At 39.1% G+C, this 1,153,433-nt stretch overlaps 3 protein-coding genes, 1 long non-coding RNA gene and 2 pseudogenes across 22 annotated transcripts; 3 read left to right on the forward strand and 3 right to left on the reverse strand.

Annotated features, from left to right (window-relative positions):
- Positions 1 to 90,898: 90,898 nt before the first annotated feature.
- CDK13 (cyclin dependent kinase 13) lies at positions 90,899 to 215,381 on the forward strand. 4 transcript variants are annotated; one of them, XM_035253218.3, is made up of 15 exons: positions 90,899 to 92,525; positions 117,780 to 118,439; positions 126,334 to 126,504; positions 128,165 to 128,304; positions 130,771 to 130,941; positions 167,483 to 167,672; positions 169,458 to 169,514; positions 185,041 to 185,142; positions 185,238 to 185,315; positions 198,806 to 198,922; positions 199,522 to 199,653; positions 204,812 to 204,859; positions 207,223 to 207,428; positions 211,090 to 211,542; positions 212,377 to 215,381. In XM_035253218.3, exons 1-15 carry the CDS (start codon positions 91,315 to 91,317, stop codon positions 213,225 to 213,227), a joined length of 4,587 nt encoding a protein of 1,528 aa, XP_035109109.3. In that variant the 5' UTR covers positions 90,899 to 91,314; the 3' UTR covers positions 213,228 to 215,381. The 4 variants fall into 4 exon arrangements, with proteins under 4 accessions (XP_035109109.3, XP_035109111.3, XP_035109110.3 ...); XM_035253220.3 differs by having other exon boundaries at positions 211,270 to 211,542; XM_035253219.3 differs by lacking the exon at positions 204,812 to 204,859.
- Positions 215,382 to 240,779: 25,398 nt separating this feature from the next.
- On the reverse strand, positions 240,780 to 242,660 carry MPLKIP (M-phase specific PLK1 interacting protein). The gene is made up of 2 exons (XM_002751351.7): positions 242,267 to 242,660; positions 240,780 to 241,295 (listed from the first exon to the last, which is right to left on the reverse strand). Exons 1-2 carry the CDS (start codon positions 242,603 to 242,605, stop codon positions 241,095 to 241,097), a joined length of 540 nt encoding a protein of 179 aa, XP_002751397.1. The 5' UTR covers positions 242,606 to 242,660; the 3' UTR covers positions 240,780 to 241,094.
- Positions 242,661 to 243,044: 384 nt separating this feature from the next.
- On the forward strand, positions 243,045 to 966,349 carry SUGCT (succinyl-CoA:glutarate-CoA transferase). Of its 15 annotated transcripts, none has more exons than XM_054237016.2 (16): positions 243,045 to 243,160; positions 269,833 to 269,884; positions 271,354 to 271,427; positions 275,348 to 275,433; positions 276,387 to 276,437; positions 284,829 to 284,949; positions 334,828 to 334,919; positions 373,154 to 373,297; positions 411,697 to 411,792; positions 533,463 to 533,534; positions 545,391 to 545,488; positions 578,254 to 578,328; positions 590,328 to 590,430; positions 833,901 to 833,964; positions 866,899 to 866,957; positions 943,805 to 943,872. In XM_054237016.2, the coding sequence occupies exons 1-15, from the start codon at positions 243,061 to 243,063 to the stop codon at positions 866,910 to 866,912; spliced, it is 1,242 nt and encodes a 413-aa protein (XP_054092991.2). In that variant the 5' UTR covers positions 243,045 to 243,060; the 3' UTR covers positions 866,913 to 866,957; positions 943,805 to 943,872. The 15 variants fall into 15 exon arrangements, with proteins under 15 accessions (XP_054092991.2, XP_054092987.2, XP_054092989.2 ...); XM_054237012.2 differs by lacking the exons at positions 866,899 to 866,957; positions 943,805 to 943,872 and adding exons at positions 266,934 to 267,045; positions 842,554 to 849,901; XM_054237014.2 differs by lacking the exons at positions 866,899 to 866,957; positions 943,805 to 943,872 and adding an exon at positions 965,187 to 966,349.
- On the forward strand, positions 247,890 to 255,839 carry LOC103794687 (tRNA (guanine(6)-N(2))-methyltransferase THUMP3 pseudogene; annotated as a pseudogene). Its single transcript, XR_013523792.1, has 3 exons — positions 247,890 to 252,900; positions 253,595 to 254,013; positions 254,579 to 255,839. The product of XR_013523792.1 is annotated as a tRNA (guanine(6)-N(2))-methyltransferase THUMP3 pseudogene (transcript).
- LOC108592955 (keratin, type I cytoskeletal 19 pseudogene) lies at positions 367,315 to 369,885 on the reverse strand (annotated as a pseudogene).
- On the reverse strand, positions 595,311 to 604,701 carry LOC118143607 (uncharacterized). Its single transcript, XR_004727807.3, has 3 exons — positions 604,634 to 604,701; positions 601,599 to 601,704; positions 595,311 to 595,397 (listed from the first exon to the last, which is right to left on the reverse strand). It is a non-coding gene; the product is annotated as an uncharacterized LOC118143607 (long non-coding RNA).
- Positions 966,350 to 1,153,433: the final 187,084 nt, after the last annotated feature.

The raw sequence follows: 1,153,433 nt of genomic DNA on the forward strand, positions 1-1,153,433 counted from the left end.
AGTTTGAATTGTGACCCTCAAAAAGATGTGTTGAAGTGCCAGCCCCTGGTACCTGTGAATGTCACCTTAGGATCATTGCCAATGTATTAAAATGAGGTCACTGCTAGGTGCAGTGGCATGCAGTGGTAATCCCAGCTCTTCAGGAGGCTGAGGTAAAAGGATTGCCTGAGGCCAGGAGTTTGAGACCTGTTCAGGCAACATAGTGAGACTCCCATCTCAAACAAACAAACAAAAACGATGAGGTCAGCCAGGCGCGGTGGCTCAGGTCTGTAATCCCAGCACTTTGGGAGGTTGACATGGGTGGATCACCAAGTTAAGAGTTCAAGACCATCCCAGCCAACGTGGTGAAACCCTGGCTCTTCTAAAAGAACAAAAATTAGCTGGGCGTGATGGCACACACCTGTAGTCTCAGATACTCAGAAGGCTGAGGCAGGAGAATAACTTGAACCCAAAGATGGAGGTTGCAGTGAGTCGAGATAATGACACTGCACTCCAGCCTGGCGACAGAGTGAGACTCCATCTCAAAAAAAAAGAAAGGCAGGGGAAAAAGATGAGGTCATTAAGGTGGGCCCTAATTCAACACGACAGATGTCCTTGTAGGATGAGGAAAAGCGGCGCTTAAGGAAAAGACGCCATGAGACACTGGAGGCAGGGGTTGGAGCGATGAGTCTATAAGGCAAGGAATGCAAGGGCTGCTAGCAAACTCCAGAAGGGGCAATGAAGGACTCAGCCCTCAGGTTTCAGACAGAGCACGGCCCTGCTTTTGGATTTTAGCCTCCATAGCTGCAAGACAATCAATTTCTGTTGTTTTCAGTTACTTGATTTGTGGCACTTGGGTAGAGAAGCCCTGGGAGGCTAACACACCTGGCCACACCTGGCAATAAGAGAGGCCAGGAAATATAGTTATTCTTCTGGGTAACTGTGTGAGATTCTGTTATTATGGAAGAAGAGAAGAACAGAACGTGGGGAATAAGTGGAGTGTCTGCCACAGGCGTTGAGCCCAGCAGGCTTGAGAACATCTCACCAAGTCCCCAAGAACTCAACAACATACTCACCTAGAGAGCAGAAGAATAACCTCTGCACGTGGCCAAGCGCAGTGCTGACATGGCACTAAGAATCTAGCGGTGGTGGCGTGGGCATGGTTTATCGTAATCTCTCGTCCCCATGTACTCCTTCCTGGGGACGAGAGATCAGGATAAACCATGTCCACCCCAGCCGCGTTCTTTCTAGAGGAGTCTTTGAAGCAGAAACTGAAGGTGAAGAGAACATACAGAGAGAAGGGAACAGGATGGACACCAAGCTGGGGCCTCAGGAGGCAACACCAGGACCTCAGCCCTGAGCACTGCAAAGGAGCAGGTTTCTGGATTCGGTCAGGACGCCATCCAGAAAAGATACCCTTTCTAGGGTCATGTCTGGTTGTAATCTATTCACTTTGTTCAGTACCAGTGATCACTTTCAGAGCAGAGGCTGGGATGCAGAGTTTGGAATTTAAGTTCTAATGCATCGTAGAGCCAATCTCCTGGAGGGCAAGAACCTTACTCTCTTATTCATTACTGCATCCCCAGGCCTTGGAAAAGGACCTGGCTCATAGTTGGTTCTTATTTATTCTGAGAAGGAAAGGGGGAATGACTTCCTTCCAGGGACCCTCCGCAAGCTGGACTGAGCCAGGTTCTATGGCCACCTGAGGAAGCACACCGCAGGGTTTCGGGCACAAAGAATCCTTGGCAAAGTCCTCCCTCCCTCCCTCCCTCCTTCCAAATACCAGTGAGTAGATGCCCACCTGTAGGAACGTCCGGGCTGTGGCTCCAGACCCATGTTTTTCACTGTCTGCTTGCCACCTCCAGCAAGACAAGGTGGCATTCAGGCTCCCTGCCGCTAAGCTCCAGCCAATTCTTCTCCTTCCCGCCAGGCACACTGCAACTAGTGGAGTCATTTTCCAGGGTGGGATTTTCCTCTCCCACCCGCCCCCATTAGGAAAAGTCCTTCCTCTCCTGGGCTCCCATCGCTGCCTGGACCCCACTCAGCCTGCCCCGGCAGAAGCGAAAGCCGGGGACGGGATTCCCCCTGGAAGTCTTCTCTGCCAACGCCAGTTCCTCTTCCACTCTCCCCCACCCAAGGGCCGCTCCTCCTACAGTAGACGGTGATGCCAGCATGGAAAAGGAATTCAGGAGGAGGAGCAGGTGAGGGGAAGAGAGAGGTGTATTTTGGAGGAACTTGTTAGGAGGTGCCTTGGGACACCTTGGAGGCGTAGAAGCTGCGTCTCTCGGTCTGTAACTCTTACTCCTCACCCTGCACAAGAATCCCAACCCCCGGCCAGAGAGACTCCGGGGATCGGCCAAGCTGGCAGCCAACTCTGTAAAGCCTGCCCGGCTACCGTGACGTCACGAGATCCCAGCTATCTCATTGGTGGCTATTTTCTATCGCGCTGTGGTCCCTGGAGACGCTGGAGGAGGTTTCCGTGACAACTGCAAGTTGGCTCCAACTAAGCCGCCCACGTGGGCCTCCCCGGCTGCTAAAGAAGAAGGGATCCCCCAGGGCAGAGGCGGCTACACCCGGAGAGCCGGGAAACCGGAAGCGCGGATCCCGCCTGCTTTGGACTCGCTGCTCAGCACCAGCGCGGAAGGAAGGCCCGGCGAGGCGAGCGCCCAGCCTCCATCCGGACGTCAGAGCCGCTGGCTAGTTTTGTCATCACCGCCTTGGACTAGTCTCCTTCTCGCTCGGACATCACTTTTTTATGTATAGACCAAGGAGCCGCTCGTGATGTTCCGCAAGCAGGTTCCGCTACAGAATCAGAGGTGCTTAAGCAGGAACCTGTATGCTAGATCTGCCCTTGCTCTTGGCCTCAGTTTCTTTACCTGTAAAATTGGGATATTGGAACTGTGAAATTAAATCACTCAAACTTAAAAGAATTCCAGCTTAAAACTGCTGGAACTTTACATGATTCTGAGCCTTGAGAGGAATGTGGTATGCAGCCTGAGTCATGTGGCATGCAGCTGCAACCTCTGCCTTTTTTCCACTGTAAATAATGAAGAAGACCAGCACCCAAGATAAGAACCCCTTAGATCATTGCCCCTCGTCGCAGTCATAATCTTCCTTGGAATGTAGCAATCTGAAAGCAACCAAATGTCTGTGGGTATGCACCTTGCATGCACACTTGTAATCCTGCTGGAACACCCGCGTCTCTGCCTATGTAATTGAAACCTTAACTTCACTTTGGAAACGCTGACGTCGTTTGCTTGGAGTCAGCCCTTTCCTGAGTGGCCAACTCCAATCTTTGTGCTCAAATAAACTCTAGGCTTATTTACATTTTCTGAACTTCATTGTTTAAAGTTGACAGAATTCAGGTAGTGTGGGGAGAGTGCAGTGGAGGGACATTAGAACCCCTAGAGTCCTGTGATTCCCAGTCAGAGGGGTCTCTCAGCTGCCAGGTCTCTTTCAAGGGTTCAAGATGAGGTGACGTGCCCCAGGTCCCACAGTGAGGAAGTGGCTGAGTGGGAACACAGGTAATTTCCAGAGTTTCTAATTAGCAATTCACACGGAGATGTTTCAGAGCCTCTGCTTCCCCATTTGTAGAATGAGGATTGTAAACCCTTCTTCAGTGGGATGCCTATAGAATTATGTGAAACCGCTACGAAAAGTGCCAAGCACATGGCTCTTAATAAATGGACATTATAATGTCATTAATTTTTAATAAAGAAAATGAATTCTTATTAAATTTGTATTCTGTGTTGGGTCCTCATGCTTATTCTTCTGTTAACTCATTCCTCTTTAAGCTAGTCTGGCTTCCTGGTCTTCCTTTCTCCACCTCACTTCCCACTTCTGTAATTCCTAGGGGCTCAGCTTGCTTCTCTGTCACCCTGGTCACTTCACTGTCCCCTCCAGTAGATCTTGGGAGGTTTGTACCCAAATCCGCTAGTCTCCTTCCGGTTCCAGGAATCAGTTTTTAAAATATATATAGGTTTACCCTAAGCCGGGCGCAGGGACTCATGACTCTAATCCCAGCACTTTGAAAGGCCGAGGTGGGTGGATCCTGAGATCAGGAGTTCTAGATGAGCCTGGCCAACATAGTGAAACCCCATCTCTACTAAAAATAAAAAATTAGGCATAGTGGTGCATGCCTGTAGTCCCAGCTACTTGGGAGGCTGAGATGGGTGAACTGTTTGAACCTGGGAGGTGGAGGTTGCAATGAGCAGAGATCACGTCACTGCACTCCAGCCTGGGCAACAGTATAGGACGCCGTCTAATAAATAAATAAATAGGAAAAAAATTTGACTTACCCTAATCTGTTGTAAAATGTTACCCTATCTCCTCTGTCCTCACTATTCCCAAAGACAAGGTTATAGAACTTTGCCATAATTAAGGGTTTTGCAGTTTTTATTATGGAAACACAATTGGATGCAAGGAGAATAACAAACTAGAAGTAATTATGGAGCTTAAGGAAATAACATCAAGTCCTCTGCCACATGCTTAGATGTTGCCATCCCTCTGGGTACTTGCCTAAGCTGGCTTCTCACCTCAAGCACCCTCTCTGCAGCTAGCTCCCACCTCTCTGTTGGCAGCTCAGATCTCTCCTGATCTATGGACTCATGTATTGTGCACCTCCTTCTTCCATTCAAGGGTACTGATCTCTTCACTTCTTTGAGTAACTCTAGAGAGGAACAAACCAGTGAGAGACAAGCCCCCACTTCTGATCTAACAACCCAGAGGTGGGTGGACCGGGCGGGAGTCAGCCAGATTGCCCGGATGCCAGCAGTCTCAGGGATGGCAGCCCCAGATAGGTACAGATAACCCGGCATCACCGATCTTAGCTGGTGGGAAGAAGCTGACTCTTGAGTGCATGAAGGTCCAGCAGTTCTTATCTCATCTCCAATAAGCCTAGACTAGGAAGACTGGCCTTTAGCCAGGCCTCAAAAGCCACTGAAGGTGCTGGGTGATGGCAAAGTGCTACCAGGGCTGACGGGTTAACAACCTCAGTTTACTCATCTGTAAACTGGTGAGAAAAATACTACCTGCCTCATAGGTAGTTATAGGGAATAAACGAGTGAATGCACATGAACGCCTACTACGTGGTATGTAAATCTTAGCTATTATTATCGTTTGGAGAGGTGAGAAAACGGGGTAGCTTTTTGGTGGGTAAAATAGAAAGATTGTCCACACACCTCTCTTCTTTTGCCAATGTGGCCTCGTCATATGAACATATTCATAAGTTAATCTTTGTTTTTAGTTTGTATCTTACTGAAAGAACTGCAATATTTACACACTTCACAGTATAATGAACTTCTGTTTCATAAATTATGTAGTTTTCTTTTTCTTTTCTTTCCTTTTTTTTTTTTTTGAGATAGGGTCTTGCTCTGCCGCCCAGGCTGGAGTGCAGTGGCCATCACAACTCACTGCAGCTTCACCCTCCTGGGCTCAAGCAGTCCTCTTGCCTCAGCTTCTGGAGTAGCTAGGACAAGTGTGCCCCATTCCAGGCTAATATTTTTATTTTTATTTTTTATAGAGACAGGGTCTTACTATGTTGCTGAGGCTGATCTTGATCTCCGGGGCTCAAGCGACCCTCCTGCCTCAGCCTCCGAAAGTGCCAGGGTTACAGACGTGTGCCACCGTGCCCAGCCAGTTGTGTAGTTCTCATGTGCTTCCATGCTTCACAGTCCATCAGGCTTCTGACAAGTGCACTTTCCTCCTTTGGAACATCAGCAAGATGTTGGATTTATACTAGGACTTGTCATGTTGGGAGAAGTGCCTCTCAACATGTTGAGGACATGGAGTTTTGTTTGAAAGGGACCTCGGCTTCCTCTCTACCCACCAAATGCTATGCTTATACCTGTGGCTTGCCCTTCTGGTTTGGCTTATTGAAAGAAAAATATAAGACACTTAAGAGGCAGAAAATTTGAGGCCAGGGAAAGTTGAGTGTGATGAAATATCACAAAAACATACCTGTATGAATATGATTCACTCTAGTCCTCCAATGTAAGTAAGGAAAAAAAATACATATATATGACCCAGATTAAGATATAGAGAAACACCAATACTCTTAACCTCTCTTGTGCTTCCTCCTTATTTTTTTTTTCTTTTTTCTTTTGAAACAGAATCTCACTCTGTTGCCGAGGCTGGAGTGCAGTGGTGTCATCTCAGCTGGGACTACAGGCATGCACCACCATGCCTGGTGTATTTTTGTATTTTTAGTAGAGACAGGGTTTTGCCATCTTGGCCAGGCTGGTCTTGAACTCCTGATGTCAGGTGATCTGCTTACCTTGGCCTCTCAAAGTGCTGGGATTGCAGGCGTGAGCCACCACATCCAGCCCCCTCCCTATCTTCACTGCACCTCCTTTCCAGATGTAAGCACTCTTCCAACATTTGATATACCAGATTAATTCTGACTTCTTTTAGGCTTATATAAATGTAATCATTCAGTGTATACTCATTTGTGTCTGGTTTCTTTTACTCAATATTATTTTTATGAACTTATTCATGTTGTCGAGTAGAGTGGTAGCCCATTCATTTTAATTGCTGTGGTTTTGGAGGGTAAACTCTAATATTTAATTGAATTGAATTGAATTTTTTTTAGAGGCAGGGTCTCACTCTGTCGCCCAGGCTGGAATACAGTGGCATGAACATGGCTCACTGCAGCCTCCACCTCCCAGGCTTAGGTGATCTTCCCACTTAGCCTCTCAAGTAGCTGGAACTACAGGCATGTGCCACCATGACCGGATCATTTTTGTATTTTTTATAAAGATGGGGTTTCACCATGTTGCCCAGACTGGTCTCGAACTCCTGGATTCAAGTGATCCACCCACCTTAGTCTCCCAAAGTGCTGGCATTATAGATGTGAGCCACCACACCCGGCTAATATTTAATTTTTAAAAAGTGAATACTCACGTGTAACCATCACTCCTTAGGCCTGTCTTGTGCCCTCTACCGGTCATTACTTCCTCCAGAGGTAACCAGTCTTCCAGTTTCTATCGCCCTTGATTTGCTTTGTCTACTTTCGAACTTCAGATAAATGGATCGTGTACATTATTTGATGACCGGCGTATTCCATTCATCACCATGTCTGATTCGTGCATGTTGTTGGGTGTAGCAGGAGTTCATTCCTTATTGCTGTGTGAACATATAAGAATTGATTCATCTATTCTACTGTGGATGGATATTTGGATCCTCTATAATTTTAGGTTATTATGGATAATGCTACTATGAACACCCTTGTGAATGTTTAGTGGGGAGGAGTCTCCTCTTCATGATTTTTCTCTTTCAGAATTTTGGGGCTATCTTTGCATGTTATTCTTCCATATAGATGTATTTTGATATTATTTGGTAGAAATCTCAGAAAAGTAATGTCAGCATTTTGATTTGGATAGTGAAAAAAAAACAGATTAATTTAGTATCTTGATTTTGAGAACTGTCAGTGTTATCGAAATTTTTGTGTCTCTTGGAAAGTCCTATCGTTTTTTCATATCATTTCTATGCATTTATATATTTCTACTCGTGCATGTGTGTGTGTATTATTTTTGAGAAAGAGTCTCACTCTGGTGCCCAGGCTGGAGTGCTGCGGCATGATCTGGGCTCACTACAACCTCCACCTCCTGAGTTAAAGCAGTTCTCCTGCCTCAGCCTCCCAAGTAGCTAGGATTACAGGCGCATACCACCATGCCTGGCTAATTTTTGTATTTTTAGTAGAGATGGGGCTTCACTATGTTGGCCAGGCTAATCTCAAACTCCTGACCTCAAGTGATCCACCCTCCTCGGCCTCCCAAAGTGCTGGGATTACAGGCGTGAGCCACTGTGCCCAGCTCTACTATTACGTTTTTAAAGATGAGGGCTTGGTCTGTTGCCCAGGCTGGAGTGTAGCAATATAATCATAGCTCACTGAAGCCTCAAACTCTGAGGCTCAAGCGATCCTCCCCACTTATCCTCCCAAGAAACTGGGACCACAAAGTTGAACCACCACACCAGGCTATTATTCTTTTTCTAATTTTTTATAAAGAGGGAGTTCGCGACATGTTGCCCACCCTAGTCTTGAATTCCTAGCTTCAGCTGAATTCAACTGAAGGCCTCAGCCTCCCAAAGCACTGGGATTACAAGCGTTGAGCCACGCACCCAGCTATTTGTAACTTTGTTCCTAAGTGGTTTATGTCTTTCTTTTTTTGGTTGTTTATGTTGTTTACGTTAGTTGTTTGATAGTTTGTGTTTTTTGGTTGCTTTTGTGAATAGGATCTTCTAGGTAGATCTTTACATGACACATTGTGAAAGAAACTGAGGATTGTTTAAAAATTCAGTGTCTTAAGGAAATTTTATTTACCTTTTTTATTTGTAAATAATTATCGAAAGGTCTGGCATGGTGGTTCACAACTGTAATCCCAGCATTTTAGGAGGCTGAAGTGAGAGGACTGCTTGAGCTCACAAGTTAGAGACCAGCCTGGTCAACATGGTGAAACCCTACCTTTATTAAAACTACAAAAAATTAGCCAGGTATTGTGGTGCATGCCTGTAGTCCTAGCTACTCATGAGGCTGAGGCAGGAGAATCGCAGGAACCCAGGAAGCAGAGGTTGCAGTGAGCTGAGATCGCGCCACTGCACTCCATATGTATGAATCACATTCATACAGGCGGCCCTGGTTGAAAGTCAGGGTAGGACTGAAGGCCTCAGACTGGACTTTGTGGCTGGGAGCAAAACATGAACTCAAAATAATAATCGTCATAATAATAGTCAAAAATGATCATAGTTGCTTAGTAATGTGTCCCGTGGCTTTTCATCTCATGGTGGTACAAAGGTAACAGAATTTTAGAGAAATTCGAAATTGCATGGTGGTGTTGGAAGCTTTCCCACTTCAGGAGCTGCTGCAGGAAGTCTCTATTGGCCTGCGGGAAAAGAACACCTAAAAGCTGAGCCACTCAACAGGTGACTGTATTACAGGTACTAAATCTTCAGCAGGTATGTGCTAAAGAGAGGGCAGTAAACCCAACAGATGAGCACAAAAAGCATGCATAGAGCTTTGAGTCTTGCCTACAGAGAGGGAATCGCAGGTAACCCAGCAAGCGCAAAAGCTTTCCAGGTCCGGGAACCTCATGAGGAAGGTCCTGAAGTGGGAAAAAGATTCATTCTTCGGAGAAGGAGGAGCGCCCTCTGCCGGTGCGATGCGGTGCTGCAGCGAGGGCTGAGTGTACTTAGATGTCCGGAGTCCCACGCGGGAGTAGCACACACGAGGGTAGCACACGCGGGCCTTGGAGGACGCCGAGACCGCGATCTTCCCACTCTGGCTTAGACCAACTGGTAGACCATTCCGACTCCGGTGGTCAAAGCCCTGGAGATTCATGATCAGGTGGTCTAATACCAGCCACTATGAACAGCACTGCTCAGACCTGGAAGAGACCCTGGAAGGGGTCGGTGGGCACGAAGGGGCTGGAGGCTGCACGCTGGGGGCTCAGGCGGCCCTGGTTGAAAGGCAGGGTGGGACTGAAGGTTTCAGACTGGACTTTGTGGCTGGGAACTGAGTTCGAGCCCCAGCTCTGCCTCTAACAGTGTGCGTTAGGGCCGGTCACCTAACTAGTGCTCTCTGGGTCCAGTATTGAGTTGGACACCTGGCACTTTAGCTTCCTACCCAGTAAAGTAAGAAACATTACTGATGAAATGACCATTTAAAGCTAAACATAAGAAAATACATTTTAGCATCATAATTACAGATTCACTTCATTTTTATTTATTTTTTTTTTTAGGCAGAGTCTTGCTCTGTCACCCAAGAGTGCAGTGGCACAATCTCAGCTCACTGCAACCTCTGCCTCTGAGGTTCAAGCGATTCTCCTGACTCAGCCTCCTGAGTAGCTGGGATTACAGATGCACACCACCACGCCCAGCTGATTTTTATATTTGGAATATCAGCAAGACATTGGATTTCTCCATATTGGCCAGGCTGGTCTCAAACTCCAGACCTCAGGTGATCTTCCCGCCTCGGCCTCCCAAAGTGCTTGGATTACAGGCATGAGCCACCACGCCTGGCCAAGAATCGCTTTATCTTAATTTTTACAATATTTAATAAGCAGTGACTTGGAAACATTCAGCTTTTACTTTCTCCCTCTGCTAAGCATTTAAAGATCTATAAATATACCCAGGAGAAGCTGCTTCTTAAAGGGACCCTTTTGTAATCTGTGGAATCCTTTTGTTATGAGGATAATTTCACCTCTAATTTGGTGCAGTAAATAAACGGTAAGCATGATTACATTTAATCATGTAAATACTGCCCATTGTCGCGGAGGGGATGCTTACTCACACAGAAGTCCTTTTATTCACACTCTGCTGTGTCGTGTGTTTCTGTGACTGGTGTCCCGGTGTCCCGTTATTCCAAGCACTCTCCTCCAGGAAAGCCACTGTGTGGCCCAAAAGAGATAGAGCATCTGAAAATGATTTTTAGACAAAGGCTGGACAGGCTGAGGATTGTAAGTAGGTCGGTGACTTCCTGGGGTCCCCGAACATCTGGACAAGCTGGAGATAGGGGCTCTAATTATGGGACCCATTGAGAAAGTAGAGGATGTGTCCAAAATGAGGACATTTCTGAGGCAGCTGGAGGTCAAATGACCTTTGAGATTTCATTATTTTCTAAGCTGGCCCACCCATAGTTCAAAATTTGGCACTAGTTTTCATGGAAAAATGCTGTCTGCCTCAGCCATGAGACCTCTTTCACTGTCTGCAGCTTCGCTTCCCAGCTGAGCCAAAGCCAGCTCCTGAACTCAGGTGGGCCAAGCCACCCCGTGGTTCACAGCTAGGGTGCCCATGTCTCCCAGTTTGCCTGTGACACTCCTAATTACACCAGTTGTCATAATTAAGACTGCCCATTCGGCCGGGCGCAGTGGCTCACGCCTGTAATCCCAGCACTTTGGGAGGCCGAGGCGGGTGGATCACGAGGTCAAGAGATCCAGATCATCCTGGTCAACATGGTGAAACCCCGTCTCTACTAAAAATACAAAAATTAGCTGGGCATGGTGGTGTGTGCCTGTAATCCCAGCTACTCAGGAGGCTGAGGCAGGAGAATTGCCTGAACCCAGGAGGCGGAGATTGCGGTGAGCCAAGATCGCGCCATTGCACTCCAGCCTGGGTAACAAGAGCGAAACTCCATCTCAAAAAAAAAAAAGACTGCCCATTCACTCTCCAGAGTGCCCAGTTTGAGTGATAACTTATTTGATCATATCCTTTCTGCTACTCTCTCAACAGTTTGCAAGATCTGACAGCCGAGGTTTGGAGAGCAAGGTTCCAGGGACATGGCAGTGGTTCCTAAAAAGGTACAAGGAAGGGAGAGTGTGGGAAGGGTCTAAAGCATTCAACCCAGTGTGGGAAAGACCCAGGAGGCAATGATGCATGCTCCGGTTCTCTTCCATGATCTTGTTCACCCTCGTTTGTTGAGCTCCTGCATTGCCTCTCCAGGTAGCAGGAATCCAGATACATAAAAGGCAGCGCACTGATCTCAGCCTCTGATTAGGAGGAAATCGAACATTCACCCCACCTAAGGAACATTTACTGATGCTCTGCCTTGGGCCAGGAATCCAATAAGGACTTCAAAGAGTAAATAAAAAATTATGATAGAGTAAGGTGAATGCTGTGGAGTAAGTTGAAGGTGTCACCGGAGCCCAAAGGAAGAACCTACTCACTTTTCCTGTAAAGGGGGTGGGATGGGTAATGGGAAAGATGTCACCAAGGAGATGTGTGAGTCTGGCTCTGCAGACAAGACAAGGTATCAGATATCTCCAAGTGGAGGCAGGGAATTCTCAGCTTTCAAGAGCCAAACAGCCATGATTAGAAGCATTTGTTAGCCAGCAGCAGAGGCCCAGGCAGGCAGATGAGGAAGATGAATTAGGTACCCAAGAGTGGGGCTGGTGCTCCTTTAAGCCCTCCCTCTTAGGGCCAGCTCGTGCCAAGACCTGAGGCGGGTGGGTTGGGGCTGAAGGTCAGCAGCAGCCATATGGCCTGCAGAAGAGAAGAGGTGGGGCTGAGTCAGATACACATTTATCTGATATCAGATCAATTTCTGGGGGGGCGTGGGGGGGCGGGGCAAGGTGTATATATGGGCACAATGTGTTGAGTCAGAGAAGCAGAAAACATGGGCAGGCCCCCAAGGCACTGGTTTATGCCTGGTCACGGGGAAAGGCTTAGAAACAGGCCCTCCCTAGTCTACTCCTCCACCCTCCTCCACCCACCATGATTTCTGCAATGGCTGGCTCCACTCGGCAGTGTGCCCAGAGGATCCGGATGACTTAGGTTCCAGGGTCTGGCCAAGGTAACCCAGTACTTCAGCCTACATCCTCAGCATTACTGAGCAGGCTTATTAAACACAAGATGTTGGCCCTACCCCTGAGTCTCTTATTCAGCAGGTCTGGAAGGGGGTCCTCCAAATTATGCTTTAACAAGTTCAAGGTGATTCTAGTTCAGGACCATGTTTGAGAACCACCAAGTTAACCCAGGCCAGGTATCCTCGCTGACCAGGGGCCGTGGAGACCCCGCCTGGAGCTAAGGGCTTTAGTTGTGGGCTGGCTCTGGCTACTGGGTTGCTGCATGTGTGAAAGGGTAATTCTGCGTCTCAAACAGGACCTTAGATGTGAAAGCCCTTTGTCAACTGAGAGGTGAGATTTGATGTCAGTTTTTTTACATCAAACCTAGGGCTGTAAAGTTTGCTCATTTCTCTTAAAATAATTACAGCTGAGGTCTGAGGATCCCCCACACCTACATGAGGATCCCCTGGGAAGCTTCCTAGAATGCAGACTTTGCAGCTCTAAATCTTGGTGTGGGCCTCACATTTACATTTTCAACACATCTTTAGTGATTCTTGTGCACCCCAAGAAATTTGAAAACCACTTGCTTACGTTGGGGCAGTAGTGAGGGACAGAAAAAAGTTGTTCTTCCGTTTCCTGGTTTGCTCTTGGGCCACAAAGATCCCCCACCCTCTCCTTGAAGTCTCCTTGCTGCCAGCATCCTTGGGGAACCTCTCTGCTCAGGAAGACTGTCTCTGCGCCCTCATTTTCCTCCTGGCTCCCAGCTGCATGCAGGCGCCACCTCCTGGCAACCTGGTTTTTTCACTTTTTTTTCTCCCGTTGTGTTAATCAGATCCACCCAAATTAAGCCTTGAGAGGAGCCTTTCTAATGTCAGAATGAAATGTGACTCTGTCATATTTGAGGGGTTTCGATGCCTCCTTAAATGTCTTCACTACTTGTGATTTTACTGTTCCAGTCTCAAAAAAGCAACTACAACAGTTAATAAATATATATACTTTTAATTCTTAGTTTTAAGTTTTTCTTTTTTTGAGACAGACTCTTCCTCTGTTGCCCAGGCTAGAGCGCAATGGTGCTATCTTGGCTCACTGCAACCTCTGGCTCCCAGGTTCAAGCAATTCTCCTGCCTCAGCCTCCCGAGTATTGGGATTACAGGTATGCGGCACCACGCCCAGCTAGGTTTTTTTATTTTTATTTTTAGTAGAGGGTTTTACCATGTTGGCCAGGCTAATCTCGAACTCTTGGCCTCAGGTGATCCACCTGCCTCGGCCTCCCAAAGTGATGGGTTTACAGGCATGAGCCACTGCACCTGGCCTTAGTTTTAATTTTTAATACAATAAATATCAATAGATATATCCCACACAAACAAAAACATTTTGGGACCGTGTGTGTGTGTGTGTGTGTGTGTGTGTGTGTGTGTGTTTTAACTCTAGGTGCTAACCTTAAATAATTGTCCTCTGGGCCAGATGTGGTGGCTTGCACCTGTAATTCCAACACTTTGGGAGGCTGAGGCAAGAGGATCTTTAGCGGCCATGAGTTTGAGACCAGCCTGGGTAAGAACTAGTTTCCACACACTCACAAAAAAGAGAAAACTAGTCAGGCATGGTGGCAAGCACCCGTGGTCCCAGCTATCTGAGAGGCTGAAGTGGGAGCATCACTTGAGCACAGGTTGTGGAGGCTGCAGTGAGCTACGATCACACTGCTGTACTCTAGCCTGGGTGACAGAGTGAGACCCTGTCTCTAAAAACAACAATAATAACAATAGCATATTTTAAGAGAACAAAGATTCTAAGACCAAAGAGTTTGCGAGTCACCGACTTATATATTTATAAAATGGAAACAAAACCCTCACACTACAATAGTCATCCTTATATCATGTAATGCACCCTGAGGCTTTTTTTTTATTCCATCCTTTTAAAAGTACTGGTCATGGCCACGGATAGTTCATTTGTGACAGCTTAAAAAGCAACCAACCAAAGTATGCAAATATATGTAATTTTCTGGGGTCCACTTTTTATTTAAGTTAAACCTGTTATTTAAATTTAAAAAGTGTCTAAGGATCATCTTCTTTCTTCTAAACAGAGCTGAATATGCCACACAGTTAGTGAAGCTCAGGTTCAAGGCTCCTGACTTTCACAGGCCCCTTCTGGGACGCCCTACCTATTTTCTAACCTGTAATTTGGCATTCTTTCTAAAAGATAGCCACCCAATCTGTATAAGCTTCAGGCCCCACAAAAACCAGATCTGCACTTGCTACTAAACCATATTTTCTTCTGTATATGAGCTGGAATGTATTAAAATAACATCATTTCTGCTTGTTTTTCTAATTAGAAACAATGGTAATTAATAGTCAATTTTTCTAATTGAAAAAGAGCTGCTGTTTGCATTAGGTGCTCTAAGACGTTTCTCCTGATCCTCCCGTCTCTCTGGAACATGGTATATCTCTCCTTCAAAGGGAGCTCAATATAGAACAAATTGTTAGCTAAACTGTTAGACGCTGGGGATTTAGGTAAAAATCATTTGGAATGAATGGAGTGGGTGTCTTCCATGATGACTACGAGTTGATGCTTAGGGCTGGTTTCTATTATCAAGTCATGCTCGTTGCTGATTCAGGCTGGAAATGCTGCCTCTCCTGGAATGTGTTTACTTTAGACCAAGACTCAGCAAACTATGGTCCATGGGTCAAATGCAACCCACAGGCTGTTTTGTACAGCTTGTGAGCTAACAATATTTTTTACAATTCTTAATGATAGGGGAAAAAAGAAAAATAATATTTTGTGACACGTGAAAATTACATGGAATTCAAATTCTACCATTCATAAATAAGAGATCATTGGAACACAGCCACACTTATTTATGTTTTCTATGGCTAGTTTCCTGCTACAAGGATGGAGCTGAGTACCTGCAACAGAGACTGTATGGCCCACAAAGCCAAAAATGTTTGTTGTCTGGCTCCGTACAGAAAAAGTTTGCCAACCCCTACTCTAGATGACCTCACGTTTCACTCCCGCACTTCATTCAGGTCTCCGATCAAGTGTCACCCTGGTAGGGAGAGGTCTTCCCTGATCTTCCTATCTAAAAAAGAACATGTTCCCCCAACCTGCTCTCTGCACTGATATGTTGCATTATTTTTCTCTGTGGCACTTACCCTCAGCTGACATCACAGTGGTATTTGTTTATTATGGGTCTCTCCTGGTAAGATCCAACTTCATGAGATCAAGGCCTTTGTTTTGGCTCATCTCTTTTTTTTCCCCTCATTTTTCATTTTAATGAGAACCTAGAGATAATAATGCTTTTTAAAAAATATATTTTTTATTTATTTATTTTTTGAGACAGGGTCTCACTCTGTCATCCAGGCTGGAATACAGTGGTGTGATCACAGCTCACTGCAGCCTTGACCTACCGGGCTCAGGTGATCCTCTGACCTCAGCCTCCTGAGTAGCTGGGACTATAGGTGTGAACCACCATGCCCAGCTAATTTTGTATTTTTGGTAGAGATAGGTTTTTGCTATGTTGCCCAGGCTGATTTCAAACTCCTGAGCTCAAGGGATCCATCGCCCTCCTCAGCCTCCCAAAGTGCTGGGATTATAGGCGTGAGCAACTGCACCCAGCCAATATTTTGGCTCATCTCCACATGCTCAGAGGCTCTCAATAAACATTCAAATGAATGAATGAATATTCTCTAGAGTATCTCTAAGAACTTCCCTGGTGATTAAACTATTTTACTTTGATTTTGGGAGGGACAAGGGGTTGACCGAGTGTACACTCTAAACTAGGTTACATTAACAGAGATAATTAAAGTTGTTGTTTGCATTTTATAAATGATGAATATACATTGTGAAATATTTCTTAAAAGACCTGGAGGCGAAGCCTTCAGACTTGGAGGCCATAAATCAAAAATCATTCTTCTGCTGGGCAAGGTGACTCACACCTGTCATCCTAGAACTTTGGGAGGCTGAGGTGGGCTGATCACTTGAGGTCAGGAGTTCAAGACCAGCCTGGCCAACATGGTAAAACCCTGTCTCTGCTAAAAATACAAAAAGGAGCTGAATGTGGTGGTGGGTGCCTGTAATCTCAGCTACTCTGGAGGCTGAGGCAGGAGAATTCTTGAACCTGGGAGGTGGAGGTTGCAGTAAACCAAGATTGCGCCATTGTATTCCAATGGAATACAGAAAATTGATTTTGACTGTTTTTTAAGAGAGCTTAGGGACTATTTTGTCCCATTCTCTTTCTGTTTTATTTCAAAATTCTTCTACATTTTAATCCAATTTCATATATATATATTTCAAGTGTCTATCTTAGTACAGACTTTTCAGAAGTGAGATAAATATACACTTTCCTGCTACCTAGAGCTGCTATGAGAATTAACTAAATTAAAAAAAACCAGAGACAGTAGACTGAAATCTTTCTCTTAAGAGTCGTGCCATGGCTGGGTGTAGTGACTCATGATTGTAATTTTAGCAGTCATGAAATTGGGAGGTTGAGGCGGGAGGATCACTTGAGCCCAGCAGTTCAAGACCAGCCAGGGAAACATGGCAAAACTCCAACTCTACCAAAACACAAAAAAATTAGCTGGACATGCTGACACATGCTTGTAGTGCCAGCTACTGGGGAGACTGCGGTGGGAGGATCTCCTCACTGTACTCCAGCCTGCTGGGCAGCAGAGTGAAACCCTGCCTCAAAAGAAAACAAAAAGTTGTGCTATGAATTAAATGAAAAGAAACTCAAATATTTACTGCTTGAAAATGAAAGAATTAGGTTAGTGCCTACCTATTCTCTAGTTCGAATTTCACTGTCTCTCTTTAGCCAAGCACCGGAGGCCTTCGTTGTTTTGTTGTATGGGTACGTGCTGGGCCTTCATAAACCAGCTGGTTGGATATTGGTGGTGGTTGTTTTTACTCAGCTCTATTCTGTAGAAACAGTACCCCAATTTTCCTTTGGGAAATTAGCCCTGCCCGCTGGCTGAACCCACTTGCTCCGGGTGAACCTGAATCCATCCATGGACTCCTAGGGAGTAGAAAGTGAGTGAGGCGAAGCTCCTGCCACCATCTCTTTCCCCTGATGACAGTCATTGGCTCAGGGAAAAACACAGTCAGAGCATTAAAAACTTAATTGTCGGTGGAAATGCCAAATGTTATAACCTTATGGAGGGGAATCCAGCAATCTCTAAAGATAAATAATAATAGAGTACAACTAATTATCTGTTGTTTTCTTTCCTATAAAAGATATTACTGGGGCAGGGTGCAGTGGCTCACGCCCATAATCCAGCACTTTGGGAGGCCAAGGTGGGCAGATCATGAGGTCAAGAGATCAAGACCATCCTGGCCAACATGGCGAAACCCTGTCTCTGCTAAAAATACAAAAATTAGCTGGACATGGTAGCGCATGCCTGTAGTCCCAGCTACTCAGAGGCTGAGGCAGGAGAGTCACTTGAACCCAAGAGGCAGAGGTTGCAGTGAGCCGAGATCGCGCCATTGCATTCCAGCCTGGCAACAGAGCAAGACTCCATCTCAGAAAAAAAAAAAAAAAAAAAGATGTATCAGGAAAATGGGTGAAATTTAAGATCTGTAGATTAGTTGATAGTATTGTATCAGTGTTACTATCTTGAGTTTGATAATTGTATTGTGGTTAATGTTCTGATTTTTAGGTGACACTGAAGTAGACAGGTAGGGTCATCACATCTGTACACACACACACACACACACAACAGATAATATATAGAAAGTAGGAGGACAAGAGAAAGAACAACAAAGCAAATGGTTTAAAAACTTAATAATTGGGAACTTGAGTAAAGGGTATATAGCAATTCTTCATACTGTTCCCAAAACTCTTCCATAAATCTTCATCATGTTGTAAAAGTTTATTTTGCCAAGGTTGCGGACACACCTATGACACAGCCTCAGGAAGTCCTGATGACATGAGCCCAAGGTGGTCGGAGCACAGCTTGGTTTTATACATTTTAGGGAAACAGGAAACATCAATCGATATATGTAACAAGTACATTGGTTCAGTCAGGAAAGGCGAGACAACTCAAAGCAAAGGCGGGAACACTCGAAGCAGGACATACCTTCCAGGATACAGATAGGTGAGAGACAAAGGTTGCATTATTTTGAGTTTCTGATTAGCCTTTTCAAAGAAGGCAATCGGATATGCATTTATCTCAGTGAACAGAAGGATAACTTTGAATAGAATGGGAAGCAGGTTTGCCTTAAGCTGCTTTTTCCCTTTAGCTTAGTGATTTTGGGGCCCAAGATATTTTTCTTTCACATTCCCCCATTTTGTTTTTTGAAATTTTTGGAGAAGGCATTTTAGAAGAAAACGAGTCTCTGGTCCTAGGATTCGTCTGATCTCTCATTGCTAGGATGATTTATTCCTATACAAATAGAATGGAGTTCTTAGGAAAGCTCATTTTTAGAAGGTTGTGAAGTCTCATTTCCTATGCAGAGAAAATAGGGGGAGGAAGGGAGAAAAACAACAACAAACAAAAGAGCAATCCTGAAAATCTATATAGGCCACATTACTCTGAAGTCTATACATCAGTGGGCAGGTATGAAAGTGGCTTATTTATGTAAATAGGTTGCTATTATTTTCTTCTGAAGTTTAAGCTGTCTACTTTCAGTTCACAGGCCTTTACGAAAGCCCAGCTTAGTTTTCAGTGAATTCAAATGAAGAAACATGGGGGACAAAAAAAAAAAATGAAAAAAATTGAAAGCATCATGTTGAGACTTGTAGCCAAGAAAAAAAATTAGAATTCTCTCCAAACTGTAGAAAATAAAAAAAATGTAAAAACATTGGACAAGACTAGAATCTCACAACAGGTGTACTATTGTTTTTGAAACATAGTTTTTCTCTCTCCAGTTTTCCATTTTTGCTGAAGACAAATCATGGTAGGACTGGCTTGCTTTATTTTACTTGGCATAATTATTTGTATACAGTGCACCAATAATGATTATTTTTTACATAGGCTTTTAAATTGACATTGATGGAACTTTGTTCCATTGAAGGAATCTCAGATAAGACATTTTAAAGCTGAGCCCAGCCATGAAGTTATACCATCAAATACCTATGAGTTGGGTTAATTTCCTCTCCTCTTGAGGTTCCAAGATAAAGCTGGGACTTCTGGGCCTGTCAGAAAGTGACATTCTTTACTTACCACAAGTCAGAAACCCTGTACAGGGACTATGGACACAAAATATGAGACCAGTTTTTCCAAGGGTGTTTTTGGCTCCATAAGTCAAGTTTGATTCCTTAAAGGAAAGCACATCATTCCAGTCAAACCCTTGGTAAATTAACTAGTTTCTCCAATTGTGTCCTGTTACAAATGAAAATAGATTCTTATTGCATTTATGCAAATAACTGTATTGCTAATAAGTTAAGAATACTCAAAAATGGTTTCAAATCAGGTAGAGAGAAACAAATATGCTCCAAATTTTGTTCATAGGAGTATACTAAATAGTTAAAGGCTGTCAGTAGTTCAAAAGAAAATTTTCAAGAGTCTGAAAAACAAAACAAAGGATCAGCAACATTTTAAGCAAAAAGTCAAAAAGTTTAGTTCAGTCCATGCAGCTCCTTCCTGTTCTGCTTGATACTTATGAACATTTTAGCTCTCCATGAGTCCTGAACATTTTTCCTCTATTCTGATGTCATAATCTCCAAAGTTATCAGAAACCTGAATTCAGGAGTATCTGTTAGAGTTTTATAGCTAATTATAAAACCATCTCCTAGGCCGGGCACAGTGGCTCATGTCTATAATCCCATCACTTTGGGAGGCCAAGGCAGGAGGACCATTTGAGGTAGGGAGTTTGAGACCAGTCTGACCAACATGGAGAAATCCCATCTCTACTAAAAATACAAAAAATTTGCTGAATGTGGTGGTGCATGCTTATAATCCCAGCTACTTGGGAGGCTGAGGAAGAGAATCACTTGAACTTGGGAGATGGAGGTTGCAGTGAGCCAAGGTCATGCCATTGCACTCCAGCCTGGACAACAAGAGCAAAATTCCACCTAAAAAAAAAAAAATGGGAAAAGTTGTTGGTGTGCATGTACTCCAGAACTTTAAAATAGAATCAAATTAATTTTTTTAATGGGCAAAGAACTTAAATAGACATTTCTCTAAAGAGAACATACAATAAGTACATGAAAGGTGCTCAGTATCACTAATCATTAGGGAAATGCAAACCAAAATCACAGTGAGATACCACCTCACACACATTAGAATGGCCACTGTCAAAAAAACAGACAAGTATTGGCAAGATGTGGAGAAATTGGGACCCGTAATGTTTTCCATAGTGCCTGTATCATTTTTCATTCCCACCTATCGTGCCCTATAAGTGGGAATGAAAAATGATACAGGCACTATGGAAAACATTACGATTATTCCTAAAAAAAAATTAAAGACAGAATTACCATGTGATTCAGCAATTCCATTTCTGGATGTTTATGCAAAAGAACCGAAAGCAGCATAGCAAAAAGATATGTGTAATTCCTTTTGCAGCCAAAAGGTGGAAGCAATCCAAGTGTCCATCAATGGATAAATGGATAAAGAAAACGCAGGATATTCATACAACAGAATATTCTTCAGCCTTAAAAAGGAAGGAGGCCAAGTATGGTGGCTCATCCCTGTAATCCCAGCACTTTGGGCGGCCAACACAGTGGTCACCTGAGGTTAGGAGTTCAAGAACAGCCTGGCCAACATCATGAAGCCCCGCCTCTACTAAAAATACAAAAATTACGCTGGTGTGGTGGTATGCACCTGTAATCTCAGCTACTTGGGAGGCTGAGGCAGAAAAATTGCTTGAACCCGGGAGGCAGAGGTTGCAGTGAGACGAGATCGCACTGGTGCACTCTGGCCTGGGTAACAAAGCGAGACTCCATCTCAAAATAAATAAAGAAAGAAAGGAAGGAAGGAAGGAAATTCTAACACATGCTGCAAGGATGGACTTCAAGGATATGATGGAAAGTGAAATAAATCAATCACAAAAGGACAGACATGGTATGATTCCACTTATATGAGGTAACTACAGCAGTCAAATTCCCAGAGATGAAAAATAGAACCATGGTTGCCAGGGAGTTAGAGGGAGGGAAGAATGGGAAATCAGTGTTTAATAGGTACAGAGTTTCCATTTTTCAAGAAAAAAAGAATTCTGAGGGTGGATGGTGGTGATGGTAATGTTAACGAATGTAATACCATTGAATTGTAAATTTAAAAATGGTTAAGATGGTAGGTTTTGTGTAATGTGTATTTTACGGTAATTGTAGAAAAAAGAGTTACATGGACAAAAATACTTGTGATAGGGCAGACTGAACAACTTACATAGCTTGGCCAGAGAACAGCTGGAGTAAACAAATACATCACCTAAAGGAAATGAAAAATTTATAAATCCTGAGGGGGAAAAATTTTTGTTTCAACTCTAAGACCTATGCAAATTTCTGCAAATAAATAAATAAAACTCTAAGACATAGAAACCTTAGGAGAAAATCAGGCTGGGCACAGTGGCTCATTTTTGTAATTCCAGCACTTTGGGAGGACGAGATGGGCAGATCACTTGAGCTCAGGAGCTCAAGACCAGCTTGGGCAACATAGTGAGACCCTGTCTCAAGAAATTAAAAAAAAGAAAGAAAGAAATCCTTCAAAGTCTCCAATAGAAAGCCAGCTTTGGGATCTACTACCCTGTGTTGGTGCTTCTTAAACTGGAGAACGCATGGTTTCCCCAAAATATATCCAGAGATTCCATCCCACTCCTTGTGTCCCAGAATCTGCTGACCTCATTTTAAGGAACGTCAAAATAATGCACTTAATGTCAAAATAATGCCATCACCCTGCATTTGTGATTTTTACTTTGGTTGAATTATTTTAGGCTATAAAGGTATGTTGTATTTAGTAATAATACACAGCCAAAAGCTTTATAGATTATCTTTAATTTCTTGAGTTAGTGTTTTCCCAAACTGAATGCTCTATTTTTTTTTTTTTAGAGAGAAAAAGAAGGGGAAAAAAAGAAAAAGAGGGAAAAAGGAATATTACTTCATTCCTAAAATGGGTTTCAATAATGGCCGATCAATATTTTGAGTGTTTAAAGTGGTTAATGCATATTTTATGTGTTTAAAATGGAGACCTCTATTGTGTTTATTTGTTCTGGCTCTGAGTTCAAGTCCTGGATATCGTTATCAATTTGTTGTCTCGTTGAATCTAAATCTCATTATGTGTCTTATGTATCTGGGTGTTAAGATCTCTTATTATTACATTAATCCTTTTACCCTTGCATCCTTATAGCTTTGAAATCTATTTTATTAAGTGTGAGAATTGCAACTCCTGCTTTTTATTTATTTATTTTTGCTCTCCATTTGGTTGGTGAGTTTTTTTCCATCCCCTTGTTTTGAGTCTTTGTATATCTTCAGATATATCGTTAGATTTTGTGGATAATGTATATTTTGTGTGTTTAAAATGGAGAGCTCTATTGAGTTTATTTGTTCTGGATCTTAGTTCCAGTCCCGGGTATCGTTATCAATTTGTTGTCTCGTTGAATCTAAATCTCATTATGGGTCTTATGTATCTGGGTGTTAAGATCTTTTATTATTACATTATTCCTTTTACCCTTGTATCCTCGTAGCTTTGAAATCTATTTTGTCAAATGTGAAAATTGCAACTCCTGCTTCTTATTTATTTATTTTTGCTCTCCATTTGGTTGGTACGTTTTTGTTTTTGTTTTTTTTCCAACCCTTTATTTTCAGTCTATGTATATCTTTGGATATACCGTTAGATTTTGTCTGTATCTTTTGATTGGGAGATTTGGTCGATTTAAATTTAGGGTTGCTGCCATTTGTTATTAACTGGCTATTTTGTCCTTTCGTTGATAAAAATTCTTCTTTATGTTAATGCTCTTTACTTTTTGGTGTATTTTTAGAAAGGGTCATACTGGTTGTTCCTTTCTGTGTATAATGCTTCTTTTAGAAGTTCTTGTAAAGCAGGCCTGGTGGTAACAAAATCTCTGAGTACTTGCTTGTTCCTAAAAGATTTTATTTTTCCTTCAAATGTAAAGCTTAAATTGGCAGGATATGAAATTCTGGGCTGAAAGTTCTGTTGATTAAGTATATTGAATATTGGCCCCCACTCTCTTCTAGCTTGTAGGGTTTCCGTTGAGAGATCTGCTGTAAGCCTAATAGGCTTACCTTTATGGGTGACTTGATCTTTCTCTCTGGCTGCCCTTAATATTTTCTCCTTCGTTTCGATCTTGGTGAATCTAATGATTATGTGCCTTGGGGTTGGTCTTCTTGAGGAATATCTTTGTGGTGTTCTCTGTATTGCCTGGGGTTGAATAGTGTCCTGCTTTGCTAAATTAGGAAAATTTTCCTGGATAATGTCCTGGAGAGTACTTTCCAGCTTGACTTCATTCTCTCCGTCACATTCAGGTACACCAATCAAGCGTATATTAGGTCTTTTCACATAGTCCCATATTGCTTGGAGACTTTGCTCATTCCTTTTTATCCTTTTTTCTCTATTCTTGTCTTGTCGTTTTGTTTCATTATGTTGGTCTTCGACCTCTGATACCCTTTCTTCTGCTTGATCCATTCGGCTGTTTAAGCTTGTACATATTTCACTAAGTTCTCGTGTTGTATTTTTCAACTCCATAAGTTCATTTGTATTCCTCTCTATATTGTCTATTCTTTTCAACATTTCATCTAACCTTTTTTCCAAGTTCTTAGTTTCTTTACATTGGGTTAGAACAAGTTCCTCTAACTCCCAGAAGTTTCTTATCATCCACCTTTTAAAGCCTACTTCAGATAATGGAACACAGTCCTTTTCCATCAGGGCTTGTTCCGTTACTGATGAGTCCTCTTCCATCAGGGCTTGTTCGGTTGCTGATGAGTCCTTTTCCATCAGGGCTTGTTCCGTTGCTGATGGGTTCTGATTCTGAGTATACTCGGCCTTCTTAGGCTGTTTTTTTCCCTTCATTGTAGATGAACCGCCTTTCTAATTAGTTTTCTGAGTCGACGTCCGACTTATTGATTCCCAGTGTTGGGATCCAAGCAACCCACTGTGGCGGCCTAAATAGCAGCGGTAAGACTGATGGTGCTCTTCTGCCCGGGAATCTCTGGTCTGGCTTCCCTCTTGAGTCCGCAACAAGCGGCTCTGACTTCCTGGAGCTCCAAACTCCGGTCAGTAGGGGAAGCAGTCCCGTTGGCTCTGCATGAAGAGCTGCTGCGCCGAGACGCCGGCAAAACCGCTGCGGCGGCCACAAGAGTCGCGCTGGCGACCCGTGGGGCTCCTCCACTGGGAATCGGCTGATCGGTGAGTGATGAAAATTCGTTTAATGATGTGGCGTTGTCTCGTTCTCTGAGCTTTCACTGGGAGCTACAATCCTGAGCTGTTAGTGGTCGGCCATCTTGGATCGATCGCTCAAAACTGAACGCTCTAAGCTGCCCAAGAATATCATTAGAGAAACCAGTTTGAGAAGCACTGTACTACATCGAAGTTGTCTAAAGACCCTGAGATGCAATAATCTGGCAGCAGAAGTTTCTGGTTTGAGCTCAATTGACTTCTAAACAAAGTTGAGGGCCAGGCATGGTGGCTCATGCCTGTAATCCCAGCACTTTGGGAGGCTGAGGCAGGCGGATCACTTGAGGTCAGGAGTTTAAGACCAGCCTGGACAACATGGTGAAATCCCATCTCTACAAAAAAATCCCATCTCTACAAACATTAGACAGGTGTGGTAGCACACACCCATGATCCCAACTACTCAGGAGGCTGAGGTGGGAGGATTGCTTGAGCCCAGGAGGTGGAGGCTGCAGTGTGCTGAGATTGAGCCACTGCACTCCAGCTTAGGAGGTCACCATATTGATGCTGAACTTAGTGTGGACACCTGATTGGCATCATGCACTACAGTCCAGGACTCCTGGGCTCAAGTGATCCTCCCACACCTCAGGAGTAGCTGGGACTACAGGTGTGCATTGATGTGCCCGGCAGGAGTAAAAAGTTTAAGTGCTGCAACTTCTAGTAGGGAAGCTGTTTAACCGGAGAGACCAGATCCCAGAATTTTTTTTTTAACCTTTCGTTTCTCTTAGGTAGCTGGATCAGATAATCTCTGTATTCTTTTCCAGGTCTATTTTTCTGTGATTCTCTTATTACCTGTTTCAGAGTACCCCAATTTGGTGAGAAGAAACTCCGAATTTTGAAATATTAGAGGATTTTGCAAATGGAAAGTTGAATTGGGAGGACAATCAAGATATCTCTGTAGATTTTTACTAAATTAAGAAGCAAGTAAGCAATAAATTCTAAAAAAAAAAAAACCTTTTTCATTCTAAAATGCATTTCTGAGTCAAAGCTGTAGAACAGTATGGGGGAAATGTAGAAGTCTCCTCCTATCATCTAATAATCGTTGACTCACATTGGCTTTCCAACAGCAAATCTATAGCTATAGCCCCAATTATAATTTGTGACAGAACTTCTTGCATATGTATTAGATTGGTGCTAAAGTAATTGCGCTTTTTGCCATTAAAATGACAAACCCACAGTTACTTTTGGACCAAGCTAATAGAGTTGAAGAACAAATCCAGGTCAAAACAAGGCATGAGGGGCTGGGTGCGGTGGCTCACGCCTGTAATCCCAGCACTTTGGGAGGCCGAGGTGAGTGGATCACAAGGTCAAGAGATCGAAACCATCCTGGCCAACATGGTGAACAAACCTGTCTCTACTAAAAATGCAACAATTAGCTGTGTGTGGTGACATGCGCTTGTTGTCCCAGCTACTTGGGAGGCTGAGGCAGGAGAATTGCTTGAACCCGGGAGGTGGAGGTTGCAGTGAGCCAAGATCACACCACTGCACTCCAGCCTGGGACAAAGTGAGGCTCCATCTCAAAAAACAAAAACAGGGCACGAGGGATGATGAAGGGATGGAAGTTAACCAGCTGGGGCGTTCTCCTGGACACTTCTCATGCTCCTCTGCTTCTCTTTAGCTCCTAGAGAACTAAGCCTCACCTAGCCCCCAACCCTGCTCCCCGTCCCTAAAGCAGCGCACATCCTTTTCAAGACTCTCTGACAAAGACTAGGAAACCCAAGGGCTGGCTTTGTAGTGGAAAGTGCTGGCAAGGGTTGTGCAGCCCGTAGGGACCTGGTTTCCTAATCTGACCCCACGGCTCTATGGCTGTGTGGTCTGCGGCAACTACCTAACCTCTCTCAGCTTCAGCTGCCTCTCCTGTGAAACAAAGCTGGTACTGCCCAACAGATTGTGGGAAAGTCTGAAGTATTATTGTATGTCATGTGCCCAGTGAACTGCATGGTATACAGCAGATGTTCAATAAGTAAGAGACATGGCCGGGTGTGGGCTCACGCCTATCATCCCAGCACTTTGAGAGGCCGAGGTGGGTGGATTGCCTAAGGTCAGGAGTTTGAGACCCAGCCTGGCCAACGTGGTGAAACTCCATCTCTACTAACAATACAAAAATTACCTAGGCGTGGGAGGCATGCCTGTAATACCAGCTAATGGAAGGCTGAGGCAGGAGAATCACTTGAACCCAGGAGGCGAAGGCTGCAGTGAGCCGAGATTGCATCACTGCACTCCAGCCTTGGCTGGAGCGAGACTCTGACCCTCCCCTAAAAAAAATGGCTGTAGTCACTCTGTTGTGCTAGCAAATACTAAGTCACCTTCATTTTTTGGGCCGAGATTGCGCCACTGCACTCCAGCCTGGGTGACAGAGCAAGACTCTGTCAAAAAAAAAAAAATTTTTTTTTAAGTGAGAAATAAGGGCAAGAAAAAGCTCCAATCACTGCCTCAGCCACATCCACTGCCATGGCCACGGAAACCTCATAGGATAATTTGCACCTTGGATTTCAGATGCTGGTAACTGCTTTCTGTAAGGTGAGGTCAGGGCAGAGAAGATCCAGGAAAGCGCTGGCATGCTGCTTAAAAGACTCCTTCCATAAGGGCTGACGGCAGGGCTGAAACTGTCTTTGCAAAAATTATAATGGAGAAAAATATGTCCGTGAAAGAGATCAGACCTAACCAACTCCATCTTGCTTCTAACTTTTAAGCTGTCTTTGTTCATTCCCGGGCATAAGCTGAATTAACCTTGGGAAGGAATTTAGTTTATAGTTTGACTCTGAAACAAAATTGATAGTAGCCCTTTTCCCAAAAAGACCCACTTCTTGCCTGGGGACCAGTCTATCTTTGTAGGACTAACAAATTAGCTACAAGATTGGAAATCTGGTTTAGGGATCACTCAGACTCTGGCTGCAAGTGTCTGAACCTCCCCAGATTGCCTCTGGGGATAACATCACTATTGTACAACCTAAGATCAGTGCTTGAGAAATTTTGCAGACCTTGCACTGGATGGATCGGCGGACACTACCTAGAAGGGTAATCTGGCTCAACCAGCTCTGTGATCCCACCCAGAAACAGAAGACTGCAAGAAAACCTCAGTTCAGCCCCCTAAGATTCCATCTACATACTGGCCAATCAGCACTCCCCACTTCCTGAGCCCTCCCCCAACCAAATTATCTTTTAAAATTCTCCAAATGCTCAGGGAGACTGATTTGAGTGATAATAAAACTCTGGTCTGCCACATAGCCAGCTCTGTGTGAAGTACTCTTTCTCCATTGCAATTCTCCTGTCTTGATAAATTGGCTCTGTCTAGGCAGCGGGCAGGGTGAACCTGCTGGGTGGTTACAGAGCTTTGGGTAGGTGAGAAAGAGATGAGAAGAAGAGTGCTTGCAGGGGAGGCAAAAGGGGAATTCCTGAGGCAGATCCTGAGGGGAAGCAAGGGAGAGGTACTCTTCAAGGGCCATAGGTGAAACCTGAGTCATCTGTGAATGTGAATACCTCCAAATAAATAGAAGAAATGTGAACAGTACTTGCTCTGTGCCAAGGCTTATTCTGGATGCTTTACAAATATTAACTCAGGTAAACTTGTCAACAACTTGTGAGGTATGTGCTCTTATTATCTCCATTTTGCATGTGAATGGACTGAGGCAAAGAGAGGTTGAGCAACTGGCCCAAGGTTGCCCAGCTGGTAAAGGTTGGAGCTGGGACTCAGATCAGACAGGCCTGTTCCAGCATCTCTCCACCAAATCTGGAAATCTGTGACTGAGTGTTGAGAATGGTACAAAGAGTTAGGGTTACCGCATTTTGGTGGATCTTTCTTCTGAAAACTGGGTCACCCTAACAATCCCCCAGGTTTACCTGGCCAGGATACACCTTCAGTCTCCAACATTTTTTTTCCTCCCTCAGGTCTGGTTCCTGGATCCCTCTTTGCTTGTGCCTTGTCTGCTCCAGATGGAGTGTCCTCTCTGTGCCAGCGTATCAGCCAGGGGTCCATCCAGAAGAGCCCCTGTATATATCAGAGTGACGTATACTAGGGAGGTATGAGAGGACCTGAACAATTTTGGAAGCTGGCTAATGTAAACCAAAAATAACATTCTGGGCTGGGCGCAGTGGGTCACACCTGCTCATCTCAGCACTTTCGGTGTTGTTATTGTTGTTGTTTTGAGACAGAGCCTCACTCTATCACCTAGGCTGGAGTGCAGTGGCACAATCTCGGCTCACTGCAACTTCTACCTCCCGAGTTCAAGCAATTCTCCTGACTCAGCCACCCAAGTGGCTGGAATTACAGACGTGCACCACCACATCTAGCTAAGTTTTGTATTTTTAGTAGAGACAGCATTTCACCTTCTTGGCCAGACTGGTCTGAAACTCCTGACCTCAAGTGATCCACCTGCCTCAGCCTTCATCCCAGTCCTTTGGAAAGCTGAGGCGGGTGGATTGCTTGAGCCCAGGACTTCAAGACCAGCTTGAGCAACATGGCAAAACCCCATCTCAACAAAAAAAATTTATGAAATTAAAAATAATAAAATTCTAAGGTCCACCAACCATCTGAATGGACCCCTCCTCTCAGCCAGGGCATTCCAAAGTTAACCTGAGAAACTGGTTCAGGTCATGATGGGAAGGGAGGGTTGGACATGCCTCATTATATCCTGCTCCCTTTTGGATTTCAGCAAAAGCTGACAAGCATTAACATCAACACAGATCTTAAGTCTGACAAGAAACACTTATGGGCCAGGTACGGTGGCTCATGCCTGTAATCTCAACACTTTGGGAGGCTGAGGCAGGTGGATCACTTGAGGTCAGGAGTTCAATACCAGCCTGGCTAACATGGTGAAACCCCGTCTCTATTAAAAATACAAAAAATTAGCTGGCATGGTGGTGCATGCCTGTAATCCCAGCTACTCAGAAGGCTGAGGCAGGAGGATCACTTGAACCCAGGAGGCAGAGGTTGCGGTGAGCCGAGATCGCACCACTGCACTCCAGCCTAGGTGATAGAGCAAGACTCTGTCTCTTTTTTTCTTTTCTTTTTTTTTTTTTGAGACGGAGTTTCGCTCTTGTTACCCAGGCTGGAGTGCAACGGCGCGATCTCGGCTCACGGCAACCTCCACCTCCTGGGTTCAGGCAATTCTCCTGCCTCAGCCTCCTGAGTAGCTGGGATTACAGGCAGATGCCACCATGCCCAGCTAATTTTTTTGTGTTTTTAGTAGAGACGGGGTTTCACAATGTTGACCAGGATGGTCTCAATCTCTTGACCTCGTGATCCACCCTGCCTTGGCCTCCCAAAGTGCTGGGATTACAGGCGTGAGCCACCGCGCTCGGCGAAGACTCTGTCTCAAAAAGGAAAAAAAAGAAACACTTTCAGTCTATTATCTCTGAAGCTGCTACCTGGAGGTTTCATGTGCATCATAAAACTCTGGTCTCTGCAAACCTTTATCATTGCAACCCAGACATTCATTTCTCTTTATTCCTGGTCTTTATATAATAACTTAATAACTTAACTCTTTCAACCAATTGCCAATCAGAAAATGTTTAAATCTACCTATAACCTGGACCCCCACCAACTCTGCTCCTTTCAGTTGTCCCACCTTTCCAGATGGAGCCAATGTGCATTTTACATGTATTTGATGTCTTGTCTCCCTAAAATGTATAAAGCTAGGCTGTGCCCCAGCCCCTTTGGGCACATGTTCTCAGGGTCTCCTGAGGGCTGTGTCATGGGCCATGGTCACTCTCATTTGGCTCAGAATTAATCTCTTCAAATATTTTATGGAATTTGACTCTGTTTGTCAACATTGAACAGTCTGCAGATGGCTGGTTCTGGGGTCTGAAGTCTGCAGGGCGGGTCCTCTGGGGTGAGGATGAGGATGGATATGAAGTAGACGAAAGCAAGTAGAAACTGGGATCCATGAGCCAAAAGCTGAAGCCAGAGGACAGATTGGAACCCGCACAGGTCTTTCAGAAAGCTTCCGGTTTCAAGGATGTAGATGTCCTATTGGAAAAGCTAGAGCCCTCCACTATAGAACTAAACACACATCTGGCCCAAGTGTCAGAGAAGCTGAAAGAGGCTCCTGTGGAGTATGGAGGAGCTGTGAGCCAGGGGCTGCCACTAACAAAGTGAGCCAACAGAAAAGCAGCAACCTGAGCACGCACTGGGTTGGTAGCTGGAGCGCGCACCAGTCGACTGAGCACAGAAGGGATACAGCTGCTGTTTCACCTCTGTCTTCCAAATTCCACCCAAGACGGCCCTTGCAGGATAAGCCAGCCTGGAACTATGCAGGGAAGGGGATGCTGGGAGACATTGTTCCATCTTAGCTCTACTGCTACAAGCCCAAGCCACCTGGGATGGGATGCCCTGCTCTTGCGGGGAAGCCCCTCCATTCTTTTTCTAGAAATCAAATTGCTGAAGAAACAAGCCTCCTGCCCAGGGAATTTCTTTGCTTGAATATTTGCTTTGTACTTTGTTTTAGAGCCACGGTGGATTTATTCCCTGCTGCCAACTTCTAGTATGGACACCCAGGTGGGTGCCTTTGCTTCTCTTTGGAACCACCCACACCTTTCTATCCTTGGGCTCTCCTCCCCAGAGGGGGGTCATTATCCCAATCAAACACAGTGATGATGAACAGAGAATCCCTGACAGTCACCAGGGATGTCACGTAAATGACAGTGTAGTTATGTCTACTACAGTGTTTATTCTTGATCTCTAGGATAAGCCTGGAACCAGTTACTTTTACTTAGGCGGTGGCATAATCTAAGTCAGCGGTTGTCAAACTTTTGCCTATGGCAACATCACCCAGAATCCTCTGATTCCCATTTTGATGTTCTTTTTTGTTTTTTTTTTAATTGAGACAAAGTCTGGCCATGTTGCCCAGGTTAGAGTACAGTGGCTCTTCACAGGTACGGCCATAGTGTGCTGTGGCCTCAAACTTCTGGCCTCAAGCTATCCTCCCACCTCAGCCTTTCAGGTAGCGGGGACTGCACTGTGCACACTGCAGCATGCAGCTCCTTCCCAAGTTTCTGATTCAGATCTCGAAAGGGGCCTGAGAACTTACAGTTCTTTCAAGTCTCCAGGGGATGATGATGACGTTGGTCTAGGGGCCACACTTTGAGAAACACTAGCCTAGAGGTTAAGAGCACAGACTTCTGGATCAGACTCCATGGGGCGAAGTCCCAATTCACCACTCGTTTGCTTCATGACCGTGGGCAAGTTACTCAATATCCTCATGCCTCAGTTTCTTTAGGACAAAAACGGCACCTACTTTTGGGGGTTGTAGTGACACTTAAATAAATTAATCCACATAAAGTGTGTATCCATAAAGCACTATATTCATGTTTTATCCATAAAATACTTTATCCACATTAAGTATGGATACAGCATACAGTAAACACTCAACAAATGCTTGCTATGCTTTTAATTCAACATGTTTTGTGAGTGACTATGTAGCAAATGCATGTTGAGTTCTAGATTTACAGTCTTTCACACTCATAAAGGCTGAGTCTAGAATACACTGGTCTCTGATTTAATTTCTCAGTAACTGTGACATCTTCTTGTTTCTTCATACCTGTCCCTTCATATTTCTCCAATAATGATCACTGAGCCAGGAAGTACAAGCAAATGCATTAGGAAAAAACATTGTGATAGAAATACAGCGTCGGTTCTTTTACAAAATATTATTCTAATGGAAAAACTAGCTTTAAGGCAAAGTTTGAGTTTAATTTCCTAATAGTCCAGTGGGTGGCAGCACCACACGGGAATTTTGTAGAAGAGTATTTAATATTCCCAGCCCCAATCTTCGAAAGCAAGCTGGGTCTTTTGCACTTTAAACTCCATTTCCTGGGTCTCAGATGCTTTTTTGTCTTTGTTTAGACTTTTAAAAAAGTTAATTAATTAATTAATTAATTAATTTTTTTTTGAGACAGAGTCTAGCTTCGTCACCCATGCTGGAGTGCAGTGGTGCTACCTCGACTTACTGCAACCTCCACCTCCTGGGTTCAAACTATTCTCCTGCCTCGGCCTCTCTAGTAGCTGAATTACGGGCACCCTCCACCGTGCCTGGTTGATTTCTGTATTTTTAGTAGTGACAGGGCTTCACCACGTTGGCCAGTTTGGTTTGGAACTCCTGAGCTCAGGTGATCCGCCTGCCTCGGTCTCCTAAAGTGATGGGATCACAGGTGAGAGCCACCGTGCCAGGCCCAGAGTTAAATCTTTATACACATGTTAAATGTTTTCCTTTGGGTAAGTTCTTATTACTATAATTGCTGAGTTAAAAGGTATACTGGGCAGTGTGCAGTGGCCCATAGCCTGTAACCAGGAGATGGAGGTTGCAGTGAGCCAAGATTGTGCCACTGCACTCCAGCCTGGGCAACAGAGCAAGACTTCGTCTCAAAAAAAAAAAAAAAAAAAAAAGGACAACACTGGATATTATAATTGTAAAACTCTTTGTAGTTTTTATAAAATAATCATTTTGTTTAAAATGGTAATTTATTGTTTTCGTTTGCTTTTATGGTATATTTAACTTTCTTAGTTTATAACTTGATTTTGTTTCAAGCTCCCTTTCTCTTGATTAAATGGAAAAAATAAAATGAGTTAAATGGAATTAAGCTAAATAGAATTCAATTGCCAGTTTCCTGTGTACATATATCCTTCTAGAGGTGCCCATGCATTTTCCACACAGTACACTGTTTTCTACACCTTGCATTTTCAGATTTGTTCTTTTTTTTAGAGAAAATCCTAGATTGACGTTTTTTTTTTTTAACTCTCCTCAACAAATGTCAACTGTCACTTTAGCCTCATAATGATCGCAATAGTCCCATTTCTTTTTTCTTTTTGAGATAGAGTCTCGCATCGTCGCCTAGGCTGGAGTGCAGTGGTGTGATCTTGGCTTACTGCAACCTCTGCCTCCCGGGTTCATGCACTTCTTCTACCTCAACCTCCCGAGTAGCTAAGATTACAGGCACACACCACCACAACCAGCTAACTTTTTGTATTTTTAGTAGAGACGAGGTTTTACTATGTTGGCCAGACTGGTCTTGAACTCCTGACCTCATGATCCACCTGCCTCGGCCTCTCAAAATGCTGGGATTACTGGTGAACCCCTGCACCTGGCCAATAATCCAACTTCTTAAGCAGTAATTTATTTTCATTGCCTTCTTTTCCTTTTTTGTCATTTGTCTTTTTCTCCAGATGGAATAGTAGGCAGTCAGAGGGACCCTGGGGAACCAGCTTGCTCCCATCTTTGTCTTGTAAACGGAAAAGACTGAACACAGCCCTGGGTCGAGCTGCAGAAGTCTCTTCTCTAAGATTTGTTGGCAGAGGCAACAGGTAAGAAATGACAGATTTCTCCTTCTTGTAAGGAAGTCCCAGTCTCTCCTCAACATCAACGTTCATTTTTCTCATTCATCTCTCCATTTCCGTTCAGTAATGCATTGCATGCAATTGACACTGTGCAAATGCTTGTTGAATGAACAAATTAATACATGAAAATATCTGTGAATAAATACTAACCACAGAAATATCTGGTTATGCTTGTTTGAAGAATCCTCAAGACTTTCGCCCATGTGACTGGCTAACTACGAACAATCAATGTTAGTGTAGCACAAATGCTAGCAGGATATCCAGGAGTCATATCCTGTTAGAGCTGGAAGAGGCCCTAGAGCTTATCATATCCCAAAGTCTCAAACCATTGAACACTAGCAGAGTATACTTTATTTACCCTGCATAATCTTGTTGCTGGTGATGTTGGTTTTCACATTTGAATTAGTTGCCAACGTAGAAAAATTAGGAGACCTCACAAAACATGATTCAGGGGCTGTTTGAGGAGCAAAACTGGAAAATAGCTACAGAAAATAGCCTGGGCTGACTAGTTGCTGCCCCTCTTGCATTCTATTTTATTTATGTATGTATTTATTTATTCTTCTGGATCTTCTTTCAAGAACTGCTCCCATTTTAGGCGAGTGTGTTCCACTTATTTAACGCGCCTCCCAACCACCCCGGTGTACCTGATGCATAGACAGGACTTGTCAGCTCTGGTAGCAGTTGCATTTGTGATGCCGAATCCAATCTTATGCCACTCCACTACCCCATTTTTTCAATAAGAAAACTGAGGCCCACTCGATTTGCCACCCTAAAAATTTGCCTGATTTGGGTCTCATTCCTGCATTGTCTTCCATCCACTGCCATAGTAAACACTGAAAGATACAAACTTAACAAGGTCGCTCTTCTGCTTAAAATCCTTCAGTGCTCCTTACTAGTTTTGAAGCTCCCAATCTTCTTGTCATGGCCTATGAGAACTTTCAATGCAAAGCCTACTTTATGAGCCTTAACTCTGACAACGCTAAGGAGCCAGCCACACCAAGCGTCTTCAAGTTCTCTTACTCTGCCGTGTCCTTTTATGTCTCGCTGTCTCTGTCTGTGCGGATCTCTTTGCTTGGATTGCCCGTGCCTATCATTTGTCTGACAAACTCATGCAACATTCAGCACTTAGCTCAGGCACCTGCGATTCTGCCCTGCCAATGTCTCCACCCTCCTCCTACTTCTCCTCCTCCTCCATCATCTCTGAGCCACAGGGCTCAGCTCACACTCCCATTTACAGCTCTTATAACAGTCAATTGTAACTTCCCCACTAGAAGATGTGCTCCTTGAGGGAAGAGACCACAGCTCATTCATTTTTATTTTCAGTATTTTTCCCCAGTACTCAATAAATGTTGAATCAATGCATGCTAGCCTTGCTCCAGGTGACTGCATTAGTGACCTATGTGTGAGAAAATAAAGGAATCCCTTAAAACTTGAGAGAGTGCAGGGACAAGCTACTTCCTTTCCACAATACCAGGCTGTCTCAAGAAACTCTGACTTGTTGATTCTCTTCCTCCTTTTTCTCCTTCTAACATATTATGCACCTCATTTTGGCCACAGCTTCCCAGTTACAAAGGTTACCCCCCAAATGTTCATTTGACTCCAGATGATTAGTAGAAGCCAATCCTGGAAATTCTATACTTCTTGCTAGTGTTTGGTTCGTGAATGAGACTGTAATGAAAACCTGGTTAATGAAACAGGAGGGAATCCCGGTCTCAGGAAGATAGTCCTGAGAAGTTTTCCTCTATACTGAAGAAAAGCCACAGAGCAGCTGCTTCCTCCCTTTATCCTTTGGACATTATCATTACAAAATGTTATGTATGGAAGTGCTAACGGCATCTTGCCATCGATCTGAAAATGAAGCTGATACCAATGGTAGAAGAGAGATGGAAAAAAGCTTGGAATAAAAGCATCGCCAAGCAGCTGAGCGACCAACCCTGATTCTTATTCCATTGCTACATCCAGTAACACATTTCCTTCTTGTTAAGCCACTTTAAATCCTGGCTGTATATTTTCATTTGGAACTAAGCCATGCTGATACAGTTCTTCAATTCCTATTATCATTCCTAAAATGACTACATATAATCCTCAACTTTCTAATCCCTTTGTTAGTCTATGAATAGCCTAATTAATCAGGTAAGCCTTGGATCATCTAAAATTAGGCACCACGAAGAGGGGCATGACCAGGAATTCCTTAAATATCTGTTTTCTCCTTGTCAGTCCTGTACATGGCTCTTAATAAATGAAGTCCATTTTAGAGTCGGCCATGAGTGAGTCTCTTTCCATCATTCCCTACCACGAGCCATACTATCAGCTTCTCTCCAGCTTTCAGCCACATTTCTCCTTCCTAACAGCACCCGGATTTTGTTTACAAGAATGCTTTTCCTCCCTGCAGCCATAAAACCTGCCCCCCCCCCCCCCCCCCCCCCCGGCTAAAGAGGCCGGATTCTTCCACAGACAATCCCATTGACCCTTGTTAATGATCAGTTATGCATGGTCCGGTAACTCAGTTCTGGCCAATGAGAAAGGAGGAGAATTTATTAGGAAGCTTCTGGGAAAATCTTCCCCAATCCTTAAAGAGAGCTATAGGAGAAACTCTCCTTATTCCTCCTGACATTGCCCTGCTGAACGTAAATACTCCAATTACTGCTGCCATCTTGTTATGAGCTTGAGGATAAAGCTAACAACAAAAATAAAATCAGAAAATAAATATCAGAAGAATGATGGAGGAATCTAGGTCCTTTTCTTGAGACAGAGTCTCACTTTGCCACTCAGGCTGAAGTGCAGTGGCACAGTCTCAGCTCATTGCACCTCCATCTCCCAGGTTTAGGCAATTCTCGTACCTCAGCCTCCCGAGTAGCTGGAATTACAGGCATGCACTACCATGCCTGGCTAATTTTTTTATTTTTTGACACAGACAGGGTTTAATCATCTTGGCCAGGCTGGTCTCAAACTTCACCTGCTTCGGCCTCCCAAAGTATTGGAATTACAGGCGTGAGCCACTATGACCAGCCTGGAATCCAGGTTCCTGATAGCACACTGAGTTGCTGAATTGACCAATCCTGAAGCACTCCCTACCCTAGTTGGGGATTTTCATAATGTATGACAATGTGTATTCTTATTTTTTTTTAATTATACTTAAGTTCTGGGGCACATGTGCAGATCTTGCAGGATTGTTACATAGGTATATGCCATGGTGGTTTGCTGCCTTCATCCCCCCATCACCTAAATTAGGTATTTCTCCTAATGCTATTCCTCCTCAATCTCCCCACCCCCCGCTATCCCTCCCCTAGCCCCCCACCTCCCAACAGTGTGTGATGTTCCCCTCCCTGTGTTCATGTCCTCTCATCGTTCAATACCCACTTATGAATGAGAACATTCATGTTTCGCTTTCTGTTCTTGTGTCAGTTTGCTGAGAATGACGGTTTCCAGATTCATCCATGTCCCTGAAAAGGACATGAACTCATCCTTTTTACAGCTGCATAGTATTCCATGGTGTATATGTGCCACACTTTCTTTATCCAGTCTATCATTGATGGGCATTTGGGTTGGTTCCAAGTCTTTGCTCTTGTAAACAATGCTGCAATGAACATTCCCGTGCATGTGTCTTTACAATAGAATGATTTATAGTCCTTTGGGTATATATCCAGTAATGGAATTACTGGGTCAAACGATATTTCCATTTCTAGATCCTTGAGGAATCGCCACACTGTCTTCCACAATGGTTGAACTAATTTACACTCCCACCAACAGTGTAAAAGTGTTCCTATTTTTCCACATCCTCTCCAGCATCTGTTGTCTCCAGATTTTTTAATGATCGCCAATCTAACTGGCGTGAGATGGTATCTCAATGTGGTTTTGATTTGCATTTCTCTAATGGCCAATGATGATGAGCACTTTTTCATGTTTGTTGGCTGCATGCCTTCTTTTGAAATGTGTCTGTTCATATCCTTCACCCACTTTTTGATGGGATTTTTTTTGTTTTTTTTGTAAATCTGTTTTAGTTCTTTGTAGAGGCTGGATATTAGCCCTTTGTCAGATGGGTAGCTTGCAAAAATTTTTCCCGTTCTGTTGGTCGCCAGTTCATTCTAATGATTGTTTCTTTTGCTTTGCAGAAGCTCTTAAGTTTAATTAGGTCCTATTTGTCTATTTTGGCTTTTGTTGCCATTGCTTTTGGTGTTTTAATCATGAAGTCCTTGCCTATGCCTATGTCATGAATGGTATTGCCTAGGTTTTCTTCTAAGGTTTTGTGGTGTTAGGTCTTATGTTTAAATCTTTAATCTGCCTTTCTGCCCATGGACACTGCTGAAGAAGCATCATTAGAGTCTCTCCTCTCCCTGCGATCATGTGTAAGTCAGAGTCTCCTAAAGAGCCCGAACAGCTGAGGAAGTTCTTCATTGGAGGGTTGAGCTTTGAAACAACTGATGAGAGCCCGAGGAGCCATTCTGAGCAATGGGGAACGCTCACAGACCGTGAGGTAATGAGAGGTCCAAATACCAAGTGCTCCAGGGGCTTTGGGTTCATCACGTATGCCACTGTGGAGGAGGTGGATGCAGCCATGAATGCAAGGCCACACAAAGTGAAGGGAAGAGTTGTGGAACCAAAGAGAGCTGTCTCAAGAGAAGATTCTCAAAGACCAGGTGCCCACTTACCTGTAAAAACAGTATCTGTTGGTGGCGTTAAAGAAGACACTGAAGAACGTCACCTAAGAGATTATTTTGAGCAGTATGGAAAAATTGAAGTGATTGAAATCATGACGGACCAAAGCAGTGGCAAGAAAAGGGGCTTTGCTTTTGTGACCTTTGATGACCATGACTCCGTGGATAAGACTGTCATTCAGAAATACCAGACTGCGAATGGCCTCAACCGTGAGGTTAGGAGAGCCCTGTCAAAGTAGGAGATGGCCAGTGCTTCAACCAGCCAAAGAGGTCCAAGTGGTTCTGGAAACTTTGGTGCTGGTCATGAAGGTGGTTTCGGTGGGAATGACAACTTTGGATGTGGAGGAAACTTCAGTGCTCATGGTGGCTTTGGTGGTAGCCATGGTGGTGGATATGGTGGCAGTGGGATGGCTGTAATGGATTTGGTAGTGATGGAAGCAATTGTGGAGGTGATGAAAGCTATAATGATTTTGGCAATTATAACAATCAGTCTTCAAATTTTGGACCCATACAGGGAGGAAAATTTGGAGGCAGAAGCTCTGACCCCTGTGGTGGTGGCGGCCAATACTTTGCCAAGCCACAAAACCAAGGTGGCTATGGCGGTTCCAGTAGCAGCAGTAGCTATGGCAGGGGAAGATTTAATTAGGAAACAAGGCTTAGCAGGAGAGGAGAGCCTGAGAAGTGACAGGGAAGCTACAGGTTACAACAGATTTGTGAACTCAGCCAAGCACAGTGGTGGCACGGCCTAGCTGCTACAAAGAAGACATGATTTAGACAAATACTCATGTGTATGGGCAAAAACTCAAGGACTGTATTTGTGACTAATTGTATAACAGGTTATTTCAGTTTCTGTTCTGTGGAAAGTGTAAAACATTCCAACAAAGGGTTCTAATGTAGATTTTTTTTTTTTTGCACCCATGCTGTTGATTGCTAAATGTAATAGTCTGATCATGATGCTGAATAAATGTCTTTTTTTTTTAAAAAAATCTTTAATCCATCTGAAGTTATGCATATAGTGTAAGGAAGGGGTCCAGTTTCTGCTTTCTGCACATGGCTAGCCAGTTTTCCCGACACCTTTTATTAAACAGGGAATCCTTTCCCCATTGCTTATTTTGTCAGGTTTGTCAGAGATCAGATGGTTGTAGATGTGTGGCATTATTTCTGAGGGCTCTGTTCTGTTCCATTGGTCTACATCTCTGTTTTGGTACCAGTACCATGCTGTTTTGATTACTGTAGCCTTGTAGTATAGAGCATTTTCTTATTTTTAAGCCAATTCAATTTAGACTTTCTGATATCTGTAACTTAAAACATCCAAATGATACATCCACAGAAAAGGAAAAAAAGTGCCCTGCACGTAACCATTTGTTACTTTCCTTCTAGCTCTAAGATATTTTTGTATATTTTGTTTGATGAATGAAGATCAACTTTTCATTGAGGATCTGCCGTAGGAATGACGGGACCTTAAGAGGATATTTTGGAATCAGCTACTCTTCAGTTCTCTTTTCCAAGAGAAATCAAATGGCACATAAATGTTTTAGTCAGGATGGCATAGGATGATACACTATCAGATTCCTAGTACCAAATTTTGATGTCTGACTCACCAACATTGAATTTTAATGTCGGTAAGCCAGAGTTCTCCTCCGTCTGGTGACTCAGGAATCCAGGCTTCTTCTATCTAGAAATGTTACCCTTTCAGTAGAGGGCTTCCAGGGTCACCATGGTGGGGAACAAAGCACATGGAGATAACATACCAGTTCTTAAATATGTCCATCCAGAAAGGACACTCATCACTTACATTCACATTTCACTGGCAAGAAGCAGACGCATATCTTGCCTAAGGACTAGCAAGCTGGGAACTGTAGTCTCCCCTTGTATCTTCAAAGGAGAGGTGAGCCACATATGGATAAGCTCTGTCATTTTTTTTAACTTTATTATTAGATTTTTTTGAGACAGGATCTCACTCTGTCACCCAGGCTGAAGTGCAGTGGCACAATCACTGCTTGCTGCAACCTCAACCTCCTGGGCTCAAGTGATCCTCCCATCTCAGCCTCCTGAATAGCTGGGACTGTAAGAGTGTGCCCCACGTCTGACTAATTTTATTGTTAATTTTTGGAGAGACAGAGTCTCACTAAGTTGCCTATGCAGGTCTTGAATTGCTGGCCTCAAGTGATCTTCCCACCTCTGCCTCCCAAAGTGCTGAGATTATAGGTATGAGCAACTGTGCCCAATGACAGAAAAGCCCTTTTAGTCTCTACCACAGTGTCAAAATTTTTTTTTTTTTAGTTTTATTTTTTAAGTGACTATTTCAGCTGGGCATGGTAGCTCATGTCTGTTATCCCAGCACTTTGGGAGGCAAAGGCAAGTGGATCACCTGAGGCCAGGAGTGCGAGACCAGCCTGGACAACATGGTAAAACCCCCATCTCTGCTAAAAATACAAAAATTAGCTGAGGGTAGTGGCGGGTGCCTGTAATCCCAGCTACTCAGGAGGCTGAGGAAGGAGAATTGCTTGAACCCAGGAGGCGGAGGTTGTAGTAAACCAAGATCGTGCCATTGCACTTCAGCCTGGGCAACAAAAGCAAAACTCTGTCTAAAAAAAAAAGAAGACTATTTCATGAAGAGGGACCGAGGAAGTACTTGTTATAAAAATTATTATATAAAATTATTTGAAATTAGATCGGGAAAGCCTTGCTATTTTTTCCACATGTAAGTCAAAGAATAACAGTTATACTGAAGCTTCTTAGTAATCTATTTGTTAAGTGACTTCTCTGTTCTGAGCAGTAAACATCATTATTATTATTATTTTGAGACAGAGTCTCACTCTGTTGCCCAGGCTGGAGGGCAGTTGTGCAATCTTGACTCACTTCAACTTCCGCATCCCAGATTCAAGCAATTCTCTCACCTCAGGCTCCTTTTTCCCACCTAAGCCTCCTGAGTAGCTGGGACTATAGGCATGCACCACCATGCCTGGCTAATTTTTGACTTTTAGTAGAGACAGGGTTTCACCATGTTGTCCAGGCTGGTCTCGAGCTCCTGATCTCAAATGATCCACCCACCTCAGCCTCCCAAAGTGCTGGGATTATAGGCGTCAGCCACAGTACTCAGCCTAGTTTTAAAACTTCCTTTAATTACCATGTTGATTCAAACTAAAATAGCAAGCTTTTTTTTTTTTTTTTTTAAAAAAGGACTAAAAAAAAAAAAAAGAAAAAAAGGCATTGTATTCTTCAAAAACGTAATGTCATAGAAGATGAAGAAAGGCTGATGATGACCTGTTCCCAATTAAACACACATGACAACCAAATACACATGTGATCCTAGTTTGGAAACTGTACTGGAGGAAAAGAATGCTATAAGGAGCATTACTGGATCAACTGACAAAGCTGGAACACAGACAATGGACAAAATAAAAATATCATATCTATGTTAAATTTACTGAGACTCATAACTGTATTATGGAAATACAAGATAATATTCTCTTTTTTTCCTCAAATGCCTTTTAACAAGAATATTCTTATCATTAGGAAATACATAATTTAAAATTTAGGGATAAAGGGTCATAAAGTACACAACTTACTAAAAAGAGTTATCAGAAGTCTCTATACAAAGAGGCCAGGAAGAAAAAAATTAAAAAAATTTTTTAACTTATCAGAAGACTCAATATTGTTAAATGTCAATTTCTGCCAAATTGATCTAGAGACTCGATGCAATCACAATAAAAATTCCAGCAGGTTGTTTTGTAGAAACCGCCAAGATAATTCTAAAACGCATATAGAAATGCATAGGATATAGAATAGTCAAAACAACTTTGAAAAATAACAGAGCTGGAGAACTTATGCTACCTGATCTCAATACTTAGTGCAACTAACAGAAATGAACAATAACTCTGATGCACTTGTTAGGAGATTCAACAGGTTCATGGAAAGAATTTCTGAGTTTGAGAATTTCTCAAAGAAATTGCCAAAACTGGGCCAGATGCAATGACTCACACCTGTAATCTCAACACTTTGGGAGGCAAAGGCGTGTGGATCACTTGAAGTTCAAAACCAGCCATGGGTGACATAGGGAGAACCCATCTCTACAAAAAAAGAAAAAATTGCCTGGTCATGGTGGCATGCACCTGTAGCCCCAGCTACTCAGGAGGCTGAATGGGGAGGACCCCTTGAGTCTGGGAGGTTGAGGTGGCCGTAAGCCAAGATCGTACCACTGCACTACAGTGTAGGGTCAGAGTGAGACCCTGTCTTAAAGAAAAGAAAAAAGTGGCCCGGCGTGGTGGTTCACATCTGTAATCCCAGTATTTTGGGAGGCTGAAGCAGGTGAATCACTTGAGGTCAGGAGTTCCAGACCAGCTTGGCCAATATAGTGAAACCCTGTCTCTATTAAAAATACAAAAATTAGCTGGATGTGGTGGTACGTGCCTGTAGTCCTAACTACTTGAGGCTGAGGGAGAAGAATTGCTTGAACCCAGGAAGTCAAGATTGTAGTGAGCTGAGATCATGCCACTGCATTCCAGCCTGGATGACAAAGTGAGACTCCGTATCAAAAAAAAAAAAGAAAAGAAATTGTCAAAACTGAAAAGCAAAGATAAAAAAGACTAAAGAAAAACCAGTGCAGATCATCGAAGAACAGCATGATGACTAAAAAAGGAATAACAACATGTAATGGGAAATCCAGAAGAAGAAAAAGAGAAAAGAAAAGAAGCAATTTTATGACATAATAATGACTGAGAATTTCATCATATTAATTTTGTTGTTGTTGTTGAGACGGAGTTTCGCTCCTGTCACCCAGGCGGGAATGCAATGGTGTGATCTCCGCTCACTGCAACCTCGGCCTCTGGTTCAAGCGATTCTCCTGCCTCAGCCTCCCAAGTAGCTCGGATTACAGGAACCCATCACCACTCACTGCTAATTTTTGTATTTTTAGTAGAGATGGGGTTTCACCTTGTTGGCCAATTGGTCTCAAACTCCTGACCTCAGATGATCCTTCTGCCCTGGCCTACCAAAGTCCTGGGATTACAGGCATAAGCTACTGTGCCCGACCCTAGAATTTCATCAAATTAATGTCATATACCAAACCACAGATTCAGAAAGCTCAGAGAACACTATGCAGGATAAATGCCAGAAGATACTATAGCTGGCATAACATATTTAAATTGAAGAAAATTAAAGAGAAAGAAAAAATCCTGAGAAAGAAGTTGGGAGGGGAAGAAAACCTTAGATACAGAGTAGCAAAGATAAAAATTACATCCAATTTATCTCAGAAACCGTATAATCAAGAAGAGAATGGAATGAAATATTTAAGTTTTGAGAGAAAAAAACCCATAACTAGAATTCTGTACCCTGCAAAATGATTCTTTAAAAGTGAGGAAGAAACAGACTTTTCCAGACAAATGAAAACTAAGAGAACCTGTTGCCAGTAGACTTACCTTTCAAGAAATGTTTTAAAAATTTCTTTAGAGAGAAGGAAAACAGTATAAATAAAAAACTCAGATCTACATAAAGGAAGAACATTAAGGAATAAGCGAAGGTAAAATAAAACTTCAAATTTGTATTTCTAATTGATCTAACAGATACACACACATATAAACATTTACACTTATGTAACATATATAAGCAAATATAAGCACGTGAATATCCTTATGTGTAAGCGAAATGAATGAAAGCTATTATACAAAGGATAGGAGGCAGGAATCAGAATAATTTGTCATTATATGATACTTGTACTACCTGTGAACCACTATAGTGTCATTTGAAAGTAGACCTGGATTAGTTATAAATGTATATTGCAATTTTTTTTTTTTACTTTTTCACTGCTTGTTTCAAGGAAGGTATATTGCAAACTCTAAAACAACCAGTAAAAAGAAGTTAAAAAAGGGAGTATAACTGATAAGCTAAGAAAAAAAATGAATTCTATAAAATGCTACCGCTCCTGCCATGAAATTCAGGACGAGCATGGAAGACAAAAAAGAAAGAACAAGGACAACGAATAGAAAACAGTAACTAATACGGCATATATTAACCCAATATCAATAATGACTTAAACATCAATTGTCTAAGCACATCAATTAAAAGACAGAGATTGTCAGAGTGGATCAAAACACAAGGCAAAGGCCGGGCACAGTGGCTCACATCTGTAATCCCAGCACTTTGAGCTTAGGTGGCCAGATCACCTGAGACTAACCTGGCCAACATGGCAAAACCTTGTCTCTAATAAAAATACAAAAATTAGCTGGGTGTGGTGTTGCACACATGTAATCCCAGCTACTCATAAGGCTGAGGCAGGAGAATCGGTTGAACCTGGGAGGCAGAGGTTGCAGTGAGCTGAGATCATGCCACTGCACTGTAGCTTGGGTGACAGAACAAGACTCTGTCTCATAAAAAAAGCAAAAACAACAACAACAAACCCCAAAAATTAGTCGGGCATGTGGCACATGCTTATAATCCCAGCTACTCAGGAGGCTGAGGCACTAGAATCACTTGAACCCGGGAGGCAGAGGTTGCAATGGGCCAAGATTGTGCCTCTGTGCTTTATCCTGGGCAACAGAGACAGACTCTGTTTCAAAAATTAAAAAAAAATTTAAAAAGCAAGATCAAACTATTTATTGTCTACAAAAATCTACTTTAGATATAAAGTATATTTTACATATAGTTTAAAAGTAAATGAATGGAAATGATAAACAAAATTGACAAGCTAACTAAGAAAAAAAGTGATAAGACCCAAATAAATAAAATCAGAAACAACAACAAAAAAGACATCACTATCAATGCCACAGAAATACAAAGGATCACTGCAGACTATTATGAACAACTATACACCAATACATCTGAAAACTTAGAGGAAGTGGATAAATTCCTGGACACACAACCAGCCAAAATTGAACCAAGGAAAAGTAGAAAGCCTGAACAGATCAATAGCAAGTAACGAGATCGAAGCAGTAATAAAATGTCTCTACTAAAAGTACAAAAAATTAGCCAGGTGTGGTGGTGCATACCTGTAATCCCAGCTACTCAGGAGGTTGAGGCAGGAAAACAGTTGAACTTGGGAGGCAGAGGTTGCAGTGAGCCGAGATCACGCCGCCATACTCCAGCCTGGGCAATGGAGCAGGACTCTGTCTCAAAAAAAGAATAGTGCATACGGATTTACACTGTGAGCTTTTTTCCAAGAAGCAACACAGAAACTTAACAAGGAAAACTGAAAGAAACCAATTACCCTGTGAAGGAAGCAGTGAGCAGCAGCCTTACATCATTAGGCAGGCAGAAAACTGTGAGTCTCTAAGAGTGTGAGAGGAAAGACTACCTCTGTGATATTCACTCCCACTGGGGAACCTGGCAATCCAGGCCCTGGGCAAAGCCTTAACCCTACCCAGTGCTGGAGCTGATTTAGTGAGCTGTGGGGAGTATGTGAGAAAGAGGCATTAGGATGTGCTTTGTGTGCAATACCAGACTCCAGTGGAGATGATGGGAAGCCATTCCTGATCCTAGCTCACAGGGGACCTCATAGAAGTCGGCCAGCTGTCTCAGGCAGCAGTCACAGGTTGAAAGAAGCTCCCAACTGAGATTTGCAATACAATCTTCTTTTTTTTTTTTTTTTTTTTTTTTTTTTAAGATGAAGTCTCACTCTGTCACCTAGGCTGGAGTGCAGTGGCACAATCTTTGCTCACTGCAACCTCTGCCTCCTGGGTTCAAGCGATTCTCCTGCCTCAGCCTCCCTAGTAGCTGGTATTACAGGTGCCTGCCACCATGCCCAGATAATTTTTGTATTTTTAGTAGAGACGGGGTTTCACCATGATGGCCAGGCTGGTCTGCAACTCCTGACCTCAGGTGATCCACCCGCCTCAGCTTTCCAAAGTGCTGGTATTACAGGCATGAGCCACTGCACCTGGCTGTGATATAATCTTGAGCAGGGATGAAACCCCTTGGCCAGAACTGAGGGACAAGCGGGAAGTGTTCTATAGCCATAGGTATAGGAGCTGGGTGCCCCTGCTTCATTCACCAGGGCAGACTGGGAGAGGCATGACCTGAAAGACAAGGTTTCTGTTCCAATGAGGAAGGCTTATGGCCTGGGGAAGTTTGAGTTCTGAGCACAGGATGTCCTGAACCCAGCTAGCTGCTGCTACTGGAACTCCCTCAGTGTGAGACTTGCCTTGCTAAGTGCATGAGAGCTGGGCAGGGCTTATTGCTGCCTGCAACCTGTCAATCCCCATGTGGATTCTTCTGTGCAGCACAGGCAGCTGTGCTACTCCCTGGAACATTAACCCAGTGGCCCCAGAACTGTACTCCGATTTCCATTGAGGCTACCACTTGCACCGACACAGGGAGAACCAGAGCACAGACTTGTCTGACCCAACCTCTATCTGGCTTTTCCCCTCCACCTGCCCTGGTAACTTAACACAAAGGACAGGGACTTTTGGGATCTCCACGGTCTCATACATTGCATAAGACACCAGAGTACCTCCCCTGGGTAACATAAGGCAAGCACAGATCCCACTACGACTACTGCAGTTGGTACTCTTTTGCAACTGCCACCTCCAGGCTGGAGGCCAACCAACACAGTCCATTATAGCATCTACAGACACAATAAGACAACAGCCAGGAAGGAGAAAACTTTTGTGAAGCCTTGGCTATCACCACTGTCTGCATCATTCTTACTAACCAGGTTTTAGTCTCCTTAAACAGAAAAACTGCCAGCCAAGAATGATATATCCAGCAAAATGAAGTTTCATACATAAAGGAGAAATAAAATCTTTCTCAGACAAGCAAATGCTGAGTGAATCTTTTACTACAAGAAGTGGTTAAAAGAATTCTAAATTTTGAAATAAAAGGTCAATATTTCCCAGAATAGAAACTTTTGGGCTGGGTATGGTGGCTTACACCTGTAATCCCAGCACTTTGGGAGGCTGAAACAATCACGTCATCTGAGGCCAGGAGTTCAAGACTGCCTGGCCAACACACCACTGTCAGCACTAGACAGATCATTGAGGAAGAAAGTCAACAGAGAGACACTGAACTTAAACTTCCTGCTAGAAAAAATAGACCTAACAGACATTTACAGAACATTCTAGCCAAGAACTGCAGAGCATACTTTCTTCTTATTACCACATGAAACATTCTCAAAGACAGACCATATGGCCAAAAAACAAGTCTCAATAGATTATTAAAAATCAAAATCATATCAAGTATCTTCTCAGACCATAGCAGAATACAATTAGAAATCAATTCCAAAAGGAACACTCAAAACTATACAAATACATGGAAATTAAACTATCTGCTCCTGAATAATTTTTAGGTTAACAATAAAATCAAGATGAAATGTTTTTTGTTTGTTTGTTGGTTGGTTTGTGACAGGGCCTCACTCTGTCACTCAGACTGGTGTGCAGTGGCACAATCTTGGCTAACTTCAGCCCCAAACTCCTGGGCACAAGTAATCCTCCCACCTCAGCCTGCTGAGTAGCCAGGACTATAAGCACACACCACCATGCTTGGCTAAGTTTTTAATTTTTTATAGAAACAAGGTCTCGCTATATGCCCAGGCTAGTCTCAAACTCCTGGGTTGAAGCGATCCTCCCACCTTTAAGAGAGAAGATTTACATAAGCTCAATTAGAAGTGAAATTCAAGACATTTAACTGACACCACAGAAATAACAAAAGATCATTCAATACTATTACCAAAGTGCTGAGTTTATACGTGTGAGCCACTATGCCCAGCCTCAAGATGAAAATTAGAAAATTTTTTAAAATTAATGATAAAAGCTGGGCATGGTGGCTCATGCCTGTAATCTCAGCACTTTGGGAGGCCAAGGTGGGCAGATCACTTGAGCCCAGGAGTTTGAGATCAGTCTGGCCAACATGATGAAACCCCATCTCTCCTAAAAATACAGAAAAGTAATGACATGGTGTTGCATGCCTGTGGTCCCAGCTACTTGAGAGGCTGAGGCATAAAAATTACTTGAATCCAGGAAGTGGAGGTTGCAGTGAGCCAAGATAGTGCCACTGTACTCCAGCCTGAGTGACGAAGTGAGATTTTGTCCAAAAAAAAAAAAAGATAACAGTGACACAAGTGATCAAAATCTCTAGGATACAGTAAAGCCAGTGCTAAAAGCAAAGTTTATAGTACAAAATGCTTACATAAAAAATGTAGGCCAAGCGCAGTGGCTCACACCTGTAATCTCAGCACGTTGGGAGGCCAAGGCAGGAGGATCACCTGAGGTCAGGAGTTTGAGACCTGACTGACCAAAATGGTAAAACCTCATCTCTACTAAAAACACAAAATTTGCCAGGCATGATGGTGCATGCCTGTAATCCCACCTACTCAGAAGGCTGAGGCAAAAGAATCACTTGAACCTGGGAGGCGGGGGTTGCAGTGAGCCGAGATCACACCTTGCACTCCAGCCCAGAGAACAAGAGTGAAACTCCATCTCAAAAATAAATAAATAAATAATGTAAAAGATGGGCCAGGTATGGTGGCTCATGGTTGTGATCCCAGCACTTTGGGAGGCCAAGGCAGGTAGATCGCTTGAGGCCAGGAGTTCAAAACCAGCCTGGCCAACATGGCCAAACCCCATCTCTACAAAAAATACAAAAATTAGCTGAGTATGGTGGTGCATGCCTGTAGTCCCATCTCCTCGGGAGGTTGAGGCAAGACTACTGCTTGAACCTGGGAGGCAGAAGCTACAATGAGCCAGGGTTATGCCACTGCACTGCAGCCTGGGTGACAGAGCAAGACTCTGTCTCAAACACAAAAACAAAAACAAAACAAAGTAAAAGACCTAACATGGTTTAAGTTCAGTGTCTCTGTTAACTTTCTTCCTCAGTGATCTGTCCAGTGCTTCTGACATAGGTTTTGAAACTTAAAACCTAAAGTGACACCTCAAGGAAATAGAGAAACAATATAAATTGATTCCGAAACAAACCACCCCAAAGTTAGCAGAAGGAAAAGAATAACAAAGATCAGAGAACTAAATGAAATCGAAGCAAAAAAACACAAAACATCAATGAAATGAAAAGTTGGTTCTTTGAAAGACAAGCAAAATTGATAGTCCATTAGCTAGATTAACCAAGAAGAGAGAAGACTTAAATAAGCTCAATTCGAAATGAAAATGGAGACATTGCAACTGATGCCACAGAAATACAAAAGATCATTCGAGACTACTATGAACACCTCTAGGAAACCTAGAGGAAATGAATACATTTCTGGAAACATACAACCCTCCGAGCTTGAACCAGGAATAAATAGAAATCCTGAACAGATCAACAACAAGTGATGAGATTGAATCAGTAATAAAAGAATTGTCAATAACAAAAAAAGCCAAGGGTCAGATAGATTCACAGCCATATTCTATCAGATGTTCGAGGAATAATTGGTCCCAATACTACTGAATCTTTTCCAAAAAAATCAAGAAAGAGAGAATCCTCCCTAACCCGTCCCATGAAGCCAGTATCACCCAGACACCAAAGCCAGAAAACAATTTAACAAAAGAATCAAACTATATACCAATATTCCTGATGAACATAGATGCAAAAATCTTCAACAAAATTCTAGCAAGCCAAATTTAACAGCATACCAAAAAGATAATTTACCATAATCAAGTGGATTTCATTGCAGGAATACAGGGATGGTTTAACATATACAAGTCCATAAATGTGATTCATCACATAAACAGAATTAAAAACAAAAACCATACGGTCATTTCAGTAGATGCAGTAAAAGTGTTCCATAAAATCCAGTGTCCCTTTTTGATAAAATCCCTCAACAAACTAAGCATAGAAAGAGTATATCTCAAAATAATAAAAGCCAGATGTGACAAACCACAACCAACATCATATTGAATGGGGAAAAGTTAAAAGCATTAGCCCTGGCCGTGGCGGGTGGATCATGAGGTCAAGAGATCGAGACCATCCTGGTCAACATGGTGAAACCCCGTCTCTGCTAAAAATACAAAAATTAGCTGGGCATGGTGGTGCGTGCCTGTAATCCCAGCTACTCAGGAGGCTGAAGTGGGAGAATTGCTTGAACCCAGGAGGCGGAGGTTGCAGTGAGCCGAGATTGCACCATTGCACTCCAGCCTGGGTAACAAGAGCAAAACTCCATCTCAAAAAAAAAAAAAAAAGTATTAGCGCTAAGAACTGGATTAAGACAAGGATGCCCACTTTCACCAATTCTATTCAACATAGAACTGGAAGTCCTAGCTAGAGCAATCAGGCAAGAGAAAAAATAAAGGCAATCCAAATTGGAAAAGCGAAAGTCAAAATATCTCTGCTTGCCACTGGTATGATTATATACCTAGGAAACCCGAAAGACTTCACCAAAAGACTCCTGGATTTGATAAATGAGTTCAGTGACTCTCAGGTTACAAAATCAATGTACCCAAATCAATAGCAGTGCTATACACCAACAATTATTACATTGAGAATCAAATCAAGAACTCAATCCCTTTTACAATAGGTGCAAAAAATAATAGTAAAATACCTAGGAATTCACTTAACTAAGAAGGTGAAAGAACTCTGTAAGGAAAACTACAATACAGTGCTGAAAGAAATCATAGATGATGCAGACAAATGGAAATACGAGTCACCAAAAACCACTTGTACCCTGAAAGCTGTTGAAATAAAAAAGAAAAAAGAAAACGAAACCAAACAAAATAAACGAAAGGAAACAGGCAAAATTCTTCAGGACATTGGTCTGGAAAAAGATTTTATGAATAACACCTCAAAATCACAGGTAACTAAAGTAAAAGTAGACAAATAGCATTATATCAAACTAAAATGTTTCTGCATAGCAAAGAAAACAATCACAGCAAAGAAAAACAAACAAGGGAGTGAACAGACAACCTCAAATGAGAGCATTGCTTGCAAACTACTCATTCATTAGGGAATTAATATCCAAAAATACAAGGAACTCAAACATGTCAAAAGAAAAAGAAAAAAACAACAATCTGATTTTAAAATGGACATATGATCTCAACAGATGTTTCTTAAAAGAACACGTACAGGTGGCCAACAAATATATGAAAAAATGTTGCACATAACTAATCATCAGAGAAATGCAAATTAAAAACCACAACATGATCTCACTCCAGTTAGGGTGGCTATCATCAGAAAGTCAAAAAATAATAAATGCAAGGCTCTGAAGGAAAGCGAACTTATGCGCTGTTGATGGGAGTGTAAACTAGTACAGCCACTACTGAAAATAGTGTGGAGCTTCCTCAAAAAACTACAAATAGAACTACTGTGGGATTCAGCAATCCCACTACTGGGCATTGTCCAAAGGAAATGGAATCAACATATCAAAGAGATATCTGCACCCTCATGTTTACTGTAGCACTATTTACAGTAGCCAAGATAAAGCAACTGACCCAAGTGTCCAACAACAGATGAATGCATAGAGAAAATGTGGCTAAAAAACCACAATGAGATACTATTCATTGATTGAGCTCAGGAGTTGGAGACCAGCCTGGGCAACATGACAAAACCCTGTCTCTACTAAAAATACAAAAATTAGCTGGGTGGGTGGTGTGTGCCTGTAATCCCAGTTACTAGGGTGGCTGAGGAAGGGGAATCACTTGAACCTAGGAGGCAGAGGTTGCAGTGAGCCGAGATCATGCCACTGCATTCCAGCCTGGGCTACAGAGTGAGAACTTGTCTCAAAAACAAATATCTAAAAGCAAAATAAAAATTAAAAAAAGAGGCCGGGCCGGGCGCAGTGGCTCAAGCCTGTAATCCCAGCACTGTGGGAGGCCGAGGCGGGTGGATCACGAGGTCAAGAGATCGAGACCATCCCGGTCAACATGGTGAAACCCCGTCTCCACTAAAAACACAAAAAATCAGCTGGGCATGGTGGCGCGTGCCTGTAATCCCAGCTACTCGGGAGGCTGAGGCAGGAGAATTGCCTGAACCCAGGAGGCGGAGGTTGCGGTGAGCCGAGATCGCGCCATTGCACTCCAGCCTGGGTAACAAGAGCGAAACTCCGTCTCAAAAAAAAAAAAAAAAAAAAAAAAAGAGGCCGGGCGCAGTGGCTCACACCTGTAATCCAAGCACTTTGGAGGCCAAGGCCGGTAGATCACCTGAGGTCGGGAATTCAAGACCAGCCTGACCAACATGGTGAAACCCTGTCTATAAAAAAAAGTAAAAACTAAATAAAATAATAAATAAATAAAATTAAGAAAAGAAATCTTGTCATTTGAGGCAACATGGATGGAACTGGAAGACATTATGTTAAATGGAATAAACCAGGAATAGACAGTTAAACACTCATGTTCCTGATCATCTGTGGAAGCTAAAAAAAAAAAAAGTTGATCTCATAGAAAGAAAAAGCAGAACAGAGGTTACTAAAGGCTGGAAAAGATGGGAGAAAGAGAGAGATTTGGTTTTTGTTTTGTTTTGTTTTTTGGCTTTTTGTTTGTTTTTGTTTTGTTGTGTTGTGTTTTAAGACGGAGTCACGCTCTGTCGCCTAGGCTAAAGTGCAGTGGTGCCATCTTGGCTCACTGCAACCTCTGCCTCCCGGGTTCAAGTGATTCTCCTGCCTCAGCCTCCCATAGCAGGAACTACAGGCACGTGCCACCACGTCCCAACTAACTGTTCTATTTCTAGTAGAGATGGGGTTTCACCATGTTGGCCAGGCTGGTCTCGAGTTCCTGACCTCCAGTAATCCACCCCTGAACCTGGGAGGTGGAGGTTGCAGTGAACTGAGATTGCTCCACTGCAATCCAGCCTGATTAACAGAGTAATACCCTGTCTGAAAAAAATAAAAATAAGAAAATAAAAAAGAAAAACCATCTAATGTCTACTCTCAGACTACAAAGAAATTAAACTAGAAACTAGAAACCAATAACAGAAAGAAAGCAAAAAAATCTCAAAACACTTGAATAGAAAACAACACATTTCTAAATAGCACCTGGGTCAAAGAAGAAATCTTAAGAAAAAATTTAAAATATTTCTAACTAAATGAAAATAAATAAAAACACAAATTTCAGAATTAGAAAGATGCAGCAAAAGATGTGCTTAGAGAGAAATTCATACCACTGGATGCTTCTAATAGAAAAGATCTAAAATCAGTAATCTGCCAGGCACGGGGGCTCACACCTGTAATCCCAACACTTTGGGAGGCTGAGGCAGGAGGATCATGAGGTCAGGAGTTCGAGACCAGCCTGCCTAATATGATGAAACCCTTTCTCTACTGAAAATACAAAAATTAGCTGGGTGTGGTGGTGTGTACCTGTAGTTCCAGCTACTTGGGAAGCTGAGGTAGAAGAATCACTTGAACCCAGGAGGCAGAGGCTGCAGTGAGCCAAGATTGCGCCATTGCACTCCAGCCTGGGTGGCAGAGTGAGATTCCATCTCAAAAGAAGAGAAAAAAAAAGAAGTAAAATCAGTAATCTAAGTTTCCAATTTAAGAAATTAGAAAATAAATAGATAACTAAACACAAAGTAAGCAGAGAAAAGAAATACTAAAAATTAGATCAGAAATCAATGAAATTTGAAAAATGAAATCAATCAACAGAAAATCAATGAAACCTAAAACTGGTTCTTTGAAAAGATCGGTAAAATCAGTAAGCCTCTAACTAGGCTAGGAATAGAGAAAACACAAATTACTAATATCAGAAACAAAAGGGCTGGGCGAGGTGGCTCATGCCTGTAATCTCAGCACTTTTGGAGGCTGAGGTAGGCAGATCGCTTGAGGTCAGGAGTTTGAGACCAGTCTGGCCAACATGGTGAAACACTGTCTCTGCTAAAAATAGAACAATTAGCCAGGCATGGTGGCATACGCCTGTAGTTCCAGCTACTTGGAGGCCAAGGCATTAGAATCCCTTGAACCTGGGACATGGAGGTTGCAGTGAGCTGAGATGGTGCCACTGCACTCCAGCCTAGGCAACAGAGCAAGACTCTGTTTCAAAAAAAAAAAAAGAAGGGACATTACAGTTTCCAAGGACATTAGAAGAATAAAAAAAAATACTATGAACAAATCTATGTCCACAAATTTGATAATCTGAATGAGATAGAACAATTCTTTGAAAGACACAATCTCCCAAAATTCACATGAGAACAAACAGACAATCTGAATAGGTCTATATTTATGCCTTTTTTTTATTTTAAGATGTAGTCGTGCTCTGTTGCCCAGTCTGGAGTGCAGTGGTGCAATCTCTGCTCACTGCAACCTCTGCCTCCCAGGCTTAAGCAATTCTCCTGCCTCAGCCTCCCAAGTAGCTGGGATTACAGGCACATGCCACCATGCCTGGCTGATTTTTGTATTTTTAGTAGAAAGGGGGTTTCACCATGTTGTCCAGGCTGGTCTCAAACTCCTGACCTGATATGATCTGCCCACCTTGGCCTCCCAAGGTGCTGGGATTACAAGCGTGAGCCACCATGTCCAGCCTGAATAGCTGAATAGATTTATGTTTATTAAAGATATCAAATCAGTAATTAATAACATTTCAAAACAGAAAGCAACAGACCCAGATTAGTACACTGGTGAATTCTACCAAACATTTAAGGAAGAAATTAGATCAATTCTCTACAATCTCTTTCAGCAAATATAAGTAGAAGGAATACTTTCTTTTTCTTCTTTTAATTTTTTTTTTTTGAGAGAGGGCTTTGCTGTGTCACCCAGGTTGGAGTGCAGTGGTGCAATCACAGCTCAGTGCAGCCTGGAAGACCTGGGCTCAATCTATACGCCCATCTCAGCCTCCTAAATGGTAGGGACTACAGGTGCACGCCATCACGCCTGTTTAGAAGGAATACTTTCTAACTCATTCTGTGAGGTTAGCAATTCCCTAATATGAAAACCAAACAAAGGTACTCCAAGAAAACTATAGACCAATAACTCTTGTGAACATCATGTAGAAATCCTCAAAAAATATTAGCAAATAGAATCCAACAATGTATAAAATGAATTGGAGGCTGGGTGTAGTGGCTAACACCTGTGATCCCACATTTTGGGAGGCTGAGGCAGGAGGATCATGAGGTCAGGAGTTTGAGACCATCCAGGCCAACATGGTGACACCCCATCTCTAAAAAAAAAAGAAAGAAAGAAGGAAAGAAAGAAAGAAAAAAAGAAAGAGAGAGAGAGAAAGATAGAAAGAAAGAAAGAAAGAAAGAAAGAAAGAAAGAAGGAAAGAAGGAAAGAAAGAAATGGATACCACTAGGATACCACTACCAAGTGGAATTTATACCCAGACATGCAAGGCTGGTTCAACATTTGAAAAATTAATGAATGCAATCGGTCTCATGAACAGGCCAAAGAAAATATATCAATAAATCACACAATCTTATCAATAAATGCAGAGAAAACATCTGACAAAATTTAACACCAATTCATGACTTAAAAAAAAATTCTCAGTGGCCAGACGTAGTGGCTCATGGTGTTAATTCCAGCACTTTGGGAGGCTGAGGTGGGCAGATCACTTGAGGTCAGGAGTTTGAGACCAGCCTGGCCAACAGGATGAAACCCTGTCTCTACTAAAAATACAAAAATTAGCCAGGAATGGTGGCAGGTGCCTATAATCCCCGCTACTTGGGAGGCTGACGTGAGAGAATCGCTTGAACTCGGGAGATGGAGGTTGCAGTGAGCTGAGGTTGCACCACTGCACTCAAGCCTGGGTGACAGAGTGAGACTCCATCTCAAAAACAAAAAAAAAACAAAAAAGAAAATCCAAAAAAATTAACAACAAAAAGTCCAGGAGCTAATATTAAATTATAGCAAGACAGCAGGATGCAAGGTTATTATACAAAAGTCAATTGTAGCCTGGCACAGTGCCACATGCCTGTAGTCCCATCTGCTCTGGAGACTGAGGTGGGAGGATCCCTTGACTCCAGGAGTTGAAAGCCATAGTGAGCTATGCACTCCAGCCTGGGCTCTAGGTGACAAAGTGAAACCCTATCTATCTCTAAAAAAAAGAAAAAGTCAATTGCTTTCCTATATGCCAGCAAAGAACAGTGGAATTTGATATTAAAAACACAGTATTAGCAGCCTCCATGATGAAATACTTTAGTATAAATCTAACAAAATTATATAAGATCTATATAAGGAGAACTACAAAACTGTAATGAAAGAATTCAATAAGTAAATACATGGAGAGAGAGTTTATGTTCATGTGTAGTAAGACTCAGTATTGTCGAGATGTCAGCTCTTCCCAACTTGGTCTACAGATTCAATGTAATCCCAATCAAAATCTTAGCATGTTATTTTGTGGATATTGACAAACAGATTCTAAAGTTATATGGAAAGGTGAAATTCCCAGAATAGCCAACATAATATTGATGGAGAAGGAGGTAGTTGGTGGAGCACACTACCTGACTTCAAGACTTACTCTAAAGCTACAGCAATCCGGCCGGGCGTGGTGGCTCACGCCTGTAATCCCAGCACTTTGGGAGGCCAAGGTGGGTGGATCACCCGAGGTCAGGAGTTTGAGACCAGCCTGATCACCATGGAGAAATCCCATCTCTACTAAAAATACAAAATTAGCCAGGCATGGTGGCCCATGCCTATAATCCCAGCTACTCAGCAGGTTGAGGCAGGAGAATTGTTTGAACCCAGGAGGCAGAGGTTGCGGTAAGCCAAGATTGCATCATTGCACTTCCGCCTGGGCAAAAAGAGCAAGACTCTGTCTCAAAACAAAAAAAAGCTACAGTAATCAAGAAGTGTGGTATAGACAAAAGAAGAGACAAATGTGTCAGTAACACAGAACAAAGCCCAGAATAGATCCAACGTAAATACAGTCAACTGATCTTTGACAAAGAAGCAAAAGCTATACAACTGAAAAAAAGATAATCTTTTCAAAAAAATGTATTGGAGGCTGGGTGCGATCACTTATGAATATAATCCCAGCACTCTGGGAAGCCAAGGTGGGAGGATTGCTTGAGGCCAGGAGTTCAAGATCAGCCTACGTAACATAGTGAGCCCTTGTCTCTAGGAAAAATTAAAAAATTAAGACAGAGCATGCTCTCTGTGGAGATGTCTCTTACAAGTCTTGGGTTCCCAAAGAGGAATTTTAGAGATGTTTTAACAACCAAATCAGATGAAATAAATTATAAATTAACATGTTTAAATTATTATCATTTGTTTCTTGGGATGCCTTGGCCCACACGGAATTGCAGTGTGGACTCCTGGCATGAAGAGTCCAGCTTTGTCCCCAAGGTCACAGTGCCTCTGGCATTTCTGCTGCTTACTATAAAACCCCTGTGGACCAAAACTCTTAGGAAAGGTTTGAAGACTGCAAGATTTCACCCTCTCCATCACCAAGCCAAGGAAATCTGACCAAAAGGGTGAGATTTTCTCTTCCTCCTAAAAAGAAAAACACAGCAATGATTCTGTTGAGGAATTCTGGCCTTCTGTTCAGAGGCCTGTGTTCCATTTCCGGTTTGTTTTTCTTCCTTCCCTATTTATTAGAATTTGTAATTCTCATTTAAATGTCTAGCTAACCCTCACATCATCTAAACCCAGTAACTCACTAGTGTGTTAAAGTTTACTTTTCTATTCCTAGTTTTCTTTTCTCTTTGATGCTGGTAGCAGCTTTTTTCTGAAGAAAACTGGCAACATGTGGTAGTCATGGTATTGAAACAAATAGACAATTTCACGCAGGTTTTTGAAATAGAAGGTAGCTTTTGGCCAAACATGGTGGCTCACACCTGTAATCCCAACACTTTGGGAGGCTGAGGAGAGTGGATGGCTTGAACTCAGGAGTTTCAGACCAGCCTGGGCAATATGGTGAAACCCCATCTTTACCAAAAATACAAAGGAATTAGCCAGGCATGATGGCATGCACCTGTAATCGCAGCTACTTGGGAGCCAGAGGTGGGAGGAGTGCTTAAGCCTAGAAGGTGGAGGTTGCAGTGAGCAGAGATCGCACCACTGCACTCCAGACTGGGTGTTGGTATGAGACCCTGTTTCAAAAAATTAATGTATTGGAAAGATTAGATGTGCAAAAAAAAAAAAAAAAGAATCTAGACACAGACTTTACACGCTACACAAAAATTAGGACCATTGACTCAAATGTAAAATGTGAAACTATAAGAATCCTAGAAGATGGGAGAGAAAAATCTAGGTAACCTTGGGTTTGGCCATGACTTTTTAGATACAACACCCAAGGCATGATCCACAAAAGAAAGAATTAAGAAGCTACACTTCTTTAAAATTTCAATTTTGTGCTCTGCGAAAAACACTATCAAGAGACTGAAAAGATACGCCACTAATTGGCTGAAAATATTTGCAAAAAACAAATCTGATAAAGGACCATTATCCAAAACGTCCCAAGAATTACTTTTCCTTTTTTCATTGAGACAGGGTCTTGCTCTGGTGCCCAGGCTAGAGTGAAGTGTTCTGTAATGCCAGGATTTTGGGAGACTGAAATGATAGGACTCCTTGAGCCTGGGAGTTTGAGACCAGCCTGGGCAATATAATGAGACCTTGTCTCTACTTTTAAAAAAAGTTTTTAAAAAGTAGTCCAAAGACCTTAACAGATACCTTATCTAAGAAGATATACACATGACAAATAAGCATATAAGAAGATGCTCCACATCCTACGTCAATAGGGAAACGCAAATTAAAGTTCCAATGAGACACCACTGCACACCTAATTGAATGGCCAAAATTCAGAATATTGACAACACCATAGTCTAGCAAGGATGTGGAGGAACAGGAACTCTCATTCACTGCAGGCAAAAACACAAAAATGACACAGCCACATTGGAAGGCAGTTTCACAGGTTTTTTTTGTTTGTTTGGTTGGTTGGTTTCTCTTGAGACAGAGTTTCGCTCTTATTGCCCAGGCTGGATTGCAATGTTGCAGTCTCAGCTCACTGCAACCTTCGCCTCCTGGGTTCAAGCGATTCTCCTGCCTCAGTCTCCCTAGTAGCTGGGACTACAGGCGCCTGCCACCATGCCCGACTAAGTTTTGCATTTTTAGTAGAGACGGGGTTTTGCGATGTTGGCCAGGCTGGTCTGGAACTCCTGACCTCAGGTGGTCCACCCACCTCGGCCTCCCAAAGTGCTGGGATTACAGGCGTGAGACACTGTGTCTGGCCAGTTTCACAGTTTCTTATGAAATGAAAGCATGTAACACATAACTGTTACCATCGCTGCTTCTGAGACAGGCCATGAAGTCTAAGCAGGCTGTAATCATAACTGCTGTCTTCTGCAACTCATTTCATGTTCTCTTACCCTTTGACAGCACCTCAGCTAAATGGTGTTCTTTACCTGACAGGTGACTCAGACCTTTATTCCTACAGGATTTGAGTCCTTAGTGACCCTGTTCTTGTTGTGCTACTACAGTTTTTCATTGACTAAGACAATTGGCCAAATGAGTACTAAGAGGCACTCCAATGAATCCCCTGGGTTTCAGACATAGCTCTCTGTCTTCTCTGGGTCGCGGCAAACCAGTTTTTCCCTGGTAATCAGGATTGATTACTCCAGTCAACACAGTAACCCCGTTTACTGCATTCCTCCCTTGGTCACTAGGATCTGTAAATACCCAAAAATAAGTAACAAAATGAAAAAACAAAAAATAAATAAAAGAAAAAGAAAAAAAATACCCAGAAGCCAAGGTCACAGGGATAGAAAGCGACAATTCTTTAAGGTGATGGTGGCATAGCCAGAGCGATCACTGCCATCTCCAACCTTGGATCCTAGGCTCATGCTTTCTGGCTAAGAAAAAGAAGACATCATGTGCTGGTCACTGGGTTTTAAGCATGACTCAATCTGTAGGTCAGAAGCCTACCCTTACAGGGGGTTGTCTCCCAGCTGACATTAGGATTTCAGCAGAGCATTCTGCTGTTCTATCAAATGAACTACTTTTGTGTGGTAATGTCTGTGGTAAGACAGGTGAAGTTCACAGATGTTGGGTTCATTGTTCCACTTCTTAGGCAATGTTGCATGGGATATGAGAGTGGTGGATAAAGTATTCTGAGAGTCCAAAAACTGGTGGAGCTGGCAGAAGCACGGAGGATAGGGAAGATACATCTACAGCCAGTTTATGTGTCTATCCTAAACCTACCACTAGTTCTGTCCCTCAGGCTATCTCTTCTTCCACATGTAATAGGCAACCAGATGCAACACCCAACACTCTGCCCATAGAGATTTTCCTTCACTGCTGTCTCTCTGGGCCACCCTTCATTGAAGAGATGGTGTAGCAGCCACATCCCCACTTCCAGCTGGGGATGGCCAAAGGCAGATCCATCAACAAAACTGGCCTATGTGTTTCTTCTTCCTCTATTAACTGGCTATATGAAACTCCTCAAAAGGGACTGGTGTGACTTGAGAAAGAGCCAACAAAGTAGTAGGAGCAGGAGCATGGGAGCCTGTGCTGCCTGCTCATACAGGGTGCTGTGTCTTCCAGACCTGCTTACCAAGCAGGTCATATAATTTCCATTTTATAAGAAACCTGCTGTTGGCCAGGCACAGTGAACCACCTGCCTCAGGTGAGCACCTGATCACAGTGATCCACCTGCCCTGCTGTTGGCCAGGCAAGTGATCCACCTGCCTCAGCCTCTCAAAGTGCTGTAATCCCAGCACTTTGAGAGGCTGAGGCAGGTGGATCACTTGAGGTCGGGAGTTTGAGACCAGCCTGGCCAACAGGATGGAACCCTATCTCTACTAAAAATGCAAAAATTAGCCAGACGTGGTGGTACACACCTGCAATCCCAGCTACTTAGAAGGCTGAGGCATGAGAAGTGCTTGAACCCCGGAGGTGGAGTTTGCAGTGAGCCAAGATTGCACCTCTGCACTACAGCCTGGGCAACAGAGCGAGTGAGACTCTGTCTCAAAAAAGAAAAGAAAAGAAGGAAAAAAAAAAAAACCTGCTGTGTGCAATTTTTAGGTTTTAGTGGAGCACATAATACCCAGTTCAGGATGGCTAGTTTGGGTTACAGGTGTTTGTCAGAGCCTAGTAGTAACCTAGGAGGGTATTTTTTGGTTTTGGTTTTCAAATAGAGAATAAAGTTCTTTCAGGAGCTGAGTCCCTTCAGTGAGGGACTCACTAGCCCATGGTGACTTCTTAGAGAGGAGATTGGAGGAATAAATATCTCAATCTCAGTTTCCTCCCTCTTTCTGGTCTCCTTCTGGGTTTGCCGTGGACTGAACTCAGAATCCAGAGAAAAAAAGATTCGCCAATGATTGCAGACCATCTGTCACCCTCCAAGGGCATACAGTAGAGTGGAGAGTGGATCTGGAGGGGCAAACAGATGATTTCCTGCACAGCAGGTGAATATAATCAAGGAAGAACAGAAATAAGAAAAAATGGAAAGATCATGAAAGTTAAGCTGGATAAAGGGGGTGGTGAGGACATGGCAAGAGAGTGATGAGAAAGACACAGGCTCCTTCAACTGTAGGTCCAAAGGGAGGTATCTAAGTGTGAATACTAGAGTAAATGGAAAAGACAGAAGGTGCCCATCAAGAATGGAATTGGTGAAAATAGAAGTTATTGGTTACGGTAAGGTTTTGAGCAACCCTGGCCAATACAACTTTCTGTGATGATGCAAATGTTCTTTATCTGTGCTATCAAATACAATAGTTACCAGCTACATGGAGCTACTGAGCACTTGAAATATGGCTAGTGTGGATGAGAAATGAAATTTTTAATAATACATAATCTTAGTTAATTTAAATTTAAAGACTAGGAGTGGTGGCTCACACCTATAATCACTGGAATTTTGGGAGATCAGGACAGGCAGATCTCTTGAGGCCAGGAGTTTAAGATCAGCCTGGGCCACATGGGGAAACCCCGTCTCTACCAAAAAATATAACAATTAGCCAGGTGTGGTGGCACACACCTGTAGTCCCAGCTACTCAGGAGGCTGAGGTGGGAGGATTGCTTGAACCCAGGAGGTGGAGGCTGCAGTGCACCAAGACCGTGCTACTGCACTCCAGCCTGGGTGACACAGCAAGACTGTCTCAAAACAAAGAAACACTAAATAAATACATTTAAATAGCCACACATGGCTAGTGGCTACTGAATTGGAGAATACAGGACTAGCGTACGAGCATGTCAGCAGCTTTATCGGGATGCGTAATTTCAGGGAAGCAAAGAGTAATAGAAAAAAGGAAGAAAGAGAAACAAACACAATGCCTCCATGGGCATCAGGGAAGTCAGGCCAAAGCCAGGCACTCGCCCCAGGGGAGTGTGAGTCAGCTGTGGTGTTAGGAGACCAGACAAGCTCCATTGAGCAAGAGACCAAGGTCCAAGGGTAGGGCTGAGTGGAGCCAGGTGAGTCTGGATGGGGCACAAACCCAGTCAGGTACAGGTGAGTGACATTGGGCAAGTCACTTAAGCACTTCAACTTTTAGTTCCCTCTTCTGTGACATGGGTAATGTTAGTACCTACCTCACATGCTGGCTCAGATCATTTATTTATGTTATCCCGTATTATTACACGGATTTTGTAAAAATAAGTGAGGCAGCTATCACTCTTTGCCATTTCACAGCTATGGAAACTGAAGCAGAGAGATGAAACATATATGACTTATAAAGGGCAGAGCCAGACTTTCTTCTGACTCTTAGCCTCTTATGCCTTCCACCGTACCACACTTCCCCTGGAGCTTTCACCAGTAGACTGAATTCCAAATCTTAAGAGAAACGTAGCGAGGCATAAAAGTGAATTAAAAATGATACTTGGGGCTGGATGCAGTGGCTCATGCCTGCAATCCCAGAACTCTGGGAGGCCGAGGTGGGTGGATCACCTGAGGTTGGGAGTTCAAGACCAGCCGGACCAACATGGAGAAACCCCATCTCTACTAAAAATACAAAATTAGTTGGGTATGGTGGCACATGCCTGAAATCCCAGCTACTCGGGAGGCTGAGGCAGGAGAGTCACTTGAACCCAGGAGGCAGAGGTTATGGTGAGCCAAGATCGTGCCTTGCACTCCAGCCTGGGCAACATGAGCGAAACTCTCTCTCAAAAAAGCAACAAAACAACAACAACAACAACAACAAAAATTAGCTGGGCATGGTAGCATGTGCCTGCAGCCCCAGCTACATGGGAGGCTGAAGTGGGAAAATGGCTTGAGCCTCGGGGGTGGAGGTTGCAGTGAGCTGAGACTGCGCCACTGCTCTGACAGAGTAAAATCTTGTCTCAAAAAAAAAAAAAAATTATACTTGGCTGCAGATGTTATAAAGGATAAAACGCGTGTCCGGCAACATGCAATTGTACCATTTCTTAATTTACTGTCTAAAGTAAGAGGTACTTTCATGATGGCCTGTACCTCTCATCTCAGCCTCTTGGAAGGTTGAAGCAGGATGATCACTTGAGCTCAAGAGTTCAAGGTTATGATGCAGCAGGATAGCTCCAGCCTCGGCGACAGAACAAGACTCCGTTTCTAAAAATAAAAATAAAAGATTAGAGATAAAGCCTCACTCTGTTGCCCAGGCTGGGGTGCGGTGACGCGATCATACTTCACCACAGCCTCAAATTCCTGGGCTCAAGTGATCCTCCCACCTCAGCCTTCTGAGTAGCTAGGAAAATAGGCATGTGACACCACACCTGGATACTTTTTAAAAATTTTCTGTAGAGACAAGGTCTCCTTATGTTGTCCAGGCTGGTCTCAAACTCTTGGGCTCAAGCAATCCTCTCACCTCAGCCTCCCAAAGTTCTGGGATTATAAAAAATAAAGTGACCAGCTTGTGTTTCTAAATTCAAAAAAATAAAAAAGATACTTTGAAAGCAGTTTACAAGTATATTTTTTGAAGTACCCCAAAACATCTTTGATTTGAATTCATGTATTTCTGTTGAATTTCAGTGTCCTGTTAAAACAGAAAACAGGTTTATTCTTCTAAAACATTTTAGGGGCCCCAATCTCATTTGCTAGGAGAGCGCAATAGGAGAGCTGCTATCGTTGAGATCACACTTGCTCTGACTTGTCAAGAGTTCCTTCTTGTGTCTTCGTCCCGCCAAGTAGCAGGCTCAGCTCTAATCCCTTGGATCCAGCTGCCCCACAGACTGTCAGAGCCTAAGCCACGTACCTCCCAAGCACAGCAAGCCTCTTTCAGATCTGAGTGTTCCAAGGAAATGAAAATGAAATGGAGGGATTAAAAGCAAAGAACCCTCCACACTAACGCAGTAACTACAATGAGCTGTGAATTGTTAAATGCTTGCACTTTATGCAAATACAGAGAGAAATCAAAAGTCTTTTAAAAATAGGGTTATTACTTGCCAGCCTTCAACTCTGAGTAAGACGATATGGGAGTGACGTGAATGAGCTAGAGGTAGGCAGGGCTCTTGAAGCAGCCTCAGTTCCCCAAAGCACAGAGTCGAGGTGAGCCAGCTCATGACTGAAGACTTTCCTTGAGAACTTTATGGGCTTCATCAGGCTGCGAAAAGAAACTTGCACCTGATAATGGAGTTGCTACCCTGAGAAAGCAATGCCGGAAGGGATGAAAAGGTCACCCAAATGTTAGATTGAGTCAGGAGTCCTGGACGTCCGGAGCCTCTTCATGCAAGAAGACAAATGGGAGTGCTGTCTTTTTTTTTTTTTTTTTTAATTGGACCCACTGAATAGGAGGGAGTGCAGTCTTTACAGTATGACTTCTCTCCCCCTAACTCAGACAGTGGGGCAGAGCCAAAAGGTATGGTGATATAAGTATTGTTTTCTTTCACTGGGGGCTAAATGGTTGGCTACTTCTGATGTAAACACTTACCTGAATTGTCTCTAATGACATTTTTCTTTAATTGTTTCTTTGTCAGGCAAGGACATGTTTTTGTTTTAGGGAAGAAGAATCCAAAATATAATATACCCTGGGGTGATGGTATGCTATAGAAACTCATTTTAAATAAACGTATGCTGGACATAAGGGCTCATGCCTGTAATCCCAGCACTTCGGGAGGCTGAGGCAGGAGGACCACTTGAGCCCTGGAGGTCAAGACCAACCTGGGAAACATAGGAAGAAGCAGTCTCTACAAAAAAAACAAAAACAAAAAATTAGTCAGGTGTGGTGGTATACCCTTGCTATCCCGGGTACTGGGGCGGGTGAGGTGGAAAGATTGTTTGAGATTTAGAGGTCAAGACTGCTGTGAGCTGTGATTGCACCACTGCACTCCAGCCTGGGCAACAGAGCGAGACCCTGTCTCTAAATACATAAACCTTCCCCACAAAGAGATAGAAACTGTGCTGTCAGAAAGGAAACAAGTCTGCTTTCTGTTTTTATGTTCTTGTGCCCAGAGTAGTCCCCTCCACACACACAGTAGGACTCAACGAATCTTTGTCATCAGTGCTGTTAATTAAAAGTTTTGATTTGGCCCAGTGCAGTGGTTCACACCTGTAATCCCAGCACTTTGGGAGGCCAAGGTGGGAGGATTGCTTAAGGCCAGGAGTTTGAGACCAGCTTGGGCAACAGAACAAGATTCTGGACAACATAGTGAGACCTCTCTGTCTCTACCCAAAAAAAGGTGGGGTGGGGGACTTGGTTAAAAAAAGAAAAAGTGTCCTGGGCTTTCTGAAGTAGTGGCCAGGGAATGAAAACATATATGCTTTGACTTGACGTTATCTCATGAAGCATTAACCGGCTGTCCTTTCCCAAACAGCTGTGAAAAAAACGTCTCAAAACCATTGTGTGTTCTTTAGACTATTACTCCAATTTCATGCCATCTCCTTTCCGGAGCATTAAGAAATAGCGCTTAAGTTTCTATTCTTTGCTAGTTGTATGATGTTAAGGAAAGTAAATAATTTCTTTAAATTGTATTTCCACATCTGTGAAATAGGAATGATAATAATGATACCTACCTCACAAGGGTGTTTTGAAAGGAAATGAGTTATTGTCTGTGAATGTTTTCAGCAGAATTCTTAGTATACTGTAGCTAGTCATAGGATTATTGGATTTTTAAAACATACAAAAATGGCAGTTAAGCTTTACTGATGATATTTTTTTAAAGAAAAAGGGAAACGAGCAGGATATAGTCCATATTTTGAAAAATATTTTAAAAGAAGATAAATGACTTGTGTTCCAAAGCATTTTTTTCAGTTAAGTCAGTTCTCCCTTTTCTAATCAGTTTGAATTTTCTTTCATTTGTGAAGGATTTCATTTAAATCAATGACCTTTATAAATCTAGACTTTTTTTCAGAGAAATACCAAAACTTATCAGGAAAAGACTTCACAGCATTTCTGGTTTTATCTGGATCTCAATGGATAGATTCTTATCATCTCTTTCATAATTTTGTTGTAAAAATTGAGCATACTGTTAAACTTTCATGAATCTTCTCATTCTCAATTAAAATTTTTGGCAAAATAAAAGCTCTTGCAATAATTTTTTGCTCTTGTAATAATTTTATTTTTAGCAAAATAAAAGCTCTTGCAATTTCTGCTGATTTGTACAGAGATGAACTTGGAAATCAAGTCTTTTTAAAAATCATCAGCATCAATAAATAGTCTGTGAATGCCTACAACTTTATACAACATGCTGAGCAATGGGAATATAATTCAAGTTGTTCAAAAGAAAAGTTAGGAGAGTTGATTGTGAGTTCTGTGTTCTATGAGAAAACAATCCTCTTTCCTTGGTAGAACTTTCTTCTTTTCTGTTTTTTGTGTAATTCTGGTTTTAAGGTCTAGGACACCCCCTGTGGGAAGTGGGGAAGAGGGCAATTGAATTGTAAAGGGATCTAAGAGTGGGATTAGGAAGAATTTGATTATTCATCAGGTTTCGGATTTGCCTATTTTATAAATGAACTGAGAATAAAAGTCATTAGTTAGAAACAAAAGAAGGTGCAGTGGCTCACACCTGTAATCCCAGCACTTTAGGAGGCCAAGGTAAGAGGATAGCTTGAGACCAGGAGTTTGAGATCAGCCTGGCCAACATGGCAAAACCTCATCTTTACAAAAAATAACAAAACTAGACAGGCATGGTGGTGGCATGCTTGTAGTCCCAGCTACTCAGGAAGCTGAGGTGGGAGGATCCCTTGAGCACAGGAGGTGGACATTACAGTAAGCTGTGATCACACCACTGTACTCCAGCCTGGGTGACAGTTGTTTAAGGAAGAATAATCTAAAACATAATATACCTTGGGTGACAGTGAGACCCTGTCTCAAAAAAAAAAAAAAAAAAGAAAGAAAGAAAGAAAAAGAAAAGAAGTCCAGGCGTGGTGGCTTATGCCAGTAATTCCAGCACTTTGGGAGGCTGAGGAGGTTGGATCACCTGAGGTCAGGAGTTCAAGACTAGCCTGGCCAACATTTCATACCCCATCTCTACTAAAAATACAAAAATTAGCTGGGCATGGTTGCAGGCGCCTGTAATCCCACCTAGTAAGGAGACTGAAGCAGGAGAATTGCTTGAACCTGGGAGGTGGAGGTTGCAGTGAGCCCAGATCATGTCATTGCCCTGCAGGCTGGGCGACAGAGTGAGACTCCATCTCAAACAAACAAAAGAAACAAAGAAGGAACTTTCTCAGTAAGGTGACCAATTTTTATGGTCATAAAGTTATAAATACACTAGTGAGATTACCCTCAGATGATAATAGGTGAAGAAGCCAAATTATGATGAGTTATTCAAGAAGATGCTGTGGAAATACTTAAGATGCTATATAATTCAGCCTTGAAAGAGTTAACAGCATCCCTCCCCGGATGAAGCAGACCTAAGCTGAGCTTTCATGGATAAGTAGCAGTTAGCCATGGGAAAGAGGACTGGAAAAGGAAGGAATAACACATCCAGGAGCTCAGGTTCAAGAACAAGCAATCATCACATTTGGGTTGATCAGAGAGTTGAGAGAAGAGGCCAGAAAGTGACCTGAGATCAGATCCAGAAAGACTTCATACATCTGGGCATGAGATTCCATGCCTGAAGCCTCAGCTGAGCACTCTGGGAGGCCAAGGCAGGAGGACAACTTGAGTCTAGAAGTTCAAGACCAAGGCCAGGTGTGGTGGCTCACACCTGTAATCCCAGCACTTTGGGAGGCTGAGGCAAGTGTATCATCTGAGGTCAGGAGTTTGAGGCAAGCCTGGTTAACATGGTGAATCCCCGTCTCTACAAAAAATAACAAAAAAACTTAGCTGGGCATGGTGGTAGTGCCTGTCACAGCGACTTGGGAGGCTGAGGCAGGAGAATCACCTGAACCCAGGAGGCAGAGGTTGCAGTAAGCTGAGATCGCAACACTACTCCAGCCTGGGCAACAAGGGCGAAAACTCCATCAAAACAAAACAAAACAAAAAAAAAAAACAAAAAACACCAAGAGTTCCAAATCAGCCCGAGCAACATAGTGAGATCACATCTCTAGGAAAACAGCAACATCAACAAAAATGCTATATTAAAGACAGTGGGGATCCATAAAGGATTGGCTTTAGGGGAAGGCCTTAAGCAGATTTGCCTTGGAGCAAGATCTCTTAGGACTAATGTGGAGAACAGATTGAGGAATGTAATCAGCCTATTGGTCTCGTTTTCATAGTGTCATAGAGGGAAGAAAGGGACATATAATAAACCTATTTCTACGGTTTTAATTCTAATTTCTTAATATTGCTCTCAGAAACATCTTTAGTAGCGCTCTTTAGTAATAACACTACTTAACTATATCAATTCAACTTGTAAACTTCATGTAAATATATACTACTAATGTGGTGGTAGGTTTTTATAAAAACAAGAATGTCCAGATAATCTGGGTGTGGTTCTAGAGATGATTTTCCTCTCGTGCAATCTCTATGGACAGATTTTTTTTGGGATTTATCATTTGAAATCATTAGTCATGCCATATGTCATGAACAGTTGTATAATTAAAGAATCTGTATTTCCAGCCGGGTGTGGTGGCTCATGCCTGTAATCCCAGCACTTTGGGAGGTCGAGGTGGGCGAATCACCTGAGGGTCAGGAATTTGAGACCAGCCTGACCAACATGGAGAAACCCCATCCGTCTCTACTAAAAATACAGAAAAATTAGCCAGACATGATGGCACGTGCCTGTAATCCCAGCTACTCCGGAGACTGAGACAGGAGAATCACTTGAACCTGGGAGGCCAAGGTTGTGGTGAGCTGAGATCTCACCATTGCACTCCAGCCTAGGCAACAAGAGCAAAACTCTGTCTTTAAAAAAAAAAAAAAAAGATAGTCATGGAAGAATGAGGACCAAGAAAAAAGAATTTATGCTTCCTTTATGAAAGGCACAAACAGCTCCATGAAATATGGGTGGCACTTTCAAGTTTTCTCATAGACGATTTCAAAATGAAATGACTAGAATGGATTCTTAATTTTTTAGTTCCTCCATATTGTAAAACTTAACAGATTACCTTACTCAGTTGTTTCATTTCCACAGATTAAAGCATACTTAAGATTAAAGACTCTCATGACCTCCATAAAGATGAATTCTGAGGGACATAAAAGTGTGGAAACATGAATTTTTGTCTGTTCTTTCAAATCTGCCGAAACCTATTTTCCTTCAGCGAGAGATAATGTCTTTAGCACTCTTCCAAACTTTTTCCAGCTATTGGCCTCCTCTATTATTGCTGGCAAAAAATATAGTTACACTTACTTGCTTTCAGGGTAAGTTCCTGGCATGCCTAATAATACCTACCTGCCTTTCAAAATCAAGGAATAGAAAAGAAATTATAACGGAAAGCAACAGTCACCTGCCCCACTCCTTGTACCATTTTCTAGAGGCAACTACTTTGAATCATTTTATTGCTATTTCTTAATTAATCAAGTTTGGACATTTTCTCTTTACTTCCTGCTGTAACAGTTGAAAATTTAGCACACTTATGCCCCATCTCAGCTCTCTTACCTCCCTTCCCAATTCTGTCAGTCATAGCCTATTCGGTATTTATTAGTAGTTTCTCTACTTCAGAGGTTGCAAACAGATGGCCTACAGGCTACACCTGACAGAAATATATCTGACAATAAGTATATTTTGTTTGGATAGTTTTTTTAAAGCCAACATTGAAAACTTATTAGATATATTATTATTATTTTTAATTCAAATGTTGGCCAGGCACGGTGGCTCACACCTATAATCCCAGCACTTTGGGAGGCTGAGGCAGGAGGATCACTTGAGCCCAAGAATTCAAGACCAGCCTAGGCAACAAAGTGGGAACCCATCTCTACAAAAAAAAAAAAAAAAAAATAGGCAAAATTAGTTGGAGGTGGTAGTGTGTGCCTGTGGTCCCAGCTACTCGGGAGGCTGAGGTGGGGCATTACTTGAGCCCAGGAGGTCCAGGCTGCAGTGAGCTGTGATTGCGCCACTGCACTCTCACCTGGGCGATAGAGCAAGATCTTTTCTCAAAAAAGAAAAGAAAAGAAAACGTTTAACTTCTCATAAAAAGTCAGTTGTAGCACACCTGACTTTCCTAGCATTGCTATAAAAAAGTACCACAAGCTGGATAACTTAAAATAGCAGAAATATATTCTCTCAGAGTTTTGGAAGATAAAAGTCCAGAATCCAAATGTCAGCAGAGCTAGGCTCGCTTTGAAAGCCCTAGGGAAGAATGTTTCCTTGCTGCTTCTTAGCTTTTGCAAGCAATCTGTGGCACTGGCTAGCCTGTAGTTGTTATTACTCAAATTTCTGTCTCTGTCTTCATGTGGCTTTCCCGTGTGTGTGCACGTGTGTGTGTGTGTGTGTCCGAATCTCCCCTTCTTGTCAGAACACTAGCCATTGAAGTTAGGGTACACCCTAGTCCAGTATGACTTCATTTTAACTAATTACATGTGCAAAGACCTTATTTCCAAATGAGATAACCTTATGAGGTCCCAGATGCACATGAAATTTCGGGGGGATAACCAGTACATGAAAAATACAGCCCCTATCCCAAAAATTTATCTCATTAAATTAATGATCAAGTGACTGTACTTTCCAGATGTGGCAGGTACCAGCTTGTATGCAAAAGTTTCACTCTTGTTGCCCAGGCTGGAGTGCAATGGTGCGATCTTGGCTCACTGCAACCTCCGCTGCCTCAGTTCAAGCGATTCTCCTGCCTCAGCCTCCCAAATAGCTTGGATTACGAGCGTGCAACTGCTTATTTTTGTATTTTTATTAGAGACAGGGTTTCACCACATTGCCCAGACTGGTCTCAAACCCCTGACCTCAGGTGATCTGTCCACCTTGGCCTCCTGAAGTGTTGTGATAACAGGCGTGAGTCACCACACCTGACCTCTTGTTTCCTGTTGAATTGTGTCCCTCAGAATTTATATGTTGATGTTCTAACTGCGTGTATCTCAAAATGTGGCCTTATTTGGAAATAAGGTCCCTGTAGGGGTAGTTAAGATGAAGTGAGCCTCTAATCAAATATAAATGATGTTCTTAAAAAGGGGGAGATTCAGAGACAGTCATACATAAAGAGACAAAGACATGTAAAGATGAAGGCAGGCCGGGTGCGGTGGCTCACGCCTATAATCCCAGCACTTTGGGAGGCTGAGGTGGGTGGATCACAAGGTCAAGAGATCGAGACCATCCTGGTCAACAAGGTGAAACCCCATCTCTACTAAAAATATAAAAATTAGCTGGGCATGGTGGTGCGCGCCTGTAGTCCCAGCTACTCAGGAGGCTGAGGCAGGAGAATTGCTTGAACCCAGAAGGCCGAGGTTGCGGTGAACTGAGATCGTGCCATTGCACTCCAGTCTGGGCAACAACAGCAAAACTCTGTCTCAAAAAAAAAAAAAGATGAAGGCAAAGACTGAGGCAACAGGAGCCAAGGAATGTTGAAGATTACATTGAACTTGGAGAGAGGCATGAGCAGATTCTCCCTCACAGTCTTCAGAAGGAACTAACCCCAATGACACCTTTAGCACAGTCTTCTAGCTTCCAGAACTGTGAGACAAAAAACTTCTGTTAAGATCCTTTCATGGCACTTTATTTAAGCAACCCCAGCAAACGGATACATCTGCATCTGTTAAATGTTGTAAAACCTATATTGTATTGTAACATTTTGTTTTGAGTTGGTGTCTAGCTTTGTCACCCAGGCTCGCTGCAACCTCCACCTCCCAGGTTCAAGAGATTCTCCTGCCTCAGCCTCCCGAGTAGCTGGAAGTACACGTGTGTGCCACCATGCCCAGCTAATTTTTGTATTTTTAGTAGAGATGAGGTTTCGCAATGTTGGCCAGGCTGGTCTCGAACTCCTGACATCAGGCGATCCACCAACCTCAGCCTCCCAAAGTTCTGGGATCACAGGTGTGAGCCACCGCACAGCCTATGTTGTGAAAATTTAAGTAACTCTTGTGTTCTATCATCATCAAATATCTGCTGATCTTAGGTTATCCATTCATATTAAAGAATGAGTCCATGGAATTCTGTGCTTCCACTTACGGAGTAGTGTCAATATGGGCTTTACTATACTGCCATAAAAAAACCAGAAAACAAAATGTGTGAAATCAATGTTTTAAGCCCTTTTTTTCTTCCTTTCTTTTTTTGAGACGGAGTCTTGCTCTGTCACCCAGACTGGAGAGCAGTGGTGCAATCTCAATTCACTGCAACCTCCACCCCCAGGTTTAAGCAATTCTCGTGCCTCAGCCTCCTAAGCAGCTGAGATTACAGGCGTGCACCATCATGCCTGGGTAATTTTTTTTTTTTTTTCGTAGTTTTAGTAGAGACTGAGTTTCACCATGTTGGTCAGGCTGATCTTGAACTCCTGGCCTCAAGTGATCCACCTGTCTCCACCTCCCAAAGTGCTAGGATTACAGGTGTGAACCACCATGCCTGGCTTGCTTTCCTTTTTTAGACAGGGTCTCACTCTGTTACCCAGGCTGGAGTGCAGTAGGGTGATCATAGCTCACTGCAACCTTGGACTCAGGCTCAAGGGATCCTCCTGCCTCAGCTTTCTGAGTAGTTGGGACTACAGGTACAGACCAGTACACCCAACTAATTTTTTTATTTTTACTTTTTTTTTTTTGAGACAGAGTTTTGCTCTTGTTACCCCAGCTGGAGTGCAATGGCGTGATCTCGGCTCACCGCAACCTCCGCCTCCTGGGTTCAGGCAATTCTCCCGCCTCATCCTCCTGAGTAGCTGGGATTACAGGCGCACGCCACCATGCCCAGCTAATTTTTTGTATTTTTAGTAGAGACGGGGTTTTACCATGTTGACCAGGATGGTCTCGATCTCTTGACCTCGTGATCCACCCGCCTCGGCCTCCCAAAGTATTTTTACTTTTATTTATTTATTTTGGCAGAGACAAGATCTCACTTTGTTGCCCAGGTTGGTGTCGAATTCCTGAACTTAAGCGATCCTCCTGCCTCAGCCTCCCAAAGTGCTGGGATTACAGGTGTGAGCCACCCCCCCAGCCCTAAACCATTTATTTTTAGCTATTGAAAGAAAGGAAATCAGTAAGGCGTGTCTTTTGATTGCTGCAGCTTCCTTCCTAAAGGCAATTCCTGGCTATGGCACAGAGAGGGGAAGCACAAACATCACTGCGAGATTTCACTGAGTTAATGAAGTACAGATAAATACTTGGTGTATTTTACCTGCTCTGGATATTTAAACAACAACAACAACCTGGGGAAGCTGAGGTGGCTGGAATTTGTGGGGCAGAGTTCCAGAGAGGGAGGTACGCAGAGAAAGAGATCCAAAAGTTTGCATCACCTTGATTATTTGGCAGAATGTAATGTGTCCTATGTGAGTGAAGAACAAAGTCTGGGAGCGCTAAGCTAAACGAGTCCTAGAGCTCACACAGGGCTAAAAGACATTTGCTCTTCTCCTTACCAGAGTGAAGAGAACTCCAGAAAAACCTGGGCATTTAGGCCGGGCACAGTGGCTCACGCCTGTAATCCTAACACTTTGGGAGGCTGAGGGGGGCAGATCACCCGAGGTCAGGAGTTAGAAGGCCAGCCTGGCCAACATAGCGAAACCCTATCTCGACTAAAAATACAAAAAATTAGCTGGATGTGGTGGCGCTTGGCTGTAATCCCAGCTACACGGGAGGCTGAGACAAGAGAATCATTTGAACCCAGGAGGCAGAGGTCGTAGAGAGCTGAGATCATGCCACTGCACTTCAGCATGGGCAGGAGCGTGAGACTCTGTCTCATAAAAAACAACAAAACAAAACAAAACAAAAAACCTGGGTATTCAGCACAGAACCAAGAAATGTTATGTCTTAGTAGTAGAGCTAAATACCTTAGAATAGAAAGTACTTTAGATCTTCCTTAACGAAGTGCAAACGTGTGTCTTTAAATGATCAAGTTGACATCCAAGTAACTTAATTCCTGCCAAATAAATTCAACATTCATTAAAAGAAACTAAAATCCAAATATTCAACAATATAATGTTCGCAGTGTTCAACATCTAGTGAAAAATTGCTAAGAAAATGAAAATATGATCTTCCCACTGCACTCTAGCCTGGGTGCCAGAGTAAGGCTCTATCTCTAAAAATAATAGTAATGAAATGAAATATATTTTTTAAAGAATCAGATGGAACTTCTAGAGGTAAATAAAACAATATGTCAAATGAAAAATGCACTGATCTTCTTTCATGGGGACACAAATTAATTTTTTTTAAAAAAGAAAGAAAATTTTACTGGATGAGCTTAATAACAGTTTAGATACTGCAAATGAAGAGATCAGTGAACTTAAAGGCACAGTAACAGAAATTGCCCGCATGAAAAAGAATAGGCTAGGCGTGGTGGCTCACGCCTGCAATCTCAGCACTTTGGGAGGCTGAGGCAGGTGGATCACCTGAGGTCAGGAGCTCAAGACCAGCCTGAGCACCATGCTGAAACCCTGTCCCTACCAAAAATACAAAAACCCTGTCCCTACCAAAAACAAAAACAAAAAAATTGTGGTGGAGTGCCTGTGATCCTAGCTACTCAGGAAGCTGAGGTGGGAGAATCGCTTGAACTCAGGAGGTGGAGGTTACAGTGAGCCGAGATCACCTCACTGCACTTCAGCCTGTACTAAAAGCACTAAAATTAGCTGGGCATGGTGGTGATGTCTGTAGTCCCAGCTATTTGGGAGGCTGGGGCAGGAGAATAACATGAACCCAGAAAGCAGAGGTTGCAGCGAGCCCAGGTTGCACCACTGCACTCCAGCCTGGGCGACAGAGTGAGACTCACTTAAAAAAAATAAAATAAAATAAAGCCTATTACCTGTATATTTATCAGTTTTGAAGTTTGTTATTCCTTTGTATAAATTTAAGGTTTTCTGCTATCATTTCCTTCACACTGAAAAATGGTCTTTATACTTCTTGTCTGAAGACGAATTTGCTCAGCTTTTGTTTGTTTGAAAAAGTTTTAATTTTTTCTTTATTTGGAAAGTTTTTTTTTTTTTTTTTTTTTGAGATGGAGTTTCGCTCTTGTTACCCAGGCTGGAGTGCAATGGTGCGATCTCGGCTCACCGCAGTCTCTACCTCCTGGGTTCAGGCAATTCTCCTGCCTCAGCCTCCTGAGTAGCTGGGATTACAGGCATGTGCCACCGTGCCCAGCTAATTTTTTTTTTTTTGTATTTTTAGTAGAGACGGGGTTTCACCATGCTGACCAGGATGGTCTCGATCTGTTGACCTCATGATCCACCCGCCTCGGCCTCCCAAAGTGCTGGGATTACAGGCTTGAGCCACCGCGCCTGGCCTGGAAAGTATTTTTACCAGATGTAATAAAAATGAAGGCTGGGCACAGTGGGTCTCACCTGTAATCCCAGCACTTTGGGAGGCTGAAGAGGGCAGATCACGAGGTCAAAAGATCAAGACCATTCTGGCCAACATGGTGAAACCCCGTCTCTACCAAAAATACAAAAATTAGCTGGGCCATGGTGGTGTGCACATGTAATCCCAGCTACTCCAGAGGCTGAGGCAGGACAATCACTTGGATGGTGGAAGTTGCAGTGAGCTGAGATCACACAACTGCACTCCAGCCTGGCAACAGAGCAAGACTCCACCTCAAAAAAAAAAAAAAAAAAAAAAAAAAAAAGGGTTAAGTATGAGAAATGGGATTTTTTTAGGGCACTGAAATTATTCTGTTTGATGCTATAATGGTGATACATGAATGTTTATGGCTGACATGAATGGACAGCCCCAACCTAGAAAAAACTCAAATGTCCAATCACAGGTGAAGAGATAGGCAAAATGTGGTACTGTATGTCTGCTGTATACTGTGAGGTGCTACTCAGAAATAAAAAGTAATAAACTGATATGAGCTATGACATGAGGAATCTGAAAAATGTTATACTGGGCAAAAGAAACCAGAACCACATACTCTGTGATTCAATGTATAAGAAACTCTAGGATATAAAAACAAATCCACAGTTAGTTGCCTGTGCAGGGTGGTGACTGTGGGCATTGATGGCAGAGAGGCTAGAGCCAACTTTTTACTTTTGTAATGAAATATTCTTTGCTTTGTGTGGTAATTATATGCTATATACATTTGCCAATGTGTTATATTATGCATAAGCTATGCATCTATAAATTTGACTTTTTTAAAAAAGAAGACAACATAAAGACTGACGGATTTGTGCACAAAAGATGAGATTCTCAATGACAAGTATCACTTGAGAATGCAGGTCAAAGACTGGCTTTTATGCTAGAAGCTTCCCATAGGTCAGAATGGAGAGCTTTCCTCTGTTATTCCAACTCTTCCCTGGTATTCCTAGTTCTCTCTAGGCAGTTCTTTTGAGAGTAATTCTCCTGCTGGTATATACTAAGTATTTGCGTCCTTCCGAAATTATATGTTGAAACCTAATCTCCAGTGTGGTCATACCTGGGTTTGGGAGGTGATTAGGTCATGAGTGTTGACCCCTCATGAATGGGGGATTAGACTTCTTATAAAAAGACCCCAGAGACCTCCTTTTCCCCCTTTGCCATGTAAAGACATAATGAAAAGACTATGTCTTTGAATAAATGCAGGCTCTCACCAGACACTGCATCTGCTGGTGCCTTGATCTTGGATGTCCCAGGCTCCAGAACTGTAAGAAATACATTTCTGTGGTTTATAAGCCACCCACTGTATGACATTTTGTCATAGCAGCCTGAATGACTAAGACACCTGCCATTTTCAACCTTCACCACCATCCACCTTGGCTACACACTATTCAGTGCTTCAGGGCATGGGTCAGAGTCAGCCTGTTGCTTGTACACCTTTAAACTATTCTGTTTTGGCCTCACGTCTCCCTCTTTCTTTCTATAGTACTTTCAATATCCAAGTCCAGAACCTCTCTAACTCCCTGCAAATTCAAAGTGGTTAATTTGTTCTCAGGGTCTTTATTTACTGATGTGCATTCATTGACTTAATCCTAACTAAAAAGCAGTATATTGGTTATCAGTTACCTATTGCAGTGTAACAAATGCTTCACACCCTAGGGGCTTAAAAAAACAATAAACAAGGGATAAGGACCATTGGAGGCCATCTGAAAGGCTGCCTAATACAGTCAGTAAAGGTTTACTCGTGTGCCTATATTCATCTACTTCATTTTTATTCCACAGCAAGTCTTTCATCTGCTGCTTGTGAAGAAAATACCAATCACAGATACCATATATGATAAGCATAACCAAGAAGTTTCTAGGTTTTTAAAATTACAGTTGTAGGCTAGGTGCAGTGGCTCATACCTGTAATTTGGGAGGCCAAGGTGGGTGGATCACCTGAGGTCAGGAGTTTGAGATCAGACTGGCCAACATGGCAAAACCCTATCTCTACTCGAAAATACAAAAATTAGCTGGGTGTGGTGGCATATGCCTGTAATCCCAGCTACTCAGGAGGCTGAGGCAGGAGAATCGCTTGAACCCAGGAGGTGGAGGTTGCAGTGAGCCGAGATCTTGCCGTTGCATTGAGCCGAGATCTTTCCATTGCACTCCAGCCTGGGCAACAGAGTGAGACTGTCTCAAAAAATAAAATAATTACATCTGTAGATACTCTTTTTATTTTAAATTAACATACTTTTAAAAGCAGTTTTAGTTTTAAAGAAAAAGAAGTGCAAAGTGTTGCATTCCTATGCACCCTCCCCACCCACTCCCAGTTTCTCCTATAGCTATCTTGCATGAGTGTGCTACATTTGGTACAATTGATTGATGAGCCGATATTGATGCACAGTAACTAAAGTCCATAGTTTACATTAGGGTTCATTCTTTGTGTTTTACATTCTATGGGTGTTGACAGTGGGTATGGTAGCATGTGTCTACCTTCATAGTGTCATATGAAAGAGTTTTGCTTCCTTAAACGTATCTCTTTCTCTGCCCATCCATCCATCCTCCCTTTCTTCCTTCCTCCCTGAATCTCTGCAATCTCTGATCTTTTTACTGCCTCCATGGTTTTGTCTTTTCCAGAATGTTGTATCATTGTAATCACCCAATATGTACACTTTTCAAATTGGCTTCTTTCACTTAGCAATATGCACATGAGTTTCCTTCATCTTTTTTTGTTTCCTGTATTTTTAGTAGAGATGGTGTTTCACCATGTTGGCCAGTGTGATCTTGAACTCCCTACCTCAAGTGATCCGCCTGCCTCAGCCTCCCAGAGTGCTGATATTACAGGCATGAGCCACTGTGCTTGGCCCTCTATATCTTTTTGTGGCTTGATAACTCAGTTCTTTTTATCACTGAATAATACTTCATTCCATGGATGTGCTACAGGTTATCACTTTTTTGAAGGACGTCTTTGTGGCTTCCAAATGTCGGCACTTATGAATAAAGCTGTGATAAACATTTATGTGCAGGTTTTTATGTGAATGAATACTTCTTTTTCATTCCTGGTTCTTCAGGTTTACACTGGGTATTTTTTTTCTTATATGGTTCATTTCTTCCATACTTGAGAAAAACCCTTAATTTTGTTTTTACAAGCCTGAATTCTGATTATATTTTCATTAAATATTAATTGTAAGAAAGTTTCCTCAAAGTGAATATAAACATTTAAAACTTTGTTGAGTGATTCTCAAAGTCCCTTGGGTTTCTAGGCTCTTGGCCATTTCCACAGAAAGATGAAATGGTGTGCTCTAACTGAGGCTGGAGCACTAAATAACTTTTCCTTCACGTAACCGAAAGTGTTTTAACTTCTTTTCAGTTGATACTTTAAAGTCCATTTTATAATTTATCTTTAACGGAACATTTCATTAAGTTAACCGTAGATATTTATCACTGTATGTGAATTACTGAATATTCCTTTTGATGACAGAATGAAAATTACAGTTCTTTAAGAGCATCTCCAAAAACATTGCAGTGTGTTTTTTTATTACTTCTTTGAGCCATTCTAGAAGCCCTCAATATGCACATGGCACCAAAACAAACTGCTTCTGTGTGGGGACACATACTTTGCTTTAGTTCTAGACAGCTGTAACAAACAGCTGTACTTTCTTAGGTGCACTATGTCCAACCCTTTTCCTTCTTCTGTGAGGGAATTCCGCACTGTCTTGGTAATGCTCTTCTTCCTACCCTGGAGGCATTAGAGAACCTATCCCCAGGCACGCCCCCCCGCCCCCCACCTCCAGCAGACTATGCAGGGGCATAGGCTTAGCCAATGATCTGTTTCCCAGAGCACTGATTCTTGGCCAAATGACAGAAAAACAAAGGGGAGATGATATTTAATTCACAGCAGTAGGGAGATTATCTCCAAGAGCACTGAGAATGAATCCTAAAAGTGCCCTATAACAAAGGTGGCTGTGTCCTTCCCAAGCTATTGCTAAAATCTTGTAGCTTCTTGGCTGTCTGGAACCACCTGGGTCTCTATCCATTTTTCAAGCCTAGTATTATAGATTCCTGTGAGTTTGTTAGCCCTTGATAATGCCCTTCTAATAAATTCATTTTTCCCTTAAGATTGTTAGAGTAGCCATTTACTATCCATAAAAGTATTTCATGGAAGTATTTGGATAATTAAAATCAATCAATTCATTCATAAATTCTCCTAATATTCATTAAACACCTGCTGTATATTGTGGCAGAGCTTAAGAATATGATGGTAATTAGATAGAATATAATGGTGACAAAGAGTATGATGGTGAGTAATAGACACTGTTTCTACTGTCTTGGAACCCGCAGTCTGCTGGAAGATACAAACAAGGAAAGAGATCATTGAAACACAGGCATGATGGAGAAGGACGCCATTCACCAGAAACACAAAGGAGGAGCATTTACTCCAACCTTAATGATACTAGTGATGGGGGATGTCAGATAAAGCTTTAAGTGGTATCTAAATTAAGATTTGAAAACATATAAAAAACGACACCTAATTGTTAGGTAGGAGGTGAAAATGAGAATTCTAAATAGAGGAAAAATGCCATGTGATGCCCCAGAGTTGAGAAGTGCAATACCTTTAAAAAATGAGAAAAAAGTTCTATATTTCTGAAGTGCAGAGTAAATTTAAGCAGGTAGAGAGGAACAATAAGTGGGACTCAGATTATGCCAAGTATTGTGAGTCACATAAGGGTGTTAACACTTTTCCCTATAAGCAGTTAGACGCAACTGAAGGGTTTCAAGCAGAAGCATCAGTAGGCAGCTATCTGGTACCTGGGGCCTAGGGAAATTGTGTAAGAAAAGATTGTGAAATTCAGGAGTGGGAGCAAAAATCTCTGACATGTCATGACTTCAAAGTCATAGATTTTTATTTTTTTTTCAAGACGGAGTCTTGTTGTCACCCAGGCTGGAGTGCAGTGGCGCAATCTTGGCTCACTGTGACCTCCACCTCCTGGGTTCAAGTGATTCTCCTGCCTCAGCCTCCGGAGTAGTTAAAATTGCAGGTGCATGCCACCACATCTGGCTGTGTGTGTGTGTTTAGTAGAGACAGGGTTTCACCATGTTGGCCCGGCTGGTCTCAAACTCCTGACCTTAAGTAATGCACCTGCCTTGGCCTCCCAAACTGCTGGGATTACAGGCATGAGCCACCATGCTTGTCCTGTTGATTATTCTAAAAATTTTATCTTATTTTTTACAGAGAAGGTATCTCTCTATGTTGCCCAGGTTGTTCTCAAACTCCTGGGCTCAATCAATCCTCTTGTCGCAGCCTCCCAAAGTGCTGGGATTACAGGTGTGAGCCACCATGCCTAGCCAAAATCATTTATTTATCTTTGAAACAGAGTCTCGCCTTGTCTCCCAAGCTAGAGTGCAATGGCATGATCTTGGCTCATTGCAACCTCTGCCTCCTAGGTTCAAGCATTTCTCCTGCCTCAGCCTCTTAAGTAGCTGGGGTTACAGGCACATGCCACCACTCCTGGCTAATTTTGTACTTTTAGTAGAGACGGGGTTTCAACATGTTGGTGAGGCTGTTCTCGAACTCCTGACCTTGTGATCTGCCTGCCTCGGCTTCCCAAAGTGCTGGGATTACAGGTGTGCCCACAGCGCCTGGCCGTGGATTTTTTTTTTTTTTTTTTTAAGAACAAAGCTAATGTGTTTTCCTTTATGTGTGGAAATGATAATACTGGGTTAAAAATTAGTGGACAGGCTGGGCACGGTGGCTCATGCCTGTAATCCCAGGACTTTGGGAAGCCAAGGCAGGCGGATCACCTGAGGTTAGGAGTTGGAGACCAGACTTGCCAACATAGGGAAAATTCATCTCTACTAAAAATACAAAAATTAGCCAGGCATGGTGGTACACTCCTGTAATCCTAGCTACTCAGGAGGCTGAGGCAAGAGAACTGCTTGAACCCAGGAGGTGGAGGTTCCAGTGAGCCAAGATCATGCCACTGCACTCCAGCCTGTGCAACAGAGAGATAGTCTGTCTTAAAAAAAAAAAAAAGAGCAGACAGGTTTGTTGAGAATGTTTTCTATAACGGTAATGGATTTACTATGATTTACCAGTGTTTCAGAGAGGACTACCTATGAGAGTGGCCTTCAGATTTTTTGCTTGTATTTTTAAAAATTATCTTGGAAGCCTATATGTTTGTACATTTTTAAGTTCACATTTAAAATTTTTTATTCTAAATTAAGCCTTAATTTTAATTATCACTAATATTAAAACAGCAAATATATTTTACACTTTGATAAATAATTAATGTGCCACCCACCATTAGTTCATATGTCCATAGAAGATTGTGCTTACTGCTACAATGAGGCAGTGTTTTTAACTGCGGCTTGTATTTGTTCTTACACTGTAGGCAATGCACCGTTACGATTAGAAAATGAATGAAAGTGGCATCAGCCGCAGGTGGCTGTAATCCCAGCACTTTGGGATGCTGAGGTGGGTGGATTCTTGAGCCCAGGGGTTCGAGTCCAGGAGGAGTTTGAAATCAGCCTGGGCAACATGGTGAAACCCCCATCTCTACTAAAAATGCAAAAATTAGCTGGGTAGCACGGCACACACTCATAGTTTCAGCTTCTTGGGGGCTGAGGCAAGAGATCACCTGAGCCTTGGGAGATTGAATCTATAGTGAGCCATGATCATGCCACTACACTGCAGGCTGGGTGACAGAGCAAGACCCCTGTCTCAAAAAAAAAAAAAAAAAAAGAAAGTTGTGTCTTCTTTTGGTAAAACGAGAGAAAGAGACCCAGCAAGACACCTTGAGGCTGGGCACAGTGGCTCACACCTGTAATCCTAGTACTTTGGGAGGCGGACGAGGGTGGATCAACAGAGGTCAGGAGTTCGAGACCAGCCTGACCTGTCTCTACCAAAAATAAAAAATTAGCCAGGTGTGGTGGTGGGCACCTGTAATCCCAGCTACTCAGAAGGCTGAGGCACGAGAATCGCTTGAACCTGGTAGGTGAAGGTTGCAGTGAGCCAAGATTGTGCCATTGCATTCTAGCCTGGGAGACAGAGTAAGACTCCATGTCAAAAATTGAAAAAGACACCTTGACCACAGGCAGGTCAATTTTATTTTATGTATTCATTTAAATGTTAAAATTTTATTTTAGATATGTGGTCTTTCTCTGTGACCCTATTAAAGAGCAGTGGCGCGATCATGGCTCACTGCAGCCTTGAACTGCTCAAGTAATCCTCCCACCTCAGCCTCCTGAGTAGCTGGGACTACAGGCAAGTGCCACCACGCCATGTCACTTGTTCTATTTTTTGTAGAGATAGGGTCTTGCTAGTCTCAAGCTCTTGGCCTCAAGCAATTCTCTCACCTCCACCTCTCAAAGTGCTGGGATTATAGGTGTGAGCCACTGTGACTGGCCTAGATCAATTTTAGAAGTATTCAAGTTGAGGATCTAAAAACTCACTTCCTTAAAAGTTTCCCAACCTATTTATTCCTTAGAACATCTTTGAGTACCACTAGTGAATTTCAAAATCATGGATCTGGATGGAGGGCAAAATAAACCAGGCTTCTTCTACAAGGATCTTGGACAAGAAATTTGATTTGTGTAAATCTCAGTTTATGTCATAAAAAGTGAGTGTGGGGGGCTTGAGTTAAGTTTTAAGATTTAAATTTTTTTTTTTTTTTTTGAGACAGGGTCTCACTCACCCTGTTACCCAGGCCGGTGTGCAGTGGCACAATCTCAGTCCACTGCAACCCCTGCCTCCTGGACCTCAGGTGATCCTCCCACTTCAGCCTCCTGAGTAGCTGAGGATACAGGTGTAAGCCAACATGCCCAGATAATTTTTATATTTTTTTGTACAGATGGGGGTTTTGCCATGCTGCCCAGGTGGGCAGCCCACCTTGGCCTCCCAAAGTTCTGGGAATCATGGCGGGAGGTAAAAGGCACTTCTTACATGGTGGCAGCAAGAGAAAATGAGGAAGAGCAAAAGCAGAAACCCCTGATAAGCCCATTAGATCCTGCAAAACTTATTACTATCAAGATCTTGTGAAACTTATTCACTATCAAACTTACTATCAATAGCACAGGAATGACTGGCCCCCATGGTTCAAATATCTCCCCCTGGGCCCCTCCCACAACATGCAGGAATTCTGGGAGATACAATTCAAGTTGAGATTTAAATGGGGAGACGCAAAACCAGACACTTTTAAAAAAACAGTTTTATTTGTGTTTAGAATATGTTTTGAGGTTAAATTTTTTTCACATTGTTTATGTGGCTATAGGCAACTCAATCTCTTTGATCTTTACTTTTCTCATCTGTTAAACGATAATAATGTCACCTATTTTGTACTTCAGGTGATGATTACAAGAGAGAAACTAAGGCTTCTCTCACTTAGCATAATGTCTTCAAGGTTCATTTCATTCATGTTATAGCATGTATTAGATATTCATTCCTTTTTATCGCTGAATAATATTCCATTGTATGGATATGCCACATTTTGCATATCTGTTAATTATTTGATGAACATTTGGGTTGTTTCCATGTTTTGCCTATCATGACATATTGTGCAAACATATGTTTTCATTTATTTTGGGTAATATACCTAGGAGTAAGATTGCTGGGTCATATGGTAATTCTATGTTTAGCATTTAGAGGAACCACCAAATTGTTGTCCAAAGGGGCTACACCCAGCCTGGTGCGGTAACTCATGCCTGTAACCCCAGCACTTTGGGAGGCTGAGGTGACAGATCACTCGAGGTTAAAGGTTTGAAAGGAGCCTGGTCAACATGCTGAAACTCCATCTCTACCAAAAATACAAAAATTAGCTGGGTGTGGTGGAGTGCATATGACCCTACCTACTCAGGATGCTGAGGTGGGAGAACTGCTCGAACCTGGAAGGCGGAGGTTACAGTGAGCCCAGATTACCCTCTGCACTCCAGCCTGGGAAATAGAGCGAGATTCCTTCTCAAAATAAATAAAACAAAAAGCACAAAAGACATTTTGATAGAAGATCTTCTCATAATGTTTAACAAAATTTGAGTATCAAGCAATGATAAACATTTACTTTTTTTAAAAAGTGGCTACCCATTTTTACATTCTACCAGCAAAGTATGAAAGTTCCAATTTCTCCACATCCTCGACAAAACTTGTCTATTGATTATAGTCATCTGGTGTTTTTTATTTTGTTTTGTTTACTTATCTATATTTGAGACAGGGTCTCGCTCTGTCCCCCAGGCTGGAGTAGATTGGCACGATCTAAGCTCACTACAACCTCCACCTCCCAGGTTCAAGTGATTCTTATGCCTCAGCCTCTCAAGTAGCTGGGACTACAGATGTGTGCCACCAAACTCAGATAATTTTTGTATTTTCCTAAAGCCCAAGTATAATCATGTTGCCCAGGTTGGTTCTGGTGTTTGAAATGGTATCTCCTGTGGTTTTTATTTGAATTTCTCTAGTGGATAATGACATTGAGCATCTTTTCATGTGCTTTTTGGTCACTTCGCTCTCTTCCAGGTTTGGGACCCTCTTGCTGGATGAGATTCCCGGGCTCGCGTTCAGTTCACAACAGTCACTTGTATATCTTCTTTGGAAATATGTCTGTTTAGGTCCTTTAAACTTTTTTTTTTTTTTTTTGAGACGGAGTTTCATTCTGTCACCAGGCTGGGGTGCAGTGGTATGATCTCCGCTCACTGCAATCTCCACTGCCTGAATTCCTGTGATTCTTGTGCCTCAGCCTCCTGAATAGCTGGGATTACAGGTGTGCACCACCACACCTGGCTGATTTTTGTATTTGTAGTAGAGATGGGGTTTCACCAGGCTGGACTTGAATTCCTGACCTCAGGTGATAGTCTGCCTCTGTCTCCCAAAGTGCTTGGATTACAGGCATGAGCCACTGCACCCAGCCGAACTTTTTTTTTCCTGATAACACTTAAGATCTACCCTCTTAGCAAATGTGAAATATAGGATCAGTTTTTTTTTGTTGTTGTTTTTTAAATAGTGTTTCACTCTGTCGCCCAGGCTGGAGTGCAGTGAAGGGATCTCGGCTCACTGCAACCTCCACCTCCTGGATTCAAGTGATTCTCCTGCCTCAGTTTCCTGAGTAGCTGGGATTACAGGTACATGCCACCACACCTGGCTAAATTTTGTATTTTTAGTAGAGACAGGGTTTGACCATGTTATTGAGTTTGGTCTTCAACTCCTGGGTTCAAGCAATCTGCCTGCCTTGAATTTTAATTTAGATGAAATCCAGTTTATCTATTTTTCCTCTTGTCACATGTGCTTTTGGCTTATTTTGAAATTTTTTTTTTAAAATATGGTATGAGGTTGGTGTCTAGATTCTTTCTTTTGCATGTGGATATCCAGTTGTCTTGGTATTATTTGTTGAAAAGTCTATTCTTCCCCATTGTATAGTCTTGGCACCTTGCTGAAAAATCAACAGACCATAAATGTAAGGGTGAATCAATTCTTAAATGCTGATTTTTATACTTTTAAAAAATGTTCTGTAAACAAAATAAGATTCACATTGCCAGTTAAAAAGTTCTGGTAGAAATGATTTCCTGTGACTTATATCATCATCAGCATCATATTTTAAGATGTTAATGACTCCAATTATGAGAAATTTTAACAAAACACAGATGAATTGTTCATATTCATTTCTTTCTCTCAAATTTGTTGATATAATTAGTAAATTGAAATATTCTTGTTCTCTAGTTGAACTTCCAAATATTCCTGAATATTTATCTCCTAAGAGTACCTAAACATTCTTGTAAAATTAAAGAATAAAAAGTATTTGGCTGGGTACGGTGGCTCACACCTGTAATCCCAGCACTTTGGAAGGCTGAGGCAGGTGGATCACTTGAGGTCAGGAATTTAAGACCAGCCTGGCCAACAGGGTGAAACCCTGTCTCTACTGAAAATACTAAAATTAGCTGGGCATGATGGTGGATGTCTGTAATCCCAGCTACTTCGGAGGCTAAGGCAGGAGAACTGCTTGAACCTAGGAGGTGGAGGTTACAGTGAGCCAAGATCATGTAATAGCACTGCAGCCTAGGCAACAGAGCAAGACTCCATCTCAAAAAAAAAAAAAAAAGATAAATAAAAATATTTATTCCAGGCCAGGTATGGTGGCTCATGCTTATAATCCCAGCACTTTGGGAGGCCAAGGAGGGCAGATCACTTGAGGCCAGGAGTTTGAGAGCAGCCTGGCCAATATGGTGAAACCCCATCTCTACTGAAAAATCCAAAATTAGCCAGGCATGGTGGCATGCATCTTTAATCCCAGCTACTTAGGAGGTCCCTTCACTCAAGCCTGGGTGATAGCGCCAGATGTTTGTTGTATCAAAAAAGAGAAAAAAAAAGTTTAATAGCTTTGACTGTGCATGTCCATTGAAAAGGTCTTAGGACCAGATCACTTTTTTTTGAGACAGTGTCTCACTCTGTCACCCAGTCTGGAGGGCATTGGTGCCATCTCAGCTCACTGCAGCCTCAACTGCTGCTCACTGCTAGCTTCAAGACACCCTCCCACCTCAGCCCCCCAAGTAGTTGGAACTACATGTGTGTACCACCGCCCATGTTTTGTTATGTTTTATATATTTATATATTTAGAGATGGGGTTTCTCCATGTTGCCCAGGCTGGTCTTGAACTCCTGGGCTCAAAGGATTTGCCCACCTCGGCCTCCAGTTTCCTGCATGAGCCACTGTGCCTAGCCAAGATCACACTTTAAGAGTGGTGTAATATGACCTGTCAAACAAAGAAAGCAAAAACATAACCACCTTTTCTTTAAAAAACAAAACAAAACAGGAAGCAACAAAAAATAGCACACAAAACACACAAGCATGTAATCCTAGCACTTTGGGAGGCCAAGGCCAGCTGATCACCTGAGGTCAGGAGTTGGAGAGCGGCCTGCCCAACATGGTGAAACCTGGTCTCTACTGAAGATTAAAAAAAAAAAAAAAAAAAAAAAAAGAGCCGGGAGTGGTGCCAGGTGCCTGTAATCCCAGCTACTCGGGAGGCTGAGGCAGGAGAATCACTCGAACCTGGGATGCAGAAGTTACAGTGAGCTGAGATGCTGCCACTGCACTCCAGCCTGGGTGACAAGAGTGAAACTCCATCTAAACAAACAAACAAAAAAACAAAACATACACACACACACAAGTAATAATAGAAAAAAATATAAAATCTCAGTGGCAATTTCAATTCAAATCTCTTTACTATTCAGGCAAGTAGGCTTATAGACACAGCTTCTAATTCAAAGGTCGTTGCCATTTTTTTGAGTTTGAATCCTATTAATTATTAGTGTTTCCATCCACATGGGCAGATATCTTTGGAGAGTTCAAAAGGCTTCATTCACCCTCCCCCACCAACGATAGACTCTTTGGAAACATGTGGGTGGTAGAACCACAGTAAAAATATTTTAGTACATGTTTTTTGTTTGCAGCTCGGATTGGGAACTATCCATTGACTGCCCGCCCCCTTTTTTTTAACTCCCTTAATACACTCACCCATGGGAATTACCCATTTATTACAGATCAAATTTTCTTTGAAAGTATATGATAGAAGATAACATTCTCCAGTGGAACTGGTAGTAGATGTGGGGAGCTGCAAGCTAAACCTCTTATTTGCTCTCTTTGTTCTGTTATTCCAGGCTATTTAACGTAGGATGACAGAATAGGTTGAACCCACGTTTCTGAAAAAGCCACTTGCTACACAGTCTGTTAGGAGGCTGGCTACAGGACCTTCACTCAATAATGCTGCTAATGAGAAATCTGTTTTGGGCATCCTGCCCCTAAAACTGAAAAGTATTCTATTCAGCTTCCCAATGCCTGTCCCATGGTGTGACCCAACCAGGCCTGCCCTCCTGGGAAATGCCCTGACTTTAAGATATTACCTATTCCTTTGCCGTCTCGTTTATCCTTCAGCAAACAAACATCCTTTGTATGCTGTCAGTGAAATCTGATCTTAGATCAGTCCAGTTTGTGATACTGTGAAATCAAGCCGACTAAAATAATTTACACTACGGCATTAATGATGGATAAATACCAAGTGTTTAAGAACTAAACCAACTGATGATCTGAGCAAATATATTTTCAAAGGGGTGACTACATGTAGTCATTGAGGAGACGGCTTAGCTTTTTCTTTAATTAGAGGCAGGGCCCTGCCCAGGCTGGGCTGCTGTGGCACGGTTATAGCTGACTGCAGCCTCGAACTCTTGAGCTCCAGCGATCCTCCTCCTGCCTCAGCCTCAGGAGAGGCTGTGAATACAACAAGCTTGTGCCACTGCGCCGGGTTGGCTTGCCTTTTCAACCATTGTACAAGCCAATAAGCCATTTAGATTTTAATCTAATGATGCTGAGAGCTCAGTCTGTAACTGAAGGGCAATTCTAAGGCAAGAAATGAGACATGAGGTCACATATAGCTGTTTGGCAACCTCAGAGATTTGAATATTAAGGTGACAGTGGGTGAAGTACTAAGAGGGCAGTCTCATCATTCGAACAAGATGTTTTGATTTCAAGGCCCCTGATAAATTATGGAATTTTCAGTAGTTCTTTCTAACATTCCACTTATTCCCTCTATTGATTTAAGGCCTAAACATTTTTATTTTAAAGTAAACAGTGTTACCAAAGCTTGAGCTATGATTCCCAAGTGTTTTTTTAGGATGAGATGGGGCTTCGCAGAGGTTGCGGTGAGCCGGGATTGCACTCCAGCCCGGGTAACAAGAGCGAAACTCCGTCTCAAAAAAAAAAAAAAAAAAAAAGATGGGGCCTCGAACTTTGGTGTACGTGAGACAAGTTAAATCAACGCCATCTCCGCCCTGTTTTCAGCGGGGTGTGTTCTCTCCTTTCGCAGCCGTTCCACTCCCCGGGCTTGACGGAAGGTAGACGACGGGGTGACTGCCCAGCCCAGAAGGCCACCAACAGCATTATTTCCCTCACAGTCTCCAGATATACTTGTTCTCACTGTGACCTTTCGCTCAACAGGCAGGCAGTGCGGCGTCTGCAGAGAGCCGGAACGGCGTTGCGCGCTGGACGCAAGCAACAGGCACGACCCGCGCGCCACCACGGGGAGAGTCTCAACCAACAGCAGTGGGCGGCGCACGCAGCCTCTCCTTTCTTTAACCCTTCATACAGAGTCCCACCCTCGCCGGAAGTTTCATGCCACTTCCGGCGAGGCCAGCCGGTCCCGGGCGGGAGCGAGCACGCCACTGCGCGGCAACTTTGTTCCCGCCTCTCTTGCCTCGCCACCACTCATCTTGGGCTTTCGCGGAGCGTGACGTGAGCGCGCGCGCTCCCGGTCGTGCGTCGGGGCTGAAGGGAAAAGCCGAACGAGCGAGGCGAGAAGGAGGGGTTGTGGAGGTTAGGGCCCAACCAGCTAGTCCCGTTGCTCTCCCTCCTACTGACGAGGAGCGAAGAGGGAAGGGGAGGAGCGAGCAGGGGCCGGCCGCGCACGCCAGGAGCCTCCTCGTGGAGGGGGGGGAGCAGAGGAAAGGGGTAGCTCCGCCACCTCTGCTCGCGACGGCGGGGGCGAAGGAAGAAGAAAGTCAGGGCCCGTGCCCACCGCCAGACTCAGAAACGTCCCCGCCCCTATCTCCCCGGAAATAGCCCCCCGCCCAGCCCCGCACACTCGCTACCCCAACCGTGAGCCGCAGCCCGGTCGCCCCCGCCTCGCCCCGCCCCGCCGCCCAGCCCCGCAGGCCGCAGAGTGCGCGAGGTCCTAGGCCGGGAGTTGTTGTCAGGCCCAGGCCGCTTCCGAGGCGTCTGCGGTGTGTCGCCGCCACCACAGGACGACGACGTCGACGCCGAGGAGGAGGCGGTGGAGGCGTGTTGTTGTCTCGCCCACTCCCCTCCCTTGAACTCGCACCCGACGTCAGGGCGCGATGGAGTGAAGCGGCGACGAAGGTGGTACTTCCGCGTTGCGCTGCCGGAGCCCAGAGCGCGGCGGAGGCCGCTCCCCCACCCCTGGGGGCACTTGGAGGACTCGGGACTGCCCCGCGGGTCAGCGCCCGGCGCATCTGGTGTTTTCGTTGCCGCGAATAGGACGACGAGCGCGATCGGGAGCTCCGCCGCCCGGATTCCTGCTTCCCTGAGGCCCGGAGGCCGCTGCGTACCCCACTGTGACCTGGAATCCAGGGACTCGAGTCCCGACCCGGATTATCGTGGCGCGTCTCCCGGCCGGCCCTGGTGCTCGGTGTCCCTCCGCCGCCGCTCCCGTTTCCGGCGGGGGAGATGGCCAGGGTCTGACCCGGGAGGAGGCCGCACCCGCGCCGCGCTCTGCGGCGGGCTCTAGGCGATGCCGAGCAGCTCGGACACGGCGCTGGGGGGAGGCGGGGGTCTGAGCTGGGCGGAGAAGAAGTTGGAGGAACGCCGCAAGCGGAGGCGATTCCTGTCCCCTCAGCAGCCGCCACTGCTGTTGCCGCTCCTGCAGCCGCAGCTCCTGCAACCGCCGCCGCCCCCGCCGCCTCTGCTCTTCCTGGCTGCTCCCGGCACGGCCGCCGCCGCAGCCGCCGCCGCCGCGGCCTCCTCCTCTTGTTTCAGCCCGGGCCCCCCTCTGGAGGTCAAGCGGCTGGCGAGAGGCAAGAGGCGCGCAGGAGGGCGGCAGAAGCGGCGCCGCGGGCCCCGCGCCGGGCAGGAGGCGGAGAAGCGTCGGGTCTTCTCGCTGCCCCAGCCGCAGCAGGACGGCGGTGGCGGTGCTAGTAGCGGCGGGGGTGTGACCCCGCTGGTGGAATACGAGGATGTGAGCTCCCAGTCCGAGCAGGGGCTGCTGCTGGGGGGGGCCAGCGCGGCAACGGCGGCGACGGCTGCCGGGGGAACGGGGGGCAGCGGCGGGAGTCCGGCCTCCTCCTCTGGCACCCAGAGGCGCGGGGAGGGGTCAGAGCGCAGGCCCCGCCGGGACCGCCGCAGCAGCAGCGGTCGAAGCAAGGAGCGCCACCGCGAGCACCGGCGGCGGGATGGGCAGCGCGGCGGCAGCGAGGCCTCCAAGTCCCGCAGCCGCCACAGCCACAGCGGCGAGGAACGGGCCGAGGCCGCCAAGAGCGGCAGCAGCAGCAGCAGCGGTGGCCGCCGGAAAAGCGCCTCGGCCACGTCCAGCAGCAGTAGCAGCCGCAAGGACCGGGACTCGAAGGCCCACCGCAGCCGGACTAAGTCGTCCAAGGAGCCGCCTTCGGCCTACAAGGAGCCGCCCAAGGCCTACCGGGAGGACAAGACCGAGCCCAAGGCCTACAGGCGGCGGCGGTCTCTGAGCCCGCTGGGAGGCCGGGACGACAGCCCGGTGTCCCACAGGGCCTCCCAGAGCCTGAGGAGCCGCAAGTCCCCCAGCCCGGCAGGAGGTGGCAGCAGCCCCTATTCCCGGCGGCTGCCGCGCTCCCCGAGCCCCTACAGCCGCCGCCGCTCCCCCAGCTACAGCCGCCACAGCTCCTATGAGCGGGGCGGCGACGTGTCCCCCAGTCCCTACAGCAGCAGCAGCTGGCGCCGCTCTCGCAGCCCCTACAGCCCTGTGCTCAGGTGAGTCCCGCGGTTCTGCCCGTGTGTACTTTGGCTGCACCGATCCCCAGCAGTAGGGAAAGTGGTGCCTGGGTCCTCAAAACCACGCAGGTCCGTTCCCGAAACAAGGCAACACCGGCCGAGCCTCCCAGGAAGGAGAGGCGTTTTCGCGCGCCTGTGACACTTTTGGGGGTCGAAGGGACAAAGCAACTGGGCGAGTGGAACTTTTCTCCTCGCTGTGGCCGGGTAGATTTCTGAGGAAAAACGTAAAGTTTCAGACGTGTTGCATTAATTTGTTAACGGGTTTCTCCCAATGGCTCTTTGTTTCTGGCACAATTAGTTTGCGTAAACTTAGAAGTGGTTTAAGTCGTCTCGATTTTGGAAGTTCTGTGATGAAGAGGTTTCCCTGTTGAGAATTTAGGAATGGACTGCAGCTTAGGGTCTAATACTGTACAGGGAGTAAGAATCAGGTGCTGATGTCAGAATTACATGTAGATTGCAGATGTTTCTTAGGGTTATTACAGTGATGAGAGAAGCAGTCTTTCTGTGAAGTTTATTCTTTTAGCATGTGAAAAAAGCTTGTGTGGAAGTTGATAGTTCTGAATACTGAAGATAAGGAAGCTCTCTGTTTAGTGATACTGTTGTGGGGGATTATTTTACCTGATCTTCCAAAGTCATAATTACAGAAAGTAGAAAAAAATGACAAGATTGTGGTTTCTTGGGTTGTGATGACACCCAGTTGCTAATAACATTATAAATTTGGGTGGTGTAACCTAGTGTAACCAAGGGAATGGCTTAGTACATTCTTATACTATTATAAGTCTGTAACTGCTTAATTTAAAGTTAAGTGGACTTTTTTTTGTTTAGATATGCCCGGAGGATAAAAACACAAGATAACTAAACTTTTAAATATCAGAATATTTGTCCAGAAATCTTCAAAAGGTTTAATTTAATTTAGTGAAATCAGAGTGAAAGTTTTATATAGCTTTCTTGCCTCTTTTGTTATATAATATTCTTTTTTTGAAATGTGCCTTAAAATATACTTATCAACCAAGCAGAGTTCACTAAAAACAACTTTCGTGTATTTTACGGGTTCTTATATTCCTTGAGATGTTTACACATTCCAAGCCTTATGATTTCTATTGCAAAATGACGTTTGGATCGGTTTTTCGTATTGGCTTTCAGTAATGGCAAGTGGATGCACAGTACCTCTAAGTATGGGTTGTGTGGAATCTTAACACAATACGAATATGCATCTGCAAAATTAGCAGACCTTTTTGAAATATCAGCCTAGTAAATGTAAAGCTGTGATGTTTGCAGAGATCTGAGCGTGTTTGTCTTTAAGCCAAAAGAGTTGTATAAATTGCTTCACTCTTAGGAGGGTTGAAGCACATTAGTAGTTGATGCATTAGTGAAGAATTGAAAAACTCATTCATTAAAATTAGCCATTATATCTTGTAAGACATTGTATTTTACTTTTAACTAAAACACTTGGTTTGCCAAAAGGTTTGCGATTTTTGCAGTTGAACTTGTTTTGCAAACTGGTTGGTTTAAGTTTCAGGACTTTGGTAGTTTACATTGTTTGATGCAGTTTTAAGAACGGACTTCTTATTTATCAGGCTTTTTAGTTGCTGGATACTTTAGCTAGGTTCTTTATTGTATAATAGTAGTATGTATTTTATATAGTTTTGATATTTATGATTAGAACTATTCACATTTAGTATTCACATTTTATATAATTTTGATATTCACATTTAGTATTTTTGTCTTGTATGCCATATACCGTTTTAGGTATTGAGATGTAGCAGGGAAGAATTAGTTACTGCCCTCATGGAGCTTGCTTTCTGGAGGACCATTCAATACAGAATCTTTTCATAGTGTTTATATTGACCACCAGTATTTCTAAAGGATTGAATTTGGAAGGAACTTTAGGGTATCGTGGCTAGCATTCCTGACAGATGGCCGTTTGGTATGTGCCTGAAATACATCTGGAGGTGGGAAGCATATTACTTTGAGCACTGTCCACTAGATTTGGGACTTTAGCAAGATCCTTGGAGACTCAGTTTCCTAAACTGTAACAGGGAAACACTTGTTTTTTGGGATTATTTCAAGGATTAAGTGAAAATTTATCTTTTTAAAGCTTGCAACCTTACAGAAATATTTAATATAAGGTGGTTGAATTATTCATTATCTCAAATTGTTAGAATTCTTCATATTGTAACCAAAATACACCTTCATGACACTTTTACCCATTGCTCCAAGTTTAACCCTTTGGAATGGTACAGAGCACACGTGTATGCTTAACCTTAAAATGTAAAGACAATTGTCGTGTCTTCTGAGTCTTCTAGGCTAAAAAACTCATGGTTTTCAGATTTTTTACATTATATCTAGTTTGTCAAATGTCCAGCTTAAAACGTGGGTTCCAGAATTAATAGCAAAATAGTTGATTGAAAAATCTTAAGATTTAAAAATATAGTAAATGTATTATTACTTTTTAGGAACAGTTGATGGAACTCACTTGTACAGATGAGTGCAAAAAGTGTTATTTATTTTCAGAATTTATTACTTGTGGCAAGTGGCCCATGTTCTTTAATGAATAGACCGGCTGTGAGTTCCATGAAGGCACTGGCCTTCTTGTCCACCATTGTATTTCTAGTGCTCAGCATTGTATCCGGCACAAGTACACTCTTAATAAATGTTGAATAGGTATATGAAGGGATGATGGAGTTTACTGAACGTGCAACACATTAATGTGGGACTGTATTACAAACTTTGTTTAAATATTTAATATAGACCATGTGTAATGCTGTAAGAGTGTAATTTTTTCCCAGCCTACTCAGAACTTACATATTAATGAATTGTCAATGTAGATATTTTTAAGGAAATACATACACATTCAAAATAGTATGGGAAATTATGGTATGAAGATTAAAAACTATTTTTTTAAAAAAATAAATAAGCTTAAAATAGAGATAGGGTTTCATCATGTTACCCAGGCTGGTCTCGAACTCCTGGGCTCAAGTGATCCACCTACCTCGGCCTCCCAGAGTCCTGGGATTAGAGGTATGAGCCACTGCACCCAGCCTGAAGGTTTTTTGATGTCAGATCCTAGAGTAAATCCTTTCCATTTTAGTGATTTCTACCTCACAACTTATTCTTTGTCTTGATTTGAATCTTCAGTCCTCAGCTCATGCATTTCTTTTCATCAGTTCGTTCTTAACTTTACCTGGCCTTCCCACCTCCCGTATATAATCTGTTTGCCATACTTTCTTTGCTAGTTGACTGTTGGGGTGTGGAAGTCACATAATCTTGCTGACTGGCCCTATCTATAATAAATGTGAGGGTGTATTGAAAAGAGGGGACGGTACTGTTTGTAGTGTTTTGCTGTATGCCAGGCAATGATAAATACTTACCATACATTGACCACCGAAATCCACATGATAGTTGGAAACATTCTCATTGTCGGATTGGGAAATGGGAGCTCTCAAAAGTTAAGTGATTTGCTCCGTGGTCAGCTTGGATTCAAACCCTAGGCTGATTTGAAAGTACAAGCTCTTAATATTAAAGAGCATGGGTTTTGGTTACAGTATGAAGGTAGATTTTGGTTACAATATGAAGAATTCTAATAGCAGTCTATTCATTAAAGAACATGGGCCACTTACCACTTAAAGCATATGCTATATTGAACTTAGGTTTGCATTAAGGGGAGCTGGCAACCTCACACAATGACCTCTTTTGGTGAAAATCAGCTGCTGTTTGGATATTTATGTGTTCATTTCTGTTTCTTGGTCATTTATTCAGCATTTTGAAGATTTTAAAAGACTAATCTAAAGATTCTTTCAGCTTATTTGTGCTTATTAATTCGTAGTTTTTATGAACAATTAGGTTTACATCTTGTGGATGTATTTTCTACTTTGTCTTTACAAAGATTGTCTAAAAACATTTCTTGAAGGTATTAATTACTCTTAGTTATTGATGGTGGTTTTCCAGAGTTATTTTGATCTGAAGTTACTGATGTCAGATTAGTTAAGATCAGTGCAAGAAGTTATTACGTGTGTTTTGTTCTTTCTATAAACCTATGGAAGTTCCATTCCACCAAGAAACACAGAAGCCTTCATTAGGGAATAATAACAAGAACTTAAGAATCTGAAAAAGATGGGTGAACTCTAGATATAAATTAGTAAAATTACTGGTATTCAGTATTACTGTTTTGGATTACTTAGTGTTTTTTCCTGATAACTATTGTTCTAAAGTATATGAAATGGAGATATTCCAGAATGAAAAAAAAACGGCTACTCATAAAATATGCCACTGATTTAATATTTGCTTAATAGAAATCAGTCATGAATATCCCTAGGTGAAAGGAATTCTTAAAATGCTTTAAACAGTTTCAAAAATTAGGATACTACAACAAATGTAGAAACTCTCAGAAGGGAATGGAAGTATAGATTGACTGTCTTAAATCTCCAAAGCTGCAATCATTGTTTTCATTCTCAGAGTGAGGGCTTTGTGTTTTCCTCCTTCTCTGACCAAACTTTACCTGACACTTACATCTTCTCAGTCCTTGTCACATTTCTTTTCTGCTAACACTAATATTTATTTCCCCTTTTCCATTTCTATCACCCTTTAAGGTTAATCAGTTAGACTTCCTGTTACTGTTACCATTCTTCTCATTTCATCCATTCTTTTCTTCCCAGATCATTCTTTATCAAGAGAGTTTTCTTAAAATCTTTGTTTAGCTCATGTTACTCCCATTATATTAGAATTATTATTGTTATTAGCATAAATCTAAACTTTATCTTTTAAAGGGATAGTGTCTAGCTCAGTTGCCCAGCCTGGAGTGCAGTGATGTGATCATGGCTCACAGCACCCTCGAACTCCTGGGCCCAGAGGATCCTCCTGCTTCAGCCTCCCTAAATAGCTGGGATCGCAGGTGCACACCACCATGCCTGGTGAATTTTTGTATTTTTTGTAGAGGTGGGTTTCACCATGTTGCTCTGATTTGTGTTGAACTCTTGGCCTCAGACAATCTTCCTACCCAGGCCTCCCAAAGTGTTGGGATTACAGGCATGAGCAACTGTGCATGGCCAAGTCTAAACTTCCTAATGCATTGTCAGTTAATGCCTTTTATGATCTGGCTCTATTCTATCAGAATTCTGTTTTCAGAGACATTTTTATTTCTATTTTTATAATTGCTATTCTCTTAGCTTAAATGATAAGAGACTCCAAACTCTTCTTTGCTCTTCATCTCCAGCTTTGCATTTAAAACTCAGCTGAAAAATTTCACTATCTTTTGTGGGTTGTTTATTTGTTTGTTTGTGTTTTGGTAAAGATGGTGTCTTACTGTGTTTCTCAGACTTTAGGCTGGTCTTGACCTTCTGGGCTTAAACAGTCCTCCTGCCCATACCTCCCAAAGTGATGGGATTACAGGTGTGAGCCACTGTGTCCAGCCTTAAATCCCACTATGTTGAATTCATCTAGATAAAAGTTAATTTTGTTTCCTGTATTCCCACAGCACTTTATCTTTGCTATAGAGCTTTTAAAAATTCTATTTAATATCAGCTTAGTTGGCTGGTACTTTTGTTTTCCCTACTAAATTGTAAGCTCCTAGAGGACAAATTGCAGAGCCTATTTATTGGTGGTTTAATTTAAATACATTTTTATCTACAGATTAGTGCATAGAAGTCTCCACAGATGCCAATTACATATCTAAACTTGCTTGCTATTTTGGTTCATACATACTCTCATGCTCTAGGATGGGGCAAGAAATTGTTTTGAATTATAAGGAGGGAATTTAAGAACCTCCTTCTAGCTTTTACTTTATTAGATTGAATAGAGGATGTTGGGAGTCACTTTAGTGTGAATGGAATTAATTCAGACCTAGTGTTTATATTTTCCCTCTTGTATGCTGATCAAGATAAATTCTTGGTAAGTTTGAATTAATCTTTAAAGCAAAAATTTTCTGAGCAGACATTGTGTCATATTTTTATTTCCCCCAAAATTTTAATTTTTCCTCTATTTTGCACTTTTTTTGTGAATATCATTTTGTTGTTGTTATTTCGGTTTTGGTTGGCTTTGTTTTATATAAATTCATAAGCTTTGAAGTGGGTGTTGGAAGCAAAAGTACCAAGCTAGAATCAGAAGCATTACTTGTTTGCAGTGATTTTGTTCCTTGAATTTCTGCACATTTAAATTATGGAAGAACCTAGTGTTCTTTATGTATTTGGAAAATAAAATTGATGTACATTAGAGGATAAATGTAGGTAAAACTGGAATGTAAATAAAATGAAATGAGAAGGGTAGTGAGAGGAACTGAAAGTGGTAAATGATCTACATGCCTCCCCACTTTTCTGTTTGCATTTTCAGTTGCATAGAGGCACTTTCACTGGTATATTTTATTGGCATTCCAAATTCAATTTATCTAATATTAAATTATTTCATCTTTCTTAGAGTCATTTTTTTACTGATACTGCTCTCTATTATTTTTCACCTGTTTGCAAACATAATAGAAGCTCATGGTAGAAATTTTTAGTTAGTACAGAAAAGTGTAAGAGATTAAAAGGCCTCATAGGTCCAGCTACCTGATGAGATGATCACTCATGACATTTTGATAAACATTCTTCTAGACTTAATTTATGTATATATGCACAGGGATGTATGATTTTTACGTAACTGGGAACATGTAACAATGCTGTCTTGTACCCTGTACTCTATAGTAGAGTATATCATTTTTATTAGTAGCTCCTAGTATTCTCTTGTATGGATATAGCATAAATTGTTCGGCCAAATCCACTTTGATAAATTCTTAGTTTTTTTTTGTTTTTAAATTTTTGCTATGTGCGTGTATCTAAAGCAAATATATTTTTTGTATATTTGTTCCATTATTTTCTTTAGATTAAATTTCTCGGTAAAATTGTTGAGGCAAAGGTGGTATATACATTTGTAACATTGATATATAGTCAAAATGTCTTTCAGAAGGGTTTTACAAATTTACATTTCCCAACAGTGTGGGAGTACCCATTTTTCAGTCTCACCAACACTTGGAGTTGTCACATATTCCATTATTGGTTTTTTTGTTTTGTTTTTGAGATGGAGTCTTGCTCTGTTGCCAGGTTGGAGTGCAGTGGCGCTATCTTGGCTCACTGCAGCCTTCACCTCCTGAGTTCAAGTGGTTCTCCTGCCTCAGCCTCCTGAGTAGCTGGGACTACAGGGGCCCACCACCACGCCCAGCTAATTTTTTGTATTTTCAGTAGGGACAGGGTTCCACCATGTTGACAAGGATGGTCTCGATTTCTTGACCTCATAATCCACCTGCCTCGGCCTCCCAAAGTGCTGGGATTACAGGCGTGAGCTGCTGCGCCTGGCCAATTTATTTTTTATTGACAAATAGTTGTTTATGTGTGTGATGTTTTGGTGTTTACAGTGTGGAGGGCTTCAGTCAAGATAATTAAGAAATCCATCACATCACGTATTTATTTTGGTGGTGAAAACATTTTTAAAATAATTTTTTTTAAACACAGCTCCAAACAGCCATTGAAGAAAACATTTTAAATCTACTCTTTGGCCAGGTGCAGTGGCTCATGCCTGTAATCCCAGCACTTGGGGAGGCCAAGGTGGGTGGGTTATTTGAGGTCAGGAGTTCAAGACCAGCCTGGCCAACACGGTGAAATCCTGTCTCTACTAAAAATACAAAACATAGCTGGGCATGGTGGTGTGCATCTGTAGTTCCCCGCTACTCAGGAGGCTGAGGCAGCAGAATAGCTTGAACCCAGTGGGTAGAGGTTGTAGTGAGCCAAGATCACTCTGCTGCACTCCAGCCTGGGCACAAAGCAAGACTCTTGTCTCAAAACAATCAAATAAAAAAACTAGTCTTTTGTCAGTATCAGAATTATTGTATCAGTGCATTATTGTAGTCACCTTTCTGTGCAGTAGATCACTAAAATTTATTCCTTCTATCTGAAACTTTGTGTCTTTTGATCAACATCTTCCCTTTCCCCATACACTCCTCTCCCTTAGACCTTGGTAACCACCATTCTACTCTCTGCTTCTATGAGTTTGACTTTTGTGGATTCCACATGTATGTGAGATCATGCAGTATTTATCTTCCTGTCACAAATGACATAATTTATTATTTTTTTTAAAGCCGAGCTAAGTGTGATGGTACATATCTGTAATCCCAGTACTTTGGGAGGCAGAGGCATGCAGATCGCTTGGCTCAGGAGTTTGAGACTAGTCTGGGCAACATGGTGAAACATCTCTACAAATACAGAAAAATTAGCCCAACATGGTGGCACGTGCCTGTAGTCCCAGCTACTTGTGAGACAGAGCTGGGAGAATCATGTGAGCTTTGGAGGTTGAGGCTACAGTGAAGTGAGATTGTGCCACTGCCCTCCAGCCTGGGCAACAGAGTGAGACCCTGTCTCAAAAACAAAACAAAACAAAAAACAATCTTGAACCAACCACATGAAAAAAAATTCATTCATCTAATGATGGACATCTAGGTTGTTTCCATATCTGAGCTATTTGTGAATAATGTTGCAGTGAACATGGGAGTGCAGACATCTCCTAAGCATACTGATTTCAATTCCTTGGGATATATACCCAGAAGTGGGATCATGTGGTGATCGTGTTTTAGTGTTTTGAGGAACCTCCATATTATTTTCCATGATGTCTTTAGTAATTAACATTCATACCAACAGTGCACACGGGTCCCTTTTTCTCTGTACCCTTTCCAATACTTGTGATCTTTCGTTTTTCTGATGCTAGCCATTCTGGCAGGTGGGAGGTGATATCTCATAGTGGTTTCAGCTTGCATTTCCTTGGTGATTTTTTTTTTTTTTTTTTTTTTGAGGCAGAGTCTTACTCTGTCACCCAGGCTGAAGTGCAGTGGCGCCGTCTTGGCTCACTGCAATCTCTGTCTCCCAGGTTCAAGCGATTCTTCTGCCTCAGCCTCCTAGTAGCTGGGATTACAGGTGCGAACCACCACATCTGGCTAATTTTTGTGTTTTTAGTAGCGACAGGTTTCACCATGTTGGTCAGGCTGGTCTTGAGTTCCTGATCTCAGGTGATACACCCGCCTCAGCCTCCCAAAGTGTTGGGATTACAGGCTTGAGCCACCATGCCCAGCCTCCTTGGTGATTGTTGATGGTGATGGGCGTTTTTTCATATATTTGTTGGCCGTTTGTGTGTCCTTTTTTTAAAACAAAAAACATTGAGATGGGATCTTGCTATGTTGCCCAGGCTGGTCTCAAATACCTTGGCTCAAACAGTCCTCCCACCTCACCTACTTCAGCCTCCCAGGTAGCTGCGATTCAAGCACTAATCACCAAACCCAACTATATGCCCTCTTTGGAGGAATGTCTGTTTAGGTCCTTTGCCCATCTTTGAAATTGGGTCATTTGTTTTCTTTCTATTGAGTTGAGTTCCTATATTTGGCTGTTAAGAACAAAGCTACTGAACAGTTGAGTACCGGTCTTTTGTTTTTGTTTCTCTTGAGTAAGTTAGGAGAGGGTTTGTCCAGTTGTTGTATGGTAAGCAAATGCTTGACTTCCTACAATCCCATGGTTGTTTTCAAAATGTGTTTGCTGTTTGCATTCCAGTCAGTAGAGTATAGGCATTCCAGATGCCTTGCCTCCTCAATAAGACTTCATTTTTTTTTTTTTTGTCAGTCTTTGATTTTAGCCATTCTGGTGGATGTGTATTGGTATCTCATTGTGGTTTTATTTGCAACTCCCTAATGATGAATGATGTTGAATATACTTCCACATGTTTATTTTTCCTACGTATCTTTTGCTAAGTGTCTCAAAATGTTTTGTTTATTCTTCATGAATTGGATTGTTTGTCTTACTGAGTTGTAAGAATTCTGTATATATGCTGTCTGCATATTTTGCAAATGTTTTTCCTCAGTCTGTGGCTCACTTCCTTAACAGTAATTTCCAAGAACTTTTCTTCCAAGAGCAAAAGTTTTAAATTTGGATAAAAACCAGTTTAGCATTTTTCTTTTATGATTTATGCTTTCATTTTTTTTTTTTTTTGAGATAGTGTGTCTTGCTCTGTCACCCAGGCATGTTCTCAGATCACTGCCACCTTCATTTCCCAGGTTTAAGTGATTCTTGTGCCTCATCCTCCTGAGTAGCTGGGATTATAGGTGTGTGTCACCATGGCAGGCTAAATTTTGTATTTTTAGTAGAGATGGGGTTTCACCATGTTGGCCAGGCTGGTCTCGAACTCCTGACCTCAAGTGATCTGCCTGCTTCTGTCTCCCACAGTGCTGGGATTACAGGTGCCAGCCACTCACTGCGTCCAGCCAGATTTACGCCTTTTATGTCCAAAAAAATTTTTGCCTGGCTGGGTGCGTTGGCTCATGCTAGCACTTTGGGAGGCCGAGGCGGGCGGATCACCTGAGGTTGGGAGTTCGAGACCACCCTGACGAACATGGTTGAAACCCCATTTCTACTAAAGATACAAAATTAGCTGAGTGTGGCGGCACATGCCTGTAATCCCATCTACTTTGGAGGCTGAGGCAAGAGAATCACTTGAAACTGTTGAAACTGGGAGGCGAAGGTTGTGGTAAGCCGAGATGGTGCCATTGTACTCCAGCCTGGGCAACAAGAGTGAAATTCCGTCTCAAAAAAAAATTTTTTTTTGTGTGCCTAAGCCACTGTAACAGAGATTTTTCTCCTTAGGTTTATAATGTCCATGTTTATCAGTCTACTTTTATGTATAATGTTAACATTATGATAGCATACTTCCTTTATTTTATTTTATTTTTTTTGAGAGAGAGTCTTGCTTCTTCACCCAGGCTAAAGTGCAATGGCACGATCTTGGCTTAGTGCAACCTCTCCTTCCTGGGTTCAAGCTATTCTTCTGCCTCAGCCTCCCCAGTAGCTGGGATTACAGGCATGTGTCACCATACCTGGCTAATTTTTATATTTTTAGTAGAGACAGGGATTTCATCCTGTTGTCCAGGCTGGTCTCCAACTCCTGACTTCAAGTGATTCACCCACCTTGGCCTCCCAAAGTGCTGGGATTACAGGTATGAGCAAGCGTGCCCAGCCTGTTGTCATTGTTTTATGTCTGTGTTTGCATGGTATATATGTGTTAAATATAGACATAAAATTTAAAATGGGAAGAGTCACTTATATTTACTCAAATATTTACTTTTTCAAATGCTTTTTCTTTTTACAGATCTAACTTTTTGTATAGTATCATTTTCCTCTGACTGGAGGAATAGCTTTGAGCTTTTTTTATAACGTAGGTCTGTTTTTTGTGTGTGTGCCTGATAAAGTTTCCATTTTGAAAGATAATTTTACTGGATATGGAATCCTAAATTGAAATTTTTTTTCTTAATATTTTGACTTGTTGCATTTCTGGATTATAAATTTGCATAATATTTTGGTTTTGCTTTAGCCATTGGATTTCAAGTCCTGTGACTTTTTAAAATATTTGTGGTTCTTAAGCATATGATAGTAGATACCTAGCAAGTGAGATTTAATTGCTTTTTTTGTTTTGTTTTAAAATTTTATTTTCTAGGGCTGATTGTGATGGCTCATGCCCATTATTCTAGCAGTTTGGGAGGCCAAGGCAGGCGGATCACCTGAGGCCAGGAGTTTGAGACCAGCCTGGCCAACATGGCAAAACCCATCTCTGCTGAAAATACAAAAATTAGCTGGGTGTGGTGGTGCATGCCTGTAATCCTGTAATCCCAGCTACTCGGGAGGCAGAAGCAGTAGAATCACTTGAACCCAGGAGTCGGAGATTGTAGTGAGCCAAGAATCTTGCCACTGCACTCCAGCATGGGCAACAGAGTGAGACTCTGTCTCCAAAAACAAACAAACAAATAAAAAACCCCCTGGTATTTTCTAGCAAACTATTCTTTCAGTGTAAATTGCTTTGGATTAAAAAAAGAGGTCCCGGCTGGGTGTGGTGGCTCATGCTTAGCACTTTGGGAGGCCGAGGCCAGCTGATCACAAGGTCAGGAGTTCAAGATCAGCCTGGCCAATGTGGTGAAAAACCCCATTTCTACTAAAAATACAAAAATTAGCCGGTGGTACACGCCTGTAGTCACAGCTACTAGAGAGGCTGAGTCAGAAGAATCGCTTGAATCCTGGAGGTGGAGGTTGCAGTGAGCTGAGATCACACCACCTCACTCCAGCCTGGGTGACACAGTGAGACTTTGACACACACACACACACACACACACACACACACACACACGAGGTCCAGATCCACTAAGTTAAAAAAAAAATCTGTTGATATTAACAAGGTCTATACACTGAACAAATTCTTAATGGCTAGAGACTGATCAGTATGTGCCTTTGTGCAAATCAAGTACTGAGCTCCCTTCTTTTCTCACCTTCTTTGCTTTTTCTGTCTTCACAAACACATCTCAGGGTGTGGTTCAGTGAAACATGGAGACAAACAGAATTTATGCTCAGTGGACTAGAACGTGTTTGCTTGAGCAAATCTGCAAAAAGTTGGCCATGTGTCTTTTTGTTGTTGTAGTCATTACTTTTAATATGGCATAAGGGCCATAAAGGAAGTATACTTTTAGAATAAACAAAACATTTCAGTGTTATGTTATCTGTGCATTGAGATGTTTCACATACTGTACTGTTTTAAACTACAATTTATTAATCTTTAGACTCTTCATAGCATTGTGTAACTGTCATCACTAATTTGAGAATATTTCAGTCACTCCAGAGAGAAACTCCATGGCTATTAGTAGTCACTCCCCATTCCCACATCTCCCAGTCTTGGCAACCAGTGGTTGGTGATTTCTTTCTGTCTTTATGGATTTACCTATTCTGGACATTTTATTTCAGTGGAATCATACACTGTATGGTCTTTTGTGGCTGGATTCTTTCACTAAGGTATAACATTTTCAAGGTTTCTGTGTTGTAGTAGGGATCAGTATTCCTTTTTCTGGCCAAATAATACTCATTGTATAATTATGCCATAGTTTGTTATTAGTAATGAACATTTGGGTTAACTTTTTTGTTATTTTTATTTATGCTGCTGTGAACATTAGTTTACAAGCTTTTGCACGAGCATTTGTTTTTATTTCTCTTGAGTGTATACCTAGGAGTAGAATTGCTGGGTCATATGATAATTCTGTGTTTAAGATTTTAAAGAGCTCTTTAGGAAAGAACGTAGAATTATCAAACTCTTTTTTTAAAGTAGCTGCCTCATTTTTTCATTCATATCGGCAATATATGAGGGTTCCAGTTTCTCCACATCCTCAACAAAAGTTGTCTTTTTCGTTGTAGCCACCTTGATATTTGCAGTATGATCACGTTTTGGTTTGGATTTGTGTTTCTTTAATGATGAATAAAGTTGAGCATTTTTTCATATTTTTGAGTGTTTGAGAAATGGCCAAAATCTATTTTTGAGAAATGTCTATGTGAATCCTTTGCCTGCCTGTCTCCCCTCCACACTTTTCTTTTTTGAGACAGGCTTTCACTCTGTTGCCCAGGCTGAAGTGCAGTGGCCCAATCTCGACTCACTGCAGCTTTGACCTCTGGGGCTCAAACGATCCTTCTACCTTGGCCTCCTGAGCGGTTAGGACCACAGTTGCATGCCACCACACCCAGCTAATTTTTTTTGTATTTTTTTAGAGATGAGATTTCGCCATGCTTCCCAGGATGGTCTCAAACTCAAACTCAAGCGATCCTCCCACCTTGGCTTCCCAAAGTGCTGGAATTACAGGCATGAGACGTTATGCCTGGCTTTCTTTGCCCATTTTTCAATTGGGCTGTCTTCTTATTGGATCTTAAGAGTTTTTTATACTGTCTATTCTGGACGTAAGTCCTTTATCAGATACATGATTTACAAATAATTTCTTATTCTGTCACTTTGTTGATTGTGTCTTTTAATAGACAAAAGTCTTTTATTTTGATGAAGTCCAGTTTATTATTTATTGCTTGAGTTTTTTGGTATCAAATCTAAGAAGGTTTTGTCTAATCTTTGTTCACAAATATTTTGTTCCTGTATTTTCCACTAAAAAATTTATAGTTTTAGCCCCTACTTTGATCCATTTTCAGTTAGTTTTTTGTATGGTGAAAGGAAGAGGTCTAACTTCATTCTTTTGTATGTGGATATACTGTTGTCCCAGCACCATTGGTTGAAAAGAGTATTCCTTTTTCATTGAATTGTCGTGGCACAATTGTTGAAAATCAACTTATCACAAATGTTAGGATTTATTTATATATTATGAATTCTATTCCATTGATTTATATATCTATCCTTATGTCAGTACCACACAGTCTTGCTTTCTCTTGATTTTGCAGTAATTTTTGAAATCAGGAAGTATGAATCTTCCAACTTAGGTCTTTTTTAAGATTGTTTTGACTGTTTGGGTCCTTTGCATTTTCACATGAATTTTAGAATCAGCTTGCCAATTAGCTAAAAAAATCAGCTAGGATTTTGACAGGGAGTACATTGATTTAAAAAAATCTCTTTTCATCACTACAAAACTGCGATACATTGACCTTTTAGATTAATTTGGGGAGTATTACCTTTTATTGTTAATTTTTAAATTTCTTTTTGAGATAGGGTTTCCCTCTGTTGCCCAGGCTGGTCTTGAACTCCTGGACTCAAGCAGTCCTCCTGCCTTGGCCTTCCAAGGTGTTGGGATTACAGGCATGAGCCTCCACAGCTGGCCAGGGAGTATTGCCTTTTAACAAATTTATGTCATCTAATACTTGAATGTGGGATGTCTTTCCCTTTATTTGGATTTTCCTTACTATTTTTTAGTGTTTTTTTGTAGTTTTCAGGGTATAAGCTTTGTACTTTTTTTATTACATTTTTAGATACTTTATCCTTTTAAAGGTTATTGCAATGGAATTGTCCTTTTCTTTCTTTTCTTTTTTTTTTTTTTGAGATCAAGTCTCACTCTGTTGCTCAGGCTAGAGTGCAGTGGCATGATCTTGGGTCACTGCAACCTCTGCCTCTGGGTTCAAGCGATTCTCCTACCTCAGCCTCCCATGTAGCTGGGATTACAAGTGTGCACCACCACACCGAGCAAATTTTTGTATTTTTAGTAGAGAGGGGGTTTCACCACGTTGGCCAGTCTGGTCTCGAACTCCTGACCTCTCGGGTGAGATCCACCACCTTGGCCTCTCAGAGAACTGGGATTATAGGCGTGAGCCAGTGCCCGGCCTGGATTCCTTTTATTTCTTATTCTTGACTAATTGCAATGGCTAGAACCTAAAATACAATGTTGAATGGAAGGGACAGGAAGGGACTTTTCTTGTCTTGTTCCTCATCCCAGAGGGAAAGCATTTAGTCTTTTGTCACAAAGTAGTTAGCTGCAGATTTGTCATAAATGCCTAGTTTTATATTTTAATAAAATATAATGACTTTGATTCCAAGTCATTGCAGAAGTCAGGGAAAAAAAAGACTTTGATTCCTTCATAGACTGAGTTTTGGTGTCAGAAAAATTCTGGGTTGGGCATGGTGGCTCATACCTGTTATCCCAGCACTTTGGGAGACTGAGGTGGGAGGGAGGATCATTTGAACCCAGGAATTTGAGACTAGCCTGGGCAACACGGCAAAAATGTGTCTCTACAAAAAATAAAAAATTAGCTGGGCCTGGTGGTATGCACCTATAGTCCCAGCTACTTGGGGGCTGAGGCAGGAGAATCGCATGAGCCTGGCAGGTTGAGGCTGCAGTAAGTCAAGATTGCACCGCTGCACTTTAGCCTGAGCAACAGAGTGAGACCCTGTCTCAAAGAAAAAAAAATACCTTGTTTGACCCCTATACTTGAGCATATATTAATATAAGTTTTCATTACTATTCTAGGGCGCATGAACAAAGGCAATCTCCTGTTTTGTAGTATGTGTGTAATGATTTGCCACATTGATTTCTCATATACCATACCTACAGAAATATTTGAACAGTGTTTTATAATGAATAATGTATGCATTAATGTTGAAATTATGAGGAAGAGCCAACCCCGTGTTGATATAAACATCCCAGGAAAAGAAAATGATGTATGCTCAGGCACCAAGTCAGGAAGAAGCTTGACCTTCTGCAGAATCAGAAAGGAGAACAGTGTGGCTGGAGTCTAGTAAATAAAGAAGGGTGTAATAAAGATGGAGGGTGATTTAGGCCTTATGTGTCACAACACAGAGTTTTATTTTTATTTTAAATGTAGTTAGAAACCATTGGCGAGTTTTAGTTAAGGACATGGCGTAATCCAGTTTATGTTTTTAAAAGACAAAGACATAAAATAAAAGGCAGTATGGCAGTACGTAACAAGTACTGTGTGATTTCAGCAAATGGGGAAATGATACAGATGAGACTTTAGGTTGACTTGTGAAAGATAAGAATTAAACAGGTCGGGCATAGTGGCTCTCGCCTGTAATCCAAGCAGTTTGGGAGGTCGAGGCAGATGGATCACCTGAAGTCAGGAGTTGGAGACTAGACTGGCTAACGTGCTGAAACCCCATCTCTACTAAAAATACAAAAATTAGCCGGATGTAATGGTGGGCGCCTGTAGTCCCAGCTACTTGGGAGGCTGAGGCAGGAGAGCCGCTTGAACTCAGAGTCGGAGTTGGAGTGAGCCAAGATCATGCCATTGCACTCCAGCCTGGGCACAGAACGAGACTCCATCTCAAAAAAAAAGAAAAAAGAAAGTTAAATAGAGAAGAAAGATGTAGTGTAGTAGCAATAAATAGTGCCTGGCTTTGAAGTGGAAGACTTGGGTTTGAGTATTGATTCTGCCTCTTCTTAGATCCCCCATCTGCTTTCTCTATACCTTGTTGCACGTGAGGAGCAAATCAAATAAAAAATGCTTATAATTGTGACCCTGTGAGGGTCAGGGTGATATATAGTCATGTCCCTGGTTTTTATATATGTATCCATGCCACTTCCTGAGAATAGAGTATATTTAATGAGAAGAAGGGTGGATTTGAAGAGGAAGCTTAATAGTTTTGCTATATGGTATTGAAGATACATGTCAGAGAGTTGGGAAGTAGAGAGAATGATTGTGGGGGAGCAATGGCGGTGGAGGGGGATGAAGACAACATTTAGGTAGTCATGTAAGTCATACATAGTGTAAATTAAACTTGTGGGAGAATGAGTATAGGAAGGAATAAAAACCTCAAGGTGTAGAAATAGCCAGGGAAGTAAGAACATCATAAAACAAAAGTTAGTAGAGATAGCTAGGACATGTTTTTGAGGGTATAGCCAACATTATCATCACGGAGAGTGATTTTTCTTTCTCTTGTTCTGAAAGGTAGGTCGCCTCAGAGGTGACCAGTTGCAGAGAGGATGTTTGTGTAAGTCAGATTGTAGTGATTTGAGGATTAAAAGGACAAATGAGAGTTTGGCCATAACTGGAAGGAGATATAAAGATAATACTAATATGCCATCATTTTCTCTTTTTTTGTTTTAATTTTCTTGTCAGTTTTTAAAGATTTTAGAGACTTGAGTAATTTATTCCTTCAGAGCAATTAACAAATGAGCAGCAAAGGTTAACGTCACAATTAATAGAATAAGCCAGCAGTAGTCATAGAGTGCATCTCAAACTTTAATGGGTGTCTTGTAGCAGTCTGGTTCAGTAGGTTTGGGTTGGAGTCTGAGACACAGCATTTCTGACACGCTCGAAGTTGGTGCTAATGCTGCGTGTCTATGGACTACACTCTAAGAGGTAAGGCTCAGGAGAGTATGAGATTGATGCATTATAGGGGAATTAGCCTTAGATAGAACGAGGATCACCTCCTCTCTCTCTTTTTGTTTTTTGAGACGGAGTTTCACTCTTGTTACCCAGGCTCAAGTGCAATGGCGCGATCTCGGCTCACCGCAACTTCCGCCTCCTGGGTTCAGGCAATTCTCCTGCCTCAGCCTCCTGAGTAGCTGGGATTACAGGCACACGACACCATGCCCAGCTAGTTTTTTGTATTTTTAATAAAGACAGGGTTTCACCATGTTGACCAGGATGGTCTCGATCTCTTGACCTCGCGATTCACCCGCCTTGGCCTCCCAAAATGCTGGGATTATAGGCATGAGCCACCACGCCCAGCCCCACCTCCTCTCTTAATTGAGGTGGGATGTACGGTAGAAGGTAGGAGGAAATACAGATTAGATTTGCAGGCAAGAGATATGCCTGATAGTCTTTGTTCTTTCTGTGAAGCCATAAGTAAAGTTATGTTGTGAGAAGACTGGGAATGGGGTTATGAGCTTGATGAAAGTTGTGAAGGTTTGGATTAGCTTCTAAGAGGAGGAAAGTGAGTGAATTGGGGGCATGTAATAATTGCTGAACATTGAGGATTAGTTTGGTTATGGTGTTGTAGAAATAATTGGAACAGAGAGAGAATAGTAATAAGGAAATTGCTTATTTTTTCATTTCAGTGAGATGGAGTTTAGCTCTTGTTGTTAAGGCTGGAGTGTAATGGCACAATCTCGGCTTGCCACCACCTCCACCACCTGGATTCAAAGGATTCTCCTGCCTCAGCTTCCCGAGTAGCTGGATGCATGTGCTGGCACACTTGGCTAGTTTTGTATTTTTAGTTGGTTTCTCCATGTTGGTCAGTCTTCTCTCAAAGTCCTGACCTCAGGTGATCTGCCCGTCTTGGCCTCCCAAAGCGCTAAGATTACAGGTGTGAGCCACTGTGCCCAGCCACGAGATTGCTTATTTTTTAAGATGATATGGTAGCCTAGTGAAGAGGTAATGAGGTCTAAAGTAGAACAGTGGCTTCGAGAATGGAAGAGGAGGATGTGGTTGGCCAAATAATACTTACCCAACACCCCCTCCAGGTGCCATGCCCTAATCTTTGCAATTTCTGTTATACCTTACATTTTAAGAAGAACTTTGTAGGTATGATTAAATTAGGTATCTTGATACAGAGGGGTTATTCTGGGTTATCTGGATGGGTCCTGTGTAATCACAAGGATTTTAATAAAAGAGGAGCTGTAGGGTCTAGTAAGAGAACTCATGTGATGACAGGAACAGTAGAGAGGAAGTGTCATGATGAAAGTAGAGGCCTAAGTGATGTGGGGTTTTGAGCCACGGAATCTAGGTAGCCTGTGGAGCCTGGAAAAGGAAAGGGAGCATTTCCCAAGAGACTCCAGAAGGAACAAAGTTCTGGCGATACGTTGGTTTTAGCTCACTGATACTGATTTTGGACTTCTGACTTGCAGAACTGCAAGATATTAAGTTCGTGTTGTTCTAAACTGCTAACTTTGTGGGGCTGTTACAACAACAATCAGAAACATTCAGAGGGTGTGGATATAAGGAAACTAGATTTCTAGACTGGGTAAATGAGTGGAAAGTAGTGAGATTTAAAATAGAGGGGTAGATGTTAGAGGAAGGTATATTCACTTCGCATGTCATTTCAGGAACTGGTGAGAATGGTATTTTGAGTCTAGTAATATAGACTAGATAGAGTGGAAGTAAATCAGAAACAAGGAGATGAATTTAAGAGGCTACCACAGTGGTGTTACATATAGTTAATAGGACTGTTATAATAATGTTACATGACAAAATACATAGGAACATAACAAATTTTGACTGAGAAGGTGGTGAAAGGGATGATTGAGAGAGACAGATTTTTGAAAAAGTATTACCACTGTATATTTATATAGTGCTTTTCAGTTTGGGAGTCATATTCATACCTTTTTGGGGGGTTAATAAGTTTTTGAAATGAACACATCTGCTATTAGTAGCTCTATCCAAGGAACACTAAATAGACTAACAACAGGCACTAAACAGTTGGGTTTCAGGATATTGGGTTTTTATTTTGGTACTACTTTGTGTTGTGTGTATTTGGGAAAACCAGTTAGAAACATACGAAGTTCTTTTCTTAAAGAGGTCCTGTAGCCTCTTAAAAACATCAAAAACAAGAACAGGTAATATGTATTCATTGATTTCTACAACAATATTGGGAAAACGTTTATAGAAAGAAAAATCTTGGTTGGGTGTGATGTCTCATGCTTGTAACCCTAGCACTTTGGTAGGCCAAGGTGGGCAGATCACTTGAGTCCAGGAGTTCAAGATCAGCCTAGGCAACATGGTGAAACCCTCATCCTTACAAAACATACAAAAATTAGCCGGGCATGATGGTACGCGCCTGTAGTCTTAGCTACTTTGGGGGCAGAGGTGGGAGGATCATTTGAGCCTGAGATAGCAAGGCTGCAGTAAGCCTTATTTGCACCACTGCACTGTAGTCTTCAAGATAAAGTGAGAGACCCTGTCTCAGGAAAAAAAAAAAGATTATCCATTAAACAAGGAAGTTGGGCCAGGTGCGGTGGCTCAAGCCTGTAATCCCAGCATTTTGGGAGGCCGAGGTGGGTGGATCACGAGGTCAAGAGATCGAGACCATCCTGGTCAACGTGGTGAAACCCCGTCTCTACTAAAAATACAAAAAAATTAGCTGGGCATGGTGGCACGTGCCTGTAATCGCAGCTACTCAGGAGGCTGAGGCAGGAGAATTGCCTGAACCCAGGAGGCAGAGGTTGCGGTGAGCCCAGATCGCGCCATTGCACACTTGAGCCTGGGTAACAAGAGCAAAACTCCATCTCAGAAAAAAACAAGGAAGTTGGACCTGCTACCTACCTCCATTTCTGTTATTTTAGTAAAACATTATCATGCCAGTTCATTATACAGTTTTAAAGATGCACATCTCTCTTATTCTCTTAACCATAAGGCTAAAGTATTAAATCAGTAGTAAAAATGACCTAAACTTAAATTTGTTTAGTTTTAAGGTCCCAAACCATGTTTGTTGTAAACAGTAAATATATTACTGGAATTTATTAGCAGATCACAATATCTGAGAGAATGGAAATTTACTAAGACATGGAATAAATAGTTTACGGAAGGAACTTTTGTGGAAAAATAGAGGAGTTGGAGAGGAATGGAAGTTGTATCTAGAAGAATTCAATTGATATAGTGATCAAATACTATAAAAAGTCACTTTCAAAATATGTTTTTATAGAACAAAAGTTTTCTGAATCTTTATTGATACTTCAGTTATTCAGATTCTATCTAAAAGAGAATAATAGGCAAGAAGAATTACTTGTGTTTGGATTTTACCTATTATCTTTGTATCTCTTTTTTTAGATAAGATTTACTGATTGTAAATCCCAGTTAAATATAGTTTTTGTGTCTGTGTGAAAGTGATGACCAGAATCTTGCCAGTGTAGGAAAGTTGATTTAAGAAAAGGTTTGCTTTCTAAGCCTTCTGTGCTGTTAACTTTGATGAGATGATAATCTCTTTGCTTTCTTCTGCTGCTTGCCTTTCTGCTACTCATCAATATCTGATCAGGGAATAGAAACATTATGTGTATCAGACTTGTTTGGAGCTCCAACAAAATCTGAAGGGAGAGGAAATTAAAAATGTGGCTGAGTATTTCATTTATGACACTTTTGGTTCCTATCTTATTTTACAACCATCTTAAAGTGAGTTCACATTTAGCCAAACATTTCCCTTCATTTCTATGTGTAATTATAAGCTTATTGATTTTTAGCAATTGGTATATATGAATATTTAATAATAAGCAAGTATTGGATTAGGATGTTTTCTAAAACAGTGTTCCCATTAATCTAAATCTTGATAAAAAGTATGGATTTTTATGAAATGCTTCCTCAGTACTGAACCCTAGTTGACCTTCATACTTGTTTTTTAAAGAATGAGGTAGAAAATGAACTTGTGTCTGAGTCTCTCCTAAACCTAATCATCATTTGTTTTTTATCCTAGAGTTATAGAATATTTCTTAACACTTCCCTCCATCCTCTATTTAATGTCAACTATGAACAGAAACTTTCAGTGGCCAGGCACGGTGGCGCACGCCTGTAATCCCCACACTTTGGGATGCCAAGGCAGGAGGACCCTTGAGCCCAGGAGTTCAAGACCAGCTTGGGGAGCAAAATGAGACCCCTGTCTCTACAAAGTTAGCTGGACATGGAGGCACATACCTGTGGTCCCAGCTACTCAGGAAGCTGAGGTGGTGGATTTCTTGAGTCCAAGAAGTAGAGGCTGCAGTGAGCTGTTGGTAGTACCACTGCATTCCAGCCTGGGTGACAGAGTGAGACCATGTTTCTAAAAAAGAAATTATTTTTCTCTCTGCTTACTTATTTGAATTTTAAAAATTTGGTGAAATAAAAATAAAAAATGTGGGTACATAGTAGATGTATATATTTATGGGTTACATAAGATTTTGATACAGGTATGCATGCATATTAGTCACATCAGGGTAAAGGTATCCTTTTATCCTTTGTGTTACAAACATTTATCTTTTGTGTTACAGACAGTCTAGTTATCCTCTTCTAGTTATTTGTAAATGTGCACTTAAATTATTTTTTACTGTTGGCCAGGTGTGGTGGCTCACACTTGTAATACCAGCACTTTGGGAGGCTGGGGTGGATTACTTGAGGTCAGGAGTTTGAGACTAGCCTGGCCAACATGGTAAAATCCTGTCTCTACTAAAAATACAAAAATTAGCCAGGCATGGTGAGGCATGCCTGTAATACCAGCTCTCAGGAGGCTAAGGCAGGAGAATTGCTTGCATCCGGGAGGTGAAGGCTGCAGTGAGCTGAGATTGTATCACTGCACTCCAGCTTGGGCTGGAGAGACTCTGACCTTAAAAAAAAAAAAAAAAAAAAAAAAAAATTATTTATTTAGTTATTTTTACTGTAGTCACCCTCTTGTGCTAGCAAACACTAGACCACCTTCATTCTTTGTATTTTTTGTGTCCATTAACCCTCCCTGCACCATCCACTCTGTCACTACCCTTCCAGCCTCTGATAACTGTCTTTCTACTCTCTATCTCCATGAGTTGAATTGTTTTAATTTTTAGCTCCCACAAATAAGTGAGAACATGCAAAGTTTGTTTTTCTGTGCCTGACTTATTTCATGTAACATGATGATGTCCAGTTCCATCCATATTGTTGGGAGTGATGGGATCTCATTCTTTTATGGCTGAATAGTACTTCATTGTGTATATGTACCACATTTTCTTTATCCATTCATCTGTTGATGGACACTTAGGTTACTTCCAAATCTTGGCTATTGTGAATAGTGCTGCAGTAAACATGGGAGTGCAGATACCTCTTCAGTAGTATTGACTTCCTTTCTTTGGGGTATGTACCTAGGAGTGGGATTGCTGAATTGTAAGGTAGCTCTATTTTTAGCTTTTTGAGGAACTTCCATACTGTTCTCCATGGTGGTTATACTAATTTACATTCCCATCAACAGTGTACCCTTTTTTCCACATCCTTGCCAACCAGCTCCTTGGCAGAGGAGGTTAATGTGTTAAGCTGCCTACTTCAGAGTTAAACACCAACAACCAAAAATGTTGAATTTAAGACCTGGGTTCTAGAAAAAAACAGAATCTAACTCAGATGGTATAAAAGACTTAATGCAGAGACTGTGGAGATGCAGTGGATTAAGGGAACCTGCAAGGCATGTTTTTTCTAGCAACATGTTTTTTCTAGCTTCTAAGGAAGCCCAAAGGGGCAGGAAAAATAACAGTGCTGTTGGAGCCTTGTGAGAGCTCTGAAGCGGGTGCCTCACAGCAATCATGGTGGTAGAAGGACGCAGCTTCTGCCAGAAAGTGTGGCCATGAGGAGGGAGGGAGCTAGGAAGAAATAATCCAGCGTTTCTCTGCCTTCTTATCTTCTGTCAATGGCAGGACAGCATTGGAACCCAGAAGGCATATCTGTTGAGGTCTGCATCATTGGGCTCAGAGTAGGGCAGAAAGATTTTGGGTGATAAGGTAGTTGCAGTAAGATAATAAGCAACAAAACTACTAGTGATTTTAGGTGTTGACTTCAGGTAATATAATATTTTACTCAATTTCTTATTTGTTAACTATGCCTACCTTACTGAGTTGATGTGGGCATTGAATGAGACAACATGTGAAAGTACTATCATAGTGTCTTTGTCTCGTGAGTGTATTAAAAGTTGTGGCAAGGTGTGGATTTGAAAAGCTCAGCTTCCTTTTACTCTTGGTACTGTGTCGAGTTTATTTTGTAGGAACTTCAGTTGCCACCATACTTTTAAATATATGTTTTCCAATAATTTTTGAGAAGCGAATGGCACCATTATTATTAAATAGTTCCTAAGATTAGTTTCTCGTTTTTTATAGAGCCAGGAGCCTGAAAACCTAAGTCCTAGTTCAGACTATACCACTATTTGTGGCATAGTTCTTTGTGGGAATTATTTTTACTTTGCCTCTCTGTGCTTTTCCCTTCTGATAAATTGGAGTAATATTTAATTAGTAAATGTTTGATTCTATTATGGTAAAATAATAGTTGTCAAGCATTTAGAAGACTTAAATGATATGTATATTAACTTTTTTATTATTGTTCATTTTGAAGAGTATCAGAGCCTCAGATTAAGAGTGATTGGATGGTTTTTACTTTGTTGCATTTTCTGTGTGGAATTATGTAGCTCATAAGATACTATTTTGTATATGTGTGTTATGTGAGTAAAGTGATTATGCTCATGTCTATTTTAGTTAATATGTGTGTGAATGTAAATTTTCTTTTCTTTTCTTTTTTTGAGATAGTCTCGCTCTGTTGCCCATGCTGGAGTGCACTGGTGTGATCTTAGCTTACCACAACCTCTGTCTCCCAGGTTCAAGCGATTCTCCTGCCTCAGCCTCCTGAGTAGCTGGGACTACAGGCATGCACCACTGTGCCTGGCTAATTTTTGTGTTTTTTGTTAGAGATGTGGTTTCACTATATTGGCCAGGCTGGTCTCGAACTTCGGGCCTCGTGATCTTCCTGCCTCAGCCTCCCAAAGTAGTGGGATTACAGGCATGAGCCACCGCGCCTGGCTGTAAATTTTCTTAAAACTATCTGTCTGAAACAAACCCTAAGAGACCTATTTATTGCCCAGTAGTAGGTCTTTCTTTTTCACTCTTGCCATGGACAGAGCACTGCTTACATCTGAACTTAAGGATGAGGAAGGTAGTTTTGAGGTGTGGCAACTGTCTCCTGGTAAAAGATATGTCAGACTTTACCCTACTGCTGTTATCATTGATGTATCCTTATTGCCTACTTCTTTTTTCTGAGACAGCAGTGATGCCTTGTTACATTTTACCTCCTAATTTTTACATTTGTAGACCACAGCAAGATCAGGGCAATCCACTTTGAAGAAAACTGCGACCACTTTAAAGAACTTTTTATTTTTCAAAACTCCTTCAAAAATGTAACTTTGGAATTAAGTAAATTCCTATTTTATTTCATAAACTCAAGTTAGCACTGTCTTTGTAAATTCCAAACTGAACCTTTTTCCATTACTGACTAAATCTTAATTATTTCTCACCAGACGGTCTGGCAAATCCCGAAGCAGAAGCCCATATTCATCTAGGCATTCAAGATCTCGTAGCAGGCACAGGTTGTCTAGATCCAGAAGTCGTCATTCTAGTATTTCTCCTAGCACACTAACTCTGAAGAGTAGCCTGGCAGCTGAATTGAACAAGAATAAAAAAGCACGAGCGGCAGAGGCAGCAAGAGCCGCAGAAGCAGCGAAAGCTGCAGAAGCAACTAAGGCTGCTGAGGCCGCTGCCAAAGCTGCAAAAGCTTCAAACACTTCTACACCTACCAAGGGGAACACAGAAACTAGTGCCAGTGCATCGCAAACAAACCATGTGAAGGATGTGAAGAAAATGAAAATTGAGCATGCACCTTCTCCCTCAAGTGGTGGAACTTTAAAAAATGACAAAGCAAAAACAAAGCCACCTCTTCAGGTAACAAAGGTGGAAAATAATTTGATTGTAGATAAAGCCACCAAGAAAGCAGTCATAGTTGGAAAGGAGAGTAAATCTGCTGCTACAAAGGAGGAACCAGTATCTCTTAAAGAGAAAACCAAACCACTTACACCAAGCATAGGAGCCAAGGAGAAGGAGCAACATGTAGCGTTAGTGACCTCTACATTACCACCATTACCTTTGCCTCCCATGCTGCCTGAAGATAAAGAAGCTGATAGGTAAGTGCAAAAATATTTGTCAATAACTGTTTAAAGAAAAAATGTAAATCTGAAGTGAGAAATGATTTGGCCTCCCCAGCCCCTTCAAAACAACCTTAGTAAAAAAGACCACAAGTAACTGAATGAATTCTGTTTATTATATGCATCTTAAAATGAAGTACATTTGCATACAAGTTGGCAAAATTAAAGTTTATGCTAAGAAATTCAGGGAAATATTGCCATTGCCTTGGGATCCAGTGACTATTTCAATATGAGTTTGGGTATGAGAAATGCCAGTATTCTCTTTGGTTTCGTTTTCCTTGATGATGCAGTCAGAGACAGGACATTTGATGAGTGAGTTGGCCCTGGATAAGTCTCATAAGCATTTGTCTCATTTATTTCTGAGTTTCTTCAGTGGCCTTGTAAATTTATCACTGTCAGTGGCTTTATTGTCACTTTTTAGTGTAGTATCTTCGTAACTCTTGTTTTTTTTTTTTTTTTAATTCTTCACGGGCCAATGTATTTCTTAATCTTAACTCTTTTACTTAAAAAAAATTTTTTTTAGCCTGTCTTGCAGTTAGGGATTAATCACATTATATTATAGAAAACTCATAATGTGGCTGGGCATGGTGGCTCAAGCCTGTAATCCCAGCACTTTGGGAGGCCGAGGTGGGTAGATCACTTGAGGTCAGGAGTTGAAGACCAGCCTGGCCAACATGGTAAAACCCCGTCTCTACTAAAAATACGTAAAACCTACCTGGGCGAGTGCCTGTAATCCCAGCTACTAGGGAGGCTGAGGCAGGAGGATCACTTGAACCTGTGAGGCGGAGGTTGCAGTGAGCTGAGATTGAGCCATTGCACTCCATCCTGGGCGACAGAGTAAGAACTTGTCTAAAACAAAAGAAAGCAAAACAAAAAAAACCCCAAAGAAACCCTCAAAACTCATAATGTGATTATGCTTTCCTTTAACATGTTTAAACATTTCTATTATGAACATTGGGGGTATGGCTTTTTTTTTATTGAGAATCATTATATTCTTAAGAGGATGAAGGTAAGAGGGACTGTAAATACAGCTAAGAATGTTTCTTTTATGTATCCTAGGGTAGAAGAATTAGACTATTGTGTGTTTTATCTGCCTATTACACCACTTAGCTGTTTTTATTTTTATGAAGAAGTTAGAGCTGCCACTCCTTCCCACTCCCCATTAAAAAGCAACTATATGAGTAGTTTTTCTAGCTGCTTGAAAAAATACATATATTTTGAAAACAGATGGATAAAAATGCCATGTGCACAAGTACTTACTTTGTCATTATGAAAATTATAGAATTTAACACAAACAAAAGTAAAATCGTAATTCTTGAATTTCATGTCTATTGAGGTACCTTTTTAAAAATAATCAAAATGTTGGGAGACCCCATCCAATTTAATCAGGTTTTATTTAATTATACTGCTATAATTGTATTTGCAGGTTTGACTGTTTCCAAGGAACACTTAAGGTTCATAACAGTAGTGATTTGTAATTGTGATGAGCTTAGAATGGGCTCTCCAGCATAGAGGGGCTTGAGTGTGGAATTGATCACTTCATTAGTGACAGAGTAACCAGTTACTGAGAATACATGCTTGATTGAGACTGGTGGTTCTCTACTTTATTCTTCATATATGCTTTAGGAGTAAATTTTTACTAGGGTATTTTCAGGAGCTCTGTACGTACACATGAGTACTTAATGAGGATATTCTTTATGCATCTGTCTTTAATTAGTTGGTGGCACATTTAATTCTTGGTCATTACATTTTTTTTTTATCCATCTTTTCTGTCTTCTGCTTTTTCCTCTTTTTGTTTTCTCTTCTTTCTTTTGAATGTGTTTGTATGTTTAATGGATACAGAAGTTTTTCTTGAGATTCATGAGCACTACTACTACGTGTGTACAGCCAAAGATTAATTCATCACCAATGGAACTTTCCTTATTTTGATGTCTGTAATTTAACTATCAAAATGTAAACATGTGAGGAAGAGACTTTATATTCTATTTTACTTTTTATAAAAGTTTTTAGGTGATTAAATAAAAATGTATTTTAAAAAGAAATGGTTAGAAGTGATTGCTTTTAGAAATAAATGGGTGTTGAAGGGAATGGATAGCTCAGGAGACTTATTTATATTTAATATTTATAATACTGTTAGAAGTACAATACAGTTTGTTAGTGGGCTATCGTAGAAAGCTTAGTTTTTAGTGCTAGTTGTACCTCTAACTACTCTCATGACTTAATCTTTCTGTGCCTCAGTCCATTTGGTTCTATTCATGGGTGAAAATATTTACCGTTTAACCTCACAGATTACTTATAAAGATTAAATGAGTTGATGGACTGAATTTTGCAAGCTGTAAAGTGTTACTCATCTTAGTTATTATAATTAGTCATCGTATAAATCAGCACTGCAGGAAATATTAAAAATATTTAAAACTGCTTTAGATTACTGAAAAAAGTAAAAATTATGAAATATGGTTTACATTGTGTAATATATAACCATTATATGTAACATGTAGATCTGTTGCTTAAGGAATAGACCTAGTGCTTTGTTTGAAAAGGATTAGTTTTTGTAAAAGAGGAACTATTGGTTGGTTTTCCACCCCCAGGCCATTTTTTTCTCCATGTATCTGAAAGTAATAGCCATAGTAATTTTACATTTACAAGTTTCTTTTTAGTAACCATTATATACTTTTTATTTTGTGCTGAACAGCTATTAGTTGAAAGTGGTTTATAAACTATTTCTGTTGAGGTAAAGAAACAATCTTTTCTGTTAAAACTTGGTTTAGGAAACCTGAATATGGGAGGTATCTTTATTTACTTGTTATTTACTGTAAATTTAAAGATAATTTTAAAGAAGAGTGAGTAATGGTCTGCATAATCTCATTGCATATCTTAAGGACAGCTTTTGATCTTTGCTTTCTTTGAACATGCCTGTGTCTATATTCCTGGTTAACTGTCACTGTTGTATTCACACGTTCATTAGCAAAAGGGTGTGTGTGTGTTTTGGGTTGCCTCTTGATTTTGCAAATCTATACTCATCTTGTTTTTGCTGTTTTATTATTTGTCCAAGTAAATTCTCCCCTTCCCTCATACATTTTTTTTTTGTTTTGAAAGTATTCAAGCCCTTAGAAAAATTGAAAAATAATAAAATTAGCATCTGTATAACTACTGGATGTAAGTTACCCATCTAGATTCAGCAAATGTTAACATTTTGTTTTATATACTCCGTCTCAACGGGTGTGATGGCTCACAGTTATAATCCCAAAGTGTAATCAGCACTTCGGGAGGCCAAGGTGGGCAGATGGCTTGAGCTCAGGAGTTGGAGACAAGCCTCAGCGCGTAGCAATACCCCATGTCTTAAAAAAATACACAAATTAGCTGGCTGTGGTAGTGCACACCTATAGTCCCAGCTACTTGGGGAGGCTAAGATGGGAGCATCACCTGAGCCCGAGAGGACAAGGCTGCAGTGAGCTGTGACTGCACCACTGCACTCCAGCCTGGGTGACAGAGCGAGACCCTGTCTGAAAAAAAAAAAAGAAAAAATGACACACACGTACTCACACACATTCCATTTCTAGTGAAGAGAACTAATGAGGGTGTATGTGTATGTATACACTTTCTTTCCCCCTTAAGATGAAGTCTTGCTCTGTTGCCCAGGCTGGAGTGCAGTCACAGGATCTCACTCAGCTCACTGCTGCCTCCGCCTCCCCAGTTCAAGCAGTTCTCCTGCTGCAGCCTCCTCCTCCCCAGTTGAAGCAGTTCTCCTGCCTCTGCCTCCCAGATAGCTGGGATTACAGGTGTGCACCACCATGTCCGGCTGATTTTTGTATTTTTAGTAGAGACAGGGTTTCACCATGTTGACCAGGCTGTTTTGAACTCCTGACCTTGTGATCTGCCTGCCTTGGCCTCCCAGGCAGTGAGATTACAGGTGTGCTGGGATTATGGGTGTGAGCCACCACGCCTGGCTGGGTATACATTTCTTTTTGCTATACCTTAAATACTTCAGTCATCTCCCAGGAATAAGATCAGTCTCCCGCTTGATCACAGTATCATTGTGATAACAAGGAAATTAACAGTAGTTAATAATCTAATGAAAATGAACAGTAATATCAGTGACTGTATGTAATCAATAATCAGTACTCCCCACCCCAGCCCCATGACTTATTGAAGAGTCTGGGCCAGTAATCTTACAGAATGTCCCACCTTTGGATTTATCTGATTATTTCTTTTTGGTATCATTTAACTTCTCCAACCCCTTTATTTCCCATAGTCTGGAAATTACTTGTGCTTTGTTTAGATCAAGAATAAACAGATTTTTAGCCAGAGTAATTAAGATAATTTTATGTAGTTTATGCTGTTGTTACAGGGGAACCAAAATATCAGACTGTCTTACTCTACTAGTAGTGATTTTTTTCATTTGGTGAAGGTGATGACCAACCTTAAGGTCTCTCCATGTATGAGGGTACATACCTGGAGATTGCTTTGCAGTTAGAAGTGAGCTGTAGGTTAATACTTCTGACAATGATTGAATATCCCTTTTCCCAACAACCTATCACCTAATGGTTTAGCAGCCATTAATGATATTTGTCTAATTCAGTTACTATAGTAGGGGCTGCAAATGGTGACTTTTTTTTCCCCTGTTGCTGCTGCCCAAATTAAAAACGATGATTTTCTAATCCTGCCATTCATTTTAACGTTAGCTGGCCTTCTTTTGTAAATACATGTTACTCACATCCCATTTAATCATTCTACTCTCATGGATTTTTATTCTCTGTGTTACATAGTAATAGCCACTATTCTTTTTGACCCTCATGTTGTCTGAAATTTGGCCAGTGCAAGCTCCTGTAAGCCGACTCCTTTATTATTTTGATATGACCTCATTTGTTTTTTAGTGTTTCCTTGCTTTCTAGTCAAAGGTATATCTTAGGCTCACTTTGAATTTTACTTCATTCCCAAAATTGGAGACTAGTTTCCTGCAAAATCATAAGATAGATGGTAATCTATGTGTTTTCACAGAATGTAATTGTTTTCTTACTTTTTAAAAAAAATTAAGATCATACCATGGATAACGTTTCTTGACTTGCTTTTTCATTTAATGTGTTGGAGATCTTTCCATGTTGGTATAGATGGCCCCAGTATTATTACAGGAATGGATATATCATGTTCTTCTACTGTTGATTAATGGATACTTAGGTATATAATTATTTGCTATTAAACTCTCCTTATATATTAATATTTTATGTATATTTATAGGATAGTTACATGTTAAAGTATGCACATTAAAAATATGATAGAAACTGCCAAATTAATGTATTAATAAGGCTATGTACTAATTTATGCACCCAGATATATGAAATTGCTTTAACGGTTTTGGATAGTGTCAATTTTGACAGTCTTTAAAATATGTAATTATTTTATTTTGCATTTTTTTGATAACGAGGTATGGTATTTTCTTGAATGTTTATTGGTTAATTATTATTTTTCTGGTGAATTGCTTGCTCGCATTTTGTGCTGGCTTTTCCTTAAAGTTGTTTTCCTTTTTCTAAGTGATTTTTAATTGTTATTTTAGGGTTGTTGACCTTTGCCTCTCAGAGTTTATTGCTTATCCTTGTCATTTGTTTTGCTTTTGGTCATAAGAATGTTTTCCGTTTTTATCTAGTCAAGTCTGTTCTCTTTCCTTTAAGATATCTAGGTTTATAAAATTTAAAAAGGTTAAGTCAGATCTCAGAGAAATTCGGTTTTGGTTATTGTGTAAATAAGCGTTCTGATTCTTTATTCCCCCCAACCCAGTGTTGTTACTAGTATAGTTTATTGAATAATTCATTTCGCTAATTTGAAATGACATATATAAAAATTCTTACAGATACGTGTTTCTCTACTTTCTTTTCTTTGACATGTTTTATTTCTTTGTCAGTATCTTACTGTTGTAATGTCTTTAGATACATGGTGTATTGGCTCACAAACTCAAATTTCTATTTTGGGGCAGACAGTAATATAAAAGAGAAGGGGATGGTGTAAATTAGTGACGAGTAAACCACTCTGCTGTTGAACCTCAATACCATGTTGCTGTATAAGAATCGAAGCCCAGTGTATTAGAGCTTTTACTTCTTTTTTTTTAAAGGAAGCCTAGAACCTGAATATTATGTAAATCTTTGGATTTAAAATTACTCACAATTCATAGTTCTTTATAAAACATTGAATAGAGTGAGTCATATATATCCTTTGACTTCAGTTAGACTTTGGCTTCTAGTTCTAGATCTCTGTATAGGTTGATAGGGCAAGTCCCACTTAATTTCACTTTTTCACAAGTTTCTTGGTAGTTCCTTTGCCTTTATTCTTAGACAAATTTTATATCAGCTTGTCAAGTTGTATTTAAAAAAAACTTGGATTTTTTTTTTTTGGAACTCTTAAATGTAATAGAGTCATAATTTGGTGACAGCTTTGTAGTATTAGAGTTTCCCCTATTAAAACATGGTTTCTTTTCATTCATTCAGATCTAATTTTATGTTCTTTAGTCAGATATTTTATTTTTTTTCTATTGCTCATGTATATTTCTTTTTAAGGCATTTTATGGTTTTTGTTGCTGTGGTGTACAGAAATGTTTTTAAAGATAACATGTTTTCTATTTGATTTTTGCAAATATTCAATAAAAATGTAAAGTTTTAAATTATGTAACATTCTTGGAAAGTAATATTTGATAGTTAATATACTCACATTTTATATAGGTAGCCTTTTACATTTTAAATTGTAAGTGAAATTAAGACTTCAGTTTTTTTGCTCACAAAAATCTTGATTTGAATCTTCATATAGGAAATTTTGACTAAAGTCTAATTACAAGTTAGAGACTATAGTTTTCTAAGTAAGTTATTCTGAATAGGCCTATTTTCAGATGGTGTTCAGGTGATACCTTTTCTTTTTTCTTTTTTTTTTGAAACGGAGTTTCGCTCTTGTTACCGAGGCTGGAGTGCAATGGCGCGATCTCGGCTCACGGCAACCTCCGCCTCCGGGGTTCAGGCAATTCTCCCGCCTCAGCCTCCTGAGTAGCTGGGATTACAGGCACGTGCCACCATGCCCAGCTAATTTTTTGTATTTTTAGTAGAGACGGGGTTTCACAATGGTGACCAGGATGGTTTTATCTCTTGACCTCGTGATCCACCCACCTCGGCCTCCCAAAGTGCTGGGATTACAGGTGTGAGCCACCGCGCCCGGCCGTGATACCTTTTCTAAAAAGAAGCCTTTACTGTATTTCAGACCTGATTTAGCTACCCATTAGCTACTACAATACTCTAGGAATCTCTTTGTATAATGCTTTATCCTATTGCCTACCTGTCTTCCAGACTGTAAGCTCTTTTTTGAAAGAAACTGTAGCTTAAAAAACAAAACCCCCCCAAAAAAATGCTTTGCAAAACTGAGTTTTAATGCAAAGCATGTTTAGTTGATTTTTAATTTTAATGTACGGTTTTATAGTTAATCCTATATCATTTTAAAAAATAAACTTTATTTTTATAACAATCTTACCTTTGTAGAAAAATTATGAAGATACCACAGAGACCCTGAATACCCTGTACCTGGTTTTCTTACCATTAACGTCTTAGATCAGTATGGTACACTGGGTAATAGTGAATCAATATGGATACAAAGTTATCATTACAGTGCCTACTTTAGACAGATTTCCTTAGTTTTTACCTAATTGTGTATCATTTGTACCCCAAATTTTGCATTTTACAGTTCAATATATTATTTTAGCTGGAAAGAAACTCGGACAATAGTCTTATAATGTGAAATATTGTTGAATTATTCTTAATTGTTGCTACCTAAATGTAAGACATGGGCACATTTTTATTACTCAACAAAATTTTTGTTTTATTTGTCTGACTTCTTTCATTCTTAGCTTACGAGGAAATATTTCAGTAAAAGCAGTTAAAAAAGAAGTAGAAAAGAAACTCCGATGTCTACTTGCTGATTTACCGCTGCCCCCTGAGCTACCTGGAGGAGATGATCTCTCAAGGAGTCCAGAGGAAAAGAAAACAGCAACACAGTTACATAGTAAAAGGAGGCCTAAGTATGTGCTTGCTTTCTACCTGCTCTTAAATTGACCAGCAGTGATTTTTGGGTCATCAGAAATTCATAAAACACTTAATTAAGGTTTAAAATTAAAAATGTACTTATTCTTTCAACTTAAATATATGAATTCTATTAGAGTTTTGAAAAAAATCATAATTGCTTTCATTCTTATTCACAATGACTAATAAAACCAAATTTAATTTTCTCATGATTTGTAATGTATTAATTTCCTTGGGTTTGTATATGTTAAAGATACTTTATTAAAGAGATTGAAATAACACAGAAACACTGAAATTGGGCAGAGTAGAAGTCAGCATTTAGTGAGCCCAAATAAAATTAGTAATGGACAAGCTGCTATTTCCTTTGTTTTTACCTCTGTTTTTTTCCCATAAACAAATATATTCTTCATTTTGCAAGAGACGGAGTAGAAGAAGGTTTGAAATCTGTATCCTAAATTAGCTTCAAGTAAGTGCCTAGAGAGAACTGTTTTCTTTAAAACCTGTTAATCAGTTAAAGGCAGGGAGCATTGGTGCTTTTTTTTTTTTTTTAAACTTAACCAAGGGACAGAGAAGACTTTAAGTTAGATATGATTTTAGAATTGCAGTTCAGGTAGTGCCTAGCGTATGAGTTTGAGATCATTTTCTAAATGGAATAGAAAGCTAGAAAACTGGCTTGGCACAGTGCCTCATGCCTGTAATCCCAACACTTTGGGAGGCTGCGGCAGAAGGATCACTTGAGTCCAGGAGTTTGATACCAGCCTAAGCAACATAGGGAGACCCCCATCTCTACAAATAATTTTTTAAAAATTGGCTGGGTGTGGTGGTGCATGCCTGTGGTCCCAGCTACTTAGGAGGCTAAGGCAGGAGGATCATTTGAGCTGAGGAGGCTGTAGCAAGCTGTGATTGTGTGCCACTATATTTTAGCCTGGGCAACAAAGCAAGATCCTGTTTCCAAAGAAAATTTAAAAGCTAGAAAATAGTCTGTTCTTGAACACTGCAGTTTATTCTTTTACTTGAATTTCTGTGATTTATTAGAATATTAAAATACTACAAAATTATGTATCTTTTTGAAGACTGAGATTTTTGGATTTTTGTCCTACCTATCTGTCTATACCTGCTTAAATGTGGATTCCTGAGAGTTGGTTATATTAATACCTTTTGTACTCTCTTGGACTGAAAAATCTGTTTTTGATATTCTTCAGATGATTTTATCCAGCCATAAGTCTAAATTTGTCAATAAGTTTTATAGTTAGATTTTTGTTAACATTCATTATCAAACGCCTATTTTTTAAAAGTACATGTTGTTAATGGATGAAGAATAAAACTTTCTGGAGATTGGTTAGAGAATTTTGACTCTACTAGTGTTGGTTTCATCTACTCATTGAGAAATTACATTTTATTTCTGAAAGCCCTTCATACAAGCTCTACTACTTTTTTTCTGAGTTTAAATACTTATCTACAGAGGAAGAGTCAGTATGTAGAAATGATACCTCACAATACCAAATCGTTGCTACTTGTTTTGGATAAATGATCATAAATACTGCAATGGTAGCGAAAAATAAAGAGTATACAATTGGGTGGTGGGTAGATACTGAGTTATTGAACAGTTGATTCAATTTGCTTGATTGTATATAAAAACTTTAGAACTATATTTGATAGAATATGTGGGCCTCGCTATGGTGAAATCAAAGAAAAAGATATTGACTGGGGAAAACGCTGCGTGGATAAATTTGATATCATCGGAATTATTGGAGAAGGTACTTACGGACAAGTTTACAAAGCCAGGGATAAAGACACTGGTAAGAATGTCAAGTTGTGGGGATCTTTGGGCCTATGGAATGTGCTTAGTTTCTGTTTCTCTTCTAACGTTTAGCTTTGGAAATTTTCCAAAAAGTTTAGTTCAAATTTATTGTGTGTTTGTTTCATCTTGTTTTTAATTTTATTCTGTATATGCACTTACATAAGATATGAGTACATGTAAGTGGGTCTGTATATGTTCATATTTTAAAAAGTGTACCTTTCGTATTTGTGACATACTGTATGGTAGGATTTAGTTTTTCTTTCTTTTATGATGAATAATTCTTATACTGTTATTAATCAGAGGGAAAGGTATCTTGACCTGAATTAATCTTAGTAGTAAATATTTTTGTCATAAGCCCAACACTTTCATTTTAGCTTTCAGTTTTTTTTCATGCAGAAACTATCCTTGGAGGCCAGTTTTAGCAACTTAATCTTTCAGAACGTAATCAGGAACTCAGAAAGTTTTAAAAGGCCTCACAGAAGAGCAAAAAGTAGCTGTTTCAGAAGCTGTGTATTTTACTTAATAATGCATAGAGCTCATAATTTATCTTTCTTTACTCATAATTCCTTATTGAAATAAACTAATAGGCTGGGTATGGTTGCTCACGCCTGTAATCCCAGCACTTTGGGAGGCTGAGGCAGGCAGATCACCTGAGACCAGGAGTTCGAGACTGGCTCGGTCAACTTGACAACACCCCATCTATCCCAAAAACACAAAAATTAGGTGGGCGTAGTGGCATACACCTGTAAACCCAGCTACTCAGGAGGTTGAGATAGGAGAATTGCTTGAAACCAGGGTCTGGAGGTTGCAGTGACCTGAGGTAGCACCGCTGCACTCTAGCCTGAGTGACAGATTGAGAAGGAGTCTCAATCAATCAATCAATCAATAAAAAACAAAAAACACAAAACTTAGCTGGGCATGGTGGTGGCACCGGTAATCCACTACTTGGGAGGCTGAGGCAGGAGAATTGCTTGAACCCTGAAGGCAGAGGTTCCAGTGTGCTGAGATTGCGCCACTGCACTCCAGCCTGGGCAACAGAATGAGACTCCTCTCAAAAAAAGAAATAAGCCAATAGATTAAAATAGCACAGCTATGTGAGGCCATATAGTATATGGGAGATGCCCTTATGGTTAGAAACTGCTGAGGACAATTACTGCATAGAGTAGTAATTGGTATTTATAATGATGTGTTATTAAAAAGATTAAATTACAACTTTAAAAACTGTTTAGTAAAACAAGGACTCATAATACAACATAGGAGGAATTTTATAAAAAATGCATAAGTTGGAGTGATTAAAAGAAAAAACTTTGTTCTTTTAGAAAATTTGTGAGAACATGTTGTTTCTCCAAAGAAGTGGAATGAACAAAACTTTATTATAGTGAACTTTTTATTATTCACTATAATAAAGCTTGTGTATGTGTGTATATTTACTTTTTGGATCATTTCTGACACAAAGCTGACTCATACCTAAATTATGTAGCAATTTAGTGTAGTGGTGAAGAACACATATTTTTGAGACAAGTAACTGGAGTTTGAATTCGTTTTACTACTGGGTAACTGGCCAGGTTTGAGCAAGTAGTATGTCTGAGCATAATTTTTAACAATAGAGTGTTTCCTCCTCTGTTCAGAGAAATTTTATGCATACATAGCATATTGGCTATTTACTGTTTGCCTCATTCGCTTAAAAAGAATAAAAATGACAGTGTGATTTACCCACTCTTCAGCATTTTTTTTTTTTTTTTTGAGATGGTGTCTCGCACTGTCGTCAGGGCTGGAGTGCAGTGGTGCGATCTTGGCTCACTGCAACCTCCACCTCCCCGGTTCAAGCAAGTCTCCTGCCTCAGCCTCCCAAGTAGCTGGGACTGCAGGCGCCCCCCCACAATGCCCAGCTGATTTTTTGTATTTTTTGTAGAGACAGGGTTTCACTATGTTGACAAGGCTGGTCTTGAACTCCTGACCTTGTGATCCCCCCACCTTGGCCTCTATCTGTCTATCTTTATCTATCTATCTATCTATCTATCTATCTATCTATCTATCTATCTATCTTTTCCTTTCCTTTCCTTCCTTTTCCTTTTCCTTTTTCCTTTCCTTCCCTTCCCCTTTCCCTTCCCCTTCCCTTTCCCTTTCCTTTCCTTTGTTTTCCGAGTGAATGTAAAAGCATCTTACTTTTTTCACTAAATATATAAATGGGGAGCATAATGTAAATGTATTTGACCTACCTCATTCTTTCTAGCAGTTGTATAGTATTCCCTGGTTTATATAAATATTCCATGATATATTTAATGACAGACTTAATTTTTTGAACTATAAATATTATGATTTGCTATATCGGAAACAAACATTTTTTGTGTTGTATTTTTGAGAATTAGGAACAGAATTGGATTAAAATACATTTAAAGTTCAGAAAAATGTCATCTGCTTGCATGTCAGCTGGTAACCTGATTTTATTTAATTTCCTTAATAGGAGAAATGGTAGCCTTAAAAAAAGTTCGTCTGGATAATGAAAAGGAAGGCTTTCCAATTACAGCAATTCGAGAAATTAAAATTCTTCGGCAGCTTACCCATCAGAGTATTATCAATATGAAGGAAATAGTGACTGATAAAGAAGATGCTTTGGATTTTAAGAAGGACAAAGGTGTGTGTGCATATTTCCTATTTTGTATTCATGATTGATGTTGCTAACTTGCAAAGTTTTTTTATAGATGTGACTACTTGAGTAAATAGATGCTGTTGCTCTCATGTGAAACTCTGTATTCTTAAGTTTGGTAGGTTGGAGAAGTTACTTCAGTGGTTTTTGAGTAAGCTTCGTAAAGCGTATTTGCCAATATTACACATAAAGTATTCACTAGTAGTATGTGTCTTTTTGGGCATCAGTGTATAGTTTTTAGTATTTATTTCTTAGTAGTTGAAAAACTAGTTCGTAGAATTTTATTTTTACCCTACATTTTTATGTTACAAATGCCTTAACATACAAGGAAATGTCATGGTAGCCATATATATTATTTCCGAAAGTGTGGAGGCAAAAATCCGTACTTGAAATTTCCTTTAATATCTATGGTGGGGTATGTATATCTGTATAATTACTTAGCAGAGAAGCTGACAAAAAATTAGTCTGCTTATAGTTATTACATAGTTATTATAGGGGACATGATAGGTGAAAGAAATGCTCTACTGCTGATACGTTTTACATCTTTATAGTAAGATTTTAGAACCAAAGTTTATGACTTTATATTCTGAGGTTTGCAAACAGCAAAAATTTTTTTTTCAAATTAAATCTAAACTAAAATAGACACAGTGTCTCACATCAATAAGCCAAACACTTGGGAGTCCAGGGTGTGAGGATCACTTGAACCCAGGAGTTCAAGACCAGCCTGGGAAACATAATGAGAACCCATCTCTACAAAAAAATTAGCCCTGCATGGTGATACATGCCTGTTGTTCCATTTACTCAGGAGGCTGAGGCAGGAGGATCACTTGAGTACAGGAGATGGAGACTTCAGTGAGTCATGATTACGCCACTGCACTCCAACCTGAGTGACAGAGCAAGACTGTATCTCTAAAAATGAAAAGAAAAAGATACAAATAGATATGTTCTGATTGAACATGGTACTTAGCCTCCTGTCCTCTTCCCCAGCTTCTCTCTCTCTCTCTCTCTCTGTCTCTGTTTCTCTCTCTCTCTCTCCCCCGCTCTCTGTCTCTCTCACTCTCTGTCACTCTCACTCTTCCGGGGACACAATTCAAAATGATTGATATGCTACATCATAGTTATTTTGCATAAAGGAACTATTTGAAAATATGGAGTTAAGAATCATCTTTTTAATTGATGTCACTTCTGTTACTTTTTGTTCCTAGTAAATCTTGGATTTCTCAGCTTGACTTTTAACCTGATTTGTCTTTTTAACTTTAGTTTTCATTACTATTTATTGTGTAGTAGAAGGGGTAATGGTGTAACGAGTTAGAATGTCTGGATCTTGAGCCTTAGTGTATTAGTGAGTGTGGCCTTATTAGCAAGTCTTTTAGCCCTTTTGAGTCTGTTATCCCTTCATCCTTAAAAGAGAAACATTATCTCTCTTAGTAAGAATTAAATTAAGACTTTTAAACATGAATGTGTTGTGCAAATGCTGTTTGTTTAGCATTAACCTCATGCTCTAGCCAAATTAGTACATTTGCTTTTCCTCCAACATCCTGGGGATGTCCTGCTTTTTTTTTTATCTGTGAGATCACCTGCCTGCCTACTTCTCCAGTCCCTTCTATGCCATTTTGATTGCCCACCAAGCTTCACAGACACACACACACACACACACACACACACACACTCTCTCTCTCTCTCTCTCTCTCTCTCATTCTCATTCACACATGCATGCACGCACAATTTGAAAGGTTAAATTCTCATGCCTAAGATCTTAGCCTGAATGTTGCTGTTTTCATTAGTGAGACTTTACCTGATCAGCCTTCCCACTTTCCACTATATATAGACACAGACAATTTAATGTTTCCTAATAAGTAGGAATAATTATAATGGTTTATTACTTGTTTCTATACAGATAAATGGGAACCATACCTGTTGTATTCACTGTTGTGCCTCTTACCTAACTCAGCAGCTGGACTGTAGAATGTGCTGAATGACTAATTCCTGAATGAATATATGAGCTCTATTTTTTTAATAATCCTATTTATACTTTACTACTTAAAAAAATAGTACCTGTGAATATATTAATAGTTATTAATAGTCTAATTATGGTCATAATTTATTTTATCAGGTTAAAATTCCCTGAGCCTTTGTATTTTGCTTTGTTTTTAGTTTTATTTCTCGTCATTGCCTAGCACTGCATTTCAGAAGTTATAGATTTTCATGTTATTTGCACCTTTCATCATCTTTCTTCCTACCATAATCCTGTTTGTAATTCTATGAGTCATGAAAAATAAGAACATGTTTTACTATGTGAGAAGTTACATGTAGGTATTTGGAGTTAGTTAAATGCATTAGAGATGTGAGAGGTTATACAATTTAAAACAATTCTTTCTTAAATGAATCTAATCATTTTGATGGGAACTATGATGAGGCAACATGATTTTCTGAAAAGGGAACTAGATTTGGAGTTTAATCCTGACCATGCTAGCTATATGACATAACACTAATTGTGATTGCTGTGCTGTGTGGTATTGAACTAATTTTGATTGTCATACTAGAGCATAAAGACAGTTCACGAACACTGGTTAAATATTATGGGCTACTCTAAAATGAGTGTTCAGCCTTGCAAGTAGCCAGGATTACAGATGTGGGTCACCACACCCAGCTAATTTTTATGTTTTTAGTAGAGACAGGGTTTCACTATGTTGGCCAGGCTGGTCTTGTACTCCTGACCTCAAGAGATCTGCCCACCTTGGCCTGCCAAAGTGCTTGGATTACAGGCATGAGCCATGTGCTCTGCAAAAAGTGAAATATTATTTCATCTTAAAGAAGGAATTAGTCTTAAGAAATAGAGGGTTAAGTGATATCACCAAGTCATGAGTATTATTTTTGTACAGAAACTTACAGATGCTGAAGAAGCTTTTTCTTGTTTTTTTGTTTGTCTGGTATGTTTTTTCTTTGAGATGGGGTCTTATTCTGTCACACATGCTAGAGTGCGGTGGCATGCAATTAGGGCCCACTGCACCCTTGACCTCAGGCGATCCTCCTGCCTCAGCCTCCCAAGTAGCTGGGATTACAGACATAAGCCACCCTGCCTGGCTAGTTTTTTTTCTATTTTTAGTAGAGATGGGGTTTCACTATGTTGGCCAGGCTGGTTTTGAACTCATTATTTCAAGTGATCTAACTGCCTCAGCCTCCAAAAGTGCTAGGATTACAGGCCTGAGCCACTTCGCCCGGCCATAACTTGTATTTTCATATAACTTCTCATGTTTTCATATGTTATTCTTACTGTATTTCTGAGGGCAGGGACTGAATTTTATTCTTTGTGTTAATTGTGTGCATCACACAGTTGATTATTATTAAATTTCGAGTAAGTGAATGAAAGGAAAAGGTAGGAAGGTTCTGTGGAACAGGTGGAATGTTAAAGGTGTGTACAGTTTGGATAGGTATAGTGGAAGGCATTCTAATTATTAGTTGTCATGACTTGTTTTTACAAGGCAGCAAAAGATTGTCATGTCCCCTAAAGAATACCTAGTTTCCAAATTATTTACCTTGTGTTTTTTTAGGTATGAATTTATATTCCCACGGTTTAGAACTGCTAATATCTCTTAAGGTTTGAGAAGATAGCAACATTGATTTGTTCATTCTTTCCACAAATGTTTATTGTGCTAGGTTCTAGCTAGATTTGGGCTGGGCAGTGCAGTAGCCACTAGCCATATGTAGCTATTTAAGTTAATTGATATTAAATAAAATCAAAAGTTTAGTTCCTTAACTGCCTTAGTTGCATTCCAAGTGCTTTATAGCTACATGTGGTTACTGGCTACATTTTGGATAGTGAAGTTATAGAAGATTTCCGTCATCTTAGCATTGAATAATGCCCATCTAAATACTGGGGATATTAAACAAACAAACATCTGGTCCCTGACTCAACCTAGTTTCTGAAACCAGAAGAATCGACAAACACTGCTGGAATCGAATCAGACTAATATATGAATGACAAACCTGATTTGCATAGAGGTTTTTCTTTATTGTTAACTTAGTTAATCTATAATTGTTGGAATTTCAGTTGAAGGTATTGAGTCTCAAAAGAAGTGAAAAAACTTAAACGATAACAGTCCCTGGAACCTACCCAGTAGGTCAGGGAGCTTTACTAAGGAGTCTGTTCTTAGCAACTATAAACTATATCTCTTTTTTTCCTCCTAAAGAAAGAAATGAACTTGCAGGGTTTTGTTGTTGTTGTTGTTAAAAATAAAATGATCCTGTAACAGTGGGGCTCCTAGCAGCATGTTAAGGCATGGTTGAAAGTCATGTTACTTAAGTTACTTCTTTTTTTTATAGTGGGAGCTGCCTTTATTGTGTTATTCATTATGTTATGTAAAAGATAAAACTTACAAAATATTCTCAGTTCTAATTTTATTTGTATCTGGAATTTTATGTGGAGAAATTTACAATTAAGGTATAAGGTCAGGGATTCATAGTTTTAGAATTCTACCCCTCTGTTGGTGTCGTACTGTTACTATGTAGAGTTAGTACCTTTTTGGGGTGGGACAGAAAAGGAGAGAGAAGAATGTTAACATATTGGTTTCCTTTACTTGATTATAAAAGAAATACTTGTCAGATATTTGAAAAACAAAGTATAAAGGAGAAAATAAGATGGCCCAGATACTGTCACTATCATCATTTGTCTCCATGTTTCTCTAGTGTCTCTTTTCTCACATCTATATGATTAGTACAAAATGAAGGTTCTGCTTCTTTTGTCTTATTTAATAAAATGCTTTTGTAATGGCATAATGTCACTTGAGTGAAATGTAGCCTGAATTGTATTTCATTCCTCTATTTTGCATATTTAAGTTCCTTTGGGCATTTCACTATAGTTCCTTATATTGAAGTTTTATGTTTGGCTATTCTAGCAGGCTATTGTAGCCTGCCACCATTCATATATCTTCAGCTAAAGAAGAGGCTTCATCTGCTAGGAAAAGTCCTAATCAGTTCTGAATTACTGGTTTGGTTAGGAATGAAGTATTGAAGATAAAAGTCTTACATAATGAGCAGCTGTTGCATCAATCCTAGGAGTCAGTGGGTCATAGATACTAGAAACAGATTTCCTTCCATTCTGAATGTCCTTGGGGTAAAACATTTTTTAAACATCTGATTATTTCCTTAAATAGATCAATAGGAATTGAATTGATAGGCTAGAGTTTTTAAATTTTGAAACTTCTTGACATATATCACCAAATTATTTTCCAGAATAAAAGGTGCCAGTTTATACTCCCAAATCCAGGGTACACTCAACAACCTAGAAATAGAAGGGAACTGCCTCAACCTGATAAAGGACATCTTAATGAAAAACAGGGATATCTGCTTCTACCACTTCTATTCAGCATTGTACTGGAGGTTCTTGTCAGGGCAATTAGGCAAGAAATTGAAATAAAAGGTGTCCAAATGGGAAAGAAAGAAAGTAAAACTATCTTTGGTTTGTGTGTGTTTATATGTGTGTGTGCATGAAAATATAGAAAATCCTATGGAATCCACCAAAACAGTGGACCCCAACCTTTTTGACACCAGGGACCAGCTTAGTGGAAGGTCATTTTTCCTTCCACAGGAAAAATGGAAGGAAAAAAATGGACTCTAGGGGAGGTGGGGTTGGTTTTGGGATGATTCAAGCACATTACATTTATTGTGTAGTTTATTTTTATTAGTATTGTAATATGCGATAAAATAACTCACCATAATATTGAATTACTGGGAGCCCTCAGCTTGTTTTTCTGCAACTAGATGGTCCCATCTTGGGGTGATGGGAGACAGTGACAGATCATCAGGCATTAGATTCTTGTAAGTAGTGTGTAATGTAGATTCCTCACATGCACAGTTCACACTAGGGTTTGTGCTCCCATGAGAATCTAATGCTACTGCTGCTCTGATAGGAGACGGAGCTCAGGCAGTCATGTGTACATTGGGGAGTGACTGTAAAATACAGATGGAGGGCCAGGCCTGGTGGCTCACGCCTGTAATCTCAGCACGTTGGGAGGCTGAGGCGGGCAGATCACTTGAAGTCAGGAGTTTGAGACCAGCCTGAACAACATGGGGAAACCCTGGCTCTACTAAAAATAGAAAAATTAGTTGGGCATGGTGGCATACACTTGTAATCCTAGCTACTCAGGATGCTGAGGCAGGAGAATCACTTGAACCCTGGAGGCAGAGGTCATAGTGAGCTGAGATCATGCCACTGCATTCCAGCCTGGGTGACAGAGTGAGACTCCATCTCAAAACTAAATAAAATCAGTTGGAGCTTCACTCATCTGCTGCTCATCTGCTGTATGGCCTGATTCCTAACAGGCCACAGACCAGTAGTAAGATTGGGGATCCCTGCACTAAAAACCTGTTAGAACTAAGAAGTTCAGCCAAGTGGCAGCATATAAGATCAATATACAGAAATCAGCTGTTCTGTATGTGAGTAATGAACAAAGTAGAATTAAGAAAACAATTTAACTTAAAAAGGCCTTAAAGATAATGAAATACCTCAAAATAAATTGACGAAAGAAGTGTAAAGCATGTATCTTGAATAATAGAACATATGATTGAAAGAAATTAAAGAAGATTGAATGGAAAGGCATTCCATGTTCATTGATTAGAAAATTTAGTATTCAGATGGCAATACTTCTCAAAGTGATTTAACACAATTCCTGTCAAATCTCAGCTGACTTCTTTTCAGAATCTGACAAGCTGATTCTAAAATTCATATGCAAATTCAAGAGAGCTAGAATAGCCAGAAGAATCTTAAAACAGAAGAACAAAGTTGGAACCCTCACACTTCTCAATTTTAAATCTTCCTGCAGGCTGGGCACTGTTGCTCATTCCTGGGATCCCAACCCTTTGGAGGCCAAGGCAGGAGGATCACTTGAGTCTGGGAGCTTGAGACCATCCTGGGCAACATAGTGAGACCCCATCTCTATTTTGATAAGTTTCTATAAATTTTAAAAAATTCCTATAAAGCTAGAGTGCTCAGGATTTTGTGTACTGGCATTATGATAAACGTATAAATCAATATATAAATGAGAGTCTAGAAATTAAGTCCACACATTTTATAAGCTCAGTTGATTTTCGACAAGGTGGCAGGACAATTCAGAGGGAAAGAATAGCTTTTCAACATCTGGTGCTGGGATAACTGATTATTCACACACAAAAGAATGAAGTTGGACCCCTTCATACCTCATACAATAATTAACTTAAAATGGATCAGTGATTTAAATGCAAGAGCTAAAGCCATAAAGCTGTTAGAATGAAATATAAGAATAAGTCTTTATGATCTTGGATTGGGCAGATACTTATAAGATATGACACCAAAAGCAGGACCAACAAAAAAAATAGATACTATTGAACTTCATCAAAATTAACTTTTGTCCTTTAGTGGACATTATCATGAATGTGAGAAGACAACACTTAGAATGGGAGAAAATATTTGTAAATTGTATATTTTATAAGGGACTCATATCTTAAATGTATAAAGAACTCTTAGAACTAAATAATGAAAAAAGACAAACTGATTAAAAAGTGGGCAAAGGATCTAAATAGATATTTCTCCAAAGAAGATATGCAAATGGCCAATAAGCACATGAAAAGATGTTCAAGAACTTAGCTATAAGGGATGTGCAAATCAAAACCACAGTGAGATACCTCTTTATACCCATTAAGATGGCTATTCTAAAAAACAAAACCCTAGGAAATAGGGAGGATGTGGAGAAATTGGAATCTTTACTCACTGCTAGTGAGAGTGTACAATAGTGCAGCTGCTGTGGAAAACAGTATGGCCTTTCCCCCAAAAAAATCAGAGATAGAAGTCTAGAAATTCTGCTACTGGATCTTCAAAAGAATTGTCACTAGGTGTGGTGGCTCATAGGTATAGTCCCAGCACTTTGGGAGGAGGCCAAGGTGGGAGGATAACTAGAGTCCAGGAGTTCAAGGCCAGGCTGGGTAACATAGCAAGACCCCGTCTCTTCAGAAAATTAAAAAATTAACGAGGTGAGGTGGCACGTTCCTGTAGTCTCAGCTACTCAGGAGGCGGGAGGGTCACTTGAGCCCAGGAGTTTGAGGCTGCAGTGAGCTATAATCATTCCGTTGCACTCCAGCCTGGGTGACAGAGTGAGACCTTGTTAAATAAAACCTTAAAAAAAAGTAATAAAAAATTGAAGACTGGGCATGGTGGCTCACAACTGTAATCCCAGCACTTTAGGAGACTGAGGTGGGTGGATCACCTGAGGTCAGGAGTTCCAGACCAGCCTGGCCAACATGGTGAAACCTCGTCTCTACTAAAAATACAAAAATTAGCTGGGTGTGGTGGTGGGCGCCTGTAATTCCAGCTACTCAGGAGACTGAGGCAGGAGAATTGCTTGAACCCTGGAGATGGAGGTTGCAGTGATCCGAGATTGCACCACTGCACCCTAGGCTGGGTGACAGAGTGAGACTCTGTCTCAGAAAAAAACAAAATAAAATAAAAAATTGAAAACAGCATCTCAAAGAGATTTGTAAGCTCATGTTCCTAGCAGCATTGTTCACAGCAACCACAAGGTGGAAGCAATCCATGTATCTTTGGATGGAAGAACTGATAAGCAAAATCTTGTCTGTACATGCAATTAAGTACTGTTAAGCCTTGAAAACAAAGGAAATTTTTATACATGCTACAACACGGATGTATCTTGAGGACATGCCAAGTGAAATAAGCCAGTCACAAAGATAATATATATATGTTCTACTTACTTGAGGTACCTGCAGTACTCACATTCATAGAGACAGAAAGTAGAATGATGGTTACTAGGGGTTTAAGGGAGAGGGGAATGGGGAGTTACTATTTAATGAGTAGAGTTTCAGTTTTACAAGATGAAAAGAGTTCTGGAGAGGGGTTGTAATGATGGTTGCACAACAATGCAAATATGCTAATGACACTGAACTGTACACTTTAAAATGGTTAAGATTACGTTATGTGTATTTCACCACAATTTAAAAAATTAAATGAGATGAAGTGATGCATGCTACAATTTGGATAAACCAAGAAAACATGCTCAGTAAAAGAAGCCAGTCACAACAGACTATTATGTGATTCCATTTATATGAAATGTCTAGAATAGGTGCCAAATAGCACCAGAGTATAGATGGGTGGTTGCCAGAGACATGGGGAGGGGATTGGAAATGGAGAATGACTGCTAATGCATATGCGGTTTCTTTTTAGGGTCATGAAAAAGTTCTAAAATTCATTGTGGTGTAGCAGAATACCAAGTACACTCAAACCAATTGGATATTTAAAGTGGTTGAATGTATGATATGTGAATTATGTCTGAATAAAGCTGTTATTTAAGGAAAAAACCATAACTAGCTCCTATGAGTTCTGTGTTTAATGAAAATACAGTGCAAATTGAGAGGGATAAATATTGTGGTGGAAGGGGTGTCTCTTATAAAAGATGAGACTGTAAAGGTAGGCTAGTACCCAGTTTGGTGCTAGACCTTGATTACTATACCAAGGAACCAAAATATCAAAACACTTACTGTTTTCAAAAAATAATACACTGCTTATCGTACCTTTTCATCAGCATTTGTAGTGATTTTATTTCATCTTTGGGCATTTGATAGGCAAAAAATGCTTTTTTTTTATACATGTTTTTTAATTTCTCTGGTGCTTGAATAGTTTCTTACACTTCTAGGCCATTTATATTTCTCTCTTTTTTTTTGAGGCAGTACTTCACCCTGTCACCCAGACTACAGTGCAGTGGCGCAGTGGTCTTGGCTTACTGCAGTCTTGACCTCCTGTTTTCAAGTGATCCACCCATCCCAGCCTCCCGAGGAGCTGGGATGACAGGCACATACCAGCACACCTGGCTCATTTTTGTAATTTTTTGTAGAGATGTGGTTTCACCATGTTGCCCAGGCTGATCTCAAACTCCTGGGCTCAAGTGATCTGCCCACCTTGGCCTCCCAAAATGCTGGGATTACGGGCGTGCGCCATTGTGTCCAGCCCTTTTGTATTTCTTTAAACATATATTTCATGGTTAGGTCCTTTGCTCTTTTTTTTTTTTTTTTTTTTTGAGGCAGAGTTTTGCTTTTATCGCCCAGTTGCAATGTCGCGATCATGGTTTACCACAACCGCCGCTCTTGGGTTCAAGCAGTTCTGCTGCCTCAGCTTCCCAAGTAGCTGGGATTACAGGCATGCGCCACCACACCCTGCTAAATTAGTATTTTTAGTAGAGACAGGGTTTCTCTATGTTGGCCAGGCTGGTCTCAAACTCTTCTGACTTCAGGTGATCCACCTACTTTGGCCTCCCAAAGTGCTGGGATTACAGGTGTGAGCCACCGCACCTGGCCCTTTCTTTGCTCTTTTTAAATGAGGGTATTAGTGTTTTTCTGAATTGATTTCGAGTATATATTTTACATAGTAAAAATGTTCCATCTTTTGACTGAATAACATTAAAAGCTATTCAGGCATCTGGTTTTCTTGTTCTCCATGTGTTGCTTATGTTGATCAATTTTTTTTTTGGGGGGTGAGTTGAGAAGAAAATATTTATAAAATAGATTATAGTCTGTTCCAGAATAATAATCAGTAGAAGATAAAGGAATGTGTTTTAGTTAAGATATTCCAAATAATGTTTCAAGGGAAAAAAGCTCAATTCTTAGTTTAGAATGACTTTCTTCTGGGTTTCAAGGAAATGTAGAGTTAGTACCATGTGTTGAAATTTAAAGAACATAAAGAGATCAGAATGTGTTAGATGTCCGTCAGGAGATGATCCATAGGAAAGGGACTGTTAGGAGTTCAATGGAAAAGGAAACTGGGCAAGTAGGAAAGGGAGTTGGTTAGGAATGGAAAGTAGAGTGGGGAGTGCATGTTCCCATGTTTCCTTAACAGTGCACTAGAGCACTAGAAATACTTGCTCTTGGAACAGGTGGTATAAGGTAATACTGATGGTATAATGGGTTAAGAACATGAATTAGAATTCTATACTGTTTTCCTCATCTGTAAAATGTGGTAGTAGTGCCTATCTCATAGGTTTGTTGTGATTATTTAGTAATATAGGACGTGAAATATTTCACATAGAACATGGCACATAGTAAGCACACAGCAGTAAAGTTTAGCTTGGTAGCAGATTGATTTTGAAGGCAGAAGTAGATCATTAATATAATATTTATTAGGCAAGTAGGATGGAATTTTGGAAGAAATAAAAATTTTAGTTTTAGTCCTCTAGTGAAATTTTATTATGTGGCGATCAGACATCGGTAATGGAGTTGATCCAGAAGTTAAAAAAAAAAGGACACCTTTTCTGAAAGCTTAGAAGCAGTCTCTAATTATTAATAGTAAAAGTTGTCAAGAAAAGTGAAGAGTTTCAGTCAAATCTGACTAGCTGTGAGTGATTGGTTAACTCACCAGAAAGACAAAAATGAGTCATTGGTTGTGATCAAACCTACACTGGCAGTGAAAAGACAGAATTGAAACCCAGGAGCAGATAATAAGGGAAATGCAAGGAGCAGATGCCTTGGTATGGGTTAGAAATGGAGAGTAGAAGAGGAAGTTAAGGAGCATATCCTCTGATGTTGAGATTACTTTAGCCAACAAGAACAGATAGAATTATGCAGTTAAATTCTGCACTGGGAGAAATGCCAGCAGTGAGAGGGGTGGAAGTGGCAGAGTGTTATTTAGAAGATATTAAGCTAAAAGTTACCTGTTACATTGCTGTGCAGTTTTGGAGCCCCCTTGGAGGAAACTAATGATTAACTGCTGTTCTTCATTGTGAAAAGTAGAGGACAGTGAGAATGGGGGGGGGGGTTGTTTAACTTCTGCCACCTAGTGTGAACGTGGGCAAATTAGTGTCTCTGAGCTTGAGTGTTACATGAAGATCGTTATACATTTTTGGTTATTATGAGGCATAAATGCAGCAATATGTGATGTGTTTTCACCATTCTTTCTTTATGATTGCCATTAGAGTCAACCTATATGTACTAGGATGTCACTCTTACTATGCCATGTGATAGGAGAGACTTTGTATAGTGGTTAATGCATCATGCAATTACCATATAAAACTTTCAGGTTTCTTACTTGTTTTAGTTTGTGTCAGAATTTTGTTGAAAGTCAAACGTTAAAGTTTGGGAGTATTGTACCACGTGTTATATATTTTTAGAAATACATCCCCTGATGTTGAAGAGAAATATGAACTGTGGCATAACTTTTAAACAAGAAGGTGCAGTTCTCCTTTATATATGATTAAAGATTTACTATAAAAGGACATAAGACAGGGCAATAAGAAAAAAGTAATTTCTGGTAAATGTAAGAAAAAACATCCAGCCTTACCATAATAAAATAAATATAATTTAAGTGATACAGACTTTTTACCTGTCAAAAATTGGTAGTGTTTTTAAAATTTTTTCTCTCTTGATTTTTTTAGAATTATAAAATTATCATATTTGGTTCAGTTAAAACATTGGACATGTAGAAATAAAAAGCGTAAATGAATAGAAGGGGAATATGCATATGTAGCAGATAAGAATACCATGGCCAGTGGTGAAGAGACGCTAGAGTTGTACTTTTTGTTTCTTTACACACAAGTTTTTTGTGCAAAACAAACATATGCATTATTCTATTCATGAATTTTTTCAAAATTGAGGCATTAATATGCAATATTCTGTAAAACAGATATCTTTATGTGCCATGATATAGCCACTTAAAAAACAGAGATAGTATTCTGTAATTTGGATATATTTTATATTTTATTGGACTTACCCATATAGATGGATATTTTGGTTATTGATTTCTAGCTTCTACTAAGAGTGCTTTACCAAACATCATTAAGTGTAAATCTGTATGTATGTTGTTTGAGACTTTCGTAGGATACATTTCTAAAAGTGGAATTGCTAGTTAAATGATAGCGTTATTTTGTATGTTAATAGTTATAGCCAAATTAACATAAGAAGCTTATTCAATTTTTTACATTCTAATCAAAATTTTATGGGAATACCTAGTTTAGTGAAACACAGTATATTATTGATTTTCTGGTTTTGCCCATCTGCTAAGAGAAAGTAACACCTTTTTCACTGTTGTTTGTGGAATCAAGCCTTTTTATCCATAATTTTTGCCATTTCTTTTGTGAATTTGCCTGTTCTTTTGACAGTTTCTTATTGATTAGAGAGAGATTAAAATACAGCTGTTAATGTTTTATGTGTCAGATAATTTTCCCATTTCTATTGCTTTCCCTTAACTCTGTTTTTCTGTGTTCTTTGTTCTTTAAATCTTTCTGTGGTCATGTCTGTCTGTTTGGGTTTTTTTTTTTTTTTTTTTTGGTTTTGGAAAGGTGGTTTCTCTCATGCTTAGGAAGGCTGAATCCTTGGCAGGTATTTAAAAAAAAATTCTGTTTTACTTTGGAAAAATATTTAGATGTCTTAATCTTCTTTTTTTTTTTTAAAATCTTATACTGTTCTGCCAGCTTTAGCCCACATGAGATTCCCACGTTCTTCTTCTTCTTTTTTTTTTTTTGTGAGACAGAGTTTTGCTCTTGTTGTCCAGGCTAGAGTACAGTGGGGTGATCTCAGCTCATCCCAACCTCCACCTCCCTGGTTCAAGAGATTCTCCTGTCTCAGCCTCCCAAGTAGCTGGGATTACAGGCATGCACCACCACACCCAGTTAATTTTGTATTTTTACTAGAGACAGAGTTTTTCCATGTTGGTCAGGCTGGTCTAGAACTCCTGACCTCAGGTGATCTGCCCGCCTCCCAAAGTGCTGGGATTATAGGCATGAGCCACCACTCCTAGCCCGCCCCCCTTTTTAAATTCCCACATGTTCTGAGCATTCCTGTGTCACTGATGTGTCTTTGTATCCTGCTACCATATCATATTGTTTTAATTATCACCACCCTATAGTATATTTTAATTTCTGGTGGATAAAAGTCTCCTGGTCTTTCCCCCTTAAAAAAAAGATTTTATTTTTATGCATGTTAGATGGATAGGAGGTCTGAAAACATACTGATGGAAATTTGGCTATAATTACATCGATGTTAGTGTGGCGAGGAAGAAGGCTTTTAAAAATTGATCAGGGTATGGGATCATTGGCAAGCATATTAATATAATGCTGCTGAAGAGTAAAAATTGTTGGAGAGTTATTAAGGACATAGTATAGAAACTGGCATGTGCTAATGACTACATAAAGTTTTATGTTAGTATTATAATAATTATTTCTTAAAATAGAATGTGTTCTTTAACTCTGCAATTGTATTTTTGGAAACATAAGGAAGTAATCATACCCAAGAGAAAAGTCATTATATCAAAAAGATACCTGCATGCATATGTTTATTGCGGCACACTTCACAGTTGCAAAGGTATGGAAGCAACCTAAGTGCCCATCAGCCAATGAGTGGATAAAGAAAATGTGGTTTGTATACACCGTGTAATACTGTTCAGCCATAAAAAGGAACAAGAGTGTCTTTTGCTGCAACTTGCATGGAACTGGAGGCCATTCTTCTAAGTGAAGTAACAAAGGAATGGAAAATCAAATACTGTTAGGTTCTCACTTATAAGTGGTAGCTAAGCCATGGGTATGCAAATGCATACAAAGTGGTATAATGGATGTAGACTCGGAAAGTGGGAGAGTGGGAGGCAGGGTACAGTGAATACTACTCGGGTGACAGGTGCACTAAATTTCAGACGTTACCGCTATTTAATTCATCCATATAACCAAAAACCACTTGTACTCCTAAAGCTATTAAAATTGAAAAAAAAAATTTAAAAAGTAAAGGGCTAGATATGGCTACAAGACTGTTCTTCATTGTATTGTTTATAATAAGAAAACTTTAGCAGCAACATAATTAACAATAGAGAATTATTGAACAGAACTATGGTATATTATTACTATAGAATGCTATACATTATATAAAAGTTAAATTATAAGGAAGGTTATTCACACATTTGCAAAGGACTAAGTAAAGCTTAATAAAAATTATTGTTAAAATTTATTTTAGGAACACAAAGCTTTTGAGGGTGATAGATATATTTACTAAATTGTAGTCACAGTCTCATGGGGACATAACCCGTGTGAAAGCTGTTTAAGTAATTTCCTCTAAACACATGCAGCTTATTATTGACATGTAACACATTGAAGCTGTAAAAGAAAACTTTCTGTTAAAATGTAATAAACTTAAGCTAAATTATCCAGTTTATTACTTTAAGAAAGAACCAGTAGGATGTATATTTATATATGTAGAGAGAGATTTATTTTAAGGAATTGAGTCACGCAGTTGTGGAGACTGGCAAGTCTGACATTTGTAGGGCTGGCCAGCAGTCTTGAGCTGAAGGTAATCTGGAATCAGAATTTCTTCCTTTTTGCTGGACCTCATCCTTTTCTTTCAAGGCCTCAACTGCTTGGATGAAGCCCACTCACATTGTGAGGGTTCATCTTCTCTCCCCAAAGTCTTCTGATTTAAACATTAATCCTATGTAATAAATACCTTCATGGCAACATGTAGACTGGTTTTGACCAAGCATCTGGGCACTATAGCCTAGCCAAGTTGGCACATAAAATTAACCTTCATACTGTAACAGGATGATTTTGGCAGAATAACAAAATACCCAGCTGAGAGAGTTTTAAATCATACGAGAATCTGTTAGCTTACATGAGAAGAGACCCAGAGTTAAGGGCAGGGTTTAGGGTTGACTGAGTTAGTGTCATAAAGATGTTATTAGAAACCCAGTGTATACCATAATGTATGCTCCATTCTCACTGCTCAAGAATTTGGGTAACAGAAACTGAATGATTTTTGCACTTTGGTGAAGTTTTTTTGTTCTTTGTCTCTGGCTTTAAACGTGTTTTCGGAAAGTGAACTGCAATTTTACAGTATGGTCTAGATTTAATATGTGATAAACTTTCAACTTTTTTTTTTTTTTTTTTTGAGACTGGGTCTTGCTCTGTCACCTAGGCTGGGGTGCATTGTTGCAGTCTCTGTTCACTATAACCTTCACCACCTGGGCTCAAGGGATTCTCCTGCCTCAGCCTCCTGACTAGCTGGGACTGCAGGTGCATGCCACCATGCCCAGCTACTTTTTGTATTTTCGGTAGAGATGGGGTTTCTTTGTTTTGCCCAAACTGATCTCTTAACTCCTAGGCTCAAGTAATCTGCCCGTCTTAGCCCCCCAAAGTGCTGGGATTGCAGGTGGGAGCCACTGTACCTGGCCCAGATTGTTTTATTGCCTCCTGTTATTTCTGCAGCAGCCACTTTACCAACCAGGATTCCTTTACTGTTACTTTAATACTCCTTTACTCCTTATTTTTGAAGCTCTCCTTTTTCCTTCTGCTTTTCCCCCAGTGTGTTTTGTTGTATAAGAAAGGCTGAACTGGCATGCTACTCTTAAAATTTTAACAGTGATTGCATTTGTCTCAGAATGTTATTGAGGTTACACATACATCTTGCTACACTTCTAACTCTTTTAGCAGACACTTTATTAAATAATGGCAGTTCAATGGAATATTCATAATTAAACTAAATAAAAGTTGCTTAAATATAACATATACTTTTAAGGTGGTAACAGTATAGCTATCGGTACAATACTTTGTAGGTAAACTTTTGAAAAAGCAAGGTAGCTTTGAAGGATAAGATTATTTTAAGGCCGGGCGCGGTGGCTCAAGCCTGTAATCCCAGCACTTTGGGAGGCCGAGGTGGGTGGATCACGAGAGATCAAGACCATCCTGGTCAACATGGTGAAACCCCGTCTCTACTAAAAATACAAAAAAATTAGCTGGGCACGGTGGTGCGTGCCTGTAATCCCAGCTACTCAGGAGGCTGAGGCAGGAGAATTGCCTGAACCCAGGAGGCGGAGGTTGCAGTGAGCCGAGATCGCGCCATTGCACTCCAGCCTGGGTAACAAGAGCAAAACTCTGTCTCAAAAAAAAAAAAAAAAGATTGTTATAAATAGATTAAAAAGTTTAAAATCTGAAATTCCCAAAGATCTGTTTATATGCTTTCTTAGATATCATAATTTTGGCTAGGCACAGTGGCTCATGCCTGTAATCCCAGCACTTTTGGAGGCTTAGGTGGGTTGATCACTTGAGGTCAGGAGTTTGAGACCAGCCTGGTGAACATGGTGAAACCCTGTCTCTACTAAAAATATAAAAATTAGCCGTTGTCATGGCACTTGCCTGTAGTCCCAGCTACTCGGGAGGCTGAGTCAGGAGAATCGCTTGAACCCAAGAGGTGGAGGTTGCAGTGAGCTGAGATTGTGCCACTGCATGCCAGCCTGAGCAACAGAACGACTCTTGTCTCAAAGAAAAAGAAAAGAAATAATGATTTTTATCTGTTTTAACTCAATAATTCTCTTATACATAGACCTCCAAAAAGTTTTTGAAAATATCACTACAAAAGGAGACTAACATACTTTTTTTGGAAAACTAATTAGAAACTTAACAAATCTTTAAAGTAGTGCTTTAATTAAAATATATAATGCTTACTGTGGGCCAGACACTGCTTTAAGCTATTTACAAATATTCATTTAATCATCATAATAAATCTAAGGATAGAGAAGGAAATGAGATACAGAGGTATAGGAAAAGTTAGAATTATCTGATCATACAGTAAATATCTTTGTGAAAAATAGCGGCTAAAAATATTCTTTTCAAGCAGATAGTCATTTCTGTTTGTTTGATTTTAACAGTGTAGAGAATCTCATTATTTATCAAGGTATATTTATGGGAAAATGTGTTTAGAACTCAGATTGTGAGGCCAGATGCACACCATACCTATTCCCACTCCTAGTTGTGGTGTCCTTAAATGGATTTCTATTCTTTATACTCCTGCCACCTTTCATGTTGCGGGAGCATATTTATTTAGGCAATTCACTATCACTAGAGTCCTTAAGGCCTGAAATTAGGAATGGAAAACGCTGAGGTAAAGAGCCAGGAGGTCTTAAGTTTTTTAGTTTGAAGGTTGGAGGACCAGAGTTTTCTTTGGGCCTCTTTTTGGTGTAAACACTTCTGGGTTTGAGATAGATACTTGGTTTCATGTCGGCACAGTAACCAGACCTTTCTTTTTTGCCATTTCAGGAATTGATCTAGTTTTTTTTTTTCATTGCTACTGCCCCTGTCAGCCACAAAATTCTTGTAATGTGCATGTATCAATTTTTACGTTTCCTACCACTCACTGATACTAATGAGAAATGGAGGACTATAGGTCTCTTCTCTGCCAATACCTATACTTCTACCTTCAGGCATATTTTTTTCCTATTCTTGTCCACAGGTCATGACTTTTTGGGGTAAATAGAAATGTTGTAATAAGATACGTGAATACTTTGAAAAGAAATATTGTAACAAATATTCGTTAAGCACCTGTTATATACCAAACATTGTTGTAAGTGCTTGGGTTAGATAAAGTCTCTAATAATGGCTGAGGATTGGGGCTTGGGTGGGGTTAGGGGAATAGAGGAAATATCTTTTTTTGTCTCTCTCTCTGTCCCAACTTGAACCAGGGTCAAAGGAGAGTAGAGTAATGTCCTGATCCACCCCCATTGATACTGTATGACTTGAGACTCTAATGTTAGGTTAATTTGCTTCCTCCTGCTAAAATTAGAATTGTTTTCTAGCAATTACAGATTAAAAGTAGAGAGATTCATAGGAAGAATGTTTTTTTCTTTTTCTTTCTTTCTTTTGTTTTTTTTTTTGCAGCATTTAGGTATAGTGGTTTTGAATTTCATACAAATGTCCTGAAAACTTTGCAAATTCTGATTCTTTTGTCTTCTCAAGTAAAGATCAGTGCAGTTTTTTGCAGCCCTTAGTTTTACAGTTAGAACTGTTAAATCTTGTTTCTGAAATTCTCTTCCTTAGTTATTTCTGTTGAATTTGAGAAAGCAGAGTTCTAGTCCAACTTAACTTTTTTTTTTTTTTTTTTGAGACAGAGTCTCACTCTGGAATGCAGTGATGCTATCTCAGCTCACTGCAACCTCTGCCTCTCAGGTTCAAGTGATGCTCATGCCTCAGCCTCTTGAGTAACTGGAACTACAGGTGTGCACCACCATGCCCGGCATGTTTTTGGTAGAGAGGAGGTTTCTCCATGTTGGCCAAGATGGTCCTTAACTCCTGGCCTCAGGTGATCTGCTCACCTCAGCCTCCAAAAATGTTGGGATTATAGGCGTGGGCTACTGTGCCTGGTCAACTTTTGATTATGCATTTATGCATTTTCATAAGGTATTTGTGGTTGAAATGGATCTGAGACTTTGATCAGGAAGTTTATACTCTGATATTTTGTCTTTTGGTGTCACACCAGCCCTAGCCTTCAAGCTTGGATTGATCTCTTAATACTAAAACTGTTGGAGAAAAATCATTACAGCCATCTGGCTTATTTTCTTCTCAGATTTATGGTCAACAAAGCTAGAACTTAGGGGCTTCTAAACTGTCCTTTTATTTGTCTTTAATCAGCTCTGTCTTCCATTCTGCAAAGCAAAGTTTCTTGTTCAGCTTCTGTTTCTTTTCTCTTAAGTAGAAGACATTGCTTCATTTTCTGCAGGGTAAGTCAGATCAGCCAAGAACTCTCAACTTTTAACTTTTCATGCATTTACCTCACTCTGTACTCGTTTTACTCATTTGTCTCAGAGGAAGTAATATTTCTCTTTCCTCCTTGAAGCTGATACCCTCAAGTTCTTAGGTACTTTGGTGTGTGTTATCTCTTCTGTATTTTCAACTCTTTTATCTCCAACTTCTTACCTTCAGCACCAGCCCTATCCACATCTTTCCTGTATTAAAACAAAAAAAACTTTTCTCTAATTTGAGTCTGCTTGATGAATCATTACTCAGTCTTACTACTCTTTGTTGCCAGAATTTGTGAAAGAGTAAGCAGTACTTATTTTGTACTGCCTCACTTTCTCATTCACCCATTGGGCTGCAATTTTCTCACTACTTTATAAAGATAAGTAATTTCTTGCTGAAAGTAATAGCAGTTTCTCAAGTTTTCCTTAGGTGACTTGGCCAGAATTTTTATGTTGACTTGATCTTAAAACTTCTGCCTTTTCTGAAAGAGTTCTTTCAGGTTTGCTTTATCCCTCTCTGGCTGTTGCACTGTCTTTCTCCGTGGCTCTTCTCAGCGGTGTCTACTTGGTGGTGGTCTTCTTCCACATTAAGAGTAATAGGCACTTGTTAAGACTAAAGCCTTCTGAATGGGCAACTTAGTTCTAAACAGCTTGGTATTTGCCGTACTTTGGGAAAGATGGCATTTGACATGTTTTGGGGCCACCCACCACTGATTTACCTCACTTTCTATAACAGCCTTGGGCTTTTTTTTTTTTTTTTTTTTTTAGGATTCACCTTTTGTCTGTTCTCAGTCCCCATAGTTGTGAAGCCTACTCTGTTTCTAGGGGTACATGACTCAGCTTGGGCAGTTGGAGCATTACAGTTCTGCTACAAGGTTGAGACTTATGCTGAGATTTCATATACAGAGTGAGGTCCTCTTACCTGTGCAGTGTGAGTGTGATGGTAATCACTTGAGACAGGATAGGTTCTGAGAATAGAGCAAGCACTGAGAAATGTAGAGAAGGAACCTAAGCCCTCGCCATAGAATTTTGATACTTCTAATTTTTTCCATGATTATAATAGATGTTCAGAAGATGGAGAAATTATCTTTTTTTTTTTTTAATTAGTGTACATTGGCTTTTCTGTCACTTGCAAGTGTGACATTCCAAGTAAATAAGAAATATGGATTGGAAGGTTCAGTTTGAAATAGCGTTATGTCTTAAAATGCCCCAGCAGCAGAGGGTTGTTCTCTGGTTGATCAGGTTTTCACCAGGGAGAAATCATATCCTTTGTGATTCCCAGTACCTCAGATGCTTGAGTTGACCTTTTACCTGGGTTTTTACAGACTTGGTGGTGGGACAGATACTTAAGGATCTACTCAGTGAAAAGGATCAGAAGTGCAAACAACACTTATTTATTTTCCAGGTGGTGATCTCACTGAGTCTTATTTGCTTTGCTTGTGAGTTTTTAGCTAATTGTGACCAACTTTTATTGACTTTTAAATCTGTTGCATTTTAGGGACTTTTAACTGTAAATTCTTTAATAATTCTCTTATTAAAATAAAGTTCTTCTGTAAGAAGTGTGAGTTTATTATGACCATGGTAATGCAAATATATATAAATAATATATATAATGATACAAATACACATGAAGAAAAAATTAATTTCCCATTTTCTCTTGCTGCCTGTTGCCCAATCCAGTGTTAACAGCTTACTATATATTATTGGTGCTTAAAAAAAAAAAAGGAAAATAAAAATGGAAAAGTATGTTAGATATACAGTTGAACCTTGAACAATGTGAGTTTGAGCTGCATGGGTTCACATGCCTAGCCTAGAAATTTTAAAAATTAAGAAAAAAATTACAGTGGCTCACACCTGTAATCCCAGTACTTTGGGAGGCCAAGGCAGGTGGATCACTTGAGGTCAGGAGTTCAAGACCAGCCTGGCCAACGTGGCAAAACATTGTCTCTACCAAAAATTACAGGAATCAGCCGGCATGGTGTTACATGTCTGTAGTCCCAGCTACTAGGGAGGCTGAGGCAGGAGAATTACTTGAACCCGGGAGGTGGAGGTTGCAGTGAAGTGAGATCGCACCATGCACTCCAACCTGGGTGACAGAGCAAGACTCAGTTTTTTTTTTTTTTGAGACAGTTTTGTTTTTTTGAGACAAAGAAAAAGGTATGTAATGAATACATAGATTTACATAAAATACATGTAGATGCTAATCTATGTCTTAACTGTCATTGGGAAGGCTTCTTGTCAATAGTAGGCTATAAGTAATTAAGTTTTGGGGGAGTGCAAAGGTAAACATGGGGTTTCAACAGTGTGTGGGGGACTAGTGACTAACCTCCACTTTGATCGAGTCTGTCTCTCTCTGTATATATATGTACACACACACACACACACACACACACACACACACACACTCTATTCTTACTGTCTGAAGTAGTAGATAAGGACAATACTCCTTCAAACCCTTGGTTAGCAGTCTCAAAAGCACTTGTAGGATCTGTTTTAAGTGCTAACCATGTGGGGAGTATTTCAGTAGAAGTAGTTATAGCCACTGTATCTTTTCTAGAGAACAAAAGTACCTCACCACTGAAATTAAAAGAGAAATAGACACACACACACACACACACACACACACACGCACACACAGCTAGAGAGAGAAACATTCATGCAGTCTGGCATGCAAAGACACAAGAGAGTCTGAGAGTGAGACAAAAAATAGTTTTTCTGCCTTAAAAATCCTGTGTTCATTCTTGCCACCCCTGCAACTCTGGCAACCACTGATTTTTTTTTTTTTTTGAGACAGAGTCTTGCTCTGACACCCAGGCTGGAGTGCAGTGGCGTGATCCCACTCAGCTCACTGCAGCCTCAGCATCCTGAGCGGCTGGGATTACAGGTGCACACCACCACACCCAGCTAATTTGTGTTTTTAATACAGATGGGGTTTTGCTGTGTTGCCCAGCCTGATATGGAACTCCTGACCCCAAGTGATCTACCCGCCTTGGCCTTCCAAATTGCTGGGATTGCAGGTGTGAGCTACTGTGACCTGCCATTGAGTTTTTTAAAAACTTTATTCATAGTTTTGCCTTTTCCAGAATGTCATCTAGTTGGAATCCTACAATATGTAGACTATTCAGATTGGCTTCTTTACTTAGCAGTATGCACTTAAGGTTCCTCTGTGTCTCTTTGTGGCTTGATAACTCAGTTCTTTTTATCACTCAATAGTATTCTATTGCATGGGTGTGCCACAGTTTGTTGAACCATTCACCCACTGAAGGATATTTTGGGTACTTCCAAGTCTTGACAGTAAATATTTGTATGCATGTTTTTGTGTGGAGATGTTTCAGCTTCTTTGGGTAAATATCAGGGATTGATTGATTATATGTAGTAAGAAAATGTTTAGCTTTGTAAGAAACTACCAAACTGTCTTCCATAGTGTCTGCATAAGCAATAAATGAAAGTTGTTTCACATTTTTTACCAGCATTTGGCCTTGTCAGTTTGGATTTTTGCAATTCTAATAGATATGTAATGGTATCTCATTGTTGTTTTAATTTGCTATTCTCTGATGAAATATGATGTTAAGGCCAGGTGTGGTGGCTCACACTTGTAATCCCAGCATCTTGGGAGGTTGAGGTGGGTAGATCACTTGAGGTCAAAGAGTTCAAGACCAGCCAGGCCAGCATGGTGAAACCCTGTCTCTGCTAAAAATACAAAAATTTAACTGGATGTGGTGGTGTGCCTGTAGGCCCAGCTACTTGGAAGGCTTGAGGAAGGAGAATTGCTTGAACCCAGGAGGCAGACGTTTCAGTGAGCTGAGGTCATGCCACTGGACTCCATCCTTGGCAACAGAGTGAGACTCTGTCTCAAAAAAATAAGAAAAAAAGAAAAGAAAAGAAATATGATATTAAGCATTGTTTCACTTGCTTATTTGACATTGGTGTATCTTCTTTTGTGAGATGTGTGTTTAAATGTTTTGCCTTCTTTTTAATTGGGCTGTTTATTTTCTTTTTCCATCTTTTATTTTGGAGACAGGATCTTGCTCTATTGCCCAGGCTGGAGTGTGGTGGCACAATCATGGCTTATTGCAGCCTCAAACACCCAGTCTCAAACAGCCCTCCCACCTCAGCCTCCTGAGCAGCCAGGACTATGGGCATGCACCACCATGTCTGGCTAATTTATTATTATTATTATTTGTAGAAATAGGGTCTTGTTATGTTGCTCAGACTAGTCTCCAATTGCTGCCTTCAAACTATCCTTCTGCCTCAGCCTCCCAAAGTGCTAGGATTATAGATGTGAGCCACCATGCCCAATGGATACCAATCTCCCATTCTCTGACTTGTATTTTCATTTTCTTAGCAGTGTCTTTTGAAGAGCAGAAGTTGTTGGATTGTTTTGTTTTGTTTTGAGATAGGGTCTTGCTCTGTCACCCAGGCCTAGAGTGTAGTTGTATGACTTTGGCCCACTGCAACCTCTGCTTTTCAGGCTCAAGCGATCTTCCTACCTCAGCCTACCGAGTAGCTGGGACTAAAGGCGCATGCCACTGCGCCTGGCTAATTTTTGTATGGTTTTCAAAATTTTTTTTGGAGAGATGGGGTTTTGCCATGTTGCCCAGGCTGGTCTGGAGGTCCTGGGCTCAAGTGATCTGTCCACCTCGTTCTCCCAAAGTGCTGGGATTACAGGCATGAGCCATTGCACCCTGCCAAAGAGCAGAAGTTTTAAATTTTAACACTATTCAACTTACTAGTTTTTTCTTTCACATATTGTGATTTTGGTGTCTTATATAAAAAGTCATTGCCAAAGCCAAGATCACCTAGATTTTCTTCTATGTTATCTTCTGGAAATTTAGTTTTGCAATTTACTCTTAAGTCTATGATCCATTTTGAGTTAATTTTTGCGAAACGTGTAAGGTTTGTATCTAACTTCATTTTGTCCTCTTGTTTGAGCAGCATTTGCTAAAAAGACTTTCCTTTCTCCCTTGAAGTGCTTTGACTCCTTTGTCAAAGATCAGTTGACGGTTTTTTTAATGGATGTGATTCTGAGGTTTTGTATTCTGTTCCATTAGTCTAGTTGTCTTTTTTTCACTAATACCATATTGTATTAATATAGCTTTATGGTCAGTCTTAAAGTTGGGTAGTGTCAGCCCTCTAACTGTTCTCTTTCAATGTTTTGTTGCTACTCTGAGTCTTTTACTATTCATATAAATGTTAGAATCAATTTGTTGATAATCAACAAAACAACTTGCTGGGATTTTGATTGGGATTGCTTTAAATCCATACATCAAGTTGGGGAAAAAACTGACATCTTGACATTGTGGAGTCTATCTGTATGCATAGAATTTCTCTTCATTCCTTTGAATTTGTTAAGTAGAATTTTGTTATTTTCCTTATATAGATAAACATTTTTAAAATTAAAAATTGTTCATTGTTGCTATAAAAGAAAGCATCTGTGATTTCGTGTCTATCATTAATTTGGAGTCAGTTTCAGTTGTTGTTGCTTAAATGTTTTTTCTGTTTTTCTCCTCTCCCTGTTCCATGTATGTTAAACTTTCTGCAGCTGTCTCATGGTTTTTAGATACTCTGTTGTGTCTTTTTCATTCTTTTTTTTTTGGCATTTCAGTTTTGGAAATTCCTACTGATGTATCTTCAGGCTCACTGATTTTTTTCCCCTTAGCCATGTCTAGTATATTGATGTGCTCATCAAATATATTTTTTAAGATGGGGTCTCACTCTGTCACCCAGGCTGGACTGTCGTGATATGATCATAGCTCACTAACTTTGAACTCGTGAGCTCAAACGATCCTTCCACCTCATCCTCCTGAGTAGCTGGGACTATAGGTGTGAGTTTCTACTACGCCCAACTGGAGACATTCTTTTTTTCTGTTACAGTGTTTTTGATTTTGAGCATTGTATCTTTTCTTTTTTTTTTTTTTTTTTTTGAGACAGAGCCACTGACTCTGTTACCCAGGCTTGAGTGCAGTGGTACGATCTTGGCTCACTGCAACCTCCACCTTCTGGGTTCAAGTGATTCTCCTGCCTGAGCCACCCAAGTAGTTAGGATTACAGGCGTGAGCCATGATGTCTGGGTAATATTTTGTATTGTTAGTAGAGATAGGGTTTCACCATGTTGGCCAGGCTGGTCTCGAAATCCTGACCTCATGTGATCTGTCTGCTTCAGCTTCCCAGCTTGCTGGAATTACAGGCATGAGCCACTGTGCCTGGCCTGAACATTGTCTTTTGATTTTTTTCTTAGAGTTTCCATTTCTCTGCTTTTGTATTTTGTCCACTTTTTTTTCATTAGATCTCTAGGAATATTAATTAGAGCTTTAAAAAAATTCGTAGTCTGGCTGGGTGCTGTGGCTCACACCTGTAATACCAGCTCTTAGGGAGGCAGAGGTGGGAGGGTAGCTTGAGCCCAGGAGATCGAGACCTGCCTGGGTAATATAGTGAGACCCCGTTCTCCACAAAAAGAAAAAAAAAAAATACAGCGTAACTTCCCTCAAAAAAAATTTGTAGTCTGGTAATGCTAATATTTCTGCTGTATCTGAGTGTGACTCTGATGCTTGCTTTGTTTCTTCAAACTGTGTTTTAGCATGCTTTTAAATTTTTCATTGAAAGTCAGACATAGTACATGGGATATAAGGAACTGAGGTAAATAGGCTTTTAGTGTAAGGTTTTGTGTTTATCTGTCTAGGAGTTAGACTCTGTTTACCGTTTGCTGTACCTGTATGTGTCAGAGGCTAAAATTTCCTCTAGTGTTCTTATTTTTGTCTCCACTGTTGTCTTTTGGTTTCTCTGGAATTTCTTTTAAATAAGGTCTGAGATGTGCAGTTTGTTTAGTTGTATTCTCCACTTAGTATACAGGAGCTGTATTTGTATAGTGGTAAGGTATAGAGGGAAGGGAATTTTTCTGTAGTCTAAAGATTTGTCCTCAGTCTTTTAGTGAACCTGTGCCTGTAGACTGTAGTTACCACAAGTACTTCGAATGTTTTGGTTTTTCCCTGCAGTGAGACAGGAATGCTAGAGGATGCTGGTGGTGGGTATTTCATTCCCCTAAGGATAGAATGCTTTGGAGTTGAATATTTCCCTTCTTCCAGGTTGGTAAGGCTCTGGTAGAACCCTGGTGGGTTAGGCTCTGATAAATAGTTTCTCTTGAAGTCAGGCCTTGTTAAGGACAGAATGTTCTGGGCATATTTCATCATAACTGCGTATTTTTCTCTGATCTTCACTATGATAATCTGGTAGGGCTTCTGGTTGTTAAAAACTGACAAAATGGGCTAGGCATGGTGGCTTATACCCGTCAACCCAGCACTTTGGAGGCCGAGGCAACTGCATCACAAAGTAAGGGTGTCTGAGGCCAGCCTGCCCAATATGGTGAAGCCCTGTCTCTACTAAAAATAAAGCAATGAGCTGGGCGTGGTGGCAGGCACTATAGTCCCAGATACTTGGGAGGCTGAGGCAGGAGAATCGCTTGAACCCGGGAGGCGGAGGGTGCAGTGAGCTAAGATGGTGTCACTGCACCCCAGCCTAGGTGACAGAGCAAAACTCTGTCTCAAAAATGTAAAAAAAAAAAAACTGACAAAATGTGGCAGCCTCTCAGACAGGGTCCTGCCTGGAGTTTTTATAATTTGAAACTTGTTCACACTTGAGCCTCCAGCTCAGTTTAGGCTTTCCTACCCTGCTAATAGTTCCCAAGGATGTTTCTGCTGTGGTAAGTTGTGGTTGTCTGTGTCTGCCTGCCTGGCTCGCTCTCTCTGATTTTGGAGGCAGTGGTTTGCCCTGTGACTCCAATTTCTGTCATGGATCTAAGAAGAGTTGTTGCTTTTCACCTTTGCTTTTATTTTATTGTGAGTATGAAATGGAAGTTTTTAACACCTTAAATTCCAGAGTAGAAACCAGTGGTCCCCAGGGCTAATTTTTTTTTTCTATAGTTTACTTTTCATATCAAAGAATATAACATATCTCTAGCTGCTTAATATACCTCAATATGGATATACTGCATTTATTCAACCTTTTGTTTATTGATGGTTATTCAAGTTTTCTCAGCTTTTTTCCATTATAAAAAGTACTGTTAAAAATATTCTTATATATGGCCGGGCATGGTGGCTCATGCCTGTGATCCCAGCACTTTGGGAGGCCAAGATGGGCGGATCACAAGGTCAGAAATTCGAGACTAGTCTGACCAACATAGTGAAACCCCGTTTCTACTAAAAATACAAAAATTAGCTGGGCAATTAGCTGGGCGTGGTGGCACATGCCTGTAGTCCCAGCTACTCGGGAGGCTGAGGCAGGAGAATCACTTGAACCAGGAGGCAGAAGTTGGAGTAAGCTGAGACTGCACCATTGTGCTCCAGCCTGGTTGACAGATGGAGACACCATCTCAAATGTAACAATATTTTTGGACATGTATATTTGCATACTGGTGCTGTTATTTCTTTAGATTTACCCTTTTTTTTTTTTTTGAGACAGAGTTTCGCTCTTATTACCCAGGCTGGAGTGCAATGGCACAATCTCGGCTCACCGCAACCTCTGCCTCCTGGGTTCAGGCAATGCTCCTGCCTCAGCCTCCCGAGTAGCTGGGACTACAGGCTGTGCCACCATGCCCAGCTAATTTTTTGCATTTTTAGTATAGATGGGGTTTCACCATGTTGACCAGGATGGTCTTGATCTCTTGATCTAGTGATCCACCCGCCTTGGCCTCCCAAAGTGCTGGGATTACAGGAGTGAGCCACCGCGCCTGGCCCTAGATTTACTCTTAAAAATGGGATAGCTAAGTCAAAGGATATTTATATTTTTAATAATACATATTGTTTAATTATTTGCTCAAACATAGCAGTGTATGAGTTTTCTCTCTTTGGCCATTACTGGATATTGTCAATCTGATAGATGAGAATAGTACCTCATCATTGCTTTGATGAGTATAATTTCTTGAAAACTGGTAAGGTATGGAGTATCTTATATTTATTTACCATATAATTTCCATTGTGGAGTCTTTATTTGTGGACATTGACATTTTTTTTTCAGTTGGGTTATTTGCTGTTCCCCTTATTAATCTGAATGTTAGGCACAATTGACAATATGTTTTAAAATTGTATTTCTTTCAAAAAAATTAGAAAATAGCAGCATGAAAGAAAGTAAAAATCACTTATTTGTTCACATAGAGATAAACTCCTCTTAGAACCTTGATACTCAACATTTTTCAAAGGATATGTATGTGTATCAAATTTCCTATAATAATGAAATTTATGTGGCATGCTGTGTTTCTAAAACTAAATACAATATAGGGAAAATATGGAGCAATATAAAAATGTTTTTAACAATGCAGGTCATGACCTATTTAGTTGATTGCATGACCCACAGATTGAAAAATGTTGCCTTAAACCAGGGTTTCCCAGCCCCCGGGCCATGGACAGGTACTGGTCCGTGGCCTCTTAGGAACTGGGCCACGTAGCAGGAGGTGAGTGGCAGATGAGTGAGCAAAGCTTCATCTGTATTTACAGTAGCTCCCCATAGTTCCCATAACTGCCTGAGTTCTGCCTGCTATCAGATCAGTGACAGCATTAGATTCTCATGGGAGCACAAACCTTATCGTGAACTGCACATGCAAGAGATCCAGGTTGTGCACTCCCTATGAGAACCCATTGCCTGATGATCTGTCACTGTCTCCCATCACCCCTCAGACCATCTATTTGCAGGGAAACCAGCTCAGGGCTCCCACTGATTCTGCATTATGGTGAGTTGGAGTTGTATAATTATTTTATTATGTGTTACAATATATAGAAATAAAGTGTACAAGAAATTTAATGCACTTGAATCATCCTGAAACCATCCCCCCACCCCTATTCTCCTACCCCCAGTACATGGAAAAATTGTCTGCCATGAAACTGGTCCCTGGTACCAAAAAGTTTGGGAATCACTGTCTTAAACCATATAAATAGATAACCTTGGCTTATACCTGTAATCCCAGCACTTTGGAAGGCTAAGGCAATAGGATGGCTTCAGCCCAGGAGTTTGAGACCAGCCTGGGTGGTATAGTGAGGCCTCGTTTCTATAAAAATAATAAAAATCAGCCAACCCTGGTGGCACACACCTGTAGTCTCATCTGCTGGGGAGGCTGAGGCAGGAGAAGGATCACTTGAGCCTAGGAAGTGGTGGCAAGATTGTACCACTGCACTCCAGCCTGGACAACAGAGTGAGACCCTGTCTCTAAATAAATTAATATATACATATACATATACATATACGTATACGTATACATATACAAAACCTTGATAAAAAGATAATCAATTTTAAAATATAGGAACATAAAATTTATCTCTGAATTCAATATTATTTCAAAGCCTTCTAAAATTTTATTTACATTTTAAAAAATCTCATTACTAAAATATTCAAACATCTCAAAGTAGATGAGGTCAGGAGTTTGAGACCAGTCTGGCCAACATGGTGAAACCCCATCCCTACCAAAAGTACAAAAATTAGCCAGGGTGGTGGCAAGGCACCTATAATCCCAGCTACACTGGAGGCTGAGGCAGGAGAATTGCCTGAACCTGGGAGATGGAGATTGCAGGGAGTTGAGATTGCTTACTGCACTCCAGCCTGGGTGACAGAGCAAGACGCCGTCTCAAAAAATAATCAAGTTAAAATAAAATAAAATACAAAGAAAGTAGAGGAAATAGTATAATGAACTCCAGTGTTCCCATGCTTCAATTTTATAGTTAACACATTTTGCTAAATTTATTTATCCCTACTTAAAAAAAAAAACCTCCTAGATTATTTTTAAGTGAATCTAAGTCTCATTGTATTATAAAAGTTAGTCTTTGTTATCCAGAGATAACAGACAATGAAACTGTAGTTATATTTCAAAGGAAAAGAGACCTTATGTTTAACAAAATCGGCAATAATTTTATTTCATCTAATGGTCTACATTCACATTTACCCAGTTGTCTCAGAAATGTTTTTTTATAGCTGCTTTGTTTGAACCTGGATGCAAAAAAGATGTGCATGTTCTTCATGATAAATTAGTGTTTTAAGTCTCATAATTATAGTAGCTCTTCTTGCCTTTTAAGCATTTCTTCCATTTATTTATTGGAGAGTAGACTGCATTTTCAGTTTGGCCAAATGCTTCCTTTGGGTGTTAGCTTCTTGTTCTGTCCCTCATATTTCCTCTAAATACTAATTAAATCCAGAAGTTTATTTAGATACAAATTCAATTCTTTGGCAGTTGTACTTAAAGGTTTATGGTGGGAGCTACTATGCAGTTTCTGTGGGCAGGAATTTGGGAGCATCTTGGCTTGGCAGGTTTGGTTTGAGGTCTCTCATAAGATTGCAATGAGATGTTAGCTAGGGTTGTAGTCATTAGAAGGCTTGACTGGGATTGCAGAATCCACTTCTAAGGTGGCTCCCTCACATGGCTTGCAAGTTGTTGTCCTGGTGGAAGATCTCACTTATTTTTTACATGGACCTTCCACAAAGTTGTGTAAATATCCTGACAGCCTTGGTGGCTGGCTTCTCCCAGGATGAATGATCTAAGAAAAGTAAGGTAGACACTGCATGTCTTTGCAATCTAGTCTTGGAAGTCACATTATTCGCTCCAGTATTTTTTTGGTCACACCGACTGTCCTTGGATCATTATGGCATGGTATGGATGCCAGATAATCAGGATCAATGAGGACCATTTTGGAGGACCATGATTTCAGTTTCAAAGTACAGGATTTGTACATCTTTGACCTAATATTTCTTGTAAACTAAAAGCCTTAGTTCCTAAAATATTAACATCGCTTGTTTTGTCCTATAATATATGTGTAATAATTTCAAAGTACCTGTAATCTCTGCTGCTTGGGAGGTTGAGGCACAAGAATTGCTTGAACCCAAGAGGCGGAGGTTGTAGTGAGCCAGGGTTGTGCCACTGCACTCCAGTCTGGGCAACAGAGTGATACTCTGTCTTAAAAAAAACGAACCAAACAAATAATACATTTAACCCAGTATATCTAATAGATTATTTCAGCATGTAATCAAGACCACAAATTATGAGATATTTTATATTCTTTTATTTTGTACTGTCTTCAAAATCTACTGTGTTTTGCATAGCATTTTCATTTTTATTTTTTTCTGTACACTTTTAATAATTCTCAATCAAAGTCATATCAGAACTCATAGCATTTTTTAACTAGCCATGTTGCAAGAGCTCAGTAGCCACATGTGGCTAGTGGTTGGTAGCTACTGTATTGGACCATGCAACTTTAAATGCTTTCTTTTATCTTACTGTGTTATGTAATGCCACCAATATCATATTAAATAACAGCAGAGATAGTGATATATATATATATTTGATAATTGACTTATTTTACTCAGCATACTCAGTGCATTTCCACATCAATAATTATACCTCTACTACATTTTTCAAAGTTGCATGGAATGACATAAGATAGTTATACCTCTAGATGAGGTTTCCTGCCTTAAAAAAAAAAAGAGAGAGAAAGATAAGAACTTTTTTGGTGTAATGTTTTAAGTGTTTTATTATTACGTTGCATTAGTGATCATGCTTATAGCTAAATCTTTGCATTCTTGCAACGTAAAAGAGTATGCTATTTTTAAAGCTTTGAAGTATTGCCAAATTCTATTTTCTTTATCATACCAGTTTATTTCTGGCAGTATATAACAGTATTTGCTTATCTCACACCTTTATTGAAACTGTGTACTGTCTTTCTTTTGAAATCTTTTCTCTTAGTTAAAAGTGGTGTACAGTTGCTTTGATTTGTATATTTTGTTTAGTAATGAGATTATTTTTCCTGTGTTTTTTGGACATAGCCATTGTTTTGCATATTGACAGTTCCTTTGATTTCTTATTTTCCGTTGTGGGATTGGTCTTTTTTTTTTTCCCCTCAGACATAGCCTTCCTCTGTCTCCCAGGCTGGAGTGCAGTGGCGCGATCTTGGTTCACTACAGCCTCCACCTCCAGGGTTCAAGTGACTCTCCTGCCTCAGCCTTCCAAGTAGCTAAGATTACAGGCATGTACCACCACACCCAGCTGTTTTTTTGTATTTTAGCAGAGACAGAGTTTCACCATGCTGGCCAGGCTGGTCTCGAACTCCTGACCTCAAGTGATCCCCCCTCCTCGGCCTCCCAAAGTGCTGGGATTACAGGCCTGAGCCACCACACTCAGCCATTTTTGTACTGATTTGTAAGATCTCATTTTATATTAAGGGTATTAACATAGTATGTGTTATATACTTCTCCAGTTTGTCATTTTCTTTCTTCCTCCCCCCCCCCCCCCCCCCCGGGGCGGGTTACTCTATCACTCAGGCTGGAGTGCAGTGGCACAATCCCAGCTAACTGCAACCTTGATCTCCCAGGCTTAGGTGATCCTCCCACCTCAGTCTCCCAAGTAGCTGGGATTACAGGCATGTGCCATCACACCCGGCTATTTTTTGTGTTTTAGCAGAGTTGAGGTTTCACCATGTTGTCCAGGCTAGTCTCAAAACTTCTGGCTTTATGCGATTCACCCACCTTTACCTCCCAAAGTGCTAGGATTACAGGCATGAGCCACTGGGCCTGGCTCTCATGTTTTTTTTTTTGTTTGTTTTTTTGTTGTTGTTGTTTTGAGACAGGGTCTGTCCCGCTCTGTTGCCCAAGCTGGAATGCAATGGTGCCACCATGGCTCACTGCAGCCAGACTCAACTCTGGCTCAAGTAGTCCTCCTGTCTCAGCCCTCACAAGTAGCTAGAATTATAGGTGTGCACTACCACACCTAGCTAATTTAAAATTTTGTAGAGACAGGATCTCTGTATGTTGCCCCAGGCTAATCTCAAACCCCTGACCTCAAGTAGTCCTCTCACCTTGGCCTCCCAAAGTGCTGGGATTGCTGGCGTGATACCCAGCCTTCATTTGCCTTTTACCTCTCTTCTATATTGTTTTCTTAGGCAGTACGTCTACATTTTTGTTTAGTGAATTGTGACTTGTTGGCTTTTTATTGCATTTTTCTTTGATATAACTGCCCACCTCCCTATGGGATTATAAGTTTGTCACAACACTTTTATCTATTCTTTCTTCACTGACTTAAATTGGCTACTTTTATAATTATTAGATATATAACTGGGATTTGTTTTCTGGTGTGTATTATTTCCACTCTTCTGTCAGTCCCTATAGTATGACAGGTCATATTAATTTCTAATAGGGCAAGTGTTTCTTTTCAGAAATGTTTCTGCTAGTACTCTGGTTTGTTTTCTTCAAGGATAATTTTAGAAGTATTTTGTCAAGTTAAGTTTCCTTCTTTGTCCTAGTGATAAAGGGGAAAAACAAACCATTGGGCCTTTTATTGAAATTGCTTTAAAATACAGAGTTTTATTTGGGCGTGGTGTCTCGAGCCTGTAATCTAGCACTTTCGGAGCCAAGATAGGAGGATCTCTTGAGCGAGGGAATTCAAGACCAGCTTGGGTTATGTAGAGAGACCTCATCTCTACCAGAAATAAAACAAAGAAAAAAATTAGCCAGATGTAGTGATGCGGGCCCGTGACCTGATCTATACTTGGAAAGCTGAAGTGGGAAGATCACTTGAACCTAGGAAGTCAGGGTTACAGTGAGTTGTGATGGTGCCACTTCACTCCAGCCTGGGTGACAGAGTGAGTGAGACCCTGTCAAAAAAAAAAAAGAGAAACAGGAAGATACAGAGTTTTACAATGTGGTGTTTCTTAATGAATTTTGTGTAATTTTTTTTTTTTTGAGATGGAGTCTTGCTCTGTTGCCCAGGCTGTAGTGCAGTGATATCTGCCTCACTGGTTCAAGCGATTCTCCCGCACCAGCCTCTGGAGCAGCTGGGATTACAGGTGCATGCCACCATGCCTGACTAATTTTTGTATTTTTAGTAGAGACAGGGTTTCACTGTGTTGGCCAGGCTGGTCAACTCCTGACCTTTAGTGATCTGCACATCTTGGCCTCCCAAAGTGCTGGGATTATAGGCTTTGAGCCACCATGCTTGGCCCAGTTTTGTATAATTTTGTTAAAGTTTAGTCCTAGTCATTTATAGTTACATTTTTCTTTTGTGAAATTATTTAAATTTTATTTTCTAATGAATTGTTGCTTCATATATTAAGTCTTTTACTTTTTTTTTTTTTGAGACAAGGTGTGGCTCTGTTGCCCAGAATGGAGTACAGTGGTTTGATCTCAGCTCACTGCAACCTCTGCCTCTTGGCCTCAAGCCATCCTCGTTCCTCAGGCTCTCAAGTAGCTGGGACTACAGATGCACACTATCACACCAGGCTAATTTTTGTAGATTTTATAGAGACAGCGTTTCGACATATTGCCCAGGCTGGTCACATGTTTCTGACTACAGATTATCCTTCTGCCTCAGCCTCCCTAAGTGCTGGGATTATAGGCATGAGCCACAGAGCTTGGCTGTCTTTTGCTTTTTGAATATTGATTTTTCTTTAACCCAGCTAATCTTTATTCTTTTGGATTGTCCAGGAAAATAGCCATCTTATCTGCCAATCATTGTATTTTTGTCTCTTTCAATATTTATACTTGGTTAAATTTTACTAATTTTCACAACAGAGTTAGTAAAAATGAATTATTTATTATTCTTATTATTTTTGAGACAAAGTTGCGCTCTGTCCCCCAGGCTGGAGTGCAGTGGCACAATCGTGGCTCACTGAAACCTTTGCCTCCTGGGTTTAAGCAGTTCTCCTGCCTCAGCCTCCTGAGTAGCTGGGATTATAGGGATGTGCCACCACACTCGGCTAGTTTTAGTAGAGATGTGGTTTCACCATGTTGGCCAGGCTGATTTCAAACTCCTGACCTCATGATCTACTTGCCTTGGCCTTCCGAAGTGCTGGGATTACAGGCATGAGCCACCACAGATATTTTTTTTTGTCTCATACTTAATACTTGGCCTTTCCTATTAAATGTGACATTGGTTGTTGGTTTCGGAGAGGTACCATAATAAACTTTTAAACAAGAATCCTTCTGTTGCAAGTCTACCAAGAGTTCTCTGCTCAGTTTTTTGTTGTTGTTGAGACGGAGTTAACTCTTGTTGCCCATGCTGAAGTGCAGTGGTGTGATCTCGGCTCACCACAACCTCTGCCTCCTTGGTTCACGCGATTCTTCTGTCTCAGCCTCCTGAGTAGTTGGGATTACAGACATGTACCACCATGCCTGCCTAATTTGGTGTTTTTAGTAGAGACGGGGTTTCTCTGTGTTGGTCAGGCTGGTCTCAAATTTCTGATCTCAGGTGATCCACCCACCTTGGCTTCCCAAAGTGCTGGGATTACAGGCGTGAGCCACTTCGGCCTTTTGCTCTGTTTTTAAAATTAGGATGTCTTTTAAAAGTTCAGATGCCTTTTTTGTTTTGGTGTTTTTGTCTTTTTCACAGATGTAATGCATTCTAGTTCTCATTCACTTTGTGTATAAGTTTCATTTAGGATTTCTAAATCTCTCATAAGTATGTTTGTATAGTTTGTGTGTGTGTGCTATGTGCTATTTTAGGTTTTTGCAGCAGGACTAAGCTGGTTTTTATTAAAAAGTTGTAATTTCAAATTATATTGTTTTTCTTCTCAAATTCTCTGCTCTTAATTACTCTGGAGCTACATAGACAGAATTAAATTGTATGTTTATTGAAGGATTTAGACGTCATCTTACGTCTTTCTGTGCCCAGACTCTTTTTTTAAATTAAAAGCAGTTCTTTTAACAACTTCTAATTCTTTGATAAACTATATTGATTTTATTCAGCTTCTAAGAGACAATTTGATGTCTTAAACATTAATCATACCTATAAACTATACAATATGGAAAACAGCAGGGTGATTTTTATTAAAAATTGTAACAGTTTTTTTTGGGAAAAATATTGGTTAGATGTTTTCATTGGGATTTATTTATTGATATTATGTCCAGAGAGAAAGCTGAATGTTATTAAAGTAACAAAGTGACACTTCTTTTCAAGGATTAATTTTTCCCCCACCGGCATTTAATTGTTAAAAATTGTGAATTTATAGAAAAGTTGTAGGAATAAGTTTTTAATGTATTAATTATTCTCATTCTTAGGTGCATTTTATCTGGTGTTTGAATATATGGACCATGATCTGATGGGACTACTGGAATCAGGCTTGGTTCATTTTAATGAAAATCACATAAAGTCATTTATGAGACAGCTCATGGAGGGTCTGGATTATTGTCATAAGAAGAACTTTTTGCATAGAGATATTAAATGTTCCAATATCCTTCTAAATAATAGGTATGGGCTTGAACTTTATAAATGTCTAAAATAAGTGTTAGCGTGGATATATACAGGGAGAAAATAGACTGGAAACCGTAAAGACGGGGAATGTGGGGGGTGGTGAGGGTTGAAAATTACCTGTTAGGTACAATGTGTAACATTTGGGTGATGGATACCCTAGAAGCCTAACCCCTACTACTACACTTGTAATACCCATGTTACAAACAGGCATATGTACCCCCGAATCTAAAATTTGTTAATTAAATAAAAGGTAAAATGAGTGTTACATGATATATACCTTGATTATGTTAAAAAGATTTAAAATTAGGTTATACAAACTATTTAAAAATAATCAGACCAGCCACAGTGGCTCACACCTGTAATCCCAGAACCTTGAAAAGTTGAGACTGGCAGATCACTTGACTCCAGGAGTTCAAGACCAGCCCGGCCAACGTTGGCAAAACCCCATCTCTACCAACAAAATACAAAACTTAGCCAGGCGTGGTGGTGCATGCCTGTGATCTCTGCTACTCGGGAGGCTGAGGCATGAGAATTGCTTGAACCTGGGAGGTGGAGGTTGCAGTCAGCTGAGATCATGCTACTGTACTTCAGCCTGGGTGACACAGCAAGACTCTGTCTCAAAAATAAAAATAAAAATAATCAACAATATTATAGCTTGGGATACTCAAAAGTTGTGTTAAATCCGTGTTAGTGGCCGGGTGGGGCGGCTCACGCCTGTAATCCCAGCACTTTGGGAGGATGAGGCAGGCGGATCACTTGAAGCCAGGAGTTTGAGACCAGCCTGGCCAACATGGTGAGACCCTGTCTCTACTAAGAATACAAAAATAAACCCGGTGTGTTGCTGCATGCCTGTAATCCCAGCTGCTAGGAAGGCTGAGGCATGAGGATCGCTTAAATCCAGGAAGCGGAGTTACAGTTACCCAAGATCATGCCACTGCACTCCAGCCTGGGTGATAAAGCAAGACGAGGTATCAAAAAAAAAGTCTAATAATAGTCTGTAATGCATAAAAAATAATGCTTAGTTGACTTTTCTGCTTGCTGTTATTCCAAATAATGTGAATGGATCGTCTAATAAGTAATATAATTTCAGCTTTAGGCTGAGAATAGATTTTAGAAAATTAAAAAAAAAAGTCACAATTATAAACAACTTTTTTGGAAGTGTATACACACACATATTTAAAATTTATGTAAATAAGTTAATATTTGTAACAGCTTATGTTATATTTGAACCCTGGTGATTCTCTTATAATTGGTAATTTGTTAACTAAAATAAGGCATGCCTGGTTCTCTTATAATTGGTAATTTGTTAATTAAAATAAGGCATAGAATAGAGAGTGTTCTATGTATCTAGACCCTCTAAGACCTGGAAAATTAAACAAATTAAAAGTGATGTCACTTCGTTTTTTGAGCAGTGTTAACTTGAAAAAGGAATTTGTCTTATTGCTAAGTAATAAAAATGATCGCATTTTATTTTCATCGAAGTATGCTTTTCTAAATAGCTGAATAGTAATAAAATACTACTCTACTAATATTATAATACAATAATTATAATATACTACTATAATTTTAACTGAAACTATCCAAAGTATTATTTACTTTCTCGTTTTGTGCATGTATCCACTTCTTGCCTTTCCCTGTATTACCTTGATGATACTGCAGTGTGAGCAGAGTTAAAGTTTACGTAGGTGTATGTTTTGTCAGTTGTAGGCATAGAATATATATGTGTATTGCCAATTTAGAGTAAATTAATACCTTTTGTTCATTTTGTCTTATTTTCACCAGAGGGCAGATAAAACTTGCAGATTTTGGACTTGCTCGATTGTATAGCTCAGAAGAAAGGTAAGAATACCTTCAAATGAATGTTGTAGACATTAGAGCTTAGTATTAGGGGCTATACTAAGTTATTAATAGTTTTATTATTTAAAAGAGAAACTAACTTTTCTTGGTTAATACATAAAACATTGAAATTTTATACCATATTGGGTTGACTATTGTAATTAAAAATTTTATACAGTATTTCAATTTAAAAATTGATCTTTAACACTTACAGGTAAAAATGATTTTTAAAAAATGTACATCTTTAAGTGTGACTGCAATGAACTTATGCTAACATTTCTAATGCATATCTAGGTATTAAATATCCTTAATGAAAACCTTTTAAATTGTATTTTAAAATTTATAAACTTTGTTTTCATTATTATTTTAGACTTCAGGTTTGTTATATCTACAGTTCTTTGTTTTTTTAACTCCCTAGAACCCTTTATTTAAACCAACCGTTGTGAGGATGTTAAGTGTATAAGACACAGAAAAGTAGAACTTTACTGGCCAAAGTTGGAGTATATACCCAACTTGACTTTCTTTGTGCCTAGTGGTAGTGAAATATGACTTACCTTAGTGGAACTAATATGGGATTTCAAAATGAGATATTTTTGTGGGTTTTATGTTATGTAAATAAACTATGAAATTAATTGGGTTTAATAAATCTTTAGTCCATTTACCCCATTCCTTTTCTGTCTTTATTTTCAGATACATATGTATATATCTCTGTAATAATATATTTAAAGAATTTAAAAATTACATATAATTTTACATATAATTACATATAATTTTAAAATTATGACAAGTCTGTCTTTTTAGTATAATTTAATATAATGAAACATCAGTTGATTGGAGTCTTAGATGTATACTTTCACTTAATCTGCTTATTTCGATAAAGGAATAAACAAAAATTCTTGTTTGAATTTTTCAGAGTAAAAAGTCTATTTTTTTCAAACTTGCAGTGTCTGTGACATAATTCTGGAAAATATTTTCATTATATAGTGTTCTAGAGGTTTATAAGTGTATGGTTTGGATCCATTCGAGTTTCATGAAACCCCTCAGAAAGTGCGCTGCAGGCCAGGCACAGTAGCTCATGCCTGTAATGTCAGCACTTTGGGAGGCAGAAGCGGGCAGATCACCTGAGGTCAGGAGTTGGAGACCAGCCTGGCCAACATGGTGAAACCCCATTTTACTAAAAATATCTGAGTATGGTGGTGTATACCTGTAATCCCAGCTACTGGGGAGGCTGAGACACGAGAATCTCTTGAACCTGGGAGGCAGAGGTTGCCGTGAGCTGAGATCACAGCATTGTATTTTGGCCTGGATGATAGAGCAAGACTGCCTCCAAAAAACAAAAGAAAGTGTTCTGTGGATGGGGTTTTGTGATTGGACCTCCAGTCCTCTGTATCTTTATTTTAATTACTACACTTAAAGTTAACATTGTATGCCAGGCGCAGTGGCTCACACCTGAAATCCCAGCACTTTGGGAGGCTGAGGCAGGTGGATTACCTGAGGTCAGGAGTTCGAGACCAGCCTGACCAACATGGAGAAACCCCGTCTCTACTAAAAGTACAAAATTAGGCCAGGGATGGTGGCGCATGGCTCTAATCTACTTGGGTATCTGAGGCAGGAGAATCGCTTGAACCCAGGCGGCGGAGGTTTTGGTGAGCCGAGATCATGTCATTGCACTCTATCCTGGGCAACAAGATTGAAACTCCATCTCAAAAAAAAAAAAAAGAAAAATTAACATTTTAGAAAAGCGTTGTATGGGTTTTTTTTTTTTTTAAGTTTAAAACTGTTTTAAAACTCAAAAGCTATATCCCTCCTTTTGCATTTGAGAGAATTGAGACCCAGAAAGGGTTGAGTTACTTTATTTTTTTAATTTTGAAATATGTATACATTGTGAAATGACTACATTGAGCTAATTAATATGCATTATCCCACATTTTTTTGTGTGTGTGTGCTAACACTTAAAAATCTACTCTTAACAATTTTCAAGAATACATTGTTACTAACTGTAGTTACCAAGTTATACAATAAATCTCTTGAATTTACTTTTGTCTAACTGAATTTATATATCCTTAGGCCAACATCTCCCCATACTCCCTACACCCAGTTTCTGGTAACCACCAGCTCTACTCTCTACTTCTCTGTGTTCAGGTTTTTTAGGTTTCACATACAAGTGAAATAATGAGTTGTTTTGTCTTTATGTGCCTACCTTATTCCACTTAACACAGTGCACTTCACTTTCATCCAGGTTGACATAAATGACAGGATTTTCTTATTTTTTTTTTTAAGACTTGAATAATATTTCATTTTGCATATATACCACATTTTCTTTTCTTGTTTTTTTTTTTTTTTTTTTTTTTCCGAAACAGAGTCTCACTCTGTTGCCCAGGCTGGAGTGCAGTGGTACAATTTCAGCTCACTGCAACCTCCACCTCCCAGCTTCAAGTGATTGTCTTGCCTAAGCCTCCCGATAACTGGGATTATAGGCCACATTTTCTTTATTCATTCATGTCTTAGTGGACACATAATGTTGATTCCCTATCTTGGCTATTGTGAAGAGTTGAGTGACTTTAAAGATCAGAAAATGTTGGCAGAGCCAAGGGTATATAGTTTTCAATTCCTAATTCTTTATTCTTTCCATCATATATAATAGTGCCTCTTGGTAGAAATTGAAAGGAAAAATTGATCTGATTGTGTACTTAATCCAAAACTTCACTTGAAATACGTTTTTTTCCTTCTGCAGTTTAAGAAGCATTTATATTTTATTTTATTTTATTTGAGATAGAGTCTTGCTCCGTTGCCCAGGCTGGAGTGTAGTGGCTCCATCTCAGCTTACTTCAACCTCTGCCTCTGGGGTTCAAGTGATTCTCCAGCTTCAGCCTTCTGAGTAGCTGGGACTACAGGCATACACCACCAAACCCAGCTAATTTTTGTATTTTTTTTTTTCAGTAGAGACAGGATTTCGCCGTGTTGGCCAGGCTGGTCTGGACTTATGACCACAAGTGATCTGCCTGCCTTGGCCTCCCAAAGTGCTGGGATTACAGGCATGAGCCAGTGTGCCCAGCTGAGAAGCATATGTGACTAAATTAATGTGGCTATTATTTTGGGCAAGTTCTGGTTAATTGAGAATTCTGTCTACTAAGCTGGTTAATCGAGATTTCATTATAATTAGATTTTGCTTAATAGAAGTTTTTGTCTATCATTAATTATGTAAATCCTTTTCCATGGAATGGAAAACAGCTAATTATAATTTCATCTAATAGATTTTTGTTATGCAGATATTTGTGCACATTTGGAACAGATATGGTCCAGAAAAGCTGATTATAAAGCCAGATTTTATATATCAGGCTCAATTTTCACGTTGATTTTTATTTTAAAATATAATTTGGGTTCCAGTGAAGTGCTAGGGGTATGCCGTGTTCACTATCATTATGGAGTTTATGTACTCCTTTAAAACTTTTCTTTTTTTAAGATCAGAATAATTCTGATTTCTTTAGGATCTACTGGAGAAGTAGGGTTAATATAATGGAATACCTTTAAAATACATATATTGTTCTAGTGAACCTTAATAACATACTGATTTTAAAATAAATTTACCTTTAGCGGATTTATTGTATTGTCTCAAATTTTCCAGATTTTTTTTTGAGATAAATATATAACAAATGATTTTTTATTCATATTTCTACATTGTTATAAACAAAAAGCCAGATAGGGCTTCATTATAATGCTCATGCAAATATAAAGTCACTTAGAAGTATTTTTATTTTCTAAGTAGTTACTATAGATCGAATAACTGAAGTGTTCAAGAATTCCGTGTAAGGTTTTTTGTTTGTTAATAGAGTATATTTTATCCTACCACTGTAATAGGATCAACCACAACTCTCATTAGATTTTGGATATGCACTTACTGAATTTGAGGAAAGCTGGGTGGAGTTATAGCTAGTACTTGGGGGCCTGTGACCAGTATGGAGATCTGGTCTGTCATGTACCTATTATTGAAGAAAGAGAACCACTGGATTAAAATTAGAGGGGAAAGTTATTTATTTAGGTTTGTGTCATTTTCTCATTTTGAACATTGGTATTTATACTTTGTCTGTTCTGCATTGGGGAGTTTAAAACTTGAAAATACCTGTTCATCTTTCAGTATCTTTTTGTTGTTTTTTTTTTTTTTTTTTTGAGGTGGGGTCTTGCTCTGTCACCCAGGCTGGAGTGCAGTTGTGCCATCTTGGCTCACTGCAGCCTCCGCCTCCCGGGTTCAAGTGATTTTCCTGCCTCAGCCTTCTGAGTAGCTACTACAGGTGCCCAACACCACACCTGGCTATTTCTTGTACTTTTAGTAGAGATGGTGGTTTCACCATATTGGCCAGGCTGGTCTGGAACTCCTGACCTTGTGATTCGCCTGCTTCAGCCTTTCAAAGTGCTGAGATTACAGGCATGAGCCACTGTGCTGGGCCTGGTATCTATTTTAAGTGTAGTTTTTCTTACAGCTACAATGTTCCCTTCATTTTTATTTTACCAAGTCCTTGTTCCAATGGTTTCAAAAGAATGGAGTATCTTTCTCTATGTGACTGTCCTGTGGGAAAAAATGTTTTCCATATTAATTGAAATTAGCTTCATTTTCTAGAGAAGAAACTATAATGTAACACTTTCTCGTTTATATATATATATATTTTTTTTTTGAGATGGAGTTTCACTCTGTCACTCAGGCTGCAGTGCAACGGCATGATCTCAGCTCACTGCAACCTCTGCCTCCCTGTTTAAGCGATTCTCCTTCCTCAGCCTCCTGAATAGCTGGGATTACAGGCACCTGCCTCCTCCCCCAGCTAATTTTTGTATTTTTAGTAGAGATGGGGTTTCACCCTGTTGGCCAGGTTGGTCGCAAACTCCTGACCTCAAATGATCTGCCCACCTCTGCCTTCCAAAGTGCTGGGATTAGAGGTGTGAGCCACTGTGCTCGGCCTTGTAAAATGTATCTTGAATGGTTCTAAATATTACTATGATCCAAATAAAAGTTTTTAAAACAATAACCAGAATGCCTACTATATTTCTATATGATGATCCAATAAGGAGAGAGAAGGGAAAAATGTAAAGGGTCTTAGAGTGTTAGCTCACTAATACCACCCTCCCAAAACACACATACCTTTTTGAAGGCAGTATCGCCATCTATTGGCTTTTCAGAATATTGCTATTGAAAGCAAAAAGCAAAAATTTTTCCAAAGTTAAAGAGAGGAAGATAGTATTACCATATTTTATTCTTTTGTGCTTTATGTGCCCTAAAACATTGAATGAATTAATGGTAAATGGTTGATTTTGATCTGGTAGAAGGTGGTCCTTATCTGGAGTATCCTCCTGATGTAGATGAGTGCAGGGAGCTTTGGGGATTCCAGGTGATAAAGAGGATCTTCTGAGAATCACTAGACAAGATTGGAACCATGGCAATTAAAAAAAATACCAATAACAGATGAAATACAATAAATAATACGATTAAACAAGCTTTAGGAAAGGAAAGCTCATTTAGATCACTGACTTTTAACTGTAAGATCGAGATTAAATTGTTCTCCCTTCAGCTTTCATGGAGTAGTCTGCAGTTTTGAGCATATAAAGTAGAAAGAATTTCCCCCTCCTCCTGTTGGAGGAATCTCACCCAAAACCATACTGCTGAATACTTATAAATCTGAATTCCAAGCCTTGATCTTTCTTCTGATCTCTAAACCTTTTTGTTTATTGGAAATCTCTAACCAGGTGATTTGGGTACCCTAAATTAAACCAAATTAAACCTTGTTACAACACCTATCTGTTACATTCCCCAGAAAAATGTCTACTCCTTTTCCTTTATTTCCTGTTTCAGTTAAAGGTACCGAATCACCTGAGGCTTTCCTGCCCTCTGTTTTTTCTCACTTATGTTCCTCTCTCCTGCCATTGCAGCCCCCCAGAGAAAAGCAATGTTGAACTATTTGTAGTTCCTTAAACTTGCTGTGCTCTTGAATGCTTTTGTGAATCTAAGCAAGCTGTTCCTTTTGTATGTAATTATACCTTCCACCTGAGTTTGACAAATTTGTTTTTTTTTTTTCTTTCAGTGTGCAATTCAGGCCTTACCTCCTTTGAAATCTGTCCTGAATCCCACAGGCATCATTGGGCACATCTTCTTTTATGTGTTCAGAGTATATTATTCATTCTATATACTATTTATAGTACATGATTATAATTTATATTACCACCTTTTTTTTTTTTTTTAAAGACAGAGTCTTGCTCTGTCTGTCACCTAGGCTGGAGTGCAGTGGTGAGATCTTGGCTCACTGCAACTTCCACCTCCCAGGTCAAGCAATCCTCTCACCTGAGCCTCCTGAAAGGACTACACGTGTGTGCCACCATGCCTGGCTAATCTTTGTATTTTTATTAGAGATGGGGTTTCACCATGTCGGCTGGGCTCCTCTCAAACTCCTGACCTCAAGTGATCCACCCACCTCAGCCTCTCAGAGTGCTGGGATTGCAGATGTAAGCCACTGCACCCAGCCTACCAGCATACTTTAATGCTCTAAACAACTATAAGTGTGGATTTTTGTTTCTTTAACCATCTGGTAGTGCTTAGTTAGCACAGGGCCTAGCTCAGAGTTTCAATAAATAGTTGTTTATAAAGAAAGGAAAAGGAGGGAACAAATTTAACTAACGTTTGTATACATCACTTTATTATACATAGTTTCCTTTCATAAGAATTATTTTAAAAGAAAGCTTTTTGAAATGGATAATGTCGGTATCATTATTTTTATGTACATTTTCAAGATAAAGAAATAGAAGTTTGGAAGACTTAAGTGCATTTGCAAGATCACACAACCAGTAAGTAGTGGAGCTCAGGATCTTTTGACAGAAAGATTATTTTTATGATATGGGAGTGCTTCTCTGGTAAGACTCTGAATGCAGCCTTGATTACCTAGAAGTATCTTCCAGTGAATAACTCTAGGGGCCTCTAAAGTCTGATTTAGAGGTGCCATTAGGCTGGTGACAATTTTTAGATTTTTTTTGTAGTCAAGGGTCTGTCGAATTTTGCTTTTTGCCTTTTCATCCTCCAAATACAATATTTTATTTTTGACAAATGAGGTATGAAATGGTTTTAAATTTTAAGCAGCTTGAAAGCTCTTGAAATATCTAATGAGAAATCTATAAACAAAAATATATTGATGCAACAAATATTTTCAAATTATCTGTAATTTTTCACATGAGAGTTTTTTTTTTTTTTTTTTTTTGGTGGGCGGGGGGGTGGTGGTGAGATGCAGTCTTGCTTGTCGCCCAGGCTGGAGTGCAGTGGCATGATCTCAGCTCACTGCAACCTCTGCCTCCCAGGTTCAAGCAATTCTCCTATCTCAGCTTTCTGAGTAGCTGGGACTACAGGCACCCACCACCATGCCCGGCTAATATTTGTATTTTCAGTAGAGACGAGGTTTCACCATATTGGTCACGCTGGTCTCAAACTCCTGACCTCAGGTGATGTGCCCACCTCAGTGTCCCAAAGAGCTGGAATTATAGGTGTGAGCCACTGCACCCAGCCTGACTTTAAATTTTAGTACTTTATTAGTCATATAAGGTTTAAGGAAGGACAAAAAGTGTTTGATTTTGTTTTCTAAGGTGTTACTACTTTCCTGGCAGACAAAGAAATAGTGTCTGCCTTCTTTTCAAAAATATTAATGAGATTTACAAATGAAAGTATTTAGCAGAGGGCCTGGCCTTGGTGGCTCATGCCTGTAATCCTATCCTAGCACTTTGGGATGCCAAGGTTTGAGGATTCCTTGAGCCCAGGAGTTCGAGTCCAGCCTGGGTCAGCATAGTGAGACCAGAGACCACTATTTTTTTTTTTTTTTTTTTTTTAAGTAGAAATTTAAATGCAAAATATTTAACGTTGAGACTATTATTTTTGGTTTAGTTTTTTGCCATCTAATGACAGCTTATTGAAGTTAATAATTTTGTTTTTCTAATTTAATGGCAGAAGAACTGTGTATGTGTGTCTTCCTGGATTATTGAGTTTATTGCTTGGAATTGGTCTTTATGGAAATAAAACTGCACTTTGGGAGTCAGAGGCGGGCAAATCACCTGAGGTCAGGAGTTCGAAACCAGCCTGACCAACACAGAGAAACCCTGTCTCTACTAAAAATATAAAATTGGCTGGGTGTGGTGGCACATGCCTGTAATCCCAGTTACTTGGGAGGCTGAGGCAGGAGAATCTTTTGAAACTGGGAGGCAGAGGTGACGGTTAGGTGAAATTGTGCCCTGGTACTCCAGCCTGGACAACAAGAGTGAAACTACGTCTCAAAAATTGTTTCATTTTTAGATTTTTCTTTTTTGTGTGTATACATTTATTTGATAACACCTAAGAACTTGGCTATATGTTTTTCAGTCCTGTTTCTTTTTCAGTGAGAGTTAATTTGCTTTTTGTACAAATATGGGTATAGACACATCACAAGAATGTAATTTGTTTTTTAATCCATAAAAGAAATAGCATCGTGTATGTAGTGTCACATCAGTTTGCTGCTGCTTTGTGTGACCTAAACAAGATCATTTCTATCATGTTGGCAATGGGTACCAAATCTTATAGAGCAAGTTTGAAATACTGATTTTTGAGGATTCTGGTGTTTTTTTTTTTTTTTGAGAGACTGTCTTGCTCTGTTGCCCAGACTGCAGTGCAGTGGCGCAATCTAGGTTCCCTGCAACTTCTGCCACCTGTGTTCAAGCAATTCTTGTGCCTCAGTCTCCTAAATAGCTAGGATTACAGGCGCATGCCACCATGCCTGGCTAATTTTGTCTTTTTAGTAGAGATGGGGTTTCACCATGTTAGCCACAATGGTCTCGATCTCTGGAATTGAGCTTTATGGAAAAAAACTGCACTTCCAACTCGATCTCAGAGTTTCACCATGTTAGCCAGGTGATCCACCCGCCTTAGCCTCCCAAAGTCCTGGCATTACAGGCATGAGCCACCACACCTGGCTGGATTTTCTTTTATTTGTCTATCTTTAGATAATGTATTTTCATATTACAACGTGCTTTAATTTTCCTAGGATTTAAATTTCCTGGAGCCAAAACATAGTTTCAGTCTTTGTTACTTTTGTCTTTACATTTGTAAATGGTTAATGAGATTTAATATTAGCATCCTAATCATAACACGGATTTTTTTGATGGTATCCTATATTATTGAATTGAATGAGAGTAAATCATTATACATTTTTTCTTGTCCTTAGTAATGGTCATTTTCATTTTCTTTTGTCAGTGTTACCTTTTAAGAGCTCTAAAAAATGCTTTATTAAAAATGTTTAAAATACAATTAAAGCACCACTAATTTCTTCACTGTTTTCTTGCCAGCTCTATTCTCTCCCTGGGTTTATCCCCTTTCTCTGGAAAATGAACACTTGCTCTCCTCCCTTAGGAAACTGAAGGTTGAGTGTGGTTGGAACAAAAACCAAATGATACTGGGTTTTATAAGCCTTGTGTAGATATTCTGTAGATGGAAGCAGTGTGTACTACAGGCATAACATATTCATGTTGTATTTCATACTATCACTTTGACTGCGTTTTGGAAAGTGGCTTGGCCTTGTAAGTCTGAAAGCAAGGGCAATCACTTAAGAAAGCTGTTACAGTAAATCCAAATAGGATGATTATAGCTAGAACCAAGGAACAGGCACAGGTATTGGAAAGACAGATTAATTATATCATAAGGATGTAGAATTGTAAGAACTTGATGGTTGAATGTGTTGTGAGATACATCCCTGCCTATACCCACTACTGTAGGCTTTCTGCTTAAGCAGCTGGATGAGTGATTTGTTGGTTAGGATAGTCTAAACTTTTGTAACAGAACCACAAAACTTAATGGCTTAAAGAATGAGAAGTTTCTATCTGTATTTCTCACTTAATAATCTTGACTGGTGGCTGGGCATGGTGGCTCACACCTGTAATCCCAGCACTTTGGGAGGCCAAGGCGGGGACAGGTCACCTGAGGTCAGAAGTTCAAGACCAGCCTGGCCAACATGGTGAAACCTCATCTTTACTAAAAATACAAAAATTAGCTGGGTGTGGTGGCATGCACCTGTGATCCCAGCTACTTGGGAGGCTGAGGCAGGAGAATTGCTTGAACCCAGGAGCTACAGATTGCAGTGAGCTGAGATTGCACCAGTGCATTCCAGCCTAGATGACAAGAGCAAAGCTCTGTCTCAAAAATAAATAAATAAAAAATTCTGAGTGGTTGCTGCTTACCTCAGTGCACAATTAAGAATATTTAACCATATCACCAGGTCAGATGGTGACTGCTTCATACAGTTATTCAGAGAAGCAAATTGGAAGATCTGCCAGCTTCTATACATACCTTCTAAGGCTGATGCCAGAGTTGAGAAAAGAGGAGGGAGGAGTGTGATGAGCCAGGCCTAGAAATGGCACTTATCACACGTGCTCATGTTACATTGGAGAGCACTTGGTCATGTGACCACACCTAACTGCAATGAGGATGGGAAATGTAGAGGAGCTGGACAGCTGCCATAGAAGGGAGGAAGAACAGATTTTTAGAGGACAGCTGTGAATCTCTGCCACAAATAGTGAGGCTGTTTGCTGAGACAGTAAAGAAGAACAGAGATGCAGTTTGTAGCAAAAGGTAATAATGTAGGTACTTATGGGACTTCTAAATTTGCTTGTGTAATAAGTATGGGCAAGTAAGACAGTTGATCTTTGTAAGATGACAGCATCAGTTGGGAAAAAAATTGGATTTGTTTCTCTATAGCACTGTGATGATAGAGGAATTTTAAAATTATTTTTCTTGGAAGATACCTAAAGGAGGAAAACAGTTCAAATAGAAAGGCAGGGGAAAGAGCATGAGAGAAAAGATTGTGTTTATTGTTATGTAGTTATGGTATATGAAAGTATTAATAAGTTAGACAGTGCACATGTAGGGTAAGGAATTTAAAATGAGTGCTTACAAAGCAGATAAAGACTGTAGTGCCAAAGTAGTGGTGGTAGTGGCCAATTGGGTAATTTCACTGGAGTAGTTAGGATAGACATCTTTTAGGAAGTAAATTGGAGCTAAGACCTGAGTGATGAAAAAGGGAGAACTTCATGAAGACCTGGGCCAAGAACATTCCAAGTACAAAGGAGAAGTAACTCAGTACAGCCTGGAAACAGACTTGGGAGGTTTAAGGTTAAAAAGCTGCCCAGTGTTATTACACTGAGGTAAGATCCTCAGTATACATAACAGCCTATCAACTGAAGTAAAATCTAAATTTTATTTGATTATATTGGGAAATCACTGGGCAGTTTTAAGCAAGTAGGTGATACCTACTTTTTGCTTAATAAAAAAACTGAAAAGAAGTTAAGGGTAGCCAGGCATGGTGGCACGTGCATGTAATCCAAGCTACTCGGGAGGCTGAGGCAGGAGAATCGCTTGAATCCAGGAGGCAGAGGTTGCAGTGAGCCAAGATCATACCACTGCATTCCATTCGGGGTGACAGAACAAGACTCTACCTCAAAGAAAAAAAAGGTAGGGTGGATTAGAGATGGAGGCAGGGAAACCAGTTAAGATATTGTTGTGGTCATACCAGTGAACAGAATAATGACTTGGATTAGGTATTTGTATTGGGGATCTATTTTGGATGTGGAATTGACAGAAGTTGTTTGGAAATTTGAGGGAATGATGAATCAAGAATGACACCTGGATTTTTGACATCAAAAGCTGGGTAGGTATTAAAAAATAGATCCCACATTTCTTGTAGGTTTGGTAGATTTTTCTGCACTGGATTGTGACTGTCATAGAGATGACATGGCATTTTGCGTATATGATGAATTTAGTTAACTGAAGGCTCTCTTTGTCTTAAAACACTATAAATTATAGTATAAAAGAAGTGCATGGGAGGCTTGCCTTCAAGCAAGAAGTAGTACAGACTTTATCATATGATGTTGGAAAAATGGAGCATTTTAGAGCAAGTTTAGATATTTCATTTTATATGATTTTTTTTTTCCCACTTAGAATGGTCTTTAACAAAGGCACCAACTCTGCTTTATATATTTTAACTGGGATTATCCAGATCCCCGAAATACTTCAGGGATCTAGGATTTTGTTCTCTTTTTCTTACATATCTAGATCAATAGGAGGTTGACACATGTGCCAGAAAAGTTGCATACTCCTTATCGCAGTGCTTGGTTTGTTATGGATAGATTGCAGCTTATTAGGCCTTAAGGTAGGGAAGGCCATAACCATGTCTCATATTCCCTGCCCTCCATCTCTGGAATTCCTGGGATTGTTTTTTGTTTGTTTGTTTTGAGAGACAGTCTGGGCTCACTGTAACATCTGCCTCCAGGGTTTAAGCAGTTCTCTGCCTCAGCCTCCTGATTAGCTGGGATTATAGGTGCCTGTCACCACGCTGGGCTAATTTTTGTATTTTTAGTAGAGGTGGGGTTTCACTGTCTTGGCCGGGCTGGTCTTGAACTCCTGACCTTGTGATCCACCTACTTGGGCCTCCCAAAGTGCTGGGATTACAGGCATGAGCCACCACACTGGCCTTCCTGGGATTGTTTAGAGGCAAAGTATTAGAATCTATCAGTGAACAGATACTCTTTGATCTCTACTCTGTTGATACTTCCTTGAATGAAAAATAAATTTTAGAGTGTGGTACTAAAAGTATGCATCAGTTTGAATATTTGTTCACTTCATAAGTGAAAGAATTTCCATAATTTTGAAATTACATTAGTGTTTTAAAATCCAACTTCCTGGGTTAAGTTTTACAGTTGAATGTTTTCTTTCAGTCTTTGCCTAGTTCTTATTTCTTGTCTAAAACAGAAACTAAGCATTTGGAAAGGCCATTAATTAGTATACATTAAATATTTTTCTGTACAGTTAGAAATATCTTTCATGTGGTTGTGTTTAATCATTTTTGAAAATTTACTATTTTCACTTCTACATTAATTAAAAATTCTAGCAGTTAATAAAAATGATAGTATTTTTTTTTTAAGATTTTCTTTCTTTTTTTTTTTTTTTGGAGCTTTAAATTGTCTGTTTACTATATATTATAGTTTTAACTCCTAAAATGACTGTTAAATATTGCCTAGAATTTGATATACATTAGGTAAAATTATCTTTTATTTAGATACTCCTTTTTAGTCACCTGAATTTGTGTAGTTTCTCTTCAATTCAACATACTTTTAATTTTTAAGATGTTTTAAAAATTACAAGACATGGGGAGGGATAACATGGGGAGAAATGCCAGATATAGGTGACAGGGGGATGGAGGCAGCAAACCACATTGCCATGTATGTACCTATGCAACAATCCTGCATGATCTGCACATGTACCCCAGTACCTAAAGTGCAATAAAATAATATATATTTTTAAAAAAATTACAAGACACTAAAAATATTTTTAAATAAAATAAAAATTAACTATTTGCAGATAGATTTATATAAATTTAAACATTTCCTTGAACCTAGTTATCCAGTTGTGCTCATAGACCCTTGATGTGTTTGAGAAACCAGTTATAATTTTTACAGATTGCATTCTCCCACTTAGTTAAATCATGTGCCATCTAAAGTTGGAGGCCATATACATTAAGGTGCCTGACCTATACCCACCATTGTTCTGGGCTTTGTTTGTGGGCTTCATAATAAAAAATGTCATAAGGTCCTTTTACTTTCTGGGAAAATACAAAATAGGGAGTTCAAGACAGTGATAAATACAATGTAAATGAAGAATGTGAAGATAAATACATTATTAATCGAGATTAGACTTTATGAATATGCATTTTTCACTATGTTGTAAAGGAAGTATAGCACCTGAATGTGAAAAACAGGGAAAGCATTTCATTAAAAGGAGGTAAAGGAGCCAGATGCGGTGGTTCATGCCTGTAATCCCAGCACTTTAGGAGGCCGAGGTGGGCAGATCACAAGGTCAGGAGTTTGAGACCAGTCTGGTCAACATGGCGAGACCCCGTCTCTACTAAAATTACTAAAATTAGCTGGGCATGGTGGCGTGTGCCTGTAATCCCAGCTTCTCAAGAGGCTGAGGCAGGAGAATCACTTGAAAACCCAGGAGGCAGAGGTTGCAGTGAGCCGAGATCATAACACTGCACTCCAGCTTGGGTGACTCGAGTGAGACTCTGTCTCAAAAAGGGGGGGAAAAAAGGAGGTAAAGCGTAAAGAGGTGAGCATGGTTTTTAGAATACTTCAGTTTAGCTAGAGTAGCTAAAATTTAAAAGATTTGCTCATTATGTGAAGATAAGTGATTCCAATAAACAAACAAAAATCACCGAGAAAAAAGTACATTAACAGTGTTAGAAAAACCTAATCTTAATTTATGATGAAAAATATTTCTCTTAGACTATCTTCTTGTTGCAATTTTTACCAAAGTAAAACATTTTTTCTAGCTGTGGTATACTCTTAACTACAGTCCTGTCTGTGGTAATGCTATAATGTCTGGATTGATAGTTTTGTAATACTAGTGCTTAAATTATTAGGAGAAATTTGGCTGGATGGGACTAGAGAAGGCCAGATCTTATGCTGCCTGGAACTGCAGATCTATAGGTGGCAAGAGGGAATTGCTTTCTAAATTGTATGCTCCTTTTCCTTAACAAGACTGGTTCAGGACCAAGCCAAACTTAGGAAAATGGGCTAGGAATACAGCCTTTCTGGGAAATTTGCTATGGCTTTTAAGTCCTTGTGATTTGGAAAACATCTGGATATAAAGAGATGTTTACGGTTGATCTGAATACATGTGTGGTCTCCCTGAAGTAAGTAACTACAGAGCAGCCAAAGAACCTCCTCTGACTATTTCGGATTCTCTTCATGCATGTCAATCAGATAGAACGTGACCATTCTCTGAGGCTGAACACTTTGCCAGAGAATTTGTGCTGTGATAGTCAAACCTGACCCTAATGACTAAATAAATAATCTCTTCTGTGGCAAATAAAGAGGTAGCAGTATGTATATGTCCTCTTTTCAGAATATGATAAAGGGATTATCTGATCAAGTATCATACTTTGCAGAGTAGACCTCAAGTACTATACAGTCTGCATTTCTATGCTTTTTTCTATTCACATACCACAATAGATATGTGACTCAGTAAAAAATGGCCAAAAATATGATCAATTGAAAACTTTTGTTAGGTGGTCCCCATTTGAATGGTATCTTGTCATCTGTTAGTAATTTACAAGATTTGGTCAGATCCAGTCAACTCTCTTTAAATCAGTTAATCCCATTAAAGGTTTTTATGGAAAGGAAAACAGTATTCAACAGTTGAGTTGATACTAAAGCTTTGCTTTGACCAAATTACGGTTAATACCAGCCAACTACTTTTTATTTTTATCTTCATATATTAAGGGAATTATTCAGTTAAACAGGTTGCCTTCACACACATTTTATGATCATATAATAGATGCCTTTAGATGTCTGTATTTTTTAGTAGGCAGATGAAAGTGTTTTTAGTTACAATTATAAGGATAACTTTAATAAACAAAATAATATTTCCTAAGAGAATCTCTTATTCCAACAAATACTAACTCTAAAGACTGCTTTCTGTGTTTTTTAGTCGGCCATATACTAACAAGGTAATTACTTTATGGTACCGACCACCTGAACTGCTACTGGGAGAAGAACGATACACACCAGCTATTGATGTATGGAGCTGTGGGTAAGATAGCCTTATTGACTGGTTTATTTTACTTGAAACTTTTGGTAGTGAATTAAAATAGATCATTTGGTAATGATGGATATTTTTTTCATTAGCTGTATCCTTGGTGAACTCTTCACTAAAAAACCTATATTTCAAGCAAATCAGGAACTTGCACAACTAGAATTAATAAGGTAAGCTGCTGATTATAATATTGGTGGGAGTTGGGAGAGTGTCATAATCCATAGGAAACTTAAACTCTCTCAAGCTTGTCTTTTCAGGAAGAGAATAACATGGTTCTCTGGAGGGCTAATGATTGCTAAATGGAGGACAAACTGAAAATCTAGGCACTTTGATACTTGTTCCAGTGAAATTAAGGATCTTAAAGCCCCTGGGTGTGTGTGTGTGTGTGCGTGTGTGTGTGTGTGTGTGTATATGTGTACGTGCATGCGTGCATATATGCGTTTTTTTAAATAAAAGGACTTGAAGCCCAAAAGATAAGACTGGCAAGGTAGAGTAAATATAAGGTAGGAGAGAATGAATGATATTAACTATGACAGAAGGAAAAATTAATGTTTTAGGGCATTGTTTAAAAAATACTGTTAACACACTTATATTCTTATGTGTATTTATGTGTCTATATATGTGTGTATATACACTAAAATACATGCATATATCCCCTAGCATATGTCTTCATTATTTGGAGCCTATCATAGGACCTAATTCATAAGCAATTATTCATATGTTTTAGTCACTTTTCTCTTTATATTTTATTTTTTTGAGACAGAGTCTCACTCTGTCGCCCAGGCTGGAGTGCAGTGTCATGATCTTCACTCACTGCAACCTCTGCTTCCCAGGTTCAAGCAATTCTCTTGCCTCAGCCTCACCAGTAGCTGGGATTACAGGCACCCACCACCATGCCCAGCTAATTTTTGTATTTCTAGTAGAGAGGGGTTTTTACCATGTTGACCAGGCTGGTCTCAAACTTCTGACCTCAGGTAATCTGCCCACCTCGTCCTCCCAAAGTGCTGGGATTACAGGTGTTAGCCACCACACCCAACCCATCTTATATTAAAATAATTTTAATTTTAAAAATGGGCTTCAGTTTCATATGTAATAATGTCAGTGTGCAACATAAAATTTCCATGAAAGTATCAAAATATAGATGAAGTTTTTCAGGAAAGATGTTGGTAGGAGGCACAGATTTACAGAATTTTACTTTCCCACTTGAACAAAATGAACATAAAGCAAGAAATAGTAACCAGAGAAGGACCTCAACATCATCTCATAAACAGACAAATTTAATCAAACTAAAAATCTTCCTATTGCCCTTTTTGGTGGTTAGGCAAGGTTTTTACTACAGGGTACAGCAGAGAACGATGAGTGCTCCAGTTAGAGCCTACTTCTTCTCTGGGGATAACTTGTCTATAATCAGAAGTACCCAAGCCAGAAATTAGCACTGCTTCTACTCCAAAGCAGCTTGTTGCCTCATCTTAAAATGGAAGCATAGAACTAATTATGTCCAGACTTCACTGAGGATATCCAATAACAGAACTTTTAATAAAATTACAGAAAGGATAAGGGGAGGGAGGGAGTTCACCTGAAACATAGAAAACTTTTATTGTACCTTTGTTTTTAGTTTTTTTTCCTTCCCGCCTCCCCGCCCCGAGACAGGATCTCACTTTCTTGCCCAGGCTGGAATGCAGTGGGGCAGTAGTCATGGCTCACTGCAGCCTCGACCTCCTGGAGCTAAACGATCCTCCTGCCTCAGCCTTCCAAGTACATGGGGCCACAGACATGTACCACCACGCCGGGCGACTTTTGTTCTTTTTTTTTGTAGAGATGAGATCTCCCTGTGTTGCCTAGGCTAGTCTCCAACTCTTGGGCTCAAGCGATCATCTTGTCTCAGCCTCCCAAAATGTGTCTTACCTTTTTAACTGTGTGACAGACAAGTAAAAAGGGTTAGGAAGAACTAATACTCTTGGAAAAAAGAAATATGCCTTTCAGTGCTAATTGGGCATTTATAAAAGTTAGTTATATAATTATTAGAAAAAGAAACTCCAAAACATTGAAATAATATAGGCTAGGTTCTCTAAAATAGAATAAAACTAGAAACTAATATAAAAATGGAAACAACACAGTCACTCAGCTATCTAAAAAATTTACATATGCTAAAAAATCTTGAATTAAAGAGAAATCAAACTTTGAAAGACAAAGATGTTCAATCTTTTGGGTTCCCTGGACCATATAGGAAGACGAATAGTTTGTCTTGGGCCACACATAAAATACAATAACACTAATGATAGCTGATGGGCTTAAAAAAAAAAAACAACTCATAATATTTTAAGAAAGTGTGAATTTGTGTTGGGCTGCATTCAAAGCCACCCTGGGCTGCATGTTGGACAAGCTTGTTTTAGAACGTCTAGGTTTAAAAAGAGTGATAAGTATAAAAATCCATAGACGAACCCTGTACTTAGGAGAAAATCACAACCTTAATAAGAAAAGGAAAGGAAATGAGTTAAGCATTCTACAAACTAGACAAAAGCAGCAAAATAAATCCAAGGAATAAAAGTGACTTATAATAAGTAAAATGTAGAAATTGTGAAGAAATCTGTGATCTGGTCTTGGGTTTATTCACACACGTATGCAATACAAATTAATCCACTAGTTTAACTTCATATGAAAAGAGAGTATAAAGAAACTAAATGACTGAGTGCGGTGGCTCATGCCTGTAATCCCAGCATTTCGAGAGGCCGAGGGAAGATCAGTTGAGCCCAGGAGTTTGAGACCAACCTGAGCAGAAGTGAGACCCTGTCTCTACAAATTAAAACAAACAAAAACAACAAATCATCTAGTCATGGGAGCATGAGTCTGGTCCATGCTACTCAGGAAGCTGAGGTGAAAGGATTGCTTGAGCCCAGAATGTCAAGACTGCATTGAGCTCATGGCACCACTGTGTTCCAGCCTGGGTGACAGAGTGAGACCCTATCTCCAAAACTAAACAAAAACCAGCCCAAATATTTTCTTTGACAAATTATTACACATCTTTTAGAAACCAATGATTGTAATGTTCTTTAAACTATTCCATAACATAAGAATAATGCAGTAGAAGCTTTCTTCCTCAGTCTTCTCTTGAACAATCTTATTAGATTAATTGATGCTCTTCATTCCCTTTGTAAAGAAAAACTGGCTTGATAACATGGCAAGCTGAACTAGTAAGATTGTGTATTTATCCCACCAGTTGAAGAGTGTGCTGAGGTTGTTAGTTTTCAATTTTTGTGTTAACTTTTTATTATTATAATTACATAGTTTAATTAAGCATAGATACAGTGCTTTATAAAAACTTTAAGACATTGCTCTCTAGGAGTGGACAAGTAATTGTGTAACTTAAAAAGTCATAAAAATCTAAGATGTGGCATTAGATTGCTTTGAAAGTATGTTTAATTTCTAGATTTATTTAAAGAAATCAAAACTAAAAATACCTGATGATGTATTATGGCTGTGGTTTGTACAAGATTGCTAATACAGAATTCCATTCGGTGAATCCTGTGTTCAAAGAGAAAGCCTTGGCCTTTGTCAGAAGATTGGGAAACAAATGTAAAATTTGTTAAAATAAAATGTTTAAATTATGTATCTGTGTATCTTTTTTTTTTTTTTTAACGATTCCTTCTAACCCATTTTAAAAAATAATTTAACAAGCCAACTCTTGGTTCTGATTGTATTGGATACTAGGGCTTCTATTAATGATAGTTAACATGTATTTAGTTTATGTACAATATGAGCAGTATTCTTAGAGTTTCACTTGAATTGTCTCAGTTAAGCTTCATAACAACCCTGTGTTTTCTCTTTGTAGTTAGGGAAACTAAACCTTAAAGAGATGAATAATTTGTCCAGGGTCATTTAACTAGGAAGTATCAAAACTGAGATTTAAACACTGCTAGGTGATACCTTAGAATCTAAACTTGTAACCATTACTCCAAACTACAGGCCAGGCGTGGTGGCTCAAACCTGTAATCCCAGCACTTTGGGAGGCTGAGACGGGTGGATCACTTGAGCCCAGGAGTTCAAGACCAGACTGGGCAACGTGACAAAACCCCACGTCTACTGAAAACACAAAAATTAGACAGGCATGGTGGCACACACCTGTAATCCCAGCTACTTGGGAGGCTGAGGCATGAGAATCGCTTGAATCTGGGAGGCAGAAGTTGCAGTGAGCTAACATCGCACCACTGTACTCCAGCCTGGTGACAGCAAGACTTGGTCTCAAAAAAAAAAAAAATTTAATAATAAATAAATTTCATAGGAAGGAAACTATCTGGAATCTTTTCTTATACAAAGTCAGTATGACACAAATATCAGTACGTGACAAAAAAGCATGAAAAATTTTATAAGCTATTAAGCTGGGTGTGGTGGCTTATGCTTGTAATCCCAGCACTTTGGGAGGCCAAGGTGGGAGGATAACTTGAGGGTAGGCATTCGAGAACAAGCTGGACCAACATGGTGATACCCCCGTCTCTACTAAAAATACAAAAATTAGGCTGGTCATGGTGGCTCACTCCTGTAATCTCAACACTTTGGGAGGCCAAGAGGGGTGGATCACTTGAGGCAGGGAGTTCAAGACCAGTCTGGCCAACATGGTGAAACCCTGTCTCTACTAAAAATACAAAAACTAGCCAGGTGTGATGGTATGTGCCTGTAGTCCCAGCTCCTCAGGAGGCTGAGGCATGAGAATTCCTTGAACCCAGGAGGCAGAGGTTACAGTGAGCTGAGATTACTCTGCTGCACTCCAGCCTGGGTGAAAGAGTGAGATTCCATTTCAAAAAAAAAGAGAAAAATTTTATAAGATATTAATCCAAGAATTCTAAGAGAGGTGTTAGCATATATCCAGTTTTTTATCAAAAAGGTAATTTGCAGAAAATGATGGGAGATAAGATGATATCGAGGGTCAAGGAAGGTATCTCCCATAAAGTGGCATTTGAGCAGAGATCTGAATGATGTGAAGAAATGGCAAAGTAATAAAGACTCTTAGTGAATTTGCTTTATTTTAGGAATATGTTCTCAGTACCATATGGGGGGAAAGCTTGGTTTATCCATTTTATAGCATACTGTACAGTTGATAACAAGGTAATAGTTGGTCAGGCTCAGTGGCTCATGCCACTGAGGAAAAAGTAAATGCTTGATTTGTAGATAAAGAAATGGAAAAGCAATACGAAAACAGTTATAGAAGGCTATATTGAGATCGATCCCATTTAGGTAAAACAAAAGACTCAAATTGTTCATCTGAATATGGACTTTCCCGAGAAGACTAGGGAGGAGAAATTTTTATTTTCTGGTTTATTTCAGCATTTTTGTTGTTGTTAAGATATTTATAATTTTATAAAGAGATTCACCGGGCACAGTGGCTTACACCTGTAATGTCAGCACTTTGGGAGGCCAAGGCTGTGGATCACTAGAGCCCAGGAGTTCAAGATCAGCCTGGGCAACGTGGTCAAATGCTGTCTCTACAAAAACTACAAACGTCAGCTGGGTGTGGTAGCACACAACTATAGTCCAAGCTACTTGGGAGGCAGCAGTATGAGAATCTTCTGAACCCAGAGAGGTCGAGGTTTCAGTGAGCTATGATCGCACCACTGCGCTTTAGTCTGGGCAACTGAGCAAGACCTTGTCTCAAAAAAAAAAACAAAACAGAAAACAAGAAAAAATAAGATACTTCAATTTTGATTTCATAGCATTAATTCCTTTTTAAACAGGAAGAGAATGAAAGGACGTTTCTGATAAACAAGTCTGAGTATAATGAGGCAACAGAGTACACTGAAAGGTGTGTGGGCTTTAGAATCTTAGAGCATTGGGTTCTAATGCCAGCTCAGCTACTCTGCTCTTATAATTTAGGGTAAATCCCATGTGCTCCAAGTTTATTTCTTCAAAAGTAAAAGAGTACTAATAACATGCTTAAGGGTTGTAAAAATTAAATGTAAATACGTTTTCAGTACATATTTCTTCCCACACCTTACTTGCAGTAATGCTAGGTTGTTTCTCTAATCTATAGGCTCAGGAACGATGCGATCTACTGTCAGTACTGTACAAATACATGTAAAACTGGTCAAGAGTGGTAACACTAATCGGAATTCGCTTTAAATGGCTTTACACCATAGTGATTGAGTTACTTTGTTTATAATTTGCTTTGTTCCAGAAAGTATTTTAGGCAGATGACAAACATTTCATAATAGAAGTGGCATAGGTTAAAAAGTGATGGAGGAGCTGGGCCTGGTGGCTCATGCCTGTAATCCCAGCAGTTTGGGAGGCTGAAGCAGCCAGATTACTTGAAGTTAGGAGTTCAAGACCAGCCTGGCCAACATGGTGAACCCCCACCATCTCTACAGAAATACAAAATTAGTCTGGCATGGTAGCTGGCACCTATAATCCCAGTTGCTTGGGAGGCTGAGGCAGGAGAATCTAGGTTGCAGTGAGCCAAGATTGCATCACTGCACTCGAGCCTGGGTGACAGCGTGAGACTCTGTCTCAAACAAACAAAACAAAAGGTGATGGAGGAAGACAATGGAAAACACAGATGGGGACAAAAAGGGATGAATGAAGGCAGGAATCTCTGTGGCCATATATACATATATGTACACGTGTGTGTGTATATATATATATATTTTAAACATGAGGGTTACGTTTTTAACTCTGCTTTCTAAGTCAGCTAAGGAGCCTTTATATCACAGTGTACCTTGCTTATGAGATAAGGATTATAATCAGTGAAGAAAGTAGATTAGAATTAAATGAATCCTCCTTTTCTCTGACCCTCTGCCACCCCATCCAGTACACACAAAACCTCAGGCCTAGGTGGTTTACACAGCTGAAGTTTATAAAACTTGAATAGATTTTGGTTGTTCCAGAAGACAGGAAAAGAAGGAAACTTCCTTTTGAAAAAAAACAAAGCATGTATACCTTCGTAAACCAATAGCAGAAAATTCTGTAGAGTTGTGCTTCTCAAACTTTCTGGTATCAGAACTTCTTTATACTAAATTATTGAAGATTCCAGGAGTTTTTGTTTATTTTGATTATATCTATTGAGATTTACCACATTGGAAATTAAAGATATTTATGAATTCATTTTAATATGTTAACATGTTTTAAAGTCTATTAAGTATAGTTTCTAAAATAAAAGTTGTTGGAATGAGTGGCATTGTTGTGCATTTTTACAGATCTTTTAATGACTGGTTTAGTAGACATGACACTTGTATCCTCATTATCTGTGAAGTGCTGCTTTCAGTAGCCTTTTTTGGGCAATGGTGCATATTATTCTTAGAAACCACAAAAATTAGATGCTTGGGAGTTTCTAACAGGTTAGTTGTAATGTGTAATCTGAAACCACATGAAGGAATATTTTATACTGTACTGTGTTGAAATCCATTGTTCTGTCTTGCACTTTGAATGGATCTTTTATCTGTGATAATTTTGTGACATGCATTAGTCGTTTGAAAAATGCTGGTACCCTGAATTGAACAGATCTTCTAAATGTAACCTTTTATTATATAATTTGTACTGCCACTGATCTCATCAGAAAAGCTTTTCAGTATTGTGAAGCTGTTAAGCGCACGGTGGAGGATATAAGTTTTCCAATATTCTAATTTCTCTAGAAAGTTTGAATTTTGTAACTGATAATAAATACTGTTGTTTTCCTTCAAATGACAAGCTGACTTTGTTCCTATTTGAGAAAATGTCTGGAAAATACCCATGTTTGATTGACTATAGTTTGTTACTTGTCTTTCCTGGTAAAAATATTGGTCCATTAAAAAAGCAGCTGCGTCAGCTTGCAAGTCGAATCATTGCACAGGCACATCTCCTCAAGATAACTACCATTTTTTGTTGTACAGTAGAAGTGCTGATGAGTATTTCCCATTTCATCACAGAGAATATTACAGAGATGCATACTCAAATGTCAGAATTAAATGCCATTAATAATTTGTAGTGCTTCAACAAGTACATTCTTTTTTTGAGACAGAGTCTTGCTCTGTCACCCAGGCTGGAGTGCGGTAGTATGATCTCAGCTCACTGCAGCCTCCACCTCCGGTGTTCAAGCAATTGTCTTGCCTTAGTCTCCTAAGTAGCTGGGACTACAGGTGCACGCCACCACACCTGGCTAATTTTTGTAGTTTTAGTAGAAACGGGGTTTTGCCATGTTGGTCAGGTTGGTCTGGAACTCCTGACCTCAGGTGATCCACCCACCTTGGCCTCCCAAGTGCTGGAATTACAGGCGTGTCATGCCTAATGAGTGCATTCTTAAGTGAAACTAGCTTTTCCTCCAAGCCTGAAATTTGCATGATAATGCAGAGTACCTCCTGCTAATATAGTTTGTTGCCACTAAGTTGAATCATTTTAAGGTGCTGGTAGTTTGGTTTTGTACCATTAGTGCAAATCAACACATTGAAAAAGGCAAATAATGGCTTAGTAATAACTTTGACTCGCCAGACCTTGAGGTGTCTAGGGGACACTCAGTGGTCTTTGGACCCCATTTGTGAAAACTTGCTGTATATCAGTCTCACATATGAATACTGATGTACAACATGTAACTTAACAAGTAGAAAATACAGCATTATATTGAAATAATAGTACTTTTATTGGGCTTAGCTGATATTCTTCCTTTGAATACAATGATGAATATGTATTAGGAAATCTGTTAATCTAATTTACGTGAGTAGACCCGGGAGAAAATGCAGATGATGATTATCATAGAAGTTCTAAAAAATAAAACTGATAAACTAAAGCACTCTTAGAATGTAAAAGCCACAGAAATTAAAACCCATCGTAGAGATAAATAAATGAACGCTTCCTTAACAGGAAGTATATGTGAATTTGTAGGTATGTGAATATATTTCTCTTAGATGTTTCTCAGACCAGAAGGCATCGTTCTCCCCAGAACTAAATAATGAATGTGCTCCCATTAAAATCAGAAAATAAAGTTACCCAATGTTGTGTACTGTCATTATCATTTTAACATTGTTTAGGAATTGCCAGATAATATACCATAAAGATACATTTGAAAAAATACAGATGAATTCTAACATGGGTTTTCTGATTTATATACCTGAAATGCCTCAAAGAAACAACTACTAAAACTGGTAGGAACCCTATAATCTTAGATGGCTACCTATTACTGAAGTTTTGTATGTGCCCAGGAATGATGACTCACACCTGTAATCCTAGCACTTGGGGAGGCTAAGACAGGAGGATCGCTGGAGCCCAGGAGGTTAAGGTTGCAGTGAGCCTTGTTTGCACCCCTGCATTCCAGCCTGGGCAACAGAGTGAGATCTTACCCAAAAAAAAAAAAAAAGTATGTAAAATTTCAAACCTTTCCTGTAATAAAGCTTTCTTTTCTTTTTCTTTCCTTTTTCTTTTGTTTTTTGGTTTTTTCTTGACCAAGTCTTCCTCTCTGTCACCCAGGCTGGAGTGTAGTGGTGCGCTGTTGGCTAGCTGCAACCTCTGCCTCCCAGGTTCAAGCTATTCTCTGGCCTCAGCCTCCCAAGTAGCTGACATTACAGGTGTTCGCCACCATGCCCGACTTCCTCATCTTGCTGAGGCTAGTCTCGAACTCCTGGGCTCAAGCGATTCACCCACCTCAGCCTTCCAAAGTGCTGGGATTTGAGGCTCACTGTGCCCGGCCAAGTGTTTCTAATTAATTGCTTAGAAAATATAATGGGCTAAAAACATGTTTAACATTGGGCTTAGTGGCTTACATCTGTAGTCCCAATACATTGATAGACTGAATCAGGAGGATCACTTGAGGCTAGGAGTTTTAGACCAGCCTGGGTCTCAAATTGGATGGATGTAGTGACATATGCCTGTAGTCTCAGCTGTTTGGTAAGCTGAGGCAGGAAGATTATTCGAGGCCAGGAGGTTGAGGCTACAGGAAGCTATGATCACACCACTGAACTCCAGCCTAGGCAACAGCGGGCCCCTGTGTCTATTTAAAAAAAAAAAAAAAATCCGGGCACGGTGGCTTCAAGCCTGTAATCCCAGCACTTTGGGTGGCCGAGGCAGGTGGATCATGAGGTCAAGAGATCAAGACCATCCTGGTCAACATGGTGAAGCCCCGTCTCTACTAAAAATACAAAAAGTTAGCTGGGCATGGTGGCGCGTGCCTGTAATCCCAGCTACTCAGGAGGCTGAGGTGGGAGAATTGCCTGAATGAACCCAGGAGGTGGAGGTTGCGGTGAGCTGAGATTGCACCATTGCACTCCAGCCTGGGTAACGAGCGAAACTCCGTCTCAAAAAAAAAAATTTAAAAAGCAAAAAATAAAACCCCTAAAGGAAATACACAAGATCTCACTGAAAAAAATTATATAACATGGAAAGAAATAGAAGAATTGACTATTTCTAAGAAATATTAAGCATTGTAAAGGCAGCAGTCAGTTCGAAGTTAATCTATAAATTCAAAGTGGCGGTTGAATCCTAGCAGGATTCTCTTTTGGATTGTTAAAATATTGATTATAATTCTTGTACAATAAAATTTTGAGGAGAGTAAGTGAAGCGAAGAGGTGGATAGAAGGAGATTTGTGCTATCATGCTTTCAAAAAATAGCAATAGCTCAATATGGTATTGACACCAGAGTAGAGTGACCAGATCACAGTAGATTACCAAAGTAGACCTTAGATAATTGGGGAGTTAGCATATACCTTAGCATATGATGCATCTCAGTAATAAATGGTATTGGAGTAGCTGACTGGCCACCAGGCATAGATTTTGATAAATACCTTTATCAGCTGTTATGTCTACCTCTCTAGTTTCTAGGAACTTTCCCTGCCTCGGTGTGTCTTTTCCATCTTGTATGCTGCTTTCAGTTAGGTAACTTCCGTACTCAGTTATCTTTCAACATCACATGTAATACTTGAAATTCTTTAGCTAAGTGTAATGAAACTGATACTTATTAAAAGACTATTAATGGGCTAGAGGCTTGTTCATTTAATTTCATATCTTCAAAATAAAATCTTAAATTTCCAAAAGAGGAGCAAATTCCTAAGCAAGGTAATTTGACCAATGTTAGATAGGATTCAAATCTAAAGCTTGCTTCTAAAGTCTGTCTTCATTATAATTAGGCAAAGTACCTTCTTAGAACTGTATTGTGGATTAGGTGCAATGATCCATGCCTGTAATCCCAACACTTTAGGAGCATGAGGTGGGAGGATTACCTGAAGCCAGGAGTTCAAGACCAGCCTGGGCAATATAGCAAAACCCTATCTACAGACAGACAAACTCACCCGGTGTTATGTAGACCCCAGTCATGCTTCCAGCTAAGCCCCCCAAGCCCCGTATTCTACCTACACTGGTTTACAGTGTTCCTCCCAAATGTCTATATTTTGCTACTTCTGTGCCTTTGCCTGTGTTCTCTCTTCTGTAACATATTTATCTTATTCCTTTCCCACCTGTCTATGGTTTATTTATCCTTGGAATTATAACCAAAATTCTTCACCTGTTCCCTAAGTTGAGTAAGTTTTCTTGCATTTCTGCAAATTGCAAGTGTCTCTGACTTATTCCAATATGCTTTATACTTCCGCTGTAATGCCCATCAGTCTGCCTGGGGTTGATTGATTGTGTTTACGTGGTTACTGGGAAAAGTATACAAAAACAAGAAATAGTTTCTGAACCTACAATGTAGGAAAAGAGATGTAAACAAACAAAATCGAAAGCAGGATGAAAAAAATGTCAAACCAGTAGCATGCAAAGAGTAATTCTGAGTAGTAGTGGGGAATGCAGACGACTTGTTAATTAGATTACTTTTGATCTGAATCTTGAGAAGCAAAAAGAGCTATATAGATTTTAGAGAGAAGGATCAGGAGCATAGATGTGAAGGAGTGGCCTGTGGGGAGAAATGCAATGGAAATCAGACTAGGAAAGCAGATTGGGACCAGATCTAAAGAGCAACAGGAGTTGGGCCTTCTGTCCAACGGAGTACGGTTGAGGAGGTTGTAAAAATTGGACTTTAAGGCAAAAGAGAGTAAAACTGTACAAAGAATAAGATCTTAGTATCTTTAAAGCTTTGATTTATAAAAATGTTAAGTATATTGAGACAAAAAAGTGTATTTCAGTGATAGATGGCTTTAGAAACATGAAAGGTCTCATAAATATGTGTTTCTGAGGTATCATTCTAGAGCTCAGCTAAAAGAATGTCTGGCAACTTTAGCCATTACTTACATACATTTATACATGTATTTATATTTATGTATGTATGGAGTATTTTTACTTTGAATCAGCGATACATCAACATTTTCTTTTTACATATGCAGACCAGCTGACAATTTTATATATAATATGCAGCTATCCTGAAATTTGGCATACTAAACATAAGTAGGTTTGTTTTTTGTTTTTTGAGACATAGTTTTGCTCTTTGTTGCCCAGGCTGGAGTGCAGTGGGCGTGATCTCAGCTCACTGCAACCTCCGCCTCCTGGGTTCAAGCAATTTTTCTGTCTCAGCCTTCAGTAGCTGGGATTACCACCATGCCTGGCTAATTTGTTTATTTTTAGTAGAGACAGGATTTCACTATGTTGGCCAGGCTGGTCTCAAACTCCTGATCTCAGGTGATCCATCTGCCTCGGCCTCCTAAAGTGCTGGGATTACACGTATGAGCCACTGCACCCAGCCAATAAGTAGATTTAATCAAATTTTCATCTACATATTACTAAGTCAGTTTTAAAATGTTTATTAGCTGGAGTTGCCTGTTTGTTTATTGCATTTCTTCTACAAATTACCATAACCAGATTTACTAGTTAATACCAAAATAATTAGGGTTTTTCAAGTACAGATAAGCCAGAGTAAAGCAGTTAGAATTTCTTTGTAATTTAGGATCAGCAGCAGTACCTAAATTGAAGAACGTTACTGTTTCAAGAGTGTTGTGTTTAGGGTGCTTCCATTGATGACATTAGCAGTAGTCTTTACAGTTACCTTCCTGAGGTCATATGGGAATCTGTTTTGCTGCTATTGTAGACTGCCTTATATTCATGGGAAGGAGGAGTGACAGGCACCAAAAAACCAGAGAGGGACATATAGTAAACTCTATTTCTTTAATTTATTTGCATAAATTTTTTATATTGGTTTTAAAGTATAGGTCACACATTTTGAGTGTCATGTTTTAAGATTTTATTTTGCAAATATGAAAGTCCTCTCTAAGAATTGGAATGCTTGGATTGTTAGAAGTACTCACTGAAAATACATTAATTTCTCAATTAATTAAATTGGCATGACTAAAATATTTAATGGGAGCCAGGGTGGCTCATTGCCTGTAATCCCAGCACTTTGGGAGGCCTAGGTAGGTAGATCACTTGAGGCCAGGAGTTCAAGACAAGCTTGGCCTATATGGGGAAATCCTGTCTCTAGTAAAAATACAAAAACTAGCTGGGCTGTGGTGGCACATGCCTGTAATCCCAGCTACTCAGGAGGCTGAGGCAGGAGAATCACTTGAACCAAGGAGGCAGAGGTTGCAGTGAGCTGAGATTGCACTGTTACACTCCAGCCTCGTTGACAGAGTGAGACTGTCTCAAAAAAACAAATATAAAATAACAAAACTTTTTCTAGATGAAGGCTTCAATTTTTGTGTATTTGAAAAATGAGCTGATACTCTGTGTATAATAGTTATATGTATTCTTTAGGTAGTTTATGGTGATGTACTTCTTTTTATGTGTTGCTTAGCCGAATATGTGGGAGTCCATGTCCTGCAGTGTGGCCTGACGTAATCAAGCTACCATATTTCAACACCATGAAACCAAAGAAGCAATATCGTCGAAAGTTAAGAGAAGAATTTGTTTTGTAAGAAGGGGCTGTGTAAACATCCATATTGCATGAATGTTTTACTTATAATTCTAGTGAATTATAAATGTTAGTCAATTCTCTAGTGTCCTGAGGTAAACCTGTAATTCTTCTAGGGCACTTAATTTTGAGTTCTGTTTGCTACATGCAGATTACCATTTTACCATTATAACGGAATCAGTGATTTCAGGTTGTGTGTTTGATTTTGGTGCTTACATGAAAGAACTTTAATAAGACCATTTAAATATTACTGGAACAGTGTCAAGTTACTTGAGCTCAAGTTTTCATTTTGCTTTGGAAAAAACCATACTGTTCAGTTCTTAATTTGTGTAATAACAGCAAATTGCCCATGTAGTAATAATATATACTATTGCTTGCTGAATGGTTACAAAAATTATTTATAAATAATGAAATATTTATTCAAAAGAAAAATTGAGATTTATTGGTATTATGCACATATTATAAAATGTTACCTAAAATTATTTTTAAATTTCCTTAGTTTTAGTTTTAAAATTTAATTAAAAATAATTTAAACTCCTAAAGAAACATAAACTTGTGTCTAAAGAACGTACCTGACTTTTATAATCCTCTCATGCTAGTATTCCTGCAGCTGCATTAGACTTATTCGATTACATGCTCGCCTTGGATCCTAGTAAGCGCTGCACTGCTGAACAGGCTCTTCAGTGCGAGTTCCTCCGAGATGTGGAACCCTCAAAAATGCCTCCGCCAGAGTAAGTGACTTTTTACTATATTAGCTTCCACATACACAGACAGTTTTAATAACATGTATAATGGTATTTCATGCCCGGTTACGAGAAAAGAAATATAATCAAAAGAAAGATAAAACAGCAGTAATACACTTAATTTGCACATCTGGGTTACAGGTGCTTGCTTAATGTTTACCCATAGGACTAGCAAAAACAGCTGGCTTCTAGCTAATTTTAGGCTTGATTGACCTCAAGATTTAATAATATATTTCAACTCTAATAAAATATTACTGCTGTTGCTATTCTAATACTGCTAAATACACTACTAGTAATACTGCGATAGCTATAATTTTGCGTGCTATGCTAAGATTTTTTCATGTATTACATTAATCTTTATAATCTTGTAAGGTAGGTATAGTATTATTATCATCACCATTTTGCAGAGGAGGAAGCAGGCTCAGAGAGGTTAAGAAACTTGCCCAGGAATACAAATCTAGTAAAGGGTACAGCCAGCTCTCAAATTCACATTAGTCCAATAAGAAAGAGAGGTTCTGAAAATACTTTATTTATCGCATACTATACAATATATATTTCTTATCATTGAATGAAAGACTGTTCGTACCAGTAGCCTGTATGAAAGGAAATATTGTCTGATGGGGGAAATAGACAGAGTTTGGGAGTCAAAATAGCTGGCTTCTCTTGAACCTTTACCTTCACATGGCTCCTGTTACTGCTCTAGGATTGACTTGAAGAAGGGGTAAAGGAAAAACAGTCCATTTGCATCTCCTTGGATCTAGAAAACTTGTAGGTATTTTCTTAGTAATTTTTTTTTTGAGACAAAGTCTTGCTCTGCCAGCCAAACTGGAGTGCAGTGGCAATATCTTGGCTCACTGCAACCTCTGCCTGTCTGTTTCAAGTGATTCTCCTGTCTCAGCTTCCTGAGTAGCTGGATTACTGGCATGCACCACCACAAATGGCATATTTTTGTATTTTTAGTAGAGATGGGGTTTCATCATGTTGGTCAGGCTGGTCTTTAACTCCTGACCTCAGGTGATCCATCTGCCTTGGCCTCCCATGGCCTCCCAAAGTGCTGGGATTACAGGTGTGTGTCACCACACTTGGCCTTTTCTTAGTAATGTTTAAAATGATAAGGAGCATCGTTAAAAGCAAGCATATTATCTATAATAATAAAATATTTTCATGTAATAAAATTAGCATATTTTAAATGAACAGACCTGGGCTCTGGAGTTCAAATCCTGGTTCTTCTACTAAGTTAGACAGTGCTTATCATATTTCTATGAGGCTGTCATATTCAGCTTCATTAAGCTTTTATTGAGCTGTACATAGTTGTCCTTTATGGAATGATTTGAAAGCCAAAATCGATCTATTATCTGACATCATGAGGGACCTGAATGTTTCACTGTTCAATTAATTGTTTGATTTTGCTTTTTTCTTAGTGTGTATGAGTAATTTTAAAACTTGGGCTCAGTACCCCTTCAAATAACATTTTTTTAAACTTCTGACTTGGAAAAATTTCATTTCTACAGAAAAATAGAATAGTACAGTGAGTATTCACATATATCCTTTACCTAGATTAAACAATTATTAATAGTTGGACACATTTGCTTTATCACTCTATACTTTTTTCCTCAGCTAGTTGGATATCATGTTGTGGAGGTGACACAAATATCTACTCCTATCTGTAAGAACTAGGACTCTATTCTACATGCATACCATACCATTATAAAGCATATGAAATTTAACATAAGAATATTTAATGGTCATTCTATATTCAGATTTCCCCAGTTGACCCAATAAATTCCTTTATAGGCTTTTAAAAAATATATATATATAAAGACTTTTTCAGAGTTCAACAATCTATTTATTTGTTATGTCTTTTTTCATCTTTAATTACTCTCTGGGGAAGAGATCTTATGGCATTTAACATTTTTGAAGATTCCAAGCTAGCTGTTTGGTAAAATATTTCACAATTGGGATTTGATTGTGTTTTTAAAATCAGAATTAGATGAACAGTTTGGGGCAAGAATATAATCTAGATGGTGATCCTGCTCTATGATCACCATTATGTTCAAGAGAACATAGTGTTATTTTGTACCATTATTCTTGGTAATGGTAACTTTGATCAAGAGATGTAACCACTCTGCTTTAAAATGCCAACATAGTGTTTTTAAGTAGAACAGTTACATCACTCTTGTAAATGTCTCAGGTGGAAGGCAACTATCATAGCATTTTGATATCCACCAATAGTTACTTAGAAAATGTTGAGCAGTGTACATTGTCCTATTTTCATCTTGAATTTAGATTACTCCTATAGGCTGTTATTCTAATGTAACATGTATTTATGCTTGAAAGTATTTTATTAATTACTATATTTTATATTTTAAAAAACCAGTACATGTATATAAATGGAAGTTAAATTCCATAACATTTCCTGTGATTATAAAGCTCTCCTTGATTGAATTGTCATTGCAAATACCAGTAGTGAATATTTCCATTTAAAATAAAGGAAACATTAGTAATTTTGTTAAAAGTACAACCTAATGAAAAAGATAGGGCCGAGATTTTTTTCCCAAGTAGTTTGCATATCTGTTGATTAATACTGCTTATTCTAGAATGAGACATATTTCCACATTAATTGCAATTTTGCTTTTTATTTTTATAAGTATGCTTGTAAATAAGTATTTGAGAATGTAAGGAGTTTTGTCATAGTTACCATCACTGAGTTATTGGAACTCCTTCAACATGTGTGAAAAGTCTTTCATCAAAAATGATTTTAGGCTGGGCGCAGTGGCTCATGCCTGTAATCCCAGCACTTTGAGAGGCCAAGGCAGGTGAATCCCTTAAGCACACAAGTTCAAGACCACCCTGGACAACATAGTGAAACCCCGTCTCTACTAAAAATACAAAGAAAAAAAAAAAATAGCCAGGCATGGTGGCACACGCCTGTAATCCCAGCGACTGAGACATGAGAATTGCTTGAGCCTGGGAAGCAGAGGCTGCAGGGAGCTGAAATCATACCACTGCACTCCAGCCTGGATTACAGAGTGAGACTCTGTCTCAAAAAAACCACCAAGATTCTAATGACATCTTCCAGGTGTCAAGTTAAGATTCTTTCTCTTTCAGTTTTGTTGATAGTAAAGAATTGGAGGCCAGGCATGGTGACTTGCGCCTAAGTAATTTCAGCACTTCGGGAGGCTAAGGCAGGAGGATTGCTTGAGGCCAGGAGTTTGAAACCAACCTGGGTAACATATGAGACTGTGTTTCCAAAAAAAAAAAGAAAAATTACAGATCACATGATCCACAGAATGATTTTTTTATCTAGTAATTACTTGCTTTTTTAGTTCTCTTACCAATACTTATGACATTTTCTAGTACTTTTTACCTTTTCTTTTCATAGCACTCGTTTAATCCAGTATACTTAAAGAAGATTAGGAAATCAGCATGTAGTGTCACTGTTACTTTGCCAATCCATTTTTAAAATTGTTTCTTAATGTTGTTTTTTTAAGTATTTTGCCAAAACCTTGGAACTATATAGGTTTATTTCACTCAATATATGGGAAATGCCTGCCTTATAATCTAATTATAAACTGTGTTCTTATTGTAAAACAAATCACCTAAATCAGATTTAATTTGATCAGAACACACCTGACTGCATTTTTTTTAATTAAAAACAAACATGTTAACACACCTTTGAGGACAATTCTGTAAGCTATCTATAACAAATTCTGAACGAATCTTGTTACATACGTTACTAAAGCATCCAAATAAAGATGATCAGATTGATCCAATATTTAAATAAAAACATTTTATAAACAAAATATATCTGTATTTTGTAATATGATATAATGAGTAGTTAAAATTATAAATTACTTAGGAGGTAAGGACTATGAAGAAAGGCATTTGTGTTCCTTTAGAAAGTTGGAAGATGTATCAAGCTCTTTTGATCAATTTTTTAGGAATAATCAAATGAGAGAGCAGGGTATTTAAAAATCAGATATAGGCTGGGCGCAGTGGTGGTGGCTCATGCCTGTAATTCCGGCATTTTGGGATGCCGAGGCAGACGGATCACTTGAGGCCAGGAGTTTGAGACCCACCTGGCCAACACTGTGAAACGCTTTCTCTACTAAACATAGAAAAATCAGGCTGAGCTCAGCAATTTGGGAGGCTGAGGTGGGCAGATCAGAAGGTCAAAAGATGAAGACCATCTTGGCCAACATGGTGAAACCCCATCTCTACTAAAAGTACAAAAAAAATTAGCTGGGCCTGGTGGTGCTCGCCTGTAGCCCCAGCTACTCGGGAGTCTGAGGCAGGAGAATCACTTGAACCCAGGAGGCAGAGGTTGCAGTAAACTGAGATGGCACCGCTCCACTCCAGCCTGGCAACAGAATGAGACTCCATCTCAAAAGAAAAAAAAAAAGCCGGGCGTGGTGGTACACGGCTATGTTCGCAGCTACCAAGGTTGAGAAACGAGAATTTTGGGCTCAGGCGGAGGTTGCGATGAGCCGAGATAGTGTCACTGCACTCCAGCCTGGGCAACAGATGAGACCCTGTCTCAGAAAAAAGTCTGGGTGCAGTGGCTCATGCCTGTAATCCCAGCACTTTGGGATGCCGAGGTGGGCAGATCACCTGAGGTCAGGAGTTCGAGACCAGCCTGGCCAACATGAGGAAACCCTGTCTCTACTAAAAATACAAAAAATAGCCAGGTATGGTGGTGTGCACCTGTAATCCAAGCTACTGGGGAGGCTGAGGCAGGGGAGAATTGCTTGAACCTGGGAGGCAGAAGTTGCAGTGAGCCAAGGTTGTGCCATTGCACTCCAGCCTGGGCAACAGAGCAAGACTCTATCTCAAAAAAAAAAGGAACGGAAAGAAAAGAATCTCTTACTTATAAACTGTGGGAGGGAAAAAAAGGTCTTTTTAATGGATTGCTTTGCTTTGATGGGGCTCTCCTTCAAGAGCAAGCTTCAGGATGGAAAGGTGGAATCACTTCAGTTACCGTACTCTGCAGTACTACAGTATATCTGAATTTAAGGTATCCCAACAGAGGCTAAGGCCCATATCTCCTCATACACACACTTAGAAAGGAAAGTCTTTGGCGGGTTTATGATGCCTGAAAGCTTCCCAATATCGCTATTTCAAATTGTCCCTTTGTTTGTTGCTCCAGGAGGTTTTTACACGCTGAGGCAATGCATCATAGTAAGATGGCTGAGAGGTATGCCTTTGTTTTGTTTTTGGACCTCAGGTGCATAGACTTGGTTTAATCATAATCTTTGTGTCACTCATCATTGGTCCATGCATGGCTCTCTTTTATTTATTTTAGTTACTTTAGTTTTTTAAAATAAAGTTAATAAGCAGCCATGAACCTACCAGACAAAAGCTAGAACATTGAAAATAACATACTTTAATCATATTACCCCTATCCCCTCCAACATACCCCTTGCCTTCTTTCACCTGAGGTAACCATCATCCCTGTTTTCTTTTCTATATACTTTTTGTTGCCATCTATATGTACTCATAAAAGGTTATATTTTAAAATTTTAGTTAATTTTATAAAAGTGTCATGCTGTTTGTAATATTTTGGGAATGACTTTTTAAACGAATACTGCTAAGATTCAACCATATTGTTGCATCTGCCTTTATTTTATAACATGAGTACTTGTGAAAGAGGAGATATGATAGAAGACCTTGCTTGAACAGGCAGGCCATCCTCAAAGCTCAATCATAGGAAAGTGGACATATGGATATGGAAATTCCTTTAAAAAAATTCCAGCTGTATCCCCCTTCAAGAGTCTTCGTGTACCTCCTAGAGGTTAAACAGATCTGGGTTGAGGACTGTAGGTATATATCACCAGGTGGGGTTGCCTAAGGGAATTTGTAGATATTCTGGGCAAGTTTATTCACCTTTCTAAGCCTCAAGTTTCTCATCTTTAAAATAGATACAACAGTAACGTTCCATTAAACACTTAATTAGGGTAAGAAGAAAGTATTTATAAGTCAAATATTTCTATCTTTAAGCAAAAGTTATTCTCTAGTGTTACCAGTTGTATGAAGTTACTTTAAGATAGAATTGAGGAAGAATTGTGGGCAATTTTGGTAGTTGTTATTCACAACTCTCTAGCCACTCTATCCTTGGATTACCCATTTTGAAAACTCATCTATAGCATCAGTTTAATTCTAGAGCATTTGGATAGATAAGCAAATAAGTTAGTAAAAAGTAAAAAGTTTTTACTGTAAAGTTCTTCACAAATATTATGTTCTAGCCTTTCCTGAGACAGGATCTGGCTTTGTCACCCACACCAGAGTACAGTGGCATGATCTTGGCTCTCTGCAGCCTCTGCCTCCTGGACTCAAGCCATCCTCCCACCTCAGCCTCCTGAGTAGCTGGGACTACAGACATGTGTCAGCACGCGTGGCTAATTTTTTTTGTAGAGACAGGGTTTCACCATGTTGTCCAGCCTGGTGACTCCTGAGCCTAAGTGATCAGCCCACCTCAGTCTCCCAAAGTGCTGGGATTACAGGCATGAGCAACTGCACTTGGCCCTTTACTACTTTTTTTTTTTTTTAATCCCATATCTAGTTTCTACAAGTGGCATATTTTTCTTTTTTGTGTGACAGAGTCTGGCTCTGTCATCTAGGCTGGAGTGTAGTTGCATGATCTCAGCTCACTGCAGTTTCCACCACCCAGGCTCAAGCTGTCCTCTCACCTCAGCCTCCCAAGTAGTTGGGACTGCAGGTGCACACCATGCATAATTTTTGTGTTTTTTGCAAAAACAGGGTTTCGCCATGTTACTCAGGCTGGTCTTGAACTCCTGGGCTCAAACAGTCCTCCCACGTTGGCCTCCCTACGTGCTGACATTACAGGCGTAAGCCACTGTGCCTGGCTGAAAATGGGCATATTTTTCTGTCTTTTTCATTTTTTTTTCAAGATATAATACACTATCATAAGAATTGACTTTGAAAGGTTGCACCAATAGTAATAGTAGCCTTTTTTTTTTTTTTTTTTTTTTTTGAGACAGAGTTGTTGCCCAGGCTTGAGTGCAGTGGCACAATCTCTGCTCACTGCAACCTCCGCCTCCTGGGTTCAAGCAGTTCTCCTTCCTCAGACTCCTGAGTAGCTGGGATTACAGGTGCCTGCCAACACAGCCGGCTAATTTTTGTATTTTTAGTAGAGATGGGTTTTTGCCACGTTGGCCAGGCTGGTCTTGAACTCCTGACTTCAGGTGATCCACCTGCCTTGGCCTCTCAAAGTGCTGGGATTACAGATGTGCGCCACCATACCCAGCCATAGTAACGTATTTTCATGAATATATATTTTTCATTCATAATTTTGATAAATGATTTTTCATTGATTATTCCAGAAGCCAAAGAAAAATGGTTTTATCTGTAAAGACACAGCAAGCCCTGAAAGAAGTGGGGCAGTAAGGATGATTTTTATTGGAGGAGTTTTACAGAGCCATTCTATGAAGTCTTCAACAACTATTTGGGGTGGGAGCATGGCTTGGTGCTACATAGTAATGAGCATTTTTTGTTAAGAAATGCCATTTACAATATAGTTCCTTTTTTTTTTTTTTCCAGCCTTCCTTTATGGCAAGATTGTCATGAGTTATGGAGTAAAAAGCGAAGAAGACAGAAACAGATGGGCATGACTGATGATGTTTCCACAATTAAAGCCCCCAGAAAGGACTTATCTCTGGGCTTGGATGACAGCAGAACCAACACACCCCAGGGTGTGCTGCCATCTTCACAACTGAAATCTCAGGGCAACTCAAATGTAGCACCTGGTCAGTAATGCTTCCATGGGTTGGTTTCTTTCACATTGTTTTGTGGTTAATGCTGATCATATAGCTCTAGTGTTGCAGCATCTTGTGGCTAATGATAATAATTAACGTTTATTTACGGAACTAGACATTTCTTTGTACCAGTACAGAAGTTTCATTGCTGTTGACACCACAATTTTAAGTAATCTTAAGGTAACTTATAAAGAAGCATCAAATTACCTGATTGGCAAGTCCTCAGATTTCTGTATTTACTTTTTGCTCTTAATGCAGAAGTCCGTAGGTCTTTTACAAACACTACTCTCATCGAGGCTCAGCATTCAATGTCTACAGATGCTTAAGGAGTAGGAAGAAAGATGTAAGAAGACGGCCAAGAGCTCTTTCATACCGTTGATAATGTCCTGATGTCACTCTTAATGTTTTAATTTCTCTGATTATAGTAAAGAATCTAAAAGATTGGAATCCGATATTTGCTCCCAAAATAACTTACAATATGAGAAGGGAAGGTCAGGCACGGTGGCTCACGCCTGTAATCCCAGCTGTTTGGGAGGACAAGATGGGCAGACCACTTGTGCCCATGAGTTTAAGACCAGCCCGGACAACATCCTGAAACTCTGTCTCTACTAAAAATATGGAAAAATGTAGCTGGGTGTGGTGGCACACGCCTGTAATCCGAGCTACTCGGGAAGTTCAAGCCCAAGAATTGCTTGAACCCAGGAGGCAGAGGTTGCAGTGAGCCAAGATTATGACACTGCACTCCGGCCTGGGTGACAGGGTGAGACTGTCTCAAAACAAACCAACAAAGGACGGTATCTTCTATTTAGTTATTTTAGGAAAACTTAAATTTCTTCCTCTGACTCAATCTGTCGTAGAGTAAGCTTTTTGATACACCTTTTTTAAAAGGACATCCACTTCCTCATTTTGCCTAAAGCATCCAGAAACATTCATCTTTAAGTTTTAACAGAGAGTGATATAAAATAATGAGAGAGAGAGAGAGAGAGAGAGAGAGAGAGAGAGAGAGAATGTGAGGTGGTGGCTTATTAAACTTGAAAAAATAGACTAGCAGTTCTTAAGAGATGAATAAATGTTGATCGATCAGTTAGTTGATTAAAACAGATATGTGGATCAGACTGACCTTTTGGTGGTTACAGATAAACATAGGTTAACTGAGAAAGCTTTAAAGATGGCCATTAATGCTGGCCCATGCAGTCCACAAGCTACTACTTGACTTTGGTTTGACTGCATATTTAAAGTACTCCTTCTGTAAATGCCAAAAGCGATTATTTGTTGTCCAAAAGTATTTTCTTGAAATAGTGAGTTCCCCTACATGAAAATTTTTGTCCTGCTAACAAAAGGATGTGAGATGACAAGAACAGAAATTTTGGATGGTGGTCCATTTTCCCAGGACTCTCAGGTCTTTATTTCTTGTTCACTTCATGGAACTGATGTCTTAAACTGCTAAACCTGGTACAACAAAAGGGTTGTTAGTTTACTCATTTTAGCTGGTGAAAATGAATTGCCCTTTCTGGGCTCATTTTGTTGTTAATTTGCTCTAACTTACTTTACAACCCTATTTTAATGGTGGAGAGCTTTCTTTTTTTTTAAAATTTTTTTTTTTTAAGATATCGAGTCTCTGTTGCCCAGGCTGGGGTGCAGTGGCACAATCGGGGCTCACTGCAACCTCCACCTCCCAGGTGGTGATTCTCCTTCCTCAGCCTCCCAAGTAGCTGGGATTACAGGCATATGCCACCACACTCAGCTAATTTTTGTATTTTTAGTAGAGATGGGGTTTTGCCATGTTGGTCAGGCTGGTCTCGAACTCCTGACCTCAGGTGATCTTATGTTCAGGATTTCAATACCAGCCCAGGTAACACAGCAAAACCCCATTGCTATAAAAAATACAAAAATTAGCCAGCCCTATATTCCCAGCTACTTGGGGGACTGAAGCGGGAGGACTGCTTGAGCCTAGGAGGTCAAGGCTGCAGTGAGCTGAGATTGCACCACTGCACTCTGGCCTGGATGATAAAATGAGACCCTATGTTAAAAAAAAAAAAGAAAGGGAGAGAGAAAAGACAAAAATCAGTATTATCATGAGTGAGAAGTGAGAATTGCGGTCTGGGCATGGTGGCTCATGCCTGTAATCCCAGCACTGTGGGAGGCTGAGGTGGGTGGATCACTTGAGGTCACGAGTTTTAGACCAGCCTGGCAAACATGGCGAAACCAGTCTCTACTAAAAATACAACAATTAGATATGGTGGTTCGAGCCTGTAATCCCAGCTACTAGCAGGGGCTGAGGCAGGAGAATTCCTTAAACCTCAGAGGTGAAGGTTACGGTGAGCTGATAGTGTACTACTGCATTCCAGCCTGGGCAACAGAGCAAGAGTTTGTCTTAAAAAAAAAAAGTGAGAATTCTGTTTTGTTTTTTTTTTTTTGAAAAAAGGATGAATCCTTCTCCATCATCAGTTAAGTATGCTGAAATAAGAAAACGCCGCTTTAGAAAAAGAGGCACCTCAATTAAAGAACACATCCCTGAATTCACATGGATAGACTACCTGTGCTAACAGGGAAATGAAAATAAGGAAAAATGACTTTTGATGTGTAGCAAACAAGCATAGTTTCTTATTAATGTTCACAGGTCATCAGAAGAACTTACAGAAGTATCTCAAAATATATAAAGAGAATATAAAAGCATTAAACATCAGTTTTTCGTTGTTCAGAGTTCCTCTTCTATCAGCCTGTCATCTGTGATTATGGGAATTGCTCATCACTTCAGTCTTATAGTTATCATATGTGGTATTATATGCATTTGAGCCTTGTTATTATATGTGATTCAGATGAGCTTGCCTGAGGACCTGTGTAAATCATCCCAAGTCTACACTGAAAATTGGCAGACAACTGAATCCATGTTACTGGTGACGAGTTAATACTATCATATGCATGTATTAATAATAAGCATGTTTCTGTAGGCAGTCCTAACTTACCCAGAGTTACTTAAAAGGTAATTTGAATAAAAACACAGGCATTTTATCAGAATCTGCAAAATGTCATAATTTCAATATAGTGCAAAGATAACCTTAGATTTTACATAATAAACTTTATTTTAGAGAAAGTACGGTATAGTTAAGAGCTCAGATTCTGGAATCAGAATATCTGGATTCCGATCTCATCTCTGCCATTTACAAAATATTGAACCTTGGGCAAGTTGCTTGGTCTCTTTGGGTGTCAGTTTCTTCTTCTCAGTAAAAGGAAGCTAATAATAGAGCCTGCCTTATAAGGTTGTTGTAAGGAATAATGGATATTAAATGCTTAGAAAGTATTTGGCACTCTTAGCTGTTATCATTATCATTATTCATTTCCCATTTACAGTGTGCTGTTTCTTGGTAAAATCCGTAACGTGAGTTTCTAGTAATGATCTTGATTTTCCTTTTGAAGTATTTACCCCCAAAGATAAGTTACTCAAAATTGACCGCAGTTATTTTTATGTACATCTTACTTGTACATGATATTTAACTAGACTTGAGGTTCTTTTTTTTTTTTTTTACAGTATTTTTTTAAACACTCTTCTCCCAAATGTACATTTTCATATGGTAATACAGAGCCATTTTGGTGTGGGGGTGGGAGGATATGTGAATTATGGTAGTTCTAATTAATACAATTTTGTCTTTAGTAAAAACAGGCCCTGGACAGCACTTAAACCACAGTGAATTGGCAATTCTACTAAACCTACTACAGTCTAAAACAAGTGTTAATATGGCTGATTTTGTCCAAGTGTTGAACGTTAAGGTAAACTCTGAGACTCAACAGCAGCTAAATAAAATAAACCTTCCTGCTGGAATTTTGGCAACAGGTGAAAAACAGACAGATCCATCAACACCACAACAGGAGTCTTCGAAACCGTTGGGAGGAATTCAGCCTTCTTCTCAGACCATCCAGCCTAAAGTGGAGACTGATGCTGCCCAGGCGGCTGTGCAGAGTGCATTTGCAGTTCTGTTGACTCAGTTAATAAAGGCTCAGCAGTCAAAGCAGAAAGAGGTGCTGCTAGAAGAGAGGGAAAGTGGGTCGGGGCATGAAGCGTCATTACAACTCAGGCCGCCTCCAGAACCCAGCACTCCGGTGTCGGGTAAGTGTGTAGGTACCAGACCACTAACACGGCTGCATTTCCACTGTCAGCTCAGTGTTGGTGACTATAATGTGTACAATTCAGTGACATTGCTAAAAGATGTCCTGAAAAATCTCAGGTTACTGGCAATAGGTTGGTTTTTCAGTCTGTTTACTTCCAGGAATGGATTCTTTAACAAAGTATCCATGTGAGTTAGAACTCATTATGAATGGTAAAGATATTTCTAAGGTAAGCCTATGGTTAAGGAATAATGTTTAACTCCAGATACAAAAGGATGCTTGACCAAGGCATAATTTATATATACAGTAGCTTTTGTTCCTCAGGCAATACAGTATACGTGAAGTACCTTCGAAAAGCAAATTACGGCTGAGTGCGGTAGCTCACACCTATAATCCCAGCACTTTGAGAAGCTGAATTGGGAAGACTGCCTGAACCCAGGAATTCAGTAGCTATCTGGACACATAGTGGGACCGCATCTCTAAAAAACTTTTTTTCATTTTTAAACGGGCATGGCACATGCCTGTGGTTCCAGCTACTTGGAAGGCTGAGGTGGGTGAATCATTTGTGCCCAGGGAGGTCAAGGCTGTAGTGAGTTGTGATTACTCCACTGCACTCCAGTCTGGGTGACATAGTGAGACTGTTTTAAAGAGAAGCCAAATACAGTAAAATTTTCCAGTTACCATAGTATTTGTAAACTTTGTTTTTTTCATTTAACATTTTGCTAGAGATGGAACTTCTAATCATCCTTAGGACTACCTACAGGAAACACTGAATATTTTGAATATCAGTTTTCCATGGTAACTTTTGACCTTGTTTTTGCTCTGTTTCACTTAGGACAAGATGACCTCATTCAGCATCAAGATATGAGGATGTTGGAGCTAACACCAGAACCAGACCGGCCTCGAATTCTGCCTCCTGACCAGCGACCTCCTGAGCCTCCTGAACCACCACCAGTCACTGAGGAAGATCTGGATTATCGGACAGAAAACCAGCATGTACCCACCACTAGTTCTTCATTAACTGACCCTCATGCCGGAGTGAAGGCCGCCCTGTTACAGCTGCTTGCTCAGCATCAGCCCCAGGACGATCCCAAAAGAGAAGGTGGGATTGATTATCAAGCAGGAGACACTTACGTGTCCACTTCAGACTACAAGGACAACTTTGGATCCTCTTCTTTCTCTTCTGCTCCTTATGTTAGCAATGATGGTCTAGGAAGCAGTTCTGCTCCATCGTTAGAACGACGTAGTTTCATTGGAAACTCAGATATTCAGTCTTTGGATAACTACAGTACTGCTTCATCTCATTCTGGTGGTCCACCTCAGCCTTCTGCCTTTTCTGAGTCATTTCCCAGTTCAGTAGCTGGATATGGAGACATTTACCTCAATGCTGGTCCCATGTTGTTTAGTGGAGACAAGGACCATAGATTTGAATATAGCCATGGTCCTATTGCAGTCCTGGCAAACAGCAGTGACCCTTCCACGGGGCCAGAGAGTACTCACCCTTTGCCAGCAAAGATGCATAACTATAACTATGGTGGTAACTTACAGGAAAACCCAAGTGGTCCCAGCCTCATGCATGGACAGACCTGGACTTCTCCTGCCCAAGGACCTGGATATTCACAAGGATACAGGGGACATATTAGCACATCAACTGGCAGAGGTAGAGGCAGAGGGTTACCATACTGAGTATCTGTTTTTCCTCAGGCACATCATTTTTATCTGGAAAGACTTTTCTAGCTGCAATTTAAGGCAGCAATCCAAGAGACTTGAATAATATTAATTCAACAACAGCTTTATTTTTATGTGGAGAAGGGTCTTGCATACAATAGTTTAAAAAAGACAGAAAAAAAAAACCTTTGCTTAAATTCATGCTGTTCTGAAAACTAGATCTATCAATTGTACATCTTCACAAATTCTAGTTAACAGTTTTATTTTGTATTCTTGCAGTTTTAAGTGGATGCTAATTTTAGGGACATAGCCTTTTATGGCCCTCTTGCAGATCTTCTGATCTATGCACATTTGTGCTTTTTTTGTAAGTTTGGACCAACTTTTATGTAACAAACAGCCCCTCCCCACCTCCAGTTTTACAACAATCAGAAAGGGCACTGATTTATTTGGTATTTTTCTTTTTACAAAGCTACCTTTAGTCAAAGGTCACTGTCAGTCTTTGCACCTGCTTTCAGTGTTATTGTGAAAGGTGTACTTTGTGCTCATTTCAGAAAATAAAACACAACCTTTCTCTTGATGCAACAGTTTTATAAAAAAAATGGTAAATGTTATTTTTGTTTTGTTTTGCAGATTATCATAGCCTAGCAAAGTGCATTCAAATGAAATAGTGAGTTTTATATGAAAACTATGGGTGGGGTGGGGAGGGAAAGTAAGTGCCTTAACAGGTAAGGTCTGAAAAAAAGAGTTAACTTTTTATCCCCATTTGTCTTTTCAAAGGAATCAATGCATTGAAAAGGCAGGAAGCTCTCAAGTTTTCAGGGGCTGCCTGTTCAGTTCCTGTTAGGTCCATTCCCTCTGCCTGTCACACTCTCCTTTTCTGCCTGTCTTTGGGCTGTGTTCCCTTTCACTACCACCTTCTCTTGATAGGGGAGTGAGAGCAAAGAAAGGGAGAAGAACTGCAATCAGTACTTTTTGTTACTTCTGAGAAGTTCTAAAAAGTTTTGTCATTTAAATGGTTGAAAGTAATAGCTGAACGAGAATTTTAGAGTGCCATTTTCTTTCAGGCTGGCATATAGTCCCTGTTTCCATTTGCCATGGATAATTGGAGGCCATAGTATAGAAGCAAGAGTTCATAACAGAACTTACATAAATGTGTTAAAGTTCATGGGGGAGGGGTGGCAAATACCATATTTTAAGTTACGTAATTGCCATTTTAAGAAAGTCAGTTCTATTCACTTGTTAACTAGAAACGTTGCCTACATGGAATTTATTGAAGCAAAAAGAAAAGGCAATGAAAACTTTGATATTCCTTCCTGTCACCTTCCATAAAGTTGATCATGACTTCTGCCACTCAGAGCAACAACTTTAGTTCATTTTAACTTTTTCTTTTTTTATAAAGAGCATCAAAGAATGGAGTAAACTTATTTAAACTAATGGTGTGAAGTCTCACTGCGTGCACACTCATTCTCACACATACACACACAATTATAATAATTCTAGAAAGGAACCAAAGGTAAATAACCAGTGTTTCCATTATTACTAAATGGAAAAATTGACTGGAAGTTAGAGTTGTGCCAATTAATCATTTTGTTCATTAACTGTTCTGGCAACTTATTTTTTTTATTGGAATCTTAAATTGGGACAACTGTTACAGAATATGTATTGCTCCAGTTCTAAAGCCAGTTAACCCTGTGCCCTCTAACTTATGAACCTTCATTTCAAAACAATGTGGGAAGCATTGTAGTTTGATGACAGTAAGACTATTTTAAAGAGATAATTTACCATTTTACTACTATAAAATAAGTTGCTATCAGTTGACCATTTTATTTTTTGATGGACTCTTTTTTGTCACTGGGGAGAAAGAAATGAATGGAAGAAAAAAATATTTTGCTTTTATTTGAATATTGATTACTAACAACTTATAAACTACATTGCAGGAAGTGAAGAAATATTTTGAAATTAGCAAAATAGCAACAGTATTCAAGTATCTGAAATTTTAATATGGTGAGTCTTAGAGCTTTAGGCTTTCCTATAAGTGACAGTATCTAAGTTATTCTTAATAGTCACACTTGATAATTCTGCTTACCATAAGCAGCTAACCTACAATTGAAGATATTTATGTGACATGAATAGCCTGTGTTTCAAAAATTAAATATTTTATATAAAATTGAACTGTGTTTGGATAGTTTTTCTAATCAAACATTTCAGTGACATGTTGGGAGAGCGGCTGGGAGGACAGGGAAATTGTTGCTTTGAAATTGAAAATTTGAACTAGAACTTCTAATATTATCCTAAGACATCATTGCATGTGAGACATACCAGTCTTTTATGTATCCCTTAGAAGAAAAAATGTTGCCAATTAAGCCACAATACAGTACTAAGATGTCATCAGTTGTAAGCTACATCCCAGATTCAGACATGTTATATGAAAATATTTGTCTTATAACTGATGAAATATGATAGTCAAAACTCTTAATGCTTCCTTCCATAGTATTTAATACTTTAATTCAGTGAATTTGGATTGATAGGACAAGGTTGGGAAATCACTAGTACTATAGGTTGTAATAACAGCAGCCATTACTGAAAATTTGACTGAAATCTAAGGAACACATAATATTGTTTAAGTTTTTTTGAAAAAAGCAGGTAAGTCAGATTGCAAGTTAAGAAGATAAAAATAGAAAAGATTTGACCTGCTAAAAGAAGAAATTATCTTCTCCCACGTGAAATTATCTTTTTTACTTACTTACACAGCAGGTTTTTCTGCATGCAACTCAGTATGTCCCATGTCTTCATTATTTGTTGGAGAGTTGCAGGTCACTTGCGAAACCTTAAAATACTGATTTTTAAGGAGTTTATTGATTAAAATCATTTGTGGAATGTGAATTAAGGTAATAATTCTAGCTGTGATTCACAGCTTTATTCTGTCAGCAAATAGTGCCTACAACATGCCAAGTACTAGTCTAGTCCTTGGGGTACATCAATAATCATCAACAGTGTTAAGTCATACTTCTAGTGTGCTGACATGAGCAAGATTTTTTAAATGTCTAGAGAAGCTAGTGGTATTTGCTTCCCTCAGCTGTATCTAAACTGAACTTAAGTGAATGTAAGCCATGAAAATTTGAGGTCTTTTTGAAATTTTAAATTGAAATTTGGTAGAGATGGTTCTAGAGAGAAATCAAACAACTAGAAATTCAGTGATAAAATTTTAAGTGAATCTGGCCAGTTTGCAATGGCTAATTGAGGAAAATGAAAAGTGACTAGGTAAATGTTTACAGTCGAATCGGACTGGTACTTCTGAGTTAAGCTTTTGCTGTTTGCTTTAAGCTTAATCCAATTTGGGATGATTTTTCACCCTAGGGCTTTCTATTTTATTTTTGGGGGATGAGGAGGCTCATTTTATTTTCCAAAAAGTAGAATCCTTTCTGTAGGAGATAGCAAAACAAAAAAAAGTTGAAATATGTATTTTGAATATAGATCAACTAATTCCCTGGGATATAATATCCTTTCAATTTTTTTTTTTTTTTTTTTTTGGCCCAGTCTGCCAGTACCTTTTGATTTTTTTTTTTTTTTTTAAATTTTTGTGAGACAGTCTTGCTCTGTCTCCCAGGCTGGAGTTGCAGTGGTGCCGTCTCGGCTCACTACAGCCTCTGCCTCCCAGGTTCAAACGATTCTCCTGCCTCAGCCTCCTGAGTAGCTGGGATTAAAGGCATGCATCAGCACACCTGGCTAATTTTTGTATTTTTGGTAGAGATGGGTTTTCAGCCATATTGGTCAGGCTGGTCTCTAACTCCGGACATCGGACATCGTGATCCGCCTGCCTCTGCCTCCCAAAGTACTGGGATTACAGGTGTGAGCCACCACACCCAGCCTCCTTTTGATATTTTAAAAGCCTTGAACAAGAAGTCCCAATAACCTAAAATGATCTGGTCAGCCTTCTTACTTTACAACTAAGAAAAATAAAGCTTAAAGAGAGGGACTGCCAGAAATTTTGGTGACTGGATTGCCTGTGCTTGTTCTGCTAAGCCATACTTAAATTCTGTAGTACATACTTAACTTTTTAATAGGGAAATTGCCTCAAAATAACTTGACTAGTGGTACAGTAAAATAATTAAATTTAGACTATGGGACGAATGGTTTTACACAACTGGCTTTAAAAAGTCTGCTTAAAAAACAATATTTAGAAAAAAACTTTTTGAACTCTAGGAGCCTGGAAGGGCTGTTTGTTTCATATATGGAGAATCTTTGAAAAGGAGAGTCCTGTGTATGTTTTCATTTGTTGGAAGAAGATTGGTTATCAGTAGGCTTGCAAACATAATTTGCTTTTAAGTTCTTTCAAGGTTTTATGCAATAAGTGACCTATTGATTTGGAATTTTTTTCTTACAAAAATTAAAAAAAAATACTTCTAGGGTTTCATAATTTCAGGTGGATTTTTAAGAGGAGCGATAGTTCGCCATTTACCAAAGGTTTCTCCAGATAATTTCTTAAATATTTCTACTTAAAAGCTATTAATAATAAGCTGTCATGGGATCCAGTTGAAGGTAGGGAAAATAGAAAACTTTTATCAGAATGGGAAGAACTTATCCTTTGAATTTTATAAACTAACAGACTCTGGGTCTTAACTCATTTCAGCCTATCAAATGTCCTATTAAAAATGAATTCTCTAATTGTATTCAAATGAGGCTCTATGGTGAATACAGAATCACTCTTTTAAGTTTTCTCCCCAGTTAATTTGTTGTAAAACTGTTATACCCTATTGCAAGAACGTTAAGTCTTGTAACTGTTAAAATCTAATGTATTAAATACAAACCATTTGTTTTTTAGCTTTTTTTTTTTAAGGCTGTATTCAATAGTCTAAATAAATTGCCGTAACACTCCCAGGCCATTTTTCAGCCTTGTTTGCTTTTTGCTTCTATCCAGAAAAGGCTTTTTGAAGTAATCTTATCTGATAAGGATAACTACTTGTAATCCAATATGCTATATATATATATATATATTTTTTTTTTTTGACAAAGGTTAGGATGTGGAATCCTTTTATAATCTTTTTATAATTAGTACATATTCTGATAGGAACACAGAGAAGAACACCCCCAGATAACCACTTAATATTTTACCTTCAATGGATGTCTTTGAATGCGTATCAGTTTTTTTCTAAAACAATGGGATCATACTGCCCATAGCTTTGTAATTTGAATTTTTTCTTTTCCTTTTTTTTTTCTGAGATGGAGTTTTGCTCTTGTTACCCAGGCTGGAGTGCAATGGCGTGATCTCGGCTCACCGCAACCTCCGCCTCCTGGGTTCAGGCAACTCTCCTGCCTCAGCCTCCTGAGTAGCTGGGATTACAGGCACGCGCCACCGTGCCCAGCTAATTTTTTGTATTTTTAGTAGAGACAGGGTTTCACCAAGTTAACCAGGATGGTCTCGATCTCTTGACCTTGTGATCCACCCGCCTCAGCCTCCCAAAGCGCTGGGATTACAGGCATGAGCCACCGCACCAGGCCCTGAATTTTTTCATTTAATATGTTGTGAACATCTCTTGGTAACAAGCAATTAAATCCTACCCTCTTATTTAAAAAAAATTTTTTTTAGAGACAAGGTCTCATTCTGTCCCTGAGTCTGGAGTGCAGGGTTGAGATCATGGCTCACTGCAGCCTCAAACTCCTAGGCTCAAATGATCCTCCTGCCTCAGCCTTCCAGCTAGCTGGGACTACAGGTGTGCACCACCATGCCCAGCTGATTTTTTTATTTTTTGTAGAGATGGAGTCTCCCTGTGTTGCCCAGGCTGGTCTCAAACTCCTGACCTCAAGCAATCCTCCTACCTTGGCTTCCCAAAATGCTGGGATTACAGACATGATGAGCCACTGTGCCCAGCCCTCTCCTCTTTTTAATGGCTATAAATTATTGCTTTATAGAGGAACCATAATTTCACAGTTTCTCATTGCTGGACACATTTTGAACTTTTCTGTTACAAATAATGTGATGAAAAATTCATAAAATACATACATACACACAAGCATAAATTAATTTCCTTGGAGTTGCTGGTATAAAGAATGCAGTTTAAAAATGTTTGTGAGATCCAAATTGCTTTAAGGAAAAGTTTACCAGTTTCACATTCCTCTTAACCTTTTCATTTAGCTATGTTGGGTACTTAAGTTTGAGATCTCTGTTAGTTAGACAGATGATAAATCATCTTGCTCTAATTCATATTGGATTACTAGTGAAGTTCAGCACTTCATATGTTAGCCAGGTCTTTCATTAACTATTCAGATGTTTAATTATTAGGTTCTACATCTATTGCTTTGAAGAACTTGTTTCTTTAGGAAGGTAGCCCTTTGTTAAATATATATATATATATATATATATAATATTGTCTATGTTTTGTTATAGGAAAATTTTAAAATTTTATGTAAAGTCTGTTAATCTTTTTCTCGTTTCTCTTTAGAAAAGCTGTCCTACTCCAAGGTTATTTAAATATTTACACAGATTTGAGTGTTCATTTAATTCTAAACCATTCTATAATTTATAGATGTTTGCTGTGAGATATGGATCTAACTTTACACTTTTTCTTTTTTTGATCTCTCTTGTTTACAAGTCCTACACTTGTATCATTATAAACTAGACATCTGACATTTGTGTGTGTTTTAAAAATCACTTTATTTTCAGTTCTTAGAACAATGTACAGCACATACAGTTTGTCAGGCAGAACTTCAAATTAATTTAATTGTCCCCTTTTCAGAGTTTTCTATTCCTGCCTGTTTATTTTTCCATGTGACTTTCAGAATCATTTACATTACTTTCTCAAGTATTCTGTTAGGATTTTAACTGGAAACATATTAAATGTTTTTTACTTAGGGGATCTATCTTTCCACTGAGAGCATAGTAGAATTGTTTCTTTACATGCTCCCCATTAAGAGATTAAGAGTTCCTGGTTTTTTTTTTTTTTTTGAGACAGTCTCGCTCTGTCACCCAGGCTGGAATGCAGTAGCGTAATCTCGGCTCACTGCAGCCTCTGCCTCCCAGGTTCAAGTGATTCTCCTGCCTCGGCCTCCCAAGTAGCTGGGACTACAGGAGCCTGCCACCACCCCCTGCCAATTTTTGTATTTCTAGTAGAAACCATACCCCGCTAATTTTTGTGTTTCTAGTAGAAACAAGGCTGGGTGCGGTGGCTCATGCCTGTAATCCCAGCACTTTGGGAGGGTAAGGCAGGCGGATCACTTCAGGTCAGGAGTTCAAGACCAGTCTGGCCAACATGGTGAAACACTGTCTGTACTAAAAATACAAAAAAATTAGCCAGGCGTGGTGGCAGGCACCTGTAATCACAGCTACTCAGCAGGCTGAGGCAGAAGAATCACTTGAACCCAGGAGGTGGAGGTTGCAGTGAGCCAAGATTGTGCCATTGCACTCCAGTCTGGGAGACAGAGTGAGACTCTGTCTCAAAAAATTAAATAAATAAAGAGTAGTGAAAATGGGCTTTTACCATCTTGGCCAGGCTAGTAAGAGTTCCAAAATTTTCTTGTTCTTTGTTTCCAAAAATATTTTTGTTGCTTTTAGGTATGGATTTCTCATAAGTATTGTAATATTTCTAACTAGCCACCGCTTATATTGGAAAGCTGATTCTTTATTATTGTTGTTAAAACTGGTTACATAGCTTTTATTATCATTTTTAGTAGTTTTCAATTAATATAATAATGGGCATTCTTGTTTGATTTTACTGATGTCTGATTTTTAGTGTTTCACTTGTGTAATTTATAGGTTAGAAATTGAATATGTTTAAGAAAAATTTTTTCACGAAGCCTGTTTATTAGGATCAGCTGTTAAAGTTTTTTTTCAAATGACATTATATGCATTTGCTCTTTTGACCTTTTGATGACAGACACCAATTTTATTAATAGAATGTAATAAGAAACCATTAATTTAAAAGGCTGTTATATTCAAATTCCTAACCATGTATTTAGGATTTTGTATTTATGTTAATTTTGATTAACAGGTTATGGCCAGTTCACAGAATAAGCTGGAAAACTAATGTTTTATTTAGAATATAGATCTTTTGGGGTGCAGTGGCTCAGGCCTGTAATCCCAACACTTGGGAGGCTGAGGCAGGTGGATTGCTTGAGCTCAGGATTTCGAGACCAGCCTGGGCAACATGACAAAACACTGTTTCCATCAAAAATACAAAAAAATTAGCCGGGCATGGTGGTACACACCTGTAATCCCACCTGTTTGGGAGGCTCAGGCAGGAGAATTACTTTAACTCTGGAGGCAGAGGTTGCAGTGAGCCAAGATCAAGCCAGTGTCCAGCCTGGGTGACAAAGTGAGATCCTGTCTCAAAAAAAAAAAAAAGACTTATAGATTCTGAGAATAACCTGTTTTTAGAAGTTGGAGCTATTTATAATCAGATATACTTGGCTATTGAAAGTAATTCTTTCACAATGTTTCTATTTCCTTATGTTTGGTCTGTTGAGACCAACAAGGAAATCTTGGTAATTTCCCTTTTTCTGGAAATTCATCATTCTACCTTTTATTTAAAATGTTTTAAGCATATAATTGGACATAATAATCTAAATATTTTAAATAGCCATTTATAATTACATACACTTTTTGTGTCTTTTCTCTCTTTCTTGATTAAACTAGCTAAGGTTTGCCCAGGCTACCTCCATTCTCTCTCTCACCACCCGGGAATGAGAAACTATCATTTATTTTCTAATTTATTTCAGTATTTTGGCTTTGATTCCTTCCTTCTACTCCTTATTTATTCCTATTTCTTGAGTTAAATAATTGGTCCATTTATTTTTCTTTGAATTCTCAAAGGAACCATTTTAATGTTATGAATCTCCTTTGGTCATTTATTTGGTTCCATCCTATAGGTTAAAAATGTTTTCATCCAGGTACGGTGGTTCACGCCTGTAATTCCAGCCCTTTGGGAGGCCAAAACATGAGGATCGCTTGAGCCCAGGAGTTTGAGACCAGTCTGGCCAACATGGGGAAACATCATCTCTACTAAAAATAAAATTAGCAAGGTGCGGTGGTGTGAGCATATAATCCCAGCTACTTGAACCTGGGAGGTGGAGGTTGCAGTGAGCTGAAATCACCACGCCACTGCATTCCAGCCTAGGTGACAGAGCAAGGCTCGGTTTTCAAAATAAAAGGGTGTTTTCAAAATATTTAGTGGCTAAAAGTTGACTGCTTGATCTGAGTTGCTGAGGATAGTATGTTTCTATTTCTATGTGGTTGGATATATTTTATTTTTCAGTTTTTGTTAGCAGTTTGTAGTTCTAATATTTCTATGTGGTTGGATATATTTTATTTTTCAGTTTTTGTTAGCAGTTTGTAGTTCTAATACATAGTATATATAGTCTGCTTCTGGGAAGTTTTTGAGGATTTCTTTTTAGCTTGTTAAGCAGACATTTTGTAAATATTTCCTGGGTTCTAGGAGGGTTTGTTCTTAAGGCACTTCGTTATCTATCCATTTAATCAATATTAATAATTAAACACTGGTGGATTCTCTGTGCTTACTTATCTCTCAAGTAGTGAGAAATGTAAAATAAAGTCTATACTGCTGTACACAATAAAAAGGGAAAACTTTTTATTCAGTGCTTTGTATATTCGAATCGCTTTTGCTTTTTATATTCAGTGATATAATCATCACATCAAGGCTCACAACTACTTAATTTTTGTCCCATTTGTTTACATTTTTTAATGTTATGAATTCTATTACATTCAGTTTTAGCATTACCACAATTACATGGTCTTCTTTTAATTTTATGCTCTCTGCTTTTTTTTCTTCTTAGTGCTAATTGTTTGGTTTTAAATTTTTTTTGTTTTTGTTTTTGCTTTGAGCAAAATGGTTTTTAATCTTTTCTGAAAAGAATTTGTTTGTTTGAGACAAGGTCTGTCTCATCACCTGGGCTGGAGTGCAGTGGTGTGATCTTGGCTCCCTGAAGCCTTGACTTCCTGGGCTCAGGTGATCCTCCCACCTCAGCCTCCCAAGTAGCTGGGACTACAGGTAGATGCCACCGTGCCCAGCTAATTTTTTTTTCATATTTTTAGTTGAGATGAAGTTTTACCATGTTTCCTAGGCTGGTCTCAAGCAATTCACCCACCTCAGCGTCCAAAAAATGTTAGGATTACAGGTGTTTCCCAACGCACTCAGCCAAGAATTTTGAGTAACTTCAGGAATAGAAGAGTGGCCACAGACTGCCTCCTAAATGAAATGAAATTTGCACATTTTCACTTTAATCTGCTATTTCCTCCCCTTTTATTTTAAGGGTCATGATTTTATTTTATTGTAAGAGTCTAATTTTAGACTCATTTTAAAAGTGATGTTTTAGGCAGGACATGGTGGCTCACCCTGTAATCCTAGCACCTTGGGAGGCCGAGGCTGGGAGATCAGTTGAGGTCAGGAATTTGAGACCAGCCTGGCCAACAGGTTGAAACCCCATCTCTACAAAAAATTAGCTGGGCATGGTGGTAGTGCCTGTAGTCACAGGTACTATGGAGACTGAGGCAGAAGAATAGTTTGAACCTGGGAGGCGGAGGTTGCAGTGAGCTGAGATCATGCCACTGCACTCCAGCCTGGGTGACAGAGCAAGACTCCATCTCAAAAAAAGGCAATATTTTAGTTCTCTTCTTTAACTGTTATAATTATTTCAAAAACATAATCCAGCAAACATACTTGGGGTAGAATGTTAGATGCATTCATTTTAAGATGAGGAGTAGACAAGGATGTTCAATCCATTGTTAGTTACTGTTCAGTTAGCATTTTTGAGGAATGGAGGAAGGTAGAGAAGGGTTTGAAAAGGAATAGTTATTAATCTATTTATTTATTTGAGACAGGGTCTTGCTCTGTCACCCAGGCTAGAGTGTAGTGGTACAATCATAGCCCACTGCAGCCTTGAAATCCTGGGCTCATGTCATCCTATGGCCTCAGCCTCCCAAACAGCTGAGACTTACGACTTACAGGCACATGCCACTATGCTCGGTTATTTATTTATTTGTATTTTTAGTAGAGACAGGGTTTCACTGTGTTGGCCAGGCTGGTCTCAAACTCCTGACCTCGTGATCCACCTGCCTTGGCCTTCCAAAATGCTGGGATCACAAGCGTTAGCCACCGTGCCTGGCCAATTTTTTATTTTTAGAGACAGACTCTTGCAGTATTGTCCAGGCTGGTCCCAAACTTTGGGCTTCAAGTGATTCTCCTGCTCTGGCCTCCCAAAGTGTGAGGATTACAGATATGAGCAACTGTACCTGGCTAGAAAAAATTATTAATGGCAGACTTATATGACTGTCTATGTAAAGCATACAAGATAAACTATTAGCATTGACAGATTTGTGTGAACTGCTAGAAACGTTTACAGTAGTCTCACCTTAACTGTGGGTATTATGATCCAAGACTCACCACTCAGTGCCTGCAATTGCAGATAGCACCGAACCCTGTATAATACTATGTTTTTTAAATCTGATAACAGAGACAGCCACAAGGGAGTAATGGGCAAGTAGCCTCTACAGCAGGTAGAGCCAGGATGGTGTGAGATTTCATTATGCTACTCAGAACTGCTCACAAATTAAAACTCACAAATTGTTTCTGGAATTTTCCATTTAATGTTTTCAGACTTGCAGTAGATCTCTGATAACTGGGGTAAGCAAAACTATGGATAAAGGGAACTACTGTGTGAAGAGGCCATGAATAACTAAGGTAATTTCAAACAATCAGATTTTGAATTTGTTCTACCAGATACAAAGATTCCTGGGGCAAATTATTATCTACAAGAAGAAATAGGAAGAGGCAAATTTTGAAAAAAAAAATACACATTTTCATAGATTGAATGGCAAAACTTTAAAATACTGAGGAAAAACAAATACACTTTCACCTAGCAACTCCACTTCTGGACATGGATATGTGTAGCTTATTTCTGTCTGTATATTATATATAAACTTGTTTGAACTGTGCCCCACTAGTGATTCTTTAACAAACTGCTTCAAATTTTTTTTTTTGAGATGGAGTCACCCACCTCAGCCTCCCAAAGTGCTGAGATTACAGTTGTACGCCAATACGCCTGGGTTTTTTTTTTTTGTATGTTTACTAGAGATGGGGTTTCACCATGTTGGCTAGGCTGGTCTCAAACTGCTGACCTCGTGATCCACCAACCTTGGCCTCCCAAAGTGCTGGGATTATAGGTGTGAGCCACCGTGCCTTGTCTAATTTACATCCTTCTTGCATGCTGATGTAAGTAACCAGATCTCACGAGAACTCCCTACCATGAGGACATACCAAAGGGAATGATGCTAAAGCATTAATGAGAAATCCTCCACCATGAAACCTCAAAGTTTCAACTTGGATTGCAGGCTACAGCTAGAAAGAACTGCTTTCAGACAGACCGTCTTCAGCTAGATGCATCTGTTTCTTGCAGTTTACAAGAAATAGCCAATACATTCCAACATCTGAATTTTCCCTACCATTTTCCTTAATACTACATTCTGTAGGTAAATGGTTAGTATCCCAATGTATAAAGCAACGATTTAACCAAATACAAGGGTCGTCTGAGCCTGGAATAGTGGGAATCATGTTGCCCAATTCTCTACCTTGCCATTTCCACATTTTTTAATTTGTTTCTTGAACACTCCACTTCCTTTAACCCATTTCTGTATCAGGCTAGCATGTTTTGGCTGCAAATAACAGAAAACCCAGCTCAAAGTTGCATGAGCAAGAGGGGAATGTGTTTTCTCATTTAAATTCAGAGGAGGTTTGCTTATACCCATTACTGGAGATAGTAAAGCAAATAAATAAATAAATAAATTCAGAGGAGGTTAGGCTTTCAGACATGGTACATCAGGACTCCAGGACTACTTCTTAATAGTTCTCTTGGTCCTATTTTCCTCTAGGTGTTGGCTTCATCTTCAGCATAGCAGCAAGATTGCTGTGGCAGTTCTACATATCACAGTCAAACAAAACTCTCTAGAGCAAAAAGAATAGTCTCTACAACAGATGCTGGAGAGGATGTGGAGAAATAGGAACACTTTTACACTGTTGGTGAAAGTGTAAATTAGTTCAACTATTTGGAAGACAGTGTGGTGATTCCTCAAGGACCTAGAAATAGAAATTCCATTTGACCCACCAATCCCATTACTGGCTATATTCAGAGGATTATAAATTGTTCTATTATAAAGACACATGCACACGTATGTTCATTGTGGCACTGTTTACAATAGCAAAGACCTGGAATCAACCCAAATGCCCATTGATGATAGACTGGACAAGGAAAATGTGGCATATATACACCATGGAATATTATGCAGCCATAAAAAATAATGAGTTCGTGTTCTTTGTAGGGACATGGATGAATCTGGAAACCATTGTTCTCAGCAAACTGACACAAAAACAGAAAATTAAACACCACATGTTCTAACTCATAGGTGGGTGCTGAACAATGAGAACACATGGACACAGGGAGGGGAGCATTACACACTGGGGTCTGTTGGGGGACTAGGGGAGGGACAGTGGGGGATAGGGAGTTGGGGAGGGATAACATGGGGAGAAATGGCAGATACAGGTGGCAGGGATGGAGGCAGCAAACCACATTGCCATGTATGTTCCTATGCACATGTATTCAAAACCTAAAGTGTAATAAAATATATTAAAAAAAAGAGAAGCATATCTCAATAGCCAGAGTTGAGCTACATACATATTGCCAAACCAATCACTGAAAAGAGAAATGGAATTACCATAACTGACTTAGATCAGGGTTAAAGGAATTTTGGAAAGTCACCTATAATTACTACTACAGCATTCCTTTTTTAAAAAAAATGGCCAGGTACAGGTGGCTCAGGCCGATAATTCCAGCACTTTGAGAGGCCGAGGTGGGTGGATCACTTGAGGTCAGGAGTTTGAGACCAGCCTGACCAACATGGAGAAACCCCATCTCTAGTAAAAATACAAAATTAGCTGGGTGTGGTGGCACATGCCTGTAATCCCAGCTACCCAGGAGGTTAAGGCTGGCTTGAACCTGGGAGGTAGAGGTTGTGGTGGGCCAAGATTGTGCCACTGCACTCCAGTCTAGGCAATAGAGCAAGACTCCATCTCAAAAAAAAAAAAAAAAAAAAAAGGCTGATAAAAGTAAGAAAATTCTTGGATGCTAAAATATGACTACAAAAAAATGATAGGCTGAAAAACAGAATATCCATAAGTAAAGAGCAAATTAGTGGCTGGGTGTGGTGGTTCATGCCTGTAATCCAGCACTTTAGGAGGCCAAGGTAGGCAGATCAGCTGAGGTCAGGAGTTCAAGACCAGACTGGCCAAGAGGATAAAACCCCGTCTCTACTAAAAATACAAAAAATTAGCCAGGCATGGTGGTATGTGCCTGTAGTCCCAACCACTCAGGAGGCTGAAGCAGGAGAATCACTTGATCCTGGGAGGCAGAGATTGCAGTGAGCCAAGATCATGCCACTGCACTCCAGCCTGGGCAACAGAGTGAGACTCTGTCTCAAAAAAGAGCAAATTAGTGAACCAAACTATCAAGTTGAGAGATGCTAGGGATGATCCTCCCTAAAATTAACCACTAAAAATTTTTAAAAAGTATGAAGGCAAATTGAGAAATATAGACTAGGTCCAGATATCCCATTATCCATCCTCTAGGGGTTCCAAAAGGAGAAACCACAGAGAATGTGGAGGAAGAAACAAAGAAAGAAATAAGAGAAGAAAAATTCCCAGAGTTAAAGGAGACATGAGTATTCTAACTGAAGAGGCCCATGGAATACCAGGCAAGATACATGACTAAGGATTCAAACTTGGAATACATCAAAGCAAAATTACAGAATTTTAGATTTTATTGCAACTTTAGATTTATTTATATTGAGAAAATAATAAAACCAGATTGTCTACAAAAGAAAGGATCAGCCTAGCATCCAACTCCTCACCAATTAACATTAGATGCAAAAAAGATTCTTCAATGTCTAAGAGAAAATAATTTTGGCTGGGCACAGTGGCTCACATCTATCATCCCAGCACTTTGGGAGGCCGAAGTGGGTGGATCACTTGAGGTCAGGTCTCTACTAAAAATACAAAAATTAGCCGGGCATGGTGCAGGCGACTGTAATCCCAGCCACTCAGGAGGCTGAGGCAGGAGAACTGCTTGAACCCAAGAAGTGGAGGTTGAACCCAAGTGCAGTGAGCTGAAATGGCGCCACTGCACTCCAGCCTGAGCCATAGAGTGAGACTCTGTCTCTAACAATAATTTTGACCTTAGCTTATCATACTAAGTGTGTTAAAGTATGGTTTTGTTTGGAGAAATATAGACACCTTTTCTCTAAGTGTTCCCTTGGCCTTCTTGGACTGAAACCTGCCTCTTCCCTGAGGACACTGATTGCCTTGTAGCCTTCTCCAGTGATGGCTGTTTTCTCTCCCTTGTACCACTGGGTTTAGAATCTAGCTGAAGGTTATTTCATAGATATATAAATAAATAGGAGAGAGACGCTAGTTGGCATCTGAGAGGTTTTCTCGCTCTAGGGAGATTCTTTAAGCAATCACTAGGTTGATAAGACACAGATGTTTCATTTTCTTTGTATGATGAAGATCAGGGATCTAAATTTAATAGAAAAGCTAAGGAGGCACCATTCACCCCCAACTGGAATGGCAGGTTTTGTAGCAATTGTTGCATATGGATTATACAAACTGAAGAGCAGGGTAAATATTAAAATGTCTCATTATCTGATCCACATGCTTACTGCAGCCCAAGGCTTTGTGGTAGGGGCAATGGCTTGTTGGTATGGGCTATTTCATGTATCAGGAATTCTGGGCAAAACCTAAGCCTTAGCAGAAGATATATTGTCTTGGTCTTGCTGGAGGAGCTTGCTTTAGTTAGACAGCTCATATATTAATGTTGAAAATAAACTATTTGAGTAGGTTCAGATAGTAACACGGAACTTTGAATACTGGCTTCCTTTCCTGCAGGCTTCATTTGCCTGGTAACTGAATTACTAGTGACTAGTTTACTAACTAGGTCATTAAGGAAGTAAAATTAACATAAAAGATACATGTCACCTAAATACACTTGATAGTGTTGAAATGTCTACCTTCTTAAACTGTTAAGATGAAATTAGTTCTAAAGAAGATAGTATTCCAACCCTAAAGTACTCCCAGTTTGCTGCAGAATCACATTTTGGATGTTACATCAGAGTCCTATTTGCCCAGTTAATTTAACTTTTTTTCTGCCTGTCTTGTGGACTGGCTGGCTCTTTTAGAACTCTGTCCAAAAAGTGCATGGAATGTAACTTGTAAAGCCTCCCACAACTGACATTATCTATGTGTGTGTGTGTTTAAACCCAATCTCAGAAGTTTATAATAGAGCCGCACAGTAGTAGCATCTATTAAAGAATCACAACTGTAAACAGAATAACTGATGGATTCTAGTTTAGTTCTTTCGTAATTGCAGAATTGTATTTTTGCTGTTTAAATGTCATCTTGAAATAGAAATATGTATTTTAGTTGGGCACAGTTGCTAAAATCTGAAATCCTAGCACTTTAGGAGGCCGAGGCAGGTGGATTGCCTGAGCTCAGGAGTTCGAGACCACCCTGGGCAACACGGTGAAACCCTGTCTCTACTAAAATACAAGTATTAGGCATAGTGGCAGGCACCTGTACTTAGGAGGCTGAGGCATGAGAATCGCTTGATCCTGAAAACTGGAGGTTGCAGTGAGCTGAGACCATGCAACTGCACTCCAGCCCGAGTGAGACTGTCTCCAAAAATAAATAAACAATATGTATTTTAAGCACTCATGCAAAAATAAATGAACACTTTAAAAATGTGTATGTTGCTTACTTTCTCCATAAAAGCTGTAAACATTAAATAAATCACCTATAATGGAATTGACTAATGACTTACGAGCAAACTGGTTTAGCCAGAAAATATACACAAACTTTTTTTTTTTTTTCAGTTTCACTCTGTCTCCCAGGCTGGAGTGCAGTGGTGTAATCGTGGCTCACTGCAACCTCCGCCTCCCGGGTTCAAGTGATTCTCCTGCCTCAGCCTCCCCATTAGCTGGGATCAGAAGTGGCAGGCACCATGCCCGGCTAATTTTCCTATTTTTAGTGGAGACGGGGTTTCGCCATGTTGGCCAGGCTGGTCTCAAACTTCTGACCTCAGGTGATCCACCTGCCTCAGCCTCCCAAAGGGCTGGGATTACAGGCGTGAGGCACCATGCCCAGCACACAAATTTTTACATACTACAGAATGGTATTATACTTGTGAAATTCTCCTGTCTAGCCTGAATTTACATTCCATGGTGATAAAATGGTATATGCATTTTTATGAAAGTGACCACGTCTATGAGTAGAAAGGAGAAATCCCGTAACTCTTACGACATCACTTCTACCTCTTGCAACCATTTCCATTTCACTAACTTCTGTCCTGCTGCTATGGAGAAATTATCTGGACTCCTAGAAAATCTCTGCTTGCCAAACAAAGAACATACCAGCTCACCACTGTCTTCTGCATCATCATTTTTTCCCTCATATAATAAGCTCCATGAGGGCCATAGTTTTTTTGATTTTTTTCTACTCCTAGCATCAAGTAGTGTGCCTGGGACACAAGCTTAGTCTTTAATGAACAAACACTAATTAAATCTACATATGGGCTGAGTATGGTGACTCATGCCTGTAACTACAGTGCTTTGGGAAGCCAAGGTGGGCAGATCACTTGAGGCCAGGAGTTCAAGACCAGCCCGGCCAACGTGGTGAAACCCCATCTCAAAAAAAAGGCCAGGTGTGGTGGCTCATGCCTGTAATCCCAACACATTGGGAGGCTGAGGCGAGTGGATCACCTGGGGTCAGGAGTTCGAGACCAGCCTGACCAACATGGTGAAACTCAGTCTCTACTAAGAATACAAAAAAAATTAGCTGGCATGGCAGTTGGTGCCTGTAATCCCAGCTACTCAGGTGGCTCAGCCACCATGTTTTCTGTCTATGATCGCATCCTGACTAAGCTGGAGTCAGTTAAGTATGATTTAGCAATCATTTGCCATGAGAAGTTGTATTATATGTAAACCTGAAAAGAAATACAAATCATACATGTGTTTTTGACCCTCAACAGGAATGAATAATGAGACTTTCAGCCCTGAGGTGGTGTTTTGTTATATAAGTTAGACAGTTTCATTAGCTTGGGTGGGACTTTTTTTTTTCTTTTTCCAGTCATTTTAGAGCATTTATTTTATTTTTTTTGGGTGTGACTATTTTTAAGAAAGTATTATGGATGCTATATGCAGTGTGGAATCCTGGATTGGATCTTGGAATAGAAAAAGATTGGAAAAACTGATGAAAGCCACATGAAGTCTGTAGTTTGTTTAGTCTTCTTAGTTTTAACACATGTTCTATGGTTATGTAAGACGTTAGCAACAGGGTCTTTAACTTCCGGGCACAAGTGATCTGCCCACCTTGGCCTCTCAAGGTGCTGGGATTACAAATGTGCACCACTGGGCCACTGCATCCAGCTTTTTTTTTTTTTTTTTTGAGACAGGGTCTTACTCTGTTACCCAGGCTGGAGTGTAGTGGTATGATTGTGGCCCACTCAAAAAGCTCCAACCTCCTGGGCTCAAATAATCCTCCTGCCTCAGCCTCCCAAGTAGCTGGGACCAAAGCATACACCACCATACCTGGCTAATTTTTGTATTTTTGTAGAGATGAGGTCTCACTTTGTTGCCCGGGTTGGTCTTGAAGTCCTGGGCTCAAGCAATCTGCCTGTCAACCTCCGAAAGTGCTGGAATTACAGGTGTGAGCCACTGTGCCTGATCTACAAGCTCTCACTTTAAGTGGAAGCTAAATAATGGGTACATGTCGACATAGAGTGTGGAATAATAGACCCTGGAGTTGGAAGGGTGAGAGGGTGCTGAGGAATAAGAAATTACTTAGTGGATATGATATACATTATTCAAGTGATGCTTATACTAAAAGCCTAGACTTCACCACTATGTAATATATCCATGTAATGAAATTGCTCTTGTGGCCCTTAAATTTAATACAAAAAATTTTTTTAAGAAGTCATAGCCAGCCAGGCACGGTGGCTCAAGCCTGTAATCCCAGCACTTTGGGAGGCCGAGGCGGGTGGATCACGAGGTCAAGATATCGAGACCATTCTGGTCAACATGGGGAAACCCCGTCTCTCCTAAAAATACAAAAAATTAGCTGGGCAAGGTGGCGCGTGCCTGTAATCCCAGGTACTCAGGAGGCTGAGGCAGGAGAATTGCCTGAACCCAGGAGGCGGAGGTTGTGGTGAGCCGAGATCGTGCCATTGCACTCCAGCCTGGGTAACAAGAGCGAAACTCCGTCTCAAAGAAAAAAAAAAGAAGTCATAGCCAAACCCAAGTTCACACAGATTTTTTTCTGTTTTCTTCTTTTATAGCTTTGCGTTTTACATTTAGGTCTGTGATTCATTTGATGGTTTCTGTAAAAGGTGTACTATCTGTCTCCATTCACTTTTTGCATGTAGCTGGTCAGTAGTTCCAGTACTATTTGTTGAAAAGACTATCCGTTCTCCATTGAATTGCCTTTGCTCCTTGATCAAACATCAACTGATCTTTGATTAAGATCAATTTGTATTTGTGTGGGTCACACAACTGTATTTGTGAGTCTATTTCTGGTCTCTTTATTCTGTTCTACTGATCTAGTTGTCTACTCTTTTGCCAATACCACATTGTCTAGGTTACCGTAGATTTATAAATACCAAAGTCTGGTACTGTTGGTCCTCCAACACTGTACTCAATCAATACTGTATTGCCTATTCTGAGTCCTTTACCTTTACTATTAAACTTCAGAATCAATTTGACTATAGCCACAAAGTAACTTGCTGGGATTCTGACTGGGACTGAGTTGAATCTACAAATCCAGTTTTGAAGAACTGACATTTTGACAATATTGAATCTTCCTACCCATGTGCATGGAATACATTTTCTTTTGCCAGTTCTGCAGTTCTTCTTACATTAAGTCTTGTATGTATTTTCTTAGATTTATACTTAAGCATTTATTTTTTGGCGCTAAGGTACTAGGTTAATTTTAAATTCCAATTGTTTATTACCGATATGTAGGAAAGCATTTTACTTTTGTGTAATTAGTCTTGTATCCTGCAACTGCTGTAATCGCTCATTAGTTCCAGAAGTTTTTTCTGTTTTCAATTTTCTGCAATCATGTCATTTTTGAGGAAGTTTTATTTCTTCCTTCCCAAATTCTACACTCTTTTATTTCCTTGTCTTATTGCATTAGTGAGCATCTCAGTACCATATGGATACGAGTGGTGAGAGGACATCCTGACCTTTTCCCTCATCTTAGTGGGAAGAATCTAATTTCTTACCATTAAGTATGATGTCAGTTGTAGAATTTTGTAAAGTAAAAAAAAATCCAGTTGAGAAAGTTCCCTCCTGTTCCTAGCTTGCTGAGAATTTTTGTCATGAATGGCTGTTTAATTTTGTCAAGTGCTTTTTTTGTGGTTGGGCACCGTGGCTCACAACTCTAATGCCGGGAAGTTGAGATGGGTGGATCACTTGAGTCCAAGAGTTCAAGATAAGCCTGGGCAACATGGCCAAACTCCATCTCTACAAGGAATATTAAAATTATCTAGGCATGGTGATGTGCAACTGCAGTCTCAGCTACTCCAGGGGCTGCGATGGGAGGAGTGCTTTGGGTCCTGGAGATGGGGATTGTAGTGAGCCAAAATCATGTCACTGCCCTCCAGCCTTGGCCACAGAGTGAGACTCTGTCTCAAATTAAAAAAAAAAAAAAAAAAAAGCTTTTACTTATCTATGGATTTGAATAAGCCTTACATATCTAGAATAAATACCACTTGGTTATAGTATATAATTTTATCTGATTTTGAGTCAGCGTCTTGCTGTGTCCCCAGAGTGGAGCGTGGTGGCATGAACACTGCTCACTGCAGCTCTGATCTCCTGGGCTCAAGCTACCCTTCTGCCTCAGCCTCCCATGTGTTCCTATGCAGCTGGGACCCTAGGCATGGACCACCATTTGTACAGATAAGGTCTTACTTGGTTGCCCAGGCTGGTCTCCAACTCCTGGGCTCAAGTGATTCTCCCACCTTGGCTTCCCAAAGGGCTGGGATTATAGGTGTAAGCCACCATACCTGGCCAATGTAGTTCTTTTTATTTATTGTTGGATTCTATTAGGTAATATTTTATTGAGAACTTCTCCATCTATGGTCATGAGATATTTGTATGCATTTTCCTTTCTTGTAATGTTTTGTCTGCCTTTGGTATTAAGGTGATGCTGGCATCACAGTATGAGTTAGGAGGTCAGAGTAAATTTTTTATCATAAAGTATTTCAAAGAACAGAAAATAAGTAAATGTGTATTCCAATGGCCAGGTTTAATAAATTTTAATTTTCCAAATTTGGTTGACTTGAAACACATACCCACTCACGCATTCAAGTTCATTTGAAGCTTGTATCTCCCCAAACCCACCCCAAAATAATTACTTTATCTAAAGTAGTTGTTACTTTTATTTGTATTTATACTATCACCTTACATTTACCACCTATAGAGAGTACAGCATATTGTTTTGCAGACTTTTAAATTTTATGTAAAGAATATCACATAACTTTTGCTTTTGTTTGTACATGATTTTAGGTTTATTCATGTTGTATCAAGTGGCTCTAATTCAATCAACTGCTATCTTATTACATTGCGCAAATACACAATTTATCATTTCTCCTACTGATGGTCATTTAGATTGTTGCCAATCTTTTAATTGTAAAACTTTTTTTTTGATACAGGATCTCACTCTGTGGCCCAGGCTGGAGTGCAATGGCATGATCTCAGCTCACTGCAACCTCCACTTCCTGGGTTAAGTGATTCTCCTGTCTTAGCCTCCTCTGTAGCTGGGATTACAGGCGCATACCACCATGGCTGCCTAATTTTTGTATTTTTAGTAGAGACAGGGTTTAACCATGTTGGCCAGGCTGGTCTCAAACTCCTGACCTCGTGATCTGCCTGCCTCGGCCTCCCAAAGTGCTGGGATCACAGAGTGAGCCATCACGCCTGGCTACAACTATGCTTTTTAGTAAATTTGAACAAACATAAATATCTGAGAAGAGTTAACTTTAATTAAATAAAGTCAATTTTCTAGTCAAATGTACTGTCCCACACTACTTTTTCAGGACGTCTACTCCTATACGTATATAGGAGTAGAGATAAACTATAGGTATATATATATATGTTCTGCTTTTAAATTGTAGGCCGGGCCTGGTGGCTCATGTCTGTAATCTCAGAAGTTTGAGAGGCCAAGGCGGGCAGATCAGGAGGTCAGGAGTTCGAGACTAACGTGGCCAACATGGTGAAACCCCGTTTCTACTAAAAATATAAAAAATTAGCCAGGCATGGTGGTGCGTACCTGTTGTTCCAGTTACTCGGGAAGCTGAGGCAGGAGAATTGCTTGAACCCAGGAGGTGAAGGTTGCAGTGAGCTGAGATCGTGCTACTGCACTCCAGCCTGGGTAACAGAGTGAGATTCTGTCTGGAAAAAAAAAGAGTATTGTATAAGAGCTGGGTATAGTGCCACACACCTGTAATCCCAGCTACCCACGAGGCTGAAGCAAGAGTTGGAGACCAGCCTAGGCAACACAGCAGGACCAGTCTCAAAAAAAAAAAAAAAAAAAAAAAAAAGTATTGTATGGTATCTTATTAAACTAAGACATATATTTAACATCTCTGAAATTAAGATATACCTTATAATCAATGACATATCATAGCCTAACTGGCAGTATTTTTGCTGAGTGGCATATAAAATAATAGTGAATATTAAAACAACTTAAATTAGATGATAAATTATGGAAATTATGAGCAAAATAAAAGAGATAATTGAGGCTGGGCATGATGGCTCTCTCCTGTAATCCCAGCACTTTGGGAGTCCAAGGCTGGCAGATCACCTGAGGTCAGGAGTTCAAAACCAACCTGGCAAAACCCCATTTCTACTAAAAATGTAAAAATTAGCCAGGTGATGTGGTGTGCATCTGTAGTCCCATCTACTCAGGAGGCTGAGTCAGAACTGCTTGAACCCAGGTGGAGGCTGCAGTGAGCTGATATTGCACTACTGCACTAGCCTGGGCAATACAGCAAGATTCCATCTCAAAAAAAAAAAGAGATAATTGAGTCATTAGGAAGTTCAGCTTATAAAAGATGTCCCAACGGCTACTATTTTTTTTTCCAGACTAAAGTGCAGCAGTGAGAAGGGGTGGGGAAGACTAGAACAAGGAGTTTGATCTGTAACTGACTGTGAACAATCAATTGATAAAACTCACTAAATTCAGACCAGCCTCACAAAGTGCTGGGATTACAGGCATGAGCCACTGGGCCTGGCCTACAACACTTTTTAATTCTTTATCATTACTAAGAATATTAGAAATACAGAGCTTGCTTCACAAGAGATTTACCAAAACTAATCATGCTTTTACACTAATCTTGAATATTTTAATTCTTAGATGATGCAAAGAGCATTACCATTTGCTTTCTGCCTAAAAACAAGGTATCTTTTCCTTCATTTTAATTAGTGCGCTGCCACGCCCAGCTAATTTTTGTATTTTTAGTAGAGATGGGGTTTTACTGTATTGACCAGGCTGGTCTTGTGTCTTATTTACAGTAAAAACTACAACATATTTCTGTTAACTGAAACCTAAGTATATGGTAGGAATGAATGAAACAGAGAAATCGTTGAGTGACAAGAGCCGTAGATTTTGGCCTAGGTAAAACAATTAATATGGAATAGAACCTAACAGTAAATGTATGGGCAAGGGTTAATGAAAATGTTCCTCTTAAGAATCTGAAAATGTTTCAGAAAATATAAACTTACTTCTAAAATATGTTTTTGACTTGAAGATATAATGTTAGTATGTCAGAAGTAAACTTGAAACTTTTAACTTCTTCCTCCTTGAAATCATGCAAATTATGCTACTGAAACAGGAATTGAGAAATCTTCATCAGGCTCTTTATCATTATCAAGAATAGTGGAAATACAGTGCTTGCTTCACAGGAGATTCACCAAAACTAACCATGCTTTTACACTAATCTTGAATATTTTAATTCTTAGATAAGGCAAAGAGCATTATCATTTGCTTTTTGCCTAAAAGTAAGGTATCTTTTCCTTCATGTTAAATTCATGCTTTTTGCTCTCCTTTCACACCATACACCCACAGAAGAAACGGTTTTTTTAATAGTCCAGAAACAAAAAGCCAAGGTCATTGAACACTGTCATCATTTCCCAACTTGATAATACATCTGAATTCTGAACATCTCCATATGGCCCAATATGTTTTGTTATTTTTGACATGGGAGTCTCACCGTCACCCAAGCTGGAGTGCAGTGGTGCTATCTTGGCTCACTGCAACCTTTGCCTCCCAGTTTCAAGTGATTCTCCTGCGTCGGCCTCCCCAGTAGCTTGAATTACAGGTACACACCACCATGCCCAGCTCATTTTTGTATTTTTAGTAGAGATGGGGTTTTACCATATTGGCCAGGCTGGTAACTCCTGACCTCAAGTGATCTGCCTGCTTGGGTTCCCAACGTTCTGGGATTGTAGGTGTGAGCCATGGTGCCTGGCCCAAAACTCATTTTTAATACCACACTTTACTCACAATGCATAATTATGGAGGTCAGAAGTCGGCTAAGAGGCTGAAGGTGGTGGCTCACACCTGTAATTCCAGCACTCTGGGGGGCTGAGGATGGAGGATCCCTAAAGCCTAAGAGTTAAGACCAGCCTGGGTAATATAGGGAGACCCCTATAGGGAGATCCCCTATCTCTTAAAAAAAGAAGTCTGTTAACATTCAAAGGGAAGGAACATTAACTCCACATCTTGATGGGGTAGTGGCAAGGTTCTAGAGGGTATGAGACTTTAAATATTCTTGGGGTCATTTTTGGAAAACACAATTTGCCATAGGTTTCTTTTGTGAAATGGGAGAACAGTGATTACCAAAAGTAGAAGGGAAAAAGAACTGGCATGATCCCCTGATCACAGACATGTTTTTAAGTAGGTCAATTTTAATAAAGAGTTTATATGGGCATTGGGATTTGAATTTGCATTCCCTTAAAGCTATTTATTCTTGCATACCCCTTAGAAGGTTTAATATTCCCAGGAGTATACATACCCTTGTTTGAAGATTCTACTATAGACTACACTCCTATCCTTCAATCAGCTGAATTTTTTATGACATATACTTACTTGTAAGTTTTTCTAAAAAGTTATTTGGCATTTCTATGAAGGTAAAATGTGTATTCTAGAACACTAAAATCCAATTCCTTTCATTTTAAAGAAAGATCAAATCCTTTACTCAGCTAAATAAGAGAGTAACAGTAGCAAATCAAATGACCAATGCCGTTAAGAATTTTGATGACTGAATACACTACTAATAGTGTATGTACTTTTCCTGAGGAATAAAGTTTTCTCTTAAAACACTCAGAAAGGCCAGATCTCTAGAAGCAGATGGTGGTAAGCTTTAGCAAGAAATTATACCTTTATGTTACACTTATAGTGAAATAAAATGTACGTAGATCATTAGAAGAGCTACAGTTTGAATGTCCTCCAAATACTATATACACTGGCATAAAATCCTTCCCAATTTCTATTTTCATCTTTGCCAATAACCCAGTGATCTCTAAGAGATGCTTCAGTAAATTATTTTCAAGTGTAATTTCCTAAAGACAGTATTTCTTACCTATAAAATTCAATGACGTATTTACAAAAGTATTCTCTTTGCTTTAATTTCCATTACACATCATGACCTCAACACATCTGGAAAGACATGAATTTAGGGAATAAAGACCTCTTCTTTATAATACTGGGGAAAATTTACTAAGTTATCCCTTTTATATACAGGGTATAGGTAGAACAATATAGTAGTTATAATAAGAATTTCTAAATCCATTTGTCAACTTATTAAGTACCTACTATTTTGCAGACACTATTCTAAAAACTGAGGAAACAGAGGTAAAGAGAAAGTAACAGCTATCATTTATTGAGTGCTTACTATGTGCCAGGCCCATATATAAATCCATTTAATCCTCCAACACACCTCTATGACACAGGCACTATTAATTTCCTTATCTTACATATGAGAAAATTGAGGCATAGAGAAGTGAACTCATCTAGCTAGTAACTTGCAGAAACAGAATTTCCAAAATCTTGGCTTTCATGGAAATCTGATTAATCTAAAAGCCTTACATTCTTATATTCTAGTCTCAATAGAGAAAAATAGAACTGCACAAATAGAACTGGATATGGTTTAAATAAGAGGTGCTGACCATTTTGTTTTTACATGTTTCTTTCTGGGAATATTGAAACAAAAGTTTTACTAGCTCTATCTTCATATTTTGTGATTTTAAAACATCTAGAGTCTATGTTACATGTTGAAGCACTTGATTTCAGGCCAAGTGTGGTGGCTCACACCTGTAATCCCAGCACTTTGGGAGGCTGAGACAGATCACCTGAGGTTGGGAGTTTGAGACCAGCCTGGCCAACATGGTGAAACCCCGTCTAAAATACAAAAATACAAAAATGAGCCGGGTGTTTGCCTGTACACCCAGCTACTCTGGAGGTTGAGGTGAGAGAATCACTTGAACCCAGGAGGCGGAGGTTGCAGTGAGCCAATATCGTGCCACTATACTCCAGCCTGGGTGACAGAGTGAGACCCTGTCTCAAAAACAAAAAAACAAAAAACCCCACATGGTCTCTACCAAAAATACAAAAATTAGCCAGGTATGGTGGTGTACGCCTATAGTCCCAGCTACTCTGGAGGTTGAGGTGGGAGAATCACTTGAACACAGGAGGCAGAGGCTGCAGTGAGCCAAGCTCGCACCACTGCACTCTAGCCTGGGCAACAGAGACGCCATCTCAAAAAAAAAATTTGAGTTTTAAAAAATAGTTGGGGTAATAATTCTTCCCTATTTTTCTCTCGAGTACTATAGGTATATATACATAGCATTTCTTACTTTGGAAAACCACTTCTCTACTTCAGGTAGGCCTAGTGGTGCTCAAGGCCACAAAATCTTTTCTCATTACAGTGATGTGTCCATGATTCAAGCTAATTAGTCTCAAATGGTTCAATAATACAGAAAAATGATCTAAGCATGGCCAATTTGTCTTCTCTTGGATTGATGGAGATGAGAGATGTTCTTTTTGCAATGGAAGTGATTTGAGACTTCTGGTAGCTATCTTCTTTGGCCTCAAGAGAAAATTACTCCTTAATGCTAAAAGGTAAAAAGTAGAAAAATTCAGATAGAACACTTTGATTTAGCTATATGTGGTCTGTCTTTGCTTTTTCCAGTTCAATGAGTATAAAGTTATGCTTAAGTGAGATTCTGGGGCTTGGAGTTTTAATGCATTTTAACAGTAGCATTAGATAAAATGAGTATGACTAGAACTGTTATTCTTATCCTCACTATTTATGAACAAATACAGAGCTGACTACAGCTCAAAGGATGATTTATCTATTTCATTTTCAAAAATAATTTGTACTTTACCTATGAACTTTAAGTGATTACAAACCATTACTGTAATAAGTCTACATCTTTATCATACCACAAAACCACAATATAGCTAGAAGACAAAATGTTTTATTTTAAAACATTGAAAAAAACATTAAAAGACAAATGTCCATTAATATAACCAGGAATGTTAAATATATGAAAACTGTAAATCTCTAAAATGTGGTCGGCACTTCCAGAGCTAAATGTTGAAAATTATCCTGCTTTTTTCTCTAATATCAACAGTACCCGATATTATGAAAAATAACAAAAAGACCTTACTAATTATCCAATCAAAGTCATCTTTGGGTAAATTTATATCAACACAAGTTAAAGTTTTGTCCAAGATGTTCCTGACACATGAAGGTTCCAGTTGAATTTCAGAAATGTTAACAAAAGTATCTTCCTTTTTTGCCTGTGAATGTTTGAGTATTGCTGTATTGTTGGCTTATATCCACTACAGATACTGGTTCTAGGCCAGCCCAAGGATCTTCAAGCATTGAAGGCTTGAAATAATTTTCCAACTCATTAGACATTCTTTTTTCTCTAACACGCCCTGATCCAAATGGTGTAGATGTCCTTGGAGAACCCTTTAGAAAAAAAATCAGTTAAAAAAAAACACTTAGTAGAGATTATTAGTACTTCTTCCTTTAGCTAAAGGTTAGAGGGAATCACATTGCTGCTTAAAGGTTGTGACTTGAACCTAAATACGTTCAATTACAAAGTCCATGCTTCCTTCAGTCTTATTTTTTCCTTAAAAAAGTACTTAAAGCAATTTGGTATTCTCATTTATTAATAATTCCATGCCCACTGTCATCTCAAATACTTTTGTGTCTAATGTAGTGACTTCGCAGTAATTAAATACAAGTAGTGATGAAATCAAGTTATTCAATTTTCCCTCAAAATGTTCATTTTTTTCAGGAGAAAACAAGACTACAGTTTTAAAGTTTCTAGAACCTTTCTAGCTCAGGAATATTTTCTTTACTCCTTAGCTCCCGGCTCGAAAGAGGTAGGGCTGGTGTAGAATGCACCAAGCTGGAAAAGCAGGTAGTTGCAAGTTGTAAACCACAGAAATCCTAGACAGGCTACAAACACTCCGTCTTTTGAATTTACTTTCACTAAAGGAATGGAAAACTTTCGCTACCACCGATTTTCTCTCCAGGGAAGTTGGAACAGAAGCCAGTGTAGCTCGAAAGACAGATTTTAAAAACAAAAAACAAAAAACAAAAAAACAGTAAAAAGGAAAAGAACGACTTCCTGAAACAAATAGGCAAGGCCCCTGGCAAAGAGGAGGAAAAGGAGAATTAGGAAAATCTGTGTATGGGTGGCAGTGTACTGGCTAAAAGCACAAGGGCTCTAAATCAGATCGTACGACTCTGCCACTCTTTAGGGAATCTTCCGAAAGTTATTCAGCTTCTCTAAGCCTCGGTTCGCTCATCTGCAAAACAGGGCTAACAACAGTACCTCAGAGAGGATGAAACAAAATAATCCACGTCAAGGGAAAATTAGTACCGTGCCTGCCATCAGTGAGAGCTCGGCAAACGCTGGCTATTATTATTACCTGGGGGTGGGTCTGCTGTTGCCCTGGGGAGTAGCCGAATTGCTGCTGGGACCCCGCGGGGGACCTGGAGTAGGAGCCAGGGTAGCCGCCAGGGGACGGAGACCCGAACCGGCCCCCCGGGAAGCTGCCGCCGTGTCGCGGAGAGTGGCTGCTCCCGTAGGGCCTAGACCGGGGCCCGTACGGCGGCGTGTGGTGAGGACTCCCGTACCCGTCTCGAGGGGAGGGCAGCCGTGGTCCGCCCCCGCCCGGGGTACCCCGGAAGCTGCTTCCGCTACCCCAACCTCCTCCACCCGGACCAGGGTAAGGAGGAGTCGGGGGCCGAAAATTCTGTCGCTGCATATCAGGAGCCGAAGACGAAGATCTCGCTGCAGCGTTCTCCCACCGGAACTGTATCGACCGGCCCTCCACCGAGAACTGCTAGTCCTTTACCAAAACAGTCCTCCGACCGCAGCGATCCTACCGCACATCGGTTCCGGCGTCACAAAGGTTCCGCCAGGGACGGCGGTGTTACAAAAGTTACTAACTTGGCGAGACACTTCGTGGATTAAGTGCAAAGAGGAAGGAAAGGGCACAGGAAAGGACGGAGACCCGACCCCAGCAACCTTTCTAGGCTGAGTGCCCTCGGTCTGACTGACACAAGAAACTGGCCCAGCGGGAGGCTGGGACTGAGGTACTCCGTCCCGCCCGGCGGGGGCGGGGTCTGCTGCGTCCGTGGGCGCCCCCCAGTGGCGCAGGATGGCCCCTCACGGAGTTTGCCGCTCGCACCGTGACTGATGCTGTGTGAGACGCGCACTATGCTGGCGACGCTGACGAGGGTGGCAGCTCTGCGCAGAACCGGCCTCTTCTCCGGCTGGGGCGGCAGGAGGGGGCTGTGGACTGGCCGCCCGCAGTCAGGTACCCTCCTAGATGCGGTCTGGGCGGCTAAAGGGACCCCCGTCCCCGCTTGCCCCCCGGGGCCCTCTGAGGAGAGGAGTCGCGGTCTGCTGAAGTCTCTGCTGACCCCGCAGCCCATCCGGTGGCTTTGCTCGCCTCCCTGCGTCCCCGTTCCGTGGGCCTCTGGCCGGCCTGCCCCGCTCTGGCCGCCTCGGGGTCGCCCCTGCCCCACGCGTTGCTGGGACCCAGGACTCGGGGCGCGGTGGGGTCCGGCCATGCGCGTCCCGCGACTCGCGCTTGGCGTCTCTTTACTCCTATCCTCTCATCTGCCAAGTTTAAGTAACTTCGAAAATGCACACCCAGCAGCATTTCGGAAAGACTTGAGCCTCCTGCTTTGAATAACTTGCGGGGGCAAAGGCTGTGCTGACAAATGCTGGACTCTCTCCCCTGAGCAGCGCTTGTCAAATGGAAGCGAGTTAGGGAGGAGATTAGGAGGCAGAGATACTGATTTACAAAAAAAAAAAAAAAAGAAAATGTGGCCAAAACTCTTAAAATGTGGATTACTCCACGAACTTCTAGTTATAAAGAAGTGTGATAGTTCAAGAATGACACTTACTGTACAATAAAAGACGCCTTTGTACAGTTACCTGTCGCAGAATTTTATTTAGAGGTTGAAATTTAACTTTACTACAGTGTTATAAAACTTTTTCTTACTCCCTCTGAATTTGAGAATGGTAATCCACTATGAATCCTAGAAGCATTAGTTTTTTTTTTATTGCCTTTTAGGTTTTGGGGTACATGTGAAGAACATGCAAGATAGTTGCATAGGTACACATGTGGCAGTGTGATTTGCTGCCTTCCTCCCCTTCACCTATATCTGCCATTTCTCCCCATGCTATCTCTCCCCAACTCCCCACCCCCCACTGTCGCTCCCCTATTCCCCCCAAAAGACCCCAGTGTGTAGAGCTCCCCTCCCTGTGTCCATGTGTTCTCATTGTTCAACACCCACCTATGAGTGAGAACATGTGGTATTTCATTTTCTGTTCTTGTGTCACTTTGCTGAGAATGATGGTCTCCATATTCATCCATGTCCCTACAAAGGACATGAACTCATTGTTTTTGATGGCTGCATAGTATTCCATGGTGTATATGTGCCACATTTTTCCTGTCCAGTCTATCATTGATGGGCATTTGGGTTGGTTCCAGGTCTTTGCTATTGTAAACAGTGCTGCAATGAACATTTGTGTGCATATGTCCTTATAATAGAACAATTTATAATCCTTTGGATATATACCCAGTAATGGGATTGCTGGGTCAAATGGAATTTCTATTTCTAGGTCCTTGAGGAATCACCACAGTGTCTTCCACAATGGTTGAACTAATTTACACTCCCACCAACAGTGTAAGAGTGTTCCTATTTCTCCACATCCTCTCCAGCATCTGTTGTCTCCAGATTTTTTAATGATCGCCATTCTAACTGGCGTGAGATAGTATCTCAGTGTAGTTTTGATTTGCATTTCTCTAATGACTAGTGATGATGAGCATTTTTTCATATGTTTGTTGGCCTCATGTATGTCTTCTTTTGTAAAGCGTCTGTTCATATCCTTTGCCCACTTTTGAATGGGCTTGTTTGTTTTGTTCTTGAAAATCTGTTCTAGTTCTTTGTAAATTCTGGATATCAGCCCTTTGTCAGATGGGTAAGCTGCAAAAGTTTTCCCATTCTGTTGGTTGCCGCTTCACTCTAATGACTGTTTCTTTTGCCGTGCAGACGCTGTGGAGTTTGATTAGGTCCCATTTGTCTATTTTGGCTTTTGTTGCCAATGCTTTTGGTGTTTTGGTCAGGAAGTCCTTGCCTACTCCTATGTCCTGAATGGTTTTGCCTAGATTTTCTTCTAGGGTTTTTATGGTGTTAGGTCTTATGTTTAAGTCTTTAATTTATCTGTAGTTAATTTTAGTGTAAGGTGTCAGGAAGGGGTCCAGTTTCTGCTTTCTGCACATGCTATCCAGTTTTCCCAACACTTTCCCCATTGCTTGTTTTTGTCAGGTTTGTCACAGATCGGATGGTTGTAGATATGTTGTGTTGCCTCTGAGGCCTCTGTTCTGTTCCATTGGTCTCTGTCTTGGTTCCTGTACCATGCTGTTTTGATTACTGTAGCCTTGTAGTATAGTTTGAAGTCTGGTAGTGTGATGTCTTCTGCTGTGTTCTTTTTGCTTAGAATTGATTTGGCTATGCGGGCTCTCTTTTTTGGTTCCATATGAAGTTTAAGGTGGTTTTTTCCAGTTCTGTGGAAAAGGTCATTGGTAGCTTGATGGGGATGGCATTGAATCTATAAATTATTTTGGGCAGGATGGCCATTTTCACGATATTGATTCTTCCTAACCATGAACATGGAATGTTTCTCTATTTGTTTGTGTCTTCTCTTATTTCATTGAGCAGTGGTTTGTAGTTCTCCTTGAAGAGGTCCTTTACATTCCCTGTTAGTTGTTTTCCTAGGTATTTTATTCTCTTTGTAGCAATTGCGAATGGCAGTTCATTCTTGATTTGGCTCTAAGTCTGTTATTGGTGTATAGGAATGCTTGTGATTTTTGCACATTGATTTTGTATCCTGAGACTTTGCTGAAGTTGCTTATCTGTTTCAGGAGATTTTGGGCTGATACGATGGGGTCTTCTAGGTATACAATCATGTCATCTGCAAATAGAGACAATTTGGCTTCCACCTTTCCTATTTGAATACCCTTTATTTCTTTTTCTTGCCTGATTGCTCTGGCTAGAACTTCCAGTACTATATTGAATAAGAGTGGTGAGAGAGGGCATCCTTGTCTAGTGCCAGATTTCAAAGGGAATGCTTCCAGTTTTTGCCCATTCAGTGTGATATTGGCTGTTGGTTTGTCATAAATAGCTTTTATTATTTTGAGATACGTTCCATCAATACCAAGTTTATTGAGGGCTTTTAGCATAAAGGGCTGTTGAATTTTGTCAAAGGCCTTCTCTGCATCAATTGAGATAATAATGTGGTTTTTGTCTTTTGATCTGTTTATGTGGTGAATTAATGTTTATAGACTTGTGTATGTTGAACCAGCCTTGCATCCCCGGGATGAATCCTACTTGATCATGGTGGGTAAGGTTTTTGATGTGCTGTTGCAATCAGCTTGCCAGTATTTTATTGAAAATTTTTGTGTCTATGTTCATCATGGATATTGGCCTGAAGTTTTCTTTTTTTTGAGATGGAGTTTCACTCTTGTTACCCAGGCTGGAGTGCAATGGCGCAATCTGGGCTCACTGCAACCTCTGCCTCCTGGGTTCAGGCAATTCTCCTGCCTCAGCCTCCTGAGTAGCTGGGATTACAGGCACGCACCACCATGCCCAGCTAATTTTTTGTATTTTTAGTAGAGATGGGGTTTCATCATATTGACCAGGATGGTCTCGATCTCTTGACCTCGTGATCCACCCACCTCGGCCTCCCAAAGTGCTGGGATTACAGGCTTGAGCCACCGCCCCCAGCCTGAAGTTTTCTTTTCTTGTCGAGTCTCTTCTGGATTTTGGTATCAGGATGATGTTGGTCTCATAAAATGATTTGGGAAGGATTCCCTCTTTTTGGATTATTCGGAATAGTTTCAGAAGGAATGGTACCAGCTCCTCTTTGTGTGTCTGGTAGAATTCGGCTGTGAACCCATCTGGACCGGGACTTTTTTTGTGTGGTAGGCTCTTAATTGCTGCCTCAACTTCAGATCTTGTTATTGGTCTATTCAGGTTTTCGACTTCTTCCGGGTTTAGGCTTGGGAGGAGGCAAGTGTCCAGGAATTTATCCATTTCTTCCAGGTTTACTAGTTTATGTGCATAGAGTTGTTTGTAATAATCTCTGATGATGGTTTGAATTTCTGTGGAATCTGTGGTGATATCCCCTTTATCGTTTTTTATTGCATCTATTTGGTTATTCTCTCTTTTCTTTTTTATTAATCTGGCTAGTGGTCTGTCTATTTTGTTGATCTTTTCAAAAAACCAGCTCCTGGATTTATTGATTTTTTGAAGGGTTTTTTGTGTCCCTATCTCCTTGAATTCTGCTCTGAGCTTAGTTATTTCTTGTCTTCTGCTAGGTTTTGAGTGTTTTTGATCTCGCTCCTCTAGCTCTTTCAATTTGGATGATAGGGTGTCAATTTTGGATCTTTCCTTGCTTTGTCATGTGGGCACTTAATTGCTATATATTTTCCTCTAGAGACTGCTTTAAATGTGTCCCAGAGATTTTGGTATGTTGTGTCTTCATTCTCATTGGTTTTGAAGAACATCTTTATTTCTGCCTTCATTTCATTGTTTATCCAGTCAACATTCAAGAACCAGTTGTTTAGTTTCCATGAAGCTGTGCGGTTCTGAGTTAGTTTCTGAATTCTGAGTTCTAACTTGATTGCACTGTGGTCTGAGAGACTGTTTGTTATGATTTCTGTTCTTTTGCATTTGCTGAGGAGCGATTTACTTCCAATTATGTGGTCAATTTTAGAGTAGGTGTGATGTGGTGCTGAGAAGAATGTATATTCTGTGGATTTGGGATGGAGAGTTCTGTAAATGTCTATTAGGTTTGCTTGTTCCAGGTCTGAGTTCAAGTCCTGGATATTCTTGTTAATTTTCTGTCTGGTTGATCTGTCTAATATTGACAATGGGGTATTACAGTTTCCCATTATTATTGTGTGGAAGTCTAGGTCTCTTTGTAAGTCATTAAGAACTTGCCTTATGTATCTGGGTGCTCCTGTATTGGGTGCATATATATTTAGGATCATTAGCTCTTCTTGTTGCATCAATCCTTTTACTGTTATGTAATGTCCTTCTTTGTCTCTTTAGATCTTTATTGTTTTAAATTATATTTTATCAGAGATGAGAATTGCAACTCCTGCTTTTTATTGCTCTCCATTTGCTTGGTAAATCTTCCTCTGTCCCTTTATTTTGAGCCTTTGTGTATCCTTGCATGAGAGATGGGTTTTGGCTTTTCATCCAATTTGCCAGTCTGTGTCTTTTGATTGGGGCATTTAGTCCATTTACATTTAGGGTTAATATTGTTGTGTGTGAATTTGATACTGCCATTTTGATGCTAGCTGGCTGTTTTGCCCGTTAGTTGATGCAGATTCTTCATTTTGTTTATGCTCTTTACCATTTGGTATGTTTTTGGAGTGGCTGGTACTGGTTGTTCCTTTCTATGTGTAGTGCCTCTTTCAGGAGCTCTTGTAAAGCAGGCCTGGTGGTGACAAAAATCTCTGTGTACTTGCTTGTTCACAAAGAATTTTATTTTTCCTTCACTTATGAAGCTTAGTTTGGCTGGATATGAAATTCTGGGTTGAAAGTTCTTTTCTTTAAGAATGTTGAATATTGGCCCCCACTCTCTTCTGGCTTGTAGGGTTTCTACTGAGAGATCTGCTGTGAGTCTGATGGGCTTCCCTTTGTGGGTAACCTGACCTTTCTCTCTGGCTGCCCTTAGCATTGTCTCCTTCATTTCAACACTGGTGAATCTGACAATTATGTGCCTTGGGGTTACTTTTCTTGAGGAATATCTTTGTGGGGTTCTTTGTATTTTCTGGACTTGAATATTGGCCTGCCTTGCTAGGTTGGGGAAGTTTTCCTGGATAATATCCTGAAGAGTATTTTCCAGCTTGGATTCATTCTCTTCGTCACCTTCAGGTACACCTATCAAATGTAGATTAGGTCTTTTCACATAGTCCCATATGTCTTGGAGACTTTGTTCATTCCTTTTTATACTTTTTTTCTCTAATTTTGCCTTCTCATTTTATTTCATTGGGTTGATTCTCGACCTCTGATATCCTTTCTTCTGCTTGGTCAATTCGGCTGCTGAAACTTGTGCATGCTTCACAAAGTTCTCGTATTGTGTTTTTCAGCTCCATCAATTCACTTATATTTCTCTCTAAGTTGTCCATTCTCGTTAGCATTTCATCAAATCTTATTTCAAGGTTCTTAGATTCTTTGCATTGGGTTAGAACATGATCTTTTAGCTCACAGAAGTTTCTCATTACCCACCTTCCAAAGTCTGATTCTGTCATTTCATCACACTCCTTCTCCATCCAGCCTTGTTCCCTTGCTGATGAGGAGTTGTGAACCCTTGTAAGAGGAGAGGTGTTCTGGTTTCGGGTGTTTTCCTCCTTTTTGTGCTGGTTTCTTCCCATCTTTGTGGATTTATCCACCTGTCATCTTTGTAGTTGCTGATTTTCAGATTGGGTCTCTGAGTCGACCTCCAGTTGATGATGAAGTTATTTCTGTTTCTTATTTTTCTTTCTAACAGTCTGGCCCCTCTGCTGTAGGACTGCTGAGGTCCACTCCAGGCTCTGCTTGCCTGGGGATCACCTGAAGCAGTTGCAGAACAGTAAGGGTTGCTACCAGTTTCTTCTTCTGCTATCTTTGTCTCAGAATGATGCCTGCCAAATGTCAGTCTGATCAGTCCTTTGTGAGGTGACTCTTTGGATATATGGAGGTCAGGGAGCTGCTTGAGGAGACAGTCTGTGCTTTATAGGAGCTCAGGTGCTGAGCTGCGAGCTCTGTTTTTCAGAGCTGCTGGGCAGGTACGTTTAAGTCTGCTGTAGCAGAACTCATAAACTCCTTCTTTTCCCCAGGTGCTCTGTCCCAGGGTGTTAGGGCTTTATTTATGAGTTTCCATTTTGCTGCTGCCTTTTTTTTTCAGGGCTGCCCTGCCCAGCAAGGAGGCAGCCTAGTCACTGTCTGCCTGCAGAGGCTTTGCTGAGCTGCTGTGGGCTCCGCCCTTTGCCATGTGAACTTCCCTGCAGTCCTGTTTATATGGGTGTGGTTAGAACTGCCTTGGCAATGGTGGCCCACCTTGGTAATGGTGGACTCTCTCTGTAGTGGTGGGTTGCCTTGGCAATGACGGGCTGCCTCAGCAATGGCAGACTACCTCCGTAGGGGTGGAGTGCCTAGGTAATGGTGGACGCCCCTCCCCCACAGAGCAGGACCGTCCCAGGTTCAGCTGTGCTTCCTGTGAAACTCTCTATCCAGAGTGTTTCCAATTGCTGTTTTTTTTGGCAGTGGGGGAGGTGGGATCCGTTGAGCCTGATCACCTGGCTCCCTGCCTCAGGGCCCTTTTTTTTGAGATGGAGTTTCGCTCTTGTTACCCAGGCTGGAGTGCAATGGCGCGATCTCGGCTCACTGCAACCTCCGCCTCCTGGGTTCAGGCAATTCTCCTGCCTCAGCCTCCTGAGTAGCTTGGATCACAGGCACGTGCCACCATGCCCAGCTAATTTTTTTGTATTTTTAGTAAAGATGGGGTTTCACCATGTTGACCAGGATGGTCTCGATCTCTTGACCTCGTGATCCACCCGCCTCGAACTTCCAAAGTCCTGGGATTACAGGCTTGAGCCACCGTGCCTGGCCAAGCCCTTTTTTTTTAAAGTTGAACGGTTGACTCTCTCTCAGGTGTTCCCGTCGCCTGCTGAAAAGGCGCTGGGATCTGTGTGATTTCCCATGCGGTGATCCCCTGCGCTGGCTGAAACAACAGTGCTGCTTGGGAATCTCCTGGCCTGGCCCCCTGTTTCCGTCCCCTGTTTAATCAGATGAATGGGAGACTCTGCCTTCCCAGAGCTCCAATCGGCATCTTAAAAGGGCAACCAGACCAGTGTATTTTGTATGGAGAACCGCCACGCTGGCCAAAATAGCTGTGCTGGTGACCCGTGGGGCTCCTCCACCTGGGAATCTCCTGGTCTGTGGGCAATAAAGATCCATCTGGAAATGCAGCGTCCACTCATCCTCTGCGCTTTCACTGGTAGCTGCTCCTAACCTGCCATCCTCCTCCTTCTTTTTTTATTTTTTGATGCCGAGTCTCACTCTTTCACACAGGCTGGAATGCAATGACATCATCTTGGCTCACTGCAACCTCTGCCTCCTAGGTTCAAGTGATTTTCCTGCCTCAGCCTCCTGAGTACCTGGGATTACAGGCATGTGCCACCATGCCCAGCTAATTGGCTAATTTTTGTATTTTTAGTAGAGATGGGTTTCGCCATGTTGGCTGGCCTGGTCTCGAATTCCTGAACTCAGGTGATCCACCCATCTCGGCTTCCCAAAGTGTTAGGATTTCAGGTGTAAGCCACTGCGCCCGGCTGACTATGAATCTTGAAATCCGTTGTAGGAAACGGGATTTTTTTTGTTTTTCTTCTCTGGAGATGGAGTCTTGCTTTGTTGCCCAGGCTGGAGTGCAGTGGCACGATCTTGGCTCACTACAACCTCAGCCTCCCGGATTCAAGCAATTCTCCTACCTCAGCTTCTCAAGTAGCTAAGATTATAGGCAAGCACCACATGTCTGGCTAATTTTTTTGTATTTTTAGTATAGATGGGGTTTCACCATGTTGGCAAAGGCGGTCTGGAATTCCTGTGCTCAAGTGATTTGCCCTCCTCAGCCTCCCACAGTGGTGGGATTTCAGGCGTGAGCCACCATACCTGGTCTAGGATGCAGAATCTTAAAGAGCTTTAAGACTCATTAAATTATAGCCGAATGGGTAGCCTGGACCTGTGATTTCCATTCACTCTCTTGTAGTTCCTACTCCTTACTGTCTCTTTGACATGTTCTGTGACATCTCAAGCTGATGAGTTTGCTGTCTTCTGAGCTTCTATCCTCCTTGATGAATGGAGACACACACACAGTGTTTTTGTTTATTGTGTGGGAATTCAATTCATTACATTTTGTCTCTCCTGTAGATAAAAGTTGTAGAGTTAATCAAGGTAGAATACAGCCACTAAGGCTTAGTGATACAATTAAGGCCTGAAGACTCCAGCCTATCCACTTTCTTATATACAGTAGTCGGCTGGGCGCAGTGACTCACTCCTGTAATCCCAGTGTTTTGGGAGGCTGAGACAGGTGGATCACCTGAGGTCAGGAGTTTGCGACAGCCTGGCCAACATGGTGAAATCCCATATCTACTAAAAATACAAAAAAATTAGCCGGGCATAGTTGCGAGTACCTGTAATCTATATCAGCTGTTTGGGAGACTGAGGCAGGAGAATCAGTTAAACCCCGGAGGTGAAGGTTGCAGTGAGCTGAGATCATGCCATTGCACTCCAGGCTGGGCAACAAGAGGGAAGCTCCCTCTCAAAAAAAATGAAAAAAACAAAACAAAAGAAAAACCTCTAGTCTTCTGTTAAGCCAGCTCTATGAGAATTGCTCATTCTGGATTGCAATTCCCCTATCTTGATGAATCGGCTGTGTGTAAGCATTGGGCAAGGTGAACCCCTTGGGCGGTTATGTTCCTAGGCTTTAGCCTGGGAATTACCATGTATATGATGGTGAGTTCAGGGGAAAAGAGATGAAGAGAAAGGGAGAAAGTTTTATTTTGATTTTCTTGGAGGTAGAAAAGTGAAGACCTGGTGGTGGCTTCCAGTAGTGTGACCTGAGCACAGGAGGCCAGTGGAGTGCTGGAGCTGAAAGCCTCTGTGTGGCTGCCTGACATGTCCTTTTCACTGGCTTCAGCTGCCTTTTTTAGAAGATGAAAATTGTATTCACAGTAACTATGAGCTCCTTAGGTGCAGAAACTGAATTAGTGTTAAACACTGTTATGTATGCCTGACATGGCACAAGGGCAGTATAGATATTTCCAAGATCTCTCCTCATGGTCATCCTTGGATTCCAGAGCCTGGGACAGTGTTAGGGATCTTGGAAGCACTGCCAACATGTCTGACATTCAAGAAGCCACTAACAGCTCCTAGTTGTAAACCTGCATGAGAACCAGATGTCTGTACAAGTGACAGAAAGTGACCTCAGAAGTGAGTCTCAGCTTCCTTGAGTCACTGTGTAACTTCCCAAGGTGTTCATTTTGCCCAGTGGCCCAGATACAGTTTAATTCATGCATAGCCAGCTGTACAAGAGACCCAAGGTTTACTACTCCAGTCAGTCTCCCTGATAATTTGGAGATGGGTTTTTTAAGGATAACTTGGCAGGTTGGGGGCCAGGATGTGGAGAATGCTGATTGAATGGGTCAGAGGTGAGGTCATAGGGGGTCAAAGTGGGTTTTTCTAGCTGTCTTTTGTTTCTGTGTGGGATCACAGAACAGGTTGAGCCAGATTATTGGTCTGGGTGGCAGCAGTTGGTGCATCACAATGCAGGGTCTAGGAAATACCTTCAGCACCAATCTTAGGTTTTATAACAGTGATGTTATTCCTAGGAGCAATTGGGAAGGTTCAGAATCTTACAGCCTCTGAGTGCATGACTCCTAAACCATAATTTCTAATCTTGTGGCTAATTTGTTAGTTTTACAAAGGTAGTCTGGTCCCTGGGAAAGTAAGGGATTTGTTTTGGGAAAGGACTTTTATTGGCTTTGTTTCAAAGTTCAACTTTAAACTAAGTTCCACCGAAAGTGAATTCAGCCTACGCCCAGGAATAAACAAGTGCAGCCTGGTTAGAATCAAGATGGAGTTCGTTAGGTCAGATCCCTTTCACTGTTGTAACTTTCTCACTGTTTTAGATTTTGCAAGGGTGATTGCAACGATTGGAGCCAGCTTGAGCAAACAGCTGTGGATGAAGTGAGAGACAAATTGGGGTCACCATGTAATCAGCAGAGGCCATGGCAAGATACATTTTGTCATTTCAGTGAAAATTTGGCTCAAGGTTATTGTCCAAGATCAGTTGATAACTTATTTGTGGTTGTTCAGGAGTTTCAAGATTACTAGTTTAGAAAAACAAAGAAATTCTGAAGAATTTTGAAGACTTGGCTGGAAAACTCCCATTGTCAAACACTTTACTTATAAGGGAAATTAATGTTGATTTTAAGGGGGAAAAAACCCAAAGCTCAAAAAGATAATTGAGAATTCAGGTAAAGGGAAGGTTGATGATGGACAAGAAATCAAAATAGATGAGAGAGATGTTAAGAGTTCATTCACTACAATGGTTTTGTTGTTGTTGTTTTATTTTGTTTTTTGAGATGGAGCACTGTTACCCAGGCTGGAGTGCAATGGCGTGATCTTGGCTCACTGCAACCGCCACCTCCCAGGTTCAAGTGATTCTTCTGCCTCACCCTCCCAAAGAGCTGGAATTACAGGTGCCCACAACCTGGCCAATTTTTTGTAGAGATGGGGTTTCACCATGTTGACCAGGCTGGTCTTGAACTCCTGATCTCAGGTGATCTGCCTGCCTTGGCCTCCCAAAGTGCTGGGATTACAGGCATGAGCCACTTCACTCTTGTCTCTCAGACTGTAGTGCAGTGGTGGGATCTTGGCTCACTGCAACTTCCGCCTCCTGCGTTCAATCAATTCTCCTGCATCGGTCTCCTGAGTAGCTGGGATTACAGGCACCCACCATCATGCCCAGCTAACTTTTGTATTTTTTGTACAGACAGGGTTTCACAATGTTGGCCAGGCTGGTTTCCAATTCCTGACCTCAGGTCATTCGCCTGCCTCGGCCTCCCAAAGTGCTGGGATTACAGGCATGAGCCACTGTGCCTGGCCACTACAATGTTTTAGATTCACATATCTTAGGTTATTGTGAAAATTCAGCCATCAAAGGAGACAGCAACATTAGTAGGTGATGATTTGGCATCTTGCAAAGATGAGACGGATGAAAGCAAAAAAGAAGAAACTAAGCTTCAAGTGTAAAGTTTAGTCATGTGCAACAGAGTAAGAGAGAAACACTGCTTTACCTCAAATGAAGCTGATAGAGATTCTGCGGGAGACGTTCAAGACTATTTTAATTGGAAGGCCAACACCAACAACTTTGATGTTGCAATTCCTTTGAATGTCCATGATGAAATCATTGTGGGCATTGCATTGACTAAAGTGAGTCTCCACTGAAGACGTACCACACTTTTTAGACCTATGACTCTTTCGTACCTATCAACATTTTGGACCTATCAGCTCTTGCCCCTGGGATACCTAGCTTCTGTGGTCCTCTACCTTAGTTACAATAGTTGATCCGATGTGTGGAACAGGGGCAATACTAATAGAGGGGGCTACTGAATGTGTTCATGTTATCATACTGCTGGTGATCATAAACCCTTGGTTGTGAGTAGAGCAGCAAACAAAATCGCAACTTTATTGACCAAGAGTCAAATATAAAAAGGCTAACCATATGGAAGCTTGCCCATAGATGCTGTTCAATGGGATATCTGCAATCTGCCATTGAGAACTGGCTCTGTGGATATTATTGTAGCAGATAAGCCATTTGTAAAAAGGATGGGATCCAAGAAGAGAAACTGGAACCTTCATCCAGCTTGCCTACGGGAGATGAGATGTGTCTGTGTACACCTACAACAGGCCATGCTGTACAATGTACTCAGGATGTGAAATGCTTTACCAAAGCATTATCTGGCATGTGCTGTGTTTGGTGAAAAGTGGATACAGTTCGGGTGAACACTGGGGGCCTTTGTGCTGCAGTTTGTATTTTGAAATGTATATCTCAAGCTTTTGTTCATCCTTTAGAACAAGATGGAGAAAGAGGAACTCTGGTAATGCAAAGATTGAAGATGACTAATATAGTACTTGTACTTCTCAACACTGGAAATATCAGCATGGAGAACTTGCTTTGAGGGCAAAAATATTAACAAAAGTGCAGTCTGAACTCTCTAAACCCGTTCAAAGCTCTTCACCCTAGTTGGCAAAAGATGTGAATGGAATGGAATGGAATTGAAAAAGTGTTATGAGTTTTCCTTGACACTGTTTTGCATTCTGGGCAATTAGTATTTACTTAAAATGCTTTTAAAGATGCCTAGTGAAAAACCTAGTAAAATGCTTTGAGAGTTGGGTGTAGAACATTTTGTTTTCAGGCTTAAAATTTAAAAAAAAAATTATAGTTTAAAAATATTATAGTTTTAAAAATATTACAGTTTTTAAATATTATGGTTTTTTTGGGGGGGATTATAGGTAGGAGCCATGGCACCTGACCTGTTTTCAGGCTTTTTAGCCTGTTTTCCAATGTGCCAAGTGCAAAGATACTCTGGCCTAAAGGAAAGGCAAATAGCATAATTACATCTTAGGCCACTTTCATTGCCTACGAATCTTTGCTATTCAGTTGTTTAAATTCTTTAACTCTACCTCAAGAGGTGAAGTATAACATTTTGTGAACAACGTTTGCCCCATAAGATGAAATCTCACAAGTCCCATAGGAAAGTTTACCATCTGCCTTAAAAATTAAAATGCACATCTATTATTCAGAACTAAAATAGAGGACTAGGATTTATCAAAGGGATTGCAAAAATACTGTTAGTAATAGCATAGAACATTACTATTTGTAGATAGCAGAGGCTGGCGCAAAAAATTGGGATTACAGACATGAGCCACTGTGCCTGAACTAGGATACCTAAGATTTTAGTGCCTTGTCTTGAAAAAAACTACACTTGGAAGCCCAATATACAAGGGCAAATGGGCTGCATTCAAAGGAGGAATTGGAGTTCCAGAACCCTGCTCAGTGTACTCCTATTTTAACTACCCCTCTACCCACTTACCACCACTAAAGAGGCTTCTGAGGGCACCACTGAGGAATTCCCGAGGCTCTGCAGAAAGGATTTGAAAGCCACTATTTTAGGTAGGTGTCAGGGATTAACAAGTGCTGCAAATAGAAATCTATGGTTAGTTTTACTATATATTATTAAGAAGCAGATACTGTCTGGGCATGTGGCTCATGCCTCTATTCCCAGCACTTTGGGAGGCCAAGGCAGGCAGATCACTTGAGGTCAGGAGTTCGAGACCAGCTTGGCCAACATGGTGAAACCCCTGTCTCTACTAAAAATACAAAAATTAGCCAGGCATGTTGGTGCACACCTATAATCCCAGCTACTCAGGAGGCTGAGGCAGGAGAATCGCTTGAACTCAGGAGGCAGAGGTTGCAATGAGCCAGGATGGCACCACTGCACTTCAGCCTGGGCGACAGAGCAAATCTGTCTGAAAAAAAAGAAAGAAAAAAAGAAAAGGGTAAACATTTTCATGTTTCTGCATGGTTAGGGCTTTCTGAGTGTAGAAAAGTAGAACCTGGGTTAAAGAACAAGCCTTGGAAGTTAAAAGTTGACTTAAGGGGTATAAAACCTAGAGCGTTGGAAACATTCCAAGATTATAAACCCAGTAATGCTTATCTTACCTTCTCCTGGAGACATTTATTTATGTTCCAAAGGGTAGGAACTCAGCTATCTTCCCCTTTTCTTCCCAAGGAGAATTTGCTTACCAAAGGTAGATTAGCTTTCTTTTTCTTAGGCGAAGGTGACAGCTGGGCAGTTATCCTGTACAAATTTATGGATTCAGAATTTTGGGATTCTTCTGTGGTTCAAACCTTACCAATCAATGGGTTTTTATTGCATTGTTTATAGGGTATTAGGTATGGGGAAATGATGTTATTTCTTGATTTAAGTAATTATAACTCTGATCTCTGCTCCAGAAACTTTGTGTTTACTTTCATGTTACAAGAATGAATAAATATAGAGATTAAAAACTTAAATATTTTTAATGTAATAATGTGAAACACTTCTTAGGAGATATACTTAATAATTTCTCTGCACAGAAATGATTGTATGTATACTTCACGTTTCAGCTTTACCTTAGTAGTCCTAAAACTTTTCAGATTATCTCAGTTTTCCTTATAGAGGTGCTTATTGTTAGCTGTTTCATGTTAAAGACTACTAATAGTGGAAAAGTAAATGTTTCTCTAGGATGTGATTAGCTCACTCATTGATAGGGTTAGACCTGCACTGAACACAGTAGATTGCTTAATTCTCACTTAAATAATGACCTCACTGAAAAAGTGAAAATTAGAAGTGGCTTGTTTTCAAGGGTTTCTGGGAGCCAAATTCTACTGCTTCATTAAATTGTGATATTTTCCAGGCTGGGTGCAGTGGCTCACACCTGTAATCCCAGCACTTTGGGAGGCCAAGGCAGGCATATTACGAGGTCAAGAGTGTGAGACCAGCCTGGACAACATGGTGAAACCCTGTCTCTACTAAAAATACAAAAATTAGCCAGGGGTGGTAGTGCGTACCCATAATCCCAGCTACTCGGGAAGCTGAGGCAGGAGAACAGCTTGAACCCAGGAGGCGGAGCCGAAAGTATGCCACTGCACTCCACCCTGGGTGATAGAGCAAGACTCCATCTCAAAAAAAAAAAAAAAAAAAAAAAAGCGGTATTTTCATTTCCAATTATGCATGGTAGTCAAGCACAGGAGAACTGTTTTATACATATTTACTTCTTTGTAGACTAGTATTCCTCACCCAAGTGTAACACAGGTATTAATGCATTAACTTATGCTTATAAAAGTTTTTAATGAAAATAAAATTGCTGACAGATTATTTCTATATGAAGAAAAATAGAGTATGAATATTATTTTTCAGATACAAAGACTAAAAGTTTATTTAAAAATGAGTAAATATAGCTGGGCGTGGTGGTTCATGCCTCTAATCCCAGCACTTTGGAAGGCCGAGACAGGTGGATCACCTGAGGTCAGGAGTTTAAGACCAGCCTGGCCAACATGGTGAAACCCATCTCTACTAAAAATATAAAAATTAGCTGAGCATGGGGGTGTTTGCCTGTAGGCTCAACTACTTGGGAGACTGAGAGAGGAAAATTGCTTGAACCCGGTTTGGGGGCGGAGGTTGCAGTGAGCCGAGATCATGCCACTGTACTCCAGCCTGAGTGACAGAGTGAGATTCTGTCTCATTAAATAAATAAATAAATAAAAGAGTAGGCCAGGTGCGGTGGCTCACGTCTATAATCCCAGCACTTTGGGAGGCCAAGGCGGGTGGATCACCTGAGGTCGGGAGTTCCAGACCAGCCTGACCAACATAGGGAAACCCCATCTCTATTAAAAATTCAAAATTAGTCAAATGTGGTGGCACATACCTGTAATCCCAGCTACTCGGGAGGCTGAGGCAGGAGAATCGCTTCAACCTGGGAGGTGGAGGTTGTGGTGAGTCGTGATTATGCCATTGTACTCCAGCCTGGGCAATGAGAGCAAAACTCTGTCTTATATAAACAAATAAAATGAGTAAATAAAATTTTTAGTTTCTAGCATTTACATATTTTGATTTTTCCAATTGTTCAAATGATGCATATGTTTTGCAGAAAATGTGAAATATTTAGGAAAACAGAAAGCAAGGAAAAATACAGATCTTTTTTTTTAAAATTTTATTTCTTAAGACAGTGTCTGGCTCTGTCTCCTAGGATGCAATGCAGTGGCATGATCACAGCTCACTGCAGCCTTGACCTCAGTGGCCCATGTGATCCTCCTACCTCAGCCTGCTGAATAGCTGGGACTAGAGGCAAGTGCCACCACACTTGGCTAATTGTTTTTTGTATTTTTTATAGAGACGGGGTTTCCTCATATTGCTCAGGCTGGTCTCCAATTTCTGGGCTCAAGTGATCTGGCTGCCTTGGCCTCCCAAAGTGCTGGGATTATAGGTGTGAGCAACCATGCCCAGCCAGATACTTTCTTTATGGCTGGTTTTTACACAGATATGGCAGAGAGACAATTGGTATAATAATTTTAGGTTTTGTGGCTGGCCTTGGGGAAAAGAGGTCTGGTTTCTGTGACTCTTCTTGGGAAAGAGGGATTCTAGTTTTTATAGCTAGCCTCAGAGGAGCATGGTACTGAGTGACAGGAGGGCAGGAGGTCGGAGAAACACTTTGGCTTCTGAGGCTGCTGTGACGCCTTCATTTTGGGGTATGGTTTCTGTGTCTAAATGAAGGTAAACACCTATCTTTCCTGTGGGAGAGAGTCTGCAATTTTGGTACATAGTATGCAGAGAGTGCCTATGTGAATAGTCTTCAGTGAAAACCTGGACTTTGAGTCTCTAATAGACTTCCCTGGACAGAAACATTGTCTTTATATCTATTTTTTTGTTGTTGCTGGAGAAAGAAGCATGCTTGATGTGGCCTTCCACCAGAGCAAAAGAATGTAAGAAGCCTCTGCATGGCATGAATATTTTCCATCTCTACCTGTGTCTTTTTCTCTTGTTGGTCCTGTCATATGTCATTTTGCTGTAGTAAACCTTAACTCTGAATACAACCAGATGTTAAGTCCTGTGGATCTTCCTAGCAAATCACCGAAAATATGGGTGGTCTTGGGAAACCCTAAAACAATACCGAAGGCAGAAACCATAAAATAAATGATCTTGTTTTCTTTCCTTTCCTTCCTTCCTTTCTCTCTCTCTCTCTTTCTCTCTTTCTTTCTTCTTTCCTTTTGAGATAGAGTCCCACTCTGTTGCCCAGGCTAGAGTGCAGTGGTACAATCTTGGTTCACTGCAACCTTCACCTCTCGGGTTCAAGCAATTCTTTTGCCTCAGCCTCCTGAGTAGCAGGAATTATAGGCATGAGGCACCATGCCTGGCTAATTTTTGTATTTTTAGTAGAGACTGGGTTTCACCATGTTGGCCAGACTGGTCTCGAACTCCTGACCTCAGGTGATCTGCCTCCCTCAGCTTTCTAAAGTGCTGCGGCCAAAATGTTTTTTTTATAACATGAAATTTTAAAACCCCTTTGAAAAATGAAGAACAGATAGGGAAAAATTGCTTTTACTATATATGACTGATAAGAGGTTAATATTCTTAGTGTATGTATAATTCATATAAACCTATAAGACAACAATAAATATGCATATAGAAATATGGATTAACATCAAGAATAATTTGTAAGAGAAGATATGAAAAGAGCAGAGTTAAAAGATGTTTAATTTCAGAAGTCATTAAGTAAGTACACATTAAAATGATAGTAACATGCAAATTTTTAACTGTCAAGTTTGTAGCAAACAGTCAAAAACCCCATAAAGCCAAGAGATTATGTTTAGGGTTATGGAGGATGATGGGGAACATGATTTTTACAGTTATATATATATACACACACATATATGTAATATTATATATACCGTTTTTGGTGGACAATTTAATAATGTATTAAGAGTTTTAAGGAATTCATAATGTGCACATGGCTAGGTCACTTTAAAGCCTGCCTCTGTCATTGGAAGCAAGTTCTTTGCTTCCCCTTGTCCATCTCCAAAAACTCTGAAAGCATTAAAGACTAATTTGCACCGTTACTACTTGAAGAGAAGTCTCTGGGAAGATTCTGTAGTCTGGGCCACAGAAACTTCTAAACTTCTCTCCAGACATTTCTTTTGCTTTTCAGAGTTGCTTACTGGAAACTGTTAAAAACAGAATCAAATCACAAAACAAGTTATCTCTCACATACGTATCTGCCCCCACATTTCTTCCAAGCTGCCTCTTCCTTTCCCTTCTACTCCTCCCAGTTAAATATCTAAAATATTCTGTGGAAGAAGGCTTAATATATTTTTGTGTCAAGAGGCTCTTGGCATTCACAGTCAAACACCGCAACACCCCACTGTCTTCACCCACCCCCTGCATATTTTCTTTGCTGTGGCAATTATAATTCTCCTTAAGTACCTGTGAAGGTATTTGATCAGCCAACCTAGATGGGCACTACTTTGCCAGTTTTCCCCAGGAAGGGGTGCATTTTTATTTATTTATTTATTTTTAAAAATTTTATTAGTTATACTTTAAGTTCTGGGGTACTTGTGCAGAACATGCAGGTTTGTTACATAGGCATACACAGGCCATGGTGGTTTGCTGCATCCATTAACCCATCATCTACATTAGGTATTTATCTTAATGCGAAGGGACACGTTTTTCTTATTTGCACTAAGGTCTTCCTTTTGGTCAGTCTTCTCTCTGGGAGAATCACATCACCAACATTGAGAAATTCCGGGAGTCTTTTGGGTTTGTGAGCATTCGTATATTAAATAGCAATTTGCAGTGATCATTTCCCCTCAAGTCTCTGGTTTAATCCCTTCTATCCTCTGGATGGTTAACTTCAGGATGGCCAGTTGAAGAAGCCTGAACATCTAACAAATTTTTTCCTTTGGCTTGTTTACTTTGGTTGTGAATTCTGTAACTGTAGACTGATTTATAAAATCTATAAATTGGTATCATTATGCATCCACATACCAATTCCTAGTGATTTTCAAATCCTAAAAATTGAAAAGCAATTCTTTGCATATTTTAAGTTGATATTTTAAAGTTATCATCGCTTATGTAAATTTTATACTGTAAACTAAGGTGAGAGTAAAATTTGGGATATGTTAGGAATTTGCTTTCCTTTGTGTAGTAGAAGGCTTATCATGAAGAAAGGCTTATTTATAGTTTGATCAATTATAGGAAAGAATACCTATGGAAGCTGAAAATCTGGAAATTGATTTATTGAAACAATTCATGTATCTCTTAGGCAAGTATTTTTTCCCTTTTTATTAGACAGGGTCTTACTCTGTTGCCCAGGTTGGAGTCCAAGGGTGCAATCATAGCTCATTGCAGCCTTGACTTGCTGGGCTCAAGAGATCCTCCTGCCTCAGCCTCCTGAGTAGCTGGGACCACAGGCATGCATCGTCATTCCCAGATAACTTTTTTATATTTTGTTTTTATTTTGGTAGAGATGGCATCTTGCCATGTTGCCCAGATTGGTCTCAAACTCCAGGGCCCAAGCGATACTCCCACCTTGGACTTCCAAAGTGTTGGGGTTACAGGCGTGAGTCACCTTACAAAGCCTAAGGGAAGTCTTTCCATATTCCAATTTTGAAGATTGCCACTAAAAGGATAGTGAAAACAGTCTACCCTGAAATAGACTTCCTAGTTGTTGATAGCATGAACTCATTCAAAACTCACGCTGCCTCTGATGCCTGGTATCTTTATTGGCAGGACTGGTTGGGTTGTGCTGCAGTACAAGTTAGCCCAATCTCGGCAGCTCATTACAATATAAACATCTTTCTTACCTAGGTAGCTACACTATTTAAAATTTGTGGGCTCTAAGGGGAGCAGAGGCCTGGAGGATTACATGGGTGTTTTTAAAGGTTAGAGTCGGAACTGGCTTTTATTATTTTTGCCTGTGTTTCATTGGCAATATCCCAGTCATTTGACTCCAACATAATTGCAAGAGAAGCTGGAAAACATAGAAAGAACAGTGAGATTTGGGATTGGCACTGACTTGTACTTTGGTTGTGACATGCTTTAACCATGATTCCAAACCCTTTCTTCTGGCCTTTTGTACCATATTTTCTGTAAATTTCTCAAGTTTTAATTAAAATAGTAGTGTTAGTTGGGGGTGGTTGCTCACGCCTGTAATCCCAGCACTTTGAGAGGCTAAGGCGGGCAGATCATGTGGTCAGGAGATAGAGACCATCCTGGCTAACATGGTGAAACCCCATCTCTACTAAAAATACAAAAAATTAGCCAGGTATGGTGGCACGTGCCTGTAGTGCTGGCTACTCAGGATGCTGAGGCGGAGGCGGGAGAATTGCTCCAATCTGGGAGGCGGAGGTTGCAGTGAGCTGAGATTGCGCCACTGCACTCCAGCCTGGGTGACAGAGCAAGATGCCATCTCAAAAAAAAAAAAAAAAAGCAGCCTATTATATAATATCTAGCACATTAGAACAAAATAGTGCATCTATCTACCTACCTATGTATGTATGCACCTACTCACTTGTCTATCTCTGAGAGGATTTATACCCAAAACACTACCAATTATTACCTTTAAATGATTACAAAATAAGTGATTTTAATTTTGTCAGTTTTCTTTAGCTCAATTTTCTTAATTTTTTTTTTTTTTTTTTTTTTGAGACAGAATCTATCTCTGTCACCCAGGCTGGAGGGCAGTGGCACGATCCCGTCTTACTGCAACCTCCACCTCCTGGGTTTGAGCAATTCTGCTTCAGCCTCCCAATAGCTGGGACTACAGGCATGTGCCATCACACCTGGCTAATTTTTGTGTTTTCAGTAGGGGCTGGGTTTTACCATGTTGGCCAGGATGGTCTCGAACTCCTAGGCTCAGGTGATTCTCCCACCTCGCAGCCCTAAAGTGCTGGGATTATGGGCGTGAGCCACCACACCTGGCCCTTGAATTGTTTATGTAAAGAGAAAACATGTAAATTAATTGCAAAAGTTGAGGATTTTTTTTTCTGTTTTTACTGTGTCTTGTTTATTTACTTTCTTAATGTAACAGAGGCTTCAGGAAATTAATATTAATTAGTTGAATTGGAAGGTGAGTTCTTGTTTTATTTTGCATAAACATTTGATGCTGAAAATTCATGTCCTCTTTGCCTCTAGAGATTTCAGAGAAAGAAAACTAATTAAAAATTATCATCTTGATGTGATTCTTTTGTGAGTAGCAGTGTTAAAGAGGAATAAAGTGGATGATGATGAGAGAGTAATTAATCTGTAATTATTTCAATACATACTCATGAATTTCCGTGATGAATAGAATTGAAGCCTCCTTGAGTCTGTGAAGATCTTTTACTCCCCTTTTCCACAAACCTCATTTATTTCCCATGGACTTGGAAATTGAAAACAATCATTGTTTAAACAATCATTGTTTAAATTGACTCCCAAATTATAACTTCCCTGGAATGTCTTCTAGTGAATACTAATTTTCCAGGTGCCTTCCTCTCTTAAAATTTCCTGTCAACTGGATTGTTAGGAACAGTTTCTTCTATGACTTCTGACACATGCTGGAAAGAAAACGTCATGCCAACTATTACAGATAAAGCTTCAGCAGATTAAGAGATAATGCTTTGAAGAGAGGCCCATTTTCTGCCTTTTCACACATAAGTTCTGGTGGTTAAGTGCTCTGTAAATCATCAAATTTAAAAAATTATTTTGGTCTATATCACAGGTTTCTGTTTCATATTGCTATTTGAGCAGTTTGTTTTGTGACTTGGCCTTTAAAAAAATTTTTAAATCTCAGTAGTTGGCTAGTACGGGTGGGAAGAGATGCCATAATTCCTGTCACAGATGAGCCACTTGTATGGGCATCTGTCAATTATCCCGGCTCTGGTGTTGCTCAAGTTTATTTGTGTCATGGAAACCCTAGAGCCAAGTACCAGGGGAGTCCTACCAAGCAGCTTTGGCAAGCATAGAATTGATGGCAGCTTCGTTATAATTATACTTCTTCGCATGGGTGACCAGCTGTATCATCATAATAGCTTTCCATACTAGAGGCCAAAAAGACAGAGAGATATACAAGCTGCTCAATATATTTCAACAAATTTTATTACAATTTATGCCTTTTCCAACTGTGTTATGCCTTGTAATCATTCCCTACTCCCACCCAGCCCATTATTTCTTTCACAAATAGGCAAAATATGGCTCTAGATATCCTTTTTAAGTGTAGTGCATTAAGAAATGATTTTTTCCTGTTCCTTAGAATAATCATATGTTTATCTTTTCTTGTTTTCAAACAAGAAGTTATTTGCTTTAATAGATCGTGTGACTGTGTAATACATATATGATAATGATGATAATAATAACAATTGCAGGCCAGGTGCGGTGGTTCATACCTATAATCCCAGCACTTTGGGAGGCTGAGGCTGACAGATCACCTAAGATCAGGAGTTCAAGACCGGCCTGGCCAACATGGTGAAACCCCATCTCTACAAAAACATTAAAAAATTAGCTGGGTGTGGTGGCACATGCCTGTAATCCCAGCTACTCGGGATGCTGAGGGAGGAGAATCACCTGAACTTGGGAGGTGGAGGTTGCAGTGAGCCGAGACTGTGCCTCTGCACTTCAGCCTGGGCGACAGAGCTGGACTCTGTCTCAAAAAAAAAAATTATATATATAGATATATATATATGTGTGTGTGTGTGTGTGTATAAAATAAAAATAAAAATAATTGCAAACATTTAGTGAGCATTTAGTTTATGCCAGGGAGTGTACTAAACACTTTATATAAATTTCATTTAAAACTTGCAAACTCTATGAGACAGGTGCCTCACATGAGGAAAGGGAAGCTTTGAGAAGTGGAGTTACCTCACGCAATGTCACTCAGGTTGTACATGGTAGAGCAGGGAGTTGAATCCAGGCAGTCTGACTCTTAACGATTTAAAACTCACTCATTGATTTTGACTTAAACATGTTCTAGAAGTCCTTTCTGAGTTTCTTGTCAAATAATAAAAGTAAAATTCCATTACCTGATATTAAATGAATTCAGTTTAAAAGTTTTTGCTTCATTAAATGGCCAACTATTACATGAAATGATATTCAACACCATTAGTCATCAGTGAAATGCAAATTAAAACCACAAGAAACCATTATACACCCATTCAAACAGCTAACATTAAAAATGAACAATTCCTGTGTTTCAAGGATGTGGAACATATGGAACTCTTATACAATGTGGTGGAAGCATTTTAGAAATCTGTTTTGGCAGTTTCTTAAAAAGCTATACATACACTTACCATATAACTCAGCCATTCCACTAAGTATTTACACAAGAGAAATGAAGACATGTTCTCACAAAGATTTATACACAAATGTTCATAGCATCTTGATTCACTGTAGCCTAAAAACCAACTCAATGTCCGTCAACAGCTGAATGTGTATAAACAAATGTGGTATATTCATACAGTAGCGTATACTCATAAAAATGCAACAACATGGATGAATCTAAGAATCATTATGCTTAAGCAGGAGAGAAGCCAGACACAAAAGTACATACTGTTTTTTATTTATATAAAATTCTAGATAATGAAAATTAAATTATAGTGACAGAAAGCAGAGCAGTGGATATCTGAAGCTGAAAATTGAGGGTGAGGTAGTTTGCAAAGGGCAGGGGAAAGTTCTAGGTGATGGAAAGTTCTCTTTCTTGATTGTGTAGGTGATTTCACAGGTGTATACATCTGTCAAAATTTACTTAATTGTGTAATTCATTGTATTTATAGAAATAATATATAGTCTATCATATAAACTATACATAATGTATTATATATTTTTATTTATGTAACATAATTTATTTATATAATGTATATACTCTGTGCATGTGTGTGTATGTTTTTCTTAGAAACAGGATATTGCTCTGTCACTCAGGCTGGAATGCAGTGGTGTGACCATGGCTTACTGTAACCTTGAACTCCTGGGCTCAAGTGATCCCCCCATCTCAGCTTCTCAAGTAGGTAGGGCCACAGGCATGCCACCATGCCTGGATAAGAATATTATAATTTATTATATATTATTATTATATGTAAGTCATTCTTCAATAAAGTTAATTAGGTGCTGGACTCAGTGGCTCATGCCTGTAGCCTCAGCTACTCAGGAGGCTCGGGTGAGAGGATTGCTTCAGTCTAGAAGGTCAACGTTACAGTGAACTAACTATGTTCCTGCCACTGCACTCCAGCCTGGGCAACAAAGCCCAGACCTTTTCTCTAAATAAAAAAATGAAGTTGATTATAAGACATCTAAAGTACAGCAGAAACATGAACACTTTTATATCTGTGTCTTAGCATACTTGTAGAATGTTTCTGTGAATTAAATTCTGCCAACAGGAAAACTTAATTAAAGGTTATTTTCCTGGCAAATAAACTCCCATTTCTATCCAAAAGGCCAATAAAAAGTTTTCAGTGAAATGTAAAAAAAAAAAAAAAGATTTAAAATATTACAGAAAGTATCAATTGCTCTCCTAAAAGATTGTTATTGATTGACATTCCACAATATATGAAAGTGTCCATTTCACCCCACTTTTGCCAGTATTGAATAGTCAGTTATCTTTTAAATGTTTGCCAGTCTGGTGAGACGTTTTTTTTTTTTTTTTAATGCGACAGAGTCTTGCTCTGTCGCCCAGGCTGGAGTGCAGTGGCTTGATCTTGGCTCACTGCAACCTCTGCCTCCGGGGTTCAAGTGATTCTCCTGCCTCAGCCTCCCGAGTAGCTGGGATTACAGTCACACGCCAGCGCGCCCGGCTAATTTTTTGTGTTTTTAGTAGAGCACTCCAGCCTGGGCGATAGAGCTGCCATTAGTGAGTAGTCAAATTCCTACATACAGAATCTGAGGATCAACTGTAATTCCTCTGTGATGCTGCTGTCATGTGTACAATGAGTCAGTAAAAGCTTCAGAGTGGAACTATTTATCAAAGCATTGCAGGGGGCTATATAGCAGGAGAGACACAGAATGATACTTCACCCTGTTCATGAATGTAATGTAATTTATTAATTTTTAAAACGAAAGTTTTAGATATACTTAGTTTTAAAAGTTCAGAAGTTCTACAATGTTAATTATGAAAAAGAATAACCCCTTGGCCCCCTTTCCTGCCCCTATGAAAAAGAATAACCCCTTTTCTGCCCCTTTCCTTTGCCCAGAAACAACAAATTTCAATTCTTTTGTTTTTTACTGCCAAATTGCTAAATAACCTAATTATGTTATTGATTCTTTTGTTTCGTTTTTAGGCACTATAAAGACAAGCTTCCAGGCTGGGCTCAGTGACTCATGCCTGTAATCCCAGCATTTTGGGAGGCCTAGGCGGGTGGATTACCTGAGGTCAGGAGTTCGAGACCAGCCTGGCCAACATGGTGAAGCCCTGTCTCTACTAAAAATACAAAAATTAGCAGGGCATCATGTTGGGCACCTGTAATCTCAGCTACTTGGGAGGCTGAGGCAGGAGAATCACTTGAACTGGGAGGTGAAGGTTGCAGTAAGCAGAGATCGTACCACTGCACCCCATCCTGGGCTACAGAGTGAGACTCTGTCTCCCTAAAGAATAAAAAACAAAAAACTAGCTCTCTTTCACTATCATTTGAAGAAATATTCATGTACTTTACATCCTTCCACATCTTAATTTTTAAAAAATTTTCCACCCAACTCATGCAGACAAATCATAAATTTTGTTACATCACTATTTAGTATTGACATTATTATTCTCTTTCACCAAACTAAAATCTGGACTAAGAAAGCCTCCATACTCACATACTTGAGTTTTTACCTGAAACCCACAACCTAATTTAGTAGGTAAGCAAACTGAAAACCTAATTTAGGAATATACTTCAATAACAAAGTTGCTAACTCTCAGGCGGGTGTGCTGCCTGTAGTCCCAGCGCTTTGGGAGGCTGAGGCAGGCAGATTACCTGAGGTCAGAAATTCAAGACCAGCCTGGCCAACATGGAGAAACCTTCTCTCCACAAAAATACAGTCAGGCATGATGGCGGGTGCCTGTAATCCCAGCTACTCAGAAGGCTGAGGTAGGAGAATCGTTTGAACCCGGGACGTGGAGGTTGTAGTGAGCTGAAATCGTGCCACTGCACTCCAGCCTGGCCAACAGAGCAAGACTGCATCTCAAAAATAATAATAAACAATTGCTGACTCAGCCAGTCCCAGCAGCCGGACCTCAAAGGCTTACAGGCCACCAGCTGTTCAGACCTTGTTCTGATAAGGCAAACGCTGAGCTGTAACTCACTCAACTGGCTGTTTCTGTACCTTGCTTCTGCTCCCTCAACATCCCTTTCCTTTTTTTTTTTCTTTTTTTTTTTTTTGAGATGGAGTCTTGCTTTGTCACCCAGGCTGGAGTGCAGTGGTGCAATCTTGGCTCACGGCAACCTCCACCTCCTGGGTTTATGAAATTCTCCTGCCTCAGCTTCCTGAGTAACTGGGATTACAGGCATGTGCCACCATGCCTAGCTAATTTTTGTATTTTTGGTAGAGATGAGGTTTCACCATGTTGGCCAGACTGGTCTCGAACTCCTGACCTCAGGTGATCTGCCTACCTTGGCCTCCCAAAGTGCTGGTATTACAGGCGTGAGCCACTGCATCTGGCTGAGCTTCCAGTATGCTTTACTATAGCTGTGTGGTCTGTGGACTCCCATGCTAAGAATCACTGTAGTCCTTGTGATCTGTTTCAAGCTTATAATGGTGTATGTGAAAATTTATAAAAATCAGTAATTAATTATCTTGAAATATTTTCTGTGTCTTGCCAGATATGGAGAATATAAAGCCATTGGAAGGTGTAAAAATTCTGGATTTAACAAGGTTTGTATTGGTTTATCTACATTTTAGTGATTGGATTTTTCCCTTTCCTCAAAAACATTTAATTTTTTCACTTATAAGAGGAACTGATATGCTTATGTTGAAATTTTAGAGAAGAAAATAAGAAAAGAAAAATTCCTGGCTAGGTGCAGTGGCTCATGCCTGTAATCCCAGCACTTTGGGAGGCTAAGGTGGGCAGATCACTTGAGGTTAGGAGTTCAAGACCAGCCTGGCCAACATGGTGAAACTCTGTCTCTACTAAAAATACAAAAATTAGCCAGCCATAGTGGTGGGCGCCTGGAGTCCCAGCTGCTTGGGAGGCTGAGGCGGGAGAATCACTTGAACCCCAGAGGCGGAGGTTGCAGTGAGTTGAGATCTTACTCTTGCACTCCAGGCTGGGTGAAACAGCAAGACTGTCTCAAAAAAAAAAAGCTTTTTCACATGTTCACAAGATGGCGCTGAAAGTAAAGAAGGAAGCTTTCTGCCTCTCCTACAGCCGAAGCCAAAGTGAAGGCTTTAAAGGCCAAGAAGGCAGTGTTGAAAGGTGTCCACAGCCACAACAAAAAGAAGATCCACATGTCACCCACCTTCAGGGGGCCCAAGACACTGCAACTCCAGAGGCAGCCCAAATATCCTTGGGAGAGTGCTCCCAGGAGAAACAAGCTGGACCACTCTGCTATCAAGTTTCCGCTGACCACTGAGTCTGCAATGAAGAAGAGAGAAGACAACAACACACTTGTGTTCATTGTGGATGTTAAAGCCAACAAGACCAGATCAAACAGACTGTGAAGAAGCTCTATGACATTGATGTGGCCAAGGTCAACACCCTGATTTGGCCTGATGGAGAGAAGAAGGCACATGTTCGACTGGATTCTGATTATGATTCTTTGGATGTTGCCAACAAAATTGAGATCATCTAAACTGAGTCCAGCTGGCTAATTCTAAATATATGTGTATCTTTTCACCATGGAAATAAGAAAAATTCCTGTAATATCATTCTAAGAGATAATTAGTGTAGTATTTGTCTTTTCCCAATTTATATTTGTGTGTAATCTTAAACAAAAATTGGAACCATATTGAAACTACAGTTTTAAACACAATGTTATATTTAAAATATTTTCCTATGTTATTCACAATTCAACAAAAACATAAGATAGTATTTTATTATATCAATGTCACATAAATTACATAATCATCCTCTAGTCTTTCACTATTATAAACTTGGCTTCTTTGTACACAAATGTTTCGCTCAGTTTTGATTTCTTCCTCAGGATAAAATTCTAGAAAAAGAATTCTAGGATCAAAGGGGGTATTTTTAAAGCTCCTATTACATATGTCCAAATTGCAGTTTTAACTGTTATGATTCTTACTAGCATTACATGAGCTTGTCTGTTGATGGGTTGTTAAGAAAATAATTAATATAAAAATTTTCACAACGCTAATTAATTTATTTATCATTGTTAACACTGTAGAGTCCTGGCAGGACCTTTTGCTACTATGAATTTAGGAGATCTTGGAGCAGAAGTTATAAAAGTGGAGAGACCAGGTAAAGCTATTTCTCTCTTTAAAAATTAGAAACAAGCTAATAAATATTTTAAAATAATTCTCTAAGTACCCAGGTTTAGTGTACCTGTAGGTGGGATAAGGAGAGAATCAAGATGAAAGGATTATCTTTTTCTTCTCCCTTTTTTGTTTTCCTGTGAACTAACACTAATGATCTCTTTTTTTTTTGAGACGGAGTTTCGCTCTTGTGACCCAGGCTGGAGTGCAATGGCGCGATCTCGGCTCACCGCAACCTCCATCTCCTGGGTTCAGGCAATTCTCCTGCCTCAGCCTCCCGAGTAGCTGGGATTACAGGCATGCGCCACCATGCCCATTTAATTTTTTTTTTTGTATTTTGAGTAGAGACGGGGTTTCACCATGTTGACCAGGATGGTCTCGATCTCTTGACCTCGTGATCCACCCGCCTCGGCCTCCCAAAGTGCTGGGATTACAGGCTTCAGCCACTGCGCCCAGCCAATGATCTCTTTTTACTCTTTATGTGTGCTAAGTGCTAAGGGTCAAACCATTTTCTTCTTCATACCTCAGGGCTTTTGTTAGAAGCTGAGGCCAGGTGCAGTGGTTCACACCTGTAATCCCACCACTTTGGGAGGCCAAGGAGTGATGATTATTTGAGGTCAGGAGTTCAAGACCAGCCTGGCCAATATGGTGAAACCTCGTCTCTACTAAAAATGCAAAAAAAAATTAGGCAGGCATGTTTGGTGGACACCTGTAATCCCAGCTACTTAGGAGGCTGAGGCAGGAGAATCACTTGAACCCGGGAGGTAAGGTTGCAGTGAGCTGAGATTGCGCCAGTGTACTCTAATCTGGGCAACGGAGCAAGACTCTGTTTCAAAAAAAAAAAAAAAAGAAGTGGAGATACAGCATATAATGATGATAACAACACCTACAGTGCCAGGCATAGTTCTCAATGCTTTGCTTGTGCTTATTTCATCTTTGCAACAACCCTATGGGCTGACGGTATTATTCATAATTTATAAAGCAGAAAATGGAGGCACAGAGATGTAAAGCAACTTATTTAGAGGCACACAACCAATAAGGAATATTCAGACCCTTAGCCCTGATCCTGGCCTTCCTTAGCCCCCGCCTCGCTTTACCATTGAGGCTGATATTAACCTGGGCCTGACCACCCTCCCTCACTGTGGGATAAAGAGAAGGCCAGGAGAAAGGAGGATAAAAGTGAAGAAATAGGGTACAGAAGCAGGAGAGAAGGAAAAAAATCAAATTCCTGCAAAAAAGAACCCAAGGCCAGGTGTGGCAGCTCATGCCTGTAATCCTAGCACTTTAGGAGGCCAAGGCAGGCAGATAATTTAAGATCAGGAGTTTGAGACCAGCCTGGCCAACATGGCGAAACCCCATCTTTACTAAAAATACAAAAATGAGGCAGGTGTGGTGGCAGACACCTGTAGTCCCAGCTACTTGGGAAACTGAGGCAGGAGAATTGCTTGAACTTGGGAGGTGGAGGTTTCAGTGAGCTGAGATCGTGCCACTGCACTCAAGCCTGCGTGACAGAGTGAGACCATGTCCAAAAGCAAACAAACAGAAAAAAATCCCAAATACTCCAACCTAAGTTATTCTTTTCTATTTTTGTTGTTTGTTTTTATTTTTTCACTCTGTCACCCAGGCTGGAGTGCAGTGGTGTGATCATAGCTCACCGTAGCCGCCAACCACTGGGCTTGAGCAATTCTCCCACCTCAGCTTCCCGAATAGCTGGGACTTCAGGCATGTCATGCCCAGCTATAATAATAAAACTTTTTTTTTTTTTTTTTTGTAGAGACAGGGTCTTGCTATGTTATTTGGGTTAGTCTTGAACTCCTGTCTCACCCTTTCAGAATGCTGGCATTACAGGTGTGACCTACTACTCCTGGCCATAAAAGAAACATTTCCCCATTTTATAATTTTAAAGATTTTGCAGGGAGAAACACCTAAGCTTAGATCAATTTTTTGCTTATATGTTTTTCCTGTGACATCTTTCCTATTCTTTCTTCCTTCTTTGTTCACCAAATAAATATATTCTGTGTACAAAATTCCCACTTTTATTTGGTATCATCTTAGCATTTTGGTATTTAGTTCAAGCTGTTACTGAAAAAGTTGCTTAGAAAAGCATTGTTGGTCAGGTGTGGTGACTTATGCCTGTAGTCCCAACATTTTGGGAGGCCAAGGTGGGCAGATCACCTGAGGTCAGAAGTTCAAGACCAACCTGGCCAACACAGTGAAACCCCATCTCTACTGAAAGTACAAAAATTAGTGGGGCGTGGTGGTGGACACCTATAATCCTAACTACTTGAGAGGCTGAGGCAGGAGAATTGCTTGAACCTGGGAGGCAGAGGTTGCAGTGAGCTGAGACCACATCATTATACCCCAGCCTGGGCAACAAGAGCCAAACTCCATCTCAGAAAGGAAAGTGTCATTGTTATGTGCCCTTTCTCTCTAATAAGCACTTAAAGGGCACAGTCCATGTTTTTAAATGTCGGCTACATCATCCTATAAACAGCTTGCTTTATTTTATTTTATTTTTCTGAGACAGAGCTCCTGTTATCCAGGCTGGATGCCATCGTGTAATCATGACTTATTGTAGCCATGACCTCCCAGGCTCAAGCAATCTTCCTGCCTTAGCTGGGACCATAGTTGTGTGCAACTTGTGTCTGGCTAATTTTTTTTTTTTCTTTTTGAGACAGAGTCTCACGTCTGTCTGTGAGCCACTGCGCCTGGCCTTATTAATTTTTTTTTTGGTAAAAATGGAGTCTTCCTATGTTGCCCAGGCTGGTCTTGAACTCCTGGGCTCAAATGATCCTTCAACCTCAGCCTCCCAAAGTGCTGATATTACAGATGTGGGTGAGCCACCACACCTGGCCTATGGAGCTTCTTTTATCTTCTATCCTGTGAATTATGTCTGCCTTGTGTGTGTGTGTGTGTTTTATTTTATTTTATTTTTCTTGAGAGGGAACACTCTTGTTACCCAGGCTAGAGTGTAATGGCATGATCTCAGCTCACCGCAGCCTCCTTCTCCTGGGTTCAACAATTCTCCTGCTTCAGCCTCCCGAGTAGCTGGGACTACAGGCACGCACCACCATGCCCAGCTAATTTTTTTTTGTATTTTTAGTAGAGACAGGGTTTTACTGTTTTGACCAGGATGGTCTCTATCTCTTGACCTCATGATCCACCCGACTCGGCCTCCCAAAGTGCTGGGATTATAGGCGTGAGCCACTGCACCCAGCCTGTGTGTGCGTTTTAAGTAAATGAGTTGCTTTTGCTTTTTTTCTTTCAAAAGAAAAAGAAGTCTGTTTTTCTTGTTCAATTTTAATGGGTAAAGTCTAATGGCTAATAAATTGGTTATGTCATTTAAATGATTTGGATTTAAAACTTTATCCCACATTCACAAATTCTCTCTTTTTGGAGGTCTAGTGATAAATAATTACCTATGTAATAATTAGTTTTATCTGTACTTTCTATAGTTGCTTTTTGTGTAAAGAGAACATTTTTTCTGTAATTCTGTAGTGTTGTCTTTGAATCAGACATGAATGCAGTTCAGAATTATTTGAAGTAGATATCCATCATAAAATACCCCATCTTTTATGGTGTTAGATTTGTAATCCCACACCTGTAATTTCAGCATTTTGGGAATCTGAAGTGGGTGGATTGCTTGAGGCCAGAAGTTCGAGACCAGCTGGCCAACGTGGTGAAACTCTGTCTCTACTAAAAATACACAAATTAGCCAGGCGTAGTGGTGCACCCCTGTAATCCCTGCTACTGGGGTGGCTGGAGGCAGGAGAATTACCTGGACCTAGGAGGTGGAGTTTGCAGTGAGCAGAGATCGCACCTTTGCACTCCAGCCTAGGCAACAGAGCGAGAGTCTATCTAAAAACCTACCCCCCACAGATTAATAGCTCATATTATTATTTTCAGGAGCTGGTGATGATACACGAACTTGGGGGCCACCTTTCGTGGGAACAGAAAGTACATATTATCTCAGTGTTAACCGAAATAAAAAAGTAAGACTATCATTCCCTTTTTTGCTTTTTTTATGTAATTCTCTTGTAACAGCAAAACTGATGATATCATTGTGGCTTGTTTTTTCTTCCTTTTATTTTATTTTTTTAAAGCTGTAACTAACATTTCAAATAAATTAAACTTCCCTTCATTTACCATTCACCGAATAGAAACAATGAGCTTTTTACTACTCTTTCTTATCTACCAAGTAACATGGAACATTTCATAAGAATTTATAATGGAAATAATTTTATGAAAGAGAAAAATCATTTGATGGCTTACATTTGTTATTCTTTTGGGGAATAATTGTCTAACACTCGGTATTATAATTAAAAACTTCTCCTATAATCCTTGTTAGCATATATCCTCATGATAAATAGAATCAGTAAGATGATTTAAATATTTCCTCATGCATAAACTAAATTTAAGAAGATCTACGATATGAATGGCTTTCTTGTCAGCAATAAGAACTTTTACGACCAGGCTCAGGGGCTCATACCTGTAATCCTACCAGTTTTGGAGGCTGAGGCAGGTGGATTGCCTGAGGTCAGGAGTTTGAGACCAGCTTGGCCAATATGGTGAAACTCCAAAACCCCATCTCTACTAAAAATACAAAAATTAGCCGGGCGTGGTGGTGGGTGCCTGTAATTCCAGCTACCGGGGAGGCTGAGGAAGGAGAATCGCTTGAACCCTGAAGGCAGAGGTTGTAGTTAGCCAAGATTGTGCCACTGCATTCCAGCCTGGGTGACAGAGCAAGACTCTGTCTGAAAAAAAAAAAAAAAAAAAGAGAAAAACTTTTATAATAGCATTTTAATATACTTATTATTATTATTATTTTTTACTTTTTATTTTAGATTCAGGAGTTACATGTGCATGTTTGCCACTGCATAATGGTGGGGCTTGGGCTTCTTATGTACCGGTCACCAAAATAATAGATATATATTTTAATTTTTAGAGCATTGCTGTTAATATCAAGGATCCGAAAGGGGCGAAAATCATCAAAGAGGTATAGTATGCTATATAGAAGCCATCCCACCACCTAGGTTATAATTAGGGATTGGAACATCAGAGCAAAAGTATTTTAAAACTTAATTTTATGGATGAGCTGTACATTTGCAATAAATACCTTTTAAGTATTTATCTTGATTTGTATACTTCTTTATAAGTGTAGTGTGCTTTAAATTTCTTGTATATTTTGTGTGATTATGGTGCTGGCTCCTATTGACTGAGTGCCTACTCTACATCAAATCCTGGGCTTGGACCCTTTGCTTACATTGTCTCCTCTAATCCTCAGAATTTACCTTGTAAATGAAGAATTGAAATCTCATTTATATAAAAGGGAATTGAGTTTCCTGGGGCCTAAGTGATGCTCCAAGATTACCCAGCTAATATGGGGAAAAGCTGACATTCGGATGTGGGTCACATCACTGGAGAGTCCAATCTTTCTATAGCCCTTACTCCGACAGCCAATATATCCAAACCTATCTCAGCATCTTTCTTTGAGTAGCTGGAAGGCACAGTGGTTGAATTAAGGTTGGATACCTTTACATGTGATTTGAATCCTGCCTTCGGTACTTACTGTACTACTATATGACCCTAGACAAGTTATATAATTTATTTGTGCTTCAGTTTCTTCATTAGTAAACTGGAGGCAGTAATAATAACCACTTTCTTTCTTTCTTTCTTTTTTTTGAGACAGAGTCTCACTCTGTTGCCCAGGCTGGAGTGCAGTGGCACAATCTCAGCTCACTGTAACCTCTGTCTCCCAGGTTCAAGTGATTTTCCTGCTTCAGCCTCCCAAGTAGCTGGGATTAGAGGTGTGTGCTATCATGCCCAGCTAAGTTGTGTATTTTTAGTAGAGATAGGGTTTCACCATGTTGGCCAGGCTGGTCTTGAACTTCCAACCTCAGGTGATCCACCTGCCTCAGCCTCCCAAAGTGCTGGGATTACAGGCGTGAGCCACTGTGCCCAGCCATTTTTTTTTTGATACAGAGTCTCTCTCTGTTGCCCAGGCTGTAGGGCAATGGCATGATTTGGCTCAGTGCAACCTTCCTCTCCTGGGTTCAACCAATTATCTTGCCTCAGCCTCCAGAGTAGCTAGGATTACAGGCATGCACCACCATGCCTGGCTAATTTTTGTATTTTTAGTAGAGATGGGGTTTCATCATGTTGGCCAGGCTGGTCTCGAACTCCTGACCTCAAGTGATCTGCCTACCTTAGCTTCCCAAAGTGCTAGGATTTACAGGTGTGAGCCACTGCACCCAGCCTAATAGTTCCTACTAAGATTGTTGTTAGAATTGAGTTAGTCTGTATAAAATGTGTAGATGAGTGCTTGCCACAGTCAGCACTCATTATGTTTTAGCTGTTGTTATTTTCTGTGCTCCTGATGTTGGATTCATCATGTGGGATAAAACTTGTTTGCCATACTAGTTAAGGTTTACAGTTGAATCTAATATCTGTACAGTATTTTTCTGTATTTGGGGGATTGGTTCTACTAGAATCACCACATATACCAAAATCTGTGAATATTCAAGTCCCACAGTCGGCCCTATGGAACCTACTTATACAAAAAATTGGCTCTCAGTGTACATGGGTTTTGCATCCAGTGAATACTGTATTTTCCATCCATGTTTGGTTCCTCCTGGGGTGGACTTGCACAGTTCAAACCCCTGTTGTTCAAGGGCCAATTATGAACAATTTATGACTATTTGGTTAGAGAACCAAGTCTCAAACTTTATTTTGTATTTACTTACGTATGTATGTATGTATTTTGAGACAGAGTCTTGCTCTATTACCCAGGCTGGAGTGCAGTGACAAGATCTCAGCTCACTGCAACCTCTGCCTCCTGGGTTCAAGAGATTCTCCTGTCTCAGCCTCCCAAGTAGCTAGGACTACAGGCACATGCCACCACACCTGGCTGATTTTTGTATGTTTAGTAGAGATGGGGTTTCACCATATTGGTCAGGCTGGTCTTGAACTCCTAACGTCAGTTGATCACCTGCCTTAGCCTCCCAAAGTGCTGGGATTACAGGTGTGAGCCACTGTGCCCGGCCTCAAACTTTACATTTTACCAAAGCATCAACTTAGCTTTCAATTGCTCTGCTGCTGCTTTCAGTTCTCTATCTTGGTCAATGAAAGATAATCTTCAATTATTAAGAACAGAATCAGGGACCATCCTTTTTTTGGTTCTGCTGGATCAATGCAGCCAATTTAGAATTTTCATTTACTACATATATTTTGAACCCAAAGCTTGAAAATCATCCTGATTTTACCACCTTGGTTTTCCATATCTTTCCTGTAGCATAATTTAGGTTTGTTCATTTTTGTTTTTCTTTTGAAACTCGGTTTGATTTTTCTAAATTGTTCTCTACTCTTGTTGACCTCCTCTGTTTTCCTACAGTGACTACCCTCACCTTGGAGCCAACTCTCATTGTCTTTATTTTCAGGCCCCCTTTAAAAAAATCTTCTCCTCATTAGTTATTGTTACTATTATTTTTTAATCTGGGAGCTTGTTCTACCTTTAATACTTCTCTTTGTGTCTTGTGTTTCTTGGTTCCATCTTCAGTGTTCATAGTCTTGGTTCTTTACTTCACATTTCTTTCTTTCTTTTTTTTTGAGATGGAGTCTCACTCTGTTGCCCAGGCTGGAGTGCAGTGGTGCGATCTTGGCTCACTGCAACCTCCACCTTGCAGGTTTAAACAATTCTCTGCCTCAGCCTCCCTAGTAGCCGGGATTACAGGCTCATGACACCACGCTCGGCTGATTTTTTTGTATTTTTAGTAGAGACAGGTTTCACCATCTTGGCCAGGCTGGTCTTGAATTCCTGACCTTGTGATCTACCCGTCTCGGCCTCCCAAAGTGCTGGGATCACAGGTGTGAGTCACCATTGCCTGGCCCACTACATTTCTATCAGGGCTTCTCAATAGGGCAGTGTTAGTGAGATTCGTAATTCTTGCTACTAAGGCATTGGTATACCTATGGATAATTTAGGGCTAGATTTATAATTCTGAGCAAAATAAATGAATTGCTGTTACTTCCTTCCTACTCTGTCCTTTATCAGTTTGTAACAATTTGAAATTATGTTTCATTCTAGGCTTGACTTCTCTTCAAGTCTGATTTGTAAATATTTTTAAAAATTTTAAGTACATTTAAACTTATTAAATATAAATAGGTTGTTTGGGGACATTATTTATGTCTATTGCTTTTATTTTTTGTTCATTTTGTTTTATTTTATTTTTTGGATACAGTTTCACTCTGCCACCCAGGCTGGAGTGCAGTGGCACAATCTCAGCTCACTGCAGTCTCTACCTCCTGAGTTCAAGTGATTGTCCTGCCTCAGCCTCCTGAGTAGCTGGGATTGGGTGTGCACTACCACACCTGGCTAACTTTTGTATTTTTAGTAGGCAAGGAGTTTCACCATATTGGCGAGGCTGGTGTCAACCTCCTGGCCTTAATCGATCTGCCCGCCTTGGCCACCCAAAATGCTGGGATTACAGGTGTGAACCACCATGGCTATCCAATTGCTTTTAGGTAGTTACACAATTCATAAGTTATGTATCTTACTATCTAAAGGAAAATTATTTTTTCCCTAGTCTTTTGTGTTTCTCGTGTAGATTTCTCTTCTGACTTTAAGAGTAGCAAAAAAACCCCTCTCTATTTAGGCCTTGGTGGCCATGATTGCTAATATAATGAGTCTAGTTTATAGAAACATTTCCAAAGTATTATACAAGGCAATCAGCTGGATATGTGAGAGCTTCAAAAAGTATGACTCCTTTGTCAACTAGGCTAAACAAAAACAGGTTGTGTGAAAACCAAAACTCTGCTTAGAAAATCTAAATGGAAGTTAGTATTATTGTGGCAATATGATTCGATAACTCTTCATCATGTGTTATCCAATATTTTAGACAATTTTCTATGTTAATTAGTTGACAGTCACAATATTATTATTATGGGCATGTGTTATCGTCAGCAGAGCAATGCACAAGTTTCATTTTCCTGTAACATTTTGTTATAAAAAATTAAAACATTCAGAAAAGTTGAAAGGATAATGAACTCTCATTTATCCTATGCTTGGATGAAACAATATTAGCATTTCGCTATCTGGCATGCAGTTTCTTTTCCTTAGAGATTGTAGGAGTGTTTTTGTTTTTCTGAGACACTGTCACTCTGTTGCCCAGGCTGGAGTGCAGTAGCATGAAGTTGGCTCACTGCAGCCTCCACCTTCTGGGCTCAAGCAATCCTCTTGCTTCAGCCTCTTGTGTAGCTGGAACTATAGGCATGTGCCACCATGCTTGGCTAACTTTTAAATTTTTTGTATGTTGTCCCTTGCTATGTTGTCCAGGCTTGTCTCAAACTCCAGACCTCAAGTTATCTGCCCTCCTCACCCTCCCAAAGTGTTGGGATTACAGGCATGAGCCACTGTGCCCAGCCAATTATTGTGATTTTTTTTTGAGGTGGAGTCTTGCTTCGTTGCGCAAGCTGGAGTGCAGTGCAATCTTGGCTCACTGCAACGTCCACCTCCCAGGTTCAAGCAATTCTGCCTCAGCCTTCTGAGTAGCTGGGATTGCAGGCATATGCCACAATGCCTGGCTAATTTTTTTTTGTATTTTAGTAGAGACATGGTTTCACCATGTTGGACAGGCTGGTCTGGAACTCCTGACCTCAAGTGATTCACCTACCTCAGCTTCCCAAAGTGCTGGGATTACAGGTATGAGCCACCGCCCTGACTTACTTTCCTGAGAAAGGAAACCAGAATAACTCAAAAAAACCCGAAGCCAGCAAGAGGTTCCTTACAGCAATAAGAAAACACAGAAACTGCAAAACCTTTTAACTGACAAGGGTATGGGGTTGAATTGCCTGTGTTGGAACAATAGATGATGTGAGGAGCAATCTTGTCTATATCTTCACATCCCAGGCCCATTGCAGACAGTTTGCCAGGGAGATAGTTTTCCACAAACACATCACAAACAGCTGCAAGCTGAAGGAAGAGATGAACATGAGCCAGACTTCCACTAAACAAATCCCCACATAATGGAATTTTAACTTCTGCACAATTGATTCTCCCTTTGTAATAGCCCAGAAAAATTGAAGGACAGATGAAGTAAATTTTTTTTTTAAAATTTTTTATTGGATTTTAGGTTTTGGGGTACATGAGCAGAGCATGCAAGACAGTTGCGTAGGTACACACATGACAGTGTGCTTTGCTTTTCTTCTCCCCTTCACCCACATTTGGCATTTCTCCCCAGGCTATCCCTCCCCACCTCCCCCTCCCACTGGCCCTCCCCATTTCCCCCCAATAGACCCCAGTGTTTAGTACTCCCCTTTCTGTGTCCATGTGTTCTCATTTTTCATCACACGCCTATGAGTGAGAATATGCGGTGTTTCATTTTCTGTTCTTGTGTCAGTTTGCTGAGGATGATGTTCTCCAGATTCATCCATGTCCCTACAAACGACACAAACTCATCATTTCTGATTGCTGCATAATATTCCATGGTGTATATGTGCCACATTTTTCCAATCCAGTCTATTATCAATGGGCATTTGGGTTGATTCCAGGTCTTTGCTATGAAGTAAATTAGATAAACCTAGAAGCTCTGGTCAACTACTTAAAGTATACTGTCAGCAAAATAATGGTTATTAAAGTTTTTTTAAGTACATGGTATTCAATGGATTCTGCATCCTTTAAATGTAATAATTATCTAGACTAGACTACATGGTCTGTCCAAATAGAGTCTCAAAACATTAGGTAGAAAAATTAGAATGTAAGTACATTAAATATATAAAAAACATTTTTAAAAATCTTTACAGGGTTTCTTTTTGCTACTCTTAAGGCCAGAAGAGAAATCTGTACCAGAAGTCCTAATGACTAGGGAATAAATAGTTTTCCTTTAGATAGTAAGATACATAACTTATGAATTATATAACTACCTAAAAGCAATTGGATGGCCATGATGGTTCACGCCTGTAATCCCAGCATTTTGGGTGGCTGAGGCGGGCAGATCGATTAAGGCCAGGAGGTTTAGACCAGCCTGGCCAATATGGTGAAACCCCTTGCCTACTAAAAACACAAAAGTGGCTGGGCGCGGTGGCTCAAGCCTGTAATCCGAGCACTTTGGGAGGCCAAATGTACTTAAAATTTTTAAAAATATTTACAAATCAGACTTGAAGAGAAGTCAAGCCTAGAATCGAACATAATTTCAAATTGTTACAAATTGATAAAGGACAGAGTAGGAAGGAAGTAACAGCAATTCATTTATTTTGCTCAGAATTATAAATCTAGCCCTAAATTATCCATAGGTATACCAATGCCTTAGTAGCAAGAGTTATGAATCCCACTAACACTGCCCTATTGAGTAGCCCTGATAGAAATGTAGTGGGCCGGGCATGGTGGCTCACACCTGTGATCCCAGCACTTTGGGAGGCCGAGGCGGGTGGATCACAAGGTCAGGAATTCAAAACCAGCCCGGCCAAGATGGTGAAACCCGTCTCTACTAAAAATACAAAAAATCAGCCGGGTGTGGTGTCATGAGCCTGTAATTTCAGCTACTAGGGAGGCTGAGGCCCAGAGTTGTTTAAATCTGCGAGGCAGAGGTTGCATTGAGCCAAACCCTGACTAATTTTTTTTGTAGTTTTAGTAGAGATGGGGTTTCACCATATTGGCCAGCCTGTCTTTGAACTCCTGACCTCAAGTGATTCGCCCGCCTTGGCCTCCTAAAGTGCTGGGATTACAGGCATAAGCCACTGTGCCCCGTTCTTTTAAAAAGATTTTTTTTTCTTCTTTGAGATAGGGTCTCACTCTGTCACCCAGGCTGGAGTGCAGTGGTGCCATCATGCCACCACTGCCTCCTGGGTTCAAGTGATTTTTGTGCCTCAGCCTCCCGAGTAGCTGGGATTACAGGTGTGTGCCATCACACCTGGCTTATTTTCTTTTTCTTTTTAGTAAAGACAGGGTTTCACCATGTTAGCCAGGCTTGTCTTCAACTCCTGACCTCAAATAATCTGCCTGCCTCGGCCTCCCAGTGTGCTGGGACTACAGGTATGAGCTACTGTGTCTGGTCCTTTAAAAGCTTGTCTTTTTTTAGATGGAGTTTTGCTCTTGTTGCCTAGGCTGGAGTGCAATGGCACGATCTCGGCTCATGCAACCTCTGCCTTCCAGGTTCAAGTGATTCTCCTGCCTCAGTCTCCCAAGTAGCTGGGATTACAGGTGCCCGTCACCACAAGAGGCTAATTTTTGTATTTGTACTAGAAACAGGGTTTCACCATGTTGACCAGGGTGGTCTCGATCTCCTGACCTCAGGTGATCCACCTGCCTCGGCCTCCCAAAGTGCTGGGATTCAAGCATGAACCACCATGCCTGGCCTTAAAAACATTTTTAAGTGTGTAGTTACAATTGAAATTTTGGGAAAAAAATTAAAATTAAGGTTTACAATGCTACATTGTCCTCTAATTCCTATAGCAATGCTCTGGGCATCACAATGTGGATTTTGTTTTTGACAGCTCCTGGCTTCCTGGGCTATAGTTTAGTAGCCTGAAGTAAAACAAACAAATAAACACATAACAACAACAACAAACTCCAGTGGTTCATTAATACATTTAAAACGCTTTGGGAAGAATGCATCTGAAAGGGGTGAAAATCAGAATCCTGCCTGCACGTGTTAAGTGCATGTTATAATGAGGAATATTACACAGTAATAGGGATGCAGAGTAGTGAAGACATTGTATTTAGATCTTTTTTAAGACAAGATCTAACAATCTCCCAGCCTGGAGTGTATTGGTGCCATCACGGCTCATCGCAGCCTCAACTTACCAGCTCAAGTGATCTTTCCACCTGAGCCTCCCAAGTAGCTGGGGCCATAGGTGTGCACCACCATGTCTGGTTAATTTTTGTAGAGATGGGATTTTGCCATGTTGCCCAGGCTGGTCTTCAACTCCTGATCTTGTACTCCTGGGCTCAAGCAATTCACCTGCCTTGGCCTCCAAAAGTGCTGAGATTAGAGGAGTGAGCAACTATACCTGGCCTATTTAGTGTTTTTGTAAAGATTTTAAAAGATGTTTTTTATATATTTTAATGTACTTACATTCTAATTTTTCTACCTAATGTTTTGAGACTCTATTTGGACAGACCATGTAGTCTAGTCTAGATAATTATTACATTTAAAGGATGCAGAATCCATTGAATACCATGTACTTACAAAAACTTTAATAACTATTATTTTGCTGACAGTAATACTTTATTTAAGTAGTTGACCAGAGCTTCTGTGTTTATCTAATTTACTTCATCTGTCCTTCAATTTTTCTGGGCTATTACAAAGGGAGAATCAATTGTGTAGAAGTTAAAATTCCATTATGTGGGGATTTGTTCAGTGGAAGTCTGGCTCATGTTCATCTCTTCCTTCAGCTTGCAGCTGTTTGTGACGTGTTTGTGGAAAACTATCTCCCTGGCAAACTGTCTGCAATGGGCCTGGGATATCAAGATATAGACAAGATTGCTCCTCACATCATCTATTGTTCCATCACAGGTAATTCAACCCCACAACCTTGTCAGTTAAAAGGTTTGGCAGTTTCTGTGTTTTCTTATTGCTGTAAGGAACCTCTTGCTGGCTTCGTTTTTTTGGAAGTTATTCTTGTTTCCTTTCTCGCAGGCTGTTTATGGTGCTTAACATTATTAAGGAACATTAACCTAAATGAACATTTTCATAAATTTATTGGCTATTTACATTTCTTCTTTGAATTGTCTGCCTACAGTTTTGCTAATTTTTATGTTGATGTTTTAGAAATGTTTACAAAGTGCTGTTATTAACTTTTGCAAAGGTGAATTTACAGTTCAAAAAACTTTTTTTTTTTTTTTTGAGACCGAGTCTTACTCCTTTGCCCAGGCTGGAGTGCAGTAGCGCGATCTTGGCTCACTGTAACCTCTGCCTCCTAAGTTCAAAGAATTCTTCTGCCTTAGCCTCCTGAGTAGCTGGGATTACAGGTGCCCACCACCACGCCTGGCTAATTTTTATATTTTTAGTGGAGACAGGGTTTCACCATGTTGACCAGTCTGGTCTCTAAATCCTGACCTCAGGTGATCCACCCACCTTGGCCTCCCAAACTGCTGGGATTACAGGCGTGAGCCATTGCTCCCGGCTTGCAGTTGAAATGTTAATTGGCTTTCACTGCTCAACGAAATAAGAGAGGACACAAAGAGATGGAGAAACATTCCATGCTCATGGTTAGGAAGGATCAATATTGTGAAAATGGCCATACTGCCAAAGTAATTTACAGATTCAATGCTATCTCTATCAAGCTACCAATGACCTGTTTCACAGAACTGGAAAAAATACCTTAAATTTCATATTGAAGCAAAAGAGAGCCCGCATAGCCAAGTCAATTATAAGCAAAAAGAACAAAGCTGGAAGCATCACACTACCTGACTTCGAACTATACTACAAGTCTACAGTAATCAAAACAGCATGGTACTGGTACCAAAACAGAGATATAGACCAATGGAACACAACAGTGGCCTTGGAGGCAACGCCAAACATCTACAACCATCTGATCTTTGACAAACTGGACAAAAACAAGCAATGGGGAAAGGATTCCCTGTTTGATAAATGGTGTTGGGAAAACTGGGTATCCATGTGCAGAAAGCAGAAACTGGTAGCCTTCCTGACACCTTACACTAAAATTAACTCCAGATGGATTAAAGACTTAAACATAAGACCTAACACCATAAAAACCCTAGAAGAAAACCTAGGCAAAACCATTCAGGACATAGGCATAGGCAAGGACTTCATGACTAAAACACCAAAAGCATTGGCAACAAAAGCCAAAATGGACAAATGGGATCTAATTAAACTCCAGAGCTTCTGCACAGCAAAAGAAACAGTCATTAGAGTGAATGAGAAACCAACGGAATGAGAAAAAATTTTTGTAATTTGCCCATCTGACAAAGGACTTATATCCAGAATCCACAAAAACTAAAACAGATTTACAAGAAAAAAACAAACCCATTCAAAAGTGGGCAAAGGATATGAACAGACACTTTTCAAAAGAAGACATATACGAAGCCAACAAACATGAAAAAATGCTCATCATCACTGGTCATTAGAGAAATGCAAATCAAAACTACATTGAAATACCATCTCACGCCAGTTAGAATGGCGATCATTAAAAAATCTGGAGACAACAGATGTTGGAGAGGACGTGGAGAAATAGGAACACTTTTACACTGTCTTTGGGAAAGTAAATTAGTTCAACCATTGCGGAAGACAGTGTGGAGATTCCTCAAGGACCTAGAAATAGAAATTCCAATTGACCCAGCAACCCCATTACTGGGTATATATCCAAAGGACTATAAACGTTCTATTATAAGGACACATGGACACGAATGTTTAGTGCAGCACTGTTTACAATAGCAAAGACTTGGAACCAACCCAAATGCCCATCAATGATAGATTGGACAGGGAAAATGTGGCACATATACACCATGGAATACTGTGCAGCCATAAAAAAACGATGAGTTCGTGTCCTTTGTAGGGACATGGATGAACCTGGAGACCATCATTTTCAGCAAACTGACACAAGAACAGAAAATCAAACACCGCATGTTCTCACTCATAGGCGGGTGTTGAACAATGAGAACACATGGACACAGAGAGGGGAGCATCACACATTGGGGTCTGTTGGGGGGTAACTAGGGGAGGGAAAGTGGGGGGTGGGGAGTTGGGGAGGGATAACATGGGGAGAAATGTCAGATATAGGTGATGGGGAGGAAGGCAGCAAACCACACTGCCATGTATGTACCTATGCAACAATCTTGCATCTTTTTCACATGTACCCCAAAATCTAAAATGCAATAAAATATATATTTAAGAAAAAGATAATAACACAGGAGCTCAAGGTATGTCTTCCATATATTCAGAGGCACTAAACCAAGGGATGGAAAAGAGTGGCATAAAGTCTTTGATTACCAGTGAACCATTTGCATGTATGTGTATGTTTAGGCTATAGGGAAAAAGTCATTGTATTAGTTTTATATATAAATACTTAACTCTTAATTAGGGATGCAATATAGAAAAGGGGCCCATAAAATGTTACGTTAATAGTTTACATCAGAAAAATTCATAATATTTTAAGTTTTTACTCATTTAACTACCAAATATTTACTGCAAACCCATGATCTTTCAGACAGTAGTCTCATAGTCTGGAATACAGGGGTGACAAAAACCCATCTGTGTTCTCTAGAACACTTATGCTCTAGGTTAGAGTGATAGCTAGTAAACAAATAAGCACTTTTGTTTTGTTTTGATAATGGAGTCTGATAGTCGGCAAGGGAAGATAAGCTATTTTATACTGGTAGGTGAAGGAATGCTCTACCCGTATGGTGACATTTGAGTAGAGACCTGCATGAGGTAAGGGAGTGAACCACATAGCTACTGGCAAAGAGGGTTTTAGGCAAGACAACACCAAGTGCACTAACCACCCACACCTGGCTAATTCTTTTGTGTTTCTCGTAGAGATGGGGGTTTGCCATGTTGGCTAGGCTGGTCTCAAACTCCTGGCCTCATGTGATTGGCCTGCCTTGGCTTCTAAAAGTGTTGGGATTACAGGCATGAGCCACCATGCCTGGCCAGAAGTGTTTATTTTCATAGGCAATTTAAACTTAAAAACATAGATAGTTTAAGCAGAAAGGCATACAGCATATGTAGGTTGGAATTACTTTTGTCTTTTTTTTTTTTTTGAGACAGAGTTTCACTCTTGTTACCCAGGCTGGAGTGCAATGGCGCGATCTCGGCTCACTGCAACCTCCGCCTCCTGGGTTCAGGCAATTCTCCTGCCTCAGCTTCCCGAATAGCTGAGATTACAGGCACACGCCACCAAGGCCAGCTAATTTTTTGTATTTCTAGCAGAGACGGGGTTTCACCATGTTGACCAGGATGGTCTCGATCTCTTGACCTTGTGATCCACCCACCTCGGCCTCCCAAAGTGCTGGGATTACAGGCTTGAGCCACCGCGCCCGGCCTATTCCCAGTTCTACCTGTAATGCAGAGCACATGATAGGGGCTCAACTGCAGGTTTTGTTTTTTTTGAGACGGAGTGTCATTCTGTCGCCAGGCTTGAGTGCAGTGGTGCAATCTCAGCTCACTGCAACCTCCCTGCCCCGGGTTCAAGTGATTCTCCTGCCTTAGTCTCCCGAGTAGCTAGGATTGTAGGTGCCTGCCAATATTCCCAGCTAATTTTTGTATTTTTAGTAGAGATGGGGTTTCTCCATGTTGGCCAGACTTGTCAACAGCAATTTTTGAATCAATGAATGAGTAATCAGAACTTGACTAAAGGGTTTAATAGTTGCAATTTTTTTCTGCATTCTTTTTTTCAGAGATAGGGATAAGCAGTAAATAGTATGCTTACATTTCCAAAAAAACTTTCAGAGGATAGTCGCAGGTTAGTATATAGATCGCCTTATCTGTGATTTTTTCTACAGCTTATCCGTGGTGCTATATAAGATCATTGCTTTAAGATACCAAAAGGACCTGTACCATGAAGCAAATATTCAATTATTGTCATAGGTCACTGGGCCTTAAGTCTTTTCCTAAGCTAGGAAAAGGAACTAATGCATTTAAAGAGATTTTAAAAAGGAACTAAGCAAAAGTTTTACTCGTATTGTTTGGTAAGTTTATCTTAAAATAGATATCTGACAATTTTTTTTTTTTTACCATAAAAAGCTTCAAAATATATGTTTTTTCCTTTGAGACAAAGTCTCATTTTGTCACCCAGGCTGGAGTACAGTGGCATGATCATAGCTCACTGCAGCTTCTAACTTGTGGACTCAAGCAGTCATCTTGCCTCTGCCTTCCGAGTAGCTAGGACTAGAGGTGTGCACCCCCACCCCCATGTCTGGCTAATTTTTTAATCAAAAACTTTTTTTTTTTTTGTAGCAATGGGATCTTGCCGCATTGCTCAGTCTGGTCTAGAACTCCTGGGTCCAAGTTATCCTCCCGTCTCAGCCTCTCAAAGTTCTGGCATTACAGTTGTGAGCCACCATGCCCGACCTATATATGTTGTTTTAAAAAATATTCATAAAAAATAACTAAAATACTATTGCCATCTTTGTTTTAAACTGTAAACCATAAACTAAATTCCTCTCAAAGTTAGTTCAGCCTATGCCCAGGAATGAACAACGACAGCCTGGAGGTTAGAAGAAAGATTCAAGGTAGAGTTGGGTGGATCAGATCTCTTTTACCATCTCAGTTACAGTTTTACAATGGCAGGTTTAGTGTCTTCATATAAAGTAAGCTGCAGGCTGGGCACGGTGGCTCACACCTACAATCCCAACACTTTGGGAGACCGAGGCAGGTGGATTACCTGAGGTCAGGAGTTTGAGACCAGCCTTACCAGTATGATGAAACTCCATCTCTGTTAAAAATACAAAAATTAGCCTGATGTGTTGGCATGCGCCTAGTAGTCCCAGATACTTAGGAGGTTGAGACAGGAGAATTGCTTCAGCCTGGGAGGTGGAGGTTATAGTGGGCTGAGATCGCGTCACTGCCCTCTAGTACTCTGTCTTGAAAAAAAAATTAAAGATATAAAGTAAGCTGCAATGTGAGGGTGGTTGTCATTTTAGATGGGAAGAAGGGCCATAGTGATTTTTTTTTTTTGAGGCAGGGTCTCACTCTGTTCCTCAGGTTGCAGTGCAGTGGTGTAATCTCTGCTCACTGCAACCCTCACCTCTTGGGTTCAGGTGATTCTCTTGCCTCAGCTACCCTAGTAGCTGGGATTAGAAGCATGCACCACCATGGCCAGGTAATTTTTGTGCTGTTAGTTGAGACAGGGTTTCACCATGTTGGCCAGGCTGGTCTTGAACTCCTGACCTCAAGTGATCCACCCACCTCGGCCTCCCAAAGTGTTGGGATTACAGGTGTGAGCCACTGTGCCTGGCCCTGATGACTAACTTTTGTACTGAATGTTAGGTTCTGTACATGGTAGATGATTCTTGGCCACTAGATCTTTCTTTTTAAAATGTGCCATTTTATAGATCCATAATCATATTTTCAATTTTCTTTCTAAACAACAATATTTATATGTGTGACTGAGAGAGGGAGAGATTTTTTTTCCATTAGACTCTTCTAATCTAATGGAAATATTGAGGTTTAAAATGTTAATATAGGTAAATTATCTTCTTAATTATATTACCATAAAAATGCTGCATAACCAAAAAATGCACAATGTTATATGACATAAGCATTTATTTCTGTTTCCCACGTCTGTGTTTGGCTGGGATTCAGTTGACAGACTGGTTAGGTTTGGCTCCAAGTTGTGGGTTGGGGGCCTGGTATGCTCTGCATGTCTGTTATCCTCCTTGGACCAGTGGCCACTAAATGCATTTCCCCTCATAGGGAAAGGTGGAGTGCAAGAGAACAAGCCCATTCCCACCAGTGTGTTTAAAACTTCTGCTCCCAATTAGCATATCCATCTGATTAAACGGGACTTGGACAGTGAGCCAGACCAGGAGATTCCTGGGAAGTGGCGTTTGAGCCAGTGCAGTGGCTCGCTGCATGGGAAATCACACAGATCCCGGTGCCCTACCATGGGCAACTGAAACACCTGGGAGAGAGCCATCCATTCAACTTAAAAACAAAAAAAAAAAAAAAAAAGAAAGGCACTCTGAGGCAGGGAGCCAGATGAGCAGGTTCGGTGGGTTTCACCCCCAAAGGGACAAACAAAACGGCAATTCAAAACACTCCGGGTGGAGAGTTTCACTGCGGGCACAGCTGAACCCAGGACGGTGCAGCTCGGTGGGGGAGAGGCGTCTGCCATTACCGAGGCAATCTGCCCCTACTGAGCTACACTCCCATTGCTGATGCAGCCTGCCATTGCCAAGGCAGCCCGCCATAACAGACAGACTCTGCCGCAGGGTGGAGCCCACGGCAGAGCCCGCAGCAACAGGGCGGACCCCACATCAGCAGGGCAGAGCCTCGGCAGGCAAATAGTGACTAGACTGCCTCCTAGCTGGGCAGGATAGTGCAATGGACACTCATAAAGAAAGCCCCAACTCCCCGAGACAAAGCATCTGAGGAAAAAAAGGGGTTTTAAGAGTTCTGCTGCAGCAGACATAAACGTAGCAGCCTAACAGCCCTGAATGAACAACAGAGCTCACAGCTCAGCGCTTGAGCTCCTATAAAGTACAGACTGTCTCCTCAAGCAGCTCCCTGACACCTGTAATCCAGAGTCACCTCAAAAAAGACTGATCAGACTGACATTAGGCGGGCATCATTCTGGGACAAAGATAGCAGAAGAAGAAACTAGTAGCATCCCTCACTGTTCTGCAGCTGCTACAGGTGTACCCCAGACAAGCAGGACCTGGAGTGGACCTCAGCAGTCATACAGTGGAGGGGCTAGACTGGTAGAAGGAAAACCAAGTAACAGAAATACCTCATCATCAACAATCTGGGCGTCCACTCAGAGACCCAATCGAAAAGTCAGCAACTACTCAGACGACAGGTGGATAAATCCACAAAGATGGGAAGAAACCAGCGCAAAAAGGAGGAAAACACCCGAAACCAGAACACTTTGCCTCCTACAAAGGACCAAAACTCCTCAGCAGCAAGGGACCAAAGCTGGGTGGAGAATGACTATGATGAAATGATGGAATCAGACTTCAGAAGGTGGGTAATGAGAAACTTCTGTGAGCTAAAAGAACATGTTCTAAATCAATGCAAAGAAACTAAGAACCTTCAAAAAAGATTTGAAAAAATATTCGAGGAAATGATAACAAGAATGGATAACTTAGAGAGGAATATGAATGAATTGAAGGAGCAGAAAAACACAACACAAGAACTTCGTGAAGCATGCACAAGTTTTAACAGCCAAATTGACCAAGCAGAAGAAAGAATATCAGAAGTCGAAGATCAACTCAATGAAATAAAATGAGAAACCAAGATTAGAGCAAAAAACGCAAAAAGGAATGAACAAAGTCTCCAAGAAATGTGGGACTATGTGAAGAGACCTAACCTGCGTTTCATAGGTGTACCAGAAGGGGACAAAGAGAACGAATTCAAGCTGGAAAATACTCTTCAGGATATTATCCAGGAAAATTTCCCCAACCTAGCAAGGCAGGCCAACACTCAAATTCAGGAAATACAGAGAACACCACAAAGATACTCTGCAAATAGAGCAACTCCAAGGAACATAATCATCAGATTCACCAGGGTTGAAATGAAGGAGAAAATACTAAGGGCAGCCAGAGAGAAAGGTCGGGTCACCCACAAAGGGAAGCCCATCAGACTCACAGCAGATCTCTCGGCAGAAACTCTACAAGCAAGAAGAGAGTGGGGGCCAATATTCAACATCCTTAAAGAAAAGAACTTTCAACCCAGAATTACATATCCAGCCAAACTAAGCTTCATAAGTGAAGGAAAAATAAAATCCTTTGCGAACAAGCAAGTACTCAGAGATTTTGTCACCACCAGGCCTGCTTTACAAGAGCTCCTGAAAGAGGCACTACACATAGAAACGAACAACCAGTACCAGCCATTCCAAAAACACACTAAATGCTAAAGAGCATCAACTAAATGAAGAATATTCATCAACTAACGGGCAAAACAGCCAGCTAGCATCAAAATGGCAGGATCAAATTCACACATAACAATATTAACCCTAAATGTAAATGGGCTAAATGCACCAATCAAAAGACAGCCTGGCAAATTGGATAAAAAACCAAAACCCATCAGTGTGCTGTATCCAGGAAACCCATCTCACATGCAAGGATACACAAAGGCTCAAAATAAAGGGATGGAGGAAGATTTACCAAGCAAATGGAGAGCAAAAAAAAAGCAGGAGTTGCAATTCTCATCTCTGATAAAATAGACTTTAAAGCAACAAAGATCAAAAGAGACAAAGAAGGCCATTACATAATGGTAAAAGGATCGATACAACAAGAAGAGTTAACGATCCTAAATATATATAGACCCAATCAGGAGCACCCAGATACATAAGACAAGTTCTTAATGACTTACAAAGAGACTTAGACTCCCACACAATAATAGTGGCAGACTTTAACACTCCACTGTCAATATTAGACAGATCAACCAGACAGAAAACTAGCAAGGATATCCAGGGCTTGAACTCAGACCTGGAACAAGCAAACCTGATAGACATTTACAGAACTCTCCACCCCAATCCATAGAATATACATTCTTCTCAGCACCACATCACACCTACTTTAAAATTGACCACATAATTGGAAGTAAAGCACTCCTCAGCAAATGCAAAACAACTGAAATCATAACAAACAGTCTCTCAGACCATAGTGCAATCAAGTTAGAACTCAGAATTCAGAAACTAACCCAGAACCGCACAGCTTCATGGAAACTGAACAACTGGCTCTTGAATGTTGACTGGATAAACAATGAAATGAAGGCAGAAATAAAGAAGTTCTTTGAAACCAACGAGAACGAAGACACAACATACCAGAATCTCTGGGACACATTTAAAGCAGTCTCTAGAGGAAAATATATAGCAATAAGTGCCCATATGAGAAGAGTGGGGAGATCCAAAATTGACACCCTATCATCAAAATTGAAAGAGCTAGAGGAGCAAGATCAAAAAAACTCAAAACCTAGCAGAAGACAAGAAATAACTAAGATCAGAGCAGAACTGAAGGAGATAAAGACAGGAAAAACCCTTCAAAAAATCAATAAATCCAAGAGCTGGTTTTTCGAAAAGATCAACAAAATAGACAGACCACTAGCCAGACTGATAAAAAAGAAAAGAGAGAACAACCAAATAGATGCAATAAAAAACAATAAAGGGGAAATCACCACAGATTCCACAGAAATTCAAACCATCATCAGAGAATATTACAAACAACTCTATGCACATAAACTAGAAAACCTGGAAGAAATGGATAAATTCCTGGACACCTGTGTCCTCCCAAGCCTAAACCAGGAGGAAGCCGAAACTATGAATAGACCAATAACAAGATCTGAAGACGAGACAGCAATTAAGAGCCTACCACACAAAAAAAGTTCCGGTCCAGATGGGTTCACAGCCGAATTCTACCAGACACACAGGAGCTGGTACCATTCCTTCTGAAACTATTCCAAATAATCCAGAAAGAGGGAATCCTTCCCAAATCATTTTATGAGAGCAACATCATCCTGTTACCAAAACCCGGCAGAGACCCAGCAAGAAAAGAAAACTTCAGGCCAATATCCATGATGAACATAGATGCAAAAATCTTCAATAAAATACTGGCAAGCTGATTGCAACAGCACATCAAAAAACTTGTCCATCATGGTCAAGTAGGATTCATCCTGGGGATGCAAGGCTGGTTCAACATATGTAAGTCTATAAATGTAATTCACCACATAAACAGAACCAAAAACAAAAACCACATGATTATCTCAATTGATGCAGAGAAGGCCTTTGACAAAATTCAACAGCCCTTTATGCTAAAAACCCTCAATAAACTCAGTATCGGTGGAACGTATCTCAAAGTAATAAAAGCTATTTACTACAAACCAATAGCCAATATCATACTGAATGGGCAAAAACTGGAAGCATTTCCTTTGAAATCCGGCACTAGACAAGGATGCCCTCTTTCACCACTCCTATTCAATATAGTACTGGAAGTTCTAGCCAGAGCAATCAGGCAAGAAAAAGAAATAAAGGGTATTCAAATAGGAAAGGTGGAAGCCAAATTGTCACTATTTGCAGACGACATGATAGTATACCTAGAAGACCCCATCGCCTCAGCCCAAAAACTCCTGAAACTGATAAGCAACTTCAGCAAAGTCTCAGGATATAAAATCAATGTGCAAAAATCACAAGCATTCCTATACACCAATAACAGACTTAAAGAGAGCCAAATTAAGAATGAACTGCCATTCACAATTGCTACAAAAAGAATAAAATACCTGGGAATACAACTCACAAAGAATGTAAGGGACCTCTTCAAGGAAAACTACAAACCACTGCTCAACGAAATAAGAGAGGACACAAACAGATGGAGAAACATTCCATGTTCATGGTTAGGAAGAATTAATATCATGAAAATGGCTATACTGCCCAAAGTAATTTACAGAATCATCGCTATCCCCATCAAGCTACCATTGACTTTCTTCACAGAACTGGAGAAAACCACCATGAACTTCATATGGAACCAAAAGAGAGCCCGCATAGCCAAGTCAGTTCTAAGCAAAAAGAGCACAGCGGGGGGGCGGGGGGGGCATCCCACTACTGGATTTCAAACTATACTACAAGGCTACAGTAATCAAAACAGCATGGTACTGGTACCAAAACAGAGATATAGACCAATGGAACAAAACAGAGGCATCGGAGGCAACACAACATATTTACAACCATACAATCTTTGATAAACCTGACAAAAACAAGCAATGGGGAAAGGATTCCCTGTTTAATAAAAGGTGTTGAGAAAACTGGATAGCCATGTGCAGAAAGCAGAGACTGGACCCCTTCCTGACACCTTACACTAAAATTAACTCCAGATGGATTAAAGACTTAAACATAAGACCTGGCACCATAAAAACCCTAGAAGGAAATCTAGGCAAAACCATTCAGGACATAGGTGTAGGCAAGGACTTCATGACCTAAACACCAAAAGCATTGGCAACAAAAGCCAAAATAGACAAATGGGACCTAATCAAACTCCACAGCTTCTGCATGGCAAAAGAAACAGTCACTAGAGTGAATTGGCAACCAACAGAATGGGAAAAATTTTTTGCAGTCTACCCATCTGACAAAGGGCTGATATCCAGAATTTACAAAGAACTCAAACAGATTTACAGGAAAAAAACAAACAAGGCCATTCAAAAATGGGTAAAGGATATGAACAGACACTTTACAAGAGAAGACATACAAGAGGCCAACAAACATATGAAAAGATGCTCATCATCACTGGTCATTAGAGAAATGCAAATCAAAACCACATGGAGATACCATCTCACGCCAGTTAGAATGACGATCATTAAAAAATCTGGAGACAACAGATGTTGGAGAGGATGTGGAGAAATAGGAACACTTTTACACTGTTGGTGGGAGTGTAAACTAGTTTAACCATTGTGGAAGACAGTGTGTCAATTCCTCAAGGCCTTAGAAATAGAAATTCCAATTGACCCAGCAACCCCATTACTGGGTATATATCCAAAGGACTATAAATCGTTCTACTATAAGGACACATGCACACGAATGTTCATTGTAGCACTGTTTACAATAGCAAAGACCTGGAACCAACCCAAATGCCCATCGATGATAGACTGGACAGGAAAAATGTGGCACATATACACCATGGAATATTATGCAGCAATCAAAAATGATGAGTTTGTGTCGTTTGTAGGGACATGGATGAATATAGAGAACATCATTCTCAGCAAACTGACACAAGAACAGAAAATGAAATACTGCATATTCTCACCCATAGGCGTGTGATGAAAAATGAGAACACATGGACACAGGGAAGGGAGTACTACACACTGGGGTCTATTGGGGGGAAGAGGGGAGGGACAGCGAGGTGGGGAGCTAGGGAGGGATAGCCTGGGGAGAAATGCCAAATGTGGGTGAAGGGGAGGAAGGCAACAACACACTGCCATGTGTGTACCTATGCAAATGTCTTGCATGTTCTGCACATGTACCCCAAGACCTAAAATGCAATAAAAAAAATTTGAACCTAAAAAAAAAACTTCTGCTCCCATTGCATCTGCTAACAAATCGAATATTGTCAAAGCAAGTCACACGGCCAAGTCCAATATCAATGGGTGTTAAAATATATTTTATTTTAGAGGGAGGACCTACAAAGTCTCATGGCACAGGGCACTGGTTTCGAGCAGGATGAAAATTGAGAATAATAATACAATTTGTCTAGGTGCAGTGGCTCAGGCCTGTAATCCCAGCACTTTGGGAGGCCGAAATGGGTGAATCACCGGAGGTTGGGAGTTGGAGACCAGCCTGACCCACATGGAGAAATGCCATCTCTACTTAAAATAAAAAATTAGCTAGGTGTGGTGGCACATGCCTATAATCCCAGCTACTCGGGAGGCTGAGGCAGGAGAATTGCTTCAACCCAGGAGGCGGAGGTTGTGGTGAGCTGAGATCTCGCCACTGTATTCCATCCTGGGCAATGAGCAAAATTCCATCTCAAATAAAGAAAAAATGCATTTTATCACATCATCAAATCAAATAAAATGCTAGTCCACTTGGGAAGCCCCACACTTCCCAATGATTCACGTTTAAAATTAACTGGTTAGGGTCAGAAGCTCTTTTGGACCTTGACTTAATGATTGGAGAGTCTCTAAGTTTTCTTACAGTTCTGCAATTCTATATTGACATTTTAGTGTGGCAAATGGCATTGGAGATAGATTATATAATTCAGTAGTTCTCAGATAAGGAAGAATGGGTCTCTTATGTGCTTTTCAGTGGTAGAATGGAAGAATGAGAGGGTGTCAGAGGCATGTATAGTCTGAAAACATAGCTCTCATTATTCTAAAATCTCCTCATTCTCACCTCCTGACAGTTATTAGAATAACATCTGTATACTCTGTTCTCCTTTATTTCCTGATAATGAAACAGATCCAGACCTAAGGTCACACAGCTATTTGATAGCAGATGGGTTTAAAACTCAGGCTTCTTGACTCAGTAGTAAGTGCCTATATGCTTTCCATACTTAGACATATCAAGAAGTAATGACATAGATTTTGTAACTAGGAGACAGTGATCAGTGTTATATTTATGCCATTTTCTTTCACTTATTGTTAATCTTATTTGCAATGGTGGATTTCATGAACAAATTTATTAGTCTGGGAGTCTAGATTTCAACAGATTCCTCTGGAAGCCGAAGTCATTCATGAGTCGTGAGTTTGTGTGCATACAAAGCAAGGTTCATCTCTTCTTTTAGCAGTTTGATTTTCTTGGCCAGGCGCAGTGGCTCACACCTGTAATCCCAACACTTTGGGAGGCTGAACATCTGAGGTCAGGAATTCGAGACCAGCCTGGCCAACATGATAAAACCCCATCTCTACTATAAATACAAAAATTACCTGGGTGTGGTGGTAGGTGCCTATAATCTCAGTTACTTGGGAGGCTAAGGCAGGAGAATCGCATGAATCTGGGAGGCTGAGGTTGCAGTGAGCCGAAATCATGCTATTGCATTCCAGCCTGGGTGACAGAGCGAGACTCCATTAAAAAAAAGAAAAGGTACCTTTTTAAAGATTAATAAAGGCCCTTACAGTTTTTCAGAGTCAATAGCAGAGAATGGTGAGCCCAAATGGCTGAGGCAAATTATTTAGCTGACAGCCTAGGTCAGAGATATTCTGTAAACAAGTTAAAATGTGCAGTAAATATGACATGTATTAGCAAACTGTACTATTATGAAAGAATGAAACAGTACTGTGGTGGAGATTTTCTTGGTAATCATTTTTTTAAAAAAAACTTTTTAATAAGACTGATTACATCAGTCTAAAGTTGCACATGTTATGATTGGGGTCCTAGACTTTCCTGATGTTTCCCAGTGGTATTGCTGTCTTGTCAGTGCTGTCCAAGCCCAGACAGTTTGTTCTCACTCACATGTGGGCCTTATTGCTGATGAGGGTAATCTTAGAATGGCTGGGAGATTACTTTAATGCATTCTGACAGTTGTGTGGTTGAAATTGCCTCAGTCTATGAAATTTGGTCTGCAGGACAAAAATGCTAGTGGTCACAAGGGAGGAAGGACCTGATTATTTTTATTAGCACGGTCCTCTTATCATTTCAGAGGGAGCTGAGTATGCACATTAGGGGGCAGTGTTTAAACAGCTATTATTCACTAGGAATTATTTTTGTGAAAAATGCAATGTTTCCTGTGTACTCCTGAGTAGGGAGATTCTCTGAAGGACGTATTTATATTTGTAAAGTGACCACTCTATATTTCTCCTTACTTTTAGAAGTACAATGGTATTTCCCCTAACAATTTAATTTTAAGTTGTACCTTTTTTTCCCTTATATCTTCTGAGCATGTTATTAATTATAACAATTTAGCAGCAGGAATCCTCTCTACTACATTTAAAATGTTACTTTCTCTTCTTGTTAACTTCATTACTTTTTTTTCATGGAAGGATAAACATTTCATTATACTGTTGACTAGATGAAGTTTGTAGTGGGAACACGGTGTATATCATTTAATTATGTTTCCCCCTTTTTTTTTTTTTGAAAGAGGGTTTGAAAAGTGCCTTTTTGATTTTTTGTGAATTCCTCAGGGGCATTTCCTTATCTCCATTTATATAGCATTATATAGAGTTAAAATCATACAAAATATATATGGTAAAAATATGAAGACATACAAGGTAATGAATAGTACAATATCCAAGAGAATTATTAACCCTGGGGAGGGGAACGGAGGATATGGGACAGGGAAGAGAGATACACAGAATTTCAATTATACTCGCAAAATAAGCTGACTGGCTGGTACATGAATATTTGTCATTCTGTATTTTATGATTTAAGTAAGAATAAAATATTCAGAAATATCCAAATAGCTCCTCTACTTATTTCCTTCCTTTCTTCCCTTCCCTACCCCCAAACAACTATTTATTGAGCTTCTGCGTATTCCTGGCTATGTTGAGTGTTCGGGGCAAACAATGTAGACATTGTCTCTGCAATTTAAGGATTTGATAGCCTAGGTCAGAGACATTCTATAAACAAGTTAAAACATATAATAAATATGACATGTATTAGCAAACTGACTGTTATGAAGGAGTGAAACAGTACTGTGGTGGACATTAATAGAGGAGAGTTGCATGCTGTAAATGGGCTGGTCAGGGAAGGATTTTTTGGGGAGGTAACTTTTAAAAGACCTAAAGGATGAGAAGGAACAAGCCATGTAATTAGCAAGAGGAGAAATGATTCAGGCAGAGAGAATATCATGTGCAAAATCCCCGTGGTAGGAAAGATCTAGACACCTTTAAGGACCTAAGAGAAAGCCAAAGTGTTTTGAACACTAAAAACTGAGAGCAGTATTCTTGAGAAGATATTACAGAGGTGTGCAGGGGCCATGGCATGCTAGAAGGGGTTTGAGCACTGGAGGGGTAGGGTCATAATCTTTAAAAGAGGTAGGATTTTTTAATAGAATGCAGATTAAAAAAAGGTAGAATTCAATTCCTGTTGGCTGACTTTATTATAGGCATTGGAGATTGAAGTGGAGTTCATATTTCACAGAGTAGGTATAAAGATAATTTTTTAAAGATTTTTTTTTTGAGATGGAGTTTCACTCTTGTTGCCCAGGCTGGAGTGCAATGGTGCGATCTTGGGTCACTGCAACCTCCACCTCTCGGCTTCAAGCTGTTTTCCTGTCTCAGCCTCCTGTGTAGCTGGCATGCGCCACTACACCCAGCTAATTTTGTATGTTTTAGTAGAGATGGAGTTTCTCCATTTTGCTCAGGCTGCTTTCGAAATCCCAACCTCAGTGATCCTGATCAGGTGATCAAGTGATCCCACCTCAGCCTCCCAAAGTTTAAAGATTATTAAAGGCCCTCCTAGTGTTTCAGAGTCAATAGCAGATAATGGTGAGCCCAAATAGATGAGGCAAATTATTTAGCAACTGCATTCTACATTTATATCACGGCAACGGGAATACAAAACAAAACACTGCTGCAGTTGGATTCTTATGGCATGAGTTAGTCTGTGTGTGTGTGTGTGTTCTTATTTTTGGCATATTCACCCCATAACCATAGCTTTTAAAAAAGATAGAATAATTAGAATAGGATCTGCAAATCCATAGATGTTTTGAAAGTAAGAAAAGACATGAAGACTAGAGAGAGGGAAAAGAAGGAAGGAAGGAAGAGGGAATGATGGAAAAAGGAAGGAGGTAATGAAGAAAGGAAGACAAGAAGGAAGAATAAAATGAGAGGCAGAGTTGAGTAAAATGGGATAACAGTGACATTTAAAAATAATTTCTAAAGTGGTAGTCTAGATTAGTTCATCTGGCAACATTCACATGGCATTAAGCATCATTTTTAGACTGAGTAAATAGTCAATATGGATATGATAGTTCTTGACATTAAAAGGAACCCTCATAGTCAAAACAATTGAAAACTATTGGTCTAAATTATGAGTGTCTCTGTTGTACCCTCTTTTATCAGGAAATATTTTTTCACCAGAATTTCAGGATATTGTGGCCATCTGTCCAACTTTATAGCCAGTAATCTTTAATGAAAGTGTGGTTTGACATATTTACCATTTCATATTAAGCTCATTATTTAAAGAAATAATGACACCATCTCTTCACGGGAAGAGAAACTTAGCATATAATTGTAGGATTTCAAAACACAGCCCTTGGAACTAAGGACTGAGATTATATTTTGTCTGTAGACATGGACTGATTCCAGAAAATGACTATGCCTTCATTTTATTCCCCAATGGCGTAACCTTTTATCTTCAAATATTTCTTTTTACCCATACACATATAACAGATGTTATATGCGTTGGAATTATTGGAGTACAGGCAGACACTTTCTTCTCCCCCAGCCCACCTCTGCGACTGCACTGTCCGCTTAGTCTCCTTCCTTATAGATGAAATCCCAAGCAAGTCCTATAGATTTTTTTCTACCCAGTTATTTCCTTTCCTTTCCTTTCCTCTCCTCTCCTCTTCTCTCTCCTCTCCTCTCCTCCTCTCTCCTCTCCTCTCCTCTTCTATCCCCTCCCCTCCCCTCTTCTCCCCTTCCCTCTCCTCTTCTCTCCTCTTCTATCCCCTCCCCTCCCCTCTTCTCCCCTTCCCTCTCCTCTTCTCTCCTCTCTTCCTTCTCCTCTCCTCCCCTCCCCTCTCCTCTCTTCTCCCCTCCCCTCCCCTTCCCTCCCCTCCCTTTCCTCTCCTCCCCTCTCCTGCCCTCCCCTCTCCTTTCCTTTTTTGAGGCAGGGTTCGCTCTGTTGCCCTGTCTGGAGTACAATGGTACAATCTCGGCTCACTGCAACCTCTGCCTCCCAGGCTCAAATCATCCTCCCCCTCAGCCTCCCGAGAAGCTGGGAGTACAGGCGCTTGCAAACACACCCAAATAGTTTTTGTATTTTTGGTAGAGATGGGGTTTTGCCATGTTGCCCAGGCTGGTTTTGAACTCCTAGGCTCAAGTGATCTTCCCTCCTTGGCTCCCAAACAGTTGGGATTATAGACATGAGCCACTATGCCTGGCAGTTATTTCATTTAAAGTATTAAAATGTTCAGTTAAAGCTAATTAATATCAAAACCTCAGACTCCTGTCCAGTTTATGATGTCTCCTTTTCCCCAACTTCAGGCTACTTTCTTGGGAATGTGAAGAGTATGTGTGTGTGTTTGTATTATAGGTGCACATATGTTTCATGTGTGTGTGTTAGTATTATGTATGCACATGCATGCATGTGTGTGCATGTCTATGTGTTTTGAAAGAGCCTAGTCAGTTTCATTATCCGTCTTTTCCTCTTGCTAGTTCCTAGTTGTGGTTTCTTTCAGAATCAGGCCCTTCCAGGGAAGGGAAACCAGTTAAAGGGTGCAAAAAGGCTATTAGTTGACCTGTGTAGTTGCAACCTGCAGTGGAGTCTTCTGTGTGCCTGAAGCTCTGCAGGTGGCTCTTGTTTTATGGGGAGGTTTACAGTCTCTTCAGAGACCTCAGACTGTAGTTCTCCACCTTCAGAGACTGTTTTTTTTGTGGCTGTCTATACATAGAGTTTATCTGTTATGATGAACTTGCCCTACAGGCAGACCTCATGAGCAGAATTCCTTTTCAGACAAACTTCTTCTGCTTTCCTCATGGTGCACTTGACCCATGGGGTAAAATCCTCCTTCCTCTTTGTCACCATTGGCAGGTGTACCGTTTATTCCCAACTCTTAGCTCTGTTGCCTTTAGCTGATGTAGCCATAACCCCTTGCCTTTGGTATTCTTTTAGGCACATGTCACAGGTACTTAGGTAATTCCAAATTCCCAGAATTCCCAAATTCCCTCGGTGTGTACCAAGGTCTCTGATGCTTTTTTGGAAGTCTTTCTCATGTGGCTTAAATTAAGGGGAAAACAGCTTGCTCCTCTCTTACTACAGTGTGAGATGCCTAGCACAATGACAACTCTTTTCAAGGAAATTTGGCTGAAGGTTTTATTTTAGCTTTCCACCTTTTTTCATATATCCTCGAATGATAAGCTAATGGCAGTGAAATTGGTTTCATAATCTTTTAGTGTTATCTGTGCTGGTGCTCTGGCACTTAGGACATTTTTTGGGGATTTGAAGCCTCAGATAAAACTGAGAGAAGGAGTCTCTTTGGAACATTTTTGAAAGCAAATTTTGCTGAAGAAATATGTTTTCAGGTAGTAAGGAATAACATTAAGTCGAGTGAACATGAGATAGCTGTCTTCAAAGTTTTTAAGTATGGAAATAGACTATTTATTTAAGCCAGGCCTGGTGGCTCACACCTGTAATCCCAGCACTTTGGGAGGCCAAAGCAGACAGATTACTTGAGGTCAGGAGTTCAAGACCTGCCTGGCCAACAGGGTGAAACCCCATCTCTACTAAAAATACAAAAATTAGCTGGGTGTGGTGGTGTATGCCTGTAATTCCAGCTACTCAGGGGGCTGAGGTATGAGAATCGCTTGAACCTGGGAGGCAGAGGTTGCAGTGAACTTACATGGTATCATTACACTCCAGCCTGGGCATCAGAGTGAGACTCTGTCTCAGAAAAAAAAAAAGACTATTCTATAAGGTAAAAATATTTTGGGTAATGTTGTAGATATTTTCAACTATTTAAGCCCAATTGAAAAGGCTAACTTTTTCTGTATATATAATTTTAAAATATATTTTCCCACTATCAAAAATCAATTTAAAGATAATAATGAATTATTACTGGGTATAAGAAACATTATGGCAGTTTTCCTTGGGGATTTTTTCCTTTTTGAGACAGAGTCTCACTTTGTCATCCAAGCTGGAGTGCAGTGGCGTGATCATAGCTCACTACAGCTTTGACTTTCCAGGCCTGCATGATCCTCCCACTTCAGCCTCCTGAGTAGTTGGGACCTCAGGCATGCACCACCACACCTGGCTAATTTTTCGATTTTTTTTTTTTTTTTTGTAGAGATGTGGTCTCACTATGTTGCCCAAGCTAGTCTCAAACTCCTGGCCTCAAGTGATCCTCCCGCTGTGGCCCCCCGAAGTACTGAGATTACAAGTATGAGCTAGTCACTGTGCCCAGGCTACTTGGGAACTCCTTGTGAAACTGGGATTAACAAAAACTCTTGGAGTGGGACACATTAACTCATGCCTGTAATCTCAGCACTTTGGGAGGTCAAGACGGGAGGATCACTTGAGAATCAGGAATTTGAGACCACCTGGGGCAACAGAGTGAGACTTCGTCTCTACAAAAAATAATAAAAAATAAATTAGCCAGGCATGATGACACAAGCCTATAGTTTCAGCTACTTGGGAGGTGGAGGTAGGAGGATCACTTGAGGCCAGGGGTTGGAGGCTGCAGTGAGCTTTGATTGCTGCAGTGAGCTCTGATTGCACCACTGCACTCCAACCTGGGTGGCAGAGTGAGAACTTGTCTCTTAAAAAGAGAAGGGCCGAGTGTGGTGGGTCACTTTTGTAATCCCACCACTGTGGGGGGCTGAGGCGGGTGGATCATCTGGGGTCAGGAGTTCGAGACCAGCCCAGTCAACATGGTGAAACCCCAACTCTACTAAAAATACAAAAATTAGCCCAGCATGGTGGCACGTGCCTGTACTCCCTGCTGCTTGGGGAGGATGAGGCAGGAGAATTGCTTGAACCTGGGAGGCGGAGGTTACATTGAGCTGAGATCATGCCATTGCACTCCAGCCTGGGCAACAGAGCAAGACTCCATCTCAAAAAACAAAACAAAACAAAAATAAAAAAAGAAAAGAAAAAAGGAAAATATATTGGATTGAAACATGGATAAACTGATTTCCCGTCCTGTTAAAAGTGACAAAATTATTCATCTTAGAAGAACTCTGCTGGGTGTATTTATGGATATGCAAGTACCCTCTCATGACACAACTTTGTACATAAATGTATGTGGTCTACTTCAATTCCCAGATCATTACCCACCAGAATCAGTTGGTTTCACCTTTGGTCTCTAACTTCTGATATGTGGTTAGAATAGTTTCCAATTTATAGACTCTCTTGGAGACTAGGGACCTTAGAGGGAAAAAGATGACAATACTAGTTAGTGTCACAGCAGTAGTTATTTTAAAACTTTCACAGATAGAATGTTTTATAGATCGTGCCAGATAAACATGCCAGGACTTAGCCACCATCCAAAAACCCTGTCATCAGAACTGAAATTGTTTCCCCTTATGGTAATAGGCCTGGGAAATAAATCCATAAATTTGAATAAGCAATGTTAGATAAGAAAAATTTTATACTTAAAAGGATAAAAACATACATGTCAGATAGTGTTTAGATAGCATTCATCTTGCTAATTATTTTTTCATTCTTTGGATGTTTCTCCAAGCCAGGATTAGTGCAATACTACAACTTTCAGCCTTTCATTTGAACCTTATCACAAATGTTAAAAGTATGTGCAGTAGGTAATAGTCATGAACCTGGAAAGATCAGGGATTTTGATGGAATACTAGACTGTGGAATCAGTGAAATTTGACTTGTAAAGAATATATTATGCACAAAGGATTTTCAATTGAAAAATAGCAAAGTTTAAGAAATTTGGGAAACACAGTTATTTATTTGGCAAACATACAATTAAGTTTATGTGAAGGATTGGTTCCAGGACCTTCTATGGATGTTTGAGTCTCTGATATGATTGGCATAGTGTTTGTATATAACTTAATGCACATCCTCTTGTATTCTTTAGATCGTCTCTAGATTACTTGTAATACCTAATATTAAGTAAATGCTATGTACATAGTTGTTATACTTACTGTTTAGGGAATAATGACAAGAAAATAAAATGTACATCTTTAGCACAGATACAAGTTTTTTCCTAATATTTTCCATTTGTGATTGGTCAAATCTATGGATGTGAAACCCAGAGATACAGAGGGCAGATTGTATTTGATTATAAGAATGATTAGTCTGGTCAGGCATGGTGGCTCATGGCTATAATCTGAGCACTTTTGGAGGCTGAGGCAGGAGGATTGCTTGAGGCCAGGGGATAGAGACCAGCCTGGAAAACATAGTGAGATCCTGTGTCTACAAAAAATTAAAAAATTAGCCAAGTGTGGTGGTACACATGTGTGGTCTTATCTACTCGGGAGGGTGATATGGGAGGATTGCTCGAGCCTGAGAGGTTGAGACTACAATGAGCTATGTTGTGCCACTGTACTCCAACTTGAGTGACAGAGCGAAGACCTGTCTCAAAAAATAAAAAAGACTAGTCTAACAAGCCATCAATTAGGAAATGGGCAAAGACTTGAATAGACTCTGCTTCAAAGAAGACATACAAATGGCCAACAAGGACATTAAAAATGCTCAACATCATTAGCTGTTAGGGAGATGCACACCAAAACCACAATGAGATACAACCTCACTCCCATTAAGATGGATACTATCAAAAAAACAGGAAATAACAAATGTTGATGAGGATGTGAAGAAATTGGCACCCTTGTACACTGTTGGTGGGAATGTAAAATGGTTCAGCCACTATGGAAAATGGTATGGACATTCCTCAAAAAAATTAAACACAAGCTGGGCGTAGTGGCTCATGCCTGTAATCCCAGCACTCTGAGGGTGAGGCAGGTGGACCACAAGGTCAGGAGTTCAAGAGCAGCCTGGCCAAGGTAGTGAAACCCCTCCTCTACTAAAAATACATTAGCTTGGCATGGTGGTAGGCTCCTGTAATCCCAGCAACTCGAGAGTCTGAGGCAAGAGAATGGCTTGACCCAGGAGGCAGAGGTAGCAGTGAGCCAAGATCACACCATTGCAGCCTGGGAGACAGAGCAAGACTCCATTTCAAAAAAAAAAAAATTTTGATTCTTATATGTATAAGTTAAAAACCCTTTCTTTTAAGGATTTTGTTTTTTTTTTTCCATCTGCTTAGTACCATATAGGGCACATACTTGTCATTTGCCTAATGATAAATTTTGACCAATATTACATGATTTTGCTCTTAAAATTCTATTTTATACACATTTTTAGATTACTGCTATTCACTGTATTTTGTCATACCATTGTAAATTGTCATTCCTAAAATTGTCTAGGAAATGCTCAAAGGATTGAGTGGTGGGAGTTTAAGTCAGTGCTTTCTGGAGAGAATAGAGTTCTAGGAGAGTTGCTGATATTACTTCAAAATAAGGATAAAGGGCCGGGTGCAGTGGCTTACACCTGTAATCCCAGCACTTTGGGAGGCTGAGGTGGGTGGATCACCTGAGGTTAGGAATTGGAGACCAGCTTGGCCAAACCCTGTCTCTACTAAAATACAAAAATTAGCCACGCATGGTGGCGCTCTCATGTAGTCCCAGCTACTTGTGAGGCTGAGGCAGGAGAACCACTTAAACCAGGATGTGGAGTTTGCAGTGAGCCCAGATCACGCTATTGCACTCCAGCCTGAGTGGCAGAGTGAGACTACTTCCAAAACAAAACAAAACAAAACAAATAATAAAGATTTTATAATTATTTTTAAAATTTTAATCCAATAAATGAAGTATTTTGGCCCAAGTTTTTCTAAGAAGGTAAATTTCTCCTACATAGTCCATCTAGAAAGTTCCATCATGTTTCTTACAGCTCTCCGAGGAAAGCCAAATGGTAGTGCAGGACAAGTCTTCACCTCAGTTAGATGCATCCAGAATCTGACATATTCTCTTATCATCCTCATACCTTGAATTTTCAATATTTCTTTCTTTATTATACCTCGGTTTTTGCCTCCTATACACCCTCAGTAGTGTTTCAAACCTAGCATATTGATACAATGGTTCTACTAAGCTGTAGGTACATATACATAGATATAAATATATATATATTTTTGAGACAGAGTCTCTGTCACCGACGCTGGAGGGCAGTGGCATAATCTTGGCTCACTGCAACCTCCACCTCCTGGATTCAAGCAGTTCTTGTACCTGTCTCCCAAGTAGCTGGGATTATAGGCACCCACCACCAGCCCGGCTAATTTTTGTATTTTTGCCATGTCACCCAGGCTGATCTCAAACTCTTTATTGATTGATTGATTGACTGATTGATTGAGTCTTGCTCTGTTGCCAAAGCTGGAGTACAATGACATGACCTTGGCTCACTGCAACCTCCACCTCCTGGGTTCAGATGATTCTCCTGCCACAGTCTCCAGAATAGCTGGGATTACAGGTGCCTACCATCCTGCCTGGCTAATTTTTGTCTTTTTAGTAGAGACAGGGTTTCTCAGTGTTGTCCAGGCTGGTCTTGAACTCTTGGCCTCAAGTGATCTCCTGCCTCGGCCTCCAAAGTACTGAAATTACAGGCACGAGCCACCTCACTGGCCTTGGACTTGAATTATTTATTCCATACATGAGGCATGGGGATTATTGGTTATAAACTTTTTGGTCCATCATTATTACCACCTTGAAATCTGCAGTATCTAAGACAACCAAAGCTAATGTGGAAGGCACAGAACACTGGATATGCGGCCCAGACACTTCTCAGGTAAAGATGGTGGAGAAAAAGAGGGACAAGGCCCAGTGGAATCTGAGACTGTGAGTGACATGAGTGGAGCTTATGTTTTCTTTGCATGCCCCTACCTCTCACACCACCACATTCCCAGCATTTCTTTGAATTCTTTGCAGTTCCCAAATTTGCTTATCTCGAGCAGGGGCCTGGAAGAATTATTTCCATTCTTGGGAATGTGGGCACAAGACTCACATTCTTGACTTTTACATCATAGTGCATTTTCTATCCTAAGTATCCTCAGGGTCTAGATTTTTGAAGCTCAAAAGGGAACAAATAATGTACCTTTTTTTCTCTGTAGCCCATGGTGTCATCCCTGCCTTTAGGCCATGAATACCAAGTACTCTAGATCTGGGGGTTGCAGACTTTTCCTGTAAAGTGCCAGAGAGTAATTTTTCTTCTTTTGCAGACAGGGTCTCACTCTGTTGCCTAGGCTGGAGTGCAGTGGCATGATGACGGCTCACTGCAGCCTCATCCTTCTGGGCTCAAGTGATCCTTCCACCTCAGTCTCCTGAGTTTGTTGATTCTAAAAAGCCTGGGTAGCATAGTGAGACTCCATCTTTTAAAAAAAATAGCTGGGAATGGTGGCATGTACCTTAGTCTTAGTTATTTGGCAAGAGGATTGCTTGAGCCCAGGAGTTTGAGGCTGCAGTGAGCTATGATCAAGCTACTGCACTCCAGCCTGGGTGACAGAGCAAGACCCTGTCTCAAAAACCAAAAAAATGTTATATGCCCCACATAATATGTCCACATTATACATAAAACAAAACATGATAAAACCATAACTAGGAACATGTAAATTGATGATTATAGTTCAATATATATATATATTTAAATGGAATCTCACTCTGTTGCCAAGCTCAAGTGCAGTGGCATGATCTTGGCTCACTGCAATCTTTGCTTTCTGGATTCAGGTGATTCTTCTGCCTCAGCGTCCTGAATAGCTGAAACTACAGGCGTGTGCCACCATGCCTAGCTAATTTTTGTATTTTTAGTAGAGATGGGGTTTCACCATGTTAGCCACGATGATCTTGATCTCTTGACCTTGTGATTCACCTGTTTCGGCCTCCCAAAGTGCTGGGATTACAGGTGTGAACCACTGCACCTGGCCTATAGTTCGAGATTTTAATGCATCTTTCTCAGTGATTGATAAGAGAACAAAAATAGTAACTGTGAGGTGATGGCACATTAATTAACTTGATGATGATAATTCTTTCACAATGTATATGAGAACATCACATCATATATCTTAAATGTATACAATTTTTGTCAGTTATACTTCAACAAAGCCAGAAAAAAATTTAAAACGAAATAAAAATTTTGAAGGTTTTTTCCTTTTTGAAGGTCAAGATTGTTAATTATGTAAGTATTTCATATTTAAAATTTTTTATAGTCTTATCAATTATCAGTTACTGAGAAAGATGCATTAAAATCTGTATTATTCAGATTTGACCAACTTTTTCACTTAATGTCCTTTTCTGTCCCAGGATCCAATGTAGGATGTGGTACCGCATTTAATGCTTATATCTCCTTCGATTTTTCCAACATGCAACAGTTTCTCAGTCTTTCCTTGTTTTTTTGACCTTGACAGTTTTCAGAGACTTGTCAGATATTTTGTAGATATCCTTCAAATTGGGTTTGTCTGATGTTTTCTTAGGAACTGAGGTGATGGCTTTTGGGAAGAATATTACAGAGGTGAAGTACCCTTCTTTTTGCATCATGGCAGGGACTATCTGATGTCATCATGACATCACTGATGATGTGATCTCTTCATTAGGATGGTATCTGCCAGGTTTCTCCATTGTGAATTGACTACCCTTCCTTTTCCATATGATACTCTTGGGACTCAAATTCAGCTTCCTCTCTGGTGAAGGTAAATGAAGCATCACCTCCTAAGAAGGGGGAGTATCTCTATTATTTATAACTATTCTGAAAGCAACATTTGTTCTTTTTTTTTCCCCAGTTGTTTATTCAGTGATTAGTTTATGTCAGTATCTACTTATGTATATTTGTTTTATTCTTCAAGTTGTAGTCCAATGCTATTGTTTTTTGTTTTGTTGCTAAAATGTTTCCAGCTTTGGCCAATGGTTACTCGTTCAGGTTGGCTTTTGTGTCTTTCTGACATGCCTCTATCCTTTCAATGTCCTTTTCTGACCCAGGAAAGAAAACTATAAGGAGGAACATGTAAATTGATGATTATAAATCAAGATTTTCTTTTCCTTCTCTCTCCTCTTTCTCTCCTTCCTCCTCCTTTCGTCAGCCCTGTAACTCAGTGCTTGTTTTGATAAACTCATTGAATCCTCAAGTAGCCTTGCGAGGTAGATAGATATTATTATCTCCATTTTTAGATTTTGAAACTAAGTCACATAGTACTTGCCATAGTCAGACCATGAACTCAGCAGTTTGAACCACACTATCGACTGCTAAGCTATGTACTCTCTCCTTTTTCTGACAAGTTCACATTCAAAGGGAGAGGATAGTTGAGGAGGCTCTTACTGATAGAGTTTAAAATTTTCTTATAACTATTGCCCTGCCTTCCAGACTCTTCTGTCACTGCGAATTCAGTAATGAGCAAAACAAAAATTCCTGTCCTTAGAGAGTCCATATTGTAGTTGGGTAATGATAGCAATTACTGAATACTTATTAAATGTTAGTCACTGTAAATCACTTTAATGTATGACTTCATGTAATATTTACAACAGCCCCATGGGGTAGCTTCAATTATTATTTTAAAGTGAGATAACTGAGGCACAAGTGACATAACTTGTCCAGGATTACTCTGCTACTAAGATACGGTTGTGATTCATCCCTAGTGTGTCTGAACTAGGGATTGGGAGCAGAGAGTTGTGGTTGTGGTGATGTTCTTTATGAGAGGTATTGTGGATCTAACCTGAGATTCAGTGAAAGTAGAAAGTATGGGCTGGGCGTGGTGTCTCATGCCTGTAATCCCAGCACTTTGGGAGGCTGAGGTGGACAGATCACGAGGTCAGGCATTTGAGATGAGCCTGGCCATTGTGGTGAAACTCCTTCTTTACAAAAATACAAAAATTAGCTGGGCATGATGGCAGGTGCTTGTAATCCCAGCTACTCAGGAGGCTGAGGCGGAAGAATCCCTTGAACCCGGGAGGCGAAGGTTGTAGTGAGCTGAGATTGCACCACTGCACTCCAGCCTGGGTGACAGAGCAAGACTTAAAAAAAGAAAGAAAGAAAGGAAGGAAGAAAGCAAGCAGGCATGATAGAACATGGCTGGCTAAGCTTGCTTAAAAAGAATGTTGTCCAGATGTGGTAGCTCACACATGTAATCCCAGCACTTTGGGAGGCCAAGGCAGAAGGATTGCCTGAGGTCAGGAGTTCCAGACCAGCCTGGCCAACATTGGGAAACCCCATCTCTACTAAAAATACAAAATTAGCTAGTATGGTGGCACATGCCTGTAATCCCAACTACTCACTTGTGGGGCTGAAGCAGGAGAATCGGTTGAACTCGGGAGGGGGTGGTTACAGTGAGTCGAGATTGCACCATTGCACTCCAACCTGGGTGACAGAGCAAAATTTCATCTAAAAAAAAAAAAGAATGTTGTAATTTATCATTTATTAGTACGTATTTCATATCAGAATAAAAATTGGAGGGGTGCAGTTGTTCACATCTGTAATCCCAGTACTTTGGGAGGCTGAGGTGGATGGATCATGAGGTCAGGAGTTCAAGACCATCCTGGCCAAAATGGTGAAACCCCGTCTCTACCAAAAATACAAAAAGCAGCAGGGCATGGTGGTAGGTGCCTGTAATCCCAGCTACTCAGGAGGCTGAGGCAGCAAATCGCTTGAACCCAGAAGGCAGAGGTTGCAGTGAGCCGAGATCATGCCACTGCACTCCAGCCTGGGTGACAGAGCAAGACTCCATTTCAAACAAACAAATGAACAAAAAACAATAAAAATCATTACAGGCAGTTGGGACATTCAGGGCACATATAAGGATTTTCCTTTTGGTGTTCTTTTTACTCTATTCATTTGTATGCTGGCATGTCCCTCCTTTCAGTCTTAGATTGAATGGCAAATAGTTTTTGGAGTCTGTATGAATTTAGCAAAAGTTTGCTGCACTGAGGTTTATAGTCTCTTATCTTAACTGCCAGATACTGTGATTCAGCTAGGGCCACAGATACCAATTGATGTTTACCCCTCTCCCTTGCCCACCAACCTGTCTTGAATTGATTCCAGAATTATTATTATTATTCTATTTAAGGCAGGGTCTCACTCTGTCACCCAGGCTGGAGTGTCAATGGCACCATCTCACCTCGCTGCAACTTCCGCCTCTGGGACTCAAGTGATCCTCCCACCTCAGCTTCCCAAGTGGTTGGGACTTCAGGCTCGTGCCACTACACCAGGCTAATTTTTGTATTTTTTTTTTTTTATAGAGAAGGGGTTTTCCCATGTTGCCCAGGCTGTTCTTGATCTCCTGAGCTCAAGCAATCTGCTGATCTTGGTCTCCCAAAGTGCTGGGATTATAGGCGTGAGCCACCGTGCCTGGCCAACTTCCAGAATTATTGTTGTCTCCATACCTGCTTACAGTGCTTTTCCAAAGCATCCCAGCTTGTTGTGCCCTTCTAGCCACCCTCTGTTTTCTCCTCTGTTGTGTACTGGTAACTTGGAATCTCTGATTGGCTGTAGAAACAGAAAAGTGGATGGGACTGATGGAAGACTCAAATTTGAGTTTCAGGAAGCTATCTGCTGTTTGACATGCAGTCTAGAATTAAAGACCATACCAAGATACCCTTGGAACATCTTGCATTTGTGGGCAGAAACATTTGGCTACTTGCCACAGGATTATCCTGGAAAAAGATGGGCTTGAAAAACTGTCATTAGTATCACTTGAATTGGTCATCCATGGTTGGTGAGTTCCATTCCAAGAGGATAATTTATACAATTTAAAATAAAGGAGGCTGGGTATGGTGGCTTATATACACCTGTAATCCCAGCACTTTGGGAGGCTGAGGTGGGCAGATCACCTGAGGTCAGGAGTTCGAGATCAGTCTGGCCAACATGGTGAAACTCTGTCTCTACTAAAAATACAAAAATTAGCTGGCCATGTTGGGCACACCTGTAATCCCAGTTTTCAGGAGGTTGAGACAAGAGAATTGTTTGAACCCAGAAGGCAGAGGTTGCAGTGAGCCGAGATTGTGCCACTGTGCTCTAGCCTGGGTGACAGAGCAAGACTGTCTCAAAAAATAAAATAAAATAAAATAAATAAACAAAATAAAATAAAGAGAATGAAAGCAAGAGGTGATTTTCAAAATTATTATTTTCTTATTTGACAAATGTACACATACACTACTTTGTAGTAGTAACATTTTTATTAAACAACAGAAGCCTGGCTCCTAGTTCTCCAAATGAAGGGTGGAAAAAGGGTTGTAACTGGATGTCATGATCGGTTATCTCAGTTATTAAAGTTAGGTGATGTTGTCTCTTTGGGAGATGGTGACCAGGCCATGTGAATGCAGATTGTCAAAGGATAGGCCTCTTTCCAGCAGGTATGCCAATGGCAGTGGTAGGGGTGGTGACTTTTTTGTTTGGATATTAAAATGTGCATTAAACAGACACAATTAAAAAAAAGAAAGAAAAAGAAAAAAGTAAAAAAAAAACAGACACAATAAAATACAAATTAAAAAAAAACTAACAAACTTCTTAGCAAAGGGCAGCAAAAACCTGTGCGGATAATGCCTTAAGTTAAAATTAAGAAATTAAAAGGGAACTTGTTAGTAAAAAATCTTTTCAATCCAACTTTTTTCCTTAGAATTCTAAATCTTTTGTTCACTTCCTTATAACAAATGTCAATTAATTAATTAGAACCTGGTTGAAAAAGAGTAAATTTAACCTAATTGCTGGCTAGTTTTCCTTAGTATTGGAGCATGTGAGGAAATAAAGCTTTTTCCCCAATTCATTTGAAGGCAGTTTGTACTGTTTTGATTCAGAATAGGAGACACATGATTTATCATTTAAGAATGTGCTTCTTAATCCTTTGCACCAATGATGCTTTTGTGGAAATTCTTTACTAAACATGGTATGTGATGTTATCTTCCCGTTAAAGTGTTTTTTCTCCACTTTGGCCAGTTTTGATCTTGATTATATCTCTCTGTAAGTATTTTGATAAGATGTTGAGAGGTGTACTAGCATGGCTGTCTGCTGCCATGCTAACCCAGAAATAGGAAATACTTTTGATGCATTCCCTGATATTCCATCTGGCTATAATGATATTCCCAAAGTGTTCCAGATATTTACATGCATCTGATGCAAAGTTATTATTAATTAAAAGCATAAACCTGGCTTTGCAACTTGACTATATCAGGAGGAAAGTTTTATTGGTTCATGACTTTTTGTTAAGTCTGTTACCAAGTATTTTTAAGCCATTAGGCCATCGAGCCAAGTGATAGTCCCTGAGTGACAATGGAGGAAGCACCACTTAATCTAAGTTGCATGTGGAGATGACAAACTCTGAAAGCCTTTAATGATTTCATCCACCCCATTTAACTTAGGGCTACAAGGGAAAGTACTCTTTATGCAATAGTTTCTCATATAATGTGGGAAATTTTCTCTTCTTGGCACAATTCCACAAATACGTAGACATATCCATTTTCAAAAAAATAATGCCAGCCTCACCTTAGCTTCCTATTTTAGCATTGTAAATTCTAAATTATTTATTTTTGGAGTAGCCACAGAAAAATTTTGAGCCTGAGCTGACTCACCCAACACAAAATATTTTGACATCATGTTCCTTTACTGTTGTTTGGGTTGTTAAAAGAGAATATACATTTATCTTATTATTAGCTTAGCTCAAACAATGAGGAAGGTAACTTAATTGATATAAAGCCACATTTTCTGTATTGAAGATGCATTAACAAGACAATTTTTGTTTAACTTTTTGGAGTCAGTGTCTTTATCATCAGCGGAGATACGAAATATATGAATATGGTTAGATCCCCTCTTGATATTTGTCATGCACTTAGCAAAAACGACCCAAAAAACAGAAGACAGTTTTCATTTATATTCATACTGAAAACATACTTTTAAATTATTATTATCAGAAATCTAATTATTCAAATGCAGTGGCTTAAGCCTGTAATTAAGTTCAAATGCAGTGGCTTAAGCCTGTAATCCCAGCACTTTGGGAGGCCAAGGCGAGCAGATCACCTGAGGTTAGGAGTTCAAGACCAGCCTGTCCAACATAGTGAAACACTGTCTCTATTAAAAATGCAAAAATTACACCTGTAATCCCAGATACTCAGGAGGCTGAGGCACAAGAAATGCTTGAACCCAGGAGTAGGAGGTTGCAGTGAGCCAAGGTTGTGCCGCTACACTCCAGCCTGGGTGACAGAGTAAGACTCCATTTCAAAAAAGAAAAAAATGAAATCTAATTATAGAATAACTCATATGTTTATATTATCTATTTTTTAATTTAGAAAGCTGTTACTGCCTTTTTTTTTTTGAGGCAGAGTCTTGCTCTGTTACCCAGACTGGAATGCAGTGGCATGACCTCGGCTTAAACTGCAACCTCTACCTCCCAGGTTCAATTGATTTTTGTGCCTCGACCTCCTGAGTAGCTGGGATTACAGCCATGCTCCACCACATCTGGGTAATTTTTGTATTTTTAGTAGTGATGGGGTTTCTGTATGTTGGCCAGGCTGGTCTCAAACTCCTGACCTCGGGTAATTTGCCTGCCTCGGCTTCCCAAAGTGCTGGGATTACAGACTTAAGCCACTGCATTTGACCTCATAATCATTTTTTGTTTTCCTTGAGATGGAATCTTGCTCTATTACCCAGGCTGGAGTCGGTGGTGTGATGTTGGCTCACTGCAACCTCTGCCCCCTGGGTTCAAGGAGTTCTCCTGCCTCAGCCTCCCAAGTAGCTGGGTCTACAGGCATGTGCCACCATATTCTTAGTAGTGACGTGGTTTCACCGTGTTGGCTAGGTCTTGAACTCCTGACCTCATGATTCACCCACTTTGGCCTTCCAAAGTGCTGGGATTACAGGCATGAGCCACTGAGCCCAACCTCTCGCATAATCATTTTTAATTAATAAATTTTAATTGAATGTTCATAGTTTCACAAGAAACAGTTCTACAGAATCTATAAAGGCAAAAGAAAGGGTCTGCACTGGGACCTCTGGAAGATTTTTGTTTCCTGGTCTTGGTGGATGAGTGGATTAATATATGATTCACGCCTGAGGTATTTAGAGACTTAGAGGATGTCTGGAGGGCTGTGGTTTGGGATGCCACTGCAGTTCTTCAAATATTTCCTGTGGATTGGGGTAAGAGAGAGAAGAACGTTGTGTGTTGGTTTTAGACCCTGCACAAGAGGGCAGAAGGAAGCTGGTGGTGTGCTGATGGTGCCTGCGGCTAAGGTGATCAGGTGGAAAACTGATAGATTAATCAATGTAAAAAAATTGTGGTGGTGAGAGATCCCCACTGATGGAGTGGAAGAGATCTTGGAAGCATCTGTTACAATGCTGTGTTACAATAAGTAGGCTTTAAATCCCTGTGAATCCCAGAGAGCAACAATGCTGGGTCACCGCAGTAGTACAATTAAGACCTTCACTACTGCTCATATCTCTTCTCTGTGTTCTCCAATCCCTCCACCTCATGTCCAACCATGGAGTCATTGGAAGCTAGACTTTGCACAATGGGGTGCTACATGAATTCACTTTTGTCACTATTGAACACTGACACTTTTTCTTAAGTGCTTCTGATATTTTTGGGAGTAATGTTTGCACATGGTAGATATTCAGATATTTGTCAAATCAAAATTAGTAGAATAGACTGGGCATGGTGGCTCATGCTTGTAATCCCAGCACTTTGGGAGGCCTAGATGGGCAGATAACCTGAGGTCAGGAGTTCGAGACCAGCTTGGCCAACATGGTGAAACTTCATCTCTACTAAAAATACAAAAATTAGCCATGCATGGTGTGCGCACCTGTAGTCCCAGCTACTCAGGAGGCTGAGGCAGAATTGCTTGAACCCAGGAGGTGGAGGCTTCAGTAATCCAAAATTTGTACCACTGCACTCTAGCCTGGGCAGCAGAGCCAGACTCCATCTCAAAAAAAACAAAAAACAAAAACAAAAAACAAACCACGAAAAAACAAAATTGGTGGAATAAAATGTTGTGACTAATTTTCTAGAAATGAGATGACTTTGTCCAGTGATGGGTGTTCTTTTCCTTCCTGAGGTGTTGCTTTAAGAGACTGGCTTTGGTGAGCAGCTTCAATTGCTTTGCCGTGACTTCATCATAGCCTTAGTCTTGTGTCTAAGTGGTACTCTCATTGCAGCTTAGGGGAAAGCCCAGAAACTTTGTGACGTAGAATAATGTTACATAGTGCTTTAAGGTTTGGGGCTGTTTCTTCAAATATCTTACACAGAAGCTGAACACAGATGAAGGTGGAACTGCTCAGGTTAAAGCAGGGCTAGCAGAGGAGGGTCATTGTGTCCTGTAGACTGGTTAACGTACTGGCTCTACCACTTCTTTAGTATTTATTTATTTACTTATTTGAGACTCTCGCTCTGTCACCCAGGCTGGAGTGCAGTGGTGCGATTTAAGCTCACCACAACCTCCGCCTCCAGGGTTCAAACGATTCTTGTGCCTCAGCCTCTGGAGTAGTTGGGACTATTGGTGCACACCACCATGCCTGGGTAATTTTTAATATTTTTAGTGGAGATGGGGTTTTGCCATGTTGGCAAGGCTGGTCTTGAAAGACCAGGTGATCTGCCTGCCTCTGCCTCCCAAAGTGCTGGGATTACAGGCATAAGCCACCATGCCCCGCTGGCTCTGTCACTTCTTATGTAACTTTGAGCAAGTTGTTTAACCTTTCTAAGTGAAATTTTCTCATTTGCAAATTGTGGGGTTATTGTAAGTATTAAATGAGATAATATATGTGAAGTGCCTGGCATGTAGAAAGTGTTGAGATGTTAGTTCTTCTCGATGTTTCTTTATGAATAAATTAAGTACTTTTGGCAGTCACACCCCAGAGAGTGATGCCAGTGTTCTCAGCGCACATGTTGGAAGCACATGTTGCTGATTAGTTCCATTACTAGCAATGCAACTTGGATCATTGGGTTAAGGTGGTGTCTGCCAGGTTTCTCCATTGGAAAGTTACCGTTTTACTCTTTGTAACAAAAGAATGTCTTCTGGGGAGAATATACTTTGAGACTATGTAAGTATTCTGGGACTTTTCAAACTTTCATCCACTTGTTATCGTACGTTATTGATTCTTGCATGTTTATTATTGTTACGACATAGGTAAATAGTGGTTTTCTAGTTCCACCTTTCCTTCTACATTTGTTAGTTTGCTTTCTACTAAAAGGAAGAGCGTTTCCTTCTCCCTTTATTATTTCCATCCATGTGGACTCTTGTATCGGTATTCTATTCAATCAGTTGTAATGCCTAACTGTCACTATTTCTTTTGATGCTCAAATTATTTCAGGTTTGGCCAGTGGGAACATCTTCAAGATGGCTCCTGTATGTTTTTACTCTGTCCCCATCTTCTTTGGGCACTTTCTTAATTTTTGGCACAAGAACATCTTATTTTATTTTTTATTCCTTTTCTTTTCTTTTTTTGAGACAGAGTCTCGCTCTGTCACCCAGGCTGGAGTGGTGCTATCTTGGATCACTGCAACCTCTGCTTCCTGGGTTCCAGTTATTCTCCTGCCTCAGCCTTCTGAGTAGCTGGGATCATAGGTGTGTGTCACCATGCCCGGCTACCTTTTTTTTTTTTTTTTTTTGTATTTTTAGTAGAGATGGGGTTTCACCATGTTGGCCAAGCTGGTCTTGATTTCCTTGAAATCAACCATTTCTCCAAGAAGCCTTCATTCCATTGAGTGACAAAGGATATTTAAAAACCAAGATCTGCTGGGCACCGTGGCTCAAGCCTGTAATCCCAGCACTTTGGGGGGCTGAGGCGGGTGGATTAGAAGGTCAAGAGATTGAGACCATCCTGGCCAACATGATGAAGCCTCATCTCTACTAAAAATGCAAAAATTAGCTGGGCATAGTGGCACGTGCCTTAGTCCCAGGTACTTGGGAGGCTGAGGCAGGAGAATCGCTTGAACCTGGGAGGTAGAGGTTGCAGTGAACCGAGATTGTACCACTGCATTCCAGCCTGGGTGACACAGTGAAACTCTGTCTCAAAAAAAAAAAAAAAAAAAGAAACAAAGATCTGAGCATTACATGTGCTTGTAACCGCAAACTTTTAAAGCCACTCATTAGATAGTTATCTATAAGTGATCATTTTCACCAGGGCCATCACATGTTATACATGCCATTACATGCTCTTGCTCCTGTTTTCACATTCTTTTCAGCTCTGGGATTTGGGGCCACTGTGTATCTTTGCCTATTTAGGAAGCATTGCTTGCCCTGAAGTCTGTACTTTTGAAAAGACTTTAATTGCTCTTTCTTTGGGCAGTTCAAAGGTTACTGGATTTTATTTACTATCTTACTTACTTTAGATACTTTTATTCTGTTCTTTCATTTATATCTATTAAATAAAGATGTAGACTGTACTTAATTGTCTTTTTCCTCTTGGCAGTGGAGCAAGGCTAAAGGTGATTTTTGTTAATTTGTTACTCATTTGGGTTATCCATTTATCTGGATTTGATTTGAGGTGATGTTTAGTCTTGGTTTGTAAAGAGATCTGTACTGAACATTTCTGTGTTCTTTGCCTAAAATGTCTTTTCACAGGCTGACGTAGTGCTGCTATTTGGAGTGTGGGAATCCAGCTATAGGGAATTGGTTTTATGTGAGAGTCTGGCTAAGTTTTTATTTTCTTTTCTACTCAAAGAATATGTTTCATATTCCTGTCATTTGAAATTTGATTTTGCTCCTGACAATGAAAAATATTTAACAATTGTAATTCTCTTCATTCTTTAATGATTCTTTGATCCATCTGCCAGAATGTGAGCTGCATTCATTTTGTAGAAATTGTTTGACCTTTGGGACATAGATCTAATTCCTGATGTAGGTTCTTTAGAATATATTCCATGAAAATATATTTAAATTCTTAATTTGAAGACAAATTTTGTGATTTAGTCTGTGTGGTTTATAATAGTATTTTTTTCCTCCTTATTTGAATAAGTCTTCTAGTATCTAGGATAATCTGTGTGTGTGTGTGTGTGTGTGTGTGTGCTTGTGTATAAGTGTGTGTATGTGATTGTTGAGTTTAGGTAAGGTCACTTTTAGCAAGATGCATTGACATGGTCATCAGAGCCTTTGAAATTGTAGGCTGCATTTGAATAATAGTTTTGAAGACTTTTTTTTTCTTTAAAAAACATAGTGTATGTTGTAGGCAAGATAGTATTTTAATACCTAGCTCCTGTCAATCTTCTGAAAAATACTCATTTTGACGGTTTATGTGAAGAGCATCACAGGCATACATGGAATAGTGTAAAAGGCAAAAATATGCACCATCAGGTGAAAAGTGCTTATTAAATTCCTGCTATACTACTGTTTCCTGTGTCCCGGTGTTCCAGCTATTCAGATCAGACAGGACCTCTTTTCATCTGTATAGATGTTGATGTTCCAAGTAGGGAGAAATTGTGACTCCGCCTTTTGTATAGGCCTGAATTTGGGGAGTGCTTCTCCTGTGGGGCTGCGATCATTCTGAATTGTTCCATGACGGCTGTCTATAGGTGCATCCATGCTACATTCCCGTGGGAGAAGCCCCAGCTGTGTTTGCAGTGGGGTGCCCGGTGGGGAACAAGACCCTTCACTATCACAGAGGCTACCTGCCTGTGGGGGTAGAAGGTGCTATCTAGTTGAGGAAAATGAAACAGATGCGTATGAAACAATTGCCAGACAAAACATACCTTTATATATTAGTATTCCCAAGTTGGATATAGTAAAACAAAGTGGGAATTCTGTGCTAAAGACGTACATCAGTGTAAACGTTTTTCCTTCTTCGTTCAGTATGCTTTTGCTGCATCACAGGATACTGCTTATCAATTTACTTACCTTTGGCGACTAGTGACGTATGCTTGTTAGTATTACGTTTCAGAAGTTTTAGGTGCTGTGTAATTAGCCAGTTTTCCTGCCTCTCTGTGGTAGAGATTGAGGGGTTCATTTTCAAAGGGGTTATTGAGGTAGCAAACCATATTAATCATATTTTTAGTCTGAGAATAATACATGATTTTTTTTGAAATTGGGAGTCTCACTCTGTTGCCCAGGCTGGAGTGCAGTGGCCTGATCTCAGCTCACTGCAACCTCTGCCTCCCAGGTTCAAGTGATTCTCCTGCCTCACCTTTTGAGCAGCTAGGATTACAGGTATGTGCCCAGCTAATTTTTTGTATTTTCAGTAGACACAGGGGTTTCACCATGTTGGCCAGGTTGGTCTCAAACTCCTGACCTCAAGTAATCGCCTGCCTCAGCCTCCCAAAGTGCTGGGATTACAGATATGAGCCACTGCACCTGGCTAAGATCAAATTGCTGATACTCATAGAAATACTTTGTAAAATATCGCTCATAGTAATGAGTGTTTACAGTTCAATAATTATAGAATTACAGAAAGTAGCTGTGTATCTTTGGGTAAGGCACTTAGTCTTTCAGAACCCCAATTTTCTCAGTAGGAATTAAACTAGGACAATAAAATTTACTTCGTATATTTCTTGTGAGACTTGAATGAGATGACACATATGAAGCTCCACACAGTTCCTAGAATACAGAAGTGCTCTGTACATGTTAGCTATTATTATTACAACCTTAAATTATGGCTCTTTGTTGACCTTATGGAGTCTTTGGGTTATATATTAATTTAGATTGGCTAGCAGGTATACTGGGAGGTCTCTTGCTGTATTGAAATGTACATAAATCTTATTGGAATCCTGCTGAGGTTGGTTTTGGAATCTTGCATGTAGAAAAGTGACTATCTTGTAGGTTGGAAATGCTATATCAGTACCCTGAGGGAAAAAGGATAAAGGAAATAAAGCAAAATGAGGTGCAACTGTGTGAATCTACATTATTATACATATGACAGAAGGACAAACTACTAAATTGACAGTATGGTTATGTCAAAACTTCTTTCAAACTAATGGGAAGGTCTTTTACTATGTCAATAGAAAAAATTAAGTGAAATGCTGTAGACTAAAACTTTGGATCATTTGCTGACCACATCTCATTTAGTTCTCACAAAGGAACTGTGTGCAAAACAAAACAAAACAAAAACACAAAGACTAAAAACACTGGAGAAACTGGCTCTTGGTTTTGTTTCTGAATTAACTCTATAAAGTAGAAAGTGGCTAAGAAGAATCTTCGGAATAGAATACTAACTCTTCCTTTTCAGGTGAAGGGTATCCAGTGTGGGAAACTGAAATGAGCATTAGTTCTAGTTTTGTCATTGCTTGGCTTCGTGACTTTGGCCAAGTGTCTTAACCTGTCTGATCTTCAATTTTTTTCATCTGTTAGGGAAGAATTTTTGCCCCAGACCAATTTAGCTCTAAAATTCCTTGGTGTACTTTTAGACATACAAAATGAAGTTTAAATATCATTAAAAAATTTATTGGCTGGGTGCAGTGGTTCATACTTATAATCCCAGCACTTTGGGAGGCCTGGGGTGGGGGGTAGGAAACCTGAGGTCAGGAGTTTGAGACCAGCCTGACCAACATGGTAAAACTCTGTCTCTACTAAAAATACAAAAATTAGCCAGGCATGGTGGTGGCAGGCGCCTATAACCCCAGCTACTTGGGAGGCTGAGGCAGGAGAATCACTTGAATCTGATAGCTGGAGGTTGTAGTGAGCTGACGTTGTGTCATTGCATTCCAGTCTGGGTGACAAAAGCAAAACTCTGTCTCAAAACAAACAATTTATTTATTCATTTTTAAAACATTTTATTGTGGAAAAATTTAAAGTTACCTAAAAGTAGAGAGAATAGTATATCTTTTTTTTTTTTTTTTTTTTTTTTGAGACAGAGTCTTACTGGATTGCCCAGGCTGGAGTGCAATGGCGAGATCTCCGCCTCTGCCTCTCAGGTTCAAGTGATTCTTCTGCCTCAGCCTCCTGAGTAGTTGGGACTACAGGTACCTGCCACCACACCTGACTAATTTTTTTTGTATTTTTATTAGAGATGGGGTTTCACCATGTTGGCCAGGCTGGTCTGGAACTCCTGACCTCAAGTGATCCACCCCTCGGCCTACCGGAGTGCTTGGATACAGGTGTGAGCCACAGGGCCTGGCCTGTATAATAGATCTTAAGGTACACATTGCCCAGCCCAATAATGATAATTCATGGCCAATCTTACTTTGTCTAGAATTCTACCTCTTCTCCCCTTGGTTTAAAAAAAGTTTTAACTAATACTTTATTTTTATTCCGCCCCCTCTGCCACTGCTTTTTTTTCTTTTGAGACAGGGTCTCCGTTGGTTGCATAGGCTGGAGTGCAGTGGTGATGGTGTCACTACTCAGTGCAGCCTCCTTGACCTCTTGGGTTCAAGGGATCCCCTCACCTCAGCCTCCCCAGTGGCTAGGACTACATGTATATGCCACCACCTCTGGCTCATTAAAAAAATTTTTTTTGTAAAGATGGGGTCCTGGGCTCAAGAGATCCTCTTGCCTTGGCTTCCCAATGTCAACTTCATTTTATCAAAACGTTTTTAATTGATATATAATAGTTGTACAGTCCTCAAATATTTTTATTTATTTATTTTTGAGATGGAGTTTTGCACTGTTGCCCAGGCTGGAGTGCAGTGGTATAATCCCGGCTCACTGCAACCTCTGCCTCCGAGGTTCAAGCGATTCTCCAGCCTCAGCCTCCTGAGTAGTTGGGATTACAGGTGTGCACCACCATGCCCAGTTAATTTGTGTATTTTTAGTAGAGACGGGGTTTCACCATATTGGTCAGACTGATCTTGAACTCATAACCTTGTGCTCCCCCCCGCCTTCGCCTCCCAAAGTGCTGGGATTATAGGCGTGAGCCACTGTGCCTGACGTCCTCCATTATTTTAAAGCAAATCTCAGTCTTCATAATTTCATTTTTAAATATTTCAGGATATATCCAGGAGGAAAAGACTCTTTTTTAACACATAAACATCCAGGCCAGGTGCTGTGGCTCACATCTGTAATCCCAGCACTTTTGGAGGCCAATGCCATTATCACACATAAGTTGAAAAACATTCATAATTCCTTTGTTTATTTACAGATGGAGTTTCATTTTTGTTGCCCAGGCTGAAGTGCAGTGGTGTGATTTCTGCCCACTGCAATCCCTGCCTCCTGGTTTCAAGCGATTCTCTTGCCTCAGCATCCCAAATTGCTGAGATTACAGGTGTGCGCCCCCACACCAGGCTAATTTTGTATTTTTAGTAGAGATGGGGTTTCACCATGTTGGTCAGGCTGTTTTTGAAGTCCTGACCTCAAGTGATCCACCGGCCTCCACCTCCCAAAGTGCTGGGATTACAGGAGTGAGCCACCAGGCCAGCCTTTCTTTCTTCTTTTTTTTGATCATAATTCCTTAATATCATTAAATATACAGTTGTTTTTCAGATTTTTCCCAGTTCTCTTTTTTTTTTTTCAGTTTGTAATTTGAATTGGGATCCAAATAAAGTAATCATAGCAACTGAGTTATGTATTTCTTAAGACTTTAAATTTATAGTTCCTTCTCAGTCTTTTTTCTTGCAATTTGTTGTCTAAAAACCAGTTAATTTGTCCTGTTGTATTTTTTGATTTTGATAAATTTCCATGATGTTAATTTTTTTGTTCTTTATAAAGTGATCTATAACTTGCTCAGATTTTTTTTTTTGATCAAGAATACATCATAGAAGGTGTTGTATTCTACTAAGAGGCATATGATGGCTGGACACTACTTTATCTGTGATATTGACAGGCATTGATGATGATTTCCTAGACCTGTGAATTTATTAGGAATTATGAAATAGTGCTATTCTAGTTCTATCATTCCTTCTTCATATGTTAGTTGGGAAACTTTTAAGGAGACTTTTTCTCTCATTGGCTGTTTGATTGCTCTGAGGTACAGGTAGGAGAGATGCACATACCTTTTATTTACCAATCATCATAATACTTCCCCTAGGCTCTACCAGGGGTGGCTATTTTTTTTTGGTAAATATCATTATGAACCCATGGTATTGAGTATGTTTGATGTGCTTCAATTTATTGCAATTATTATCCTTCTTGATGCTCACATTCTCAGGCCAGCAAAGTCCTTTTCTGGTTGGCTGCGGCATCTTTTTGACATGACCAATAATCTTTGATAGCTTCCTTGATTTCTGGTATAACAAGGTATTCCAGCATCATTTTGTACATTTCCTGCCCCATTCTGGAATCAGCCATTTCTTCAAGGACTCTTAGTTCCTTTTAGTGGGAAGTCGTATTTACTTACCACTGTCTGATAGTAGTCATCTCAGTGGTACTGGGTCAGTCTTTGCTTCTAGGCCTTTTAATGGATTCATAAGAAAGTAAATATTAAAAAAATAATATACACTGGGCTCAGTGGCTCACACCTGTAATCCCAGCACTTTGGGAGGCCAAGGTGGGTGGATCATCTGAGGTAAGGAATTCATGACCAGCCTGGACAACATGGTGAAACCCTGTCTCTACTAAAAATACAAAAATTAGCCAGGCATGGTGTCATGTGCCTGTAGTCCCAGATACTTGAGAGGCTGAGGCAGGAGGATCACTTGAATCCGGGAGATAGAGGTTGCAGTGAGCCTGGATCACCCCACTGCACTCCAGCCTGGGTGACAGAGCGAGACTCCATCTCAAAAAAAAAAATACATCATGAGTTTATACTTCATCATTTTAATTCAGAAACATCCTACACTAGAAAATGAGTAGAGAAATAAACAGAATCCAGGTATGCATTTTGAAGAATTACATTATTACTATGAAACATTTTATTGCATTTTGTTCTCCTTTCAGGTAAACAGTCTATTGTTGGAGTTTCTTTACTTTCTAGAATATAAATATTAACCTTCTAGCTAATAACAATGGTATTACTTAAATATACACCTGTTTTTGAACTCACAGGATACATTTCAGTCCTCTTTGAAAACAGCTTCTTTCTTGTCCCTAACAACCCATCATTGACCAGGTCTATATCTTAAAGTGCTACGTTTGAGGCCGGGCATGGTGATTCATGGGAGGCTGAGGTGGGCGGATCACGAGGTTAGGAATTCAAGGCCAGCCTGGTGAACATGGTGAAAGCCTGTCTCTACTAAAAATACAAAAATTAGCTGGGCGTGGTGGCGGGCACCTGTAATCCTAGCTACTCAGGAAGCTGAGGCAGGAGAATCATTTGAACCCAGGAGGTGGAGGTTGCAGTGAGCTGAGATAGCACCATTGCACTCCAGCCTGGGCAATAGGGTGAGACTCATCTCAAAAACAAAACAAAACAAAACAAAACAAAACAAAACAAAACAAAACAGTGCTAGGTTTGAGCTGTCCTGCTGTCCTTGAACTGACAAACAATGGCAATGGGGATCACAAGTGAAATGGTTTGTATAGAAGCCCAGAGGAATGAAGGAGTTTGCATATCTGAAGAACAGCTATTCTAAGTATGAGTTATTTTGAAGGGGTGGCCAGAGATAAGATATAGGGAGTGGGTTGGGGCTAGGTCACAAACAATTCAGTATGTCTTGCTGAGGAACTGTTATTTTTATCCTACAGGAAATTTCCTAAGAATTTTAATATGGAAATATCTTGATTAGAATTGCAAATTCAAAAGGCTTTTGTAGCCACATGAGGAATAAACTGAGACGGGGAAGCAGTAAGCAGGCTATTGCAGGACATGAGAAGCTGGATGAATTTGGAGTTATTTGGCAGTTCAAATAATTAGGAATTAGTGATTAATTGGATATAGGCAGGAAGTAAAAGAATAGAGTCCGGGATGGCCCTTAGGTTTCCTTCAGTTTGAATTAGTAAATGTAGAATGTAGAAGGAGCAGTCTGGGTTGGTGGCATGTGAGTGTGGCTTAAGTGGGATAAGTTCTGCTTAGGGGTTGTCAGCTTGCATTACCTTGGACTTTCTGGTAGAGACGTCTGTACATGTACAAATATATATAAACATAAGGACTCAGACTTGGGTTCAAATCCCAGCTCTGTTACTTCCTATCTGTGTGACCTTGGGTAGGTTAGTTAACCTTTCCATGTCTCGTTATAGTTGTAGAAAGGGGATAATGGCACATAATTCATAAGGTTGTTGTGTGAATTAAACAATCTGACAGAAGTCTAACAAGGTGTCTAATACACAATAACTTGATAAATGTTGTCATTGCTATTCTAGATATGGGGATTGCCAGTATCTTGTTTAGAGCCATGGAAGGGATGAGATTCATTAGAGAGATGAGAATGAGAAGAGAGGGGACCAAATATGGACTGTTGGGGTATGTCAACAGTTGAGCCTCAGAAACTCAGTTGCCTCTACCCTCAGTAGGTTGTTTCAGATATCACTGGAGGAAGCAGAGGTTTATTTCTGTCTTATAGCCACTTGTAACAAGTGTTGTTTTTACTCCCAGGCTTATATATTCACATTCATTCATTTATTAAACATGCTTTTGCTAAGTTATAGGTAGACATTATTCTAGGTGCTAAAGCTTTGCAGAGAACAGTCACCTTGGTCACAGGCTTCAGAATACCAACATTCTAGAGGAGAGAGAGGTAGCCATCAAAAAGATAAAAGTATTTGCTAGTGATAAGTACTTTAGAGAGAATGAAAATATGAAATGCTAGAGAATTCCTAGTTGTCTATATTAGATTGGGTGTTAGAGAAAGCTTCTCTGAGAAGGATATAGGACATGAAAGGCTGGATGGATTTGGGAGTTATTTGGCAGGTCAAATAATTAGGAAGATTGGAGGGAAGTACAAAGGTAGTGCAAGGGCCCTTTGTTAGTGCAAAGGCCCCACCATGGGAATAAGCTGTGGAGAACACTAAAAAGACCAGTGGGACCCAAGAGAGGGCACTGGGAAAACAGACAAGCTGAGGCCAAAGAGCAGGTGGTAACCAAGCCACATAGGGCCCTCTAAGCCAGGATAAAGAGTAGAGGTTTGTTGCAAGTGATTTGGAAAATCTCCAGAGACCTTTAGGCAGGGAAGTAGTACACTGATTTACCTTTTCTATCTTTCTTTCTTTTTTGTTTTTGAGACAGAGTCTCACTCTGTCATCCAGGCTGGAGTGCAGTGGCATGATCTTGGCTCACTGCAACCTCCCCTTCCCAGGTTCAAGTGATTCTCCTGCCTCAGCCTCCTGAATAGCTGGGATTACAGGCATGCGCCACCATGCCCAGCTAATTTTTGTATTTTTAGTAGAGACAGGCTTTCACCATGTTAGTCAGACTGGTCTTGAACTCCTGACCTCATGATCCTCCCGCCTTGGCCTCCCAAAGTGCTGGGATTACAGGCATGAACCATCATGCCCGGCCTTTTGATTTACCTTATCAAAAGGTCACTGTATGGTTGAGCATGATGGCTTATGCTTGTAATCCCAGTACTTTGGGAAGCTGAGGTGGGAGGATTGCTTGAGCCCAGGAGTTCAAGACTAGCCTGGGCAACAAAGCAACACCCTATCTCTACAAACAATTTAAAATTAGCTGGATGTGGTGGTGCACTCCTGTGGTCACAGTTACTTGGGAGGCTGAGGCAGGAGGATTGCTTCCACCCAGGAATTTGAGGCTTCAGTGAGCCAAGATCACACCACTGCACTCCAGACTGGGTAACAGAACAAGACCCTGTCTCAGTCAATCAGTCAATCAGTCAGTCAGTCAATCAGTCAATCACAGTAATCACAAGAGTCAAGAATGAGGTAGGGACATTGATCACAATCAGTCAGTCACAGTGATCACAAGAGTCAAGAATGAGGTAGGGTATTCATTTGCATACCTCAGGGCAGAAATAGGTGGCTAATGAAATAATCTAGATGAAAGATACTTTATTTTGTTGTCTCTTTTTTTTTATTACCAAGTAAAGGCCTCATCCTGAGTCTCTTCCTTGCTTGGAAGCCTCACAGCTGTCCTTGAACAGATCCCTGTCGGGAGAATTGTTTGGATAATTGAGGTGCTCCAGGCCTGGAGCAGTGATGACCTAGTGAAGGTACTTAACCTGATTCATAACACAGGGCAGCAGGGGTTAATGAATGGGGTTCTAAGATATGAGCATGTGTTGAATTACTTTCTTCTGAGGAGAGTTCATAGCTTCTTACCAGTTTGTCAAAGGGACCTGTGACCTCCAAAAGGGTAACCATTAACAGACAGTGCATTGAGCACTGATGGGAGGTGTCATAGGAATTACAGAAAACAAGAGCACCAGTGGTAGCTCCGGCTTTCTAAGGTAGAGGTTAGGGAGAGAGGGAAAACACAAAGTTAGACATGATTATGAAGAAAAATGGGGTAGGCAGGCCAGATCATATGGCAGTCAGGGAAAATATTAAGAGATAATAAATCTTTTCCCCTTAGCTTCCTCCCTGTACATTTTTACTTGGGTCTAGAAATTCACATGTTGCATTCAGTGTCCATAAATACCACAAGATGGCGAGGTTGCTCCTTAAAATGAATGTGACTTACTAAGTGGTAAAGATGAGGGAGAAAGAGAAAGAAAATGTGTGTTAGGTGCTCCTCTCTGATTTTCCATAACTTCTCTGATTTTTCTTAGCTCTACTTATATATAAAATAGAACTGACATGCATAATCCCATTTTGATGTCCATTCTCTGCTTTATTCTGTTTATTTATTCTCATAAATATTTGTTGATAGTACAGGTAGTCAGTATTTAAATAGTTATGGTAAGTATAAGGTGAAAAGGTGGAATACATTTTCACTCATTATAGAATATATAGGTTTATTATTATTGTCAGCTTCTTCGCTATTATGAATAAGTGCAAGGTTTCAACTACAAAATGTTTCAATTTTCATGGCTTATTAAACAACAGAATTTCAATACTTAGATGTCTGTTGTCATCATTTGACATACCTCAGGGCAGTTTTCTTTTTGTTATTCTCAAGATTTTGCATAAAAGTTAAGCTAATATAGTATTAATATATTGATTAATTCATCTTTAGTAACTGTATATTTCACTCTCAATGTAAAATTCATTTTGCTTGTGTTATCTAATCAAATTAAATCCTCATAAGAAATCTACGTGATAAATCTGAATATTGCCATTTTACAGATGAAGACATTGAGTCTTGGGGAGATTGAATAAATGTCAAAGATTTAATAGTTGTCAGAGCTATAATTTGAATTTAGATTTTTTTTAATCCCCAAACTCCTCTTTTTCACTATACTTTACTGCTTCCAACAAGAGCAACTATTCCTTTTCTCTTTAATAGTAATACTAGAAGTTGTAATTTACAGTAATTAGGATATTTGTGTTTCTCCCTTTTTCTAAGCTGAACAGAAAGAGAAGTTTTCCTGTAGGCCTTTATCTAGAAGAGTCCATTTAGAGTTGCACTGATGGTGAGGGATCTGGGTTTGTCCCATTTGAGGGATTTAGGCTTCTCGCCAGAAGCACCTGATTTTCCAAACCTAGAGTGAACTGAAACTTAATTCCTTTTTGTGACTTCCTGCTGAGATAACAGGTGGTTCACGGTGCACAGGCCTTCCTGCTATTGGCAGCTTCTCTCTGTTCCTGGATAATTGTTTTATGCTGGGGACTGCCTGTGGTTTGAAAACCATTGCTTTGAAGACTGGAATCCCGGGCCAGGGTGCCCTTAACAGCAGTATGCTGCCTGCCCTGGAACTCATTCTCTAAAGCTTGCTGTTAATTTGTTTCTGTACAGAGAATGTTGACTTATAGTTTATTTCTCTTTATTTACTTCATGTTCCATTTTTGCTTTTCTAAAGACTGAGAGAGTAATCATTAAGAATTTATAAGTTTTGTTGTTGATATTGGGAGACAAAACTGGAATTTACCTGAATCAAGACATTTGAGTTTTTTCAATATGGTTTTATGTGGCTGGGCGCAGTTGCTCATGCCTGTAATCTCAGCACTTTGGGAGGCCAAGGCAGGTGGTTCCCTTGAGCTCAAAAGTTCAGCACCAGCCTGGGCAACATAGTGACATCCCATCCCTACCTAAAATGCAAAAATTAGCCAGGCGTAGTGGTGCATGCCTGTAGTCCCAGCTACTCGGGAAGCTGAGGTGGGAGAATTGCTAGAACACAGTCAGTGAGGTTGCAGTGAGCCCTGACAGTGCCACTGTACTCCAGTCTGGGTGACAGAGTGAGACTCAGTCTCAAAAATAAATAAAAAAAAATAATATGAATTGAAAAAAATGATTTTGTTTTTTCTTCATGTAATAGTTCTAATTGAAAAATAGGCATGGTGGAAATAAGATTGACCACGAATAATTATTGAAGTTGACTGATGGGTTTATTTTATATATATGTGTGTGTATGTGTGTGTGTGTGTGTGTGTGTGTGTGTGTGTGTGTGTATTTTTTGAGATGGAGTCTTGCTCTGTGACCAAGTTAGAGTGCAGTGGTGCGATCTCAGCTCAATGCAACCTTCGTCCCCTGGGTTGAAGCAATTCCTGTGCCTCAGCCTCTCAAGTAGCTAGGACTACAGGCGCGCGCCACCATGCCCAGCTAATATTTTGTATTTTTATTAGAGATGGGGTTTCACCATGTTGGTCAGGATGGTCTTGATCTCCTGACCTCGTGATCCGCCCACCTCGGCCTCCCAAAGTGCTGGGATTGCATGCTTGCACCACTGCGCCCAACTGTGGGTTTATTATATATTCGATCTATTTTTATTTGACATTTTCTAAGTTAAAACATAAGCAGAGACATGTTTTAATACCTTTTTTATCATCAGTAATTATAAATATAATATTGAACTATTTTAGTTATTTTTTTATTTTAGCAATTAATTCAAGAAAGATCTTTTAATTCTTTAATATTGAGTGATAATTTCATCTGTGGAGTTTGTTTTACATACTCTTATTTGTAACAAAGATCAGTTCTGGTGGTGAATGCATCTGGGTACATTAATCGGTGATTATCATTCACTTCTATAGTTTCCTTTATTTACTTTTTATAGATTATTTGTTTTTTTTAATTTTTATTGTTATTATTATTATTTTCTGAGACAGGTCTCACTCTGTTGCCCAGGCTGGAGTGCAGTGGCACCATCTTGACTCACTGTAACCTCTACCTCCCAAGCTCAAGTGATTCTCAGTCTTAGCCTCCCGAGTAGCTGGGACTTCAGGTGCATGCCACCACACCGGCTAATTTTTGTAATTTTAGTAGAGACAGGGTTTTATCATGTTGGCCAGGCTGGTCTTAGATTCCTGACCTCAAGTGATCTGGCCTCCTTGGCCTCCTAAAATTCTGGGATTATAGGCATGAGCCACCATATCCAGCCAAAACATTATTTTTATATAAAATATTTTTGTATTCATTCCTTCCTTCAATAAAGGTTATTCAACACTGTTCTAGAGGCTGAGGATACAGCAGTGAACCAAACAGAAAAACATTCTAGAGTGTACACTTCAGTAGGGAGGAGACAAAATAAGTCTAACAAATAACTGTTTTACATTTCTGTTATGATAAGCACTGTGGCAACATATATAATGAGGGTGCTCTTTTATAAAAGGTTGAGGGAGAGTCTTCCAGGTGGCCGGAGAAACAAGGCTAGCAGGCAACTCTTTCATGGCCTTCCTAAACCAGCACATGCAGCGAATATCATCAGGTAGCTCATGCGTATGGAAAGCTCTTCATTGCGCTACTCTGCTTGTTGGAGACAGATTCATGTAGCTTCTGATACAGCCTTTATTTATTTTTATTTTTATTTTTTTTGAGATGGAGTCTTGCTCTATTGCCTAGGCTAAAGTAGTGACACAATCTTGGCTCACTGCAACCTCTGCCTCTGGGATTCAAGTGATTCTTCTTCCTCAGCCTCCCCAGTTGCTGGGATTACAGGCACCCACCACCACGGCCAGCTAATTTTTGTGTTTTTAGTAGAGATAGGGTTTCACTATGTTGGCCAGGCTGGTCTCAAACTCCTGACCTCAGGTGATCCTCCCATCTTGGCCTCCCAAAGTCCTGGGATAGGCGTGAGTCACTGTGCCTGACCTGATACAGTCTTTATAATGTAGCAATAAGCACCAGGACTGAGGGAAGCAGTAAGAAAATCTTTCTTGTGTTCTGTTGATTCTTGCTGATTGCAAAAAAAAAAAAAAAAAAGAAAAAGAAAAGAAAAAAAAATGTGATACCTTCTCTTTGTAATCTTAAAAATCATTTAGTTGATGTAATTGTTTTATTTAGTCCAAATTTTAAATTGCACCCAGCCTCTGATTTTCTTTAAGAATAGCCAGGGTAGGCCACTCATGCCTGTAATCTCAGCACTTTGGGAGGCTGAGGTGGGCAGATCACAAGGTCAGGGGTTTGAGACCAGCCTGGCCAACATGGTGAAACCCTGTCTTTACTAATAATACAAAAATTAGCCAGGTGTGGTGGCATGTGCCTGTAGTCCCAGCTATTTGGAAGGCTGAAGCAGAACAATCGCTTGAAACTGAGAGGCAGAGGTTGCAGGGAGCCAAGATCTTGCCATTGCACTCCAGCCTGGGCAACAGAGTGAGACTCCATCTCAAACAAACAAACAAACAAACAAACAAACAAACAAACAAACAAACAAAGAAACAAGCAAACAAAGAAACAAAGAAACAAGCAAACAGAATAGCCAGGATAGAGCACTGTAATGAGTTCTCACTGCCTTCTTCAAGGAATAGTATATATCTAATAGTCTTAAAATGCTGCAGGATTTCTGGATAGAAATGGTTTTAACACACTATATTTATTGTACAATGATTTTAGCACACCCTGTGTAGTGCTGAATATGTTTATTCTTGTTGTTTTAGGGTATGGTCAAACAGGTCCAATTTCTCAGCGAGCTGGTTATGATGCTGTTGCCTCTGCTGTTTCTGGTCTGATGCACATCACGGGGCCTGAGGTAGGTATCCTTCTTTAGAATATTCATAATTTCTTCCCTTACGTATTCCAAAGGGATTTTACTTTGCACTATCCCATAGGATTAAACGAGTTATTGGGTTGGGGCAAAAGTAGTTGCTGTTTTTGCCATTGAAAGTAATAATTTTAGAAAGAAACAAGGGAAAGAATGACTTATGAAAGTAAAATGGGAAGCATTCATTACAAATGTATTAGAGGCTAAACATCAATTTGGCCACATGGAAAAGAGCAGTGTTTTTAGCAAGAAGCCATAGATTAGTTAGTGAACACATTTTCCATATTTATTATGTTATTCAAGCTTAATATAGGCAACTTTATGTGATTTAGGAATATTCCTTCTTTGAAATAAAAGTTAACTAGACTAGACCACAGATGTCCATTCTACTAGAGTGCCTTCATTTGGCATGTATACATAGCAGAGGGTTTCTTAAATGTGTTGCTTAAAGCCTCAGGTTTAAATGTGTCTGATTTGTCAATGTGCATTAGATTCTGACAGTGAAGTAATTAATTTGATTTTATAATAATTCCTCTCCACTGATAGTGGGTTGGGAAGTTTCTAACAAGTGTTTAGATGGCCAAAATGTAGGTGTGAAAGTCTAATAAGTAAGAATGCGTAAAGACATCTATTTCAAAACAAGCAGGATTCATGACCTTACAAAACTTGTTTTAGTAGGTATTCATTCCCTAAATCACTTCCTCTAGTTAATTCTTCAGGAAATATTGCTTGCTGTAGTGTTGAAATAGACTGAGGCAGAGTGACCTGAAGTCTTTTGCAGTCTTCCTTTTATTTATTTAATTTTACTAATCAATGAATTATTTCCCTTTGTCTCTAATTTCTGATTATGAGATTTACTGTTTATTAATTTCAAAGAGCTATTGAGGTTTTCATTTCTTGAAATATAAAGTTATTGCACTTTCATCTTCATTTCATTTTCACACATTTAGGAAAAACGTGATTGGCCCTTGCTTTGTTTTGTTTATTTTATTATTATTATTTTTTTGATACAGAGTCTTCCTCTTATTGCCCAGACTGGAGTGCAGTGGCATCATCTTGGCTCATTGCAACCTCCATCTTCTGGGTTCAAGTGCTTCTTTTGCCTCAACCTCCCAAGTAGCTGGGATTATAGGCATGTACAGCCACTCTTGGCTAATTTTGTATATTTAGTAGAGATGGAGTTTTACCATGTTGCCCAGGCTGGTCTTGAACTCGTGACCTCAGGTGATCTACCCACCTCATCCTTCTAAAGTGCTGGGATCACAGGCATGAGCCACGGCACTTGGCCTTGTTTTGTTTTTTTGAGACAGGGTCTCAGTCAAAGCTGGAGTGCAGCCTCAATGGCACACTGCAGCCTCCTGGGCTCAATAGATTCTCCAACCTCAAACTCCCACATAGCTTGGACTACAGGTACGTGGCACCACACCTGACTAATTTTTAAATTTTTTGCAGAGATGCTGTCCTATTATGTTGCCCAATCTGGTCTTGAACTCCTGGGCCCAAGCCATCTTGGCCTCCCAAAGTGCTGGGATTACAGGCGTGAGCCACTGTGCCCTGCTGGCCTTTCCTTAAAATATTTAAGAGCACCAGTTTTCTTTCCATCCATGGAGAGAATAGAGCATGAACATTTCTCTCATTGCTCAATTCCATAGAGTCTCATAAGGCCAAGACATTCTCTACTGTGAATGCTTTTATTTAAGGGTGTTGAACTCAATTAGGAATATGTGAAAAGATATGGGATTTAAATATTTGTATATTCAAATGATAAAATGAATTAAATGAAAAACTGCTGAGATGGGTGATCACTATAGTTCCTTTAGTACATTGTACTGTGGTCTAACAGGGATAACTACACAGTATAGCTCAACCTTATGATTTTCCAGTCAATGACAGCTTTTATCTCTTGTATTACCCTACTTGGGTGATTTTTGTTCTAGGTGAGCAAATAACATTTATTGAGTGCTTGGTATGTGCCAAACATTGCTTTATATACTTTCCAGGTATTACATTAAGTAAACTTAACTCTCATACTGTATTTATTTCACATGGACACATCTTTCACTCCTTAATTCAGTTACTCATCCACCTAGTAAGTAGTTACTGCATCTGTTTCCTACCGTATGATGGGAATGGTGGTAGGTGCTGGAGATTAAGCAGGCAACAGGACAGGCACAAGCCCTTACCTTCCTGTAACTATTAAGTGGGGAAAACAAATATTAACAGAAAATATTTATTACATGTAAATAAAAAGAACTCTGAAGAAGTGTACAGGGTGCTATGAACATATATAGCAGTGTGCCTCAGGCCATTATTATGCTTCTAAAGATCTCCACAAAGTGTGGTTTGGCAGCCAAGGATAAAGCAGATTGAAAAGAATCAGTCCATGCTGGGAGTCCCGCTTAAGAAAGTTGTTTTCCCTTATCTCATCAGGAATATATTAATAATTTCCTAAGCCTCTCAGTGGAGATTGTATAGGAAAGATCACTTCTGAAAGCCTTGGCTAATACTTTCAACCAGCCAATGCACACGCACAATTGCCAATTATATACATTGTGTACGAACATTTCTCTAACTGCACAGCCGTGTATCTGTGCTGTAGCATAACTCCATGTTGTCAGATGACTGATTGGAACCCAGGCTTCTCTGACATCAGGAGGCTTCTCCATATCACCCTACACAGTGGAGCCCAACTTTATCAGGGCCGTTGGTCAGGGAAGGCATCTCTATAGTCAGAGTGGGATCCTGTTAACCATTAGCTAATTAGCATTAGAGAGTAATGCACGGTATTTCATGTCATCTAGATGCTGGAGAGTCTGGTAGTTTTGAAGAGCCCAAAGAAGGGCAGTGTCACTAAATTATTGTGAATTAATAAAGAAGTGGGGCCAAATGTGGTTGGGAAGGTAAGGAACAGTGGCCAAACTTATTGCTTGTGGATTTAATATGTTATTTAATACATTGTTATATACAAATTTATTAAATACATTATTTAATACATTATTATATATAAATATATTTTTAGTGATAATCTTATATATTTCTGCCTGTAAATCAAGTGATATTCCAAAGATATAGACAAGTATTACAATGAAAAAACTCAAAATGCATGTTTTTTTCCCTATAATGTAATAATAATGTAATTTTTATACGAAAGGGGGCATATCTAAATGTATAGTATAGGGGCTGGGCACCATGGCACTTGCCTGTTATCCCAGCAGTTTGGGAGGCTGAGGCAGGCAGATCACTTGAGGTCAGGAGTTCAGGATCAGCTTGGCCAACATGGTGAAATCCCATCTCGACTAAAAATACAAAAATTAGCCAGGCATTGTGGCCCATGCTTATAATCCCAGCTACTTGGGAGGCTGAGGCAAAAGAATTGCTTGAATCTGGGAGGCAGAGGTTTCAGTGACCCAAGATAGTGCCACTGCACTCCAGCCTGGGTGTCTAAGAGAGACTCAGTTTCAAAAAAAAAAAAAAAATAGGGAAAATATTATGAAAGCAGTCTTTATCATGTGATTTAAGGTAAACTAGTTACTGTTAACTTTTACTAAATCTAAAATCCAGCCTTTTAAGCATGCTATGGTGTTGTCAGATTAGATTATATTTGATTATGGACAAAAAGAGAATATGTTTTGAATATCTACACTATGCCAGATAGATGATAGACATTTTACATATATTATTAGTTCTTTTGATCTTCACATTGATACTTCCAGGTGAGTATTGATGAAGTCCTTTTTTTTTTCTTTCTTTTTTTTGAGACAGAGTCTAACTCTTTTTGTCTAGGCTGGAGTGCAGTGGTACAATCTCAGCTCACTGCAACCTCCACCTCCTGGGTTCAAGTGGTTCTCCTGCCTTAGCTTCCCCAGTAGCTGGGATTATAGGCATATGCCACCATGCCTTGCTAATTTTTTTTTTTTGGTATTTTCAGTAGAGATCGGGTTTCACCATGTTGGGTGGTCTCGAATTCCTGACCTCAAGCAATCCACTCACCTTGGCCTCCCAAAGTGCTGGGATTACAGGCATGAGCCAGCAAGACTGGCCTTTTATTGATAAATTCTATAACTGAAGCTTAGAGGCTTACATAACTTGATATGTGAAGTGGCAAAGCCAAACTTTGAACCCAGATTTGCTTGACTTCTGTAGCTTGTACTCTTTTCACTCTCCATGATACTTGCAGAGTGATCCTGATGTCTGTTTTATTTGCATCTTGCTTCTGCATGATGCTTGGTATGTGTTACAGTGTGCAAATAGACCATTTGGAAGAGTGGGAGAGCACTCAGATAAAGAATTTGGGGTTCTGGCTCTAATTTACTGCTATCTGTTCACTGACTGCCTAAAATGGGCCTTGGTAAGATATAAGCCTCATGGGAAAGACCATGGTTTTTTATTTGGTCACTACTTTATGCATAGAACAGAGTCTGACTAAATAATAAATATATATTGAATAAATGAATGTCTGATACCATATTATGTGATTTTTTTTGAGGTAAGGTCTCACTCTGTTGCTCAGGTGGTGTAATTATGGCTCACTGCAGCCTCAACCTCCCTACTCAGCCTCCTGAGTAGCTGGGACCAAAGGCACATGCCACCATGTCTGGATCTATCTATCTCTTTATCTCTCCATATCTATCTATCTATCTATCTATCTATCTATCTATCTATCTATCTATCTATCATCTCTCTGTCATCTGTTTATCATCATTTTTAAAATGCATATAGAATATGAAGAGATTGGGAATGAAATCAATTAGTATGAAAGATTCTGAAAAGTAAATGACCCAGACATATGAGATATGTGTTCTGAGTAACAATTCAACCATAAATCTAGGCACACTTGAATATCAAGAATAATTATACTGAGCAATCAATGAACAAAGATGTATTGACCATATGTGTAGTGTTGTATTAGGTTCCATAATAAGTTACTCTGTAAGGAATGATTTCCTTCCTAGATTAGATGTGTATGCATGGAAAAATTAGAAACTAAAAAGAACAGAAAAGTGAATGAAATTAAGTGATATGTTATGTTGCAGATAATACATCAAATTGGAAAATAAAGCATCTTTAATTTTTTCTTGAGGATTAATAACATTGGAAAATTCTTGAGTAGTATGACCCTAGAGGCTTGGGCATGGAAGTGTGTGTTTGTGTGTGTATATGTCTATATACGTCATGTTGACAATGAAGGCAGTTCTTTGCAAGTAGCTGAGAGTGGCAGATGTATGAGGGCAAGTTAATATGATGGCAGTTGTTAGATGTTTCTATGAGAACTTCCATGATAGGGATAGCCTCTTATTCAACTCTGTGTCCTAGTTGCCAGTATAACAAATGGTTTTCACAATTTTTTTTGAGACAAAGTCTTGCTCTGTTGCCAGATTCAAGCGATTCTCCTGCTTCAGCCTCCCGAGTATAGGCATGTGCCACCACGCCTGGTTAATTTTTGTATTTTTAGTAGAGATGGGGTTTCACCATGTTGGCAAGGCTGGTCTCGATCTCTTAACCTCGTGATCCTCCCCCCTTGGCCTCCCGAAGTGCTGGGATTACAGGCATGAGCCACCATGCCCAGCCTGCTCTTCATACTTTAAAAAAACTTAATTAATAACACCTTTGGAATCTCTTTATGGCTTACACTGAATCTTTTGGAGAGAAATAATTTTTATTACAATTTGACAATGTAAAGTATAGGGTGAGTGCAGTGACTCATGCCTGTTATCCTAGCACTTTGGGCGGCTGAGGTGAATGGAGTTTGAGACATGGTTAATTTTCGAAACCACGTCTTGACTAAAAATACAAAAATTAGCCGGGTTTGGTGGCAGGTGCCTGTAATCCCAGTTACTCTGGAGGTTGAGGCAAGAGAATCACTTGAACGAGGGAGGTGGAGGTTGCTGTGAGCCCAGATTGTGCCACTGCACTGCAGCCTGTGAGAATGAGACTATGTCTCAAAAAACCAAAATCAAACCAAACAAAACAAAAAAAGCAAGCAAGCAAACAAACAAAACAAAATTAAAAAAAATATGCAAAGTATAAATGTGGTTCAGGGTGGGACTTTAAGGAAGTGGTGGAACTTGAGTTGCATGGTGCCTGGAAAGATAGATAGAATGTGGATGGGTTGAGACATTTCCAGTGGAGATTACAGGGTGGAAAACAAATACAGAGAAGCAGGAAGGATTCAGGCAGATTTAGGGAAAATAATAGGCTAGTTACAGAGGTACCGAGAGTTAAGTTTTCAGAACATCAGGGGAAGGTTGCTTTAGGCCATACTTTGGCACGTCTTCAAGGTCAAGTAAAGAAGTTGGGAGGTTGTTTGCTCAAAGTGAAGTTCAGAAGATGTTTCAGAAGGGGAGTGATATGATGAAAGCTGTGCTTCATAAGATTAGTTTGGCCCAAGTGTGCAGGATGGATTAAATCAAGTTTATAAGCATTGCTTCTTAGATATTTATCTCCTCCTTTAATAACTAAGAAAACACAAAATTACACAAAGAGCAATTGCTCTTACCTTGCTGTCACAAGGCACTGTATTATGCTTAGTTTATATTTTATTTATTTTTTGAAGAGGCAGTACATTTACATAATACTAAATCCACAAGATACATAAGTAGGCAGACGGTATAATTGATCATACAAACCAGGACACTTTTGAGACAGAGAGCAGGAAGGTCCTTTATATGATAACATTGGGACATAAACTAGGTCTTTTTCCTTGATTGTCTAGCAGTCTACAATATAATTCTCCTTTCCTCTGTGCTCATCCCACCTTCTTCTCTTCCTCAGATGAAATCCATGTTACCAGTTCTTTTTTGTACCTTTTCAGAGATATTCTATTCAAAACCAAACAAAACAGTCTTCCTTTTTAAACATTTTTTTCTTTTCTTGAGACAGAATCTCACTTTGTCACCCAGGCTGGAGTGCACTGGTATGATCTCAGCTTACTGCAATCTCTACCTCCAGGGTTCAGGCAATTCTCCTGCTTCAGCCTCCCAAGTAGCTGGGATTACAGGTGCCCACCACCACGTCCAGCTATTTTTTTTTTTTTTTTTGTATTTTTAGTAGAGATGGGGTTTCTCCATGTTGGTCAGGCTGGTCTCAAACTCCTGACCTCAAGTGATCCGCCCACCTCAGCCTCCCAAAGTGCTGTGATTACAGGTGTGAGCCACTGCACCTGGCCATAAACTTTTTTTTTTTTTTTTTTTTCCCGCGCTCAGCCAAAATACACAGATCTTAAGTCTACAGTTTTGTTTTGTTTTGTTTTGTTTTGTTTTTTTTTTTTGAGGGAAAAAGAGAAGAAGGGGAAAAAAAGAAAAAGAGGGAAAAAGGAATATTACTTCATTCCTAAAATGGGTTTCAATAATGGCCGATCAATATTTTGAGTGTTTAAAGTGGTTAATGCATATTTTATGTGTTTAAAATGGAGACCTCTATTGTGTTTATTTGTTCTGGCTCTGAGTTCAAGTCCTGGATATCATTATCAATTTGTTGTCTCGTTGAATCTAAATCTCATTATGTGTCTTATGTATCTGGGTGTTAAGATCTCTTATTGTTGCATTAATCCTTTTACCCTTGCATCCTTGTAGCTTTGAAATCTATTTTATTAAGTGTGAGAATTGCAACTCCTGCTTTTTATTTATTTATTTTTGCTCTCCATTTGGTTGGTGAGTTTTTTTCCATCCCCTTGTTTTGAGTCTTTGTATATCTTTAGATATATCGTTAGATTTTGTGGATAATGTATATTTTGTGTGTTTAAAATGGAGAGCTCTATTGAGTTTATTTGTTCTGGATCTTAGTTCCAGTCCTGGATATCGTTATCAATTTTCTGTCTCGTTGAATCTAAATCTCATTATGGGTCTTATGTATCTGGGTGTTAAGATCTCTTATTATTACATTAATCCTTTTATCCTTGTATCCTTGTAGCTTTGAAATCTATTTTGTCAAATGTGAAAATTGCAACTCCTGCTTTTTATTTATTTATTTTTGCTCTCCATTTGGTTGGTACGTTTTTTTTTTCCAACCCTTTATTTTGAGTCTACGTATATCTTTGGATATACCGTTAGATTTTGTCTGTATCTTTTGATTGGGGGATTTGGTCGATTTAAATTTAGGGTTGCTGCCATTTGATATTAACTGGCTATTTTGTCCTTTTGTTGATAAAAATTCTTCCTTATGTTAATGCTCTTTACTTTTTGGTGTATTTTTAGAAAGGGTCATACTGGTTGTTCCTTTCTGTGTATAGTGCTTCTTTTAGAAGTTCTTGTAAAGCAGGCCTGGTGGTAATAAAATCTCTGAGTACTTGCTTGTTCCTAAAAAATTTTATTTTTCCTTCAAATGTAAAGCTTAAATTGGCAGGATAGGAAATTCTGGGCTGAAAGTTCTGTTGATTAAGTATATTGAATATTGGCCCCCACTCTCTTCTAGCTTGTAGGGTTTCCGTTGAGAGATCTGCTGTAAGCCTAATAGGCTTACCTTTATGGGTAACTTGATCTTTCTCTCTGGCTGCCCTTAATATTTTCTCCTTCGTTTCGATCTTGGTGAATCTAATGATTATGTGCCTTGGGGTTGGTCTTCTTGAGGAATATCTTTGTGATGTTCTCTGTATTGCCTGGGGTTGAATAGTGTCCTGCTTTGCTAAATTAGGAAAATTTTCCTGGATAATGTCCTGGAGAGTATTTTCCAGCTTGAATTCATTCTCTCCGTCACATTCAGGTACACCAATCAAGCGTATATTAGGTCTTTTCACATAGTCCCATATTGCTTGGAGACTTTGCTCATTCCTTTTTATCCTTTTTTCTCTATTCTTGTCTTGTTGTTTTGTTTCATTAAGTTGATCTTCGACCTCTGATACCCTTTCTTCTGCTTGATCCATTCGGCTGTTTAAGCTTGTACATATTTCACTAAGTTCTCGTGTTGTATTTTTCAACTCCGTAAGTTCATTTGTATTCCTCTCTATATTGTCTATTCTTTTCAACATTTCATCGAACCTTTTTTCCAAGTTCTTAGTTTCTTTACATTGGGTTAGAACAAGTTCCTTTAACTCCCAGAAGTTTCCTATCATCCACCTTTTAAAGCCTACTTCAGATAATGGAACACAGTCCTTTTCCATCAGGGCTTGTTCCGTTACTGATGAGTCCTTTTCCATCAGGGCTTGTTCGGTTGCTGATGAGTCCTTTTCCATCAGGGCTTGTTCCGTTGCTGATGGGTTCTGATTTTGAGTATACTCGGCCTTCTTAGGCTGGTTTTTTTCCCTTCATTGTAGATGAACCGCCTTTCTAATTAGTTTTCTGAGTCGACGTCCGACTTATTGATTCCCAGTGTTGGGATCCGAGCAACCCACTGTGGCAGCCTAAATAGCAGCGGTAAGACTGATGGTGCTCTTCTGCCCGGGAATCTCTGGTTTGGCTTCCCTCTTGAGTCCGCAACAAGCGGCTCTGACTTCCCGGAGCTCCAAACTCCGGTCAGTAGGGGAAGCAGTCCCGTTGGCTCTGCATGAAGAGCTGCTGCGCCGAGACCCCGGCAAAACCGCTGCGGCGGCCACAAGAGTCGTGCTGGCGACCCGTGGGGCTCCTCCACTGGGAATCGGCTGATCAGTGAGTGACGAAAATTCGTCCAAAAGTGTGGCGTCGTCTCGTTCTCTGGGCTTTCACTGGGAGCTACAATCCTGAGCTGTTAGTGGTCGGCCATCTTGGATCCGGGCCTCCATAAACTTTTTTTAAAAAAATTTTTTTATAGGTACATTGTAGATACATATTTATTGGGTACATAAGATTTTTTGATAGAGGCATACAGTATAAAATAATCATATCAGGGCTGGGCACGGTGGCTCACACCTGTAATCACAGCACTTTGGGAGGCTGAGGTGGGCAGATGCCCTGAGGTCAGGAGTTTGAGACCAGCCTGACCAACATGGAGAAACCCCATCTCTACTAAAAATACAAAATTTGCTGGGTGTGGTGGCACATGCCAGTAATCCCAGCTACTTGGGAGGCTGAGGCAGGAGAATTGTTTGAACCTAGGAGGCAGAGGTTGGGGGGAGCCGACATCATGCCATTGCACTCCAGGCTGGTCAACGAGAGCGAAACTCCGTCTCAGAAACAAACAAAAAAGCCAAAAAAACCCAAAAAACGACAACAACAACAACAACGAAAACCCAATAATCATATCAGGATAAATGGGGCATCAATGGTGCGATCACAGCTCCCTGCAGTCTGGGCTCAATTGATCCTCTCATATCAGCCTCCTGAATAGCTGGAACTACAAGCACATGCCACCACGCTCAGCTAATTTTTGTAGTTTTTGTAGAGATGGGGTCTCTCCATGATGCCCAGGCTTGGTTCAATTTTTTTTTTTTTTTACAAATATATACACCTGAAAAGATATTACACTGTTCAAGCTACAGCGTATTTCTATCACTCCGGGAAGTTTCTTTTTCTATTCCCAAATACTACTTCCTCCAGAGGTAACCACTGTTTTGACTTCTAGTACTATATGCTTTCTTAACTTCTTCTATAAGTAGTACCATATAGTATGTTCTTTTTTTTTTTTTTTGAGACGGAGTCTTGCTCTGTCATCCAGGCTGCAGTGCAGTGGCACAATCTCAGCTCACTGTAGTCTCCCAGGTTCAAATGATTTTCCTGCTTCAGCCTTCTGAGAAGCTGGATGACACGTGCTTGCCATGACAGCTGGCTAGTTTTTGTATTTTTGGTAGAGACCGGGTTACACCATGTTGACTAGGGGTGATCTTGAACTCCTGGGCTCAAGTGATCTGCCTGCCTCAGCCTCCCAAAGTTCTGGCATTATAGGTGTGAGCCACCTTGCCTGGCCTAGTATATTCTGATTTATGCCTGACTTCTTTTGCTTAATTGAAGGTTTTTTTTTTTTTTTTTTTCGGAGACGCCTCCCGGGTTCAAGCAATTCTCCTGCCTCAGCCTCCTCAGTAGCAGAGATCACAGGCACCCACCGCCATGCCCGGCTAATTTTTTTGTATTTTTAGTAGAGATGGGGTTTCACCATGTTGGCCAGGCTGGTCTTGAACTCCTAACCTCAAGTGATCCACATGCCTTGACCTCCCAAAGTTTGGGATTACAGGTGTGAGCCACTGTTCCTAGCCAGTCTTTTAAATTTTAGCCATTTGGTGGGTATGTAGTAGCATCTCATTGTGACTTGAATTTGCATTTCCCTGATGAGTTAAGATGTGTTTTTTTTAATGCTTAGTAGTTATTTAGGTGTCTATGTGAACTATATGTTCCAGTCTTTTCCATTGTTTTTATTGGAGTGTTAGTCTTTCCTCAATCATTTAACAGATTTCTTTGTGTATTCTAGATACAAGCATTTGTGAGATGTATACATTGCTGATATTTTCTGAGTCCGTGGCTTGCCATTATACTATCAAAATGTTATCTTTTGACAAGCAGTTTTAAGTTTTATTTAAGTCAAATTAGTTAATTTATCTTATGGTTAGTGTCTTTTATGTCTGCTTTAAGGCATCTTTGCTTACCCTTAATTTTGAAGATTTTCTTTCAGAAGATTTATAGTTTTGATTCTTTTTTTTTTTTTTGAGAGATGGAGTTTTGCTGTTATTGACCAGGCTGGCGTGCAATGGTGCGATCTCGGCTCACTGTAACCTCTGCCGCTGGGGTTTAAGCTATTTTCCTGCCTCAGACTCCCAAGTAGCTGGAATTACAGGCATGCGCCACCACACCCAGATAATTTTGTATTTTTAGTAGAGATGGGGTTTCTTCATGTTGGTCAGGCTGATCTCGAACTCCTGACCTCAGGTGATCCACCCACCTCAGCCTCCCAAAGTGCTGTGATTACAGGCATGAGCCACCACACCTGGCCCCACATGTAAAATTATATCTGTAGGAAAAATCCCTAGAAGGAGGCTGTGGTGTCAATGAATTAGTTCATTGGTATTTTTGATAGGTATTGATATATTATTAGATTGAACCAATTTCTATTCTTATCAGCAAAGTCTGAGAATAAAACCCCTTGTAAAATTAGAAATATTTATGCAAATAAACAAGTAGAGATGTGGTCCTTTCCAACTCTCTCTATCTCTCTCTCTCTCTCTCTCTCAAAAATTCACCTGTATTTGCTATGGGTTAAAATATATGTTCCCTGGGCTGGACATGGTGGCTTGTGCCTATAATCCTAGTACTTTGGGTGGTCAAGGCAGGAGGATTGCTTGAGCCCAGGAGTTTGAGACCAGTCCTGCCAGTGTAGGGAGACCCTGTCTCTAGTAAAAATTTAAAAAGTTAGCCAGGTGTTATGGCATGAACCTGGCAGTCCTGGCTACTCAGGAAGCTGAGATGGGAGGATTACCTGAGCCCAGGAGACTGAGGCTGCAGTGGGCCCTGATCTTGCCACTGCACTCCAGCCTGGACAATTGAGTGAGACCTTGTCTCAAAAAAACTACCAAAAAACTATATGTATATAAAATGGTGTATTATGTAACATAATCTATAGAATATATTATATATAAATATTACATATAGTGGAAAATACATATATAGTTTATATTATATAATTATATATTATATAATTTATAAATATATAATTATAAACTATATTATAATGATAATAAATATATAATTATAAATTATATATAAATATATAATTTATAATATAATATAAACTATATAATATAAAACTATATAATATATTCCACAAGAAATGTCATGTCTACATCTCTAGTGCCTAGGAAAGAACTTCACACTCAATAAATATTGTAGGAATTACAGGTTATTAGGCATATAAAATAGATTTCTCATTTTATGACTTAGAATCATATAGTTCATTGATTTTAATCTTAACCATTATAAATATTAGTTCACTAATGAAAGAAGTTAAATAGTCTAGGTTAACTAATAAAGTTTTCCTTAATTTGTGCATCTTTCTACAATGACACTGCTTAAACATATCTGACCCCTGATTACAGTCAGAGTCAGTCAGAGTTAATGGTGGAATAACCTAACTGCTCATTTATACCTTATTTTAATTGACTTTTTTTTTTTTGAAATGGAGTCTCACTCTCTCGCCCAGGCTGGAGTGCAGTGACTCGATCTTGGCTCACTGCAACCTCTGCCTCCCGGGTTAATGAGATTTTCCTGCCACAACCTCCCAAGTAGCTGGGACTACAGGTGTGCACCACCATGCCGGGATAATGTTTGTCTTTTTAGTAGAGACGGGATTTCACTGTGTTGGCCAGGCTGGTCTTGAACTCCTGACCTCAGGTGATCAGCCTGCATCCCAAAATGCTGAGATTATAGGTGTGAGCCACCGAACCTGGCTTAATTGACTTTTAAAAGTAATTATTCTTGGGTCAGGCACAGTGGCTCATGCCTGTAATCCTGGCGCTTTGGAAGGGTGAGGCAGGAGGATCGCTTGAGCTCAGGAGTTTGAGACCAGCCTGGGCAATGTGGCGAAACCCCATGACTACAAAAAATACAAAAAAATAATTAGTAGGGCATGGAAGTACCTGCCTGTAGTCCCAGCTACTCTGGAGGCTAAGGTGGGAGATTGCTTGATTGAGCCTAGGAAACAGAGGTTGCAGTGGCCTGAGCTAGTGCTACTGTCCTCTGGCCTGGGCAACAGAGCAAGATCTTGTTTTTTTTTTGGTTAAGTAATTATTCTTATATATAATACATATTTATTATAAAGCTGAAACATTGTCAAAAATAATGGAGAAGAAAATCATAAGTTATCCTAATCTCATCAGTCAGAAGTTCCTAGTGTTAATAGTTGGTAAGCATCAATCTATATGTCTATATATGCTTATACATTGGCATATTCATAGCATATGATGAACAGAAATTATTTTATAATGAGATCATAATATTCTTGCTAATTTAAAGTAAGTAAGTATACAATTTAATTGAATTTAACTGAGGAATAATTAATTGAAGTGAAATAGAGAGTATTGCTCCAATTTGGCTAAATGTTTCTTCTTTGCAAAAGTAGTCATTACTGAAAGATCGTATGGAGGTTGAGAGGAGATTATGAAAACCCTTAAGATGCTGGAGTCATTTCATGCTTTTAACTACTACCTACATGTTCCATTCTTGTGTTGATTTTGTGCTCTGAGAAATGATTAGCATTTAGACATTTGTTCTTCCATCTTCCCTCTCTTCACTTTCCAATTGCTGCTGATTAAGTACTTGTACTTAGTCAAAGTTAACTTCCCCTTTATGCTTAGATACTTTTATTTAGTAAGTGCTGTCAAGTACTTTTACTCACTTAGCATAACCCAACTCTAGTCAAGTTCCTTAACATTTAAATTCTATACTGCAACAGTGTTTCCTTAGCAGTTGCCTGAGGTAATGCATAGAAGTGGGATGATGTTGAAGAGAAGGCACAATAGCCAGGCCAAGCCTTGCCAGGCTGAGTGCTGTCTTTACAGGGCTTGGGGGTCAGCACTCTTCCCAAGACCCAAGTCGATTCCTTGTGTTAGGCATCCTCCATCCAGGTAAGGGTGCATCCCACTCGCAATTGAAGGGACGTGGAAAATCCTGGCAGCACCTTTCGTCTTGGTTCTGGGCCTGAGATTTTCTCCTTTAAGGGTATTTTGTTGACACTTCCCAGTGTTAACTTATTATTTCACTGTTTTTTCCCCTTTAGAGATTTTTGGTGGGATAATTCGGATTCAGTCAACTGACATTTTTTCCCCCTCAATATTGTCTTGGTAAGCAAGGAGCAGTGAGGCGCTCTCCTTACACAGGTAGCACTTCCGTCTTCAGTTTCTTTGCTTGGCTTTATCCTTTCAAGTCCATAACATAAGTTTGTTATGGAAACCATCATTCTCAGCAAACTGACACAGGAACAGACAATCAAACACCGCATGTTCTCACTTATAGGCGGGTGTTGAACGATGAGAACACATGGACACAGGGAGGGGAGCATCACACATGGGGTCTGTTGGGGGGAGATAGGGGAGGGACAGCAGGGGGGTGGGGAGTTGGGGAGAGATAGCATGGGGAGAAATGCCAGGTATGGGTGAAGGGGAGGAAGGCAGCAAATCACCCTACCATGTGTGTACCTATGCAACAATCTTGCATGTTCTTCACATGTACCCCCAAACCTAAAATGCAATAAAAAAAATTTTAACCAGCTGAAATAAACCACACAAAAAAAGAATTACTTAGTCGGGATATTATCATATTTACTTTGTATTTGATTTAAACTTAAACCTAACCATTTTGAAAAGCTTTGTGCTGACTCAATTATTGTCTGCTACATGGTAGATACTCTTTCTTATTTGTCCACCATGATCTGCTTTTATTTGGAATATTATGGTGTTTAATAACACGTCTAGCCATAACCACAGAGCTTGTTACAGCTTTTAATATCAGCAGCATAACTCTTCTGCTCTCTTGACTTAGCATTTCAAAAGTGAGGTTCATAAAAATCCTATTTGTAGAGCAAACATCTAATTCTAATTTCATGTACCAAATTTGGTAGTCATGGCTTTATCTTCAGTGCATTTGCATAAAAACAAAACAACAAAACATAAGTTTGTTCTCCTTTCTTTGGTTGTTAATAGGACCAATTTGTATGGCCTAGGAAAAATAAAAAAACAAAAAAGAGCTAAGTAGAGATGTTTTTGAGAAAAAATGTGTTGGTGGAATTCTGCCTTAATGTGTTTGTTCACTACCAGAAAACTGAAGAGATTTTCAATATTATTTTTATCTTTATGAATGAAATGGTGTACTTAACATTTGTTTTGTTTGTTAAAATTATAGTACTATAGATCATATAAAGATTTCAAGGTAAAAAAATCTTAAGATAAATTATAAGTTGATAAGCTATAGTTTTTTTGTTTTTTTCTTTTGAGACAGGGTCTCAATTCTGTTGCCCAGGTTGGAGTGCAGTGGCACAATCACTGCAGTGTTGACCCCCTGGGCTTAAGCGATCCTCCCGCCTCAGCCTCCCAGGTAGCTGGGGTACAGGCATGCACCATCACACCTGGCTAATTTTTTTGTTAGCTAGGAGTTTCATCATGTTGCCTAGGCTGATCTTAAACTCCTGGGCTCAAGTGATCTGCCTACCTCGGCCTTTCAGAGTGCTGGGATTACAGGCATGAGCCACTGTGCCTGGTCCAAAAAACTCTGGGTTTTATTGTGATAAATGTTTTGGGGTACCTTCAAACAACGAAACCTAGTTTGTGAAACAGAACAAATTTTACTAGGAATTTCCACATACAACTATTTCAGAAATGATAGTCACCCTCAAAGTACTACATTTTTAGAATTCATATTAATAAACTTACCATTCTTTTTATTTTCTGACCACTCTAGGAATATGGTATATAGTAAGGATTTGGTTTCTTAAAACTTATTTTATTTTTTGAGACAAGGTCTTGCTGTATCACCCAGGTTAGAGTGCAGTGGTGCAGTCATGGCTCAGTGTAGCCTTGAACCCCTGGGCTCAAGGGATCCTCCCACCTCAGCCTCCTAAGTAGCTGGGACAATTCACACATGCCACCAGGCCTACCTAATTTTTTTTCAGTTTTCATAGAGACGGGGACCTACTATATTGCCCAGGGTGGTCTAGAACCCCTGGGCTCAAGTGATCACCTCAGCTTCCCAAAGTGCTGGGATTACAGGTGCAAGCTGCCATGCAAGGGTAAAATTTATTGAAGCTAGTGAATAATATAACTGTGGAAATATAACTTTGAAAATAGCCCATTTTGATTTTTATCAGCAGTTGTGTGATATAGTGCAAAGAACACGGGATTTGGAGTTACATAGCATTCAAATGTAGGCTCCGCCATTTATTATCTATGCAAATTTAGAAAAGGTACTGTGAGCCTCCCTTTTTTCATTTGTGAAATGGAGATAACACAGCTATTTCTCATGGTTGCTGTGAAGATGATACCTATTAACATGCCTAAATAAGAGTATGTGGTCAATAAAGGGAATACTTGATTGAGTGTACTACTAATTGGAGGTTCAGTCCTGAAAGACTGACATCCCTTGTAAGTTGTCCACTCACCCTCACAATGTTTCCAGTTACTCTCCAGTTCCTTATCCTCCTTTAGTTTTCTTCATAGCACTCATCTTCATGTGTGAAATTATATTTAATTCTTATCAGTTACTTTCTTTATCTACCTTTAAGATGTAAGCTTTATTAAGGCAGACTGGCTGTACTGTACCCTCAAATCTAGAACAATGCCTGGAATATAATCGGCACTCACATATTGGTTGATTAAATGTGTAAATATATTTACTTTTTTATTTTTATTTTTTTGAGGCGGAGTCTTGCTCTGTTTTCCAGGCTGGAGTGCAGTTATTCGATCTCAGCTCACTGCAACCTCCACCTCCATGGCTGAACAGAGCCACCACGTCCAGCTAATTTTTCTTGTCTTAGTAGAGAGGGAGTTTTGCCATGTTGGCCAGGCTGGTCTTGAACTCCTGACCTCAGGTGATCCACCTCGGCCTCCAAAAGTGCTGGGTTACAGGCATGAGTCACTGCACCTGACCTACATGTTTTAAAATAACTAGATTCTTAGTTCAGGGAAACTGCAAATAAATATAGAGAAAATAAACAAGCATGTTTTTCTACATTTACACAACTCATCTGTTGGTTGACTGACTTGACTGCTCAGTTTAGTTTAGTTAGTTTAACTAGAGTTGGATTTATGGACTCAATCCCAGTGACTGAGATTAACACTACAGATATTTATTATTGAAGCTCATATGATATTTCAGTTGTTATTTCATAGAAATTATATCACTAGGTAGTTCTACTTTGGTTTATCTTATATTTGATCCCTAAATGGAAGGAAAGCTATAACAAGAGTATCTGTGAAATTTATGTAGGAAAGCAAAATCTTCAAATTCCTTTAAAACCTCTTTTCTAAAACAGAGTGCTTGTGAAAGATTTCACATACACATATACACATACACACCCAGTGAATCCTGGTTTTTCAAGAAATAATTCTTCTATCTTTTGGGGGAAAGGGTCTTCCCTATTTGAGATAAGTTTTTTTTTTTTTTTTTACATAGAAAGTATTTCATTTTATAAGGATTATGTCTCATTCTGAAAGATCTAATACTTGTTAAAAATTTATTTACTTATTTATTTTTGACAGTCTCGTTCTGTTGCCCAGGCTGGAGTGCAGTGGCATGATCTTGGCTCACCACAACCTCTACTTCCTGAATTCAAGAGATTCTCATGCCTCAGCCTCCTGAGTAGCTGGGATTATAGGTTGTGCACCACCACGCCCAGCTAATTTTTGTATTTTTTTTGAGACAGAGTCTTGCTCTGTTGCCAGGCTGGAGTGCAGTGGTGCGATTTTGGCTCACTGCAACCTCTACCTCTGGGTTCAAGTAACTCTCCTGCCTCAGCCTCCCAAGTAGCTGGACCTGCAGGCACCTGCCAGGCTAATTTTTTGTATTTTTAGTAGAGACAGGATTTCACCATGTTGACCAGGCTGGTCTCGATCTCTTGACCTTGTGATCCACCCGCCTTGACCTCCCAAAGTGCTGGGATTATAGGTGTGAGCCACTGCGCCTGGCCTGATTTTCGTATTTTTTAGTAGAGACAGGACTTTGGCATGTTAGCCAGGTTGGTCTCAAACTCCTGACTTCAAGTGATCCACCTGGCTTGGCCTCCCAAAGTGCTGGGATTACAGGTGTGAGTCACCGTGACTGGCCAAAAATTTATTTATTTTGTAAAAGGTCATGCAGTCTTCTATAGTTTATAATGTCAGGTTTTATCTCTGTTATATTTATATTTCTCTTTCTATAATTCAAATGCCTTTTAAAGAAAAGGTACCTGTCCTTTTTTATAGAAAAAAATTTCTTTTTTAATAATTTGGCACATTCATGGTAATGATCCTTTAGTGTTTATGTGACCCAAATAAAATATTTTCTTTAAACTTTGGAAAAGAATAGTAATTAAAGGATATGTCTTCAGTTTGTACTTGTCTATAAATTGCAAGAGGAAAGAACACTGGTAGAAAGATTAGGTAAGAGATGGTTTATTTTTGCCTCGCTCAGTGAAAGCATTGAAAATAAAAGGTTGCATTGTTTATATTGGTAGCTTTGCATGTTTTCCTTTCTTTGTAATCTCATTGCTCCTTGATACTTTATTTTCATCATTACAGTCTAACAAGGAGATATTGGATGTTGGACTTAATTTACTGCCACCTAGTACATAGATCTTTGAAATTCTCTATTCGTTTGGTAATTATAATGGACAGAGTTCATACCAAGTACTATGAGTGCTCACCTGATTTTTGATTCTTATGGTGTAGATGCTAACTCCTTGTGTGTGTGTGTTGGGGATCATCGGTGGAGCTTTCTATTCCACCATCTTGCTCCACCACTCTCCTGTACAGAGTTAATCAGGGTTAAATTTATTGTCGTCTCATGAAATCTAAATTTCTTTAAATTTTTGATCCCATTGGAATTTCCTGTTTAAGAAAAGTATAATTGCATAGTTGTTTCTGAGAGAAAAATGGAGAGGAGGAGGTGATTTGCACGTCTCAAGAGTCAATGAGATTTATATTTAGAATTTCCTTTCCTCTGACATTTTTGGGTTGTGGTTTAAAGTCCTTTCCCAGATACAGATGAAATTCCAGCCTATTCCTTGTTTTCAATTCCTTATGGCTAAGAGGATTGGTTTTGGCTCTTAGTAGTTTTTTGCCTTCTCTGTACAGTGAAGATTCCATAGTAAGAGCCATAGCAATGGAGCCCACCCAGGTCAGCTATAGTTCATTTATAGGTGCTGTTACTGGTCAAAGCAGAGTAAATAAATGAGATCAGGGACATTATTTGAGGAAAATGCTTAAAACTTTCTCATCTAAATACTTTTACATTGGAGTTACGTAGGCTGAGGCATGAGGATGCTGATGTATTTCCTTTTTTGAGGAGAGAAAGGTTCAGCCCCTATGTTTGGACTGGGAATGAGGATTCTCAATGGTCAATATTCCTTGTTATGGAAGCAGTTATTTGTTGGCATCTTTCTAAACAGTATTGCAAATGTTATCACATTTAGAATACATTATTTATTTATTTATTTGAGATGGAGTCTCACCCTGTCGCCCAGGCTGGAGTGCTGGGATTACAGGCACTAGCCACCACACTTGGCTAATTTTTGTATTTTTAGTAGCGATGGGGTTTCACCATGTTGGCCAGTCTTGTATGGAACTCCTGACTTCAGGTGATCTGCTTGCCTGAGCCGCCCAAAGTGCGGGGATTACAGGTGTGAGCCACTGCACCTGGCCTTTTATTTATTTATTTATTTTAAGATGAAGTCTCTGGTGTCCAGGCTGGAGTGCAGTGATGGGATCTCGGTTCACTGCAACCTTCACCTCCTGGGTTTAAGTGATTCTCCTCCCTCAGCCTTTCGAGTAGCTGGATTACAAGCATGTGCCACCACATCTGACTAATATTTATATTTTATTGTTATTTTATTTTTTAATTTTTAAAGATAGAATACGTTATTTTTATTGAACATTCTATGTAGCAATTATTTCTTGATGTTGATTCACTTGATATTGTCAATGTTTTGAGCTGTGTTCATTTTTGTTTCACATTATAGAGGAATAAGATCATCATAGTTTATGTATATATATATATGGCACTGGTACGCTGGAATCTGTAATCCTGAGTTGGTCTATAAGCATAAAAAATGCCAGAGAAACATCAACAGACTGAAATCATTTCAAAGAAATGTTTAAAAAAAAAGAGAAAGGTTCTTTTAGAAAGGTAAACCAGGAGGAAAGACTAAAGTAAATATAAACGGTTTGTTTCAATGTTATAACTTATAAAGGAAATTTAAGCATACATAAACAATATAGAAAGAGTATAGATTGGGATAATGATTTTAAGTTACTCTCAACTGGAGGATGCCGGTTCCTTGCTACTCCACTTTTTGTAAACACTAAACCAGGGATGGTGTCCCAGGCTTCTTGCTGTCTACCTCCACATCTAGTCATGGTTCTACAACCTATGCCAACATCTATTCCACTTCTAAAGTCTATGCACGTAATCTGTTTCCCACGGTCCTAGATAACAATCATCCTGGCCTTTTTCTTCTCTGCCATGTTATCTGAGAACCTTGACTCTTACAGTTTTCTCCTTAAGTTCACGTCCTGTCCTTTGAGCAGTTTTAGCATCTTCATTGAAGATTTAATACCTTTACTGAACAGTCTTAGGAATTAGAAAACCTGGGTTTGAGTTATCATTCTGTCATTTTGTGTAACAGACAGATTTTCTAACTTCAGTTTTTCCATCCGTAAAATAGGGAAAATATGTTGTTGTTGTTGTTTTCTTTGAGATGGGGAGTCTCACTCTGTCACCCAGGCTGGAGTGCAGTGGTGTGATCTCGGCTCACTGCAGCCTCTGTCTCCCGAATTCAAGCAGTCCTCTGCCTCAGCCTCCCAAGTAGCTGGGATTACAGGCACCTGCCAACATGTCCAGCTAATTTTTATATTTTTAGTAGAGACAGTTTCACCATCTTGGCCAGGCTGGTCTTGAACTCCTGACCTCATGCTCCACCCACTTCAGCCTCCCAAAGTGCTGGGATTACAGGTGTGAGCTGCCTTGCTTGGCCTGAATATGTTTTTTAAATGATAATTGTAAAGTTGTAAAGTGATGACTGTTAGTGAGTATGTAAATTAATGTGGCCATATGGAAAGCAGTATGGAGGTTCTTCAAAAAATTAAAAGAACAACTGTATGATCCAGCAACCCCACCATTGGGCATATACCCAAGTGAAGTGAGATCAGTAATCTGGAAGAGATATGTGCACTCCTCTGTTCATTGCAGCATCAACCTAACTGTCCGTGAATGAATGAATAACTGTTTAAAGAAACATGGTACATATATGCAATGGAATACTATTCAGCCTTGAAAATAACAAGGAACTCCTGTCACACGCTACAACATAAGTAAACCTGGAGGCCATTATTTCAAGTGAAGTAAGCTAGACGCAGAAGATGAACACCACATGAACTCACTTTTATATGGAATCTGAAAATGTTTAACTCATAGATGTAGAGAGTAGAATGGTGGTTACAAGAGGCCTGGGGTGGAGGGTAGGTTAGGGAGATGCTAGTCAAAGGATATAAAAATTTATCTAGGAGGAGTGAGTGCAAGAGATCTATTGTACAACATAGTTACTATACTTAATATACAGTTGACCCTTGAATAACATGAATTGAACTGTGTGGGCCCACTTATATGTGGAGGTTTCTCAACCAAATGCAGATTGAGGGATACATATTCACTGAGGATCAATTTTGCATATATTTGTGTTCTTCAGGGTCAACTGTGGATATGCAGATTTCTGTATTTACCAAGGGATGACTGTATTGTATTCCTGAAAAATCTTTAAGAGAGTAGATTTGTAAATGTTATCATAATAAAATATAAGTATATGAGGTAATGCATTTGTTAATTAGCTTGATGGAGCTGTCCTACAATGTGCATGTATTTCAAAATATGTTGTACCCAATACATGTATACAATAAAAGAACAAGTACATGGCTGTAAAGGGATGGTGCAGCATGAGGTATAAGTGTGAAACCATGCTGTAACTTGTAGTCTTATTTAGATGCCAGTTGTGTGTTGTCTTTACTTACTGACATTCATTTGATATAACTACATTTTGTATTTTGTGATATTTGTGAAGATTATATTTTTGATTTTATTCTTTGATTGCATCTTTTGTATCACAAATTGATTGACTTTATTAGCTCTTTTAATATTTTAAATGAACACTTTCACTCATTTATTTAGTCATTGAACTCCTAGTTTCACTTTCCCTGCTACTGTTCATATAAGAAGCAATAGGATAGTGGGTCCCTTCACTTTATCAGTTCTGAGCTTGAAGTATCCTAGGCTCTAGCATTGTTTTTCATCTGGAGAGAGAGTAAAACTCTAGGGAAATTATAAAATGATATGTGGGATAATTCATTTAATGCTTGGAGTATGGATTAAACATTCTTTTTTTTTTTTTTTTTTTTTTTGAGACGGAGTTTCGCTCTTGTTACCCAGGCTGGAGTGCAATGGCGCAATCTCGGCTCACCGCAACCTCCGCCCCCTGGGTTCAGGCAATTCTCCTGCCTCAGCCTCCTGAGTAGCTGGGATTACAGGCACGCACCACCGTGCCCAGCTAATTTTTTGTAATTTTTAGTAGAGACGGGGTTTCACCATGTTGACCAGGATGGTCTCGATCTGTTGACCTCGTGATCCACCCGCCTCGGCCTCCCAAAGTGCTGGGATTACAGGCTTGAGCCACCGCGCCCGGCCCCGGATTAAACATTCTTAATGTATAGGACAGGCCAATGGATCTAAATTTTTCTTACAGAATGCCAGTAGTACTCCTATTGAAAGTGCTACTAGGCATGTGCGACGTCTATCCATCCTTAATGACTTGTTTCTTTTCCTAACTCTTAGATTTGCTTTGCCATCTTTTTCCTCTGCGCTTCTATGTTTTTACTTATGCTGCTAATATATATGTTTGTCTTCCTCTTTAGAATATTAGTGGCTTAATTGAGAGAGAGTCTTTGGGACACTTTTTTTTTTTGTTTATCTAGAATACAACAGACCCATCATAGAGTGCTTGTTGGTTATTTGCTGTATATAAATTTGTAATCTTAAATTGTTTCAGGAAGGATTCAGCTTCAGTTAGATAAGAAGCTGCTACATGGTCACCATAGCTATGGCACTTGATTCCAAGAGTTCTTGTAGCTTAAATAACTTAAAATGAGAACTTAAAGAACACTTAAAATGAGAGTCTTTCTTAATAGGTAAAACCATGTATTCTGTTAATGTGAATAGAGAATTTCTGGGTTCTGAATATTTGGAAAAAATATGGTACAAATGTTTGGAAAAAATGTTCAGCTCTGAGGTAAGGATTAAAAAGCTTCCTTCCCCAGGCCTCCCACCCCGGTGTCTTCCTCTGTTGCCCAGGCTGGAGTGCAGTGGAGCGATCTCAGCTTACTGCAACCTCTGCCTCCTGGCAAGGTATTCTCATGCCTCAGCCTCCCAGGTAGCTGGGACTACAGGTGCGTGCCATGTTGCCCAGCTAATTTTTGTATTTTTAGTGGCCAGGATGGTCTTAAATTCCTGATCTCAGGTGATCCAGCCTCCCATAGTGCTGGGATTAATTACAGGCGTGAGCCACCATGCCTGGACTGTTTTTACCTTCTGAATTTTATTAAAGAAAGGAACCCCACCCCCACTTTTTTTCCTATCTCTATGACTTTTGAGAATGTTGTGTTCATTTGGGTCATAATGCTTTGAAAAAGTTGTTACAATTGGAGAAGAAAAATGGCCAAAATGATTTCAGGGATATAAAGTAGACTTCCTTTGGTGAAAGTCTATAGGGACTGTAGTTGTTTGCCTTGGATAACAGAAATAAATAATTTGATTTCTGTTTCAGTCTATTTTTATGGGAAAGATGTGGAGCAGTTATTGTTATGTAGATAGGGCGATGAATAAGAGAATATTAGCTCATATCAGAGAAGAGTTTTTAGTTACCTTATGAAGAGCTCTTTGACAGCCACAGCAGTGAAACGTGGAACAGATAAAGAAGTAGGTCCAGGTCATGCAGTTTTTATTAGCATGATGGAGTAGAAAGATCTTGGGCTTTTAGATGGTCCTGGCTTGGAATCTTAGTCCCAGTTAACATCTCTCAGCCTCATTATTTTTTCATTTGTAAAACTGAGAATACTAACATATATCCTGAAACATGTACTAAGATTCAATGAGATAATGTGCAGACAAACACAGGGGAAACAATGCTAGCTCTTTACTCCATTGCAGTGCTAGCCTGGCATGTAATAGAAACTCAATAACTGTTCTTGGTCCTCTGGAGATATTTAAAGAGAGAGGGATGAGCATCTCTCATAGATGACTTAGAAATTTACCTGCCTAAAGGCAGGGAGTTAGGCCAAATTGTCTCTTTAAAAGTTTTTTACAGACTGAGTTCAGAGGATGCCTATTAAATATAGGATTGTTTATACACAGATCATAGTGGATATAACTGTCATTTTGTTTCAGAAGTTGGAGCCATTAACTTTTTTTTTTTTTTTTTGAGACAGAGTTTTGCTCTTGTTGCCCAGGCTGGAGTGCAATGGCAGGATCTTGGCTTACTGCAAACTCCGCCTCCTGGGTTCAAGCGATTCTTCTGCTTCAGCCTCCTGAGTAGCTGGGATCATAGGCATGTGCCACCACTCTTGGCTAATTTTGTATTTTTAGTAGTGATGGGGTTTCTCCATGTTGGTCAGGTTGGTCTCAAACTCCCAACCTCCGGTGATCTGCCCTCCTCGTCCTCCCAGAGTTCTGGGATTACGGGTGTGAGCCACTGCACCCAGCTGGAGCCATTGACTTTTACATTTGTTCTTTCTATCCTCTGATCCATCAGTGGAGAAAGCTGTAGCACAGAAACTATAACTAAGAAACTTTTTCTGGAAGAGCAGCATGGAAAGATGTAAAATAATTTTTGAAATTATTTCTTAGTCTATTCCTTAAAATATCACAATTCCCCAACCTTCCATTTCGTTTTCTCCCAGTCTTACTCTATTTAAACTCATGAGGACAGCCAGGCTAGATGATATTTTGGGCATCTCACTGTGGGAGCTCAGTAAAAATGATTGAGATGGTTTTCAGTCACCAGACAAGAAAATAGTATGGTTGGAGTATTAAGGGATTTTCAAAAAATTTTTTTGTGATTATTTTTACTTTTATTTGTTTTTTTAAAATTTATTTTGTGGTTTTGTGTATTTTTCAATGTAAGCTGCCAATGAATTGATTCTTTCTATTATTTTCTGAGAAAAGTTTTGGTTTACATTGTTCAGATGGTAAAAGCATCTATGGGCATACCTTGCTGAATGTACCCTTCCTGCCTGATCTCTGAGTGGCAAAAGCATGTTTCTCTGTCGGTGCATTAGATTGTTTGCAGTTTACTTGAATTGCATAGAACAAGGCATACCACATTAGGGCCAATCATTATTGACTGCAGTTGTAGAAATAACAAATTAATGTACATAGTTAACATTTTTGCTCTTTAGTGATTGTCTGAAAAGGAAAGATGAGGAATATTGAGGTTTAATAAAACAATATATTGAGAAAAAATGATAGCAAAAAGAGCAGAAGCTTTTGGATCAGAATTCCCGAGTTTGAGTTGTACCATTTACTCTCTGTGACTTTGACAAGTTATTTTCTAAATATTTATTTGTTTTGAGACAATCTTGCTCTGTCATCTAGGCTGAAGTGCAGTGGTGCTATCTCAGCTCACTGCAAACTCTGCCTCCTGGTTTCAGGCAATTCTGCTGCCTCAGCCTCCCTAGTAGCAGGGATAACAGAAGCGTGCCACCATATCTGGCTAAGTTTTGTGTTTTTAGTAGAGATGGGGTTTCACCCTGTTGGCCAGGCTGATCTTGAACTCCTGACTTCAAGTCATCTGCCCACCTTGGCATCCCAAAATGTTGGGATTACAGGTGTGAGCCACCATGTCCAGCCTAAATATTTATTTCATGAATTGTAAAATTGTGATAATATTGGTACTTATTGAGTATTAAATGCAACATCATGTGTTAAACCACTTTGAAAAACATGAGGCTGGAAGCATACATGTTACAGATGTGAAAGAGATCTGAATATAGCTTCTTACTAGTTTACTAAATACAAAATATTTAATCCAAATCTGATCATCAGGAAGGCATTTGAATTCAGCAGTGTGGTATAGGCAGCAGTTTTTGGATTAACTGATTTGGGGGTCTCATCTTGACTTTGCTACTTAACATCTTGCAGTATTTACTTAAATTGACTCTTCCTTGGCTCCTCATCTGTAACAAGGATTGATGGCTTTTAAGCCTTGTGTAGAGTAAGTTAGATGCTACTTTTAAAATTTGACTATATAATGTTATGATCTATAAGCTCAGCCTCTACGTTATACTTTTCATGTTTGGAAGGGCAGAAAGTTTTAGTATAGTATTACAAAGACATTAATAATATTAGGTAATCAGACATTTACAAAGGATCCAGAGAATGACACAAATCACTCTGTTACATGTTCCCTTGAGTTGCCTGTCTAATGTGGTGAGTCCACCCGCGATGATCAGAGAGAGTTTTTGCTTTCTTCTTTCCCCTTTCCTGTCATTCTTTCTTTTTTTCCCTTTCTTCTGGGGTCTCAATTTGTCATTTTATTTTTCTTTCTGGCTTGTGCTTTGTTGAGGTTTAGCTGGAGGTCTATGAATGAGGAATGGGTTGGGAGCTTCAAGTCTTTTAGGATGTAATGAAGAAAAATGATCTTCCTGTTCCAGTCTGCAATGTAAAGACCTTTCTCTTGTTGGTATTGTTCACCACCTGTAGCCTAAACTTAGTGCCTTGTAGTGTTAAGACTCTTTTCTCTGTCTTATTAGGGCTCTGTTTGTCAGTAACTAATAGATGCTGATCTCTAAACAACTTGTGTACTTTCCTGCTTGTTTACTTTACTCATAAGAGGATTGAACTACAGGAGCCTTTCAGGTTCTAAAATGATGTGATTTAGACTGGAGGACTCCATAGTGTTACTGAGGTACATAAGTAATAGATTTTGTAATACCTATTTACAGATAAGGCAGTGGAAGGAGTGGAGTTCAGTGTTTTGAGTTAGTAAATGGAATTTCCTTCAAGTAGGGGAATGTTAGTTTGTAGAAATTTGTATGTGAACGTCTGTAAGCATATTTTTAGTATCAATTAGTGGTTCAAGTAGAGTGTGTGTTTGGAACAGAAGGTTCAGATGCTGTGTAGTTGGAGAGTCTGTGCCCATGAAGTGTGAATGCAGTGACTGTGAGGACTTGTGTTCTGTGTGCACGGAAACCCTCATTTGATCTGAATATTCCCTTCTTTGTTCTCTATGCTTGCACTTCCACTGAAGACAGTTTTCCTACCAGTTAGGGCTACAAGTTGTGCCAATAGTGGTTTTAACAATGAAAATATTACTTTCATATTAAGAAACTTAATTTCCTGTTGATTGTTTCCCCAAATTTATTTTTCTTTTTACTCTCCCTAACTGATCAATAATCAAAGTCTCTGAATTCAAGTTTCTAATTATCTCTTGAATCCATGTCCTCCACTTGTCCTTGATCGAGATTCTCATCTCACGTCTCTGCCCTGCATGATTGCAAAGTCATTCTGATGGGTCTCCCAGCATCACACCAAGTATCGTATAAAAAGTCTCATTGTGCAGCCTTTTACATTCATAAAGTGCTTTTATACACCTTTTCTTACTTAATTCTCATACCAAATGATGAAGTAGATTTTATCATTACCTGTGTTTGACAATTGAGAAAAAAATGAAGAAAGGCCAAGAACTTTCCCAAGGGTTATGGGGTTAGTAAATGCTGGAAAAATTCATATTTTGGAAATTAGTTCATTAAAAAATTTGTGTGACCCAGGATGCAAAAAAAAATTACTGTGATGAATACTCACTATGAAATAAAGATATGACATAGGGACACAGATACATTTAAGAATGATTTTTTCTTTTAGAAATGAAGCCAACTACTTAAAAAAAGTTTTAACACTTTTGTTGTTTTATGAAGTAATTAGGTTGAGTAATGTAACAAGAGAAAAATGCTTGGCGACTTTTCAAATTCATGCTTCTTTATTGAACATATGCCCAAATTGACTTACAGCTTCGATGTACTTTTTAACAAAACAAGATTTTAGAAACTTAGAAAAACACATGATTTTTTTTTCACTCTATCCCTTCGTCCCCCCTCCTTCTGTTCTTCCTTCTCATTTCTTCCTTTATTTCATTTGACAAACTCTGGATGTAGTGAGAACATAGAGAAATGAATAAAAATGTTAAAAAATCTTAAGTTGTGTATGAAAGTAATCTTTTAAAATACTTAATTTTGTAATTTAAGAGATCAGGATGTAAAGGAAACTAATGCCAGCACTTTGGGAGTTTGAGACAGGCAGATCACTTGAAGCCATGAGTTCGAGACCAGGCCAACATGGTGAAACCCCATCTCTACTAAAAATACAAAAATCAGCAGGCCGTGATAGCACTTGCCTGTAACCCAGATACTTGGGAGCCTGAGGCAGGAGAATCACTTGAACCTAGGAGGAGGAGAAGGCTACAGTGAGCTGAGATCATGCCACTACACTGCAGCCTGGGCGACAGAGCAAGACTGTCTCATAAAACCCCCAAAACCAAAAACCTTCACAGGTAGTGGTGTGGTTTTCCCCCTTCATCTCTAGATTACGTAATCAAAATAATAATAATAAAAACCACTAAACCATTTCTGTCATTTCAAAATCATTTTTTTAAAGAAGGAATTCAGATTTTACTTTTTGACTTTTTAATTTTGAAGTTTTATACCTATCAAAAAAGTGGCACAAATAATAGAGTGCCTATCCCCTTCACCCAATTTCTCTGTAGAACTATGATCAAAACTGAGAAATTATCACTGGTACAATTCTTTTATCTAAACTGCATCTGATTCAGATTTGACTAGTTTTTCCACTAATGGTCAGCTTTTACTTTTAGTGAGTTTTTGAATTCATGAATGAATGGGGAATGAGAGAGTATAAGAAAATAACATTGGGGACCAGGCATGGTGGCTCATGCCTGTAATCCCAGCACTTTGGGAGGCCAAGGTGGGCAGATCACAAGGTCAGGAGTTTGGGACTTGCCTGGCCAACATGGTGAAACCCCACCCCGTCTCTACTAAAAATATAAAAATTAGCTGGGTGTGGTGGTGTGCGCCTATCATCCCAGCTACTCGGGAGGCTGAGGCAGAAGAATCACTTGAACCTGGGAGGCGGAGTTTGCAGTGAGCCGAGATTGCTCCACTGAACTCCAGCCTGGGCGACAGAGTTAGACTCCATCTCAAAAAAATAAAATTAAAAAATTTAAAAAAAAAGAAAATAACATTGGGAACAGTGAGAATAGAGAAAGACATGAATACTTACAGAAAGTGAATAATCGAAAGACTTTTAATATTTTTATTTAATACTTTGTTCTCCCACTATAACTATATGTCTTAAGTATTAACTAGAGACTCTTCTCTTTCTTGTCTTTATCCATGATAGGCATATCTGTTACTTTTACAGCAAGATTATCATAAATGTCTCTGACAAAGGGTTACATTATTTCATTAAAATACCTAAATAAATTTAAAGCAATTTCTAAGTGAACATGAAAAAAATAAAAATTGTACTATCAGTTTCTAGAACTATAATTTAATAGAATAAAATTACTTGATGTTTTGAAGTCTATATATGAGTTTAGGTCCACTTCTAATAAATTATGATGAGATTCTCAGCATGTTGCTTAACAAGGTTTCTTAATTACCCATTTTTTTCAATGTATTTTTACTAAAGATTTTGAGTAATGAATGCCTTTACCCATGATAAAGAGACAATACCACCCCATTCATCCCAGAGTTAAGAAAGGGGACATCGTTTTGTACTGTCCTTGCAGCAGGGCTCTCTGGAGTTTCAGATGCGGAAGGGAGTTGTACCTGGTAAATACACAGCCCCTTCTCTGATTTTGTCTTATTGTAACTGGGAATACTGAGTCACTTTACAGCCACAGTGTGGTTCTCTGTGGGGATTCTTACTAACTAAATGATAATCTATTTTCACTTTCTTATTCCTCTGGCATTCTGACAACTTTTCAATGGCAGGAATGAATTTATAAGAGATTTTCACAGTATAAACATAGTCACCTCTGAATTGTACTAGGGAATGAAAGGTGCACCTTCTTTAGTTATTATTACCCAATAAGCTTGAATGAAATAAAACTTCTAGAATTTCTACTAAATACATGATTTTAATCAGGCCTTTAAAGAGTTTTTTTTTTTTTTAAAAAAACTTTATTTTTTCTGCTTCATTTAATCATCAGGATTATGAAGTTTAAAAATATAACAGTTTTATGGAGATATAGTTCATATACTATACAACTCACCCATTTAAAGTGTACAATTCAATGGTTTTTAGTATATTTAGTATACTTCACAGGGTTTGTAACCTTACCATGGTCAATTTTAGAACATTTTCCTCACCCCATAAAGAAACCTCTTACCTATTTGTGGTCACTCCCTATTCCTGTCTCCTCCCAGCATCTGGCTAATCTACTTTCTGTCTCTATGGATTTGCCTGTTCTGGACAGTTCACATAAATGGAATTATATAATATGCAGCCTTTTGTGACTGCAATCTCTCAATTAGCATAATATTTGTTAAAGTGCTTCTGTGTATTTCATTTCTTTTCTGTTGCCTAAAATATCCCACACTTTATTTACCTGTTATCATTTGATGGACATTTGGGTTACTTCTGTTCTTTAGGCTATTATGAATAATGCTACTATAAAAATGTGTGTCTAAGCTTTTTGTGAGGACACATGCTTTCATTTTCTTTTAATTTTTTTTTTTTTTTCCTGAGCTAGAGTCTTGCTCTGTCCCCCAAGCTGGAGTGCAGTGGCGCAATCTTGGGCCATTGCAACCTCTACCTTCCGGGTTCAAGCCTCAGCCTCCTGAGTAGTTGGGATTACAGGCGTGCACCACCATGCCTGGCTAATTTTTGTGCTTTTAGTGGAGATGGGTTTCACCATGTTAGCCAGACTGGTCTTGAATTCCTGACCTCATGATCCGCCTGCCTCAGCCTCCCAAAGCGCTGGGATTACAGGGATGAGCCATTGTTTCTGGCCTATTTCATTTTCTTGGATATATACCTAGTAGTGAAATTTCTGGGTCATATGGGAACTATATTTCTGAACTTTTTGAGGAACTGCCAAACTCTTTATCACAATGGCTACCTCATTTTACAGCCCACTAACATGCATGGTGGCTCCAGTTCTTCACATCCTTGCTAAAACTTGTTATTACCTCTTTTTTATGATAGTCATCCTTGTGAGTGTGAAGTGGTATTTCATTGTGGTTTTAATTGACATTTCTCTGACAGCTAATGATGATGAGTATCTTTTCATGTGCCCGTTGGCCATTTGTATCTATGTTCTTTGGAGAAATGTGTATTTAAAACCTCTGCCCATTTAACTTTATTTTTTAATTTTTTATTTTATTATTATTTTTTGAGGCAGAGTCTCACTCTGTTACCCAGGCTGGAGGGCTGGAATCTTACTTAGCTCACTGCAACATTCACCTACTGGGTTCAAGCAATCCTCCTACCTCAGCATCCCTAGTAGCTGGGACCACAGGCGAGCACCACCATGTCTGGCTAATTTTTGTATTTATCATAGAGATAGGGACTAAGCCCAGGTTGGTCTCAAGAAATCCTCTGGCTTTGGCCTACAGAAGTGCTGGTATTACAGATGTGAGCCACTGCGCCTGACCTGCCCGTTTAAAAAATTGGATTAGTTGTTTTTTTATTGTTGAGTTGTTAACTCATTGTGGTTTTCATTTGCGTTTCTCTGATGGCTAATGATGTTAAGCATCTTTACATGTGTTTAGTGACCATTTGTATATTTTCTTTGGAGAAATGTTTATTGAGATCTTTTGCCCATATTTATCGCCCAGCTGGGTTTCAGTACCGCTTGCTGATCAGTGCCTGAATATGTGCCAATTGGGCTCCAAAGCACCCCTCCATTTCTGCCAGTGTGACTTCCAAGGTGGCTTTCATGCTCTCCTGTGACTGCAGCTCAATCTCAAGACCCTGGAGGGTGCACCGCAGGTCGGTGACCTTGGTCCTGCTCATCTGGAGATGCTCTGTGTGGCCAGCAACCTCCCAGTTCAATTCTTCGCTCCAGCTGGTGAACCAGGCTTCAGCATCCTTCTGGTTCTGCTCTGCCATGACCTTGTATTAGCTTGCATGTCACTCAGGATCTTGGCAAGGTGCTTGGAGCCGAATCCACCTCCACACTGACCTGGCCTCCCACTTGGCCCCTCAGTGCGCTGATTTCCTCCTCATGGCTGTTCTTCAGGTAGGCCAGCTCTTCCTTCAGTCCTTCTATCTGCATCTCGAGATCGGTCCTGGCCAGGGTCAGCTCATCCAGCACCCTGCGCTGGCCATTGATGTCGACCTCCACGTTCATGTGCAAAGCCTGCTCTGTCTCAAACTTGGTTCGGAAGTCATCTGCAGCCAGATGGGTGTTGTCGATCTGCAGGACAGTCCTGGAGTTCTCAATGGTGGCACCAAGAATCTTGTCCCTCAGATCCTGGATGGTCTTGTAGTAATGGCTATAGTAGCGGGAGGGCCCGGGGCCCCTGCTTCTGGTACCAGTCGCGGATCTTCACTTCCAGCTTGCCATTGGCTTCCTCCAGGGCGCGCACCTTTTCCAGGTAGGAGGCCAAGGTGGTTGTTGAGGTTCTGCATGGTGAGCTTCTCCTTGCCGGCCAGCAGCTCATTGGATGCTGCTAGGACGCCGCCATAGCCGCCGCTGTAGCCCCCTAAGAAAGACAAAGACACGAAGCCGGCGGAGGACATGGACATGCCCCGCGGCCTCTGAAGCTCCCGTGCATACTGGGAGCGCGAAAGGCGATCTCCAGCCAAAAATGCACGGAGCCGCCGCCCAGAAGCCCCGAAGGAGGACGTGGCAGACGACTGGCGATAGCTGTAAGAAGTCCTGGCGAGGTGGAGTACGGACAGAGTGACCCTGGTCCCAGAGGCTGCGATTTGCGGGAGGAGCCTTTTTCCACGCCGTCGCCCAGTTGTAGATGTTCTCTAAAAATTCTGGGCCGGGTGCGATCGCTCACGCCTTTAATCCCAGCACTTTGGGAGGCCCAGGCCAGAAGATCATTTGAGCTCAGGAGTTCAAGACCAGCCTGGGCAACATGGTGAGACGCTGTCTCTGCAAAAATTAGCTGGGTGTGGTGGTGTGTGCCTGTGGTCCCAGCTACACCGGAGGCGGAGGTGGCAGGATTGCATGAGCCCAGGAGATGGAGGTTGCAGTGAACCCAGATTACACCATTGCATTTCAGCTTGGGTGATAGAGCAAGACCCTTTCTCTAAAAAAAGAAAATTCTGTACAAATTTCTTATCAAATACGTGATTTTCAAAACTTTCTCTTATTTTTTGGATTGTCCTCTCACTTTCTTGGTGGTGTCCTTTGAAACACACGTTTTTAATTTCAATTTTGTCTAATTTATCTATTTTTTCTTTTGTTGCTAGTGCATGTGGTGTCATATCAAAGAAATCATCGCCAAATCCAAGATTGTAAAGATTTACTCCTATATTTTCTTCTGTTCTATAGTTGTAGCTCTTATGCTTAGATTTTTGGTCCGTTTAGAGTCAATTTTTGTATGTACTACAAGGAGGGGATCCAATTTCATTATTTTAACCATTTTTTTGTAAAGATTCTTCCAATTGAATCATGTTGGCGTACTTGTCAAAAAGTAATTGTTTTAATTTACGTGATAATTTTTATTGTTTATATGTCTGCCTTACACTAGTACCAAGCTGCCTTTATTACAATAGATTGGTAGTAAGTTTTGAAATCAGAAGTTATGAGTCTTCTAACTTTGTCTTTTGGCTATTCTTTGTCTATGGTATTTCCACATGAATTTTTAGGATCAGATTTTATTTCTGCAAAAAAGGCATCTAGGATTTTAGTAGGTAGAATTGCCTTGAACATGCAGAGGAGTTTGGGAAGCATTGCCATATTATCAATATTAAGTCTTATGCTTCATGACTGTGAGATGTCTTTTGGTTTATTTTTGTCTTAATTTCTTTCAACAATATTTTATTTTAAGAGTATAAGTTTGTACTTCTTTTGTTAAATTTAGTTCTAAGTATTTTATTCTTTTTGATTCTATTACAAATTGAATTTTTTAATTTCATTTTTTGTTTGTTTATTGCTACTGTGTAGAATACAGCTGATGTTTGTATATTGGCTTTTATCTTGCAATCTTGCTTAACTCGATTACTAGTTCTACAAGTTTTTTTAGTGGATTCCTTAGTACTTTTGATATATAAGTCTGGGTCATCTGCAAATTGAGATAGTTTTACTTCTTTCTTTGCAATCAACATTCATTTTATTTCTTTTTGTACCTTAACTGCATGGCTAAAACCTCCCCGGTAATGTTGAATTGAAGTGGTGAGAGTGGATGTCCTTATCTTATTCTTTTAAAAAATATTAGTTTAATTTTTTTTCTTTTTTAAAATAAATAGTTGAGGGTCTCACTATGTTGTGCAGTCTGGGCTCCAACTCTCGGGCTTAAGTGATCCTCCCCTCAGTCTCCCAAAGTGTGGGATTACAAGAATGAACCATTGGGACTGGCCTCTTATCTTGTTCTTGATTTTAGTGGAAGACATTCAGTCCTTCACCTTTAAGTATGATCTGGGTTGTGATTTTAAATAGATGCCCTTTATTAGGTTGAGAAAGTTGTTTTTTTTTTTTAGCTTTTAAAAAATTGATACATAATAGATGTACATGTTTTCAGGGTTCATGTGATAATTCCAAACATTAATATAATCAGATCAAGGCTGTTGATATACCCATCACCTTAAATATTTACCATTTCTTTATTCTAAGAACATTCAAATTATTCCCTGCTAACTATTTGAAATGTATAGCCTTTTGATGTTAGCTGTAGTCACCCTACTGATCTATTGAACAACAATTCTTACTTCTTCCATCTAAGTGTATATTTGTACCCACTAATCCACCTGTCTTCATTTCTCCTCCCTTTACTCTTCCCAGCCTCTGGTAACCATGAGTCTGCTCTCTATCTTCATGAGATCTGCTTTGTTAGCTCCCACGTATGAGTCAGAATATGTGATATTTGTGTGTCTGTGCTTGGCTTCTTTCACTTAACATAAATGTCCTCTGGTTACATTCATGTTGTTACAAATGACAGGAATTTATTTATTGTCCAGATAATTTTTTATGGCTGAATAATATTATGTTATATTATATAAAACAAAATATAATATATGTCACATTGCAGTTGGTTTTGAAACAGGGTCTCAGTGTTTTGCCCAGACTGGAGTGCAGTGGCATGATCATAGCTCACTACAGAGCCTAGAACTCCTGCACTCAAGCGGTCTTTCCACCTCAGACTCCCAAGTGGCTTGGTACTATAGGTGTGCATCACCATGCCCAGCTAAATTTTATATTTTTTTGTAGAGACAGGGTCTTACTATGTCACCCAGGGTGGTCTTGAACTCGCAGCCTCAAGTGATCCTCCTGCTTGGCCTCCAAAGTGTTTGGATTTATAGGCATGAGCTGCTGTGCCTGGACACATTTCTTAATCCATTCAACCAGTGATGGACACTTAAGTTGACTCCATATTTCCGCTGTTGTCAATAGTGCTGCAATAAAAATGAGAGTGCATATATCTCTTCATTATTGATTTTCTTCTTTCTTGGATATTTACCCAGTTGTGGAATTGCTGGGTCATAAGGTAGCTTTTTTTTTTTTTTTTTTTTTTTGAGATGGAATCTGGCTCAGTTATCCATGCTGGAGGGCAGTGGTGCTTTCTCAGCTCACTGGAGCCTCTGCCCCCTGGTTCAAGCAATTCTCCTGTCTTAGCCTTGTGAGTAGCTGGGAATATAGGTACATGTATATGCCACACCTGGCTAATTTTTGTATTTTTAGTAAAGTAGCTGGGAATACAGGTTTGAATACACCACACCTGGCTAATTTTTGTATTATTAGTGGAGACGAGGTTTCACCATGTTGGCCAGGCTGATCTCAAATTCCTGACCTCAGGTGATCCACCTGCCTTGGCCTTCCAAAGTGCTGAGATTATAGGCGTGAGGCACTGTGGCAGGCCTTTAGTCTAACTTTTATTGAAAAAAAAATTATGTATAAGTGGATCCATGCAGTTCAGAACATTGTTGTTCAAAGGTGAATATAACTTTGAACTTATCTCTCACTTTTACTTTAATCTTAAATTCTAATGACAAATTTAATTTTAAATGTATTGATTTAAGGCATTAACATTACAACTTTTGACAATAACAATAGAAGGCTGCCAGACATTCCCAAGTTTCATGGCAATATCGTCCTTGAAATTGTATTGAAAAGCAGGGAAAAATAAGTTTAGCCACTACATAGTGTCAGTTACTTGCTTTAATCATTATTTAGTACTTTTGGAAAACAATTAACATGGTTTATGATGCGCTACAAAAAAAGGACAAATTAACTTTTGAAAATGATTCAACAGAAGCTGGAATTAATTAATAAGGAGGTGACCGAATGAATGTGTCAACCAGATGAAATGTGAAATGTGAGTTTTTTAGGTATTCTGTGCAATTCAAGGCTTAGCAGAATGAAAGGTAGTGACAAGTAAAAACTATCTGATATATCAATGACTAATAATAATGTTGATGATAATTTTGATATGTGATTTTTATTTTGTGTCAAGTACTGTCCTAATGTCTTTACACATGGGCCAAGGATTGGATTGTCAAATCAGACTGACATGAAGTGGAGACGTTAATCAATATTAAGCTTTCCTTATAATTTCAAGAATATAAGCAATCAAAAGACTCAGGAAAAGCAGAGACAGGTCCGGGACATTGAGACAGGCCCCTGGATCCTTTCTTACTGCAATAGATAAAACTCTGCAGTGCAAAGCAGTAGATGAGGTCCTTAATGAAATATATGAATTACTAGCGGGGAGTGTTACAGGCTGTGAAACATCTCCATTTTATACCCAGAGAGTTGCAAAGCTCATGCCCTGTGCCCTATGTTCCACGTCCCATAAAGCTGTAGATTCACAGTTTGTTTATCATAGTAATCCTAATTCAGGTGCAGTCTGCAAAAAGCTTTTTATGGGTAAGCAGTCTTTTTAAAATTATTAAGCAAATACCATTAGTATTTTTTGCCAACTATTGTCATGCTTATAAGGAGGTTAGACCAGATTTTATAACCTTTTTTTTTTTTTTAATGGCGAGAGAGTCTCTCACCCAATAGGAGAAAAACACTGCTTTAACTCTTTCTCCCCAGCAAATTAACTCATTTAAATTCAACTAATTATTTTTTTTAGTATAAACAAGATAAAATATATCAAGAAGGAGTTTAAAACATTTGAAACATCAGATCGATTTCTAAAAAATCTTTGATTTTAACTTTGGTTTAGTTTGATTAGTCGGGGTTGGGGAGAGAAATACACTGAGAAGTATATAATAAATATAAATATTTTCCTATTATGAACAGATATTCTCAATGGCAATTTATTTTATTAGCTTGTTTTTGTGTGTATGTGTCTGCACAGTTCATAGACAATTCTTTTTTCTATTTCACATTAGAAGAGTTGAGAAATCATATGATTCTTTTAATTTTTAATTATTTCTTCTTTCTCAACCCAACCTTCAAATCAGGATGGAGAGCCAGTTCGCCCAGGAGTAGCCATGACTGATCTTGCCACAGGCTTGTATGCATACGGAGCTATTATGGCTGGATTGATACAAAAATACAGAACTGGGAAAGGACTGTTCATTGATTGTAACCTACTGTCGTCCCAGGTAACAATCTAGATAACATTTCAGATAACGTTATAAAAACTGTCTGGGTTATACCTTTTCAGATCAAATTCTCTGGTTACATGTATAAAAGCAATACAAAACCAACACGACAACAAGAAAAGCTGCTTTGCTTTGATGTACTTGTTTTCATATTAAAATTTGCAGACCGTGAAGATTTTATTATAATGTAGACATCGTTGTTGAACTCAAATTTTCCCGGCTGTTTTTATGAGATGTGTCTGTTGCTTCTCGTGAGACTAGAGATACAGTTGCTTCACTTGTGTGCTGTAACTTCTTTTGGCCTGTTTCTTCACCTTTTTTGTGTATGCATCCCTTTAGTAGTCTGCTGAAGTTTGCACCTTTCCCTGCAACTGTGTTTTTGAACACATAAAATGAGGTACTTAGGATTACATGGAAACAATTTATATTGAAATATATTCAATGGAAAAATCAACTTTGCATCATAAAAATGCATATAATTGTTACTAACACGTTAAACCACAATATCTAATAGTGGGTATTACACTATTACAATTTTGAAGTTGTGTTGAGCACAAATGGTATTTCACAATATCTGTAGTAATTGTAATATGATACAAAGGTGTGTATCATATTTATTTGTGATCAAGTCACAGGAACTGCTATGGTTTGTCACCTACATTTATAATAGAAGAAAGTGCTAAAGTTTAGTTAGAGCTTGATGAAAATAAAGATATAATTTTTTTTTACTTAAGTTGATTAACTCCCAGAAATCTGTTCATAGACCCCAAATTAAGAATTCCTGGTTTCCATAGTTATTAGTTATGTTGTGCTAAATACTAAACTGGGGGAATAAAAGGGTTAACTCACTGTCAAAATGACATTTTGCCTTCTTTTCACTGGATCAGACCCAGACGCTGTACCATATGTGGAAGTTGATTCTGAATAGATAATTTTTCCGTGATAGAAAAAGAAAATATCTGATTTGTGTAAGGAGACATTTTACTGTGGGAAAAACTACTTTCTAGACATAGAGACCCCAGTTGGGAATTTCAGATTTAAAAGGCATACATGGGAAAATAGTAAACTTGGAACACAGCTTTGGACATTTTTTTCCTCTTAGGCAAAATTAAGGAGGTGTAGAAATAAAAAACATCAATATGGTTGAAAATGAAATATTACGTATGGGTTTTTATATAATAGTAGCTTTGAGTAGCAGTCAGAATTTTAATGTTTCTATAAAGAGGTAAAAGAGCTCTTTTCAAATGAATGGTCTCACTCCTTAGTAGAGAACTATAGGTATTAGTTACAGGAAGGTGCAGAAAGTTTTTTCTTCCCTAAATTTTAAGCTGTAAGGAACCTGAAGTAGGGTAAGCAACTGAATAAAGGTTGCACACCCAATAGGTACGAAAGCCATGAAGGTTTCATGGGTGCGTGACCTGTGCAGTCACAGGTGGCCCTGGGCTTAGTTAAATGTTCTGTTGTCACCATGTTGAATTCATTAATAACTTCAACAGGAGGCCCTACGGTTTTTTATTTACACCAGGACTTACAGATTATGTAGCAGGTCCTGGAGCTGGGACTCTACTTAGATCTCCTGATTTTTACCTATACTGCTTTACTATAACTTATGAAGAGTATTGTGTTGTTTAAATGAGTATTGTAGAGTTTAATTTAGTTCTAGCATCTAATTAGTGGTTCACCATGTGAAGGCATGTATTTCCCTGGGAGTAAGGGTGGGGAAGGTGGAATCACCTGCAGAGTTGCTTCAAAGTGAAGGCACAGTGAGTGCAAACTCATGCATATACACACAGCTATATAGTCAATCCTTTTTGGTGTGTGTGCGTGCATGTGTGCGTCTATTTTTATTGTCCATGTTTCTCCCTGAGACTGTAAGTTCTGTGACTGCTGGGACAATGTTTTTGCTTACCATGATATCCTTAATGCCCCCAGCCCAGCCTTTGTTAAAGATTGGCTTTTCCAATCTTTTGAGATCAATGTGAGAAATACTATTATTAACGGGAATGTCTTGTAACCTTTAGGTTTGCCAGGGAAGATGAGACAAGGTAGTAAACCATTAGAATTAGGATAAGTACTCGATAAACAGCTAATGATGAGATGACTTGCTTTTGGCAAACACAATAGCAGCAATTTGGCCTGTTGTACTACAGCTAACTCAGATTGCCAAAATATTAGTATATTTAAGTCTCATTAACTATCTATCCATCTTTTTTTTTTAGATAGGGTCTCACTCTGTTGCCCAGGCTGGAGTGCAGTGGCATGATCTCAGTTCACTGCAACCTCCACCTCCCAGGTTCAAGTGATTCTTCTGCCTCAGCCTCCCAAGTAGCTGGGACTACAGGCATGTGCCAAAACACCGGCTAATTTTTTTTTGTATTCTTTGGTAGAGACAGGATTTCACCAATTGGACTAGGCTGGTCTCGAACTCCTGACCTCGAGTGATCCACCTGCTTTGGCCTCCCAAAGTGCTGGGATTACAGGCATGAGCCACTGGCGCCCGGCCAGAGCCACTGTGCCCAGTAAGAGTTCTTTCTCGTTGTCCATAAATTCTATTAGGTGTTAGTCTTTTAAGGCAAAGAATATGTCTCTTTATATACTCGCTACAGCTGTCCTGCTCAGAATAGTTTCTGGGCTGTGAGTAGTGGTTAGAGAACTTCAAAAGGCAGTTGTGAAAGATCATTTATTCTACAGCTTACCTGACATGCAAGGCAATGCATGGTAAGAACTTTTTCACTCTCTGGATCCACTGCATCCTTAGCTCTGTTTTACTCTTTTTGCCTCTGCCTTATTCCTTGTCTCTGGCCTCTGTTTCTTCTCATGTGCCCTTGTCTAGCCTGTGCATGTCTTTTCTCCTCTTTTCTCTCTCATCTTTCTTGTTTTCATTTTCCGTCTATGCTGTCGGCCGTCTTCCTTCTCCCTCCCCTTTGCTATCCTTCCACATGTGGAACTAAGGTTGTAGCAGGTTTGGTTTCAGATCTTACATTTTGTTCCTCATACTGTTGTCCAGGTTGGAATTCAGTGGTGTGATGATAGCTCACTGCAACTGCAAACTCCTGGGCTCAAACAATCCTCCTTCCTCAGCCTCCCTGGTAGCTGGGACTACAAGCAGATAGCATTATGCTTGGCTAATTTTTGTATTTTCTTTTTGGAGATGGGGGAGGTCTGACTATTATCGCCCAGGCTAGTCTTGAACTCTTGGCCTTAAGGGATCTTCCTGCCTCGGTCTCCCAACATGCTGGTATTACAGATGTGAGCCACTGCATCCAGCCAGATCTTAGATTCTTATACCATCTTATTCCGGAAAGTTTCAGAATCTTACAGTAGTTCCCATGAGAGAAAAAGGAAGTTCCCTTTCCTAGAAGTCCCAGAAAACAAGACCATTATTTCACTGTTTAAATGACCATTCCTAAAGTGATAAATGGGGCCTGAAAGATAGAATACACTGAGTGGCTTAAGCAATCCCTGGTACTAGAGATTGGGTAAGCTCTACCCAGACTGTATGGCTGAAACTGGGGGACAGGTGATTCCTCCAAAGAATGGCATGGTTATTTTTTGGCTAGAAGAGAGGAAAATGGATGTTGGGGAAGCATCCACAAGTATTTACTATCTTAATATATAGGGTTGTTTTTAGGATGTAATGCATTAAAGGATGTGAAAAATACTTTGTAAATTAGAAAGTATTTTGCTGATGACAAGCCTTAATTTTACTAGGTTATTGAAAAAAATACTTCAGTGTTAGTAATGTGTTGAGATTACAAAGTTGGCTAATAACATAATTTTATCAGAATTATTATAACTTTTCCTAATAGATAAACCTTGACTGACTTCAATTTGTCTTTCAATTTAAGATAATGCTTATAGAGTCTAGATCCAAAAACCAACCACAACAGAAAGTGATTACAATCTGCTTTATGTAAATAAGGAGTGCTATTTCTAGGTACTTTTCAAAAAAGCATAACAGGAAACTTCACCTTTTTTTAAATTAAAAAATATTATTTTTTAAAATATAAATGTTCACCTGCCTTAAGCAGGTAACATTTGAACTTAATTCCAGCTTCCTGGAAAATGAATACAATTTTATGCAGTAGTAAAAAACACCCTTTTCTATTCATTTTGGTTATATTACATAGAATGACAAATGAATAATTATAACATTCAATGTTTGTGGCTAAAAATGAAATTGTTATACTCTTCTTAAAAGTGATCTAGTGTAAGAAAGTCAAATTACACTCGATTTGAATAGTAGCTAATTATTAACTCAGAAATGATTGCCTTAGCCACAACAAAATCATTTCAAGTAGTTCATTGTAGAGACATAACAATTGCCAGGATGTGGTTTGTTGTGGGCACCAAAATTTTTTTATAGTTTTAGGGCTATAAACTTTTAACCCTTGTCAAAAATTCTTTTGATTTTTTTTTAAGTCTGAATATGATTTAGATTTGTCCAGTGAAGACAAGTACCATCAGCATTTAAACTGTGTTCTTTAGATGATATTGGTAAATAACAAGGAAGTGGGTTTGGATGTGGTTCTACTTATTCTGTTGCTCTGTTCTTCTGTTGTGGCTTATAGAAATATCTTTTGGAAGTTTTAATATCCTTCCTGTACATAATTGCAACCAGGCTCCCTTAATTACTACTACAATGAGTTAGTTTTTTAGCACTATAATTATTTTCACATATAGAATATTTTGTCACTTTTGATGTCACCATCCTTTACTCACATATGTACATTGTTCATATTATAATATATGAACATATTCAAGAAGATACAGTTTTAATTCTTATCATTTTGATTGATAAACATTTGACTCTCAAACAAGTATAGTTATCTAAAATTCATTGTTTTGTGTCCTTAGATATACCAGTGTTTCTGCTTTCTGTTTTAAAAAAAAACTACATATTTTTAAAATCAATTTTATTGAGGTGTATTTTACATATAAAAATTACAACTTAGAGATTTTAGTAAGTTTAGTGAGTTATGTAACCATCACTATTAATCAGGTTTTGATGAGTACCCATATTGTAACTTCTGGTGTGGGTCTTGCTTGTGAGGCTAGAATGGACCAGTTTTGAGTCGGGAGTGATCTGAGACTGAGCTGACTTAAAAGAAGGAGCCCATTGTGACTTCTGCAGGCCCTGGCAACTTTGGCCTTTGTGGATCCTTTCCTTCATACAAATATTAAAAATTATATTTTATAACTGCATTGGTATAAAGATGAATATAAGTCATTATTCTGCATTTATTGTTATACTTTCCCCCTTAATTTTAAAAAATGTAAATGGAAACATTTTTGTGTACCCCTGAAGTATTGTGGGCCTTAAGCATTGTGCCTACTGTGCCTAATTGATAGGTCAGCTCTAGAAGAATTACCTTGAGAAAAGCCCATGAATGTACAAATCTGTGAGGAAAGACAGTTGTATATCCAGGAAGAAAGTAGAGCTGAAAGCTGAGATTGAGTTGAAGCATGAGTATAGGATGGAAAAGTAGAGAGGCAGCACAGTCTATGACCAAGGAAATTGGGAGAACTCCTCAAAGGGAGTTTTGTTTTTTTCTTCCTTTGAGGGAGAAGGAAAAATAGAAGATTATAGCAGAAAGTTGGGTATGATACAGCTGTGGGCTTGTGATATATAGCTTTTATTGTGTTGAGGTACATTCGTCTACACCTAATTTATTGAAAGGTTTTATCCTGAGAAGATGTTTAATATTGCTAAATGCTTTTTCTGTATTCACTGAGACGATTGTATAATTTTCATCCATCATTCTGTTAATGAATCCAAAGTGGTCTCGGGTATAAAACACAAAACTGGAGGAATCATACTTCTTGATTTCAAAATACACTACAAAGCTATTGTCATCAAAACAGCATGGTATTGGATTAAAGACAGACATGTAGACCAAAGGAACAGCATAGAAAGCCCAGAAATAAATACACACAGTTACAGTCAATTGATTTTTTGTTTGTTCATTTTTGTTTTTGTTTTTTGGAGATAGAGTCTCATTCTGTCACCCAGGCTGTCCAGTTTAGTGGCACAATCTTACTCACTACAACCTCTGCCTCCTGGGTTTAAACAATTATCCTGCCTCAGCCTTCCAAGTAGCTGGGACTATAGGCATGAACCACCAAACCCAGCTCTTTTTTGTATTTTTAGTAGAGATGGGGTTTCATCATGCTGGCCAGGCTGTTCTTGAACTCCTGACCTCAAGAATGCTGGGATTATAGGTGTGAGCCACTGAACCTGGCCTGAATATTCAGTTTTGCCAATACCATTTATTGGAGAGACTGTCCTTTTCCTATTGTGTGTGGTGGCATCTTTGTCAAAGATCAATTGACTGACCAGGCACAGTGACTCATGCATGTAATCCCAGCACTTTGGGAGGCTAAGGTGGGTGAATCACTTGAGGTCAGAACTTTGAGACTACCAGCCTGGCCAATGTAGTGAAACTCCATCTCTACTAAAAATAAAAAAAATTAGCTGGTATGGTGGCATGTGCCTGTAGTCCCGGCTACTCAGGAGGCTGAGGCACGAGAATCGTTTGAACCAGGGAGGTGGAGGTTGCAGTGAGTCAAGATTGCACCACTGCATTCCAGCCTGGGTTACAGAGCGAGACTCTGTCTCAAAAACAAACAAACAAACAAACAAACAAATAAACAAACTGAATATTTAGGTGCAGAAGAATGAGATTGGACCCTTATATTACACTATATACAAAAATCAATTTAAAATGGATTCAAAGGGCCAGTGTAGTGGCCTGTAATCCCAGCATGCAGGAGTATCACTTGAGGTCAGGAGTTTCAGATCAGCCTGGCCAATATAGTGAGACCCTGTCTGTACCAAAAAAATACAAAAATTATCTGGCCATGGTGGTGAGCACCTGCAATCCCAGCTACTTGGGAGGCTGAGGTAGGAGAATTGCTTGAGCCCAGGAATTAGAGGTTACAATGAATTATGAGCATGCCACCGAACTCCAGCCTGGGCAACAGAGCGAGACCCTAAATGTAGGGTCTCTAAATGTAAATAAATAAATAATATGGTTTAGAGACTGAAACATAAGATCTAAACTGTTAGACTATGAGAATAAAACAGGAAAAAACTTCTGGACTTTTTTTGGTGAAGATATTTGGATATGAGTGAAAAAAGCACAGGCAGTACAAGCAAAACTAGACAAACGAGACAACAAAGTGAAGAAACAACTTACAGAATGGGAGAAAATTTTTGCAAAGCATACATCTGATAAGGGATTTTTATCCAAAATTAGTAAGGGACTTATTCAATAGCAAGGAAAACAACCCCGTTAAAAATTGGGCAAATGACCAGAATAGACTTTTCTTTTTCTTTTCTTCTCTTCTCTCTCTCTCTCTCTCTCTCTCTTTCTTCTTTCTGGAGCCTTGCTCTGTCACCCAGGCTGGACTGCAGTCTTGAGGTCAGAACTTCTTGAGGTCAGCCAAGTAAGTCTTGGCTTACTTCAACCTCTGCTTCCCAATTCAAGCGATTGTCCTGCCTCAGCCTCCCAAGTAGCTGGGATTACAGGGGTGGGCCACAATGCCCAGCTAATTTTTGTATTTTTAGTAGAGATGGGGTTCCACCATGTTGACCAGGCTAGTCTTGAACTCCTGACCTCAGGTGATGCACTTGCCTCAGTTTCCCAACATGCTAGGATTACAGGCATGAGCCATAGCACCCGGCCAGACATTTCTTAAAACAAGACATACAAGTGGCCAGCAAATATCTGAAAAAATGTTCCATATTATTGGTCATTAGGGAAATGCAAATTAAAACCACAATGAGATATAACTGCAAACTTGTTAGAATTGCTATTATCAGCTATATAGGTGATAACAAATGTTGGTGAGGATGTAGAACCCCAATATTGTGTAAGGGAATCCTTATATGAAGTTGGTGGGAGTGTAAATTAGTATAGCCATTATGGAAAGCAGTATGGGGATTCCTCAAAAGAATTAAAAGTAGAACTACCATATAATCTAACAATCCCACTTCTGGGAATATATCAAAGGGGAGGAAATCAGTATGTTGAAAAAAGTATGCACATTCCTATGTTTGCTGTGGCATTGGAATCAATCTAAATGTAAATCATCAGATCAAAAGATAAAGAAATGTGTTATATATACTCAATGTAATATAGTTTAGCCTTAAAAATGAAGAAAATTCTGTCATCTGCAACAAGACAGATGAACCTGCAGGACTGAAGTCAGGAACAGAAAGAAAAATATCACATTGTTTCGCATATATGTGGAATCTGAAAAAGTTGAACTCAGAAACAGAGACTAGAATGGTGTGATTGCCAGGGATTGGGGATTGGAGGTGAAGGTAGCAAGAGATGATGGTCAAAGAGTGCAAAGTTTCAGTTAGATGGGATGAATGAGTTCTGGAGATCTATCGTACAGGAAGGCGACTGTAGCTAATAATAATGTATACTTTATATTTCCTAAGAGACTAGATCTTAAATGTTCTTATCATTAAAACACAAACATGAGGCGAGGAAGGACAGGTGTGGTGGCTCTTGCCTGTAATCCCAGTACTTTTGGAGGTCGAGGCAGATGGATCACTTGAGGTCAGGAGTTCGAGACCAGCCTGGCCAACCTGGTGAAACCCTGTCTCTACTAAAAATACAAAAATTAGCCAGGCATGGTCACGGGCACCTGTAATCCCAGCTACCTGGGAGGCTGAGGCAGGAGAATTGCTAGAACCCGGGACACAGTGATTACAGTGAGCTGAGATTGCACCACTGGACTCCAGCCTGGATGACAGAGCAAGACTCCATCTCAAAAAAAAAAAAAAAAAAAAATGAGGTGCTGTGTATGTTAACTAGCTTGATTCACTTATTTCACAGTGTATACAAAGATAAAAATATTATGTGTACTCTCAATATTTATATTTTATTTTTCAGTTAAATAAAAAATCATCAACTTAAAAAATTGAAAATAAAAGATCTGTTATTAAGATGAGTAATTAGGAAGTTAAAGACAAACCAAAAAAGGAAAAATCAGATTACTTCCAAAGAAAACCAAAGAATTTTTAATACTCTTATCATTTTATGTTACTGTTATGCTATTGGTTAGGTTAAATGCAAATTGACTTCAATACAAAATATGGTTTGTTGTCTTTTTGAGGAAAATTGAGTGAAATGTAAGTGAATTGGGAACATGCTCTGGTTTTGTATAACTGAAGTCATTAGTTATATTTTTATATCATATGAACTACATATGAGGAAAGCCAGGTCTTTCAACTTGTAATAACTGGTAATTTCCTAAAGGAAAAAAGAATAAAATGGGAGACATATTTATGGTGATGTAATTTTATTTTTTTATTAGATACTTCAAAACACTTTGGAGTTTTCCAATGTTCTAAAGCAATCAAAAAATAATTAAGATCAAGACATGAAAGAAATAGAAATTGAAAGGACTATTGATGTTAACATGTTATTTCCTGAATTTAGATTTTTGTCTTTGTAGAACCTAGTAGAATCAGGAATTTGATGGACTTTAATGATATTGGAATCACCTATATTGTCTACTTTCAGAGTTAGAACAATTTGTAATTTGTTTTTGTTACTAAGTTAATTAATTTCACCTTTATCTTTGTATTTTCTCAGCTCAGGGAATTATTTATTTATTTATTCTTTTTTTGGGGGGTGCGGGAATTTTGTTTAGAATAAAATGTTCCAATCATGTCCTTGTGTATTGGCTAACCAATGGTGACTACCCATCATAATTTATGGACTATGTGTGTTGACTGGATCATGTCTCTTTGGTTCCAGCTGTTAGGCCATCATTCTAGCTAAATGATAAGTAAGCCACTTGGATCAAGCATTGTGGCTGAGGTTTCATTCTAGGAAAATTAGTTTTCCAAAGAATGGGTATGAGGTACAATGGTGGTAACTTTTTAATGTTTATAATTGGTTTGTAGCCTACAGTCATTATATACCAGCAATGATAATCAGACGTTAATTAACTGGAGTGCTGAGCATTCTAATATTATGGTTGATTTCAGTTTCTAGGTGAATAATAGTTAAAAGGTAACTAGTTTATACCCTTGTCACAGAAATTCCTCTAAAATGCTTTAATTTACTATTTCCTATTGTAATAAATCCCATATCCTAAATATATTTTCACCTCCAAGGGTATTATTCTGATCTAATTCTTTTTACATATTGATATTCACTTAGGAATTAAGAGATTAAGTTGCATTTGTACAAATAGAATCCATCCATTCATCCCTGCTCCTCATCTATTCCATGCCAGAGTATAAAACGAATGACAGATAAACCAGCAAGTTTCTTGCCCCGTGGAACTTTTATTGTGGTTGGGGATATAGACAACAAACAAGCAGTTAGTAATAAATGCACATTAGGAAACACAGTTTGCTAAAGACAACAGGAGCACTTGTGTTAGGCTGGGTAGGAAAGCCTACTTTAAGGAGTTAAAATCCAGGGGGTGAGAAGGAGCCTGCCACAGGACTAGCCAAGTCAAGGTAGTCCCAGATAGACCAAATAATAAATGCAAAGGCCTGAAGCGGGAAAAAGCTTGACATGTTCTACAAATTGATAAAAGATTGGTGTGACTGACTGAAAGTCTTCCCCTAGAAGTTGTGATTGGTACTAAATCTTGCCATTTCTTAATATTCATGTGAAGAATAAACTCTGGGTGTGGCATTTGAAATAAGAACCCTATGTTCTATAGTTAGTAGGTCCATTTGAAGTAAGGAATCAGTAACAGGCTGGTTTTTGTTTGTTTGTCTGGGAAAGAGGGAATTACTTGGCAGGCCAGTTGGCCAAGCCGGTAGAGCAGGAGTTGACTACTGGTGCTGTTTTAGTGGAATGGTAGTGAAGCAACACAAGACTGCAGACAGCTTTAATTTTTCTGTCACTTGGACCCTGACTGGAGGATGGTATTGAGAAGATTGACATGGCTTCTGGAGAAAGAGTGCTGTGCTTATGATCCTTGTCTGCCAAGGTGCAACACTGGGAGGGTGCAATAAGTTTGCTGATCTTGGCCTAGGTGATGCATTACGTAGGCTATTTATATTCTCTAAAGTTGAATTATTGTGATCAGCATTGAGCAATATAACATAATGTGATGATCATATATTAATCTTTTTTTAATCTTACAACCTTGCTGGCTCATTATTTAGTTCTAAAAGTATTTTAGTGGATTCTGTAGGATTTTTCATATGTGAAATTACATAATCTGCAAAATAAGATAGTTTTACTCTTTTCCTTTCTAATCTGAATGCATTGTATTTCTTTTTCTTGCTTAATTGCCCTGGACAGAACTCCAGTAAAATGTTGAATGGAAATGTCAAGAGCAGGGATCCTTTTCTTGTTCCTGATCTCAGGGCAAAACATTTCAGTCATCTTTCACCATTATGTATGATGTTAACTGTGTGTTTTTTTTTCCCTTGATATTCTTTTTTTTTTTTTTTTTTTTAAGTCAAGGTCTCTCTCTGTCACCCAGACTGGAGTGCAGTGGCATGATCATGGCTCACTGCAGCCTTGAACTCCCAGGCTCAAGCAATCCCCCACATCAGCCCCCTGAGTAGCTGGGACTACAGGCATATGCCATCATACTAAACTAAATTTTTTTTGGAATTCACTATGTTGCCCATGCTGCTTTCAAACTCCTGAGCTTAGGTGATCCTCCTGTTTTTGATCCTCCTGTCTTTGATCATCCTACTGGGATTACAGGCATGAGCCATGGTGCCTGGCCTTCCTTGATACTCTTTAGCAGGTTGGGGAGGTACCCTCTGTTCCTAGTTTGCTGACTTTTTTTTTCTTATAATGAAAGAGTGTTGAATTTTGGCAAATGCTTTTCTGTGATTATTGACATGGTGATTTGGTTTGTGTCAGTTATCCTATTTATATGCTATTTGGTTATAGATTGATTAACAACTGACATTGATTTTTGTATATTGAACGAATTTTTCAATGCTTGGAAAAAATCTCAGTTGGTCAAGTTGTATGATCCTTTGTATATATTGGTGTACTCAGTTTGCTAGTATGTTGCTGAGGATTCTTGGGCTTATATTCATAAGGAATATTGGTCTGTATGGTCTTTAGTTTCCTTATGATGTTTTTGTTAGGTGTCTGAGTAACATTTGTCTCATAGAAAGAGTTGAAAAGTATTCCTTCCTCTCCTGTCCTGGCTTTTGGAAGAGTTTGTGAAGAATTAGTACTAATGTTTCTTATATTGTTTGGTAGAATTCATCAGTGAAGCTATTAAAAAAAAGGAAGAAGAAGAAAAAGAAGAAAGCCTGGGCTTTTCCCCACTAAACTTTAAACTCATTCTATTGAATTTTGTGGTTGCCAGGCTGCTGATATTTAGTTACTGATGAGACTGTTGGTTCTCAAGCCTCGTAGAAGTAGATGGTAATATGGCAAGTTAAGATGTCACAAAGCTTGCTGGTCTTATTAAAATTCAGCTGATTTTTCTTGGATAAAAACTCATCAGTTATTACAAGTCTTTAGTTAATTTCCAGAGTTTTCAAAAATTTGATTTTGAGAATTTTTGCCAGTGTTCTTGTTGCTTTTATGGCAGAAGGTTTTATTTCATCTTTTTTGAGTTTACTTATTCCCCACATCTGTAATTTAAAATTCTCTATTAGCCCTGTTAAAAAAATAAAGAGGAACAGATGAGATTAATTTCGATTATATATTTTATTTAACCAAATATGCCCCCAAAATTTTTATTTTAAAATGTAATATTTGTATAAAATTAATAATTAGATATTTTACTTTTTTATATGATGTCTTTCAAGCTTTATATGTAGTTGTACATTTACAGCACATCTCAATTTGGAATAGTGCCATCAAAGTCTCAATAGCCACATGTGGGCAGTGGCTATTGTAATGGCCTGAATAGTCTTAGAACACAGAAGAATGGGCTGATGCTTTGAAATTCCAGTCTTTTCTTTCTTCTTTCCCCACTCATGTTGAAAGTGAAAAATAAAGTTTAACCACTACTATGTCTACTCTTTCCTCCTTCCGTCTTACCACCTGTGGTAGGCTGAAAATAGTCTCCAAAGATGTCAACGTCCTTATCCCCAGATCCTATGTATATGCCACTTTACATGGTAAAGGGAACATCATAGATGTGACTAAATTAAAGATCTTGAGATGGGAGATGATCTAGGATTATCCATGTGGACCTAAGGAAACTAAAAGGGTTGCTGTGAAAGAGAGGGGAGAGTATCAGAGTCTTTGCAGTCGTCTCTTCTTAGCTGTGGGGTATACATTCCAAGATCCCCAGTGGATGCTTGAAACCATGGTTAGTACCAAACCCTGTAATACTGTGTTTTTTTCCTATACATTCATACATATATATAAATTAAGCACAATAAGAGATTAACAATATGGTAAAATAGAGCAATTGTAACAATGTACTATAATAAAAGTTATGCGAATGTGGTCTGCCTCAATATATCATTACAATATGTACTATACTCATCTATTTCTAGATTGCAGTTGAAAGTGGAAAGTGAGGCTGGGCGCAGTGGCTCATGCCTGTAATCCCAGCACTTTGGGAGGCCGAGGCGGGTGGATCACGAGGTCAAGAGATCGAGACCTTCCTGGTCAACTTGGTGAAACCCCGTCTCTACTAAAAATACAAAAAATTAGCTGGGCATGGTGGCGCATGCCTGTAATCCCAGCTACTCAGGAGGCTGAGGCAGGAGAATTGCCTGAACCCAGGAGGCGGAGGTTGCGGTGAGCTGAGATCACGCCATTGCACTCCAGCCTGGGTAACAAGAGCGAAACTCCGTCTCAAAAAAAAAAAAAAAAATTGGGAAGTGAAACCACAGATTAGAGGGGATTACTATAGTTTAGATGTAATAACGGTAGCAAGAAGTTGAAGCGATTTGAGGAATGGGGCCACACATCTAACGAATGCATTCAGCCTCTAGAAGCTTAAAGAGGCAAGAAACAGGTTCTCACTTGAGAGCCTCCAGAAGGAACCAGCTTTGTCAACACCTTGACATTAGCCCATGTGGAGTGATTTTGGACTTCTGACCTCCAGGATTAAAAAATAATAAATTTGTCTTGTTAGATGCCACTAAGTTTAGGGGCAATTTGTTATAGCAGCAACGGGAAACCAATTCACCACCTTAGCAGGTGGAGATGGCTACAGACAGTTTTGGTTTTGTATAGCAATTTTTGTTAATATTAAAGAACATACATTCTGTAGAAATGAAGGTCTATATCAGCTCTGATTCAGGCTTTACATTGCTGATGGAGTTGTACTCATTTTTAATTTCAGCAATTTTATATTTTAGGCGTATTTTCATAGGGGCAGGGGATTAACACATTGTTGAGAGACAATTGTAAAAAATTTCAGCATAGCTCTAGAGTCTGTATTTTTTAAAGTTCCAGGAACTTCTTGGTGGGGTAGTTTATTTTCAGTTCAATCAGTTCTTCCTGATGAGAATTCAGATATATTTTGAGGTTTTCTTTAAAGGAAGCTGGAGACATTTAAAGCATGATTTGAAATCATGTAAGTCATTGAGTCCTTTATGAAATGATGGCTTCCTTTCTACCAGACAGCTCTGTAATTCTTTTATATGTTTGATTCTGTTGAACTCACGCCAGGTCACAATAGTGAAATGAGTACGTTCTCCTTTTGCCTTTTGTGAAGTCTATAAGCCCAGTTTGAGTTTGAAATTTGTACTTCATTAAGTAAAGATGTACTTTTAAAATTCTGTGACTGTAGTTTCTGTTGCAGTATATTCAGATATGGTTCATCAGGTTTAATAATCCACTATCTTGTCTTGTAAGCTCCTGAGGTGCATCCATCTTTCAGTCTTTTAACTACAGAAGCTCTTGATTTGAGTTATCAGCTCAATGAATCTGAAATTTAGTTTGTTCTGATACACATTCTATTTCTGTATTTTTGAACTATCCCCAAGCTGTTAAAAAACTGATTTGTAACTGCATGGAAAAAAAACCCATTTTGGTCACTTCATCATGTTGTTTAATGAAGCTGATTTAGAAGATAGATTTAGAGCTGTATTTAGAGATTAAGTTTTCTGTCAATGGAGTCTGGAATTAATGAATTGCATTTTTTTTTGTTTAAAAGCATTCAAAACTTTTTTTTAATTGTATGGGGTCATATTTGGTAATAAGAATTTTTCTGTGTTTAAGCCACACTTAACACTTTTTTATGGAAGCTTGTTAGGTCTTATTGTTGTCACTATGAAAAAGTGAGTATTAACCATTTTGTCATTGTTACTGTTAAAAGTCTCAAGTTGAGTGTGATTTGACACTCAGGACTCGAATTGGTCTCTAAGCTGTACCTTGGTCCTTTACAACACCAGTGCTCAAAGTTGGCTGCCCAGTGGAATCACCTGTGGAGTTTTCAGAACTTCTGCTCCCTCTTTCCCATCCCCAGAGAGTCCAATTTAATTGGTATAGGGCGTGGTCTATGTACTGAGGTTTAAAAAATCTTTCCAAATGATTCTGATGTGCCACAGAGTTTGAAAACTGCTGTCCCACAGAATAATTCATGAACTTATAATGTATAAAAGTACCAGAGAGCTTTTTGAAAAAATGATTCCTGGGCTTCACACGTAAGCATAGAGATCCAGTCTGGGGCAGGATTCAGGAATCTGTCTCTTGGAGCAGCAGCCCAGATAACTCTGATGCAGTAGACCTGGGGGTCACAATTTTTTAAAAAACTGTGTTTTAGGGTAAGCTTGCAAGGTGTGTCTCATATATAGGGGATTCTTGGATGGTTCCACTAATATTATTATTTGATACTCCTAAAATTAAATGGTATTGAAGTTCCCCCAAATAATTTTTAATCAAAACTGAAGTTGTAGTAACTTTCTTGGCTGCTCTGTGGGATAGTGTTTGTACTTCGTGTCTTTGCTCTACAGGCTACCTCAGGACAGGGGACTAAAAGAACATAGAGCGATTTAGAAAGAACTTTTTTTCCTTGAGATGGAGTCTTGCTCTGTCTTCCAGGCTGGAGTGCAATGGCGTGATCTCAGTTCACTGCAACCTCTGCCTCTTGGGTTCAAGTGATTCTCCTGCCTCAGCCTCCCTAGTAGCTGAGATTACAGGCATGTGCTATGGCGCCTGAATATTTTGTACTTTTAGTAGAAACGGGATTTCACCATCTTGGTCAGGCTAGCCTCCCGAAGTGCTGGGATTTTGTATTTTTAGTAGAGATGGGGTTTCACCATGTTGGTCAGGCTGGTCTCGGACCCCTTGAGTGCTGTTCACCACCACAGGGTCAGCCACCCGCCTTGGCCTCCCAAAGTGCTGGGATTACAGGCACTTAAACAATGAAATTTTAAAAGCTAGCTTAGCTGTCAGTGGGAAAATGTGCTGTGCAAAATGATTAGATTCTGAAGTAGTTCTGTGGTAAAGGGTATTTGTTAGTTTAACCAGAAGCTGTGTTTTATTAGTGTGTGTGCAAATCATTTACACAAATGATTGAAATGTATAAGAGACATATAGTCATAGACATTGAAATGTATGAGACAAAGTTTTATCTTTCAGTGTTTCTTCATTATGACTGTGAAAGTGTGGAGCATAGTACTTTTTCACATCTTTAGCAAAAGAAATTCATATTAGAAAAAAATGCCAAAATGATACAAACATGTAATTTAATAAGTAAATTTTTTTTTTCTTTTTTGCAATTCCACTCAGTGATAACTACTACTAAAAGTTTGGTGAGTGTTTTAGAAAAAAAAAAAAAAAAAAACATATTAAAAGAATTCATGGGCTGGGTATGGTGGCTGACACCTGTAATCCCAGCAATTTGGGAGGTCAAGGCGGGCAGACCATTTGAGGTCAGGAGTTCGAGACCAGACTGGCTAGTGTAGTGACCCCATCTGTACTAAAAAATAGAAAATGTAGCTGGGCATGGTGGGACATGCCTGTAATCCTGGCTACTGGGGAGGTTGAGGCAGGTGAATCGCTTGAACCTGGGAGATGGAAGTTGCAGTGAACCAAGATCGTGCCACTGCCCTCCAGCTTGGGTGATTGAGATTCTGTCTCCAAAAATAAACAAACAAACAAATAAATAAAAGAAATGTAACTCACTAATGAATGTTTCCTGAATTTTTTTCAGGGACATAATTAACTGTTTTTTTAGTGGTATAATCAGCCATAATGTTGTGGCTTTGGATGAAAACTAAACTTTAGAATTTATTTAAGTCATAATATAAACATTGTATGAGAATTTAAAAAAAATAATTGCCTATTTAGGTGCACAGATAAATTTTGCATTGTTTGATGCTTGCCCAGCTCCTCTTCCTACATCCCCTTGTCTCTCCTCCATCATATGCTTAATTGCTGCATCTGTTTCTTTTTGGAGGTTCTGTAGTGCAGGTGCTGCTAATGGCGGAACTAGCCATGATTTACTTTGCCGTGTGTAGGGCAGGTGCTTTCAGCCCTAATCACTGACTGCCTCTGAACTCTGCAAAATACACTAACTGAAAAGTCATGTTAGGCAGCACAAAAGTACTGTAGATGATGACAATATAGCTTCGTTGGATGGCTGAGATGCTGTTAACGAATAGTTTGAATGATTTCTTGAGGAAAATGAAGTATTAGATTAAATTATCTGATTAATTCTCTTTACCCTCAAGTTAATAGTTTAAGTTGGTCTTGTCTGAATTTATATACTTAATTAAGAAATGGTGGAGAATTTAAATGTAAGGTAATTTGGCAAAGGTTCTAGGAAAATAAAAGATAGGTTATTACTCATGCTAGTTTCCTTTTTTTATGTGAAAGTTCTGAATTGCTTATTGAGAAGACTAAGGTTAAATTCGATTCCCTTGCAGAAGAGGATGCGCGCGTGCTTCACCTACTTTATTGCTGGATGGCACCGTGTGCTCTTGGGCTGCCCTACAAATGGGATCTCTTTGGTGGTTAAAATATTTTGTGGCCATGTTTCTGGAGAAGGCTTTTTGTGTTCTTTTCTAATGTTTGTAATAGCACATGTTACTTGTTGCCACGTACATATTACATTTTATATTGTACTTATCAGTAGGAGAATGTTTTAATTTCAATGCAATGCAAATTTTTTTTCCCCTATAAGGCAAAATCTCAGAGAGAAGGTGGTGGGGGGAGAGACAATGAGTGATGTGTGTGTGTGTGTGTGTGTGTGTGTGTGTGTAATTAATTTTAAGCTTATTGTTGAATTAACTTCTCTTTATTTGGTAACCTTTCTGTATAGGCCCCTAGGGTAGTGGTTACGAAAACCTCAGTCTCTCTCATGTGTGTGATTGTGTGTGTATAATTGATTTCAAGCTTATTGTTGAACTCACTTCTTTCCATTTGGTAACCATCATATATAGGCCTCTAGAGTAGTGGTTAGGAGCATGGACTCTGGAGCGAAACTACATTGATTTAAATCCTAAATATACTACTAAGTATCTGTGACCCTCAGATAGGTCATGAAATGATCTATGTTTTAGTTTCCTCATTCACTAAATGGGAATAATAATAGTGTTTGCCTCCAAGGATTGCTGAGGATTAAAATGAATTAATTTTTGTTAAGTGCTTATGGCAGTGCCCACTATATAGTAAGCACTAAAAACGTGTTAGCTTTATTACTACATTATTTCATTACCTTAGTTTCTCCTTTTTATTCTCTTTCCTTCAATCCCTCCCTGCCCATTTTCAGCTATTACTGCATTACTTAGCCATGCATGTCCTGCCCTAGGAGCCCATTGGTTGTAGCAAAAACTGATTTTTACCAAAAGCCTTTACTTTTGGATAGTCTTGCAATTATGAAGTCTTCCTGAGTCTTACTTTGCTACTGCTTAAAAAAATAAATTAGGGTAATGTGCATGCTAAAATACTTCAACCAAAATTAAATGAAACTTGCTGATGACCTATTTCTTATTGTAAACATCCATGTGAAGCTTATGGATTCTGGCTGCTTCTTAGACTAGGCAGATAACTGAGATAACTTGAAGGTTTAGGAATGACCTCTTTGATAGTCAGCTGTGATGCAAATCTGAGCATTTCAAGGAAAAGTACTCCAGTGCACATTGACCTCTTTCACTAAAAGACATCTTGACATAACTGAGGTTCAGACCTTTAGCATTAAATTGGTGAAAATCAGTCCACTGAAACAAAGGTCAGTAAGAATTAGTACAGCTGGCATATATTACTCACTACGGGTAAAACTGTTATTCCCTTTTTTGGGGTCTTGTTTTGTTTTTGGTTTTATCAATAAACTCCTCTTGACTCTAAACTACATCATTTTTCAGGAAATGATTTCTGATTTCCTGATTGCTTAGGAAATGATGCAGTTTCCCACATACTCTCAAGCATGTCCTATATACATGAAGGATGTGAAAACTCAAGAGATGAAAATTTTTTCAAGGTGATTCATAACAATGGTATTTGGATTTTGTCTCTGCCCAAAATTTATATTAAGAACAGTCTAAGAAGACATATGACATTGTTTTCCTCCTTCTGTTTTTTAAACATAGACCGTCTTTTTTTCCTCATGTAACCTCAGAACATGTTCACGTCCTTCCTTTTCTTTCCCTTTCTTTCCTTATCGTCCTCCCTTTCGTCTTTCCCCCTTTGTGATTCTTTAACCTCCTTGTTTTCTTGCTGTAAAGTTGACCTTATAATTTGGGGACTAGGATAGAATTCCAAATACTTGTTATTTTTGAGTATCTTGATTAACAACAACAAAAAAAAGTCGATCACCATTCTAAAGTAGGCCTGAGATGAAAGCAAGGTTAGTGAGGGGAAGAGGAAGGAAGACAGATTTTTTAAAGTGGTGCATTGGGGTAGAGACTTCTCGTAGGTGCTCATGTTGCACCATTTTAAAGGTGGAAGTGATTACTCTTAGGACAGTGTCAAGAAATACAAAACCTTTAGATGGGAATTGTTTTAGGAACTTCCATTGGTCTTTGTTCTTTCTCAGTTTTGTCCTCTGTATTTGTTCTTAGGAGGTGGTTTTTGAACAGTGATTTTTCTTTAAGTGGGTAGGACTATGAAGTTCATGCCCCAGGGGAAGAGACTGATAACATGAAATCATTATTGTGGGAAACACAGACCTATGTATTAGAACAGGATACACTACAGTCATCTGTGTATGAATCCACTTAATGTGACATGAAAGGGAATTTTCCTGACCACTATCATGTCTGGCTTCATGTTCAGACATTCTTACTGAAAGATTCACTTAATCAGAAGTTTCTCTTGTGAAGGAATGTTTTTTTTTTTTGTTCACGTTTTCAGGATTCCGTCAAATATCCATGTAAGGTTTTTAGATAAACAAAAAAACCCTTCATAGTTTTGAGAAGCAGTGATGATTTTTTTCACTAGAAATAAAAATTTCAGGTTTTATAGTTTGTTTCTTAAAAGTATATAATTAAATAATGATCTCTTTTTAAAATATTTATTTTTTGCTGACTCCTTACTTTGTGACTTTAAACGTATGTTACAGTCTTCTTTTGTGCACGAATAACAATGGTTTGAAAAGGAACAAAAAGGAATCTAAAGATGATATTCCAATTTGTCCAACAGTGTTCAATTGAAGCCATTTTAAAAAAAATTTTCAAACAGGCACAGTGACTTGATTTCTCCCCCCTATGTTATCATCTAAGAGTGTGTTTTGAATACAGTTTGACCATAAACCAGGAATTTCAAAGTCAAATGCTTAACTATGCCAGATGGGTAATTAAAATAAGTGAACTGAGTCAGATGAAAAATAATAGGAAATGGTGATGGATGTGAACTAAAAAGCCCACATCCTGTCTGAGGAGAGTCACTAGCCTCTCCAGCCATGTGCTACCATGTGACATTATGATTCCATTGTAGCGGTGTGCTGGTAAATGTTTAATAACTGGTTGATTAAAACAAGAACAAGAACAACAACAAACTGTAACATGTAGTATTTGCCAATTCTCATGGTGTAAACACTCCCACATAGCTAATTTCAAGCCTCCACTATAATTGTCACAGAATATGTTTAGAAAGGATACGAATACTTGGCTCACTGAGCAAGTACACACTACCTCCAGTACACCACTAGCTCCAGTGTAGCAAGGTTTGCAATTTTTGAAGAAAACTTTTTTTTTTAATATAAAGATCTCTTGGGTTTTAAAATACTATGTAGTCCAACCCCCCCCCCAAAAAAACACATTAATGAACTAAATCATGCTTATCAATTGCCAATTTATAATCTCTGAGAGTAAACTGATAATACTTCTTGGAAATCTTATTAGAAATCAATTTTGCTATTTTATATTCAAACTGCAGATGTCTAATCCATGGTTCCACTGGCATATTTTGGAATCAACATTATTTTTATTATTTTACCCACAAAATACACTGCTATCAACAGTGTTTTAATGTATGTTTAGTATTTATATAAGGTAAAAATTAGCAGTTCAGAAATTATTCTTTGATTAATTAAAATAGCCAGTATACTTGGAATTTCTAAAGCTGACTAAACTTGGCTTGCCATCTGTGGGAGTTGTTTTTCCTAGATGCATTCTTTGTATTAGTGATAGATGGAAAACATCAGTCTGATTTATTGAAATTATGACACTATTGTATAGCAAAATCCTAAGTAAGCTCTTTTGTCTGTATTTTCTTGGATGATATTTAAAAAAATTATATTTTACAATTATTTTTATTTTTGAGTATTTTCAAAGCATTTTTGATAATGTTACTCTGAAGTCATACAGACAAGGGTGTGAGGAGGTTAGTGATTCAGAAACTCTGCCCCCTTCGGAACTGTCTAGCCCTCCAATTGTGGTTAAAGGGTAAATGGAGAATATGGCTAAGATAACGATAATTGCTGGATGAATATGAGAATTGACACAACAAAGCAGAGTGGCTCCTTAAGAGTTTTATCATATTACAGTCTTCTCACATATAAAACATAGTTGTGGGTATGTTAGAATGCAGACCATATGCAAATGTGCTGAATTAGGGACATATGAGTATATGGATATATGATATAGTATGTCATCAAAGGCTGATTGTGTTAGTCTACCTTTGAGGTCTCTTAGGGTTGACGTTGAAAAGCCCAAACATGTCTACAGTTTGCTGCTTAGATCTTAAAAGCCATCCAGTTACTGCCATGTGGTCTGTTGTCGATGAGTTATGACCATGATGTAAGTTAGAGAATTTCTGAAATCACTTTCCTTGATTTTATTCTCTGGTGAGATGCATTAGTAAGAACAGAGAAAGAATGATCCAGGTGGTAGTGTGTGTAGTGGGATATTCTCATTGTTTCTGTTCCTGTGAAGTGATGGTCATAAAATGACAGTTATATTTAACAAAAGAATCTTGTATGAGTTTGGCGAGGGGGCAAGAAGGTGTGAAAATAGCGTAATTGTCATGCAAGCTCATGTTTGAAGTAAGTCTTCTAGGCCTGTTTTCAATCAGATTGTGGCCCTCAACTCCTCATGTCACTGGCTGTTATTATTATTATAATCTCAGCATATCATCTCTCTAAGTTACTGGGTTTTATAGTGTTTAGTGTGTGTCTTTTATACCAGAGTCTATGTTCCATGAGGACACAGAATCATCTCCTTTCACCACTCTATCTCAGCACCTAGCACAGTGCTTGAATGAAGGAATAAGTATTTGCTGAATGAAAAAAATGAAATATACATAAAAGGTTTTTAAAACTTTCAAATAAAACAGCATTAATATATGAGAATAGAAAATGTGTTTTCTCTCATTTGCTATTCTTCAGGTTGGTTTTTAAATCATTGAGTTTGTTTAATTAATTAGTACAGCAATCCTTGGCATTGTATACCTGTATTCTTTGCATGAATTTTTGCTTGAAGTGTAAACAATAACACATATTTTACCTGCTGGATCATTTGGTCACTGAAATAATGCATTTTCTGTCCTATTCCACACTTGGCTTTGCACCCTTCCCTGGAACTCTTGTGAGATAGATCACTTTAAGAAGAGTCATCACTAAAGAACTTCATCATGTACTGTGTAGTCTAGTGAGTCTCCCCTGTTGTTTTGGGAACCATTCCACAGATGCTCAAGAGAGCAGTGTAGTGCGACATGGCCAGAGAAGGACTGTGCCAGCTGTGTGATGGATCATAAAAATAATCATCAGATTCACCATTCTTGGATTTTGGTTAATCAGAATGATCAGATGTAGGCAGAGTGTCTAAGTTAATTTATTTTGTTTTCATGCTGGGGCTTGGCTCATGAGCTGTTGTGATATGTGGGGTAGCTCTGTTACTTAATAGTTCTAAGAATGCCTGAAATTCCACTAAGAGAGCTTCATTCCTTTAGCTATAGAGAAAGCTTTTGAATCTTTATTAATTTTTTATTAAAGAATGTGTAGCCCTGGAAAGGGTAACATCATGAATAACCTTTATTTGATTCCATTTTTGGTGATGTGGTTGTGCATTCCCACTGTTGTTCTATTTCTTTCCTCTTTCAGTGCCAAACTTAATATGTTATTTATATTTGAGGTTTCTACTTCCTACCTACTAATTATTTTCTTGATGCTTTGCATTAGATTGTACACTCCCATCCTGCCACTGATGATGCCTTTGATATACATTCACCACTCTACCTTCTAACACTCTCCTCCTTTGGCCTTTAGACACCACACCACCTGTTATTTTTCCCACCTGTTTTTTTTTTTCTGGTCCCCTCCTTGGTTGACTCCAGTGGTCCTACCCTTGTCCTCTACTTTCCCTCCAATTTCCCAGTCTTGTGATCCACTCAGTGGCTTTATCCTGTGTTAGTTTTCTATAGCTGCATAGCAAATTATCAGAAATGCAACATGCAAGGTGCCTTCCAACAACATGAATTACTTTTTTATAGTTTCTGTGTATCTGTTGTCTGGTAATGGCTTAGATGGAGTTTCTGCTCAGGTCTTAAAAGGCTGCCATCCAGGTATCTGCCGGACTGCAGTTCTCACCAGAACCTCAGATGTCTCTTCCAAACTCATCAGATTGTTGGCAGAATACAGTTCCTGTGGCTCTAGAGCTCATGGAAGTTGTATTTTCAAGGCCAGCAGGAGCATGACTCTCTGAGCTTCACCTTCTTTTAAAGGTTCCTCTGGTTAGACCACGCCTACTCAAGATGATCTCTTATTTGATGAATTTATCATTAATTGATTACGGACCTAGTCATGGGAATGACATCCCATTGTACAGGATGTATATATCAGAAGATGGGATTCTTAGTGGCCACCTTAGAATCCTGCCTACCACAAGCCTTGGTGTAGATGGCCACTAAATATTCATTACTGTTTCCCTCATCATTATTCAGGGTTCCAGAGGCTGGATGGATGGCAGCCACTCATGGACATCTCCACCTGGACATCCCATCGACGTCAACACCTTTAAGTAAATATCCATTCCCCAAACAAACAACCCCACTCTAACCTAGCATATTTCTTCACCAAGAAAGCCATTTCTATAAAGCAAATTCACATTTCTTGTAAGTTCCAGTGTAAAAAAATTGGAACTCTCTTTGTAACTTCTTGTTTGTTCCCTACAGTCTGTTTCCAGATCTTGTGATTCCATCCTTCAAATGTCTCTCAGATTTGCCATTTCTTCTCTTTCACACTATCCATACCTCACAATGGCTCATTGTGAGGAAGAGGAACAGTTTAAGGAATGTCTACATGCACTGTATTCCGTACTTTCATAGTTATGTGCCCCTCTCCCCTTGTATTGAAGGGTATAATACATTATTGAATGGTGTTGGCAGGCTCAGTGGCTCATTCCTGTGATCCTAGCACTTTGGGAGGCTGAGGTGGGTGGATGACTTGAGGTCAGGAGTTTGAGACTAGCCTGACCAACATGGTGAAACCCTGTCTGTATTAAAAATCCAAAAATTATCTGGAAATTGGCTAATTGAACCTGGGAGGCAGAAATTGCAGTGAGCTGAGATCGTGGCACTGCACTCCAATCTGGGCAACAGAGTGAGATTTCATTAAAAAAAAAAGAAAAAAAAAAAAAAGAATGACGTTGAAGAAACAGTAACAAAACAGCACCAGGACATAAAGGCAATGGTAATTAGAACTAGAGGAAAATGTGACAAGTAGAGAACTGGAGAAGGTAGTAGGATAACTAAACAAAGGATGTGAAGCTCTTCCCAGAACGAATCACTCCTGTGGAAAAAACAGCCTCCTGGGCTCCCCGAAACAATGAAAGAAATCTACAGAGGTTAGAGGGAAGTAGCCTTTATTCAACTTGTTTGCTTTTGACATGCCTAGTGCTACCTCATGGAACCTATTGGTCACCCCAGTTACAGACTCATCCCATGCCCTATTCCTAGGCCAATTCTTTTTTTTAATTTAAATTTTAATTTTTTTCATATTTAATTAAAAATTTTTTTTATTTCAGTAGGTTTTGGCAGAACAGGTATGTCTGGTTACATGAATAAGTTCTTTAGTAGTGATTTCTGAGATTTTCGTGCATCCATCACCTGAACAGTGTACACTGTACCAACATGTAATCTTTTATCCCTTGCCACCCCCACCCTTTCCCATAAATCCCCAAAGTTCAATGTATCATTCTTATGTCTTTGCATCCTCATAGCTTAACTCCCACATATGAGTGAGAACATAGGATATTTGGTTTTTCATTCCTGAGTTACTTCACTTAGAATAATGGTCTCCAGGCCAGGTATGGTGGTTCACGCCTGTAATCCCAGCACTTTAGGAGGCTGAGGCGGGTGGATCATGAGATCAGGAGTTTAAGACCATCCTTGCCAACATAGCGAAACACTGTCTCTACTAAAAAAAATACAAAAAAATTAGCTGGTCATGGTGGTTGTGGGCTCCTGTAATCCCAGCTACTTGGGAGACTGAGGTAGGAGAATCACTTGAACCCTGGAGGCGGAGTTTGCAGTGAGCCCAGACTGCACCATTGCACTGCAGCCTGGGTGACACAGCAAGACTCCGTCTAAAAAGAAAAAAAAAAAAAAAAGAAGGTCTGGGGCTCCATCCAGGTTGCTGTGAATGCCATTATGTCATTCTTTTTATGGCTGAGCAGGACACCACATAAACAGAATTAAAAACAAAATTCACATGATTGTCTCAATAGACGCAGAAAAAGCATTCGACAAAATCCTGCATCCCTTTATAATTATGATTAAAACCCCAGGTCAATTCTGACTTCAGGGAAGATTTGCTATTTCTTTTCTTAACCCATCCATGGGTCTTTAGCATCATTATGCACTCAGTTTTAGCCCCACAGGGTCTTGCTCCCTGAAGATTCCCTCATCGCTCCCTAAGCCACCTTTCCTTTTTTCCTCACCCTGAATATGGGTCCTCAGTGCCTGACTTTGTTTCCTAACTCAGCCTCTATATTTATCTTTCTGACACGTGGGGAAGGAAGAAGTGGAGTTGGTCTTTGTCACTCCAGTGGGCAGAGCCACTGAACAAGACAAATTTCAGCCTGACCTTCTGTGGAGGTGCTTTTCTACTATTGTACCTTTCTGTGGGAATTGTACCTAACTTTCTTCCTTTTCTCTTGAAGCATTTCTTCTTTAAATTCTTCAAATTAAAGGAAAGCAGTGTTATTCATTCATTTATTTTTGAGTTTAATAGTTACTGATTGCCTACAGTGTGTCTCCAGAGTGTTTTTGTTGTGGAGAGGGAGCAGGAAATAAATTAGACAAATCCTTTGCTTCCTGAAGCTTGCATTCTAGCATTTTGTCTTCATCCAGAAGACAAAATGATCCATCTGAGTGACTGAGGGAAGACATGACTGAGAGATGACACTTTAAACCATAATCCCTCCTCTTCTATGTTTTTTTCTCATTGTTTCCATCTTGCTTAGAACTCTGCATCTTCAATTATTCTTTTCTCTTGTGTATATAGATAAACTCCAGTTATTTTTTTTTATTTTTATTTTTTTTTGAGACAGGGTCTTGTTCTGTGTCCTAGGCTGGAGTGATCATGGTTCTCTGAAGCCTCAATATTCTGGGCGGAAGCAATCCTCCCTTCTCAACCTCCTAAGTAGCTGGTACTGCGGGCGCACACCACCACTTGAACTCCTGAGCTCAAGCAGTCCTCCTGCCTTGGCCTCCCAAAATGATGGGATTATAGGCATGAGCCACTGTGCCTGCACAGTTATTTTATTTTATTTTATTCTTTTACATCCTCAAAAATAAAACCTTTATTATTTCTGCTCACCAACTTAGGCTACTGCCTATTCTCTCTCCTCCCCTTTTTACACGAGCCTCTGAGATGTTGCTGTGGCTCTCACATTCTTTTCATTCATTCCTTTGCCCCGTTAATCTGGATTTTGTCCTTGCTGCCTTATTGACACTGCATTTTAAGAATTATTTATGATCTCCTGGTCATTAAATTTAATGGCTTGTCTCAGTTTTTATTCTCAATGCTTTTCCAAACATGTGACTGTGACCACAATATTTTCCTACCGGGAAGGCCCTTTCCCTTGTTTTTGCGTGACTAAATTCTCTTTATCAAAAAGTGTTAGCACAAATGCCAGTTTTTAATCCCTTCTTGGTATTTAAAAAAGTCTCTGTGGCACTCATCATTTCTATTCTGAATTATAAATGATAAATTAACCTTTTTGAGAGATGAAACTTTTTTATTGATTTTGGTATTTCCCACTACACTTAACAGATTGCCTTGCATATAATAATTACTTATGAAATATCGTTAAATGCATGAAGAAAGTAATAAGCACAAGTTAGTTTCTTTTTTAGAACTTTTCAAAACTAGAGTTATAGAATAATGTAATATTTTATTCTACAAACAAACATTTTGAATATCTGTTATCTAAAATGTAAAAAAATTTTGAAGAAGACACTTGAAACTGGACTTGCTATCGCAGGAATAGATAAGCATGCCCTGTCATTGAATGTTGTTCTACATTTCCACTTACTCATCACATTTTTTTCTAGTTGCTCATAACCACTCTTTGAATCATGTGATTGACTGGGTCAGTGGTTCATGGTAAGAAATATGTTTGATGTATTATTCTCAATATGCTTTTGAAATTCTGTCTCTCTTTGCTGTCTGGTCTTATCTTCTGGCATTTGATATCCAGTTTCCTCCTATGTCTGAGTTTGATTGATGTGGATTGGGAAAATTATTCTTAGTATAATGTGGATCTGTTTTTCTTTTGAGTTTATAAAAAAATAAACATCAGTATGATTTGACTGTCGTTAGTGATAATTTAGAGGAATGGGTAATATGTATGTTCCTTTCATTAAGTTAAAAAATGACCGTAAGAGGAGAATTCTATTATATGTTTTTTCTTTGGTAAGTAAATAAAAGTAGAGATTTTAAAATTATGTAACAACTCTACCGGCTTTCAATGTTTACAGGGAAAATATTTATCAGTTGAAGTTTATTTCTAATTACATTGAGGTAGAAATCAAACCATATTTTCAGCAAAGTGGAAAACTTTGAATAAGTACTGCATTTTGTGTAATATCATAATTAAGGTCAAATTATTCTGTAGAGGTTCACTTAATTGGAAAGAATGCTCAATCACTGTTTTTTCTTTACCAAGTAATAAGCTCCAACTAAACTTTTCCAGGATCAGAGCCATTCAGAAAATTTGAGAAGTCTGATTCTGTATCTAATTTAGTATAGAATGTCAGAAACCAGGCTCGTCCACTTACTAGGCATGTAACCTTGGGCAGATTATCAGACCACTCAGTTTTCTCATCTCTAAAATGGGGTCATTGTAAGTACTTCTCCCATAAAGGTGTGATTAGGATTAATGAGATAATTCACATAAAATGCTTAGAGCAGTGTGCAGTAAGTGTTAGCTTTGATCAGTTGTAAATATCAGAAACAATGATAAATGTGGCACAGATGGGTAGAATACTGATTCTCTTTTTAACAGAGGGCATGGCCAATATACCTTGTGTACACCAGAGTCTTTTTTTCCCCTCCACCCTAGTTATTGTGAAAGAATGTGTTCACCTTAAGGTGTGAAGGACAAAGTGAAGCAAGTTAAATTTCAAAGGGAGTTTGACATGTAAAGTAACAGTATTAGGTTAGAAAGTGAGAGAGATGCCAGGAACTTAAAATCTCTTCCTCAGGCGAGGCCATATTTTTCTTCTTGAAAGATATGTTCTCTATGAATGCTGGCCCCTTCATTTCTCTTTTAGTGTTTTTACTCCATAAGATATTTTATAGTTAGTAAATGAGTGAGGTTGAGCAGAAGGATGTGAGAATATATTGATTTGTTAATAGCGTGTTTTCTAAGTAAGTACAGGGGACAGTAGAAGACTTCCAGTCCATTCCATTGATGCAGAGGGGCTTGCCTGGAGTATAAAATGTGAAGCCAAGGATACAACCAAAGATACAAGTGTGAAGCTACTCACTACCAGGGTGAAAGGGGCGAGGAGCAGAATGGCTGACAGAGAGGAGGTAGTGGCATAGGGATGGCTTAGAGGGTATAGTGACTTGGGTTTGGGTCAGGATTTTTCCATTTGCCAACTGTGAAAGCTAGACAACATATTTAATCTCCTTGGTCTTTAGTTTTTTCTTATAAAATGGAAGTTGTCGCCGAGCATGGTGGCTTATGCCTGTAATCCCAACACTTTGGGAGGCCGAGGTGGGCGGATCTCCTGAGGTCAGGAGTTTGAGATCAGGCTGGCCAACATGGAGAAACCCGGTCTCAACTAAAACTACAAAAAAACTAGCCAGGCGTGTGGCAATTGCCTGTAATCTCAGCTACTTGGGAGGCTGAGGCAAGAGAATTGCTTAAGCCCAGGGTTGGAGGTTGCAGTGAGCCAAGATTGCACCATTGCACTCCCGCCTGGACAACAGAGCAGGACTCTGTCTCAAAAAAAAAAAAAAAAAAAAAAGGAAGTTGTAATGTGACTTAATTTGCTTTCATTCATAGCCTGTTCTTATGCCATAATGACCCGGTGATTTAATTATAGAAATCAATGCCTTCCCATGACACTGAGAATAACATTCAGATCCTTACCTAGGCTTGGAAGGACCCATGATATGGTCTTGTGTACTTTCCTGACTTCATCTTGTACTACTGTCTCTTTTACTTACTAGGTTCCAACTACAATGGGTTCTCTTTCTGTTCTTCACAGTATGTACTCTATTTAGCATATTAAAGTCTTCTAACTGCTTGATCTCACTGCCTAGAAAGATTTCTTCTAGGCTGGGCACAGTGGCTCACACCTGTAATCCCAGCATTTGGGAGGCCCAGGTGGGCAGATCACTTGACGTCAGGAGTTCGAGGCCAGCCTGGCCAACCCAGTGAAATCTTGTCTCTACTAAAAATACATAAATTAGCTGGGCATGGTGGCGTGCACCTGTAATCCCAGCTACTTGGGAGGGTGAGGCAAAAGAATTGCAATAGGCTGAGACTGCACTACTGCACACCAGCCTGGACAACAGAGTGAGACTCTGTCTCAAAAAAAAAAAATAAATAAAAATAAATAAATAAATGAAAGATTTCTTGTAGATTTTCACATGCCTTATCCAGTTCTTAAAGAAAGTATCTTCAAAGAGGCCACTACTAAACCTGTTAGTTTAAAAGAGCACCCTTTGTGATTCTGTTGCATTTTCTTTATAGCACAAATAATTTCTTAATATTTTCCTGTTTGTTTATGTCTGAATGTAGCTTAGCCTAGAATGTAAACTTTATGAGAATAGGACCATGTCTTTCTCCTTCACTGCTGTATCCCCAGTACCTAGAGCAATTCCTGGCACAGAGTAGATGTGATATCAGTGTTCTTTTTGTTTTGTTTTTTTGAGACAGAGTCTTGCTCTGTTGTCCAGGCTGGAATGCAATGGCTTGATCCTGGCTCACTGAAATGTCTGCCTCCTGGGTTCAAGCAATTTGCCTGTACAGCTTCCCATGTAGCTGGGATTACAGGGGGTGCCACCACCCCCAGCTTATTTTTGTATTTTTAGTAGAGATGGGGTTTTATCTTGTTGGCCAGGCTGGTCTTGAACTCCTGATCTCCAGCAATCCACCTGCCTTGGCCTCCCAAAGTGCTGGGATTACAGGCACGAGCTATTGCACACGGATATATAATATAGCCATGTTTTAAAATGAAGTATGGAATGAATAAGGTGCTGATTGCAGTGAAATAAATATTTGCTCTTTAAAACTCCTCTTCTCTTTATGCTTTCCTATAAGACTAGGAAAGGTAATAGGAAGATGAGCCCAGAGCATCTTCTATTGTCACAAAGTACGGAAGTGCTAAAATCAAAGCCCAACAATGACAGGTGGTGTGTGAAGGGACACAGGTACCAATGGAGAGAGGCCCCAGTGGCCAAAACTGGAATAATTTAATCAACACAAAAAAAGTGGTATTGAATTATAACCGAAAAAATATTTTTTAAAAAACACATAACCATGCTGATATAAATAAATGATTGAATAAATAAATAATTAAATAAGGGAGATACTCCACCCTCCAGAAGCAGGACCACAACTTTTTTTTTTTTTTCTGAGACACGAGTCTCACTCTGTCATGCAGGCTGGAGTGCAGTGGTGTAATCTCAGCTCACTGCAACCTCCACCTCCCAGGTTCAAGCAATTCTCCTGCCTCAACCTCCTGAGTAGCTGGGATTACGGTGCCTGCCACCATGCCCGGCTAAATTTTGTCTTTTTAGTAGAGATGGGGTTTCACCAGTTGGTCTGGCTGGGCTTGAACTCCTGACCTCGTGATCCGCCCGCCTCAGCCTTCCATAACTTTCTACCCCTTAAATATATGTTGCATGTAGTGCCGTTCTTCCAAAGAGTCCAGTATGGAAAGGGGTAGGAAAGAAGAGTAATCTCGCAGCAGAGAAAACTGATAGACGCTACCTCAGCTGGGCGATCAAGACTGACACTGGGTCCCTTTGATACGATGTGTTGAAAATGGTGCTTTTTCTTTTAAAATGTCATAACTCCAGTCTAATTATGGGTAAAACATCACAAAAATCCCAGTTGAGGAAAATTCTACAAAATACCTGATCAGTTTCCTCAAAACTTTCAGTGCATAAAAAGCAAGGAATGTTTGAGGAACTGTCTGTCACAGTGAAGAGGAGCCTACAGAGACAGGATGACTAAATATAATGTGGTATCCTGGGTGGGATCTTGGAATAGAAAAAGGATATGAAGTGAAAAGTCAGGAAATCTGAGTATGTGGGTTTTCATTAATGATAAGTCTCAATATTGGCTCTTTAATTGTTAAGAAGGTACTTTACTAATGTAGGATGTTAATAACAGGAATACTGGCTATGGAGTAGTTAGGAATTCTCTGTACTATCTTCGTTAGTTTTTCCAAAAATTGAGCACTGTTCTGAAATAAAAAGTTTATTTCAGATAAAACTTAAATAAAAAGTTATGACTGTTTTTTCCACGATTCTGTATTGTTTTGTTGTGTCACTTAAGTGCCGATTCATCTTCTATTGTTATATACAGATGCCATAGCTTGACTTACACCCATTCTTGCACGTTTAAATTGGTTCTAGTAGTTTGTACCTACATCTTTGATCATCCCTATGGTGATAAAGGAAGGGCTATTTTTGACATGGAAACTTTATCTTCTCTTGTTTGATATGATTTCTGATTTCTTCTCTTATTTTATCTTGGTTTTCCCTTAGGTTAGGACTTTAAATACTTTCTATATGCTGATGAGTCCAGCCTACTTGATTATATCACAGACATCTCAAATTCAACATATTGAGGGGTGGGCTCCTATTTTCTTTCCCCTTCAATTACTCCTCTCTCTGATTTCCTTTCTTCTGTTAATGCTGTCATAGTTTACCCATATATTCAGCAGGACTATGGGAGTTAAGTTTGGTTTCTCCTCTCTGTCACCATTCTATCTGCATCCTCTGCTCATACAATCTTTCACATTCACTGTTCTTAAAATATATCTTAAATCCATGATTTTTCCATGTCCACTGCTACCAACCTTGTCTGAGCTATCTATCATCAAATTATGCCGGACCTTTACAATATCCCTAAAGTCCCCTATCTCTTGCCTCTTTTTAGTGCATTCTTTGAATATAATTACAAATGTATGGGAATCCCTGTGGATTTTAAATAGAAGAATGATGATACAATTTGTGACTGTTCTGAAATGATCATTCTGCAAGATGTGCAAAGAATGGCTCCTTACCATAACCTACAATGACTGGCATGATCTGGCCTGTGTCTACCTTTCTGTTTCATTCCATGTCAGTCTCTTTCTCACCATGGTTTAGTTATATTGGTCTTCTTTCAGTTTCAGTCTTTCTCTAAGCCAACCCCCTTCTGCCTTTGAGCTTTCACACATGTTACTCTTTGTTTTCCAATTTTATCTTCCATCTTCTTTCCCCATGGCAGGTCCTATAATTCTTTGTTTGGTTATTTTCTCCACTATTCCAAAGAAGGCAAGACTGTATCTTTTTCATTTTCCTATGTATACCTAGTACCTAAGCTTTACACATAGCAACACTCAGTAGTTGCTGAATAATTAAACAAGTAGTTACCATTTTCATTTTCATTCATTTGTTAAACAGCAGTGTTCAGGATCTGTGTTAAGTGCTATAGAAACATACAAAGGGTTAAAAATACGTAAGTTTTACCTTGAAATAGCTCCTAATTTAAAAGAAGGGATAGGAGAAAATATAAATAATATTGGAGGAAGGCACAGTTGTTGTAATAGTTTAAAGTTCTGTTACTGTGTGTCCTCATATAAGTTATTTTTATTTTCTCTTTCTTTCTTTTCTTCCCTTCTTTCTCTTCCTTTCTTCCTTCCTCCCTCACTTCCTTCCTTTCTCCCTCCCCTCCCCTCCCCTCCCCCCCTTTCTTTCTTTCTTCTTCTTTTTTTTTTGAGACAGGGTCTCACTCTGTTGCCCAGGCTGGAGTGCAGTGGCACAATCTTGGATCGCTGTAACCTCCACCTCCCGGGTTCAAGCAATTCTCCTGCTTCAGCCTCCTGAGTAACTGGGATTATAGGCACTTACCAGCATACCCGGCTAATTTTTGTATTTTTAGTAGAAACGGGGTTTCACCATGTTGGTCAGGCTGGTCTCAAACTCCTAACCTTGTGATCTGCCTGCCTCAGCCTTCCAAAGTGCTGGGATTACAGGCATGAGCCACTGTGCCCAGACAAGTTATTTTTATTCTATATTTCTTTATTTATCCATTTGTATATTAAGGAGTTTGACTAGACTCTCATAAGGCTTTGGTTCTCAACTCTGATGTGCTACAAAGAGCACATCATTGCTCTCTGTACTTTAATACTACATTGGTTAAATTATTCTTTTCCAAGTTTCCATCTCTGAAGAACTTGATTCATTTGGTATGCGATGGGTTCTAGGAATTTCACAGGTGATTGGGATAGTGACCTAGCTCCTTCTAGCTTTGACATCTTACATTTCTAATTGTAGTACAAGGATGACTGTCAATGTGCAGCAGAAGTCAGATAAATTAAATGTTTTATTCATTCAGGGCAGGGAATATAACCTCTTGCTTGCTGGCTGAAGTTGGCACTTACTGGAAATGATGATGTTGACATAGACTTTGAGGAATAGGTGGAAATGTGGGCAGATGGATGATTGCATTGTTGGTGTTCAGTTCAACTTAGTTGAAGGCCAGAAGATATACAAGGGAATGGGGGGAAAATGACCTGTTTTGGTGCCGTGGACCATGGTTCTAGTCCCGTTTTTCTCATTTTACCTGTCACACTTGGTTGTCCTTTTGGAGATGAAAGATTGTACTATTGCAACTGGATCCTTATTCGGTGGAAGTGGAACATATGGTGACAGATACCATGGGACTGCTTTGGGAAATAATTGGGCATATTCTTCCTCAAGCCTTTGGAGGCTGTACTTTTTGAGATCCATTTTGACCACCCCATTGGTTTTCTGGTTAGAAACAAAGAATATCAGGACCCACTCTGTTATCTAAAATAGTAGTTTTGCTGTCAGAATGATTATTATTAAACCAAAGTTGGCTTTTTTGTTTAGATGAAACCATAAAAAAGCAATATTCTGAGTAAATTATATAGCGTCCATTTGATGAAATAATAAGCCTAACTTCAGGGAATGAAAGTAATGATCTAATGCAGTATTTAGAATGGGTATACAGTATGTAGTTATTAACCAAAAAGTCACATCCTGCATTCTTTTAATTGGTGCAAAATTTGTCATTAATTGCCCAGGAAACCTCTGATTTTTTTCATAATCACATCATAGCTATTGACTTTATTTCCCTTCTCCTGCCTTAAAATACATCCCTATAAATAGTAGATTACATTCAGATTTGTAATACTCCCTTTAAACATGATTTGCTAAGTTTAGCCATGTTGCTCTCTTTTTTAAAAAATAGATTTTTTGCCCCATCTTTGCCTTTGAGTTGTTACTGACAAATCATACTTTGTTGTTTTTTGTTTTTATTTTTTTTGAGACTCCGTTGGTGAGGCTAGAGTGCAGTGATCTCAGTTCACTGCAGCCTTGACCTTCCCAGGCTCAGGTGATCCTCCCACCTGTTTTGTTTGTTTGTTTGTTTCATATTCTTAGTAGAGATGGGGTTTTGTTGTGTTGCCCAGGTGGGTCTTGAACTCCTGGGCTCAAGTGAGCTACCTGCCTCAGTCTCCCAAAGTGCTAGGATTACAGACATGAGCTGCCATGCCTGGCCCACACTTTGTTTTTTCATGTCAGTTGGCTTAAAATTTTGTTTAATCCTTCTGCCCAGTATGAGCTTGCTAATTCTGAAATTCTTTTTGATTTCATTAACTACCACTGTATGAAGGAAATGTATACAGTATTTTACTTGCAAACAGATTGAGAGATGTGTTCTGACTCTTCATTCAAACACATTATAAATGGGGCAGGGTCAGAAACACAGAAGTCAAAAATTAAAAAGAAAGAATAAGATAATGTGTAGGGAATGAGGCAGCCAAGCTGATATCCAGCCAAGAATCCAGTCCTTCCCTATTCCTACCAACTCTCTTAGATCAATTTAGGATTTATAAGTTGGCCTGTGATAATCTCATGCAGCCCTTGATGATGTTGATTTGTTGACTTTGAAATTAGAGAAGAAGAAATAACAAGCCTTTTGTGATTGACTACTGCACAGAATAACCTTTACTAATTTGCTTGTTGGCCTTCAGTAGCCGCAGAGCCCATTAGAGAGTGACATTCATCATGATTTATTTGAATGAAAAAATACATAAAAAGAACAACAACATAGCTAGATCTGAGAAGAGGTCTCAGAATTCAGAAAGTGTCTCCAATTTCAGGAAGGAGTGTCTTGAGAAAATTACTGCTATTGCATCCCTTGTATCTTTTCTTTTTCCTTTGGAGATGAAGTTTCGCTCTTGTTGCCCAGGCTGGAATGCAATGGTGCAATCTCGGCTCACCGCAACCTCTGCCTCCTGGGTTCAAGTGATTCTCCTGCTTCAACCTCCAGAGTAGCTGAGATTACAGGCATGTGCCACCATGACCAGCTAATTTTGTATTTTTAGTAGAGACAGGGTTTCCTCATGTTGGTCAGGCTGGTCTTGAACTCCTGACCTCAGGTAATCCATTTGCCTGGGTCTCCCAAAGTGCTGGGATTACAGGCATGAGTCACCATACCCAGTACCTTGTGTCTTTTTATCTGCCAGATTGTTAAGAGGAATAATAGAGTCTGAAGTGTATACCAAATTTGCCTTGTTAGCATGTTGAAGATTACTTACTATTTTGCAGATTGTGTTCCGTGTTCATGCTCCCGGGGGCGGTGTTGCAGGACTGCTTCTGCTTCATCCAGAGCACTTGAGCTGTTCTCTGCTTACATATTTATATATTAGGATTTCATGTATTATTGGTTGGATACAGTTTTGTTTTTTTAAAAAAATTTGAAAACCTTTGGTTTAGCTCAAATGCCAAGACTTTATAGAGAATGTATCAGAAGATCAAAGAAGGTAATTTATATACCCACAGTCATGGAACTATTTAGAGGTTGACAGAGATTAGAAACCATCCAGGTTTCAACCGGCCATGTCTGAACTTCCTATCCAGGGCATTTTTGCTACAAAATGTTGATTTGATTTTCCATTTTGAAAGACACAGAAGTGATCTGTGAAATGGTGATTAGCACTAGGTGGCCCCAGGCAGCCTTGGAATGCTCCATGGTTCAAATGCCCAAGACCAGATGGAAGTCCAGAAGTGGATGACTCAAAGTTTATTAGTTTTGCCACCTGGGCTGTACAGCCAAACCAGCTGCCACAAGGCAGTTCCAATTTTGACAGAGTAGTAAATGAACGTAAAAGTGAGTTTTAAGTCCCAAAAATAAAGTAAAAGAGAATGGCTGTGGCAGCAAGGAGATGCATCCAGGCTGAATCCAATTGATATTTCCTGTAGGAAGCACAGCTGCTGTGCGAGGTAGGGGGCAAGAAGAGGCCTGAGTTGTTCCAGGGGCCGATCTCAATTTGGGCTATGTTTTAATGACCGGCTTGGTGGATTTTCCAATCACATCTGATGATCTAGAAAGGGAAAAGAAAGCTGATGCTATGTCATGATTATGTAATGTGGCCAGAACCACTTTTTATTCTTTTGTGGAATTCACGGAAAATCATTTGATTACTTCCTTTCCATAGTTCTGCAGTGGTGGAATCATAAGTATTCATTGGAACGTAAGATATTTGTGGCAGATTGCCAGTAAGCAATTCATTATCCTCATATTATTGTCATATTGAGTTGAGCTATTGTAGATTTGTCGAGATCTGTCCATGAAATACTGCAATAGTCAGAAACTTACTCTAAGGTTTTAGATGACCCCTTTAACAGATATGCAGTTCTCAAAAACAGAATTGAGTATGACAATGAGAGTATGGGGCTAGGAGCAAATTGGGAGAGGTATGGTAATGTTTCTTTAAATGAGGATGATCTGCTAATTAATTTAAAAAAGTCAAATAATCTTGATCTTTTGTGTCAGAATACTTTGGGCCACAAGTAACACAAGACCTGGCTAAATTGACTTAAATAAATGGAGGGTTATTATTATTACTTTTTTATGCCATCAGAAATTTAGAGAAATGTGGCTCCTGGCTTTGGTTCATCTATCTACTCAGTGATAACACAGGCTCTTTTGGTGTTATCTTGGTGCAAAATAAAAGGAGATACATGTAGCGGGGAAAAATGTATGAGTCGCTGATGTGTATTGCTGTGGGTTTGATGATAAAGGCTGGACCATGGTTCCATCTGCTTGGTTAACCTCTGCTTTCAGATAATCTTTTTAAGGGTTGAATGTTTATGTGTTTATATTTCTCAATTGACTATTACTTAGTCTCATGCAGTAATGTAACACCATTCTTCATTTGTGTGATAAAAGTACAAGTGCCTGAATGTTTTCTAACTTGATGGACAGTTTTTTTTCTTCTACAATGACATGAAGTGAAATCACTTTCATAACATAACATTCTGTTTATGAGTATAGATAAACCAGCTGTTCTACTTTATTTATTTACTTTTTTTCCTGGTAGGTGGCGTGTTTGTCCCACATAGCTGCAAATTATCTTATTGGTCAAAAGGAAGCAAAACGTTGGGGTACAGCTCATGGAAGTATTGTTCCTTACCAGGTAAGGCTACGGCAGTCTAAGGTTGGGCTGTTGTAATTTGTAGTTGTATATGACGTGCTTTTAGAAAATGATTCCTTTATATGCAAAAATCCTTTAGCTTTTTTTGTAACATATCTGTGTCTGCCTATAACAAGGTTTTGTTGTTCCCTTTAAGTTCTGTCAGTAACAGGACCCTTAAATGGATCAAAGGAACTCGCTGAAAGTGAGTGACTTTTGGGCTCATATGATAGTTTTCTTTTTTTTTTTCCACCCAAAAGAGGCACTGACTATAGCCATTTTATAAAGCATGATTTGTTAACCATGTCAGTTATAAAACAAATGTTACCTACCCCATCTGACAATAATATTCTCACAGGATTGAAGTAAAATGAAAATTTGCGTGTGATGGTTCTTCATTTTTGGAACAAAGCAGATGGCTCAGGAGCTGCTGTTCTTTATTAAGTGTCTAAACTTGTCCTTAGAAATTCTTGACTTTGGCTAGTGTAAATGGATATGTGAAGTAACTGTGATCTTTCAAAAATAAAATTTGAAACAAAACCTAGCTCTTCTTCTAATCCCTAACCTTTGCTTGGTCTAGTTACACTGTGTGTTGTTGTATTAATGTCTCTGCCATATCTTCTGTACTCTACTGCAAGTGCTTAAGCGTAGAGGCCACTTTCTAATCATTATGTGTCTTCTCACAATCAGTGGAAGCACATGTTATGTACTGTAGATATATCTGTGGAATGAGTGAGTGAATTTTGCTGGAGTCATTTCAATGCTAGTGCTCTTGGGAGAAAACAAAACAGTCAGCATTTTTCATTTACCAGGAAATTCATCAACCCTGGTAAGCATTCTTTTAGCTTTAAGACGTTATTTCCTTAAGCAAAACTAGTTTCTTTTCCATTTTTTAAAATCAGATTTTGAGGAAAGCACTGACCTAATATGAACCTAGGATTCTTCCCTCTCTGTTTATATTCATGGGCCCTTTCCTGAGGCATTCCCATGATTTCACTGTAGAACTGCTTTTCAACACACTGAGTTAATCTTTAGATGTAATTACAGTTGTGGAGCTATTTCTCCAGTTCTTCTCCTTTGCCTCTACCACTGGTTTTATGACCATCATTAATGACATTTTGCTTCCCCACTTCCTAGCTCTTTGTGACTGACTCTATGCTTTGAACCTAACCTGCTTCATTTCACTGAAGTCATTACATTTTTAAATTGGCTAGAGATCATCAGATTTCATCGTCTTGTTTTTCAGATAAGAAATCTCATACCTAGATTGGGCAGATAGATTCCAACTATGGTCCCCTGCCTCCTCGTTGAATATTCTTTCAGATCCTGCTACCTTTGACAAGAAAATGTGATTTCAATTCCCTTCATCAACTCTACTCCAAGGGTCTCCATCAAACTTGCTCCTAGGTCAGGGGTCTGAGCAACTACATTTGTACTTGTCAGTGATAATAGAGGTCTTTCTCAAGGGTATTTTAACAGATGTTGGAATCTATGTGAAATTATCTCAAATAATGGAAGTCTGGCCTTCAGTCTTTTATTTATTTATTTATTTATTTATTTTGAGACGGAGTCTTGCTCTGTCTCTTAGGTGGGAGTGCAGTGGCACAATCTCAGCTCACTGCAACCTCTGCCTCACAGGTTCAAGCGATTCTTCTGCTTCAGCCTCCTGAGTAGCTGGGACTACAGGCATGTGCCAACGTGCCTGGCGACTTTTTGTATTTTTAGTAGATATGGGGTTATACCATGTTGGCCAGGCTGGCCTCCAACTCCTGATCTCAAGTGATCCACCCACCTCAGCATCCCAAAGTGCTGGAGAGTGCCACCATGCCTGACCTAGCCTTCAGCTTTTGATGTACATGGGGAAAGCATTTCTTAGTTGAAATTTTCTCTAGTGTAATTCCAAATCCCATCACTAGGTAGGTCTTCACTACATTCAAACATTAAGTTTATAGTTTATTTTTTAATCATTTTGAAAATGGAATGTCATTTTAAAAAGCTTTATATAGACCTCAGCTATCCCTTCTGGGCATGTGCACCTAGACTAGAGTTCTGGCATCTTGGGTATGCCCTCAATTATTTCACCATGTGGTAAAAAAAAAAAAAAAAAAATTCAGAACCTTGGCTTTTATCTTGGAAAATAAAAGACACAGGACTCTCTTTCTCTCTCTCCTTAGCTCCCTGTGTGTGTGTGTGTGTCTGTGTGTGTGTGGTGTGTGTATGTATCTGTGTCTGTGTCTGTTTTTCAATGATAGAATTGTGCTTTTACTGGTTGAATTGTACCATTCACATAAAATGGATACTATGCTTATTTGATTTTAGTTGACTACAGCTTTGTTATCTGTAAGAAATAAGAAATCTACCAGGGTATTTCCTCAAGAGCTCAGAATTAATTTGTTTCCTCTTCTAAAGAACTAGTTCGGCACTGTGATTAAGGAATAAATGCAAATTTAGCTGAAATGAAACTAGCATACCAAGATGGGCCCTAGATATGCTTAGAGACCCCGGCCTGTTTTCAATTTTAAGAATGGATTGGAGGAATGTTTTTGTGGGTGAATGCCAGGATAATTATAATTCAGTTTTCTGTAATAATTACAGCTTTGCGTCTAAGTTAAGTTGTCTGAGTTTTGGGCTGACTGTCCATATTGGAAGACTCTGATGGTCACAGGAGTTACTTAAGATGCCCAGCTCACTCTCCTCAATTCTTGTTGAACCCTATCTGAAAGCTTATATACCTCAAATGCATGGAATGTAAATTTCAGAAAAGTAGTGATCCTTGTTTTGTGTGTTATTTTATAAGCATGCAGTTCTTAAGTTCTCAGATGGACTATCCACTCATGCCCTTTTCTTCCCTATTCTTTGGCTGCCAGCTTTTTAAGATTAAGTAAGTTATATAAAGGTAGACAAAACTGAGATAATCATTTTGCTATTTGTTGAATGTATTGGTGGATATTTTTCTGAGAATTCAGATTTATATTTATTTATTTATGTATTTAGGAGACTGGTTCTCACTTACTTTGTGGTCCAGGCTGAAGTGCAGTGGTGTGATCATAGTTTATTGCAACCTCGACCTGCTGGGCTCAAGTGTTCCCGGTAGTTGGGTTCCCGAGTAGCTGAGACTACAGACGTGAGCCACAGGGTCTGGCAGATTTCAGATTTTTATGAAAAGTTAGATTTCACAGCTTCTTTTGTTTGCATTTCTAGTGGACCCTGCCATAGAGAAGCATTTAGCCCAAGGGATTAATAGTACATAATATTTCTGTTACACATACACACACACACATATTATTATTATTTTTTGAGATAGAATCTCACTCTGTCGCCTATGCTGGTGTGCAGTGGTGTGATCTTGGCTCATTTTAACCTCTGCCTCCCAAGTTCAAGCGATTCTCCTGCCTCAGCCTCCTGGGTAGCTGGGATTAGAGGCATCAGCCCCCATGCCTGGCTAATTTTTGTTTTTTAGTAGAGATGGGATTTCACCATGTTGGTCAGGCCTGTCTCAAACACCTGACCTCAAGTGATCCACCCGCCTCGGCCTCTCAAAGTGCTGGGATTACAGGTGTGAGCCACTGCATTCAGCCCCTGTTAATATTTTTAATGCATAGGTATGTTTCCCAGTCCTTTAAACAATTATACTTAAAGACAGAAAGCTTTTAGAGATGGGAGAGGAGGGTGCAGAGAAAGCAGATAGCTGGATTTCAAAAATAATATATGTAGCATAGTTGTCTGTGGGGCCACTGCCCTTTAGATACATGCCTAACAAGATAATTCTCTTAATTTCCTAGCCTGCATATGTCTAAAACCTCGTCCACATGTCTTAATCTTCTAGGAACCTTCATTTGCATGTCCTCCTTTGCTTGTGACCTACACTGACCTCTCCCTGTCTCCAATATCATAGAAGATCCATTCACAAATACACTCATGAGGACAGGAGACAATACTGAATATAGTGGAAAAAATGGAGTTTATATTTACTTATTTTTAAATTAGATTTTAGAGCATACAAGCGCAGGTTTGTTACATGGAAATGTTAGGAAGTGGTGAAGCCTGAGCTTTTAGTGCAGTCATCACCCAAATAGTGTACGTCACACCCAATAGATACTTTCTCATCCCTCACTCCCCTCCCACCTCCCACATTTTTGAGTCTCCAGTGTCAGTTATTCCAGTCTCTATGTCCATGTGTACATGTTATTTAGCTCCCAATTGTAAGGGAGAACATGCAGTATTTGACTTTCTTTCTTTCTTTCTTTCTTTCTTTCTTTCTTTCTTTCTTTCTTTCTTTCTTTCTTTCTTTCTTTCTTTCTCTCTCTTTCTCTCTCTTTCTTTCTTTCTTTCTTTCTTTCTTTCTTTCTTTCTTCTTCTTTCTTTCCTTTCTTTCTTCCTTCTTTCTTTTTCTTTTCCTCTCTTTCCTTTCTTTCCTTCTCTTTTTTGAGGTGGAGTCTTGCTCTGTTGCCCAGGTTGGAGTGCAGTGGTGAGATATCGGCTCACAGCAACCTTTACCTTCCTGGTTCAAGTGATTCTCCCACCTTGGCCTGCTGTGTAGCTGGGATTACAGGCGAACACCATCGTGCACAGCTAATTTTTTGTACTTTTAGTAGAGATGGAGTTTCAGGGTTTCACCATGTTGGCCAGGCTGGTCTTGGACTCCTGACCTGAAGTGATCTGCCCACCTTGGCCTCCCAAAGTGCTGGGATTATGGGCCTGAGCCACTGTACCTGGCCATTTTTTGTTTTTTGTTTTTTTGTTTTTTTTTTTTCTTTACAGAATCTTGCTCTGTTGCCCAGGCTGGAGTGCGGTGGTGCTATCTCAGTTCACTGCAACCTTTGCATCCTGAGTTCAAGTGATTTGCCCTGCCTCAGCCTCTCCAGTAGCTGGGATTACAGGCCTGCACCACAACGCTTGGATAATTTTTGCATTTTTAGTAGAGACGGGGTTTTAACATGTTGGCCAGGCTGGTCTCAAATACCTGACCTCAGGTGATTCACCCATCTTGGCCTCCCAAAGTGCTGGGATTCTAGGCAAGAGCCACTCCACCCAGTCTGACTTGTGTTTCTGAGTTATTTCACATAAGATCATGGCCTCCAGTTCCATCCATATTGCTGTTAATGACATGATTTTACTCTTTTTTAATGTCTGCGTAGTAGTCCATGATATAGATATACCACTTTTTCTTTATCCAGTCCACTGATGACAGGCACTTGGGTTTATTCCAAGATTTTGTTATTGTGGATAGTGCTGCAATAAACATGTGAGTGCAAGTATCTTTTTAATATTATGATTTCTTTTCCCTTGGGCAGGTATCCAGTCGTGGGATTGCTGGATTGAATGGTAGTTCTATTTTTTAGTTCTTTGAGAAATCTCTATACTGTTTTCCATAGAAGTTGTACTAATTTACATTCACACCAACAGGGTATAAGCATTCTCTTTTCTCCATGTCCTCACCATCTGTTCTTACATTTTAAGAGCAGTGTTTTTTTTTTTTTTTTTTTTTTTTTTTTTTTTAATAGATGAAATGTATCCAGTCTTACAATAGGAGGCCTCACTTTTCTAACCATACCCTTTGATTGTTACCAGGGCGTTTCACTGTCCTGAATAGCACAAGACTCTCCTCATCTTCTGTCTCTCTCTCTCTCTTTCTCCCTTCTCCTTTCTGGCTTCAGAGGTCCCTTGTCTCTTTTCTCCTATTTAAGAGCAATGAATTCCTCTAGACTTCTATGAGTTTTTATGATCTCTAGTTCAGGTACAGTCTTTATGCCCACAGATCTTTGGGTAGCTACCACTACCCTAAATGTTTAACCATTGAGTTTTGAAAAGCAGTGAACCCCTTCCCAAGGGGCAAGCTGATGTGAGGATCTGATAGAAGCCCACTAGACTATGTTTCCAGTAAGATCATCGGTCTCCCAGCCCATTCCTTCTGCAGCAGGAATTGAGGAAGCTCACAGTTTATTGTGCTTCTGGTAAAACCACAACTCCTTCAGCTATAGTGTTGTACTCATGACAGGGTAAATTGCCCAACAGGGCAGTCTTGAAAATTAGAATATAACCTTTCTTTAAAAAGACTGCTAGAGCCAGTTGTGGTGGCTCATGCCTGTAATCCTAGCACTTTGGGGGACTGATGTGGGAGGACTGTTTGAGCTTAGAAGTTTGAGACCAGCCCGGGCAATATAGTGAGACCCTGTCTCTCCAAAAGAAAAAAAAAAAGAAGAAGCAGCCAGGTGTGGTGACACAAGCCTGTGGTCCCAGCTACTCTGGAGGCTGAGGTGGGAGAATTGCTTGAGACTACCACCTGACCTGGGAGGTTGAGGCTACAGGGACTCTGATTGCACCACTGTACTCTAGTCTGAGTGACAGAGCAAGACTCTGTCTCAAATAAAATAAATAAAATACCACCAGAATGAGTCACATCACTACTTATACCTATTTGCCTCAATTACAACCAGGACTCCAAGCCTTTTGGCCATCTATTATCACTTGGACAGTTTTCCCGTATGAGTCTGTTAACCTGTCTTCTCTTGACCCAGTAATTTCTCCAGTCATCAGTCTTCAGGCTGTAAAATCCACGTAGAAGACCCTCGAAACAGTCCAGCCTCTCCTTTCTTTAACCTCTCCTGTCTTGTAATGATCCTTTCCTGTTCTCACTGGCTCCCACTCCCATTCATTTGGCATTTCTCAAAGTTTAAAGTCCACATGAGTCATTTGGATATCTTGTTAAGATGCAGATTCTGTTTCAAGGTGACATTGATGCTATCTGTAGGGCACTAAGTTTCCAGATGTAGACTGTATTATCACTATTTTTATAGAGACAGAGTCTCTCTCTCTTGTCCAGGCTGGAGTAGTGGTGTGATCATAGTGCACTGTAGCCTCAAACTGAAGTGATCCTCCCACTTCAGTCTCCAGAGTACTAGCTGGGACCACAGGCACACACCACCACGCCCAGGTATTTAAAAAATTTTTTTTAAAAGACAGGCTCTCATCATCTTGCCCAGGCTGGTCTTGAACTCCAGGACTCAAGTAATCCTCCCACCTTGACCTCCCAAAGTGCTGAGATTACAGCTGTGAGCCATTGCTCATGGCCTTAGACAATTATTATCAATGACTACACCTTTGTCTTCATACTCAGCTGGCAAAATCCCAGTGTGGATAGACTCAATAGTCCATCTATTCTATAAGGCCAGAAGAAAATATGCTACTATGCTAATGATATCCCTCCCAATCCATGGCCATCTCTCTCAAGTGGCCCCTTAGGCTTACCCAGGAATCCTACCACATTCACCAAGGTAATTTATTTTCTCCCTCTCTGAGCTGACTACCTCACGTCTTCTCTTCTCTCGGATCTTGTCCATCTCTCTTCATCCTTAGATAAAGACTTTGTCTCTTATTTCACCTAAAATTAATGCAGTCAGAAGAGAGCTACCTTATCTTTTCTCTATTGTACCTCCCAAACTTTTGCATGTATACCTATAAATAGGTCACTGCATTCCTTCCTGTCACAAGAGAGAAAGTGTCCCTTTCCGTATTTTGCCTAACGGCATTGCATCTGCATTTTATGTTCTCTATCACTTTATGTTACTTTATTGGATAAGCAGATGATCACATTTATATGTATATATTTTGAGACAGAGTCTCACTCTATTGTCCACGATGGAGTGTAGTGACACAATCTCAGCTCACTGCAACCTCCACCTCCCAGGTTCAAACGATTCTTGTGCTTCAGCCTCCCAAGTGGCTGGGATTACACACGTGTGCTACCATGCCTGGCTAATTTTTGTATTTTTAATAAAGATGGAGTTTCACCATGTTGGTCAGGCTGGTCTTGAACTCCGACCTCAGGTGACCCACTTTCCTTGGCCTCCCAGAGTGTTGGAATTACAGATGTGAGCTACCATGCCTGGCCAGATCATATTTTTTTTTTACCTAAAAAAGCCACCAACCTTTCTTTGATTCCCAAGCAATGTCTTTTCCAAATACTATCCTATTTCTGTATGTGCTACTATACAGGACTCTTCCAAAAAATTTTGGGTGATGTTTGCTGGATGGAAGCCCTCTATCATGTATTCTATGATGCTGTCTCTGCTTTTCAGGCCAAGAATTTTCATAGTACTGGGAGACCCCAGGAGTTCAGGTGGTGTGTAATAGCTAGGGGTAGTTGACTGTCTGAGTAGTTCATTAATGAGAATTCTTCTTTTATGCTCTTTCATGAGCCTTTCGAAGGGAATTTTCCTTTAAATGGCCTGATAATTCACATGGTAATTTCTTCTAAACTTTTCTTCTGAAATAGCTTCTAACTCAAGAGGTTGGAGAAAACAATTATTTATATGATTAAACAAAATAACTTTCTTGTTCCAGTTTGGGATTATTCAACCAAGGAGTGGAGCAGGAAGCTGTGCTATGTTATTTCTGGTAGGGACATTATACTGTATATTTAATTTGGCAGAAGCAGAGACTCAGACAGGCAGTAAATTCCAAGTTGGAAGATATGCAGTACTTTGCTATCATTCCTTAGAAAAATGTCAAAGTGCTGTTAAATCACGGCAGATTAGGTAATATTGGGAATCTTTTTCTTTTTTTTTTTTCTTAAACCCATGTTAAGGATTTTTAACAAACGTCAAAATGTAAATGATACACATCTGTCTCTTTTTATGTGACTTTTTGTTTATTTTACCATAGTCACACTAGGTCACCAAAGTGTGAAGGTATAAATAGGCATATAATCGTATCACATGTTTAGAACAACTGTACTAGTAAAAACAGTGATAATTATGCTGGTTACCACTGGACATGTACTGTGTAGCTGGGAGATATATGTATACATACACGGATATATGTATTTATAAAATTTTTGCTGCTGCTTCTAGTTTGATGAAAGGGAAGCTTAGAGACATTAAGCAATTTTGTTCTAGAATAGATAGAAACCATGGTTTTAAGTTTTTAAAACTTGTTTCCTTTCTGACTGTATGCAAACTAATAGTCCTTTTAGTGCTGGATACATGGTGGATGGGTGTCTGTTTTTTGGGCAGATTCTAGAATCCTTCCAATTTGTTTCCACCATCTCTTTAACAAATGTCAAGTTTATTATGATTCTAGTGGGTACCAAACCTAATAGCTGGCCTTGATGCAGAATAATATTTGAATTCTGAGCTGTAGGGAAAGTGTAGCTTCTCCCTACCATGGTTTCAGTTCATTGCTTTCAAATGACTCTTGACAAATCAATCAATTAAAAAATAATTTCTTGAGCCCCCAGTGGAGTAGGCAGTGTTTTAGTCCTGAAAGCATCCAAATGAGAAAGAACTGGGCCCTTGATTTCAAGGGACTAAGAGGCAATATAGTAGGCAAAGTTGGGAGAACTCGAGGTTTGGGGTCAGACAGACATGGAGAATTAAAAAGATAATTGTACTAAGTGTTTTGTGCAGTATCTGACTAAGCCCTCAGTAAAAGGTGGCTCCTGTTATTATTGGTGTGTTGAACTAATAATTAAAGCTGTTGTGAATAGTAGTTTCTATGAAAATATGAAATAGTCTCTATGAAAACTATCCATGCAAGCTTAGGGGCAGAGTAAATAAAGATATAGAGCTGAATTTCTTTCTTAACTTTATGGGATTTTTAGCTTAATTTCTATTCATTTTTTTTAAAGAGGAAAAGAGGGCAACATGCTGTGATATTTTTTGTTTTACAAAACTGTTCTGAGAACTTTTTCGCAAATCGTAGCCTTCAGCTCATTGTCCAAATATAGCGTTATTAAAATTAATAGAGTTGAGGAGAATAATATATGGCAACATCACGCAGTTGTTAAAAGGAGTAAAGTTCTAGTTTATTGAATGGTTTAATTAATTGAAATTGAGTATAGATTCATACTTAACAAAAGGAACCATGACAAAAGTGATTTTCAGGAGTAATCTCTGAGAAGCCCACAAGATGGGAACCTACCTTTATAACAGATATATACTCACCTTTGTAAGAGCAAAAAATTGTGGAGATTTCTCTTTTGGTTTTAAAAAGTGAAGAAAATAGAATATTTTAAACACTTGGTTTCATAACCTTAAAATTGCAAAGGATGTCAATAATGCTTACCCATTAAAAAGTACTTGGAGATTTATTGGGAACAAAAGAGTAGGTGATAGCAAATACATTAGATCACATTTCAGATGCTTCTACACATTTTTGATTGGTTAGCACTGAGAAGTTAGAATATTCAGAAGTTGGTTTTCTGGTAAATTAAGGCATGGATTTTATGAAACCCCAACCCCTTTAGTTCTAAAGTTTTTGGCCAAGTAGCTTTTGAATATTTGCCTTTAAGCTTGTGTATGCCTTGATCCTTACACATTTGAGATTCTCGTCAAAGCAAAACAGAATCTTTTGTTTGAAGATCCTGGTTACTTTGGAACCAGTTGGCCAGGAGGTTGCCACAGTCTGAAGAATATAGGTCACTGGGCAGTCCAAAAGCAGATAAAATTAAGGCAGATGTGCCAGCTACTGGCATAATAGCTGCCACCCTCTGGGCTACTTCTTAGAAAACATTTGACTGTCTTTGATTTAAAACAGAATTTCTAAACATAACATAAATAAGGTGACATGGTGTCCAAGGGTAACGATTGCACAAGGAAGAAATGCGCCTATAACTGTTCAAAGGTCATTATGATTTTTTAAATTCACAATTCCCTCTAGTTGACATGTAGTGTTTTAAATGTGTTTCGCTAAAAGGTAAAATACAAGGTGGTGCAGGGAAAGTAAAAGTAATAAGTCTCTAATTCCTTTAGGATCTTTTCAGCTTTTCTTGCATTCTTAATATGTATGCAGAACTAATGTGCTTTTATATTTTCTATGCCTGTCATATTTGGCTACAATTATCTAAAAGAATTAAAGGCCATTTTGAATATTCAGTCATTAGTCCTAGTAATATTATCTTAATCATTATAATAATTGTCAGATGTAACACTTATGAATGATTACTCTGTGTTATTAAATGCCTTACATATATTAAATCAATATTTACAACAGCCCTTAAAATAGTTATTGGTATTATCTCCACTTTCAGGTATGGAAACTGAGGCATAGAGTTCAGATAACTTGTGCAAAGTCACAAGTTTGTGGTATAATTGGGATTCTAACTGAGGTGGAGGGACTGGAGCCCATTGTACTGTGTAGATGGATGATACAATGATGCATGTTTAGTTTCATTTTCCATCTTCATCCTACTTTTGAGAAATAATTATCTGACATTTGCTCCACAGAACTTCCCCTTTAGGACTGCCAAGAGCAATTGAAGAGGTATAAACAATTCTGTTGTTCACTCGTTACAGGGGTCCTTAATTATGACTTAAAAGCAAATTTCCTTCAGGAAATCAGGTTGTACATCCTTTGAATAAAACCTTTGATTGCATATGCTAAAATTGTAGTAGGATCATGAGTAAGTGATAGTATAGTGGAGCAACTCTACCTATTAATAGTTCTATCTACTTAATGAGAACAGTACTGTCCTTGAGCAATACAGGAGTTGGGGATGGTTTTAGCTGTTGTGAGACTCATCATTTCTGGTTTTCAAACCGTATTTCTGTGAGGTTGGTAGGGTGGGGACAGAGCTGGGATGGGAAGGAATATTTGGAACATGAGGAGAGGAGTATTCCAGGGCTTAGGGTGGGGGATATTCTGGGTAGAAACCAAGTAGACAGAATTCCAAGTATTCCCACCCCATTTCAACCAGAACAATTCCACGTTCTGGTAGTTTTTTTTGAAACAGGGGTTATGCTGCTTAAAATTCATTACTTGTCCTAGATTGATCATCTTACACTGAAGGAATTTACTGAACTAGAAAGTGGATTTTGTACATGTGTGTGTGTGTTGGAGAAAAGAGACTGATTTCCTTCAGTGTTGGAAATTGTTGTTGGTCCTAGAACTGTGGACCTAGAACCAAAGAATGGGTTCAAATCTACCCAAGATGGAGGCCTTGGTGAGAGGAGTTTTATGAGGCCTGGCATAGCTCCACTTTGAAGGGGCACACATTACCTCACAGCTAAGAGTCTAGCCTTGTGGCTCTGTGTGGAGGTCAAGGCTCTTTAGCTCAAATAAATCACACAGGACTAAATTCTAGAAACAGCTAGATTTGGACGTAGTTACACATCCCGTTTTTCTCCTAGAGGTGTCCAGTGCAAATCTGGTTGAAATTCTGAGTAGGTGTGCTTAGCACTAATACAGTTCCCTGATGGGTCTCTGTTTAGGTGCAGACTACCTGGAGGGAAAATAACTGGTTTCTGATATGGTACCAATTACTATTTAATATAATTCAATACTAGGCAAATAATGTAACAATGGGAGAAAGGCTGTGAGGTGGTAAGTACTGAAGTGAATCTGTACTGGAGACTTGAACAAATCATGTTCATGTATAAGTATGGCTGTGAAGTATGCTGTTTGCTTCTTAAGTTTGCTTCTGGTATTTAGGAAAAGGAGTACTGCTTCAGGGACCCTGCCCAGACAGGAGATGGTATGTGTGCATGCTGAGTGGGGCTGGTGAAATAGGAACATTATGAAGAATCATATTAATAATTCATTTGGCCTATTTTATAAACTGGAAATTATTTGCCAAGTGCCCCTTCCCCCTTATCTCCTGAGGGTTAAAGCAGGTGCAAAGTGCTCTAGGTCCTGGTGACTCTTAGTGGTCCGTGGAGGGGCATCATGGGCATCACCTGGAAGTTAGAAGTAACAGATTTATTCTACTGAACCAGAGTCTACATTTTAAGAAGATGCATGCTCAGGTGATTTGTTTTCCTTAGACCTTTGTTGTCATTCTAACATGAGTCCACTAGATGTCACTCTTGTAACCTGGTAATGAGACAGGATTTTTCAATGGGGATTTGCAAGAATCCCTGAACATGATCATATTATTAGATGATTTCCTCCCCATCCTTAGAGCTACTGATATACACATTGATTATTTAAGGCAAAACGATCTTTCTCTATGGTTCAAAGTCCTGGAGAGGGACTCATAGGAATGGTTTCCATTTTGGTGGATTGGCACTACTGCCTACTCTCTTCCCTGTTGCATGGGTTAGTCTGTCATTATATAACCTCAGCAGAGAATACTCTGCAGATGCTGTGATGGGCTCACTGAGAAAACAGCATCTTGGCTGCTGAGCACGGCAACACAGAATAAACATATAGATTTGATCTCCGTAGAAATTATTGAGAACATAAAGGAAGCAAGGCTATATCCTGAAATTAGCATCAGCCTCTAAGATGTGATTGTTGGAGGAAGTGCTGAGATTTCTGATTTTTTGAGGTGTCTCAAGGGTAGTTTTATAAAGAAAATTGAGTCAGCTTAGAAAACAGTGTTCCAAGTGTAATTTGGTAGGGAGTTAGTTTCAGCCATGAAGATGAATACAGGGACATTTACAGGTAACGTAGTATCCTGAGGGATAAGATATACATTTAGAGATGTATGAGGTTCCTAGGAAGCGTCCTGTTAACAACTGGTTAGGTCTGCTTATTGGGAAAGAAGGGTGAAAAGGGTAAGGACTATGCTTTAGAAGATTCGATTTTTTTTTTTTTTTTTTTGCTGGATCGGATACCTAGCTTGAGAAAAGTTAGTTCTTGAAATAAATTACCTACTTGCAAAATACTCCTCACCCTGAATCTGATGTGGTTTTTCCTCTGTTTCAGTTAACAAGGGTAGAAAACAAGTCATAAAGTAGCAGGTGTGTGTGTATGTGCTTGAGTGTGTTTTGTGAGTGTGTGTATTTCCTCTTCTGAATGGGGGCGCATTTAATTTATGTCACTAAATGTATGGCAAATGGTTTGAGTGATTGTAGCCAAGAAAATGGTTTTATTGATGTAAAAACAATACAGTTTTATTTTACATATCATTTTCTTTTGTTCAAATAATAAGGCCACCATAGTAATTACTTCTAAGATTTAGGATCCTTTTTTTAAAAATCATTTATTCTGATATGATTCCTTATGACTGGAACAGAATTAACTTTGAAACATTTTAGTGAAAATGAGTTTTATTTTTCTAAAACATTATCTAAAATTTAGATAAGTTTTTGGCTTCCCTGCATCACATTGGAAGAATAATTATCTTGGGCCGCATATAAAATATACTAACACCAATGATAGCTGATGAGCTAAACAAACAAATCACAAAAACAATGAGTTCGTGTCCTTTGAAGGAACATGGATGTACCTGGAGACCATCCTTCTTAGCAAACTGACACAAGAACAGAAAATCAAGCACCACATGTTCTCACTCATAGGCGTGTATTGAACAGTGAGAACACATGGACACAAGGAGGAGAGCATCTCTCACTGATGTCTGTGGAGGGGATTAGGGGAGGGAAAGCGGGGGGTGGGGAGTTGGGGAGGGATAACATAGGGAGAAATTCCAGATATAGGTGATGGGGAGGAAGGCAGCAAACCACATTGCCGTATATGTACCTATGCAACAATCCTCCATGTTCTTCACATGTCCCCCCAAACCTAAAATGCAGTAAAAGAAAATCTCATAATATTTTAAGAAAATTTATGAATTTATGTTGGACAGTGAAAGCTGTCCTGGGCTGCTTGAGGCTTGGGGGCTGCAGATTGGACAGACTTGATCTAAATCATGGAAAACAAGCCTAAAATGCCCTTTCTTAACCTCAGGCACAGTCTAAACATCTACTTCTTCAGCGATAGTATTTTACACTCCCATCTCCTTTACCGCTGAATTTTTTTCTCCCTTTTTTTTTTACTTGCTGTGGAGACTCAAGAAATTGCTAGAGATAGCAGCACATTTAGATGATGTAGTGTTTGAAAGCATGAGCTTTGGAGTCAGACAGACCTTGGCACATTGCTTCATTTCACTGATCCTTAATTTCTTCAAGTATAAAATAGGGATAATGTTACCTGCCTCATGGGTTTTGGTGACAAGTCACAGGACAGTGCATTTAAAATATATGGCATAGAGTCTGGCACATAGCGTACGTTCAGTAGCCAGTAGCTGTGACTGCTAGTACTACATGAGCTCAGAGACCCCAGACCTGCTGCTCTTATCCTCATCTCTCAGCTAATAATCCAGTTCCTCAACTGCCAGGAGATCCTGTTCCTTTAAGGTTTTGTCCACCAGAGGAGAACTCCAGGCCATGAAGAATCTTTTCCTCTGCCTGGCCAATGTGTTCATGACAAAGGTGTGGGTCAGTGGGGAGCAGATCGGTAGGCTTGTAGAGGGGCAGGGAAACATGTGGATCGTAGAAGAGGAACTGGGAGCGAAGTTCCATGCTGAGATTCTCAATGAAAATTTTCCTCAGTATTATAAATGGTGATCAAGCTCTACAGAATTGTTAGCACCATTAGTATTGTTAGTATTGCCATCTTACAGGCTGGGCCATGTAAACTTTAAATGGCATAGTACTGATTTAAGCTTTATTTCTAAAGAGAAACAAACTCTGAAAATCAAACTGCCAAATTTTAGTTGAACGTTTGCCACATAAATTCCAGATTTTCTGTTTTTTATTATCTTTATTGCTTTGGAATGACTGTTTTTGGTTCAGAGAGGACCTCTAGGTTTTAATAGCTATGACTCACACCTTGGGGTCACTGGAACATTACTTGGTTAGCAGCAGCCTTGGAAAACTACTTCAAGGAAGTCTGGAGAGATATCTTATCCTGAAAACATCCTAGTAAGAGTGTTTGTACTTTCATTGTAAACAGCCCCATGGTTTCATTTGATAATATCCCATCGATGAAGAATGATGGAGATTCTGATTTAACATCACCTGTATTAGTGTGCTGTCTCAAATAGAAGAATACAACATTAAAGAATTAAGAGCATTGCGTGTCTTAAAGATAAGTTCATCTTTCTTGTTAGACTTTTGGAATCTGCCTTGGATTTTTTTTTACATAGTTAAATTTGAGATATATTTTTGATCATTGTTTAAAATGCATCTCAAAAAACTTTAGAACGGGTGTGCATTGTTCTTTTTTCCCTACCGTGTCATTTCTGTTTCCATTGTAGGAATCAAATCAGTAAGTTCAGTCCTAGTTCAAAGAAGCTGGGGGGCAGGGAACGAAACTTATAATGGTGTTACTGTGTAGATTGCAAAAGAATCTGAGGTTTGTTCAGCAAACATAATGGTGCATTGAGGTGTTGCATTAATGTGGGGGGCCAGAAAATGAACCCTGTGTGTAGTGAATCTGTAAAGTGGCAGTTTAGAGTTTAACCTAAAAACTGGCAGAAAGTTGATAAGTGCAGAGGAAGCATGAGACCCAATTTGACACAGACCTTGCTAGGGTTCTGGTGGCAGGCAGTGGAGGGAGTAGTGACAGCAGAAGAGGATTTAGTGGTGTATTGGATGAAGATGATGTGTTGGGCATGGCAAAATAATCCATCCATGTAGACAGCAAATTAACAGTTTTGTAAGGTGTAGTCCCCAAGTATTTATATGCATATTAGATATATAAATGCTGAAAGCATAAAAAAGAATGGATAGAATGATTGATGGTAAGTAAGTATCTTGATTCTATTTTTCTTTTATAGTCTTAGTAGGAGTAAATTATTAGAAACTAATGGAAACTATTACTGCTGGATTAAGAAATCTTTCAGAGCATCAGGGATGAATGAAATTGTGGGATTGTAACATTTTCTATACAGAAATGATGAAAACAGATTAAGTATAATAAAAACAGTAAAAAAATATATAAAATAATGTTGGACAAATATATTCTCTGTGGATGAGAAAACACATGGTTAGTACATAATAATATATTTGTGGCCAGGTGTGGTGGCTGATGCCTGTTATTCTAGCACTTTGGGAGACCAAGGCCGGTGGATCATTTGAGGTCAAGAGTTCGAGACTAACCTGGCCAATATGGCAAAACCCCATCTCTACTAAAAATACAGAAATTAGTCAGATGTGGTGGCACACACCCGTAACCCCAGCTACTTGGAAGGCTGAGGCAGGAGAATCACTTGATCCTAGGAGGTGGAGAGTGCAGTGAGCCAAGATCATACCACTGCACTCCAGCCTGGGTGGCAGGGTGAGACTCTCTCTCCAAAATAAATAAATAAAAAAAATATATACATAGGTGTGTGTGTGTGTGTGTGCGTGTGTGTGTGTGTGTGTATACTATGCATTGATATGTCTATATTTACAATTATATCTCTATAAAATATATATAAAAATATATATATCATATATATATGATATCAGGAGCTTCTCAGACTTCATAGAAGTCATCCCTGGACCCTAGGTTAAGATTTATCTGCCAGAGACCAAATGAATAGGGTAAGAGTAGTGAGATTTCATTGAGAACACTGGAAAATTAGTCCAAATAGTGGTAGTATGAGAGAAATCACACCATGCGACTGAAAGAAGATTGCACACAAGTGCAATCCATAATATCTTGCCACATAGGGCAAGAAGTGTTAGAATTACATAAGGAATGGACTTATACTAGACTAGGACTGTACAGGGATTGGTACAGGAAATTATTTGTGACTATTGTAATAATGCTCACCACTCAATTACATTTAACCTTCTAAAGGGAAATGAAGGCCAAAAACAAAAACAAAAACAAACTCCATCACATTATTACTCAATTTTAGAGAATGGAACTATGATCAAATCAATGTGTGCATTAAGTTAAAAAATGAAAGTAATATTTTTAAAAGTCTGTAACTTGTAAGAAATCTGGAAATGCTTTAAACACATTAATAGAAGGGCAGGGAAATATGTCATATCAAAGATTAGGAGCTCATATAAAGACTTTTACATCCATTTCATAAAGTAAAAGAAGCAAAAGTAGTGGGGAAAAGTAGGCAAAAGATTGTTCGAGTGAGAACGGGGAAGACCTCAAAGTGTGACAGGTCAGGTGTAAATAAGGAGCCAGTCAGGCTATAAAGGAATTCAAGAAACAGCACAAAAAGGACTACAATTCAGAAATAAAAGCGTTTTTATACATGAAAGGCAAAAGGTCGACCGGAGAATCAGTGAGACTGCTTGATGATCAGGGTGCTCACGGGGAAGAAAGGAGATCTGGAGACTCAATGAATTCTTTGCTTTGGTCTTTGTTGAAATGTAGAACTTTCCACTGTCATCATGTCTTTTGAAGCAAAGAGGTGAGATATGTCATATTAGATCAAATAGTGATAAGGGAACAGGATGTTCTGCCTGACTGGCCTGATGGAGATAAGTAAATTGCTGAAACTTTATGGCATCCATTCTGAGGGTCTGAAGCAACTCAAGGGAATAAATGGATCTAAATGTGAAGTAAGTTACTGCACTCACTTTTCAATATTAGTGAATTCTTGTTTACATTCTAATGAAACCTACTCAGGAGACCCTACAGTCTATGGACGGTTGAATCTCATTCATATTAGTAAACTCCAGAAATTGTAGGATCATTGACCACTTTGTATAATGAATGGAGAAAAGCACCCTGTTTTCCATAATATGCTTGAGCTGTTTGAAAGGGTAAACAAGCACCAGGGAAAAAGGAGGGAACAATTTGTTTAGACTTTCAGGGAGTCAAGAAGTTTCACAATGCTATTCTAAATTGTGTTACCACGTTATTAGGAGGAAAATTTCATCACAGGTAGATATTAATAGAGATAAAAAATGTAGCATGTATGAGCCTGCTGTTGAAGAAGACGTAAACAGTGAGGTCCCTCTTGGGATTTTGCTGGGTCTCTTTATTAAACATGTTTATAGATAATCTGAAAGGGCAGGTACACAATGAAATTTCTAAGGGTACAGGACTTAAGCTCTTTTGGCTAGTGAAATTATAAATCAACATGAATAAGCTTTTGAAAGATGGCATAGTGAACAAGAAAGTGGCAGGGAGGATCCAGTACTGTGAGAAGTGCTACCTGTTGTAGGGAAAAAGAAACCAGACTAAACCTGTAAAATTGTGGGCTGTGAATTAGTTAGAAACCTGGATTCATTTAGGAACCAGGAAAGGAGTTCAGAGGTGTTGGAGATGCATCCTTCTGAGTAGGACAGCAGAATGTTGGAAGGTTCTGAAAACAAAGTACACTTGAAACAAAACCATTGTGCCTGTGCATTCTTTTGGTTTTGATGGACAAATATTAAAAAAACAAAAGGGGTATGAGAAGGACCTGGTTTCAGATCCTGACTCAGTCCTCAAAGGGATGTTCTGAGGACCAACTTAAATGCATGTGAATGTGCCTGCACATGTGGTACAGTCTTAAATGCAGCATCTCAGAATGGCCATGATGAAGTCATCCTTCTAGTTGGAGGAAATTAATCAATCTCTCACCTGGTACGGGAAGCCCCTGAGAAAGTCTATGCCAGATGCTGATCCATCTTCTCTCCAACCCAGCTGCAAGTTCACCTCTAACAAAGGGAGATAACTTGATTTTTGAACCTCTCTAATTGTCGTTAGTGACTTAGTAGAAAGCTAACTTTCTGTAATTCATAGAACAACAGAATACAGGGACAAAAGGGGACTTGAGAGATTACTCAAAAACCTTTCTTATGGATGAGTATGAGCGATATGTAGGCAAAATCAAAGCTCAGAAAAGACAAATTACCAATTTGTGAACTCTGATCTTTCAACAGAGTAATCAACCATAATGTTTCATCCACACAAACCCACACACCTCTGTTTAGTTCATATTATTAAATGTTGATTAATTCAGAGTAGTAGGCTCTCTGGAAAGTGCATAGAATACTTGGTATTTCATTTTTGAGTCTTTAAGGAAATGTCTGTTATCAATATTGACATTTTCCATTTCCAGCATATTAAAAGTTAATTGAAGGTTCCAGTATCCTAAAATTACTGTCAAATTTCTAAACATGTACTTTTTTTTTCTTTTAAAGACAGAGTCTCTGTTGCCTAGGCTGGAGTGCAGTGGCATGATCTTGGCTCACTGCAACCTCTGCCTCCCAAGTTCAGGTGATTCTCCTGCCTCAACCTCCGAAGTAGCTGGGGATTTCAGGTGTCTGCCACCACGCCTAGCTAATTTTTGTATTTTTAGTAGGGATGGGGTGTCACCATCTTTGCCAGGCAAGTCTTGAACTCCTGACCTCAAGTGATCCATCTGCCTCAGCCTCCCAAAGTCCTGGGATTATAGGGTTGAGCCACTATGTCTGGCTTGGCTCCAGTAGATTAAAAGTTGGTCTTCCTCAGTTTGAAATAAATCTGATCAGGAATATTTTTCTGTTTTTAAACACATGGCGTATAAGAAGTTTTCTACGTGAAGTAATGACTGTTGACAAACTTTGCATGACCTAAAAAAATTAATCTGGAGGCTATTCTATGGAGGAAGTTCCATAGTCATACTCTAATACACACGTCTCTATGAGCCTTCCATGCTCAGCTTTATCTTACGATGTCATCCTAATTCATCTGTTTATTCCTGAGATTATTGTTATAGTTATTAGAAATTACCATTAGCTCATTAACTCAAAATTATTACTTACATAATACAAATCAAATGCCATGCTAGTAATTTCTGATATTTATTTATAAATTATTACCAGCCTATTACCTCATAGCATGTGTTAGCCAAGTTTATAGAGCAAATTAATCAGGCTTGGAACTTGAACCCTGGTCTTTTTAAGGCTGAGGAATCAGAAATACCTTTGAAACTAGATCTGGTGTTTTGGTTATGGACTGTTTTAGGAAAAAATAAGAAAAAGGAACCCTAGATATCTGTATAGATGACATTTCCTCAAAACTCCACCAAGAATAGAATCCCTTGGGCTGATCTCCAAACTTGAAAATAATTATTTTTTCATTCTCAGCCCTGTACCCCTTCTTTTCCTCTGAGCATTTTTACTAGTTGAAACTTTTATCTCCTTTTCTTCACTGTCTTCCATGAAAACCTTAGGCCTGTTCCCAAGAGGTTGTATATTAGATATTCAATGTAGTTTAGGTAATTGTGTTGGTTCTAGATGGTAAGGAACATTCTGGATTCCATGGTACCATTTAATTCTATTTCTTCCTCGCTCAAGCTTGTGAAATTATAGATTTAAATTGCCAGCTCAGGATATGTTTTGAACCACATGATTTCATAGAATGTTGCCTCATTAATATTTTATTTGCATTATTTATTAATATGTTTATTTTATCTTCATATTTATAAGTCTCTTAACATTCAGACCCATCTTGTCCTTGCATTGTGTAGCATTCATTATCAGCTTTTAGTACTGATCCTATCCTTAGGCTTATTTATTTCCTTTTCAATATTGCAGGGGTTGGCAAACTGATTTTACATGACCCATGAGCTAAGAATATTTTTCCCGCTTTTAAATGGCTGAAAAAATGAAGAATAAAAGTTTTTCCCATGTGAAATTCAAATTTAGATGTTCATAAAGTTATATTTAACCACAGCCTTACTCATTTGATTATATGTTGTCTAGCTGCTTTTGTGCTAACGTTACGGAGTTGAGTAGTTGCAACAGAGACTATGACCTGCAAAGCTGAACATACTTACCATGAACCGTTTACAGAAAAAGTTTGCTGACCCATGCTTTAGAGTGTCTTCAAAGGCCCAAATAACATCACTCTATATCTCTTCTTGGGCTTTTTTCTCCTCAGAGGTTTAGCTTGAATTCTACTTCTTCTATCATTTTCAAAAAATTCTCTTTCTTCTTTATCTAACCCATAGTAGCATTTGATTGATTGTATAGTTCTCCAATAGTTCTATGTATATTAAATTTTGTGATTTTTTTTGGAAATGGAATATTTTTGAAAGCAGGAACCATATAAAGTGTTTAGCAATCCAGCACTCAGCCAAGGATTAGGCACATAGTATTTGATTCTTACAAGATACTTGCTGAGGTTAATGGAATTCTTTATGTGGGCTCCCCCAGAGTTCATATAAGGAGCCACAATCAAGAAAAGAAGATTATGATATACAAATAATTAACTGCTTTAACTGAGGTTTGTACAGAGAACTCTGGGAACCCAGATGAGCACAGGAAATCAAATTTGATCTAAATCTTGAAGGGAGAGTAGCAGTTTGATAGGAAAAAGGAGAGAAGGCGAAGAGGATTTGAACATTCCAGTCCTGGGTGTTTACACGGTATGGAGGGAAAAATGTATCCCAGTGATCTCTCAGCTCCTTTCCTCCCCTCCAGAGGTATAAACACTGTCCTAAATCTGATGTTGTCAATATCACAGATGCTTTTATTCTTGTATTACATGTGTGTATATCTTTAAACAATACATGGTATCATTTTATATGTTTGTAAACTTGACATATATAGTACCATACTGAAACATCACTCTGAAAAATGCCTTTCTTCCAATCTCATTTTTATGAGTTTCATGTGTGTTTATATATATAGTTCTAATACATTCTTTGTTATGCCTTACATTATTCCATTCATTCACTATGGCACCGTTTCTTTGCCATTCACTGTTGAACGATTTTTTAGGTTGTTTCCCAGTTTTTAGTTTTATAAGGTTGCTATGCACATTCTTGTAAGTGTTTTTAAAATTCATTTGTCTTAAATGATCTGAAATCTATGTCTAAGAGAATTGCTGCATCATAGGTATGTATATATTCAATTTTGCCTGATATTGCTATAAATTAAATTATATCACTAGATTTTCTAATATTGCATTGTCCTTCCATTTCAAAGATAAACTATTATTTATAATGTATCATTTTTCTTGGTTAGGGATTCATTTTTTTCTTATTGTTTTATATAGGAATTTTACATCTATTTTCAAAGAGAAACTGGCTCAGATCTTTTTTCCTATATTGTTCTTGTTTTTTAAAAAATTAATTAGTTAATTTTTTAACTAATTAGTTTAAAAATTAATTCTAATTAATTTAAATTAAATTAAATTAAAAATTAATTTTTAAACTAATTAGTTAGTTCTTTAGTCGTGATTTCTGAGAGTTTGGTGCACCCAAAGACTTAAACTATGGTTTTTGTGTTAGTTTAGTTTTATAAAATGAGATAGAGAATAATGATCCCTTTTCTATTCTCTAGAAATTGAAATTATCTGTATATTAAAAGCTTGTTAGAGATAATTTGTTAAACCATATAGGCCTAGTGATTGTTGAATGGATAGATTTTAAATTATAGATATATTTATTTTCAAACTTAAAAATTTATACAGGCTTTCCATTTCTAAGTCAATTTTACTGACTGTGTTTTTCCAGAAATTTGTCCACTTAATCTATGTGTTTAAATTTATCCTAAAGTAGTTTTTCTTTTTCATAAAGTTGAGTGTTCTTCCATGATTAAAAAAATAGATTATATTCATTTTTGTTTTCTTTTCACCCCTAACAGAGAGAAAATTACAACAGGATAGATAGGGTTAGTGCAGACTCTGTAGCCAGATTATCTGGGTTTGAATCTAAGATTCACAGTTTTCTGGTTATGTGCTCTTAAGAAAGTTGTGTAACTTTTCTGTGCCTTAGGTGCTCCAATTGTTAATAATAAAATAACACCTACTTTATAGGCTGAACTTAGAATTTTATAGACATAAATATACGTATACACAGACACACACACATTACAGACTATATGTGTCCCCCAAAATTCACGTACTGTAGCCCGAATTTGGAGATGGGTTTCTAAGGAAGTAATTAAGTTTAAATGACATCATAAGGGTGGAGCCCTAATCTGACAGGATTAGTGTTCTTCCAAGCAGAGACACCCGAGAGTTCTCTCTTTCTCCTTGTACATTTGCTAAGAAAAGGCTATGTGGGGACAGTGAGATGGCAGCCATCTGCAAGCCTGGAAAAGTGCCCTCACCATTTGCCAATCAGCTGGAACCTGATTCTTGGACTTCTAACCTCCAGAACTATGAAAAATAAATTTCTTTTTTCAAAAGCATCCAGTCTGTGGTATTTTGTTATAGTAGCCCAAGTGCACTAATACAGATGATGGTACTGAGAAGCAGAACATCTGGAAGTGGCTCTGGAGATGGGTGATGGGTAGAGGCTGGAAGAGTTTGAGGTGCATGACAGAAAGAGCCAAGATTGGCATGAAGCAATTGTTGGAAGAAGTACAGACATTAAAGACACTTCTGCTGAAGGCTCAGAAAGAATGAGGAGAGCTGGAGAGAATGCCTTCATGTTTTTAGAGAATAGATACATAATCCTGAACAGAATGTTGGCGGAATGTAAGATCCATCGTGGTGAGGCCTTACGAAGAAATGAGGAACAGGTTATTGGCAAATGGAGAAAAGGCAACCCTTGTTATAAAATGGCAGAGAACTTGGCTGAATTGTCTTCGTGTGTCTGTGTGTGTGTGTTTTTAAGACAGAACTTGCAAGTCATGAAATTGGTTATTTAGCAGGAAAGATAGGAGTTCAAAGTGTGGCCTGTGTCCTCCTGACTGCTTATCATAAAATGTGAGACAAGAGAGATGAATTGAAGAAAAATTGCTAAGCGCAAAGATACTAGAGTTAGAAATTTGAAAAATTCTCAGTCTGTATTCCAAAAAATGAGGAAGCATGTTCAGAAGAGGCCAATGTTATTGTGACTTATTTCCAACCTCTAGTTTGCCTGCCATCTTTCCATTAATCAACAAAGTTTAGTTATAGCTGTTGATCCCACTGTGAATCCATTTGCTAGCTTTATTAATCAACTCACCCTATATATTACACTGCAGGATATTGTGATAGACATGTACAGATACCTCTTGAAAATCTGTTCATATAATTTATGATATTTCCTTGTTCTAGTTACTCATGCTGTTACTTGCATTCCATAAATTAGTATGTAATTTACTAGAGTGAATGTAAAAAAATTATGTCTGCCTAGCATCCTTTTCTTTGGAGGTACTTTTTCCTCTTCCATTTTAAAAGCATACCACTTGGTGCATGTATTTTAAGGGGTGGGAATGACCTTATCCCTTGTAAGGTTTTGAAGAGAAGGCAAGGGTGAAAGAAAAAGAGATTTGGTGGCTCAACAGCAACACAGGTTTATTGAACAAGACCTGCAGGGGTGGGGGTGGGAGTAGATACCAGCTGGGGCCCGGGCCTACCCCCACTTACAGACTGGGGTAATTATAGGATCAAGTGGGAGAGGTCTGGGCTTGTTTCGAACTGGGGTGGGTGGTGTGGTTAGCTGCTGATAAGGGAGGAATTTCCTGCAGTCAGGTGGTTAGGCCTGGCACTTGTCCGGCAGGATATTTCTCACGGCTGGAGCCCTAGTGGAATTTTCCACACTGACCAGGGTCTGCAAAATGGTAAGGATTTACAAAATGGTGCAGCTTGAGCTAACACCTCTGATCTTCTATGCCAAGCAGGTCTTGTGAATGAGTCTGATTAGAATCCAGTCCTGGGGTCAGATGATTGGTGTGGGCATAGGCATATGCTCTCAGCTGATTATCTGGCTCCATCCATGACAGGAGCTGGAATACCTTTGAACTCATTAAGTCTGCGAACCAATACACTTGGCTCACAAGTGTATTGTAAACCTCTCCATTTTAGAGGTTGTCTGTCCTTCATATTTATTATGCTTCATCAATTTTATTTTGGCTCCTTTTCTTCTTCATTCTGGAAGAAGTTTTCAGATTTGTCATCCATGTAACTTACTCCACTTTCTGTAATGCTGAATTTTGTGCTTTTACCATTGAAATCTATAGTATTCTTATGTGTCTCTATTGTAATTTCTTTTGACTTCTCAGTTAGTGCTGTTGTTTCATAATCTTATGTTTGATCTCATATTTAAGGAAGACCATAGTTCCCTGAGTTGTTTTGAGTGGATAAGCAGATACTTTTTATAATTTGCTTCTTTCCCTACATAGATGATTTTGAAATTCTTGGTTTTTGCTGCACCTGGAGGACTCTGTTATCTTTCTTTTATATTGTGGGATATTTCTATAGGTCTTTTCCATCCCCCTTCTGTATATCCTCCCTGAATGAGTTCTCACCTATACTGCCTGGTATTTGCTGGCAAACAATGTAAAGTTAGAAGAGCTTTGCTTCTCTTTAATACTCATCACTATTTGCTTGCTGTTCAACATGCTTCTCTTAAATCTTAATATGAAATCCTTATTATTACAAAGTTAGATTCAGAAAGCTTTATAGGAGTGTGCAGGCTCCTCAGGGTAACTATGTCTCTTCATCTATCCTTCCCTTTGGATACATTTGATTTAGCCATTGCTTCAGTGACTAACTTTCTTTTTCTTTTCCTTTCTTTCTTTCTTTCTTTCTTTCTTTCTTTCTTTCTTTCTTTCTTTCTTTCTTTCTCCTTCCTTCCTTCCTTTCTCTTTCTTTCTTTCTTTCTTTCTTTTTTCCTTTCCTTTCCGTTCCTTTTTCCTTTCCCTTCCTTCCTTCCTTCCTTCCTTCCTTCCTTCCTTCCTTCCTTCCTTCCTTCCTTCCTTCCTTCCTTCCTTCCTTCCTTCCTTCTTTTCTTTCTTTTCTTTCTTTCATTTTTGAGACAGAGTCTTGCTCTGTTGCCCAGAGCAAGATTGGCTGGAGCGCAGTGGTGCAATCTCAGCTCAGCTTCAGTGACTAATTTCTATACTTGACACTATAATAGTCCTTCTTTCCTAGTACAAACTGGTCTTTTGTCTGAAATAGTTGAGTATAGTTCCTGTCATTCTGTTTCCTACTTGGGGCTGTCTGTGCACAAATTCTCGGACTCTGTTTAAGAGCCCTTCATTCAGCTACTCATTCTCAGTTACCAAATGGAGGCTTTGCTGCTTGCTCCCCTCTTTGTGTACCATCACCTCCTCTAAGAAGGTCTTATACGGTTTTTTTTTGGAGGCAGGGTCTCACTCTGTTGCCCAGACTGTAGTACAGTGGCACAATCATGGCTCACAGCAGCCTCTCTCTCTCAGGCTCAAGTGATCCTTTCACTTCAGCCTCCCTAGTAGCCAGGACAAAAGGCATGTCACCACATCCAGGTGACTTGTTTTTATTAAGATTTTTAGTAGAGATGACGATGTTCTACTAATCCTATGTTGCCCAGCCTGGTCTTGAATTTCTAAGCTCAAACAATCCTCCTGCCTCGGCCTCCCAAAGTGCTGGGAATACAGGCATGAGCCACTGTGCCTGGCCTTTCCTATGTTTTTGTCAACATAGGTTTTTTACTTGTGTGAGTTATCAGTGGATCTCTGGTGATTTTATTTATGTTGGTTCTTTTAGAATATACCTAGCAGAAAATCTTTAGCATTTGAGTATCCTTTATTCTAGTATTGTTCACTTCTTTTTCTTTTTATTTATTTTTTATTTTATTTATTTTTTAATTGCATTTTAGGTTTTGGGGTACATGTGAAGAACATTCAAGATAGTTGCATAGGTACACACGTGGCAGTGTGATTTGCTGCCTTCCTCCCCATCACCTATATCTGGCATTTCTCCCCATGCTATCTCTCCCCAACTCCCCTCCCCCTATTCCCCCCAACAGACCCCAGTTTGTAGTGCTCCCCTCCCTGTGTCCATGTGTCCACAAATATGTCTTCTTTTGAAAAGTGTCTGTGTCCTTTGCCAACTTTTTAATGGGGTTGTTTTCAGATGTCTACTATCACTAAAGTCAAGATATAGGATACAATGAAAATCTGGGTTTTACCAAGTTTTCAGGTGACTGGTACAGCTAAGGTTTGAGAACCATGGAAAAAATAAGACTAGAAGAGCAGCGACAGACTTTTTTTTCCCGTAAAAGGATTATTCTAAAACTCAGTGGGTACTCATAGACCAGCAGCATAGATCTCACCCAGCAGCTTGATATTACTCTAGAATCTTAGGTCCCATCTTGGAACTAATGAATCAAGAGTTCACATTTTAACAGGATCCTCAGATAATGTGTGTGCATATTGAAGTTGAACGGTACCTGACTAGTGGGTAAAAAAAAGCAAAACAAAAATGCAAGCAAACAAAAACAACTAAATCAGTTTTCCCGAAATTGGGTTCAAATATTTATTCTCACAGTAAATACCTTTCACAGTGAAGATAATTTGTCTTTTAATAAAGATAATCTTAGTGATTAAGCAAAACTAATATCATTTTCTGTGCTTTACATCCCATTTTAGGGTCACTATGCTGTTATTTTTTTGCTGATAGAGTTGGATTCTTAAAAAAATACAGATATGTAAGTTGAGATTTTCTATCAATTAGTCTTAATATTATACCATGTTAAGTACAGAAAATATGACAAGCTTCATCTGTTTCATCAACATCAGACTTCAATGTGTCTGAATTTTTTCCTCATCTTCTTTTTCCACTTGTCACTTACTTCTGATAAAATTGGATATACTGGGTTTGTTTCAGGCTCCTGTTGCAGTTCATTTGGTAACTATCATTATTTTCTGCTTTCATTTTTATGGCATTTGGTTTGAGACTCTAAGAAGAATTTTAAAGAAAAAGTGCAACATTGAGAAAAACAGACAAGAGACCAGGAAGTAGCCTTTTTAATAGATAGATGTATTATTTTAGGGTATTTTTCAATTCTGTTTTGCTTCCACCCCCAACAAGTAATACATAAACACATTTATAATTCTTCTCCTTCCATCCCTTCTTTTCACACTGTTTAAGGAAGAAGGGAGTTTCTGGCTTGACGATGGGAAGAGTATTGTTAAATAAGCCTTCAAAGAGATGCAGAAGGCTGAATAAGAATTTGTGAAGTGGATTTATTGATTGCAGAGCAGTAGAATACAGAATTCAGTGCTGATAGTTCAAATTGAGGTACTATATACAACAGTGTGGGCAGAGGGCAAAGAAGGATGGACAGAGAGGTAGGAAAAGCAGGGATCTATCACCTCACTGTAGAGCAAAAGGGGCAAGAAGAAAATATATTTCCTGGAGCCCAGTAAGGGAACTGTGGAGGAGAGGCCACCTGGTTAAAGCTGTGGTCATGGAGGGACCTGGCTGCTTTTAGAGATATAGTGCCTAAATGAGAGGGAGCCATAAAGAAATTCTTCTATCTCTTTTTCTTCCCAGAGGTGAAATCTAATGAAAAGTTGGCTGGGTATTGCAGTTTGTGGAGTCACTGTCAAGAGCACTGAACAGAGTAGAGAAGCCTGAGGATGGATGAAGTTTGGGGATATAAAATAAAATAACCGGGAAATCAGAGTGGAGTGCAATTCCAGAGAGAATGAATGTTATGTGCTAATGCACAGAAATGCCAAAGATTGGCAACTGTGGGAATAATGAGGAGTATAGGAAGCAGGAAATGTGAAAGCAAAGAAGTAGCAGGAGATGAGGCTGGATAAATAATAATAATAGTTAATACTTTTGGTGCCAGGCATTTGGCTAAATAGTTTATATAATTTCAGTCTGCACATTATTATGAGATTGGCCCTATCATGTAGCAATTATGACCCTTTTTCACAAATGCATATGCAAATTTTTTCTTACATTGACTCAGATTTCATTCTGAGCCTTTACTTCATATTGGGAAATTGTACCTCAGTCATTAGTTTGGCTCTTGCCTTCTCCATAGAGTTTCATAAAACTCCAGGAGATTTGCGTGGTGACCAGATAAATAGGGAAGGACTCTAATCTCTAGGCCACCAGGTTCTGCCTACTTCCTCTTTGTTACTGATAGTGGTTACTTGAAATTCCTGGATTCTAGAGCTGTGGGAAGGATACTGAAGTCTTTTTGGAGGCTGTAAGCCCCAGTGGGTTAGGTGTCTGCTCCCTTTGTAGGTTTTGGCTTATCATTCCTAATGTCATAAACTATGTCAGAATCTTTTCATAATTGACTTAGGAGGTTCATCATACCTCATTCATCTTTCAGGCATTTATGTCAATCGAAATCTGGGACAATTTCTTACTATTATATTTTGTAACCTATTCTATTTTTGGGCAATATTAACCATGTATGCTCCTTAGAGACTGTGAGACGTTCCCTTTTACCATCAACCCTTTTGAGCAGGAGTTGGCAAACATTTTTGGTAAGCAGCCATATAGTCATAAATTTAGGCTTTGTAGGCCAAGAGGAAAAACTGAGGATATTATGCAAATATTTACGCAGTAAGAGAGGAAAACATCTCACAAAATTTTAAGTGATTAAATTAAAAAATATAAAAATAATTTAGTATTATTTATCAGACAGATTTACTAAAGAGAAGAATGGAATCCTTTTTTGGGAGGATTATAATTCACTTCATTCTGTTGTAAAATTAATGTTCCCTATCATTAGAATTGATTTCAAATGTTTATCTCTTAATGCTGATCTGTAATAAGAATTTACATATTTCATCTTTGAAAATGTCTTTTCACGCAGAAAGGTTCTGCCAAGTAGTGATATCAATCCACAGCATATGATTTAAATTGAGCATATTCATTGCCTGGAAGGCATTTGTAGAATTTATTAGATTTTCTCTTGATATTTTCCTTTTACATGTCATTACCTTGCAGATTAATCACTTCCAATTGAAAGTTAGGTGGAAATTCCTCAATTGCTTCATGAAATGGATTTTGAAATATGGAAATTTTCTTTGCACTTGCATCAAGGTCTGAAGAATACTGCTGTAGCTTGAGTTCAGAAAATATGTCTGCTCCAGATTCATGTGGGAATGGAAATCTCACTTTTTGTTTTATCTTCCGACAGTACAGGAAGTATATAAAACAGCTTGGCATAACTTGTGATTCAAACAACATTAGTTGTCATTGAAATGACTTTACCGTCATAAAAGTTTTTCCTGTAAATGCTGTTTTGCCTTGAAATTTTAGATGTATTCATTAAACATTTTGTCAAATCCACAGGAAAATCTAATTTCCAAAGCTATTTAGTGCTCAATGATAGTGGTTGAGGATGGATTTTCTTATTCAGAAAAATTTCATTCTTGATCCTGAGCTCAAACACCAAACCTAAGTTTATCCCTATTATAGGCGTGGAAGTGCTGTGCGGTGGGGTGAGTCAGAATATTAAACTTCTATTTCTGAGAAAACTTCTTGGACTAACTTGTTAAGCCTATCAGAGCAAAAAACATTTTCTGAACAGTACCTGCTGATGAGTAATACGATGAATAACCATAGGCTTTGAACACCTTCCTCTGTAAATTTGTCCAAGACACTTTCTGCTCCACATATAATTTTTGCCACTCCAAGTTGTAACACATTTGAGCAGATTCCACTTGTTTTGAATAAGCGTTTTCTTAGTTTTTTAAAAAACACTTGCTTGTAGTTGTTCTGTGCAGTCTCTCCATAGAAGTTAATTCTTTAGCTTCTTCAAAATCGGCACTGACTCCTTGAAAGAACAACTGAACAGTATCCATCACATCTGTTAGCTTATTAAAAGCCGAGGAAAACCACTCAAAATGATTTGCCTTATGTTCAAATTGACTATTGATATTGCTCCCAGTGTCTTCAATTCTTTGAACAACTGTTTTTATCGAAAGATTAATACTTCTAATTTATTTTCTCTGGACAAATATCTTTAGCTGCTGTATTCAGACACAATTTAAAATAACTCATCACTGGTCAATGGTTTTCTTTGCTTGCCTCGAAAAGGAGCCACTCAGAAACTCACTTTGGTTGTAGTCCCATTTTTATTTATTAATTTTTGTAATGAAATTCTGCTGTTTCAGTATATTCTGTTTTAAATTTTATAGTTTTTCTGACTATGGCTTTCCTATGAGTTGGGAATATTTAGATCAGTATACAGCTTGGCAGTTATTGTCTCCCTTTAGCACAGCTATAATGTCATTACATAATAACAAAAGTGCTTTGTTATCTAATTTAATAAAAAATTTGTCTTCCAATGTATGCTAAAAACTGGCATGTTGAAGTCCATTTGTATTCTCTTCTTTTGACGTGATTGGTGTACATTGGGAAGATTAAAAAAACAGAAAGACAACACAGGTAACACTGTCAATTTTGTTGAGTTATGACTGTGTTGCTGTGATTTGTGGTGCACTAAAAAGGCATGGAAAGCAATGAGCATGAGAATGGGAAATGTGGTCTCTGTCACAACTACTCACTTCTGCTGGTGTAGGGCAAAAGTAGCCATAGATGTAAACAAATGAGTGTGGCTGTGTTTCAATATAACTTTATTTATGGACACTGACATTTCGATTGAATGTAATTTTCATGTATTATGAGATTTTTTCTTTTGATTTTTAATTTTTTTCTTTTTTTCCCTTTTCTTCTTTTAGTCTTTTAAAAATCTTTTTATCTTTTTAATTTTTTTTAACCATTTAAACATGTAAAGAACATTCTTAGCTTGTGAGATGTCCAAAAAATGGGCAGGAGGCTGCATTTGGCCAGTAGGGCATTGTTTGCTGACCCCTACTATTGAGAATCATTGATCTATGATGAATAGAATGTCAAGGACACTGAAAAATAGGTCCTGCTTTAAGACTTGGCACATAAGAATAGGAGACTTGGCTCTCTTGTTTCCCATTAAATCCTTAGCACATAGATGCCCAATAAGTAGTTTTGAATAAGGCAATTATAGAAAACTTCTGGCACATAATAAGCCTAAAAAATCTGTTCCATGAATGAAATGAATGAATGATTTGCTGTCTTTCTTACACAATATATGGGAGCTTAAAGATGATGTATTAAAAATAAGTTGTTTAGTCTGAGAGAGTTCAAAAACAGGGAGAGGTTATCCCTGAAAAGCAAGAAGTATTTAGTAGCTGGGAATCATTATGGCCAGGCTCTTAAGTAATAATATCTGGAGAGCATATTATTTTGGGTAATTAAGATGTGAGAGGAGGATAGTACACAAACACAACCCTCAGTATGCTATTTCTGAGGCTCTTTGTAACTAAATTGCTTTAAAAAGTTACTCAGAGGGCTGGGCACTGTGGCTCATGCCTGTAATCCCAGCACTTTTGGAGGCCAAGGTGGGTGGATCGTCTGAAGTTAGGAGTTTGAGACCAGCCTGGCCAGCATGGTGAAACCCTGTCTCTACTGAAAATACAAAAATTAGCCGGGTGTGGTGGCGGATGCCTGTAAGCCCAGCAACTCGGGAGGCTGAGGCAGGAGAGTCGCTTGAACCCATGAGGCGGAGGTCACAGTGAGCCAAGATCGCGCCACTGTACTCCAGCCTCGGCAACAAGAGCGAAACTCCATCTCAAAAAAAAAGTTATTCAGAGAAAATGATGGATTTTTCAACCAAGAAAAAACTTGAAACCAAAGAAGCTAATAGCCAATTGCATTTTCCAGGAGGGTAAACTCCGTGTTAGTGTATTTTAACTATTTAAATAGGCTAGACCATTTATACAACATCCCCCAATTATGTGTACTTCCAGGCATGTGCTATATCTCTTGGGTAGGCCAACTGTGGGAAATATGACTGTTAGCGAAAGATATGTTTTACACTATGTGCAAACTCATTTAGATTGCATGCAAATAAAGAATTTGGCAAACTTTTAAGCATCACCTTTGGCATGGGGATGTTCCCTGGATATGCAGGTATTTTCTGAACTCAGAGGCATTGCTTATTCCAGCAGCCTTAACTTTATGTTCTGTTCTGTTATTTAGTTATTTATTTATGTTTTTGAGACAATTTCACTCTTGTTGCCTAGGCTGAAGTGCAGTGGTGCAATCTCAGCTCACTACACCCTTTGCCTTCTGGGTTCAAGCAGTTCTCTTGCCTAAGCCTCCCAAGTAGCTGAGATTACAGACACTCACCACCACACCTGGCATATTTTATATTTTTAGTATAGACAGGGTTTCATCATGTTGGTTTGGCTGGTCTCTAACTTCTGACCTCAGGTGATCTGCCCACCTCGGCCTCCCAAAGTGCTGGGATTAGAGGTGTGAACCACCATGCCCTGTTCTGTCATTTAGGAGAGTAAGATTGGACCTGACATGGAAATATCAATACAAGTGTCATGTTAACTGTTTTTTTCTCCATGATACAAGAGTAGAGGTACTCCCACCCAAAGAAAGGGTATAAAGAGAATGATTGTCAAATTGCCTTTCTCACATCCTGTGTTTTTGTAGGCAAGGTATTTACCCTTCTGAATGTTCATTTCTTCTTCTGAGAAGTTATAATATTATCTACTTTAGAGCTAGATTGTGGACATCAAATGAAACAAGATGTGTCAACTGCTTAGCACAGTGCTTGGAGAATGGAAATGGTAGCTATTTACATTAACATGGCAGATTTTATACTTTAATATTTTAAAATTTAAGATGACTAGATGACTGTTGTCTCTGCATAATACAAGCTCATTATGGACAGTTTTATTGGTAAGTACTTACAAATGTTAGAGAAATGAACTGCAGCCTTTTCTTATCCACTGCATAGCCCATGGGTCTGCTGTGCATGTGTGTGCAAGATTTCTTTCTTTTTTTTGAGACAGAGTCTTACTCTGTCGCCCAGGCTGGAGTGCTATGGTTATGATCTTGGCTCACTGCAACCCCTGCTTCCCGGGTTCAAGTGATTCTTCTGCCTCAGCCTCCCAAATAGCTGGGATTATAGGCACCTATCACCACAGCTGGCTAATTTTTGTATTTTTAGAGGAGACAGCGTTTTACCCAGGCTGGTCTAGAACTCCTGACCTCAAGTGAGCTGCCTGCCTTGGCCTCCTATAGTGCTGGGATTACAGGTGTGAGCCACTGCACCCAGTCTAAGATTTTTTTTTTAAGTACCATTTTTCTTGTATTCTACCTTTGTTTGAAGAGGGTTAATGCAAATTTCATTGAGATTTGCGAGAAGGAATGCAATTCATTCACTGATTTATCGATTCACGACTTCAACAAATGCTGCGCACCAACCATGTGCGAAGCGCTGGATCCACAGTGAACAAGACGTTGTCTCTGTTCCTAAGCAGCTCACTTACACCTAGGGAGAAAGTGAAGAAGGTGATGGATGCAGTAACGGAGTAAGTGCACTGTGATATGGCCATGCATGCAAGGCAAGACTTGAGATTTCTTAGAAGTAGTAAAATCTCCATTGAAGGCAGGTGAGGCACGGATGAAAGGATTGGATTAGCATGAGAGGGAGCAGTGAACGTAACTTAAGAGGTTTCCAAGGACTTTGTACACCATGTTATGAAATGCAAACACTATCCTAAGGGCAGGAGAGTGCCTCTGAAATGTTTTAGGTACTTAAAGACATTTGTGCTTAGAAAGGTTAATAAAATTTTGACTATAGTGTGGAACAAGCAAAAGTGGTGGGTTGGGAGACCAGTTAAGGGGCTGTTACAGTATTCCAGGTGCGAGGAAATGGTGGCTATGAGGATGAAGAGACAGCAAACAGGTTCAAGGTATATTAAGGAGTTAGAATTGATATTGCTTGGTTAATAATTGTTAATGTGAATGTTGAAGGAGTAGACAATGATTCTCAGGTGTTTGACCTCAGCTTCTGGGAGGATGTTATTAGAAAAGACGAGAGGAGGAGCAGGTTGTGTCTGGAGAGATGAGGGAATAATGACTTTGCTTGTAGATGTTGATTTTTTCTAGTGCTACGGTCACTTTAACTGGAGCTCCTCTTAAATGTCTGCAGTTTAGGAAAGGCATTCTTGCATGAGTTCAGTTTCCTAGTCAGGAGTCTAATGTGCACTTTAGGATATCAACAGAGCACAGGCAGCTCAGCCCTCAAAAAGAGAAAATTAAAACACTGTAGGAAGAAGTGATTTGAATTTCAACAAAATTTTCAGTTTTGTTTGAATTTAAAAAGTAACATTTTATCTTGTGGTTTACTGTATTGTTTTGGTATTTTATTTTTGAATGATAAAGGCAGTGGTAACTGGAGATACAGAGTTGGGAGTCACTGGCATAAGGATAACAATTGAAGTGATTGAGTTCTCAGGGAGGGATCAAAGAGCAGTCATGTTTCTTTCCTAATGGCATATTGGAATCATATGGGGATCTTAAGAAATACCAGGTGCATGAGATCCAACCCCAGAGATTCTGATTTAATTGCTTTAGGGTGACCTGGGCCAAAGTTTGAGAAGCACTGAGTGAGAAGAAATTACAGGAAAGAATGTGGGGGGATCATAACATTTAAATGTCAATCCCAAGAGGAACATAATACAGTAGGCCGCCAAGGAATTCAAGGAAAGAAAACTCTTTAGAACATCAGGTGTAGCTGCATCACATGTTTTTGATTCAGATAATTATGAAGTTCAACCATGCCCGGTGCAGGGGCTATCACCTGTAATCCCAGCACTTTGGGAGGCCGAGGCAGGCGAATGGCCTGAGGTCAGGAGTTTCAGACCAGCCTAATCAACATGGCAAAACCCTGTCTCTACTAAAAATACAAAAATTAGTTAGGTGTGGTGGTGCATGCCTGTAGTCGTAGCTACTTGGGAGGCTGAGGAAGGAGAATCACTTAAACCCAGGAGGTGGAAGTTGCAGTGAGCCGAGATGGTGCCACTGCACTCCAGCCTGGGTGACAGAGCGAGACTCTGTCTCAAAAAAAAGATATAAGCAGTTCAGCCAACCACTCAATATCTCAGCACCATCAACCACATCAATCCTCCAAAGATGTATGAAGAAAAAGTTACTTCTGTGATTAAAACTTCTGCTGTAAGTCTGCATTCTAGAGAAGGAAGCTTGGGTGAGTAAATAGGTATACATAGTTATCGTTCTCTTTTACAATACTATTTAGCTGTAAGTATTAATAATAATTATACTGAACATAGAAGGAATGTTGAAAGTGGAAATGTAAGTTTGGAAACAAAAATATAATTTAAAAAATTGAGATATAATGATATGATTCATATATTATAAAATTAGTTCTTTGAAATGTACAACTCAGTGGTTTTTTGTATATTCACAAGTTTGTACAGCTATTGCTACTATCTAATTCTGGAAAAAAATGTAGTCTTGATCTATATGGTATGATTAGAATGTGGCTTTTAGCCATTATATTTGTAAAGTGCAATTTTGTCTCTTAGTATACGAAATAGATCTAATTTTAAAAATCACAAGGGAAAATGCAAACAAAAAAAATCCCTCAATACCAAAACCCCAAGTGATGACAACCCATTTTTAAAATGGCTGGCACTGAGATAGTCACCAAATGTATGCGAATTTACTGAACAACACCCTGTCCTTGTCAAAAAACACTTCATCTTTCTTTGGTAGAAAAAGAAATGTTATTTTACCTCTGTAAAAGGAAAACCAGCACCACTTGCCATAAATAGTAGGGAAGAACAAAAAGAAATATAATAGAAATTAATGCAATATTTAACTAAGGCAAACACAATTGTCTTCACTTCTCAAATCTCTCCTCTTATTTCCTCTTCTTTCCATCTCTGCTGCCCCACTGTGGTCTGTTATCTCTCTTTTAGAATAGACTCTCAATCTCTCTCTGCTTCCACTCTTGCCTCCCAAGCGTCATGTCACCCAACTGATTCAAGGATAAAGACCCAGTTCCTAACATGGCTTTCCTGGCCCTTGCCATCTGTCCTCACATTCTCTCCATCCCTGCTTCCCACCATTCTCCTCCTCCTTCATGGCACTCTAGGCAGACCACCTGCTTTCATTTCCTAGATGAGTCACTTCCCATCTACTCTCTAAGCCTTTGCTCCTGCCACTTTTCCATCTCCCTAGAGCATTTCCAGCACCCCTTCACCTAGGAAACACCTACTTATCCTCCAGATTTTATCTCTATTGTCGTCTTCCTTGACCTTATGCTTCCTGCTTTTCCCTCCTAAGTCAGATCTCACATTATAACATTTTAATCTACACTTATGGGTTTTTTTTTGTGATTGTTTATTGTTCACTATTAACATCTGAAGTTCTTCTCTTACATGGAGGCTGATATGATCACTGCATAGATTTAGAATCTTTTATCTGCAGTTGCCTCAAGCTCAGATTTCAAGTACAGAGTATCTTCACTGAACGTATACCTAGATCTGAAACTAGTTTTGAGTCTAAGTTACCACTACTCTGAACTAGGCATGAAACCTCATGAAATGAAAGGAAGTCCATTTTCCTATAATGTACTGATTTTCAAATTTGGCTGATTTTCAGAATCATCTGGAGGCCTTTCAACATGCAAATTCCTGGGCTTTAGGCTTATTCAATTATAACTTTTGGCCGGGCATGGTGGTTCATGCCTGTAATTCCAGCACTTTGGGAGGCCGAGGTGGGTGGATCACCTGAGGTCAGGAGTTTGAGACCAGCCTGGCCAACATGGCAAAACCCTGTCTCTACTAAAAATACAAAAATTAGCCAGGCTAATTTTTTATGATGGTGGGTGCCTGTTACCCCAGCTGCTCAGGAGGCTGAGGCAGAAGAATTGCTTGAATCTGGGAAGTGGAGGTTGCAGTGAGCTAAGATCATGCCACTGCACTTCAGCCTGGGTGACAGAGTGAGACTCTGTCTTAAAAAAAAAAAAGAAAAATTATAACTTTTGAGTGGGGATTGAGTGTATTCTTAGTTAGTTTCCCAGATGGTTCACATGTAGTGAGATTAGTACTGGATGGCAGAGAGGCATTTGGGAACTAATACTTCAACAAATTTGGCAAAATGCTTGTTGTGACTGTCTTTCCTCTGCTTTGGAGGTGGAGTGGAAGATGGCAATGAACTAGACTATTATTATAGATTTCTCTGGCTTTTGTGGGAAGAAGAGGGCTTCTAAATTGAGTTTTTCTTAAAGAAACTGACTTCTAGTTATGTCCACCATTTTTTCTATCATTGTTTCCTTTCCACACATCAAATATCCTATTCTGCTTCTGACTGCCCACACCCATGATTCTAGGAGCTTGATGTATGTGCTTAAAACATAAACATTTGTGTCTGGCTCCTTATGGAAGATTATAATCGGCTGTTGCAAGAAGGAAGGAAGTTGAGTAAAACAATGATTCTCCCCTAGCTCTGGTCCCTAAGAAGGAGGATGCAGGCATAAATCCTCATTACATCATTTAAGAGGCACATAAAGGTTGAATCCAATCTGGGTTAGGATAAATATCAGAGATTCCAGTTGACATGGGCAGGAAATGGCAGCAGAATTATTGGATGGAAGCCACAGGGAATGAAGTAGGCCTGTGGATTAGGAGCCCAAGGGAAGTTAATTCAGTTGCAATAGATCCAAGGCTTCTACTGATTGTATGAGTATTTATGTTGGGAGTGGTGATAGGTCATGGAAAGGAGAAAAGAAACTGGTGACATCTAGCAGCATTTCAAGGCTCTGGCAGGATTAGTGAGGTATATGACCAGGCTGTAGTGCTGGTGGGAAATGGGAGTATGATACTGGATAGGAGACTTCTAGTTTGAAGGCTCATGGTTCATGCAATCCATGGTATTAAAGCTACTTTGTATTAGAGAAAAACGAGACACTCTGGATACATTGGATCCTTGGTTTAGGGCAGTATGTAAATATCCAAGTCTACCCACTAGCGGGAATGTGCATTTCGATCTACTGCCAGGGTCAGTTCTCACTGGCAATCCATAGCTGAAGCATAACTTTCTACTAAACTTGTCTCATTACATCTGCATCCCCTTTCCTTTCTGCTTAATTAGTAAAGAATGCTGAGAAAAGGTAGGCAAAAAAGAAGGAAGAGAACAAAAATAGGTTTTGCAAAAGCCAGGGAGGGATCCATTTTGAGGGAGAATGAGTCTTCAGGGGACATCTGTGGGGTCCTGCTGTCTAGCTGCTCCTCTTAACTCATGTATTGTCTTAACTCTGCTGAACTTGGAAGATCAGGAATGATTTTCCCCAAAGGGCATAATTGCTGATCCCCCCCATATGAAGTTGGTTGCTTTGTATGTAACTGAGGCATGAAGTTACATTTGTATGTAACTTTGTATGTAACTGAGGTGATAGCAGGAAAAAAACATAACTAGAGATCTTTACTTGCAGAGGTTATTTTCACAATGCTTAGGATGGGTGTGGAGGGCAAAGGAGAGAGAGAGAGAAGAGAGAGATGGAGACAGAGACATTAAATGTTAAATGTGGTATCTCTTGGTTTTAAGATTTGGGAGGATTTCCTTTTTTTTCAGGATTTTCTGAATATTTCTATAATTGTTGTATATTACTTCTTAGGAAAAAGTATTTTTATAAAGCACTTTAACTGCTATTTGCATTTGTGGGAAAGTATGAGTGCTATGTGGTTTAAACTAATAACAGCTGGCTTAGTGTTCATTTATTGAGCACCTATGGTGTCTTAAGCTCTTCATCCTTGTTAACTCTCAGTACTGTTGTGCAGGATATATAGTTGGAGGAACTAATGCTTAGAGTTATTACATGACCTGGCCAGACTCAGGTAACAAATGGCCCAGAGCTAGAGAGTCCCAATTCCAAAGACCATGAGTGTTTCTTTCATGCTAAATGCTTTTACTCATTTGAACATTCAGGAAAAAATGCCAGAAAGATTCCATTTTGACCAATTCTCATCTGTTTCTTACCCAATTTTCTCTCACTTTCTCACATTTTCTTAGTTACCTTAAAAGAGTTTTTGCCATATAAATGTTCAGATTGGTTGCTTTCAATGACTACAAATGTTAAATAGAGCACAGGATGAGCCAAGAACGATAACTAAAAAAAAGCAAAAAGCTTTGCATTTGTGTTTTGTTTGTTTGTTTGATTTGTTATTTTTATTTTTCCTATAGCTGGTTAACACATGGTAACTAGTGGTATCAGATGAGGGAGGAGTTGAAAAGATTGACTATGCAATAGAAAATTAGTTACTAACCATCAGGAATGCAGCTGTGGAGTCCAATTAAGGCAAGACACACTTTTTTTGTGCACTTCAAGTTTCTAAAAGTATTTTTAAATAACAGAGAAAACAAATTCATTACATTGTGGTTTTTCTACTGCTGCTAACTGAGCAGATTTGGGGCTGGTAAAAATATTATACCTTGTTTAAAAACATTACAAAGTAAATTTAGCATTTTTAGAAGGTATTTTCTCTCATTAAAGACTTTTGTTGTTGTTTCCTTTTTGTCTTAATTGCCACTGTTCAATCAGAATTAACATCTGTATTGTTCTGATCTTTGAAAAGATTACAGAGAAACTTTCACTTCATTTCCTGACTTATAGGAAGAAGAGAATCTTCTGATTTTCTCCTAATTTAAAAATCATGTTCATAGGAAATTTTCCTAATCCTTTTAAGTAAACAAAAAGTATAATTATTGCTTTAGATGTATGTATACACATCTCGAACACACATAATCACACGTATGTTTGTATAAAAATAGTCTAGGTTGAGGAGGACAGTGTGTTTTTTTTTAAAAAAAATCAGGATTATGAAACACATACTCCAAATGAGAGCCAGGTTGTCTGTGTGTTTTTGACATGGTTTTACTAGTTTGAGTTTTTTTTTTTAAGGTTTGTTTTTGGATTATATTTTTTTGACGCTCTTCCTGTTTTTTTCCAAGTCCAGTAATGGAATAAGAGTTGAAGAGCTGAAAGATTCACATGGAGATGAACTTTGTGACATCATCTGTCAGGTGTCTGTGTCTTTATTAGTCATCTGGAACTCTGAAGTATGATTGAGGCCATTACAAAATGTACTGCAGATCTTAGACCCTACATCTTTAATTAATTAATGTTAGCAAAGCACTTTGCAGTTGACGAATGAAGCTAGCTGTAAAATTGTACTGAATGGTTTGCTCTCTTTTATTTTTCTGTTTTATTAATCTGATTTTTAAAGATTGTGCTGTGGATACTCCTAAGCACATTTTTCTTTTGAGCTGTTTATGTTATTTACATAAAGTTTGCAGAGAAATATCTTCTGTAGTTTTTGCTTCTGATTTCACTGGGAAATATATATGGATTTATTTCTCAACTGAAAAACACCATCCCAATGTTGTGTTAATTATTAATAGGATTAATCTTTTATGTCAGTGGAAAAATGTCTAAAATTATGCAGGCAAATAAATCACACATTTACAGAAACGTTGAAAAGAGAAACTTAAAGATCACAGAGAATGTTCTCTAAGAGAATGGAATATTCCAGGATAATGCTTTCTAACAAGCAAAGGTAATTTTTATCTAAAACAAATATAACTGAGGAGCAGGTCATATTTGAACTGAAAAGATTCAATGCAAGTAACCACACATTTTGTGCTCTAATAATTTATAATTCAAATCCATATTGATTTGTCATAAAAATAAATTATAAGATAAATACATACAGACAGAGGATTATTAGGTTGCAAGAGCCAACTCCAAGAATCAAGATTTGTGCTATATGTAAAAATCATATGGCTTAATTGTGTATCATAGTAGTAATTATTACTAAACAATTTTGGGGAATTCATAGGTGAAAATTGCTGCTAGTGAAGTCAGAAGAAGTAACACTATCTAGTACAAATTCCTAGAATATGTGATTTAAAGTTCAAGTTAGAAAGTTAAATTTTTCTTCTCCTTTTACTTTGAAAAGTTAAGTGATACTAGAAATAATGCCTATTTAATTATCTGGGTTTTCCACTTAGCTATAAGAATTAATATACAGAATTTAAAATCTATAGATTCTAGAATATATAGAATCTATAATTAATATATAGGCTTTAGATCAGTGAAAAGCATCCTAAAACTTTATAAGTTTTATTTTGAACAGCATTATAAGATGTAGAAAAGTGAATTCCAAATTAATAGTGCCCTCATAATTTGAGGATGCTCATTTTGACATGTGAGTATTTTCAGTATGAGAGTATATACTCCTGAAGAAGGAATATAGTTCACAGAAGTCCCCAAATTCAAATGAGGGCAATGCTAAGTATCTGGGGACTTCATTCTGTTCCCAAATGCAGATTTCTGATTGTCATTGATATTACTGAAAGTCACATGCAAGTTTATTTTGGTAAGAAACAACAAGATAAACAGGTGACTTATGTGTGTGATTGACTCATTATGTTTGTGCCAAATTTATTTTGGACTGTGTTTTTAGGAAATTTGACAAGATCACTGTTTTAATAAAAATGAGTCAATAACAGGAGTGATAGAAATCTGTAAGAATGTTTCAAATGTTTTATAGTAGAAAAATGCAAGTTGAATTCATCATCACAAAGAGGTACATAATGCCTATATTAGTTTTCTTTGTCACTAATTTACTTTGGCATCAATTACTAGAACTCCTATCATATCTGGTTAAGTAGAAGAATATTCTGCTTAATTTTTGTTGTTGTTGTTGTTTTGTTTGGCTGTGAAGCAAGACTTGAAGTTCTCAGTGAATCTACTGAGGTAACATGGCACCTTCCTTACAGATGCACAATACTAACTATATGAATCCATGAGGCAAAATATTAACAACATGTTTCAGGAACTTTTCTGGGCACAGGCATATATATATAGGGTTGAAGAAGGAGGAATATTAATGTAGCCTTGAGCAAGTGCTATTTCTGGGATGGAGATTTTAAAAATCCACAATTACAGTTTGAGTTAATATTTGTATGTTGCTTTTTACACATGCTTTCTGTTTTGATCTTCAAAATGATCCTGTGAGGTAGGTGGTGTCATCTTTTTATAGATGAGGAAGCTGAGGTTCAGAGGTTCAGAAATATTAATTCCCTTCAGTCATAAGTAAATCAGTGGATTTAACCCGAGCCTTCAAGCTCCACTTTCCATGTTTCCCCTTTCCATCAAGTAGAGGCACAGGCAAGATATTAATCCAAATTAAGAGTATCAACACAAATTCTCTGGGAGGAATGGTTCTTGCAAGACAGAGGAAAGGTAAAATCTAGACATATGGAACTAGGGATGTCTCAAATCGAAAGGTTCATGGACTAAATTCATCCTGCCTGTGAGTTAGGTATAACCAGCTCTGTATTTTTCAAAGGGTGTAAATTTGAGTGTCTTAGGTATAAGACACTTTTTCTTGTTTTCTCAATTTCTAATGGTCTTCATGGTTTCTTATAGGAAATCCATAGTCATTTGAGCTGTAGTTCCCATATAGGTGAGTATTCTTTGGTATTCACTCACATTTTTAATCTTCTGTTCCACCACTCTTCTGTTCTCAGCTGACTCACTTATGTCATCTTGTATTCTGATGTTGCATGAACATGTAATCCTGGGCTGACTGAATCACACAAACAAGAACATGGTTAGACACATGTGGGTGTAAGAGCAGAGAGCAATTTTGTCTGGCCTGAGCCTAGGTTTTCATGAAGGGAACTCTGATAGAAGGTTGTTAGGGGTCAGATTATGGATGCTATATGGCCTTCTTTGTCCCCCAACTCCACTACCTCTTCCAAGAACTCTGTGTTAGTTGGGTGGGCCAAAATAAAAGTGAGTAGGAATGAAGATTGTCATGTGTGGGCTCAGTCTTCAGAAGGACATCCTGAAACTTTGAACATAAGTGATATAAGTCCAATTCTGTGGGAAACCATTAGTACAGACAGCGTCACAAAGCTATGTGTTCTGAGCTGGGAGAAGGAATCATGGTGCAGTGGCAGATAAGTAAGGAAATGTCCTGAATATTGCTGTGAACACTGGCTGACATTAGTAGTACACTTCTGAGGGTCAATGGGAGAATGGTGTTTTACCAATAACAAAATTTTAAGGGCTAGGCAAGCTTAGAAAGGTACAATTAAGTTTCTTTGTGTATGTAGAAGATTATTTTGTGAGACATCTAATTAAGGCATGTCCCTTTGGAAACTTGTCTGAGTGGGAGGACTTGTCTGGGTCCAGTGGACCTTTGAGTCTTTGGAGGATTTGGAGGAGAAATAAGGCTATAAAAATGATCATATCAAGATTTGGAAATTGTGGGTTTCTGTCCTACTCCCCATCTCATGGTCTTGGCACTTGCTTTATTTCCTTCATGGAATGTTCTTCCCCAACTGTCAGTGGAGCTGATTCTTATCCTTTAGACTCTTTACCTATTAGCACAACTATCCCTCCTTTGAGAGGTTGTCTCAGACAACCCTATCTAAAAGGAAGTTCCTTCTACCTTTGCTCTGTTCTTTAGCTCTGTATTAATTTACACCACAGCATTTCTCAATTTATAATTGTTTTGTCTTAAATAGACAAATTATAGACATATAAATAGACATATAAATTCTGTTTACAGTAACATACCCTCATAATATTATGCCTCATAGTACCCTCAGAGAATGTACATTCCATAGGGCAGGGAGTTTGAATTCAGAGTCTAGTTCCATGCCAGAATGGATGCTCTATGTTTGTGAATGAATGGATGAATGGTTAGAATATAGCTGGGAAGAAAAATACCATGGGTATTCATGATGAGAAAGTGTACCACAGATTCTCATGTCAGATAGAGGATGTAGCATATGCTTTTCTAATGTGTGTTATAACAGAAATTCAATATGTAATAGCAATGGGGGACCTTATATGTATAGATACCTCATGAAAATTTCATAATGCTAAATTAGAACATTGATTAATTCTTTTAAAAAGTTATAGGATTATTATGTTCTGGATGTAAAAGTTTAAATGACAGAAAAAGCTACAAAGGAAACTTAAAATATGTCCTTTTTTTTCAATTCCTTTCACTAATCACTATTAATACATTCTTCCATGTCTTTTTGCAGATTTTATGTATATATATATATATATATATATACAATTAATATATTTATCTTTCTGTAGCTAGTTACCTACTTATTATATAAACCATTATGATCACAACATTAATATAGTTTTGCTATTCGCAATTTTCACTAATATATCTTTTTTTAAAACTTTTTGAGACGGAATCTTGCTTAGGCTGGAGTGCAGTGGCACGTGATCTCTGCTCACTGCAACCTCTGCCTCCCAGGTTCAAGTGATTTTCCTGCCTCAGCCTCTTGGGTAGCTGAGACTGGAGGTGCATGCCACTATGACTGGCTATTTTTTGTATTTTTAGTAGAGATGGGGTTTCACCATGTTGGCCAGACTGATCTCTAACTCCTGACCTCAGGTGATCTATCCTCCTGGGCCTCCAAAAGTGCTGGGATTACAGGTGTGAGCCACTGCACCTGGCCTATCTAATATATCTTGAATGTCTTCTTGTGTCAACACATAAAGATATAATCACTCTTTTTTTTTAACAGTTGCATACTCTATTGGAGTTTCCTTCTGTTATCATTTTCATTCTGTATGAAAAGTTCCATTCTTTTAGAACAAGTCTGCTGCTACAAATTCCTTAGTTTTCATTCATCTGAAAATGTCATTATTATATTTGTATTTATGAAAAGTATTTTCACTGGATATAGAACTCTGGTTTATAGTGTTTTTTTTCTCCCCAGCATGTTAAAAATGTTGTGTCAATTTCTAATGGTCTTCATGGTTTTTTATAGGAAACTCATAGTCATTTGAGCTATAGTTTCCTTTATAGGTGATTATTCTTTGGTATTCACTCACATTTTTTAATCTGTGTTTATGTCTTTTATCAAATTTTGGAAGAAATTTTCAGCCATTCTTCTTTTTTTTTTTGAGACTGAGTCTCAGTCTGTTGCTCAGGCTGGAGTGCAATGGCACAATCTTGGCTCACTGCAACCTCTGCCTCCTGGGTTCAAGTGATTCTTGCACCTCAGCCTCCTAGTAGCTGGGATTACAGGCCTCCATACCCAGCTAATTTTTGTATTTTTAGTAGAGATGGGGTTTCACCATGCTGGCCAGGCTGGTCTTGAACTCCTGACTTCAGGTGATTCATCTGCCTCAGCCTCCCAAAGTAGTGGAATTGCAGGCATGAGCTACCACGCCCAGTCTTCAGCCATTATTTCTTACAACATTTTTTCATTAGTGATCCTTTTCCTTTTCATTCTGAAACTCTTGACAATACAAATGTTAGACCTTTTGTTACTGTCCAACATGTTCCTGTTAATTTTTTCCTCAGTTTTTTCCCTCTTTTGTTCAGGTGGATAATTTCTATTGATCTATATTCAAATTCACTGATGCCTCTGTCATCTCTATTCTGCATCTCTATTGAGTCCATCAGTGAATTATTTTGGTTATTACATTTTTCATCCCTAAAATTTCTATTTTATTCTTTTCTATACATTTAAAATATGTTTTTCTACCTTCTATTTCAATATTGTTTCAGGAGTGTTTATTATTATTTAAGTATTTTTATAATAGCTGCTTTTTAGACTGTCAGATAATTTCTGACTTGTTTTATTTCATACTTGGTGTATGTTGACCATCTTCCTATATGAGCTGATGTTTTCATAGCTCTTCAGGTACTGAGTAATCTGGATTATATCCTTGATATCTTGAATATAACGTTATGAGACTTTTATCTTATTTATATCTAATGGAGAAATGTTGATATTTAGGGTCAGCCTTTAAGTTCACACTGCCTTCTGTTGGCTTTGGTTCTAATGTCAATTCAATTTCAGAGTCTCGGCCATGCTACTCAAATATGTCCTGCATGTGTATCATTCAGGGTTCAAACTGGGACCTGGGGTGAGGTCCCTGTTAGCTCAGTTTTCAAAATCTTTGATATACTAATGAATGTCAGATCCACACAGTTGTAGATAGAGGGTGAGGCCAAGAATTCATAAGCAATTTTATGGAGGCACTCTGCAGACTTCTTTCCTCTCACTTACCTTCCCAGTTCTTTCTGGTTCCTGGGCTCTCTTTATGATCTTCAGGCCAGAAACTTCTCACTTCTCCAGTTATACTGTCTCTGGGGTCAAGTGTGGGAAGACCCAAGAAATAGACAGGGTCCCCTTCTGTATTGTTTTGGCTTCTACTTTCATGCTGCCGTTTGCTTTCACTCCCACCCTCTTCTCTGTGCTTTGGAAGATTGTCTCGTGACTAGGGTATGAACCGCTCCACCCACCCAAATACCCCCAAAAAAGAAGAGAAAGGAAACCTATGGGATTTTTTCTTACTCTCTGAGCTTTTAGGATTTCTCTTTTCTGTGCCCTGAGTCTGAAGTAGAGGTTAATTCCTGGATCTCTCTCTGTCTGCACCACAGCACTTTTAGGTTTTAGGCTGTATTGAGTTCAGGCCAGATGGTATTAAAGGAAAACACAATTGCAGACTCATAGCCAGTTTTGTGATATCTTACACTCTAGTGTTCTTTGCAGATCCACCTCCTTCTATTTACTTTTCAGAGTCAAATAGCTGTACCATGCATAGCATTCACAGGGAGAGAACATTGGCTTGTGTTTATTTCATCTGAACTGGAGCTGCAACTCCATCCTGTTCTTCACTGATAATATCTATTAACTATATACTTTTTACTCTCAATTTATTTCTTAATCCTTCTTTACTCCCTTATAATTTTGTTTAGCTTTCTTATCATTCTATCTCTGATCTTGTTGTAAAGGTTTTGCATTCTCTTTACTTTGTTAAAGAGAGTACAGGAAAATTTCTTATGATACGTCTTCTCCCATAATGGATTCTTTATCTTTCTTTACCCACCATGTTCTTTTCTAGCTTGCTTTTTTTAAGCAGTATTTTCATATCAGTGCCGTATAATTTAAAAAATGTTACATAACTTTAACATGAGATATTAGATATCAGCTGTCTATTTTCTCAAATATCGTGTGAATTAATTCCCATCAATCTCTTTTTTTTTCACTTTACATGGGCCCTGATAGTCTTCTGTTTCCTGTTGGCTGAGTAGAGATGGGAGAAAATGACAGGATAGAAAGGGTAATAACTTTGGAGATGTGAATTGGCACAGTTGGTGAATTTAGTCTCTGCTATTGTATTTTTTCCTTTTTGCTAAAATCCCTGGATATCTATGGAACCTACGATTCCTATCTATGGAATTCCTGAGGTATTTAATAGGATAATTTCTTGAGGGGACCTTCACGATTTTTTATTCCCCTGCCCCTTTATTTTGTATAGAGAAAATCAGCTCTACGTTTTTGTTTCCTAACATCCCCTACTTTCTCCAACAGCTGTTTCTAGACCTTTTCATCTCAGGGGAGAATAGATATTTCCTAAACATAGAACTTTTGTTAAGTAGATATTTTCTTGTGTATCAGTTTAATTCCTTGTTTGTTTCATAGTGGTTGCTCTTGGGATTATACTTAATATTTTAACTTACAACAATCTAATTCAAGTTAATATCAACTTTCTCTTAATAGTATACAAAAACTTTGTTTCTCCAACTTGATTTTCACTCCCTTTGTGCTGTGGTTATCATAAAAATTATATCTGTATAAGTGAGCGTCCATTCATGCAGTCTTATGATCATTGCTTTATGCAGTTATTTTTAAAATCAGATTGGAGAATAAAAGACTTACAAACAGAAATATATTTCAATTGTCTCTTATATTTACCTGTGTATTTATCTTACAAGTGTTCTTTATTTCCTTATGTGGATTTGAGTTACTATATAGTGTCCTTTCATTTCAGTCTTAGCGATTCTGTTTAGTGTTTCTTGTAGGGCAGGTTTGCTTGCAGTTAATTATTTTATAATTTTAATTTGTCCTTTATTTATGAAGAACAGTTTGTTAATGTAGAATTCTTGGTAAATGTTTTAGTTTGTGTTTTCCATTTCAGCACTTCAGATATAAGATATTTGTTATATATTCCACTGTCTTCTGGATTCCATGGTTTCTAATCAGAAAGCATGGTTAGTCTTACTGGTGGTCTGTTATATATAATGAATGGCTTCTCTCCTGCTGCTTTCAGGATTCTCTCTTTGTCTTTTGGTTGTTTGGTTTAAATGTTTGTGTAGGTTTTGATTATTTGTCTAAGTGTGGATCCACCTTGGAGTTAATTGAGCTTCTTTGATGTGTAGGATTTTTGTTTTTTGCAACAAAGATGAGACATTTGACTGTTTCCTTAAATATTCTTTCTGCCCCCACTTCTCACCCCCGTCTTCCTCTTTTCCTCCTTCTCTCTTCTCCTCTTTTTTTGGGACTCCTGTTGTGTACATGTTGGTACTCATAATTATGTTCCACAGTTCTCTGAGGATCTGTCAGTTTTTCTTCATTCTTTTTTCTTTCTACTATTCAGACTCGATAATTCCAGTTGACTTACCTTAAAAGTTACTGATTCTTCTGGCACTGCAAATCTGCTATTGAGTCTCTCTGGTGATTTTAATATTTCTGTTATTGTACTTTTCAACTACAGATATTCTGTTTGGTGAGACATCTTTCTCATACTTTTTTTTTTTTTTTTTTTTTGAGATGGAGTCTTGCTCTGCCACCTAAGCTGGAGTGCAGTGGCACTGTCTCAGCCCACTGCACCCCCTGCCTTCCAGGTTCTTCAAGCAAACCTCCCACCTTAGCCTCCCAGGTAGCTGAGACTACAGGCATGTACCACCATGCCCAGCTAATTTTTGTATTTTTAGTAGAGATGGGGTTTTGCCACATTTGCTAGGCTGTTCTGGAACTCCTGATCTCAGGTGATCTGCCTGTCTTGGCCTCCCAAAGTGCTGGGATTACACGCATGAACCACCACACCTGGCCTTTCTCATACTTTTCTTTAGTTCTTTATACATGCTTTCCTTTAATTTTCTGAACATATTTTACATGGCTGTTTGAAACTCTGTGTATTGGGCTGAAAGGTGGCCCCTAAGATTTGTCTATGTCCTTATCATTGGAGTCTGGCTTATATAAAAAAGGTGTGACTATTATCAGATATGGTAAAGATGTGATTGAGTTAAGGATTTTGAGAGGTGGAGGTTGTCCTGGGTTATCTGGGTGGGCCCTGAATGTAATTACCTACATCCTTATCAGAGAGAAGTAGAGGAGGTCTTGAGACACACAGAAAAGGAGAAGGCATTGTGCAGAAAGATTAGAGTGATGAAACCGCAAAGCAAGGAATGCTGGCAGCTACCAGAAGGTAGAATGAGCAAGGACTGAACCTGTCCTATAGCTTTTAGAGGGATTACAGGCATGAACCACCACGCCTGGCCTTTCTCACACTTTTCTTTAGTTCTTTAGACATGCTTTTCTTTAATTCTCCGTGCTGCCCACACCTTGAGTTTAAACTTCTGCTTCCAAAACTAAGAGAGAATAAATTCCTATTGTTTTAAGCCACCTCCTTAGTTGGTGATAATTTGTTATGGCAACCTTAGGAAACTAATGCAGTCTAGTCTAGTCTTTGTCTAGTAAGTCCAACATCTGGCCTTCCTCAGGGACAATTTCTATTGACTGCTTACTTACTTTTTCGAGGCTCATAAGTTTTTAATATTCTTGCATATTCTATATTTTCGTTGTTGCTGAATAGTGAATACTTAAAATAAAATTAATGACAACTCTGGAAACCATCTGCTGGCTCTTCTCCAGGATTTGTTGTTGTTGTTTTCCTAGTCAGTTTTCTGAACTAAATCTGTAAAGTTTATATTCTTTGTTGTGTGTGACCACTGAATGTCTGCTCAGTTAGTGTAGTAGTCAGCTAATGTGTTGACAGAGATTTCCTGTCTCCACATATTTGCTGAAGGGCTTGGTCTTTGCTGAGGCTTGCCTTCTGCGTTCAGCCAGACCATTGACAATTCTGCCTTAGTCTTTACCTCTTTATTGTACAGAGTCTCAAGGTTAGTAAGACATTAAAATGTAGAGCCTTCTCAGGTTATTTCTGGGCTGTGCACAGTCCTGGGCATTCAAACGTTTCATGTGTTTATAGGTCTCATAGGTTACCAGAAATATGATGGGAGATTCTCAAAGCTCCTTATGGATGTTTGTTCCCCAGATCTCCCTTGATACGTTTTTTTGCTTAGTTTATTGTTTACCTCAGCTATTATCCACTGGCTCAGACAGCTGAGGTATTAGACAATTGGCAAATGCCCACAAGGAGATGGTTGTTAATGGTGGGTGAGCCCTGAGTCAGGTCTAATAAAGGAAAGCTTTGAAAATGAGGTCTTTTCCATAGGCCACATAATGATAATTCTGTGCTGATGGTGATTTGAAGGAGTTCCAACCAGTTCAGCGTCTTCTAGCAGCTGCTATGATTGCAGCTTAGCTAGTGGGAGATGGGAATAGGACAAGTTAAAATGCCATAAACTCAACTGTTTTTTCCATGATTTAGCTGTTTTTTTTTTCAAACACATGCTCCCTAGATTGCTGCAAGCCATTACTCAATTTCCATAGTTCCGAAAAAGTTGTTATTGACTATTTTTGCCAACCTCTTCAAATGTTTTTGTGGAGGAGAGGATTTTAGGAGGTCTTTACTCTGCCATTCGTGCTGACGTCACTCAGGCATATGGCTTTTGAACTCTGTGCAGCCTGCCTCCTCTGAGTTGCTGTTTACCGTATTTACGGCTTATTCTGCTTTGAAGCAGCATTCTTTGCCTTTTCTTTTGGGTTTCATCTCATCCCCTAGATTCTCCTTCCATCCGAATTGGGTGATTTCACTAAGAATTATCAGAATTTTCTGGATTCGGTTTCTTCCATCTCTATAATGCTTATTGATGGTCATGAGAGGAACTGAAAGCTGATGTCAGAAATTTTTACTCTCTTGACTCTGGTTGGCATTTGTCAAAATTTGTGATATACTTTGCTATCTTTCTTAATTTGATTGCTGCCTGTATAGTTTCCTTTCTGTATTTATTTTGTTAGGTTTTGGGAGTCACAGCTTGCATAATTATGTATTTTCTGTTTACTGTATTTTTTTGAAATCATACAGGATTATTGACTGTGAAATCAAATGAAAACTTTGTTTTAAAAAATGAAATGTGTAGCTTTTTCTTTCCGGCTGTAATTAGTAAGGCTAGTTTCTGTCTGTGACCATACCTAGTTTGTAATACTAGAATAATACCATCTTTTGTCAGATTATGAATATATATTCTCAATAGGTGGAGGGCAGTAGAATGTGTTGAGAAGAATGAAAGAATCTATTTTGTTTCATCTCTTTAGATTCCTGAGGAGTGATTTGATTCTTTAAGACTCAATTTGATTCTCAGAGTAGTATTATGGTAAAGATAAGTATTACCCTGAACATATCTGGCTATATAATATATAAGTAATAGCAAAATTATTATTAGTAGTAACAGCAGTAGTGATGGTAGTAGGAATAATAAATTTTTAATAATAAGAGAATTATATTTTAGCTCACTTTCACAGGAATATTATAAAACACTGGTATTATTTAGATTTTCTTTGCTCACATCTCACAGTACTTTGTTCTTTTGTTCACATGGGTAAAGTGTTATCAAAATTTTTATAATTTTATGTTCTTTAAAACTCCAATCTTAAAACTGTCTTCAGAGCATTACTGTTTTTGTTTGTTTGTTTGTTTTTTTAATAACAAAAAAAGTTCCCATCTGTTGACTCATGGCCCCAAAAAAAAACTATAAAATTCAGGAACTTCCAAATTATAGTGAAAAGATTTTTTCCTTATGTCAGGAGACAACCTAGATTCAATCACGTTGTGGTAGTGTGGACGTAATGAAACTTACTACATTACTAAGGAATATGTTGGCAGTTCATATCGTACAATTCCTAACTCCTTCTTATCTCTCCCATTGTACCAGAATCCTGGGCATCGAAAAAATTACAAACACGCACACATACAAACCCCATGAAACCGAATAACTATATGCCATTTGGAAAAATGTTAGTTTGGGATACATGAGAAAATGATTAGTATTTTTTATGTTAATCATTTTATGTTTATATTTATTTCATATATGTTTTTTCTGCTGAACAATTATTTCAGATGGAATTGATAAATTTCTCTTCATCTAGTATACCATGTCAGTGCTGATGACACAAATATGGAGTAAATGTAATTCCTACCATCAAGGGATGTGTGTGTGTGTGTGTGTGTGTGTGTGTGTGTGTGTAAAACTCTAGGAATTTCTTGAGTGTCATGTATGGATTTTACTAAACAGAGCTATTTTCATTTTTCAAAAATCACCTATAATATTTAAAAATATAGTCATTGCTCTTTAGTACATTTATTTTCATATGTCCCTGTGTAGCTTCTTTTAAGAGTTTTATGGGCATGTGGCTTTTCTGATAGTCTGAATAAGTTTTTCAACATCTTGCATAATCTAGTGACTGTCACAATTATGTTGTCAGGAATAGAATTTTATTGCTTGTAGGTTTACTTTTCACAAATTTATACATGTGACTAAAAAAGGGAAAAGCTTTTTTAAATTGGAAGTGAGCTTAGCTCATCTTATGTAGTCCCTTGAGAGCACATGAGTCTCAGGATTTGGCACTTCCACTTCACTTTATTGGATAGGAAGAGGTCATGGGTCACTAGTCTCAGTCAATATCTCCTTTTTATGAAAGGAAATACTCCCCAAGTTCACAGAAAGGAGGATGTGAGAGAAGATTGAAGTCTTTGGCTTTGTGGTCTAAGCTCTTACCTTTAACTCATAATTATAGTGCTAACTATAATGTCTTATGTTTAGGAAGGAGTTGGAGGTGAATAAAATGGAACAGCTTATTAAAGCAAATGTATTTGTGTTAAATAGCAAGGAACTGACCTACAACAAAAGAGAAAACTTAATTTGTATTGCATACTTATAAATAAGACTATTTGAGATAATACTTGTTGAATATATACATTTCAATGAAATGACAATTTAGATGCTTTGAAAACTTTGTTAGCTTTTTGAAGTTTTGAGATGATGTACTCATGTTCATTATCTTTGGAAAGTATTTAGTGCTAAAACATGATAGTATTACTTGGAGAACTAATAAATATGTGTCTGCTTTGTAAGATTTCCTATTTTAAGACAGATTACGTTCATTCATTTTATTGAATGTACAAGGAGAAACTTAGATAGACATTAATTAAATTGTCAGAAATAAATAGAAATTGTAAGTATGACACACCCTGCAAAGTGGAGATTTTTGGTGCTATAAGAGCATTACATAGAGGGATTTGATGTAGTCATGGCCCTCTGGGAAAGTTCTCTATGGAGGTGATGAAGAGTTGAGCTCTGAAGAAAGACTAAGAGTTACTGAGCAAGGGATATGGGGACTTGTGTTTCCTCTGTTTGAAATTATACACATATTTTATGCTGTACACTACATCTATGTATTAGTAATGGCCTGAGAGCTTTGCTCTAATTCATGTTTCTTTTCAGATGAAGAAACTAGAATCCATGGATTTTAAGTAACTTGCCGAGGTTTCATAGCTAGCCTGTGATAAAAATGGAAGTAGGACTATGTTTTATGATTCATGCCATTTCTATTAGGATGGGTTCAAGATATAAGAACATCAGTTACAAAAATGCACTTAACTCTTTATTCAGTCATTTATTTATTCATCTTAAATTACAAAATACCTAGTATATAGAAAGGATTGTGCTACTTGGCATGAGAGATGAGGTGGTAAATGATGTGTGGCATTTGCTTCCAGGGAACTTCTCATCTACTGGAAAATATAAAGCATAATCAGAATTTAGACAGTAAAATGATAGATGTCAACAGAAATATATAGATAAAATGTCGGAATTCTGATGAGGAAGAGATTATGTCCACTGGATCTAGGTTTGGGGTGGGTTCCTGGAGGATATGACAACTGAGCTGGGCTTAAGCATGAAAATGAGAGGCATTTGGTACAGAGTGGACTGCATAATCAAAGCAAGGAGTCTATCAGGGCATCAGCAGGTAGTTCTCTTAGATGGCACTAAAATGTGTGAAGGGAGAGATAGTGGGAAATAGATTTGAAATATATATTGAGGCCTGATTGTGGATAAATACTATAGATAAGGGGTAGCCCTTAATTTTCTGATAAAAAGGAGAACAGACTAATGGCAGTTCTTGTTCAATGGTGAGTGCATTGGGTAGAAGATAAAGAAAGTTTGAATGTGTAGCTGCTCTGTGGGGTGCTGGGGATACAAAGATGAATATGTGTAATTTAGGGAGTGAGTATGATGCTCAAAACATGACAAGAGCCAGGTGTGAGAATCATGCCAGTGTGTCATAAAGTGAAGCTATTTGTTCTCCTGTGAAGAGTTTTGAAAGGCTTCATAGATATGTGGGCTTTTAGTTGCTGTTAATCTCTATATGTTTTGTCTCTTAGATCACAGTTGCCCTCTATGGTTTGTTATCATCCAGTAGTTGACAAGGAGGTCTTACTGCTAGGTGCCAACATATGCCCTGGCTCCCTTAGTCAATAATTTTTTTTAAGACAGAGTCTTGCTCTGTTGCCTAGGCTAGAGTACAGTGGCACAATCTTGGCTCACTGCAATGTCCATTTCCCGTTGGATTCTCCTGCCTTAGCCTTCCAAGAAGCTGGGATTATGGGTACCTGCTACCACGCCTGGCTAATTTTTAAATATTTTTAGTACAGATGGGGTTTCAGTATGTTGGCCAGGCTGGTTTTGAACTCCTGACCTCAAGTGATCCACCTGCCTTGGCCTCCCAAAGTGCTAAGATTACAGGCATAAGCCACTGTGCCCAGCCCCCTCAGTCATTCATTCAACAAAGGTGTATTGAGAGCCTACTATATGTCAGGCACTGTGCTAGGTTCTAAGTCTTGTGGTAAACAAAAATATGCTCTCTTCTTGTCCTCAAGGGCTTTGTAGTCTAGGGGGCAAGACACACTGAACAAGTAATTAAAATAAAAATGTGATTAGTATTAAAGATAGAATAGTATGGAAGATAAAAGGCAGGGCAGTTGTAAATGATCACAACATTCTAGGAAATTAAAAATAGTCTTCTTAGTTCATATTTTAATTTTGCACTGTCAGAATCCATAATGGCCACTAGGAAAGATCCTTATTCTAAAATTAATGGAATCATACCATGTGAGGGGCGAAGAGAAAAGGAGGCTTCATGGGTTAGGATCATGGGGTTTTGAGTTCATGGTTGAAGTCAGGGACAGCTCTGGCTGAAATTCGGTCAGTACGTATTGGCTAGGTGATCTTGCCAACTGAATGTCACTACCCTAGGCTTCTTCGACTGTAAAATGGGGAAAATTGTATTTACCTATCAGGGTTGTATTGGAGTAAGATTTAAGTGAGACAAGTACTTTAAGTATAGTGCCTGGTATATAGCAAGTGTCCAATGTGTGCTATCTTCTAAAAAAGATATAATTGCTCGAAAGAGAATGGCATTTAGTGTCCTAATCTTTATGTAGGATTTTGATTCAATCTTCACTGATACCTGTACTCAGGCAAGAAATCTGAATTCCTTGTGCTGCTTCCCTCATATGCAAAGGGCCTATGTTTCTCCTTTTTTCTTTTTAGCAAAGAAATATAAAGATTACTTACATCATACAATGGTCTTTTTATTTTTAGGGGAAAGGTGATACATAGATGTGTTTTGTTCCTTTCCTCAAATCTATTTTTATACTATAGTTGAAAATGCTTCCAGTCTCTTTCTATTTTTTAAATACATGTTACTGTTTAGTTAGCTTTTAAGGTGACGTGTGGACATATCTCATAAAACCAATAATTTGTGTCACTTTATATAGCATTGCAAAAGTCCCTTCTTGCCAATTTTGTTTTGACATGTAACAATTGTTAGGGAGGATGGATGCATATCCAGATGCTTAAGCAGATTTTATTGATTATAAATAAAATAGCTTAAAAATAAAACTTTAAAAATGTAATTACTGCTGCCGTTTTTACACAGAAAGAAGTAAGAGTAAAGAAATACGTGCTGTTCTCTTGGGGACAGAAGGATGGCCTTGTTTCATCTTTGTTGTACTAGGACTCAGATGCAATCTAGAAAGCCATCTCAGAACTGTTACTGTAGAAAAGGCTGTTGCATCCCCAGAAGTGCACAGAAGATAGCACAAGAGCTTTGTATGTTTTCAGAGAGCCCCTGACACTAAGCTGTTAATCTGAAATATCTATAAAGCACATATTCTCAATAAACCTTGTTTTGCAAGAAATGTTTCTTTACACATTTCTTTTGAATCAACTAAATTTGATGCTGAGCCCTCATCCCACCATCTTGATGGGACCCTCAGTTATAATGGGGCTCCCTCACTCACAAAGCTATGGGGCTGAGGTTCTGTGATGGGACATAGAATAAGGTATTCGGATGAGACTCTTGGGCTTTTAGTTCAGATTAGTTTGCTAATTTGCTAATTGGTTGGCTAAATAGTTTCTCTCAACAGAGGTGTGCTGGAGTTTTGGTGGGACAGTTCTTGTGGTGTAGGAATGCTCTATACATTGCAGGATGCTTTTAGCATCCATGACTGATTCATTGTGACAACTGAGAAAAAGCCTTTTCCACCTTTCCAAACCTCCTTAGTTGAGTGCAATAATATACCTACTTTAATTCCCCCAGCTGATCCCTTGGACTGTGATGCGGTTGGGACAGTTGTTTCTCACCCAGGGCTGAGAAAGTAGTGGACCCAGGTGCTCTGAAGGGAGCCTCATGTGGCCACTTTGCTTCCCATGGGGATCTAACCTTTTTCCTGGAACTCTTCAAGAGGAACCTTTGGGATACATTTACTTGTAGATGTCTCAGACCAGTCCTTCCTCATGCTTGGGACAATCTCTTTCTCTTGCTGCTTGTGCCAGACCTGTCCCCACCTTCATCCCTTGGCTTCTTTTTGTCTCTGTAGTACTGAGATTTTGGAAAACAATAGTAAAGGAAATTCTCTTAGGCCACTTCAGTGTTAGCTGGGCTACCCTGTGGTGAGGAAGCGTCCAAGACCTGGCTGTCTTCTCAGAAGGTAAGCTGAGGTATCCAAAGGCAAAATAGGGAACTCCAGTTACTAACTGTGATTTCAATCTTTTGGGTTATTTGAGGGCAACAAAACTACAAAGCTCATTAATATCTTAGTAACTTACCTTGCACCCAAACATAGATATTATTCATATTTCCTTCAAAAGTGAGTGATCTTGCCCTATCTCTGTGGTCTGATTTCTTTACCTTGGGGAACCAGAGCTCTGTAACTTAGGCAGATCAGATACATGGCCCTCATGTAAGGCTGACACAAAGGCAGGGAATCTGTGGACAGGGTTCAGGGCTATACTTACTTTCTATTTGGATTTTTGAACTGAACAACAGAACACAGGAAACTATTTGAGTCACTATTTTTCTCATTTCCCTTGCGATGCTACTTTCTAGTTTAATAGGAAAGAAGTTAGATTGCTACATGCAATGGTTATCTCACGGCATTAGGGTTTATTTTTCTTGCTGAACCCTTTGGAGTCGTTAGTGCTAATTTTTGTTTTTCTGGTCCTCTTGTCCTTTGAAATAATCATAATTGTGGTATACAAAAGGTTTCTCCCCTATTAAAGGAGGATGGTAATAGTACCTACCATGTAGGTACTATCAAAGGGATTAGTCATGTCTGTAAAGTGCTTAGTACGCTGCCTGGCCCTCAGTGAGTGCTATGTGAGGGAATAATGTTAATGAGTCCAGCCACTATGCTAAGTATTTTAAATCTTGGTGCTTTCTCATTTCATGGTCCTCTAAATGTTCCTGAGATAGATACTATTATTCCCATTTCACAGATGAGGATTAGGAGGTTTAGAGAGTTTGTTACTTGCCTAAGGAAACACTACCTCTAAGCTGATGAGCTGGAATCGGATGCAAGTTAGGAAGGGGAAGTATCCTCTCCCCAAATGGGCAGAGAGGGGCCTGGGCTCACCTAATTTTTAAAGCTTCAGTTGGTGTTATGCTGAATTTGTCCCTTACATGTCTGCACACTACTTTTAATTGAAAGTAGAAAAATGAAATAGAGATCTAATAAAAATTATCACAGTGTTAAGACTGAAAAAATGAATCTTTGTCTAAATCTGTTGAGTACAGAGCCTACTACACCTGGAACATATTTCTTTGATCCTCTTCATAAACTGCTAAAAAAATATGCTGTAATTACAGGCATTTAATGAATCAAGCTCCTGGGCACTTTTGTAATAGGTTGCATTTTATTTTTCTTAGGATAATGACCAGGCTTATAATAAGAAAATTTTGCTTCCTCATCTTAACTTAATTTTAATACAAGTCATTGAAAGCAACACAGTTCAGAGCATTCTCTCTGTCTCTTTTCTTTTCTTTCTTGAGACAGGGTCTCACTCTGTCGCCCAGGCTGGAGTGCAGTGGCACAATCTCGGCTCACTGTAATGTCCAACACCTAGGTTCAAGCAATCTGGCTTGCTGCGACCTCCACCATCCAGGTTCAAGCGATTCTACTGCCTCAGCCTCCCAAGTAGCTGGGATTACATGTGCGTGTCAACATGCCAGGCTCAGTTTTGCATTTTTAGTAGAGACGGGGTTTCACCATGTTGGCCAGGCTGGTCTTGAACTCCTGACTTAAAGTAATCCATTCACCTTGGCCTCCCAAAGTGCCTGGATGACAGGCATAAGCCACTGTACCTGGGCAGAACATTTTAACATTTAAAATATTAGCAGATGCTCTTGTGAACTTAATGTTTTGTATTTTTTTTTTTCTTTCTTTTTTTTTTTAAATTGAGATAGATTCTTGCTCTATCACCAGGCTGGAGTTCAGTGGAGTGATCTTGGCTCACTTCAACCTCTGCCTCCTGGGTTCAAGAGATTCTCCTGCCTCAGGCTCCTGAGTATCTGGAACTCCAGGCACCCACACCAAGCCTGGTTAATTTTTTTTTGTATTTTTAGTAGAGACAGGGTTTCACCATTTTGGCCAGGATGGTCTCGATCTCATGACCTTGTGAGCTGCCTGCTTCAGCCTCCCAAAGTGCTGGGATTACAGACATGAGCCACCATGTTTGGCCATGTTTTATTTCATATCATCATGCTCTGAAGTAAAATAAAAGCACAATCTCCTGTTATTTTGGATTTGGATAATTCTTAATAATTTAGATATTAGGGATCTTGTTTTTTTTTTTTTTTTTTTTCTTTTCAGAAAGTCATCCATGGTTCATAGTATTCCTGTTTTACCATTTAGGAATTAAAAAAATATGTTTGAGATTTCATTTATTGTGAGAAAACCTGCTGCTCTTCTATCTTTTCATTGGCAAGTCATTGTCAAAATTTGCTTGTTATTGTTTTAATAAGTATCAAAATTACTCCTCTTCGTAAGAAAGAGGTATTTATTTGTAAGCATTAAAATGACTAACTTATATAAAATATAAGACTGTGTTACAAAGATTTCTTTGCCAAAGTAAGGCATTTAAAGAAAAGTTACAGAGGCCGGAAGGGGTGGCTCATGCCTATAATCCTAGCATTTTGGGAGGCTGAGGCTGGTGGATCACTTGAGCTCAGGAGTTTGAGACCAGCCTGGGCAATCTGGAAAAATCCTGTCTCTACAAGAATACAAAAATGAGCTGGGCATGGTGGCGCACACCTGTAGTCCCAGCTACTCAGGAAGCTGAGGTGGGAAAATCAATTGAACCCAGGAGGCAGAGGTTGCAGTGAGTCATGATCGCACCACTGTACTCCAGCCTGGGTGACCCTGTTGCAACAACAACAAAAAAGAAGAGTTACCGAACATAGACATTACTGTTTTGTATTCTAACTTCCAAGTCAGCAACGAACATTAATAACAGCTACAATTCTGATTTATTGGGTTCTTAACCTGTGTTAGTTTATATCCTAAGCACTTTATCTCTGTCAATGACAAAGCAATAAAGTGAATATTACTTCTGTTTCACATATGAGGGAACTGAGGAACTAGAGAGGTTATATGATTTTTTCCAGTTAAGAGAGTAGATAAATAGTGGCAAAGTAATTTCAATCAATTTTTCTGTGATTATGTACTACTCCTACCTGCTGCACTCTGATATGAATAATGTGCTCTGATATAGAAATGCGCAGGCTATTATGGACATAGAGAGGTGGACATGTAACCAAGCCTGGGAGTCATGAGTCTTAAAGTATATGGATTAGCTAAAGCTATAGAGGCGGGCAGAGGAAATGGATGGGAGAAGAAATGAATTCCAGGTAGAGGGTTCAGAAAGTACACATCTTATTTTTGTTACTTGTTACTATGAGTATCAAGTGAGATTTGCATGATGCCATAAAGGTGAGATCCAAATTTTTGAGAATCTGTGTTAAGAAGCTTGGGCATTATCTTGTATGATAGAGAGATACTGATAGATTTCATGCATACCAATGACATTGTAATATTTGTGTTTTAGGTAAATTATTCTTGAATGGGTTAGGAGATGGTTTTAGGAGAGACGAAACTGGAGGCAGGGAAGCTAGTTTTAATCTTCCATGTGAAACATGATTAAGACTTTGGATTAGGACAGTGGTAGTAAGGAATCTATTTGAGATGTAAGTTTGAAAAAGAAATTTTCAGGACCTAATGATGCATAGCTTTCAGTGATGAAGCAGAGAGGGGTAAACAAAAAGTGCCAGGCTTAAGCCTGTATAACTGGGTGGATCATAGAGTCACCAATTAAGACAGTGAAATATAGGAAGAGGGTGAGGCAGAAGATACAGTGAGTTTGCTTTGGGGCTCACTGTGTTTGGTGGAGTAAATGGTGATAGTCATCAGAAACTGACTATATGAGTTTGACCTTGTGGGCAGAGATTTGTGGTGGGAACACTTGAGAAATTATGGTGCTACTGTTATAGGGACTGAGTCATGGTGTATGTGGGAATAGTAGATGGATTACTGGGGTACCTAGGTTCATTGAAGAATGGAGAACCTGCAGAAGACACAACAGGAATAATCAGATGTATGATGACAGCCATGTAGTATCAGAGAAACAGACAATTTCTGAAAAATGTTCAACAGTGTGGAGTGCTGTGTAGAGGTCTTACGAGATAAGGGTTGAAGAATGTCCGTTAATGGAATCCCTTTTTACATATTTTGGATGATAAAGGGAGACAGTTAGGAGGTAGCTGGAGGTGGAGTTTTTTTGGGGGGTTGAGGTGGTAGAATTTAGCAGGTTTCTACGTTGTGGGAAAGGAGGCTATTGAGAGGAAGGTGCTGAAGATAGAAGAGTGAGTATGACCAACACATAGTTCCAAGTCTGGAACAAAGAGATAGGCAGAGGGTGGACCTTGCATGGGTCTACAGACCCATTTCTTTCCTGAAGGAAAGGAATGAAGATGGTTGTACTTTTAGATCACTGTGTGCGTCATATGTGTTACAAGTACGGTGATTACACAGCTGATTTCAGCCATCTGGAGGAAGAAGGAAGCAGTGACAACTTTTGAAAATGAATGCAGTGAGACACAAAGAGAGTAGTGGAAGATTATACTGGTTTTTGAATTGCTAGAATTAAAAACAACAACAAAAAAGCAACCAAAGAATTGTTGTAGGGATTGTGTCTTAGTCTGTAGTGACAAAACATTAGAGGTTGTGCAGAAATAATCTATGAATAGTTGGAGACCTGAACTTTATTCTTTGACTTTGGTGACTTTGTCTATAGTTGCTAAGACGTGGGTAGGATGAGAATATTTCCTTTAGACCAGTGGTTTTCAAACTTACTGTCACAGGTGTTATTTGTCAAACTTTAAAAAAATAATGATGCCAAGGTCACTCTCGGAAATTCTACATCATCAATAATTTTAAAATCTCCCCAGGTGATTTGACTATGTAGACCTGACTAAGAACCACTGCTGCAGACCAGTGGTTAGCAATTTTTTAATCTTTTTTTTGTAGAAGACCAGATATTAAATATTTTAGGCTTCGTGGTCTATACAGTCCCTGTTGCAACTACTTAGTGCAAAAGGAGCACAGATAATAGGTAAATCAATACGCCCGTCTTCCAATAAAACTTTTCTTTGAAATTTTATTATTACTTATTTCATTGACAAATATAAATTATATAAATTTATGCTCTGCAACATGATATTATGAAATATGTATACATTGTAGAATGGCCAAGTCAATTAACCTATGCGTTACTTCACATGCAATATTAACTGTAGTCACCATGTTGTACAATAGATATCTTAGTCTTATTCCTTCTAACTAAAATTTTGTATTTTTTGACCAACATCTCCCCAGTGCCTCCTCTGCTTCCTCCACCAGCCCCTGATAACCACTATTCTATCCTCTGCTTTCTATGAGTTCAACATTTTCACATTTATATGTGAGGTGATGCAATTATTTCTATTTTATTTTTTATGCCTGGCTTATTTTACTTAACACACTGTCCTCCAGATTCATCCCTGCTATTGCACATAACAGGATTTTCTTTCTTTCTTTATTTTTTTTGAGACAGAGTCTTGCTCTTATTGCCCAGGCTGGAGTGCAACGGTATGATCTCAGCTCACTGCAACCTCAGCATCCTGGGTTCACATGATTCTCCTGCCTCAGCCTCCTGAGTAGCTGGGATTACAGGCACCTGCCACCATGCCTGGCTAATTTTTGTATTGGGATTTTCTTCTTTTTAAGGCTGAATAATATTCCATTGTTTATGCATACACTGCATTTTTTTTTTACGGACACTTACGATGACTTCATTTCTTGGCTATTTTGAATAATGCAAGGAAGATTTTTTTACGGACACAAATTTGAATTCTTTATAATTTTTAAATGTTGTGAAATATTATTATTCTTTTAATTTTACTCTCAACAATTAGAAAATGCAAAAACCATTTTTATCTAGTAGGCCAAGTAGGCATGGGGTGCAGTTTGCTCTGGATCCTTGCTGCTACTTCGAGTGGTCCTGAACTTGCAGGATAGGCATGACCTGGGAGCTAATTAGAAATTCAATTTTGAAGCTGGGTACGGTGGCTCACACCTGTAATCCCAGATCTTTGGGAGGCTGAGGTGGGTGGATGCTTGAGGTCAGGAGTTTGAGACTAACCTGACCAACATGGTGAAACACTGTCTCTACTAAAAATACAAATATTAACCAGGTATGGTGGCTGGTGCCTGTAATCAGCTACTTGGGAGGCTGAGGCATGAGAATCACTTGAACCCAGGAGGCGGAGGTTGCAGTGAGCCGAGATTGTGTCATTGCACTCCAGCCTGGGCAACAAGAGCAAAACTCTGTCTCAAAAAAAAAAAAAAAAAAAAAAAAAAAAGAAATTCAATTTTGAACCTCACCTCTGCTGTACTGAGTCAGAAGCTATATTTTAATCTATGCAGATTCAAGTTTGAGAATTACTTATCTGCATTCCCACTCAGCTCAGAAAATGTGGGAGCCTCATCATTTTTTCTGTTGTCTCAGAGACCTTTTAATGGAAGCATGAAAGCATTGAAGGGAAACTGTGGCAACGGGTTTTCATCTAGGTGTTCTGAGTTGCTTAACAATTTAGATAGTTTTGCTTTTGGTCCTAGAAATCCAAGTGGAAAGTTATTATTCTCCTAAAAAAAATCAAGAATTTAATTTACATTCTAGCAACTGTAGACTGTTCTTTTTACAGAACGGACTTACTAAGGTTCTTCCAGAGAGAACCAAACTTTCCTTTAAGAGACACCTTGAATTTATTCAACAGTCTCTCTACAGACTTTTTTGAGACTCCTGAGAACTAAAGCCAAGAGAATGTAAGAGATAATTTTAGCTTTGCTCTCTGAGAGGATACCATAGAAGAATATTGAACATATAACAACTAGCTTGGACACTCACAGTGAGAATATTAGTAAAAGAAGTGCCCCTGTTTTTTGCATTTTTGAAGTTCGAAAAATGAATTATTTAGCAAATAAGATGATTTATTTTAGATAAATTGAAAGAAAGTGGAATTTGAAATGCCATAATACAACTCTGACACAGGGAAGTTTTTTTGAACCTTTGTTTTATCATCTATAAAGTGCAGATAGTGTTTTTGGACCAATTTTTTCCAGAAATATTGTGATAAATGTATGATAATTTGCCCTGAAAAGTACTCATGGATGTTCTGAAGTAGAATAAGCCATGCTTCTGTGTGTTTATAAGAGCTAGAGTAAGACTGTGCATTTGTGGGCTGACAAAACAACCTTTAGGACCGTCTAAAACAGTCTTCAGGTTGAACTCAAGTACTCATCGTGTAAGAAAGAAACAATTTCGTTGTAGCTTCAGTTATTACATTTTTTGCCGATTTACTTCCCATTTGACTCTGGTAAGAGTAAGATTAATAATGGGACTGCAGCAAGAGTAAAATGTTAATCCCCCTGGATGTGGATAAAAACCACATGCATACAAATGTGTTTAACATTGATTTCCCATGTTATTTATTTTGGCTAATTTCCTTTAAATTCACATATATGTGTGGATTCAGGCACCTGTTGAAGAGAGTATTAAGCATTGACTTATTTTGTTTATTCATCTTTTTTTATTACCTCATTCTCCCTCTTTTGTAAAACACAAACCATCATTTTTTTTTTTTAAGCGGTAACTGGACAAAGAAAGACAAAAAAGATCATGGGTTCTTAAACTTTTATGCTATCTTTATATGACCACGAGGGAATGAACCCCTTCTGAATTCCTACATTCCATTTCAACAAGTTTAATCTTGTAGACAATTTAAAACGTGAATACTATAGTGGTCTTTAAAAATAATATATATTGGATAGACCTTACCACCAGAGGCATTAATGTCATGCCACTTTTAAGAGTTGAAAACTCTGATGATAGATTATTGAAATGGTTAAAAATGCATGCAGAGTGGTCCTTTCCAGCGATATCTCCCAGGACACTTCTGTGATGTGTACATTATGCTCCAGCCAAAGCAGACTGTATCTCAAAGGAGCGTGCATTTTTCTGTGGTTGGACCTTTGCTTGTGATATTCTCTATATTCAGAAAGCCCTCTAGCCACCTTTTACTGACAAAATCCCATCCATCCTTCGAAGCTCAGATCTCAAGCCTCCTCATTCACATATCCTTCCTGATCCTGCCAACTGGATGTGATATTTATCTCCTTTGAGCTCTCAGAGCACTTTGTGTTTACCTCTCTTACGGCACTTAGCTTATTTTGCCTTATGTTTTAGTTATTTGTGACCCCGTCTTCTGGAGAGCAGGGACTTTATTCTTGAAATTATTGAAAGTTAATGCTCCTATTTCCTCATGAAGATCATTGTCGAGGAGAGTAAAGACAGACTGGTTAGAAAAGGGACATTATATCCAGTCTAAGTTGCTTTTGTATTTTGGATAGTATTCATCAAAGTGGAATCTATTATGTTTAATAAGGGGATCGTACCTATGTTCAAATATGTAATACAATATATTAAGTAGGTGAATGAAAATGTATATAGAGACTGCAGAGAAATCCATAAGGTAATGAGGAGGAGAAAGAGCTTGCTGGTATTCTTGTGATCATAAAGTTGAGGTGACTTGCAAGCTGTTTTGGGCAGTGTAAAGAATGCCGTTGATCGTCCATTCCATGTCCCTTCCATCCACTCCAAGTTTTCCTTCAGATGTGGTAGATAGCCCTGTACTCACTGACAGCTTCCCACCTCAAATATCTGTCTCAATCTCTGATTGAGATCTTGCTTTCATATCACAGGTTCTTGCTTACCTCACATAGGGAAGTTCAAAAATGCCAGGGATTTTATGTCTCATGGGCAACCCTCAATAAGTGAGGTATGGGGGTCGGTGGTTGAATATTCCACCTTCTCTGTTTCTTCTTTTTTTTTTTTGAGACAGGGTCTGGCTCTGTCTTCCAAGCTGGAGTGCAGTGGTATGATCTTGGCTCACTGCAACCTCCGCCTCTGGGGTTCAAGCAGTTCTCTTGCCTCAGCCTCCCGAGTAGCTGGGATTACAGGTGCACACAACCATGACTAGCTAAGTTTTGTATTTTTAGTAGAAACAGGGTTTCGCCATGTTAGCCAGGCTGGTCTTGAACTCCTGACCTCAAGTGATCTGCCTGCCTGGGCCTCCGAAAGTTCTGGGATTATAGGTGTTAGCCACTGGGGCCAGCCCCACATTCTCTATTTCTTGATAAGACAATTCTGAGATATATCATGTCATTCATCAGAAAGCCCCAGTGGGATTGAGTCTCATTTGGCCAGAGGAGCAACCTGATCAGAAACACTTTATTGGCTTCTCTTTTTTTCTGATTTTCTTGTTATATTTCCCTAAATCATGCTTCCTGGGATCATGTATCAAATAGGATCTTGTTTTGGATCACCTCATCCTAGTAAATTCTAATCAAGTGTAGCTGAAGTCTTGGCAAAGAATAAATTAATCCTGATATAAGGCCCGATCTTTTTATTAGTGATCTCATAATCACAACAGCTATAGGTTAAAGAACCACAGAGTAATAAGAGTGAGAAAAATATAATTTATTTAGCATAATTTTGGAGAATAGTTTTTGGAGGGATCTGTGCAGTGAACAAAGGATGGAATTATAAGGACGATGACCTTGGGGAGTAGATAAAAGTGATTGCATTGAGCCTTCATGCTTGAAAATCTAATGTCTACTACATACTTCTCATATCTCCTGTTGACTTAGTCCATAATCATTATAAATAAAATAAATATGTAACTCCACTGCACATATCTGACATGTCTAATTGCTATTCCACTGCCATTGCAATGTGGAAAGTGAATCTGGAAGGAGTATAATAGATGAATATACATTATCACCCTCCTGCATTGGTGAAGAGGTTTACAAAGGACTGCTTTTGATTCATCAGTCAGGGAATAAAAAAAAAATAAATAACATGTGACGGGAAGGTATTTATACTAATTTTTTATTAGAAAATAATTATTTTACCAATTGAAGGTAGATTTTGATTAACCCTAAGGGAAGAAAATCGAAGAAAAAAAAGTCAGAAGGAAAGAAATTAAAAAGTCTAACCCCTGAGAGGATTTAAGGTATTAAAAATATATATATGAGGAAGAAATTAAGACTCTTAGTTGGCAAGTGACAAAGAACCTAACCCAAATTGTCTTCAGCCAAAAAAGATAATTTATTATTTTATATATCTAGAAGGTCCAGGCATAGAACTACTCTCAAACCAGCTTGATTCTTGGTTCAGTGTCGCTGGGATCATTTTTAGACCCAGCTTCTAATAGGGGAGGGTGGTCACCAGGAGACTGAGAGTTTCCTCACAACAGGAAAGAGAGTTCATACCAAAATTTAGAAATTGTTTCTCCTTGGATCTCATTAGCCTGATTTGGTTCATGTGTCCATCTCTCAAAAAAGGACTGGATAATGATATGATCATATTAGCTTATTTTACTTTTTGCTTTCCAATCTGTGTATCATTAATTTCTTTTTCTGGCTTTATTGCATTGACTAATACCCCTAGCACAATGCTGAACAGAAAGGGTAAGAGCACATCACTACTTTACTCCTGATATTAGAGAAAAATGGTTTAGTGTTTCACCATGATAATGTTAGTTGTAGGGTGTTCTATTTTTAAAAATAGATTTTATTTATTAGACTGGAAAAAGTCTTCTATTTCCAGTTTGCTAAGTTTACTTTAAAAAAATCATAAATTGGGTTGAATTTTGTATAGATTTTCTTCTTTATTCCTGTTAGTACGGTGAGTTTATTAGTCTATTTTGCATTGCTATAAAGGAATAAGTGACGTTAGATATTTTATAAAGAAAAGAGGTTTATTTGGATTTTGGCTCTCCAAGCTGTACAAGAAGCATGGCAACAGCATCTGCTTCTGGCTGAAGGCAAAGGAGGAGCAGGCGGGTCACATGGCGAGAATAAACAAGTACATGTATCTTTTTAGTATAATGATTTATTTTCCTTTTCTTTTAATGGCTTTGCTGGATTGAATGATGGTTCTATTTTCAGCTAAGAGGTGATATACTCTTCGTGAAGAGTCACTAACAGGACCAGAGTTAAAATCAAGAGGTTTATCAGTGCCCACTTTCATGGGAAAGTCTTGGGAGCCAACTTCTGTCCCCATCTCAGCATCATTTATTAATGTGTTTTCTGTGACGTAGACTCCTGTGACAAGAGTAGTGCATAAACTGCTCTTCTAACTGGCATTTGGTGAGGATCTAACCACCTACCAGAATATTTCTATTGACTTTTTGTTGATGTGTTGGATTTCTATGCTTATGCATTTTGCTTACTTTTTATTTTACTTAACTAATGAGAACCCACCTTTCAGGGTCCTTGGATAGTCATATCTCACCTTAGGCCAATCCCCAGAGATAAAGAATATGACCTGTACCCTGAAGGAGTGATGGAGGTATAGGTGGGGAAAAGCTTTTTGTACCTTTACTTGAATGGTTTTGAACAGAACCAGATGGAACTTTCCAATACATGTAATCATCAAGAAGAGATCCCAATTCAGCCACTGGAAATTGCTAAAATGCTTTTGTTTTATATCCTTCTTTGGTTTTCATGTTACTCTTTAGCTGTAATTTATTCCTTTTTTTTGTCAATCATGAATTATTCTTAACTTCTGAGATTAAGGAGGGATAACTGCTTTCTTTTTTTCTTGCAGAATAGCCTGTATCTCATAAAGCCTTAGATATATTTATAAAAATTACAATGTCTGGTCTTAAGGAGGAAAATTTTCTGTCATTACAAGCTGACTAAAAATTTCCCCCTGAGAAATAATTGTATGACAATATAAGTTACAGTAGTACCTTGTACAATTAACTTAGACTTTAAGAGGTCTGCTATGCACTAGGCCCAATAGAGCTAGACCTTGAAATGATTTAGAGACGGGCTCTGCCCTCTGTGTGCTCTACAACTCTGTTAAGTAGAAGTGTCAGACTCTGTGGACTGGACAAGGAAACATGGAAGTGGAATAGCATGTTAAGAGGCTACTAATTTATTTACTTAGCCAAGACACTGTTAGGGCCCAAACAGAGAACACTCTATTAAACTGTGAGCATTCAGGAAAGGTAGGTTAAGGACTCTTTATTCTCTGGGGTTTGCACTTCCAATTTTGCAGTCTGGGAACTGACCATTCATTTAATCTGAAGAGTGATTAAGCCCTAGGGAAAATACACTCACAATGACCAAATTCTGGTTTTAGCTAGAAACTAGTTTAATAATCTAAAATAGGAAATACCTCTTCCTAGAAAGGAAGTTTACATAAGACCAGAAATAACAAGAGGTATAAATCAAGACAAAAGCAACTTGGTGAATATTTAGTATTTGAACAAAGAAGGATCCCCAAGGAAAAGCCTTTTCCGATTATTTGGGTAGTCTCGTTTAGACAGGCGCCCTCTCCTCTTAACTGTGATTCTGCTTCTTTCTCTCTGATAGCCTTTCACAATGCTGGAAAATTTTCCCTTAATATTTTGGGTTTCAACAACTCTTTTTTTGCACCAGACATGCCAGATTGTTTCATTAAAACACATTTATTAAACACTCATAACAATAACGGCTAATATTTATTGAGCGTTTATGTGCCAGGTACTATTCTAAATGCCTTTTCCCCTCATATGCACTCTGTAAAATAAGTATTTTTATCCCTCTCACTTGTTTTTTTCAAATGAATGAGATACATGGAGACTAGATATCTTACCAAAGGTTACACAATTAGAAAAGGTGGTTCTAGACTGTGTGCTATTAAGCATTCTGTATTTCTGTCCCCTTCTTTCTTTTGAGTTGCTGGAGACATCAAAGATGATTTGATATAATCTATTTTCATTGTAAAGATGAGTGAACAGGGAAAGTTATCCAAACTCAGTTTACGGCTGACATAAAAATCAAGCTGTCTTCTCTTACTGTGCTATATGACATCCTATGGCCCGGAAAGCAACTGCCTCAATTAGGAAAGTCAGCTTACATTATAAGAAGAAAGGATTTTCTTTTTCTTTTCATAAATTTCTATGAGGAAAAACTTATGATGAGTTAGAAAAATAAATCCCCTTAACAGTATGTAATACAAAATCAGTGAAACTTCCAGATATTGTTTATTTGTACCTGTTTTTTCTTAAAAACCCACTTTTAAAAATACATCTAAGTTTTCTCTTTTTGGCTTAAATGCGTTGGAATGGAAATCCGTATAATGCATTTTAATAAGAGCTATATTAAGTGGTTCTGGAAATATAATCTCTTTCTTTCTTCTCTCTCAGCTTTTAGAAATTCCCCTCTCATTCCTTCATCCTGATCGGATAGGATTCATCCTCTTTAGGGTGAGAGGAAGTTCAGTCTCCAAAAAGCTTAAGTTTTTGGACTCTCCAGAGCAAGCACTGCCAACTTTCTGATATATGTGTGGTTTTAGTGATGAGGACTACTGTCTTCCATGGATTTAGGTGAGAACACAGGAGACTTTTTACTGGAAACCTCATGTTGCACTTCACTTAATTTCCAGTAGGTTAGAGGCAGCCCATGGCATGATTACATGCATGGAGGCATTGTCTGGTCTCAATATCTGTGTTACTTATTACATTTCAAACTGTACCCTTATTCCTCATGTCCTTTGTTTATTCTTACATTGATTTTTCCGTTTTCCTTTGGGAGTAGATGACTGTGAACTATAAGTTAAACACTACTTTTCTTTTTTTTAAATTTTTTATTGGATTTTAGGTTTTGGGGTACATGAGCAGAGCATGCAAGACATTTGCGCAGGTACACACATGGCAGTGCGCTTTGCTTTTCTTCTCCCCTTCACCCACATCTGGCATTTCTCCCCAGGCTATCCCTCCCCACCGCCCCCTCCCACTGGCCCTCCCCTTTTCCCCCCAATAGACCCCAGTGTTTAGTACTCCCCTTTCTGTGTCCATGTGTTCTCATTTTTCATCACCCACCTATGAGTGAGAATATGTGGTGTTTCATTTTCTGTTCTTGTGTCAGTTTGCTGAGGATGATGTTCTCCAGATTCATCCATGTCCCTACAAATGACACAAACTCATCATTTCTGATTGCTGCATAATATTCCATGGTGTATATGTGCCACATTTTTCCAATCCAGTCTATTATCAATGGGCATTTGGGTTGATTCCAGGTCTTTGCTATTGTAAACAGTGCTGCAATGAACATTCGTGTACATGTGTCCTTATAGTAGAATGATTTATAGTCTTTTGGATATATACCCAGTAATGGGATTGCTGGGTCAAATGGAATTTCTATTTCTAAGGCCTTGAGGAATCGCCACACTGTCTTCCACAATGGTTGAACTAATTTACACTCCCACCAACAGTGTAGAAGTGTTCCTTTTTCTCCACATCCTCTCCAGCATCTGTTGTCTCCAGATTTTTTAATGATCGCCATTCTAACTGGCGTGAGATGGTATCTCAATGTGGTTTTGATTTGCATCTCTCTGATGACCAGTGACGATGAGCATTTTTTCATATGATTGTTGGCCTCATATATGTCTTCTTTCGTAAAGTATCTGTTCATATCCTTTGCTCACTTTTGAATGGGCTTGTTTGTTTTTTTCCTGTAAAAAAATTTTTGCAGTCTACCCATCTGACAAAGGGCTGATATCCAGAATTTACAAAGAACTCAAACACTACTTTTCTTTTTGCCATCATTTTCCATGATTTTATTAGGTTTTGTACAAAAATGTAAGTGCCTTTGTTGCTTACCTGGCACAAAAATAAGGAAGTAGGTAAGCTTAGCAACATTAAAATCTGTCAATAGAGAGTTCCATGCAATCTTTATTCACAGATACATAACATAAGACTTGTTATGCAGAATGAAAGCTGAGTAATATTTTATCCAAAACACACTTGACTAGGGTACAAATTTCTTTATCTCACTTTATTAAAAATAGTGATAACACCTGCAGGGACACTGAATTTGTTAGGGGGACTGTAAGCCTAAAGGGGCAGGAGAGGAGCATTTGCAAAACGAGAATAAAAACTATTTTTTTAACTGTCAGTATGTTGGGCAAAAAGAGTTACAACAGACATAAAATAGGAGGGGCCATTTGAGAATTGAGGAGAATGTTCACATAACCCAAACCTGTCAGTGTGGCTTGAACACAGGACAGAGTAATTAAAACCTTGACTTTCTGAGGCAGCCGTAGCTCTGCTTTTCATATGATTAGATGATTCACAACTTCCCTCTACTCAATTTCTTCATAGTAGAATGGAACTAATTTGGTGCAGTTTGATAGCAAGCATGTTTTCATGTTTTCTTTGTCTATATGGCAAACAGGTTGAGTTTACAGTGCAAACATGCCCTTTTAATCTCTTTAAGGATTAGTTTTGGAAGCAGCATCTGCTCCTGAGATTCTTTTTGACTGGCTTGCTGGCTGATGCAATGTAATCCATCTAGATGAAATTGTGCATTACATTCTTGGGTATGTTCTTTGGTGGATTTCTTTTTCCACATTGTAGCCACATAGGAAAAGGAGATAAGGAAGGGATCAGGAAAAGGAAAACACTGGCTACACTTAGGCACTGAATGCTAAGATGACTGGCACAGGTCACTTGGGAATGGAAGGAAATGGATGAGCACTGCCCTGTGCAGGAAAAGGGCCTCTGCCAGGTTCTCAGGAAACTCCACTGCTGGGTGGCCTTGAGCAAGTTGCCCAGTTTTGCTGGGTTTGAGTTTCCTCACCAGAGAGAGAAAAAATTAGAGCCAATCACGTTTCTTACAGTTACAATTGCACAATTCTAAGCAAAAGTTGGAAGGTGATATTGGTCTTACTTCTTAGGCAAGGCTCCTGACATCTTGTAGTGTTGGTACTGAGACAATGACCTCTGTAGTCATTCTTTATCTGTCATCCTTGGTCTGAGGAAGACATACTTTCAGAGAAGGCTCCACCTGAATTTTTTTTTTTTGAGATGGAGTCTCTGTTGCCCAGGCTGGAGTGCAGTGGTGCCATCTCAGCTCACTGCAACTCCACCTTCCTGGTTCAAGCCATTCTCCTGCCTCAGCCTCCTGAGTACCATGCCTGGCTGATTTTTGCATTTTTAGTAGAGACAGTGTTTCACCATGTTGCAGGCTGGTCTTGAACTTCTGACCTCAAGTGATCTGCCCACCTTGGCCTCCCGAAGTGCTGGGATTGCAGGTGTGAGCCACTGTGCCCAGCTTCCACTTGAATTTGTTGCTATCTCTTTGCCCCCAGAGGAAATTTTGATCCATGTTTTAATAGCATTGCTTTTGGTAGAGAAAAATGCTTCTCAGGTTAACAGAGGCTGTTCAGTATGATTCCATTCTCTGACAGGTTCTTAATGTTCACGGAGAGAGATGTCCTAGTAGTTCTGGGAATAGTGTTTTCTATTCCTAATTCTGGTATCTTTATGGAATTAGCTGGGCTTTAGGTTAAAACACAATACTAACGCTCCCTTGTATACTGAGCCAGGGAATGTTTTTCAATTTCTAGGCCTTTTTATTACCTGAAACCCAAACCTAAATCTTATCACTAATCTGTAAACTGCATGGCAAATCGAAGAGATTAGAGCCCCACCTGGAAGACCCCTTTAACAGTAGAAGTGTTTAGATAGCCAAGCCTTCTCCTGAGCTGTTTTGGCAAGGCTAAGGTGTCAGTTTACTAATGGCTGAAGAAGTAAGAGACCCAATCACATATATACTGTGACCTTAGCCCTAGGAAATTCAGTGTTTTTTGCCTTTTAAAGTGACATAAGATATGTATTATAGGATATGTTATATAAATATCAACCAGTTTCTCCATTTGTATAATGGGGATATAATGTCTTTTCTTTTCCTTTACCATTAAGACAATATATTTCCTGCTTTAAAATTAGCATTTGAACATATGGTTTAATTATCACAAAGCACTTTTACTTTGCTGCTTATAATATCAGTTACTTAGTATAGAAAATATTTTAAAAATTAATGTTTTTAATGATGAGGAGCTAGATGGGGTGGCTCATGGCTATAATCTCAGCACTTTGCGAGGCTGAGGTGGGTGGATTGCATGAGGCCAGGAGTTTGAGATCAGCCTGGCCAACATGGCAAAACTCTGTCTCTAATAAAAATACAAAAAGTAGCCAGGCATGGCGGCAGGCACCTGTAGTCCCAGCTACTTGGGAGGCTGAGGCAGGAGAATTGCTTGAACCTGGGAGGTGGAGATTGCAGTGAGCTGAGACCGTGACACTGCACTCCAGGCTGGGTGACAGAGCAAGATTCCATCTCAAAGAAACAAAAACAAAAACAAAGGCAAAAAAAACCAATAAGAAAACATTATTTTCAATTTATGAAATCCTATAATGAATATTTTCATGGTGATGCCATTGGTGTAACCACACAGCACATTCTTCTCACCTGCTGCCCAGATAAAGCCAATTTATCACATGGGAATTACAATGGAGTTTAATACTCATAGAGTTGGCTAAATGGGAGACAGGGGTTTTATCATTCTTTAAATCACCTTCCCTGAAAATTTGGAGTGTAGGATTTTTTAAAGGTAGTTTGGTAACAGGAGGCTAGGGAATGGGGGATGCTGATTGGTTGGGTGGGGGATGAAATCATAGGGAGCTGAAGCTGACTACTAGCAGAGTCAGTTCTTGGCGGGGGACCACAGACCAGTTGATCCAATGTACTGGTCTTGATGGTGCCAGCTGGTCCATCAGAATGCAGGGTCTGAGAAATGCCTTCAATATCAATCTTAGGTTTGACAATGATAATATTATATATGGGAGCAACTGGGAGGTTAGACATCTTGTGGCCTTTGTCTGTGTGACTTGTGAGTGATAATTTCTAATGTTGTAGCTGATTGTTAGTTTTACAAAGGCAGCCTTGTCCCCAGGCAAGGAGGGAGTTCATTTTGGGAGGGACCGTTGTCATCTTTGTTTCAAAGTTAAATTATAAAGTAAATTCTCAACTTTGGCCTATGTGGAGGAATGAACAAGGACAACTTGGAGGTTAGAAGCAAGATGGAGACAATTAGGTCAGATTTATTTCACTTTCAGAGTTTTCTCACTGTTGTAATTTTTTCAAAGGTGTTTTCATTAGGCAAGGAAAATGTTGCATTTAGGTTAAGTAGAGAGCTAACCTGATTAGGATTTGTTCAATTGTGAGTCAATTGTTTCTTTATTCAAAAAGTTGTAATTTAATCATAAGAATGTATCTCAGGGATACATTCCAAAAATCTGTCCTAGACTTTTGATAAGTTTTTAAAAGAGAAAATAATATTGCAAAGTATACTGGTTTTTTAGGTGCTCATTCATATTCAATGACAGCTGAGAGAATTCTGAATTTTTACAATGATCATTTGGCATGGGACTAGAAACAAAGGATCCCTCAGCTATTTTTGCTGAGCTTTAAATTATACATATGGACAGAAAACTGGGAAATATGATGATAGTCTAGGTTCTTGGTTTAAAACAAGTTTCGTAAAAAAGTCTACCTACAAAAATAAAAACGTAAATACTTTTTTTGTTGAAAAAGATAAAAAAAAAGAACAAAGAGCTTGAAGCCCTTCTTTGAAGACTACAACAAAGAAAACAAAATATGAATGAATATAAGACTTCAAATGCAAAGACTTATACAGAAATGCTTGCAATTTACGTTATTGTCATCAGATATATTTTGTCATTGACATCTCTTTGTTTATTCAAGACAAATTTTATCCTGATTTACTTGGCTCTATTAATAGAAATATAATAAATGTAGCCATGTAATATTTCAAAAGCTGGATGATATGGCTTTTAATGTTTAAGCATAATTTCAGATATTTTGTTTTAATAAAACATTGAACGTTAGCATTTATCAGGATATTATCTGAAATTAATGTAGACATTCAATTATTTATGTATCTTTAAAGTTGATGAAAATATAAAATATTATGTATATTAAAATGGTGGCAAAAATAAAAAAAAGCAAGTATGTCATTATTTATGGTCTTCTTTAAGTCTTAAGATGATGGAAATAGTAACCTTCAGTATATAAGATCATGCCAAAAAAGAAAAAGAGTATTGTTCTGCTCAGTGTGTAAGTATTGAAGAAAGAACAACATTGACAGTAACTTTGTTTTTGATCTTCTCTCATTCTATTTTGGCAATTCTCTGCAAAAAGATTTGGCAGATCTGAGCTTTTAGAAAGCTTTTCTTAGGAATGAATTAAGAGTACCCCCGTCCCCCAATTTACGAATTGGCAACATAGACTAGAAGAACATTTTCATTTATATTTCCTCTAAAAGAGACTATCTTAGCTTAAAACAGGACATCTCTGAAATAAGAGCCATCCAATTCATTCCCTAGTGATGCTGAAATAGTTTCTGATTACCATAAACTCACAATCTTACCCCTGAGTTCAGATGTTCTCTTTAGTTCTGTTTTACCTATTTTCCTTGAAAGGGTATTAATGGTTTATTGATTTCGATGCCACCAAGCTTCTCTGATGCCACCAAGCTTCTCCAAGTCATTCAGATTAAATGTACTTTTCTGTAGTCTTTTGGTACTCATTATTTAAAAAAAATTTAGAAGGCAAATTGAAGGTGATACCTTTCTTATTTAAAATACGGTATTCCTAGAGCATTTCTTAAACTTCAAAGCAACGTTAATTACAGTTACCTCCTTTTGCTTAAATGACAGATGCTCTTGGTTAATGTATAATGCATATACTTGGATATTCTATTTATCATATATATTAGAGCTACTATTGAGAAAATATTCTTTAGTTACTTTTCTAGAAATACTCATCTATATTACTAGTAATGTAAGAAATCTAGTCATCATCATTTGAACACTTTTGTTCCCTAAACCATGTTAAAACTGGCTTCTGCAAATTGTGAAGGATTCACTTGATTACTTTTATCCCACCCCTAGTATGCCTCCCGCTTCCTACTTACCTGGACGCTTATCCCATGGAACGCCTCAGGAAGTCCTACTTTTCCAAATCAATACCCAACTGTCTAAAAATATTTTTCAGCCATTTTCTTTTTCAAAGTTTACCTGGGTTATAGTTTATTACCAAAGCAATTTTTTCCCCACAGTTTCATCATTGTGGAAGGAATCTCAAATTTATAGAATTTTTGAAAACTTTTTTTGTTTCTAATTACAACTTGAATTGAACCCTTGATATTAAAATAACATTTATGAGCTTTTCCTAATTACAAAATGGAAACATTCTCATTGTTGGAGATTTGGAGAGCTCAGGAAAAGACCAAAATGACAGGGAAACTCAAAATAAAACAGAAGCAAAATGAAGTCATTTGCCCAAAGATAAGAAGTTTATATTTTGTGTAGGCCCTTCAAATAGTTATTCCATTAACTTATAACCATTTGTATAAATGAAACCCTTCATTTTCAATATTTTTTGCTTATTGTTTTCTGTGTATTATTTTGGAGTAATTCTTTTTTGAGACAGACTTTTGCTCTTGTTGCCCAGGCTGGAGTGCAGTGGTGTGGTCTCAGCTCACTGCAACCTTTGGAGAAAATTTTGAGGGAAAATGTCAAGTTAACATCGGTTTGTCAGATTTTGATTGGCATTGATTTAAATATAAAAATTAAATTGATTAGAGTTAATCTATTCATCATAGTTGAGTCTTCTCTTCCAGGAGGATAGCACTAGTCAATGTTCATAATAGCAAGTTCGTAGATGTCTTTGTATACATTGTATACCCTGTCTTGGTGTCTGTTTCTAGATATTTTACATCTTTTGGGTGCTGTAGCAGGTAAAATCTTTTCCCCTTGTGTAGTCCAAGCATATATAGTAATTGTTCATATTATATATGTCTCATAACTGGCCACATCACCAAAATTGTTTATTGCTTCTGGCTAGTTTGAATTCACCTGTCTTGAGCTGCTGTATTATATAACCTTCTTTAATTTTGTTTAGTTTTTTCAATTATTATTTTAAATCCAGTTAATACTTTTTGTCTGGAATCCTACAATATTTATTTGTTCATTGGATATTACTTCAGTCCTTTGTACAACTTTGACCATAAATGAAGGCAATAGGGAGACACTATTTGCACCCTTCTACTTTTTTCTTCTTTCAGCTCCCAGATTTGTTTGTATATTTAGTTATTTTTTAATCTCAGTTACTACTTCAGCTGTTATTTTTAACTCATATATCTTTTCTTTCAATAATTAGTATACCCTTTTATTTCATTTATTTTAGCAGCGTTTTGGACATAATTCTGAGACTGAGTTGTGGCAGTATTTGTTCCCATTTCTTTCATAGCATAACTTGCATATTCGTAAGTTTTTTGTCTTACCTAACTTCTTTGTGGTAGGAATATGCCTCCAACCTTTCATTATTTCTCTAGGAGAAATAATATTTCTTTTATTATTTCTCTCATAGATGACATATTTTGTTAGTCCTTACATATCTGAAGATATCATTCTGTTGTGTTTACAAGTGTATGACAATTTGTCTGGATATAGAATTTTGATAAGCATCCTTCCACATTGAAAAGTTATAATTTGATTCCACATACAATATTGTGATGTGATGTAGGCCAGTCTGACTTTTAAGTCTTTTTTAAGGACTATGTCTTTATCTTCAAAGAATATTCCTCAGGATCGTCTAGGTTTACTGAACTGCGCTTTATGTAAGGTGAATCTTTTTGATCAGCACAAAAAAGGTTCGATTTGGTTAGATATTTATTCAGTTCAGTAATTTTATTTGTTATAGAAAAAGTCTGATTAAGCTGAAAAAATATAAACTGGGAAAAATGGCTCTTCTCACTTTTCCGTAACACACTGTCATAAGCCAATGAATTGGCTGGGCGCGGTGGCTCATGCCTGTAAATCCCAGCATTTTAGGAAGCTGAAGTGGGCAGATAACTTCAGGTCAGGAGTTTGAGACCAACCTGGCCAACATGGTGAAACCCCATCTCTACTAAGAATTCAAAAATTGGCTGGGCATGGTGGCACTCACATGTAATTCCAGCTACTTGTGAGGCTGAGGCAAGAGAATCACTTGAGCCCATGGGGCTGAGGTTGCAGTGAGCTGAGATTGTGCCACTGCACTCCAGCCTGAGCGATAGAGTGAGATTCTGTCTCAAAACAAAACAAAACAAAATGCCAATGAATTATGCATTTGAGGAAAGAACAAATTAAAAACTCCTGTCATTTGCTGCAGGAGGTCATTATGTTAAATGAAATAAGCCAAATAGACAAAGATAAGTAGTGGATGTCCTCACTGACATGTGGAAGTTAAAAAAATGTATCTCGGCCGGGTGCGGTGGCTCAAGCCTGTAATCCCAGCACTTTAGGAGGCCAAGGCGGGTGGATCACGAGGTCAAGAGATCAAGACCATCCTGGTCAACATGGTGAACCCCCATCTCTACTAAAAATACAAAAAATTAGCTGGGCATGGTGGCGCGTGCCTGTAATCCCAGCTACTCAGGAGGCTGAGGCGGGAGAATTGCCTGAACCCAGGAGGCAGAGGTTGCGGTGAGCCGAGATCGCTCCATTGCACTCCAGCCTGGGTAACAAAAGCGAAACTGTGTCTCAAAAAAAAAAAAAAAATGTAACTCAAGAAGATAGAAGTAGATCAGTGGTTGGGAGAGACCAGGAAGGATAGAGGGGAGAGAGCAATAAACAAAGATTTATTAATGGGTACAAATATACATTTAGGTAGAAGAAGTTAAGACCTCATGTCCAACAGATCATTTCGGTGACTATAGTTAACAATAATCTATTGTACATTTCAAAATAGCTTGACAGGATGAATTTGAATGATTCTACCATATAATAGATACTTATTTAAGGTGATAGATATCCCAATTACCTTGATTTGACCTTTATACATTATATGAATGTATTGAATTTACACATGCAGCCCCCAAATACGTACATCTATTATGACTCATTTAAAAGGGTAAATTTTTCAAAAAAGGAAAAGAACATGATTTTTTGACAGTGGTGCACGAAAACAAGGCGGGGCATTTTTTCTTGCCCCTTTTAGGCCGACCCCATCCATTTTTCCCACCCATGTTCAAGTGCTCAAATATTCTTTCTCTGGCTGTGCATTCTTGATGGCAATATGATATAAATGACTTCTTATTCAAAAGCGGAAGTCAGAGGCTCCCGGATGGTTTTCTATTCAATCTTGCCTTGTGTACTGTTCTCAGTCCACAAAATCTTGTCCATTAGACCAGAGACTGCGCTGCTTGTCCAAGTCCTCATAGTGGTCACTTCAGAAGCCACTCACTGTTGATGCACTTCTTTTCTCATAATTCTCACTCACAAATTGACTGCTTGTTTCTTATTGGTGCATCTACTTATTAAGAAGACAAACTTTAGGAACTAACATTTCTTGGTGGCCAAAATGTACTGTCCAATACAAGTTCCTGTTATTGCTTGGAGGAATTAAGGTTTATAAAATTAGCTGATGCTTTTCCTCCTTTCTTTTCAAGATAAGATAAATAACAACTACAACAACCTATAGCTTTAAGGAAAGTTTCTTATGCAACATTTTATGTTTTGTCTAATTTGTTTGGATTTCTTCTTTATTAAAATACATTATTTATATATTGGATCTCCATTTTATGTCTCCCATAATTCTTATCATTTTGGAGTCCATTTTAATGTGTTCATCCTGTTTTTCATCAATCTTGCCTGGATTGATTTTCTGCAATGTTGGTTCTGACCTTTACAAGTTTTATTGCAACTTTAGGCTGTGTTAAGGCGTTCTTCTCTCCTTACTTTGTTTTAATGAATCTGCTAATTTTCTTTTTGTTTAAGTGTTTTTTTCTTAGCTCATCTTTACTTTCTTTGTTTGGATGGTCCAGAGAGTTTTCTTTAATATCATGAGAGCATAAATAAATGTTTTCTAAAATTTACCTGTTTTCTGCCATTTTTATGTTGAAAGTATGCTCTTCACCTCTTACATTTTATGTTTATTTCCCTTTGTAGGGTATAATATCTTCATAGATATTATTTTATCTTCTTATCCTTTTCATTCTTAAATGAAAATCTTATATTTACCCCAAAATAGCATGAATGTGTTGTTTCTGTATCTCCTCAATAGTCTCTTGTACAGTAGTATTCTTCCTTCACATTGAATATTGAATGGCTGATTAGTGTACATTTACATTAGTGACCAAGCAATTTGGGGAAGTTGGAGACATGGGACATCTAAATCTAAGCAGGGAGATTTCTTCTTTGGTTGGTATACTCTCTGTACATGGGAAAGCTGCTGTTCCATGGGCCAGCTTTCCACAGCTAGTTTCTTTTCCTCCTGGCATCCCCTCAAGAATACTGGTTGGCTGTCTGGCCTCCTTCCTGGAGCTCCTCCTGCCTGCTGTTTCAGGCAAGAACCCTACTTCAATGGGGAAAGTCAGATTTCTAAGTCACTTCATCCACCAAAATAAACTCCAGATGGATTAAAGATTTAAATGTTCCAAAAAAAAAAAAATAAAACTTTGCAAGTACTTGAAGAAAATAAGGGAAAACATTTATATACTCTTTAGACTGGAATGTACATTTTAAATCCGATAGAAGGGAAAATTAAAATTACTGATAGATTTAAATATTTATTTCTCACAACATCTGTGTGTCAGAAAGCTCACTCCACATACGGTATTATACAGTAAATAAAAATATAATATAATTTGATAGCCAAAGATTGAGCCTTCATGTATAATGAATTTTTACAAATTAGGAAGGGAAACATGAAAATTTTAATTGTAAAACAAGCAACATTGAGATGATCCATAAAAAGAATGCACAAGTGGCTAATAACAACATAAAAAAACTTTCAGTCTTATTAGTAATCAAATAAATGTAAATAAAAGCAATGAAGTATAGTTTTCTTTATTACATTGAAAATGGGAAGAAAAGATAATAATACTAATTCAATACTTGGGAAATTGTCTTTCTAAGACTGTATTTTTTTATAGCTGCATACTATTTCATGGGCTGGATATAACTTGATTAATTCCCCTATTGATGGACAATATATTGTTTCTCTGTTGTTTGCTATCATTATAAATACTGCACTAAACATTCTTTTATATATAAATAACATATGGCTTTTAAATCTGCAAAATAGATGATCAGGTATGAGATTGCTGTCACTAAGGAAGGAAGGGACTACAGTAGTCCCCACTTACCTGCAGTTTTGTTTGATGGTCATCAGCTGTGGTCTGAATATACTAAATGGAAAATTCATTAGATTTAAATTGCACATTTTTGTGAGTAGCAAATCTTGTGCTATTCTCCTTCATCCCACCCAGGATGTGAATTATTCCTTTGTACAACATATCCACGCTGTATATGCTACCCAATTGCAATCACCATCTAGGTTTTCAGGCCAAACAAACATAGTATATATAGGGCTCAGTGTTGTTGGTGGTTTCAGGCATTCACTGAGGGCCTTGGAACATGTCCTAAGTAGGGCATTTGTCTTCTTAATAAGTAGATGCACCATTAAGAAACAAGCAGTCAATTTGTGAGTGAGAATTATGAGAAAAGAAGTGCATCAACAGTGAGTGGCTGCTGAAGTGAGGTTGCAATGAGCCACAGTGGTGCCGCTGTACTCCAGCCTGGGTGACAGAGTGAGACTCCATCTCAAAAAAAAAAAAATATATATATATATATGTGTGTGTGTGTGTGTGTGTGTGTGTGTGTGTGTATATACACACACACACATATATATTTATGTGACCAAATATAAATATACTAAAATGGTACTAATTTCGTATATATATATATATATATATATATATATATATATAGTCAAATAATGGGTAAAAAAAAAGAATAGCAATGCAATTTTAATATTGGCTCCTCTGACTCAGATTGAGTTTGATTCTCTTTATGTTTATTGGACATTTGCAGTTCCTAATCTTTTTTGGTTGCTTATACTTTTTTTTTTACTAATATATAGAAACTCTTTTTATGTTAATATTTTTCGCAATCCATTATTTATCTTTGACATTGTTTTTGTTTTTTATCTAATCAAGTATTTTTGAATTTTCTTTTCGAGGCTTTGGGTCTTCTACCTTTGGTTATAACAACCTTATTTAAAAAGTCTCCCTCAAAATTTATTCTCCTAAATTTTATTCTCCTTTTACTTATTTTCACATTTGTGTCTTTACTCCACTCATATGAAATATGTTTGTTTATATGATGTGAAATAAAGACTTAATTTACTTATAGATGGATAGCTAGTTTTGACAGTGTTTTGAATAAAATACTTATTTTCTTACTAAAATAGAATTCCACATGGAATATATTAATTACTTGTATATATTGGGATCTACTACTGGACACTATCCCAAGCACTGAATTGCTTATTTGTTATTTGTTTAGGATGTTGTTATAGTAAGTCATTTTTATAGACAGGAGTCTTCAACTTACTATTGTTTTTATAGTTTTTACTTTTCTTAGCTATTTATATTTCCATATGAACATTAACATCATTTTAACTGATTTCGAAATTGTGATTCTAACTGGATTGCTTAAAAGTATACTTTAAAGCATCTACTTTTAGGAGGATTTATAATATTTTGGCATCAAGTCTTCTTTCCCAAGGACATTGATTGCCTATCTGCTTGTTCAAATCTTATTTTGTATTTAACCGTAAAATTTTAAAACAACATAGAGGGTTTTTGTTTAGCTATTGGGAATAGCAATTTTTTTCTGTTTTAATTTCTTGTTTTTGTTAGATATAAAATACTGGTCTTGCATATAGTGTATGTAGTCATCTTATACAATTCCCTTTTGATTTTAGTAGCTTTATTACTATTATTATTAAGCCAATTCTGTTTTTTTTTTTTTTTTTTTTGAGACGGAGTTTCGCTCTCCTTACCCAGGCTGGAGTGCAATGGCGCAATCTCGGCTCACCGCTACCTCCACCTCCTGGGTTCGGGCAATTCTCCTGCCTTAGCCTCCCGAGTAGCTGGGATTACAGGCGCACGCCACCACGCCCAGCTAATTTTTTTTGTAGTTTTAGTAGAGATGGGGTTTCACCATGTTGACCAGGATGGTCTCAATCTGTTCACCTCGTGATCCACCCGCCTCGGCCTCCCAAAGTGCTGGGATTACAGGCTTGATATTATTAAGCCAATTCTTTTCTTTTCTTTTCTTTTCTTTATTTACTAGACCCTCAGAGCCTAATTTTGAATGACAGTGGTAATAAGGGGTCATTCTGATTTTAGTGTTTTTCTTTATATATAAATGCTATATTTATTTCCTTCCAATCTGACTTGGAATTCTTTTTAGAAAATATGACTACATTTTATCAAATTATTTTTAGTACCATTTATGATATCATAGATATATAGAGCTGTTTCTTTAAGGGTTCAATGTAATGAATTTGTCGTTATGTTTATTGGTCACCTTTGGCTTTCTGAAGTAAACCCTACCTGATGACAATGCATTGCTCTGTAGAAATCTCGCAAATGTTGATTTAATTTGATGGTATTTTATTGACATCATCTGCACATATATTTACCAGTGAAATTGGTTGGACTGTGATTTTCTGTTTTTGAACTTTATTACATTTGGCTAGTTTAAAATTTAAAAAACAAATTAGGAGGCTTTCTATTTTTAACTATAATCTGAAATAATTTAAGTATCATTGAAATTTTATATCTTTCAAAAGTTGGATAATTCAGGTGTAAGCCTATCTGGAACTAGTGCCTTCAAAAAAACAAGGCTTTAATTGCCTTGATAATCTATATCATTAGTGGTTTGTATATTCATGTTGTCTATTTTTATCATTTTTGGTAATTTGTATTTTCTAGAGAATTATCTACTAATGCTAGGCTTTCGGATATGTCATCATAGACTTGCATATAATATTTTCATAAAATTTTCTAACTATCTGGTATATCTGTTTTATCTTCTGCTTGCCTTTTGTATTCTTTCTCTTTTCTTCTTACAGACTTGTGAGAATTTTTGCATTTTATTCACCCTGGCAGAATACATTTTGGAATTCTTAGATCATACATTTCATCTTTTTTCTTTGTTAATATCTACATTCTGTTTTCTTCTGCTTTATTTTGTATCTTTCCTTTTAAATTTTTTAAAGGTGTGTTGGTTCCATTCAGTTTTTCTTTTTTAATAATGATTTTTCAGGGCATAATTCTTCTATAACTAAGTCTTCATCTGTATCCTAAAGGTTGGGTATGAAGTAGTCTCTTTTTAATTGTCTCGTAGACCCTTAGTAATAGCAGTTTTATTTTCTGACCTAAGGATTATTTAGGAAAATATTTAGTAATTTCCAAATAGTTAGCTTTATTTTTGTGAACATTTTTATTTATTGTGCTCTTTAAATTTATTGCTTTATCAGAAGATGTGATCCATGTGATATACCATGTGTTGAATTTAAGCATATTTTTTGTTCAAATGCATGATTTAATTAAAAATATTCTATGGACCTGAATAAAATTCTTATTCTCCTTTCATAATATGTATAATTATATTTATGTATTCATATAAAATCTTGTTTTGGTTGTATTTTTCATGTTTTCTTTTTCATTTCTGTTTTTTTTTTTTTTTTTTTTGAGATGGAGCCTCGCTCTGTCACCCAGACTGGAGTGCAGTGGCGTGATCTCTGTTCACTGCAACCTTTGCCTCCTGAGTTCAGGCAAGTCTCCTGCCTCAGCCTCCTGAGTAGCTGGAATTACAGACATGCGCCACCACATCCAGCTAATTTTTATAGTTTTTTAGTAGAGACAAGGTTTCACCATGTTGATCAGAATGGTCTCAAACTCCTGACCTTGTGATCCACCCACCTTGGCCTCTCAAAGTGCTGAGATTACAGGCATGAGGCACAATGCCCGGCCATTATTCATATTTTCTGTTAATTATAATATTAATTTTTTTCATGTCCTTACATGTGTATGTGTGTGCATATATATATGTATATATACATGTGTATATGCATATATACACACATACATCATATATACATATACACACATATGTATACATACGTATACACACACACACACACACACACACACACACATATATATATATGATTTTTTTTTTGAAATGGAGTCTTGCTCTGTTGCCCCAGCTGGAGTGCAGTGGTATGATCTTGGCTCACTGCAGCCTCCACTTCCTGGGTTCAAGTGATTCTCCTGTTTCACCCTCCCAAGTAGCCGGGACTACAGGTGTGTGCCACCACACTTGGTTAATTTTTTGTATTTTTAGTAGAGTTGAGGTTTCACCGTGTTTGCCAGATGGTCTCGATTTCCTGATCTCCTGATATGCCTGCCTCAGCCTCTCAAAGTTCTGGGATTATAGGCATGAGCCACTGTTCCCAGTCACATATTTTTAATATAGTAACTGTATGGTATTTTGAAACATGGGCATGAATCTCTTTGTCAATGATTGTTATATTTATAATTTCTCATTATATTTTTTGCTTTATTTATTATACCCATATTTAATTTCTGTTATTTTGCTTTATTTAACATTATTTAACTTTTATATTATATGTTATGCAGCATAGAAAAACAAGACATGTGATAAATATTATGTTTTTCACATGAGCTGGAACCTTCATGTGATATTAGCTGCCTTCAGACCGATGCATATGGTTTTTAAAATATAGCCCTAACTTTTTACACATCTTTTGATATTTAAACAGGATAAATTCTTGTTTTGTTAGGTTTTTGAATTTTACATCTCTGTGAAATAGTTTTTTTTAGCTTTAAAAGAGCTGCACTAATTGTTCAATAGATATTATGTCAGCAGTCATTGTGCTTCTGATTGATTGCAAGGAGCAAGAGTCCCTCAGTGAAAGGAGGTTTACTGTGAGGATTCAGATGGGAATCTCAGGAACAGTGTCTTCTCTAGGAATGGGTTTTCCAGCCCTCTCTGCTTCTCCTTGGTTGGGTGATGTAATCTGCCCTTAACAGCTACTCAGTGGAGTTTTTGCCCTTCATTATTTTGGGTTGATGGATTGTTGCCTTGCCATGTTCCTGACTCAACCTCATTGCACCTTTTTATTACCAACTTTACATTTAAATGGCTGAGTCTTTCCTTTTCCCAATAAGTGTTTGGGAGAACAGTGAGTTTGTACCAGTTCAGTTTTTAATCAGGCACAGGCTAGCTGGGTGGTCTGCAGATGAGCAGCCATTGATCAGGTCCCTCTGTCTAACTCCTACCAAGTGGGACAAGAGGGAGTCGCATGATAGAGGAGTAGGCCACTTGGGCTGCAGGGGTTCTGGACAGGCCCATTACAAGTGGGGTGGCCTGGACAGGCAGTGACAGCTTCTCCCCTGTAATCCACTGGTTACCAAGAAAGTCTCTAAAAATGAAGAGAATCACCTTTTCAGGTTTTCTCATTTGTAAAACAGAGGAAATGACATTTTCTTTCCCCCTGTCAGTGTTGGGCAGCTTAATTCTAGGATAGTGAAAATAAGTAAAAATGTTATATTAAGCACGATAATTCATAAACTGCAATGTTTGTAACCAGAATTGCAGTATTCATCAAGGTCTTGAAATGATGTGTTCTTCTTTTCTTCACTCTCTGCCTACAGTAGAGTGCTGTACATGTATTTGGAAATGGTGATGGCATTAAATGTAACTTTAAAGAAGAAATTCACTATAAAGTATGTTAAATTAGTTTTTTGTTGTAATGAGATGGAGCAGAATCATAAAAAAATGTGCTTATTTATGGGGCGGCGAATTCTTGTTGCATGGAACAAAAGGCGAAGTTCATGTTTACGTATTGTAAATGGATCCTGTAAATGGATAGTTCTTCATGGGTTTCATTGAATTTCTTCAGCTGATGACAGAGGTACCAAAAACTAGTGCAAAGAGAGATCTGATACCAGTAATTCAATTTTTTTCTTGTTCTTAATTAACCACATCCACTTCTATATATTACTGGCCAACTCTAAGCCTAGACAAAATCCCCAATATAGTCATGAATCACTTGATTCATTACTGAAAAGGGAAAAAATAATTTTGGCTTGAATTAGAAGGAAATGAAGGAGAGTTCTAATTATTTCTTAGTAAAAGGCTACTTTCCTCATTTATTTGTCTATTTTTTTCTGGCTATAAAGCTATACAAAGTTTAGTTTGCAGTTTGGGTATTTCCCTCTCCACATTTTCTTCTTCTTTGATATCTGTGGGAGGAAATGACGAATTTGTTCAAGACCATGCTCATCTCTTTGTGAAGTTGTAGCTCAAGTCCACTGTTGAGGTCCAATGCTAAGAGGCAGTTTGGAGGGAAGAGGGGATGAGATCCCAGGGATGGTGGGGGAAAGACTGGTTCTATTCATTGACTTGGAGGATATCTCTGGTAGGTAGCCTAATCTGCTCATTGTTTTGTCTGCAACATCACAAGAGTGGTTAATAATAATAATTTTAAAAACCTTTATTATTCAGTGTTTCTGTCATGTGAATCACTGTTCTAAACAGCTTGCATGTATTGTTTCCTATACATTTTGCGGTAGTCCTGTGAGGTACCACGGATGATATATAGCTGGCAAATTACAGAAACAGGAACCTGGTCTCCTAACCATGTGCTTTTTCTCCCTGTGACTGGATATAGTTTCAGGAGGGAGAACAGAAAATCTGAATCCGCACTTACTGTGTGGTAAGTGTTGCAGCTGAGATACTGCAGGCTGCTGTGTGAGTACATGGGTGGGAGAGAAGAGGAGAACCTCAGGAATATCAGCAGCTGGGTGATTTTTGAAGTGTGAGAATGAGTTGATAAAGGAAGAAAGTGTTAAAGGCACGTTGGGGTGTGTTGCTGTTACTAGCTACAGCGAAAGTGTCTTGAGAGTGGCAATGGGAGAGGAAAGTATGCGAAATAGTCAGATCATATTATGTAAGTTGCTTTTAAGGAAGAGTAATTATTTATTTGTTTGAGACAGAATCTTAGTGTGTTTCCCAGGCTAGAGTGCACTGGTGCGATCTCGGTTCACTGCAACCTCTGCCTCCTGGGTTGAAGCAATCCTCCTGCTTCAGCCTCCCGAATAGCTAGAATTACAGGCATCTGCCACCAGGCCCAGCTTATTATTGTATTTTTAGTAGAGACAGGGTTTCACCATGTTGACTAGGCTGGTCTTGAACTCCTGACCTCAGGTGATCCACCTGCCTCTGCCTCCCAAAGTGCTAGAATTACAGGCGTGAGCCTGGCCAGGAAGAGTATGTGTTTTAAGGAAGACTAAGTGCTGTGGAGAGATTGTCTTGCTGGCTCTTTGTGCTGTTGTGGTTTCTAGCTCCATTTCCATGGACATGTGATCCTATCTCATTTGCACTTGTCTGGACTATTGTACAAGCTGCACTCCAGGATACGTATATGTATATATACTCTTTTTTTTTTTTTTTGAGACAGTCTCACAATGTCTCCTCGGTTGGCATGCATTGGCGCAATCTCAGCTCACTGCAACCTCAGCCTCCCAGGTCCAAGCAATTCTCTTGCCTCAGCCTCCTGAGTAGCTGGGATTACAAGAGCCCACCACCATGCTCAGCTAAATTTTTTTGTATTTTTGGTAGAGACGGGGTTTCACTATGTTGGCCAGGATGGATTTGAATGCTGGGATTATAGGCATGAGCCACGGTGCCCGGCCTATACTTTCTTGAACCTGGAAGCAAAGCATTGATAAGATCTCTTCTCTGCTCACCCAGTTTGTAGAGCCTTTCTGTGGTTTATTGATTAAAGTCCACCTTCTTTATCATGGAAGCTATTAAGGTTTCACTCCACTTTTTCAACTGTTTCCAATATTTCTCTGCCCTGCCCTGCATTTTTATCCAATCCACTTGTCTCTGTTCTCACCCTGTGTCCTTTATATAGTTCTGTCATGGAATTTCTGGGGTTCTTTACCATGCCACATATATGGATCTGCAATGTCTACCTTTTCAGGCCTGGTGAGAACTGTGACAGTAGCTTCTTAACCCACTACTGAGACCATTGTCACCCTTCAGAGGTCTTCAGCTGCTGCTTTTTCAGCTCTGAGGACTTCCTAGCCACTACCTTCTACTTTCCACTTTTACTCATCTAGTTTTCCAAGTCTCCATGTTGTTGTCAAGTTCCTAGAGATTTGTTGCTGGGGTATAAGTTGTTTTCTCCCCAGTACCCCACCTCTTGTCTCATTAGCATTTGCACTGAGAGGCCTCAGGGCCAGTGGCTCCTGACTCCTGTGTTCTGGACAGGCTCCTGGATATTTTACCATAATCCCAGCTCAGCATCCCTTTTGCAAGGATGATTGGTTTGAATTCCATGAGCTTCTTGATTTATTTTACCATTTGCCCCTTTAACAAATGTTTATTAATTACTTACTTTGTGTCAGACTCTGGAGGCATAGTGATGAGTCATACAGTAGGCATGGCCTTTGCTTTTTGTTAAACATGCTATCTATGGAAAGAGACCAATTACAACCATACATAAATATAAGACTGGTAGAGAATGTATGATGCCATGGCTGCTTGCCAGTGGGAGATGTAAGGAGAAAGAAATTGGGGGTAAAAAAAATGCTTCCTCGGGAAGTCCCCATCACTGATACTTGTAATTACTCTTAGGACTGTGCACTCGCTGATACTTGTCACCTGGTAAGACTGCACTAACTCTGAGCTGTAGTTCATCTATAGCAGGTCCTTCTGAACCGTTCTCAGAGATCTCCGACCTTCCAGCTTTGGGCCATTTACCTTGCCCCAACTCTTTCCCTTAGGTGTTAAAACATTAGTGATGTTTGGTGATCTGGTGTCTAATATTTGCCCTTTAATATCTACCACTTAGGTCATTTGTCCCTAGATCCAGTCCAGGCCTGTGTGGCTCTCAAATTCCTGACCTCAGGTATTCTGCCCACCTTGGCCTCCCAAAGCACTGGGATTCCAGGCCTCAACCACCATGCCCCACTGGGCCTACATGTCTCAGGGGACTGTTGTACCTTTTTTTTTTTTTAATTTCCAAAATCTTGTAGAACACAATTAAGATGGATTTAAAGGCTTCTAAATCAATCTTAAATTTTACTAAGTGCAACATGGTGGGAGTAGGGTGAGATTCTGTTGTGTGGTCCTGTGTTTACATGTTGGCAGTATTTTGTCAGTATTGAGAATAGGGTGTAATTAAATTTTTAATAAAGCAATTATTTATTGACTATCATTTTTGAGTGGTTGGTATTGAGGCAATCACTGTGCTAAAGGTTACCATACATACTATTTCATTTAATCCTATGGAAAATCTCAACATGTCTTCCATGGAATCTTGTATAAAAATATTCTTGGTCTTTTCACAAGTTGGCTAATGCCTTCGCATCCAGCCTCATTTCCCACTATCTTTCAATCCTTTTTTCTGGCATTGTATATGCCACATTTGCAAATTTTTTTTCCTTCACTTAGAATGCATTCTTTTCTCTTCACATCAGAATGCTAAACTTGTAGTTTTTACCCCTTCCAGGACATTTCAGTCAGTCTGTATACAATGTAATCTTTGGCATTGTCCTTAATAAAGAAGGTGCTCAATGAATATTTCTTGAATTAAATGTCAGGTGTATTGGGTAGATTTGTTAACTTATCACATTTAAACTAAGCAGATGTTTTGTCATAGCCATGTAATTACCATGATTTGAGATTATTTGCTACTCTTTATCTTTGCCATTTTAGAGAATTAACCAGTTGTTTAAAAAAACTCCCTAAAACATATATTCACTAAGAGTCTCTCCTACTTCATTTTGAGAAATGTTTCATGATTCAATAATACTTACATTGTCTTTAAATAAAGCAAGTTTCAGAAAAACTAATTTAGGGAACTCTACTCATAGATGCTGAATGTTATGAATGAATAGATCCTGTGAGATATGTTCTATATAATTTTATTATCAGTTTCAAAATGAGATGCCTGGAGCATAGAGAGGTTAAGTAGCTTGCCTGGGTGACAGAAACTATCAACTGGCAGAATCGACACCTTAACCTATGTGGCTTCAACTTCTGGCCTATATTCCCATCTCTGCTAACAGTTATAAGAGGTATGATTTTAAATGGAGTCTCATTTCATATTTAATTTCATTATTACTTTTAGCACCCCACCCTTTTAGGAATACTTGGACTCCCAAATACTGTGAGTAGTGTCTGTGGAAAGATATTAATGTTACTGCTGATGCATGTCATATTCACTAAGAAAGTACATGTCAAACTGTCTGAACTCTTAGACTATTTTATAGAAAAAGATGTGACTAAATTTATTTGGCAACAAATTTCCAAAATCTGTTTATCAGTATAAGTAGCCAAAAGCTATTATATAACTGCTTTACATTACCTGTTTCTCAAAATAATTTTAAAAAATCTTCCTCCAAATGGTCAGCCATTACTTTCCATTTCTTCTCACTTAAAAAAAAAATGTTGCTAAGAACACACTTGCCAGATTTTCACTTAATTGCATTTTTATGGTCCAGTCATTAACCTACTGAAAAAAAGCAGCTTAAATGGAAACATTGACATAAACCTCATTACACTGGCTCCAATGTGTTGCTATCATAAACTATCCATCTTCTATATGTGTATGTTTTCATAGGATACTATTGAAAAGGTAATGGAAAATTAATGTTGCAATGGAGAATTTGATTCTGTGTATAAATTTTTTAAACACACCAACACAGTATATGTTTACAAAATCAAGGGGTTTATTTGGAATTAAGGTTTATCATAAACTTTATGATATTTAAAACACATTACAACTGGCCATATATTATTTCTCGTCCCGGTTTTCAAGTTTTTCTTATTTTTTTGACAAAATATTATGTGTCTCTCTTTGGACTGGTAACAGACAACTGCTAATCATTTTCAATAAGGAAAAAAAGTTTTAGGGTTTCAGAGTGGTCAATGTTGCATACTTTCTCCTGTAAATTATTTTTTGACATTTACATTTTATGTAGCATGCTCTGCCATAGTTGGATAGTTCCGCAAAGGTTAGAAACAGTTGAGTCCAAGGTAATTATTTAAAAGGTACTATTATTATTATCAGCCTCACTGTTTTCAGCACAGAGACTTGCTTATGTAGTTTTCATAAAGAAAGGAAGGTAGGTATAGGGAACTGAAGAATTGAGATGGTGACAGAAGTACTGGAATATGTCAGCACCTGGGAGGTCATTTCTTTTTGTACATATTTGATATGTTTGTAGGTGTGTGGAAAGCAGTAGAAGTAGAAGAATTTCGTGATTTATTTGAAATTCTATCAGCGCAGCCTGAATAATCTAATAATCCTTGGTGTCTATTTGTGACACATGAGAACAAATGAGTATTTTTCTTTTGGATTTTTTGAGCTTCTACCAGATTTTAGGTGGTTTGGAGGTAGGGGTTTGTGAGCATTGATCTTTTAAGCTGTGTAACTCTGGACAAGCCACTTCACTTCTGTGTGTTTCAGTTTCCACATGTGCAAAATAATGCCTAACTGATGAAGTTGCATGTGGCTCAAATGTGCCATCAGGTAATAATGATTTAGTAAATTTCACTACTATTATTATTTCAATAGTGGGTAGATTTATTCTAAGTTGTTTTGGAGGCAAAATGGCAGAGCAGAGTTTACAGACTTAGGTTCTCATCCTGGTTTCTTATTTAACAGTTGTTCATCTAAGCTACCATTCTCTCTTATGATTGATTTTTTTATGTGGAAAGTGTGATAATTATACATATTTTGAAGACTTGTTGAAGAATAAGATTATGTATGTAAATTGCCAAGCATAGAGTTGGGACGAATGGTAGGTGCTCAATGAATAGGAGTTATTGTAATTATTTACGAAAAACACAGTAATAGAGTGGGTTCCTAAAGACCTCATGTCTTTATAAAATGGCATTACTTTACTCAACAACATAAATAAAAAAGTCAGTGTTCTCAGAAACTCATGTAGTTGAACATTTCTCTCAGCCAAAAGAAATATATTACCGTGTAAGTGGTTGTAAATGCTATGTTCTATTTATACATGATGAAGGTGCTGTGAACTGTGGAGCCACATTTTAAATATCATGTGTGTGTGAGGGCCTTCTTGTTTCTTACCTTATAAAATGTCCTCATTTTAAATGTCTCTAAGTGCATGTAAACATGGCCCCAAACACTCATAATAAAATAAGCAAGATCTTCTATTCCAGACCGTTTTCTTTGTTTTTTTTACTGCTTTATTAAAATCCTCCAATCAGGATCTCATGTTTGATCTTGAAATCACAGAATTTTATAGCTGGAAGGGACTTCTTTAACACCCTAAATTTATAGATAAAGAAACTGCCACCTGATCTATTTAAGTGATTTGCTCAAGGCCATATAGTAAGTTAGTGTTGGAATCCTGATCTCTTGTTTCCATGTCCAGAACATTTTGGGAAGAGAAATGAAAACTTGTTTCAGACACAATTAAGCTTTTTTATTTTTATTTTTTAAATTTATGAGAGGTGGTGTTGGGGTCTTACAAAGTGACACTCAGTATTATGCTGAAAGGAAAGATTGGTGGGGGGGCCTTAGTTGTGGGGACTTTGACCTTGTAACAGAGACTGCCTTTGTGGAATTACCTAGATGGAGCATATACCATTTATAATGGATATTGTGATATCAGGTATATTCAGATAACAGTTATGCAAGGATATCAGGTTAAACTGAAAAGACAGCATCTGGTGGGGTTCCAAGTAGTGGGATAGCAGATTCAAAGTCAGACAAGCAATAGCACCTTAGTTCCAGGGAAGCCTTGCTAATGAATGCTTGGGGAAGTTGCTTATCTTTCCTAACAGTGAATTTATAATGATACATATATCTTATGGTTGTGCTGATGATCATGCAAAGTAATTCATAAAATGAATTTATTATAGTGTCTGGCGTATCTTAATCACTTAATAATTTAAAGCTACCACTATAATTCCAGATGATCAGTCTCTTCACAGTAAGAGACTTGTTATAGGGGGATAAGCCCTATTCCTTCAGAAAGGGCTGAGAGAAGTTGTTAGGTTTTCAGAATCCTAGCTCAGTCACCCATAATTTAGGATAACATCTTAGTCCAAACAAGTCTTGCGGGTACTTAGTAGATAAATCGAGGCAGAAACCTCTCCCGTGAACTAGCCAACAAGGTGGATAATTAGTTTGATTTTAGCACAGAGACTATTATGATTTATGGTATGCCCATGTTACCTGGATATATCTCAGACTCACCAGGCTCTAAGACAAATTTCAGTGACCCTATCTGATTAGATTTAACATTCACCAGTGGGTTTTCATTCTGGAATTTTTTAGAAAGATGACTTATTCTCTATGTTCTCAAGTAGTTAAAAACTACTTCCAGGAAGAAAAGCTACACAGAGGCTGATTTCAACTTAAAATAAAGCACCTCTTAAGATGAGCAGAAATATCTGTTTAAGAACTTGGTTACTTTGGATGGTATTGACTTTTACATCACTGAAGGTGTTTCTATGGTAGAAGACAGCCACACTGTGGGGATTCTGGAATTGGATCTCAGGCCCTTAAGGTTTTATAACACTGCAGAATCTCTGGGTTTATGATCAGTGAAAGTTTATGGAAATAGTGGGGGATAAAGTATGAGTAGAAGGTATAGAAGTAGAAAAGGATATATGTATTTTAAGAATGGCACATTTAATTTATTATTTATTTATTTTTATTTTTATTTTTTGGGATGAAGTTTCGCTCTTGTTGCCCAAGCCAGAGTGCAGTGGCATGATTTGGCTCACTGCAACCTCTGCCTCCTGAGTTCAAGTGATTCTCCTGCCTCAGCCTCCTGAGTAGCTGGGATTACAGGCATGTGCCACCACACCTGGCTAATTTTTTGTATTTTTAGTCGAAATGAGGTTTGACTGTGTTAGCCAAGCTGGTCTTGAACTCCTGACCTCAGATGATCCACTTGCCTCTGCCTTCCAAAGTTCTGGGATTACAGGTGTCAGCCACTGTGCCCGGCCTAATTTTTAATTTTTTTTTTAAGAGACAGGGTCTTGTTCTGTCACCCAAGCTGGAGTGCAGTGTTGTGATCATAAGTCACTATAACCTCAAACTGCTGGATTCTAACAATCCTCCTACCTCATCCTTCTGACTTGTTAGAATTACAGTCGTGCCACTAATTTTTAAACATTTTTTTTAAGAAACAGAGTCTCCACCCTATTGCCTTGAGTGGTCTTGAACTACTGGCCTCAAGTCATCCTTTTGCCTCAGTCTCCTAAAGCATTGAGATTACATATATGAGCCATACCACCCAGCCAAGAATGGCACATTTTAAATTTTGATTGAGACATATATGTTTAGGAATTTTAAGCAGTGTGATTAGACAAGCTAATCAGGATTAAATTGTGGCGAGTTCAAATGTCTAATTAAGGGAGTTGGGTTTATTTGATGAAAACAAGTGATAATAATTATGATCCTCTTGGGATAATTCTCACAATGTTCTATAAGATCGTCAGTATTTACATTTTATGGAAGACATAATTAAAGTTCTGTGACTCACCTGGGGTCACACTGCTATTGTCAATACTGGGATTCAGACTCAGCTCTGTCTGACTTCAAAGTCAATGTCACTTCCCCCTTAACATAGTGTGGACATTTTAATATTCTGTCTCTTTTTCAGTGATTAATTTAAAAAACTTTAACCATCAAATAGTTACATCTTTATGTTCCTTTCACACCTTACAAGCAAGGTTTGAACTCCACTCATTCCTCATGTTGTTGTTCTTCTATATTTAGCTCCACCATGGTTTTAATTTTAACTTCATAGTCATTGCAGTGGTTTGGGTTCTCCGAGAAGCAGATGCCGAGGCTGAATTACACATGCCAGGGGCTCACTGGGAGGAATTCCTGTGGAGCAGGAATGGGCAGGGAGACCTTCCCATTGTAATATAGGATATGACACCTGGAAAGGGACAGTGAAAGAAGGAAGATAGGGAGTGATATGGTTTGGATATTTGTTTTGTGATCTAACATATTCTGGTGAATATCCAGGGGTGCTTGAGAAGAATGCATATTGTGATGCAGGGTAGGAGGTTCTGTATATATCTGTGAGGTACATTTATTCCATAGTATCCTTCGAGTCATGTTTTCTCTTATCTGTCTGAATGTTCTATTTGAGATTGAAATGGGTTTTTAAATGTAGTATGACTGTGGTGTTCTCTTTATCTTTCTTCTGCTCCATCAGTGCTTGTTTCATATATTTTCATAATTGTTTTATTTTCCTGATAAATTGACCCTTTTGTTGTTCTGTAATATCCTTCTTTGTCTCTTGCGACAGTTTCTGACTTAACATCTATTTTGCCTGATGTAAGTATGGCTACCTCTCCCCTCTTTTAGTTGACATTTGCATGAAATTCCTTTTTTCATTCATTCATTTCCAGCCTATGTGTGTCCTTAAATTTAAAATGAGTCTGTTGTAGACAGTATATAGTTGGATTTTTGAAAATTGGAATTCAGGCACTTTATGTCTTTTGATTGAGGAGTTTAGTCTGTTGACATTTAAAGTAATTACTTATAGGGAAGGACTTATTGTCATTTTAAAATTATTTTCTGTCTAGCTTATAGCTTATCACCCATGTTTTCCTCTCTTGTATCTTTTGTGTTTAATTGATTTTTGTAGTGACATCTTCCTTCCTTCCTTCCTTCCTTCCTTCCTTCCTTCCTTCCTTCCTTCCTTCCTTCCTTCCTCCCTCCCTCCCTCCCTCCCTCCCTCCCTCCCTCCCTTCCTCCCTCCCTTCTTCTTTCTTTCTTTCTTTCTTTCTTTCTTTCTTTCTTTCTTTCTTTCTTTCTTTCTTTCTTTCTTTCTTTCTTCTTTTTCTTTCCTTCTTTCTTTCTCTCTCTCTTTCTTCTTTTTCTTTCCTTCTTTCTTTCTCTCTCTCTCTCTCCTGTGGGCCTTGTGTAAAACATAACAATACATTTTAAGCTGATAACTTTAATTTGCATACTAAAACTATATTCTCTCCACCCATTTATGTTATTGATGTCACACATTACACCTATTTTATATTGTATATCCATTAACCTATTTTTATAGTCATGGTTGTTTTTTATGCTTATAGCTTTAACTTACCAGCATTAATGACATACCAATGTTATATTATTACAGTATTCTTTGTGTGTTTGTCAGTGAGCTTTACACTTTAACACTCTTTCATATGCTATCTAATGTCCTTTCCTTTCACCTTGGTAAACCCCAATTAAGGCAGCTTTTAAAGAGATACCTCTTGTAAGGCATGTCTAGTAGTAAAGAATTCCTTCAGCTTTTATCTGGAACAGTTGTTATTTCTCCTTTTTTTCTTTTTTAAAATAAAATTTTTAATTGTGTATATTTAAGGTATGCAGCATGATGTTATGGGATACATATAGAGAATAAAATGGTTACTATAGTGAAGCAAGTTAACATATCCATCATCTCACATAATTACTGACTTTTTTGTTATTGTGGGAAGAGCAGCTAAAATCTACACATTTAGCATGAATCTCATATACAATACAATTTTATTATTTATAGTATTTATGTTGGACGTTAGATTTCTAAACTTGTTAATCCTGTGTATCTGCTACTTTGTATCCTCTGAACTGCATCTCTGTATTGCCTTCCCTTCTTCTAATACGTGGTGTACTAGTCAGGGCTCTCTAGAGAGACAGAACTAATAGAATAGATGTATATGTAGAGGGAAGTTTATTAATGAGTATTGACTCACACAATCACAAGGTGAAGTCCCACTATAGGCTATCTGCAAACTAAGGAGCAAGGAAGCCAGTTCATTCCCAAAACTTCAAAAGCAGGGAAGCTGATAGTGCAGCCCTCAGTCTGTGGTCAAAGGTCCAGTCCAAGAGTTCAAAAGCTGAAGAACTTGGAGTTCTGATGTTCAAGGACAGGAAGCATCCAGCACAGGAGAAAAATGGAGGCCAGGAGACTCAGCCAGTCTAGGCCTTCCATGTTTCTTTGCCTGCTTTTATCCTAGCCATGCTGGCAGCTGATTAGATGGTGCCCACCCAGATTGAGGGTGGATCTGCTTCTCCTAGCCCACCAACTCAAGTGTTAATCTTTGACAATACCCTCACAGACACACCCGGGAACAATAGTTTGCATCATTCAATCTAATCAAGTTGACACTCAATATTAACCATCATAGATAGTAACCTCTCTTTTGTTCTGTATCTCTGTATATTTGGATTTTTAAAAATTTAGATTTCACATATAAGTGAGATCATGCAATATTTTTCTTTCTGTGTCTGACTTATTTCACTTAGCATGATGTCCTCCAGGCTCCTCTAAGTTGTGGCATTTGGCAAGTTCCTGTTCTTTTTAAAAGCTGAACAATTTTATATTTTGTGTAGGTACCACCATTTCTTTGTCTATTTGTTTATCAATGAACATTAGATTGTTTCCATATTTGGCTATTGTGACTAATGCTGTAATGAACATGGGAGTATAGATATCTTTACAAGATGGTGATTTCATTTCCTTTAGGTATATCCTCAGAAGAGGGATTGCTGGGCCATATACTAGTTCTATGTTAATTTGTAAAGAAATAAAGGGTGTTCAATTAGGAAAAGAGGAAGCCAAATTATCTCTAGTTGCAGATGACATGATTATATATTTAGAGGATCCCATCATCTCATCCCAAAATCTCCTTAAGCTGATAAGCAACTTCAGCAAAATCTTAGGATTATAATCAATATGCAAAAATCATGAGTATTCCTATACACCAATAACAGACAAATAGAGAGCACAATCATTAGCAAACTCCCATTCACAATTGCTACAAAGAGAATAAAATACCTAGGAATACAACTAACAAGGAATGTAAAAGACCTCTTCAAGGACAACTGCAAAGCACTGCTCAAGGAAATAAGAGAGAAGGACACAAACAGATGGAAAAACATTCCATGCTTATGGTTAGGAAGACTCAATGTTGTGAAAATGGCCATACTGCCAAAAGTAATTTTTAGATTCAGTGCTACCCCAATCAAGTTACCACTGACTTTCTCCACACAATTGGAGAAAAACCACCTTAAACTTCATATGGAATCAAAAGAGAGCCTGCATAGCCAAGACAATCCTAAACAAAATAAACAAAGCTGGGGACATCATGCTACCTGACTTCAAACTATACTACAAGACTATAGTAATCAAAACAGCATGGTACTGGTACCAAAACAGAGATATAGACCAATGGAACAGAACAGAGGCCTCACAATTAATGCCACATCTACCATCTGATCTCTGATAAACCAGACAAAAACAAGCAATAGGGAAAGGATTCCCTATTTAATAAATGGTGTTGGGAAAACTGGCTAGTCATGTACAGAAAGCTGAAGCTGGATCCTTTCCTTAAACCTTAAGAAGAAAACTTAGGCAATACCATTCAGGACATAGGCATAGGCAAGGACTTCATGACTAAAACACCAAAAGCAATGGCAATGAAAGCCAAAATAGACAAATCTTAAATTTAAGAGCTTCTGCACAGCAAAAGAAACTATCATTAGAGTGAACTGGAAGTCAACAGAATGGGGAAAAATTTTTGCAATCTACCCATCTGACAAAGGGCTAATAACCAGAATTTCCAAGAAAAAAACAACCCCATCAAAAAGTGAATGAAGGATATGAACAGACACTTTTCAAAAGAAGACATTTATGCAGCCAGCAATCATATGAGAAAAAGCTCATCATCACGGGTCATTAGAGAAATGCAAATCAAAACCACATTGAGATACCATCTCATGCCAGTTAGAATGGTGATCATTAAAAAATCAGGAGACAGATGCTAAAGAGGATGTAGAGAAATAGGAATGCTTTTACACTGTTGGTGGGAGTGTAAATTAGTTCAACCATTGTGGATGACAGTGTGGTGATTCCTCAAGGATTTAGAACTAGAAATGTTTGACCCAGCAATCCCATTACTGGGTACATACCCAAAGGTTTATAAAACATTCAGTTATAGAGACACGTGCACACCTGTATTTATTGCAGCACTGTTTATAATAGCAATGAGTTGGAACGAACACAAATGCCCATCAAAGATAGACTGGATAAGGAAAATGTGGTACATATACAACAGGGAATACTATGCATCCATGAAAAAGGATGAGTTCATGTCCTTTTCAGGAACATGGATGAAGCTGAAAACCATCATTCTCAGCAAACTGACATAAGAACAGAAAACCAAACACCGCATGTTCTCACTCATAAGTGAGTGTTGAACAATAAGAACACATGAACACAGGGAGGGAAACATTACACACTGGGTTCTGTTGGGGGTTGGGGGGCTCGGGGAGGGATAGCAGGGAGTGGGGGATTGGGGAGGGATAACATTACAAGAAATACCTAATGTAGATGGTGTGGGGATGGATGCAGCAAACCACCAAGGCACATGTAACAAACCTGCGCATTCTGCACATGTACCCCAGAACTTAAGGTATAATTTTAAAAAAAGGAAAAAACAGAAAGAAATATCCATACTGCTTTTCATAACAGCTGTACCAATCTACGTTTTCACCAATGGTATACAAGAGTTCTCCTTTCTCCACAATTTTACCAACATTTGTTATCTTTTGACATTTTGTTTATTTAATTTATTTTTTTATTGCATTTTAGGTTTTGGGGTACATGTGAAGAACATGCAAGATAGTTGCATAGGTACACACGTGGCAGTGTGATTTGCTGCCTTCCTCCCTTTCACCTATATCTGGCATTTCTCCCCATGCTATCTCTCCCCACCTCCCCACCCACTGGTGTTCCTCTCTTATTCCCCCCAACAGACCCCAGTGTGTAGTGCTCCCCTCCCTGTGTCCATGTGTTCTCGTTGTTCAACACCCACCTATGAGTGAGAACATGGGGTATTTCATTTTCTGTTCTTGTGTCCGTTTGCTGAGAATGATGGTCTTCAGGTTCATCCATGTCCCTACAAAGGACACGAACTCATCGTTTTTGATGACTGCATAATATTCCATGGTGTATATGTTCCACATTTTTCCTGTCCAGTCTGTAATTGATGGGCATTTGAGTTGGTTCCAGGTCTTTGCTATTGTAAACAGTGCTGTAATGAACATTTGTGTGCATATGTCCTTATAGTAGAACAATTTATAATCCTTTGGATATATAACCAGCAATGGGATTGCTGGGTCAAATGTAATTTCTATTTCTAGGTCCTTGAGGAATCGCCACAGTGTCTTCCACAATGGTTGAACTAATTTACACTCCCACCAGCAGTATAAAAGTGTTCCTATTTCTCCACATCCTCTCCAGCATCTGTTGTCTCCAGATTTTTTAATGATTGCCATTCTAACTTGAATGAGACGGTATCTCAATGTAGTTTTGATTTGCATTTCTCTAGTGACCAGTGATGATGAGCATTTTTTTATATGTTTGTTGGCCTCATGTATGTCTTCTTTTGTAAAGCGTCTGTTCATATCCTTTGCCCACTTTTGAATGGTCTTGTTTGTTTTTTTCTTGTAAATCTGTTTGAGGTCTTTGTAAATTCTGGATATCAGCCCTTTGTAAATTCTGGATATCAGATGGGTAAACTGCAAAAATTTTTTCCTATTCTGTTGATTGCCAATTCACTCTAATGACTGTTTCTTTTGCCGTGCAGAAGCTGTGGAGTTTGATTAGGTCCCATTTGTCTATTTTGCTTTTTGTTGCCAATGCTTTTGGTGTTTTGTTCATGAAGTCCTTGCCTACTCCTATGTCCTGAATGGTTTTGCCTAGATTTTCTTCTAGGGTTTTTATGGTGTTAGGTCTTATGTTTAAGTCTTTAATCCATCTGGAGTTAATTTTAGTGTAAGGTATCAGGAAGGGGTCCAGTTTCTGCTCTCTACACATAGCTAGCCAGTTTTCCCAACACCATTTATTAAACAGGGAATTCTTTCCCCATTGCTTGTTTTTTTCAGGTTTGTCAAAAATCGGGTGGTTGTAGATATGTTGTGCTGCCTACGAGGACTCTGTTCTGTGCCATTGGTCTATATCTCTGTTTTGGTACCAGTACCATGCTGTTTTGATTACTGTAGCCTTATAGTATAGTTTGAAGTCCGGTAGTGTGATGCCTCCCGCTGTGTTCTTTCTGCTTAGAATTGACTTGGCTATGTGGGCTCTCTTTTGGTTCCATATGAAATTTAAGGTGGATTTTTCCAGTTCTGTGAAGAAGGTCATTGGTAGCTTGATAGGGATAGTGTTGAATCTGTAAATTACTTTGGGCAGTATGTCCATTTTCATGATATTGATTCTTCCTAACCATGAACATGAAATGTTTCTCCATCTGTTTGTGTCCTCTCTTATTTTGTTGAGCAGTGATTTGTAGTTCTCCTTGAAGAGGTCCCTTACGTTCCTTGTGAGTTGTATTCCTAGATATTTTATTCTCTTTGTAGCAATTGCAAATGGCAGTTCATTTTTGACTTGGCTCTCTTTAAGTCTGTTATTGGTGTATAGGAATGCTTGTGATTTTTGCACATTGATTTTGTATCCTGAGACTTTGCTGAAGTTGCTTATCAGTTTCAGGAGATTTTGGGCTGAGACGATGGGGTCTTCTGGATATACAATCATGTCGTCTGCTAATAGAGACAATTTGGCTTTCTCCTTTCCTATTTGAATACCTTTTATTTCTTTTTTTTGCCTGATTGCTCTGGCTAGAACTTCCAGTACTATATTGAAGAGGAGTGGTGAGAGGGCATCCTTGTCTAGTGCCTGATTTCAAAGGGAATGCTTCCAGTTTTTGCCCATTCAGTATTGTATTGGCCGTTGGTTTGTTGTAAATACCTTTTATTTCTTTGAGATACATTCCATCAATACCTAGTTTATTGAGGGTTTTTAGCATAAAGCGCTGTTGAATTTTGTCAAAGGCCTTCTCTGCATCAATTGAGATAATCATGTGGTTTTTGTCTTTTGTTCTGTTTATGTGGTGAATTACGTTCATAGACTTGCGTATGTTGAACCAGCCTTGCATCCCCAGGACGAATCCTACTTGATCATGGTGGATAAGCTTTTTGATATGCTGTTGCAATCAGCTTGCCAGTATTTTATTGAAGATTTTTGAGTCTACATTCATCATGGATATTGGCCTGAAGTTTTCTTTTCTTGCTGAGTCTCTGCCGGGTTTTGGTATCAGGATGATGTTTGTCTCATAAAATGATTTGGGAAAGATTCCTTCTTTTTTGATTATTTGGAATAGTTTCAGAAGGAACAGTACCAGCTCCTTTTTGTGTGTCTGGTAGAATTCGGCTGTGAACCCATCTGGACCTGGGCTTTTTTTGTGTGGTAGGCTCTTAATTGCTGCCTCAACTTCAGATCTTGTTATTGGTCTGTTCAGGGTTTTGGCTTCTTCCTGGTTTAGGCTTGGGAGGAGGCAAGTGTCCAGGAATTTATCCATTTCTTCAGGTTTACTAGTTTATGTGCATAGAGTTGTTTGTAATAATCTCTGATGATGGTTTTTATTTCTGTGGAATCTGTGGTGATATCCCCTTTATTGTTTTTTATTGCATCTTTTTGGTTATTCTCTCTTTTACTTTTTATTAATCTGGCTAGTGCCTGTCTATTTTGTTGATCTTTTCAAAAAACCAGCTCCTGGATTTATTAAGTTTTTGAATGGTTTTTTGTTTCTCTATCTCCTTCAGTTCTGTTCTAATCTTAGTTATTTCTTGTCTTCTGCTAGGTTTTGAGTTTTTTTGATCTTGCTCCTCTAGCTCTTTCAATTTTGATGATAGGGTGTTAATTTTGGATCTCTCCTTGCTTCGCCCGTGGGCACTTATTGCTATATAGTTTGCTCTAGACACTGCTTTAAATGTGTCCCAGAGATTATGGTATGTTGTGTCCTTATTCTCGTTGGTTTCGAAGAACGTCTTTATTTCTGCCTTCATTTCATTGTTTATCCAGTCAACATTCAAGAGCCAGTTGTCCAGTTTTCATGAAGCTGTGCAGTTCTGAGTTAGTTTCTGAATTCTGAGTTCTAACTTGATTGCACCTTGGTCTGAGAGACTGTTTGTTATGATTTCTGTTCTTTTGCATTTGCTGAGGAGTGATTTACTTCCAATTATGTGGTCAATTTTAGAGTAGGTGTGATGTGGTGATGAGAAGAATGTATATTTTGTGGATTTGGGATGGAGAGTTCTTTAAATGTCTATTAGGTTTGCTTGTTCTAGGTCTGAGTTCAAGTCCTGGATATCCTTGTTAATTTTCTGTCTGGTTGATCTGTCTAATATTGACAATGGGGTGTTAAAGTCTCCCACTATTATTGGGTGGGAGTCTAAGTCTCTTTGTAAGACATTAAGAACTTGCCTTATATATCTTTGTAAGTCATTAAGAACTCACCTTATATATCGTTAGCTCTTCTTGTTGCATCGATCCTTTTACCATTATGTAATGTCCTTCTTTGTCTCTTTTGATCTTTGTTGCTTTAAAGTCTATTTTATTATTGATGAGAATTGCAACTCCTGCTCTTTTTTGCTCTCCATTTTCTTGGTAAATCTTTTTCCATCCCTTTATTTTGAGCCTTTGTGTATCCTTGCGTGTGAGGTGAGTTTCCTGGTTACAGCACACCGATGGGTTTTGGCTTTTTATCCAATTTGCCAGTCCGTGTCTTTTGATTGGGGCATTTAGTCCACTTACATTTAGGGCTTATATTGTTATGTGTGAATTTGATACTGCCATTTTGATGCTAGCTGGCTGTTTTGCCCGTTAGTTGATGTAGATTCTTCAATGTGTTGATGCTCGTTACCATTTGGTGTGTTTTTGGAGTGGCTGGTACTGGTTTTTCTTTTCTATGTGTAGTGCCTCTTTCAGGAGCTCTTGTAAAGCAGGCTCTTTATTTTTGGTGACAAAAATAAAGAACTCAGAGGAGTACTTGCTTATTCACAAAAGATTTTATTTTTCCTTCACTTATGAAGCTTAATTTGGCTGGATATGAAATTCTGGGTTGAACGTTCTTTTCTTTAAGGATGTTGAATATTGGCCCCCACTCTCTTCTGGCTTGTAGGGTTTCTGCTGAGAGATCTGCTGTGAGTCTGATGGGCTTCCCTTCATAGGCAACCCAACCTTTCTCTCTGGCTGCCCTTACATTTTCTCTTTCATTTCAACCCTGGTGAATCTGAGGATTATGTGCCTTGGGGTTGCTCTTCTTGGGGAATGTCTTTGTGGTGTTCTCTATATTTCCTGGAGTTGAATATTGGCCTGCCTTGCTAGGTTGGGAAAGTTTTCCTGAATAATATCCTGAAGAGTATTTTACAGCTTGGATTCATTCTCTTCGTCACATTCAGGTACACCTGTCACACGCAAATTAGGGCTTTTCACATATTCCCATATCTTTTGGAGACTTTGTTCATTCCTTTTTAAGCTTTTTTCTCTAATCTTGCCTTCTCATTTTATTTCATTGAGTTGATCCTCGACCTCTGATATCCTTTCTTCTGCTTGGTCAATTCAGTTGTTGAAAGTTGTGCACATGGACACAGAAAGGGGAGTACTAAACACTGGGGTCTATTGGGGGAAAAGGGGAGGGCCAGTGGGAGGGGGAGGTAGGGAGGGATAGCCTGGGGAGAAATGTCAAATGTGGGTGAAGGGGAGAAGGGAAGCAAAGCACACTGCCATGTGTGTACCTACCCAACTGTGTTGCATGCTCTGCTCATGTACCCCAAAACCTAAAATCCAATAAAAAATTAAAAAAAAAAAAAAAAGTTGTGCATGCTTCGCGAAGTTCTCGTGTTGTGTTTTTCAGCTCCATCAATTCACTTATATTCCTCTCTAAGTAGTCCATTCTTGTTACCATTTCGTCAAATATTTTTTCAACGTTCTTACTTTCTTTGCATTGGGTTAGAACATGTTCTTTTAACTCACAGAAGTTTCTCATTACCCACCTTCTGAAGTCTGATTCTGTCATTTCATCACCCTCGTTCTCCATCCAGCCTTATTCCCTTGCTGGTGAGGAGTTGTGATCCCTTGTAGGAGGAGAGGTGTTCTGGTTTTGGGTGTTTTCCTCCTTTTTACTCTGGTTTCTTTCTGTCTTTGTGGATTTATCCACATGTTGTCTGTGTAGTTGCTGATTTTCAGATTGGGTCTCCGAGTGGATGTCCAGTTAATGCTGAAGTTATTTCTGTTTCTCATTTTTCCTTCTAACAGTCTGTCCTCTCTGCTGTAGGACTGCTGAGGTCCACTCCAGGCTCTGCTTGCCTGTGATCACCTGCAGCAGCTGCAGAACAGTAATGGTTGCTACCAGTTTCTTCTTCTGCTATCTTTGTCCCAGGATGATGCCCGACAAATGTCAGTGTGATGAGTCCTTTGTGAGGTGACTCTTTGGATATACAGGGGTCAGGGAGCTACTTGAGGAGACAGTCTGTCCTTTATAGGAGCTCACGTGCTGAGCTGTGAGCTCCATTGTTCATTCAGAGCTGCTGGGCAGATATGTTTAAGTCTGCTGCAGCAGAACTCATAAACCCCCTTTTTTTTCCTCAGGTTCTCTCTGCCAGGGAGTTAGGGCTTTATTTATGAGTTTCCACTGTGCTGCTGCCTTTTTTTTCCAGGGCTGCCCTGCCCAGCAAGGAGGAAGCCTAGTCACTGTCTGCCTGCAGAGGCTTTGCTGAGCTGTTGTGGGCTCCGCCCTGCTGCCGTGTGAACTTCCCTGCAGTCCTGTTTATATGGGTGTGGTTATAACTCCCTCAGCCATGGTGGCCCACCTCTGTTATGGTGGACTCTGTCTATACTGGCGGGTTGCCTCGGCAATGGTGGGCTGCCTCAGCAATGGCGGACTGCCTCCATAGGGGTGGAGTGCCTCGGTAATGGTGGACGCCCCTCCCCCACAGAGCTGGGCCATCTCGGGTTCAGCTGTGCTTGCCTGAATCTCTCAACCCAGGGTATTTCCAATTGCTGTTTTTTTTTTTTTTTATGGGATTGGACCTGCCGAGCCTGATCACCTGGCTCCCTGCCTCAGAGCCTTTTTTTTTTTTTTTTTAAGTAGAATGGTTGACTCTCTTTCAGGTGTTCCAGTTGCCTGCTGAAAAGGCACCGGGATCTGTGTGATTTCCTGTGTGGTGACCCACTGCGGCGGCTGAAACAATGGTGCTGCCTGGGAATCTCCTGGCCTTGCTCTCTGTTTCTCTCCCCTTTTTAATCAGATGAATGGGCGACTCTGACTTCCTGGAGCTCCAATCGCCAGCTTAAAAGGGCAACCAGACCAGTGTATTTTGTATGGAGAACTGTCACACTGGGCACTGGCAAAATAGCCGTGCTGGCCAAAATAGCCATGCTGTCACCCCGTGGGGCTCCTCCATCAGGAATCTCCTGGTCTATGGGCAATAAAGATCCATCTGGAAATGTGGCATCCATTCACCCTCTGCATTTTCACTGGGAGCTGCAAAGCTGAGCTGCTCCTAAATGCCATCTTGGATCTTCCCCCATCTTTTGACATTTTGATAGTAACTATCCCAATGGATGTAAGGCAGTAACTCATAGTGGTTTCAATTTGCATTTTCCCAGTGAGTAATGATTTTGAGCACCTTTAATGTACATGCTGGCTATTTTTATGTCTTCCTTGGAGAAATGGCTGTTCAAGTCTTTTGCCTTTTAAAAATCAGGTAGGTTTCCATTATTGAGTTGTGTGAGTTCCTTATAAATTTTTATCTTAACCCTTGATCAGATATATGGTTTGCATAGATTTTTTTTTCCCCAGTCTGTAAGTTGCTGGTCTGTTTTGTTTATTGCTTTCTTTGCTATAAAGAATCTTCTAAGTTTGATATAGTCTAATTTATCTATTTTTGCTTTTGTGGCCTCACCTTTTGTGTGATATCAGATTACTGCCTATGTTCTCTTCTAGGAGTTTTAGAATTTCTGATCTTATATTTAGGTCTTATACCCATTTTTAGTTTACCTTTTAAGTGATAGGATAATGGCTTGTGGGCCAGGCATGGTGGTTCACACCTGTAATCCCAACACTTTGGGAGGCTGAGGTGGGCAGATCACTGGAGGTCAGAAGTTCAAGATAAGCCTGGTCAACATGGTGAAACTCTGTCTCTACTAAAATAAATACAAAAATGAGCTGGGCATGGTGGCACATGCCCATAATCCCAGCTATTCAGGGACTCAGGAATCTGAGGCAGGAGGGTCTCTTGAATCCAGGAGACAGAGGTCACAGTGAACCAAGATTACAGCACTGCACTTCAGTCTGGGCAACAGAGTGAGACTTTGTCTCAAAAAAAATTAAAAAAAGATAATGGCCCGTGGATATTAAATTTCCTGGCACCATTTATTGAAGAGACAATTCTTTCCCTATTTTGTCTTCTCTGTGACCTTGTGAAAAATTAGTTGGCAGCATATGTTTGGTATTATTTAGTATATCTGGACTGTCTATGTTTTCCACTGGTCTATGTGTCTGTTTTTATGCCAGTATCTGTTTTGATTACTGTAGATTAGTAATATAATTTTAAATCAGGAAGTATGATGCTTCCAACTTTGTTTTATTTCTCAGAATTGTTTTGACTATTTGAGGTCTTTGATGGTTCCATATGAATTTTAGTATTGTTTTTTCTATTTCTGTGAAGAATGCCATTGGGATTTTGATAGGAATTGTAATGAATCTGTATATTGCTTTGGGCAGTATGCACCTTTTAACAATATTAATTCTTCTGATCCATGAGCATAGGATATATTTTCTTTTATTCTGTCTTCAGTTTCTTTAAGCAGTGTTTTGTAATTTTCAGTGCAGAGTTCTTTCACTTCCTTGGTTAAATTTATTCCTAAGTATTTTGTTGTTTTTCCTGCTATTGTAAATGGCGTAAACTCTTTATAGGTCAGTTTTTATTTTATTGACATTCTGAGCATTGGTTCTATTTAGATATTTTATTTTTATGCTGTCATAAATGGGATTTTTAAAAATTTCTTTTAAATTTGTTATTTGTGTATAAAATGCTTATAGTTTTTGTTTTTTGATTTTATATCATACAACTTTGCTGAGTTTGTGTGTTAGTTGTAATAGTTTCTTTTAGCTGGAATCACTGTTGTTCCTCATCCCCCCCCACCACATAGAATTATGGTACCTGCAGATAGAGATATTTTTACTTTCTCCATTCTGATGTGGATATCTTTTACTTATATTTCTTGTCTGACTGTTTTTTTCTAATATTGGCAGTAGTATGTTGAATAGAAGTGATGAGATTGGGTATCCTTGCCTTGTTTTGGATCTTAGTGGAAAACATTCAATTTTTCCCAATTGATTATAATTTTACCTATGGGTTTTTCATAAGTGAAGTGACTTTTATTATGTTGAGGAATTTCTTTTCTATAGATTTTCTCATTTTTGAAGGACATTTTTGCTGACATAGTATTTTTGGTTAGAATTTTTCTTTAATTACTTTCAATACATTATCCTATTCCCTTCTAGTCTGTGAGGTTCCTGCTGAACAAACCAACTGATAGTTTCATAGAGACTCTCTTGTACATAACAAGTCAATTTTATCTTGCTGCTTTCAAAATTCTCCTTTTGTCTTGGACTTTTGACAATTTGATTTCAGTATATTCCAGTGTAGATTTCTTTGTGTTTATTTTAGTTCATGTATTTTGGGCTTCTTGAATCTGGATGTTTATTTCCTTCCCTGAATTTGGGAAGCTTTTAGCCATTATTTCTTTAAATAAGTAGTCTATCCTTTCTCTCTCTCTCCTTCTTTGTGAGCATCTATGATGTGCATATGTGTTCACTTGATGCTATTCTGTAAATCCCTAGGCTTTATTCCCTTTTTTCATTATTTTTTCTTTTTACTCCCTTGATGGAATCATTTCCAATGACCTATCTTTGAGTTTGCCAAATCTGTCTTATGCTTGATCAAGTCTGCTATTGAATATCTGTATTGAATTTTCCATTTCAGGGATTGTTTTCTTCAGGTCCAAAATGTCTGGTTCTTTATTACATGGTCTGTCTTCTTGGATCATAACAAAGCTTCTTACTTTGTTTATGTATCATTTTCTTGAGGCCGTTGAGTATCCTTATGATGATTATTTTGAATTATTTGTCAGATAATTTGATATGCCTCTGCTTCTTTAGGTTTGTTTGTTAAAATTTATTCTGCTCCTTTGATTAGATTATGCTTTTCTATTGTTTTGTGTGTCGTATAACGTCTTGTTGATATCCACATGTTTCAAAAAGTATGCGACATATAATTGATATTCACAAGACGTAAGATGCCATTGGGAATGAGGCAGTTACTTTGTCCATATCTCTATTTCTATTTTGTAATCTGGTCTCAGTTTTAGTCTTTATTAGCCTTTCTGCCTTACTTAGTTAAGCCTAATATGGCCATCTGATCTCCACCTTCATGTTTCCTTTTGAATCTTCAAGCTGATGCATTTGATTTATGCCAAGTAAACCTACTGTCCGGCATGGGAATGGTGCTTTCACTATTGCATTTAACCAGCAAAGAGGTTGCATGATGTATAGACCTGCTTTTCAAGGTGTTTGGGGTGGAATAGAAATTAAATATATCTAATGTAATTAGGATGAAGAATTATAGTATTTGGGAAGGCATGCAATAATAAATTATTTTCAGCACATTCTGCTATTGTGCATAAAAATGTTTACATGTTTTCCACCTTTATTTATAGAACAGGAATCCTAGAGAACATTAAATATAATAATTACTTACACAGACAAATTAACTCTAAAATAAAATAGAATTTTTTGTCTACACTTGACCATGTAGCTAATATAACCTATAATAATAGGCTTGGGGTGGGCCTATACATACCACATTTGTTATTATAAGTGGTTTTAGAGATCTGGAAAGAATTATTGCTTTCTTCACCTTGTGACCTACTAGGATGACTTACTAAATTTTTTTTTTCATGTTGCTTTAGAGGAATATTTCTATATGCTCTGCTGCTAACTTACTTTGAAAAAGATAACTTCCTAGTTGGTCTAAATTTTGTTGCAAACCTTACGTAACACTCTCATGACCTTAATCATGGTAGATGTGCCCATGTGAGTCCAATTCTTTTGAGTAACTTATGATCGAAAGATATTTACAGAATACTATTCAGATTGTATCTTGTTTTTTTTTCTTGTATTTCATAGACTTTAATGGTTGAGGTAAATTGTGAGACCTTAATCTTCCAGCACTTTATCCTGGTTCTCTCTGTTGAACAAGCCTGGTCCTATTTTTTTCTCTTCTTTTAGTCACAGAGAATGGTCTAATGATTTTTTCATTGGAAGATTCGGGCTGAAATTTATATCTGGATTCATGGAAACTTGAGAAGGAAGTACTTAAACCATGGTCACGTCTGTGATCATTTTACCTTCTAATTATTAGTTTCCCAAGGAGAGAATTAGTCAGAAGTCTTTAAGTATTGTAGCTTGTAATATAGTTTTTTCTAACCGTATAGTAGTAATTTATCCTTCTGGTATCTATCTTAATCTCACATGCATGTTAGATGTCTTGAGTTAGGCTTCAAGGTCTGATCACCCAGTATAAGAAGTGAGTCCTATAAAGAACAAGTCCAGACCCTGAAATATGGCAATCTCATCAAGGCCCTGCCAAGTCTTGTTGCCTGCTACCTTTTCCATCAGTTTTTTTTTTTCAGTTATAAATGTCTATACATATCTCAGATAGAACCTTCTCCTGTGCTTTTTCTGACCCTGGAGTTGTTTTAACGCTTGGTTACTCCATGAGAATTTCATCTGCTCCTGTGGGTCAGCAGGGCCTCCCATAAGAACTCATTCTCCGCTGAATGAGCCAAGTAGCCAATCACACTTCCCATGGTTTGCCAAGCCCAAAGATATTTTGAGACTCTCTATGCTTTAGATTCCAACCCTCCATACAGGAATTAAAATTTAGATGGCAAATATATTTTATTTTCAGTGCATATCCAATTACTTGGTAGTAACTATGTAGAAAAGGGACAAAGGCTGACCTTATATTATATGCTTTAAGGGCAACTTTTGGCCATGATAAGAATGAGAAGGACCTAATAAGAGGGCCTGAGGTCTTTATTGTTCCAACTATAGGACATACCTATAAATCCTAATGGGAATATATTCAGCATCCTACTTTAACTAATCTTCACCCTTAAACTTGGGTGATCATCTGTGAGGAAGGAAGTTTGTTTGGGGAATCTATTCTTAATGTGCTTGCCTTTTTTAGTTGGTCCTTATCTTTGATTCCCTGAAATTCTTCTCTAGCATAAGCTTCTAGTTTTGCCACCAAAGTTTTGTATAATGTCTTGTATTCCCTGAATTGCCTAGGATGCTGTGACACATTGACATCGATTTAAAAAATTTTCTGGGTTCTAATTTCCCAGATTCTGTCTTAGACACTAGATGTAACTAGCATCTTGAACTAGAGTTTAAGTTGCTCTTATCTGATGTTCAGCCACCTACCCTCCCAAGAGATCACTCTCCATGCTTTGTCTGCCCTTGTTCAATGGCTTGGGCTTCTGCTTTTGCCTATATTCTCTGAGTTTTTAAAGTTAACTATCTGATTCCTGTCCCTCCACCCTTTGCCTTGTTATCACAATTCCTTATATGAGAATTTGGTGCTAAGTTTCTGAGTCTCATCCTCATAACTGGGATCCTGCAGCTTGTGACTCTACATCTCTTGGGCCATTTACCTACTGTGAGTTTCAAGACTTTTTCAATCAAAATTTTCCACCTCCCACATGCCATACTTTATCTTGCGGACTGCTTTCCTTCCTTCCTTCCTTCCTTCCTTCCTTCCTTCCTTCCTTCCTTCCTTCCTTCCTTCCTTCCCTCCCTCCCTCCCTCCCTCCCTCCCTCCCTCCCTCCCTCCCTCCCTCCTTCCTTCCTTCCTTCCTTCCTTCCTTCCTTCCTTCCTTCCTTCCTTCCTTCCTTCCGTCTTGCTCTGTTACCCAGGCTAGAGTTCAGTGGCATGATCTCAGCTCACTGCAACATTTGCCTCCTGGGTTCAAGCAATTCTCCTGCCTCAGCCTTCCGAGTAGCTGGACTACAGGTGCATGCCACCATACCCAGCTAATTTTTATATTTTTAGTAGAGATGGGGTTTTGTCATGTTGGCCAGGCTGGTCTCAAACTCCTGACCTTGGGTGATCCTCCCACCTCAGCCTCCCAAAGTGCTAGGATTACAGGTATGAGTCACCATGCCCAGCCATGACTGCTTTCTTGAACCACACTTGCTCAAATTTTCCATACACTGGGATGAAACTCTGCTGTCACCTGGGCCTGTACTCTAATGCCACTTTAGGTCTAGTGGGCAGGCCTAATTTCAGGGCCTCCCCCAATCTCTGTCTCACTATGTATGACCTGTGTTTTGTCATGGATAATCCGGGACATATGATAGGCATATATGCTTGGGAAACATTATTGGCAATACACTATATGAGCCAATTTAGAATATTTTTATTGTAACTATAGTTACTATTTTTTTAGCTTGATTCTTTGCTTGAAGGTAGTGAAAATATGGTGACAGCTTGACTAAAGCTCTGTTCTATAAATGCCTTTAGTCTGAGGTAAATGTAGGCTTTGTCAGAAATGATATTTTCATATATGGTACATAGATGATACAGAACTGTGATTGTTGTAGCATGTTTGCGATACAACAAAGAGTACTTAAAAATATTTCATATGCTCAAGGCATTTTTACCTTTGGGTATTCCTGAAAAATCAATATGGCCTCTTGTCTAGCATTTTTTTGCTTAGTTTCTGTGAAGCAGTAGATGCTTTTGGTAGGCTATTCAAAATAGTCTCGCTTAGCATTCTTTATGATACAGTTAGTTCATGTTCCTTAAAACCAGTTTTGGGCCCATATTCCTCAGGAAAAAAAACTCTGTATGTCATTTTATACTGTGCTCAAGATACAATGATAACTTCCTTCTTGAATAACAGCAGGCTTTCCTCACAAAAAAATTTTTTATAAGAAAAATAATATCCATTGACAACATGTAAAGAATAGAAAATATGTGAGGCAGTTGCCTATTTCCCTCTTTGTCGTTACCTCTACACCCAGTATCACAAATGGAGTAATTGAAAATCCTAGATATGTTTTATTGGAAGTAAAATTTAATTTATTTGAGGTACCTCAAGGATATCTGTGAGCATTCCAACTTCCCATTATGGAATTAGCAAATCCTAGCCTGGATCTGGGGTAGGAAATCAGTATATAATGTTGCCTTCAAGGCTACTCTAGATTACCTAATTCAAAGCAAGGGCTTATATTTAGCAATGCCTTCTCAACATGGTTTTTTCCATGTAAAAATGTCTGGCCAAAGCCAAATTGGTAAGTGAAGTTGGAGACTCCAAGGCTCATCTACCATTTGTGGCATTGTTCCATCAATAGATGACACTGTTCTTGATTTGTAAGCAGTCTGTGCCTTGTTGCCATCTGGCTCAGTGCAGTTCCAGTGCCATAAGGTGAACTGAACTGTCAGCAGTAGGAAATAGTGCTCTATGTTTGTCATGATGTACTAGCACAGAACCAGAAGTCAATAACTGCTTGGCATTCCAGAAAACGTTCTCATGGCAGTGAGTTAAACTTCATGGAATGTCTTTTTCCAGTGCATGATCAAGTCATTTAGCAATGGTTACCTTTTGTGGAAGAAAATCTTGTTAAAAAGTAAGTAGCCCCAGGAAGGCTTGAAGTTCATGCTCTTGTTTTTAAGTAGACATACTATGAATTTTTTTACATTTTATTTAGGCCAGGGAAAATACTAGATGCACTGATAAAGTTACTTAAGAAGATAACATGGGAACTTCCAGTTGTACATTTTTTCTTTTACCACTTGATTATGTGACATACTGTGTTGACACGGGCTTCTGAAATTCTTATGTTTTCATCCTTAGTCAGCTTAATAATTAGGATGTCATCAAATGAGGCTAACATGCCTGGAAGCCCAGAAAGTAAAGTGTCTGAGAAGGAGTAGAAACTTCCAGGAGCAACAGAAATTCTCAATTGACCTTCTCAATTCCCTGCCTTCACATCTGCTCCATAGTCTGCACTTCTGTATCTTCTGTCTCAGGGGTGATCACATCTTCTGTGTGGAGCTGCTCTAAATAGAGAAACTAAATGCGGAACCTTCATGCCCTTCTCCTTTTGTGTCTCCCAGTTTGATCATGAAGTTCTTCAGTTTTGTTGTGTCATCAAATTCCTTGACCCATCATTATTTTCTCAGTCTTGAAAAAGATCTCCTTCTCCAGGAAAGGTGGTTTATTATGATGAGCATATGACGAAAATGTGCATTTCTGCTTGGTTTCCCTATCAGTGAATCTTGTTGCCCCTGAATGTGCACAGCTCCTAGTGAGAAGGATGTCTTTCTTCAGGAGAAATACAGTCTGGTCTCCTGTGAGGCAAGGCTTGGTTTTGGCCTTGTCCTTTAAAAATTCTGACACTTGCCCTTGTTGCTGTCTCCTCACATCATTTTATGCAGAAGCAATTGTTTCTTTCCTCCTGAGGCTTGAATTTCTTACAGAAGACACATTCCAGTCCTGACTGTTTACAGCCCAATTTGCTGCATATGGTTTGAGCTCTCCCTGTGATCAAAACTCTGCTAGTGGTGTGTGCGCATGGCATGTTACCACTTGGTTTGCTTTCTTTTAGAGTGAGGCAACCAACAGAATAAGGAAAAGAGAAGGAGGTGTGATTTGCAGGGTTAGTGAGGGCCTGGGAGTCAAGACCTAAGGGCTTAGAATTCACTGAGGAGTTACTTTCTTGTGGGACCAAGTACAGCAGTAATTATATGATAATTATGATATACTATTATATATATAATTATATATAGGGAGAGTTATAGAGTCCTTTCTCTCTCTCTCTATATATATATACACATAGATAAACATGATCATGCAAGTTATTTCAGTGATTTTCCATTCGTTTTATGATAAATAAAATATTTCATATGGCTTCTGACTTCATCTGGCTAGCTGCCTACCTCTGCATCTTCAACCATGTTACTCTACTTCTCCTCTCTCGAGCTGTTGCTTCTTCCCACCATAGGTCCTTTGTGCAAATAGTTCTCCCTGCTGCCAGCAATGACCTCCTACTCCTCTAGCTCTTTACCTAGTTAATAACTGTGAATTCTCACATCCCAGAGCTGAGAATGTTCTAGTGATCTCACTAGAAAAGTGATCTCAGCTCTGGGATGTGAGAATTCACAGTTATTAACTGGCTTCATAGCTCCCAACCAAGACAACATTAGGTCCACCTACCCCAAGATCTCATTGGGGGGCTGAGGTTGGAGGATTGCTGGAAACCAGGATTTTGAGACCAGCCTGTGCAACACAATGAGACTCCATCTGAGTAGTCCTAGCTTCTCAGGTGGCTATGTGAGGAGGATCTTTTAAGCCCTGCAGTTTGAGGCAGCAGTTAGCTAGGATTATGTCAGTTTACTCCAGCCTGGGTGACAGAGAGAGACCCTGTCTCTTTAAAAAAATAAAAAGTAAGATCTCATTCAGTTTTGTACTTTTCTTTTCCAGTGCCTGTCATTGTTTGTAATTATTTATGTGAATGTTTGATTAGTACCTGCTACTTCATTAGAATATATGTCCCATTTGTCTTGTCATTGTCTACCCATTGTATTAGAGCCTAGCACATAGTAAGTTATGTCAACAAATATTTGCCAAATACATGAATCAGTGTACTTTATGAACTTAGTCAAAATAATTTTAAAGGTAAGTACTGATCGGTCCTATTTGAGAGATGTGAAAACTGCAGGTCTTAAATTATGTAAATTGTCTGATATTGCATAGGTTAATTATTAATAAGTGTCTTGGCTGGGATTCATTTTGCTATTTTATCCCCCAGGCCTTACTGGGGCAAGGTTGGCTTTTTAAGGATCTTAGTTGGACCAGACATTTTCTTCAGAGTTTGTGTGAAATTCAATAATTTTTAATTTGTGATATTAACATATGAAATAGGGCTTGATTTGAATACAAAACAAACCAAAAAAACCCCTCCAGTTTAAATGAACTTAGAATATTGAAGCAAATTTTGAAAAAGATATTTTGTGTCATTAAAAACTATGACATTTACAAATGCTTGTGATATGATGTTAAATGAAAAAAATGCAGTCTAGAAATTCATGTACAATAAGATATTCATGTAATTGCCTGACTAGTTCTTCTGGCCTGCTACAGAGATAAAAGCCAATTTGCTGAAACATCAGTGGTACAGTAGAGAAACAGTTTAATAATCACAGGGACAACAAAGTGGAAGTATGGGAGACATTCCTTAAGTCAGCCTCTCAAACAACTTGGAGTCTAGTGATTTAAAGAGTAATTTGGCAGGTGGGGAGAGGGATTGGGTGCTACTGATTGGTTGAGGATGAATTCTTAGGAGCGTCCACATTATGTTAGTACTCTGAGTGAGTTTCTGGGTGGGGGTCCCAGGACTTGTTGTATCACTTCCTTCCTATGACTCACTGATCAGAGTCAGGTCATTCACCAGAATGCCAAGTCTTGCCAAAGTCTGAAAAATATCTTAAAGACCTATCTTAGGAGGTTTTGACAACAGTGATGTTATCTGTAGGAGCAATTTGGAAGTTACACATCTTTCTGAAATGGTAAATCCTAATAGAAAGGTAAGCAAAGGAACAGTGCTGGTTATCATTTAACTATGCCGTATCTTAGCAGAATTTAGGTCCCTGTCATATTTCTCTCAAAGGTAGTTTCCTTAATAATGTAAAAGTATATACAAATAAACTAGAAAGAAGAATGGCTACTTAATATTGTAGTTGCTTCTCCTGGGTAATGATATCATGCAGTTTTTTTCTGTCTTGTACTTCCCCAATTTTCTATAGTGATAAAGTATTATTTTTTAAAGTTCTTATTTAAAATATGTTTTTAAAATAAATACTGTAGCAGCAACAGGGAACAAATAATTATTTTTAAAAAACTCATAATCTTACCTAATCTTTGTAAAATCTATTTGATGGTCTTTAGTCCAATTATATTCTGGGGCTCAGCTGCCGTGAGTTCTTCACTTTTCAGTGATCATTGTCTAGTTACCTTTGCTTAAAACGATTATGTTTTCTGATTTATTATAAAGGATATTAACAAGGATACAGATGAAGAGATATGTCAGGCAAGGTATAGGAAGGGGTATGGAGCTTCCGTTCCCTCCTGGGGCATGTCATCCTTCAGGAACCTTCACATGTTCAGCTATCTGGAAGCTTCTTAAAAATTTAAACTTTCATATTGATAAAAGATATATTTAAATATATGTTTGAGGCGGCAGGAAAAAATATGCACTTCTTCACTTACTAAAAGGAAATGAACACCCTACAAAATATAAACTTATTGAATATGTCTGATCCAAAATTTGGAAAACTTTTCTTCACATTATACATTCCAACACAGAATGTGACTTCATATTTACTTATTCACTTCCTACCTCATCATTCTCCACAAAAAAGCAAGCAGACAACCTGTGTAGGTTCACAGTTGTCAAGGGTTCCTTGCAATACCTTGGCTCAAAATCCTTTGTACCTCACTCACAGCTTTGTTGCAGATTTTCTTTGTAGTTTGAGAAACACTAATGCGTTGTTTTTGACACTAACTTTACTTTTGCCCTCATGGACAAGGGAGAATGTTTAAGGTTTATGTGATATCTCCTTAATAGCATTCCTTACCAAATCAAGCAACAATATAAATAGAATAAAACCTTGTTATAATATATTACTTGAGATCTATTTTAGCTACCATTGTATTACCTGGAAGCAATCCTTTGGTTGATTCATTATCATTTACCAACTATGTATTAATTGCCTAACATTCTTTGGAAATCACTGTAGGTCTGGTAGGATGACGAAGACTAAGATTAAGACATGATGAATACAGTCTCCCAGTTTCGCTCTACCAGCACTGTATAACAGAACTTTACGTGGTGATGGAAATATTCTGTGTCTGTGCTGGCTAATACAATAGCTATTAGCCACATGTGGCTATTGAATGCTTGACATTTAGCTAGTGTGACTATGGATCTGAATTGTTAATTTAATTGTTAATAACAGCTTTATTGGAATATAATTCACTCATTTACAGTGCACAATTCAGTGATTTTTGGTGTATTCAGAGTTATACAACCATCAGTCAGTTCTAGAATATTTTCATTATCCTGACAAGAAACCCATTATTTATTAACAATCACTCCCCATCTTTCCTCAGCTTCCACTGCTTTATGCAGCCACCAGTGTTTTTTCTGTCTTGATGGATTTACCTATTTTAGACATTTCATATAAGTAGAATCACAATATTTGGCCTTTTGTGATTGGCTAATTTAATTTTAGTTTATTTAAATTTAATGATCACTTATGGCTAGTGGCTACCATAAGAAGCAAGTGAAATGAAAGACCAAAGACAGGTGCTTAAGGAATGCTGAAGACCAGGAGAAGAACATTCTGCAGACAGGGTATGTGTGAAACAGAGAGCTAGGAGATGAACCTGAACAGAGCCTCAAGATAGACAGGTTCATGAAGGAAGAAATGGTTAACAGTACCAAATAATAGAGGGGTCAAAAAGTATAGTTCAGTGTGATAATAAGCATCCTGATGACAGAGGGCACTAGAATGTGTTCTTGGTGAGGAAGTGAGGGCAGGTGGCACTCCTATGTCATTACAGATGAAGGGGACAACAAATCAATTGATATTGAATTAATAACATCACTTTAGAATAAGCTTTCCATATAGATATTTTAGAAATTAAAGTCGACTTTTGTGGTCTTGTCAACATATAAATAATATTTACCTGTGTATTTATTTCTTTTAGGCTTTTAAAACCAAGGATGGCCATCTTGTAGTTGGAGCGGGAAATAACCAGCAGTTTGCCACCGTGTGCAAGGTAATCTGTAATTACTGGGTTTGGTTGATGATCTTGTACAAAGCCAGGGAAATTTCGGTTTTGCCCAGGTCATAACCAACTTAGGTCCCCTGTGTTGGCACCTAAAAGTATAGGATTTTCATGTTTATAAGATAAGGCAGAGTCCAAATTAACATTCATTATTTTTTTGTGGTATCTATCTGTACTCTAAGATGAAGAAGCATAGTAGCTTAAATTGTCATAAAATTTGAACTGCCTGCCAGTCCAAACAAAATGGAAAAGAAACAAATCATTTTTAAAGGGACTTTTAACACTGGAATTTTTTTTCCCCTTCCTCCTTCCCTTCCTGCCTTCCTTTCTTCCTTTTGTTCTCTCCCTCCTTCTCTTTCTCTTTTACTGTATCAGGTTAATTGGACCCATATATAGCTAAGTCACTCCCATATTTATTTTATTTACTACTGGAAAATTTAAAACTATTTTTCAATTTAACCTTTATTTAATGAGTACCTTTCTGAAGAATTTATGTTTTAAGGTTTTAGGAATTAAGATTATATTAAAATTGTTCCTTCTCAACAAGGCCTTCAAACAAGAGCCTTGGAGTCATTTAAAATAATTTATTCTTAGGGTTATTCTAAACTTGTAGCATTTACTAGACTTCACAATCTTGGATCACTGCAACCTCTGCCTCCTGACTTCAAGTGATTCTCTTGCCTCAGCCTCCTGAATAGCTGGGATTACAGGTGTGTACCACCACACCCTGCTGTTTTTGTATTTTTAGTAGAGATGAGTTTTCACCCTGTTGGACAGGCTGGTCTGAACTCCTGACCTCAAGGGATCTGCTCATCTCTGACTCCAAAGTTCTAGGATTACAGACGTGAACCACTGCACCTGGCCTACTAGGCTTTTTCCTTTTTTAAAAAAATTTGATGTTTAAATTATTTATCAAGACTTTGGTGTTTTGTTTAGGCCTTTGGTATCTGTTCACTTTTTCTGGTTTCAATCCAAGGAATCGAATCTCATTTTCATTTTTCTTAAGTATATCCAAAGGCCTTACCTGTTGAGAATTTTTTTTAGAGACAATCAGTTTTTGTACTAAATTTTGCCATGAGCTTTCTGTGTAATCAAAGATGCCTATAAAATTCTGAATCTCATTTGTTGTAGTTAACTTATTATATACAAAAAAATATTTATTACTGTGTCTCTTATGATAAGTTAGGGAGCAGAGCTAAAAACCACAGCAAAGGAGTGGGAAGGACCATGAAGAAGGTGACAGGTGGAGATGGTTCTGATTGCAGGAAGGGCTGAAGCATCTGAGTTGGGAAAGAGGGGAGCCTTTTAAATGGTGACTCTGAGTAAGTGTAGGGAAAATCGATTCAAACATTTGATCTGGGATCAAAGAATCTTTATTATGAACGGTCAATGTTAAAAATATGAAACATACGGAAGCGGTTGCCTGTGAAGTCATTTGCGTACTCTAACTGCAGAGATGTAAAAGCCAGTTCATTGCTATAAACGAGTACAGATTTTCTTCCTGGGCCATATGTTTTGGAGTTTTCTTTCTCCAGAAAGTGGTGGGGTTGGGGGTGGGAGGGCCAGGCAGCGAAAATTACTGGTTGACATACTCTTTACTTTTGAAAATAACTGTACTGAGTTCTTTTTAGTTTTGATTCATTACTGCAGATCAAGTTAGCACTTTTGAATTTCCTCATAAATATCCATAAGAACAGTTTTCCACAAAGGTTCTTATTTCAAAGCAGAATATTTGCCAGAAGTTTTAGTACTCAAATATGACTTATTGTTATGGTGTGTTATAACACATTTTTTATAAAGGAGACTATCAGAGGGCCTTAAGAACGGCACACTTGACCTTGCTTGTTCCATATGTGAGTTAGGAATGATAATCCCTGTTATGAGCCATTAAGCCAATGTCTATAAAACTCTTTGAGATTCTCAGAAGATTTATGTGTACAGCATTCTTGAGTTATTTACATTATTAACTAGGCATCCTGTGTGAATGTTGCAATCTGATTGACTTTTTCAAATCTTTATAATTATGTCCTTACATGTAGACTTGTCCTAAAAACCTTCTTACCTAAGAAAAATCTTCTATTCTTCCATTCTGAAGCAAGGGTTTCCTCCTTTCCCAGTCATGTGTAGTGTGTGGATTTTTTCTAAGCATTTTTTTTTCACTCAGATTTATTTATTACCTAGAGCCTTGTTATTCAAACTGGGCTTATAGAGGATGAGGTTCCCAGTTGTTCACAGTGAGCCCCTCAAAACCATTCTTTTGTCAAGAATGCTCCATCAGAAAAGATGGGGCAGCTTTACTTCCTGGGGAGAAATGTGGCAGCACTGCTTGTGACAAATGAGTGGAATTGACTTACGCCTAGTCTCTTTCCAAAATAGAATTGATATAGTAATTGACTGATACTTCTTGGGGAGGAGGTGAATTAGTGAGCTTTCACTGTAAAAGGTTGGAGTGGGAGCAAGAATGTTGGGTTCAATTCTGAGGGTCCAGATAATCTTCTTGTGTATAAAATGAACTTTGTTCATGACAAGTCCTACTTCATGTTCCTTCATGATACAGCAAAGTAGGAAAGTGAACATATGTAAGCTATATTAAGCTGATGGATGCCACGCCTAATGTTTATTCCTGTGTGAAGTATTGAATGTTGACATCCTTTTGAAAGTAATGTAGATTGAAAACTTCTTTTCTTGGAGAGAATATACATTAGTTCTCAATGTAGTATGCATAGGAATGTCCTTTAGCCCAATTCCCAAAGATTTTACTTTATTATGTCTGGGTGACGTAGAGGAAACTTCAATTTTAAGAAGGATGGTAGGTAATTTTGGAGCAGGTTTTTAGACTACCTGCTCCAAAATATAATATATCCAAGGTATAATGTTTAAAGCCTACTATAAGTCTTGTCATTAGGCAGGTGAACTCTGTCAAGGTCCTTAATCTTTTCTAAGCATCTGTTTTCCTATGTATAAAATGAAGATTATAATACATAATTATACCTATATACAACTTGGGGGTTTGGTAAGCGTTAGAGAAGTAAAGCACTTAGAATAGGCCTTGCTCATATGCATTTAATGAATGGCATCTATGAAAATTAGATGTGATGATTCTGGTTCTGGGGAGGATAGAGTAAACATACCTTTCCCTATCTCTTACCCCAGGCATGGTGATCATACCTGGATAGAATTCAAAGTATTTTAATACGTGCTTCATGGATTCATGGAGCACGTATTAAAATACTTTGAAAAGTAAATAATAAGAGATTTAGGGGAGAACACCTGAATTTGAAGTACCTCTAACTGGCAGTAAACTTACCAGCTTTTTTCTCCAGTTATTCCTTCACTTGAGTATAGTTGAACCTGAAACCTGGAAGTGAGCACTAGGCAATGCAACAGATATCCAGGAAATGCTCTTTATTCCTGGAGCAAAGAACATGAAAAAGTAAGCTGTAATGTCAGAGGAGTCTGGAAATAGTTTATTTCCCCATTCTTTCCATTTTCTTATGCCCCAGTCCCCAAGTAATCCTGTATTGGAAACAGCAGATGAGCCGGAGCCAACTCTGAGAAAGAGGAACTTTCTTCATTGCTGAGCTGTGATCCCAAAGAAAGGATTGAATCCCTGTTGCTTTTTTTTCCCCCTCCATCCTCTTATTGCATGGCCTGTGCCCTGAAACTATGCTGGGGAGTGGGATGACTAAAGCAGGAGCCCCAGGGATCTGGAAAATGCTGTAGAGATTGTAGAGAGAAGATCTTGACAAAGCAATCCTTGACATTGTTTATGAACTCCTGGGATCATCTCTTACTTGCATATGCACTAATTTGATCCTAATCAGAATACCAAAGATGATACGAACTGAATTAATAAGTAGACAACTTCCCAGGTTGTCACATGACCATTAGGTCAGCACATACTAGTCAGACTCAAATAACACTGCAAAGGCTTTGAAAACTTAGTCAATGCGAGAATCAAAGCACATTGAAGGTGGGTTAGAACTTGCAGCCTGGATGTAACCAGGTCTATTGTCTGCTAAAACAGCAAGACTAACAATTCTTCTTAGAATTTAAAAGAGACCCAGTGGTTCAAAATATAGTTATGTTATAGTTCAAAATGTTCAGGATACAGTCCAAAATTACTCAGCATATGAAGAATCAGAACTTGCGTGAGAAAAGGCAATCAATAAATGCCAATGCAAAGATGACGCAGATGTTCGAAGGAACTCACAAAGATGTTTATAGAGCTATTATAACAATGCTCTCACAAGCATCACAAACACTGTTTAAATAAACGGGATATAGAAATATTCAGCAAAGAAATACAAGGTATGAAGAAGAACTAAAGGGAAAATTTAAAATTTAAAATTATAATAACCAAGAAAAAAAATTTCGCCTCACTAGTTGAGCTCAATAGTGCAATGAAGATAACAAGGAACTTGAAGGTCGATCAATAGAAATTATTCAATCTGAACAATCGAAAGAACAAAAGATAGCTCCTTCTTACTCAAAAGAAGAAAGAACAGATCTTCAGAAACATGTATGACAATAGCAGAGTCCAATATTTCTGTTATTGGAGTCCCAGAATGAGGGGAGAACATGTACATGCTGAAAAAATATTTGAAGAAATAATTGTATATACCAAATTTGGTAAAAGTTAAATGCTCATAGATTTAATAATTTTAGTAAACCATAAATGGGATAAACTGAAAAAAATCTATACATGAATATATCATGTGAACTTTAACAACAGGTATATATCCTGAGAAATGTGTCAGTTTGTGGCAGTATGTGAGTATCATAGTGTGTGCTTACACAATCCTAGATGGTATAGCCTGCTACGCACCTAGGCTGTATAGGATAGCCTATTCCTCCTAGGCTATAAACCTGTACAGCATGGTACATGTTATTGCACTCAGTACTATAGGCAATTGTAACACAATGGTTACACAAAAATCATCCAGAAAGATACCCAGAGAAAAAAACAATGTATTATGTGGGAGCAGTGACTCAATTAACTGCATATTTTTTTTTGTCCAAAATTAATGCTCCCAGGAAGAAGTGGCACAACATGTTTGAAAGGCTGAATGGACAGAAATGCCAACCTAGATTCTGATATCCAGTAGCAATATCCTTAAGAAACGAAGGTTAAATAAAGTCATTCTGCATAAAGGAAAACTAAGGGAATTCTTAGCCAGTTGAGTTGCTCTAAAATAATTTTTCAAGGAAGTTTTTCATTTACAGAAGGTAAATCTTTTGAGGAGGAAACTGGAAATGTCAGAAATGAAGGAAAAGCAACATAAATAGTAAAATCTGGGTGAATATAATGGTCTATTCTTTTCCTAGTGAATTCTTTGAAATATTTAATGGACGAAAGCAAACATTAAGATATTGTCTGATGGGATTTTCAGTGCACGTAGATTCAACATACAGATATATGCAACATAAAATGGGGAGAGTACAGAGACCTATTTTGTAGTAAGTTTGCTATATTCCACTTGAAGGGGTAAAATTTTGATTATAAATACAATGTGAAAAGTATATGCATTATGATCCCTTAAGCAGTCATTAAACATCTATGCAAAAATATAGCCAAAATCAAAATAGGTAAATGTAATGGTAACAACTCTAAAGACGACCAGAAAGAAAAACAGAGGAACAAACAGAAAAAAAGAAGAATAAACTGATAGATCTAAGTCATTCAAAAATATCAATAACATTAAATGTGAATAGTCTAAACACATGAATTAAAAGACAGAAGTTGTCAGAAAAAAAAATGACCCAACTCTTTGCTGGCCAATTCATATTTGAAATTCACTTCAAATGTGGTGATACTGTTAAACTATGATGATGGAAAAATATACAAATAGAAACAAAAGAGGCAAACACTAATGAAAAGAAAACTGGAGTGGGGCTCTATTAACGATGGACCAGTTTTTGTAATCTCAGAAAACTTGTTTGCAACAAATTATTGTGCAAGTTCTTATTTAACATTTGTACTGGCAGAGGGAATATCAGATGATCTGAATTTGTAGAGAAATTGTGAAACCTCATGTTTCACTAGAGATGTTGCCTTTTCCTTTATTTAAAAACTAGATTCCAGTAGTTCTTATACTACAAGTGATTCTGTTTCTGCATCTTCCTGCATATGTAAAGACCTTTTATTTCAGTACTGAGTTATCAAATTTTCTGTTATACTGGCTGCCATTTTAAATCACAATTGAGCTTAATATGTGTTGTATCAATAATGCACATAAAGCGATGGCAGTGTATATGAACATTATGACTTACAGGCAATGACAACTTTTCCTAATTTCCTCCTGACAAACAGTTCTTTCAAAAGGCCATATCACTTTTAAGAAGCAACTACATTTATTTTTATTTATTTATTTATTTTTGAGAGGGAGTCTCACTCTGTTGCCCAGGTAGGAGTGCAGTGGCATGATTTTGGCTTGCTGCAACCTCTGACTCCTGGGTTCAAGTGATTCTTGTGTCTCAGCCTCCTTTGTATCTCTGATTACAGGTGCCCACCATCATGCCGGCTAATTTTTGTATTTTTAGTAGAGATGGGTTTCACCATGTTGGCCACTTTGATCTCGAACTCTTGACCTCAGGTGATCCACCTGCCTTGGCCTCCCAAAGTGCTGGGATTATAGGTGTGAGCCACCATGCCTGGCTGCAACTAGAAAGTGACTTTAGACATAATGGAATAAGGCATGGGCATAGAATAATGTCTGAAATATCATATACCTGAAAGCTTTCACATTGTTTACGAGTTTGTCAGTTGAAGAATATGTTATCAGCATTTGGGCTATACCAGTGAACAAAACATTCAAAATACTTTGACCTTGTGAAACTTACATTCTAGCAGGGCAGGCAGATAAGAAATAATAAACATAATAAGTATGTTAGGTGATAAATATTATGGGAAAAATTGGCAAGGGAAGAGGGAATCAGGGGACTCAGTGTTGTGTGGGGTGGGTTGGTTTGTGGTGGGGATAGGGTAATCAGGGTAGTTGCATTAAGAAGTTCAATGTTAGATCTTTACTTGCTTCTCCTGTGGGCCTTTATTGCTCTATATTTTCCTCTAGACACTGCTTTAAATGTGTCCCAGAGATTCTGGTATGTTATATCTTCGTTCTCATTGGTTTCAAAGAACATCTTTATTTCTGCCTTCATTTCATTGTTTATCCAGTCAACCTCTTCAAGGAGAACTACAAACCACTGCTCAACAAAATAAGAGAGGACACAAACAGTTGGAGAAACATTCCATGCTCATGGTTAGGAAGAATCAATATCATGAAAATGGCCATACTGCCCAAAGAAATTTACAGATTCAATGCTATCCCTATCAAGCTACCAATGACCTTCTTCACAGAACTGGAAAAAAACACCTAAAACTTCATATGGAACCAAAAGAGAGCCCGTAGTGCCAAGTCAATTCTAAGCAAAAACAACAAAGCTGCAGGCATCACAGTACATGACTTCAAACTATACTGCAAGTCTACAGTAATCAAAACAGCATGGTACTGGTACCAAAACAGAGATAGAGACCAATGGAACAGAACAGAGGCTTTGGAGGCACCGCCACACATCTACAACTGTCTGATCTTTGACAAACCTCACAAAAACAAGAAATGGGGAAATGATTCCCTATTTAATAAATGGTGTTGGGAAAACTGGCTAGCCATGTGCAGAAAGCAGAAACTGGACCCCTTCCAACACCTTACACTAAAATTAACTCTAGATGGATTAAAGACTTAAACATAAGACCTAATACCATAAAAACCCTAGAAGAAAACCTAGGCAAAACCATTCAGGACATAGGCATAGGCAAGGACTTCATGACCACAACACCAAAAGCATTGGCAACAAAAGCCCAAGAGTGGGACCTAATTAAACTCCAGAGCTCCTGCACAGCAAAAGAAACAATCATTAGAGTGAATCAGCAACCAACAGAATGGGAAAATTTTTTTTCAATCTACTCATCTGACAAAGGGCTAATACCCAGAATCTACAAAGAACTAAAACAGATTTACAAGAAAAAAACAAACAAGCCCATTCAAAAGTGGACAAAGGATATGAACAGACACTTTACAAAAGAAGACATATATGAGGCCAACAAACATATGAAAAAATGCTCATCATCACTGGTCATTAGAGAAATGCAAATCAAAACTACATTGAGATACCATCTCACGCCAGTTAGAATGGCGATCATTAAAAAATCTGGAGACAACAGATGCTGTAGAGGATATGGAGAAATAGGAACACTTTTACACTGCTGGTGGGAGTATAAATTAGTTCAACCATTGTGGAAGAGTGTGGCGATTCCTCAAGGACCTAGAAATAGAAGTTCGGTTTGACCCAGCAATCCTATTATTGGGTATATATTCAAAGGACTATAAATCATTGTATTATAAGGACACATGGACACGAATGTTTATTGCAGCACTGTTTACAATAGCAAAGACTTGGAACCAACCCAAATGCCCATTGATGATAGACTGGACAGGGAAAATGTGGCACATATACACCATGGAATATTATGCAGCCATAAAAAAACGATGAGTTCGTGTCCTTTGTAGGGACATGGATGAACCTGGAAACCATCATTTTCAGCAAACTGACACAAGAACAGAAAATGAAACACCGCATGTTCTCACTCATAGGCAGGTGTTGAACAATGAGAACACATGGACACAGGGAGGGGAGCATCACATACTGGGGTCTGTCGGGGGGAACTAGGGGAGGGACAGTGGGGGGTGGGGAGTTGGGGAGGGATGACACGTGGAGAAATGTCAGATATAGGTGATGGGGAGGAAGGCAGCAAACCACATTGCCATGTATGTACCTAGCAACAATCCTGCATGTTCTTCATGTTCCCCAAAACCTAAAATGCAAAAAATATATATATATATAAAAGATGAATTTGAGCAGACTCAATGAAGGAAAGGAGGAGCTAGCCAACTAGATGTCTGGTGGAAGATGTTCTAAGGAAAAGAATAGCTATTTTTAAACTCCTGAGGCTGAAGTGAAATAGACATGTTCCTGGTCCAGCAAGAAGATGAAATGGTTGCAGCCAAGAGCCAGGGAGGAGAGCATGGTAAGAGGTGATGTTAGAGAGGTGATAGTGCCATATTGTGTAGAACCTTTCAGGCTATCTTAAGGATTTTGGTTTTTGCTGTAAGGGGAACATTAGATGATAGGCATGTTAAAACACTGACAATTTTTGTTATCATGGATCTTCATTTGTTTTTCTCTTTTCCTCTTTTTAGAAAATGTGTGCCACTCCGTTTAATGGCATTTTTTTATTTTCTTTTTTTTCCATTTTTGCCAATGTCTCTTTATTTTTTTTGTAGAGCCCTGCCTCCTTTCTTTTTTGAACCCATATATGTTTTTGAAAACTTTCTGGCCAGGCTCAGTGGCTCATGCCTGTAATCCCAGCACTTTGGGAGGCTGAGGTGGGTAGATCATTTGAGGTCAGGAGTTCGAGACTAGCCTGACCAACATGGTGAAACCCCCCCCTACTAAAAATACAAAAAAATTAGCCAGATATGGTGGTGCACACATGCCTGTAGTCCCAGTTATTCAGGAGGTTGAAGCAGGAGAATTGATTGAACCCGGGAGGCGGAAGTTGCAGTCAGCTGAGATCGTGCCACTGCATTCCAGCCTGGGCAACAAAGTGAGACTCCATCTCAAAAACCAAACTAAACCAAAACAAAACATTTCTTCTGGGGGAAGCAGTACATAGTTGGAATACTTCACAATTATTTAGTGCTTAATATGTCAAGCACTTTCTTTTCTTTTCTTTTTTAATTTTTTTTAATTGCATTTTAGGTTTTGGGGTACATGTGCAGAACATGCAAGACATTTGCATAGGTACACACATGGCAGTGTGTTTTGCTTCCTTCCTCCCCTTCACCCTCATTTGGCATTTCTCCCCAGGCTATCCCTCCCCAGCTCCCCCCGCCAAGCTGTCCCTCCCCTCTTCTCCCCAGTAGACCCCAGTGTTTGGTACTCCCTTCCCTGTGTCCATGTGTTCTCATTTTTCATCACCCACCTATGAGTGAGAATATGCGGTGTTTCATTTTCTGTTCTTGTGTCAGTTTGCTGAGAATAATGTTCTCCAGATTCATCCATGTCCCTACAAACGATACGAACTCATCATTTCTGATTGCTGCATAATATTCCGTGGTGTATATGTGCCACATTTTCCCAATCCAGTCTATCATCGACGGGCATTTGGGTTGGTTCCAGGTCTTTGCTAATGTAAACAGTCAAGCACTTTCATCTACATTGTTTTGTTTTATCCCAGGAAGCACTCTTTTTTAGGTTCCAAAGTAATAGTTACGACCACAGTCCTTGAAGCTGTCTCTCTAGAAACATTTGGAATGTTAGCTGCCACAGCTGAAGATGGAAGGATAATTACTTTGGCCAACAATTTCACACCATCTTTGAAACAAAAAAGAGGTCCAATAAGTCCAATACAGAGGACACACGGGCATTTCAGTTACCCTTGAGTGTGGTCACTGTGTAACTTTTTGTTGCTGTTGGCGCTTTTTAGGTGAGGCCAAGTTTATAAATTTAACTTGTGACTTATTGATGACATTGTTTTTTTTCTTGAAATGACTTATTCACTCCTAGGGAGAGAGGGTGTCTAAATGCTGGACAAGGCATGAGGCCAATTCTTGGATCAGGTGTTATGAGAGGGAGGTTTCTAGAAAGGGTGCTGTAAGTGCTATTGCTTTTTAAAATCTGGGAGAATAATGCTGTCTTTATTATTCCTAAAGGAATTGTATAAGTGGAACATGTGAAAGAGAAATTACACCACTGAGATGGTCTCTTTACTCTGGGGAATCTTCTTCACTTCTCTCTCCTTTGTAAGATGATTAATAGATTGATTTTGTTTAAACTTTGGGAAATAAATGAAACCATTAGATATTTATATTGAAAGAAAATACATTAATAAAGGCAATGAAGCTTTTTGTAGGCTGCGTGGCCTGACCCCAGGCTGTAAATGCTCCTTCTGACTTTCCAATGCAACTGCCAAGCACTGCCTCTACACAGTCTTTTAAAACTTTTTCATTCCAAATCCACTTGGTACTTTCATTATGGTCTTGTTAATGTTGAACGGTGTCCAAAGGAACTTGCAAGATAGATTTTCCCTTTTATTGAGGAGGAGCAAAAGAGGAAGTCTATAAAAGCATTTCTAGTTGGTATTACCTCAGGTAGATACATTAATAAAAAATAGTCATGCTTCTATAGGAAGAAAATCTTTTAATTTACTATTGTTTAAATGATGAGAATTTGGGCAAATGTGTTTGGTTTTACTTTATTTTAGCACCTTATAGAACATTCTGCATAGGACAACCTGGAAGATCACAGTATTTTATTTATATGTGGAATAAGTAAGTGAATATATCTACAAGGTACACGTTGGCTGTGTATAAGAGGCATGCAGACATGCACTTATGATATTGGTTTTTCGAATTTGGTCCATTTTACCCAAGTTAGCATCTCTCTCCCTATTTCCTCCAAACAAGGCTTTTTCTGCGGGGATCAGATAACATGTTTCCTATGTTCTCATATTTAGCATAAGACTGATGGGGTTCTTTTGCTGCTCTCCTATGTGTAAGAATATTTGCTTAAATGTGGAAAAAGCCTCTTAGAGTGACAAACCCTTTCACCAGCATGATCCATCCTAATTGTGTGTTTGTTTCCTCTACATGTCCTTGTTGAGAAGCATAAAGACTAGCAAGGAATGTTCTTGAGAAGGGAGAGACAGGACCTGAAAACTAGCACCTACAGGCAGGTACAAGAACAACTTATGTCTTATACTTGAAAATTGTGTTTCCCTTTTAGATCTTGGATTTGCCTGAGCTGATTGATGACTCCAAGTATAAAACTAACCACCTTCGGGTACAGAATAGAAAAGAGCTTATTAAAATATTATCTGAAAGGTAAGTTTGAATCTTGTATTCATCCATTTAAGAATTAGTATGTGATAAGCGTTTATCTGGTGTTCTGGTAGTTTTATTTTTGGCTTATTTGAGATCAATTTGTAATTCTCTTCCATTTTACAAAACTGGCTAGTGGAGAGATTTTAAAGCTGTGGGTATTTTGTTTGTTTGTTTAGAGGCACTTGAACATATTTTATATGATTTGTGACATACTGAGTCATAACAATGATATACATAAGAAAGTCACCATGACTTGAATTAGGTTGTTTCCTTGTGTCTTATAGCTGTTTGGGTTTAGTATATCATAAATACAACACCACCACCAATAACAGTAATAATTTAACATTATTTCAGATTTTCACTGTGTTAAATCCTTTAGATACATTATCTAATTTAATCCTCATACCCATCCTGTGAAGTAAGTTCTGTTATTTCCATTTTACATTAAGGAAAGCAAGGCAAAGAGGCGAAATCAAGAGCTGGTTTGCATTTCTGAGCCATTCCTGTGAATCATGATATTATTTCTGGATCACTGCAAATGCCACATTGAGTTATAGGTCATAAAAGATTAATGTTAATTAAGTAGATTATTTAATTTCCAAATTTTTCCAATAATGTCAGGTTATTCTTTTTAATACCTGTACCATCTTTTTCACATTTATCTGAAAAAAAGTAATTATTCTTACTGTTTCATGCCACTTTCACTGTTTGTTTGCCTTTACATGTCTTCTCAATATTTATAAATAGGCTTTGTGGCTTTTGTGGATCTAAATGCCCACATTAACTTTTCCTTTATATTGAAAATTTGCTGTCATCATGCCAATAAATTAGGTAATTTTGTTCAAATACCATATCTAGTCTTTTGAAAAGGCCCATGTGTTTCTATGTAGTACACATCAAAGTTATAAGAACTAAAATTCTGCTATTGTTGTTTTTATTTCGGTGTGTTTGTATTTGGGAATGTCTGCAGGAATATCTGAGTCAACATTTATCTATTTTCTCTTTCCTGGATTTTAAATACTTTTGTAACTTTAAACACTTTTGTAATTTTAAATATTGCCTGTATCTTGTCCATGTGCCAAATGCTTTTCACATCAATAGGGGCTATGTGTGTTGGACTGATAGACACAGAATCGGCAAAGGAGAGCTGGGTGCCCTTTCCTGGTCTAGTTAAATATAACTCTGATTCTACTGCAAAGCCTCAGAGCCCTCAATGATTAACCTTTCTCCACATGAGAATTGCCCATTTATTTCTGCTTTTTGCCTCTTTGCCTCTTAAGCATTTGAAATTCATTTAATTAATTGATAAAACTTTTCCTTTCACACCATGTTTACCAAGTTTCAATAATAGACACTTGTGAGAACCTTATCAGAAGCTCTTTGATAATCTGAATAAACCATGTCCATGCTGTGAGAAGAGATCCCAAGAAAAATATGATACCCAGGCAGGGTAGGTTTCCTATGTGTTAAAACTTTCATTCCTTACTAAATTCTTTTATAGAATTCAACTGTGGAATGACTTTTAGTAGCATCTGTAACATACTCATTTCCATTTTCCCCCTTCGAGGGGGAAATAATGAAATAATGAGGGGGAGATAATGAAATAATCTGCAACCTTCTTTCTATTCTTTTATACACAGAAGTTTCAGCATTTTGGTATCCATAAGATTGTTATACATTTATTCAAACTGAAAAATAAGTAAGGAATCAACATGTAAGGGAGAAACGGGGTATAGTCCTAGGAGAGGAAACTTTATAAGGAGGTCACATAATCATTGGTACTGCTCTTAAAACACAAACCACAGATAGGTCCCTTGGCTGCTTGGAGGCTACGTTTGTGCTCTTTTCTGCTAGTGTGCTGACATTTTTTGGTACTTTCTTATAGGTTGCAGTTCTCCAAGTCTCTTCTAGCACATGTCTCTTCTCCGTCGTGGTGGTTCAAATAGTGATGACCTTGGAAAATTAGAATTAGAATATTGATTCATTTCAGTTTCTAAGCTTATCATTTATTTTTATAAATAAACAGCTCTGGAATCATTAGTACTCCTTAGTGCTTAGCTTTGAGAAGAGTCTGTGGGTTCTTTAAAATTTGTCATTTTCATTGTATTTTTCTATGTTTTTCCAGTATTCAAAAATGTTAGTGGTGCTCCATAAATTACAGGATTAGACCTAGCCTTCAGTCTGGCATGCGGGGTCTTCCATAATCTGACATCACCCTTCCTGTCCATGCTGCTTCTAATGTGTTTCCAAAGGAAGCCCCTGCTATAGCCACCCTCCCAATTGGCTTAGTTTCCTCTTTGAAATGCTTCTCAGAATCACCACTGTTCTGAAACTTAGTCATGCTTCAAGGCCAGTTCTAGAACCCTCTTTTCCCAGCCAGATGATGGCACCTTTAGGAAAGAAGGTTGTCCTGTTCATGCCTTGTCAGTTGTCAAACAGAAGCACAATCAATGTAAGTTGTCATTATGAATTCTACTGCCCCAGGGCCTGCTCAGCATTCTTGTCTTGCTCAGCACACTCATTGTGCAGCCACCTCAGAACCTGCAGTCCCGTTGTTTCATAATGACAGTGTTACATTAGCTCACAGCCACAAAAAGGAACCAGGGAGAAAGGAGGGAGTGGAACTAACCTTTGGTGGGTGCCAAGTACATGCTGGATAAGTGTTATTATTCCCACTTGATATGAAAATTCTGACAGTCAGGGAGGTGGTCTCCAGGTGAGGCACATAGTGAATAGTTGGAAATGGGATTCCAAAGGCCAAACCTTTTCCATCTCTTATATTGCCTACCTGAAGTGGCACATGAAATATGACTGTGTTCTTGTTTGTTTATGCGCTCAAGAAATATTTATTGAGCACTTACTGTGTAGTAGGCATGGACAAAGCATATCCATGAATAATAATGCAGGCCAGGACAAGAAAGAATGCCAGAAGTTGAGTGTGAAGCTGGCTTTGCTATTTAGCCTGGTCAGAGAGGGCTTCTCTGTGAAAGTGACATTTGAGGGGCCAGGCGCGGTGGCTCAAGCCTGTAATCCCAGCACTTTGGGAGGCCAAGGCGGGTGGATCACGAGGTCAACAGATCGAGACCATCCTGGTCGACATGGTGAAACCCCGTCTTATTAATACCCGTTTTTAGAATGAAGCAATATTCCTGTTCTCTCTCCCTCTTTTTCTTCCTCTTTTTCTCTCCTTTTTTTTACTTTTCAACATCCTAGTTTCTCACCTCTACTCATTACATTCCTCTGAACACCTGATTCCTTGTGATTCTCCCGTCCCACTGAAACCTCCAATCCATTAAAAACAAACAAACAACAAAAAAGAACAAAAAACAAGGATTTCAAGACAAACAGGAAAAAAAAAATGATCTCAGTTAAATTCCAGTATTATGAAAGCACAATTATTACCAGAATTGTGAATTATTATTTTTTTCTAAGAAATAGGGTCTTGCTATGTTGACCAGGCCAGTCTTGAACTCCTGGCCTCAAGCAGTTCTCCCTGTCTTGGCCCCCCAAAGTGTTAGGATTACTGAGCAACCACATCCAACCCAGAATTGTGAATTTTTAGAAAAAAAATTAATGGTCCTATCAATTTACTTTAGCAGTAGAATTTTTTTTATCAAATGTAACTGCTGGGAAATGATGGCATCATTGCTTTATTTATTGGACCCCCTTCAAATTTATTATGCTGGGGGTAAAAGAAAAGAAAAAAAAGAAACCCCGTCTCTACTAAAAATACAAAAAATTAGCTGGGCATGGTGGCGCGTGCCTGTAATCCCAGCTACTCAGGAGACTGAGGCAGGAGAATTGCCTGAACCCAGGAGGCGGAGGTTGCAGTGAGCCGATATCACGCCATTGCATTCCAGCCTGGGTAACAAGAGCAAAACTCCGTCTCAAAAAAAAAAAAAAAAAAAAGTGACATTTGAGCAGAAGCCTGCAAGAAATGAGAGAAAATGTCTGAGGGAGGCTGGCAGACAGCTGGGAGATGCATTCCATGCAGAGTTTATGGAGTAACTCAGAGGGCAGTGTGCTTGGATCTGAGAGAGTAAGAGGAGTGTTAGGTTGGTTCAGAGAAAGTGAGGGCCCATGGCAGGCAGATCATGTTGTGAAATCATGAACGCCTTTATGACAAAGTAGTTTCTTAAACTTGTGAAATAAAGAATTTTTTTGGAGGAGGACATAAAATGGATTTGCTTATTAGCAATTCTTTATTCTCTCTAACCTGAAGAGAGAGTCTCAAGGGAGTGTTCTACCTAGTAGAGGAGAGGTCAAACATTCCAGCAACGTGGAGTCAGGAAGAACCCATTCCTCACCTGGAGAGACCAGAGGGCCAGGTTGAAATTATCTGTGCTTCTCCTCCACATATTCAGTCTCTCACTTATTCAACAAGCATTTATCAAACACCTACTATGTGCCATGAACTGTTCTGAGCACTAGGAATATAGGAATAAAATACAATCAAGAATCCCTGCCCTCCTGAATTTTCATTTGGTAACCATTGCACACATTTTAGAAGACGTACTTCTTTTTGGTGGTGGTGGTTTTTGAATTCCTCCTTAAAAACATTTGTTTTGGTGAGTCTAAGAAGTTAGTTTTCCATATTTTTTATAATAACCCTTTTAAAAAATTTTTCTTTTGCAAAAGTATTGCAGTTATAGGCTGTTCCTGTTACTCATTTGTTGTATTTTTTCAGTATGTTGATATACATGCTCTAATTTTTAAAATATGCTTTGCAAGTCATTTCCATAGTAAAAACATATTTTTAGTAACAGTAGCCACTCACAGGTAATCGTCTTTAGCATATTAGTCTATCACGTTTTTGCCTGTTGTCTTCTACTAAACCTTACGTCACAGGCACATTTTATTAATACATACAGACACTTTCCTTGCCTGATATTTTTATTTTAGAAAAATCTTTAAAACATGTAAACATGTGGATGGATTCATGAGAATGAATTTGCATAGCAGATAACTTTAAAAACAAACTCTAGGAATGATGAACTTACTGTATTTTAAAAAGGTCTCTTATCCTTTACACCCAATTTGAAGACAATGAAAACAGAAGCACTTATGGATTTTTACAAAGTTGGCTTTTCTAAATATACACATGAATTTCCTATTGTGTTTCAAAATCTTCTTTCCAAAGTATTTTCCCTAAGCAATTTTTGAGTACTCCCCTCTCTGTCTCTTGTAAGCATTCATTTACATTTTTTAGAATCAGGTGATTCTCCTATGAAAAGTACAGGCTTTTTTGGAAGTATCTACCAGAGTTGTCAGTCACTTACTTCACTTCTCTGTTATTCTTGCTAAGTACAGTTTGAAGCTACTCTCTGAGGGCGGTCAGCCTCACTCAGGACGGCAGCTGCCTGTTTTGGTCATCAGCTGCATTTTCCACAGCCAGCACACACAATTCCCCTCAAATGCTCTCAGGTGTTACTATTCCCCAACCAGGGCTGTGAGCAAGTCTTTTTTATTAATCTAAAGGTAAAAGACTTTCCCCTGGAGTTTGCCATTTTATCCAGGGTGTTGCAGAAAGTATGTTTACCCAGCTGCTAACATTGAAAACTAGGTAAAACTCAATCATGTTAAAAATCCCTAGCTAAAACAGAAGAGGAGATATAATGGAGACTAATCCAGCGCCAGATAAAACAATCCCCTTCTTGCAGCACTAAGGAGCAACCAACTCTTAAACCTGTGCTACTCACACACCAGATCAGCATTTTTGCAATAGTTAGGACCTCAAGAGAGATATTGCAAGTTGTGAATTGAAACTAGGAAGAGAAGGCTAAAGATGATTTATTAGTGCTAGGGGAGAAATAATAGGAAGACATGAAATGAGGATGAAGGAGAAGAGAATTGATTGAGAAAATAGACATAAAATTTATTTTATTCCCGCTCTCTTCACCAACATTTATTGGCCACTGACTGTGTACCCTTGTCTGCAGATACAGAGCTGAAAAAACGAGGCCTGGGCTCTTAAGGAATTCATGGTCTAATTAGGAAAATAAACACAGAAAGCATTGATTTCAGTAGAATGTGGGAAGTACCAGGGTAATCATATGCACAGTGTGCTGAGGAGCCCAGAGCAGGGGCAAATCCTTCAGTGTGGGAAGTCAGGGAAGGCTTCCTGGAGATGGTGTCATCTACGATAAATCCTGAAGTACAAACAGAATTAGGCAGGTGAAGGAAAAAGTTCAAGAAGGAAATATTGATGTGAGTGTACTTTTATAGCATAAAAATAAAATTATGGGAGAAGAAAAAAAGTACAGATGGTCCCCAACTTAACAATTTTGACTTTCAATTTTTTAAAATTTCTCATGTGCTTAAGTGATACACGTTCATTAGAGACTATACTGTGAGCCTGGACAACATAGCAACACCCTATCTCTCCAAAAATTAAAATTAAAACCTGGTGGCATGTGCCTATAGTCCCAGCTACTCTGGGAAAGAAACCATACTGTGAGTTTGGGTCTTTTTCCAGGGTAGCCATATATGCAGTATATCACTCTGCTGTGATGCCGCGTGGTGGCAGTGAACTGCAACTGTCAGCTTGGCAGGTTAAGTGTAGTAAACGCATTTTTGACTTATGACATTTACAATTTATTGATAGTTTTATTAGGACATAACACCATCATAAGTTAAGGACTATCTGTAGTTTGGAGAGATGCAGATGACAATTTTCAAACTGCTTTTGGAAAAATATTACACAGGTAAAGCAAGAATATGTCAGTTTAGTCCTAGTGAAGGCATTTGTAAAAAGTTGTTTACATTATGTCTTTATAAATAAAAATAAAAACATTAGATGAATTTGCTGTTTAAAATACTGTGGCAATTTCTTTAAAAAAAGAAATACTTTTGGTTTTGAATGATTTGTTTTTTTTTTCTTGAATTTAGTTTTTGATATATAATTTGTCTCTTATTTTCAGAGTTTACTGCATTGTGAAGTTAAATGCCCTGTATCAAGGCCTATTGACAGAGGTGCCAAACAAATATTTGTTGAATTGAATCAAGAGTTTAGGCCTGGCATGGGGACTGGCCAGGTGTGGTGGTTCATGCCTGTAACCCTAGCACTCTGGGAGGCTGAGGCGGGCAGATCACCTGAGGTCAGGAGTTCGAGACCAGCCTGGCCAACATGGTGAAACCCTGTCTCTACTAAAAATAAAAAAAATTAGCTGGATTTGGTGGCACGTGCCTGTAATACATGGCACATGCCCTGTAATAATACAAAAATTAGCTGGGTGTGGTGGTACATGCCTCAGGAGGCTGAGGCAGGAAAATTGCTTGAATCTGGGAGGCGGAGGCTGCAGTGAGCCAAGATTGTGCCACTGCACTCCAGCCTGGGCAACAGCAAGGCTCTGTCTCTCTCTCTCTCTCTCTCTCTCTCTCTCTCTCACACACACACACACACACACACACACACAAAAGTTTATTAGTGGCTTTCCTCTAATTTGATCATTTTCAAAATTTAATATCAAATTATTTTGAATAGCTTTATACAAAAAATATTGGAGAGTTGGACCTGGAACATTTGCTGGCTCTTAATGGAGCGATTGTAACTTCAAAGGTCCCTATACTGAATGTCAATATAGAAAACTGACATCTTGGTACTGTTAAGCCAATATGGTACTGTTAGGAATATAGCCTTTCTGGGGCTTTCTACAGCTTTCAGAAAAAATTATTTTTTTTGAGACAAGGTCTCACTCTGTCACCCAGGCTAGAGTGCAGTAGTGTGATCATAGTTCACTTTAGCCTTGAATTCCTGGGCTCAAATAATCTTTCTGCTTCAGTCTCCCAAGTAGCTAGGACTACAGGTGCATGCCAACATTCCTGCCTAATTTAAAATATAATTTTTTGTTAAAGATGGCTTGTGGGGTGGGGGAGTGTGTGGGAGAGTCTCCCTTTGTTGCTTTGACTGGTCTCAAACTCTTGGCCTCAAATAATTCTCCTGCTGTAGCCTCCCGAAGTGCTGGGATTACAGGGCTGAATCACCGTGCCTGGCTTCTACAGCTTGAAGAATAACATTCAAACCATTTTACCTGAACACATGCACCTATCCCCTTGTCCACCTTGCTGGGGCCATACAGAGCCATGTGCTACTACTTTTAATGTGGTCTGGTCTTTCAGTCCTCCATGTTTCCCCACATGCTCATCACTTGACACTGAAATGATGGAGCTTCATCTCACTACTACCCGCTAACAGTCCTTTAAAATAAGCACAAGTTTTAGGACCTTTTCCAGCCTCGCTAGTCTGTTCTAAGCAGCCCCTCCTGTGCTGCTGCATCATAGCATCTACCCCACTCAGCTGTCATCAGTCATTTACTTCTCTTCCTCCTTGACAAGACAGTGAATTTCTAATGGCAGAGAATATATCTTTTGGATTTTTATTTCTAGCACTTATTTTATTTCTAGCACTCAGTAAATGTTCTCTCATTTAGTGAACATGTGAAGCAATGATGGGAAAGGTATCCAAGTGTAGCGGAACTGGCCAAAGGGAAAAAACAAGGATCCATGATGTCAGGTCCTACAAAACAGAAAAGAGCAGTGGTAGCTGGAAATTAGGACTTCGCATGAACTAGAGACCCTGTATTGTGGTCATAGAATATGAGAAGATCTGAATTTGAGATTCTAGTCTTTCAGTGATAAGCCTTGAGCTTCAGATTCTTAGATACCACACACATAAAAATACCTACATCACAAAGAGAGTTAAAAAACAGAACAGGCATGAAAAGAGTCAGCACAGTTTGAGCATGCAGCACTACTCAGCCTATCTGAGGAAAATCTTTTTAAAATTCTTAAAAAATTTTTGGAGTACATAGTAAGTCTATAAATTTATGGATAACTTGAGATATTTTGATACAGGCATGCAATGTGTAATAATCGTATCAGGGTAAATGGAGGTATCCATCAGCCTACACATTTATCCTTTGTGTCTCAAACAAGTAGTTACACTCTTTTAGTTTTTAAAAAATGTACAATGAAGTTATATTTTACTGGAGCTACTCTGTGGTGCTAGCAAATACTAAGTGTTATTCATTCTTTCTATCTTTGAGGACCCATTTGAGGAAGATCTTAATCCTGGAAAATCGTAGACTTTAGTTCCCCAAATGTTTTTTTTTACCAAGTTCTATATTAGCTTTAAATTCATGAACCTCATTTGGAAGAGATTTTTTTTCTGCCAAACTGTAATTCTTATAAGACTCAACTTTCACAACCTATGTTTAGGAAAGTTATTTTTAACTGTCAATCAGACATCCTAATAAGGATGATATAACTAGTAGTTTAGTAGTGATTTAATTCTACCAAAACCAAAGCATGACCTTTTCATTGACCCTCATAGCCTTGTTTTAGGTGGATTAATAATTTGTTCAACTTTTTGAAAAAATAAAATAGCTCATAGGACTTAGGAATACATTTTACTTTGTACTAATTTCCTAATTAAGACTATTAATAGTGCTTCTTTTCTTTTTTAAACTAAAAGAGTGCCTTAATAGCCCATATTCTATTCCCTTTCAAGATACACTTGTTCTGCATTGTAGGTATGAATTTAGAATTTGTGAACACTCCGCTTGAGTTATTCCTTGCATTTGTGTCTGTACTTTCATAAAAAATGAAATACTTTTGTGTATTCTTTAATTGCTACCCTGTGTTAATAGCCTCAACAAAAAGCTTTGGCCCATATCTTTAAGCACTTTAGTAAAATACACCCGTGACTGCTCCTGTGCCATTTTTATATGTACATTTTTCACGGTTTTATTTGGTATCTCTAGCCTTTCTGAAAACTGTTGACTTTTAGTTAAGTAATATCCGTAATGTCCTTATTTTTTATTTTCTCATGTTTAATTTCTAACATCTGTGTCATCTTCCTTGGCCTTTCCCCCTTTCCTAAATCTCCATCTTATTCCTCCCTCCTTCCTTTTTTTGGCTTACCTAATCTTCCTGCCCCTACTCTGCCTTCATATTTTGAACTGTTTTAAAACTAAACAATAAATGGATATTATGTATTACAGTCTTACTTGGATTTCACTTATTTGCATGAAGGCTTTATTGAGCACACGGTTTCTTAGAGAACAGGGAGGATTTTTATCAGTGTTTACCTATAAAATACAAATTAGAAGGGATGCAAGAAACCTTTATTCCACGGAAGATAATTCTTCCTTACACATGATTTCAGAGGTTTTACAATTAAAGATTTTGTGGGGGAGTGGGGGTGGGTTACAAGTTTGTACACTCTTAAGTTTCAAACAGCACAGGGAGGGTTAAAGCTTGAACTCTGATTCCTTAGTGTAGCTACATCTGTCCAGATCTTTGCCTTGGTTAAGATTTTAATGTGGAGAAAATAGAGGAATAATCGAAACACTGGCTGCCTAAGGTGAGTGAAAAGGGACAGAATGAGAAGCTGAGAGCAGTCAGGATCCCCAGAGATGAAGATCCCCTTCCTGACACATTTGCCCAGGGCTGAGAGGTTATGGAAGCATCTTTTAAATCCAGTGAATTCCACCTCTCCCTCAACTTGGCAACCATCCACTCTCCCATATCTGCATGTTTTTAGTATACATAGAGAAGCGTATTGTTTTCGCCCTCTGAAACTTTTTTGTCGGTCTATTACTCTTTTCCCATATGATCACATTTTAAAATCTCTTCTGCCAATTTTTTTTTTCTGACTTCTATTAGCGTCTTATGAAGCTGCATTTAATAAGTTTTATATGTATCCCCAACCTACATATTTAGTTTATTATAACCTCTTCCCAACCCCTCATAACTCTTTGAATCATATCATGGCATTCACTGTAGAGGGGCTAATTTGGATAAATGGATCTGACGTTTGGTGAGGGTCACATTTGTTTTCTTATACATTCCTTGGCAGTGTTGCCATTATCAGCTAATAGATGGTCCCTTGTAAAATGTCTATATTTTATGTGGTACATTTTCTAAATGTTGATTATTTGGAGATAGATTTAAGTGGCTGTGTTTTGTTACTATAAAATCAGCCTGGAGGGTAAAAGAAAGAAAGAAACACAGCTCTGGAAAGCATCCCTTTGGCTTAGAGAATCCAAAGGGAACCACTGCAACTCCAGGCAATCTCCTCGTGACCAAGGCTTTTTCCACCCTGTTAGGAGAATTCTTTGTGACTGAGAGTCAAATGATGTCTTTAAGTGAGTCAGGATGGAATGGAATGTCATCTCAGTTATGTTTTTTTTTTTTCCAAGAGGGCTATAAACCATTCCACACTACCTTTTAGGAAGTGGAAGAATTAGGTGGTGGTTGTGGGATATTTATATGTTTGTCTACAGAGGGGATGATGGTGGTGGGAGGGAGTCCAGCAAACTCTGTTTCCCTGGATAAAACATTTAATACCCTCATTTCTCCATTGGAACTTAATATGTATTTTTAGATTTATAGAATGTTAGAGTCCTAAACACTTGGGGAGCTGGATAGAAGTTTGGATATCATCAAATTTAACCCCTTCCTAAGTGTGAGAACTTAGAATTAATAGTATCATGGGCCAGAGATCCCTTGAAACATGGTGGAAGACTCCACAAGTCAACACTAAAGTCCTTCCTTTTTGGGAGGGGGAAGGTACAGCTCTCCAGACGTTTCTGGCTGACCTTGTTTCGCTCTTGACTTTGGAACTGGATGGAGAATCTGGAGTTTGACTCAGTCAAATTGGGTTTGCTCCTCGGACTCCCTGACTCATTCCTGTCCTACCCAATTTCCTGCTTGCCTGTGGATCAGACTGAGTTCAGTTCTGCAACTACTTTGCCCACTTGGTTTCTATTCTTATCTCCTCTTAGTTTTGACACTCCGGCATGGACCTTCCTTGAGTCTTTGATCTTGCATCAACTGATGTTTCTAGTAAGGGCCGACTCCACCTCTCTCCCAGTGCTGACAGCTGACATCCCTGCTGAGTCCTGATTTCCACCAGCTGTCTAGTGTTCTGAATTATTCCCTGTTGACCAGCTGCTTCTGGCCATCCTCACCTGGACAATCCGCGGTAGTTTTGGCATATTGCTCACTGCTTCCATTGCCTGACTGTACCTGCCTTAGTTCTAGTTTAATATGTTTTTCCCAATTCACACAGCTCATCGATGGGGCTCAGATTGGAATCTTCTGGTTATGTCTTTTCCACAGCATTCACAGAATAATTGCTTATTCTCCTTTTCTCTAACTACACATTTTATGTTTACAGTATTCCTGGCTGGGAAAAGAAACTAAGTGAACAGCCTCTGTCTCTGTCTTTCTCTCTCTCTCTCTCTGTCTCTTCTCTCTCTTTCTCTCTCTCTCTCTCTGTCGTTTTGTCTCTCTCTCTGTCACACACACACAGAATCGTATGTACTCAACTTAAATCTCTAAATTTATAAATTTACATTTTCCTTTTTAAATGATTTTTCTTTCCTCTATTGTGAATTGTTTTTCTTTTCTCATTTGCTAACTTTGGAAAGAGAAAAAATCCAGACATTGGAATGTCTGAGTTTATTTAAGTCTCAGAACTCTGTTCAATTTAATGAACGGAAACAAAAAAGGAAAATCAAAATGCTGGCCTGGATCTTTGTGGCTACAGGATTGGCCCCTTTTGGTGGCCATTGATAGATACTGTATTTGAAAAATAGGAGTAATTGTTGGTTCCAGCTTACTTTTTAAACACCTCAAAATATACAAATATATTCTAAAACACAGAAATTTGGAATTGTGAGAAAGTGAGAGAGAAATTATGAAAAACATAGTTGTATATAATTTAATATGCTAGTACCTAAAAAAGAGGATAAAAGAGAATAAAATGGGTCTCTGAATGTACACTAACAAGTACGGGTTGTTTACTTAAATGGTTATATTTCTTAGACTAATAAAAAGTACCAAAATACTAAATATAAAATTAAAATAATAATATTTAAAATAAAAATTTCAAACTCTGTACAAGTTATAGAGGTAAGCATCTGACCAAATAGGAAATTAATGTACCTGCCTATATAATCCAAAATGTAATGAAGAAGGGATTCTATGCACAGTTAACAGCAGCATGAACTACAGTGTATCTAGGGATAACAGTAACAAGATGTGTGTGGGACTTACATACAAAGAAACCTATAAAACTTTCTTGACTAGAAACACTAAATATTATAGTGAAGATGTAAAATTTTCTCACATTAATTGTTTTACAAAATTCAAAACACCATTTCAACAGGATTATCTTCAGAATTTAACAAATTCTAAAGTTTATCTTCAAATATACGTGAAATTGTTCTTTAAGTACTGGAGATAACAATCCCTGCTATATAGTAGAACAACTCTAATGTTAAAGCAGCATAAATACATTGAAAATGTAAGGTAGGAAATATATTTCTAAGAATAACTGCAGATAATAGTAGTTATTTTACAAGGACACTATTAAAATAGGTCAGAAAACATTGTAACAACCTCAGTGTATCAACTTGAAATACTTCACAAAAGCTGAAAATATAAGGTCAAATTCATGTAAAAAGTATTGTCTTACTAGAAATTAAATATAAGCAAATAAAATGGCTGAAACATGTTTTTTTCTTTTTAATCATTCAAATACTTATAAAAATGAATAATAATGAATGTTGCCTAAGGCATATTAAGACATACAGGTTCATTCCCTGCTGTGCAAAAAAGCAACTGTTCAATAGGCATATAGAGCCTTAAAGTGTCATTCTTAGTGACTCCATAATTCTATTTCCAAATATTCATTCTTGGAGTCCTGGCAAATGTCTTAAGAGGAATCAAGATAAGAATGGTAAGTACACAATTGCAGAATTGTTCACAATCATGAAATAGCTCAAAGTACATACACATCTGGCATCAGAGAAACAAGTAAAACTTACTTTGGAATATTCTGTATTTACTAAAAATTAAATTTGCCACAGATTTTTTATTGCGTGGGAAATGCTTATTCTGTCACACTAATTTAAAGGCACAATTATAAACTATGTTAGCAATAACATAAAGGAATAATACCAAAGAAGGAAATAAAGCTAATATTACCCATGGTTGTCTCTCCATAGAATTAGAGGTAATTGTTTTACATCTTCATATTTCCCACTTTTTCCCACGTTTTTAATGTGAACATCTCAGTAATCAATAAATTAATGAAGCTAATAAATAACTTTGGAATATATATCCATTTTTAAGAGAGAAAACCACATAATGCCAATAGTAATAGTAAAAAATAAACCTTAGGGCTAGCTGATGAGCGCTATCAGCAATTTTGCTTGTAGCCTTTCGTTGTTGAGAGCCGATAATGGCACCGAATATAGAGGTCAAAATAGAGGCAAGAAATAAATGCTACTTATGGAAATGCCTTCTGTTATTAATTCATGTTCTTGACTTTCTCTTTGTGTGAATATCACAGTCACATGTATCTTTGAGTATTTTCTGGCTTTTATGTTACTCAGGAGAAATGGCTAAATTCTATAATAATGTGTTATACAATCGACTTATTTTCAGTTGCAGTTTTCTTTCTTACAAATGCATTAACAGACTTGTATATTTTCATTTCTTTGATTTTTCTATTGAAAGGAAAGTATAAACTCAGTAAGAGGGAAAAGAACCATGTTTCCTGTTTGTGTATTACAGAATGTTTCATTTTTTTAGTGGGAGAGTGCATGTTCTGATGAAACACAGTCCACCAGTGACTTCTGCCATAAGTAGCTGAATCCACCAGCAATTTATGCATGCTTTTTGTGGTTGTTTACTGTATTGTTCAATAAATCTTCATGCTTATTTTAACAGTAACCATATGAAGCATTTTAAAGCAACATGAACATGCAAAAGCTTGTCAATGAGATATGTCAATCATTTTATAATGGTTGATTATGTTATTTTTACTAAATTTATCAGTTTATCCCCACAGCAATAGTAGTTGAATGTGATATTTGATTGAAATATTATTTTTCAGTGCTTAAAATTAAAAGCTAAGATTGCATTTCATATATTCTCTTAAGTAGGCTTTATTTTTCCCACTCCATGTTTCTAAGTCTAAAGTGTTTCTGAGTGTGAAATGTTCGTTCTGTAGGTTAGCAGCACCCCCACATAACTGAGTTATTGATGGCACTTTTGACCACCTCCCAAAAGTCCTCTTAAAGTTAGAAGAGTGTGACTGTGATCCACAAATGCAGTAACGATTAGAAAAATGGTGGCGATTTAACCAAGGACAAGTAATTGTTTTCTAATTTGCCAGCCCAGTTTGAGTTACATGTTTGAATGCAAATAATCCCCTTGGGGTGTATCCAAAAAGAAATGAATTTAGGAACTCACTCATCTTAGAAATATTATTGTAGATGATCTAGTTTTATAATTTGGTGCATGGAGTCCTTGGGTGGCTGACAGGGTGGGTAAACACCTAACTTTTACTTGAGTTATAGTGATTAAATTTAAAATTTCTGTCTCATATTTCTCTCCCATTCTTTTACCATTTCCCCTTCTCTCTCTCTCTCTCTCTCTCTCTCTCTCTCTCTCTCTCTCTCTCTCTCTCATTTTCTATTATGTTTGGTAGGCCACCTGGAGGAAAATCATGCTAGCTTCTCCCCTTTTCCCTACATTAAGCTCTATTTTAGGTGGTAACATAAAACAATCAAAGAATGTTAAATATTAGGGATACTCATGTTGTGCTGAAAAAGATTAATTATTTGAAGTAATTTACTTAAGTAATTACTTCATGATGCAGTTGTTGGAAGATTTGAAAAGATTCAGAAACAGCATAGAGTAGTATGTTAGGATTTACATCGAAGCAAAACCATTCTGGGGTCTTGGGTACCATTAATTTTTTAGGGAGAGGATTCCAAGACATGGTATTGAGTGTGGGGGAAGGTGGAGGGGGAGGCAGGGAATTGAAGCAGATAAACAGTTTGCCATTTTGGGTAGCTGGGGCTCAGTCATGCTGGGAACACTCTAAAAACTCTGTATAGATACTTCAGGATCATATAACCAGAGGGTGTGGATGCAAGGGCATTTATCCCCCAGCTACTATCCTCTACTGTTTGGTAGTTGCCCCTGGAGGTCCCATTCAGCAGACTCCCATATTTTTGGAAAAAGCCACATGCAAAGAAGAAGTGTAGCCATTTGGGAAGGAAAGTCGTCAGCAGCCTGGAACTGTTTATACTTCCAGTAAACAAGACAACCCAGACCAGCAGTTGGTCAAGGGATGTGGGATGGGGCACCTATAGCCTCTACAGCTGCGAGTGTCAGAGGACAAGAAAGGCTGAATGCAATCATACTAGTGTGGATGCTTCAATCAAACTGCTCAGCTTCCAGTACTTGTCCTTTCCTACTAAGACATTAGTTATGTGACTTCTGTGTTTCAGATTTTTTTCATCTATGAATTGGGGATCATGAGCATATAATAGTAATTCCTAGCTTTAAAATTGTCAAGAGAATTAAATGTGTGAATACAGTAGAGGGCCTGGCACATGGCAAGCGCTTGATAAGTACTACATATTGTAAGAGTCTGCCAGGGCTGCAGCATAGTGTGATGGTAGTTAACTTGTCTTGAGTAACAGCGTTCACTTAATGAAGTCTAAATTTTCACTCTTTTTGGTAGCTATGTGCCATGTTGACTTGCATTAGGTGCCTACCACTAAATCACCTTTTAAGCAACACCCTGGCTGCTCCTAAACCTTATTTCTCCTGTGCCTTCATTATAAAGTACATTTTTTATTCACTCTGTTTAAAATAAAGCCATCTTTGTTTAAACCAACATGATTGCTGTCTCCACTACCTTCTTGTTTTTCACAAATCTGACTATGTTGGACATCATCCAGGTCCTTGTTTGGGTTCATCAATAGACACCATCTACCTGAGATTGAAACAAATCTCTGGTTGTGTTATTTGACTGCCTTCAAATTTACACATTTGTGCTATTATGCAAACTACATTTCTCCATCTTATTCACAAAGATATTTTGAATGACCTCTTTAGTACCTTTGGTGAAATCCAGGAATACTTTGTCCATGGTATATCCCTCATATGCCTGTTTAAAACCAAGCAAAAAGAAAATGAGATTGGCTGGGCTTTGTTTGCCTTTTAGGAAACCATATTGGTGACTAATTCATACAATTTTCTTTTCCAGACTTTGAAAGAGTACTTTAAAATCTTTCATTCAACAAATAGATATTGAGCTTGAACTCTGCCAAGCATCATTTCAAATCCCAGGATTTTTCCAAGAATTAATATCAAATTTACAAAATCCAGTTTCCACATCTTCAAAATGGGAAAATATGAGGCATATTACAGGATTGCTAATGTGATCCAGTAAGAAATGTGTGAAAGCACCTAACAGACTGTCAGAGCAGAGAGGTGCTCACTACGGTTTCCTTTCCCAGGTTCAGAGAGAATGAACTCCAATAATTCATCTATAAATCGGTGTCTAATTATCTATCAATCCATCAATTGATCATTTCATTCATCCATCCATCCTTAAATTCATCCCCCTTTATTTCTCACCTCCTTTTTTATTGAGGTGGTATAGCATGGGGATGGGATGGGTGTTAAGAGCATGGATTCTGGGACTCATACCATCTCAATTCTAATCCTGGCTCTTGCTAACTCTGTGATGTTGGTAAATCATTTGAACTCCTCTATGCTTCAGGCCCCTCATATATAAAATGGGGATGATAGTAGTACTTACGTTATAGGGATTAAATGTCTATGTCTATGTCGGTGTCTGTGTCTATGTGAAGTACTTAAAACAGTGCCTGACACATAGTATATGCTAAAAAATATATCAGCTGTCAACTCTCAGGCTCTGTCCTGGTGCAAGGGTATGTAGAACAGGGAACAAGTGAGACTTTCCTGCCCCACAGTGCTTACAGTTAGTGCAGCGCCCCATACTCTCTATTAAGCCATGAGACTGCTTTAATCATCTGCCAGGTTTTTAAAGGATGTGGAAACTGTTGAGGAAGAAAAAAATATGATGATAAGGGAAAAAATTTCTTTACAAGTTGTTTTTGGAGTTCTGTTAATGTATATGCATAGAGAGATGTAATCATATGCACATACAATTGTGAGTTCTGTTTTTGCATTTGCTTAACGTTCTTTGTGTATATGGTATCAAGTATTTTGTGTACACTGGCTATATTGTTTACTTCAAATGGCTTATATACTACCCTGTTGTATAAATATTTCATAGTATACCAAGGGATTTGATTTTTTTCGGTATTTAGGGGATTTAAAATCTTTATTGTTACTAGAATTTTATTGTCATGAAAATATTATTATATTGAATAATTCTGTACAAATGGAATGATTCAGTCAAACTGAATTAAAAGATTTATAGTTCTCATTCTTTTGGAGTCTTGCACTGTTGCCTAGGTTGAAGTGCAGTGGCACGATCTTGTTTCACTGCAACCTCTGCCTCTCAGGTTCAAGCCATTCTCCTGCCTCGGCCTCCTGAGTAGCTGGAACTACAAGCACATGACACCACACCCAGATAATTTTTGTATTTCTAGTAGAGATGGGGTTTTGCTATGTTGGCCAGGCTGGAAACAGACTCCTGGCTTCAAGCCTCTCACAGTGCTGGGATTACAGGTGTGATCCACTGCGCCCAGCCCAATATCAGTTTTTAACATACAAACAACATTTAAATTAGTTTTTGGAAATGAGAGCAATCATCTTACTCTAATGTGTTTGTTCTTCAATTAATATAGCAAAACAGTATTTGAGATAAATTACTTAAACCTTTCTCACAATAATGCTATATGCATAGGGAAATGAACATCCTCCAGCTGAGTTTATTGGATTTTATTATCATATTGTTGTATTACACATTAATACTTACAAAATATTTGAATTATTTGAGTGATAGTTCTGTAAATAGAGACATCATCTTTAGGAGTAATTTAAAGGAAATGAGTAATTTAAGGGAACAAGACTAGTCTTGGTGGGGTAAGAGAGGATGGACAGAAAGCAGCAAGACTGGGGAGATGGAGTCTTATTTAGAGATTTCCAAAAGTGACTTCCTTCTGAACGTGGTAGTATTTCTATACTTGCAAAAGCGGTTTGGATGCACTCTCTTCTGGGTTCCTCAGGTGGGTTGACATTGCTGGCAAAATTTATTCTACCTTTGGAATCTTTTGGAATAAAAAATAACATTTTCTATCCTGTGCCTCTTTTCTGAATACCATTTTCATGTTGGTGTTTTATGTACAGTAAGAAAATAACGTTCCCATTCCTAAGACTATTTATGCATGGAAGGCAGCAAATGAGAAAATGAGTAAATGTGTAAAGTAGTAAATTTTTATACTTCATTTGAAAATTTCTTTCTTTTAATAAGTTTAAATTAAATTCAGTGGGGACATATTAAAAATAGTGTTTCAAAACAGAAAAATCAAAGAAAAGTTGTAGGCTTGTATATTCTGGCATGTTGCTTTCCATTACCATGTACTTGAATTTAGATTATGTTAGATATGTTGCTTAGAGTCTGAATGTGCAGTTGAAGTGTCTTTAGCTTGATTATTAATCTCAATAGAGAACAAAAAAAATTGTAGGGCAAGAAGTCTGACAATGGCATCCCCAACAAATTATTGTTTGTGCTTTTTTCTTTTCTTTCTTTCTTTTTTTTTTTTTTTAAAGAAGAGAGGTTCTTACTGTGTTGCCCAAGCTGGAGGGCAGAGGTACAATTTCAGCTCACTGCAGCCTCAAACTCTTGGGCTCTAGGGATCCTCTTGCCTAAGCCTCCTGAGTAATTGGGACTACAAACATTACAGGCATGTGCCAGCATGCCTGGGTATTTTTTAATTTTTTTTTCTCTAGAGACAGGGTCTTGCTTTGTTGCCTAGCCTTGTCTTGAACTCCTGGCCTCAAGTGATCCTCCCTCTTCAGCCTCCCAGAGCACTGGAATTATGGACGTGAGCCACCATGTCTGGCTTCCTAATTTCTACCTAGTACTTATTACCGTGTGCCAGGCCCAAAAATAAGACTTTCATTTACGTTGCATCTGTTTTATTTAAACTTCATGAAACTTGTGTGAGGTAGGAATCATCATATGTACTTTTTATTTATGATGAAAGACTTAAAATACTGTAAGGTCATGATGGAGACAAATCCTGGCTCACCTATTTAAAGATGTATTGCTGGGTATTCTTTTAGGTATATTTAACAAATAAATATTGTATATATTTTAAGGTGTATAATGTGATAAGTTTGATATACATATACATATTGAATAATCACCACAATCAAGCTAATTTATACATTTTTCACCATAGCTAGTTAACACTGTTTTTGTGTGTGTAGTAACTGAAGATCTAAGGTTTTAGCAAATTTCGAGTACGGAATAAAGTATCATTAACTGCAGTCACACTCTTGTTTACTGTATCTCCGGAACATATTTGTCCTTATGATGGAAACTTTGTACCCCTTGACCAATATATCCCCCTCCCATAATCTAATCTACTATTAATCTAATCCATGTTAATATGCCATATAATGTCTAATCAAATCTTATTCTTATTCAATATATAGGGAATTCCACATATATATGAGGTCATATAGTATTTGTCTTTCTGTGTCTGACTTATTTAACTTTATATATTGTACTCTGGGTTCATCTGTGTTTTAGCAAACGTCAGAATTTCTTTTTTAAGGCTGAATGATAGTCCACTGTGTGTGTGTATGTGTACATATGTGTGAACCTATGTATGTCTACCTTATTTCTTTATCCACTTATCCACTGATGGACACTTGCTTAGGTTGTATTCCTATCTTGGATTTTGTTAAGAATGTTGAAGTGAACATGGAGTGAAAATATCTCTTTAAGATACCAGTTCATATCTTTTGGGTATATAGTCCTGTCCCATATAACAATGTTTCAATCAATGACAGTCTGAATGTAACATAGTGGTCCCATAAGATTATAATAATGTAATTTTATTGTTCCTTTTCTTTGTTTAGATATGTTTAGACACACAGTATTCATGTAATAACATGCTGTACAGGTTTGTAGCCTATCAGCAAGACAATACCTTATAGACTAGGTGTGTGGAAGGCTGTTCCATCTAGGTTTCTGTAAGTACACTCCATGTACTTGTTCTTATATGATGAATCACTTAGCAATGCTAAGTGTGACTGCAGTTAATGATACTTTATTTCTGTATTAAGTGATATATGGCTGTATACCTAGAAGTGAGATGGCTGAATTACAAAGCAGTTCTATTTCTAATTTTTGAGGAGCTTCCATACTGTTTGTCATAATGGCTATACCAATTTACATTCTCACCAACAGTGAGAGGAATTCCCGTTTCTCTGTGTCCTTGCCTCACTTGTTATTTTTTCTGATAATAGTCATTATAACAGATGTGAGGTGGTATCTCCCTGTGACTGTGATATTTCCCTGATATATCAAAGTTGAGCACCTTTTTATTTATCTGTTGATCATTAGTGTGTTTTCTTTTATGAAATGAAATGTTCAAGTCCTTTGCTTGCTTTTACACTGGGTTATTTGTTTATATTTACTATGGAGATGTATTAGTTCCTTATATATTTTGCAAGATTATCCCTTAAATAAATGGTTTGTAAATATTCTCATTCTGTACATTGTCTCTTCACTTAACTGATTATTTGCTTTGCTTTACAGAGACTTTTTAGTTTGATATAATCTCATTTGTCATTTTTACTTTTGTTGATGGTGCTTTTATGGCCATAATACAAAAAAATGTTGCCCAGGCCAATATTAGGAAACTTTCCCCCTGTTTTCTTCTATTAGTTATATAGTTTCATGTCTTATGTTTTAGTCTTTAACCCATTGTCAGTTGATTTTTGTATACAGTGTCGGATAGGGGTCAAATTTCTCTCTTCTGACTGTGGATATATGGTTTTCTCACTACCATTTATTGAAAAGACTATTTTTTCCTATTCTGTGTTCATGGCATCCCTGTGATGATCACTTCACTTTAGATGTATGGATTTATTTCTGGACTGTCTATTCTGTTCCATTGTTATTTTTATGCTATTACCACATTGTTTTGATTATGGTAGTTTTGTGATCTATTTTGAAATTGGGAAGTGAGATGCCTCCAGTTTTGCTTTTCCTGCTCAAGATTGCTTTGGCTATATTCTTTCATAGTTCCATATAAATACTTGGATTTTCTTTTCTATTTCTGTACAGAATGCCTTGGACAGTTTGATAGGATTTATATTAAATCTGTAGATCACTTTGGGTAAAATCACATTTTAATGATATTAGTTCTTCTAATCCATGAACATAGGTGCATTTCTGTGTCTTCTTTAATATTCTACATTAACATTTTATAATTTTTAGTGTACAAGTCTTTTAATTTTCTGATTGAATTTTTTTTGCAATTGTTTAATTTTAATTTTTGTTACTGCTGCGCATATAGCTGAGTAATCTATTAGAGAATAAGCTTCAGACCACAAAAGTGCCTGGAGAGATAGTTGTCTACAGACTAGTGGTGTGTTTAATTTATACACACACATATACACACATAGACACTCAAGAATGGCTTAATAAGAGTCAAAGAGTAAGAATGGAATAGGCAATGAACATATGATTTATTTAGACACATAGATATAGTACTAAATTAAACATGGGGATAGAAGTGGGGTAGTTAATCAATATTTTTTTAAAAAAATAAAGCCTGCAGTGCAGTGGCTGATGTCTGTAATCCTAGTACTTCGGGAGGTTGAGGTGGGAGGATTGCTTGAAGCCAGGAAGGAGTTCAAGACCAGCCTAGGCAACATGACAAAATCCTGTTTCTACAAAAAATATGAAAATTAACTGGGCATGGTGGCATACACATGTAGTCCCACCTGTTTGAGTGGCTGACTCTGAGGATCACTTGATCCCAGGTGTTTCAGGCTGCAGTGAGCTATGATTGCACAATTGCACTGTAGCCTAGTTGACAGAGTAAGACCCTGCCTCCGGGGGAATATACACACACACACACACACACACACACACACACACACACACACACACCTGGTTGTGGTAGAATTAAGATATTTACTATGAGATTATTGTGTATATGATGTAGACTAAAGCAAATAAGAAATTGTGAGATATTCTAATTTTATCATTACCTATGTACTTGAGAGCTGGAAGTATTCTAAAAGTCTGCATATTCAAAACCACCGTCAATAAAAACTTAAGGCAAATACAAAGCTGGTCTAACATACTTAATATAAAAATCATCTACACATTAATACGAAAAAGTAACTCAATAGAAAATTTTCAAAAATATATAACCAGGCATTTTGTAAAATAAGATGTGTAAAGAACTGTAAGCATTAATAATCAGTGAGATGCCCCTTTTCTCCCTAGCACACTGGGAAAAAATTCAAATAGGCAGCTGGCAAGATGGCCAAATAGGAACAGCTCCAGTCTGCAGCTCTTAGTGAGTTCAGTGCAGAAGGTGGGTGATTTCTGCATTTTTAGTTGAGGTACCTGGCTCATCTCATTGGGTTAGACAGTGTGTACAGCCTATGGAGGGTGAGCAGAAGCAGGGTGGGGCATTGCCTCACCCAGGAAGTGCAAGGAGTCATGGAACTCCCTTACCCTAGCTAAGGGAAGCCGTGAGGGACCCTGCCATGAGGGATGGTACACTCCAGCCCAGACATTGTGCTTTTTCCATGGTCTTCACACCCCACAGATCAGGAGATTCCCTTGGGTTTCAAGCACCACCAGGCCTCTGGGTTTCAAGCACAAAATTGGGCAGCCATTTGGGCAGACACCATGCTAGCTTCAGTTTTTTTTTCCATACCCCACTGGTGCTTGGAATGCCAGTGAGACCAAACCATTCACTCTCCTAGAAAGGAGGCTGAAGCCAGGGAGCCAAGTGTTCTAGCTCAGTGGATCATACACCCATGGAGCCCAGCAAGTTAAGATCCACTGGCTTGAAATTCTTGCTGCTAGCACAGCACTCTGAAGTCAACTTGGGATGCTCCAACTTGGTGTGGGGAGGGGTGTCTGCCATTACTGAGGCTTGAGTTGGTTTTCCCCTCACAGTGTAAACAGAGCCTCCAGGAAATTCAAACTGTGCAGAGCCCACTACAGCTCTCGAAAAGCCACTGTAGCCACACTGCCTCTCTAGATTCCTCCTCTTTAAGCAGGGTATCTCTGAAAGAAAGGCAGCAGCCCCAGTTAGGGGCTTATAGATAAAACTCCCATCTCCCTGGGACAGAGGACCTGGAAAAATGGACAGCTGTGGGCACAACTTCAGCAGAAGAGCCTTCTTGCTGGCTCTGAAGAGAGCGATAGATCTCCCAGCACAGCATTCAAGCTCTGCTAAGGGACATACTGCCTCCTCAAGTGGGTCCCTGACCCCCATGCCTCCTGACTGGGAGATACCTCCCAGCAGGGGTCAACAGACATCTCATACAAGAGAGCTCTGGCTGGCATCTGCCAGGGATCCCTCTTGGATGAAGCTTCCAGAGGAAAGAACAGGCAGCAACCTTTCCTGTTCTGCAGCCTCCACTGGTGATACCCAGGCAAACAGGGTCTGAAGTGGACCTCCAGTAAACTCCAGCAGACCTGCAGCTGAGGGTCCTGACTGTTAGAAGGAAAACTAACAAACAGAAAGGAAAAGCATCAACTTCAACAAAGAGGACGTCCACACAAAAACCTCATCCCAAGATTACCAACATCAAAGATCAAAAATAGGTAAATCCATGAAGATGAGGAAAAACCAGCACAAAAAGGCTGAAAGTTTCAAAAACCAGAATGCCTCTTGTCCTCCAGAAGATCACAACTCTTCACCAGCAAGGGTACAAAACTGGACAGAGAATGAATTTGATGAATTGACAGAAGTAGGCTTCAGAGGGTGAGTAATAACAAACTCCTCCAAGCTAAAGATGCATATTCTAACCCAATGTAAGAAGATAAAAACCTTGAAAATCATTAAAGAATTGTTAACTAGAATAAGCATTTAGAGAAGAACATAAATGACCTTAGGGATCTGAAAAAACAGCACGAGAATTTCATTATGCATACACAAATATCAATAGCCAAATGAATCAAGCAGAAGAAAGGATATCAGAGATTGAAGATCAACGTAATGAAATAAAATTTGAAAACAGGATTAGAGAAAAAAAGAATGAAAAGGAACAAACAAAGCCTCCATGAAACATGGGACTATATGGAAACACCAAACCTATGTTTGATTGGTGTACCTGAAGGTGACAGGGAGAATGGAACCAAGTTGGAAAACATTCTTCAGGATATTATCCAGGAGAACTTCTTCATTCTAGCAAGACAGGCCAAGATTCAAATTCAGGAAATACAGAGAACACCAGAAAGATATTCCTCGAGAAGAGCAACCCCAAGGCACATAATCCTCAGATTCACCAAGGTTGAAATGAAGGAAAAAATGTTAAGGGTAGCCAGAGAGAAAGGCTGGGTTACCCACAAAGGGAAACCCAGCAGACTTACAGTGAATCATTTTGCAGAAACCCTACAAGCCAGAAGGAAGTGGGGGCCAATAGTAAACATTCTTAAAGAAAGTATATTCAGCCCAGAATTTCATATCCCAACAAACTAGGCTTCATATATGAAGGAGAAATAAAATCCTTTACAGACAAGCAAATGCTGAGAGATTTTGTCACCACCAGGGCTGCCTTGCAAGAGCTCCTGAAGGAAGCACTAAATATGGAAAAGAGAAACCAGTACCAGCCACTGCAAAAATGTACCAAATTGTAAAGACCATCAACACTATGAAGAAACTGCATCAACTAATGGGCAAAATAACCAGCTAGCATCCTAATGACAGTATTAGGATACACATAACAATATTAACCTTAAATGTAAATGGGCTAAATGCCCCAATTAAAAGACAAAGACTGGCAAATTGGACCAATCAGTGTGCTGTATTCAGGAGACCCATCTCATATGCAAAGACACACATAGACTCAAAATAAAGGGATGGAGGAAGATTTACCAAGCAAATGAAAAGCAAAAACAAAACAAAACAAAACAACAACAACAACAAAAATGAAATATAACAAACAACCAAACAAACAAACAAAAAAAACAGGAGTTGGAATCCTAGTCTCTGATAGAACAGACTTTAAACCAACCAAAGATCAAAAAAGACAAAGAAGAGCATTGCTTAATAATAAAAAGGGATCAACACAGCAAGAAGAGCTAGCTAACTGTCCTAAATATATATGCACCCAATACAGGAGCACCCAGATTCATAAATCAAATTCTTAGAGACCTACAAAAATCTGTAGACTCTTTGTAGTCTACATCTATATAATAGTATGAGACTTTAACACCCCACTGTCAATATTAGACAGCTCAACAAGACAGAAAATTAATAAAGATATTCAGGACTTGAACTCAGCTCTGGACCAAGTGGACCTAATAGACATCTACAGAACTCTCCACCCAAATTCACAAAATATACATCCTTCTCAGCACCACATCACATTTATTCTGAAATTGACCACATAATTAGAAGTAAAACACTCAGCAAATGTAAAAGAATGGAAATCATAACAAACAGTCTCTCAGACAACAGTGCAATCAAATTAGAACTCAGAATTAAGAATCTCACTCAAAACCTCACAACTACATGGAAACTGAACAACCTGCTCTTGAATGACTACTGGATAAATAAAAAAATTAAGGCAGAAATAAATAAGTTCCTTGAAACCAATGAGGACAAAGACACAATATATCAGAATCTTTGGGACCCAGCTAAAGCAGTGTTCAGAGGAAAATTTATAGCACTAAAAGCCCAAACGAGAAAGGGGGAAAGATCTAAAATTTACACCTTAACATCACAATCAAAAGAACTAGAGAAGCAAGAGCAAACAAGTTCAAAAACTAGCAGAAGAAAAGAAATAACTAAGATCAGAGCAGAACTCAAGGAGGTAGAGATACAAAAGCCCCTTCAAAAAAATCAATGAACCCATGAGCTGGTTTTTTGAAAAGATTAACAAAATAGATATACTGCTAGCCAGACTAATAAAGAAGAAAAGAGGGAAGAATCAAATAGGCACAATAAAAAATGATAAAGGAGATCATGACTGATCTCATGGAAATGCAGACTACCCTTAGAGAATACTATAAATGTCTCTATGCAAATAAACTAGAAAATCTAGAAGAAATGGATGAATTCCTGGACACATACACTCTCCCTAGACAAACCAGGAAGAAGTTGAATCCCTGAATAGACCTATAACAAGTTCTGAAATTGAGACAGTAATAAATAGCATACCAAGGCAGATCAATTTTGGCCCCTCTGGCCCAGGACCAGATGGATTCACAGCTGAATTCTTCTAGAGGTACAAAGAGGAGCTGGTACGATTCCTCTGAAACTATTCCAAAAATAGAAAAAGAGGGACTCCTCCCTAACTCATTTCATGAGGTCAGCATCATCCTGATACCCAAATCTTTCAGAGACACAACAAAAAAAGGAAATTTCAGACCAATATCCTTGATGAAAATCAATGTGAAAATCCCCAATAAAATACTGTCAAAACGAATCCAACAGTAAATCAAAAAGCTTATCCATCACTATCAAGTTGACTTCGTCCCTGGGAAGCAAGTCTGGTTCGGCATATGCAAATCAATAAACATAATCCATCACATAAACAGAGCCAATGACAAAAACCACATGATCATCTCGATAGATGCAGAAAAGACCTTTGATAAACTTTAACACCCCTCCATGCTAAAAGCTCTCAATACACTAGATATTAATGGAATGTATCTCAAAATAATAAGAGCTATTTATGACAAACCCATAACTAATATTATAATGAATGGGCAAAGCTGGAAGCATTTCCTTTGGAAACCAGCACAAGACAAGGATGCACTCTCTTACCACTCCTATTCAACAGAGTATTGGAAATTTTGGCCAGGGCAGTCAGGCAAGAGAAAGAAATAAAGCATATTCAAATAGGGAGAGAGGAAGTCAAATTGTCTCTGTTTGCAGATGACATGATTGTATATTTAGAAAACCCCATTGTCTCAGCCCCAAATCCCCTTAAGCTGATAAACAACTTCAGCAGTCTCAGGATTCGAAATCAATGTGCAAAAAACACAAGCATTCCTATACAACAATAATGGACAAACAGAGAGCCAAATCATGAGTGAATTCCCATTCACAAGTGCTACAAAGAGAATAAAATACCAAGGAATACAACTTATAGGGGATGTGAAGGACCTCTTCAAGGAGAAGTACAAAACCACTGCTCAAGGAAATAAGAGAGTACATAAACAAAAATATTCCATGCAAATGGATAGGGAGAATCAATATAATGAAAATGGCCATACTGCCAAAAGTAATTTATAGATTCAATGCTATTTACGTCAAGCTACCATTGATTTTCTTCACAGAATTAGAAAAAAAACTACTTTAAATCTTATATGGAACCAAAAAAGACCCCATGAGACAATTCTATACAAAAATAAAGCTGGAGGCATCACCTTACCTGACTTTAAACTATACTACAAGGCTACAGTAACCAAAACAGCATGGTACTGGTACCAAAGCAAATATTTAGACCAATGGAACATAACAGAGGCCTCAGAAATAGTGCCACACATTTACAACCATCTGATCTTTGACAAACCTGTGAAAACAAGCAATGAGGAAAGGATTCCCTATTTAATAAATGGTGTTGGGAAAACTGGCTAGCCATATGCAGAAAACTGAAACTGGACCCCTTCCTTATACATTATACAAAAATTAACTCAAGATGAATTAAAGACTTAAATTTAAGACCTAAAACCATAAAATCCCTAGAGGAAAACCTAGGCAATACTATTCAGGGCATTGGCATGGGCAAAGACTTCACAAAGCAGTGGTAACAAAAGCCAAAGTTGACAAATGGGATCTAATTACATTAAAGAGCTTCTGCACACCAAAAGAAACTATCATCAGAGTGAACAGACAACCTACAGAATGGGAGAAAATGTTTGCAATCTATCCATTTGATGAAGGGCTAATATCCAGAATCTACAAGGGACTTAAACAAACTTATAAGAAAAAACAAACAACCCCATCAAAAAGTGGGCAAAGTATATGGACAAACACTTTTTGAAAGAAGACATTTATGCAGCTAATAAATGTGAAAAAAAGCTCATCATCACTCGTCATTAGAGAAATGGAAATCAAAACCACAATGAGATACCATCTCACACCAGTTAGAATGGCAATCATTAAAAAGTCAGGAAACAACAGATGCTTTAGAGGATGTGGAGAAATAGGAATGCTTTTGCATTGTTGATGGGAGTCTATATTAGTTCAACCATTGTGGAAGACAGTGTGGCGATTCTTCAAGGATCTATAAATAGAAACACCGTTTGACCCAGCAATCCTGTTACTGTGTATATACTCAAAGGATTATAAAACATTCTAGTATAAAAACATATGCACACGCATGTTTATTGTGGCACTGTTCACAATGACAAAGACTTGGAACCAACCCAGATGCCCATTAAAGATAGACTGGATAAAGAAAATGGCACATATACACCATGGAATCCTATATAGCCCTAAAAACGGATGAGTTTATGTCCTTTGCTGGGACATGGATGAAGCTGTAAACTATCATTCTCAGCAAAGTAATGCAGGATCAGAAAACCAAACACTCCATGTTCTCACTCATAAGTGGGAATTGAACAATGAGAACACATGGACACAGGGAGGGAACATTACACACTGGGGCCTGTCGGTGGGTGAGGGTTCGGGGAGGGATAGCATTAGGAGAAATACCTAATGTAGATAATGGGTTGATGGGTGCAGCAAACCACCATGGCACACATATACCTATGTAACAAACCTGCACATTCTGCACATGTATCCCAGAACTTAAAGTATAATCATTAATCAATGATAAATATGATATCGAGTTTTGGTGAGAGAAACTGTGTATATAATGCATTTGACACTTATTCTTCTCACTGAGACCTTCTTAAGTTACCCTATTAAGAAGTGCAACTCTTCACAAAGGGTTTTATTTTTCTGCTTAACTTTTCTCCATAGCAATTTCACAAATAATACAGATTTTATTGACTTATCTCTCCTTTTGGCAATCTTGGAGATTAGAATTTTTGTCTATTTTGTTCACTGCTGTAACCCTACACAATGCCTTTTATTTAGTAGGAACTCAATAAAACTTGTTCACTGGATGAATATAGAACAGTTTTTAAATTATACACATTTAAAAGATTTCCCTTTCCAAGAATGGATCCTAGTGAAGTAAGATCATATAGAGTTTTATCTGCAATGATGTTTATTGAAGAAGTACTCAGAAATTTTAGGAAAATGAAACATAAATATCACAGGTTAGCTCAAGTAACTTATGATATATCCCTACAATGAATATTCTTCAGCCATAGTAGCTCACTATTTCCGGACCTGAATATATGACTGCTGAGTTTAAAATGGTTACAAAAGATTATGATCACCTTTTAATTTTACAAATACACATTTGTTACAAAATCATGTTATGGAGAAAAGAATAAAAAGTAAACATCCACATTTATATAAAAATGCTAAAATTATGCACAAACCAAAATTATTTCTATGTGGTAAGGTTATAGTTGATTTTATTTCTTCCTTTGTCTCTGTTGATATTTAAATATTTTTTCTTCAATAATTTTGTATTACTTTACCAGTAGTTCTTCACAAAGAGATATAAATTAAAAAGACTCATTTTTTAGTATGAGTAGCCTCTGGTGTGAGGTGTTACTGGACCTTGGTATTGTTAGTAACTTTCCTATATCATGTTTTCATTGACACAGCTCAGGTTGTGTAGACGGTCATAGCAATTCCGGTCAGGAATTACAATCCAAACCATTGTAATATAGGATCCACATTTCATTAAAAATCTGTACAAAACAGTTTACATCTGAACTGCGAATGATTATTAGTATGGGCAATATTGTTAATGTGTTAATAATAACTGTGAGTCTGAATACATTAACCTATATAACCTGTTGTACTTAAGAGCAAGTTGTATGGAATGTACTGAGCCATCTTGAGACCAAAAGCATTGCCTAGATTCCTTTTTGGACTCTTACGTTGTCTTTTGTGTGGCCTACAAATTGACATTCAGACAATGGAGAGCTCATAAATGCTAGAGGGAGAAAAGATAACTTTAACCATAATTTATCAGTAATATGTAGAGATAATTCCTAAGAGGAAATAAGATCTGAGGAAATTACAGGAAATATTAAATCTGTGATTCTGTTTACGGTAGAAATGCCGACCAACAAATTCCAGCTGTTTCTCTGTGGGTTACAGAAGTGTCAGGCCTGTTTATAGTTACTGAATTGTATACTGCAGGCTGGATCTTGCAGAGCCTTGTTGGTTTGGTTTGGATTTATTCAGCTTTGTCCAAAGGGACATTTTCTATAGGTAATGCATGTATAGAATGCACCCCTGTACCAAGTTTTTCTTTCTAAAAACTTCTCTAGTGTCTTTCCCTTCCCTGCCAACAGCTTGCCTCCTCACAAATGTTAGTGTAGTTTTCTTTAACACTTATATAGCACTTACTTGCACCACGCACTGTTCTGAACACTTTCAAAGTGTTAATTCATTTAATATCTCATAATAAGCTTATGAGGCAGGCACTACTTTTTAAACCAACAAAAAAGCAAAACTTTGAAGGACAATAATAATTTGTGTGATTAAAATAGCTTTGATATGAAAAAGGTAATTAAAAGATAAGCTATAGTCTAGGAGAAGAAATTTGAAATTCATATAACTGATTAAGGATTTATATCTAGACTAGTCCACAATTCCTATAAGTCCTTAAGAAGGCAAACAGTTTCACTGAAAAAAAAAAAAAAAAAAGACAACCCTCAACATCTGATGACCCTTAGGCTTATGAAAAGATGCTTAATTTCTCCAGTTGTGGGTGGGAACTTGAAATAGCCATGAGATATACCATTCTCCCTTTATCAGACAATAACAAAAGTTGGTGAGAATATGGAGCATGGTGGAAGTAGTGAATGGCACCAATTACTTTAAAGTGCAATTGGGCAAAATTTAATACAGCTGAAAATGTGTCTAGTTTCTGGCCAAGAGGTTCCACTTCTTTCTCTGTCTACCCTTAGGAAATCACTAATAAGTAAGTGTATTTACGGTTACTATGCACTGTGCTAAGCAATTTACAACTAGTATATTATCATAATTTCCTTAGAACACTTGAGAAAATTGAAACTCAGAGAAGTTAAGCAACTTTCCCATGGTCACAAAACTAGATTAAGATGGAATGTCAGGCTTATCTTCTCAATGAATTTTATTTACTGATTTATTGATTATCTTTCATATAAGGCAGCAGTGTGTGGTGAGATGAGCTATGGAACTAGAATGTGGGCCTGAATGTGAATACCTTTGTCCTTCAAGTTTTCATATTCCAAAGATAAAGCATTTGTCTTTTCTCGTAGCATTCTGGAAAGAATCAGTTTACAGAATCGTTGCCAATGTTAGAAGACATTTTGGAACCATAGGGTTCATCAGCGTTTAGTTGGAAGGAAGACAGAAATGGGTAGAGCCTAGGCAACCCTCCCAGTGCTCCCAAGTGGCCTTAGCTCAATTGCCAGTGTCCTAAGGGTGGTCCTATATCTTAGAGTTTGTTTGCATTGTTGTTAGTATCTGGTGAGTCTAGCTACTGAATGAACGTAGAAAAATACCAATACAAGGTCTCCCCCAATTAAGAGATTTGAGCCTTCAGATCCAGACATTGCCCTATCTACCTCTCTAAGCCTCAGTTTCCTCAATTATGAAGAACATAAAACTCATGTCTTAGGAAGACTAGAAATTGTATTTCTTTTTTTTTTTGAGATGGAGTTTCGCTCTTGTTACCCAGGCTGGAGTGCAATGGCGCGATCTCGGCTCACTGCAACCTCCGCCTCCTAGGTAAGGCAATTCTCCTGCCTCAGCCTCCCGAGTAGTTGGGATTACAGGCACGCGCCACCATGCCCAGCTAATTTCTGCATTTTTAGTAGAGACAGAGTTTCACCATGTTGACCAGGATGGTCTCGATCTGTTGACCTTGTGATCCACCCGCCTCGGCCTCCTAAAGTGCTGGGATTACAGGCTTGAGCCACTGCACCCAGCCTAGAAATAGTATATCTTGTGGTGCCTGTTACATAAAAGGCTTCAGTTAATGCAGCACTAAGATACTATATTTTAAATACCTACTGCCTTTTTAAGCCCTCTGTGGGACTGGTCTTCAGCAGCACATCACTCACAGAGCTTTGTGTGGACCACTCTCATGAACTGCACCCCCAGAAGTCATCCAGTAGAAAGTGGTGATTAACAAATGAGCATTGTGCCCAAGATAGAGTTTCTGCTTGGTGCATAATGTTTATGTGACTCCAAAAAGTTACTTACATTTTCAAAACATTGATTTGCTTATCTTTAAAATGAACATAATGATTGTATTAATACTTACCCCACAGGATGTTGGAAGAATTAGATGAAATAATCTGTACTAGTAAAATATGCTTAGCACAGAGCCTTGAACTTACTAAATGCTTAATAAATGGTTCATTTGAAAAAATGTTAATCTTCATTAGTTGAGATTTTTATGAAGATCCTGTTGACAATTGGGCTTGTGACTCTAACCCAAATCTATTTAAAGCTCATGTGTATTGTAGCATACTTCCTCTGTTTATTTGAAGACTTCCAGTAACCTGACTGCCTGTGAGTTTCCTATTACTAGTAATATTTTTAATATACATTAGACAATGACTTTGAAGGAATGTAGAAAACAATGGAATTTTATATTTTTAACTTTTTAAAAACATTTCTCTATCTGTCTATATATCTAGATATATACATTCTTTTTTTTTTTTTTTTTTTTTTAGAGAGAACATCTTGCTCTTTCACCCAGGCTAGAATGCAGTGGCATTATGATGGCTCATTGCAGCCTCAACCTCCCAGGCTCAAGTGATGTTCTCACCTCAGCCTCTCAAGTAGCTGGACCTACAGGCACTCACCACCATGCCTAGTTAATTTTTGTATTTTTTGTAGGGAATGATTTTGCCAGGCTAGCCTCAAACTCCTAAGCTCAAGGGATCCTCCTACTTTGGCCTCCCACAGGCATGAGCCACTGTGCCTGGTTTCTTGTATACTTAATTTGTGGAGGGTATTTTTTTTTTAATTTTGAAGGAATGTTTAGTTTTGTTAAATTTGTCAAATGCTTTTTCTGCATCAACTGAAATGATTATTCTATTAATATGATGTATCAGGTTTATTGACATATATAGGTTGAACCATCTTTGTATCCCTGGGATAATCATTTTAATGTGCTGTTGAACTCCATTTGCTAATATTTTGTTGGGGACTTCTGCATCTGTGGTTGTCAGGGATATTGGCCTGTAATGTTCTTTTATTGTTATGTTTTTGTCTGGTTTTGGTATCGGAGTAATGCTGGCCTTGTAAAATAAGTTTGTAAGTATTCTTTCCTCTTCAGTTTTTGAAAGAGCTTGAGAATTATTGGAGTTAGTTCTTTAACTGTATCGTAGAATTCAGCTATGAAACCATCAGGTTCTGGGCTTTTCTTTGATAGTAGACTTTTTATTACTGATATTGTTTCATTATAATTCAATTGTGGTAGGTTGAGTGTACCTGGGAATGTATTTGTTTCTCCTCGGTTATCCAATATGCTGGCATATCATTGTTCATAATCATCCCTCATGCTTATTGGTATTTTGTGATATTAGTTGTAATTAAAAAAAATTTTTTTTTCAATTTGTTTATTTGGGTGTTTGTCTTTATAACAGTTGGTCCTCCCAATGATTTGTTGTTTGTTTACCTTTTCAAAACCCAATTCTTGGTTTTGTTGCTATTTTCTTTATTGTTTTTATAGTTCATTTATTTCTGATCTGATTTTAAATCTTTCATTGATTTATAATTTTGGGTTTTTTTTTTAGTTCCATGAGGTACATTATTAGATTGTTTATTTTTAATCTTTTTACTTTTTGATGTAAACATGTATTGCTGTAAACTTCCCTCTTAGAACTACTTTTGCTGTATTTCATAGGTTTTGGTATGTTGTGTATCCATTTATATTCATGTCAAGAAAGGGTGAGGTTCCATGGCGGGGAAAGACGCCAGGGAAGTCACGCCAACTTCCTGGGGCGTGGGGTTTTTATGGCTAGAAGGAATGAGCAACAGCTGGGTGCTCTGATTAATTCCAGGGGAGTGGGATTAAGACGGGGCAGGCCGCTATTGGTTAGTGGGTTGTTGGGCAGGTTTTCTGGTGGGAGAGCCGGCCAGGAGCCTTGCATCAGCTGGAGCCTTCCAGGGGAGCCATGTGGCAGAGCTAGGTGCTGAGTGCAGAGCCTGGTGCCCGGTGCAGAGGTGGGTGTGTCCAATCTCTCTGTGAGGCAACCAGCCTTACAACCTCGTTCCTTCCTTCCTCCCTCCCTCCCTCCCTTGTTCCCTCCCTCCCTTCTTCCCTCCCTCTCTCTCTCCTCCCTCCTTCTTTCTTTTCTTTTCTTTTCTTTCTTTCTTTCTTTCTTTCTTTCTTTCTTTCTTTCTTTCTTTCTTTCTTTCTTTCCTTTCTTTCTTCTTTCTTTCGTTTTCTTCTTTTTCTTTCTTTCTTTTCTTTCTTTTTCTTTTTCTTTCTTTCTCTATTTATTTATTTATTTTTAGTAGAGAAGGGGTTTCACCATGTTGGCCAGGCTGGTCTCAAACTCCTGAATTCATGTGATCTACTTGCCTTGGCCTCCAAAAGATCTGAGATTACAGGTGAGAGCCACCATGCCTGGCTCAATCTTAAATTTTTTAAGACTTGTTTTGTAACCTAATATGTAATTTGTCCTAGAAAATATTTTACATGTAGTAGAGAAGAATGAGTTGGATGGAATGTTCTGCATATGTCTATGTCCATTTTGCCTAGATTATTATTAAGTTTAGTGTTTCCTTGATTTTTTGTCTAGATGATATGTTCATTTTTAAAAATGGCATATTAAAGTCCTTTACTACTATTGTAGGGCCGGTAATCTCTCCTTTTAGAGCTCTTCATATTTGCTTTATATATTTAGGTGTTCCAATTTGGGTACATATGTATTTACAATTGTTATGTCCTCTTGCTGAATTAACTCCATTATTATTATATAATGTCCTTCTCTATTATTTTTACAATTTTTGCATGAAAGCCTGTTTTTTTCTGAGTATAGGTACTCTTGTAAGTCCAAGGATGTCCTTAAAGATGAGAGAGTCTCCTGTAGTCAGCATACAACAAGAAAAGAAAATCAACTGGCTTTTCTTTTTGTTTCTGTTTTTTAATCCATTAAACTACTCTGCTCTTTTTTGGGGGTTGGGGGGAAGAATTTGATCCAACAAATTCAGTGTACTTATAGATAGGTAGGGAGTTAATACTACCATTTCATTCATTATTTTATAGTTGTTTCGTAGATACTTTTTCTTTTCTTTCTCTCTTGCTGTCTTCCTTTGTGGTCAATTGTTTTTTTTTTTCTAGTAGTATGTTTTAATTTCTTGTTTTTAATTTTTTGTGTATGTTTCTTTGTGAATACCATGAAATTTATAAAAACTTAGGTTTTTGTAATAGTCATAGCACATAATAGTTATAGAACATTATTATAAGTTAATAACAAATTGTGCTTGAAACAGAAAAAAAACTCTACACTTTCACTTCACTCCCTCTTCTCCACTTGTTGAACTTTTATGTCACAACATTCATCACATTACATTGTATATCCTTAAACAAATTATTATAGTTATTATTGTTTTTACTAGTTTTATCTTTTAACCTTCATTCTAAAGATATAAGTAATTTACACACCATCATTACCATATGAGTGTATTCTGAATTTGATTATGTACTTTTATCAGTGAGTTTTACACTTTCAAATTTTTCATATTACTTATGCATGTCCTATTCTTTCAGCTCAAAGAATGCTCTTTAGCATTTCTGAAGAGGCAGGATGGATTTCCTCACCTTTTATGTGTCTGGAAAAGTCTTTATTTCTTCTTTATTTCTGAAGGATAACATGCTGGGTACAGTATTCTTAGTTGACAGTTATTTTCCTTCAGTGTGTTAAATATATCATCTCACTCTTTCCTGACCTATAGGTGTTTCTGTTAAGATGTCTTCCACCAAATGTATTGAAACTTGCTTATATGTTAATTGCTTCTTTTTTCTTGTTGCCTTCAGTATCTCTCTGTGGTTTTGATATTTGACAGTTAGATTATAATATATATTTCATTAGCCTTATTTTGATGAAATCTGTTTGGAGATCTTTGATTTTTCTGTACAAAAATATTTATAACTTTCCCCAGGTTTGGGGGGTTTTCTGCTCTTATTTCTTTAAGTATGGTTGTACCCCTTTACCTTTCTCCACTCTCTTGAACACCAGTAATGGCTCTTTTAATGTGGTCTCATATATCCATCAAGCATTCTTCATTTCTTTTTTTTTTTTGTTTTTCTTCACTGCTTATATAGTTTTAAATAATCTGACTTTGAATTCACAGATGTTTATTCTTCTTGGTCAATTCTGCTTCCAGTGTTCTCTGTTGCAGTTTTTTTGTGGGGGGTTCACTTCATTTTTAGTTTCAGGATTTTGGGTTTTTAAAAATTATCTCAATTTCTTTGATATTTGCTTCTCTGTATTTTCTTTAAGTTCACTGAGCTTCCTTACAACTGCTATTTTGGGACAGGTGCAGTGGCTCACGCCTGTAATTCCAGCACTTTGGGAGGCTGAGGCAGGCAATTGCAAGGTCAAGAGATCGAGACCATCCTGGCCAACATGGTGAAACCTGTCTCTACTAAAAATGCAATTATTAGCTGGGCATGGTGGTGTGCACCTGTAGTCCCAGCTACTCAGGAGGCTAAGGAAGGAGAATCGCTTAAACTCAGGAGGCAGAGGTTGCAGTGAGCTGAGAGTGTGCCACTGCACTCCAGCCTGGCAACAGAATGAGACTCCATCTCAAAACAAACAAACAAAAAACACTGCTATTTTGAATACTTTGTTGTGCACTTCAATCATCTCTATCTCCTCAAAGTTAGTCCCCAGCACATTGTTTTGTCCATTTGGTGATGTCATGTTTTCTTCATTGTTCTTGCTATTGGTGGTTGTGTTACGATGCCTGTGAATTGAAGGAAATATTTGTTACAGTCCTCACCATCTGCCTATGCCTAGTAATGTTCCTCAACAGTAAGCCTGTCGAGAAATTCTGAGCAGACCCTCTGTAGTGGTCCTAAAGCCTATTATCACTATAGTTATTGCAGCACTAGAAGGAGCTCTAAGTCCAGTACAATCATGGCCAGTGTCACCCAGGCTTGAGTTCCTTGACTTAAACAGCTGGTACAGCAGCTGTCTGGTATCAATCTGGGAAAGACTCAAGGAGAGCCCCAGCTTTGTGTGGAGGCTGGTCATGGGTTCAAGCCTGGATGACCAGTGGTCTGTGTTTCCTGCAGCATAATGCTGTTGGCTAGTTTCTCTTGTGTGGTACCTTCATTGGCCCGAATGCAGAGCAAGCTTCAAGGTTTGTATATTTGTTGTTATGAGCCCAACCTTGTGCTTTTTTTCTAACTGAGCCTAGGTGGTCTAGCCCTGTTGCTACTCCCAAAATTTCTCATGGGTTCTCAGAATGGTGGGAATCCTGAATGTATGCTTTGAGCTCCACTTTTCCCACTGCAGAAATTGTGAATGTAGGGCAGTTCTCTGCGTGTGGTACTGTTTTAGCTTGGGAGAGAAGTGAAATGGTCAGAGAATTCTTCTTACCATTTGATTATGGTTTTTCTCTGTTTTGTGGTACAATTAGGTGTCTCAGCCTCCCAAGTCCTTGGATATTCACACTGGTACTTTTGCCTGATGATAGTTACTAGTTGGATTTCTTTGTGGAGGAGTTAAGCTGTAGAATGCCTATTCTTTCATCTTGCTGCTGTAACTCTAAAAGAATGGATTTTTAAGGTCATTTGAATTCCTGAGATCTTAAGACTCTGGAAAGTATAGGAAGTCCCTAAATTGAAACATGATGTTTAAGCATTTGTATGTTAGTCCGTTTTTCAAATGTGAATTTTTTTTCCCTAAGACATACTCCAAGACTTTCTGCAGGACACACAGAATTTAGGGACCAGTCTCAAAGAAAAAGTAAGAGGAGATGCTGTACTATTCCATTTTAACTTAAGGGTCTTGAACTGTCTTCCTTCTCTCAATGTCTGGGTCTGATTAAACATAGTCTTTACAAGGTTTTAGGAAACATTATGTACCACATTAATTCAAACGAATGTGACTGAGAGTCTCTTATTCTTTCCAAATCAGCAGCAAATATTGAGTGTCAATTATCTTTTAATTACTCCATAAATAGCAATCAATAAACAGTCTGTTTTGGTGTGAGAGAAGACAGTAGTCCTGGGGAAGGAGAGAGTCAAACAGACTTGAGATACACCTAACATCAGTGACTTTTTGGAAGGAGGAATATTGGAGGCAATATGTTTTTAACCAGATACTGTTATAGTCTAAGGGTACAGAATCAAGAGCCAGGACTGTGATAGTTACGGTGTGAATGGAGGAGTAGTTGATTTCACAAGACAATTGCATCTAAATTATAGGAAATGATGGAAAGAAAGGAGTTCCAGGTTTAGCCAAGGGTGTGAGTATTGGCAAGTGAGGAATCCTAGGTTTATGAGGGAAATGGAAATCATAAAATCTTCCATGGTCATGTTATCATGGGGATGCAAATGCATTTGAGCAGAATTCTCCTATGGTACGTAGAAAAAGGGAACCTAGGGGAAGAAAGGTCTGGGCTGGTAATATGGATTTGGGTGTCATCTGCATAGGGATGACAAGATGACTTAGATGAGTAAAAGAGAACAAAGAATATTGAGAGTATCCAAAAAAAAAAAAAAAAAAAAAAAAAGCACAAACGTCCAAAGAGGTATTTAGAGAATCAAGGGAGGGCTGGGTGTGGTGGCTCACACCTGTAATCTCAGCACTTTTGGAGGCTGAGGCAGGAGGATCATCTGAGGTCAGGAGTTCAAGACCAGCCTGGCCAACATGGTGAAACCCCCCTCTCTACTAAAAATACAAAAATTAGCCAGGTGTGGTGGCGGCACCTGTAATCCCAGCTACTCTGGAGGCCGAGGCTGGAGAATCTCTTGAACATGGGAGGCAGAGGTTGCAGTGAACCAAGATTGCACCACTGAACTCCAGCCTGGGTGACAGAGCGAGACTGTGAAAAAAAAATCTAGGAAACCAAGGGAGAATGGTGTCAGAAGACCTCCACATAAAATAGTCAACATTATCAAATACTACTTAGGGATGTAGTATGACAACCATGATAATAATATTGGATTTGACAGATGGTCACTGGAGACCTTTAGAGACTGGGTAAGGAAAGGCATTCATGACCATACCAGATTTCAGAGGCTCGGGGATGCTGGTGGATTGAAAACAGACAAATAAGTAATTAAAAGGGACGGGAATGGCTAGAAAACAGTTTTTTTTTTCAAATGGGAAGCTTGTTATTGATAATAATATGGAAGATATTGATTGGTAGATTTTGGATACATCAAAGGCAAAGAGTATGTTGCCGCCTGTCAAGTTTCTCATCTACATCAGCCCTACATCTCTAGTCTCGTCTAAATCAGCCCATTGTCTGCATCAGTGCTGAGTAGGTCAGTCCCCTGCTTAAAGACCTCTCTGGGTTCCTTGTTGCAAGAAGAAATCCAATATTCTTAGCATAGCAGACAAGTTGCTTTGCATTCTGGTTCTAAACTCTCTGTCACATTTCATCTTCTGCCACTTGGGGCACAGGAGATTTCAGATTCTTTCCAAGTTAGATCTTTGTACATATTGCTCTTTCTACCTGGAAGAGCCTTCCTCCCATCTTTCACATGTCTAATTCTAACTTGTCTTTCAACACTCAGCTAAAACACTCAGCTCAAAAAAGTCACCTAACATCGGTGACTTTTTGGAAGGAAGAATATTGGAGGCAATATGTTTTTAACCAGATATTGCTATAGTCTGAGTGTGCAGAATCAAGAGTCAGGACTGTGATAATCACAGTGTGAATGGAACTATTTGTTTTTGAACCCTTTCCTGCCTCTGTGGGTCCAGTGCAAGTCTCCCTTTTTGGTGCTTCACCCATAAGTTGTTTCTTCATATCTTTGCCTCAGCATCCTGCATTGTAATACATCTATTTTCATAGCTGTGTTCTCCATTAGACTACATGAACTCTTAATGCAGGGACTGTCTTTTTTATTGCAGTCTCCATGGCAGAGGCAAAACAAACTCTTGCTAAAAGCATCAGGAGTGAATGTGGATTAATATAATAATATATACTGAGATATATAAGATAGAAGTCAAGAAACATATTATGAGTGCAAAAAAATGAACAATTTCACCTCTGCTCCTTCATTTTTTAGCTGTGACCATATATAATGCATAAAATATGTGAAGCTATGCATTCCGAATGTGTTCTGCTACAGTCATTATGTGTTAGAACGTGGTTTTGGAGTTAAGCAGTCTCAGCTTGAAACATGGCTTCTGACTCTAAAAGCTGTATGAATTTGAGCAAGTTAATTTCTCTGAACCTGAGTTTCCTATTGATCAAATGAGGATAATACCGTATAGTGTGGTTGTGAAGGTAAAATTGACAAAATATAGATGAAGCAATTTAATGACCAGCATTTAGTCATCATTAACGTCACCATTATTTCCAACTCTCACTTTCATGGCTGATATTTCTTATTAGTTTCTCTCTGGTCTTGTATTTGGCTCATTTGCAACTTTTATTCATTTTATAAGGAGAAGAATGCTTCAAAGTAGAATTTTGCTGTTAGGAAATTTAACATCAGCTGTACTTCATCTACCTAAATGATGCCATTTGATTCATAATACTCACTACCAGCATTAAGTGAATTTACAAAAATCTAGAATGAAATATAGGTGTTGATATAGTAAGTTGCCAATTAAAGTTGAATTGTTTGTAAGTCTGCAGATAATTTGCCAGTGAAGGTCCTAGCTCCCCTTGCTAAGCTGGATCTGAGGACACCCCTTTGGTCTTGCCTTCTGGAATCTATTGCCCTCAGTTATTTAGATAACTTAGATATTAGCTCTTTTTATTTTTTTTAGCAGAATTTTTGTGTTTAATAAAAACATGTGCTTACAGCTTTTTGCATAGATAAAGGAAAGGATTCCACATCCAATTTAGATCAAGAGATAAATTTTTAGAAAAAAATGATGGATATGTCCTCTGAGAGCAGTGGAATGCAATGATGATTTGTCTTTTTCTGATTGAGTTCCTGGCATTTCAGAACCCTTCCACACCCACACCCACGCAAAGACAGTGGTCACAAATACAGCTCCCGCAGTCTCATTTCCAGAGCGCATCCGTTGTTTTCCGTATCATTTAATAAATCCCTCTCTTTAGCCCAGTGGTGAAAAGCTTATATAAATACTAAAACTTCAACTATTCCCCTGAGTTTTCTGTTGGCTAACCTGCAGCCATGGTTTGGTTTGGATATTGACATGCATTTGCTATGTAGATCATTCATGCCACTTTTGTGAGTCCAGTGGTGATAAATTCTGTTGTCTTGAAAATTTATCAGGCTGTTTTAACACCCCATTTATGAAAACTTAAATAATTGACACCCTCATTGAAAAGGTTCTAGGTTCAAAGTATCATTCTTACTCTTTCAGCATATATCATTCTGATGATATATATCTATGTATATTATAGGAAGTCTTGGCCAGGAGATGACTGGAACAGTCATTGAAAAGAAAGCAAGAATGTGAAGAACTGATTGGAGCCAACACGTTTAACCTTGCATTGTTATTCCTGGGACAGATTTTTTTTAAACTATATTTAGAAGTGAAGTATTTTATTGTTTACTAAATAGGGGTGCTTAACATTACTGGGGTGAAATTAAAATGTATAATAAAAAATACTTGTCCATCAAATTGGAGAGAAAATGGAAGGCATATATTTAAAAACAAAATCAATGCTTGGTGTATAGTGGACAACAGTAAATGAATGTGGGATAGGATTGATTAGATTCCTAATGAAATGTAATACTACCTTTATAAAATATTTATTATATCCTTAAGTAAAAACTTATATGATTGAACATCATTGTTAATATAGTAGCCTTATTTTGGAAAATACATGTATTCAATTTTTTCTTTTTACACTTCTCATTTTTCATTTATTCTCTTAGATAACAATCAATGAAGTGTCCTCCAGTATTGATTCTGTATTGAAACTATTCTGTTTTTTCTGTTTTTTTTTTTTTTTTTTAGACAGAGTTTTCTTCTTGTTGCCATGCTGGAGTGCAATGACGCAACCTTGGTTCACTGCAACCACTACCTCCCAAGTTCAAGGGATTCTCCTGCCTCAGCTTCATGAGTAGCGGGGATTACAGGCACCCGCCACCATGCCTAACTAAATTTTTGTATTTTTAGTAGAGATGGCGTTTCACTGTGTTGGTCAGGCTGGTCTCGATCTCCTGACCTCAGGTTTGGCCTCCCGAAGTTCTGAAATTACAGGCATAAGCCACTGTCCCCAGCCACCAAAACTATTCCTATACTTTTTTTTTTAATGGTGAAGGAAGCAAATTTTTCTTACACAGTTTCCTATGGAGTCTGCAGATTTGAATCTAGTCCTAGCTAAGTACAGGAGAACTGAATGGGAGTCTATGAATACTCTACTATTGTTTAACTAGTCCTTCCAAATTGGTAAAACATTTTACCGGCAACCAATAGTCTACTTTGGCTAATGTGTTAAAAATGTCTCTTTGGTTATCTAGATTATTAATTAATTAAAACAGGTTTGATATTTTAATAATCAATAATTCTGAAATGCTTCATACATTAGAAACTGTGTTGAGGTGTCCCTATAGATCCAAGATTTTAGTCCTGTGTTTACTGTCTTTACAGAGACGAAATAGAAAATAGTAAATTTCATAAATGTGTTAGCTCCCCTTCTGTAAGATCTATTAGAGAAAATAAAGAAAATCCAATATGCCTTTTTGTGAAATACAATTTTACATTATAGTAGAGGCTGGGTACAGTGGCTCATGCCTGTAATCCCAGCACTTTGGGAGGCCAAGGCAGGCGGATCACAAGGTCAAGAGATCAAGACCATCCTGGCCAACATGGCGAAAACCTGTCTTTACTAAAAATACAAAAATTAGCTGGGTGTGGTGGTGCATGCCTGTAATCCCAGCTACTTGGGAGGCTGAGGCAGGAGAATAGCTTGAATCCAAGAGGCAGAGGTTGTAGTGAGCTGAGATAGTGCCACTGCAATCCATCCTGGGCGACATAGCAAGACTCCATCTCAAAAAAAAAAATTATAGTAGAAATAAAACAGACAAAAGATTCGGATGAATTTGAGTTTTGTTGGCTAAACTGAAATATCACTCTTTGCATGTCTTGAGTTGTGCTGGTTAGGAAATCATAGTACAAAGATTGTTTGTAGGCCAATGGTTGTGACTGTTAATTTTTACATACTTTCCCCAAAGCTTTCTTAAACAGCTCTATTTTTAGTTTTGAAGAATAATATATTAGTGCCTATTCTAACCTGATTTCTTCTACCTGCAGCCTAAAAGACATACTGCCCAATGACTTTATGCTCAAAGTACAGTGATATTATTATTATAATTCATAAATTGCTCAGAGAGGTCATAGTAATAAAAATAGGAAGAATTACATCTCTAAGTGATGGATTTTTCAACACTAGGGCCTGGGTGGCTACTCTTATCCACTACATGGCCACTCAAGTCATTTCATACGGACAGCCTTCTCTCAAGTGAGGTATAAAGAAAGACTAGAAAACATATTTTTGTCACTATTGCTTGCTTTGAAAGAGGACCACGTGATAGAAGAGGCTGTGTTACCTTCTTTCAAGTGTAACAAATTTATCCTTGTTTGTCTTCTTAGATTTGAAGAAGAACTGACCAGCAAGTGGTTACGTCTCTTTGAAGGCAGTGGAGTCCCATATGGCCCAATCAACAACATGAAGAATGTATTTGCAGAACCTCAGGTTTGTTTTTTGAAGTTTAACACAAGCATTTGCCTCTCTTTTCTGTCCAGATTGGTTTATATCAAGGTACCTTTGCCACTGATCTTAAGCTTAAGTAACATGATATGATTTTTCACTGTTATATTAAAATGGTTTGTGGACTTGAGATAAAAAAGAACCAGAACTTAGAAGTGGCTGTCTGTGGCCGGGTGCGGTGGCTCACGCCTGTAATCCCAGCACTTTGGGAGGCCAAGGTGGGCAGATCACCTGAAGTCAGGAGTTTGAGACCAGCATGATCAACATGGAGAAACTCTGTCTCTGCTAAAAATACAAAATTAGCTGGGCATGGCGGCGCATGCCTGTAATCCCAGCTACTCGGGAGGCTGGGGCAGGAGAATTGCTTGAGCCCAGGAGGCGGAGGTTGTGGTGAGCCGAGATCGCGCCATTGCACTCCAGCCTGGGCAACAAGAGCAAAACTCTGTCTAAAAAAAAAAAAAGAAGTGCGATTCGTAAGTATACTTGTGTTACATTTAACATACTGTATTTCTTCATCAATCACTACATGAAGTTTCTGGGCCAGAGTATTTAATTTTCCTGAAAAACAGAAATATACACAATTGAGATATTGGGGTTGGGTACTCAGAGACTGTTCTTTCTAGGAAGAAATATGAGAACTTTCATAGTTACAGTCCACCTCTGATCATCTATGTACAGAGCAGGTCATATTTAATCCTGCCAATGAGAGGACTTTGTTTGGTGTGATTAATCGTGTTATCTGTGAGGCATACATTTTACACAGATCGTGGTTTGTGCTCTACATTACTTATCAGGCTCCTTTTTGGTCCCCAGGAACAGCGTCACCTGAAAATATACTTATTTTATAACATTGTTCAAGTGATTATTTTTAGATGATAGCAAAATAATGTTTTGAATTTATTACTTCAATCAACATAACTAGAAGCAATTTTCCATTCCTCAAATTCATGGATTAATCCCCAAAGGTAGAAGGACTCCATTTTAAAGCTTTCAGTATGATTATTCAATCATCTTGTCAGTTTCTAACATTCAAAACTATGGGGTATTTTTATTTGGGTTTTTTATTTAGTGACAGATTTTTCTTAGAAATAAACTACTGAACATAGAATACACCTTTTGAGGGAGGAGATCTTTGTTGGAAAACCAATCTATCTCTTTAATTTTGGTACTTTTAATCTTACATTAATATCTGCTTAAAAGAAAATTGAAATATTTTGCATTTAACGGTTATGACATTTACTGGGGAAGATGTATGAAAAGTGAATGAATTCAGGAATTCTGCATATGCTATTTTTCTGCCAAGATTGTGAGTATGGCAAAGCTTTGTTCATATTAAAACACTTGTCAATAATGGTAAATAAGTATTTGACATAAGGGGGCCCATTTGTTGTGTACTATGTGAATTCATCTGAAAGGGACCCCATGCCATCCGTGGATTAATGCCTGGTGATTCCTTACAAGGAAGTAGCATTGTGCACACTCTGAATGTAGGAGAACAGGGGACCGTTTTTCTCACTTCGTAACTTTGAGTGAGGCCAAGCTACCATTTGAAGCTGTTGTGTATTGAGGTGTGTGAAGAACTTCATGTATATCTCAATTTGAGGGTACATTTTTCTGGAGATGCTTCCTAAGAGTTTTCCATCAGCATTTCTATTGCTCTATCTGTGTTTTATCAGAGATGAAGGCACCGAAGCAAACAATTATTTTTAAATAATTATATTATTTATAATTTATATAATAATATATTAAATATATATAATTATTTAAAAATATATTAAGTATATTCTATCACTACCTAGTTTTTAGGCTTTGATAAACAAAGATTTACAATTGCACCCACTATCTTAAAATTATTCACTTTATTGGCTAGTTCAAAGTGAATATAGGATAATTGGGATTTTCATACTAATTTTCTCTTGCGGTTTGGTGTAATTACTTTAATGTTTGCATCTCAATTCTTTTGGAACTACAAAAATTTCTGTTCTTAGTCTATGGCATATTTTTAGTCATTAGCCTACCTTCCAAAATGGAGAACATTTATATTACCTAAGTCAGGATACCAGCTTTTGATACTGTTGCAAATGTCTCTACAAACTGCCCTTTGTGAAATTTGTGTAAAGCAGATTATTTTTCAAAACCCTCAAGATGGCATCTAACTATGATGACTAAGTTCATTCATTTATTCAACAAACTTTTGATATATCCAGTGCTTGTGACTTAGCATAAATTCAGTACACAGTGTGTACCTGTTATTAAGTCAATTTTGAATTTATTTATTAGAAAGGTAGGGGTTAATGAGTTGTTTAACTCTGGAATGTTCAAGTTTTCCAAATAATCAAGTGGCTCCTGTGTAGTCCCCCCAACTTTTGAAATTCTCCCCACCATAACTATCATCCTGTGTACTTCTGAGAGAGGCTGACGAGCTCTATCTTCAGGGCTGGTTGGAAAACCCTTGGTAATCTGAGGGAACTAAGTGTAACATAATGGTTAAGACCATGGAGTCAAAACTCGTGGGCAGTTTATTATATACTTTCTAGACTCTGGTTTCCTTAAGTGTAAAATGGTGAACTAGCATCTGAGGTATTGTTTATAAAGAAAACAGCACAGGGATTGTGAGATGGTAAACAGCCAATGCCTAGTAGTAGCTGTGGTTATGATGGTGCCCTTATATTCCTGTTTAATTTCTTTTACTTATCTTTATATAGTGGATAGAAGAAAATCTAGTGTAGCTTTGGGGATGGGGATCATTAACTTAAACGTGCACTCTGCTATCCTTTTATAAAAATATATCTGCAAACTCTATGCCAAGAAGAGGACTTTCCTTCCTTATTTCTGATTATTGAAAACCCTTTTATTTTTCATTTTTTGTAAAAGTTTTTTCTAAGTACTATTTCCATTTAAGGTATCCTCCCTTGTTTTGCCTCTGATGAGCTGTAGAGTTTCTTGGCCCTGGGTGCATGGAAACGGCCACTTCTGTTCAGATGTGGGAACGTACCACTGGCGCGCGTGGCCCACTCTCCGTGTGCTCTGTGCCAGCACAGCTGCTCTGAAAATTGCTCTGGGTGAAGTACAAGGCCTGGAACATGGGGCAGGAATGGAGACTTCGATAAAATGAAACGGGGTATGTGTAACAACAACAACAAAAGCCAGGACTGGGAGCCTCAAGTAACAGCAGAAAAATTTGAGTGCCTACTTCTCACGTAGACCATTTACAACATTTCATTTGTGGTTTGAACTTGGAGACAGCAAAAATTTACTTGATAGTAGAAACTATTTTTAGCCTAACAATTTCATCATAGTCTCATGGATTGAGGTAACTTGATTTTTTTGGTTTAACCAAAACAACAGATGATATTATTTTTCATGGATAAATGAAAGATTGTCTACCTCTTATCCTCTGATTATATGTGACAGACCTTTGCACAGTTAAAGTGATCCTACAGGCATCCACTGTTAAGTCAATCGAGAATACTGCAGGCTGGGCAGAGGGGGATTGGTCTGCATTTACTGAAAGTTCTGAGGAGTTTTTATGCAAAACCTTTAGCGTGGGAGTTTTATTGTCTTTCTCAGTGACAAATTATCTGTGGAAAGCTCTGTGCATTATAGATGCATAATATAGATTATCTGCATATAGATTTTAATAGCTATTTTTCCAAGTGCTTTCTTAAAATATCTTTTTTTTAATCAAGCCAAGATTGTGCAGTACATTAAAGGAATTCTTAAAAAGTTTCAAAAACTTACTAGATGACCTCAGTATGGTCCTATTTAACATACTCTTGGGAACATGTGCATGAAATATATTGTGGTTTGAGGGTTTCCAACCCAAACAAACTTAAAAGAAAATGCAGCTTTTAATAGAAACTATTCAAATTCCTGCAAACATAGGTATATATCTTACCACTGAGAGGGATTAAAAACATCATTGTCTACATTGAGAATTAAAAGGCAATGTGACATTCTGCTTTTAGACTTCACTTAAAACTGTATATTTGGTGATTGTAGCATATCACCACTTTGATTAAACTGCTTAATTAAAAACTATGAGTGATTGAAGCCTCTAATTAGTGTTTTTTTGTTGTCATTGATGCCATGACCTCAGGGTAGGGAAGAGAGGGCTACGGGTGTCACAAAACTGGTGTTATTTAATAGAGTCTTCACATTTGTACCACACAAGTCGAATATATCAGGTGTAAGACATCACCCTGAAGCATCACTTCTGAGAACTATTGGGAGGAAAATATCAGAACTATTGAAATATCACAGCTGGCCCTGATTTTAACTAGTGCCAAACACCTGCAGGCTCTAAAAGGATACCAAAACAAAACTCCACCCCATGGCAGCAAGCCATCCCTTAAAAACCCTTTCTTAACTTTGCATCACCATCAAAATTAATTTAACATTTTCTCCAGAAACCTTACTCTTCCTGTCCCAGAAGGCCATTACAACCCCTATAGCAAATCTTTCATACGGGATGCATATGTCATAGAAACAGTGAAGTCTTGAAATATTTGAAGGCTGAAAATTATCAGTTTTTATCTCATTATTTGTGTAAGCTTTTGAAATTAGAGGGTTTATTAATCTCTAGACTAGCTCATATTCTCTGAGTGATTTTGTTTTAGCACATTTTGGCAAAATATCTGAGCATCTTGTTGTTTTAGAAAGGCCAATATTCATATAGTAAGCATCAGAAGCACCCCAAAATACAAAGTTAGCTTTCAAGACATTTCAACACCCCCCACACTCTTCTGATGCATTTTAAAGATAACCGTTCAAATGACATTAGTTAATATTTCTTGAAATGCAGTTTCATAGCCCTCAGAGGGTTATACACGTCAAGCAAAATTATATTCTTGTTTCTAATACTGCTGAGAAATACATACATACAGTGGTTTCTGCAACTGGAAAACTGCTGATGAAGATCTGATGTAAAATAATAGGTCTGGAAATAATTCCTAGCAGACAAGGAGTTAAAAACATAAATTTTAAGTGTGTCTCTGAATATACATGATAGATTTAAATGATGTACAAATTTGGATATACCATATTATTTGTGTGTTTGTTTTATTATACCTGGTTATAATATTTTAAATATTTGAAGAAATAATGTATTTCTGACTTAGGTGATAAAATAAAAATGGAGAGTTTAAGCTCCCAGTTTTATAATAATATATAAAGTGTAAGGCAATAATGTACAGTTTTATTTTGTTTAGTTGAGAAAATTATCCTGTTGCAAAAAACTTCTTGTGTTACTATTTAAGAGGAAACATTAAAAATGTCGAATAAGAACCAATAACTTATAATATTACTGGCATTTTATGTTCTTTTTCTTCTATATATCTACAAAATTTGGACACACTTTTTTATGGGCGTAATGTCTTTAGGCTATAACACAGGGGCAAACGAGGTCATAATCACTTCTTCATTTAGTCATTCCTTCTTTAATTTAATAAATCGTCCCTGACATCAGCTATGTCTATAGTCTTGTGTTTGGTGTTTGGCAAGGAGTGGTATGATGGTAGAAAGTCAATCAAGAAGACAAAGCTGTCAAAATTTCAAGGATTTTGCAGTTTAGGTCAAGGTAGCAAGTGTTCAGTGTCACAGAAGAGTTACATATAAATGCTCTGAACATTTTTCATAGCAAGAAATAACAGGTATTAAACTTGAGGTTTTCTTGTTTAACGATGTAACAAAAGTTTAAAATCTGACAAAATAATTTAAAATGTCTTAAGCATATTTGCCCAAGAACTCTTTATTCTTTCAAATATCTTTTGTAATTAGTTTATTCTATTATTAATAAATTCCTTCTCAATGACTAAGAAGAAGATAATAGAGGGTTTCAGCTTTTACTATTTAGTAATTTTGAAATTATTTGTGATCTTGAGACATAAAATATATCTTGATGTTTCATAACATTGTTCTTTCTCTGTTTCTCTCTCTCTTGCATGTGCTATAGTTTATTCATCAAGCTCCACATATGTACTTTGCATTTTCTGAACACTTCTATAATATTTCAAAGTGGAAATATATCGTATAATAATTAACTTTTACTAAACCTTGAACTTGCAAGCCAAAGACATAATCTTTTTAATGTATAAAAAGTTAAAATCAAGAAAACTGAATTAATATTATTTGGGGGCATTTTGCAACCAGAATAAAGAGTAATTTGTGGCTGGGTGCAGTGGCTCACATCTGTAATCCCAGCACTTTGGGAGGCCGAGGCAGGCAGATCACAAGGTCAGGAGTTTGAGACCAGCCTGACCAAGATGGTAAAAACACACAAAAAATTAGCTGGGCATGGTGGCACGCATCTGTAGTCTCAGCTACTCAGAAGGCTGAAGCAGAAGTATCGTCTGAACCCAGGAGGCGGAGGTTGCAGTGAGCCAAGATCATGCCACTGCACTCCAGCCTGGCCAACAGAGTGAGACTTAGTCTCAAAAAAAAAAAAGCAATTTGTATCAGCTAATTTTTGAAAACAGTTTAGCACAGTGCTGTACAATAAAAATATAATGCAAGCCATTATTTGTCATTGAAAGTATGTAGTGGGCAAATTTTAAAATGAAATAGCAAAATGAATTTAATATTAAGTTAATAGCAAAATGTATAATTTAAATTATATATTTTATTTAACTTAAAATCTTCAAAATAGAAATTAAAGGGGAACCTTAATGAAACATTTTAAAGTTTGTGCTAAGTCTTTGAAATCTGTTGTGTATCTTATGCTTGTAGCACTTATTGCAGACTAGCCACATTTCAAGTGCTCAGTAGCCACATGTGGCTAGTGGCTGCAATGTTGGCAGGATCAAGACAGCCAATTATAAAAATATGTGGGAGTTTGTTCTTTACTTTATTCTCCAGCTTTGCTCACTTTTTAGTTATTTTAATTTTCATTTGTTAGCCTCCAGCTAAATTTAACATATTATTTTAGACTTAATGTCTTCATAATATTTTCTTTGCAGGCATAAGAGTTTCATCTTTTAGAAGTCCTATATGGAGTATGTAATTAGCATGCATTCTACTACCCATTTCTTTTTGGAAACCTCCTAAATTTGTATTAGAAGAAAAAGGTTTTACTCAAACAAACAAATGATTTCTATAGTAACAAAATGAAAACATGTAATATGTTATCGACTATCTTTTCTGATACAAACACCATCAGATTTTAGGGATTTCAGGCCTGGTGTTTTTGAGGGGGTTGAAAAGAAAAATGCAAGGCCTAGGTACAGAAAACTAACATTAACCTTGATTTAGAGACAGAAAGTGTTTGAATATATGTAGAGACACAGTCATTCATGACTGCAAACACTGAATATTATTAAGGAATCAGTTATTCCCAGATTACTTATAGCTCTAATATAATTGCAATCAAAGTCCTCATTTTAAATTTTCATTTAAAATGAAAATTTTTAAAAAGTAGTCTTTCAAATCTACCTAAAAAAAACATGTGGACAAGAATAGAAGATATTTTGTATGGTTAAACATAAGTAATGAGAAGGAAGCAAGCATTATCATATGTAATTAAATATATTCCAAAACCACAATAATGGGGCTAGCAGAAAATAAAGAGAGAGATTAATGAAACGTAAAGAAGAACTTTAAAACATGCATAGAGATTTGGTATGTGATAAAAACAGTATGACAAATAAAAGGAGAAAGGGAGACATTTTCTGTTTGAAACAAAGGAAATTAACTTATTTTTCTCTTAAAATTACATCTATGCTTTATTCCCGGATAATAGAGGTTTCACAGTTTACTGTAGACTATTTTTTTTTTTTTTTTTTTAATTTTTATTTTTTTATTTTTTTTAATTTTTTATTGGATTATAGGTTTTGGGGTACATGAGCAGAGCATGCAAGACAGTTGCGTAGGTACACACATGGCAGTGTGCTTTGCTTTTAACTAAAAGAAAGTATTCATGAAAATCAGTTAGATTTTAAGAAACAGAAAGATTTTCTCAGCGTCAATGTAACAAAAGATGTCAGAAAGAAATTGATTAATTTGATCAGTAAAAGTGAAAAAAATGTAAAGTACATACCATTATGATAAAAATACAAAGTTTAGTTACAGAACAATATAAAAGTTATTGCAATGAATATGACTGAGTGCTATTGTAACTTAAATATCTTGGGAGCTCTTAGAAATGATAGAAAACACTAAAATTTCCAAAAGAATAATGGGCAAAAGACATGAGATGCCACTTTGTAAAAGCTCAGAAAATCCAAAGAATCAGTAAACATATAAACATATTTATACGTTTATACTCTCCTAAACATAAATTAGAAAGAAATGTTGGCCAAAGAGTATAAACTTTAAGATATAAAACTTTTCAGTTATAAAGGTACCTATGATTAAGTTCTGGATACTTAAAATACAGTATAGTAATTATAATTAAGAAAAATACATTGTGTACTTCAAATTTGCTGGGAAAATAGATTTCTTCTTCCTTTTTTTTTTTTTTTCCTGAGACAAGGTTTTGCTCTGTCTTCAGGCTGTAGTACTTGGATAATTTTGCTTATTTTTTGTAGAGATGAGCTCTCACTATGTTGCCCAGGCTGGTCTCAGCCTCTGGCCTCAGCCTATGCTCCTGCCTCAGCCTTCCAAAGTGCTAGGATTATGTACCTGGCTAGGAATAGATTTTTTAATTTTTATTTTTTTTTGAGCTGTGTCTTGTTCTGTTGTCGTGGCTGGAGTACACTGACACTATCTTGGCTCACTGCAACCTCTGCCTTTCAGACTCAGGTGACTCTCATGCCTCACCCTCCCTAGTAGCTGGGATTAGAATGGTGCACCATCGTGCCCTGCTAATTTTTATATTTCTAGGAGAGACGTGGTTTCATCATGTTGGCCAGGCTGGTGTGAAACTCTTGGCCTCAGGTGATCCCCACACCTTGGTCTCCCAGAGTGCTGGGGTAATAGGCATGAGCCATCGTGCCTGGCCTAGATCCAATGGTCTCAGTACCATTGTTGAAAACACTTTTTTTCTATAATGAATTTTCATGTCAATCAATCTTTCTCAAAATCAATTGACCATTAATATAAATAGATTATTTTAAAATTCTTGATTATTTAGAAATGTCTTTAGTATTCACTATTTTGTATTTCCCAAACTTTCTAATGTTAATTTCTAATATTGCTTGTGTTTGAAAACATACTTTGTGTGATTTCAGCTCTTTTATATTCATTGAGTCTTGTTATGTCCTAGCATATAATGTATTTTCTAGACTGCTTCATGTATTTTTGGAAGAATGGGTATTCTGTTGGAATATTTTATAGATGTCTGTTAGGTCCCTTTGTCTGCCTTATCAATATAAAGGTCTCTCTAATTCTAGAAACATTTTTGTTTTAATATCTACTTCCTGGTATTAGTGTAGCCACTCTATTCTCTTTCATGGTGTTTGATTATATTATATATCCTTTCATTTTCAACCTGTTTGTAACTTTGATTCTAAAGTTTGTTTTATGTAGAAGGTAGATAGTTGGATCCCGTTTTGTTTTCTTTAATTCAATCTGAATATGTCTACCTTTTGATTAGGTTATTCAAGCCATTCATACTCAATGTTATGACTTATAGGATGGATTTACATCTGCTATTTTGCTTTCTGCTTTCTATGTGTCTTATGTCTTTTTTACCACTCTGCTATCAGTTGATTTCCTTCGTAGCAGGGGCAACAAGAACCGTCCTCCCCTCACCCCATTCCTTGGCCTACATGCTTAAAGTAGAGCTTCCACCTTACATGTGGGGATGGGATGGGGGAAGGCAGACCATGTCATTTTTGCTATGTCTGCCCAGAATCTTCTGCAGCACAGCCTATGAGAAGTGAAAAACACAGCAGCCTGCTCCTCTTGGGGTAAAGCCATAGTCCTAGAGTAGAAGGTAGGTAGAGAGTAAGCCCTCCTTATCTTGGCTGCACCTACGTGGAGTAGAGTGCCTCCATTAGAACTTTTGTAATGTAGAGGTGTAGAGCTTGGTGGTAATGGTGGAGGTTAATGGGAAAAACCATGGCTCATATGCCATTACCCTCACCATTCTTAGTAAAATTGAGTTGATTTTCTTGAATGAATGTTTCTTCATTTGCTGTATGACCTTATAATAATTTCTAGAGAATTTCAATTTTTTAAAAAGTAATTTTCCCCAGGTAAATTGCTGTTTTACTAAGAAGAAGCTTCAGTTCAAAAGTTGTGCCCTGCATGCTTTACCCTGCCTCTTTCCAAGATAACCCAAATGTATCTTTACTCTAGCAGAATAAATGTGCTAAGTTAATTTTACTGTGCTTGGTGCTCATTGTCTTTCAGTTATTTCCTGTACCCTCGAGAACCTCTGACTGTGACCTGCTGTGATGTTCAGCCTCCTTGTCCTGACCTTGTTAGCTGTGGTCTCCCATCTCACTCTTTTTTTTTTGAAAGACAAGTGTGAAAGTTTTACAACAGTTGTGTTTGGAATAATCTCCCAAAGAACACCTTGGCTTGAATCATCCTGAAGCCTTGTTTATGTTTCTGGACCTAACCGTGTCTGGTGATTTCTAACTTCTTTCATAGGGCTTAGGATTTGGCATAAGTAGGTTGCCAGGAATTATTCTGGTGCAAACTGTGTGGTTCATAAACAGCTTTATATAGTCATATTCTCAAGTTTTTCTCTCATGATCACCCTGGTTATTTCCAGTTTTCTGGGATACTTTTTTTGTTTTTTTTGGCCAAAATACAATGACTTTCATTACCCTAATCTACTGTGCACTTCCACAACCTCACTGTCTTTGGGGCAAGGTGGCAGCAGATCCCAAAGGGAAAAAGACCAATGGGATTTGGCTCCACTCTTTGGAAACTGATTTCTTTAAACCTAGAGGAATGTCCCGTTTCTTAGGGTTTTGTATTTTCTTCACTCTCATTCCCTCTTTTGTCACTGCTGCTATTACCACCATCAGCAGAGGATTGCCTGAGGTCTCGTGGGTAGGCAAATGAACAAAATAATTTTTTTTAAAAAAATTTGAGGGTTTTTCACATACTCTCTGAATGTTTTGCACTCCCTTTCCCATAAGCCAGAACTAGAAGGCTTCGCCTGGGCTTTTGCTTTCTGTATGCTTTTCAGGGCTCACTTCTTTGTTTGTTGTGTGTTGAGTTCAGACCAGGGGATACAGGAGTAGAAAAGTTAGTCATGTTACCACTTGTTTGCTGGTATTTGAATTCTGTTCTTCCTCAGTCCATCTGCTGCTATTTACTTTTGAATCCTCAAATAGCTGCTCCTTGTAGTCTGTCCAGGATTTAGAGCTGTGTTCAGTGGGAGAGATGGTGTAGAGTTATTGCTCCATCGTACCCACAACCTGAATGTTCCAACTTTAAAGCAACATTTTCTTACTATTTTTGAAAAAGTTTTTTGATTGTTTTGCTTAAGAAGAATCCTGACATAGCTGTTAGGTTGAAATACTCTAAAAAGTTAGATATTTTGTAAGTACTTATTTATGGAATTTAGAATTTTCATAATATATCTAAATCAAACTATAGAAATATATTGTATAAAAGAATAAATAACTGGAATTTTTATAAAGCATGGATTATTATATTGATTATAATGTAAGCAAATGTTATAGTTCTGGACATGTATATAGAGTATTATAATAATACTGTATTACTTTTTAATTACTTATATACATATTGGAATTCTGTTTTTTTAATTCAAATAAAATGTTTTGAAATCAAAATCAAGGTGGGATTTGGCTCCACTCTTTAGAAACTGATTTCTTTAAACCTAGAGGAATGTCCCGTTTCTTAGGGTTTTGTATTTTAGAAAATCAAAATAAATAAATAAATAAATAAATAAAATAATAAAAATAAAAATAAAATGTTTTTTGTTGAAGAGACAGAGAAAATCTGACACAGGAAAATGAATGGTTAGCTTCTTTTTAAACTACTTTCTTTAAATACAAGTTTTCTTTTTCTTTTTTTTTTTTTTGAAACAGAGTTTCGCTCCCATTACCCAGGCTGCAGTGCAATGGCGCGATCTCAGCTCACCGCTACCTCCGCCTCCTGGGTTCAGGCAATTCTCCTGCCTCAGCCTCCTAAGTAGCTCGGATTACAGGCACGCGCCACCGTGCCCAGCTAATTTTTTGTATTTTTAGTAGAGATGGGGTTTCACCATGTTGACCAGGATGGTCTCGATCTGTTGACCTCGTGATCCACCCGCCTTGGCTTCCCAAAGTGCTAGGATTACAGGCTTGAGCCACTGCGCCCGGCTACAATTTTTCTATAATAAAGCATTTAATAGTTACCTACCATTTATTCAGTATTCTCTGGTAAATACAGTGTTTTGGAGTGTGAGGGAAACAAAATTTTCAGAAAGAGATATAAGGCATTAGAATCTGCAATAGTCGGGGTTACTGAGAAAAAAAGTCTTGTTTTTTGGTATCTGAGCAATGCTAAACAATCTATCCCGTACTTTACCTCAAATATAATACAATCTTGAAACACCTTGTGGTTCTGTTAAGTAAGGAAGTGCTCACAAAATGATAGGAACATGGCAGAAGTACAAAGAGGAAACGTTAAGAGTTTTCAACAGCCACTTTGGGACAATTTGTGTAACAAAATTGTATTACTAGATTCTACTTTTCAGAATAAAATAAATATTCATGAAGTCATACAAAAATAAATACATAGTTGAATACATAAATAAATAAATCTGAAACGTAGAATTTCAATTAATAAACCTAGAAGGAAGAAGAGAAATAGAAAATTACCCTTAGGTAAACACCATATTAATAATTGTTTTGGAAAAGGACCATTGGTGGATGCCTCAGAGTCACCTGGGAAACTTTTTCAATATACAGATCCCAGAGCTCCAGCAAGAGAAAATACAGGTATAGGATGGAGTTAGGGTTATCTGAATTTTAAAAGATGCTGCAAGGATTTCATTCTAGAACCACAGAATATTTTACATAGAGTGCTGTTGCTGTGTACATAGTTTTCATTGTTAGACATAGTATTTTTCCATCTTCTTTATTACAAAGGAAAATGCCTTCATTACTGTGGAGGAATCTTATAGACACCAACTTAACCAAGTCATCAAACATCCTAAGTATATAACCAAGTCATCATTGATCATATATGAACTTCCATATCATGTGCCCCTTGATATGATGTATAAACTTAATTTCCTGCCTGAAATGCATAACTTAAGTCTAATTGTGGAAAAACATCTGGCCAGCTCAAACTTAGGGCCAATGACATAGCTGACCAGTATTCTTCAGAAGCATCAATGTTATGGAAGCCAAAACCTGAAGAAAAGTTTGAGATTGGAGAAGGCTAAACAACATGACACTTGTATGCCATGTGGGATTCTAGATTGCTTCCTAATCCAGAGAAAAGAACCTTATTGGGCCACTTGCCAAAATTCAAACAAAGTCTGTAGATTACTTAATAGTACTGTATCCATTTTGATTTTTTGGTTTTGATACTTTTACCAGGGTTAGGTAAGATGTTAATAGTAGAAGTTGAGATGGGAGTATGTGAAAACTTCACTTTGCAACTTTTTTGCAAGTCTAAATTTATTTTAAATAAAAAGCAAAAATAACGCAAAACAAATTTCATTTCAAATATCTCACATTACATAAATGCAAAGACAAGGAGCCTTGAATTTTTTAAAAATGTGAAAGCGTATAGTGGCAAAGGGGGAGCCCCATATATGCCATGGTTTTCATTTGTGTCTCATTTCACTTATTGATTACAATAATCTTCCTTTTGGTGTTCCAAAAACATGAAACACTGAGTAGTATAAAGCCTGAAATATTATTAATATTTCTTCATCATGCTTGAGATTTTAATTTTGATGTCTGAGGACCACTAAGACACATTCAATCAAATGTTCAAATCAAATCTATTCTCCACACAATTGTAGTTGATCCCTTGTCAAGAATTTAAATGAAAGATAATTTAAATTCATTTTTCTTTACAAAACAGATTTTTGCTAATTTACAAAATGTAATTAAATGTTACCAGAATGCAGTTACTCCTGGAAGTATTTCTCTACAGATTCTCAGTTTTGTAAAATAGACATGTCTCATTTAACTTTTTTGAAAAATGGTATATCACCAAAATTGGTTTCAGATGCTATCCAATTCCTTGTGGTACACTGAAGTGTCAATACTTGTTCTAAGCCCTATTTCCTGAGGTGGTGGTTCTCAGATACATTGTTGCTCAGAGTTACCTGGGAAACTTTCCCAATATGCAGATCCCAGAGCTCCAGCAAGAGAAAACACAGGTATAAGATGGAGTTATGAATATCTGAATTCATAAAAGATTCTGCAAAGATTCCATTCTAGAACCATAGAATATTTTATATAGAGTGTTGTGGCTGTGTATATGTTTTTCACAGTTAGTCAGACCTGGCTTTTTCTTTGGGCTCTGTCACTTACATGGTGGGCAACTTTGGGCACTACTCAACTTCTCCATGCCTCAGTTTTCTGTAAGTTTTTATTTATTTTAAGGATTTATATTTCATTTATTTAATTCTGATTTTTTTAAAGATGGTAAGACGTTTCCTGGAAAATATGGTGAAGGGGTAGGTACTTTAGGCAGAAGTAGTAACTGTCATAGAAATGGTAGGTAATACTGCTGGGGAAATATGAGAAATTCAGGTAGTGTGTATGGCCAGACAATAGTGTGCAGGCAAGAGATGGTGAGATAAAAATGGGGAATCTAAGAGTCAGTTTTGGAATATCTGTATGCTATGTTAGAGAGTTTGATCTATATTCAAATTGTAGCACCATATATTATTATGCCAGCTACTGGAAGTGGAGCTTATGGACTCATACCAACAGGAGTGGATTCTGCTGATCCTGAGTATCAATAGTCTTCTGGGCAATGGAGCTCAGCAGCATGATCCAGGATGTAGATATGCCTGTGTATGTCTACAGTTGACAAATGTAGGAGATATCAGTCCCATGGTAGAGCTTTAGTTTAGAAGATAGAAGTCTTCAGGTCCAAGTCACCTTTAACACAACCTACCAAAAAACATACATCATGTGATTTTTTGGGGATCTTGCCCACTATAACTATTAGACCTTTGTCTTATACCCTGTTAGTCAGAACTCTGGGCCTCAGCTTCTAGCAAACTCAAATTCTGGTAATAATCAAGCTATGGATGATCAATGAATGAGCACCGTAAAAGGTATGCTGTTCTTCAGGTTACTAGAAATCAGATACTTCAGTATATGAATGTGGGTGAGCATCGTGGGGAATTCTATTTATTGAACTACAGTTGGGCTAAGGTAACCTGCTCTAAGCTCTGCTTTGGCCATTTGGGATTGTAAAATTTGTTTGAAAGAGCTTTTCTGGGATAAGATTCAGTTCCTAGTTCCTGAGAGCTCCATTTAGCCTATTCTTGAATTGTCACTAAAGTAGGGGGAATTCAGCACCTAACCTGAGGGATACTTTTGTACAGGAACAAACACAGTAAGGCAAGATGCTCTTCTATACTCTGCCATCCTCTTAAACAGGCACTCAATGACATCATACTTTGGAAAAGTGACCTTCATCCTGAAGACACTTATGAGCTGTAATTGGGACTTATTTAAATTAGGGGATTCTCCTAGAGATAGTGCTGACTCTGATCTTTAAGCTCAGGGAAGTATTTTTATGCAAACTTTAGTACACATACAATTAAATATGGACTATTTTTTTTTCCGGCAACTTAGAAACTTATGCATAGAAAAGAAGATTCCTTAAACTGACATTGATGCTTCCTTTAGGCTGAGCTTCACAGTCCTGATGTGAAGCCACCACAACTCAGTTTGTTTTCTGAGGCCTGAAGATTCAGACTTCATTTATTATCAAATATTTTATGAATGCCAGCTGTGCAAGGCAGTATGCTAAGCATTAGGGAAAAAGAATCACAACTTGGCTTATTCTTTCACAGAAAAATATGAGATTTATTAACAAACAAAAATGCCAAGCTAAGTCCAAGCATGGTGGCTCATGCCTGTAATCACAGCACTTTGGGAGGCTGAGACAGGTGGCTCACCTGAGGTCAGGCGTTCAAGGCCAACCTGACCAACATAGTGAAACGGTATCTCTACTAAAAATATAAAAATCTAGTCAGGCATGGTGGCACATGCCTGTAGTCCCAGCTTCTTTGGAGACTGAGGCAGAAGAATGGCTTGAACCCAGGAGGTGGAGATTGCAGTGAACCAAGATTGTGCCATTGCACTCCAACCTGGGAAACAAGAGCAAAATTCTGTCTCTCAAGAAAAAAATAAAAATGCCACGCTGTGTATTTGCAATGAGAGATTTGCTTCAAAGCCCACAACACTTGATGTCTGTTTGCCAGGGCATAGTTTTCAGGTATTAAGGAAATCATAGAGAGCCAAATTAATAATCTGGACATTGATGATAAAGATGAGACTTAATGACCATGGAAGTTATTTTTAAACATGAAATAATTGGATTCACAGAATATCTTGAAAGTTGTTAGTGAGGTCTCGTGGACTCCTCACTTGATTTCCCTCAATAATTACATCTTATATAATTATAGTATAACAGCAAAACAAGGAATCTGACATCATTACAATGTGTGTACATATAGAGTTCTTTGTCATTTTAATACATGTGTACATTTTTGTAACCATGACCACAACCAAAACACAGAGCTGTTCCATCAGCACAAAGATCTCCTTCAGGCTACCCGCTGTGAGTCACACCCACACTGTCCCTCATCCCTAATCCATGGCCATCATTAATTTGTCTTCCATCTTTATAATTTTCTCAATGGAAGGATGTTCCATGAATGGAATCATGCACTATGTGACCTTTTTACCTTTATTGGGATAGTCACATACTGTAAGATTACCTTTTAATTAAAGTATGTAATCCACAGAGTTTAACACATTCATAGAATTGTGCAACCATCACCATCTAATTTCATGACATTTTCATAACTGCTAAAAGAAACATCATAAGCAGACACACCCTTCTTCCCTCCCCTTGCTCCTAATAACATCATCTACTTTCTGTTTTCATGGATTTGCCTATGTTGAACATTTCATATAAATAGAATTATTGAAAATGTGTACGTTTTTGAGTGCCTTCTTTGACTTAGAATGGTGTTTTCAGTGTTCTTTCATGTTGCAGCATATATCAGTACTTTATACCTTTATATGGCTGAATAATATTCTGTAGTGTGGGTATACCACGTTTTACTTAGCCATTTATCTGTTATAGACATTTGGATTGTATCCAAATTTGGGCTACTATTAATAGTACATCAGTAGTCTTTTATATGGGCATATGGTTTTCCCTTTCGATTTCCATATGAATTTTAGGAATACCTTGGCAATTTCTTCTATGAATCTGTTGGGATTTTGTTAGGAATTGCATTAAATCTGCAAGTTGTTTTAGTTCATATTGATGTCTTGTCAATATTAATTAAGTCTTCTGATTGATGAAGGTGATATGTTTTTCCATTTATTTATGTCTTCTTTAATTGCTTAAAAAATGTTTTTCAATTTTTAGTGACACATTTTTCACTTCGTTGGTTAAATTTATACATGAGTAATTTTTTTCTTTTTGATGCTACTGTAAATGAAATTATTTCTTAATTTCACTTTTGTATTTTTGTTTGAATTGCTGTTACACAGAAATGAAATTGATTTTGTATGTTAATCTTGTATGCTTCCATCATGGTGAATTCACTTATTAGTTCTAGTAGCGTTTTTGTTGTTGTTGTGGATTTCTTAGGATTTTCTAAATGCAAGATCGTATTATCTTCCTATTCAATCTGGATGCCTTTCTTGTCTTGTCTTCTGTTTTCGCTTTTTTCCTTTTCCTTTACTTTCTTGATCTCCCTGGCGAGCACCTCTAGTAGATTGTTAAATAGCAGTGATGAAAGCCAATATCCTTGTCTTGTTTCTGATTTAAAAACAATGCATTCAATCTTTTACCATTAAGAGTAAAGTTTACTGTGTACTTTTCTTTTCCTTTTCTTTTTTTTTTTTTTTTTTTTGAGACGGAGTTTTGCTCTTGTTACCCAGGCTGGAGTGCAATGGCGCGATCTCGGCTCACCGCAACCTCCGCCTCCTGGGTTCAGGCAATTCTCCTGCTTCAGCCTCCTGAGTAGCTGGGATTACAGGCACGCGCTACCATGCCCAGCTAATTTTTGTATTTTTAGTAGAGACGGGGTTTCACCATGTTGACCAGGATGGTCTCGATCTTTTGACCTCGTGATCCACCCGCCTCGGCCTCCCAAAGTGCTGGGATTACAGGCGTGAGCCACCGCACCCAGCTACTGTGTTCTTTTCATGTGTACCTTTTATCAGGATATGAAGATTCCTCTGTATTTTGAGTTGCTGAGTTTTATCATAAAAGGGTGTTGGTTTCCTTTAGTTGTCTGTACGTATGTATAGTGACTGTTTTGAATATTTTATCTGTTAAGTCTGATGTTTGGTTTTACTATTGATGTTCTTACTGAAATTTAGCAGATTTTACTTCTTTAAGCATTTCTTTCTTTGTTGTACGCTCCTAGGATGATTTATGGAAGTGTTACATGGTTGTTTTTAATAATGATTTTCACCCCCCGTGGTTGATTTGCTGAAGAGGACTTGGTCTATAAAAGTCTTCATGCTATCATTCTGGATGTTGTCACCCCTTCTACCTATCCTGGTAGATCTTAAATTTGTATTGCTGTATGAAAGAAGCCAGCCACAAAGGGATGTGTATTGTGTACTTCTACTAATACACCATTCTCTGAAAGGAAAAGCTATGGAGTCAGAAAACAGAATAGTGGTTGAGAGTGGAGGTAGGTGGTAATTACAGAAGGGTAGCACAGGATAATTTGCGGGGGTGATTGAACTCTTCTTTTTGGCACTGTGGTGATGGATACAGAACTTTATGCACTTGTCAAAACTCATTCAAGCCTACAGTATAAATAATATATATATTTAGAAAAAAATCAACCGGGATATCAAGAGAACCCAAGATGGAATCCAGAATGTGACAAAGGAATGACTACACTGAAATGGGTAGGGAAGAAAAGAGCTGATTGAAGTCGCCTTGAAACCAGTTATTTGGACCAGATTCTATAAGGCTAAGGACACTGCATCCAAACAGTGTCTTCCAATTGGTAAATTTGTTTTTCAAATGGGCCTGGGATAACAATTATGAAACATTTTATGTGTATACTATGTTTAAAGACATAAGCAAATAATGGAAGCCAGATTACTTACGTTGTAGGAAGATGTCGTTAATAAGCCAAGTGGGAATAATAGAATGAACTAAGGTCAACTCAGGTGTTCTTTTTAAAATGCAAACAGCTACTTAGAAACAAATATAATATACGTGTATTAATTAGTATTCATACATATGATATTCTAGAAGCAGTTGTATCCCAGATGTCAGGAACTTATTAAGCTCCAAGATCTTGCTTTCCAAATATTTTTTTCCTATTTAAAAGTATCAGAGCTTCTTGGAGTAGTAGTGGTTGATTCCATGGCTGGTACAGGAAATCATCTAAAATAAGTCTGAAAGTCTGGTGGTGCCAGAAAAGTCAAAAAGATATAGGAGCTAACCAGAAAGAACTGCCATGGCCAAAGTTAGAACTAATTTCACAAAAATAATCCAAATAACAATAAATGGACCAGAATTCTTTGAGTTACAACTCCAAAAGAACTCCCAATGGCCAAAGTTGGAGCAAATTCACAAAAAAATAATCCAAATAACAATCAATAGACAGGAATTCCTTGAGTTAAAACTCTAAGTTGTAATTCTTTGAGTTACAACTCCTAAGAAATACAACTTATTTTATTCTAATAAAATAAATATTCATGATATAATGATTGCTTAAATAAATGAGGGAATAATGGAACATAATGTTTTCTTTATAAAAGTTTTCCAGTTAACAATGACATCTTAACTCTGTGTGCTTGTAACTTCTCCAGAAATAAGACATCAATGTCATGTATTTCTGGATATAATTTGCACAGAAGGGCTCATTACTTTTGCACTAGTATCTCCAAAAGTCCATAACCTCAGTCTATTTGTAAGAAGATGTCGGACAAACACAAATTGAAGTGCATTCCATAAAATATGTGGTCACAAGTGCCATCTTCATGAATGACGAGGAAAAATTGAGTAACTGTTAGAAGGAATAAGACACAGCAACTAAATTCCAAGTGCAAACCTGAATTAGATCCGGGTACAGCAAAAGGACATTAGTGGAAAAGCCGATGGAATCTGAATAAAGTCTCTAGTTTAGTTAATAGCATTTTGCCAATATGAGTTTTTTAGTTATGGCAGATGTAGCATGGTTATGTGAGATTCTTGCATTAGGGGAAGCTAGCTAGAGTACACAGGAATCATTTGTAGTATTATTTCACTCTTCTGTATGTCTGCAATTATTTCTAAATAAAAAATTTTAATAAATAAAATATTCAGTGAAACAACACTGCATAAGAGATGGCACAAAATGCTGTATGCTCAGTAGACACTGAAAATTCTTGGAGCCAAGAAGAGAAAGGGTTGAGAAAATTTTGACAGTGTATATCTGAATTAAATCTTTGAAATAAATTGCCAGGAGACTAGAAATTATAATAAACATTTTAATGGGTCAGTTCATAAAAGATAAGACAAGCTGTTGATACATTTTATTAGCTCACAATTACAAACAAAGGAATCTTATATTAAGTTAATATTAATAAAAAATACTTTTCCTTCCAATAGGGGAAACCTAAATTGCAAAGACAGATTCAGTGTGAAAATCTGATGTAGAATTAAGATAATTCAGATAGGTAATAAAATGGATAATTTAGAAAGGTGTCCAACAGACTACAAATTTGTTGAAGCACTAATTTCATCTACTCATTTGTTCCAGGTACTGAATAAATGATAGAGTTACCAATAGCATGTAGTTCTGCTTATACCATATTATGCTTTGGAATTTGGACTATTTTAAAAAAGAAAGTGGATAGCTTCTAAATTCAAAGTTTGAAAGACTATGGAAGTAGACAATGGAAAACTGGCTTACTTATTACAGACAGAAAGAAAAATTCAACTAAGAGTTGACAGTCAGTTCATACTCAGGACATACTAATATAGCAAGGTTTTTAGACATGGAATAAAAACAGAACACCAAAAGGACACATGGTATCCTTACAATACTAGAATTTTGATCGTTTTCAACAAATAGCATTGAATATCATTAGAGGAGCTAAAGATGGAACAGGTTAAACAAATTCTGGTGTCTATTAAACATTAGAGGGGCTTTCATGGCTTTCTAAGAGTTTTGGTCAGAAAATCTGGCTTTTAATACTGTAATGTAGAGTTGGTCTGCCCCTGTGAACCTTGGCTTCATTGTTTAATGAAGTCATGCAAATATCTATCTCCCAAGATTATCTTAGCATCAAATGAAATAATGCATATAAAATAACTTTGTTAATATATTAGTTATTACATTTTAAGGGAAAATTTTACTGTCAGAGGATCCCACAGAATGCTGCAGCACACTTTGTAGCACTCTGTACAACTAGCACTCTTTCAATGCATAGGAGGAAGAAAAGTACAAATCCTTGGCCTTGACAAACCATATTCACGGTGAGAGATTTGCCACTCTATGTTCTCACTTCTGTCGTACTTCTGGTTCGTGGATACAAGTGATCCAGGTAAAATAACTTGAATGGGCATTTCGATTAAAAAAATAATAAATTGACAGCACATCCATGTGCCTCTGTAGAGCGTCTGAAGGACGCATTTGTTGCTGTAATTTAGATGGCAGTACAAAGAATGGAAATGTTTAAAGGGAACACATTTTCTTGTATTTATCTTTCAGATTGTCATGTATAATTTCTAATATTGTTTCTAAAATATTTCAACTCAAAACTAGTAAATAATTTTATTGCAAGAGTGGTTAAAGGATTTAAAATACTTATAATTCTCATAAACTGAGGAATTCAGATGAAAACACTAGATTATAGAAAATATGATACAAGTAAAACCAGGCATTGTCAGCCATGTGGTTTGGATCTGTGTCCCCGCCTAAACCTCATGTTCAGTTGTAATCCCCAGTGTTGGAAATGGGGTCTGGTGGGAGGTGACTGGCTCATGGAGGCAGATTCACATGAGTGGTTTAGTGCCATCCCTTGTGGTGCTGTTCTCCTGATAGTGAGTGAGTTCTCACAGGATGTGTTTTTTGTTTTGTTTTGTTTTTTACATGTGTAGTCCAGCACTTTCCCTGCCTCTCTTTCTTGCTCCTGCTTCAGCCATGTGAAGTGTTGACTCTGCTTTCACCTTCCAGTATGCTATAGTTTTCCCTTGCTAATGAAAATTGGGCTATATCATGGAGGCAGGGCATTCTCTTGGAAGTCTATTTAGTACTTCCATGTTAAATAAGAATTAAGGATTCAGACACTTTAAGAAAGAAGGCATAGGTTACTGACCAGTGAAGTCTTGGCTGATGCAGATAGTGAAAGAAGGAAGTTACAAACAGTAGTGACATCCTAATGATCTTCCAAATCTTAATTGAACCTTTATTCATATCCATCTTGTTAGTTTGGTCATGTTTTGATTTTTAAAAACACTCGACAACAATGATTTCAATTTCCAGAAATGCTGATTATTTCTCTCCCTTCAATTCTTTCTATATAAATTCTTTCTGCATAAAGACTGTAGCATATATGCCTATTTTATTCTTTTATATCTCCTCAGTTTTTTTCTTATTTTAGTTTTTTTAGAGATTAATTTTTCATTTAGTACTAGGTAAGAAAATTCAAATAAGACTGTGTCTGAAATTAGGGGGTAATGTAGTATAGGGATGAATACCATATTGTTGGGATTTTGTGTTTACTCACTTTGAAGAGATAGCGTCTTCATTTGCATTAATAATAGTTGTATCTTTGTGAAGTGGAGACACAGATTGGTGGTGCTGGTATTGTATAAAAGACTGTATTTAGATGTGAATTCACCAAAGCTGTACTAACTACTAAGTTATTTCTCAGCAGCATATTTACCTTTCTACATTCTGTTTTGTGATGTTGGAACTGGGATTCTATAAACTACATTTCCGCTTTGCAACCTGACTTCCTGTTTGAATTTTACACAGAAGAGACATTAGAGAGAACTGGCAAGATAGGAGGAGGATGAAAAGAGTTTCCCTTTTCTGTTTTTCGGCTGTTTGCTCATGAACTACATTTTGTCTGTGGTTCCGATAGTTATCACCCTAGCAACACTTGTTCACCTTGGCAGCAGCGGTTCTTTGATGTACCAACAGCTAATTCAAACTTAGAGTTTCTCTAACACTTGCAAATTAACTTAAAATGTCCTGTCTCAGAGAAACCAACTCTAACTGGCCAGCCCGTCCTCCTTAGAGAGGTCTGAGTTTTAGCTTCAAAGGCCCTTCCTCTACGTTTCTAAGTTATTAATTCCAATATTTTCCATTGTTTACCCCCAGCCATTGGAGTGATAAATACTTCTACTAGTTGTACCATTGTAATATCTTAGAGTTCTCTTTTTATCCTTGCAGTTACCTAGTCAACAACTTTATTTTTTAGTAAATTATTCTTTCTATCACACTATCCCTGAAAAGAGAAATGGTGTGTTTTCTGTTTCCTCACTTGACCCATCTTGATACTGGATGTGCAAGAAAAAATTTTAATTTGGAGAAAAATTTTTGTAGGAAATCTGTAACATATAATGAAGGAAAACATCTCATAAATCTTTTAGATTTTACATCCAAGCAGTAACTAGAGTCAATCCTTCTTTTTTGTCTTAGTTTTAACTGTAGAGCAGACCTATTTAGAGTGGCTATACGAATAAGCCACAAATTGCGATATAATACAAAATGTTTGTCCCATGTGCATACTGACAAGTCATTTTCTATCTTTCTTGTTGAGGGTCTCATGCTGCGATTATAGGTGAGGTTCTTAAGAAATTTTAGCTGACACAAACATATTGCTAACTTTCTAAAAATTTTAGAATTCAGTCTGTTACAAAACATCTATTTTATGCATAAAAGCTTAATAATATATAATTAATGTTTGCCAAATTATTGAGTGAAGCTGACAAAATATAGGAAGTGAATATCCCTTTTGATTCCTATTTTATTAACAAATAATTTTATGATAGTGTCAATAGAATTAAGAAAGACATGAAGAAAGTCCTTATAGCAAAGACTGAGATATTTAGGGGAAAGTGGTAAGTCTCCTTCAACCAATAATATTGATTGATATTATTCTTTCAACCAATAATATAAAAATCTCCCAATTGAAGTTTATCTAATGTGCAGGCATTTAGGATATTTAAGCATTTCTGAAGTCAGACTATCAGTAGATATAATGAAATTATGTATAATTAAAAGAATTAGAAAGTCTTATGGCTTGACATTTAACATCTATCTTAAGAATTTTAATATATAAATGTACCTATTTTCCCCATGGAGAAGACTGTGGTGTCAAAGGCAAGAGGATATGTTAGTATTTTCATAACCTGATTCGTGTCTGAGTACATTAGTTTTCTATGATTGCTAGAAAAAACTTCCACATAGTGACTTAAACTAACATTAATTTATTCTCGTTCTGGATCTCTGGAGTCTAACAATAGGTCTCACTGGGCTAAAATCATGATGTTGACAATGTTAAGGTCCCATTGAATGTTCTAGGGGACGATCTACTTTGTCTTTTTCAGCTTCTGAAAACTGCCCACATTCCTTGGCTTATGGCCTAGTTGAAAAGGGACTCTGATCATCCTACTAAAGGCAAAAATCATTATCAAGGTGAATTCCATGTATGCATGGATGGTTTGCTGGGCTTTTTATTCTGTGTCTGAACCAGTCTGTATATTCCTGGATTAATTTCTTGCTAGTTTTTGACTACTATAGCTACCTAGTATAGTAGGCCAAATTTTCTCTCAATTTTTTTCTTTTTAAAAAATGTTCTTACTGACTTCATGGATCTATTATATATAGATTTTAGAATCACATGAGAGGATTTCATCTAATTTATAGATGATTTGGGGACAAATTTATAATATTGAATCTTTCTGTAGGAGTGTGGTGTTTCTCTAGGATTTAAGCCTCTTCTTATGTCCATGGTAAGGTTGGCAGTTAAAAAAAATGTTTTGCACATTTACTTTATTTACTTTTCCCTTGTTCTTAGTTTATGAGTATTATTTGTTTTCTGAATGAGATCTTTAGGGTTTCATTTTCTAATTTGTGATTGCCGGCTACTGACTTTATATGTTGATATGGTTTTCAACTGGCTTAGTAGACTCATATTTATTTTAATAGTTTTCCAAATCAGACATCAGATTGTTGGACATCAGATTGTTGGCAAAGAATGCCTGTTTTTTAAATATGCTGTATTTCTGATGTCTTTTTGCTAGGACATCTTCTGTTTGCTAGGACCTACTTTTAGTCCTGAGTGATTTCTGATGATCTTCCAAATCGTTAATTGAATCTTTATTCATATCCGTCTTGCTAGTTTGCTCATGTATTGATTTTTAAAAACATTTGACCACACTGCTTTTAATTTCCAGAAATGCTGATTATTTCTCTCTCTCTAATTCTTTTGTTCTGCCTCCTCTTCCTCTTCTTTGCTTTTTTTCCTGAATATTATTTTTAAGGGAATGTTATATTTCTTCAGCCTTATTGATTATAATAAGAAGAATTATTTTAAAATTTATTTCTGTTTCAGAAATTCTAAGGAATTAGTTCAGATTTCTATGGGATTAGTTCTATTTATAGGATTTTGTCACATTATTGGCTTTTGTAGTTTGTAATAGTTACATTTGAAGGACTCAGTTGAGAAGCTTTGATAGTTGGAGGGTTGTTTCGTAAGCACAGAGAGGAATTTCTGTTCTTTCAGCAATTATTTGTGGCTAAGTCCCAGGAAGGTTGACTAAGGTGGTGGTGTGGTAGAGAGGGGACGGGCATGTCTGCTTCACCTCTACACTGTGAGCCACTGGGGAAAAAGCCTTTTTCCTTCATAAATATATTTAATCTTCGGCATCTGGAATATCACTAGCTCAATATTTAATTCAAATGCGTCTATATAAGTTAGGCAAAGACCTTTGTTAAACTTTTAAACATTCATTATTTTGTCCTAACAGTTGTAAATTCAATATAACAGAATAATGAAATTAGAAGCACTGATCTATAATTAAATCCTGGAGAGTAAGCAAGCTTTAATTTATTCTCTGCTTTAATGCCTATTCTCACATTGGCATTTTGCATCAATCACTGTTTGTCCAAAGATTTGGAGAGGGATGAACAAGAGTTACTGGAATGAACATTCGTGACATGTTTTTAAGATAGTGAATATAGAACTGTGATTGGAGTGTAGGGTTCACATAAGGAAAGAGCTGGAGATAAAGTTGTAGCCAAGCTGTGAAGATGTTTATATTTATGTCTTGGGAGTTTGGACCCTGTCAGTAATGAAGTATTGATGGGTTTTGTGCAAGAAAGCATTGTGGGGAAAGTGTCTGTATTTGACAGTGGTGTCATAAGAAGTATAAAGGAAAGGATTAAGAGATTGTTCAGTAATCTAGGATTAGATGGTGAGGGTCTGAGATAGTGTGACGGAAGTTGGAATGGAAAGAAAGTGACATTTAGAAGAATCTGAACATAATAACTTAAGGATCCGGTGATTTCTTGGATGAGAGGGAGAGAAAATATGAATGCTTAACAAGCATAAGAGTTTAAAGCCTGGGTGACTGGAAAAGAGGTGATAGAGTTATAGACCTAAATAAAGGGATCAAAAAGAAGTGCTTGATATTGATTTCCTGGTTTAGCTGTCATAAATACTTAGACACAATCATGTTTTGTATCTTGAATTCTTTTACACTTTCTGTCCACTGACATCAAGAATATCCATTAATTACATAAGGGAGCAGAGGTGCAGAAGATGGTGTTTGAGCTATGTGCTGGTCAGACTTGGGGACAATCTGGCTGCACTACCTGCCATCCATCTCGTCGCCAAGACTATTAAGTGTATCTACCTCTCTGGACTTGGTCCAGCCCTCAAGAATGGAACCAATTCAAAAGCTGACTCATGAATATCCTAGACTGTTATCTGTCAGTCTTTCAGGATAAGTTTTACAAAGATTTTTTTCTGTTAAAAGTTGCTTTAAAGGTATGCAAAAATCCTCTTTTGAGGTCTCCTAGGATTTTGCCTCTGTTGCTATTGATAGATGTGCATTCAGGAAACTCACTGTTGTCATAATAGCATTGTTTTTTCTTTAGTAATTCTTTTCATTGTGCCCTGTCAAGCTAATGAGTTGCATTGACTTAGTGTATATATATGGTTGCCATAAGGATTAAATAGGAGAATATAAGTAATATGTCATGAAGAGTGCTTTGCTCAGTTAGCCCTCCATAGCTGTTAACAGTTTACCGTCAGCATTCACAGACTCAGGAACTTCTCTACTTGTTACTGATTGTGTTGTCACATTTAAGACAATGTACATCATACTTTAATATGCGTTAAAATAATCTTTAGGATTTATTAAAGTACAGATTACTGGTCCTCACTCCCAGAGTTTCTTATTCAGTTGGTCTTGGTTGGGGCCTGAGAATGTGCATCTCTGAAAAGTTCCCCAGTGAGACTGATGCTGCTGTTTGGGGATCAAACATTGAGAACCAGTGGCTTGAGAGGGATTGGATGGGGCAAAATTTTTGTTTATAGTGGAGTTACTCACTTTGCAATTAAGAATTCTGTTCTTCTTCTGGCTGTACATTCTGAACCTAGTCTGCTGTGCTCTTTGTTTTCAGAATCAGCAGAAACCAGTCAGCAGGTGACAAATTTCATTACTCTACTTTCTTTGAATTTTCCCAGAGAGTACTAAGTATACCACTGTTAGTGCTGGCACTTTTTTGTTATTTTAAGGATTTGTTGGTTTTTCCAAGGTGGTTTTCCCTCAATGCCAGAAGACATGAATAGAAACATTATAATGATGTTTGGGTCTATCTTGCTATTTGACATATGGTAGAATTTTTCACTTAATATTAATTTTTTAATCTGAACTTTTCTTTTTTACTTTTTTTTAGTTCTCATTTCATTAGAGTTACAAATGGCATCACTTATAAACATACTTATTGTAAGCACAGCAATGTGGCTTTCAGCATCTCTGTAATGAAAGTTTAAACTACTTGGAACTCTAGCTTACATTCCTTTAAGTCTTTATGATCTAAATATTCTTTTCCATGATGCCAAAAAGGTTCTGTGTGATCATCTAAAGTTTGAAATTCTTTTTCAAATCAAAGGCACTGCCAAACTCAGAAGCAACTGTGTGAAGAAAATGTGTGGAAACACCACTCATTACAGGTTGGTTTATAAAAAGAGTTGCAGATTGATAGGTCTTTGAAAAATGTTTGGTGACACAAAGCTCTTTCAATCAGTTCCAAATCTGGCAACTCTCTTGTTGCATTAGATTTTTTTCCCCTCACTTTTCTTCTCTTTCTAACAGAGACAGACACATCCCTTTTCCTGTGTCCCATTTTAGATGACTGATGGAAAAGTAAACACCAAATATGAGCATGTGGGGATGGTTTATTTCTTTTTACATTGACTAGAAGGCAGTGTTGAAAGGGAGACACTGCTGTCATTTCACAATGTAGGAAATTTAGAAAAGGTGTTAGAGCTGTTTTAAATAATTTCTATTTTTGGATTATGCCATTCATGAGGGTATGTAGTCTTTCCTTTATAGAAGAAATTTGTTTAAAGTGTATCTGAGATCTCTTGGTGACAAATAAACAGTGTGTTCAAAAGAAACCCTGTAATTTTTTCATTAGATGATTCATGCTTAAAAATGTCAAATGATCAGAAATGAAAGACCCAATGATTGGGTCATTAGAAACATATGGCTCTGGGAATTATTATGCATGCCAACTCTAAATATGGAATCTCAGTCCATTCTTTTGTCCTTATAAAGATAGTAGAGGCTTTTGTGCCTAGTTTTTTTCTTTTTACATTTTAAACTCAGTGCCCTTGCATCTCCTTTACCTATAAGGTAGCACAGCCTAGTGGATAGATACAAGTGCTGTAGGATGAGTTTGCCTGAGTTCAAGTTCTGACTCTACTAATGCATAAAGTGATGTTGAAAAAGCAAGGTAGCCTTTCTGTGCCCCCAGTTCGTAATTTGTAAGATGAAGATAATAAGTATACTTACCCTGAAAGACTGCAGTGAAGATTAAATGAAATCATACCTGCAATGCCCTTAGAATAGTTCTTGGCACATAATAGGTGCTCCATCAGTGTTGGCTTTTTGTTCACTTTGACTAGACTTCTTAGTTTGACTTACTATTCCCCCTAGAGAGGAAAGATTACAACAACTTCAAGGTAAATTGCTATTTAGGATTCCCTTTGGGAATAGATCTGACTTAAAATGGCTTAAATATTATACATTTAGACTATCATCTTTGTGAAAATTGAATATATGATATTTTGGTCATGGGTTTAAAGATAGATACACTTCTACTATTAGAAACCATTGTTTATTATAGTAATTTCTCCACACATTAAGAATAGAAAATTCTGTTTTAGACCAGTAGATTTAGGGAGACTGTATGATCTTTATTTCTGTCTTATTTTCTCAGCAGCAATGGAAAGGTTGTATCAAAAAGGATAATTTGTTGATCATATTGAAACTCTTTAAAATGACCATAGGAGAATATAACTTTATGAAAATCTGTTCTTCTGAACTGTATATTTGGATTTGATATGGATGTTTCCATATCAAATATGGAATATTCCAAGATATATATCTTGGAAATATTAAAATAATGTGTTTAGATTCCTGGTAATGCCAAGTTTCTACTTGTTCATTGATTTCTCCCAATCTATCAAATCAATAGCATTCGTTGCTTCTTGCACAGGATCGACCCAGATGATAATCAACATTTGCCTTTGATCTTTCAAACAGAATTTGGAACATGTGTAGCAAGATAGTAGTCGTCAAGCAAGCACCTTTTGTTTGCAAAAGACATGCTTTTTTGAGGTAGAAAAAAGGAGGGGATATATATTATGATATTCTTATAAATCAGAACTCGATATGAATATCTTAGAGCAGAACAGAACAGAGAGGAACAAAGAACAGAAAACATTGGAAATTTCCACAACATAGGAAGGAGCAAATCTCCCCTGTACTGGGGAAGATTACTGAAGGGGAAGATCCAGAAATTTGACATAACACTTTTACTTCTCCATCCTGTCACTATTAGGTGAGACCTTGAAACTAGGAGGGGACAAGTAAAAGTTTAATTGATTGTTCCAAATTCCAGAACCTGTAGACCCTCTTTATAGTGAAATATCCAGTATGACATTGGGGTGGCTAATGGGGGAGGCTAAGGGTACCTTGAAGGAGTCGTGCAGTGGAGGGCTTTCTCTCCACCTCTTCTCCAGTGTTCACATTCCGTGAGGACCAGTGGACTAAGGAGCAGAGAACTCATTGCCAGGTGCAATGGCAATTCCATGGTCATCAGATGTGGGTACTGTTAAAAAACCAGGGCAGACAAATCAGTGTTACCAGGAGAGGATTTCCAGCAGACTGGGCAGATTGCAGGACATTTCAGCAAAAGCCCCAGGAACCCAGAAGACAGAGGAACTAGATGTTCCTTTTCATTCAGAAACACTCTCTTGGGAAGAAGGAGGAGTATGAAGAAAATGTTCCTTTTAATTGTAAAGTAAAAGGATTTTTTTGTTTTACCATCTGCAAGCAGAAGACCTGTAAGGAGAACCATATCAATGATAAAAAGTATTAGGTTGGTGCAAAAGTAATTGTGGTTTTTGGTGTTGAAAATAATGATTAAAACCGCAATTACTTTTGCACCAACCTAAGAAATGAATTGCAGAGGATAAACTTTACACCTACCAGCTAAGCGATTCATTCTGTGTTCAAAAGTACAAGGAAAGTTGACTTCTCTGAGGACTGGAAATGCGGCAGTATAAACATAGCTCATTCAGCCCCAAGGTGGATCATAACCAGTGTGCCAGTGCCTGGAGATTTTAACCTAATTGCTCACCTCTTTCCAATTTTTTTGCCTTTAAATTCTATCCTGCATTTTGCTGCCCATGTAATCATCTGCCTGCAGTCTGCCTCTGTGTCACACAATGCCCTGACTCAAGTACCTCAGTAATGCATTTCTTTATACCTGGAAGAACTGTGATTCACACCTAAGGTTTATTTTTTGTTTTATTGCTATTTTTTGTTACTATTGAATGACTCTAATTATAACTTATAGCAAGTTGGGTATAGTTTGTTCTATAATTTTTAGCTATAGAAAATGACTGTTTAGAACATTTTTTCCATGCCTTCACTGTTATTCTAAACATAATATATAGTTTCTGACTATGACAATATAATTGTTTTAATAAAAATTCAAACTGACCAACAGCAGGAAATGTATACAAGCCTTCAAATACTACTACTAACCAATTGAGTTCAGTGACCACACTGAAACTTGAGAAAAGCATGCTTACAATTTAGCTTTGTGGTGTATTGGAGTCTTGTATGTCAGTATGCATGTTTCATGGGATTTGTAAGCTGAAAGACCTTGATGCTGACTTAATACAAACAAGATTAAATATTCTTAACAGAGTGTGCTGACCATATGTGAGATTCATTTGATGATGTTTTTCATTTTCTTTGTAAAACATATTCAGGACCACTAGCAGTTGTTCTGAAACGTAAATGACACAAATGAAGTCATATCATTGTGATCAGTGAATCCATCTCTAATGGTTTAAATTTTAGATTCCGCTAACCTAGACTAAATTACTTCTGTATCACAGTATATCATGCATTCATTTAAACAATGATTTTTTTTCCCCATCATGGGTTAGGCACATGCTAATGCACATGAGACAGAAGAGATAGAAGGCATAGTTTAGGGTCTCAAAGAACGTGCAGTGTGGTCAAGGAGTTGGAATAATAAACAAATAAATAACAAGGGTAAAATTCATATAAGTTTATCTTAGAGCCTAGAGAATGGGCTGATCCTCTCATATGGTCATGGAAGGTTTCCTTAAGTGTTGATGAATTAGTACCTATTACCCAAGTAAATAGAGGAAGAATGCATTGAAAGCCAAGGAGATAAATGAAGCTGATACCTTTAGAGAACATTGAGGAGTTTGATTTGAACAGACCATAAGATGCACATGGAGAAAGTGCCTAGATATAAAGGCGGAAAAGGAGAGTTTAGGTGAGATCATGCACCATCTAAACCTCACAAGAACTCTTTTAAAGTATGCTTATTTTACATGTGAGGAAACAGCCTTGGGGCGCTTAAATAACTAGCTTACAACCACACAGTATGTGGCAGAAGAGATCTTCTGACCCCAAATCCTGGCCTCATCTCATTATCACAAACAGAGGAGTTATTGGATTTTTTAATCTCTTTTTTTTTTTTTTTTTTTTTGAGACGGAGTTTCGCTCTTGTTACCCAGGCTAGAGTGCAATGGCGTGATCTCGGCTCACCGCAACCTCTGCCTCCTGGGTTCAGACAATTCTCCTGCCTCAGCCTCCTGAGTGGCTGGGATTACAGGCATGCGCCACCATGCCCAGCTAATTTTTTGTGTTTTTAGTAGAGACAGGGTTTCACCATGTTGACCGGGATGGTCTGGATCTCTTGACCTCGTGATCCACCCACCTCGGCCTCCCAAAGTGCTGGGATTACAGACTTGAGCCACCGCACCCGGCACAGATTTTTTAATCTCTTAATGGACCTTTTTATTTCTACCTATAGTATCAATCATTAATGGAAAGAAAATTTTGAGTTGGAATTGCTTAATGGTAGAGAACAACGCTATTCAAAAATTTACTACAAATAATAAGTCATAGCTCTTATGATTATAAGAAGCAAGAAATTCCCATCTATCTTCACAGCCATTTGTTTAAAGTTTGTATTGAGTATGAGACAAATATATTTTAAAATATATATTTTTATTCTTTAAAAAAATATTTTTCTGCCACATGTATCAGGAAGCCTTTCATTTTGTCCTTCTGAATATCCATTTGTTCAGAAGCCTGAGAAGTAAGGGAACTAAGGGATGAGGCTGACTGGAAGGTTGGTCTCATATAGATGTTCATCTGTGGTTGGCTAAAATTGTTTTGAGATTTCTTCTTCAGAAATAAGGATCCAATGCTAATGAATGATTTGATGTCTCAGAGTGACTTAAAGCAGCAGAAACATTGTAAGTAATCAGTTTGGAACCATTAAACTGAAACACACAAAAATTTAGCCATGCCTTCTGCTCCTTGAGTGACCATCAGGAAGAAAATAATCATTCTTTTAAGGGAAAATTTATTAATCTGAAGTTCATCCTCCTAAGGAGAGGTCTAATGGTAAACATTAGGTAGGTATATATGTGTGTGTGTAATTTTTCTGCAATGGAGAGACTCTGTAGGATTCTTAATGAGACCCAGTAAATTATGAAGGACTAAGAATCATTTGAAGTGTGACACCTTGAACTGAGCAAGTATATGTGTCTGTGTGTGTGTGTGTGTGTGTATTTGTCTGTGTTTGTGGATAGCCTTGTATTACTTTTAATCTGCAGTGTGAGAGTCTCAAGTTGATCCTAAGTAAGCAAGCAAAAATTTTTACCTGACATTTTAGGTTAACATTAGGCAAAAGAAGGTTTTTCGTTTGTTTTGTTTTTTAATAGTAAGAGAGGATTTTCATAAAGTAACATACTGATTCCATTATATCATCCAAACAATAATATCAACATCATGTTCCACAATAGGAAAGCTTTAGAATCTATAAATTAATATTTTATATGTGAATTATAAATACAATATTTTAATTATGTTGAAATTAAATCAATACCACATCATCAGTCTCTCAGCTCACATGAATAAATAGAAATGTGATCTTTAATTTTTATTGAGCTGTTTAACAATTTCTGCTTTTTTCTGTGATAGGCTACTAAATCCCTTTATAAACTCTTCCTTTTACCCCCAAAATATTTTCAGATGATGCAGAATAGAACAAGTTGCTACAGTAATTGTGCAAGCTAAATTAATATGCCTTGTAATAGCCATGACATACAAGCAGCATTATTATGAAGTTTGTGCTTTAAAAAATGGAAATGTGTAAAGGTGATACCACCATAAATAAAATTTAATTATGTGTTGATCAATCAAACGAAAATCTGTGAGTCACGTTTTCCTCACCAATAACGTTTTTGCACATTCTCGATTGTTTCACATGTGTTTATTTTCTTAAAGGGTAGCTCTAAAGATTCTTTTACTTTACTAAAATTTTTGCTTTCCAAATATAAACTTAAGTTTAATAATAGTGTATTTAATCTATCTAATTAATATTTTAGAATATCAGTTGTGTTAATATTTATATTTTATTATAATTGTGCAGAAATATATAAATCCAAAATCTTATTTCATGCTTTTACAGTTTCATAGACTTCTTTTGCATTTGAAGAATATTTGTGACATATTTTCCTCAACTGCAAAGATAATTTGAAAGTTAGTCACTTCCAAAGAACTACTTCTAATTTGAAGGCCAAGAAAATATCTTTAATTACACATTTTACCTATTTAAGAGATTTCTTATAACGGCATATATCAAAAATTTAGGCAAAACTTAAATTCTGATTTGAAAAATAGTAGCACCTACTTGATTCCATCCACCTATATGTTCTATTAAATAATAACTTTCTAAAACATCTAGTGTTGCAATAACTTTTGCAAAGATTTCAGTCACATCTAATAATGTATCATAATATAAATACAGCATGTTATAAATGTTATTCAGCTTCTTTTACATTATTACTCCCTATTGGTTAAAATACTGCAAAATGGACAGTCTTTTTGTAGAGGCACACAAATAACTGACAGGTTTGGGAAGAGTTTGCGATTCTTTAATTGCTGTTTTCTCTGAAAACTATCACTACTACATCCAAAAGACATGTGACATTCAAAAGTATGCACTTAACATTTTGTAGCTAAGTGTTCGTGTATGTTAATGGCATAAGCTTAGGATTGGCATAAATTTTTAGGAAAATAACTTTAAATTGGTACCATTTAAAAAAATCCACAGTAACTATTTGTGATGATCTTATTATATTTTCTTAAGACTGATGAAACTAGAGAATCTCTCTTTGAGATGGTTTCTGTCTATTGCCTGTAACTTACCACAAACAGATTCTGTTTTTATAGTGTGCCATTAGTTGTGACATTCAATATAATTTAATAATTCTAAGGATATTGATCTCATTGATAGTGTTCAGTAAGAATTTGCTTTTCATTATGCAACGATTTCATATTGAATTAAGACATATTTGTACGAATCAAATAATTAATTCTTAATTTCATATACATTTTTTCTTTTCTTTTTTTTTTTTGATACAGAGTCTCACTCTGACACCTAGGCTGGAGTGCAGGGGTATGAAATAGGCTCACTGCAACCTCTGCCTCCAGGTTCAAGCGATTCTCTTGCTTCAGCCTCCCAAATAGCTGGGATTACAGGCACACGCCGCCATGCCCAGTAGCTGGGTTTACAGGCAGGCACCGCCGTGTCCAGCTGAATTTTGTATTTTTAGTAGATATGGGGTTTCACCACGTTGGCCAGGCTCATCTTGAACTCCTGACCTTAGGTGATCCACCTGCCTTGGCCTCCCCAAATGCTGGGATTACAGGAGTGAACTGCTGCGCCTGGCCTAAAATTTCTTTATCTTTCATTCTGATTCCCCCTAATTTCCAAATAACTTTTAGTCAAATTTGAAGAATTACTTATGCCATTATAATGGTAAACATGCTTTCAAGAAATAAAATGTTTTTAACTATAACTTTTGCCTACTCTATTTGTCTTAACATATCTTTATAACTTATTGGTGACAGGTGATCACAAAGAAATTTCCCCCAAAACTAAAATGATTTCAAATATATTTATTTATATGATTTTAAAATGTTTTTAGTGTTTGGTGAATGACTCTTCTCTATAGATTAACATTGTCATGGCAGAACCGATTTGCGTTCAATTAAATACAATACTTTTCATTATCATTTATCTAAATATAAAGATGCTATAAAACATAGTCTGTCTTAAAATTTTTATAATTTGAAGATAAAATTTTACATATAGTAGCACTTAAAAATTTTTTTTCCTCCAACTTTTAAATTTCATGGGTACATGTGCTGGTTTGTTACGTAGGTATGCTGTGTGATGCTGAGGTTTGGCTTACAAATGATTCCGTCATCCAGATGCTGAGCATGGTATTCAGTAGTTAGTTTGTCAACCCCTGTTTCTCTTCCTCCCTACCCCCCGAGTAGTCCCCAGTTTCTATTGCTGCCGTCTCTATGTCCATGTGTAGCCATTGTTACCTCCCATTTATAAGTGAGAACATGCAGTATTTGGTTTTCTGTTCCTTCATTAATTAACATAGAATGTGGGAATGTAAATTAGTTCAGCCACTGTGAAAAGAAGTATGGAAATTTCTGAAAGAATAAAGAACTGCCATTCAGCCCAGCAATCCTATTACGGAGTATATTTATAAAAAGATACATGCACTTACATGTTCATTGCTGCACTTTTCACAATAGCAAAGACACTGAATCAACCTAGGTGCCATATATACTATGGAATACCATGCAGCCATAAGAAAGAATGAAATCATGTCCTTTGCAGCATCATGGATACAGCAGGAGGCCATCTTCTGGTCAGGCTGGCCTAGAACTCCTGACCTGAGGTGATCACCCACCTCGACCTTCCAAACTGCTGGGATTACAGGCATGAGCAACTGTGTCTGGCCTTTTGACTCTCTATTAATAGCAATTGACTAGTGTGAGATGGTATCTCATTGTGGTTTTGAGTTGGCATTTCTCTGGTGATTAGTGATGTGGAGAATTGTTTTTCATACATTTGTTGGCCGCTTATATGTCTTCTTTTAAGAAGTGTCTCTTCATACCTTTTGCCCATTTTTTGATGAGGTTATTTGTTTTTTGCTTGTCAAGTTATTAAAATTTCTTATAGATTTGGAATTAGACCTTTGTCAGCTGCATGGTTTGAAAATATCTTCTCCCATTGTGCATATCTGTTTACTCTGTGGTTAGTTTTATTTTGCTGTGCAAAAGCTTTTTAGTTTAATTAAACCCCACATATCAATTTTGGGTTTTGTTGCAATTGCTTTTGAGGGAGGAAGACATTTCATTTTTCTGGAGAAAGAAGGAAGATAAATGGAATAAGATTTTGAACTTGGTGTAAATTGGAAGGTGTACATTCTGAATACAGGAGAAAGATACTGTATGCTCTGAGACTGACAGGAGAAGTGGGCAGTGTCTGAAGGTACAAGGACAGGAAATAGAGTGAGTTCATGCTTTGTTTATTTGGTCAATTAAGTAGGAGGCAAAATCATTTGTGAATTGTAGGAAATGAAGGCAAGGTAATTTGCCCCAAGGGTTTTGAGAATGGAAAGTTTTGGAATGGCTGTTTACAATTGGATGTGAGATAGCCAAGCAGGGCCAGGGAGTAGTTAGCTGTGTGGTGTTGAGTCACATTAATTTAACAAGCATTTCCTGAATTCTTGCTACATGTCAAGCACTTGGCTAGGCTCTGGAGATACAGAGATAAAAGATCTGGTCCTGGTCCTTGGGAGTTTACAGACATGTCAATCACTATTTACCCTGTGGGTGCTGCTATGGCAGCTGAGAAGAAGAAAGTCTTTCTCAGCTTGGGTAGGAGACAGAAATGGATATTTTTTCCTTGAAGGAGAGCTTCTTAGACCCTCTTAAGTGCTACAAGATCATCTTGTTTTCAAGCAAATTAACAGCAGAATATTCTTAAGGTCTAAGTTATGCACTGAATGGCATCTGACAGTACAGTAGGAAATTAAAGCACGAAATCTAAAAAGAATGAACATCGAAATCTTAGGCAGAGTCTTTCAGTTGTTAGCGACGAAAATCCAAAGTAAATTAAAGAGGCAAAAAAAATTGAAATTGTCGATTCACACCATTGCAACAATCTAGAAATCACTTTTGATTTCAGAAATGGCTACATTTAGGGGTTTACATAATATCAACATGTCTCGATCTTTCAAGGATTTTGAGAAAGGAGCTTCCTCTATACTCCAGCAGTTTCATATCATACACCTATAAGCCTGTGCATTTCCCTTTGAGAAGGTGAGAAGGAAAACTTTCCCTTTTGCTACAGCTACGTGGCAGAACTTTGAGTCCCAGGTTCAGGAAAGCTGTGTTCTCTGTCCAATCTGCCTGCCAAATCTGATGAGCACATTTTGCCTTACCATTATAGTTTCAAACAATATACTATTTAATATTTTTTAAAAATTTGGGGTAACACTATCAAATCTACAATTAAAGCTTCATCTTTATTAACAAAATAGCCACTAATCATCTGAACATAATTCTGAATACATACCATGAGCAATTCTAGTGTTGAGAGTTAATAATTTAAACAGAAGAATGCAAAAATGTACATTAGAATCTTAGATGCAAAAGTAGGCAAAGTCGTATGTGCTTGTTTGAGAAAGAATTGTTGTGTTATATAACTTGGGATAGATAAAGCATCATAAAACCTTCCGTGCAGGGTCTTCCTTAACTTTCACATGTGCTGGTCTGTTAACTGAGATTGTTAAGATTTTTAATGAAATGTAATTTAAATAACTATTAAACACTTTTCCTAGTTTTGTTTAATACTTTCAGGAAACTATCTAATCATGAAAATATAATGTTTCTGAAGCAATTTTTAAGGAAGTTCAGACATAGTCACATGAGGCTAATCTTAGACTATTTAACTATATTAAAAGCAAGAGAATTAATGTTTTGGGAAGCTGAGAAAATAATATATATGTTTTATGTAATCATTAAGAATCATTTTAGTGTACCCTATTGCATATAGCTGATTTCTATACTCCTTTTTTTGGTTAGAATAATGACCACAATAGCTATAAAACATTCCTACCTTTACCTAGTTCATTTCAACTTTGTTGTATCCTCATTTGCATTCATCTGTAGGTGAGCAATTAACATTATTATTTGTGTTGCTCTTAAGTAATAAAATATCCCATAAACTGTGCTTTGGGTAGTCCAGTTTTATTACTATGATTAATAACTACGATAATAATTATTATTTTTACATCATTTAACATTTTTGGCAGAAGAAATCATCACCACAATAAAGGCAATGAACATATTCATCCACTGAGCATTAATAATGTTTAATGCTTGGATTTTGAAACTATGTTAGAAAGCAGTTTGCAGGATGAAAACATCAAGATTGTCACTATATAGGAAATAAATGTCCTGGTATGGAAGACATGAAATAATATTAAAAAACTTAAAGTTTCTGCACAACCCAGGGTAAAAAAATGAAGGCTTATGACTCAGTCTTTGCAGTCAAAATATCTCCTTCCCTCCTTCTAAATGATCTCAATTAGATAAGGTTACCATTGTGGTCATCACATTTTTTTAAAGCAGGGCATTCTGCCCTCTAAGTTTCTGGTCAGAGGTTGAAGCAATGTAAAACAAAATAAGCACCATTGTTGTATAAGCACTGCATGTAGACAAGGTATACTTAGCTTTGTGGGTAGTTCAGAATACCAAAGATTAGAATATGAAGGCTAAGAGTCTGGGGAAATTTTTTTAAAGAAATGTTTCTGAGTAAAACCACAGCACAAATTAAGGATTGTTGCTTACAATACAAAGAATGATAAGCAGCATGCATTAAAACTTTACTGAAGATATTTTCTTAGTAGCAACTCTACATGGAAGACCCCTGGGCTCTTTAAAGTGGCATGCAAATGAAGAAAGACTGACTAGGATGCCTTGGTATTGTTCAGGGCGGAAGAAAGACAGAGACAAAAGATTGCTGACCTATAAAGGGCTCTAAGTGGAAGCCCAAAATTCACTTTTTCCTGACTCATCATTGAGATTGTGCTGTTCATTCATAGTTTAAACTTCTTTACTCAAGATGGTAAAAGAGCAATAGGAAATTCTGGGGAAAGAAAAATATGGGTAGGAATTAAAAAATGTATCTATGAATGAGGTCGGAACACAGAATTCATGCTGTATAGTCCAGCACATTCAGAAGTGACCTCAAATTTGGTCCTGAGATTTCTAGCAGCGAGCAAAAAGAAAGAAGGCAAATCAGTTACAAGTGTCACACATTTCATAAGAGCAGAGTTGTTCCAGGGAAGCAAAACTCTTCACTGACACCAAAGGGAGACATTGCCTCTGTCAGTTGTTTTATAGTTGAGGAAATGGTGGCTCCTCTTCCTTGGACTCCAGTGTTAGGGAGAATCTTCTGATTTCCTAGAATATTGAATAAAAGGTGGAAATCTCTTAATGATATTGTAAAATGTAAAAACATTTGCCAACATCATTTTTATCTCTAGAAAAATGCTTTTGACATTTGGAATAATTTAAGAATTTGTTATTGTTTTCAGTACTACCTAAATACCAGTAATGACCAAGGTGCAATCAAACTATGGATATCAGTGATATTTAACATGTTTCATGCTATTTTGCAGGTCTTGAAGTGCATTCACATAATCACTTCAAATTTTTGTAGTATTTCTGCGGAGTAGATAACATCATCTCTGTTTACAGTGGTTTGCCTACTGGTTTGAGGTCAAGGGACTTGCTTGAACTCAGAAATAAGTGGTGTAGTTGGAACTTAAACATAGAAGCTAAATTTTAAGATGTTTTTCCCACTATGGAAATTATAGTTCAATTTTGCAAGGAAAATCTCCCACTTACTCATTTATCATAGGTATAGGCATGTCTTTTCAGTACTTATTTTATATATTAGCAGCATCCTTTTATTGCTGTAATCTTGATAATATGGAATAGGCTGGAGAATAATGGGCATAATAAAATAACTACCATTTATCAAGTACTATATAATTTTATTTAGTCATTAGAATAGCTCTGTAAGGTAAGTACCATTGTCCACATTTTGCAAACGAGGAAACTGATGTGAAGAGAAATAAAATAGTAACATAGCTGATATGTAACAGAGCCAAAATTCTAAACAGGTTTGCCCAACTCCAAAACCCTTATGTTTTTGGTCAGCTTGGTAACTTTTATGATATACATCAAGGAAGTTTCCATAATGGTAGAGTTAAGTAGGTTTAAGACCATTATTGCTCTGTCCTTACCAGGAAGGTTACAGAAAATATACCTTCCTGCACTGGCAGCTGAGTAAATGCCTACTTACTCACTGGGTATATTAATGTTGGCAAACAGGGCAGTTTTCTTACACCAGGCTGTGAACCTATATTCAAGAGCAGAGCTCTTGAAGTTGCCAAGGTAAAACTGCCAGCCTGACTTCCATTTGGTCCATAAAAGTGAATCGTGAGTGAGTGTTCCTGCACATGGGACCAAAGAGACTGTCCCATGTATATTGCATAGAACTTTAGAATTCTGTACATTAACACCTTCTTCCTTCCCTTCTTTATGGCATTTGAGATATTAAGTGGATGCTGTCATTTTCAGTTCAGCTGGCCAAGGGAAATCATGGGTTTAGCAAGAAGAGCGTTAGTAAGAGCAACATGTAACTATTCCCATCCACTTAAACTTCCACATCTTCCATTTATTTTTGTGTTCATATTTTGTTTGTTTTTTCAGGTGCCATGGTAGGTGTTACAGTGAGTGCAAAATTGAGGGGGAAAATAGCCTATACTTTAAAGGAATTTATGATTTAGCAGTGGGTGAAGAGGAAAGATAAGCATTTTAATTTAAAAAAGCCCTCCAGGCTCTATAAGCTAAATGGCCAAGAAAAATAGACCCATGAAGATTAAATGCATTAGTAAGCAGAGAGATACAAATGAAAGCAATAATAAGATGTCACTAAAGTGACCATAAATAAAGTGGCAAGAGTTAGAAGACCAGAGAGAGCCAAATGATGGCAGTAATGTAGAGATGTGGCAGCCAACATGGACTGCTGTTGACATTGCATAATGATGCAGACATTCTAGAGAACCGTTTGGCATTACTTAGGCAATAAGGTCACCTATTCCTATGACCCTGAAATTCTTCTCTTTGACATATAGATTAAGAAAATTCTCAAACAGGTCTATAGTGGTCAGATATGAACATACCCATTCCTGGTGACCAGTAGTTGATTGTCAAAAGTGTGGGGAGTAATCATCATGCAATGATTAGAAGTTCCTATGGCAACTGGGAAGGGTTGTAAAAACCAGCATGGTTCAATCAAGAAAGGAGCGTGATACCTATCACGGAATCCAGCTACGTAAATGAGAATGAATGTAGAAAACAGTACATATTCTGCAAAAGTTATGCTAAACAGAATAGTTCCTATGGGAAGAAGAGCCTGGAGATTGGATTGGAATTACAAAGGAATGTAAATATAACAGAGGGACTATCCATGAATCAATAATTATAATGTTCCATTAAATAAGGAGTATGCCAAATTGAAACCTCTAAACTAGAAAAAACAAAAAACCTGGAGATTCTATGGGATAAAAGGTCACAACTTGGAGAGTTCAGGATATATTTCATGAAAGAGGTGGCATTTGAGCTGTATCTTGAAGAATGGGTACAATTTTAAACAGATATTGGGGAGGACAGGGAGCTGTCACAGGTAGGCAGTAGTGGAATATATGAAGATAGCCTTTCATCAGGGAGGAGGGTCAGGGCCAGCAAATGCTTGGCAATCCAGTGGCAAGGGACAAGGATTTATTTAAAAGAGGGGAGTTCACTTTGGTTGGAGCAGAAGGTATGTGTGAGGCAAAGTGAAGATAGTGAACAATTATTGAGCTCTCCGTGTCAGGCACTGGCCTGAGTACTTTATGCATCATATCCCTCACAAAGGCCATATGAAATAGACAATGTGGTCATAACCGTCATCATCATCCACTTCACAGATGAGTAAGCCATGTTTCAAAGAGGTAAATAACTTTTCAGCCACATTCCTAATATTGCTAGAGTCATAAGGAACAGCCTGGATGTAGCTCTTCCTCTACCATGACTCCCTTTCTCCAGAGGTACCTCACACTTTCAAAAAATAGGGCCATTTTCTCTATCCCTGTCAATGTAGTTGCAGAGGGGCTTGGTCGTGAAGTGGTTAAATAAGTAGAAATTCAGCCTTACACTAGGTATGGCTTTAATTACCCCATAGTACTGATTAGTTTGATAGCAAAAAGGGATATTTGAGAAGGAAGCTGCCTATATTATAAAGCCCTGCCTATGTAATAAAGGCCTTTTTACTCATGTGTGTCTCATTGAAATGATGGAAGGCCTCTGCCAACATCAAGCTAAATAAGGAGAAAACATTTATAAGCACCCTTTTAACTCTGTTAGAGCTATGCATTCTGAAATCCCTTCAAGTAACAAATGGGTAAGAACAAAAGGGGCAGAACTGGCCTTTCAACTACAAAGACTGAGGCTCAAGCTTTAGGGAATCCTGTTTATGATACTGATTTGATATAAATTCCAAGCTTTTATGCAGTTAAATATGGGGGAAATGGCCATATCTATAAGGTAGGATTATGAGTCTCAAGCATTCTGAAAAGGAATTTTGGACTTGTCATTCTGGTTAATGTAGGAATAGAATTTGCTTCATCAGCTAAGTGAACATTTAGGCCAATTGCTATGGCTATGTCTTAGAAAGTGACATTTGTGACATGAAAAACAATTGAGTATAAAAGCCCACCAGTGAACAACAAAAGCCAAAATGTCTATGTGAATGAATGTTTCAACATGTCTGTTTTTAATTTATGCCTTCCTCTTTCTTGCATCTCTACCCATTTCTCAAATTCTTCCCTTGCTATTTACACTTCAAAACATCTGGGATTGGGCTTCCAGCACCTGCTATAGGAAGCAGAGATCATCCTGATGAAAATATGATTTTACGTGTTAAAATTTAAATTAATATTCCTTATTTAGTTCAAAAACAATATGTTTTAAAATCTAGCTATTCTAAAATATATGCAGCTCAATAAATGATAACAACTTCAACATTTTCACAAATAAAATGTTCAAACCTAAAGATCTTGGTAAAGGAATTAAAAAAATGAAGGCTACAACACACAGACTGAAAACAGGCTCTTCATAGTGTAGGGTTGGAAGACTCTGTCGTACATCTGTTTAACATCTTGCAGTTTGAAGAACCCTGCCTTGCAAAACCTTCTGTACCAATGACACACAGAATAAAAGGTTATATTATGACTTTCAGATGGAAACCTGCAAAAGTTTATCTACTGGACTGGACCATTAACTCATGCTACTTTTGATTCTAACCGTTAAAAGGATTTTTCATGTGCAAATTATAATGAACTTTTAGGTTGATGTTAGAAAGCACCACACATAATTCTTACTTGGAGAGAGTGAATATGCTGTGGAATGAATAGAATGTTTTAGTTGTGATGTTCAAATGGAACTACAATTCCCCCAATAGGGAATTTATAGGGTGCATTTTAATAATGAGTATATATGCCTATATACCGAGTTGGGAACAAAAGCACCACATCTGAAATATGAAAGTATTCCAAATTTCCATCACTGCCAACGTTTATTGAAAGTTTAGCTGAGAGAACAGAAGCCTATTTTCAGGTATGCCTTCATGAAAATGCTCATCTATTGATGTGGCAAAAATCATACTTGATAAGGAGGAGCTCTAGTTTGGAGTAATGTAATAGAAACATTAGAAATCCCTTCTGAGATCAGTTGGCTACCAGAATTGCATTGTCTTTGCTAAGAATTTATTTGGCTTGGGTGAAGGTGGAGAGATTTGGTGTTTTTTTTGGGGGCACTTCCTAAACACACCCAGTCTCCTTGGTTAAGCTCTGTCTCCACTGTCATGTGGATGTGCATTTTCTAAATTTGAAGGAAGGAGATACTTCCTTTTCCTCCACAACCCAGGAGACTTCACTGCCAGCCTCTGGCCCCTATGTCTGCAGCATCCAGCACACAGATCCTATATATGCTGTGGGAAGCTCACTGTGCTACAAGTGGGTGTAGGAGCAAAGGAGAGGTAGCATTTCCTTTACAGACACACACACCCTCTGACCCAGACCAAGGAAGAATCTACTCTGCAGTGGGCTTGCTGCAAGGGACTTTCCATGTGCATTTAATTATGCCGAAGCTGATGGTGGTGACAAGTTCCACATTAGCTATCTGTCTTTTCTGAAATTTCACATTCTCTTCTTTTCGTAGGGAAAGTGCTGTAATACTCTATTGCTGTATAAACAGTATCGTTTAATTAGACGGTGTCCGTTTTCTCTTGCATACCATGAAAGCTACCTTACCCTCACTCTGGGACCGTTGTAGACTTTGGTTATGGAGTGATTACCTGAGCTTTGAGGGACAGTGGGGTGTACATATTGACATTGGTAGTAGCCAGCAGTTTTCACTAGGGAAATCAGTTTAGTATACTGTTATTAATTTGGTTTAGAAAATAGCTGCAGAGTGCTCAGACAAATAAGATGTAGCAGAACACATGGTGTTCGTTATTCAATAACTATCCTTCTGCAAAGGAAGCGTGGTCTATTTCCCATTTGAGAAGGAGCTTACAAAAACTAGTAAATATGAAAAGAGGGCATTTACTATAATTTTATAGAATAGTTGTCCTCATGTACTTATACAGCCCCTCCTCTCCCCCACACCCCCAATCACATTCACACAACATGTCCACATAGAATGTATTCCCAGCTGGTATTAGCATAATCATTACCATATTATAAACAAGCCTGTGGAAAAACAGCCTGAGAGACTTAGGTGGTTTGTTTTATAAATGAAGGTGGGGGTGGAAAACCAGATATTTTTGGAACAAATTCCTCTCTCTTTAGAAATGATAGCTCAGCTCTCATAAACCTCAATTGATAGCATGGACTGAAGAGGTGGAGTTGAAGAAAGTCATGACATATTTGGTATTCCTTGGTGAAGGTCAATGAAAGGTCTTCTGTGGAGCCCTTCCGCTCAAAGTCCTCATGATAGAAATGTTGAGCCTTCCTTTTTTACTTTCTTACTGGAGCACACATGGAATACCTTTTTTTCTGGTTTAATATAGTTCCTGTTGGTCAAGATCTCTGGCTGTTTCTCCTTTCTCTATTGTATTTTTCCTGGAGTTTACTAGATGAGAAATCCTGACTAAATGGCTAATTCCAAGTTTACTGCCAAGACCAGAAATAAAATATGATGTAAAATATGGCCTTACCTGAAAGCTTCCAGACATTAAATGCTGTTAGATCCAGTTTTCATTGTAAAAAGAACCCAAGACAAAGGAAGAAAAAGAATTTTATGAAAGTAAGAGTTGGTTTGTGTGTCCAGGTTCTAAGCGATCAGACAACAGGCTGAAAAGAGATTTGGTGTGCCATACTTTTTTCTTTCTTTATTTTTCTGTTTGATTTTTACAGTTATACAGAGAATAACTAAGTATGCTTGCCACAGAAGAATCATGGATGTGTTCTTTTAAACATCTGACTTTGGAAATACCCAGAGAACTGTGTGATGGGGATGGAGATGGCATTAATGAATGTGCTTCAGACAGTGCACTCTCTGTGGGCTTATTGCATCTGTGGCCTAGTGATTTGTTTGTAAGATTGCCTTAATTTGATCAGATAGGCTCAGTCATGTGTATCTATAAAATCAGAATCATATATCATGTGGATCACATGAAGTTCAACATCCAGGAAGTTAATTTTCAAGGCCAGTACTCAAATGTCTTTCACCTTTGACATTGAATTTCTATTTGGAATAAATGCAACAAGACTCTTTCTTCCTGCCCTGGCTTAGACTTTCTTCCTGCCCTGGCTTAGGGCATCATTACACTTAGCAGACCAATGGGAAGAAAATTCACACCTATCACACTGGCATGGCTGTTTGGAATACTGGAACTTCACTTTAATCCCCGTATACTGTCCTTAAATTGCACCAAGTGCTGTGCTTATTTAATGTTTCATTATCAATAAATTACTTGATATGAAGTAATTATACTCATATATTGGCTTTTTTTTTCTTCAGAAAGGTAATTAGATTAAGACAAGCCTATTTCAAAGTAATGTGCCCATTTTTCCATTATATATTTGCAAAGTTAATAAGGTAATTGATATTCTAAAGAGTTTGCCAAAAGTCAGGGCAGTTCCAGGCCTTAATATCAAAGCCTGATGTCCAAAAGCACTTGCATAATGTATTATTTATTGAGCACTGGTGGACTATTCAGTATAATATAAGACGACAAAATTAAGCCAATGCATTCACAGTTTGAATAAAAGCTTCTAAATATTTTTTTTCTATTGATAGTAGAATCTTAGACTCATAGAAGGGAAAAGGACCCTGGAGGAGTTGTGATCTATCAAACTCATAGTACAGATGAAGTATCAGTGGCTTAGGTAAGGGCAGTGACTTACCCCAGGGCATAGTAGACCAGCTGAAATTAGAACTCAGTCCTATTGATTTCCTGAAACTGACAATCTGCCCCTTTTCACAGATTCTACCCCAGGCCATCAACTCATCCTTTTTGCTCACCTTCTGCAGTATCTTTCTGGCTCAATATTTAGCCTCTGGCCTTCCCCAACTCTACTCTGCATGCCATTATAAGATTAATCTTCTTCAAGCATAATTTTAATAATTTCTTATGTATTAGAGTTCTCCAGAGAAACAGAAGCAATGGGAAACTTAATCTAATGAGAGATATATCTCCTCTCACTTTTGTTTCTCTGGAAAATACTGACAAATACAGAAGAGACTAGTTATATGTATATGACTTATAAGAAATTGAATTATGTGATCAGTCCAAAGATCTTCAGTTGACAAGCGGGAGAGCCAGGATATAATTCCACTATGAGGACCGAAGAAGACCAATGTCCCAACTCAAACAGCCAGGCAAGCAAAGTTCCCTCGTAGCCTCTTTGTCCCCATTCATGTCTTCAGTTGGTTGGTTGTGAGCTGCTATACTTAGTTTGCTGATTCACAAGTCAATATCTTCCAAGAACAGACTCACAGGCATATTGGAATAATGCTTGACCAAATGTCTGGGCACCCTGTGGCCCTGACAGGTTTGTGCATAAAATTAACCATCATACCTTCCTTAAAAACTTACAGTGGCTATGTCTTTTTTATTATTATTACTTTAAGTAGAGCATTTTATTTATTTCAAAAATTTTTATGGACTTGTATCTAATTTTGGATTCAGAGAGAGGAGAAGGGAATGCTGACATTTAGTTTCAGATTGTTCTGAGATACTGAGATTATCCTTCAGCTTATATTTTTTTAATTATGAGAAATATAAATGCATACTATAAAAATGCAGATAATAGAGATAAGCAAAAAAGGAATTAAATGTTTTCCTTAATTCAAGGATCAGAGGTAACTTCTCTTTATAGCTTTTTAAAATTTTGTGTATGTGTGGTTTTGTAAAATATTAGAAATATTATTCTGATATATTATCATCATTTTTTATTCACATACATATACCTATGAAGGGTTTTTTTAAATCATTTGAGTGCATTTGCTTTATGGATATTTTATAGTTTATTTAATCCAGTGTTGCATATCAAGATTGCTTATAATTTATGCTGAGATACAGCTTTGTACACAGAGCTTTGCACATGTCTGATTATTATTTTGGAACAAACTACAAAAAGTGAAAATTTTTTTCCTTATCATTTCAACTCTTAGTTATTTTGTCTCCTTTTAGCCTTATAATCTTAGATATATTTTCTACAACTTTTTAACGCAAGTCTTTCATTTAGTGACCTCAGTTTTATACTGTTTTGCATTCTTTACTTTTTGCATGTTTTAGTATTAATCCTACAAATAAGCTATAAACTTCTTTTTTTAAATTTTTATACTGTTTGTGTCTTGTTTTATTGCCCAGGCCAGAGTGTAGTGGACAATCATAGCTCACTGAAGCTTTGAACTCCTGGGCTCAAATGGTCCTCCTGCCTAACTCACTGAATAGCTGAGACTACGGGCACACCCCATGGCGCCCTCCTAATTTTTAAAACTTTTAAACATTTTAGTAAGACAGGTCTTGCCTTGTTGCTTAGGTGTGTCTTGACCTCCTAGCTTCAAGCGATCCTCCTTCCTCAGCCTTTTTAATTGCTTAGGTGTGTCTTGACCTCCTAGCTTCAAGCGATCCTCCTGCCTCAGACTTTTTAATTGCTGGGATTTCATGTATGAGCTATGACATCCAACCCTTTTTTTTTTAGTAGACTATTTTTTAGAGATGCTTTAGGTTCACAGAAAAATTGAACATATGTCCCCCGTGTTCACATATCCAGTGTCCCCCATTATCAACATCCCCCACCAGAGTGATACATTTGCAATAATCAGTGAACTTACATTGACCTATCCTTATCTCCCAAAGTTCGTTTTTTACATTAGAGCTCACTCCTTGTGTTGTACATGCTATGGACTTAAAGCAGTGTGTAATGACATATATCATATCCATTAGTGTATTATCATATAAAATAGTTCCATTAGCCAGGTTTGGTGGCTCACGCCTATAATCCCAGCACTTTGGGAGGCTGAGGCAGGCAGATCACAAGGTCAGGAATTCAAGACCAGCCTGGAGAATATGCTGAAACCCTGTCTCTACTAAAAATACAAAAATTAGCCAGGCATGGTGGTGGGCACCTGTAGTCCCAGCTACTCGGGAGGCTGAGGCAGGAGAATTGCTTGAACCTGGGAGGCAGAGGTTGCAGTAAGCTGAGATCACGCCACTGCTTGGGTAACAGAGCAAGACTCCATCTCAAAACAACAACAACAACAAAAAAAAAACGGTTTAATTCCCCTAAAAACCCTCTGACTCCTCTTTATTCATCCTTTCCAATCTTCAGACACCTAATCCATGTCTCTTTATCTGTTTACTGAAGGGAAGTATCATATTTTATATTTTTGTATCGAGTTTTTAAGTAGACATGAAATAATTGACTTGAGTGTACTGCTTAATAGCCCCCTTGTTACTCAGAGGCCCTCACTGATCTCTTTTCTTCGGCCCACTATATTCAAGTGGGCATGCTCTTTGCCCAACGGATTCTCCTTGGATCTCCTTCTGATGGTTCTCTTGGAACACTTGTGATTGTATGGATTACAACCTTCTTGTTCTCCTATTTCCCACTCTATTCAATCCTTAGTGAGGGTTTTGGCCTTTGCATTGAAAAGCTGATTTCTAGTATAAGAGGATTAACTATGTTTTTGCTGAATATAAAATTCTGTCTCTTTCAAGGGAGACTTTTATGTGTTGTTAGGTCTGATAGTACACTTTCTGTAGATTTAGCCAATGAATTATGAATAGAAAATATTTTTAGAAAACTCCTTTGTAATGACCAGGAATAAACAACAAGTCCTGGAATAATGACTAACTTTAATTGAATGTCAAATTAGCTGGCCTTAAAGAAATGTAAGCATTTGGCTGAAACTGTCTAGGAGGAAAACAAAGATGGAAAAGGCAGTGTACCTCCGCCTTAGGAGTTTATCATCTAGTTTGAATATTGGACACACACAATATTCTAGTATGTCAGTTTTCAATGGCAATACAGTCAGGCATTGGCATAATGTGGTCGGAACATAAGGGCAAGAACAGTTATTGTGACTGATTGGCCCAAGGAAGGATTCATTGAGAAAAAGACATTTGAGCAGGGCCTTCAATGATAAATATGATTTAGGTGTGTGAGTTGTGGAAAGTAGGTTATAAGTGTGGAGATAGCATGAGGAGGCATCACAGACATTTGAATATACAGAATTGTTTCTGAGTCACTGAAGAGTCTTGTGTAGCAGAATAAAATGATGAGGGGAGTGGGGAGTGGTCAGTGGAAGATAAACTGGCAAGGTAGTTCAGGGTCGGATTCTGAGGCATATTCAGTGCTGACTTAGAACAATTCAGAATTCATTTCATAGGCAGTGGAGTGCAACTAGGAAAGGATTCTGAGGAGGTAGCATGGTTGGATTTATTTCAGGTTAATTACTCTAGCTTTGTCACAAAATACAGATTGCAAGGGCTAGACACTGGAAGCTTACAGAAGGATTGGGAGACTTTACAAACAATAGTTCAAGATAGCAACAATCATAAATTGTTATCTATGCTGGTGGTTCTACCACCTGATGAAGGAACTCTAAACAGTCATAAATGGTTATATATGCTGGTCGCTCTACCACCTGATTAAGAAATTTACTCAAATTAAAAGCTTCCTGGATCTTATCTGTGACTTTGGTCCTCTTCCTTTTATGGGATGTGAATGCCTTCTCTTCTGCTATTGGTTATATCTCTTCACATAGGGAAGGGGTGTTTGTATTGTCTACAGTGTTGCTAGTGTTACTAAATATTCCTGTTACCTAACAATCCAGAATTGTTCTTCCCTGGAATACCTTGTCTTTCATGAGGTTGTGTTTGCTTTCTGACACCAATTCTGCTCTATCTTATTTTTTTCTCTTCTTGTACAAGAAAGCAGGAGGAGAGGTGGAGTCCATCAAGAACCTGCCTGCTGGGGTAGAGGAGAGCAGCCACACATTGAAGCATTTGTTATACTTAACAATATCCTTTCAGGGCTCTTATCCTGAGACTTAAAACCAAAAGCAATTTATTTCAGAACAATGTAATCATATGCTATGGCAAAAGCGTGAACTAAATGTACTAAATCATTATTTGAACATTTAAAACAAATGTGAATATGCTTCTCTTTGTCCACCAGTTCCAATTCACTTAGCAAGTTATCCCTAGCCAGAATAGCCATTGTTATTTTCTTTTTCCATTTTACTCTCATTGTCTCTTGTGCTGTGTTGCAAGGGGCTCTAGATGTTTTTCAGGATTCATACACATTTCACCTTTGTTCCTCAGGATACATTTACTGTATTACTGAAACTCTCCTCTTCTGGCTACGAAATGTTACTGCAGCACTTTCTTACCTTCTTGCCTTTGTTTTATTCATCTTATCTGTTTGCTTTTCCCTTGTCTTGTCAGGCTGCTGTGGCAGCTTTCCCCCTGCCTGCCCTCAGGCAGCAGTGTGCCATGTCTTTGCAATGCCTTGTTGCTCAAGGGCCCTCACTGAGCTCTTTTCTCAGGCCCTCTGTGTTCAAGTGGGCATGCTCTGCCCAACAGGTTCTCCTAGGACCTCCTCCTCTTAGAACACTTGTGATTTTATGGATTACAACCTACTTGTTTTCCTATTTCCCATTCCACCCTTTGGTGAACTCCTCAGTGATGGTTTTGGCCTTTGCACTGAAAAGCTGATTTCTGGTATAAGAGGCTTAACTACATTTCTGCTGAATATAACGTTCTGTTTATTTTCCTTTGGGATATCCTGTGTCCTTTGAGGGAGAGAATTGACTTCCAGGCTGAACGCTACCAAGAATTCTATCCTCTGTAAACATACTCAACCTATACTCACATATAACTTTAAAACATCTTTAAGCTGTCTTTTAAAGTTTGTAAACAGAAAAATGGCTTAGTTAAATCACAGGGAGGTATACAATCTAAAACAGACAGAAAGAGAAATAAATATATACTGTGCTCAGTCATAATAAACATTGACAGTTCAGGCTGAAGTATATCCATCATTCACTCAACATATACCCATGGGCACCATATGTGATCACCCCTATGGATGGAAGGCAGTAGAAGGCGTACTGCTTGTCCACAAGAAGGGACTGTTCAGTTAGAGAGACAAACATAAACATGATGACTGACTACAATTTGGTAGGACAAGTGTCATAATACAGCCATGGAAAAATAATCTCGAAGACACAGATAAAAGATTGAACAATTCTTACAGCACAGGAAGCTGGTCTCAGGCAGGGGTGCTGAGTCAGCCAGTCTGAGGAAAACAGAGTGAATTGAAGGGGCCTTCACAGGTCAGCATTGTACTTGACTTGCAAGCTATAAGAGGCTCCCTTCAGCTCAATTACAGAGTCTACCAGACTCATCAAACTTGAGCTACATCATGTTGGAACGCTTGATCAAACTTTAAGGATCCCGATTTTCTAGAGAACGAGAACATCTATGAGGTGCTAGATAATTGTCTTGAGAGTTCATAGGTCACCATTCCCATGTCGCAGGACACTCCCTTAACAGTGTGACAGGAAGGCAGCAACATCTGTTTTCATGTGACTACACCGTGATACATTGAAAGGGACAGGCAGTGGTTTAGTGCAGCCTGCGACTTGTGAGGAATTTCATATGGAGAGAATTCTACTCTGTGGTTCTGAAATTAGGAAAGAGAGGAAGTTGCTTTTATTACTGTGGCATGAGAGGCCCCTCTGCCCTCCATACCTCTTTTTCTAATTTGTAACCATTTCCTGACTGCCGTTCCTGTTGCATGCTTTTTTCATAAGCTACCCCATGCTTACATCAGTTAATGGCTAGGGCTGCACTCTCTGAGCCTGGAGCGGAGTCCCTGCACCTGGGCTCATACTACTAATAGATCACCTAGGGCCTGGTGATGGCCTGCGAGGACAGCTGGAATGGCTCAAACCTCCCCCCGCCACCAACTCATCTGTCATGATTACCATGCGTTGGGGGTTTGCCTGGCTTGCTCCACTCATTTCCTTTGTCAGCATGACTAAGATCAAAGTGCAAGTAGGATACATAAATGATAACCTAGAACTTTGCCCAAACACATAGGCTACGATCTGGGTGACATCTTCCATCATACTTTCCCCACAGGCACGGAAGGAAAAGGGCAAATTATGTTTAAGTATAGCCTTTCTTGCCCAGCCACTTTCAGCCCCGCATCCCCACCTCACCTCCCTGGCTTTGTTTCCTGAACCCATCATAGTTGTATTAATCAATTGGTTCAGGGATTTGAGATTTCCTGGCCTAATCACAGGATTGGGGAAATCCTGATTTCTGTTTATATGAAACTGTGGCTGTGATTGCAGACCTTGTACCTGGCTGAGCTTGCATCTTTCCTTCCCTATTCAGAGTGTCAGATGGTTCTGGCCACTCTCCTGAAGACTGGGACTGAATGATCTTTGCATGTCTGTTGAGCAGAAGATAATTTACTTGCAGAATGTATTTTTTTTAAATAATACTGACAAAAACTGTTCAAAATGGTAACAATAGTTTATGGAAATATTTAGGCAGGTAATTATTACTTTTGGAATTGTGCTCCCGATTCAAAGGCAAAATACCTTGCAGTGCGTCTGAGTTTACTTTTGCCATGCTGTATACGTTCTCTCTTCAAAATGAATACGGACGCATTAAAGAAAGGATGACATGAATTTGGGGTATGGGTGCAAGTTAGGGAACTACTAGAAATTAACTAAGAATTATTCCTTCTGAAAATAACATTCAGATAACACAAAGGGTATTTAGTTAGCAAAATGTATATGATCTCTGGGACGTTGTCTCTGAGTGTTGCATTATACAGAATAGACATGAAAAGTTGCCGTTGAATGCTGTAGCCCTCGGTCAATGCCATTGAACGTGCATGTTTTCTCTATCGAGATAATTTTTTATTTTTTATAATAATATATGAGAATTTCTCCATGAATTTACAGAAATCACAGCTCATCCATGTGATTTCTTTCTAAATACAGATATCTATATATTGATTTGTATTTATATATGTCTACCCTTTACACACATACTGACAATCATTAACTTATAGTAAAAAGCTAAACATGTAGACTCTTTCCACACCATCTATCTCCTTTCCTAAGCTGCCACATTGTGTGTGTATGTGTGTGTGTGTGTGTGTGTGTGTGTGTGTGTGCACAAGCTGTGCTATGTTTCAAATGTTCTGTTTTCTTTCCCAGAAACTATTGGTGCATTTTGGAAATATTGAGAATGCCCCAGTGCTAGCATCCCCCATATCAGATAGTGGAGCAGCCCTGCCCTGGGAGCTTAGACAACTCAGATTAGATCTTCCCAGTGGGCTAACCAGGCACCTAATGTCTTTCTGTTTCATCTTCCTCACCTGTAAAATGGCTATCTCAAGCAATGACATTTAGGAGGATTAAATTAAAAGAGCTAATGGGTGAAGAAAAATTGATTAGTGCATTGAACTCTGGCTCTGGGGTCTGCAGATCTGGATTTGAATCTTATTTCTACTTTAAAGCTGTGTGACCTTAGGCATTGCATTTAATTCTCTGTGCTCAGCAATAAATGTTGTAAGGCATATAATTAGCATAGTGCCTGACACATTATAAGCACTCAATAAACACTTGATATTAATGTTAAATTGTAAATCTGTACAGATGATAACTTTTTTTGGTGAGCTGATAATAAGATAATACCGAATTCTGATGGTAGATGGTTTCCCTAAATGTAACAGCGGATATAGAGAGTCTAGTGGCATGTAGATTGTCATTTTGTTCATTCAGAACCTGCCAACTCGTTAGGGAATCAGTGTATTTGTAAGTTTGAGCTAAAAGTGTGATTGGATATATTTTTCTTAAAGACACCTGGAATCATTTAGCTCATCCATGTTTTAGAACAATTCTATGGTGAATGTGAGAGTTAAACAGCATTGTATAGTTGTAGCTTCTCTTACTATGTTTTATTGTGTGGATAATTTTACAGACGAGGTATGTTTCATTTATTGTTATCTACAGTCTGCATAAAAGTGTTCCCTTGACTTCCCCTAGACATGTGTTTGTCATATACTGAATTTATGTCATGTATGTCAGAGTTTCTCATATATTTTCCTCCTATCAACAGTTGTACTTCTGAGCCTAACAGATTTTTCCTCTTCCAGCATCTCTCCTTTCTAATCCATTTTGCAAAACTTGACAATCATTTACCTAAAGCATGACTTCTGTTTATTTCACTCTTCTGCCTAATGTTTCCTCATCCTGACCTTAATGCCTGTCCCCACAATCATATGTTCATTTCACCGTTCTGCATATCCTGGCCCATAAAACTGCTATTCCTTCATAAATTATTCTTTAATATATTCACAGCCACTACTCAACAGTTTTTGTGTAGGAAATATCTTGTGTCCTATATAGTATTTGACATATGATCTCAAAGTAGTGCAGCCTGCCCTCGTTCTCTTTTGACCGGTATTTTCTGAGGCAGCGTGGGTATTTATGAGCCCCCAGAGCTGGACCAGTTTCCAAAGAAAATGGAAGATCAAGAACTCCGAGAACTTCCAGGAAATGGATGGGAAGATGGCCAGCTCTCAGTGGTCCAGGCTGCATTCTCTGATCAATGAAACCCTTCCTATCTGTCGTTGTCTTTTTCCACTGAATGGGTCACATGGAATTCTGAGCTCAGCTTGTTGTTCACAAAAGTCTGCTCTTCAGATGACTGTCCCTTCATCTTGTCTAAACTTCCTTCTCATTCCTCAGTGTTATTCACTCCAGACCAGGAGTGTGGAAGTGTGATGCTGGGTAGGCAGCCTGGTTCCAGGTAACCTGGTGCATAGTGCTCTGTTGAGCTTTCACGGGCCCACGATCTTGGGTGTGGTAGAACAGTGTCTCTCGAACTTAAGCAGGCATCAGAATCTCTTGCAGGGCTGGTTAACACATAGCCTGCTGGACCCCACTTCTGAGTGTCTGATTCAAAAGTAGGGTGTACAGTGTGGGGCCTGACGGTGTGTATTTCTAATACTTTTTGGGGAACTTGTGACAAATTCCAATATTCCAACAACATTGTAAGGAAGTACAATATTGCTGAGTGGTATGATTGTGAAAGTGCTCGATATCTTCATATCTCTGTGTGGCTGCTCATGTCTGAATGTTCTTGCAGGCTTTCCCCAGGTCTTTCCATTTACAACATCTAGATCAAATACTACTTCTTTCATGATGTTTTTGTGACTCCTTTAACCATGCATAAAGCATTTGCTGTTACTCTTCTCTCTAACTTCTTTGCAATGTATTTGCCCCTCTTATAATATTTATCACCATGTACCCTACGTAAAGTATGCTTGTCTTTATGCCAATACATAATCTTCTTGAAGGTGAGTGTATTGGTCTCATTCATCTTGCTTCTTTGAATGCTTGGTACGGTGCCTTATATGCAATACATATTGTTGGCCTTGTGCCCAGATCCCTCGAGTCCACTTTTTCACCTCTGTAAGTCTATCTGCCACCTTTAGCACACTTTGTTCCTAACAACTTGAACTTGTAACTTTCTCCAGAGGACTGAACTTGAATACTGGAGCCACTTCACTCAGACATATGGAAATCTGGGATTGTCTAGAAGTTTGTCTCCACAGCAGAGTTATCTGCAGTGTTATGTTGCAGAGTGGTGCAGCAGTATGAAGGCCCTGTTTCCTTGCCTTGAGATGGACACACTACAGCTTTCTGCAGGATCAGGCTGAGGCAGACCCTTCAGACCCTTGTTTGGATTCTTCCCCTTCTTGGCCCCACTTTCCTTATTCCCTTAACTGATTTCTCCTGGGAGCACTTCCCTAATAAATCGCTTGCACACAGACTCTTGTCTCATGGCCTGCTTCAGGAGAACTAGCAGGTGTTGTGTGAATATTTGCAGAATGAATGAATGCTTCAAAAGGAGTATAGCATAATAGGAGCATGGATTCTGTAGCCAGACTGCCTGAATTTAAATCCTAGTTCTACCACTTAGCAGCCACGTGACTTTGAATAAGTCATCTAACTTTTTTGTGCTTCAGCTTTTTTATTCATATACTGAAGCTAAAATAGTACTTTATATGGGGTTGTTATGAAGATTAACTAAATTAATACTTTTAAAGCCTTTGGAACAGTTTCTGGCACATAATAAGTGGTAGTTTAGTGTTTGCAAGAATAGATTAAAAATAAATGCATTAAATGACATTAAAAACATAAATAAGTGGAAAGACATCTTGTGATTATGGATTGGAAGACTATATTATTCAGATGATGCTACTACTCAAAGTGATCTCCAGATTTAATGCAACCTCTATCAACATCCCACTAGTGCTTTTTACAGAAATTAAATACCCATCTTAAAGTGAGCTCAAATAGCCAAAACAATCTTGTAAAGGAACAAAGCTGGAAGACTAACACTTCCAAATTGCAAAATTTACTTCAAAGCTATAGGAATCAAAACAGTATGGTCTGGCAGAAGGATAGGCATATACAGACTAATGTAATAGTCTATATATTATATAGACTATTCTATATTTTACCCCACACATACGGGGTAAAAGCTGAATTTTAAGCTAGGTGCTAAGACTATTCAATGAAACAAGGAAAGTCTTTTCAACAAAAGTGTGTGGAAAACTGATCTCCACATGCAAGAGCATGAAATTGTATCCTTACCTTAAGAGATAAAGGTATAAAACTCTTAGAAAAAAACATAGGGGGATGTCTTCATGACATTGTATTTGGCAATGATTTCTTGGATATGACATCAAAGACACAGGCAATTAAAGAAAAAATAAACAAAGTGGACTTCATCAAAATTAAAAATTTTTGCACATCAAAAGACACTATTAAGGCCAGGCATGGTGGCTCATGCATGTAATCCCAGCACTTTGGAATGCTGAGGTAGATGGATTACCTGAAATCAGGAGTTCAAGACCATCCTGGCCAAAATAGTGAAACCTCATCTCTACTATAAATACAAAAATTAGCTGGGTGTGGTGGTGTATGCCTATAGTCCCAGCTACTCAGGAGGATGAGGCAAGAGAATCACTAAACCCAGGAGGCAGAGGTTGCAGTGAGCCAAGATCACACCACTGCACTCCAGCCTAGGTGACAGAGCAAGATGTTGTCTTAAAAAAAAAAAAAAAAGACACTCTCATGCAAAAGGACAACTCACAGAATGGAAGAAAATATTTGTAAATTATACATCTGATAAGGTATTAAGAACCTCTATCAGTCAACAACAAACAACTCAATTAAAAAATGGTGAAAGGTCCTGGATAGAAATATTTCCAAAAAAGATAAACAGATGAAAACAGGTCAATAAGCAGATGAAAAGATGCTCAGCATTATTAGTCATTAGGGAAATGCAAGTCAAAACACAATGAAATACCATTTCACACTCATTTGATGGCTATTACAAACAAAACAGCAAACCAGAAAATAACAGGTCTTGATGAGGGTATGGAGTAATTGGAACCCTTGTGCAATGTAGGAATGTAAAATGGTGCAACCTCTGTGGAAAACAGCTTAGTAGTTTATCCAGAAGTTAAATATAAAATTATTGTAAGATCTATTAATTCCACTCCTGGGAATTACTCCCAGAAGAATTGAAAGCAGGGACATGGATACTTGCATACCAGTGATCATAGCAACATTAGTCACAATAGTCAAAAGATGAAAACAACTCAAATGTCTGTCAAGGATGACTGGATAAACAAAATGTAGTATGAATGAAGTTCTGATATATTTTACAATATCAATGAACTTTGAAACATTATGCTAAGTAAAATAAGTAGGGGCAAAGGACAGATATCATTGGAATTCCACATATATGAGGTGCGTAGAATAGGCAAATTCATAGAGATTGGAAATAAACTAGAGGTTACCAGGCTTCTAGTGGTGGGGTGGGGAGCAAAGTGAGAAGTTGTTTAATGAGTAAAGAGTTTCTGTTAGGGATGTGTAAAAGTTCCGGAAAAGCGGTGATAATTGCACAACATTGAGAATGTACTTAGTGCAACTGAATTGTGTGTTCAAAATGTTACTTTACCACAGTTTAAAAAAACATGAATTCTGGTCTTGCATTTTGTTATTCCTGCTCTGCCTCTGGGACGTTGATATAGGCATCACTAACGCTGCTTTTCTCTCTCGTGCGGGAAGTTCCTGTGAATTGCCTATGAGCATTTAAACAATATGCTTGGATATCTATGAATTTTCTATGAATTTTTAAACATCCAGTTAAGAACAGAGGAATAAAAGCACTGTATACAAACATGAACAAATAAAGGAATGATTAGATTATTTGAAAATTCTTTAGGTTTACTCATAATTTGCAATAACCCTGTGAGTGCAGTGAGTCCAGTTTAATTATGGATACCATAAAGCAGTCTGAACCTAGAGTTTTCTTCAGCTTTACTGCTTATGATTTTATAAAAGCACTCCACATGGGTCCACTTGGTTTGAGCTTATAGGCGAATTGGTCTCCAGCCATATGCTCCATCTCCTTATGTGTCACACCTCTCCATCAGAGCTGAAATGTTCCCCTGAAGAGAAACTTTTTAAAAGCCCACAAACTCCAATTTAGCCTTTGGCAATCATTGTGTTGTGGTGTTTGAGTGTTTTAGACTTAGTAATAAATAATGTTTTAAAACTTCCAATGTTGTATGTCTTATTTGTCGTGCTGTTTGTATCTATGGGCAACAGCCCTGGACATGACAGTCCATGAAATGCGATAAAGTCAGGTTACGATTGTCCTACCTGTCCCATAGCCTCACATTTCCCTCATTTTTATCATAAATGGCTAAACGAAATGAGAAGAAAGGGGATGAGAAAGTGTATTGGTTTGTGAGACAGTGTCCCTCCAGGAGGCAGTTGGTAAATTTGGCTAATCTCTATAACCTTTACTCTGACACACTTTTACATCCTTGTTTTCTGTACTTGTATGTTATTATCTTAAAGACTTCTTGGTTTTCATCTGGGAAGCCCAGTACTGTGGATATGTGGGACGGAGAACTGACCCATTTAAGTATATTTCATTTATATGAAATTTCATTAAAGAGAATGCATTAGCAACAAAAGGCCAAATTCCATTTAACAAGAACTTTTGAAACTTTCACCACTGTCACTCTTATTTCAAACAAAACTACTTTAAGTCTGTTCTGGAATAAGACAGTGTGTAAAGAGATAATAAAATATGTTAAGCTAATGCAAAAGTTTTGGGCTCTGGATATGTAATGATATATTTTAACCTTTTCTATTTTGGATTCAGATCAGGTCTTCTGTTGTGGATCAATGGTTCCTAGGTGAAGGGTAGTTCGCTATGAATCATCCTATTTAAAGCATCTTGTTGCTAGTGGTTCTGTCCTTGAAGAGTGTAAGTATAATACATCTCCCCACCTTCTCTGCATGGAGTTAGCTATGACAAGAAATGAGTGGCCCTAAACATACAGCTAGGTTTATCACATGAGCGTGTAGCTGATTCCCACTGGTTGAACATCCGAGCATTTGGAAAGTGACATGCATGCACATATATTTACATGCACACATCATATGCGCATGCATACATGTTTTTCCCTCTACTTTTTGGATGGAGAAACTTGCAGAAAATGAAATGTCCAGTGGACAGAGAGACAGTAAAAAGAATGGCATGGGATAAAAGGCAGCACAGAGATGTAACTTGTAAAACTAGTTTCTTCTTATTTCCTTTTCCCACGGAAGACAAAGAACCATTCCTGCCTAGGGTTAATAGTGTTAGAACATATTCCCTTATGGCAAACACAGAACTCCTGGAATATCTTTTAGGAATGATGTATCTTAAGGTGAAATCCGATACTCCAAGGATCTTAGAGTCCTAAGTAGAAACTATACTGATAGAGACAAATTGGTTATTTCCACCCAACCCTCCAAACTTCACTGTTTGGCTTTTATTGAAAATTGAAAGTATGTCTTTATTTATTTACTTTCATTGCAAAACTTGTATGGTAAAAGTTTGTTGATGTACAGCGTATCCCCAGAGGGAAATTACTAGAACTAACAAGACTAGGAATATTTGTTTTCAAGTGGATTTTTAAATTGACCTTGATAGTTTTCAGTGTTTCTTAATTAGTGTTTGCAAATCTGCTGATTTTACGAAAAATCTGTTTCTTGCTGTATTAGAGTATAGCGTCACCACAAAATTAGCATTCCATATGTTGTTTTGTTAAACATCCTTGGTGACTCTCTTTAAATCCTTTTGGGAAATGTTTTGAAATTTGTTGAAACAAATATGCAACACTTGAAAATAAATGGTGATTATCACCACATTGTTCTTTCTTAAAAGCATTGCCTGTGTTTGCACTTAGTAGAAATGCTATCACTGAACACACATCCTTCAGAAATTACTTATGAGAGGGTAAGGCCTAATACAAGCCTTTTTACACAGATAAGGAAAAGCAACTTGCTGCAGAATTCTAGCAATGCCATGATGCTCTGTGTAATAATACATAACTTTACCAAAGGCTGGAGTGGCAAGTCTCATGTATAAAAGACTTTATTAGATATTTTTCCTTCCCTAAATGGAATGAGCAAATTCAGCTTCCTTTTCCTAAAATCTCCTTCAGTTCTCTTAAGTAGAAACAGAGGAACGTATTTCATCTGAAATTGGAGAACTGGGTTGCATCTCATGGTAGTATCACTCATTTTTAACCACTTATTGAAACTGAGAGTCCTGTCTGTGTCTTCATTTTAGATTTAAGATTTAGTCAGCCGGTATATTGAACACCTATTATGTGCCAGGCATTGTGCTTGGGGCTAAAGTTGCTAACAGGAATCAGACAAAAACAGTGGATTCAATAACCCTACTTTGAGGGCATTATAACTCAAGAGGGGAGATAATTTGAAGCAAAAGAGGGCTTTGTGGAGGGGTTCAGGGATGATTCACCAGAGGTGGAGATGCTTAAGCTGAGTCTTAAAAGGTGAATGCCAGTTTATCTGGTAGAGAATGCAGGATATGTCACACCACGCTAAGTGACTGAGGTGTAAAGACTGAGGCACTGAAGTGTAAAGTGGTGTAGAATGCTGGTGTAATAGCAATTTCTTCAGTGGGGCTGGAGCATGGGGTTCGGGACGGGCCATCGGGTGTAGATCTAATACTTTTGTAAAGCTATATGGGTGTTTTCTACTGTGCCGAGGAGACTGAGCTTCAATTTGTAGGATTGAGAGACTGAAGATTTTTGATAAGGGACAGAATTGATCAATGGGGGGAAAGTGGAGAGTTTGAAGACAAAGGTATTAATTAGGAAGCTGTTCTAATAGCCTGGGAGATGATGGTAAGGGCCTGACCTAAATCATAGCTGTGGGATCTATAAAGTTATCCTGTTTAGGTCTGAGAGCTAGGAAGAAGGATCAATTTCACTCTAAGGAAAGAAGGGTCAGATAGAAAGAATGATGATGACCTCCATGGTTTGTGGTATGCAAACCGGGTGCACAGCCACACTATCTATTGTTAAAAGAAATGGTAGACATTTTAAAAGGAAGAAAACGAGTTCTGTTTTAGACATGTTTAATTTGGGGTTACAGTGTAACGGATCAGAAGTATGCATGTTGGCCTTGGTTCTGATAGTTGAAAGATTTTCTTTCTTTCTCTCAGTGGCTTAAGACTTCTACTTTCTATGAGGTAGGGGTCTGAGGAAGGGAGAGGGGTTGAACTCCTGCCCCTCTTCCTCCGCCCAAGTAACAGTGGATCATCATGCGCATGCACGTACCCCTGAAGTGCTCTTTCCACATCCCATCCTCCTCCCATGCTTTCTTATCCGCAGGTGGCCAAAGAGAGGAGCTTGTTGAAGACTCCCCTTTCAGCTGTTACTTTCAGTTCATCTGTCATGTTGTTCCATTTTCATACTTTAAAATTTGTAAAAAATTTTCCTATTTTCTTCTTGCCTGCTTTTATGACAGTTGCCTCTTCCTCCCATGCTCTACCAAAGGTGAAATAGTTCAGATACTGTCTGTTCTTAGAAGGGTTTGACAGTCCTTTGGTACTTGGTTTATGTGGTTGCCTTCTAGGAAATGCTAAAGAAAAGTCATTATTTGGGCTGAGTGTGGTGGCTCATGCCTGTAATCCCAGCACTTTGGGAAGCCAAGGCGGGAGGATTGCTTAAGCCCAGGAGTTTGAGACCAGCCTGGACAACATAATGAGACCTTTTCTCTACCAAAAAAAAAAAAAAGAGAGAGAGAAAGGAAGAAAAGAGAGAGAAAGAGAAAATAACTGGGCACGGTGATGGATCCCTGTATTCCCAGCTACTTGGAAGGCTGAGATGGGAGGATTATTTGAGCCTGGAAGGTCAAGGCTGTGATGAGCCATGATTTTGCCACTGAACTCCAGTCTGGACGACGGAACAATACTGTCTCAAATAATAATAATAATAGAAAGGAAAAGTCGCTATTTGTAGATTATTTGGCCTTTTCTTATTGTTAGGACTAGAGCCTCTTATGGCTTTCTGCTATCTAAGTGGCCTAAGTGGGAGCAGTACTTTCTCTGTGAATGAATTTTATAATTAAATACTACCAATTATTTTAGAACATGATCTGAAAGGCCTACTTGTGTACAGCTGCTGGCACGTAGAGCATACAAAAAACAAGTCCCCCAGAGATGCCGAGGAGACAGACACAGATATAAGTCCTTAAAAGTCCACAGCAGAATGAGTGGATATGTACATACAGAGAAAAAAGTAGCTAGAAGTAAACATACCAAAATATTTCTTATCTTGGGATTGTTGAATTGTAGGTGATTTATTTATTAAAAACATGCAACATCTCAAACAGTAAGCCTACATAACTTTATAATCAAACAACAGTCATTTCATAATAAAACAATAATTATATCTGTAGGGTAGAGGAAAGGAATATACTTGAAATTGCTCTTAATAAGATTTAATTTCAATTTATTCTGTTTAATTGGCTTGTTGTGAATCAGAAACTCAGTTCTTTTTTTACTGGAAATATGTCTGTCCTTTAGATCACCATTTGATATCTTGACTGAGAAGAAAATTGTATAACCTAGAAAGGGCTGAATATTACTGAGCCCTGAGACCTGGGTCAATGACAGCTGTAATGTGACCTCTTATAGGAGAAGCTTGGCCTAACTTATTTTACCCACTGAGAGAAGGAATCAGATCTCCCTAATGGCAACTTTCCCTTTCTGCTAGTGAACTGAGCACTCTAAAAGATCTATTTAGTACTTCAGAGCAGGCTTTTGTATACTGAGAATGAAGACAATTTTGCTGTCTCCAAAATGCCCAATATTATTTAACCTTGTCTAGATAAAAAGCCCTTGCTAACTATGTTCTCATCTAAGTAGCTCTGTCTCCAATGTCCTGTCCTCCAGGAAGAATGGTAATCCAGGATTGATAACCACATCCTTCAACTAGAGAAACTGGATTCCCAAGAAGTGCTGTAGACACTGAAAGTATGTTGTGGGTGTGGGCAGTCGTTATTACCAGAATTGGCTTTCGACAGTTGAAAAATAGGCAGAATTCAGCTTTATTTTCTTCTCCTTTTAGTAGTGTTCTCTCAAGTTTTTACTATTACTCATCCCCTCTTGAGAATCCAATGGATAACTTACCCCTTAGATCTCTTTTTGTCCAGACACTTAAGAAAGCTCCTTTCTTTTGATAGTTATGTTGGCCAAATCTGTTAGTCAACTAATTCATGGGACACACTGATGGCTTGAAGTGGCTAAATTATTATACTGCTCAGGTATATTCTGCAAAGTAAAGGGAATATAGTTTTGATTAATGGTAGATAAGTTTCTGCTGCGGCACAGGTTGTCACCACCATTTCTTATACTAAGTCATCTTTTATTTTCATTCATTCAAATGTCTTTATTGAATATCATTTATATACTTAGTACTGTTTTCAGCATTGTGCTTTATTTTAGATGGAAACCCTATTCATTGGACCACCCTAGTCATTGGACACCGTGATTATCATGACCCTGTTGTGCTCAAATCCTCCGATGTGTTTCCATCATGATCAGCACGAATTCCAGGGCGGAATGATCTAGTCCTATTTACTCCCCTTATCTTATTTTCTCTCTCTATCCAACCTTCTCTGCTGCTTCAGCCACACTGACCCCTTTGATGTTTTCAAGCACACTAAGCAAGCTCCTGCTTTGGCATGCTAGTATTGCCTGTTATATCTATATGGAATATTCTTTTTACAGATATCCGTGGGCCTTAATGGCTCTTTTTATATGACTCTGCTAAAATGTCACCTCAACAGAGAGGTTTCTCTTGATCACCATATTTAAGTAGCATTCCTCATATATTCTCTGTTCTCTTTCCTTGCTTAATTTTCTTTGTAGCAATCAACAACTGGCATATCATACACACACACACACACACACACACACACACACACACACGAATATAAGCTTCATAAAGTCAGTTATTCCTGGCCATAATATATATTCAGTGTATAGTATACATAATATACTCTATGTGTGTTTGTTGAATGACTCTGCTTCCCATGGAGTGTCTACAATGTAGTCTTCTTAATCTTGAGTTCTTATCTTCTGCCCAACACATAACCAAGTAAACAGAGACAGAATATCATTACCACACCAAAAATAATAATTAAGTAGATTCAATCATATGTTCTGAGTACTTAACACAGATACAATTATTATTAGATCTACACATTCCTTTCCTAGGAAGGGCCCTGTTTGCAGGACATTTGGCCGTTGTGACTTTGGTATGGCTCTGCTGTTATTTTTACATGGTGTTAATGTGTTCCTGACATATTTCAAAGACCAGGCTTGTCATTTACTTTGAGGGGTCCCATGAATTTCTCTCTTACACTTTTCAAATGAAATTTCAGAATTGAATCAAATTTATTGTTTCAATCAAAATGGATTTGAATTACAGATGTCTGATCCCTTAAAAACAGAGCTAAAAAAAGAAAGCTTCCATCAACTTCAGTTCTTCTTTGCTTGTCTGCTACAAACCAGAACCAAGGACTTTCTATGAGACTTTAAAAATCTTTATTATGTTAAAAACATTATGCATATTAAGCTAAACACATTATATTTGCTTATATTTGAAGGTTTGTTTCATCGAGGAAGTTGTATAATCCATGAGCAAGTTGTGGATGCTTTCTCAAAATGTGATTATAGCTCATAAAAGTGGTTTTAATTGACAATTTTATGCCATGGAGAGCCTATAGCAATCTTAGATGCACATACCTATATTTATATCTATAATTTATTTTTAAAGATTCCCTATACAACACTATTTTGAAATTACTAAAGGAGTTTTCCTTCCTTTTTGTTATTCATCTGGGTAACCTAAAAAAATATTGCTGTTATATCCAACTGTTGGCACTGTTGCAGGCAACTAAAAGCTTAAGAAAATTATTCCCTCGCCTGTCCCCCACAAAGCCACATCTAAAAAGGTCACAAAAGGAAACACACAATTCAAATAATCTCCATGCTGTATCTAAGATTAACTTGGACACAGATGTTTTAACTTACAGTTTGATCTGGCGTAATATATACATTTAACAAAATCCTGTTTTGTATTGCCTCTATAAACACTGACGTCTGATAAAAGTGTATTGATTTTTCTGCTGTTTAAGAGCTTTTGAACTAGTGCTTAAAGCAGGTTTTCTCCAAGGCCTAAATTAACTCTTTCAGCCTTTGACTATGGTTTCCATGTAGGAGTTTGTATGTGCCTTACAAGTATACAAGTATGTGTTTGTTTATGCTGGTAATGCATTAGAATGACAAACCATTTTGTGGTCTGCAATATTTTACTCAGTAGGGACAATCATTAGACTTTGTTCTTGATTTTTTTCTTAGAAGTTTAAATGATTCAATGCTATTCATTACTGCTCATTTTAGAACCACGCTGTAATCATTATAGGCCTAGATATTATCTGAAAAGTTAGTGAATAGGGGATTTCTTCTAGCACTCTGGGCATTTCAAGGTGGACATCATTCCTCCTCCTCCCCATCCTCTGGTCTTTTGTCCAACCTTAATGTGAGGGCTCTCAAAAAAGTGGGAACATCCATCCAGTTTAAGTCTGTCTTGCTTTCAGAGTTGTTTTCACACTCTCTTCTTTGTTGGCCAACATTCTAACATGTCACAAGTTTCTTTTCTTACTTTGTGTGGGAGCACAGAGCCACACAATTGCAAGTAGGCTTCTCTATGTAAACTGTGTCTTTAGACTAGGTACTTCTTGGGGAAAAATCTCCAAATTTAAAATAGCAAAAGAAATTTCAAATTCAGCCTCACCACAACCTTCTACGGAAGGTCGCTGTCACATGGAATCTCTTATGATGGCATACAAAGAAAGGCCGTAAGTTATGTAAGGCACTAGCTCACATGAGGGCTTATTAGACTTTGTGTCATTTTTAAAAGTCTTCAAATGAATGATACCAACTGAGTCTCAGTATAACTTGGGTATTTTATTAGATATCTCATTTTGCAAATGATGACATCATATCTGAGAAGGGATGAGTGGTAGAGGCAAGAACCTAAATTCTGCATTTTTTTTTTAACCAGCCAGAAAGATATGTGTCTCTAGCTGGATATAATGGAGAAACAAAAATTTGATTCAACAGAAAGCTAGTTAACTGGCTATTTGTGATACCACATTTCTTAATTTTTAAATTATTCAGGTACATAGTAAACATAACCTATAACACTGATAAGAATATTTCTTTATCAGTAAAATACACACACACATGCACACATGCACCCCTCAAGAACAGGGGACAAAAACAGTTTTTGTCCAAACTAGAAACCTATAAGGTTTTGTACAAAGGACTGATACCTTAAGATCTTTCTCAAATAAAACTTATAGAAAATGAAAACTGTTTGAGTGCTTGCTATAAAAAAACAGCTTTCAGGGGAATTTGCTCCTCAGCTCCCAAATACTGCCTCTTTCCTGGGACAGAGCTTCCAAATACACATGGACACCATAGTGGTCATTGGCGGTAACATGGTCTGTGCAGAGCATGGACAAGAAGCATGACTTGTCCAGACATCTTGCCAGAAAATGACATTGTAATGATGCTATGGCTCTTGGGAAACCCAGTACAGGTAAAGTTAATATTTATTATTAGAAAGATGATGGAGATGTTTTACATATTTTCATAGAGATTTTATTTAATTTACATTTTATAAAAGAAAAATATCTTTCTTTAGTTAATAAGTTCCTTTAGTGAGAATTAGAAGCAACAATTAAGCTAAGAGAGCAGCCTCCCTCTGAAGGATTTGGATTTGAATACTGGCTCTGCTATTTCCTAGCTGTGTAACCTTGGGCAAGTTCATTGTCCTTTTTGAGCTTCAGTTTTCTCACATGCAAAGCATAAATAATAATACCTACCTTTAAGGATTGTTTTTAAGATTGTAGAAATACATGCATTGGCCCGAGGTAACTTTTTAAAAATCAAGTACTCAATTTATGTGGAGAATGGGACTTTGGATCATTAAGAGCCTCATTGCACTTTTATGCTGCCAAGGAATTGTTAGTCCTTCACCTGAAATACGAGTTAGCAGGAATGAGATGTAGGGGACAGGGATTTTAGATCTTAAGAAGATGAATCTAAATGTAGGATGTAGGAGATCCTAAGGAAACACTTAGTCTCTTCTTTCCCTCCCATGGTTACCAAACCCTTGGCAAAGAAACTGCTCCCCTGATCAGTAATGTGTGAAGTGTCATCCTTTCACTCAATATCTTTTCCCATGTGTTTTTGAGTTGTATCTACTCATTTTACCCACCAAATTTGCTTTTATTATCTTCATCTTTATAGAGCCAGCACATCTCTACAGGAACTAGCTGAATCTGATTCTGCTTCTTACATCCCTGACAAAACTGTCAACTTCATTTCCATCACAAAATCTTGGTAGCTCTTAAGGGTGTCACAGCTCAATGTTTCCCATCCCAGGTTGAATTGGCACAGCTGGGGCAAAGAGGCACTGCCTTAAGACTAAAGAAGTGAGCAACTTGAACTGACAAATAATTGAGAAAATACAAACATGGGTTTAAATTTCTACTGTAAAATACCAATTGTCTCAACATGGAAGGATCATAAAAAAATAAGCTTTGACTTAACTCATTGATAGTTGAGAGTTACAGTATAAAAAGCAACTAGCCTATCTGTTCCCTTTGACCTGCGGGCTATTCTGATGATAATCATTGCATTAAAAACCTTTAAATCTTGTTAAGCCTTTGATTCTAACCTAAATGCTAAAGTTATTTTTTTTCATTTAATTGATTGGAAAATTTGTTAGGAAAAATGTATGCAGTTATTCTCTCATCAATCTATGAAGTGTGGTATCCAAAGTTGATGTTATGCGGCTTGCTACCGTGAAAAGGAAGGCTGCATTAGCCACATTGTTAAAAAATCGTGTCTTCAAAGCAAAGAAAATGAGAGTTTCAAGAGAAATTGTCTATTAGGGGAGTGGCTCGGTGGTGACTGCATTATATTTTCAAAAAAAAGAACTTTTTTAGTTACCTGAAGTTGACGCTCCTTTTTTCCTTCAGACAGACTTACTTTAAACAGTTTTGGTGGACATATTAATCATTTTGCTCTTTGTTAGTTAGAACATACTAAAACTTACTTTTCCTGAAGGACATAGGATTAAAGTATTTTTTCATTTATTTATTCAACTGATATTTGCTGAGTGCCCATGCACTAGCAGTTACTGTATAAACGGAGTCTTAAAGAAAGGAGGCCCAGCCATGTCAAGAATGGGGAGAATGGAGCTCCCAGCAGGGAGAACAGCATGAGCTGTCCCTGAAGTGGGAAAGCACTTGGCAAGTTTTGCAGAACTGAAGAACAGTGTGGTTAGAGCTTAGTGTGAGACAAGGAGAATGGAACAAGAAGAGACTGGAATGCAGTTAAACGCAGAGGGACTGTTAATGTACATGGAGCGATTGCCCTTAAGTTAAAATGTCACTAGGCTGCTGCACATCTTCTGATACATGTGATGTATTTGTTTTGTGATGTTTCTGATGTCTTTTCCCCAGTTGCTTCCTTCATTGTGTTAATTCTTTGACTTTGCAGGAATTCTAAAATCTGAGTCTAGTAGCATTTCCTTTTTTTCTTTCTAAATAGTCTTCTATTGGGCTGGAGGATTTGATAGCCCCCCTAATTAGGATTATGTCTAAACTAAGAGTAAAACAGGCATGAGTTTGGAACAGGTACACTCTCTGGGCAAAAACTGTAGGCTTTTTTTTTTTTTTTTGAGATGGAGCTTCCCTCTTGTCACCCAGGCTGGACTGCAGTGGTGCGATCTCAGCTTACTGCAACCTCCGCCTCTTGCAATCTCCGCCTCCTGGATTCTAGTGATTCTGTTGCCTCACCCTTCCAGTAGCTGGGATTACAGACACCTGCCACAATTCAGGGCTAAAAAGCTTTAGGCTTTAATAAATGTACCACACTCCTTCTGGGCCTCAGTTTCCTTATCTGTAAAAGCAGACTACTGATCAAAATACCACATAAAGGCCCTTTCAATTTGTAATTTTACTTACAATAAAAGATCTTTAAAACATATTGCGTTTTATTATGCTTGCCCTTGACATATCTTAATTAACTGCATGCATTAAATACTGTTTAAAATAACAGCATCCTCAAAACATTAATATTGACCAAAGTAAAGTAAAAAATTGAAGTATTGAGAACTACTGTATAAATGAGATTATTTATTCTATTACATTTTTTCTTTATCTGACTATGAAATTTGTTATGAGAAAATGTGAACTCAAGTGCAAATTAGTTTTGAGTTCCATGTCTAATCATTTCTTAATTTGGTGAATGCATGTCATTATTTTCTTATTCCAAAATTTTCAGTTCTACATTTTCTGTACACAGGAGTGTTACAATTGTTCATGAACACACAAATATTATCTCTGAAGGGAGAAGCTGTTGCTTTGGTTTTCCTGTCAACAACAGCATTTGCCATAGTATTTTGAACAAAATAAATGCTCAAGAAAATGTTGTTTGAATGAATGCATCAATGAGAAAAATTCCTTGGCTTGAATCTGACTTAAATATTTGCTAAATGGATCAAGCGCCACCACCGAGCTACTTTTCTATCTTCAGAAAAATTTTTATCAGGCACCAGTTACTTAAAAATAAAGCGTGAATCTGCGGTATTCTTAAATTCTTTGGGATTATGTAGGAATGTGTAAAATGATGTTCAAGAGTCTCAGGGGAAAAGGGTTAGTAAGCAACACTTACATAGAAATGAAACTGTTTCAGACAGTGGTCAACCTCAGCAAAGTATTTGCAAAATAGCAATCGAGTGACTGCTCTCCTTTGCTTTGGGGGTCAGAAGCTGTCCACTTACCTTACTCCTCACTAATTGCAGGGAGGGATGAGTGGAAAGCAGGGCACTGGACGAGTGCTGACAGCTGTCCCAAACATGGCGTCTTGTTTCCTGTGGGCCCAGGTCTGCTTAGCATTATGCAGTGCTTAGGTTCGTTCGTTGTGGTCAGTGTTTGCTGGGAGGTGTATGAGACACTGGCTTTCCAGGAGGAAAACTCCTGGATATTTTTATACCAGGCATACAAATTTGAGTGCGGAAAATTGATTGTAAAAATTCAGGAGGGAAAAAGAAAATTTTTTGGTGTGGCAGCAGGGAAAATATTTCTTTTGCCTCCCCAAAGAAAAAGAAATTCTGCAGGGCTCAGAGTTTGTATATGAAAAGAGATAAATTCATTCCTAGAAATATTTTGGTATCACTGGCTCTCAGGTGGCTCATGTTCCATTCATTGGTGGTCAGAGCTTTCTGGGAGTTAAGGAAGGAGAGGTGAGGAGTTCGAGGGGAGAACCTCACATATAAGCGGGGCACGTTTCGTGTGATATAACAATCACTGAGCCCCCTAGCAAGTAGTGGAAATTATGTATTAAATTAATCTGTGTCTAACTTTAATGAGGATTATCTTCAGTTTAAAAAGCAAAAATGGAAAAAAGCATCTGGTGAAAAATCCTTCACACCTCTGGAATAAATTTATGATTTTAATCTCATCATATTATCCTAAAGTTTAAAGTCTTAACTTTTTCTTAGGAATAAGCAGCTAAATTGATGGTGCGTCAGGTCGCTACTGGCTTTCAATTTCAGGGATGCTGTGGTGAATGAAGGATGAAAGGTGTGTCTGAGAAAAACTTGAGCCTATCTAATTATTTCCAAGTCAAATTGTGTCATTGGTAGCATCCACTGCGCCATCAGACTCCTGAGAAAGAAGAGAAGACAGGATACATGCATGGAGGCACGTGATTCGTCTTGAAGTCGTTTGTCCTCTGAATTATTTGGAGAGCGGGCTGAGAAACCCTGGGACTAAGGACGTAGGGTAGAGTAATAAAAATGCACCCTATCACAATGTCTAAGCACAAATATTCACTTTTCGTTTCAGCTTAAGCTGTGATCTCTCAAAACTGCTTGTTCAGCCTTTCTTAATACCAGGGTAACTTAAAAACAAATCCCATCTTCTACCAAAACTGCTTTAGGAAGCAGCTCCTCTGGGCCCTGGCTTTGACAGGATTCACTCTGAAATGGTCCTGTTTCATCCAACCAATATAGCAAATCTGTTACTTTTATAACAGAAGAATCTGACAGGATTTTCCAGAGGCCAGCTGTGGATCTTTAGATTGTCGTCATGTTACTCAGAACAGAACAACTGTTTGAATCAAAGCCAAAGATGTCCTTGAATCATTTGGTATCAGGGCACTAATGAGCTCTGCAGACATTTCAGATTCCTTTTCCTTCCCATCCCTTCCTCCCCATCCACCTTACCCAGGTGTGACTTAATCCAGTCTATTTTTCCCCTAAGTAATAAGCTGTGACACACATACGCTCATGCACACACATACATATAGACATAAGATTTATAGGTGTATAATCTGTTTTGTATGGTGAAGTGAGGTTTCAAAACAGTGGTTTTTCAAGAGAAGCAGCAGAATTTTCATTGACCTATTTTAATTAATAGATAGGTAGAAGTAGAGCTTTGATTTTCATTGTGTTCTATAGTTTTTAGAAATGACAAGTTCCTTAATGATCTGTTAAGCCAACTCTGAGTTTTTGGAGATGAGAAAACTGAAGCTCCGAGTTTGAAGAGATTTACCCAAGATCCCCCAGGTAGCATCTGGTAGAGCTGGACTCAAGCAGGTTATTGAATACTGGGTTCTTTTTCCTCTATAGTACACAGTTTGAGAGGCTTATTCATGTTTCTTACTTTCTCCATTTTTCTTGTGCTTAAAACTGTCTGTTATAAATGGGCAAGTTTTATTCACCTATGATGTTTCTTTTTCTTGTTTTTCATGGCAAATTGATGAAATTGTGTTATTCCGGAGTCATGTTATATGAGCACATGTAATTTCAGTCTGTTATGCTCACTGTTCCCTGCCTCCTACCCCACTACATCTGGGTGATGAATTCCCACTTATAACCAGAGCTCAAGTCCTCTGTGAGTCTCTACGCAAAACAAAACCTCCCCTGGATACTCACCTTCCCTCACCCTTGGCAACTGCTCCTCTCTCTACTCCAGCAAGACTTTGTATATGGAAGCATGAGCATTCCTACATTCTATTGTATATATTTATTCATTAGCTTACCTCTTTTTTATCCCCAGTTCTACAACATTGCAAATGAAATTCTTTATAGAGCAACCCCCTACATAACTTAAGACTGTTCTAACCTTTATTTCAAATTTCATTTCTGAAGATGTATTATGTCATCTTGAAGGTGGGCCTCCTAGTTTGCTGTTATTCTTGTTGTTGTTGTTTTTGAGCCAGAGTCTCGCTCTGTCACCCAAACTGGAGTGCAGTGCCATGATCTCGACTCACTGCAACCTCTGTCTCCCTGGTTCAAGAAATTCTGTTGCATCAGCCTCCCTAGGGATTAACCACGTCTGGCTAATTTTTGTATTTTTAGTAGACAGGGGTTTCACCATGTTAGTTGGGCTGATCTCAAGCTCCTAACTTCAGGTGATCCACCTGCCTCAGCCTCCCAGAGAGCTGGAATTGCAGGCGTGAGCCACTGTGCCTGGCCAAGCCTGTTAGTTTAAGCTTCCACAAGATTGTGAATTAGCTTCCTACTTTTTAACCAACATTTATTGAGCATCAAGTACTGTGTTACAAATAACCCTGCGGCTTGCTTTTGCAGACATTATCCCATGAAATATTCACAATAATCCTGGAGAGTTAGGTTGGCCTAACTTATGTATAAATACAGAAACAGAGCAGAAAGAGGGTACATCTTTTGTAAAGTCTACTGAGTATCTACATCTGAGATTCAAACTCAATCATTTGAACCAGTGTTTAAGATCTCTACCCCTCTACCCTGCATCCCTCCTTATCTCATTAAGCAGATTTTTTTAGTATGCCTATACTTCAACAAGATAGAAGCAGGATTGAGGGGGAGGTGTTGGGAGAAGTTTTGGAGTAAATTCTTTGGATTGTCTGCCTCAAACATACCCCTCCAAAAGTCATCACTACCAATATGAAAGTGTAAACTGTTATACGTCTTAAAGAAGAGGACTCAGGCTCCCTCGGCTCTCTGGTATTGTTGCCTTATTTACTGTTTATCATTTGTCTGATTTAATTTCTTACCAACATTACTTTTTGAAAAAACTAACCACTGAAAGATAGTTGCTAATTATCGCAGAATAATGAAGAAGAGGGGATGGCATATTCAAATTACTAGTTGATTCAAAATGTAGAAGGTGATGTCTGATAGCTTCCTCCCACCAAATTCTTGTCAGAACTCTATTTAACAGCAAACATACATTGCATCTACTTTTTCCTCTCACATCTTTTAATCTCAGAATTTCTTTTGGTTCATTAAGTGGCAATATGTAAAATGGTAAAAGAAGCGAAAAATTTCTTAGGTTTCCATCACTTGTACCTGAAGAATTAAGAGTTTTATGAGGTTGGGTATGGTGGCTCATGCCTGCAATCCCTGCACTTTGGGAAACTGAGGTAGGAGAATCACCTGAGGTCAGGAGTTCAGACCAGCCTGAACAACATGGTGAAACTCCATCTCTCCTAAAAATACAAACATTAGCCGGGCATCATGGCACACACCTGTAATCCCAGCTACTCGGGAGGCTGAGGCAGGAGAATTGCTTGAACCGGGAACGGGAGGTAGCAGTGAGCTGAGATCATGCTATTACACTCCAGCCTGGGTGACAGAGCAAGACTGTGTCTCAAAAAAAAAAAAAAAAAAAAGAGTTATGTGTAACCATGTAATGCTTCTCCCATGTTGTAAAAACTAGACAGTATCACTGGGTTGTGCCAAGTCAGCCCTTTATAATTCACTGTTGCTCATGTTTTGCATCTATCATATCAGTTAGTACTAAAAAGTATAACACAGGCCCTTTCATTTACATAAAATAAAAAATAAGACTCATGAAGCTTATTGAGCTTTTTAAATAACTCAGCTCTAGTGGCAGAGCAGGAGTGCGTTTAAAAGCATGAATGAAAAGTGATGAGAAGTATTTATCTGTTGATAGAACAGCAGCAGCCTGAAGGTTGACTCTTCCTGTAGCTTTGAACCATTTGATTGCTATTTGTCTTCTCCCTTTCAACTGTCAAACAAGGGAAGCAGGTTTTGTAAAGGCAATAGAGAAAGAAAGGGAAAGGGGTCTTCCCTCAGCAGAGGAAAATGTTTCTTCGATTTGGTTTGCTTAGAAGCTATTTTATCCCACCAAAAGGATAAAAAAATCTCTCCCATGTGTGGAGAGCAGGGAACATGTAGTCAGGGAAATTGGAGGTTCTTGGAGACCTAAGTGTTAATGAAGAATTATACATGTAAGTCTGGCATGAAAGGTAGGCATGGAGCATGGCTGTTCAAAATGTAGCTACTGGTCAGAGCAGTCCAGCTGGTAAACCCGACCAGAGGCAGGAGTTGCCAGGATTGTCTTTGATTTGTATAGGCAACGACTTGGCTGAGTTTTGTTAGAGCCATTGTTTTCAAATTTTTTTTTTTATCATTTGAACTCTTTTATCAAATAAAATATCAATATATAAAACAGATAGTAGCAGAGGTGCTCTGGTTGCAGTAGGGGAGAAGGCCTGCCTCCTAAGCTTCACCTTCCCTCTAGTAGCAGATGCTCAAGCATCAGATTTCCCCAGGAAATAATTCAGAAACAATACAAGGAAAAGTGATTGGTGAGATCCCTTATCATCCTATTTTTGGGGGGCTATAGGGAGTGATGCTCAGACTAGCATAGCCCCAGACCAGAAGCATCAGGATTACTGTGAACTTCTTAGACATGCAAATTCAGAATCCAGATCTCTTAGGTGGCGCCCAGCAACTGTGTTTTAATAAGACCTGCAAGTGTCAAGACCACCAAAGTTTGAGAACCATTACTAGAGCAGTAGTTCAGAACTTAAGCTTTCTCAGATCCATTGTGTAACTGAATCCTCAGAGAAGCAGGCACCACTTGCAAGGATGGAAACACCTATGAGAGAAAATGCGGCAGGAGCTGGAAAAGACTGCGAGAGCTACTGAAATTCATGTATGTCTACTCTGAGTAGAGGAGAGATGGAAGGAAATTGGGTGGAAGCATCCCTATTAGTTCTAATATCTGGGCATCTTGTAATTGGTCTCCATTATTTGTAATTTCTCTTGCAAATGCCATATTTTCCTGGACTTTTTTTTCCTGTGGCATGTTGGGGGCAGTTATGTAGAGTAAATTTAGATTGGTTTCTAGTCATGAATGATCTTTTTCGTAGACTCTGTATTTTGATATACTCCCCTGAAGAGTGCTGTTTTTTAAAAATAGTCATTTCATTTTGCTGGACTCAAACTGTCCAGCAAAAGAACTAATCTTGGCTGAGTTCTTTTAGCTTTAGCTATCAGTGCTATGTGCACATCACAGGGTCAGCCACAGTTGGAACAAAGTTTGTAGACTCTGCATTTTGGGCTGTCTCCTATCTGGAATTTCCCCTTTGCTTTCCAGTAGCTGTAGTGTCCTTGATTTCTATTCTCTGGTTCTAGTAAGACTGTGCTTTTTTCATGGGAGTTTTATTCTCCTCTCATGGATCTGACCATTTTTTGTTTATTTCTTTATTTTTTGCTTTAAGTATCTTATGGTTTGGTATATTTGGATTCTTTACTGGAATGTGTATGCATATGTAGATATTCATAAATTATGCCTTTATTATTATCCCTTTCTTTAGTGTTTTGTCCTCAAATTTTACCTTATTTTGTTATTAACATTGCTACTTCTACCTGCTTTTTATTTGCATTTGCCTATCTCTTTACTCATTTATTCATGTTAAATCTTTATTGCTTTAATTTTTAAACATCTAATTTGTCAATCTTTTAAAAAATGAGATAATTATGACCATTCACGTTTATTTGACTGATGATATACGTAGGAGCGTTTTTCTCCATTTTACTTTACACTTACTATTTATTTCCTTCTTTTCTCTTTAAAAGTTCTTTTTGATAATTCCCTAAAATTGCCTTTATTTATTTTATTGCCCTTGTTCAATGAGTTTTCTATTCCATTAATGGTTGTCTTTACTTTCCATTATTCATAATCTTACCCACATTTCTCTGTTCTCACATGGAATCAAGAAGTTTCTTCTGCCAAAATGCTCTATTCTTGCAGGAAGATACATAAAACCTATAGAAAACCTTTTCTATCTATTTCTCTCTCCCCATATGCTTACCCCAAATTCCTAGGCTGCACTGAGGTAGTATATTTTAAGTTATAGAGAATATTAACATTTCTCTTAAGGTATGTCTGTTTTGTCTCAGAAGTCTTTACTTAGCATGCATTTTCTACATTTTTGGATAGTCTGTCAGTGTATCATTCCTAGATTTAATTATATGTGCATAACATGTGCATATGTATATATGTGTATCTATATTTATTTCTCATTAATGTCTCTTCCTTGCTTAATCTTCTCTTTTCTTGAGGCCTCTGTTCGTATCTATTATTTCAATAGAGTTTTTTTTGAGTATTTTCTTTAGATGGATATTTGCGTCATTTATTAAATGAATAGTTGCATACTAAAGATTTTTTTTCAGGTCTGATAATTGGTGGAGGATCTCTGGTTTGCAATTCTTTAGATAATCTATAGGTATTATTTTGCACCTTCTAACTTCCACATTTGCAGATGAGAAATTTGATATGTATACATGTCTCATTCTTTTCTCTTCCTATAAAGAAATTGTTCTTCCAACCTGGAAAATTGTGAGATTTTGTTTTCAAAACTTTGAATTTCAAGAACTTTAGCATATGTGCTCAACTGTAGTTTATTTTATTTTCTTTATTTATTTATTTTTGAGACGGAGTTTCGCTCTTGTTACCCAGGCTGGAGTGCAATGGCGCAATCTCGGCTCACCGCAACCTCCACCTCCTGGGTTCAGGCAATTCTCCTGCCTCAGCCTCCTGAGTAGCTGGGATTACAGGCACGCGCCACCGTGCCCAGCTAATTTTTTGTATTTTTAGTGGAGATGGGGTTTTACCATGTTGACCAGGATGGTCTCGATCTCTCGTGATCCATCCGCCTTGGCCTCCCAAAGTGCTGGGATTACAGGCTTGAGCCACGGCGCCTGGCCTCAACTGTAGTTTATTATAAATTACATTTAAAACTCAGTTCATGTAATCCCAGCACTTTGGGAGGCCGAGGCGGATGGATCACGAGGTCAAGTGATCGAGACCATCCTGGTCAACATGGTGAAACCCCGTCTCTACTAAAAATACAAAGAATTAGCTGGGCATGGTGGTGCATGCCTGTAATCCCAGCTACTCGGGAGGCTGAGGCAGGAGAATTGCCTGAACCCAGGAGGCAGAGGTTGCGGTGAGCCGAGATCGCGCCATTGCACTCCAGCCTGGGTAACAAGAGCGAAACTCCGTCAAAAAAAAAACAAAAACAAAAACAAAACCTCAGTTCAATCTGTAGCCTAAGTCTTTCTTCCTCTTGAAGCAATTTTCTTTTATTATTGAATTGTTATGTTAGAGGGCTCCAGGATTAATCTTAAGATGAATTATTTTTCTCTCGTGATTTCTTTCTCTTTTTTTTTTAAATTTATTTATTTAACTTTAGGTGCATACTATATCTGACATTTCTCCCCATGTTATCCCTCCACATCCTCCCTTCCCTTCCCACCCCCGCTGTCTCTCCCCTACCCGCCCCCCCCCCCCCCCATTGCCCAGTGTGTGGTGCTTCTAGGCTACTAATTTGGCTCTCAAAACAGGTCAATCTCTTCTTCAGTTCACTCCTGTCGCCCAGGCTGGAGTGCAGTGGTGCGATCTGAGTTCACTGCAGCCTTGACTTCCTGGGTTGAGGTGATTCTCCCACCAGTTGTACTTTTTATTTTAAGTTAAAGATTATCTTTTCTTTTGTTTTCTTCAGTCTTCTGGTTAGGATACCATTGGTAGTTGTGTCATGAGAATGGTAGAGGGCTTATTGTCTCTGACTCCATCACAGTAACACTCAAGTAGAGAATTTCACTTTCAGGCATAGGAGGGCCTCTGGGTTTCTTGGTTCCACCCATATCCCAGCCTCAGCAGGCAAGCCCTCAGCCCACCTGTTTAGTCCTCCCCAGTGTCTTGGGCTCCAATAATAGGCCCAGCTTTTCAGAACAATCGCTCAGATTTGGTCTCCAGCAGAGCAAGAAAATTGAAAGGGGGGGATTTTAGTCATGTATCTACATAGTGTGACAGTCCTCCTGGTTTGGCTTGACCCTCCAAAAGTACTTGGTCTGGGGTGGGGCTGGGAATGGAGGGGAAGAGAGCTGTGTTAAGCGACCCATTTACAGTACTAAGGTAGCCTCAATGGCAAGACAGAGAACTTGGTGGTTTTTAATTATTTCAGGGAAATATAGCAAGTACACTTTAAAAAAAAACCTGTAAGTGGTTTTCTTTTGGCATCATATTATCAAGGTACTCTATTCTAAGGAGTTTCACAGCAGTTTAAGCCTTATGCTGATTTTCTTTTGCTTTTGATTGTTTAAAAACTATAAACATTTGTCTTATTCTTGTGCAAAACATGCCTTTCTACTGGCTTATACATTCGTAAAATCATAAGACTTTAATATTCATCCCACTGTTTAGACATTATCAACATATATTTCCTGATGAATTAATTTATTTATTCATTAATTCTTCAAACCAGTGCCCCCTTCTTTGTCTACACTGTAGACACAGATTTCTCCATTACTCTAACACATTGGTTCTCAAACCTTAGTCTAAATCAAGATCATGCAGAAGGTCTGTTATAACACATTGCGGGGCCTCAGCCCAGCGTTTCTGATGCCATAGGACCGTTCTTTAAGAACGACTTTCCTAACCCTGGTGACCAATTCTCCTCGTTTGCCAGAGACAGCCCCAGTTTTCGCACTGAAATTTTCACGTCCCTGAAAATCCCTTAGTCTTAAGAAAACCAGAAAGCCTGGTCACTTGTCTAACACACTTGACTGTACATTGAAAACTCAGGAGTACTTTTTGAAAATGCTGTTGCTTCCCACTCCTCACTCCTTCTGGCCCCACTCCCATCCCACCGTCTATTTAATGGGTTTGGGGTGTGGCATGGGCATCTGGAGGTTTAAAAAATGTCTACGTGATTATAATTAGAGATTTATTAACCACTGCTCTAATCACAAGGCTCATCCCTCATTGGAAGAGTTTGGTACTAGCTATTTTTTCACCTGGAATGCTTTTCCTCTTCAGTGGTTGGAAGTCCTGATTATTAGAATCAGCTGGGGAACATACAGAACATACCAATGCTCAGGCCCCCACCTCCAAACTCAGTGAAACTAGTCGCTGAAATGGGGCCAAGGCACTGATAGTCCTCAACTCCTTAGGCAATTCTCTTAGGCACCCAAGAATGGGAAGTCTTAACGATCTCACAGCTGGCTCCAGTCATTCAATGAAAAAGACCTATCCTTCCTATCCATGCCATTTAAATTCACTCCCACCTGCTTTCCCTGATACTTGTCAGTTTCTGATATTTTCTTCTTCATTTAATTCTGTTTATTTTTTCCTTTCCCAAATAGAATCTGAGCTCCATGAAAGCACGAGCTTGATCTTATTAGTCACAGTATTACCAGTTCTCAGGAGTGTCTAGAGCATGTAGGCACCCAATAAATGTTAATTCATGCCTTCATGCCTGCAGTGTATTGAGTACCATGCTTGGCTCCGGGGATAGCACAATAATGAACAACAACAACCACAGACAAAATAGTAAGTCCTTTCTGACTTTGTAGGGCTGACGGTCTAGCGGACTACTTCCTTTTTAAAAATAACATTTTGAGATATTCCATTAGAATCTCAGAAAAGTAAATGGTGAAATAAGTCGAGGGGAAACATTTCACCACATGAAGATTGCCACTGGCATCTCACCATTTCATGGCAGCTACCAGCATCATGTTTCCATGGTTAGATGCACTTAGTGACCTATAGAGACTGAAGTAACATTTCAACCCTGCCTTGTGACAACCTGAGCCATACTTTCTGGGCTTTGTAAATTGCTTCTGTTTTCACTGGCAACTTGGGGCTGTTGAGGAGCTGAGAGACAATGCAGCTTTCACCGCCACATGTCAGGCCCGCAGTGGGATCCTCCTGGGGGTCCAAGGACAGAGCCAAGTCTTGCTGCTGTGGTTGGGCGGCAGGAAATACTCTGGCGTCCTTCATGTCAGCTGGACACACACATGAAAGGACCCAGGAACGCAGAGAAAACATGTAAACAAGTGGACATCCATTTTTATGGAAACAGACATAAATGGTGTGGGGGTGCTGTAGCACGTGGGTGTCTAGATTCCAGAAGGCTTAGTCAGGAGACAGTGTCAATGCTCAATGGCAGAAATTTAAATGAAGGAGGAACTTCGTTGGGGAGGTCAGGACTACAGCATTGCAGGCTGCAAGAATGACACTGCAGAGTCTTGGGGACCTTAGCTGACATACGCAATGAGAGGCCAAAGCACATAGTCCTGGTACTGTTCTTAGGGAGTCCTACCTGGAACAGAGTAGGATGGTTTATGGATTAGACAGAGTCAGCATTTCTTTCTCCTCCTTTTCCTTCTGAAACAAGTCACCTATCAGGTCAGGTTTATTGTAAGATTAAAGAGATAACTGTAGAGTAACTTATCCAGTGATATGAAACAATCTGCATAGCCAGAGAGACGCTGTGAGGAAAGAAACCTCAACTTTTGCCTAGATTATCTAGATTTAGTATGTCTCTAATGGTTAAGTCACTGGAAATATTTCATCTAGAGCTTTGTTTTTACAATGCAAAATTGTAAAGAGAAATCCATTAGTTAAGTGAAACATGAGTGTGAACAAGGTATTTTTTCCACTTACAATACATAGAATATATATTCTATGTACAAAGTATATACTATTGTGTGTATATAGTATATATATGTATCTACATATATACATTTATCTATCTCTTGATCAATTAGTCTGTCTCAGATGAAATGACAGTGTGCTGAAAGGTGGTGACCATTCTATACTACTTAGAAAACATGTTTAAATGTGTCCTATTAGCGTTTAAACTATTTGTGTTATTAGTGAAGGAAGTCTAAGAAAAGTGCTAGAAAACTTGTAGCTTGCCTAGGTATAACATCTCCCTAGCTATATTGTCTCTTGAATTGCTTTCGTTTTATCTCCCCAAACCCAGGCCATGCTGTGAAAGATCAAACCATAACTTCAGAATACCCCAGGTGGTATATTTGGTGTTGCCTTGCATTTTGTTTAGAGCCTCAGTAAGAAATTAGATAGTCATGACTCCACAAAGCAGGCATTGTGGTGGGTTAACAGAAAGGCATGGGACATTTCTTGATTAATTTTTGTAGTCATGTACCATGTATGATGTTTTGGTCAATGACAGACCACATGGATGGTCATTCCATGAGATTACAACTATATTTTTACTGTACCTTTTTAATGTTTAGATGCACAAATACCATTTTGTTACAATTGCCTACAGTATTCAGTACAGTGATATGTATAGGTTTGTGGCCTGAGAACAGGCTAAACCATATGGCCTAGGTGTATAGTAGGTTATACCATCTATTAATAGATTTGTGTAAGTACAGTCTATGATGTTTACAAAATGATGAAGTGTCTAACAACACCTTTTTCAGAAACAATTCCTGTTTTTAAGCAACACGACCGTAATTGTAGATTAGTGTGAAGATGCATTAGCAAGACATCATGACACTATATTTTACTTTCATTAAGCAGTAAAAATTGCTATTTATTTAATCATCATTTAATACATATTTATTGAGTGCATATTACGTACCAGGTACTGTGATAGGTACTGGGTATAATGGTTAAAATAAAATTTAAGAAAAGTAGTTTGCAATTAACTTGTGGAAGTAGGACATTAAAAACCTCTATAATTGCAGGTATGGTTATACAAGAATGAAAATGGTGCTATGAGAGACTGATGTGAAGGACATAATTTAGATGAGGAAATGTGGCCCCTAAGTGACACTGAAGCCTGGTGGTCGTTAGCCAGCTAAGGAGTACTCTCCAGAATATCTGCAAACTTGACATACCTTAATTTACTTTCAAAACTAAAGGCAGAAATACAGTAACTTTTTGTTCTAGTTTTTATTGTTTTCTTGGGGAAAGATATAGAAATTAATTTTCCCTAAAATACATTAATCATGAAAGAAGCCACATGGAGTAATTGTGGAGGGTTACTTTATTTTCCTTTCAAGATTGTGATTTTGGCATGCATATTTAACCTCCTATCTTCCAAGTGATGTGTGTGTATATGTATCTTTTCCCTGATATCTATCAAAGACTATTTGCACAGGAAATAAGAAATAGGAACTCCCATAGGCTAGAATATTTAAATATTTTCTGCAGGATGTTGTATAGATAGTGCTTAAATAATGGAGGCTCTGCTCATTTTGCCATTTACAGCCAGGGAATAAAAGTCCACCGGGAAAGCAACCAGAGGGAATCTCAAGGAGTCCAAGTCATTTCTTTATTTGTAAAAACTGGCCTAAGAAATTACATAGAAGAGACCATTGGGCACAGAAATAAATGTCCCTGCTCCTGCATGACTAATCTGAGGAAATAAAACAGAGAAAGGAAACAAAACAAGGAAAGAAATATCATCTTTCTTCTTTCCACTTTGGTACTAAAAGTATTGAACAGGGACATGCACAGTCTTACCCTGAACTTACAGTAAATTACAGTTCTGGACAAACATACACCACTCGGTAACAATAATAAGGAAAAGTCACCAAGAGAGATTGCTTTCAGAAACAATAAACAAATACAAGCCATTTCATTTTCTAATAGCATCATCACAAATGACAAGCTAAAATAAAGTCTGCATGTGGAGACGTTCCCTTCAAAATGGTGTTACCTGCAGGACTGTGACACGCCTACTTTGTTGGTATAATCTGTATGCGATTTCCTGAGGGCATCTTAACAAATTGTCTACTGGTTTTAGTGTCTCTCAACTATGAGGTATTTGAATTCCATTATTATGTCACAGGCAGAACTGAAGTTAGTCAATATTTTGCCACTAAACTATTGTAATTGAGGCACAAGGTCTTTTTCATTATAATTCATAATAATGTTTTCATTAATAAAGTGCCATAAATATAATTCATAATTTGGGTATTTGATAATCCTCTTTTGTGGATACTAGTTTTATCTGTCCTGAAGGTAAGTTTGTGGCCCAAACTTGGAAATGAAATTCCTTTCTTTGTATGCTAGAGCAGAGGTCCTGCTCATCCTCTGTTGATTGCTGCTGCAGACACCATCATCGTTAGGTTGCTGGTTGCAGAGCAAGTGCTCTGGAGTCGGTAACTTCAGCTTTCTCCAACCACTTTGCTTCAACTTCCTCATCTGTGCATTCAAGAGACTCATCGTAGCTGCCTTCTTAGGGGGGCCTTAGCTCCGTGGTTGTCACAGAGCACCATGCTCGGTATATGTTAGCTCCGTATCCAAAAGGTTTAGAAAAGTGGTTTAATCATGTCAATATGGGGCATTTTCTATAATAGGAATGATGATATTGTTAGTATATCCTAGATACTGTCGGTTATTTTCAGAAGGAACCTTGGATCAGCCGTATTTATATGTAAGTAAACGTTCCTTAAAAACTAAAGGTAATAACAAATTGACTCACTGTGAAAATAGAGAACACAAAAACTAGCAGCTCAATAATTTGCTTTGCAATATAGTATCCTTAAATCACAACTAGCTGACATTGGAAGCTTTGGAAAACAACAAATTAATTGAATAGGGTGCTAAAAGTATTTAAAATCAAGTAAAGAGCAAAAGCGAGAAAACAGCCTTTGAGGTCCTGTCATAAGGCAATATAAAAGTCAGAAACTTCATTGTTAATTTCAAGTGAATGAAATTCTTTTTCTTAAGTATAGATAGAGATAGATTTTTCATTTTTAAAAATTTTTAGAAACTCTTCTTTCCTATATGTATTGATCTTTCCTTGGCTTTGCTAATGAATACTTTTCAGTATTATACCTTTATCATAAAGTGATCTTTGAAAATCACATATCCTTGCCACTGATAGTCCAAATATATCTTCCCTGGAATTGTCTGACGATATTTAGAGTCATTGAGTCAATGATTTTACCTTCATATTCAGACAATTATGTCTAAAATGAATTTTTAAACATTCAGGATTGAAGAGAATGTTTAAACCAATGGCTTTTTTGGTATCTACTGCATGACTTAATTTTTACCACATATGTACAAATTGGCAAAGCATCTTACAGATTATAATAACCCTGATGGCTTGAAATGGATGTATTGCCATCATAGAGCAAGTCCTGAGCCCATCTACCCTGAATCTTTGGATAAAGACAAAACTCTATCCTGCCATGCACCTGGTCAGTTGTGCAATGCTGACCAATACACAGCTGCTAACAATAAGGGTATTGTGCTTATGTAACCCAGTTCAGGATCTGATGGTCAGTCTCTCGATACATGCTGAAACACTAGGGAATGTTTTCTTGCCAGGATGCCTGCTTCATGGAAAATATTGTGTCTCTGTTGAAGCATACACTTAATATCTCTCTATATAAGTTGATGGACTTGAATTCTACCAGATTACATTAGTTTTCCAGGTCAGTTTTGATGGGGTTAAGGCTCTCTCAGTCAAGAAAAGGTCGTCTGATGTGGCATCGAATGTAATTTTAGGAATTGTTTTTTGTGCACTTGTTTTACCAAGTTAACAAAAGTCTGTATTATGTTTCTTCTCACTGATGTGGGTGTGTCCTTGTGTGTGTATTATTCGAGAGAGGCTTCCATTTGTTGAGTGATCTTCATGCAAACATCTTGGAGTGCTTTACAAAAGAATTTAAAAAATTAAACCAAACAGGATATGAAACTGTGCTGCCAAACAAGTGAGTCTTTAGGCATGATTTAAATTTAGTTAATGACATAAAGAGCTAAATCTGTGAAAGGAAGCAAGTTCCTTGGATCAGAAAAAAAGCAGAAAACAGATACTCATATTTTGTCTAAGTCTTCATTTGAGTAGCTCCAAAAATGTTCTTTGAGAAGTGAAGTTGGAAAATCCCAAGCTAAGTGAACTCCGAGGAGCAGTGTTTTAGGGGAAAAGACCAGATAATAGTTCCCATGTGCATAGTGATCTACAGATTGCAAAGTGTTTTCCCAGCCATTATCTCATTTGACCATCACAACACTCCATCAAATTAAGGACTGCATTACCCCAGTTTACAGATGAATAAACTGATGACAGGAGACATTAAGGAATTAAATGAGGGTCACCAGCTAGACAGTGATAGAGCTGGCATTGGCATATGGGTATTGGTCTAAATCCCACGTTGTATATGTAGTAACATGAGGCTCCACTGTGGCAAACTGTTTACACTGGAAACTTCTCCTGCCATTATAGCTGCCTTGGGAGTAATAGTAATGACTCTGACTTCCCAGGGTATTGTAACATTCTGCTTCCTCTCAGAAGGCTCTCCTGACATTCTTGTGTAAATAGAAAAGTAGAAAACCAGGATCTTAATCTTAAACCATGGCTTAATCTTTCCAAACATTTAAACTGACTTTGATGATTTACCTTTAAAACTCACCCTCCAGTGGTTCTCAGAATCCTTCTTGAGAAGATGAGGTTGAAATGATCCCATCAGCTCTGGTGGTTATAGGTGGCTTCTCGTGGTAAGGGACTGTAGTACGGAAAATGGGGAATTCTTAATGAGCTCCCTTTCCATTGCTGACTTGAATCAAATGTAGTTATCCTTTAATGTTTGAGGATTTATAAGCATTGTGGTCTCAGACAGTGAGTCATGACCTTGTGCCAGAGGGGTGGGTGATATAGTATGTGGATTGATTTATGAGGCATATAGTGGCTTTTTAAGGTTTATTCTGAAATGAGTCTTCCAGAAGTCACGTTTTGTTGTTGTCATCTTTGTTTTGCCTTCTTCTCTGAAAACACAATTATTTTCTCATTCAAGGTTTGAACTTTCAAAGCTTGCTTTTTCCTTGAAACACCTTTAGCTGGAGACACCTTTAGCTCGAGACAAATCTCAGAAGAACATTGTTTTCTGAATCTGTAGATATTTTGACAAAGTAGATCCTCCTGCTTCAGCCTCCCTGCCAATTATTTTATTTTTTGTAGAGGCAAGATCTTCGTATGTTTCCCAGGCTGGTGTCCTAGGCTCAACCCATCTTACACCACTTGGCCTCCAAAAGTGTTGGGATTTCCGGCATGAGCCACCACATAGGCCCCTAAACTTTGTTTTGTTTCATTTTTTGAGACAGGGTCTCACTCTGGCACGCAGGCTGGAGTGCATTGGTGTGATTATGTCTCACTGTGGCCTGGACTTCCCAGGCCCTGGTGATCTCACCTCAGCCTCTCAAGTACCTGGAATTATAGGTTTGCACCACCATGCCTGGCTAATTTTTGTATTTTTTGTAGAGATGAGCGTTATGTCATGTTATCCATGCTGGTTTTCAACTCCTGGGCTCAAGCAATCCATAGGTCTTGGCCTATCAATGTGCTAGGGTTACAGATGTGAGCCACTGTGCCTGGCCAACTTCTAAATTTTAATGACTCATTTCTTTTTTTACCTGCCAGACTTTGATAATTATTTCTTTTAAATTCCTTTTATATAATTGTCCAGGTGGTTCAAGATCCCCTAAAAGATGCTATATGATTGCTTAAGATAGAATGTGTTGCACAGAATAGGAACTCAGTCCATGTCTGCTAATTATTAGTTTTTTCAGTTCTAAATGAAATTACATAGTTTTAAGTGTTAGGCAGTATTTTTAACTTAGAACTTAAAATGGAAATTGCTATGATGATTAAAATATTCTAAATCCTCATTGCCCAATATGGCAGCCACTAGCCATTTTGCTGCTAAACACTTGAAATGTGGCTCCTGTGACTGAGGAACTGGATTTAAGTTTTATTTAACTATAATTAATTTAAATGTATAAAGCCACATGTGAGTAGTGGCTACCAGATTGGATGACACATGCTATAAGAATGTGCAGAATGGCAATCTAAATGTGAACTGTGAGTCAGAGAAGTCCTCCAGGAGAAAGAGGAACTTGGATCTTACAGAAGGGAAGCAGAGTTAAGGGGTGGTGTTTTTTTCTTTGTTTGTTTTTTGAGACAGAGTCTTGCTCTGTCACCCAGGCTAGAGTGCAATGGCAGAATCTCATTGCAACTTTCACTTCCTGGGTTCAAGCAATTCTCTTGCCTCAGCCTTCCGAGCAGCTTGGATTACAGGTGCCTGCCACTGCATCTGGCTAATTTTTTTTTTTTTTTATAGAGATGGGTCTTCACTCTCTTAGCCAGGCTAGTCTGGAACTCCTGACCTCATGATTCACCCACTTCGACCTCCCAAAGTGCTGGGATTACAGGCATGAGGCACTGCACCTGGCCAGGCTGAGATATTTTAAGTAAGGAATACAGTAGAAGCTGTAAGGTGATTGACAGTGTTAAGTTTGGGATTAGTTTCAAGACTGCAAGTAGAGCAGACTTTGAGCACTCGGGACAATGGTAATAATAACAGCAGACACTTATCAATTTACAGGCCACATGCTAATTTAATCTTCATACAATACTATAACTCCGAGAATATAAGTAATTTGCTCAAAGGTACAAGTTGATATTGGATGGGAGATTTGAACTCATATCTGTCTAGCTCAAAAATCTAAGCTCTTAACCACAATACTATGCTGCCTTATGATCTGCCACATTAAGAAAGACTTGCAAGTAGGAAATAGCATTTCAGCTAGTAAATGAGTAAACAAATAATGGAATACATCCAATCAATGGAATACCACTTGGGAATATGAAAAGTAACAGAACTACAGATGTATGTAACAACATGGATGAATCACAAGTCCATTATGCTAAGTGAAAGAAACCAAAGGTGAAGGGCTATATACTGTATATTCCATTTGTATGACATTCTAGAAAAGACAAAATTACAGAGACAGAAACAGGCTCAGTGGTTGCCAGGAGCTGGCAGTGAAAGGCAGAGATTAACTGTAAAGAGACACAACAGATTTTTGGGGGGAGGATGATGGAAATAGTGTATACCTTGATGGTAGTAGTGGTTACATGACTATACATTTGTTAAAACTCACAGAACTGTGAACAAAAAGGGGTGAATTTTACTGTATATAAATTGCACATCAATTAAGTTGAATAATAAACAAAGGCAGGCTTACAAGTAGATCCAAGTTTATTTTCTCAATATGGTTAGTTATTGTAACCAGTGTATTTTGAAAAATAAATAATTATAAAATTTTTGTGTCTAAACATGTCTTCATATTGATGGTATATACATATTCATATTTATAAATATATACAACACATATAATAGAAAAATGATGTAGAAATTAAAAACTCATAAAATGTGTGTGTACATAAAGCAGTTAAATTTTTATTTAACATGAGTTGACACATTAAATGTTTGTTCAATTTAGTGTTTATTTGTCATTGGCATGGCAGAGCAGTTGGAGGTGAAAGAGGAAGAGATATTTTAATTAAACATGATTGGTAAGATGTCACATGATTTATCCCATTTTCCTTTCATTGTTTTTAAATGAAAATAGCTATCATATGAAATCACCAATCCTTTTAAAGCTTGCTTTAAAATTTTTCAATACATAATGACATTTTCATTTTCACTCATATTTCGCTTATATAAACCAATTATATGAGACAATAGTATAATGGATATCTTTTAAAGATACATATATTTATATCCTCCTTTTATATTTCTTTCTTTTATCTTTTTCTTCTTTCTTTTTTTTGAGATGGAGTCTTGCACTGCCACACGGACTGGAGTGCAGTGGTGTGATCTCAGCTCACTGCAACGTCCTCCTCCCAGGTTCAAGTGATTCTCCTGCCTCAGCCTCCCAAGTAGCTGGGATTACAGGCATGCACCACCATGCCTGGCTAATTTTTGTATTTTTGATAAAGACAGGGCTTCGTCATGTTGGCCAGGCTGGTCTCGAACTTCTGACCTCAAGTAATCCACCCACCTTGGCCTCCCAAAGTGCTGAGATTACAGGCATGAGCCACTGCCCCCGGCCCTCCTTTTATATTTCTAAGAAACTTCTTATGCGAAATAAACTTCCTGAAGGTCTTACATCACCTTCTCATCACTAGTTTTGTTGTGTATTCATAAAACTATAGATTAATAGAATTTTTAGGCAGAGAGGACCTCAACATCTTCACTCTCCCAGTCCATTGTCTACAGCAGGTAAGGGATTATCCCTCTTTTATAATTGAAGAGGTGACATATAGAATTCTAACTTTCCCATGATCACATTTTTAATGATTAGAGTTTTAGGTTTAAAGCATGATTAATCTTAATAGAGAACTATAAACAACATTAAGTAATGATTATGATCTAAGCATTTCATTCGATTCTTCGCTTTAAGCATTTCTCTAGGTTCAAGCTTTACTACCATCATATATAATAATACTGCAATAATCCTGGTTAATCTTAAGTGGTCTCACTAGGGGACATGTAAATTACAGGATGTGTTATTCTTTGAATGAATTTCATGTACTAATGTGGAATTTGAGGTAATGAATGTGAAAACAGTTTGAAGGCTATAAAGCACTGAACAAATGTTATGATTTTCTTCCTTCTTTTTATCTTTCTGTCATTTACTTGCTGTTTTCCTTAGAATCTTGAGTAATATTCATGCATACATTTGCAGAGAAAGCTCATATCTGATATTTTTGCTTGCTAGGAAATAATTCTATATTTGTACAAATAAATTTATAATGATACATACATCTACATGTAACATATTTTTGAAGGATGATCTAATTAAAATAATCTAAATAAAATAGTCTTTTTTTCTGAACTGATACAAAACTAGTAATTGGTGTCATAGTAACCTGTCACTCTGTTTAGTAATCTTGCAGCATTGTTTAAATATGTATGTGTGTGTGTGTGTGTGTGTGTGTGTATCTATCCTTAAGATTGTGAGCCAAGACAATATTTTCTTAGGTACCTCCTTTATTTTTCTTCTTGTAATTTCACTTTAAAACATTATCTTAATGTATTTAGTGCTACTATAACAACACATGAGACTAGGCAATTTACAAAGAACAGAAATTGATTCTCTCGCAGTCTGGAGGCTGAGAAGTCAAAGATTAAGGCACCAGAATCTTAGGGCCAGTTTCTCTGCTTCCAAGATGCTGCCTTGATCAGCCTTCCAGGATGCTCCCCCCCCCATTCTAGAGGGCAGGAATGCCATGTCTTCACATGGTAAAGGACCAGAACAGAGCAAATGCATTCCAGAAGCCCTTTTTATAGTGAGGGCAGAGCCCCAAGTATGTAAACATCCCATTAGGCCCCATCTCCCAATGCTGTTGCATTGGTGATTAAATTGAATTTCAAGCACATTAATTTTGGGGAACAAATTCAGGCCATAACAGATATATAGGGAGAGCAAAAGTAGACATAAGTAAGGCCAGATAATTTACTAACTCTTAATTGTTATGGTAATGTTAATATCCTTATTAATATATTTCTTAAGTTAGTGAAAACTTAAACCAAATTAACAAAATGGTAAATTTGTTAGTGTTACATGTATTTTAGATCCTCTAATGCATTTCAGGCATTTTCGATATATTATTTTGTTCTTTGTTCATTTCTAACTACAAGGCATGCCTCATTTTACTGAATTTCACTTAATTACAATGTGCATATATTGCTTTTTTTTACACTTTGAAGTTCTGTGGCAGCCCTGTGTTGAGCAAATCTATTGGTGCCAATTTTTAAACATATGCTCACTTTGTGTCTCTATGTCACATTTAGGGAATTCTCCCAATATTTCAACCTTTTTCATCACTAATATATCTGTTATGGTGATTTGTATTTAGTGATTTTTGAAGTTACTCTAGTAACTGTTATGAGGCGCCATGAACCATGCTCCTAGACGACACTGAACTTAATAAATGTGTGTGTTCTAACTGCTCTAGTGATCAGCTGTTCCCCAGCTCTCTCCTTCTTGTTAGACCTTCCTATTTCCTGAGAGATAATAATATTAATAGGTTAATTAATATCCCTACATTGGCCTTGAAGTGTTCAAGTGAAAGGAAGATCCACACATCTTTCACTTTAAATCAAAAGCTAGAAATGATTGAACTTAATGAAAAAAGCATGTGGAAAGCCAGGATGGGCCAAAACCTAGGCCTCTTATGCCAAACAGCCAAATTGTGAATGTAAAGGAAGGAAATAAAGAAAAGAAGCCATCTTCATAATGTAAAAGTACAAAGTGAAACCGCGAGTGCTGATGTAGAAGCTACAGAAAGTTATCCAGAGGATCTAGCTAAGATAGTTGATGAAGATAGCTACACTAAACAATAGATTATTAATGTATTCAAAGTAGCCTTTTTTTTGGAAGAAGATGTCATCTGGACTGTCAAGGCTAGAGAGAAGTCAGTTTCTGGCTTCAAACTCAAAGAAAGGGCTGACTCCCTTGTCAGGGGCTAATGCAGCTAACTACTTTAAGGTGGAGCCAATGCTCCTTGACCATTCTGAAAAATCTTAGGGTCCTTTGGAATTATGCCAAATCTACCCTGATGGATCTGGACAAAAGAAAGTAAAAACCTTCTGGCAAGGGTTCACCATTCTACATGCCATTAAGAACATTTGTGATTCATAGGAGGAGATCAAAATACCAACATTAATAAAAGTTTATAATAATTTGATTCCAGCATTCATAGATGACTTTGAGGGACTCAAGACCTCAGTAGAGGAAGTAACTGCAGATGTGGTAGAAATAGCAGAGGATTAAAATCGGAAGTGGAGCCTGAAGATGTCACTGAATTTATCCAATCTTATGATTAAACATGAATGGATGAGAAGTTGCTTCTTATCGATAAGCAAAGAAAGCATTTATTGAGATGGAATCTACTCCTGGTGAAGATCATGTGAACATTGTTGAATCTACAACAAAGGATTTAAAATATTTCACAAATTTAGTTAATAGAGCAGTGGCAAAAAGTTGAGGGAATTTACTCCAATTTTGAAAATTCTACTGTGGGTAAAAGGCTATCAAACAGCATCGCATGCCACAGAGAAATCGTTTGTAAAATGAAGAGTCAGCCAATCGATGCAGTAAGCTTCGTTGTTCTCTTATTTGAGGAAATTGCCGCAGCCACTCCAATCTTCAGCAACCACTACTTTGATTAATCAGCAGCCATCAACATCGAGGCAAGACCCTCCACCAGTAAAAAGGTTATGATGTGCAGAAGGAACAGATGATTGTTAGCATTTTTTAGCAATCAAATATTTTTAAATTAAGATGTATGTTTTAGACCTAATGCTATTGCACACTTAATAACTTTCAGTATAGTATAAACATAACTATTGTATGCACTGGAAACCACAACATTCATATAACTTGTTTTGTTTTGATATTCACTTTATTATACTACTTGCTTTATTGTGATATTTCTTTTTTTTTCAGTAGTCTGAGCCAAACTTGTAATACTTCCAAGGTATGCCTATATTTCTCTGCATAAAATATAGAAAAACTTTGCAAAAAGACAAAATTTTTTTACTGTAGGCAGTGTCAAATTTACATTAGAAGACAAATCTTTGGTAATATTAAACAACAGGTCTAAATATGTGTTGAAATGTTGGTTTAGATTTTCTTTCAGATCACTTTCACCCTTGTGAATTGCTAATCACCATAATTATGGGCTGTCCAGTTTAGCCATTGTTAATGGAGGTCCCATAGGATAGGGATCAGGTCCCATTGTCTCTCTTATTACTTTGTGGCAGAGATTCAAATAACATAATGGTGACTGCTGTTCCTGGGTTTTCAGACCACAGATGAGGCATCCTAGGAGCACTGGTTGGTTGTCTGGAAGAGACGTCCATCCTCTCCGGTTGACTGGGTCTGTACACCGTGAGCAGAGGAATTGTGGGCAGAGAGTATGCAGGGGAGGGCTAGAGGAATGATGAAGGTGAATAAAGAAGGTTGGAAACTTTGTATGCTATAAATTGCAAGATTGCTAATCTAAGGACATGCATATGGAATGGAGGAACTGTGTGATATTTGGAAAATGTGTAGTAAACTTAGAAGGAAAGTAGTGCCAGGGGCTTTCCGATTTGTTTTTAGATTCTGTATTTGGGTTCTGCTGAGGAGGTGCTTACCCTGAGCCAGGCAACATTTTGAATATGGTTTTGACTGAGATATTTTGATGTGTACCAAAACAAAAAAAGAGGTAGTAGCAATTCTGTGTTTTGTTTTGTTTTGTTTCCCTATGATCAAGGAGATAAAGAGAGATCTTTATCCAATTGCTGTTTCTCATTTCTAGGTCTTGGGTATCGTTTCTGGAGGTCAGGGATATCAGCTGCACACATTTATCAGTGGTAAATAGTGATTCTTACATTTTGACCCTTTGTGTCAAAAGACTTTCTAAAGAGCTAAGTGAAATGTCCCGCTTAGAATTAAGGGTACAAATAAGTGTCAGGTGATCGAACCAGATGAGGGCCTAGGGGAAAAGCATAGCTTTGGGTCAGATTCTGAGCAGCTAGTAGGACAGAAAGGGGAAGACGTGAATGATTATGAAGGATGGAGGCCAGTAGAACATAAGGGTTCAGAGCCACAGAGGCTGACTTGGCCTTGGAATCCAGAGCAGGGGAGGAGCTGAACAACCAGCTCTGTCCTTGGCCTAGAGCCCATGAGATTCTAGCAGGAACCCTTCTCCTGTTTCTCCTGTTTTAACAATTTCTCTCCCTTGCCTCCCCAAACCTTCCCACATGCCCAGCAACCCACCAGAGAGGTAGACACGGTCAGACCATATTATCCTTGGTTGGTGATTTTAGGGGCAGTGGATGGATTTTGTTGGCAATTAGAAAATGGGCATTGGCAAAGGACAATGCACAGTTGTTGCCTTCGAGAGTGGCCCGAGTGTTTCATGAATAAGAAAGTTTGAGAACTCTAATAAAATGTAATAAACAGTGTCAACGAAGATTTTTGGGTTAAATATCTCAGTATGGGCCAGGCATGGTGGCTCACACCTGTAATCCCAGCACTTGGAGAAGCTGAGGCAGGTGGATCACTTGAGGTCAGATTTTTGAGAATAGCCTGGCCAACATGGCGAAACCCATCTCTACTAAAATACAAAAATTAGCCAGGTGTGGTGGCATACTCCTGTAATCCCAGCTACTTAGGAGGCTGAGGCAGGAAAATTGCTTGAGCCTGGGAGGCAGAGGTTGCAGTGAGCCGTGATCACGCCACTGCACTCCAGCCTGAGTGACAGACTAAGTGAGACTGTCTCAAAAACAACAACAACAAAACTCATATGATTTTCCAGATAAAATATTATGTAAACTCTCAATATATTATCTGTTCTACCAAGTCACCTCTACCATAATTACAAAGTATGATCACCCTTCCTTTTCATACCAAATTGTTATGACAGGAACCTCCACCTGCAAAATTGCTGGGATTTTGCCCATTTCAACTCATTCTCAAATGATTTCATTAGCTCACTTGGGCAAGTTAGTTAACCTCCCCATGCCTCAGTTTTCTCTCTAAAGTGGGGAGTCTGAGTCAAACCATGGCCCCAGATTTACCTTCCTTACCATGAACCTCTTCCAGAATTATTCAAAATGAGAACAGCTGGACAGACCCCTCTTTTCTTCACAGGATTTTAGTCAGGTCTTTTGTGTCACCAACATGACAATCAAAAAGTAGGCCATCATTGGTGAATTTCCCAAATCCTACTTTTATCCATGGTCAATGTAAAACAGAACACAGTGCAGCTGCTTTGGTTAGAGAGAGAAACTCAAAGCCACATCTGCTTGGCTTCCCTGCTCACCTTAACAGCTTGCCCTTCATATTATAGTTGATAAAAATGCTCCCCATTCCCCCAGCAAAAGTGAAGTAATTTGACTGAGCGCATAATGCTATTAAGTGATGGATTTGTATGATGCTGAAGGCCACATTCTTTCCATTCCCTCCTTTCCATTTGTGGAGCCTTCAGGAAATGTATTGTGATTCTTTAATTTCTGTTGTAATATATTATGATTCATTATTGTCATGAGCAGAGAAGAGAGTTGAACATTGAAAAGCATTTCATACAAAGTTGGAGGCATTTAATTGACACATTGTCATTGACAAAACTGACATTACCTTAGAGGCAGAGGACGGGTCCTCACATTGCTTTTGGGACAGGGGCATGGAAAAAGAGAAGTTTTCACCAACTCCCTTTATTTTATGTATCTCAATGGCTCCTAAACACACCTCTCTCCGCTCTTTTTTCTTTTCTTTTTTATGTAACTAGAAAGAGTACAGTACATTTTTAGGAACTAGTTAGAGCTATAACTAGTGACACCACTCCCATCTTAAAAATCGTTCAGCTCTCCCAACTCATTCGAGGTCAAATGTGGTAACCAGAATATGGAGATGATCTTTGCTAATAAAGGTTCAAACTAACATGGACTCTTCACTGTGAGCTAGGTTGGATTTAGATATTATACCAGTGGTCGATAGCCTATGATCTATGTTTAGTAGCTTAAGCAACTTGTGTTCATCAAAGTTACTGGTACCCTTTCCCTCTGCAGCTGATGGAAAACATATCCTATTTAATTGGAAGGAAAAGCATCTTAAAATAACACTGAATCTTGGACATGTTGAAGAGCAAATAGTTACATTTCCATGTAGTGCGAAATCCTCATTTTATGTGGGACACGGCTGATATGTTTATAAGCTAAGTTTCTTTTCAAACTAGAGACTCCCACAGATGTCTCATCTGGGAGGACTTACGAACTGTGTGACTTACTTTATTGTTACTGTTAATAATAAAACAAACTGTTCAATTTAGAAATCATCTCTTATCCTTTTCATTGCTTTTTGCACATTTCCTTTGTAGTTATAAACGGATCCTTTGTATTTTAATAGTTTATTCATTCATTCCAATAAAAATAGCTAAAAAGAAAAATTACAATAGGCACTGGGAGTACATCATGTCCTTGGAAACCATATTGGTACTACTGATATGAAAAGGACCAGACAGTCACAGAAGAAAATCTACCACCACTTTTCTGAATATATAGAGATAAGTTTGGTAACATTGAATGCTGCTGCTGCAATGTAAATTTTCATTTAGAAAATGGGACTCTTTTTTTTTTTTTTTTGAGATGGAGTTTTGCTCTTGTTACCCAGGCCGGAGAGCAATGGCGCGAACTCGGCTCACCGCAACCTCCGCCTCCTGGGTTCAGGCAATTCTCCTGCCTCAGCCTCCTGAGTAGCTGGGATTACAGGCACGTGCCACCATGCCCAGCTAATTTTTTGTGTTTTTAGTAGAGAGGGGGTTTCACCATGTTGACCAGGATGGTCTCGATCTCTTGACCTCGTGATCCACCCACCTCAGCCTCCCAAAGTGCTGGGATTACAGGTGTGAGCCACCACGCCCGGCAGGAAATGGGACTCTTTAAACATGCACAAATTATTTCAAGTTGAATACCTAGAAATTCAAAGGAGAACTTAAGGCCCTATCAGCTATCCAAGAAAATCTGACTCTTCCCCTCCACCAATGGGCCACAGACTATTTGACAGGTCTGGCTTTATATACATTTGCAAACTTGGACATGTCTTTTATTAAACACTGGGGGTCTGATAGATGTGAGTGGATGGAGATCTTCTTTTAGATAATACATGTGGTGTTAAGGTTTATATTTGCCTCTTGTCTTCATTGCCTTTACTGTCACTTGTCTTCCCTGTTACTTGATTTAAAGGCTCTTATTCTGGTGCATTGAACAGATTAGTGAAAGTCTTGGTAATTTTTATATTATACACATTTATTCCTGTATTAACACATTCTACTATTTAGAATCAAGTGATTTCTGTAACTAGTAGCAAACAAATTAGAAGATCCATGAGATCAAGAATCATGTATTTCCCCCTTAATCGCTTTATTTAGCAATGCAACCTAGTGGATGTAAAATAACGGATAATTGAATAAAATAATGTTGTTGATTTCTGGATAGAAATATTGAAGCACAGGGCTTCAAAGTTATACAGCAAGTAGATAAGAAGATAGGCACTAGATCTGATATCTTTTTGTTTTTCCAATAAATCTTCGTTTTCTATCAGATTCTGTTTCTCCAAAAGATAATCCTTAACATATAAAAATAAGATTGTTAAAAGGTAGGTTAATTTTCCCCAAATTAGTTATCAAATAAAGAATTGTTCTGGCCTGGCTTCCTTAGCAAAACATCTTGGAGATATAAGTGTGCAATTGTTGTACAACTTCAGGTTCAGATAAGTTTCTTTTTTCCCTAGAATCTTTCCGATTGGCTATGGAGACTCACATCTATGAACAATGTGCATTTGATTCATTTAAACTAAATTAACAGGAAAACCTGTTTCAGTAAAATATAATTCAATTTATTGTAGCAAGTGTGATCTACTTTACAAGCTTGAGGTACAAATAAGGTCATGTGGTAGTCATCAGTGCTGTTTACCAAATATTTCCAGCTTTCTGACTTTTGGCACTGTGGCAGGATTGCACTTTCTGGCTTTCTTATAGTGGGGTGGGATGATGTGACTAGATCTGGCCATGGTGTCACAAACAGAGGGTTGTATGTCATTTCCAGGCCAGAGCATTCTGTATCCTGCTTGAGACCCTGAAGAGCTCTTACTCTCCTTGGCATGGTGGACTGGTAAATGCTTGATACAGTGACTTCTTTGTCAGCCTGGGTTCCTGAATGATTAAAAGGAAAATAGCCCACTGTTGACCCACAGTTGAAATATAGCATGGAAGAGAAATGAACCTTTGTTGTTTTAAGCCACTGAGATTTGGGGTTGCTGTTCCTGTAACATAATTTAGCCTATCCTGACAGATATAGGTACTATTTTTAATTTTTCCAGCTAATCTTTGAGCCCTTCAGATATCATCTGCCTCCATTAGTTTCTCCAAAAAAAAAAAAAAAAAATTCAGTGTATTATTTTACTCAAAAAGGTCTGAAAAAGACTGAAGTCTTTGTTTTTTTTTTTGAGATGGAGTGTCGCTCTGTTGCTTAGGCTGGAGTCCAGTGGTGTGGTCTCGGCTTACTGCAATCTCCTTCTCCCTAGTTCGAGAGATTCTCCTGCCTCAGCCTCCTGAGTAACTGGGACTATAGGTTACCCAGCACCACCACTCCTGGCTAGTTTTTTGTATTTTTAGTAGAGACAGAGTTTCACAGTGTTAGTCTCAGTCTCCTGATCTCATGATCTGCCTGCCTCGGCCTCTCAAAGTGTGGGGATTACAGGCATGAACCACTGTGCCTGGCCCAAGACTGCCTTTTCCCCATCTCTGTCACACAGTATACCCATGGCTCCTCATAGACAAGTGGATTCTTGTTTGCTAGAGTGATAATACCCTTGAAGAGCCAGGTCTCTGCATAGGTAGTGCCACATGCCAAGATATCAGCTGTTTAAATTTACACACTTAGGTGTTGCTTAAAGCACAGTAGTGCGAAGGGGTAACTGGAGCACAGCATTCAGTATACTGGAACCATGTCTTTCTCCTGAGTAGTGGACCATGGTGGGCCCTTCTCTGCCAATAGACTATAGTTAGAGTAATGATTCAGCCGAGAGATTCCAATTATCTTCACTACCGAAAGGGACTAAATCAATGGCTTGAACTTTGTTCAGGGAGCTGGACACATATACAATTAATCCACATATGTCAGCATGCCAGGTCATTACTATAGAGGCAGATGCTCTTTAGAAAGGTGAGTGGACGGAGGATTCATAGAGGTGATAATTATTTTGGACATTCATGTATATGAATTTCTTTTTCATAGCAGAGAACTAGAGAAAGTCACTGCAGGAGGAGAGACTGTTCACCTAGACATGAAATCCAGAGTAGGAACAAGCATGCAGTAGTCAAACATCTGTTTGGTGGGACATCAGGATCTGTTGATGGGACAAACATCTGTTGGGATGCATGGGATGTGAACCATAACCGTAGGATATTATTTCAGAAAACCAGGTGGTCAAGAAGGTGACAGAAGATGGTAACTTTGACCAGGGAATGACAGCTACCATCCCAAACACAGGATCTGTGTAGACAGTATGCAGATTTTCCAACCTCACATATGTGATACATGACTCTCAGAATGGAGGGGGTTGAAATTTGAGAGAGGGAGAATATTAGACTTTCAAAGGATTGACAAGGAGATAATGATTCTTAATAAGAGCATCTCTCTCATCTCTAAGACCATCTTCTTTTCTGTCCACGATTCTACACATAATGGTGGCTGGAGAGCTGGAATTGTAAGGGGAACCTAAACGGGGTTCACCTTCTTCTCCACTTCCTTCTGAATGAAATGCTGTCTCTTGTTGCTGCCAACTTCCGATGCCACAGGAAGCAGCTCTGTTTTGTGGTCAGATGAGAGAGGGAGGTTGAAACCAACACTTTAAGGGAAGCCTCAGAAGCTGGTGCTCGAGATTTGCTTGCTACCCAATATTATCCTTGCCACAGGATACCACAGGGTTGGGATAGAGTTTCTCAGAAGTTTGTGGGTAGCATGTGTATTCTCATTAATTAGGAAATTAGATTGTTGGCTGTAAATTGAAGGGTAAGGAATGTTTTTATTTAAAATTGAGGAAATGAAGTGTGGGAGGGTAGATGATAGCCATGCTTTTTACACCAAATTGCAGTGGTTTACTTGCTTTTGGTTTGAGGGACATATTAACTTCAGCACCAAAGCTGGTCCCTTCAAATGCCTTTCAGTCCTCCTAAGGGTGGATCATTTTGTAAGATTTCCTGTTTGAGCATGATTCTGGGTAATATAAGTCACCTTATAGATTACAAGTTTTCTTTCTCTTCTTCCAAATTGCCATCTGATTTTCTTTAATATTCTCTCTTAGTTTTTCTAGAAATAAACTTAAAACCCAATTGCTTTTTATTACTAAGCTAAGTTTCTTTAGACTTACTAGCTAGTGGATAATTTGTAATAAACCATAATATTGCTTCTACCTCACTGGTTTAACCCTGGGCCTCTAGCTATACTTTCAAGCAGTCCTTTCTTATTTTCCTCATTCTAGCTCCCCTAACTGGAGTCCAAATCCCAGGAAGTCAGGTAGGGGTAGTGCCTGAGGGGTAGTGCTAGATGGATACTGGCCTCAGGGTCCAAAGAACCGGCATGATGCTCTCTGGAAACTCTTCCGAAGTGCCTATAGGGTGCCTGGATCCCTGTGTTTCTCATTGTGAGGGGGCTGTACCAGGTTCCACACGTGTGAGGAGAGTGCTTCTCTTCCTCTTTGCAGTTATACTTTGTCTGTTGGGCTCTGGCACAACATTTCTTGCGCCTGTCAGCTTTTCCTGCAGTTCTTCTTTCTATGGGACTGATACTACGACCCATTTCTGAAGTTGAAAGCAGTCTGCTCTGTCAGTCACAGCCTCTTCCTGGATTTGTCTACAAAACCATTTCTTTATTCTTTTTCAGGAAACTTCCCCCAAACAAACAAATAAGAGCAAAAATTTCCAACAACAGAAGAATAAAAGCCGGAGTTCCTATCCACTTATTTGTCGTGTGTGTGTGAGAATCCCAATGTAGACTCAAGCTGGATTTCTGTGCATCTAAGAAAGTTACTCAACTCAATTCTTCCATTAGCCCAATCAAAGAAGTTGTGGTGAAAACCCTTTCACCAGAATCCCACACATCATTGTCGTTAGATGAATGGGTTACCAGGGCTGACTGATAACACATCGTTTGCAGAATGTCATCTGAGGTATTCATTTTGTTAATGTTACCAGGTTTATGAGAGAACCTCTGTACATCTGCTTCATCTCCAGGGCTTTTACATCAGTTTGCGGTATAAAGCTGTAACAAGTCCTGTTCATTTTTCTTTCATGAGAGACATGGAGACTTGGTACTTAACTTCCTAATTGATTTGAAAATTTGAGGCTCAGATACTTTTGGGAAGTAGAAATCATGAAAACCAGAGTAAATCACTTTCTTCCCCCCTCCCTTGGTCAAGGGGACATATAAATTCAGAATTTCTGAAGAATCAAGGTAGAGTTTTTTTTTTTAAATAAGCCTTGTGAATTGGATTCAAATTCATTTAATATAAAGAGAGTAGATATGTCTGAGGCATGAGGATGATGCTCAGAATTGTCTAGTTAGAGACAATTCTGTTTTGTTTTGTTTTTAAGCTATCTTTGATATGGGGGCAGGGGGCAGCTAAGTACTTTTTAAGGTACTTATGTTCAATACTGTGTTCCAGTATTTTGTGGTCAAAACATGAAATGTGCCACTGTCATTCTAATACAGCTACATAAATGGAATACTATAAGTATCAAGCCAGTTCTAGAAAGAAAGAAAGGAGAAAGGAATATTTTTTAAGTCCCACATTAATATGCAATTACGGCTATGGGAGTAGACAAAGAACATTCCTTCAGTTCATCTATGTGCAAGACCCTTTGAATAGCCAGATGTATTAGTAACAAATAGCCTAATATTTGATATTTGGATGTCTTAGAAAATAGCTTCCAGGGTAGATTACGTAAGGTGGGAATCTGTAGAGTTTGACATCAGGGTGTATAATCTAAAAACTCCTTGTTATCCTACTTTTATCTTTTGTCTTGTGTTGACCTGAAAGCTCCTGGCTCATTTGATTGGCAAAGGCAGAGATCTGGACCATCAGGAACATATGTCCTTGCCACAAATCTTTGAGGTCCTAATGTAATGGGTTTCTGAGTGATAAAATAGTACTGCTTAGAAACGTTTTCTGAAGGTTTTGAGTCTGTTGTGGAAACAGTTACATGAACCACGAAATGCCCTGGCTTTATGCTGTGGTTCGTTACCATGAAATTCCATGATGTGGAGTATCACAGGAACCTTACAGTTCTTCCTCTAATATTTGACAACAGCAGTTCTGCAGCAGAAAGCTCAAACCTCTAAGAAAGCTTGCGCAACCTGTGGCCTGCAGGCTGTATGCAGCCTAGATGGCTTTGAATACAGCCCAACACCAATTTGTAATTTTTTTAAACATGAGGAAAATTTTTTAAAGCTCATCAGCTATCATTAGTGTTAGTTTATTTCATGTGTGATCCGAGAACACTTCTTCTTCAAATGTGGCCCAGGGAATCCAAAAGATTTGACATCCTTTTTCTAAGGTCTAACCCTTCAAATAAGTTCTAACCCTTCAAATGGCCAAATTCGAAGTGTATCTAAAAATCCAGGATTGCCCTTTGCCTGAAAGTTCTCATTTTAAAGCACTCAACATTTTGACTTAGAAATAGTTTCTTTAGCCTTTTATAGACATACTCTTTCAGTTTTTACTGTGGAGACCTCTTCATAAACAATACTTAGAATTTTAAACCTGGTTTCACTTTAAGTAATCTCAGCCCAACTCTGCGGAGTGAAATAGATTTCTTTCCTCTCTCAATTTTGTCTGCTGTAATATGGGATCAGATTATAGGTCTGCCCTCAAACCATGGTTCTATCCTTATTCAAGCCATGGGAAAAACAAACTAACCAACCCCCAAACCTGAGTTACCGAAACAGTAGAAAGTCTTAGTGCCCTCATGAAAACCGACTAAACTGTTTTCTTCCCTTCTGGGATCTTCTCTCTTTGTGTCATCCATTCTAATCGTTTCTAGGTGTACTATCTCTCCCTTCCAGGAAGATTAGCAGTCCCATCCTAGACATCATTCATGGTAGTGGCAGCATTCTCCAACAGGATGGCACTCTTAGGATATTCCCACTTGCTTCTAGAAATGGTAGAAATTTCCCAGACATTCTTGGGTGGCTGCTTTTCAGAACTGCAATCGTGATGGGATGTTGGAGCAAGGAGCTGGCGTCATAATTTTGAGCATAAATAGGACTGAAGAGAACAGAACTCTCATGTGAACTTCTAGGGAACTTAACTTCTAGGAGGAAATAAATATATTCTTCATTTATGGTTATTCTCTAGTTTGGTGTTTATGTGTTTTTAAGAATATCCAGCCTCTATTTTTCAAAGAAATGCAGCCTAAGAGTATAGAAAATATGTTGATTTAAATTTGGTTTTCCTATGTTCAGATTCCATATTTACGCTTGCACAATTGGATATTAGAGACTAAAAGGGTTTAGATACATAGGAATGTATATTACAAATGCATAATGATAACAAAATGCTTTCATTGGTATTCTTGTGTGTCCAAGATTATCTAAAAGAAAACATAAAAAACAAGTGATTTCCTCTACTTGATTTGAAGTAGTCTGCGAATTTCTAAAGACAAAGATTGCATTTTATTGATCTCAGAGTTCCCAAAATAGTCTAGTACAATGGATTAAATATAATAGCTGTTCCATAAATATTTTTGTTTAATTAAGTTCCTGTATAATGAATAATACTTTTATGATTGGAAAGTAAGATAGCAAGTCAAATCATTTGAGATTTTATTCTGCATTTAGATGGTTCTCAGTCTTGTGGTCTGCATGAATGGTAGCCCTTAGGGTGTTCCAGGCATGAGGAACTGCCCGGGTTTAGGGTGTAAGTCAAGTGGACTAGAAATGATAGAAATTCCCCTTCTTATTCGGTATGTCCTGCTTTTCAAAAATAAGTTAATGATCTTGCCATGCCCTATCATAAGTAGTAAGCATGAAATTTAATTTGACATTTCATGTTTGATATGCATAAGCTTGCCCCGCTATTTTCTATTTCTAGAATGATCTTCCCAACATGCAAATCTGCTCATGTCATTTCCCTGTTTAAAATTCCTCAGTGGTTTCTCGTGAGTTTAAGATATAGATCATACCATTAGCGCTACTTACAGTGAGTTACATCAACCTTCATCTTTCATTATCCCCAGTCCTCTCTTTGTTCTTCAGCCCATCCTGAGGTGGTCACCGTTTTTCAGTAACCATGTTCTCTCCTGCTTCTAGACCTTTGCATAAGAGTGGGGGAGGTTCCTCAGTGTGGGGTAAAATTCTGGGCAGGCTTCTCATTTCTCTGCTTGAGGCATATTTTGAAGGAAGAGAAAAGTATTTTATGACTTCTTTCTGAGTGTTTGCCAAGGCCCCTCCTATCTCCTCCCTCTTAACAGGCTTCATGGTTAACGACCAGAAAAGCCATCTCCCTGCAAGGCCTGTGATGGTTCCCTTGCTAGAAGTGTGGGAACTTACAGGTTTCCTTGAATGTTACATGAATCTGCTTGGTTTACTTTATATTTACAATTTTCTTCTAGATCTCTAGCCCTTCCTCTTACATTGATCAACGGAAGCATCTGTTTTTAGAATGTGAGAGGATGTCATGTTTTCTCTCCTGTTCTACGAGCTCATTAACTATAAGTAATGTACTTAGGTGAAAGATTTTACCCCGTTTAGCCTTTTAATAGGCTGGTGATCTTAAGGTTACACTTCCGATGCCTACAATACCTAAACCAAATCAGTAAGAGTAGAAAGTCATTTTCATTAAGTTTGGGGACAGGGGCCTACTGAAAACCTCCACCTTGATCTTCCCTTATTCACTTACAGAAAGAAAGAATTAGAATGTAGGCTACAGAGAGTTTAGGATGATTTCTGCCTATGTAAACCCAAGTAGGAGTGAGTTAAAACTTCCTTTTCCAAGAAATCATCACCCTTCTAAGTGAAGAGCCTCACCTTTGCCCTCTCCCTATTTGCTCCCAAACTGGTGTGCCTGAGAGCTGGAGGTTCACTAACACCTCATTGTGAGTGGGAAGAACAGAACAGAATGCCAGGGAGCAGGCAAGGACAGGAGGTCAGCACACTGACCCGGATTCAAAGGCTTGGGTTTGTTGAACAACTTCACCCAGTCCCACCCGCCAGCTTTGTTGGGCGGCGTTGCACGGTATTGGGGGCTGTGCGCCCTCTGCTGGGCAGAGCCTCACACAGATCCGCCTCTCAGCGCCTGGCCTAATGAATTTCGAGCTTTTGCTAACACAGGGGCAGATTTTCCTCTGGGATGATGCTCTGCCAGTGTCAGACGACGGACATGGAAATATAGCCTTGAGTTATTTTGGGAAACTTTAAGTCAAAGAAACAAATGATAACTTACTTTACGCTCTACTCCAGTCAACTTTAGAGCCACCAATTTCCTTTCATTGTGGACGTTGCTTTATATTTGCTCTGATGACATTCAATTCAGTGGCACAATACACCAAAGTCTACGACTTGTGTTCACAGACACAAATGGAACCACACAAAGAATTGCCTAGTAACTCACACTTTCCACTCAACATATTCTGTGGTTTTTTTGGAGAATACAAGATTTGGCATATTTGTGTCATTTTCCTTATGATTAACATACCTCTTTCTAAAATCAAAGCTTTAAAATCTATTAGGATTTCATTCATTCATTCACTTATTTTTCAGTCACTGAACAGACATGAACGGGCACCCACTATGTACCTGGCACTGTATAGGATTGTATATCACAGTTAGAAATGGAGGAGAAAAGAGAATGCCTACAATCTTGAGAAACTCCATCCAGAGGAGAACTAATAAAAGCGCACTAATAAAGGAAGTTATTAATTGTGAGGGAAACACAGAGATGAGAGTAACAACACGACGGAGGGGCAGGAGTTAGGATCTGCTTTGTAGGCTGGCGAGGTAAATATTGAAAGATATTTGTATGTTTGCCAGTAAGACAAGGTTAGGCATGGCAGATAGTAGATGATGAAAGAAATGGTGTGTGTGTATCTCACAGGGTCTTTTGAGAGGCTGGCATCCAAGAAGTGGAGCCTGGTGAGAGGTGGGATGGAGTGGTAGGTTATAGCTGGTTCGTGCAATGCCTAGCATGCTGAGCAGATGGTATCCTATCCAGTCGGAGAAGGCAAATCATTGAAGGACTGTCACCAGGAGAGTGTGAAGACTGCTTTTCATTTTAGAAACATCTCTCAAGAAGGTAGTGGATGGGTAGAGGGTAGAGGAATATCAAAAACAGCAACAGGAAGCTGTTTACCTTTTGTTGGAGCTGAAAAAAACAAGAAGGGCAAAGAGAGTGGGGCTCCTGGAAAAATGATTAACTGGAAGACTTTCAAAGAGGCAGAAAGTTGATTGAAGTTGGAGGATGAGTAAGGAGGAGGCATCAAGGAAGACTGGAAGTGGGGATGACACTGATTCCAGGAGAAGCTGAAAAAGGTTTGGTGCTGTAGTCATGAGTTTCACTTTCGGCATATGGAAACTGAAGTGACCATGTGTGAGGGTACCCACTACGCAGATGGAAATAGGGTCTTCAGCTCAGAGAGAAAAAATGCAAAAGGGTGAGATTTGGGATCCCAGGGCATTCAGGAAGCGTCTTTGTGTGGAAGAGAGGGAGGGCGATAGAGACAAACGGAACCTTGCCTTGTTTCCTGCTTCCCTTCTACTTTGGAGATTAAGGTGACAGTTTCATTAACTGCTTTGACCACATTAAACATTATTGAGAATGTGGATTTGGGTAACATTTTGTCTTAATAAGAAACCTACTGAAAAGTAAGTTTTTCAAAAAAATGTTTTACTCTTACATGATCAAGTTTTTATCATGGAACCTGTCAGCGTTAACATCTAGGAGTTAATGTCAACCAGCGTAAGCTTTTAAAAAGCCACATTAAATCAGAAATGACTTAAAAATAAACTCTAGATGAACTTGATCTATTTAAGTTAAAGGATTAAGTTATATACATGATGGAACATCAAAGATGGAGTTCTTTTTGGGTGGGCCTTGGAAAGGGAAAATGCAGAAAGATCTAATTTGTTTTGCTTTTGAAGAAGAATCATCATTTTTATGTGTGTATGTGTACGTATATGTATTCGTATGCATAACTTGATGGGAAAATGCTTGGCATTCTAGCCTTTTAATGAGGGGGGAAGAATTTAGAGATCATGTTGTAAAATTGTTTTCCAGGTAAGGAATCTGTACAATAAATTTGAGAAACACTGAAGGCTGTATTTTATGCTTTTTCTGGAGATTCGTATTTTTTTTTTTTTTTTTGAGACAGGGTCTCATGTTGTCAGCCAGGCTGGAGTACAGTGATGCAATTATAGCTCACTGCAGCCTCATCCTTCTAGGCTCAAGTTATCCTCTCACCTCAGCCTCCCAAGTAGCTGGAACTACAGGCATGCACCACCACACTCAGCTAATTTTTAAAGTTTTTGTAGAGACAGGGTCTCATTGTGTTGCCCAGGCTGGTCTCAAATTCCTGGGCTTAAGTGCTTCTCTCACCTAGGCCTCCCCAGTGCTGAGATTACAGGTGTGAGCCATATACCTGGCTGAGACTTATAATTCACACGGTCACATTAAAGACTTGGAGAAGTTCTGCAGGGACCTAGCCTTTCCTAGTCTTCTCTGATGGCCAACCCAATATTTCCCAGAGTTTGGATGATGTTACTTTAAAAGTTTCCTTTATAATTAAGTAGAGCAATGTGAATGTTCAAGCTTTAGCCACAAAGCTCAGTTCAATTAGTGAATATTTGTTGAGCTCTTTTATTATAGTTACCACGTTAGATCCCCAAATCACAAAGATTATTAATAAAACAATAATAATGACAATAATAATAGTAGCAAAGACTTGTTGAGTGCATACTAGGTGCCAGGAAATTTGCCAAGTATTTTGCATACACCATCTCATTTAATCCTCGGAACCCTGGGAGAAAAGTATTCATTTTAGAGATGAGGAAATTGAGGCCCAGAAAAGTGAAGTGCTTTTCCTAAGGTCATAGACCTAGTGCATTACAGAATGGGTTGTAGGTGTGTTTCCACCTGATCCTGCTGCTCACATTCTTAACTTCCATAGCCCTGTCTATGAAGAATTTATGGCCTAAATAATGTCTATGAATATTTCCAGGATGGGCTTTCAGATTTTGACTTGAGGATCTTCAACCCCTGAGTTCTATTATTAGTTTCTAATGTTCTGTATTACCCTGAAATGTCTTCCTAATTTAGAACTAAGGTAGCCCCCTTTTTCTCTGAATCTGAAGCTCTTTGTATCAAATGGCCTTTTGTTGGGATGTAGTGTCTCGCTTCTTTCACGTTATGCAATGCAGCATACATGAAGTAGATCAGGACATAGCTAATTTACAGCTTTCCTACATGGTTCCTGAATGTTCCTTTTTCAATTTTTTAAGTGGGAAAAATGAACACTATGTTTCGAATCTTCCTTATACACTCTAGGCAATACTTAAACATTTAACTCTTAGCAATTTGTTTTTAATGGAATAGGGTTTTCCTTTTGGGTCATTTTCATAGGGTAACTTTGGTTGTCCAAACATACTCTGAAATACATTGGGGATTATGGTTTCAACACATATAAGCCTAAGGCCAAAGTATGAGTAACACATGATATTTTGTTACATTTCATGAACAAACCACTGTTTTGTGGTATAATACAAAACATAGCTAAGTAGTTTAGATTACTATCAGGCATTACAAGGTTAGGTTTCCAATTTATGGTATTACTCAAAGCTCATTAGAAGTATATTCTCTAGCTCTAGGGAATGCAGCCTAGAAAATAGTGGTTTCCCTTGTGAAAATGGTACGTTTTTAGTCCATTTTATTTTATTTTTAGTTTATCTCAATTATGTCCTTTTGTACATTAGTACAATAGTTGAATTCACAAATAAACTTACAAAGTCTGTTTTACCAATGAGCCAGAAATGGTAAAAAGAAAAGAAGGAAAACACATTGTTGTTATTTATTAACTTAAACTCTGTCTTCAGAATGTCACAGACACTGTCAATGAAACCAATATTTCAAATTACACTTTTCAGAGCAAACCAACTGTGATTGGTAGAAAAGCTCTGACACTGCAATGCCAGTTTGTCTTTCTGATATTTTTTGGTTTCCTCATTTAGAGAATGGGCCTCGTTTCCTGTACTCTGCTATGTGAATGTTCTTTCGAAGTATGCTAGAAATAACGTGAACTTCGCAATTACATGTAAATGGGCTCCTATTCTTTTGCTGTATCTGTGATCTCGAGGACGTTATTTAACCTCTTTGAGCCCTAGTTTCCTTCTCTGCTAATGGTAGAGTCTACATGATCAGATTATTGTGTAGATGAAATTAGGTTCCTGTAAGTACCAGAGACTGGGATGGATGCAGGGGAGCTTCTCACTGCATGGGAAGTTCTTTGTATTCTTCCTTACAATAGAAATATTATCATCACTTTATTCTTTCACACGCTGTTTCTTAACTTTTGTTTATTTATCAGTACTTCAAAATTGCACTGAAAACTCTGAAAACATAACAACAAAACAACAAATGTGTGTTGTGACTATACATGTAATACCTGAAGAATTGGGCCGAACGATCCAGCGTACATTTACTGACCTTTTGCTTTGCGTAACACATTGGAATAACAAATGAGAGCTGATTTCTTTCTGAATTCTTGATAAAGCCACATTTCAAAAGGCTAAGTATTTTTGTTTTTTAATTTTTTTAAAGCCAAATCAGAATGCATTATAAGACATTACTTTAAAAGTTTCCTTTATAATTAAATAGAGCAATATACAAATGTTCAAGCTATTAGCCACAAAGGTCAGTTCAATTAGTTAACATTTGTGGAGCTCTTGGTCTTATAGGTACCATGTTAGGTTCCCAAATCACAAAGCTTATTCACAAAATAATAATAATAACAATTATTTCTTTTCTTTTAAAATGGAAACACAGACCATATTTTAAAAACTGAAGTATTGTCTTGTCTGCAGGCTACCCCCTTCCTTCTGGAGTGGTTTGGGGCTAAGGGAAAAGGGCAGCAGCTGTTGCTCCGGAAGAGACCTGTGAAGGAAAACCTTCATGCGGCATCCATGAGTCTTAAGTAGACGCACATTAACTGAAATATTTATATATGTAATTTTTAAGTGATCATTTAAATCTGGGTCTCTATCTGCAGTCCCTTTAACTTAATTCTCACAGACCTTTTCTCTTCTTGTTTTGACCACCAGGAAGCTTAAAACAGAATCTGTGGTCCAATTATATTAACTTTGTGATATAGTTTAATAGAAAACAGCATTTCTGAGGTGTCCTTTCCACAGCCTGAGGGAGGCGGCGGCAGGAGGGCGCTTCCTCGGGTAAGAGCAGTTTCCAGAGGCACAAACCCTCACGGACTTACTCGATGAAAGAGGAGAGAATGCTCAAGGTAGTGTTTAACTGCCACATTTTAAAAAGTGAATTCTGATCAGCCTTTTGGCTCAGCTATTTGGCAACAGTCTTTTAAAAAATCTCTTATTCAGGGCTTGGAGAAGAAGCCATTTAATATTTGTTGGGGTGCCACCCAATGTCTGAAGGAACCCAGATTTAAGTCGCTGTCACCAACAAAGGGCTTTCCTTTGACTTCGTGCAGGGCGCTCAGTCAGAGGGCAGGAGGTACCCTCCAAGAAGAGCAAACCCCTCTTCCTCCCCCCGGCCAGGCAGTCCTGCACTCTGAGTCACCCATCAGCCAGAAACTCATTTTTTTTAAGAAAAAAATTATTATTAAAATTATCATAAACCATTATTATTAAATTGTTATTTTTCTTGGTCCTGATATTTGTGGTTTGTCACATATTTTGTTGTCTATTAGTGAGTCATAAAATTTGTTGAGTAGGGAAGAGCATTAATATAAAAATAAATCAGGAAACAATTCTAGGAAAACCTTTTACTAGAAGAGAGCTTGTTCTCAAATGAGTCAGACGTTAGACTTGTAGCGGGTGATTGGTTCAGCTTATACCTCATCTGCTCCCCCTTGGAAACTGCATGATTTTGACAAAGCCAAAATTGAGTGTTTGGAAATGGGGTGTTCTGAGGAGAAACCAGCAAATCCTAGTGATTCTGGACTGCACTTGGGATCCCAGTGCTGGTTTGAACAATAATCCTGATTTTTAGCAGCTTACTATGTGTGGTTCCACTTTGGGCCGAGGGGATTTAGTTGTGTTTAAAACTTTGAATTCCATCATGAACTTCGGTCCTGCCTCATATCAGTTTAAGATTAATTATGGTAATTCTCAAAGCAACTGAATGTGTGTCAGAATTTCCATCTGGATCAACACTCCTCCTCTGATCCAGAACCCATGTCTGGGGAGGCTGGGTGAGGAAGTGGAATTAGGGGAAAGACATGCATTTTAGGCATTTCCCCCGACTGTGCTTGCTTCTGACACCAGGTCTTGCCTGCCCACTGTTGACAGTCCCTTCTTGTACATTCGCTGTACATTTTCTGGCACCCTCATACAGTTTTTTAGTCAGGGTGCATCAGATTTAGTAATACGTCTCCAGAATAACCATATGCTGTGAGGTGCATTTCATTTTCCAACACTGAAAATGAAAGTGCTATTATGCTATGAATCTGTAAACAATCAGTCATTACATGTATAAAGTAAAATGAATTAGTGTAATTTATTAGCAAATACAATTTTCTTTAAAGTACTATTTGTATTTCCAGTCTGTATCATAATGGTTAGTATTTATGACTCATTTAAAACAATGCCATAGGACATTTTCCATTTTATATTATTAATGGTGGGGCATGATTGAAAGAGGAACAAACATACTGAGTGTCCTTTCACAAACTTTGTGAAATAGGGTTACTGGATCTTCATGTGGAGCATTGCTTTTATTTTAATTCAAATGTGGTCTCTACACCATGTGCCCATGTCTTCTCTTGGGGCAGTAATTCTCCCACAAGATGCACTGAGTTAGTAAGATTGCATGGTGTAGTAGTAGTGGTAACAATAGTACTCCTAATAATAGCTAACTCTTTTTGGGTATCTGCCAAGCTTTCTTCTGAGTACACTACATATATTAGCTCATTTAAAACTCTTTAACGTGTAAGTCAAAAGTTCTTATTATCTCCATTTTATAGTCCTATTAAGGCAGGCATTTTTATTATCCTCATTTTATAGGTAAAGAAACTGAGACACAGACAGGTTAAAGAAGTTACCCAGGGTCACACAACCATTGAATAGAACAGCTGATACGTGAACCAGGGTCACACAACCATTGAATAGAACAGCTGATACGTGAACCAGGGTCACACAACCATTGAATAGAACAGCTGATACGATCTGCGCAGCTTGTATGAAGAGCTGCTGCTGTAACCACTGTCACAGAGCTGCCTTCTAGTCATTTTTTATTGTTAATATTTTATAAATTTATGTCTCATTAAAGTACTGTTAAAAACCTTGATTCCCCCTCCTTTTTTTATGACACATCACTGATTAGTAATAACATTCTTAAATTACAATAATGATCGTAATAATGTGTTAGGAAGTTTTTGTGTATGTTCACGATGTCTCTGGTGGTTAGCATTTATGGATAGGCCATCGTTCAAACGTCTTTATATGGTTTAAACCCTTCAATCCTACTATTATTTAGGTAATATTAGATAACAGTATCTTCTTCATAGGTTGTTGTGAGAATTAATTATGTTAATCTATGCAAAGTGCTCTTGAATGTGTGGCGAATAATAAGTGCTCTGGAATGCTGATCATTATGATCCGTATGTTACAGCTGGGGAGGCTGAGACTTTAGTGAGGTTGAATACTTGCTCGCAGGCCCTTACCCGCTTAGAGACAGAGCAAAGCTTGGAACTCAGACGCTTGCCTTCTAGGACATACACTCAGCCACCACATAAGCAAGAAATATCAGGACCTTGTCTTTATTTATTTTGGCAAACTAAAGGTTTTGTTTGGTTTACAAGAAGCAGCATGGTATCAAGATTGAGAGGACAGGATCTGGAGTCAGCTTGCCTATACTGGGAAAGCATCACCCTCCCTTGATAGTTATGCAACCTTGGGGAAATTCACCTAAACTCTCTGTGGCTTGTTTTTCTCATCTGTATAATGGGAATAATTACAGCTTGTATCTCACACAGTAGTTATGAAGATCAAATGAGAAAAGCCTAAAAAACTTAGTTTAGTGTCTGGCATATGGTAACATTCAAATAAGATTAGTTAACATAATTATTAGAATTGTATTTGCATTTCTTAAGTATCTTTTGAATTTCAAAGTCACCGATTAAATCTTTGGAGCCAGGCCAGGCGCAGTGGCTCATGCCTATAATCCCAGCACTTGGGGAGGCTGAGGCTGGTGGATCACTGGATGTCAGGAGTTCAAGAACAACCTAGCCAACATGGTGAAACCCCATCTCTACTAAAAATACAAAAATTAGCCGGGTGTGGTGGCGTGTGTCTGAAATCCCAGCTACTCTGGAGGCCGAGGCAGGAAAATCGCTTGAACTTGGGAGGCGGAGGTTGCAGTGAGCCAACATCCCACCACTGCACTACAGCCTGGGCAAGGAAGCGAGACTCTGCCGAAAAAAAAAAAAAAATCCTTGGAGCCAAATTCAGTGATACTCTTATAAGCTATGCCAGACTCCCCCGACAGTCTTTATGTGTGAAGCCTTTTACTTTGAAAGACTATAGGCTATCAGCAGGGTTTTGGGGGGGCAGTTACCATGAGGCTGCTTTCACAGCTGGAGTAGCTAAAAGGGGCACTGGGTGAAGATGCCCTAATGATTCGCATGGCCACATTTATTTTGGGCACTTAGAAACTGCGTTTAGACAGCTTATTCTCTGATTGTGTGGGGAGTTAGACCTTACTTAGCTCCATCCTGACTTTGTTTTTCACAACTGGGATAGATGAAAAAGAGAGAGAGAGAGAGAGAGAGAGAGAGAGAGAGAGAGAGAGAGAGAGCGCAAGAGCATAGGCAGAGGCTTCTTGACATTATGTTTTCCTCATCAGGATTCTTCTAATCTGGAAAGATGAGCTGAATGGTGTAATCTTGCAACAGCTGACACACACATTTGCTCTTCCTTCCCAGTCTTATCCTGCACCCAATTTCTTTTTTAGATGGAGTTTCATTCTTGTTGCCCGGGCTGGAGTGCAATGGCACCATCTCAGCTCACTGCAACCTCCACCTCCCTGCCTTAGCCTCCCGAGTAGGTGGGATTACAGGCTGCTGCCACCACGCCAGGCTAATTTTGTATTTTTAGTAGAGACAAGGTTTCTCCATGTTGGCCAGGCTGGTCTTGAACTCCTGACCTCAGGTGATCCGCCCACCTTGGCCTCCCAAAGTGCTGGGATTATAGGCATGAGCCACCATGCCTGGCCCGCACCCAGTATTTCTAACTACATAGTAGTGCTTGTGATGAGGTTTATTGGATTTTATTAATTTTCAAGTTGTTTCTGTCATGTATTGAATGTCATATCTGTGCTAATTCTTGTAGTTTTTAGTCTCCACTCTGAAAGCCTACCATTTCATTCAGGGAATTACTTTGAGGTAGGGTAAAAGATCAGCCAAAAATCATAAACAACCCCAAGGTTGGTTTTTGTTTTTGTTGTTATTTAAAAACTCACCTTATTATCCAATTGACTTTGAGGACTGTTTCTTAATTTTTCTTGCTTTCTCTAAATTTTTTTGAGTCCTGCATTCAAAGAGGTCACTTTCCACGTGTCTATAGTCAACTTCCCTGGTCCGTTTCATGTAAGGCAAGTCAGAGGATGTTAATACATGCTCTGCTAAAGACACATACTGCTTTATGTTAGTTTGGGAACCACCAGCACGTACAATGTAAGCAGCCTTCTTATCTGCTGGGCTTTGAGAACCCTTTACTAACCCAGTGTAGGTGTCTGTCCCCAAGAGGAGATAATCATACACTGTGTTTGTTTATCATGGCGTCTTTATTTCTTGCACCATCTCACAAACTCAGTGTCAGAGGACCACGCTTGGGAAAGTTAGTTTATGTGGTAGTCGTTGCTGTAGATGGAAATAGGGAAAGTTATGCCAGCTTAACAGTAGTTGTGCTGTTATTTTTCAAAATGATTAAATGAGGCCATATCACAGTTTATTAAAAACAAACACAAAATTCTTGAAATCAGAACTTAGTAGAGTGTTTTTTTTCCCATGTTGAAAATAAAGAGGAAAATGATAAAGGTGGGTGCAGTGGCTCACGCCTATAATCCCAGCACTTTGGGAGGCCAAGGCCAAGGTGGGCGGATCGCCTGAGGTCAGGAGTTTGAGACCAGCCTGGCTAACATGGTAAAACCCCATCTCTATTAAAAAAAAAACAAAACAAAAATTAGCCAGGCATGGTAGCAGTTACCGTTAATCCCAGATACTCGGGAGGCTGAGGCAAAAGAATTGCATGAACCCAGGAGGCAGAGGTTACAGTAAGCCAAAATCATGCCATTGCACTCTAGCCTAGACAACAAGAGCAAGACTCCCTTTTAAAAATGACAAAAATTTAAAAAGAATTTATTTACAAACTGCTAATTCTATATGGAATGTTGAATTCACCGCAAATTTAATCTAATAACATACATATTCTATCTATAGTCAGATTGATGCCCAGGGAACTACAAGCTCCTCGGTTTTCAAAGACTTTTTTTTTTTTTTTTTTTAAACAAATGTCACAGTACAACATATATAGATTAATCAGCACATTTTTTTAACACAGATTTTAACTAAAGTGTTTTCTGGACATTTCCAGCTACCCAGAAAACCATTTTCTTAGAACCTCTCAATCCCAGTAAACAAAATTATTTATTGTGGTGATATGTTAGTTTGTGCCTTTTAGTTCTTAAGTGAGAAAATATTTAGTTTTTGCTATTAAGATAGGAACCCAGGAAGATCCTGAACAGAAAGTCAGAAGGCCTTTGTGACCTTGTTAAATTCAGATCCCAGTGGGCACCATGCCTGTTACAGAATGGGAACCCAACACATTGCTGTGGAATGGACTTTTTCTGCCTGAGCTCATCTGCTGTTCAGTGAGAAGTTGGACAGAATACATGACCTCCTAGGTTCTTTTAGTCATGGAAATGTGGGTTCCATGGTATACTGTGGTTATTTGATTGTTTAGGGAATGCATAAGGATCATTTAGGAGCAAATAAAATTTAAGTGTAAGCTTTAATTTTAAGAAATGGGGGTTCCTACCTTCTTCGGCTTAATCCTCCTGGTTGTGTGTGCCATGCATTCCTATGTGCCCTCTTCACTGCATGGAAAATAAAGCAAGTGATTAAGAAGAGTTTGCTCTCCATTTTGAAAGACACCTATACCATTTAATATGTTTAATAATATTAGGGTTTAATTGATGCACTTATCTCTTGGAAACATCACCTGTTTCTTTTCCCTCAGAGGTCTCTGTACTTGAAATTTCAAGATCACTACCTAATGTGAAAAATAGCATAAATATATGACTAGAGAATGTGGTTAATGATTATTGAATGCCTGTTATGTGCCAGATGCTGCACAATGTATTTACAGGTGTTTCTTCCTTATTCTTTTAAGAAACCAGGGAACTAGGCATTTTAAAGTAGTTTTTTTTTTCTTTTTGAGATGAAGTCTTACTCTGTGGCCCAGGGTGGAATGCAGTGGTGTGATCTCGACTTACTGCAACCTCCACCTCCTGGGCTCAAGCCATTCTAATGCCTCAGCCTCCCAAGTAGCTGGAATTACAGTTGTGTGCCACCATACCAAGCTAATTTTTGTATTTTTATTAGAGACGGGGTTTTGCCATTGGCTATGCTGGTCTCGAACTCCTGACCTCAAGCGATCCACCTGCCTTAGCCTCCCAAAGTGCTGGCATGAGCCACCATGCCCAACATTAAATTAGTTTTGTACATGAGAAAATCAAGGCAAAATAAAGTGATTTGCCCAGGATCCATATGCTAGTAAACGGTGGAATAGGAATGAAAACCTAGTTATCCTCAGAGATAAAACTATTTCAGGGAGTAAGTACTCCACTTGAAGTGTATGGTGGATTATGTAACTGTGGAACGAGTGAAACAGGGAAAGACTCTGATGGTGGCCATAAGGGACTATTGTCCCTCACTCAGGGAGAAGTCCTGTTGGGGAACAGTCTTCAGTAGAATTAGGGTACAGTCCCCTTCCCACCTTGCCCTCTGAGGGGAATGGGCGCATCAAGTAGCATTTTGTTCTGAATAGTGGGGGCCTGGGGACAACAAATTTAACAGCATCTTTCTATCTGATTAACGTTGGTTGTCCTGGCAAAGTCTGTGTTTTCCAATTTGCATGTGAAAGAACCCAGATATTCAATAAATTTTTCCATTTCAAATATGAAAAGGCTATTTTTAGTGGATTAAAGGTCAGGCATAATTATGACTTTTTTCATACTATGCCACAGGCAAATAAGTTTTGTCTTTTTTTAAACCTACACTTTATTTATCTTTTTCTTGTTGTTTAATATTTGAAAAAAAAATCCAAAGACACTTGCCTCTATTTCCCACTATTTTGAAGAAATCATTCCTAAAGACTGGAATTATGTCTTTGAAAGATGGATGAACACTATTTTAATGTCTAGCCGAAAACTTTTGTCATAAGGGGGCTTAATGAATACTTTTAGATGATCAAGGTTAGATGAAAGCATTGAGAGGTCATCCAGTAGTAGGCTTTGAATAAGATCTCCTCCAAAGTTTCTGTCAAGCTTGAAGCTTTATACTTTTATGCTATCTGAAGTGTACCCATGAAATGTCTCCTTTTGACGTATTTTTGAAGAAGAACTTTGACTCACAAGAGCTCAGATGTCCAGTAATATTCTGATTCAACTGGATAGATTTGTGTGTGTGTATGTGTGTGTGTGTTTTCTTACTCGTTGACCTCCTCTTCTAGGAGAAAAGAAATTTAACTACTTGAAAAAAGGCCCTTGACTTTTATGAATGCCATTATAGAAATAACTTACTGGGATTAAAAAGTGAAATTTTAAAATATGAGAAGACTTAAAATGTCTTAGAAATGCTATAACTTTCAGATTTTGTCTATAAGTTGATTCTAAATATTGAAAACCAGTTAACTACATGCTTTTTTTTTCCAATGGAGAAACTGTGACTTTCTTCTCAGAGCTTTCAGTGATGTAACCCTATGCTACTTATGAAAAAATGCTAAAAAGATTGTTTTTTTCTTACATTGTACTGATTGTTTAAACTCACGTCTTCCTTCAGTTTTTTTCATATTAATGTCATCGACTCTGAAATACCGGTGTTTTTGTTTTAATTGCCTTTGTTCTACATAATTGAGAGAAAAAAATACTTTTACTTCACCATATTCCTGCTGCTTAGTCATTCTGTGTAGCCATTTCATTCTTTCTCTAGAAGACATTCTTGGAGTCTTCCGATTTCCTTTTTGAATTTTGAGTATTTTCTAGGCTTGTTACACAGCTATGTTCTGAGAATTATTTTCAAAGAATTCTTAAGTTGGTTTCAACATTCTTTATTACTGCTATCTTTCTTTTATGATATTTTCAATTCTTATTTCATTAGAATACTACTTGATGTCTTTACATGGATGTCTCATCAACATCTCAAATTTTCTTGCTAGACTTGCTCTACTCACTGTCTTCTTCATCTTTACTTTATGGCAACTCCATCTTTCCAGTTGTTTAGGACACAAATCTTGAAACTACAGTCGCCTCTCTCATACTCCACATCTCACTCAACAGGAAGTGCTGTAGCTTTACTGCCAAAACGTATTAGAACCTAACCAGACCTCTACTGTAACCACGACCAGCATCAAAGTGGTACCCATACTACTGTCCTGGATTTGCACATGACCCAATAACTTTGTTATCATGACCAAAATGGAACTTTAGAGGAGATATTTAGACTAGTAGACTAGGAGATAGACTAGTAGCACATACATTCTGTGTTGAATATGAACTTTTCCCTCTTCAAAGAACCTTGATGGCATTTGGTAGCTATTTTCAAATAATTTAGGGATTGTCAGAAGTAATTTTTGGATTTCACATGATCTGTTATTTGTTTGTATAGAAATTTAGTTCATAAACACTATACATGGTTATCTCATTTGACTTTTATAATCTTGTAAGTATGTATTTTTATCACTGTTTTGCAGGTGAAGAAACTGAGGCTCAGATACTACATTATTTGAGCTAATCTTGTTAATGGTGATGTCTTCAGAATTTAAGTCTGATTTTTCTGTTTCTAAATTTTATTTTCTTTGTGTCATTTGTGTCCTCTAGGAGACATAATTAGGAAATAATTATAAGTCTGAACTTGTAGATAGAGGATCCTGTTGAACAAAGATGGACACTCTCCTAAGTAGAACCATCCATCCAATGTTAAAATGTGCTGAAAACCCACCATCTCTGAGGTTTTCAGAGGCACATTCTGACATTCAGCCCCATCTGCCTCTACCTCCTCTCCCACTCTGGCCAGGAATACTATGGGAAATCTGCTATGGCTCGGTGATGCCTTCCATATTTTCTTTCAGAGATGAGATTCTGTTATTTACAAAGGCAGTGGGCATGTCTGCTTCTATAAGAACACATTACAATGGAAATATAACCAGGCCTCTTGCAATCCCATTTTAATAGAACTATTTTTAATTAAATAATTGAAACATCTACATTACTAGTCATGACTAATTCTGCCCTGCTTATTAATTCTTTAATATTTGTATTATTTTCTTCCATCCTATAGCAGGCCAGTATATTTAAAATGAAGGGCAAAGAAATTTTCTGATGAATAATTGGAAAATATGTTGTTTATTTTACATTTTCAAATGGTATACATCTATTAGTTTTGTTTTTTTTCTTCATCTAGAGTACTTAAAATTTTTATATTAAAATCTAAATGGAGCAAATAATTTCTGCCAATTTTATGATTTATTGTTTTTTGTTTGACAGTTTTTATATATTAATAATAAATGGCCTTTCCATCAGCTTTACAATTTTTGTTTAGGATTTTTTAATATGTGGGAGAATGCGTTTTCATCATATAGCTTTTAAAATCTGGTGTCAGAATAAAATTCACTTTAGTTTTATAATCACACATAAAGTAATTCCTATCTTTTATCTCAAAGCAACCCAGCAAAGCCATTTAAAGCTTTTTTCCCCTCAGATTCATTTGTGATGTCATTTGTAATATCAGCCCCATGTTAAAAGAGGGTTGGTATTTTCCATTAGTAGGCTTATCATACTTTATATAATGTTTCCTTGCCATATTACTTTCAATTCAGCTTTCAAAGTTATCTATAAAGAGTTTTCATTTTGACTCCAACTTCACATAGCAACAGGATAACTTAGAGGCTTTCCTCTATATTCTACCTTTACAGTGAATGAAAATAGCTGATAGTTAGGAATTGTTTGGTACTGCCAGGAAAAAAACATGTCCAATGTCCGATTTCTGTATCATGCTTCCATTCTCAAGAATGTGGCAGTGAGGGAAGATTCTGCTTTTAGAATTAAGTTGGCCTATCTTCAAGTCATGATGTGCATAATGTGAGGGATGTGCCCCACCTGTCAAGTTGTGATTATGCACATCCCTACTCCAGGCTCGGTGATATCACCTTGGTATGTAGAATACCCCCTTGTTGGGGGTATTTACACCTTGGAACTAGCAAATACTATGGACCAGGACTCTCGTATCACCCAAAAAGGGCTGTTTGTTAAACATTTACCACGACAACACTTGTTCAAGCACATGGAATGTATGTGACTTTGCTCAAGATATTTAGCCTCATTTTTTATCTCTATAAAATAGAGGGAAGCTAGTACTCTGCCTATGTCACTCATTTTTCAATTTGGATAACTTTTAACATAGTATGGTATTTAGCATTTGGTGAATGCTGTAATAATAATGAGACTGATAAAAATTACTTCAAACACGAATAGATTGTTAGTGTTACATTATAGGCCTGCTTTATTTGCTGTTAGCTGAATAGCAAGAGGAATACGTTTGCAAAACACTAGGGGAAACTTCAGCTATCTTTAGGTGGAAATAGTCTTGGTGAGTTTTTAACTTACTTTGCTTTAATTCAGCATCTATTTTTAGTATTTGTCATAAGGCAAACCAATGTGATAAACAGAGCGAGGAGTATGTTTTGCATTTTGTAGCCTTTTTCCTTTTGTTTCTTCTGAAACAGCAAGTAAAACAGTTTTACAAGTAAGCATCAATGATTTTTTAGACTGCATTTTTATTCCATCGTCAAAGATTTCTTTACTTGTGTACAGAATACACATTTTATATATACATGTATGTATTACTAGTACTGTATTTATTATTGTAGCAGGTTGAGGAATAAATGGGAAGTGAGAAACTGAAGACAGGCAAGGAAGTCAGCAATTCTAGCACAGCGAATACAGCAGCAAGAACACTGTTCCCCTGAACACTGGAGAGCTTTCTTATGTGTGTTATTTTGGTTTCTCCTGTCTTTCTCCTTGTAATGATCAGTGATGGAAATGAGCCAGTGTGGATATTCTTAGAGCCGAGATGCTGAGCTGCTTTTTATTCCATGGCTTGAGGCTTAAACGCACAAAGTCTCCCGGGAAGCGTGGGTGGGAGTAGCTACCTAAGGAGAAGGAATAGGTTAAATCTTTGGGGCCTTTGCCTTAAAGCAAAGGAGAACAGAGTAGGCTGATGTCGGCTTGCAAATCAGCCCTGAAGCTGATCAGAAGGGGCCCTGGTGAGGTTTTTTGACATATGGAGCAGCTGGAGAAATTCGGTGATAAAAGGAAGAAGGTTGTTTCAATAGCTTGAGAAGAAGGTAACAGGCAAGAGAAAATCAAGGATGCAGGATGTGAAATCAAATGATGGAACTTTCTGGCTTAATGTAGACCATCTGGCTATCTTATCTTTAAATGAATGATTTCTCAGACATTTTTCAACTTATATCTACAATGACCATATGTCCCTGAGTTTTTAGGGTAGGCCAGACTTCAAATATTTCTGCCATTGTTAGGCTGTTGGTCCCAAATTGAGATTGGAAAATATGATCATTATTCTTACATCCCCTCCCCCAGCTTCTGTTACCTTTATCACAGGCATTTGAGGAAAGCCTATGGAAGCCTCCAACTAGTTAACAGCATCATTAGGCAGCTGTCCACAGCAGTAGATCCCAAACCTGACTGTGTATCAGAATCATTTGGTGACATTAGTTAAAATACTGCTTTCTGTGGCACCTGCCTCATTCCTGTAGCCCCGGAAATTTGTATTCATTTGGATGTGAGAAATATTCGTATTATTTGTATTTTTAGATTTATTCGTATTTGTCTCATGTATTCTGCTCATGAGACACCCATCCTTTGGGGCAGGTTTTTTGAAATCAGTGTGCCAATCAATGCCTTTCACATCTTTACCTGAGCATCAAAATCTCTTACAACAGGGCTTCTCATAGTTGGGCCTTCGACTTAACGATGATCTTTGAACTTCTGAAACTTGATGATAAATTTGTGAGTATGGGTTCATGAGCAGTTCCCTGGGAGAGGACCTCAGTTTTCATCAAGTTCTCACTGGTGGTAATGCCCCAAACAGTTACAAACCCAAGGCTGCATGGTCAGCAATGTGAAGATCATCCAGAATGTGGAAGGTACTTTTTTTCATTCATCTCAGACGTAATTGCCCTCATGTTTTTTGTTGCGATTGTTTTGATTTTTTTCATCTTCTGAGAACTAATTTCTGGCCAAAATTCACATTCACATATACACACTGCTATACCCAACACTGGTGACTTGTTCTTAAAATGATGACTTCCTTTAGACCAATATTTTCAATTTTGTCAACCAATAACATTTAATAGGATGTGTGTGTGTGTTTGTGTGTGTGTGTGTGTGTGTGTGTGTGTGTGTGTGTCTTTGAAGGGTGGCTGGCTGTTGGGGTGGAAGATCTAATTAGGCCTCCCTATTTTCTCAACCATCCTCTCTTCCCTCTCTCCCTGGCTTTCCACATGCATCCCCCAAAACAGGTTCTGGGTCTGTGATCCCATGAAATCCCGTCTGGTTTAAACCTGGGCTAATATTCTGCAGCTGTGTTGCCTCAGCTGAAGGGAGACTTTTTCCTTGACAAGCTTTTGTGGTTTAGGGAGCCAAACAATTGATTGGAAACTTCAGGGCTATGAGTTCTAACTGTTGGTCTGCTCTGACACAGTGTGTGACCTTGGGCGATTCATTTGATCTCTGTCCAAACTCTCTGATGCTTGATAACAGGATTTTCTAGAAATCTCCCTGCCAATAACGACATATGGAACCACTCCTTGGTTCAACAGGGGAAGGCTACACTTCATTATCTTTCAGGCTTTTAACTCTCTTTCTCCATTTGCCCATCTCTCCATGCCAGGGACCCCATAGTTTTATTGTGTGTTTTCCTAAGTCTTAGAAACACATTCCTACTTTTCTTCCCCAAAATACATCAGCAATGCTACTCTATTTCAGCAGTCCCCAGAATTTTAAACTTTGTCTGTAAATATTTATTCCACAATACTAAATTACCCAGACTGCTTTGGAACAGAGAATTGTGCAGTGCTGGACTCTGCCCTGAATTTCACATGGCTACTGTAAATAGGAGAGCTAAATTTCTCATTTTTCTGCATTCTACAAGTACAATTTATTGGTTTATGAGCCTCCACAAATCATTTTATACTCCCTCTTCTTTTTAACATCTCCTTTTATAGAAAATGATTAAGTTAATACATGTCATAAAAGGCAATACAGTTCCAAGAATTTTTTTGTAGAAAATATGTACTATTTTAGCTTTTGGACTTTGTTAGAAGATTATTACTCAGATAAAAACCTTAAACTTGCCTTTTAAGTTTTAGGAATGTTCACACATATGTGCATGTGCGTGTGTGTGTGCGTGTGCACACACACACACTTCCCAGTGTGTAATCGAGAGTTTTTTGGGATGGCATAGGAGAAAATTATGTTTTGTAAGGAGCTTTTACAATGGCTGTTTCCTTGTTTTAGAACAAGGCTGAAGAAATAGAGTTGTAAATATTTCTTTCTTACTAATATTTTCCTCTGCTTTCTGCCTTAAGATTCCATGTCAATTTGGGGCAATGGGTTTTGATATTTTCATCACTTTATTTCTGTTAATATTAATTAGGGTTCTTGGACCAAAATACTAAGAAGGGTCAGTATGTGGTTCATAGTAAATCAATCAAATGGACATGTGTTAAACAGGTCATGGACTAATTTCTGTTGTGTGTCATATGTCAGATACTCTTTGGCTTGGAGTGATGTTACTGGTTACTCTTCCTGGATGGAGAACGTTCCTTCCCTGGCACTTCCCTCCATCGCCTCCCAGTCCACATGGGGCTGGCACAGAGCACCCACCTCAGGCCTCCTCCCCCAGTATGTTCCTCTTGCTCTAGACGATCCTTTCCTCTCTCTCCACCAAGACCTTTTTAAGGCAATTGCCAAACTGAAAATGGTTTGATAAGCTCATATCTATATATTACTATTTCTGTGCAAAGGAAGAGGTATACTAAAGTAACAGTAATAGTTAACACTTATTTTTAACTTTGTGCTAGTCCTTTCTATGGTACTTAACATGTAATTTTACAATTAATCATCCCAATAACCATATGAAGATGTGTATGCCTGTCTACCCACTATATATTAATAGATGAAGAATGAAAAAGCATTAAGATAATTTTCCTAGAATCACAGGATGAGTGAAGGCAATCTGATTTGAGACCTTGTATCTTTAATTAATGTGCTGATAAGCTGCCTTTTTGAAAAATAGCCAAATGCACCTCTGCATGTGGTTTTAAACTGCGATGGTTAGACTCCTTTCACAAGTAGAACTGCTCTTTGAGTAAGAAGAAAGTTGGGAGTGAGGAAATTGAGTAGGTAGGGCTCTGCCTTCCCTCCTCCATCTCTCTAAAACGTTCCTGCGCGCGCACACACACACACACACACACACACACACCAAAAATGCCAAGCTTCTTTTATGTTTTCACCCTGGACTTGCAAGTAATGTTCCATCTGAAGAAAGAGTTTCTCTGTAAAAAACAAACGCACTTTGAAAATCACTGCCTGCTACAACCCTGCTTATCATAGTGCATTGTTATCTTCACCCCCCACCCCCGCCATTGGAAATGCTAATATAACTCAGATGTTAGCTGAGGTCATCCTTGTCTCTGAGGTCACCCTGTCCTTTGAGCTTGAAATAAAATTGCCTCAATCCCCCATTTCATATCTCCTAAAAGGTTCCAATGCCATGCCTCAGATTTCTGCCCATTCTTGGACCTATTCTCGTGGGTAGTTCTTCCTGGCGAACTCTTGACCTGACTGCATCTTACCTCCTCTGGCTGCATTTTTCTCTGTGCTCCATGCTGACCTAGATGTGGAACTCAATTCTTTTTCCTTAACATGCAACCCCCTTCGTCCCCATTTCACTCCCACAGAGAAATGTTCATGAAGATCTGCAGGGCCATCAGTGAAGGTTTATATCCCAGCCAAACATTTAAATTGGATTTCAGGATCCATGTTCTGAAGAAATCTGAAGCCGTTCTGCCACCGGAAGGTTCTTGTTGACTGCATTCTTGTGCATCACTAGGTTGGGCCCCCTCAGGCTCTCACTTCCTATTCCTCATCTTCCTTCTCTTCCCCTTTCTCTTTCTTTTTGCCACCCATCAATTCAAAATTCCTCTTCATTTCTTCAGTGAGGCTTTGATTGCTGCTTCCTTCTTATCCATGTCTCTTTCAACCTCACCTCTTATACTCCAGGCAACTCATTAGGGTACTTTTCAAAACAAAGACTGTTTTCTATCCAGGAGAAACTGTGGTGCAAACTATTACAATAAATTTATTAAGATGAATTCCCCCCAGCCCTTGCAACATTAATACAATACAGCGGATTGGAGGGGTTTAAGCAGGCCAGTTAACAAGCACCACCAGAAGCTAACTTAAACCCTCACTGTGGAACAGTCAGGGACCACGTGCAGGGCAGGTGAATGCTTTCTTTTTCCAACAACAATTTATTAAGAGTGATTTAACAAAATTATTGAGCAGTTGATCAGCATCAAGCATGGTGCTAAACACTTCCCATTCTTTGTTTAATTGAAATTCACATCCTGTGGAGTACATACTTGTATTTTCTTTTAGCTAATGAGAAAAGTCAAGCAGTTTGCCCAAAAGTCACAGTTTTAGAAAGTAGTACAGCCTTTGATGGGCCCTGCACTGACCCTCCTTTTTCTTAACTACCATACCATGCTGTTCAACCACCTTGTGGCCAGAAGGACGTTCCTTTTTCTAAATGTTCCATTCCACCTTCGAGCACTCCTTGCTCTCTTCAGGAAGTTTTCCCCAGACCCTGTGTTATTTTCCTGCCTTTAGAGAGACTTTCATAGAATTTTAGAAGTATAACTATTTTCTACTCTCTTCTGGGTATGTGTGCTTTCCACAGAATTCAGGAAAGAATGAAATGTGCTAAGTAAACATTTTTATAAATAATGAGAAAACTTATAGAGAGTGTGCCCCTGGGGTCAGACAAACATGGTTCCAAATCCTAATTCTGTGTCTTATTTGTGTCCTATGCCAAGTTGCTTATCTTTCCTGAGCTTCCATTTCTGTATAACATGCACAATCATACCTGCTTTTCTGGGTCAGTGTTTGGCACATGGAAAATGCTCAATAAATAGTAGTTTTTTCCCCATGCATGTCTAGTTAAAGTTCTCATATCAACACATTTACTATTTGTTTAAAACATCAAGTGGTTTCAACACTGGCAGTTGAAGGAAAGCAATGTGATGAAAATGTTCTATTTTTCCAGTTTTCCTTATATTTTTATGTGGTATTGTAAAGTGCCAACAAGGGAGGCCTGTTATCCCACTCCTACCTTTGGTGCAGATTGAAAGGCATGTAGACAGAGGGTGTGGATTCAAGACCCATTGTTACTGGTGGAAGATGTCCAGGTTCTTGGCATTTTGAACAAAGAATTGGACAAAATGCACAAACAAAGCAAGGAAAGAATGAAGCAACAAAACCAGAGATGTATTGAAAATGAAAGCACACTCCACAGTGTGGGAGTGAGCCTGAGCAGCCTTCAAGTGCCCAGATACAGAATCTTCTTGGGTTCAAATACCTGCTAGAAATTTCCCATTGGCCACTTGGTGTTCATCCCATGTAAATGAAGTGGTGGCCCACAACCAGTCTGATTCGTTGTGGGAAGCAACCAATCAGAGGCTGAAGTGAAGTTGCAAAGGTCACACTCTAATGCAAACATCTGATTGGTTGTGGAAAGCAACCAATTAGAGGCTAAAGTGAAGTTACGAAGTGGCACTTATATGCAAACAAAGACTTGGCCCACTGATTGGTTGCAAAAAGCAACCAGGGGTACTTTCAATTTCCTATCTGCCTTGCAGAAAAGGTGGGGGTTTGCGAAGGGAGTAGCCTCTGGTCCTTTTGTTACTTTGGTGTGGAACTTTAGGGTTTTCCTTTCAATTTAGTTCTAGGAAGTCAGTGTGAAAGGGCCTTATGTTCCTTACCTCCAGACACTATTCTCCTGCTCACCATGACATGAAACTTCTCTGCCAGGGCTAGATGGCAGGAGGGCTCTCTAAATGTGTTACCCAGGAATTGAGTATGACATTGACATCCTCAAATTGAAACATGTGGCCTGTATTCATTTGAATATAACAGTTTATTGCCTTTTTGACTTTGGGTTTTAGGTTATCAATACTTAATATATTGAGTGATTTTATATCCAAATTTGCTGTGCAGTAGGGTCCTGCCTTATCTGTGGTTTCGCTGTCTATATTTTTTGTTACTTACTGAAGTCAACTCTAATTGGAAAATATTATACACAATAAGATATTTTGAGAGAGAGAGAGACTATATCCACATAATGTTATTAAAGTATATTGTTGTAATTGTTCTATTTTTATAAATTAAGTTTTCCACTGGGGGTTTTGGGACATATCCCCTTTGGATAAAGGGGACTACTGTGAATGACTTGTTGTTTAAATAGGTTTATTCAAATGCAGGGTGCTTACCACAGGTATGCTAGGTGGTTAGATCATTTAGCTCCAATCCAATTATTTGTCAGATGTCTCCCTCAATAACCACACTCACAAAACATCTGCAGTGTTCTTGTTTAGAACCACTGGTTTTGTAGCTGTGATTCAGTAATCAGAGTATGCCATTTATTTTTATTTTTATTTTAAAATTTATTTATTTAACTTTAGGTGCATACTATATCTGGCATTTCTCCCCATGTTATCCCTCCCCATCCCCCGACTGTCTCTCCCCTACCCCCCGCAACTGCCCCCAGTGTGTGATGCGCGTCTCCCTGAGTCCACATGTTCTCATTGTTCGACATCCACCTAAGAGTGAGAACATGCGGTGTTTGGCTTTCTGTTCTTGTGTCGAGAATGATGGTTTCCAGATTCATCCAAGTCCCTACAAAGGACACGAACTCATCATTTTTTTATGGCTGCATAGTGTTCCATGGTGTATATGTACCACATTTTCTTTGTCAGTCTATCATTGACGGGCATTTGGGTTGGTTCCAGGTCTTTGCTATTGTACATGGGGCTGCAATGAACATATGTGTGCATGTGTCTTCATGGTAGAACAATTTATAGTTCTTTGGGTATATGCCCAGTAATGGGATTGCTAGGTCAAATGGAACTTCTATTTCTAGATCCTTGAGAATTGCCACATTGTCTTACACAGAGGTTTAAATTGGGGGTTCCTGTCAGGTGGGACATCTAGATCAGGCCCTCCAGCCAGGTGAGAGCACATTCAGGAATGCCTGCCATCTTGAATGGAAAGATCTCACCTAACACCAAATCCTGCTCCTTTCTTATTAACACCAACAACTACAAGTTTAAAGGAGATGTGTGTACAAGATAAAATAATCTTCTCCTTTCAGGTTTTTAATTATCTCTGAAAATGAATAATATTCAAAGCTTCAGAATATACTCAGTTTTTGTGTGTGTGTGTTTTGGTGTGTGTGTGTGTGTGTGTGTGTGTGTGTGTGTGTTTTGAGATGGAGTCTTACTCTGTCACCCAGGCTGGAGTGCAGTGGCACGATCTTGGCTCACTGCAACCTCTGCCTCCCAGGCTCAAGCAATTCACCTGCCTCAGCCTCTTTAGTAGCTGGGATTACAGGCATGCACCACCACACCTGCCTAATTTTTTGTATTTCTGGTAGAGACAGGGTTTCACCATGTTGGCCAGGCTGGTCTCAAACTTCTGACCTCAGGTGATCGAATTTACTGTTTCAGCATCCTTGTTGTACAGCATTGGTTCCCAAATCTCACTATCCATAAGGCCTGCCAGATTCTTAGGTCCCTCCTCACAGGTTCTGACTGAGTTAACTTAGTATGGAATCCAGGAATCCTGGGCTTTCCAAAGTTCCTTCTTGAGAATTTCAGTGCAATTCATGCCTATCTTTCAGCCACATACAGCCTGTCACTTACCAAGCATAATTTAGGTGTTTTGAAACAATGAATGATGTATTTATCCAGAAAGAGAAAAACCTGTGTGCCACTCTTCAGGACATGTCAGATCTAAATAATATAGCCAGTCATTTGAAATAAAAGAATGTGTCACACAGAGTAAGTAATAAACCAAGAGCGAGGGTAGATGCTCTACCTGAGGGTTGTCAGAACGTCAGGGAGAGCCTCTCAGATGAACAGCTTTGAGGAAAGCCTTGAAAGTAGATTCTGAGTTTGCCACACAGATTAAGAGAAAGAAGGCTTTCAGGATATAGCAGTGAAAATAATGTGTGTGATTTCAAATAATCCTATGTGGCAAGAATAGGGTGTTGGATAACGGCAGAAGGAGGTGGTCAATTTCGAAGACCATTTTAGAGGGAGAATATGTTACTCAAAATCATATCATCTGTGAGTAAATGAGATGGGAATAAAGTTAATTTATTTGAGAAGGGGCCAGGAATGTTATTGTTCAGAATTAGTGATGAGAGTTAAAGATTTATGTATTAAGAAATACTAGTTTTAAAATTTATATGTTTTATCCATATGTCAATTACATGTAAATTTTTGCATATGGATAAATTTTATATGATGTGTAAAATTACCCTTGAAGAATAATGTTCATGACCTTTGAAAAGATCCATCGATCCACAAGAGGAGCTCATTTTGTGACCTGCAGAGCTGGAGTGAGAAGCTACAGGGTTTGAGAGGAGACATTCTAAATTTTTGAGACCAATTTCATGGGAGAAATAAAAGCCCAGCACTTCAGGAGAGAATGGTTTTGGGGATCACCTGCCTGTATTGTCTATAACTTCTAACTTCTTGCTTCATGATTTTAAACCTATACTAAGGCACGGAACAGTCCTCACCTCCTCCTCAACCAGCCAGAGCAGTCCCACGCTTTGCTCCTGCTATCACTTCCCCCAGCCTGTTCCTTTATGTTACAGGGAAACGTGTCTCCTGTGAGCTGCTTTCTCATTTCATCTACTGTTTCTCCTTCAGTGGCTGTTCCTTATAGTCCTCTAATACCAGCTACATATGAAGTCACACCACAGAGGGAAGCCCCTGCCCTGTTCCCTGTTGGCCTTCTGGAAGTGGGGAACTGGGTCCTTTTCCTCTTCATCCATGGGTTGTTTAGTTGACATTATAAAATACTTGCTCTCTGCTCACAGCCACCTGATCCAATATCTGAGAACTGAGATGTTGTTTCAGAAGAAAGAGTGACCAACAAAAAGGATACGTGGAAACTGGAAAATAGCAAAACCTCTTTTTGTAGAGGTCTCTTAGGACTTCAGCATAGTAAATGCTAGAAAAACAAAAACACAAAGTAACTTTTTCTGACTAACTGTATGCCAGTAGCTTTCTGAATCCTCATGTCAGAAAGACAATGCGATACATCTTCTGTCTCCCAAAGGGCTCTCAGTCTAATAGAGAAGGTAAATTTATAACAAATACTTTAAAGTTGTATAATAAGGTATACACAAGATTCTGAGCTAACAGAGTGGGGATTTATAAACTCGTCTTTGTGTATGTCTGTGTGTCTTTTTATTTGCGTGTGTAGATGTGTATGAGACCCACATGTGGGGTCGGGGGTTGGAGACTGGTTAATTTCATACAAAAATCTTATGATATGGGTATCAGTATCTCTGTTTATAGATTAGAAAATTGAGGCTTAGAGTGGCTGTGTGATTTGACCACATCATCTAATATGTGGTTACTTGACATTCTTACCCAAATCTTTCTGACTGTAAAGTCCAAAGTTCTTTTATTTCACCCTACTGTTTCCTGTCTCCCTAACCTAGTGTTCTAGAATGATTGGAAAGAACAAATATATGAAAACAGGAGAGCGTATTTGTTTTCATGAGCACTCTATTGTGGCATAAATGTACTGCACAGTGTTACCTTTATTGATTCTGGGTTTCTTTCAGCATTATTTCCATGTAACAAGAAACCATTTAGTTTTCAACATAGACTTCTGATTTGATTTATGCTTAATAACACCCTTTCTTCCTAAGCTTGGCTGTTTATGGATGGTTATGGGTTTGGGATATAAAATGCATCCTTAACAGAGTAAAGATTACCATGTGACATTTGTTTTTCCTGCCACCAGCTGTTTAGATTTAGTTTTACAATTCAACAAATTCAACATTTGATGGTTTTTACTCATCAAAGAACTAAATCAGCAATTTCCCAACAAACTGGCAAAAGATAGTCCTTTTATAATCTGAAATCCTGTGCCTGGATTGGCTCTGGATAACCATAGAGGGAATGAAGTGATCCATGTTTAGACCTTGCTTTATGAACTCAGGAAGGTAATGCTACAGACTTCTTAGATCAGATTCTGCCTGTAGATATCCATCTTTCCTGAGACATAAGAGCAGTTCCATCTCAAAAGCCTGGGTAGGGTTTGGTAGATGTAGCTAGAAGAACACTGAGTTAAGATTCCCTTGACCATGGACAGGCTCCTGTCTTTTCTCCTAGGACATAGCTGGAAAACCAGAAGACCACTGAGTTGATATTCCCCTGATCATGGACAGGCTTCTATCTTTTATTCTAGGAAAATAGAGATTTACCTCATTGCGACATGAATTTGAACTTTTTCTTTTGAGAATCTGGGGTCATGCTCAACTTGCTTTTTGAAGTTACAGGGTTCTTTCTTTGGACTCTGATGTTAATCCCTGCAGATGCTCCCATGCCAGAGACCTCTCTAACTCTTCTCCTGGAATGCTAGCTCCCCAGGAGCAGGATCTCATTTTCCACAGGATCTCCAGGGCCTGGATATCCAGGTGCTTTGTACATACTTTGTCCACCATAAATACATGTGGGATGAATTTAGCATAGGTGGACCCTCAGGATGACCCACTCTGGTTTGACATTGTGTCTCTCATGGGATGGAAGTCCTGATCCATTCCTGCCCTGTGTTAGCATCATTCTGAAGCCTTGATAAGCTCCTGTGCTGGCCTTTTGCTGGAAAGTAAGTTGCCTTAGATAGTGGGACTTGCATGTAGTGTATAACTAGTAAATGCCAAACCTGCTTATCTGAATCTTTTGCCTGTGAGTCTTCTTGGGTGGTCTGTGATTGCCATGGGTAGTGGTGTTCAGGCATCTGTTTCTTTATACTTTATTCGTTTTTATTTTTATTTCTTAGTCCGTTTTCATCATCTGTACTTTATTTTCCATTTGCTAGTCACTCAATATGAAGACATACTAGATAGACATGAAAGAGGAATATGGAGTTACCCCACCAATTTCTTTCTTCTGACTTTCTTGCTATTCTATGCCTGAGCAAGAAGAAAAAGAATGTTATGCATCTGTTTCTATACAGATCGTGTAAAACCATGCTCATTCATTCATTCATTCAAAAAACATCTGAATGTGAAGTATATGTCTGTCACACAAGTAGTTGAAAATATGATTTATTTTTCACTGCATCTTCAAAATAGAGATTTAAAGTCTTTTATTTAGAAATTTTAAGCAAAAGAAACTCGTCTACAAGTTCGCTTGAAATTTAAGTGTGTGAATATTCCTAAATACCATTAAGATTGCCTAAATGTAATGACCTGTACATTTCAGGAATCTGGTTACAGACTATTTTAAAGAGGTTTTTCTTATCTAATTAAAAAGAAAAAGTCAATCCAAGTCCTGAGTTTCCAGTGGTGTCACATTCATGATACACATATTTGTGGGAACACAGTATCTATAAGGCACTATCCCTAGGAGGATAGCTTCAAAAACTATGACAGAGATAGAAAAGAGAACCGACTGATTTATAAGAGATTCGTCACATAGCATAAGATAACGATATTATAAAATTGGCTAGAGGAGGAATTGTGTGTATCTTACTCATTCTTTTTTTCACCCATTGAAGATGTTCAATGACTTTGCCTCTGAGTTTCTGTACAGACACTTTTAAATAATATCAGAAACCAAAAGTGTCTATATTGTTTTCTCTTTTAAATCTATTGAATACTTATTATTGAAGATTGAAAGAACACTTATCCTTTTTTTAAAAAGTGAAATAAATATTTAATGATATATCCCATAGGTAGAAATCAATTTCTTTGCAGGAAGATGGGCCTACACTGAAATGGGCTGACTTGACTCAGGTTTTTGAAAATATTAAAGTTTGTTAACAATGAACTGACATGAAGACAAGTATTTATTTGAAGTCTTTTGTCATTCAGTGCATCTGTCAAATCACCTGCACTTTTAGCCAGGAAAGTGACACCTTTTAGCAGATGCTTGGTATAAAATCACGACTTGTCTTTGACAGTTATAAACAAAGGACCTGTCCTTACCTGGCCAAACTTGTTTATGCTATGAAGCTCAAGCAAAACCCACCAATTCCAAAGATTTAAAGGCTCCTAAATGTACAGTTTAGGAGATCTGTGAAAGGTTCATATTCTGTGTGAGGAATAAGTATGTGATTTTCTACATATCTTCTGTTTTGCATAAATATACATGCATATATATTTAAAAGTTAGCACTGAATCAAATATTTATCAGACATTCGCATTACCTATAACACTTGCATCATAATATTATTTTTAGTTATTAGAGCAAATATATAATTTTATATAGTGATAGACTGTCTTCTGTCCATCATGATAAACATGAAATTTTATCTATGAAAATATAGGGATCTTCACACTAACTCGAGGAAATGAAAAGAATTGCTTTTATTCTGATTCTTTTCTCTATGATCAAAATGGCAGAGTGAGTACATATGGGGTACATGGCAGGAAGTGCCTCTCCATCTACTTGGAACACAGAGAGTTGGGGGAAAAATAGAGTTTCACTTAAAATAAAAATTTCTGCTGAACAAAAACACAGTGAAACAACATACAACTAGCTGGCGCTGAAGTGCCTGGGGCACTGAGACTGGAAAGAGGGAGCTATTCTAACCCCTGTTGTCCAAACCCCATGAGGCACTAAATGCAACCCACCGCAGTGTGTCTCAAGGGCTGCTGCTCTGTATGATGTCAAGGGCTGGGTAGAAATGAGGCAGCACAGAGAAGAATTGGCTACTTGCTCATTCCAGTGGATTTTCCAGTGGTGTCTCCATGTGCTCAGAGACTACGTCTGTGATTTCCTCCTGGCAAAATCCTCAAACTTCTAGTATGAGACCTGGTTTTGCGCTGTAGACTGTGGGGTCAGCGCTGAGTCAGTTGTGAAACTACCCACTACAGGTAGGCGAGTTTAGGAAAAGATAAAAACAATGAAACAAAACAAAATTTATGAGGCAAGAAGAGCTTACAAGACCACTTTTTAAAACACAAGGGAGTCTGAGGCTGTGATAGATAGCTAGTGCGCCCAACAAATGGGAGGAGTTAACACCTAAGGAACTAGTCATTATTATGCATTGCTCTAATTACTGAATAAAATTATTTTCTAAATCTTTGAAAAGATAAAAAAGAAATGAGTATCCAAATTAAATAGTAATAAGAGATTGTTAAGAAAAATAAAATGTTTTAAAATGAATAGGAATGAATACAGCCAATAACTCATTACTAATCTTGTAAATAAAATTTTCATACAGCTTACATGTTCAAAAAAACTCTAGGAGAATAAATAATAGATCAGACACAGTTGAAGTGACAGTTAATGAAAATGGGCCTGAGACTGGGTGCAGTGGCTCACCCCTGCAATCCCAGCACTTTAGGAAGCCAAGGGGGGCAGATCACTTGAGGCCAAGAGTTCAAGACCAGCCTGGCCAACATGGTAAACCCTGTCTTTACTGAAAGTACAAAAATTAGCTAGGTGGGATGGCCAGTCTCCCAGTCCCAGCTACTTGGGAGGCTAAGACTCACTTGAACCCAGGAGGCAGAGATTGCAGTTAGCCAAGATCGCACCACTGCACCCCAGCCTAGGTGGCAGAACAAGACTCTGTCTCAAAAAACAAAACACAAATAAGGATTGAGTCAGTTACATAAAATACTGAAGAAAGAAAGAGATGTGTATAATATGGAAGAGTAGAGCATCAGGGGGATGGACTGAGACACAAAATACAGGAATTTCGGAAGTTAAGAAAAGACAATATACAACAGATGACAACAGCTAAGAATTTTCCAGAACTAAAAAAAGTCATGAATTATCAGCCAGAAAAAACATTGAGTGCTAATCAAATTAAATCAACACAAAATAGCAATAAGAACCTCTATATAAACACATTGTATTGAAGCTCCAAATAAGGGAATATTTTGAAACATTTATTTCTTTTAGTCCTGTTGTTGCCAGAACAGAGTGTCTGCATTGTTGTTTCTTCTTCTGCCACCAAGATCTCCTGTTAATCTGTTTTTATTGCCATTATTTATTAAATGAAGAGCCAAGTTATCAAAATAGCCAAAAGCTGAGTTTTTTTTTTCTCCCAGTGTATGAATATGAGTCATTATTGTGCAGATACTCAGGTATCACCAGATGATTCAAGACTATTGATTCCTTCCTCCCTTAACTTTGGATTTAAGTTACTGTGGACTTACTGACTTAAATATTCCACAGCCATATTGTCTCCAGGATTCCCTGGAGCTGGCTTGTGAGTTTTTTGCTTGATCTATTCTATGGGATGCATGGAGCACAGCTATTCGCTGACACATGCCTATGGGACATACCGGCCAGCATTTAGCATGATTGGTTGGTATTCCAAATCTCCACTGCTGCATAACAAATACCCCCTAATTTTGTGACACAAAATGATAACATTTATTTTGCTTATGAATCTGACATTTGGGGAGGGCTGGATGAGGCCAGCTTGTCTGTTTCACGTGGCGTCAGCTGGGGTGGCTCTAAAGCTGGGGGCTGGAATTAGCTAAAGGCTCCCTTACATGACTAATGGTTGATGCTGGCTGTTGACTGGGTCTTCAGCTGAGGATGTGGCCAGAACCCCCTTGACCTCTACATGTGGCTGCTTGGATTTCCCAGCGTATGGAGGCTGGTTTCCCGGGAGACGTGGGAGGAAGTTTACCTAATGCCACTTCTACCTCATTCTATTCATAAGGAGTGTGTGACCAAGGTAGGCCCATAGTCAAGGGAAGGGAAACCTTTTGATGTACAGGAATGACAAAGAATTTACAGACATTAAAACCACTATAGTCCATATACAAGGTGCCTAGAATAGGCAAATTCTTAAAGACACAGTAAATGAGAGGCTGCCAGGGACTAGGGCAGGGTGCACGGAGAGCTTGTGTTTAATGTGCACAGAGTTTCTATTTGGGATGATGAAAAAGTTCTGGCAGTGGAGAGCAGTGTTGGTTACACAACATTGTGAATGTATTTTGTACACTTAAAATGCTTAAAAGGATAAATTTTATGCTATATATAGTTTACCACAATTTAAAAAGCCACATTATCTGCATCCATTCTAATTAATCATGCCTGACTATTTTGCTCTTAAAATTTAAAAAATATTCCTTTTGGATACATGTACAACCCAAAAATATTCAGAAAGGTATCCCTAACCCCTCCTTTCCTGGCAAGGATTTCACAAAGGGAGAAGAAGATATTACTAGTGAAAAGAGTGATGACTTTTGCTGTGTACTCCTGGGGCTAAAAGATCTAGAAAAGTTTGGGAATAAGCTAGGTCCAATTTTATTTCATGAGCAACCCAATAGGGGAGCTACTTTTAATATGCAGGGATGACTGATGAAGCTCATGTTTCCTATTTATGTTTGATGAACTCATAATTTTGTTTCCCTCCAGGGAAAACTCACTAAAATATCTAAAAAGGAAATCATAAAGGAGTTTTTCAACTTCTCAATCGAGCTTCATCTTTCTGTTTGCTGGGAATGGGAAAAGCCAGATATCCTCATGGCTCACAGAGTTACATTGGGACTTGGTGAGAATGTGCTAAGACTGACCACCTAGTGAACAGAAGGTCCTTGGTGTCTTGCCACACATGGAAATCTCCCCTGAAACATTTAAATCTAATAACTTGCATCAAAGAGAGGTGTGGCTGAGCCATAAGAACCAGGACCTCTGAAGGAAGAAAGAAGCGTTTGATAGGAAACAGGGAGTATCTCTCGACCCCAGGATCAAATTTTTTTTTTTTGAGATGGAGTTTCTTGTTGTCCAGGCTGAAGTGCAATGACATGATCTTAGCTCACTGCAACCTCTGCCTCTTGGGTTCAAGTGATTCTCCTCCTTCAGCCTCCCACATAGCTGGGATTACAAGCGTGCGACACCACGCCAGGCTAATTTTTCTATTTTTAGTAGAGACAGTGTTTCTCCACGTTGGCCAGGCTGGTCTCGAACTCCTGACCTCAGGTGATCCACCCACCTTGGCCTTCCAAAGTGTTGGGATCACAGGCGTGAGCCACCATGCCTGGCCAGCCCAGGGTCATTTTGTGTAGTGCCAGACACCAGGGTAGTTCCTTGAGTAAAAACATCTTTTTTGTATTTTTGTTAATTCTATAACATCAGACCCTAGTGAGAAAACTGCCAGAACACATGGCTTTCTAGACTGAGAAAATTGGCTACTCCCACTTCAGTGTGACGGTCCTCCAGTAGGAACACCTGAGCTTAGTCTCACCATGTTTTGCTTCTAACTGAGAACCTGGACAAACGCTTTCATGTATTTACCTCTTTTGTATCTTAGTTTTATAAAAGTGATTAAACTCACACATTAAGTGTAATTGGTTATTGTGCTAATGGCATGAAATGTTCTTCTTCGAGGTTGTAATACAGTGGTTGGAAGGTTTAGAAGGCATAACGTTTCTATACAATCAGCCAATGTGGAAGGAAAGCTTTGGGCTCAGTAACACAGTGTTTCTTCTTCTTCTCCTTCTCCTTCTTCTCCTTCTTTCTTCTTTATTATACTTTAAGTTCTGGGCAGATCTTGCAGTATTGTTAAATAGGTATACACATGTTGTGGTGGTTTGTTGCCTGCATCCCCCGTCACCTACATTAGGTATTTCTCCTAATGTTATCCCTCTACCACCCTCCCCAGCTCCTGCTATTGCTCCCTTAGCCCCCCACCCCCAAACAGACCCCAGTGTGTGATGTTCCCCTCCCTGTGTCCATGTGTTCTCACTGTTCAACACCCACTTATGAGTGAGAACATGCGGTGTTTGGTTTTCTGTTCTTGTGTCAGTTTGCTGAGAATGATGGTTTCTAGATTCATCCATATCGCTGCAAAGGACATGAACTCATTCTGTTTTATGGCTGCATAGTATTCCATGGCGTATATGTGACACATTTTCTTTATCCAGTCTATCATTGATGGACATTTGGGTTGGTTCCATGTCTTTGCTATTGTAAACAGTGCCACAGTGAACATAGGTGTGTGTGTGTCTTTATAATAGAATGATTTATAATCCTTTGGGTATATGCCCAGTAATGGGATTGCTAGATCAATATCATGAAAATGGCCATACTGCCGAAAGTAATTTATAGATTCAATGCTATCCCCATCTAGCTACCATTGACCTTCTTCAAAGAACTGGAAAAAACCACCTTAAACTTCATGTGGAACCAAAAAAGAGCCCACATAGCCAAGACAATCCTAAGCAAAAAGAACAAAGCTGAAGGCATCATGCTACCTGACTTCAAACTATGCTATAAGGCTACAGTAATCAAAACAGCTTGATACTGGTACCTAAACAGAGATATAGACCAATGGAACAGAACAGAGGCATCAGAAGTAACACCACACACCTACAACCATCTGATCTTTGACCAACCTGACAGAAACGAGAAATGGGGAAAGGATTCCCTGCTTAATAAATGGTGTTGGGGAACTGGCTAACCATGTGCAGAAAGCTGAAATTGGACCCATTCTTTACACTTTATACAAAAATTAACTCCAGATGGATTAAACATTTAAACATAAGACCTAACACCATAAAAACACTAAACGAAAACATAGGCAATACCATTCAGGACATAGGCATAGGCAAGGACTTCATGACTAAAACTCCAAAAGCAATGGCAACAAAAGCCAAAATAGGCAAATGAGATCTAATTAAACTTAAGAGCTTCTGGACAGCAAAAGAAACAATCATTAGAGTGAACTGGCAACCAACAGAACGGGAAAAATGTTTGCAATCTACCCATCTGACAAAGGGCTAATATCCAGAATCTACAAGGAACTAAAACAAATTTACAAGAAAAAGACAAATGACCCCATTGAAAAGTGGGCAAAGGATATGAACAGGCACTTTTCAAAAGAAGACATTTATGCAGCCAACAAACATGAAAAAATGCTCATCATCACTGGTCATTAGAGAAATGCAAATCAAAACCACACTGAAATACCACCTCACGCCAGTTAGAATGGTGATAAAATATGAAGACAACAGATACTGGAGAGGATGTGGAAAGATAGAAATGCTTTTACACTGTTGGGAGTGTAAATTAGTGCAACCATTGTGGAAGACAGTGTGGCGATTCCTCAAGAATCTAGAAATAGAAATTCCATTTGACACAGTGTTTCTTCTAATGACTTATACAGAGTATTTGTAAGTATTTAATTGCATTATTATCTGTCCCGATACTGCTTGAAATTTTTAGAAGAGGCTGTGGAGTATGTAGTTGAACATATGTGGTGCATTTTATCAGAGCTACTTATAACTTCAGCTAATTTGCCACAAAAGAGCTCCTGTCAGTCTGTGTTTCTGTAGCTTACCTCTGTTGAACAGTAAGTTGCCTTTAGAGTGCGAGGTTACTATCCACTGTCTTCAAATATGCCGCACTTGTTTTGGTGGCAGGTGTATCATGACAGTGCCTTGGCTGTGAGTGCCTTAGCTTACTACTAGTTAAGTGAATTCAAGTGGTTTATTTAAAAAGAGTTGAGCAGATTCAAGCTTTTTGCTTCAATAATATTAATCTCATTTGCATTCTGAAATGCTTCCTTGATGAAAGAGAGTAGGTGAAGCTCTGGCTGGATCACTCTCATGAGAGTGTATTCTACAGGCAGAGTTCATCTATCCTGTGCATATTAAAGAATTCTGGTTAATCTCAGCACTTTGTGTTAATCCTGGCACATGGCTTGTATCTGCTTTAGAAAAATCTGAAGACAGAGATGACTGAACACATGTTTGCAGGTGGTAAAAGCTTGATTAGAGTGTTGCCATAAACATTCTGACTTTTCTGCTTAGCATGAGGAGAAGACCCAGTACCCAAGAATAATATGAATTTGTCCTTTCTGCCATTGGGGAGATGCTCAATCCTTGTGTGCAAAGTGCTGTAGAGGCCAGTAAGGGAGGAAGGGAGCAGAGTGTATATTAGAAAAATGATGTAGCAGGGATGCAATGCCTGTGATGTCAGATCGCCTTCAGGAAGTGTGATGGGGATAAACAGGTCATGACTGGGTGAAGAAGAGGGAGTAATAGGTTGCCTCAGACATGATGTAAGTGGGACATGTGCTACAGACAAGGGCAATAGAAAGCCTTGAAATTCAAGGAAAAAAATTTAAGAAGAACATATCCAGTATCTCTCATCTTATTCTGCCTGGCCCTGCTGAAATCACAGAAACTAAAGAAAACTGAGTGGATAACATTTAATTTAAATAGAAATATCACACTATTGATATTGAATTGAGTGATCAGTGGGATGACTTGAAGTTTAGGGGATGAAGTTGATTACTCAGCAAGTAGCTTTCTGTGGCATCTAATGCAGAATGCAGAATTTATATCATTTGCCCAGGTTCCCCTTTTGTCCTCTTGTATGCTATGCTGCTGGTTCATAGCCCAAATTTTACTATTACTATTCCTTGTAGGTCTATCTCCTGGGCTAGACTGTAAACTGTAATGGCAGGATCACATATGCCTAATTTACTGCTGCATTCCCAGTATAGTGCCCAGCAAAAAAATCAGTGCTAACTAAATACTGCCAAAAGGAGAAATATAACACAGAAGAAAGACACAACATCTCAAAGCAGATGAGCGTGGGTTAAATTCCAGTTCTATTACCAGGTAAAAATTGACTTATCAGACATCTCATTGGAGACAGTCACGTCGGTTACTGTGATTTTCAGTTTCTTTGCTTGTAAAAGGAGGGTAATAATGTATGCTTCTTCAGAGATTTTTTTTAGACTGAGTCTTGCTTTTGTTTCCCATGCTGGAGTGCAGTGGTACAATCTTGGCTCACTGCATCCTCTACCTTGCAGATTCAAGTGATTCTCCTGTCTCAACCTCCTGAGTAGCTGGGATTACAGGCGCCCGCCATTGCCCAGCTAATTTTTGTGTGTGTGTTTTTTTTTTTTTTTCAGTAGAAATGGTTTCACCACGTTAGTCAGGCTGGTCTCTAACTCCTGACCTCAGGTGATCCGCCCACCTGGGTGTCCCAAAGTGCTGGTGTTACAGGCATGAGCCACCGCACCAGGCCGGCTTTTTCTGAATGTTATAAGAGTTAAACTCACTGTCTGTAAAGATTCTCATTCAGTTTCTGGTTCTTAGTCAATACTCAAGAAATGCTTTTTATTATTTATAGTAATAATTTTAAAGACATCTTTCTCTGGCTCTTGCTAGAGAAGACTAATGCAATTAGAAAGCTATGAAGACTCAGTGTCATGGTGTTTGAATAGTATGTGAGAAAGTGTAAACTATCCTTATGGCACTTGCTAGAAGCTAGAACTCATTTCAGAAGGATACAAAACAATGATTGCACCTCTTAATGAACCTTTCCCTCAAACTTTGGTGGCTGCCTTTTCCTATTGAACCCAGCAAATAAGAAAATCAAACAATGAAACCAAAAAAGTTAAATCTAACCATGGGAAGTGAAATAAATATTTACACATGACTTCCATAAGCATGATATATGTTTATACCTTTACTATGTTTTAATTTATGTATCTTACCACCTCAAGATATAAGCATCTAACAGCTGGAAACCTTATCCTGGATATATTTTGTATTGTACTTTATTGTGTCTAATGACTGTCAGAGTCCACCAATAAATATACTAGACTTAGTGTAGATACATGCATGGCTAATTCAACAAGCATTCTTATCTAAAATTTTGTGTTTTTACTTGGCTGCTGTATCGGTAGACATGAATACTCAGCCGCAGCTGTCCTGGGAGGCTATCTATAAAAGTGCAGGTGTTCAGCATTAGCAAATATTTCTTATTATATGGATTGACTTTTGGCAGCTAGTAACGATGTTTCCTGAGATTGAAAAATGATTTTCTACCTTAAACAGTGGTTTCACATTACTGGAATGCTGAATTAAAACACACACACCCCCTCCCACACACACACATACACAGAATTCTTCTCATCAAGTAGTACTGAAACTGTTTTTGTTAGTTGTATACATTTCATGATTTGTATATTTTGTAGTAGAATGCAAGCCTTTCTTTTTAACCATTGTGGTTAGGTTTAGGTCCTTTGCCAAATGAAGCAGACTGTGAAGTACTAGGAAGCATAATGCATCCTGGGGTTGCGTTCCTGGTAAAAGGGACTTGACCTGGCTGGAAGCCAAGGAGGGACCTGGGGCTGAAGATACTTTCAAGGCTTTAAGACTTTCGGGACATCTTGGTGTTCTACTATTGGAGTCATGTTCACATTATCAGATATTAACAAATAGGCGTTTCTCTTTGTTTACAAGGCGTTCAAATGCCCTTCGTGATATATCTCTTCCCCTTCTTAACCTGAAAGTCACAAGTTGGCAGAGTTTGAGGACCTTTTTTAAATGATTTATGGGAAGTTGAGAAATCCCTCCCTCTGAAGTCCCTTCATTTCCTATATAGACACCAAATAATGCAACCAAAGGATAAGATATTTGGCTTGGTATCTGTTAATTTCTAGGTTAAATCTAGAAATTATAGTTTTTCTGTATTCTATAAAACAGAAGACTAAAAATTGAAAGTAGAGGGCAGGGACATTTTCTTTTCAGAACATTATAGAAAATAATATGAAGATCATTTGTAGTGGGTTAATGAAGCTTTCATTTAATGCCTGAGCCTTTTCACTGCTTGCCTGAGAGTTTTCCAAACCAACAGAGAAAACAGTTTAGCTAAATAAATAAATGACAAGAGGATGCTTTTGGGTGCAGTGAGGTTGGGTAATTGAATCCAACTTAAGTACTGCTGGTTCTGTTACCCAAATCATTTTTCTTACTTTGGCAGCACATTACTGATGTTTTGGAATCTTTACAAGGCAGGTAAGCCTTGGTATCGAGGAAAACCAAACAAACCAATGTCAATTATTTGAGCTAAGCTTTACTTTAACAGACTTGAGTTACGGCCCATGGCAGGAAAATTAAAAAATGTTCCATGTGTAAAGGTTTCCCCTTTATCATCTTACCTTCGCTGTCCTTCAGGTCTTTGCAGGAGAATGCGTTTCAGGTTTTTGTTCAGCTTATGAAAGGCTCAGTTTCAAAGGCTTGGGTTTTCACATCCATGTCAATATCACAGATTGAAATGTGACCGGGTACCTGGCTGCATACTTTCTTTAAACCTGAGCCAGTAATACCACAAAACATTAGGGGAGGTACTCTTTCATCTCACACTTTAAAGTGAGGTTTGTTGATGTAACCCAATTTCCAGTCTGCAGAGGTCACCCTGTAATGTAGTGTGATGATGATAAACCCATCAATCCTGTTTGATGTTCGAATTCCCCTTCCCGTGGTTTTTACCTCCACTTTGTTTTGGAAAGTAAGTTTGGTAATAGTGATATTCTGGCTTGCCCAATTGTGATGATATGAATTCCCCTGACACTTGCTGGCTTTTTAAACCATGCACATACTTTTGCAGGGATTATACAATGGATATAATTATGAAGGGGATAATAGAAATAAATGTTTTTATATACTTTTGATGATGTTCTTGGGAAGAGTAAGTGATCAAATGCAGAGATACTAAACCCTGGTTTCTGGCCTTCCTACGTTTTCTGAAAGTAGTGAAAGTTCTTCTGTATTCCGTAAAGTGTTTAGCAGTTGGTATGAAATTAGTTGGTGGTCTCAGCAGTCTCTGTATGATTGTGGGTGTGTGGGCGTGAACTGAGGGTAAAGAGAAGGAAGGAATGGATAAGAACCAGAATTAGCAGGAGGAAGGGCATGATGTAACTCATGTGACATGCTCAGGATTCCTTGGTAGAACACACAGAACCTTAAATATAGGCTGCACTAGGCTTACTGGTCCCTGTCGTAAATTAAGAGGCGGAATCAGGGATGAACACAGGACTAAAGCCTGTTATTTGGAATATTGGAAGGTCAAAGTCAATTGAGAACCAGGCCAGTGAAATACAGGTTGAAACATATAAAAGTGCCAGTATTTGGTCATTTGTGGTTTACAAAAACATGTGATTCAGTGTTTTCATTTCATTTGATTTCATGTGATTCAACCTAATTCTGCATGCAATAGCCAAATTATTTCTTTTTTCTTTTTGTTTAGAAACACCCACCTCACCACCTCCTTGCTCATGGAAAGCCAGAGTTATAGGGAGGGGAGTAGGGTCTAATTAGCAGCTGCCTATTGTGACAAATGTCAGTTGTTTTTTGTTGACTTGTCCTTTCTGGCAAGGGGTAGGGGAAAAAAAAAACAGAAAAATATACCATATTCATATTATTGTGCTGGAGGTGACTGGAAGCTCCATTAGCTCACCACTTTCCCTCCAATTAAACCGTCTGTATCATAATTACTTGCCACTTTGCAAAGATCTGTATTACTGGCAATGGCACAGTTCTTTTTAGTGGCATTTTTCAGTGTGAACTTCCTGGCTAGGTACAGCCTCCTCTAAGACCTGTGGGCATTACTAGATGAGGTATATTGCAAGGTAAGAAGAAAATAGACTAGTAATAATAATATAAGTCCCGTTCAAGTGAGCTGAAGCTCTCTGTGTTGATTTTAAGACCTTCTCAACATGAGGCAAGCCATGATGGATCCTGGTAGTATACCTCCACCATTGATTCAGCTGTGCCATTTGGGCAGTCACGTAACTTCTCTGCTTAACATTTTTCCAGTGGAACCACTTCAGAGGTCTGGAAACTACAGCATGGGCGGTGCTGGGGAGGAGAGCCGAGTTCTCTTGGTTGAGCCTGGGCTTCCCACACCTCTTATGTTTTTGTCCCATTCAACAAGAACAGCTCTGTCTTTTGTTTTATAGTTGAAGGAAGAGTTCAAGGCTAAAACGAAAACATTTGAAAACAACTGGATCAAAAAAATCTCTAGGCCTTCTACTAGCTCTTTGCAAAATTTTCTTCTATAAATATCAGAATGTACAATCTGACGATATATGCCAGTACAATGGAAGGAGGCTAATTTTCTTCCTTTCCAGGCATCCCTACTGAGGCCCGTAAAATGGAAACATCTGTCCTTCTGGAAATACTAGGAAGGGAGGAAGCTTTCACCCTTCCTGCCAGCCCCCTCCCAAAGGAAAGGGGGGACTTATCTGATTGCCAAACTGGGGGGAGTATCAGACTTTCTGTGGCTCAGCCCCCTTGGGGCTTTCTTTCTGTCAGCCCAGCTTGCCTCCAGGCAGGGCATGTTCTTTCCTCCTGTGCTAATCTTACTAGGCAAGCTGTGCCTCTGCCTCGGGAAAACCTGTCATTTGGGATGGGTGCGGGAAGGTAGGAAGTCTGATTGTGACCTCAGATACTAGCCACATTCTCTGGTCCAGCTTTACTAGTAATAAAGATGATAGATGCTCCCTAGCTGACTCCTGCATCAGCTTCTCTGTAAGTTCTGAAACTGTAGGAGTGGTGAAACATGGCGGAAGCTTTCTGGGAGAAACTCCGATAAATAAATCCTTATTCTCTGGCAGTTCATTATTGATTTCCCACAAATAGTGAACACCTGTCTCCCGATCTTAATCTGTCTTACAGTGCCTTCCATTTCCAGATTAAGATTCTGTCCCCTTGAATGTCCTCTCTCCTTATTGCCTCTCTGGTTCTGGGCTGTGCACACAGCCACCCCTTGATGACTGATTTCTGGATTATGGAGCCACTCATGGATTATGCTTTTGCTTTTCCTCTCATTGCCTCTGGAGTTAGCTTTGATTCACAACCCTGTGAGCCACCATAGGTGGATCTGTGTTTCACAAGAAACGTCAATTTTTAGACTTCCTATAGCTGTGTTTGTTGATTCCAAGAAACCATGCAGAGTGCTCAGCCCAGGTTAATGAGCAAGCAGTCGGCTCACCCACAAGCACTCTCTGCTCAGGCATGCTAAGCCCTTTCATCTCTGGATCCCTCCCTTTGTCCCATCACTCTCAGAACTGTCAGGCAGTTGCCAGCTTTTAGTGAGCCCTGCTGCCTGGTGTGAAGTTTGGCAGCTCCTGGAATTCCAAGTGCAGGAGGAAGCTCCTGTCATTCCTTGTCTCCTCATTTCCTTTGTGGGCAGACCCTGTGTGGCGCTTGCCGTCACCAAAACTTGCCCTCCTCAGACTGGCTAATGGGTAGACATGGGGTCTACCCAAGTGACTTTGTGGGTTCAGCCTCCTCTCCGCACCTGGGTCCATAGAAAAGGCAGATCTTACACCTTCCCTCAACTGCACTGTGGCTGTGTTTGTGTCAGCTGTCCTCCAGTGTTTACAGCATGATACAGTTCAACATGGTTCCCCTGCTGGTCCCTTCTTCCTGCCTGCTGCAGGCCTTTTAATCTCATGAGTCAACATCACTCTGCAGAGTAGGTATTGCTGTTCTGTACCCCTGTCCGCTATGTCCTACTCCCTTTCCTCTGTCAGTCAGCACCTACCTTGCAGGGAGACACACCGAACTGCTGGTAGCTCTTACATGGGCTACGTCTCAACTCCATGCCTTCTCTCCTTTTGGCTGCTCTGCCTAAAATGTCCTCATAGCTCTCAGGGAGTTGGACAAGGAGATGAGAGCCTTATTGTTCTAGAGACCAAGTGAGAGGACAGTCCTAGAAGAACACCAGAGCCTGGTGCTGTGGGCTGTGGCTCTCTTCTGTGTCCCAGGCTGGAGTGTGGTGTGGGAGGGCCCACCATACACAAAGGCCAGGGACTAAGTGGACATGAAATAAAGGTATCAGGGCTTGCCTCTCTTGTATACTCCTCAGTTCATACCATGTGAGCAATATCTATTCAATTACTTGCAAAGAAAGCCGTCTATCTCAAGACTTTTCCCACCCTACTTCCCTGAAGTATGGTGGATTTATCCTCCTCAGAAAGACACTGCCTTTCTGCTAATACTCATTTAAATACCTGCTCATGATAAAGCACAGATACCTGGTCCAGTATAGACTGGATTCAGACTGGAGGCAGCTGACCTTTGGTATAGAAGCCTGGCAGGGAGTTTCTAGGTTATATCAGCCTCATTATCAAAGACCTGAGAGCCAATGGGATCCAAGGGTAGATCTGGTTCTACTGCGCAGTGAGGAGGAACAGGCAGGAGGTCAGTCCCTCTGCCAATCAAGCAGGGGTTCAGGCTGAGGCTCTATTCACAGTGGGAACTGTCTCATAAGGTCTCGCAAGGCAGTTCCAATACAACAGTTTCACATTTTAATCCTGAGCTTAGACCCCATGTCTCAATTCCAGACATGGAACCTCTTTTCATCTCCATTGGGACACTGGATGCACAGGTATTTCAGTTACCACATTTTCAAGACTGAACTCTAGTCCCCTCCTTTCATCTTCACCACTACCAGATGCCCCCAACAAGATTTTCTCAAGTCTATCCCCAACCCCAGCAGCCAGCCATTTGCTCAAGCAAGAATCCGAGCAATGGCCCTTAGTTCCTACTTCTTTTCCACATATAGTATATCTCAATTTTGGCTTTCCCAACACAAAACTCAAATGCCTCCAATTCTCTGCCTCCATACTAGTTCAAGGCCCCATTATCTTCATCTAGAACTCCTCATAGCCTCCTTATAAGTTTTTCCATTTCTACCCTTTTCTATTTTTCAGAAAGCAGCCACTTTTACGAAAACATAATTTAAATAGTTGTTTTTTTCTTTGCTTAAAACCTATTGATGCCTTCTCAGTGCAATTAAAACAGAATCAAAATGTACTTCTTCCTGTGTCCTACAAGACCAAGTGCTGAAGGATCTGGTCTTCATTTAGCTAACTCATATCTTTCCTCCCTCCCCTGCCCTACTCACTGGCTTCCTTTCTGTCATTTGCACTGGTCTAGTGCTTTCCTGTTCAGCACCTTAACACCCACAGAATTTATTTCCTCTCCCGAGCCACTCTTCCCCACTCTTTGCATGGCAGGTTGCTTTCATCCTTGAAGTTTTAAATTAATTGTCACCTCCACAAACAGGCCTACCCTGACTACCCAACCTAACCAGGTCACCTCTTCCTCTTGTTCTCTGTCTGCACCATATCATTTTTCTTGTTGGTGTTTATCACAATGTATCATATTGTATTTGTTTAGTGCTTTAATTCACTGAACTCGAGGGGGGCAGGTGCAATTTTGTTCTGCATCTAGTAAGTACAGGGCCTCCCACTCAATGAATATCTGTTGCATGAATGAATTAGGGTGAGCAGGATGCTAATGCTGATTCGGAAATCAGGCACACCTGCCAGCGGAATTAGCGCGGTGGGCAAATCCCAGATGATTCTGCTCTGAACACAGTTACTAGAGTTCAGTGAAGCTGGGCTGGGTGCACCTGAGTGTCACAGACCTTCAGTACATGCAGCTTGACAGGGCAAGACAGGAACAGATAATACCAGGGCCCTCAGCACCTGTGGTCATTTTTTTACTGGGTGCTGGACAAGTAACTGAAAGTCTAAAACACTAAATCATCATTAGATCAAGGCACCTGAAGGATATCAAAGACTATCGGGAAATAGACTTACCTGTGTATTTGATAGGCGAGGGACAAGCACAAATATCTAAGGGGTCACTTTTGGGCTACTATACCTTGTTTGCCATTGGAAGTCATCATACTGTGTTTCAGGAGAGTGCACTCAATCAGAATATATTAGGTTGGTGAAAAGTACTACCAATACTCTCAGATACTCCATAGGAAATTGCTGGTCAAATTATAGGTGAAAAGCGTTTGACTTATTATTCTTATTGAATATATGAGCAAAAACCTTTCTAAAATGATGTTCTGAGACAAGTTCTGTTATATATCAAGCTTACATATCAGGACACTGAGACACATAGAAGTTAGGCCACTGGGCAGGGCGTGGTGCCTCGTGCCTATAATCCCAGCACTTTGGGAGGCCAAGGTGGGTGGATCACCTGAGGTCAGGAATTCGAGACCAGCCTGGCCAACATGGCGAAACCCCATCTCTACTAAAAATACAAAAATTAGCCAGGCGTGGTGGCACATGCCTGTAATCGCAGCTACTTGGGAGGCTGAGGCAGGATTTCTCTGTATATATACATACATAGATTATTAGCAGTCATTATATCTTTTTGCATATTTAAGTATCTATTTATATTTTAATATCTTTAGTTTACATCATATCACTGATATTTTTATGTATTAGTCTTCCACAAAGTTTTAGTAAGTTTTAAATATTTGATTATGTAGATGCATGCTGATTTGCCTTTTTCCTTATTATCACGTATTTAAATTGTTTCCAACTGTTTTCAGGTGTACACCTTTTGAACCCAGTACATCATCGTGGTGGGTTGAATTGAGTCTACCCCAAAAGATATGTTGAAGTCCTAACCCCTGGTACTTGTATCTGGTACCTGTGAATGTGACCTCACTTGGAAACAGAGACTTTGCAATTGTAATTGCGTTTACATGAGGTCATACTTGATTAGGGTTGACCCTAAGTCCAAGGATTGGTGTTCTTACAAGGAGAGCATTTTTGTCCTTACAAGGAAAGATAGCCACACGCACAGAAGGAAGATGGCTCTGGGAAAGTGGAGGCAGGAATCAGAGCATTATTACTACTTTCTTTCGTTTCAGCTACAAGTATGCCAAGGATGACCTGGAGCCACTAGGGGCTAGAAAGAGACCAGGCGGGATTTTTCTTCAGAGCCTTCAGAGGAAGCATGGGCCTCCCATCACCTTGATTTTGGGCTTCTAAAACTGTGGGAGGATATGTTTTTGTTGTTTTAAGCCACCGAGTTTGTGGCAATTTGTTACAGCAGCTCTAGGAAACTAACTTAATAATATTTTGTTCTTTGAACAAATTTATGAAATTTTTTCTTAAAAAATTAAGAGAGCTATTGTTATTTATTTATTTGTTTTTATTGCATTTTATGTTTTGGGGTACATGTGAAGAACATGCAAGATTGTTGCATAGGAACACACATGGCAGTGTGATTTGCTGCCTTCCTCCCCGTCACCTATATCTGGCATTTCTCCTCATGCTATCTCTCCCCACCTCCCCACGTCCACCGTCCCTCCCGTTTCCTTATTTGTTACTATAACTAGTATAATTGGTCTAAAACGTCTTTGACTGATTTATTGATTTTATATGCTTACTTATGTTTCCTTTTTTGAGCTTTCTGTTGCTTATATTTTCTCCAGTGTTTTGAAATCTGTATATTTTATTACCTTTCCATTTTTCAAAATATTTTTTTAATCTATATTTTTTAATTGTCAGAATTAAGATTCAAATAGCAGTAGTTGAGATGCCTGTGCTTGAGATTAGAAGTCAAGCGAATTTAATTTTTTCCTGCTTTGCCCCTTTTTACCACTTACAGTGTGATAATAATACATCACGTTTACTGAGCAGGTACCATGCCCCCATGGTAGTCTTTACAGGTGAGAGTGGGCAAGCACTGAGAGATGACGAAACTCGCGCAGTTACTAGATAACCTTTGCATAGCCACTGCCACTGTGATCTCTAGCACTGTGCTATCATGCCTTCCAGATAAATTCTGGGGTGGTAGACCTAATTATTTAGGACATTTTCTACGTTAATTATATCTTCCACTTTTAGATTTCTTTTGGACATTTTATTTTGGTATTAAAGACAGATTGTTGGTTTAATTGGTTGAATAGCTAATTTCTAAGTCTGTGTAGTACATATAGACTTGATGGGATTAGTATTATACAAGGCTCTTGCTCAAACTAAAGGTGTCTTCCTTCCCAAGACCAAGAGTAATTTTCAGTTGTTTGAAATTTGTCCATATGGTAGAAATTCCAGAATGCCAAGAGAGGGAGTGATAAAAGAATCATTTGGTATTTCCTTACTCTATTCATTATTAACCTGTAATATATTGGTTATTTATTGCTGCATGACAAGTTATCCCAAAATGTAATGGCTTAAAACAAACATTTATTATCTCATAGTTTTTGTGTCAGGAGCCTAAGCATGGCTTAGTTGGATGCCTTTACCTTAAGGCCTTTCAGAAGACTGCAGGTGACATGCTGGCCTAGGCTGCATTCCCATCTGAAGGTTCAACTTGGGGAAATTTGCAATCAGAGTTCATGTCCTCATAAGATGTTGAACTAAGGGCCTCAGTTGTGCACAGGAGGCCTCTCTCAGTTCCTTGGCATGTGGGTATTTCAGTTTTGCAGGTGACAACATGGCAGCAGGAGGCTTCAGGACAAGGGAGAGAATGAGAGTGCCGAGACAGAGCCAGTCTTCATCTTGGAAGTGACATTCTGCTACCTCTACCACACTCTATTCATTAGAAGGGGATAACTAATTTTTTTTTGAGTGGGCAAGGACACGTGCTTTATTTCGGAAGTGCTAATTCCTGTTCCAGGTGGGTGAACCTGGGAGGACCTAGTGTCCCCACCCCAATTCCATCCTGAAATATAGTCCCTGCTTGGGACAGTCCCCACTCATGCCAAATTCAATCCATGCTCAAGGAGAGGGATTACACAGTAGTGTGTACCAGGACATGTGGGTTATTGGAGGCTATCTTAGAGGCCACCTATCACATGTTGGTTTCAGCTCTCTGCTCATGAGATAACATTTTAAAATGTAACTTTTGAGCACGTTCAAATAATCTGGGATCATTTAGAGGAATCCAACACAAAGGGTTTGGTCCACCCCCTGTGTATATGTTTTGTAAGGTGTAATTTATCTCCTCTTATAATCTTTTAGGCAGAAATAATTGGCAGTGATCACATGGGCATGTTTTAGCCAACTTTCAGCAATAAATCAGATAATCCTCAATTTTCATTTGGTATTTAATGTTGCAAAGGGTATTTCTAGGAATAACCAAAATTTGTTCCCTCATATTGCAGAATTTGGTGATGTTTTCACTCAACTTTGTGCTTTTAAAAAAATTTTATTTATTTATTTATTTATTTATTTATTTATTTATTTATTTATTTAGAGATGGAGGCTAGCTCTGTCACCCAGGCTGGAGTGCAGTAGCATGATCTTGGCTCACTGCAACCTCTGCCTCCCAGGTTCAAGCAATTGTCCTGCCTCAGCCTCCTGAGTAGCTGGGATTACAGGCACCCACCACCATGCCCAGCTAATTTTTGTATTTTTAGTAGAGACAGGGTTTCACTGTGTTGGCCAGGCTGGTCTCAAACTCCTGACCTTGTGATCCACCCACCCTGGCCTCCTAAAGTGCTGAGATTGCAAGTGTGAGCCACTGTACCTGGCCATTTATTGTTAAATTCCAGGGTACATGTGTAGGATGTGTAGGTTTGTTACATAGATAAATATGTGCCATGGTGATTTGCTGCATCTATCAACCCATCACCTAGGTATTAAACCCAGCATGCATTAGCTGTTTGTTCTAATGCTCTCTCTCCCCAACCCTAACCCTTGACAGGCCACAGTACGTGTTATTCTCCTCCCTGTGTCCAAGTGTTCTTATTGTTCAGCTTCCCCTTATAAGTGAGAACATATGGTATTTGATTTTCTCTTTCTGCATTAGTTTGCTGAGGATAATGGCTTCCAGCTCCATCCATGTCCCTGCAAAGGAAATGATCTCATTCCTTTTTATGGCTGTATAGTATTCCATAGTGTATTTGTACCACATTTTCTTTATGCAGTCTATCATTGATGGTCATTTGGGTTGATTTCATGTCTTTGCTATTGTGAATAGAAAAATATGTATGCATGTATCTTTATTCCCATTCCCAACAACAGTGTAAACACATTCTTCTCTCTGCAGCCTCATCAGCAGCTGTTGTTTCTTGACTTTTAAATAATCGCCATTTTGACTGGTATGAAATTGTATCTCATTGTGGTTTTGATTGGCAGTTCTCTAATGATCAATGATGTTGAGCTTTTTTTTCATATGTTTGTTGGTCACATGAATGTCTTCTTTGAGAAGTGTCTGTTCATGTCCTTTGCCCACTTTTTAATGTTTTTTTTTCTGTAAATTTGTTTAAGTTCCTTGTAGATTCTGGATATTAGACCTTTGTCAGATGGATAGATTGTAAAAACTTTGTACTTTTAAAATGTTACCATCATGAGCTTAAGCATGCATTTTTTCACTGGTTTTCCTGTGAACCACTAAACTGTGAACTACTGAAATTGCTTACACATGACTTTCTTCATCTCACAGAAATTTTTTGTATCTTTTATCTTTAATTGCTGCTACTTTCTTTCATTTCACTTTTTTCTTCAGAAACATCATTCAGCCTCAACTTGGATTTATGGGTTTTATCATCTCTAACTCTCATTTCCTTCTTCCTGCTTAGTTCTTCTCTTTGTATTCTAAGAAACTTCGATGTGCACCAGCACATTTTTATTTGAGTTTATGTATCGTTGATTCTGCCCTTCCTTCAATGCATATTTTATTTCTAATAATGTGGTTTTAATGCCATTGCAATTATGTTTTCATCACCCATTTTATTTCATCCTCGTATCTTTTTACTTCCACCTGTTCTTTCCTTGATATTATTTGATCCCATTGTAGATCCTTGACTTTTTGTCTTCATTGGAGAAAACAGATGTTTTCATGCAATTTCTACTCAGTCCTGAAATTAATAAATGTAATGAAGCGTTTTATTCTTCCTTATTTTTTGGATGCTATTTCTTATTCCTTTCTCTGCAAATCATTTTCTCCATATTGGTTTTCCTTTTACTTATCTTCAAGCAAGTGTTCACTTTCAGTATTTTTCAGTAAATAAGGAAACTAAACTGTCCTTTATACCCTGAAATAGAATTACTTTCTTAGTTGTGCATGTGGAGGGCAGATTCATTTATTTGCCCATTCTCTAACAGGCTCAAATTTGTAGTGCACCTCTCTTCTATCAACAGAACAGCTTATTCCTGCCCTGCCTTCTTATTTATCTGGTTTGATGAACTGATTGAATACATGAAAAAATACTTTTGTGATATCAGGGTTATGTCTATCTCCATCTTCAGAGCTGTACTATTCTACCTCTGGGATTTCCCTCCACCTTCATTTTTACTACTCAATGGCTTCCTGGTTTTTTGTCTGTGTTTACAAATAGAATGGTACAGAGACAGATGCATCTCAGACTAGGTCCAACAATCTAATAGTTATTGTACATTTTCCTAAATTCAGACATAGTCTTTTGATGTTCATTTTAGGTTTATTTTACTATTTTTGTGTCTTCATGGATATTTGAACAAGAAGTAGGGGAAATTGCACTGGTGGCTCTTACCAAACATTGTTCAGAAAGAAAAATCTGTATTGCTATAATAATGCTTTCCCCTCTGATCTGTTTGCAATAGTGCTGCCTAAAGATCTTTGTAAAGGGCATAGATCATGTCACCTCTGTCTCAAAGCACCTTAATGTCCTTCTTATCCAAACTCCTTCTTGTGGAATATTTGATCTTCAGAACCTCATGTCTGTCTCAATCTGGAGAGCTGCCTCTTTCTTCACACGCTGTTTCAACTCTCTGGGCTTTGTCCTTTCCTGCCAGTTTGTCTTGAAAATGCCTGTTCAACTTTTAGGACTCAGCTTCAGCTTCATCTACACCAGAAAGAGGAGACTTAATGATTTTTTTCTTTGTATTTCTGTTGGGCACCATGCATAGGTTGGTCTCAGCACCTCTATCTCCTTATTACTTTTACTTGACCCTGGCTGGGCAAAGGAAGTTTCTAGTTTACCTCTGTATCCCCAGATCCTGGTTTAGACTGTTACATATTAAATGCATTTTAAAATGGCAGCCTATTCAAAGAACTCCTGGATTTGTAACTACATTTCTTCTTTCTCCTAGTAAAATAAAAAGAGTTGAATTATGGGATTAGTTCTTCTCTTTAGTTCTACTTATCTCTTAAGGATTTAATAACCAATTCTTGAGCTTGTTATTATTTTTTTCCAAAATAAAAACTTCTTGTCCTTTGAAAGTTTATAACATGCATTATGACTTTATTGTCCATTACCACTACTCTGTGATAGCTGATACATCAACCCTCCTATCAGGAAAATGGCTTAGTAAGCTAGCTGACTCTTGAATGGACAATCCCAGGTATATGTCAAAAGCTGTATTCTGTGGCCCATCTCCTTTTCCCACCCTTTCAGCTTCTTCGTCCCTCTCTTCTGGGATTGTTATGATTGCCTGCGAGCTGCCCGGTCAGCTGAATGAGGTCCTAATCCTAGCCCAGACAGGCTGTGAAGCTCTGAGGGAACCGTTTGCACTTTTGGGTGTCTTACTTTTAACCCCTGAAACACATTTTGACTTGGTTCATTGTGTTGTTTCACATGAAATACATTTATTAAGTAGCAGAAAAGTAGCATTGTTTTTCTCTTCTTGAAAGCTAAATTTAGTTTCTGTGGAAATGGTTTTGTTGCCACTAACAGTATTGCGGACTCCTGTGTGACACAGTAGCAAGTACATATCAGCTGTTAAGAAACAAAGATCTTGCTTTCCTACTGTAGACATATGGTTAAAACCACAACAACAACAATTTTAAAAAAAAGGATACCAAAAGAATATTTTGTATACATAGAAAGAAGTCAGGAGAATTAGTTTTAAGTAATATATCACTTACTTTACCATAAGGTATCAATATCTCACAAACACTGAAAAGCATTGATCCAATTTTTAAAATTTTGATGTTAAATTAAGATGCTAGTTACTTTAGCAACAGGGAGATGGATAGAGTACATTAGAGAGTGAGAACTAGTCTTTTGCTGTTGTCACTTATGAGAATGAAAAGGATAAGAAGAGCTCAGGCAAAAAAAAAAATTCATTTCTAATTGCAGTGCAGCCCACAAGCTTGCACATCCTATAACGAGAAAGCTCCTTGTTAGCTGCCAAAATCTGCCATCCAATCTGTCTAGTAGTTGATTTCGTTATTACATTTTGATGTGCCCTTGACAAGCTTTAGCACACAAAAACTCAACACCTCCTCCTAAGCTCCTCTGGTACCAGAAAGATCAAGAAAGAATGACAAAGGCCTGTGCTTGGCTTTTTATTATTCACATAGCTAAAATGTTTATAAACAGAACAGAGTGTAACGAGAGCAAATGCTCAACCACATCAAGTGATTCCCGTGTCTTGCATGTCATTTAAATATCGATTTAATCTCGTCCTCCACTATATGCTTCACACAAAGACCCAAACCAAGTGCCTGAAAACCGTCCCTAGGGGCTTTCAAAATGTGGACAAACAACTCTCTTTTCTGTGGATAATTGTGATGCCTTGTTCCACCACTTTGGGTCTACAGCATCTGGTGTTTCTGAAATCATCTTTAGATGTCACTGTGATCTCTGTGGTCAGCACTGGTCCACTCTCTGTCCCCTAACTCATCCTTACAGATTTACTTCTGCACACAGATTCAAGTGGGGAAAAACAGACAATAAAATTAGAGGGAATTCAATTATATTACTAAATTCATGAAATAAATTATAAACCTTAGAACAATTTAGGCAAAAAGCAATTAAAATGACCGATGCCATGAGGTCTTAACAAATATATTTATAGGTTAGGTGACTATAATTATAGGCAACATCACTTTTGGAGGCTGAGGCGGAAACATCATTTGAGCTCCAGAGTTCAAGACCAGCCTAGGCAGCATAGTGAGACCTGGTTTCTACAAAAAAATAAAAAATAAAAAAAAATAGCTGGGTGTGGTGGCATGTGCCTTTAGTTCCAGCTACTCTGGAGGCTGAGGCGGGAGAATCACTTGAGCCCAGGAGGTCAAGCCTGCAATGACCCATAATTGGGTTATAGAGGGAGACCCTGTCTCAAAGATAAAATAAAAATCTTAAAAAATATATAATTATACACTCTCTCTGTCTTTCCCATTCACTAATGTTAATGTGCTATAAATATTCTGGCTGTGTTTCAATGAAAAGGTTGTAACCTGCTACTTGGGAGTAAAATATTGCTTTCAGTATTGTTGTTAGCCACACTAAACTTCATAAGAAAGCAGAATTCTCTCCCCTTCTCTGACAAAGTTTTACTTTGCAAACTTGTCCACTGGTAATCTTAAGTGTTAGGGAGGCGTCAGTTACAAAGCTGATGACCCACTCTGGGCCAGGATATTCTTTGATGCCAGCGACTGTGATTGTCCTACTTAGGGAGGGTCACGATGATCACAATATGCGAGTATTTACTATTTTTGGCAAGGTCAGCAGAGAGGGAGGGGACAGAGGTGAAATCACAAAGGTTCAATTTGCCACAATCATAAAAATATATGTCAGGAGATGTGTTTTAAGAACTGTATTTAATGACAACAATAAACTTTTTTTTTGACATATCCAATGGAGAATACTTTTAAATATATGCTTAATTTCTACATATATGCTTAATTTCTTGTATTCTGTGCCATACTACTGATGTTTTAGGTTGTAGGATATATAGAGCTTTGTGTCTCATTATATTTGCCAAAAATATATTGCTTTTGGAAAAATAAGTTGTTAAATAGTAGAGGGAAGAGAGCCAGGAGGGGCAGGACAATTATCATTTGTCAAATACCTTCTGTAGCCATCTAGTCTCATAATTGTTTGTTGTGTTACATATGCCGTACAATTTAATATAATCATAATGTAGATCTCTTTAAGATAAAAATTATCCATATTTCCCAGATAAGGAAAAGATAAAGTGAAATTAAATAACATTCCCAGGGTCACACAGCTAGTATTTTAAAATATTGGTCTGTCTTAAGCCAAAATCATGCTCATTCTCATAGCATCTTTTTTTTTTTTAATAGATAAGATGTCTGAACACCTAGATTTGACCCTAACACACTGATACTCCCAGGAAAAATGTGTACCTCAAAGGGACATGCCAAAGTTTGCCTTACTTAAGTAACAACTGATTGAAACTATTTGTGGATATAGTGCTAATAATTCTGGTAGAAATGTTATGAGAAGCAAGTAGATCCACTAGCTAGAGGTAGCCAGTTTGCATTTGAGATTAGCTGGCATTTGTAGGTTATTCTTTCTTGTTTTAAAAAATGTGATTAAACCAACTGTCCTAAGAAAACTCTTCCACATGTAACCAATTCCAGATGTAAAACTGATTCCCTACAATAATTGGTGAGTGTTTTACTTTCTTAAAACCTACTCCTTGACCTTTCTTAAAACCTACTCCTCTCTCAAACTCATTTAGATGCTAGTTTCCAGACTGAAATAAAATTTGGACTCTAAAATGAGGAATGTCTGCAAACTGAGAATTCCAATTTAATTTGCACTGTTCTCGAAACATTAGAAGTTGAAGGGAAGGAAAGAATGATGATCTCCCAAGGGCCAGAGATCCAACCCCACTCTTTGGTATGTTCCTGTGGCTTAGCCCCTCTTCCAGGGAAGACCCTCAACTGGGGCTTTCTTGGCTTGGAGTCATTTTGCTGCAGTTAACATTTAGTTCACACATCATTAGGTGAAGCCCTGGTTTCAGAGATACACTGCTCTTGTCATAGCAGAAGTATGCTGCATGCACCTGCAGTTTGAAGTTTTTGTTGAGGGAATAGACTGAAATGAATGAAAAGATCGAAACGCTTACTTTTTTGTGACTCCACCTGCTATGGTATATTTTTGTTGGACAGAGTAACTGGAGGTGTGTTTATAGCTTCAGGGAAAGGATACATTAGGGGTTACATGATTTTAAGGCATTTTTTTTTCTTTAAAGCTATAAATCAAATTTCTATGAAAACAGTTATATGTATATAACTGCTATAGGATTTGTGGAGATCTATACGTATCTATTATGCTTCTTTTCCCCTTGGTAAGTAAGAAAGGAATAATTTCCTTTGTCGTTGTCATCCCGGAAATGATGTTTCCATGGTAGTAGTATGTCAGCATCATATTTGTGTTGTATTTGTCATTGACAATAATGTCAATCAATGCTAGTCCCTCATATCTACAAACTTACAATTATTAGATTCTGTTTAAAGTGTATTTCAGAAAGCATATTCTGTATCAAGTACTCACTCAGGCCCTGTAACATTTAAGTACTAATCTCATAAAGTAGATTTTTTTCTTGAGATGGAGTCTCACTGTCGCCTGGGCTGGAGTGCAGTGGCGCAATCTTGGCTCATTGCGACCTCCATCTCCTGGGTTCAAGCAATTCTTCTGCCTCTGCCTCCTGAGTAGCTGGGATTACAGGCACCTGACACTAGGCCCAACTCATTTTTTGTATTTTTAGTAGAGATGGGATTTCACCACATTGGACAGGCTGGTCTTGATCTCTTGACCTCGTGATTTGCCCACCTCAGCCTCCCAAAGTGCTGGGATTACAGGTGTGACCCACCGCTCCCAGCCATGAAGTAGATTTTATAGTCCCCATTTTCAAGAGGAAGGACCTAACATCAAAGAAGATAAATGTCTGACTGAAGCTTTTTAGCTCTTCAGTGATGGAGCTGGGATGAGAACCTCAGTCACACACCAAATCCAGTAATCCACAACACGACAGTATCAAGGAAAACTCTAAAGCCTCAAATGATAGTGAAATACATTGTCCCTTTATCAGTATGTATCGAGTCTTCAATAAGCCACTTCTGTCCATGAATTCTAGGCCTTCCATATATTGGCATTTATGTTGTTAATCTCTGAATATTTACAAGTCAGCATGAATCTATGATGTATAACCTCTTTATTGAGGAGTCTAAACTTATTGAGATGGAGGCATGAAATGATCTTGTTTTTTCCCAATTACTGTTTCAATTCTGTTATGCTGAACCCCTCCTCCCTTTCCCATCTCTTAATATCCTATTGAGATGACTCCATAAGTTTCCAGTTGTTTTAATGTGAGACCTTATATTATTCTAATCCCAAACTCAGCCTAAAGTCCTATCTTTTTCCCATTTAAGGGGCAGATCTGTCCTGGCTCTGATTTTCCTTCTCCCCATCCTCCTCAAGGCTTAGATCCTTATCTGCAGGTAAAGGAACTAGCAGAGGCAGATACTCTTTTGTGTTACTCTGGTTACAGGGAGTAGGGGACACATCCCTGGCAGTACTCTGATTTGGTCTAGTTCTATCTGATGCTTTGCACTTTATTTAAGGTGAATGTGTCTCGGATGATGAACTGTCTTGGGATAGGCTTACAATTATTTGAGTCCCCTTTGTTGTGAGTACTCTCTCACAAAGAGGCTGTTCAGTTTTCCTTTGGTATTTCCAGCCATAAACTCCTTCACTCCTCTCTGGGGGTGGGGAGGTAGATTCATGCTTGGCCTGGTGGCTTCTTGTATAACCCCATGGATTTTGCCTGGCTCTTCCTCTGCATGCTTCATCACATAAGACAAGAAAGATCATTAAAAAATTATTTTGTTCTTTGAGGGAACTGGAGTGGTATGGAGTTTGACTCACATCTCATTCCTGGGAACACTATTCCATTTGTCCTTACAAGACCTATTGGCATGGCTGCTCCAGCGAGGCTCTCACTTCTGGAAGTTACTCGTCTGGGAGCAGTCACTAGTCTCTGTTTATGAATGCACCCACACTTCTGGGAATGGGTTAGTTAGGCTTTCTCTGACGTTATAGCTACGTAATATGCAGGACTGATCACCCCCAAAATTATGCTTAACTCAACAATGATACTTTATTATCCCATAGTTTCTCTGGGTCAGAAATGGGCAGTTCTATCTCAGGATTTCTCATGAGGTCACAGTTAGATGTCATGTGGAGCTGTAATCATCTGAAGGCTTTATTGGGGCCAGAGCATCTACTTCCAAGGTAGCTCACTTCCATGGCTGGCATCCTGGGGCTCACTATGGGCAGAACGTCTCAGCTCCTTTCCATGTGTGCCTATTAGAGGTGCTGCTTGAGTGTCTTCATGACATGATGCTGGCTTCCTCCCAGGATATGTGAACCAAGGCACCAAGGCAAAAGCTGCATGTTTTTTGTGACGTCAGCTCATAGGTCACATACTGTCACTTCTGTACTATTCTAGTAGTCACATAAAGTAGCCCTAATTCAGTGTAAAAATGGACTACACAGATATATGAATGCCAACAGGATTATTGTGAGTCATATTGCAGGCTGGTTACCACAGTGGGCCTTCTTAACTAAATGAAAAACAAAGCAGCAGGAAAGAGAAGGCAATCCACCCTCCTAGCATGCAATCCCAATTTCTACCAGTGACTCACTGAGAGCCCCCAAATTTACTTGGCTTGGCGTGAGTGACACATCACTTTCTCCTCCTGAGATGTACTGTTAGATGTACTCTACTACTCTGCTATTCAATAGTATACAGTGTAGTACACTACTCTGTGAGTGGGAGCCAACAGCTTAGTTCTCTTCTCTTCTTGTTCCTCTCCTTATTAAACTAGGGAGGAAATGTGGGGCAATGGTTGGTGTGTGAGGCCACTACATCTCGGTGATTTTTTTTGACGAGGTCTCCAGCTTCCATTATAAGACATATGATAGATGTAATATAATATAATATTGATTACGGTGACAGCTGCTGTAACAAATTTAACACCAAAATTTGAATGGCATATTCACTTTCAGTTTATATGTTTCTTATGTAAAGTTCTCTAACTGGGAGAATTGCCCTATATAGTCATTGAGGCTGAGAGAGGCTCTCCCATATTCAATATGAAGACTGCAATGTCTCCTTGACCTTGATCTATAGCCAGTGAAATGAAGCAAGGCAGAGAGTACGGGAAGTTTTTCTAAGCTTGGCCGGAACTTGCCCTCCTCCCTCCTGTTCACATTCTGTTGGCTAGCTGGGACTTAGTCACATGCCTTCACTTAATTTCATAGGTGGGGTTAGGGCAGTAGCTACAGTAAGAAAGGGGAGCATGGACCTTTCACAGTCAGCCAGCTATCCCTGTCACAGGATGGTATTCACAAATGTAATGTGATACATGCGTGAAGCATCACCCATGTGTGGAAGGCACAGCCAAGGGCTCTTGGGAGTGAGCTGCTCTCTGCAGAGATGGGACCACTTCCCTGTGTTCACTGCTCAGTGGCGGCAGCCCCCTGAGCTTGGCTGTCACTGAGTGCACACACTCCACACCAGGCTCATCATTCCTCACATCCTCAGTTGCCTTTAGAGATCCCCATCTTCCATGGCTCTTACTGCTTGTAACCATATTCATCATGTTTCATTTGCCACCCTCCCCTCTTTCCCTGCCTCTTCATTCTTCCCTGGTTGAATCAACAAGTTCTTTATAGCCTCAACCTTATCATGAGAAAGTGCCTCCACTTTCTTGCTCTAACTCCAACCTGGCTCTGTCCTGAGAACACTGCCTCTCCTAGGCCTCTCAAATGATAAGCCATGTTTTCTTCCTACCCCACATGCCTCAGAGCTAGAAAGAAGGCCAAGGAGGTATCACTTTTTGTTCTGCCTCCCAAATATCTCCCATTCTTCCATCTTTGGCATGCTTGGCATCAGACTTTACTCCCTTAGCCCTCCCTGTTGACATCTGTTGGCCTCCTGCCCTCTCTTATTTACTGAAGTTGTTGCCATTTGGTTCTAGTCTCACCCCTGACTGCTTTTTTGTTCATTCTTGGCAATTTCCACAGCTAGGCAGGTAATTAAAACAATGTCTTGGCTCCTTAGTTCTCAGACCTCTTTGGCTTTGCTGATCTTCTCTGCTACTACCTGTTGGAAACTCACTCATGCGGGCAACCCTTAGATGTTGTAATCACTGGCAACATCACAACAGAGTTGTGCCACCCCAGAAAACTTTGATAAAAACAACCCAGTCTCTGACTTCCTCTGTTTACCTCACTTACTTTGGTTCTGCCTTTCCAAGAACTCTCCCACTAATCTACAGCTGTACCTGTTTTCAGTTCCTCAGAATTCTCATATCCTTACCTCCCTGTCTAGTGGCCTGGACTCCTGTGTCCAGCATTAAAACCTTCTTGCCACCCTTGTCCTTTCATTGTACATCACCAGGAACCCACACCTGTATTTGTGCTCTTGAACACTGTTGGTGAAAAAACATGTCACTTTACTGACTGGACTCACTCCAGATTTACAACCAGAAGTGTGAAATGGGCACTCCACACTGCCCGATGATCCTTCTAAGATGCCTAGGGGACTCACTTTCCTATTGTCTAAGACATTCATTTCACACTCTCACTTCTCTTCTCCTTCAGATATTTTTAGCTAAAGACCTCAATCTATAATTCTTAGAGCTAATTGATGAAATCAGTCAATAACTACTTTAACTTCCTGTTGTTCATTACAGTGGAAAGCGATTCCTGCTCCTAAAACCAACCGCTTCAGTTTTTTCTTATATCCTGTCTTTCATACCTTCTCAAAGGTTTGGTTACCATTATCCCCTGTCTGTCTTGCATCACCAACTTTTTCCTTTCTGCTAGATCATCTCCACTGGCAAACAAACATTCTGTAATATCATTCGTCTTAAAATGAAAATCAAATCCCTTTAATTTGATCCTTCTTTCAAATGTCACCTTGTTACTTGGCTATTTTTCACAGAAAAACCCCTTGAAAACATTATTCAAATTCACTGTGCCTAAGTTTTCCCCTCTCATTTCTTTTTCAGTCTACTGAAATTGGAATTTGACACCTACAACTCTACTAAAATAGCTTTCAACAAGATCTCCCGTGATCTATGTCTCGTCAGTGCCAATGGCTGAGCCCCTCCTATAATCAGCCTCTCAGCAGCCACCCTGGTTACATGTTCCTTCTTAAACACTGTCTTTTCTGGCTTTCTGCAACACAACATCCTCTTGGATTTCCTTCTTCTTGGTCTACATTACTGGCTTCTTTTTCTCTACCACGTTTTACATGTTAGCGCTTCAGCCGAACCCTCTCCCTTGATGACCTCATCCAGTTTGAGTTTTTTAAATCACTGATGCACAGATATCTCTAAATTGTTCTCTCCAGCTCAGCGTGCCACTAAGGTCCAGACCTTTAAATCTAACGGCCAAATTGATATCTCTTCTAGAATTTGTAACTCTAAACTGACATGCAAAACAGAGCTGTTTCTTTTTGTCAAACATCTCTCTCCCTTGCCCCAAACCAAGCTTTTCTCTTTTCAGCAAATGGTGATATCAGAGGCCTAGTTTCTTAAGCTAATACCCTAGGAATGTCCTTGAGGTTTCTTTTTGTCCATTGACAGGTCCTGTTGATTCAGCTTCCAAAATATAGTCCTAATTCAGCTCTTTCTCACCAGCTTCATTGCTGAAATCTAGCCTGCGCTGTGTCACCAGATTGGTCTACTTCAAGAGCCACCTAACTCATCTCCTCACATCCTCCATTCTCCTCCTATAGCCCATCCTCCCCACATAGAATTCAGACTGCTATTTTAAAGTTGAGACCATGTGATTTCTCTGCTTAGAATCATCCAACCACTTTTATTATCATAAAGGCCTACCTGATGAGACACTACCTAGTCCTCTAAACCCCAGGTCCCTCCTCTCTCCCTCCTTGTTCACTGTGGTTCTGCCCCATTGGCCTCCTTTTGGGACGTTGGACTTGCCAAGTTTAGCTCCATCACAGAGACTTTGCACTTACTATTTCTTTGACCTGGAATGCTCTTTCTCCAAGGAGTTGTATGCATTCTCCTCTTCTTTCGGGTCTCATTTCAAATACTGCCTCCTCAAGAAATCTTCCACAACCATAGAGGCTAAAGAACTTCCACTTTACATCATAGCACTCTGTTTTATTTTCCTTCTAGCTATACTGGGACCTGAAATGCTCTCTCCATATTTTGCATTTTCATGTTACCTTTTTAAAAACTTAACACTTGTAATCAGGCTCTAATACTTAAGCTCCTTGAAGACAAATCCTTGCTTGTTGGCTTCTTGTGATATATCTAATGCCAAGAACGGAGCTTCCCACAGAATGGATGCTAATAAATATTTGCTGAATGAATGACTGACGCTCATAATTTCAGGCATTCAATTATAACTCAGAATTCAATGGGATAGTCGTTATTATACCAGTAATCTTGTTTTCTATATGTAGAAAACAGCCGGGTTTAGTACTTTAAATGACATTATTTAAAAGGTTAGCATAATGTCCAGCTAATGGCAACATATTAGTAAACCATTGTATCTTCATACTGCAATGAAGAACTACTGCCATCTTTCATCAAGATAAATAGCTGATCAATCTTACAGCTTTTGTGTAATTTTTAATTAAGGATAATTTTTTTAGATAGCTATTTTAACTTTTACTTACTTATTATTTTAGTGCGTGTATATTAAAAAAATTTGGAAAGTCTGGGAAAAAATAGTTATGCAAATGTATTATTCTCTCTCTCTCTTTTTTTTTTTTGAGACGGAGTTTCGCTCTTGTTACCCAGGCTGGAGTGCAATGGCGCAATCTTGGCTCACCGCAACCTCCGCCTCCTGGGTTCAGGCAATTCTCCTGCCTCAGCCTCCTGAGTAGCTGGGATTACAGGTATGCGCCACCGTGCCCAGCTAATTTTTTGTATTTTTAGTAGAGACGGGGTTTCACCATGTCGACCAGGATAGTCTCGATCTCTTGACCTCGTGATCCACCCAACTCGGCCTCCCAAAGTGCTGGGATTACAGGCGTGAGCCATCGCGCCCAGCTGGTATATTTCTTTCTCTTGCTAGTCTGCGTCTCTGTCTCAGTCTCTTTGTCTTCTTTTCTCACTATATTCACGAAAGCACTTTGTGTGTAGGTGTGTTTCATTACTTAAAGGTTTATTTCTCCCACTCCAAGTCTCTCTTGAAGGTCCTCTGTGATGCATGGTCTCTTGTATGTTCTTAAATTAATCCATGCCGTAGGCATGACCAGTAACATATTTCTAGTACTCTGCCCACCTGCTGATTATCCCTCAGATTCTCTCGAGTGTATTCATCTGAGAATAGGGGTGCTTCAATTCCACCCACTCCCATGCGTAGGAATTGTGTCTGGTTGAACCTTGTTCTTTGAAGGGTGATCCATGGCCCAGCAGTGTTGACATCACCTAGAAGTTTGTTAGAAATGCAAATTCTTGATTTCCACTTGTTATGGTTTAAATTGTGTCCCACCAAAATTCACATATTGAAGTCCTGTCCCCAATACCTCAAAATATGACCTTATTGGGTCATATTTACCTTGCTTTACAGAGGTAATCAAGTTAAAGTGGGGTCGTTAGGGTGGGCCCTAATCCAATGTGACTATTGTCCTTATAAAAAGGGAAAATTTGGACACAGAGAATGCATAGAAAGGAGATGGCCATCTACAAGCCAAGTAGAGAGTCCTGGAACAGATTCTTCTCTTGACGTCCTCAGGAGGAACTGATCCTGCCAACACCTTCATTTTGGATTTCTATCCTTTAAAGCTATAAGACAATACATTTCTGTTTTTAAAAGCACTCCATATGCAGCGTTTTGTTATAGCAGTTCTGGCAAACTAATGTGACACTGCAAAGCTATGAATCGAATCTGTATTTTAAGAAACTCTCCAGTGATTTTTATGCATGTGTTTGGAAACATGGAGCTAGAGTGCTTTACAGAGCAAGTCAGGGGAACCTAACTCTAATAGTCATTAACAAAAACAGGATTTACTGCACTGGCTCAATCTAGATGCACACTAGGGTCACCTGGGGAGCTTTTAAAAATCATTATACCAAGAGCATAATCCAGACCCTTTAAGTATGAATCTCGGAAAATGGGTCCTAGGTATCAGTAAGCTTCTCTGAAGAACTGAATGAGCAACCAGAGATGAGAACTACTGATCTATTGATGTATGTAACTGAAAGACATTCTCTACTGAAGAACTGGGAACAAGCATTTTTACTTATTTAACATTAGATTATGCTAAATGTGCCATGATGCTTATAACCTTTTAAATTAATTAAAAGCTTTTTCTTTGTCATTTTTATGGCAATCTAATTTTTTCTTATATGTCCATTGTAATTATTTTACTAATGGTATGTTATTGAACACCCTGGGGAATACTGATATATAAAGCTGGACCAACAAAGTGAACTTTACAAAGCAAATTTAAAAGTACTAGCCAGCCTGGGTCCGGTGGCTCAGGCCTATAATCCCAGCATTTTGGGAGGCTGAGGCGAGCAGATTACTTGAGGTCAGGAGTTCGTGACCAGCCTGACCAACATGGCAAAACCTTGTCTCTGCTAAAAATACAAAAAAAATTAGCTGGGCATTGTGGCATGTGCCTGTAGTCCCAGCTACTGGGGAGGCTGAGGCAGGAGAATTGCTTGAACCTGGGAGGCAGAGGGGCAGTAAGCCAAGATCATGCCTTTGCACTCCAGCTAGGATGGATGGTAAGAATGAAACTCTGTTAAAAAAAAGAAAAAAAAGTCCTAACCAAAGAGAGACGAGAAAAACACAGGAAAGTTTAGCATGAGAGAGGCCAAGTGAAACACTGTTCCAAGAAGAAGGGAATTTTCAAGGGTGGTGAGAGCAAAAGAGAGGTGAAGTAAGAAAAGGGAATAAAAGTTTCCACTGATTTGAGCATTCTGGAAGTCATTGTAGGGGAAGAATTACTCTCTACAAAGTGGGGACCAAAACCATTTTGCAGCAGATTGAGGAGTGGGGATTGTGGAATGGAGGCAGCGAGTGAAGACAAATCTTTTAAGAGTCTAGGTAGGACAGGGAGAAGATAAGGTGGGAGCACAGGATGTGACAGTAAGGTTCTTGTTTATTTCAAAATTAATGTATTTTATTTTTTAATAGCTGTGTCGGTAAGTATAGATGCTGAGGTTGATAATTCAGAAAATGAGAAGAAATAACTGGTAGATATAAGCCTCTGTATAGGGTAAAGAGAATAGGATTTGATCCACAATTTGAGGAAAAGCGCCTTGGATGGGAGAAATGCATTTTACTTGTGGCCTGAAGGAAAAAAAGAAAGAATGGCTAGGGATATAGGTCAGATTTTTTGGTGGGTGGACAGGATATTTGGGGATTTTCTGCTTCATGTTTTCCATTTTTCCTGGGGACTGGTAAACAAGAATGTTTTCAAAGAATGAAGAAGGAAGTAGTGGGCGGATAGTGGGAAGATCAGTGATGTGAACAAGCTACTGTGTGGAATGGAAAAAAGACAGTCAACCAGGGAAACCAAAAATGTTTTCTGCTTAGTGCTGAGGATGCAGTGACTTCAGATATAATAAATTTATGTTCCATGCGTTTGTATGATTTCCCCCAACACTGCATAGGACAGGACAAATCAGATAACTAGATTGGTTCAAAGTCATAGGTTTACTTGATGTGTATAACATAAGAAAAGAAGTGGATACAACAGATTAATCTCAAGAAACATGTTAAAGCAATGGATCATGGACTCACAACTCAAAAGATAAGAAAGTGCTCACAGGAGCACTTTGGGAGGCTGAGGCTTGAGGATTGCTTGAGCCCAGGAGTTTGAGACCAGTCTTGGCAACATAGTGAGACCTCGTCTCTACTAAAATTAGATGTGGTGGTGCATGGCTGTGATGCCAGCTACTTGGGAGGCTGAGGTGGGAGGATCACTTAAGCCTGAGAATTCAAGGCTACAGTGAGCAATGGTTGTGCCACTACACTCCAATCTAGATGACACAGCTAGATCCAATCTCTCAAAAAAAAAAAGTGCTCATTGGGACAACAAAATGGATAAAGAGACTGAAGATTTTTAATGAGATAGAAAACATTTTATGTGTCTATTTAGTTGATTATATGGTTTTTTAAAAAAATTCTGTTTGTGTAACTAATTATATTTACTAATTATATTTATTGATTTGCATATGTGAAGCCAATGTTGCATTATGGGAATAAAGCCTACCTGATCATTGTGTATTAACATAAGCAGGAAGTGGATACAACAGATTAATTTCAAGAACGATGTTAAAGCAATGGATGTGCTGGATTTGGTTTGCTAATATTTTGCTGAGGGTCTTCGTGTCTATGTTCATTACGAGTGTTGGCCTGTAGTTTTTTTTTGTCTGTTGTGTCTTTGCAAGTTTTTGGTATCAAGATGATGCTGGCTTCATAGGATGAGTTAGGGAGGAGTCCTTCCTCAGATTTTTGGAATAGTTTCAGTGGAATTGGTACTAGCTCTTCTTTGTATGTGTGGTAGCATTTGATTATGAATCTATATCTGGCCCAAGGCTTTTGTTTTGGTAGGTTTTTAATTATGAATTCAATTTCAGAACTCAATATTGGTCTGTCTAGGGTTTCAGTTTCTTCCTAGTTCAATCTTGGTAGACTGCATAATTCCAGGAATTTGTTCATTTTCTCTAGATTTTTTAGTTTGTATGCATAGAGACGTTTATAATAGCCTCTGAGGATCCCTTGTATTTCTGTGGGATCAGTTGTAATGTTGCATTGTTGCTTCTGATTGTGTTTATTTGGATGTTTTCTTTGTTAATCTAGACAGTGGTCTCCTTATCTTGTTTATATCCTTTCAAAGAACCGATTTTTTTGTTTAGTCAATCCTGTGTACAGATTTTTGGGTCTCAATTTTACTCAGAAAGCAACTGAGAAAAAAATTGTAAGGATATTATGTTTGATACCAAGAAACCTGATATTCATAAAATTAGAACATTACATAATCATAATTAAAGCAATTATTTAATCACAGTTTCAATGCTCGTTGCTAACTTTCTTAAAACCGAGATTTCATACTTGAGTTAATTTGCATTTGTCAGAATATAAATGGGGGTACATCTTTAATTAAATTATTTTACAGTATGATATACTGGTGAATGGTATTGACTGAGTCCTTTCACATCTTAGAATGTTTTTGTGCTGTCCTCACATGTGAAGTACGGTTTGCCTGACTTCAGAATTTTAAAATTATTTCTATTTTCTAACATCTCCGAAGTATTTAATGGTTTTCTGGCATTCATGGATTCATTCATCCTTATTTTTATTTTATTCCTTTGTGGATAATCTTCTAATTTGTATATGAATAGTTGTAGATTTATTATATGTAACTGAAGTATTTACCAAAATATTTTTATCTTGGGGATATTTGCATTGATTCATTTTCTAAAACAGAATTTACTTTTAAAAAAAATCAACTTTGGAGACTTCTGCTTCCAGAAAAGCAGTATAAATGTTCTTTTCTCTATTCCTTCTGCTAAGTAAAAATGAAAACCCTGGATATTATATATAAAACAAATATAAAAAACAAAGAGAAAAGGGCATACTGCTTAGGCATCTCAGGATCCAAGAAGCAATATGATAGTCGGTTCTTTGCTTTTTTTTTTTTTTTTTTGGACTTATATATTCCAGAGTTAGAACTAAAGAAGGTGGCAAGCTGGAAACACTAATAAATAGGCCACGGACAATGAAAACTCCAAGACAGCCAAAAGACAAGGAAAGAGGAAGCCTCATAGGACAAAAATCTTTCAATAACTGCTCTACTCTACCCAAACACCATTGGAAAAACTGTGACCTCATCCCCAATCACTCTAAGGCCAAGTTGGGAGCCTAGCCTTCTATCCTTGCCAGGCTGTAATGAGACACTCCAAACCCCCTGACAGGGTGTTTAGAGAAGGCCAAATAAAGAACCAGGACTTTCATCTTTGCCAGGCTGAGACCACATAGGAAGCCTGGAATTTTACCTCTACACAGCAGTAGCAAGTTCCCCTTCTGTGATGTCAATGCCATATGAGGAATAAGACAAAGATTTTTTGCCCCTTCCATTCAGGGCAGTTTTAAGTGGAGACCTACTAGGGAGCCAGAACTCCCACTCCTACCTGGTAATGAGTGGCTTCCTCCTCTTCAGAAGGTCTAACTTCGGCCAAATGGGAAACCTAGACTTCGACTCTAACTTGGCAGTACAGAGGTGGCTGTATTGAAGTAGAGTTAGATGAAGCCAGCTAAAACAGAAGGTTTAAACAAGGTCCAGAGTCATATAACATAATACCCAAATTGTGTAAGTTTCCAACAAAAAAAAACCACACTCATCCAACCAAGAACTAGGAATATCTCAAATTCAATGAAAACAGACACTCAATAGATGCCAACAGAGATGCTAGAGTTATATGACAAATATTTTAAAGCAGCCATAATTAAAATACTTCAAGCAATTATAAATATGCTTGAAAAAATGAAAATATAGAAAATCTCAGCAAAGAAATAGAAAGTCTCAGAAAAGAAATAGAAGCTCTAAAAAAGAACCAAATGGACATTTTAGAACTGAAAAATACAATAACCAAAAAAAAAAAAAACCCAAAGGAAAACAAAAAAACCCTCAACTCAATGGCAGATTTAACGAAGAGAACCAAAAAAAGAATCAGTGAACTTGAAGGTAGAACAAAAGAAATCACTCTTAATGGACAACAGCTAGAAAATAGACTAGAATAGAAAGAATAAACAGAGTTTTGGGAACCTGTGGGATCTAACAGACCTGTTACTGGAGGCCAGGAAGGATAGAAGAAAAAGAGTAGGGTGGAAAAAGTACTAGAAAAAATTTGTTGAAAAACGTATCAAATTTGTTAAGAGACATAGTTGTAAAAATTCAAGAAGCAGAGCACATCCTGAATAAAAAACCTAAAGAAATTTATGCCAAAATACAGTATAATACTGAAAACTGAAAACTAAAGACAGAAAAAAATATTGAAAACAGCTAAAGAAAAATAACACCTTACCTGCAGAGGAAATACAATTTGAATGCCAGTAGCTTTCTTATCAGCCATTATGGAAGAATGAGGAAATGCACTCCAGCCTGGGCATACAGGAGACTCCATCTCAAAAACAAAAAGAAAGAAGAAAAGTCTCATATGAATAATCTAAGCTCTTTCTTACTTCAGGAATCTAGAAAAAGCAGAGCAAAATAAAACAGAAAGAGAAGGAAGGTATTAATGAATGTAAAAGCAGAAATCAATGAAATTCAAAGCAGAAAGCCAAGAAAGAAAATCAATGAAACGAAGGACTGGTTTTATGAAAAGACCAATAATAACCTCTTCAAAGACTGACAAAGATAAAAAGGAGGAAGACAGAACATACGAATGTCAAGAATAAAACAGGCTATTACTACAAACCTTACGGACATCAAAAGGATGATAAAGATATACTGTGAACAACTAACTGTACACACGTAAATCTGACAACTTAGTTTTATATTTAAAAAATGTTTTTTAGAGACATTGTTTTGCCACATTGCTCATGCTGTCCTCAAACTTCTGGACTTGACCAATCCTTCTGCCTCAGCCTCTTGAATAGCTGTGCCTGGCTTGAATTTGACAACTTAAATGGAATTGACCTCCTTTCAAAAATACAAAATACTATAACTCACTCAAGATTAAATACATAATGTATATAGCCTTACAATTATTAATAAAATTGGGGTCAATATTTTAAAACTCCCCGAAAGGAAACCTTCAGGCCCAGATGATTGCAAGTGAAAATTCTACCAATGTTAAAAAAAAAAAAATTAACACCAATTTTACACAAACTTCTAGGAATTAAAAGAGGACAGAACACTTCCAGTTCATTTTATGAACAGACAAGTTGGTACACAAAAGAAAGCTATAGACCATTATCCATCATGAATATAGAAGCAAAAAATACTTAAAATATTAGCAAATGGAATTCAGCAAAATATAAAAATAATTCTATACCATGAGTAAATGGGGTTAATTCCAGGGTGCAAGTTACAGTGCTTGAAAACCAAATGTTGTATATGTCTTGCTCAGATTTTGACAGGAACCGTGTGAAACCTGTTTATCAATTTGGTGATTGATACACTTTTCCTCTGTTGAGTCTGCCAATCTGTGGGACACCATGGATCCATCATATTGGTAGGCTAGACATGAACAATCGTATAATCATGTCAGTCAATAAAGAAAAAGCATTTGACAAAAATTAAATACTCATTCATAATAAGACTCTCAGAAAAGTATAAAGAAAGGAAAAATTTATCAACTTGATAAAGAGCATCTACAAAGTCCTGGAAGTTCTAGCCACTATAACAAGGCCATGAAAGGAAATAAAAGATATAGGAGTTGGAAAAGTAAAAAATAAAATGGTCTTTATATACAAATGATGTAATTTACTATATAGAATATCTTGAGGAATCTACTGAATACTTCTAGATCTAATAATTGAGTTCAGTAAGGTAGGGGGTGCACATAAAACATCAAAATCAATTGTATGTCTATATACTAGCAGTGAACATGTGGACACCAAAATTAAATATACAGCACCATTTACATTCTCTCAAGGATAAAAATGAAATAGATGTAAACCTAACAAAACATATATTGGACTCGTACGTTACAAACTACAAATGCTGGCGAATGAAATAAAATACATTTTTAAAGTGGGGATATACTGTATTCATAAACTAGAAGACAACACAGGAAACATGTCATGTCTCCAAGTTGTTATAAAAGTTTCATGGAACTCCTATCAGAATCCAAGTAAAACATAGACACACTTATTCTAAATCTTTTATTTAGAGGCAAAAGATCTAGTCTAGCTGAAACAATTTTGAAAACGAAGATTAGGAAAGTAGGAATTAGTCTAGTTGATTTCAAGACTTCTTTTATAGCTACAGTAAACAAGACTGTGTGCAGAGAACAGATAGACACACAGATCGGTGAACAGAAGAGAGAACCTGGAAATAGATCCCCACAAATATATCCAATTGATTTTTGACAAAGTGCAAAAGTAATTCAATAGGGAGAGGTAGTTTTTTGAACAAACGGTGCTAGAGAAATTGGACATCTCTAGGCAATACAAAACACAAAACAACAAAACCTAATGTAAGTTTCACATCCTACAAAAAAATTAACTCAAAATTAGTCACATATTTTAAGGTGAAACATAAAACATAGGAGAAAATCTTTAGGATCTGGGTTAGGCAAAGAGATCTTAGAGTTGACATCAGAACACAGTCCATAGAAGAAAATTTCATCAGAATTAAGACCTTTCCTTTGTGAAATACCTTGTTAAGAGATGAAAAGACAAGTTACAGAATGTAAGAAGAAGAAACAAACTATTGATACGTGCAATAACTTGTATGGATGACCAGGGAATTATGCTCAGAGAAAAAGACAATCTTAATAGGTTGCATATGATAAGATTCCTTTTATGTGTATGTTATTGAAATAACAAAATTATAGAAATGGAGACTAGATGAATGGTTGCTAGGATTTAAGGAGAAGGTGGGGACAGAAAGGAAGTGAATGTGGTTGTCAAAGGGTAACATGAAGGATCCCTGTGGTTATGGGATTGTGGTGATGGAATATGTCTTGACTCTATCAATGTCAACATCCTAACTGTGAGATTGAAACAATAGTTTTACAAGATGTAACCACTGGAAGAAACTGCATAAAGGTTGTATGGGAGCTCTGTATTATTTCTTACAACGGCACGTGAATCTACAATCATCTCAAAATAAAAATTTCAGGGCCGGGCCCCGTGGCTCAAGCCTGTAATCCCGGCACTTTGGGAGGCCGAGGTGGGTGGATCATGAGGTCAAGAGATCGAGACCATCCCGGTCAACATGGTGAAACCCCGTCTCTACTAAAAATACAAAAAGTTAGTGGGGCGTGGTGGCGTGTGCCTGTAATCCCAGCTACTTGGGAGGCTGAGGCAGGAGAATTGCCTGAACCCAGGAGGCAGAGGTTGCAGTGAGCCGAGATCGCGCCATTGCACTCCAACCTGGGTAACAGGAGCGAAACTCCGTCTCAAAAAAAAAAAAAATTTTCAATAATATCAATTACATTTAGGTGTAGTTTACATACAATAAAATGTCTCCTTTTCATGTGTACAATTTGATGAGTTTTGATAAATGTATAAGTGATAAATGTGGTGGTGTGTCTGTACCACCACAATCTCCCAAGCAGTTTCCCTCATGCCCTTAGGCCACCTTCCCCAATCCCAGACCTTGGCAACTTACAATATGCCACTGTAAATTAGTTTGTGTTTTCTAGAATTTCAGTATTTACTTTTAAACTGCAATATTTAGATCTCTATCAATATCAGTAACATTTTCTTCTATAACTTATAGCTAGTTTTGTTCCATTTGTCTTTGTTTCTTATTCAGAAAATTCTATTTTGTTTAGATTAAAATTTGGGATCTCCATCCTCCACATCTGTTATCTTCTTTCTCACGTTGTTTTCATTTCTTTGTTTCTTTCTTCCATGTATCAGGAGAACTTCTCATCTTTGTCCCCTAAATCACTGATTGGATTTTCTGTAGAGTGATATGTCTGTTGTACTCACCAACGTGGATTCTTATGCTGCTCTGTGCTAAGATCACTGATTGGATTTTCTGTAGAGTGATATGTCTGTTGTACTCACCAACGTGGATTCTTATGCTGCTCTGTGCTAAGTTCACTGATTGGATTTTCTGTAGAGTGATATGTCTGTTATTCTCACCAACGTGGATTCTTATGCTGCTCTGTGCTAAGTTCACTGATTGGATTTTCTGTATAGTGATATGTCTGTTATTCTCACCAACGTGGATTCTTATGCTGCTCTGTGCTGAGTATTTCTTATAAACCACCTGTGGGCTCTGCTTCTGTCGTTGCCGCTCTGACTCACCTCCCGTGGTCTTCCATCGTTTAGTTTCTTCTTCTGTGGATGCCATTTCATCTCTTTGCCGACACTCCCTCTGAACCACTGAGTCACTTCCTCTATTTAAATCTTGCCTCAAAGCCCTCTTTTCCTTTTTTATTTATTTATGAATGAAACTCTCTGTGAGGAGTTTTGTGGTTCTATTTAAGGGCACTATGTAAAGCTGAAGAGTATTATGTAACTATCCGTAAAATGTCTCTGACTGAAGTACATACAAATGGAGGATATACAATTCATAAACTTCTTTTATAGTCACCTATCACTTAATAAATATAAGGGGACTAACTGCATTCCATTTTTTCATGAATGAAAGCCAGTCTTTGAGACAAAGTTGCCTGTGCTTTGGAGCCGATTCTATCTTTCATGTTCTAAAATTTATGCATTGTGACATTACACTGTTGGAGATCAGTAATTCTTCCCTCAATTATACAAAGGGTTTTTGCTACCCTAAAAGATATTCCAGATATCTAGAAACCTTTTCTACAACCCAAACGCATTTCCTGTCAAAGTTACTTAAGACAGTAACAGCCACTACAACAATAACAACAGTGAAAATCAGCCACAGATTTTACACTTTTTAAAGTTCTATTAAAATGAGGGTTGATGCAATTAAATATGTTAATTAAAGATTAAACATATTATGAAAGAAAAAAATACTAAAGGGTTAAACTAGAAAGACTGTTTTTTTGTTTTATGAAACAACAGTTTTTTTTATGGTTAAAGTAGCAAATACTATTTCTCCTGGAAAGAATAAATTTTATAAAAGGAATGGCTACATGAAATGGAGACTTTTATTATAGGATATATAGTCTGTGGAGAGTTTCATTACCTTGTAGTGCAAGGCCCCTACTGCAGTTTATTGCCAAATCTGATGCTTCACTTCAGAGAAACACAGCTGGTTAGTGCCACTTATGGCAGAAGAAGAAGTCCTTTAAGGATGGGCAGAGATTTCAGTTCAAAATGGCATTATATTCACATTTTATGAAACATCTTTCCCTGGCTCTCTATTGAAATACTCATGAAGATATTAAGAAAAGGCAAAACAGTTACGAAAACCAAAGAGAGTTATGAACCATTTGACAGCTACAGAGGAATTCTCACCAACCACAGTAGGAAAGAACCTGGATGGAGACCGAAAATTGTGGCCCCGGCATGCATGCCTCTACTTCTGAAGAAGAGCTTCATCCATGAAAAGTAAAACAAATTTAAAATTGGGAAATTTATAAAAATTTCTAGTTAACAAATGGAAATGGAGAAATCCAGACAGGCTGGTTTTTAATTTTTTTTTTTTTCAGGGGAAAGGTTGATATAGAAATAGTTTTCAGAAAATGTTTAAATACATAGCAATGTTAGAATGTATATCAATGATAGTAAAAAACTATAGAAAAATCAAGTCAGTGATTTCGGAGACAAAAATAAGAAGTTCTGCCATCCATGGAGCAGAAAGTGGAGGTGGGTGCTGTATATTAGGAAAGTAGTTTTTGATTGAACCTAGTCTACTTAAAAGGTGGAGTAAGGTCATTAAGAATATAAATTAGACTATGACTCTAGAATTGAAAAGAGAATCTCTCCTCCTGTTATATAATTAGATGTAATATGATGTATGTATTTCTTTCTTTTTTTGAGATGGAATTTCACTCTGTTGTCCAGGCTGGAGTGCAACGGATGGCATGATCTCGGCTCACTGCAGTCTCCGCCTCTTGGGTTGAAACAATTCTCCTGCCTCAGTCTCCTGAGTAGCTGGGATTACAGGCATGTGCCACTATGCCCAGCTAATTTTTGTGTGTTTAGTAGAGACAGTGTTTCCATGTTGGCCAGGTAGGTCTCAAACTCCTGACCTCAGGTGATCTGCCCACCTCAGCCTCCCAAAGTGTTAGGATTAAAGGCGTGAGCCACCATGCCCAGCCAATTTCTAAAATCTTCTAATGTTTAATCACATATGTATAAAATATACATTGCCTATATGCATATATATTTGTATGTGTAGAAAATGTGGTGTGTTTCAGAAGGAGAATGAGTAGTTAAATATGCAAGTTTAGTTATGCTAGGCTCAGAGAGAGACAAAGGCACAACAGTAAGGCCTGGATTAATAGAAGCACATGGTGCTAAAAGAAACATCTACTGAGGCCACTAACCTACAGTTGGGGGTCAGAGTGATGTCTAAGATGTAGGACGTATAGGTGTCGGGCAAAAGGAGTCAGGGAAATTGCTCCATGCAGAGGCACTTTCGGTTGCAAATGTCTGGAGCTGGAAAAGCTTAAGGAACTGGGAGAAATCCAGTATGGATCAGACACAGAATGAGCAGTAAGAGTTAAGGGACAGAGGTGCCAGAATGCAGAGGACTGCTGAGAGATGAGGCTGGAAAGCAAGTAAGGGGTAAGCGACACAATTCAGAAGTGTCACATCAAGGAGTTTTGACTTAATTCTTTGAACAACAGTGGAGAAATATGGACAAATATAGACAAGAAACATGTCTGTGGCTGCAGTCAGATTGGAGAACGGTCAGGGAGACGAGTGAGTGGCTGAGGCTACTTACATCTGGAAAGCAGACAAAAGTGAGGCATATCAAATATATAATTAAAGTATCTGATAATTGATTAGATTTGGATGGGGTTGGGGAGATGTGGGAGCCAGAAACAGGAGGCATTGTGATGTAATTATATGAGCAAAAGCTCTGGACTCAGCGGTGCTGGGCTTACTTTGTAAGCATCATCCATCTTCTCATATAGCAAAGAGACTGATAAAAGCACTTATATTATGAGGCTTTTGTTAAATATCGATGAAATAGCACCTAGAATATGCTTGGAAACAGTATAGAATTGAAATATGGTTACTATTACTTTTCTACAATTATTTCTCTATCATCAGGGCAACAAGTGAAATATGTTTCATGAGATCTTGTGTCTAAATCTTTTGCCAATACGTATTTGCAATTCATGGGCTAACTGGGAGAAGTATATACCAGATCCTGCATAATGTTTACTTGGGTGTTATTCATTGAAGCAGAGAAACATCAAGGAGAAAAAATCCCTTGTGTTTTTTTCTTGGGTTTTATGTTTTTTTTTTTTCTTTTTTTGAGATGGAGTCTCATTCTGTCACCCAGGCTGGAGTGCACTGGCATGATCTCCACTCATTGCAACCTCCTCCTCTAGGGTACAAGTGATTCTCCTGCCCCAGCCTCCTGAGTAGCTGGGATTACAAGCATGCGCTACCATGCCTGGCTAATTTTGTTTTTTTAGTAGAGATAGGGTTTCTCCATGTTAGTCAGGCTGGTCTTGAACTCCTAACCTCAGGTGATCTGCCTGCCTCAGCCTCTCAAAGTGCTGGGATTACAGGCATGAGCTACCACACCTGGCCCAAAGGAACATTTCTAATATCCATTATGCCAAAGAACACAGCCCCTGGTGTTTATCAAACTTGAAGATAGCTGAAACCTATCTTATGAGAACTGTATCTGGAGTTGGCCTTTTGTTCAGGATTTTTCCCATGCTAGCCCACCATTCCTGGAGTGTGTATTCCTGATAAGAACAGATGACCAGCTCCAAGGTGTAGATTAAAATGAACACTTGCAGATACATTACTAATCTATGCTGGAGTATCTTAAAGAAGGCTATAATCTCATGACTGCTTCTCTTTGAAAAGCTGGGCGAAGTTGCATCCTACCACAAACTACTGCCCTCATTTATGCCAGTCTCTTGAATGAAATCAAGAGCCTCTATTCACAGTGAATAGTACTCTAGGCAACCTTTCCCACTTTGCTGCTGTTCTGCTGGCTGGATGCAGAGAACACCTTTTCTGGCATGGACAATAGAAGAGAGCTAGTTGAAAAATGGTGACGATTCATTAACATTGGAAAATTTATGATTAAAAAAACCCACATGTAGAAGGTAGAGTCCTAAGTCCAAGGCCAAATTGCTTAGGAACTAAAATTTAGTTTGTCTTTGTTAAAATCCTCCTTCCTTTTCCAAATCTCATTGGCTATCCTGTGATTGGTCCTCTTATTCACACCAGTATTCTCTCATGATGAGAATTTCATATCCAGTCTAGACAATGCCTTAACTGAAGATATGCTATTTGATTTTTTTAAGGCATTGTTGCTAATACATGGCTCTCCATCCTAAATTAAAGGGTTAGATGAAAGAAAATGTAATGTCATATTTTGGACCCTTCAGCTTTTTAAGGAACAAGTCCACATGTCATATTTTAATATTCACAGAAAGTTTATTTTGCAGAGAAATGCAATCCTTTTTCTCAGACAGAATAGAGGGGAAAGATTTACTATCAGAATCACCTAAATAAATAGAGCTTGTTTTTTAATTTTTTGGTTTGGTAATAGATGGATTTGGTTCTTTTAAAAAATCAAAGTCAACTGTTTAACACCTGCAAAAGATTCAGGATATATTATGTTCAATGAAGTCTGTCTGAGGCTCATTAGGCCATTTAAAATCACAGGTCGATCCATATGTAGACCAAATATTTAAGAAAGGATTACACACCCACAAAAGAAGTAAAAGAAAAATAAAAGGCCTAAAGACCGTGCCTTCAAAGTCCCAGGGTGCATTCTCTTGTCAAAAGGTAATTATACTTTACTCCCCTCCCCACGGAAGGATGTAACTACTTGTTCTATGAAGTTTTATAGGGGGAAAAAGTCTCATATTTTACATTGGTACAATCCCAAACTGGAGGGAATTTTGAAATTTGTAACTGGGAATCACATACTCCCCATTCTGCATTTTCTATGCTCCCTTTGAATATGGTGACCATAGTTACCATATCCAAATCAGAGATGTGTGGCCAATGTAGTCACGATCATTCTACCTGGGGGTGGCAATCTTCTAAAGTAATACGATAGTAGGTGAGACGCTAGGGCTGGTAATGAGTATTGAGATAAACTACCATGTCCACACTTAACATTAGGAAAATTCATGCACTTTAAATTTGAGCAAAATTGTAAGTGTGAGCATGCTTCCACTAGCAATGGGCAACTGAAGACTTCCTCTGGGATATTAAATTCAAAACACCCTGATCTCCATTTATAATACACCTCAGGTATTGGGAACCATGAGGTTTGTGATATCGTGAAATATATACGACATTTAGTCTTTCTCTAAAGAAAGTGCCTAAAACCCTTGGCATCTCCAGTGATTAGTGTGCCTGTCGTATGCTAATGAGACAGCATGACTCATTAGATAGTAGTGACTGGCAGCTCCTATACAGTTTAGAATGAGTTTGGTTACCAGAAAAACCAAAGCCTCATTAGGTTGGAACTTTCATCCCCACCTCCCCAAGCTCCAGGGAGGGTAGAGGTGCTGAAGGTTGAGCTAATCACCAGTGACCAATGATTTCATTATGTTCACGTAATGAAGCCTCCATAAAAACCCAAAAGGACAACGTTTAGATGAGCTTTTAGATAGTTTAATGGATAGAGGTTCCAGGAGGGTGGCACGCCTTGTTATAGAGCCCAACTGGGGTCCACTTGCTGTGTACACTAAGACCAGATATCACACTGAGGTTTTGCAGCAGTAGAAAGGAAGGCATTTATTGGCAGAGGGCTAAGCAAGTGAATCAGGGCAGCTCATGCTTCTTTCTCACCTGAATTCCTCAATGGCTTGCAGATAAGGGTTTTTTAAGGCAGGGGTAAATTTCAGGAAAGCAGACGTTACAGGCAAAGTCATAAATCAAAATATGGAGGATATACATTGGTCTGAGTTCAAAAGGCAGGACCTCTTGATGTAGGGGGCCCAAGGGTCAGAGATGGATTCAAAGCTTTTCTGATTTGTGACTGGTTCAGGACATGAAGCTTGTTTAAAAGTGGGGATCAGCAGAAAAGAATATTAGCTCTAGCTCATGGGCATAACTTCCTCCAGACCCTCAGGAAGAAATTTGGAATAAAGGACAATGGTCAGAGTTCTGTCATTTGGTCAGTTTTTCATGCAGGCAGATCTGTTTGTTGGGGTTCTGGGTCTCTAAAAAACAAGTCAGGAATGCATATTAAGATATCTTTAGTTTCTTTAGAGAACCAAACGTTCTTGTGACCAACTTCCTTGGCCATTGTTTTAAGCTACTATTACCTTTTTGCTTATCAAGTTGTTTATTTACTTCTCAAGGCTAGCTAGGAGCCTAGAATTTTCCTTGGAGGAACTCAGGATTTTCCTTTATTTCTATGCTTTGGAGGCCCCCACAGGCCCCTAAAAGAGGTGTCCTTGCTCCATCTCAGCCTGAAAAGGGCATGGAAGCTCTGTGCCCCTCTCCCATTCTCCACTCTTTCATCTGGCTCTTCATTTGTATCCTTTGTAGTTTCCTTTCTAATAAACAGTAAATGCAAGCAGTGTTCACCAGACTTTTCTGAGCTGATCGAGGACCAGGAACCCTGATTTATAGCCAGTTAGTCAGAAGCACAAATCACAACCTGGAGCTTGTGACTGGCATCTGAAGTGGGAGGCAGTATTGTGGTACTGAGCTTTAATCCGTGTGATCTGCTGCTGTCTCCAGGTATAGTGTCAGCACTGAGTAGAATCACAGAGCACTCAGTTGATTTCTACTGGAGAACTCATTGCTTGGAGTATGGGGAGAAATCCCCACACATCTGGTGTCAGAAGTATTGTATTTACCCGTGTGAGAGTACGAAAAGCACTTGGTTTTTTTTTCTATGTCTATTAAGATTTCATAGAAAACTGACTCCCCCCACCACCCCTACCTTCCACAAAAAAACCCACCTACTTTCGCTGAGAAAAAGGAGAGGGCTTAATTTTTTGTTTGATTTACATGGCTTATACAGAGTCATTATTCTTTTTCTGTTCTGTGAATGTGGACCTAAGTTATATTTATCACATTCCATTCTGAATTTTTGGTGTCTCCTGAAGGAAAGGATCTGTTTGAAAATGAAAGGCCCGTGTGTATGTGAAAATGGAAGAGGTTACCTCCCTTTTTGTTACTGTTGTTCTTTCAACAGCTTTTGAAACTTGTGCCTTATCAGTCGTGAAATAGATTCCTTTGCATTTTTTAAATTTGTCAATTTACTTTTCTCACTTGTATCAGTAAATTATCCTTTTAAAATTTACTTTAGATGACTTTTCTGCTTTTAAAAAAGTAACCCTAGACTTTTTCTGTAAATAGAAATTTTAATAAAGACAATTTCTCAGTCATTCTTTGTTAATTCCAAGAGGCTTTTATGTTCTAGTTAAGAAAGTGAGTAGGACAATTTTCCTGATTTGCTGGCTGTCAGGTTGAAGTGAAGGACATCTTTTGTTAAAGCCTCTGTATCCCTGACACTTCTGCAAATGTTGCCTCTCAGAGGGCTGTGAGAGTAGGTTAGTTTTTCCACCTGTGCTCAAGACCACCCCCTTCCTTTCTTCAGGGCAGACTTCTGAAGTCTGAGTTTGTGCTTTTTATCTTGGGTGCTTATAAATATTTAAATTCCATCATAAACACATGCCATTGGCTTGGATGCATTTGAGAAATGGCTCTAATGGAAGAATGTGGAAGAAATTTGGTTGTTTGAAGCTCCCTTTCCCACCGTGGGAACCTTCCGACTTCTTGGCGGTGCTAAAAACTACCGATCAGCCCGTGATGGGGAGATGGATACTCCACTGCTCAACTTTCAGTTGACCCTTGTCAATTATGTGGAGAAGATGGACAATCTTTGTAGTGAATTTTAAGTTCATGTGTTTATTGAGCATTTTAAGTGTCAACATTCACTCTCAGACATTGTCACGTAAGTTGGTAACTACATGAAGTGGCTTGGGATCTGGCAGTCTATATTAGTTTTCTATTATTGCCATAACAAAGGTCTAGAAATGTCATGGCTTTAAACAAAACTAATGTGTTATCTAACAGTTCTGTAGATCAGAAGTCTCACATAGGTTTCACAAGGCTAAAATCAAGATGCTGGCAGATGTATTCCTTTGTGGAGGCTTTGGGGGAAAAGCCATTTCCTTGATCATGTGTGTTATTGGTAGAATTCAAATCCTTGTGGTGTACTACAGAGGTCCCCGTTTTCTTTGCTGGTTGTCAATAGAAGGCTATCTCTGGCTTCTAAAGCCTGCTGCATTTCTTGGCTCATGGCCCCTTCCTTCATCTTCAAGGACCAGCAAGGGTGAGTTGAGCCCTTCTGTTATTGCATCTCACTTCCTGCAGCCCGGAAGAATAATCTGGGATAGTTTCTCCATATCAAGTTTTGTGACCTTAATTACATTCACCCTTATTCATTTACATCACCGGTTTCAGGGATTAGGACATAGCATCTTTGGGGAGCCATCATTCTCTCTGCCATACTCTTGGTGTTCTTTAATGGACAGAGATGCAAAGAGGCATTCGATTTTACTTAGAGTCCATTTCTGAGACTCTACCCCACTCTTTAAAAAGCCTTCCTTGTAATTAAAAAAAACATTTTAATCAAAGCAATCCACACACATGGTTTGAAGACACAAGTAGTATGGGTAGATTTATAATGAAAACAGCATAACCTTGTGCCACCTCTCCTCTCCAGATTCTTGTCTCCTGAGGACTATGGAAGTTATTTCTTCTGTTAATTATATCTATATTTCTAAATAATAAAATTGATACTATTTCCTAATATTTTTTGAATTTCAGACATTTATTCTGCTCTGTGGACAATGAGGATTTAGCTCTCTTGTACCATTTTCTACACTCTTGTGACCAACTTCCTTGGCTCTTGTTTTAGGCTGCTATTACCTAGTAGCCTAAAACAAGAGCCAAGGATGTTGGTCACAAGAATGTTTGGTTCTCTAAAGAAACTGAAGATATCTTAATATGCATTCCTGACTTGTTTTTCAGAAGCCCAGACCCCCACCAAACTCACAACCTGTTTCTCTCTCTCTCCTTTCCCAAGATAATCCTATACCACTATTTTTGTTAAATTAGTAGCTAATATTTACATTACTGTGAGTATATAAATGTTTCTCATAGTTGAGACACATAGTGTCTTATGAGTTTTGTGGTTGTTGTTGTTGAGAGAGAATTCTGCTCACTTGCCCTGGCTGGAGTGCAGTGGTGCGATCTTGGCTCACTGCAACCTCTGCCCTCAGGGTTCAAGCAATTCTCCTGCCTCTGTCTCCCAAGTAGCTAGGACTACAGGCATGTGCCATTATGCCTGGCTAATTTGTGTGTGTGTGTGTTGTGTGTGTGTGGTGTGTGTGTGTGTGTGTGTGTGTGAGTGTGTGTGTGTGTTAGTCGAGATGGAGTTTTACCATGTTGGCCAGGCTGGTCTTAAATTCCTGACCTCAAGTGGTCTGCCTGCCTTGGCCTCTCAAGGTGCTGGGATTACTGATGTGAGCCACCACACCTGGCCCTTATGAGTATTTTTTCCTCTGATTTTAACCATTTGCCTCCGTTAATACACTGCTTAGTTTTCTGTTTGTTCTAGTAATTCATACCTAAACTCTCTACTGGAATTGTAAAACTGTGCAATACAATTTTTAAAAATCAAGAAATTTACAAATTATAGTTCACCTAAAGATAGCCCTCCTGGAGCCCTGCATTCTGATGTGGATTAATTCTATATAGACATTGCTGTTCGACTGTCTTCCTGAATTGTCCTTTTACTATCAACTTGGGACTATTTTCTAGAACCCTGTCTTTCTACTGGAAGAAGACACATAGGACATTATTTTGTGGAGATTTTGCATGCGTCTTGATCCTGTTTTTACCTTTGATTGGTAATCAGCCAGATGCCAGTCCTCTTTACCTTCAGAGTTGTTGTTACATGCCTCATCTCATTCTCATTCTTTATCTTTTGATTATGGATTTTTTTCCCTTTCTAGAAACTTTAAAAATAATCCTTTCATGTCTGGTGCTTGTTGAGTCTTCTTTGACTCATTTACTCTAAGTTTTAGGCCACATGCTTGGCTCACGCCTGTAATCTCAGCACTTTGTGGGCTATGGCAGGAGGCTCCCTTGATGTCAGAAGTTTGAGACCAGCCTGGCCAACATAACAAGACCCCATCTCTATTAAAAAAATTCAAGCAGTTTGGAAGTTTTCTTATATTCATTCTTTGAGAATTTCATACCACAGCTTAACCTGTTGTTACTCTCTAGATAGACCATCCTGGTTTTCTGTTTCTTTAGTTCGATAATTCTGTTTTATAGTTCATCTATCCAATTGTCTGCATTCATACTCTCCTTCTCTGAATGACAGAGCATCCTGTTTTTATTTAATGATTGTAATGTCCTACCTGAGTAAATGTGATATAGTTGGTTATATCTTTCTTCTGGCTCCTGGTTTCCTGTCCCATTGTCTTCCTTTTTTGCTTCACTTTGCCTCTGTTGTCATGTTTGAGGCAGTAAAATGTACAGGTTAGAAACATGGGCTCTGGATAAAAGCTGAAAGACTGTGAAACTGGCCATACTACTTTGTAGCTTGTGACCTTGAGCAAGTTACTTAATTTTTATGTACTTTACTTTACTTACTGGAAAATAAGAATAGTAGTGGTACTTACTTCTAAAACTGGGATAAGTAGTAATTCGATTTATATGTATATATGAAAAATATTAATATATATAAAGAAGTTAACTTGCATAAAAATTAAAATATGCTTAGAATGGTGCTTGACACACAGAAAGATAGCACTGGGTGTCTATTGATATATCTGAATGTGGCACTGATAAGCTGACTGGGAGCTTTGTATGTGTAGGCAGAATTTGACGACTGGCAGCTTCTAGAGTGGAAACAGATAAGATGGTAAGCTGGCTTTATCTTTGAAGGACCCCACATATGAGCATCTATACATCTATTCTCGTGGTCTGCTCAGTTCTCCAGAGAAATTCTATACATCTCTGCCTGTGGGGTTTAAACCTGATTGTCTTTGTTCTAGGAGCCCAGTAGGGGAGGGAATGGGGATTCTCATATTTGACATGTGAATTTTCAGTTAATTGACTGGTTTTAGGCATGGGATATTGCTTTTGTTCTCAGCTGTAGATGGTGTTACAAAATCTATAGCTTCTATGTTCAGAATCTCTAGAAAGCTGGGGCAGGGGCAGTCACCTATTTACAAACGTTGAACCAATGCTCCTGTTTTCAGTGTTACTCTGCACACCTATCTTCCTCAGGTTGCTCCAGTCCTGGGATTCACGTTTGAAGTGGCTTCTTTCTCACTGGCCCACTCAACCCACAGTTTCGGTTTTTTTCCCCGTCTTCTAAGTTGATGACCACTTATCCACTATATTTTCAGCCCATAAAATGTTGTTACTATCTATCATCACCTGTTGTTTCTTCTCCTCTTTGTCCTTAAAAAAAAAAAAAATCTTCTACTACAGCAAAAACTGGCCATCAGCAGAAAAAAAAGCAGGAAATAAAAGAAAAGAAAAAAATTCTTTACTGTCATTTGATGGAGAATTATGAGGGAAGAATAATAAACACTGTGTTCAACCTACCATGTCTAATTGTCACTCTAAGCAAGGGCTGTCTCCACTGGCAGAAGGGAGCAGGGAGGAAGCAGGCATTTAAGCAGACATTCTTCTTTTGAATTTTGTCTCTTCTTTTCTTTGACACTGGTAGACTCTGTTGATGTCGTGGTTGTGATTTCTTGAGGTGACTTTCAGTTTTACTCTAGCTCCCTCTCAGAGAATGGCAGGTTATGTTTTAGCTGCATCACTAGTTGATGGTCTAGTCCCTTCTACCTTTTTCTGGTGGCCATTTGGTGGCTCCACAGCTCCCATATCCCCTCTAACTTCTGCGTTCCTTTTTTTTTTGAGGACAGAGTCTCACTCAGTTGCCAGGGCTGGAGTGCAGTGGCTTCATCTAGGCTCACTGCAACTTCTGCCTCCCAGGTTCAAGCCATTCTTCTGCCTCAGCCTCCTGAGTAGTTGGGATTATAGGCACGCACCACTATGCCCAGCTAATTTTTTTGTATTTTTAGTAGAGAAGGGGTTTCACCATGTTGGCCAGGCTGGCTTGAACTCCTGACCTTGCTTGTTATTCGCTTGTCTTGGACTGAGTTCTTTCTACTCTAAAAGTTTCATAGAGATTTGGAATGGGAATACCCACAATTTTTCTTCCCACAAAGACTATACTGTTATAGTCCCTTCATGTCCTATTGGCACGGGCTGATCCAACAGATCTCAGTTCCTCCTAGATGAGAAGCAAGCACTAGGCCTCTATTTTTAATTTGTGCCACCTACACCCATACATACTTCAGAAGACTTATGGCAAGCTTCTTAGGAACTCCTTCACCAGCTTCTCTAAAGGCTTTCAGGTTCTAGTGAGCAAGCTTGAAGCAGAGAGGCGGTGGCTATACTTGGAAATGGTGGAGATAATTTATTTTTGTCCATTTCTTTTGTGTGTATTTGGAATTATGGAGTCCCCCAATTTTTTTAGCCACCAGTTTATTTACCATGCAAGCAGTTTGATAATTTGGAGCTATTCATCCTTCAACAATTTTTATTGAACATTCAGGATGTTAAGACTTAATTTGGAAACTGTTACAAAAATGAATAATCTCAATAGTATTCCTAATGCAATGGTCAGTAAATATGAGTCCTTTCATAAACAAAGACCTTGGGACTCCCATGACACAATGAGTCTTGGCCCAACAGGCTCAACTTTCTTCCACGTGTTAGTGTTGCAATTGATGCCGTTAGAGACCCAGACTTTCTCTGTTACACCGATTCCTGGATCAGCAGGGTCAGAAAAGGGTCTCTCTGTTACCAGAGATTTAAAGTGAGATGTTTCAAAATGGGAATTTTACTTCTGAGTTCACATCTGCCCCAAGAAATTACAATCCAAGTCTTATTCCCAGTCACTGGAATAGTTGCTATGGCACTTCTATTTGTCTTGAAATTATATTTGTCCCTATGATACCATGTAATAGTAAAACATTAAAAACAACTCCCAAAGCCTCTAAGCAGTTGTATCTAAATTACAGGTTGTCACCAGACCACTAATATATATATATATATATATATATATATAATTTAAAAGAAGATAAGTCACAAAATTTCTAACACACATTGGTCACTATTATATTAAAGGAAATATGAAAAATAAAAAATGTCCAAGGAAATACTCTCAAGTTTAACACTAATGGTGTTTGGGAATGAGATTGTGGTGTAAAAGTTAGGGCTAACTTTCCCCTTCAAAAATTTTTTTTCCCATGTTACAAATTTCCTGTACTGAAATTATTTTCTTGAGTTAGAAAAAATAATTTACACAATCACATGATAGAAATTACTAAATTAAAGTAAAAGTAGCATATTTGTAGGTAAAATTAAATATTCAACTTCTCTGTTCATTTTTTAAAAACTCTTTGGAGAGAGTAAACATTCTAAATCTTTACCCCATCACGCTACTGAATTCTAAAAAGAAATGGATTTATGTAAAGGCTAACTTAAAGGACTGTGGAGTGGAGCAAATATGGTAGTTTTTACATTGACTATTGCTGGTATATTTTATCAAGGAGGGGAGGAAAGGGAGAGACTGACTTTTCTGAGGCAAAGACCCAACTTTACGTTTCTTTAAAAGCTTCTTGTAGGTTAAGACATGTTCAGAAAGCTGCAAACCAATGCGTGTTCCAAATCTCATTGCCCTTCATTTTTGCCTGTGTGTTTACTCACTTTTAGAGTAGAAAAAGTAGCCTTGGATAGAGCAGACATGTCATTGTTCTAGAGAAGGTTTATGTGTCCAGTGGATAGCAAGCAATGAGCCCTCAAGTTCTGGGGAAAATAAAAATATCACAAAGGCAATCTTTTTTATTTTTTTTGTTTCTGAATTTTTTAAGAAATCATAGAATTCCAAGCAAAGCAAAAAGATCATAGTTTGTTTAGAATGTCACTTTCAGAGGAAAAGAGGATTATCATGAGTAATTTTCCGATGAGAATATTTAGCAACTTTAATGGAACATAATCCTCTCAGATTTCAGACAGAGGCTTTCTACTGCTGATCTTCCGTAAGGGCAAAATTCTTGCCTGACTTGTACTTCCTTCCCTTTGTATGAAGGGCCAATGCAGAGAATCTTCTGGTGAAATCCTGGTGCAAATGAGACGAAACCATGGCAAAAGGCCCATTTTTTATAAACAGACCAAGTCTCTTTGCTCCAACTCAAATTCTTGTAGCAGCCAAACTGGCTGGGCAGTTTCACTTAACTGAGTGGCAGGGGGTAGGGTGGATGGGTCAAAGGGTTGGGGGATTGGGGGGAAGGATATTAAGTGAGTCGTAAGGATTAGCTGTGCATATTATTTTACTCAGGGTACTCTCTTCCTTAATTCCTATGACTTATCCCTACAGATTTTCCACATTTAAGCAATAAGTAACCACTGTAAATTACCACTTAATAGGATCAGTTCCCCATGTCAGAAACCTAAAGCACTTCCACACAATGGGAAATGAATATTTGGCTTTTGCTTTCTGAGAATCCATGCATATGGTCACCATACTACAGAAGATTTCAAATTCATATTTAGATAAATGGATTTATCCTCTTTGCATTTGTAGTAGTAACATAGAGGAGTCTTCATAGTTGAGCCCTTATTGTTGAGTCCAAAAAGGATGCCGAAATCATGTGGAGCTTGGGATAGGGCCCAAAATGGTAAACAGAATAATTACGATTTGATTGTCTGGGACTGTTGCCTTAAAGCTGTTGTATTTACAATATCATTATATGTACAAACAAGAATATTTTTGTGACATAAGTAGACTTCTGCTCACAAAACAATTTACAAAATGTTTTAGAACCTTAAGTAGACTTTCTAGGTACCTTTAGATGTACTCTATAAATCAAGTATTATATTTCTTAAGCACTTACTTATTCCCCATGCCTAATTAGGTTAATTATTGCCCAACATGTTAATTATATTAATAGGTATATTATACCTAATATGTTAATTATTTAAAAACTACATTCTCAGAAGTCTTGCTGTAAGTCATATTAATGGAATAGCAAGACAGAGAGAGATCAGTTCATCCATATATATTTTTTTGAGACAAGGTCTCACTCTGTCACTCAGGCCTCTGCACTTTCTTGATCTCAGCTCACTGCAACCTCTAACCTCCTTGGCTCAGGTGATCTTCCCACCTCAGCCTCCTAAGTAGCTGGAACTACAGGTACATGCCAAGATGCCTGACTAATTTTTGTATTTTTTGTAGAAACGGGATTTCACCATGTTGCTCAGGCTGGTCTCTAATTCCTGGGCTCAAGCAATCCACCCTTATAGTAAGAAGCCACCATAGCTGGCCATCCATATAAACATTTGAGCTGAAATCTTAGGAGGACCTAAAGATTGTAACTGGAAGTCACTGAGAGGCACTCTCAAGGTCTGTTTCTTCTCCAGAGGAAAAGGCAAGAGCCCATCTAGACCAAGTATACTTGGGCCTTTTGCTTTTGGGTCTCTGATATTTGCTCTGGAAGAGGAAAGGAAGCCTTACGAAAAACTGATACTGGGTCTTCTTCCTCTTGGAGAACTAAGGATCTCAAAGAATGAAGACAGATTCTGTAGAAACAGGAAACAAATGGAGCTCTGTGAAATCCTCGAGTGACCTGGCCCTCTACTTGAAGAGGCAAGAAATGGTTTTTGGGCTCAAGGTAAATCACTATTTTCTTATATGAACCTAAAAGTGTGTATGTATGGGACTATGATAGACTCCTGAAAAATACTTGATTAATTTATGTGAGAAACTTTTTTTTTTTTTTTGCCTTTAGTACTGATATAAGACAGAACTTTTTCTCCTCACAGCTGGATCACACCCAGAAGCCAGGTATCTTATTGATCATGAGCTATCATAGCCATTGGGGTTTAAAAAGAATTGAAGTCAGCATGATCAATAATTCTCACCGGAAGTCAGGCTTAGCTCTCTGGTGAGTGTAGAGTCAGATATGAATTTTTGATATATATTAGAGGTATGCTAGATATATCAAAAGTTTAATGGAGCCAAACCAAGAGAGCCTGCTATATCCACTCGGTGATGGCAGCCAGAAATTATTAAAGTTTTGGCCTAAGAATCCTGCTTTTATCTTCATGCTAGAATCTTTCTTGACATCAGATTTATAGTATTCAAGTCAAATGGATGTCTTTCTTTCTTAGAGTCTGCTTGGATGAACGCTCTTAAAACTTGTTACAATTCTCTTTTATCTAAACTTTCAACAACTGCCTTCCTCTTTTCTAGGGAGAGGAAATTATATGGAGTTTGAGGAAGGAGGATTATAAAGAGAAGAAAATGTGGGCAGATTTCAAGAGACACAAAAATTTGTTAAGTGCTCACCATGTAGCAAAAATATTTATATCCCTTTCTCTTTGGATTCTTAATAATAAAATAGTCTATTTCATAGATAATGAAACAGAGGTTCATAGAGGTCTTGCCATAGGAGGTGATAAAGCCAGAATTTGAAACTAGATGTCTCTAATACCAAAAATTATGCTCTTTCGCTGTACCACCTCTGCCTCAACTATCCTAGTCACTCATGAATGACATCTCAGTAAACCCTATTCAGTGTCTGTTATGTCTCAAGACTATGCGAGACGCTGAGCAGAGAAAGGGCACGATCTGTTGCCCTAAGTGGTATAATACTGGTACTTAGCAGGGATCATGAACGACCGAGGGGTGCAGACAAGGTAGCAATGCTGTTTTGCAGGGAACACAGATACTCAGTTCTATAAAAACTACAGTGAAGGTGGGACATTTAAGTCTTCCCCTGAGAGTAAGGGTATGACTTTGCCAGGTTAAGAGGACAAAGGGTTGGGGGATAGAATAGGGAAATGAAGAAGGTACTTCAGGTTTAGGAAGTAAGAACAACAAAAGCAGAATTTGAAAGCTTGACAGTCCTGATTTTTTGGAGTTTTGCGGTACAGCCAGTGAAGATGCGAAGGGTCTCGTACTGTGTGCTAAGAAAATGGGAGCCTTCCTAAAGGCGAAACTGGATGAGAAAATTCGAGCTGTAAAATGCAGTCAAATATACTACTGCAGCACATACTTTTACTAACCCAAGAACAGTTCATAGAGCCTGGCTTCCTGGGACACAGGGATACTTGTACTGGAGAGAAGATGCCAGAAGAAAAATATATACAGAAAGAGTTCAGGCACCAACAGTAAACTTCATTAAAAAACTCAGCAAGAACCTGCTAGGCCTCTTTTCCTTCACCTAGAAGCCACCTGAAATGGGCTCACAGTCACATTCTATGAATGAGACACACATTTTTGAGAATTGGTTGAGTAAGGGGAAGAAGACTGCTTTGAGATATTCATGCTTTGTGCTAAGTGTCAGGAAGGTGACTTGTTTAAACTGAGGGAAGAAGGGTTTTGATTGAGCTAGTAGGGATCATCTTTGAAATCATATTACTTCATCTCTACTATAAGGGCTTTGGAGATTTGGAGAGAGGAAAGGAGTTGTGAATGTCTCCTGGAGGGTCCTTAGGAGCTATTTCTTCTTCTTTCTTCTTTCTTCTCCTTCTCCTTCTCCTTCTCCTTCTCCTTCTCCTTCTCCTTCTCCTTCTCCTTCTCCTTCTCCTTCTCCTTCTCCTTCTCCTTCTCCTTCTCCTTCTCCTTCTCCTTCTCCTTCTCCTTTCTTCTTCTTGAGATGGAGTTTTGCTCTTGTTGCTCAGGCTGGAGTGCAATGGCATGATCTCGGTTCACCGCAACCTCTGCCTCCTGGGTTCAAGCAATTCTCCTGCCTCAGCCTGACGAGTAGCTGGGATTACAGGCATGTGACACCACGCCCAGCTAATTTTGTATACTTAGTGTAGACAGGGTTTCTCCATGTTGGTCAGGCTGGTCTTGAACCCCCGATCTCAGGTGATCCACCCACCTAACCCTCCCAAAGTGCTGGGATTAGAGGTGTGCAGCACTATGCCCAGCAGCAGCTACTTCTTAAACTTAGGATGTTCCTTATCTCTGCCCTAGTTGCCATTGTTTCCTGTGGTACAGTAGACCAACTCTTCTTGTCACAGTCATTTCCCCAAATACATTACTTTGTGAGTGATTATGAGCTTGGGCTTTAACTCGTGACAGAAGTTTTTCAGGTACTGGCTCCACCACTTATGAGCTGTGTGAACGTAGACAAGTTAATTGACCTGGCGAATTTTCACTTTTCTTATTTGTGAGTTGGTACTTAATGCACAGGGGCTATGTGCAGATGAGATGGGACATGGAATTGATAGCACACTTTCAGGCACTATTCCAAATGCTTTACATGCATTCATGCCTTGAATTTTTAAAACCACATCAGGTAGTGCCATCATTATCCCCATTTAACAGATGAAGAAGCTGAGGGCCAGAGAGGTTAAGTAAGTTTCCTAAAGTCACATGACTAGTTTCAGAGCTGGGATTCGAACCCAGACTTTTGGGCTTCAGAGATAACAGTCTTTGGCTACTGTGCTATATTGCCTCTGAAGGAGCATGAAACACCTGGACACATTTACTATCGAATATAATCATGAAATAAAGATCACCCAGTTGAGAAGCCTGGTTTTTTAATTTCAGCCTGATGTTCAGTGTATTCCTCAGTATTAGAATTTTGGAAACTCACCGTACCTCATTGGTGCATTAGCTGATATTTACTTCTTTCTTAATCCAGTCACATGAACACCATTAAAATATTTGCTATTTCCAGGACCTGGGAAAGTTTTAAGGAAAGACACTTCTTTCAATCACTAATTTAAAACAGTTTCATTTCAACCTCACAAAACACTGTCCTGTCCTCACAAAAACATTGTCCTGCTGTGTTCTCACCATTCTTTTTGAAAATATTCCCACAGCTCAAACAAATTAAAGATGTCAGGATCCATTGCATAGCCAATGTGTATCTAGATATTTCTTGTAGTGCATTTTCACTTAAGTTCAAGTTTATTCTGGTTTTATCATATATTGTCCTTACAAGGATCTCCAGATGTTGTAAAACTTGAAGTCTTGATTTTAACTGGCTTCCATTTTCATTTTCCATTTTGAAAGTGTCTGTCAAAGGCCTCAAGTATGAATGAGGAAGATTGCCTTTAGTCCTAAGCCCACCAACTTGTTTCCATCCTGCAAAAAGCTGACATGGAGAAAGTTCAGCAAGGATGTCAGGTCTGCCCTAACATATCTGTGATGGTTTGCAAAGCATGTGAGCAGGCTCTTGGCAAAACCCTGAGGAGAGGAACTTCAGCTATAGCTCTGGGCTGCCATCCCTCTCTTGAACTTGGCACATAATGAATCGGCCCTCAGCTTATTTGCATCTCAGAATCAGCTTGGAATAAGCTTTATTCTCAATGTTGGACTTTTCAGTTTTGTCTCTAATATTTCCTTAGAAATTTTATTAACATTCATAAATAATGTTTTCCACATACTGTCATCTATCTCTTTTCCACCTAACTTATCCCAGATTTTCTGGGGAATGTCTGAAAATGATTCACGTTGTTAGTGAACAATTTCTACATTGTTCTTGGTGGTTGCTAAATAGAGCCTTACCCTTGGTTAAGTCAATGAGAAAGATACAAATTTGTCCTCTTTCCAACAGTTTGTTTCCTGTTAAACAAACTGAAGAAGATAGAAAATAATTCTTGCCATTGGTACTCAGAACCCTCTTTTAAAAAGATACCATGTCTAGGAAATGGCTTGGAACTTTCTGAGATGAAATGACTACCTTCCCTCTAGAAGTACTGAAAGAATTTGTACCAAGTGGCTAGAGATGTTTTGGGGGATTGGATAGACTAGTATCACTGGGTTACCTGCTCAGTTGTAGTCACTTTGCTTGAAAAGCAGGCACATTGGTGCTGACTATCCCCTTTGTTTTATGATGTGAATCGTGTTTTTAGGATGAATGCTTATGGGGAATTGTTGAGGGGTATTACAATTGCCATCTGCACCCAAATAGCCCAGATACTGAACTGCCTTAATATACTTTAGACTTTCACCATTTTATTTATTTATTTCGTTAGTATTAGTTGCCTAAACCTCATTTTTATTTTTATTTTATTTTTTGAGACAGGATCTTACTCTGTTGCCCATGCTGGAGTGCAGTGGTGTGATCATGGCTCACTGCAGCCTTGACTCCCTGGACTCAAGCGATCTGCCCACCTCAGCCTCCATGTAGCTGGGACCACAGGTGTGTGCCATCAGGTCTGGCCAATTTTTGTATTTTTTGTAGAGATGAAATTTTGCCATGTTGCCCAGGCTGGTCTCAAACTCATGGGCTCAAGTGATCTGACTGCCTCGGCCTCCCAAAGCGCTGGGATTATAGGCATGAGTCTGCATTCAGTCTAAACCTTATTAAAATACAAACATGTTTCTTGGAGAATTTAGTATTCAATCCTTAGAAACATGTTGTAATTTTAATGTGGGTTCTTTTTCAGGATGTGACAATGTGATAATGACCACAACTAATATAGCAAATATTACTGAGAGCTACGAGGGCTTTTTTTTGAACAGGTACAATTATTAGCATTCCATTAAGACAGAATTTTTTAGCCTCAGCACTATTGACATTTTGGGTTAAGGATAATTGTTACAGGGCTGTCTTGTGCACTATAGGATGTTTATCAGTATACCTGTCCTCTACCCACTAGATGCCAGTAATAACCCCTTCACTTCAATTTGTGACAATCAGAATGTCTCCAGACTTATCAAATCTCCCTGAGGGAGGGAACTGCATGCAGTTAAGAACCACTGTGTTAAGGAGATGATAAAACTGAGGTCTGCAGAGACTGAGTAGCTTTTCTAAGGTCCTAAAAGGCAGGGCTAGTTCTACAAGGCTTTCTGACTAGAAAATGCTTGTCTACTTCCTACTGTACAACACCAACCCATCCAACAATTCTTTTCCTGTTTCTGTCTAATAGCATATGTCTAGTGGACATTTGTATACACGCACACCTGTATACACAGCAAATGTCTGCACTCAGGTCCAGCAACTATCTGTTAATATTTCAAAACACTCTTATTTTTTTGAGACGGAGTCTTGCTCTGTCTCCCAGGTTGGAATGCACTGGTACGATCAATCTCAGCTCACTGCAGCCTCCGCCTCCCAGGTTCAAGTAATTCTCCAGCTTTAGCCTCCTGAGTAGCCGGATTACAGGCATGTGCCACTACACCCAGCTAATTTTTGTATTTTTAGTAGAGATGGGGTTTCACCATGTTGGTCAGGCTGGTCTCAAACTCCTGACCTCGTGATCCACCCTCTTTGGCCTCCCAAGGTCCTGGGATTATAGGCTTCAAAGCTCTCTTAAACTGATTTTACATTAATCCTCGATCACCCGTCGGTCACGAATTGTAGAAAAGGAAACTGATACCTGTTTCTTTATCCTACCCATTTCTGAGCCAGGAGACATTTGAATGGAGGTCTGCAGTCAGAGAGTTGACATTAAAGTTCAGATTAGGAGACCCCACTGCAAGCAAACTCTCATTTCTTAATGGAGCTGTGTAGCCTGCAACTCCAATCATCCCTACCCAGGCCTTATCTTATGTTTGGGGTGAACAGAATATGCTAGTCTCCAAGGGATAAATAAATAATATGAAAAAGCTCCAAAATGCTTCTCACCCCTGTGCTGTTATGAAATGGAGATGACACCCAAAGCTAAAACTAGCCAAGTATATATCTTTGTTTCCTGCTCATCCTGTAGTCATTATCAAACCCTCCAAACTCCAAGTTTCAGCCTCTTCCATCCGAAGCAGTTGAGCCACTAGGAATGTGTGAGAATGTTAGTAGATTTTAATTCTGTGTCTCTTTCTCTCCTGACTGTTGACATCAATTCCTTCATGCTCAGTGACATTTTCTTCATTACTTCATAAATACACGAATATTTATTACTATGAGGGGAAAACACACTACAGTTTACAATGACTGCAGCTGGGAAAAATGATAATTAACATGAGAGATTTCCAGTACTCAGGAGAGTAAGCAGCCCAGGGAAGGCAAACCAGGGTCTGTGGAATATGAAAACAACTGTCATTCAGAAACAACCAAAATGGTAAAGACCTGTCAAAAGACATTGTGTTGGTGGAAAATAACCAAGGGAAGTTTTAGATTATAGTGTATAATTAGTGTGTAATTAACATTTGCATAAATATTCACTACGGGGTACTTTGTGCATAGTATGGTAGTAGCAGATACTAATACCCCACAGTCACACACACATACACATAAACATATACACACACACACAGCCAAAAGGCTCAAAAACATGTGTATTCATATACTTATTCAAAACCTTACTCAAAACCCAACTTCCTAGTTAAATCGTATGCATTTTGCCTACAAAAAGTACTTGGCTTTTTACTCCGATCTCTATGACTCTTCTCTATTTGTAAGTCTATTAGTTCTTTAGACTCTAGACTCTTGGCTTACCTGGTTTACTGCTTCCACCATGCTCAGTGAAATGCAGCAGATGTGTAGCAGATGCTCAATAATTGATGGCTGAGCCAGGCGAGGTGGCTTATGCCTGTAATCCCAGCACTTTGGGAGGCCAAGGTGAGTGGATCACTTGAGATCAGAAGTTCAAGACCAGCCTGGCCAATATAGTGAAACCCTGTCTGTGCTAAAAAAAAATACAAAATTAATCAGGCATTGTGGCAGGAGCCTATAATTCCAGTTACTCAGGAGGCTGAGGCAGGAGAATCGCTTGAACCTGGGAGGCAAAGGTTGCAGTGACCTAGATGACGCCACTGCACTCCAGCCTGGGTGACAGAACAAGACTCTGTCTCAAAAAAATTGATGACTGAATGAATAAAAATGGTCAAGATGAGAATTGTATGGTTCAGTTTCATTTAACTACTTGATAACGTGCCCTAAACAGGCAGTGTGTTAGCTACTGGAGAACAGAAACATCTCAAGGATTTGTGGCCTTACCTTCACCGTGGTCTGAGATGATGGTTTGTACTGCAGCTTATTGCTCAATCATTCAGCTAGTGAGATAGCCAACAAGCCTTTTCCCTCAGTGCTCACAAAGTGCCAGCCATGCGCAGGACCTCTGAGAATATGCAGCAAAGAAGTTAGCAGACATTTCAATTTGCTGTCATACATGCTGTGCTTGATATGTGCTCAAGATTTTTTGAAAACAGAGAGGAAGGCATTTTGACCCAGCCTAGTAGAGTCAGTCAAGACTTTCCAGTCAAGATTCAGTCATGAGCTGAATCTTGGAGGATGAGTGAGATGCTCAGATGGGCACTGCAGGTGAAGCACAGCATGAGCAGGTCCTGGAGATGGAGGAGAGATGATGAAATGGCAGCCTGTGGGTGGCTGGCATGGCTGGGTGACAGCAATGTGAAGGCCTTTGGAGAGGTAAAGGTGGTATCTATGTAATCTGCATAATGCAAGTGAATATCTCAGGTGGCCTCAATCCAGTCTCTTAGAGGGGTTAGCGAGGGTGAGGCCAGAGGAGGTAGGCAGAGCCAGACTTAGTGGCTCAAAGTGTAACCCAAAAAGAGGGAGGCTGGTAGGGACAGGGGGCTCACCCCTGACTTGCGGGACTCTTTAAGGGTGGAATGCAGAATTCCCACCCTGTGTAACTGGAGTGCAGGCTCCGGGCAGAGAGCAAGTTAAGGATGCTGTCTCCATTAGGGTTAGACCTCCTCTTGTGGTCAGCGTCCAGGAGGAAGAAGCAACCACACCCTGTCATTTGTTGTGGAGACTACACAGATGCCTCGAGTTACACATATCAGGCTGTCAACACAGCCTGTTGAAATAGTTTACTCTCTCTTTTGGTCATTGACTTTGACTTCAAACACAGCTTTGTCTAATTGGTTGCTAAGGTTGGGTTAGCATCCGGTTAAGGTTGAAGCATTATATTTTACTATCCTCATAATTCGTGAGTTAAAAATGCTTCCAACAGTTTGTGACTCATACTTTTCAACTCATAGATGAGAAGTGAGGTGGGTGACTGTGGATGCCTGTGATTTTGGTATAGGCTCAAGGGCCAACGAGTTCTAAATGTGATTTCTGGCCTGCTGAAAAGGCCCTGACATTCCCAAATCATTCCAAGACTTTCAGGCGATGGCAGAAGTTAGAGCCACATCCATTTACATTCAAGTTTATTGCCTACCGTGATGAGTAACACTTTAAGTTTCTATCAATCACACTGTCTTTTATGTGTTTGAAAGATCTGGGAGTAGGTTTTGATAGGTGGGAGTCAGGGTTGAGAACAAGAGGTTACAGGGTGGGGGAGGCACAGAATTCACCAGCTTTGCGATTTCATAGCAGATTAATGCAGTTTGGTTCAATGTGCCAAATATTTGTAGAACACATACTGCATTCCAGATATGGCGACATGTCCTCAGACTATCAAAGATGGGGCTCCTGTGCTCCTTGCCCTCAGTGAGGTTTCTAGCCTTTGGAAACACTAGGAAATATCTCAATAGCTGGGATGCAGCTCACAGTGTGATGAAACGAGCTGCTACGGTGCGTGGAGGTGGAGAGCTAGTTTTCTGTGTGCAGATGGGACTGGGTGGGGATGTGAGAGGAAAGGGAGCTCAGGACACATGGCAGTGGACACTGAGAGAGAAGGCGGCCAAGTTATACAGACCCACCCTAGAGTTGGCTTGCTCATTTGTAAACTAGGGGTGACAAGTCTCCCCGTGTTCTGTAGAGGTATGTTGTAAAGATCGAATGAATTGCATAATGTTAATGAATTTGAAATATATAAGGTGTGTTTAAATGCTGTTAAAGTTACTCACAGTGGCTCATGCCTATAATCCCAGCACTTTGGGAGGCTGAGGTGGGCGGATTGCTTGAGGCCAGGAGTTCAAGACCAGCCTGGCCAACATGGCAAACCTCATTTCTACTAAATGTACAAAAATGAGCTGGGTCTGATGATGCACATCTGTAATACCATTTACTCGGGAGGATAAGGCACAAGGATTGCTTAGATCCGGGAGCTGGAGGCTGCAGCGATCTGAGATTATGCCACTGCACTCTAGCCTGGGCAAGAGAGCAAGACTCCATCTCAAAAAAAATGAAATAAATTAAAAAATAAACAAATACCATTAATTATTTGATTGTTGGCAGCATCAGAATCAGAACCCAGGCTATTAGGTTTAACCCTTAAACTCTGTGAGCCTTTTTGAAACTTTTTTCTCCTTTTCAGTGGAATTTGCTTATTGGAGAAATCTTTTGGTTGCTGTAGGCAGCTGCATGTGTCTCTTGATTTATAGAGGAGGGTGGAACAAGGACAAGGAGGAAGAAGATGACATTGATAAGTGTGGGTGGAGAATTCTAAATTTCATGAGTCAAATACAATTTCTGGGACTCTTAAGATGCTTGGAACCTCTTTGAAAAACTGCCTTACACCCTGTGTTTTAAATCGCACAATGTAGCATACATTAACTGAGTGGGCCTGCCCTTACAGCTCCAGTCCCATCTTAGGACTGGAGATTCCTCAAGTGTTCAGGAGAACTTAGCTTTTCCCTAAGACATGGGTCTGTTCAGGCCTTGCTTGCGTGAAATCTTACATTGTAACATTTAAGTGATCATGAAATGAGAAATCTAAGCATTGAATTTATTAATGGAACCTATAGTGAGAAACCGCCCTAATACACTATTGTTTGAATAACTTAGAAGGTAGAAATAGGCCAACAATGCTGTCTGAGTATTTTGAACAATATTTCATTTGCTCTGCTTTCAAATCAATTACTTGTATTTTTGTTGTGACTGAAAATTGACCAATGTCAGAGGAAATGCTCCAGTGTCATGGTCAGTGCTCCATTGACCACGTCAGTGCTTGTATATCTTAAGTATCAGCTGCTGTTCAATCTGTTCTTTTCCTAATTTCTGACAGCAGAACTCAGATGACAAGAATTGCTTTCTGAGCAGATAGTATATTTTGTTAGCCGTCATTAGGCGGTGTGTGGTGCAATAAGCAGCCACTGATTCTTGTTTCACTTCTTAAATGTATATCTGTTGTGGGAGTAAGAGGAGACTAGCTGCGAGCCACAGTTACTCACTGAGGAGAAAGGAGCCACTGCAGAACCAAAACCAAACCTCCCCTCTCTTCTAAGTAGCTTCCTGTAGCCAATCCAGTCTGAAAATTATAAGCAAGGATTGGAGTTGACATGGGGCCTTCTTCTCCCCCACTCTTTGTTTTCATTGGTAGTGGTCCGGCTGAAACCCTGGCTCCTTTTATCATTCTTTCCTTTTATAGTTTCTTCAGGAAAGCCCCAGGCCTCTGAGGCTGGCTTCCTCCACCTTCAGAGATTTTAAATGTGAAGACAGGAAACGTTTGTTGGGCTTCGTCATTTTATGACACTGATGCCCACTCCCCCTCCCACACACTCTCATTTGATGCCTCCTGAAGCGTTCTGCCAACATTAAGAAACCATCTTTTAATGTGGGTTTGGCTGAACTTGTCCTCTAGGAAATGAGTGTGGCAGGGCACTCCTATCTCAGCCATGGCAGCCACTTCAGAGAGCTGAGCTCATCTGCCATTCCAGTGTTCAGATGCCCTCTGGGCATCAGGCTGGCTACTACAGCACTGGGCGACCTGAGGGGCCAAAGCTACTTCTGCAGGGCCATCTGGCTGCTTCTAGGACCAGCCTTCTCCTTTCAGAGGGAGCTGCTAGGTGTCCCAACAAATGATGATACACTGGGCATGTGCATAGTATTTTCCAGGCAATCCCCTGGGAAATGACAGAGTTTATGTGGGAACTAGAGAAATACAGAGTAGTTAAAGGAATTATCCATCCACAGCCATTCAGGCTCTGATAGAAGGTGAATTCCAGACCTCTTTTCTACCAAATTTTGTCTAATTAGCTAGTGTATTTTCACTGTTGAATGTCTAGAGCAGTTCTAAAATTGTAACATGCTCTGCCATCCCCATTTGCTAAGCTTCACTGGAAAGCTCTGTGAAGTAGGTACGTGGGGGCTTCCTCCTACTTTCAACTAAGGAAGCTGAGTTGGGGAAAAAGTTCTTATATGGCCTGGAGCCAGACAGTGAGTGAAGGAGAGATATGCTGTAAAAACTTAGCCTCAGGTTAGGAGACCCTGGCTTGCCCCAAGGCCATGGTTCTGTCCCTTTGCTGTCACACATATGCCAAGGGAAAGCTGTAGAAATGCATAAGAAACTCACAGATTGCTGTGCAATCCACCTGGGTTACATCATCACAGGATTCAACTCTCAGTTAGTCATTAGCCCTTTCTGTAAGCCCCGCCGAAGATTAGCTTCCTGAAATAACCCTCAAAGCCACCAAAAACCTGAGCATTCTGCCTGAGGCAGGGTGTCTGAAGGCAGCCAGACCTTCCTCAGATCATCGAAGTGGTGATAGAGAGATAGTTACCAATGTGCAGACTTCTTTCGCATCTCACAGTTTGTACTGGATGGGCAGGCCAGCTGCTAGAACAAGTTTAGAAGAAATTTAAAAGCTAGTTTCTAACCTCTCACTGTGTCTAGGTATTTCTCCTAATGTGAAAGAAACTTGGCACTATTTCAGATGAGGGAAATCATAGAGGGAAAAATACACATTTTCATGTGACTTTTCTGTAAAAAATATCAAAGTGAAGAAAACCAAGTTAAATCATTATTCATTACCTCTACGAGCCACAAATTACCTTCTCAGCTTCTTGGACTATGGGCATCTGTCTGCCTTTTCCTCCCTCGTGTGCTCAGCAATGATGTTTTGAGCATATGGTATTGGTACGTTAGATTTATGTGTATTTTAAAGGCAGTGAGTCCACTTCACTTTAAGCTTCTCTGCCTTAGGGGTCAACCTACTGTAAGGCTACTTTCAGTTTCATAGTGCTCCATGTTTTGGGGGTTGTGAGAACGGTGTAACAAGGTGTTCTTTTAATATTCTGCAAGCATCAGTGTGGGATTTCCAGCTCAATGAAAGATCACTGAACTGCATTTCCTGGGATAGTTTCTTATCCCATGGGGCCCTCACCTATAACCAGAGCTAAACATGGAATTCTTTTACAGCCCAACACTAGGTAACTCTCAAATCAGCCCACAAAGTGTGCCAGAATATTTTGGTTCTGTTTTTGTGTGACAGAGCCCTTGTACCAGTCCTGCCTCACCATTGTTATTCCAAGGAAAAGCATCTAAGTGCTATCTACATGAACTGTTTTAACAGGAGAAATTTGCATCCTGTGTGTGTGTGCGTTTCAGCCTGTCCTCTTTATAGGTGGTGATCGCTGGTCCTTGCCAGGGTCCAATTGACCATAGTTCTTTTGAACAAATTTTTCCTAGAGATCTCAGAACAGGTGAAGCTCTGCATTGACCTGTAGCATCTCCTCAGAATGTGTTTTTTGAGTCCTTTGAGAAGGTCACCTTCTCTGACCTTCTCACTGTATATATACATACTCAGATTTCTTTGGAGACTGGAAGAATTGGAGGTACTATCTTTTAGAGTAGTTTTGCTGAAAAGTGATAAACTCCTTTCACAATGTGGAAAAAGAGATCCAGTAAAGCTTAATCACTTGCCCAAGTTCACAGAGAATAGTGATTTTAAGAGAATCCCATTCTTGGCAACAAGAGTTAGCAATAAATCAAATACATTTCCTGATACTGATACTCAGGTTTCTATACTTACAATGCCAGATGGTCAAAGAAGGGCACATATACAAGACCTTCTCAAATAGAAACATGGGCTATCTCTGCCATCTTCAGGCAGTGTTTCAAGTTTTGGGGCCAAGGATTAGAAATTACAGACCACTGTGTTAATTGTTTGAGTGGATACTAAATAACAGCAACATGTGGTCCCTGTGTTCTACAAACCTCCAGTCTATTTGAGGAGAAAGAGCTCTACAGCCACTAAAGGCATGCCAAAAGCAATGTGCACTTACGCCTAGCATGCTCTAACTATAGGAGCGAATGAGCAGAGGAGACTTAGATGGTGAGTCCTCCTTTCTGGAACACTGATGAGAATCAAGAAGAGAAAAGTAAAACCTGTCCTGACAACGAGGTGTCCAAAAGCTCCCCCTGGAAAAAAGTGGAGCTCCAGGGATTCTTATTGGGAATCTCTTAGTTTAGATGATGCCCGTAATGTGGGAGTTTCCCATCACTCTGGAAACTTTCAGCCTTGGCTTTTAATTCAGAAAATTTGGCTTTGAGAATAGGAACTACTTCTTGCAGCTGTGTGATCTCAGGAAGGTCACTGACTTTTCTGAGGTCACTTCTCTTCATCCGTAAGTGGAGATATCTATGTACAGGATTTTGTGAAGATTATCAGCGGTAATCTGTGGGAGTATGCAGATGACAACACCAGACGCTGTCAAAAGGGGGCCCTTATAAGCATATAATTACCTAACTAAGTGGACAATAAGACCTATATTAGAAGGGAGGTGGGGGTGAGTAGCCAGGGAGGCAGGGGTATGGGAAAGAGCAAGATGTCCCAGCTAACAGGTGACCACAAGGGTAGAGATCATATAACATAACATGAATCATCAGCTCTCAGGGTAAATGGCCAGGCCTGACTCAGCATGAGGGTGTCATTATGTTACAGCCCAGCTCAGGGCAATCTGCCCAAGGGTGAGTTTTCCCAAGCCATCCTCTATATACCTGAGAGCCTGACATTTGGGAAGCTTTTGTCACTTTTGTATTGAATTGTAATAAGAATAATAATGATGACAACGACTAACCCAATTAACACTGTGTTCCAGATACTATTCTAAGGACTTTACATTACATTGTATTAACTTATTTACTCACCAAACAATTTATTGAGGAAGGTACTACTATCTTCATTTCACAGATGGTAAAGCTGAAAGTCCTTAAGGTAACTTTCTCAAAGTCATGTAGCTTTTAAGTAGTGAAGTCATGATTTTTGGCCAAGCTGTCTGTTCATACTATCAACCACTATGTAAGTAACATATTAAGACTTCTGAATCCCCATTTGTCAGGTATGCTGAAAAAATCTTAATATTTGCCTTTTAATTTTATATATTTGTATATTCAGAAAATTTCCATTTTTGTAGTTAAATGTATTCTTTTTTAAAAAGGATTCTTCCTTGCCCATACCAAGTTCAGCTATTTTTTATTTCCTTCTAGTTCTTTTATGCTTTTATTTAAAACTTATTTTGACTTTTAAATTTTTGAGATAATTATAGGTTTGCAGGAAGTCACAAACATCATATGGAGAAGTCTTGTGTACCCTTCACCCCCTGCCCCCAATGGTAATGTCTTACATAATATATAGTGCAATATCAAAATACAGAAATTGACATTGGTATAATATGTATATATTGTTTCATGCCATTTCATCAGAGGTAGATTTATGTAACAAACACCACAATCAAGAGGTAGAACTCTTCCATTACCACAAAGATCTTTATGCTTTCATTTTTATTCACAATTTTTTGTCTTATCTGAAATTTATTTTGGAGTCATTGAGAAGTAGGGAATCTATTTTCTAATTTCCAATTTTCTCAGCACCATTTGTTTTACAAATCTCCATTTTGATGCTGGTTAGAAATTTCACCCTTTTTTCCCAGCATGACACTATTACAAGTTCTAGATCTTTCAGACCCCAGAGCCATTGCTCCTTCTAATCCACTACATTTCATCCTAAAATCTGGGTCATACCAGAAGTCATATTTAATTTTTATGCCATCAGAAGCAATAGAGCTTAAAGCAGGGTCTTGGACCACTTAACTGTACTGCTGTGTCCAATTACTGCCTTTTCCTTGACTTTTATTCCTGGATTTCACTAAGACAACAGGGAAAACGGCACCATCTTCTGCACCCTGCTGGCTCCTTTCCAGGGTGGCATGTCTCAGAAACTCAGAGGGGACTGGTGTGGTACAAAGGACATGAGTTCAGAGCCATGAAACCATGTTCCCTCACTTTTTAAAATTTCCTTGATTTTTCTTTGGCCTTAGCGTTCATCCTCTATAAAATGAGCAAAATTATATCTACCTCAGAAGCATGTGATTTTTATGAAGATCGCATGAGGTCATACCTTTAAATGTAGGTCTAGGAAGGATTCAACATTGTCTAGTATTTATATAATCATTAGTATTTCTAATAATACAGCATTTCCTTTATTCTATGGCAAATCTATTTTAATTTATATTTGAAGACACATTTATATTAGTATGTGTCTTCAATCATGATGGTGATTCTTATTCCTTCTGGAAAAGTCATTGTAGAGTGGCTGGTCACAATGGCTCATTCCTGTAATCCCAATACTTTGGGAGGCCAAGGCAGGCAGATCATTTGGGGCCAGGAGTTCAAGACCAGCCTGGCCAACATGGCAAAATCCTGTCTCCATTAAAAATACAAAAATTAGCCAGCAGTGGTGGTATACACCGATAGTTCCATCTACCATCTACTCAGGATGCTGCGGTAGGAGAATTGCTTGAACCCAGGAGGCAGAGGTTGCAATGAGCCAAGATTGTGCCACTGCACTCCAGCCTGGGTAACAGAGTGAGACTCTTGTCTCAAAAAAAAAAAAAAGAAAAGAGAAAAGTCAGCATGATAAGAATCTTTGAATTGAGGAAATGTGGTCGTTGTGAAGTTAGAGCACGGAGTTGATTATAGTAAGTGGAAACATCCTCCTTCCTCTCTGGGTGATGTTTCTCATGGCAGTGCCTTCTTCGGTTGGCAGTAACATCCATTCAGCAACTTTCTAGAGGCTGCTCTGGCATGGGGACAACCAGCATTGTTCCCAGCACTGCTTCTAGCAAGCAGCTATCTCTGGAGACCTTGTTGAGTCTGAATCTAGAAGAAACCACAGAATTGCCAAGAAATTTTGAGATAGCTTTGTGTGCTGACTCTGCTTTTAGGAGGCTGGGTTATATAACCCAGCTGCCTCTCTTTTCCTTCTCTTGTGAGCACAGGCCCCAGACTCTCACTTTGCACAGGATGAGCAGTCCTGCTCCTTCAGAAAGTCTTCACAAAGATTGTAGTCATGACACAGTTCGGATAAGTAGAGAACTGCCCACCGTCATTGTCCACCCTCATGGTCCACGTTCACTCTTGGAACAAGAGTACCTCTGTGTTAACATGTACCAGCAGCTGCCTCCGATACCTGGATATCCTATAATTACCCAAGGTAGAGCTGTTTGAACTGAACTCGAATAGTGACTAAGATTACATGAATTTACACCTAACACTAAAAGAAGAACCTGCCTTTAAATGAGGGGTATAGATTTGAATTCTTAGTGTAAGCTAAGAAAATGCTGCAAAATCTACTTTCTTTAAAAAGGCAGAACTGTTTGGGCAAAGAGAACTTTTTCTTTGTCACCTTTCTTTATGCTTCATCCTCATTTGCTTTGGAAGGTGTTTTGAATGAATGTATATAATGTTTTTCTTCTAAGTTGTCATCATATAACACAAGAATGATGCTGTGATTATCATTTCCTAAAGAGGCATTTTTACAGGAAATTGGGCTGCAAGAGAGGAAAAGTGTGTGTTTCCCTGAAGGAAGTGCTTGTAGAAAGCTAAATCTGGGAAAGAAATCATGGAGAATGTATAAATAGACTTCTGGCCCTTTGCATTTGAGTGGTGAGATAGTACCTTTGGTCCTATGGAACGCAAATGTTTTTTGGATATAATCCCTTTAAGGCATATGAAAGATTCAGGTTTAATTTTAAAACCAGCACCTACAATCTTCCAATAGCCCACTTTCCCTAAACTGCTTGACCGCAGGTACATGTACCACAACCGTCAACATCAGGAAATGTACAAATGGGAAAACTGAATTTCATTTAGAAAAGGAATCTCCATGGATTTAAGCCTTAAATATTGTTTCTAAGTAGGTCTGGTGGATTTTTGTTTCTTACCAAAAAAACTGACTACTTCTGTTAAAACTTGCTTGTAATATAAATCATAAAATATTTTTTTCTGTGCATTTAGAAAATACTGACAATAAAATTTAGGAATGAATAGGAGCTTTTATTGGGAAAAAAATGAATTCCAGATTTTTAGCTGTTAGCATAAACGATATAAAATCTTTCTTTATGGTATTATTTAATAATATTTATATACTTTGAATAAAATGAAATAGAGGTAGGTTGTTCCTTACGTTTCAGCTTCAGAGAATAGAATGTGTCTCAAAGATGCTTCCCAGCTCTCTACAGCACCATTTAAGGCGACAGGAAGCAGAGAGCTATATCAGTACTAATGTCAACATTGGCTACCAGGACTGAAACACTTTCTGGGTACTCTGTGCTTTAATGGTGTCCTATACGTACCTCAGTCTGGATGTGAGACTTGATGCCCTCATAAACCCTTATTTCCCATTCTAGGTTGTGATAAAGCAAAAAGGACAGTTGCCTTGAGTATGTAGAGTGTGTACATCCTGCAGGGCCTGTCAGACCTCTTAGTGGATTAAGGAAGTAAAGGAATAGGTCAATAAACTTTCCTGGAAGCCATTAGTGTTTGTTTCATTCTCACCTAGCCTACTGCTCTATCCTCTTATCTGTGGTCCCTGCCTCTTGCCCTATCTTCATTGGGTCAACCATGTCACCACCTGCTCATAGCCCTAAGTGGCCTTCTGATCACACCATGTTTTTCCTGTGAACGTGGGACCTACAAGCCCCTATGTGATAGGGGCCTGGCTATGTCTTGAACTCATCTCCTGCCCCAGACGCCCTTGCTAAACAAGCCCCTGCCTCAGGTCTTTATACTTGCTATTGCTTCCACCTGAGCACTCTACATAATGTCATGGCTTTGCTTACTGCAGTCACTGCTTGCTCAAATACCACCTCTTCAGTGCACTCCCCAACCTCCACCCCTCTATCACTCTCTATCCCCTTCCACTTCTCTCTTCTGGTCCATAGCATTTCTCACTTCTCTATATCAGATTACATATATTCATCTGTTTATTGCCAGTGTCTCTCATCAAGATGGAAGTTCCCTGAAGGTAGAGACTTCGCCTGTAGAGTTTACCATTGAAGCCCCAGTGCCTGGACCGTAGGGGAGAGTAAACATTTATTCAATGAGTTATTCTGTTAGTAAACATGAATACGTGCCCCTCTTGCAACTTCTTGTCACAAAATTGTACAATAGGTACCTCTTATTGACTGTCAGGAATTGTGAGGACATAAATTTTAGAAGAATAGAGATCATGTGATCCACTAGTCTACAACCTTATGTTTGCAGTGCCAGAGCATACAACGTTGTTTGATGCACTTTTAGTAAGACTCCTATGCGTATTCCTGCATTTGTTAACTCTTCCCGACCAAACAGTAACTAGCCCCACCCATTAGCACCCTTAGAAAAGTTTTTTAAGTAATTATACAAGTAGTCATGTCTTAGTCTAGCTCCCTAGAAGTAAACTTGAGAAGTGGATTTGTGTGCACAGGATTTAATGAGGGAATAATCTTTGGGGAAATCCTGTGAGAGAGTGAGGAGAGCAAGATGGAGAAGGAGGAGTGTCTACAAGGATGTGGTCTGAGGCAGAATCTGCCCTTGGCCAGGTCCCCAGGCTCATAAGGCTGTCTTGCCCTACAAGGAGTTCAGGCTTAAATACCTTATGTCATTGGCCATCCCATGGTTGTGGGTAGGTGGCTTTCCAGACATCCCTCCTTATTCTGCCAACCATGGAGAAGTAACAGGAGAAGAACACAGGTGTAAACCCTAAGCTGTATTCCTCCAAGCAGCCCAGGTACAAGTGCATTTGCTGATCAGGAAGATCTAAATGGGTGGCACCAACAACCTCTACTACAGAGGTTTTCTCTGTCATGCTTACTCACTGTAGGTGATCACCACAGTTCTCAAACTTCAGTGTGCCTGAGAATCACTTGGAGGGTGACTTAAACTACACAGTATTGTGCGGCTTCACTCCCAGAATTTCTGACAGAGATCTGGGGTGAAGCTCAAAGATTCATTCCAACAAATTCCCAGGTGCTGCTTCTGCTAGTCAGGGGTTAGGAACCAACTTCAAGAACCACTGGTTATAGCATACTGAAGATTGCCTTGAAGACACTCTAGACAAAAGAAACACAAATTTTACCCTAAACAGCATTGGAAGCAATGTGGATGTTTATTGAAATTTTTTTGAGGAAGGGACAGGGCTGTACGTAAACTATGGACAGCACCCAGCTAACTTCCTAAAAAAGAATCCTTAGATATTGCTCCCCTCTTCTAAGTTCCCACTCTTCACTGTACTGACTGCATCTCTCTCTGGTTTATGAAACATTCTCTGCATGTTAACTATACAGTGGACCACCTCTTTCTCACTCATTCCAGAAAATGCTATAGAATGCAAGACACAGGAGATACATTTCTACAGACATAACCTTGAAATTGCTTTTACTTACTGAGAAACAAGCCATTTGTAAATTTTTATTCTACAGGTATTAGGAGCAATTTATTTGTGATCCATCTCAGTTTATGGAAATAATATAGATACAGTCCCAGCCTCTGTTTTATAGTCGGTGAGTAAGGGGCAATGACGGAGGTAAGGCTGTTAATGTTTTACCCCAGAGAACTTATCTTTGGAGTTTTTCATCCACTTCCTCCTCCTTCATTCTCACTCCTCTAGCTCTTCATAAAATGGGTAGTTTTAAAGATGCATTTGTGTGTGTGTGTGTGCAAGCGAGAGATTTCTAAAATCATATCTAAAGAACAACAAATGAGAAAAGCTTTATAGTCACATTACTAACTAGTCTAGGGGAAAACGAGATGCTACAACTAGATAATTTAATTTGAGTGGGGAGTCCAGCCAATAATTACCCACTTATTGAAAGATCAACCCCAGGGTTCATCAGAGGTTTTATTATTGCTTAATTTATTTTTTCCTATGGGATCTTAATGTAAGAAAATTACCTTGAGGAGTTTGTATCTGAAAAGATGCCATCTAAAATAAACTCAAGGTTTGCCTGTGGTTTCTCTATGTTTAGAGTGTGAAATACAGCTGTTAAGGTGTTACAGGATAAGGTATTGCCAGTGGACTGGGGTAAAGGAAAGAATTGGGAGTCCGTCATGCCTGAGTCGGTTGATGTTCACTTAGGTCTGGAGTGCTATTTAGCAAGGTTAGTGAACTTCTAAATCATATACAAGCAATCCCAAATGCCCACCAGGACTGGGTGGGGAACATCAGTAAGTAAAGGCCAATGGGTGTGAGAAGCTCCACAGAAGCGACCACTGTGCTGCCCTAGAGAGGACAACTGTTCTTGAGAGAGCAACTTCAGCCCAGCCCCTGGGGTTAAAAGAAAGGTGGAAATCAGGATTTTGTTGTGAAATTTGATAAGGGAGCCATTAGTTTGCACCCTCTATATGAAAAACTGCCATGCCCATGTCTCTTTCCTATCCAGTCCTCCTCATCAACCTCCATTCCTCCATCCTTTCAAAACTGCATCACTGCTGCCCATGGAGTTGGCTGCCTCCTATGAAACCTTATCAGTAACTGGTGGATTCACTCATTGAATTTATACTTTTTTGTGAATTCTGTTTATATCTGAACCTTGAAATCATTGTGAAAATGTTTCTGTGTATCCTCAACTAGATTTTAGATTTGTCAACTCTGAGCATAGTATGCAGTCTCACGGATCTTTGGGTTCCCTGGAGTGGCTTATGCCTTGACATGTACAGAACAGGGTGACTGGCCTGCACTTAGACAGTGTGGCAGAGGCTTTCACATTCTCACCCTCATTCAGTTCTTCCCATGGCTCTGGAAGTGAGGTCCACAACCAAGATGAGGAAACAGGCTCCGCAAGCCTAGCTGACTTAGAAGGGGGTCCAGCCATAACGGTTGGCCTTGGAAACTGACTTTGCCTTTGTTACCCTTTATGGTATGTAGACTACAGCTTCTTTGCTTGGTTATTAGGGGTTTTGAATGATGGATCCATGTTTGAATATTCTAATTATTTGTATGGATTACTAAACATTCATTTTGTAACTTTTAGGAATGGTATTTGTTAAAGGAGCAATACTAACAGAGAAGTTGGTAGATGAGATCAGATAGAAAAATGTAACCTACCTTCTTTTAACCACAAGTAATTTTATAGGAACAGATTCAGCTGTGTTTCCTAGCCAAATAAAGCATATTGTGTTGCATCAGACAGAGATGGAAAGCAGCATATATCTCACATTATATGTTACATGAAAGTTGATTCTTCATCATAACTTGTTATATAGGATGTTGTGCAAACCTCCTGGAGCATAATGCAATATAGAAGGCAAACTACCAATTGCCTCTGTAGAGAAAAAGAGTTTAGGATTATATAAAACTTGGCTTGAGTTTGCAACTCTTACTTGAAATGCTGGGCAAATAAAATGGAAATGTATTTGTTTCTTTTAAAGTATTTATTAGAACTACCAGTTATCCTTCCAGAAAGGGATGTGGAATCTAACATTTCAACCTTCAGCCTCCGAATATACCTCAGAAGAGGATGGAGTCTCTTACCTGAGGCCACAGTGGTCCCTTGGCACATGCAGGCCTCACATCTCCATAGAGTTAAACTTAAGGACCAGACTTCAGAGTATGCTAACATTATTTTATTCTTTTGAAACCTTTAGATTTTCCTGCCTCTGGACCTTGGGACCATCCCAGAACTTTTTCAGTGACTTGACAGTAAAACGTTTTCCACATCCCTTTCAGTAACAAGACTTGTCTAAAATGTAATTCTTACATTAATATGGTAGAATAGCAGAATCTCTGAAATACTGTAGAGTGAAAGCTTCTATTTTTCTCCATCAGTGGCCTACTTCAATTCAGAAGTCTGTAGTGGAGGGAGGAGGGAATATGGTTGGCTTCTGTTCCATTTCCTCACCTGTCACTTGTCCTGCACACCTGGCCCCAATTACCTATCAGGAGAGGGACACAGCAGAGAAGACGCAAGGACAGGCAAAGCCTCCCCTTACTGGTGCTGTGTAGTGGGTGTGGACTTTCTCTGCGGTGGAGACTGCTGCAGGCTGACCCTCTCACAGAAAGAGTAGTTTAGTTCTTCTCCCACTCAGAGAGTCCTTCTGTAGGGCTCTGGGCTCAGACAGTACCTGTCCTGTACCTGGCCTCCTAGCATTTTCTCAGCCCCTTCTAAGTCCTGTAGGTATGATACCCCCCCCCCCCCATCTTTTCTTAGTTATCTTCTGCAGGCCTCTTTGATTAAGCCTGAGGGCAGGAAGAAGCAGTTCCTTCATACATCCATGGTCAGGGGTGTTATCACAAGAAATGCCACTGTATTCCAATACCTTTATACTCATGAGGTAGGTGTTGAGTTAAGGGTTAGAAAAACAGTTTTCACCACTGCCTTGCAAGTCCTACCAAGGCATTCTAGAATGACAGCCACCTGTTAATTTGTGTTTAATCTTTGGGCCTTAACCACAACAGAGGTGGATGTAATTCTATCTTAATATTCTGTAGCATGTGCAAATCCTGCTTGGGACTTAGAAATCTAGTCAGTTTGAGTATTTGAGAATTATCAGTGGTGTAGAAAATTGTTTGGATTTTTCATTTCTCTCCAGTCCCTCCCCCAACCCCCTTCATCATTCATGAAGCTTTTCTTCACATTCTCGTACCCCTTTTGGAAAAGAGGCATTTTAACCACATTGGGGGACATCGTTTGGTATCTAACTTCCACTTGCTGTGTAGAAAACCATCTGAAGTTATTAAACTAGGAAACGTTTTAAATTTTATATCAGTGTCTGTGAGAACATTAATTAGCTAATGTTAATCATTGAAAACGAAACAAGGCCGGGCGCAGTAGCTCATGCCTGTAATCCCAGTAGTTTGGGAGGCCAAGGCAGGAGGATCACTTGAGGTCAGAAGTTTGAGACCAGCCTGCCCAACATGGTGAGACTCTGTCTCTACTAAAAATACAAAAATTAGCGAGATGTGATGGCAGGCACCTGTAATATCAGCTACTTGGGAGGCTGAGGGAGGAGAAATGCTTGAACCCAGCAGGCAAGTTGCATTGAGCAGATATCGTGCCACTGCATTCCAGCCTGGGGGAGAGAGCCAGACTCTGTCTCAGAAAAAAAACAAAGAAAAGAAAAAAAGAAAACAAAACAAAAAAGTAGAAACAAAAGGAACATAACTACTCATCCCCCACTCAAATTCAAAAGATTCTCTGAGATTTGTCATATACTTACATGTCCCTAAATGCAGAAAGCTATGGTTCTGCTGTAGTTTCTGTTTAAATCTCATAGTTTTGCCTGAAGCCATGAAGTTAACCTTAGAGCAAAGCCTCTCTCCAGCCCCTACTCCCCAAATGAAAACCATGTGCTTGTGTGGTTTTTCTTTTTCTTTTTAGAGGTCTTCTCCATTATTTAAGGAAATTATTGCATAATGCATAGGTCTTCAATAATAGGTTTCACACTGGCTTTTATCAATTAAGTCACAGATAGTTGTTCTCAGAAGCAGATTTAACTCTAGACATTTTAAAGGCTGATTGTAACACCCTGGAAAAGCTAGAACCTTTTTGCATGTTAACCAAGTCAAACTGTACAAGAAAATACATGGAAATTATATGGATGAACTACTTAAGTATGGCATGGTTCCTGGCCATACTTTTCTTTTTCCATGAAGGCAATTAATCCGTCTAAACTCCCACGCTGGGTAGTGCCACTTCTGACCCTGGTTTAAAGGTAGAAATATGTAATTCACACTGAAGTCCTATCACATTCCTAAAACTCAGCTGCAAATCACAGGTCAGAACATTGAGTAAGTGTGGTTTATCTGCCTTCCACTTGCCAGGAGTTAAGGTTGTATATGGAAAAAAAAAATTGCAAGGGTGTGACTTGGATTATAAAAATCACACTTTTACTTCTATTGAAACATTATTTAAAAAAACAAACTCTCTCCTTTGTTCTTAAAAGTGACCAAATTTGTACAGATAGCACATTCTTGAACTGTCTATTCATTTTGGTTACACAACAGAGAATGAGCAATTTATGGCCAGTGCAGCAAACACAGCAAAGGTATTGATGTGGGGTGGGGTGGGATGGGGAATTTTGCTGCTGTGACCTCATCTGTACAATTGCAGAACATCTAGCCTGCCTCTGCTACCTTCTTAAAGTCCCCTCTCCTTTTCCCTGGCAGCCCCTCTCCTTTCTTTCAGGAACCCAGCGTCTTCTACTACAGAATGGAAGGAATGTCACCCAAGGCATGCTCCATCCATCAGTTGTCCTCATTTTCCGTAAAACAAACAAACAAACAAAAGAGCTCAATGTGTCTGAAACTGAGTTTATCTTTGCCCCTTCTCCTGTGTTTTCTATCTCAGTGGATGGGCACAAGCATCTACCAAGCATAAAGCTATGAAAGGGAGAATCATCCCAGGCTTCTCCCTGTCTTTACCTTCATATTCAATCAGTTGCTGAGTCCTAATGCCACCTCCTCTTCCTATCTTCTGACTCCTTTTCTGTTTTCCCACACTTGTCTTTTGACATCCTCCCTCACATCTCCTGCCATATGCTTCTTAAGCTGTTCCCAGTCCTGGTACCCCTAACTCTCTATCAGCCAAGTGAATCTTCACATACGAATTTCCTGTGGATTTTTGCCCTCCCCTATTTCCTCTTGGACCATTGTTTTCTTCTTCGTTCTCCTGTTGCACCCTCCCATACATCAGGAAAGTAAGGACTGGATTTTGTAGCACTTGTTATTGACTTATCTTTCTTCCTCACTGGCTGTCGTTCTGAAGTCAGAGAAATTTTCCTATTCCTCTGCCTGTCTTTAGTGCTGAGCACAGACAAGCTGCTTATTAAGTGGTAGGTGAGTACATTGCTGGACTTGGGCATTATACAAGAGAAACTTGTGAGCTCAATTGATGAGCTGGGTGGGGAACATGTTCCTGACTTTAACATATTGCTTGACCCGGGTGGGCTGCCCATAAATTCCTATGGAATTCTGTTGAATACTGAAGCAGGGAGGCTTTCCCTCCCTGCACAATCCTCCTTCCTTCCTGATTCCATTAGGCCAGAGAGTGGTCATCAGCAGTGAAGAAATAGGAAACTTCGGTTTGCTGGGTCCTATTATATATAACGTGACTGAGCAGTAATAAGTCAGGGAGCCCAACTGGCTGATTGACGTCTTACCTGTACAACTGTCATCTCTGCAGAAGGTCCAAAAAGTTACTTCCAAAACTTTAACTCATTAATGAATCAGTCGTTCTCTATTAAATGTTTCTTAAAGGGATTAGTAATATTTAAACAGAATAAGCTTTAAATATGATATATGACCACAAAAAGAACTATTCAATAAATATCACTAGGGTAATTGGCTAATAATTTGTGAAAAGAGTAATTTTTGAGACTACCTTTATTAAATATTTCAATTTAATGTATAATAGTAGGAGAAAATTAAGGTAAGTTTTTTCATAGAAAGTCAGAGAAATCATGGACGTGAAGCCAATGCAGAAAGCAGCTCACTATGTAAATTCTAAAATTTCTCTGTATCTGCTAAACACAACCACAGTATATAAACACAGATACTGTATTTTATGGATTTCAGATACTAATTGATGCAACATTTTAAGTATCAATGAGAAAGAAAAGAATGCCACTAGTCTAACTATGGTATACCATAAATTGTAACATATTACTAGATTATAAAGATGTTAAAATGTGAAGAAAAAATGTGCCTCTTGGAATCCTCAAAATATAATAGCAAACTGGCAGGTTTTCTGCTTCAGAGATTGAATCCCAGGTCACCACAGGAGCTGGAAAGCAAGCTCCTCCCCTGCATAAGGCGAGAATACTCTGTGGCTCCACCCATTCCCCCCCACCAAGTCTGGAGTCGGGCTCCAGTCCACTGTGGGCATGCCCAGACAACCAGACAAGCAGGTTCCCTCATCTATGTAAAAGCTTCTGATGTAAACACTTGTGGGGCGGGTTGGAGATTCTCTGGGGACCCCTTTTTATCTGTGTAGGCATTTGGCTGTCTCAATATTTATAAAACTGAAATATTGGGAAATGCACAGAAATCAGTGATTAGTTGAATAAATTATAGCATATCCACGTCAGGGCACTATCCTTGCTATTTAAAAATAATGCTGAAGATGAAGAGTAATTGCCCTTGGGAAGAGCTTCACTGCATGTTTTGGTTCCAATATTTTTTCTAAGAAAATATCCATAGTCATAGTCACAGATATATAGATATGCATACACAGAACAAAATTTGGAACTAAATTTATATTAGAGGTAGTTACTGAGAATGGTACCTAATGAGAAGAATATTCTCTGCTTTTTCTTTATATACATATTTTAGTCTTTAAAAATTACTCTCTATAATAGCACAATAATGAAAAGTTATTTTCTATTTAAAATGAAAGATATGTCTTTAATAAATAGACTAGATTGACACAGTCAAGGGAGAATGCCAATGAAAACGTTTTTGAAATAAAAATAGAAACTGTGCTCTTGATTTTGGTCATTTGTATCAAAACATATTTCATGCAAAGCAATAAGCATTCTGGTATAAAAACTAGCCTCCTCCATTTGATCACTGTGTTGATTAATAACAAATCAGGTTTCTATTTGTGTCTCACATGTGTATTAAGACTCTAACCTCTGCAACCAGATCCAACAAAATCTTGTGAAAAAATTTAGAAACAATGTTTGAGAAGTAACCCGGGACTTAAAAATGAATGACTATGCCATGTAACCTGACCTTAAGGGTCATATTTTAACATCTGTTTTTCATGTTGGGATACTTATTTGAGATTTGGTATTATTAAGTAATGAGGAAAATATCTTACTGTTTCCATAGGTAACAGGGCAATAACTTGAGACTGATGGATTGGCATGCTTTGTCTATATAATGTAATTTAAATAAAGTCGTAACATTTTGGCTATGGCTCATGTGTCAAGCATTTGTACATTTTTTTTTGTCTGATAAATGAACTGCTAGGCTTTCTGGCTGGTTAATAATAATCCAATAAAAAGGGAGAAAAATGCTCTTAACCTTCCATTTCATATTACTATCAGCAGTTTGGAGATTTAGGTATATATGTGAACATTTAAAAATGATTTTGCAGTGACATTTTTTTCAGAAGAAGAACTTTTAATATTTTAAATAATGCTTAATGAAATGGATTCCACATACTTGTGTCCGAGCCAGTGTCCACACGATTGCCACAAACTCTAGGAACAAATTTTTATGTATCAGATTTGTACAAATATTTATTTATAATCTTTTTCCCATAGAGTGTGTGATATAAAAATTTAAAAGCTAATATGAACGTAGACCACTTTGAAAAGGTAACTGAATATAGTTCCCTAAGGAATTAAGACCAATTTGGAGATTCCATATGTAACATTCCTAAAATACAAATTGCATTATGTTATTCTATGTCTAAACTTTTTAGTATCTCTTCATTGTCCTTAAGAGAAAGCCCAATGCCCCGACATAGCTTTTGATGCCATATGTGATCTGGCACCTGCCATTCTTCCTGGATTCATCTTTTATATGAAACCCCTTTCATCCTTCAGAGAATTGACCATGTCCTGCTTTCTGGTAGATAGGCCTTTGCACATGCTGGTTTTTTTTTTTTTTTTTTTTTTTCTGAAACGGGCCATTCTTTTCCTTTCCCTATTTCTCAGTCCTCCAGGCTCTAATCATCTCTAACTTATTGTGATTATTCTTTAAGTCTCCTGCTTTTTTAGCTGCTGGTGTATGCATCACATCAGCTTTCCCACCCCTGACCATGATCTCCCTCAGGGACTTTCAGTTGAGCTTGTGGTTCCCACGTTGGATTCTTTGGCATTATACCCAGCTGGAGCCAGCCCCAGAGAGCCCCATGCCAGAGGGCCTTAAAACCTGTGGGACTTCTGCAAGCCACCACCTCAAGAACAGCAAAACTTAAAACCAGGAAAAAGTCCGCAGCAGAAAAATCAAAAGCAGAATGAGGTTGAGAAGTGAGTCCACACAGAGAGTGAACTGGGGTCAAGATGAGAATCTGATGGGTAAGGTGAGGTGAGAGGCAATGAAACTGCTGAAATAAAGGTGCATAAGGGAAAAGATAGGAGGACAGAGAGCTCAGGTGAGACATCAGTAGTAGGCAGAGCACATGCAATTCTGTTTTGTTTTGTGTTTGAGACTTGAGTCTCACTCTGTCACTGAGGCTGGCGTACAGTGGCACAATCTTGGCTCACTGCAACCTCTGCCTCCCAGGTTCAAGTGATTCTCCTCCGTCAGCCTCCTGAGTAACTGGGATTACAGGCATCTGCTACCACGTCTGGCTAATTTTTGTATTTTTAGTAGAGACCATGTTGGCCAGGCTGGTCTCGATCTCCTCACCTTAAGTGATCCACTTGCCTCAACCTCCCAAAATGCTGGGATTACAGGTGTGAGCCAGCACACCAGTCTGTGAGCACATGTAATTCTGGTATAGCAGTCATAAACCTGGGTTCTAGTTCCCTCACTGCCAGATCTTGGGTAAGTCACTTAATTTCATGTTATTTTAGAGTCTCATGACCTTGTTGAAGTCACAAACTCCCTGGTCCTGAGTGTTCTTATCTAACAACTGAGGAATTTCTGTTAGATCTGTAGTTGTCAAAGGCGCATAAATGTCAAGAGGTACAAGGGGGGTTCACAAAGCTATGGCATAAAAATGCCACATCTTGGATTAATTTTATGTAATAGAACGATTTTAAACATTTTAATCCGGAGAAGAATGGAGATGCTGTGGATCAAATGCAGAATTTGAACCGTTTTAGCATGAAGCATGAGAATACAAAGAAATTTTATTCATGGTCAGGCCGCTAGGCTTTTCCCCAAAATGTATATGAAGTCTCTGTTCACTCATCTCCACGATTTGGGGCCCTTGAGTGGACATGTATGAGAAAGAATGACTACAGTATTACTCAGACTCTTTCCATCTTAAACAAGAAATTAAAAAAAATAAGATTAGTGTAATGTGTTAAATATGATGTTTACTAATAACAGTATTCTATCTCTTTAAGTAGAATAGTAACCTTTAGATGGCCAGATTTCACTCTATGTCATGTTTTTGCTCCTCAAGTGTATATATGTTGTGATAAAATGCATCCCTTACATATCATCTTTGAATGAGCCTAAAAGATGCATAGTGTTTTGACAACATGAAGCAAGCTTTACAGCATGTTACATATAGAAGATTTTAAAACACTGAGCTATATTTTCTCTATGTATTTCTAAGTTCTACCTGGACTTGTAAGAGTCAGGTTATTTTTCCTCGTCTTTATGAAACTTATTTTCCAAAAGCACATAAGGTTACTTTTTTGAAATACTCAAACATTGAGGAAACAAAGTCTGGTGATGGTGATGGGAATTTATGATGTGCCCACTCCAGTGTCTTTTTCATGCAAGAGCCTTAAGTAAGCAGGTTCTGCAGCCAGCTTGTAGCAACTCTCTTCACTTTGAGAACGTGTTGATGGATTAAAGCAGAACTCAAATAGTCCACTATCTGCCTGTTGCTGTATAAATGAGAACCCCCTTGATTTTTTTTAAAGGAGGGGTGAGTGTAAATCTCAATCCTGGGAGATAACTAGATTAGCATGAAACAGAGCTACCATTTTATACTATGCCTCATTCAAGTGATGGTCATTCAAGTTGCATTTTATTTTTCATCTCCTGAGAGTTATTATGAACTTTCTTTACTGAGTGTTATATTTAAGCCTTTTGAATAGTTTGCTGTCTGCAGCAGTGGCGGCAGATAAGGAATGCTCTCAGAGGGTCTCACTGTGAGACATGATGGTGAAATGCTACAATGCGTGGAATTTTATTTGGGACTGCAATTTAATAAATGATGGACTATCTCTAGGTCAAATCTAGTCCAGATCAGTCATTACCATCTGTCACCAAGCTACAGCCAACTGGCATCTGGTTGGTGGCCATTATGAAATCCATTAGTAATTTCAGTTCATTTCTTAATTGATGGACATACTTATGCACAGAACATTCCATAATTGACCATTTTCTTAAGTGGCTTTGTTCTGTTCCTGTTTTAGGATGGACATTCTTTACCTCTGAGGAATATGTCTTCTAGTTTGCAGTTGCTACAGTGGGGATAAAGTTTCTTCTATCCCTATTTATGCATATGTGTACAATCTGTGAAGGGATGGTAGCTTTGAAATTTCATTTTACATAGCTCGAAGTTGAAAATATGATTCTCAATGAGACTCTTAGAGTTGGACACATTTCAAGAATGTCCTTTCATAGGCGATTTTAGCATTGCATCCATATATTCTGGTCCCAGATGAAAGAAGGTCTTATAGAAACTTTCAACCAAAGGAAGAAAACCTATCCTTTTAAATATGAGGAAAGCTGGCCTGTGTTTGGACCATTCTCCCAGTAAGTTTTTTTTTTAAAACAGTTTTGAATGATTTCATCCACCACAAATTGACAGAGCAGAGGACCTCCTCTTTTGGAGTTGCCAACAAGCACACTTTGCTACCAGTAAATTCTCCTAAATAATAAGTATGATGAATAACAACCAATTGGGGAAAAATTTTCAGCATAAAAAAGGCTGACAGCTGTGAAAACAAAGCAAGCATGTAGCGCTTCAATTTAAAGAAATCCTTGCTCACGCTTATACCATAACGTAAGGGAGTCTTTTGGCAGAGTCATATTTTGCTCTATTTTTACATAATAAATACACATATAATCAAGTGAAAATAGACCTTGGTGCAGTGCTCAGCCATTCCCTTGCTGTGATGATATAGTTCATTTAAATGCTCCTTGGGAATGTTGGCTCATTCAATGAGAAAACAGTCAGTTTTAGACCAAATATAGTCAATTCCAAAAAGCATTCAAGCCAGTTGCATGAAAATGAACGTTTTTGCTTCTCCACTGGCTGGTTTCAAATCACATTGGCCCAGACAGAAAATGGAGTAAGCATTCTAAAACCACATGGTTTATCCACTATAGCTTAATTTTATTATTTTTTACTGATAAACAATAGTTATACATATTTTGGGAAATACATTTTTCCCAAATGTTCAATACTTATCTGTTTCTTCTCTAAGCTAAATTACCATATTGCTACTTCTGTTGTCTTATCATATCTTCAAATTGCCCTTTTAAGGTGAACTATTTTTTTCCTTGGTCAGTAAAATGTCTGTGTGACACATTGAAGTGATATCCTTCAATCTGATAACATTATTTATAAACCCTATAAATCATAAACAACATCTGTACTCTCGAGTTACGTTTGCCATCTGAAATGAATCTACCAATAGTGCAGTGTAAGTGATTTGCTTCTGAGATCAGCTGGCTTGGAGTCCAAATACAGAAAACAAACTGGCAGTTTTCATGAACATTTTTTACAGGACTATTGAAACTTCTACTTAACTAAAATGGCAAAGTGCTTCCAAAGCTCTGTGCTTTGTGAAACTGGAGGTCATACTGTTTCATAAGCACGCCAGATGCCTTTACATGAGGCTGGACTTTAGGCACTCAACTGGCTCTGTATACATAATCTCTAGTTTTAGCAGGAGGCAAATGAACTAGAATCTTGCTCCCACCATCTCTTTGTGACCTTTGAAAGTGGCTTGACTTCTCTGATTTGAGTTTCCTCAGCAGTTGACACAGGTTTGAAAGGAGTTGATGGCTGTGGGAGTGGCTGGTTCTGTGCTCATCCTAGTAGTATTTAGCAGTGTTCTCTTTCTCTGTATCTTTCCCCTTTCCAGCAGGTTTAGGGGCTGTGGCTTTTGCTTTCCATTTCACGTTTATTTGCAGAAACATAGAAAATGCATGGATTCCTCAACCGATGATGGAGCAGATGACTGTTTATCCTCGGGAATATTCTGTCTCCTTGAAGTCCCAGTTCTCTGCAGGAGAATGAGGTCTACTTCGACTTGATTCGAACAGCTTCTGCTATTAATTCCTTGTAATGGACTCCTCCTTGTAATGGAATCACTTGTGCGATTCTGACTTCCAATTAAATCACAAGACCAAAGGAAATCTCCAATTTGTTTTTAAGACTAACTTTTTGACCAAAAAAAACCAAAACTATGACTTTCCCAGAAACTCTAGAATTTCTTATTTTTCATGCTACATCCCATTAATTCAGACACGTATTGAGAATATTCAGCCCTTAACCACTGTATATCACAATTGTCTGTTTACTGTCTGCATCTTCATGATACGAGATCTTGTTCACCTCTATCACCAGCTCCTACCACCTAACAGGCCCTTGGAAACCGCTGGTTGAATCAACAAATGGATCAATATTTATGTATTTCCTGTCTATTTCTCAAAAGGATTCAAGGCAGTTTATAAGAAACACATGTGAAACAGAGCAATACAATTAAGATCAGAAAAAAGGAGACCAGACACCATGTGAAGAAAATGAAAAGATGTTTATGCTGAAGACCAAGGCCTGGTATGAGATCATTTGAGAACTAGACTTAACTCTAAATTAAGGCAAAAAATGAACACATGATTGCCTATACTGTTCCCTTAATGGGAGAAAATAAAACATACAAGGGGGATTTCTTCATATGAGGGCACTAGCAAGTAGGAGGATATTACAAATGACCATTGTCACATCTGATCCTATTGTGTCTATGTGGCATTCTTGGTCATTTCTGTCTCTTATGAAGATGGTCTGGGGTTAAATGTAATGTCCTGGAATCTGAGATCCAAGCACAACTAGTGGTTTACTGTTCTCTCTTCTGAAGTCAGTACAGTGCAATTTGGATGTGTATTATATGAAGGTTTTTATGTAAAATACATATTTTAAATATATATGTTCATATTAATATTCACATATAAGTTACATATGTATATTTATCTCATGTATGAAAGCTACATTTCTATTGGAACCAACTCTATATCCTTTATTTTTTAAAAAGTCAAATTAGAAACAGATAAAACTTTAACAAACACTGCTATTTAAGGTTTGTGGAAACAAAAAGGAAATTTCTTTTAAACATCTATTCTGCCACTGTAGAAGGAGCCTTTGATGCATTTGCCAGTAGCCCGTTTTTATAGCCATGTAAAAGCTCTAGAAGTACTCAAAACAGCTGAGAGTTAGAAAAGCTGGACAGGAACAGTGCTTGCTGAGACACAAGCTGCCGTGGAGCTCCCTCCAGATCCTGTTCCCACTTCTCATTGCAGCCTGGTCTGCTGTCCTTTCCCAGGACTTACACATCTGGTAGTGTTCTCAAGCCGCTACGGAATGTGGAATTTTGCTGTTGAAGATGAGTTCTGGCAGCATCAGCATCACCTGTAGTCTCAGGAATGCAGAATTCCCAGGCCAATTCTGCAGAGGCTTCTTATGCATTGCTAGTGCGCCAAGCAGTGCCAGAGAGGACTCTTCATTTTGAATGAATAAATGAAAACTGTGAGACCTTCTTTCTTTAGAGTGTACTTTTATGATATGCATTATCTGAAACTATCTTCCTAGAATCCTGATATCCAAATGACACAATGGGTTTTCTGTTCTGGCTTAGAACCCTTGCCCACTTTTAATCTTTTGAGTTTCTGTGTGCTCGTATTTTCTTTTAAAGTTTCTCCTTCTAGAAGAAATCCTGCTATTACGTAGGTGGCCAGCATAACACGTTAAGGGTCACAAAAGACAGTGAGCAGTAGAGACACCTATTTTCCTTTTTTTTTCCTTTTCACTCTCTTTTAGCTATTCAAACCTACCGGTACATTTGTCCCCTTGCTAGGCTCATATGCTTCCTCCTAAGGGTAATTTCTTAAAACCCTATAATTAATTGTTTATACCTACCTTAAAATTCTGTTTCTTAGCAGAGTTAATACAAATCTGTGATTCCCAGAATCACTGTGTTCTTGATGAAAATCCTAGACTCTTTTTATCGGGAAATCAGATTTTTCCTATTTATCTTGCCTCAAACCCTATTATAGCCTTGATTTTTAAGGATTTTTTTTTTTTTTTAGACAAGGAATCCAACAGAAAGAGTAAGACAGTAAAGAACTTTGTAGAGAGGGACAGTGAGCAGCTCCTAGTGAGGTATTACAGAATCTTGCAATCAGGAAGGCAGTCAGTAGAAGATAACATAAAATGAGTGTCAAGAGTTTTGGCCCTGGCACCAGGCAGCCACAAGTCAGGAAATGATTCATATAAAACCTCAGCATGTAATAAATACTCACCTAATAGCAATTACAGTTAACCCTTGAATGTGGGAATTAGGTTCCCACTCAGGAAAGGTGTCAAGACCCCTGATCTCAACACTGTAATACTTGGACTCCCCAAATATTACTAGCCTACTATTGACTGGAAGCCTTACCAATAACAAACAATCACTAACACATGTTTCATTTATTATATGTTATATGCTGTATTCTTACTAAAGAATAAAGTAAGCTAGAGGAAAAATGTTATTAAGAATATCCTAAGGAAAAGAAAATATATTTACTATTCATTAGTGGGAGTGGATTATCATAAAGGTCTTCATTTTCAGCATCTCCACATTGAATAGGCTGATGGGGAGCAGAAAGGAGGGGTTGGTCTTGCTGTCTCAGGGATGGTAGAGGCAGAAGAAAACCCATGCCTAAGTGGAACCGGGCAGTTCAAACATATGTTATTCAAGAGTTAACCGTATCACTTAATAGGTACTAACTTGCATACTTCAGATACTTAACACTTTCTTAGGTGTTTATAAAGGCCAGTATCTTATATTTCAGTGTAATCACACATGAAGAGATATTACATTTGGAGTGGGGTGAAAGAAAAACTGAGGCACCACAACCAAATTGCCAGGTCTATTTTGGGAGGGCATCGACAATGGATTGGCTTACCGCCACCATGAGGACACATGCTGTACTTGACTACACAGGTGCTGCTTGGAATAGGAATTTTCATGGGAGGAACAAGTGTGATCATTAGGGAAGGAGTTAGTACCCATAGCCAAAGGACTGTGCACTACGACAACGAAGAGTGATATATAAACAAGGCACAACACTTACACGGCAGGAAAGAGATGAATGGGGCACTTAAGCGGAGCTCTCGAGACATTGTAGTGTGTGATCGAAAAGGCTACACTGACTATGTATATGGTGTTTGGAGAAACAGGTGAGGTCCCCATGGGCTGTCAAATAATGAATAATATATTAGTAGTAATGGTATCGTGTTATTACTAGTGACGCCTTTGCTCACTGTTAGCTAAGGCAGTTGCTTTTTCTCTATATGAGGATTTCTTGACCTATGAGATTTCCTTTTTTTGCCTTTCACAGTACACTTTTCAATGTTATATACGAAGGTGTCATGATTTCTTTAACAGGAAATCTATTATTATTGCCCCTGGAAGTTATTCTTCAGCTTATCCAAGGTATACAGTTCACTTTTGCATTTCTAAGTCACAGTTGTTGATTCCCTAGTCTCAGTTGATATAAAGCTGTAGCTTTTGGAAACTGTTTGCCAAGCATCTTTCTTCATCCTCAGCAGTGGAATCTAGTCCCTTGGAACATTCTCCTCTCTTGCAAGCAATTTTTATTTAGTCAAGTTCCAAGGCCTTTATAGCTTTTATATGATACACCTTTATTTATTGACAAATGAAGACTATTCCACCTAAAACTTTGTTGTGTACTTCATGTCTGATATGTGTGCTGAGGCTTGGCAAGAAATAGAACTGAGTTTTTCAAACTTTGATCTTTGATAAACAATGTACCTGTTGATTTAATACCAACTTTTTGTCTAATTCTGGATGCATAGGTCATAAAGTTGAAATGTTTAGTTACTACATGCAGAAAGAGAATTTTGCCACCCTTGGAAAATACTGTAGTTCTAGAGCCTATTAAGAAAGAAGTGAGTTAATTTTCTTTCACTTTTCCCTCTTAATATTGGGGATTATTTTATTCATACAAAATTACATTATTCATTTTTACTCAGTAACTTTCTCATGTTGTTAAACAACTTTGTGAACATAATTTTACTATTTCCTCAAATCTATGATCTCGGCTCACTGCAGCCTCCGCCTCCCAGGTTCAAGGGATTCTGCTGCCTTAGCCTCCTGAGAGGCTGGGATTACAGGTGTGCACCACAGGCACAGCTAATTTTGTATTTTTAGTAGAGACAGGGTTTCACCATGTTGACTAGACTGATCTTAAACACCTGACCTCAAGTGATCCACTTGCCTCAGCCTCCTGAAGTGCTGGAATTACAGGTATGAGCCACCACACACAGTCTATTTTTATTTTTTATGACAAACAATAATTATATATATTTCTTACATATGCTGTGATATTTTGAAATATGTATAAATTATGTAATGGCTCAGTTGAGCTAATTAATGTCTATATTACCTCACATACTTATTTTTTTTGTGGCTGAGAACACTTAAAATCTCTCAGTGAGTTTCAAAAGCAATATGTTGTTATTAACTATAATCACCATGTTGTACAATAGATCTCTTGAATTTATTTTTCCTAACTGCAATTTTGTGTCCTTTCACCAATATCTCTCCATCACCCTCTCCCTCTGCTCCTGACAGCCACCATTCTACTCTATTTCTGTGAGTTCAGCTTTTCTAGATCTCACGTATAAGTGTGATCATGTGATACTTGTCTTTCTATACCTGGCTTATTTTACTTAACATAATGTCCTCCAGATTCATCCATGACGTTGCAAATAACAGGATTACCTTCTGTTTAAGGCTCAGTAGTATTCAATTGTATACATACATACCACTTTTTAAAAATCCACGCATCCATTAATGGACATCTAATATTGATTCCATGTCTTGGTATTGTGAATAATGCTTCAATGAATGGACAATAATAGACTTGGTGAGGATTTTAACTTGACTGAAGGGCAAAGGTGGCAAGTTGTTAGAAAAGGCAAAGTCAAGGAGACTTCCCAGGTGTGAGACAAGGGTAACTGAGTGAATGGGAGTGGCAGTGGTTGGTAGGGAATTTGGGAGGAGCAGGTGTGAGGTAGGGTGACAGAGAGTTTTGGGTGGCCCTGATGACCTCGAGAGCTTCTCAAGGGTGTGCAGGTGAAAATATTTCAACTCATCTAATTATCTTAACAAGGCTACATAGTTGATCATAATGGCCCAGTTTTTAAAAGTACAGAGCCAGAAGTCCAAAGAGGTTAAAATAATTTTACTAAACCTTTCTCATCTGATTAGTGGCAGAAGCAAAATTGGTAAGTGTTCCTTCTATTAGTCCATATTATTTTAGATAAGATCAGGATCCTTTGAAATACCTGTTCCTCATCTTCTTATTTTGGTTTCAGAATATTCTCATTTATAGGAAAAAACAGCATTATCAATTATGCCTGTATATTTGAAGGAAAAACTTGAGAAAGTCAATATTCAGGAATCCTCAGAAAATAGTTACGTTTTAGAAATAAACCAGAAGAGTGAGGATAACATGCGTCTGCCTTTACATGGTGCATACCCGCCCCAGGAATCACCAGCCTGTGCCTGAGTTCAGGTTATTTGCATAAACAAATCACTTACGTGGAAGAAAGATTAATTTGGTGTGAAAGTGGTATTTGCTTTTAAGTTTTCCCAAGTTACTGAGAATGGCTAAACTAGTTCCAAAAGAGTGAAAAATAGGATGGAAACAATAATATTTCTTTATGAAAATAGTTGCAGTAGAATACTAACTGGTTGACTTCATTGTGATTATGTGCTGTTTGAAATATTCCTCTCTCCATGATGTAGTAAGTCTGAGTCTCTTTTGGACCATAAGATTGATTCCAGTTTTTTAATCATTTTTTTATTTGGAGGGCTTATTTGTTTAGATAGGGGTTCATGAATTAACCTGAGAATTCTAACTCCTGATAATCTATGTGGGTGTAACTCGGGAGTTAGTATACAGTTTGTTTCAGGGCTGCTGTAACAAATTACTACAAACTGGACTGCCTAAGAGAACATATATTTATTCTTCTACAGTCTGGATGCCAGAAATTAAAAATGAAGTTGTTGACAGCATTGCTCTCTCTCTGAAGGCTTTAGGGGAGACTTTCTTCGCCTCTTCCAGTTTCTGTGCCTATAGGTGTTCCTTGGCTTGTGGCAGCATCACTCCATTCTCTATCTGGCTGGTCACATTGCTACTTCCCCTTCTGTGTATCTGTGACATCTTCCCTTGCCTCTTTTATGAGAACACTTGTGATGGCATTTGGGGCTTACTCCCATAATCCAGGGTAATTGGACCATTTTAAAATTCTTCATTTAATCCCATCTGAAAATACTCTTTTTCTAAATAAGGTAACACAGTCCAGGAGTGGGACTTGAAAGCTTTGGATGGCCATTATTCAACCTGTTACAGGCAGTGTAAGATTGGATTCAAGGACTAGGCAAAGTAAGATGGGCATCTGACATAGGGTTCAACTTCAAGGAATGTCTTTATTGTGAGCAAAAGCAAAATATCCAAACTAGAGTGGCAGGGTCAAGTGTCAAGCCCAAAAGATAAAGCATGGATATGAATAGAAGGCACATCACACAGCAGAACTCAGAAGGCAGCACCTCTCCCTGAAACTCAAGCAGGGCAGAGGCAAAAACCACTTTTCTGCTTGGGCATTGAGATATGATAGTGTTGTGAATGTCCATTCTGAAACTGTGTGTCTGTAAGGCAGGTTGATGACACCTGATTGAAATTGTGAGCCAACATGCCTGGAATCTCAGCACTTTGGGAGGCTGAGGTGGGTAAATCACTTGAGATCAGGAGTTTGAGACCAGCCAGGCCAGCAAGGGGAAACCTCAACTCTATTAAAAAATGCAGAATTAGCCGGGGTTAGTGGTGTGTTGCTGTAAACGCAGCTACTCAAGCGTCTGAGGCAGGAGAATTGCTTGAACCCAGGAGGCAGAGGTGAGCTGAAATTGCGCTGCTGCCCTCCAGCCTGGACCACAGAGCAGACTTCCTCTCAAACAAACAAACACAAAGGCCGAGACCTAGTCCATGATTGTTTTAGATAAGGTCAGGATCCAACAGTGAGCCAAGTCAGCTGGGAAAACAAATGTGCCTGGGAGAAGCTTGGGTTTGACTCCTGACTGGACTCATGTCCCTCCATTTTGGTTTCTACGTATTTCCATCTCTACCCCTCTGTCCCACACCTCAACACTAGCAAGCCAGAATTACATATACATGACTCAGCCCTTTCTCCCTGATAACATCTCTTGGCATATCCAAAGGGTCACTTGCCCACGAAGTTATCAGTGACTGTGCTGACTTATCAATATTATCTTCCCCCAGGCCTGGTCACACAGGCTCCTTCCTAAAATAGTTCTCCTTATCACCTGGCCTAGAGCAAACATGTATTTATCTGCCTGCAACAAGCACAGTTTATTTCCCCATCCACACAAATTCCCAGGAAAAGCAAACCAAAATGTAAAATGAAAACACTGAGTTTATTGAATTTTAGAACCACCAGCTTAATGTTCTTTAGTCTTAGAAACATGTTAATTATCATAATGTGTCTGGCCTTTTTGAACCTGAGCAAATTTTGGCATAATGAATTAGGTGCCAGGAAGATGTTGTGTTCAGTGTCCGTGTCTTTCGGTAGCCACAGGACTGTCAGTTGATTGCCCCTGTGTGGTTATGGTTCTCTAGAATGGCTGACATAAAGCAAACAAATGATACTGCTTCCTCACGGCAGAGGACTGAGTAATCGGCACATTTATCAACTGCCACTTGGCCTTGTGGCTGTTCAGATATTGTGTGTGCCACGACATCATTTCCTCTGTGGTTTCCTGATGCTGAAAACCTTTCCTGGTTAAACTTGTATCATTACTATATCAAGAGGCATAACGAGTCTTAAACATATTTGGCATGTATGCCTTTATCAAGAAAATTTGTTAAGGAAGCAGATGTTAATGTTTTGTTACGTCCTTCTTATTCCTCTGGACTTACTAAGGGAAAGCTTTGCTATATCAAATAAGGAGATGCCTTGTTGCAATTCAATCCCAAAGGAGATTTAATTTCAGTAGAGTTTACAACACACTACCATCAAGGAGACAGAGAGGAAGGTCTCTGTAAAATATTACTTGCATCTTACTATACCTGATTTTCTCAGGCAGCACTTGCACCAACAGAATAAATGACAAATTGCTAATGGCAATCATTTGGAATATTCTGTGTCCCCAATGACTCTTCTTCTTATGTCTGTGTTGCACCTGGATCAGCAATACTAGCATCTTATTATAGTGGAAAGTTGTACTGAACAATCTAGAGACAGGCACAAGTGTGTTAGAAAGATCATAGGCTCTGCTGTCAGATAGACACATTTCTTTTTTTTCTTTTTTTTTTTAAATTTTTTATTGGATTTTAGGTTTTGGGGTACATGAGCAGAGCATGCAAGACAGTTGCGTAGGAACACACATGGCAGTGTGCTTTTCTTTCCTTCTCCCCTTCACCCACATTTGGTATTTCTCCCCAGGCTATCCCTCCCCGCCTCCCCGTCCCACTGGCCCTCCCCTTTTCCCCCCAATAGACCCCAGTGTTTAGTACTCCCCTTTCTGTGTCCATGTGTTCTTAACTTATTATTCAAGTTGTTTTACCTCCACAAATCTGTGTCTTCATTTATAAATTAGAGGTAATAATGGAAAATCTATTTCACTGGGTCTTGGTGCATGCAAATTGCCCCCTAGTTATTAGGCAAGTGTCAAGTACAGTCCTCTCACACTCACTGTGTCCTGGTTTTACATTCAGGCTGGTTGGACTGTCCAACCCTGACAAGTCACACCGAAAACTCTGCCTACACAGAGTCCATGTGCATTTTTTTTTTTTGTTATGCTGTATTTTTGTCCAATTGGCTTTTTTCCTCCTCACACTCTTTTGTTACTTTGGTTTCTGCAAAAAAATAGAATTGTTGGCAGACATTAAAGTGATGAGTTCTTTATCAACAAATGAAGAGTAATAAGAAAAATGTTTGCCTCAATGGCTTCTGAAGAGGATGAAGCATCATTTCATTAATAAAGTAGATAGCTTCTGCCTCTTAGATTGGACTACCAAGTTCTTGCCTAGAATCTTCAGTGTCTGGGGAAGACAGGACTAAATCCAGTCGGAAATATATATATAACCTCCTGACCTGTTCTTAGGACTAATCAAAACTCACAGGTTTCCCACTGGGAAAGTAGAAAATTCTTAAGAATGAAGGAGTTATTTGATTCTTGCTAAGTGAAGACAACACACAAAAAATTACACCACTTGGAATGGTTCTTTTCACAGGGCTTTGTGGACTGCTGTGGTGAAAGGGAAAGAATGCTTTCTCAACTTGAAAGTTTGTAGTTTGGTTCGGGATAACTTAATTAAAGGCCCCACTACCAAGAAGGATAGAATTAAAGATATAAGTCTGGACTTCTAATATCCTGAATTTAAAGCTCAGAAATCACCTTTATATTTCACTGAATTCTACTGTATATCCACTTTTATTTAATAGTTGTTATTTTTCTTATTTTCTGGGATACTTAGTCTTGGGAACGGTTGGAAAACCAAATTAAGACTTAAAATATAGCTTAAAGAGGATACAGTGATATCTGGAGGACCTGTTTCTGACAATATGGAAGACTATATGACCAGAGAAATTCTGCCTATAGAAAAATGATTAGAAAACATGCATGCAGAGAAGCAGGCATTAGAACCAGCATTGGCTAATACTCTTTGGCTTACAACTTGAACTTTATGTGCCATAAGAAATGAGGCTATAACAAGAATCCTGAAGTCTACACTAGGTGGGAGATAGTATAGAAACTTCAATATAAAGGTTGGACATCCAAAAGTCAGCATTGTCATTGGGTGAACTAGGTAAAAAACAAAGCAAAACAAAAAAGAAAGCAAACAAATTTTAAAATCTGCCACTGGAGACTGAAGAAACAAATAGATATTCTAATCTGTTTTGAATATGGCTCTTTGAATATGGAAATGTATAAAAAGAAAATCTCTAATTTTTCTGGGGCTAGGAGATGTCCTAGTTACAAATCTACTGTCCTTTGTGTAGGACAGTAATTAATTCTACTTGGGGACCCAAAAACCACCAAACAGATAATTAAGTTTAATGTGGTCCTATTTCAGTGGTGCCTTTAAGCACTTAGAAAAATAGTATGCAAATCATCTCTGGATTAAGAACAACTGCACAGCAGATTAAATGGTAGATTAGATAGGAGCGAGAATTCATAATCAGATACATAGATCTGAATAAATTAATTACAACTGAACCAAGAGAGAGACACACACAGAGGAAATACAAGAGAGGCAGAGACATATAGAGTGCTTACCTCTAATATATAGCTAAAATTTGCATTAATTTTATATATTATATACGTAATTTATTTTATATACTTTTGTTCATCAAAACATAATACAAAATAAATGAGAAATATAGCCATAGTAATTTCAATTCCAGTGTTTTCATGTTCCAATGAAGAATTCATATCCAGAATATGTAAAGAACTCATAAATGCTAGCCGCCTGGTGTGGTGGCTCACACCTGCAATCTCAGCACTTTGGGAGGCAAGGCAGGCCGATCACTTAGGGCTAGGGGTTCAAGACCACCAGACAACATGGTGAAACCATCTCTACTAAAAATACAAATAATTAGCCAAGTTTGAGGTCAGAGGCCTATAATCCCAGCTACTCAGAAGGCTGAGGCACAAGAATTGCCTGAACCCGGGAGGATTCAGTGAACCAAAATCGTGCCACTGCACTCCAGCTTGGGTGTTAAAGCAAGACTATCTCAAAAAAAAAAAAAAAAAAAGAAAAAGAAAAATATTATTAAGTCAGTAGAAAAACTTCTTGAATAAGCATTTCATTGAAGAGGAAATGTAAATTATTATTAAGCAGAGAAAATATACTCAACCTGATTAATAATTAAAGAAATACAAGTTAAAGCTTTAATAAGATACTATTTCACAGTGATCAGACTGGCAAAACCTAAAAACTCTGATAATATTAAGTTTTGCTGAGATATAAAACAACAGAAAATAACATTCACCACTGGCAGGAATGATTGGTAAATGATTTAGGAAAATTATTTGTCATTACCTAACAAGTGAAGGTATATTTAACACTATGCCATACAAAATCAAGTTCTAGAGAAATTGTTGCATGAAGAGATGAGTTAATAGCAGCATTGTTTGCCATAGTAAAATAACTGGAAACTACCTGAAAGCAGAATAAGTTAAATTATGGTATATTTGTACAATGGCATACTTCATATAAATGGCCATGTTTAGCCTATAGCCTCATGCTTCAGAATGGATGAATCTCAGAGACAATATTATGAGAAAAAGCAAGTCAGAGAATTGTATGCTTGATTTCATTGAATTAAATGTTATAAATGGGTGAAATCCAGGAGGAAATAGTTGGAGTATATACACACTGATACAAGTAGAAAAAAATAAGGAAAAGATTAACAAAATTCAGGAGAATTCTATTTGGGGATAGAATAGGAAGGAACTGGGCACACCTGGGACTTTAAACATTTTGGCTGGGTGTTTGGTGCATGGGTGTTCATTTTATTAGTCTTCATTAAGCTCTCTGTGTGTGTGTGTGTGTGTGTGGAGTGTATGTGTGTATATATAAATATTATATATGTATATTATATGTATACACACTATATATACACACTATATATGTGCACACACGTGTTTGTGTAAAACACATACCTTTTACATGACCAATTTTCACAGTTTTTTAAATGCCTTTTACATAACCAATTTTCGTAGTTTTTTTTTAAATTAGAGAAAACAGGGAAAAGGCTATATCATGTGCATGCATGGCAGAATGAAATTTAGTTACAGTGAATTGTTTCAAAGAAGTAAGAGAATAAAAAAATGTCAGCTTTTAAATGTGATCTCCATTATCAAAGTCAGCTGTCCTTAACCTTTTTGGCCCCAGGGGCCAGTTTCATAGAAGACAGTTTTTCCATACGGAGTTGGGGGATGGTTTCAGGATGATTCAAGGGCATTACATTTGTCATTAGATTCTCATAAAGAGAGCACAACCGAGATTCCACACATGCGCAGTTCACAATAGGGTTCCTACTCCTGTGAGAATCCAATGCTGCCTCTCAACTGACAGGAGGCGGAGCTCAAGCTGAAATGCCCCTGCTGTTCGGGCCGGTTCCTAACAGGCCGTGGACCGGTACCAGTTTGCGGCGGACCCCTGATCTAAGTAAAGTTAGGGACTTTCATGTTAATTTGTTTTCATTAATTTACGTTATTTTTGCATTTTTGAGGGCATAGTTTTCAGAAATAGTTGAATTAACTTTTAAATATATTCACTGTAAGTTTTGCCTTCAGTTATGTAACCTTTCAAATATTATTCCAAGGTTATTTTCCTATTATGCTAAAGGAATGACTAAATTGTTAACGTGGGAAATAAAATAAAGCATATTACTCTCGTGTTTTTTGCTTAGTAAGATAGTGTGTGTTTTAGAAATGGTTTTCTGAGTATTCCTAAGAAGAGAAATTCTGTAAATGTTTTCTTCAAGTTTAGTGGATTAACTTTACATTTATAAATGAGGTGCCCATGTTTCTGCTGAATTCCTAGGTCCCCCTTTTTGGCTTTCCTTTATTGATAGTGACCATTGTCCTTGCAGAGCTTCTCAGCATGGCCTCTGGAATGTCTTAAAATATGTGCAGTGTATATGGCAGACTCAAGATCAGCGGGAAGCTGCTTTAGAAAACGGAAACAAATGTGAGGCAACACTGGAACTTGATAACTAAGTTCTTAAAAATGACTGTATTTTGGAAATTCAGTAAAACAGTTTTGTGTCTAGCGAACTCTAAGGATTCATTAAAAGCTTAAAGCCAAGAGCACTCTACCCATACTTTTATAAAAAGAACTAGCTGCAAGGTGCTCAGTTAATTTAACTAAAAAAATTCAGTAAATGTTTATTGAGCATCTACCAGACAGTGCCAGATAACTATCATGGCACTGGGCATATAGCCTGGGAAAAAACAGATATTATTGTATATCAATAATGGACTAGTGGTTTCTGCTTAATTAGAAAGTTTCCCTTAGGAGGCAATAAGCTTCTTGAGGACATGACCTTGACATTTCTGTGACCCGTTTTTCCTCAGCACTTAACAATGCCTGGCACATTAATATATATTTAATGCTTATTGTTAATTATCATTCATTATTGTTAGTACATTTAATATGTGTTCAGTGAATGTACCCCAAAGCCACACAGCTTGTACTTGATGGAGCCAGAGTTTGAACTCAGTCTATTGGCAACAGGTAAACAGTTGCCACTTCCTGTGAGCGCACTCTGCACCAGGGCCCATGCTCAGGGCTTTATGCTTGTCATCTTACTTCATTCTTTAGAAAGAGATATCATTATCCTATTTTTACTGATAAGGATTTTGCTTTTAGTTTTTAAATGCTTTAATTTTTTTTTTTTTAATGGAGTCTTGCTCTGTCACCTAGACTGGAGTGCAGTAGAATGATCTTGACTCACTGCGACCTCTGCCTCCTGAGTTCAAGTGATTCTTCTGAGTAGCTGAGATTACAGGTGCACACCACCATGTCTGTCTAATTTTTTTTTTTTTTTTTTTTTTTTTAGTAGAGATGGGGTTTTGCTGTGTCGGCAAGGCTGGTCTTGAACTCCTGACCCAAGGTGATCCGCCTGACTTGGCCTCCTAAAGTGCTGGGATTACAGGCATGAGCCACCATGCCTGGCCACTGATGAGGATTCTGAGCCTTAGAGTACTTAAGTGCCTTACCCAAGATCACCAGCTGGGTCCATCCCCTTCAAATCCTTCCAGTTTTCAAAGCCTTTGTATCAGCGGTGCCAGAGTATCCTTGGCTCCCTGCAATGGCGCAGCTCCGTTTATTAACTAATAGGACCACATGGTGCCATGTAATCCGTTTGGCTGATTTTCTTTCCCCACTGAAGTGACTAATTTGTTATACAGAATTGACCACATCAGCTAGTTATTTTAATGGTAAATCAAATGATGCTTTTCCTTTTTTTTTTCTTTTTTCTGTCTCCAACTGCCAGGAACCTGGCTAAATTTGACACACCTAAATTGTAATCCAAGATCAGCCACTTAGTAGTTGTGAAATCTTGGACAAGTGCTTAGTCCCTCTAGGTTTCTAACACCTTATCAGTAGAGATGAAGGTAATAATTCCTACCTAGTCTGGTTAATGAGAGGATTAAATGAACAAAGCTTTAACTCCTAACACAATGCCTGACCCTTCGGGAGGTTTGTCCAGCAGCACCTGCTGTTATTATATTTGTCATTGTTTTTAACCTTCACATCCAATTTCAATATTATGTTTGTTCTCTGGTCTTTACTAACCTCCCTGACCTAGGTCATTTAACTTCTTTCTGGATAGGCACAGTTACTCACTTGCTCCTCACTGGATGTGCTCCCTTGTTAAGGAGCTTAAAGTGTGTTATAAAAATTTACGTGACTGTTATTAAAAACTCTCTTATTCTATACCCTCTCTGTTAATTACATACATTTTTAATGCAGGTTCATTCATCTTTTTATTTTTATTGCCAGCCCCTTCATTGTGCCTAGCACGTAAGTACTCTGTGGTGTTTGTTGTACTGAATGAATAGTTCATATCACTATTCACAGTGAATAGATAGATCAGTTCTCTTTTGTGTGTTATTGCCAATGCCACTGGTGGTATTGCTTTGATTTTGATATGTATAAAGATAGTATAGTCTTTACAAATATCATTTGTGAATGTGATTTTATGTCTTTTCATTTGAGTATTCCTCTCTCACTTTCCATAAATATTTTCATGGGCTCTAGAAAGGGTATCGGTTTTTATTTTTTGCATTTTTGTCTTGCTAGTCCTATATTACATTTATTTTCTTCTGCCATTTCTGCCATAGGATTTGATAAAAAGAGACTTTTTACTTTCACTTAAACTTTTATTTCCCACGTTACTTTAAGGTATACATTTTACTCTTTTCCCCCATCATTAATACATTACCATTTGACTCTGTCATTAGGCTGTCAATCTGTAAAACGCTTGAGAAAGAGAGAGACCTTATTTTAAATAGGCCTGATACTTTGCTAAATAGGTTGGCGCACTGTCTACAATTCTATTCTTGTCAAGAATAGGCTTTTGAATTTCAAGGAGAAGAAATGGAATTTAGAAGAGCCATGAAACCATGAAAGACCTAGGAAGGGCAAAATAAGTAAAATGAAGGAGGTAACAGTAAAAACGAAAGACATTGCCAAATGAACAAAATTCAGTACAAAATTCTAGAGAAATTCCCTGCCATATATTGAAATAACCCAATATGCAACAAAGAATGCCCTGAATGGTCAGACCTAGCACCAAGGCATGTAACTCTGTAAGGCATGACAATTTTAAGGGAAATTGCAGGAGTTGATTGTTAGAAAACGAAACGTTTTTAAATTGAATTTCTAGGTTAAGGTGATAGAGGTTGGGGTGTTGGGGCCAGATGAGAAAAGAAGAAGGAAACGTTTAGTTAGCATTCTTTAAAAAGTGTTATACAAATGGTGGTGACAGGTTGTTCCTTCATTTCCAATCAAGTTTACAGGAGACAAATTTAATCATGTAGCAAAGTTAAGTGTCAAATGTGAAAGGGTAATGAAGCAGGGGAGATTTATGTTAGAATTCAGACGGACTTCCTGGGTTCTGAAATCCTCTAATATGTTACTAAGCAGAGCAGGATTCGCCCCACAAACAAGGCTGGAGAGTTTTCCAAGATTCCAAGTCATTAGGCAGGGTTTCCAGGGACAGCACTGCTACAGCCTGCATTGTTCTCTGGGATATTCTGACCTGATTCACAAAGAAAGCCTATGGAATCTTATGGACTTCAGACTCTATATTAAAAGGTGGGTGGCAACCAAGCAGGGGAATGTATCAGTTCCTTCTGAACTTGGGGGCTCAGACCAGCCCGTCTGCCTAATAACTGTATGCATGCTACAGCAAATGAGAAACTGCAGTTAACTTCCTCTGCCGAACGTAAGAAGAATTTACCTTTTTGCTTAAAAGGGAATGGGTTTCATGCAAAGGCATTGATAAAGTTTCACACTGAAAATATCCTCTATAGACAGCAGTCAGCATAGGGGTGGAGAAAGTACACTGCTTAAACTGCTTCCATGGAAAATTTCAATCAACTGTTAGCTTTTGCTTCACAAAACTTTGACATATGTCCCTTGACCTTTACCAACTACCCTTTCACGTTTGACACTTAACGTTTGCTACATGATTAAAATTCAGCGTTAATTAATTTCAGCACTATCAGTTAAGTTATATTTAGCTAAGAACACTCACTTTTGTCTTTCGTGAGTAGCACTGCAGTGTTATTACAAAGAGGTAGTCAGGAGGGCAACAGAGATACGAGGAGAGAAGAATGATTCAGTGTGCAGATAATTGTTTTGAGTGAAATTTAGCTCGGTATTTTTGTTCCTGTCCTCGGTAGAACTGAGATTTAGCACCTCCCGTTGGCATTTAGCCCCCACCCCCACATAGAAGGAAGCTGTGCGGGGCGGGTGCTGAGAACGAGCCACACCAGAATTAAATTATAGCACAATTCTAACACCGGCGAGAATTTTATCTGGCCAGCTCTTGAGTACAAACCTGGTGATCCCAAAAGAGAGGATCTCTGTATGGTCGGTTATCGTCCTCAATGAGGCAGATTGACATAGTTTAAAGAGCATCACCCAAAAAGTGGTAACCATTCCCGAAGAAACCAGTGGCAGCCAGAATATTTAGCCATAGCAAAACTGTAATTCTAAACTTAAAAAGTCACTCATGAAGTTGTCTTATTGATGATTTGTTTTATGATGTGACAAAAAACTCACCAGAAGTGAATAAAACCCAAGAAATCTGAGCTTTTTCTCTGAGTTTTGCAAAGTGAGAAAATATTTTTATTAGTTTCTTTATTCCATGCTCTTTTGCTCTGCAAATAGATTATGGTAAGAAGGTAAATATACAAATCTTGCTTTTACCCGAAGCTCAAAATACTGTTGAACCATCATAACTGCCATTCTTTGGAATGCTGGCATAAAATTGTGGTAAGATTCATGTGCCACCAAAATACTCCTGTCCTTTAGACGTGCAGGACGGGAAGAGAGAGGTTCTCTGCTTGGTAGATAGTGCAGGTGAAACACAATTTATATGTAAGATGCCCATAAATGTCTAACTGAGGTTCTAGTAATAGACGTTAGATTCTTTGAGACCTATACCCAGGTAGCCTCTAATTGTTTAAAAAAAGAAAGAAAGAAAGAAAAAATCTTTTTTGCATTTATATTTGTGTATCATGGAACATTTTGCCTCTAAGAATTCAACACTGATGTCCCAGAATTTGGTTCTATGCCCTCAGCACAGAGCATCCACCACCTATAGTTAGAGGGCACTTCAGATTTTGTCTTTTTGCCTCCCCCCCAGGAAAATTTTCAGCCTTCATTTGCCAGGGATTTAAGTTGCTTTATTTCAGTAGTCAAGTGATTCAGCATCAAGTCATATTTCTCTAGTCAGGCACTGGTAGAACATCCCTTCACTAGTAGCTGGCCTTAGATCTTAATCCCAAGCCAAGGCTACCTTATGTTCTTGATGGCACACTAGATAGCTATCTCAGTCCCATTGCATGAGAACCTAATCAGGCCTCTGGGATGAAGTCTCTGGCTTTTTTCTCCAGGATCCTGGAATCCTGTTTCTGAACTCTAGTCTTATGCTTAAGGTTTTGACTACCATGGAGAACGTTCCTGGTTCAGCTTTCCTGTGCACACCTCTGACCTGGGTCTCCTCTGGGTTTGCTATCAACTGCTCATTTGCTTGTCACAGCAACCCTGAATCCTTCCACCTCCAGCAGTCACCAAGCTTTCTGGATACTCTGATTTCTTCTTCAAAGTGGTCTGACTTCCCATACCTTCTGCTGAACAGATTTCCAGGAGCATGCGTGCCACCCTAGTGTGCTGTTCTGTTCAAGGTCCTGTTTCTTGACCTTGGCCAAGTCCTACCATGAGATAATGCAAGAAAAGGCTGAGTTTTAATATTAGGGGAGCATCCATAGATGAAAGAGAGGAAATAATCTGCTGTACTTAGGAGCAAATAAAAATTTTAAGAGTGGGAAGGTCTTCATGAAATGTTTGCTAGTCTGTGAATCTGCTAGTCTTTTTTTGGCTTCATTTGATGCATTATAAGATGAAACATTATTTTTACCTCAAATATTTACTTTCAAATGAAAATTTTAAACATCTCTGTGTTTTGCCATGTCATTCTTTGATGTTGGCTGAATAGATGGCTGAACCATACCTTGCAATTGAAGATGGGTTTATTTTGTAAATTTTTTTTCTCTCTGTTTTTGCATTTTCAGGTATTACACAATGGCCTCGTTATGGAGATGGAGCATCCGACTGTGGGGAAGATTTCCATCCCAGGTCTGAAAAGTTTTGGTATTTTTCTCTAACAACTTTCTTTATTAATTGTCCCATATACTGTTTACTACACGTAGCTTATGATCTCCCAAACAACTTTCTGAGACATAATCCAAATTTATAATGTTAGGTAAAAGGGGAATCCTAGAGCTACACTCACAGAAATGTATGCTGAGGCTACAACATTGTGTCTTAGCTCTGAGGAGTGTCAGTTTGCCACGACGACAAAAAATGCTTGAGTTTCTTAATTCCATTTTGTGTAATCGGGTGCTCACAAAAGTATATCATGTAATTATCAACAGATTGATAGTGATGGGTATGGCCGATAATAAGAAACAGAGTGCAGTTCATATGAGAATTGGAAAGAAAGTCTGGCAGGATGTAACTCGAGTCTGGGGAAGTCTACTGACTGCTCAGGCCTGGGCATTTTCTTTCAGAACTGTGGTTTAAGGTATGGATCTTGGCTTTACAGATCAAGAAACTAAATGTTTTCAGTACATCCAGAATAGACTGAATTTTTGTAGGTTGACTCATACTAAACCAACTCACCAGAAACCGCTGCCTAAGCCGAAATGCCAGCTTCTTCACTTGCAGAGGGAGCCTTTTCAGCAGCCAGTAGCCTCATGCCTACTCTCAGAGCATCTTCTTAGGTTGTGCATTTAAACTGTAGTGAGAGCTTGTGACTAGTACATTTCCCCCACGCAGCCTTCATTTCTCTATACTAATCAGGATATTACCTTTATCAGATCTGTTGTTTCTCTGTTCCAGGCATTGCTGGAAAACCCACATTCCAGCAATGGAGTTCCACATTATTTGTTCATTGTGTCCATGTTTTCTAGACTATACACAAACCATTCACTTATTTTTTTTTTCTTCTGATGGAGGTTAATGCAATTAGCCAGGATATAACTTTTGTTATCGTTATTTCCTAACACCATTTCCTGGTAATCATGCTTGGAATTTAGGTATTTCCCAAACTCCTCAGTCACCTCAGTCAGGTGGCATAGAGCATTTGCTTCTACAGGTGTCTGATCTCATTGATTGAAGGACTGTTATTGTTAATTTTATCCTAAATAGAATCTAGTTCTAAAATTTTGGGTCGGCTTTATAATAATCTCCCATAACCTACCAGCTAGTGGCCACTGGCACATGAAAAGAGTGAGAAGAGGGAAGGGTGGTGAATAAAGAAATTTGAAGGGAAAATTCTGATGTTTAAGAACATAAGGAACATTATGCGTGGATTAAGGACAGGAACTAGGAGAGAAGGTATAAGCAAATGACAGACATAGGGAAGTGTTATATGGTGTAGAAAAGTGGTAGACAAAAGCTAAGAAATTCATTAGTTCATTCACTCATCTATATTCCTGAGTATATACTATGTGCCAGGTACTGCCCTGGGTCCTAGAAATACAAAAATAAACCAGATAACTTCACCCCTGGCCACCTGGGGCTGATACTTAATAGAAAGTCGGATGATACAACAACCAACCAATGTTTCTATAACTGTAAATCATGAGTACAAAGAAAGAAGAATGTGCTGTCATAGAGAATGATAGGGGTCAGGTGGGGCCTTCTGTAGTTCAGGTGATCGAAGAAAGTCTCTCTGAGAGGCTGACTTATAATATGACACTGAAGGGCAAAAAGCATAGAGGACGAACATTTCCAGCAGAGGGAACAGCTCAGGAGAAAAACCCCAAGGTGAGAAAGAGTAGAGTGTGTTCTAAGCCAGGATGAAAGGTGGGGAAGTGGGGCAGGAAATGAGACTGGAGAGACTAGGAGAGCCTGGGGTCCTGCTAAAGTTGGGTTTTCTCTCATTTTAAGCAGGGGAATAAAATGATACCATTTACAACTCAAAGTGAGGGGTCAGGTTAGGAAGTGATTACAGGAGTTGAGGTGATAGTGTCTTAAATCAGGGTGACGGGAATAGAAATAAAGAGAAGGGGTGGTCAAAACAAGAAACGTAATCATAGTGCTTTGAGTATTGAAAGACTTTAGAAAGCATCTGGTCTAGTACTTCTTGATATTTAAACAGCAAAACTGATTTTCCACATGGAGAATCCATAGCTAACACAGACGGAAGCAGAATTGTGCTGATTGATAGGTTAGCACTCATATTGTTTAGCTTTCCTTTTCTGCCCACGACGCTGTGGTCTTCCACACATCTCTTCTCAGAAGCCTGGGCCCTGAAGAACAATTCAAGAAACAGTGATCACTTAACCCCAAAAGTTTACAGATGAGGTCATACAGGGGTTGGTATCCCCAACACAGTAGAGAAAGGGTAAGCATTTGACAGTCAATATGACTATCAGCATGATAAGGAGGAAAGAATGTCAGTGGCCAGTCTAGAATGAAGTCATCGGATGTAACACTCTTTCAATCAATCAGGCATTAATTTGCGGACTTTCATAGTAAATAAATGAAATCTACGTCTCAGGGAGAGGGAAATATTCTTTTCAGATTACTAGACGGGAAGAATATTTCTTTTGCTCACTTTAATTTATAAATGTATCAGGTAGCTGTTGTCACAAGAATGCTGTGTAAGAAATAACCTCAAATTCTTAATGGTTTTCAAACATAAGCATTTATTTATCCCATGCACCTGGATTAGCTGGGAGGTTTCATATAGGTTGGGCTCAGCTCGGTAGCTTTGTTTCTAGTTTCAGGGCTGGACAGGGTTAGCTCCTGCCTGTGCTTAGAGTCATTTCCAATCCATGTGCCTCTTCTACTGTTCTGATGGTCACAGCTACAGAACATCAGGGCAAGGAGGAACCACAGTGCCACGTAATATGTTGTTGTACAGCTGACAAACCCTTCTGCCTGCATCTTACTGATCAAAGCAAGTTTTATTTTTTTTAATTAATTTTTTTGAGACAGAGTCTCACTCTGTTGCTCAGGCTAGAGCGCAGTGGCACAATCTCAGCTCAATGCAATCTCCAACTCCCAGGTTCAAGTGATTCTCTTGCCTCAGCCTCCTGAGTAGCTGAGACTACAGGGATGAACCACCACACCCAGCTAATTTCTATATTTTCAGTAGAGATGGGGTTTAACTATGTTGGCTAGGCTGGTTTCAAATTCCTGACCTCAGGTGATCCATTCGCCTCAGTCTCCCAAAGTACTGGGATTACAGATGTAACCCACACCTGGCTAATTTCTGTATTTTTAGTAGAGATGGATTTTAACCATGTTAGCCAGGCTGGTCTCAAATTCCTGACCTCAGGTTATCCATTCACCTCAGCCTCCCAAAGTGCTGGGATTACAGATGTCAGCCACCATGCCCGGCCAAAAGCAAGTTTTAGGCTGTACCCAGAAGGGTGGGGAAATACATGTGACCTTTCTGAGAGAAATTTCAAAGTTATATGGTGAGGGGAGTGGGCACAGTGAGAAGTAAATAATTGGAGTAAAAAATTCAGTTGATCACAATAGAGTTCTCGTATCTACAGCATTTTCTTTCTCCCCCTCCCCCTTTTTTTAGTCTCCCTTTGGAAAATTCTATTTTTGTTTATAGGACTTACTCATCTTGTTATCTTGTATTCTTTCTATAGAATTATCAATATGGGAATTCCCAGATTTGAGATTACATGGATGAGTCTAGTTTATGTTCGGAATTAGAAACTGAGTGTTTTCTGAAGGCAGCACATCTGGATTCCTCATGAGGGGAATGCCAATTCTGCCTATAGATATCAGATAAAAAGAGGCTATTGTATCTCCTAATTCACTGTATCTCAGTAAGAGGCTACATAGGCAGGACAAGAGTTATTAAATGCAAAAGGAATTTATCAGTAAATAAATTTAAAATTTGTCTGTGGATTCTACCTTTCCTTGATTTTGTTTATCTATGATAGTTCTGCCTTTCTTTGTTGGGGATGTTCCCACTGGGAAACTCATAAATGCTTTAGAAATAACTCAGATTTTCTCACAATATCTCAATGTGGTAAGTCTACCAAAACAAGAAACGCAGGCTAGAATTAAAGGTGACCTTTGCAACACGATTTTCTAGTTAACTAGTGGAGACACATTTGGAATTGCTGAACATAGGTCTATAGATTTACATATACCTACCTACATCTTCATGTTTGCAATAATATGTACTGCATTATTAGCATTAGTACTGCATTGTTAGCATTACCATCTTATTAGCATCGAACTTCTTCCAACCAGTACTGAATTTTATATGTCACGCGAATTTGCCTGAAGCACTTTCTATTTTAGTCATTACCAGAAACTTGTCTCTCCTAAAAACAGCAGTAAATCATGTGATATTTATGGAGCCTTCTTTAGAGGTGTACAAATTTACATAGCATTCCTTCAGATGAGAGCTTATTGATTAATACATTAAAGATACTGGTCAACCCATGTTTAATATACTTTGGGCAAGGATGGGAAATTATTTACCTCTTACAAATCCCTCTTGGGTACTTAAAGAAAATAATTATTTCAGCCATTAAGTATATTGTTTCAATCTTTGTAATCATTACCATTACTAAAATACAAAAAGTACTATAATCTAAACTATTTCCTTTATTAATTATATATATTGCAAATACTCCCTTTCATATCATTCTCAATCATCTTCAAGCTATAATAAAGAATTAGGAAAGAAATGTAATTTGTGTTTACAGATGACATAATTAAAGCATGCAAACTAATTAAGCTCATGAATTATCTCTAAGTATGAGTTTTAGTTATGGTATTTTTCTTTATTTAGTATATTATTCATTAAACTACTCTCTCATTGAACTTTAAAGCCTATTATACAGTTAAAAGTGAAGAGAGACAAGGAGAAATGAACTATCAATGGGCTTATAAGTGAGAATAGGTATCGTGTGTCTCCTTGCCAGACTCCAGTGTTCTCACTTTTTAAGAGCCCCCAGTGAGGGGAGTGGTTGCTAGTTTGACCTCACTATTAGCTTAACGATAGAAGCGTTGGCATGGTAGGCACAATGTACTAATTTTCCCTTAATTAATTAATATAACCTCAAATGTTCCCTCCCCTTCCCCCCACAGCTAACCTAACTAAATGTACTGTGGCTGGTACACTACATAAGCTGCAGGGAGAAAACTGGACAGGACCAGACCCTCATGGAGCTAATGCTTTGCCAGGGAAACAGGCATAAACAATGAACATGGTAAAGTAGGTTGAGTGTTTCCTTTGAGAATCAGAGGCTACAGCTCAAGGCTTTGGGATCACATACCAGGGAGACCTCACCTAGTGTGTGGGCTGAAGAAAGGTTTCTCTGAGAAGGGAAGTGTGTACTTAACCTTCATTGTGTAGCCACATGCAAAAACAGTATCAATGTTGAATCTGTGAGCGGTTTTCCATTTACTGTGATGTGCTACCATAAATATACCTCTTTAATTACTTCAGGTCTCTTTGATGACCTATTTAAATTTGTGTACATTATTGTACATAGAATAAAATGTTTTCACAATAAAATCTGAGCAAATAGTTTTTTAATAGATGCAATGATCCTATGATATATCAACAGTGCCAACGATTCTTCAATTAAATTATATAATGGAAAAAAATGCAAACAGATACAGGAACGATGTGAGTGCATGGCACCCTGGAGGAGCAGAGAAAGTGCTCCAGTGGAGAAATAGGAAGGGGGCAAGCTCACAGTGACCCCAGAGAGGGAGCCAGAGGCCAGATGAATAAGTTCTAAAATAGAGTTAATAATCACATTAAATACAAATCAAAAGAATTCAAAGATGTTTATGCTGGGGTCCCTGAGATTCCTACTGTCTGAGGAGTGAGTGTGGGACTTGGAAGTGGAGCTTGAATAGACACCACTGGTTTAGCAGACGTTCTCATGGATTCATTTTAGGGGTAATTGCTATCTCTGTTGAAGACTTTTGTAAAACTCATAGTGTCCTAAATTTTAAACTGTGAAATTGATAGAAATGTGTATTTGTTAATTACAGTAATTTTAAAAAGTACATTAAAGTTGACACCTCAGCATTTCTGCAATGGGAGATTGGCCATGATGTAAACTTCACCTTATTTGTAACTTTAGTGGGAAGATCCTGCATGAGTTATTACCATTCCAAAGGATGGCCAGTTTCCACTAAGCCATTCACATTTGCATCTTCTTCTTGCAATGACACTAGGCTTTGGCCTTTGAGTCACAGTGGCACATGCTGTCCTTGAATGTACTGTGGAGGTGCCAAGTTAGCATTGGTGCTGAGGGCCAAACTTCAAAGGATGTCATTAGAATAGAGTTTGATGTGTAGCTCTGCAGTTTCTCACCATAAACTTTTTCAGCTACATCCTGTGAATGTGCCTTGCAGTCATTTGATTCTAGTTGCACTTCTGGGAAGTGTTTCAGTGGTGAGTGTGTCTGCGCTGTGAAGGAGAAGCAGTCTTTCATACATGCCAAAGGATTCAAAATTGAATTACTTCTGCCTGCGGGTCCCTTGATCTGTGTTTTTCAGAAAGCAGCTCCAAGTTATTCAATATATTTTCTCCATAGTATTTTAATATTCACATTTGGAACCTGTAGCAATTTTAAACTAGTGGGTATTGGATGCAGAAATAATAGTCACGACCATGCATTAGCGTAGTTTGAGTCAAATTATTAGAATATTGATGTTTGGATTTTAAGGTGAATTTTTATAAAGTTGAATGTACTTCTCTATTTTATTATCTGACATATTTTATTTCTGAATGTTTTGCAAGATGTTTTGTAACTAATGATCCAAAACACATCTCTGGGTTTGAGATAGTATATCTTCAAAGGCTTCTGGAGGACAAAAATGTTGTAATTTGAAGTCTAACCAGCACCCTCTATGCCAGCTAGGCACTCAGCATTTTCTGGATGATGATTATAATAGAAAAGTATTAAATAATCAAAAACATGATTTATGATTCATTTATTCAGTGTTCATTTTTTATTAATGGACTGGCTACCTGCAGAAGCTCTCGGATAATGATTTATTTTACTTATTCAGTTTCTTTTCAGTTTGAAGCCCATTCAGTAAATGGAGTAACTGCCTTGTATTTTCCATGTGTTACAATTCTGCCTTTTCTGTGATACACAAGACTTTGCTTTACCCTGTTACTGTTAGCGTTCTTTCTTCACTTTAGGTAGAAAATTAGATCATGTTTCTGAAATCACATGTCCTCAAAGTGCAGTTAAATTTCTCTAATGGATAACAGCAATGGGAAAAGCTGTCACAAATCTCACTGGGGAAAAAGAAAAATTAAGAGGAACCAAAGTTTCAGCATATATCTCTCCATAAAGTTTAAGTATGCTGATGCTCATAAGGAATTCTATGTAAAACCAATGTGAGAATGAAAGGTGCGATAAGTTATTTCTTCCAGGTAGAAAGGCCTTTTGGATGACAACAGGAAAAGCGTGTAAAGTTTTCATGTTTTGCGTAGTGCATAATCTATCTTCTAGAAAGAGCATACTCCTTTAGGGACCAGGTTAAGCTGCAAAAAGAGGAAAGAGATGAAAGGAAGTTTCTATAGTCTGTCAACAAAATGAGAGAAAACTGGCAGGAAAGTGAATTTTCAAATAGACTAGCTAGGGTACTTCCCAAAGTCCTCAATTATTTTTTTACCATTATTAAATCCTTAACCTATAGCAGGGTACTGAGAGTGAAATCCATCAGTGTATCTCAGGTGATTTGCCATTGAGTGCCAGTCTTCTCTGGAAGTCCTGTAACAATAAGATGGGATAGCAGACATTGTTACTGTTCTGTGAGAAATGAATAGCACAGTAATTTTTCTTCCTAGGAGAGCAAGGAAGAAACAAAGGACACATGAATTGCATCCCCAGGAATGTCTTTCCATCAGGCACTAGAGAAGCTCCCCAAGCCAAGTTACTGTCACTGATACAACTCAGGGATCTCCATCAACTAGGCTTATCTGTGGCATGAGGAAGAAATATTTTGTGAGACCTGGGCTTTCATGCTCCGGGAATTCTTGTTTGTGTTAGCTGGGACTTGGAAAGCTGCCAAGAACTCAGTTGTTCCTTTGCAACATGTCCTCATCAACCTAGACCCTAGTGGGTTTCCCAATACGTGAATGTGTCTAACAGACAAGAAACTCTTATTGCAAATTGGCCCTAAGTTTTCAATGATTTCCTGGGGTGCAGAGTAAGTTTTCACTACTAGGAAGTCATATTTATGCTCAATAATTCTCCTGGGGGAATATTTAATTGGACTTATACATTCTTTGGGATTTTTTCTGGCATCTCTATGCAGAACGATCCTTCAGATTAGAGGTATGTTTTAAATAATCTAAGTGGATCACTGAATGTTAATCTGAATATATTAATCAAAACAAAAGCAAAACAAAAACAAAAAGCCACAGGAAGAGTGGAAGGCTAGATGATGGCATACCATTTTTGTGATTGTGTCAGAAGATGTATCAGAAATTTCCATCAGTTCTTGATTGTGTTCCTGGTACATCAGCTGCAGCCAACCTTCACCGAGTGCCCAAAGCAGTCTTTCTGGATCAACTTTATGGTGAGCTTTTAGGGAATAAATTAAATTAATTAAATTTAATTAGACACGTAAACTGATTAGAGACGTAAAAACAAATACCTTTCGATAGCTAAACACAAAGGTTTTAAAATTATCTTCCAGTTTGGACTTCAATATCATGGCTTCAGTTTGAAGAATCAAGAAGTGACATCATCTTTGCCTCCAAGTGGCCTCAGCTAGGAGTGAGTTGCTTGGCTTTGTTGCTGAGTTTGTTCATGGCTGGACAGAAAGTCATTTTAATCCTTTCTCAAAGAGGAGTGGCTTTGCTTTCCTTAGGCATTACCGATAAGGGACTCTATGCATGAAGAGATAAATTAGGCTAAATTTCATGGAATTTTCTTTTTTTAATATCAGACCTTAAGATGTCAAGAAGTATTCTGATAGAGAAGACTTAGTCAGATAAAATATTAATGGAGCAAGCCATCTTTTTATTTAAAAGGTTCTAGTTTAATTTTGACTAAGCACACAATGTTACATTAATATTAAAAAGATTATGGTGGAGATAAAGAAATGGTAGTAAAGGGGTTAAAGAAAAGCCTCCAGATGCCCTACTATAATCAATAGAAAATGTACAATATCCCATTTTTCGTATCACCCCTGAACCTTCAGGATTTGGGGTCACTGAGCGAGGTCTGTGGGCCTTATTGCTTTCTCCTCAGCTGGAGTGAATCTTATTTGTCCTGTATGTATCAGCATTATTGAAACCATATCTATGTGTTTCATATCTTTATCTGGGTATGACATTAACAGTCAGAGTGTCTCTGGCTTCCTCCTTTAAGTAACATTTCTAACACCACATAGGAAGGGGGGCCTGAGGGACCTTGAAATGCTTCCCTAATTTGCCTTTTATCTGAACATTGTGTAAGTCAGAGAGGGCTGGGTGCCCCTTGGAGTGGGCTGCCAATTAGTCTAACCTACTTACAACCCTTGTGTCTGTTTGAAGTGTTCCTAAGAGCTCTAAATCCTGGGTTATTTCAAGAAGCCATAGCTTTTCAAATAGTTAAGCAAAAACCAAATTTTAATCAAGTTAAAAATGAACAAAATTAATAACAGGACACTTTGGGCATTTGAGGTGGGGATGTGGTGAAATGAAAGTGTACCAAGAAGATGCTGAAGCCGCAGAAGGCTAGAGAAGCACCACCCTCCGTAGACTTAATGAATGTCAGCAACAAAGACTAATTCTGCTTTCTCTTTGTTGCTAGGCCTTCAAGTTCATGTGTGACCTTAAATAACTGACTTCCGCTTCTAGTGCCTTGTTTTCTTGTTCTAATGGGATTAGTCTTTTGATCCTTTCAATTTAATGAAAAAATGCACTTCACTGTGCTGCATATAGCGATATCTTGTGAATAGGTTCTAATGTCATAGTGCTGTGGAGCATTCAAATTTGACAGGAGGGAATGTAAGTAAATAAACATCTGGTTAGTACTTGTGGTATGTATATGAATACTTCATGTACACCATTTGTTCTTCTCCAGGACAATTCAGTAAGCCATATTACTATGTCCATTTTACAGATGAGAAAATGCAGATTCACTGAACGTTGCTACACCAACCAATGTTACTGTTGCAATTCAAACCCAGCTCTGAGTATATTTTAAATCTATTCTCTTTTCTCTACTTACTATTATCTCCTAAAATTGAGTCAAAAAGGGAAGTTGAACTAACTATTGAGTTTTTTTTTTTACCTTATTTACATTAGTGTCTAATTGAAAGGCTGCTGGATAGATTTTAAATGTTTTATTTGAAAATCAGTCTGGAAATTTATTTAAATAATGTTTACTTATTAAGGATTTAAAGTTAGGTTCAGCCTATATATGTTGGGATTACCTATTCTAGGATTACATTTTTCTTTTTACAAAGTTTGTAATTGTGTTTCTATTTTTAAAAAAAGAAGGAGCAGGCATCAGAAAATGTGTTGCTAGGCCATTTTGATATTCTCAAGAGCATATAAGTGTAAATGCATCGAAACATGTGGACTACATTTCCCCCTGCTTGTACTGTTTTCACACATTAGCAGAAATACTTTTTGGAAGGGGAATAAAGGAAACATGTTTGGGTTATATATGCAGATTTCAATCATCAAAAGACCCAAGATATTAAGCTGCCTCCTGGAATCACCCAGAATTTTTGTCTTTTCGGTGATCTCTGTGGCCATGGTGCTGTGTGGGCAAATTTCCTCTTGCTCACCTGGGGCTGGTTTTATTTCAAAGTTAGAGCTCAATTCCTTCAAGCAGCATTAATTAAACAGCAAACAATGTTGTGTTGGTATAATAGAGTTAAGATGATTTTTCTTCCCCAAGCATGTGGTTGATTCTATGGCCAGAAAAATTTAAAAATAAATTACTGACACATACGGTGTGATTTCATATAAGGTATCTAGAGTACTCAAGGTCGTGGACACAGAAGGTAGACTAGTGGTTGTCAGGGGCTAGAGGGAGAAGGGTATAGGGAGTTAGTGTTTACAGATTACAGAGTTTTGCTTTGGGAAGATGACAAAGTTCTGGAGACGGATGGCAGTGAAGTTGCACAACAATGTGAATGTCCTCAGTGCCACTAAAGTGTGCCCTTAAGAAAATGGCCAAAATGGTAAATTTCATGCTATACATATTTTCAGCTACAATAAAAACATGACTTGTAAAAATATTAATTAACTTCTATGATGTTTTCATGTGCACCTGTAGGATGTATGTGTGGTGTGCATACAAAACAGGCTAGAATGGAGAGCATATAGGTTTAGTCACTGAGTCCTGAGCTCAAAGCCTAGTTTTGCAATTTGTGCTTGAATATAATTGACACCCTATCTCATGTGTTTCAGAGGCAGGTTTCTTGTCTGTAACAGGAAGAGCAAATACTGTAACTTACAATAATTAAATAATAATATATGTCCAGTGCTCAGCACATAGAAGAAATTACGTGGAAACACAGTATAGATAGTTAATAAACTCATATCTTCATCTACAGTAACAAGTAGTCTTGGGGAAAAATAAAACTAGCCACATGATTAATTTTTCAACCATTAAACCTTGAAACAATCATGCATATTTCTTTCAGGAATACACTAAAACAAGTCACTCTTTGTTCAACAAATATTGATCTAGTGTTTATTTGGTGCCAAGTCCTGGCTGACAATAAGCAATGTGTAATGGGGCATGTGACAGTGACCAATCAAATAAGACACAGTGTGGACTGTGAGATCCTGGGACTGTCATTGCCAGTTGTATGAAAGGCCAAACTGACCCCTTTGTCTGTTTTCCAAGTAGGAGCTCTTGGATAAATATTTTGTGCATAAAGTCAGTGGAGACCATGCAGTGTGAAAGCCTCCTCCAAAGTCATTGTTTCCAGACAGACCATGCAGGTGGAAATAGTGCAGAGGTCATGGATGAGACTGTAGCAGCTTGTTTAGGGCACGTTAGAGAGGGGTCCATGACAGAACATTTCCTGAATGTTCCCTGCCTAGAGGACCCTAGAGTGCTGAAATAGTAATAGTTGTCCCACCACAAAATGACCCTTTTGTCAAACGACTTTGGGAAACCTGCATTAAGCAAGGGTCAGTGAGTTTTCTTTACTTTGATATTTCTCAGAAGCATTGATAGCTTAAGACGTGTTTGCCGCTCTAAGAGGGAGATACTGAAGACCATCTTTCCTGAAGTTATTTGACAGCAGAGCCCTTTTTCCCCCAGATCGCTTATTAAGATCCTGTGGAAAAGTGATTTGTGGGTCACCCCACTAGGAACATGTGTCCCTTGGAGCCACATGAGACAAGTTGTAATGGTCATTTATTGAAGAAATTGGCCGGATTATGCTAACAAAGGAAGAGGAAATCAAATAAGAAAACAGACCGTCCTCCAAGGGTCAGGATTTTCTCTTGTTTTTTTTAGCTCAAGGGAGCAACGGTCCTGAGGAATGTCAGAATTGGGTTCTTTCTGTTGTGAGAGCTGAACACCCATGAACACTGGGCAGGGGAGGATGGGCGGGGAGCATGCCCCAGAGAGCTGGTGTGGCTAAGAGACCTCCAGTGGGGGGTGGGCTCAGCCCCCACCAGAAGTGCCTCATTTGACAAGGAAAGGCATTAATAATGGAATGGATTGAGGGCAACACTGACGTGCAGATCAGGAATAGCTCACACGGTGATGCTCTTGCACTAGAAGCAAAAACTATCCTGGGATCTAAAGAAATCACTTAAGAAGAAAACATTTCCTCTTCATTGAGCCTCGGTAAAGCTGCACGAGGAGAATTCTGCACAATTGTTCGTACTCTAGCTTAGAAAATGGAGTTGATTAAGTGGAAGGAAACTTTAAAAATGTGACAAAGATGATGAGGTGATTAAGGGGTAGGTTTTAAGTAGCAAGATGTGGGGAATTTAAGATGTATGACTAGTAGCAGTGACAGTGAGGTTTATGATAGCTGCCTATAAATACCCAATTAATTGCCTAATGTGGCAAATGAGAAGAAACAGGCTTTTACCACCAAAAGGGAAGCTTGAAATATATTAGGGAAATAGTATTTAACAGTAGGGGTGATTTGGCTGCCATGATATGGAGAAATCAGTGGTGGTATTTGGATAAAGACTCAGGAAGGTACTTTTCTTCCTGTTAACATCCTGGTGTCAACAGATTCGTTTTCTTTTAAAAAAGATGCATACGTTTTCATGTTTCTTAGGAGCTGAAATTGAAGAATAGAGAAAACTAATTTGCTGTAATTCAGGGTTACCTCAAGCCTCCAAACATGTTTTTCCCCGGGCTGAATTATAGTAATATCTTTGATGGGAAGAAGCATAAAACAATTCTTAATTCTTTTCTTTTTTTTTGAGATGAAGTCTCACTCTGTTGCCCAGGCTGGAGTGCAGTGGCGGCATCTCAGCTCACCGAAACCTCTCCCTCCCAGGTTCCAGTGATTCTCCTGCCTCAACCTCCTCAGTAGCTGAGATTATAGGCACCTGCCACCATGCCCAGCTAATTTTTGTATTTGTTTTTAATAGAGATGGGGTTTTACCATGTTGGCCAGGCTGGTCTTGAACTCCTGACCTCATCCCCCAACCTCGGCCTCCCAAAGTGCTGGGATGACAGGCATGAACCACCCCTCCCAGCCAGCACAAAACAATTCTATGCATTGTATTGAACTGTATGTGGAGCTACACCTGATGGTGTAAGCCACCATGAGACTAGTTACTGTAGGGCGCTCCTGATAACACTTGATAACACTTAGTGAGCCTGAATATGAATTAGGTGCTTTATGCAGGAGTATTCAATCAGCACATAGACTCTCTGAGTGTGATATTAGAGTCCCCATTTCACAGATGAGCAAACTGAGCCTCAGACAAATTAAATAGTCCCAGAAAGTTCACTTAACTAGAAAGTCACAGAGCCAGACTTTGCATTCACTTCTGAGTTACTCGGAAATCCACGCCCTTTTATTGTGATGCTATACTGCCTCCTGAAGGCATTTTTTGATCACCACTTTTATAAACTCTAGGCTTAGTTTATAGGAAGCACTCCTGAGAGTGAAATGCTTTGCTCACGTTTGAGAGTGGGTGGTCACTAAGGGTGTTACTCACGCTTGACACAGATAATATTGTGGCATGGCTTCAGCAAGCAGTTTACCCGGGATTGGACAGACAGTGAGATCCGCCAGGCTAGAAGGAAGGGCAGTTGGCTCCAGCTCACTGAGCATTCATATGGTATATGGAGGAGCACTGCCAGACCTCAAAAACAGCATCCAGATTTGATTATAACTTCTCTTTGTGGTCTTTGAAGCTTTGTGTTATTTCTTCCCTTCACTCGCGGAGTTCGGATCTATTTTCACATAAACAAATGATTCCTCCTTTCTGAGCACTTCATTGTTGGTGGCATTGTGGAATGTCCCAGGAAGGGGGAAATGGGGCCAATTAGAAAGGAGAAATTCTTCTTCGGCTTGCATGTTTATATGAAAATGCCAAAGCCACCAGCTGTTGCAGCAGCAGGCCTAGGGTAAAGCTCTTCCCCAACTGTCCTGCATCATCTCTACAGCAGAGGGAGGTCATTTCAGTAGGCCCGATTAGAAAGCGGAAAATAAAAAAGCACCCCCACCAAAGAAAAGTGTGATCCTCTGTTCATGAGTTGTGCAGCAAACTTTGGAAACAAGCACTGAAGTATACTTTTTATTTCTTCAAGAAATTCCCAAATATGAGCATGAAATTGAAAACTCAAATTCCAGCCATTCTCTATTAAATACCTTACCTCAGCTCACCACTGAGGAGTTTATTCCTTGAGTAGAGAGACTGTAGATTGAAAAAAATTAATTTAAGATTTCTATTTATGGGACATTTGAGACGAGTAGCCCATCAGTGTTACTGTTACCTCATTCGCCTTTTTTAGCCATCAGGACTGACTGCTTATGTCTTTTACATTCATGGGACACATTTCAAATCTGAGAAATTCAGTTCCATAGCAGGCCTTTAGCAGATATGATATATGCCTTCGTATTTGGCTATCTTTTTAATGCTTTCTTCTCTTCTTAAAAAAAATATAAATGGTATATTAGTACTGATGGAAAAAGCAGACCTGGCAGGAAGGTGAAAAAATTAGTGACTTAAACAATTATTCTGGAATCAATTCAAGAGAGTAGGGTGGAATAGAGTCTGAAACCAAATAATATAATCCCAAAGATGATATTTTTTAAATGAAGCTTAACTGGGGCTGTTTTACTGCATTGTACAGCTAAGGTGTTTTCCTTGTCAGCCTTCCCAATAGAGGTAGTTCCAATCCTGTTTCATCTCTCTGCTACCTCGTGTACTAGGTGAGCTGTCAATTTCTTGGAGAGGAGAAAGATCACAGCTGGGACTCAAATATTGTTAAAGCAGGCCACAGGTAGGGACTGTAGTGTTCTTTCCGTGGTGTGGAGGGGCATCTTTCTCTAGTATTCCAATCCCAGAGTTTCTTTGTGCTTATGTTATCTCAGGTTGTAATCAGAATGGCATAATGGGGTTTCATAATCCCCTTTGCCAGCGTATAGCAATAGAGTCCCTACATTCTCAGAATGTGTAAGTGACAGTTGATTTTATATTTGGCATTTTAGATTCAACGAGATTTAACAACAGTTTTTATTAGTTAATTTCTCTTTATTTGTAGTGAATTACAGATAATTTTCTTTCTGATCTTTTTTCTCCTAAATCTTTAGTTGTGAAATTTTCCAGTAAGACAAATACAAAGAGCTGTCATATAAATACATTTGGTCTTAAATCAGATTAGAGCTGCAGACTCTCCAAACCAGAGGTTCTCCTTCCAGTTGAAATACCAAGATATTTCCTATGGAATTGGATTCTCTTCACTTCAAAAAAAACTAAACTATATAAACAAAAAAATGGCTTGAAAATGCTTCTTAGTCTCTTTACGTTCAAACTCCTTCCTGGAATCCAAAGAGCTTGAAATAAATGCTTTCAGGGATATGCCATTAAAAAAAAAAAAAAAACAAACCCAAACTGTGTTTTTCTTCTGAAATAAAAAATAACTAACTATTATAAAGTCATCTATTCGACTTTAATGATTTGGGTATTCATGGAGCTGAAAGAAAAATGAGCTATTTAGAATAGGAGGTTTCTGAACCAACATACATTGCCAGTTATGTTCTTTATCTTTTAAGTTTTCTTTGTCCTTATGTAGAGGATTTAGGAGGTAATAATAAAGAAGAGTAAAAGAAGGCCCATACAGGGGGAAAAATCTGGAATTCATGAGTTAAAAAAAAAAGTAGAGGAGATACTCATATTTGAGCAGTTTCTGAAGTAGTCTAAATCTTTCACCCAGTCAACCAGGGTACCTTCTTTCACATGCAGGAAAATCCTCTGACGACATAGCCTCTTCCTGTTCTTTTCTTGAATATCAAGCATCACCCTCTAAGTTTTCAGCCGTGTATTTTCTTTGGACTACTCTTCTTTACCTTTATTAAATGCCTCACATATACAAAAGGAAATGTCAACACTCAACCTTTCGTGTGAGGTGGGAAAAGGCAAAAGTTTATTTCTGTGCTCTTCTATTTAAACACAACAGAACTCTGTTGTAATATAATTTTTTTATGCTTGAATTCCAATATATAGTTGAAACCATGAACCCCTCAAAAATATAGACAAAGTGATACATACAGTGTATATACAAATCCTGTTGTCAATTCTGATATAACTAAATTCAACCTTAAATCTTCATTTATTTATTTATTTTGAGACAGGGTCTCACTCTGTTGCCCAAGCTGGACTGCAGTGGTGTGATCTCTGCTCACTGCAACCTCTGCCTCCTGGATTCAAGCAATTTTCCTACCTCAGCCTCCCAAATGGCTGGGATCACAGGGATGGGTCACCACGCCCAGCTAATTTTGTATTTTTAGTAGAGATGAGGTTTCACCATGTTGAGCAGGCTCGGCTCAAACTCCTGACCTCAGGTCATCCACCCACCTCGGCCTCCCAAAGTGCTGGGAAAATTTTCATCTAATATATGGATATGCCTGTTGTTTTTCTTTTTTCCTTGAAAATCTAAATTCTTGCGAATCCTGTCAATTTAGTTTTTTTCCTAATGTAAGTTGTAAATTTCAATATGTCAGTATGTTACTAAGAATTAAGCTTTGAAGCAAATAATTTTTTCCTGCAACACTCTGTTGGGGTATGTATAGAGAACTTCTGGAGTACTTGAAAATCAACCAGTAGCTAGTTTTTTTTTAGATTTTAGCAAAAACATACATTTTTTCATATAAGCAATCCAATCTTATTTTCCTGGCCTGTATATGCAATTCGAGGTGTATTATGTGTTCATGTGACAAGTCAAATATCTTAAACGTTATACTAATGTAAGTTACTGGTATTCTTATTGTATATGTGATATTTAATTTGCACCTTGGGGAATTTAACGATATTGGATATAGTAGTACAGGCATGAAAACTGACATCCACACTTAAGGAGGCCTTATATTGATAATGGTGATTATGTAACAGCAATATCTCTACATCTTTTTTTTTTTGAGACGGAGCATTCCTTTTGCTACCCAGGTTGGAGTGTAATGGCTCGATCTCGGCTCACTGCAACCTCCGCCTCCTGGGTTCAGGCAATTCTCCTGCCTCAGCCTCCTGAGTAGCTGGGATTACAGGCACACACCACCAAGCCCAGCTAATTTTTTGTATTTTTAGTAGAGATGGGGTTTCACCATGTTGACCAGGAAGGTCTCCATCTCTTGTCCTCGTGATCCACCCACCTCCGCCTTCCAAAGTGCTGGGATTACAGGCGTGAGCTACCCCACCGGGCCATATCTCTACATCTAACCTAAGAAATGTTTAGATATGTACTGTCTGGATTTATTTACATATTATATGCTTTTGTAAATGTTCCAGTGACTTAAGATTTTCAAATCTATCCTTTGCAAAGAAAGAGAAAAGTTTACTTAAACCACAATACTAAAAACAAGTTGGCTTATAGGAATTGACCCCCTGCATTAAAAAAATAATAATAATAACATAGGTGGTGTCCTCACAGATTTTTTTCTCAAAAGGGTATAATATTAATTCCTGTAACTTAAAAAAGCCATCTGTATAGTTTTGTACCCAAAATATGCACCCATAAAATGCAAATCATGTGATATAAAAGAAAACTGTGTAGTATTCCTAAGTCTTAACATTCCCAAACCTATCTTAATGGGGCATTTTTCAAAATGCTATTGGTCCAAAGGGTCTCTCATGGGACCCCAGAGCTGATATCCATGTCACAGAGTGACAGGGTTAGTTGCCCAAGTAAGATGGAGCAGCCCATGGATGTGAGAACTTGGAACTGGGCAGGCCGACTGGTATGGGTCAGAGTGGCGGCAGAGGAAGGCCTACCTGCTGGCAATGGAAGGAATGCTGACTCATCAGGTGGGGCACAGTAACTGGTAAATATGGTGTCAGAAGATTTTGCAAGAGATGAAAAGGTGCCCTGATATGTAGTAGACAAACACAGAGAGATGGTACGTTCAAGAAACATCACAGAATTCTAGCAAATAGGTAAGACAGAGGCTTCAGGTAAATTCTTCTGGATAGCAAGGTCTCAGCCACCGGGCTAGTATTCAAATGCAGAACTCAATTCCTGACATTTAAGAAAGAAAAAGCCAGGAACAAGATGGAATCATTGATTTTTCCATATCCTGGAAGGACACTGCTGCCAGAATGGTTTTAAGGGTGGAACTGAGACCAAGGGAAGAAGGCAGAACCTACTTTTCAAAACTTGAATAAAAGGTGGGAATTCATTTCCGGACACATTTGAGCATCACGACTGTGTGTGAAAACACAGTGAGGACTGGACCTGCCATAGGTCATCTGAGCTTGGACCAAGAGTGCCCCATACTCCTTCCGGGTCCCAGACTCCATAGAAACTGGGGAGGAGAATTAAAGGGCAGAAAAACCAAGTGGAATTATTATCCAGATAAGGTTTTCAGCTCAGTTTCGGACTTCTTCTCTGTTCAGCAGGTAAGATAACATAGGCAGGGGCCTCAGGCTGCTTCACTACCTGTTTCTCAGAACTCTGCAGAGCTTTAGTGGAAGACAGAAGTGGCTGCTCAGGGAGAGTTCACAGCAATCTGCAAGAAGCCTCAGCTACTTCCTGTGTCCCTGGAAAACTTCTCAGGAGTTTCCTAGAGTCCTCAATGGCATCATGGACTCTTGTTCTCCATGAAGGATGTAAGAATGGTGTTTCAACTTGCCTTTGTGGGAGGCACCTTTTGACCAGGAAGTAAGGTTACCCAGTAATCTGTCCAGTGTATTTAAACACTAACAACCCCTAACTGTTTTAAACAGCACCGAGACCCACTCTATCTTTCTATGACCATTTCTAGGTAGAAGTACCTTCAACATGACCAATACCAAATATTGCTTCATAAAACAATATCAGGCTGGATGCTTTAAAATTGGGCCCTATAGCCAGTTTATTTCCTTTCAAATAATGTCACATTTGCCATATTGCAATCCCAATGTCTTCGTGTTATGGTTGATGCTGTTGGTGTCACATTTATAAAGCAGTTAATTTGTTAATGTATTGGAAGGCAGGTGCACAATGAATGAAGTTTGATGTGAAGGAACATGTGAGTGCCACGTTGTTCTTTAGAGAGATTGCAGCCTGCATGGTGAGGCAGCTTGAAACTGTGTCCTGTGTTTCTATTAGGAGAAGTCATGACTATAGTGGTGAATGTAGAGAGGGATATTACTTGGGAGGGCAGAACTAGGACTAATGATTAGATGTTAGAGGGAAAGATTCAAGCTCAAGGCACAGACACTCTTTCTTATGTGGGGAGCGGTAAAGAAAAACAAGGGGGAGAGTATTGACCTTCCTGGCAATGTAGCGAGCATAGCAGTAACAGTGGAGTTAGAAGAGAGTGCATGAGCACTTAGCAGTGATTTTATATTTAAGTGTAGAGTAGGGAATTGACTTAAGTGGCTTTTAAGGTCAGTCATTGAGTTAGAAGCAAAATTCAAATTTCTCATTTCCTAATCTGGAATTTTTATCTGATTCCTTGAGGTGGTAGCTGAATAATGGCCCCTAAATATGTCCTATCTTAATCCCTGGAGCCTGTGAATGCTATCATATAGGACAAAAGGGACTTTGTAGATGTGATTAATTCAAGGATATTGACTTAATTGTCCAGGAGGGCCTCATGTAATCACCATCATTTTATAAGAGGGACAGAGGAGTAGTCAGAATCAGAGGAGGGTACGATGTGATGATGGAAACAGAGAGTGGAGGGATAAGCTTTGGAGATGGAGGAAGGGGCCACAAGCCAAGGAATGCAGGCCATCACTAGAAACTGAAAAAGGCAAGGAAATGGATTGTCTCCTAGAGCTTCCAAAAGGACTGTAGTTCTGCCAGTGCTTTAGCTTTTGCCCTGTGAAACCCATTTCAAAGCTCTGAGCTCCAGAGCTCTACAGAAACAAAGGCATGTTTTTTCGTTTGTTTGTTTTTGTTTTTGTTTTGAGACAGAGTTTTGCTCTTGTAGCCTAGGCTGGAATGCAGTGGTACAATCCCGGCTCACTGCAACCTCCACCTTCTGGTTGTGAGCAATTTTCCTGTCTCAGCCTCCCGAGCAGCTGTAATTACAGGTGCCTACCACCATGCCTAGCTAATTTTTGTATTTTTAGTAGAGACTGGGTTTCACCACATTGGCCAGGCTGGTCTTGAACAAATGCGTGTTGTTTTAACCCACCAACTTTGTGATGATTTGTTACAATGGCAACAGGAAATGAATATACCTGCCTTTCTCTGAATTCCGTCTTAAATTTTGTTTGAGCCCTAAACAAGGTAGCCAAGGCTCCAAATGTACACACCAATGCATGAAGCATAGCTGTCTGACTTCCTTCCTTTAACACTTAGTGGTTGATTCTTGGATTGAGTCTGCATATTAACTCAGTCATTTATTATAACATTATTTCTCCTTTATTTAAATATGTATTTTGACTTTTATGCATTTCTAATTATATCTAATTTTCTTTGCATGACCTGCTAGCCCCTTCATGATCAAGCTTGCTACCATCTACTTCCTCCCTGAACCCGTGTCATGCTGAACTTTTCAAGTTTCTTGAAAACACTGTGCTGTTTTCTCTTTTATTTTGCATGCATTGTTTCCTCTGTGGTGAGTGGCTTTTATGTCAGGATTATGTTTAGCTATAACAGAGACCCCCAAATAGCACAGATTAAATAGATGTTCATCCTCTCTCCCATGATAGACTGGAGGTGGGCAGCCTAGCGCTGGTATGACATCTCTGCGCTGGGATGTCCTCAGGAAATCAGGCTCCTTTTAGCGTATTGGTCCATCTTCCCTGGAGTGTCGTTCTTGTCTTTGCAGTACAAGACGGCATTTCGAACTCAGATCATCGCATCTATAGGTTCCATACAGAGGGTTAGAGGAAAGCACAAAAAGGAAAAGGAACAAAGAGCACACCCCAACTATTTTGGGAGAAAGTTCCTGGAAGCTGTCAAGTTATACCTCTACTCACATATATTAGCAAGTACTTAGTCACCTGCAAAGAGGCTGGGAAGTATAGTTTTTATACTGTGGATGAGAAGTGCCATTTGTCCTACTGGAAAACAGATGCTCTATTTCTACAGAAGAAGAGAAGGGATATTAATGGATAACAGAAAATACCTGTCACATCCTCATTTAAGATAAGACTCAGCTTACATAATTGCTACTTTGGGAAGACTTTTTCCTAACCCTGAATGCACTGGAGTCCCTCCTGTGTGCTCCTCACATCCTGGGAATCCCTTCACTTACTGTGTCAAGTGCCTTTATGACCTTGGAGACAAATTGCTCACTGGACTATGAACAACTTGAGGCAGGAGCTCTGTGATCACTTTATCACCTAGGACAGTAACTATAAAAATGTATCTATATTGAATGAATGAACTAATTAACCCTGAAAAGTTTCCAGATGCCAGCGTATGTAAAATTTTGAAATTTGAGCAGATACTTTAATTTTATGTATACTCTATTTTGTGCTCCTAAAGGTTTTCTAGAAATTCCCAGGAAGTTAAGATTGTGTATCCGAAAGTGTTTGGATTGTGCATCCAAAATGGAGCTGTTTGTGTATGTTTTATGTTTCAAAAGTTATAATTCAACACATAGCTGAACATACTTAGATTCCCCCCAGTGCTCACCCCTATCTTTCTCTGTGAATATAGTTTAGAAAGGTGTAATCAAGGTAAGGTTATATTAGTTTAATCTATTAAAATACAGCAGATTGTGTGTTGATCACAATCTGTATAAATGTAACCAAACTATATCGGTAGCTTAAAGTTATCGAATTAAAGTTATCGAATAGACTGATCATCAAATTAAATTATAAAACCTATCAAGTAACACAATACACAGTTTATTTTCTAGAATTTTTTTTCCTAATATGTCCCTTTCCTGTGATTGTCTTAACAGTGCCATGAGATTGTCAATGCTGGAAAGATAAATACTGTGGTTCAGAGAAACCCAGGGTCTTAGAGCACTCTCTAAGTTCAAGCAACTAATTTTATCTTGTAAGATTAATTCAAGATTCGATGGGGGAATAAAAGTGTAATTAGTATTATTTTATTTATTTATTTATTTTTTTGGGATGGAGTTTTGCTCTTGTTACCCAGGCTGGAGTGCAATGGCACAGTCTCAGCTCACCGCAACCTCTGCCTCCTGGGTTCAGGCAATTCTCCTGCCTCAGCCTCCTGAGCAGCTGGGATTACAAGCACGTGCCACCATGCCCAGCTAATTTTTTGTATTTTTAGTAGAGACGGGGTTTCACCATGTTGACCAGGATGGTCTCGATCTCTTGACCTCGTGATCCACCTGCCTTGGCCTCCCAAAGTGCTGGGATTACAGGCTTGAGCCACCACGCCTGGCCAAAACTGTAATTATTATTCATATTATTTTCATTAGGTAGGTCTTCCATTTTTTTTTTTACAGATACTATTTTGATAACAGATATTTATCATCTACTGAAGAGATGAAATAAATGAGACTTGAAAGGAAATATAATTTTAAAATACATGATTCTGGCTCTTAAAAATGTGTAATCTAATAGGAAAGAGAGATTATTCTGGAAAGTGTAATGTATTACAGTAGCCATTCACTGAGACTGAATGAATGAATGAATACATAAATCGGGGAGGCTATTTCTTCAGGGTATTCTATGGAATACTTTTGTGAATTATTCCTTTATATTTTCCAACTGCCCTCTACCTCAAGAATTGTTAGAGGATAGTTAATTAGCATAGTATTTTTCATCTTGCTCCTTAAAACTAGGGTGACCATATATTCCATTTGCCTAGAACTGTCTTGGTGTATGCCTGTTATCCAAGCATAATTACTGATAGTGCCTCCTTATGATCCCTGAAGGAGTCAGTCAGCTTGCAGCCTGCGCCTCCATCCTCAGGAGGATGAGCTTTCCCTTCCTCCTCTCTTCTTCTTCACTTTCCACACCAAAAGCCTGTAGGAGTAGGAGAGAGAGTAACATTCTCATTGAAAGCTCAGTTTCTGGTCTTGGTTTTATTCCTGTTACCACCTGCTGAATATCAGCCCATACTTAAGTCTTGCAGATTGTTTCAAGTTCCTGTGGTTACAGATAAAAGCTTTTATTCTTTGGAGGAGAACATGCTTCCGGTTTTAAAAAAATGAAAAAACAGAGTTCCATGTTTGAGGTCACAAGCAATTCTTTAAATAACTATGGGATTATCCAGCATTCGTCATGATAGATGCTAGATCTCCAAAGGGTATTCTTATGTGCCAATCCTCTTGAAATTATCTATCTGTCTGTCTATCTATCTATCTATCTATCTATCTGGCTATTGTCTATCTATCTATCTATCTATCTATCTATCTATCTATCTATCTGTCTGTTTTTCAGACAGGGTCTTACTCTGTTGCCCAGGCTGGAGTGCAGCTTTGCAATCATGGCTCACTGCAGCCTCCATCTCCCTGGGCTCAAGTGATCCTCCCACCTCAGCCCCCTTAGTAGTTGAGACTACAGGTGTACACAACCATGCCCAGCTGATTTTTTTCAGTAGAGGCAGGGTCTTGCCATGTTGCCCAGGCTGGTCTCGAACTCCTGGGCTCAAGCAATCTTCCTGCCTTGGCCTCCCACAGTGCTGAGATTACAGGCATAAGCCACTGCACTGGCCTGAAATATTTTGTATTCCATGAAATTCTTTATAAAGTTACTTTATAAAACAACTTCCTCACTTTTTTAACTAATGTGAATTGAATAAAATGAAAATTTTTCTGTTTTTATAATCATTATGAATGTTAATTTTTTAATAGTAAATGATTTCTTATGGATTACAGAGGCACATGGAGTTATTTGACCTTTTTATTAATGATTTTTAAATTAGTATTTTTTTTGAGACGGAGTTATGCTCTTGTTGCCCAGACTGGAGTGCATGCCATGATCTCGGCTCACTGCAACCTCCACCTCCTGGATTCAAGTGATTCTCCTGCCTCAGCCTCCCAAGTAGCTGGGATTACAGGCATCTGCCATCCTGCCCAGCTAATTTTTGTATTTTTAGTAGAGACGGGGTTACACCATGTTGGCCAGGCTTGTCTTGAACTCCTGACCTTAGGTGATCAGCCCACCTCAGCTTCCAAAATGCTGAGATTACAGGCATGTGCCTGGCTGTATATTTTTATATCATATTATTCTTAGTGTATTGCCTCTATTAGTCTCTCTTTCTCAGATATGATTTGTTTCTTCTAATCTGCCCTAGGCTCAAAAACATCAGCATAGATATTGGAATTGTGAATGAAATCAATGTACATTTGCTTTAAATGATAAGCGACTCTCCGATGGAGAAAATCTATGTGATTTGATGAATCACTTTGCCTGCAGAGATACTTTTTTGCTTGCTTTTTGTCTGAGTTCCAAGTAGTTGAGTTTGTAGAATAGTCGACCTCTAGATAAGTAAAGTGTTTTTGTCATTCCATTTGAAAATTAGTGTGGAAAATTAAGGTGCGCACCCCCATGGAGAAAGTTGAGGTCAAGTAATTCATTCCCGAAGCTGTGCAGTCATAAAGATTCACATGCTGAGCTCAGAACTAGTATTAACCAATCAAATTGCTCCCAGAGGGGTGCTTACTTCCTAGGTCAACTCTTAAAACACTCCACATAGCCATTTTAGGCTTCTAAATACTTGTTGGTGAATGGACAGAGAAACAGGAAATCAGAGTGAAAATGGATGCTATAAATCTATATTCTACAGAAATGTGTTACGAGTGCAAATGTACTACATCAAATTTTAGATTCTCACAATACTTCCGAATTCAGCCCAAACCTTTCCTTTGTTACAGTTCTTTCTTTCCCTGATTTAAGATTCACCAAGCTTGTGCAAAGCTTATGATTATTTCCAAGTTTTGGAAATCAGCCTTCTTTTCCTTTTGTAAAGATTGAATAGCCATCCCTCTGAAATTCACAGGGGAGATAAGAAATGTTATGAAGTAGATTGAATGTATCACATGAAAGCCCAGAAGTTATTCTTGCCAAAAAAATGCCTTCAGAAGTAACAGGCAAAATGGAAACTAAAAAATTTGCTGTAGTTTACATAAATATCTTTTATTTAATTACAGCAAATAAGTATAATGAGATATATGTGTTTATGCCTTCTCTTTAGGATAGATGTTATTAATTCACCTTGAAAAGTTCCCAGTATCCCATGAGATTGATCTATAATGTTCTCATTACTCATTGCGGAGATGGGGAGATTGCTGATTGTGTTGATTTTTGTGAAATTTTGATTTTTAGACGCTCAAGTAGAAACTGTAGGACAAAGACACTATGTTCTGCTGGAATACAGTGATAATTTCCTAATAGAGTTATTTCTGTTGATACTTGTATACAGATTATAAAGCCTTGCAAAGACTTACAGATTTTGATTATATGTTGGCTTTTTCCATAAGTTTCATATTTTCAATCTACCCCAAATAATGCAACTGTGAAATATAATGACTAAGTCATTTTTGAAAAAAAAAACCCACAAATTTGGTCTGAACATCAAAAAATAATGGGTCTTGAGTTTTCTTGGCCCTGTGTACTGTCCCATTAGTAACATTTAGTTGGTAGTAAAAAGAGAAAAAAGCTAAATAAAACGATTCACATCTTTTTAATTGTGGAACAGCAATGACCAAAAATGAGACCTCTAAATGAGACTGAAATTCTTGTTATTGGAAAATATATATATTTCACAGTAGCAATTTATACTTATTTTTGGAACTGCTTACCGTACCATGGAATTCCCACTGTGGTGCTATTAGGGTTTCTGCACAGAAGAGATGCCAAACAGAAACAAATGCCAAAACTTTTATTTGAGAGCCATTCAGAATTGCTTGAGCATTGCTGAAGGTTTTGAAGGATAAATCTGCTTTACCATCTATAAACATTAATGTGACTTGCACTAAAAGGAGGTGGCCTTAAGGGCCCGTGAACACTAATGAACTGTGCTCAAAATGAGTGCAATGTCCTTTTTCCAATTACTTCCCTCGACTTACGAGTAAATGTATTTTACTTCTGCTCTCAACCACTGGCTTATACATACACGAGGTCTTTGGCAGGACATAGAGTCCCAATTTCTTTACTGGAAAGGCAAATACCTACAAGCATTCTCAGTTAACAATGCTAAAAGGTGTATCTACAAACTAATAGTTAATATCCATTGAGTGCTAACTCTGTCAGATAAGATGCCTAACATACACCATTTTAAAAACATCCTTGGCAGGTAGATACTATTTTCTCTGTTCTACAGATTAGAAAATTAAGGTTCAGGTCAATTAAAGACATGGTTATGGACACACAATGGGTGAGAAGCAAGGCCACACTAGACCAACTCTTTAGCTTTGCTACTCCGTGGGAGAAAATTTGGCCTCATTTTAGATGGACATACTTTATGCCTTTTAGAGCACAAACTTAAGATAATAAACTGTCTCTGGCTGTAAGTGTAAAGTGAGTGGATTATTTCTGTACCTTATCTCCTTCTGTGGAAGTGTAAATAAGTCAATATAGGTACAATCTTTCCAATTCCTATAAAGCAGCAGCAATATAAAATCATGTCAGCCTAGGGTGCGAGAAGGAGGAACTCCATAGAGGTTTTGAACACAGGTAAGGCTTTCAGAATGGTTCTGCCTCTGGAATTGTTACTTTAGTTCTTTCACTTTTCCAAAGTTTGTGTTCTAAAGAGTCTATTCTGTTGAGATGTGTTGTCCTTCAATGTCAGATGATCTCCTGGCCACTCACCTGAGCCCTTTCCCATTGTGCCTGCCACTTTTATACACCTTGGCCAAGTTCCTGCTGAGCCATATTGCAGTTTGCACTGAGTTGCCCAGTGGTTGTCCCCATCCTGCCACTGTGAAAGTCAGCCAGGGAATCCACGTGTCTGAGAACTAAAAGAAGTCAACTCCAAATCAACTCTTTTATTTCTAAACCCAGAATCTGCTGTTGATTCACACTGGGGCCTTTGAATTAGTTTTCTCTTTTACACCCTACCTCAGTTTCTTAATTATCAAGATAAGGAAAAGGAAACAAAATCACATGTATTCTGAAGGGAGATTTCAGCCTTATTTAGATTAAAAGACTTTTTGAGTTTTGTGGGGTTTTGTTGGTATCTTTTTTTGTTTGTTTTTTGGGACATAAGCCCAAACTGATTACATCCCTATTTGTATTCATTTTAAGGGTTGTTTCTCTTTGATTTACATCATATGGTCCTTTTGCATCATGAGAAAAACCCTACTTCTTGGATTTGAGTTTTCATATTCTTCTGGAAGTTTCATAGTTATTAATTAGTTGCTCTTACTTTTTCTGAACCTAGAAGCTATAAGTTTTATCAATGTTACTTTCTGTATATTATTATTTCAGTTTTAAATGTCGACACCTCTGTCTCAAAGAGATATTTGAAGCTGAATTCTTTGTGCTAGGCTCACAAATGCAGTCCTCTAAATTAACCACTCACTTATACATTAAAGTCTTATAAGCTGAAGTTGGCCGGTACCTAGCATTCTGGCTCTTTTCTCTGCCATGCCTGTGCCAGACATTGCACATCAATCCCAGGCTCTTTTCTATCAAGCCTAGAGTCCACTTGGCTTTGGAGAACCCTTCCTGGGACAGGGCTCTAACAGTCATTTGGAGTTAGCAAGTAGGATGAAATCCATTTGCCATCTATAGAACAACACCCCATGTAGCAAATACCAAGCCAAAGGTTAATTTTTCTTCTCAGGGACCTCTTTGAAACCTTAATGCAGTAGAGTGGTGAAGCATGAGAAGGTGCTGACGATCTTAGAAGCTCTGTTACAGTGTAATGGGGATCTCATCCGTGAAGTTTTGAACTCAAAATCCTAGTACCAGAGGTAGAGATGGGAGAGAATTTTCTTCTCTTCTCTAGATAGCCTCTTATCTATCTTCATAAATAGTGGCTGTTTGGATTCATGCTCACCAAACACTAATGAAATGCATGTTCTTCCTAGATCCAGATATTAGTCTTTAGGTGTTGATCCTGAGGGAATGCGTTCTCTTTCTGGGTCCACAGCGGGGTATAGTTTCAAGGGCAAGAACTTCTCAGTGCCATGCCCTCCACCCCCATCTCTCTCCATCTGGGAGATTTAATGGTTCCTGTTTAATTTTCGTGGGCATGGGAAAGGACTGAAAGGTCAGTCATTCCAGCGGAAGTTTAAAGGAACTCTTCATTGGCCAGGGGTCTTTGAGAAGGTGGGAATTCCTCTCAGGTTAAAAGTTCCCTTCTTCCACACCCCTTCAGACTCCATGTTTGGATCCCCTTCCACAAACTCTTTGTGGAAGCTATCTTTCCTCTTCTGGATTCCACCTTTCTGGATTCTCTCACTCAGTGTGAGAGGAGCTTTCCGTCTTGGTTTTCCTCTCTCAGAACCTTCTCACTCAGTGTGAGAGCTAGCTGTTTCTTTCTGTCTTTCTCTCTACATAAATAAATCACTTTCTGCACAACCTTTGGGACCGGTATTCCCGAGTGCACCATGGCCGGCGTGGTCCCCTCTCCCATTCTTGGGTGAGCAAGAGACCAAGAACCGGAAAAAAAAAAAAACATTCTCTCAGTGGAGCTGTGCCTTCCCTGAACCCCAAAACCTGGTTACAATCCTACTTGCTTTTTTTCTGCTTAACTTGCCTACTTGCTTTTTTTCTGCTTAACTTGAATGGAAAGCCACATGATGGAGGTATGCCTCAGATTGGGCATTCTTATCTTTTCCATGGCCATCAGGTACAACTAGTGGAGAGGCCACGGGTTTCTACTGCAGTAGGGTAGAAAGACATCAGAGCTACATTCTGATGTGAATGGCCACATTCCCATTTATGTTTCCATGTTTTTTTTAAAATCAGTTTACTGTTTTGGGTATTCTTTTAATCTAAATGTTATTAGTATTAAATTTCAGTGATACTTCATGTTGATTTTAGAGGAAAAATGACCAAGTTGCTTGAAGTACTCAAATGAACCAGGAGCCACACTAGGAGGTACCCTTTACTGGGAGTCCTGGCATTGCTGTGGGTCTGGGGAAAGCTGGGTATGCTTGGGACTGGGCAGCGCTATGGTTGGACCACCCCAGAAGATCTTTAGTCATTTCCTTTGGGGGCCTTTTTCTTCTCAAGGCATTCTTGGTTACAAGAAACAGACATGTACTTAAGTTGCCTCCTGTGAAGGAGGATTGATTGAAAGTTTGTGCCTGGATGAAGCCAAGCGACCAGCTGCAGCAAGGGCAGGGGCTGCACTGTGCCACCCTCACATCCTTGTTTGAATCACAGTTCCTCTGCCTGACTCTTCCCTTTCTTTCCCAGCTGGCTTCCTCTGTGTATTCATAGTCACTCCCCTCCTCAGCATATGCTTAGCCTAGCCCACAGTGGCCACCCCAGCAACGCCTCCCACCACCTTTCCACTCTAGTGGCCCCTGCTGTCTAGCTCAGTGACTTAGCTTGCCAGTTCTTAATTTCACAGAGAGGACTGGGACACAGTGTCTCTGATCTTAATGTCACATAGACTGAAATCCAGTGGTTCACCACTTTGAGTCAAGACCTTATTGCTTTATTCAGCTGTGGCCAGAGGTTGTAGAATTGGACTTTACAAGTCACAGCTACCTTCTAAGGACTCTTTATTATACCTGTGCTTTTAGCACCCTTGAGGTGTGAGAATATAATGATGATGCCTAGATTAGAATCATGACAATGTACTTGATTTACCTGGGGAATATTGTAACAGTGCAGTAGCCGTTTCCAAAGCTAGCTCCAAAGAGCTCACAATAGGATTAAAGTTATGTTTAAAATTAAATATGATATTTAGCTCATTTAAAATTTATATTCGTCTACTCTTTTATTTTTTTCCTGCAGAAGTAAAATTATTTCAGAAGCACTCATTTTTCCTGTAATTATTGCCATTGGCTTATTTCATGATATAATGATCTAAGAATGCTCCACGTCAGCCAGTGGTGAGGTGAAGCTACAAAGAAAGGACCCTTGGCATCCTGCCCTGCACCTATAAGTGATCAGTAAATAATCAATGTGGGTCACAGACCTGGAGGCCAAGGAAGCTGGTTTGATATGAGTGAACTGCTTGGCGTAAAACTTATGCCTTTCTGACCCTGACCTTCCCGCTTAGTGGAATGTGATCTTACTAGTAACTTGGGATTAGACCTGAGAGCCTTGGAGTATAAATTTTTTGTAGAAACATATTTCTGTGGCAGGTGAGATGAAGTCTTTTGGATAAGGAGATTTTCCACTCCATTATTTTCTGTATGGCTTTTACCAAGTACAAATCAAGCCAATATTAGAGTTCATTTCTGCAACCCTTTTGGCCCCCTTTCAGCCACCTCAGCAATGTTAGAATGGACATTGACCAAAACACCCCAGCCTTTTGTAGAGAATGCAGGTAGTGTTCTGAACAGTGACCCTAGGAAAACAGATCAGGCAGAATGGCTCAAGGGTCTGGGGTCTGACATTCTGCACTGGGTGGTGCTGGTTCTGTCTCTGTTGATGTCTTTGCCCTAGAAAAATTCACCCAACTTCTTTTCAGGTCTCAGTTTCCTCATCTGCAAAATGGGCATCAATTCCCCTCAATGACCTCTAAGGACCATTAAGAAGTTTGCTTATTAATGATGCTAAGAATGCTTGGGACTTAAAAATATTTCCTAAGCAGAGCTGATATCTTTCCTCTTGCTATAAGATTGGAGGAGGTATGCAGCATCTCTTCTGTTCATCTGTAATTCAGTCAGCTTGTGTACATACTGCATTGCATTAAACGCTGAACTCTGATCCTAGTGTTTAAACATATTAAATACAAAATATGAGTAGTATAAATTGTATGAAACACTTTTGTCTCCTACTTGGAGGCTTAACAAGATTTTGATGCAGGGTCAGCACAAACATTATACAGACACTGCTAAGAGTAAGTAGAAGTTTGTAGACAGTGGTTGGAAAATAGTCTTACAGAAAAAGGAGTAGAAGCCCATCACTGGGGGGTTTATAAGTAGGCAAAGGGAAATTGAGGGTGGGCGAGGATTTGAGGTATTTGTTTATTTTATTTGCCCATTAACTTTTGCAATACTATTTCTCTAAAGAGCACAAGAAAACTTCACAGATAACAGACTTCAAGTTTTAAACTCTTCCCACAACAACTTTGCTGGGGCTTGCTGTCATAAATTAATCAAAAGGAATGTTACCTATCTCTCCCTTTAGAAAAATAAAGCTTCAGGACAAGGCAGTTTTCTATTAGTGGCTTGGGGATAGAGGACACCACCACATGTCTTTCATTTCTGAGATCTGGCTTCTGGGTGTTCATTAATAAACATTCAAGGGGTTTTACCTGATGGCTCTGTAAGGTGCAGTGCTGTCGGCAAACTGCATGGAAACTATTGATGATCATCAGCATCTCCTGTTGTTTAATTGCAACTCTAATGGTTCTATTTATCTAAGGATTCTTTGAATTATGGAGTTTTCTTTCATCCTCTTCTGGAAGTGGTCATCTGTTGCCCTCCTTTGCTTTTGTCTTTGGCTGGTGATTCGTAGCCTCTGCATCCCTACAGTTGCGGTTCTCTGAAGCCACCCTGGTTGGGAATCAGGCACTGAGTGAGGGTTTATGTCCTGAAAGAAATGTGAAGCTCTTTAACTATTTCCTTTTATAATCCTGCTGTTTTCTGGTTTTGCCCTTACTTGTGTTTTTAAATTTTGAAGTCTTTAATATTTTCCTGTGGGGCACAGTTCAAGAAGAAAAGAAATCCTCTAAAGACTGATAGAAATTGTTGACAAGGAAAGTTTGCTAATCACATGTTTTATTTTAGTTTTCAAAAACTATAAGCAGACACACAAAAATCCCAGCAACTACCCATATCTGCTGATCCTTTTGTCCGCTGAGAAGAGGAAAGAGATTTATGGAATCCACAGGGGCTAGGGCCACATAACCCAGTTTGAGCTTAGAAGGCACTAGCTCCTTAATGCCAAGTAAATTTTGGAAATGATTCTCCTTTGCCGACAGTACCCTCATTACTGATTGTGTAGAGTAATTTATCAGGCATTTCTTAAAATAAACCGTTCATTTATACTAATAGGACTTGGCAGGAAGAAAAAGTTGGCAGGACTTGAAGTTCCTAGTGTGGGTTTTTTTTTTTCTTTTTCTTTCTTCTTCTTCTTTTTTTATTTTGTTGCCTTTAAAAAATTTAAAAACACCAGCACTGAAAAGTTTTAAATATTTTGAGGAAACAGTTTTCAGGGGCCAGCTTGAAATTCATTAAAGCATAAAGAATGGCATTATAAATCTGCAAAATGGAAGAGGAAATATTTCCAATGACAAAGTTTACCAAAAGAAAATTTAAGTACAATGTATCTGATTTTATCTTCCTGCACTCTTCAAAAACTGGGTTCCTCATGTTGATAACTTTGTTACCTATTTTTCGTGTCAAGTGGGCTTTTGAAGAATGCTAATTTCCCCTTTTCTTCTCCATGTACAGTTACAATCTCCTGATCCTTGGAGTCTGTATCAGCTAGCTGCTTCTCCTTAGTCATGCACGTAATGTATCAGTGTTGTTTATATATACCCAAGATAGTTATTCTTAAGGCTTTCTTATTATCTCTGTATTCTTAGCCTTGGGCCTCTGACAATAAATTTCCATGTTACATTCCATTGGAATTAAAAGGACATCACCAGAATTGATAACCGTTTTTCCTGAATAAAATGATAGTGATGGAAATCATAATAAAAGATAAGTAACAGTTGAATCTGCAGGCTCAGGAAAACTGCATTAGCCCTCTGCCAGCACTGGGAATGAGGCTGGTCTGAGAACCAAACTCAGACAAAATGCTCTAATGCAAGGAAGACACACACACACACACACACACACACACACACACACGCAAACATTTGTAACCACGCACCCCTTTATATAGACATATTTTTAAAATAAGGGACCTATATAATTTACAGCATGTATTGTGATTCAGACTTGCCAGGAGGTTGTATGAGTTCAGACCAAAACAGAAAGAATACATGTTTTCTGAGAATGAATAGAATTTTTAAAAAGTTCAGGGGTCTGCTGATGGTTGAGTCACACTAAAAGGGGGTAACAGGGGCTAAGTGAAACTTACGGGAACAAAGGCAAGTGTTTTCCTACCACTGAATTAGCAGACTCTACCAGCTTCTCAGGCAGTTTCTTTAACTGACTTTTTAACATCAGACGGTTGTCCCTGTTTTCATCTTCTTTCCTATCTGGACCTTAGAGCTTGTTATTTGTCTAAAACTCAACTTTTAGATTGTTTTGTAATATTCAAGCATTTGCATAATTGATAGTATGAGGTGTATGCCTCCCTCCCACAAAAAGTCTAGAAGGAAATATATCCAAATGTTAAAGACAATGTTATGATATTAATAATAGTTCTTCCTGGGTGAAAAGATTTTGGGTAATTTTTATCTTTATTTTTCTTCAGTATTTTTAAATAATTTACTATAGTATTTAGAAAACTGTTTCCAGGAAATGGGAAAAGGTCATATACCTTATTTTTTTAGAAGTACAGTGTTAATTAATAAAATATTGTTTTTTACTAGAAAGTTAAAACTGTGTCCATTATTTCTTCCTACATGTGCATTGAGAATCAAGCTTCTACACAATCATATTATATTCTGTTTAGCCTTATTTATTACATATCTATAATTTTTAAATATGCCTGACAATTCATCAGTAACTTTTAGTTCTCTAGTTTTTTAGTACTTTTATTGCCAACGTAAGTGGTTTTTCTTTGTTTCTTTTCATTTTTTCAGGCTATTATTACAAGCATATTCCAGTTTATTTCGATTATGATCTGTGGCCTATGACATAAGGAAATTAGGTAGTAAACACTTGGGCTTTGTAAGTTTCTTTTGCTCCTAACCAAAGATTTCTAGCAAAATAATTAGCAGGGGTGTTCTTGCAGCCACCACATTTAGGTCATTGTCTTTAATTTCAAACCGAAAGAGAGTCTAGAAAAGTTTGAGGGCAGTATATATTTGGATTAGCACATGCATCCTTTGAGCCTAAATATAATAAGAGAATCCAGAGAAATATATCATTCCTGTCAAGGAAAAAAGTGGTATGAGGGGGCCTTGTTCCTTACTCCTTTTCAGATTAAATTCATCTCATGAAATTGCCACATTCTTATTTAGCAAAACAACAGGAGCATAGAGGAACACGGTTTTTTTACGATAAAGAATCTTTTTTATCACAGTATCTTTGGATGTCCAACCAATTCTGGTCTTTTCACGATAGTCCTTTAACCCTTCTAACCACAGGTTGCCTTTCCTGAGTTAATGTGTTTTTCTGGAACAGGGACTCAGTTAACAGGAATGAGTGAGAGAAAAACTCCATGTGACTCTGCCTTTGTTAGCGCTGTGGTTATGATGTGGTGGGATGATACTGGAGTCCCATTAATTCTGTGCTGAGGAAGGCTGACTTTGAGCATACAGCTTCTTCCTGGCATCGGTGACCAGAGAGACACCCAGCCAGAAATGAAAATGAAATCTGTCTTCTGTGACAAACTCTGGGTGGTCACAACATCCAAAAGCTTACCCTGTGGAGACCAACTAATGCCAGCCAGAGGACATCAGGCTACCTTGTCCTCTTGCTAAAAATTATTTTAGTCCTGGAGCTGAGAGGGTGACCACCTCTTTTTCAGGGAATCCCATAGAGAATGAGATAGACCTTTCTGGCCCCACAGGCAAATTAGCTTTGACAGGCTCAGAAAGCTTTTCTTAATTAGTTTGCCTGTATGTATAGCAGTCTTCCTTCCCTTTGGTTCTCCTGTAATATTCAGTAAAGGAAACTTTGCTGAACATTTCACCCAATTTCAATGAAAACTAATAAGTAAAACCAATTTTGTTCCTGTTTATTTTAGGGCACTAACAGGAGGGGTGTTAAGGGGTCCACAGGAGAGGGCATAAGAATCAGAGGGGAGAAGGAGAAAAGGTAGGTGAAGCCCAGGGGGAGAGCCTGGGGGTTGGTTCAGATACTCCTTTTCAGCCATTGATTTGCTGTCCCATTGGTGAATTACTGAGAAAATGTACCAATGTTGATGTGCTTACAACTTCATGCAGGTTTATTTAGGCTGGGATCCTAGATTTGCTCTCAGCTGTGAACTTTAGAAATTTATCAGTTATTTGACCTGAATTGCTATGGTTTACTCTCCAAGTAGGTTACAGGCCCTGATAAAATTGGTTTATACCCTTTAAACTCACTCATAAAACTAATTTGCACCAAAAAAGCCTATTAAATTCTGAGTTCCTAAAGGGCAATGGTGTCTCTATCATTTTAGATTCTTCCATGCTAAGCATGAGTGTATGACTCAATCAATGACTTGTTGAATGAGCGTGTACTAAATTTTTGTGTGGGAAAAGCCTTTCACAGCTTCTGAATCTTTCTAACCCTGAGTGTGATACCTTTTTCTTAATCTAATAGAAACCTAATATAGCACATTGATATTCACGAGATGGTTTGATCATGGCTTCCCAGCAAAGAGAAGAAGGTAGTTTGGGGCCATTTTGTGTGTGTTAGGGGTGAGGGGTTGGTGAGTTTCACAGCTTTATCAAAAACTGGTTCTGCTCCACTCATCAGCATGCCTTTATCATCTTTTGAAACTTAAGCTCCTGTGATGGTGTCTCCCTCAGACAGGCCTAAGAGCATTCCTTTCATTCTCATTTTCAGTGTTTCAAGTGGGCCACTCAGAACTGCTTAGGTCATCCTCTTCTCATAGCAATTTCTAACACTTTTATGTCATTAAAATTCTGCATTACTGAGGATTACATCGAGAGGGCGAGATTCACTTGCTTCTGGAAGGAACTCTTGTAGACTAATCCCTTATTAATACACATGAATTCTTGACCTCTTGGGCCAGAAAGTACCCCCTTTGATCTCTTTCCAGTTCATGTTTTCTGTAGCAGGGACTGGGGAAGAAATAATTTTAAAACAATTATGAGTACAATGCTAAAATTACTCTTACATGCCTTGAGAATAGTTTAACACTGTTATTTGATGTGATTATAGTTGATGCAGGTACTACCTGGACTGTGGAGAACTGGAAAGAATAAATAATGAACAAAGAGTTAGAATACAGCTTTTGTCCTTTTGTATTTTGTTACCTGTAACAAGCCACTTAATCATGCCAATCCTCCCTGTCTTCACTGTAAAATAAATAACTTTACCTACTGTCAGTAATTAATATTAATATATATATATCTATAGGGTCCCATAAATGCAAGGCAATATTGCATGTAATAGATGAATAGCAAAAATATTTTTGAAGAAACCACTTAACAGGAGACATTTACCTTCAAGGCAGGCTCAATAATTAGTTTTAGCTGGTCAAAACTGTCACAGTCTGTGCCATCATAATTTCCTCCTACACTTCTCCAACATTTATACATTTCACAGTTTTTACATAAATTTTATCAATGGAAAACAGCCTCTTATAGCGAACTAGAATCTATACAAAACTGATATCAACCATTTCTTCCATTAGGGAGAATAAGCTGCTGGATTGTCCACTCCTGGAGAAGATGGCTTTTCTCAGATTAACGTGGTCTGCCTATCTGTTTTCTCACTAATTCTTTAGGGATAAGAACCATGACTAAATTAGCTCAGTGAAATGAATTTTGACAATTTGGCAGCCTTCAGTCTTCCAGTAACCTAATCCTTACAGTATCTTCAAAGATAACTATGTCTTATAAATCCTATTAAAGAAAGCTTAGTCACAGTTAGAGAACTTACATTTGATATTGAGATTTCTCTGGACCAAATTAGTAACCAGGAACTTAAGGTAGATCCAGGAAAAGCCTCCGAGGCATGGTCATAATCGCTGGGAGATATTAATACATCTGTAAGCACTTTTTGTTTTTCTTCTTCTGCAGGCAGCAAGAAATGCTGGCTTTCAGCTGGCGTTCTTGTCCCTCCCTTTTTCTTTTATTTGCAGCACATGGTTCCATTTTCAATGTAGCATATAAAGAAAAAAAAGTTAAGGTATTAAAAATGCTTATAATGTCTTCTAAATTGGTGGATTTCAGAGTGAAGAATTATAATTGTATTACGATTTGGCAAAATTATTAATTAGGCTTCTGTTTGTAATTTGGTTTAAAGAAAAATAATTTTAGGGCCAGGCATGGTGGCTTATGCCAGTAATCCCAGCACTTTGGAAGGCCAAAGTGGGAGAATCATTTGAGTCAAGGAGTTCAAGACCAGCCTGGGCAACGTAGCGAGACCCCATCACCACAAAATTAGCTGATGGTGGTGGAGCATGTTTGTAGTCGTAGCTACTCAGGAAGCTGAGATGAGGATTGCTTGAACCCAGGGGTCTGAGGCTACAGTGAGCTATGATTGCCCTACTGTACTTTAGCCTGGACAACCACAGGAGACCCTGTCTCCAAATAAGAAGAAAAAAGAAAAAACAATCTTAGCTTGCATAATGCCTTGACTTTTCCTATGGAAGGTCAGTAAATGAAATATTGACTAAGGCTTATGAAATTTAAGTATATGATTTCAGTCATGTGTATTGACAATAATACACTGATACCACAGTTCAGGAAGGAAATGACTCAGTGAGTAATAGAAGAATAAAGATGGCCACTATTAGCTAATTTGCTAATGCTTCTTTTCCGTAAGATATGTGTTATAGGATGTTCTTAGTTTCATATATTCAATGTAACACTTTTGATTAGTAAGAATTACTTATTATCTCAGCTGTGAGGCTGGCCTTACCATAAGTGATTTGTCTTAAATTGGCAATTACGTCTAATTTCAATTACGTTAATGAAAGGTAAAGATATCCATAGACTAGAAATTAAGAGTATACTAGCAGAAACAATTCCAAATGTTTTTGCTAATTATATTGTTACATATTATTCAAATAAGGAGCCATATTGAGCAGTTATCTGTGGAAATAACCAAAAAATAATTAATTTATAAAATAAATAAAAAATAAACAAACTGAGGCAAGTATACAGGAATAGTATTCAAAATACTTTAACAACAGTTAATCATACCCCCTCACTCAAAATAACAGAGTGCTGGCCAGGGCATTGGAATTGTGTCACTGAAGCTGTGTCCTGAACTGTATGTTACCATTAAGAATTCCAGTGGGATCCCAGGTTGGGCACAGGTGATGCAGGACAGCAGTTACTTACTAATTAATATGAAATAGATTAGTATTCTAGTAACCAGTATGAATGTACCAGTACACACAGGTTAACGTCAGCCCAGGTGAAAAGCTAATAATCCATTAGTAACTGTTTGATTCATTTTTTATTGAACTTTACAAATGCAATCTGTCTTGACTCTTAGGCCTCCACTGTCAGAACTGAATTATAAGTCCTGGGCAGACACGAGAAAAGAGAATACTAGTTACAATATCGTATGCAAATCCTAAGGCGGTATCTGAGGGTTTCATTTCTGATAAGGAAGACCAGTTTGTAGCACACAAACCCTTCCAGTAGAACAGTAAGAAAAACTGGATAAGTTTTCAAAAATCTATTTTTTTAAACTTTCACTCATTCTTTATTCTTCAGTAACTGAGTGTAGAAACTGTAGGTATAATTTGCATATCTCAAGAAGTGAAATACAAACAGTTTAGTTAGTTTTGTGCAGTGTTTTTATGCTTCTGGTCAGAACAAAATACATATGAATGCACTGGCTCTGAAATATAAATTGTGTAATTTCAGTGATTCCACATGTGAGTTAAATACTCTTATATTTGCATTTAAAACTGGAATGTCACTATACATATAAAGATAAATGGTAAAATTTATGATGAAAATTTAAATTTTTAATTTTTCTTTTCTGAGAAAATTAAATAGCAAATTAAAAAAAAAAACACTATGAGAAGTCAAGAAAAAGAAAAAAGTTTCCTTTTTGGTACTTTAACAATAGAGTTTCCTGCATTTTGAACAAAGAGTTCTACATTTTTTTTTTAATTTCAATTTTCCTTTTCATTTTTGTTTGAAAAGCAACTTTAGTATATTTAGAATTCTGAAATAAGTATTAGAAAATATTATTTTCCTAATTCTGTTTTATCTTCAGATCATAATGCAGTGTATATATGTGAGGCAGAAACAAAAATAAACTGATTTGCTACAAAAAATATATTTAAAATCACTGGGGAACCAAGAGAGTTAGGGCTCCAGGGCCAGCATCCCAAAGAGAAAGGAAACACATTGGAGTAAGCCCTATATACTCTTTCCCTTTCCCCGCTTAGGACATTACCATTTCTTGGTGCATGGCATAAAGATACCAGAAATGGTGACTTAAAGCTTGCGCCAATTTCTGGATCTGGTTTAGGGACACTAAATCAGTCAGCACTTATGGGGCCAAGACCTCAGAGAAAAGGAGATGTTGGAGATAAATTTAAGACAGAAAGGCAGAGAGAAGAAGGCAGATCAGCTAGTTGATCTAAGGATCAACATGACAATAAGATTTTGGGATTTCTTTTTGCTTCACATATCTCAAGCTGGGTGTTGGAGAAACTGGTAACCAAGAAATTTTGACCAAAAATAAAAATAAAAATAAAGCCTCAAGAAATGCCTGCTCTCTCTAGCCAAAGAACCAGGAAAGGGGCAGGCTAGCATGACAGAAAACGTTTAGACAGTAACCTCCCTACTTCAGCCAAACACCACAGGAAAAAAAGGCAGCCCCACTTCCAACTCTTTCAGCAAAGGCAGATTGAGAAGCGTAGACCTTCATTCCTACCTGGCATTAATGATGCCCACGTCCACATCAAAAGTAGAGACCCACAGGGAGAAGGTAATTCCTCCCCCACCTGGTGGTAACAGGCATGCCTGCTCGTCTCTGCTGGTGAGGTGTTAGAGACCAAGGGGGAAAGCCTGGAGTGTTATCTTCCAGCAGTAACAAGCCACACACTCCACCACTTGCTGTATCCATAAAAGCCACATGGGTAGGAACACGAAGGTCTCTGGTATCAGCAGAGACCCAGGAGGAACCCGAAGTGCCACCTCTGCCCAGTAGTTTTGAGGAGTCATTCCCACCGCAGCAGGGTGTCAGTGGAGACCCAATAGGGGCCTGGGCTTCCACCTCCAGCTGCCATATGAGGCAGGACCCCTTCCCTGACCAGCATGGAATCAGACGAGGCTTCCTAAGACAGAAGATCCAGAGTCTCCTTACACCCAAAATGTCCAGGCATACAATTGAAAATCAGTCTTCATACCAAGAAAATCTCAGCTTGAAGGGAGGAGGGAAACGATGCCAGTGATGAGACTGTAGAGATGTTGGAATTATCTGGCAAAAGTTTTAAGGCAGCTACGATATAAAAGCTTCAACAAGAAGTTACAAGCACACATAAAACAATGACAAAAGTAGGAAGTTTTAACAAGAAAATAGAACATCTCTGCAAAGAAACAGAAGATATAAAGAAGGACCAAATGGAAATGATAGAACATGTTGAGCCTATAGTTTCTGTTCTCTTCAGATGGATCTCTGTGTGGGTTGGGGTCTGCATTCAAAGTCCAGACATTTCTCAGGTCTGTCTCAGCCTTTGCTTTCCACATGACCCTCTTGTGGCTCCTACTCATGGCAGTTCAGGCAGGCCTGATACAACCTCCCCTGGGCAATGAGGGAACATGAATCTACTACATCCTCCTGGCCAGAGAGTTCAGCCCAGGGCTAGGCACATAACCAGGTCCAGATAACGTGAGAAAATTCTTAAATGCTATCTAATTATTGGGAAAACTATCTCTTCTTCAGTTTGTCACATAATTATTAGAATAATTATTGGAACTATTACAGCACAGGCTTCTTGCTGCCATATTTGTCACCATTCAGTTGGAGCCTGCTTGAAGTGAGCCAGGAGACAGGAATTAAGACATGATCAGCATTACAATCCTGGTGACAGGGTGTCATCATCGGGAGCCATCTAGACTTTCTTGAGTTAAGCTTTTCTTTTTAAAATATTATTTTATTTTATTGTAAGAAAACTTACTGTGAGATTTACTATCTTAAACTTTTAAGTGTGCAATACAATTGCTGTTAACTATGGAAACAATATTATACAGCACATCTCTAGAAAGTTTTCATCTTGCATAATTGAAACTTTATGCCCATTGATTAGCAGTTTCCCATTCCCCTCCCTCTTAGGCCCCAGTAATCACCATTCTGCTCTCTGATTCTGTGAAATTGACTATTTTAGATATCTCAGGAAGGGGAATCAGGCAGTCTTTATCCTGTGACTGGTTTATTTCACTTAGCATAATGTCTTTAAGGTTCATCCACATGGCACGAATTTTCACATCCTTCCAAATAGCAGGTAGGTAGCATGATCTTCTTTTTTAAGGTCAATAATATTCCATTGTATGTATATACATTTTATTAATCCACTCATCCATTGATGGACATTTAGTTTGTTTCTTAGTTACTGTGAATAGTGCTGCAGTGAACATTGGGGTGCTAATGTCTTTTGAGATCTTGATTTCAATTCTTTTGGATAAATACCCAGAAGTGGGATGGCTGGATTTTGAATAGAGTTCTTGAGAAAAAGTCTTATGAAAGAGCCTCAAGAAATAAAATCCTAAAGAGAAAAAGCATACTTTATATTATCATTCTTTGGATTAAAATGTAGAAAAGAACTGACTTAATATTATTATGTACCTTTTGTTTATAAAGCAGTGCATTAGGTTTTGCACTCATCAATTCATCTAATCCTCATAAAACCCAATGTGGTGAGTGTGATTTCCACAGTTAACAAATGTGTGAAGGAGGAGGCTCAGAAGGGTTAGGAAATGTGTCCAAGTCACCTTGATTAGTATTGCCCCAGGAAAAATTCAAGGCCAGAAGTGGTTGCTCCCAAAAGCTGACTTCAAAATAAGATTTATCTGTAAATATTTGAGGAAGATAAGAAGGTATTACAAATAACTTCTAAATCAATGAATTTTCACTGCTGTAGTAAAACTTCGATATAGTTTGGCTGTGTCTCCACCCAAATCTTATTTTGAATTATTTGTAGTTCCCATATTCGCCATGTGTCATGGGAGAGACCCAGTGGGCGCTTGCCCCCATGCTGCTGTTCTCATGCTAGTGAGTGAGTTCTCATGAGATCTGATGGTTTTATAAGGGGCTTTACCCCCTTTTATTTGGCACTTCTTGCTGCTGCCAATTGAAGAAGGACGTGTTTGCCTCTCCTTCTGCCATGATTATAAGTTTCCTGAGGCCCCCTGAGCCCTGTGGAACTGTGAGGTAATTAAACCTTTTTCCTTATTAAATTACCCAGTCTTGGGTATTTCTTCATAGCATCATGAGAATGGACTAATACAGCTTTCAGTGTATTCTAAATACTTAGCCAGGATGCAGAGGAGAGTTTTCTTTCCCTGAAAGCCTAACCCAGATCTGAGAAATAATTCCAACAGCTAATAGGATAAACAGCAGTATGGACTACAGAAATTATTTGCAGACAGATAAAATTAATTTAAATGAAGTGTTGAAATAATTCGAAAATATTGTCATCACATGTTTACTTCTATGGATGTGATAATTTAAATTCTGATCACTTTGTCTTGAGAAAATAAACATTTGAGATATTACCAATGATTTTTTAAAAACTCTTTAACTTACAAAGTGATGAATAAATACTTGAGTGTTATCTGTTTTAGAATTATACTCTGTCTTTAGACAATGACTGGTGTGCATTCTTTTCATCTGTAAGCAATGAACTGAATTACTTTTTTGATGCAGTCCTTTTATTTGCCAGTCAAAGAATATTACAAATGATTGAAAGGATTTATAAAACGAGGTGGCTGAGCTTTGTCCTTATTTGCTTGCAGCTGAAAGCATAATACACTTAATGCTTCCAGGATATGGAGGAGCTAACAGATGTCAAAAGAGCAGAGAGAGCGATTTTGCAAAGATCGTTCAGAAAGCAAACAAAAATCCTTTCTTTTACAAAATTCATAAACTTTCTCTATCAGACATTAATTGTCTTTGACAGAAAATGCATTTGCTGTTTATATAGAATGTATCTTTTCCCTTTTAAATTAAAAAAATTATAGTTGTTATGATAAAGGTAAAACCGCTGGATTAAAATGAGTGCAACACAAGTTTGTCTTCATCAAAAGAACCATTACTGTAAGCTCTATCTTTGTAACACTTCACTGTCAATGCAATGTAGACAAATAATTTTGCTTAAAGATAGCAACAAAATAACTTAAAATCAAAGAATATTTCTACTTGCTGTTTTACTTAAACAGCTTTCTAACTGATTTGCATTTCCAGGAACTGCCATCTAACACTACAGATTTTATTCAGCAAATTCAGAGGCTGTGTATGTATTCTAGTGATTAGAGGTCTATAGGGCTGCCTGGCTAGGTCAACTTCGTCTGCTTGAAAGAATAACCGTAATGTTGCACATTAGAATTATAAGAGAAAGATGATAGTTTGAGGAATAAATTGCTTTGTGCTGTTTCCATAGGTCCCATGTAAACAAATAGTAGAATGCTGGCAAGTTTTTACAATCAAGGCCAATGTTTAATAAAGACAGGAAGGAATAAAAAATGGAAATATTATTTCTAGATTTACATTTTGTCTTATTTCAGTCCAAATTCCTAATGCTAAAACAATCCAAAAATATACTGAAGCTCTCACCTGGGCTGCCACCGTGCTCTTATAAACATGTTACTTAGATGAATTGATTTGTTTCTGATAGAAGCTCCCTTTGGAATAATCAGGAATACTACAAATATAGTAACTATTTGGCCTTACACATCTTATTTCCCTCTTTTGTTGGTCTAGCCCCTCTTTTTTCTCGGGTAACCCCTCCCACACGTGGAGATCATGAGCAAAGATTTTAATCTTATCCTCTGGCTGCACATAATTTGTCAAGGGTTGGCCTAAGATGAGTAACTATAAAGCATTACCACAGAAAATTTGCAAATTTAATGGAAGAAGCCATTATTTTATTCTGTGGCAGGCAAAGCTGCATTGACTTAATAAAAACAAAGTCACATTAAATTTATATATCTGTCTTAAGACATATCTGGACTTTAGAAATATGAACATGGGCCTGTGTCGTAGAACAGGAAGAAAGAGTGTATATTTTTTAAACTATTACTCTAAAGCAGAGTACAGCAGTTAAGGAGTTTTATGGGGGGGCAATGTCACCTGTGCACATCCCAATCTGTTTATGTACTCAGAGTTCCATTATCAGGATACTAAGGTAGATTAAATTGTTCACAGGGTTATTGTCAAAAGTCCTACATATTCTGGTCTTGTGTTAAAAATCATTCCTTTGATGAGAAGGGTATTTCAAGAGTTCTTCAATTTGTCTTACCCCCTTGTTCTGATTCCATATTCACCAGCAACCTATTAATCGCCATGAAGAAAATATGCTGATGAAATATGATGGAACTGTAGCTATCTGGTCCATGTGACAATGGTTTCTGATGCAAATGAAGTCTCTACTTGTAATTATGCTTCCATGTAGTTGACTGTAGGTGGAGAATGGGCCACTCATGGGAACATAAATGTCAGTGCTTCACGTGGCAGCTGTATACATTAAGGAGTGGTAATTTGGTGCCCATGTTAGTTTTAAAGACAGTTTGATTTGAGTATGTCAGTTGTCATGGGACTGAGAACTGTTAAGAATCAGGTACTGGGCCTTTGGAGCACAAGGCTAGATCTAGCTGGAATTTCCTCAAACAACTTGTTCCCAAACCTTTCCATATATCAACATTGCTTAGGGAGGTTTTTAAAAATACAGATTTCTGAGCTGGATATTCTATTCAGTAGATAAGGTACAGTCCAGCTATTTGTATTGTTTAAGAACACTCCTTAGGTAGTTCTAATGCACATCCACATTTAGGAAGCACTGTCTTAGACTGTCTCCATAAAACATTCATATGTGCCTTCTTTTAGCTGGTTTTTAAAGCTATAATTAGATTTCATGAGTTACTGGCATTGCATGCATTACACTTATAAATTTGACTCTAGATGAAATTCCTGGTTGATTATCTAAGGTACACCTCTCTGGGTTTGCAGAAGAGGTGAAATGGAGGGATGGCAACAAAAATTCGAATTTGCATTTTTGATGTGGTAAATCGGCAGCCAAGCTCACTACTCCTGTCCCTAGAGACTGCAGTTCAAAAATGATTGGTGATTACCCTTAATTTTAATGACATTCTTTCTCTAGTTATTTCATTGGTCAGCTCCTGATAGTTTTTACTTTGTTTTCACAATTATAGGATGTGATACAAGTCTATTTGCATTGACTAGTAACATCTATGCCTCTGCCTTCATTCTTGCTGTTGAGAAGAAAGCACCCTATCTAAGTTTTGTTACTTTATAGGTAATCTTTTTTCTTTCTCCTTCAACTTTTAAATTAGAATTTTTGTCTTGGACTTTATTTTTTGTTGTTATTGTTTGCTTGTTAGTTTTGTTTCCACAGTCTTACTAAATGTAAGATGTATCTAGGTATGGATTTATTTATATTTTTATTATCTTGTTTATAATTTGGTTGGCTTTTTGAATCTGAGAAGTCATGTTTGTCAACAGTTCTGAAAGATTCTTCAAATGCTGATAGTCTCTTTTCTCCTTCTAGAACTCTGATTAGATGTGTGTTAACCCTGATTACTTTACCTTTCATGTCTTTTTTTTTTTTTTTTTTTTTTTTTTGAGACAGAGTTTCGCTCTTGTTACCCAGGCTGGAGTGCAATGGCGCGATCTCGGCTTACCGCAACCTCAGCCTTCTGGGTTCAAGCAATTCTCCTGCCTCAGCCTCCCTAGTAGCTGGGATTACAGGCGTGCGCCACCATGCCTAGCTAATTTTTCATATTTTTAGTAGAGACGGGGTTTCACCTTGTTGACCAGGATGGTCTTGATCTCTTTATCTTGTGATCCACCCGCCTTGGCCTCCCAAAGTGCTGGGATTACAGGCGTGAGCCACCACGCCCGGCCCACCTTTCATGTCTTTTAACTTTCATAGTTTTTAAGTCTGATTATTATCTTCAGTTCTGTTTCACAGTTCACTGTCTCTTCAGCGGTACCTAATCTACTGTTTGCAATTTACTGTCTCTTCATCTGTATCTATACCTTTGCATTGAGTTTTTAAATTAATAATTTACTTTTTATTTCTAAAAGTTATGTTTTCACATATAATTATTCATATAGACTGATTTCTTTTCTTATAACTTTGATTCCTCCTCTTGAAAACATATTTGTATGTTGGATCTGATAATCTAATAGCTGAACTATATAAGGATCTGGTTCTTTTATTTACTTGTTTTGCTTTCTCTAGTTCATGGTAATTTATTTCTAGGTGTGTTTAATATGTCATGTTCCTTGGAACTTTACTTGTCAGAATTCTTTGAGGCCCAGATGGAGAGCATATTCCTTTGTGTTTGTTTCAGGTAGATACCTACAAAACTTCAAACTAACAACTTTTTAAGCTTCATTTCATGTTATAGTGTTTGTTGCTCTTAAAGTGGTGTGAATGCAGGCGGTAACCCTATATGAGGTATGACTTACGGTTATATTCTCAAGGAAATTATTTAATACCCTCCATGCAGCATTGGGGTTCTTGCCATTGTTCCATGGGATGTATTTTTATTTATAGTTCATTGTTTCACTGAAGTTATAACTTTTGGGAATCCCAACTTTATGGAGGTATCACAAATATGGCTCCTCATTATGTACAACCCTTTAGCTATGTTTTCTGTTCTTCTTGTGATTAGCACGTATTGGCAGATGCACCTGGAGAAGGTGCTAGCTTCAGAACTTACTTATTATTTTACCATCTGCTGTGTGTACTGTATTCTCCCCATCCTTCTCCTGCCCTCCACAAAGATTTTTTCTTATTTTTTTTTGTTAATGCAGTCATACATTTAAAATATTTTTAATCTGTATTCTAACATTTTGTTAATGTCCTGGGTCAAGAAGATTTTTTTCAGGATAGTTAATCCACCACAGTTTCACAAACAGAAGTTTCATGTTCTTTTTAAAACTAAAGAAAAACAACTTCATTCTTTAATTTTTATTTCATGCCACAGACACTGAGCAATCAAACAATACAAGAATTTGTGAGAATTTCAGTAAACAACCTTTCCAATATGCTAATATGTTTCTGGTGACTAAATATACGCCTAGAATAGCACTTCCCAAAGTAAATGTTCCATAGAATACTAATTGTGGTTACATGGTAAAATAAGCTTGGGAAACACTGGGTTAAGCAAACTTACAGATTTCATTCTCGAAGAAATTACGTGATGTATAATACACCAGCAAGCTCAAGAATCTTGGAGAGTAGGATAGCTAATACCCCTGTCTTCCCAGAGGTGCCCTGGAAGAAAGCTGGTTTAGATGTAAAAATGACTTCCCCAAAACCATAGAGGTAGTTAGCAGCAGAGCCAAGACTAGAGCCCAGTTCTCTTCTCACTCCTTTTCTCTTTATCACCACAGTGAAACACTTTGTAAATAGCTACTTGGGAAACCATTTCCAGCAGTACCGCATCCTCAAATTGAACTGTGTTTAAAGCCCATCTTCTTTCACTAAATGAAAGTTGGCTTCTCTCCTAAAAACAGTCAAATACGAATGTTCCAGAAGTTCTTCAAGAAAAATAAAATCTTAAGTAGAAAAGCAGGGGTTCCACATCTTGAACTGAAGTCGAAAATTGATGCTATTATGGGGCTTCAACTCAAATTGACACAGAGATACAGTAATCCTGTCTGATTGTTAAAAGGGTTTGTATTCTCTTGAAAATCATAGTTTTGAGTTGGCAAGGAGCAAACTCCCAAGAACAAGTTGTGACAGAAAACTTAAAAAAAAAATACTTTTGGATTTCAACCAGCAGAATGTGCATAGTTTCTGACTGTTAGTGTATTCTTCCCCCTATTACGGAAAATGGACTATGGGAACGCGGGAAGGTGAAGTGCAATGTTATTTACATTTTTGTGCCAAAACATTATGAAGTGAAATGGTCAAACATGCTGAGTGAATGCAGCATATGAAAATTAATAGGAACATTTTGAATATGTGATCTTTTACTTGAAACAATATAAATGAAAAGGGTTCTGTGGAGGTACTTTCTTGACCTCTTTTAAATGTTTCTTTTGAAACACTCTCCATTGTTTATAATAACCCCTTTGGATCCTAGACCTCAAAGTTCTTTCCTTTCAAAATTTCCTTTCTCTGTTTGTCTGTGTACAACAAATACCTTTCAGGGAAAAAGAAAAAAAACCACAGTGTATTGAGCCAACTAAATAGTCAGTAAAAGATGTCTAATAGCATCTGGAAATAGGAAATGAGGTGAGTGTTGGGTTGGGAATCTGAATGTTGGTGTCCCATTTAGTCATCAATCCATGAAAACAAGTAATTATATGCAAAGGTATTCAAAAGGGATGAGAACACTGATAATGGTAAGGAGAGAACTTCCAACTGCAAGCTAGAGAGTGACAGGGACATTTCTGAGGTGCTTTGGAGGATGGCAACTTGGTAGACTTCATACTAACAAAGAACATATTAGAGAATTAACGATGATGAGGAAAAGGAGAAGGAAGAGAAGAAGGAGAAATATTGAGCTTTGTTAGGTACCAGGTTAAGCACTGGCCATATATGATTGTATTGTTGTGTCAGTACCTCAAAAGCTAGGAGACAGCTTCTATCGTCATTCCTGTTTTATAAGCGAGGCTTAAAGAACTGAAGCAACTTGTTTGAGATTTTATATCATATATAGCAGTCCAGAGATTTGAACCCATTTTTTTCTGATACCACACCCCAGTCTTCATCACTAAGCTATATTGCCTTCTATATCAGGTGTGCCTATAGGTTGCATCTTTTTTATGTCTTAGATATTGTGGAGATAAGGTTTGACTTTATGCTATGAATCTAGACCAATGAAACTTTGAAGCCAACTGATAGACCCAGAAGTTTGTCCCTGAGGCAGTGCCCAAAAGAGAGGATGACAGTGAGTGAAAGTCAGACAGATGAGACAAGGCAGGTCCCTCAGGGGAAGCCAGGCACAACCTGAAAGCTGAATGTCCAAAGAGCAAGGCAGGGTAAGGCCAAGATTGACTGGGATATGAAGAAAGTATGAAGTGGGTCAGGGTAATCCTGACAAAGAACTTTCTAGCGGTCATGACCAACTTTCCTCAGTCTACAGCATGCATTGTGTACTGTGGGGTTCATTTAAGTCTGGGAATACATTTTTATTTGTTCACTGGGATAGAGAAAAGATGAGATGATGCACAGGTTAATTCCATGAATATTACACTGACCTTCAGTATCAGTATTGATACTTAAAGTACACAGCATTTCATAGTTATAGTAATAGATCCAAGTTGAAATGTGTGCCTTATTTATTTATTTATTTTTTTTTTACAAAAGCTGCATATTGGGATGCCCTTATAAAAGATTTTTTTTTAATTTGGAAAATATGATTGCTCTCTTTGTAAGCCATTTCAGTGTCTTAACTCAAGATCTCTGAAACTACACTGTTTTTCTATTCTCTGAAGTCCTTTCCTCCTCTTGTACTCACTGTCTGGATTATTGGTTGCATCAGTCATGGTAGCTGGAAATGACAGTCATCCTAGGCTGCTTCTACTCTTACTCCCCACATCCATCTGGTCAACGGAACTCTCAGTTCCATGTCACATATATCTCTTAGATTTATCTCTTTTTCTCCATTCCTGCATTTCCCATTCTGTGTACCTTTCAGGCCAATAGCTTTCCCATGTCCAACCTTTGGATCAGCCACTGATTCTCAGTCCACTTTATTGTTATCAAACCTACAGGGTCACATGATGAAAAGCATGGATCCCCAAAGAAATGGTGGGCTGCTTTGCTTAGAAGAGGTGATGCAAGTTGTAGGGACTTTTAGGATTCAGGGCTTCATGGTATTAGGTACATACTCTGTATGCCCTTTGCTTATAGGTCAGAATTCATATTCAATATTCTGAAATACAAGGACTTCTTTACCAAGACCCCATTCATCTTCCCTGCCTGTCTTGCCTCACGGCCAAACTTATGCTGTATAGATTAGCCAGTCAGATATTTTGGCAGCTTTACGCAGTTGCGTGACTTATGTTATTTCCTGTGCTTGAAAGGTATATCCCTATAATGTCCACCAGGAGATCTCCAGTCCCTCCTTTAGAATTCAAGATTCAGCAATTCTGACAGAATCTTCTGCCTTACTCTTCTGCATACATGCATTTCCTAGCATTTATCAAATTGTATTATAGCAATAATTTGATATTATGTCCTTTCCCTACAGTCAAGTGATCTTCTTGACTGTAGACTCATATTTATCTTTTATCCTGAGCCCCTTGTAAAAACTTGATTCAATAAATTTCCTGTACTAAGTTTGATTGATTATGACAAAAGAACAACTCTGGCTCCTTTGATACAAATTCTGTTGGTTCTATGGTACACTCCTTTTTGTGAGATTTTTTAACTATATAAATGAATAATTTTTAAAAGGGGAAACTATTTTGAATTGCTGAGGTAGAACATCAATATATTGAGAAATTTTTATAAGATTTTTTTGTTAACAGTAGTAAAAGATCAGAAGCTTTAGTCAAAATAAGTGAATTTTAACTCATTTTAGCCAATAATACATCCTGGTGCTAGTGAGTAATATTTCAAAGCACATTGGTGTCTTCACTTTAAATAAGTCTTTTCCAGTTCTGTGAAGAAAGTCAATGGTAGCTTGATGGGGATAGCGTTGATTCTGTAAATTACTTTGGGCAGTATAGCCATTTTCATGATATTGATTCTTTCTAACCATGAACATGGAATGTTTCTCCATCTGTTTGTGTCCTCTCTTATTTCGTTGAGCAGTGGTTTGTAGTTTTCCTTGAAGAGGTCCCTTATGTTCCTTGTAAGTTGTATTCCTAGGTATTTTATTCTCTTTGTAGCAATTGTGAATGGCAGTTTGTTCTTGATTTGGCTCTCTTTAAGTCTGTTATTGGTGTATAGAAATGCTTGTGATTTTTGCACATTGATTTTATATCCTGAGACTTTTCTGAAGTTGCTTATCAGTTTCAGGAGTTTTTGGGCTGAGATGATGGGGTCTTCTAGATATACTATCATGTCGTCTGCAAATAGAGACAATTTGGCTTCCTCCTTTCCTATTTGATTACCCTTTATTTCTTTTTCTTGCCTGATTGCTCTGGCTAGAACTTCCAGTACTATATTGAATAGGAGTGGTGAGAGAGGGCATCCTTGTCTAGTGCCAGGTTTCAAAGGGAATGCTTCCAGTTTTTGCCCATTCAGTATGATATTGGCTGTTGGTTTGTCATAAATAGCTTTTATTATTTTGAGATACGTTCCATCAATACTGAGTTTATTGAGGGTTTTTAGCATAAAGGGCTGTTGAATTTTGCCAAATGCCTTCTCTGCGTCAATTGAGATAATCATGTGGTTTTTGTTTTTGGTTCTGTTTATGAGGTGAATTACGTTTATAGACTTGCATATGTTGAACTGGAAAAAACCACCTTGAACTTCATATGGAACCAAAAGGGAGCCCGCATAGCCAAGTCAATTATAAGCAAAAAGAACACAGCAGGAGGCATCATGCTACCAGACTTCAAACTATACTACAAGGCTAAAATAATCAAAACAGCATGGTACTGGTACCAAAACAGAGATATAGACCAATGGAACAGAACAGAGGCATCGGAGTCAACACAACATATCTACAACCATACAATCTTTGATAAACCTGACAAAAACAAGCAATGGGGAAAGGATTCCCTGTTTAATAAATGGTGTTGGGAAAACTGGCTAGCCATGTGCAGAAAACAGAAACTGGACCCCTTCCTGACCTTACACTAAAATTAACTCCAGATGGATTAAAGACTTAAACATAAGACCCGGCACCATAAAAAACCCTAGAAGAAAATCTAGGCAAAACCATTCAGGACATAGGAATAGGCAAGGACTTCATGACCAAAACACCAAAAGCATTGGCCAAAAAAGCCAAAATAGACAAATGGGACCTAATCAAACTCCACAGCTTCTGCATGACAAAAGAAACAGTCACTAGAGTGAATCGGCAACCAACAAAATGGGAAAAAATCTTTGCAGTCTACCCATCTGACAAAGGACTGATATCCAGGATTTACAAATAACTCAAACAGATTTACAAGAAAAAAACAAGCCCATTCAAAAATGGGCAAAGAATATGAACAGGCACTTTACAAAAGAAGACATACATGAGGCCAACAAACATATGAACAAATGCTCATCATCACTGGTCATTAGAGAGATGCAAATCAAAACCACATTTAGATATCACCTCATGCCAGTTAGAATGGCGATCATTAAAAAATCTGGAGACAACAGATGCTGGAGAGGATGTGGAGAAATAGGAACACTTCTACACTGCTGGTGGGAGTGTAACTTAGTTCAACCATTGTGGAAGACAGTGTGGCGATTCCTCAAGGACCTAGAAATAGAAATTCCATTTGACCCAGCAATCCCATTACTGGGTATATATCCAAAGGACTATAAATCGGTCTAGCATAAGGACACATGCACACGAATGTTCATTGCAGCACTGTTTACAATAGCAAAGACCTGGTACCAACCCAAATGCCCCTTGATGATAGACTGGACTGGGAAAATGTGGCACATATACACCATGGAATATTATGCAGCAATCAAAAATGATGAGTTTGTGTCCTTTTTAGGGACATGGATGAATCTGGAGAACATCATTCTCAGCAAACTGACACAAGAACAGAAAATGAAATGTTGCATATTCTCACTTATAGGCGGGTGATGAACAATGAGAACACATGGACACAGGGAAGGGAGCACTACACACTGGGATCTATTGGGGGGAATGGGGGAGGGACGGGGGGGAGCTGGGGAGGGATAGCATGGGAGAAATGCCAAATGTGGGTGAAGGGGAGGAAGACAGCAAAACACTGCCACGTGTGTACCTATGCAACTATCTTGCATGTTCTTCACATGTACCCCAAAACCTAAAATGCAATAAAAAATAAATAAAAATAAATCTTTTCTTTAATGCTGTAAGGTTCAAATACAACCACTTATTTTTTCTGTTTCCTTTATGCTTTGTGCATGCTACTTAACTCTCTGAGCATTATAATCCCTACTGTATGTGCAGAAAATAATATCTACCTCTCAGAACTATCATAAGGATTTAAGGAGGCAAAATACCTAAGTTACTGAAATAGCAACTGACCTAGCACTTAATAGTAAATTTTTTCTTTCTCTTTTATATTTTTAAAAATAATTTTTGTTAAATGGACTGTACCCCAAAGTGTTAGGTTCAAAAATGCATTATAACTCATCATTTCTCATTACAAGCTAAACTACTCCAGCACCGTTGCAAATCCCTGCAGATTTTTTTTAGGAAGATTGCTGTAGAATTAATGGGGGAATCAGTTTGCTCTGCTAGATGGAAGCCCACAGCCACTTTGGGCAAAGGAACTCTTATGAGACAGCATGTACTCTAGGCCCAAACACACTTCTGATCAAATCAAAAATGCCCTGGAAGGCCACCAGAGCTACCTGTTCCATGAAGAGTGCCAGGAGCTGAGGTCTCCTCTTTGTGCACGAGGAGGCTCCTCAGTTCCCTAGAATTGGTGCTCTTATTTATCCAAACACTCAAACCAGACCTTTTATTTTTTGAACTAACATCAAGGTTATTGGAAAATTTTGATAACTTTTATGTAGTATATTTTGCTTGGGCATAGCATACTCCTTTTGAAAGCTTCTAAAGAAAGCATATAAAAAATATCCTGTGCATTTTGTTTGAAAGATTGACAAAAGTATGTTTTCCTAAAGAAAGTTACTCAAAAAACCAGAAAAAATGTAAGGCAGAGTGAAAGGATAGACAATGGTTGGTTGATGGTTGACATGTGAAACCCCTTACCATTCATAAAATATTTAGGTTATTTGAGCTAAGGAGGAAATTGCTACGGATTAGGTTTATAGCACTTGACCATGTCTCAGAAGTGCTACTCTGTAAAACTTGTCAAAGAGGAAAAAAGAAAAAGAAAAGAAGGCAATTCCATTAGGCAATTTGGACTTCGCATCCTGTCATTTATTAAATTTGTCAGTTGAGGCAGTTAGGATTATGGCAATAGATTTATTAATTTTTCAGAAAACCTGGCATGGAAAAGCCTTGTCCTTGGCAGTAGCCTGGAAAACACAGAGAAGAAAGTTTGTGAAACAAGCAGAATGCTGAATACCTGCAGTGAAAAAGTCATTACTCTAGCAAACCTGCCCCAGATGAAGCCAGGTCACAGGTTTTGGAAGGACTAGGTTCCTGAAAAACAGTGAGATTTTATTCAGAATCTCTTTTGTAGACAGGAAAATCCTTTCTTAGCACGAATGCTGTGGTGGCTGCACTGACTGTGGGCCTGGAAAATGACATTGTGCTCCAAGCAGACATTTGTTTTCATTTCTGACATTCAAAAATCATTGCTATCAATGTCTAAAGATTTATGCTTGTCTACCCAGCCAAAAAGCCGGGCTTACTCCTTTCTCTTTACATAATGTTGGGGGCTGCAGCACTCTGAGATGGTCTTGCTGATGCGCCATGCCTTGGACGATGGATGTGGCCTTGTCTGAGAGTGGTTGTAGTCTCAGGCAGGACTAGGACAGGGTGAGGGTGTTGTACTCATGGCCTTTTAAGGTCTTTGCTGTTCATTCTGGATACCACGGAAAGAAGGTTCTTCTACTGCTTCCTGTAGATTCAAGTTGCTTTATTTCTTTGTTTTCTACCCAGGAAGGTGTACAGAGTACACAGAGGGTTCTATATTGTGTGCGGAAGTTGAAGCTATAGTGTTCTTGATTTAATAATAATCATCATAAATTGCTTACTATACTTCAGGCACTATTTTAAACACTTTACACGTATTAATTAACTTAGTCACACAATCTGAATTCTAACCCTATGGGGTAGTTGCTGTTATTGCCACCATTTCAGAGATACGGAAACTGAGACGGACGTGGTTAAGTGTCTTGGCTGAGGTCACAGAGCCAGGAAGGGCCACTGCCAGGGTTTGTGTTCCCAAGCACATCCTGACACTGATCTCAAGTAGTCATGCCATGGTGGCAGACAATGTGTTTAATGTGAACCAGATCAGCTTGTTCACACAGGGCAATAGTTCCATTGCGAGTACTAATAGGTAGAAAGAAAGATTCCTGCCAGGAAATGGATTGATAATGAATGTGTATGAATACTCTTCAGGATACAGTGAAAGGGATGAAGACCTTCATCACTCATACTTTAGCACACACTTGAGTCACCCAGGGGATTTAACTTTTCTCCTACCTGCAGAAATCTCTGATTCAGCAGGCCTTAGTGGCATTTGGAGGCTACGTTTATGCAAGCAATCCCAAACAATTCAGAACATCTTGGGGGTGCCTGAGATGTATTTAGTTACAGATTTGTGCCTTATTCTCTTACGTTTGGGTTATTTCAAAGGGGATAGAGAGAAAATTTTAGCCTAACAACTTCCCAACCAGGACCTTGTGGATGAGTACTTAAGGAACTTTGCAGTACGTAAGTACTCATCTTCATGGGTAGATTTCATGTGGACAATTAAGACGCGATTTGGAGAAGCTGGCAACAGTGAGCCAGTCTACAATCTTAACCATAAAAATGAAGACTGAGTTTTTTCAAGGAGGATGCCCCTTCTTCTGAGAGGTACAGCAGATGGCAGTGTATATTTTCTAGAAATAAGTTCAGAAATGAAACCTTCTGGTACATTTTAAATTGGGCTGAACTTTGAACGCATGTTTATATACCTTGGACATAGGAATGGGAGAAAAATAACAACTCTAAAGATGTTATGTAATATGTGGTTTATCACATGTGCTCAGGCCCTCTGAGTTGGGATGCAGACATCTAAAAATGCCCTCATAAGTGCATTGGAAGAGGATCTGACCCCACAGACCAGCTTTTATAGCTCTTGTGAACAAGAAAAAAAAATATGTATCTAGTCTTACATCCCTTCTAGCCAATGTTAAACGTGGCCACCAAGAAACTCAATCATTAAAACTGAAACAAAAACTATTTCCTATGGCTTGATTTAAAGAGCAGTCTTTTTTTTTTTCTTGAATGGAAACAGTGACTTGAAATGGAGGAAAATTAAGTAAATAAGAGGAAACAGTGAAATTTTGTAGACTATGGAATAGTCTCACTGGGAACATTATGGAAGCCCCATCACTTAGTTATTACAAACTAGACCAGACAAATGATTTGAAGATATGCTGTAAGAAGCAGGATCATAGGGAATGGATGAATTATTTTTTTCTCTATCCCCCTATGGAAATTTCTCTTCTGGTGTCAGCACTCACACACACGCATACACACACACACACACACACACACCCCACAGTTACCTTCAAGTTGTCTTCTTTCTGACTTTGCAAAGTGATCATCACCGAAATAGCATTAAAAATCCACCAAAGCCTCTTTCTATTCCTGGGTCTATACTTACTGTGTATTCTGGTCCCCTGTCTCTTTGATTATGGCTCAGGTTTTCTGTTAAGACTGTAAAAGCCTTACAGTTTCCACTTCGTCATCTTTAAAGCCTTGTAAACACCTTCCCCAGCAAAGCCTAATGATTGCAAGTAGTGAGCAGTAGAACTGAAAACCGATGGAGATTGAAGAGGACAACGCAATTCTATTCAAATGGTGGTTTGCAGAAGCTGTTTGCTCATTTAACCTACACAACCTAAAAACCACTGAGCATTCCTTCTGTCCCTTGAGTCACACATGCTTTTTTTAGATAGCTGGTAGAAATCACAATATTGAAAAGCCAATTACTTGCATATTTGGAGGTAAAAGTGGGGATTTGAAGTATGACCATCCCCAGTGTTTCCTATTCTATAGATTGTAGCCCATACCAGGAATTATATAAATGACCAGATTTTAATTCACTGTTTGTTCAATTTTCTGTTACTAGCTACAATAAGATATTTGAATAAAATTTAAAGATTACTGTGGCTATCCATTTAAAAACATTATTTTTGATACCCAGATTATAGGAAATTAGGAATTGGTTACATGTTTCTATAAAGAAGCTGTTTACCTATTCCAAGTAGTTGATGATAATGGGAAAGAATAAGAACACCAATTTTTAATTTTTTACCATAATTTTATTTGGAAGACAAGACTTTTCTGTTATACTTCATTCCTTTCCTTCTTGTTACTCATGGGCAAGACAAAACAAAATTTTTCCTCTTGTCTTATGCAATGTACTAATAAAATAAAATACTAATAATAGTAATAATGAAAAGTAGCAACCATTTATAGAGTGCTCACAAATATGTCAGGCCTTGCACTAAGATATTGTCCCATTTTATGCTCACAACAGGTCTCTAAATAAAATAGTCTTATCTTACTAATGGGAAACTTGGTCTTAGAGAGGTTCAACTGTGCCTAAAATCATGTGAGTATGTAGGAGAACCAGGATTCAAGCCCATTTTTTTCTGACTCCAAAGCCTGTACCTTTAAATATCTGCCATGTACCTAGAATTCCTTAAGTCTTAAGGAAACTATTGTATTTTCTGTGCCCTCCCTTCCCTTACAAGAGTTCACTATCCACAATAATATTTTTGAACCATTAAACATAATAGACACAATTATTATTAATTTCACCAGTGATTAAAATGATCACAAAAGTAATATGATCTTGCACAAATTCTTCCAGTAACCTAAAGAAATAAAAATTTAATGTAAATTTCTTTAGGGTTCCTAAAAAAAATCAGATAATTGAAAGCCATTTCCAGCACTTATGTGCTATTGCATTTGTTTTTTCAAGTGCTAGTTTTATTGAAGACTGTAAAACATATTGTTATAATCTACACTGGAAAGGATAGTGTGTTGATTACATTTACTTTTGGAAGAGGAGGAAAATAGTGCTTTATATTAGTTTTTCTACCTGGTCATCTAAAAAGATCAGCTTCAAAACCCAAGAAAATTCACTTTCCACATAAAAAGCAGTCCATGGTAGTATGTTGACTAAATGGAACAAGGGGTTTTGAAGTTGTAGTATTTTATTACTGTCTTTGTTGCAAAGGGGCTAATCATAATCATCTAGGAATTGATTATTGCCCTACAAAGAAAAGTGTGTGTAAATTTCTTCCTGCCTTCCAAAAGCTTACAAGTTTTGGCAGCATTGGACATCTTGTGCATAAATATAACATGGGGCATAAAACTAACAGAAGAAATGCTTACAAAATATTTAAATCAATGCTTACTTGAGCAATACAGCATTGAACTAGTTCCTTATTTGTCCCTCTTCAAGTATAATAGAATGCAAGTTTTATGGGGGCAGATACTTGGGAATTGTTCATTAACTGTAGTCTCTCTAACATTTATAAAAGTACCTGACACATGCTTAATAAATATCTCTTAGATAATATGAACTTTAAGAGAAGGAATCATGGGGATACCACACGTCATCTTGCATCTATTTACATCTATGAGTTGAAGTAGTGAAGTCACCCACCTTTGTCTTTGTAAGAATGTCCAGGCCATTACCCTTCTCAGACAAAAAAAAAAAAACATCCTTTCAGTGCAATGAGCATTGCAGATGAAATGGAATATCTTAAGTGAAAGCATCTGTTGGAAAACAGGATAAGGTACTCAGAGACAAAGTCCTTGTCATTTATATGTTCTGGACGTATAAATGGACAGTTTTAGGATGCACTGGTTCCTTTTCCCATGGCTTCCCATGGGTAAACACTGAGACCTAAATGTGATAATAAAAGATTGGTGCCATCCAGTAAAATGCACTGAGTTTCTACTAGCTTGACTGCAGAAAAAGAAAGAATGTTGGCACCATAGGACTGATTCTGCACCCATGTGGAATAATTTAATTCTGTTAATAATGCTAGACATGTTAAGAAAATATTTGGGGGAGGGAAAGACAGAATATGGGGACATGCAAAACCAGTCTTGTTTCATCTGGACTCCAGGATCCATTTGTTTTTCATTGTTTACTGTACTTATTCTGGATCTGTTTTCACTTTTATTCGTGGTCAGCTTCAATATGTCTACACGAAAGCGTACTTCAGAAGTAAAATGACTCTGTCTTTTTATGGTATGACTTCAGACAGTTGGACAGTTTTAGGATGCACTGGTTCCTTTTCCCATGCCTGCTTAAGGCATGCTAGTTAATATACTGCAAAGAGAAAAGGCATTCTCTAAAGGCACATGAATCCAACCATTGAGCTGAATTCTGGGTGTATGCCATGCCCTTTGAGCCTTATGCATAGCACCCTAGCCAAATTCTACCCACCCCCAGAAGTTGAGCCTTAAGCATAGCACCCTAGCCAAATTCTGCCCCCTAGAAGTTCTCGTGCAATTTTCATTGACTGTAGTAGGACTCATCTGGGTGTGTCCAAGGGCAGAATCTGGCTGGCTACATGTAACATACTGTTTGGGTTGGGGCATGAAGCCAAGAAAGCATTGTTTACTATTTATATGGGTCTTCACCAATTTCTGGACTCCAAAAGAGATGAACTCACTGCTTCTGAATAATTCATTCATCAAAGCAGACATGAAAAATTTTGTTCCTTGAGTTTAGTTAGAAAGCAAAGCATTTGCTGTTTCACTGTCTGGAAGCCAAAATATGTTTGGGGCTCTCCACTTCAACCCAAGCTGACATTCCCAAGCTGACAGCATCTTAAAGCAAGATGACTTGCTTTTTTGCAAAGAGGCATATATGCAAGCAATTGTGGCCATGAGGGTATGACAAAGACATTGAGATCGAACCTCCCTCAAGGTTTCCTACAAATTTCACATTCCTGTAAATCATTTGGGAAAGAATCACTTTGGTATCATCTAGACATAAATCCAGCCTAGGGAACTGTTAATGTTTCTACTGTCAGGAATCAATATTTCTTCCGTGGAGTTGACTCCATAGCAGCTGTCATTTGTTTTATGTCTTTGTGAAAGGAGTACATATTCCTTTGGGGTGCTTTTTAATATAAAGATTTTAGTGCTTTGCTTTTGAATATATTAAATGGTTCCATGCGTATTAACAAACTATTGTAGTAGCACAGAAGAGGGTGTTGCTCTGACTTGGACTAAAATCATTTGTTTGTGTGTATGTGGAATACCATCTATGGTACTTTAGAGACAGCACGGGAAACGTGAAACAGTGTAGAGGCTTTCCTCTTCAAGGTTCCTTGAAATAGTGTGTGCATCTTGGAAAGCCACCTGGAGATTCTCCTTAAAGGGATGGCTAGATATACTTCCAAAGCCTCAAATATCAAGCATCCAAATGAAAACCATTAAGTTTAATGAGTTACTCTGTCCATAAAAGAAAACTAAAAGCTTATAGAAATTTCAAATTTACAAGTACCGAGGGCTAGATATTCTATAATAAGTTCCTGCTTTTAAGAAGCAGCGATGTCTACACTCTGTAGTGTTGGTGGAGTTTTGTTCTCAAAGGTTCCCAGGTGGTCCTGAAAAGCCAATTTCAGGATTTTATCAAACTCACAGGCAAGACTTACAGATACTCAACCCTAAATCCACCCTGCTTTAAATCTCTTTTATCTTGTTCGTATTTCTATGGATGTTGAGAGTAAAATCCTCAGTAGGAATTTTTTGAACAATGAAATTCAAGACACCCTTCGCCTTCCCTTCTCAACCATTATCATTGTAACCTTCCCTGTCAACCTGATTTTCCTCTCTGCTTATCTTTCTTACTTTTTGCCTACATTTTATAACATAAGAGGAATTATGGTGGTTGAATGATCTTGTTATCTTATACCCACCCTTGGTTTTCCTCTCTTCCCGCTTTTATTTGTTTTGTTAAAAAAATCATCATGAATATTGATTCTAAAATCAGGTTCTGATTTTCACATATCTGTCTTCAGAGTGACTCTACCACTCAACCAAGTTTCTCTAACTGGTCCTTCACAATATATTCAATGTGATAGAATACATTAAAATCGATAATATTGATACAAATGCTGGGATTGGAATCCTGGAATGAACCCATGGGGCCAGTTGAGGATGAGGCTGGGGTTTCACCTGGACTCTACCCAGCTGCCCCGAGGATGGGGAAATCTGTATCTCAGAGGGTGCTGCATGGGCTCCATGCAGCTTCATGTGCACAGCACTTGGAAGTCTCTGGCTTCAAGTCTACATATGTCAGTTTCCAGACCTATAGAATTAAAATAAGGAGGATATTCACTACCTCCCTTCTAAAGTTGCCAGATTGAGTGAGTTCATACAGGTAAAGCGCGTAGCACAATGCCCATCACTCAGAAGATGCTAACTGGTAAGAGCAGTAGTATAAGTAGTGGCAGTAGGTGCAGTAGCTTTATTTCTTTGTAGTCTCACAAGTTGGAGAGAATCATTGACAAGTTACAGGCCAATGTTATTTACATTTTTCAGAGAGTGTTTATTTTATTTTTATTTTGAGTTCCGAGGTACATGTGCAGTATGTGCAGGTTTGTTACATAGGTAAATGAGTGTGATGGTGGTTTGTTGCACCTATCCACCCATCACGCTTAAAGTTCTAGAGCAGGAAATTTGGATGTAAGTTCTCACAGGATGAAACTGCAATGAACTAAGACAAGTGAGAAGGGGGATGGGTAAAGAAGAGGTTTCCACAGCAGGTAGAGTCTGGAGGAAATTACTCCGTTTCTCAGCAGAAACAGATGAAGTACCTAAGGCCAGACCATACAAATAAAACAGTCAAAAAGCCGAGATTTAGAAAAGGATGGTGGCTGTTGACAAATCATCTAAAGGAAGAAGCTGGACAACCAGACAGAGGCTCAGAACCATGATGAGGCTCACTTGGGGGTAGTTTGAGTATTGATGGGAGGGCTATCTGACTACACCGGACATGTCCCATGGCGTATTAGTCAGGTTCTCTAGAGGGATCGAGCTAAGAGAAGAGATGTGTATATAAAGGAGAGCTTGTTAAGGAGTAATGACTCACACGATCACCAGGTGAGGTCCCACAATAGGCCATCTGCGAGCTGAGGAGCAAGAAAGCCAGTCTGAGTCCCAAAACTGAAGAAATTGGAGTCCAGTGTTTGAGAGCAAGAGGCATCCAGCACAGGAGAAAGATGTAGGCCTGAAGACTAAACCAGTCTAGTCATTTTATGTTCTTCTGTCTGCTTTTATTCTGGCCTCGCTGGTAGTTGATTAGATTGTGTCCACCCAGATTGTGGGTCTGCCTTTCCCAGTCCACCGACTCAAATATTAATCTTCTTTCACAACACCCACAGAGACACACCCAGGAACAATACTTTGCATCATTCAATCCAATGAAGTTGACACTCAATATTTACTATCACACATGGCTACTCCACCCTTACTCTGTTTGTCAGTAAGGAAAGCACAAGAGGAGGTGAGGGCAGCCAAGAGGCTTGGCAGTGGATTCCAGGCCTGAAAAAGCTACTTAATTTCAAGGCTAACTGAAGGGACTCTGCCCTTGAGACTGGCCCCCAGCCTCATCTGAAGCAAAGGCCATCGGACATTTCCAGCAGCAGGAGCCTGGGCAGTGTGAATAAATGGGAATGGCCTTCTGGAAAACGAAGAAGGCTTTGATTTGCAAGAACCGTATTCAGCCAAGTCTGGATTATCTGCAAAGAGGTATCCATATGGCTGGATACTGTCTCCTCCTTCACTGCCCAACTGGTCTACTTCCAGCCATGCTCCCTGGGGGCATTGCCTCCATTCCCCAAGACTTACTCTTCTGCCGTTCCACAAAGCCCAGTTGGTTTAAATTCTTTGTCCGTCCATTGTCCAAACCTAATAAGGAAGTCAGTCAGCTGTGGGTTGGGATAAGGAGCTAGTTGGTGGTAAGAAAGAACATTCCTCTAAAGGCCTTTTGATCTTTAAGAGGCAATAAGTTGCCCCAGTCCCTGCTTTTATTCAAAAATATCTCTTGTGTGTGTCATTCAAACAGATTGTTTTCCTTCCCATGAATGTAATTGTTGTCTCTTGGAGATTTTATGAGAAACAGAATTGAGGCCATTCCACAGTTAGGCAGAGGAGGAGCATATGACTTTATCTTGCTCGCTTCCCAGACTTGGCTCTTTTACTTGTTGGTATTTGTCTCCAGGAGTCCGACATTTCAACGGCAAAGCAAAATGCCCCCAGACAATTCATGCCTGTTCCTGACTCTGTACCTAACCAACTGTGGGATCGTGCTTAAGACGTTTTATACCTTTGGGCCTCAGTTTACTTATCTGGAAACTTGGGAATTTGGATTGAACAAGATAAATTTGGCAGGCAGTGTGTCATTGCTGTCAAAAACATGGATTTTGCAAATGAACATACCCAATTTTAAAATCTAGTTCTGTTGTTTGCAAAGATGACCCAAGTGCAGCAGAGCCCAAGTTTTCTCCTATAAACAAGGTTGTTGTGAGAACTACACAAAATAATGCTTGTGAAGAACTTAATACTACTTGAATATTGTAAGAGCTACGTCAGCTTTAACTCATATTTATTGTTTCCATCTACGATTTTTCCTTCTTAAGTAAACTTTACAATATCTACTATTCTTTACCATACATGCCAATGATATTTTCCATCAGTGTGGGCAAATCAAAATGGACAATGGTAGCACTGTATTTTATTCTATATATGCAAGTATGTCTGTGCACACACACATGCTCTCTTTCTCTTTCACTCACACACACACACACACACACACGCACGCACGCACGCACGGGTAACTGATCTTCCTACCATCAGCAAAATCTAGGATTAACTTATAAGAGGTTACATGAACCTAGTACGGTTAAAGAGGTAGCATACTTAGTTTTGGATCCTCAAGGTCTTTCATCAGTTCTTCCTTTTGAGTCAATAGCTTGTGAAGATAGTAGGTCAATTTTTTTTCAACTTGTATTTTAGATTAAGTGGGTATATGTGCAGGTTTGTTATTTGGGTGTGATGCTGAGGTTTGGGATATGAATGATTCTGTCACCCAGGTACTGAGCATAGTACTCAACAGTTTTTCAGCCCTTGTCGACCTCCCTACCCTCTCTAGTAGTCCCTAGTTTCTAATGTTGTCATATATTCCCGAGTACCCAGTGTTTAGCTCCCACTTATTTATATGAGAACATGCAGTAATTGTTTTTTTTTGTTCTGACGTTAATTTGCCTAGCATAATAGACTCCAGCTGCATAGTATGTAATTTCATTCTTTTTTATGGCTGTGCAGTATTCCATGGTGTATATATACCATGTTTTCTTTATCTTATCCATCTTTGATGGGCACCTAGGTTGATCCCATGACTTTGCTATCGTGAATAGTTCTGTGATGAACATGTGAGCACGTGTGTCTTTTTGGTAGAATGATTCTTTTCTTTTCTTTTGTTTTTGAGACAGGGTCTGGTGTGGTCACCCAGGCTGGAGTGCAATGGCACAATCACGACTCACTGTGGCCTCAACCTCCCAGGGCCAAGCAGTCCTCCCACCTCAGCTTCCCAAGCAGATTTATTTTCTTTTGGATATATATACCTAGTAATGAGATTGCTAGGTCAAATGGAAACTCTGGTTTTAGATCTTTTGAGACATCTCCAAACTGCTTTCTACAGTGGCTGACCTTATTTCCATTCCTACCAAGAGTGTATAAATGTTCCCTTCTCTCTACAGCCTCACCAGCATCTGTGGTTTTTTGACTCTACTAATAGCCATTCTGACTGGCATGAGATGATATCTTATTGTGGTTTTGCTTTGCCTTTCACTGTTGATTAGTGATGTGGAGCATATTTTCCATATGTTTTTTGGCCACTTGTATGCCCTCCACAGATGTGTCTTTTGCTGCATGTTGCCCATTTTTTAATGGGGTCATTTGTTTTTCACTTGTTCAAATGTTTATGTTCCTTATAGATTCTAGATATTAGACCTTTGTTGGCTGTGTCGTGTGTGAATATTTTCTCCTATTCCATAAGTCATCTGTTTATTCTGGTGATAGTTTCGTTTGCTCTGCAGAAGCTCTTTATTTTAATGAGATCCCACTTTTCAATTTTTGTTTTTACTGCAATTGCTTCTGAGGGCTTAGTTATAAATTATTTCCCGAATATTATATCTAGAATGGCATTTTCTGTTTCCTTCTAGGATTCTTACAGTGTGAGGTCTTAACGTTTAAATCTTTAATCTATCGCGAGTTAATTTCTGTCTGTGGTGAAAGGTAAGGTTCCAGTTTCGTTCTTCCACATATGGCTAGTCCACTATCCCAGTTCCAAGTATTGAATAGGAAGTCTTTTCCTCATTGCTTATTTTAGTTAACTTTGAGGCTCTGAGGAAGATCAGATGGCTATAGGTATGTAACTTTATTTCTGTGTTATCTATTGTTTTCCATTGTTCTATATTTCTGTTTTTGTACCAATATCATGCTGTTTTGGTTAGTTACTGTAGCCTCATAATAAGTCAGGTAATATGATGCCTCCAGTTTTATTCATTTTGCTTAGGCATGCTTTAGCTATTTGGGCTCTGTTTTGGTTCCATATGAACTTTAGAATAGTTTTTATTTTATTTTTACTCTCTCTTTTGTGAAAAATGATGTTGATAGTTTGGTAGGAATGATATTGAATATGTAGATTGCTTTGGGCTCTTTATCCATTTAAATGATGCTGATTCTTACACTCCATGAGCATGAAATGTTTTTTTATTTGTTTGTTTATTCTGTGATTTCTTTTAGCACTGTTTTATAGTTCTTCTTGTACTGCTCTTTCTTGTCCTTGGTTAGATGTATTCTTAGGTATTTTGTTGGTGTTTGGTTTTTGTAAGTGGGATTGTGTTCTTGATTTGGCCCTCAGCTTGAACATTATAGGTGTATAGAAATGCTGCTGATTTTTGTACATGGATTTTGTGTCCTGAAACTTTAGTGAACTTATTAATCAGTTCAGGAGCCTTTGATGGACTTTTTTGGGGGGATTTTTAGGTGTAGAATCACATTGTCCTTAAAGAGAAATAGTTTGACTTCTTTTGTTTTTTGGATATATTTTATTTCTTTGTCTTGCCTGATTGCTCTGGCTAGCATTTCCAGGACATTTCCAGGACTATATTGAATAGGAGTGGTGAGAGTGGACATCCTTGTCTTGTACCAGTTCTCAAGGGGAATGCTTCCAGTTTTTTCCTGTTCAGTATGATGTTGGCTGTAGGTTTGTCATAGCTGACTCTTACTATTTTAAGGTGTGTTCCTTCAATGCCAACTGTCTTGATGGTTTTTTTCATGAAGGGATGTTGGATTTTATTGAAAGCTTTTCCATGTCTATGGAGATCATATGGTTTTTGGTTTTGATTCTGTTTATGCGGTGAATCACATTTATTGATTTGTGTATGTTGAGCCAACCTTGCATCCTAGTAATGAAGCCTACCTGGCAAATTAACTTTTTTTATATCCTGTTAGATCCAGACCACTAATATTTTGTTGATGATTGGCCTGTGATTTCATTTTTTGTTGTGTCACTGGCAGGTTTTGATATCAGGGTAATGTTAGATTTGTAGAATGATTTAGGGAGGAGTCCCCAGTCATTGATTTTTTTTTTTTTGGAATAGTTTCAGTAGTATTGGTACTATCTCTTCTTTGTAGATCAGGTAGAATTCAACTGTGAATTCATCTCATCTGGGCCTTTCTTTATTGGTAGTTTTTTAAATTGCTGCTTCAACTTCAGAACTCCATATTGGTCTGTTGGGGTTTTAACTTCTTCCAGATTTGATTCCTGGAAGTTATGTGTTTCCAGAAATGAATTCATTTCCTCTAGTTTTTTTTCTAGTTTGCATGCATAGAGGTGTGAATAATAGTCGCTGGAGATCTTTTGTATTTCTGTGAGATCAGTCGTAATGTCACCTTTGTCATTTCTGATTGTACATATTTGGATCTTCTCTCTTTATTTCTTTGTTAATCTAGCTCCAGTCTATTGATCTTGTTTATTCTTTCAAAGAACCAACTTCTGGTTTTATTGATTTGGATTTTGTTTGGTTCACTATTTTGTTTGGTTCTGTCCTAATTTTAGTTATTTATTTTATCTGCTAGATTAGGGGTTAGTTTGTTCTTATTTCTCTACTTCCTCTAGGTGTGACATTAGACTGTTAATTTGAGATCTTTCTAACTTTCTGAGGTAGGTTTGTGGTGCTATAAACATTCCTCTTATCATTGCATTTGCTATGTCCCAGAGATTTTGGTAGGTTGTGACTCTATTTTCATTTATTTCAAATAGTTTTTGATTTCTGCCTTAAATTCGTTATTTAATTAGAAGTCATTCAGGGGCAAGTTCTTTCATTTGCCCTTGGTTTTGAGGGGTCTTCTTGGTACTGATTTTTAATTTTGTTCCACTGTAGACCCAGAGTGTGGTTGGTTTGATTTTGATTTTTTTCAAAATTTATTGAGACTTGCTTGATGGCCACACATGTGGTCAATCTTGGGTATTTTTCATGTACAGATGAGACTAATGTATCATCTGTGTTGATGAGTGGCATATTTTGTAGACGTCTTTTAGGCCCAATTGGTCAATTGTGAAATTTAAGTCTACAATTTATTTGTTAGTTTTCTGCCTTGATTATTTGTCTAATGCTGTCAGTGGGATGTTGAGGTTCCCCACTATCATTGTGTGGCTCTCTAGATCTTTTCATATGTCTGAAAGTACTTGTTTTGTGAATCTGGGTGGTCCAATGTTGGCTGTGTATATATTTAGGAGAGTTAAATCTTCTTATGGAATTGAACTTTTTATCATTATGTAATGGCTATCTTTGCCCTTTTTTACTGTTGTTGGTTTAAAGTATATTCTAGCTGATACAAAGATGGTGAGCAACTCATGCTCTCTTTTGCTTCTTTTGTGTGCTGGATCTTTCTCCAAGTTTTTTCTTTGACCCATGGGCAGTGTTATATGAGAGATAGGTCTCTTGATGACAACAGATGGATGGGTGTTATTTATCGAATTTGCCGCTCTTTGCCTTTTAAGTGAAGCATTAGACAATTTACATTCAAGGTTATTATTAATAGATGAGGTTTTGATCCTATTGGGAAGTTGTTAGTTAGTTGCTTTGTAGTTTCTTTGTGAGGCTGCTTTATAGGGTCTGCGGATTACAAAGTTAAGTGTGTTTCTGTAGTAGCAGTTATCATTCTTTTATTTCTATGTTTAGAACCTTAAGGATCTGTCATAAGGCCTGTCTAGTAGTAATGAATTCCCTTGGCATTTGCTTGTCTGGAAAATATTTTCCCTTCACTTATGAAGCTTAGTTTGGTGGGATATGAAATTCTTGGTTGGAACAATCTCTCCTGACTTAAAAGGTTTATGCTGAGAAGTCTACTGTTAGCCTGATGGGCCTCCCTTTGTAAGTGATCTCTTCTCTTTATCTTGGCTGCCTTTAAGATTTTTTTCTTTAGTGTTGACCTTGGACAGTTTAGTGACTGTATGCCTTAGTAACAGTCATTTTGTGTAGTATCTGGCAGGTATTCCCTGCATTTCTTGTATCTGGGTGTGTACCTCTCTGGCAAGATAAGGGAAATTTTCTTGAATGATTTCCTTAAATATTTTTTCCAGGTTGTTTATGCATTCTCATTCTCTCTCAGGAATGCCAATAATTTGTAGGCTTGGTCACTACATAATTCCATATTTCTTGAAGATTTATTTTTTAAAATTCTTTTTCCTTTATATTTGTCTAACTTGGCAAGTTTAAAAGACTAGTCTTCAGGCTCTGAAATTCTTTCTTCTGCTGGTCCAGTCTATTGATAAATCTGTCAGTTGCATTTTGAAACTCCTTAGTTGAGGTTTTCAATTCCAGAAACTCTGTTTGATTTCGTTTTTAAAGATGTTTACCTCTTCTTTCATTTCCTTGATTGCTTTAGAAGTTTATTTGTGTTGATGTTCTACCTTCTTCTGGAGGTTGAGCTTCCTTGCAATCCATGCTTTGAATTCTGTCGTTTCTGAGTTTCCATTTGTGTTGGAGCCATTGCTGGGGAGCTAGTGTGATCCTTTGATGGTGTCACCACGTTCAAATTCTAGGTGGTGCCAGAATTCTTGCAGCGGATCTTTCTCATCTGGAGATGCTGGCATTTCTCATATTTATAATTATTTTAGTGTGGGTAGGATTTTTCTTTTTCTTTCTTGTCTGTAATATTTTTTTTTCTTTGCTTTTCCCTCCCTCCATAGGTGATATGACTATAGAGAATGCTGAGTAGGGTCTTTTGGCTATGTTTCAATAGCCCACGCACTTGTGATGACAGATTTTATATTGGCCTCTGCAGTTTAACCCACAAGCTAGTAGATAGTGCTTATATGTAAGAGCCAGCTGCAGCCAACATGATTGAGTATATACTTCATCCTTGCTTGTTAGAAGCAGCTCTCTGTTTCCTCAGGCAAATGACATCCTGCCCTTGGTCCTAAGCTGGGAAAATGTATTGAGGTTTTCATGGTGTCTTTCTCTTGCAACATCTTCAAACCTTTCCCCAAGTTAGCACTAGGGCTTGGGAGAAACAAAGTGCTCCCTGTTAGCCTGGGTTGCTTGGATCTCCACTGGAATGGTGAGCCTCAAAGGAAGGCTCTCTGCCTCTCTCGTGTACTGGAGTTTTACTCATTTTTATCAGCTAGACACCATCATAGGGACTGTTTGCTGGCATTTTTCTCCCTGGATTCTGGTTTGTTCTTCAAGATTCCAGTGGATTGCTATTTTCCTTCTTGAATTAAAGTTCACAGAGTTGATCTTTATGCATTGTCTTGCTATCTCCAAGTGGCCAAGACAAACTAAAAGCCTCTAATCTGCCATCTGGGGTGGAGTGGGGGAGTTGGTCAATTTTGAGGCGACAGAGGTTACTAAGGTTATTCTTTAGCAAGTCCATTGTATGCAAAGTTATGGCCTTCTGTATACATGGAATGAACAGAATCTGAATAGGTGAAGTTATCACAACTCTGCAGTATTAGCTATGGCCATTAACTCCAGAACCAGGGCTTGGTTTGGTAGGAATAGACAAGTAAGAAATCACATAAGAGTTACATGGAGGTATTGTAAAGAAAAAGTATAAGAAGGGGATGAGAGTAGAGTTAGTTAAAAATGTTTGTCTGTAGTGTCTTTGGGGAGGAGAAGTTCAGAGATTACAAACCACCACGTCTGTTGTCCAATATATCACATTTCCCATTCTTAGTTGAGTTGGTTTTGATGTCATTTGAAGGCTGGAGCTTCTTCATTTTTATGTATGGCACAAGCAATTCTGACTTTTGACTTATTTATCCATTTATTTATTTTCTACTCAAACAACAGTAGTAAGGACCTATAGTTGGCCAGCATTGTGTTAGATTTTAAAACTGGTCCTCTATCCCAGGGAACTTACATTTTTGGAGGACACAGATGAGAAAGTCAAAACTCTCAGTACAAGAGGTGGTTCTTGAAAGAGGTATACAGCAGATATTGTGGAAACACAGAGTAAGAACAGCCAAGTCACTGGGCAGTTGGGGAAAAAGACCTGAATTTGCAGCCATAGAGGGCTGGAGTGGTGAAGACATACTGGAGAGAAGTTAAATCATGGATTAAGTGAGAATAGTGACTGGACTTAAAATCAGGTTACTGGCTGGGCTGATTTAGGATAATAATTATATCAACTATTGATGGAAGAAATACAAGACAAAGAGCCATTTTGTGCAAAATAATGATAATTTTGCTCTTAATCATGTGGATATTTGAGGATCTTGTGGTACATCCAAAAAAGATAAGGGATCCAGCAAACAACTGCCATTAGGATCCAAATGGAGGCTGAAGCCATGCATATATAGAGAGTTCTTCAGACAGAGTATATAGACTGCACAAAATAGGCAAAATCGGAAGACCCCCCCTTTTTTTTTGAGACGGAATCTTGCTCTGTCACCTAGGTTGGAGTACAGTGGCATTTTCTTGGCTCACTGCACCCTTCACCTCCTTCTCTTCTCTCAGCCTCCTGAGAAGCTGGATCTACAGGATTGTGCCACCACGCCTGGATGATTTTTTGTAATTTTAGTGAAGAGCGGGTTTTGCCATGTTAGCCAGGATCTCCTGACCTCGTGATCCACCTGCCTCAGCCTCCCGAAGGAGAACCCATTTTTAAGGGTTGAAATGAGTAAGTAGAGATAGTAGAAAGGAAGAGAAGAAATAGCCTTGCTAGTAGGAGAAATATCTAAAAGAGTTGTATTACATAAGCTGAGAGAGAGAACTTCTAGAAGGAGGTAGTAATCTGTAGAGTCAAATATTACGCATGTAATATAATGGTTGCTAGGTGGGCTTTTTGCTAGCTAAGAAATGTTTCTTCAGTTTTTCTTGATAACAAAATTAAGAAATCAATTTGCTTGATTATAAATATACACTCCTAAAATGAGATAGACAGAAACCCTATTCATGCAAACAGGTTTTGAGGGAATAGGAACCAAGGAAAGCCAGGCCTCATAGAATGGACTGCAGTTCAGAAACTAGGTGTTCAGGATATAATACAACTCTTGCAATCAGGATATTTTGTTGCCTCCTCAACAGGAGGTGCACCCTAGTCTATTTACGGGCAGTCTGCCATCAATCTAACTCTTTGTTACTCTGTGGAGGTCTACACACCTTTGATGTCCTTCTATACTATCATCCCTAGACTAGCTCTTTCAAGAGAACCTGATTGGTCTAGCTTATCCCCATGTTTCTAATTAAGAAGGGACCTCGTAGTCCATAGATTGGTAGTTACTGAATCACTTGTGTTGCGTCACCCCCCTGGGGCCCAGTCAGCTGTAGCCAGGGAAACAAAGTAATATGTATTCAGAATATGACTACCTCTTCATAAAGAACTGGTAAGGACTGCTTTCCTCAAAAAGGGTCAGTAGCTCTGGAAGATGCTTTCTGTTTTAAAGTCTGTATCATGGACTTCAATAATGTGGAAGTATATGTGTACCTTTGAGAGTACCTTCTACACACTGGAGAGTATCTTCAACACTGGATTTGAGATCTTAATGGATTGAAGATAAATGGGAAGTGAGCCAGTGGAGGAAGGGAATACAGATGAATCTTTGTGGGAAGGAAGATGAATCTTTGTGGGAAGAGATACAGTACTGCAGCAAATAGGACATATGCTTCCAAGAGAAGACTGTCATTTAAGATAGAAGATACTTCAGCCTAGTTATATAGTAAAAGGAAAGACAAAGAGAAAGAGAGAGTGCATATGTAGGGGAGAAAATGAGGTATTTGAGGAACCACAAGGGAACCTTGTAGAGCACCATTTTTTTTAATTTTATTTTTTACCTTATTCATATGTGCACATCAGTGGACTGTCCTTTCTGAGGTAATCTGATGTTGTTGAACATGAAGAAATCCTGAAAGAGACACGGGGAAGGAATAAATGGAAAATTTAAATGTAGATAAAAATATATTGAAAGTGAGAACGTTAAAGAAATGGAGAAATACTATGGGAGTGGGCAGCTAGAAACACAAATTAGGAAAGGAAAGAGTGGGAAATTCAGAGAAAGTGAAGAGTCAGTCAGCAAGAGTTTGATCAAATATTCCCAAGGGAAAGGTTGGAAGTCCTCAAGGGTGTTCTGATGACTCCATGGCCTGCTCACTTCTTTAGCTGCAGGAAAAAGCCGAAAGCATGCCTTGGTTGTGATGTCTCATAACTCACTGCCATAGCAGGCAAGCCCTCAGGTATTCTAGAACTTTTTGTTTTGCATCAATAAATATTTGCTGCTGTTGTATCATCTTAGTAATGATTTACCATACATCCTATTTGAATTTCATGGAGCAAACCCCTTCATAATTGTTAATAACAGAGATAATCCTGGTGGATAAGTCAATTAGGTCTTAAAAATAGAACCTTTGTTAAAAGGTCACTCCAATTTCTCTTCTGGTGTTGGGTTCTGACACTGATAAATTGTCACCAGGCTCCTCTCTTAACATCTTAGGTTAAGACTGTCTCTAGTACATACATATACCAGAAGCACTGAGATTCTTTTTTCATTTAAAAATAGATTCAAAGGCAAACATATTTAAAGTGGATTTCCTACTATGGCGATTTCAAAACCTAACACTGGAGAATGAAGGTGGTAACTGTCTTTTCACATGTGCACTCAGCAAATGCAATTTTTACTCCCATAGTCTCCCGTTTCCTCCACTTTACTACACTGCTGACTATAAACATTAGTTGGAAGGGGTAGATTTTATAAGCATTTGGGACCTTCATTTTCATCCTTGAGAGGCAAATGAACTTCTTAAAAGTTTTCCTTTACTTTTCTTTCCTTTCCTCTTCCTTCTCAGCCTCCTCTTGCTCCTTCTCCTTCTTTTTTTTTTGAGAAGGAAAAAAGAAAAAAAAATCTGAAGAGAAATTAAGAAGTGGCATGTGTACTTAAATTTTTATTTCCCTTAAGTTTCAAATCTGGGATTCAAATAGCTATGAACTAAGAGAAAGGTCTGGCATCTCTCCTAGTCCCATGAAATTGTCCTAATGCCTCTTAACAGAGTTAAGGCCATTTGTCTCCTGGTTTTAATCTTATTGCTAAATAATAGCTAACTTTTAAGGATTACCTAGTAGGTTCCAAGTATCAGGGCTAAAAAATGAATAAGCACTGGTCCTTTTCCTAAACGAACTCACACTATAGTGGTGATGATTGGGTAGTGGCTAGATTAATGCAACAATTTAGGGAAAGTGAAAGTCAGGAGAGAAAACGATAGAGAGCAGTGGATGAAAAATCTCTCCCTTTCCCTCATTTGGGTTCATGACAAGTAGCTAGCTAAATCCTCAGATTTACTCCATGACTGCAGAGGACAAAACATATTCCTTGCTCAAAAAAAAATCATTGAGGAAAGAAATTTGTTTATAGCAATGAAGCTTACTGATGTTCTTAAAGTCCAAAGAATCTTTCCTGTGAGGCCTGCTTGCCATTTCAAACCTGGAAAAGGAGTAGATAATGGTAAATGGGTATGTGTGTGTGTTGAGGAGGCAAGAACAAAAGCAGGAGGGGAAAAGCATCAGGTAGAGAGACAGGGCACTTGTGCAGATAAAGCAGTTCTCTTAATTGTTGTCTTAAAATGATGGCTATGGTTGAGGTAGGAAATAAGGAACCCAGAGAACATACATGATATAATGTGGTATGCAGTAGTTGGGGTACATGATGCAAACCGCTACAACAACCACTAAATCTCAAAGAATGATTTCTTGCTTCTTCATGTGTCTTAGTCTGTTTTGTGCTGCTATAAGAGAACACCAAAGATTGAGTAATATATGACAAACAGAGTTTTACTGGCTTGCAGCCTAGGACTGGGAAGTCTAAGATCAAGCCACCAGTATCTTATGAGGGATTTCTTGCTGTGTCATCCCGTAGTGGAAAGCAGAAGGGCCAAAAGAGACCCATAATAAGAGTGAGAGCAAGAAAAAAGACAGAGCAGGAGTGAGCCAGCTCTGATAACTGGCATTAGTCCTCTTAAGAGGGCAGTGCCCTCTTAAGGCCCCACCTCCCAATACCATCACATTGGCAATTAAACTTCAGCATGAGTTTTGGAGGGAACAAACCTTCAAACCATTGCAGTCTGTCACAGACCAAGATAGTCATGGAAAAGAGGGCACTGTTTCATGAAGTCTTTCAGGAACCCAAGTGTCTCCTGTCTTGCAATGCCATCTTCACTATGTGGTCCCAGGGCTAATGGAAAGGGGGAAGAGAGATGGTAAAGGTTTTGCAGGAGGTGAGAGGATTCTGGCCCAACTGGAAGTAGTATACACAAATTTTGCTTGCATTTCTTTGAATAGAATTCAGACTCATGGCCCAAAATTAACTACAAAACAAACTGGGAAATGTAGTCTTTCTGTATGCCCAGAGGGAAAATAAATTGTTTTTTCAGTGAACTTATGGCATTGTCCCTGACACATGGTACTACTTTCATCAAGCTAAGACTGACAGGGATAAGAGTCCTGAATAACAACTGAGTGAGGTGCTGCCCTGGTTGGAACACTAGCTGCCTTGTTTTTAGCGTTACTTAGGTGAGTTTGAATATTTGTGTCTCTCTATGGCTTTAATGAAGAACCCTTTTAGGGTTTCAGATTTTCTGTGGAAGCTTAATTTGAAGTACATGCAATAGGTTTAATATTTCTTTCTGTTTTTTAACATATTCCATGAAATAAAGAAAAAGAAAAACCTGACTTATTTTAAGTCCTAACCCTCCACATGAGTGAGGGAGAAATGGAGGGTGGAATCCGAAGTGAGCTTACTCTGAAGAAGATGCTTTCTCCCAGCTCTGACTGTCAGAGTAGACTCAGCTCACTAAGTGTGCTAGGCAGGTGACCCATCCTTCCCAGCCCGCCCATGGTCCAAACAGACACCTTCCCAGTTAGAGGAGCCCTCTTTTTGGATTAAGGTTACACAGATGCTTACATTCCCAGCTAGAACTTCTAAAAAGCCAGCATGGCCTAGAAACTTGTCTTTCAATGTCAGGATTGCTGTAGGAATAACTACATGGCTATATTTTATAAAGGAAAAACAAATCGCCAGAAAGTTCTAATATTTTATATATAATATGCATGTTATATATATAGTAAAGCTATTTTATTTTTCCTTAGAAGTCCATTTTATTAAGTGTCTACAGACAAAATATTAAGAAAGAGACAAGCTCAAAATGTAAAACTCACAGTAAATAATCCAAGTACTGAATTTTCAGATCCTTAGATTGCACGGCCAGTTGTCTCTAAGTTTTAAATGGCAGTTGCCAAAGCATACCATCAAGGATGACTTTTAGCAAAAATAACAGCTGGCTTTGAAATGAATTTGAAAATGAAAATAATCTATAACAGGTACATATACATGAGGTGAAGTAATTCCTGGCATCCTTCAACTGATACACTATCTTCAAGTTTAGGGCAAAGCATTTAGTATTCAGGAAAATTACACATAAGATTATATTTTATGATTTTTTTCCCCGGGAGCATATGAACAAGCATTGCAAACATGCCATACACCTGTAAGACCAAGCATTATGGTAGGTAACTAGGGAATATCCACAGCACTAGAAAGAAATCTGCACAATGAATCAGGCAGAGAACAGCTGGTGAAGAAATCAGATGGAGAATGGGAGTAATCTGTGGAAGGTATTTGAGTTTGCTATAAACATTTTGCAAGCATTGGGTGAAGAAGCTAAGCCTCTGGGCCTCACAACTAAAGCCCAGGCTTGCTGCAGGCTAGAGAAACAGTTTTCAAAAAGTACCCAGCTCCAGACAAAGAACAACCATTTAAACAGTATGTGGAGAATGCTGTTAATTTTGAGTCTATGGCTGTTTTTGAATCACCCACAAGGCATCCCTCTTTGTAGGTACTGGCCCCAGGTTTCTAGAGAGTTTGATCTCTTGGGTGCCCTCTATTTCCACTGTTAGAAACAAGTGCATTGCTAGAGAAAGGACATTTCTTTTAAGTAAGTGCTGAGCAGGAAAGTCTGCCTATACCTTCAGGCACAAAATAAGAGCACTCTGGTGAGTAACTGAGAACTTGGCCAAGAAAAGAGATCTGTTTAAGATTTGGAAGACTGGGTGCAAATTTGCTTTCTTTCACCTCCAGTTCCACTCAATTTTTCTGTCTTTGTTTTCTTTTGGTGCTTCAATTTTTTTGTGTTATGCATAGTTAAAATCCTGACAAATTAAAAAGAATCCTCTGTCATACAAACAAAGGAAGAAGCTCAGTGTACTTAGGCCACAGCATAAAGGAGGGACGGGGAGGGAAAGAGAAGCATAGGAAAGAAAAACACAAAAACACAAATACTGGAGCAAACTCAGACCTCTGGGTCAAATGAAAACCCATGGTGCAAATGGTAAAGGATCAAAGGTGATAGGGTGTGTTGGGGGGAAAGTGCTGCCCCTGCTCTGATACATTCCACAGTGAAGAGAGTCCACTGGAATCAAGCACCTGCTGCTTTAAGAGCAGAGCCTCAGAGTAGGGGAGAGAAACCTTCTGTGGAGTAGGGATGAGAGAGGGAGCAAAGAGGCTGCTGGGGTCAGAAGCAAGGGACAAACAGAGCTGCTGCATTTAGAGGCTGAAGTGTCATTTCCCTGCTCACCAGCTTCAATCTGCTTCTGATTTGACTGTTCTCAAGTCAACTGAAATGTGAAAAGCTCTTAATTCCAGCAAAAGGTTAGACAAAGGGAGCTTGGCTCTGTTACTAACCACGAGGATCATTTCTCCTCCGGGGCGTGTCCAGGCCTGGCGCTTTGGGCCTGATCCTCTCCTTGTCTCTGTGGCCAGGATACTTGATCTGCAACTCTTTTGCCCATTCTCAAGGGAGTCTTTACCATCCAGCTCTCCTTTGGTCTTAAGCAAGGCTGGCAAAGGGAAAAAGCCACAAGAACTTAAACTTCACAAGAGCAACAACAACAAAACTCCCCCATACCATGGAAACCATCCAGCCACAGAGAGGCTGGCGTGTCTCTTGGTGGAGTAGCTTTGATACTGCCAGCACAGAAGTTGCCCTTCTGTCACAGATGGGTATCAGTGTCTTGAAAACCAATCCTGTCCTCTAGCCTAAGCTCTACAATGACACTGGTCAAGCTGCTACTTCAAAATCCATGCCTGGATTCTTATGTGGAATGTGCCCTCTGTCTACCTGCATTTCTTTAGAGCTTAAATCCAAACATTCCCTGTTCAGTGAAGGCTCTGAAATAAAAATAAAACAGGTAATTGGAACACGAGAGAATAGAACAGTAACGGTAACCAGCAAGTATAGCTCCTATGTTCAGTTTTACTTTGCTTGCAGAAGTGGCTATGCTAATCAGTTCATGAGTTAGGTGAGACTGCCCCCACATTAGAAAGTCTATCCCCAACCCATGGGAGGAATCCTGTCAGGGAAGGGGAGCAAGCAGTGGAACGAGTTGGGGGCTATAGGGCCACATGGTCTTTCTTGTCCTGAGGGGCTGTGAAGCTACCATTTAAAATTGTCACAACATTGAGTAATCCTCCCATTTCTCTCCAAAAGCTCTGCAGTTAAGAAATGAAAAACAGGTAGGGGTGGAAAAAAGGCATCTGGAGAGTTGGCATATCAGGATTTCCAAAGCACCTCGTCTTCACATTGCTCTCTCTGCAAAGATTTTGTTTCCTCCTCCTATTACTCTTATTTTCTAAACTGTGTCTGACCTGTGAGATAAAAACAATATGAAAAACCCGTTGCTAGAACACAATGTTGAATTTAAAAATGATACAAAAGAATACAAAAATTTACATTTTACATTAATTTCAAAAATATACAAAATTGTACTATGCACTATGCATCGTTACGGAAATACCATATCAGTAAGAGCTAGAAAATGTATAGGAAGGACTGACCTCAACATCATCATAATGGTAAAGACCAACTCCAGCAGCGCCATAGTTCCTGACCTTCACCGAGAACTTCCCATACACCAGGCATGGTTCCCACTGCTCACTAAAGCCTCCTGGAGAAGGAAGAAGTGGTTCAGATGGAGGGAACATGACTTTAGTTGTCTTTGAAATGAATATAGTGAGCTGGGAAATCAGCAGGATTTATACCCCAAGCACCGATCACGACCCTACTAATGAAAGCAAGATGCAGCAAAGACACCAGCCAAAAGCAGCAGATAGCAACAAAAGTGACCCTACTTGCCCTCACTGCTAATAAGCATAAAGACAGTCCCACCAGTGCCACGACAGTTGACAAATGCCATGGCAACAACTCAGAAGTTTCCTTATAGGGTTTCAGGAACTTCTCCGCCCCTTTTCTAGAAAATTCTGAATAACCTGCTCCTTAAATTGCATATAATGAAGAGTGTATATAAATATAGCTATCTAGCAATTCATAAGGATTGCTATTGCTGCTGCTTTGGGCAATTCTGCCTATGAGAGAGCCTTGCTCTGCGGAGCAGCCGCTCTGCCATACAGCATTGCTCTAATAAACTTGCCTTTTTTCATTGCCAGCTCATTCTTCATTTCTTTCCTGAGCAAAGTCAAGAACCCTCCTGGGCTGAGCCCCAATTTTGGGATTTGCCTGCCATCAATTGCAAAGTGGGAAAATGTTCACAAGTTAAAAGTTTGGGTGGAGTGTCAGTTATTTTATTTTCAGTATTCAGCATGTTTTGGAATATTTCATAATTTTTTAAATTAGGAAAAAAAAATCAATAACCAAAAAAAGAAACACCCCGAGTTTTTGTAAGAAAGGGCCCATTTTGTCTTGTCACTTTCCAGGCATGAAGTGGCATCTCCTTCCTCAGACCTCTAAAATGCTGTGCAGTGTCATGGTGGGTTCTCCTCCCTCTCCTCCATTCCTGCTCCCCAGATGACCTTGTCTGGCCTTCACACCATCACTCTGTGGAGGCCTCCCTAGTATCTCTCTCTAGGCCAGCACCCTTCCCTAGCTCCAAGGCCTGCTTCACATTTCCACAGAGACACCAACAACATGTAGCAAACTCAATTCATGTAGCATGGAGCAAACTCAATCCAAAATAGCATGCTGACTTTCCTTCAAAAACCATTCTCCCCACAGTATCCCCCACTGCAGTAACTAGCATCACCTTTAGAGTAAAAATGACAACAACTTGATTCTCGCTGTGCTTCCTTCTTTCTCCCACATTTTACTACCATGCCATCAGCACATCTAATTGGCTCTACTTTACTACACACCCACTGAGTCAGAACACATCTGTGTCCCCAACCGCCACTGTCCCAGACCCAGAGCCTCATCTCAGGTCGGCCCTGCTGACCACAGTCACCTCCCAGTGCTTGCCTGCCTCCACCCTTGGGCCCCTAGTTTCTTCTCCATGTGGTTTTTCACGATGTTAATTCCTTCACTCAAGACCTTCCAAGGGCTTGAGTACCTAGAAGTTGAGACAAAGTCCTTCCAGCAGTGTGCAGGTATATCAACAGGCCATTGTTCCTGTCCCTCCCCCCGCCCCTGCCCCATGCCCATACTTTTTGCTCCCTGCACTAGTCACGAAGACCCCCTGAGGACCTCCCTGCAGTTTCTCAATCAGGCCCTAGCAGGCCCTGACAGCCTGGCCTTTACCCTGATTATTCCTCTTTTTGGATGCCTCTTTCTGGATATATCTATGGCTCACTCCCACTCCTCGTTCAGGTCTCGCTCAAATCTCATCTAGTCCGAGAAACTTCCCTGACCACTCCATCTAACAGAACAGGCCTGCCTTTATTATTTTCTGTTGGCTGGATTCATGTTTCTAAGATGGTGCCAGGCCTATAGTAGGCGCTCAACACACATTTGTCAAAACAGTGAATGATAATTATTGACCAGCTAGTTGTGGGCATTCACACGTGTTAATTCATTGCCGCCAGCAAAAGCCCTCAGAGGACAGGACAGAAGGCAGTAACTCAGAGAGTGTGCCCAGCCTCTCCATGGGGCTGATTCTGAGAGTGGAATTCAAATCCACTTGTTTTCACTCTAATCTTACCCCTGTACTACACTGCACCTCCCAAAGGAGGAGCGTAAGAAAAAGCAACATTCAACTACCTGGTAAATGCCGCCGAAGATTATAATAGTCACATTTACACAATTACTCTGATCTTCACACACACCCCAAGAAGTAATGTTGTCTCAACATTAGAGATGAGAAAGCTGAGCCTTCTAAGAGGTTAAGTATTTAGCTTAAGATCATCATTTTTAATAAGAAACAGAATGTACCCCAGGCCTGCCTCATGCCACGGCCTGTGCTTTCTTAATGACATTCATCCATCATGCCTAAAAGTTAGATTTTAGATTCCAGTAAAAAGCCTGTGTCCTATCAACAGTGTAGGCTCACCCAATGTTTTCTGTCTGGTGATGATGGAACTCTGTCTTCTTCCCTCTCCTGCCCCCCTCCCTCTACTGCTGGGACCGTTCCCCAGCACTTTCAACTTCTCATTGCTTACGCCTGCCGTAGCCTCAGAGGAGCAATAGCCTTCTTGGGCCACCCAGAAGTTGGACGTAAGAAAACAGGTTAGGTTGGAGAGAGTGAGAGGGAGAACAGCCAGTGCTGGAAGACAGACAGTGCCCAACTTTCAAATGGGTTTGTTTGCTAGAATTTCTTTGGCCGGCTGTCCTGTGAAACTTGAAACACATTTCTCCATAGAAACAATATTATCAATGATGGATAGGGTCTTGCGGTCATCCCTGAAGCCCTATATAATGCAGATGTTTAACCAAGATATTACTAAAAACTCCCAGAATTATTGAATCTCATAAGCAAGTCAGCATCAGTCCCATGGATTCTGTGGGAAAATACAACCTTGAGTTCCAACTGTGGACACTAGAACACTTCTGTTTACAGCTCTAGCTCCTATCTCTGTATGATACTCTTCTTACTATTGACCCCCACCCCAGCCTGAATTCAGTAGGGCTGGCTATAGCTAGCCTGTAGGGTGATGAAGGTTACCCGCGATGTTAAGGAGGAAGTGAGTACATGCTCTCTCTTATTCCCTCTTCTTGGATGCCTCTTTCTGGATATTTCTGTGGCTCACTCCCACTCCTCATTCAGATCTCTGCTCAAATCTGGTCTATTCAGAGAAACTTCCCTGGCCACTCCATCTAACAGAACAGGCCAGCCTTGATTATTTCCCCTTGGAAGGAGAGCCTAGAGGGGGCTCCAAGAACTCCCAGAGGAGTCGTCGTCTGGTGGGACGATAGCCTGTGTTTAGATCATATATATATAATAGTGACTCCAGTTTCAGGGCAGTAGCACATGTTGGGTGGTCTTGGGTGTTGTGATACAGTGACCTAGTGTGCAGGGGAATGAAAGAACGTGAGCAGCAGGGACCCTGTCTCCATTCACAGGAGGCCGTGCATGCAGATGTGTGGCTGTCCCTGTGTGCATCCAGATATCTATGGAGAGCACTCATGAGACAGGTGGTGACGCAGACTTCTGCAAAGTAACCCACAGTGTGAATCCAACAGCTCTGGTTCTTGCCCCGCTTCCTCCCTTGGGGGATTCTAGGCAACATGAAACCTCTCAAGGCCTTATTTTCCTTTAATGTTAAGTGGGAAAAATAATTATCATTCATTCCACAGGGTCATTGTGAGTATCATCTACTATGATATGGTTATGAAAACACAGTGTCCCCTTTAATGCTATGGTAGTGTTAATACTATACCTAGAATTACATAATAGAATATATATTCTCCAAAACTATATTTTTTAGTGTTCTGCACCAAACAGCCAAGAGAAGGATAGCTGTAACAGTCCATACATCCACTCTGGCTTTTTTGTTTGATTATTTTTAGTTTTTATTTTATTTTTTGGAGGTGAGCACTCCTAGCAACAGAGAATTAGCTAAAAAGGAAGATTTCAGCCCCAACATACCCTTTGCTTCAGGCACTCTTTGTTTCTGCCTCTCATACTTCTAGTCTGCTTGCTGCCATCCCCTCAGACCACAGCCCTCTGCTCGGGCCATCATCCCGTGGCAGGGCTACATGTTCTACCTCTAGATTTTTTTTTTTTTTTGCAGCAGTCCATTTTTTCTTGGTTGTCTCCCTGGAAAGGAATTTAATCAATAATATTTTTAAACGTTGTGATAATAATCAAATAGATCCCATTGTAGTTGAAGATTACTGGAAGGAAAAAAAAGAATCTTGATCCAAACTCCACAAGTAGGAATGTTGATCTGAGATGGGTTGTTTTCCAAGACCAGTCTTAACATAACAAGAAATATTAACAACCTAAGGAAGTTCCCCTGTTTGGAAAGCTTTTTTTTTTTTTTTCTACCTGCTAAATTATTTCTCCCATTTGTGACGGTAAGTTCTCTTCATGGAAAGTAAACATTGACTTGACTGACTCCTATTAAATGACTCTGTTTTCTATAGGAGAAACCAGCCTATTTAGTGCCTTGCCCTTTCAACATGTGTTCACACTTATTAGTTAATTTGCCAGATTCCCTGTTTTAAAGTCCTAGACTGCACTGTGTCTTTTGAAAGTTGAAATCACGTACACAAACTATTTTCAAGTTAGGTGAGATATTAAATATAATTAGTCCTTCAATATTTCTCTAGAACGGTTCCTTTCAGGGTCTTGGCACATGCTACATCATTAATGCATAGCCACCTGCCTTGGGATCAGGTGCAGCAAATTTTCCTCTGTTTCTAGACTGAATGAGTCAGTGAGAGATTTGGTTCTAAAACATCCCAGCTGGACAGTGGTGAAGGCAGCATTTAGAACAGAGAGTTCTCCTCTCCCACAGCCAGTTCAAAGAGTTTTGTACCAGAGGTACATTTGGTGACAGACTGTGGTAAATACCAAACTCATTAGGATTCAGTTAGGTAGTACCCTACCCTTTGTTATTGTTTGAAAATCAATAGAACCATCAGAAATTGTTTTCAGCATTGTTTTAACATGAAATGCTAGAGTTGCCCACTGTGGGGTGCCAATACTTCAAGTGCATCATCCCTTCTCCATCCAGGGTTGGTACGTTCTCTTCTGTGCTGTAAAAGCCTCCATAATCATCAAAACAAAAAAAATCTCAGTGTCTGCTTTTTTAACTTTCTGGGAAAGGTGAAGCGTATTGCAGGAGATTCAATAAAAGCTGGGTTACCAGGTGTGTCTTTGTGGGTAAAATAGAGAAGCATGGCCTGCGCAGTTAAATAGTTGAACTGACTTCTGAATGGTTGGATCCAAACTGTGATAATTCTTACACTGGGGGTTGGGTGGTGGTTAGTTTCCCAAAGACATATGCTTGGTCCCCATTATTAACATTTTTTAGCAGTTACATAGAAAAAGATGTTGGAGGCCACATTTTTGCATCTGATATAAAATCATTTTATAATGATTTTCCACCAGAGGTATTCAAAAGTGGGCTGGTTAGAAATAGGATACATGTTTCAATTTGATTGAGCAATGGGTCACATTAACTAGATTGCAGGGTTTTATTTGACTAAAAGCTAATTGCAAATAAACTTATTGGTGAGGTTATTAAAGACACCTTGTGATTTTAGTCTATAAAAGGAGATGCATAATATCTATAATAAGGAAAAAGATAAACCTTCTATACTCTGAGCAAGTAGAATATTACCCTTAATTTTGGCATAAGTTATTTGACTAGATATAGATAAATTGGAATCCAGATTGGAATTCAGCAGTAAGCAGCCAGAACAATGAAAGACTTAAAGCTATAGAACAGTTTCAAAGAAAATAAATGTTTCTTTTAACTTACCTGAAAAAGAATGAAGGAAATAAAAATTATCTCCCATGGGTGTTCAGACATCGATAACCAGACAGATTCAAGCATGTGACAGGGTTTTGACAGGATAGTTTTCAGGTTCTTCCCCACCCTGCTCTCCTAGGAGGCCATGAATATGAATCCATCGATGTGTCATTTGTAAAATGGGATCATTTTTAAATTAAAAAGAAAGTTTCGGGACTTTTTAAATTGCATTTTAGGTTTTGGGGTACATGTGAAGAACATGCAAGATAGTTGCATAGGTACACACGTGGCAGTGTGATTTGCTGCCTTCCTCCCCTTCACCTATAGCTGGCATTTCTCCCCATGCTATCTCTCCCCAACTCCCCACCCCCCACTGTCCCTCCCCTATTCCCCCCAACAGACCCCAGTGTGTAGTGCTCCCCTCCCTGTGTCCATGTGTTCTCATTGTTCAACACCCGCCTATGAGTGAGAACATTGGGGTATTTCATTTTCTGTTCTTGTGTCAGTTTGCTGAGAATGATGTTCTCCAGGTTCATCCATGTCCCTACAAAGGACACGAACCCATCGTTTTTGATTGCTGCATAATATTCCATGGTGTATATGTGCCACATTTTCCCTGTCCAGTCTATCATCGATGGGCATTTGGGTTGATTCCAGGTCTTTGCTATTGTAAACAGTGCTGCAATGAACAGAGGGCTGATATCCAGAATTTACAAAGAACTCAAACAGATTTACAAGAAAATAACAAGCCCATTCAAAAGTGGGCAAAGGATATGAACAGACACTTTACAAAAGAAGATGTACATGGGGCCAACAAACATATGAAAAAATGCTCATCATCACTGGTCATTAGAGAAATGCAAATCAAAACTACATTGAGGTACCATCTCATGCTAATTAGAATGGCGATCATTAAAAAATCTGGAGACAACAGATGCTGGAGAGGATGTGGTGAAATAGGAACACTTTTACACTGCTGGTGGGAGTGTAAATTAGTTCAACCATTGTGGAAGACAATTCCACAATGTGTGGAATTCCACAGTGTGGCGATTCCTTAAGGACCTAGAAAGAGAAATTCCATTTGACCCAGCAATCCCTTTACTGGGTATATATCCGAAGGATTATAAATCATTCTACTGTAAGTTTTGGGACTTTTTTGTATTTTCATTAATTATCTAGATTGGAGCTGTCCAGTGCTTTATTGAGATGATAGAAATGTCTTTCTTTACTGTCCAACATGATAGCCACTAGCCACATGTGGCTGTCAAGCCTTGGAAATGTGCTAGTCAAACTGAGGAACTGAATTTTAGTTTTATTCAAGTTTAAATCAAACATTTACATGGGGCTGGTGGGTCTGGCCCAGAACAGTGCTGCTCAAGATACTGCCTTCCTCTTCCAGTTCACTTTGCTGACAACTTGGATTTTTTTTTTGGGGGGGGGGTTCTTTGAGATTCACCTGAAAACTTAAAAGCATAAGAACAGCAGAATTAAAATCTAATTTCCAAATAACTAGATGTGGACTGTTTTTTATTTGTTTTAGATTCCTTCTAGGTATATCCTAAATTCTATGCACAAATTCTTCAAATTTCTTCTTACAAATAATGTCTGCTATAAGCACTTTCCCCTGTTGCTTACATGTTGAAATATTGACTACAGAAATTAAGTTCTGCTAGTCCTCTCCTTCTGGCAATACCTACATTCCATTCTATTGCCAAATCTCCAGAAACTGTGTTTTCTGTGAAGGACCTATATAAAACTTGATTTGTATGATACGATAGGCCATCTCCCAAGGCTTACAAACAACTTGGAAGATCATATTTGATGGCTTTATCGTATATTCTTATTTGATTTCATAACTTTTAAAAATGTAAACACATTTTGGGATTGGAAGTCAAATTTAGTCTTGGTTTAATGTTAAGCTTCATGAACCCATTACTAAGTTCTCTGGTTCAGGTAATTCATTCACTTTTCTCTCCTGCAATTGCCAGACCCATCCAATTGGTTAGGAAAATATTCCATACTTTCCATTTGGAAGAAATCAATAGTGTATTTTCTACTTTCTTTTCTTTTCTTTTTTTTTTTTTTTTTTTTGTGAGACGGGGTCTCACTGTGTCACCCAGGCTGGAGTGCAGTGGTGTGATCATGGCTCACTGCAGCCTTGATTTCCCAAGCTCAAGCAGTCCTCTCATCTCAGCCTCCCAAGTAGCTGGGACTACAGGCGTATGTCATTGTGCCTACTAATTTTTAAATTTTTTTTTAGTAGAGATGAGGTCTCCCTGGGTTGTCCAGTCTGCTCTCAAACTCCTGAGCTTAAGCAATCCTCTCAACTCAGCCTCCCAAGGCTCTGGGATTACAGATGTGAGCCACTGTGCTCAGCCATATTTTTCATTTTCTTGAAATGGGATGTTAGATACAAAATGATTTTTAATACAAAATGAAAAGCATTAATCAGATGTAAGCCTTTTGTTTTTGTTGTCTTTTCATAGCTTTTAAAACCTTTTAATTTTGAGATAATTGTAGATTTACATGAAGTTTTAAGAAATTATCTGTTCACTTGCTTTGCTTCAATGGTAATACCTTGCATAACTATAGTACAATATCAAATAGGAAATTGATATTGATACAAGGATCCCTCATACTGCCTTTTTAGAGGGACCACCACCTCCTGCTCTCCTTCCCTGTGTAATTCCTGTGAACCACTAATTGTTCTTCATCTCTATAATTTTGTTATTTCAAGAATGTTATATAAATGAATTCATACTGTATATAACTTTTTAATTTTGGCTTTTTTCACTTAGCATAATTGCCTTGAGATTCATCCAAGTTGTTGCTTGTGTCAATAGTTCATTCCTTTCATTGCTGGATAGTATTCTGTGGTATAAAATACAACACTTTTGTTTAACTGTTCACCTACTGAATTTGTTTCCAGATTTTGCTAGTACATATAAATCTGCTGTGAACATTCATGAGCAGATTTCTGAGTATATACAAGTTTTTATTTCTCTGGGATAAACACTTAGGCATACAATTGCTGTATCATAAAGGAACATCATACTCTTTTCCAGAGTGACTGGAAAATTTTATATCCCCAACAGCAATGTATGAGTGATCCAATTTCTCTGTATCATCATCAGCATTTGGTGCTACCACTACTTCTTATTTCAGTCATTCTATAGGTTGTGATTTTTATTATAATTTCTGAATGGCTAATATTGAACGTCTTTACATACGTTCATAATATCCACCTCCATATTATCTCAGTGAAATGTCTGTTAATGTCTTTTGCTCGTTTTCTACGTATTTGCTCATTAATCCACGTATTACATACGTTCATATTAGCCACCTCCATATTATCTCAGTGAAATGTCTGTTCATGTCTTTTGCTCATTTTCTAACTGGATTTTAAAATTTTTTACTTGAGTCTTGAGATTTTTTTTAATATATGAACTCTAGGTACTAGTTATTTGTTAGCTATGTGATCTGCAAATATTTTCTTCAGATTTGTAGCTTGTCTCTTTATCTTCTTAATCTGTTCTTTCACAGAACAAATGTTTTCCATTTTGTTGAGGTCCAGTTTATCAATTTTTATTTTGATTTTTCTTTTGGTATCAAGTCTAAGAATTCATCACCTAGTCTTAGATAAAGACTTTTCTCTTATGTTTTTATTCTAAGTGTTTTACACTTTTGAATTTTACTTCTTTTGTTGTTGTTGTTGTTGTTGTTTTGTTTGGATTGTTGTTGTTTTTTTTTTTTGAGACAGTTTTGCTCTTTCACGCAGGCTGGAGTGCAATGGTGCAATCTTGGCTCACTGCAACCTCAGCCTCCTGGGTTCAAGTGATTCTCATGCCTTAGCCTTCCAAGTAGCTGAAATTATAGGCACCCACTACCATGCCTGGCTAATTTTTTGTACTTTTAGTATAGATGGGGTTTCACCATGTTGGCCAGGCTAGTCTCGAACTCCTGACCTCAGGAGATCCATCCACCTTGGCCTCCCAAAATGCTGGGATTACAGGCCTGAGCCACCATGCCCAGTCTATTTTGAGTTAATTTTTATGGGGTATGAAAGTTAGGTTGAGGTCAGGTTGCCTAGGGATGGTCAGTTGCTCTAACACTATTTGCTGAAAAAGCTATCTTTCCTCTATTTAATCGCTTTTGCACCTCTGCTAAACATCAACTGGGTTTGTTTGTGTGAGTCTATTTCTGGATTCTGTATTTCTGTTCCATTGACTGATCTTTCTCTCCCTCCACTGGTACCACGTGGTCTTGATTATTGTAACTGTATAATGATAGTTAAAATAGAGTAAATCTTCTTACTTTATCCTTTTTAAAAAAATTATTTTAGCTATTACAGATCCTGTGTCTTTTCAGATAAAATTTAGAATAGGCTTATCTGTGCTTATAGGAGAAAATAACAATTCTTTCAGGGATTTTGACAGAAATTGCATCCAGCATGTGTATCAATTTAAGGAGAATTGACATCTTTAATATGTTGAGTTTTCCAATTTATGAACACAGTATGTCTCTCCATTTACTTAGGTCTTCTGTTATTTCTTTCATCAGTGTTTTGTAATGTTGAGCATACTTATCCAGTAAAAGCTTTGTTAATTTTATACTATTTCATTTGGAGTAATTGGAAATAGTATTGTTTTTAATTTGTTTCCACATTTTCCTTATTACTACACAGAAATATGATTGCTTTGTGTGTCTCTATGTTGTATCCTAAGGTCTTCGTTACTTCTAGGTTTTTTTTTGTTTGTTTGTTTTATAGATTACCTGAGATTTCCTACATAGATAACCATGTCATCTGCAAATAGAGACAGTTTTATTTCTTTCTTTCCAACCTATATTTTTTTATTGCCTTATTACATGGGCTAGAACTTACAGTACTTTGTTGAATAACAGCCATGAAAGGGGACATACTTGTCTTGTTTCTAATCTTCAAGGAGAGTATATAGCTTTTATCATTAAGTATGATGATAGCTACTGGGTTTTATAAATACTTTTTAGTTTTTTATGAAGTTGAAGAAGTGCCCTCTATTATTCCTTTGGTAAGAGTTTTTTTTCACAAGTAAGTGTATTCTAATACCTTTTCTGCATCAACTGATATGATCATATGATTTTTCTCCTTTAGCCTGTTCATGTGGTGAATTGCACTGACTGATTTTCAAATATTAAACCAACTTGGCATTACTGGAATAAATTCTACTTGGTGGTGGTGAATATTTCTTTTCCATACATTACTGGATTTCATTTGCCATCTTGAGATTTTTAGACATAAGTTTATGAGATACATTGATCCCTAGTTTTCCTTTGATATACTCACTGTCTAGTTTTGAGACTGTATTTTTATTTTTTAGAGACAGGGTCTTGTTCTGTTGCCCAGGCTGGAGTGCAGTAGCATGATCGCAGCTCACTGCAGCTTCAAACTCCTGGTTCAAGCAATCTTCGCACCTCAGCCTCCCAAGTAGCTGACACCGTAACCATGTACCACCGTGCCCAGCTAATTTTTATTGGTTTTGAGATCATAAAATGAGTTGGGAAGTATTCTCTCCTCTTCTAAATTCTGGAAGTGATTGTATAATTTTATTTTAATGTTTGGTAGAATTTTACAGTGAAACCATAGAAGCCTAGAAATTTCTTTTTTAGAAAAGTTTAAATTATGAATTCACTATCATTCATGATTATAGGATTGTTCAACCTATCTTTTTTTTTTTTAGTTTGGTTAATGGTTACTAAGTAAAAGGTTCATTTTCTAAGTTAAATTTTTGAAAGTAAACTTAATGACTATAGGATGTGGAGTGATGTCCCTTGTTTCATTCTTCATATTTGTAATTTGTGTTTTCTCTATTTTTATTTTGTCAGGCTTAGCAGGGGTTTATCAATATTATTAACTTTTTTGAAGAAGAAGACCAGCTTTTTTTTTTCATTGATTCTATTCTCCTATTTTCAATTTATTGATGTCCGATCACACATTTATCAGTACCTTCCTTTTACTTCCTTGGGTTTATTTTTTGCTTTTTCCCCCCTAGTTTCTTGAGGTAGAAACTTAGATGATTGATTTGAGACTTTTCATCTTCTCTGATGTAAGCATTTGGTGCTATAAATTTTTCTTACAGCACTGCTTTAACTGTGTCCTACAAATTTTGACATGTTATATTTTCATTTAGTGGATTTAATTTTTTCTTTCTTTTTTTTTTTTTTTTGAGCCTTCCTCTGACCTATGCATCATTTAGAAGTGTGTTGTTTAATTTCCAAGTGTTTGGAGTTAATCCTATTGTCTCGTTGTTATTGACTTCTTGTCTGAGAACATATTCTATGATTTTGTGGTGTTCACCCTGCAGGACTGACCTCCACCCAAAGCTTCATTTGCATGTTGAAACTTAGGATGCAAATTTCCTGTATACCAGAATTTTCTGTAGCACACTTAGTGGCCATTACTGCACATTCACTGTCACGCTACAGGGCTGGGCAATCAGACTTACTGCAGAATAGTCACTTTGGTTTCATAGGAAACAAAATTGTGGTTATCTTTAAAACATACGCATGTATTTTTTTTTTATGTTACAGCAACTATTTTTAGAGACTTCCAACTACCTAATCCTTTTATGGTAAATAAAAATAGTCACTTTTCTCATATAAACTATTTTGTAATTTTAAGGTACACAAACTTTTAAATAAGTCTAATCCAAAGAGGACTCTTAAATTTATAACTCATCATTGTTATAATACGTAGACTTTTTTTTCTCTTTTGTGGGATTTAAAATGTAATGTGGGAACAATGTGGGTATTTCCTTTTTACTTATTTATTTTTCCTAATAAACAAAATATAATTTTGTTGACACAGACAACTAAATGTATTAACACAGATGACAAATTATTCCCATATTCATTCCTCAAGAACTTTTTTATAGACAATAATCTACAAATCATTATCTGAGACTAAGTCTTCCTGTTTTACAGACCTTTAGACTTAGAGACCTAAGAGTATTTACATTTTAAATTTGGTTCTCATTAATTTTGAATATATGATCACCGATTATAGATGGGACAACCAAATTGAGGTTTATCTTTGTGCTATCTTGTTAAAGAAATTCCTAAACAAATTGTTGGTTTAATGTTGATTACACAGGAAATGTTTCCATTACTCCTGAAAATAAGCCTGCTCAAGCAAAGAGCAAGTACCCGGCCGGGCATGGTGGCTCACGCCTGTAATCCCAGCACTTTGGGAGGCCGAGACGGGTGGATCAGGAGGTCAAGAGATCGAGACCATCCTGGTCAACATGGTGAAACCCTGTCTCTACTAAAAATACAAAAAAAAAAAAAAAAAAAAGAGCAAGTACCCATTGTGGGCAAAGAATTGATTTACTAGTTATAATCCACTTGTGTATTTTAGTAAAGTAAGTTTTCTTGTGGGTTTGTAAGATACCTTGGCCTAGTTTTATATATAAGAAATGATATGTTTCATATTTTTCATTGCCTATGCTGGATAGTGACTCAGCAAAATTAGTGAAGTTTCAATGTGGAAAGAAATGTCTTCCCATTCAGCATGGGCTAAGGATATCCTAAAACATTTCATAGACAATGGCCATCTCTACCCTTAGTGGGAGAGGAGAGCCAATTTTGTTTCTTGGAAACTGTGCAGAGGGCCCTGTGGGGAGAGAGAATAATACTTGTGTATTTAATTAGTACATAATTGACCATTAGTACATAATTAGTATAAATGACCATACTCAGATACACAATGAAACTATCAAAATAAAAACATTTCAGATTTTCAGTACTAATTAGCCCTTTTCACATTGTGTGTTAAATGCTTTTAAATAATTCAAAAGATACTGGGAAAGAATAATCACAGACATAACATTAGCAGAGTTGGCAGGGCATTTTGTAAGTATCAATCTAAATAGCTAATAAGGATTATGTGGAGAAAAGAAAGAAACAATAAATAGGAAAATGTTTGTGTACCACAACAGACACATATCATCCTTATTATTATATGAAATTTGAGACACCCACTATCAAAGAGAAACATGGGAAACAAAATAAGGTTATTGTCCAATTGTAAAAATTACGGCCTCATATAAATAAGAAACAAGACTTAAGTTTTCCAAGTAGAAAAACAAAGTCATTAAAAAAAATGAATAACAACTTATGTTCTTCCAAGAAGAAATAATAAACATTTTTTAAAAGTCTGGCAGTGTTTTCCTGACTCACTTTACATGATTCATGGAGTCTTACCTATTATTGTCATAGTAAAAACTTAACATCTAAACAAATTAAATTAAGGTAAAATTTGGTATCATCAGATGATAAAACCTTTAAGTGAAAAGTAAAATTACCTTTTACGTCCTTGTTTATTTATGAAAATATAGGGACTCTTCCCCTTTATTCATTTGTTCATTGAACAAATATTTATTGAGCATGTTAATTTACTAGACTCTGGACATACAATGCAAAGAAAACAGGTAAGATTCCTGCCCTCACATGTGAAGAAAATAGGTAAGATTCCTGCCCTCACATGTGAAGAAAACAGGTAAGATTCCTGCCCTCACGGAGCTTAAAATTTTTCTTGAACACCTGTTTTTATCCAACTAACAAAGTGGATATCTATACTCGAAGATTTCACACAGCTGTTAGAATGTTTCATTTTTGGAATATCACAGGGCCTTTTACAGGTAGCATACATGCAAGTTGCACAATTCTGTAAGTCAGGTGCAGTGAGAACAGACAAACTGCGTTTAAAAAACTTTCTTGTCTATGTGGGACTATTTTGGCTCATGGTCAGAGAAAGTGCCTGACCTTATTTTTAGATCTGTTTGACAGAATTTGTTTTTTGAGGTTGTGAGCACTTTGAGTTTCCTCGTGTTAGAAACCAGAGGACTGAATTCAAAGCTTAGTTGAACTCAGTCAGTCCCTCATTCATTCTCTCTTGAGGAAATACAAAGATCTCTACCATTATAAAACTTACATTCTGGCAGAGAAAGATAAAGAATGGTACATGAAAAGTATCCTGGAAGCAAGGAAGTAGAGTGCCCTAAGGGGCGATGGGAAGTGGCAGTCAGAGTGGCAGGATGGAATGGCAAAAGTAGAAGTGAGTCAGCATAGGCCCCACTGAGCAGAAACGTGAAGGACTTGAGGGAATCATGTGAGTACAATTTAGGAGGAAGAATGTTGCCGGCAGAGAAGAGCGACTGGAGCAAAAGTCCCAAGGAGGAGCACGCCCGGTGAACAGCAAGGGGGCCCAGTGGCTGGGCAGACTGAGCCAGAGGGAGCACCACAGAGAGGAAGACAGGCGGTGGCTTGGTGGGAAAGGGAGTGGCTTATGTAGAACCCCGTAACTTATTGTCAAGAACAAGGGAAAGCTTCACAGTGTTTTGAGCAGAGGAATGCCACAACTGGACTTGTTTTTAAAGGGTTACTCCAGCGGCTTTGCTGAGAATACACTGAAGGAAAGCCTGCAGGCAGGGAGTGCTGGTAGTGGTATTTCTCTTGACCCCTTCCTAATACTTGTGAAGTGGTGGCTTATTTATTCAGCCGGCAGCTCTGAACCCATCACGGGAAGGGGAGTATGCAGGTGAGTGGGTGCAGGAGCCAGGAGAAACGAACACTGAAACTAGCTGGTCACTCCTCTCTGGTGGGAGCAGACTCTGCACAGGACCCACAGCCGCATCCAAGCGTGTTAAAATGCTCTTTTAGTGCTCCTGTCTGGGAAGGTGTGTCTGCTATTCCCAGAGTCCCATAAGGTGAGTGTTATAATCAGTGCTCTTTTAGCATTTTCCATATGCAGATGGCTAAGTGTTAACCAGCTCAGTAGAGGGTCAGGGTGGCAGTGTGTTACCCCTGCCCTTTTGGTACCCAAGTTCTTGTCCAGCATCCAAGAAGAATCGGGCCCACTCAAATGAATTGAAGGCTAGTGTATGCAGAGAATTTTGTTGAGAGGTAGAAGTGGCTCTCAGTGGGAAGGGGACCTGGAAAAGGGATAGAGCAGAAAGAGAATTTTCTCCTGAACAGCTGACTTCTTCTTGGAAATCCCACAATCAAGCCACCCCCTGAAGTCAAGCTGCTTTTCCCTGTCATCTGGCTGCTGCTTCTTTTCTCCTTGTCTCTCCTACTCCACTTTGCTCTCCTGCCACTGGAGCTTGGGGTTTTTATGGGTACAGGGTGGGCCAGGGTGGTTTTGGAAAGGCAACATTCAGGTGGGAAAACAGGGATATTAAAGTTCTCATTTTGGGCCACAGGTCCAGGCTTGAGGGTGGGGCCTTCACCAGAGACTGCCCTCTCCTACCCAGTATTTCCCTGCCTCCTGTCTGTACCAGTAGGATACTCTCACAGATATCCCAGGAGAAAAGGGTGGCTACCATTAGGCTGGCTGTAAAAACTGATTGGATTTTGTATGTGTTTAGAAGATGGAATCAATAGAATTTGCTGACGGATTGGTTATGGCATGTAAGAGAAAGAGAAGAGTCAAGATGACTTTGCTTAGAAACATAGTACAAAATATACCAACCTGTAGGCCCTGACCTCCCTTTAGTTCTGTATTTCAGATATTTCTAGTGGCTTTGTTTTCTAATTTAGGAATCTAGTGGTTTTGGGTTTTGGGTTTTTTGTTTTTTTGTCTAACACTTTCAGCAGTTATTGATGGAATACTCATCATATGGTACATGCTGTGGAGGATACACAATGAACAAAGCATTAATTTTGTTGTCAGCAAAGATCACAAGAGATAATGCAATTAGAAAGTGAGCTACAACATTGTGGAGAAGAAGATCAAATGTTATAGGTAGACAAAAAAGAGAGGCGTTTCTTTGGACTATGGGAAAGGGGGAAGGCCCAACATCAAGTTAGCCTAAAGAGAGCTTTGAGAATATGTAGACTTGAGGATTGCTAAGCTGAGATGCATTCCATTTTGGCACATAGACCCACACAGCATCAGGTCCACAGGAGAGTAAGTGCAGTTTGGCTGGAGAAAACAGCGGGGGAAAAGGATTGAACAAGTTGACCTCATATTGCACAGTGCTTTGAACCAAGGGGATGGCAGAAAAGATCAGAAATGTGGGTGTGTATGAAAGACATTTTCAGCGATAGGACTGTGGGCTAGCAAGGTGTAAGTAAGGCTAGAGATTCTAATACTGTTATTAAGAGGACCGAGGATAGTCATGCCAAAACTCAAATAGAGGCGTAGAAAGGACTTTCTCCTAAAACCTTTCCATCTGCACTGCACAGGCAAGGTGAAAGGGAAAAACTAAGATCAGTTCTTTGACAAATAATTAATACATTCCCATTTTCTTAGCAGCAGGTTTGGGGGCCTAATTGCTTTGATTCTATCTTTGCTTGGAATATGACTGTGATTTGTGTGATCTTAGACTCTTGAGAAAGAATAGAAGATGGTTGATAGAAGACTGATTCTTTTACTATAGTGACTAAGAAGTTTATAAATTAAATTACAAAAGACTAGTATCATCAGGTTTACAGAAAAACTTTTCAAAGCTCATTTGAGGTAAGAGCCACAAATAACCACCTACTCCAGCTCTGTTTAGTTCCTCCCTTTAAAATGGAATCAAAATGTGATTTGGCTTCTCTGACTGGAAACTTCCGGTATTTTCCTTAATGGAGCACAGAGGCAGAGGAGGTGAGGAGAAGGTCACTACTTTGAAGGGCTATGAAGCTTAAAATGTTCTGGCTACAGACTTCAGCTGAACAGTTTTTGTTTTCCATGGTGAAATCTAATCAAACAAAGTCTTGGGAATGCGCCCAAAGAGCTTGTATTGAATATTTGAATTCTAGAAGCAAAGAAATGGAAGAATTGATTATTTTGGCAAAGAGCACATGGTCAGCAAGGTGTTTCTTCATTCTTTCGAGTGTTCACGAGTGTCTAAAATAATGAGAAGCCAACACTAGTGTTGGAAAAAACGCTCAGGAGAGAGCTTCTTTCAGTCCCACATTTTTCCGAGACCTCAGCGGAAGGCTTGGGTAGCACACTTTGAGGGGAGACAGCATGTTTACTAATGAATATGAATAGTATTTCCTTATGGGCCATATATTTTTCCAGTAGGAAATGGATAATCTACTATGACATTTCAGTGGGTTGGAACAAGATAGATAAATCAAATACAAGTTGCCCTGTTTCTTTTTCAAATGAAAGATAAATGCCTTAATGGATTAGCAATCATGAAATATATAAGTATTTATAATACAGTACTGCTTTATAACACCATCTGCTAAAGAATGGTATTTATCCAGCCACTGATATGAGAGCAGATGTTCTTCCACATTATGCAGGGAGGAAGTACATCTCAGTGTTAACGAGCACGCACTTTGTATTTAACCAGCCTAAGTTCTAATGAAAGTCTTCAGTTGACAAGCTGTGTAATTTTAATACAGTTACTTAACCCCACTTTCTTCATTGGGAAAATGGTACCATAATGATCTTACCTTTTAAATTCATTTAGTCCATCAAAGAAGGTAATATATAGAAGGCATTCCATCAAGTGCTCAATACATGTAAGTACTCAATAAATAATAGCTAGCATCACCATTCCACTGGCCAAAATTGGCTACACACAAAATGAGCTGTTTCAAAGTATTTGGAATGTCTGGAGTGAATGCATTTTAAGGGAGTGCTGGGGAACTAGATTAATGAGTTTCTCCTCTAGTCCAGGCAAGTGAGTCTCTACACTGAAACTGAGGCATGCGATCAATCTTAATAGGCTAGTTTGTGGTAGGGTAACAAACAATTCCAAAATAACAGTATCTAAAAACAACACAAATGTACTCCTTGCTCACACTGCATGTCCATCATGGGTTGACAGGTACCCAGGCTGGTGGAGCAGTCATCATTCTCACACACTGCCAAAGAGACAGGAAGACGTAAAGGGTCTTAAATCAGCAATTAAGGCTTCTGCCCTGGAGATGACATACACATTTCTTTCTTTCTTTTCTTTCCTTTTTTTTTTTTTGAGATGGAGTCTCACGCTATTGCCCATGCTAGAGTTCAGTGGTACGATCTTGGCTCACTGCAACTTCTGCCTTCTGGATTCAAGTGATTCTGCTGCCTCAGCCTCCTGAGTAGCTGGCATTACAGGCCTGCACCACCACGCCCAGCTAATGTTTGTATTTTTAGTAGAGACAGGGTTTTACCATCTTGGCCAGGGAGGTCTCAAACTCTTAATCTCGTGATCTGCCCACCTCAGCCTCCCAAAGTGCTGGGATTACAGCCATGAGCCACCACATCCAGCCTGTATTTCTTTCATTCACCTTTCATTGGGCTCACAGAGTTTTACCCAACCCCAAAGAGACCAGGATGTGTAATACTGTCATATTCCTAGAAACTAGTGAAAAGGAAAGTAAAAAAAAAATCCCAAACTCCTTTGCAAAAGGGAATGTGAAGCCGTGGGGCTGAGTCATGCAATGCCCTTTTCCAAATGAACAGCTGTTACTGGCATTATATGTCAGCCTGATGTCCACAAGGTAAAAGGTGTTGGGCATCTATGAAGGATTGCTCTCACAGATCAATCATGGGTAAATCTTTTGCTGGTCTCCCAGAGATAAGGGTGTTCCAATTGTAACTTTAGGTTTGCAATCTAAGTCTAGCTCCTAAATCTAAAGTCTGTTGGATTCCACACTGCTGGTGTAGATTACAAGCTTATTTTCCCAGGTGCAGAACAAAGACAAGAGGAGACCAATCATTTCCACCTATCCAGAGACACTTGTATAATTTACTCTTCCTTTGCTTTTTTTATTCTCTTCAAACATTCACCTTATTGTATGTAAAATGTAGATTTACCTGGCACTAACTAAGATCTCACAGGAATGTAGCCATCTACCCTACCTTGTACCTGGCCCCCTTCATACATGCTTTCCCTTCCCTTTAAGGAAATGTATAAATACTCAACTGCCCGAAAACTTGGGAAAAACAGCCACAGGTGTGTCTATGGCTCGTGTTTTTCCTGGGTGTACCCTAAAGCTGGCTTAATAAATCTCCATGATTGAGACTTTTTCCTCAGTCCCTCATTTTGGTTGTCAGCAGAAACTGGAAATTTAGTGGACAGCCCTAGTAACTATCACAGGGTCATTGATGTGGTTAAAAATAGACAACCTATAGATAGAGGCACTTTGAGGCCCTGTTTATTGAGTTAAAAAATAATGAGGCAAAATTTATTCAAGCAGCAATGATATATGGCGTTTCTGAACTGAGTTTGACTGGAGACCTATCTACGTTGGTGGTACATACCACAAGATGACTTGAGTTTCTGGGATGCCTGGTCCCGTAAGCAGTGCCATGGATTGAGTTCCTTTGTTAAAAATATCCAAAGCCATATTTATTCTCTATGGCTTTATCCCACCATTCCATGCTAGCTAAATAGCTTTATCTGTTTTTATCTCACATCTAATGGGTTTAATGTGTTCTAACTGTATGGTTCCATTTGGTGCACTGGATGCTATGGCTGAGCGGTGCCGTATGAAAATATTGTTATTGTTATGACGATGAGTTCAAGCACTGGAGGGGAAATTGTGCAATAACTTAGTACTAAACTATCATTATTTTCAGCAAAATGAAGTTTGGCTTCTTACTACACTAGTAAGCCTTGAAGATTAAATGGTATCTACAGCATGTATCTTAGCAATGGGCCAAGGAAGTCCGAAGAAAAATGTTTGTCATAACAAACATTTCATATATTATAAAACAGATGTTCACTTTTAAGTATTCTTGATACTTTAAGGAGTTGATGATACCCATGTCAGAAATTAAAAAAAAAAAATCAAATGAAAAAAATTCACACATTTAGGGTATTTTTCCATTTATTAAATTTTATTCATTCTTATTTCCATTGTCATCAGCGTGGCCAGCTATGTTAATTAATTTAACCCGTAGTGCTGATCGGTTGCCAGGTAGCTGTGAGGTTGAGCAATAGTTTGTTTCATTGCTGTGGAAATGCATCATTAGGATGGAAGGTGCATGGAGTTCTGGAAAAGGAACTATTGAGGTCCCTTCTCTCATGATGATGTGATATTATGTTCCCATTACTTGAATATTCATTATGGTTTCCCACATGTTTTTGGCTATCTCTGTTTCCTGCAACTGTTTACGTTATTAAGTTGGTTTGGCTTATAGATATGTAGCTTGAACCTGTATATAGTTAGAGTAGCTTGGGATGTTTGCATAGATTTGGTAGATTCCCTTTTCACCCTAAAAGAATCATGGGAGGTTTCTAAAAGGAGGTGAGACAGAACAACTGGGGCCATGTTACAGAGGGGCCTCAAACCGCAAATGGAAAACATCACAGAGCTAGTCTGGGGGATTCTCGGGGAGCGCCAGGTACTAAGTCCTTGTGCTTTGACTCAGGAAACTTTCCACAGATGGCATAGTGAAGGCTCCTTTCCTTTCAGGGTAGGTGGAGAGGGAGACATCACAGAGCATACCCTGACCCAGAGACATGAGAAATTGGTATGTATCAACAGTGGTGTGAGTCTAGGACTTCCTACAAGGGGATAGGTGGCATATGACAAATTCATTTGAAAACATGAGGTAATAACAAGTATTTCTTGCACAAGGAGTCTGGTGGACTCTGATCTAGAAAGATGGAAAGGACACACTGGTTAGAAGTTGAGGCCTCAAGTGACTCTTGGCGTGTTCTACTTCAGAACCCCTGAGTTCAGTTTGAAGCTGAGATCGTTTTCTCCTTTCATTGCTGCTCTCTTTTACCAGAAAGTAATGTGGTCCAGTGGCAAAGAGCTGGGATTCCACCACAGGACTGTCTGGGTGTGAATCATAGCTCTGCTCCTCACCCGCTCTGTGACCCTGAGCAAGTGACCACCTTTCTGTCTCTCAGTCTCCCCAATTTGTAAAGTGGGGATGATAATAGTGCCTTCTGGGGTTATTGTAAGAGCTGAGCAAAATAAATGAGTGAAGCACATGTAACAGTGTCTGGCACAGAGTAAGTGCTTCTTAAATGAGTGAAAGAAGTCCCATGTTTCCACAGTTCCTTCTACTTAGCTAGTTAAACATTAAAAGGGCATAAAACAAATTTCTGGGATATGTTCAGATGCTGTTGGAGACACTAAGTATGTACTTATAAGAAGTTTGACTTGGGTAACTATCCAAGCTCCCTTGCCTCCCTTTTAATCTCTGCAGAAAGGGGAAAGATACCTATCTCAAGAGGTTATAATGAAGAATAAGCAAAATAAATATTTGAAATATGCTTTTTATATAACACATGCTTAACAAATGGTTAACTCCTTCCTCCCTTTTCCCTTCACTTTAAACAACCTTTTCCCTACTAGTTAAAGATTTCTACAAGTTAAAACTTTTATCTTTGGCCTGGTCTCACAAATCTAAAATACAGCTAACTTGCTAATGTTCTGGGAAGTCTAGGTCCAAAATTAGCAGGTGATAAAAGTTCTACGAGAGGTATCTAAGTTGCTAAGGTCATCACTGTCGCAGAGAAGAAAGAATAACATATACTGAGTATTTACTATGTGCCTGGTGTTGTTCTCAGGGATTTGTAAGAAGCAACGTTTCTAATTCTCACAGCTTTATATGATAGGTACCAGTGTCATGCCCATTGCACTTGTAAAGATACTGAGGTGCAGGTTCATTAAGTAAATTACCCAAGGAGATGGAGTCAGTAAATGGCAGGGCCCGGATGTGAACCTAGACACTCCAGTTCTAGAGCCCACAGTCTTAACCACCTTGCTGTATCACTTCTCAAAAACAACAGCGATGAAATCAACAGATCTATATATGCCTCTGTTGTGTGCCCTTGTATACATTTCTTAACCTCTCTGAGCTCCATGTTCCTCTTTTGTGATTTAGAAATAAAATGCCCACTCATAAATGCAAAAAAATAGTTTAATGCTGTTGTGAGGATCAAATTGGATAGCAAACACATAGGACCTCACCTCGTGAGGTATGCAGTCAGCATTCATTAAATAGTAGTTTTAGATGTTATCACATATGATTTAGAAACTGTGGCAGGATCCTTCCACACTTACCTCTGCATTTTGTCTACTGCCAGCTCTCTAATTCTGGCTTCCATGAATGTGATCAGTTTATCCTCTCAGGTATGGACCTATGAAGCAGTTGAAGCAAAAAGCCTTTGTCATTGTTTTAGACCCCTCTGGAACCATCCCTTAGAGGACAACAGGCAGTTCACACACAGCCCTTGCTTAGAAGAAGGCATAACCTATAAGCACAGCTTATAGTAAAAGTAAAAGTACCCTAATTTATACCCTGAAGTTCATAGAGATTTGTCTGTTGAAGGATACAAATGTGGACTTTCTTTTAAAGAAATGTACTTATCTCCAAAATTATGAGCTTTAGAAATTAATTCATTTATTTATTTTGCCTCCTGTGGACATAAAATATTTCTGATGCAATAGCTTTTAGTAGAGACCTTAGATAGTAGAGAAAAGGCTGCATAAACAACTTATTTTTAAAACCTCAGCATCAGAGATGTTGGAATAAACAATTGCCGTGGAAATATGTTGTTTTGGAATGAGGACATTTAGATGGTAAATAACTTCTGATTTTATACATGCTGGCCAAAACTCTTCCTTTAATTTCAGACTTGCATAGCTAAAGACCAACTGACATCTCTCCTTGGATATCTCGTAGGCATCTCAAACTTGACATGTCCAAAAAAATCTTGGCTTGTGCACAACTTGTCCATGCAATCCATTCAATCTTCCCTATCTGTACATCAACCCAGAAACTCAGGATTCTTCTTTGTTCCTTTTCTTTTTATCCCGAACTACCTTTGCCCATGTATTCATCAGTGTGCCCTCTCATTATATCACTGGGATACATCTCAAACACATCCACTTTTCTCAAACCCTAATGTACCATTCCAGTCAAGGCCACCATCATCTCTTCCATCTACCCACAACAGCCTCCAAACGTATTACATTCTCTGCCTAGCACAAAAGCATTCCTTATTGTATGTCCTGTCACTGCTTTGCTTAAAGCTCCAGTAGCCTCCCACTGAACCCAGTATGAGATCCACTGTCATTACTACAGCCTATGCCCCGTGCATACTGTCTCCTGCCACTCCCTACAACTTCATCTAGTACTTCTCTTCTGTTAAATTATGTGCTAGCCACACTGGATCATTTTATTTTCCCATTCCTTGGGAACATCAGTCTTGTTCATGTTGCCTGAAATCTTCTTTCCACCATTGTTCATTATGATAGCTCAGCTTTGACTCAGCGTAAGGATCATCTAATCAGCATGGCCTCCTCTGTGCATCCCATTTAGAAAAGCCCTTTCTTCCACCTCAGCCCCTCCCTACTGTGCTTGCAATATTATTTCCATTTCAACTTGGTTTTTAATAATTTTGTAAGTTTTAGCAAATTTTAGCAATTTATTTGCTTTTGTTTGTTCATTGTCTTCCTCCCGTATCTGCAAGCGAATTCCAGGAGATTAGAGTCCAGGTGTGTTTTGTTTGCTAATACATATCTAGATCATACAGCCCACATCCTGACACTGGGATAGACACTCCACAATTATATGTAGAAAAATTTGGTGGATACATACATTAATTAATATGATATGTATTACTATGTGTAATAATATCACAGTATTTATTCCAACGTCTTTTATTGTTAGCAATTATTTGTTCAACAAATTTGTATTGATTAACCGATCATAAGCTACGAAGTTTAATAGATAGAAGCTCTTATACCGGTTCTATCACTTAGCTGGATAACCTAGACAAATTAATTAACCCTTTAAAGAGCCTCAGTTTTCTTATCTGTAAAATAAGAGCTATAATAGTATCTACATTATATAAATGGAAAAGTCCAGCGAAATAATATAATAAAAAGGCCGAGTCTACAGTCATAGCCAATATCTAAGAAAGAATGCTTGCCATTGATATCTTCATTTTATAGGGACCATGAAAAGCACTGAAGGCCCATTAGGAAATAGTTGACATTGTACCTGCCCCCATAGGGGATACAGGCAACTAAATAGACAATTTAATGCTGAGAGCTATTGAAGATAATGCACAAGGTTGCATGTGCTACTCAAATGAATGTTCTTGGCATCAAGGTCAAATGAATTTTCTTTGTATCTATTCCATCAATTACTTAAGATCTTACCATACTTTGAATTGGCTTTATATTTGGATCTTGATTTTTCCATGCACAGTTTTTTTTTCTAGAATGTTATTTTTTCTGGCATGATGTAACTTTTTCTCATTATTATATTTTACCAACTTTTTAGTTAGAGCACTTATACAACGAAGGCTCTTTTTTGCCTTCTTAAACTTTCCATTTGAAGGCCTCTGTCCTCCTTCTTCTTCTCTGCTCTTATTGTCTCTCCATGTCTGAGCTGTCATCCTGGGACCATCTTTCCCTATGCTCCTTTGTAGGTCCTCATTGTGTATCAAAATTTTATTTTATTTTTCCATTGGCTTCTATATCTTACCAGAGTCATACTCAAGAAACTTATTTCAGCATACTTACTTAGTCTTTGAGAGTTTGCACATATCTTCATATTTGATTAATCATTTGACTGGCCATACCATTCTAGGTTTAACAATATTTCCTTTTAAAAGTTGAAAGCTGGACATAGTGGCATGCTCTGGTATTCTTAGTTACTCGGGAGGCTAAGGTAGGAGGATGAGACCAGGAGTTTGAGACCAGCCTGGGCAACGTAGCCAGACCCCATCTCTAAATTGTTTTTAAAAAGTTAGCCTGCTATGGTAGTACACTCCTGAAATCGTACCTACTTTAGAAGTTCAAGTAGGAAGATCCCTTAAGCCCAGGAACTCGAGGCTGCAGTGAGCTGTGATGGTGTGACTGCATTCCAGCCTGGCAGACAGCATGAAACCCTGTGTTTTAAAAAAACAAAAAGTCGAAAGCAAGTTCTACTTGTAGTTTTCAGTAGACACTAGTGAGGAGTTTGGTGCAGTCTAATTTTATTACTTAAAAAACAACTAGTTTCCAGCTTTCTGTCCCACTGTGTAGGTCTGTCCCACTTAGACCTGCCCTCCTCCACTTCCAAGAGTTTTCTGAGGTATTTTTGATGCTGGTATTCTGAATTTTATGTAATGTCAAGATATAAATCTTTTCATCTATACCGTTAGAATCTCAGTTGACTCTTTTAATCTGAAAAATAATGCTCTCTTCTCTATTCCTCATATTCTTTGTTGAAAAATTTCTCCTCTTCTACTCTTTTTGACTTTTTCTTCCTGGGGTTCTTGTCTGTCTTATGAGAACTCCGAGCTTCTTTCTCACATTTGTAAGACAAGCTGTATTTTTCTCCCTACATCCTTGGGAGCATCTTTTACTTTATTTTGTAAATTCCTAATTTTGACAAAAATATTGGAAAATCTAAGTGCTAAATTTTGTTTCAATTGTGTTTTTTTGCATAGCATTCTGTTCTTGTTCTGTTCTGAGTTATCTTCATTGTTTCTATTTTTAAAATCCTTTATTTGGTTCTCATATTTCTGGTGATCCTCTGGTTGATCATTCTTTTATAGAAAGAAGATCTGGATGCCTGGCTTTGATTTTTCTCTGTTGTTCAGGATGTTTTCCACTCTTACTGGATCTACCCTGAGTGAGAATGCTTGGCAGTGCAGGTGAAGGTAGTTTCACTGACAGTCTTTATGACATGGAGGCATAGACAGGCTGTGGGCCTCCCATAGGTAGGAGTATGGAGGGCTTTGCACTGGGGCACAAAAACCTGTATTAAAAAATTTTAACTTTCCCTTTATAGCTTTCTTGAGTTTTTTAAAACAACTGGTTGATGCTGGCTAAATGCTCGCTGTACTCTCCTTTCACAAAGCTTGCTTAAATGTTAGTGCAGATTCAAATTGGACTACTTGTTCTATACTGAGACATTCAATCCTTCTTCTTAGTCCTATTTCTAGTTCCTGTTCTGTGTCTCTCATAATCACTGACTTTAAGATCAAAGGCTCTTGGGAGGCAAAACAGGCCAACTGGCATCCACTTGCTCTTACTCTCCTTCTAGAATAATTTAGGCTTTAGCTTTCTCTACCTCTTTTATCCATCAACATGGTCTCATCTGTGTGGCCTGTAAATTCATTGGAAATATCCCATTCATTAGTGATGCTCACTTCCATTCTTTTCATTCATATGAAGTTTTTTTGTTTGTTCAATTTTTATACTTTTATTTCAGTGAAGTTTCAGGAGAGTTTGAAGGCAATATATGTACTCAAAGCCAAAAATTAAATTATAACTTGAAATTACTATACAATTTCCTTATAATTTATTTAACCAGCGCCCAACTTTTGGACACATCTTTCTAATAGTTTTCAACATTATAACTACTTACCTTTTTATTTGGAAAAGAAAGGTTAAAGATAGGCCTGCAAGGCAGCACAAGAAATAATGAGAAGCTGAATGCCTCATCCTAACAGAGGTAACCTTTGGAAGCAATGAACAGACAGAAAATTCAAGTTAAACCAAAGTTAGGGATCCCTTACAAAGAATTTTCATGGGCTGTAGGTTAGAATGCTATATAGGAAGTCAAGAGCTCTTAAGAGTACTGAGAAGATTTAAAAAATTTTATAGATCTTTGCCTATGAAAATTGTGAACATTCCTGATTATGTTCATAGGAAAAAAATATTTAAAGTGGGATTTCTCCATCGAAGTATGTGAACACTTAAAAATCTTGATATTTAGTTGACAAATTTCCCACAGAAGGATTGCACCAAGTTACACTCCTACCAGCCACCCACCTTTTAAAATCAAACAAAAATTTCCACATGATTTGCTAATTTTATAAGCAAAATTTTATCTTGTTATTTTTATATACATTTCTTAGATTATAACTGATATTGAATGCTATCTATATAATATTACTCAGTGCTCAAACTGACCTTCAATAGGTATTGCTGACTTGATCTTAGAAATGTATAGACTGAGGCTCTGAGACCTAAAGAGTGCTGAAGTTCACACAGCTTGTACATATTTAAAAACAGATGAGAACAGAGATGTTACCTTGCCAAAACATTTCGGAACATGTGACTTACCTTGCTCATAATTTTTTAGGTGGAAGATCAGATTAGTCATTTTCTTTGGACCTTAGATATAAATAATTATGTCAAATAGTTTCTATTCTTTGAAACAAACGTATTTTGTGAGCCCTCTGTTTTCTGCATGCAAATGTTATTCAGAGAGGGGTGTCCCTGCTGGGTGGGGTTATTGTACAGGGTTGCAAGGACAGATTTCCAAATGGTTCATGGGAATTTAGCTTTCTCTGATATCCTGACATCACTTTATTTGTCCCATTGCAGTCTATGTCTTTATCCTAGCAAGTGTGAAAAAATTGCCGAGTAATACCATTTTACCAACCGAAATTCCTGATGTTTTATGCAAAAGGTCAAACACTCTTCATTCTAAACTGGTAGCGTAGTCTTCAGTGTAGATTTGGAAGCTACCAAGGAAGTATGGCGTATAGTGGGAGTTATACAAGTTGAACTGCTCTTTCAATTTACTTTGGCTGGACCTGAAGAATTAATTCCCTCCTTCGGTCACTGCATGGAGGTTAAAAGTCCAGGATCTTAGTACTGATATGCACAATGTGGATGAATCTCAAAAATATTATGCTAAGTGAAAGAAACCAGACACAAAAAGTCACAAACTACATATGATCCTGTTTATAAGGAGTAGCCAGAATAGATAAATCCATAGGGACAGAAAGTAGATTAATGGTTGCCTGGATTTGGGAGGAATGAGGAGAAGCTGCTTGTTCACTTTAAAATGGTTAATTTCATGTTATGGAAATTTTACCTCAATAAATTATTATTATTATTATTATTATTATTTTGAGACAGAGTTTCACTCTTATTATCCAGGCTGGAGTGCAATGGCGCGATCTTGGCTCACCGCAACTTCTGCCTCCTGGGTTCAGGCAATTCTCCTGCCTCAGCCTCCTGAGTAGCTGGGATTACAGGCACGCGCCACCATGCCCAGCTAATTTTTTGTATTTTTAGTAGAGACAGGGTTTCACCATGTTGACCAGGATGGTCTCGATCTCTTGACCTCGTGACCCACCCACCTCGGCCTCCCAAAGTGCTGGGATTACAGGCATGAGCCACCGCACCAGGCCTATTATTATTTTTTTAATCCAAGTTCTTGAACCCAACAGACATGAAATTGGAATATGCCTTTATTATTTTCTGTGTAAACTTGGGTAAGTTCATTTTAATTGCCTAACTTTAATCCTTGCTTTAACACTTAAATCTGCATTCCTTCAATCTCCTAATCTGGAAACAAAGATGACTGACAGTCTACCTACCAGACAGGATTGTTGTGAGAACTGTGCGCAATGATATATGACTACATAAAGGCTTTGGTGCAGTGGTTGACACATCACAAGTTCTTAGGAAATGGTAGCTAGACTCTGATAACTATGACTGCTACTGACTTGCTGCTACTACCGGCAGCAGTGGCTGCAGGAGCCGTATTCCAACCCAGGTTCCTGATATAGTCAAATGACTATTTTCCATGCCGTCGTCTGGTTTCAGGTAATTCACGTGGGCTAAAGTCACATGACATTGACTTCAGGAAGCATAGATTGCCTCAATGGAGTTCTTCTTTTGAAAGATGGGTTTTAGATTAAAACTGTTTTTCATTAGTGTCAAAATGGAACAGAGTTGGAGAGAGCAATGAGTAAGGTTCAGATCCCTAAACCATCACATTATTGGCATTCTTGGGAGAGCTGTGAACCTTGCCTCCCACTGTGTGCTATGGTTGATTTCTCCCTTACTTTTCAGTAAGGGACAGACCCTTGCAAAGGTAGTCATGCACTGAGGCATTTAAAAGAAATGTGAGAAGGAAACAATGAATGCCACTAAGCTTCAGAGAAGGGAACACTTTAGCCATAAGTTGAAAGTCATCTCTCTGTAGTGGATTGAATGTGTTACACAAAGGTGCATCTTGATGGTGTTAGGAGACCCATGTCCTCCATGACTGTCAACAATGGCATGTACAAAAGAACTTTTATTAATGAAATTCTCCAGAGAATTCGAAGCTCATTTGCTGCCTTACTGATGGACATTCTTTTACCCACTCATGCTTTGGTTTTATTTGTTCTTCCTATGGGCTCCTCAAATCAAGAGAAAGCCAGAAAAAAAGTTTTGAGAGAGAAATGTCCTGTTTTATAAAATCTTCCTGTGACTACTCTCTCATTTGTTCTCCGGAAGCTGAATCGAATGAGACAGAAAGGACAGCCAACATAAATACTGCTTACCCAATGTGATAACAAAGGTAAAATTAGTTGAAACAACATGTTCCCTAGTGTCCAGCTTCTCCATGGAAGAGTGAGAAGTCAGAAGAGGCTGCTGATGTTATGGAAAGTGCATGGCCTTTAATGTGAAACAGTGAGACACTTCCAATGGACACAGATTTTCATCCAGGCCCTGTGATTAGTTATGTGGCCTTGAGCAAAACCTTAGGTTTTGGGAGCTTTCATGTCCTCATGGAAAGAATGGGGATAATAAAATCTATTTCCAACAGTTATTAAAAGCATTGCTCAATTCTGTCTAGATGAACTTAGTGCCCAGCACCCCTTTCTCCTTCCACTGTAAGCTTCAAGAAAGATGTTGTGGCAGCTTTTGTAATCATAGTAACCGACAAGTTTTTGGGCATTGTCATGGGTTAGGGAATGCTTAGTGCTTTCTGTCTATCATCGCAATTAAATCCTTACCTCAAGTCTATGTGATAAACATTATCACAGGCGGTTTCCTTTGTAAAACATGAGGCTCAAAGAAGTTCAGTGATTCATCCAAGACAGTTCTTCTAGAGAGCATAAGAGCTGAGAGCAAAGCCAAGGTTCTCTGACAGTGAAGCCTACACACATAACCTCCTCTGCCAGCAAAAGCTTGAACTAGGGTCTAGCCGAGGTTTCAGTGACATCTGCAGTGAGTAGAACTAAACCTTGGAACTATACAATAGACGCTGAGTAGTCAACTTCTGGATTGCTTTCACCTGGGATCAAATTTCCAGCTTCAGAGAGACACTACCTTTCTGTGGTCACTGTTCTTTTCTACCCAGAAAGTTCACTCAGTTGAGTTCCTTACCTCTGAGTCTACATGATGGGAACACCAGCTTCCAAACAGGCCTGGCACATATTAGCTTCATACATGCAGCCCCACTGCATGGTGCTGAACGAGTCAGATGAGCACTGCACATTGGATGAAACTGAGTCAAGAAAAGCCACATGTGAAAACACGTTTATTTCCAGAATGATGGTGTGTCTGCCAGGGTGTGACTGACACTCATTGATATTTTTGGCATTCATGGCAAACACCCCAGGCCGCTTAGGTAATTAATTTCCTAGGGTTAGTCATTAACAGGCTTCCTGCTTTCCTTCTCCTCTGGCAGGTCCAGCTGTTAGATACAGTAAGTTCAAGATGTCAGAGGCCAGGCCACCTCCCCTGCTTGGGCAGCACACAACGCACATCCTGAAGGAGGTCCTGAGGTATGACGACAGGGCCATTGAGGAGCTGCTCAGTGCTGGAGTGGTGGCCCAACATGAAACCCACTGACAAAGGAAAAGGGCTCCGCCTCATAACCTTGATCCGAATACACTGGCAAATGCAACACTCTGCTCGGACCCTTCTCCCCAGTTCTGACACCACTAAAAAGAAGATGTGGAGTAACTCCAGAATTCCTGCATGGTGTCTCCAGAATGGCTCTGGTATTAATGAATCTAATGCCTTTTAAATGTGCCCTACTTTTGCTCCCTATGATTTTTCTTCAGATAATAATTTAATTATGGATTTGTGGGATTTTTAAAAATAAAGATTTGAATGTTTTTCTGGAAAAATGCATTCGTCATTCTAATTACATTAATGTCTTAAACGTTTGTCTCCAACTCCTTATACCCCTACCCCGCCAGTCCACACAGGCCTGAAAAAGAGCAGATCTCTTGATACTTTCTACTTGTACATAAAATCTGCATTTAAATTTATATTAGAGAGTCAAAGCAATAAGCAGAATGACAGTCTCTGTGATTGATTTTAAACAGAATAACTTAATTCTGAGCTCTTGAACCCTTCGTTAGTCTGTAATTTAAACCATGGATTTTGCTGATGTTCATTATAAGACCGAGCTCCATTCTCCCCTGCAGGGGTAAATATTTGCTTTATGTTGTATTTCTCTGGTGATTTTTTGCTATGTGGCAGAAAATCAGTTTTCCCCAATGCATTTAGAGATGTAGGTATCTGTCTGCACAGGTAGGTGAGTAGTTCTACACTTGGTACCTTATTTTGAGCCCAGTGAAAGCACAACAGGTTTTTTAAATGAATTAAACAGGTTCTTAAATGACTATCCAGGTATTAAATAATTTATACATGATAGCAAATAGAAGAATGACAGGAAACACTCCTTTGTAATCCGAGCATCCACAGATTGAAGACTAGATTATCTTTTAGCTTTGAATATTTTAATGAATTTGGAGTATAAGAAGCATCTCTGTTCAGTAAGTGAGAAATGATTAGGATATATTCCAGGATACATTGTTACTCAAGACTGCTAAGCCCAGTTATAGACTGGGGATCAGATGACCCCATGATCAGGTTATCTTATTCCGAGATAATCTCAAGTCAAGGCTGTTAGGTGCATCTATGTTAAAGCAATGTCATTGCACACCAAGTGGTAATTGAAAACTAAATTACAGATGTTCATCTTTCAAACTGTGATTTAAAACTCATTTTCTTTTCATATTCTTCTTTATTAGAATGATTTGAGTCCTTTATCTATGCTGAAGGCCCATGGTGTTTCTAGAATGAAGGATTCCAAACGAACAGGAAGCTTGCCTTCTCCCCAGGCCTCCTGACAGTTTTCCAAAGAATGTTTACTAATTTTTGAAACAGTTATTGTCCTCTCTGCTTTGCTTTTTGTGGGCAACTTATTCTGAAGAACACCTGTAGCTATTCCACCAGTTAGAATCACACCATACAAGGGTAATTGATGCCTTTTGCAGTGCTTTTCCTCCATTGGCTAATTCACAGATGCATACTCAGAGACATTGACTTCAGGTCAGGTATTGAAATGACATTTCTTTATGCTTACACATTTAGTATGAACAATGGTAAAAGATTAGATGGTAGAGAATGGGCAAAACCACGTCTTGAAAGATAGACCCAATCATTTCTTCTACTGATCTGGGTAGATATGTTGAAATGTAAATTTACTCAGTTACTGAGCAGACTCTAAGTATCTGGGTAAACATATGCAGGATGATCCTGTTCATTCGTAGGAGACAGAAAATTTGTCAAAAAATTTCAAAATTCCTCTAAAATTTTCAAATCCATTCAGACTGCAGTCTTCAGACATGACATAGTCACCACTGAAACAGAAAGACTATGTCTCTAGTGAAATAGTGTATGTTTAGTATCTAGGTCTCCACATACGCAGGTCAAAATGATCCAGAACTTTGAACCTTTCCACTGGTCACCCAATGGAAAGCATTTATTGTGCTCTACTCATTTAGTGAAAGAAATAACTTGGAATATATTTGAAGTTCAGATGAATAATTAGCCCTGAAAGAAACATCATGCTTGCTAAAATTTCTAACAATATGCCCCAGATCAAGTTATGCTTATAAACAAATGTACTGTTTTAATTATCAGGGCCTATTATCTTACACATTCCTGAAACAGAGCACACTACTAATATACCATATGTTCAAGTTCAGTTTGTGTCAAGGCCTGCCTTCTGGCAGGTTTGTGTCTAAGGTTGGCTTAGAAAATTTTCTGAAACATAGTGGGCTAATCGTTACAGAATTGGAAGTGTGTCCATAAGCAATTGAGCTTTTTTTTTTCTTGTTTTTTTCTTCAACTTTTTTATGATTTTCTGATTAATTAAGCATGGCATTCTCCAGAAAGCAGTCTGATATGCTGAATGCTTCTCTAGCAGAAGAGAAATGAACATTGGTCAACTTTGTGTGACTATCCCAATTACATGGTGTGAGCATGTGTTTGATCCATCTCTTTGGGTTAGAAGTACAATCATGATTTAAGGAAACAAACAGGGGCCAGGCATGGTGGCTTATGCCTGTAATCCCAGCATGTTGGGAGGCTGAGGCACCTGGATCACTTGAAATCAGGAGTTCAAGACCAGCTCAGCCAACGTGGTGAAACCCCGTGTTTACTAAAAATACAAAAATTAGCCTGGCATGGTGGTGGGTGCCTGTAGTCCCAGCTACTTGGGCTACTGAGGCAAGAAAATCTCTTGAACCTGGGAGGCAGAGGTTGCAGTGAGCTGAGATAGCACCACTACACTCTAGCCTGGGTGACAGAGTGAGACTCCATGTCAAAACAAAGAGGATTTGATAGATGCTAGTTTATACCAAGACATTAGGCTGGATAGCACCACAAGACAGGGCTTTGGCATGAAGTCTTCACAACTCCTGCCCTTGGAAAGCTTGCACTCTCTCATATCTCATCTGAGTTTGATATTTCACCACTGACTTCCATGCCAAAGCTTTGGCACGTTGTGTTTTAAAGGCTTTATAGATATGAAACTTGCTGATCCCACATGGCTCAATGCTGCATTCATGAGTAGGTTTCATACTCCAGATAATGGACCTAAAGAGTTTGAGATTAAAAGCCAGGTTCAGGCTTGACAGACTGTGCAGATCTTCAGCCTCTTCTCATAGCTGTTCACCATGGATTCTCAATTGGCAAAGAAGTCGAGTGGGAAAATGCACACTCTTGCCTCCATATTCATTTTCAAACTCGTTCCCCAAGATTAGGATAGTCTCCTTGCATTTGCTTCTGTGCATGGGAGACTTCCTTATATATTGAACCCTTCTAATTTCTGGAATTCTTGAGGTGCAATGGGCCTAAAAAAAAAATTGCTCATCTTGATTATAGTATGAGTGATCTTTAGGAGGTCAGGATGTCAATCTCACTCCTCTTCCTTCTTGATCTAGTGCTACCAGTACTAGTGTATGTGTTTGAAAGGAATACGAAGAGATTCAGAAAAAAGGTACATATTTCCATTTCAAACAGCAGTAAGGGAAAATAAAAACCCCACCACAGAGGCTCGTACATTGCGATCTAAAAGTTTTCTCAGGCATGGGATACAATAGAATTTCTTCTTCCTATCCCAGAATAACAATACTAGGGTTTAAAGTTTCATGAATTACTGCTTTCATAAGATGCTTAAATAGTTGCTCTATACAGACATGCCATGCCATTTTCTGAACATGAGTGGCCCTGAATGTTTCTTTCTTTTTTATTGCATTTTAGGTTTTGGGGTACATGCGAAGAACATGCAAGATTGTTGCATAGGTACACACACGGCAGTGTGATTTGCTGCCTTCCGCCCCATCACCTATATCTGGCATTTCTCCCCATGCTATCTCTCCCCAACTCCCCACCCCCTGAATGTTTCTTTCAACATCTCAGTTGACTAGGCTCTGTTGCTCAGACGGGAGTACAGTGGTGCAAGCTTCACTCACTGCAACTTCTGCCTTCCAGGTTCAAATTATTCTCATGCCTCAACTTTACAAATAGATGGGACTACAGGCGCACACCACCACTGCCCAGCTAGGTTTTGTATTTTTAGTGGAGACAGGGTTTTACCATGTTGGCCAGGCTGGTCTTGAACTTTTGACCTCAATTGATCCACCCACCTTGGCCTCCCAAAGTGCTGGGATTGTGGAAATGAGCCATTGTGCCCAGAATGCCCTGAACTTTTAAACAAGGTGGACAGTATGCAGGACAGGCTTACGTGGTGGGATTAGTGGAGCAGAAGCGACTCCACTAGACATGTTTCCCCCAACACTCATTCAAAAATATGTCTTCCAGTATCACTTTAGGAGGTTAAAGTATTACAGGCAAAGGAATGCAAATACTTTGCACTAATGCATTTATTTCACACACTAGAGAAAACAAGTACAAAAAAGGAGAGATTTGGAGGAATGGGAACTGGAATAGGCAAATTTGATCAGGAGGAAAGGGAAAGAGAGAGCACATCCAAGTGAAGCAGATCCAAGGGCACATTTCCTTGGAAGGCTCTGGAAGCCACAGGCAGGATGAACCCAGACTGATACGTTGATGCCAAGAGGTAGGGGCAGGCACTAGAAAGAGCTCAGACACTACCCAGATAACAGAATTTACTCACCTCAATTTTTCTTTTTTATTCTTTCTTTCTTTCTTTCTTTCTTTCTTTCTTTCTTTCTTTCTTTCTTTCTTTCTTTCTTTCTTTTTTTTTTTTTTTTTTTTGACAGAGTTTCGCTCTTGTTACCCAGGCTGGAGTGCAATGGCACTATCTCGTCTCACCGCAACCTCCACCTCCTGGGTTCAGGCAATTCTCCTGCCTCAGCCTCCCGAGTAGCTGGGATTACAGGCACGCGCCACCATGCCCAGCTAATTTTTTGTATTTTTAGTACAGACGGGGTTTCACCATGTTGACCAGGATGGTCTCAATCTCCTGACCTCGTGATCCAGCCACCTCGGCCTCCCAAAGTCACCTCCATTTTTCACAAGAAGCAGCGCTTTTTTCTCATTCGTTAAGACCTTAGGGTTAGAAGCACAGAACAGGAAAGTCACTCCTTTGCAACGTGAAAGATTTTTGCCTCCCCATTCTTCCATGTTCCCCTCTTTCTCCCTTTGTTCTGATTACTCCCATTCTTACCTGTCCTTTTTCCCATCTTTTGAACATCTTTCCTTCTCTCTCCTTCTCTGTGGTAAAAATCTTTTTCCTCCTGTCTTTTTATTTTCCTACCTCTCCTCCTCCTCTTTCTTCTGTCCTTTATCTCCTCATCCTTTTTTTTTCTCTCTCTCTCTCCACACACAGACATGCACACAGAATTATAGACTCATGTTGTACAAATGTGGATACCAAAACCTGTGTCCAATCTTCAGAAAAAAATAGGACTTGCTCAGTCATTAGGGAGATAACTAGTGGTCATTCATACCATGATTTCGCCCCCACAAGCAATCTTGAATTAATCTCTAGGTGGGGCAGATCTTTAATAAATAGCTACCACTCCTTGTCCCTTGAAACACAGGGAAAGAAATGAAAGGGTGTTCAAATGCCACTCTGGGCTGTGGCATAGTTCTCAGGCATATTGGCTCTATGTCACATGCTCCCAGTCCTAAGGGGGAAAACCTAAAGTAAATAAAGTAGAAAGGGTCTTGCTGCTGTGGTTACAGAGGAAGTTCCATTAGGGAAGGAGCAAGGAGGGTGTGATGGTGTGATGGGGGACTGTTCTGCTCCAGCATCAGGCTGGGTCTTGGACTTTGCTTCTTGCTCTTTCTTAGAGAAGAAAACTTACTTGGCCTTCAGGTGGTGATGAATGGTTGGTCCCTGGCCATTTTAGTTCAATGGCCTCCACAAGGACAGTGCCCTCACCTCTGCCTTGTGAAATAGGGTGATGCCATTCTCATGTTCCCTTCTCTTTCTTCTCCTAACAGGCTGAAAACACTTTACCACATCCCTCCCTGTGCCTCCTCCTTTTCTCGTTCTTTGCAGATTAACCACATGACATTCTGTTCAACTCCAGTTGGTTTCTTTGGCTCCTGACCATGTAGATTGGGGGAACAGTGTTTTCCTGCTTTGCATCCCATCATCCACACCCCTTCCTCTCGACTAGAACTTTGCACGAGTACTCACCATAAAACAGGAGTCTCAGCTTCTGAAGACGAAACTTGGATATTGAAAGAAAAGAAATTAATGTCAAACTGCCACCGGGAAATGCGTTTCTTTCCACCCCTCTTACTTCTTTGGGAACCCACAACAGTTAGGATCTCTATAGCATCTCTTGGTATGAGATGTGGCAACATGTGTTAACATGCATTCGCCCTGACAATCCTGGATTTATGTTCTTAGATTTTACAGAAACCTTCTGGCTGTTGCTAACAGAAGCTTTGAAATATAATCCTGATGAACATTATTGTGTTCTTTTCTTGGAGAGGGTCAAGAAAATTATAGCTTCCATTTTGGGAGGACAATTAAAGAATCACTATCGGGCCGGGCCCAGTGGCTCAAGCCTGTAATCCCAGCACTTTGGGAGACCGAGGCGGGTGGATCACGAGGTCAAGAGATTGAGACCATCCTGGTCAACATGGTGAAACCCCGTCTCTACTAAAAATACAAAAAAATTAGCTGGGCATGGTGGCACGTGCCTGTAATCCCAGCTACTCGGGAGGCTGAGGCAGGAGAATTGCCTGAACCCAGGAGGCGGAGGTTGTGGTGAGCTGAGATCGTGCCATTGCACTCCAGCCTGGGTAACAAGAGGGAAACTCCGTCTCCAAAAAAAAAAAGAATCACTATCTCTAGAGGTAGAAAAATGAACTTTCTTTTCCTATCTTGGATTGCCTCTTTACGTAGCCAAATGTGCTTGCAATGGCATTGACACAGGCCACAGGGAAGGACAGAAATGCCGTGACTCACAAGTCCACACGTGGAATGGGAGAGGTCTGAGGCCACATCAGACTAAAGCCTCCATTCTCAGAAACAGGACAGAGCCAAAGTAGCCAGTGACTTGGGCTCCCACCTCCAAGACCACGTTTCCCACATGCTGAGTGCCAAACGTCTTGTCTCATTCTCTAGCTTTACTTTCCGGAGTCCGGGAAAACTCCAGGGAAAGGATGTGAGCCCAGCATGCAAGCCAGAGGTGGTGCTCAAGGCTTGCTAAGTGAATCGTTAGCTGAACTCACTGACAAACCACGGAGAGATGACAACGATCCAAACTCGACGTTTTATGCAACTACTCTCACACAACCTGGGTGACATGAGGTGAAATGAGTAGCTTGGTGGGTCTCTGTGTGGGTGCATTTCTGGGGGAAGGTTTATTAGCTCGGCAAAAAAAGCTCTCAGATCTAGAATAGGCCCAGATGGGGGGAGAAAGAGGACTCTGACAGTTGTCAGAGTTATTACCTTTAATTTCCTGAACAAAGTGGAAGTAGATTTACAAGACGCATCCATGTAAAATAAGAACTCTTTATCTCTATAAAAATAATATTAATTATATAAAATAAGAACTTTCCCCATATATATATTTATGTTTCTATATCACATGCCCCCATATATGTGACTCTATATCTCTCTCCTCATATATATATAATACATGAGATATGTTATAGGCTTATAGGAACATCTCTTATAAGCTTATAAAACATTTTCAAATATTTGAGCACGTATACATACATGCTTGCTGTCTCTCTCTCTGTATATATATATATATATGTGGAGAGAGCAAGAGAGAGAGAGCATCTCTTATAAGCTTATAAACACTGGCTTACCAAAAATTCTGAAAAATGTTAGAAAATGAGTGAAACGCATTTCCAATTAAATTTCAGATTCTTGGACAAATAAGAAGTATGAGAGATGTCTAGAATTATATATATGACTCCAGTTTAAAAACTGTATTAGTAGGAAAAGGTGCATTTACGTAAAAACCTACTCTGTAAGCAAATTAAACAAAAAATGTAGTCCCACAAAATGAGAAGATACAGTAGTTAATTGAACAGATAACTTCTTTTGGTTTTCATTTGTTGAAACATTTTCAAATATTGGAGCAGAAGCAGGAAAGAAGCACATCTTCATGTTTGTCCATTAAACCATGATTGAAACTCTTTCTGATCAGCACAATTAGAAGTGCTCTCTGCATGTTGTTTGCTATCTTGGTCCCCTGTGCTTATCTGACCAGAACAGCTGTCACACGTTGAGCTATCGTCACCTGGGTACTGGTGCTTCTCTTCTATTAAAGTAGAATGTAATTGTGGGTATTGTAGTCACTGTTGTATCTCCAGTTGTTATCATAGTGCCTCCTCTATAGGAGATACATGACAAGTATCTGCTGAATCAACATCCTCTCACCCACCAGATTACAAGTTCTATGAGACAGAAATTGGTCATATTTGTTTTCTTACTCATAGTGTCCATAATAGCCTTCAAGGATGGTCACCATCAATTCCTCCCTCCCTATATAAACATGCTCCTCTTCCTTTCAAGAGATGCTCTTTAATTCTCCTCCCCTTGATACTGAGCTAGTCTTTTTTCTTTATTTATTCTAAACAAACAAACAAACAAAAACAGGATACATGTGCAGAACATGCAGGTTTGTTACTTAGGTATAATTGTGTCATGGTGGTTTGCTATACCTATTGACCCATCCTTTAATTTCCCTCCCCTTACCCCCCACCCCTCAACAGTCCCTGGTGTGTGATGTCCCGCTCTCTGTGTCCATGAGTTCTTATTGTTCAACTCCCACTTATGAGTGAGAACATGGGGTGTTTGGTTTTCTGTTCCTGTGTTAGTTTTCTGAGGATGATGGCTTCCAGCTTCATCCACGTACCTGCAAAGGACATGATCTCATTCCTTTTTATGGCTGCATAGTATTCCATGACACTGAGCTAGTCTTGTGACTTGCTTTGTTTTTGTTTGTTTAAAAGGTGAGCTCTTGTTCTGCCATCCAGGAGTGCAGTGGCACATCATAGCATGTTGCGATCTCACACTCCTGGGCTCAAGCAATCTTCCACCTTGGCTTCCTGAGTAGTTGGGACTACAGGCATGCACCACCGTGCAGAGCTAATTTTATATTTTTTGTAGAAGTGGGGGTGTCACCATGTTGGCCAGCACAGTCTCAAACTCTTTCCCTCAAATGATCCTCTCACCTCATCCTCCAAAGTGCTGGGATTACAGGTGTGAGCCACTGAGCCTGGCAATGACTTGCTTTTTTAAAAAAACGTTTTACTTTAAATAATTTTAGATTTACAAAAAAATGCCAAAAATAGTACATAGAATTCCCATGAACATTCATCTAGTTTCTATAACCAATATAACATTATGTAAGCTGGAATATTAACATTGATGTAATACTATGAGCTAACCTATAAACATTATTCAAATTTTACCAGTTGTCTCACTTGGGTAGGCAGAATTCTAAGATGGTCCCCAAGATTCCCAGCCACTGATGTACACACACTCTCTCCCAGTTATCCAATCAAACACTAAATAAGTGCTGCTATGGAAGGAATTTGTAGATATAATGAAGGTCCAAAATCAGTTGATCTTAATAGAGGAGACTAGGTGAGACTGAGCTAATCACATGAGTCCTTTAAGCCTGGGTCTAGAGGTCAAACTCAATAGGCTTCAGATTTGAAGCACAAAGGCAATTTGACATATGGAAAGCCCCCATGCCTGGAAGTAGTCACGTGGCACGAAATGCAGGTGGCCTCTAGGAGCTGAGAGAGGACCCAACTGACAGCCAGCAGGAAAACAGGGACCTCAGTCCTACAACCACAAGGAGCTGAATTCTGTCAACCACCTGAATGAGTTTGAAAGCGAATCCATTTCCAGAGCTTCAGGCAAGAACACAGCCAAGCCAGCTTGATTTCAGTCTTGTGATACCCTGTGTAGAGATATACTGTGCTGTAATTCTGACCTAAGGAACTGAAATCTTATAAATAACTGCTGTTTTGAGCCTTCAAGCTGGAAATAATTTGCTATGCAGAGACAGAAAATGAATATATCCACTAATGTCATTTTTTTTCTCATCCAGGATCAATTCTAGGATCTCACATCACATTTAGTTGTAATTTTTTCTTGGTCTTCTCCAATCTGGGTCAGTCTCCAGTCTTTCTTTGTTTTATGACCTTCAGTGTATTGTGCAGTTATTCTGTAGAATGTCCGTTAATTTGGTTTTGTGTGAAATGTGTCATTATTAGATCAAGATTATGCATTTTTGGCAAGAAATTTCAGAGGTGATTTTGGATTTTACAGTATATCATAGCAGGAGGTACAGGATGTTAAGATATTGTATTACTGGTCATTTTAACCTTGATCACATAGTAAAGGTGGCATGTTCCAAGTTCCCTTTAAAAGTCCTGGGTTTGTTTTCGTTTGTTTGTTTGTTTCTGTAATTAGTAAGTATATTGTGGGGAAATATTCTGAGACTGTATTAGTTCACTTTGGCCACTGTAACGAATTAGCACACATGTGGTCATGTAAAACAATAGAACTTAATTCTCCCACAAAACTGGAGGTCAGAAGTCTTTGAATTTGATTCTGATCAATATCATTGAACTGAAGGAAAAGTGTTAGAGGACTATGTTCTCTGTGGAGGCTTTAGAAGTGAATTCCGTTCCTCACATAGTCCAGCATCTCAAGCTGTATTCCTTTCATTCCTTGGCCCATAGCCATTTCTCCACCTTCACAGGCAGTGGTGTAACATCTCTCTCTCTCTCTCTCTCTGCTTTCTTCCTCCTCCTTTACGTGATCTTCTGTGTGTCATCAAATCTCCTTCTGCTTGTCTCTTGTAAGGAAACTTGTGGTTCTATTCAAGGCCCACCCACACAATCCAAAATAACCCCTCCATCTCAAGATCTTTAACTTAATCACATCTCTGAAGTCTTTGCCATGTAAGGTAACATTTATAGGTTTCAGGGATTAGATAGAATGTGTTCTCTTTTGAGGAGGCATTTTCTAGCATACTGTAGAAAATATGCACATATTCTCTTTTTCATTATAGTTTTGCCCACTAATTTGAGCATATGTCAGTGATTCTTGCCTTAAACAATCATTTTGGTATTCTACTTCTATTTTTCCTGTTTTTAGATTTATTAACTGTAATTCTAGTGTAAGAGTTGCCTATTCTCCATTTGACTATTTATTCAATCGCTTATTTATATCAATATGGACCAGTTGATATTCATTTTATTTTGTGGGTTACAATTTATTGTAGTCATTATTTTGTTGCTTAAGTTGCCACAGATCTAGCCATTGGGAACTTCTTCAGCATGACTTGAATGTCCTTTCAACATGCTCCTACCTTTTCATGAACACTTTCTTACTTTCTGTCAATACAAGATGTTTAGGATCATGTACTTTTCCTGCTATAGCTCTGGAATTAATCATTTCTCCAAAAAGCCCTGGTTCCTTTTGCCAGAAATTGGTATTTACAAACTGAGATCTGAATGCTAGATGTGCTCATTGTTACTGGAATATCATTATGACTAGGTTCCCTTTGCAGACGAGGGACAAATGCATGCATACACACACACACAGTCACACATTTATATTTGTTTCTATATCTATCCTGCACATATTTTTAAAACCACATGCCAGTTCTAAGCTATGTGTTTAAGAGGTCTGCCATCTTCTTTTTTTGCTCTTGGAAGTCAACTAGCATGCTAGAGGTCTGAACATTATCCTCTGTAGAAGCCCAAGCTAGTTGTACGGGAAAAGAGGGGGGCCATTTGGAGGAGCACCAGTATACCAGGCATGAGAGTGAGGCCTTCTTGGATATCCAGCTCCTCTCAGAAACCAAGGGAATACAACTGAATGAGCGACCCCAGCCAGTGCCACATGGAGTAGAACTGCCCAGCTGAATCTTGACCAAATTTCTGACCCATATAAATTGACATTGTTTTAATCCACTAAATTTTAGATAGTTTGTTATATAGCAACACATAATTAATTGTAAACTCAGGAATTTAACTTCTTGAGTGGTTTCTGCAGTAGGCCACCTTTGTGGTGCCCCCCTCCCCGCTGACAGTGAGGCTTACCCCCTGGCATTCACATCTTTTAATGATCTCCACTCTTTGTCAAGCCTTCTCTGGAGGAGGCATTATGAAGGGGCAGTGTTTGCTGTATGTTAACCTCTTTGGGGGAGCTCAGGATAGGAATTACAGCAGTAATGGGAGAGTAGGTGGTAAAGGGTATGGAACACAGACACTAATGAGAAACTTCTGCAAGGACCTCCCAGAATAACCTCCACGTTCTACACTAGTGGTTCTCTGGGAGGAGGGTAGCAATTTTTTCCCTCATGGGAAATTTGGTAATGTCTGGAGACATTCTTGGTTCTCATAATGGGGGGCACCATGAAGGGGGATTGGATTGCTAGTGGCATCCAGGGTGTAGAGGCTGGGGATACTGGGTACGGATAAGCATCCAGCAATGCACAGCACAGCCCACAGCAAAAACCCAGCCTAAAACGTCAGTAATGCTGCTGCAGAGAAACACTGTTCTCAAGGAAGCTAATTCTTGAGGTGGGAGAGCAGGTGCCTGACCATCCTGTTTAGTTATATATTTTTTACATTACATAAGTTCAAGGGAAGATACAGCCAGGCTCATTAAAATGTAATTGATCCACAGATAAAACTTACCAAAATTGTTTTTCGATGAAAAATTCTTGTTCTGACTTCTTGCAAAATTCTTATTTTGTCTTCTTTCAATGAGTATGTTTCAAATGTGGAGGGAGCAAAACATTCTATCTAAAGAAGGTTCCTCATTAATTGTTCTTCAGATCTGCAGTTACATTAGGGACATGAGTCAAGTTATAGGAACGATCTTTGTTTTTAATATAATTAGAGAACTGTAAGTTGTCCAAGTGACACTGACCAGGCCGAATCCCCCTTCTGGGTCACAGATTACTCTGATGAGTCAGGGGCTCTGAAGACATAATTTCTAAGATCCATATTTTGAGTTCTGCCAGTCTTCTTGTGGATACACAGAGAATGGCGTAACCGTAAAGAAAACAGATGGGCAGTTTTGAACAGTGAAGTTTAAAGGAGAAAGACACTTTAAATGAAGACTTAACTGTACCCCTTTTGGATATCTGGTAACTCAGAAATGTAGAGAAGTAGAGAGTTTACAAATTTAAGAAATATCAAGTGAGAGAATTTGTACCTTCCTTGGCACACTTTCCTAACTGTTTGACGTACACACTCTACAGATGTCTGCTCTGGAGAACTGAGGTGGATGAAGGCTCAAGCGTTGAGCATGAGAGGTGTCTGAGGTCAGGACTTGCTGACTGGGTCACAGCTGTGCAGCCACAGCAGAACCTGACTGATCCCTTGATCAGAACATAACAGTAACCTACACTACCCCACTGAAAACCTGCAGATCGAGAAGTCATAGGGTCTTTTTTACAAGATGGAACTTTAGAGAGGGTTTTGAGGACATGAAAAAGAGGATAAATACATGTGCAAAATGATAATTAACATTTGCAGTTCTGTCCAATTGTTTTAACAAGGTTAAAATGAGGACCAAAAAACTCACCAACAAGCTTCCCATTGGAAAAACTTACTTTGCGAAAGGAAATGGTATTTTAAAGAATTGAATGGAAAAAAATATTTAAAGGTCATAAGATAGAATTTGAGCCTACAGGATGACTTTTTCTTGGCCCCAATTATCAACTCTATAGACCTAAGCAAGTTACACCTAGAAGATATGCAATGGGAAGGGCATCTGGCAACCAGACTTCTGCACTGGTTTGTTGATTTTGTTGCACTATCAGAACGTGGCCAGGTTCCCAGGCCCACCCATTTCATGTCCACATTCTTTTCTGTGTCCACAGCCACCATTTTAACCTACGCCCTTCTTGCTTCCTCCTTCTCACACTTCAGTCATTCCTGCCCTTTCTTCCAAATCCAATTTTAAAAGTCAGCGGTCTAGTAAACCTTTAAAAAATTAGTTCCAGTTTATTCTGGTTATAACTGATTACGTCTTTACTCAGCTCAATACTTTGTGCCTGACTTTATACTGCCATGAACAGCATTGTTGAAGATTTTGTGTTTGTTAAGCTTTGGGTACAGAGGATTAGGCAGGTACTGAACATCAAGGAATTTGAAACCAAGGTGGGGAGGCAAGACACATAAACTTGATGCATAATATCTCATCCTATCACCTAAGAAATGCCAGTGTTGTTGGAGTTCAGGGATGGGAGTGACTCTGTAAACTGTTGTGCTTGGGAAAATAATTTTGCAGGAAATGAGTCTTCATCTTCAAAGAAAGACAAGACTCATATAAGTAGAGGCACAGAGAGTATTATGTGCAGACGTGAGCAAGCTATGGAGGCAGGAGCGTCACTGGCATATTTGGTAACAGAAGTCTTAAGTAAACGAATTTAGTTAAAGGAGCCATTTGGGTAGTGAAAGAGGCCGCTCTGTGGAAATAGATTGGAAGACTAGAAAGAAGCAGGTTTCAGGTGACAGTGGGGACCTTGAAAGTCAAGAGGGTAATTTTTCTACAGACACGGTGATGGTATTAGTGGTTTTCCACCAAGAAAATGACATGTCCAAAGCTGTACCTTGTGAAGGTGGCCCTGACAGTAGTGTATAGAGAGGACCAAAATTAAGCCAAAAGAATCAACTGTCATAATCTACCTTTGAGACAGTAGGGGCTTAGATGAGAGATAATAGTCTTTTATGTTCCTTTATACATTTTTTTCTATATATCTATGTTGCATTAAGTTAACAGATTATAAATGTATGGTAAGCCAGACCCATTTTCTTTTCAGTTTTATATCGTATCTCTTCGTGCCTATACAGTGCTCTGGATTAAGTGACTGCTGGTGATTATTGCTGTCATTATCACCCTGTAAATTGTCACCAGGCTTAGCTGCTCCAAATGAGTTGTAGATAGGTAAAACTGATATAAGCATGTAAGAATTTGTGATGTACAATATATTCTTTGTATAACATTTTCTCTAAGGCCAAGGGTGCAGAGCCACTTTGGTAGATGAATGCTGTTCAACTGGGAATCCTAAGAGTTGTGTTGGAAGATGGTACAGGAGCTGGAGAAGCCACTACCACACTTAGTGCTCTAGAAACCTACCTCCTCATCAGGCCTCAAGATCCATCCTTTTCTGGAAGAATATATATTTATACGAGGTCACAGTAGTGGTTACGATTAGTACATGGAAGAAATTGAAGCCCAAATCCGAAAAACTCAGGCCATCTGTCTGCCTGCTCCATGGAAAGCATCAGTCCCTATTACAGATTTAGGCAAAGCCCATATGCCACTCTGCCAAACAGCACTGCACTTAATTATGGGATTCTCCCTGGTCAAGTTAGTCATGGCCAATTAAAATGGCGGTAGCAATTTCTGAGTTCTACATTGGTGTTTTCCACTATTAACCCTTTACTGCTCACATGTTTTGTTTCTGAGATAGATTGGAAATGTCTTAAGGGTAGAGTTTGTGTCTTACACGTCTTCTGTATCCTGTTTAACACCTGGCACAACACAGGAAATAAGTTAGTGCTCAGGAAATAGTCGTTGAATTGGACTGTTGAGAAAACTCACTTTCTCAGAAATCTTTCTCTCAGAAATTAATTTTTCCATGGGGAAGATGTGCTTCTGGTTTTAGTCAGAAAAGCCTGAGGACATATTAGTGAAGTTTCATATTGTTTAAAGTTTAACAGGTGGCAGAGTCAAAGACTGTAAATGAAACGGAACCCAGTTGTTCAGTCCTACCCATGGCATCGATGAGGCCATATCTTCCATTCCAGGCTGATTCCTATAACTAAGCATTTTTCCTTCTCCTCCCCAGCACAGTTGGAATCCCTGAATCCTTCTTACATACCACTTTAGACAGTCACTAAAATCAATCTGAAGTGACACAACAAATAAAATGTGTTTGTCATTTCAAGACCTTTGTGGCAATAACCAGTTGCGTCTTTAGAAAAGCTTCCTGTAAATCTACAAATGTGTTCATAATGTAGACAATAATGCTAATAAATACTAACCTTTACAGAATCTGTAAGTAATCTTCCCCTTCATCCATCTCTCCTGCAAAGATGAGTCTGTGCTAGGCTTGGTGATCTTTGGTGATACAGGAAGCTGTAGTGATCATTTTAGAATGAGCACAGGATGAGGGAAGTCTCCTGGAAAGCTTCTGAGAAAGTTTGCCTCACTCTTTCTTACTAAACACGAACAAGAAATAATGCCGCAGGTGGTCATAATGCTGTCCATGGGCTGCCATTATGTGACCAAAATAGAGAGCAGCATTGGGATGAAAGCAATGCCAAGAATAGCATAGGAGAGAGGAAAAGAACCTGGATTCGGGGCAACCCACTGAATTGTCAATCATTTTGTGCTGAAGGCTGCGTTGGATTCCAAGTTATATGAAACATACATTTATTTATTGTTTTCACTATTTTGAATTGCAGGGTTTTTTTTTAATTGCAGGCATAAAACCTCTGGGCAGATGAATATCCCAACTTTGTTGAGATTATCTCAATCCTCATAAAAACTCCGTAAGGTTGACACTGTCTTCGTCTCTATTTCAGGTGGGCAGATTGAAAATTAGTTTGCTTAAGTAACTTTCTTAAGGTCATAGAACCCATGTGTGCCAGAGCTTTCATTGAACACATAGGTAATCAGACTGCAGAACACACACTCTTAAAACATTATTCTTAAACTCACACTCTTACAGCCTTCTGTCAATTTATTCCATGGAAATAACAGAAAGATCATACTAGAAAATATACAGGTTGGGCATATTGACGTTTCTAGAAAATTATTTAAATACTTTAAAGGAAAGGGTATCCTGTGTGTATGCCAAGTTGAAGATACAACTTAGGTGCAAATGCCACCCATGGCTTAGAAGTCTGTGTATGAGAAGTGTTTCATTTGGCTTCTTTCCTTCTAGCAGTTTGGAAAGAAAGGAAAGCTTCACCACCATAAATCAGAGGCTCTCCAAATTCCTCCTAGGTTGTCTCAGTCCCATGGAAGGTGGGGTCGGTGTGTGGGGCTGGTGAAGTCCTTTGGGGTGGTTTGGTGAATAACCACGCTGAATGGATTTGTAGGCATGCACCCCTCTCCTGGCTGCTGCTTAGAGCCACGGGTTCCTGCTGTGAACAGACACTGGCTGTGCAGCTGCTGCTCCTGGAGGGGCCTGTGCATCTGGGAGACTTTCCAGGACTCCCCAGCATCCGTGGTCTAATTTCCTCTGAGATTAGCCACTTTTTTTTGACAGTACCCTTTCTTAGAATTCATAAAAGACTTTCTCTTCTTTAATACACTTTCTCTTCTTTAATAATGTGGATTATTTACTCGACATGGATTCTTTTTTACTTAGAGCCTAGACAAAGTTCAAAATCATTTTAAGTTAATATCTACTCAACTTTGTTTTCAAGGAATCTCTTCTTTTGTATATTGATCAATTCAACTTCTTGAAGCTTCCTTCAGCCAAAGCATGTGCTCAGATGAACAATTTCTTTTGAAATATGGCCTGTAATCAAAATGTTAAATAGTCTTTAGATCAAATGTAATAAACAACTTAGCATGAGCTTTCTGAGAATATCTTTCATGTTATACCCAAATGTGTGTCTGTGTGGGCTTAACGGAAATGACATGTGATTTCAAAGTTCATTATTGGATATTTCTTCCCCAAATCATTAGCCGTGGGTTCTATATACACTTTGATAAGCATTATTTTTAGACTTAACCAGTGTAAAAGTAATTTTGGATATTCTTTAGTTTTTGATAATGTACTGCAGGGAATTAATATGTACTCAATGAATGAGGAGTGTGTATGAATGGAGTTTTTATCAACACACTAACATTTTCTTTTTATAAAAATTTCAAACGTTGCCCTCATATGAAAACCACTTAGTTTCAACTTTCAAAACCAAAATGATGGGAACTTCTCTAGCTAATTTATGTCCCCGTGAGATTCTTAATTTGTTTTTAACCTTAAACTATATACACCAAGAGCTGACAATGAAAGTAGAGACTAGACTTTGAGATTCTCGGTTCTAGAAATAAAAGCCTGGCTGAGTTATTAGATACTTGAGGATTTACTCCATATGCTGCTGAATCTTCTTTGGTTTTACATTTCTAGAATAGGCTCATCACATTAAATGGCTTCTGCACATGTGCATGTCATATAGTCTGAAACGACATGGTGACAAAACCAGACATGATAAAACACTGAAGATCTAAACTAAGCTCTAGAATTCCACCGTTCTGTCAGATAAATGGCTATTCTCTTCTTCTCTTATCCACTTCAGTTTCTTCCCACTTCTAGGTTCCCCAAATGTTTCCTTCACTTTCCCAGTGATAGAAAGTATCAGATTTCTCTTTCCTTTCTTGGAGGTACTCCATTACATAATCTTTTCTTGTTTCTTCTTCTTTTTTAAAAACAGAGCAGGGTAGGAGTTGGGATTGAATTTTAATTTCCAGCAGTCCTTTCTTTACCACTAATTTTTCCTTTTTCATAGAATTCTGCTCTTGTTTTATGAACATTGTCTTGTTTCTGTATCTTTAGGAATGCTAACTGAAAGATTTTCTTTTTAAAAAATATATTCTCCTCTGTTTCCTAGTTATTTCTGTTTTCTCTGGTGTCACTTTTCCTGTGTTTATCTCTGTGGTGCTGCAGATTTCCCCAACTGTACAGTGACTCTTCGTAGTCCATTCACACCTAAGAATAAGGCAATATTGGTCTGTTTGTCATTCCTCAGTGGACAGGGCTGATTGTCTGGTGGGCTTCACTTTAGGGTGAGCACAGGAGGAGCTGATTATTGGGTTGAAAAGCCCTAGATGCTACATTTTGGAGTGCTTTGCTCTTCAGCACCGGTGCCCATATTAGCTGCCCTAGTTTTCCTTAGACAGGTTTTGCTTTGTTTAAAGGAAAAGGAAGCCTGTTGTTTTTCACTTGGAAAGAAAAGGCACTGCCAGATATCCTTCTGTGTACAGATGGCTGGATGGGTGAATGCGGTAAAGTTGTCGACCTCATGCTGCGCTCTCCACGGAAGATCAACACCTTCCACCATAAAAACCCCTTCTACCACACATGCACATAATTGAGAATGAAGCTTTCTCAACCTTACTTTCTAAGTTACCACTCATCTGACCACTTTATATCTTTAATTTTGTCTACTGATGACTTCCTTCATATCCTGTCATGGATATGATATCCCTGATATCCCTAAAGTGACATTTTATAGTTTGAATTAAGGCCCAATCATGGTTTAAGAAATGTCTTCAATGGTTACATTTCTCCAGTTTTTTTTTTAATTCTATATAATTCTTCCTTCTGCATATGATTTTTCCATATTACATTTACCTGCTTTATTGTGGTGAGAAATTACAAAATCTCAATAGCTATAACACAAAGAATTAAATTTTTAAATTTCTGGACTGCAGTGTGCATTGTCTGTAGTTGGGCAGTACTTTGGCCTCTCTCCATGTGTCTTGTTTTTCCGGGACTCAGGCTATTTGTGTCAGGATGTTCCTGTAGCAGAAATAAAAGGTCAAGAAAGCTGGTGATGGCACAGCTGACACAACTTTGCTTGGACATGGCATAGTCTCTGCTGCTTACTTGCCATTGGTCAATGCAAGTCTTGAGGCCCAGCCAGCACCAACGGGACAGGAATATATTCTGTTCTTTGAGAATGGCCAGCCGAGGAACAATACACCTGAATGTATAATCCTCTCACAGGAAAAAGGAGTGAAAAATTGGGCAGTAATCCAGCCCACTGCATATTCTTTTGATCAATTGGAGAAACTAGGACATTTGTTCTGTAGACTGTCCTACATTCTGAATTTGGCTGATTGCTTCCTTGTGGTATTGTTTGATTTACTCTTTTATGACCCATAGTTCCTGGAAACTGATGTGATTAGATTTCCTGGAAACTAAAGATTTGGGTTTATTTAGTTGTTTATTTATTCAGGCAAAAGCACTTCAAAGCTCATGCTCTGGACTCCCTGCTACAACTCCTCTGAAGGCACACATAGCTGATTAACCCACTTTTACTAATAATAGGTGTGATGACTGGGCTCTGTTGATGTGAAGCTCCCTATCAATCTTTCATCTTTTGATTTCAGCACCCATTCATGGTTCCTTCCTAAATCCATGGCTTCATTGGGGACTGCAAAACAGTGATTTTCTTTTCCTAATTCTACTATCTATATTTATTTACTGGGTAAAATTAATAAAAAGTTGTGATCAAAATGCCAAGTTGTATTATAGCCACTGTATTTTATATTTTGATGAAAATTTCGTTGGAAAAAACTTTTTATGAAAAGCGGTTTAAAAAAATTAACGGGCCAGAGAATCTCTTGGTTACCTTCCAACTCTAATGGTTTATGATTTGGTGACCTGTGCTGAACCAGTGTTTCACGACAGGAAAAAGGAGTACAGCTGATAGAAGCTCTGTTGTAAGTGTTCAAAGGTAACCAATTAGATTTTTCCTCTGGCCTAGAAGAGATAGGATATTGATGGAACCATGGAGGATCTTCTGGGCAGCAGCTTATTGTGAGGTGGAGAGAGTAGGAGTCTCAAGCCTTGGTCCTTGGAAGCGATGCAGAATGATTATGAAGCCAAGTTGTACAAGCATATGTATCTCACACCAATGTAGAATTTAAAGCTGGGATGACAGAACATAACAGAACATAACTTCTACCTGATCCCTTCACCACCTCATCCTCCACCAGGAGATTTTCAGTTTCTTGTAAAGTAGCTTGCCTCTGTTCTCTGTTTCCATGGGGTAACATGTTCTCCCATGTTCTCAGAAACATGGAGGCATCCATCATTAACTTCTTGTGACCCATCAGCCGAAGCCTTGGTTCCTTTGAAAGCATAATCTGCCACTGCTATAGAACACAGCTCTTCTATGTTTTCTACATTCCCTGTTATGCTAAAGTTGCTACCATTCTCTTTGAAGTGGGAAGAATTCCTCTTCTTTGTATTTGTGTTCCATTCATTACAAGAAAAGAAAAGCAATTCTTCTGGGGATTCAATGATTTACAGAGATTTTAGTGAAACCTCTCTCAAGTTGAGTCCCCTCCCCCTTGTCCCTTAAAATTCAGGTACATGTTTACGGGACTTGGGAGGACGGGTCATCTGAGTGACAGCCACTTTATTGCATGTCAAATGCTCCTTTTATTGTTTTGGCTGGGACATGGGGGTGGCCCCATGTCCTGATATAAAAAAGATACTGTTTAGCCCTTTCTTAACATGATAGTTGCATGCCAAGTAAAGCAGCAGCCTGGGAAATAACCCTGATATCTTTTCCAGATCTTAGACACAGTGGCATCCTTCACCATGTGGAAGTTGACACTGGCTTCTACAACATAGTATGGTTCTGGAGAGAGTCAAGATGAAGTCCTGTTGATAGAAGAACTGTGTTTATTCTGAAGTCCTCGCTCCCACCTCAGGGAAAGCCGATCACAGAAGGAGGAGCTCGGCAAGCTAAAGGGTAAAGCTGGAAAATGGCATAATCTAAGGTAACGTTAGTAAAAATGCTTATATGAAAACCATCACAAAGAGGGTCATTCGGTTTACTAAGTAAATCAACATTGGCTCTAATATTTGTCTGTGTCCCTGAGAAAGGTCCCTTTTCTCATACCTTTGTTTGCTTCCTAGTTTCCTTTTAGACAAAGTCTTGGAAGTTATGAAATGTCCTTCTTATAGATGAGAGCAACTCACTAGATCTGCCACACACAGAAATGTCTCCCATTGCCCCCCAAGCATCAGAAGATGATCCATTGGGCTGCAAATGATGGAGGAAAAATTCTTTAATTTATGAAGGTTTTGAAATATCCAGCACTAAAGTTGAATTTCTTGAACTCTGGCCAGTATAAATAATTTTACATAAAGCTCTGTTGACTTCTATTTAGAAGCAGTCAAAATGACCCAGTTGTTCTGTGGAGTATGGGGCTCTGTTGTCTATCATCCACTGGTTGGATTTCTTTATGGTCAGGTTATAAAGAGGAACATCTTAGCTACTTCCTGCTATAAAATTTTATCCTCTTTTCTCCTATGGAAGGCAATATCAATGGTCCCTTTAGAATGTATATTATTGGTAGCACACATCAAGGCTGTGTGTGTTGTGTCTGTGTGTGTGCTCTCAAGATCCCCACTGTCATTAACAGAAGAGGACTATCAATATACTTCCTGTTAGAATACACAATAAAGCTCTTTGATTGAGGCTCACACCAACTGCATGTGAAGTCTGCTACCTGTTGAATTCACATTAAAGTTAAAAGTAATAAAGATGTTACAGGTGTACATTGGCCTTACACACACACACACACACACATACACACACACACTGAAATTGCATAAATTTAATTGATGAGAAAAAACAATGAAACAAATTAGTGAATATGTCATTAATTTTTTTGATTGAAGTTTGAAGTCAAGAAGAGTAAAAGACAGGTAATCAGAATTGGTGTTTTATCAGGTAAAACTAGATTCATATTATTTTATTTATTCTAGGAGCAACAATTCATCCTTGGTTATTTCTTAGAATGATTTCATATTGTTTTGAAACTCAAAAACTTGAGCCCATCTCCATCTGTTCCTTTGTTTAGCTTTGAAAACCTTTCTATGCTCCTAGTATATGTGGATCAGCCTGCTTTCTCCTCTTTCTTCCTAGGACTCTTTTGCTGCCTTGGTTTTTGGCTCTGACAACCTTTTGGCTTAGTTGTCCTGCCTAACTGAAAGCATAAGATTAAACCAAGGCAATAAGAACTTGGTGTTCCCGACTTAAGTTTGTGTGGTCAGTTCATCAGGACCCATTATGTTTTGTTCTTAACAATACAACCTTCTTAATTAAGTATCTGTCCAGCTCATGAGCTGCAAGGGTGAAGACCTTTCCCATGTATATTTGGAATAAAAAACAGCTTGCTTCTGGTGACTTGGAACCTTGGCCCCAGTAACTCAGCTGTTCTTTATTCCTACAACCTGCCTTCATATGTGATTTTGAGACTCTCAAGGGTTAGAGAATAGGGAACAACAATTAAATTGGGACTCTTAGAGTTTCTTTTATCTGATCCTTAGCATGCATTTCACAGAAGCTAATAGCATGGGCCCTGGAGTTTAACAGCCTAAGGTTAGATCTTTACTCTGACCCATATTCTATATGAACTTAGAAGAGTTTCTTAGTCTCTCTGTCAGTTTTACTTACAAGATAGGCATAATATAGCTATTTATCTCATAGAATTGTCAGGATGATTGAGTGACACAATACACACAAAATGCTTAGTACAGAATAAAGCCTTGTTAAATGTTAGCTACTAACATTGTTGTAAATAGTGTTAAATTGGCCTTCTAGAAGTTAAGGGTGGCTCTTTCCAGGATGTGCTTTACCTGTTTTTATGTTTTGTTTTGGCATGCAGGTGCTTTGAATGAATTTTGTAATGTAAAACATTAGAAACTTAACTTCCCATGTAATTTACTATAAGTATAAGCAGTTGATTGATTTATTTCTGTCTCAGTCCCAAAAGATCTAGCAATCTTTGCCTACCTACTTTGGGGCATATCCCACTGAACTGGCTCCCAACTGTGGGAGCATGATATGCAACCACAGACAGAGTCCCAGTGAATTCAGTTTCCATGAGCTTAAATCACAGAAATGCTTTGCAATGCCGGGTTTGTTCCAGAAAGAGAAATACTATGATCATAGCTCACAAAATCAGGCTAAATTTTCACATTCTCTTGTATCACTAGTGAAAAAAAAATCTTACTGTCAAGGAATCTCAACCCTAGGCAAGATTTATGTTCCAGTTTCCTGACATTGGTGCTTTTCCTGGGATCAGACTCATTCCAATATGTTTATGCTTGAAGAGTCCACTGGAAAACTTTCCAAGCCAGCAATAGGGAACTGCTACCTGGCTGATTCTCTCCTCAGCTGCTGGCATAGCAGAGAAAAGACTTCAGGAACCTTCATCAGACTGTCTCCCTGTCCAGATTTGTATCAATATTAATGCTTTGCTCATGACTGAAAAGTATGCTCAGGCTTCCAGACTCAAATATGTTTCCTTTGCTTATAACCCTCTGGTGAGAGAACAAATGGCTTTGGATCCCTGAAGAGATGGGATGTCCCTTTATGACTGAGTTTCCCTGAACTCAGTGGGCTGCTGTGGGCTCTCTGGATGCCATTATGATGAGGTCGGAGATGATCCTTGCTTGGCTCAATCCTCACATGTTAGTACTTGACCCACCTGTCCTGCAGTGATAGATATTGAGGGATGAGAGTTTTTTCCTGAATTTTTTTCTTTCATTTTTCAATCAGAGGTCACAATGACCTGCTGAGAAGGCAAGAGTGGCCATAACAATTTAGAAGAAACATGACCTCTTGCTTGGTAGAAATAGGCAAGGAAGTGATAGCCCCAAGGAATAAGTAGAGAGACTGGTTATTCTACAGAGTGTGATAAAGTCACTGAAAGTATGAGTGAGCAGGAAAGGAGTAGTCGGGGATGAAAGGGATGAGAGACATGAAGCAGGACTCATCCTTTTTGGTTTATTGTTTGTTAATCTGAACTCTCCTTCTCTGCCCCAAAGGGACCTTTCATCTGTCATAGTGGTTAAAAGCCGAGCCTTGGTGTCAGATGCACTTGGGTATGAGCTTAGCCACTTAGAAGTATGCTTTGATCAACTTGCCTGGCCTTTCTAAACCTTAGTTTCCTCATTATTAAAGAGAATAATTTCTGTTATATACATTAATGAAAAGTAAACATCAGATCACCTAGAATGATACCTGCCAAACAATTCAATGACACGAAAGAGTGGCTAGTGATAGTGGTGGTGGTGGTAGTGGGAAAAGTGGCTGAGGTTATGGTACTGGTGTTGAGGATGGTGGTCATGGCAGTACAAGCAGAAGAGGCAGTAAGACTTGCAGGCTCCAGTGTTTTCACCATATGATTCAACAGTCCTCCAAGGGCGCCACAGCAGATGTACTGGTTTGGAGAGAAACCAGAGGTTGTTGGCCTCACTGCTCTACTGCCTCATCAAAAGTACACTTTTTCCACCACTTCTGCCTTCTTTTAATGGAACCAGACTTACAAATGGAAAAAATAAAGCGGGCCCATATTTCTGACACCTGCCTCACCTGTGCTCTTCAGAGACTTGGCAGTGAAGATTTCCCAAGGGCCATGGCAGAAACTCGTCTACAAGTCTTCCTCTTTGGGGACCCTTGTTCCCTTTCCTGGATCCTCAGCCAGATAGGCCAGGTGGTTTTTCATGCCATCAGACTCAGTTCTTAAAGGAAAAGGTACCATTTCCTTTCACCAGTCCCTGGAGCCCCCCTCCATCCTATGATTGGCCTTCTCCCAGAATGACTCATCAACCCAGAGTTTGTCCTTGTGCTGACCCCTGACGTCTTCCTGAGATGGGTTGAGACCTGCTGGGAGGAAAGGCAATCATTAAATCATCCCAAGCTGAGGCTACATAAACACTTCCCTTCTCTAATGAATGGGCTCCAAAGGGCAGGCTGACTTGTCTTGGTGTGGCCCTCCTAGGCCAAGGGTGGGGATAAGAATTTAAGCTAATGTTGGTGTTGGGAACATTTAGATATCAATTTCCCAACTTTTTCTCATTATAACAGATTGTTAACGCTTTTGTAAAAGGACTTTTCCTTACACCCCGCCGCGCCCCCCCCCCCCCCCGCCTGGTCCTTTAAGAGACTTTACAGAAGCAGAATAGGAAACCATTCTATTAACAGTGTGTGGCCTGGAAAGTGTCAGTGCTTCACATACTGTGGAGGCCTGGAATATATGCAGATGAGCCTCAAGGAATATGGATAGTCATGCTTCGAAATGAGGGAACATAGTGCAACAGCTAAGACAATGCATGACAGAGTAGAACAAATGTGAGCTTGAATGGTGAATGTGGACATGCTACTTCATTGTCTAGGCTTCGGTTTCCTCGTGGGTAAACTGGGGATACTGATGGTACCTATCTCATAGATGCTATGTTAGATAAGGCTTATAAAATGCTTAGCATGGTGCCTGGTGTAGAGATGATATTCAATCCATGGTAGGATGTGGCAAAGGCCACTAGTGGGAGATAAGCATCATCACCTGGAGCCCCAAGGAGAGAACACTAAGCTTCTCTTGGGATGAACACTTAGATTCAGGGATTCATGAACTGACATTTAGACTGGGACTTGAAGGAGTGTGTTGCTTCCACAGTGGCTAAAGAAGTATCATAGGTAGAGAATGAAAACAAAGGTAAATTCATCAAGCAATGAGTGGTATGTGGATAGAAAGATGCTTGCCTGTGGGTAGAGTAGTGAATGAAGAAATAAGGTGGGCTAAAATATTGGAAGGCTTGAATAATACACTGACAAATTCTTCTAGAATGTGATGCCTCCATATTGGTCCATTCTCTCAGGCCTGCTAGCTAACCAACTCCAAGAATTATTAACCCCAACAGGCAAGATAATTTGGAGATACCCATGTTGGTATGCAGCGAGCATCCTAGCACATGCTTTAGGATTGTTTCTACCCCAGTAATTCAGACCTACTGACAGGTCTGAACTACTGGAAGGACAGGGCCAGTAAAGTCTATTTATATAAGAAATCAGGGTACTGGCAGGGAAAATAACTATTTCAGGAACCTGGGTCTTGGTCAAATATGTAGCTTGAGACAGTAGGAGCTTCATGGAGATCCATGGGATCTCTTACTTCAGTCTCCCTCGGACCTATACCTGAGTCCTATATTAGATAAAGATCCGATAAACCAGAAATGGTAGGGAGTCCTAAGCCCATGGAATAGAAACTTTGAGGACTTTAAGGTGGAAAAGAGGACCAGTATAACCAGTGGCCGGAAAAGTGGCATGTAGCGAAGTTGAAGATTGAGGCAGAGTCCAGATGATAAAGAACATTCTAAATCCTGAAGGGATAGTCTGAATTAATTAATATTTCTAAGTTAAATGGGAAGTTACCAAGGAGAATTTAAGCAGCTGAGTGACATGACATACTTATGAGTTAAAGACCACACTTATTTAGAGACTATGTTGCGTAGGAGAAGGTCTGGAAGCTGGAAACTAGTTAGGAAACTACCGTAGCAGTAAGAGCAGGAGGTTGTGATGACCTTCATTGCTACAAGGATGTGGAAGGAGTCATGGAGACAAGTATAGATTCAAAATATCTTTTTAACACAGAACGACAGAGCTCAATAATAGATTCGAAGAGAAGTGAAGTCAGTGAGGTTGGAGTCAAGAAAGTCTGCTAAGTTTCTGGATTCAGTAACCAACAGTGGTGCTATTGACTGAGACGGAATACACAGGGATGAGGACGTGCTTTGGCTGGAAGACGCAAGAGTTCTGATTTTGAGAAGTTCAAATAGGTCCTCGAGTAGGCATATGTTTATCCAAGACCTTTCAATGCCCTGGGAGTGGTGTGGACTAGAGAGACAAAGGTGGGAGGGCTGAGCTTCCTGAAAGAGAGGAAAAAGACAGGGCTCTGGGACTAACCTCCAGCGACTCCAAAATTTTGTGTTTGGAAGGAGAAGGAAGAGCCACTAAAGGATACTGAAAAGAAGTGAACAATAAATCTGAATGAAAAGCAGGGGAATGTGGTACTGGAAAGTGGGGATTGGAGAGTGCTTTCAAACAAGGGAGGGCTCAGCAGAGTCAGGTGCCACTAAAGGGCTCACTGTGGCAAGTGTGGCACTAAGCATTCGACACGTAGCATCTTATTTTATCTCTGAAGTGGCAGAGCTGGGGTTGAAAACAAGGTACATCTGATTCCAAGGCCAATGCCTTTTCTACTACCCTATGCTCCATAGGCATCCAAGTCCTCATTTTGTAGATAAATTACTGAGTATCAGAGGATAAAGCAACTATACAGACAAATAGGAACTCATGTTGGACTGAAACCTGGGGCATCTCACTCCTAAATCTACGTCTCTTCTCCTAAAGCAGACTTCCTCTCCTACTCTGTTCCAACATGGACTTGGAAAACTCTGGGGATATATGCAAATGGTTCCCCATGAAGTAGAAGAAAGGTACCCTTTCTACCACAAAAGGTAGAGATATACCCAGTGTTTTTGAAAAATTAAAATAAGCTTGATGTGCATAGGAAGCTAAAATGAATGACATTCTAAGTTTTGTGCTTTAAGGCACATTCATAGGTTTTAAAAAAAACAAACCAACAAACCATGTCACAAAAGAAAGCAAGGTGCACTTTGGGTGTGGTAGACAGGAACATCCAAGCAGGGACCACAGGCATGGGTTGGGAGCACCTGCACATCTGGGAGGATTTATGGCAGACCGCAGATAGGTACTGCTCACTGCATCAGTCAGGGCCATGGAATTCCAGGTGGAAGGCTGGTGTCAAGGAAGAAGTCTGAGAAGAGCCCAGGTCCTCTACTTCTGAGTATGCTTTGGAAAGGGGACTCAGAAGCACCTGGGTGTGGCAGTATCCACTTCTGTTTCTGGAACCAGAGCCATGGCTGCTGCTCAGCTAGGCTGGCTTTGCTGCTGTCCTCCCTGAGCTGTCAGAGTCAGGCTGAAACAAAAATCCTGTGTCCTGATACTACTGCATGGATTGTGTTTTATTTGACTGATTTTATTTTGGCACAAAAGTGGCAAGAAAATGCAAATGCCCTGCAGCTTGACTGTGATGAATGGGGCAGGAGGGTGGTGGGGAGAAGGCTGGTCCAGGAGTTAAGCTGTGCCCTGAGGCAATCGATGAGCTGGGCAGGCAGTGGTGGATCACAGCTGGTAAAAGCATGGACCCTGGTGGGTAGGCCAGCCAGGCTCCCATGGCTCTCGAGGGATATCTGGAAAGAACAGGGGATCAGTCTGTGGCTTTTAGCTAGACTTGATGGTCTTGAAACACATGGGCTGAAGTATTTCCTTGATGGACTGCTAGTTGCAATCCTTGAGGGTTATGTGCTCTTTGGATCCAGCTTACTGGAGGAGAGGGTGTCTCGGAGTAGGGTTAACTTTGGAGTAGGCCTTAAGACAGGATTGTGGAAAGCTTTTGCCTTATCCCAAGCACCAAAATAGCATCAAGAGTAGTTCTCAGGGGCCTTTTTAAGGGTCTGATCATGAGCCTTAGCTGTTTTCAGAATCAGAAACAGAGCACATACTCAGGCCCTCATAATTCACTACCCTGAGGGCCTGGGAGTAGATTCTTATCCCCAGACTGAGATCTCTTTCTGCAGAATCCCACATGGACACATAACAAATTCTTCATCACCACTATCTTGCCTAACAAACTCCCCTCAAATTCCCTTTGACTTATTAATATAGGTCAAGTAGGTTATTGCCTACTGACCACAGTTCTCACAGTTCTATTCCACTGGACCTTTTCCAAGCAAAACTTCAGCAAAAGACTATCCCTGTTATTCACTTCCCCAAGTTCAAACATCCTCCTGTCTGAAATTGCCAGTGGGCAGGACTGAGAAAAGGTGTTCAGTGAAGATATCATTCCTGCTTTTTCCTCTTGGGGAATAGTAGTTCCTTCCACTCTGTGGAAATGTATAGTGTGAAGAATGCATAGCCCCCAATCTAGAATGCTAGTTCCTCAGATCCTGCATGGCTTTTAAGTCTCTCTTCAAGCTTACCTACCCAAGGAGTCTAAGTCTCATATGCTATACAAAATAGCCCCACAACTCAGGTTCTACCCTGCTACTCTCCTTGTTTTCTGCATGATACCTGATAACCATGTTATTTGGATGTTTGTGTTTATTGCCCCCTTTGTCCTATAGAATGCAGGGTCCATGAGATCAGTCATATTGCATCTTTCATTCAGCAGTGACAGCGTATCTGACATATAATAGTTGTTCAATGAATACTGATTCAATCATTGAGTGAATGAAGGGTCTGGTCTGTGTTGCTGCCATATGGGGCATGATGAAGAGACAGGTGAGCAACTGGAGAGGTAAACCTAAGCATGTGTAAGCTGCTGAGTGTTGTGTTAATATATTTGGGCTTTCAGCCCTGCGGATCCAGGCTCTAGGGATGCCCCCCATGTCCAGGACACTTCCCTGTCCCATACTTTTGGCTCACCCCCATGCACCCAGGCTTCTGTCCCATCAGAGGACTCGGTCATCAGGGTCATCCCAGTAGACCTTGGCACCAGGCCAGCCCCTTTGGGCTCATGCTCCAGGCCTGCTACCCTGCTGACTCAGGCATCAGGCCATCATGCCTGAAGACTCCAGCAGCAAGCCTGCCCACAAGGCCCACCAGTTAGCCTACCCAGAATCCCTCCACAGGCTGACTGGTAAAAGACTTTTCCTGGTGAAGATGGTCTACAAAGACTAGAAGAGGTACTTACTTTTTCAGATGCATACAAGGCCACAAAAAACATGAACAATCAGAAAAATGTAATACCAACAAAAGAACAAAATGAAGCACCAGTAACCTAAAACAATGGATATCTATGAACCCTTTGACAGAGGATTCAAAATAATTTTCTTAAAGAAGTTCAGTGAGATACAAGTGAGTACTGGTAGAAAACGAAATAAAACTAAGAAAACAATACAGAAAATAATTAGAAATTCAACAAAGAGAGACAACCCATAAAAAAGAACAAAACATTTCTTGAATTTAAGAGCATAATGCTTAAACTGAAAAATTGCATAAAGAGCTCAACAGCAAACTCAATCAAGTAGAAGGGAGAATTAGAAAGCTCAAAGGCAGAAAGGTCATTTGGAATTTCCCAAGCAAAGGAATAAAAAAAAGGAGTCAAGAGAGTCTGTGGAACTTATGAGACTTATGAACTTATGAGACACCATCAAGGGAACCTGATTATGGGAGTTCTGATGGAGCAGAGAAAGAGAAAGGAACAGAAAGCATATTTTAAAAAATAATGACAAAAACTTCTCACATCTGGAATGGGAAATAAATATCCAGATCTACTAAGTCCGAAGAACCCCAAATAGGTTAAACAGAAAGAGATCTTTACTGAGACACATTGTAAATTACATTTTCAAAAGCCAAAGTCAAAGAAAAAAATTATCAAAGCAGCATAAGAGAAGCACCTTATCACAATAAAGTGAACCCTCCTCAGCCTATCTACAGATTTCTCAGCAGAAACCTTGCAAACCAGGAGAAAGTGAGAAGACATATTAAGTATCAGAAGGAAAAAGGACCAAAAACTGCCAACCAGGAATATTATCCCCAGCAAAGCCATTCTTCAAAAATTAAGGAGAGATAAAGACTTTCTCAGACAAACAAAACCTGAGGGAGTTCATTACCACTAGATCTACTTTACAAGAAGCACTGAAGAGAGTTCAAGTTGAAAAAAATGATGCTAACTAACAACCCTAAAACATATGAAAATATAAAATTCACTGTAAGGGCAAAAATATAATCAAACTCAGAATAATACTGTCAATGTGGTGAATAAGTCACTTTTAACTCCAGTATAAAGCTAAAAGATAAATATATTAATAATAACTATAGCTATAATAATTTGTTAATGGATACACAATATATAAAAGATGTAAATCTTGACATCAATAGCAAAGTGTGGAGGGATGAGAAGTTAAAGTGTAGAGTTTTTACATGTGGTGATAATTAAGTTATTATCAATAGAAATTGGCTTTTATAACTATAAGATGTTTAATGTAACCACATGGTACATGAAATTGGATTTTATAACTATAAGGTGTTTAATGTAACCAACTCATGGTAACCACAAAAGAAAATCCCAGCACTTTGGGAGGCTGAGACGGGTGGATCATGAGGTTGAGAGATCGAGACCATCCTGGTCAACATGGGGAAACCCCGTCTCTACTAAAAATACAAAAAATTAGCTGGGCACGGTGGCTCATGCCTGTAATCCCAGCTACTCGGGAGGCTGAGGCAGGAGAATTGCCTGAACCCAGGAGGCGGAGGTTGCGATGAGCCAAGATCGTGCCATTGCACTCCAGCCTGGGTAACAAGAGCAAAACTCCGTCTCAAAAAAAAAAAAAAGAAAAGAAAAGAAAACAAAGACCTATAGTACATACACAAAAGATAAAGTGACAGAAATCAAATTATACTACTATAAAAATTTATCAATTTTATACTACTATAAAAATTCCTATCAAAAGAAGACAGGAATAGGGAAAATGAATAAAGGAACTGTAATACTATCAGAAAACAATAAACAAAATGTCAACATTATGTTCTTACCTCTCAGTATTACTTATTTTATAATTAAAATTAAAGCTTTTTTAGAGAGAGGGTCTTGCTTTGTCACCCAGGCTATAGTGCAATGCTGTGATCATAGCTCACTGCAGTCTCAAACTCCTGGGTTCAAGCAACCCTCCTTAGCCTCTCAAGCAGCTAAGACTGCAGGTATGTACCACACACTTGACTAATTAAAAAATTGTTTGTGTGTGTGGGTCTTGCTATGTTGCCCAGGCTGCTCTCAAACTCCTGTCCTCAAATGATCTTCTTATCATGACCTCCCAAACTGCTGGGATTGCAGTCATGAGCCACTGTGTCCAGACCTGGTAATTACTTTTAAATGTAAATTGGCAGAGTGGCTGAATAGATTTTGAAAAATAAGATCTAACTATATGCTGCCTACAAGAGACTCACTTTAGCTTTAAGGAGGCACACAGGCAGAAAGAGAAGGAGTAGGAAAAAAATATTTTGAGCAAATGGTAACCAAAAGGGAGCCAAAGTGGTTATATTGATATCTGACAAAATAGACTTCAAGTCAAAACTGTCCCAAGAGAAAAAGATCATCATGAAATGATAAAGGGCTCAATTCATCAAGAAAATATAACAATTATAAATATATATACATCCAACATCAGGGCCCCTCAATAGATAAAGCTGATAGTAACAGAAAAAGAAATAAGTAGACTTTATACAGTAACAGTAAGGGACTTCAATACCCCACTCTCAGCAATGATTAGATTATCTGGACAGAAAACCAGTAAGGAAACAGTGGATTTGAACAATACTGTTCAAACATTATAGATCAAATAGATCAAACAGATATAAAAAGAATATTCTGTCCATCAAAAGCAGAAATACACATTCTTTTCAAATGCACATGGAACATTCTTCTGGATAAATCAAAGGTTAGGTAGGCCATGAAACAAGCTGAAACAAATTCAAGAAGACTAAAGCCATATCCAGTATCTTTTCTGACCATAATTGTATCAAACTAATAATAGAAAACAATATCATGAGGAAAATTGGTAAATTAACCAATATATGGATGCTAAACAACATGCTAGTGAACAACCAATGGGTTAAAAAAAAATCAAAAAAGAAAAAATTTTAAAAAATATTCAGAGTAAGAAAAGAAAACTGTTTTAAAATTCATATGGAACCAAAAAAGAGCCTGAATAGGCAAGGCAATCCTAAGCAAAAAGAACAAACCTGTCTGCATTAATTTACCTGACTTCAAACTATACTACAAGGGGCTGGGCATGGTGGCTCACACCTGTAATCCCAGCACTTTAGGAGGCCTAGATGGGCAGATCACCTGAGGTCAGGAGTTCAAAACCAACCTGGCAAACATGGAAAAACCCCATCTCTACTAATAAAGGCAAAAATTAGCCAGGCTTGGTGGCAGGTGCCTGTAGTCCCAGCTACTCAGGAGACTGAGGCATGAGAATCACTTGAACCTGGGAGGCAAAGGTTGCAATGAACCAAGATCACACTACTGCACTCCAGCCCAGGTGACAGAGAGAGACTCTGCCAAAAGCAAAAAAAAAAAAAAAAAAAAAAAAGGAAAAAAAACTATACTACAAGGTTGAGATTATAGAAATCAAAACAGCATGGTACTGATACAAAAACAGGCACATAGACCAATGGAACAGCACGGAGTCCAGAAATAATCCTGCACACCTACAGCCATCAAATTGTCAGCAAAGCTGACAAAAATAAGCATTACAGAAAGGGATCCTAACCAAAAAAAATAAATAAATAATGCTGGCATATCTGACTAGCCATATGCAGAAGTTTGAAAGTGAACCCTTTCCTTATACCATATACAAAAATCAACTCAAGATGAATTAAAGACTTAAGGCTGTAAAAATCCTGAAAGAAAATCTAAGAAATACCATTCTGGACATAGGACCTGGCAAACATTTCATGATGAAGATGCCAAAAGCAATTGCAACAAAAACAAAAACTGACAAATGGGACCTAATTAAACTGAAGAACTTCTGCACAGAAAAAGAAAATATCAACAGAGTAAACAGACAACCTACAGAATGTGAGAAAATATATGCAAATTATGCATCCAACAAAGGTCTAATATCCAGAATCTATAAGAATCTTAAATCAGCAAGCAAAAAACCACCTCACTAAAACGTAGACAAAGAACATGAACAGACACTTTTCAAAAGAAGATATACATGTGACCAACAAGCATATGAAAAAATACTCAACATCACTAATCATTAGAGAAATGCAAATCAAAACTACATTGAGATATCATCTTACACCCAGTCAGAATGGCTAATATTAAAAAATCAGAAAATAACAGATGCTGGTGAGGTTTCAGAGAAAAGAGAACACTTATACATTGCTGTTGGGAATATAAATTAGTTTCGCCATGTGGAAAGCAGTGTAGAAACTCCTTAAAGAACTTAAAACTGAACTACTATTTTAACCCAGCAATCTCATTATTGAGTGTATAACCAAAATAATATAAATTGTTCTACCATAAATATACATGAATGTGTATGTTCATTGCAGTACTATTCACAATAACAAAGACATGGAATCAACCTAGATGCCTGCCTGCAGTAGAATGGATAAAGAAAATGTACATATTCACCATGAAATACTACACAACCATAAAAAAGAATGAAATCATGCATGACTTTTGCAGCAACATAGATTAAACTGGAGGCCATTATCCTAAGCAAACTAACACAGGAACAGAAAACCAAATATCATGTGTGCCTCACTTATAAGTGGTAGACAATGAGGATACATGGACACCAAGAGGAGAAAATACACACTGAGGCCTACTTGAGGGTGGAGGGTGAGACAAGGGAGAGGATCAGAAAAAATACCTGTTCGGTACTACTTTTATTGCTGGGTGACAAAATAATCTGTACATCAAACCCCAGTGACATTCAATTTAACTATATATTAATAACAAACCTGCACACATATCCTGAACCTAAAATAAAATTTAAAAAAAGATTCACACACTACGATCAAGTGGAATTTATCCATGGGATACAAGGATACTTCAACATATGCAAATAGGTAAATGTGATACACCGTATTAACAGAATGAAATACAAATTATTGATTATCTAAATAGATATAGAAAAACACTTGAAAAACTTTAACATCTTTTTATAATAAAAACCCTCAAAAAATTAGACATAAAAGAAAATAGGGAAAAAAAGCCTAAAATGTGTATGAAACCACAAAGTCCTCAAGTAGCAAAAACAATCTTGAACAAAAAGAACAAAACTGGAGGGATCACACAATCTGATTTCAAGATATAGTAGAAAGCTATTGTAATCAACACAGTATGGTACTATAGGTCTCAACATAATAAAAGCCACATATGAAAATCTAACAGCTAATATTATTTTCAATGGCCAAAAGCTAAAAACTTTTCTTTTAGGATCAGAAGTAAGATATGGCTGTCTACTCTTGTCTCTTGTATTCAAGATAGTACTGGAAGCCCTAGCCAGAGAAATTAGATTTTCAAAAAATGCAAGTGATCCAAATTTGGAAGGAAGAAGTAAAATTGTTCTTGTTTGCAAATGACATGTTTATATATAGAAAAATTCTAAAGATTCCACCAAAAAACCTGATTCAAACAAATAAACAAATTCAGTAAAGTTTCAAATTACAAACTCAATATGCAAAAATCAGTTGTGTTTCTATATACTAACGATTACCTATTTGAAAAAAAATAAGTCAAACAATCCCATTTATGACAGCATTAAAATTTTTTAAAACCTTAAGAATAAATTTAACCCAGGAAATGAAAGATCTATACACTTAAAGTACAAAACACTAATGAAAGAAACTGATGCAAAGATATCCAATGTTTATGGACAGGAAGAATTAATATTGGTAAAATATTCATACTATGTGATATGGTTTGGCTGTGTCCCCACTCAAATATCATCTTGAATTTCAGTTCCCTTAATCCCCACATGTTGTGGGAGGGAATTGATGGGAGATAATTGGCTCATGGGGGTGGCTTCCCCCAGGCTGCTCTTCTCATGATAGTGAGTGAGTTCTCATGAGATCTGATGGGCCTTTATCAGGGCTTTTATATAAAGGGCTTTTCCCCTTTTGGTTGGCACTTTTCCTTTTGCCACTATGTGAAGAAGGATGTATTTACTTCCCTTTCCACCATGAATATAAGTTTCCTGAGGCCTCCCTGGCCCAGTGGAACTGTGAGTTAATTAAACCTCTTTCCTTTATAAATTACCCACTCTCAGGTATGACTTTATTAGCAGTGTGAGAATAGACTAATACACTACCTAAAGCAATCTGTAGATTTAATGCAATCCCAATGAAAATTCCAATGTCATTTTTCACAGAAATAGAAAAAGCAATCCTAATATTTAGATGAAGCCACAAAAGTCCTCAAACAGCCAAAGCAATCTTGAACAAAAAGAACAAAGCTGGAAGTATCACATAACCTGATTTCAAGACACACTACAAACCTACTGTAATCAAAACAGTATAGTACTATGTAAAAACAGACATATAAACCAGTGGAACAGACTAGAGAGCCCAGAATAAATCCATACCTTTTTGCTGATTTGGTTTTTGGCAAAGGTGCCAAGAACACACAGTGGGGAAAAGAAAGTCTCTTCAATAAATGTTTTTGGAAAAACTAGATATCCACATGTAGAAGAATGAAACTGAACCCTTATCCCACACCACATATAAAAATCAACTCAAAATGAATTAAAGACTTAAATGTAAGTCCTGGAATTGTAAAACTACGAGAATAAAATATAAGGAAAAAGCTTCTTGACGCTGTTTGGGCAATGACTTTTTTGGATATAATCCCCAAAGTACAGGAAACAAAAATAGAATTAAACTAGTGAGATTTCATCAAAAATCATATTGTACACTTTAAATATATATAATTTTTATTTGTCAATTATACCTCAATAAAACACACACACACACACACACACACACACACACACACACTTGTTATAGTTGGGGTTTACCTTCCAGCACATGAAGAAGCCACAGAAGGGCTTTAACCAGTTCAGGGATAGGATCCAAGTTGTGTTGTAGAGTGACACTCTGGTGGCTGAGAAGAGCGAGTTGTCGTAGAGTGACACTCTGGTGGCTGAGAAGAGCGAGTTGTCGTAGAGTGACACTCTGGTGGCTGAGAAGAGCGAGTTGTCGTAGAGTGACACTCTGGTGGCTGAGAAGAGCGAGTTGTCGTAGAGTGACACTCTGGTGGCTGAGAAGAGCGAGTTGTCGTAGAGTGACACTCTGGTGGCTGAGAAGAGCGAGTTGTCGTAGAGTGACACTCTGGTGGCTGAGAAGAGCGAGTTGTCGTAGAGTGACACTCTGGTGGCTGAGAAGAGCGAGTTGTCGTAGAGTGACACTGGTGGCTGAGAAGAGCGAGTTGTCGTAGAGTGACACTCTGGTGGCTGAGAAGAGCGAGTTGTCGTAGAGTGACACTCTGGTGGCTGAGAAGAGCGAGTTGTCGTAGAGTGACACTGGTGGCTGAGAAGAGCGAGTTGTCGTAGAGTGACACTGGTGGCTGAGAAGAGTGAGTTGTCGTAGAGTGACACTCTGGTGGCTGAGAAGAGCGAGTTGTCGTAGAGTGACACTGGTGGCTGAGAAGAGCGAGTTGTCGTAGAGTGACACTGGTGGCTGAGAAGAGTGAGTTGTGTTACCCTCAGAAGCAGAGAGATCCCATTGTGCGGCCATTGCAGTGGGCCCCAAAGAGCCTTCAGTGGGGGCTGCTGACTTCAGCTGAGGCCGAAGGATTTCCAAGGGCAGAAAGGGGGTGGGGTGGCAGAGAACAATACTCGGTGAGGCCTCAGGGGACCATGAGATGATCATGGGATCAGAGTGAACAGTTCCCAGATCACAGAGAGTCAAAACTTCCTAGCTAATGAAGAAGCTGTCCTCCAAACAAAATCTCACTTGGAATTTCCACATGTAAGTAGAGGAAAGGGCAGTGGCTCTCCTTGGGGCTGGAGAAGGGGTCTACAGCCAAGTCTGGCTCTCAGGCATTGTTATTTCTTTTCCTCTTTCCCCAGATGTGGCCTCCAAGCCACTCTTGTAGAACCCTCAGGGCTCTGAAGGGCCCAGTGGGAGAACCTCTAAGGAGAGGCAAGGAGTGTGAGCGCCCTGCTGTGCCCTTCCTCTCACCTTGCTTTCTCAACGTGTGCTGTGCACAGCTCTTGATCTTCCTGAGAACAGACTGGCATCTCTGGCTGCCCGCCCTCCCTCCCTGCCTCCCTCCACACCAACCCTGACCAGCAGAGGTTCTCTGCATAGCTGACTCAGTGAGCCACCTTCCTTAAGGCAGGGCCCTGTATTTCCCCCTCCGCCTCCCACTTTGGCACCTCAGTGGCTATAAATACACCCTATGAATGCAATTACGTGATGGAACACAGGCTGTGCCAAAGCCTCCTTGCTCCAGGCTATGGTGTCAGCCATCTACCTCTGTGAAGCATATAAAAAGACACGCGACTCAGGAGGCAATGCACGCGCTGAGACAGAAAGCAAGAGCACAACGAAAAATACAACAACAAACAAAACTCCTAAGACGGCATTATGAGGATTCCCGGGAGAACAAAAAGGCTCCAAAATGGTAACTCCCGTCTCCTGAGCACACAATGTGGTTTTTTATAAACTTCCAGGACTCTCTTCCACTTTTTGTTTTGCTTTGTTTTTACCATTTCACCCCCACAACCCCTTTTTTCTTAAGGAAATTAAACACAAAACACCTACTGTATATTTAATTTAAAGAGGAAAAAAACTCCTCAAACCTTTCAATGTTGAAATATCATTAAGGAGGGTGACGCAAAGCTGGAGAGGCCAGGAAACTGAGTCTTTAACCTGCCACTCCTTCCCAAGCATATGACCATATATGCCATTACACACCACTCTGCTCCAGAGTATAAATTAACCTTCATCATAAAGATAAAGAAGACAGCCCTGGCCTGGAGCTTCAGCCAGATCTGGCTGCAGCGAGCTGGTGGGGAGTGGGTAGGCCCTGGCCCTCTCTGGTCTAGAGGTCAGGGTAGTAGCACAGAGTAGTAGCCCCCACATCTATCTCGTGGGGCTGCTTCGAGGCCTTCTCAGTGAAGCATTGGCTGGGCCCTGGGAAGAACCTGCGATGGAGAGGCTGTGCCTTCCAGATTTGGAAACTTGGCTCATACTTTCCCTTAAGCAGCCTCTCCCTTCTCTGCGTGTCTCAAATCTTCCTGTCAGTCAAGGCCCAGAGCAAACACCACAGTCTTGCTGAAACCATCTCCAACTGCCCAGCTATATCCTTCCCTCTGGCCCCCCTGCATAACCAAAATTTTGAATTGTGAAGTCGATTGCCTGAGTTCCCAGCAATGTTTTTTCATGTTGGACAGGTGACTAAACCTCTTTATGCTTTTATTTCCTTGTCTACAAGATGAACTAGTTGTGCAGATTAAGTGAGATCGTGCCCATAAAACAATAGTCATTTAACAACTCTTACTGAAACTGTATTGAGAGCATAGCAGATGTGAAAGAAACTATCTTTAGTCCCCTTTGAGTTCCAAAGTTCGTTCCAAAGATCTGGCTGGCTCAAACAATAGTGCTTGTTTGTCAAAGGTATCGTCCGTGCCCAGGTCTAGGCTGGGGAGTGTCAACAGCTAGTGAGGAAAGAGCCAAGGAACTCTGAAGGTCCTTGCCGATGAAGAGCACATCATATTTCCAGGATACTGTCTGTGCTCTGCAAAAACCATGAGGCAGCCTAGAAGCTGCATTTCCACAAGGAAGCTAAAGGAACTCAGGACAAAGGACTGCTGGGCTGCAGTGAAAGGGGAACTCTTGCAAGAAAAATGGCACATCATTTATTTTTCACTTACAAAGTGATTAACCTATGTATTAATTTTCCCCAAAGGATTTTAGGTGGTTTTTAAAAGCACGTGCAATTCAAAATGTAAGATAAATGAGGGGAAATATATATAATTGTCAGTTCAGGGATTATTTTTGACCCTTGGAGCTTAAGAGAAAAAAATGGTTGGATGGATGTGTATGTGTGTTTATGTTGTGGGGTTGGGGGGCAGGAGGAGGAGTGAGGAAGTGTTTCCCAACTGCAAGCTGATTGCTTTAGGTTTTCATCTTGTGATTCATACTGTATTTGGCTTTGAGAAGCTTCAGTCCATTATAGAGAAGATATTCCAGGTCCTTACAGCTCTTACATGAACTCTAAGCAGAACTTGGTTACAAAGGATTGGGAAAGTGGCCCAGGGATCTTGGTGACCAGTATCTGGGGACATAACTAATGAATAAGTGACCCAGGCTAGCAGGGAAGAAAACAGTAACTCTCTTGGTTGGCCCTAAATCTCTTGTTTTCTCACTAAGATCCTTTGGTCACCTCCTTGGCCAGACAAACCTGTCCTTACTGTTTGATTCAACATATGGAGAATTGCCTGGGAACCTGGCCCTATCTCTCCATCTCATGAGAGTAATCTTTAATCCTATGAATCTTCACAAGATGTGCATATACAACCAGCACCTTAGGGTACTGGACAGTGCAGTTGGTGTGAATCCAATAAGAAGGTCATCCTCAAGGCGTTCTGGAAGCTGAGGTCTCACAGAAGGGTGTTTCCAAACTGCCTTGATTACTGGTGATTTCAAACAGAGGATCACAGAGCACTCTTCAGGTCCACATTAACCTCGTTGCTTTCTTGGCACGTAGATCCCAAAGCAAAGGATGCCAGGCAATAAATCAGAAATAGAATTGAGAAATAAGCACAAAGAGAATCAAGGGAAATGCAGAATACATTTGGTTTCTGATGGGGGATAAGTATATGTTATAGTGGGTGGGGAGTGAGGGTTTACGGTCTTAAAAAGCTTTGAAATAGTGCAGAATAGTTATGGTCTAAAAAAGCTTTGAAATAGTGCAGACATGCTAAACATGAACAGAGGTGTTGAATATTTTTTAATTCTAGAAACTCAGAAACAGTCTCATGACATAAGAGAGATTCACTGGTCATTTTGTACAGTAGTGCCAGAAATAAGGAGCATGGCGATACACATCCAGCCAAATCCAGGCAAGTGGGGATGGAGAGGCAAAGAGGACTTGGGTTAAAACACAGTTATCATTTTCATGCCCCACCAGAACTTACTGAAATCCTTCCATGGGCTCAGAATTCAAGCACATGAGCTCACCTTCAACTTTAACAGCCTGCATTCACTATCCCCGGGTGGTTCTGCGAAGAATAAGAACCTGTGTTTTCCTTCCAAGTAACAGAGACCATGAGACGAGTGTCAGGCTGGTTTTCCTGCATATGCAGCATCATAGAAAAACTTGTGACTACATGAAAAACAAAACATTCTGTGGTCAGAATGATATGTTTATGTTTAATATACTTTGCAATTAAAAAAAGCAAACCCACAAGAATTAATGAGAGCAGGCTGTCTGTAAGGCTACCTCCTTGTATTTCTTTTAGAATCATTTCATAATGTTAAAATCTTAATGTAAATGAAATCATCTTTTCAACATAATTTTCAGGATCTGTATGTCTCTCTCTGTATCTAAGTCTAAGCCAGGACCTTGACTGCAGAAAAGTAGTGCTGTATCCAGTTCTGTTCTGGCCTTGTCTTTATGAGAGGGTAGAGAAACAGGCTCCAAGAGATATCATGTGCTGAAAAAATAAAAAATGGTAAAGCTAGAAAACACCCTAGGCAATGGGTTTAATCCTATTCTGTTGCAGAGAAGGGCCCAAGCTTTGAAAGATAAAGAAATTATTTCTCCAAGTTCAGATCTCCTGAATCAAAATCAAATTAGGGGCAACAACTTATCTAGCTAAACCATCTACCTCTGGAGGGCTGCACAGCTGGATGGCATTGAGAGGGAGCTCTAAATGGGCTCTAGGCAGAACAGGTGTCACCTGAGGGACAGTTCCCAGTGCAGGGAGCCCCCACTTCCACATCAACGCCTGGACAGCAAATTATGGAAAGTAAAACAGGACAGAGTTCAGAAAGAGGAAGAAGAGGGCCAGGGGAGAAGGAGAGAAGTGTGCGGCTCAGTAAGACCACAGTCTTTACTAGGATGTCAGTCTATTGAGCCAGAGGTCCAATATGAGAACTTCCTTGGCCCTCTTCCGAAGGCCCCACACAGGCCTACTGGTGCCAAGTCACTTCTGACTCTGAAGGGCCTGCCTTTTGGTTATATTCTCCCAGTAAGTACATCAGAATGAACAACAACAACAAAAGCTTCCTGTTACTTAGATAAACCCTCTTCTAGCAATCCCTGCAGAAAGAAGAGCTCTTTTGTCACACACAAGGCCAGGGATGGCACCTGGACTTTGAATGGGACTTGTTTTCGGCAGGAAACAGTCATTCTCTCCAGCCTTCATTTCCAAATCTTACATCCTCCTACCAAAAAGAAAGATTGCTACTGTTCAAGGGACCCGAGGGGCTTGAAGGGCACCTCTGTATCCCCAGTAGGGCTGAGATTGACAGCTGACCTTGTGTTTTCGGCGTAGCAGCCATGAACCCAACGGCACTTGGTATATTTGGGATCTGAAGACCACAGAAAGACGAACCTCTCAGAAGTCAGTACCGGATGGCCGCTGCCCAAGCTTGGCGCAGCTTACATCATGCATACCGTCTTTCCCAACCGGCCAACCATCCTCAGCCTCTGGCAGGGTTCTTGCCAGCAATCATTATGACTTTATTATAGCCCCTTTCAGCAACTCATGAGTTTTTACAGCCAAATTACAAGTCTGTTTACAGTTAAGTAGCAGTGAGTACTTTTAAAGCAAGTACTGTAGATATTTTTATGACTGAGTTTGCACCATCAGAAACATACTAAGTATATGGCAGGGCCCAGAACTCCAGGAAGGCTGTTTAGGGTTCATATAAATTGGGCAAATAAAGGGGCTTTGTGTTTGCCTCATGGAGGCAGGTTCCCACCAGGCCAAGGCTTGGATTTTACACTGCAAGGTCTTTGTATATATATCAATGTGGGGTTTATCTGATAGTTTAAGGGATGTAATTTGCTTCATTAACTGTATCAAAAATTAGGATAATTAGGTTACAATTTTAAAAATTATCATTGTCATGTAATAGAAGAGTCACATTCATAGAGACAGAAAGTAGAATAGCCATTGCCAAGGATTGCAGGGTGGAAGAAATTGGGAGTTAGTGTTTAATGGAGACAGAATTTCATTTGAGAATATGAAGAACTTCTGGAGATGGATGGTGATGATGTTTGCACAACAATGTGAATCTACTTAATAACACCAAACTGTTCACTGAAAGTGGTTAAAATGATCAATTTAATGTATATTTTATCAGAATAAAAAGTATTTAGAAGCTGAAGACATATTACTGCCTTCAGGTAGAGGATGGAGATTTAGGATTAGGAAGGTAAGTATACATTTGTGTGTGTGTGTGTGTGTGTGTGTGTGTGTGTGTGTGTATAAAACAGTCCCTTAAATCAAACACCACATGTTCTCACTCACAGGCGGGTGTTGAACAATGAGAACACATGGACACAGGGAGGGGAGCATCACACACTGGGGTCTGTTGGAGGGCTAGGGGAGGGACAGTGTGGGGTGGCGAGGTTGGGGAGGGATGACATGGGGAGAAATGCCAGATCTAGGTGATGTGGGGATGGAGGCAGCAAACCACCTTATCATATATGTACCTATACAACAACCCTGCATGATCTGCACATGTACCCAGGACATAAAGTACAATTGAAAAAAGAAAGAAAGGGAAAATCAAACAAACCCTTTATTGAAACACATATTTAAGTTTCTACTCTTTAACTGTCTACGTTGATAACACCAATATCAGGTTTAGTACAAGATGACTAAAACATTCTAGTTTTATCATATGAGCCAAGTTTGCCTGAAAACAAGTGGCCGATGGTATTTTTAGTGTGGTAAATAGTTTATTACTTTCAAGTAAAATCTCTATAACATGGTTAATTCATGGAGTGAGGTGTTCAATTCTGAAGAAACCTCTAATAGGATAACCATTTTCAAGTATTTTCTGTGGTGGAATCACTCACAGATGTTTGAGAACATTGATAAGTATGTCCAACAAATAAATATTCATATAGAGTAAATATTTTTACTTGAATCATTTGGGTCATAAAGATGACTTACTCACCATTTCCAAGCAGCAAGAAACCCTTGGTTGTGAGAAGACAATTCTGAACGGTTTGTGTATATAAGAAGAGTGATTTTCTCATTGATTTATAACATTCTCTCTTTTGATTACAACCTGAAGAATTCGTGTTTTCTCACAAAAAAGCAGAAGGCCGAGCAAATATTAATGAAAAGAGATGGAGAAAGGAAATAGAGCAAATGTAGTGAATATTGATTGTGACATTTATAGATATTTTTTGGCTTAAAACAACAGAAATGTATTTCCTCCCAGTTCGAGTTCTTTATTGTTACACTGCACTATGTCTCGTTCATATAGTGCTGTTTATTTTCTACATTTCCCTCTGAACAGTAAACTTCACAATGGCCAAATATCTGTCTCTCTCTCATTCACTATTGTGCACCCAGGGTGTGGAGCATTTTCTGGCATCTAATAGGTGCCTTGAAAACACTTACTGTGGTAGAATATACATGACAACAAATTTACCGTTTTAGAGACACTTGTCACTCAGGCTGGAGGAGTGCAGTGGTGTGATCATAGTTCATTGCATCCTCAAACTCAAGTGATCTCCCCTCTTTAGCCTCCCCAGTAGTTAGGACCCCAGGTACACCCTTTCACGGTGGCTAATTTTTAACTTTTTTTTTTTTGTAGAGATGGGGTCTCACTATGTTGCCCACACTGGTCTCAAACTCATGGCCTTAAGTGATCTTTCCACCTTGGCCTCCCAAAGTGCTGGGATTATAGGCATTAGCTACTGTATCCTGCCTTCATTTTAACCATTTTTAAGTGTACGATTCAGTGGCATTAACTGCATTCATACTGCTATGCAACCATCACCACCATCCACTTCCAGAGCTTTTTTTTTTGCAACTAACTTCTCAACAGTAAAGCAAAGACCATAGTGGAGAACATTTCTTAGAAACTCAAGGATATCTCTCAATAGATTTGAGCCTCCAAAACTCAGGCAATCCTGTACTCTGAGCTTTTCTTTCCACAGTACTTTTCAAGGAGAAAAGCTTCATTTGAATCAGAGAGAACTGGGGAAACATTGGCCAAAGGACTAATAGTGGGTCTTGAATATATTTAATTAGAGAGCCCAAACTAAAATAAATGCAGGATCAATGGTAGACAAATAATGTGTAATTTTTTTATTGTCCTGACAAGTATATGGGTGCTCCATATCTGTGGATTCTACATCTTCAGATTAAAACAACAACCACAGATAAAAAATATACTATTAAAATGCAACAATAAAAATACAAATAAAAGAACAATAGAGTATAATGACTGTTTACACAGTATTTACATTGTATTAGGTATTATAAGTAGTCTAGAGATGATTTAAAGTATGTGAGAGGATGTGCACAGGTTATATGCAAATACTAAGTCATTTTTATAATGGACTTGAACATCCTTGGCATTTGATATGGGAGGTGTTGTCCTGGAACCAATATTCCATGGATAACATGACTATTAAATACATGTTATAAATATTACAACTTTAAAAATTGGAAGAAGAGAGAAGAAGGAGAATAAGCACAATGATTGCTGCATAAGAATTAGATGGAAATTACAATTTTTAAGAATGCTATATAGCTTATAATTGACAAGTGAAGTAACAAATCTTCCCAGAGAGTGGGTATTCCTCCAAGCATTGCTGGCCTCCCGGAGACGAGTGAGGCGGTTTTTGTTTACCATGGAGATGCTGTTTTCAAGAACCGTAAGCTTACCTGGTGCTTCTTTGTCTCCATAATAGGATGGGGCTTCTATTCAGGGTAGGAAGATGGAAGTAAGATATATGTATTAGTAAGTAAGATATACGTATAAGTATTAGGAGAAATATTTGTTCTATTCGTGTGTGTGTGTGTGTGTGTGTGTGAGAGAGAGAGAGAGAGAGAGAGAGAGAGATAGAGAGAGAGACTGTTTGAATGGGGACTTGGGTTTCTGCTTTGGAATCATGAACTTCACTGGCTTCTCAAATTAGCTCAGAAATGCAGTATCAATGTCCTGACTGAGCTTACCCACTACTGTTATATGTCGTATTCCCAGAAGGAAATCAATATCCCTGGAACTAAATTCTATAAGGGGTGGTGCTTAATCTAGTTTTTACCTTCCTAGGCTTTGAATTCCTGATTCTAATTGCAAGACGAGGCCGATAAATAACAGGCATAATAATAGTGGTTTAATGTAGCCAACACTTCCTGAGTTATCATTCTGTCAGGCACTAGGCTTGCAAAGCAATGCCTAAATGCAGTTAACATTTAACTTGTCCTGGTTTTATATGCATTGCCTTATCTAACGCTCACAAAAGACCCTATGAAGCAAGGTTATTACTCTTCCCATTTCACAGCTGAAAAAACTGAAACTGAGATGAAACATATTGCCGAATATCACATGGTTAGCAGGTTACAGAAAGGACTTGAATCCAGATTTGTTTAACATCACAGCCCATTCGCTTAACAACTCTGTTAATTCTGGAGGGATCTTTAACTCAGAAGTGCATAAAGATGAGGCAAGGATGCTGACAGTGCCTGAGACACACTGCATTATACAGCGGTAATCTAAGATACGTTTGACATCATCCTCACCAAAATTGAGATCTTGGAACAGGAAAAGTTTGTTAATTTATTTATCTTATGAGGGGAGTCAATACTCACCTTTTAATTATAAAATCTAGTAACTAAGAATCTAGTTTCATTACTTTATAATGTTACAGTGTTTAAAAGTAACTAGTTTATTTTTCTGTAAGATGTATATGCAAATTGGTAAGAAAAAGACTTACATCCAACCTCAATCTAATAGAAAAACTGGGAAGGCATCATCAGGACAGCCATTTAAAAATATGGACCATAAGTAGATGAAGTTTACTAGAAATCAAAGAAATACAAATTAAAACTTAATAATATACCACTTTATTCTATCAAATCAAAATATTTTTTAAATTAATAATGTACAGTGTTTTAAAGGTATAAGAAAAGAAGCATCATTAGAAATAATTTGAAGAGCAACTTGGCCAATTATATCGTGAGCTTAACAATCTGCATACTCTTTGATACAGCACTTTCTTTCCTTCATCTAGGAATTTGTAATACATATAATGTAAAAATATAAAAATATTTAACAGCAGAATATATAGCAACCGGATATTTCATAGTAATATTGAATAAGGAAATTGGTTAAATAAACTTTGGAAGATTCTTACAATTTAATACCATGTGGCTATTAAACACAGTGGAATATCTGTAGCCATGGAAAAGCACAATGATTCAGTAAAGAAAATAGAACTTACAAAGTAATATGGATCTGATTGAGTTCTACATGTGTACATGCACTTTTCTGTATGGATGTTATATCTAAATTTTTTAAATGACCATGGCTGGTATGGTTTCATTTTTGAAAAGTATGCATGGATATATCATATGTGGAAGAAAATCTTCAGAGTGGAATACACTAAAATACCCACAAGACTATCTCTGGGTGATCATTTATGTTTTTTTCCTACTTTTTGTGATGTGCTTTTTCTACAGTGCATGTATTCTCCAAGCTTAATAATAAAATTTTATTAAGTAAAAGCGAGTGGATACCCAATCTGTTGTGGCAGAAATATAGCCTCAGCCATTTCCAAAATCAACAGTTCCTTCTCGGGTCACCTGGACCAGAGCTCTGCCGAGGACAGGCCGAGGTCTGGAAAACAGTAGATCACTTGGAGATCCTGGCAGAACCTGGGAACCACGCTGCTGGACACTCGATGTTTGGTTTCTGAGTGTGACTGTTCCAAACAGTGCATGCCTTCACCTGTCTCTTTGACTTACTGCTCTGAAGCACTGCTGCATGTCACCCCGGGGTTCACTTAGCTCCTGCTCATGGGCTGTGGGCCAGTGTTTAGTTACTGAAGGTGTTGTATTTTATGACAGTTCAAATTGGTTGCTAGATGCAGTGAAACGTGAAGACAACTGAGGTGTGGGCTGTAGATCTTCCTTTGATGTCTCAGGGAGGAGAGAACTACAGGGGAGGCTCTTCTTAAACATTGGAGTTCTCCTTTAATAATGATGGCCTTTGCTTGGCTTTTCTTTCTGTGTAACTTCATCTGGAATTCTATTTTCTCATTATTACCTGTTTCCAGATATTTCATGAGACATTTCAACTAGTCCACTTGTCTGATTATTCTGGCCCCTTCCAGACAGACTGGCTCCAAGGTTATGAGGTAGTTTGGACTCATCTCATGGCTTTATCAGGAAGGTTTGCAGAAGAGTGAATTCATCTGTACGAAATTCTTACGGAGCGGCGGCTTTTAGAGCCAATGTGTCTGAATCTAAAAACAGCAAGTTGGTTAGACAGGGCTTCACCCAAGGGCATCTTCCAGGAAAGTGCTCACATTACCTGCTGACTTCTCGAGTTGGGGTTCAACAGGCTAATTCACTTTTCATTTTCCTTGTTGGAAGCTGGTGGCAACAGGGAGAACATCCGGAGCTGGAAAATTGCAACGCAATCCAGCTGCTTTTGCCTTGACCTAGATGTAGGATTTAATTTCTTTCCTTTTTTTTCCCCCTTGGTTTTCAACATGGAAAATGTTTTCCTAAGGCCTACCAGCACACAAAGAAGGATTCTCTAAAGGGCCGGTGGAATAGATGAAGAGTTTGAGACAACGAGCAATCACAGGCTTAACCAGCAATGCACATCAAGCTGGAGACGGAAGACTAAGATGAAGGATGACAGATGTTAGGTCAAAATAGAAGAAAGATGGCAAAATGCCCAGTCCGAGAAGATTAAATTTTAATGGAGGGTAGCAAGAATTATAAACATAGGTTGGTACTTGCTATCTACAGGAAATAGTTAACTTATCATGTGCTGGGTTTAAGAGACATTGCAATGCCTGCCTGCAAAAATATGGAACATTTTTATAATGACATAAGCTTCAAAGTTGATCCATGCTTACAAAGTGTGCTTCAGTGCAAACAAAGAGGGGGCGTAATGGCAGTTAGAAGGGGAGTAAGAATCCCGGCAAGAATGCCTGTCTGTGTGCTTAGTGCTGACGGAGGGTTCTAGTGACCTCTCTGACACTGTTGTTTGAGCGACTGTGGAAGATCCAGTCAGCCTTTGCCCTGTATGGTTCCTCTACACTTGCATCCATTGATCAGTGCTAATAATTATGGTCACCCCATGTTTCCCTTTCCAGAAAGCAGGAGACACACTTCCTTTACCTCTCCATGACCAATACCCAGCATAGCCCATGGCACACAACATTCCAAAATACATTCACTAATTTGGCATGTATTGAATGATTGCCTTTTACATATAGAAATGATGTTAGGCCCTGGGAAAAGTCAAAATGGCTTTACAGAGAAATTTTTGGTTAGTTTGTTTGTTAGTAATAAAGACCATCCTGGCACTGGATTGTGTTTTCAGGAAGGAAATGTAACTCAGAGAAGGAGGAGATTCTGATAATAGGTGCTAAAAATAAATCTGGGTCTTATTAATATAGATCTTTGTGCCCCCTCCCATCTTTATCCTTCTTCCCTTCACCATGGCCGGCAGGCATAACTTTCTATTCTTTGTGAATACTTACTCCAAAGTAGCCATGGGTGACTTTTCTGATATTGCTTCAGGGGTGGGATAAGATCAGAAGAAATAAAAAGATAAACAACAAACAAAGCAAAACAATAAAAAATATGCAAATAAACAGGACAACCCACAAAAAATTGTAGTGAAGTTCTAGGTTATTAAAACATTGTACTGGCTTTTTTGAAAATACTCTTGTGAACTTCGGGTACAGTTCAAAGTCAATGATGTTATGTCAAAATCTTCTCCGTGAGAGCTGCTACAAAAACAATTGTACTGTGATTGTCAATAATACTTGAAGTCCTTTAATTGCTTCTAATATAAGTTAAGTACAATAAGCTATTAGTAATATAATTAATAACTAGTATACAATAAAATATTAGCTGACCTGTGCCTGCCGATTTCTGGAAGCCAGGAAATGAAAGAAATGCAAGTTCACCAAAATCAAGCAAACTTTGAGCCTAACACAACCCATTCCCTTCTTTCCCCCTCTTCTTTTTTTTTCATATCCTGTCTTCCTCTTTTCATTCATTTATTCATTTTTTAAACAAATATTCCTTAAGCCACCACTTAATGTACCAGGCACTGGGCTAAGATCATGATGGTGAACAAAATATTCAAGTTTCCTGCTTTCTTCGGAGGTTAACTGTGATATGGATACTAATGAGTGGTACTTCCTGTTGAATAATAAGGTAGATTATCAGGAATTATCCAAGTAAGCTGAATGGCTGAATCCCCATCTTTTTCTACAATGCAAACCTTTGTGTAATGCCAGTACTTTGGGAGGCCACGGTCAGAGGATCACTTTAAGTCACGAATTTTAGACTAGCTGTAGACAACACAGAGAGACCCCATCTCTAGAAAATAAAAATTAAATAAAATTTAGTTGGATGCTGTGGCACACACCTGTCGTCCCAGTAATTGAGGAGGCTGAGGTAGGAGGGTCAACTGAGCCCAGGAGGTCAAGGCTACAGTAGGTTATGATTGCGCCACTGCACTCTAGCCTGGGTGACAGAGTGAGACTCTGTCTCAAAAAAAAAAAAAGTATCTCAGCTTTGGCACTTTGGGGTCAAATAATTCTTTACTATGGGACTGTCTGTGCATTGTAGGATGTTTAGCAGCGCCACTGGCCTTTAGACACTAGATGCCAGTAGCATCCCCAATTAGTGGCAACCAAAGGTGGCCCCAAACATTGTCAAATGTCAGGCAAAATCATGCTTAGTTAAGAACCAACGGTATGAAGGAACCATGAAAAGCAGTGTTCTTGGTCTTGTTTCTTACATCCCTATGTTCACATACTGAAGGAACTGTAGTAACTATGAACTCATGCAGGAGGGAGGGCATAGTGTGTGTGGGTGTACGAGTGTGTGTGTGCGCAGGCGTCAACTAATGATCCATGAAGGTTGATGAAAATGCTGAAAATTTAAATTTAAGGTCTGTCGATATTTTGTCCTGAGCACTCTTCCCCAAAGTCTGGCATTTCAAGAAATGATTGGCTTTTATATGACAAATTGACTACCCTGAAATTTATTGAGGAATAAAGGATGTATCATTTAAACTTTCTGTGACAGCTTTTCTTTTCCTGAAGAACGAGGCCTTGCACATTATCCTACAAAAGCTTTAACTCCATGTTTGCAATAGCTATCTTTCTATTAATTTAGATTGGCCAAATTTATGATACATTAGGCCTGTATTTTATGTGTTATTTTAAAATTCTTGCCCATTTTGCAGTACTGGGGTCAAAATTTTACTAATTCAGATGATTTTAAAGGTTTATGGTTGTTGTATCTCTCTTGTATGACATTTTGTTGGTTGTATCTATGATTTATCTGTTGCTGAGTCCTTGGTCAGGAACACAACTCCCAATTATCCAACCAATTATAACATTGCTCCGTGGGAAAACTTTAGCAGCTGAAACTGTTGACTCAGTATAATAAAAAAAGAGCAGCTTAATATCAGATAAACTAAACTAAAATTTTATTTTGGTCTACAGTTGCCAACATTCACGAGGCAAATCCTGAGAAACTCCATCTATCATTGACTTATACTGTGTAGTTTCCTGTGCTAGATGGGTCTGTGCTGATACCGTTTTTGTAGTCAAGATGTGTCCATCTTTGTAAGAATTGTTCTTAATTTCCAAATTAAAAACAATTACTTCGTGATGTGATGCTACATGATACAGTAGTCTGTGTTCTGAAAGACTACATGTTCAGGCAATTAAACATTTCCAAAAAATAAACACAAAAAACAAAACTGACTTTACTATACTGCAACGTGGAGTTCACTATGTAGTTTTCGTAATAGAGTGGTGCTTTGCTGTCAGTTAACTTGTACTCCATGAATATTTAATGGTGCTATTTAGATACTAGATACACTTGTCAGAGAATACACCCCGATCTGACTGCTCCAGGCCTGCTATCTCCTACTATCCTTTATCATCCTTCCTGACTACTGAATTGCTGGTCGCAACCTTTGATGGACACACTGTGAACAGTGTGGCTGAGGGTATGGAGAAACACCATCATATGCCACTATGCCACATGCACATTGATTTTATAACATATCCTGGTTTTAGAAATGCTAAAATGGAAGAAAATTGTACATCTTAAAACTAAGAACATCACATTATCCCCCAAATCTCCATTAGTCCACCCAAAGTAAATATACAGTCTAAATAAAAACAGTATCCTTGCTATGAAAATTCAATTTCAAGACCAGGCGCGGTGGCTCACAGTTGTAATCCCAGCACTTTGGGAGGCCAAGGTGGAGGATCAAGAGGTCAGAGTTAGAAACAAGCCTGGCCAACATAGCGAAACCCTGTCTCTACTAAAAAAAAAAATACAAAAATTCGTTAGGTATGGTGGCACATGCCTGTAGACCCAGCTTCTCCGGAGGCTGAGGCCGAAGAATCACTTGAACTCAGGCGGCAGAGGTTGCAGTGAGCTGAGACCAAGCCACTGCACTCCAGCCTGGGTGACAGAGTGAGACACTGTCTTAAAGACACTCTCTTAAAAGAAACAAAATTCAATTTACAAATAATTTTTCTTGTCTCATATTCCAACTATGTTTTTGCTTTTAGAAAGAAATTCTGGAGCAACTACTGCAAGGATGTCTTAATGAGATTTTGGAAAATAAAGCTGCCTGACAAATAATACCAAGGCTTAGTAGCTGACAACACAAGCATTTGTTCTTCTGTTCACTATTGTGTAGGCTGACCTGCAGTTCAGCTGGTCTAGAATAGTCTCATCTAGTTGTCTTTGCTTAAGGCTGTGGGCATGGTGGATTCAGATCTGCTATAAGTGTGTTTATTCTGGGGCCCAGGGTGAAGGGAAAGCTCTATCTGCAGTGTCTTCTCTCATGGTGATTACCAAAGCACAAGAGCCAAGTTGAAATGCACAAGCTCATGGCAGACCTCTTCATGTCATGGCCACTAACGTTACATTTGCTGTAGAAAATCATATGGCCAGGTCTGGCATCAATGGTTCAGGAAAACAAATTTCACCCACACAAGAAAGGGAAAGGGGAATAAATAAATATTTGCTGAACAATAATTCTATCATAAAAATATGACATTCGACAATGAGACTAAACATGCTGTTGAGTTTTTTTTTTTTTTCCAAATTTTTTCAGCTTACTTTTGAGTTAACTCAGGAAACACCACTTCTACATATCTAATTTTTGTCTAGGGATTCTCCCCTCCCCCTCTTTCAGTTTCTAATGTCTGGATAGGATTCCATGCTTGTCCTAAGAGTGACACACATCACTCAAAGTCAGAGTACGTTTCCTTTGTCACAGTGCTCAATGCATCTTAGGACAAACTGATGAGACCTTCTTTTTTTTTTTTTTTTGAGATGGAGTTTCACTCTTGTTACCCAGGCTGGAGTGCAATGGCGTGATCTCGGCTCACTGCAACCTCCGCCTCCTTGGTTCAGACAATTCTCCTGCTTCAGCCTCCCGAGTAGCTGGGATTACAGGCACGCACCACCGTGCCCAGCTAATTTTTTGTATTTTCAGTAGAGACAGGGTTTCACCATGCTGACCAGGATGGTCTCGATCTCTTTACCTCGTGATCCACCCGCCTCAGCCTCCCAAAGTGCTGGGACTACAGGCATGAGCCACCGCGCCCGGCCTCTACAAAGCCAGGCCTCCTCCTGGGCTTTTCAGTTTTGTCACCCGGTTAATGGCTATGCTCGGTACCTCATATTTAGAAAGTTTATCATGGATAAGATCTTTACTCATACAGAAATCATTGTCAGGAATAGAGTATTGTAAGTATTAGATCTTAAAATATGAAAATGCTCAGCCAAGGAAGTAGAGTGGAAGACACTGAGATCCCCTATTCACAACTTAGAAGTTGGTTATTCTTGTTGTTTGGTACTGTAGCCATATCTCAAACTGTTATATCCCAGACCTCACACCATAGGCATATAGACACTGCTGCATTATGAAATTTGGAGGAGAAATTCAGGATATTGAAACATATGCCTGCCTTTTGTGGCCTTTTTAAAGGCATAGTAATGTCCCATCAGAATTATACATATTCTGAGTTGCCTGAGTTAACTCAAAAGTAAGCTAAAAAAATTTGGAAAAAAAAAAAAAACTCAACAGCATGTTTAGTCTCATTGTCAAATGTCATATTTTTATGATAGAATTATTGTTCAGCAAATATTTATATATGTCGAACCTTGTATATCTGAAATCAGAGAGGAAGGAAAGTACAACCTGGCCAAGAGATGCCCTTCCACATGAACCCTGTGGAATAAGGAACGTGAGAATTGGGTGATTTGGAATTGTGTAGAGTTGGAAAAGTTTATTCTTACTGCAATCACAAATTAGTGCAAACCCCATCAGGAAGGTAGGGGTCATATCAGAAAATGCCATTAGGATGTGGGGCTAATTTCTTTTTAGATCACTGCTGAGCACATCTTGTTCTCTAAGTGACAAACAGGATAATTATTCATGTTCTTAAGACGACTGGTTGCTGCCTGAGTGCCAGATGAGTTTTCTTACCTCAACTATTGTTTCAAATTGCTCTGGGCAGCACAAAGTAGAAGGTCACTAAGGGGAAGACATCAGGGATGGACAGAGCCCGGTCTCATCACTTGAGAAACAGAAATTCTCAGGCTGGAATCCAATTTCAAGGATCATGACTCAACAAGATATCTGGAGACTGGCCTATGGAGGTCAGTATTTGAAGCTAGTAAGACCTCAAATGTTCCTAAAGGAGCCAGACAATTCGTAGGAGGAATTGTTTATGAATGTTTAGTCTCTAAGAAAACCCTGAGGTCTAAGAAATGTTGTCAACAACAACAGCAATAACAACAACAAAAACAGGCTAATAATGGAAACACTTTTGGCAATGCCTTGCTAAGATATGGGAACAGAAAACAAAAGATCAAGAGGATTCTACCAAAAGCAGAAAAGGTGGCCATAAGGCAGAGGACAGCAGCCATTCTCTTAGAGGGAAGAGCAGAAACAACTTGACAAGCTGGGAAAGGAACTCATTCTCCTGCTGGGACAAGCAGCCCTTCCCATTCTTGTGCAGCTGTGTGTGCATTCATTATTTCAGCAAATACTATTGTACCTACTATGTTCCAGACAATGTAGAAATACAAAGGTAAATAAAATAGAATTTGATATGTGCATTGAAGCAATGATTACTAATGTTTCGCATCCCACTCTGGTTTTTTTTGTCCTCTCTCTGCCATTGTATATTGGGCATGTTGGGTACCTTATGAGGACTATACATCACCCATTAGTCTTAAATTTGAAGTAGGGTGAAACCATCAAATATTTCACTTTTTCTTTCTGGAGACTGAGGGAGTATATCATACATGTCATGTATGGATGTGGACTGTGGACTCTCTCTTTTTTTGTATATATATATGTATATATACACACATGGAGATATGTGTGTGTGTGGGTATATATACACACACACATACACACACATACACACACATACACACAGGTATACATATTAGCACTAAAATTGTATGTGAATGTTAGGCAGCCAAGAGGTTAATTGCAGTGGGTGGTTGCCATTTGTTTCTCCAACATCTGTTTTTCCTTCTTTCAATGCCAGACCTAATATTTTGTTTGGACTCTACTTCTCAGTCCACACGGTTTAGATATGGGTCCACTCACAGCCCTAGAAATGAAGCGCGTGACGTAGGCCTAAGTCTATCAGTGCATTGCATTCTGAGTGTGGTGGCTGATTGAGGCAAGTCCAGTGTGGTGGTTGATTGAAGGGAGCAAGTCCAGTTAAAGCAAATCCCAGGATTTTGACCGTGTTAGGAAAGACTCACTAGTTACTACTGGATTTTAACCTGGCATTAGGTAGCTCGTGAGCTTCTGACATCTTGTGAGGTTGAGGGAGGAGTCTTATGGAGAATGTAGCCAATACAGATGAAAAGAGATGAGCTGAATCCTGATAACGTCATGGGGGTCATAGCATCCTATCATAACTGAATCTAGGTCTATCCTCGAGTAGTTTTATTTCTAAATCAATAAGCTGCCATTTTCATTACATTCTACTATTGGTGTTTGATTTTTCAAGTACTTAACAAAAACAGCTTCTTCACATGTGTGCTTGTGTTTGTGTCTATGTATGCAGAAAAGACAAAGACGCTACTGGCACTTTGTGGGTGTCAGACTATGTTGACTTTAACATTTATTATTCATTTGTTTCTCTATATACACAGATATTATACTTTAAAACTGTCCATATATGAAGCTATTGACAAAGCCATATGGAGTCTGGAATAGTTACAGAATTAGAAACACATGATTGATTGATCCTGACTGAGAGTGCAAAATGCCAGAAGCTATTGGTTCAAATAAATAAGGAGTCATGGACTGAATTTATTAAGTAATCTTCTTGTCTGAGAAAGTAGCCTGGGAATATCCAACACAGCAATAAGCTATTATTCAGCAGACTCAGTGAGGGACAAGAAGAGCTCCACAATCATACAATGTAGATTTCTTTTCCTCTGGGTTGAGAAGTATTAGTTACCTCTAGGGGAAGACTTTGGACAAACATTCATGGCTATCAACTCCAGCAAACTTTCTTTTTATCTTCAACTCTTCTAATCATTATAAAATGACTTTACAATATTTCTGATAATTTAAAAATACTATGTAATTCGCTTTAGAAGAAGGAGCAGTTCTTGGTTTTATTACCCATCTTACTCAGTTTCTACCATACAGAAGTTAGGGTAGGTAGGTTACTCTTGTAAAAATATTTCCTTAAATTTAGAGGCTCAAAGAACAAGAAGTTAATTTTTCTCTAGAAGTTCAAGATGAGAGATAAAAGTTGCTGAGATGTATGAAGCCACCCAGATTCCTTTCCTTTTGTCACCACGTCATCCTTGAGGACCATCATCTAAATGATAGAGGCTGAGTTACAGCCATGCCCAGGCTCTAGCCTTCAGGAGGGTGGAAGAAGCCAGTCGTCTCAGTTAGTTCAAGCTGCTGTAACAACAGCAGAAAACTTGGTGGGTTATAAACAACAAATACGTGTTCTTCACAGTATTGCGGGCTGAGACATCCAAGAACAAGGCACTGGCAGATTTGGCATTTGGCGGGGGACCCCTTCATGGTTAGCAGATGGCCACCTTCTTGCTTAGTCCTCATATGGTAGAGAGAAGAAGCTCTGGCATCCCTTTCTCTTCTTATAAAGGCACTAATCTTATAATGAGGGCTCTGCTCTCATGACCTCATCTAATCCTAACTATCCCTCCAAGGCTGCATCTCGTAATACCATCACATTGGGGTAAGCACTTCACCATATACATTTTGGCTGGATACAGTCATTCAGTCCATAATACCCGTCTACCTCCTGAAGGTCTACATACAGAATGGGCAAGCGCTTTCCACTGGAGAACACCCAGTCAGAGGATCACTATATTGGGAGGTGGGAAATGTTTCCTAGCCATGAGCCTAGAGGCAGGAGAATAAAATTGGGTGGAAAATAAGTCTCTTCATCTCCTCATGTGCCCCCCGAGAGCGTCTTTAGTAAAAAGGGGAAAATATGGAAACTCTGTCTGTCTATTACAGCTCCAAAGCTATGATTATAAGAGGAGAGTCATGTTAGCATGGGAATAATCTACTTGTTTTAGAAACATTACCCTCTATCAGACCTTATAACCATTCTCCAGGTTGACGTGCAATGGAACCCGATGAAAGAGACCAGGATTCTGGAAGACGATTGGAATAAAAGAATGGAACAAGGAGGCAGGGGAGAGCCAGTGTATTCCTTGGTGCCCATCCTGGCTTCAGAAATCTTTGTTTATGCCTGAAATTCCATTCTTAGTGGTTCATTTCTCTGGTATTCAAATACCCAAACAGCCAGAGTCCCTCAGAGTCTAAATTCCACAAGACAGAGTAATACTTTTAATCTCTTTTATCACTGTTTGATACAAATATGCTTATGTCATTGTCAGAAGGATCTGGCATCTGTGGGACTCTGAATAGATGAAAAGTTCCCTCACAAGTGGTGATGAGAGAAAAGTTACCTGACACACTCTGGTTTATTTCACAAGCATGGAGAGCCATACACTTAACTGTTGGGGTTTTCCTGAGTTTTATCTTTTCCCTCTCCTCATTCTAAGTGTTCTTTCTGGATGAGCTCACTGAATCACATGCCTTTAACCACCTGCTAGCTACAGATAACTCGCACATTTATTTCTGTAGCCCTGACCTCTCCTCAGGCTTCCACTCATTTGCTCAGTGCCCACCAGACGTCTCTACCTGCATGTCCCACGGACACTTCAAACTCACCCTGTCTAACACTCTACTCATCTTTCCCTAAAAGTAACCTTCCTCCTGTATTGTCTGTTATTTGTTGGTGCCAGCACCCACCCAACCAGGCACTGGGAAGTTACCTTTGAATCAACCATTTCCACCATTTTCTATTTAATCACTTAGAAAGTCCTATTCATTTTACCCTCTAAATAACCCCAAGCTGGGTCTTCTTAGTTTATCATTTATAATCCTGCATACAGAAGTGTTATGATGACTGATTGACAGGTCGCCTCATTCTAGCTTTGCCTTTTCCTCATTGCCCCCACTCCAATACATCGCAGATTGTTGCTAATAGGATACCCCCAATCCGAGGTTTCTTAATTTGTCTTTTATGATCCCACATACAGAAGTGTTATAATAACTGATTGACAGGTCTCCTTGTTCTAGTTTGCTCCTTCTCCACTGCCCCCACCCCAATGTGTTTTCAGATTGTTGCTAGAAGGACCTACCTGACCATCTCACTTCCTTGTGTAAAACCTTTCCACAACTGCCACCTCCCACAACTCCTTACCTGACGAAGTCCTGCCCCTTCAGACTGCATCCAGGCCTTTCGTAGCCTGGCTCCTCCTGATTCTTCACACGCATCTCCCAGAGCTTCTTTAGCAGCCCCTCTGCACCTCACCGTCTAGCATCAGCTCCAATTTCCTAAACACATCTCACTGATCCAGTGTGTGGCTCATGCTTCTGTCTTCCTCCATAGTTTTTCTCATAGTGTTGCCTCCTTTTCCTCTGTAACTCAGCCTGGGGGCAGCTTCTCGGAGGAATCTTTCCTGACTACCTTCTTCCACCTCCTCTGCTTGGTTAAAGGCATCTCTGTGTATCCCCATAGTCCCCTATACATTCCAGAATTTCTCCAGTTAGGACCTTGTGTTGAAGTCATTTGTATTTATTTATTTTGAGATGGAGGCTCACTCTGTTTCCCAGCGTAGAGTGCAGTGGTGTGATCTTGGCTCACTGCAACCTCCACCTCCCTGGTTCGAGCAATTCCCCTGCCTCAGCCTCCCAAGTAGCTGGGATTACAGGTGCACATCATCAAGCCTGGCTAATTTTTTTGCATTTTTTAGTAAAGACGGGGTTTCACCATGATGGCCAGACTGGTCTCGAACTCCTGACCTCAGGCAGTGCACCTGTCTTGGCCTCCCAAAGAGCTGGGATTGCAGGCATGAGCCACCGGGCCTGATTTGACGTCATTTATATTTCTCGTTCACTGGCTAGATTGTAATTTTCTCAGGGAAGGAACCATGTCTTGTTCTCTTTGTTTTCCTAAGTGCCTAGATATGGCATATATGATGCCCATGACAAATCTTTCTCCCTTCGAGTTGGCTTCTTCTGTGAGGAAAGTATGCCCTGTGCAGGACAAATGACAATTGCAAGTGAGATTAACAAGTGTATCTGTCACCAGAAGCCCTGGAAAGTTCAATATCTGCTATCACCTGACCTGTAAAGAAAGGGCCAAGGTGAGAGTGGGACTTCTCCAGGAATGACTAAAACATGCACCCTCCAACTCAGCCCATTTGGAAGTGAGGTGGTGCAGCTACTTTCTGTCTGCATGTGGTCATGTGAGAGCCCAGGCATGAATTGGGCTTCAGTTTTATTGTTGTTGGTTGGTTAGCTGGTTTTATTTCTTCTTTCTCTTCCATGATTCTTGGTCTAACATGGCAAGAAAATTATCCTCCCAAATTGTTGATTGGCAGATCTTCTATTTGTCAATATGTCTCTAGATCCCCAGATGAAAGAGAAAGGATGGACTACCTTTAGATATTATCAGAGAGAGAAGGAGAAATAGTATGAGAGAATGTGGCCAAGAGAGAAATAAAAATAAAATGAAAGATAAGCAAGTTTAAGGTTTGAATACTTAATACCTTGTTTTCTGAAAATCTCAGAAGGAAAGAAAAAAAAACAAAACAAAATGCCAAGCATATTCATTTGGATGGTAATTAAACTGCAGTCCCATTGTTGTGATTAGTATTCCTGTGTCAGGCTCAGGAAGTGGACAGGTTGGTGTTCCCCCTGAGGGTAATTGTTTCTGGGTTGGGTACTGTTAGCTCCATATCTACCATCGAAGGTTGGATGTTATTGGCACCTTCCTGTGCTTGCCAGTGCTCTAGGAATATAGATTGAAATGTGTTAATATAAATCCAAAATAGGTTGTAAGAATCACTTTAGTAGGTGCTTGCAAGGTGGAAATTCGGTTTTTAAATTACATTTTATTTTCTTAACAAAAGAATATATTATTTGGAAGAGTGGTGAATAAATTTGTACATGGACTATAGAACCTTCTAAAAGCAAGAAGCACAGGCCCCTGAACCTCTTGTTTTCAAAATCCAAAGTTGCTGAATTCTGCCAGGGTGGAAGGGTCCTAGTGAGACGGAATAGCAAGGTCTCTGAAATAGAACCTCCGTGGAGGTAGAGAGAGACTGGGGACCAGGTGCCCCCTTGTACTGAGGCAGGTCATCAAGTCGCTCAGATCTTGCCTAGGTGACAGCAGGCAGCACTGGGAGAACAGGCTTAGTACAAGCTGAGACACTCTTCAACTCGAAGAACTGCTGGAGCTAGGTCAGAACTCTAAACTCTCTCCATGGCAAAGAAGAGCCCAGTAAACAAGAACAGCACAGTCAGACACCTGGGCATTTCTCAGCTGTCATCTGCTCCAGAGGCCTTTGCCTGCTTTCAAAGCTACCAGCCTCTGGTGGTGGTGGCTGTAACCTCCTGCTTCTCAGGGGCCTCAGCTGGAAAATGACGTTGCCCACTGCACTTCGAGAGGTTTGTGTGGGTGTGCACGTGTATGCGCATGCAAGGAAAGGCTCTAGACTGGAGATGAGGACAATCTTACAATAGGGAGGTGGCAGTTCCAGCCATTTATTTAGAACATTAAAATTAAATATTGCCATCTTTTTCACTCTACCCTCGAGAAGTTGCATATATCCATAACATGAATATAAATCGTCAGTTAACTTGCAGATTCAAAAGAGACACTAGTGTTCTTAACTCATATATGCTAGAAAGGAAAAAAATGTGTTTTCTCATATTTGTCACCCCTCAGATTGTTTCCATGGTTATCCATACTCATGAAAGGAGATACTTGGTTTTTACTCCACGGTTTAGAGGGGTGAGGGTTCCTTAATGATAAAGTTTAGCATTCTTCTAAATTGGACTGTGTCTTCTAGTGACCCCTTTGGGGCTTAGCAAAATATTTGTCCCGCATCCCAGAGTTTCTATAACATTGATCAGGAAAGAGGCAATGTTGTTTCACCTGGCCTCCCTGGTGGTAGGTACACCAGCACTCCAAGCCCTAATTGCAGGAAACTCTTTGGCTCTTTGCCTGTGCTTTTTAAGACCTGGGTGCTTTTGAAGAGAACACCTTCCTTCTTCATCAGGTGGCTCTTGCAATCTACCTCAGATTCACACCTCAGGAGTCAGAGAGCCTGACTCATGGGGCAGTGTTCTTAGTCCTTGCCAAGGAGACAGAGACAAAACTGACATCACAGGCATACTTTAAAAGGAAGCAAAAAACATAAGGTTTCTTTACTGAGAGTGCATAAATCAACAATGACTGTAGCTTCTCCAGAAAGAATCCACTGGTATATTTCACTTCATCCAAAACAGAGCAAGATTCGAGGAGAGGTCTCATGAGCTTTGGGTTAATAAATTGAAAGGTGCCCTTGACAGTTGCCTTGAGTTGGAGTTAGCAACTTTTCCATAATGATGAGTGGAGTTTACTTTACAATAAGTGCCACAAATAGCTGGCTTGCCTTCAGACATGTTTCTTTGTAAGCCTCTGTCTTTCCCCTTTATGCCCTTTGGCTATTTTACACAGGCTTGGGTAACACCAAATAATTACTCATAGGAGATTTGCCCTGTGAGCTATTTTAAAAGTGCCCAGCTCTTCGCTACTGGACAGATCCTTTGGTACAAGGCCATTTCCTATGTGCTTCTGGGAAGATTAGAAAGCTGAGATGGGTGGAGAGGTAGACATCAAGGCCAACACTTTCAAGATTCAGTTGGAGCTTCTATCAAATAGAAATTGAGGGAGACTCCTTCGCCTGTAAGTGTGAAGAAAGAGGAGAAAATGATAGGCATTGTTTTGTCCTGGGTGTGCACCCTGTGGAGATTTTGTATAGGAACTTAGGCCCATTGGTTTCCTGCCTGGTTTTAAAAGCATTGTAGTTACTTGACAAGTGACTATCGGAGAACATCATAGAATTGTCTGCTATTTATGTTGAAGATGTTATATGCAAGAGGTATTTATTCTTAAAAATGCCTTTCAAAAATCAGAAAAAACAAGGGCATTTAGCAGTTTTGAAGAGAATTCTAACTCTCATAGTGATTTTGGTTTGGTCATTGATAATCATTGACCATGATTCTGCAACATTTACCCATTCAGAGCACAAAGCTCTTAGGCAGAGAGTTATCAGTCAATAATCAATGTTGAAAATGAAACATGTTCTGTTACTTTACTATTTATTATTTTTTTTAGAGTTTGTAAAATTTTAATAGATGTAAGCATCGAGTAATTACTACTATAATCAAGATTTAGAACATTTCCAAAAATGCTTCTTTCAAGCCATCTTGCTGTCAATCCATTATTTCCTCCATTTATCCCTAATCCCAGGCCAATCTGCTTTCTGTCACTATAGATTAATTTAGCCCATTCTAGAATTTTACATAAATGGAAACATGCCATACAAACCCTCGTGTTTGACTTACTTTGCACAGCACGATGCTTTTGAGACTCGCTCATCTTGTCTCATGTGTTAGTGCTTTGTTCATTTCTGTTGCTAAGTGTAGACCATTTATCAGTCTACCACAGATGATTCATCTTTTGATAGACAAATAGCTTCTTCTCAGTTTTTGGCTATTCTGTATAAAGCTACTATGATCGTTCTTGTACAGGTCTTTTTGTAGACATATGTTTTCATTTCTCTTGTAAGCAAAATTGCTAGATCACATGGTACGTGTATGTTTATAAGAAACTAGCAAACTGTTTTTCAGAGTGATTATATTATTTTACAGTCTCACCTGCAAAATTGGAGAATTCATTTTCCTCCATATCCTTGCCAACACTTGGTATTGTTAGTAATTTTAATGTTAGCTATTCTAGTAAGTGTGTAGAGCCTCTTAATTGTGGCTTTAATTTACATTTCCTTGTTGACTGACATTAAGTATCTTGCGATGAGGTCTCACTGTGTTGGCCTAGGCTTGATTCAACCTCCTGGGCTCAAGCAGTTTCTCCTGCCTCAGGCTCCTGAGAAGCTGGGACTGCAAGTGTGCATCACTGTGCCTGACTAATATGTACATTATTTGTGAAGTGTCTGTTCACGTCTTTTGTCCATCTGAAAAATAAGGTTGCATTTTTATTATTGAGTTTTAGAGTTTATTTTTGAGTTTAAATATTTTACATGGAAGTATTTTGTCACATAAATGTCATATTTATACACATAAATGTATTATAAATATCTTTTTCCAGTCTGAATCTGCCTTTTATTTTTCTGATCATGTCTTTTGATGATGGAAATTGTAAATTTTGATAAAACACAATTTTCAGTGTTTTTTTCTTTTTGGTGTATATTTTTTGTATTCTAAGAAATCTTTGCTTACCAATGATTACAACAATTTTCTCCTCATCGTTTTTTGGTTTAGTTTTTATGTTTAAGTCTATTATCTGTTTCAAGTTAATTTTTGTGTATGGTGTAAGGAAAGGATTGGGGTTCCTTTTTTATTTTTTCTAAATTGATATCCAGTTGTTTGGGTATTGTTTGTTTAAAAGGTCTTCTCATTTGGATTAATGTTCTGTTACTTTAATAATCCAAGGAGTCAAAAAATAGTTTTCATAATTTCTGGCTTGAGAAAAAATCTACAAGCCCCCTAAATCTTCCCTTCTCTAAGGAAAAAACACTGACTGGTCAAGGTTTTTCTTGGGGACCACCAAATTCCTCAGGCCTGCAATTTTCTCCAGCCCATCAATACTCCCTATATCCTTGGCAAAAATATGGTATTTGGTGTTTCGGATCCCATTCTAAGTTATCTTCTCTACTTCTCTAAATGAGTCCTTCTCATACTTCTAGTCTTTACTTCTTCAGTGTCAGTTGAGTCATCCTGGAGGCCATGGACCTTGATCTCCATGAACTGTAAATGGAAACATTTCCCTGCTGATGATAAACTTCCTCTTTTGATGCTGTGGTCTGAATGTGTCCCCCACAAATTCGTATATTAAGAGGCAGGAACTTTGCAAGGTGATTTGTTCATGAGGACAGAGCTCTCATGAATGGGATTAGTGCCCTTATAAAAGGGGTGTGAGCGAGAGTATTTGCATTTGAGGTCACATAGAAGGCACTATCTATGAGGAACTGGCCCTCACCCACCACCAAATCTGGTGGTGCCTTGAATTTGAACTTCCCAGACTCCAGTACTGTGAGCAATAAATTTCTTTTGTTTATATATTATCCAGTCTTAAATGTTTTGTTAAAGCACCCCAAACTGACTAAGATATTTCATCTTCAGCCAAGGTGGCCTAGATCTTTCAATTACATACATGTATATATAATTATATATTATATATAATATTAACCAATGTTAATACATACATAATATATGTATTATATATGTAACACCCTATATAATATACAATTATATACATTATATGTGTGTTATATGTATGTATAATGTATACACATATATACATATATATAATTTTGTTTTTGAGACAGGGTCTCACTCTGTCATCCAGGCTAGAGTGCAATGGCACGATATCAGCTTACTGCAGCATCTGCCTCTCAGACTCAAGTGATTCCTCCACCTCAGCTCCCAAGTACCTGGGACCACAGGCATGCACTACTATTCCCAGTTCATTTTTGTATTTTTAGTAGAGATGCGGCTTTGCCAGGTTGCCCCATCCATCTGGTCTCGAACTCCTGAGCTCCAGAGATTTGCCTGCGTTGGCCTCTGAAAGCGCTGGGATTACAGGCATAAGCCACTATGTCCAGCCTCAATTTTCTATATTAGACCCTGCAGGAAGATGCTCCAGGACTGGCTTGGATGATTAGCCCATCAGTCATCATGGATCCAAGGACCTCAGATCTCTCCTTCAACTGGCTACCCATTACAAAGCACACTTCAACATGGAGGACTATCTCTGAAGCTCAAATGCACAGTGTGCATAACATACAGATCAAGGCACTCATAATTTAATGTTCAGATGGAGTGAACAAAGGAACGAAACATAGGCAGTGCTTGTTAGTTATGAACTCTGTATTATCAGCACTTTAGTAAAGTCAAGGTGAACTTTCTTCACTCATGGATTCTAAGATGCTTTCATGTCATTATGTGTAACTATGGAACATTTATTTTTATACAATATAATATTCTGTCACAAATATCATGCATTCATTCTCCAGTCATACGGATATTATGTTGCTATGAAGATTCTTGTACACGACTCTCAGTGTACCATATGTAAGTTTCTCTAAGTCTAGTGTATATGCCTAAAACTTTTTGCAGTCTCTGTTTTTAGATGGAGGAGAGCTACAGCAGGCCACAGCTTTCAAAGCTTAACTAATGATGTCCCTGGGTTATAACAGCAAGCCCCTGACTATCCCCTGGAATAAAATTAACTTTCCCTAAGCAAATCCTGACTTTCTACTTTTATGAGAATTTTCTTTATTTTCTGACAGTAGCCAAAGCCAACATTCACATTGAAGATGGTTTCTTGTCTTACAGGATGAACCCACATGGTATTCCCCCATATAACGACTGGTTTCTGCATGACTCTTTCAATTGGAATTGCTTCAGTGAAAGGAATGAGTCTTGTCTGACTTGTTCTTTCATATGCCTAATACAATACAGTCACGATGAATTCATCCCCCTCAGTTGTCCACATGTATATTATCTTCTCAGAGATAACTATTGTGACAAATCCTGGCATTCTTTCAACTTTTTGTGATATCAGCTCTATTTAATTTTAAGTGTTATTATTCCCTATTCTGCAGAGCCTCTCAGATAGAGCTGATTAGGTGTTCTCTTCATCACAGAACAACTCTTTTGGGCTTGGTTTACATGAGTTTAGAGAGGCACCAATTGAGAGCAGGGAGGAGAAAGTAGCTGAACCAGACACCAAGATAAGAAAACTGGACCAGCTTCCCATTCCCCTCCAAAATGGCATATTCACAATGCAGCTCTGGTGCTTTGCTTGATGCACAGAATTTATGGAACCTCCGCAGAGTCACAAATCATACTCAAGCCAAAAGCATTGGTCAAAGTGTCATTTAAAATTTCTAGCCAGGCATGGTGACTCACACCTGTAATCCCAACCCTTTGGGAGGCTGAGGCAGGAGGATTGCTTGAGTCCAGGAGTTTGAGACCAGCCTGGGCAACATGATGAAACTCCATCTCTACAAAAAAATCCAAGAATTATCTGGGCATGGTGGTACATGCCTTTAATCCTAGCTACTTGGGAGGCCAAGGTGGGAGGAATGCTTGAGCTCAGGATGTTGAAACTGCAGTGAACCATGATCCCATGATCACGCCACTGCATTCCAGCCTGGGTGACAGAACAAGTTCCTGTTTAAAAAAAAAAATTCCACTCCACTGCTCATTCTGCTAATTGAGAACTAACGACTGATGCTGAGTAAATGCTATCTAATACAGCTTGAGTCTTCCCAAACAGGACCAGCCATATTGCTCAATATTTCAATAGCAGTAATCAAGCCTTATTCTTCCTAGCTTATAGTAGATATCATAGAAACTAACTCTTGAGAATTAGGTAAGATTGTCTTTGTCTTGGACTCTTTGTTTGGCATTATTCAGCTAAACATCCACAAAATTTCTTCCTTACCAGAGAAATGCCACTAGACTCATATATCCTAGATCAGAGGATTTCCCAAAACTGCTGCTGGAAACCAGAAGATTGTTAAAGGGCAAAGGTAAAAACTTAGAATAAAGGAGTAAGAGAGTTTCTAGATTCAAGTAGTTTGCTTTATGTAATGGACCAAATGTTTGTATCACCCCAAAATTTATATATTGAAACCCTAATCTCCAGTGTAATGGTATTTGGAGATGAGGTCATGAAGGTCAGTCCCTCATTATGAGATTAGTGTCTTTATAATAAGAGACACCAGAGAACTTTCTAGTTTTGTCTCTACCATGTGAAGAAACAGTGAGAAAACTGCTAGCCACAGCCAGGAAAGGAACCCTCACCAGGAACCGAATCAGCTGACACCCTGATCTTGGATTTCCCAGCCTCCAGAACTGTGAGAAACACATTTCCATTCTTTAAGTCACCCAGTCTATGGTAATTTGTTATGGCAGCCCAACCAGACAAATACACTTTAGTTTGTTTTTCAGTTTTCCATCAAGGCCCAATATTAGTTTGAGCTAAATTCCAAGTTGAGAAGACTGATTCATTCAATAGAACTGCCAGGGCTCTTGTAAACCTGAATGTTCCTGCCAGTACAATTGGTTAGACACTGCCCATGAGGAGATCATGTTAAAAATCTCCATGTGGGAAAATAGTGTCTTAAAGACTGTGAAAGGCAGTATTTAAGGACTTGGATAGGTAGCATGGCAAACTAACCAATCTCACACAGTCTAAGATGTGCTCAGCATTGCCTAAGGTATCTCATCTCATTTATGAGTGCTACCCACTCAGTCATGGGAAAATATGACATAAATTGATTTAAATTGTTATTTTGTGATGTCTTAATCTTTTGGTAAAAACATAGTCATACGGGTTTCCTTTCTCTTGTCTTGCTCTACTTCTGTGTGGTATACGGATGTAGGCAGCACTGAGTGGTGGGAAAAGGGGAGTCGGAGCCTTACAATATCCTCTGTATGCTTGCTGAGGACTTTTCTGTGGAAGACCCGATTCTTGTATTGATGGCTGCTGTGGTAACCAGCCGACAAGAACCAAGCTTGTTCTCGCCTTAGCATTAAGAACTCTGTATACCAGGAAATACCTGAGACCTGGGAAAACTTAGTTGGTCACCTAAATTGACTGTTGAGGGGCATATGGTCATATCTAACCTTTTGGGACAACATACAAGACCACTGAATTAAGTCCTGGCTATTTGCTTCTAACTATGATGTCCCTGCATACTTGAGCCTCTTGGTCCTGAGCTCAGGCCTCTTTCAGTCTAGTGGCTTTTTTGGAACCTCCATGTAACACCACTGAAATGGGAGATGGAAATATCTGCATTTCCTGCATGTCATTTATAATTTGTGAGAAGTTAGAATCATTGCCTGAGCTCATATGTTTGTAGCAAATTTATGTAGTTTTCATATGTCTTTATATACCTTTATGTCCTTACTCATACGTGACAGTTTAGGTATAAAATTCTAATTCTATGATTATTTTTCCTTGGCATATAAAAAGATATAATTTCATTTTCTTCTGGAATCTGCTGCTGCTAATGAATCTCTGGTGGTAGTCAAATCGTTCCTTGGAGGGTAATCTCTCTTTTTCTTTATCTTATTTATTTTTTCCTGAATTTTCCCAAAGATATGCTTAGTTACAGGTTTAATTAAATTAATTATTTTTATTTTTTCTCTACCCCTTTCCCCTAATTTTATTTAATTTTCTCAGTACTCAGAGTACTTCTTTCCTACAAAAACCTGTGCCTTTCTTCAATTATTAAAAATATTCAAATTTTTTTTTCAACATCCACTCCATTTTTTTTTTTACAAGAACTTCTGTTAGGCATATGATGGAACCTCTCAATATATTTAGCTTATCTCTTCACTACTATTTCAGTTTTTAAAATATCTTTTCCTCTTTTTGCTTTATTTTTGGCAAATTGCTGAGTACTATCTTTCACCTAATGAATTTTCACTTTGATTCCATCATGTCTGGAGGTGGTTTTTCTATTAAGTTTCTTTTTATTTCAATAAATGTATTTTCCATTTATAAATTTTTAAATCTTCTTTATTTGTAATTATTTTGTTCTTTCAGTTCTTATTTCAGATTTTTAATGTAAGGTATTCCAGCGTTTGTTTCTCTGAGGATAGTAAAACTCTGATTTTAAAGTCTTTCTCTGACTGATAAATGAATAGAAGATAATATAGAAAACATGATTTATTTCATCTGGAATAAATTTATGCTCAAATTATTTATTTGTTGACTCTGCTCACTAGCTTCAGGTATCTTCATGTTTTTTATAATTTTGATGGTCTAATTTTTTAAAATTTAGATTTTTTTATTCATATACCACAAAAATCATCCTTTGATAATATACAGTTCAGTGGTTTTTAGTGTATTTACAAAGTTGTGCAACCATTACTCCCATTGAATTTGAGAACGTTTTCATCATTACCCAAAAAAACTCCATACCATTAGTTGTCACTCCAGTTCCTTCCTGACTTCAGCTCTGACAATGACTAATCTAATTTTTATGTTTAGATTTTCCTATTCTGTATTTCATATAAATAGAACTATACAGTATGTGGCCTTTGTGTCTGGCTGTTTTACTTAGCATAATGCTTTCAAGGTCCTTTAATACTGAAGCATGAATACATACTTTATTTTTATGGCTGAATAGTATTTCATTGAATGGATATACCACCTTTTGTTAATCACTTGACAAAAATGTTGGTCTCAATAATTAACAGTTATGAATAAAGTTGCTATTTACAGTCATGTAACAAGTTTTTGCATGGACATTGTTTTTAGTTGTCTTGAGATACAGCTAAGAGTTGAATTGCTAGGCCATATGGTAACTCTATATTTAACTCTGTGAGTAACAATAAAGCTAGTTTCCAAATAGTCTGTACCATTTTATAATCTCACCAGCAGTTTATATGGCTTCCAACTTTTCTAGATCCTTACCAAATTTATTATTATCTTCTTTGAGAGAGCCTTCCTAGTAGGACTAGTCAAGTAATATTTTCTGTGGTTTTGATGTCCGTTTCACTGATGATTGAAAAATGTTCTTATTAATTATTTGATGAAAAATTTTCTATTCAGATCCTTTGCCTATTTTTAAATTGTGCTGTTTGCCCTTTATTTTTGAGTTGTAAGAGTTATGTATATATTCTGGATTTTTTTCCAAATAATTGTGATATATTTGGAATTAATTATTTCAATGTTTGGTAAAATTACCACTGAAGCCATTTGGGCCTGGGTTTTTCCTTGTGAGAAGTTGTTTATTATTATTATTACTAATTTAATCTTCTTTTTGTAAGAAGATTGAATCACTAATTCAACCTTCTTACTTCTTACTTTTATTTAACTTCTCCTTCACTAAGTTTTGGTAGTTTGTGTCTTTCTAGAAATTTGTTTATTCAGATAGGTAATCTAAAATATTGGTATATTATTGTTTATAGTAGTCCCTTAAAATTCTTCTTAATTTTTTATTATTAGTACTAATGTTCCCTCTTTCACTCCTGATTTTAGTAATTTGCATCTTCTGTCTTTTATTCTTGGTCAGTCTGGCTAAAGGCTTATTAAATTTGTTCAAAGTTTCAAATAATCAACTTTTGGTTTTGCTGGCTTTCTAAATTATTAATATTTTCTATTCTCTTATTTATTTAGGTTCTAATATTTATTATTTTCTTACTCTTTCTTGTTGTTTAGTTAGCTTTTTTTCTAGTTTCTTATCATGGAAAGGTAAGTTATTGATGTGAAATTGTCTTGTTTTTTCATATAAGTTTTTAGAACTTATATTTCTCTCTAAGTACTTCTTTAGCTACATCTTACATATTTTGATATGTTGCATTTTAAAATTTTCATTCATCTCAAGGTGTTTTTAAATTTTTATTTCTTTTTTATCCATTGGTTGTTTAAGGATGTGTTGTTTTATTTCCACATATTTTAAAACTTCACAAATTTTCTTGTATTGATTTCTATTTTCATTTCATTTTGTGTCATGCCCATCTTCAAAGCCAGAGGTTGACTTCTGCAACCTCTGCCTCCCAGGCTCGAGTGATCCCCCCACCTCAGCTCCCAAGTAGCTGGGACCAAAGGCATGACATAGAATGTTCTGTCCTGGAGAATGTCTGTATGCACATGAGAATAATATGTATTCTGCTGTTGTTTGGTGGACCATATAGATGTCTGTTAGGTATAGTCTATAGTGATGTTGAGCATTTTTTTATATGCTTCTTGGCCATTTGTATATCTTCTTTTGATAAGTGTCTGTTCATGTCGTTTGCCCACTTTCTGATGTCATTGTATTTTTCTTTCTTTTTTTATTTTTGAGATGGAGTCTTGCTCTGTCGCCAGGCTGGAGCACAGTGGCATGGTCTCGGCTCACTGTAACCTCCGCCTCCTGGGTTCAAGCGCTTCTTTCACCTCAGCCTCCTGAGTAGGGGGAACTATAGGCACGTGCCAAATGCCCTGCTAATTTTTGTATTTTTAGTAGAGATGGGGTTTCACCATGTTGGCCAGGATGGTCTCAATCTCTTAACCTCATGATCCACCCACCTCAGCCTCCCAAAGTGCTGGGATAACAGGTGTAAGCCACTGCACTCCACCTTTATTTTTGTTCTTGTTGTATTTGCTTTTGCGTTCTTAGTTATAAATTTGTTGCCTAGCCAGTGTCCAAAAGAGTTTCCCCTAGGTTTTCTCCTAGAGTCTTTATGGTTACAGGTCTTTGATTTAAGTTTTTAATCCATTTTTAGTTGAATTTTCTATCTGGGAAGATATAGGGATCCAGTTTCATTCTTTTACATGTGGCTATCCAGTTTTCCCAGTAGCATTTATTGAACAGGATGTCCTTTTCCCAATTTATATTTTTGTATGTTTTGTTGAAGATTAGCTGGTTGTAAATATTTGGCTTTATTTCTGAGCTCTCTATTCTGTTCCATTAGTCTATGTATCTACTTTTCTAACAGGACCATGCTGTTTTGGTTACCATAGCCTTGTAATATAATTTGAAGTTGGGTAATTTGACACCTCCAGATTTGTTTTTTTGCTTAGGATTGCTTTGGCTATTTGGGCTCCTTTTCAGTTCCATATGAATTTTAGAATTGTTTTTTCTAATTCTGCAAAAAATGATGTTGCTATTTTGATAGGAATTGTGTGAAATCTGTACATTGCTTTGGTCAGTATGGTTATTTTCATGTTATTGATTCTTCCAAACCATGAGTATCGGACGTCTTTCCATTTGTTTTTGTTATCTATGGTTTCTCTCAGCAGTGTTTTATAGTTCTCCTTGTGAAGATCTTTCACCTTTTTGGTTAAGTATATTTTGAGATATTTTAATTTTTTGCAGCTATCATAAAAAAGGATTAAGTTCTTGATTTCATTCTCAGATTGGTCATTGTTTTTGTATAGCCATCTACTGGTTTGTATATATTGATTTTGTAACCTGAGACTTTATTGAATTCATTTATCAAATCTAGGGTCTTTTGGAGGAATCTTTAGGGTTTCCTAGACAATCTTGAGACTTTTCTAGGAAGTTGGACATCCTTTTTCCCAATTTGGATGTCTTTTATTTCTTTCTCTCACCTGATTGCTCTAACTAGCACTTCCAGTTCTGTGCTGAATAGAAATGGTGAAAGTGGCCATCCTTTTCTGATTCCAGTCCTTAGGGAAAATGCCTTCAGCTCTTCCCTATTTTGTATGATGTTGGTTGTGGGTTAGTCACATATTGCGCTTAATACTTTTGGGTATGTTCTTTCTGTGCTTATTTTGCTGAGGGTTTTCATCTTAATGGGATGCTGGATCTTATTGAATGCTTTCTGTGAATTTATTGAGACGATCATATGTTTTTTGCTTTTAATTCTGTTTATGTGTTGAATTAAATTAAAGGTCACATTTTTTTTTACCTTTTTGAATTAGACTTTTTGAATTAGGCATTTCCTGCTACAAATGTTCCTTTTAACACACTTTGCTGTATCCCTGGTGTCTTGATAACTTATGTTGCTATTTTTCATTTTGAATAATTTTAAATTTTCATATGGATTTCATTATTAACCCCAAAATCACTCAGGGGCAGATTATTTAATTTCTATCAATTTGCATAGTTTTGAGGGTCCCTTTTTTGAGTTGAATTTTAGTTTTATTCCACTGTGGTCTGAGAAGATATGTTGATTTTAATAATATTTACTAAGACTTGTTTTGTGGTTTCTCATATAATCTGTCTTGGAGAATATTCAGTGTTCTGGTGAGAAAAATGTATATTCTGCAGTTCTTGGGTAGAATGTTCTGTAAACATCTGTTAGGTCCATTTGTGCTAGAGTTCAATTTAGCCCAGTGTTTCTTTTTGTTGACTTTCTGCCTTGAGAATCTGTCTGTGCTGTCAATGGAGTGTTGAGTCCTTCATTACGATTGTGTTGCTGCCTATCAGTTTGCTTAGGTCTCGTAATAAATGTTTTATAAATCTGGGAGCTCCAGAGTTAGGTGCAGATATATTTAGAATTGTAATGTCTGGTTGTTAAATTGATCCTTTTATTGTTATATAATGATCTTCTTTTTCTTATTTTTACTGTTGTTGCCTTAAAGTCTGTTTTATTTGATATTATAATAGCTACTCCTGCTCACTTTTGGTTTCCATTTTCATGTCATATATTTTCCACCCCTTTACCTTGAATCTATAAGAATCTTTAGATGTTAGTGAATCTCTTGAAGACAAGATACTTTATTTGTGAGTTTTTATCCATTCTGCCAATCTGTATCTTTTAAGCGTAGCATTTAGACCACATTTAACATTAATATTGAGATATTAAGTACTATTTCAGTCATTGTATTGATTGTTATCTAGATACTTTGTTTTCTTCACTGTGTTATTGTTTCATAGGCCTATGCAATTTATGCTTTCTAGAGGTTCTATTTTAGCACATATCAACCTTTTGTTTCAAGATATAGAATTCCTTTTAGCAGTTCTTGTGGGGCTGATCCGGTAGAGACAAATTCCCTTAACATTTGCTTGTCTGAAAGATACTTTATTTCTTCATCATTTATGAATCTTAGTTTTTCTGGATACAAAATTATTGACTGATTGTTATTCCATCTGAGGAGGCTAAAAATAGTACCCCAGTCTCTTCTGGCTTGTATGGTTTTTGCTGATAATTATGCTGCTAGTCTGATAGGTTTTCCATTATAGGTTACATGGTAGTTTTGTTTCAATACTCATAATTCTTTCCTTTACTTTGAGTTTAGACAGCCTGATGACATATACCTTGGTGATATTCTTTTTGCAATAAATCTCCTAAGAGTTCTTTGCACTTCTTGTATTTTGATGTCTAAATCTCCAGCAAGGCCAGGGAGATTTTCCTCAATTATTCCCTCAAATAAGTTCCACAATTTTTGATTTTTTCTTCTCCCTCAGAAACACCAATGATTCTTTGGTTTGGCTGATTTATGTAACCCCATATTTCTTGGAGATATTGTTTCTTTTAATTTTTTTTTTTTTTGTCTAATTGGATTACTTTGAAAGCCTTGTCTTCAATTTCTGAAATTCTTTCTTCTACTTAATCTAGTCTATTGTTAAAACTTTCCACTGCATTCTGTAATTCCCTAAATGCATCTTTTATTTCCAGAAGTTCTGGTTAATTTTTAAAAAATATTTATCTCTTTAAAAAGATTTGTATTCATATGCTTTTTTTTTTCTTACATTTTTAAATGTTGGTTTTCACCTTTCTCTTGTATCTCCTTGAGTAACTTAATGATCCACCTTTTGAATTTCTTATCTGATATTTCAAAGATTTCATCTTGGTCTGTATGCATTGTTAGAGAGCTAGTGTGATCTTAGGGGTGTTACAGTACCCTGTTTTGTCATATCAGCAGAATTGTTTTTCTGATTCCTTTTAATTTGGGTTGATTATTTCTTTTAATTATTTTGAAATTTTTGACTGTGTTTATTTTTTTACTTCTTTTCCTCCCTTGAAGATGTGACTTTAATGATTATAATTTATTGAAACTTAATTCAGCTCTTTGTGCTTTCAGGGGTGAAGACTCTGTATAATTTTCTTAGTTATAGAGAGTCTTTGTAAAACGGCTTTTCAGATGCCGATTGTAGTAGCAATGTGCTCAATGTGTGAGCAGGTTCACTATCTTCTGTGGGGTTGGTATGGTAGAGGTCTCTTGAGGCTTATGTCATTCCCTAGTGGTGTGCACTTATTTATTCATTAATTTCCTTCAGTATTTTACTTACTGATTGCATAGTTCAGACTTCAGGCAGTAGAGGATGTATTTATGGGTAAAAACCAGCTGTGACTAAAACAGGTGGGTAAACGCAATACCCAATGGTGGGCAGAGGTTCCAGTTTTGACAGAGGCACAGGGGTCAGGGACCCATTGAGGAGGCAGTCTGTCCCTTATCAGAGCTTGAGTGCTGTGTTGGAAGGGATGCTGCTCTCTTCAGAGCTGGCAGGCAGGTAGGTTTAAGTCTACTGAAGCTGCACCCACAGCCACCCATACCCCTACATGCTGTGTCCCAGGGACATAGGAATTTTATCTATAAGCCCCTAAGTGGGGCTGCTGCCTTTCTTTCAGAGATGCCCTGCCCACAGAGGAGGATTCTAGAGAGGTAGTCTAGCTACAGTGGCTTTGCTGAGCTGCAGTGAGTTCTGCCCAGTTCAAACTTTTCTGCAATTTTGTTTACATTGTGAGGGGAAAACCACATACCCAAACCTCAGTAATGGTGAACACCCCTCCTCCCACTGAGCTCGAGTCCCAGGTGGACATCAGACTGCTGTGCTGGCAGCGAGAGTTTCAGGCCAGTGGATCTTAACTTGCTGGGCTCCGTCGGGTGGGATCCTCTGAGCGAGACCACTCAGGTCCCTTGCTTTAGCCCCCTTTCCAGGAGAGTGAGCAGTTCTGTCTTGCTGGCATTCCAGGCATCACTGGGGTATAAAAAAACTCCTGCTGCTAGCTCAGTGTCTGCCGAAATGGCTGCCCAGCTTTGTGCTCAAAACACAGAGCCCTGGTGGTATAGGCACCCAAGGGAATCTCCTGGTGTGCGGGTTGTGAAGACATGGGAATACTGTAGTATCTGGGCTGGGAAAGCATAGTATCTGGGCCAGAGTACACCATTTCTCAAGGCACAGTCCCTCATGGCTTCCCTTGGCTAGGGGAGAGAGCTTCCTGACCCCTGGCACTTCCTGAGTGAGTCGACACCCCACCCTGCTTCAGTTTGCCTTCTGTGGGCTGCACCCACAGTCTAACCAGTCCCAGTGAGATGAATAGGGTACCTCAGTTGGAAATGCAGAAATCACCTGCCTTCTGTGTTGGTATCACTGGGAGCTGCAGACCAGTGTCGTTCCTATTGCTTGGGAATCCCTCAGAAACCTTTGATGCCACATTGCCTGATTGCTTGCATAATCAGAAGATTTGGGGCCCTTTGTGAAGTCAATAAACAACTACCCACAAAAGGTCATAGCATCACATTTGCACACTCTCCTTCAGATGAGATTGGGCACTTTCGGGGTGGTATGGCCATAGTGCACACTCTTCTTCAAAAACCATTTCTCATAGTGAAACAATGAGAGTTGTTTCTCTGCGATTTCTTTGGAAGTTGTGACTTGGAATATGTAGATCTGTGCTCATGCCAATGTTTTGTTTCCCCACAAGTTTATTCTTAAATTAGTCATGGTACATAAATGACATCAGTATTTATGGGAAGAGTCCCATTAGTACCATTAAAAATATTCTCCATTTTGCTCCCAGGTCCAAACAATATGCTTGAAACCAGACAAAGTCCTGGACAATACATACACATTTCAGATACCATAAATACTTTCAAATGCCCCATAGATCTAAAAGATGTTGGAGATTCCGAAACACGTACTTTAGTATCACTAGAAAGATATTTTTCAAGGGAAAAATTATAAATATATATTACATCAGCTTGGAGACATTTGGATAACTTTTTCAATTTGTTGTTTTTTCTAACGATGCTCATGCTTATCTTAAAGAAAATGAGAAACATCTCATATATATTTCCTCCATTTTCATACTGTCTTCAGCATTACATCTCATTTATGTTTCTTTTGATGTATCTTAGCATACCAGCATGTTGCTTCTCTCCCAAAACGTTAAGGCGTTAGTCCACAAATGTGTATACATGTGCAGTGCGTATCTGACAGCAGTCACACACTTGTATCACTGGTTGTGTGACAATTCACTTGAGCAGGAAAGTCTGAAAAGCATTTACTTACCACAGGGATTTTTGAAGCTGAATGTTTATTCTTGAAAGATTGGAAGACTCCCTTAAGAAGGGAACTAAATACTGTGCGCACACGCATAGATATGATATTAGAAAACAACAGTATCATTGTTTACTGTAACTGACGTGCCTCCTCCCTTGCTCTCAGCCTCCACACACCCCTGATATAAAGTTACCTGAAAACACATACTGGATTCAAAATATGTAAAAATACTTCAAAGTGGATGAAAATTTACCAAATGCAATTTAACTGTTCTTTAAAGGTTGAATTGCTTTAACATACAAAAGCCCTTTCTAAGGGAAGGCTCTGGAAACAGATGGGGTCACACACAGTGCCACACCTGCCTTCTGAGGAAGGACAGTGAGTGTGACCAAAGATTCCAGATGACAGAACTCTGTATTCTGTTTCTTATTCTTCTCTTTTGTTACCAGTCGCCTCTTCCCCAGCCTTGAGTTCTGCTAGGATGGACTGCATCTCACGCTTTTTGTGGCTGAAATGGGAGAGGAGGACTCAGAAAATCCCAGCTCTTCTTCATTTGCTTCAAAAGCAATCAAAGCCTAAAATACAAAGAAGATAGTTTACTTGCTGTCCCCTTTGCCTCAAGTAGACAATTGGTAACTCTAGATTTTTCAGATTGCATGATATTCAGTTCAATAAACTGTGCTTACCAAGAACCCCTCAACCCCTGCTATATAGATACCTTCAAAGACAAATCACACACACACACACACACACACACACACACACACACACACACCAGAAAAATGGGGAGTTTTTGCCTGGGAAGATATCACACTTGCATTACTAGTGAGAAGTTCTAGGTTTAAAAATCCATCAGTGTCATGAAAACAGTATGCAGTTCAGTGGGAAAAGGGTGGGTGAGTTGGCTCTTCCTGGGCTGATCACACAATGGCTCCAGGTTGACTTTTGATAAAGAACACAACAGAGTTCAATGTTCCTGTTAGATAGAAGTGTTATGGATCAGCTCCTGGAAACTTTTCTACCCTAATCTGCCCAGCTTGTTTATTTTCAAATCGATTTACCACTCTTTTAGGCAGGTCTCCAGGAAGATCATCTGGAGATGAGTTTATTTCCAGCTTCCTCCCCTTGTAACCATGTCCAAGAAGAAACTGACCAAATCAAAGGGATTGTGTTTGAAGCATCAACTACACCTTTTTCTGGGAATTGCCTATAAACAAAGAAACATTATTATGTTGCCCCAGCCCTGTGCTTTCATATGCTGTCTCTTCCAAGTTATACTATTTCAAAATTTCCCTAATTATTCTTTGAATTATTCCCACATGTATGTATAATGCTTATTTTTTTCAAGAATATTGGATTTTTTTGTACCCAGACATGAGAGACACTTTTGGTGAATGTGAAGATATTGTGGGCTGCCCAAGTGGAGACTGTCACTAAGCTCCTTGACCCACTGAACAAGAACACATCTTATCCCAATTCAGTTTCCTAATAAGATGGCGATAGAAATTCTTTATTGATTTTTGCTATTCCCAACTTTTGCTCTTCCCAATGCAGCAAATACATTGTCTACTTGGGTGTTAAACTCCAATCAGACACTTTTTAAACATCTACCTCTTCTCTGCTTTCAGAAGTGAAAATAGTTGCCTTTGTAACCTGAACTGCAGGATATGCTTTTATGCCTTACCTGGAGCCAATTTGTACTGGGAAGAATGTTTTTGTGTTTCTCTTAAGAAAGCTGTGTTAAATTAAATGGAATGTTCCTTTCCAAATGTATTTGCGTACACAATTTAATAATGGTGAATGGCATTCTATGGCATAAATGTAAGGAAACATTGATATATATTTCAATATCCTAGTATGATTCATTCTGCTTATATGCAGTCATCTTGTCAGAATTCTATGCTGTGGTTGAGATATCTGGTTCAGAACAACATACTGCCTTCGACTACCTCATCACACCACTGGCCTTCCTTGTCCCCACTGAAAGGCAAAAGTTGTCTGCATTCACGCTCAGAGCCTAACTGTGTGGTGTTGTGGGAAGAGAGTAACAGCTTCTCACCTGTTAAATTGGTTTTGTCAGAATTCTATGCTGTGGTTGAGATATCTGGTTCAGAACAACATACTGCCTTCGACTACCTCATCACACCACTGGCCTTCCTTGTCCCCACTGAAAGGCAATATTAAGATAGATGTTAAAAATAAGAGAAGTTAAACTTCCATGTTTTATGCTTTCAGTATTTTGATCCTTTGCAAAGATGTCAAATGCAGGTTTAGATTGCATTTGTGTGAGGCTGACTTACTCACCCATCTTGATTAGGACCATCATCAGAAGGGATGCCCTGGACTGTGGAAAGCAATCATTTTTCTTTTACATTAATCCTTGAACTTATATCTCCCAGCCCAGTGAATGTTAAATTGAACATTGGTATTTAGGAGATTCAGAAAGACTTTCACATTCTACATAGTATTTCTTGCTGTCATGAAGATACTGAAATGTCCTATTAATCTTTGCTCAAGAAGGACTTCTCTATTCATTTTGTATCAATGAATCATTCATAAATTAAGACAGATTTTCCTTGCTATGCCTGAATAAACTTGGATCTTTCCTACGTAGCTCTTAATTGCAAAGGTCTTTCTGGGTAGAGAGAAAGCCCTGTTTAGATCAAAGAGAGAGTATATAAGGGGAAACAAAGTAACTTGCTAAAATTTAAACTTAATTTTGAACATCTTATTTGCATCATAAAAATCAGAAATACACTAAATCTCTGTGGGGATGTTAGAATGGCTGTGTGATCAGCAAGAGACAAGTCTCTGAGACCCAGATTCTGGAGAGGGATTCAGGAAAGCTCAGTCCAGGCAAATGCCTCAAATGTCGTAGGCACTTGGATCCCTCTGGGTAGGTCTCAGTAACATCACTTCACAAAGCTCACATAAAGAAAAGCAGTCAGTGGTAGTCAGCAGTGAGTGAGGATGCTTTGCCCCATTTTCCAGTATCAGTCATGTGACTTCATGGGAATGATCTCAGCTAAATGAGCCACAGGTAAATATTCTGCTTGCAAAAGGTGAATACCCAATTCTTCGTTGATATGCTGGGAATAAATACCTATGAGAAAAGTTGTCTGCATTCACGCTCAGAGCCTAACTGTGTGGTGTTGTGGGAAGAGAGTAACAGCTTCTCACCTGTTAAATTGGTTTTGTCAGAATTCTATGCTGTGGTTGAGATATCTGGTTCAGAACAACATACTGCCTTCGACTACCTCATCACACCACTGGCCTTCCTTGTCCCCACTGAAAGGCAATATTAAGCTGTCTATCGTTCAGCCTTCACAGAATAGTTGTCTAAAAGTTAAGCACTCCGTTTATGCTTCTACTCAAGCTAGACTGATAGAAGCTTCATACTTGGGTTTACAAATTGCCTACACTGGAGTGCATTTTAAGGTTGTGCCCTTGGTTTCTAAGAATGAGACTCTAGCCTTGCTTGTAGGACTCGGGTTAAGTTCAGCGTGTATGACATCACTCAGCATTTCCCACATGAGGCCCCACCAGCCTGATTTCCTTGAGAAATTAGTGCAAGAAAAATACATTCGCTTCCCCTGAGATACTAGCATGTTTCTTCTCATCTAATAATGAGAACTATGCAACTGACCATGTCTCCCCTCTTTTGCTTTGGCTGCCAGGGGGCTAAGAACCAAATTTAAATATGTTTGCAACAATGTGCACCTATATGGGTCTGTGTATTTGCATCCTTTTTTCACCTGCCCCTTTTTTCTTTCTTTTTTCCTTTCTTCATTAATTCCTTTGTTTTAGTCTTACCTTCATCAATTACTTTGAAAAAGGGCAGATTTATATATGAATAATAATCTAAAAAGTAGAAAATGTTTGGTAATTTTCAAAATAAAGATGGTTTCACTTAAGAATGATTATTGGGCTGGGCACGGTGGCTCACGCCTGTAATCCCAGCACTTTGGGAGGCCGAGGCAGGCAGATCACGAGGTCAAGAGATCGAGACCATCCTGGTCAACATGGTGAAACCCCGTCTCTACTAAAAATACAAAAAATTAGCTGGGCATGGTGGCGTGTGCCTGTAATCCCAGCTACTTAGGAGGCTGAGGCGGGAGAATTGCCTGAACCCAGGAGGCGGAGGTTGCGGTGAGCCGAGATAGCGCCATTGCACTCCAGCCTGAGTAACAAAAGCGAAACTCCATCTCAAAAAAAAAGAATGATTATTGGCCTATTTCTAATGTCGGCTTTATGAATTCATATTAATCGAGTTGTATATGATGTTTCTTTTAAAGTACTATATATCCACACTAAAACAAATGAAACAGAACAAAACATACTTTTGTCTTTGGGTTGATTCAAGTTTCGGAGATTTGGCAGTTCGACCTCTGAAAGACAAATCAGACTGGAAAACAAAACAACACCTGATGTAGAACAAACAATCTGTGCATCTACTATCAGAGAATGACCTCTTTGTTTTAAAATGGAAAATGCGAGTTATTTACATTAGCTGCACTTTGTTAATTTGCTCATATCATGAATGAAAGAAGACTGTTGGTTGAAAATCCAAAAAAAAAAAAAATGGTAAGAATTCAGTCATCATAATGGCCTAGTTTCAAATACCACAAGACAGGTTTTGCGGGGGCTCTACCCCATTGTCACTCCCTTCTTTTCTGCTCCACCACTCTCTTACACAAAAACCGTTCTTAAAAATTAGTCATCTTGATTTGCATAGGACCTCATAGGCCATCATGGTTACATGATAAAAAGTGGGCACTATTAGTAAAACAAAGTTTTACCTTTGAGTTTTAAATAACCTAAAGCTAGTTCCAAAACAAACGGGACCCTGTAGATTTTACAGAACTTTTACAGGTGGTAAAACTAAACGGCACAACAGATTGAGAGCCAGGGTTCCAAGAGAAGGTAAGCAGGACACAGAGACTATGAAGGGAGACCAGAGGAGAGGGCTTCTGAGAGGGATTCTGCATTAATGGAAAAATAGAGAGCAAAGCTGTTGGGTATCATCCTCTGGACATGCCTGAGTGATCATATGATAGCAATCTTTTCTTCCTGGTAACAGACTGTCCTCTTTTGCCCTTAAGTAATAATCTCATTATTGATATGCTGGCAATAAATTCCTATGAGAAGAGTTGTCTGCATTCATGCTCAGAGCCTAACTCTGTGAGGTGGCGGGAGCAGAGTAAGAGCTTCTCACCTGTTAAATTGGTTTTGGCAGATCCCAATGCTGTGGTTGAGATCTCTGGTTTAGAACAACATATCTGCCTTCAACTATCTCATCACACCACTGGCCTTCCACATCCCCTCTGAAAAGGCAATATTAAGTCACCTATTGTCCAGACTTCACAAAAGAGTTGTCTAAAGGTTTAGCACTCCATTAATGTTTCTACTCAAGCTAGACCAACAGAAGCTTCATACTTGGATTTACAAATTGCCTAAACTAACTTAATCATAGAGGAATAGACCACCACATTGGAAAATGACTCATGGTTTTGTTGAAAGGGCTGAAAGAAATGGGGAAGAGGATGCTTGTGAAACTGTGCTACAGGTTGTTTCAATCCACCCAGAGATGTGTAACCTGGCACCTTGTTCACTGTCCGGAAAGATGTGCTTGTGGATCCATCAGACCTCATTTTTCTTTTCTTACATCTTTTGAAAAATTTGTTGCTTAACATCATGGAACCTTGGGCATTTCCAAGCTCATCGTTCTCTGAGTTCAAGTCTGTAAAGCACAACTTAGGTATGTCTTGGATTCTTTGTTTTGTTACACAAATGGGTGAAAATGGGCTCACCCTGTGCTCTCTCCCATCACCACAGAGTCTTGTGCTATCCAGTAGCCTCCTCTTCTGCACAGGCCAGAGCATAATCTCACCAGCATGGAAAAGGTGCTGCCAGCCTCCCAGAGGCAGGGATGTTATCCTTGTCATAGCTGGAAAAGAGCAAGTTGAGATTGGAACCATGAAGTGTTATTACAAGTCACCAAGTTCATGTGTAAGTAATGAAAGAATCACAGAATCTCCATTTAGTGACTAAGACAAGTACCAAATTTCTCAGAATAGAGTGCATTTCATAGGAAACTGATAACCAGATCCTCCCACACCCAAGCAATTAAAATAAAATGACCTCCTTCCTGCTTCCCAGTTTCACACACCCTCACCCTCAATCAAACTGAAATTGAAAAAAAACTTGTATAAATTCTGGCTCCATAGCATTGAATACCCTCTCCCAAATTATGGGAACTTCTGGAAATGAGACACAGTGAATTCTTATACAGAAATACATACAATAACCACAAGAACACACTCCCACTATTGCTTCCCTGACATAGGGTCTAAGACCGGAATCAATGGATATAGAAGAGCTGAACCTGTTGAGCATAATTTTAATAACAGATGCTATTTAATACATTTGTATATGCCCACCCATTTTTCTTTTCTTCTTTCATGAACCTAAGAAAATTTCCAAATTAAAAACAGACTCCTGTATGAACAATGGACCCGATGAGGTTTGGAACAAATTTCTCTTCTTGTCTACAGCTTTGAGTCTTATTTGCATATATCTGTAAAACTAGAAAAGAATAAAATAGGATGAGGTAATCTAGATTATTTGAAATGTTTATAAAACAAACCCTTTTTACGACAAATAATTTACAACACCCCTGGACCAGGGCACACATCGAACCCATCTTCATCTGCCCATAATGTGAAACTGAACAACGGAACTGCATCTGCTGAGTCTGCTGTGATGAGGGCTGCTTCCAGCACAGCCTCATTTGATTGTCAGGGCTTAACTCAAACTGGTGTGGACACAGCAAACCATGATCAGTTGAGGACACTGCCTCCCTGTATATAATTCAGTAGACAGGTCCAGTACTGGAGAGCTGAGAAACTGACGCAGTGCAATGACCTTACATTATTATTGCCCAACCTGTCATCAGCCACCTCCAAGGTGAGGTTCAGCTCCTGAAGCCTCAAGAAGAGACATCAGAAAAACAGAACAGAGTTCTCCATGGCCTACAGTAAAATAACTGCTGCTGATCTCAAGACCAAAAGGTGTGGCTAAAGGTAGAGAAAAGATACGAGGCTTAATGTTCACCAAGACAAGAGGAGTAACCAAGGCTGGGGCACAGAAGTGATCTCTGAAGCAAACCCTCCAGTAAGTAACAAGGCTTATCTGTGGAGGGCTGTGGGTGAGCTGCTGCAGGACGTGGGCCAACTCTTCCTCCACGTGCCACCCAGACCCCACAGACCCGAGAGTGGAAGGCCCTTCCTCACAGGTACCTGTGTCATGAGTGTCCAGAAGGCCTGCCTATAGCCAAGTGCATCCTCAGCAGCAGCTCCCAGAGACTCCGGTCCCACCCAGAAGCCCCTGGGTTTCTACTTTTATTCCAGCTCCTGCTCCAGCTGGCCCCATGAGGCCAACTCGGCACTGTGGGTGTCAGGAAGAGAAAAAACCTGTAATGGCAAAGACGTTTGTCCTGATTATCACTTAAGAGATAGTTCTGTAAACTCCACTGCTTCTTATTGTTCCAGAGCCTTTCTTGGCAAAAGTCGCCATGTTAGAAATGGCTCATCAGTCCTCATGTTACGTGGTCTGTCTTGGCCTTTCAAACTCTTTCTGGAACCACTGTGTTATACTCTGCTTATGTTAAGGGATCACACTGATGAAATAAAGATTATTTCAAATTTACATGTGCTCTGTATTTTAGAGGTCTATTCCACTGATGCATTTTATTTATTTATTTAGAGACAGGTCGTTGCTCTGTTGCCCAGCCTGGAGTGCAGTGGCACAATCACAGCCACTGTAGCCTCGACGTCCCAGACTCAAGGGATCCTCTTGCCTAGCCTAGGCTGGTGTTGAACTCCTGGCCTCAAGCCATTCTTCCACCTCGGCTTCCTAAAGTGTTGGAATTACAGGCATGAGCCACTGTACCCAGCCTTCAACTGCTGTATTTTAAATGGAACTTAGAAGCTTGATTTCCAGTTTCAGGCCCACATCCTATTGGGTCAGTTTTTATGTCCGGTCACAGCTTTTGTTTGTTTTCTACATCTGCTTTAGTTCATCTGAGTTGACATTTATTTCTGTCCTTGAATGTTTTTTGAATAAATTACAGGAAAGGTTTAAAGTATCTCTTAGTATGCTTAGTTCCACAGGATAATCTGATAAAGCATATTATCCTGTGGTGTTAGCTTTTCCTATTGGCTTTTGTCCCAGTGATGCTAACATTTCCAAGGTGGCAGGAGGGGGAGACTGCCCTGTGTCTGACAGAAACAAAAATGTCTGAAGAACATTCTTTAGAGGTAAAAATCACCCTATTTATTCCTTTCTGGGTAGCAAAATAATGATGGCAACATGATGAGAGTCTATGACGAGGAGGCTTTTTAACTGGGAACTTTTCAGAATCAAGAAAGTTTGTTGAGTGTGTTTGTATTTAGACTCTATGGTTTTTAAAAAAAAATATTTTTAATAGCTTTATTGAGATATAATTCACATACCAAAGAATGCATTCATTTAAAGGGTACAATTCAATGGATTTTAGTATATTCTTAGAGCTGAGCATTCATCATTGCAATTAATTATAGAACATTTCATTTACTTAAAAAACCCCAGCACCCCTTCACTATCACCCCAATGCCCCTATCTCCCCCAGCCCTAAGCAGACATTAATCTCCTTTATGTCTCCATAGATTTTCCTATCCTAGACACTTGATATAAATTTAATTGTACAACATATGACCTTCTTTCACTTTGCATGACACTGTCAAGGTACATCCATGCGATATCAGTTTCTCATTTCTTTTATGGCCAAATAATATTCCATTATATAACTATACCACATTTTATGTATCTGTTCCTCAGTTGGTGGACGTTTGGATTGGTTTCCATGTTTTTGCCTCTTACATATAATGCTGCCACGAACATTCATTTATAAGTTTTTGTATGAACACGTGTTTTCATTTTTCCTGGGCATATGCTTAGGAGTGGAACTGAGTCATGCGGTAACCCTATGACCATCGGAGGAACTTCCAGACTGGTTTTCAAAGTGGCTACACCATTGTACATTCTCACCAGCAATCTACAAGGATTCCAGTTTCTCCACGTTTCTTTCAACTTTTTTTAAATCATCTGACTTTTTAATTAAAGCTATCCTAGTGGATGTGAAGTGATATTTCATTATGGTTTTTTGTTTTTTTTTGTATTTCTCTCATGGCTGGTAATATTGAGGACCTCTTTATGTGTGTATTGGCCATTCATATATCTTTTTTTTGTTATTATTATACTTCAAGTTTGAAATACATGTGCAGAACTTGCAGGTTTGTTACATAGGTATATATGTGCCATGGTGGTTTGCTGCACCCATCAACCCATCATCTACATTAAGTATTTCTCCTAATGCTGTCCCTTCCCTATCCCTCTACCCCCTGATAGACCCACGAGTGTGATGTTTCCCTTCCTGTGATGCCTACTTCTGTCAGTTTGTCAAACTCATTCTTTGACCAATTTCGTTTCCTTGATGGTGAGAAGTTTTGATCCTTTGGAGGAGAAGACACATTCTGGTTTTTGGAAATTTTAGCCTTTTTGCACTGGTTTTTCCTCATCTTCTTGGATTTATCCACCTTTGGTCTTTGATGTTGGTGACCTTCGGATGGGTTTCTGTGTGGACGTCCTTTTTGTTGATGTTGATGCTAATGCTTCCTATTTGTTAGTTTTCCCTGTAATAGTCAGGCCCCCATGCTGCAGGGTCTGCCAGAGTTTGCTGGAGGTCCAGTCCATACCCTGTTTGCCTGGGTATCACCAGTGGAGGCTACAGAACAGCTAAGATTGCTGCCTATTCCTTCCTCTGGAAGCTTCATCCCAGAGGGGCACCTGCCAGATGCCAGCTGGTGCTCTCCCATTTGAAGTGTCTGTCGACCCTAGCTGGAGGTGTCTCACAGACAAGAGGCATGTTTGGGAGAGGCAGTTTGTCCCTTATCAGAGGTCAAGTGCTGTGCTGGGAGATTCCCTGCTCTCTTCAGAGCCAACAGGCAGGAATGTTTAAGTCTGCTGAAGCTGTGCCCATAGCCGACCCTTCCCCCAGGTGCTCTGTCCCAGGGAGATGGGAGTTTTATCTATAAGCCTCTGACTGGGGCTTCTGCCTTTCTTTCAGAGATGCCCTGCCCAGAGAGGAAGCATCTAGAGAAGCAGTGTGGCTATGGCGGCCTTACTGAGCTGTGGTGGGCTTTGCCCAGTTCTAACTTCCTGGTGGTTTTGTTTATACTGTGAGGGGAAAACCACCTACTCAAGCCTCAGTAATGGCAGATGCACCCAACCCCCACCAAGCTTGAGCATCCCAGGTCGACTTCAGACTCCTATGCTTCAGTGAGAATTTCAAGCCAGTAAATCTTAGATTGTTGGGCTCTATGGGAGTGGGATCTGCTGAGCTAGACCACTTGGATTCTTAGCATCAGCCCCCTTTCAAGGGGAGCGAAAAGTTTTGTCTCACTGGCATTCCAGGTGCCACTGGGTATGAAAAAAGAATCTCCTGCAGCTAGCTGAAGTCTTGTGCTTGACACCCAGGGCCCTGATGGCATAGACACCTGAGGGAATCTCCTGGTTTGTGGGTTGCGAAGACAGTGGGAAAAACAGTATGTGGGCCAGAGTGCACTGTCTTTCCTGGCACAGTCCCTCACAGCTTCTCTTGGCTAGGGGAGGGAGTTCCTTGACCACTTGTACTTCCCGGGTGAGACAATGCCCCACCCTGCTTCTGCTCGCCCTCCATGGACTGCACCCACTGTCTAACCAGTCCCAATGAGATGAGCCAGGTATCTTAGTTGAAAACGCAGCAGTCACCCCACTTCTGCGTTGACCTCGCTGGGAGCTGCAGACCGGAGCTGTTCCTATTTGGCCATCTTGCCAGCCACCTTCTGTTTTGTTTGTTTGTTTTTGACAGAGTCTTGCTCTTTGGCTCAGGCTGACAATCTAAGCTCACTGCAATCTCCTCCTCCCAGGTTCAAGCAATTCTTCTGCCTCTGCTTCCTGAGTAGCTGGGATTACAGGTGCCCACCGCCACGCCCAGCTAATTTTTGTATTTGTAGTAGAGACAGGATTTTGCCATGTTAGCCAGTCTGGTCTTAAACTCCTGACTTTAAGAGATCTGTCTGTCTTGGCCTCCCAAAATGCTGAGATTACAGGTGTGAGCCACTGCACCTAGCCAGACTGTACGATTAACTACATATTTGCTTTCATTCAGGTATAGATTTTGGTTTGGGTACCAAGTATAGGACTAGATGTTGATAATGTAAATATAAATAAGATGTGGCTCCTGACCTTGTGTGCTCACAATCAAATAGGAAATTTATGAGAAATACAAAAGCAAAGGGTGGTAAGTGTTTTGATGAATTTGAATATGATATAATTGAGACTCCAAGGAAGGAATTCAACTTGGGGAGACTGTTATGAAACCCTTCCCAGAGGATCTGAATCTTGGCATGAGCATTTGCCTGGCAGGGTGGGAATGGGGACGTTCCATAAAGGAGATGCAAGAAACCAAAAGAAATGAGTCTGGGGAGAAAGACAAGGGGACAACAAGAAAGTTTAGTGAAGCCAGCTCATGGACCTAATGTGCTGGGACATCTTGTAGGAATTTGGGACGCAGTGAAGCATTTTAAGCAAATAGATGACACTCTGACTTATGTTTTGAAAACAATCAAGTGGCAGTATAATTACAGTTGGGTGAAGGGAGTGTGTGTTGTGTCATTCTTGTGTTGCAATACAGGAATACCTGGGTAATTATTTTTTTTTTAAAAAGAGGTTTAATTGGCTCACAGATCTGCAGGCTGCATAAACATGGCACCAGTACCTGCTTGGCTTCTGAGGATGCCTCAGGGAGCTTTCACTCATGGCAGAAGGTGAAGTGAAAGCAGGCATGTCACATGGCAAGAGCGGGAGGAAGAGAGAGTGACAGGGGAGGTGCCACACACTTTTGCACAACCAGGTCTCATGTGGGCCCCCTCATCACGAAGAGGATGGTGCTAAGCCATTCATCTGCCTGCATGATCATCACCTCCCATCAGGCACCACCTCCAACACTAGGGATTGCATTTCCACATGAGATTTGAAGGGCCTTCCAAACTATATTGGCATGTGGAGTGGAGAGACCAGTCCAGAGAATATTTTAATATCCAGGAAAATGATGTTGAGAATGTAGAGCAGTGAAATGCACTGGAAGGGATAAGCACAAGAGATATAAAAGGAATTTGTGCAGAGGCGAGTCTGAGATCGAGAGCTAAGTCTCAGGCTTCCTGGGTGACTCGTGGCACTGAATAACTCACAGACACCGAGTGAGAGTGTTTATTAAAACACCACACATAATTTGCACTTCAGATTCTAAAAGTTAGGCTCTGAGACTGATCTTCAGTTGCTCTAAGAGGGTCATATCTAAAACGGCTATTTCCGTTATTTTATCTCTTTCAGGTTCTGTAGGTTGTGTCTTATCAGGAACTTCACCTCTATTTGCAGCTCCCTCTGCATTTGCCTAGAAGTTGTTCACAGTTTGTTTCAAGTATAAGGATTTTGTCATATGCTCTTTTTCTACCAGTTCTTTGTCAATTAATATAATTATGTTTTTATATAAGTAATTCATATTTACATGGAGAAATAAGAGACCTCATAGATAAGAAAATAAAGAAAACTCATTTGTGAGTCCACCACATAGAGAATGCTCTGGTTAACTTTTTTTTTTTGGTATGGAACCATGCAGAAGTTTTATACCTATACACCTGTGAAATGTTGGTGCATTTATATAAAAGTGGTCCATTTATATATGCTTCTTTTTTACCTGGGTTTTCACTCAAAAATATGTTGTTATTTTATTTTCATGTCAATAAATATACATCCCAAAGCCATTATAAATGTCTGTACCATACCTATGTGCCACAGTTAATTTAACCAGCTTCTTCTTAGATGACAGCTAATGTCCTTCTTTTTATGAAAAAGTCATCATAGCTGTAAGGTCTGGGATTTGATTTTACCCTCCTTGCCAGCTGCAAAGTAAATCTGCTACCGTTCCATGGATGTTGATAGAAGACACAAGATGCTGGGTCAGAGACAAAGGGCTTTATTACTATAGTACAACAGGCAGCCTGAATATCAACATGTTCATTGGTTCCCTTTGCTTCTAAACCCCACAAGTGTGATTCCATAGGCTCAGATGAATGCTTTTCACACAGTGGGTTTGCATTGCACCTGAGGAATACTGAGCTTAGGACATCCACTTCCGCTTTGTAAACGGTAAGCAAGCCTGCTCTTTGTCTCAGTAGGAGACATTACCTCATCCTCCAAGGCTTCTTGCTATAAGCACCAGTCTGGGAAATGGCCTTGGTAAAGGATGGTACGTTCTTGCCATATCCAGCAAGGTGTGTAGTAACACAAGAGATTTATCTAGGGCTAGGGCTACCCCCCAACAATAAGCATCCTTGCCTGTATATCTTAAGGATAATTTCAAAGGAGTGAAATGACTGGACCAAAGGGTTTGCACTGCTGTGGACTTTGTGTAAGACTTTCTAATTGTAATGTAATTACCAAATTGCCACCTAGAAACTTGCTCATGCAGGTTTGCTTTCTCACTTGTGTTCTGTAAAATGACTATAGCTTTTCACTTACTAACCCAAGAATGGCCTCTCTCATCTGAGCACTCAGATCCATGTTGGCAGTCTCTGCTTTTCCGGAGATATGTCTCATTTGTATTAACAGGGAGCGTATTTTAGCAGAGCCATTTCCTGATTGGTGTCAAACTGAAAATAGATTGCTTGCCCCCAGGTTGGTGGAAATAGGAATGCTTAGAAATAACATTGCCTCTCCTCCTCTGCAGCAGGTCAAGTCTCTTCCTACTCATGAGGCCTAAGCCCCTGTTTTCTCATTTGATCTAACACTCTGGACAGGTGGTATGTTCTGTGTGTGTGCTCATAGGTGAATTTTAATGACATTTTCAAGGCACTCTGAAAAAACAAAGCAATTCTTTGAATTGCTTTTGTGTAATAATAAAATTATTTGACATAAGTCTTATTGAAAACAGATGTGGAAATATGCAATTCTTACTTTTTTACTGCCCTTCCCTTGGGCCTTTTGGCTTATGCCAATCTGAATTTTGATGTTGAAAGTTTCAGAGTCTCTCTTTTCCAGGTGTATTGTCTTTAACATATGGGAAAATCCAGGAGGAGAGACCCTGAGCAGTAGCTAACACTGCTAAAAGCAAGTCTGAACCATCAGAAAGCTAGTTAAGTAGGAAAGGTTTGTCCTTGGACCAAGGCCTCCCATGTGATAGGACTCTGGTGCATTGAGTCCTGGCATGGCTAGTGCCAGTGGGTTTGGGTATGGGAAACTCTGTTCTAATCACAGACTTTTCCTATAATTTTGTCATACTCATTTCTTTTTGACTTCTTCTTCTGTTAAATGAAACTACAAATATCTGATCTTCAATTGCAAAATCATTTCTAATAGCCCTTGTATTTCATTTATGTGTGTGACACCAAAGTGTATAACTCTAGACAGTATTTTGTTTTCCTTCTAGAGCTCCTCTCTCATTCATCTCCCAGTAGTAGCTCTCCGTGATCTTACCCAGGCATTTCCTGGCGTTGGAGGCAGGTAAGTTGAAATTGATTATTTATTGGCCAATAGTGGTTGTTCATAGTTAGCTGCTAATGGATCGCCTATGGTATTTGCTTGAAGTCAATGAGTCCAGTATCTGCAGAGAAAGAATTCAGGCTCCTGGATTCTCAAAACGGTTTATTTTGGTTTATTTTTGTCCCCATACCAGGGATGTTGGAGGGAAAACTCCATAGTTCCTACAGAGCCGCCTTCAAAGAAAAGTGACTCTATTTTTCTTTCTGATCTTGTGGTACTGTTCATATAGAGTGCCCTTTGAGTGGCATCTACCCTACTATCAAAGCAGGAAAAATCGGCCATTATTATAGAATGCATGTTTATGTTCCCCAAATTCAAATGTTGAAGTCATAACCCTCCAATGTGACTACACTTGGAAATTGGACCTATGAGGAGGTGATAAAGGTTAAATAAGATCAAAAGTGTGGGAGTGTAGCCTGATAGGGCTGATGCCCTTATAGAAAGAGAAAAAGATGCCAGAGCTTGCTCTCTCCATCATGTGAAGACACAAAAAGAAGGTGACCATCCACAAGTCAAGAAAAGAGCACTCAACAAAAACCAATCCACCAAATCTTGATCTAGTACTCCAGCATCCAGAACTGTGACAAAATACGTTTTTGTTGTTTAAGCCACACAGTCTACAATATTTTGTATGGCACCCTGAGATGACCAATACAGTCACATGGACATTCCAGAAACAGCCACCTAGAACTGGGCAGGTGGAAGTCCAATCACCTTTGAGATGACATGTGACATGTGCCCAAGAGTAGCATTTCACCTTCACTGATGGGTACCAAATGAATCCTCTGAATTCTCTTACTGGGAAAGCACAAATGCTAAGTGAATTAAGAAAAGTAGATTATGTGTGCCAAGTTTTAGTTCCTATCTATGCTGAACATCTTTTTCATTTCTCTGTAAAATATATGAAGATCCCAACTATCCAGATAGTCATCCAACTTTATAGGAAGTACTTGCTGAAAATCTGCTTTGAGATCTATATTAAGGCTCTCTGAGCATAAATAAATCTCAACTATCATGATATTCATCCATCTGGCATAGTAGGTGGTTAATAAACCTTTGTTACATAAGTGAATGAATAAATGAATGAAAGAATGAATTGGTAGAAAACAGAATGTGAGGTTACTCTAGTGTCTGATCAATTTTATAAATAATTCCACATACCTTCTGACCTTCCAAAAACCTTCATTATCCATGGTTTTCTACACATTTCCTTTCAAGAAACCTAAAGATGCCTAACCAAGATATCTTCATCCAGTTATACACTATAAAGGAGGGAGGATTTGGAAGTGGAAATCTCAAAGATCATCCTCCTCACATATACAGAGTGTTCCTTCAGATCTCTATATGACTTCCTATGTCCCCATATCACAGCTGAGATGTTCAAATCATTTAAGTCTGTTTCATAATGTTCAAGAGGTGTGCAAGATTACATTCATTCTAAGTATAAGAAGCCACTTCTGTTTGCAAATATCAGAATACCCAACCCACACGAGCTTAAACCAATAGTTGTATTTTTTTTCCTCTATATGATACAAATACTAGAGGTAGGCTGTCCTAGGCTGATCCCTTGATTCAATAATCCTTCAGTTATGTGGCCTTTAAAAAATGTTTTCCAGATGGTGGCTTCTCTTCCAGGCATAACATCTGCTTTCTCATCAGTGAGAAATGGGAAGAGTATGCCTTTGTCTTTTTATTTTAAAACTCATCTTCCAGCCCACAGAGTTCTACCTATATCTTCTTGGCCAGAGTTTCATTGCATCGCCTTCCTTAGATGCAAGAAAGAGAGGAAGGCAAAGAAGAACTGGGTTTAGCATGTGTGTTGAATGAACACACAAAAGCCAGTATCGTCTACACTTTCTTAGGTAAGAAGAGTAAGTTTTGGAGAATGCCAAACAAGACTTGGAAGTGAGAGTAGCCTCTGAGAGTTCAGCAAAAAGCATTATGGCTATTTCTTTCATGGCCCTTCCTTAAGCTCCGTGACCAAGTCTGTGTCATCTAGTTCCAATCTAAATGGCCAAACCAGGACAGTTATCCCCACCACCCTTTGTGGGTCAATCATGGCTAGGGGTCCTGCGAGCTGAGAGCCAGGCTTAGATGGTTCAGACATGGGTTGTAGGGCCACTCAATGTACTGATAGCAATTTTCACAGAAGAGGAGTCATTGTGAACAAGGGAGCCTCGAGGTGGGTCTATTTACTCTTGGAGGCGGTGAGTGGATTGCAGGAAAATTCTTCCAATATCACCTCCTGCTGCCCTCAGTTGCTTCTAGATGTGTTTTTAGAGACCTTGGAGAACAGAGTTCTTGTCTGAGCATACAAAGGCATGGGAGGTATCCCAGCTCTGAGCTATGACTTTGGGCAAACTATTCCTTAAATATCCATTGCCTCATCTGTTCAGTAAGAATAAAAATATTCATGGATTAAGTGCAAAATTGAAATAAGCACAATCTGATATGACTGACGCCTTAGATTGATAGAAGATGTGCTATGATTTGCGTCTTAGAACAGTGCCAAGCTGTAACTACCTTTCCTAGCCATTGATAGGGTTCATATCTCTCTGAATGTGATGCCATGAACATGGGCCATCAATATTTACAAGAAGAATTATTTTTCCTACAACCCCTCCTTCAATTTTTCCAGGCTTTTTGTCACCTCTCACCCAGCATGTTCTCTTACAATGACTGATTGGGGGTGGGAGATGGAATATGTCTTCTGGAATCAGGAGCTCTGTCTCATGATCCCATTTGCAGTGCGTGTGACTACAGAAGGCAAAATCTGAAATCGCCTCTTCTCACCAGAGGTCACACAGAACCCAAAGGGTTAAAGCAACAGTCGAATGAGCTGCACACTATATCTCTAACAGGCTGTTCAATGAGATGGCTACTTGACCACACTACTTTCCATGAGGTAATTGTCCCACATGCACCCTCTTTCCTTGGTAGAAGGTACATAACATATAAATAAATGATCAAGTTACAGAATGAACTCTGAATGACCAATTCTGGTTCAAGTAAAGGCCTTCCCCTACCCTGCAGTCCCTGATGATAAATCTTTCAGCAACAGGCTGATCCCTTTCTGAAAACAGACTGTCTAGCAATGTTTTCACCTTCTGCACTTGTCAGGATGGAGTGAGTGTGAGAGGGAGACCTGAACACACACACAACCGCAGACAAATGGCCTTGAATGGGTTTCCTCATTCAGGGCCATTTGGCTGATCCTCTGGTGGCTGCTGGGAGGAAGAGAAAAGGGAACAGGTTGCAATGTCAATAATAATAGCAAATGCAATAGACCATCTGCAAAAGGGAGCTGTTGATCTGACTTCCAGAGCATGCTGGCGACAAGGTTGAAAGGACAGGACAGAGCTCCTACTATTAAAACGAATGGCAATGTCATTTTCCCTTTCTTCGTTCTCTTAGTTTTCCCTTGGGGGTAAATTATTTAAAGTCTGTCGTGCGTCTTTGAAAATTTGCAAAGCAACTTGTATGTGCTATCTCATTATACAGCTCTCCCAGGCCTGTTGTATGCCATAGGAAAAAGGATATGAAGGAATTAGGGCTTCAGTATTTCTCAAGGTGTTCTTTGGTGACAAGTTGCATGGGGCTTCTAGGGGAGGGGGGGTACAAAAGGGCTTAGAAAGTTGCTGCTCTGACCAGAAATGGAAACCACTCCCTCTCACAGGGAAGTTATTGTTGATAAACACCTTTCAGAGGCAGTCAGAGGATATAGAAATCGGATAAGGTTATTTTCCTTTGTCTTGTTTCTCTGGTTCCCTGGTGTTTGCTTTTTCCTCCAAATAAATTAGAGCGAAACTGCATTAAAGTGACTAGTAAATCTCTGCCTGTGCAGATCTTCTCGAAATGCCACCACTTCCTCCTCTTGCTCCTGCCAGGAGGTTCTAGTCTTGGGTCTGGCTAATGTCTTTCTGTAATCCAAAGCCCGATGGACCTGCCACTCGATCCTTAAATGTCAGCCATCTTGGGGCTGTGATTCAGGTTTCTCCTGTTCACTATTGGCTCTCTGGTCTGTAAATCTCTTGAGTTATTGACAGGGTCTTGGATAGTCCCTGCTGTGTCTTTGTGTGAATTTCCAAAAGCTCTCAGCTCTTGGCAGTCTAAGCAGAAAAGCATCCCCCTGTGGATTGAGGTGGCTGGCACCTGCCCAGCCCTTGGAGTGCTGGCTGGTCCTCAGCCCTCACTTGCACCCCTCTGCCCAACACGCAGACACATGCTGTGGGCTGGAGAATGGCAACACCTCTGCGGTTTCTCTTTGTCTCTGGCCAAAGTGTCACAGGGAAGTCAGCTCTGACGGCAAGTCAGGCAGAGGTTGCTCTCCGGGCTCTTTTGACTGCTGTGTCAGGCTACCACAATGTCCTGGCAAGGATAGCTTAACTTTTGCCAAGGGAATTTTCATTTATTCATTCAAACACTGACTGAACACCTTCCAAGTGCCAGGCAAGTGTAAGGTGCTGGGGGGTATTGAGGGGCACCAAGAACAGATGTGGTCCCTGTGCTCATGGGCCTCACAGTCTAAGTGTGGGACAGGCAAAAACATGTGAGCAGGTAGAGTAATTTCATAATGTATGAGGGCTGAGGAGGTTATGACCAGACTGCTGAGAAAGAAAATAATAGAAAAGCAAGGGATGGATTTCAAATGGGGCATTTGTGGTGAGATCAAAACGGTAAGGATAAGCCAAGGCCAAGAGCGTGAGTGGTCCATCTGAAAAACAAAAGCAGCGTGTGTCAAGGCCATGAGGCAGAAAAAGACTGACACACTCCAGGAACCGAGGGGGCACTGGAGCAGAGGGGATGAAGCTCAAGAAGGGAGGCACGAGTAAGGTCTTTGAAATGTGCATGACACAGAACTCACTAAGGCTTTCCAACTGCCTTCTTGATGCAATGGAGGTCATTTGAAAGGCTTTAAGCAGGATGTAACATGATCGAGTTTGAATTTATGAAGATCACTTTTGTTGACAGCTCTAGTTGCTGCAATTTGCTTTATCTGCCTTGTTCAGCCCCATAATGTACCTTCCTGATTGGGAGTTGGTGCAAGGTTGAAGCATCCCTACATTCACAGTGCCTGGCCCCTCTACCCATGCCTTTTCCATCATAGCCCTATGCTTGTGCCTCCACAATATACTGAGCCCCACATCTGTGAGGAGAGCTTCCTTGACTTGGTTTCCCCCTTAGCATTTCCCACTTTCCAAGTTTCAAGACATCCACAGGCTAACATTCTTGGGACACTTTTCCCACTCATATGAAACAAATGTGGTTCCTGTTACTCTACTCTTTACCAAGACTCAAATGTGGGCTCAAACTACCTGTGAACTTGACATAGTATACGTGTTAATCTAAAGACCAGAAATGCTGTTACAAAATGCTTTACCTTTATGTAGGTACTAAGGACGCATTTGCATTTTTCTCCAAGTGTTCTGGCTCTTACCAGATCACAGAAGGCCAGCAGCACGGTGGTCTGATGTGTGGATTGGAGTATGAGTCATCAACAGGTCTTCCTGGAGACACTGCAGAGGCCTGACTGCATCTGGTGAAACTTCATTTTGATGCAGGTGTTGGTGACATGGTCAAGTCATGTAGAAATGAGAGATTCAGTTGCTCTTTTCCTTTGTGACCTGTCTACACAGCTTCATGAGAGGAAGGGTGGGAAAATTTGTATCCTACTACTCAGAGCATTTTAAGAAGAATAAATTCAAGCACCCGGAACCTGAAGTCAAGTCATTTTTTTTTAAATTCATTGCTATAAGGGAAATGCTGGTGACAAAAATTTACCCTAAAAGAGGATACAAAGCTTTCTTTCTGAAAGTCTCTGGGGGAAAAGGGACTTTCAAAGGTGTAGTATAGTTGGTCGAGTGAAAGACCCTCACGTAAGGCTTCCAGATTCAAATCTCAATCCTACCACTTCCTAGGTGAGTGGTAGGATTACCACTTAGTCTGCTCAGGCTGCCATAATGAAATACCCTCGACTAGGTGACATAAGCAAGAACAATTTATTTTCTCACAGTTCTGGAGGTTAGAAAGTCCAAGATCAAAGCGCTGGCTAATTTAGTTCTCCAGTGAGGGCCCTTTTCTGGCTTGCAGATGGCTTGCCAACTTGCTGTGTCCTTACATGGAAGAGAGAGAGAGAGACAGAGACAGAGAGAGAAGAAGCTCCCTGGTGTTTCATCCTATAGGGGCACTAATCCCATTATGAGAGCTCCATCCTTATTACCTCATCTACCCCTAATTACCTCTCAAGGACTCTGTCTCCTAATACCATCAAATTATGGGTTAAGACTTTGATAGATAAATTTTTGGGGGACTCAAATATTCAGTCTATAGCATTGCATCCCTTTGCCCCCTGAATTCATCCCCTTATTGCACACAAAATACGTCCATTTCCCCACAATAGCCCCAAAAGTCTTAACTGATTTGCAATATTATTTCTAAAGTCCAAAGTCTCACCTCAGTATATCTAAATGAGATATGAATGAGACTCAATATACACTTCATCCTGAGAAAAAACTTCTCTCCACTTGTGAACTTAGGAAACCAAACAAGTTGTATGTTTCCAAAATGCAATGGTGGGAAAGGCATAGGATACACATTCCTATTCTAAAGAGAAATATTGGACGGAAGAAAGAGGTGAGTGGTCCCAAGCAAGCATAAAACCTAGGAAGGCAAATACTATTAAACCTTTTTTTTTTTTTTCTTTTTTAGATGGAGTCTCACAGTCACCCAGCCTGGAGTGCAGTAGTGCAATCTCGGCTCACTACAACCTCTGCCTCCTGAGCTCAGGCAATCTTCCTGCCTCAGCCTCCTGAGTAGCTGGCACCACAGGCATGCACCACCAAGCCGGGCTAAGTTTTTGTAGTTTTGGTGGATATGGCATGTCTCGCCATGTTGCTCAGACTGGTCTCAAACTTCTGAGCTCAAGCGATCCACCTGCCTTGGCCTCTCAAAGTGTTGGGATTACAGGTGTGAGTCACTGAGACTGACCCCATTAGACTTTAAGGCTCAAGAATAATCCTCTTTGGTTTGCTCCTTCACCCTCTAGGCCCAGTGTGATGGCAAAATCTCCCCCACAGGTCAGCAGGGCAGCCTCATTCCTTTAGCTCTCTGTGGTAGCTCTGCCCACACATGGCTCTGCAGAGTTGTGGCCCAGCCATCTGAAACTTACGTGGAGGAAGCGTTGCACCCCTGGCCTGTGCACTCTGGACCTGTGATAGGATTGGCAGCCCTGATGAATTCAAATTGTTGCTCTGGGTTTCTCTTTTCCTTTTCTTGAAAGATAGCACATGTGTGCAACTAGATAGTTTCATGATTCCATCAGGTAAAATCCAAAAAGTCTGATAGACTTGCTGCATTTTATCATGTCTTTTATTTCCCCTTTAGTTCACATTGGCAGTGTCTCTGCTGATATAATCTCATCTCTATTCCTGGCTTCTGTTAAGATGGCTAATTAAATGGAGAAACTGCATGCATGATCTCTATTAAATTGTTGATCTTTCATATTCTTAGTGTTCTTTTCAGAACAAGTTTCCTTTTCTTTCTTTCTTTCTTTTTGCAATATGGAGGATCTGAGAAATTTTCAGATCTTTAAGTTCTGGTTCTTTCTTGCTTAACAATTCCTTCTTCAATTTATCTCTTTCTTCACATTTTGCTATAAACAATTAGGAGGAACCAAGTCACTCCTTTGACACCTGGATTGGAAATCTCCTCAGCCAAATATCCAATTTTATTACTCACGGGTGCCACCTCTGACAAAACATTAGAACACAAACACAAGCCAACAAGGTTCTTTGCCACTTTATGACGAAGATTGCCTTTCCTCCAGCTTCCAATAACATGTTCATCATTTCCATCTAAGACCTCATCAGAATCTATGTTAATGTCCATATTTCTAGCATGCATCTCAAAACTCTTTCAGACCCTATTCATTACCCAGCTCCAAAGTTACTCCATATGTTTAGGTATTTGTTACAGAAGCACCATACTTTTGTTTGACCAAATGTCTGGGCATCTTGTGGCCCAGTCAAGTTGACACATAAAATTAACCATTATAGCATCATGTCATATCCAAGATTGTCATCTTTATTACTTCCTTCACCTATAAAGCAGGGATAATATAAAATCAACCTCATAGAGTTGCTTTGAAGAGTCACCTTTTCAATGCATATAAAGCACTTAGCAGTGCCTGGCCCACAGTGAGGACTCAGTACATGATGGCTGTTATTATTGCCACTAGGTTCTACACATCACCAAATAAAAAGTCTACAGTGAACTTTAGAATGTTCATAAATGAGTTCAATTCACCCCTGATTATTCATAATGCTGTAACGCCAGGTGTCTTAGTCTTGAACATATTATCCCATCCCAGGACAATGTGATCTGGCATTGTATCTGCTGAAACTAAAATCCCTTACTGGGCTTTTAGGGTTGAACTTTGTCTAAAGTAGTGAGTACTGCTAACTGCATTAGAACCTTCTAACTTGTAAAAAATAGAGATTCTTAGGTTCCACGTAAAACTTACTATAGCAGCACCTCTTTTTTGTTGTTGAGATAGAATCTGTGTCACTCAGGCTGGAGTGCAGCGGCATGATCTCGGCTCACTGCAGCCTTGACCTCTCAGACACTGATCCTCCCACCTCAGCTTCCTGAGTATCTGGAACTCCAGGCGTGTGCCACCATGCCCAGCTAATTTTTTGTATTTTTAGTAGAGACAGTGTTTTTCCATGTTGTCCAGGCTGGTCTCAAGCTCCAGGCTCAAGCAATCTGCCCACCTCAGCCTCCCAAAGTGCTGGGATTATGGGCATGAGCTGCCATGTCTGGCCTGGTAGCAGCTGTTGACCAAGGATCCCAGGGCTCCGCACTTTTAGCAAGAACCCTAGGACATTCTTAGGTACATTTTATGTTGAGAACCACTGTCTTAGTGGAACCCGGAGGAGGCCGCTGATTCATTATTTTCATCCCTTTGCTTTAGTAATGCACAGAGTCGACTGTGTTTTAACATTATTGCCCCATTTGAGTTTTTGTTAGTGTTTTATCCCTCTTGTGTTCCTCAAGTTGTAGATCATGTTCTTTCAGGGTGGGGTTCAGGACAGTTCTCTCTGCTGGTTGGTCTTGTGGTCCAAGGCCTCCTCACCCCATGCTTGTTTACTGCTACTGAACACATCATTCACAGACAGTCCTGCCGACTACCTCCTGATTTATCCTGTATTGTATTACTTTCTTTCCCTCCCCTTCTTGGTGATTTAAGAAGCTGTTTTTATTGTTCCTAGAGCCAACACATCTGTCATATATTTTCCTCCAACTTGAAAACATTGGAAAATCACTGGCTACTTAGCACAAAGTCCTGCCGGCACTGGATGATGGTTCCTTTTGTAATTGGTGCTCGTTTAGTGAGGCTGGACTTTCTAGGCTTCTGTTCTCCCACTCCTTTGCTGCCATTTAGCCCAGGCCCTTTAAACTCAGAGGAGACAGAGAGGCTTCTCAGCCTGGGATTGTGTATATAATTGCTTCATTTTGTGAATTAAACCGTGTGGTTTATCACAGTTTCCCATTTTTTAAATTCTATGCTCTGTCTATGAACATAGAAAACTGAGCCATAGTTTTAACTGAGAAGGGGATAAAACACAAAGTGTGTTAGCAATGGAGCAACAAGGACTAAACTGGAGATGACTGGTCTGCCTGAACTACGATTATGTTAATAGTGAATTTCTTGCTAATCAGAAGTTGCAGAAATCAATTTTGTCTATCCTAAACGAAAAAGGAATTTTTGGCAGGATGCTGGAGAGTTCCCAGAAACACCAGGCTTGTCTTGCACGTAGGAACCGTGGGGGCCTCTGTAGCTGGCTCCTCTGGCAGAATGCAGGTAGGTGAGGGGTAGGGCCACGTCACTTCCAGGTTCATAGCCCCAGTGGAAGCTTGGATTGATGGAGTCCACCAGGTAACGACTCTCTCGCTGCCGGAACCCTCCCCTTTCAGCCTCCGTAACAAAAGGTGGGCCTTCCTCCTCTCCATCAGGGTTCCTCCCAAATACAAAGATTTGGTTGTTTTTTAGCCTCAGATGACAAAAGTCCACTCCAAACATGATTCACATTCCCTGTATTTCTACTGCAATCATAATAGTATCTGTCAATTACTGAGGATTCTTTCCTTTTCAGGCATTGTGCTAGATGTTCCTAACACAGAACCTTTAATCCTAACTGAAACTCTCTGAAAAAGATAGCAATGGATATTTTTTTGTAGGCAAAAAATTTGAGGCTCAAAGGGGTTAAATGACTTTCCTATAGTCATACAGGTGCCAGCTGATGAAGCCAGACTGTTCAGTCCCCTGGAACTGATGGCTTGTCTACTCTGTTATGCTGCCACTTTGTGTATTATCTTCCCTTCATTTTTTTCCTATATTCTAGTAAGTTGGGCAGATGAGACTTGTTTCTTAGCTATTAGATCCACATCTGAGTAATGAAAGATATTAACAGCAGTTCGTCTAAGACTCCTTCCATCTGTGATGTTCTAGCTTGCTATAACTGTATTCTGATAGCTACCATTTTACAGTGGCATTGAGTATATAATTTCAGAACAGATTAGGACAATGTCAGTGGAAACATTATTACTATCAAGTGTGATGCTGTTTCTTTTTGTATCATGCAGTCTTCCTTCCCTGTAAGATTGTACATCTCCTACCAAGTTAGGTCCCTGAAATCTGTTAGGAAACTAAATGCAGGCCTGTGCTCCTGTAGAAGTGGCTGCCAAACATACAGTTTCTGCTGTCTGGTTGGTGACATGCTGATCAACCTTTGTTCTTCTAAATGAATAAATCTCAGCATAGACTCAAGGGAGCATTTTCAAAGAACAAAGTGTATGTGTTCACCATTTTTATGTGGACAGGGTGGCTATTCAAGTAATAACTCTTGATGTTCTCTTGGGTGTATGTGGTTTTAACTAGAAGCTAAAACCTACTTGGATGCTTTTGCAGAACCATATCCCTGGCTTCAGTCTGGAAGTTGATACAATTGCAAATTGAAATTGCAAATTGTATCAGGACTTTAAAAGGCACGAGTTCTGGGCTTGTTCCTTTCTAGTGAGAAGCATTTTGTGATTCATTTACTCAATTGCACTGTAAATGGGCATTTATGGAGCACCTGCTTGGGGCTTGGGGTTGTCTCAGCGTTGAGCTTTCATTACAAAAAAGACGAGTCCTTGGGAGATAGACATCAAAACAAGTAATGAAAATGCTTGTGATGGAAATGACATGACTTGAGTGCCTGGAGAATGCACTAAATAAGCAGGAAGAAGGGAGCCACTGGGTGTCGGGGAGTAAATGAGAAGAAGTTATATTTGATTGCAGTGTTGCTGACAGCAATTTTACCTGGAAGATACGGAGAAGTGTGTTTGAAGCCTGAAGGAGGATAAAAGCTGTCATGCTTGGGATATCAGTATTCCTCCCAATCATCCATTGCTAACACAGTGAATTACACAGAAGGAGAATTTTTAAAGGGGCAAAAATAGGCCGTAACATGAATAGTACTGTACATCATGCAGAAGTATTTGGATTAGTTAACAGGGAACTGTTGAAGGTTTTCACTAGAAAGTGATACAATCAGATCTGTATTTTAGAAAGATCACTCTGTGGACAGAAGGAATAGGGCTAAAAGGGAAAAGCAGCCCTTTGGGTAGTAAAATTAGAGTTTTGGTAATAATTAAGAATTCATATAAGAATGTGAAGACCCATGGTTTTTCAGCCTCTTTTTTTTTTTTTAAAAAAAAGAAGACAATGAGGCTTAGAAATGAAAATGTGTGGAAATCTCATTAGGAGGTAATTATAGTGTTTATTTTCTTTTATTAGCCTGAAATGTTTCCAAAAAAGACAGTAGGCCAGTACTATATGCTTTGCCTTTTTGTAGCCTAAATTTTATACAACATGAGCCAAATTTTATCCTCTAGTCCATAAAATGATTACCAACAGAAGCCTCAGTTATGGTGAGTTAATGTATTATTAAGAATACTATTTCTTATTTGAAAGCTTTCACAATGGTCCTCTTGCCAGTGAAAATGCTTATTTAATGTTCAAGGATTTATTTAAGAACCACCCTTCAAACACATATCATGTGTCATTGAGCGAAATCAGAAGACGTGAATGTGGACTTCTTTAAGACATCTCAAAATGAATGAGTTTCAGTGAGCTGTTCTATTTCTTGTACAAGCCAGAGAAAAAAAACAATAAGCAAGTCTTCCGTGTCGAGATGGGGAAATACGAAAACCATCCCAGTTTACTCCACTCATCACCATGGTTTCATCATCTATTACACAGTAAAACAAACATAGCCACTGACTATAACCCTTAATGAGCATATGTGACTCTGATAATATTTGTCAGGTTTATTTGTTTGAGGCCAACTGAAATGAAAAGAAAACAGTGCGGCACTGGGTCATTACTCTCTTCTGACGTGTGCTGTAATTCTAAGGAAAACATTAGTAGCCTATTTTTAGCAAGTACCTCCATCCACTGAAGAGATAATGGCCCAAGGAATAATCTCTGAGATGGAAAACAGAAATTCCCAGAATTAAACTGTCTTGCTCATCTGTTCTATGGTCATAGGAGATCTATCAGCACTGTCATTTCTCATCAACAACGAGGAATGTTTTACATCAGGCCATTATGCAATTCTCCCCAACTATGCTGCCTTTCACCTTCATCTCTGCTAACTCAGGATCCCCCAACCAAAGGAAACAGAAACATCTCACCTCCTCCAGCAACTCTCTCCACATCAACCCCTTTGTCCACAAATGTTATCACTTGCACCTTATATTATTTGCACTTACATAATCTGTATCGTATATTCTATGTTTTTCCTTTATTCAAAAAATGATAACGGCAAGACATTGTTCTACTTCCCACAATGACGGTGTCTGGGGGAGGTAGAGCTAGATGAAGAAGGTAGTGCTTGTTCCCTAGAGGAGTAAGTAACCCAGTAGGAGAGATAAGGACCATGAACAGGGTCAAAAAGTGACCCTCAATATTGTTTCACCTCAGGGTCTGAGAGGGATGCCGCTCCCTGACACCAGTCCCAGGGACTCATAAGAGATGGAAAAAGGTATATGGACATGATGAGGGGACCATAATCCAGGCTGGTGGGATGGAGGAGAGGAGGATGTGGAAAGTGGTTTGAAAATGATCAGAAGACACTGGTGGTTCAAAGCAGGATTTTTGAGGATATGGATTACAATGTGGTACCTTCCACTATCTGTGTGATTCTTGATGATTTATGTAATTTTTTAGAACTTAACAAGATTCTTGTTACATATACTCCCACCCTTTCTTCCAGTGGAGAATCATTGTGTTAAATTGTAAATTGTCCCCCATGGAAAATACTATATATGCTGGAGGTTCAGAAGAAAAGGAATTCTATGACTTTGGAGGAAGGGATCAGAGACAGCTTTGTGAAAGAGATGCTGTTACATCTGGGTTTTAACGGTTAATTACGATTTGAGAAAGCAATGATGAAGGAGACAGAAACCATCCAACCATGAGCCAAATGACAAATGGAGTAAACAGAGAGTATTTGCATATTCCTTTCTTGGTATTTCAACATGAATTTCAGACATTTGTTGATATTCCCACCAGAAACTGTAAACTTCTTAGAGCAGGAACCATTATTTTCATTTTATTTATTGTCTTTCTGAACAGAGAGGCCAATGGAAATAAATACCTTATTGATGATCTGGGTCCATGTGAGGTCATTTTTAAAACACAGAGGTTGATTGACACACTGTGAAACTTGCTCTCTTTCTCTCTCTGTCTTTCTCTCTCTTTCAAAGGGATAGGGAGGCTTGGAGATGAGGGATAGATCCGGGGGTGGGATGAAGTCTTCTCATTTCTAGGTGGATGGTTTCACTCGTGTGAGCTCCCATCGATTCTCCCCTAAAGAGCATGACATATGTAATAGGCTCTCCAAAGTCAAGTAGTCAGGGTTTATTCATCTTTTGTAATTCTTCAGTAAATGGTAAAGTCTTTAATTTTTTAAATTTTAATTTAATATTAAAATTTTGCAAACATGTTTTCAGCTAAGCAAAGAGGCGACTAGATGAAGATGTTTAGTTTAAATGTGTATAGACGTGTTAAAGGCCATGAGGACCCATAGGAATTGGTGGGTGGAGATAAGACTTTATGGTACAGGCAGCTCCAGGGAAAGGAAGTTGGGCTCCTTGGCTTATCCCTCCTCCCCAGGAGCAGATTCTCCTTCCAATGTTACGAGGTTCTGCAGTCCAATTTTTTTTAAGGTATATGTACTTCTCCTTGAAGGAATCTTTTGTAGATTGGCATAAACTATTGAGATAATACCACAAGAAGGTGTTCAACAAACCTGAGTTTAGAGACTGCTGTACAGCTGTGTAGGTCTTAAAATGTGGGTACTGAGGTTGGGGATGATGATAATGCTACAGAAAAAAAGTGTGTGTTTTAAAAATATGCTTTAAATATGTGCTCTACGTGTAATTTATGATTAGTATAAAGAAAAATATCAAAATATTGAGGAAAGCATTAAGGATAAACTAAAGAGTTCCCATAAACTTATTATTTTAGCACTCATATACTGGATTTTATAGATAAATTCTTGGGAAAAAAGGCGTAAGAGAATGCTGAAATTCCTGTTTTGTGACTTGATTTTTTTCCAGTTAAGATATGACTTTGTCAATAAATATATTTCTAGCACATTCTTAATTTTTGTAGTTTTTATTTGTTTGTTTTCTTCTCAGTATATAGGCAGGTTTGATTCCAGACCACCACAATAAAGCAAATATCATAATAAAGCAAGTCACACGAGATTTTTGGCTTTTCAGTGCAAATAAAAGTGGTATTTACACTCTACTGTGGTATATTAATTCTGCAATAGCACTCTGCATGGAAAGCAGTGTACAGACCTTAATTAAACATACTTTATTGCTAAAAAAATGCTCACGAACATTTGAACCTTCAGCAAATCGTAACCTGTCTGCAGGTGGAGGATATTTCCTCAGTGTTGGTAGCTGCTGATTGACTGGTGTCGTGGTTGTTGCAGATTGAAGCTACTGTGGCAATTACCAAAATATGACAACAATAAAGTTTGCTGCATCAACTTACTCTTCCTGTTGCAACAGATTTCTCTGTACCCTGTGATACTGTTTGATGGCATTTTACTCACAGTAGAACTTCTTTCAAAACTGGAAGCCATCCTCTCAAATTCTACCACTGCTTTACCAACTTAGTTTATGTACTATTCTAAATCCTTTCTGTCATTTCAACTTATATAATATTCTAAATTTGTCTTTGTCATTTTGACAACATTCACAGCATCTTCACCAGCAGTAGATTCCATCTCAAGAAACCACTTTCTTTGCTCATCTGTAAGAAGTAACTCATCCGCTGGCATGGTGGCTCACACCTGTAATCCCAGAACTTTGGAAGGCCAACGTGAGCTGACCACCTGAGGTAAGGAGTTCGAGAGCAGCCTGGCCAACATAGTGAAACCCCACCTCTACTACAAAAATACCAAAAGAGAAAAAAAATTAGCCAGGTGTGGTGATATAGGCCTGTAATTCCAGCTACTTGGGAGGCTGAGACAGGAGAATTGCAGAAACCTGGGAGAAGAGGTTGCAGTGAGATGAGATCATGCCACTGCACTCCAGCCTAGATGACAGAGTAAGACTGTCTCAAAAACAAAACAAGACAAAACAAAACAAACAAAAAACAAAAGAAGAAGCAGCTCCTCATTCTTTCAAGTGTTATGAGATTGCAGAAATTCAGTCACTTCTTCAGGCTACATTTCAAATTCTAGTTCTCTTGCTATTTCGACCACATCTGTGGTTACTATTTTATTTTTCTTGAGACAGAGTCTTACTCTGTCACCCAGGCTGGAATACAATGGCATGATTTTGGCTTACTGCAACCTGTGCTTCCTGAGTTCAAGCAATTCTCCTGCTTCAGCCTCCCAAGAAGCTGGGATTACAGTTGTGCACCACCATTCCTGGCTAAGTTTTTGTATTTTCAGGAGAGATGGGGTTTCACCATGTTGGCCAGGCTGGTGTTGAACTCCTGACCTTGTAATCCACCTACCTCAGCCTCCCAAAGTTCTAGGATTAAAGGTGTGTGCCACCAGTACTGGTACATTGTTACTTTCTCTACTGAAGTCTTGAACCCCTCCAAAGTCATTCATGAGCGTTGGAATCAGCTTCTTCCAAACTCCTGTTAATGCTGATATTTTGAACTTATCCCATTAAATACAAATGTTCTTAATGGCATCAAGAGTGGTGAATCCTTTCCAGAAGATTTTTAATGTACTTTGCCCAAATCCATCAGAGGAACCAAGCTCTATGGAAGCTACAGTCTTACAAAATCATCTTCTTAAATAATAAAACTTGGAAGTTGAAATGACTTCTTGATCCATGAGCTGTAGAATGCATGTTGTGTTCGCAGGCACAAAAACAACATTAATCTCCTCATACATCTCCATTAGAGTTCTTGGTTGACCAGTTGCATTCTTATGAGCAGTAATATTTTATTAGTTTGGTGCTAAAGTAATTGAACTTCTGCAAATACTTTTGCACCAAGCTAATAAAAGGAATCTCTTTTTTATCCTGAGTAGTCGGTCTCAACAGTGGGCTTAAAATATTCAATAAACCATGTTGTAAACAAATGTGCTGTCTTCCAGGCTTTGTTGTTGCATGTATAGAATTCAGGCAGAGTATCTTTAGCATAAGTTTCAGGACTCTAGGATTTTCAGAGTGGTAATGAGCATTGGCTTCAACTTAGAGTCACCAGCTGCATTAGCCCCAACAAGAGAGCTGGCCTGTTATTTGAAGCTTTAAAGCTAGACGTTGATTTCTCTCTAGCCGTGAAAGTCCTAGATGGCAGCTTCTTCCCACAGAAGGATGTTTAATCTACACAGCAGATTGATTTAGTATAGCTACCTTCATCCATTTTCTTAGCTAGATGTTGTAGATAACTTGTTGTGGCTACTCCATCAGCACTTGCTGCTTCACCTTTCACTTTTACGTGGAGAGAGCTTCTTTTCTCAAACTTCATGAACCAACCCAACCTGTGCTTGCTTCGAATTGCTTTTCTACAGCTTCCTCATTTCTCAGCTCTCGCAGAAGTGAAGAGAGTTAGGGTCTTGCTGTGGATTAGGCTTTAACTTAAGGGAATGCTGTGGCTGGCTTGATCATCTATCTGGACCACTCATACTTTCTCCATATCAGCAATAAGGCTGTTCTGCTTTCTTATTCCTTTCCGTTTGCCTTCACAGCTTGACATACGACTTTGTGCAAGAGGCCTAGCTTTTGGTCCATTTCAGCTCTCAACATATCTTCCTCACTAAGCTTAATCATTTCCAGCATTTGATTTAAAGTAAGAGATGTGAAACTCTTCCTTTCAGTTGAACAATGAGAGGCCATTTTAGGGTTACTAATTAGCTTAATTTCAATATTGTGGTGTCTCAAAGGAAAAGGGAGGCCCAAGGAGAGGAAGAGAATTGGGGAATGCAGGTTGGTGAAGCAGTCAGAGCAATCTCAACATTTATTAATTAGATGTGCCATTTCACTGTTCATTGCACCCTAAAACAATTGCAATAGTAACATCCAATCACCATAAAAGATATAATAATAATTTGAAAAGCTGGAAATATTTTGAGAATTACCAAAATGTGACACAGAGACATGAAGTGAGTGCAGGTTGTTGGAAAAATGGCACTGTTAGACTTTTTGGACACAGAGTTGCCACAAGCCTTCAATTTGTAGAAAATGCAATATCTGCGAAATGCAGTAAAATGAAGTATGCCTCCACGTTCTCACTTCATCTATTGTATCCTGATTTGTTTAGGGTGAGGCAGGCAGGAGGCAATTTACTTCCTCCCGCTTAGCCATGTGATTGGTGAGAAGACCCACCTAGAGCTCCAGGAATGCCCCCAAATTGGTTTAAGTGTTTCAGTATTTTCACTTTCAGCTCCTGTGATTGGGAAAGAATGGTCCTGAAACAATTTGGACCAATAAATGATAATAAATCCAGATCAAGCAGGTATCAGAAGAGCCTTTTCCTTTTCTGCATCATGTCTGAAGATGGAAGCTGAGTTTTCTCAGCTATTTTGTGGCAAAAACGTTAGAGAGGGGAGCCCCTAACTGCCAGAGAAAGTGTTTCCAAAATGGGGTCCCAATCCATACCCCAAGAGAGGGACGAATTCTATCTTGTGCCAAGAAAGAATTCAAGATGAGTCCATAAAGTTAAAGTAAGTTTATCGAGAAAGCAAAGGAGTAAGAAATGGCTACTCCATAGGCAGAGCAGCCCCGCGGGCTACTGACTGGCTAGGTCATGGTTATTTCTTGATTATATGCTAAACAAGGGGTGGCTTATTCATGAATTTTCCCGGAAAGGGGTGGCCAATTCCCAGAACTGGGGGTTCCTCTGCTTTTTAGACCACATGGGGTAACTTTCAGATATTGCCATGGCATTTGTAAACTGTCATGACACTGGCAGAAGTCTCTTTTAGCATGCCAATGCATTATAATCAGCATATAACGAGCAGTCAGGACAACCAGAGGTCACTTTCAAGGCCATCTTGGTTTTCCTGGGTTTTGGCCAACTTCTTCACCATAATCTGTTTTATCAGCAAGGTCTTTATGGCCTGTATTTTGTGCTAATCCCCTATCTCGTTTTGTGACTAAGAATACCTTAACCTCCTGGAAACACAGTCCAGTGTAGGTGTCACCTTATTTTACCCCAGCCCCTGTTTAAGATGGAGTCGCCCTGGTTCAACCGCCTCTGACAAAAGGATTCCTCTTGTGGGTATATGGGATCTGAGAAAACTGCTTCCCCATGTTCTGCAAAGGGTATGTCAAGGAAAAATGGCCACAGGAGCTTTGTATGGAGTAGTTCTGATTCTAATGGGAAGAGTTTTGGCTTTGGAGTGAATCAAGCCTAGCTTCAAATTGCAGGCACAGCCACACCTAGCAGGAATTCTTCCCTAGGTGAGTTATTCTCTCTTTGGACTTCAGTTTCAGTACCTGTAACCTGGGGAACACAAAACGTATCTATGAGCTGTTGTGAGAATTTAAGGCATATATGCAAGAGCAAGAGTATTGTGAGGTTTGAGCATTGTGAGAGAGGCAGGCAGACACAGACACAGTTATGGGGGCAGGGGATAGGTAAGAGAAGGGGGAATCAGGGCACAGACCTCCTCATATGCAGGCTAGAGGGAAATAGGTTATCTGGTATAGGCTTCTCAACCTTGGATATGTGGACAAATCACCTGGGGATCTTTCTAAAATGCAGATTCTGATTCAGGAGTTCTTACATGAGGCCTGAGTTTCTGTTTCTAACTAGCCCCCACCTCCTGGTGATACGAATCTTCTGGTTTGTGGACCACTTGGGTCACAACACTCTAGTGGACCTCATCACCCTTATTTTCATTCCCAAGAAGTCTTTATACTACCCACTAAATGGCAGGCTCTTTCAGGACAATCCTAGATGTGCTCAGTGTTCTGTGCACTGTTTGCTCGCTCTATGGAGGAAGAGAGCTCAATTATGGGAGATAAAGGAGATACCCCGATGCTGTCTGCTTATCCTGCATAGCTGAATGGGAGAGGCTTACAAATGGAGCTGAGCTCAAAAGCCAGGAAGCATTGGTAGAATCCTGGCTGTGGCCTGGGTGGAGAGCTTCTCAGAGGGAAGATGGGAAATGAAAGGCTCTCTGTGTCACTGGTTCCCTTCATTGTTGGGTGTTCACTGCTCGCTGCACAGGAAGCAGCTTCATCTGCAGTTTCCTTCATGAGTTTAGGGAGAGCAAATTACTCCTTGATAGGAGGTAGGTAAGAAGGTAACTTGTTTCCCATTGGCAAGCATTTTATACGTGGCCAGAATCCAATCCCAGGGGTGTGTGTTTTTGAGATTGAAAAGCAATAGATCTGAAGCTGGAAGAACTTAATGGTGCTCAGAGCTGGAAAATGACCTGTTCAGTTCCTTGGACAAGTTACCTTGAAACTCAACTTTTTGATCCGTAAAATGATAATTATCTAATAGCACAAGTTTTCTAGTAACCCTATTAACAGGAACAAGTGAACTTTGAAAAAAAGCAAATAAAACATTATTCAACTGCAAAGGATTGTAGGGACAAGAGTTGTAAGGCAGCTTGGCTACCAAATTGCCCAGCTGTAAAATTATGTCTATGACACTAGAACCCAATAAGGTGGGCCTTAAGTATGTCTGAGGAAGGGGCAATTCAGAGAGAAAGGTGACAGACTGCTCCGGAAATCTATCATGTCCTCTGTGCACCATACTGTCTCACATCGTGTGGTCACCTCTGTCCCCAAGGATGCAATGTAGATCAGGACATGACAGCTAGAGCATGACCCCAAATCATAGACCCCATGACCCCTTGAAGGTGTCCAGTGGGTATTCAGTTTGAAGGGAAAAAGATCCCCCTGATCTAATAAACCACATCTGAGCAAAAGGATGGAGTTCAGTTTCTTCATATTATTAAAACTAGATTGAGATTATCCCCAAATTCTAATGTACAGATGGAAAAGAACAAAGAAGATATCCACATCCCTCTTCTCTAAAAGAGTTATGCCCATTTTGGAACCCCGTCGGCTTCCTAATGTTTTTTTCTAACTCCTTGATCTGAAGTAAAAAGTCCCATGCCCCAAGTCTAAAGAGATCGAAGCACATGCTGTGGATTGGTTTCTTGACATTTCAAAGAAGCAGGAAAAGCTCAGAAACCACCTGACATCCAAACCAGGAAATGCAGGGCCTGGCCAGAGAAGGTACTGAAGGCCACAAATTTTCCTTATGGGTTAGTCCACACAGTCTGCTAGAGTTTGGATGTTTGTCCCTTCCAAATCACATGTTGAGATGTGCGATTCCCAGTGTCGGAGGTGGGGCCTGGTGGGAGGTGATTGGATCATGGTGGTAATCTCTTATGAATGGCTTCCCACCATTGGTGATGAGTGAGTTCTTCCTCTGAGTCCACCCAGATCTGGTTGTGTAAAAGAGCCCTCTTGCTTTTGCTCCCGCTCTCACATGTAATACATGGGTTTGTTCCACCATGATAGTAAGCTCCTCGAGGCCCTCACCAGAAGCAGATGCTGGCACCGTGCTTTCTGTACAGCCTGCAGAACTGTGAGACAATTAACCCTCTTCTCTTTATCAAGTGCTCAGTCTTAGGTATTCCTCTATGGTGTTACAAATGTTCTAATACACAGTCCAAAAATTGCATGTTCCCTTCAGCTTCACATACCGTGTGATTCTGATAAATAATGCAGTAAAGGATGCTGAAAGGGGAGGGGACACTAGCTAATCTCTAGGGACTGGGAAGAGAGATGACAGGGAAATCAGAGTCAACTGTCTGCTCAGGGAATGACTCTTTCATTTAGCCATTGGATTCTGTCTAAATGTTATCGTCTTCATTTTTTTTTTTTTGAAACAGAGTTTCGCTCTTGTTACCCAGGCTGGAGTGCAATGGCGCGATCTCGGCTCACCGCAACCTCCGCCTCCTGGGTTCAGGCAATTCTCCTGCCTCAGCCTCCTGAGTAGCTGGGATTACAGGCACTCGCCACCATGCCCAGCTAATTTTTTGTATTTTTAGTAGAGATGGGGTTCACCATGTTGACCAGGATGGTCTCAATATCTTGACCTTGTGATCCACCAGCTTCGGCCTCCCAAAATGCTGGGATTACAGGCTTGAGCCACCACACCCGGTCCAATGTTATCTTCTTGGTGTCTCTTTCTCTGACATTAAATTAGCACTCAGCCCCTAGACACATACACACATTATATCCCAGTTGCCTCCTTCCTTTCTCAGCGTTCTATATCCTGTATAGCTATTATTATGATGATTATAGTTTTCTCTCTTCCATCACTATAATGAAAGTTCCATGAAATCATTTATTGCTTTGTTTGCTATTATATCCTCAGCACTTAGCGTAGCTCAAAAGTGATAGGTGCTCAATAAATATTTCAGAATGAATAATGCCCTGGATTGTTGCAATTTAGTCCTTGAATATTTCCCTCACTTAATAGTTTTATGTTCTTCTTTTGCTTTTTCTTCATTCATCTTAATTCCTTTAATATTTTCCTCAGTCCATTTTCCTATCATCATCACGATCATACTAGAATCATCATGTAAAATGGCTAGCATTTCTATATGTGGAGAATTTAAAACCTTATGGCCCTTCATGGCAATAGCTCCCTGGCAATCCACCTATAGGCACAGAAAGGGCTGGCAGTTACACCTCGAGCTGAACAGTCTCCAGCCGCCTTCAGACAGACTGCTTCCTTTGTGAAATTCACTTCTCAGGGTATATTTCTCTCCAGGTCATTTATGAACAGGGACTAAATTAGTTGGATAAAAAGCAGTCATAAAAGCACTTTTCTGGTGATATCATACACCAGGGGCAAACGGCGTGCTGGTGTTCTAGCCCCCTGAATTGCCAAGCGACTTCTGAGTGGCAGGAAACATGTTTCTCCAGTGTGAGCAATTTTGTCACAGATGGAGAAATATCTTTGGAAAAAAATATCTGACATATAATCAGCACTCAACATTTTTGGAATGAATGCATGGACCAAATCTCCCTGGCTGCTCCCTTTCTCCCTCCTATGTTGGTGGCTTGAAATTTGGGGGATTTGTGGTAGTTAACTACATGTCCATACTTTTTTTCTCCGAAGCCCAGCTGTCACTGTGTAGTCTCTGTCTTCCTGTACATAAAACATTCCCTGTGCATCTGGAGGCTCAGAGAAGGGACCCCGCCAGTCTGCACATGAAATTTGCAGCTTCAGCTTCTGCACCTGTGGGCTGAGCGATCTGGAATAGATTTGCATTTCCCGGTCACAGTTGGAGCAGTGAGAGTTGACCTTTAGAAGGCAGTGGTTTATTGAGAGCCTGTTCTTAGTTCTTTTTAAATCATGTACACACTGCAAGAGCTGGACACCTCTGCCTACTGAAGGCTGAAGGAATGTGACTTGAAGCCAAGTCTAGACAGAATTCCAAAGCAAGGGAATTGGTGGGGACCAGGGAAATTGCCACACGGTCCACGCCAACTTTCCGTCCTGCAATTTTACCAATTTTGTGTTTCTGGATGTTAGCCAAAAATGGGATGCCTTTTGTGCCAAGAATGACCATAACAAGCAGATTGAGGTTTCCACTGGAGGTTAATTTAAATGTTCCACCTTCCTTCAGCTCCCAATTTAGAGTGCATTACATTTCCCGAGGCAGCCCCAAGATTTTCCAGGCCTCTGGTTTACTGAGGGGAGAAGCAAGGAGAAGCCAAACTATTCTCTGTCATTTCTAGTTTATAGCCACCTGTCGTCAATCATCAGACAAATGGGGATTTACAAAAACAAATGAATTAGGAAAGTACTAATCCCAACTGTCAATGCGATGAGTAAAACCCCGAATGGAAATGAAGGAGACAGGCACCATCTTTCTGCCTCACTTTCTGCAGATGCCCAATGGGGCTCTGCAACCCGAGACTGAGCCGGCCCCAAGCCACACAGCTGGCATCCCATGAAAACCTGGTACCCCAAGCCCTCATGTGGTTTGTGGCCTTTTATTTTAAACTGCCTTCCCTACCCATTTCAAACTCCATGGCCTGAAGAAGACATTCTCTGAGCATCTAAGAGTTTCCTGTTTGGCATCTACTCTCTGTCTCCCTCATCCCACACATTCATCAGCTATGAGCTCCCACTGATTTTACTTCCTGTCCCATTCATATGCACACCCACTGCCACTGGGCTGCTGTAGGTCCCACCATCCTTCACCTTTCTGGGACCGTCTGCCTGCCCTCAACATGTTCTCCATGCCAGTCCTGCTCTCAGCTCCATTCTCCACATGGCGGCCAGCACCATGGATCAGCTATAGGAATCTGAGCTTGCTCTTTCCTGCTTGATATTCTAAACTTTGATCACCAGACGGCTCATGACCCTCTCACCACCAACCCTCCCACACACACATCAGCTGAACCATGACTGTGCCCTTCCTTTGGCCACTCCCTGGGTATTCCCAGGCTTCACTTGGATAATAGTCACTCCTCAAGATGTGGATAAGGTTGCATCTTTTAGAAACCTTCTCAAACGCGTCACCCTGGATCAAACATGTCTTCTCACTCTGCGCATAATTTCCCACATAATTTTGAAATCATTTGATGACATCTCCTTCCTAAACTCTCAGATCCTAGACAGTGGGGTTGCGCCTACCTGACCCCATACTTGGAACCCAGGAAGTACTCGAGAAACCTGTGCTGAATGGAAGTGGTAAGCCTCACTTTTCCCTAAAATCAGCTTTCTTGATATTGATCCCTTGACTTGCTTTATTTCCTGCCTTGACAATGGTGTAGACTGTTTCCTCTGAGTGCCTGCCCTGTCCAAGGCTCACCAGCTACTCCTAGGAAATCTCTCAGTGGTCCTGGAGTCCATCCCTGGGATCTCTCAGTGGCCTCTCTGCAATTTTAAGAATTTTCAATGAGGACTTAATTATGGAATGATTTTAAACTGGGCGTGGGTGGTGGCTCACACCTGTAATTCCAGCACTTTGGGAGGCTGACGTAAGTAGATCACCTGAGGTCAGGAGGTTGAGACCAACGGGTCCAACATGGTGAAACCCCCATCTGTACTAAAAATACAAACAAAAATTTAGCCAGGCATGGTGGCACATGCCTGTGGTCCCAGCTACTTAGGAGGCTGAGGCTGGATCACATGAACCTGGGAGGTGAATGTTGCAGTAAGATGAGACTGCATTCCAGCTTGGGAGACAGAGTAAGACTCTATTTAAAAAAAAAAAAAGGAACTAGTGTGTTGAATTGAGTACATAATCACTATTAAACTAAAAAACTGCCCTAGAATAAAACCAGAGGAACAAGGATGACATGAAAAAGGTTGCAGTCCTATGGCACTTTGTAGGTACAGAGGTTGGTCTTATTTGGAAAATTTAGTAGCTCTTATGCCTACCTATTACTAAATTAAGATGTTTTCTGAGTGCTGGCTTAATATCAGCATCACCTAGGGAGCTTGTAGAAAAGCTGATGCCCAGGTACAATCTCAAAGATTCTGATTTAATCAGCCTAGGTAAAGCCTAGAGTACTGGTGCCTTATAGACAGTCCCCCAGGGAAATTTTGAGCATCCAGAATTGAGAAGCGTTGCTCTCCAACGAGCTTCTCCTCATTGGTTCTGACAACCCTGACTCTGCCTTCCCACCCAGAGCAAGCTCTTTTTCCCTGTGCCCTTCATGACAGTGGACATCACAAAAGCTTAGGTGATGTCTCTTGAGCACAGATACCAGTGATTCTTAACTTGGAATTTCACTATGGAAAAGAGAAAAAGAAAACACTGCAAAGGGATCACCTTTATGATTCTGTAACAGGTAATTTAAGCAGTGGTACCCATACGCGTGTGAATATATACCCAATGCAAATGTAACACATAATGCACCTGCCTCTGTGGAATGCAGTGTGGAACAACAGAGACCACTGTGTTATGAGCTGCCGAGGTGAGACACTTGTAACTTTATCTCTGACTTGGGAGAGCCCGGAGCTCGATCTTCGTAAGTTTAGGTGCGAGGACATCTGTAGATTGAGGGTGCTGCCTGAAGGACAGAATCTTCCCTTCTGCACAGCTTTCTTTTTTCTTTTTAAACTATTCTTCTTGTCTTCCCGAAGCAAGACCAGCCATCACTGAGGAGATGAAAATATCTGACAAACATTAACTTTGGGGCTAAAACTTAAAAATAATTAGTCTTTACATTCTTTCATGCCTGCTACATCAACGAACAGGTTCACAGTTTCTGTGCTTGAATCTGTTGATCCTTAAATAACATCCACCTTGAGAAAGAGGCCAAGGGAGAGTTGGAGATGTACCACGTATGTAGAGACGTATGTAGTAAGCCTGGGTGTACGTGGAGATGTACTTCCCAGTCATGAGAAGACTATCGATTATATGACTTCGTGTTTGCAAAGCAAGTAGAATAATGCCTCGCATTCACTTGTAACACTATATAAGTGTTAAACAAGAACAGGATAAGTGTAGTAGAATGCTGCCACTTTTGCTTCCTTATCTCATTTCTTCTGGGTAACAGCCCACTTCCCAATCAATGAGATTCCAGTGGGGCCAGAAATTCTAAAGTCTCCTTCCCCAAACTTCCCTGCAGAGAGCAAGACCTCCAGTAGCAGGACCACGGTAGGACTTCTACCTTTCCAGAATGCCTGCTTCCTTAATCCTTCATCCATTAAAAAATTTAACAATTACATTTGATGACTGCTCTGGCATAAAGATAAATAAAAATGCAAGCTGAATTTATTATTATATATTTGTTACTATGTTAATTTTTTCTTGTGATTTTAAAAGAAACTTAAACATTTTCATGGGCTCCTAAAAGTACCATGGGCCCCAAGCATGGTGCTTCATGGGTAAGTTGGCCCTGTCCAGCAGTCCTATTGAACAGGTCATGACTTTGCTAGCTCTTTTCCTTTCCAGAACAAGATGGGAGTGTTTGATTTTGTTTTGTTTTGTTTTTAAGATTTGGGAGAAGGTGGATTTCATGAGCAATTTTAATTCAAATTCAAAGCACTCAACAAGTTCTTATTAAGCATCATGTTTGTGTGTGTGCATGCATTCCTCATTATACTTACACACATACTTAGATACATGTACACACACACAGGGACACGTACATGCATGCACACATGTGCACACAGGCACACACATGCACACACACAGCATAAACATGCACACAGGCACATGGCACACACACTCTTAAATTGGTCTTGGATGGCAGGATTTTGCAATCTGGTTGATATGTCCATATTTTATCCATATCCCAAATGTTTTCCTACAAAGAGCCAGACATTAAATGAATTCTAATCCAAGGCTATGTAATTACAGTTCTTCAACTGTAAGCAACTAAGTTAGACTCTGCCTAACTTAGTTTTTTTTTTAAGGGAATTTGGTGGAAATATATTGGAGAACTCTCAAAATGAAGAAAAAGCATCATTATCATTTTTCTTAAAGATGATATATTGTATTTTGTAAGCCAGAGTGAGAAATTTGGATTTAATTACAATGTGAAAGGAAGCTATTGGATGGATATAAGGAGGGTAGTGGTGTGATCTGATTTATATTTGCAAATAATGTTTCCAGCTGCTGTATGGAGAATAGCTTGTAGATGTGTGGGATGAAATCAGGATGATGAGTGAGGAGACATTTCATGGACCCAGCAAGAAATGATGGGGCCCCTGCTAGTGGGAAAATGTGCATATGGAGAGGGATAGACTGAGGCACAACATATTTTCAAGGTTAAGGAAGGCATCAAGGGACAGCTCTTAGGTTTTGTCTCCTGGGCTTTGCATTTGGCCAACTAGGTGTATAGTTATGCTACTTACTGAGGAAAAATTTAAAAACTGGAAAAGAAACGTGTGAGGGTGGCATCAAAATTCTTGCTGTGGCAGTTTGAAGTATTGGTTATGTATTCATGTGGAGATGACAGCCAAGAGTGGTCTCTGAGTTCAGAGTTTCAGAGAGGGATCAGGGCTGGAGATATCTACTTTCAATGTTTATATGGAAATGATATTTAAAATGATGAGTTCATGACATTACTCAGTTGAAGATGCTGTTAGAGGAGAAGGGGGTTGGCTGAAGCTGTGGGGTGTCACTTCAGCATTTAAGTTCAGTTAGAGGACGGCAGATGAGGGGGGAGTGTGGTGACACAGAAACTCAGAGAAGGAGTGTCACACAAAGATGCATAACATCCTGCTGAGATATAAAGTGAGGAGAGAGGACATCATGGATCTGGTGGCATAAGCGTTCTTGGTCACTAGAGGTATGGGGGGAATAGAAGTCTTATTGGAATGAGTTGTGGGAAGAATGAGAAAGAGTCTACTTAGAAAAATGGGGACTGAGAATGGGATGTTAACTGGAGGGAATGTCTGAATTCAGGCTGCTAGAATAAGGTACCATAGATGGTGGCTTATAAATAGTAGAAACTGATGTATCATAGTTCCGGAGTCTGAAAATCTGACATCAGGGTGCCAGCATGGTCCAGTTCTGGTGAGAGCCCTGCAGACTGTGGATTTCTTTTGTATCTTCACCTGCTGTTACTAGGGTGAGAAAGATCTCTGGGGTCTTTTTTTTAAAAAAAAAATAAATAAGAGCACTAATCCAATTTATAAGGGCTCCACCCTCATGACAATTACTTTCTAACAACCCCATCTTCTAATACCATCACATTGGTGGTAATGATTTCAATGTACACATTTTAGAAGGAGACTAACATTTAGGACCTAACAGGGAAGTAGCCTCCAGGCAAGAATCATTTAGACTTGCATGTTTGTCTGCTGATGGCAGGAATAGAGAGAAATAATTTGATGATTTAGCCAAGGCAGGAGTCAAGTCTTTGAAACGACAAGAGTGCATAAGAGCTGGGTGCAAAAAAAACCAGTCACCTTTTCATGAGATTGGGAACTTTTTTTTGTTTTTGAGAGTCTTGCTCTGTTGCCCAGGTTGGAGTGCAATGATGTGATCTCAGTTCCTATAACCTCTACCTCCTGGGTTCAAGAGATTCTCCTGCCTCAGCCTCCTGAGTAGCTGAGACTACAGGCACACACCATTACACCTGACTGATTTTTGTATTATTAGTACAGAGAGCATTTAGCCATGTTGCTCATGCTGGTTTCAAACTCCCAATCTCAAGTGATCTGCCTGCCTCGCCTCCCACAGTGCCGGGATTACAGGCATGAGCCGCTGTGCCCAATGGAGAATGGGAACTTTATCCCTTATCAAAAGACAGAGGACAGAGAGCAAGCAGGTCAGTAAATATGGTGAAAAGAGGTGAAAAAGCTCCTAGCTGATTGCTTACTTTCTCAGCAGTGAGGCATGGCCGTCAGCTGAGAGTGAGGGTGGCAGGGATGTAGAAGATAGGGCAGAAGGGTGAGAAATCATTGTTTGGGAGAATCCAAATGTGAAGATGAAAGGAAAACCCAAGGAGGGCTGCCTGGCATGAATGAGTGTCCATTTTAGAGTTAGCAACATCAAATCTAGAAGACCAGTCAGCATACTTGGGTTTTTGTCCAGCAATGTTTAGCTGCACTGGGGCAAAAGTCTTGGCCACTATTGCAAATGATAATACTAGCTGGCATATATTTAATGCTTACTAGGTGTCAGACACATTCCGAAGCACTTTAGAAGTCTTATTTGTTTCTTAAACCTGCTTTATCACATATGTGCTACTATTATAGGTGAGGAAAATGAAATAGGGGCAGCTTGAAAGGGCTGGGGCTTGTTACAGATCCTGACAATTAGACTCAAAAGTCCACATAATTCATGCCTCATGGGCTGTTACTAGGACAAATGAATCAATGGTATATAAAGCATCTAACACAGTGCCCTGCCCATAGGAGGCATTCAATGAATGCAGGCTATGAATAGCAGTATTTAGGGAATATTATCTACCACATAGAGTTTTTATAAAGATGAAAAGTGTGAAATTCTGAGCCTAGCACCTGGAATTTAATAAATGTCAGTGCATTTCTTCTCTGCTCTTCCCCACCAACCTACATAATATTCCGACACCTAAGTCAGTCATTTGATTGCTGAGAACTGTGTTGTCATGGGAGACCACTAGGTGGCGCCACCAAAGAGCAGGCCTGTTTCATTTACCTTCAGCTTTAACTCAGATACAGGTGGGCGAGCAGAAGCTGGACCTTGACAACCAAAAGAATTGTCATAAATAAATAAACAGATGGATAGAGAGAGGGATAGGGCTGCATTTAAAGCATATATTTGGGTAAGCAAATAAAACAAAGAGCATGTATATCCAAAGAGATTCTGTTAATTAGATAGGCAGGCGACAAGGGCCAGTGCAAATTTCCTGTGCTTACAAGCTAAATAAAACAGAAATCTTGCCTACTTTCTCAAAACCAAATGATACTCCCAAACTGTTAAATCCATGCATCAGACAAAATTTCTAACCGTGGCATGGGCATGCCTATTTCCTTTCCCTGCCTCCAGCACAGGTAATGGAGACTTCAGCCCAGCCCAACCTATAATTTGATAGCTATCTCTCTAGCTGCCAACCCCATCCAAGATCAACAAATGAAAACACCTAGTGTTCTAAGCAAGGCTGCCTCATCCGGAGACAATCCCAGGTACCCTTCTTTGTGCAACACTTACATTCCAGGAGGTTCTCTCCGAACGACAAGGGTCAGAAACACAATAGCACAGGCATGCTTTTCTTATCTCTCTGTCCCTAGGAGCAGTGATGTAAGGCAACTGGAATCTCTCGCCTGTTTATTGTATCATCATCCATAGCTGTATGCCTCTGTGGCATTCTGGGAAAGGTATAGATACAATTAAAATAAAAATTCATCCCACCTCATTATCATGGCCTTTGGGTACATTTTCCAAGTTCCACCCTCCCCATCCCTGGGCATCTTTATGTCATTCTATTGCTTCCTGGATCGCCCCACTAAGGCCATATGTATCTGCTTGTAGCCAGTGCAACTGAGCTCCCCAAACACAGATTCCTATGAAAACCGAACAAAAGAGGAGGGAGAGGCAGAGCATGTTAAATGTCTCATTAGGCCTTCTGTCTGATTCTCATTAGAGTCGCTGACTGCTTCTCATTAGGCCCATTGCCTCAACTTCTTTCAGGCCCTGAATATGTAGGCCAGTGCTTCTTGTCATGGTTGGTCGAGAAGATCCATTTCATTTATTCATAAATTGAATGTGGCTTATGAAAAGTCCCAGGCAATTTGTTTTGACAAAGTTAAGGCAGGCGTATTGTTGTTATTTGCTACTTTTTGAGCAATCCTAAGCAGGGTGGGCAGAAGAAATAATTTAAAAGAACCAGCACGAAAACTTCAAACACTGCTGCAGAACTGGAGCACTGGGAGACACATGGTTGCAGCCACGAGGCCAGCATCATGTGCAGACATCTGCAATGGGACATCACGGTCACAATCACAAATACCATCAGGTTCAGAGAGGAACTGCTGTGGATCTAACAAGATGCCTCGTGGGCAGGCTACGGAAGAGAATAACTATCAGGGATATCAGTAAGTTGCAATTGCTGTCCTCCCTGCCATTCGGAAACATGTAGCCAGTGTTTTGAATTAAGAGCAAAATAACACTAAAAAGTTCCTGTACAGTTACATATTCTACAAATTATGTGTATAGTACATTACCCTTGTGGAAAAAGAATAACTGACATCTCAATATTCTTCTCCCTGAAACAAGTGACCAATCCCTTCCCCTGGGAAGATAGCTCCCAAGATGTGGCAGAAGGTTAATGGAACTTGGGGCAATATGTTTATTATGACATTGGTGGACTTGGCCCTGAAGAATCACACAAAATACATATCTGCAATGGGAAAAATAAACATCGATGAGCATTTGCCCCCAAAATGGTAAGCAACTGCATACGTTCTATGCTGTGTCTTTGCCATTGTTTGCTCTCTTGGTGCTTAAGTTTCTCTCCTGGGTGCATGTGGTGTACATCTAACATGACTTTCAGAGTCATCTGGTGCCTAGAAACAGAGAGGTGATTTTCACAAGGAGTTACTTTTTAAATGTTCCTGGACAGTGAAGTTTGAGGGAAGAGATTTAGTACCCTTCAGAAAGCTAGTGTTTACCCTCAGCTGAAGGTTTGCTCTGTGTTTGATACAGACCTACCTCAGCAAGCCAGGCTGCCCAAGAAACACTTTTCTGAAATTGAATATTAATATTAGATTGGAAACTTTCTCCCTGTCCCATCTCCCAACCCATGAGGGAGAAAAGAGGTGTCTCCATATAAAGCCTTCTCCATCAGGAAGCAAGGCGGGTAATCCCCAGGGAAGAAGGACCATGACTCACTGAGGAGGTCCAGGGTGCGGTTTCTTGTAGACAAACTCCAGCTGTTCCATAAGCTGGGAAGACATGGACACTTCTCCTTTGTGGGTTTTGTTCAAGTTTGCAATGTCGCATTTTGAGGTAGCATTGGAATCCTGTTTTTACCTTGTGCTGTAGGAAGAATTTCCATCTGGGTTCATGACTGTATCAGTGAGGTTACCTATGTTTAGGTTGGCTGCCTTTGTATCAGGCTATGCGGTCAGTCTTATAAGGACATACGTGAAGATCAGAGCATAGAACTTGCTGTTAGGAAAGAGCATGGTCATTCCAAAGATGCTTCTGTGCTGATTTCCCTCACCCCCAATACTGACTTCTCAGCCAGTTTCCCCATCATTGGTGAGTGGCCCTCAACCTTGTATAAGTACTCCCACTTTGGGGAACTTGACCTCTGAGCATTCCAGGAAATGTGTAACTGACACTGCAACGTTCACTCGCAACATTCCCAAACAAAACTTGTTTTTCTCCCAGTTGGCTTGCGGAATATACTGTTTTGTGAAGCCCTTTTAAGATGGCAGATTTCTGTGCATTAATAAACATTGGAAAGAGACATGCTTATTGGTGCCTGTGAGACATAATTGTGGAGATGACATAAAAATTTTGGCTCCAAAGCTTTTCAGTAAAAAGCCCAGTTCAGAGACAGGCTAGAACAATGAACTGAAAATGATCTTGGCCTTTCAAGCGCTTTATCCTATCCAAAGTTTCAGTGTGAGAACCTGATCTCCCAGAAAGTATTTCTTTTATTGCCAACCATAGAGAATCACTGACAAAACTAATTAAAGAATTTGAACCTCATTTCCTCTTTCATTAGCTGACCCTCAACCAAGGGCTGGACTCCAAACAAAGGCTCTCTGAGCCAACAAGATATAGAATGTGAGGCTCTCACCGGGGTAAAAGAGGGCTGCGTGCTCTCATTCTCCTCTTTGAAAGAGCTACTTGAGTGCAAAATACCTTGCCCCCTCTTTTTTTATAATGGAAAAAGCTTTGTGTTGCCATCAGAAATAATGAAGTTTGAAGTTCCTGAAAGTTATTCATTTATTGGACTCGACTTTCCACCCTTCTCTTGAATTCCAGAAGCCAGGTCAAGACAGTGAGTTCTCATGGAAAATTAAGTATTTTTGCAAAGGTGCTTAAAGAAATATGCCTGTTTCAGGTTTCAGACTCTCGAGGGGATGGTGGTCATTGATTTTCAGGCTTAAGACAATGATAAAGACTTCCAGATATGAATGAGCTTATATGGAAAGCAGCCAGTCTACCTGAAAGGCCTGTTGTAAAATACTTGGCTCTGTCTTGGATATTCACCCCTCTCCTTCTTGACTTTTTCCTTCCGCATTTCAAGATTGCATAATTTGGCAGTCATCACAGTGATCACATAGAATGGCATTTATTGATTGAGTACCTTGGCCAATTGAATAATAACTAACGGAAGATTGTGAAATGATTTCTGTAAGTGACATGATTATCCACGGAAGTGATGAGCTCTAACTATACCATATATCTTTATTAGTTGGTTATAAAGCTGACATAAATTTAAAGAAGAGGGGCCTCAGGGAGGTTTCTGGCAAAATTTTTATTTTATTAATATGGAAAAAATCTTAGGCTTAGAGATTCGGAATTTTTCTTGCATTAAGGAGCAGAAACAAATCCTATTTTATTTTAAAATATATTTGCTTTCCATTTTAACTTTGATGACAGTAAAACAAATATTTTGGTATGTCAGTCTTCATTCAAAAATCAAAGATGGGTCTTGTTCCTGGAGTGGTACCCCAACCTACTTAGCATGACACTACGGATTCGTCTGTGTGATCCTGTTTGATCAAGTGAGATGGCCCTCACTGAGCAGGCTTTTCCAAGAGCATTGTACATCGAGTCAAGGCCTCCTTAATCCAGAGTAAAGCTAGGGATATGCAAGAGTGGCAAAATGTAAACAAGGGGCGACCCAAGAATATACTTAGCGTGGGAGCTCATGACTTCCTCTCTGAATCTGGCCAAGAGTATTGTTCCTGCTGTGTGCACGCCTTAGGATATCACCCAGGGAACCAGATGCAAGGCTTTGGCACTTCATCTAATTTCTCTGCTCTGGAGAACTAGTCACCAGTGCCAGACAGATTCCCTTGCAAGTGATCAAATACTTGACTTTGAACTTTTGGTGAAAAATATAATGTGGGATAATCAATGAGTGAAACTACATTACGCAATCCCAGAAATATGCAAAAAATAAGAAAAGGAAAAGGGAAATGAACATTCTTGGATTATTTGACCATGAGAACATGGAATTTGCTTTAAGTAAAAGCTTCTATGACAATGGAATCTTGAAGGAATTACAACTGAAATCCAAAAAATAAAAATAAAAAAGAAAGAATTAAATGGTCTTATGTATTTTTTAAAAATCATTGTGTTCAATTGTGCTATGTAGAATCCACAGTTTTCTCTTCCTTTAACAAAATCTTGGGTGTATTCCATAACTTCCTGGTCACATTTGGTAATTAAAACTTAGTGTGGCTTAATTTAAACCCTTAATTGCATATCCAATTTAAAGCTAGAGCTGTGACTCTGGCTGCTTAGAAAGAGGGTGGGGGGCAAAATCTGGCTGTGGAGCAATGCTATCCTCCCCCTCCTCTAGACCCAGCTTTTCTCGGGAGCCCAAAGGAGGGCTGGGGAATGCACAGAAATCCTTTCTTAAATGGCCATTTGCCTGTGGGAGGGAGGTGCCCCTGGGCACTCTTCTGATTCTTCCTGGTTCCATTTCCCTCTAGGAGTTTCCATGCAAGTGATATATGTGTTTTTAAGGTTTCCCCACCCTCCTGAATGCAGCCTTGTCTGCCATCAGCCCTAGGAGGGCATCTCAGGTCTCCACTCGGTGGACCCTGGAGGAACACTTGGTGGACCCTGGAGGAACCTCCTGGTTCCAGCACCTCCTCTCACACCCGGGTTTCTTCTAGTGGAGTCAACAAAAGGTCGAAGTCTTATTTCATGTCCTCTGAGCACAGAAGAAAACTAGGTGGGTTGGGGATCACCTTCCCTTTCCCAGTATTATTACCACAGTCCCTCCAAGTTGACACCAATGCCTTCAGAAATTCCTAGACTGAAAGCCGGCCATAGCTTGTGTGATCCTCTCTGCCTGTATCACGCCTTAAGGCTCCACATTTTCTATGGAGACATTTTGAGTCTGCCAGCTCTGGAAGCTCAGAGGGCCTCTAGGTGGGAAATGAGATGACAGTTTCCTTGTATTCCAAGTCCCGCCAGCCAGTCACTAGGAATGACGCTCCAGGAGGGGAAACGTGCCCTTCCCTGGGCCTGTCTCACGCACACTTCTGCCACCTTCTCTAGACTGTGCAGAGCCTGGCAGGATGGGGAGGTGCTTGTTGGCAGTGGGTCCCTGCTGCTGCCTCGTAGTAACCCGGAGGGGTGGTGTCTGGTCCCAATGCATGGTGGCTTCTTGATGGGTCTTGTGAAAATATGGCCATATCTTTGTTTCCAGTAGGATCAAATGTCCTGTCACATAAGCAAAAAAGGAACGAGGCTTAAAAGTGACTTATTTGGGGGAGAATATAGTTCTAAAAAATACAAATTAGCCAGTTACGGTGAATCACACCTTAATCCCAGAGCTTTGGAAAGTTGAGGTGAGAGAATGGCTTGAGCCCAGGAGTTCAAGGTTACAGTGAGCAATAACACCACTGCACTCCAGCATGGGCAACAATGTCTCTTAAAAAGAAAAAAGCCACTTATATGTCTTATATGTTAAATGACGGGCAATGGAATGATTAGTTTTACACAGTTTATGAACCTATGTTAATTGTTAATTCTCAAAATGATTTTTATACCTAGGGCTCAATGAATAAAATATTTCTTCATAAAAATTAGAGGAAGGAGACTGACCGAGCTTACACTCCCAAATCATAGGCCCATACCGCAGGACAGGTAAAGTTGTGGAGATATACAGTATATCATATGGAGACTGACCGATAGGCCCATACCGCAGGACAGGTAAAGTCGTGGAGGTATACAGTATATCATATGGAGACTGACCGAGCTTACACTCCCAAATCATAGGCCCATACCGCAGGACAGGTAAAGTCGTGGAGATATACAGTATATCATATGGAGACTGACCGAGCTTACACTCCCAAATCATAGGCCCATACCGCAGGACAGGTAAAGTTGTGGAGATATACAGTATATCATATGGAGACTGACCGATAGGCCCACTACCGCAGGACAGGTAAAGTCGTGGAGATATACAGTATATCATATAGAGACTGACCGAGCTTACACTCCCAAATCATAGGCCCATACCGCAGGACAGGTAAAGTCGTGGAGATATACAGTATATCATATGGAGACTGACCGAGCTTACAGTCCCAAATCATAGGCCCACTACCGCAGGACAGGTAAAGTCGTGGAGATATACAGTATATCATATGGAGACTGACCGATAGGCCCACTACCGCAGCACAGGTAAAGTCGTGGAGATATACAGTATATCATAAGGAGACTGACCGATAGGCCCACTACCGCAGGACAGGTAAAGTCGTGGAGATATACAGTATATCATATGGAGACTGACCGATAGGCCCACTACCGCAGGACAGGTAAAGTCGTGGAGATATACAGTATATCATATGGAGACTGACCGATAGGCCCACTACCGCAGGACAGGTAAAGTCGTGGATATATACAGTATATCATATGGAGACTGACCGATAGGCCCACTACCGCAGGACAGGTAAAGTCGTGGAGATATACAGTATATCATATGGAGACTGACCGATAGGCCCACTACTGCAGGACAGGTAAAGTCGTGGAGATATACAGTATATCATATGGAGACTGACCGAGCTTACACTCCCAAATCATAGGCCTATACCGCAGGACAGGTAAAGTCGTGGAGATATATAGCATATCATATTCCTCCTTGCTTACAATCTTCTTGTGAATTTGGTTCCCAATTTAGAGTACTGGATCACTGGGACCATCTACATATCCATCCACCATCCATTCTTCCTTCCATCTACCTCCACTCTTCCTTCCATCCACCCCCGCCATTCGTCCATCTTAGCGTCCTGATTCTTGTCCCTTAAAGGCTGTAACACAGTGTTTCCATTATGAGATCTGACTTTTAACAAGTACCCCAGATGTGTCTAATTTAAGTTTGAGAAACTCTGGGCTATACTGAAGACTGCAGAAAAGTACCTTTTTTCTCATCAGTAAAATCAGTGATCAGTCTCATTGGTGATATTTTCCCAGGCATGGCTGGCCTCGCAGAGAACCTTCCCTTGAGATAATGTGCTGTATTCACATGCAAACTTCGATGTGCACACCTCAACCAAGTCAGTCTACATGTGTTTGCACGGAATGTGGACAATTTTGTAAAGTGCATTCAGAGAGATGGAGGGTTCAGATCAAGAGGAAGCTTGCTCCCTGCCCTCTAGCCTCACACCACCCAGCAGAACTTTTTCAACATCTGAAATAATTGCTTGTTCATTTATTACTCATTATCTACCTTCTCAAACCTAAATGTAAACTGTGATATTAAGTACACTGATTGCTTGTTCACGGTGGAGCCCTGGCACCTGATTTAGATACCAACACATAGGAACGACTGCTACTATTACTGTTAATGACTCAATGGGCCACATAGATAGACACGAGTAAAACACAAGCCTCACCAAAATAATTGCAGACATTGAGGTAAAGTAAGGATCACAGTGGAGGCAAAAAATGGATACGGTTAGTTTGGGAAACATTTCTAAGAGTGAAATCTCAGAAGCCTTCTGAAAGGCGTAGAGAATGGAAGGTAGGAACTAGTTTCTTCTCTGTAGACCAGTTCAGGAAGAGGCCTTGAAGCGGAAATTGAAAACCTGGTTCTGAAAAATATGAAGTGCAGCCTGGCTGTAGCAGAGGGACCTTGGAGAGGAGGAGTCACAAATGAGAGTGGCCATAGGGTGGTGCTGGGTGAAGGAGAGTTTGAAGGCAATGGTCAGAAGTTTATACTTGGTCCAGATGGTAATAGCAAGCCACCGGAGGGCCATGTTTACACATTTTCAAAATCCAATTAGGATACCACATGTTTTTGTGCTCTAATCACCCATTTTGGACCCATTAAATAAATTAGTTGAAAGAGAAAAACAAAGAAAAAAAATAAAACGATGTGTCATTTGATAGCATTAGGAAATCACGGGATAAATGTATTAAATTGGAATGTTTGACCTGGAACGAAATTAATCCAAACATGGCCTCGATGACTGAGTCTCAAACTGAGCCAGGCCCACAGCTGATGTTTGAAAATATGGATAGTTAAGAAACAACAACAGCAAAATAAATTATGATGGTTTGGGTGAGGAAAATAGGCATCTCTTTCCCTTTGAAGGGTTTGGATGTTCACTTACTGAGGGCAGAAGCCTAGACCTGCTGATTTCTCATGCTTGATTCCAAGCTCTAGATTACGACAGTTCTATAAGAACACTGGTTGATACGCATGAGGAGGAAGCAGCTGTTTCAGTGGAATTCCCTCTGGAGAGGAAGGAAGTCCAGCCATCCAGATGGGATCAGGCAGAGGGAGGCAGATAGAAGAGTGAGCAGGCGCTGGGAAGGGAGGGAGTTCTACAAACCTGGGATTTGCTGTGTACCTACCGTACGTCCTTTCCTTAGCCTTAGCCACAAATTAGAACATGCAAAAAAGATGGTAGAAGACAAAGGAAGTGAGAGGATGAACGCAGATGCTGATTTCTTGGGAGAAAATAATAATCTTCACCTCTTGTGCTAGTACAATTTATTTCTTAGGGCCCTGCTATTCAAAGTGTGGTGCCCCAGCTGGGGCATCCCCCAATCTCTAGGGGAGCTTGTTAGAAATGCAGAAACTCAGACCACACCCCAGACGTACTAAGAATCTGATTTAACAATATTTCCCAAGTGTTTCATAAGCACACTAAAGTTTGAGAAGCCTGTGTCAGAGCTTGGATCAAACTAAATAAAATAAAATAAAATAATTCAAGGTGAGAGAAGTTAGAGAATTTTAATCCCACAGGACAGAAAAGAGTGTAAATCATCTCTCCTCCCTCCCACTGGAAATGGATAGGTTGCAGAAATTACTGCAGACCTACCTACATGTATTTAACCATAGAAACTCTTGATTCGCAGGCGTACATTTTCGTATACGGAGACATGTCACTGGGAATGCACCGGTGGGAAAAAGTCTTGCTGTTCAAACCCCGAATCTGCTTGCTTTTTCCTTTACACTGTGGCTTTGGAGCTACTGTCTTTTCCCTGAATCATGGCCAGTTCCCTTCATCAGTGGTGTTTTATGTTCTTTCTCTGTTTCACTCCATATTCCTCACCTGCGTCTTTCTCGAGTGCAGCCCCAGCTAAACCAATAACTGGGGGAGCCAAATAGAGACCGTCTGAACTGGAATTGTTTGCCATTCAGCTGGAAAAATAATAATTCCCGGTTTCTCAAGTGTGGAAATTTCCCGGAACCGGCCTTTTCCCAGGGCCCGTGGACCCTCCCTCATTAGTTCCGGTGAACTCTCCCTCCCTCTGTGTCTTTGCTTTTACTCCTCACGAGGCTCCAGGCCTGATTAACTCATGCTCCCCTGTGCTTCTTCCCATCACAGCTCAAGCTCCCTGCCTTTCTTTGCAGCATTTAGCCTCTGTGAAGAGCTGTGAACTATAATGCCTAAACACAGTGGTTTAAAGTCTGGTGGGTCTGTTTCAACCCAGCTCCACTACTCTGTGATCCTCTTCAAGCTACTCAGTCTCTAGGAACTGAAGTTTCTTAACCTATAAAGTAGGAACAATAACAGCAGCCGCATGGAAATTTTTCACGATCAAAGAGACAATGTTACCTAAAGCAGTCAGCACGAAACCTGCGCATAGCAAGTGCTCAGAAAATGATCAGTGGTAGCTATCATCTGAGGCCTCCATGGTAAATTCATTAGGTAATCTTGGCTTATAAAAAACATTCGTAGATCCAAATGCCTCATTTATATTGTGATTACTTCAATTCTCTCTAGACAGTGCTGCCCTAAGATTCATGGACATTTTAGGTGAAGAGACTGCCACCCACACATTTAATTACACTAATGTTTTATCCAGAGAAACTAAAAGAAAAATTAAAATGAAACAGAGGAATAAAAAATCGGAAAATTATGGTGATAATGTTACAAGTGTATTTTCTGAATCTCAGGACCTATGATTAAATTCTAAATGAAGGCCAGGCCCAGTGGCTCATATGTGTAATCCCAGCACTTTGGGGGGCTGAGTCAGTGGATCATGAGGTCAAGAGAGGGAGACCATCTTGGCCAACATGGGGAAACCTTGTCTCTACTAAAAATTTTAAAAATAGCTGGGCATGGTGGCACATGCATGTAGTCCCAGCTACTCAGGAGGCTGAGGCAGGAGAATTGCTTGTACCTGGGAGGCGGAGGTTGCAGTGAGCTGAGATCACACCACTGCACTCCAGCCTGGCAACAGAGTGAGACTCCGTCTCAAAAAAAAAGAAAAAGAAAATTCTAAACAAAAAGCAAAATATTTTGACCTCGTTAAAATATTTCCACATTCAGAACTCTTGTAAATTTCTGTAAGTGAATTACATGGTTGCCAGCACAACACCATCTGCAAGTCACCTTTAATAATTCAAGTAAGGAAACTCTGATTTAAATATACATCTACATATATAGAATTCATTAATTACATATACATATATAATTTATTTTTACTGGGAAGTCCGCTTATGTGTTTGCAGAACGTTTTGTCCCACACAATCTGCTGTGCTGCTTCAGAACAATGATAAATACAAATGGCATTTCACTTCGAACTGCGGAAATAATACGTGGTTTCTGTTCCTTTGGCTGACCAGCCATTTATCACAGGTCATTTACATAGATGTGGATGGCTTGGTAAACTAATCACTAAGCTCTTTCATGTGGTACCGCGTTCTTCTTAGTACATCATGTAAAATTAGTTTGATGATTTCAGTTCCTTCTCTTGGGATCCATAACCCCATTCACAGACGAACAAAAAACAATTTGGCTGAACCCACCAGCCCGGGTCCAAAGAAGAGGACAGTTGTGTCTTGATGTTGGATTAACTGATAGCCAGTGAGTCAGTTCTGACTCCTGAGAAGGAACATTGGCTGAGGACATAGACGGAAATATAGTAACAAAAAAAGTGGTATCCATGTGTTCCTTTGTAGGTACATAAGTGCACAGGTGGTGTTGGTGTGTGTGAGTCTATGTGTGTGTTATCTATGCCTGGATATGCATTTTGTGGGTGTGTGCATGTGGATGTAGTGAATGAGCTGACTTAGGAGGTCAAATATTTGGACACATTCCAAGTGGCTACCTCATGAAGTTTTGATCACTGCACATTTTAGTTGCTGTTTTTTTTTTAAGAAAAGAAAGGTTGACTTTAGTTTTTTTTTTTCACTAATTTTTCATCTTCCTAATTTCTCATGCCAGTATTTCAGGCCTCACAAGCAGGTAACTGGAGTATACATCATACGAAATTAATTTGATGATGTCAATTTTCAATTTGGGGAAACATACCCCGAATTCAAAGATAAACCAAATAATTGGACTGAACCCACAAACCTGGGTTCACATACAGGGATAATTCTGACTTAATTCGTTGACAGTGAGAGTCCATTATGGCCACCTACGAAGGAGGCTTTGGCTGGAGAAACAGATAATAAGATTCTTAAAATAGTGTGTTACACAGAGTACCAAAGCTCATCTTGTTGTTTTGATATTGCACTGTAGTTACAGAAGATGGAACCACTGAGGTGGAGTGGGTGAGGGTATGTGAGACCTCTCTGCATATCTTTGCGACTTCATGTGAATCTATTTCAAAATGATTTTGCATGAGTATGTTGTATGTACGTGTGTGTGTGTGTCTGTGGTGAATGGGCTGATTCGGTATGACAATTATTATTCCCATGAAACTTTCAGTGACTACTTCATAAAAGTTTGATCGTGACAGGTATTAGTTACTTAAAAAAAGAAACCTCAAAGTTAGATATATTTTTATGAATTTATTCACCACCTCCTCCTTCTCTAATCTCATACTGGATTTTAGAAGTGAGAAGGGGCCTATTATGATCAAATAGCACAATTTTCTTACTGGAAAGAACATGATAAATATTGAGCAAGATCTAAGAAGGGTAGAAGACTCGCAGCCTCTCTTGGTGAGTTCCAGCTGAGGACCTGGGGATGTGAGGGCCAGCCTGGAGCCTCGGATAACCAGTGCTCTTTCTCCTCCCGAGAAAGGAGAGGTGTCAAACTCAACATTGAGCCAAGTCACCAGTCTGAATTACTAAGGGGATGGTTTTTAAACAAGGAAAATGAAACTTGGGAGCACAATAAAGCAACATAGGATCCCCAAGAAAAAAATTTACCAAATTTTGTTTGTTATAATTAGATTTATTTTACCAATAGATTGAGAAATATGGCAAACATAATTCATGAGGGGCCTGACGTAGCATTTACAGCACCTAGATGAATAGGCTGGGGAAATTGAGAACGATCAAATAGAAGCATGCAGCATATGGATGACACATGGATGGCAAATCCTGAAAACCCATTCATGTTCCAATAAATTACCTGAGAATTGTGATCTTTTTAAAACAAAAAGAAAAGTATGATTGAAGGCAGAACTTTTAAATTAGAGATGGTGTGAATCACTGACAAAGAGGTAACTTTCCCTCTCTAACAGTCCAGTGGTCATAGGAAGAGTCAGAACTGAAAGGAGGAACAAAGGAACAGAAGCGGAGATCAAAGAAGAGGCTTCATTTCAGGAAAAAGATGGAGTAATTCACAATAGAGTGAATGGGGACTCTTGGTATTTACTCTGCACTGGTTAGCTGACATTGTGATGATGATGATAATGTATGTGTGAGTGTTATATATACACATTAATTTTAAGCAATTAACTGGGTGAAATAAATTAGAACAGATTGTTGCTCTAAGCGGTCATGAGCAGAGGTTTTCAAACTTAGCAGATCATTACCTGCTGTCATATTTTTAAAAAGTAGATTCCCAGCCCTCCTCCAGACCCTGTATACCAGAATCTTTGAAAGTACAGCCCTAAGTTCTATATTTTTAAGGGCTTTCCAGTTGATTCTTTATATTATCTAGGCTTGCAGAATGAGGTAGAAATGACTGAATGTTTAAGTTGCCAACGCTTCAGATGATAACCAGCATCAGGCTATTTGTAGTCAACCGCACTGAGTTAACAGGACTTTCTATGGGAGGGTCTGGCGGAGCTTCCAGACAATAACCAGGCCCAGTGTGTGCCCTTCCCACAGTGTGAGAAAGCACATTTGAGCGATTTTATTTCTAGATTTGTTCTGTTTTAACTCAATATACATTAACATGTATCCACCAAATATTTTTCCTCCTTCCTTCCTTCAATGCCAAGCGTTCACCACACAAAATGCCTGGATTGGGTGTTGCATGTATGTGTGTGTGGAAGTAGGATCAACGGGTGTGCTGAGGAGGACGAGCTCAGGCAAGACCCTGTCTGCATGGTTACTGCATTCAGCTGTAACAGTGAACCACAAATGGTTTTGAAAGGCTGATGGTTCAGGGAGGTCCAGCAGCCTGAAAGGAATTGTGTTGTTTCCACAGGACAAAATGTGCCCACGTTCTGATCATCAGAAAGGTGTACCTTGGGAAAGGTGGTTTGCTATCCAAAGGCTTTGTAAGGGGGGCTTTTTCATATTAAAGTCACTTACAATTTAATTTTTGCTCTTTGGCTTTCTTAGCCCTTCAGGGAAATAAATTTTTGAAATTTATTTATTTTGATGTTTACTGTTTGGTAAGTGCATTCAAGGTGGACGTTTATTGGCTAATCTTACAGACAGATGCATGAACAAAACAATGCATGCATAAGTAAAATGCTAGTCTATTATTTTATATTAAAAAGTGGAGCAGCCCACAAGACAGTACATTACATCCAGGAGGGGCTTGCAAGCTAGAACCCACGGATTCCTGTTTTCCTGACTCTTGATTTTAATTCATACTTTTTTTCTTATTTTTTCTTTAAGCTCAAATTTGCTCCCCCGCCCCCCACTAACTACAACAACATGGTGGAAAATCTAAGCAACATGTATTACTTTAAAAAAAAACCATGAAGAAGAAAATAATGATCTTTTGCAATCCCAGCACCTCGCAATAACTGTGGTTAACATCATCCAGATATTTTAATATGTATCCTAATGCATATAAGCCAGATGTCAACTGGGTCTCTCTGCTCCTCATTGTCTAGATAAGATGCCTTGGTCCTTCATTTCATTGTTCTCCTTGGCAACTTCCCAGGATCTCCCATTCTAATGCTCACCTGTGACTCCTGCTTCCTGAGTCTTGTGAATTCCATTCTCCACTCCTCAGCCTACAGCTGTTCCTTAATTTTGCTTTGGCCATAGACCCCAAAGTGGAAATCAGGTTCTTTCCTTGATTCAATAATAACTACAAATCATCCATACGAGGAGTTTCGGATACACAGCTGACTTAACTGAACGTTTCAGGATGTGAAGACCATTACGCCTGAATGTTTGACATCCTTTTCCTTAGAATCCTTTGGTCTTTGAGCCACGGTACTCAGCCATGCACTTGCTCTGCTCTTACCATTCTTTTTGCTTTCTTCCTCTCATGGCAGAAATCATGTTCTTCAACCTTTCTTCTTTTTTTTTTTTCTTGCAAAGCAATACAGATGTCTAAACACCTTGGCTACAAACTTCAGGAATTCCCTTTCTATATACAAAGTCTCCCCCAAAACTTTGACATTCTCATTATCAAATGGGCCTGAGTTATCGGAAAAGCCCATTCACATATCCATATGGGCATGAAGTTTCTACTGAGCCGTAAAGATGTGATACGTGGCAAAGACAAAGGGGGTTGAAAACAAGGCCACGTGGGAGGCCCTGCCAGGGATATTTAAAGATCAGTTTCACACTTGTCAGGCCCCTCCTTCGTATTAAGGGTATCAAAGAAACAAGACTGGAGATTAGAAAAGGTTTAAGAAAGATTTCACCGGAGAGAACAGTGAGAGGCCAGTAAGAATCCCCGTCCCAACCAGAAAGAGATGGGAATAGGATGCTTTCCATTTTGCATCAAGTCGGAAGAGAGAAGCCTGAGGGCCACCCAGAATTGCATTAATTTGATGGAATTGTGTTCTCAGTTGGGGAGTTGAAGGAGACTGATGTGTGACTTCTGCTTGGGAAAACTGAAAAGCCAAAATGGGCTAGATGGGCCAGGCTACTCCGCCTGCCTTAAAATCAAAGGAGGGTGGCCCTAAGGGACAGCTGTGGCCCCTGATCAAGGATTGCTGACCAGGACATCTTCAGTCCAGTTCAAGAGGACTTTCTGGAGGGACCTGGGGACAGACAGACATAGTCTTTGCCTATGGACCGCTGCAAGGGAATGGCTAATTGGTGAGAATACATGACCCAGTCACAGGAAATGCAATCGAATGAGGCCAGTGCAGGGGAGGAGGCTCCAGAAAGGCCACCAAGGGGGTTACCAGAGTAGGGGAGCTTTAATCTCCAGCTGGCCTGAGATGATGGTGCCTCTCACTGCAGACTGGTCGAGTAACTATTCTGCTTCTCACTTCTCCCCTTCCTCACTGGAAGCCACAATTAGAAAAATGGAGGGAAAGGCAAGGAAGCACAGCAGGAAATGAGAAATGGATAGCCACTAGCTCTTTCGAACTTCACCTGCAGAAGATTCAAGTTAGAGAAAGGGATTTATCCTAAAACCACGTCCTTTATTTTGACAATTACATAGAGCTGGATATTTTACTGAGTTGGGATTGTATTTCCTTACAGTAATTCATAGTATTTAATTGCCTAAGAATTACTTCAAAAAACAAAACAAAACATGAGACTCCCTAGGTTTCCATCAAAGTATCTACTCTCCCCCTATCTAAAAGTGTATGAAGAAATTATGCAGGTTAGAAATGCAGATGCTGACTGATAGATTGCTCCATACTGCATTAACTACACTGCAATATTATTTTTTCAATTATTGACAATTGCAAATTGTTAACAATGATTAATAATTCTTTATCCAATATAATTGAACTTGAGTTACTTTTCATTTTTCCCTATAAGCAACATCGATATGATTACTAATATATTCTTAAGTATTTCTTTAGGGCAACTGTGAAGTTGTTGGATCCAGGTGTATGTTGATAATTAAAATGTTAGCTAGGAATTGCCAGATGCACACTGATTTACGTGTCATTCCCCATGAGTACTTGTCACAGATACGTTAAGACCTTCAGTTCTCCTTCCTTTGAGTGACTTGGCTCTCCTGACCCTGATCCTTCTGGATTGATTTATAATGTAACTCTTAAAGGACAACATTACTTTCCAGTTCTTGAGGTGGTGATCACATTCATAAACACACATGCATTTTGGAAATCCAACCTGTTCATATATTAGCAGCTGCCTTCATGTTGTTTTTATGGTCTTTATTATTACCAGGTTGGTCTGTGAAATCACCATTATTTGTATACTTTGGATAAATTACCATACTGGCGTTGGGAAAACAAATTTATTGGATCAAAATTTCCAACTCCGTGTTCTCCTTCTGAGAAAGACGCAGTTGCTTTCTGACCTCACAGTTCCAGCTAAGGCTCTAATTCTGGTTAATTCAGTAAATACAGCTTCTGCCCTAGGGAGTATTTTCTGTAAAAATCTCTGGTCTTAAAAGGTGGAAGAAATAGAACTTCAAGAATTTTCTTGGGCTTTCAGTATAGGAAAAACAAATTTTTTAAAAGTCTTAAGAAATATTTCAAAACAAGATTTTAATAAGCAGTAATCCCCTCTGTCTATATTTGGATATGGGGCACCTCCCCATGAAATATAATTCCTAGCTAGCTGTCACTTGTCATTTTTCCTGTGTTCGATATTCACCAACATAAAGGTCCTATTTTGCCAACTCCCAGCACTTAATTTTCCTTCTCATTCATTTTACCATTTTTCCTAAAATGAAAATAACACTCAATTGTCAAGGGGGTTGAATGCATTGCAAATAACAAATGCTATCTTACTCTCTGGAACTTATCTCATGCTATCTTATGGATTTACCAGGTCCCACAAAATATCAAATATATGAGCCTTAAAGGGGAAAAGTCTCCATACTAGTATATGAAAAAATTCCTAAATTCCAGAAGGGTGAATGAACAGATGGATACTTTTGGGACATGTGTGTGTGTCATTTTTGTTTTACATTTCCTTGGCTCTGCAAGAGAACGCATTTTCTACAAAGTATGGTAGCTAAAGTGAGGGATCATATTAAACTAAACCTGGAAACAAGAAATGAGAAGTAAATAGTTTAGCAAAAATGCAGTTCCATATGTTAATTTTGAAAAGTTTCATTATTAAAACCACGGATTTAAAATAACAGGACCACAGTCTAAAACACAGAAGATAAATAGTGATGACTGATGTAATGGAGAATTTTTTTCTTACTTGGAGGTATAGATGCCATTCTAAGTCATTCATATATGTATTTTCAGATTTTCTTATTTAAGGAAATTCAATGTTTTAATGAACTGCCATCAAAGTAATTATATATTGGTGCTCTCCCACACCCCGGGGGTGATGTCTTCTATAGGCAGTAAAGCACTGAGCAGTTCTAGCAATGTGGAGGACTAAACTGTCGTAGACCCATCTCTTGTCACAAATCTACAAATTCTGGAGAAGACCATAACAGTTTATAAAACATATCTCAGGGGGAAAAAAATGAAGGAATCCCCAGTTTCCAGAAATGAAGAATGAACCCCTGGCCAGAGCAGAGCCAATGTTGCGGCAGCGTGACGTGGTTGTGGAATAATTCAAATTTAGACACATGTCCTGCAATTTAGGGGCTGAAGTATGAATGCTCAGATATGGACAGGAGATTTGGCCTGTGGCCTCCATGAGGCACAGTGTTTGAACCGAGGCTGGCATTGAATTAACCACTTTGTGAAGAGACCCTCATAGAAAAGCTGACTTGACAGACACGGCAAACTACAAGAAGCTTGCACTGCCCCAAACATAGGGAAGAGTAGAAAAGACACAAATAATCTCTTGAGAAACTGAAACTCTGGTCTGCCACAAGCAGAGGAGTGACAAGCAAAGTTATGGGACTAGCTAGCACTGAATCTCAACTCAGAAATCCACGCGGAACCGGGTCTCAGATGAAACCCTTGATACTTTGAAAAAACAAAACCACTAACCTTTTTCAGAGCTAAAAAGACTCACAGAAAAAACAGACATTTTCCTTATTTATATTTTCCTCATATATGTTTTTTAAAGTGCCCTGTTGTTGTTCTTTATCCTACCCTTTTTTATGTGTGTAGTAGAAGGTTAATCTGTAATAGTTCAGTTCACATGATGCTAGAATCAGATAATGACTTACTTTCTATGCAAGAAATCATCATTCAGAAAAGAAATTCAGTCTGAAAATGTCAAGATGAGCTTGCAAGAAAAACATGGGAAATAACAAGTAATTATTCATCATAATAGCGAGTCAGCAATGGGAGTATTAATGCCCCCCAAGAACTAGAGGAAATGGAATAATCTAAAAGAAACTATAAAACAAAAATATATAAAATTATCAGATATTTTATTTTAAAAGAACAGAGAATATGATGAAAAGCATGACACTGTATGTAAAGAATAATCTAATTAACCAAAACGTAGCCCTCAAAATAAATAGAGTGTCTTTCTAAAGAAAAAGTAATTAAAAACTTAAAGGATAAATGAAATGATGCAGTAAACATAATAAGAGAGAGACTCAATAAACAGAGATATAAAATCTGGGTAATAACCTAGAATGCTGCATAGAGTGATACATAAATTGAAATGTGAAAGAGAAGTAAAGGAATATGCAGAATAGTCTTAGGCAGCCTAAGATATACCAAATTAAAATTCCAGAAAGAAAATAATAGAGTGAAAGGAAAGAGCCAATATTCAGAAAGATAATGGCAGAGAATTTTTCAGTATTGGCGCAAGTCATCAGTTCTGAGATGCAGAAAGCTCAATGAATCCTAAGCAGAATGGATTAAGACAAAATACTTACCTAGATGCCTTGTATGGGAACTATGGAATGCCAAAGATAGGCAGAAGGTTTTAAGAGCAGCCCGCACAAGAAGGGGTATTTCAAATAAAAGATAAAATAATAATCTTGTCATCACCAAAATGGAGATCTGAAGACAATAGCATGTTGTCTTCAAATTGCCTACTAATTTTTTTTTTTTTTTGAGACGGAGTTTTGCTCTTGTTACCCAGGCTGGAGTGCAATGTCGTGATCTCGGCTCACTGCAACCTCCGCCTCCTGGGTTCAGGCAATTCTCCTGCCTCAGCCTCCTGAGTAGCTGGGATTACAGGCACGCACCACCATGCCCAGCTAATTTTTTGTATCTTTAGTAGAGATGGGGTTTCACCATGTTGACCAGGATGGTCTCGATCTCTTGACCTCGTGATCCACCCACCTCGGCCTCCCAAAGTGCTGGGATTACAGGCTTGAGCCACCGTGCCCGGCCAGTGCCTACTAATTTTATATTGAAAACAACTGTTGGCTTAGGATTCGAGGGCAGCTAAACTTCTACTCAGGAGAGAAGGCAAAAGAAAAACATTTTCAGATAAACAATGAATGGGAGTTTCTTCTTTAAACATGCTTATTGAAGAACCAGCTTAAGGGTGTAATTAAATTAGACAAGAATAAACCCTGGAATGGGGAATAGAATGCAAAAATTGGTGGTGAGTAGATGATTATTAAAATGTTGGATACATTTCAAAAGCATTGACTTGAAAATATAAAACCAAGTATTTGAGATGAGACTTAGAATCCAGGTGGAACTAAAATGCTGGAAAATGCAATGATGGAAGATGAGAAGCACTCCACAGAACTAATGTATTTTGAATTCCTTAAAATGTTTAGGACAAGAGAATAAATATTGATTTTCTGTGCTAAATATGCAATACGATTTTAAGCTAAGCATGTAAACATAAGAATAGAATATATATTCTTTCCCAGTAGGTGAAAGAAAGAAAATGTAAAAGAAAAATAAGAGCATGATAAAGAAAAAACACAAATTAGTTAATATCAGTATTCATAATAAATATACATTTAACAATTAACATAGCTTCTCAGATTGAATATTATTTTAACAATCCAAATATCTGTCCCGGCAGTTTTGCATGTTGATCACTAAATTTTCCTTATCTTCATCCTGGACTCTTGATTTGGATGTCACTTGCCTACCCCAGGAGTGAAGTGACTATATTACTTGTCATGTGGTATGACCTCAAGTGGTGTGTGCCAGTTTGGGATGGAGATGCTAACAGTTCATGGCATGTTAAGTTTTCTCTTTCTGCTACAATCACTAGCATTGGTGCAAACAATGGCTTCTTGGGACCCCAAGGTAAGGAGGAAGTGAAACAATCCCCATGGAGTTTTGGGGGTCATGCAGTCCTTTGTTTTGCTAATTTGTTAATCTGTTGGAACTGTTTATTACCACAGCAGAGTGTAGCCCATCCATACTAATGTGTACAAGAGAAATATGTAAACATAAAGAAATATGCTTTGGAAGTAAGGGATGAGAAAAGAGATACAGGAAAGCATTCATCAAAAGAAGAACTGTACGTTAATATTAATGTCAGGTAGCATAATCTTCAGGACAATAAAAATTAAGAAAAATACAGAAATAGAGAAAAAATAAAAATATATTCTTATATAAGAATAAAAGGAACAATTTGATAGGAAGATAACAATTCTGAATCTTTATACATCCAGTATCTTAGCCCTAAAATAGGTGAGGTGAAAATAGACAGAATTATAAGGAGAGATGGACAAATTGACAATAATAAGAGCGTTCCCACAATCCCATTTTCTTTTCCAGGCAGTGATGAGTAGCTGCCCATGTCACCCACTGCTGGGGAATGGTGTGTAAGGAGTGATCCCCAGCAGGGATTCTGGGAAAAGGTTTTTATTTTTATTTTTCTGATAAAAGTAAAATGCCCTTCATGCCTGGACTTCTCTTTTTGTCTTTGAAAGTGTTTTCATAAGGAAGTGAAAAAGCAGTAGCCATTTTCCTTTATTATTCTTATTATATGGTATTTTATAAGAGCCCATTTTTATGTCGGTGTGAATTGTAGCCCAAAGCATCCTAAGAAATACAAAGGTCAACGTTCCTATTAGACATCAGTCCTCACAATCAATCTCTGGTGATTAAAATTGCAGAATAGTACAGAAATGAATAAACAGCCCAGTGCAAGACAACATGCGTGCATGTGAACTGGACAGATGCCTTGAGTGCATCCGTCAAGTTCACATACACGCATGTTGTGAGGCATTGCAAGGAAGAGGAGACAAAATGCAATATTCAATCAATGATTCTATGGACACTCCATCCAGAAAAACATAAAGTTAGAATCCTACCTTACACTATAAAGAAAATTACAGTCCAGAGGATTAAAGGTATAAATGTGGAGAACAAAACCTAAAAATACTTACAAGTTCTATTTCTAGATCCTTGAGGAATTGCTACGTGGGGTGGGGGCACTAGGGGAGGGATAGCAGGGGGTGGGGGGATTGAGGAGGGATAACATTAGGAGAAATACCTAATGTAGATGACGGGGGGATGGATGTAGCAAACCACCAAGGCATGTGTATACCTATGTAACAAGCCTGCACATTATGCACATGTACCCCCAAAACTTAAAGTATAATTAAAAAAATAATTACAAGTATATGTTGGAGAATATCTTTATAAGCTTGGATGGAGAAGGATTCACTAACCAAGACACACAAACCACAGACTGTGAAAACAAATAATGATTAATCTAACTACATTAAAATTAAAATCCTCGGCCAGGTGCGGTGGTTCACACCTGTAATCCCAGCACTTTGGGAAGCTGAGGCAGGCAGATCACAAGGTCAAGAGATCGAAATCATCCTGCCCAACGTACTGAAACTCCATCTCTACTAAAAATAAAAAAATTAGCTGGGCATGGTGGCGCACGCCTGTAGTCCCAGCTACTCGGGAGGCTGAGGCAGGAGAATTGCTTGAACCCATGAGGTGGAGGTTGCAGTGAGCTGAGATTGCGCCACTGCACTCCAGCCTGGCAGCTGGTGACAGAGCAAGACTCTGTCTCCAAAGAAAAAAAAAATTAAAATCCTCTGTATAATAAAAGACAGTCCAAACTTAGTGAAAAAGCAAGCCACAGACGAGGAGAAGAAACCTGTTAGACTCTCAACCAACAAAGAGTCCATATTCAGAACGTATAAAGTGCTTTCTCATAAAAGCATATCCAATCTTTCAAAAAATGGCAAAGGATATAATGAGTGCTTAACAGAACAGAAAACCCCAACGGCCAATAAACATATGAAAAAACACATAATCTCATTAGTGGCAGGGAGAAAGCAATAAAATGTCTCTTTATACCCAACAATTTGGGAAAAAAATGCTTCATTATAACAAGTAAGAGAGAGGATGTGTAGTTGGGGAACTCTCAAATATTGATAGTGGGAGTCTAAATGGGTATAGCCCTCTGGGTGGATATTGTCAAACTGCTCCCAACTGAAGATGTTCAAGCTCTGCAACCTGGACATACATTCTTGAGAAATATATTTATATGCGCAAGAACCATATACCCTAATGGTCACTGCACATCATTTGTTAAAAAATAGTGAACAATCAGAAGGAAGCCTAAGACATGCATGAGGCGTGTGTAAGTCATCTTATATACACAGGCACTTACTAAATAGCAGTTAAAATGAATATTCTAAATCTACATGTATCAACATAGATGCCCTGTAAGTGTTGAAGGGATAAAGAGCAAGTTACAAATGCATTATATAATTCTGGTCAATTAAAAAGAAAGACATAATGCTATCTAGTTACTTATGCATGAAAATAGAAAACCATTGATGGGAAAGTATAAAAACCTCAAGGTTTTGGTTAATTCTGTGATAAAAAGGAAGGAATAATATGGGGACATTTCAAATATTTCTGCAATAATTTCTTTCTTAAAACAAACAGATGTTAAAGAAATATGGCAATATGCCAACATTTATTAAATCTAGGGTTGGATATATCTGGATGTCTGTAAATTATTTTCAGTACACTTGAATTATAATTATTTTGCATGTTTGAAAGAATCAATGTATTAATATTTTAAAATAAAATAAGAATGAGTTATGTAAAAATAAATGAAAAGTTAAATAAAATGAATTATGAATAAAGGTGAAAAATATGTTAAATTCTATAATTGGAAGGAAGACATCCATTCCTTTTTATAATGGAAAGATGGGAAAGGAAGGTGTATTAGGTTTCTACCCTGAGTTCAGCTATGCACTCACAGCTTTCTGGAAAGCTCCTTGTCAAGTTATCAAAGACCCCGTGCGGCTGATCTCAGACGCTCTGCACGTTAACATTTGTAAGACCTGGAGCAGTCAAAATGGGTGGAAGGGTGGACTCCAGGAGAGGCCTGGGAGGCCAGCATACCTTTTACAACATTCACACTGGGATTTCTCGGAGTTGAACAATCTCACAAGGTGTGCAAACACAGTTCTATTTGTGGTCTGGAGCTGCACCTGCTGCCACCATCACCTTGATCTGACCTTGCCTCCTGGCCAGGGTCAACTTCATGGGCCTGTGGCCTGAGTAGGTCTTCTTGATAAAGAACCCTGCATTTTCATTTTGTGCTGGGCCTCCTGTGTTATGTAGCCATTCCCACTCCTGGCTACCACAGAGTGGTGATGGTCCCTGGTAAAGGGGATATGTTTTTCTCATCTTTACCTGGTTGGCACTGTCCCCAGCACTTGAATTGAACTATCCTTTCATACAACTTGCCTGACTCCTACATGCATCTAGATTGTTCCTGTATTTTACAGCTTGGACCTGGCTGAACCATTACATACAGTACAAAGAAGCTCCAGGAGAAAAGTGCTCTCTTGCCATCAAGCTCTGTGAAATTTTGGGTGTCCAGGGCAGAAGGCTGCATTCATCTTGACACTGATGCCTTGATATTAATTCTATTTATATTCAGTGAAATTAATGCAGCAACTTAAAGGACAGAGAAACTGAAGTTATGGTATCTCAGAAATGATTATTTAGGTTGTATTTAGGTAAACACAATCTGATTGTCTTTACATGGTGCAAGCATGCCCATCTACATAAGAAGTCTTGTACAGTCTTTATCCAAATCAAAGGTGCCAGCCTAATTCAGACTTTCATAGAAGCTGGTTGTCTGATTCTGCACTTTTATATGAGGCTGGGTGCAGTGTGTCACGCCTGTAATGTCAGCGCTTTGGGAGGCTGAGCAGGTGGGTCGTGAGGTCAGGAGTTCCAGAAAAGCCTAGCCAACATGATGAAACCCTGTCTTTACTAAAAATACAAAAATTAACCAGGTGTGGTGGCACATGCCTGTAATCCCAGCTACTTGGAGGATGAGGCAGGAGAATTGCTTGAACCTGGGGGACAGAGGTTGCAGTGAGAGGAGGTCTCGCCATTGCACTCCAGCCTGGGCAACAGAGCAAGACTCCATCTAAAAACAAACAAACAAACAAAAAATCTTTTATACTTAAAAGACAGTTTAAACAAAAACAACATCAGATCTTTCTAGATGTCAGAAATAAATTGTTAATTCATATATTCACTTTTGGAAGCAGAAGCAATCTGGAAAAGGAAGCCCAGTGCTTTAGCCTAGGGCCTTAATGACTGGTCTTCTAGACTCTCCCAGCCTCTCCCTGCATCCACGCCTTCAACAGACATTTTGGGAAATTTCAGGGCAAGAGTCCCAAAGAAGGGGTTGCTCTGGGTACCATTAGTGAGGAACATCAGCCCTGAAAAAAAGCATCAGTCTTGAAAAAAAGACCTTGGTCAGGGCAGGGCTGAGGATGGGTCAAGGGATGTGGCTGCTCTTCTCCTTGGTGATGCTGTGGTGACCAGGAGCAGAAAAATGGTAATCCCACTGACTAGGTTTGAGGCTTACATTACATTGGCAGGAGGGAGAATTTCTCTTTCAAAAGGCTCCTCAATTCTTGGATATGCATAATGTTCTGCGGTGTAAGAAGCATGCCAGGAATAGAAGGGACAAATATGCAGGAAGTTTGTCCATCCACTTTGTAAGTACTACAAGTTGTGGTTATGAGAGCATCAAAGGTATTCAGGGCAATGACATTCTCATTTACAGCATTCCACTTGGCTCCTGGGGAATATAAACCAGTCGTCTCATGTAAAAAAACTCACGCTCCTGTTAGGAAAACCTTAGGAGAAAACAGACATAACAGGGCCATATTTAATTTTTTAATGACCGTCTAAAGACCACAGAAAGTCTGTGATATGAAAGACTTTAAATTCCTCTTTGATCTACTTTAGCTGAGTAATCACCACATTATCACAACATTCTAGGGCTCCAAGCATCCGAAACAGTACAGACATCATCTCAACAGATGCCATCCCTTCTGCCTCTGTGCAAGTTGATGAACTCATCCAAACTGGCTTCCCTCATCTGTAAAATGGGTGGATATTGGGATTTTCTTCATAGGTTTTGAGGGTTAAATGATCATGCAGGAAACAGGCTTAGCACGGGGGCCAGCACTTAGGAAGTCCTGGGTGGGTGCTAAGGATGATTCCTAATTCGGGCAGACAGGTATTGAGGCAGTGCCTCCAGTGTCTGGTCCCTACGTCCTATCCATAAAATCAGTGCAGAGGGAACACGCATTATAGCAACAGACCTAGAAGCCAAGAGAAAGAAGGAATATTTTAGTTCTTCTGAAGCTGAGACCCTGGATATACTGAGAAAACGAGCATGGAATAAAGAGAACAGAGCAGTCAAAGAAAGGCTTTAAGAAATAAAGTCACTAGAATTTATTGTTTCTGTTGAACACTGAATAATCCCTGAGAGAACTAACAGTATTACTGACCATCCCAAGTAATCAATTTGAAAAGCCACATTCAGTCATGAGTTGCTTAACAACTGGGAATCCATTCTAAGAAATGCATAGTTAGGCGATGTCATCATTGTGGGAACATCATAGAGTGCACTTACAGGAACCAAGGAGGCAGAGCCTCCTACACACCTAGGCTTCATGTTGTAGCCTATTGCTCCAAGGCTACAAACTTGCAAGCATGTTACTGTGCTCAGTACTGTAGGCAATTGTAACATGACAAACATTTGTGTATATAAACATAGAAGGGGAATTATAATCTTATGGGACCACCTTCCTGTGTACAGTCCATTGTTGGTTAAAGTGTTGTTACACAGTTCACGACAGAACCGAAATGATTCAGCTCTCTGGCTCTGGAGACAGATAACAGCAGCATGCTCTGCTGGGTACTATAGCTTATGCTTCTTCACCTCTGTAAGCTCAGTCTTCACCTCTGTAAAACTGGGAAATCAATCGTGCCTCCCTTGTGGGCTTGTTGAAGTGTTAAGTGTTAAGCTCTCAGTAGTGTTAATTGGTATTCTCTTTAATATATTCCCAGAGAAGAGGTTTAGGGAACAAGATGGCACCACAATCATATTTTTGGCATGCCTTTCAGACAACAGATAAAAGGATGATCACTTCTGAATGCTCAAAGCCTGGCTTAGTCAGCCTCTCCTGCCCTCCTCCCCTGATGTCCTCAGTGATGTGGGAGCCCTCGTGAGGACTCCTCAGCAAGCCAACCTACATGCAGTGCAGTGACCTGAAAACTCAGTCATCTGCAGACTCCATGACGTGAGCATGAGTCACTGAGCTCTCCAAATGTTACACTCTACAAGGTGAGTGCTACTTGTTTGTAAAGATAATGGGGCCTCAGCTATATCCGATCATGTCTCCTTGAAAATTCTTAGTCACACATTAGTCAGACCACCCCCAAGTCAGAAGGAAGAGCCTACCTCCAGATTCTGCATGTAACTTCTGGAACTTCCTGAGTCAGCAGTGCTGCCACACCCCTCCACCTCTGTGGCTGGGGTCAGGCACGTGACTGGGTGGATGGATGTCCATGAAACTGCCTCCTACACCCTATAAAGCCCCTTGTCTGCCAGGCCCACTGCTAGCAATTGAAATTCCCTTGCCTTCCTTCTAGGAAAAACCCACGCCAGAGATTTTTTTTTTTTTCTCCTTTTTTTCTACTTTAAAGTAGACTTTACTTTTGGGGCAGTTTTAGGTTTTCAGAAAAATTGCTCAGAAGAAAAGCTACACAGAGTTCCCGCATACCTTCCCTCTCCCCTCCCCAGGTCTCCCTGTTATTAGCATGTATTATTTTGGTACATTTGTTATAATTGATGAGCCAATATTGTTATTCTATTATTAACCAGAGCCCATAATTTACATGAAGGCTCACTCTTTGTGCTGTATATTCTATGGGTTTTGGCAAGTATATAATGTCATATATCCATCATTGCAGCATCACAGATAATAGTTTAATTGCTCTAAAAATCCCATGGGCTTCACCTGTTCATCCCTCATCTCTCCCCTCCTCAACTCCTGCAGAACACTGGTCTTTTTATTATCTCTACACGTTTTGTTCTTTCCAGAATGTTAGAGTGTTGGACTAGTACAGAATGCAGCCTATTCAGAACAGTGTCTTTTATTTTCAATATGAACTAAGGCTTCTCCATGTCTTTACATGGCCTGATAACTTACTTTTTAAATTGTTGAATAATACTTCATTGTATAGCTGTGCCACAGTTTTGCTATTTGCCTATTGAAAGACAATGTGGCTACCACTTTTTGTCAGTTGTGAATATAGCTGCCATGTGCAGGTTTTTACGTGGACATAAGTTTTCCGGAGACTGTTTTTTTTTTTTTTTTTAAATTATTAAGATCTTCAATGATTCAAGGTCTTCCTCTATTTTGACTTTTCTTAGAGAGTAGACAAAATGAAGTTTCATTTGGAAGACTTACTCTTCTGGTAAATGGTGGGTGAAATGGAAAGCCTGACTTTCATCCTCTAGGAGTTCATTTAACCCTTCTGAACTTTGACCCATATATTAAGGGAGTGATAACATGCAGGCTGGAAAATACATATGAAGAGGATGGTTATAAAATAATAAGCAAATAAACATTCATTTTACATGTTTCTTTGCACTCTTTACATTTTCTTGCTGAGAAATTTTTAAAAGTAGATTTCCACATTATCTGTTGCTTGGATTTTTCACACATTTTAATTTAGTGTCTAAGGATTTCCCACACCACCCCAATTTCCATCCTGGATTAATCATACATTATAAATTCTGAATGTATGCTGACATTTCTGTTTGGTCTTTACACTTATGATAAAAAGTTAATTCCAAGGTGAGTCTTCATCGGCTGGAAGTAAGATCATTGCCTCTGAGTTATGGGAGTAGCCCAGGGTGGTGAGTGAGGAGAAAGGGAGGATACAGGTCAGATCACCCCCAAGGGAGGAAGATACAGAGGGGAGTGCTGTAATGATTACTCATAGTTGGAGGACATATTAACGCATCATAGATAACATAGTAGGAACCAAGTGCCACAAGATTGATTATTTACTTATTTTGAGATAGAGTCTCACTCTGTTCCCTAGGCTGGTGTGCAGTGACACAATCTCAGCACACTGCAACTTCCATCTCCTGGGCTCACGCGATCCTCCCACTTTAGCTTTCTGAGTAGCTGGAACCACAAGTGCATGCCACCACGCTTACCTAAGTTTTAAATTTTGTGTAGAGATGGGGCCTCACTATGTTACCCAGGCTGGCCCATAGAATTCTCTTAATCAAGAAACCTCTGTCTTCTATGCTAATAGCTTATGCCATGTCTTGATAGGGTGGTTCAATGAATGATGGCATGAAATGTCACAGGTTGATGAGGATGCTACAATATGGTCTGGTCTCTCTGATTTATGAATTTTGGAAGCTGTGTCTGCATAGTACTGCTTAAAAGGACTGAAAAAGGTATCTCCTTTCTACCCAGTCGCTTCACCAAGTAAGAATAAAGTTGTCTGGAATGGAATTGTCTGAACTGATTGATCCACAGTGGTAAAAACAGTCTTTTCCAGACAGGTCAAGGTTACAACATGACTCTCTGTGACCATCTGTGACTTACACTTCAAGCTCATCATTGTCTCTCTGTGCTTTCTGGGCAAGGGCATCACCATCTGACCATTGCCTACCTCCTGTTGGCTTTTCCTTGTTTCAAAGGCTGTATTTCAGATATTCTGAACTTTCAAAATTTCCAGAAGGCCAACATTCTTCTTCCAAATTCTTTAGATGATGCTGACCATTTCTCCTAGAATGGCTCACCCACTCATCTTGATTACCTTCTTCTCTTACTCTTCTCTGAGCAGCCTTCCTAGCCCCTAATGGGCGGCATGCCTGGCATATTGTGTGTCTCACTGCATCATTTACTTCCCTGGTTGTGGCACTCTTCTCTCTGCCTTGTACTTACCTGTTCACACATCTCCCTTGTACTTACCTGTTCATGCATTCTCTACTAGAATGCAAGCTCTATCATGCTCATAGTGTGAGCCTTATGCTCATACCTATTAGGATCTCTATGAATGAATGAATGGATGGATGGACCTAAAATTAGACTGAAGATGCTCGAAGCACATGTTAAAACCTGGGGGATTATATAAACAAGAAAGGAACCTCATATTATTGTTTTTCACACCACAGCTGTAAGGGCTCCATAACTAAACCAACAAGCAAATACACACAACAAAAGAATTCTCTTCCCCAAATAGGCCAAGTGGACATCTCCACACTTGGAGTACACACTGCTGGTTACCTATCCAGGACCCATGTGTGTCTTCTTCCTTGCTAATAGAATCCCAGTTTTGTTCAAGGAGACAATGTCCTATGTTTAAAAAATAAAAGCTACGTTTCTCATGTTTTTTTGTAGTGGAGTTCACCATCTCAGACAATTTTCACCAGTGAGAAACAGAAGATTGCTAAGGATTCATATAAAGTTTCATTTTCCTGATACAAAGGGTGCCTTTCCTTCCTGTTGCCTGTCTCTTCCTCTTTAGCACTTTGGGAGGCCAAGGCGGGCAGAACACGAGGTCAGGAGTTTGAGACCAGCACGACCAACATGGTGAAACCCCATTTCTACTAAAAGTACAAAAATTAGCCAGGTGTGGTGGCATACGCCTGTGATCCAGCACTCAGGAGGCTGAGGCAGGAGAATCGCTTGAACCCCGGTGGCAGAAGTTGCAGTGAGCCAAGATCACACCACTGCATTCCAGCTTGGGTGACAGAGCAATGGAGTGAGACTCCGTCTCAAAAACTTTTTTGACACGGAGTCTCACTCTGTCACCTAGGCTGGAGTGCAATGGTGCGATCTCGGCTCACCGCAACCTCCGCCTCCCAGGTTCAAGCGATTCTCCTGCCTCAGCCTCCTGAGTAGGGGGGATTACAGGCACGTGCCACCGCACCCGGCTAATTTTTGTATTTTTAGTAGAGACGAGGTTTCAACATCTTGGCCAGGCTGGTCTCGAACTCCTGACCTTGTGATCCACCCACCTTGGCCTCCCAAAGTGCTGGGATTACAGGTGTGAGCCACCACGCCCAGCAAAAAAAAAAAAAAAAAAAAAGAAAAATTTAACTGTGTTTCCTGTTAAATTTTGTTATGCTTGTTCTAGGCATAACAAAATGTGAACATCCCAGGCCAGAGGGTAAAGGTGAGAGTCTAGAGTGGTGGGTCTCAAATTTGAGAGCCCCAGCAGCCCCTTTGAGAGCATGATGGAAACAACACAGCCCCTCTTTGCACCATGTGTGCATGAGCACATGCACTCCCAAGCGATATTCTGCATGTTATTTCAGAATGGAAGGGCCCAGGGATTCCTGGATGGGAGCTGAAGTCACCCTGCTATAGAAGTAGGAGGACTCTTTTGTAAGTGGTTGTGTTCAAGCACAAAAGAACAAATGTGAACCCACCTGCTATTCATCTTATTTGGACTCCTGGAGACCACCTGCTTGCACTCAATAGTGAAGAAAAAAGTTCAAGAGCCTTCTTTGCTCAGCAATATGAAGACCGTAGCGATAAGTCCAGGCGATTCCATGGGCGTTGGCCTGTTTGCATTGGGTACTTTGCCTGTGTACTAGCTACAGGAATAGATTGAGTCAGCAGGCAGCTGGTGGCAAAGAAGAGCACCACTGCAGACAAAGGCCAGATCAGTGCCCCAGTGCCCAAGTGCTTCTCAGCCTGTTGGCCAGCCTGTGGGGCAGAGAAACAGGGAGTCCAGCCCACCCATGCTGACAGGGCCTGGAAGGGGCAGCTGGAGTGGAGCCATGCTATTCAAATTCTCAACTCCATTTATGAGGCTGGGGTCTCATTAAGTGATGCCCCCCATCACCCCTAGAAAGAGGCCTAGACAAGAAGTAAGGTCTGCCTTCTGTTGGTAGAACACCTTCACTCAGAGGCCACTCCACCTTCCTCAAAAGATCAGAAAGGAGAGCAGACTGAAGGAAGGAGGAAAGAAAAGAAGCTAAGAAGGATGGATAAGCAGGCAGAAGAATGTGGCTGCTGCTTTAAGTGTACCAGTTTAAGCACCAAACATGGTCGCTAAGAGCTCATGTTAAATGAGTAATCAAAAAGGTCAGTGTGTCTAGAGACCCAGTTACCTTCAGCCTGGGGCACAGGAAGGCCCAATTCATCTCATTAGCTCATTTCTGTGGGGCTAGTTGTGAGCAGCTCTGGCCCCTTCAGCCCCAGCAAGATTGTGTTCACAGGTCCAAATGCTCCATGGTCAGCCTTGTTTTCTCAGGGCTCAAACTCTGCTTTAAACACTTGATGGCTTGACCCATGGAGAGAAAAGTCCGATCCTGAAGTAATGAACTGTTCTTTCTCAGTCTGTTTTACTTTCCTGTAAAGTGAGAATTCTCTTGACCACACAGATATTACATGAATGAAGATGCCCCATATCCCCATCTCCTTTGCACATATTCATGTGCGCGAGTGGGGACACACACACACACACACACACACACACACACTGCTGAATTCAAATGATCTAGGTTGGACCATGCCAGCAGATCATAATTTAAAAGCTGTCAACACAATAAGAAGTCTAACTATGTTGCTCAGGCATATTGCTTTGTATTGGTTTCACGACCTATTATAAGCAGCATGCTGTGGCTACCCTAAGCAAAACAGTTTGATACTAACACCCTGTCACTATAATGTACACAGACAACGTTGATAGGTTCAAACCTCTGTGGAGATGGAAACTTTGCATTTTGACAATCTCATCTTTCTCTTTGAGTATTATTTCCTCTCCCCTGTGTCAATTTTCTTTTCCATATCCCTCACCTACTTGGCCCCCCCAGACTCAATTCCAGTTTCATTTTCTTCAGGACCTTGTTCTCAGATGGGGACAAGCTCAGCACACTGGGCCACCTCACACCCATCGTAGGTCAATAGTTCTTCAAGTCTGACTCAGGAATCACCCGCAGCCAAAATACTTGGGTGCTTGTTAATTCGAGTTCCTGGCTCTGTTAACTCAATCACAATTTCTAGGAGTGAGAAGTAGAAATAAGCATTCTAAGTAAGTTTCCTGGAAATTCCTGCATGTGCACATTTGCACGCACACCTCCCACCCCCTCCCCCAGACTGTAGAACCTCTGAGGTAAGTTATTTGACCTCCTAGAGCCGTAACAGAAGTTTGTGAACCATAAAGACTTGGAAATTTCAAGACACCACTCTAAGAGTTGGTCTCGGCTGGGGTTGTACAAACATGTTTGGGTCCTGGAGGTCCTACTGTGTGCAAGCTTCTTAGATGCAGTTATTGAAGGCGACCTCTGCAAAATCCAACAGATAAGTAGAGATATTTAAATGGCCATGCTGCATTATACAAATGACAGAAAAGAGAACTAGGTTGATAAAAGAGCAGGTAGTGGAAGTGAGACCAGAAAAGAACGTGTGAAAGAAGAGATGAGGGGAAAAGAAGGTTGTGGTTGTTGATCTGACTTACTGCAACTTCCGAAGATGTGATATTCAGATGTCCCTTCACTGAGAGCTAATGGTGCCTGAGCCACCTACAACTCGACTGTTGAATGATCAAATGTTTGGGCCTGCCTAGTTTCCTTTGCCCTCTGCACATTAGGCCATAAAAAGCTTTTGGCCAGGTGCAGTGGCTCACACCTGTAATCCTAACACTCTGGGAGGCCAAAGTGGGCGGATCACGAGGTCAGGAGATTGAGGCCATCCTGGCCAACATGGTAAAACACCGTCTCTACTAAAAATAACAAAAATTAGCTGAGTGTGGTGGTGCATGCCTGTAATCCCAGCTACTCTGGAAGCTGAGGCAGGAGAATTGCTTGAACCAGGGAAGTGAAGGCTGCAGTGAGTCAAGGTCATGCCACTGTACTTCAGCCTGGCAACAGAGTGAGACTCCATCTCAAAACAAACAAAAAAAAACTGTTTTTGTTTTTTCTCCACTTAAATGCATCCACTTCAGGAGCCTAGAGATAAAGCTCTATGCCATTCAGAGATTGTATTCTGCATCGAACACAAATTAGTCTCCTGTGGCTTAACCATTTTATTTTCCTCTGATGACATATCTGAATGTAGGCTCCACCATATTTCTAAGGTCCAAGGCTCTTTCCATCTTTCTGGTCTGCCGTTTTTAGAATGTAGTCATGTACTTACAAGTGGCTGTTTCCTCTGAGGCTGCAAGATCCTTCAGGGAGGACTCAGGTCTCCTCCCTATGGGAAGCCTTGCTTACTTGTGTGGTGCCAGGCTTATTACAGAGGCTCAAAAAAAAAAAAAAAAAGTGTGGGGAATGCATGAGTGAATCAATTGGTGCATGAATGAGTGAGTGAACGAGTGCATGAGTGAATGGATGAGTGAATGGACAAATAGCTCCTATGTCTGGCCTCATCAGAAGAGTAATCCAATTAAGGCACCTTTCTAGACAATTTTTATAGCTGTCAGACTTTTTGTAACAATTTATGTTAGAATTGTTTCTACATCAGAAAAGCAGAATATTTAAGAGCATGATATTGCAAGACAAACAGACCTGGGTTCTAAATCTGGTCTGAGACCAACTAGTCGGTGACTTCAATGACTACTCTCATTCTGTGCAAGCTCTTGGCAGTATATGTGGCATGTCTTAACCCTGTTCGTTCCTTAGGATTCTCCTCTCTTCCAATTTCCATGTTTCTTCCGTTCCCTTGACTGTCTCAACCTCCCTCCCTCTTTTCTCTGTTCATCCTCTGATTCCTGATATAACCCAAGATTCTACTGGGTTGGCGTGAAAGTGATTGCCATTACTTTCAATGGCAAAAACAGCAATTCGTTTTGCACCAGCCTAATAGCTGCTGCTGCTGCTGCTGCTTTCCTCACCAAATCCCTGCCCAGGATCCTCAGGCTCACCCCAATCTGTTCAGTACTCCCATATCTGTCCCCAAACACTCTTCTAATCTCAGACCTTTACTCCCAGCTAATCTGCTCCCACGTGTACCTTAATCTTGGCATTTTAAGAGCAGAACTCCTTCCCTTCCCTCTTGACCAAGGCCAGTCTGCTCCTATCAGGCACAAACTTTGAGTCTCATTCACAGACTCTAACTCAGACGGTAAGTTGGCTGCTTGAGTCCAAACTGTGCTTTACTTTTTTAAGTAACCTTGGACAAGTAACTTCGACTCTCATGATCCTAATCATGATTACCTCACTTACAAAATGGATAGATGAGCCCTGTTAACAGTGAAAGTCCCCTGTGCATGTGTGGATGAAATATAATTGAGTGTGTAAAATTTGTAGCACAAAGAAAGCCCTTCCTTTGGGATTGCCTTTTTTGCCTTGTCAACCAAAGGCATTTGTCTCCATTATTTTTTTTTCTACCCCTCTGAAGCTAAATTATATCCCCCCCACATAGACATTTCCACCCTCGAAGTATGAATTACATACATCTGTGGATCTCACTTGCATGCCTGTCTTTCCCTCTAAATTGTGAACTCCTGTGTCCTTACTGAATCTGAATCCTCACACCAGGCATTGAACATACATTAGATGAGTTGTTTAAAGCTGAACAAAACTTTTTAACAAAATGATATAATACATAACTCTCAAGAAGATTCTAGAAAGAAGACAGTAAAGTCCGTCTGCTCAGACCTTTTTTGTTGTTGTTTCAGAACACTGAGTTTCAAATAATTGAATTTACTGACAGAACAGTGAAGATTTCTTAACTAACCTGGAGAAGTTCACTAATTGAAAGGGTCATTTCAGTTGCAATTCCAGAAGCCTTCTGGAATCAGCTTCGGTGTCCTTGGTAAATGTCTAGACAGATCCTCCTTCCAACACCTAGACTGTGGAAATGACTCAGTTATCAGTTCACCACCATGTGTGCACTTTTTTTTTCTTTTTTGGAAAGGTAGGCTTGAGTGTCCCTCCAACTTTTCTTGAGAAAAGCTGAAAATATGGAAACTTCTTGAGTAATTGATTTAGCTTCCCTGAAGCTCCTAGTTCTTGGCAGGTCTGATGTCAGAAACTGCAATAAGATTCCGTTTTCTGTTGTGTTTTCAACATTTGGTTCTTAATCCATATAAAAGTGCAGTTGCTATGAGGGAATGTTGTTGGGTCACTCAGAACACAGGAAAGGAAAACAATTATCTAATAATACATACACACCCTGCAAGCGGGGTAAGAGTGCTTCTGATCTTCCTTATATTTTTCTTCCCAAGAAAATCTTGAAATGGAGGGGGACAAAGGAAGGGTTGTGAAAGGACTTGGAGAAGTGGGCAGCCCAGGGCACCTGCCTGCCCAGGGTTGGGACAGGTGGAGAGAGGCATCTGTCTGCCCTCCTCTCCGCCCTCCTTTGCTGGGCCTGGTGTAAGTAGAAGGTTGCTGCAGGGCTGTGTGGGGCACTTGCTGGAGGCTTCTGACCTAGGCACTCGCAGCTGATGTCTGCTATGTATTGACTTTTCTCTGATTCTCTGTTCGGCCATTCTGCAGGCAGCAAACAGAGGCCTTGACAAGTTAACCCTTGAAAATGGCACCTTGGCTGAAAACCCAAGAGAGGCTCTCATCTCTGTCCGTCTAGGGGGTGTTCCACAGGCCTATTTTTACGTGGGACGTGGATGCTGCTCTGAATAAATTAGTAGTCATATTTCACTCACTGTTAATATACCCAGTGCCCCCAGCCCTTTCTGCCAACTCTTCAGTGAACGGTATCAATTTCTGACAGGGAAGGAAGGTGAGTTGTCTTCTCATCAACAGTGGAGGATCACCCTGCTGTGGGACAGCTTTCGAAACCCAGTTTGAATTTCCCATAAGCTGGCTCTGTTCACAGAAGGAGAACACATTAATCAATGAAGGCCAAATCTCTGCCTTCCATACCATGCCTCATAGTTTCCATAAAAGAGAGCACATTGGGCTCCATCTCTCTTCACTTCAGTTTTATCATCAGCAAGCTGAAGATAGTGATATTGACCTTGAAATGGGGCTGTCAGGATTAACTGACTTGGGACATGCAATGTGGGAAAAGTGGAGGGGGGCAAACAGGAGGTGCTCCATAAATTGTAATTATTTTTTTATTTCTCTTATATATGCTTTATTATTTTATTTTAATTTACCTTTGTCATTTCACTAACTTTTCTCTTGGCAGCTCTTTCTCTACCAGAAACCTCCTTTCCTTTCTTTGTTTTTCATTTTTTGAGACAGGGTCTTGCTCTGTTCCCAGGCTGGAGAGCACTGGTGCAATCACAGCTTACTATAGCCTCAAACTCCCAGGCTCAAGGATCCTCCCACCTCCCATCGCAGCCTCTAGAATAGCTGGGATCACCAGCACATGCCAACATGCCCAGCTAATTTTAAAAAGTGTATTTTGTAGAGACAGGGTCTCACTATGTTCCCCAGGCTGGTCCAGAGGCCCCTTTTCTAATTCAAAGTCCCTATAACTTTCTGTTCTGTCAATGTGAAGGCATAGAACACGCTAAGAAATGTTAGCCATTGAAAGCCAGTCTCTCAGACACCACACCAGGGAGCTGACTCTTGTGAGATGAGGATTAAGGTGGAAAAACAGACCAGTGTGGGCTGTGTGTGTGTGCGTATCTGTGTGTGAGAGTGTGTATGTGTGTCCATGTCTGTCTAGAATGTGTTTGGGGTTGAGGTGGGATGAATCAGGGGCTCGGATTCTTGGAAGGGCTTAAAAATTTCTTGGAAGGAGAGACCACAGTAGTGATGACCAGAGAATCATTGAGAAGGCAAGAGCTCTAGGGAGTGGGAAGAGTGATGGAGAGGGGTTAATAACGAGGAAGAGGCCCTTCACTGTCCCCAGGCCCCACTGTTGCCTCAGGCTAGTTTAGCAAGCCTGCTGAGCCTCAGGACAAACCTTGGGGTGAGCAACAGGGCCCTGAGAAAATCCCTGCAGCCTCTGGCCGCAGCACCACCTGGCTTCCTTCATTCCCAAGGCTTATGTTCTTGCCGTGTTGCTCATGTTTCCTCAGCTTTGGCATTACTGTTGGTCCCAGGCTCCCGTGGACCTCCTGCTGTCGTCTTCCAATGTGCTAACAATATTGTCTCTTCTCATATTTCTTGTTGATTGTGTGTCTCTGCAGGAGAGAATAAAAGGTTTCCATAACCACTCACATATCCAGCCACGGTGCCTTGGATTGAAAGAGGTATTTTCTATGGAATTTGGTGTATTTGTTCTGCCAGGCTCTGACCTTCTGCCACTAAACTGAAAACTGGAAAGGGAGGTCCCTTTCCTGAATGGTCACAACCCTCTGCGGGGCTCCCATAAATCTCATTCTGTTTACTACTGATCTCCTTTGCTCTGCTGCTCTTGGATTGCTGACTCTGAGGGTGTGAATACAACACAACTTCCCAACTAGAACAACTCATTTAACCAAGGGACAGCTGAGACTCTCAGTGGCTAGAAGAGTAGGGGAAAGACAGAGAACAGCCCGGGGTTAATTCTAAAATCGGTAGACCCACCTAATCAAGGAGAGAACAACAGCCTCAGATTCTTATAAAGAGTGATCCTCTTAGACTGGAAGCGTGTTCTGGCATCTTTACTGTGTTCATAGGGAAGCCAAACAGTTTTTGTGTGTTTAAGAACTCTATTTAATTCTTGAACTTGAAATGCTTCTCCTTTATTTTTTTCCTTTTCAAAATAAATCTTTTGATAGCTAAAGCAATGTTGACAAAAGAATAAAATTAAAGATCCTTCGCTTTCCAATGTCAAACTTTATTACAAAGCTGTAAGAATCAAAACAGAATGGCAGAAAGACACCACACACAGACCAATAGAATAGAACATATGGCCCAAATATAAACCCTTGAATATGTGGTCAAATGATTTATGACAAGGGTACCAGGACTATTCAATGGGGAAAGGATGGTCTGGATTGGTCTTGTCACGTCTTGTCTTGGTCTTGTCATGTCTTGTCTTGGTCTTGTCATATCCTCTCCTCTCCTCTCCTCCCCTCCGCCCTTTTTTTTTATCAAGCAGTGTCTTGCTCTGTTGCCCAGGCTGGAATGTAGTAACATGATCATGGCTCACTGCAGCCTCAACCTCCTAGGCTTGAGTGATTCTCCCCTCTCAGCCTCCTGAGTAGCTGAGACTACAGGGATATACCACCACACATGGCTTATTTATTTATTTATTTATTTATTTTGAGACAAAGTCTTATTCTGTCACCCAGGCTGGAGTGCAATGGCACAATCTTGGCTCATTGCAACCTCCACCTCCCAGGTTCAAGTGATTCTCCTGCCTCAGCTCCTGAGTAGCTGGGACTATAGGTGTGCACCACCACGCCCAGCTAATTTTTGTATTTTTAGTAGAGATGGGATTTCACCCTATTGGCCAGGCTGGTCTAGGACTCCTGACATTGTGATCTGACTGCCTTAGCCTCCCAAAGTGTTGGTATTACAGGTGTGGCCACTGTACCCAGCCAGGTCAGTTTTTTCAACAAGTGGCATTCAGAAAACTGGATGGTATTCAGAAAAAACTTTTCCATATGAAAAAGAATAAAGTTGAACCTTTATTTTACAGAATATACAAAAAACTCAAAATAGATCAAAGATGTAAACATAAGAGCTAAAACTAGAGAACTCTTACAAAAAAATAGAGAAAAAGCTTCATGACATTGAAAATGACAATGATTTTTTTGGGCATGACATCAAAAGCCCAGAAAACAAAAGAAAAAATAAATTAGACTACATGAAAATGTTTAAAATTTCTGTGTATCAAAGGACACAATCAACAAAGTGAAAAGGCAACCTATGAAGTGGGAGAAAATATTTGCAGGTGTATATCTGATAAAGATATTCCAAATATTTGAAGGACTACAACTAAACAATAACAAAACAAATAACCTGATTTTAACATGGGCAAATGAATTGAATAGATGTTTCCTCAAATAAGATATACAGATGACTCATAGGCATGTGGAAAGATGCCCAGCATCACTAATCTAAGGGAAATGCAAATCAAAACTACACTCGTCGCTTCCATTAAGATGGCTATTAAAAAAAAAAAAAAACAGAAAATAACAAACGTCAGTGAGGAAGTGGAGAAATTTGAACCTTTGCATTCACTGTTGGTGAGAATGTAAAATGGTGAAACCACTACGGAAAAATGATAGTTCCTCAAAAAATTAAAAATAAAATGTCCATATGATCCAGAAATTCCACTTGTGGGTATACATCCAGAATTGGGAGTAGAGTCTCAGAGAGATTTATACACTCGTGTTCATTGCAGCATTATGCATGATACTCATACTGTGGGAACAACGCTCTTGTAGGTCCAGCCGTTGAATGAACAAACAGAATGTGCTGTATACATACAATTTAAATGTCATTCAAACTTAACGAAGGAGGGCAATTCTGAAATATGCTACAATATTGATGAACCTTAAGGACATTATGCTAAGCGAAGTCAACCAGTCAGAAAAATTTTCTATAATTCCACTTGTGTGAGGTATCTAGAGTAGTCAAATTCACCAACAGAAGTAGGATGATGATTGCCAGGGGTGGAGGGTAAGGGAAAATGGAGAGTCATTGTTCAATAGGTATAAAGTTTCCGTTTTTTAGGATGAAAAATCTCTGGAGATTGGTCGCTCAACCATGTGAATATTACCTGAACTATATATACTTAAAATGGTTGTGATGGTAAATTTTGTTATGTGTATTTTACTATAATTTTAGAATTTAAAAAAGCCAAATAGATATTTTGGTGACAGCAATGGTTGGATGTTGTTCTGCTTCAATTAGGCCCAGGTTTTAATCCTGGTCATGTTATTAACATCAAGCAAGTGTGTGGCTTAATGTTGTTTGAGTGCCCAGTGCAGCCCTGTCCTAGATAATGGAGTCAGGAGGGTGGAGGACAGAAGAGAAAGAACAGATGAAAGAGGAAGTTGAATTCTATAATATTCATGACCAAATGAAGTCAGTAACTTTTAGCTATGAAGAAACATGACTACATTTTATTAGCCAGGAAGGACAAAGTCCAGAGTTTGAGTCCAGAGTCTCTTGAGTCCAGAGTTGTTTAGAGGACCCTAGGTGGAGGTGTCAAGTGATGCAGCAGAGAAAAGCAGTACAGCTGAGGGCAAGGTCTTCACAGAGTGGTCCTTGAACCAGCAACCTCACCTGTGACTGTGATGCCCCCACACCTACACTTTGGTTAAGCCCATATCTCCTCATCTGTTAATGCAAGGTGTGCTTTTCCTCACAGGATTGCTGTGAAGATTAAATGAGATATTATTTGTGAAGTATCTAGCACAAGGTCTAGTACATAGGAAGGCACTCTATAAATGTTGGTTGTTTTTTTTTTTACTTACACATTCATGAGCGCACATTGGTGGGGGCCAGCTGGATAGCAAAGGAAATGAGGTTTATGTGGAAGATCTCTTGTAACGAAGCAGCAGTATGTGTCTTACAGTCTCTCCCTCTTTAAGATGATGGCGTGACGTTCACCCCAGATCCATAGTCCAGCAATGTTTTGAAGCTGTTGCTGGTTGCTTGAATGGGACCTTCCTAACTGATGTGGCTCCTGACCTGTACTGAGAGGGAGGCATCCATTCTTCCACATCGAGTTTTCTCAGAAAGTAGCCATATGCTGATTTTCCACTAGAGAAGGGGACTAGAGGAGGCAAGATTATTTATATGTATGGCCAGCATACTGCTATTTCTTTCCACATCTGCTATTTTTCAATTCATCTCAGAAGTTTTTATCGCACTGTGTCTTTTGTTGGAAAATTGGTGGTTTCACAGAAGAGCTAAGTTTCTCTTCTAAAGCTCTATGCAGCAACCTCAGGATGCTTGAGAGGCAGATGTGGATTAGGGTTTTCTGTCTTTCAACCTTAACATGAAGACATTTGAGAGGAAACCTTGAAATTTAGAGAATATATCTGACCTATTCCCATAGCTGCTTCATCTATGCTGAGTTGGGTGTCAAATTAAACAATGCTTTGTCTATTGCAGAAGTGTCAGCCAAAGCTGTCCTTGAGTGCCTAGTGTAGCCCTGTCCTAGATAACAGTCAGGAGGTTGGAGGAGAGAAGAGGAAAAGCAGATGAAAAAGGTCCCTGAATTCTATAATATATGGACCAAATGAAGTCACTCGCCTTTTAGCTATGTAGAAAGATGATTACATTTTATTAGCTAGGAAAGTCTCATGCTTCCAGCATCACCACACTAATAGGAAAGGTATGGTTTCAAAAGCATTCTTAACTCTTTCTTTCTCTAAATCTTTTTTCACTTCATTACCTAAATGAAGTGAAAATTCATTTTAGTGCCTGAAATAAGTTCTACCATTTTATTTTGTTCTCATGTATGTTAATTAATAGGTAGCAAATTAATGGATTATCTAAAACCTTTCCCTGGATGAGTTTATCAACCCTATCGATACCTGAGTCCAGAGTTGGTTAGAGGCCCCTGAGGGTCTGTCAAGCAACACAACAGAGAAAAGCAGTATAGCCCAGTGAAACGTCTTTACAGAGTGACCCTTGAATCAGCAGTGTCACCTGTGGCGGCCATGTTCCTGTCCTGCCCACACCTACAGAATCAGAATCTCTGGAGGTGAACCCAGAAATCTGTTTCAAGAAGCCCTCTGAGTGATTCTGATGTACTGCCGATGTCAGAAACATGCTTTTACTCTCCACAATCCACAGTTCATGCATATTGAGCACTTACTCTCTATCTGGCTGAACTCATATATTTTGTCTACTAATTACAACAATCCTTTGAGGCTGATGTTCCTCTTGACAATTTGCAGCTGAGAAAATTGAAGAGCAAAGCAATTAAATAATTTTTTTCCAACAGATTCATTATATTTCGTTTCTTGGAAACAAGAAGACTGGCTGTATATCCTTCCTACCAAGAGATGGAAGGACAGCCTGGCACTGAACCAGTGGTTTGAGCTTTTCTCCCAGGACCAAATAGACACAATGAATGAGGTCCTATTAGCTATGCCCCTCATGATATCTGTTTCCAAAAAAAGTCAGTTATTTTTCTTAAGGTCTTAACATATAAAAATATAAGCATACTGTCTGCTGGATCCTTGTACTGACTGACAGCACGTGATTAAGAGAGGATTCAGTTAACTAATGCCCAGGCTGCACTCAGCATAGTGCATGCATATTCTGGACACATTAAATTTTTCCCTATAATTTCCTTTCCTCCTAATTTTTATTTTTCTGCATTTTCAGGCTATTTTTCTTTCTAAAATGTCATACCAATTCCCACATGTGTAAGTTATGATTCACTTTTTTTCAAGTCCAGTTCTATGTCCTTTAGATTTTTCTTAAATGCTCACTTTGGAAAGTTCAACATTCCCCCTGCAATACCCATGACCCCTTTATCTTTACAATTCCATAAGCCTCATAATACCCTCAGAGAGGGCACATTGGACATCACAGGCAATCCAAATTACTCATTTAACGTAGGAACAAATGCAAGATTGAAAAAATTATAAGCATTCTTGAAAGATCAGTTTCTCTTATTGCTGTTACCATATACGATGTGATCACTATGTAGACATTCTATTTTATGTTTTTTCCAGGTACATTCAAAGACTCTAATAGAGAAAATATTCTACTCTCTAATATTTTATAGGTTTTTATTTATTTTACTCTTCATGGTCAAGATCCTCAAAAGAATAATCTACAAATGCAAATGGCAAGTAGGTTCCATTTTGTGTGCCAGCTTATACTCCTATAGGGTGGGCTGTGAGTCCTTTGCCGTCTAACTAAACTGTAAAGCCTTCTGTGATATGCAGGGGTGCCTGCCATGGACAGTGAGCCACAAGCAGTCATTCACAGCCCTGATGCACAGTGAGCCACAAGCAGCCATTCACAGCCCTGTGTTCAACAATTCTCCTATGCAGTTGCCTTCACTTAAAAAAGTACTGTCTTTATCTTTCTTTTAACTACTCAACATTATTAATGTACTCATACCTCTCTCAGTGGGCTTTTGCTGGGTTCCTGCTGTGTGCCAGAGTTTCTTTCATGCCGGATTAGGGAAATCGAGGAAGAAAAAGCCCCATGAGTAAGGGCAAGAGGTGAAATGGCTCAAAGAGCTTTAATTGCCTGTTGTACGTTTGCCTGGAAATACCTGCTCCTCCAGCCTCAGAAGCCTTCCTGCTGCCTGCAGGTGGCACTGACCACCTGCCTGATGCCACTCACATGCTTTCCAAGGCCCAGATCTGGTGTCACAGGATTGCCTTTGTTTACTCCCTGGCCTCTCTCCCACCCCCAGGCAGCCATCAACTCCAAGATGGCATCTGTCTCCTGGGTCTCGTTGTGCTGGAGATTGGACACTCAGGCATTTTTGAATAGCTGAATGGCCTGATGGATAAATGAGTGAGGCTATAAATATAATAAATTTTGGTCCAATAAAGGACAATACATCAAGTTACACAATTTTAAATTTATCTGTCAGTTCACTTGAAAATAGTGGGTCTGAAGAATGGTGAGGTGAGGGAAATGAATGATTCCTGTTTATTAGGGATTTATTAATCATCTCATTTCAATGACGGATATTCAAAGGTCATGACAGGAAAGTGGGAGGCTGGGAAAGCTGTTTCGGTCAACTTTTTATTCCACGTGAGGATGGCCCATTACATACACATATCCTTAGAACATGGCCTTCCTCTAAGAGGGGGAGGGCAATGGATGCTCTTGGGGCAGGACTTGACTTCAAGGAGTAAGTTGAACCTCAATGAGGGTCCCCGGCCTTCTGACCTGGGAGAGGGAGTTTTAACATATTACAAGAGAGCAATGGGTGCAGGGAGTGAGTCATTTCCTCCTTCTGGCTCTCTGTAGGGTTAGCCTGTGAGGCTCTGATTTGGAATGAATTTGGAGTGACCCCTGATGTGCTCTCGCCACCCCCCCCTCACCAAGTAGCCTTAAAAAATATCTTTGTGCCTAACCGGACATGAGTTAAACTAAAAAATGACTCTGCTAGCCAATAACGTAGGTCATCACGCTCAGGGGTGGGTGTGCAGCTGGAGAATGATGTTTGTGTTGTCTCACTTACCAAAAGTGCCTCTTGGGGAGGGGAGAAATGTCAAGGAGGACATCCCAGGAAGAGGGGCAAGTGTAGCCCTGGGCCAAAGTTTCTTAGAACAGCTACTGAATGAGGTTGCGTCACTCCAGTCACTGCAATAGCGGGTCCCCTGGGAAACTGGAAACCTTACAGGGGAGTTGAACACTCACACACACTCACGAATACCCCTCAGTGGGTGCATTTTGTGTCAGGATTCCTTGTCTGTCAGCACCTGACAAGTGCTGAACTTGAAGATTAGCAGGGTCACCATGGCTGCGAAGGTGTGTGTGTGTGTGTGTGTGTGTGTAAGTGGGGGTAGATGAAAAAACCACCTGCCCTAAAGCACATATTCATAGTGACAACAGGCTTCGGTGACAATGCACAGGCTTTGTAATCAGCTGAGCATATCCCTGGGATAGGCACTGGGAGTATACTGGAGAGAAAAAGCCAGAGGAAGAGAGAGAGCCAGCTCCATTTTGCTAAAAGAGAGATTAAATTTCAACCCCTGGAGGAAAACAAAAAGCGAAATTGAAAAATGAAAAAATACTAAATACAGGGTTTATTTTCCGTGCTTTTTTTATTGTTTAAAATGTGTACCTGTGTTTTGAACTGTTGCAGAATGACAGATGCATACGCTTCGACCCCAGTCCTCCTGGAGGCTGCTGGCACAGCTGGGCATCTCTCTGACCTTTCTTTCTGGACGGTGTGGTGAAGGGGAGCGGAAAGCTTCACCCTCTGCAATCTGTCTGATCCAGCACAGCTGCGTTTTCTCATTCTTGAGAACCGGACGAGTTTCCTGAGCCCCGGGTTGATATACTGTACCATCTTTGGTGCAGCTGTAATTTTAACAAGGGGAACCGACTTGAACCTCTCTAATCCTTACTCCAGACACCTCGCACTCCTGAGACTAGTGTGGATGTGTGCATGTGTTTTTAAGGGTTTTTCAGCTGTGCTTCTGAGAAAGTGGCTCAGTCCAAAGTTTAAAAAAGAAAGGGAAAAAAGTGGGGAGGGGCGTAGTGGCACATCTGTCTGATTCTGACCACAAGATATTTCAGTAGCTTTTGTATTTACAATAGCAAAAATAATGTTATTATTCTATGTCACCTACTGATGTCTTTCCATTTCGATTGTCTCTTCTGGGGTAAAAATGATGGACACCATGTCTCCTTCTTTGCTTTGAACTGTGGAAGAATAATACAGAATTAGATGTATGAGAGGTGTTGGGGGAAAGGATTGGAAATCAGTGCAACTAGTCTCAGAATTGCTCAACCAACTTCAGGTTTTTCTTTTTTCTCAAGACATATTTTGGGAGGGAGCTGTTTTATGAATGGATATAGGCCTGACACACAAAACTCGTGGGATTTGCCTGAGGGCCCCATCTGGGTCCACTGTGACATCTGGCTCTTATGAATTTGGCATATTGTGACTCACAGATACACAAATAGTAATCCTTGATAGTGACCACTTGTGACTGCTGACAAACCATGTCAAATGTCAGGAAACTGCTGTGGCTGCCGGGCTGAGTTGCTCTGGCCCCTGCTGCCCTGGTGCTGTAGAAGGCTCTGAGCTGCTTGGAAGTGTCATGGAGCTCAGAGCCTTCTCATACCACTAGGACCTCAAGCAGCCTGGCACTGAGGAATTTGTAGCCATGGGGGCTCCCTGAGTGCTCCTTTTAGGAAAGGCTGTTGAGAGCATATGGCTTTGATGGCCCATGGTCTGGGTTTGAACCCTGGTTCAGCCATACCTTTGGCTGAGAATGTGGCAAGTTGTTTAACTTCTCTGTTTCCTCATCTGTTAAAAAAAAAAAAAGTGAAACAATTAAAACAGCTGATGTTTATTGAAACTTTCTGTGGGTCAGGCATTGTTCTAAGCAAGGTACTAGAACTATTTCAACTAAGATTTTAAAAGTATGATGTGCTTTGTTTATTTGCCAATGAAGAAATTAACACACAGCCACACTGGTAGTAGGTGTTGAAGCCAGAATTCCTTGAGCCTTTTCGAGACTCTAGGGAAGTAGTTTCCAACCAGGGGCAGTTTTGCACCCTAGGGGACATTTGGTAATATCTGGAGACATTTTTAGTTACCCCTACTAGGGTCAGGAGAAGAGTGCTACTGGCATTTATGGGGCTGAGGGCAGGGATGTTGCTTAATACCCTACAGTGTACAGGACAGTCCATACAGCCAAGAATTATCCGGCCCCAAATGCCAATATAACATGTGTTAACTCATTTAATTCCCAAAATAGCAAGAGAAGAGAAGTGCTGTTTTTATTTCTATTTTAGATATGGGGAAACTGAGGCACAGAGTTGCTAAGCAAGTTTCTGCCAGCACAAAGATAGCAGGTGGCATAGCTAGGAAGAAAATCAAGGCAGTGCAGTGCCAGAGGCCACACCCCTCACGGCTGTGACGAGCTGCCTCTACTTAGAAGGGGACAGAGGTCATTGAGGCAAGGTGGGCAAAAAATCCCAACTGCAACAAGTCAAGATCAAGAGATAGCATTAATAACATAAACACACACTTAAGCCACCTATACTGTTTGTAAGCTTTTTTATATTCCTCACTGAGGGCAGAAATTGATGAGTGAGTGGGCACACATAATCATGGATGAGGGAACTCTACTTGATGTGGTATCAGCTGTGAGGGGAACAAGCCAGAAGCCATCACCCTGACCAGGGTATGGAGAGGGCATTTGGGATCACAGAGGTCTGAAGTCGTGGTCAATATCTGTGAATGGCATCTAACCTTAGCCAGGTCTTCCCAAACACACACCTTCCATGACGTGTTTTCTGAGTGTCTGCTGTGGGCCCCCAGGAGGATATTGAGGCAGAGGCACCACAACTGCTAAAGAAAGAACTTACCCACCATGTAGCCCTTCAATCCAAAGGGGAGCCTGTTCAGAGAGATGTTTTCCAAGACAGCATTGTTCTAGAATTAAGCCATATGTTAAAACTGTTTCATCTACAGTTTTAAGGATTCAAGAATTGGACACACTGTTGGGACTGAGCTTGGTAGAGAAACTGAGAGTTGAACCAATATCCCTCATAAGTCCTTTGCACACAGATGAGGACTGGAGTTCTGACCATCACTTCCAATTGATGGTCTACTAAATGCTAAAGAAGAGATGCTCAACCATTCAATGGCATGGTCTGCCATCCTAAGAGGCTGGTGTCAGTCAACTACCAACCTGCTACCCAATGGCCAGGGAAGTTGGTAAGGGCAATTTTAAATGCATCGACTTTGTTAGGACCACCATGATGACACATTCATTCATGTGTATTAATCCTTCCTTTGCATGTTGAAATCCAGTTCCTTTCACATTTTGGGGGCACATACGTCAGGTCCTGTGCATTGTGCCTGAGAGGAGAATGAAACCAGAGGCTACAGCGATGCTCTGTACCCTGTGCATTTCCTAGGAATACATGTAGATTTGCCCTGACACCACATCCAATGCTTTTCTGATCCCCTTTGTAACTAAAGGCTGTGCCATTGCAGAACAAATACCTGGATTAGTGTGGCGATCTGTGTGACTGCACCCACTGCCACTTCTGCCTGATAGCCCTTTACCCACTCCCAAAGCCTCTGCGGCCATCTTCCTGCCCAAGCATGTCACTGTGACTTTCTGGGAAAGGCCACCTTTGGCTCGATCCAGTGGACAAGTTCCGATCCTTATCTTCCTTGACACCTAAACTATCTGACACGGTTGCCCACTCACACCTAAAGCCCTCTCTGTCCTTGGTGTACATGGCTTTGCCTGCCCTTTGCTGCCTCTCTGACAGTTCACTGTTCTGTCTAGCAGTGACCTCTCCTCTCTGCTCCAGACTCTTCTACATCTGCAACTCCTGCCTGGATATAGAAGCCTAGAATTCACAGAGTCAAATCACACTTAATTTGTCCCAAACTTAATTTATTCTGTTTCTACCCCATCCTGATCCTCTCAGTGAATTCTATATCTCAATGGACACCAGGGAGTGAACCATAAACTCCCTATTTCCCCAAATGCAGGGAGCCAGCAAGTCTTGCAAACGGATTTTTGATTATGTTTTGACTCTCTTCCCACAATCATGGTCTCTATCAGGCCATTAGCATCTCACTCTTACATGATGCCAGTAGTGCCTTTTCTGGCAATTCTTGCCTCTGTCCTTCTCTCTTTTGAAACCATGCTCACTGTGTGGTCCTGATGTGTAGTCACATTAGGGCTACATGTGGTCTTTAGGTCAAAAGACGTTTCGGTCAAGATCCCCCCCAAATGTTAAATAATTAAAGCAAAGCGTGGCCACAATGTAGAATCTGGATGCCGGCTTCATTTGTCAGTGTGGGTAGGTGAGCATGCATATAGGCACATATTAGATCCACGTATGCTCCTGCTCAACTACGCAGGATTTACAGTGTTGGTTTGCAAGTTTTTTAGAAGCATGTATTGTTTTTCTCTTGGAGGGGAGGGTACGCTATAGCAGAAATTGAGGAAATTGGACAGGCAGTTACATGGAAATTAAATTACCTTAAATTAAAATGTAAGCCCCTTTAAGACAGCTGCTCATGATCTCTTGTTATGCCGCACAACACTTAGCAAAGTACCTTGCTTAATGTGATTGGGTTCAGACCCAGGGAAGAGGCAACTTGCATTAATCAAAAGCAGATGAGGCAGCTGAGCCTCTGCAGGTTAAAATATGCCAGTCTTTGATGAGAAAATGGCATGGATTTCAGAAGCAAAATATTTGTGTGTGATGAGTTGGAGTTTGGGAGGTTTTTATTTTTGGGCTTTTTTTTTGTTTCTTTTAAATGGAAAAAAAGAAGCCCAAAGAAGCCAAAAAGACGCTAATGGATGAAATGCTTTGCACATATGGGATGGAAAATCGTGCTCGGCTAAGTCAAAAAGCAGCTCCTGAAGAACATAATGTGGCTGCGGCTTCACAGGTGCCTGACCCGCTGCCCCGAGACGCCGCTGCTCTGTGTGTTTGGCTCTGCTCCTCCACTCCCGCCTGCAAAGGGGGAAGATTGGATTCAGTGAGGCAGAAACTTCTAGAACCGCTTGGAACTGCTGCTTGTGCCAAAGAAGATCCCCTCCTTCTCACCCTTTTATCCACACACAGGAGCATTAAAGAACTAAACAGCTCTCATCTCCACTTCCTCCCAACCTCACTCTTGGCTCGTCGTCCTCTGAGGAGCAGCTGCTTTTCAGCTGATGTTTAAGCTCACACACTCTAAGTTAAATTACTCCATTTCTTAAAAAAAAAAAAAAAAAAAAGGGAACTCCTTTTTCCCGGTTTGTTTTAATTCCCCCTAAATATCATTCCTACAGGGGTGCCTCACTTTACACATTTTCAACTCTCCTCCAGAACATATGGTTTATACACAGCAGTATAAATCCAATATTTGCAAATTGAATCAGGATTGAAATTCACCAAGAAAAGATGCCATTTAAAGAAACCATGTGGGGAGTTCTGTTTTCCTCTTTTACGTTTCTTTTCTTTCTTTTTTTTTGCCCTTGAAGCCAAGAGTCCTTTGATAATGCATATGATTGATTCTTTTCACTCTTTCTTTGAAACACTTCACTCCATTTCCACAAGCTTAGTAGATTTTGATTGATGTACGTTGGAATTTCTCAACATAAGACAAGCACTTGTTTCCAGGCAAGCAGTTATTCATAGGCAGTGGAAGTAGCTTTGTGTGTCTCTCCTTATTTTCCCAGCTTTTTCTTACTCTTTAAAGAATGGTGACTATGCAGGAACATAATATTTAATACCAGTAGTGGAGTTCATATGTCCAAAAGAGTGCCATCCCCTGCAAGTCATCATGTTGGGACACTCTAGAAGTCTGGCACTGTACTTTTGGTGGTGTTTTTTGTTCCAGCTTGGGAAGGATCCTAGGAGGATAGTGTAGTGAGCCCGTAGACACAGCATGTTGGGCCTGGGACAGCTGTGGTCCTATTGTGTACTCACCCTGGTCATCAGAAAAGTTGGTCTTCAGCATCCCCAGCCTCCTATTCATTGGCCCTGAACTTCTCCATGGAAATCTCCTTCCCTCAGCCCCTTGTCTCTGCTTTTTCTTCCTCTTCATAGGATCCATAGCTAACTTTAAATAGCACCACTTGTAAGCCAGGCACAGTTCCCACCACTTATGTATATCAACTCATCTCATCTGCACAGTAACTCCTTACAGAAGGTACGTGGTCATCATCTCCATTTGGCACAACAGGAGGCTCAGGCTCAGAGAGGTGCAGGCCACACAATGGCAGGGCTTGGATGGCAAGGTTTAACCATGACCTCATAGGGTTTCTGGCCTGGGCTTGGGAAGGAGCTGTACCTGACTTCACACCTGACGGTGAGCCATGTCAGCGTGTCACTGTCCTTCCACATTCTTCTGCAATAGTGACAGCTCATGTTTATTTCACATGTAGTAGATATGAAGCCTTTTGCTAAGTGGTTTGCTGTCTTATTTATCCTTACAGCACTCCTTATATCTTCTCAATTATCCCTACTTATAAGTTAAGAAGCGGGATTATATAACTCACTCAAGGCAACAGAACTATCTAGCTGGTGGCAAGGGGGTTCACAAATGTTCTCTACCACTATAGGTATAGGTAAGCTGAACATAAAAAGTAAACTAGGGACCAGGTGTGGTGGTTCACACCTGTAATCCCAACACTTTGGGAGGCCAAGGCAGGCAGTTCACTTGTGGTCAGGAGTTTGAGACCAGCCTGGCTGACATGGTAAAACCCCATCTCTACTAAAAATACAAAATTAGCTGGGCATGGTGTTGCACATCTGTAATCCCAACTACTCCAGAGGCAGAGACAGGAGAATCACTTCAACCCAGTAGGCAGAGGTTGCAGTGAGCCGAGATTGCGCCATTGCACTTCAGTTTGGGTGACAGAGTGAGACTCCATCTAAAAGAAAAAAAAAAGAGTAAATTGACCCTCCATAAAAGAAATATAGCCGGGTAGATAAAAGATTTTTAGAAACAGGGTTAGAAGTCTAACCTTGCAAATCTGACCCTTCTTACTGGACCCACTCTCGCTTCCACAACTCATATATACACATATAAGCACACACTTATTCCCATCCATGTACAGGCACACACATGCATGCTCCCATGTACACACTCCCATGCCTACTCACACACACCAAAAAGAAGCTGGTTCATAAAACAGAAATTCTCACCACAAAGTAATGATAAACGCATGAGCTGATGGATAAGCTAAATATACTGGTAAGGGCATTATGAACATATGGGTGTGTCGGAACATCAAATCGTACCCCTTACACATGTGCAATTGCAATGAGTCAATAAAAGAAATGCAGCACTCTTTAGTAAGTTAGCTGAATACAATCCCATGCCTGTTAGGACCTTCTTCCTTCAGGAGGCAGGTGTCCTGCTGACTTTCTTCTCAGGAGGCTACTTCGAGCCTCCAAACAGCCTGCTCTTAGAATATTTTTGGTATTTGATTTGTTTGGGTTATTTCCTTACTGAGGAGCTTACCAAGGCTTCCCATTCTGGATAAGAACACATCCTAACTTTTGGTTTATCAGTGGGTTCTTTTTCACTCAATTCCAAACTTAACTTCCCTGCTTGTCCTATGATCCTTTCACCGCCCTGCACCCTACACTTCTGTTTCCCTGGATGATTTAATTAACATCGAATGTGCCAAGAACCTGTAATCCTTCAACAGTTCATCCTGGCTGTTCCTTTGCCTTTCGTATCTTCTCAGACTATTGAGCTCCTGTTCATTGATTGAGACTTGGCTGATGTGTGTTTCCTCTATGAAGCCTCCCAGTGGTTTGTCCAGATATTATTACATCGAAATTCTTCCAGGTAGTGGGGCAGCACAACAGTAACGCCTGTATTCCACTTGTGTGTTCAGGGCCTGCTGTCAACACTTCATACCTATGAGCTCTTTCAGTCATCTCCACAAGCCTATCTTCATTTGATCGTTGAGGAAGCTGAGGCACAGACAGGTCATGGAACTTCCTCAAGACCGTGCACATGGCGAGCAGCAGAGCCAAGAGCTGAAGCCAGGCGGACTGAATTTTCTTCATCTTTTTCTAAGTGCTTACCCTAGCATGAAGTCTGGGGAGGGCAGGAAGTGTTTGGTGTTGAGCCTTGCATCTGCTAGCCCCTCATACTGGGTGCTTCGATGCATGCTTGTGACTGAAGGAAGATGTGCTGATGTTTCGTATAAACTTGTTCTATAGTGGAAGGAAGCTTTTGAGATGAGGCAGATCATTCCAGTTCCTGCTGCCTCTGGATGGTGGAGAAAAACCAGAGAGGGAGACATGTTCTCCACAACGACCTGTGTCTGACGTTTACCTTAAATCAAAGAATGCTGATGGAAGGAATTATGAGGACTCTCGATCGAAACCTATCTAAGAGTCAGCCTGAGCTTAAATGGAGTGTCTCCAAGCCTCATTGCTCAATTTCAATATGGACTTCACTCTCAAAGCCCAGCAGGAATCAGGTTGGTTGTCAGTTTTCCCACACACATGAGGTTCACTTTGGCATTTCTAGGTGGCCTGGGTCATAGCATAGCCTCCAAGCTTCACCTACCTGGGCCTTCTTGGGAGGTTTTAACCTGCGCTGTGCTGCATAGGTGTGCATTGTGTGAGGCTGAGGTGGTGGCGGGCATGAAAGGGAGCTCATCAGTCTTCATTTCACAGCATAGAATTAACCAAGCCTGGATATTAATTTTGTGGTAATTGCTCCCCCCTTCATGTTTACAGAGAGAGAGAAACAGCTGGGGCGGTTGACATCTGAAACAGGAGCCGCTGATCGTTACTTGCGCAGCAGATGGGCCCGAGTTATGAATAAGCAGCAAATGTGAAAAAGAGATGCGCAGGGGTGAGCCAGGCTTGCTTCGTGCAAAACTGGTTAACCCTTCCTTGCTGTTTGCCATGGTTGCCGCAGGTTTAAGGTTTGGATTACTGGGCTGCTGCTTTTTATGGTTAGAAACCTGGTACCACCAGATGTGACAGGGAATGGAGTAAAACTGGACTGAAAAAACGCATGAGAAAAGCCTGTGTGTGCTTGAAAACCAAGCATGAGATCCAAACACAACACAGACCCTGCTATGAACGAACAGCGATGCAGCCCCTCTGCCTGGGTTTACTCTCCTGGCGGACGCATAAATCAACACCTCCAAAGTGGGTCGGCCTCAGGAGGCACAGGGAATCCATCTGATGAGGATCCTGGACAGAATGTGATTTGAAAGGTGTCATAAAGTTCCTATTTTCCACCAATACCTCCTCGACTAACTTCTCACCAATGTCTGCAATTTTATATTTAGGAGAGCATTCCTTCATGTTACATAACTGAACAAAGCTCATTAAAATGCAATGTCCTTGAAAGGGGTGACATGTTGAGACTTATGAGTTTGTCAGATCCTTTCCAAAGTTCATCTTTCCAAGCTCTCAGAGAGCAGCTCCCTGTAGAGTTGGACAAATGACTGGGGAGAGGTTAAGCTGAAGAGGGGCCCTGAGCATAGTGACTGCCTTGAACACCTGACTCTGCCACTTCCTAGCCATGTAACCTTGGGCCAAGGGCCAAGCCTTGACCTTGAGGCACGGAACCTAAGCTTCGAGATCCTCATTTTTAAAAAGTCAAAATAACATCAGGTACTATGACTAGGTCGTAGAAGGTAGTGTGTATCAGACATGGCAAAGATTGTGGGAACACCTTGACAGCTATGAAGCAATATACAACCATAAAGCAGTACTGATGGCATGATGATGCTTTGAAGGGTGGTGTAGGTCACAGCAGTTCTTACAGTAGGAGGCTTGGTACTTCTCAGAGACTACATAATGTATGGGTTGGGGGGATGCAGAAGCGCTAGGAGGCAAATATGACTAACCAGGAGTCACTCCTGAGTTGCAGTTACAGAAGCAACTTCTACCAGCATTGCACAGAGCGGGGCATGGAATTTATATTTCTGCTAAATATTGAGGGATATTCTGACCTCACCCAAGAGGCAGAATTAGGTTCTTTCATAATGGTAGAAGGCAGAGAATACAAATCAGGAATATCAGAGATAACCTGAAACCGCCCCCCCAAAAGAGGAAGAACTAGGGGAAAAAATGGGAGAGAACACCCAGGGACCCAAGCAGAACTGGCAATCAGCATCTCCAGATGGGACTGGCAGGAAGCACAGCCTCATTAGCAATTCCTGATAAAGATAGTTCTTAAAATTAACTTTGAGCCACTTTATCAGCAGGAGAGATGAGGGAAAGCCCTACTATAAGAAAATGAGGACGTGGGGCAGATCTACTGGTGTTACGAACACCTGCTGAACTTGACAGACAGCACAACACTAGCCCAATCCCAGTCTGCGAGTTCCCAGCAACTCCTGAAAGTGGAAGAACTGCAAACGTATACTAAAGGCACTTTAAACATTTTGCTTATTTATGGTGTGTATTAATTTGCATTGACTTTTATTTTAAAATATGGTTCTCTATCCGTTTTTAACAAATCCTCTTCTTTTATCTTCCTAAGGTCTCCAGTTAAGGAACACTTACGAGATGTGTTTATGGGTAGACATATTAACCTTGTGAGTTGAATTAACATAAGATGTTGATGGCTAGTGTGGTCAGGAGCTCATGTAATAGATTATTTTTTCAGCTGGGCTGGCAACTTGGTTTGCGCCACAACATACAAGCTTACAACCTGTATTTTCTGCCAGTTTTAGCTCCAAAGCTCATCGTTTTCACCTCAAAGCATCATTTGTTGGCAGTTTCCTTAAAATGTCACTGATAATATTTGGCTATGTCCCCACTCAAATTTCACATGTTGGAGGAGGGACCCGGTAGCAGGTAATTGAACAATGGGGGCTGTTATCTCCATACGTCTGTTCTGATGATAGTGAATGAGTTCTCACGTTATCTGATGGTTTTATAAGAGGCTTTCCCCCATTACTTTGTCTGCACTTCTCCTTCCTGCTGCCATGTGAAGAAGGACCTGTTTGTTTTTCCTTCTGCTGTGTTTGTAAGTTTCCTGAGGCCTCTCCAGCCCTGTGGAACTGAGTCAATTAAACCTCTTTCCTTTATAAATTACCCAGTCTTAGGTATTTCTTCATAGCAGCAGGAGAACAGACTAATACAGTCACTTATGTTGACTCCTGGTGTGGTATATATGTATGTATGTATAAGTGTATACACACATATATACATAAAAAATGTGTATACATACACACTTATACATATACATATATATGTAAAATGTGTATACACTATGTGTGTATATATGCATAGTGTATACACACTTATACATATACACATATATACATAAGTGTATACATACACACTTATACATATATATGTAAGATGTGCATACACTATGTGTGTATATATGCATAGTGTATACACACATACATATACACATATATATACATAAAAATGTGTATACATACACACTTATACATATACATATATATGTAAGATGTGCATACACTATGTGTGTATATATGCATAGTGTATACACACTTATACATATACACATATATACATAAAAATGTGTATACATACACACTTATACATATACATATATATGTAAGATGTGTATACACTATGTGTATATATATGCATAGTGTATACACACTTATACATATACACATATATATACATAAAAATGTGTATACATACACACTTATACATATACATATATATGCAAAATGTGTATACACTATGTGTATATATATATATACACACATAGTGTATACACACTTATACATATACACATATATACATAAGTGTATACATACACACATATATACATAAGTGTATACATACACACTTATACATATACATATATATGTAAAATGTGTATACACTGTGTGTATATATACATACTGTATACACACTTATACATATCTATATATATAAAATGTCATCTCTCACTGCGCTGGGAATGACAATTATTGCTCCTGGGTTGGGCTTTATTTTGGTTATCTTTCTAAAATCCTGACTGAAAGGGATGTCAGACTTGGCTGCTGAGTTCTCCATATTACAAGGCTGAAGTTCTCCCTTAATTTACTTTTTCTTCTCTCTTCCTTCTGTTGTGATTTTTTCTTGTTCTTCTTCTTATCATAGCACATGCTTTAGTGGTTTCTCTTGTGCCTGTTAGTTTAGGGCTCCAGCCCTTTCCCAAAGGTGCCACCATTAGTTTTTAGGGTCATCAAGGGGTTTCCAAGTGATCTCACAGTCACTCTAAGCTTCAATCACCCAGTATTCTTCCTCTCTTGCTTGGCCTGTCAGTGTCACCTCTATCACCACCTCTCACACTTCAAAGGACCCACATTCACTCTTGAGGAGCTGGTACCCAGGTGTACTAGAGCTTAGTTCTTTGGCGAGTCCTCCATATGCCATCGCTGCTCAGGGTCCTTTACAGGAATTAGAAACATTGTCCTCATCATGCTTTTGATTAATGCTAAGATAGAGGAGGAACAAAGCTAAATTTTAATGCCTCAAATTACTTAGAGAATTTAGTAGATCCCACTGCCATCCCTGCCTCTCCAGAGCTGGGCAAAACATGATGCTCTGAATGCCGCCACATCTACGGTCCCCATCAGATGCCAGGAGCCACGGCAGTCCTTCAGGCACAAATCGAAATGGGTCACACCATGGGATCTCATGAACTGGTCTCACCTGTGGACCAAGGATGGGCATCAGCGCCAAAGACAGTTCTCTGGATAGAGGTCGGCCAATGGGCAGATTGGGAGAAAGCTCTCACCAACAGAGCACTGCTACATAGGGACTAACTTAACCAGGAAACTGTTCCTTGTGGAGTGTGAACCCAAAATACACAGTCACTAGATTACATGATCACAGAGACAGGCAGGAGGCACAGCAGCAGTATGGCAGAGCCCTGGGGAATAGAAAATCACAGGCTCTCAACCTGGGGAAAATGAAGCGTTTCAGTCAGCAAGGTCTGGGTTTTGCCGTAGATGGCATTTAATCCAGGTAAGGAATGATCCCTTCATTTTGCCTCCTTTTAAGCAGCAGCCCTGAAACATTGAAATGGCCTGGCTCTTGTCCCCTCCCCCACTCTTCTGCTGGAGCAAGGCAGGATTAGTATGTTGCCAACTGGGCTGCTCCTGGAAAAGAGAGCTTCTTTTTTCTCTTAATCCTTTTGATACCAACAATTAGAGTTCAGAGGAAAACAACAGCCTCAAACATAACTAATGCAGCTCTAGTCCCAGCCAAGGCGCTGTCCCTACCCTCTTTATGTGGCAAAACTCCCCACTGGAGGAACCAAGGAACCAGGAACTTTGGGCTTAGGTAATGACTGCAGAATTGGGCCCAAGTTGAGTCAGCCACAGCCCTTGGCATATCCCCAAGTGAAAGAAACAGCAGGTTGAGGGTTACTTAAGATATGAACTCTTTAAACCCTCTCCCGTTGGGAATGCTGACAAGCCAGCCAAAGTGCCTCCTTCCCTTTGTCCCTCATCTCAGCAAATGACAAAGTGCAGGTTGTTGCCTCCAGGTGAGCACAGCTCTGAGGAAACAAGGAAAGCAAACAAACACTGCTGTGTGGTTGAGTGGTTCCCAGGCTCCATTTCAAAGGCAGTCCCTTATGGCTTTGTTTGCTCCTGTTTTTCCCAGCATAGGTGTTTGATATCACACAGACCCATTCTGAAATTTCCAAGAAGAGGAGTATTTAGTTTACAGTGGGTAGCTGAGAGTATCCTAGTTTGAAAAAGGGAATAAGTTACCTGTCCACCAGGTAGATTTAAAAGCCCCTGATTGTGCTGGTATCAAGGTGCGGATGGGACATGAGAAAGTTCAAATCAGGTATCTGAGAAAAGCACTTATTGCAATGGCTTTTCTGAGACAGTGCACTGGCATCATTCATCCTTGGTTCAAGGTCAGCATTCTCACTGGGATCTCACTCCTGGTTCCCAGCTTCAGGCGTGGCAGGAGAAGGTTAGGACATCAGGTGACTGTTTACACAGGTAGGCTTAGAAAAGACAATATGCTTCGGAGAAAACAGAAAGTGTGAGATTCCTATAATACCCCATGTATCATCAGCAATGTCTTGAAACTCTCACAACTATTCCCCACTTTTTCTCTGACATGGGCATGGCTAAATTGTTAGGAGAATTTAAATTCTACTTTTCTTTACTCTAGCCTAGACAGGTACCAAAATGAACAAGCCTCAGCCATCGCCAAGGAACTGAGAAAATGTGTCTTCAGCCATGAGGAGGAAAATTCAAAAGAGTTCCGAACATATACAAATACAGGCAAAGGGACAGAGATGAAAGGAAGGTAGCCGTCAGAGAGGGATACAGGGGGAGAGGGATACAGGGGGAGAGGGAGTTGCACCCTGTGCCTAAGCCCCACCTGAGCTGTCTGGGCCAGCCCTCCAGAGACCAGTGTGTTTGTGGCACCCTTCTTCCCAGTCAAACCTGCTCTCAGAAATCATCCTTGGGAAGGTAATTACCATAGATGGGGCATAGTATTTCTTTCAACAATGGCTTGAGTATTTGCATTTTCACAGAGGAAGTATTGAAGATGGTACCTCAGTTCCAGGTTAAATAGCACTTGTAGGTAAATAAATCCCCCAGACAATGCACCTGCCTGAAGATTATCATAATAATAGTGCATTGTCCCTGAAACATAAGGTGATATTGTTAGCAAAAGCTTTTATTGAAAAAAATCTAATCAATTAGAAAACATGTTAGAGTTGTCCTCTGTCCACCCATGCTCCCTCACTTCCAATTCCATGTCACATGCAGGAAACCGGCCCAGGCAGTAGACCCACAGGCTAGGGTCAGCCATGTGCCAGCAGCTGGACTCAGCACATCTGACATGTAGATTATTCTAAACTTCAGGGCATTTTGAGGCATTACTGACAATGGCAACAAGGGTGTGGATTGCCTTCACCTGCCTTGGGCTTGAGTTTCAGAGACAGGCTGAAGCTGTTTGTCAAGCGTGGGAATTCCTTACCTACTCTTGTCTAGATTCACATGGCTCATAGAGGAATCCATTTCTAATCACATGGTCAGCCATCAGAGCAGCTTGGATGGCTGCTTCTGCCCTGGGCATGTCCAGGTCAGATTCTCCCGAAGTAAAACACAGCCAGGGAGGGAGAAGAGACCGCCTGGGAGGTGGATGCAGACACAGAGCTGGCATCATGCTCCTCCTGCATCTGTTGCCTGTGTGTGCCTCTGTGGTGCCAGGGACGCTGAGGGGAGTCTGCAGTCTATAGCACGTGTCCACATGGTGACTGGGTGCCAGGCACTCTTTTCAGGGCTTCATGTGGATAGTTTTCATAATCCCCATTCACTGATGATGAAACCAAAATGTAGAAATGCTGAAGTCTTTGCTTGTCTGTGCATCCACACATACTGACCGAATCCTAACAGGCTCTTGTCATGGTGCCCGGTATTGTGAGAGGCTTGAAAGTACAAGAATGGCTCCTGATTTTAATGTTACATATTTTTAATTTTTTTCCCTTAGACGTTTTCTTTCTCTCTCCTTCCCTCCCTCCCTCCCTCCCTCACTCCTTCCTTCCTTCCTTCCTTCCTTCCTTCCTTCCTTCCTTCTTTCCTTCCTTCCTTCCTTCCTTCCTTCCTTCCTTCCTTCCTTCCCTCCCTCCCTTTCCTTTCTTTCTGTCTTTCTTGTCTTTCTTGCCATCTTTCTTTTGATGGAGTCTTGCTCTGTTGTCCAGGCAAGTGGCACGATCTGAGCTCACTGCAACGTCCACCTCCTGGGTACAAGTGATTCTCCTGCCTCAGCTTCCCTAGTGGCTGAGATCACAGGCATGTGCCACCACGCCCGGCTAATTTTTGTATTTCTCATAGAGACAGGTTTTCACCATGTTGGCCTGGATAGTCTCAAACTCATGACGTTAGGTGGCTCGGCCACCTTGGCCTCCTGAAGTGCTGGGATTACAGCATGAGCCACCACACCCGGCCTCCTTAGATGTTTTCTAAGTATGGTTACCAAGAGACTCCCAGAAGAAGAATATCTTCCCCCACACCTTTATATAGTTAAGGTGACAAGACTGAGCCACGTAAACAATCCATGCATCTTTGAATAGGTGGCCCTATTTCAAAATGTGTCTCTGAAAAATTCTTTTTATAAAATGTGAGGGTTAACTTTAAATAAAATATAAAATATTAAAACTACAACTACCTATATGCTTAATAAATTGCATTTATTAAAAGGAAAATGCATGCAATTTTGGAAAATCCATACTTATGAGAATCACAACGCTGGCAGTTTTCAGTTGTGTTGATAAGAGATCATCTAAAATGACCACAAATTTGCCTTTCATTTTTCTTCCTGGTATTTCTTTAAAAAGACCAACTAAACTAAAAATAACCTACAGTTACATTACCTGTATTTCATAAATAATATTTTTTTCATGCTCTAAAATTTATAATTTTTAAAATGTGTTAGAAAATATCTCTATGATTTTGTACATTAAATGGATAGATTATTATTTATTCAGTTGTGTCAATTTTTGCTATTTTACATAAGATTGCTCTGAATAATCTTGTCCCGACAGGCTCTTTATCTCTGGTTGTGTCCTCAGGAGACGTCCTAGAACAGAACCACTGGGTCGAAAAGTATGGAATGTTTAAGGTTCTTCATGCTTATGACCTAATTGCTTTCCAGAAATGTTTAAACAATTTTCTTTCCCATTAACAGATTTCAAGAGCGGCTGTTTCCTGTATTAACCATTGCAACTTCTTTCCTTGCCCCGAGAATTGTCAACCCATGTCCTTTCATTAGGATTTTCCTAGTAAATACGTACTTTTCTTATTGAATTGGAAAAAAAGGTTTGCATATTAAGAATATTAATCTTCTGATATTTGTTTCTTTCTTCCAGTTTGATGTTTATTTTGATGTTTTTCTAAGACACATTAGGTATAGCTGAAGTAACCTACTAATCATTTCTTGTGAAATCTTTCTCTATTTTTTTTTTGCTTTTTCTATTGTTTTTTAAAAGTTTGTATCACAATACTAGTTAATATTAAATATTTAATAAATAAAGACTAACTTTATTTCCTGCCAAACCATGAATTTTGTAAACCACTTCTTGAACAATTCCATTGAAGTACCATTAATTTTTATGTCTGGGATATACTACTTATATTATTATTGCACTAAAATATATTTTAATATATTTTAGAGTATGCCTTAACTGTTCAGCATATTCTCCCATAAACTTCAGAACCACTTGCTAAACTTCCAAGAACAAAAGAAGAAAAAGAGCTGTGTCAGGAATTTGTGCAAGTATCGAATCTATAACTTGTTGATCTATCTAACTACCTATCTAGTTTTTTGGCTATTTTTAATCAGAAGGCCTCTAGTGTTTTATCACTAAGGGTGACATTTAGAGTAGACGTTTCTGATTGTGATAAGGATATAGCTATCTATTTCTACTTAAGTCTTTTGTTTCTTTTAAAAAAATCACATATGGTGTTGGAGTCTTTCCAATGCATTTTCAACATCTATTGAGATAATCATATGGTTTTCTCATTACTCTCTTATACGGACTCTCTAGTTAAATTAATCTGCCTGCTCATTTAAAAATCATATGATTTTATATAAGTCACTTTGATTTACTTGATGCTCTTCTGTACTATCTAGGATTTCTAGGTGCAAGTGACAGAAAACCAAAGTGCAATGAACTTAAACAGACAAGGAAAGGTCAGTGATTACATAACTGAAAAGTCCGGCCATAGGGCAGATCCAGGAACCCAAAAGATGTCATTGGAACTCAGATTTGCCCTGTGTAGTTTCTGACACTTCACACTTTCATCCTCGCAGATTCAAGTCCAGGGGGATCAAAGCTTTTCCCCCTGCTTTTTTATTTTTTGCCAATAGCTCTGACTTATGTCTTTGACACGGAATTGATCATTTGCTCAATCTTGTACCAACCACTATGGCCAGCAGCCAGGCAAGCTGATTGACTGACAACTAGGACACTTGTCCACACTAAGCCTGAGAGCAGACGACGCTGAGAAGAGGGGAGGACATTTCCACAGGAAAAATCAAGGTGGTTTTACCAAGAGGGCAAGGATGGTTTCCAGATAGCCAGACAAATTAAGCATCCACCACACACCTTTAATAACTCAAAACCTTCCAGGATTGAAGAGCTAAAGTAATTGGTTTTCTTATTACCATATAGCTTCTCCATACTCTCCAATCTCGGGCTTTCACTCCCTTTTACTCTGGTGGTAATTCTCCACCATTACTATGAACTGAAGGGTCCTAAAACCCATCAGCTCATTCTGTTTTTAGCCTGAGTTGCTTCTCTGGCTCAGGGCTGGCTTGGCATTTCTCTCCCTAGAAGACCTCCACTATGTTGTCCCATAAAACTATTTGATTCTGCTGAACAGGAAAACAGAGCCTGGCAGTCCTTGATGAAGCATTAAGGCAGTCCTGTGACTAAATCATTAGATCCTTGGTGTTCTGTTCACACGGCATGGTCTCTCTAGCTTCCTCACTATGTGTTGATCCATGGATAAGAACCCATGTTTTCCTCAGGATGAGGGTCCAATTACTGATCTCAATACAGGCACTACAGGCCTAAGAAAGGAGTTATACTGCTTCCCAAGCTTTATGAAATCATTTCCATTGTGGGTCCTGATTTCTGGTTCTGACTTTCTTGTTGAGATCGTAGGTTGTATCTCTCCTTTTGGTAATCCCCCAAAGGGAACTAGAACTGAAAAAAAAAAAGTCTCACAGCTCAAAATGCTAAGCACTTTTACATTAGTAAGAGTCTCTCTCCAAGGACATTCACCTCAAAAGGCCTCTACCTCACTCAGTCATTACGTGTTTACAGTGTTTCAGAGGACAGAAACAGAGATCTACCCACAGCTGAATGGAAACCACTTTCAGCCATCTTTCAAACCAACTGAAAACGTCAATTAGATGTAAATTCGTTGCATCCTCCTACGTCATAGAAGTGTTGCAAAGTTAGAAATTAAGATTTATAAACCGAATAGCCTCTTTTGACAGAGAGAGAGAAAGAGAGAGAGAGAGAGATGTCTGACAGACCTAGGAGCATATTAAAACTGCCCTTCAAAAGAAATGTGATTGTAATTGACAGCTATGTTGACCCATGAAGGGTTCATCAGCCTCATGGCAGTAAGGAGAATGCTGCTTTGTGTGGCTTTAGGGAGAGTTGAGGCTGCTCAGAAGCAGTTCAGTGTCTTCAGGCTGTGGGTGGGGAAGGCGAGAGGAAAGGTTTGGTGGAGTAACCCAGGTAAATTTGCCAAGGTTCCCAGCAGGGTTTGCCTGCTCAGGCTGAGACTGCCTCAATCCAGTGCTTTCAAATCAGTGCTGAGAAGCACGACTCCTTCCTTGTTTGTCGTGCACTGAAACCAGGAGAGGGATTTGGTGGCTCTCACCAGCTAGGAAACTAGTATAAACATTCTTTACTTACTTGGTTTCTCCTTCTCTTTCATCTTTTGTCTCTGCTTTCTTTTTCCTGAAGGCTTATTATACCTCAACAAATCACCACACCCACTAGAATGAATTTAGGGTTGTAGGCAAAACGCAGTTACCATATTGGGCCCTGTGAAGGTTCATTATTGGTACCTCCTACTGTAAACGGCACAGTGGTGGAAAATGAGCATCGCCTGATACCAAGCTCCACTTGCAGAAAAGAACAACCTGAGTCGATGCCGCACTGTTGTAAACTTGCTTGCCTTGCTGTGTCCTGCTAGTAGAGTATGTATACTTGTCTCCTGCTGATGGAAAATATGCAATGTCATTCTATTCCATAAGTCAAAAATCTTTGGACATTTGGCCTAGGATGTTAAGCACTTTAAAAAATAGTTAGAGCTTATATCATTACCCAGTTGTCCAGTTTGATTATTCTTTATGTCTTTAATCATACCTTCATAATTGTTATTGTACTCTCTTAGGTAAGGAATGCTACGGGAATATGACCCAAGGATGATGTTAGCCCAAGCCATCTTACCTTTGCAACTGCTGGGCTTTTGTCCATCCTCATTCCTCTGTCTATTGTCACTGAAAATTGTGAATGCAGTGTGTGTGGATCCCTGAATCCCATCTGACATAACATCCTGCACGGCTCTCTCCCATCTCACTTTCTGTGGTATGAGAATATTAAGATAGCAGCCAGGCCAAGACTTCTCTAATACCTGAAATGTATTTGGCCACTAGATTCCCTCAGATGCTTTGAGATACTAGGTGCCATTGGAGCAGGAAATTTGAACTGATATGGAAATGGGCCATGGATTTCCTGTTCTTTACTTATGAAAATTCCTAAACACAGATGTTATGATACAGAGTATTAAAATTACCCATTGCCCTGAATTATGGTGTTTGATTAAAAGGACATGGAATTTAGTCACCTGGAATCTATAACATTCAGGAAATTAATCAATCGGTCAATAAGAGGTAGGAGCCAAATACTATTCTCACTGATACTCCCACCCTTGCATTATTCCAAGAAGTGAACACACAAGGGATTCTTTACCTGTAAGGGGTGGTCCCCTAGGAAAGCATAAAATAATCTCAAAAATTTGGTTGGGAAAAACACATATTGAGTAACACACTATCATTTTATATTGAGAAAAGTATCATTTGAGCAACACAAATTTAAGGAAGTAAAATTGGTCATAATTATGTGACCTAGTGGTGGTATCCAGAAGGTACAGGGATTCTCAGCCTATGGCCTGGCAGAGTCCCAGTGAATGGGGATGTTTATATGAGAGACAGACTGAGCCAGGAAGACAAAGTGAGAGACAGAGAGAGAAGAGTCTGCATGGATTTTAAAAGATGCTAAAAAGGTAGAAACTTGTTTTCTTCTTTGAGTTGTTAACCTCTCTGGAACTGAGAGTGAGAAAGTCCATGTGTTGAGCTATGTCTCTGGGAAAGGCCATGGTATCTCCTGCCTATGTATCAGTATGTGTTCCCTGCAGTCATAAGTGGCTTATTTGATCGGGACAGTGTTGCAGGACAAATTACTGTTCTAAGATTATTTATACACAGTGGTTTGAACCTGATGGTTTCTTTTTCTTGTTTGAGTGATGGACCCTTGGATGTCAAACTTCCTCTGTCTGTACTGTTGTCCCATGAAACAACTTGATTCTAGTGAACGGGGACACAGAGCTTGGCAGTCCTTGATGAAGCGTATTTATGAGTTAAGTCCAAATGAATCCAAAACATATGGATTAAGATTTCCTTGAAATACCTAAATTAAAGGTGGAAAGCACTGTGAAGAATGCACTGGGGACATGCTTGCTGCTCCTCAGGCCGGTTTTAAAGTTTCAGCTATTTTCTCCCACTCAGAAGAGCTTCAGGTTTGCCCATGCTGTCCAGTGTTTGAAGGTCTCCACCCTGATTCTTTCATGGCACCTGCTATCCCAGAACAGGAAAACCTTGATATCCCGACACTGACCCCACTTAAGTCCAGAGGGTCATGCCTCGAGCTGAAAGGGCAATGTTTTATTGAGTGAGGCAGCTTAATGTTTCTTCCGGGTCTCTGCCTCATCCAAACCTTAAACACAATTAATGGCAAATGTGCAGGAATAAAAGAAGCCAGGAAGCCCTCCAAAAAGCATTTAGAGGCACAAGAATGACATGGACTCTTTCTCCCAAAAGCCAACGTCACAGTGAATATAGCTCAGTACTTAAAAAAAAATATATATATATATAAATAAAACAAAATAAACTACAGTCTTTGGAGTTCCTTCACACATAAACTAGATTATTGTAATTTCCCAAGTAGTTATACAATAGCTGAACTATATCCCATGATCTTGACTTTTTTATACATTTGTCCTCCTGAATTGTAACAGTTATAGCTTCAAAAAAGTTGCCTCAAATATCTACTAAAATCTTATCCTCTCTATCTCTCTGCTTTGTACATACAAGGTGCATTTCATCCAATGGTTTGATCTCAAACCATTAGTCATAGGGTTACGATTACTTTTTAAATTTCCACAACTTTTCCGTATAATCTTACTGGACTGCCTAGGCTTGACAGAAAATTCTTCTTGTGTGTTTTCTTATAATTACAGTAATTGGCCTAGTTTGTCTTTTTTTCTTGTAAGATTACAATAATTTTCCCTTTGGTCTTTTGGCTCCACCAGAATATTCCAGTTAAGTTCAGGTTTGTCTACAAATGAATTGAATTTAGAAACTGATATTAGTAATTTGCTCTATAGATGACCAAACAGAGATTGATTATATTTTCACTGGAAAGAGTTTAATTTTCCTTAGATTAATGCCTTCTTTATTGAGGCTAGTGGGACTTCAGGATTCAACGTTCTCAAAATTTGGCCACGTGCACAGGTGTCAGAATTTCAGGTTGCAATGGTGTCTTTGGAATCAAGCACAATTGTCAATAAAAACTTTTCTTGGGCACCAAAAATGCACCGGATTGCAACTGGCCAGAGGCAAGTGACTATCATTTTAACCGACCTGAAGGAAAATAGATTTCTCCTATTTCCCTAAGGAAATGAGATGAAAAGGCTTGCACTTAGTGACATTTTAAAATCCATTACAAAAGACATTAAATTTTGTTCTTTTATTATTAGTACTCATCACAAAGAAATATCCAGGCCAAAATAAACCTGTGCCAAGTAAGTTATAGTTTTTAGACATTATAAGGTTGTCATTGTTTTACTGTTTCTCAAATATTAACTCTAAACTTGACCCTCAAAATCTTTGTAGATCTACATACGTGAATTTGGAGAAGTAAATTTCTAACAAACTGACATTGTAGAGTAAATTAATTTAGAAAATTTAGATCTAACAGCATGTTTTGTGGCCAAAAATATCTGATATCATTTGTACCCAACAAATGAGCAAGGTAATAGCTCACTGTTGCCTTCTTTATGTAATCATTACCTTTCTATCTAGATTTCATCCGGCCAGCCTTGCCTAGGGGAAAAACTATGAAAGCATTGGAACAGATGACACCCTTGTGATGTATTCTCAGTGACCTTCAAGTCACAGTTCAGACTTTGGTTTAGAACAAAGCAATACCTCTCCTGAGTCTTATGAACTTCCCCAGAGAGACTGAGTGTTTTAATAAGAAGAGGCCATCCCAAATAGAGATGTGAAATGTCTGATGAGTGTTTTAGGGTGTATCTGCTCTGTGCAGATATTTCCTTCATCCTGTCATCATCCTCCGGACTCTCTGGGCCAGACCTCCCTGTGCCTTGACCCCCCCGGCTCTCCCACAGGCTTTAAATCTGGCTCTGACTGGAGAGAGCAGTGGGAATCTCCACTAAGTATTAAAGAGTCGACATCTGGCTTTTCTTCCATGCTTCTTGAATCTACCGATTGGAAGCCAACTTTTAGTGGCAACCCATTCTCAGAGAGAGAACTGATATTTCACCGTTTCTCCTTGTCACACACTGAGCTTTACTTTTTTAGAAAGAAGGGTCAAGATAAAAGTCAATTATTATTATTATTGAGATGGAGTTTCACTCTTTGCTGCCCAGGCTAGAGTGCAGTGGTGTGATCTCGGCTCACTGTAATCTCCACCTTCCAGGTTCAAGAGATTTTCTTGTCTCAGCTTCCCACATAGCTGGAATTACAGGTGCCTGCCACCATGCCTGGCTAATTTTTGTATTTTTAGTAGAGACAGGGTTTCCCCATTTTGGCTAGGCTGGTCTCAAACTCTTGACCTCAGGTGATCCACCCGCCTCAGCCTCTCAAAGTGCTGGGATTACAGGAAGTCAATTATTTTAAAACCACAAAAGGACTACTTTACTGTTCATTGGTACATGTAAAAGTGATTCTGAGGACCAGTGAAGGCTGCATTTATACCTCCTGCCTTTGTTCCAGGTACGTGTATTTGTTAGGTTTTTTTTTTTGCACCAATACTACAAAACTTCCTTATTTTGATCAAATTTTAAATGATTTATTTTTTAAAGCAATAAATTCCATAAACAAAATCAACCGTATTAAATGAAGAGTAGTAATATGTAGTAAAACAATGAAGTTTTTTATTTTGTTTCTTTAAAATTTTATACCTTCTGCTCAAGACTGTACTATGACCCAAAGAGCAATATGTGATTCATGTGTGGACTTTCATGACATTATACACATAGCAGAGCAGGTATGCATGGTTCAAGCATTGACAGAAGTTACACAGTTTCTACCTGGTCAGTTTGGCTGTCTTTGTAAAGATTCAATGAGTCTCTTATATGAATAAAGTCAATTGCCCAAGTTCTGAGTTCACCAATTAAAGTTAACTACTGTTGAGCTGTTCTAGCCTCCATCCTTAGGGCAGAACCTATGAACAAGTCCAATCAAATACCGTGGCCATAAATCTGAATCACTGTGGCCACATAGACAAGTACTAAGTAATTCATTCTTGAGAGTGATTGCAGTAAACAAGGATGGAAGGTTCTTGACTCCTCCAACAACTATTATAGAATAATAAAAAGAGTTCAGAGACATGTGGATTAAAAGTCTCTCTGTATCTCTTATTAGCTCTGTTGAGACTGCCTTTGCAAAAATTCTAACAGTGAGAAAATTATGTCAGTGAAAGAGATCTGACCTAACCAACTCCATCTTGCCTATAATCTCCAAACTGCCCTCGGTCATTCCAAGTCTTAGGGGTAGACCAAGCTAACTTTGGGAGAAATTTAGTTTCTAGTTTAAAATGATAAAGACCCTTTCCTTCCCAAAACTAAACCACTTTTGTAAAACTAATGAAAGGTCATCAGGTTAGGAGAATGAGGGGGCCTGAATCCTACTAAGATGATAGGCATAAATGATTACCAACTGTTACTCCAGAGATGACAAGATTTGTAACTTCCCCAATTAATCCAGTAAATAACATCATAATTGTAGAACCTAAGATTGGCCTTTTGAGACCCCCTCAGGCCTTTGCATTTCTGATGACTGGATGGCCACACTGGGACCAGCTACTCCTCTGTGACCCCCTCCCAGAAACAAATTCAGCACACAAGGACCATTTTCCACACCCTTATGACCACATCCCCCAGCCTATTGGCAGCACTTACTCTTAACCCCCACCCGCCAAACTATCCTTGAAAAACCCTAGCCTCTGAATTTTCAGGGATGCTGATTTGAGTAATAATAAAACTCCAGTCTCTCGTTTAGCCAGCTCTTAAACTCTTCTCAATTGCAATTTTTTTATCTTGAGAAAATTGGTTCTATCTAAGCAGTGGTCAAGGAAAACCCACGGGACAGTTACCCTGTGACCTGCAGTGAGTTCTGCTACTCCTCTAAGCCTCTCTTTCCAAATTTCTCAAATGGGGATCATGACACCTCCTTTCAAAGTTGTCGTGATGATCAAGTGAGACAAAATGTATAAAGAGATTGACCCAAAGGAGGCCCCAATACATGTTGATTAAACTTCCCAGCATTGAGGGACTAATTTCAAATGCTTCTACAAATACGAGGTAGAGAGCTCAGGGAAAGATACAAAATGCTTGTTGTCGTGGAATTTGTTTGATCTTCCTGATTTCAGCAGGTACCCAAGATTATTTAGGGCCATATCTGTAGGTCTTGCCTGCTTTCATAGAGCCAGGAACTAACATCTCTAGGTTTTCACCTCCTCACAGAACTTGAAAACTTGCTAAAGAGAACTGGAATGGGCAGAATTTATTGCAAATGTTGAAACATATCTTGTAAATACATAATTATACTCCTAACAGATAAAGATCATTTAACCTAAATATGTGTACTTCAAGGTAGAGCAGTGGGTACCAACAGGTAGCTTTTCCTCATGCCTAGCATGCAATTCCTAATATAATATATAGTCACTGAACTATTGTTTTCCCCATAGAATAATTCCAATTCCAACTGAGTTTGACAATCCCTTGAAAGGCTTTTGTGAACTTAAAGTAGTCAGAATGCATTTAACCTGAAGTCACTTTCCTTCTTCCATTTAAATCACCCCTATTTGGAGTAAATGAAGAACGGTAAGAAAAGCAGTCACCCAATTCTGTATTACACACCCAGTAACATTATAAATATCATATCTTCATTTTTCTTTGACTAGTATTGTCCAAAAAGAGGGGACTTAAAGAAATTTCAGAAAATGTGGTAAAGAGAAAAGGGATTGCATAATATCTGTTTCCTAACATCAAACAAAACCAAAGTAAGTATACATCATAAAAGATGCACACACAAAATCCTGCAGAAAAAAAGGCACAACTTTAAGGTCATAAGCTGAAAAGTAATGAATGAGGGAAAGAAAAGACAAAAATCAATTTTGAGAACTGTGTGATTCTTCAACCTGACCTTCAGAATCAGTCTAAGGAAAAAAGCGGAAAACTCTAGAATAAAACTCCATTAATCCCCCTTAACTGAAGGACACTTAGACAAAGGAAGGATGTGCAGGTTCTTGGGCAGGAGATGGGGAGGAAAAGAAAATGACCAAAAATTGGAAGCCTGTCTTCAATTGTGCAAAGCCTCATCTGAGGCCAAACAAACAAAAAACAGGGTGAGACTTCCACCCAGAGAATTGGAGTCACCTTAGTTTTTCCACTTATAAGTAGGTAATCTCCACCAATAAACACAGGCACTTAGTTGAATGGAAGACAGGAGAAAGTAAACAAAAACTCCTGGAGCCTGTTCTCAGGGAGCAAGATGCCCTCATGGAAAAGGCACATGGAGCAGCCTAGTTAAAGAAAGAACTATGGCCGGGCGCGGTGGCTCACGCCTGTAGTGCCAGCACTTTGGGAGGCCGAGGCGGGTGGATCACTAGGTCAAGAGATCGAGACCATCCTGGTCAACATGGTGAAACCCCGTCTCTACTAAAAATACAAAAAATTAGCTGGGCATGGTGGCACGTGCCTGTAATCCCAGCTACTCAGGAGGCTGAGGCAGGAGAATTGCCTGAACCCAGGAGGCGGAGGTTGCGGTGAGCTGAGATCGCGCCATTGCACTCCAGCCTGGGTAACAAGAGCGAGACTCCGTCAAAAAAAAAAAAGAAAAAAAAGAAAAAAAGAAAAGAAAAGAAAGAGCTACATCGGTTACTTCTCAATGAGAAATTGGGGCCCACAGCCATGGGATTTACTCTTCTTTGCCCTACACTTGCTAGGAGGGGAAGAGAACAGAAGCTTGAGAGCTGAGGGTGAAGCCGTGGAGGGAGTAATTGGGAGCTAATGATAAGGTTCCGAGGATCCTACCTGAATGGGCATGGGAGGAAGGAACTTCTGTCTCTGAAGGCAACCCAAACAGGATGAAGAGGTGCCCAGGAGAAGTGAACTCCGGCACACAGCCCCTTAACCAAGCTGTTGAAAGCAGTGCCAAGATCAGACCCTGCACGCACAACTGTGTATTGAGGTAGAGGCTGCTGCCTGCTCTCACTCCCTCCAAGTTCTTAGAGAAAAATTAGAAAAGGGCAAGAAAACACACATTATTCTGACTCCAAACTGAAGTTCTACAGAGGGATACAAGAAAAAGTGACACAAATGTCCAGGAGAATTTATTAAAACAAAGCTCTAATAGACTCTTCAGACATTAAAAAAAATATTACAGTAACCTGTTGCATAATATCTCTATGTTATGATAAGAAGTAATGCAAAGGTTAGTCTTTAATAAAAAGCTCTTGGAAGGAAAATTTAAAAAGCATTTGTAGCATTTGCGAATTTCCATGGTGTAAATACCCCCACCATAGCCAATTAGAAAGTTAGAAAGAGGTGCAAAGGTTGGACTCTCATGAACTGGCTTCAGCATACCAACACATAGTAACTCAGAAAAATTCCACTTCGATAATGACGGAGAAGGAAAGAGGATGCATAAGACAAACCATGCTTACATTTCATAAGCCAATATAAGCCAGGAGATCCACTGCAGTGAGCAATTTTCTTTCTATAACTTAAACAGAACTTTTTTTAAAAAAGAAAGACATGAAGAAAAAGCTTCAAAACAAAAGAGAAAGAGTTTCAAAGCTAAGGAAATAAATTCAAGATCCAAATAAAATAATTACAAAATAACTAAGTTAGGCTGGGCACAGTGGCTCATTGAGAGGCCAAGGCAGGAGAACTGCTTGAAGACAGGAATTGGAGACCAGCCTGGGTAACACAGATAATCCCCGTCTCTACCAAAAAAACAAAACAAAACAACAAAACAAAGAAGAAGAAGAAAAAGAAGAAAGAATAACTAAATTAGAAATATCAAAAGCCAAATTGCCAACATCAGAAATTGCCAGCCATAAAAAGGCCTTATGCCAATGGAAGAATGCAGAAAAATTATATTAAAACAATTTTAAAAATAAATGATTATCTCATATAAAAATAATTGATACATCTGAATTTGAAAACCCACCAAATGGCAAAGAAAATACACTCTGTGGAGCTATTTCATTTATAAATATGAATTTAAAGATCTTAAAAACCTTGTCAAAATTCAGCAACATCTTGAAAGAAAAATACAATGTAATCTAATAGGGTTTCCTCAGAAACCCCAAGATGATTTGTTATTAACAAATCATATAATTCAAATAGGTTAAAAAAGTAAAACATATTTATTTCAAATATATCAAAATGTAATTTAATAAAATTCAATCACCATTGCTAATTTGTTTCTTTAAAAAAATGACATTGAATAGATACTTTTGTGGCATTTTGTGTACATGTGTGTATATATGTGTATATTTGTATATGTATATGTGCAAAACAGGAAATAGAAAGTTGCTACAATGTTGATGAAACACAAGGAAACATTCTTATTAAAGATTACGAGATGCCTTTTATAACGACTATATTTAACATTGTTCTGCAAATACCAGACAATGTAATTAAGGAACACCTATAAATAAGGTATAATAATTGAAATGCATATGCAGAAAATTATCATTATTTGCATAACATATTTTTGAAGGCCTAGAAAACTGAAGAGGACCAACTAAAAAGTTATTAGAAAAGAAAGATCTTTAACCAGGAGCTAGTCACAAAATTAAAATTAAAAAATCAGTAACTTTTCTATGTGTAAACAATATCCAGTTAAGAAATAGACCAGGAAAACATGTTTCCTCTACAATAGAAAAACAGGATTGACGCACTTTTAAATGTAAACTACTTACATATTAATATAAAGGATGTGAAAGAAGGCTCAGATGTTAAATCAGATTATATCTTGGATAGAAATGCTTGATTTTGAAGATTCCTTCGTTTATTCTTTCAGTCACTTGGAAAATATTTATTGAGGGTCTACGGCATAACAAGCACTGTTCTAGGTCTTGAGGAGTAGTGACCAAAACGCTCCTGAGACCTCATGGAAGGGGACCTAGTTTGGGCAGACAGATAGTCTGCAAACTAAAAAATATTCCATACATTATGCTCACAGAGGAATTGCTATGCCTACGTCTATTGGTAGTTGAGTTATGGTGTTCAGTGTTATGGAACGATGTACAGCAAGAAGGTGGACAGACAGGGCTGAAGAGTTGGATAAAAGTGTAGTTTTTAAAATAGCATGGCCAGGGACGGCTCAGGGAAGACCTCAGTGACCGGTGATATTTGAAGTTCTGACCAAGGGAAGTGAGGATCAAAGCCAGGTGGCTGCCAGAGGGAAAAGCATTCCAGGCAGAGGGAACGGAAGATGCAAAATCCATACAGTTGGAGAGGACAGAAGTGTTTAGAAAAAGCAGGCAGAATTACTCATTTTAATAATCTTAATACACCAAATATTCAACTTTATTTATCTAAATTGCTCACAGCTTACTGTGTTTTTTTTTTTTTCTGCTAGGAAAAATAAGAAAGTAATATTAAACTTCATCGAAAAAATCTAATGCTTAAAATTATGCAGAAAAAGAGGAAGAAGGTAGTGTCAGTCAAATCAGACACTGACCATATCATGAAGCTATTGTAATTCATACATTTTGGTACTCGAGTAAATTATGTAAAAGTGTGCATTTTAGTGCTTAATAATTCTAGTATTTTAAATCAGTATTGAAAAGAAAAAATAGTCAATAAACAATGTTAACAACTGGTTAGATATTTGAAACATAAATAAAATATTTGTGAATACCTGTTATGGTCTTATACCAAAATAAATTTCAGTTCTTTAAAAATATGGACACATAAAAATAAATTTACAAAAGACCGAGAAGACAAGGAAATGTTTGTGTCAATATGTGTGTAGTATGAGTGTGTACTGAAGTGCAAAGAATCTTTATAAACAGATATCCAAATCACAACCCTCTCAAGGAAACAATTAATAAAATTAAAATTATATAGCAAAAATAAAAAAAAAATTTTTAAAAATTAAAGCACTGTTGACTAGAGGTTAATTTACCTGAACTACAAAGAACACTTAAAACATATATGAAAAAAACAACTTGATAGAAACTGTGATACAAATAGCAAAGGAATATGCAGAAACTTCTTCAAATCTACTTTAAATGAAAATATTCAAATGAAAAAACAAAGATGACTTTCCTTCTAGCAGATTTGCAAAAATAATTTAAAATCATTGATGATATTCAGAGCTAAGAGAAGAGTATGGTGAAATGAGAGTTGTATATTAATGCTGCATTTCCATAACACACATTTCTATAAAACTCCTATAAAAATTTAAATGTGTTTACCATTTGGTGAATTTGATAGATCTGATGTAAACGACATACAATAATAACAATATACACAGTTGAAACAGAATAAAGGTTTAAAACAGATCCAGAATTTAATATATAAAAAATGGGCTTTCGGGCCGGGCGCGGTGGCTCAAGCCTGTAATCCCAGCACTTTGGGAGGCTGAGGCAGTTGGATCACGAGGTCAAGAGATCGAGACCATCCTGGTCAACATGGTGAAACCCCATCTCTACTAAAAATACAAAAAATTAGCTGGGCACGGTGGCGCGTGCCTGTAATCCCAGCTACTCAGGAGGCTGAGGCAGGAGAATTGCCTGAACCCAGGAGGCGGAGGTTGCGGTGAGCCGAGATCACGCCACTGCACTCCAGCCTGGGTAACAAGAGAGAAACTCCGCCTCAAAAAAAAAAAAAAAAAAAAAAAAAAAGGGCTTTCAATTCAGTGAGGAAAATGCTTTATTTAATAAATAATATTTGCCTAATTGGTCATCAATCTCAAAGAAAACAAGTCTGGGATCTCTACCTTACAGTGTATCAAAAGTAATTCCAAATAGATTAATATTTTAAATGTTAAAAATAAAAAAGTAATTTAAAAAACATATCATTTGACCATGCAATCTCACTGCCAGAAATGTATCATTGAGATACATTAAGGAAAATCTTCTAAGCATTTTTTATAATTAAAAAAACAAGAAACATCCAAATGTCAGCCAATAAGAATCTAGCTGAATTTTTAAAACATACATATATACAATAATTTTAAATATATGAAGCTACTTTAAAAAGAATGAAGCAAATCTGTGTTTCCATGAGAAAAGTCTTATGGCAGTTTTACTTGATGGAAAAAGTATAAGTTAAAAACAACATGTTTAATATGTTTGCCTTTGTATACGTTTTAAAATGCATTTATACATAAATAATAATTATATTAGTAATAATAATACTCAGCATTTATTTATTTGTTACTGTATGTCCAGTACTATTTTAAACACTTTACATGCATTGACTCTCAACAACTCTAAAAGATAGGTATTATCAACAGGCCCTCTGACCCAGAAAGTCGGAGTAATTTGCCCAGAGTCCTAGTAAGTGGTGTGACAAGAATTCAAAACCAGGCAGTCTGTCTCCACATCCCGCACTGTTAACCATTGCTATGCTCTGGGTATGCACGCTGAAAACCACACACACCTGATTATTTTCTAGCTACAGAAAAGTTATCAGTCGTAGTTACCAGCAGTAGAAGAATAAAACTTGGGTGCTGGAATATGGGTCACTTACACTTATTTCATAGCTAACTTTCTGTGCTGGTTTGATTTTCTTAAAAACAAAACAAAACAAAACAAAAACCATATACAAGTTTTTTCTTTTTTTAAAAAAAAAATTAAACAAAACTTAAAAAGAGAGAGAGAAAAAAAAAAAAAAAAGGAAGGGATCTCAAGTGTCCTCAGGAGCTCCAAGGAAAAATGACTCCACGGCATAGAGCAATGAAACTGGGCTTCGCTGAACCTGAGAGCAGTGGGTTCTTTGCCTCTGTGCTCCCCTTCCTGAGCTGGTGTATGGAAGTGACTTGCTGGAGCAGAACCTGGGCGCCACAGTGTTGCATTTCCTATCAGCAAAGAGATCAGAGAAGGATGCTGTCCTCTTTATCATGTCTCTCCTATCGATTGCTCAGGTTCTCTCCTTTTCTCTGTGCCCGATACCATGATACCCAGGAGCTTGGACTGCCGCTAGACTCAGAACAAACAACAAAGCTGGGGATGCTCACTTATCATCCCCTGGGAAGGGAGGCGTGAGAGCTGGTGCTGGTTGGCCAAGTCCCTGGCAGAGGGCCTTGGTTTTTCTGGCAGGGAGAGGTCGCCATATGTCTCCAGGCACTGGCTAGTTTGCTGCCTCCAAAGGAGTTAACTGTGTTCTTCACTAGAGGACTCAGGTGTCAAGCATGCTGGCAAGGTCCTGGCTGCCACCTAAAACCTCCAGAACGCTACATTGTTCTTTTCCAGGTTCTGAAACAGAGGGTAAGAGAGGAACCTGGCCATTATTGTTGTTGGGCCCCAGAGAAATAAAATCAGACCTTCGGCAAATGCAATGTCAGTGTGAACTGATAAAGTACTGGTGCAAGGGCAAAAATAAGAACTTAGTGGAGCTTCAAAGCTCCACCAGTACACAAAACTTCTCTGTACACTCTCAAGAGAATGAGAGCAAAAAAGACAAATAATGTCTTACTATTTTTATGACAATAGCTTTGACTGCAAAGACCCTCTGCAAGAGTTTCAGGGACTCATCCGGATCCCCAGGCCACATTTTGAGAACCACCACTCTTACTAATGAGACAATTAAGTAATTGAGGTGATGTATGGTTATTTATTCCATCATGCATTGTTGAGTAGTGGTTTCCCTGAATCAAGCCTTAATTTTTCCAGGTGATACAAAGAATAGGTACACATGAAGTCCTAACATTGTGAGGCTCAACTCACAGAGTTCAGTGATTGGGAAAGTTGCAAATGGAGAATACTGAATAACGTTTATAAGGGTGTGTGTGTGCATGTGCGCGTGTTAATACAAAGAAATCACCGTACTACCTTCCAACAGTGAAGCATCAGAGAGGAAAGGTACTGATTTACAGGGATGGGGAAGGAAAGAAAATGCGAAGGCAGGTTACATGGACTCATGAAGAAGTGTTTCAGAAAAAAAAAAATAAGAGCAGCATGTCCATATACTATGTTTATTCTGACTGCTCCATAAATTAGATTTCTTTTAAAAATCACAGTTTATCAGACTCATAGTAGATTTTTGGCTTCTTCCTTTACAAGAGATTATTGACACTGGTGTAGATCAGTGGTTCTCAAACTTCTTGGTCTCAGGATTACTTTGCATGCTTAAAAATTGTTCATAACTAAAGTCAAGGAGCTTTTGTTTATAGGAATTATATCTGTCTATATTGACTATATTTTACATTAAAGTTTACATTTACAAAATTTACAAAAAATTTACATCTTAACACAAAGAATACATTTTAGTGAAAATAACTATATTTTCTCAAATGATAATAAAGTTAAAAGTGGCATTGTTTTATGTTTCTTCCCATCTCTTTAACATGTGCCTTAATGGAAGATAGCTGGATTCTTATATATGCTTCTTCTTTCAATCCACTGTGTTGTTACAGCCTCTGGAAAACTTCTCTGTACACTCTCAAGAGAATGAGAGCAAAAAAGACAAATAATGTCTTACTATTTTTATGACAATAGCTTTGACTGCAAAGACCCTCTGCAAGAGTTTCAGGGACTCATCTGGATCCCAGGCCACATTTTGAGAACCACCACTCTTACTAATAAGGAGACAATTAAGTAATTGAGGTGATGAATGGGAAAATCACTGGGTTATTGGACTGAATCAACTGTTACCAGCATTGTTGTTTCCACTACTAAAATACTACTCACTGGAAGAGGAGAGCCCTAGGTTTGAGAAGGCGAATTGTGATTTTGAAAATCAAACATGCAAAGCTGTGTTTTGGGGAAAGCATGTAGAAAAAACATGTCTTTGGTTAACAACAATGTCAAGCTAGCTAGCCTCATGTCCAAGCCCATGGTTAATGTCTGGGCAATTTGGAAACTTCTGGTGAATTCAATAATTGCAAGTATTTGAGCTTTTAGAAATTAAAAATCTAGTGGCATTGTTTTTCTTAAGATAACTTGTGTATTTGGAGCGTGGTGCCAAGGTTATTTTGCCTAAGTGGCAGCCCAGGTGTAATTCGGTCACTGGTTAAGTGGTTGACAGGTTAAGGACTGATTTTTTGTTGTTTGTTTGTTTTTATCTCTCAAGGATTTGTATGAAGATAATGAGAAAAATAAATGGAAAAGTTAGTGCAATAAAACACAAGATTTATTTGTTGCTTTGTTTGGTTTTTGGAAGGGTCTATGTGGGAGAGCTGCCATGTTAATGTCTGAAGTCTGACCTTCAGGGAATATATCTACCACACAGGACTCTGACCTTCATGGAATATATGCACCACATAGATAGTTGGGAATGGGAATAAGCAGTAACAAATTTAATACTGTAAAATTCAATAATAATACTTTCTTACAAGGTTATGAATCCTGAAGAATGCCAGATGCACCCAAATAAACTTTCTGAAATATCGAATTATTTGTGAAAGTAATTTCTTCCTCCTAGTAATTAGACTACTATATATGAAGAGAACAGTGCGTTTGCAGCATAATAATCCCAAATAATAAGGATGCACATGTGCACACACATATTATCCAGGGTTTAGGTGTCTCAGTTGTGTGAGTTTGCCCAACTGCAGCCTTGCTGTAGCCTCTAGATTCAAAACACTGGGTTAGCACTGTAAAAATTTAGAATTGATTAGATAGTATATGCAGAGAGTCTGGCTTATGGCCTGGTCCTCAGAAAATACAGTACTCAGGAAATTCACTCCTTCACCCACCCATTCCCACCTAGTTCAAAATAAAAAATAAAAATAAAAACACTGCAATCCCAGCACTTTGGGAGGCCAAGGCGGGTGGATCACGAGGTCAAGAGATCGAGACCATCCTGGTCAACATGGTGAAACCCCGTCTCTACTAAAAATACAAAAAATTAGCTGGGCCTGGTGGCACGTGCCTGTAATCCCAGCTACTCAGGAGGCTGAGGCAGGAGAATTGCCTGAACCCAGGAGGTGGAGGTTGCGGTGAGTGCCATTGCACTCTGGCCTGGGTAACAAGCGCGCAACTCCATCTCAAAAAAAAGAACAAAACAAAACAAAAAAAAAAAAAAACAGAGCAATTCACAATTCGAAAGGCTGCTAAACTTTTATTTTATCCCAAGGATTTTGCCTCCCATGGAAGATGCCTTAACACAAAGAGATGGCGTTACAATTAATTCCTTGATATTTGAAAATTGGCTTAAAAGTTAGAGAAGATACTGCCTTTAGGTTTCAAATGCAAGGTGTTGCTAAAGAAATAACTTGTCAGGAGAAATATGAAACTGTCATGTATTTGAAGGATGGGAGGAATGCTGGAATTGTAAATAAGCATTTGTAATTGGTGTGAAATGTAAGGTTAATTGTGTGAAAGTAAACCAGACTAAATTTGTTATTTTTTTTCTGTTTTATTCCAAGTGTAGACTTTAAGATAATGATTTACAATGCGTGTGCCAAGCAATGCTAAAAAAGGAAACACACACACACAATTATTTGATGTCAGTATAGGAAGGGACTTTAAAGATAATCCAAGTTGTTTATCAACCACAGAGGTCCTGCCCCAGGCAGTTTGGACTTGAGTGGGAACTCTTTTATAATTGGAATAACCATGAAGGCAGGCTGCCACTCTGGCACTAACTGTGCACCTCAGAGGGCCAGGGATGCAAACCATCTTGCAGCATAGCCTAGGATGCTTAGAGGCCTTATCTCACTCCAAATGCAAACAGCATTCCTTCCAGAAACACTGACTTTTCAGAGGTGTGGAAAGCTCACCTGATTTTCTGTTGTCCAGAGAACTTGTTGGTGGAATTAGGACTAGAATCTTTAGTCCTCAGTGCTTACCCTAATAAATCTTGATAAAGATACGTTTGGTATATGGTGAATAAGAATAATTTTTACTTTGGGTATCATGTAGTATTTTACAGTTTTAAAACTATGGTGGACTAGTACTCACTGTTGAGATAAATAAAAATTCATTATTCTTATTGAACTAACTTCGATAAACCAGTCTCTCATTTTGGAGTTATTAATTATGGACTTACCTGAACATTCCAGTTCAAGGTTTGCTTCAGTTTTCCACATTGTGCAACAGACATCTGGAGGCTTAAACCATGAGGATAAAAGACTTGAGCCAAAAAAAATGTTTGTGCTGCATGTAGACTAACTCTTTATATGCCGTATAGTCAAAAATAATGTGTGGCCAATAGTTTTAATTAATCTATGACATACAAGGGAAAAATTAATGGTATCTTATTCATACCAGCATTTCTTTAACTATAATAGCTGTTATAATAATTCAGCATATTCAATTCAGCAAAAATCTGCTTTTATGGGTCTTATAACCTGCAAAAGAGAGTAAGTTTAGAAAATACAGGAACACAAATGATTCAGGTGAATAAAACCTCTGGATTACACAAGTTCATGGATAAAAACTGTGGCTCCAGGTATACCAACTCCAGAAAGACGAAATTACCAGGGCTGGGAGTCCCTTTATGACAGGGTGCAGACCCCGCAGCCTCCTCCGTCCGTAGTGTTTCCCATGGCTTGGCATGCGATTTCCAGCTCTTTAACTGGGAGGCCAGAAATAGAGACACTACGGGTGACAAAAGAAAAATATATGTATATGATTTGTTAGTGGATTCGTCTCTTTGTTTGCCATAGATTAATTTAAACTGTAGGCAATGCTTATTCTTGAATAGCTGGAGTAGGGATGCATCTTTTCATTTTCTTTTCTTTCTTTTCTTTTTTGGGAGGTTAGCTGAGATTTCTTTCCCATGAGGGAAAGATGGGCTACAATTTAGGTAGCATTGCTAACTCTTTTGTCTGTTTATTATTGGGTGAGGAATCTGTAGCTGGGAAGCCAGGCATGACCTTCGGACTTATTTTTTCTGACAGGGTCACCTCTGCTTCAGTACAGAGAAGCACCACTGTTCCAGGGGTGCTGTACTTATATGGTTGTATCAGCCAGAGCAGAGCCTTGAGTTAAGGCATAGAGCAGTCCATCAGCCACACCTACCAACTCATATTAATAGGCACTATACCAACTGAGGATGCAAGATGATGATATTGTGATGTTCAGGTTCAGAAAACCATGACAGTGGGGCCTGTCACACTCATCTTTGATTCCTGAAGCCTCTCCTATATTCCAGCCTCATTGTTCTCATGGTTTAGTTCCTCTTTCCCACCAATTATACCTCTTTTTCTATTACTATCCAGATTTTTCCATGGTATTATCCTTCTTTCTACCTCTTTTGTTCTCTCTTCACCTCACCTTCTTTATTTTCTCAGTTGATGGATCACAGCATAACTATTTAAAAGAGCTACAGTTATATATCTCAGTAGAATATGCCTAACAATATGTATTGACACCTGTCTATTTGAATACAGTCCCGTAAAGTCTATGTACATCCCAAATAGCAGAGTTTTTATTTTTGGACACTAAGTAAATATTCACGCATTTGAAAATTTTGCTAGCAGTGTCCTTTCTGACACCTCTGCCTGCAGGCTTGCTTCAGGTATTACCTCCTAAACGAAGCTCTCTGGCTTCCCTTAGGCACCTTCCTCTAAAGTGGACTCCACGTTTTCTCTTTTGATGAGCTAATCCACTCCATGACTTTATTTACTGTAGGAATTTACTCAGGGTGGTGGCAAAAATATTAAGGGGAAAAATATTAAAGTTAAAGAATATAGTCTCAAATTCTTTTGGAAAGCCTAAGGATTTTTTCTATAGTTCCTGGCTGAAGGCAGCCAGAGTCTACTTGCAGGAGCCAGAGAGATTAGGATGCAAATACAAAGGAACATGAGTAGTTTACCTAGCTAGCTTGTTTACTCATGTGGTCTTAAAACTAATCTTTGAGCCAAATAGCTCTCTTGAGGGGCAGGTTGACCAGGGATATTACCCACAAATGGTGTGTGCTTTGGGCTCAAAACGTGGCCTTTAATATTTCTCTACAAGTGTATTGACTTAGAGCCTTTGTCAATTAAACTTCACTAAATAAATGTGAGTCTCACTGGCTGGTGGAGGCAGGTGGTCACAACTGTTTACAACACTCTCCAGGGAGTCTGTAAGCTGCCCAGACACACCAAGTTGAACTGGAAAAGCATAATACCCGTGTGTCAGTGTACTTCATTCATCTGTTGCCTAGTCAGGGTCTGCAGGACAGACCCCCACAGGTGGTGACCCCCACAGGTGGTAAGCCCAACAGTGGTGCCCAACGTGGGGTGACCCCAACAATTTGCTGCTTTGAAATGAATAGAACTCCAATCTATAGTTCTAGAGCTAACTTTGATTTTAAACTGCAGGAAATCATGTCAATCAACTAGTGACTAAATATCTCCTCATGGGTGACCAGTTTATCCAGGAAGACAACATAGTCTCAATAATATATATTAATCACTCCCAAATTCACACACACCCATGCATACACACACCCCTCCCACACACCAGGATGCTGAGGCATGCGTTTTTCCACCTCATTTGTAAAAGCAGTTTGGATAAGCTGGTGCATCAATTATTTTTTAAAATTCATGTTAGAAGAGCAAATCACTCTTTTCTGAGCAATTCTTTATTCACTGCATTGTGTGCCCTCCTTTTAAGACACACATGATCAATGATTCCCTAATGCATCAGATCTCTAAAGTCTCTGCCTTCCCAGACTCCGAGGAACCTCCCCTGCCATCACAACAGCCTTGAGCCATACATCTATTAAAGGAACTGGGTCTTGGTAGGGCACAAGGGTGAAGTGTGATACACTCTAGGATTCTTCTGATACTCTAATATTCTGTCTCAAAAGAGGCCTGCAGCCTCCTTAGAAAAGGTTCTTCATAAGCTGAGCCATTAGAAGTACTGCAGTCACAGCACAAATGGGAGTTTGTTCCACGTCCAACTATGTAGGGGCTAGAGAAAGAGGTCAGACTGACACACATTCCTAACACCTTACAGATGGAACAGAGAAAATGGGTTTCTGCTTACTGGAAATTGCTGTTAGTTTCTACAAATAGTGGTTTGTGTAGTCATATGTTTGCCTGTCTGTCTGCATGGCTACTTGTATTTTAAGAGGACTTGCCAGCCAGAAGGAAAGTGAGGCACGCTATTATGCCATTCTCCTTTGTCAAACAGATTAAAGAGAACTATAAAGATTGCTTACTGGTCATTAATTTAAAGCCGAATTAAAGGGTGAATTTTCTTCAATTATATTAAAAATCAAACAAATAAACAAACATCCTGGATGCAGGAACAGAAAAAAAGCGATTGTGTATATATTTATTAATTTAATCAGTTGTTTTTGAACTTATAATGCAATAATTTATTCAGAAGGAAGAAAAATTAAAAAAAAAACCTTGACTAATTTATTAATATATAATTAAAAGATCTGTTGGGGAAACAGCATCAAGACCTTTAGGGTGAGAAGTTTGTTTCACCAACTCATGTCAATATTCCTCACTACTACCTCCAAGACTCTCTGGATTTCTGAAAGACTCAGCTCTTTCATAGACTTCCTGCATAAAATGAACTCTGAGACACTCTAGATATAATGGACTAGTTATTGTTTTCAATGAAAAGGTTAAGTCCATCAGTTTATGTAAAAATTTATAGCCGCATAATAAAATAATGGTTTATTCTCAGTTTCCTTCCCTCCGCACAGTAGAGAAGCCAATTTTCTGAACAATTCCCAGCAATGCCCAAGTTAAAATCTTCTGGTGTGTTGGAAGCTAAAACCATGGATGAATCATCATATTGATGAAGGGCCACACAAATTCAGACCACACAAGACTTCACACTGGGCCTAGCATAGGTCAAAGATTTGTCAAGAATTTTGGTTTTCTTGTGAAAAAAAAAAAATTGATGAATTAATATTTTAAACTTGTAATCCGGAAGAATTAACATGACAATGTTTCTTCACAGACTTTTTCCATTCTCTGACTCAATGGTTGGATTCATTTGAATGATGATAGTTACTACAGAGTTGTTTTTAAAAGTAAGTTGTGTTTAAATGAATTAAATGTTTTCCTTTCCTCAAAAAGTTTGCTTAATAACATACACTAAGATATATAGATATATATATATATATATATATATATATATATATATATATAAAATGCTGTAATATATTTGAAGGCTTTTTAAAATGAGAGATCAAGCCATTGAGATTCCCGACAGTCATTTCTTGAGAGATATTAGGATTATTATTATTGCTATTACCAATGACAGTTTGCATCATATTACTTCCTAACTGGAAAACACTAATCGTAAGTTGTATTCTAAAACAATTGACTCTAACTCTTATTTTAATTAAGTTTTTGAATCAGGTTGTTGACCTCAATAAATCATACCATTTGCCTCTCTGTCATTTACAGTTGTACCCAGTCCAATCGCAACCCGATCACTGCTATTCGTTATTGCTCTTTCCGTGTCTCCTTTTTCCAGTGAGCTGTATTCCAAACTTCACAATGGGGTACATAGATACTGCAAGGGGAAGTGAGTCCCATTTATTCTGACAGGACAAATAATACATAACTATTTTGTTACAATCAATTTTATTCTTTGGAAGTTTTAAGTTTACAGAAAAATTGAGCTAATTTCCTATACATTTCCTGCCTTCACATAGACATAGCCTTCCCCACGATTCGTCACTATCAAATTTCCAATACAAAGTGCTGCATTTGTGACAATCTATGAACCTATGTCAACATCATTATCATCCAAAGTCCGTACCTTACATTAGCATTTACTCTTGGTATTGAATAGTCTAGGGTTTTAACATACGTATAATGACATGTATCCACCATTATAGTGTCCTATAAAATAGTTCTATTGCACTAAATGTCCTCTGTGCTCTTCCTGGTCATCACCTCCTCATCTCTAATCCATGGCAACTACTGATCCTTTTACTGCATTCATTGTTTTCCTCTTCTGGAATATCATGTAGTTGGAATTAGAAAGCATGTGTAGTCTTTTCAGAATGGCTTCTTCCATTTGGCAATATGAATTTAAAGTTCCTCTATGTATTTTCCTGGATTGATAGTTCAGTTATTTTCACTGCTGAATAATATTCTGTTGTCTGGAATTATTACAGTTTGTCTGTTTGCTCACCTGTGAAAGGCATCTTGGTTGCTTCTAAGTTTTGGCAATGATGAATAAAGCTGTGGTGCACACGTGTGTGTAGGTTTTTGCATGGACGTAAGTTTACAACTCACTTGAAGAAATACCAAGGACAGCAATTGCTGAATCTTATGGTAAGAGTATGTTTAATATTGTGGAAAACTGCCCGACTTTCTTCCAAAGTGACTACCATTCCCACCAGTGTGAATGAGATTTTCTGTTGTTCTACAGCCTTGCCAGCTTTTGATGTCATCAGACTTTCGAATTTTGGCCATTTAATTGATGTGTAGTGGTATCCTTTTTAAATCTGCAATCCTCTTTGACGTATGTTGTTTATTATATGCTTATTTGCCGTTTGTATAACTGCTTTGGTGGGATGTCTGTTCAGATATTTTGCCCACTTTAATTGGGTTGTTTACTTTTATGATGTTGAGTTTTAAGCCTTCTTTATATATTTTGATTAATTATCATTTATTAGATATGTATTTTGCAAATATTTTCCCCAGCCTGTTGCTTACCTTCTCATTCTCTTGACAATGTATTTCACAGAGTAGTTTTAATTTTAATGAAGTCTAGCTTATAAATTTTGTGGGTTTTTGGTGATCATATCTCTGGTGAGATCATATACATTTGCTCCTACATTATCTTGTAAAAGTTTTACATTTTTGCATTTTACATTTAGGTCTATGATACGTTTTAAGTTAATTTTTGAAGAGTCTAAAGGCTGTGTCTAGATTCTTTTTTTGTGTTTTTTAAAGTGAATGTTTAGCTGTTCAGCACAATTTGGTGAAAATAATATTATTTTCCCATCATATTGCCTTTGCTCCTTTGTCAAAGATTAGTTGACTATATTTATGTGAGTCTATTTCTGGAATCTCTATTATATTCCATTGATCAATTTTTCTATCATTTGCCTGGACTACCCTTGGGATTTTGATTAGGGTTGTGTTGAATCTATAGATCAAATTGACAAAAACTGATTTTTTTTTTTTGACACAGTTTCACTCTGTAGCCCAGACTGGAGCACAATGATCTCAGCTCACTGTAATCTCTGTTTCCCAGATTCAAGTGATTCTCATTCCTCAGCCTCCCAAGTAGCTGGGATTACACGCACAAGCCACAACAGATGGCTGATTTTTATATTTTAGTAGAGATAGGGTTTCACCATGTTGGCCAGGCTGATCTCAAACTCCTGACCTCAATTGATCCACCTGTGTCAGCCTCCCAAAGTACTGAATGAAATTACAGGTGTGAGCCACCACACCCAACCAAGGACTGATATTTTGACAACATTGAAATTTTCTATTCCTGAATATGGTCCATATTTTAAAAATTTATTTAGTTTCTTTTGTCAGAATTTTGTATTTTTCCTTATAGATTAGGTACATATTTTGTTAGATTTATACCTAAATACTTTGGTTTGGGGAGTGCTAATGGAAATGGCATGTTTTTTACTTCAAATTCCAGTAGTTCATTGCTTGCATATAGGAAAATAATTGACTTTTCTATATTAACCTTGCATCCTGCAACCTTCCTACAATTGCTGATTAGTCCCA

Source organism: Callithrix jacchus, chromosome 11 (assembly GCF_049354715.1).
Source record: "Callithrix jacchus isolate 240 chromosome 11, calJac240_pri, whole genome shotgun sequence".
NCBI lineage: Eukaryota > Metazoa > Chordata > Mammalia > Primates > Cebidae > Callithrix > Callithrix jacchus.

Excerpts from the sequence above, each read along its gene's own strand:
- CDK13 (XM_035253218.3), top strand. The coding sequence starts at position 91,315 with ATGCCGAGCAGCTCGGACACGGCGCTGGGGGGAGGCGGGGGTCTGAGC. Across the intron at positions 130,942-167,482 it reads GGATTTTAAGAAGGACAAAG|GTGCATTTTATCTGGTGTTT; the intron begins GTGTGTGTGCAT and ends TCTCATTCTTAG. Across the intron at positions 198,923-199,521 it reads TTAAGAGAAGAATTTGTTTT|TATTCCTGCAGCTGCATTAG; the intron begins GTAAGAAGGGGC and ends CTCTCATGCTAG.
- MPLKIP (XM_002751351.7), bottom strand. The coding sequence starts at position 242,605 with ATGCAGCGACAGAATTTTCGGCCCCCGACTCCTCCTTACCCTGGTCCG. Across the intron at positions 241,296-242,266 it reads AACAGCAGACCCACCCCCAG|GGTTCTCCAAGGACATCTAC; the intron begins GTAATAATAATA and ends TTTTTTCTAAAG.
- SUGCT (XM_054237010.2), top strand. The coding sequence starts at position 243,061 with ATGCTGGCGACGCTGACGAGGGTGGCAGCTCTGCGCAGAACCGGCCTC. Across the intron at positions 243,161-269,832 it reads GACTGGCCGCCCGCAGTCAG|ATATGGAGAATATAAAGCCA; the intron begins GTACCCTCCTAG and ends GTGTCTTGCCAG. Across the intron at positions 411,793-533,462 it reads GAAGTATTGTTCCTTACCAG|GCTTTTAAAACCAAGGATGG; the intron begins GTAAGGCTACGG and ends TATTTCTTTTAG.